The sequence below is a fragment of the Squalius cephalus genome (genome assembly GCF_949319135.1).
Source record: "Squalius cephalus genome assembly, chromosome: 11".
NCBI lineage: Eukaryota > Metazoa > Chordata > Actinopteri > Cypriniformes > Leuciscidae > Squalius > Squalius cephalus.
The window spans coordinates 4,377,354-5,387,586 of record NC_137132.1 but is presented as its reverse complement, the minus strand read 5'-3'; the positions used below and the strand labels follow the sequence as shown (position 1 = coordinate 5,387,586).

General features: G+C 39.1%; 17 protein-coding genes and 10 long non-coding RNA genes across 51 annotated transcripts in view; 19 read left to right on the top strand and 8 right to left on the bottom strand.

Annotated features, from left to right (window-relative positions):
• Window positions 1-689: 689 nt before the first annotated feature.
• Window positions 690-18,384, bottom strand: LOC307167492 (uncharacterized protein; the record flags this gene model as incomplete). Of its 3 annotated transcripts, none has more annotated exons than XM_079886642.1 (3): window positions 690-2,218; window positions 14,845-15,093; window positions 18,280-18,384. In XM_079886642.1, the coding sequence occupies 2 exons, from the start codon at window positions 14,927-14,929 to the stop codon at window positions 1,209-1,211; spliced, it is 1,095 nt and encodes a 364-aa protein (XP_079742768.1). In that variant the 3' UTR covers window positions 690-1,208. The 3 variants fall into 3 exon arrangements, with proteins under 3 accessions (XP_079742768.1, XP_079742769.1, XP_079742770.1); XM_079886644.1 differs by lacking the exon at window positions 690-2,218 and adding an exon at window positions 12,792-14,545; XM_079886643.1 differs by lacking the exons at window positions 14,845-15,093; window positions 18,280-18,384 and adding an exon at window positions 7,351-7,435.
• Window positions 18,385-20,136: 1,752 nt separating this feature from the next.
• Window positions 20,137-22,245, bottom strand: LOC307167495 (uncharacterized protein). Its single transcript, XM_079886648.1, has 2 exons — window positions 21,997-22,245; window positions 20,137-21,687 (listed from the first exon to the last, which is right to left on the bottom strand). Exons 1-2 carry the CDS (start codon window positions 22,079-22,081, stop codon window positions 20,753-20,755), a joined length of 1,020 nt encoding a protein of 339 aa, XP_079742774.1. The 5' UTR covers window positions 22,082-22,245; the 3' UTR covers window positions 20,137-20,752.
• A 19,174-nt stretch (window positions 22,246-41,419) lies between these two features.
• On the bottom strand, window positions 41,420-607,288 carry LOC307167486 (uncharacterized protein). 5 transcript variants are annotated; one of them, XM_079886625.1, is made up of 4 exons: window positions 63,854-64,092; window positions 62,459-62,707; window positions 43,279-43,534; window positions 41,420-42,966 (listed from the first exon to the last, which is right to left on the bottom strand). In XM_079886625.1, the coding sequence occupies exons 3-4, from the start codon at window positions 43,361-43,363 to the stop codon at window positions 41,873-41,875; spliced, it is 1,179 nt and encodes a 392-aa protein (XP_079742751.1). In that variant the 5' UTR covers window positions 43,364-43,534; window positions 62,459-62,707; window positions 63,854-64,092; the 3' UTR covers window positions 41,420-41,872. The 5 variants fall into 5 exon arrangements, 3 of the variants coding, with proteins under 3 accessions (XP_079742751.1, XP_079742752.1, XP_079742753.1); XR_013822797.1 differs by lacking the exons at window positions 41,420-42,966; window positions 43,279-43,534 and adding exons at window positions 44,029-44,995; window positions 45,113-46,761 and having other exon boundaries at window positions 63,854-64,012; XR_013822796.1 differs by lacking the exons at window positions 41,420-42,966; window positions 43,279-43,534; window positions 62,459-62,707; window positions 63,854-64,092 and adding exons at window positions 44,029-44,995; window positions 45,113-46,761; window positions 607,034-607,288.
• On the top strand, window positions 67,698-90,223 carry LOC307167494 (uncharacterized protein). The gene is made up of 3 exons (XM_079886647.1): window positions 67,698-67,733; window positions 83,021-85,395; window positions 88,647-90,223. Exon 2 carries the CDS (start codon window positions 83,026-83,028, stop codon window positions 84,079-84,081), a length of 1,056 nt encoding a protein of 351 aa, XP_079742773.1. The 5' UTR covers window positions 67,698-67,733; window positions 83,021-83,025; the 3' UTR covers window positions 84,082-85,395; window positions 88,647-90,223.
• Window positions 95,956-104,765, top strand: LOC307167786. The gene is made up of 3 exons (XR_013822870.1): window positions 95,956-96,236; window positions 98,516-98,728; window positions 103,789-104,765. It is a non-coding gene; the product is annotated as an uncharacterized lncRNA (long non-coding RNA).
• LOC307167499 (uncharacterized protein) lies at window positions 111,841-132,193 on the top strand. 2 transcript variants are annotated; one of them, XR_013822801.1, is made up of 4 exons: window positions 111,849-112,099; window positions 120,451-120,584; window positions 130,578-130,808; window positions 131,130-132,193. XR_013822801.1 is itself a non-coding variant. In XM_079886657.1 (3 exons), the coding sequence occupies exons 1-3, from the start codon at window positions 112,095-112,097 to the stop codon at window positions 124,589-124,591; spliced, it is 954 nt and encodes a 317-aa protein (XP_079742783.1). In that variant the 5' UTR covers window positions 111,841-112,094; the 3' UTR covers window positions 124,592-127,984. The 2 variants fall into 2 exon arrangements, 1 of the variants encoding a protein (XP_079742783.1); XM_079886657.1 differs by lacking the exons at window positions 130,578-130,808; window positions 131,130-132,193 and adding an exon at window positions 123,777-127,984 and having other exon boundaries at window positions 111,841-112,099.
• Window positions 144,870-146,728, top strand: LOC307167484 (uncharacterized protein). Its single transcript, XM_079886623.1, has 2 exons — window positions 144,870-145,217; window positions 145,553-146,728. The coding sequence occupies exons 1-2, from the start codon at window positions 145,133-145,135 to the stop codon at window positions 146,650-146,652; spliced, it is 1,185 nt and encodes a 394-aa protein (XP_079742749.1). The 5' UTR covers window positions 144,870-145,132; the 3' UTR covers window positions 146,653-146,728.
• Window positions 151,390-152,728, top strand: LOC307167510 (uncharacterized protein). The gene has a single exon (XM_079886672.1). The coding sequence runs from the start codon at window positions 151,451-151,453 to the stop codon at window positions 152,255-152,257; it is 807 nt and encodes a 268-aa protein (XP_079742798.1). The 5' UTR covers window positions 151,390-151,450; the 3' UTR covers window positions 152,258-152,728.
• LOC307167496 (uncharacterized protein) lies at window positions 176,621-245,683 on the top strand. 8 transcript variants are annotated; one of them, XM_079886651.1, is made up of 4 exons: window positions 223,648-223,806; window positions 229,372-229,422; window positions 231,126-231,360; window positions 233,096-235,027. In XM_079886651.1, the coding sequence occupies exons 3-4, from the start codon at window positions 231,276-231,278 to the stop codon at window positions 233,956-233,958; spliced, it is 948 nt and encodes a 315-aa protein (XP_079742777.1). In that variant the 5' UTR covers window positions 223,648-223,806; window positions 229,372-229,422; window positions 231,126-231,275; the 3' UTR covers window positions 233,959-235,027. The 8 variants fall into 8 exon arrangements, 7 of the variants coding, with proteins under 7 accessions (XP_079742781.1, XP_079742779.1, XP_079742777.1 ...); XM_079886649.1 differs by lacking the exons at window positions 223,648-223,806; window positions 229,372-229,422; window positions 231,126-231,360; window positions 233,096-235,027 and adding exons at window positions 223,816-224,164; window positions 242,142-242,185; window positions 242,353-242,587; window positions 244,135-245,683; XM_079886650.1 differs by lacking the exon at window positions 223,648-223,806 and adding an exon at window positions 223,846-224,164.
• LOC307167503 (uncharacterized protein) lies at window positions 193,345-208,457 on the top strand. 2 transcript variants are annotated; one of them, XM_079886664.1, is made up of 3 exons: window positions 193,345-193,516; window positions 204,891-205,063; window positions 205,320-208,457. In XM_079886664.1, the coding sequence occupies exons 2-3, from the start codon at window positions 204,973-204,975 to the stop codon at window positions 206,165-206,167; spliced, it is 939 nt and encodes a 312-aa protein (XP_079742790.1). In that variant the 5' UTR covers window positions 193,345-193,516; window positions 204,891-204,972; the 3' UTR covers window positions 206,168-208,457. The 2 variants fall into 2 exon arrangements, with proteins under 2 accessions (XP_079742790.1, XP_079742789.1); XM_079886663.1 differs by having other exon boundaries at window positions 204,729-205,063.
• On the top strand, window positions 248,990-276,004 carry LOC307167504 (uncharacterized protein). The gene is made up of 2 exons (XM_079886665.1): window positions 248,990-249,221; window positions 274,450-276,004. The coding sequence occupies exons 1-2, from the start codon at window positions 249,137-249,139 to the stop codon at window positions 275,283-275,285; spliced, it is 921 nt and encodes a 306-aa protein (XP_079742791.1). The 5' UTR covers window positions 248,990-249,136; the 3' UTR covers window positions 275,286-276,004.
• Window positions 283,543-296,463, top strand: LOC307167720 (uncharacterized protein). Of its 2 annotated transcripts, XM_079886995.1 has the most exons (6): window positions 283,559-283,764; window positions 284,976-285,035; window positions 287,598-287,678; window positions 289,364-289,407; window positions 289,575-289,809; window positions 295,166-296,358. In XM_079886995.1, exons 5-6 carry the CDS (start codon window positions 289,725-289,727, stop codon window positions 296,269-296,271), a joined length of 1,191 nt encoding a protein of 396 aa, XP_079743121.1. In that variant the 5' UTR covers window positions 283,559-283,764; window positions 284,976-285,035; window positions 287,598-287,678; window positions 289,364-289,407; window positions 289,575-289,724; the 3' UTR covers window positions 296,272-296,358. The 2 variants fall into 2 exon arrangements, with proteins under 2 accessions (XP_079743122.1, XP_079743121.1); XM_079886996.1 differs by lacking the exons at window positions 284,976-285,035; window positions 287,598-287,678 and having other exon boundaries at window positions 283,543-283,764; window positions 295,166-296,463.
• On the top strand, window positions 299,114-305,676 carry LOC307167203 (uncharacterized protein; the record flags this gene model as incomplete). Its single annotated transcript, XM_079886194.1, has 2 exons — window positions 299,114-299,396; window positions 304,664-305,676. The coding sequence occupies 2 exons, from the start codon at window positions 299,114-299,116 to the stop codon at window positions 305,674-305,676; spliced, it is 1,296 nt and encodes a 431-aa protein (XP_079742320.1).
• LOC307167501 (uncharacterized protein) lies at window positions 309,559-465,211 on the top strand. 5 transcript variants are annotated; one of them, XM_079886660.1, is made up of 4 exons: window positions 321,577-321,703; window positions 460,544-460,594; window positions 460,771-461,005; window positions 461,229-465,211. In XM_079886660.1, the coding sequence occupies exons 3-4, from the start codon at window positions 460,921-460,923 to the stop codon at window positions 462,095-462,097; spliced, it is 954 nt and encodes a 317-aa protein (XP_079742786.1). In that variant the 5' UTR covers window positions 321,577-321,703; window positions 460,544-460,594; window positions 460,771-460,920; the 3' UTR covers window positions 462,098-465,211. The 5 variants fall into 5 exon arrangements, 3 of the variants coding, with proteins under 3 accessions (XP_079742787.1, XP_079742786.1, XP_079742785.1); XM_079886661.1 differs by lacking the exons at window positions 321,577-321,703; window positions 460,544-460,594; window positions 460,771-461,005 and adding exons at window positions 309,559-309,605; window positions 339,644-339,800; XR_013822803.1 differs by lacking the exons at window positions 460,544-460,594; window positions 460,771-461,005; window positions 461,229-465,211 and adding exons at window positions 322,685-322,735; window positions 322,914-323,147.
• Window positions 400,202-401,736, top strand: LOC307167773 (uncharacterized protein). 2 transcript variants are annotated; one of them, XM_079887066.1, is made up of 6 exons: window positions 400,446-400,557; window positions 400,816-400,869; window positions 401,060-401,124; window positions 401,225-401,284; window positions 401,374-401,469; window positions 401,674-401,736. In XM_079887066.1, the coding sequence occupies exons 1-5, from the start codon at window positions 400,516-400,518 to the stop codon at window positions 401,462-401,464; spliced, it is 312 nt and encodes a 103-aa protein (XP_079743192.1). In that variant the 5' UTR covers window positions 400,446-400,515; the 3' UTR covers window positions 401,465-401,469; window positions 401,674-401,736. The 2 variants fall into 2 exon arrangements, 1 of the variants encoding a protein (XP_079743192.1); XR_013822866.1 differs by lacking the exons at window positions 400,446-400,557; window positions 401,674-401,736 and adding an exon at window positions 400,202-400,431 and having other exon boundaries at window positions 401,374-401,420.
• Window positions 448,166-448,547, top strand: LOC307167736. Its single transcript, XR_013822857.1, has 2 exons — window positions 448,166-448,226; window positions 448,336-448,547. It is a non-coding gene; the product is annotated as an uncharacterized lncRNA (long non-coding RNA).
• Window positions 496,530-511,608, top strand: LOC307167491 (uncharacterized protein). Its single transcript, XM_079886641.1, has 4 exons — window positions 496,530-496,698; window positions 503,832-503,875; window positions 504,046-504,280; window positions 506,434-511,608. Exons 3-4 carry the CDS (start codon window positions 504,196-504,198, stop codon window positions 507,447-507,449), a joined length of 1,101 nt encoding a protein of 366 aa, XP_079742767.1. The 5' UTR covers window positions 496,530-496,698; window positions 503,832-503,875; window positions 504,046-504,195; the 3' UTR covers window positions 507,450-511,608.
• LOC307167772 lies at window positions 576,996-579,308 on the top strand. Its single transcript, XR_013822865.1, has 3 exons — window positions 576,996-577,168; window positions 577,630-577,828; window positions 578,428-579,308. It is a non-coding gene; the product is annotated as an uncharacterized lncRNA (long non-coding RNA).
• Window positions 607,289-708,527: 101,239 nt separating the features above from the next.
• On the top strand, window positions 708,528-720,163 carry LOC307167480 (uncharacterized protein). Its single transcript, XM_079886614.1, has 4 exons — window positions 708,528-708,695; window positions 713,293-713,336; window positions 713,445-713,681; window positions 716,900-720,163. The coding sequence occupies exons 3-4, from the start codon at window positions 713,597-713,599 to the stop codon at window positions 718,135-718,137; spliced, it is 1,323 nt and encodes a 440-aa protein (XP_079742740.1). The 5' UTR covers window positions 708,528-708,695; window positions 713,293-713,336; window positions 713,445-713,596; the 3' UTR covers window positions 718,138-720,163.
• Window positions 720,164-838,862: 118,699 nt separating this feature from the next.
• On the bottom strand, window positions 838,863-839,323 carry LOC307167119. The gene is made up of 2 exons (XR_013822735.1): window positions 839,276-839,323; window positions 838,863-839,097 (listed from the first exon to the last, which is right to left on the bottom strand). It is a non-coding gene; the product is annotated as an uncharacterized lncRNA (long non-coding RNA).
• A 47,530-nt stretch (window positions 839,324-886,853) lies between these two features.
• LOC307167505 (uncharacterized protein) lies at window positions 886,854-919,085 on the top strand. Of its 3 annotated transcripts, XR_013822804.1 has the most exons (5): window positions 886,854-887,316; window positions 887,453-887,570; window positions 915,764-915,807; window positions 915,986-916,220; window positions 917,885-919,085. XR_013822804.1 is itself a non-coding variant. In XM_079886666.1 (4 exons), exons 3-4 carry the CDS (start codon window positions 916,136-916,138, stop codon window positions 918,712-918,714), a joined length of 915 nt encoding a protein of 304 aa, XP_079742792.1. In that variant the 5' UTR covers window positions 886,854-887,316; window positions 915,764-915,807; window positions 915,986-916,135; the 3' UTR covers window positions 918,715-919,085. The 3 variants fall into 3 exon arrangements, 1 of the variants encoding a protein (XP_079742792.1); XM_079886666.1 differs by lacking the exon at window positions 887,453-887,570; XR_013822805.1 differs by lacking the exons at window positions 915,764-915,807; window positions 915,986-916,220; window positions 917,885-919,085 and having other exon boundaries at window positions 887,453-889,385.
• LOC307167516 lies at window positions 889,476-890,366 on the bottom strand. The gene is made up of 3 exons (XR_013822811.1): window positions 890,331-890,366; window positions 889,918-890,152; window positions 889,476-889,661 (listed from the first exon to the last, which is right to left on the bottom strand). It is a non-coding gene; the product is annotated as an uncharacterized lncRNA (long non-coding RNA).
• Window positions 903,879-908,862, bottom strand: LOC307167515. The gene is made up of 4 exons (XR_013822810.1): window positions 908,055-908,862; window positions 907,441-907,484; window positions 907,028-907,262; window positions 903,879-906,771 (listed from the first exon to the last, which is right to left on the bottom strand). It is a non-coding gene; the product is annotated as an uncharacterized lncRNA (long non-coding RNA).
• Window positions 919,086-946,831: 27,746 nt separating the features above from the next.
• On the bottom strand, window positions 946,832-959,695 carry LOC307167665. Of its 2 annotated transcripts, XR_013822840.1 has the most exons (4): window positions 959,672-959,695; window positions 949,310-949,353; window positions 948,897-949,131; window positions 946,832-947,480 (listed from the first exon to the last, which is right to left on the bottom strand). It is a non-coding gene; the product is annotated as an uncharacterized lncRNA (long non-coding RNA). The 2 variants fall into 2 exon arrangements; XR_013822841.1 differs by lacking the exon at window positions 949,310-949,353.
• A 25,398-nt stretch (window positions 959,696-985,093) lies between these two features.
• On the bottom strand, window positions 985,094-987,704 carry LOC307167517. The gene is made up of 4 exons (XR_013822812.1): window positions 987,532-987,704; window positions 986,535-986,578; window positions 986,122-986,356; window positions 985,094-985,851 (listed from the first exon to the last, which is right to left on the bottom strand). It is a non-coding gene; the product is annotated as an uncharacterized lncRNA (long non-coding RNA).
• A 1,382-nt stretch (window positions 987,705-989,086) lies between these two features.
• On the top strand, window positions 989,087-992,335 carry LOC307167716. Its single transcript, XR_013822851.1, has 3 exons — window positions 989,087-989,311; window positions 990,623-990,857; window positions 991,107-992,335. It is a non-coding gene; the product is annotated as an uncharacterized lncRNA (long non-coding RNA).
• An 11,366-nt stretch (window positions 992,336-1,003,701) lies between these two features.
• Window positions 1,003,702-1,010,233, top strand: part of LOC307167519 — an 8,442-nt gene continuing 1,910 nt past the window's right edge. The window contains exons 1-2 of the long non-coding RNA XR_013822814.1: window positions 1,003,702-1,003,873; window positions 1,005,117-1,005,193. This is a non-coding gene — a long non-coding RNA (uncharacterized lncRNA). The remainder of the gene's footprint in view (window positions 1,003,874-1,005,116; window positions 1,005,194-1,010,233) is intronic.

The window sequence follows — 1,010,233 nt, the reverse complement described above, 5'->3', positions numbered from 1 at the left end:
CTTGAGTCTTCACGAACTTTCGCGGGGTTTACACCAGCTCCACCAATCAGATGCATCACTGTGGGATTGTGGGATTGTTTAGGATTGTGGGTAATGAAGTACTTCTCCAAGACATCGCGAATAAAAGGCATTTATCTCAAAACAAGGTTAGTGCCCCATGAACTTTTGGCGGTTATATGAGCATATACAATCGCTTAGTACTGCCGTAGCTGGTTTTAAGTCTACCATGTATGGTTACGTTTTTATGGCTTATACCCCAACTGTCAATGGAGAAATTGTATTGAATTTTTACTTCCGGCACCGGCTGTGGGCGGGACTGTGATGCTCTATTATACCATTGTATTCAAAGGGTAGTAAGGCAACAGTCAAGGAAAGTAAGGCTTCTTGTTCTTCTTTGGGGTTTTACGACAGCTTGCATCCAATGTGTTGCATTACTGCCACCTGGCTACTCTACTAAATTCCCTTTACACTATATTCTCTTGTCCAATTCGGTTTCTTTTAAAAAAACTACTAAATATTCCCTGCCTTTCTGTTTCTCTGCACATTCTAAAATACTTTTAACAGTTGGAAATCGATTTGCCTGCTTTTTAAAGTAAGGTTAACTAATTAGAAATAACACTTTGCTATAATATTTATGGCTGCTACTAGTCAATCATTATCAACAAAAAGATAGATATTTTTGTTGACAAACTTTATTTGTCTAAAATTTAAAGTTACCAAGTTAACTTGGTCAAGGAGCAGTTGCGTAATGTCACATTTACAATCAAGCTGATATATGGGAAAACAGCAGGACAGAGTCAGTCTAGACCAATAGAGAGTCCGGCTCAAAACACACATGATTTCTCTCATGGTCTGTATTTTCTGCTATTTAGAGTCCAGCAGTGAAAAACTCTTTTCACAAACACATATTAGACTTGTTTTCAGTTTAAACAATCTCAGTTAAACACTTTTTGTCAAGACAAGATGTTTTTTTTTACGTTTATTTCTCATAACTGCATGTACTATCAGAAGACAATATAGTAAACTTGGTAATTAAGTATGACATTAATATGTCTAATTCAAGATAGACAGATTTTGCAAAAAAACAAAAAAAAAAAAACTTTTGAAGCTTCAATTCTTAAATATTTCTAGTATAAAAAAAAATACAGTCTCAATATTTTATCTTGCAGAATTTACCTGAATGTATTTGATTTAGAACTGAATGTTGATCACTTGCAACAGTTTTTCATGTGAGTGTGAAGGCCTGATAAACGTCTAAAACTCTTCTCACACTGAGTACAGTCGTACGGCTTCTCTCCAGAATGAACTCGCTCATGTGATTTCAGGGTTCCAGACTGAGTGAAACTCTTGTCACAATATGAGCACTTGTAAGGTTTTTCTCCAGTATGAATTCTTTGGTGCTGTTTCAGATCACCAGCTCTAGTAAAGCTCTTTCCACAGTCACAGCACACATGATATCTCACTTCATTGTGTGTTTTGTGGTGCTGTTTAAAATGATCCAGCCTTGAAAAAATCTTTCCACAGAGAGAACACACATAAGGCTTCTCATCTGAATGAACTTTTAGGTGATCTTTTAGTTTTGACGATGAAATAAAATCTTTTCCACATTGAGTACAGTGGTACGGCTTCTCTCCAGTATGAAGTCCCTCGTGTGATTTCAGGTTTGCAGACTGAGTGAAACTCTTGTCACAATAGGAGCACTTGTAAGGCCTTTCTCCAGTATGAATTATTTGGTGCCGTTTCAGATGACTAGATTTAGTATAACTCTTCCCACAGTCACAACACACATGATCTCTCACTTCATTATGTGTTTTCTGGTGCTGTTTAAAACAGTCCAGCCGTGAAAAACTCTTTCCACAGAGAGAACACACATAAGGCCTCTCATCTGAATGAACTTTCAGGTGTTCTTTTAGACGTGATGACAAAACAAACTCTTTACCACACTGATCACAGTTAAATGGTTTTTCTCCAGAGTGAATACGCAGATGGTACTTGAGTAAGGATGAATATGCAAAACTCTTTCCACACTGAGTGCATGGATACGGTTTCTCTCCAGTGTGAATACTCATGTGTTTGTTAAGGGATCCTTTTTGATTGAAACTCTTTCCACACTGTGAGCAGGAGTGCAGCTTTTTGGCTTTTGTTCCTTGAGTTTTGAAGTCACAGTGTTTCTTTACTTCATTCAGTTCTTCTTTTAGCTCTGTTACTTCCAGCTGATCTAGAATGAACATATCAAATAGTTATAATCAGTTTAAGGAGGATCATTTCAAGGAAAATTCAAGAGAATAGGTTTCTGTCTGTGTGAGTATAAAGTATCAGGGCCCGGTTCCCCGATAACGCTCACTCTTAGCGCGCTACAAAGACTCTTAAGGTATAACTTAACTGAAGGTATACCATTTCTAGGCATGTTCCCCGAACCATACCTTAGGAAGCCGCTTAAAGGTCCCATTCCATGGATTATTTTATTATTTTATAATGTTTCCTGGGGTGCCCTTATAATGTTAGTATGTTTTTTAGATCAAATTGTTTTATAATTTAGAAATAAAAGGCATTTTTCCTAGCCTGATTTCATCACCTGATTTGAACGCTCTGTTTGAAGGGGCGTGTCTGCTGTGAGACTTCAGCTTAAACGCCCTCTGCTGTGATTGGCTGACATGCTTGCATATGAAATATCTGGCATTACATGTGGAACTATCTGGAAAACTTTTACTATTACAGCTATTATACGTTTTTACTATTACAGCTATCGGGATTAACGAATCGTGAGAAGTTTTTTAAGTATTTAGATCTAATCCCATCACATAAAAGGTTGCAGTGATGAGCATTGAGCAGATGACAGTCTGTTGATCGCGTGAAAGATCTTATCATTGCAACGCAGTTTCTGCACTCACTAATGATTTCACCAATGCAAACATGAGGCATATAAATAGTCAGAGCTTCGTTGTGCAGTGTAACAGCGTCATTGATTTCATAACGAGTTTTGGCAAGTGTCCAGGTAAACTCGCGCTGTGTGATTGATAGCTTGAGCGATTGGAAAGGGATTGTTCTTTGATCGCTTTCTGTATATTAATCACAGTTTAAGTAAGATTATTTTCATCCTACTAAGAGAAACGATGTGAAGAGTGATCGCTACTTCCATAGTAAATCACTACTTACCGCTTGCTGGAATATAGTTGAAATTGTCCCCTTCGTCAGTATGAAACGCTGAGATAGTAATCTCATGAAACCTGCTTGATATTATCCCAGGTTAGAAAAACAGTCCGTGGTGAAATGGACAGAGCAAACTAACAACTTCGAATTAAACTTTTGCGGTATCCGATTATAGATAAACATCAACGTCTGTTGACATTTCGCCATCAATACGCCTGTATTCCTGTGGGTGGAGGTTAGTCAAAACACGGTTTTAATGACGTCATTAAAGGAGGAAGTAGAGGGATGTAGTCCAATCCAGCCGTTTTTTGTAGGCGACTTCTGTTAAATAAAATATCTCGCTTGGCATTGAACTTTGAGCTTTATAATTTTACAGATATTATTTATCCTCTAACAACAACATTACACACTAACTAAAGTTTGAAACATGGGATCACGAAGAACGGGACCTTTAAGATATACCTTCTTACGTGCGACGTTACCCGGTGCTGTCCGTGGCGATGCCGCTGAATCCGTTGATATCGATGGCTTGAGAATCAATTATTCTCTCGTGCAGGGGCTGTTTATGTGAGAAAGCGGTGTTCTTTATAAAAGAAGCACTTCAGAAATAGTTGAAATTGCATTTATTAGGACTCATGGGATATTATAAAAAATAATCCAAACTATAATAGCCTATAATAGCCTAGCCTACATATTTTTAAATTGGATCATATATTGCTGCCATAACCATTTCAAATTTTTACATGCTTTCTTCTCTTTCCCATTTTTGTTCGCTGAGGTGGAGCTGTGATGAAATATTGTTCTTGGAAATACTTTCCAGCATTTCAGTAATAAAAGTGTACATCTTACGTAAGGTGCTCGGCAGTGATCAAAAAGGATTTAAACAGTGGATTTTGAATCTCTTCTTGTAAACTCAGAGATGTGGATTCAGACGGCAACTAAATTCCCACACGACCTGTTTGTCAAAAAACAGTAGGTACTAATTTGGCCAGGGATTTTTACGCGGGTTGGGTGAGAAAAAAACACTGATATTATGGATTCGGACGGCATTAAAATCACTGATTTACCCATGTAAATGTTTAAAATACCGGACGAGCCCATGAGAAACAATATTAGCGTCCGAATAGGACTTAACTGACAGTAGCCTATGCTTTCACTGGCCTTTAAAAGCGCTTTTTAATTAAATGAATAATATTGTATAATAATATAATTAAAAATCTAACAACAATCAGTGTAATGACAATTTTATTCTTTGCATGAAAACACTTGAATTAGCCTAATTGAACACTGTCTGGGTGTATTAAAACTTCAGAATTATATTCGTATAGACGGTCAACAGTGATAAGGTAAAGCTAAGAGTGGTCCAGACCAACCTTATGAAAGTGTGACTTACAGAAGATATACTTAGCGTACGAACGTGTCGGGAATCGTGCCATAACGTTAAGAGAGAGGTTAAGGAATAGGTTATGAACTACTTAGCCATAAGAACGTTTTGGGGAACCGGGCCCAGATCTTTGATGTTGAAGGTTTGTTATATAATTCTCATTAATTTTAATAATTAAAATGTATTTGACACACTGCTATATACAAGATTAGGATAATTTAGATGAATTTCTAAATCATTTATACTCAATATAAAGGAGAGCCGGGACAGTTGAAACACTTTTCAGATAAATGTTGTTTTCTAAGATAAGGTTACAGACAGATTTATTTTTTATTTTTTGTGATTAACAGTGTTCTCTTAGTATCATGTGTTATTTGGTACAAATATAGAATGATTTAAGTAAAATTTGACTTTGAATGGTAGTTGTGCTTTGTTTCAATCAACACAGGGGTGGGACGGATGAAACATAACAGTTTAAACGGCAACTATTCATCTAATGCTTATTTTTGTGAACAATACCTGACAAGTAACTTATGTACATATTATTACAAACATATTTTGTAATTTATTTTAATTTAAAGGTTCATATTATCCATTTTTGTCCTGTCGCCCAATAAACAATATGCGATAAGCCTATGTGCATTTTGTAATCTTTCTAATGGGCTATTTTGACGAAGACAGACCTATCCGTTTACAATTAATTTTCTTACATTTCTTCCCAGAGTCATATTGAGTGTTTGCTAGTTGAATAGCCTGTTATTATGAAGAAAACGAGGTCAACCAGAAGACGATAAATTAAATTTATTGAAGATTGGACAATTGATGATTATTACAGAGATAGCATGTGTTGCGTAATTGAAAATTAATTTGCATTAAAGGGGGGGTGAAATGCTATTTCATGCATACTGAGTTTTTTACACTGGTAAAGAGTTGGATTCCCATGCTAAACATGGACAAAGTTTCAAAAACTAAGTTGTACGTTTGAAGGAGTATTTTTGTTCCAAAAATACTCCTTCCGGTTTGTCACAAGTTTCGGAAAGTTTTTTTCGAGTATGGCTCTGTCTTACGTAAGATAGGGCGGAATTTCCTTATATGGGTCCTAAGGGCACTTCTCCGGTAAGATCGCGGCCGCGCGCGCACTCGTAGACTAGAGCAAGAGAGTGAAAGCAGTTCGCCATCAAAGCGCCCTGCCCGGCTTTTGGGAAGTCAATGTCACCAAAGAAGTGTTTTTGGTTGCCAGGGCAAGACAACCCTGCACAGATTCCCAAAGAACCCAGCGTTAAGGAACCCGTGGATGGAGTTTGTTTTCCTGAGCATAAACGGAGTTGTGTAGGCTAACTGTTAGACTGTTTGTTCCCTGCATTTCGACGATGATTGTTTTATAAACAAAGCCCATATCGACGGATTTGCAGATCGTCTAATGCTTAAGGATCGAGCAGTCGCAATGATAAAGGTTCGCGGTCGTGCGTTGGAACCGGACGGTGAGTAAAACTGTTTGTTGAACAAATGTCTCTGTGTGTTGTCACTAGCTTGGCGCGTTAGCACAGCTAAGCTTCGCCCACAGGGCCCGCCCCCAGCCGCTCGTTTTTTTCCGGAAAGACTCGGTACAGTCTATCTTTCTGTTAAAAATTTAATAAAACAAAAGACTTTTTGGAGATATGAAGGATGCAATATTACTCTATAGGTACTCAAGATTAACAGGAGATTGAGTGAAAATGAGCATTTCACCCCCCCTTTAAAAGAAACAAGTCTAGAAACAGTATATGAATCTATGAACAGTATAGGCTATGACCAGGTTTAATGGGCAGGATGCGCGGTCAAAAAAAATTACCGTACGAAAGAATTCACTTACCGCACTCAAAAACAGCTTTGCGGCTTTAACTCCAAAACGGCACGATATAAAGAAGAAATGTTTTCGCGGGTATGGCAGGCATTGCGTGCTGTATGTGTATGGAAGTAAAATAATGGCAAATGTTTTTGAAACAAAAAAGCGAGTTGAATTGCACTACTTGGAAAAAAAATAAAATAGGCGTTGCATTAACCATGCTTGCATTTTAATGCATTGTATTTTGCAAATTTGCTTCCAAAAATTCAGTGGTTCAAATTCGACAGTAAATTCAACATTGACATCCAGGAGCTGCAGGAAAAGCAGTAGATTGCCGAGCATACTCTCCATCTGCTGTTAGTCGACCTAACCAGCAGGGGGTGCAAAAGCGCGTGTTGACGAATGGAGAGTATGCTCGGTAATCTACTGCTTTTCCTGCAGTTTCTGGATGTCAATGTTGAATTTATTGTCGAATTTGAACCACTGAATTTGCAAAGCAAAATAAAATGGACCGAAAAATGCCTGTTGAATATTATAAGTTGTATTTTTAAACAGTTTGAATATTTTGGAAGTGAAATGAATTTTTAATAATGAAAATGTGTTTGAAATGTTTTTTATTGAAATATTCACAGCTTAAATATATATGTTGATATATATAATGTTCAAAATGTTGATTTTCAGCCCATAAAAATGCAAGCCCTGAAAATACAATGCATTGAAATCCAAGCATGGTTAATGCTATGCCTATTTTTTTTCATGTAGTGTAATTCAACTCGCTTTTTTGTTTCAAAAACATTTGGCATTATTTACTTCCATATACGTGCTAACGAAATTTGACGTACATGATGTACGTACATGACGTGAGTGGTTTTCAAGGAAATCTCAGTGTTTCATCCATCCTGCATTTCAATCATCCCGGCTCTCCCCTACTACTTATTATTTCACAGCCACCAAAGCATACAACAATGAAGAATCAAGAATGGACACCAACCTATTTGTTCCTCAGTATCTTCATCTTTTATTCTGGATGGTTCTGGATCAGTCATGTCTTCAATCTCCTCTTTAATAAACTCCATCTTTAACAGTCACACAGATTTCAGCTGCTACTCCTGGAGTTTGTCCTTCTCTTGTAGGATGATGGGAATATTCCCAGTATTTATTGGTGAATTGTTGTGGGAGGGGCTTCACTGCAGGTGTGAACTGTGATCACTGTGTGATACTGACGCCCACAGGACCAGATCTGGAATCTGAAAGTTATTGAATTTATAATTAACTAAATTAATTACTTGATAGTTAAGTGAATATATTTGCTGTTATAAATCGTGTTTTGACAAGGTTGTATATTATCATCATCACATAAACCAAATTTTAGAAACTTCCTTGACTAAATTTTTTTATATTGTTCATATTTTTTTTCTGAAGAAAGACAAACATAAATGTGATGGATTTATATTTACTGACTTATCCACTTTGTGTAGAGGTGGGTAAAAATGACATTAGAAAGATGGCAAATTATTATTTTGCATACACACAAAGATTAGTAGGTCCCAATGTTCAAATTGTTGAATTTTGGTCAAAAACCAAATTTGGGTATAACTTTTCAAACAGTGGATACTTATCAAAATATCTCTATCAAAAATACACTGAAATTATTTGAATATTTCCAGTATTTATTGGTGCACAAGAAAAGAAACAACTGAATTTACACTGAATTACTTTCATTGGATTTAAATTGTGAAGATAATACAACTTTTAGAAATATAGGATATTTTAATGTGGTTTGAAACTAGATGTACCGCATGGCGGTACAAAATATGACCGCCGCTCAGGCCTGCACTGGCTTTCCACAAAAATAAATGACGTGGAGCAATTTGGCTGTATTGCGTGTTTATGTATATAAGTTGTATATTTTAAAAGACTGTCTGGAGTATTCCTGTGGATCATGGATAATTTAGAGTTTTGTAATTATTTGCCATTACTATTGAAGTTTTATATCAAAAGTCATTAGTTTAGACACTTAACATCCATAATGTGAAAACGTCACATCCATAACAGTGGTTTTCCCTACATAATGTATTACAAAAATGAGTTTCAAAAACACACTTATTGTGTTCAAGCAAGTCTTTTTCACGCTACATCGGCAGTTTGTTTAATAATTCACAGAGTTTGTAGGACACTTGTAAAGTGTGTGTATTTCATGTTATGTCCATAACGCTGATAAAATGTATTCATAGGATGTAAAATATTATATGAAATGTGAGGATTTTTCAAGAATCAGAGGACAGAGGTTACATTAAAAGTTATGTAAATTAATTCACTGATACTAATTTTATCTATGTTTAAGGCATTGTATCTACCAACATAAGTCCAACTGTCACATCCATAATGCTGAAACTGTTGTATAATAAAAGGGAAGAACAAATAAATAATATTAACAAAGTAAGGTTTAATCAACAGTTAACAAACAAAATGACATCATCATTCGTCTGTTTGAGACAAAACATTATATGTATGAGACATTTAAACAAGTTACACAACATTTGTTTTTATTGACATTTGTATATGACTGTTATCCAATGGTCACCAATGGCATGCTGTGTGAAGGGTCCGGTTACAGATGTGGTATTGACAATGGATATGAATGTTTTGTTGTGGTATTTTTTTCTGGCCAGGTGTCGTTCTATGTCTGTCTGTGTGTGTGTGTGTGTGTGTGTGTGTGTGTGTGTGTGTGTGTGTGTCTGTGCGTGTATGTATGCGTGCGTACATGTGTGTGCGCGTGTGTTTGTGTGTGTGTGTCTGTGCATGTGGATTTGTATGTGTGTGTATGGGTGTGTGTCTGTGCGTGTGGATGTCAGTGTGTGTGCATGCTTGCGTTTGTTTGTATTCCTGCATGTGTGTGTGTGACAGTGTCATCCTAAACCAGCAACCCTTCGCTCAACACCACCATCTACAGGCCGATGAGTGTACCTCACTAAATGTGCACATAAATGAATTTATTTTATACCCCCCCATGGATGAAATTCTACGAAACTTAGCATACCCCCAGAGGATGTCAAGTTAATCATACACATGAAATATGGTGCAGTTCTGAACATCTCAACTGAAGATAGGGGCGATTAAAGCAGAATAATATTGCATTTTCATTTTTTATGGGAGGGGCGCAAATCACAAATGAGTGATTATGGGCTAGGTTGATGTGGGCCCTTAAAGGAGAACTCCGGTCAATTTTAACATTGAGCTAATTTTTTTGTAAATTTGGAGTGCTGTCAATACAGAGAACAGCGACAAAAATCGGTGTTGCCTACACAGAGTTATTCTATTTTTAAAATTTGCACCCTGTTTACTTCAATGGGGCAAGTTTTAAACCTGCTTTTAGCCTCTTAACATCCTTGATGTGTCATTACAAGTGCACAGGTCATGTGAGTGATTCCTTCAGAGTGAACACGGTGAATCTGACTGCAGAAGATGTGAAAGATATGTATAAAAATGATGTTATTTAAGCCAGCGCACATACCTGTGTTTACATCCTGTTTTCGGTTGAAGTCCAAAGTAGTCGATTGCCGAGTTCACGCGCGTGATCATAGGCAACTAAACCTATGCGCATGAACTCGGCAATCGACTACTTTGGACTTCAACCGAAAACAGGATGTAAACACAGGTATTTGCGCTGGCTTAAATAACATAATTTTTATACATATCTTTCACATCTTCTGCAGTCAGATTCACTCGTGTTCACTCTGAAGGAATCACTCACATGACCTGTGCACTTGTAATGACACATCAAGGATGTTAAGAGGCTAAAAGCAGGTTTAAAACTTGCCCCATTGAAGTCAACAGGGTGCAAATTTTAAAAATAGAATAACTCGGTGTAGGCAACACCGATTTTTGTCGTTGTTCTCTGTATTGACAGCACTCCAAATGTACAAAAAAATGAGCTACAACAACATACACGGCACGCTTTAGCCCAGCCTCTCGCTAGCTAGCGTCATGGCCAATGCAGACAAGCCTTTTTTTACAGTCTATGAGACAAGCCCATAGACAGTATGGACAAGCCGGAGCTTGAAGAGCCACCCTTTACACTTTGGAAAAGTTATATATATATATATTTTTTTTTTAAATATGAGCAGGCCTACAAGCTGGGATTGGTAATGCTGCACTGTAATCATAGTTATTTATTTATATTTTTCATTATATTTTACTATGTGATATTGGTTTGAGACTGAGAGTATTTTATTTAGTGGAGAACTTTGCAGCAGTATTTTATTTATTATTCTTTTTTTATTTTATATATATATACATATATATATATATATATATATATATATATATATATATATATATATATATATATATATATATATATATATATATTTATATTTTTTTTTTTTTTTTTTTTTTTTTATTATTAAAAAGTGTTTAAAAAAAGGTAAACAAATTGTTAAAAAAAAAAAAGTTTATAGTAATAAACAACCTGCAGTTTAATGTTTGCATTTCTTTCCCTTACTGTACCGAAAATGAACCGAACCGTGACTTTAAAACCAAGGTACGTACCGAACCGTGACTTTAAAACCAAGGTACGTACCGAACCGTGATTTTTGCGTACCGTTACACCCCTACTAGTTAACCGTTTGACACGTACGAATCGTTCACACTGGTGTTATTAGAACGTTCAGATAGCGTGATCATCAACTTCGAAATTCAAATTTGCGTTCGCGCGTTGGCTGGCGCCGAGCTGAGTTTATATCACAACTATTCAGTGTTTTCAACCACATAAGGTTTTAGGTTTCAGACATTTAAATACACATAAGTACTAGCAAAACAACATTTAAAGTTTGTAAAATACACACCGATGTCTATGGAAGCGGCAATAACAATCCTTTAAATTATAAATTGATGACGTGTTTATACACATTATGTAGGTAACTATAAAATTTACTCTGTTCCTCTCACACTTCACCAGCCACTTACCTTAATGTATTTCGGTAGAAGTGGATGAATTGACGTGTTGTAGGCCTAAATCTGACAGATACAATTATCTGAACTGCGGTTTGTACTAACATGGTGCCCATTGTGCGTTATAAATCAACTAACATGAATCATGATCATTATAAAGGTTTCTTAAATGACAAAACACATTCACTTGCATATTTAAGAATAAAAATATGTATTCTATTTACCACAGCTATGCAGACGACACACAGCTCTACTTAGCCCTATCGCCTAATGATTACAGTCCCACTGAGCCAATGTATTTATGAAGTCAACAGTTGGATGTGCCAAAACTTTCTTCAGTTAAACAAAGACAAAACTTAAGTCATTGCGTTTGGAAACAAAGAGGAAGTTCTCAAGGTGAACACATACCTTCACTCTAGGGATCAAACAACTAAAAATCAAGTCAGGAATAACTTGAGTATTTATATCAAGACCAAATGAGGAACTAATTGAGCTAATTAACGAGCCACAGGTGAATGAGATGAAACCACATGGGAAAGCTGTGTCAACTGAAGATGCAAACAGAAGGTGAACAATCAAAACAGAACTAAATCCTGATAACTAAACCCAGTTAAAATGTTTTTCTCCAGAGTGAACGCGCAGATGACTTTTTAAACCGGCTGCATCTCTGAAGCTCTTCTCACACTAAATAGAGTGTGAGTACAGTTCTCTCCAGTATGAAGTCGCTCATGTGATTTTAGGTGCTTTAACCGATTGAAACTCTTGAAACCAGTAGCCTATGAACTAAATCGTGTGATTCACGATATGAGGGCTTACTCTGGAGCTGGTGAATGTTAAACTCTATAATCGGAACATCTCTCACCTGCAGACTGGAAATATACGGCATCCAGAGAAAATATTCCACATTTGTACTTCATTCACGATCGTTAACAGCATCACTTGCAGCCTCAACTGGTGAAAGTTACAGCTCATCTTGTCTCTCTTCTGCGCAGGCGCAGAGCGCGATGTCATCATGTTTCTTAAAGGGGCCGCATGTTATACCATTGTATTCAAAGGGTTAGTTAATTTAGTAAGTCAGTCAGGGAAAGTAAGGCTATCGATTTCCCTGCTTTTTAAAGTAAGGTTATCTAATTAGAAATAACATTTTGAACACGTTGCTATAATTCTATGGCTGTAACTAGTCAATCAAAATCTATCTTTTTTGTTGACAAACTTTGTTTGTCTAAAATTGTAAGTTACCCATTAATAACTTGGTTACGGAGCAGTTGCGTAATGTCACATTTACAATCAAGCTGATATTCAGCAAAATAGCACTCTTGATTTTTTGTTGCTTGGTTGTATGATGCTTGAGTTGTTCCTCATATAAATATAAAAACAGAGGAAAATTACATATTTGTTACCCAAATATCTTAAATATCTGAGACCAGCAGTGAATAACTCTTTCCACAAACACATATTAAACTTTTTTTTTTTTTTTTTCAGTTTAAACAATCACAGTTAAACGCTTTTTGTCAAGACAAGATGGTTTTTTTTGTTTGTTTTTTTCATAAACGCATGTAGGCTACTATCAGATGACAATATAGTTAGCTTAGAAAATAAGTATGACATGATGGTTGAATATGATTTCACTTTTCTAACTTCAGTTAGTGTGTAATGTTGCTGTTTGAGCATAAACAACATCTACAAAGTTACAACGTTTAAAGTTCAAAGCAAAGGGTGATGTTTTATTTTACAGAAATCACTTTTTAAGGACTACAACAAATGACTGGTAGAGACTACACAACATTCCTCCCGGGTTAGTGTCATCATGAACCCTCAAATTTACATAAACCCCGCCCCCTGTACACGATTTATAGATTATCAAGACAGAATATGCTAATCAATGACTAGAAGATAACTACACATAAGATAGATAAATTCATCAACTAACCATTCAAAAATGTCCTGTTGCTTCTACATGTTGTCACTTCTTCCTGAGTCTCTCCATCATTGTCTGACTCCGGTTTGAACATAAAAGTTTAAATTTTTTTGGAATTTTTAGTGCATGTGTGTGTGAGGTAAAAGGACACAAGCTCTTGAAGCTCCGCTCTCTGTGCCGGGAGCAGCAGCTCATTTGCATTTAAAGGGACAGTCACAAAATGGTGCGTTTTTGCTCACCCTCAAAAAGTGACAATTTTAACATGCTATATAAAAATATCTGTGGGATAATTTGAGCTAAGACTTCACATACACACTCTGGAGACATCAAAGACTTATTTTACATCTTGTGAAAAGAGCATTATACCACCCATTTAAATCTTTCATTAATAAAAAAAAAAAAAAAAAAGACAATCTCAATATTTTATCTTGCAGAATTTACCTGAATGTATTTGATATAATAACTAATGTTGATCACTTGCAACAGTTTTTCATGTGAATGAGAAGGCTTGATAAATGTCTAAAACTCTTCTCACACTGAGTACAGTCATACGGCTTCTCTCCAGTATGAACTCGCTCGTGTGATTTCAGCTGTCCAGACTGAGTGAAACTCTTGTCACAATATGAGCACTTGTAAGGTTTTTCTCCAGTATGAATTCTTTGGTGATGTTTCAGATTGTCAGCTCTACTAAAACTCTTTCCACAGAGAGAACACAACAGAGGCTTAACAACTGTATGAACAGTTAGGTGTTTTTTTAGATATGATGGTGAAATAAAATCTTTTCCACACTGAGTACAGTGATACGGCTTCTCTCCAGTATGAATTCTTTGGTGCAGTTTCAGATGACTAGATTTAGTATAACTCTTCCCACAGTCACAACACACATGATCTCTCACTTCATTATGTGTTTTCTGGTGCTGTTTAAAACTGTTCAGTCTTGAAAAACTCTTTCCACAGAGAGAACACACATAAGGTCTCTCGTCTGAATGAACTTTGAGGTGTGTTTTTAGACGTGATGACAAAATAAACTCTTTACCACACTGATCACAGTTAAATGGTTTTTCTCCAGAGTGAATACGCAGATGAATTTTGAGTAAGGATGAAGATGTGTAACTCTTTCCACACTGAGTGCATGTATACGGTTTCTCTCCAGTGTGAATTCTCATGTGTGTCTTAAGGTTTCCTTTTTGATTGAAACTCTTTCCACACTGAAAGCAGGAGTGCAGCTTTTTGACTTTTGTTTCTTGAGTTTTGAGGTCACAGTGCTTAAAGTCTTCATACAGTTCTTCTTTTAGCTCTGGTACTTCCATCTGATCTAGAATGAACACAGCAAGTAGATATAATCAGTTTAAGGAGGATAATTTCAAGGAAAATTCAAGTGAACAAGCAGAAAACAAGAGAATAGGTTTCTGTCTGTGTGAGAATAAAGTATCAGATCTTTGATGTTGAAGGTTTGTTATATAATTCTCATTAATTTGAATAATTAAAATGTATGACACACTGCTAAGATTAGGATAATTTAGATGAATTTCTACATCATTTCTCATCAATATACTACTTATTATTTCAGTCACCAAAGCAGTCAACAATGAAGAATCAAGAATGGACACCAACCTATTTGTTCCTCAGTATCTTCATGTTTTATTCTGGATGGTTCTGGATCTCTCATGTCTTCAATCTCCTCTTTAATAAACTCCATCTTTAACAGTCACACAGATTTCAGCTGCTACTCCTGGAGTTTGTCCTTCTCTTGTAGGATGATGGGAATATTCCCAGTATTTATTGGTGAATTGTTGTGGGAGGGGCTTCACTGCAGGTGTGAACTGTGATCACTGTGTGATACTGACGCCCACAGGACCAGATCTGGAATTGGAAAGTTAATGGATTTATACTTAACTAAATTAAGTACTTAATAGTTGAGTGAACATATTTGATGTTAGAAATAGTGTTTTGACAAAGTTGTATATTATTATCATCATATAAAACAGATGTACAGGGTCATCCATGTCAAAACAACCAAATTTCAGAAACTTCCCCGGCTAAAATGTTTTATATTGTTAAAAAAAAAAATCCTACGAAATTTACATATGCTCAGGTGAGATCTGATTAAATTTTTTCCCCCAAAACCGTGGATAAGCAAATGTTCACGATATGATAATTGTACATGTCGGTATACAACCCTAGCGGCAATCAAGGCAACAAACACTTTGAGGGTGGAGGGAGACAGCCTTCGCTCCAACCCATCTTGCAGGAAGGAAAGCACGAACCCATAGGAATATGATTTTACTTTTCTAACTTTAGTTAGTGTGTAATGTTGCTGTTTGAGCATAAACAACATCTGCAAAGTTACAGCGCTCAAAGTTCAAAGCAAAGGGAGATATTTTATTACATATATTTCTTTTACATATAAACGCAGCGTGCGTTTACAGACGCACGCTGCGTTTGCGACATTCGTGACGTTCGTCTGTTACAGGACAACTTAGTTTGAATAAAATTAATATTTGTGTAGTGTTCAATGTTGTTATCAATAGAGATACGCGGATGGGGGTATTAGTTCATCCGCAACCGCATCACAAAACTCATCATCCGCACCAACGTTTTTTGACCAGATTTCAAAGCTGCACCCGCCATCCGCTGACTGTTTTGCGGTCTATGGATGATGCAATGCTCTGCTGATGCGAGCCACAAGAAAGCCCTTGTCTGTTCTAGAAAGGATGCAGCAAAGATATTTAATGCTAATGTATGAGGCATAGGCCTACGCTGAGTTTCATTCATTTACGATGAGATGCGCTCTAGTTCAACTTCACAATGCAATGCAAGTGAACGCGGCGCATCAGAGCCTCAATGTCACGGTTATATTGTCTCCTATATTGCTTTTTATTTATTAAATACATGCAATTGGTTGATGAAACATGTACTAAAATTAAGATACAATTTGTACAAAACGAAATTCGCTTTAAAGAAATGCTTTCTACAAAGCAAAACTTAATGAAGTGGTAAAAATCATGTCTGATGATTTACAAAACAAAACTTCATTAAGTGGTAAAAAACCATGTCTCCCGATTGCAAATGTTCATTGCTAATGTTTATTATTGCAAATGTTTTTCATTTGTTTAATAAATCTCATAATGATGGCACATCACTATATCATAGCTTTTATTTCTATCTCAAATGATTGGCGGTCGCTTGGCAAAGAATCAAATACCGGTGAAACGACGTAGACCATTAATAACACAGACTGTTAACAATTGTTTTTAATTAGTATTTAAACATTCTCTATGATAAAAAATGTTTGTAAAAAATATTTTAATAACACGGTTTTGGCGGTTATAGAGTTGTAATGACGGTGTTCAACTATAACCGTCGGTCTCACGGTTATATGCTAACCGTCACACCCCTAGATGAGGGTGAGTCATTAATGACATCATTTTCATTTTTGGGTAAACTAACCGTTTAAAATAGTTGTGTAAGTAGTAAAACAATACAAATGCAAACGGGGCAACAACAAAAAAACGTTTTAAACATGTTGAGTCCCCTCTTCCTTGCCTCACAGTGCTTTGGTCCACTGCTAGCTCCCCTTTTACCTCACCACCGTCACACACACACAGCTCGGAGGGAGATAACAAAAGTTTTTGAGTAGTTGTGGAGCTCCAGTAAGTCAATGTTATTTTGTTAATTTTAAACATCGGATGAAGTGATTACTTCCTCTTTAAAATAGATGATGCTGAGTCATTAATAAATCATGTAAACAAAAACTATGATTGTGTACCAATGTACTTTTGTCACTGATGTAGTCTGCCATGTTAGCGATTATAACGTTTACTCTTGTTTTATACAGTCTATGCGTTTTCCTAGCTTGTTTAATACCGTAGTATATCTCTCACACACACCTATAGAGTGTACGCATATACACTACGTGATGTAGTCTTGTAGTGCACAAGCAGCGCTGCGCTTATAAACACTACTTTATTAGGCATTACTGAGGAAAGATAAAAGAAGACGTCATTGAAACTTTTATGAAGACAGTCATTTCCCTTCAGATATACATTCAAATAAAAACTCCTCAGATCTGCACTAATCACAGGAATGATCTATTTCAGTGTCAGAAAGAGAGTTTGCAGGTGTGGTTTCTGTAGCCTTTAATAGTATTTTTAGTCATGTACTTTAACCTGAAGGGTAAGATATTAAAAACACACTGATAGGCGATTATCACATAAAGTGATGATCCTGTAGTTTGTCTGACACTAATGACGTGCTTGATGTGCCAATTTACAGATCTCAGACATTACTATAATGAATGAGCTGAAAACAGGGACTATTGAATGAGATAAAGATGCTTTTTAGCAGCTCAGTTAAACGTTATGGCTCTCTAATTTTGTTTGTTAGAATCTTAATTTGCTAATTTTCAGTTGCATGTTTTTTTGTTGTTGTCATGCCCAATTCTCATCAATCCTTAAAAATAGCCTAGTTAATTCATATGAGATTCGTTCAAAAAATACTCATACATCCAGTAGTGGAACAAGTGAGTGAGTCATTGAATAATTCATTCAAAACGATTTTGAAAAATAATTAAAGAAATATTTAAATATTTAGTCTATAAATAAAAAGACTGTTTTGCAACAATTGGCTTTTTGTCAGAGCCTCTAGTAAATGACATGTTATTTGGTTTAATTGTGTATTTAGAATAGTGGTTTCTATTTTAAACAAAACATCATGATTCTCAATTAATCCAGAATACAGCTCTAGAGAAAGGGTGCCATTACTTTGACAATACAAATGTACAAATATTATGTATGTAACAAATGTATGTAATATTTGTCACACCAATAAAGTACCTATAAACAAACTCACTGGATGAATGTATAACGCTTCTTTCTATGATTCACTACAGAGCTTGAAAGTCTAAAACTCTCTCCACATTAGTGCGGCTTCTCTCCAGTATGAACTCGCTCGTGTGATTCCAGTGCAAACAAACCTTATTCACGATATGAGGGCTTTTACTCTGGAGCCGGTTAATGTTAAACTCTGTAATCTAGTAACATCTCTCACCTGCAGACTGGAAATATACGGCATCCGAAGAAAATATTCCACATTTGTCCTTCATTCACGATCGTTAACTGTGACATATTTAGCCTCAACTGGTTAAAGTTTCAGCTCGTCTCTCTCGCTTCTCTCTTCTGCGCAGGCGCAGTGCGCGATGTCGTCATGTTTCTTAAAGGGGCCGCATGTTATACCACTGTATTAAAGGGATACTCCACTTTAAAGGGGTCATATAATGTAATTTTTGTACAAGCTAATATGATTCTTTTGGGTCTAAATTAAAAGTTTGTAATATACTTTAATTAAAAATTCTCATTAGTATTGTAAGAAAACACAAATTTTACCTGGTCAAAAACAGCTGTTTTCAGCACGCCGTTTAAGTGCATGTGTCTTTAAATGATAATGAGCTTTGCTCACCCCGCCCCTCTGTTCTGTGCATACACCGCTTGTAACACAATAACCATAACGCGTTGTTCATTATAAACATGGGATTATGAATTATATTGACAACGTCATACATAGAAAACATGGCGTAATGTACCCTGAGTGTAAACAGCCGCATTCATACTGAAGCGTGCAGCAAGCGACTTGCAAAGATTAATATAAATATTAATATAAAGGTTAATAAAACGTTACACTCACTTCTTCTTCTGGAGGTGCAGCAGGAAAACGAATAGTTGGTACCGATCCTTTTTTCAGGAGCAGCTTCTTAGCAAATAACCAGCTTTTTACTGACCTCATTTGTGAAGCAGTGAAATGATTCGCGCAAACATGAAAGCATTGACGTTGATCGTGGGGAATATTCCCTTCGAAAACAAACTCAGCCACTTCAGCTATAGGCCTACGGATTTAGGAACATCAACATGATGCTGTGTTCGTTATTACACCCAAGAACAGAACACCACAATCGCTTAGATGCCATTCTGCTCATAGACAGTGCTCCAGCTATCAACAATGAACGCGCCGGTCGGCGCGGGCTATGATTGACAGCTCGCTCACGAGGGCGCGAGGGCGGGTCTGTGTTGAAACGCTGCTGTCAATCAACCATCGTGGGAGGGGCGTGCAGCTTGATTTGATATGGGAGGAAAGGAAACATATAAGAAGATTTAAAAAAAAACACTGGATGGATTTTTATCATTTTATGATGGTTGTGTACAGGCACTGCCAACACACATTTCAGTACAATCAACTTGTAAAAGTGCATGTACCATTATATGACCCCTTTAAAATGAAAATTCTGTCATCATATACTCACCCTCATGTTGTTTCAATCCTTTATGCATTTCTTTCTTCTGCTGAACAGAAAGGAAGATATTTAGAAGAATATCAGTAACCAGGCAGTTTCTGGTCTCATTGACTTCCATAGTATATTTTTTCCTACTATGGAAGTCAATGAGACCAGAAACTGTCTGGTTACTGACATTCTTCTAAATATCTTCCTTTCTGTTCAGCAGAAGAAAGAAACTCATAAAGGATTGAAACAACATGAGGGTGAGTATATGATGACAGAATTTTCATTTTAAAGTGGAGTATCCCTTTAAAAGGGTAGTAAGGCAATAGTCAGGGAAAGTAAGTTCTTCTTCTTCTTTGGGGTTTTACGGCAGGTTGCATCCAATTTGCTGCATTACTGCCCCCTACTCTACTAAATTCCCTTTACACTATATTCTCTTGTCCAATCCGGTTTCTTTTAAAAAACCTACTAAATATTCCCTGCCTTTCTGCTTCTCTGCACATTCTAAAATACTTTTAACAGTTGGAAATCGATTTGCCTGCTTTTTAAAGTAAGATTAACTAATTAGAAATAACACTTTGCTATAATATGGCTGCTAGTAGTCAATCATTATAAACAAAATCTATCTTTTTGTTGACAAATTTTATTTGTCTAAAATTTTAAGTTACCAAGTTAACTTGGCCACAGAGCAGTTGCGTAATGTCACATTTACAAATAAGCTGATATTCAGGAAAACAGCAGGACAGAGTCAGTCTAGACCAATAGAGAGTCCGGCTCAAAACACACATGATTTCTCTCATGGTCTGTATTTTCTGCTGTTTAGAGTCCAGCAATGAAAAACTCTTTCCACAAACACATATTAGACTTGTTTTCAGTTTAAACAATCTCAGTTAAACACTTTTTGTGAAGACAAGATGTTTTTTTCTGTTTATTTCTCATAACTGTATGTACTATCAGAAGACAATATAGTAAACTTAGTAAATAAGTATGACATGAATATATCTAATTCAAGACAGGTTTTGGACAATTTTTTTTTTTTTTTTTTACACTTTTGAAGCTTCAACTCTTAAATCTTTCTAGTCTTCCATTCATTTTAACAAATAAACAAAAGACAATCTCAATATTTTATCTTGCGGAATTTACCTGAATGTATTTGATATAGAACTAATTTGTCGATCACTTGCAACAGTTTTTCATGTGAGTGTGAAGGCCTGATGAACGTCTAAAACTCTTCTCACACTGAGTACAGTATTACGGCTTCTCTCCAGTATGAACTCGCTCGTGTGATTTCAGGGTTCCAGACTGAGTGAAACTCTTGTCACAATATGAGCACTTGTAAGGTCTTTCTCCAGTATGAATTCTTTGGTGCCGTTTCAGATGGCCAGCTCTAGTAAAGCTCTTTCCACAGACACAACACACATGATCTCTCACTTCATTATGCGTTTTCTGGTGCACTTTAAAACTGTCCAGCCGTGAAAAACTCTTTCCACAGAGAGAACACAAGTGAGGCTTAACACCTGTATGAACAGTTAGGTGTTTTTTGAGATATGATGGTGAAATAAAATCTTTTCCACACTGATTACAGTGGTAAGGCTTCTGTCCAGTATGAACTCGCTCGTGTGATTTCAGGTTTCCAGAATGAGTGAAACTCTTGTCACAATATGAGCACTTGTAAGGCTTTTCTCCAGTATGAATTCTTTGGTGCAGTTTCAGTTGGCCAGTTGATATAAAACTCTTCCCACAGTGACGACACACATGATCTCTCACTTCATCATGCGTTTTCTGGTGCTTTTTACAACTTTCCAGCCATGAAAAACTCTTTCCACAGAGAGAACACACATAAGGCCTCTCATCTGAATGAACTTTCAGGTGTCGTTTTAGTTGTGATGACAAAATAAACTCTTTACCACACTGATCACAGTTAAATGGTTTTTCTCCAGAGTGAACGAGCAGATGAATTTTGAGTAAGGATGAAGATATGAAACTCTTTCCACACTGAGTGCATGGATACGGTTTCTCTCCAGTGTGAATTCTCATGTGTGTCTTAAGGTTTCCTTTTTGACTGAAACTCTTTCCACACTGCGAGCAGGAGTGCAGCTTTTTGGCTTTTGTTCCTTGAGTTTTGAAGTCACAGTGCTTCTTTACTTCATTCAGTTCTTCTTTTAGCTCTGTTACTTCCATCTGACCTAGAATGAACATATCAAATAGTTATAATCAGTTTAAGGAGGATAATTTCAAGGAAATTTCAAGTAAACAAGCAGAAAACAAGAGAATATGTTTCTGTCTGTGTGAGTATAAAGTATCAGATCTTTGATGTTGAAGGTTTGTTATATCATTCTTATTAATTTGAATAATGTAAATGTATTTGACACACTGCTATATACAAGATTAGGATCAATTAGTTGAATTTCTAAATCATTTATCATCATTAAACTACTTATTATTTCACATCTACCAAAGCAGTCAACAATGAAGAATCAAGAATGGACACCAACCTATTTGTTCCTCAGTATCTTCATGTTTTATTCTGGATGGTTCTGGATCACTCATGTCTTCAATCTCCTCTTTAATAAACTCCATCTTTAACAGTCACACAGATTTCAGCTGCTACTCCTGGAGTTTGTCCTTCTCTTGTAGGATGATGGGAATATTCCCAGTATTTATTGGTGAATTGTTGTGGGAGGGGCTTCACTGCAGGTGTGAACTGTGATCACTGTGTGATACTGACGTCCACAGAACCAGATCTGGAATTGGAAAGTTATTGAATTTATAATTAACTAAATTAATTACTTGATAGTTTAGTGAATATATTTGCTGTTATAAATCGTGTTTTGACCAGGTTGTACATTATAATATATATAGAGTGAAACTCTTGTCACAATATGAGCACTTGTAAGGATTATCTCCAGTATGAATTATTTGGTGCCAATTCAGATTTTATGAAAAAAATTACTTTCTCTACTAAAAAAATTACTAATCTCACCTTTGTGGACAAAAATGGGCACCAATTGGAATGAATGGGAAAAACAGTAATTCAGAGCATTTTTTTTTTGTCAAATAAAAATCAATAGATCCAACAAAATGCATATCATGCATACACACAAATGAAGGGGTGATCCTGTACAATATTTTCAATGTGGCTCACACTCACACACACACACACACACACACACACACACACACACACACACACTCTCAAACAAAGCATTCAATGAGCCTATAACAGTTTTTTTTCCTTCAAATTTGAGTCACTCACACATACAAAAACAAAGAATTGAATGAGCCAATGACTGACCTTTTTTTAATGTTCCAATTAACCACCTGTGCACGCGCACGCGCACACACACACACACACGCGCTCTTCAAAGTCAGATCAAAGTGCTACTGCAAGGTTTGTTGATGCTTCCAAACCAAACATGTCTGCAGCATTTGCTACCTAAGCCTCAGTGGCAGGTATTTCATCAGTTCATTCTGAAGCAGCGCAATGACAAAGAGGTTTGTGCAGCAGAGACCATGGATCTTTTACTGGAATCCAGTGAGGATGAAGGAGACCTGCCAGACTGTGATTTGGAGTAATCCTTTGATCAAGCATCTGAAACAGGTGATCATACAGAGTTTGACCAGGACTACGAGGACACCGATGGGGAAGATCCTGGTAAAGTCACTTATGAGTCAAAAAAATGGGGAAATTATCTGGACAGCAGCTACCTACTCGGACACAAGGGAGAGCACCTGCAGAGCATGTGATCAAAATGACCCCTGGGCCAACAAGATTTGCATGTTCACGTGTAGATGACATCAGGTCATCTTTTGAGCTTTTTTTTCCTCTGGAAACTCAAAAGACACTGGTTGATATGATCAATTTAGAGGGGAAACGAGTGTTTGGGAAGTCCTGGAAAGAGGTGGACTGGGTGGACTTACAGGCCTACATTGGTCTGCTCTTGCTGGCAGGTGTGTATCGTTCCCACAACGAGGCCACAATGAGCTTGTGGAATGCAGAAACAGTGCAACAATGTCTCTGCGTGCTTTCAAAATCTTAACAAGGGTCATCAGGTTTGACAACAGAGACACAAGACCTGCCCGTTGGAGAGAGGACAAACTGGCTGCAATAAGAGATGTCTGGGACTGGGACAAATGGGTCGAACATCTGCTTCTTATGTACAACCCAGGCCGAGATGTCACAATTGATGTGTGCCTGGTGCCTTTTAGAGGACGCTGTAGCTTAAAACAGTACATGCCGAGGAAACCAGCCAGATATGGGATAAAATTTGGGCAGCATGTTATTCAAGGACCGGTTATGCATACAATATGCAGATCTACACTGGCAAGCCGACTGATGGGCAGCGAGAGCAAAACCTGTTTGTCCTCGACATGTCAGCAGGTCTCCAAGGGCACACCATAACATGCGACAATTATTTCACATCTTATGCCCTTGGCCAGGAGCTTCTCAAAGGAAACTGGCCATACTTGGAACAGTGAGAAAGAACAAGCCTGAGCTCCCATCTGCACTGGTGGCGACAAGGGGCAGAGAGAAATACTCCTCAATGTTTGCTTTTACCAGCACACACACATACTTGTGTCTTACTACCCCCCCCCCCCCCCAAAAAAAAAATGACCACAATTCACAGGGAAGCCAGAGTAAGCACAGGTGAAGACAAGAAGCCGGATGTAATCCTGGATTACAATAAGACCAAAGATGGAGTGGACAGCCTTGGCCAGGTATTTTAATCCTTTATATTTTTTTGCATTGTTTACTAATTTTCCTATCAAATTGCTTGTGGTTTATAATTTGTAACAAATGTATGAATGGTATGAACACTGTGTGTATTATTCAAGATGGTTTATTGTTTATTGTTAAAAGTATCCCCATTTGCCGTCACCAAAGTGAGACGAGCTAGTCTTCCTGGGGTACACAACAAAAGAGAAAAGAAGAAAAAAAAAAAAAAAAAAAAATTCACATAACAGTGATAATCTAAAAGCAGTAAAATGTTGCAGACATCATTATAAACATCATCAGAATGTTTTCAGAATAAATTATTACATTCATACAGTAAATATGTCCATTCCCTACTCACAATTTTAAATAGTGCATTCTCAGATGGTACTTGAAAGAGACTTTGCCATTCATTTTACGTATGTTCAGTGGGCAATTATTCCAATGATTGATGGCACGATAAATAACGTACTCGGTTACTAACGTAACCTCGGTTCTCTCTAGAAGAGGGAACGAGTACTGCGTTTTTATCAAAACGCTACGGGAAAAGTCTCTTTTCACGAAATACTGAAGCAAAAAATTATCCTTAAAGGGCACCTATTATGCAAAATTCACTTTTACATGGTGTTTGAACATAAATGTGTGTTGGCAGTGTGTGAGCAAAACCACCCTAGAATGATAAAAATCCACCCAGTAGTTTTTTTACTATCTCAATAAATCATAAGCACTGTCTCAGAACACCCTGTTCTAGATTTTCCTCACTGTGACGTAGAAATGAGCTAAGCCCCGCCGACGTGATTTGATTGACATCTGGTTTTGGCATAGACCCCGCCCTCGGTGATCTGCATCCTCCATTGTTTCAACGACAGCCGGTAATGTCTCCTAAGAAGTGTGTTGTGGGATGTAAGCATGGACATACTAGTCTTCACTGACATCAGAGCCACTGAAAACGCAGCAGATGGATTTTATTTATGAAGAAAAGGCACCACTTAAACGTCCTAAATACGAGATTCATTTTCTGACTGACTGTTAACGAGGGTCAAAGTTAATCCTCAAGTGTGGATCGTTGCCTAATTCGCGATCCAACGTCACCTCCAGAAAAAGTAAGTGTATTTTATGATTTTTGAGCAAATAGTCATTTCAATCGATGTCAGCCAGTTCAACAACAAATGCGTCTAAAGCTATTTATTGTCGTCGTCATAGGATGTCTCAACAAACAAGGTCAGACAGTTTTATGTCACGTAGGCATTTTTTTTGCAGCATTTACAAATGTAAATAAATTAAGGTCTGCTCTATCTCCATAGACAGTAGGCTATATAAACGTCTATCTCCCTCCCCTTAAGAAATAAATAAAAAAATTTGTTTGTACTTCACAGTAGTGTGTGTGTGTGTGTGTGTGTGTGTGTGTGTGTGTAGTTTTAAAAAATTGCGCGAACGTTATCACAGTTCGTGTGTGTGTGTGTGTGTTGCACATCCATAATGGCAAAAGGGACGCGATTAAAACTTTGTAAGTACATAAATGTATCAAATAACCATTCCGAGACGTTTAGTCCATTCTCATTCGTGTTTATTCTGTGCCGAGTCTTTTCATCATCTAGGTCCAGCAGCAGGGCGGGGATATGCAGATCATTTACATTTAAAGTGGTAGACGCCAAAACAGCTCTTTTTAAAACAGGCCCCAAAAATGACATTTTCAAATGGTTATAATAAATTAACTGTGGGGTATTTTGTGCTGAAACTTCACAAATACATTCTGGGGACACCCAAGACCAATATTACATCTTCTAAAAAGGGGCATAATAGGTGCCCTTTAATTTTCATACATGTAAAGCGCGTTGCAGCAGTAGTCAGCTATGGCGAGACGGCTTGCTCACTCATTGGCTGCTCTGCGGCAACTGCATAAGCCTATCGAGCGAGGCCTGAGGTGACGTCAGGCCAATGAGGGCGCTTCGCGCCCTCCTTGCCATTTCCCGCCGAGACGGGTGTGGCTAACCTCTATAAAAGGAGCTCGAAAAGGCTGATTCACTTGATTTTCATCGCCGAAGCGAACCAGAGTGAACCGTACGCACGGCAGAGAACGCAGTACTCGTTCCCTCTTCTAGAGAGAACCGAGGTTACGTTAGTAACCGAGTACGTTCTCTTACGAGAGTCCTCTCGTACTGCGTTTTTATCAAAACGCTACGGGAACCCCTTGTAAAACGCCGTGCGTGCTGGGATAAAAACACCGATCACTGGAAGCTAAGCCAGATGTACAGTGCATAATCACCAGATAGACTCACAAAGAATCCGGGAATAAGGGATGGGGGACCTTAATTCCCTAAACTGTAACGTCCGCAGACGTAAACATGACCTCACAGAGAGAGTCTAGAGACAAGAGGGGATTCTCTCCGTCCTTATATGGTCGCGCCAGCAGACGCGAATATGACATCACATAGACAGGGTGGGGAACCTGAACTGAATGTGGGAAATGTGGGTCTTACACAATTCTGCCCATAAGACAGTCGGTAGCGCGTTGCGCATGCGATTTCAGTGTTCTAGTTAGACAGCTGAATCGACTACACCGATAGTAGCTTAGCCTGCAAGGCGGGAACTTCTAGGTTGTAAAACCTGATAAATGTAGACGGCGAGGCCCAGCCTGCCGCCGTACATATATCCTGTAAGGAAATCCCGCTGGACCAAGCCCACGAGGAGGCAACGCCCCTCGTGGAGTGCGCTCTGACTCCCAACGGGCACTGAATGCCCTTGACAGTATAAGCCAGCGCTATGGCGTCAACTATCCATCTGGATAAGCTCTGTTTCGAAACAGCCATTCCCTTGGAACGTCCACTGAACGAGACAAAGAGCTGCTCAATCTGTCTGAAGGGAGCGGGACACGTAAGCTCTTAAAGCCCTAACAGGGCAAAGAAAACTTGAGTCCCCTTCCTCACTTGACCCCGGCAGGGCAGACAGGGAGATAACCTGAGCCCGAAACGGCGTGTTGAGGGACTTTGGCACATAGCCATGCTTAGGTTTGAGTATGACTTTAGAGTCATTAGGTCCAAACTCTAAGCACGCTGGGCTCACGAAGAGCGCGTGCAGGTCGCCTATGCACTTCACCGAAGCGAGAGCCATCAAAAACACTGTTTTGAAAGACAAATGTTTGAGGCTAATAGATTGGATAGGCTCGAAAGGGGCATCTTTCATGGCCGTCAAGACTGTAGAAAGGTCCCACATAGGAACTGAAGGAGGTCTGGGTGGATTCAGCCTCCTAGCTCCCCTGAGGAAGCGGATGACTAAATCGTTCCTTCCTAGTGACTGACCCAGCGTTGTTCCGGAGAACGCTGTAATAGCCGCCACGTAAACTTTGAGCGTGGAAAGGGATCTGCCCTTATCCAACAGCTCCTGTAGGAAGGAGAGAACCTCCGTCACCTCACAATCGAGAGGTGATAGGCTCCGAGCTGTACACCAGCCGGAGAAAACCGACCACTTTGAGGCATAAAGCCGCCGAGTCGACGGCGCTCTGGCCTGAGTGATGGTATTTATCACTCCCTCTGCGAGGTCAACGGATATCCGTTGAGCGCCCACGCATGAAGGGACCACAGCTCTGGGTGTGGGTGCCAAATCGAGCCCCCGGCCTGCGAGAGGAGATCTCTCCTCAATGGCACTGGCCATGGAGCGAAGTCTGCTAGCTGCATCAGGACTGGAAACCATGCTTGGTTCCTCCAGAACGGTGCTACAAGCAGCACTGGGCATTCTGTTTCCCTGACCCGCTCTAACACCTGTGGCAGGAGGGAGACGGGGGGGAAAGCGTATAGCGGGCAGCGCGGCCACATCTGGGACAGCGCGCTGTCGTTCTTGGAAAAGAACACGGGGCAATGAGCGTTTTCGCGGGACGCGAATAGGTCCACCTCCGCTCTGCCGAATCTCTCCCACAGCAGCCGGACTGTTTGTGGGTGTAGAGACCATTCGCCCAGGGGAATGTTGTTCCTGGACAGTCTGTCTGGGCCCACATTCTGGAGCCCAGGCACATGCACCGCCCTCAGCGAGCGCAAATTGTGCTGAGCCCATATTAGGAGGCGTTTCGCCAGCCTGTACAGGGATGTGGATTTCAGACCGCCTTGGCGATTTATATGGGACACCACGGCCATGTTGTCCGAACGGACTACGACGTGTTGGTCCTTGATATGGGGACAAAAACGCGTCAGCGCGTTGTGCACTGCCAGCATTTCCAGGCAGTTGATGTGTTGGAGCTTTTCTCGTTCCGACCACAGGCCGAAGAACGGTCTGACCTCGAGCAGCGCTCCCCATCCCGAGGTGGATGCGTCTGTCGACACCATACTCACTCTCGAGGAAGTCCCCAGGCTTACACCTGATTGGTACCAGCCGTCCGCCAACCAAGGTATCAGGGCTGTCACACAGCTTTGATTGACCTTGAGGCGTAACCGGCCGGACACCCACGCTCCGCGCGGTACTCGCGCTTTCAACCAGAACTGCAGCGGGCGCATGCGGAGCAAGCCCAGCTGGAGAACTGATGATGCTGAGGCCATGAGACCCAGCATCCTTTGAAACTTCCTGAGCGGGGTGAAAGCGCCGCGGCGGAAAGACTTCGCCGCGCGCTGAATGTGCAGCACGCGCTGTGGCGACAACCGCGCCGTCATAGACTGCGAGTCCAGAACAATACCCAGAAACGAAATCGTTTGACTGGGGTTCAGTGAACTCTTCGCCCAATTGACCGTGATACCAAGATTCTCGAGGTGATCGAGTAAAATGGTTCTGTGCTCCACGAGCTGAGATCGTGATTGAGCTAGGATCAACCAGTCGTCCAAATAGTTCAGCACTCGCATGCCTCTGAGTCTGAGAGGAGCGAGCGCTGCGTCCATGCATTTCGTAAATGTACGAGGTGCCAGGGACAAGCCGAAGGGCAGGACTGTATACTGGTATGTCTGACCCTCGAAGGCGAATCTCAAGTATCGCCTGTGATGTGACGCTATCTGTATTTGAAAATACGCGTCCTTCAGATCTATCGACATGAACCAGTCTTCTCGGCGAACATGCGCGAGAATTTTGCTGGTCGTGAGCATTTTGAAACTGCGTTTCACTAATACTCTGTTTAGCCGTCTTAGATCCAGAATGGGTCTGATACCGCCGTCCTTTTTGGGGACTAGAAAGTATCTGCTGTATAGTCCCCCTTCGCTTTGAGCTCGGGGAACACGCTCTATCGCCCCTTTGCTTATCAGTTTTGATATTTCGGCGCGAAGTAGGTGTGCTACTTCTGAAACCACCGTAGTTTGGACGCGCGCTGTGAAGCGGGGAGGGCGTCGACAAAACTGTAGCGAGAAGCCTCTCTTTATAATGCCTAGTACCCAGTCCGAAACCCCTGGAAGCGCTGCCCACATGCTTCTGCATGGCTGGCTAAGGGCTGGATGCGAAGCGCGCTCTGTTCGCCGTGCGACAGAGGCGCTTCGGGGCGCAATAACGTAGGCATTATGCCTGTGGCATTCGAGGCGGGGGGCGCGCTTATTACAGCGGGCAGAGCGCTCGTCCTCGACCTTACTACAGCGCTTGACTGAGTGAGGGAGGGCTGAGCGGGTCCCGTGGGACTCATGTCTGCGAGTAAATGTGGGCGGGAAGCGGGCACATTCACTGCTTTGGGCGCGCTGTCTGACTGAGCAGAGCGAGCGCGCACAGGTCTCGTTTTTACAGAGAGCCTGTGGTCTGTGAGACATAGTGTTTGTGCGGGCACTTTCACTATGTTGGAAGCGCAATCGACCTGAGTCGATTTTATGTGCGCGAGCCCTAAGTGTAGGGCTGTGCTTGTGTGTAGAGATGGGCACTGAGGAGTGGGCATCGACACTACACTTATAGCACCATCGGCCGTGGCCGGGACACCAGAAAATACACTCTTTTCGGGATATATCTGGGTAGCCGTAAAAACGGCTTTTGTGTGCAGGCAAGCGGGCGGCTGAACGGGCTTGCGTCTTGCAGAAAACGCTGGAACAGTCGCAAGTCTTGGGACTGAAACAGCGGCGCGCTTGGGTGAGAGACCGGCCGCAGCGGGACTCACACACCTGCGCTTTCCTAGGCGTGCTAGGACTTCTTCGGGGCTTCCGGCTTCACCACAATCCTCGATCGCGGCCCGCGCGGAGCGGGGCGTTGGCTGATAGAGCGAGAGCGGGGCCTGGAGCTGCGCTGCTGTCGCTGCTGTGAGGATGCGGCCGAAGGCGGGGGCTGAGGCTGAGAGCTCCGCGGAGTCTGTTTTCCACGACTCGCTGCAGAACCGGAGCGCTTCGGGAGGAAGTGCTTGAAGGCTTGAGACGCTTTCTGGGCTTCAGTAAATCTCTCCACGAACTCGGAGAGAGAAGAACCGAAAAGGCCAGCGGAAGACAGCGGGGCGGCGAGAAACGCGTTGCGCTCGGAATCAGCCATCTCCGTGAGCGTCAGCCATAGATGCCTCTCAGCAACAGTGGCGGAAGCCATACACTTTCCCATGGCTTGTGCAGCAGACTTGGTAGCGCGGAGTGTTAGATCTGAAGCGCTCCTCAAATCCGCGATGCAGATAGCCTCAGGTCCCATCTCGTCCAACTTACGGAGGAGATCACCCTGAAATATCTGTAGTGTAGCCATGGTGTGTAGCGCTGACGCGGCCTGCCCAGCGGCGGAGAAAATTCGCGCGAGCAGCGTCGACGTCATGCGGCAGGCTTTTGAAGGCAACACCGGTTTAGTCCGCCGTCCAGCAGAGGGCGGGCAAAGGTGGGTTGCTATCGCCTGTTCCACCGGCGGAAGTGAAAGGTAGCCTCGGTCTTTCGCATTATCCAGGGAGGAAAATGCTGGTGACACAGACGAGCGCGTTCGCGCAGAGAAGGGCGCATTCCAGGCCTTCGCAACTTCTTCATGCAGCTCAGGAAGAAAAGGAGCGGGCTTTGAATCCGGAGAAGTGCGCTCACCAGGGAGGAAGCTACCATCCAGCCGGGTGCTAGAGGGGAGCTCCGGTGCAGACCACTCGAGGCCGAGGCTCGCCGCGGCCAGCGCGAGTACTCGCATGAGCTCTCTCTCGATGTTGGCTCTCGTAGTGGGCTTGCGGGCAGCAGGCGCGAGATCCTCGGAGCTCGCCCAGTCCTCGCTGCCTGAAGCTAGCAGAGAGCAGGAATCCTTTTCCCCCGACGCTGCCTCGGAACCGACTTCCTCTGATGAAGCGGCGGCAGACTGCGGGCGCTGAGCATCAGGAAGTGATTCGGGAGAAGCCGGTGAAGCAGGCGGGCGAACCGGCGAGCTTAGTCGGGCTGGAGCGGGTTCCGGGACCCGCTGCGAGCGGCGCTTCTTACGGCGCGGCAGCGCGGCGGGGAATGCAGGCTCTGAGAAGAATGCCAGGCGAGTCCGCAGAGTCACCATCGGCAAAAGCTCGCAGTGAGGGCAGCCGGCGTCAGCGAGCGCGAGCGCTGCATGGTCCTCACCCAGACAGGAGACGCAGACGACATGGCGGTCTCCCTCGGTGAGTGGGGCTCGGCACGAGCCGCATGAAGGCATCTTTAAAAAGACGCAGCTCTTTTAGGGGGTGAGTGTCGCAAGGCGAACACACACACACACACACACACACACAAGAACAGTAAAAGGGTAATGAAAGGATATGCGTCGGAAAGCGCAGCAGGTACGGCTGTAGAAGGCGGCGTAGGCCAGCGGCTTCAAGTGGCTCGTCCCGCTGAAGTGCTTGCCTCAGACGACGCTTGCTTCCTCGTGATCCAGCGATGCGTGCGCTTCGCTGAAGAGATGAAAATCAAGTGAATCAGCCTTTTCGAGCTCCTTTTATAGAGGTTAGCCACACCCGTCTCGGCGGGAAATGGCAAGGAGGGCGCGAAGCGCCCTCATTGGCCTGACGTCACCTCAGGCCTCGCTCGATAGGCTTATGCAGTTGCCGCAGAGCAGCCAATGAGCGAGCAAGCCGTCTCGCCATAGCTGACTACTGCTGCAACGCGCTTTACATGTATGAAAATTAAGGATAATTTTTTGCTTCAGTATTTCGTGAAAAGAGACTTTTCCCGTAGCGTTTTGATAAAAACGCAGTACGAGAGGACTCTCGTAAGAGAACTGTTCTCTTTAAAGCATTTGATTTTGGGTGTGATAACATCATCTGGCCATCATCAGCTGACCTAGTCAAATGAGAATGAACCTGATCACACCTAACAATTTGGTTATATAAGAAAACGGGTTGAGAAGAAAAGACAGTGTTTCTGAAAAATGTAGTTGTATTGAAAACCAGCCTGTTCTCCACCGTTAACCACGAGAGTTGGCGGTGCATACTGATAGTGTTTGTTCTGATGGGACAATGTAATACTAACCTGGCAGCTCTAGATGTAGATGACCATAAAGGGGCACAATAATCCAGGTGATTTAATTTAAAGAAAATTAAAGATTTAGCCACCTGTCCCACGATGTGTAGGGACATAAGAAAGACATTTCCTCACCACAGAGATACCACAACCCATCTTCAACACTATGATATCAATATGTTCTGCCCATGGCAGCGGACTATCTATTATTGTGCCCAGTAATTTTACTTTATCTATCTGTTTTATAGGTTACCCAGTCAAGTTCAAACTCATCTTTGGTCTAGAGCAGTGGTTCCCAAACCTGTCCTGAAGGCACTCCAACACTGCACATTTTCTTTGTCTCCCTAATCAAACACACCTGATTCAACTCATCAGCTCATTAACCCATGTGATAATGAGCTGATGAGTTGAATCAGGTGTGTTTGATTAGGGAGACAAAGAAAACGTGCAGTGTTGGGGTGCCTTCAGGACAGGTTTGGGAACCACTGGTGTAGATGACAGTTTATGACTCGATCCCAAGATAATTGATTTGGTTTTCGAGACGTTCAGCTCCAACTTATTTAGTTTTATCCAATCAAAAACCATATTTTACTCAGCTGATAAAACATTATCCAGTTCACTGACAGTTTTTGCAGCATAATACAATGTGGAATCATCAGCATACATTTGTACAGTTTCTTTACACAAAACTGATGGTAAATCGTTTGTGAAGATGGCGTATATAAGTGGTCCCAGGCAGCTCCCCGCAGTCCAAAACCTTAGGGTGAGACCAGCTGCAAGTGTAATAAACCCGTTGCGTCCTACTTGTGAGATAACACTTCATAAATTGGAAAACGGTTGGACTAAATCTATAGCATTCTAGTTTACGATGAGTAGACTGTGATCTATGACATCGAATGCTGCACTAAAATCAAGTAATACTGCACCAGTCATCTTTAAATTATCCATTTCCTTGAGCCAGTCTTCTGTCATTACTGTAAGGGCGGAACAAGTTGATTGGTTATGTCTATAAGCATGTTGGAAATCTGTGTTCAAGCCGTTACATTCAAAGTATTACTGTATTTCTGAGTGAACTATTCTCTCCATCAGTTTACTAACTGGGAGAATAGTGATAGGTCTACTGTTCTTCCCAGTGAGTGCTAGTCTGCCATCTTTAGGTAAAGGAACAATTTTACCTTCTTTCCAGATAGTGGGAAAAACACCTTTCATTAAGCATGCGTTTAATATTTGACATAACGGACCGCAAACATAGTCATCTGCCAGGCCAAGTACTTTACTGTCCAGCATGTCATTACCCACTGAGCTGTGTTCGGGCAGGGACTTCAACAACTTCCTTACTTCCCACTCATCCACACTATTAAACTGGAAAGTGCAACTCTTATTGTGCAACTCTCTATTTTTTCAAGTTTTAAAAAATAAGATGACATCTGTTCTTCAATTTCTAGCTACCTTTGCCTTGACCTAATGAAAGTACCTTCAGCTCTTAATTTATACAAATCAACTTAATTTGCAAGTCAACTAAATACGCTTTTTGACTATCTGACAAATGTTCAGGTAAAATCTTGGCAATAGACGTTCAAGCCGTTTTGAATTAGCCAAAATAGAACTATATTTTCTTAAATTACCAATTTCAACATTTTAACATTGGGTTTTATAGGAGTAAAGCTAAACAAGACTAAGTCTTTCCAACTCTGACTTAACCACATCATGGTTAATTAATGAGCTGTTCATCTTCCAATAAGAAGAGTCCCTGTTACAACTAGCTTCAATGAAAAAGCAAAATTTTTATGCAAACAGCCTTTTGATCTTTTAATGGAGTAGCTGAACACAAATAGTATCTGTCGAGATTACTAGAGACTAACCAAAAATCAATTCGTGAAAGTCTAGATGAATTTTTATTGCTCCAATATTTACACTCTATCAGTTATGTTCTTGGCCCTACATATATCTATGAGCTTGAACCTATTCATAAATGCTTTCAAAGCAGAGTTTGAATTTGTTGGGCGACCAGGTGGCCACCTATCAAGGGATTCATTTAAGACAACATTAAAGTCACCACCAATCAGTAAGCAGGCATTTGGAAATTTTGACTGTTAATAAGCAAGCTTATCTTCCATAAAAAATAACTGATCATTCTCAGATGTAGAGTTATACCCACAATAATTGACAACAATAAGATTAACATTGTAACACTTTAGAATTAACAAAATAAATTGCCCATACACTGTCAGAAAAAGGGTACAGTAGGAGTCCATTTCTGTCCCCCAAGGTACAATCTACACTAACGTACCCCATAGGGCTTATTATTGGCCCTCAACGTACATATATTACATGTACCTTTTTGAGGGTCAAAAAGCATTAAAAGGTACATATATGTACCATTTATTTTAAAGGTTAAGGTACAATATTGTACCCTTGAGGGTACAGCCCCATTGACAAGCCATTGTACCCCTAAAGGTACAATTATGTACTTTATTTTCTGAGTGTGTACTCACAGTACGCATGTAAAACATCACCTGCAAAGATACCCCTGCTGAATGCTCTGAATCATGAGAGAACCATATCTCGCTACCCCACTGAGATTTCCAAAAAGTTCTGTCATTATCTTTAGAATGACACTCTTGAAAAAACACTCAGAACCAAACTGTCTGGTAAACAAAAATAAGGCCTTCCGCTTAACAGCATCTCTTAAACCCCTGGCGTTTAAAGACCAAACGGAAAAAGACATTTAAAGAACACAAACACTATTAACCTGCTTAAAGACAGAATGAGGGAATCAAACAATTATTGAAAATAGGTCACAAAATCGAAAAGTGCTGAAAAAGGTCAGAAAACAGAAGCACCATTTTCTACCTCAAAATTTGCAAAAAGAACTATAACAAACGAACCAGAGACAGCCTCTAAAAATAATGTGTCAAAATCCGGATCATTGTCTTCAAAGTAGGGCTGGGCGATATGGACCAAAAGTCATATCCCGATATATTTAGGCTGAATATCGGTATACGATATATATCCCGATATTTTTTCTGCAAAGTGAGAGCAAATGTTCAGTCAAAGTCAAAGCCAAATATGACATCACAAGTAGTTTTATTGAAACAGGCTCTTTCAGTGAACATTTGAAAAATCAAATGAATAAATAATAAACAGGTTTCTTCACCTTAGGGCTGCACGATTATGACAAAAATCACAATTGCCGATTATTCCCTTGGAATTGTAATTGCGATCTATTAATTATGATTATCAGAATTTACATTGAATATATATATATAGGCAAAGTATAACACGTTTTAACACACACACAAGTACTGCCCCCCTTTACTTAACATACACATAAATTGTAAGAATATGACTAATAGTAAAGACTAGTACTAATAAATAAACATTAGGCCTATGCTAAAGCTATTAAATAGCAGTCCCAAACTAGTTTTTGTTAATACAATGTTGGTATGAGCCACTACAGTCATTTAAAAAATATTAAAAAATAACACAAAGAAAAATAAAGTGGCATGGGGTTAATATGGAAACGACAGTTACCATGGTGAATACACAATATTAACAATAACTGTTAATGAAACATGGAAACTGCTCCTGGTGAATAGGATGAAAATCATACCTGCATTACTTTTACTTCGTGTAATTTACAACGTAGCCTAACGGCGTTGCATGCTCACAGTTTGGCGATAGTGAGGTGATACCATAGACTGTAAAAAATAGGGTGATACACAGCGAACAGCGCGCGCCGCCGCATTTGCGCGTGCAATTGATGAGTGTGCGCTACGAGCACATATAACGGCTGACAGGACAAGAAAGTCTGTTTTTCTGAGGTGAAAAACTTTATTTCAGCGTACACTTATGTCACTGCCTGGTAGTTCCTATTGTGCTGGGTTTTCTGAAGTAGTCATGATTCGCCTCTCATAACATACATGCTCTAAACACGCACGCAAACTGGAAAAGGAGGGGCGGTGGCGGGGGCGCGGGGAGCAGTGCAGGGAGCTCCAGGTCAGCTGTTGCCTTGAGCAAGGATCACAGCGCAAATTTGAAATATATCGATATATGCGATATGGTCTAATTCCATATCGCGTTTAAAAATATATCGATATATTTTTTATATCGATATATCGCCCAGCCCTACTTCAAAGTATACCTGACATATCAAAATTGGCAATGTCAGGTATTAAGATGAAAACATCGCATGTAGAAAGAACGATTTCAACCTGTCCTTGAATGAAAGCTCTGCCTCCGACGAAGAATGCCGTCTTCCCCTCTGCACGTGCCTTCTGAACCTCTGGCCACAACTTTAAGGTATGAAGAATTATTCGCGGCCTTCCAGACAGCGTCTCTGTAAGAGCGGACAGAAAACTGCATAATGGTCACCCTGGATCTTTCCGCGCCACCTAGTTCAATCTTCTCGAGACGATGAACAATATCAATAACTTCTGGGAGCTTGTCCTTTGCACTAGGAAGAACTTTTTGACAGATTTTGACCACTTCAAGGCGGATGTCTTCATGTGCAGATTCTGGAATCCTGCCAATCCTCAGATTACGTCTTCTAAAGTACGTTTCCATGTCATCCATCCTTCGTTGCATCTGCGCTCAACATCATCCACACGCCGCTTAAGATTTGTAATCTTATCAACAACAGCTTTCAAATCGGCGGACATGTCAGAGATCTTTTTTTTTCCAATGCCATCAGAGCGGCTGTTGATCCACTGCGTTATGCCTTACAGTTGCGACGAGACATCAGCTCGAGCATCGTCACTTGCTCTTTTCTTTATGATCGGCGATTTACTCGGGGTGATAGGCAATAAGGCTGGGGGGGCAATATATCGATGCATCGTGAATCGAGAAATGATTCTGGATCAATTCCAATTTTTACGAATGTATCGCGAATCTCTTTTGAATCGATCAGCAGATGGCACTGCATGTTTTAGAAACAGTATGCTTGTGAACCTTCTATTAAATAATCATTCATAAAGTTCGAAAAGGTTGAAGTGAATTACAAGGGTGTTTGCAGTGGGCTGTCTACATTAATATCACGTCATAAAAGCATTCTGAGTAGAGCCCTGCACGGGCCAAAAACTCCAGCCCTAACCCGGCCCTGGCCCGTGGTGTTCAAGCCCTACCCAGCCCCAGCCCGACAACGACTGCAATTTTTTTAGCCCGAACACGACCCGACCCGAGACCAACATTAACATCACTTTAAGCTCTCTCTGACGCGCACTATTTTATGCACGTTCTCTGATGCGCGCAGTCTCTGCTACACGCGAACACACGCACGGCAAACACACGCACGGCACATCACACGCTACTGAAAGGTGAACTTTTATTATTGGCCTGAAACATCAACAATCATGCCCACAAATATTGAACAGACTGTCCATTAGAGAGAAGCATAAGCATGCAGTAGAGAATATAGCGCTACGGGATCCAACCGCAAAAATAAGTAAATAAACGGCCTACCTTTCTTTGCTTTTAAGTAACTGAAGAACAATGTTCAAAACAATGTTCAAAAATGAAGAACTCTTCGCCAACTGGCTAATGTTAAATAATATTAATGAAAAAAAGAAAATCCAACTTCTTCCTGATCCTCTGCATGGTCAACTGTCATCTGTTAATGCACGTGAGTGATGCGTGCGTATATGCGTATTGCGTTTGTGTTGCTTAGGCGATGTATAATATTTATAATATAATAAATATAACAATATTTCATACACATTATGTGACGTGTGCTCTGCACGTACATTATGGGCACAATGAAAGGAGAGAAAATATGAGAAAATGTGGGCATGATTGTTGATGTTTCAGGCCAATAATAAAAGTTTTCCTTTCAGTAGCGTGTGATGTGCCGTGCGTGTGTTCGCGTGTAGCAGAGACTGCGCGCATCAGAGAACGTGCACGTGGCCAGGACCAGAGCACGAATCTCTCCGCCCTTCCCGGTTTTCGAGATCTCCACCCAGAACCGCTTCTCCCCTCTTCGCGAAACCGAACGCAATGCTGTGATCATCGGCGATTCCATCGTCCGGCACGTCCACGCTACATTAGGTAAAAGTAAGGTGCGTAGTCACTGCTTTCCTGGTGCTCGTGTTTTCGATATCGCTGTGCGGGTACCCGAGATCTTGAACGGTGACGAGCATGTCGGAGCCGTCGTGTTGCACGCGGGAGTGAACGTTAACAGGCTGCGGCAGACAGAGGTTCTGAAGAAAGACTTCAGGAGCCTGATCGAGACAGTACGCAGCACATCGCCTGAAACAACGATTATTGTGTCAGGACCGCTTCCCACGTACCGACAAGGGCATGAAAAGTTCAGTAGATTATTCGTGCTAAATGAATGGTTAATTTCATGGTGTAATGAGCAGAAACTGCTCTTTGTAAATAATTGGAATCTGTTTTGGGAACGTCCTAGGCTCTTCCGTGCTGATGGCTTACACCCAAGCAGATTCGGAGCAGATCTTCTGTCTGATAACATCTCCAAGATGTTAAATACCGCTTGACTTAACCAAAAGTCCAAATTACAGTCTCTGCTGCACCAACTTAATTGATATAAATACTAGTGTAGAACATTGCATAGAAACTGTGTCTATTCCTCGTTTAGTGCAATCAAATAATAAATTTACTGCAGGATCTAGGAAAAATCTAATTGTTATTAAAACAGAAAACCTCGCTATTAGTGAACAAAAACAATTTCTAAAGCTAGGTCTTCTAAACATTAGATCACTCACACCTAAGGCAGTTATTGTAAATTAAATAGTCACAGATTATAGCATCGATGTACTTTGCCTTACTGAAACCTGGCTTAAACCAAATGATTATTTCGGTCTTAATAAGTCTACTCCATCAGGGTACTGTTATAAGCATGAGCCCCGTCTGATTGGTCGTGGCGGTGGTGTTGCAACAATCTATAGAGATATTCTTAATGTTACCCAGAAAATAGGTGTCAAGTTTAATTCGTTTGAAGTACTTGTATTAAATGTTACTCTCTCAGATGTAAGAAAAAAATCCCTATTATCTCTAGCCTTGGCTACCGTATATAGACCGCCTGGGCCTTACGCTGCAGATTTTCTCTCAGATCTATTGGTCAACGTCGATGAAGCATTAATTGTTGGAGATTTTAACATACACGTAGATAATTCAAATGATGCGTTAGGGGCTGCGTTTACAGATTTATTAAACTCCTTTGGGGTCAAGCAAAACGTCACTGGTCCCACTCATCGTCTTAATCATACACTCGATTTAATTTTATCATATGGAACCGATCCAACCGATATAGATATCATTCCACAAAGTGATGATGTTACTGACCATTACATGGTAACTTGCATATTACGTACTGCTGTAATATGTCATGCTGCACCGCGTTATCGACCAGGCAGAACAATCCTTCCATCCACCATAGATAATTTCTCAAATTGCTTATCCGATCTGTCTCAGCTGCTGCCTGAACCCAAACAAACAGATGAACTAGACTAGAAGAACTAACTAGCACTATGAGCACCATTCTCTCTAGAACATTGGACATTGTTGCACCCATTAAATTAAAAAAGGTCAGATAGAAAATTAAAGCACCATTTTACAACAATACTACGCGTGTTCTAAAGAGAGAAACCCGTAATTTAGAGCGTAAATGGAAACACACTAAGATCTTTAAGATCACTAAATTCGAGGCGTTTAGTCATACCTAGGATATCCAGATCCACCAAAGGAGGGAGAGCATTTTCACATTTAGCTCCAAAACTCTGGAATAGCCTTCCTGATACTGTTCGTTGCTCAGACTCGCTCTCCCAGTTTAAAACTAGATTAAAGACGCATCTCTTCAGCCAGTTATTCGTATAATATTTTTTTTAATCTTACAGTTAATTCCAGTCTCTAGTTCATAAACGCCAGAGGAGAACTGGCCCCCGACTGAGCCTGGGTTCTTCCCAAGGTTTTTTTTCTCCATTAGGTCACTTGATGGAGTTTTTCGGTTCCTTGCCACTGTTGCCTTTGGCTTGCTCAGTTGGGGATATCTGAGCCCGATCTGTAAAAAAAAAAAAAGGCCCGAGCCCGGCCCGAATGGGCTTAGCGTGTTGGGCCCCGTCGGGCTTGCAGACCTCTAATTCTGAGGTGCAAGTACATTCTCAGACTCAGCCGAACGCACGAGCACTCATCTTCGTTTTAGCGTGCGGTTAAAAACTAGCCTAGAGAGCAATCTGCTGTTAAAAACTAAGCTCACCCATATACAAAAGAAATAGGTTTGAAATATATTTTCAGAATATATTTCAAAATGATAAATATAAGTGAACAACAATGCAAATATATTTAAATGTATTTGGAATATATGCCACATATATTTTTGAGACTTTAAAATATATTTCAATATATTTTTTTTCCGTATAGGGATGCATTCGTAAAAAATTGGAATCGATCCAAGAATCGAGATGCATCGATATATATTGTCCCAGCCCTAATAGGCAATACAGGAAACTCCTCTTCAGCCAAATTAAACATATCTTCCTCGGTCGCGCAAGTGACCACGTAATCATGGCCACTGCTGGCTGAAGAGCACGTGTTATCATCAGCTGGTTTAGCAGCGACCGAAGAGTAATTCGAATGACCACATTTACACCCCATGTTAACACAGAACAAAGGAAAACTTAAAGTCAGAGTTGTAACAAAATAGCAACACAGTGTACAAATAACAAAAAGTTATTTTTGCACTAAGCACAGTTGGTGCAAGAGCTCAAACAAACACGTCTGATCAGGTAGCCATCTTGGACCCCCCCTCACTCCCTCCCCTAAAATTTAAAGTTACCCATTAATAACTTGGTCATGGAGCAGTTGCGTAATGTCACATTTACAATCAATCTGATATTCGGAAAAACAGCACTCTTGATTTTATGTTGCTTGGTTGTATGATGCTTGAGTTGTTCCTCAAATAAATATAAAAACAGAGGAAAATTACATATTTGTTACCCCAATATCTTGAACATCTGAGTCCAGCAGTGAAGAACTCTTTCTACAAGCACATATAAGACTTGTTTTCAGTTTAAACAATCACAGTTAAACACTTTTTGTCAAGACAATTTGTTTTTTTATGTTTATTTCTTATGTTTATGTTTATTTAATTGCATGTACTATCAGAAAACAATATAGTAAACTTTGTAAATAAGTGACAATACACATCTAATTCAAGATAGACCTACTAAGCACACAATCCATGCAGAGAGATTTTGCACACAAAAAAGATTTACAATGTTGAAGCTTGAACTCTTAAGTCTTTCTAGTCTTTCAATTATTTTAACAAAAAAAAAAAAACATTCTCCATATTTTATCTTGCAGAATTTACCTGAATGTATTTGAGATGAAAACAAATGTTGATCACTTGCAACAGTTTTTTATATGAGCATGAAGGCTTGATACATGTCTAAAACTCTTCTCACACTGAGTACAGTTGTACGGCTTCTGTCCAGTATGAACTCGCTCATGTTCTTTCAGGTTTCCAGACTGAGTGAAACTCTTCTCACACCGAGTACAGTGATACGGCTTCTCTCCAGTATGAACTCGCTCATGTGATTTCAGATGTCCAGACCGAGAGAAACTCTTGTCACAATATGAGCACTTGTAAGGTTTTTCTCCAGTATGAATTCTTTGGTGCTCTTTTAGACATTCAGCTCTAGTAAAGCTCTTCCCACAGTCACAACACACATGATCTCTCACTTCATTATGTGTTTTCTGGTGTCGTTTAAAACTATCCAGCAGTGTAAAACTCTTTCCACAGAGAGAACACAAGTGAGGCTTAACACCTGTATGAAAAGTTAGGTGTTTTTTGAAATATGATGGTGAAGTAAAACCTTTTCCACACTGAGTGCAGTAGTACGGCTTCTCTCCAGTATGAACTCGCTCGTGTGATTTCAGGGCTCCAGACTGAGTGAAACTCTTGTCACAATATGAGCACTTGTGAGGTTTTTCTCCAGTATGAACTCTTTGATGCCGTTTCAGATGGTCAGGTAAAGCAAAGCTCTTCCCACAATCGCAACACACATGATCTCTCACTTCAATATGTGTTTTCTGATGCCGTTTAAAACCGTTCAGTCTTGAAAAACTCTTTCCACAGAGAGAACACACATAAGGCCTCTCATCTGAATGAACTTTCATGTGTTTTTTTAGATGTGATGACAAAATGAACTCTTTACCACACTGATCACAGTTAAAAGGTTTTTCTCCAGAGTGAATATGCAGATGAATTTTGAGTAAGGATGAAGATATGAAACTCAATCCACACTGAGTGCATGTATACGGTTTCTCTCCAGTGTGAATTCTCATGTGTGTCTTAAGGCTTCCTTTATGACTGAAACTCTTTCCACACTGAGAGCAGGAGTGCCGCTGTTTGACTGTTGTTCCTTGAGTTTTGAAGTCACAGTGTTTAAAGTCTTCATTCAGTTCTTCTTTTAGCTCTGTTACTTCCATCTGACCTAAAATGAACATATCAAGTAGATATAATCAGTTTAAGGAAGATAATTTCAAGGAAAATTCAAGTGAACACAAGTAGACAACAAGAGAATATGTTTCTGTCTGTGTGAGTATAAAGTATCAGATCTTTTAATGATGAAGGTTTGTTATATAATTCTCATTAATATGAATAATAAAAATGTATTTGACACATTGTTATATACAAGATTAGGATCATTTAGTTGTATTTCTACATCATTTATCATAAATATACTACTTATTATTTCACAGCCACCAAAGCAGTCAACAATGAAGAATCAAGAATGGACACCAACCTATTTGTTCCTCAATATCTTCATGTTTTATTCTAGATGGTTCTGGATCACTCATGTCTTCAATCTCCTCTTTAATAAACTCCATCTTTAACAGTCACACAGATTTCAGCTGCTACTCCTGGAGTTTGTCCTTCTCTTGTAGGATGATGGGAATATTCCCAGTATTTATTGGTGAATTGTTGTGGGAGGGGCTTCACTGCAGGTGTGAACTGTGATCACTGTGTGATATTGACGCCCACAGGACCAGATCTGGAATCTGAAAGTTATTGAATTTATACTGAACTAAATTAATTACTTGATAGTTAAGTGAATATATTTGCTGTTATAAATCGTGTTTTTGACCAAGTTGTATATTATCATCATATAAACCAAATTTGAGAAACTTCACTGGCAAAAAAAAAAAAAAAAAAAAAAAAATTCTGAAGAAAGCCAGACATGAATGTGATGGGTTTATATTTACTGAGTTATCCAGTATTTTGTAGAGGGCGGTAAAAATGACTTTAGAAAGATGGCAAATCATTATTTTTGTATTTACAAAGAGATTGGTAGGTCCCAATGTTCAAATTGTTGAATTTTTTCCATTTTTAATGGTTGAAAACCAAATATGGGTATAACTTCTCAAACAGTGGATACTTATTTTGTTTAAAGAAGAATGTATGAAGAATAACTAGAAATGTATCTTGTTTCCCTCTATCAAAACAATTGCATACAACATCCAACTCTGATTGCCAAAAATACACTGAAATGATCTGAATATTTCCAGTATTTATTGGTGAATTATTGTCGGAGAAAAATTTGTAAAATAAAATAAAAATAAACAACTGAATTTACACTGAATTACTTACAATGCATTTAAATTGTGAACAAAGTCTGAGGGAAATAACTGTGTCATCATGTTTAAATGAGCTGCTGAAAAACCTCTTTAGCCCTATTCACACAGGATAAGTATTACCTGGTGACCTCTAGTCATTTGTAATAATTACAGAAGTTGTCTGTGATCTTAATCCCGTGCGAATCAACCTTAATTTCAAGTCTTTTTGTCTTTAATTTGAAGAGTAAAAATTCCCCTGCAAATGACCTAGCATATTTCGCCGAACACAGAGGTCCCGTGATAATATTAGTCCTGTGCGAATCAGCATCTCTGTGATTTGGCGGGGTCGTATATCATTTTTATTGCCTGTGTGCTTTTTGATCTATCTTTCGCAAAGAATGGAGGCATTTCTAAATCACATGAGGTCCCCAGATAATACTAATCCAGTGTGAATAGGACTTTTGTCTCCAAAATGTCTGACATCTTCTGTAAAGCGGCACATTAATCACATTGAATTGGTGTCAACAGGCTGAAACAGAGTCTGTGAAAAACTCTCTGCCAACATATTAGTACTCTCTCATTAATAATTAGACCTGCAAATTCAGAGGTGAAAATGGTGAATTAAACGGTGAAAACATGTTCTTGAATTAAATCTCTGTAGGGTGTTTTGGGGGCTTAATGCTGTAAGCTATACAGAAAACCCTAGTTGGTACATCATTATAATTGTCACGGAATGGCTGTATCAATGAAGCACACGAATAAGGATAATTCCAGGAAATAAGAAATATCCAAATAGGAATTATCCTTTTAATCCAAAAGAACAGGCAGAGAAACTCAGAAAACAGCCATCCCTCATAAATGAGACTTGACAAAAGTACTGAACCAAACAAGGAGTATATATACAGACTTTTCAGTTTGGTCCGAATCAAAATTACAGGTGTGAAACCTCCCCTGGACCACGGTCCGGACCAAACAGACGAAATTTGGTCCGACGAAAAGAGGTCGTCTCAGTCTGGATCAAACTGAACAAAGGTTTGGTCCATTTCTAGTGTATAGCATTTTCTGTATGGTTCGGACTTTCAGACCATTTACAGGAAGTTCTGGTGGTTCCCGCATAGCCTAAACGACTGAATAAGAATATTTATGAGCAGATCTGTCAATCCTGCCCACAGCGTTTCTTCCAGCTGATTCTCTCACACACACATTTGTCCTGCCGGCAACAATAAAATGTTCGCACAACGAGAACGTTCATTTGGCGAATTTGAACTAGCCTCGGGTATAGCTGGTGCTGCAGGGAGTAATGCCATATTAATAAAAGTATAGTGGCAACGATATGCGTCTGTTCATTCATTCTTGTCATAGTTACCCGCCGAATTGACAACACGCTGACGTCAGACGCATGTCCGTTTACAAACCAATCAATATCAAGATGCAGCCCATATAGATGATGACAACAGGACGCAAGTACGTCACGTAAAGTTCTTTAGTGCGCTCACATAATTGCAATGTGAAACCAAACCAAAACTAACCTAATGTATACAATGTCTCAAAACATGCACTTTGGTTAGGACCTTGGTGCGGACTATCAGGTGTGAAAACACCCTGAATATCAATAATTATCAAAAAAAGTTGAACTTTCGATTTACGGTCGCTAAGGGGCGCCAAAACGAACGTTGTGGGAGGAGCCTATTTTACAATAAGGGCTATAAAGTTCATTTCAATCACAAAATCTCACGTGGAGGGCAATGGTACAGTCTTCTCTCCAGTATGAACTCGCTCGTGTGATTTCAGAGATCTGGACCGAGTGAAACTCTTGTCACAATATGAGCACTTGTAAGGATTATCTCCAGAATGAATTCTTTGGTGCCGATTCAGATTGTCAGCTCTAGTAAAGCTCTTCCCACAGTCACAACACAAATGATCTCTCACTTCATCATGTGTTTTCTGATGCAGTTTAAAATGATCCAGTCGTGAAAAACTCTTTCCACAGAACGAACACACATAATGCCTCTCATCTGAATGAACTTTCAGGTGTTGATTTAGATTTGATGACGAAATAAACTCTTTACCACATTGATCACAGCTAAAAGGTTTTTTTCCAGAGTGAACGCGCAGGTGACTTTTTAAACCAGTTGTATCTCTGAAACTCTTCCCACAATGAGTACACTGGTACGGCTTCTCTCCAGTATGAAGTCGCTCGTGTGATTTCAGATGCTCCGACCGATTGAAACTCTTGTCACAGTATGAGCACTTGTAAGGATTTTCTCCAGTATGAAAACTTTGGTGCTGTCTCAATTGGTCAGCTCTAGTAAAGCTCTTCCCACAGTCCAAACACACATGATCTCTCACTTCATTGTGTGTTTTCTGGTGCAGTTTAAAATGATCCAGCCTTGAAAAACTCTTTCCACAGAAAGAACACACATAAGGCCTCTCATCTGCATGAACTTTCAGGTGTTTGATTAGATGTGATGACGAAATAAAGTCTTTACCACACTGATCACAGGTAAATGGTTTCTCTCCAGTATGAATTCTTATGTGTGTTTTAAGGTGTCCTTTTTGTCTGAAACTCTTTCCACACTGAGGGCAGGTGTGCAGCTTATTAGCTGTGTTGCTCTGCTGTTCCTCCTCTGCTTCATTCAGTTCATGTTTTTGGGGTTTCATCTCCATCCAGTCTAAAATAAAAATATTATGTTGTTAAAATAAGTTCAATTGTATTCTGATTTAAAAGAAGAAAGCAATGGAGTATCAAGTATCAGATCTTTGATGTGGCAAATGTTAGTTCTGTCATTCTCTTGTTAATCCATTTCAAATTTAGATGACAAAAGGTTAATTTGTCATTAAAGGTTAAAGACAAAACATTATGAGGTAATTCCATGTCAACTCAACCAGAGGTCCCCGGCCTAATTTGTATTTTTAAAAATTTGGTGAAAAAAATACATAAAAGAAAGTAAAAATAATAAATGTCATGACTGTATATTGACTGTGTAATCCACTGTTTTGTAGAAGGGGGTCAAAATTATCATTTTCACCTGAGATTTGGAGCCAAATTACAAGGGTGTAAAAATGACTTCAGAAAGATGGCAGCATCGTTATTTTTTTTTTTTACACAGAGATTGGTAGGTCAGGTTCCACTTCAGAGCGTAAGCGTGCCTGTAAGTGTGCCTTGAAGCGTGCCTCTCACAGAAGTGATGGTGCCTACGACTGCTTGTGGTAAGTTCTCTGTGTCCCGTCCAGGGACTAGATATGGATTTTCCAGAGGTCTGGACGCTGGTGTCATATGGTGCCCCGTCTCTGAGAAAGCAGATTCTTGACCAAGGAGGGTCTTCGAGAGGACCATGAGTTCTGGGAACCAGGTCTGGTTGGACAAATAAGGGGCAACTAGCAAGACCTGCTCCTCGTCCTCCCTGACTTGGCATAGTGTCTGTGTGAGAAGGCTCACTGGGGGAAACGTATATTTGCGTAGGCCCCGGGGCCAGTTGTGTTCCAACGCATCCATGCAGAGGGGCCCCTTGGTCAGGGAACTGGCAGTCGGAAGAGTCCAGAGAGGGAACAGGTCTTTAACTGAGCGAATCCGAAGTGGTACCATCTCAGCTGGACCACCTAGGGATGGAGTTTCCACTCGCCCGGGGGCCACAGGCTGTCGTGAGGATTAAGTGACAAAGGGATTAAGTGACACGAAGCAACCTCAGATGCTTCTGACTTCATAGGAGGAGATGGCGGGCGAGTTGCGACATGCGGCAGGAGCGTAGACCAGCTTGATGGTTGATGTATGCAACGGTAGCAGTGTTGTCCGTACAGACCAGTACCAGCTTGCCTAGTAGCGGCTTTCTGAGGCGACCCAGCACAAGTCATACTGCTAGCAACTCGAGGCAGTTGATGCCAATGCTGTTGGGGGACTGTTCAGATCCCCGCAACTGCTCAGGAGGCAAACCACATCATCTCACAAGGAATCTTGCAATCAGTGACCTCAGTCTGCATTGCTGCATTATTGACACAGGACCCGATGTGATTCACTCTTCATTCATCTCTGAAAGTATTCACAGAGCTAAGCAAAGTTCCTTTTAATGCTTATTGCTAAAAGCAATCAGGGTATTGGCAACATGCTTGTTGCTAATGCTATCTGTGTTGTTTGGTCTTATCTAGTCATTTTCATTAAAATGCTCTTGCAAGGCTTATGCGATCATATTGGCTATGTGCGTTACTTATTTGTTGTCATTGGCTCTTTGGTCTGTAGCGACTGAGACAAATCAGACACAATTATTTGCCATATGCACACACCAATCTTTAAAACTTCCATCCGAGAGCAGGGTCCCAACCCCCAGGCGGGGTGAAAGGGGCCTGGTTGCCATGGCCGCGATCAGATAGGATGTTTTATGACTCTCAGGAATGCTAACAAGTAACTAACTCTGCCACAGATATCAGAACAAACTCTCCTGCATTCATTTATTGATGAACTGACTGACATGAAATGAACAGGCATTCCAGAACATTTTGAGAATGATTTACTGTTGTGTGTTTTGTCTTTTAATAATTCTGTTGATACTATGATCTCTTTGATACTATGTAGTTATTACAAGACCAACTGTCTATGTAACCATGTTTGGTCTCGATAAATTGGTGCTTTGAAGATCGAAATGATTGTGTACATGATATGCCAATAGCTGTGCAACACATTAGAATTACTAAGAATTTTCCTTAGTAGTGTCATTAAACACCAATCCAGCATGCCAGTCCGAGTGAGCACGCTTAAGACAAAGGCTTGTAAATCCTGGTGACAGAAGAAACTCCCGCCAGACAGTCCACCCTTCTCATTGGTACAGCAAACCCAGAGAGGGGTGGCCATTCTCAGGCTTTATTAGAGACTGACCACAGTGACCGTTCTCTCTTCTCAACGCTTCTCATCCGACAACAAGGCAGCTTCTGCTGTTACTGGGGGAGGGGCTGGACCCCTTCCCCCCCACTTGGGCCCAGCTCCCTGGGCCCAAACAGGCCTGAGCAATGCCTGCCATGCTTTCATACTCCAAAAAGGGAGTCAGACTTTTCTTCAATCTAGAAAACAACTGCAACTTTACCATCACTGACTCAACGATCCACTCCTGGTCTTCAAGCCAGGACAGCAGGCTTCGACTCACAACAGCCATGTGCTCGAAGCCACCATGCTTTTCTTCAAGGCCATAGACCCAATCAACGAATCCAATCCAATCCAAGAATTTTCCACGATTGCAACTGCCATGCAAGTATTCTTTGATGAGATTGCTATGAAATAAGCTGATGGTTCTTCTTCTCATACTGAGATCTTATTCCATAGTTCTATTTCCTGTTCCACACCACTCACCCCTTTACCTATGCATGTATGTATGGATGTATGAATGTATTTATGTTTGTTTAGTGTTAGTTATGTTTGTGATTTAGTTAATAAAATTTGTGCACGATTATGAATTTGGTTTCTGATCCTCTGTTTGCATACAAAGTCCCTTTTACGATTTTGATCTTGCTACATGCTAATTGCTGTACATAAGGAATAATTATTTTTCAGCGACCATGAACAATACATTTTCCTTAGAATAAATGAATAATCAAAGAGTTCTTTGGAACTGATTAATTGATTGTAATATTACTTTGGCTTACCTCAAAGTTAATCTGATTAACTGACCCAAATATTAATAATTAATCATAATTGGTAATTATGGATTATTATTAATATTTCCCCTTAGAGCTAATGTCCTTACAGGTCATTGTCAACTGCTTGCGTTGCACATACTGTGCTTTTAGCACTATGCAGCTCAGCTTCAATCTGCTTGCGGTGTTAGGAAATAACTATCCATGGTGTAAACGGAATAATTTCTGCTGTGGCACAGCTCTGAAATTATATTAAACAGTCACTATTCAGTTGAGTCAGTTCAGCGTTGATTCTGCCGGGTATCGGACACCGTTGGTCTATCTAGTTCTTGGAAACATGCCGTTCTTAAAGCTATAGTGTATTGGAAATATGCTTGCTCTAAAGGCTATCTGTTGCTATTGAAACATTCTTGTCCTTAAGGCTGTTTGGTAGCTATTGGAAACATGCTTGTGCTTAAGGCTATCTGGTTACTATTGGAAACATGCTCAGATTTTTTTTAAAGCTTAAAGGTGGGTGCGATCAAAAAAGTTTGAGAACCACTGCTCTAAAAGCTGTTAGTGCTATTGGAAACATGGTTGTTTTAAGGATATTTAGTCGTTATTTGGAACTTGGCTGTGTTTTAGGTTTATATCTGATGTCATTGTCACATTGTCGCACTGAGGTGATCGAACACCTTCGGGATCTCCTCATGGAGAGAATACTCAATTCAACTAATAGGTTCCACTTCTAAGGGGGAGCGTGCCTCATTTTGAGAGGGTGCTCTCACAGAAGTGATGGTCTGTATGGAATAAAAATTCTTGCGATAGTTACCAGAACCTCCTCGTCCCGTTCTTTTAAGAACCAGACCTAGAACTCTCTAAGGTCTAAACGCAAGTGCCATCATGCCCTATCCCTCAGGAAGGGCTGTCAAGAGGAGATGTCTGGTTGGGCCAATAAGGGGCAACTAGCAAGACCTGCTCCATCTCCTCCCTGACTTTAGCACAATTGTGTGCAAGAAGACTCACTGGGGAACACATTTCTGCGGGGGCCCCGGGGCCAGCTGTGGCCAGAGTTTTTTCTGTGTCAAGGGATGTCCACTCAGACAGGAGAAAAAACAACTGGCGGAGGGACGAATCCAGAGGGGCACAAGATGTAACTGTGCGGCCCCGAAGTGGTCCTAAACAGCTGGACCACCTGGGGACGGAGACTCCTCTCTCCCTGGGCCATAGGCTGTCGTGAGGCTCGTCAGTGGCACGATTGAGCAGTCCAGAAGTAATAAGTGGAATGAAGTGACCTCAGAAGCTTCTGACTCCGAGTAGGAGGTGGCATGTGAGGGAAGCGTAGCGTAACGGTCACAATGTTGTCTTTTCAGACCAGTACAAATTCGCTGAGTAGCGGGGTCTCAAAGCGAGATGAACTGCAAGCAATTCGAGGCAATGGATGCCAATGCAGTCGGAGGGTCGCCCAGACCTCTGTTACTGCATACCCTTTGTATGTGGCCCCTCAGCCGGTATTGATGGACACTCGTTCTATGGACCGTTGGCCCGGAGAAACAATATGACTGTTACGGACCTGTTAGGGTTTGGCTTCCACGAACCGGGCCAGGGGACCACAGATGTACCCGAGGTGGGGCAGCGAGGTGGAGGACAGGGACCTGGCTCAGAAGGCCCAAAGGCGGCCCGAATAGGGGTGTAAACCTACACTGGTCTCACGGTTCGGTTCGATTACGATTATCATGTCATCGATTCAGTTCAATTCGATATCACGATGCATCACTATGCACTGCATCCTCAATTTTCAATTTTACTTCACAACTGATGTGTGCGAGCGCGCATCATCATGCGTAACACATAAGAATAATTGTAATTTGACCATTGGGTGCAGGTCAGGTGCGGATACTTAAATCAGAGAAAATTATTGTTGCGGGTGGATGATTTGTTTTTGGCTGCGGATTCGGGTGACGTTGGAGCTCATCCGCGCATCTCCAGTCAATAAACACAAGGCGTTAACAGCTCGGGCTGAAAATGGCTGACGTGGTTTTTCAAGTTAGTGGTATTACCTCCTGGATATTTCATTCGTGTGTCTTCTAAAGGTCGTGCTTACCAGGTTGTTCATAAAAGCCGAAATGTGCCCAGATGTAGGCTTTTAAAGTAGTTGGAGCATTTTTAACTAATCACACTCGCGTCTCGCGTCTTTTAACTAATCACTATGTACCGCGACAAAGCACATATGTGACAAATTACGTCAGAAAAGCGTCAGTACATTATAATCAGTTATGGTCTATTGCTGAACCAATACCAACTCGTCCTCGTCTGCATCGTGATGCATCATAAAAACGATTAATTTCGACACCCCTAGGCCCGAAGCAGGGTCTGAGTGTGGTGCAAAACACTTACCTGTCTCAATGAGACGGCCAGGGATGCGTGAGAAGGCAGATGACCGGGTCATTGAACCGCACCCAGCTGCCGTGCTGGCGAACAAGAGGGCTGAGGGGTGCAAGTTTTTACAGGGTCGCACACCGCCAGATTTGCCCTCTTTGGACTCAAGAACAGAGGAATTTGCTCTTTCTTTGAAGTGTGGGTACCGCTTGCTCCGCTTTTTTGGGAGCCAGCGGTGGAACAGACACACACACAAACAAAGACTCCACCCGGCCCTCACCCGGGGGGAGTGAGAGGATCGTTGACCAACTCCAAGAGCATCCTCCTCCACCCCTTAGCAGCCCGCTCAGGAATGCTTTCGCTGTCGCTTGCCACCTGGCTTGGCAGCGCCTGGAGCGGGCTGGGCGTCCCTACTGCGGCCGGCTCCATGCTGGCCTGGCTGGAGGCTGCTGTGGAGGCCCAGCAGGAGCGGCGGCAGGGGACCGCCCTCGGCGACGAGCAGGCGGAGGAACTGTAAGAACTGAGCTGTAAGCTCTGCCCATCAGAACAGACAAGAACTCACAGGCCTTAGGGGGAGACGAGGATCCCCCATCCAAAAGGCAGCGGCCGCCGGACACATGTGCACTTGTGTCGCAACAGACTGCTCCACTGTAGGGATAGCCTCGCAACCCTTCACCGCTCCTCCATCAAGGGTAGTGAGGGGGAAAAAGCTATTCAGGCGGTTTCTAGCAGAGAAACGTGCCGTTCACAACCTGGTAAGCTCTCCATGCACTTCGGCAATGAAAGGCACTGGGGCGGCGATCTGAGAACCAGTGCGGCCCGCCCCGAGATACCAATCCTTCAACCGAGACTGAGTGAGACACGGTGGAGGATTCCACTCGAGCCCAGCAGCCTTGGCGGCCCATTTCAGCATAGCTGACAATTCTGGATCTGGCTTGGGCAACGTTACACTCCCAGAGGGAGATAACGCAGCTGAGTCATCATCTCCAGAGGCTAGCTCACCCTCCGATGCTGCTATCGACATCCTATCCTCTGGGGGAACCCCAATTGAAACGGCTGATCGGTCCATTACAGAGGGACCAGCACGTACAACAGGAAATTCCAACTGGCTGCGGTGTGATGGAGGAGTGAGGAGCCCACAAACAATGGTTACCAGGCGAGATATCCTCCCTCCGATCACCCATCCCACACCGCACCCGTGCGTGCTGTAAGCCCAAACACGTGATGCAACAATTGTGACCGTCAGAGAGGAACAGGAAACGACCGCATCCAGAAACGCCCGGGTGGAATGAAATATTGAAAAAGACGCAAGCGTACCCGTGTTGCTATTTCGGGAAATAGGACCCATCACCAGTGCCGGAGCATACAGAGGAATGACCGCGGCAACACTGAACAGTGAACTGAAACAGTGAAGTACTCACCTTTCCACCCTCTAACCAGCTGTCAACAAACAAAAACATTTAGAAATTTGTTGCTGTTAAAACAGCAGTTGAGAGCTCAAAGCTCACAGCACTCTTCAGAGACATCAAGCGATCGGCTCCGAAGCGAAAGGCAGCTGGTGCGTGCATCCAATTCCGTATTTATACCCGCCCTGCAGGTATATGCAATTCACGCATGCCAACGTGCATTGGCTCGTTTTAACAATACTCGAACATGACAGGATCCCTAAGCGTGATCCCAATCAGTCGGTACGTCCGACTACGTCAAATGTGACTGATCTGAAAGGGAACAGGCATATCTTCTGCTTGTTCTTAAAAGCTGAATAATTCCAGATGAACTCAGTTATTTTGACAGGAAAATACAAACAAGAATATCGTTTACATGTAGCACGTCGATTTTGCGTGGTATGTAAGACTCTCTCTAGCTCTCTCTCTCTCTGTGTGAGAGAAACGTGACAGAGAGTCGTGCGCCTTCACACTAGAGTTTACGGTATGTCAGATACAGGTACGCAGAGTTGAATTTGAAATACTTGTACAGATCGCTTGACAAAGAGCGAAACTCTCAAGCGCTCAGTCAGTGTTCAGCGAGTGAAAATATATCTATGGTAAACTTATACTTGGCATCTAACACACACACTGGCGAGTAAAATCTAAAATTTATTAGCCAATGGCTAATGATTGACATTATTTAGTCGCCCAGAGTGAAATTTAGTGATTTATTGCATTGTAGAGGGTTGTATTATTGAGCATACTGTACTAAGCGACATGCCGTGGTAATCAAAGTGTTGTTTTAGGCCTATCTGGTTGCATTGGAAAAATGCTCATTCTTTGCTCTATCCTGCAAAAGTTAGCACATGCTTGTGGCTAAAGCTTATCTAGATTATTGATACATATTGTGCAAAATACACATTAGGTATGTTCACAGCAGAGGGCTGTCATTCAACACTAACAACACTGTAGCTTGATGATCCTGTGAATGAGTGTGGAATCATGGGAGTAGTCATCTTCACCTTTACAAATAATGGAATTCAGTACGACGGGAGCAGAAATCATTTCCATGAATGAGGAAGCACACTGTACTTCATTGCTTAGCTGCCCACTGCATAAGACTCAGAGCTACAGGGTGTATGCTTCCCCGACCGGACTACACTAGTTTTAATACTGGTCTTATGGTTATATAACATGCTTTTTGTATCAGAATTTGTTGCTGAAAGTCGGAGCTATTGTATGCTTCCCCTGCCAAACTAAGCGATTTACGCGATTATGCAACATGCTTATTGCATCAGATTTTGCTGCCACTAGGGGTGTAAGCTTCCCCCAATAGATCCCATTCACTGTTAAATTGGCTACAGCAACATGCTTGTTGCAATGTGTTCTTGCTTGCTCCAGCTTGGGGTGATGCTTCCCCAATAAGATTGGATCTATAGCACTCAACACATGCCACTAACATCAGAATGTATTAACCTATCAGAATCAGTCGTGTTGAGGGTAGTGCGTTAAAAAAAAAGGCATCCAGAAAATCCGCTGTCAGTTTGTGTTGGGGGATATCGGCATATGGTTTTGTTTTGGGGGTTATTGCTGCTCTCCCTGCTCTTATCCATGCTAGGCTGTACGAAATTGCCAATTGTATTTGACGATAATGGTCCTGACAGAAATGCAACTAAAATTGCCTGTGACAGACTGTTACAGTATCTTTTGTAACGTAGTGAGCTGTTACTCTGTGTTAAATCCTATAGTACAACAGTCACTAACAAAAAGCCACATTTGTGTGGCGGTGTTGGGTTTTACTCTGGAAAAATTAATAAAGCAGTAGTGACACGTAACCTGGCAAGTATCTTCATTCACCAACTTGCAACACAGACTGCCTTGCTAAAACACACGTGGGATATGCGGAATGGAAAAAATAATTAAAAAAATAAAAGAGGTCTTGAACCGTGAAGGACTTGAGGACCGTGAACCAGTGCTGAAGCGGCCACATATGAAGCAATCCGAGCAGCATTACTGAGGCTGTGGATGCTATATGCCCCAGGAGCCTCTGATAAAGTTTCAGTGTGGCCGCTGTTCTGCTCTTGAGTGTATTCAAGCAGTTGAACACTGACCAGACACGTTCCTCTGTGAGGCGTGCCGTCTGGTGGAACGAGTCCAGCTTCATACCGAGAAAAGAGATTTTTTTGTATTTGTTTATGTTAATGAACATTTGTATAAAATACTAAATGTAAACAAGCCGGATTATAGTAACATTGCTAATGTACATCCGCAGTCCCTAGGCAGGTACACACAAGAACAAATACTCAGCTATACACACTACAAAGAGACAATACCCCAAACACATTATTCAAATTTCTAAGAATTTTGTTTACACAACTGATTCATCATAAGCCACTTCTTCAGATGATCTTTAAAAGCGTGATAAGTAGAACATTGTTTTATTGACTGCGGTAAACTATTCCAATATTTGCTCCCTATTACAGATAATACTTTCTGACCAAAAGATGTTCGCCTTTATGGCACTTCACAATCCTCTCTAATGACAGACCTGGTACCAACACCACAATCTGTCCTCTGTTTTATAAACTCATTTAACAGAGGTGGAGCAAGCCCATGCCAGACCTTATGAATAAAACAGGCATATATGAAAAAATAAAAAATAAAAAATAAAAATCAATAAATTGAATGAAATGAAAAATGAAATGAGACGGGGGTTTTTATCCAACACTTTTATTGCCTTATTATACAGTGATTCTATTATTTTTAGAGTTTTGTCACCTATGAATGACCAAGTATTAAAACAATACGGAATATATGAAAAAAACAATTGAATGTAAACACAACCTGGCAGCACAGACTGCCAACAATGGCCTAATGTACTTGAAATTCTTTAAATTAAATGTTAAAATATTAGACAACTTTTTTACGTGACTTTTAAAAGTTAGAGTAGAATCCAAAGTAACCCGAAGATACGTAAACTCTTTAACAATTTCAAGCTCCTCCCCTCTCAGGAATACATTTGAATGTGTCATCTCTACTAGCTGTTGCAAACATCATACACACAGTTTTTTGTGTGTGTGTTCAATAATAAACCTGTCCTGGTTATCCAATCCTGAATAATGGTCATAGCAGAAGCCAAAGTAATCAAAGCTTTTTCAAAATTCTTAGCATTGGTAAAAATAACCACATCACCTGCATACATCTGAACATTTACATCTTTACATACTCCAGGTAGATCATGAATATAGAGTGAAAATAGAATTGCTCCTAAAATAGAGCCTTGTGAAACCCTCTTGGGGCAAGCAAGGTAAGAAGATTTTGTACCATCAATACGCACAAATTGTTTCCTATTTGAAAGATATGATTTTATCCAAAAGTTTGCTTCCTCTGAAATGTTTTAATTTGTTAGTTAAGATAAAAGCACCTGATGGTCAACAGTGTCGAATGCCTTCTTTAGATCTAAAAAGACAGCACCAACACACGCACTCTTATCTAATAAGCATTTGACTTTCTCAACAAACAAACAATTTGCTGAATCTGTTGAATAATTGCTGCAAAAACCAAATTGTATTGGATGTAAAGAAGTAAAACCCTTATTTAGATGATTGGTCAAAAGCTTAGCAACACATTTTTCTGCTACCTTAAATATAATCAGAAGGATGCTAGTTGACCTATAATTTTTCAAATTTGATTTATCTCCTGTAGCCACCTTGCTGCTTGCCTAAAGGACAAATTTACAATGTGTGTTATTGGGAGTACTAAAGAATCTTTATTTGATTTTTAAAAATTTGTATCAAGCCCATTGCCTCCTTTGCTTTTGAGTTTTTTAATGCATCAATAATAAGTCTCTAAGTAATGTCCTTTGTGGTAAAAAGCTGGTATAATTCATCATCTGAATTTATAAAATGTGTATTAAAATTAGTAGCTATAGTTAAAGAATCCTTTACTAAAATATTGTTAATTTTAAGTTCAAACCTTTTATCAATGTTCTTTTGTTTTCCAGCTAATTTATTAATGGTTTGCCAGATTTTTTCCCATCCCCTTTTGACCCCTAAATAATGTTCATTAAAAAAAACCTGGCTTTGGCCTTTCGTAAAGTCTGTATTACTTTATTCCTCATAGAATCACATTTATATCGATCATTATACTACAGGGCCGTTGAATGCTTGAATCTGATTGGTTGACGAACGTTCTAAGGTGTGCATTATTATGACCGCCGCTAGCGTAGCTAGCGAAAGCGGTCATATAGGGATTGTCAAAGTTTTTTTTTTTTTTTTTTTTCGTCACCTTACTGAATTTTTCGTCAACGATATCAGGGCCACCGAAGCACCGGGGAACATGAAATTTGGTGGGCATGTAGCCCCACTAGACTTCTAAGGAAAAATTTCGTTTGGTCCCCGGGGGCCACTCCCCCCCCGCGCTGGGCCCCCCCAAACCCAAAAAAATGCAGTTTTTCCTAAATAACTACCTGAACCGTGGCACCGAGGATGAAGAAATGTTTATGGTATGTTGGTCTACTAGACTTTTACGGAAAAATTTCATTTGGTCCCCGGGGGCCACTTCCCCCCCCGCGCTGGGGCCCCTGTAAATTTTTCGTCAACGATACCAGGGACACCGAAGCACCGGGGAACATGAAATTTGGTGGACATGTAGCCCCACTAGACTTCTAAGGAAAAATTTCGTTTGGTCCCCGGGGGCCACTCCCCCCCCGCGCTGGGCCCCCCCAAACCCAAAAAAATGCAGTTTTTCCTAAATAACTACCTGAACCGTGGCACCGAGGATGAAGAAATTTTTATGGTATGTTGGTCTACTAGACTTTTACGGAAAAATTTTGTTTGGTCCCCGGGGGCCACTTCCCCCCCAGCGCTGGGGCCCCCGTAAATTTTTCGTCAATGATACCAGGGACACCGAAGCACCGGGGAACATGAAATTTGGTGGGCATGTAGCCCCACTAGACTTCTAAGGAAAAATTTCGTTTGGTCCCCGGGGGCCACTCCCCCCCCGCGCTGGGCCCCCCCAAACCCAAAAAAATGCAGTTTTTCCTAAATAACTACCTGAACCGTGGCACCGAGGATGAAAAAATTTTTATGGTATGTTGGTCTACTAGACTTTTACGGAAAAATTTTGTTTGGTCCCCGGGGGCCACTTCCCCCCCCGCGCTGGGGCCCCCGTAAATTTTTCGTCAACGATACCAGGGACACCGAAGCACCGGGGAACATGAAATTTGGTGGGCATGTAGCCCCACTAGACTTCTAAGGAAAAATTTCGTTTGGTCCCCGGGGGCCACTCCCCCCCCCGCGCTGGGCCCCCCCAAACCCAAAAAAATGCAGTTTTTCCTAAATAACTACCTGAACCGTGGCACCGAGGATGAAGAAATTTTTATGGTATGTTGGTCTACTAGACTTTTAGGGAAAAATTTCGTTTGGTCCCCGGGGGCCACTTCCCCCCCCCCCCGCGCTGGGGCCCCCGTAAATTTTTCGTCAACGATACCAGGGACACCGAAGCACCGGGGAACATGAAATTTGGTGGGCATGTAGCCCCACTAGACTTCTCAGGAAAAATTTCGTTTGGTCCCCGGGGGCCACTCCCCCCCCCGCGCTGGGCCCCCCCAAACCCAAAAAAAATGCAGTTTTTCCTAAATAACTACCTGAACCGTGGCACCGAGGATGAAGAAATTTTTATGGTATGTTGGTCTACTAGACTTTTAGGGAAAAATTTCGTTTGGTCCCCGGGGGCCACTTCCCCCCCCGCGCTGGGGCCCCCGTAAATTTTTCGTCAACGATACCAGGGACACCGAAGCACCGGGGAACATGAAATTTGGTGGGCATGTAGCCCCACTAGACTTCTAAGGAAAAATTTCGTTTGGTCCCCGAATGCCACTCCCCCCCCGCGCTGCCCCCCCCCCAAACCCAAAAAAATGCAGTTTTTCCTAAATAACTACCTGAACCGTGGCACCGAGGATGAAGAAATTTTTATAGTATGTTGGTCTACTAGACTTTTACGGAAAAATTTCGTTTGGTCCCCGGGGGCCACTTCCCCCCCCCCCCCCCGCGCTGGGGCCCCCGTAAATTTTTCGTCAACGATACCAGGGACACCGAAGCACCGGGGAACATGAAATTTGGTGGGCATGTAGCCCCACTAGACTTCTAAGGAAAAATTTCGTTTGGTCCCCGGAGGCCACTCCCCCCCGCGCTGGGCCCCCCCAAACCCAAAAAAATGCAGTTTTTCCTAAATAACTACCTGAACCGTGGCACCGAGGATGAAGAAATTTTTATGGTATGTTGATCTACTAGACTTTTACGGAAAAATTTCGTTTGGTCCCCGGGGGCCACTTCCCCCCCGCGCTGGGGCCCCCGTTAATTTTTCGTCAACGATACCAGGGACACCGAAGCACCGGGGAACATGAAATTTGGTGGGCATGTAGCCCCACTAGACTTCTAAGGAAAAATTTCGTTTGGTCCCCGGGGGCCACTCCCCCCCGCGCTGGGCCCCCCCAAACCCAAAAAAATGCAGTTTTTCCTAAATAAATAACTACCTGAACCGTGGCACCGAGGATGAAGAAATTTTTATGGTATGTTGCTCTTAAGGGCCCACATCAACCTAGCCCATAATCACTCATTTGTGATTTGCGCCCCTCCCATAAAAAGTGAAAATGCAATATTATTCTGCTTTAATCGCCCCTATCTTCAGTGGAGATGTTCAGAACTGCACCATATTTCATGTGTATGATTAACTTGACATCCTCTGGGGGTATCCTCTGCTAAGTTTTGTAGAATTTCATCCATGGGGGGGTATAAAATAAATTCATTTATGTGCACATTTAGTGACTGTACACTCATCGGCCTGTAGATGGTGCTGTTGAGCGAAGGGTTGCTGGTTTAGGATGATACTGTCACACACACACATGCAGGAATACAAACAAACGCAAGCATGCACACACACTGACATCCACACGCACAGACACACACACATACAAATCCACATGCACAGACACACACACACAAACACACACGCGCACACATGTACGCACACATACATACACGCACAGACACACACACACACACACACAGACACACACATACACACACACACACACACATACACACACACACACACACACACACACACACACACAGACAGACATGCACATACTATTACTTTTTTTGGGTATATACATAAACACGCAATACAGCCAAATTACTCCACGTCATTTATTTTTGTGGAAAGCCAGTGCAGGCCTGAGCGGCGGTCATATTTTGTACCGCGATGCGGTACATCTAGTTTTTCTAATAATTCAACGGCCTGTCGTCAATTATTCCTTACGTAATAAGACCAGAATTCAATGATTTTTTAAGGAGCTGATCTCTATCCTTAATCAATTTCCTACATTCAGTGTTAACCCAGGGCAACGATCCTCTGCACGGGGGCAAGTTTGCTCTTTTTCCAGGTGACCTGAAGCCCCAACTGGCTGAGATACAGCCCGAAGGGACGGACTTTGTACTGATATTCTTGACCCTCAAATGCAAAGCGCAGGAATGGTCTGTGTCGCGGGAGGATCGAGACATGAAAGTATGCGTCCTTCAGTTCAATCGCTGCAAACCATTCTCGGGATGCGGGATACAGATGCATACGACGGGAATATATATATATATATATATATATATATATATATTAGGGCTGGGTAAAAATTATCGATTTCTCGATTTTAATCGATTCTCATTTTTACGAAACGATATCGATTCTTAATTGCCAAGAATCGATTAGTCATCCTGTTTTCAGTTGATGAATGAATGGATCATTGTTGCGCGCATCTGATCCAATAAATCACAATAATCTTTGTGCTTTGTTATTATTGATATGAAACAAAGTCTCAGATTTCAAATTACGTCCATTTTCTTAATAAATTCAAAAACATAATTACCGTTTTGGCGCTGTGGCGTGAGATCGCTCTGGCTCAGCTCAAGATAAGCAGCAGCACTGAGCGCACATGATCTTCTCTTCTGCCTTAATAACACCAGTTACAGCGCGAAATAAACATGAATGAGCATCTGAAAGTGTGTTAAAAGATAGAGTACAACTAATCGAAGTCCGTATCATGTCACATGGAATCGCTCAATCACTGTTTCAACCGTGGAAAGACGTCAGTAAACAATGTCATAACGTCACATTTACCTCAGAAAAAACATATCCAGTGACCATAAACTCGTTAGTCAGCTAGAAAAATTAACTCGAGAGGAGCATTTTGTTAAATATATACACCATATTACACATTCATTATATTTTTTAATGTTCTTCAATATTTAATGCATGTTTGAATAAATCTGGAAAGTTATGACAGCCACCATTTAAATTTTTATATAATTTCATATAACTTTATTATTAGGCCTATAAAAATAAATAAAAGTGTATTTTAAGTGTTTGTATACAAATCAGTTAGTTTTTACCTTCAATATTATAGTAGGCTAATGAAGCCTATAGGCTACAACTGACTCCCATAGTTTATTTTCCAGTTTTCCTTGAGAAAATTTGCCATGTATTGTACCTGATATCCAAAATAATCGATATTGAATCGAATCGAATCGTAATCGAAATCGAATCGAATCGCAAGCTTGTGAATCGAAATCGAATCGAATTGTGAAATCTGTGTCAATACCCAGCCCTAATATATATATATATATATATATATATATATATTCCCCCTAGACACTCAGTAAATATACATCTGTAACATTTAATATTTTGCCTCTCATCACTATTTTTGTTTGTCTTTCTTCAGAAAAAAATATTAACATCAAAAATTTGCACCAGGGGAGTTTCTGAAATTCGGTTGATTTGACATGGAATGACCCTTTGACCATTTAGATGCATTTTCTGTATCATTTATCATCTAATGTGTTGAACTGAAGCTTTGTTACCTTCATTTTTCACAACAGTCAACAAAGAAGAATCAAGAATGGACACCAACCTGTTTGTTGCTCAGTATCTTCATGTTTTATTCTGGATGGTTCTGGATCACTCATGTCTTCAATCTCTTCTTTAATAAACTCCATCTTTAACAGTCACACAGATTTCAGCTGCTACTCCTGGAGTTTGTCCTTCTCTTGTAGGATGATGGGAATATTCCCAGTATTTATTGGTGAATTGTTGTGGGAGGGGCTTCACTGCAGGTGTGAACTGTGATCACTGTGTGATACTGACGCCCACAGGACCAGATCTGGAAAAATCAAAAACAAGTTACTGAATATATAATGAACTACTTTAATTACGTTAGTAAGTGAGCATAGTTCCTGTTTTGACAAGTTTGTATACTAGTAGTATCATATAAAACAGACCTATAAGAAACAATCTACAGCATCTGTAATTGACATATATTAAATTCTTAAATTAACATTTCAACTAAACGTAGAAACGCTTTCCATGGGAACATTTTAGCAGTTGTATGTCCCGTATTTCTATCGACTCTATCGAAGTGTTTGCAAGACGGTGTCGCCCATGATTTCATACACAATATTATGGTTGCGCATTGCTGCCACATATATATTATTTTTCCACTCAATTATGTCATAATAAACAAGATGTTATGTCATTAAAACATCTTTTCTCGTAATAACGAGATTTTATGTCGTTAAAACGACATTTTCTCGTAATAATGAGATGTTTTGTCATTTTAACTACATCTTTTCTCGTAATAACTACTACGTTATGTCGTTAAAACGAAATATTTTCTCGTAATAACTGGATATTATGTCATTAAAACGACACATTTTCTCGTAATAAGGAGATCTTTTGTTAAAATTAGATATTTTTCACTTTAAAACAACATATTTTCTCATAATAAGGACATGTTGTACAGTGACTTGTAATATGCCTTAATCCACATTTGAGATATAGCATATCATGCCTTTATCTCACTTTACAAAAAGCATATGTAAAATATCTTCCACTGCCAGGTATCAATGGCAGTGCATTGTTGTGATTTACTGATGTACAGTTCACAGATAGCCTACTTCATCTAAACCAAACTTTATCAAACTTTGTGGGGCCATGGACTGCTTATAAAGTAGAACATTTTCCAAGGACCCCTCATAATGAGCCTATAACAGCGATTAAACTCAAAGTTACTGGTGGGTGGGAGTAATAAACATTATTATTGTTTTATTGCATATCCCCAAATTGTCTATGTTATGTCATTTTAACGACATAATATCGTTATTACGAGAAAATATGTAGTTAAAACGATCTAACATCTCGTTATTGCGATATAATTGAGTGGAAAAATAATATGTGATAGCAATGCGCCACCGTAACGTTACAATAAACAGATATTTTTGAGAGAGAGAAAAAAAAAAACATCTCTTACATGTATGTAGAGTGGAAATAGCATCCAGCGAAATACTCCACAACCGTCCTTCACTCAAACTCTAATATAGCCTCGTCGATTATTATGAACTTGAACTGGTCTTCAAACGTTCAGCACTGCGATCTTCTTCTTCTTCATCATCTTCCTCTTCTTCTTTTTATTGGAGGCTTGCATTCTTAAATTGAGCATTACCGCCATCTACTGTGGGTTATGGATCAGGAACTCTTTTCCTTCTCTTCCTGATCAGAACAAAAAACACCTTTTAGGTCGAACTATATTCTTTCAATGAATCGAGTTCTATTCAGAAATTGTATTGTATCCAAAAGCTTCATTAAAGTTAATTGCTGTTCTCCTTTCTTATGTAATTCATCTATTAGTTTATCCCCCCCCCCCCTCTCTCTCTATAGCCTATATCTGTTACACTGTATTAATAAATGTTCCTCTGTTTCTCTGACACCACACCAATCATATAATCCTGTAAGATATCTCAATAATCTCAGATATTATCTGGTAATCAATGCCTCTATGGATCTTCCCACAACCAAACACTGAGTGAGACCCCATGTCATCTTATTTATGTGAATACTCGATGTAATGTTCATATCAAACCACATTCCAGGAAATCGTATCACTTTAACTTGTTCTAATTCCTCATTATATCATTTTAGATTTATATCCATGCTTACCTTTTTATTTGTAAAGAAAATTAATTTGGTTTTCTCTACAGATAATTTAAATTCCCATTTATAAGGCCATTTCCCAACATTGTTTTATCCCCAACATTTTTATTAACAATATAATCCACATTTCTTTATCTAATCCAAAGGGCTCCATCATCTGCAAACAACGATTTTCCTTTATTCAATCTACTGTTGCAAATTCAACATTAATCATAATAATAAATAATACTGGACTTATGACACTATGGGTCCCATTCTCAATCAAACCTTTTTCTGATATATACTCTCCTTTCTTCACTTTTATATTTCTTTCTATTAAAAATTCTTTAATCCAATTATATAACCTATTCCAATCTGTTCTAATTTTATTAGCAAACCTTACTTCCATAACATCATAATCCTTTTCAATATCAAAGAAAACTGCTGCTACTGCTTCTTCATTTGTCTTTCTTTTTTTTTTTTTTTTACATTAAATAACTTATTTCAGCTCGTCCTGAGCTGTTACCTTCCTTTTTTTAATGCTTGTTTTAATCCAGGAAATGAAAAAGGAAAATCCAATAAACCATCCATCGCCCTCTTCCTTTCAATAATACATGGATGTTTTCTTAGCAGCTTCTCCCTCATTTCTTACTCTCCTTTGTCAAGTTATCTAAACTGTTTCTTTTTAAAAAACTCATTTCTGCTTTCTCTTTGTCACTTACATGCATTTTCTTCTCCCATACTTAACACAGGATATTCATATTCTTTCCTAATTCCACTCATCTTTTTAATCATGCTCCACATTTCCTCAACTGGAGAACTTTTACCAATTTCTTCACAAAATGACCTCCATAACTCTCTCTTTACCGCCCTTATCATTTTCCTAGTTTCTGCTTTTTTTTATTTGATGTATCATCACATGTTCACAGCTGTGTGTTTTCTTCAGTATTTTTAATGCTTTCCTTTTCTTTCTGATTGCTATTGTACAATAGAACAATTTTCTCTTCTTTCTATTATTTGCAGCATTCTGTATCACTGAAAATAATTATCCTTTCAATATCTTTCCCTTCATTAATCTTGATCATTTTCATTCCATCCTCTCTCATTATTTTGTAATTTCAAAATTAGCTTTCTCAGACTTCCATTTTTCCCTCCTTCCCATCTCATTATTTACATTATTTATAAAGGGATCTTATTTACATTATTTTACTTACTATAGGAAAACGATCACAACCAACCAACTGTACTTTACTTGGTAATACTTAAAGGAGAACTCCGGTCAATTTTAACATTGAGCTCATTTTTTTGTAAATTTGGAGTGCTGTCAATACAGAGAACAACGACAAAAATCGGTGTTGCCTACACCGTGTTATCCTCTTTTTAAAATTTGCACCCTGTTGACTTCAATGGGGCAAGATTTAAACCTGCTTTTAGCCTCTTAACATCCTTGATGTGTCATTACAAGTGCACAGGTCATGTGAGTGATTCCTTCAGAGTGAACACGGGTGAATCTGACTGCAGTAGATGTGAAAGATATGGATAAAAATGATGTTTATTCAGCCAGCGCTCATACCTGTATTTACATCCTGTTTTCGGTCAAAGTCCAGAGTAATTGATTGTCGAGTTCACGCGCATAGGTTTAGTACCTATGATCATGCTTCATGATCATCATTTTTATCCATATCTTTCACATCTACTGCAGTCAGATTCACCCGTGTTCACTCTGAAGGAATCACTCACATTAGCTGTGCACTTGTAATGACACATCAAGGATGTTAAGAGGCTAAAAGCAGGTTTAAAACTTGCCCCATTGAAGTCAACAGGGTGCAAATTTTAAAAAGAGGATAACATGATGTAGGCAACACCGATTTTTGTCGTTGTTCTCTGTACTGACAGCACTCCAAATTTACAAAAAAATGAGCTCAATGTTAAAATTGACCGGAGTTCCCCTTTAAGTTAAATGGTCCATCATTAATAAGTAACTATGCAGGAAGTAATGCAGGACTATTGAGTAAGTACATTAACACTTCAGCTACTATTAACTAATATGGAAACAAGCTTAACTAACCAGTAAGTGATATTGAATTTAGGACTAAGATAGTTCCTTATTAGGTAATCAATAACTGAATGAGATTGGCATCATTAAGAACTAATAAATAAATACTAGTTAATTACTAATCACAACATTAACATGTCTGAGACGTTAGAAATGGTCTTTTTTATTGTATTGTCAACGTGGTCATAACATGCATCAAGTGTAGTCACTCTGCAAGTGAGATTATTTCACTTTAAAATAATGGTCTAGATACAAGTACTTCTGTCACACTTGAGTAATTAGTGATGCATTTTATGACTATATTAAGAGGAAAACTTATGACTTATTACGTCTTAGACACATGATGTTCTTTATAATTTGTCAGTTATTTTATAGTTATTAGGCCAATCTCATTAAGTGATTATTGATTACCTAATAAAGAACTATCTCCTAAATTTGATATGACTGACTGATTAGTTAAGCTTGTTTCTATATTAGTTAACAGTAGTCAAGTCAAGTCACCTTTATTTATATAGCACTTTTTACAATACAGATTGTTTCAAAGCAGCTTTACAGAGATAACAGCAAAATAATGCAGCAAAGTTTGTTTCTAGAAGAAAATTGCGTCACAGTCCAGCTTAATTAAGATCAGTGATGTTTCATTTTTGTTGTAAAAAAGTTATTAATTTAGTTCATAGGTGAAGTGTTAATGTAGCCTAGTAACTGCTATAACCTACTCATTAGTCCTGGATTACTTCCTGCATTATTAATGACAGACCATTATTCTAAAGTGTTACCCATTTATTTGATACTTCCCCATTTATAATTCCTCCTATTGTATTCGAAACAATTGTTAGATCTATTGCTGATTCCCTTTCTGAATTCACATCTATTCTTGTGGAGTTTCTTTGAATATTTGTTAAAGTGAGTGGTGCTGAGGTAGGCGTAATGTGCTTTGTTCATTAGTTGATAATGAACTTGCTATTTCGTAAGTGTTTTTGAAGCTTTATTTGTCTATGACCCGATTCCCGAACGCGTCTCCGTGGCGTTTAGGCTTTCAGAGTCATTCAGCGCCACCTTGAGGAAGACAAGCGAGTAACACATTTCCTGCTCGATGCGACACCAGCAGGCGCGTTACGGCAGATGTTTACGACAGTAAGAGGGCTGCTTCACGGCGGAGTATCGTGTGAGTTTCATTTCTTTATTTGTGACTGTTGAAACTGACGTATCTTCTTAAAATTACTAATATATGCGATGGCTGTATGTCTGGATGATTTATTTTTAACGGTAAACATGTTTAGTTAACTTAAAATCCCTATAATATTTTTCTATTGCAGAGGAATTTGTGTTCTTAATTAATTCTACAACATTCATTATGTTAATATACAATGAAAAAGTGTAGGTAATTGTTCAATGGAGACAAACAATGCTTGTATAATGCAGGTTTTTTATATTTATTTCCAGTGTCTATTTGTTTTGGTTTGTGTTCATGTGAGTGAAATATGTTTTAAATGTAGAATAAATTGAGATTTAATGAAAGACAAAGAAATTGTTTTAGTGGTTCTGCAGGTTTTATGAAGTTAATTTACGACCTTTTTATGACCAAGTAAAGAACAATGTAAGGAATAAATTGAAGGGAAAACAACGTGTCAATATCTCTAAATGTAAATGTCTAGGGAGAAACACAATGAGTTATTAGCAACACTTCCGAGTTTGAAAACACCACTTCCAACATTTTTAACATGTTGATATTCATTACTTTTTAATTCATTTTAAAAATCAAAAGTAGCTTCAATACCTCTGCTCTCAAAATCTAGAATATTAAAATATATTTTACTGTATCTTCTGATCACACAGAAGAAAAGTGATGTTTTTCCTCAGTATTTTTTTTCTTGTTTTCCAAGTGCAAATGTTTAAATATTCTTAAAGGCACAATATGTAACTTTTTTGCTTTAAAATTAGCAAAAATCACTATATCTACGTTATATATTTTTTTTAGTTGTGTACTTACATTATCCCGACTGTTTCCAACAACTTTCAAATCAGGAGAAATTTTAATTTAATTTTTAGACACGGCACGTTTCTTTATTTCCGTTTTGTCGCAGTCAATGGCGTCATATCCGCGTTGTCCCTGGTTTCCGCCTATGATTTCCGCTCGTACTGCCATGGTAACCAGAGCTATGAGCAGAGCCCTCTGATTAACCAAAGCATCAGACGTGGACAAATGTGTAGTTCGCAATGTCTATTTGCACGCTGTTGTTGTTGTTTCGTTCAAACATTATGGACCATGGCAAGCAGACTTTGGATAAAAAAGGAGAACTAAAACGAGAATCAATATCAGCACGGTGTTTTTGAGATGCCGAGAGCTCCCATAGACAGTATATAAACGAGAGCTTCACGTCCGAGACTTCGACCGCTCCTACATGTACTTTATTAAACAGGTGAGCACATTTACATAAAACTAATCGCCGTTATATAGTTCAACAATGATAAAATGCCAGAATATGATCTGTATGTTATTCTAATGTTGATCTATCTTACTGCTAGTCTCATACAGACAAACTAACACATAGAAACATAAATTTCAACACATTTAAATGCAGTTTAGTGTGATAGTGTAATGTTAGACTAGGTGAAACAGTGCTGCGTTACCTCACAAGTTTAATTTGTCTAATAAACTGACCTGTGAGTTGTAATTCTGCACGTGTAGTTCGGTAGAATGAAATGTCCATATTCCTTTTATATCCGCGGGACTCGCGTCGCGTGTGGAGCTGATAGCTGTCTCTTAGCAATCCCGAGTCCCGAACTGCTTCATATCACAGTCATGATAAAAGCATCGATGTATTCAGTCATCCATAAACATTATTAGATCGGTCGACTTGACGTTGACGACAAGATCCATAATTCTTAGCATGTGTTGCGTCATCAAACTATGCCTTTGTTATTGTAAAGAGGTTAGCGACCCCTACACTGTAAAAAATTATTTCCATGATTTGTTAACACAACATATTTTCTTTTGTCAAATCAACTAAGATGCACTAATGTTGTTAAGATAACAAAACATTTTAAGTTAAGGCTTATTAAACTAATGGCTTGGTGGCAATGCACTGATATAAAATAAAAACATTAGTTGATTCTACTAATAGATAGTTCACTAGACCTCTGAGTCTTAGTTTTCCCTGCGCATGCGCCGGACGCACGGCAGTATGACACAGACGACACTTGAACGCGAGGGCGCGATTTTCTCTTCAGCTTCTTCAGAAGCACGCAAAGACGGTTTATGGTAAGTACTTTTAAAATTCACTGTCTTAATAGATTAGCAGCTAGACTGGTTTTGTCTAAGGGTAATTTAATTTATTTCCTAGGCAGCGAAAATTCAGAAGAAGGTTTAAATCTATAATAATTGTGCCTCAGAAATTTCAGAAGTTTCCATTGAGGTTATTTTAAAATAGTGTGTTTCGTATCTTTACAGTTTAGTAAGGCTGTTAGTGAAGCGTTTCAACCTTAAAATAATCCCGATAAATAATAATATTTTAGTTATTTTTCATTTTCGTCTTGATTAGATAAACATGAATTGCCCGTTTTAAAATAAAATGCATTCAGGTTAAGTTACCTTTAAGAGAAGAAGGAAACGGCGATAAGTAATAGAGATTGAACTGTTATACATGTGCTTCTTAAGCAATAAGTGTTCAAATGAATCTTTTTATGTGATATTTCAGACGTGTTGATCTTTTGAACATGTTTACACGACGTAACTTGGACTAACGTTAACGTTGCAGCTGAACGGAAAGGCGGCATTTTCTTCTAGGCTGTTTATGGTAAGTAGGCCTAATTAATCTTAACTGGTTTTGTCTAAGATTAATTTAATGTATTTCCTAGGCGGCAAAAAGTCTGAAAATGGTTTAAATGTATTATAATTTTGCCTCAGAAATGTCTTCCTCTTTCGTTGACCCGTTTCCATTGAGTCCATTTTAATATACGTTAGGCCTACATAACGTTAACGTTAACTTAGTGGTTTAAAGTTAACGTAGCGTTAGTTGCTTTCACACATGAGCCTTTTATACATTTTTTACATTTTAGAGATTGTGTGAACAGATCCTAAACAGGTTAAAGATGTGAGGAGCAGATGGCCTGCTTTATTTACCCAGAGACAGGTTAGCATTCTTTACTAAAACATGGGTTACTTTTGTAATACAGTATTGCCTTGCATTATAAACGTCTTTATTAACTACCTATTCTAAAACTTAAAACACGTATTTATTAATTTTTATCTTTAGAACCCATTTCTCAATACTTGGGTTACTATGTCAAAACATTTCACACAGTAAGCACAACAGTGATCTATGTGGGTTAAAGGGATAGTTCACTTTGATATTCATTTTTGATATGTTTTAGCTTAACTCGAGGGCATCCAAGATGTAGGTGTCTTTGTTTCCGCAGTAGTTTCAATTTTGATATTTTTAGGTCAAACCGTTCTTGTCTGTCAGTCATATAATGCAGGTCTGTGGTCACTGTCTCAAACCCCAAGCACAGAGTCCAAATTAAAACAATTCCCCATCGTCCAAATGAAACAATTCCCCATCATAAGTACACATTGATGGCCTAAGACACGAAACGAGCGGTTTGTGTGAGAAAACGAACAGTATTTATATCGTTTTTAGCTCTTGAAAACAGCACACCGTCCAAATGATCTGACGGCGCGGGCGGGTATAGATATATACAAATGTCGCCTTGGCTACTGCAGTTCATTGGAACGAAACCGTAGCCAAGCGACATCTAGTGTATATATCTATGTGGGTATAGATGTATACACTAGATGTCGCCTTCGCTACTGCAGTTCATTGGAACGAAACCGTAGCCAAGGCGACATCTAAGTATACATCTATACCCGCCCGCGCCGTCAGATCATTTGGACGTGTGCTGTTTTCAAGAGCTAAAAACGATATAAATACTGTTCGTTTTCTCACACAAACCGCTCGTTTCGTGTCTTAGGCCATCAATGTGTACTTATGATGGGGAATTGTTTCATTTGGACGATGGGGAATTGTTTTAATTTGGACTCTGTGCTTGGGGTTTGAGACAGTGACCACAGACCTGCATTATATGACTGACAGACAAGAACGGTTTGACCTAAAAATATCAAAATTGAAACTACTGCGGAAACAAAGACACCTACATCTTGGATGCCCTCGAGGTAAGCTAAAACATATCAAAAATTAATTTCAAAGTGAACTATCCCTTTAAACTGTGGATAATTTATCACTGCTTTGGCACAAAATAAATTCAATGAATCTTTCTTTGCATGAATTCTTGTCTCTTACAGACAACCATTGCCAAAACTACAGGCCAATCTGCACGTTTACATACTTTTTTGAAAACTGAAAAGGTGACCTAAGTATTGAGAAATGTGTCCTAGCAATTGTTAAAAAAAAACTATATTCTAATTGTGGGTCTGGCATTTTACTAGATTGCTGCAGAATTTCGATGCATAGTGTCCACAGACCTTAAGACGACCTTTTTCCATGGGCTTGATGAGTACCTGAAAGGATTTTTGCGGTTGTACCAAGCCAAAGACATTGGAGAACTCAAGACCCTGATTCAGTCTCTTGAAGATGATGTAAGTAAACGTTAATTTATTTTTAGAAAAATGGTTCCAGTGTCACATGCCTGATTAATTAAAATTTCCATGCAACAGTGTTTCCACTATTGTATGGCGTCATTTTTTAGTCAAATGTTATGAGCGTGTAAGACATGCTCACGAGCACATTATGTTATTTCACGCGCGCAAAAATGAACCTTCAGCTGGCATGATAAAAGTACTCGCGCACAAATTCAACAACCGAGAGGTGTACAGGTAGCTGCGAGCGAGCGCCTGGCATACTCTCATAGATTAACTCTGCTTGTACAGTGGAATCCTGCTCGCGCGCAACGGGCTTCTGCTCGCGGAGTGCTGTTTTGCTCGTGCAGTGGATTTCTGCTCGCTCAGCTGATTTCTGCTCCCTCGAGTCTACACGACTTTTGACAATTTGGGCGCGAAAACCAAGGAGGGCACTGACCCTCTTATGATTGGTCACTTTCATCATGGAAAATCTTGGGAAATCCTAACCCCGCCCACCTTCAGACGCAGCGCGAGTCACTCAGATCGCTCTGCTAGTCCGGTTATCTCTGTATATTTTAGGCAACGAAATATGTGATAAAACACCTTACTAACTATTTTCGTTTTCATTTAAAGAAATCTTAAACATGATAGCCACACAAATGTGGTTCATGCAACGTGTATTGATTATATTCACTGCACATAACGTTTGCCTATTAAAAAAAAACTAAATATAAAACACAAACCTGCCTCTTTTCGTTTTAAATATAATATAAAAACATTAAACATTTTAATATGGTCCAGGCAATATGTGCATTTACTAAACAACAGATTTTGCAGTAAACAACATTACAATGTTTTTAAATGTTTAAATACAATTATTACAATTTAAAATGACAAAACTCAACCCAGTCTCTTTTTGTTAAATTTCAGTTTGATCAATATTAGCCATGATAAAAGTATAAGTAAAAGGTATACAAATAAAGCAAACAATTCAGTCAAACATACAAAGTCAGTCTAACCATACAACGATGACCGGGTGCTCGGCGCTCATGTACCCCGCCTGGAACAGCCTTTCCTCGGCTATAGTCTTTCTGACGTTCGCCGCTTTCTCTGGCATCTCTGTAGTGGTTAAACATAAGATATAATTCGTCTTGTGTATATCTAACGGGCGATTTTTGGTCTCGTGAATCTATAATTTATTCCCTGGCCAATCGTTTTGGCTGAGGGGAAGTTTCATAACTTTATAAGCTATTTAACATTACCGTTGTATGGTTAGACTAGAGCGCTGACTTTGTGTGTTTGACTGAATTGTTTGCTTTATTTGTATAGCTTCTTATACCTTTTACTTATACTTTTATAATGGCTAATATTGATCAAACTGAAATTTAACAAAAAGAGACTGGGTTGAGTTTTGTCATTTTAAATTGTAATAATTGTATTTAAAATTTTAAAAACTGTAATGTTGTTTACTGCAAAATCTGTTGTTTAGTACAAATGCACATATTGCCTGGACCATATTAAAATGTTTAATGTTTTTATATTATATTTAAAACGAAAAGAGGCAGGTTTGTGTTTTATATTTTGTTTTTTTTTAATAGGCAAACGTTATGTGCAGTGAATATAATCAATACGCGTTGCATGAACCACATTTGTGTGGCTATCATGTTTAAGATTTCTTTAAATGAAAACGAAAATAGTTAGTAAGGTGTTTTATCACATATTTCGTTGCCTAAAAATATACAGAGATAACCAGACTTGCAGAGCGAGCTGAGTGACTCGCGCTGCGTCTGAAGGTGGGCGGGGTTAGGATTTCCCAAGATTTTCCATGATGAAGGTGACCAATCATAAGAGGGTCAGTGCCCTCCTTGGTTTCCGCCCCCAAATTGTCAAAAGTCGTGTAGACTCGAGGGAGCAGAAATCAGCTGAGCGAGCAGAAATCCACTGCACGAGCAAAACAGCACTCCGCGAGCAGAAGCCCGTTGCGCGCGAGCAGGATTCCACTGTACAAGCAGAGTTAATCTATGAGAGTATGCCAGGCGCTCGCTCGCAGCTACCTGTACACCTCTCGGTTGTTGAATTTGTGCGCGAGTACTTTTATCATGCCAGCTGAAGGTTCATTTTTGCGCGCGTGAAATAACATAATGTGCTCGTGAGCATGTCTTACACGCTCATAACATTTGACTAAAAAATGACGCCATACTATTGGGCCAAAATCGAGCATGCTAGTGCGTGCCAGGACCAGTCTCGCTTCCACTGTCACTTCCAGGGCTTGATCAGGCCTCATCTGGGCTTCCTCGGGGGAAATGGCCAGAGCTTTTTGGAGTTTTTTTTAATTTTATAAAATAAATTTGTTATTTTATCAGGCTACCAGCGATATAAACGAAAATAACTGGCTTCCGGCAACAGTTGACGCGCGTTCACGGAAGATGGATGCCGGCGTATGATGTAGGACATAGCATTTGATTTAGCTATACTTCGTTCTACGTCACGACGCTTACTACGCTACGTCATACGCCAGCATCCATCTGTCACAGTGTCTGGTTTATGTTCCTTGGGTCACCACTAGATGTCCTCCTTCCCCACGGTGTCCATCACACTCTTGAACTACATCCCCCATGATCCTTGTCTTTTCATTGCACTCAGCTGTCCCTTATCACTGATCATTGCACTCAGCTGTCCCTTATCACTGATCATTGCACTCAGCCTGTTCCCCATTAGCATTGTCATTTCCCTGTGTATATAACCCTGTCTGTTTTAGTGTCACGGAGTCCTTGTATTTATCACGCCACTTCAGTGTCTGTTTCTAGTCTGCACTTGTCTTTTGTTTTTGGATTGTTATATTGGAATTTGACCCATGCCTGGATTTGACTACTGATTTTGGATTTCCCTTTAATAAATACTTACTGCTATTGGATCTCCCTGTTTCCCGTGTGTGGTATCGTGACACCATCTCCTGTGAACGTGCGTCGACCGTTGCCGGAAGCCAGTTAAAGGGTTAGTTCACCCAAAAATGAAAATTCTGTCAGTAATTACTCACCCTCATGTTGTTCCAACCGCGTAAGACCTTCGTTCATCTTCGGAACACAAATTAAGATATTTTTGATGAAATCTGAGCCAAGTCGGAATCCTCCATAGGCTGCTATGTGACCGAAACTTGCTGGCCCAGAAAAGTTATTAAAGAGATCGTTAATATAGTCCAAGTGACTCCAGTGGCTCAATCTTAAGTATATCAAGCGACGAGAATACTTTTTGTGCGCAAAAACAAACAAAAATAACGACTTTATTCCACTTTTCATTTCCTTCTCTCTGGACCTCTAGTTGGTTTGCGTAGTATTTTGGCGCAGCGCGTTTGTGTACACGTCACCACGTAGGCTCACTATTGGCCAACGCCGGTCATGTTTGTGCTGCGTGATGACGTGTACACAGACGCGCAGCGCAAAAACACTACGAGGCCCAGAGAGAAGGAAATGAAAAGTGGAATAAAGTCGTTATTTTTGTTTGTTTTTGCGCACAAAAAGTATTCTCGTCGTTTGATATACTTAAGATTGAGCCACTGGAGTCACTTGGACTATATTAACGATCTCTTTAATAACTTTTCTGGGCCAGCAAGTTTCGGTCACACTAGCAGCCTATGGAGGATTCCGACTTGGCTCAAATTTCATCAAAAATATCTTAATTTGTGTTCCGAAGATGAACGAAGGTCTTACGCGGTTGGAACAACATGAGGGTGAGTAATTACTGATAGAATTTTCATTTTTGGGTGAACTAACCCTTTAATTTCGTTTATAAAGTTTTAAATATGTATATTTTTATGACAAAACTGCACAGATTACCCTCAGAAGCCCATCATTTATCCCCCTGGATGGATTACTTTTGTGAAGGATGCATGCACATTTTTGGGACTTGAAGGAGCGGACCCCATAACTTGACATTATAACCACTGAAAGATCTAAGACATTTTCTAAAATAACTGAAAATGTGTTCGTCTGAAAAATTATTAACATATGCATCTCGAACGGCTTGAGGGTGAGTAAATCATGGGTTTAAAGGGATAGTTCACTTTGAAATTAATTTTTGATATGTTTTAGCTTACCTCAAGGGCATCCAAGATGTAGGTGTCTTTGTTTCCGCAGTAGTTTCAATTTTGATATTTTTAGGTCAAACCGTTCTTGTCTGTCAGTCATATAATGCAGGTCGATGGTCACTGTCTCAAAACACAAGCACAGAGTCCAAATTAAAACAATTCCCCATCGTCCAAATGAAACAATTCCCCATCATAAGTACACATTGATGGCCTAAGACACGAAACGAGCGGGTTGTGTGAGAAAACGAACAGTATTTATATCGTTGTTATCTCTTGAAAACAACACACGTCCAAATGATCTGACGGTGCGGGCGGGTATAGATATATTCATAGATGTCGCCTTGGCTACGGTTTCGTTCCAATGAACTGCAGTAGCGAAGGCGACATCTAGTGTATACATCTATACCCGCCCGCGCCGTCAGATCATTTGGACGTGTGTTGTTTTCAAGAGATAACAACGATATAAATACTGTTCGTTTTCTCACACAAACCGCTCGTTTCATGTCTTAGGCCATCAATGTGTACTTATGATGGGGAATTGTTTCATTTGGACGATGGGGAATTGTTTTAATTTGGACTCTGTGCTTGTGTTTTGAAACAGTGACCATCGACCTGCATTATATGACTGACAGACAAGAACGGTTTGACCTAAAAATATCAAAATTGAAACCACTGCGGAAACAAAGACACCTACATCTTGGATGCCCTTGAGGTAAGCTAAAACATATCAAAAATTAATTTCAAAGTGAACTATCCCTTTAATATAATTTTTGGCCGAACTATCCCTTTAACAGTAGAATTGAAGAAAGCAATTAAATGAACAAATATGAAAATAAAACAAAACCGACTTCACTCACTGTATAAATTATACATTGATACTTATTAAAGCTACTATTAAAGGTTATCAGTCAAGAGCAGTAAGTGGTTTTCTCTTTGCATTTTGTTGTTTTATTAACATTAAAGGGATAGACTTTCTCCTAAAAATTCTAATTGTCATAATTTAGACTACTCTCTCAAGTTGTTTTAAACTCGAATAAGTTTCTTTCTTCTGTTGAAAATAAAAGTTATTTGGAAGAATGTGGGTAACCAAACAGATGATGTACCCCAGTGACTTCCAGTATATTTTTCTCCTATGGAAGTCAATGGGGACCAGCTACTGTTTGGATAGCCACATTTTTTCAAAATATTAATATTAGAAAAAATATTAGAAAGAAATTAATACAGGTTTGGAACAACATTAGAGTGTGTAAATAATGAGAATTTTTATTTTTTGGTGAACTATCTCTTTAAGGACAATAGGCAGCGTGTTTACTATTACTACTGTCTCTGTAAAGGGATAGTTCACTTTGAAATTAAATTTTGGTATGTTTTAGCTTACCTCAAGGGCAAAAAAAGATATAAATACTGTTCATTTTCTCACACGAAGCGCTCGTTTCGTGTCTTAGGCCATCAATGTGTACTTATGATGGGAAATTATTTAATTTGGACTTCTCTGTGCATGCTCTTTCAGATTGTGACCATAGACCTGCATTATATGACTGACAGACAAGAACGGTTTGACCTAAAAATATCAAAATTGAAACTACTGCGGAAACAAAGACACCTACATCTTGGATGCCCTTGAGGTAAGCTAAAACAGACCAAAATTTTATTTCAAAGTGAACTATCCCTTTAAGTAAGAGCTGCGTGCGACGCGTCTATTATACGCATTTGACAAGCAGATTTTCTCTCAATTTTCTCAAGTTTGCTTTCACTTAAGACATAACCTATCTAAACCTTGTGTATTTGACAGTATAAGCACAATAAGCCTCGAAAGATGGCTTAGTCCAGTATTCATGTAGCCTGGCAAGCCAGACATACATCAAGATGTTTAGTCTGGAAACTCACCATAGACACGCTCAATCCGAGGGGCGGGATAAACGGCTGTCTTTCAAATTCCCTCTGCACGCAATAGGACAGCGCTACAACCAACCAGAGCGTTTTCCCAACAGCTGAGCTAACGTTAGATGATAGATTCAACTTTTGCCATATCTGACAGGCAAAAAAAAAAAAGCATTTCTAAACAAACGTGTCGTAAATACTTCACCTTTGGCTTATAGTCAGAAGTTATGCTGTTTGCGTAGATCACGGAGCACGCAGTGACAACCGCGCCCACTACGGTCACATATTATGACGGTCACAGAATCTGGTGTAACACCGGCAAAACTACGAACACATCTTCCATTTTAAAGAATGACTTAAGTGCCGTTCTTTGCTCTTTTCTTAAAGAAAAACTTAACTCCAAGTCCTCCAGAGTCGCGGCCAAAGCCGATTCGAAATACTGTTCGCCAGCAGCCATTCTTTGTTTTCAAGCCAGGGAACGTCACATCTCTGTCGTCATTATGTTAAGCCCGCCCCGCCTACTCTATACGCGTTGTGATTGGCCTGACCCAATTTGGGTTTTTGCAGCTAGAAGGTCTATTGAGAGTGTCTAGACCAGGGGTGGGGAACGTCGGTCCTGGAGAGCCACTGTCCTGCAGAGTTTAGCTCCAACCCTGATAAAAACTCATCTGATTGTAGCCTTAATGATCCTAAAGACATTGATTAGCTGGTTCAGGTGTGTTTGATTAGGGTTGGAACTAAACTCTGCAGGACAGTGGCTCTCCAGGACTGACGTTCCCCACCCCTGGTCTAGACCCACCTGGCTGCAAAATACATTTTGCTGCTGCTAGGGTGCGTCTAGTTTCTAGGCTAGTATACATGCGCTGGTAGACAGGCTTTTAGTGCCTGTGAGCTTCACATGTACGCACTGAGAAATACACACGTTAGAACAGCGCATCAGCACGCGAATTAAATGTTTAACCGACAAGCCATTAAAGCACATGCAAATTATGAACTTTTGTGAACTGCAGTGTCCCGTTCGGCTGCGTTAACATTTTATGTGAATATACGTTGCGTTGTTCAGTATGTTGGGAGTCAGAGGCGCCAGAACAGCAACTGATAGAATGCACGATACTACGATATTTCTTCAAAAGCAGTCCACGATCAAAAATCATCATATCGCACACCCCTAGTATCGATGCTTAAACGATATATCGTCCAGACTAAGAAAAGTCTATTTTTGTGTTTTAAAATATTTTATCGACACATTGCACTTTGTTGGACTGCAAAGCCTAAAAGTTCTAGTTTCTCAGTAAAATTATTTCACATTATTAGTCATATCTGTTTTTTTATGGGGGTGGGGTTTGGCCAATGCCTTTTCTTTTTTTCAGGGGAGGGGGTCTACCCTTTGTAAAATGTAAAGTTCTTTGGAGTAACTGAAATAATTTTAAGCTATTTTTAACTGACATGGCCAAAACCTAAATTTATTAAAGCATTATTGGTTTAAAATAATTAAAACATTAAAGAACATTTACCATTAATTGTACTATAGATTCTATGGACAATGCAGGCTCACCTCTGTTTAAAACTCATTCATTGTTAACCTACAAATGCTTTGTAATTTTGTAATTTTATGATTCATAGTAATTTCCTTTTTCTCTTATTAGCCAACTGATAAGGAAGAGGTGGTGAAGGGGATGAATGTTGGACTCTTGGTGGTCCCAGAGGAGAACACTGCAAACCTCCTTCCAAAGGAAAAAATTGATGTGGCTGTGGTGTTAGAGGAGGAGATTGTGCTTGATGGCTTAAAGGACGTGTCAAATGCCTTTGCTGTACTAATGGGGCTTCTTTATGCTCTGAATATCACTTACCCCAAGGAGGTCAAATATACATTTGAAGTACTCCAAAAAATGCTCATGAAAGTTGGTGGCGAGGTATGTTCGGCCAGAGTTCACGGAATAAGGAACAAACTGTTCAGTGTTTAGTGGAAGAGGATCTTACTCTCCCCTACTCACACTCACTGACATTCTGACATGTTTTTATTCATCAACTTTGAAGACAATCTCAGAAACAAATATAACTCTTTGCTAGCTCTAATGAAAAGGAGAAATTAATTTTGTTCAAAGATATGCAACTTCAATGTAAGTGTTTTTATTTTTTCTTCTTTCATTGCACTCGCTCATCCATTCACATTAAGCCTTTACAAATGTGGAGTAGATGAAGAAACCTGTTTCGCAGGGTTAGTTTTAAAGGGTTAGTTCACCCAAAAATGAAATTTGTCATTACTCACCCTCATGTCGTTCCAAACCTGTAAGACATTAATTCGTATTTGGAACACAAATATAAAGTCAAGTCAAGTCAACTTTATTTATATAGCGCTTTTCACAATACAGATTGTATCAAAGCAGCTTCACAGTATTAAATAAAATAGTACATCAGTGTTTGTTTCTAGTGTAAAACATCCATGTTTGATAATGCTGATCAATAGTATTGTTGATTGATTAATTAAATTAAGTATCCCCAACTGATGGGGATCAGTTAGTTCTAAAGGGTTAGTTCACCCAAAAATGAAAATTCTGTCAATTACTACTCATATGATAAACTTAATGTAGAGCCACTGTAGTCACTTGGACTATTTTAACGATGTTTTTAATAACTATAATGGGCCAGAGAGTTTGGGTCCCTCTGAAAGCCTATGGAGGAGTGAGACAGCTGTCAGATTTAATCAAAAATATCTCAATTTGTGATCCAAAGATGAACGAAAGACTTAAATGGTTGGAACAACATGAGGGTGAGTAATTACTGACAGAATTGTCATTTTTGGGTGAACTAACTAACCCTCTAAGATATTTTTAATGAAATCTGAGAGCTTTTTGTCCATCCATTGACAGCCTATGCAACTACCACTTTCAAGCGCCAGAAATGTAATATACATCATTGAAAGAATCCATGTGACTCCAGTGGATTAACCTCAAGTTAATGAACTGAGTGCTTTGTTTGCACAAAAAAAAAACAAAAAAAAAAACGTGAATGTGCGTTGGAGATTGATATATTAAAGGCTCATTATTTTTGCACTAAGCACTCACATCGCTTCATAAACTTGAGGTTAATCCACTGGAGTCACATGGATTACTTCAATGATGTCTATTACATTTCTGGGGCTTGAAAGTGGTAGTTGCATAGACTGTCAATGAATGAACAAAAAGCTCTCAAATTTCATTAAAAATATCTTAATTTGTGTTCCAAAGACAAATTAATGTCTTACAGGTTTGGAACGACATGAGGGTGAGTAATGACAAATTTAATTTTTGGCTGAACTAACCCTTTTAATGCTGTTTGAGAAATGCTTTTTAATATTCGTTGAGATTTGTTATGAATAGTGGCCTGATATTTTGTGGTTTGCTTGTCAACAATTTTCTTATTTCATTCACTTTATGAGGTTGTACATACTCGCATACTCCATACTTGTTTTGTTTTATTGAACAGACAAAATATTGTTTTGAGCAAATGATTTTCATGTGTCATGATCATTAAATGGGTTTTTGTTTTTAATTCTATTGCGCTTAATTTAAGCTGATGTTAATGTCATCACACTGACATTTGTTTATTCTCACAAATCCTTGACATTTATAGCACCAGCTTGTATCCTATTGCTTTAATGTGTTTTAATGTTGTTTTTTTCAAGCAGCAGTTAATTGTCATACTCATTTATACTAAGATATACTTGTCAGACAATTCAATGAATTAATATTTTTGTGAATGTTATAATAAATGTTAAAATTATGGTTTATTTGTGCTGTTATTCCAGAATTTGTTTTAACAAAAAAGATTTTGTCATGTTAAGTTGTGTTGAAGTTGACTTAACTCATAATTTTAAGGCAACCGTGTAAACTTCTTAGTTAATTGTTACAACAAACTATATGTAGTTGACTTAACTCATAATTTTAAGGCAACCGTGTCAACTTCTTAGTTAATTGTTACAACAAACTATATGTAGTTAAGGTTAAGTTGAGTGAACTTAAAATAGTTTGTTCATATAATATTAAATTAAGTTGAGTGAACTTAAATTTGTAAGTTAACTTAATCCCTTTGATTGCTTGAATAAGTTGATACAATATTTAATCTTAAGTTATGACAACAAAATAATAGTTGAAACAACAAAATCACTTGTTGTAAAAACTCACATTTTTAGTTTCAGTGAACTCAAAATTTTAAGGCAACCAGGTAACTTACTTTTTTTAGTCAAGCTAACAAATCATTTTTTACAGTGTAGTGGCGAAAAATTCCATACTGTACGTTTAAATCAAGATGCATTCACTGCACATACAGAAAGTCTTGATTTCTGTGAAATTGATCAAAATTAAGTGAGTTTATGATTAAAACAAGACCAAATATCTGCCAATGGGCTCAGATAATTAACTTATTTCAAAAGGAAACTTTCATAACTCTGAGAGACATATTTGTTCTTGTTTTAAGCATAAACTCACTTCATTTTGTTTAAGACTTCATTTTACATTTGCATCTCAAGTAAATCTCAGTTTAAAGATGTTTAGATATTATTTATACAGGAAAATACGACAAAATACTGAGGAATATTTTTTGTTTGTTTGTTTTGCAATGCATGCAACATTTAATGCCATGACTTTATGAATTTAAGACTTTCTGCTCTGATTTAAGACCATTTTAAGGCCTCAATTTGTGCAAGGGTGATTTTACAAAATGATTACTGACAAAAAGAACATAAGACTATCTAAAACAGGGAATATTGTTATAGTTATACAAACATATATTCATTTTTCTTTTTTTATTAGATTCTTTCATAGATTTGGTCTTTTAGACCTTTGCATCGCACAAAAATCATAATTTGCACAGTTATCCAGAACTCTTCTCTCTCTTGATTTGATTTTCAATCACATGTTATTTTTTGTAGATCTGATGGAGGTGAAAGAGGAAAGTGAAGAACTGAATGTAGTGGAGGAGTGTCAGAAACCTCAGAGTCTTTCAACTGGAGGAGAATCTACAAATCACTCAGAGACTCAGAGAAAAATAACTCGAAGAACAAAAGCCAAAAAGTCTTTCGCACACCGTCAAAAGAGTTTTGAAGTAAAGAAACGCCTTAATAGTCATATAAAAATTAACCCTGTAGAAACTCCTTTCACTTGTCCGCAGTGTGGAAAGACTTTCGCACATAGAAGCAAACTTGAGGTTCACTTAAGAGTTCATACTGGAGAGAAACCGTACACCTGTCCTCAATGTGGAAAGAGTTTCATACTTAGTAACAGACTTAAGAGACACCTAAGAGTTCATGAGAACCTGCACTCATGCCGACACTGTGAAAAGACTTTTGAAGTAAAGGAACACCTTAATAGTCACATACAAATTCACCATGGAGAAACACTTTTCACTTGCCCGGAGTGTGGAAAGAGTTTTACACATAGAAGCAAACTTGAGGCTCACTTAAGAGTTCACACTGGAGAGAAACCGCACACCTGTCCTCAATGTGGAAAGAGATTCAAACAAAAAGGACACCTTCGCAAACACATGAGAATTCACACCGGAGAGAAACCGTATACATGCACTCAGTGTGGAAAGAGTTTCACCGGCGCATCAACTCTCACTCATCATCTGCGCATTCACTCTGGAGAAAGACCATTCAAGTGTGATCAGTGTGGTAAAGATTTTATTTCATCACCACATCTAAAATCACACCTGAAAGTTCATTCAGATGAGAGGCCTTATGTGTGTTCTCTCTGTGGAAAGAGTTTTTCACGGCTGGACGGTTTTAAACTGCACCAGAAAACACACACCGGTGAGAAAGATCATGTGTGTTTGGACTGTGGAAGGAGCTTCACTACATCTTTCCAGCTGAAATTGCACCAAAGAAATCACACTGGAGAGAAACCTCAGTGCACTCAGTGTGGGAGGAGATTCAGCCACCCAAGCAGTCTGACGGTTCATATTAAAAAGCATTGTCGAAAGTTGACATATTGATGAAAGAGTTTAGTGTGCACTGCAGAAAAGTAATTTGACAGAATATAAAGTTGTTTTAAAAAAGTTTGCAACACATCTTCTGAAGCTATAAAGGGATCTTAAAGGGACAGTTCACCCAAAAACAAAAATGCTGTCATCATTTACTCACCCTCAAGTTGTTCCAAATCTGTACAAGTTTCTATGTTCTGTTGAACAGAAAGGAAGATATTTTGAAGAGTGTGGGAAACTGAACAGTCTGGGGCACCATTGACTTCCATAGTTTTTTTTTTTTTCCTACTTTAGAAGTCCATGATTCCCCCCTTATTTTCCTGTTTATCAATGTGAACCTGTCTTAAAACAATCCTGTATAAAACGCAATAGAAATAAAGGTGAATTGACTCTAATGTGCACCAGAAAATTCATACTGGAGAAAGACCATGCAAATGTTAATAGAGGCTATGTTTCCACCCACTTATTTTTATGTGCATTTTTTTGGGAATGTATACGAAAACAGACCCACTGTGGCCTCTCCCACTGCAGCAAATTACATTTTTCTTAGTGATATTTGGCGCTAGTTTATGATGAATTTATTCTCTTCGCCTCGCTGGATGGAAACTGTGTTTTTATTCGCAAATGTTTTTATGCGATATAACAATTTTGTTAGTTAAATTCGCAACTTTGGATGGAAACATATCTATTGTGACATGAGTTTCACACTGTCTGGAAACCTGAAAGCTGATTTGTTTTGTGTTCACTTTTTTAAATGATCAAAGATTTAAAAATAAGTTTTCTTGTATTTTTTTTATTGAAACAGGAATAATGCAAAGTAAAATAATATTGTATATAAGTAGCAACTATACCTGTAACTTATAGATGTAACTTGAAGACACCCTAATTAGGATGTAAAGCAGAAAAACAACACTAATTTTAAACTAGCCTTATTAATTTGACTAGCTTGCCTGATTTTATGATGATAGCGTATTAATCGCTTACTAGTGCAGCGATGTGATTTATAAAATATGCGGCCCCTTTAAGAAGCCATGACAACATTGCACGCACTAACTGAGCATGCGCAGAAGAGAGAGAACCGCGACCAGTTCGAGATGAACATTATTAATGTTAACCAGATTCAGATAAAAGACGATTGCGGGCTATTTTCGACGGATGGCGTATATTTCAGTCTGCATGTAAGAGATGTTCCTAATCTACATGTGTTAGATTAGTTAGACTAGTGTGTTAAGTGCTTAAAGATGGAGTTTACTAAGGAGGAGATTGAAGACATGAGTGATCCAGAATCATACAGAATAAAACATGAAGATACTGAGGAACAAACAGGTTGGTGTCCATTCTTGATTCTTCATTATGACTTTGGTAGCAGTGAAATGATAAGCAGGATATGGACAGTAAATGATACAGAAATGCATCTAAAAGATCAACATCATTCGAGCCTAATGCGTTTTATGGGTTGCACTTCCGGTTTGGGAAAGTTCCGATGAAACAAATCGTTTCAAATTATAAGGTTGCTCTACAAATAGTCCTTATCCGTCAGTTTGACTGAATGAGCTGTAAAATTTTCTTCATCTTCTATTTTCAGACGTCAGGTTTTTGGTACATTAAGAGCAGGGGTTAAATTGGGATTTATTATGTGGGGGGGCTCTCCCTAGGGGGGTCCGGGGGTATGCTCCCCCGTGAATTTTTTTTGTAAAAAAATAAACTATTAAATGGCATTTTATGGAGAGTTTTGTGCAAAGAAATGGAGAAATTGAGTCTTACATGATATGTGAAAAACTGCAAGGTTAAGAGCATTTGCATTGTTGTAGTATCAACAGGTATTAGGACATTTAGCATTTACATTACTGTTAATCAGCAGTTGTGGAATGTAACGAAGTACAAATACTTCATTTCTGTAGGCCTACTTTACTTAAGTAGAATCAATAGTGCATACTTTTGATTTTTACTTCGTTACATTTTGCAGCAATTATTATACTTTCTACTCCACTACATTTTTACAACGTTTCGTTACATTTTCTGATCAGTTTTTCCCCTGCCAAAACAGGGATTGAAAAAAATGTCCTGTTTTCGGTGCTGATGCGGTGGTGATGCGTTCATGTAAGGGTGGCGCTGCCAATAAAGCACCTAAAAGCTGTCACAAAGAACCGGCAAAAGTAATGATTATGAATATGTAAAATATAGCAAGGAGACATTTTAATTGTTTATTAATAAACAAGTGTTTTCTGTGTCAGTGCCCTGCATAGATGAAGTTGACGACTCGCGATCTTCGCAGTAGTGAACTCGCCAGAGAGAAATGCACATTTCATACGGATTACTCAAGCAGCGGTCTGTTTTCTTTCGTTTTGAATTGTTCTGTTTAAAAGAAGACCTTCCAAGCTTTCTATAGGTCTGTCAGGCAAGTAGGCTCCCTTATACGCTTATACGAGTTTCGGTTCATTTATGAGACGAGAGTCCAGTTCACTCGCCGGCGCGTTGTGATTATCTATTGTCTATATACTATTTACTTCTTATTTATTAAATCCAGGCAATTGGTTGATGAAACATTGATTAAAATTAAGACACAATTAATACAAAACGAAATTCATTTTAAAGAAAGGCTTTGTGCTTTCTGTTTGAGGTCTCAGTGAAAGTTTTAAACAGACTTTTAGTGGCGCTTTCAGAGCGGTCCCGTCCGTAACATAGTTTTTTCCTCATAAATGCGAACATGAAAAATAAAATAAAATGAATATGTTATGTTCTGTGGAGAGCCAACCCTTCTTCATCCGGTGGGTAGTATTACTTTGGTTTGCAGTGTAATTCACAGAATTACAAAAAAATATTTTGCCACCTAAAAGTTAAAGATTTTTTGTCACATCCACGGCATGTGTAGCCTATTTCCCTCATATTAAATATAAAACGCTTGATTACACATTGTATTACCTTGTTATTATAGTGACCCAAACAATGTGCCAAACATTTTTTCCTTACCTTGTCATTCAAGGCCAGGGCACTTTTTGTACAACCAACGTTGTGCTGAACTTGACAAAATTGATCTGTTGCTGCAGCGGCGGCCAACAGCTCGGGTTTTTTTTTTTTTTTTTTTTCAAGGCAGTAGATCGAAGGTTCTGGAACTTTTGCGCGCTTCCACATCCCGCGCAACTACGGATCTCCCAGGAACATTCATTATTGCTGCGTACATTTATCCATGTCGGAGTTCTGAGCCTACCTAGATGCGCATGGCATGCGCGAGCGGTGCGCGATCATGGTCGACTGACAACGAGATTAAGCAGCTGAACAAGAGTACGGCCGTGTCCCGATTGTTCTCATCTCAGCTCCGCCGAGACAAAATAGACATGCCATTTCAAAAATCTTTCATTTATAATCAGAAATATGTTTTCAAAAGCATCACTTCATCAAATTTTATGTGACATAATTTCCAGTAGGCAACTGACTGCAAACGAGCAGGCTTATGTGCCGGGGCTGAGCCCCGGAGAGCCCCTGCCCAATTTAACCACTGATTAAGAGTATCGATGGCAATCCTGATAATTTCACACGGATGCTTTTAAATGTAATGTTCTCCTCTTTTCACTTTCAAATGTTTCTAAAGCATGAACTGTCAAATGACAAAATCACTTTGAAATATTAACACCCAGTGTTCCAGTTAATGAACATTTCTGATCAAGACAACATGTTACATATTAATGACATTTATTATGTGATTATAATAAATTAGGTTATTTTATTCCACTGCATCTAATATGTTTTTAACTTGCAATATGTGTCATGCTTTGGTTCTTTATATTAATTAAAGCTATGCATAAATTATGTTTTGTTCATAATTGTTTACTTTATTTACAAAATTATATTTGATTTATAAATGTTAGTTTAACTTTATGCACTATTTTTGTAGGCAAGCATGTCATCTCATTGCTTTAAATAAGCAATTTAATGCTTTATATTGATATTTTGCTCATTGCGTCCTCTTGTGGCCTCAGGAGACAAGCAAAAGTTAATCTTCATATAACATACAAGAAAGATGTTTGTTTAAATAAAATTTTGTGTTTGACTGTTAAAACTAAAATGACTTGTTGTTTACCTTAATAAATTGGGTAAATTAAAAAACAGTGGTTACATTCAAACCTTTTTTCTACTGGTCTTAAACTTTGTTTAAAAAAGGTTATAATTTTTTTTATATATATTTATCGATACTGAATGAAAAGAAACATTATCTTATCGTGATCATTTATTTAGCTGCCTACTTTAGGGGTTATTCATGGTCTGTTGGAGTCATTTGTTAATGCTTTTATACTGTTAAATTGGCTTTAAAATGTTCGATTGATGAAGGGTTGAGTAGAATAATGTCATCTCATTGTACCCAGTTTTTGTAAATGCTTATTGCATTCATAGAGCAAACCTTTCGCTGATTGTTTACAATTTAATGGTAGTTACAGCCACGATTCACGCATACCGTCATGGGGCGTATAGGAAAAAGGTGGATACGATAGCAGTTGTAATAAATTAATCTCTCATTTCTGTTGTGCTTTTGAGCTTATTTTAACCATATAATGTTGTTGTTTTTTTTGTTTTTTTTTTAGATTGGATGGAAGTGAAACAGCAAAGACATGAACTGAATGAAGTGGAAGAAGAATGTCACAACTTTAAAACTCGAAAGACGCACACCTGCACTCAGTGTGGAAAGAGTTTCACACGAAAAGGAGACCTTAACAAACACATGAGAATTCACACTGGAGAGAAACCGTATACATGCACTCAGTGTGGAAAGAGTTTCAATCGGACAACAGCTCTCAGTAAACATCTTCTCTGTCACTCTGGAGAAAAGCCATTTAACTGTGATCAGTGTGGTAAAAAGTTCATTTCATCATCAGATCTAAAAAGACATCAGAGAGTTCATTCAGATGAGAGGCCTTATGTGTGTTCTCTCTGTGGAAAGAGTTTTTCACGGCTGGATCATTGTAAACAGCACCAGAAAACACATAATGAAGTGAAAGATCATGTGTGTTGTGACTGTGGGAAGAGCTTTACTAGAGCTGACCAACTGAGACAGCACCAAAAAACTCATACTGGAGAAAGACCTTACAAGTGCTCATATTGTGACCAGAGTTTTTCTCATTCTGGAAACCTGAAAGAACATCAGCGAGTTCATATTGGAGATATGCCGTACCAGTGTACTCAGTGTGGGAAGAGTTTCAAACATAAAAAAAGCATTCTTTATCATAGAAAATGTTGTAAGATGATGTTACAGTCGTCTTTTAAAGACATGAGTGATCCAGAGCCATCCAGAATAAAACATGAAGATACTGAGGAACAAACAGTTTGGTGTCCATTCTTGATTCTTCATTGTTGACGACACTCTCCACCATTTACTGTAAGAGGATTTACAGCTAAAACCAGTAGACCAGTAATGCTGAATGAAGACCAGGACTGCGTCCGAAATATCACACTACTTCGCATGTTTCTTTGTATTCTGTCTAAGTTTAATTTTTTTAAATGTTTGTTTTCGTTATATTGTATTTATGAAATGTTGTTGTTAAATGTTTGATACGTAATAGTCGGTGATGCTAATATGGCAAAAAGCTCAAATACTACTGTAGGATTGAAAATAATCCAAGATATTTTAAATGAACAAAGACATTTGCTTTACTGTTTTCCAACCCCTCTTTCTACCACAAGGACCATTTGGAGTTCCCGAAGGCACAGAGGGGCTGATAGTGATCTAGGACTGTAGGGGTTGATGAATTGTCACACCTTTAGTACAGTGGGGGAAGTTGTAATTATATGATTGGTCAGCTTGAATGTCTCATATTTGGGTTTTAGTCACATGGTCGGGAAAGGATAAAAGAAGATTGAAACTGTTGCTCTGTCTCTTTGATTCTCGGGCCCTTCTTGGCTTTGGATCTTTCTCTCCCTAATTTTCTAAACCCTCTTCTCTCTCTCTCTCTCTCTCTCTGGAAACATTTTGCATGCTGGGCACAATTAATGGTATAAGTTATCATCAACTCATACATCTATTTTGTAACTCTTTTAAGTGTTATAACCATATATTGTCATTAAACCTTTTCAATTACAAATAATGTGCTAACTAGTTTTGATTTGGTATTGACTTTGAAGTGCTACATATTGCAATACAATATCGTCAGTCTCTATAGCAACACTCTCCCACATATTAAAGGGATAGTTCACTTTGAAATTAAATTTTGGTATGTTTTAGCTTACCTCAAGGGCATCCAAGATGTAGGTGTCTTTTTTTCCACAGTAGTTTCAATTTTGATATTTTTAGGTCAAACCGTTCTTGTCTGTCAGTCATATAATGCAGGTCTGTGGTCACTGTCTCAAAGAGCATGCACAGAGTCCAAATTAAAACAATTCCCCATCGTCCAAATTAAACAATTCCCCATCGTAAGTACACATTGATGGCCTAAGACACGAAACGAGTGGTTTGTGTGAGAAAACGAACAGTATTTATATCGTTTTTACCTCTTGTATCACAGCCGATGGGGAATTGTTTAATTTGGACGATGGGGAATTGTTTTAATTTGGACTCTGTGCATGCTCTTTGAGACAGTGACCACAGACCTGCATTATATGACTGACAGACAAGAACGGTTTGACCTAAAAATATCAAAATTGAAACTACTGCGGAAAAAAAGACACCTACATCTTGGATGCCCTTGAGGTAAGCTAAAACATACCAAAATTTAATTTCAAAGTGAACTATCCCTTTAAGATATTGTAACTGCACTTATTTCCGTCAGTGGCTGGTAATAGACAAGAAATGTAAAGTTTTCTACCATCTTGTGAACTACTAATGCATTTTATTTGTTTTATTTGCTATAGATTGTAGCGCTTTGTGTTTTAGAAAAGCGCATTATAAATAAAATGTATTATCTTTATTATTATACTGACGTGTATGCATTTATTTTGACTAAGCAATTATTTCACTACCGCTAAAAAAGTATGTTCTATGTAGTATGAATGTAATCTGTACGTACTACATTGGCCATGTTGTTATTATCATGTGACCTACTAGTGTCAGTTGCATCGCTTCACTGTCATTCATAAATCCCTCGTGGAATAGTAGAGTGTCCATGAGATGCACACTTCAGACTCTCACCTGAAGTTGTAGGTCATCCGGGTACTTTTGCCTGCTCTTTTATGAGTACTGGACTATATAGTAGGGCTGGGTATCGATTCAGATGTTCCAGTTCGATTCGATTTCGATTCACAAGCTCTCAGTTCGATTCGATTTCGATTCTAAATTCGATTTTCAATTCGACTCAATGAAAATAGATTTAATACAAATCCTATATTTATAAAAAAGGATAAGTTAAGATATAAGGATAAGATAAGTTTACAAGTGGTTAATTAATAAAAAAAAATTAAAGGGATAGTTCACCCAAAAATGAAAATTCTGTCATCATTTACTCACCCTCAAGTTGTTCCAAACCTGTATGAGTTTCTTTGTTCTGCTGAACACAAAGGAAGATATTTGGAAGAATGTTTTAATCAAACAGATCTCGGTCCCTATTGACTTCCATAGTAGGAAAAAATATATACTATGGTAGTCAATGGGGACCGAGATCTGTTTGATTAAAACATTCTTCCAAATATCTTCCTTTGTGTTCAGCAGAACAAAGAAACTCATACAGGTTTGGAACAACTTGAGGGTGAGTAAATGATGACAGAATTTTCATTTTTGGGTGAACTATCCCTTTAAGAGCCACACACCTGTATATTAAACTCGAAGGCATGCCTTGATCAAACAGGATCAGGTTATTTAATGTTTAAGATAAAACAAACATAAAATCTCACAGCATTAGCTAACATGAGGAGGAGTCGGTCAGCCGCTCGCAGATCACGCCTTCGTCAAGAGCTTTTGTGTAATTTCTCAAAAAAGGTAAGTATCATCATTTGGCTAATACAGTTTTACCTCAGAAAAAAAAAAAAAAACCCACACACACACACACACACACACACACACACACACACAAACCTGTGAACAATGACAGATACAGATTTTTGGTTAGGAAAAAGTATTTTATTTGCTTGTGATATTACCATCAATGAATAAACATGAATCAATAGAGATGAATGCATGTGTGTATCTGTTGATTCATTCATTGATGGCAATATCACAAGCAGTGTGTGTGTATATACACACACACACACACACACACACACACACACACACACACAGGTCACAGTGCACAGTAGGGTAACACACTGAGGTCAGATACAATACACACATATACACACACACACACACATTCATATACATGTGTATATATGAAGACTTCAGATGTAAAAGAATAATGGGTGATACTGTCAGGCTGATTGGATTAGCATCTATGCATTTGAATGAAACTGTTGTGCTGATGAGATCAGGGCTGGGGAAATTCCGGTAATGAGCTGACTCCTGTTCTTCATTTGCATGCTTTGTTCTTTGTCAACACAGAATTTAACATTAGTGATGAACCATGGTCAATCTATATTATTAAAATATAATATATATATATATATAAACAATATTAATGTTACATGGACAAGTTGAGGTACACTTGTTAACAGTAGCTTGCTTTGTAGCCAACACATAATTTGGTATGAGCAATTATTAATAATAACAACAAAAACACTAATAATAATATTATTAATGAAACACCCCCATTCCCACGACCCGTCCCACCCGCCCCCCCTTTGACTCCCCTGACGTGTGGGGGGGCGTCACTCTTGTCTGTCTTCAAAACTTGAGAGCCCTGTATTACATATCAACACTGGTAAAGGAGAAATAAAAAAATAAAAAAAAGTTTTGTAAATATCTCATTTAACTGCGAAACAACGAACGTCGTTGTTTAAATAAAACAGTGTTAGAAATAAAACAGTGTAAAAGAAATAAAGTCGCAATTCTGAGAAATAAAGTCGCAATTGGGAGATATAAAGTCAGAATTGCACAATATAAAGTCGCAATTGCGTGTTATAAAGTCAGAATTGTGAGATATAAACTATTCTGTGGTAAAAAAAAAAAAAAAAAAAAAAATTTCCTTAGAATTGGACTTTATATCTCACAATTGTGAGTTTATATCTCACAATTCTGAGAAAAGATCTCAGAATTGCGAGATATAAACTCGAACTTGCGTGTTATAAAGTCAGAATTGCGTGATATAAAGTCGCAATTGCGAGAAAAATGTCAGAATTCTGACTTTATAACACGCAATTCTGACTTTATATCTCGCGCTTCTGACTTTATAACACGCAATTCTGACTTTATATCTCGCGCTTCTGACTTTATAACACGCAATTCTGACTTTATAACACACAATTCTGACTTTATAACACGCAATTCTGACTTTGTAACACGCAATTGCGACTTTATTTCACGCAATTCTGACTTTATATCTCGCAATTCTGAGAAATAAAGTCAGAATTGCGAGATGTAAACTCGCAATTGTGAGATAAAAAGTCGCAATTATCTTTTAAAATGTTTTATTCTGTGGCGGAAACAAGCTTCCATAGATTTCGGACATACTACTCTGCTCGCGTACTGTTTTTGACATACTATAGTAGGGACGTATTCGATTTCGGACGCAGTATATATAGATAAACTTAGAAAATCTCCACAGTCCATTGATTATCAGTGTGACGGAAGGTGGGGTCCGAGTTTAGGCACAAAGTGACCCACCAGGGGCCTGATGTATAAACGTTGCGTACGCACAAAATGGGCATAGAAATATGCGTACGCATTTTTCCACGCACATATCGGGATTTATAAAAAATAAACTTGGCGTAAATAAGTGCGCACCGTAAGGATGCTCTTGACCGTGCGTACGCACTCTTTTAGAAGAGTATGTGTTTTGGCGACACCAACTGGCCCAAATAGCAATAACTATTTAAAATTAAAAACTTCTAAATTATCCTATTACATCACCCAATAAATCAAATTGCATCAACCTGAATTATCATTATGATATGATTATGATGGAGTTTGATGGATTCATTGATTTTAATAAAATTTGGACTCTATTTCATTATAGCTCTGCACTAGTGTCTTGCAGAAGATCACTTTTAGACAGAAAATCTAAAGAAATACAAGATAATACAAATATAATTTCGCTCACCAACCTGTCACTTGAAGCAAATATCCATCCCTTCTTAAATGTCCGCGCCAGCGAGCGCGTTGGGCCGTTTAGTGAAACTGACGCAAATAACAGTTTAAATAAATAAAATACTTCTGATATAAACTATGTTTTACTTCTGATATAAACATTTAGATTAAATATGCCATTCAAATTAATGGAGAACACTTAAACATGAAATCATTACTGAGAAGTTACAACATTTTTTTATATTCAAATTCAATCAATAGAAATATTTGTTGTGGATGCGATGTTTTTGAACACGTTTCCTGTAGCGTGCGGTGTTTAAATGTTTTAACCACAGAGATAATTGCTTATCATGATAATACCAGATTGTCTGAGAAAATAGTTGTGTGCAAATAATGCCCAAGGCCTATCTGTTTCCATTAAAAATATAAATCAATTAAAAATACTTTTCGGCCAGTGGAAAAGATTAAATGTATTTTACACTATTTGATTTATGTATTCAAAAACAAGACAAGGATAGGCAAATACATGATTTTTATTAATGTAATGTGTCTTTTACCGTTATCACGTGGATGAATAATCATATGCAAATGATATGCAGATGAGGATATGCATTGTAAAACTAGGCGTTGTAAGCTCCATATATGGTTATTTCAGGGTGGAGACGCATGTGCGCACAATCTTCCGCTGACTGGGATTTATAAAGTGAATTCTGCGCAGGTTCTGGCGTACGGACGGTTTTATAAATCTGAAAACTTTTGTGCGTACGCAAATTCTGCCTTATGTGCGTACGCACACTTTAAGGATGAAATCTACGCAAAGTTTTATACATGAGGCCCCAGGTCACAGATCAGCACTTTTATACGTCTGGTCTTAATATGGTCATTTCACCACCCCAGAATGCCATTGTTCACCAGCCGTCTCTTCCTAAGATATCTTGTAACAAAGACATTGAGAGACACAGCTTCCTCAAGGTTGAAGCTCTTGCTAGAGCATATTTCCAAAACATTGTGATAAGATGTACTCCCTCAAAGTCGGAGGCTTCAACAATATTCTTTCTTTCTTCTATAGTGATGCAGACGAAGAGTAAATGCTTTAATTCCTCCATTGACAGCAACTTAACTACCACTTTGACGCTTCAATAAAAAAATAGTAAAACTAATCCATATGAATTGAGCGGTTTAGTCCAATTTTTCTGAAGAGACAATATATACAGGTTTTATAATTAGCTGAAACTGTGGTCTTTGGTGATTCATATAATGCAGGTTGTGTTTGTTGTGACTTTAGTTGCTTGTTTCGTGATGTTCAGAGTTGATCTGTTTATTGTGTCGTTGACGGTTTGTATGAGTGATGAAAGGTCTAAATGTGTCTCAATGCCCAGTAGAAAATTATAATGTAAAAAAGAAAAACATTTTAGCACCATTGAAAAACTATCTCTGTTCACCTTATCAGTGTTAATGCATCAGTGATCTTTCTACTAAAACCGCTTGAAAGTAGGCTACCTAATGTGATTTTAAATCATTTAATGAGAGTCAACTGCAAGTCATTAACATATAACTTTACGTGATCTTTTTCAATCTCTTTCTGTAAGAACATACACGTGTTTGCAGGAGATTTAATATTTACTAAACATTTGCTAAAAAAATCTCTTGTGACATTGAAGTTGTAACGGTCAAAACAATATTTACACACTAGTATGCAGGGCGCCTTTAAGAGACTTTTAGATCGCTTATATTACGTGCTGCGTGGTATGACTTAGAGACTAATGTAAACATCAGTAGTATAGATAACAGTATAATACACAGTATATCAATACAGTGGAAAAGCGCGATAAGGAGGTTTCTACTTTGCCTTGCAAATCCAAAAGAACAAATTGAGGATGCGCTGAAGAGAGACGTACTCGAGCGCTGAAAGTTTGAAGACTGATTATTTGTTTAATCAAAGCGAGGCTGTAACGACCGTGTAAGAGTTTGAATGAAGGACAGTTGTGGAGTATTCTCGCTGAATGCTGGATATTTTGTAAGTTTTTGCCACACGACACGTGAGAGATGACATGAACCAACTCGAGAGGTAGGCTATTTAATTATTTTTCTGAGACCCAGGGTTTCTCCTCTGTAGCGGACATTATATAGCGAATTTCTCTGACACCGCACATGTCACTATTTAAAGTCTGGAAATCCTTTGTAGGGGGAGAGCGGGGCACAAAGTAACGCTTTTTGACTTTCTCAGTTTGTGTAAATCTGCTTATGGTTCATTCATAGTAGCCTATTAATTTTTTTCCACATTAATTTCACTCGTCTAGTACAATTATGTGGTTTTGTTTTATTAATACAGTATATACTTTTTTCTTGATATACTCCGAAAGAATGGAAGTGAAATGTGACAACATGCCCCATAGGTGGGGTACATTGTAACATGTGAGGGGCACATTGTAACATGATGACCATATGACAGCTTAAAATGTTATCTGATCTAATAAAAAAATATACAAGACAAACTAAAATATTTTCTAAATAAAATACAATTATTAACCTTTTCATATAAAATAATGGCATTTTTTAATAATTAAATATATACTCATTTTGGAGTTTTACGAACACAGGAAAACACAGCTATACAACATACTCCAAAACATATTAATAATTAGTCATTTCTGAACATTGACTCTCAGTCTTTATTCACCTTTTTCTCGTGTTTTCTCAATAGAATTAATAACAGTATAGAATATAATAGCATATTTCTAATAGGGGCACATTGTAACGCAGTGTGACAACATGCCCCTCCTGCACAACTGGGGTTTAAACCCTGCTAGTGTCTTCTGCTAGAAAGCGAAGCATTAAAGAACTATCTCAACTGTTAAATAACATATTGGAGATTAAAATAATATCAGATTTGTCTCATTTTAAATAAACACAAAAAATAAAGATGAAAAATTAACTTAAGAAATTTACTTTTGCTATGGTTTAATAAATGTCTATGGATATCTTCCAAAAAAAGAATAATTTTGGCACAATTTTATCTCTATATAGTGTTGATATGGCAGTTTCGTCATGCTGAGTGGAAGTATTTAAAACAAGTGTGTTACAACTAGCCCCACGTTACGTTGTGACCCGCGCTCCCCTAATGAACACATTTAGCTAAAATTGCATTTTTTTGTGTGTATTGTAGTGGCTTTTTTCGCCTCTGTGAAAAATCACACTCTAAGTCTTGGGGTTTTTAATGCCAGAATAGAGAGTTTATTACAAAGAAATAAAGTCGAGTTGGTCTGCAGAACAACTGACGGACCAGCTCTCACACACTCTGTTTATACAGTTATCGCTCCACCGTGGGACTCAATACATCTTATACATTTTTCAAACTCTGAATCACTTTTATTTATTAATTCTTCCATTTTTTGTTGTGAATTCAGTCTGTTTTTAGAGAATAGAATGAGAGGCCCCGATCTATTTACATTAGAGGCCCCCCTCGTACAAATATTCTTAAATGGCAGAACGAGACTCATATCTTACCATATATCTAATGGCAGAGCGAGAGGCACATGCAAACACATTTCATTCTCTTACAGGCCTCTACACAGACATATGATTATAATAGTAGAAAAACTTGTTCCCACAAATTGGATGTTACCCGCAGGGGCGCAACTACCCAGTGTCAGAGGGGTATGCAGCAACAATTTATGACCAATAACCAGGGGCGATTCTATGATTTTCATTTTAGGGGGGCGCTCAGCCCCCAATGAGGGTATGATTTAAAAAAAGGTAACACTTTAGTGTAGGGTCTAATGCTCACTATTAACTAGTGTCATTAACATACATATTGCAGGGTTTTATAATCGCCGAGGTCCCGAAGGCTAGTTAGGGGGGTTCGGGTGCTCCCCCTAGAACATTTTGATTTCTCATTATGAGAAATTCTCATAGTTGAGAATCACCTTTATACAAAGTTAGAAAAAATCCTGAAAGCTAAAAAATGTTGGTGAATGAAAAAAAAAAAAAGTTTTTGCATGTACATGTCTTTTCATTTTCTTAATAACTGAGTCCTGGTCTATAGCTGACATAGCATAACATATGAATACATTTCTTATGCTCCAAACAATGTAATGACTCAGGATAATACATGTATATATTATCCCGAGAACCAGAAAAAAAAAAAAATTAAAGAATTTAGCTAACCTGTGCTGTTTTATCCTTGTTAAAAAATCTTAGGTTACACCAAGATGAACTTGCTTCTTTCAGATGTTTTATATAGTAATAATAAACAACCTTACTTTGTACAGCAAATTTGTTCACATGATTTCTGCATAATTAAAGTAGTTCAGTATATATTTAGTCCCTTGTTTTTGATTTTTCCAGATCTGGTCCTGTGGGCGTCAGTATCACACAGTGATCACAGTTCACACCTGCAGTGAAGCCCCTCCCACAACAATTCACCAATAAATACTGGGAATATTCCCATCATCCTACAAGAGAAGGACAAAGTAGGAGTAGCAGCTGAAATCTGTGTGACTGTTAAAGGCACGAGTGATCAAGAAACATCCAGAATTGAAGATACTGAGGAACAAACAGGTTGGTGTTCATTCGTGATTTTTCATTGTTGATTGTTGAAAAACATTAAGGTAGTTCACTAGATCTAGTGGCTGTGAAAAAATGAGTACTATTATTATAATAGGGCTGCCCCTGACTAAAGAGTTGATTCAAACCAATAGTTAACTAATCGCTTGTCATGATATTAATTTAATGACCTATATGGGTCCCCACAAGCTTATACTTGTCTGTCGCTCAAGTATACGCTGAGTTTCGGTTCATTTTTGTGATGCGCTATGACCAAAAATGATGTAAAATTCTAAGTTCTTTCCGAAGTTATCAAGAAAAAAATGCAAATTTAATCGACTTATCAATGGTCTGTAAGGGGTTTTACAATCAAAGACCCAGAACCAGATATGATGAATGAAGACCCGGAGTTAGAATTATAATAAATTAAAGAAAATATTTACTTAAGATATGTCATAATCTGCAGTTTCAAGAGTTCGTAGGCCGTCCCACTTACAGTTACAGAGATCACAGCAGTTATAGCCTTCACCAAGGTCTAAGCTACGTCATTGCTTCAGGTTGCAGTTTCTGATTGGCTAAGAAATAGATAAACAGTAATTTTCCACTCATATACAGATTGAGGCATATCTCCATCGATTATGCAGCTAACACTCGGACCCTGAAGTCAGGCACGTCGTAACACGTCGTATACGATTGCTGGGCGCCAGCATGTCCAGAACAACAACTCAGTCAATCTCCAATAATGCCAGTGGTTCCTTAACCTGTAACCAAGAAGACTAACACACACACCAACACACACACCGACACACAGCTTTTATAAGGTTGGATTTGGCCAGGCTCTAACTATAAACAGAAGAGTTTTCTCAAAACATCAAGATAATGCGTTCTTTCTTTCAAGGAGAGAACACTTTGGTCTAACTGGAAAGTAAGGCTTTAACAAAGAAATGGTCCCTTAAACTATAGACTTCAATGACCCCTTTATGTTTTAACACATGTTGGAGACCTTTCTCAAACACAAGACAAGTCCCTATTTCATTTCTTGAAGCCGGGCTACATACGCAAGCACTGTTACTGCATTCAGATGTCAAGTACTGACATTAGAGAATACAGGAAAAGAACATTTCAGTAATCACACCGGGAACTTCTATAACAAAGTAAAATCTCCAGAGAAGTCATTCAACTCATTTGATATTTAGAAGGAAAAATATTGATTAATACCTTGATTATAATCACAATGGATTGCAAGGAGAAAATCTAACGCAACTTTGAGAGGACCAAGCGAAACATGATTATGTATTTCTGCTCAGCTAACAACACTACATCAACCATCAACAATATACGCTAATATGCTAATATATAATGTCTAATAATATTAGACAGGACTGTTTGACAGATCGTAAACTAACGAACACGGAGAATGCCAGCACTGTTTGCTCAGGCTCTGGCGTTCTCAGTGCCATCAAAATAAAGGTCCGCCGCTGTCAAAATAAAAGTCACAACAACAACCACGGCTTATGTCACTTCAGAGTTGCTACTGGCGGTGTGAATGCAACCAGAAAACATTCCTAGGGGAACCAGTAGTTCTCTGGGAAACATCCTGGTGACTCGTTCCTAGACCTACTCGGTGAGAAAGCCCCTATTGTCTCCGGATCAATACTGGTCACGGCAGTAATGAAAGTGAGACCGTGCAGTTTATTACAGTTGATCTGAGTTGTTTTACGGAGTTGTTAATGCACACACTTCCTGTACTGTTTTAAGCTCTTACAGTGATTTTCTGGAGTGAAAACAGACGCTTCATCTTTTCAAGTCAAGTCAAGTCTTTTATCTTTTATGTGATCGTCCTCTTCTTGAAAGGGGAGCCGAGAGCACCAGCTCATTTGCATTTAAAGGGACACACACAAAAACAGTGCATATGTGGTGCAGGAGCAGCACACATTATTGTGATTTTACACATTGCAGAGCGCAACTGATCCGCTCCGCTGTGTACCACAAACTCAACATTTAGTCACTATTTGTATTCATAAATCCAAAAGTTATCAGCAACTTTTATAAAAAAAAAAGCTTTCTCAGCATTGCCTTTCTCTTTGTACACTCTTTCATAGACGTGTTCACATTTAAACACAATCAATTTAAACAACGTATTATTCAATAAATTACTTCTAGATGGATTTATATGTTTAGTTGCTCAAGCAAGTGGCAAAATATTTGCTGTTTGAGCTGAGCTGATAAATTATCCGTGTGGCCCCAATTAACGCAGTTTCGTTCCACTTTTTGCGCATAAACATTATATCAAGCATTTATCAAACTTTTGTTATAATATTATCAAGGAAAATTAGACCGCAATAATTATTAGTGTTTTATCGCCCAGCCCTAATTAATAGATTAATTGATTGTTAATTTAAACAACAATCGATTTGTCGTTTGATATCCCTAGCACAAACACTTGGATATGCACCAAGTATACTGCACATTTATCCAGGATAACGTTCGATCGAGCGGCCATGTAAAGTGTAAAACATTAGGGTATGAAGACTAACAATTTTACTGTTTAATGTTATTTTTTAGTATCATTTTTCTTTATTCATTTTCATAATAATTTCATAATGTATTTTGTGAAGTCAGAGTATGTTGTACATGTGTGCTGAGCAGAGATCTGGGATGAGCTTTATTTTGCTTAGAGGTATGTGTGCAATGTAACACGTTCACTGAGCAGAGATGTTCCACTAATGATGATCAGTTGGCATGTTCTTTACAAGGAAAGGAATGTTTCAACTGATGCAAATGTATACACTGAGAAATAGTTTCTTAATGTGGTGTAAGACTGGAAAAACTGGAAGATAGGGCAATTCTCTAAGAGAACAAAGTGTTAGATTTTGGTGTATTTGGCCAAGCAGTGGTTTGGGTGGCTCGCCAATGTATTAGATTTCTCCAATACATAAAATAAGTAAGCTTGACCAGTGTTCTTGTGGGGAGAAGAATTTATTGAAGGTTTGTAGTGTAGCAGTCCTTCAGCAGATGTGTTAGCATGTTGCCCTTCAACAATCTTAACCCAACGTTCTGTGTCTGAGACAGAACTTTATACATGAAGACAAAAGGGCTACAAACAAAGGAAAACTGTTAGGACCTCCCACAGGAGATCGATCTATACTACAATCTACCTTGAGCAATGTGGTTTCACACCCATCAGTTTCTATGGGCCATTTGTCTGTGTGGGCCATATGACTGTGGGCCATTTGGTTCACACCTTTACAGACACAGACAGAGTGCATTACATCTGATACACAGTCACAATGTAAATGAATCTGATGACTGAAAATACAAAATCTATCAAAAGGAAATTAACATTTGAACTCACTCTTGTGAACCATTCGAGACGCAAGTCTCACCTCAGAATCATCCTAATCCACATCTCTTTCCCTCTTCCCCCATTCCTTCTCTCTCATGCTGAGATCACCAAAATTCACCCAAGAATCTATATGGTTTAATGTGAATAATTATCATACAGTATTACACATGTTTGGTATCATTTGAAATGTCTCAGTGCGACTGGTACAAAGGTCTCACTCCCAAAGAAGTAAAACAAAAGATAAAGTTTTTAAGAGTTTAGAGAGAACTTGCACTCAGAGGAGGGTGTGTCTTCCAGGCAAATGGGTTCCTGCTCTCAAAAGGTGTAAACTCTGAATGCAAATTCCCATTGTTAGCAAATGTTTCCATGTAAAAGAGACTCAGGGCGATTAGCCTGTGATGCTGAGTGTATGCAAAACACTTTGCATCTTGTGTTTTAAAATGTCAGGGTCGTATCTTCTCTCTTTATTCCAGAGCATTTGATGTTTTGTATTTATTATCTTTGAACTGATTATGAAATTGGCACGATACATTTACCTGACATAATAAATTGCTACATTTGATTTTATTCCGACTGACTCCGAAATTGTTTTCCCAAGTAGATTAAACGGATTCGTATGTTACCGCAAGTTTTGTGTCAGATTAGTGACGACTAATATTTGGCACTAATTCAAGTCTATGTGTTTTGCAAAGACAAGAAATGAATTTCCGTTTAGGGCAGCAAAAGGGCTGCTTGACCAACCTAAATCTGGGTGTGTCTTACCTCTGTTTTAATTTAATGTTACTTTAGATAAGTGTACGTGGGAAACCACGGCATGGCCAATCCAAAGCTGTTATAAGACAAGTAAAGTTGGTTGACTTATATCTGTAGTAGTGGCCATACCTCTACTGAAGTAAACATTATTTTTTATTTCAAGTGTATGCAATCACAGGGGCTATACCAAAGTGTCTTTGATTGTGTAAGCGTGAATGCGACCAATCTCAGGTATATAGCAATTACCTCTGTTTAGAGACCGAAGCTGGCGAGATTGTGATCATGAGACCCACGTTTAAAGAAGGCGTGAGGGCTTCTGAGTGACATAGCTTCCTGATATGAATGGGTAAAATATAAGTAAAGAGTTAAATAGAACAATCAAATGTATTGCTAAACTACAGGGTGGGCCATTTATATGGATACACCGTAATAACATGGGAATGGTTGGTGATATTAAAGTCCTGTTTGTGGCACATTAGTATATGTGAGGGGGCAAACTCCTCAAGATGGGTGGTGACCATGGTGGCCATTTAGAAGTCCACAAACAGGACTTTAATATCACCAACCATTCCCATGTAATTACGGTGTATCCATATAAATGGCCCACCCTGTATTACATAATTGACCAATAACCAATTGACAATCTAACTTAAATTCGAGGTCGTGATAAAATGGAGGCAGATATAAAATGGTGTCAGATAAAAGCTTAAATGGAATTAAATTACTTTGCCACGTGGAAAGATTGTAACAGAAAATGAAAATGCAACTCAATGATCATTAAAGTTATAATCTGACATCTATTTGATCGTACTAACAAGGGAATGACAAAACTAACCTTTGGCACATCAAAGATCTGGTATTTGATACTCAGAAAGATACCTGATCTCTTGGTTTCTGATATTAAATCAGGGTTCACTTGAGTTTTCACATTTATTCTCCTTGAACTGATTCTAACTACTTAATATGTTTATTTCAGACCAGATGGAAGTTAAAGAGCAAAGACAAGAACTGAATGAAGTTGAGAAGGAACATTGCAACTTCAAAAATCAAAGGAGTTTTTCATTGGTGAAAAAATGTAAACGGCAAAAGAAAACACGTGATAAAGTGAGAGATCCTGTGTGTTGTGACTGTGGGAAGAGCTTTAGTTCAGCTGACAGTCTGAAACAGCACCAAAGAATTCATACTGGAGAAAAACCTTTCAAGTGCTCATATTGTGCCAAGAGTTTCGCTCATTCTGGATCCCTGAAATCACACAAGCAAGTCCATACTGGAGAGAAGCCGTACCAGTGTACTCAGTGTGGAGAGAGTTTCAGAAGTAGTACCAATCTCAAGCATCATCATCTGCGCGTTCACACTGGAGAAAAGCCATATAACTGTGATCTGTGTGGTAAAGGTTTTATTTCATTATCTTATCTAAAAAAACACCTGAAAAATCATACAAACGAGAAGCTTTATGCGTGTTCATTTTGTGGAGCGTTTTTTACGCGACAGGATCATTGTAAACGGCACCAGAAAAAACACACCGTTGAGAAAGATCATGTGTGTTTGGACTGTGGGAAGAGCTTTAGTTCAGCTGAATGTCTGAAACAGCACCAAAGAATTCATACTGGAGAAAAACCTTACAAGTGCTCATCATGTGACAAGAGTTTCGCTCAGTCTGGAAACCTGAAAGAACATCAGCGAGTTCATACTGGAGAGAAGCTGTACTGTACTGAGTGTGAGAAGAGTTTTAGACATTCAAGAAGCATTCTCAGGCACATGAGGGACTATCATAAGTGGTCGCAATGAGCAACATTTCATTTTTGTGTCAAATACATTAAAGTAAATGTTGTGAGATTAACTAAATATGGAGTTGCTCCCAAAAGAACACTATCATCTAGTTTAAATTTCTGAATTCGGTGAAATGTTTAGAAAACTAGAAGACTTGTTTGTAGTCTGATTAAGGAACTAAAAGAGGGGTAATTGAAGCTTCAGAAAATGATTCTTACAGTTTCTCAATAACAACTTTCTTTTTTTTTAATTATTCATTTATGTAGTTGTCACTGATTTATCATTTAACTATTATTATTATATATAATATTATTATTATTATGTAATTATGCAATTTATTATTTTACTTCGTTCCTTGCTCTTGCAATGCTTGCTATTGTTTAATCCTGATTGTATGTTTGCGAGCGATGTTTGACTTCATAGATACGACAGTGTTTCCCTGTTCCTGACTAATACATGTAATGTTACTAGCGTATACATACACACTTTTCACGTACATCTATGAAACGCTTGCACATGCATACAAACTTTTAAATAATTATTTGTATCTTTCCTAAATCTGCTTGAATAAGAAAATAGGTTTTTGAAGCTTCAGAAAATTATTTTTACAGTGTCGATAATTATTTGTATTTGTCACAATGGCAAAATCTACTTGGCATAAGTAAATGGCCTGAATATTTACTAATGTTTACTCTATTTTGTTCTGATTGAAAAGAGTCAATGGCTTAAGTTAGGAAATAATAGAAGCTGTAAAATGTTAAACAATAAACAAACGTAAAAAAAATTGATTGTTTTCTTGATTTACAGATGGCTTAAAATGCCATTTGAACTGCTGCAGTAAATTGCAAGTGTGTACAAATATAAAGGATTTACATAGAGGATTTATTTTGTGTAATTTGATTTGTATCATGCAAGTTCAATGACAAAAGATTTATTATCCGAATGACCAGATTCTCTTGTTTAATTATATTTTTGAAGCTTCAACACAAAAATTCATTTCTGTAAAAAAAAAAAAAAAAAAAAAAAAGGCTGACATTTATGAATCATTCAATTAGTTTAAATGCATGATGATCACTGGCCGTTTGGCTTATAGTTTATATATTGTTAGATGCCAAATAAGAGCTGTGAAAAATAAGCAAATAATCTAGGATATGACATAAATACACTTAGATCATAATCTTGTACAGCAGTTTTTATCCACGTGTTGACTGTATTAATACATTATCTCACTTGTCTTCTATTAAATCAAGGTTCACTTGAATCTTCAGATTTATAAATACAATAAGATTTTTGACCCCCTTTATTCATTCATGGTAGTTATACAACAACAACAACAACAACAACAAAATCCTATCTTAAGACCAAGAAATATGAAAATGACACTGATGAGGATCAGAAACAAGAAAAAATCATGGTATATATCAAATAAATAAATGTTTTCATTGATAAAATATTTCAAAAAATCAAAGCATGCTGGGTCGATTTCACACCTTTCCTTTTTCACCAGATCTCTGGCATCACCATTATGAATGAGAAAACAGGGAACTGCATTAGCTTTTCAGCAGTAAAACAATAAGCCCCGCCTACTTTGATTTGATTGGTCATCTCAACCCTGTTGACAGTGACGAGCGCTGTTAGACTGAGGACGAGGAGCTCAGATGAGAAGGACGGTTATGCTGGTGTTGTACAATATCCTTGCAGTACTAAATTAGAGTTTAATATAAGCTAATTACTTCACGACCTTCATATACTGTATAGGTCTCTTGTGACATATCAGCTTTCTCTTTTAAAAGACGTCAAGGCAAAAACCGCAAGGCTCGCGTGCTTCAGTAATATTATAGCACTGTCTTTCTCCGGTCCTGAACGCGGCGACTGACGCACTGCGCATGCGCGTAAGGTTTGTTTGGGTTCGGGATACACGTAATACAAATGTCAACTAATATGCGAATTGTATGGCAGTTAAAGTTTGATGTTCTTCTAAACAGAGCTTTCAGTATTGGATTCATAAACATGTAAACATCCAGTTGGTGGCAGTAATACACTAAAGAGGTTTCTAGTGTACCGTGTAAATCCAAAAGAACAAGTAGAGACGCAGTGCTGAACGTCTGAAGACCAGTTCAAGTATTTGTTATTATTAATCGACAAGGCTGTAACTGTAAGAGTTTGAATGAAGGACAGTTGTGGAGTATTTTCGCTGGATATTTTCATATGTTGCCGATTTACAGAGTGTGACATGATCCAGCTGGAGATATGAGGTATTTAACCACTAATTAACATATTATATGCTCAGGTTTAGTGTTAATATGTAGGCCTAATAAACACGAAATATTCTATGTTTCTAATGTAAGAATTGATGTCATTAACATAATAATATTAACAATGTGTCGTAATGTATGGCTGATGAACTTCATCAGTGTATATGAAATGGTTTTAAATTGGTTTTATGTGCCCTGTTTAATTCTTATTTAAAAACCTGGGTTACACAAAGAACTTGCTTCTTTCAGATGTGTTTATATAGCCTAGTAACAATATGCAACCCTACTCTGTACAGCAGATATGTTCACATAATTTCAGACTCAGAGTAATACAATTAATTGAGTACATATTTTGTGACTTTGTTTTTGATTTGTTCCCTCCCAGATCTGTTCCTGTGGGCGTCAGTATCACACCTGCAGTGAAGCCCCTCCCACAACAATTCACCAATAAATACTGGGAATATTCCCATCATCCTACAAAAGAAGGACAAACTCCAGGAGTAGCAGCTGAAATCTGTGTGACTGTTAAAGATGGAGTTTATTAAAGAGGAGATTGAAGACATGAGTGATCCAGAACCATCCAGAATAAAACATGAAGATACTGAGGAACAAATAGGTTGGTGTCCATTCTTGATTCTTCATTGTTGACTGTTGAGAAACATTAAGGTAACTAATTCTAACTACTTAATATGTTTATTTTAGATCAGATGGAAGTGAAGGAACAAAGACAAGAACTGAATGAAGTTAAAGAGGAACATGACTTCAAAGCTCAAAAGAGTTTTTCATGGTTGAACAGTTTTACACCGCAACAGAAAACACATAATGAAGTGAGAGATCATGTGTGTTTGGACTGTGGGAAGAGCTTTACTACAACTGGCCAACTGAGACAGCACCAAAGAATTCATACTGGAGAAAAACCTTACAAGTGCTCATATTGTGCCAAGAGTTTCACTCAGTCTGGATCCCTAAAATTACATGAGAGAGTTCATACGGGAGAGAAGCCGTACGACTGTACTCAGTGTGGGAAGAGTTTCAAATGTAAAACCAATCTCAAGTATCATCATCTGCGCGTTCACTCAGAAGAAAAGCCATTTAGCTGTGATCAGTGTGGTAAAGATTTTAAAATGTCATCAAATCTAAAAAAACACCAGATAATTCACACAAACGAGAGGCCTTATGCATGTTCATTTTGTGGAGAGACTTTTTCACGGCTGGAACATTGTAAACGACACCAGAAAACACACACCGGTGAGAAAAATCATGTGTGCTGTGACTGTGGGAAGAGCTTTATTACATCTGACCATCTGAAAAGTCACCAAAGAATTCATACTGGAGAAAAACCTTACAAGTGCTCATATTGTGGCAAGGGTTTCACTCAGTCTGCACACCTGAAAGAACATCAGCCAGTTCATACTGGAGAGAAGCTGTACTGTACTCAGTGTGAGAAGAGTTTTAGACATTCAAAAAGCCTTCTCAGGCACATGAAAAAATATCATAAGTCGCCACAGTGAGGAACATCTCATTTTCATGTCAAATACATTCTAAGAAATGGTGCGAGATTAACAAAATATGGTGACGCTCCCAAAAGCACAATATCATCTAGTTAAATTTGGTGAAATGCATAGAAAACTAGAAATACTTATTTTGTAGTCTGAATAAGGAAGTAAAAGAAGCTTCAGCAAAAGGCTAATGGCTTGTTCACTCCAAGGACGATAAAGATAAAAAAAAAAAATTGTTCTCAATAAGAACAGCAGACTCCACACCACAGCTATAACGATACAGAGAAATTATATTGTTGGGATCACTTTCAGAACAACTGTTGAACGATAAAACACTGACAGCCAATCAGAATCCATTCTAATTTAAAGGCCTCACATATTTAAAATGGCACTGCAGAGAAGTTAATCGCCAAAGTCCCGAAAAATCCACCACTGTTTGACAAGTCAAGTCCCTTTTGAAGAAAATGGATATGAAAAACAATCATTCATACTCTCTGAATAAACGTACCTCAGGTGTCCAGCGCTCGTTTCGACAACATTGTCTTGCAACCTGTGAAGTTGTGGTGAAAAAGACTAGCCGTTGTTTTTATTCCACTATATTGACTAGGTCAGCTAAAGGCTGAAATACACTACATGACTTTTAAAATCTGAACAGATTTTTAAACAGCAAGCATCATACACTTGCCGACTTTGTAAATGATTAGAAAGAAAAGCTGGGCATCATACAATACAGCAGTGAGGATCATACACTGAAGGACAGAGGATCATACACTGCACTACACTAAACAGAAACACGTGACGCATTCTTCAGTGATTTTTCTGTATTTATACAATTTTTCGGCCTGGAAGTGAAGTGAGTTAACCCCACTGTGTGAATACTGAAACTGCTGCAAACAGTAACTAAACAAATGGCAAACTAAACACATTTATTTCATGGATGGCATGCGCGAGCTCGTGGCTCCATCTGGTGTATCCTAGTATCTCAATATGATCACGCGTCAAACTCTTAAGCTTGTGATCCGTGATCTAGATGGTACATTTTTCCTACTTTGTTTGTCTTTAACCAATCTCGTAAGTCGTCTCCATTTTTTATTGATCTTTGTGTCTTCACACCCTTGATTTCCATTGTCTGGTTAGCGTTTTATGACTGTATTGTGTACAGTATTTATTAGCGATGCAGAGATCATGTGTTCTAAAATCGGCTCAAAATATCAAACATGTTTTGATATCCTCCGACTGGATGGAATTTATAGTCTGAAGCTAAAAAATCGGAGTCTGTGCCCATCATACACTACGTGATTTTCTGTGAATTCTGTCAACTCCAGAACGCACAAAATCTGCAGACTGGAGAAAACATTCGGCAACTACTACCGACTCACCCAGATCACAAATCGGGGGAAAAGTCCTGTAGTGTATTCCAGTCTTTACGTAACTAAGAATATTCAATAAGCTCTGTTTTTTATTATTATTATCATCACTTCATCTCCTGCTTCTGCTCTTCCCTGACTTTCTCAGTCAAACTCTCAGGCCGACAGAAAACTGTTTTGGGTACCAGACAACACAAGCTGTTGAGAGGGTTTACTGGCTTTGGACACCAGGCAAAACAACTATCATCTGACAGGATTTAACGGCCGGAGTCGGATCTGATATTTCTGGCATGGAGATCCATCCGATCTAACATTTTGCCGTAGTCAGCATGATATCTGCAATAACACAGTGTAAAAAAAATATTTGTATATCTCCAACTTGGTAATTGCTTGAATAATACATATTCATGTCATTTATTTATTTATTTGCCAATGTTTAATATATTGTGTTCTGATTGTAAAGAGTCGTAAAATGTGAAGTTGATTGTTTTCTTGATTTACAGATGGATTAAAATGCCATTAAATCTGATCCAGTAAGTTGCAAGCGTGTACAAATATAAAGGATTTAAAAGACAATTTTTCTTTGGACAACATTCGCTGGTGTGTAATTTGATTTGTATCATGAAACCAGATTATATTGTTTAATTATGTTTACCTTTAAGTTTTACACAACCTTCATTTCAATATCTATATTTATATAAATAAATAAAAAATCATGGCTGACATATTTATGAATTGTTTCAATCAGTTTAAATGCATGATGATCACTGGCTGTTTGGCTTAGTTTATATTGTATTAGATAATAGATCATAAGAGCTTTGAAAAATAAGCAAATAATCTAGGGATATATGACGTAAATGCACTTAGATCATAATCTTGTACAGCAGTTGTCATTCACATTTTGACTGTATTGAATGCTAGATCTAACCTTTTGCACATCAAAGATATGATATTTGATATAAATATATCTGATCTCTTGTTTTCTGTTATTAAATTAGGTTTGAATATTCACATTTATCCTCCTTAAACTGATTTAACTCTTTAACATGTTTATTTCAGACCAGATGGAGGTGAAAGAGCAAAGACAAGAACTGAAGTTAAAGGTGATGATGCTGTAGTTTGTTTCAGCCTGTTGACACCAATAAAATGAGCTTAATGTGCCAATTTACAATTTAGTTGAAAACATCATCCATAAACATAACTGAATGGTAAAGTTTAGGGTTAATATAAACAGAGCTTTCAGAATTTGAAATAGGATGGGATGTATTATTAAATTAGTGCATGCAAACATCCAGTAGGTGTCAGTAACCCACTAAAGATCTTTTACCATATAAATCCAAAAGAAGAAATAGAGGATGTGCAGAAGAAAGACACATGAAATGGTCTTATAAATGGGGAATTAAATTCTCTGGAGAAAACCAAATATATTTTCCTTACAAATAAAAAGATAAGTAGAAATATAAATCTAAAGTTATATAATAAGGAATTAGAACTAGTTTAAAGTTAAAGCAGATAGATTTACAAGTTCCATTAAGTAAAGCAGAAGCTAAAGTGTTCATTAGGAAATATGCACAATCGGTATGGCAGGTACACTGGGATGGTATTGAAACAGGAAGACACTTATATAATATTCAACAACAAGTTGGTGCTGGGAGGAGAGAGAGCAGGAACAGAATTGAAGAGAATATTATAACCCGTCTGAGAATAGGTCACACAGGATTGAATAGCACATTGTTTAAAATTGGCAAGCACCCAACAGGGGAATGTAATCACTGTAGTCAGCAAGAGACAGTTGAACATACTACTTCACTGCAGGAAATACAACAATGAAAGACGTCATTTTATTCAGTCACTAATTAAAGCTGAGCATAAAGATTTTTCTATAATAGGTATACTAAAGGAAAAAGCTATATATGATAGTATCATGAAATTGATTAAAGAAACGAAAATAAGTAAAAGAATTTAGGCCGGTTTTTATTTATTTTTTTTATTTTTTTTTGGTTTTGTTTTGTTTCCTCATGAATTCCCATACATATGTCGCATTATGTCAATCCTATAAGCATGTATCCTGTCCACACTCCAGTCCAGTCGGTGGCGGTAATGCACCTACAAGTTGGTTTGCCAACCGCCAATAAACACCAAAGAAGAAGAAGAAGAAGGAGGTTTATTCAAGTCAGGTGTTGGAGTTTAATCAGCGCTTTTCTTAGCGTCTTTTATGTAACAGGTCTCAGTTCAAGTTGATATTAATCGACGAGGCAGTAACGATCGTGTAAGAGTTTGAATGAAGGACAGTTGTGGAGTATTTTCGCTGGATATCTTCAGTCTGTATTTTGTTGCCACATGCGAGAGATGTTCCTGATTTACAGAGTTTGACATGATCCAGCTTGAGAGATGAGGTAGGCCTATTTAACTACTAATTATTAACATTATGTGCTCAGGTTTAGTGTCAATATTGAATAAGTTTTTAATGTAAGAATTCATGTTAACATTGATTAACAATATTAATTAATAATGTGCCATAATGTAGAGCTATAAGGCTAGTGCTCTAATTTAGAGCTTAATTTAGTCTTTAACGTGATCAGTGTGTAATGATTAGGCTATATGGCAAGCCATTTTAGCTTAAAATGTTACAAGTGTTACTTCTTGTAATTAAAGAGGTGGTATGATGCCCTTTTCACAAGATGTAAAATAAGTCTCTGATGTCCCCAGAGTGTGTATGTGAAGTTTTAGCTAAAAAAAACCCACAGATATTTTTATATAGCATGTTAACATTTTCACTTTTTTAGGGTGATCAAAAACATTTTTGTGTCTGTCCCTTTAAATGCAAACGAGCTGCTGCTTCCGGCACAGGGGGCGGAGCTTCAAGAGCTAGGCCGTTTCTCAATATGCGTTCTTGTCTGTACTTGTGTTCTTGTGGTCTTGTGAAACGTCATCAGTCGCTGCCCAAGTACTGTTCCAATTCAAAGTTCACATCTGGCCAAGTCCAGTTCAAATCCCCGGATGTGTTCTTGATCCGCCCCTTTTACCGAGGATGCATCGAGAGGTGACTTGTGCGGACTTGAGACAGCCAGGTATCCCAGAATGCATCTCACACCAACCAGCAAGCGTCAATAGCAGAAGAGAAACCCCGCGTAATTTAAAAATACTGCTGTTATTGTGTCACGAATTGTAGTTTTAAGAGTATTTCAGACGAGAATGTAGTTGTTTAAAGCTCAAATATTTGGTTATTTGTAAAGATAGCGCCTATTTGAAAATTTGATCTGACGTTTTCGGAGTTGTGAGATCCAGGCAGTCGGATGCTCGGCGCTCATGTACCCCGCCGAGAACAGCCTTTCCTCAGCTAGTGCTGCTGACGTTTGCCGCTGGCTCGGATGTCTCTAGTGGTTTAACATGAGATATAAATCGTCTTGTGTATATCTAACGGGCGATTTATGTATTTATTTTATTTGTCTCATTAATCTATAATTTGTTCCCTGGCAAAACGTTTTGGCTGAGGGCAAAGTGAAGTTTCATAGCTTTATATATTTAGTCTATTTAACGTTGTAGCCTAGAGAGCTGACTTATGTTTGACTGAATCGTTTGCTTTATTATTGTATAGCTTCTTATACCTTTTAGGCTACTACTTATACTTTTATAATGGCTATTATTGATCATTAAAACTGACATTTAACAAAAAAGGTTATGTCATTGTAATATATATATATATATATATATATATATATATATATATATATATATATATATATATATATATATATATTAGGGCTGTCAATCGATTAATTTTTTTTAATCGCGATTAATCGCATATTGTCATGAGTTAACTCGCGATTAATCGCATTTAATCGCACATTTTTTTAATTGTTCTAAATGTACCTTAAATTAATACTTTTCAAGTTTGTAATACTCTAATCAACGTGGGCATGGATAAATATAGATGCTTTATGCAAATGTATGTTTATTATTGAAACCATAGTCAATATAGAGCATAAGGATGAGATGTTTCAAAGGTCACAGATGTTTTTCAAAGAACTTGTTCATGTCTATTAGACACGTAGAAAGAACAAAAAAATGGCAGGTTACCATTACTTCTCTTTCTTTGCACTGAGCAATTTACTAACACAAACATGTTTAGATTTTTGCATGACAGGGCAGCTCTTCTGAAAATGCTAAATGTACATTTATTATTTATTAGCCTACATTGTAGTTTGTCTCTCTCTGTGCCCATTTTGATGAAGCTAAATTCTCAATAAAACTGTTTTCATTGGTATATTTGACTGTTTCTGTTGTCAAACAACGGAATGAATTTGAAATGGTGACTGAAACGCGACCCAGATTAAGACATAACCAGCTCTCCCTTCCAAGATGTTAAGTTAATCTGCACAAAAATTCTGATAATCGAGCCGTCGTCTGGTGAAATCAAATTCACATAAGATAAAGACAATATCTGTGCTCTGATTTCGGCTATACTTGTAAAAATAGAGAAGCAACATAATATCTGTGCTTAGCTGAGTTAAAGCGCTGCTCCTCCGCGCGAGACGCAGAGAGAGAGAGAGAGAGCGAGAGAGAGAGAGAGAGGTGCGCGCGCGCGCGTGCTGAGAGAGAGCAGTACCGGCGGTACCGGTAGATTCTCAGAAACTAAATAAGGTTTGGGCGCTTTGTTGAAGGGAAAAAATTGCTAAAGGGGTCTGCAATGTCGCTAAGTTAGCAACACTGTGTATCTCCATTTCTCCAACTAGGGGTTGGGCCACGGGTCAAACAGAAAATACGCGCTGCGTTAATCCCACGTTAAAAAAATTAGTGCCGTTAATATGATTTTGCGTTAACGCGTTATTAACGCGCTAACTTTGACAGCCCTAATATATATATATATATATATATATATATATAAAAAACATATAAAATATTTTATTATACATGTTGCCTACATTCTCTTCACTGTATGTATATATAATAAAATAAAATGACACAACCCTGTCTCTTTTTGCTAAATGTCGGTTTTAATGATCAATATTATAATGTTTTTTATGTATCATATTTTTAAAATGAAAACAAAAAGAGTCAGAGTTGTGTTTTATATTTCGTGTTGTTATACATAGTATATGCAGTGAAGATAATCAATTGCGTTGCCTGAACCACATTTGTGTGGCCATTAATATGTTTAAGATTTTTTTAAATGAAAATGAAAAGAGGCAGAGTGGTGGTTTATAACATATTTTGTTTTATTGTAGCCTAAATATAAAGAGATAACCAGAGTAGCCAGAGCGAGCTGAGTGACACTATCAAGTATGCCGCTGTTCCATTTCAGAATTATCAGACTTGAGTCCTCCCGTCCTCGGGAGTTCGTTCTCCTGAGTCGAACTTGGCAAGTCCGAACTACCAAGGACGCAAGTCCGAAGTTTGCGTACTTGGTATTGAGAAACGGCCCTAGTGTCCTTTTACCTCACACAGACATGCACTGAAAATGTTTGTTCAAACCAGAGTCAGACAATAATAGACTCAAGAAGAAGAAGTGACAACATGTAGAAGCAACAGGACATTTATGAATGGTTAGTTGATGAATTTATGTAGTTTATGTGTAGTTATCTTCTAGTCATTGATTAGCATATTCTGTCATTATAATCTACAAATCGTGTTCCTGGGGCAGGATTTATGTAAATTTTAGGGTTGGTGATGTCACTAACCCAGGAGGAATGTTGTGTAGTTTCTACCAGCCGTTTGTTGTAGTCCTTAAAAAATGATTTCTTTAAAAGCAAATATTCCTATGCGTTGAACTTTGAGCTTTGTTACTTTGCAGATTTTGTTCATGCTCAAACAGCAACATGACACGCACTGACTAAAGTTAAAAAAGTGAAATCATAATCACCCCTTTTAATTCAATTAGTTCTTACTAGAACAGTTCCAATTAGACAGCTCTACAATTCAATTCCAATTAGAGAGCTTTTCAATTCATACTAACATTGCCAATTAGAGAGCTCTACAATTCAATTAATACATCAACGATGTCTCGCAAGTATCGCAATGTCGATTATAACAGTCTGTTTCCAGAGGATAATTGTCAATATCAAAAAATGACAAATATTTCACATAGCCATATATTTATTCACTTGCAATAACATGAATGAAATGTAGGCCTATATTTTTTTTTATAGGCTAGTTAGTAGGATTTGGAATAGAAAATCGATTCTTCTTGATAGCATTCTTTGAGCGCAAGACGCGAGAGAACATGTCTGCATGCCCGCTGTTTTTTGTGCTGCGCACTCACAAAGCGCGAAAAGAGCCGCCTCTCATGTAGTGCACGGACACATACACAATTATATCTCACAATTATACTTCTAGTTAATTTATAGCATCAAATAAACATGAATGAACATTAGAAGAATTGTTGTTTCAACCATTGAAATGCAACCATTTTTCAAGTTCAAATATCCCCGTAAACAGTCGGTTTTGTCTTAAATGGTGCTACTGTCAGATCGTCCATCCATTGACTGATCGTGTGGTTTCGTCCGTTAAAATTAACTTTTGCAAATAACAATCGTGGTCCTGGACAGTGAGTGACCTTGCACATTAACCCTCTGAGGTCGGCAAACGCGCCGGCGCGTTTTGCTGGATTTTCTTCACATTGTAGCACTATAAACTTAAATTTCTCCGTCATTTATGGTCATACAGAAAAAATAAATATAAAAAAAAAATCTGTGATATTTCTACTTTTGTATGTGTCCACTTACAATCAAATCAAAACATTGTGCTTTTGTAAAATAAAGAAAATAAACAGGGTGTGCGTTCTGCCTCTCCGTTGCGGTGAACTTTTTTTTTCTTGAGCACGTCTATAAACTGAAACAAAACTCAGCGAATACTTGTCACAAATTTAGGAGCCATATACCTTTATAAACATTTAAGTGTGTACTTTTAAATGATCGGATTCAAACTGAAAACAAATATTCTCTGTTTAAGTAATTTGTATAAAACCAACAAGATGTCCAGCTTCTCAAACGCTTCCTAATTATTTTTAATTTGACCACGCCCACGCACGCAAAAGAGATTCACATGCAAATCTCCACATGGAACGCGAACGCGCTCATTACCTCAACAACAAAACACCAAAACACTTCACAAGTCTCTGCTTTTCGTCGAGTTTTAAAGACGCACCGTGAGCTTACATTGGATTTACCTCAGAAGAAGAACGCGATTTGAGGACAAGAAAGATGTAAGGTAAGAAATTCTTACATATTAGTTTGTTATTGTTGCATAAATTTCACATTGCAGTTGAACTGTTGCTAGATATAGCCTATGGTGAATATTATAATATTTAGACCCGTGTTTAATGTTACTGTGTTTGTGGATATCTGCTCAAACGTAGATATGTAGGCTATATGGTAACCATAATGTTTTATATTTGAGCGCGATCGCGTTTGAATGTATAATATTTTGGATCGCGATCGCGTTTGAAAAGCAAAACGCACCAAACGGCTTCATGTTTTTACTATTATCTAATTTCATATCATCATAACGAATGGAAACATTTGAAGTAACATGATAATCAATATATTTTTCTCTAGCTTAGTTGTTACTGAAATCTTTTGGAATATTTATAGGCTGCTATAGGCTATTGTTATGATTTTATGCAGCACTGCGCATAGCCTATGCCTACAAGGCACAACAAACCTGGTGTTCATTATATTATATATTGTTGGAAACATTTGTGTGTGTGTGTGTGTATTCTGTGAATTTTAAAAAGCAATTTTAACCAGAAAAATCTAAAATTTATTCCCAAAAATCGTGCAGGCCTTTCTCTTGATATCAGTATGTTCACTATTTTTTTTCTTTCAGGGCCCAGATGCCTGTCCTGCTGACTTCAACATTCACATGAGTCTCTGTACATGAACATGGTAAAGTGAAAATCAAACACCTTGGAAATGAAAGGTATGTACAATGTTTTTAGGAATGGCAGAAAGGTCTCTGTCTTTGGATCATTGTTTTCAATAAGTGCTTTTTTGTCATTTGTTGTGTATCTTTGGATTATGTTGTGTTGTAAATAAATCCAAACAATCTAAAAGCCATTTTTTTAAATCTCCTCATTCTTTGTGCAAGGTTGCTCAGAATGACAGGGCCTGATAGCTCCTAATAGGGCTGTTAGGGGAGGGTCTTTGTCTTTCTCAGGTGTGAAAAGCTTACATATTAATGACCTCCGCTTAAAGCTTTCTCACACAAAACACGTCGTAAAAATTTTAAATCAATATATTGTCTTCTCTGAATGAGCAGTCAGGGTGATTTTCACATAGTTTTAGAGCAAATATTCTAGGCTACATCATACAATTTTCACAAGTCTTGTGAAGAAATAATCAGTATGGGTTTCATGGCCTTATTTCAGTGAGAATTTTTTTTTTGTATTTTCACAAACCACGCATAAATGTCATTATCTCAAAACTACAAACTTTTACATACATGCTGCTTATATATTATTGTAGCAGAGTTTGTGCTGAATACAGTGTAATCAGACTTTAGCCATGAAAATGTCACAAATAACAGAAATAAGCACAAATGTCAGAGCATGTCAGAACACCTCCAGGGCCCAGAAAACAGCTCAGACCCCAGAGGGTTAAGATAAAATTGGATTTTCTCCAGTCATTGTTAAAAAACAAGCTAACAAAACTTGCAAACTAACGTTAGTGAAGCGGCCAGAGTGATCGATCTGCTACCACCTAAGCTCCACCCACAAAAGTCACCATGTTTACAAACTGAAAAGGGGTCTATTGCGATTTAAAAAATATATATATATTTTTTTTACGATTTTAAAATAGATATTTTTATAACAGAATCGATATTCATTAAAAAAAAATTGCTTTATTTTTGTCCTTGCTTATAGATGAGGTTGACATAAGTCACTTGTTTCCGACAGCGGTTGAAATGTGTCGTTATCTATGAGTGTTAAAGTGGTGTAATATCCCTTTCAAGTGAAGCGATGTGACTGAATGCACTGAAAAGCACTCGCGCTATTCATATTTTGAGAGCGAGATGACAGTAGAGCTGCAGGATTCATCTTCAAAAGACTATGATCTCGATTCAAACACTTATGCGATCTTCTATATTGCAATATCGAATAGCAATACTTGTAAAATCGCAATTCTAAAAAAAAAAAAAATCGCAATACGTATCATATCGGCACCAAAGTATTGTGATAGTGATATGTGTTTCATCCCAGCCCTTCTAGTTGCATATCTGCCATCACCATTAGCTCTTGACAGCTAGGCTTAGGCTTCAGATTGTGGTGGGCTATTGAAACTGCAATACCAAGAAAGGCTCACTACAATATGGTGCAAACACATGTAACGTTTAGGATTATAGCATCAAATAAACATGAATGAACATTAGAAGAATTGTTGTTTCAACCATTGAAATGCAACCATTTTTCAAGTTCAAATATCCCCGTAAACAGTCGGTTTTGTCTTAAATGGTGCTACTGTCAGATCGTCCATCCATTGATTGATCGTGTGGTTTCGTCCGTTAAAATTAACTTTTGCAAATAACAATCGTGGTCCTGGACAGTGAGTGACCTTGCACATTAACCCTCTGAGGTCGGCAAACGCGCCGGCTTTTGATCTCAAGTTTTGCTGGTTAGCTTTGTCCTTGACATGGTAAAAGATGACCTACAATCTAAAACATGAAATTTCTGAAAATGGTAAATTAAATACTAGGAAATTAATAGAAAATACATAAATACAGTAACAGAAACCTAGAGTTGAAATTAGAGTGAAAACATGCAGTTTTTGAGCTTTTGTGTATTTGCATAGCAAGCTGATTTGAAAGGGACAATTCTGTCAAAGCATTTTTGTCTTCAGCTAATTTTTTTTTATACAGATTTACAAGAGGTTGAGAATTGTGAATTTGTGAATGATACATCGTGTTCTGCAATGAATGTGGGTATTTTCAAGTCACAGACATGGTCAGTCATTGACGCCGGTACGTCAGGTGTGCTTGTTGCTCCTGGTAATCGTGTTGAATGTTGGAGAGCATGGACAGCTGCTTTATGTGCTTTATGAGGTCTAATGCTGCGATCCAGGCAGGTTTTTGAGCACGTAAATCACGACTTCAAACCACGACTCACGACTTTGTAGCGTTCCTGGCAACCTGTAACCCGTGTTTTTCCAACCTTATACCCGTGAAAGTGCACTGGAACGGCAGTAAAACCCGTAACTTCCCACCCATGAACTCGTACTAGATCGATGCACTCCCAGTTACGAGTTGGAAAAACACGGGTTACAGGTTGCCTGGAACGCGGCATAATTTGTGACGTGGTAACACTTTTTTATTTTTATTTTTTTATTTTTTTTACTGCTAGTTACATGCAATAGCTTTCTTGAGCACAACGTGCAGAAGCAAGCACCTGCTTCTCTTAATTTCTTGCACCAGCTATTGTTACCAAAAGGCTTGCCGTCTCTGCCCATTTCTTCTATCCACGCCCAGCTGCACTTATTTATACAAGTCCTTTATTAATTAGGACGTCCTCCCCAGTTTGCTCTCCAACGTGACGTCTCTGCTCTGGCATCTATGCTTATGACTTCGGTTGCAGCTGGGTCTCAACCCCACTTTTTCCAAGACCTGTCCCATTCTACTTCTGATTGGCTTGTAATGTTAGTTTGGTTGAGAGTGAAAGCTGTGTTCCTCTCATACCATTGGTAGGCGAACTCATGAATTGAATGTGATATCAACAAGTTTTTTTTTTAAATGTAGGACTATCTTTTTTTCGCAGCCAAACGCTGCACGCCGGAGATCCGGCACGCTGCCGGAAAACTTTAAGCCCTGAATTTATTAAAGAGGAGATTGAAGACATGGGTGATCTAGAACCATCCAGAATAAAACATGAGGATGCTGAGGAACAAACAGGTTGGTGTCCATTTATTCTTGATTGTTTACTGCTGTGAAACATTAAGGTAACAAAGCTTTAGTTTAACAGATCTTGTGGCTCTGAAATGATGAGCCCTATAGAGAGAATGCAACATATTGATCATAAACTTGTTTATACTTGTCTTATCCAAAGCGATTTACAAATGAGGAGAGCAATTGAATCAATAAAACTAATAATAGGACAACAATAGCCGCTTTCCGACCGGAGGAACCTTTTCACAGTTCCTAGAACTATTGGCTAAAGTACCCGGATGTCGGCGTGTTCGCACCGCAGGAACTAGGAACGATTTTAGTTCTAGGAACTCCATTTGTAGGAACTAATTTAGGTCCTACTTCAGAGTAGGGTCTAAACCAGCACTATAGGAACTATCCGTGATGTTTAGTGTACGCTGATGACCGAACGCACGCGGAACACCAGCACCCGCCATTTTTAAAACAGCTAGAATGTAAACACACAGATTATAGCCTATATTTACTCCATAAACTAACTATACAAACATGGAAAATAGTGATAGATGGGTCTCTAAACCTTTATGCTGAAGAGAAAATCCAACGCAACTTTGAGGGGACCAAGCCAAACATGATTATATATTTCTGCTCAGCTAGCAACACTGGACATCAACCACACGGCATAGGCTAATAACCTTTTTTCATATACTGTCTACTTTCTATAACAGTTCTATCTAATAAGATATTAAACAGTACTGTTAGACAGATTGCTAACTAATAAACACAGAGAATGCGAGCATTGTTTGCTCTGGCGTTCTCAGCGCCGCCAAAATAAAGGTCCTTCGCGCCGTCAAAATAAAAGTCACCGTGCTTGCGTCACTCCCTTACCCCTCCTACCAGTTCCTATGGCCACTTGGCCAGTGCGAACGCAAACAGCAAAACCGAGTTTGGGGGAGAGTAGTTCTTAGAACTGTCTAGAAGTGGACAGTTCCTAGAACTAAGTTCCTAGAACTACTTGGTCGGAAAGCAGCTAATATGCAAGTGCTGTGACTCTTCCCAGTTTTAATGCAGTACAAATTTTTTTTTCAAATAGATTGAATAAATAGAATTGTTAGCTAATTAATGGATTAATTGTTGGTAAAAAAGATGCGTCTTCAGCCATTACTTGAAAATGGCTACGGACTTAGCAGCTCTGGTTGAGTTAGGCAAATCATTCTACCAGCAGGGAACAGTCCAAGTCAAGGTCCATGAAAGTGATTTTGTGCCTCCCTGGGATGGCACCACAAGGTGCTGTCTACTTGCAGAATGCAAGCTTCTGGATGGCACATAAGTCTGGAGTAATGAGGTTATAGGGAGCAGAGCCAGTGGTTGTTCTGTAGGCAAGCATCAGTGCCTTGAATTTGATGCGAATGGCAATTAGCAACCAGTGCAATTTTGTCAGGAGAGGGATGACGTGTGCTCTCTTCGGCTCGTAGCCACTCTAGCTGTAATATTCTGGATCAGTTGCAGAGGTTTAAAAATGTATGCTGGAAGGTCTGCCAAAAGAGCATTACAATAGTCCAGTCTGGATAGATCAAGCGCTTGGACAAGGAGTAAATCTGGAGGACCGGGCAGTTCAAGCAATGTGGTCTGTAAAGTTGTGGTCTGTAACTGATCATCAGTCACAACTCCAGCCATAACTCCAAGATCAGCCAGGGATCTTGATGAACCTAGCTGAATGGAGTAGTTGTGATGAAGTGTTGGGTTGTCTGGGACCACAAGCAGTTCTGTCTTCGCAAGGCTTAGTAGAAGGTGGTGGTCCTTCATCCAGCAAGAAATATCTACCATGTAGGCTGAGATGCGAGCAGCTACCGTCGGATCGTCAGGCTGGAATGAGATGTAGAGTTGTGTGTCATCAACATAACAGTGATAGGAAAAAACATGTTTCTGAATGACAGATCCTAGGAATGACATGTAGATGGTAAACAGAAGTGGTCTGAGCACTGAGCCCTGAGGCACCCCAGTAGCTAGATGTTGTGACTTGGACACCACACCTCTCCATGACACCCTAAATAACCTACCTAAGAGGTAAGACTTGAACCATTGGAGTGCGGTTCCTGAGATGCCCTTCGTCTTTAGGATTGACAGGAGGATCTGGTGATTAACTGTGTCAAAGGCAGAAGACAGATCCAGCAGGATGAGAACTGAGGATTTGAAAGCTGCTCTTGCCAGTCTCAGAGCTTCAGTAAATGAGAGCAGGGTAGTCTCAGTTGAGAGTCTGCTTTTGAAATGAAACTGGTTGTTGTCCAAGAGGTTGAGAGTCTGCTTTTGAAATTAAACTGGTTGTTGTCCAAGAGGTTGTTCTGTGTAAGAAAGGCAGACTCGTTCAGGTCTTTTTGCAATGAATGGAAGGAGGGGATGACTGTCTGTAATTTTCCAAATGTGCTGAATTTAGAGTGGGTTTCATAAGCAGTGGGTTACCCAGTGAGGTTAGTGGATGAGACCTAGGAGGATGGGTAGGAGGGTGAGCATTGGTTATATGAAAAGGTGACCTGTGGAGGAGAGTGTGTGTTGTGTCCTGAGGCAGGTTGAGGTTAAGAGGAAGTGATTTGAGGTCTGCAGTGCAGTGACCAACGAATGGTCAGTGGAGCAGTAGTGCGTGTAAATAAGGTCCAATTGGTTACCTGATTTGTGAGTAGCTGGCAGCTGCAGTAGATACTCGTTTGAGGTCAGATAAGGCGGGCAGAGTGTGGAAATCAGAAACCTTAGGCTTTTCCTGGTGGATTTTGAAGTCTCCAAGAACTACGAGAGGAGTAACATCCTAAGGGGGAAGGATGAGAGTAACGCATCCAACTGTAAGAAACTACCAAGCTGACCTGGAGGACAATAGACGACTACAAAATGGATTTTAATAGGATGGTGATTGTAATCAAATGCAGTTCAAATGGGCTCTTGTCACAGAGATGGTAAAGGCTCAAATTTCCAATCATTGGAGATTCCTCCACCCCTCGTGGTCAGGTGAGGGGTGTGTGAGAAAGTGAAGTTCGTGGAGAGGGCAGCAAAATATGACATCTGTTTGATTGTATTGACAAAACTAACCGCTTTGGCACGTAAAAGATCTGATACTTGATTCTCAGAAAGATACCTAATTCTTGTTTTCTTGTATTAAATCAGGGTTCACTTAAATTGACTTTTATCCTCCTTGAACTGATTCTTAACCTGATTCCTAAATGTTTATTTTAGGCCAGATGGAAGTGAAAGAGCAAAGTGAAAATCTACATGAAGTTGAGGAGGAACATTGCAACATCAAAACTCAAAACAGTTTTTCATTGAAGGAAAATTTCAAACAGCAGCAGAAAACGCATAATGATGTGAGAGATCATGTGTGCTTTGACTGTGGGAAGAGCTTTACTAGAACTGTCGGTCTGAAACAGCACCAAAGAATTCATACTGGAGAAAGACCTTACAAGTGCTCATATTGTGACAAGTGTTTTGCTCAGTCTGGATCTCTGAAATTGCATGAGCGAGTTCATACTGGAGAGAAGCCGTATCACTGTACTCTGTGTGAGAAGAGTTTCAGAAGTAAAACTGATCTCAAGTATCATCTGCGCGTTCACACTGGAGAAAAGCCATATAACTGTGATCAGTGTGGTAAAGATTTTAAATTATCAGCAAATCTAAAAGAACACCTGAAAATTCACTTAAAGGAGAAGTCTTATTATCCATGTTCATTTTGTGGAGAGTTTTTTACACGACAGGATCATTGTAAACGACATCAGAAAAAACACACTGGTGAGAAAGATCATGTGTGTTTGGACTGTGGGAAGAGCTTTATTAGAGCTGACCATCTGAAAAATCACCGAAGAATTCATACTGGGAAAAAATATTACAAGTGCTCATATTGTGACAAGAGTTTCACTCACTCTGGAAACCTGAAATCACATGAGCGAGCTCATACTGCAGAGAAGCCGTACTGTACTCAGTGTAAGAAGAGTTTTAGATATAAAAGAAGCCTTCTGACTCACATGAAGATATGTTGTAAGAAGTTGTCACAATGAGCAACATTTTATTTTCATGTCAAATGCATTCAAGTAAATTGTGTGACATTAACTAAATATGGTGTTGCTCCTAAAAGCACAATATCGTTTTGTTCTACTTTGTGATTTTTGGTGAAAATCTTAGAGAACTAGGCTTGTTTGTAGTTTGATTAAGGAACTAAAAGAGTGGTGTTTGAAATGGCAGAAAAAATTGTACAGTGTCAATAATTTAAATTCTTTCTTAATTACTTTGCTAAATCTGCTTGAATGAGACATAGTCATGGCATTTACTTATTTACTAATGTTTACTATATTTTGTTCTGATTGTACAAGAGTCAGAGGTTAGAAAATAAGACGCTGTAAAATGTTAAACAATAAACAAATTTCAAAATAAAGTTGCAATGAAGTTTCTTAATTTACAGATGGATTAGAATGCCACAAAATCAGTAAGTTGCAAGTGTGTACAAATATAAAGGATTTAAAAGACAAACTTTTAAAAAAAAAATTTACTCGTGTGTAATTTTGATTTGTATCATGCAAAGTTAATGCAAAATATTTATTTTCTGAATCACCATTGGCCTGTTGCATGATGACTGTTTCAATTGTTACCCACAATAACAATTTTGTTGTTGTTTTTTTTAGCTCAAGGAGGTGGATTGTTTTTTAGCTGTGTTTAGTGTTGTGGTAACTTACGCTACAGTGCTTTTATTCTGGGTTTAGCCAGGCATACACTGTGATTTCAACAAGGATACCAACTCACACTGTATGGGTAGATTGCATACATATCTGGGTCTCATCTGGGCTAACTATGGCATATATGGCTCAGTTCTGCTAGCAGAAAAGGTCATATCTGGCCTACACACATCAAGTCGGTTTTAGTCTGAGTTGTGGCTTGCTGTGTGTGGCCCAGATGTTGCCCATATGACCTTTTCCGCTACCAGAACTGAGCCATATGTGCCATAGTTGGCCCAGATGAGGCACGGATATGTGTACTATTGCCAGCCACACTCAGGTCATTCTGTGCGGAATGTGGGCCAGAGGAATTTGGGAGATGTAGGCCACAATGTGCCAGATGTCATTTGCTATCTGGAAAAGCTCACGATTTATGTTCCGCAAATGCATTTTGTAAGTAGTGATAATTTAAATTAAGGTCTGTTGTATAGGACTAGATGTTGATATCCCTCAATAAATGCGTACTTGAGGCACTGATGAGACTCCGTGGGATGGTCAAATGAGTGATGGCACCCTTTGGGTTATCAAGTCAAGTCATCTTCATTTATATAGCGCATTTAACATGTAGACTGTTCCAAAGCGGCTTTACAGTGATAAAAGGAAATTAAAGTAACAGAGATTGTTTTGGCTTTATAGCAGCTCAAGCCAACCCTCCATCCCTACAAACCAACCCTCAGCAAACTACTTGTCTGGCCTTAAAATGTATAATACAGAATTTTTATCGTTTCCGCGTAGCCACATGAAACAGAATTATCCCGACAACGCTTTATCTGTAGAGAGGTAAAGGGAGGGGAGGGAGGCCTTCACAGGGGAGAGACTAGTTGTTTGTTTTCTTATGAGCTCTTTGTGAACCTATGAATTTGTCACGATCTCAGCCTGTGTTCCCATCTTGTGTGAGGACTTTTGTGTTATTTCCTGTCTTGTGCCATGTTTTGTAGTTTTTTTTTTCATGTTGATTAGTCTCTCCAGGTGTGTCTTGTTAGTTCCCTTGGTTACCCTCGTGTGTTCCCATGACAATCAACCACACACCCTTGTTATTACGGTGTATAAATGGCCCTTGTGTTTCTCTTGTGGTTTGTCAGTCATTGTTTTTTTCGTGGGGGGCTATCTGAGCCTCTTAGCTCAATCATACCGTTGCATGATCTTCACTGAACTCTGGAGTTTTACATCGATCGTGCATTGCAACTAAGCAACTCTGCATTTACTGTGGGGGTCGCAGAGGAGGAAAGAGGCACTCCCACAATACCCCCTCACTCCAGATCCTTGTCCCGCTATGGCCGTCGTTCCGGACTCTCCAGCCGTTATGGTCGCCGGTCCAGACTCTCCAGCCGTTATGGTCGCCGGTCCAGACTCTCCTGCCGTTATGGTCGCCGGTCCAGACTCTCCTGCCGTCATGGCCGCCGGTCCAGACTCTCCTGCCGCCGTGGCTGTGTCTTCAGACTCTCTTCCTTTCCACAGGCCTGGCCATCCTTCTCACACCCTGGTCCGCCTCCACTCACCTTCCTCTTGGTCTTGCGTCTGTTTTTGTCGACCGTCTGGAATCCACTCCTTTACGATCTCAGCCTGTGTTCCCGTCTTTTGTGGACTTTTGTGTTATTTCCTGTCTTGTGTCATGTTTTGTAGTTTTTCATGTTGGTTGGTTCCCTTGGTTACCCTCGTGTGTTCCCATTACAATCAACCACACCCCCTTGTTAGCTTGTGTATAAATGGCTCTTATGTTTCTCTTGTGGTTTGTAAGTTCTTGTTTGCTGTACCATGCTCCTGTCCTGAGCATCTTTGTCTGCCCTGGATTGTTTATATTGTTATTAAAGTAGTGCTTGCATGTGGATTCTCTCTCTGCTTTGTCCCTGCCTCTCCATTACAGAATTATTTGGCCTATTTGTTTGATTCACTTGCATTAATGTAGTCAGATATTTTCTTTTGGTTGCCTTCTCAAACTTTTGCTACAGCAGAAGTGTATTCCTGAATTTTAATTGCATTTAACTTCATGAAATTTGTCTTACAATCTCTTAATCCTCAGCAGAAAAGTTAATTGTGTCGGCTCTCTCATGAGAAGTGAATCACATTGACGCTCTCCATGTTCCATGTGATTGGCTGTTTGCTGCACGTGTCACACTTACAGATGCACACGCTTTGCAAACTCTGTATTAAAACCTGAGTTGACAATGTTTATATTGAGCTTTGTGAGCCCTTTGAACCTTGGCCTGATGGTGGTTGAACAAACTCAGGGTCACAGTATTAGTTTCATGTTGACAAAACCAAACCAATCCAATCAGGCTTGGTTGGTACCATGGATCATCAACTTTCTCTGTCAACTCAGGCTTTGATAGTGAGTTTAGGTTTGACATCAGTCTCGAACAGCCAATAACATGCTGTGGAACAGTGAAACTGTGATTCACTTCTCCCAAGAGAAGCAGCGCGATTCAAAGGTGATGATGCTGTAGTTTGTTTCAGCCTGTTGACGCCAATAAAATGAGCTTAATGTTCCACTTTACAGAAGAACGAGGTGAAAACAGGGAACTTTTGGAGACAAAGAAGCTTTCAGCAGCTCAGTTAAACATAATGGCTCTATGTTTGTCAAACTATCAATACTAATTATTAAACAAACCTTTTAGGATAATCAGGTTTTGTATGAGAGAGAATACTATGAGAGATTGTCACATTTGAGTTGAGCTCCAGGTAAATTGCAAAAAAAAAACAAAAAAAAAACAAAGACATTAGAATTTAATTTGCTAACAAATAAGAAAAACAAGTTTCAATATAAAACAACATCTAGACCAAGCTTTTGTTGAATTTGGAAATTTTTTCTCAAAGTCTTCATTGAGGGTTTTGAACAAGTAAAAATGCTGGCACTGTCTGATTAAGATCTCATACAAGATGACCACAAGGATATGAACACTGATGTCTCCCAGTCCAAAAGATGAAAATGACTTTAGCCACTATAATTACATCTACAATGTCTGGAGGTAGAGGTAGTGAAAATAATTATGTCCCATCTGTAAGACAACATGGGTCAGCTTACAAATGACATCAAAAATAAAATAAATTAATGTTACGTCATTTGTAAGCCAAAAACAGTGAAGTAAAATCACATTTAGGAAGACAACTAAATGTATGTGTACAGTGGTGGTCAAAATTGATGGCACCCCTGATATATATGATGATAAATGGCTGTAAAAAATAAATCTGCATTGTTTATCCTTTTGATCTTTCATTAAAAAAATTCACAAAATTCTAACCTTTCATTGAAGTAAAATAATTGAAAGTGGGGGTAAATCACATTATAAAATAAATGTTTTTCTCCAAAACACGCTGGCCATAATTGTTGGCACCCTGTTATTAAATACTTTTTGCAACCTCCTTTTGCCAAGATACTCCTCTGAGTCTTCACCTATAATGCCTGATGAGTTTGGAGAACACCTGACAAGAGATCAGAGACCATTCCTCCATACAGAATCTCTTCAGATCCTTCAGATTCCCAGATCCATGTTGGCACTTCTTCTCTTCAGTTCACTCCACTCATCAGGTCAGGGAACTGGGACGGCCATGGCAGAAGCTTCATTTTGTGCTCAGTTACCCATTTTTGTGTTGATTTTGATGTTTGTTTTGGATCGTTGTCCTGAAGGAAGATCCAACCACGGCCCATTATAAGATTTCTAGCAGAGGCCATCAGGTTTTGATTTTTTATCTGTTTGTATTTGCTAGAATCCATAATACCATGCATCTGAACAAGATGTCCAAGACCTCTAGCAAATAAATAGGCCCACAACATATAAGATCCAGCAGTGTATTTAACCGTAGGCATGGGGTACTTTTTATCCCTGTGTGCACCAAACACATCTGGTGGGTTTGCTGACAAAAAGCCCTTTTTTTTTTTGTTTCATCTGACCACAGAATCCGGTCCCTTTTGAAGATCCAGTCGTGTCTGACCACTGAATATGCTAGAGTTTATTTTTGGAGGAGCATTTTTCTTGAAACCCTCCCAAACAACATGTGGGGATGTAGGGGTTGTTTGATCATTTTTTTTTAGGCTTTCTGACCCCCAAGACTCAACTAATCTCTGCAATTCTCCATCTGTGATCCTTGGAGAGTCTTTGGCCACTCAAACTTTCCTCCTCATCGTCCATTAAGACAATATAGACACACGTCCTCTTCCTGGCAGATTCGTAACATCTTTAGTTGATTATAACTTCTTAATTATTGCCCTGATGGTCAAAATGGGGATTTTCAATTCTTTAGCTATTGTCTTACAGCCACTTTCTATTTTGTGAAGCTCAACAATCTTTTGCTGCACATCAGAACTATATTATTTGGTTTTACTCATTGTGATGGATGATTCAGGGAATTTGGCCTTTGTGCTTCCTCATATTTAAACTCCTGTGAAACAGTCATAGCTGGACAATTTCATGTTCCTAGTCACCCTGGTGTGCTAAAAAAGGTAAATATTAATGGGAATATACTTCAGAGATATTTTTCTCATAAAAAATTCTAGGGGTGCCAACAATTATGGCCAACGTGTTTTGGAGAAAAACATTTTTCATAATGTGATTTACCCCCCACTTTCAATTATTTTACTTCAATGAAAGGTTAGATTTTTGCGAATTTTTTGAAGGAAAGGTCAAAAGGATTAACAATGCAGATTTATTTTTTACAGCCATTTTTTATCATATTTATCAGGGGTGCCATCAATTTTGACCACCACTGTATATATATGTTCATGGTGTTAAAATCCTGGGTTACACAAATATGAAGTTGTATATGTCCAACGCATTCGTGCTGTGTCTGTCAGTCTTGGCCAGGACGCTCTTGTAAAAGAGATTCTTAATCTCAATGTGCTTCTTTCCTGGTAAAATAAAGGTTATAATAATAATAATAATATTCTCATCCTTGGGCGTCATAATACTGACGCTTTTGACATTTCGTCTACATCGAACGCACATGGCACCCTTTAGCGTCAATATGAGACGCACAGAGCTTTGTTCGGTTATGGGTAGGTTTAGGTCTGGGTTAGGGTTAGACCGCTAGGAGGCGCCTTCTGGCCCATTTCTATCTGCATCTCATATTGACGCTAAAGGGTGCCATGTGCGTTCGATGTAGACGAAATGTCAAGAGCGTCAATATATGACGCCCTAGGATGAGAACGGGCTGATATGTCAGATGTTATTTTATAGAATTAATATACAGCCTTACTCTTTACAGCAAATACAGTATGTTCACATAATTTCAGAGTAATTAAAGTAGTTGAGTATATAATTTTTATTTTTTATTTTTCAAGATCTGGTCCTGTGGGCTTCAGTATCACACAGTGATCACAGTTCACACCTGCAGTGAAGCCCCTCCCACAACAATTCACCAATAAATACTGGGAATATTCCCATCATCCTACAAGAGAAGGACAAACTCCAGGAGTAGCAGCTGAAATCTGTGTTTATTAAAGAGGAGATTGAAGACATGAGTGATCCAGAAACATCCAGAATAAAACATGAAGATACTGAGGAACAAACAGGTTGGTGTCCATTCTTGATTCTTCATTGTTGACTGTTGAGAAACATTAGAGTAACACTAACATATCTAGTGGCTGTGAAATAATGAGCACTATAATTATAATAACAGAGAAAATGCAACTCTACCATCATAAATTTATTATAATCTGACATCTATTTGATTGTATTAACAAGGGAGTGACCAAACTAACCTTTGGCACATTAAAGATCTGATACTTGATACTCATAAAAATCCCTGATCTCTTGTTTTCTGCTATTAAATCAGGGTTCTCTTTCGTATTTTCACATTTATCCTCAAACTAAATCTAATGTGTTTATTTTAGACCAGATGGAAGTGGAGCAAAGACACAAACTATATGAAGTTGAGGAGGAACATTGCAACATCAAAACTCAAAAGAGATTTTCATTTAAGGAAAACTGTAAACAGCAACAAAAAACACATAATGAAGTGAGAGATCATGTGTGTTGTGACTGTGGGAAGAGCTTTACAACATCTTCAAATCTGAATCGCCACCAAAAAATTCATACACAAGAAAAACCTTACAAGTGCTCATATTGTGACAAGAGTTTCGCTCGGTCAGGACACCTGAAATCACACGAGCGAGTTCATACTGGAGAGAAGCCGTACCGCTGTACTCAGTGTGAGAAGAGTTTCAGAAGTAAAACTGATCTCAGTTATCATCTGTACATTCACTCTGGAGAAAAGCCATTTAACTGTGATCAGTGTGGTAAAGATTTTAACTCCGTATCAAATCTAAACAAACACCAGATAATTCACACAAACGAGAGGCCTTATGCATGTTCATTTTGTGGAGAGACTTATTCACGACTGGAACATTGTAAACGGCACCAGAAAACACACACCGGTGAGAAAGATTATGTGTGTTGTGACTGTGGGATGAGCTTCACTAGAGCTGAACATCTGAAACAGCACCAAAGAATTCATACTGGAGAAAAACCTCACAAGTGCTCATATTGTGACAAGAGTTTCACTCAGTCTGGAAACCTGAACGCGCATGAGCGAGTTCATACTGGAGAGATGCCGTACTACTGCACTGAGTGTGAGAGGAGCTTTAGATATTCAAATAGCCTTCTTGGGCACTTGAGGAAATATCACAAGTTGTCACAATGAGCAACATTTTATTTTCATATCAAATACATTCAAGTAAATGCCGTTGAACAAAATGTTGCTCCCAAAAGCACAGTATCATTTTTATTAGGTAATAATTGCAAAATCTGCTTGAATAAGACACATTCATGTCATTAACTTATTTAATAATGTTTACTATTGTGTTCAGATTGTACTAGAATCAGTGGCTGTACTTAGAAAATAATAGACACTGTAAAATGTTTTTTTTTTCATTGTAAAATGTCAATAAACAAACTGAAAAATAGTCGATTGTCTTGATTTACGGATGGTTTAAAATGCCATTAAGCTGCTGCAGTAAGTTAGCCTGACGTCGTCATACTCAGATTCTAGTCAGAATATGAGTCTACTGCTCCATTGGGTTGTTTAACAGGCGTGTTTCAACCGAAACCGTAAAGAAAATGCCTCTGCACTCAATTGGATAGACCTACAACAAATCTGAGCAGCGGAGTAAGAGACGTAGCCTATGTTCTTCATCTTTCTGATCGACAAATGACTTGATCGCGGTTCTCTGTTCCTCTTTTAAAATGAGTGCGCTGTCGATATCTTCTATAACACGTGAGTCGCGATGGCGGAATCTACACATCTCAATTCTCCAGCAGCAGTCATCTTTGTTGTAAACGTATTCAACCCAAGCGCTCTTTGGTGACGTGGATGATTATGTTACTGTTGATCACCTGTCCATCATCGTATAAAGCCCGCCCTGACAATTTGATTGGTCCGAACAGCTCTGGTTCGAGCATAGTTGCTCCACAACGGATCAAGCCGAGACCGAACTTCCCGACCTCAAATGTTGTGAGCGGGGATGAGTTCGGCTGGCATCCAGGCTAGCAGTAAGTTGCAAATATGCACAGTGTGCACAAATATAAAGATCAACAAAAGATGTCAATGATTTTGACATCATTCACTGGTGTGTAATGTGATTTGTATAATTAAAGATACAATATGTAATTTTTTCCGACGCTAGGGGTAGCTAACCTCTTACAATTACAAAGGCGTTGGCTAATGACTCTTGTCGTCAAGCCGATGGATCTAATAATGTTTATGGATGAGTGAATACATTGATGTTTTTTAACTTGACTGTGGTATGAAGCAGGGCGCGATTGCTAATAAGAGACAGGTATCAGCGCCACACGAGCATCCCACGGATATAAAGGAATAAGGACATTTCATTCTACCAAACTACTCGCAAGAGCAGAATAATACTCACACAGGTCAGTTTATTAGACGAATGAAACGTGTGAGGTAACGCAGCGCTGCTTCACTCGGTCTACACTATCATACTAAACTGCATTTGAGTGTGTTGAAAGTTATAATGTTATTCTTTGTGTTCGTTTGTTGGCTATATGAGACTAGCAGTAAGCTAGATCAACATTAGAATAACATACAGATCATATTCTAACATTTCATCATATTGAACTTAGAGATGTTCCGATACCCTTTTTTCCTTCCCGATACCGATTCCGATACCTGGACTCAGGGTATCGGCCGATACCGAGTACTAATCCGATACCTGGGTGTATATCTCTACAGCTGCAATTCATACTAGCCCTATATGAATTGATATAATTATTTTATAAAAGGTATTTTAGTTTTACAATATAACTGTATAAAAAAGTGCAACAAATAAATCTAGGAATCTAACAAATTATATATGAATAATAGGGGTCCACAAAATTCACGGTTTGGTTCGATACCATACACTGGTGTCCCGGTTCGGTACGTTTTCAATACAGCAAAAGGAAAGAAATGCCAGAGAAATTTCCTTGATTTACATTTTTTATTAATTTATTTTTTATTAAAACTAACATCATAAAGTATGATAATTTTTTTACTTTGAGCAATGATGGAGCTATACTTGACATAAAACAAAAACAGCTCCTTATAAAAAAAATTAAATGTAATATTGTAGTAGTGATAAACAAAGGTTTATTTTATTTCAGATTAACATTTGAGGGCAGCAATTTTATTCATAATGTCAAAATAAAACCAAACGTTACTTGAAAGCACAATGTTTCTTCCAGGTTTCCACGCGCTGTTTGATCCGTTAATAACGGAGAAATGTGAATGTTTCTCACTAGATTTCGCAGCGATGTTATTACTTCAGTGGCGAACTCAAATGCTTTCTTTACTGGATCGCTTAGTGCTGTGTAGTAACAGTGTCGCTTGATCAAGATCGACTCGCGCTGCACTGGTCCAAACTGTTTAATGGTCCGTGAAGCACAAAATAACGAGTAGCGCAGTTTTGTTCCGTTTTTATTACGTTTGCCATTTGATGTTGGGCGCCAGCATCTCTTACATTATGCGCTTGCCGTGCGCCTACATTTGAAAATTTGTGTTTTCATTTCTTCTTCGCTGCTCTAAACAGTGGTTGCTTGTGGCAACAGCACAACTTCCTGTGTTGCCACAAGCAACCACTGTTTAGAGCAGCGAAGAAGAATTGATCTCCGATTTGCAGCGTTAAGCAAAGTTAGCGTGCATAACTAGGTATTGTTTAATAAAATGGTATCGGATCGGTACATGGGTAGATGTACTCGCCGATACCGATGCCAGAATTTTTATTGGCATCGGCGGCATTTCCGATACTAGTATCGGAATCGGAACAACACTAATTGAACTATATAACATTGATTAGTTTTATGTACATTTGCTCACCTGTCTAATAAAGTACATGTAGGAGCGACGTCGAGTCGAAGTTTGTCACGGAGGTGAAGCTCTCGGCATCTCGAAAACGCCACGCTGATATTGATCCTCGTTTTAGTTCTCCTTTTTTCTCCAAAGGCTGCTTGTCATGGTCCATAATGTTTGAATGAAACAACAACAGCGTGCAGATAGACATTACGAACTACGCAGTTGTCCACGTCTGTCGCCATGGTTACTATGGCAGTACGAGCGGAAACCAGTGAGAATGCGGATATTACGTCAGTGACAGGTGTTGTGGAAATAATTCTATTCGAAAAGTGAGGAGGAAGGAGACAAGTGGAATCTTTGAAAAGTCAAAGTATCAAAATGTTTATTTCTTGCAAGAAATTGGCATTCACATACAGAGAGCATCTGATATGAGAAGGCAAGGGGTTAGTTCCCTTTGCCAAGGTTATATACCCTTAACACATCCTGGGTAGGCTGCATCTGTCTCAAAAGATCGCCTTGGTTACCTTAAAAGGAAACGTCTTTGTTCAAGATCTCTTGTCTAACATAAATTCTATCTAGACAGAACAATACCATACCTGCAAAAGTTTACTGTTATTAGCTGCTGCTCGAATTCACACATTTTGCCTATCTTTAGTTCGATCAAAGCTGCGCACATATTTTTCACACTTGAAGTACACAAAAGGTCACTTGGAGTACACATTGTCTCTTTGTTACTTAGTCTTCTATAACCCAGAACATTTTGTTCCTATAAGCTTGTCTTAACTTATGCATTTCTAAAACTTGGTTACATATCTTTAATAATGTGCTTTAGCTTATATGATTATATTTCTTTAAATGCTTATGAGTAAAAATAAATGTTCAATGTTAATACAAGTTGTACACACCCAGAAGTAAAAAAACACATCTAAAAGTAAAAGAACACATCTAAATGTAAAATTTCCATTACACAGGCAACAAGTGAACATTTTTTCGGGGGTGGACAATTATTTAAAATTGGATTTTCTCTGAAATTAAAAATCTTTGGGAACTTCTGGGATATTGTAAGTACACAACTGCAGGAAATGTATAACACTGTTCAAGTGATTTTGGGATATTTTAATACAAAATTCTTACATGTACCTTTAAATTTCAATGACATAACATTTATTATCAGAATCACCAGATTCTCTTGTTTGATTATATATATATTTAACTTTTAGACAACTTTTATTAATATATATATATATATATATAAAATAAACATTCAAGGTTGACATTTTTTAAAGAATTGTTTTAATTGGTTTAAGTGCATGTTGATCACTGGCTGATTGGCTTATTTTATATTGTTAGATACCAACCAAGCTGTTGAAAAATAAGCAAATAATCTAGGAAAATATGACATCAATAGACTTATATCATAATCTTGTACTGCAGTTGTCATCACATTTTGACTCTATTAACAAGAATGACAGAACTAACCTTTGGCTCATCAAAAATCTGATATTTGGTAGATAGATGGATACCTGGGGGCGTATTACAGAAACGTTCTATCTTAAAGTGTTATGAAATCCCCATGTTTTAGACAATTTGTAGCCTGGGAAAACCCAGACAACTTCCGGCAAATTTAGATTTGCTCTGCAAGTAGTCTGGCAAAGAGCTCATTCAAGCCCATTTCTAATCCGTCGAAATCGCAGCACCAATCAGAAACGTTGAGGCGGGCTTTACACGATGACGATCGCTCTGATTGGTTTTAGGTCTATCCAATTGCGCCCAGAGGCATTTGAGCGACGTCCGTTGGTGAAGCGCATCAACTTTTAAATGCATTATTATATTCAAATTGCAAACACATGAGGACAGTCTCCATGAAAGACCCACTGGCAGATGAATGTGCTACTACATTTCTCTCCGAAACGGTAGGGAATTAAATTAGATTTAATAGAGGATTTTAACTGTGACACGATGATTGACAGGGCAGTTTACGTGACAGGATGCACGCGACAGATCCGTCCGATAAAGATGACGAAGTAGTATGTCCCAAAGCTTGCCTACTTTTTGCTACACATTCAAAAGTATATACCTTTTCTTCACAAAAAGAGTACATACTTTTATGTGGTAGGTGTAACTTAGGCGAATTGGGACGCAGCATATGGCTTTACACGATGACGATCGCTCTGATTGGTTTTAGGTCTATCCAATTGCGCCCAGAGGCATTTGAGCGACATCCTTTGGTGACGCCCCTTTGGAAATGAGTTATTAAAGAAGCTTTGCCAGACCATAACTCAGTTACTACTGAGAATGGTCTGGTTTTAACCAGGCTAGACAATTTGCACTTATTGATAACATTTATGAGTGCTTTTAGTGTTTTCAGTGATGTGCAACCTGTACATACTGTATCTGTTCACATCTCCAAAAAATTTGGTTTGGGGTTTCATGACCCTTTGGTCTTTTGGACCCTTCTTTTGAGCTCTTTACAAAACTATATAAATTATTAGAGGTGCACAAGCTTCTCAAACTTTTGGATTAAACCCGAGTTGACAATGTTTATTCCGAGCTTTGTGAGCCCGTTGGACCTGATCTAAACCAAGTTGGATTTATATGGATTTGTCAACTCTAAACCTACTCTGAAACTCAGTTTGTTCAACTAGTTTCAACAGGCCTTATATTCTCTTTTTTAATTATATATTTTTTACTTCTACATAACCTTCATTGCAATATATATATATATATATATATATATATATATATATATATATATATATATATATATATATAATATATCATGGCTGACATTTGATAATTGTTTCAAACTGTTTAAATGAATGATGATCACTGGCTGTTTGGCTTAGTTAAATTGTAAGATACTGTAACGGTCACCAGCTGGAGTGCCCTTGAGAGCCACCACAGGGCACTCCACACCAGACTATCATGTTTCACTCACAAACTACCAGAGGCGGACAGAGTACACAGCTTCATTACTTGAGTAAAAGTACAGATACCCCTTGCTAAATTTTACTCAAGTACAAGTAAAAGTACTACAGTCAGATGTCTACTTAAGTAAAAGTACTGAAGTACTTGTTTTTAAAAGTACTTGAGTACCAAGAGTACAAGAGTACATTTTCTAAATATTGCATTACTACTGCCATAGTGCTTACATTTATGTACAGAAACGTCCTACATGGAGTTATGAAAAATGTTAATGTTAATACTAGGGGTGGAACGGTACACAGAAGTCACGGTTTGGTTCATACCTCAGTTCAGACATCACGGTTCGGTACGAGTTCGGTACGAGTTCGGTACAATGGAGGGAAAAGCAAAACAAAAATGCAGAAGGCAATTTTTTTTTTATTGTGCATGTCTCAGGCTGTACCACCTAGTGTCATACAGTCTCTCCCCTGAGCTAGCTGCAACAGCCTGCCCTGAAGTGTGTAAAGTAAGATGTAAACAAAATAAGACAATCAGCTATAAAACTGAAAATAAAGCATCTCTTATTTATGTGCGGACGCACGAGCGCGAGGGTGCGCGCGGCAAAAATGTCGTCATTGTGGTGTGGGCGGTCATGCGCGTTGGGTGTGCAAGGCCACATTTTGCTTGGCGGTGTGCAGTGCACGCTTTTAGCGCACGGCTCCGCATCCGAAGACGCACGACTTCGAGCCGAATCTGGCCGAGCATGTACATCTCACAGCACCGGCACCCAGTTCTTGCGTCTAAATTAGTTGCTTACATTAACAAAATGAGCCTACAATAGCAGACATCAGCCCTTTAAATAAAAATAAATGGCCATGTTTTATAAAAAGGTTCACAAAACTAAATAAAAATGTTTAGAAATTATGTAAGATAACGTTAATTTAGTTGTAGGTTACGTTCTCATATCCATTTTTTTTTTCTAATGTCACAAGGAATAATCTGGTTTACTGCTTTACACGATTATTTTGCTGTGTGGTTTTGGTGTACTAAAGTGTTGTTTTACTAAAATAAACATTCACGAGTGTAGCCTACCTTACTTCAATTACACCCTGTCGCACCCTGTCGTTTCAAAGAATATACACCGGCGAGCGCGAAGTATAAATGCCTCGTCCATTTGGGGAGGCGCGCGCACGGTCAGCGGAGGCTTGCGCTGCGGAGGCAGGCGAAAGTATAAACCATAGACAGTATAAGAAGGTATAAACAAACCTAGCTTAAGGCGGGGCTACAGATTAGGTGTCCCTAAAGAACCCGCGTATCTAACAGTAGTTCCGCATTACATTAATTAACTTGCACGCGAGTTTTATTTATTTTTATACCGTATTCTTCGTGTAAATTCATGTACCGAACCGTGACGCCCGTACCGATTCGGTTCAATACGAATACATGTACCGTTCCACCCCTAGTTAATACCTTGGAGAATGTAAAGAAATTGAAAGTAAAATCAAGTCATTTTCATCTTTTTACCATGCTGCTTTATTTAACATTTTCACTTGCCCACAAGGCAATAGCACAATGGCAACGCTCTGACAAACCTCTGCTAGAGTTTTAATGGATTTTTTGCACCCACATTTGAACCCGACTGTGTTAAACACACCACATACTCAAGAACATCAACGCAAATGCTCAGCTTACATTAATGTGTAATATCAGAAAAGAAAATTCAGCTAACAATTGTGTGTACATGTGAGTTTCTCTTTTTTTCATCAATCAAATCACAGGGTTCCAGACTGCGACCAAATATGCGACCATTTTATTGAGAATGTGCGAGTTCAAATTGTATGTGGTGGCATTTGTGCGAGTGCATGGTCATGTACTACTCAGTTAAATTCACGCATGAATTTTCCTGCATTGAACTTGTTTTAGCGCCCGCCAAAGTGAATTTTTGTCCCGCCAAAGTCTTATTTGATCGGTGAGTAAAGTAGATGAACTGCCGCTTGTGACAGGGCGCATGTTTAACTGAAAGAACGAGCAGAGAGAGAGAGAGAGCCGGTCGCGCGCGCAGACACACTCGGTCTCTCTCGCGCACTGTCGCTCGCTTTTTCTTTTTTCCTTTTTTTTTATTTATTATTTTTTTAGAAGAAGTAACGGGTACTCACGGTTATGGATAGAAATGTAGCGGAGTAAAGAGTACAATATTTGCCTCTCAAATGTACTTGAGTAAAGTCATGAGTACTCCCCAAAAATGATACTCGAGTAAAGTACAGATCCCTCAAAATTGTACTTAAGTACTGTACTCAAGTAAATGTACTCCGTTACTGTCCGGCTCTGCAAACTACATTTCCCATAATTCACTGCCCGGACTCATCATCACTGATTACATTCACCTGTCTCTCATCACCCTGTTAGTCTCAGCCTATTTATACCATGGTCAATCATTCACTCACTGTGAAGTTTTGTATGTTGTTGCACTGCACTTCTGAGCGGTTTCCCTGGTTCTCTTACGAGAGGTCTCTCGTACTGCGTAAGATATCTTACGCTAGGGGAAAATCCTTTTTCCGCGAAATAAAGAAAGCCAAAAATTATCCTTAATTTTTCAATAATGCAAAACGCGTTGCGGCAGCATACAGACATAGACGAGGCAGCTCGCGCGCCTATTGGCTGTTCTGCGGCAACTGCAGCAGCCTATCGAGCGAGGCCTGGCGTGACGCCAGACCCAATGAGGGTGCTTCGCGCCCGCTGCGTCACATCCCGCTGAAACGGGCGTGGTCTAGGCCTATAAATACCGCTCGCAGGCAGCTATTATCTGATTTTTCATCCTTCAAGCGAAGCACACGCATCGCTGGAGCTGGAGAGAAGCCGCGCCGTTGAGAGAGAGCACCTTCAGCGGGACGAGTCACTGAAGTCGCTGGCCGTGCCGCCTTCCTTGCCTTCCTGCTGCCCTTTCCGGCGCTTATATCCTTTACTCTCTGTATTGTGTGTGTGTGTGTGTGTGTGTCGCCGCCGCGACACATCCTAAAAGAGCAGCGTCTTTTTTAAGATGCCTTCCTGCGGCTCGTGCAGAGCCACACTCAGCGACGGGGACCGCCATGTGATCTGCGTTTCCTGCCTGGGTGAGGAACATGCAGCTCTCGCGCTCGCTGACGGCGGCTGCCCTCACTGCGAGCTACTGCCCATGGCGACTCTGAGGACTCGCCTGGCCTTCTTCGCCGAGACTGCTCCCCCGCCCGCCGTGGTGTCGCGCCGTAAAAAGCACCGTGCCCAGCGGGTCCCGGAACCTTCCCCCAGCCGCCAAAGCTCGCCAGTTCGCCCGCCTGCTTCACCGGCTTCGTCAGCCTCTCTTCCTGACGGACAGCGGCCGCTGTCTGCCGCCGCTTCCGTCGACATCGCTGACGAGGAAGCCCTGCTGGGAGAGGAGGATTCCTGCTCTATCCTGGTGTCAGGCAGTGAGGATTGGGCGAGCTCTGAGGATCCATCGTCCATCGAGACGGAGCTCATGCGAGTACTCGCACAGGCCGCGGCGAGCCTCGGCCTCGAGTGGCCTTCACCCGAGCAGCCCACTCACAACCGACTGGATGGCTTTTTTCTGCCTGGGGAGCGCGCTTCGCCTGCGTCCAAACCAGCGCCCTTTCTTCCTGAGCTACATGAAGAAGTCGCTAAGTCCTGGAACGCCCCCTATTCAGCTAGAGTGCGTCCATCTGTTTCTTTGGCATTCTCTGCAGTTGACGATGCCAAGAACAGGGAATACCATTCGCTGCCGCCGGTCGAAGAGGCGATAGCGGCCCACTTATGCCCGCCCTCCGCTGGACGGTGCGCTAAGCTGGCCCTACCCTCGAAAGCTTGCCGCACGACGTCAAGCCTGCCGGGCAAGCTGCGTCAGCGCTGCACACGTTGCAGATCTTCCAGGCCGATCTCTTCCGAAAGCTGGATGAGAAAGGACCTGACGCGATCTGCGTGCCGGACTTGAGGAGCGCCACGGACCTCGCTCTCCGTGCCACTAAGTCCGCAGCACAGGCCATTGGGCGGAGTATGGCCTCTCTCACTGTGACTGAGAGGCACCTGTGGCTGACGCTCTCGGAGATGGCCGAGTCCGAGCGCACCGCGTTCCTCGGCGCCCCGCTTTCTCCCGCCGGCCTCTTCGGATCCTCCGCGAAGGACTTTGCGGAGAGATTCGCAGAGGTACCGAAAGCGTCACAGGCAATGAAGCACTTCCTCCCGAAGCGATCCAGCTCTGTAGCAGGCCGTGCGAAACCGTCTGCACAGAGCTCACAGCCCCAGCCACCACCCACTGCTGCCACTTCGCAGCGCCACCAGGCCCGAGGTGCGAGACCGCGCTCCTGCTCATCCGGCCGCCGCCCCGCCATGCGCGGCCCGCGGCCTAGGATTGTGGTAAAGCCCGAGGCCCCGAAGTCGTCCTAGCACGCCTAGGAAAACGACGGTGTTCGAGTCCCGCCGCGGCTGGACTTCCACCAAAGCTATTCGCTCGTCCAGTTCCAGCAAATGTTGACTGGTCCAGTGTTTTCTGCAGCCAACAAGCCGGTTCTGTCGCCCGCTTGCCTGCACACAAAAGCCGTTTTCTCCGTCTACGAGACGTCTCTACTCCTCGAAATGGTCAGTGTTTTCGGGCTGGTGCACAGCCCGTGGCGTGTCACCCACAGACTGTGGAGTGACGGAGGTGCTTTCCTTCCTACAAGAGCTGTTGGATAAGGGTAGGACCCCTTCCACCTTCAAAGTTTATGTGGCGGCTATAGCAGCGTTCTCAAGAACAACGCTTGGTCAGTCAATAGGAAGGAACGATTTAGTCATCCACTTCCTTAGAGGGGCTAAGAGACTGAATCCTCCCAGACCTCCCTCAGTCCCCGTATGGGACCTTTCTACGGTACTGGAAGCCATGAAAGGTGGCCCATTCGAGCCTTTACAGACGATTGGGCATAGGGGACCTACACGCGCTCTCAGTGAGCGCGGCGTGCATGGAATTCGGGCCTAATGACTCAAGGGTTATACTCAAACCTAAGCACGGTTATGTTCCAAAATCCCTCAACACACCGTTTAGGGCGCAGGTCATTTCCCTGTCAGCCCTACCGGTCACTGATGAGGAAAGAGACGCGAGCCTCCTTTGCCCAGTCAGGGCGTTGCGAGCTTATGTGTCTCGCTCGTCTGCTTTCAGACAGACAGAGCAGCTCTTTGTTTCATTCAGTGGGCGCTCTAAGGGACTAGCCGCGTCGAAACAGAGCCTATCCAGATGGATAGTTGATGCTATTGCGCTAGCATACACTTCCAAGGGCGAGCAGTGCCCGTTGGGTGTCAGAGCGCACTCCACGAGAGGCATGGCCTCTTCGTGGGCATGGTCGAGTGGGATTGCCTTGCAAGATATTTGTACGGTGGCGGGCTGGGCCTCCCCGTCTACATTTATAAGGTTTTACAACCTAGAGGTTCCCGCCCTGCAGGCCAGGCTGCTGTCGGTCTAGTTAACCAGTATTGTCTGTCCTGATGCTATCAGCTCAGAATGCTGTGTCTGCTGAGCGCAGCTCGATGATCGACAGTGTAAAATAATAGCACAAGATGTGTTTGGGCAAATTGTGTAAGACCCACATTTCCCCATCAGTTCAGGCCGTACCCCGCCCTGTCTGTATGATGTAATTCGCGTCTAAGCGACGCTGCTATACGTGGAAGAGTGCGGTTTCGACCTCCCTCTTCCCGGACTCCCTGTGAGTTCCCTGGGTGATTGTGCACTATATGAACCCCGGGCTTTCGCCCTTGGGTCTATGGTGTCAGAACCCTGCATGCACGGCGTCTTGCATTGGGTCCCCTAGCGTAAGATATCTTATGCAGTACGAGAGACCTCTCGTAAGAGAACGTACTCGGTTACTAACGTAACCTCGGTTCTCTCTAGAAGAGGGAACGAGTACTGCGTATCTTGCCATGCATCCACACGCTCTGGTTGCTTCGGTGATGAAAAACCAGATAATAGCTGCCTGCGAGCGGTATTTATAGGCCTAGACCACGCCCGTTTCGGCGGGATGTGACGCAGCGGGCGCGAAGCACCCTCATTGGGTCTGGCGTCACGCCAGGCCTCGCTCGATAGGCTGCTGCAGTTGCCGCAGAACAGCCAATAGGCGCGCGAGCTGCCTCGCCTATGTCTGTATGCTGCCGCAACGCGTTTTGCATTATTGAAAAATTAAGGATAATTTTTGGCTTCAATATCTCGTGGAAAAAGGATTTTCCCCTAGCGTAAGATATCTTACGCAGTACTCGTTCCCTCTACTAGAGAGAACCGAGGTTACGTTAGTAACCGAGTACGTTTTCATGTCTCTTGGTTTTTTGGATTTCTTGCCTGTTCCGTGGATTACTCTTTTGCCTCTGACCCCTGCCTGTTTTGTTTGTTTGTTTGTTTGTTTGTTTGTTTTTATTTGTTTGTTTGGACTGCCTTCCTGTGCTTGACCCTCTGCTTGTGTTTGATTACGATTCTGGATTACGCCTTAAAATAAAGCTGCATTTGGATCTCACGTCCGTGTCTTGGAGCAGTTTCGTGACAGATACGAATCATAAGAGCTATGAAAAATAATTAAGCAATTAATCTTGAGATATTTGACATGAATTATACTCAGATTATTATCTTTTACAAAAATTGTCATCCACATTAACAAGAATGACAGAACCAACCTCTGGTGCATTTAAAGTCTGATACTTGATAGACAGATACATGATCTATGTTGCTTTCTGAATCAGGGTTCACTTTAATATTCACATTTATCCTCCTTGTATGTATTCTAACTACTTCATGTTTATTTCAGACTAGATGGAAGAGAAAGAGCAAAGACAAGAACTAAAGTGAAATTACAAAGGTGATGATGCTGTAGTTTATTTCAGCCTGTTCACACCAATAAAATGAGCTTAATGTGCCAATTTACAGAAGATCTCAGACATCACCATAATGAATGAGTTGAAAACAGGGAACTCTTGGAGACAAAGAGGCTTTTCAGCAGTAGTTTAACATGATGACTGTTTATTTTTTGTCAATGCTATAACAAACCTTTTAGGATAATCAAGCTTTGTGTGAGAGAGATTCACATTTGAATTAAGCTTCAAATAAATAAATAAAAAGATAATTTTTGTTTTGTTTTGGCTAACAAATAAGAGGAAGTATAAGATTCTACATAAAACAACATCTAGACAAAGCTTTTATTGAATTCGAAGACAACAACAACATGAGACAGCTTACAAATGATATTTATAAAAATATAGAGTATAAAGAGTATATTGGCAAAGACAGAGAAGAAATGTCAAAGGAACTTCAGCAAAACAAGGATGAACTGTGAAGTAAAATCAACTTGTAACTTACATATGGTGTAAAATTGTTTTTATGTGCCCTGTTTAATTCTTATTTAACATCCTGTGTTACACAAATATTAACTTCCATATTTCAGATGTTGTCTTATAGTAATACTATACATCCTTACTCTGTACAGCAAATATGGTTACATAATTTCAGAGTAATTAAAGTAGTGAGTATTTAGTCAAGGTTCACACCTGCAGTGAAGCCCCTCCCACAACAATTCATCAATAAATACTGGGAATATTCCCATCATCCTACAAGAGAAGGACAAACTCCAGGAGTAGCAGCTGAAATCTGTGTGACTGTTAAAGATGGAGTTTATTAAAGAGGAGATTGAAGACATGAGAGATCCAGAACCATACAGAATAAAACATGAAGATACTGAGGAACAAATAGGTTGGTGTCCATTCTTGATTCTTCATTGTTGACTGTTGAGAAACATTACGGTATCAAAGCTTCAGTTCAACAGATCTAGTTACTGTGAATCGATGAGCACACAATAATTCTAATAACAGAGAACTCTACGATCATACATTTATTATAATCTGACGTCTCTTTGATTGTATTAACAAGGGAATGACAAAACTAACCTTTGGCACATTAAAGATCTGATACTTGATACTCGTAAAAATCCCTGATCTCTTGTTTTCTGCTATTAAATCAGGGTTCAGTGAATTTTAACATTTATCCTCCTTCAACTGATTCTTACTACTTAATGTTTTTTTTTTTAGATCAGATGAAAGTGAAAGAGCAAAGACACAAACTATATGAAGTTGAGGAGGAACATTGCAACTTCGAAACTCAAAAGAGTTCCTCATTGATGGAAAATTGTAAACAAAAAACACACAATGAAGTGAGAGGTAAAGTGTGCTTTGACTGTGGGAAGAGCTTTACTTCACCTAGTCATCTACTTGTGCACCAGAGGATTCATACTGGAGAAAAACCTTATAAGTGCTCATATTGTGACAAGAGTTTCACTCAGTCGGGACCACTGAAAGTACATGAGCGAGTTCATACTGGAGAGAAGCCGTACGACTGTACTCAATGTGAGAAGAGTTTCAAAAGTAAAACTGAACTCGGTAATCATCTGCGCATTCACACTGGAGAAAAGATAATGCACACAAACGAGAGGTCTTATGCATGTCCATTTTGTGGAGAGACTTTTTCACGGCTGGAACATTGTAAACGGCACCAGAAAACACACACCGGTGAGAAAGATCATGTGTGTTTGGACTGTGGGAAGAGCTTTACTTCACCTAGTCATCTACTTGTGCACCAGAGGATTCATACTGGAGAAAAACCTTATAAGTGCTCATATTGTGACAAGAGTTTCACTCAGTCGGGACCACTGAAAGTACATGAGCGAGTTCATACTGGAGAGAAGCCGTACGACTGTACTCAGTGTGAGAAGAGTTTCAAAAGTAAAACTGAACTCGGTAATCATCTGCGCATTCACACTGGAGAAAAGATAATGCACACAAACGAGAGGTCTTATGCATGTCCATTTTGTGGAGAGACTTTTTCACGGCTGGAACATTGTAAACGGCACCAGAAAACACACACCGGTGAGAAAGATCATGTGTGTTTGGACTGTGGGAAGAGATTCACTAGAGCTGACCATCTGAAAAGTCATCAAAGAATTCATACTGGAGAAAAACCTTACAAGTGCTCATACTGTGACAAGAGTTTCACTGTGTCTGGATATCTGAAAGAACACGAGCGAGTTCATACTGGAGAGAAGCCGTATACATGCACTCAGTGTGGGAAGAGCTTCACCCAATCACATAATCTAGTGAATCATATTAAAAAGCATTGTTCTGTGTCACAGTGAGCAAATGTTTTGTGAGATTCACATAAAGTTAATGTGTAGTTAGTTTACTAATAAACTAATGTTTCTGTGAAATGCCACAATAATTGTGTTTTATATGTTGGAGAACAAGAAAATTATTGAATTATTTGATTGAACGCTAAATGGCTATAACTCATGAACTAGATATTAAATACCAAAATTAAAAGAGACTGGAAGCAAATGTAAGAAAAAAACCATCAACAATTAATTATCTGTCAATATATGAAGCAATGGACCGCTTGCACTGAGCTTCGTGAAGCACTTCCGTTTGGAAATGGTACATCTCACTTATTTCTCACTTGTTTACTTTCAATGTACTGTGGTCAATGAGTTGAACAAACGCCACCTAAAATGAGTGTCCGCAATAAGATTTAAAAATTTGGAAAATTTGTATTGACTGGAGAATGATGTTTACAGTGTGAAGAATTTTCCAAACTCATCGGAAAAAACATCTTTTGTCATATCATGTCAAAGGCCTTCTTAAAATCTAATCTATCAAGTGACTGTACTCCACCAAATCCATAACTAATCTAATATTATTATGAACAGATCTTCCTTTAGAAAGCCTGATTGTGACTCGTTGATTCAATTATTTATGCCCTCTTTTAACCTGTTAACATAAATACAGTATGTGAGAAAAGTTTATAATCATTGTTGAGCTATGTAAATGGTTGCAAGTTATCCACATATCTCAGGTCTTTATCTGGTTTAGGGATTAAGGTAATCAAACCCTGATTCATAGTGGGGCTAAAGACTTGTCTTCTATAGATTCAACAAAAGCATTAAAATCTGGTCTGAAGAATCTATTGCCCTATTTGGGAGATGTTTAAAGACTCTTGTTAGGACATTGATGAACTCACTGATGTAGTGTGCTCCTCTGTTACTTTTTGTGAGAGCATGATTATTACTACCAAAAAGATTAAGGTTTACCCTAATAATAAACCTTGGATGTCTAAAGCAGTTGAGTTTAGTTTACAGAAGAAGAAACTGTCTTACAATCAAGGAGGGACATTAGAAAGAGAAGCAGCAAAAAAGGAGGTTAAAGTGGAAATTATAAAGGCTAAACAAAGGTATAAAAGCAAGGTAGAGAGTAAACTGGCTGAGAAGAGTATTGCTTCGGTATGAAAACTATAGTAGGTATACAGCAAAGTGTGAATAGAGCTAATATTGTCATGGATGGTTTCAGTTCAAATAGTGAGCTTGCAAATGCTCTTAATCATTTTTATTTGAGATTTGATCAGTTTGATTTGAAGGATGAAGCTGATGAACCGAGGTGTAAATTTAAAGATAATCATCATCTCATCCTGAATGAGAGAGCAGTTGAAAAATCCTTTCTTTCACAGAAGTTAAATAAGAGTCCTGGTCCAGACTGTAACGTAGCTGAGAAATGCAGTTGTACAACAACTGACAAAGTAACAAGTGAAACACAAGGGCTATAAATACACAGGCACAAACAAGCTTAACTAAGTAATGAGGAAACAAGATGGGACACCTGGGAACAATCATGAACTAATCAACAGGGAAAACTACAAAGGACTACAAAAACATGGCACAAAACAGGAAACAATAACAGTCCACACAAGACAAGGGGAACACAAAACAAGAATCATGACACAGACAATATTTGTGGCAAGCTACTGAAATACTGTGCAGGACAATTAAGTTTTATCTTCAGTGATATTTTTAATATGTCTTTATACCTACAACATGTACCTAACCTGTGGAAGCAGGCTGTTATTATCCCGGCCCCTAAAAAGAATAGTCCCAAGGCTTTAAATGATCTCAGGCCAGTTGCCCTCACTTGTCTTGTAATGAAATGTTTTGAAAAGCTTGTGAAGACGGAGATTGTGAGGCAAACTGAGCAAGCTATCTAGACCCTATGCAGTTTGCTTATAGAGCACATAGAGGAGTTGAGGATGCTACATTTACTTTATTTAATCTTTTGTTTAAGCACTTAGAAGGGAGAAATGCGCATGCTAGACTGTTGTTTATTGATTTTTCCTCAGCTTTTAGTACTATCCAATCTCACATTTTGGCTCCGAGACTAATTGAGCATTTTGATCTGAGAAAAAATTTAGTGGGTTGGATTTTTTTGACAAATAGATCACAGAGGGTGAAAGTAAATGGCATTTTGTCTAATTTACTATTTACATCTATCGGCGCACCCCAGGGCTGTATTCTCTCACCCTTATTTTATATTTTGTACACTAACATGTGCCAAAGCAGTTATGCTAATAAGTCAATATTGAAATTTGCTGATGACACAGTTATTGTGAGTCTGCTAAGTGATGGTGAGTCTGGTCATGGTCCTATTATTGAAGAGTTTGTCACCTGGTGTGACAAATCCTTTTTGGAGTTAAACTTAGCTAAAGCAAAAGAGATGATTATAGATTTTAGAAACTGTGCTTCATGTTATGACACTACAATCAGGCAGTGGGTTGTGTAGAAAGCTACAAATACCTTGGGACAGTCACTCTAAATTGACTTTTGAAGAGAACTGCGAGTCTGTATGTAAAAAGGGACATCAGCGTCTGTTTTGCATCAGAAAAATGTTCAGATTTCATGTTGATAAATCTATGATGAGGCCTTTATTGAATCAGTCTTGTCGTTCTCCCTTGGTTTGGTAATTTGTCTTTGAAGAACAAAAATTCTTTGAACCAAATTGTTAGGTGGGCTAATAAGATTATAGGTGAATCTCAACCCATCCTTGTAAGTCTTTATTCCAATAAGCTACAGCATAAGGCGAGTTTTATTATTGGAGATTATTATTACTCAGGATGTCGGTTTGTGGCCCCTAGGTGGAGAACCAAACGATATAGGAATACTTTTGTACCCGCAGCCATAGAATTAATAAATAAAAATAGCAGGAGATGACACTCTTTGCTATGCACGGCACTTTGTGTATTTTAGGCGGGCAAGCGGGCGGGTAGGTGGGGGGGTGGATGTGTAGAGGCACATTGTTATGATCTTTCTTAGAAGTTTTTATGCTTTGGACATCATGTTATATTTTAATGTTCTATGTTTACTGTTTGTTTTGAAGTTTTTTTGGATTGTCTTATGTGTGGATTGCTGAATCTCCTGTCTGCACAACAAATTTACCCTTGGGTACTAATAAAGACACCTTGAACTTGACTTGACGTCCGCTGCACTAGCCAGTGGAATAAGTCAGAGCAATTTTTCGTCTGTTATGGGGGCAGTAACAGGGGGGCGGCCGCCACCAAGCAGACCATATCACATTGGGTCAGGGATGCCTCTTCAAGTGCTCTGGCAAGGGCTGCCCCCTGCAATTTGTTTGTGATGCGGCAGACCAGTCCTCTCCGCACACATTCATAAGATTTTATAGTTTGGATGTTCATGCCACTCCGGTCTCACATGTTCTCGAGCTAATCTGAAGCTAATGTCTAGGGCCTTCTTGTGTTCTTGTCAGCACACCTACACAACCGCAAGGGGTCCAGACACTTTCAAGCACAGCGGCATGGGTATTCTCATTCCCAATGCGCTAAGCAGCGCAGCATCAGTTGTAGCTTTTGAAAGGGAACTATCCGAGTTATTGACTGTAACCCTGTTCCCTGAATAAGCGGAACGAGATGCTGCGCTGCATTGCCGTGCTGAAGATGTCCTGGGACTGCTCTTCAGACAAAATATCCTGAAGATGCACCTGTGGCTCATCTATTTATAGCCTCGTGTCGTGGGTGCGCGCTGGTGACGTCACCGACCGAGGCTATTAATACCTCCGGGTCAATTCTATTGACGTGTTACACACTATATTCACACGATTAAAGACGTTCCCAATGCGCTAAGCAGCCTAGCATTTCATTCTGCTTTTTCAGGGAACAGGGTTACAGTCAAGTAACCCAGATCGTTTTCTATTATTAAATCAGGGTTCACTTGAAAATTCACATTTATCCTCTTTGATAAGAACTGAAGTGAAATTTCAAATGTGAAGATTCTGTAGTTTGTTTTCAGCCTGTTGACACCAATAAAACGATTTAATGTGCTAATTTACAGAAGATCTCAGACATCACCATAATGAATGAGCTGAAAACAGGGAACTTTTGGAGACAAAGAGGTTTTTCAGCAGCAGTTTAACATGATGACTCTGTACTTTTTAAATGCAGATTGGATAAAAACACAGTGATCACAGTTCACACCTGCAGTGAAGCCCCTCCCACAACAATTCACCAATAAATACTGGGAATATTCCCATCATCCTACAAGAGAAGGACAAACTCCAGGAGTAGCAGCTGAAATCTGTGTGACTGTTAAAGATGGAGTTTATTAAAGAGGAGATTGAAGACATGAGTGATCCAGAACCATCCAGAATAAAACATGAAGTTGCTGAGGAACAAATAGGTTGGTGTCCATTCTTGATTCTTCATTGTTGACTGTTGAGAAACATTAAGGTATCAAAGCATCAGTTCAACAGATCAAGTTACTGGGAAATAATGAGCATTATAATTATAACAACAGAGAAAACACAACTCTATGATCATAAATGTATTATAATGTGGCATCTGTTTGATAGTATTGACAAGGGAATGACAAAACTAACCTTTGGCACATTAAAGATCTGATACTTGATACTTGTAAAAATCCCTGATCTCTTGTTTTCTGCTATTAAATCAGGGTTCAGTGAATTTCATTTATCCCCTTTCAACTGATTCTTACTACATAATGTTTATGTTTTATTGTTTTAGATCAGGTGAAAGTGAAAGAGCAAAGACTATATGAAGTTGAGGAGGAACATTGCAACTTCGAAACTCAAAAGAGTTTCTCATTGATGGAAAATTGTAAACTGCAACAAAAAACACATAATGAAGTGAGAGATCATGTGTGTTGTTACTGTGGGAAGAGCTTTACAAGAGCTGGTGGTCTGAAACAGCACCAAAGAATTCATACTGGAGAAAAACCTTACAAGTGCTCATATTGTGACAAGAGTTTCACTGAGTCTAGAAACCTGAAATCACACGAGCGAGTTCATACTGGAGAAAAACCTTACAAGTGCTCATATTGTGACAAGAGTTTCGCTCAGTCGGGACCACTGAAAATACATGAGCGAGTTCATACTGGAGAGAAGCCGTATCACTGCACTCAGTGTGAGAAGAGTTTCAAAAGTAAAACTAAACTCAGTAATCATTTGCGTGTTCACACTGGAGAAAAGCCATATAACTGTGACCAGTGTGGTAAAGATTTTAAATTATTATCACATCTAAAAAGACACCAAATAATGCACACAAACGAGAGGCCTTATGCATGTTCATTTTGTGGAGAGACTTTTTCACAGCTGGAACATTGTAAACAGCACCAGAAAACACACACCGGTGAGAAAGATCATGTGTGTTGTGACTGTGGGAAGAGATTTACTAGAGCTGGCAGTCTGAAAAGTCATCAAAGAATACATACTGGAGAAAAACCTTACAAGTGCTCATATTGTGACAAAACTTTCGCTCGATCTGGATCTCTGAATTCACACGAGCGAGTTCATACTGGAGAGATGTTGTACTACTGTACTCAGTGTGAGAAGAGTTTTAGTTATTCAAAAAACCTTCTCGCTCACATGAGGAACTATCATAAGTGGTCACAATGAGCAACATTTCATTTTCATGTCAAATAAGTAAAGTCAAGTAAATGGTGTGAGATGAACAAAATATGGTGTTGCTCCCAAAAGCACAATGTCATCTTGTTGAACTTTGTGAAAAAATGCTTAGAAAAGATTGGTGTTTGAAGCTTTAGAATATTTTTTTACAGTGTCAATAATTATTTGTATCTTTCCTACTTGGTAAAAATGGCAAAATCTGCTTGAATAAGACATATTCATGTAATTTACTTATTTACTAATGTTTACTATATTGTGTGGATTGTAAAGATTCGGTGACTGTAGTTAGAAAATAATTGACGCTGTAAAATGTTAAACAATTAAAAAACTGAAAAATAAAGTTGATTGTTTTCTTGATTTAGAAATTGATTAATTTTAAATGCCATTAAAGTTGCTGCTGCAGTTGCAAGTGTGTACAAAGATAAAGGATTTACAAGACAGACATTTCTCCGTCATTTATGGTCATACAGAAAAAAGAAATATAAAAAAAGAATCTGTGACATTTCTACTTTTGTATGTGTCCACTTACAATCAAATCAAAACATTGTGCTTTTGTAAAATAAAGAAAATAAACGGTGTGCGTTCTGCCTCTCCGTCGCGGTGAACTTTTTTTTCTTGAGCACGTCTATAAACTGAAACAAAACTCAGCGAATACTTGTCACACATTTATGAGCCATATACCTTTATAAACATTTAAGTCTGTACTAGATGATCGGATTCAAACTGAAAACAAATATTCTCTGTTTAAGTAATTTGTATAAAACCAACAAGATGTCCAGCTTCTCAAACGCTTCCTAATTATTTTTCATTTTGACCACGCCCACTCGCGCAAAAGAGATTCACATGCAAATCTCCACATGGAACGCGAACGCGCTCATTACCTCAACAACAAAACACCAAAACACTTCACAAGTCTCTGCTTTTCGTCGAGTTTGAAAGACGCGCCGTGAGCTTACGTTGGATTTACCTCAGAAGAAGAAGAACGCGATTTGAAGACAAGATGTAAGGTAAGACATTCTTACATATTAGTTTGTTATTGTTGCATAAATTTCACATTGCAGTTGAACTGTTGCTAGATATATGGTGAATAATATAATATTTAGACCCGTGTTTACTGTTACTGTGTTTGTGGATATCTGCTCAAACGTAGATATGTAGGCTATATGGTAACCATAATGTTTTATATTTGAACGCGATCGCGTTTGAATGTATCATATTTTGGATCGCGATCGCGTTTGAAAAGCAAAACGCACCAAACGGCTTCATGTTTTTACTATCATCTAATTTCATATCATCATAACGAATGGAAACATTTGAAGTAACATGATAATCAATATATTTTTCTCTAGCTTAGTTGTTACTGAAATCTGTTGGAAGATTTATAGGCTGCTATAGGTTATTGTTATTATTTTATGCAGCACTGCGCATAGCCTATGCCTACAAGGCACAACAAACCTGGTGTTCATTATATTATATATTGTTGGAAACATTTGTGTGTGTGTGTGTGTGTGTGTGTGTTCTGTGAATTTTAAAAAGCAATTTTAACCAGAAAAATCTAAAATTTATTCCCAAAAATCGTGCAGGCCTTTCTCTTGATATCAGTATGTTCACTTTTTTTTTTTCTTTCAGGGCCCAGATGCCACTGAGTCCTGCTGACTTCAGCATTCACACGAGTCTCTGTACATGAACATGGTAAAGTGAAAATCAAACACCTTGGAAATGAAAGGTATGTACAATGTTTTTAGGAATGGCAGAAAGGTCTCTGTCTTTGGATCATTGTTTTCAATAAGTGCTTTTTTGTCATTTGTTGTGTATCTTTGGATTATGTTGTGTTGTAAATAAATCCAAACGATCTAAAAGCCATTCTTTTTTAAATCTCCTCATTCTTTGTGAAAGGTTGCTCAGAATGACAGGGCCTGATAGCTCCTAATAGGGCCGTTAGGGGAGGGTCTTTGTCTTTCTTAGGTGTGAAAAGCTTACATATTAATGATGTGATCACACCTCCCGCATAAAGCTTTCTCACACAAAACACGTCGTAAAAATTTTAAATCAATATATTGTCTTATCTGAATGAGCAGTCAGGGTGATTTTCACATAGTTTTAGAGCAAATATTCTAGGCTACGTCATACAATTTTCAAAAGTCTTGTGAAGAAATAATCAGTATGGGTTTCATGGCCTTATTTCAGTGAGAATTTTTTTAGTATTTTCACAAACCACGCATAAATGTTATTATCTCAAAACTACAAACTTTTACATACATGCTGCTGATATATTATTGTAGCAGAGTTTGTGCTGAATACAGTGTAATCAGACTTTAGCCATGAAAATGTCACAAGTAACAGAAATAACCACAAATGTCAGAGCATGTCAGAACACCTCCAGGGCCCAGAAAACAGCTCAGACCCCAGAGGCAGGGCCGTGCAGAGACCTCTGGAGGGGCAGGTGCTCAAAGTATAAAAGGGGGCACATGGAACAAGGCTTTAAATAGGGCTGTGATCAAAATACAGTAACAGGGTTTTTCCAGCCTCAAAATGATGGTAAAAATCTTAATGTATTTTAATAATAAGATAATTCAATTATTTATTTTTTTGTAGATCATCATATAGCCTAATGTGTTTCCCACATTATTTCTGTTGGTAGAGCTAGGTACCTCTAGGGGGGTCCGGGGGCATGCCCCCCCGTAAGAAAATTTTGTACATTTTAAAGATAAATTCATTAATCTGGTGCACTTTGAGTCACCCGAATCCACTGTTAAAAATAAATAATCCACCCACAAACCGCCTATATTCTCTGATTTAGATATCTGCATCTGATCATCACATTACAATTATTCAAATTCTTAGTGTTAAGCATGATAATATGGTAACATATCTCACTGAAGTAGGCTGATTTAAAACGAACATTTATTTTAAAAAAAGTTCTTCTTTTGGCAAAATTACATTTCCTTAATAGCCTAAACAGAGGCTTTACTCCCTTCAAACTTAAATTGTCAATGTTTCATTACATCACTTTGAAAACACTAATTTTTTGTACCTTTTAAAAAGGGCATTTTCCCCCTAATTTTATTAAATGTTTGCTCCATCTTTCATTTCAAATTCTCAAATTTGATCAATATATTCAATTAAAATAATAAGACACTAGGCTGTTACCAATCAAATAAAATAATTAACATTGAAAAATCATAACTGTATTAATTTGGATTATTTTAAATATTTTTGAATATACAAATAAGGAATGTTGAAAAGCATGAGACTTTATGAAACTAAACCGCCAGTAGGAGGCGGCTGGCGACCGTCTTAATGAGCGAGTCATTGAGTCATTCATTCAAACGATTCATTCAAACGGCTGATTTATTCAGAAGGAGGCAGTTTATGAATGGGTAATTGAATCTTTGACTCAACTGATTCGTTCAAAACGCTGAATCATTCAGTAATGCAACAAGTGTTGCTGTGAGATGCGCGATGATGGTTCTGCTGTGATCTTTGTTTGGAACTATTTTCGCTGCTGAAACAGAACAAAAATAGTCATTGCGTCTAAAATGTAAGTGACTTAATTTTAACTTTGTTTATTGACCTGCTATGAAATCAGTCTCGGTTTCAATCTTGATGGCATTCAGGAAAATAGTTTCTTCTATAGCCTAACGTTACACACAGCAATATAAACAACATCTCTGCATGCTCTCTTCACGTCGTCCTTGTAAAATAATAATAAGTAAACGAACATCAAAATCACTTCGCTGAGAATGAAACGCCACTTACCAGCAGCCGCAGATTTGAAGACATCCTCTGGTAGTGCGCATAGCCGCGCGAAATTAAAAAAAAAAAAGTGCGTGCAGCGTGAGGAATGAGTTAGTCAGGTGAAAGGTCATCATGTGGGTCATTTTATTTACGGCTAAATTATTGTTAATTAATTCAATAAATATATTTGTTTGACAGGGAAGCTGTGCGCAAACAGGAATATAGCCTATATTATTTTTCAAAAATAGAAAAAAAGCACCCCAGAAAAAAGGGCACTTTCTCTCCAGGAATAAAAAGGGCAGGTGCTCAAGCCCCCTTTGATGTCTATGTGTGCACGTGCCTGCCCAGAGGGTTAATTCCTCCGGGTCAATTCTTTTGACGTGTTACTATATTCACACGATTAAAGACGTTCCCAATGCGCTAAGCAGCACAGCATCTCATTCCGCTTTTTCAGGGAACAGGGTTACAGTCAAGTAACCCAGATCGTTTTCTATTATTAAATCAGGTTTCACTTGAAAATTCACATTTATCCTTCTTGATAAGAACTGAAGTGAAATTTCAATTGTGAAAATTCTGTAATTTGTTTTCAGCCTGTTGACACCAATATAACGATTTAATGTGCCAATTTAATAAAGATCTCAGACATCACCATAATGAATGAGCTGAAAACAGGGAACTTTTGGAGACAAAGAGGTTTTTCAGCAGCAGTTTAACATGATGACTCTGTACTTTTTAAATGCAGATTGGATAAAAACACAGTGATCACAGTTCACACCTGCAGTGAAGCCCCTCCCACAACAATTCACCAATAAATACTGGGAATATTCCCATCATCCTACAAAAGAAGGACAAACTCCAGGAGTAGCAGCTGAAATCTGTGTGACTGTTAAAGATGGAGTTTATTAAAGAGGAGATTGAAGACACGAGTGATCCAGAACCATCCAGAATAAAACATGAAGATACTGAGGAACAAATAGGTTGGTGTCCATTCTTGATTCTTCATTGTTGACTGTTGAGAAACATTAAGGTATCAAAGCTTCAGTTCAACAGATCAAGTTACTGGGAAATAATGAGCATTATAATTATAACAACAGAGAAAACACAACTCTATGATCATAAATGTATTATAATGTGGCATCTGTTTGATAGTATTGACAAGGGAATGACCAATCTAAGCTTCTGATCTGATACTTGATATTCGTAAAAATCCCTGATCTCTTGTTTTCTGCTATTAAATCATTTGAATTTTCACATTTATCCTCTTTCAACTGAATCTAATGTGTTTACTTTAGACCAGATGGAGGTGGAGCAAAGACACAAACTATATGACATTGAGGAGGAACATTGCAACATCAAAACTCAAAAGAGATTTTCATTGACGGAAAATTGTAAACAGCAACAAAAAACACATAATGAGGTGAGAGATCATGTGTGTTGTGACTGTGGGAAGAGCTTTACTACAGCAAGTCATCTGAATGTGCACCAGAGGATTCATACTGGAGAAAAACCTTATAAGTGCTCATATTGTGACAAGAGTTTCACTGTGTCTGGACATCTGAAATCACACGAGCGAGTTCATACTGGAGAGAAGCCGTACAACTGTACTCAGTGTGAGAAGAGTTTCAAAAGTAAAACTGAACTCAGTTGTCATCTGCGTGTTCACACTGGAGAAAAGCCATTTAACTGTGATCAGTGTGGTAAAGATTTTAAATTATTATCACATCTAAAAAGACACCAGATAATGCACACAAACGAGAGGCCTTATGCATGTTCATTTTGTGGAGAGACTTTTCCACGGCTGGAAAATTGTACACGGCACATGAAAACACACACCGGTGAGAAAGGTCATGTGTGTTTGGACTGTGGGAAGAGATTCACTAGAGCTGACCATCTGAAAAATCATCAAAGAATTCATACTGGAGAAAAACTTTACAAGTGCTCATTATGTGACCAGAGTTTCACTCAGTCTGGATCTCTGAAATTACATGAGCGAATTCATACTGGAGAAAAACCTTACAAGTGCTCATATTGTGACAAGACTTTCGCTCAGTCGGGAAGTCTGAAATCACACGAGCGAGTTCATACTGGAGAGAAGCCGTACGACTGTACTCAGTGTGGGAAGAGTTTTAGATCTTCAAAAAGCCTTCTCAGGCACATGAGGAATTATCATAAGTGGTCACAATGAGCAACATTTCATTTTCATGTCAAATAGGTAAAGTCAAGTAAATGGTGTGAGATGAGCAAAATATGGTGTTGCTCCCAAAAGCACAATGTCATCTTGTTTAACTTTGTGAATTTGGTGAGATGCTTAGAAAAGATTGGTGTTTGAAGCTTCAGAATAGTTTTTACAGTGTCAATAATTATTTGTATCTTTCCTACTTGGTAAAAATGACAAAATCTGCTTGAATAAGACATATCCTCCTGGGACCCAAGAATAGACTTTTGTCCACTGTAGTGGACATTATATTTTAGTGAATTTCTCTGACGTCATACATGTCACATGACACAACCTGGGTGTCCTGTAAAGAGCACATTCAGGACTTTTCAGAGATACCAAATGTTTGGAGGTTTCACCATGAAAACAACTTCTCCTTGGTCTTTAAAAATGTCTGACATTAATTTAGTGATCAAATGTAGCATTCTTATGGAAATATGATAATATATTGTAATTATAATTTAAATTGGACTACTTTTCAAATTGTATTTCTTAAAACAACATCTCAGGAAAATGTTAAGGGTTTTCAAATAAAAAATTTTTTTTCTGTTACAGAACAGGGCATTGATTTCAAACGTGTCCACTGTAGAGGACACCAGGACTTACATCATGTTTATCAGGCATTTTGTGAGACACAACAAGTGAATATGGAAATAAATTATACATCAATATTCCTATGAAATATTAGATATTATTATTAAAATGTTGCCAATTATTACTCCAATTATTGCACTTATTTTTTCATTAAATGTTGCTCCAAGAACACATTAAGGTGCAAATTAGATACAGTTTATATATACATTGCATTGAATGGGAATATTAATTTATGGACATTTTACCCACATATTGCATAATGTAAAATGGTGTATCAATTCATTCCGTTATTTCTTTCATAACATAGTTGAGAATAATCTTTATACAAATTTTGGTTGAAAAAATCCTGAAACCCCCAAATTTATTGGTGATTGAAAAAAAAATCCCATTGTTTTTGCCAATACATATAATTTCATGTCATTTTATTTTTTAAACAACTTAGTCCTGGTGTCCACTACAGAGGACATAGCATAACTTATGAATAAAATATTATTTTGCAAAAATGTTTTTTTACCATTTGTTTATTGTGATCTAAACAGTGTGATGACATGGAAAAAAACTAAATTCCAAAAACTTTTTTTTTTCTGGGTCCCAGGAGGATATTCATGTAATTTACTTATTTACTAATGTTTACTGTGTGGATTGTAAAGATTTGGTGACTGTAGTTAGAAAATAATAGACGCTGTAAAATTTTAAACAATTAAAAACTGATTGTTTTCTTGATTTAGAAATGGATTAATTTTAAATGCCATTAAAGTTGCTGCAATGAGTTGCAAGTGTGTACAAAGATAAAGGATTTACAAGACAGACATGTCAACATTCACTGGTGTGTAATTTGATTTGTATCATGAAAGTTCAATGAACTTACACACAGCTTTTATTTAAATATAAAAACACAGATTTTATAGCTGGCATTGTAAGGATGGATTTTTACTAAGACTGAATTCAAGAATTCTAACCTGCATTAAAACAATAAAACTCACTAATCTGAAGAAGAGATCTATGGGACAGAGAGCACAACACAACTTCTCCAATCTCGTCTCTTCCCCTCATGCTGAGTTCCTGACCCCTCACACTATCTTCTCCCCTCCAGGTCTCATTCAGTCATGCAAAACACACAAACCTACTGTCTCCAGTTGTTTTATGAGAGGTCAAAATAAATACTTCTGGTGCGAATGGTAAGGGGGTTTCATTCCTGCAGCAGCAGAACAGTCAGAACAAAGAAAACAATGCCTGTTCTTCTGATGTGGGAGATGCCCCAATAAAGATCATAGATAACCATTTGTGTTTATCCCCCAAACTCAGGCGTGACCACTTGGGGCACGAGAAAGGGTCCAACGAAAGCTGAATAAATATTTGGGTGCTTGATGTTTATTGTTCTTTTGTTCCACTTGGGTATTTAAAGGGAATTGGCAAACCACTCCAGGAAGCATCTGTAAACAGAACTTCCCACACTGTTGCTGTGTGTCTTTATTGCCAGGTATGCTGACTCTTTTAAACTATTTTTGATATTGCATTTTGAATGATTTCTCTATTATATGCTGATCAGTTGTGTATTATGTATTCTTTTTAATTCTTTTTATTTGATGCTTAATTCTGCCAGGCAAAAATAAATGTTAACCTTGATTTATTCTGCATTCTTCTGAAATCATTATTTCCAGTAGATTAAAAGTGCAGTCTGGTGTTTCCGCAAATCTTTGTCCAGGATAGATCAAACTGAAGGCACTTTGAATGAACCATGGGGCACATCTTAGGAAGACCTTCCGATTTCGGACTATTCCCTGACTTAGCATGTTGTACGCTGCAAATATTACAAAAATTACACCTACGGGTCTGCAGTGAGCGGCTGCATAGGGTAAAATATTTGCACTGCACCCTCTGACTATTTCAGGACTGGCTAGTTTGTGAGCGTGAGCGCACATTCGCGACGTGACGTCTCAAAGCGACTCTAGGTCCGTAATGAACGAATATTTGAAATTATGAGATGCCCAGAATAATCCTTGGTCTAAATTAAATCACATCTAATCCGAGGATCAGCTGTTAAAGCTACACTGTGTAATTGTAATTGTTTTAGTTGATTCTTAGCAAAAAACACTTAGTTCTTTCAAAAATATATGTGCTCATTAATGTATATTTACTTCTTTCAAGTAATAAAGTATTCTCGTAAGTTTATAATCTGCCATTGAAAGTACATACGGGTGAGGGGTTCGAATGCCGGCCGCCATGTTGACCATCCATCTTGTACCTACATTAGCCAAAGAGGGACATACCTGTAAATTCAAGCTTCGCTTTTCGCGCTTTACACTCAGTGACACAGAGACAAATGCGAGGGGGAGATTACTCGCGACTGCCGGCAGATTTGAAAGATTGCTGATGGAGGATGACGCCTATTTTCGAGGACATGTAGCAGAGTCGCCAAGGAAGCGAAAGAGAGAATCAAAACGTCAACACGACAGGCAAATCATCCAAAGTCAATATTGGAGTAACTTTTCCCAGATGGAAAGAGCTTATGAGGAGCAAAGATTTAAAAACGGACGCCGAAGTTGCCTGCTTTCTTCTCGACAGGTAATTCAGCCTATTTGTGTAAATTCGAAGTTTTATAGTTGCTTGTCTAACCATAGCATGGATGTGCATAACGCCAGAACGACCTCTAGTATAACTTGAGTTACTTTTCCTCACATCAATGGTGAAAAAGTATTGTTTACCTTGTAACATAAATCTGTGCTGCGACGGCTCACAGGTGATAGTTTTAAAGGCGCAATTGGACGAAGTCGAACTGGAAGCCATGTTAATCTTGGAATAATACGGCCACCATAGGAGTTAAAAACGCCCTTGAAATTGAAAGGAACAGAAACTAATATTCACTGGGTAGTCATATACAATTTCACCGCTAGATGGGGGAAAATATCACACAGTGTAGCTTTAAATTTGAAAAAACAAAGAGTCACTTAAATTTGGAGTCAGATTAAATTATTCATGGAGTCAGAGTTAAAATTGTAAATCAACTGTTTAATAAATTAAAGTGATTTTTCCAGAAGCGCCCGAAAAGACATACACGCCGAATTCCCTTCGACCACGACACCGGAGACCGTCTTTGGGCCAGTGAGTGGAGTTTACAGCATATTTGTTCAAGAATTATTTCAATTAGTTTAAATGCATGATGATCACTGGCTGTTTGGCTTAGTTAAAGGATTAGTTCACTTTCTAAAGGATTAGTTCAGTGAACCTCTCACAATACAACTTTAACATAGTAGGATGTCCTGTTACTTTATCCTCTACAGTAAAAGACCTGGGTGTTATACTAGATTGCAACCTGTCTTTTGAAAATCATATTTCATGTTACAAAAACAGCCTTTTTCCACCTTAAACATTGCTAAGCTACGTAATATGCTATCAGTTTCTGATGCAGAAAAGTTAGTTCATGCATTCATGACCTCGAGACTAGATTACTGTAATGCTTTATTAGCTGGTTGTCCTGCATCCTCAATAAACAAGCTACAGTTAGTCCAAAATGCAGCCGCTAGAGTTCTTACTAGATCAAGAAAATATGATCATATAACACCGATTTTAACATCACTACATTGGTTACCTATAAAGTCCCGTATTAACTACAAGGTATTGCTACTGATTTATAAAGCCCTAAACGGCTTAGCTCCAGTCTATTTAACGGATCTTCTATCGCCCTATAATCCATTGCGCTCTTTAAGATCACTAAATTCAAGGCTTTTGGTCATACCTAGGATATCCAGATCCACCAAAGGAGGGAGAGCATTTTCACATTTAGCTCCAAAACTCTGGAATAGCCTTCCTGATACTGTTCGTTGCTCAGACTCGCTCTCCAAGTTTAAAACTAGATTAAAGACGCATCTCTTCAGCCAGGCATTCGTATAATATTTTTAATCTTACAGTTAATTCCGGTCTCTAGTTCATAAACGCCAGAGGAGAACTGGCCCCCGACTGAGCCTGGGTTCTCCCAAGGTTTTTTTTGTCCATTAGGTCACCTGATGGAGTTTCAGGTCACCATTAGGTCACTTGATGGAGTTTTTCGGGTCCTTGCCACTGTTGCCTTTGGCTTGCTCAGTTGGGGATATTTTGGGGATGTTTAATTTAATTTTATCAATCAATAAATTCCACTAGAAAAAAAACCTTGTTGTATTATTTTAATTTAATACTGTGAAGCTGCTTTGATACAATCTGTATTGTGAAAAGCGCTATACAAATATACTTGACTTGACTTGACTTGACTTGACTTTCAAATAAAAAATTCCTGATAACTTACTCTTGTGATAACTTATTATTTTTTCGTGACCTTTCCAACGTGATGACGTAATGCATCTCAGAGATTGTACAAGACAGGCATTTATGGTTAAAAAGTATATATATATATATATATATATATATATATATATTATTATTATTTTTTTTTTTTTTTTTTTTTTTAAATGACCAATCGTTTTGCTAGATAAGACCCTTATTTCTCGACTGGGATTGTGTAGAGACTTTGAAGCTGTATTTAGACTTACATATGAACCTTCAAACCATTGGTTGCCATTATGGTGAAAAATCCTGGAATGTTTGACATCTTGGATGACATGGGGGTGAGTAAATTATCAGGACAATTTTATATGAAAGTGAACTAATCCTTTAATATATTGTTAGATGCCAATCATAAGAGCTGTGAAAATAAGCAAATAATCTAGGGAAATATGACAAATACACTTAGATCATAATCTTGTACAGCAGTTATCTTTAACATTTTGACTGTATTGAATGACAGAACTAACCTTTGGCTTGTCAAAAATCAGATATTTAATAAACAGATACCTGATCTCTTGTTTTCTGTTATCAAATCAGGGTTGAATTTTCACATGTATCCTCCTTAAACTGATTCTAACCACTTAATGTTTATTTCCAACCTGATGGATCAAAGGTGTTGATGCTGTAGTTTGTTTCAGCCTGCTGACGCCAATAAAATGAGCTTAATGTGCCAATTTACAGAAGATCTCAGACATCACCATAATGAATGAGCTGAAAACAGGGAACTTTTGGCTTTTCAGCAGCAGTTTAACATGATGACTCTGTACTTTTTAAATGCAGATTGGATAAAAACACAGTGATCACAGTTCACACCTGCAGTGAAGCCCCTCCCACAACAATTCACCAATAAATACTGGGAATATTCCCATCATCCTATAAGAGAAGGACAAACTCCAGGAGTAGCAGCTGAAATCTGTGTGACTGTTAAAGGGATACTCCACTTTTTTCGGAAATAAGCTCATTTTACATCTCCCCCAGAGTTAAACAGTTGAGTTTTACCGTTTTAGAATCCATTCAGCCGAACTCCGGGTCTGACGGTACCACTTTTAGCATAGCTTAGCACAGATCATTGATTCTGATGAGTCCAGTAGCATTTCTTTCAAAATGACCAAAGAGTTTCAATATTTTTCCTATTTAAAACTTGACTCTTCTGTAGTTAAACCGTGTACTAAGATCGACGGAAAATGAAAAGTTGCGATTTTCTAAGCCTATATGGCTAGGAACTACTCTCATTCCAGCGTAATAATCAAGGAACTATGTGGCTGTACCATGGGTGCAGCAGGCGTAATGTTATGACGCAGCGCCTGAAAATAGTCCCCAGCTCGGTAACTTCTTCCAACGTGACCGGGACTAAGTTTGTCTAACCTATTAGACCTATTTTCAGGCGCTGCGTCATATCATTACGCCTGCTGCACTCATGGTACAGCCGCACAGTTCCTTGATTATTACGCCGGAATGAGAGTAGTTCCTAGTCATATAGGCTTAGAAAATCGCAACTTTTCATTTTCCGTCGATCTTAGTACACGGTTTAACTACAGAAGAGTCAAGTTTTAAATAGGAAAAATATTGAAACTCTTTGGTCATTTTGAAAGAAATGCTACTGGACTCATCAGAATCAATGATCTGTGCTAAGCTATGCTAAAAGTGGTACCGTCAGACCCGGAGTTCGGCTGAATGGATTCTAAAACGGTAAAACTCAACTGTTTAACTCTGGGGGAGATGTAAAATGAGCATATTTCCGAAAAAAGTGGAGTATCCCTTTAAAGATGGAGTATATTAAAGAGGAGATTGAAGACATGAGTGATCCAGAACCATCCAGAATAAAACATGAAGATACTGAGGAACAAATAGGTTGGTGTCCATTCTTGATTCTTCATTGTTGACTGTTGAGAAACATTACGGTATCAAAGCTTCAGTTCAACAGATCTAGTTACTGGGAAATAATGAGCATTATAATTATATTAACAGAGAAAATGCAACTCTACGATCATACATTTATTATAATCTGACATCTGTTTGATTGTATTAACAAGGGAATGACAAAAGTAACCTTTGGCACATTAAAGATCTGATACTTGATACTTGTAAAAATCCCTGATCTCTTGTTTTCTGCTATTAAATCAGGGTTCAGTGAATTTCATTTATCCCCCTTCAACTGATTCTTACTACTTAATGTTTATGTTTTATTGTTTTAGATCAGGTGAAAGTGAAAGAGCAAAGACACAAACTATATGAAGTTGAGGAGGAACATTGCAACTTCGAAACTCAAAAGAGTTTCTCATTGATGGAAAATTGTAAACTGCAACAAAAAACACATAATGAAGTGAGAGATCATGTGTGTTGTGACTGTGGGAAGAGCTTTACAAGAGCTGGTGGTCTGAATGTGCACCAGAGGATTCATACTGGAGAAAAACCTTACAAGTGCTCATATTGTGACAAGAGTTTCGCTCAGTCGGGACCACTGAAAATACATGAGCGACTTCATACTGGAGAGAAGCCGTATCACTGCACTCAGTGTGAGAAGAGTTTCAAAAGTAAATCTGAACTCAGTAATCATTTGCGTGTTCACACTGGAGAAAAGCCATATAACTGTGATCAGTGTGGTAAAGATTTTAAATTATTATCACATCTAAAAAGACACCAGATAATTCACACAAACAAGAGGCCTTATGCATGTTCATTTTGTGGAGAGACTTTTTCACAGCTGGAACATTGTAAACAGCACCAGAAAACACACACCGGTGAGAAAGATCATGTGTGTTTGGACTGTGGGAAGAGATTCACTACAGCTGGCAGTCTGAAACAGCACCAAAGAATTCATACTGGAGAAAAACCTTACAAGTGCTCATATTGTGACGAAACTTTCGCTCGGTCTGGATCTCTGAAATCACACAAGCGAGTTCATACTGGAGAGATGCTGTACTACTGTACTCAGTGTGAGAAGAGTTTTAGTTATTCAAAAAACCTTCTCGGGCACATGAGGAATTATCATAAGTGGTCACAATGAGCAACATTTCATTTTCATGTCAAATAGGTAAAGTCAAGTAAATGGTGTGAGATGAACAAAATATGGTGTTGCTCCCAAAAGCACAATGTCATCTTGTTGAACTTTGTGAAAAAATGCTTAGAAAAGATTGGTGTTTGAAGCTTTAGAATATTTTTTTACAGTGTCAATAATTATTTGTATCTTTCCTACTTGGTAAAAATGGCAAAATCTGCATGAATAAGACATATTCATGTAATTTACTTATTTACTAATGTTTACTATATTGTGTGGATTGTAAAGATTCGGTGACTGTTAGAAAATAATTGACGCTGTAAAATGTTAAACAATTAAAAAACTGAAAAATAAAGTTGATTGTTTTCTTGATTTAGAAATGGATTCATTTTAAATGCCATTAAAGCTGCTGCAGTTGCAAGTGTGTACAAAGATAAAGGATTTACAAGACAGACATGACAACATTCACTGGTGTGTAATTTGATTTGTATCATGAAAGTTCAATGACAAAACATCCAAATCACCAGATTCTCTTGTTTGATTATCGCGATCGCGTTTGAAAAGCAAAACGCACCAAACGGCTTCATGTTTTTACTATTATCTAATTTCATATCATCATAACGAATGGAAACATTTGAAGTAACATGATAATCAATATATTTTTCTCTAGCTTAGTTGTTACTGAAATCTTTTGGAAGATTTATAGGCTGCTATAGGTTATTGTTATTATTTTATGCAGCACTGCGCATAGCCAATGCCTACAAGGCACAACAAACCTGGTGTTCATTATATTATATATTGTTGGAAACATTTGTGTGTGTGTGTGTGTGTGTGTATTCTGTGAATTTTAAAAAGCAATTTTAACCAGAAAAATCTAAAATTTATTCCCAAAAATCGTGCACGCCTTTCTCTTGATATCAGTATGTTCACTTTTTTTTTTTCTTTCAGGGCCCAGATGCCACTGAGGACTTCATCATTCACATGAGTCTCTGTACATGAACATGGTAAAGTGAAAATCAAACACCTTGGAAATGAAAGGTATGTACAATGTTTTTAGGAATGGCAGAAAGGTCTCTGTCTTTGGATCATTGTTTTCAATAAGTGCTTTTTTGTCATTTGTTGTGTATCTTTGGATTATGTTGTGTTTTAAATAAATCCAAACGATCTAAAAGCCATTCTTTTTTAAATCTCCTCATTCTTTGTGAAAGGTTGCTCAGAATGATAGGGCCTGATAGCTCCTAATAGGGCCGTTAGGGGAGGGTCTTTGTCTTTCTCAGGTGTGAAAAGCTTACATATTAATGATGTGATCACACCTCACGCATAAAGCTTTCTCACACAAAACACGTCGTAAAAATTTTAAATCAATATATTGTCTTCTCTGAATGAGCAGTCAGGGTGATTTTCACATAGTTTTAGAGCAAATATTTTAGGCTATGCCATACAATTTTCAAAAGTCTTGTGAAGAAATAATCAGTATGGGTTTCATGGCCTTATTTCAGTGAGAATTTTTTGTTGTATTTTCACAAACCACGCATAAATGTCATTATCTCAAAACTACAAACTTTTACATACATGCTGCTGATATATTATTGTAGCAGAGTTTGTACTGAAAACAGTGTAATTAGACTTTAGCCATGAAAATGTCACAAGTAACAGAAATAAGCACAAATGTCAGAGCATGTCAGAACACCTCCAGGGCCCAGAAAACAGCTCAGACCCCAGAGGGTTTCGTTCCTCTGGGTCAATTCTATTGACGTGTTACACATGATATTCACACGATTAAAGACGTTCCCAATGTGCTAAGCAGCACAGCATCTCATTCCGCTTTTTCAGGGAACAGGGTTACTGTCAAATAACCCAGATAGTTTTCTATTATTAAATCAGGGTTCACTTGAAAATTCACATTTATCCTCCTTGATAAGAACTGAAGTGAAATTTCAAATGTGAAAATTCTGTAATTTGTTTTCAGCCTGTTGACACCAATATAATGATTTAATGTGCCAATTTAATAAAGATCTCAGACATAACCATAATGAATGAGCTGAAAACAGGGAACTTTTGGAGAGAAAGGGGTTTTTCAGCAGCAGTTTAACATGATGACTCTGTACTTTTTAAATGCAGATTGGATAAAAACACAGTGATCACAGTTCACACCTGCAGTGAAGCCCCTCCCACAACAATTCACCAATAAATACTGGGAATATTCCCATCATCCTACAAGAGAAGGACAAACTCCAGGAGTAGCAGCTGAAATCTGTGTGACTGTTAAAGATGGAGTTTATTAAAGAGGAGATTGAAGACATGAGTGATCCAGAACCATCCAGAATAAAACACGAAGATACTGAGGAACAAATAGGTTGGTGTCCATTCTTGATTCTTCATTGTTGACTGTTGAAAAACATTACAGTATCAAAGCTTCAGTTCAACAGATAATTCTAATAACAGAGAAAATGCAACTCGGCGATCATACATGTATTATAATCTGACATCTGTTTGATTGTATTAACAAGGGAGTGACTAGACTAACCTTTGGCACATTAAAGATCTGGGGCCGTATTCGCAAAGCATTTTATCTTGCCACTAGGAGTACTCCTAAATCGCACTAAAAGATTTTAGCTAGGAGTTTTCTCTTAAAAGTTATTCACAACGCCTTTCAGACCTACTCTTAGTAAAGAAAAATGACAACTCCTAAACTAAGAGTGAGTCTTCGTTGCTATGGATGACGTCATTACTCATGCACGAGCTTGACTGAAGTGACCACCTTGATTGGCTGATGATTGTAACGCGGGAATGATTCCAAACACCTCCCCTACGATGATGAGTGACAGGTCTGAGAATGCGTGCGCTACACAAGTAGTGCGAAGGACGGAAGATGATGAATAACTGAATAAATAGCCTAAATGAATAAAGAGTAAGGCAAAACAAATAGCCTAGTAGCCTAATGAAACATATGGATTGATGCAATATCTTTGCAACATTATTGAATTAATCTGTCACTATATGCCTCTGCTGTTTGCAAAGAGAAGAACATTTTAATTTGATTCACAATGAAACGTTACAATTAGTTTACATGCAATGAGTAGCCTAGTTTTGGTTGTTGTTGGTGGCGTTATTGCATCCCTAGTTATGCCTACAATGCAGAATTGTTCCCTCGCGATTGGAAGCTCCTGTAGCCGCCGCATACGCATTTCAAAACATCGCAACGTGAAATGCCACAAAAAGCGGTTTGTGAAGGTCTTAGTGAGTTAGGAGTCCTCTCGACTTCTTTTAAGCTGTCCCAGGCTTAGGTGCTACTTTTAGGGCTAAAATGCTTCGTGAATTACTCTTAGTGAAAAAAATTAGGAGTCCTAAAGTTACGAGTGACACGCCCACTATTTTTAGGAGTTGCTCCTAAATTCGCCAGTTAGGAGCTACTTTTAGCCTTAAAATTCTTTGTGAATACGGCCCCTGATCTCTTGTTTTCTGATATTAAATCAGGGTTCAGTTGAATTTTCACATTTATTCTCCTTGAACTGATTCTTACTACTTCATGTTTTGTTTTGTTTTTAGATCAGGTGAAAGTGAAAGAGCAAAGACATAAACTATATGAAGTTGAGGAGGAACATTGCAACTTCGAAACTCAAAAGAGTTTTTCATTGACAGAAAATTGTAAACTGCAACAAAAAACACATAATGAAGTGAGAGGTAAAGTGTGCTTTAGCTGTGGGAAGAGCTTTACTACAGCAAGTCATCTGAAAGTGCACCAGAGGATTCATACTGGAAAAAAACCTTACAAGTGCTCATATTGTGACAAGAGTTTCACTCAGTCGGGAAACCTGAAATTACATGAGCGAGTTCATACTGGAGAGAAGCCGTACCAGTGCACTGAGTGTGAGAAGAGTTTCAAAAGTAAATCTGAACTCGGGTATCATCTGCGCATTCACACCGGAGAAAAAACATATAACTGTGATCAGTGTGGTAAAGATTTTAAATTATCACATCTAAAAAACCACCAGATAATGCACACAAACGAGAGGCCTTATGCATGTTCATTTTGTGGAGAGACTTTTCCACGGCTGGAACATTGTAAACGGCACCAGAAAACACACACCGGTGAGAAAGATCATGTGTGTTGTGACTGTGGGAAGAGCTTCACTAGAGCTGACTGTCTGATACGGCACCAAAGAATTCATACTGGAGAAAAACCTTACAAGTGCTCATATTGTGACAAGAGTTTCACTCATTCTGGAGCCCTGAAAGTACATGAGCGACTTCATACTGGAGAGAAGCCGTACGACTGTACTCAGTGTGAGAAGAGCTTCACCAAATCAAGTAATCTAGTGAAGCATATTAAAAAGCATTGTTCTGTGTCACAGTGAGCAAAAGTTTTGTGTGATTCACATAAAGTTAATGTGTAGTTACTTAACTAATAAACTTTTGTGTTCTGTGAAATGCCACAAGATTTGTGTTTTATAGACCCCTTTTGTGCCGACGTCACAGTTACGTCACGGCGCTAGCTGGAGGCAAAACAAACGGAAAACTGGAGGCGGCCAATACAAACCAGCACAGATTCGGCTACATAATAAGGAGCTTAAATTATTATTTTTATTATTAAATGTCATCTTGTTGTGTTGTTGGGTGCAAGAATCGATGAAAAATGAGTATGCTGTATCTGGAATTTTCATATCATTAAAATTGCACCGTAGTGTCTGTCACTCTTTACATTGTCGTATTCTTGGTGCTGGACTGCGGATCGTACCACACAAGTCTTTACATGACCATTCAGCACATAGTTATAGGCATCTAAATATATATATATATATATGCCCTCAGTTTCTCTTTACCCTCGGTTTCTCTATCAAGTAGGTGTAGAAGTCAGGCCACTCAACCGGAGGTAGCGTTAACGTTAATCCTGTCAGATCGTCCATTGACTGAGCGTGTACGGTCATCTGGTTCCGTCCGTTAAAATTAACTTTTGCAAATAACAATCGCGGTCCTGGACAGTGAGTGACCTCGCACATTAAGACAAAATCGGATTTTCTACAGTCATTGTTAAAAAACAAGCTAACAAAACTTGCAAACTAGCGTTAGTGAAGCGGCCAGAGGGATCTTTCTGCCTCCAGCTAAGCCCCGCCCACACAAATACGTCACCATGTTTACCAACTGTAAAAGGGTCTATATGCTGGAGAAAATCATTTAATTTTTTGATTGAATGCTTAAAGAAATACCAAAATTAAAAGAGACTGGAAGCAAATGTAAGAAAAAAACAACAACAATCAGTTATTAGTCAATATATGAAGCAATGGACCGCTTGCACTGAGCTTCGTGACGCACTTCCGTTTGGAAATGGTACATCTCACTTATTTCCGGTTATGTTTACTTTCAATGTACTGTGGTCAATGAGTTGAACAAACGCCACCTAAAATGAGTGTTCGCAATAAGATTTAAAAATGTGGAATTTGTATCGACAGTAGAAAGTATATTCTGATGTTTACAGTGTGCAGAAATTTCCAAACTCATCGGAAAAACATCTTTTGACATATCATATCAAAGGCCTTCTTAAAATGTAATCTATCAAGTGACTGTACTCCACCAAATCCATAACTAATCTAATATTATTATGAACAGATCTTCCTTTAGAAAACCTTATTGTGACTCGTTGATTCAATTATTTATGCCCTCTTTTAAGCAAAGCAAAACGAATGGGCCGCCGATGTACGAGTTTTATGGGCCGTTAAGACAAAAAACAAAACAAAAAAGTATGAGATGTGTCGGCCCAAAAAGCTCGTCGGCCCGCCGGGAATCTCCCGGTAGTCCCGATGGCATTAGCCTACATGCCTGGACGTCACACAAAACAAAATCCTACCTGTAGCCTTTCACCATCCACTTATTAGTGCTTATTTAGCTGCTGTCGCATCAATTGACATGCCATCTCCTTTCCTCTCTTTCTTTTTCTATTTTTAGCCCCTGACAGCTTTTTTTGCGTTATCCATCTTTTTCGACGACAACTCACTAACGTACTCGTTCCTGCTCGCTCAGCGCTCACGGCGCCCGCGCCCGCTCGCGATATTATCCCGCCCTCTTCTATGTCAAAATTAAAAAATAATGACATAGGCAACATCGCTGTCTGTATCTGACAGGACAGTTAACATTGTAAGCTAACTTACCTCAGGCTTGCTTTCCGATGTGCGGTTCTTTGTTCGGCAGTGTGTCCAGTTGTCAGACTCGCGGTGTAAAAGACTTTGAAAACAATTTTGCCCTAACATTACTCTGCCTCGGATTGGCTGTCAGGTTTCGGCATTAGGAATGATGATTGTTTTTCTAAAGCTGCAAAGTTTATGGTAACTATAGAGATATAAAGCAGGTAATGTTGGCCACGACCACGACCCCCCCACCCCCCATATAAATATTTTCTCATCGGATCTGCACAAATCACGTAGGTGACCCATTTTGGTTTTAAAGCGGCGAATTTCGCCGAAAGGTGAGGAGTTTTCATGCCTGTAAATTCAGAAGCGATTTGCTCGTCTCTAGGCACTTTTCTTTGCATTCTTTAAATCCGCCGGCATTTAACTTGGAAATCTCTGCGATCATGACACTGTTCCTCCGCATTTGAGTCGTTATTTCTTCTAATTTTTCGTCTTGTGAGTCAAAACGAGCGGTCAATGAAGTGATGGCTTGTAGCAGAGTTGCATTAGTGATGTCGTCGTCGCATGACCTTATTTTTTTCAGGGTGTTTGCTTTATAGGGGTTAAATGAGACGAGTCACGACTTTTAACTGCAGGATCGGTCTGTACCTCCATCTCTGAATCGACTGAGACCGGAGCTGGAGTCGAGCCATGAGCCGGAGGGATGATAATCTTTGGGTGAGTAACTTGTTGAGAAGATTTCCGCATTTTGAGGACACAAAACACACGCGGAGAGAGAGGTCTAGCATTTGCCATCTAGTCATAGCCATACAACATAGTCTATACTTCCATAGCCTGTGCATACAGTAGCATTTCATCTTTTATAAAATGAGATTTTGGCCAAATGTATTTTACAACAGGAAAAACTGAGCGCCCCGCCTATATAGCTACAACAAACTAGTTTGTAACCTGTTAATGAAAATGTAATGTGATGTCGCCGGCGCTGTTTTAATGACGGACAAAATGCACATTTGCACACATTCGCTGGTCAAAAACCCCGTAACTGCATTTGAGTTTGACTTTTTCAGTTTCAACACATGCCCCTCAAAAGGTCTGTGCACGGCCCGGATGCCTTTAAATCTGCTGCAGTAAGTTGCAAGTGTGTACAAATATAATATATTTTGTAGTGTTGAGAGGTTGTTGTTTTTTCAAGCAAACTTCTGTTAAATGTTTTATTAGGCTATTGAATTGGTAGATTCTGAAACTATTAATTAAATGCGTTAAACAACTGTTTATATTATTTTACTTTATGTATATTATGTATTTTTTGCAAGACAGGGGGAAAATATATAATTTTGTTTATAAATAATATATTGAGTTTGTTCTGTGACGTCATTTGTAATGGACTGGTCGCGAACGCTCAGTCAGAACAGCCCATGGGTTGTACTCAATTTCCCAATCTCCCCAGTCTCTGCGTGGCATCATAACTGCGCGACGCCATACTTGACCCACGGTTGGAATCGGATGAAAAATGATAGTGAAATGGTATTGATTAAATTTTGGGGGGAGAATATGCCAAAAAGGGTATACCTTGGTTATATGAGCTACCCAGTGAGAATGTATGTGCCAAAACCAGTGAGGTGTTTTAACTGTCAGAGGTTTGGACATATAGCCAATAACTGTAAAGAGAAGAAGAGATGTGCTAGATGTGGGGGCGAGCATGACTACGGGAAGTGTGGAACAGGAGTGCAACCAAAATGTTGTAATTGTGGAGGAAGCCATAATGTGGCATATGGAGGATGTGAGGTGATGAGAAAATAAGAGTGGAAAGAAGGATCACTTGTGCAGAAGCAGCATGAGTGTCAAGAGGACACGATAATATCACCATAGAAAAAGCAGAATTGGGGGTTGAAGAACAACAACAAAGAACAAGTGACAAGATTTATGTGGACAAAAAGGACTTGGAGACGTTTATTGCAGGAGTGATAAACAGTACAGCTGAAGTTAAATCAAAAAATGATAAAATACAGCTGGTTGTCAAAGCAGCAGTAAATCATTTAGGACTAGTGGGACTGACATGGGAAGAAGTGGGCGAGAACCTCAACAATCAGTCAAGCCAGGAAGCATCATGTATTGGTTAATATTAATGGTTATTACCTTACAATGGAATGCTAGAAGCTTACTGGCCAATGGCCAGGAATTCAAACATTTCATCAAAGACAGGAAAGTAAATCCAGATGTGGTATCCTGGAAACTTGGTTAAAGCCAAATTTAGAGTTTGGGACTTCCGGTTGTGGATGCGAATGAAAAAACTCTAAATCCCAAAACTCTAACTCTAAACTCTAGTCCCAAACTCTAAATTTGGCTTTAACCAAGTCTACTTCATTCGCATCCACAACCGGAAGTCCCAAACTCTAAATTTGGCTTTAACCAAGTTTCCAGGATACTACATCTGGATTTACTTTCCTGTCTTTGATGAAATGTCACTTTTTCTACCTCGTGCTCCCTGTACAAATCTTCTATTTTATCAGTTTATAATCCTTTACCGGTTTATTTTTTCCAAATGTAATGAGATAGCAAGTTTAATATACACGGAAGCAGAAAATGGCATCCAAATCAACCAAGCATGCGAAGAAAGACACAAGTAAAAGCGACGCGATCACGGCTCATGGCGAGGTTAGCATGTCAGCCTTGACTATCTTAATTGGAAGAACACAGAGCCGCTCTCTCTTCCGATTTCAAAACCGCTTTGACATCCTTAGAGGCCAAACTTGACCTCGTCCAGGCTGCGGTGTCGGACCATGGACCACGAATAACATCATTGGAATCCAATGCAGACCTCCTCAGCGAGCGAATTCACTCTCTGGAAGCGGTGTGTGCCGATCTGACTGAGAACTACGCTAAACTCAAGGCCAAAACAGCAGACCTGGAGGGCCGCAGTCGGCGTAATAATATCAGGATCATTGGCTTACTAGAGACTGTCGAGGGTCCTCGGCCCACAGTGTTCTTTTCTGAGATGCTGTCGGAAATTATGGGCGAGCAGATTTTGCCGTCTCCTCCGGAAGTTGACAGGGCTCATCGGGCTCTGATCGCAAAGATGAAACGGGGAGGGAGGCCAAGAGCGGTTATAGTCCGTTTTCATCGGTATCAGATCAAGGAGGCGGTGATACGTGAGGCCTGTAAAAGAAGAGGATCCTTGCAGTATCGTGGCAACCCGATCGCCATTTACGATGACTACAGTCCGGAAGTTCTGGAACAGTGCGCTCAGTATCGAGGGGTAATGGCAGAGCTTTACAATCTTGGATTTAAGCCATCCCTTCTTTTCCCCGCATGGCTGAGGATCCTGACTAAGGAAGGTGAGCAAAAGATGCTTGCATCGGTGGATGAGGCCAAGGTATTTTTGACGGCGCACCGTAGTGCCTCTTAGTGATATGACAGCCGTTCAATAATCTTGAACGGTGGGGCTTATGACTTTATTTACTTTTTATGTCACGAGGGAGCCCGCTGTACAACATTGACTTAACTACGCCAGATTTTCCTGAGCTCTCTGACAATATATAAACGGTTTACTGTTCATTGAAAGTGTTTTACATCATGCGGTCATTTCTACGTTTCTAATGACTGATTGGTGCTGTGGTATTTGATCTGATACCATCGTTGAATTAGATTTGTTGTATGATGTATCTCGTTTTTTTTTTTTGTTTTTTTTTTTTTGGTGCAATCACAAATACTGCTTGCAAGAATTTGATTGCAATTTTTGTTTACTTTAGGGGATTTTTTTTTATTATTCTATATATATATATATATATATATATATATATATATTACATTCTCATTTATTTTGATTTGCCCTGTGATCAAAGATGGTATTCATAAACTCTGGCAAGATAAATGGGATAAGGGGGGAAAAGGTAGGCATTTATATAGTATTCAACAGAGTGTAACAGCTAAAATGATCAGCTCACTTTCACGACAGGAGGAAACCTGGTTCACCAGGCTAAGGTTAGGACATCAGGACTGAACAGCAGCTTACACACAATAGGGAAACAGAAACCGTGAAGCGTGTACTTCTGACATGTAGACAGTACTCTGAAGAGAGAGAAATACTTAAGAGGGTAACAAAGAACTATGTTACTTTGAGCGAGTCTACCTGGAACACAGTCTACAACCAAAGCAGTGATAGAGTTTCTAAAAGAAACACAACTAGCAAGACTTTAGCTGGAGGAGCTGAACACGCAGTGCCAGCTGAAGCTTGGGCTCTGATCTCCTTTTTTTTTTTTTTTTTTTTTCTATTTATTTTTTTATATTTTATGACGTCCCAATGTGATCACACCTCAGTCCAGTAGATGGCAGTAATGCACAAAGATTGCAAGCTGCCAATAAAATTCACTGAAGAAGAAGAAGAAGAAGAAGAAGAAGAGCCCGTGACTGGAGAGAGTCAGTCAGGTAGGTCTCTGCATTGAAGAGTGAAAATAGGCTTTATTAAGTGAAGTTTTAAGTTTATATTAATTATAGCAGTTATTATATCCGGACATAAAACTGGAACAAAAGTTTGTTTATTCGTTTTTCCGCCAACAGTTCAATTTATTTTTGGAGTTTTATTAACGCACGGGTTTGTTTTATGTTGCCGCCTGCGCGCTAAATTAGAGTAGTGTTTTTGTTGTGTTCGAGTCATTTTGACCCGGTGAAGATTTTCTTTTTCCCGAAAATACTAGTTACAGTTTTTCTCAGTCGCTTTGGTGCATTTCTCACATCACTATTTACATTTGCACAACAGTTAATGCAGTTCTCAAAACAATTAGTACAAACTTCAAAACCTAGTTGATAACCCGCAAAAGCGTGTCACTTGCTCAAAATGGATCTCATTCCTCAAAAGCAAGTATTTATTTCAATGAAAGTGTCAGTGTCATCAAGATGAAAAGTCCTGACACTATTGTTTATGAACAAGATAGTCAAATGGCTTTGTCATGTTTTCATTATGACAGTTTACTCTGTAAATGTTTTCCAATGCAAAAAAGTTAGATCTTGGTGACACTACCTGAAAATGCTCAAGACAGCACTATATACTATTTGCACAGCCATTTGAAAAATACATTAAAGTTACACATTACTGTATTTAGTGAGGTAACTAAGTACAAGAGACTGAATATGTATGTTTCACATTTTTACTGCATATGCTCTTTGCAATTGTAATTTGTTCACAGCATTGTGCAAAAGAAAAAATACACCCTTATTTACAACAAACATAAACTCCCTTTGGGTAGAGCTGTGCACAACTGTAAACAATATTGCAGTACATATTGGAACTGAACATACAACATACATAGTACTGTAATCATTCATGCACATCCAGATGTTCCTCTCTGTCTGAAAGCTGAGATTCACCTGAGAGAAATTGTTCAATTTAGGAGACATTTTCAGAAAAAAAAGATTTAAAAAAATGTGTAAAATTTGCTTGACAGATTTTGACAACTAGTTCAACATTTTTGTATGTAATGACTCAAGAAATGAAATGAGGACTATTAGTTTTATATGGAATGACTATTCAGCATTCACAAGTATAGTTAATTTTGACTGACATGACATAAGCAAATGATAATGTTATAAAACAGCAGAGAGTTGTATGAAAGCGATTGATGCATGTCCAAAAGCATTTGCAATTTATTGGAAGGAATGAGAAACTGCTACAATGATGTGCACAAATGACTAAATGTTGTGGAGGTTGAACTACCGGTAACTGTTGTGCAAATGTAAATAGTGATGTGAGAAATGCACCAAAGCAACTGAGAAAAACTGCAATGTTATCACATTGGACTGAAACATAGTGACTTTGTTCACAAAGGGTATACTACGGAAGCCCTGAAACGCAATGTGAAAAAGAAAAAAAAAAATCCGTAAATGTTTTTTCATCTAGTATTTCGAGATTACAGAATATTTCGTATTTCGAGAATACAGTCTTCCATAGAAGTTGCGTGTGTGTGCATTCATAACTCCCGTTTCACACGTGATCCGTTTGCAGTGCGAATGCGGTGCGTTGCGGTGCACGCGCTATAGTGCTTTCACATTTGCTGCGTTTGCAGTGAATAACTGATCCGTGGCTGTACCACAAACACATACTCACTATTTTTATTTCAAATCCAGAAGTTATGCAGCAACTTTTATAAAAAAAAAAGGTTTGTCAGCATTGCGATTCTCTTTGTACACATACACTCTTTAATGGACTATGCACGTTTAAACACAATTTAAACAACGTAGGCCTATTATTCCATGCATTACTTCTACTTATATTAAGTTGCTCAAGCAAGTGGTCAAATATTTAACCATGTACTTATATTAAAATCGCAAACATTTTAAATTAAAACTTAAAATTGACAAAAACAGCCGACTCTCTTTTCTTTTGCATTTAAATTTGAATACAATAAATCTTGCATGTCACAAAGAACTTGTTTTTCCACCTCCACGAATGAGACGAGTGTTGTTCATTATGTCACCTTGTTGAGGTAAATTGTAGTTTTCCTTGCTTTACTCCAGTCTTAAAGTAAAAAGATGACTGTGAAAAAAATTTGTATTTAATTAAATACTTTTATGGTGAGATTACTACATTTTATTTAATTAAACGCATTTATAGTGAAATTACTACATTTTCATGTCAATCTGTGTTCATTTTGACCACGAAACATGCGTTGTCACTTTAATTCAGCACGTGCAGCACAGCAAAAATAGACTCGGTGCAGAAATGCAGTGTGAAAGCTGTACAGCAGTGCAGCGATGAACAAAATGAACACAGATTGACATGAAAATATAATAATCTCAATCTCAAAAACTACAATTTCTCAACAAGGCGACGTAATGAATAACACTCGTCTCATTCATGGAGGTGGAAAAACAAGTTCTTTGTCACATGCAAGATTTATTGTATTAAAATTTAAATGCAAAAGAAAAGAAAAGGCAAGAGAGTTGGCTGTTTTTGTCAATTTTAAGTTTAAATTTAAAATGTTTGCGATTTTAATATAAGTAGGCTACATGGTTAAATATTTTGCCACTTGCTTGATCAACTTAATATATAAATAAGAAGTAGCATTGAATAATACGTTGTTTACATTGTGTTTAAACGTCTATTAAATATGTGTACAAAGAGAATCGCAATGCTGACAAAACTTTTATTTAGGGCTGCACGATTAATCGCAATAAAACCGCACGTGATTTGGCAAAGGCTGCGATTATCTTATGCGCAGCTTGTCAGTGGAGTGCGGCTGATTGGTAGTAAATACTGCCCCATCTGAACGCCAGAGGGCGCTCTCATGCGAACACGATAAATAGGCCCCGCCGCAGAAGTACAATAATGCGCATCATTCCAGGAAATCCCTATCGCTGTAGCTGAATAAACAGAAGATTGAAACGCTTTGATTAAACATGACTTATAAATACACGACTGCCTTATTCTGTGTAAGTGTTGTAACTTTGCAGATGTTGTTTATGCTCAAACAGCAACATTACACACTAACTAAAGTTAGAAAAGTTAAATCATAATCAACCACCCCTTTAAATAAAAGTTGCTGATAACTTCTGGATTTGAAATACAAATAGTGAGTAAATGTGTTTGTGGTATCAGTGGATCAGTTACGCACTGCAAACGCAGCAAATGTGAAAGCACTATAGCGCATGCTGCACCTGCACCGCATATGCACTGCAACACACACTGCAAACGGAGTATGTGTGAAACGGGCGTAACGGTGCGTGCCCTCTGGCACAGAGGGCGTGTTTCCAACTCATTACTCGCGTGTTTGTGTGTGTAAAGAAATGCGCTTGTGAAGTCGAACTGCCTCGGACATGGATCTACACAAAATAGTAGCTTTTTACTTTTATCTGGGCTTTGAACAAAAGGAAATTCTACAGGTGCCAATCTACCAACATGCATTACCATGGCATTGCCTATAATCGAGCACACAGACTCCGCTGGAGTAGGTATCACAATCTGGTCCAAACTTTATGTGGCAGTAGGGTGACCACCATCAAACAAACCAAATGTGGGACGATTATTTTAAGTTTGTGTGGGACAATGTGGGACATGTTACCAACACTAAAACATAACCTGAAACTGTTATGTTTATCCAAGTTAATAAAAACATTTCTATTCTGCCTTTCAGCTGATAAAAATGAAATTAAACCAAAAACTTTCATATTTTTAGAAAGGATGTGAATTAAAACTACCACAGCAGGCAACAAGTTGATAAATTCTGTTAAATTTAAATTTACCGATTTATCCATTCATTTTCTGACAGGGAACAAATGTAACAAATCGCCGCTCCACATTTTGATTGACAGCCATCACAACCTACTAGTGACCGTGTTTACTCTTTTCCTTTCAACCATTGGATAGGATTTAAAAAACGGCTGTTGTATTTAGGGCTGGACCCGAATATTCGTTCGGTGGGTTGGTATTCGATTTGAAAATTTGACATTCGAATATTTGTTTTGTTTTTTGCACACCTGGGATCCCCCGTTATCGTTTTATCGCCCAGCCCTACTTGCAATGCAATTACTCAAAGTTCCCCCAAAATAACTGTAATATTGACAAATGCTTTAAATAGACTTCACATACAGATATTACAATGTGCAGTTTTTTTTCAGTATCATTCATAATGTCTTAATATTAATTAAAAAGTAAAACGAGTGAAAAACATGTATATTAGGGAGTGAAAATAGCCAATAAGCATTAGGGATGTCCCGATACCACTTTTTCACTTCCGATACCGATGCCGCAGCTTTGGCTATTTGCCGATACCGATATCAATCCGATATTTTTATTTTATTCTTGAACTAATACCACTAATAATAAAATATATGGAAGCACTTTGCTCAATTAGCCACATAAAAACATCTCACTCAAATGGAGAACAAATACTTCTCCAGTATATAGTCCACAACAACAGTTGATAATGAAAGACTGCCACCCTTTATTCAAAAGACCTTGAGATATGTCTGGTAATTGTACCTGAATGAATTTAAAATTAATTTGCTATATTTCAGATCAATATATTTGTATATATTGTATATTTTATATTTTAATTAACTTTAACGTTATTCTCATCTGAATTATAAATAATTTATTTCTGCATAAAATAACTACCATTAAAAACACATTTGATTTTCTTTTTTAATCAATGTAGAATGTGTAACTTCAAAATAAACAGATTAGTGCTCTGTTTTAGGACAAGAAATGAAAACCAATGCAATATGAGAAATGTCCAAAAGATGAGATTTTTTTCTTTTAAACAGCGCGTGTGTGTGTGTGTGTGTGTGTGGTTTTGGTTGGGTGACAGTTGTAGGTTACAGTTTGACAAGAGTTTACAGTTTGACAAGCACAATGTTGTGTTTTACACAAATATAAGTAGCTAAACACTTTTTGCAGTTTTAATGATGTCCTTGTCCTGTATGAACAAAATGGAGTATGTTTTTATGTTTCCACTGTTCGATCGTGCCTCTCTCTCTCTGACACACACACACACACACACACACACACACACACACACATTCCAGCATTGCAATCTTGACATCGCAGCCTGTTCATTTTGCTGCGTTCACACCAAACGAGAATAGAGCGTCAAATTCGCGTCTATCGCGTCTAGTTCGATGCTTGAACAGTTTGAATCCATTCGTGCGTCCAAAGCGAATAGGACGCGCCGCGCGCATATAATGATAAAGCGAGCGTTTGAAGCGAAATAGACGCGCGTTCAGAGCTAAGGCGGGGCTACAGATTAGGTGTCCCTAAAGAACCCGCATATGTCTATGCGCGTATCTAACAGTAGTTCCGCATTACATTAATTAATGTGCACGGCACGCAAGTTTTATTTATTTTTATACCATATATTCTCTGTGTAAATCCATGCACCGAACCGTGACGCATGTACCGAACGTACGTTTAATACGAATACATGTACCGTTCCACCCCTAATAGGTATCGATCATAGATATCGAATAATTTTTTTTCTCCCCTCCGACATCCGATCTAGCGTTCTGGGCCAGTATCGGCACGATACCGATGCCGTGGATCGGATCGGGACATCCCTAATATAAAGGTTAATAAAACGTTACACTCACTTCTTCTTCTGGAGGTGCAGCCGGAACACGAATAGTTGGTACCGATCCTTTTTTCAGGAGCAGCTTCTTAGCAAAACCAGCTTTATACTGACCCTCGTTTGTAAAGCAGTCTGGTGTGTGAAATGATTCGCGCAAACATGAAAGCATTGACGTTGATCGTGGGGAATATTCCCTTCGAAAACAAACTCAGCCACTGCGTCTTCAGCGGTTCGGATTTAGGAACATCAAAATGATGCTGTGTTCCTTATTGCACCCAAGAACAGAACACCACAATCGCTTAGACGCCATTCTGCTCATAGACAGTGCTCCAGCGTATCAACAATGACCGCGCCGGTCCGCGCGGGCTATGATTGACAGCTCGGAAACGCTGCTGTCAATCAACAATCGTGGGAGGGGCGTCCGACCGTGTGACGTCACAAAATCGAACGGCTTGATTTGAGAAGGGGGGAAAACATATAAGAAGATTAAAAAAAAAAAAACACTGGATGGATTTTTATAATTTTATGATGGTTGTGTACAGGCACTGCCAACACACATTTCAGTACAATCAACTTGTAAAAGTGCATGTACCATTATATGACCCCTTTAAAAAACGCTGGTACCGTGACGGTTTATTTTGTTTGGTACCGACTTGGTACCTAAGTACCGGGTCTTTTGACAACACTACACCCAATATCGGATTCAATCTTTTTGTCAACTTGTTCTCTTTCAATTAGGACTGGTTCTATTTCTATTTGTATCTGATTAAATGTAGGCCTCATTTATCTGAGAGTAGGCATCTCATTTTTATGAGTAAAAAAGCATTATTTATGAATAATTTTGGAAATATTAAATAAAATATGAAAGAAATTTGCACTGTTGATCACACTAGTCTACTTTAATGTTTCACCAGGAAGTTTGTTTTGAAAAACTTTTATTTTGTACAAAATGGCACAGAGTAACACTTGTGGTGTTCCAATGGGCCATTGAAAGTGAATGGGAGAGACTGAAAAGTTTTCAGGAGCATGTTCATTATGTTCATGTACACATATGTGACCCTGGACCACAAAACCAGTCACATGGGTCAATTTTTTGAAATTGAGATGTATACATCATCTGAAAGCTGAATAATTAAGCTTTCCATTGATGTGTGGTTTGTTAGGATAGGACAATATTGGTCGAGATACAACTATTGAAAATCTGGAATCTGAGGGTGCAAAAAAATCAAAACATTGAGAAAATCTCCTTTAAAGTTGTGCATTTTATTCACGATTGTACTGCATTCACTCACAAAAATACATGTTTTATATATTTACGGTAGGAATTTTACAAAATATCTTCATAGAACATGATCTTTACTTAATAGCCTAATGATTTTTGGTATAAAAGAAAAATCGATCATTTTGACCCATACAATGTATTGTTGGCTATTGCCACAAATATACCCGTGCGACATGTGACTGGTTTTGTGATCCAGGGTCACATATGTGCATTTGTGCTTGCAAACACCGAGCCCTTGGACCTGTGCATGTGTGGATACATGTATACACACACTACCCTAGCAAATTAGACTTAAAATACTCCGTCATTTATGGTCATACAGAAAAGAAATATGAAAAAAATAAACTGTTAAATGTCTACTTTTTTATGTGTCCACTTAAAGTCGAAACAAAACATTGTGCTTTTGTAAAATAAAGAAAATAAACAGGGTGTGCTTTCTGCCCCTCTGTCTCCGTAAACTTTTTTTCTGGAGCACGGCTCTAAGCTTAAACAAAACTCAGCGAATACTAGTCACACAGGCATAAGCAATATATTTTTATAAACATTTAAGTCTCTGCTATTAAATTATCTAATTCAAAACGAAAACAAATATTCTCTGTTTATGTAATCTGTATGAAAAGATAGAGATGTCAGTTGTTCTCATGGCAACTCATTATCTGCTAATGTAAACATGCCTATAGAGCGCGCGCTACTGAAACGCTAAGCAACCGAGGGTTCATCCCCTCCATCTCCGCTGGGCACTTTTCCAGCATTTTTCAAATATTGCCAGTGGGTTGAGTTACCCTTTAACGTATGTTTTTAGCCATATATGTGACCTGTGTATTAGATGAATTGCAGAACAGGTAGGATGGTAATTAACATATCTTTTCTTATACATCCTTCAGCTGAAAGACAGTGAATCTAAAGGTGTGTGTGTTGATTGTCTGTCCTCTGTCAATAAACTGCAGATGTGGTTAATTTAGGTGAAATCTGCTATATATTTAAAAGACAAACATTTTTTGACAGCATTCACTGGTGTGTAATTTAATTGTATAATGAAAGTTCAATGACAAAACATTTAGCCTATTATCTGAATAACTAGATTTTCTTGTTTAATTAGATGGAGTTTATTAAAGAAGAGATTGAAGACATGAGTGATCCAGAACCATCCAGAATAAAACATGAAGATACTGAGGAACAAATAGGTTGGTGTCCATTCTTGATTCTTCATTGTTGACTGTTGAGAAACATTAAGGTATCAAAGCTTCAGTTCAACAGATCTAGTTACTGGGAAATAATGAGCATTATAATTATATCAACAGAGAAAATGCAACTCTACGATCATACATTTATTATATTCTGACGTCTGTTTGATTGTATTAACACGGGAATGACAAAAGTAACCTTTGGCACATTAAAGATCTGATACTTGATACTTGTAAAAATCCCTGATCTCTTGTTTTCTGCTATTAAATCAGGGTTCAGTTGAATTTCATTTATCCCCTTTCAACTGATTCTAACTACTTTGTTTTTTTGTTTTTGTTTTTTTAGATCAGATTAAAGTGACGGAAAATTGTAAACAGCAACAAAAAACACATAATGAAGTGAGAGATCATGTGTGTAGTTACTGTGGGAAGAGCTTTACTAAAGCTGTTAGTCTGACACGACACCAACGAATTCATACTGGAGAAAAACCTTACAAGTGCTCATATTGTGACAAGAGTTTCACTCAGTCAGGAACCCTGAAAATACACGAGCGAGTTCATACTGGAGAGAAGCCGTACGACTGTACTCAATGTGAGAAGAGTTTCAAAAGTAAAACTGATCTCAAGTATCATCTGCGCGTTCACACTGGAGAAAAGCCATATAACTGTGATCAGTGTGGTAAAGATTTTAAATTATCAGCAAATCTAAAAGAACACCTGAAAATTCACTTAAAGGAGAAGTCTTATTATGCATGTTCATTTTGTGGAGAGTTTTTTACACGACAGGATCATTGTAAACGACATCAGAAAAAACACACTGGTGAGAAAGATCATGTGTGTTTGGACTGTGGGATGAGCTTTACTAGAGCTGAATATCTGAAACAACACCAAAGAATTCATACTGGAGAAAAACCTTACAAGTGCTCATATTGTGACAAGACTTTTGCTCAATCTGGACAACTGAAAGTACATCAGCGAGTTCATACTAGAGAAAAGCCATATGACTGTACTCAGTGTAAGAAGAGTTTTAGATCTAAAAGAAGCCTTCTGACTCACATGAAGATATGTCGTAAGAAGTCGTCACAATGAGAAACCTTTAGTTTTAATGTAAAATACATTCTAGTAAATGTTCCGAGATGAACAAAATATGGAGTTGCTCCCAAAAGCACTATATCATCTAGTTTAAATTAGTGTCAAAAATTAGCTATTTCTTTTCTCGCTGTATAATTATTTAGAAAAATCTGCTTGAATAAAACATATTCATGTAATTTACTAATTTACCAATGTTTACTATATTGTTTCCTGATTGGACAAGAGTAATTTGCTGTAAAATTTTAAACAGCCTACAGAAAAATAGAGCTGGTTGTTTTCTTGATTTTCAGATGGATTAAAATGCCATTCAGGCATGTGCACAGGTAAGGCTCAACCTGTGTAGAGCACATGCCTGTTTTTTTGGTGGTGGTTTTTTTTTTTTATTCTTCAATAAATCAATGCTATTGGTTTCCCTTTACGTCTGTCTGTCTGTTTTACAATACTTATTTGCAGCTGTATCATACAAATAAATAGTTAAAAAATCATATATTGTGATTTCTGGAATTTTTTTTTTTAGATTATGTCTCTCACAGTGGACATGCACCTACGATGACAATTTCAGACCCCTCCATGATTTCTAAGTGGGAGAACTTGCAAAATAGCAGGGTGTTCAAATACTTATTTTCCTCACTGTAAAAACACAAATTTTATGGCTGACATATTTGCTCAAGAATGATTTCAATTAGTTTAAATGCATGAGGATCACTGGCTGTTTGGCTTAGTTAATAAATTGTTAGATGCCAATCATAAGAGCTGTGAAAAATAAGCAAATAATCTAGGGAAATATGACAACACTTAGATCATAATCTTGTACAGCAGTTATCTTTAACATTTTGACTATTGAATGACAGAACTAACCTTTGGCTCGTCAAAAAATATATATATTTTTGGATATATTTTTACGGATATTTAATAAACAGATATCTGATCTCTTGTTTTCTGTTATCAAATCAGGGTTGAATTTTCACATTTATCCTCCTTAAACTGATTCTAACCACTTAATGTTTATTTCAAACCCGATGGATCAAATATGATAATGCTGTAGTTTGTTTCAGCCTGCTGACGCCAATAAAATTAGCTTGATGTGCCAATTTACAGAAGATCTCAGACATCACCATAATGAATGAGCTGAAAACAGGGAACTTTTGGAGACAAAGAGGTTTTCAGCAGCAGTTTAACATGATGGCTCTGTTTATTTTTGTCAGTCTATCAATACTAATCAAACAAACCTTTTAGGAGAATCAGATTTTGTGTGAGAGAATACCAATAGACAATAGAGATTGTCACACTTGAGTTGAGCTTCAGATTAATTTCACAAAAAAAGAGAGTGAAATTAGGCTTTTTGGAAATTTAACTAACAAATAAGTAAAAGTAGAAGATTCAACATAAACAACATCTCACAACAACATGTTGAATATCAGCAAAGACGCAGAGAAGAGACGTCAAAGGAACTTCAGCAAAACAAGGATGAACTGTGAAGTAAAATCAACTTGTAACTTATAAATAGTGTTAAATTGGTTTTATGTGCCCTGTTTAATTCTTATTTATCATCCTGTGTTACACAAATATTAACTTCCATATTTCAGATGTTGTCTTATAGTAATAATATACAGCCTTACTATGTACAGCAAATATGGTTACATCATTTCAGAGTAATTAAAGTAGTGAGTATTTAGTCAAGGGTCACACCTGCAGTGAAGCCCCTCCCACAACAATTCATCAATAAATACTGGGAATATTCCCATCATCCTACAAGAGAAGGACAAACTTCAGGAGTAGCAGCTGAAATCTGTGTGACTGTTAAAGATGGAGTTTATTAAAGAGGAGATTGAAGACATGAGTGATCCAGAACCATCCAGAATAAAACATGAAGATACTGAGGAACAAATAGGTTGGTGTCCATTCTTGATTCTTCATTGTTGACTGTTGAGAAACATTACAGTATCAAAGCTTCAGTTCAACAGATCTAGTTACTGGGAAATAATGAGCACTATCTCTACGAAATTTATTATAATTAGTGCTGCCAAACGATTAAAATATTTAATCACGATTAATCGCATTAATGTCATAGTTAACTTGTGATTAATCACACATTTTTATCTATTCTAAATGTCTCTTGATTTCTTTTTGTCCCATTATTTTTTCTCATCTTAATGCTCTTATCAACATGGAAAAGTGGTGAGAACTCCGGTCAATTTTAACATTGAGCTCATTTTTTTGTACATTAGGAGTGCTGTCAGTACAGAGAACAACGACAAAAATGGTGTTGCCTACACCATGTTATCCTCTTTTTAAAATTTGCACCCTGTTGACTTCAATGGGGCAAGTTTTAACCCTGCTTTTAGCCTCTTAACATCCTTGATGTGTCATTACAAGTGCACAGGTCATGTGAGTGATTCCTTCAGAGTGAACGCGGGTGAATCTGACTGCAGTAGATGTGCAAGATATGAATAAAAATGATGTTTATTCAGCCAGCGCTCATACCTGTATTTACTTCCTGTTTTCGGTCGAAGTCCACAGTAATCGCTTGTCAAGTTCACGCGCATTGGTTTAGTACGTATGATCATGCGTCCGAACTCGACAATCGATTACTGTGGACTTCAACCGAAAACAGGAAGAAAATACAGGTATGTGCGCTGGCTGAAATAACATCATTTTTATTAATATCTTTCACATCTACTGCAGTCAGATTCACTCGTGTTCACTCTGAAGGAATCACTCACATTGCTGTGCACTTGTAATGACACATCAAGGATGTTAAGAGGCTAAAAGCAGGTTTAAAACTTGCCCCATTGAAGTCAACAGGGTGCAAATTTTAAAAAGAGGATAACACGGTGTAGGCAACACCATTTTTGTCGTTGTTCTCTGTATTGACAGCACTCCAAATGTACAAAAAATTAGCTCAATGTTAAAATTGAGTTCTCCTTTAATGGGACTTAGCTATAGTCCTCGGGGGTCTGGTTTTTATTAAACTATTATTAAATCAGGGTTCACTTGAAAATTCACATTTAACCCCCATGATAAGAACTGAAGTGATATTTCAAATGTGTAGATTCTGTAGTTTGTTTTCAGCCTGTTCACACCAATAAAACGATTTAATGTGCCAATTTACAGAAGATCTCAGACATCACCATAATGAACCATAACTTTTGGAGACAAAGAGGTTTTTCAGCAGCAGTTTAACATGATGGCTCTGTATTTTTTAAATGCAGATTGGATAAAAACACAGTGATCACAGTTCACACCTGCAGTGAAGCCCCTCCCACAACAATTCACCAATAAATACTGGGAATATTCCCATCATCCTACAAGAGAAGGACAAACTCCAGGAGTAGCAGCTGAAATCTGTGTGACTGTTAAAGATGGAGTTTATTAAAGAGGAGATTGAAGACATGAGAGATCCAGAACCATCCAGAATAAAACACGAAGATACTGAGGAACAAATAGGTTGGTGTCCATTATTGATTCTTCATTGTTGACACATCCAAATGATCATAACCTTGTATATAGCATAATGTATATAATATATTAAAAAGTGAATGACAGACCAGTGAAAGATCTGATCTCTGTAGCTTTCTCTGCTATTAAATAAGGGTTCACTTGAACTGATTCTAACTTGATGTGTATTTTAGACCAGGTGAGAGTGCAAGAGCAAAGACAAGAACTGAATGAAGTGGAGGAGGAACATCGTAAGTTTACATTTAAAAGAACAAAAGCCAAAAAGACGCACACCTGCACTCAGTGTGGAAAGAGTTTCACACAGAAAGGAACCCTTAAAATACACATGAGAATTCACACTGGAGAGAAACCGTATACATGCACTCAGTGTGGAAAGAGTTTTTCTCAAGCATCAGGTCTCAAGTATCATCTGCGTGATCATTCTGGAGAAAGACCATTTAACTGTGATCAGTGTGGAAAAGATTTTACTTCATCATCAAATCTAAAACAACACCTGAAAGTTCATTCAGGTGAGAGGCCTTATGTGTGTTCTCTCTGTGGAAAGAGTTTTTCAAGGCTGGACAGTTTTAAACAGCACCAGAAAACACACAATGAAGTGAGAGATTATGTGTGTTGTGACTGTGGGAAGAGCTTTACTAGAGCTGAATATCTGAAACAGCACCAAAGAATTCATACTGGAGAAAAACCTTACAAGTGCTCATATTGTGACAAGAGTTTCTCTCAGTCTGGAAACCTGAAAGCACACGAGCGAGTTCACACTAGAGAGAAGCCGTACGACTGTACTCAGTGTGGGAAGAGTTTCACCCAATCACATAATCTAGTGACTCATATTAGAAAGCATTGTTCTGTGTCATAGCGAGCAAATGTTTTGTTAGATTCACATAAAGTAAATGTGTAGTTAGTTAACTAATAAACTAGTGTTGCTGTAAAATGCCACAAGATTTGTGTTTTATATGTTAGAGAACAAGAAAGAAAATTATTGTGATGGAAAACTTACACAAAGAAATCCCAAAATTAAAAGAAACCAGAAAGACATGTAGAAAAACAACAACAATCAGTTATTAGTTAATATATGAAACAATTCCCTGAATTTGATCAGGTTTTTTTTTCCCTTTTGTTTGTTTAGTTACATAAAGCCTGTTATTACATAAACAGATGTATATACAAGAACGCACATCTGTACAATAACAACAAATAAAATTACCATTTCAATAACAATGTGTGATTTTGTGAGTAAAAGGTTTCTACAGATCCAATAATTAAAATAAACTGAGATTCAATCCAACATATAGTGAAATAGTTTTGTGGAAGTTGTTTTTGAGTTGTAACTTTCTGACTTGTCATTTAGCTGTCATTGTCTCTAGTAAAACAGCCATATCACCCTGTAGCCCAAGACTGGTTGCCCACTGAAGCTAAGCAGGGCTGATCCTGGTTAGTACCTAGATATGAGACTCCTGGGAAAACCAGGTTGCTGCTGGAAGAGGTGTGAGTGAGGCCAGCAGGGGGCGCTCACCCTGTGGTCTGTGTGGGTCCTAACGCCCAGTAGAGTGATGGGGACACTATACTGTAACAAGCACTGTCCTTCAGATGAGACGTTAATCCGAGGTCTTCACTCTTTGTGGTCATTAAAAAATCCCATGGCACTTCTCGTAAAGAGTAGGGGTGTAACCTGTAGGGGTGTAACCATTCCACCCATTGGCCCTTGCCAATCATGGCCTCCTAATAATCCCCATCCACTGAATTGGCTCTATCACTCTCTCTCCTCTCCACCTATAGCTGGTGTGTGAGCGCACTGACGCCGCTGTTCTGTGCCTGCCGTCGCATCATCCAAGTGGTGCTGCACACTGGTGGTGGATGAGGAGAGATCCCCTGATATGATTGTAAAGTGCTTTGGGTGTACAGTATTACATTTGACAGTGTTATATAAAAATAAATAAAAACAACAACAAAGTGCGGGCACTTTTAGGGCTCAGGAAATTGGATTGGTTTTTAGTTGTGTTCATCATCATGGTAACTTACGCTATACAGCTAAGCTGCTCCGGAGCAGGTTTTATTCTGGGTTAGAGATCGCAGACCAAAACTGGACCAATCAGTGCAGTGACATGTATCTGATACAATAAAGCCAGTCCCCCTGTATCTCTCACTCCAAATCAAAGCAGTTTATAGTGTGAAAGAAACTTTAGAGACCAAATTGTCCATCTTTTGCTGCTATATATATATATATATATATATATATATATATATATATATATATATATAGTTAGTTTACACTCGAACTAATGCAATATCTCTGGTTTACCATGGAATCATGCATAGATTTGCTCCCAAACTGAGAGGCTTGCAAATATGAATGTTAACAGACTGGCTAGTGTCTCCTAATTTAATGCAAACTAATGTTGCTGATGGCTACATTTAGATTTTGGTTAAACCCTATGGTACTAATCCCATGCATGACATATCTCAATTTTATTGAGGTAAAATAACAACTGGTAAATATAAGGTAGCATGCACAATAAATGACTAGAAGCTGGAAAACATAACTTATGCAATAAGTCTGGTTTACCATGCATGGGATCATTATAGATTTCACTTTACTTTACTTTGCTTTGATTTTGATTTAGCTGTTCATGTTAGCTGTGCTGTCAGACATACAGGGCGCCAAAATTGTTGCTGCATGCCCCTCTGACACTGGGTAGTTGCGCCCCTGCTCGGAGCTATGTGGATTACTTTTATGATGGATAGATTCACTTTTATGGACTTCAAAACATAAACGGCCATTCACTGCCCTTTTAAAGCTTGGTCTTTTTTTTTTATACATATTGTATCAGTCTGAAAGAAGAATGTCATATACACCTGATGGCTTGAGTGGGAGTAAATCATGGGCTAATTTTCATTTTTGGGTGAACTATCCCTTTCATGTTTATTTCAGACCAGATGGAAGAGAAAGAGCAAAGACAAACTGAAGTGAAATGTTTGCTGTAGTTTGTTTCAGCCTGTTGACACCAATAAAATGAGCTTAATGTGCCAATTTACTGAAGATCTTAGACATCACCATAATGAACGAGCTGAAAACAGGGAACTTTTGGAGACAAAGACGTTTTCAGCAGCAGTTAAACATGATGGCCCTGTTTATTTTTGTCAAACTATCAATTCTAATTGATAGATAATTGAGGTTTGTGAAAGAATGTGACAAATTGTCCATAGACTCTGTATAATAAATGTTCTAATTCGATCCACTGCTCGATCTGAATGAAAATTCAAACCTTTCAAGAAGGCAGTACGCAGGGTCTCAAATCTGAGCTTGCTGAAGTTTCACAGATCTATTTAAGATATTGGAAAGCCAAACACTTGTATAAAATGTAATACATGTCAGTGGGCAGTAGAATAAGTTATTTGTGAGTACCTGCTCTTCTTCTCTTCTTCATCATCCTCTCTCTTTCTTTTTCTCTCAGTCTCCTTATTTTGCCTTGTATCTCTTCCCTTCCCAATGCTGAGCTTTGATTGATACTGTCTTTTCGTCTGTCAGTGAAGAAGGTAAACAAAGATGATAGCTATTTGTTTCATGAATCATTATGTGCATTACTGAGAGCTACAGGTACACACAATATGTGCACATTCATTATTATTCTTATGCCTAATATGATGAAAAGGGCTTTGTTTATGTTTCTTGTCTTGTCACATTGACAGTTACGAATTACATTAGGCTAACGTTACAATGAATCACGCAAAGAAACAAAACAACAACAAACAAAAAAAACAAGAAGGTGGTTATTTTCAATTCGAATTTAAGAAATTAGAAAAAAGTTTATTAGTTTTTTGCACACATGGTTATTTTTGTCGGTCCTTTAACATTTATATCATAAAACAGTTGTCAAATATGAATGTTTAGTTTATCTACTTACATCTTATCTCGCACTTTATAACCGTTGACTGAAACGTCTGGAATTCTTGCTCAGCGGCTTCTGTGACCAATAAGCCCCGCCTACTTTGATTTGATTGGTCATCTCAACCCTGTTGACAGTGACGAGCGCTGTTAGACTGAGGATCTCAGTTGAGAAGGACGGGTATCCTGGCGTCGTTCAATATCCTTGCAGAACCAAAGCAGAGTTAAGATCTGGCAATTATTTCACGGCCTTTATTATATACTTCTATTATATACACAAAAATGTCGAGGTCCGGACCTCATTGGTGAGTATACGGCCCTAGAAGAGAAAATCTCTTGTGACGTCAGTTTTTTTGTCTGTCTTTCTCCGGCTCTGACTGACGCACTGCGCATGCGCTTAATGTTTGTTTGCATTCAGACTGCACGTAATACACATGTAAACTAATATGCGCATTGAATTGCAAAGTTTATGGTTCATATAAACAGAGCTTTCAGAATCTATTTAATTACAAAAATCAGTGCATGTAAACATCCAATAGGTGGCAGTAAAAAGGTTTCTAGTTTGCCATGTAAATCCAAAAGAACAAATGGTATAGACAGAGGATGCGCAGAAGAGGGACACGAGCGCTGAAAGTTTAAAGACCTGTATACTATTTGTTCATTTTAATCCAAGATGCTTTAACGACCGTGTAAGAGTTTGAATGAAGGACAGTTGTGGAGTATATTTTCACTGGATGCTGGATATTTTCAGTGTGTTGTTGCCACATGTGAAAGATGACATGAACCAGCCTGAGATATGAGGTATTTAACTACTAATTAACACATTATGTGCTCAGGTTTAGTGTTAATATGTAATATACACGAAATCTTGTTAGTTTCTAATGTAATATTATGTATTGATGTTAACATTTATTACCAATATTAATAATGGTACATAATGTAGAGCTAAGGCCAGTGCTCTAATCTAGAGCTGTATATATACATATACACACACACACACACACACACACACAAGAGAAAGAAATATGTGCATGTATACACTGAATTTATGCTTGATTTATATTGTATATAAATAAGAAAAAAGAGATCCTCACACAAATATAGGTCAAAAATCTCAGGGGTTTTATTGCCACAAATAAAGTGCAAAAAGTTTTCGGGTTCAACCCTTCATCAGTGTCATGTGTTACCAAGCGTACACCTGCGGTCATTTAAACACTTATTACCGTAATCCATGTAACATACCGGAATCTGATTTTATCCCATAAACAAATATTTACATCAATAGTGTACATCATTATATAGACATATCACAACAATCCTTTGTTAACATCTAAAAAAAATCTGACTATCAATATGAACATAAATATACTCATTCCCATTATTGAATATCACAAAAGATTATTCTCATCATCCCTAAACATCACACGATTAGACACTGCAATGCATAATGAAACAACATTTATAGAAAACAATTGAGAGTATATTCCTCATTCATGCCCAAAAGATATAGACATTTTAGGTCAAAAATACATTTAAATTCCCTCTGCAAAAAACTCAGCTTCAAATGACCACCCCTACGTGCCTGTGTTATATGCTCTATAACAACGCAATTTAATTCCAGGATTGAATGGGACATCTCATTAAAATGACGTGCAACTGGAGATTTTTGGTCTTTCCTTCTGATAGCGCTCATATGTTCACTGATATGTGTCTTAATTTGTCTATTTGTCTTACCTACCTATTGTTTGTCACATGGACAAGATAATAGGTAAATCACATTGGTAGAAGCGTGATTGTTATATGTATGGTACGTGTTACAATCTTTAAAGGTCTTGGAGATGGAAACATGATAATTTATTACAAAAAGCTGAAGCCACTAGATACAGTGAGTGAGCTATGTACAATGTAAATGAAAACACACAGAAGGAAAAATACATTTTACATTTTTATTAATTTAGCTGACGCTTTTATCCAAAGCAACTTACAATTGCTATATATGTCAGAGGTCGCACGCCTCTGGAGCAACTAGGGGTTAAGTATCTTGCTCAGGGACACATTGGTGTCTCACAGTGGATTCGAACCCGGGTCTCTCACACCAAAGGCATGTGTCTTATCCATTGCGCCACACCACCCGCCCTGCAAATAACATACAAATAATTATAGGGAAAAGGAACTTAAAGCTACACTGTGTGATTTTTACCCCCATCTAGCGGTGAAATTGTATATGACTACCCAGTAAATATTAGTTTCTGTTCCTCTCAATTCCGAGGGCGTTTTAACTCCTACGGTGGCCGTATTATTCCAAGATTAACATGGCTTCCAGTTATCGACTTCGTCCATGACAATAATAAACAATACGTCTAAAATGAATAAAACTACAAGACAGATGTCAGGAGGTAAACGTCACCCTTGGAATCGGCTATCCCAGCATAATCAGATTAGGCTAACGTTACAATGTGTACAAAGTAAAAGCAATTAAAAATAACTAAAATTTACAGTGTCCTTTTTTTTATATAGCTTAAAAAATTGCGCCTTTAAAACTATTCATCACCTGTGATCCGTCGCAGCACAGATTTATGTTACAAGGTAAACAATACTTTTTCACCATTGACGCGAGGATGAAGTTATACTAGAGGTCGTTCTGGCGTTATGCACAACCATGCTATGGTTAGACAAGCAACTACAAAACTTTGAATTTACACAAATGAATTACAACAGGCTGAATTACCTGTGGAGAAGAAAGCAGGCAACCTCGGCGTCCGTTTTAAAATCTTTTCTCCTCATGAGCTCTTCCCATCTGGGAAAAGTTACTCCAATATTGACTATGGTCTTGCTGATTTGTCTGTCGCGTTGACGTTTTAATTCTCTCTTTCAAATGTGAGTACGCACGCACGCACGCACACACACACACACACACACACACACACACACACACTCACACACACACACTATCTTTCAAATCTGCCGGCACTCGCGAGCTCGCGAGTAATCTCCCCCTCGCATTCGTCACGGTGTCACTGAGTGAAAAACGCAAAAGGCAAAGCTTGAATTTACAGGTATGTCCCTCTTTGGCTAATGTAGTTTCAAGATGGAGGGGCAACATGGCGACCGGCATTCGAACCCCTCACCCGTATGTACTTTCAATGGCAGATTATAAACTTAAGAGAATACTTTATTACTTGAAAGATGTAAATATACATTAATGAGCACATATATTTTTGAAAGAACTAAGTGTTTTTTGCTAAGAATCAACTAAAAAAGTTACACAGTGTAGCTTTAAGTGGAGCCAAATTAAAGAACCAAATATAACAAAATAATTCCCTTAAACTATTCCCCCACAACCTCCAACCTAATACAATAAAATGTGAAAAATAAACCGAATACTTCAGTGAATTCAACGCTCAAAAATCCTTCTCTAACTAAGAAAACAAAGATACAAAGGGTGGCGCACACTTCTTACCTAGTGTGTCTAACACCTGACATTACTATGGGCACAATGTACATTGCGCGATCTACTGACCTGTTCTCTTTTCCCACACAGGCCTAAAGAACATTAAACTCAGAACATTGGCGGAAAGCACAAAATAACACTTAGGAAATTAATGTCAGACTACACATACACAAATTGGATTCTATTAAACTGATACAAAGTACACAACTCAGGACACTGAACAAACACACACTGCTGCCAAACAAGACGTGTTGGAAGTGATGATGATTGACAGCTGACACGGCCTATCACAGGAACCTGTGAGCAAATAGAGGGTACAAGAGAGGGAGGGAAAAACAAAAGCACAACAACAAACACATATAGAACGTGGAAGAACAGTAGCATGCCCCCCCCCCTTAATTAAAGTTAGAGCTTATTTAGAGAAATCAGCCGGATGGCTTAGTGCTGGCGCTAATGGAACCAATGTTGTATCTCGTAAATTACCTCACAATAGCCCCTTTAACACAGAGATTCCGGAAAATACATGGATAAAGTGACCCGGGTTCGTTTGATTTTGGTTCATTCACACTGCCAGTGATTTTCAGTGAATCAGAGAGTGCGTTCACACACAAGCCGTACAAATCCCGTAAAGACACGTGACATCGATGTGACTTGTAATGTCTCAGCAGTGTCTTAAGTTTGCTTATGAGCTGCGATTCCTCTCTCAAGAAACCACGCTTGTGCATTTTTTTCTCTGATTCGATCATAAACCGTTTCACTAGCTGACGAACGGTCCACGAGGAGGAGACGTGTTTGTCTCAAGGTCACGGTGCAAAGGAAGGACCCTAGGTTGATTTTACTCCGAACCATCCCTTTAAGACAGGGAAAGAAACCATAGTCCTTGTTTATACGTCCATCAGGACTAGTCTTTATGAAGGTGTCGGATTTGACCAAATAGTCTCTAATGTTTCTCGCTCTATAATGTGAAAATGAGACGGATCCGCAAAAAGATTCTCGCCCACTGGATCACACTTAAGTATATACCAATGTTTTTTAATAACATTCTTGATCGCTGGACTGTGTGCAGAATAACTAGTGGTACAAACTACAGAGTGGGACTTCTTTTGTTTGTCTGATATACAGGACGCTTCTCGTACTTTCTCCAAAGCGATATCCAGCCATTTTTTCGGATAACCCCTAAGAATAAAACACTTAATCATTATCACCAATTGTTGTTCAAAATCTGATTCTACGCTGCATATACGCTTCAGTCGAAGAAATTGGGTATAGGGTAGCCCTTTTTTTAAAATAAGATGGATGAGCGCTTGGTGCATGCTTTTTTTGTACGCTGGTTTGGAATATAAAGAGGTCAATAACGTACCGGATTCAAATATAACTCTAGTATCAAGGAAAACGACAGAATTAGGGATGCATCGAATGTTCGGCAACTTAAATTATTCGGCCGAAAATAGCAAAAAAAAAAGCGCTTTCGGTGTTCGGCCGAATAAGTAAAAAGACAGAATAAATTTTGCCGAACAATGATGTTTTTGATGACGCGATCAAATAGTAAACCAGTACGTGAGAGACGTGCACTTTATAAATGCAGCAAACATGTCGGCGGTGTGGAAGCATTTTAACGTGTCTGAGAAAAAGGCAAAAACGGCCATTTGCTGACACTGTTCTGCTGAATTGTCCAGATGGGGTGCTTCTGCAAAAACTTAAAGCACTACAAGTTTAATTTATCACTTAAAATCAAGACACCCCGAACAGCATGCAAAGTACGAAAGACACAGCGGCAGCAGCAAAAAGGAAAGTAGCTCCTCCCAGTCCCAGGACACCCACTCCATCTGCAGCTGACTTCTTAGAAAAGGCAAAAAAGATTGCCAATGACAGTGCCAAAGCTAAAGGCATGACTAAAAGGATAATGGAATTCATCGCATTGGATGATCAACCCTTCTCGGTTGTAGAGGATGTTGGATTTCGCAGGCTTATAGACCATATTGAGCCCAGTTACACCATGTCTAGTAGACAGCATGTCTCAGACGTGTGCTTACCTGAGATGTATAACGTCATTTCAACTCGCATCCATGAGCTCTTGGATATTGCAGCCCTCAGCTTCACGACTGATATATGGAGCTCGGATGTAAGCCCCAGCAGTGTGCTGAGTTTAACTAAGCAGTGGATCGACACAGATTTCAAGCTACAAAAGATTGTGCTGCACTCTTTAGGGGCTCTTTGAGTTTAGGGGTTCCCATACAGCTGCAGCCATATCCGAGGCGTTCGCCAACATGTTTGACACTTGTTATCGACCGATCTAAAGTGCATGTGGTAGTCAGTGACAACGCAAGAAATATGGCTAACGCCATGGAAGATAGCGATCTGAAAGGCATACGGTGTATGGCACACACAATTCAACTGGCGGTCAACGAGGGATTGATGATTCACCGCAGTATAGCGCGATCGGCAGGAAAATTGTTGGCAACTTTAAAAATTCCCTGCTTGCCTATGCGCGCCTGCAATCTATCCCAAGTTCGGAGCGCCACAAAAACGTTTCCAACAAGATGTGAGCACAAGGTGGAACAGTACATATTATATGCTGGAAAGCCTTTTTGCACAAAAGCAAGTCCTGGCTACATACATAGCAGATCATGATCTGCCCGCGACATTCACCGCATACCAGTGGGTGTTTATCGATAGCGTTCTCTCTCTTCTCGTCCCCTTTGAGCAGATAACAAAACAGATAAGCTCATCTGATGCATCTGTGGCAGACGTTACACCCTTACTTGCAGCACTAAAGCGTCTTTTAAAAAAGAGGCTGAAACAGACCCACGGAGTGAAAACAACTAAAAGTGCGCTCTTAGAAGCTGTCAGCACATGATTTAGTCAGGCGGACTCACAACCCCTGTACTGCATCGCGACTGTACTTGATCCGTGATATAAAGATCATTACTTGGATGTGGGGAAAAAGCTGTGGAAACAATAAAAGATCCAGGTTGATTTGGGAAAACCGCTAAGTAATGGAGATGGTCAGGTGATGCACAGCGCAGGAGATGAAAACTGTCTCGCTGTCTGACATGCTCTGTGAGATCCTCCAAGAGAATAACCCATTTGCAAGACAGAAGACAAGCTCAACCTCTCAACAGTTAGATCAAGGACCAATCAAGGCCGATTTCCCGACCTGGCAGGTAGGCTTCTTATATGGGAAATTAATTTAAGATTTTATTTATATTTTGGTAACACTTTATAAGTAGTTTCTATTGTTAACATTAACTAGGCTATTAGTTAACATGAACTAACAATGAAAAACACTTATTAAAAGCATTTATTAATCTTAATGTTAACATTTACTAATGTAGTATTAAAATCAAAAGTGGTATTTGTTAACATTAGTTAATGCGCTTATACTAACAATGAACAATTGTATTTTTATAAACTTACATTAACAAAGATTAATAAATATTGGAACAAATGTATTGCTCATTGTTAGTTAATGCTTGTTAATGCAATAATGTTAACACATGGAACCTTATTTTAAAGTGTTACCTATATTTTATATTATGTATTTTGTACTATTTTCAGTATAGTAAAATAGTAGTAGTACACTGGTTTTCAACCATTTCATTATCTCCGAGACATTGTTTGTTTTGAAAGGAGCAACTGTCAGAAAACTGCAATATTTAAAATTGTAACTATTCTGATCCCAGGTACTTGTCTGGTCCATGCACAGACAGCGAGAGACTGTTTAGTGCTGCATCTCATGTCATCGATGAGAAGAGGAACCGACTTTCATGTGAGAAAGCAGAGAAGCTACTTTTCACAGAGAAGAACCTGCCACTTTTCCTGAAGAATTAGGCCAAGTAGGCTTATGTCTAGGACAGTTATTCATTTGTCAAGTCAAGTCAAGTCATCTTCATTTATATAGCGCTTTTAACAATGTAGATTGTTTCAAAGCAGCTTTACAGAGATAAACATATAATTTAAGGTAACAGAGATTGTTTTGGCTTTATAGCGGTTCTTTAATAAAGTTATTTTCCAGCTAAAGTTAGTTTTGATTGATTCGCTTCCATCGCAACGATCATTTGTTATTAAATTAGGGGCTGCCAAGACGACACCATTCTCTCTACACAGACTTTAAATGTGAACCTGTGATTAACGCTGATGGCGTTCACATGAGCATTAAGAATTGGTTCTATAGTTATGTGCTTTTGAATATATGTGCGCAGGTTTGTAATTCCCTACAAACCAAGCCTAAACAAAGTACTGGTCTTTCCTTATAAATTTTGATACAGAATTTTATTTTATATTATCACTTCGGGGTAGGTACGCGAAACGAATTTCCCGAAAACGCTTTATCTGTAGAGTGGTAAAGGGATCCTCCATAGGGAGAGACTAGTTGGCACTTCAGCACTGCGTTGTCATCGGGTCCAGGTGAAGGGCCTTCGTCAGATCTGGATACGGCCTGGATCCGGCAGGCTGCAGGAAAACCTCGGGATAAACAAAGACACTAAAATTAGCGTCGATGCCATTCTTCTTATGATGTAACGAGTACATCAGGATTTATGGGAAGTGTTCCTGGTTCCGGCTGACCTAATCTATGCAGCATAACATTGAATTATAGAAGTCTATAATGTATTATGTGAATGCTAGGTCAAAGAGATGTGTCTTTAATCTTGCTTTGAACTGACAGAGTGTGTCTGCTTTCCGGACAATGGTAGGAAGACTGTTCCAAAGTTTTGGTGCTAAATAGGAAAAGGATCTACCGCCAGCAGTCAATTTTGATATTCTAGGTATTATCAACTGGCCGGAATTTTGAGATCGCAATAGACGTGAAGGACTATAATGCGTTAAGAGCTCGCTCAAGTACTGCGGAGCTAAACCATTTAGTGCTTTGTAAGTAATCTGCAATATTTTAAAATGTATACGATGTTTAATAGGCAGCCAATGCAGTTTTGACAGAACCGGGCTAATATGGTCATACTTCCTGGTTCTGGTAAGAACTCGAGCTACTGCGTTTTGAACTAGCTGTAGTTTGTTTATTAAAGGAGAACTCCGGTCAATTTTAACATTGAGCTCATTTTTTTGTACATTTGGAGTGCTGTCAATACAGAGAACAACGACAAAAATCGGTGTTGCCTACACCGAGTTATTCTATTTTTAAAATTTGCACCCTGTTGACTTCAATGGGGCAAGTACTAAACCTGCTTTTAGCCTCTTAACATCCTTGATGTGTCATTACAAGTGCACAGAAAATGTGAGTGATTCCTTCAGAGTGAACACGAGTGAATCTGACTGCAGTAGATGTGAAAGAAATGTATAAAAATTGTTATTTAAGCCAGCGCAAATACCTGTTTACATCCTGTTTTTCGGGTGAAGTCCAAAGTAGTCGATTGCCGAGTTCACGCGCGTGATCATAGGTAACTAAACCTATTGCACTTTTCAATGCACTTTTTTGTTGTTGTAGGCATACAGAGTTACATTCTTTCAGCAGTCAGTTATAGGCCTAACATAGGCTATTCAAGAAGGGGGGCTTCAAAGATGGCCAAATAAAAATATATATATATTTAATATATTTATTAATTGATTTATGTTAAGTTATATTGTGCTTTGTTTGTATAATATCTGCTGGAATGTTGAAAAAAGTTCAGTTTAAATAAATATTTTTAAATTGTATTTTTGTAATTAGATTTTTTTTTCTCTGAAAAGCAAGACAAAATAGTAAAAATTACATTTTTACTATTAATGCAATGGTGAAAAAATTGGCAAAATAAATGGAAAAAATGTGAAACACTGCATTCGGTATTTGGCCTTCGGCCAAGTGTTTCATTATTATCCAGCTTCGGCGAATCAATTTCCACATTGAACTTAATATAATCCACTATATTATTCAAAAACTCAACGAATTCATCGAACAAGACCCTAAAAATATAAAATAGTCCAAGTGACTACAGTGACTTCTCATCACTTGATAAACTAATGGTTGAGCCACTGTAGTCACTTGGACTATTTTAAACATTGTCTTTACTAACTTTTCTGGGCCGGCAAGTTTCAACAACATAGAAACCTATGGAGGAGTGAGACAGCTCTCAGATTTAATCAAAAATTTCATAATTTCTGTTCCGAAGATGAACGAAAGTCTTACGGGGTTGGAACACCATGAGAGTGAGTAATCACTGACAGAATTTTCATTTTTGGGTGAACTAACCCTTTAAATCCATAATGATCATGTGTGGGACATTTCAAGATATTTTCAATCTCCTTATCAACCACGTTTGAAAACATATCAATCGCTGAGTTGTTAACAACAGGACAAAATACACTGTGTGGTCATAAAGGTTGTTTAGTACTGACCGACGTGTATTGTCTTTGAGAACTGTCCTTATGAAAAAAATACTTAAGTTTGATAGATCTATAAAAGTGAAACATCTCGATTTTAAGTTGAAGGGGATCGGTAGGTGTAGGAGGAACATAAGTCAGACCTTTGTTCAGCAGTTGCTCCTCAGTACCTAAAAGGGATCGTGGATAAGTTAAACACTAGACTTTGGTATTGTACATCCTTTTCCTTCTCATGGGTTGAGTTCCCACTTTTTCTTCCCCTTCTGCCTCAATGTGTTTTGTACCTTGAGTGTTGTAGTATCGTCGTCGTGGAGGATGCACATCCATCTCGTGAGTCTTTCTTCCTAAAAAAATCAGGATCAGAGTCGGTTTGGAATTCAGAACTTGACATGTTGAAGGATCTTTCCCTGAAACGAACTTGCTTTTTCTGGCTTATAATGTATAAGTGTTTTATTCTTAGGGGTTATCCGAAAAAAATGGCTGGATATCGCTTTGGTACGAGAATCGTCCTATATATCAGACAAACAAAAGAAGTCCCACTTGGTATATACTTAAGTGTGATCCAGTGGGCGAGAGTCTTTTTGCGGATCCGCCTCTTTTTTCACATTATAGAGCGAGAAACATTAGAGACTATTTGGTCAAATCCGACACCTTCATGAAGACTAGTCCTGATGGACGTATAAATGGACACTGGTTTCTTTCCCTGTCTTAAGTGCGCGGCATGTAGACACATCCGTAGAAGATGTTCTTCCTTTCGTAGTAGCATAACGTACCGTACATATAAGATTAAACAATTTGTTACATGCGCTTCTACCAATGTGATTTACCTATTATCTTGTCCATGTGACAAACAATAGGTAGGTAAGACAAATAGACAAATTAAGACATGTATCAGTGAACATATGAGCGCTATCAGAAGGAAAGACCAAAATTCTCCAGTTGCGCGACATTTTAATGAGATGACCCATTTGATCTCGGAATTAAATTTCGTTGTTATAGAGCATATAACAGTCGCGTAGGGGTGGTAATTTGAAGCAGAGTTTTTTGCAGAGGGAATTTAAATGGATTTTTGACCTAAAATGTCTATATCTTTTGGGCATGATTGAGGAATATACTCTCAATTGTTTTCTATAAATGTTGTTTCATTATGCATTGCATTGACTAATCGTGTGATGTTTAGGGATGATGAGAATAATCTTTTGTGATATTCAATAATGGGAATGAGTATATTTATGTTCATATTGATAGTCTTTTTTTTTTTTTTTTTAAATGTTAACAATTTTTTTGAATAGAGGATTGTTGTGATATGTATATAAAATGATGTAGACTATTGATGTAAATATTTGTATATGGGATAAAGGGACCGCAGGTGTACGCTTGGTAACACATTCATTGCAGAACTCAAACCGACTTTGGAGAGAAGTCATCTTTATTAGTCTTCCTTTTCTTAAAAGGATACTTCACCGATTAGCATTAAGCTTTGTATCAGTAGAAACCCGGTAGTATTTTCAAATGACCGTGCTACCCTCTCTCATGTCCCCCTAAGATGAGAGATTTCTGTATTGTGTGTCTGGAAAAAAACGTCAGATGATGCAAAAATCATCATTTAGCGTCATCGGAGGCTTTTTTGAGACTACAGCCAGTAGGAGGTGCTTGTTCCGCATGTTTTCAACCCGCCCATAGAGGGTGGGATCTTACTCACAGAATGTACAAATAGTGTCAGCCATCTTCTTTTTTTTTTACTTTTTTTTAAGCTAAGCTAACAGCAAGACCTGCTTGGCGGTCAGGAGGAAGAGCCCGGGCAGACTCGAGCTGGGGCGGACTAACTCGTCACGGAGACTCACGATAAAACGGCGTCTTTTCAGTTTCGAGTCAACTAGTAGCCTGAGGGTGATACTACCCTCTGTAACCGGTAGGTGTGGCTTGGATATTCCCATCATCCTACAAGAGAAGGACAAACTCCAGGAGTAGCAGCTGAAATCTGTGTGACTGTTAAAGATGGAGTTTATTAAAGAGGAGATTGAAGACATGAGTGATCCAGAACCATCCAGAATAAAACTTGAAGATACTGAGGAACAAATAGAAATAGGTTGGTGTCCATTCTTGATTCTTCATTGTTGGCTGCTTTGGTAGATGTGAATTAATAAGCAGTATATGGATGATAAATGATAGAGAAATACATCTAAATGATCATCACCTTGTATATAGCAGCTGTCAAATATATTCTAACTATATTAACAAGTGAATATGTCACATGGAAGATCTGAAACCTGATCTCTGTTGCGTTCTGCTATTAAATAAGGGTTCACCTGAACTGATTATAACTGTATTTCTGTGTATTTTAGACCAGGTGAGAGTGAAAGAGCAAAGACAAGAACTGAATGAAGAGGAGGAGGAACATTGTTTCTTTAAAACTCAAGGAGCAAAAGCTGAAAAGCTGCACACCTGCTCTCAGTGTGGAAAGAGTTTCAGACAAAAAGGAAACCTTAAAACACACTTAATAATTCACAATGGTGAGAAACAGTATACATGCCCTCAGTGTGGAAAGTGTTTCAGACAAAAAGGAAACCTTAAGACGCACTTAAGAATTCATACTGGAGAGAAACCATTTACATGCACTCAGTGTGAAAAGAGTTTCACACAAAAAGGAGACCTTAATATACACATGAGAATTCACACTGGAGAGAGACCGTATGCATGCACTCAATGTGGAAAGAGTTTCACACAAAAAGGAGACCTTAATATACACATGAGAATTCACACTGGAGAGAAACCGTATACATGCCCTCAGTGTGGAAGGAGTTTCACATATTTATCTGATCTCAGAATTCATCTGCGCATTCACTCTGGAGAAAAACCATTTATCTGTGATCAGTGTGGAAAAGTGTTTATTTCATCATCACATCTAAATAAACACCTTAATGTTCATTCAGATGAGAGGCCTCACTTGTGTTCTCTATGTGGAAAGAGTTTTTCAAGGCTGGAAGGATTTAAACAGCACCAGAAAAGACATAATAAAGTGAGAGATCATGTGTGTTGTGAGTGTGGGAAGGGATTTTCTACAGCTAGTCATCTGAAACAGCATCAAAGAATTCATACAGGAGAAAGACCTTACAAGTGCTCATATTGTGACCAGAGTTTCAATCAGTCTGGACATCTGAAATCACATGAGCGAATTCATACTGGAGAGTAGCCGTACTTCTTAAAGTGAGAAGAGTTTTGCCCAATCAAAGAATCTATTGGCTCATATTAAAAAGCATTGTTCTGTGTCACAACGAGCAAATGTTTTCTTCAGATCCAAAACGTCCAAGTAAATCATGTGAGATTAACATAAAGTAAATGTGTAGTTAATGAACTAATTAACTATGAAATGTGTGTTGTATGTTGGAGAAAAAGAAAATGATTGAATTATTCTTTGATTGAACGCTTACTCAAAGAAATATTGAAATTAAAAGAGATGGGAAACAAATGTTAGAAGAAAAAAATCAGTTAATTGTCAATATATGAAGCAATTATTTCAATTAAGTTTTTTAATTTAATACAGATTTTTTTTTTTTTTTTTTTTTTACTTTTGTTACATAAAATCAACAATTGTTATTTCATAAACAGATGTAACGACTGAGACAAATCAGACACACGTATTTGTTATAGTTTAACAAATAATATTTAAAACTCACTCTGGGATCTGTGGTCTCATCCCCCCAACAAGGGCAAGAAAGTCTTAGTTACCATGACCACGATCAGATAAGTTGGTTTTATTGCTGTTATAAATATGGTCACGTGGTCGAGACAGAGACAATGGGGAAGACAGAAAAAGACTTTAAAACAGACTTTGCTGCATTAATCTGGTCTATAAATGAACATGCATCCCAGAAAATTGTGTGACTGATTTACTGTTGTGTAGTGTTTTTAATTCTATTTTTTTTTTTTTTTTTTTTTTTATACTGTGTATTTTATGATAGAACCAACGGTCAATGTAACTTCACCTATACTATGTTTGGTCTCTATAAATTGGTACTTTGAAGATCGAAATGATTGTGTACATGATATGCCGATAGCGGCGCAACATATTAGTATTACAAGAATCTTTCTTAGTTTTTTCATCAGAAACCAGTCCAGCTGCACATGCAAATGAGCACGCTTAAACCAAAGATTCATAAATCAACCACAGAGGAATTTTCCCGTCTTGGAAATTCCACCCTTCTCATTGGTCAAGCAAACCCGGAGAGGTGGGACCTTTCTCAGGCTTTATTAGAGGCAAATTCACAGTGACCATCGCTCTCTTCTTCTGGCTCTCTACTGCTGTTTCTTCGGGTTGATGTCTGTGGGGACCCCCCCACTGGGGCCCAAGGGCCCCGGCAGGCCATGACCACCACCTGCTATCCTTTCACTCTCCCAAAGGAGTCAGATTGTCTTTTCTTCAATCCAACTCAGAAGAAAACTGCATCCTTACCATCACTGAATGGGCAACGCTCAACTCTTGGTCTTCTCGGTACGTTCAGGGTGCCGTGCTGTCCAGCGTGGCCTCAGCAGGCCACGACTCACAACCAGCCATGTGCACATCCAGGAGAGACAGGACTCTCTCTTAACCACAACAGAATCAAGGACAACCTCAGGAGTTCAACGTCTTCATTCAATGCAGAATAAGTCCATTGCAACTCCCACTAGTTGCTCTGCGTGTCCTCTCCGGCCCAGGGCCTGCAGGCTACAATCTGTACTCCAGCCATGAGAACAGAGTCGAACTAAACATGCAAGTTCATTATATCTTCTTCATCCAGCAGAGAAGAAAACAATTGCAACCTCAACAACTTCAATTTTCAACCACTTCAAGAATTGTGTCCACTGCACAGACCATGCAAGTATCAATTTAATGAGGTGCTCTGAAAATGATAAGCTGATGGTTCTTTTCATAGTTAAATGGATCTTTTCCATAGTTCCATTTCCTGCTTCCTGTTCCAAATCACTCACCCTTTTACCTATGCATGTATGCATGTATGTTTGTTTAGTTTAGTTATGTTTGTGATTTAGTTAAAAACTTGTGCACAATATGTATTTGGTTCTGATTATCTGCTTGCAACAAAGTCTATTTTACGATCTTGGTCTTGTTACATGCTCTAAGCGCTGTACATGCTAAGAAATAATTATTTTTTGGTGACCATGCAAGATACGCTTTTCTTAGAATAAATTAATAATCAAAAGAGTTCGTTGGACGAACTGATCAATTGATTGTAATATTAATTTAGCTACATCAGGCTAATCCAATTAATTGACCCAAATAATAACTAATTATTAATGTTTCCCCTTTGAGCTAACTTGTTACACAGATGTATTGAAAAGTCTACACATTTCTGTGTCTATAAGTTCTGTACAATAACAACAAATAAATTTACCAATTCACTGACAATGTGTGATTTTGTGAGCAAAAGTTATCTACAGATCCAATCAGATAAAGCAAATGTATAGTAAAATAAACTGTATTCTTTGACATTAGTGTTGTGGAGTTTTTTTGTTTTGTTTTTTTGTAACTGATTTGTCATTTAGCCGTCACATTCGTATCAATACATATATATTAAAAAAATTTCCCCCATAGAAATAATTTATAAAGTCAAAAATGTTGACGTACGCCACATTGCCATCCATGGATTCTGAAATGAAACAAGAACTATTCTGGAATGAGACAAAGATGTTTTTCAGCATCTTGTTTAACTTGCTGTGATTTCACTCTTTTGTTTATATTAGGGCTGGGCGATATGGCCTAAAAAAAAAAATCCCCAATTTTTTCACAAAAAATCCGATTTATGATTTAAATCAATTTATTTTTCTTCCCTTACTTAAAATCAATCTGCAGATGACAAAGAAATTACTCAAAACAAGTTTTAACTTTATTTTGTTTTGATTTTCCCTTCTGGGATTTGTATAAAGTGTATTGTGATTGTCAAAACATTTGGTAACTAAACAGAATTTTATTAAGTTTAGTGACAACACAATGTTTACATGGTACAATGACTGGTATGCTACTGTTTTTATTATTGCTTTCACAATTTCAATTAAATTCTTGTGATTTGATTCTGATCTTGATTCAATATCGATTCCTTTGTATAAATACTAGGTACAGTAGATAGCCTACATGTTAATTTAAAGCCCTGTCAGCTGGTATTATTATTAAAGGTTAAAAATAGCATCTTAACATCTTATAAATATTATGCGTTTTTTTATAACAACAACATTATACTATTTTAATGATATAGGTAAAAATATAATAAATATGTAATATAGTTATCATATTTAGCAAAATACTCCTCTCTACAGCAATTATTTTAAAGTCCAACTAACGTGCTATGGTCATTAAATGGCTTTCCAGAGGTAAGTTAAATGTTATGTTACGTGACATATTGTTCTCCAGCTGTTATTATAAACCTCTTTCCGCAGTTGAAAAACACAGATCGATCGATTTTATTTCATTTCGATAAGTTGAACTGTATCTTTCAAATTCATTCGTGTTTATTTAGCCTAGTAGTAAAGAGTAACAGATGATCGGTTCACGTGCCACTTGAACTCTGTCAAGCGCCAAATCTGATCTGTCAAGCGCCAAAACGGTGTTTATTGTTTGAATTTCGTAATTAAATCGACAGAATCTGAGAGCTGAGAATTTGTTTCATAGCAATAGTAACCTTCTCTGTCTTGTCTGTCGGTGTTAGTGTCCTCTTTGCTTCGCAATTTTTCTCTGCATGAGAAAATGGATGTGTGGCGTGAGAGCGTTTAAAAAGTGACGATTGCGTGAGTCTCACGGTGAATTCGTGAGAGTTGGCAGCCCTGCGGAGTGCGGATTCAGTTTGTAAGACTGTAGGTTGTTTTTTGGCGGGTGTGCTTGTGCTGCCGCGGTCTTGTTAATTTGCCATGTTGTTTGTGTATCTCTATGGCAAACGCGCGGGGGAAGGGCTGAGCCTGTTCGGAGCTACGGGAGCCCAGCGGGGAGCGTCGGCGAATGTTAAAGAGAAAACCGATTTTCATTCAAACAAATCGACGTAAACTACACATTCGAGTTAATCGATAAAATCGATTTATCGACCAGCCCTAGTTTATATTATACAAACAGACATTGTACATTGATACAGGACCATGGGTGTTTTGTAAAACCTATCAACAAGAGGGGGGCCGATGAGCGCCACTACCCTTTTCTGCTCAAACATGGAAAACTTCTTACAAAGATTGTTGTGGAAAAATCTTCTCTTTGTGAACACAATCCAATAGCGCCGTGCTATAAACACAGAACGACGATAGTTCTAAGCCTGGCAAGGTACTGAAGGTAGCAAGGCTAAGATAGGGCGAAGGCATTTCTCCGAGACTAAGGGGCTCAAACCATGAGGTTGGAGCCTTGAGGGACAATGTTCTGAGCGGGCTGAGCTTGCGTAGAGTTCAAGGCCAAGCTAAACAGACAGGACCCATGATTGCAGAGCAGGGACATATGCGTACATATGTCACCATTGGATACTTCACTGGACCGTGCCCAGGAGGAGGCCATGCCTCTGGTGGAGTGGGCCCTGACTCTGATGAGGCACTGGAGGCCCATAAAAGCATAAGCTAGCGTAATTGCATCCACTCTCTATAATCTCTGCTTTGCAACCGGATGCCCTTTGGTGTGTCCTCCGAAGCACATGAAAAGCTGCTCTGATTGTCTGAACTGGGCAGAGCACTCAATATATATACCCTTAAAGCCCAAACCGGGCAGGGTAAGTGCAACTCTCGCTCATCCTCAGAAATGGGAAGAGCAGAGAGAGTAAATTACCTGTTATCTGAACGGAGTGGAGAGCATCTTAGGCAAGTAACCACTTATTGGTTTGAGGAACAAATTTATAGTCGTTGGGCCCAAACTTAAGGCAAGACACGTTCACAGAGAGCTCTTGCAAGTCACCAACTCGTTTAACTGATGCTAGGGCTAGCAGAAGGGCAGACTTCAGCGAAAGGGGCTACAGCTTGGTCAACTGAAGCAGCTCAAAAGGCAGGCCCCTGAGGGCCTTAAGGACTGTAGACAGGTCCCATGTTGGAATAATAAGGGGTGAGGCGGGTTCAGTCTTCTGGCCCCCTTCAAGAAAGAAGAGAGAAGGGGTGCACCCCTTGTACACAAGCTCCTGCAGGAAAGACAGTACCAGTGAAACATCACATGATGCTGGGTCTTCATTCCAGACTGTGCACCAGTCAGAGAAGAAATACCATTTAAGGTCTTAGAGGCATCTAGTAGACGGGGCTCTAGCCTCAGAAATAGAGCTTAATATTCTTGCGGGGAGGCTCGTAGGATCCCATCGAGAATATGCCCTTCACCTGGGAAAGGAGGTCCTTTCTCGGGGGAATTGGCCTGGGACCTGCTGCCAGCAGCGGCATCAATTTGGGGAGCCATGACTGGTTTCGCCAGAAAGGGGCCACCAGAAGGTCTATGCATCTGTCCTCCCTGATTCATCTGATGACCTGAGGGAGTAGCGCGACTGGGGGAAAGGCGTACAGAGGAAGGCTGGACCACTCGTGTGCCAGTGCATCCCTGTCCTTCAAGAAGATGTCAGTGAAACTTGTCTTCTGAGGTAAAGAGATCAACCTCTGTCTTCTCGAAGAAACTCCAGATCGTGTGAACCATTTGGGGATAAAGCATTCATTCCCCTGAGGACACATTGCGGACAGCATGTCTGCCCCTTGGTACAGTTTGCCCGGTAGTGCGACGCTCTCAGTGAGTGCAGGTTGCCAACCCTAAGTCTGCCCTGGCCTGGAAATTAGTAAAATAGGAAATTATGTGGAGTTATGGGATGGGACTTCAGTATACACTGCAGGGATGGTGGCACTTAATTGGGTAGAAGAAGTGATGGCAAATAAAGTTGTGATTTGTTCAGATTCGATGACATCACTAACCAGCCTTCAAATATTTCAAACAGTTAGATATGATATCTAGATAATGAATATATTGTATAGATTAAGACAAGCTGGAATAATAGTTAATTTTGTTTGGTTACCAGCATTTGTTGATTTATTAACTCAATAGGTAACAGTGGTGGAGCCGGCAGTTCAGGAAGCCAGGGAGGCCTGCACAGAATCCTGACCTAAACCCGATAGAACACGTTTGGGATAAATTCAAGTTCAGTCAAGTTCTTGCTTTGTGCACTGGTGTGCAGTCTTGTTGGAACAGGAAGGGGCCATCCCCAAAATGTTCCCACAAAGTTGGTAGCATGAAAATGTCCAAAATGTATTGGTATACTGAAGCATTAAGAGTTCCTTTCACTGGAACTAAGGGCCCAATCCCAACCCCTGAAAAACAACCCCACACCATAATCCCCCTCCACCAAACTTTACACTTGGCACAATGCAGTCAGGCAAGTACCGTTCTCATGGCAACCGCCAAACCCAGACTAGTCCATCGGATTGCCAGACAAAGAAGCGTGATTCGTCACTCCAAAGAACACGTCTCCACTGCTCGGAGATATACATCCAGTGGCGGCGTGCTTTACACCACTGCGTCCACCGCTTTGCATTGCACTTGGTGATGTAAGGCTTGGATGCAGCTGCTTGGCCATGGAAACCAGTTTCATTAAGCTCTCTACGCACTGTTCTTGAGCTATTGTATCTTGTAGCTATTGACTCTGCAGAAAATTGGCTACTTTTGTGCGGTGTGCGCCTCAGCATGCGCTGATCCCGCTCTGTGATTTTACGTGGCCTAGCACTTTGTGGCTGAATTGCTGTTGGAATATTTAATAGTGATGAAATTTTACGAATGGACTTATTGCAAAGGTGGCAGCGTATCACGGTACCACACTTGAATTCACTGAGCTCCTGAGAGCGACCTATTCTTTCACAAATGTTTGTAGAAGCAGTCTGCATGCCTAGATGCTTGATTTTATTCAACTGTGGCCATGGAAGTGATTGGAACACCTGAATCCAATGATTTGGAGGGGTGACACAATACTTTTTGCAACATAGTGTAGGCCAGGGGTGCCCAATCCTGCTCCTGCCGATCGACTGTCCTGCACAGTTCATCTCCAACCCTAATCAAACACACCTGAAGCAACCAATTAAGGTCTTCAGGATCACTTGAAAATTAAAGGCAGGTGTGTTTGATTAGGGTTGGAGATGAACTGTGCAGGACAGTCGATCGGCAGGAGCAGGATTGGGCACCCCTGGTGTAGGCTATATACACACACACACAAAGATGAATTTGCTTATTCAGATGTGTTTAGATAGTAATAATATACAGCCACATTTGTCTTTTGGTGAATTTCGTAGTTTTGAAGCTAAAATATGTCACACAGCCTAGGTGATTTGTGCAGAACCATCGATTTTTCGCATACGGGTGGTTGGGATATCCGTCCAAAAAAACAACAACAACAAAAAAAGCCTAAAAATGTAAAATTTAAATACACTGTAAAAAAAAAAAAACCCACATTATTTTACAGGTAATGTTCTGTGTTTTACAGATATTTGCTGTAATTTAACGTTTTACCATTAAAATTACAGTAATTAATTGTAATTAGCAATTACATCAACATTATGTTTTTTAAAGGCAATCCATACTATTTTTACAGATTAAAAATGTAGTTTTACATAAAATAACTGTTAATGTTCTATAGATTATTTTCCTGTTCATGACAGAAATTAATGTAAAATGACATAAATCAGTACATTTAAAGTGTTTTAAATTTATCCCCCTTCAGAATGCTACCTCCCGGCAATTACTTTCTCCAGGGTGCGATGTCTGTGTTTATATTCGGCCAGTGATTAAGTACATTATAGCAAAATTCAAATGCTTTTGCGCTGCTTGTAGCTATATATATATATATATATATATATATATATATATATATATATATATATACAGTGGTGGTCAAAATTGATGGCACCCCTGATACATATGATAAAAAATGGCTGTAAAAAATAAATCTGCATTGTTTATCCTTTTGATCTTTCCTTAAAACAATTCGCAAAAATCTAACCTTTCATTGAAGTAAAAGAATTGAAATTGGGGGGTAAATCACATTATGAAATAAATGTTTTTCTCCAAAACACGCTGGCCATAATTGTTGGCACCCCTAGAATTTTTTATGAGAAAAATATCTCTGAAGTATATTCCCATTAATATTTACCTTTTTTAGCACACCAGGGTGACTAGGAACATGAAATTGTCCAGCTATGACTTCTTGTTTCACAGGAGTTTATATATGAGGAAACACAAAGGCCAAATTCCCTTAATCATCCATCACAATGAGTAAAACCAAAGAATATAGTTCTGATGTGCAGCAAAAGATTGTTGAGCTTCACAAAATAGAAAGTGGCTGTAAGAAAATAGCTAAAGAATTGAAAATCCCCATTTTGACCATCAGGGCAATAATTAAGAAGTTATAATCAACTAAAGATGTTACGAATCTGCCAGGAAGAGGACATGTGTCTATACTGTCTTAATGGACGGTGAGGAGGAAAGTTTGAGTGGCCAAAGACTCTTCAAGGATCACAGATGGAGAATTGCAGAGATTAGTTGAGTCTTGGGGGTCAGAAAGCCTAAAAAAAAATGATCAAACAACCCCTACATCACCACATGTTGTTTGGGAGGGTTTCAAGAAAAATGCTCCTCGCTCCTCCAAAAATAAACTCCAGCATATTCAGTGGTCAGACACGACTGGAACTTCAAAAGGGACCGGATTCTGTGGTCAGATGAAACAAAAAAAAAAGGGCTTTTTGGCAGCAAACCCACCAGATGTGTTTGGTGCACACAGGGATAAAAAAGTACCCCATGCCTACGGTTAAATATACTGCTGGATCTTATATGTTGTGGGCCTATTTATTTGCTAGAGGTCTTGGACATCTTGTTCAGATGCATGGTATTATGGATTCTAGCAAATACAAACAGATAAAAAATCAAAACCTGACGGCCTCTGCTAGAAATCTTATAATGGGCCGTGGTTGGATCCTCCATCAGGACAACGGTCCAAAACAAACATCAAAATCAACACAAAAATAGGTAACTGAGCACAAACTGAAGCTTCTGCCATGACCGTCCCAGTCCCCTGACCTGATGAGTGGGCTGAACTGAAAAGAAGAAGCGTCAACATGGATCTGGGAATCTGAAGGATCTGGAGAGATTCTGTGTGGAGGAATGGTCTCTGATCTCTTGTCAGGTGTTCTCCAAACTCATCCGGCATTATAGGAGAAAACTCACAGCTGTTATCTTGGCAAAAGGAGGTTGCAAAAAGTATTTAATAACAGGGTGCCAACAATTATGGCCAGCGTGTTTTGCAGAAAAACATTTATTTCATAATGTGATTTCCCCCCCACATTAAATTCTTTTACTTCAATGAAAGGTTAGAGTTTTGTGAATTTTTTGAATGAAAGATCAAAAGGATAAACAATGCAGATTCATTTTTTACAGCCATTTTTTATCATATTTATCAGGGGTGCCATCAATTTTGACCACCACTGTGTATATATATATATATATATATATATATATATATATATATATATATATATATATATAATTTTTATTTTTTTTAATTAATTATCATTACAAATTAAAATGTGGTTTATTTAGGGTTTTACCATGCCCTGGCAGGAATGAAATGTCTATGTCTCCTGGATCAAAATTCAGAGCTTAACTTTTTGTGGTCCATGGTTCCTTCAATGATTTTAAAGGAGAACTCGGCAACTCTAGCGAACTCTAGTCACTTCTTCGCTGATTTTCCCTTTTGTTGTCGCATGTTTTCCCCACGAGCTCCCCCTACAGCTGTGGGGGGGCGTATATTTCACAACACGGACGTAAAAAACTCACTTGCGGCAGCCTCCTCCCCCTCTCTACCGCTGCTCATGTGCGTTTGTTATGATCGGAGCAAGCCAACTGTATCGTGTGGAGCTATGTCTACCGAGGTGAGTAATCTGGTAATACATCATACATGCGTGTGTGTTTATGTGGAATTGCCGTAAAGCAATTCGTGTTTCGCGCTCGCGCTCGTTCTCGTTCTCGCTTCTCACGAGACTTCCAATTTCTGTCTTACCGGGACGGCAGTCCCCAAGTTGCAAGGTTGGTTTTCCACCTGGGAACGCTGGGGGGAGCAGAGAAAGTCATCAATATCACCAGAATAGGTTGTTTAACCATCCAAATGATTTCTAGACAGTTTTATTAAGTTAAAAAAGTTACCAAGTTCTCCTTTAATGCCCACAATATCAACAGAAATCAGAAATTAGACAACTCCATATTTATAACACATTTTATTAATTATTACAAAAAACATTGTATTACGTCAGCATCAAAAGTGATGGACATTTTTGAACAGATCATCTTATTTACTGTGCTAACATGTAATGTAGACTAAAACGAATAAAACCTTGGAATTTTAACATTACACTTGAGATTCCAGAGATATTTTCTGGAAAATATGCCGTTGTGAAAACTTGTGAAGAAAAAATGGCATCCAGTACAGGAGATGAGAAGTACAGATGGTTTATTAGAAAGATTAGACATATGTACAAGCTAAAACATCTGCCTTATTAGACTAGGTTCAAACTTACTGAAATAAGTCATGTCTGAAGCCCAAAGTATAATAAAGTTTGACGTGAAGGCTCAGCGTATGCGTCCAGTCGAACCCTGTACCAAAATATACTCCATTTGACTATGAGTGCTGACAGATTTGACACATGCACACTATCTTAGCTTAATTTACTCCCCCTTACATGCAGAAAGCAGAACAGTTTATAGCACTTCCTGTGTAAAGTTCAAAGAAGAAGAATGACAATGGAGGAGAGCAACCACATTTACATTACATAAGAGGGGAGAATAGTCGACAGATTTCTTTACCCCTACCTAAATCTGACTCTATGAAGAGGACCGTGTTTTATAGGTCAATTGTGTTTTGGAACAATCTTCCAGTTGGGGTTCGTGAAATCAAGGGAAAAACTGGTTTTAAAAAAAGACTAAGACTGTATGTGTTTTCAACATCATAATATCGTCTGGATTGGTTGAGTGAGGTTGTATCATGTGCTATGTTGTTTTTCATTATTTTATTATTATTTTAATCAGTACTTTTTGTATTGTTACTTTTTCTTGTTCTTTTATGTGTATTTATATATGATATATTTGGGAGTAATTGTGATTGTAATTATTGGGTTTTGTATGTATTGTCTGGACCCCAGGAAGACTAGCTGTCGTCTTGGCGTCAGCTAATGGGGATCCTTTTAAATAAACAAATAAACAAATAAACATTGTTGGAGAAATTAACTAACTAGCCACAACTATTTCCAATAACAATAGCAACTGTGGCACATCCATCGTTCAAACCCTGTAGGCTCAAGAACATAAAACTGTCATTAATGACATCACGCAGGATGTGGAGTAATAACCTCTGCAGTGATCAAATATCATACCTCATTTACACTGACAACAGTAAAATGTTTGTTGAGAGAAAGCTGCTTAAAAGCATAGTTCACCCAAAAATTTAACTTCTGTCATTAATTTCTCTCCCTCATGTCGTTCCAAATCCATAAGCTTCGTTCATCTTCAAGACACAAATGAAGTCAGGCGTGACTTGCCTCAATAGTATTGCGTACTTTACTGCTGTACAGCTCAGCATGGTAAGGGGAAGAGTCTTTCACCGGTAAAGCTGGAGGAAAGAAGGAGCTAGAGTTCATGAAGGATTGAAGGAGCTGATGATTGTTTGCCAGACTCTTGCAAACATTTTTGAAGTTTTGTGTCCTCCTCACACATTGTTTGAAGTATGAGAGTTTGCTCTCAAACCTCATTGTCCACAAACAAATGAGTGGGCTAAACCTCATGGATAGTGTAGGAGATAGTGATGCTTTGGTTTAAGTTTTTCAGAGGGAAATAGATGCTTCCTTGTTTCAAGATATTCTTGAATGTGGACCTGAAGGAAACTAACTTGGGCAGCAGATATTTTGGGGGAACAGACTAACTCCACTACTTCCTTTAGCATTATCACTACCTGCCATACCTGGTCCTGGGTGTCTTTGATTCTGTCCCCATTAATGATGGGAAGGAGTCGCAGCAAAAACCAATTCTCAGCTGCCTGCCCACCAATCTCAATTCCACATTCACTGACTTCTGAAGGAACTGAACTAGCATCAGAACCCATGTATTTGAACTGTTTGATTTGCCGGTTGAGTTGCTGGTAAGTCATCTATTTCTTCACTTTCACAAAGTACTGCAGGTAAATAGAAAGGTCATAGGTAACCACTCCTTCAAATAAGTCATGGCCTATGCAGGGTGGAAGGCCAGGCTGACATACATGAAAATACTGAAGACTATTGAAAAATGAGTCAAACTTCACTCCATTTACAACTGTTTCTTCACTGTCTTGAAGTAGCTGCACTTTGTAATTTTCAGCTGTCCTCACTGGAAACCTGACTGTCACATTACCAATCTCCTTTCTGGGTACTAAACAGGACCTACAACAGTGAGAGGAAGTACTGAAATTTTCAGTATAACCACCAATACAGTGGGATCCCAAATTGTCACCAATGATGCCTTGCCCGTACAATATGACCTGAAAACGTGACTAGACCATTGTGTTCTAGCTCTTTAATGTCTGACAGCATTCTTGAAAACAATTGTTCCTGCCCAAAGTTTTTAAAATCTTGCTCCGTGCACAAAAGCAAAAGTTGCAGGTGATCAACACTTGACCGATAGAACGGCTCAAAGTTGGCAAGTGTAAAGTACACCCCCACTATCTTGTGCTTTTTCTTTGCTGAGGTTGACTGAAGCATCCTGGTACAAAATAAGCTTTAAACTTATACCTGGCTGCATTCACAAAGCATTGGTATGAAACACTGATCCATCACACACATCAGTTAACACCCCTGTAGAAGAGACATTTTGAGTCTTCACACATTCAAACCACAGGATCTTTTAATATTGCATTGCAAGTGTATTTTGAGAGGGATGTACTGTGCATACCTGTCTCTTCTTTTATCATCTGCCCCTAGGTAAATAGGTTGTGGGTGCACATAGGAGAAGTTCTTTTGAAATAAAAACTGCTTCCTGGTATATTCTGTAGAGAGAGGAAGGCTGCATGAAGAATGCAAATCTGTCACACCATTCAAAGCTGCTTCTACATCAGAATCAGAAATATGTGTACTCTCTTTAAGTATTCCTTTGAATTGTTTTGTTGTATGCTGACTGCAAATATCAAGTTTTTTTAAAACTTTTGTCTGTTACATAAAACCCGTTATTTCATAAACAGATTTATTTAAGAGTACACATTTCCCTGCAACATAAAAGTAGCATATAAGCTCTGTACAATAACAACAAATAAAATGACCATTTCACTGACAATGTGTGATTTTGTGAGCAAAAGGTTATCTACAGATCCAATACTTCAAATAAACAATGGGATTCAGATAAAGCAAATGTATATTGAAATGAACTGTGACATTAGTTTCGTGGAAGTTGTTTTTGAGTTGTAAGTCTCTGAATTGTCATTTAGCTGTCACTTTCATTTCAGCATTAAATGTTCATGTTTACATATTCATGCATTTTATTTCCTCCAGGATGGATTATTGTAACTCACTGTACCTTGGCGTGGCTAAATCCTCCTTATCCCGCCTTAAACTGATACAAAACACTGCCGCCATGGCTTCTTACTGGAACTAGAAAGAGGGAACATATTTTGCCTGTTCTTCACTTCATTGGTTGCCGGTCGAATACAGTGTTAAGTTCGAGGTTTTGTTGTATGTGTATAAGGGGTTAAATGGCCAGACTCCTCACTACATTACAGATCTTCTTCTCCACCGAAAATGTTCTAGGCCCTTAAAGGTGCCCTAGAATGTGTTGAAATAATATTTTAATTTTGTCTCTGATATCTACATAGAGGGTATGTGGCTTATTTAAGGTCATGATGTCCAGATATGATTTTACAGGTCCATTTTCAACCCTAGAAATTGGCCCTAGAATGAAATGGTCTGTTTTTACCTTATTTGGAAGGGTCATGAATAGTAAGTTCTGCTCTGATTGGCTGTTTCACTGCGGGCTCATTACAGTAGCTCAGAGTGACAGCAAACAGGTCCCTGATGTCCAGCGTGACAATGGAGAGATTAGGCGTTCAACCGTACATCAGAGTCCTGCACGGGTCAGATTTTGTAAATCCGCACCCGCCCGTACCCGCAGTGCTTCAAACCGCATCCGACCCATTTTGTGACAGCAACACTAATTAAAATCCGCACCCGACCCGCTTAAAATAGAACCGACACCCGACCCGCACCCGAAATAAAATAAGTTTAGCCAATCACTTAGACACAATTACAAAAATGTTTATTGCCAGGTCATACAGAAGTTATTACACGACAATTAACACAAGGACAACTTCAGCCGAAGCTGTCAAAAGGCCGGTACATGAAGAACATGGCTAATGTTACCACAAAACTGAGTAGCCTTATCACATTTTACCAGTCGAACAGACGCGGCTACAACACTATATCTGCCACGCAATTTCGTCTAGCCTACATCTGACAGTTTTGGGTTCAAACACGCCCTGCACACCACACATACTTAACAGTGTTAAATTTGAAGAATACTGTTCGATAGAACTGCTTGGTTTGTTACCACACAGTGGCGGCGCCAGGGGGGAGCTAGGTGGTGCTGTAGCTCCCCCTATAATAGCCATAGCACCTGCCCAGCACCCCCAAGAAATGTCTGTAATTTTTTTATATTTATATTTGATTGTCATGTTTGAATAGTCTTTTTCATGTTGTTAAAAATAGGAATTAAATAATAATTTAAAAATCGCGAGCGGACGCGCGCGGGCGGGCACGGGCGCGGTCGCCGTGAGCGCTGAGCGAGCAGGAACGAGTAACGTTAGTGAGTTGTCGGCGAAAAAGATGGATAAAGCAAAAAAGCTGTCGGGGACTAAAAATAGAAAAAGAAAGAGGAAAAGGAGATGGCATGTCAAATGATGCGACAGCAGCTACTGTAAATAAGTGGATGGTGAAAGGCAACAGGTAGGATTTAAAGTGTGACGTCCAGGCATGTAGGCTACTTTGCCATCGCGACTACCGGGAGATTCCCGGTGGGCCGACGTGCTTTTTGGGCCGATACATCTCATACTTTTTTTTTTTTTGTCTTAACGGACCATAAAACTCGTACATCGGCGGCCCATTCGTTTTGTTTTGCTTAATTGGCGGCGCATGGGTTAGTGCCGGTGTAATGCATTGGTTAAAAAAAAGTCAGCGTTAGTTGTTTTTTTTCTGACACCCCATGAAACACGTAAGTTAGCTCAGCGGCCCATTGGTTCTTTTCTTGATTGACACTGGGCTGGCCCAATCACATCTTTAATGTGAAGTATAGAAATATAGTCTTTCAAGTATAGAAATTAGTACAAAATTAATTATGGAAGTTTCCTTTATTTTTCAGTGCATTTGTTTTACAATATATGGCTATTACTATCATGGGATTAATATTATAACTATTATTATGTAGTAGTGTAATATAGACTGACACTGCACTAAAAGAGGTTTGAATTTTTCTTTGTTTAATTGCACACTGAATATGGGTTGGAGCTTTTAATTTTTAACTCTCAAAGTGCACCAGATTGATGATTGCCAAAATTGTTGCTGCATACCCCTCTGACACTGGGTAGTTGCGTCCTTGTCTATATCCCTTGCGTTGAATACTTTTACATATATATACAGTATATATATATATATATATATATACTGCTTATAGTCGCAGAACGAGTATAGTTAATGCGGGCATGTACGCATGTGTATACTTTCATTATGGTGTTGTTCATGATGGCGTTTCATTATGGTGGTCCAATGCGACCTCCATAATGAAATGCCCCAAAATTCAAAGCACCTTCTCTTAAGTGTTGAGCATCCCCATAGCACCTGCAACAGAAAATCTCTGGAGCCGCCACTGTTACCACAGTTCCTGCGTGCTTCCTCAGCGGTGAAGTTCCACATTTGCGGCTATCCAACATGAAAATGCATGCAGCAAATAAGCCTTTCACAATATTTTCTTCAGATAACTCCAAATTTCTCCCACACACTGGACTTGATTTTTGATGACGTATTGTCGACAACTTTACAATCTCCACTAGCTATTCTTTTCTTCAACTCCTCAGCATCCATCTCGACGACTGCAAGCAGATCGCGCGCGCGCGCGCGGTTATGATGAATTTTTAAAAGTGAAAGTAGCCTAGGTAACGTTATAGATCCTGGGAGGGCGCAGTTCCTCCTGGCCTTGAATATGGGCTGGCATATGCAAATTTTTGGAGGCGTACATATTAATGATCCCGACTGTTGCGTCACAGTCGGTGCTATGTGGAGCCTATTTTCGCCTATTTTTCAGGGGTGTTTTTCAAAAACGAGATTTAAATAAGAAGGAGAAAACTATGGTGTTTGAGACTCACTGTATGTCATGTCCATGTACTGAACTCTTGTTATTTAACTATGCCAAGATAAATTCAATTTCAAATTCTAGGGCACCTTTAAGGTCTTCAAACAGGTTAATGCTGACTGTGCCACAATCTCGCTTGAACTAAAAGGTTGATAGTGCCTTTTTCTGTTGCTGCTCAACATCTGTGGAATGATTTGCCGGAACACATAAGGCTGTCTTCCAATGTTGATAGCTTTAAATCCTCACTGAAGACTTATTTTTTCTCTCTGACTTTTGGTTCAATGTAATTTTATGAATTTGTGTGTGTTCCTGTGAGTTTATGTATTTTTATTTTCTAAAGTTGTAAGATTGGGCAACATTTCTTTGCTCAGCAGTGGCTGTTTTAAATGTGCTCTAGAAATAAAAGTGCCTTGCCTTAAATTATTTTTTTATATAGGCCTTGGTGTTGTTTATTTATAAATTCACAAAATTATTTCTAAGATCACTTAAAATTTGTGAAAGAATATTGTTATGACAAATTGCCATCCATAGACTCGGTATAATACATGTTCTAAAACTTATCTGAATGAAAATTCAAACCTTTCAGTGAAGACCAGGACTGTATACAGGGTTTTAGAAATACTGAGGTCCCAAAAAAGCTTGCTAGGGGTTCACAGATCTACATAAATGTGCATTTTAATATATTGGAAGGCCAAATACATGCCATTTATTTATTTGTCAGTACCTGCTCTTCCTCTCTTCTTCATCATCCTCTCTCTTTCTTTTTCTCTCAGTCTCCTTATTTTGCCTTGTATCTCTTCCCTTCCCAATGCTGAGCTTTGATTGATACTGTCTTTTCGTCTGTCAGTGAAGAAGGTAAACAAAGATGATTTGTTTCATGAATCATTACGTACATTTACTGAAGGCTAAGGTACACAATGTGCACATTTATTGTGCCTAATATGATGAAAAGGGCTTCGTTAATGTTTCTTGTCTTGTCACATTGACAGTTTTTTTCACATTTTCATATTTTACATTGACAAATTACATGAATCACGCAAATTAAAGGCTATTTTAAATTCAAAATTGCAAAATTAGACAAAAGTTTATTAGTTTGCACCCATGATTATTTATTTCGGTCCTTTAACATTTCTATCATAAAACAGTAGTCAAATATGAATGTTTAGTTTATCTACTTACATCTTATCTCGTACTTTAACCGTTGACTGAAACGTCTGGAATTCTTGCTCAGCGGCTTCTGTGACCAATAAGCCCCGCCTACTTTGATTTGATTGGTCATCTCAACCCTTTTGACAGTGACGAGCGCTGTTAGACTGAGGATCTCAGATGAGAAGGACGGGTATCCTGGCGTCGTTCAATATCCTTGCAGAACCAAAGCAGAGTTAAGACCTGGCAATTATTTCACGGCCTTTATTATATACTTCTATTATATACACACAAATGTCGAGGTCCGGACCTCATTGGTGAGTATACGGCCCCAGAAGAGACTGAAATTAGCTTAAAATCTCTTGTTACGTGACGTCAGTTTTTTGTCTGTCTTTCTCCGGCTCTGACTGACGCACTGCGCATGCGCTTAATCTTTGTTTGGATTCAGACTGCACGTAATACACATGTAAACTAATATGCGCATTGAATTGCAAAGTTTAGGATTCATATAAACAGAGCTTTCAAATGTACTATTTGTTACTAAGATGCTTTAACGACCGTGTAAGAGTTTGAATGAAGGACAGTTGTGGAGTATTTTCGCTGGATGCTGGATATTTTCAGTCAGTGTGTTGTTGCCATACGTGAAAGATGACATGAACCAGCTTGAGATATGAGGTATTTAACTACTAATTAACACATTATTTGCTCAGGTTTAGTGTTAATATGTAATAAACCCGGAATCTTCTTAAATTCTAATGTAAGAATTGATGTTAACGTTGATTAACAATATTAATAATGGTCCATAATGTAGAGCTAGCCTATATAAGGCTAGTGCTAGGCTAAGGCTAAGGCTAGAGCTGAATTTAGTCTTTAATTTGATTAGTGTGTGTGTGTGTATATATATATATATATATATATATATATATACACTAATCACACACACACTCACACAAAGTATGCTTATATGCACATAGTTACTGATTTACTGTAATCTTGATAACGCATTACAAGATTCCAAAAATGAAGTAGTAGTTAATTTAATTGAATAGAAAAAAGCAGTAGTTAATTGAGTAGAGTTTTCTCAGCATTTATTGTTAAACACATTAATTATTTGAATTATATCACCCAGTCAGTCATTTAACCATGTTTTACTGTCTCTGAAAGGCTTTTGTCTCTCAAACACATTAAAATGTACAAATTCACATCATTTTATTTGTATGCAATGCAGGGATTCCCCAAAAAGTTTTTTTTTTTTTTTTTGTCAGCTAAACCTCTTTGTCTTAATATATTTAGTTGAAGATTACCCTGAGATTTTAAGCAAACATGTTAGGTCAACAATACAATTAAGACAATGCTAATAATAATAATAATAATAGATCAATTAAATTAAGTTAAAAGTACAATATGTAAGATTTTTTGTAATAAAATATCCAAAAATCACTTGCACAGTGTGATATATTTCCTGCAGTTGTGTACTTAGAATATTCCAAAAGTTCCAAAAGAGAGCCCCGCGCATCTGGGCGGGAGCTGTTAGCGCAAGCAAGGAAGGCAGAGTTAGCGGAGGCCAGAGAGGGAGAAGTGGAGGAGAGTTTGAATTTTAAAGATGTGGCGCTGCGCTTCTCGTCTGGTGTGCAACCCCCTTTAGACATACGGAAATATAGTAGGCTAATTCTTACATTAACTGATCTGTTAAACACAAACACAGATTTGGTAACCTCCCTCTGTCATGCTCATCTCAACACTAAATTAAAGGCCTGTCTCATGTAGACGCCTGTCTCAAATACAAGCCAGTGCAGTTCGGCGATTTGGGAAATTATCCTCGTTATCCCTGGTTTCTGCTGGTACTGCCATAGTAACCATGGCGACAGACATGGACAACTGCGTTACGTCTAGCGGCACGCTCACGCTGTTTTTGTTTCGTTCAAACATTATGGACCATGGCAAGCAGACTTTGGGACAAAAGGAGAACTAAAACGAGGATCAATATCAGCGTGCCGTTTTCGAGATGCTGAGATTTTGTACATAAAACTAATCAATGTTATATAGCTCAACATGATTAAATGTTAGAATAGGATCAGTATGTTATTCTAATGTTGATCTAGTTTACTGCTAGTCTCATACAGCCAACAAACTAACACAGAATAACATTAGCCTATAACTTTCAACACACTCAAATGCGGTTTAGTATGATAGTGTAACGTTAGACCAAGTGAAACAGCGCTGAGTTACTTCACAAGTTTAACTTGTCAAATACACTGACCTGTGTGTGTAGTAATTCAACACTTGCGGGTAGTTCGGTAGAATGAAATTTCCTTTTTCCTTTATATCCGCGGGACTCGCGTGTGCTGCTGATATCTGTCTCTCATTAGCAATCACGCCCTGCTTCATACCACAGTCATAGTCATGTTAGAAACATCAATGTATTCACTCATCCATTATTAGATCCATCGGCATGACGACAAGTTCCATAATTCCGGTTATGCGTCATCAATCTACGCCTTTGTTATTGTAAGAGGTTAGTGAAAAAAAAATACATATTGTAGCTTTAATGGATTTCTGATGTTGGTTAATGGTCACATGATGTGCAGGTACACAAATAATATTTAATCATTTTTACTAAGTGTTTTTATTTTAAAATTATTCAATTTAATTAAAAAAAACGTTGGGTTGAGACTTTTGAGATAATGACGCTGGGTTGATTCAACCCAATTTTGGTTGAAAATCGTTCTTAATCTGTAACACAACGCTGCTGGGTTGGGAATGCGGACGTGAAAGGGAACATGCATTTCACGTTAACAACACGGACAACACCAGTGAGAAAAGCCATTTTCCGCAATTTTCTCAGCGTCTTCAGGTGGAAGCAAGTGGTTTATGGTAAGTAAAGATAATAAATTAAAGTCCTTATCAGTTGTTTTGACCAAGATTTTGTTGAGGTTTCTTGGAATGCGGAAAAAGCAAGAAAAGAGATTTATATGGGAATATATCCGTGGTTTTAACAACTTAACGGCCTCTTTTATTGAACTGAAGAGACACTTTTAATAAAGTGTGTTTCTTATGTCATGTTTACAGGATATCGACAGATTTACATTTAATTATTTTTGTTAACCCGAATGTAATGAATTTAGTTTCCCTTAAGGAAATGAAACAGCAATATGTAAAAAAAGGTTGAATTATTTTGATGCTGTTGTAGTGATAATTGTTAAAATTAATGTTTTGCATGTAATATTTCAGACTTGTTGTGCATTGTGTGTTCATTTTGCCTGCGCCGGGAGTAAATGACACTTGAGGATTTTCTCAGCTTCTTCAGAACAGAGGAAAAGACGGTTTATGGTAAGGAAAGGTTAAAATTCCTCGTCGTTATCAATTGTTTTTTTAATTAAGGTTTTTTAAGGTAAAAAAGGTTTTTTAATTAATGTTTGTTTTGTCTCCTGCCTGTTTACTTTAAATTCTTATTAGTGCTGGGCAACGACGATTAACCGTGATTAGTCGCATCCAAAATAAAAGTTTGTGTTTACATAATATATGTGTGGGTACTGTGTATAACTATTTTGTATAAATAAATACACATGAATGTATATATTTAAGCAATATTTGCATGTATACACTGAATATATATTTATATATAATTTATATTATATATAAATATTTTATATATAAATTACACATTTTTGTTAAATATATACATATGTGTTTATATACAAAATAATTATACACCGTACACACACATGTATTATTTAAACACAAACTTTTATTCTGGATACGATTGATCACGATTAATCTTTGCCCAGCACTAATTTTTATGCAACAGTATACCTTCTTTTTCATATTATATATTAAATCATTGATGTCCGTGTTATTCATTGCAGAACTCAAACCGACTTTGGAGAGGAGTCATCTTTCTTGGTCTTCCATTTCTTAAAGGAACAGTTCACAGAAAAATAATTTACTCGCCATCATCACATTCCAAACACACAAGACTTTTGTCCACGTTTGGAACACAAATGAAGATATTTTTAATATTATCATAATTTTTTTGGTGATCCATTTACAGTCTAGATCAGTGGTCGGGAACCTATGGCTCGCGAGCCACAGCTGGCTCTTTGGCAAAAATCATGTGGCTCGCAAAGTCACTCACCCTTTATCAACGGGTGCTTGGCTTTGCAAAGAGACATTTCGAAACATTTCACTCGTTTCACTTTTGCCGCATAGACCCTTTATGTCCTATAAATGTCATATCTTTGATAATCCGCGCAGATTTCAGTTGATGATTCTGTTTAAAGTTATTAATAACAAAACATGAATGAATGAGAAAGAAAAGAGCATGATGTGCTTTATATCGAAAAGAAATATTAAAAGTGCGATAAGTCGCGAAAGAGAACTGAATTCTTCTGACAGGATGCTGTGCGTGTGTAACCAAGGTTACTAATGCTCATATCAAACCTATGAGAAAAAAAAAGAGACAAAAGTAAGATTTACATATAAATATTTTATTACTTTATTTTAATGTTTAAGATGTTTCTTTATAGCACATTTCATACACATAGTGCTTTACATAGTAAAGGAATTATAATAATGATGAAATAATCACAACATATGCAAAAGTAATACACCAGCCTGCATCCAAGGACCTGCTGTCCCAAACTCATGTCTGAGTGTGTGTGTAAACTCACTTCCCAATTCTCTCAACTCTTCCAGCCAGACAGCCCTAACCAAAAAATAAACAAAATCGTAACCAAAATAAAAACAAGGATAATTAAACCAGTTATAAAAAGAATAAAAATATGATACATAGATGACATAAAGTGCAATCAGTCAGATGTTCAGTGGCACAGTGCTCATTCAGTAAATGCACAGCTAAACACATCTGTTTTGAGTCTGGATTTGAATGCAATATGCTAGTCTAATTTGGTCTTAAATGCAGGTCATTTCATCAATGGTAACTGAACTGTTAAAAACAATTTCATTTAACTGTAAACTGTGTGGCTGTTGATTTGCAATATTTTCTTCTCACGCACACGTTGTTACGTTTGACTGTGTTAACAGTTTTTAATAAATTTGTACCTTTTGATAGTCATTCTGTGTGTGTAAAAGTGATTTTATAATGTTTAAGATGGTTCCACTTTATTTTGATAGTCCACTTTAGACATTCTAATAACTATAAGTAACTTTGCAACTACTTGTCAACTAACTCTCATTAGAGTAGTAGTAGACTGTCAGTAGACAGTTAGGTTGGGGTTAGGTGTTAGGGTTCGGGTTAGTAGAAAAAGTTGACTTGTAGTTGCCAAGTTACTTAAGCCCCTTTCACACAGCGCGTTGATCCCGGGAAATTGCCAGAGTGCCTTCTGTGTGAACGCAAACACGTCCTGGGATTGATGCCGGGATCGATCCAGTTTGGGGACCTAGTAACATTGCCGGTATCAGTCCCAGAACGCGCTCTGCGTGAACAAAAGCCGTAATCAATGCCGTAAGGTGTGTGTCGTAGTGATGACACTGAAGCTGGGATCGTTCGCTAGCTAGTGAAACGGTACGTAATGTGCTAGTTTATGATCGAATAAAAAAAAAAAAATGCACTAGCGAGAGAGAAATCGCTTACCAAAGTTTAGGAGACATTACATGTCACATCTATGTCACGGTTCTTTACGGGATGTGGGTGAATGCATGCAGATTCTGGAAAATTACTGGCAGTGTTCATTTTAATCCAGCAATGTAGTAATATTTATATATAACACAAACACAAAGATGAACTTGCTTCTTTCATGATGTGTTATATAGTAAAAATATATAGCCTTACTCTGTACAGCAAATATGTACAGTTAACATTAACATGTTAACATGTTTCACATTACATCATTCTAACAACTTAATGTTTTAATATGTTTCAGACCAGATGGAAGAGAGAGAGCAAAGACAAGAACTGAAGTGAAATTTCAAAGGTGATGATGCTGTATTTTGTTTCAGCCTGTTGACACCAATAAGGGGCCTATCACACCTAACGCGTTTTTCAGGTTCGGAAACGCGAGGTGCACAGCACTGCCCCATCACACAGAACGAGCAGTGCGCTGCGTTTTTTATGTTGCTAGGCAACCACTGAAACAGCCGTCCTGTCAGTCAAGTAAACGTCAAATCAGCCTTTTATTAACTTTATTTACTTTCTGTTAACATTGTGGTAGTTACGGTCCATGTCGTGAAGTCGTTAAGCTCCTGGTAACCCGCGAGAGCACCACAAGTTTATCCTCCATCATCGCACTCTCCGGGCACTCAAGCAACTGTAGCTTTCATCACTAAAACGGAAGGCCCGCCTCTCCATTCATTCGATTGGACAGTGGAAAAAAACGGGATGACATTGGGCGCTTTTTCCGCTCGGAGTTGCTTTTTTTTTTTTCAACTTCAAAAATGCGAGGCGCAGCAGGCGCATAAACAGCACGCAGAACGCTCGCTGCCATAGGAAACCAATTGAAAATAGGCGCCTCTCACTGCAAATAACGCGTCAGGTGTGATCGGCCCCTAAAATGAGCTTAAAGGTTGTATCAGCGATTGTGGGTGACGTCACTTCTGTTTGTGTTTGAAGCGAGATCCCAAACAAACCAAGTTAGCTTGCCCCTCCCTCCCGTTTTGTGCATCATGAAAAAAACGATCACGCGCATTTCTTAAAGCGACAGACACACGATATTCAGATCGACGTTCTACCTCAATGATGGCTCATTCTGCTGGGTAAGTCATTATACTTGTTTTGTAACATAATTTTATAACCAAGTAAATATAATATCCGTTACACACATTAAATATTGTGTATTCTAAAATAGGCTAGTTAAGAGAATGTTTTTTTTTTTTTTTCAGCTAACAAACGCAACTCACACACTAAATCCCTACAATCTGATATTCACTCTGTTCAGCATAATGTCGCCTATGTTAGCTAGAGCTACCCAAGTTTAGTCGAGCTTCACTCATATTTTTTCAAGAAGGATATTTTCACACACAGTTCACATCCAAACAAGTCAGCACTAGCAGCTACTCACCTGTCCAGAAGAAACACTGCAACCTCGGCGTCCGATTTAAAAAATTTCAGTTCTTTAAGTTCTCTCCTCCTTTCAAAAAGCCTTCCCGATAACTATTCGTGTCTTGGAATAAACACGATGGTATTCCCTCGCCCTAATCCTCCTCCTCCTCTTGGGGATTGACTCAGCCATGTTCAATTTATATTGTTCGTTGATAGACGCTGGCTTCTTCTTTAGCTCCAACTTCGCGTGCAGCCGTGCACGAGCGCAAAACCTCACAACACCCTCCCCCTGTCGGTGATTGGTTGGAACACTATTTATTTTGCTTTTGAGTGGTTGGTGAAATCAATTGTTTTTGTGTGCAGATCTCAGAGCCTAGGCTGCCTACAGAGACGCGTTTTTTTGACGGCCTGCTTATGGGGCGGGCAGCTAGCGGATCGTTAGGAAAGATTAGATGAATGTGATCATTTATGTTTGGGCCTTTTTTGGGCCTGAAATCGCTGATACAACCTTTAATGTGCCAATTTACAGAAGATCTCAGACATCACCATAATGAATGAGCTGAAAACAGGGAACTTTCAGTGACAATGAGGCTTTTCAGCAGCAGTTTAACATGATGTCCCTGTACTTTTAAAATGCAGATTGGATAAAAACACAGTGATCACAGTTCACACCTGCAGTGAAGCCCCTCCCACAACAATTCACCAATAAATACTGGGAATATTCCCATCATCCTACAAGAGAAGGACAAACTCCAGGAGTAGCAGCTGAAATCTGTGTGACTGTTAAAGATGGAGTTTATTAAAGTGGAGATTGAAGACACGAGTGATCCAGAACCATCAGGAATAAAACATGAAGATATTGAGGAACAAATAGGTTGGTGTCCATTCTTGATTCTTGATTGTTGACTGCTTTGGTAGATGTGAATTAATAAGCAGTATATGGATGATAAATGATGGAGAAATACATCTAAATGATCATTACCTTTTTATCATAACTAGAAGTCGATTGATTTTACCAATACCGATAAGTAGGTTTGACTGTACTTGTAGATAACCGATTAATCAATTAATCAACCAATATTTTTTTTTAATGGATACTGGATATAAAAAAAAACACAACACTCCAAGTAAAACAGTGCTGAACTGAAATGTACTAAATGAAATAAATATATATAAATATGCATGTATTAGAATTATAAGTTCTACAGAATGAATTCTACAGAAAATAATGTCAACATTAAAAAATTACTGGTCAAATGTGTGTTTCTTTAGCTATAACCTAGAAACATACATACATTTCATAGGTAACACTGTGCAAGTCCCATTTGTTAACAAGGATGTATGAGCTAGCTTTCATGAACTATATTACGCAATGTACATTTTTACAGCATGTATTAATATTTGAGCAATACAATTGTACCTTGATCATTCATGTTAGTTCATAGTACATTAACTAAGGTTAACAGATAAAATAAAAAATGTATTTATTACTAAAAATGTAGGCTATTAGTAAATGTTGAAATGAACAAAATAACAATGAACAATACTTCTACAACATTTATTAACCATAGTTAATGCTAAAAATGGAATCTTATTGTAAAGTGTTACCATTTCATATACATCCAAAGAGTCATGCTTAAAGATCTTTAAATATCTGCCAAGGCCAGAGCATTAAAATTACATAAATGTAGATCTATATTACATGTATAGTCTTTCACTTTATTTGCTTCTATTTTAGCTTCACTTTATTTGCTTCTATTAACACTTGAAGATTATCTAATCAAAATAACAATATGTATTGTAGTGATTAAAAAAATAACTTAAATCGAATGTGTTTCTGATTTGTTTATGTTTCTGACGGCTACATAAACGTATCAATGTTGAGAAAGCAATCACATCACTAGCTTTAAATATGCAACTTCGCCAGCTAATGAATGCATAAAAGTGACCAGCTGGATATAAACTAATGGAAATAGATGGTAACATTTGCAACATTAAACATTTGGGTCAGGTTTGCGTGTGTTTTTATCATATTCTTTTAACCGCTTGAGGTACTACTAATGTTAATCCTCTCAGCCTTGACGGCAGACATACTTCTGTTCTTTCTCTGCAAATGCAGCATCTAGTCAACAAATGAATTACTTTATAATGAAATGGCAACATGTACATTAGTGCTCTGTATTCATACCGTTTCACTGTCTGTGTTTTAAATGCGCATCTGAAGTGTCAGCGCTCTCCATGAAGCGTGTTCTCTCTGTGCAGCGCACAGCTTCACGTGATAAAATAAACAACTCGAGGTGCCAGTGATAGTTTTATTTGGCCTCTAGATGGCGCTCTTGTTCTGTGTAATGACAGCGCACCTTTCTCAGCCGCTCCAGCAACGGACGCAAACCGGAAAAACTATTGGTCTGGATTTTTGTCGATAACTGGTATATCGGCAAAACCGATGAATCGGTCGATCTCTAATTACAACCATATTTTAACTATATTAACAAGTGAATGGTAGAACAAACCTTTGCCACATGAAAGATCTGAAACCTGATACATGTTGTTTTTTGCTATTAAATAAGGATTCACTTGAACTTATTCTAACTTGATGTGTATTTTAGACCAGGTGGAAGTGAAAGAGCAAAGACAAGAACTGAATGAAGAGGAGGAACATCATTTCTTTATTACTCAAATACCAAAAGCCAAAAAGACGCACACCTGCACTCAGTGTGGAAAGATTTTCCAACAAAAAGGAAACCTTCAGGCACACTTAAGAATTCACAATGGCGAGAAACCATATGCATGTCCACAGTGTGGAAAGAGTTTCACACAAAAAGGATACCTTAAGACACACTTAATAATGCATTCTGGAGAGAAACCACATGCATGCCCTCATTGTGAAAAGAGTTTCGTACAAAAAGGATACCTTAAGATACACATGAGAATTCACACTGGAGAGAAACCGTATACATGCCCTCAGTGTGAAAAGAGTTTCATACAAAAAGGAGACCTTAGAACACACATGAGAATTCACACTGGAGAGAAGCCGTATACGTGCACGCAGTGTGGAAAGAGTTACACATATTCATCTGATCTCAGAAATCATCTGCGTATTCACTCTGGAGAAAAACCATTTATCTGTGATCAGTGTGGTAAAGAGTTTATTTCATCTACACATCTAAATAAACACCTGAATATTCATTCAGATGAGGCGCCTCAATTGTGTACTCTGTGTGGAAAGAGTTTTGCAAGGCCGGAAGGATTTAAGCGGCACCAGAAAATGCATAATGAAGTGAGAGATCATGTGTGTTGTGACTGTGGGAAGGGATTTACTACAGCTCAGCATCTGAAACAGCATCAAAGAATTCATACTGGAGAAAGACCTTACAAGTGCTCATATTGTGACAAGAGTTTCAATCAGTCTGCAAACCTGAAATCACACGAGCGACTTCATACTGGAGAGAAGTCGTACTACTGTACTTAAAGTGAGAAGAGTTTCACCCAATCAAAGAATCATCCAAGTAAACAAAATCAATCAAATCAAATAATCAAAATGTCCAAGTAAATCATGCGAGATTCACATTAAGTAAATGTGAAGTTAGTTAACTAATAAACAATGAAATTTGTTGGAGAAAAAAAAATTATTGAAAATGATTGAATTATTCTTTGATTGAACATTTATTTAAAGAAATATCAAAATAAAGTTGTTGTTTTACTTTTGTTTGTTACATAAAACCTGCAATTTCATAAACATATGTATTAAAAAGTCTACAAATGTCTCTGCAATATAATAGTATTTTATGTGCGTCTATAAATGTCTATAAGCTCTGTACAATAAAACAAAATTACCATTTCACTGACAATGTGTGATTTTATGAGAAAAAGTTATCTACAGATCCAATCAGATAAAGCAAATGTATAGTGAAATAAACCTGTTCTATGGTGTTAGTATTATTTGTTCGAGTTGTAACTAACCCCAGTGATTTGTTATTTAGCCGTCAATTTCATTTCAATATGTATTTATGTTAAAGTTTTTTTTCATAGAAGTAATTTATGAAGTAACATTTTTTGACTTGCGCCACATTGCCATCAATAGGTTCTGAAATGAAACTGCAACTAAATTGGAATGAGGCAAAGATGTTTTTCAGCAGCTCGGTTAACATGGTGGTGCTGTTATTTCACTCTTTTGTTGTTTATATTATACAAAACAGACATTGTATGTTGATACAGGGCCATGGGTGTTTTGTAGAGGTGGAACGGTTCACAAAATCCTCGGTACGGTTTGTGTCATGGGTTATTTTTTTTCATTTTTAACACTTTAGAAATACTATACATCAGCATAAAATATATAGCCTTATAATCTACCATTTAAAGTATTTAAAAAATAAATTATTCCCAAGGTCATGAAATAAAAAAAAACTGAAAGAATGAGGCAGCTTGATCTTAGGAATAGACACATTGTTACAGTGACAATCATACATTAAATCTGTGAGATTCTGATACAGCAAGAGGGGAGATGCTGTTAATTTCAACAGGCTTTTCATTTATTTGTTAAAAAAAAAAAAAAAAAGGTTTACAACTGTTGGCCGTAAACAAATTGCAGCTGATAACAAAAACCCTTATTGTCAAATTTAAAGAATAGGCTTTCTTGTCACTGTCAGTGCCTACATTTATTACACCGTGTCCTCACCAGCCGTGACATGTATTAAAAGGTATCTTTTCCATTTTAATTTTTAGAAACGTTCCTATTTGCAGCATTGCAGAGAACAGAAAGTATGCTAATCTCAGGAAGGCTACTGTTTATGTGCTTTATTTAAAGGGGTCATATAATGGTACATGCACTTTTACAAGTTGCTTGTACTGAAATGTGTGTTGGCAGTGCCTGTACACAACCATCATAAAATGATAGATATCCATCCAGTGTTTTTTTTTTATCTCCTTATGTGTTTTCCCCTCTCTCAAATCAAGCCGCCCCTCCCACGATTGTTGATTGACAGCAGCGTTTCAACACAGACCCGCCCTCGCTCGTGAGCGAGCTGTCATCATAGTCCGCGCGATCATTGTTGATAGGCTGGAGCACTGTCTATGAGCAGAATGGCATCTATGCGCAGTGGTTGAGTTTTGTTTTCGAAGGGAATATTCCCCACGATCAACTGCAATGCTTTCATGTTTGCGCGAATCACTTCACCAGACTGCTTTATAAGCGAGAACATTGAAAAAGGTATTAGCTCCTGTCTGAGTATGTGTTGTTTATGTGCCTAATGACTGTCATAGTCTCACAGACTGGTTATTTTTTAAACAGATCATTAAAATGTTAGTGCTTCAGTCTTGACAGTTGTACCAAGTTGTACTGCATAGATAACGTTACGCATCACGGACAAGCCGACATTTACCGAAAAAAGTTTTTTATGACCATTAGCTGTAACATCAATCTGTCAGTGAACTAACGTATACATCAGTAAACACATAGCGTTTGTATCTCACTACTCTACTACCCTGCCAGTACACACAAAGATAGATCAAAGTGACATTACGTTAACCAACCATTCAGAAACGTCCTGTTTTCCAACTCCAGTTCAAATTGATACGGTTGCACAGTGTCCTCGGAGACTCCTGCTGCCATTCTTCAAAATATAACGTTACTCTCAACTGTTGTCAAGGCAACACTCCACGTGTGGTGTTGTAGCAAAACGCCCACAGAACAGAGGGACGGGGTGAGCAAAGCTCATTATCATTTAAAGACACATGCACTTAAAGGTCCCGTATTATCCCCCTTTTCACAAGATGTAAAATAAGTCTCTGATGTCCCCAGAGTGTGTATGTGAAGTTTTAGCTCAAAATACCCAACAGATCATTTTTTACAGCATGTTTAAATTGTCATTTTTTGGTGATCAGAAAAACGCGCTGTTTTAGTGTGTGCCCTTTAAATGCAAATAAGCTGCTGCTGCACGGCCCAGGGGGCGGAGCTTCATGAGCTCACGCTCATTCTCTCAGGACAATTTCATCTCACGGAATGATGATAATATCAGAAACTCTCAGTAACGGTGTTCATTTCGAGTCGGACAATAATGCCTACAGAGTCAGAGTGCTGTATGGAGATGGAACAGGTATAGTTTAGTAGTTTAATTACATATTTGTCATCTGCTTGTATGTATCCATTATTAATAGCCTACAAGTCTGCTGTTTCGGACCAGGTCCGAATGATGATCAAACATATACTGATGAGTTTAATAAAGTTTATTGTACATCACACAAAAGATGAAGCGTCAGTTTTACTTCAGAAAATCACCATAAGAGCTGAGTAAACACAGTAAGTTATAAGAAGTGCGCAAGTACATAAACGAATTTCGGTAGAGTTGAGGGAGCATTTTCTTTAAAAACAAAATAATTCCACCTCGTCTTCAGCGGCTGCCTCAGATTTCGGGAGTAAATAGAGAGAGCTATGTGGATTAATACATCCAGCCACACAACACCTACAACGCTTGGGAGACATTCTCGTCAGTGCAGCAGCTGTGAACTCGATCAGGGCGGGGCGATGTTGAAACGGCAGTGTCTGTCAACACTCGTGGGCGGGGCCTGTGCTTTGTGACGTCACTAAAACAGCATTCTGAAAACAGGTCATTGGGAGACACTGCTGATGATTTATGGGGATTAATAAAAAAGGAGTGAGCGGATTTTTATCACTAATGGCTGGTTGTGTACACACACTGCCAACACACATTCATGTTCAAACAGCATGCAAAAGTGAATTTTGCATAATAGGTGACCTTTAAACGGCGTGCTGAAAACAGAGCTGTTTTTGACCAGGTAAAATGGGTGTTTTCTTACAATACTAATGAGAATTTTTAATTAAAGTATATTACAAACTTTTTAATTTAGACCCTAAAGAATCATATTAGTTTGTACAAAATGGCATTATATGTTAATGTTAAAAGTGGCTGTGTGAGTTTGCATATCATTTTGTGTGTGTCTTATTGCCATACTGAAAGCAACATGAAAGTTCAAACTGTCAGTTAAGAGAGAAATTTGATTTGCCTCACTTTTTTTTCCGCTATTTACAAATCAAAATTATGTTAAGTCCATAATTTATCGTTTTGAACTCCTTCCGGAGAAGCATGTCTTTTTCGATTTTCTTTTTAATCCTCCTGACTCTAGGCATCTTATTTTGAAATGTATTTGTTTATTTGGAAGCTGCCTTTCAGCCCCTACTGTAAGATTTAAAGAGGCCTGGGAGGAAAACCTAGGAGTTGAGCTCTCCGAAGATACGTGGGACAGGTGCTTGACTACGATACATGCCTGTTCAGTCAACAGCAGACACCAACTGATCCAATTCAAAGTTATCCACAACTTACATTACACTAAATCCAAATTGCATAAAATTTCCCCCTCTGTTTCACCAATGTGTGACAGGTGTAAGGTGGCAGAGGATACAGCCTCTCATGCTTTCTGGTTTTGCCCTTTATTGTTTGGATTTTGGTCAAGCATTTTTGACTGGTACTCCAAGGCTTACAATAAGCCTCTTTCACTAGATGCTGAACTTACCATCTTTGGCTTCTCACAGCGCACTTCCTGCCTTTCAGGTGCATTGCAACAGTCCCTAATGCTGGTCATGGCTAAGAGACTTGTGCTTAAAAACTGGAAATCACCCTCACCCCCTTCCTTCCATATGTGGATTATGGACATGATCTCTGTCATACAGATGGAAAGACTCCGACTTTTGAGGACTGACTCTATTGAAAAGTTTTCTGCTGTTTGGGGTTCATTTCTTGGGCAAGTTGACAACTCAGTCGGCCCCCAGTGACTTCTCTAAGGTTTAAGCTGCATATCCCTTCTGGACACCTAGACTGTTATGCAGCTTTATACTAATGTACTTTTATATATTGGACCAAATGTATATTATTAAATTTCTTCTTTTTTCCCCCCTTCTTTCATGTGTGTGTATAGTCCGAGCCTGTGTTTGTTCTGTGTTTTAACTTTAAAAATTCTTGGCTGTGATTTTGATTGACTACATAGCGTCCCATAGTTACTACGCGTCTGGTGTGGACAGTCAAATTATTTGTCGCTGGAATCTTATCGCATCGTGTCTGGTTAGGACACGGTGTAACATTCGCCTCTGTGCCATATGATAAAAAACACGTTACTCTGCGTGTGGCCGGACCCGAACAATACACACGTGTCTCGAATCAACAAGTGAATTGAAGATAGGGCGAAGGCATTCCTTCAAGACTAAGGGGCTCTAACCATGAGGTCGGAGCCTTGAGGGACAATGTTCTGAGCGGCCTAAGCTTGCGTAGAGTTCAAGGCCAAGCTAAACAGACAGGACCCATGCTTGTAGAGCAGGGACGTCTGTGTACATATGTCGCCAATGGATACTCCACTGGACCGTGCCCAGGAGGAGGCCATGCCACTGGTGGAGTGGGCCCTGACTCCGATGAGGCACTGGAGGCCCATAAAAGCGTAAGATAGCATAATTGCATCCACTTATCTAGTGAGATAATCTCTGCTTTGTGACCGGATGTCCTTTGGTGTGTCTTCCAAAGCACATGAAAGCTGCTCTGATTGTCTGAAATGAGAAGAGCAGAGAGAGTAATGACCTGTGCTCTGAGTTGAGAGCACCTTTGGTACGTTACCACTTATTGGTTTGAAGATGACTTTACAGTCCTTGGGCCCAAACTTAAGGCAAGACACGTTCACAGAGAGCTATTGCAAGTCACCCACGCGCTTAAGACTGATGCTAAGGCTGGCAGAAGGGCATTCTTCAGCGAAAGGGGTGCAGCTTTGCCGACTGAAGGGGCTCGAATTCATAAGTCAGCTTTATTTGGGGTTCTTCCGGAAAATGTTAAACTTACAGCTTTAGAGATGGATAATATTGCACTTTGCACACTGTTGGCTAGACGACTTATACTAATTAATTGGAAGCTGCCATCTCCTCCAACCAGTAGGTTTTTGACCTACTTTTTGCCCTCAATCTTGAAAATATTTAATTTGGAGTTAGAATGAAACCCGATCTTTTCTTAAAAGCTTGGAGCCCATTTTTAGATTATTTTAAGGTGACAAGCTCTGAATAAAACTTATTTTTATCTGGTTTATTTAGTTGTTTATATGTATATGCATGCATATATTACTGTGATTATATGTTCATTCGTATGTGAGCATTTATTATGCATGTTTAATTTTTTGCTTGTTTCCCTCCATTTAATTTTGTTACAATCTGATGCTTGTACTGTGCTTGAGATGCTTTTTCTTAAAAAAAATAATAATTTTTTCACAATGAACATAGTTACCCTGATTCCAAGCATTTTGAATAAATGTAGTTTAATTATTTAAATAAAATAAGATAAATGCAACAAAAAAAATTAATTCCAAGCCTTACATCACTAAGTGCAATGCAAAGTGTCATATGCACGCCGCCACTGGACTCTAGAGCAGTGGAGACGTGTTCTCTGGAGTGACAAATCCTGCTTCTCTGTCTGGCAATCTGATGGACAAGGCTGGCTTTGGCAGTTGCCAGGAGAACGGTACCTGCATTGTGCCAAGTGTAAAGTTTGGTGGAGGGGGGATTATGATGTGGGGTTGTTTTGTCAAAGGTTGGGCTTAGCCCCTTAGTTCCAGTGAAAGGAACTCTTAATGCTTCAGCATACCTAGATACTTTGGACAATTGCATGCTCCCAACTTTGTGGGAACGGTTTGGGGATGGCCTCTACTGTTTCCAACATGACTGCGCACCAGTCCTGACCTCAACCCGATAGCACACTCTGTCTCCGCTCCACAAAGGTCTGTGGTGGGCGTTCTGGCGCAATATGGCTGATGTCGCATCCTCCAGGTGGATGCTGCACATTGGTGTCACTTTGGGTGTTCCTGTGCACCCAGGAACCCTGTATATTCTCTTCTTGTAACACATTATTTGCCATTGTGAGGTATTCTTTGAAAAGTACCCCTTATCGCACAATGTTGCCCTGAGGCAACAAAAAGAAAAACTGAATTTGTACATGAGAAATTAAAAAGTTTATAAAACCTACCAAAAGGCTTCTCTACACCTTCATACACACACATTTTTAATGTACAGTGTTGTATTACAAATTTATTAAATGTTTAATTTAGGTTTCCACTGCAATAGTATATAAACTGAGAAAGTTTAGTAGAGTGATTTCAGATGATGATTGAGTTTCCAGCAAGAGATTCCTGCCAGACCTGTTTTTCCATTGAAAGTTAAATGAGTCAGATCACGGACACTCTAACCTTTTGTCTTTAATGGCTCATTGGAGCCCCAGACATTGAATAGTTAGGCTGATTGGATTAGCATATATGCGTTTGAATAGTTATGCTGATTGGATTAAGAGTGGTGACACTCTGGAGTCTGGGGCGGGTTCCTTAACCTGTATACTTCATTTACATGCTTTGTTCAACCTCAATGTAAATCCCTTCCCCTAAATGTATATAAAATTGCAAGGCAACTTTCTTTAGATTAGATTGTTGGATGACTGCAGCAACGCAAAGCGAAGTCCTCAATAAAGAATAACTTCTGCTTGAACGATATCCCAACGTCTCCTGGTCATTTTAAATAAGATTACTAAAGCAAATAATCTTGCCTTCTCACCTTCAAATGGTGCATGCTAGTGACTCCCAACCCTTACTGGACTGTTCTTTGATACTTTTTCAAACATTCTAATTGGTTGCAGTCATTTGAAGAAACATGTACTGAACATAGGGCTTGAGAAGGCAACGCTGTACTGTAGAGGGTTAATATTCTGGAATAACGATAATAAATGCATTTGTTCTCAATTCGAGTACAGTATAAAGTATATTATAATCAGATATGATGACATTACAGTAATTATTACAGCGAAAGCTAATGTTTTATTATAAATAATAATAGTTATTTTTATTTGGGGGTTCGGTTTTTCCACATGAAACAAACAGCTCTGCTGTATAATAAATGTTCTTAACTGTTTAAATTTTGAGGTAGAAACAGATTTTAAAATAGATTTCAAAAGATTTGTCTTATAGCTTGTTGAATTAAATTAAACAAAAACTATAGTTTTTCGGTTCCTTGCCACTGTTGCCTTTGGCTTGCTCAGTTGGGGATATTTTTGGGATATTTAATTTTATTTTATCAATCTATAAATTCCACTAGAAACAAACCTTGTTGTATTATTTTATTTTAATTTAATACTGTGAAGCTGCTTTGATACAATCTGTATTGTGAAAAGCGCTATACAAATATACTTGACTTGACTTGACTTGACTTGACTATACTGGAATGAGCCAAAAATGCTTTTCAGCAACTCGGTGGTGCTGTTATTTCGCTCTATTGTTGTTTATATTATACAAACATACATTGTACGTATATAGGACCACATGCAGATGTTTAGAATATCAACATTTCTACAAAGAGAATCCACAATATGCCAGTAAACAGTGTAAGATGGTACTTTGTCTCTAGTCAAACAACAACAAAGACGTCTTGATATTTGAATGCGCCTCAGTGCGGTTTCCACTTTGTGAGTGCAAACCTAAAACAAGTATAGATTAGATGATAGAAAGTGAAAGATCTGATACTAGACAGATACCTGAACTCTTGTTTTCTGTTAGTAAATCAGGGTTCACTTGAATTTTCACATTTATCCTCCTTAAACTGATTCTAACTCCTTAATATGTTTATTTCAGACCAGATGGAAGTTAAAGAGCAAAGACAAGAACTGAAGTAAAAGGTAACAATGCTGTAGTTTGTTTCAACGGGTTCACACCAATAAAATGAGTTTAATGTGCCAATTTACAGAAGATCTCAGACATCACCATAATGAATGAGCTGAAAACAGGGAACTCTTGGCTTTTCAGCAGCAGTTTAACATGATGGCCCTGTACATTTTAAATGCAGATTGGATAAAAACACAGTGATCACAGTTCACACCTGCAGTGAAGCCCCTCCCACAACAATTCACCAATAAATACTGGGAATATTCCCATCATCCTACAAGAGAAGGACAAACTCCAGGAGTAGCAGCTGAAATCTGTGTGACTGTTAAAGATGGAGTTTATTAAAGAGGAGATTGAAGACATGAGTGATCCAGAACCATCCAGAATAAAACATGAAGATACTGAGGAACAAATAGGTTGGTGTCCATTCTTGATTCTTCATTGTTGACTGCTTTGGTAGATGTGAATTAATAAGCAGTATATGGATGATAAATAGAGAAATACATTCAAATGATCATAACCTTGTATATAGCAGTTGTCAAACACATGTTAACTATATTGTCAAATGAATGACAGAACAATCCTTACGAAAAAGAAGTTTATTCAAGTGTGCTATTAGTATACTTCTTTTAAACTAAAAATAATAACATATATTTTCAGTCTACTTATTATGTACTTAAAATTGCACTCAAGTATACTTGACTCATAGGTACTGACAGAAAGGTCTAAGTATATTTGGACTATAGGACTCAATCTTTTGATCGAAATATACTTAAAAGTATAAATAAGTATTCTAAATATACTTGTCTTGATGTTGTTTATTTTTTTAATTTAGAAACATTAAATACTTTTTCACATACTTTTACACTGAAAATATTGGTTTATAAAGAAAACAGGCTATTTCCCTAATTCTGAGTATCTGAATGTTTGTGAAGGCTAGTCCACTGCTAGTGTACACAGGCATTTACTTCAAATCTCCCCCTGCCGTTGACTGAATTTTCCGGCTATCCATGTTTTCACTGTTGGACGGTACGGGGACTATTACGCATCTTCGGATATAAACACAGGGGTAGAAGAAGCAGAAACAACTGATAGAGGATTGCTTACGCAAATGTAAACGGCACGATCATCAAAACAATATTAATCAAAACTGCCAAACGTTACCGTAAGCGTTAATGACTGTGAAACTTTGGGGTGTTGTTGGACTGGATCTACTCCATGTTTGTTTTGATCATCGTTTGTCTTTGACAAAAATGCGATTTTCTGAAGCCATGAAGCTAAGATTAAATGTATTTAGAATGGAAATATTTAAATAGGAACTTAGTATACTTATAGTATACTTATTATATACTTATTACATAATATATAAATAGTAAACTATAAGTATGATGGTATGGTCACTTCGTTCACAAATGCTACAAAGGTATGTTCACAAAACTTACAAGTATACAAAGTATAAAACTATTAAACTATAGATTACTGAGAGTACACTTCAAAGTGTACTTTTATAAACTAAAAACATTTACTACAAGAATTAAAATAGTAAACCAGAATTATACTTGTATAATAAGTTAATTTGTAGTAAAGATGCAGTACAAATGAGAAACATAGTTCTAAACTAGTTGTGCAGTTAAAGTTTGCTACTTTTGTACCTATAGTGCACTTAAATGCTTACCTTTATACACTAAAAGTGGGCAGATTTAGTCCCAAGCAATATTGAAATGGTACAATTACAAGTATACTACGAGTACATTGACATTAGTATACTTACTACATAAAGTATACTTAAAATATACTTGAGCATTACTTGAGTATAATTCATGAAATTAACTTAAAGTACACTTCTTTTTCGTAAGGGTAAACTTTTGCCAAATGACATATCTGAAACCTGATCTCTGTTGCTTTCTGATATTAAATCAGGGTTCACTTGAACTGATTCTAACTGTATTTCTGTGTATTTTAGACCAGGTGAGAGTGAAAGAGCAAAGACAAGAACTGAATGAAGTGGAGGAACATCGTAACTTTACAATTCAAAGAACAAAAGCCAAAAAGACGCACACCTGCACTCAGTGTGGAAAGAGTTTTACACGGAAAGGAAACCTTAAGACACACATGATAATTCACACTGGAGAGAAACCGTATACATGCACTCAGTGTGGAAAGAGTTTCACAAATTTAACTGATCTCAAGTATCATCTGCGTTTTCACTCTGGAGAAAAGCCATTTAACTGTGATCAGTGTGGTAAAGATTTTATTTCATCATCACATCTAAAACTACACCTGAAAGTTCATTCAGGTGAGAGGCCTCATGTGTGTTCTCTCTGTGGAAAGAGTTTTTCAAGGCTGTTCTGTTTTAAACTGCACCAGAAAACACATGATGAAGTGAAAGATCATGTGTGTTGTGACTGTGGGAAGAGCTTTACTAGAGCTGACTATCTGAAACAGCACCAAAGAATTCATACTGGAGAAAAACCTTACAAGTGCTCATATTGTGTCAAGAGTTTCACTCAGCCTGGATCTCTGAAATCACACGAGCGAATTCATACTGGAGAGAAGCCGTACCACTGTACTCAGTGTGAGAAGAGCTTCACAAATTTAGGTAATCTCAATTGTCATCTGCGCATTCACTCTGGAGTGAGAGATCATGTGTGTTGTGACTGTGGGAAGAGCTTTATTACATCTTGTGAACTGAAACGGCACAAAAGAATTCATACTGGAGAAAAACCTTACAAGTGCTCATATTGTGACAAGAGTTTCACTGATTCTGGACACCTGAAATCACACGAGCGAGTTCATACTGGAGAGAAGCCGTATCACTGTACTCAATGTGAGAAGAGTTTCACCGAATCAGGTAATCTAGTGAAGCATATTAAAAAGTGTTGTTCTGTGTCACAGTGAGCAAATGTTTTCATCAGATCCCAAACTTTGAGGGAAATCATGTGAGATTCACATGTGGAGTTAGTTAACTAATAAACTAATGTTTCTGTGAAATGCCACAACATTTGTGTTTTATATGTTGGAAACAAGAAAATTATTGAATTATTCTTTGAATGAACGCTTACTCAAAGAAATGCCCAAATTTAAAAAGAGACTGGAAACAAATGTAAGAAAAACAATATCAGTTATTTGTCCATATACTGTATGAAACAATTCACTCAATATCTGTTTTTAAATTTAATATGGAGGGTGTTTTTATCTTTTGTTTGTTTAGTTATAAAACCTGTTATTTCATAAACAGATGTATTAAAAAACCTACACATATCTCTGCAATATTAAAGAGGTCAATAAGCTCTGTACAATAACAACAAATAATTACAAATTTCACTGACAATGTGTGATTTTGTGAGTAAAGGTTTCTACAGATCCAATACTTCAAATAAACAATGAGATTCAGATAAAGCAAATGTATTGTGAAGTTAACTCGTGTTCTGTGACATTAGTTTTGTGGAAGTTGTTTCTGACTTGTCATTTAGTTTTCACTTTCATTCCATATATACATTAAAGAGTTTTTGAAAGACAAATTTCTCACGTTCACATTAGGTTTGTGAAATAATATTGTTGACCTAAGACAAATTGCCATCCAAAGGCTCTGTATAATAAATGTTCTAAAACTGTTCTAATTCTAAGAAGTTCGCTCTATTGTTGTTTATATTATACAAACATACATTGTAGGTATATAGGACCATATGCGGATGTTTATAATATCAACATTTCTACAAAGAGAATCCACAATATGCCAGTAAACAGTGTAAGATGGTACTTTGTCTCTAGTCAAACAACAACAAAGACGTCTTGATATTTGAATGCGCCTCAGTGCGGTTTCCACTTTGTGAGTGCAAACCTAAAACAAGTATAGATTAGATGATAGAAAGTGAAAGATCTGATACTAGACAGATACCTGAACTCTTGTTTTCTGTTAGTAAATCAGGGTTCACTTGAATTTTCACATTTATCCTCCTTAAACTGATTCTAACTCCTTAACCCTCAGAGAGTCCTCGGTCACTTCTGACCGAAAAATTTTCTGTTTTGAATTTTTTAAAATCACAGCTTCATCGGAAGGGGTGTGCAAAGCAGCCGGTATTTGTATCTGTATTTGTATTTGTTGAGGGGGGGAAAAGTATTTGTATTTGTATTCGAGTAAAATTCAAAATAGGTGTAAAAATCCATTTTTTTTTTTGCGTTACACTTCTAATTTACGTTATAGTGTAAGTATTCTTTAATTATATCCATTATAATAATGGATATGCAATATTGGTTGATGTTTTTCCATAAATCCAGCAATGAACATGTAACAAGGAACGTCATTGAAAAGAAAATAACATAACAGCCATTACCAACGTTAACATTACTCTGTCAACAGCCTATTGTCTAAATTACCGAGCTAACAGAGCTACTAGTGTTGTCACGGTACCAAAATTTCAGTATTCGGTACCAATACCACTGAAAATCCACGGTTCTCTGTACCAATTTCGGTACCAAAGCTTAATTTAGATTAAATTTACATATATTAAAGTGTATATCACGGTTACAAAGATGGAAACTATTAAAAACACTTTACAATAAGATTCAATTTGTTAGATAACATTAGATAAAATGACCTAACAATAAACAATAGTTATATACTGTCACAATTATTCTCCTTGGGGTTCATTTAAAAATACATTTTTAAAATCAAAAGTTAACATTATTTATGTTAACATTATTTAATGCACAATGACACATACAAAAAAACACATACAAAAACACGTTGCCATAAGGGGTTGTTCACGTAGCGCGTTTTTTGCGCGTGCAGATTTCAAATGTAGGCGCGCGGCAAGCGCGCTTATAATAATAGAAGCGAACGGCGCGCTCGTTTTTCCAGGCGCGCCTATGTTGGTTGCATAGCAACGACAGACGCGGCGCGAACTGCGCTCTTCATGATGACGAGGAAGTATCAGCAAAGAATTAATTGATTTCTAGCCCTTGCATTAGCTTTAGATAGCCTATATTTATGGAGATGAGAAATGAAATAAAAAGCCGTCATCATGTCATTAATATCAGTCCATCAGAAAAGCTGTTCTAGGCTTATTCTTGGCTGGATAACTCTTAGCAGGTTTAAAAAGCCCTTTCAAAATTAAATATGAATGCAGTTTTGGATTAAATAAAAGTACAGCCAAGTCAAATAAAACACGTTTTATCTCCTGTATTTGGTAACACTACAATAAGATACCATTCATTAACATTACTTAATGCGTACAATCTACAAATCGGCCACAATTCAAAAAAAAAGTACACCGCAGTAAAGGGGTGACACTCTACAACATCAAGAGTGCAAAAAATTCACACCCACCCACACACACACACATACAAACACACTTTTATACACATACACACCAATAAATTCAGATTACAAAAAATCTGTTTTGAATTTTTAAAAATCACAGCTTCATCGGAATGTTACGAAACTTGGTGACTTTTCTGGCAGTAGGTATGTGAATACAAAAAAAAATTGAGCTCATGATCCGAGCATGCTAAGTGGTCATAAAAAAAATAGTCACACTCGTGGTCTTCGGTCAAAAATGACCCCCATAGGAAATGAATGGGAAATTGACAAAAACACAAAAATTCTCTACAAATCGGCCACGATGCAGAAAAAAAAGTGCTCAGCAATGAAGGGGTGAAACTCTAAAACATCAAGAGTGAAAAACATAACATAAAAAAAAAAAAAAATTGTTTTATATATATATATATATATATATATATATATGTATGTATATATATATATATATATATATATATATATATATATATATATATATATATATGTATATGTATATGTATATATATATATAATTAATATAATAATAATTAAAATTATTAAAATAACTAGATGTACCGCATGGCGGTACAAAATATGACTGCCGCTCAGGCCTGCACTGGCTTTCCACAAAAATAAATGACATGGAGCAATTTGGCTGTATTGCATGTTTATGTATATAAGTTGTATATTTTAAAAGACTGTCTGGAGTATTCCTGTGGATCATGGATAATTTAGAGTTTTGTAATTATTTGCCATTACTATTGAAGTTTTATGTCAAAAGTCATTAGTTTAGACACTTAACATCCATAATGTGAAAACGTCACATCCATAACAGTGGTTTTCCCTACATAATGTATTACAAAAATGAGTTTCAAAAACACACTTATTGTGTTCAAGCAAGTCTTTTTCATGCTACATCGGCAGTTTGTTTAATAATTCACAGAGTTTGTAGGACACTTGTAAAGTGTGTGTATTTCATGTTATGTCCATAACGCTGATAAAATGTATTCATAGTGTGTGTCTGTGTGTGTGTGTGTGTGTGTGTGTGTGTGTGTGTGTGTGTGTCTGTGCGTGTATGTATGCGTGCGTACATGTGTGTGCGCGTGTGTGTTTGTGTGTGTGTGTGTGTCTGTGCATGTGGATTTGTATGTGTGTGTATGGGTGTGTGTCTGTGCGTGTGGATGTCAGTGTGTGTGCATGCTTGCGTTTGTTAGGTGTATTGCATTTTTAGGTGTCCAGTCACTTCTGACCGGGAAGGCACTGAGTGTGACTGCTAAACGAAGACTCTTAATATGTTTATTTCAGACCAGATGGAAGTTAAAGAGCAAAGACAAGAACTGAAATAAAAGGTAGCAATGCTGTAGTTTATTTCAACGGGTTCACACCAATAAAATGATCTTAATGTGCCAATTTACAGAAGATCTCAGACATCACCATAATGAATGAGCTGAAAACAGGGAACTCTTGGCTTTTCATCAGCAGTTTAACATGATGGCCCTGTACTTTTTAAATGCAGATTGGATAAAAACACAGTGATCACAGTTCACACCTGCAGTGAAGCCCCTCCCACAACAATTCACCAATAAATACTGGGAATATTCCCATCATCCTACAAGAGAAGGACAAACTCCAGGAGTAGCAGCTGAAATCTGTGTGACTGTTAAAGATGGAGTTTATTAAAGAGGAGATTGAAGACATGAGAGATCCAGAACCATCCAGAATAAAACATGAAGATACTGAGGAACAAATAGGTTGGTGTCCATTCTTGATTCTTCATTGTTGACTGCTTTGGTGGATGTGAATTAATAAGCAGTATATGGATGATAAATGATGGAGAAATGCATCTAAATGATCATAACCTTGTATATAGCAGTTGTCAAACACATTTGAACTATATTAACAAATGAATGACAGAACAATCCTTAAAAGGAAGTTTATTCAAGTGTGCTATTAGTATACTTCTTTTTAACTAAAAATAAGAGCATATACTTTTTAAGACTAATTATTGTCACAGAATGGTAAAAAATAGTGAAGCGAGGATTCATGTACAGGAAAGAAGGGTTTTTATTAAGTAATCAAAAATAAAACAAAACTACAACAACAACAACTCCCTGTGTGTGTGTGTGTGTGGGGGGGGGGGGGTATTTTGTGGTATTAAACACATATTTATACCGACTTCATCAGGCTCAGAAAATTCTTCACAAAGAACACAAAGAATGGCCTTCTCAGCTGCCATAGTTGCAACTCTTGCGTCATCAGAACAGTGTGTTCAACGCATCACTGTTTCTGTTTAAAAAACGTTGTGCAACATTTTGTCGGGGCTGAACGCAGCCCAGACTATACAGAAACACATGACAAACCGGGAATGCCAGAGCTCTGTCACCAACCCAAGATGTAACCCAAACGGAAGTGACAGAACTCTGACAATTATGTACTTAAAATTGCACTTAAGTGTATACTGACAGAAAGTTCTAACTATATTTTGACTATAGGACTCAATCTTGATTGAGATTTACTTAAAAGGATAAATAAGTATTCTAAGTATTCTGCGACCTAGAATTTTTTTTTTTTTTAATTTAGTTTTTTTTTTTTTTTCATGTCATCACATTGTTTAGAGCATAAGAAACAAATGGTAAAGAAACATTTTTGAAAAATTATATTTTATTCATATGTTATGCTATGGCCTCTGTAGTGGACACCAGGGGCCTCATTTATAAAACTTTGCGTAGGATTTGCGTCAGAAGTGGCGTACGGATGAAACATAGGACGTGCGTACGCACAGAAATATTCGGATTTATAAAACCGTGCACATGCACATCCTACGCAGTTTTCCCTTAATAAATCACAATCAATTCTAAAATTAGCGCAGCTTTTGCAGCTTCATGTCACTCCCATAGTTGCCCATAAATAGTCAGTAAAACGCCCACAAGTTAATATTCATCGATTGCGAAATCATGGCAAACCCTGAGAGGAAAACCAAGAATGTGAAGTAGAAATTATCGTTGGCGAGGTGGAAAAGAGGAGTTATATGTTTGGAGGGCACAGTGTGGGCATTACTAATGCCAAAAAGGCACTTGAGTGGCAAAAGGTTGCAGACGCCGTTAATGCCGCAGCCTCACAACCTCGGACCGTGGCCGAAATAAAAAAGAAATGGTCAGACATCAAAGTCAATGCAAAAAAGCATCTAGCGCTCCATCGCCAGAGTATGTCTGCCACGGGTGGGGGAAAGGGGACACCGGAGCTCTCTTGATGAGAGACTGGTGGCAATTATTGGGGAATCCCTATTAAAGGGATACTCCACTTTTTTTTTGGAAATAGGCTCATTTTACAACTCCCCCAGAGTTAAACATTTGAGTTTTACCGTTTTCGAATCCATTCAGCCGATCTCCGGGTCTGGCGGTACCACTTTTAGCATAGCTTAGCATAGATCATTGAATCGGACAGGACCATTAGCATCTCTCTCAAAAAAATGACCAAAGAGTTTCAATATTTTTCCTATTAAAACTTGACTCTTCTGTAGTTACATCGTGTACTAAGACCGACAGAAAATGTAAAGTTGTGATTTTCTAGGCTGATATGGCTAGGAATACTCTCATTCCTGCGTAATGCAGGAACGTCCAGCAGGCGTAATGATATGACATAGCGCCTGAAAATAGTCGACCCTATAGTCTACTGAGCTGGGGACTATTTTCAGGCGCTTCGTCATATCATTACGCCTGCTGGACTCTGGTACGGCAGCAAAGTTTCTTGATTATTAAGTAGGAATGAGAGTATAGTTCCTAGTGCAGGTCGGTTGAACGACCTCCGATTTTTTGAAGTCGACTGTTATGACATCAAAGTCGAGTCGACGTTGACTAGTCACTCGTCATTCATAAAAACACAAGAGATGGGACTGCTTTGCAACATGCCCCAATTTGCAATTTATTAGCAGAAAATGATACAGATGATGACAGACAGTTCATAATATGTTGCAACTTAATGGTAACAATGCAACAATAACTCCCGTTTTAGTGCAAATATTTTTTAGTGATGCATTATGTTGGTATAACAATGCCATTTATGCAAGATAGGCTGTAAGCCCACTGTCACAGTCCTGCTCATTCACAGTTTTTACTTTTCGATCATGTTTAGTGAAGTTTCTAATTGACCATTCGCAAAGACGACTCCCCCTTTAGTTACTGTTGCTATGTCCGACACAGTGAAATATACATCGCGGAGCAGAGAGGACACTGACGACGTGCTGACAGACAGGACAGAGCAGGTTACTTTTAATATGAAACAAAGTCTCAACTTTCATATTTGGTCATTTTATAAAGTAATTTAAACAATAAATACCGTTTTGTGGCTCTTTAATGTGTCGTGACAGATCGCTGTAGAGCCTCAGTTAAAGCTGCTCATGAACTGATCATCTCTTCCTTCTAGTTAATAGCATCAAATAAACATGAATGAACATAAGAAGGAGTGTTGTTTTAACTGCGGAAAGACGTCAGTACACTCCGTTATTCAAGTTCAAATCCTCCAACGTAAATCTACTAACTCTCCTGACTGCTTTGTCGGACAGAAATGGCGGATTACGATTGGTCAGATCGCCTGTCAATCAAACTCCCTGCGAGTGTACTTCAGGAAAGACTCACTTTCCAAGTGACATTTTTACAAGCTTCATTTTTAATGAAGTATTTCCACACACTTGATGGTGACAATCATAGTGTCACATGATCAACGCGACTAGTCGACATCAAGCTTAAAGCGTCACGGCAATGCATTAAGGTCGACTAGTCGACTAATCGACTAGTCAGTTCAACCCCTATAGCAAATATGTGTTAATTTGCATATCTGTTGTAATCTTCGTTTGATTTTGTTTGTTTTACACTGCAGATCGATCAAATGGGTGTTCGTGTAGGCTGTTAATTGTAAGACTTGCTTTGTGAAGTCTTCATGTTATTTATGAGAGGCAGTATTGCCATTTCTTTTACACAACGGTCTACAGCTATGGAGCTATTCTTGTGCCAATAAAAATGAACGTAGCTTTTCAAGAAACTAATGAAAATATAAATTGAAACTAAATAAATTATCTCTAAAACTGAAAAAGAATAAATCGCAGGCAAATTTTTTGACTTCGTTTTTAATACATTGCATGTCTTGCTAACTATTTCTCATATTTCAACCGCTGATCTGAACTTACAAATGCGCTTCCAGAGTTTTCATTTACGCTTCTGAAGTTTTCGTTTACGCTCCCAGAGTTTTCGTTCGCCGTTCTGACACATTTCTCTCGTGGGGCTAGTAACAGTGGCTAGTAACGAGGCTCCGAGGCTAGTAACAGTGTGTTCTCATTGGTTACTGAGCTTTTGATTGATAGCTTCGTGACCTGGAAGTGAAGACGTCAGTGGTGTGTTTCTGTATGGATGTGAGCGTCTGTAATTGCAGCTTTCTATTTAATTTTAGTGATATTAAGTTTATATCTGTATTTATTTGCTGCTACACTATATTGTTGAGATGATCTCTTATAGAAGGAATAGTACAGACGAGGATACTGGATAACGTTAGCCTACTTGTGGTAACAGTTAAGTCTGATTTTTTTTTTTTAATACTATACTAATACTATTTATAATACACTCTAAAAACTGCTGGGTTGTGTTAACCCAATTTTGGGTCAAATATGGTCTCACCCAACGTTGGGTTAAAAATTCAATTTAAAAATGGACAAACCCAGCCGTTGGTTTACATTTTTAATGTAACCAATGCAATTTGTCCATTTTTAAATTGCATTTTTGTCCATTTTTGATTTTGTCCAAAATGCAATTTGTCCATTTTTAAATTGCATTTTTTAACCCAACGTTGGGTGAGACCATATTTGACCCAAAATTGGGTTAACACAACCCAGCAGTTTTTAGAGTGTACAGTACTGGCTTTTTTTCAGGTGGAGAGGCATTTTAGAGCTCAGTGAGAGCCCATAACATTATACAGCTGAGCTGTGTTGTCTTGATTTAACTGTTAGCCCAATCATTACATGACTTGTTTATCTACATTCGGTTACAGTCTTCGATTAGATCATATTTGCTTCGATTAGATCATATTTCCCCCCAGCCACCCCAAACAACATTGAGCTAGAGTACTGTACAGTAGCCTATCTGTTCTGTATCAGTCAATGACTGATGCTATAGGACGAGTGCTGTCAATCACTGCCTGATTCAACTTTGGCAATGTAAAGCCTTTTTTACCATGCCAATAAAGCTATTTAAACCTGAATTTATCAATTGCTGATTAATTTGCGATGCAAGGTTTTTGAAAGAGGAGAGACACGACTTGACCACAGGCCACATCTCTGTTCGTAATATGTAAACACTCAATTATTTTGAAGTATTGCCCTGGTTGCAATATTTATTCTGATTACTTTTGTGTGATAAAGATGACTGATAAAGCTATTATATGTATCTAGTATGAGTAACAAATAGATTTTTCTGTGTCCATATTTGACTAATAATAATGAAAAAAAGTACCAGCGATCCACTGTCCCTATCAGACAATAATCTTACTTTGTTCAGACACTTCACCTTTGAATGACTGGGATCTTGATCTTCAGACACCTGATTTATTTTAATATATTATTTCAGAAACTTTAATTTTTATTTTTTTCAATAACCATGCATAAACATTATTCTCTCAAAAATGAAAACATGTACATACATGTGGCTCACATATTTTGGTAGCCCTGTTTGTGCTAAATAGAGTGTAATTTTTTTTTTGCCATTAATATGTTTATAAGCAACTGAAAAAAGCACAAATGTCAGGGCATGTCAGAACATCTCAAGGCCCCCATAAACACCCCAGACCCCAGAGGGTTAATATTCTTATTTACTTCAGAAACCTGACTGAACCTCACAAGCATGTTGCACAGGTCCTTCAATGTCTTAGACACAACCAACTCTACCAGAATCAGGAGAAATGCAAGTTTCACCGCCCATCCGTCCACTTCCTGGGTTTCATCATTGATGAATGTGCATCCAGGTGTACCAGGGGAAGGTCCATGCTGTCAGAAACTGGCCACAACCATCAAAGAGCTGCAATGATCTGCAAATCTCTACAGGAAATTCATCGCCAACTTTAGCCTGATTGCCTCTCCCTTCACTTCTGAATGTATGCCATCTTTGTCAAGCCAGGAGGGCTTTGTTATTCACACGCTTCGACCTTAAAGTAAACTACTGTCCAGGTGACAAGAACACCAAAGTGAATGCACTTTCCTGCATGCACTCTCCAGACTTATTTAAACAATCTCCTGAAACCATTCTCCCTCCAGACCTCTTCGTGTGCCCGATTCAGTGATCTCTGAACGACCAGATCACAGCTCCCACCTCATGAACTGGTGTCCACTACCGTCTCTGGGATCCAGTCATCCAGGTAACCAGCAAACCCTCTCGCTTCTCCGTGAATGCTACCGGTGGCCAAGTATGACCTAAGCCGTCCAACGCTTCATTCAAGGATATCTCCAAAACACAGAGACATCTACCTGAAGGCAAGCTCCATCCAGTACCCAATCCTCACCAGCCATGGTCTCGCCTGGGAATAGACTTTGGTGAATCGTCACCAACCTGCCTCTGTCTAATGAAAACATCTAACTTGATTAGATGGGATATAATTGGATCAAATGGTGGGGGTTGTGGTTCCTTTGTTAAAGATGGGGTAGCTTTTAGAGAAATAATATTAGATACTCAGAGTGAATGTGTTGTTGTACTTATAGAGGTTGTCACAGTTCTGTTCTGTTAAATTCACTTTCATTGACTTTTAGTTTATCTTCAGTCACATGTTTCCTTTCCTCTTGAGTTACAATGGTTACTAATATGATTAGTCATTGTGTTAGGCTGGCTGTCATTACTTGCCCTCGTTTGCGTCCTCGTGGAGTTCGAGGTTATGGAAGCGAGCCTGTAATCTGTGTCAGATTACGTGATTTTGACTCCTAAAATCTTGTCATGTTGTGGACAAGAAACATGTCAGACTACACATTGCTTCCTGACCATCTCACATGCACACATTCACTCGCACATACACACGCACACACTCACTCAAACTCACTTAACTCACACTCTCACTCCAGGGCCGGATTAACCATTAGGGCAACTGGGCACTTGCCCAGGGGCCCATGAGATCTAGGGGGCCCTAACAGGTAGGAAATTCACAGAAATTTAATAAAGTTATCAAACTCTTTTCAGTCTTCACTGCATAAACTGCATCTACGCGGGTTCACGCAGACTTTCCTCCCTCCCCGCTGAACGCCAGCGATTACTAATTCATGAAATGCACTCCCGCTGGTTGAGCGCGGTAAAGTTCGTTTCAGGCTCGATATTAGCCGGACATTTGTTCTATAGGGTCGGTAGTCTAACAAAGATATCAATAGCAAGATTAGTTTTAACATTATGTGACCATTGTATATCGACATGATGAAATATTCGTTCAAAATCATTCATGCATTAATGCTGCATAATTATACCTGAGAATGCTTTGACGCGTTTCCACAGCGCACGATGCTTAAGGGAACGTCTGCCAATTCCACCAACTGCGGTAAACGTAGTCTATAATTTGTATTATTTAAAATTACTTTTAACATTTAAAAACAGACGTTTTCAAACCCCAAAGCTTGCAGAAGGTTCCTAATGACAATACTGACTTAGGCTACAGCTTTCCTGGTAGCCTTGAGTAAATTAACATGTCTAAGAAAATGATTCATAAAACGTATTAAATATCAGTTGAGCCTGTTTACTTTCGTCACTGACACAGACGAAAATGAAAAGACTATCAGTCAAAGTTCATATTTAGGAGGGGTAGAAATAGGCCAGGATAAGAATACTGAGAGAATAAGAAATATGAAGATGAGAAGAGAGCAGGTATTGACAAATAATCTAATGACAAGGTTTTAAAGCTAGCCTATTTCTTATAATTTTTTGGCCTTCAAAAGTCCTAAATTGCACATATGTAGGTCAGAGAAATCCAAATTTTCTCGGGGGTCGGGGGAGCATGCCCCCCAACCCCCCTAACTACAGGGGGCCTTGAGTCTTGTTGCCCAGGGCACAGGAAATTGTTAATCCGGCCCTGTCTCACTCACACACATTCACACTCACTCTCGCTCATTCACTCACACAAACGCACTCACTCACTCACTCATTCACTCACACACTCTCTCTCGCACACACACACACACACACACACACACTCTTGACAGAGCCTATTGTGGAGGACTGATTTAAAAAAAAAAAAAAACATGCTAGTCTTTTTATCGTGTTGTGAAGCAACACGGCGTATTCGTCCACTATGACACACTATACGAGATGAAACTATCTAATCTTGCGTCCCAACACCCGTTGTCGTCTACGAATCCCCATGACACTCTACGAAAGACGAATTGTGCCAAAATCGGGCTAAAATCGTGTAATCTGAACCAGGCATAATGGACAGTTTATGTAAGTGTGGAGAGATAATTTTCTTGTGTCCCTTGATCTTGCCAGAATGCTCTGTTTTTTGTTGTGTAAAGAAGATTGAAATGGGAAATGGCAAGGAAATTGGAATGACTGTAAAACAGGAAGACATTTTTATAATATACAACAGCGTAAGACAAAGTAAAATGATAGAGAATATCAGATAATTTCAACATAGATTAAGTAAGGGCCATACTAAATTTTATTCTACACTAAATATAATAGGAAAACACAGTACATGATTATGTGAACTATGCCAAGTAAAGGAAACAGTTGATCATGTGTTGTTATTCTGTCCAGGAAAGGAATAAACTACAAAGAGAACTACATAACATAAGATGCAAAATAAATTACAATCAGCAACATATTAAACACAAAACAAGGATCTGGTAAACTTATAAAGGCAGTTTTATTCATTAGGAATAGCAGACTTAAGAATAGTCAGTCCCTCCAGTTTTTCGCGATTCCGCGATCGCTGAATACAACGCAAAATCAACAAATTGTCGCATTTTTTTGCGATCCTGCATAATTCCTAATTTAACCGCAAAATAATCACAAAAATGAAAAATACCTCACAAAACATTAAATTATAATCACCCAATTGAAATATCTCTAGTTTAATTAAAGTTTCAATGCATTTTTACGTGGATACAGATGTTGCGGGGAAAGGGGAAACTCCTTTTCCTCGATTTACTGAAGCCTGTAATGTAAAACGCATTTAAACCACAATCGCCGTCCCCGTGCAACAGGGCCACACCGGGCGGCACGTCACCATGGTTACAGATGGCAAAGAGATGCATTTTTCCTTCCTTTCCAAGTACAGGGATGCAAACAGCGCGCTTTTCGGCGCCTCCCGCTTTTTTTTGGGTGACAAATTCATCTGAAGCCTATTTCATAGCTTAATGTGAGGGACAGAAGTCTATTTACATCATTAAAGTTTACGAAAACTCGTTTTCCCTCCTTTGCGGCTGTCAATCATTCTCCATTCAGTATTCAAACAGCGCGCGCGCCTCGTCCGGTTACAGCAGCATACATGCACGGTAAAACTCTCTCCAATATGATATTCACATTATAATGCTTGATCTGTAGAGAAAAGGCTGTGTATTTGCATAAAATCACTTTATTTTGTTGGAGTTTGTTGCTGTTTTTAAACGACTCGCGCTACCGTGTGCCTGTTAGATCACACACATCACAAGGACTCGGTATCACACGCACAATAACTGGAATTTAAAACTGTGAAGAAACAAATGATCAATAAACTGTTGGACAGATAGACACTAGGATTTGTGCGCTCGACATTTCTTCGCTTTGTGCCGTGAACTTATAAATGCGCACTTGTGCAGCGCTGCACACTGTGACTCCATGTTGCTTTGAGCACATCATTCTGCGCCCGCGATGCGCATACGCGCTTTGTGCGCTCTGTTTTGAAGCGTTTCATATTTTCATGGTTTTGCGCACTGAAAGATTATTAAAAGCCTATATTTTTGTATACCTAGCCTGCACAATACATTTAAAATAAGCATAATTTAATTGTATGTTATTTCTGTGTAGTGTAGTGTAGGCTATATAAATATACACACTTCTGAATTCTTGACATTCATATATAAGTATAAAATTGTGAAATGTATGATTGCCTGATTGAATTTCAGTATATTTTCCTGCTTTTTTGTCCTTCGCCAATCACATGCCTGATTACTACACCTGCTGTTAATATTTACATAGGTCAGGTAAAAAAAATTGCCCATAGGTTGTTTCAAAAGTTTTTCATTTGATGAGAATTTGATTAGACCAAAATAAACAAGTTTTATGCATTTTGTTTGTGATTTGTGTCATGTATGACTATTGTGCATCTGACATAATACTATTATTGTAAATGTGATGTCCTAATTATAAAATATAAAAATCGCAAATTTTTTCGCAAATTTCTGGAAATTACCACCACAAAATCAGTCATTTTGATCGCAAAAATCACACAAAAAAATCGCGAAATCCTGGAGGGACTGAATAGTATAATCATCATGTCCACTGAAATCACTTCACATTCCAGCACAGGAGGTGGCGACATGCACCTAAAAAAGCTGGTATGCAAGCTATCAATCCACAGAAGAAGAAGAGAGACACGAGCACTTGAAGTTTGAGAACCAGTTCAAGTATCAGTTAATATTATTAATCGAGAGGCTGTTATGACAGTGTAGGAGTTTGAATGCAAGACAGTTGTGGAGTATTTTCACTGGATGCTGGATACCTTCAGTCTGTATTTTGAGGACACGCATGAGATATTACAGAGTTTGACATGAACCAGTTTGAGAGATGAGGTATTTAACTACTATTTATTAACATTATGTGCTCAGGTTTAGTGTTAATATTAAATAAGTTTCTAATATAAAAATTCATGTTAACATTGATTAACAATATTAATTAATAATGTGCCATAATTAAGAGCTAAGGCTAGTGCTCTAATCTAGAGATTAATTTAGTCTTTAACTTGATCAGTGTGTATAATAAATTACTACATGTAATCTGGTTTACATAATCAGATTCCAAAAAATAAGTACTTCTAGTTAGATTATATGTGACCCTGGATCACAAAAACAGTCACAAGTCGCACGGGTTGCAATACATTGTATGGGTCAACACATATTTTTCTTTTATGACAAAAATCATTCAAGTAAAGATTTTCCATCAAGATATTTTGTAAATTTCCTACAGTAAATATGTCAAACATTTATTTTTTGTGAGTGAATGCAGCACAATCGCAAACATTAATGGCTGTAATTTATTCAACATGTATTTATTCTATTACTACTTTTTCATCTTTTAAATTATACTTTCTAAAAAAGCCTTCTTCTGCTTATATACCTTCATAAAGTCTTCCAGGTTTGTGGAACTGACTAGTCGTGAGCCTTTCACTGAAAACTGAGACCCATACAGTATTTGATCACATGATTTACACAAATCATTTCACTTTTAAGGAGGGGGTTCTCAACATTGCATATCTAATCACCTCCTGATGAACGCATTTATTATTATTTGAATTATCAGTGAGTAATTTAATATCACTAAACAGACATATACTTAAAGTTTACTAAGTATACTTAAAGTTGTTCCACTTTAGTACACTAATTAGACTTAAAGTTACGCTTTACTACGATTTAATTACTACAAAAATATACTTAGTACAAAATTACATGTTTCAAAATAACACACTTCAAGTTAACTAATCATTAACACACTTGAGGTATACTGATAATTAGTCTGGCTGCAAATATAGTTGGCATATATATATATATATTTTTCACCAGGATTGTTAAATGAAATTAAATGAAACGGAAATTATACTGGAATGAGACAAATATGCTTTTCATCATCTCGGTTAACGTGGTGGTGCTGTTATTTCACTCTGTTGTTGATATTATACAAGTATACATTGGCCCATAGATACAGGGCCATATGCGGTTGTATAGCATATCAACATTTCTGCTCAGACAAAGCAGATATGCCAGTAAACAGTGTAAGTTAGTACTTTATCTCTAGTCAACAACAAAAATGTCCTGATATTTGAATGTGCCTCAGTGCGGTTTCCACTTTGTGAGCGCAAAAGAGATGAGAGAAAGTGAAAGATCTGATATTAGACAGATACCTGATCTCTTGTTTTCTGTTATTAAATCAGAGTTCACTTGAAATTTAACATTTATCCTCCTTAAACTGATTCTAACTCCTTAATATGTTTATTTCAGACCAGATGGCAGTGAAAGAGCAAAGACAAGAACTGAAGTAATAGGTAAAGATGCTGTTATTTGTTTCAGCCTGTTCACACCAAATGAGCTTAATGTGCCAATTTACAGAAGATCTCAGACATCACCATAATGAATGAGCTGAAAACAGGGAACTTTTGGAGACAAAGAGGTTTTTCAGCAGCAGTTTAACATGATGGCCCTGTACTTTTTAAATGCAGATTGGATAAAAACACAGTGATCACAGTTCACACCTGCAGTGAAGCCCCTCCCACAACAATTCACCAATAAATACTGGGAATATTCCCATCATCCTACAAGAGAAGGACAAACTCCAGGAGTAGCAGCTGAAATCTGTGTGACTGTTAAAGATGGAGTTTATTAAAGAGGAGATTGAAGACATGAGGGATCCAGAACCATCCAGAATAAAACATGAAGATACTGAGGAACAAATAGGTTGGTGTCCATTCTTGATTCTTCATTGTTGACTGCTTTGGTAGATGTGAATTAATAAGCAGTATATGGATGATAAATAGAGAAATACATTCAAATGATTGTAGCGTTTATCGGTAACAATCGTAATTAGGTCATATATGAAATATTAGCTCGAGCAATATTCAAATTTGGGGAAATATTAAAATCATAACTCATAGTCATAATTCATAAATTTCACATATGCTATTACCTTACCTGCTAATTATCAAAAATATTTCATTCTATAACTGGTCTCTCATCAGTCATTCGACCAGCGAATACTTTGATTATACCAGTTAAGAAGGAATATTTATATTATCAAACCTCAGACAATTCTCTCCTGGCCGTGGATGCAAATTGCTGGGTTTATGCATTAAAATAAAGAGCTAGTAGCCAGATCTTATCGCAATTTCATTGACAATTACATTGGTGGGATTGTAACACAGAGTCAGTCAAAGTATAAAAGATTTATTTAATCAAAAATGACACACAAAGGATTATATGCATATAGGAAGTAATATAGGCTAATCTACGTACGTAAAATTACACAAGACACACGAACGTTTAAACAAACAAACATAAACATGACTTGATCAGAATGAAAATAGGAAGAAAGTGAGGGAGAAAGGATGGTAATTCACAAACAGAACCTTTTAAGAGACAACTGTGAAAGCAGCTTCGAGAGAGATCATTTTATACGTTACTTGCGATTCTGTTCCTTTGTCTGTGGGAAGCTGGGCTTCGGGACCACGTGCGTATCTTGGCTGGACCGTGTCTCATCGATTTGTAGGCTTGCGTTTCGCGTGAAGTTCTTAAAAACTCACTGAATGTAACATTACCGAGGTACGGAAGTCTCTTCCCGGTGCGGGAAGGGCGAGAAAACTTGGTTACAAGCCAAGAAAGGATTTTTACATCCGCGTTTGGATGAAGGCCCTGTCCCCTCTCTCTCGCTCCGCTGCTCATGGAGCAGGGAGGGGTGAGAGTGCAGAGTTCAGAGTTCGGAGTCACGAGGGTGAGAGCGTGTGAGAGCAGAGAGAGAGAGACGTCTGCTTGTGTTGTGGTTTTTAAAGCAGCGCGGGGTAACGCCCTGTTTGATGACGGTACCCAATGAAATCTTTCGGTTCTGAGGCGGGAAAATTCTCTTTGTGTGAAGAAAACGCCTCCTTTCACCATATGTCTCCTGAACGAAATAATTCATATTTCCTCTTAAGATTATACATACTGAACTAAAGATGTTACTTATATAACTTAGGTGGGACTGATCGAATTAAAACAGGACGGTCAGACAGATACCAAGAATTACAGGTAGATTTTGGACACACATAACGTTACGTTCATATGCATCATTACACACAAATAAAGCTTGATTAAACGTACAATAAAATTGTCAGTGTTTCCGTAATGGCAAACGATGACACTTTAAAGAAACATAGGAATACATATCAACATTTAGTGACTTGTTCTGTGTGGGAATGTCTGTTTCAAAGTCCACGAGTGTGTTTTGTGTGTGTGTGTGTGTGTGTGTAACATTTCAAAGAATGTCTTTGAAGCTCACACTGTGGAAAGGGGGAAGTGGGTCGTAAAAGGGATTCAGTTACAGAGTCTGCCAAGTCTGTGGGACTTAGAAAGTGTTTTCACTTTTAATTAGTATATAAATTAAAAGTCCATTTTTACCCATCGAGCCATAGTCGTTACATGATCATAACCTTGTATATAGCAGTTGTCAAACACATTTTAACTATATTGTCAAATGAATGACAGAACAATCCTTACGAAAAAGAAGTTTATTCAAGTGTGCTATTAGTATACTTCTTTTAAACTAAAAATAATAACATATATTTTCAGTCTACTTAATATGTACTTAAAATTGCACTTAAGTATACTTGACTCATAGGTACTGACAGAAAGGTCAAGTATATTTGGACTATAAGACTTGTACTAAATCTTTTGATCGAAATATACTTAAAAGTATAATTAAGTATTCTAAGTATACTTGTCTTGAAGTTGTTTAATCTTTTAATTTAGTAGCATTAAATACTTTTTCACATAGTTTTACACTGAAAATATTGGTTTATAAAGAAAACAGGCTATTTCCCTAATTCTGAGTATCTGAATGTTTGTGAAGGCTAGTCCACTGCTAGTGTACACAGGCATTTACTTAAAATCTTCCCCCGCCGTTGACTGAATTTTCCGGCTATCCATGTTTTCAATGTTGGACGGTACGGGGACTATTACGCATCTTCGGATATAAACACAGGCGAAGAAGAAACAGAAACAACTGATATAGGATTGCTTACGCAAATGTAAATGGCACGTAAGCGTTTATGACTGTGAAACTTTGGGGTGTTGTTGAACTGGATCTACTCCATGTTTGTTTTGATCATCGTTCTGAATCCCATCCGGACAGTCTTTGACAAAAATACGATTTTTTTTTTTAAATATACTTGAACATTACTTAGGTATGATTCATAAAATTAACTTAAAGTATACTTTTTCGTAAGGGAAATTTTTGCCATACCCTAGTGAAAAAAAAGTATGCTAAGTATACTTGCAGCCAGACTAATTGTCAGTATACTTCAAGTGTGTTAATAATTAGTTAACTTGAAGTGTGCTATTTTGGATAATTTTTTGTACTAAGTGTATTTTAGTTATAATTAAATTATACTAAAGTATAACTTTAAGTGTATTTAGTGTACTTTTTGATGCTAAATTGAGACAATTTTAAGTATACTTAGTACACTTTAAGTACATGCGTATTTTCATGCTTGATTAGTGATATTAAAGCGTACTTTTTTATATTACAAGTACATTACAAATTAATTAAGAGTGTCTTCCAAACAAACAAGAAATTTACCATAAATATATTATTTTTGAGTAAAAATATACTTTCTTCCCCAAAGCTGAATGCACCTGTCAGGGTCATTACAATAAATATGTGACTTGAATCAACAGTGTTAACCCTCTGAGGTCTGAGCTGTTTTCTGGGCACTGGAGGTGTTCTGACATGCTCTGACATTTCTGGTTATTTCTGTTACTTGTGACATTTTCATGGCTAAAGTCTAATTACACTGTATTCAGCACAAACTCTGCTACAATAATATATCAGCAGCATGTATGTAAAAGTTTGTAGTTTTGAGATAATGACATTTATGCGTGGTTTGTGAAAATACAAAAAAAAATTCTCACTGAAATAAGGCCATGAAACCCATACTGATTATTTCTTCACAAGACTTTTGAAAATTGTATGACGTAGCCTAGAATATTTGCTTCAAAACTATGTGAAAATCACCCTGACTGCTCATTCAGATAAGACAATATATTGATTTAAAAATTTTACGACGTGTTTTGTGTTAGAAAGCTTTATGCGGGAGCTCATTAATATGTAAGCTTTTCTCACCCGAGAAAGACAAAGAACCTCCCCTAACGGCCCTATTAGGAGCTATCAGGCCCTGCCATTCTGAGCAACCTTGCACAATACTGTAAATGAGGAGATTTAAAAAAGAATGGCTTTTAAATTGTTTTACAACAGATTTATTTACAACACAACATAATCCAAAGATACACAACAAATGCCAAAAAAGCACTTCAAAGACAGACCTTTGTGCCATTCCTAAAAACATTGTACATACCTTTAATTTCCAAGATTTTCACTTTACCGTGTTCACGTACAGAGACTCATGTGAATGTTGAAGTCATCTGTGGCATCTGGGCCCTGAAAAAAAAAAGTGAACATACTGATATCAAGAGAAAGGCCTGCACGATTTTGGAAATAAATATTAGATTTTTCTGGTTAAAATTGCTTTTTAAAATTCCTTTTTAAAATTCACAGAATACACACACACACACACACACAAATGTTTCCAACATAATATAATGAACACCAGGTTTGTTGTGCCTTGTAGGCATAAGGTATATGCACAGTGTCGGATAAAATAATAATAACAATAAATAACCTATAGCAGTATAAATCTTTCAAAAGATTTCAGTAACAACTAAGCTAGAGAAAAATATATTGATTATCATGTTACTTCAAATGTTTCCATCCGTTATGATATGAAATGAGATAATAATAAAAACATGAAGCCGTTTGGTGCGTTTTGCTTTCATCCAAAATATGATACAGTACATTCAAACGCGATCGCTATCAAAAATATGATACATTCAAACGCGATCGCTATCAAAAATATAATACATTCAAACACGATCGCTATTAAAAATATGATACATTCAAACGCGATCGCGCTCAAATATAAAACATTATGGTTACCATATACATATCTACGTTTGAGCAGATATCCACAAACACAGTAACAGTAAACACGGTCTAAATATTATAATATTCCCCATATATCTAGCAACAGTTCAACTGCAACGTGACATTTATGCAACAATAACAAACTAAGAATTTCTTACCTTATCTTTCTTGTCTTCATATCGCGTTCTTCTTCTTCTTCTGAGGTAGCCTAAATCCAATGTAAGCTCGCACGTCTTTCAAACTCGACGAAAAGTGAAGTGTTTTGTTGTTGAGGTAATGAGCGAGTCCGCGTTCCATGTGGAGATTTGCATGTGAATCTCTTTTGCGCGAGTGGGCGTGGCCGAATTAAAAATAATTAGGAAGCGTTTGAGAAGCTGGACATCTTGTTGGTTTTATACAAATTACTTAAACAGAGAATATTTGTTTTCAGTTTGAATCCGATCATTTAAAAGTACACACTTAAATGTTTATAAAGGTATATGGCTCATAAATGTGTGACAAGTATTCGCTGAGTTTTGTTTCAGTTTATAGACGTGCTCAAGAAAAAAAAGTTCACCGCGACGGAGAGGCAGAACACACACCCTGTTTATTTTCTTTATTTTACAAAAGCACAATGTTTTGATTTGATTGTAAGTGGACACATACAAAAGGAGAAATATCACAGATTATTTTTTTATATTTCTTTTTTCTGTATGACTATAAATGACTGAGTAATTTAAGTTTATAGTGCTACAATGTGGAGAAAATCCAGCAAAACGCGCCCGCGCGTTTGTCGACCTCAGAGGGTTAATAAATGTGTTACGACTGCTCCGAGACACGAAGGTTGAGGATCCAAATGCAGCTTTATTAAGGGGCAATCCAAAGACGAAATCCAATAAACAGGCAAAGGGTCAAAACACAAGTAGACAGTCAAAACAAACAAACAAACAAAACAAAACAGGCAGGGGTCAGAGGCAAGAGAGTAATCCACGGAACAGGCAAGGAATCCAAAAACCAAGAGACATGAAACCAGGGAAAACGCTCAGAAGTGCAGTGCAACAACATACAAAACTTTGCAGTGAGTGAAGAGTGAACCAGGCTTATATGGGGTGAACTAAACAAGATAACAATACACAGGTGAATGTGATAATGAGTTTTGATGAGTCTGGGCAGTGAGTTCTGGGAAATATAGTTTGTGAGTGAAATATGCTTAGGTTGCTCTCAAGGGCACTCCAGCTGGTGACCGTTACAAAATGGTTGTCGAGTATTCTCATGAAACAAGATAGAGGAAATAGAGGCTTCAACCCGGAAACAGTATTAAGGTGCAGTAAAATTATCTGTTGTTCTGTGAATGTTCACTGGTGAATTCCAGTCATTTCAATAAGAATCCACATGATCAGCAATTTTGTTTGTGGTCAAAAATGTCACTATGGGACCAGGTTGGTCACTGGAATTTGCTAGATTTGACTAACAGAAAGCTGCTTGAAAGTGACTCCTGTGTGAGCTGTGCTTCATACATTACGTCGCTACACTGCTGACAATGGTCAATGGACTTTTTTGCCTGTGTAATTTCACAAAATTCAAAAATGTTACCGCACCTTTACTCGCTGCAACATAAAATTGTATTGTACAACATAATATTTATTGACCAGTAAATGGCTTTAAAATGGTATTTGATAGAATGAGGACACCTGTAGTAACGTTAAGTTAGGCTAACGTTAAACAAAAACAGACCAAACTGTATTAACCTGCTTTTGTTATTCATAACAAATGCCAATGACGACAACAGGAATCAGCTAAATTAGTTAGGCTATATCAGCAATTTGAAGACACAGTTGTACAGAATATGTTGAATTGAATGACTAAATCAATCTAAGACAATAAGTCAGTAATTTCCATTTGTTCATTAGATCAACGTAACGTTAGTTAGCATCGCGGCTAAAACCTTCATACCAGATATTGTGCAATAAACAAGTGGTAAACACTGTAAAAACGTAGTAATGTATAATAGGCTACATTTAGTTTATATGTGTGTGTGTGTGTGTGTTTGAATATATAGTACACTCTGTATTTATATTTATTTGGCGAGTTTACAAACCTTGTAACGGAGAGCCGAACAAACGGCGGAAGCTTTGATGAGGAGAGCCGTTACTTTCAAACTCGATGACGATCAGCTGAGCTTTGCTGCGCGCGAGCAGTGCGAGCGACAGCAGAGGAATAGCAGCAGTTTCGTGACAGAATAACACTTTTCTCCTCCTGGATTTTCTTCTTCATATTATTAATATTATTATTATTATTATTATTTAGCGTTGTTGTTTAAGGTTTAAATTAATCAATAAAATAGGCCTATACTAAATAAATGTAAACTATAAAAGGACGTAGGCTACTGTTAAATGTATTAAAAATGCACTGTTAAATGTATTAAAAACACTCAAGTACATTTTTAATACATTTAATAGTATGTCTTTTTCACCTGGGTATGTATACTGAATCAAACTTAAGTAGCCTATAATAATAATAATAGGATAATAATAATCTTATTCTGGCCTCACTGAACCATTGGGTTCCTCCAGATGCTGGCTTTAACATAAGAGATCTTCCAGGAACCACTTAAATGTTAAAAGATCTTCCAATAACCCTTTTATCGCATTCAAGTTCCTCTATTTTCCCCCAAAGCACTTCGAGGTCTCATGGTGATGAAAAGGTGACTCCAGAACCTCTGAACTAAATACAAAGTGCTAAATATCAATGCTCCTCCTACTAGGAGAAAGAGCTCTGAGACACTTAAATTACATTTTTAAGTTCCTTGAGCAGGGCCGGATTAACTATTTCCTGTGCCCTGGGCAACAAGACTCAAGGCCCCCTGTAGTTAGGGGGGTTGGGGGGCATGCTCCCCCGAGAAAATTTGGATTTCTCTGACCTACATATGTGCAATTTAGGACTTTTGAAGGCCAAAAAATTATAAGAAAAAGGTTAACTTTAAAACCTTGTCATTAGATTATTTGTCAATACCTGCTCTCTCCTCATCTTCATATTTCTTATTCTCTCAGTCTTCTTATCCTGGCCTATTTCTACCCCTCCTAAAGCTGAACTTTGACTGATAGTCTTTTCATTTTCGTCTGTGTCAGTGACGAAAGTAAACAGGCTCAACTGATATTTATACGTTTTATGAATCATTTTCTTAGACATGTTAATTTACTCAAGGCTACCAGGAAAGCTGTAGCCTAAGTCAGTATTGCCATTAGGAACCTTCTGCAAGCTTTGGGGTTTGAAAACGTCTGTTTTTAAATGTTAAAAGTAATTTTAAATAATACAAGTTATAGACTACGTTTACCGCAGTTGGTGGAATTGGCAGACGTTCCCTTAAGCATCGTGCGCTGTGGAAACGCGTCAAAGCATTCTCAGGTATAATTATGCAGCATTAATGCATGAATGATTTTGAACGAATATTTCATCATGTCGATATACAATGGTCACATAATGTTAAAACTAATCTTGCTATTGATATCTTTGTTAGACTACCGACCCTATAGAACAAATGTCCGGCTAATATCGAGCCTGAAACGAACTTTACCGCGCTCAACCAGCGGGAGTGCATTTCACGAATTAGTAATCGCTGGCGTTCAGCGGGGAGGGAGGAAAGTCTGCGTGAACCCACGTAGATGCAGTTTATGCAGTGAAGACAAAAGAGTTTGATAACTTTATTAAATTTCTGTGAATTTCCTACCTGTCAGGGCCCCCTAGATCTCATGGGCCCCTGGGCAAGTGCCCAGTTGCCCTAATGGTTAATCCGGTCCTGTCCTTGAGTATCCGACAGGATATTTGAGGCTCCTTTAGTTTTTACAGTGTATACTTTCAATGCATTGTTACAATGATCATTTTCAGCACATAGTTAAAAAATATTCATAAAATATATTTAAGAAAAGTGCAAATAAATATACTTATAAAAAATAAACAGAACTTTCACTTCTAGTATATTTTTGTAAAATATATTTTTTAGAAAATATACTAAATTACAATTATTTTAAAGTGTGTTAAAAATTGTATTGTGAAAATAGTCAAAAGTATGCTGCTAATATACTTTTTGTATATTTAAAAATAGTACATTTTTTATTAGTATATTTGCAATGTACTATTAAAACAGGGAATATATTACAAATACAATAAAGTATACTTTTTTTTACTAGGGTATGAACGATCTGAAACCTGATCTCTAGCTTTCTGATATTAAATCAGGGTTCACTTGAACTGATTCTAACTGTATTTCTGTGTATTTTAGACCAGGTGAGAGTGAAAGAGCAAAGACAAGAACTGAATGAAGTGGAGGAGGAACATCATAACTTTACAATTCAAAGAACAAAAGCCAAAAAGACGCACACCTGCACTCAGTGTGGAAAGAATTTCTCACAGAAAGGAGACCTTAAAATACACATGAGAATTCACACTGGAGAGAAACCGTATACATGCAATCAGTGTGAAAAGAGTTTTTCTCAGTCTGGATCTCTTAAATTACATGAGCGAGTTCATACTGGACATAAACCGTACGACTGTACTCAGTGTGAGAAGAGTTTCACAAATTTAGCTTATCTCAAGTATCATCTGCATGTTCACTCTGGAGAAAAACCATTTAACTGTGATCAGTGTGGTAAAGATTTTATTTCATCATCAAATCTAAAAAAACACCTGACAGTTCATTCAGATGAGAGGCCTTATGTGTGTTCTCTCTGTGGAAAGAGTTTTTCATGGTTGAACAGTTTTAAACTGCACCAGAAAACACATGATGGAGTGAGAGATCATGTGTGTTGTGACTGTGGGAAGAGCTTTACTAGAGCTCAGCATCTGAAACGGCACCAAAGAATTCATACTGGAGAAAAACCTTACAAGTGCTCATATTGTGACAAGAGTTTCATTCAGTCTGGAAACCTGAAATCACACGAGCGAGTTCATACTGGAGAGAAGCCGTACTACTGTACTCAGTGTGAGAAGAGTTTCACCCGATCAAAGAATCTAGAGAATCATATTAAAAAGTGTTGTTCTGTGTCACAGTGAGCAAATGTTTTCATCAGATCCCAAACTTTGAAAAAAATTATGTGAGATTCACATAAAGTAAATGTGTAGATAGTTAACTACTAAACTAATGTTTCTGTGTAATGCCACAATATTTGTGTTTTATATGTTGAAAATGATTGAATTATTCTTAGATTGAGCGCTTACTCAAAGAAATGCCAAAATTTAAACGAGACTGGAAACAAATGTAAGAAAAACAACTATCAGTTATTTGTCAATATATGAAACGATTCACTCAATATCGGTTTTTAAATTTAATATGGAGGATGTTTTTATCTTTTGTTTGTTTAGTTATAAAACCTGTTATTTCATAAACAGATGTATTAAAAAACCTACACATATCTCTGCAATATTAAAGAGGTCAATAAGCTCTGTACAATAACAACAAATAATTACCATTTCACTGACAATGGGTGATTTTGTGAGCAAAAGTTCTCTACAGATCCAATACTTCAAATAAACAATGAGATTCAGATAAAGTAAGTGTGCTACTTTACTGTAAACTGTTAGTTTACTTGTGTTCTGTGACATTAGTTTTGTGGAAGTTGTTTTTGACTTGTAACTTTCTGACTTGTCATTTAGCTTTCACTTTCATTCATTATATACATTAATGATTTTTTTTATAGACACATTTCTCACTTTCACATTAGGTTTGTGAAAGAATATTGTTGACCTAAGACAAATTGCCATCCAAAGGCTCTGTATTATAAATGCTCTAAAACTGTTCTAATTCTAATAAGTTCTAATAAGAGGCAGAAACATATTTTAAAATAGATTTCAAAGGTTTGTCTCAGCTTGTTAAATTAAATATAATGGGAACTATAACAAGTCAAGTCAACTTTATTTATATAGCGCTTTTCACAACATAGATTGTATCAAAGCAGCTTCACAGTATTAAATTAAAACAATACATCAATGTTTGTTTCTAGTGGAAAACGTCCACGTTTGGTAATGCTGATCAATAGTATCGTTGATTGATTAATTAAATTAAATATCCCCAAATGTCCCCAACTGAGCAAGCCAAAGGCAACAGTGGCAAGGAACCGAAAAACTCCATCAGGTGACCTAATGGAGAAAAAAAAAACCTTGGGAGAATCCAGGCTCAGTCGGGGGCCAGTTCTCCTCTGGCGTTTATGAACTATAGGTCAGATTTAACTGTAAGATTAAAAGTATTATATGAATGCCTGGCTGAAGAGATGCGTCTTTAATCTAGTTTTAAACTGAGAGAGCGAGTCTGAGCAACGAACAGTATCAGGACGGCTATTACAGAGTTTTGGAGCCAAATGTGAAAATGCTCTCCCTCCTTTGGTGGACCTAGATATTCTAGGTATGACCAAAAGCCTTGGATTTTGTGATCTTAAAGAGCGCAATGGATTATAGGGCGATAGAAGATCGGTTAAATAGACTGGAGCTAAGCCGTTTAGGGCTTTATAAGTCAGTAGCAATACCTTGTAATTAATACGGAACTTTATAGGCAACCAATGTAGTGATGATAAAATTGGTGTTATATGATCATATTTTCTTGATCTAGTTAGAACTCTAGCATTTTGGACTAACTGTAGCTTGTTTATTGAGGATGCAGGACAACCAGCTAATAAAGCATTACAGTAATCTAGTCTCGAGGTCATGAATGCATGAACTAACTTTTTCTGCATCAGAAACTGATAGCATGTTACGTAGCTTAGCAATGTTTCTAAGGTGGAAAAAGGCTGTTCTTGTAACATATGAAATATGATTTTCAAAAGACAGGTTGCAATCTAGTATAACACCCAGGTCTTTTACTGTAGAGGATAAAGTAACAGGACATCCTACTATGTTAAAGTTGTAGTGTGAGAGGTTTTGTGGGCGTTTTTTTGAACCGATGATTAGTACCTCTGTCTTGTCTGGATTTAATAAAAGAAAATTGCGCGTCATCCAATCTTTTATATCTTTAACACACTCTGTCAATTTGGATAATTTAGTGTTTTCATCTGGCCGTGATGAAATATAGATTTGAGTGTCATCAGCATAACAATGGAAACTAATTCCATGTTTCCTTAAAATATTTCCAAGTGGCAGCATATATATTGAGAATAACAGAGGGCCTAACACAGATCCCTGCGGCACTCCATAGTTTACTGGAGTTATGATCGATTTTTCTCCATTTAAATAGACAAAATGGTAGCAGTCAGATAAGTATGATCTGAACCAGCTTAATGCTTGTCCTTGAACACCAGTATAATTTTGTAGTCGATCTAAGGGTATTGTGTGATCTATAGTATCGAACGCAGCACTAAGATCAAGTAAAACTAGTATTGAGATACAGCCTTGGTCAGAAGCTAATAGTAAATCATTTGTGATTTTAACGAGCGCAGTTTCAGTGCTATGATGCGGTCTGAATCCAGACTGAAACTTTTCATAGATGTCATTTTCTTGCAAGAAAGAGCCCAGTTGGGCGGATACAACTTTTTCTAGTATTTTAGACATAAAAGGAAGATTTGAAATGGGTCAATAATTTGCTAGGTTATTATGATCTAATTGTGGTTTCTTAATGAGTGGTTTTATAACTGCCAATTGAAATGTTCTTGGAACATGACCTAAAGATAAAGATGAGTTAATAATATTGAGGAGAGGCTCTTCCACTACAGGTAACACTTCTTTCAGTAGTTTAGTGGGTATAGGATCTAATGAGCATGTTGTTGTTTTAGATGAAGTGATAAGTTTATTTAACTCTTTTTGTTCTATAGTTGTAAAGCACTGTAATTGTTCTTGCGGGGTGATAGTTGAGGCTGGATTATAAGGCGCGATTGAGGACTGAACGTTTACAATTGTGGTTCTGATGTTTTCTATTTTCTCAGTGAAGAACTTCATGAAATCATTGCTACTAAACTGTAACGGAATATTTTGTTCAGGTGACATCTGTTTATTTGTTAGTCTAGCCACGGTGTTAAATAAAAACCTAGGATTGTTTTGGCTGTTTTCTATTAGTTTGCGGAGGTGCTCAGCCCTGGCCGATTTTAGGGCCTTTTTATAACGTGACATACTGTCTTTCCACGCGATTCTAAAGACCTCCAAATTAGTTTGCTTCCATCTACGCTCCAAACTACGGGTTTCTCTCTTTAGAACATGCGTAGTATTGTTGTACCATGGTGCTTTACTTTTCTCTCTGACCTTTTTTAATCTAATGGGTGCAACAATATCCAATTTTCCAGAAAAAATGGTGCTCATAGTGCTAGTTAATTCCTCTAGTTCATCTATTTGTTTGGGTTCACTGAGCAGCTGAGATAGATCAAATAAGCTATTTGAAAAATTATCTATGGTGGATGGAAGGATTGTTCTGCCTGATCGATAACGCGGCGCAGCATGACATATTACAGGAGTACGTAATATGCAAGTTACCATGTAATGGTCAGTGACATCATTAGTATACTTCTTTTAAACTAAAAATAAGAACATATACTTTCAGTCTACTTATGTACTTAACATTGCACTTAAGTATACTTGACTCATAGGTACTGACAGAAAGGTCTAAGTATATTTCAATTATAGGGCTCAATCTTTTGATCAAGATATACTTAAGTGTAAAAACTATTCTAAGTATACTTGGCTTGAAGTTGTTTAATCGTTTAATTGACTAGCCTATTAAACACGTTTTCACACATTTTACATGTTGAAAATAATGGTTTATAAAGAAAGCAGGCTGTTTTCCTAATTCTGAGTATCTGAATGTTTGTGTAGGCTAGTCCACTGGTTTACTTTTTTTTTTAAAGAATTTAGTCCCAAGCATTATTGAAATAATACATTTACAAGTATACTACTAGTACATTGACATTAATACTTAATAAAGTATACTGAAAATATACTTGAACATTACTTAAGTATAATTCTTTAAATAACTTGAAGTACACTTCTTTTTCGTATGGGGAACCTTTGCCATACGAAAGATCTGAATCTGATCTCTGTTGCTTTCTGCTATTAAATCAGGGTTCACTTGAACTGATTCTAACTGTTTTTCTGTGTATTTTAGACCAGGTGAGAGTGAAAGAGCAAGAACTGAATGAAGTGGAGGAGGAACATCGCAACTTTAAAATTCAAAGAAAAAAAGCCAAAAAGACGCACACCTGCACTCAGTGTGGAAAGAGTTTCACAAAGACAGGAGACCTTAACAGACACTTAAGAATTCACACTGGAGAGAAACCGTATACATGCCCCCAGTGTGGAAAGAGTTTCACAAATAAAGGATACCTTAACAAACACACAAGGATTCACGGAGAGAAACCGTATACATGTACTCAGTGTGAGAAGAGTTTCACATGTTTAACTGATCTCAAGTATCATCTGCACGTTCACTCTGGAGAAAAGCCATTTAAATGTGATCAGTGTGGTAAAGATTTTATTTCGTCATCAAATCTAAAAAAACACTTGATAGTTCATTCAGATGAGAGGCCTTATGTGTGTTCTCTCTGTGGAAAGAGCTTTTCACGGCTGATCACTTGTAAACTGCACCAGAAAAGACATAATGAAATGAGAGATCATGTGTGTTTGGACTGTGGGAAGAGCTTTATTGCATCTGGTGATCTGAAACGGCACCAAATAATTCATACTGGAGAAAAACCTTACAAGTGCTCATATTGTGACAAGAGTTTCAGTTACTCAAGATCTCTGGAATTACATGAGCGAATTCATACTGGAGAAAGACCTTACAAGTGCTCATATTGTGACAAGAGTTTCACTCACTCTGGAAACCTGAATTTTCATGAGCGACATCATACTGGAGAAAAACCTTACAAGTGCTCATATTGTGACAAGAGTTTCACTCAGTCAAGATCTCTAAAATCACACAAGCGTGTTCATACTGGATAAAAGCCGTACGACTGTACTCAGTGTGAGAAGAGTTTCACCCAATCAAATAATCTAGTGAATCATATTAAAAAGCATTGTTCTGTGTCACAGCGAGCAAATGTTTTCATCAGATCCCAAACTTTCAAGTAAATCATATGAGAGTCACATAAAGTAAATTGTTAACTAATAAACCAATGTTTCTGTGAAATGCCACAATATCTGTGTTTTATATGTTGGAAAACAAGAAAATTATTTAATTATTCTTTCATTGATCGCTTACTCAAAGAAATACCAAAATTTAAAAGAGACTGGAAACAAATGTAAGAAAAACAACTATCAGTTATTTGTCAGTGTACTGTATGAAACAATTCACTCAATGTCAGTTTTTAAAAGTAATATGGAGGTTTTTTTTTTTCTTTTGTTTTTTTAGTTATAAAACTTTATTTCATAAACAGATGTATTAAAAAAAACCTACATATCTGCAATATTAAAGAGGTCTATAAGCTCTGTACAATAACAAATAATTACCATTTTACCGTTCCATTTCATGTGTGATTTTGTGAGCAAAAGTTATCTACAGATCCAATACTTCAAAATAAACAATGAGATTCAGATAAAGCAAATGTATAGTGAAATTAACTCATGTTCTGTGACATTAGTTTTGTGGAAGTTGTTTTTGACTTGTAACTCTCTGACTTGTCATTTAGTTTTCGCTTTCATTCAATATATACATTAAAGATTTTTTGAAAGACAAATTTCTCACGTTCACATTAGGTTTGTGAAAGAATATTGTTGACCTAAGACAAATTGCCATCCAAAGGCTCTGTATAATAAATGTTCTAAAACTCTAATTCTGAGGCAGAAACATCCTCCTGCGACCCAGAAAAAATTTAATTTAGTTTTTTTTCATGTCATCACATTGTTTAGAGCATAAGTGTTGTGAAGAGGCAGAGACAATGGGATCCATTTGCAGCTTTATTAGAGAATGGTCAAGACAGGCAGGGTCAATAACAGCAAACAGGGCAATGCAGGTTAGGCAGAGACAAACCAGGTAGACAGGCAAGGCAGAAAGAATCAGAAGTCGATAAACAATCCAGGTCAGGGCAGGCAGAAGATAATCAGCAACGGTAAACAGTCCAAGGTCAATAACAAACTCAAACATGGGAAATAACGCTCAGAAATGATGGCCAGGGCAGATCAAGACTTCGCACTGAATGGATGTGTGAAAGTGGTTTATATGTGTGTGTGTGAATGAGGTGCAGGTGTGTAGTGCAATCAGTCCCAGGTAAGAGGCATTATGGGAATTGGAGTTTGGTGAGTAATGTTAATATTCCGGAGACGGTTCCCTCCGGTGGTGAAGAGGAGGCGGTGCGGGAGCCTGCTCTGTAACAGAGCCCCCTCCTGCGAGCAGCTCCTGAGGCGAGAAGGCAAATGACGCCGGGGTCTTCCACAAGGTCGAGGGGCCGGTTTCTCCGGATGCATCCGATGAAACTCTTCTGTGAGTGTGGGGTCTAGGATGTCTCCAGCATTGACCCGGGATTGCTCCTCCGGACCGAACCCCTCCCAGTCGACCAGATACTGGAGAAAGTTACCCCGGCGCCTGGAGTCGAGCAACTTGTGCACACGATACGCCTCCTCACTGTCTACCAGGATGGCTGGGGGGTCTGGAGCCGTGGCTCCCTCCTCCGACTCTCCTCTCGGACCACCGGCAGGTTTCAGGAGGGATACATGGCATGTAGGAGAAATACGGTAATTAGCGGGCAGGTCTAATCGAAAAGATACTGGAGAAATTTGTCTAATAATTCGGAACGGACCAACATACCTGGGACTGAGTTTGTGACATGGAAGTCGAAATCTGAGATCTCTGGTAGAGAGCCAAACCCATTGGCCAGGTTGATATTATGGAGCGGGGCGACGGTGACGATTAGCCTGGAGTTCTTGGCGTCTGACGGCATTAAGTAGGTGAGTGTGTGCTTGATCCCAGACCTGTTCACTCATTTGTAACCATTCGGTGACAGATGGTAAGTCAGTGGGTTCGCCAGACCAGGGGAAGAGTGGAGGTTGAAAGCTCAAGATGCACTTAAAGGGAGTGATGCCAGTAGCGGGTTTGACCAGGGAATAGACTAGTTGCACGTGGCCGCCATTTTGGATTTCGGATCAGCAAGTGTGCGGTTAGACACTTCTGGTTTCGCATTACGCCCGGTGCAGGGAGCCGGAGAAAGCCGAAAATTATCTTTTATAGTTGTTTATAGAATCAATTATCACTTAAAATACTACTAAGATCCATATTACTATCACACGAGCCAATGGCATTTAAATGCACGGATGCATAGATTAATGAATGAAATACAACTGTTCACGAACAGAAGATTGTATTTGACTCATGCTGCATATACACATACACAATGACAATTATGCCTACTGTAAATATAGAGTTACAACTACGATTAGAGTTGTTTGCATAAAATGCACCGTGAACATTCACATGTTTGTCCTGTGATAGGCTACAATTTATCTCCATAAATACTATTTTCTCAATTCTGCGCATATATTTTTACTTACATCAATTGCTCGATCAATATTATCATCACGTTTAACATTTACATTTTTTACTGTAGGTACCACAAACAATTTAATATAGGTAAACTTTGTGTACATTTTACACGTAGTACAATACTGTATGTGCTGCTTATAAACACCAGACAGATAATGATTTATGATCTTTACTCATCTCACTTGCACAAAATAAATGCAGTAATAGAAAGCATATAAACGCACAGGTGAAATACACTGAAAATGATATGCATTTAAAAATTTGGTCGGGTTGAAGTCATCCCTCCAGATCCTAATAATAATAATAATAATACATAAGTCTTATATAGCGCTTTTCAAAGAACGCAAAGACGCTTTACAAATGAAACAAACAAACAAAAACAAACAAAAATGAGAGTGCTACTGTAGATTGTAGGCGAGCTGAAACAGGTGAGTTTTGAGCAGTTTTTTGTAGGTGGTCAGTGAGTCCGAGTTTCTGATGTGGATGGGGAGTGAGTTCCAAAGGGTGGGGGCAGCGATGGCAAAGGCTCGGTCTCCCAAGGTTCGGTGCTTTGATTTGGTGATGGGTTTGAGAAGGTTTAAGTCGGCAGAGCGGAGGCGTCGGGAGGGGTTGTGGTGCTGCAAGAGGTCTGTGAGGTATGGAGGGGCCAAGTTATTGAGGGCTTTGTAGGTGATGAGCAGAACTTTGTAATGGATGCGCTGTTGTACAGGGAGCCAGTGAAGCTGTTGAAGGACGGGGGTGATGTGGTCTCTGGAGCGGGTGTGGGTGAGGAGACGGGCAGTGGAGTTTTGAACATATTGCAGTTTTTGTAAATCAGAGGAAGGGAGACCATATAGGAGGCTATTGCAGTAGTCGAGTCTTGATGTAATAAATGCATGGATGAGAGTTTCAGCAGCAGATGTGGAGAGGGTGGGGCATAGACGAGCAATGTTACGTAGGTGGAAAAAGGCAGTTTTGGTGATATGACGGATATGAGGCTTAAATGTGAGTGTGGGGTCAAAAATGAAACCAAGAGTTCGGATCTGGGGAGAGGTGGTAACTGTATGGCCATCGACAGATAGAGTGAAGTCTTGGGTGGAGGGGAGGAGTGATTTGGGACCAATGACGATGATTTCCGATTTATTGCTGTTGAGTTTAAGGAAGTTGGCGTTCATCCAGGATTTTATTGCAGACAGGCAGTTTGTGATGGTTAATACTGTGGCAGGAGTGATGGATCTGGTGCTGAGGTATAGTTGTGTGTCGTCTGCGTAACTGTGGAATTTTAGTCCGTGATTATGAATAAGTCCAAGGGGAAGCATATACAGGATAAACAAAGGGGGACCTAGCACCGAGCCTTGAGGGACTCCGTGATTGACAGGTATGGTGTGAGACGTACAGTTTTCTGTCTTCTGCGTCCACTTAGCCCGTACCACAGCCTCAACGGGGAATGCATGAAAGCTGACTTCTCTGTTGTAACATGACGAAATGGTACATAACGGTACACAACGATGAAGTGCTGAGGCTGTCACCCTCTGAAAGACAAGTCACCTCTCTTGAATCCTAAAAACACTCATTGTGAAAAAATATCTCTGTGGTAATGGAACTCGGTCGCTGTTGTCTCTCGCTCTTGCTGTCAGATCACCGCATGTTTTCACCGGAAGTATTGGCCCACACTCTCAAGTTCAAACGTCAACGGTCGCCGTGCACGGAGCGAATTCGGCCCAGAACAAATACCTGCTCCACTCAGTTTGATGTTGTTGACAGTAGGAACGCAGGAAGCGAATGACATCTTGATTGAGAACGTTCTGTTTGTCTGTTGGATTGGGGATGATAACCAGAAGTGAGCCTGATATTGACATTTAGGTGTTTGAAAAAGGATGTCCATACCCTGGAGGTGAACTGGGGTCCTCGGTCAGAAACGATGTCCTCAGGGAGGCCGTAGAAGCGGAAAACCTGGTTACAAAGCAGTTCAGCAGTTTCTAGTGCAGTGGGAAGTTTGGGAAGAGGGACTAGTCGGCAAGCTTTGGAGAATCGATCTACTATGGTGAGTATGGTGGTATGACCTTGTGAATTCGGTAAGTCTGTGATGAAATTGATGGCTATATGAGACCAGGGGTGTTGAGGCATGGGCAGAGGAGTTGAGAGTCCTGCTGGGAGTTGTCTGGAGGACTTGGAGGTGTTACAATTTATGCAGTTCTGGATGTGGGTGATGGTATCTGACTGTAAAGGTTTTTGAGCAATATTGCTGGGTAGGGTGACCACCTGCTAATAAGCCCAAGGGGGGACAAGGGGTATGTTTCTGAGGGACCATGTGGGACACTGTCTGGCGCGGCGGTGCCCCACTGGCAGACTCACTGATAGTGGTTTACCCATTTCTAGCACATACCACCTTGCATAGTATTAATAATGCCCTATTCTCCTAAACGTGTAATTTTTGATGTATGCTCATGAATAGGCCAACCAATGTGTATTTTTTTTTCTAAATAAAGACTCATAATATTTTGAACATTCAATGAATTGACAGATGTACTTCCGCTTAAGATTTACTATTTCATTTTATTTATTTTTCATTACAATTTATTTACTTTAAATAAATTAATAAATTATAATATAAATTTATAGGATTAACAGGAATTGTAGTTGCTCAACACCACAGGAACAGTTAAAAAAAAAGTATTTAAAAAAAATACGATTGACCTCGTATTCCCCTCCCTCCATGTCCGATTGAGAAGGACGTTTTGCAAAGGTCACAAAAAGCCCTCTCGGTATCCCCCTCAACACCTTTCAGCCACAAATATTCATTTCCCCATTCTTGTTTCCTGTACTCACACCTTCTCTTTTTAATTGATGATGGCGTTGCCTCTCAGACAGTCTCTTTCTCGAATTTTTCGAATTGGAAAGCGCGCATCTAAAAGTTCCTTCCTTCCAAGTGTGTCTGGTATGCGCGTGCGTGCGCTGTCATGACAACAACGAAAAAGTTGACAACAACCTAGTCAGCAGTTCAACTGAGGGGTTTGTGTGGCAACAATAGCGTGCTGAAATGTCAAGTAATGTTCGTTTGTCTGCTTGGGGCTCGAGTATATAGAGCGACCAACTTTTTTTTGAGCAAGCATAGATTATGCGTGACACGGTCTCAATTTGCATGACGCGTGAATTGGGCTTCAAACGCTGTGCGCGCACGCGCTACGCTGGACGGGTGGTCACCCTATTGCTGGGCAATGTTGCCGTCAACGGGCAACCAGATGAGACACAGGGCCCAAGACTGATCTAAATTATCCAGATTGAAATTTATTGCCCATTTTCAATGGGAAAGTGCCAAAGCAACAATCGCTCGGCAAGATTGCCCAGCAACATTGCTCAAAAGGTTGCCCTGTGTATCATCACCTTAAGGTTTGCCACCAAAAGCGGTTCTGTAGTAGATGGATTGTAGCTGTGATCCCAGGATGTCCTGAACTGGGTGTGGAATGTACCTGTTTGAGTAGTCGTGAGCATAAGGGTTTTGGAATGTATAAGAGACCTTCGGGGCATTTGGACGGAGGTTCTGCTTGAGGGTTGAACTGTTCGATCTCTGCAATAATGTCCCACTGTACCGGAGTCACTAAAAGATTCTCGGGAATGATGTTGTCATTGGAGAGAGGTTGAACGGGTTCTTCTGTTTAGCGAGAGAGAGCGTCAACTTTGATGTTCTTGGATCCTGGTCGATAGGAGACCGTAAACTGAAATCTGGTGAAGAATATAGCCCACCTAGCCTGACGGGGGTTCAGACGTTTAGCTGATCGAAGGTATTCAAGATTCTTATGATCAGTAAGGACAATGAAAGGTTGGGCAGCTCCCTCCAGCCAGTGTCGCCACTCCTCGAGAGCGAGTTTCATGGCCAACAATTTGCGATTTCCCACATTGTACTTTTGTTCCGCTGGGCTGTTTTCGGGGAAAAAAAGCACAGGGGAACAACTTTTCTGGGTTACCTTGACGCTGAGATAGGATGGCTCCTACCCCTGTGTTGGAGGCATCCACCTCGAAGATGAATTGACGTTTGGGATCTGGGTGTCGGAGAATGGGAGCAGAAGTGAAAAGGGTCTTGAGTTTATCAAATGCTTGGTGTGCTTCAGCGGACCAGGTCAGACGGGAAGTGTGGCGTTTGGTCATGGTGGTTAGAGGAGCGGCTACAGTGCTGAAATTCCTGACGAAACGTCTGTAGAAGTTGGCAAACCCCAGGAAGCGTTGCAGTTCTTTGACGGTTTGGGGTAATGGCCAGACCAACACTGATTTTTACTTTTGTCTTGTCCATGGCCACTCCCTCTTGACTGATTACATACCCCAGAAATGATGTGCTGGTTTGGTGAAATTCACATTTTTCTGCTTTAGCGTAGAGTTGGTATTGTAAAAGACGTTTTAAGACCATACTGACATGTTGAATGTGTTCCTCTAGGGAGTTTGAGTAAACCAGGATGTCATCGATGTAAACAATCACCCATCTGTCCAACATGTCCCGAAACACGTCGTTCATGAATGACTGAAACACAGAAGGACTGTTAGCCAGGCCGAAAGGCATAACCAAATATTCATAGTGCCCACTACTGGTTGAAAATGCGGTCTTCCATTCATCACCCTCACAAATATGAATTAAGTTGTAGGCATTACGAAGATCCAACTAATGTTAATATTCCGGAGACGGTTCCCTCCGGTGGTGAAGAGGAGGCGGTGCGGGAGCCTGCTCTGTAACAATAAAAAACAAATGGTAAAAATAATAATAATAATAAAAAATAAAAAAACATTTTTGAAAAAATATATTTTATTCATATTTTATGCTATGGCCTCTGTAGTGGACACCAGGAATCAGTTGTTTAAAAAATAAAATGACATGAAATTATATGTATAGGCAAAAACAATGGGATTTTTTTTCCCGATCACCAATAAATCTTAGAGTTTCAGGATTAATTTTAACTAAAATTTGTAAAAAGATGATTCTCAACTATGTTATGAAAGATGTAACGGAATTAATTGATACACCATTTTACTTTATACAATATGTGGGTAAAATGGACGTAAATTAATATTCCCATTAAATGCAATATATTTATACACTGTATCTAATGTGCATGTGTTCTTGGAGCAACATTTAATGAAAGAAGTGTAATAATTGGAGTAATAATTAGCTGCATTTTAATTATAATATCTAATATTTCATAGGAATATTGATGTATAACTTATTTCCATATTCACTTGTTGTGTCTCCCGAAATGCCTGATAAACATGTATGTAAATCAATGCCCTGTTCTGTAACAGAAAGTCATTTTTTTATTTGAAACCCCATAATGTTTTCCTGAGATATTGGTTTATAAAATACAATTTGAAAAGTAGTCTGATTAATTCAAATTTAAATACTTACAATATATTATCGTATTTCCATAAGAGTGCTACATTTGACCACTAAATTAATGTCAGACATTTTTAAAGACCAAGGAGAAGTTGTTTTTATGGTGAAACCTCCAAACATTTGTGGAAAGCCCTGAATGTGCTCTTTACAGGACACCCAGATTGTGACATGTGACATGTATGGTGTCAGAGAAATTCACTACAATATAATGTCCACTACATTGGACAAAAGTCTATTCCTGGGTCCCAGGAGGATATTTTAAAATACATTTCAAATGAATCGGGCATGATGTACGCTAAATGTATTATTATTCCTAACCTGAGGATGGCGCTCTCAGTATGAATATGTTTTGGGTTGTAACCTGTAAAAGACACGAATAAGAAAGTTCAGTAAAAACAGCAAGTCGCATGAAACCAGTGTCTCCGTGAATTATTCAAACTTGCATCCAATAAACATCACATGGAGTCAGAAGAAAACTACGCACCAGTTGAAACCTCATAAACAGTTTGGATTTCGAAGGAAATCTGGCGTGGATTCAAAAGTTTGATCTGTATCTCATTGCAACTGGCACTGCAGAAAAGAGTGACAAGGTAAAATATGTGACATTTTGATGCCATAAAAGTATTTAATAACATGGACTTTGATGATAAAGTGCTCAAAGAGAAGTTTAGAGAATACTGTGAAGAATGAATATTATGTAGGCATATGTTTTTCATGAGAGCACAGGGACCGAACGAAACCATTGATGCATTCGTGACTGACTTGAAAAATAAGGCGAAAAACTGTGAATTTGGAAGATTAAATGATGACTTGATTAAAGATCGCATTGTCTGTGGTGTTAACAATGATACGGAGAGCTAGGCTTCTCAGGGAAACAGATTTGACTGCAAAGGCAGTGGATATCTGTCGTGCAAACGAAATAACACAAAGCCATATGAAAGTGCTGCAAGTGGCTGTGAACAAAACAGACAGGCGAATTTCAAGCACACAGGGAAAGAGAAGGAAGAGTGCACGAGATGTGGTTGCCGTATATTTTCCGGATTATAAATCGCGTCATAAAAAACAGCGTCATGAAGAGGAAAAAAGACCAAGAACCAGTGGCGGCTGGTGAAAAATATCATAGGTGGGGCTGTCATAATCAGCCGTTTTTAATAGTCTGGTAACCATGGAAGTATTAGGCCTACTTTCTGCCCTTGGTATGTGTATTGTGCTTTGATGTTTGTTTTGTTCTATTCCTTAACCCTGTCCCAGTGGTTCTCAAACTTTTTAGGGTTGTACCCCAAGAGGCTTTAATATCCTTCTGCGTACCCCCACTCTTCAGTCACACCTTTTTCAGTAAGGGACAATATTTGCCCCCTTAAATCGATTTTTTTCAAGTGCATTTTTACCTTTACAAATACCTTTATAAAATAAATAATGCTTTGAATAAAAAAAAAAAAAAAAAAAAAAGTTAAATAGATAAATATGCAATGATGGTAAAAACGAAGTGATGCTTTTAAATATTAAAGGGATAGTTCACTTTGAAATTAAATTTTGGTATGTTTTAACTTACCTCAAGGGCATCCAAGATGTAGGTGTCTTTTTTTCCACAGTAGTTTCAATTTTGATATTTTTAGGTCAAACCGTTCTTGTCTGTCAGTCATTTAATGCAGGTCTGTGGTCACTGTCTCAAAGAGCATGCACAGAGTCCAAATTAAACAATTCCCCATCGTAAGTACACATTGATGGCCTAAGACACGAAAAGAGCGGTTTGTGTGAGAAAACAAACAGTATTTATATCGTTTTTAACTCTTGTACACAGCCACGTCCAAGTGATCTGAGGGCGAGAGCGCTTCCTGGTGTGTGACGTGTACGCAGACTGGTGCATAGATATAGACACTAGATGTCGCCTTGGCTATGGCATTCGTTCCAATGAACTGCCGTAGCCAAGGCGACATCTAGTGTATAAAAATATCTAAACCTAAAAATATATCTGACCTAAAAATATCAAAATTGAAACTACTGCGGAAAAAAAGACACCTACATCTTGGATGCCCTTGAGGTAAGCTAAAACATACCAAAATTTTATTTCAAAGTGAACTATCCCTTTAAATTAAAACCGCCAGTAGGTGATGAGTCATCGAGTCATTCATTCAGTAACGAAGCAAGTGGCTGTCATTGAATCATTGACTCTAAAGATTCATTCACAATCATTGCTGTGTGCTGCAGTTCTGCTGTGGCTTTCATTGGAGCTATTCATTTGTTGTAAAAATACTGACAACTGTGTTGAACATTAATATTAATATTTCGTTTGTTGAACTGTTGTATAAAATCAATGTCACATTCGCAATCCTGTGGATCTTCATAAAATGTGATCAACATTAAACACAGGAACTCACACAGGGTATGTCTTTGTATCAAAGAGAGTTTGAATTATATCGATCTCCATGCACAGCCTGTGTCTATATTTGTTCTTCATGCTAGTAAGTGCTAACTTAAATCCCTACTTTTACAAAGGTAACGTACATTGTCGAGAACGGCAGTATAGCGCGATTTGCTGAGGCAGCAATCTGTACGAGACCTGTCATATAGCCTACAAGCTGCTTAAATGCAGAAAGTTTTGACTGCAAAAGATGAGGTAATTTGATCGTATGTCATGTATTTACAGCATTTAACCTGAGAGAAATGCATGCTCAGTTTAAATCGTATTTTAAGATGAGGTAGTATTAAAGGAACGGCAAAATTCAGCATTTTGTTCCCGCACCACCTTCTGTCACCTCACGGTTTGAGAACCACCACAAACCCAGTTTGAGAACCACTGCCTTTACATATCTTTGTAAAACGAAAAATAATAATAATATTACAAATAATTATTAGTATTAACCACCCAAACACAATTTAAAACAAACTGCATGATACCAGTGCTCTGTGAAAAGTCAGTAATTATTTAATGCCATATTACAAGACTGAAGCATACACAAAAACAAACAAATTGCACAAACTTTCCATTTGCATTTGAAATTTAACTCAAAAAGTTTAGTTACTTTCTCAGAAAGGTCCCTCACTTCGGTAACTGTCCATGTTGGATCTGTCCCTGTTGTTTTAAAAAGTAATCACGGAAAGCAAAACAAGGCATTAGCATGACCGCATCCAGCTAGCCAGGACGATAGCTGTCTGATGGAGATAGGCGCACATGAGCATGTGCGCGGGCGGGCACGCGCAGCTTGGGGCGCTAACAGAAGCGCCCATTTGAGCTCGCTGATTGGCTACAGTTTATGTCAAACATGTATATCTTAAATCAGCAATTGGCTAAGCTGCTCCACAGACCCGCCTCTCTGGGGCGATTTCTCCAGCGCCCCAGAGCTGATGAGACGTGCACGCAGGTGGAGGAGACGTGTTGAAAAACTAGACATTTTTAATTTTTCACATATACTGGGTGTATTTAATATCTTAAACACACAAATACTGACAATTTGTATGTATGATTTATGTATGTATTTACTTATTTATTTAATGAGTGTGGCTCACAAACTGTGGTCTGGCTCATGGGGGGGTGGCGCCCTAGCGCCCTCTATTGGCCAGCTGCCCCTGCCAAGAACAGACATTTAATCTGGAAAGGAAGTTATTCAACTACACAATAGCACACAGAACAACAGGCTGAATAGGTGTCCGATATGTTAACGTAACACATTAACTAGGGCTGTAACGATATGCAATCGAAATCGCGACACTCAGATCCACGAACCCGTGTCGCGGTGTGAGAAGGCAGAAACGCGACACACCCCTTCCAGAGTTATCCTTCCCGTCCAGATCCAATGCTACCACATCTTTAAATTACTATTAGTATTATTTGATGCTAACATTATAAAATATGTAAACCTACTACACCACAAAACTAGTTGAGGATAAATTCTTTAAAATTAGGCAATTCCAGCATTATGGACGTGACATTTGCAGTAAAAACTTGAAACGTCTGTTTACATATCCATACTCCCTTAAAGTAATTCAGACATTAGAAAAATATCTCTACATGCATTCTATATTTAAAATGAGGGAAATACACATGTCCGTAACGGACGTGACACAAAAAATCTTTAACTTTTAGGTGGCTAAATATTTTTTAGCAATTCTGTGAAATACACTGCGCAAACCAAAAGTAATATTACCCACTGGATGAAGAAGGGTTGGCTCTCCACAGAACAAAAAAATATTTATTTTATTTTATTTTTTGTGTTCGCATTGAGGAAAAAAATATGTTGCGGACGTGACCGCTCTGAAAGCGGCACTAAAAGACTGCTTTAAAACTTTCACAGAGACTTCAAACAGAAAGCACAAAGCCTGTCTTTAAATTTAATTTTGTTTTGTATTAAATTTTTCTTGATTTTAATCAATGTTTCATCAACCAATTGCCTGGATTTAATAAATAAGATATAAAATATAGCAGACAATAGATAATCACAACACGGAGGCGCCGGCACGTGAACTGGAGCTCATCTCATAAATAAACCGAAACTCAGCATATAAGGTAGCCTACTTGCCTGACAGACCTGAGAAATATATATATATATATAGTAGGGGTGTAACGATATTCAAACCGAACCGAAAAACCGCGATACACCACCCACGATACGTATCGCGATACTCTCATGGCGTACCGAGGACGCCCCGCCCCCTGCTGCCCCAGCCCAGCCCCGGCTCAATGGACCTCATGTCTTATGTGTACACAGCGAATACAGCGTTATAGCCTAACCACCATTAACAGCCTATAATAGCAAGCTCTGTATTTTGTTACTTTCGATAATAAGCAAGGTGTAATCTTTTAAATTCTGTCTATTTGATCACGAAATGAAAACAATAAATGCCGTTTTGGCGCTCTTTGATGTGGCGTGACGGATCACTGTACTATCCTCATTTAAAGCGGCAGCGCGAGTAAACGCGATTCTCTTCCTCAGTTACAGAATAAACATGAATGGACACCTGAAGGTATGTTAAAAGATACAGTATACTAACTGAAAGTCATCATAACTTGTGTAATCAATCGATCAGTGTTTCAGCAGCGAAAAGACGCCAATAAAACGTCTTAGTTTGTCACATAGCCTTATATTTACCTCAGGCAAGTCATTCAGTGCCCAGAGCTTGTTGGTTGCTAAATGAACTCTTGCACTAAATAAATGCACTATATTAGCCTATATAATATATTTTACTTAACATGTTAATGATTGATATCTTGATTATTTAATGTAGCCTATGTTTTAAATATCTTTCATGAAAATGACAGCAACTGTGTAAATATTTAGATTTCAATAACAAATTAGAGTAGAAAACATAAGTTAATGAGAAAACTGCCTTATGTGCAGTTTACATGTTTTCATACAATGTGTTGATTATTATATCTAAAAATAAATAGTATCTGAAATTAGGCTAAAAGTCTAGGCTCCGTTGTTAACCTTTAAGATTATAGTAATGTGTTACAAAAAGTTTAATTGTAATTTAATTAATTTAAAGACAAAGACAGAATTTGTTCATTAAACCACTGTAAAAAAAAAGAAGCAGCAATTTTAGCTTTCTAAACCCCCCACCCCACTGAACCGAACCGAACCGAGATGTCAAAACCGTGGGGCGTACCGAACCGTCAGTTTTGTGTATTCACACGTCAAATACACAGGAATGATTACCAGCCTTTTCACATCGGCCCTATTATGACATCGGAACGATATATCGTGCACCACTAATACTTGGCATATTTTTTTTTTCACCAGGGTTGTTGAATGAAATTAAATGAAACGGAAATTATACTGGAATGTGACAAAGATGCTTTTCATCAACTCGGTTAACGTAGTGGTGCTGTTATTTCACTCTGTTTATATTATACAAGTATACATTGGCCCATATAGATACTGGGCCATATGCGGTTGTATAGCATATCAACATTTCTGCTCAGACAACTTACAAAGAGAAGCCACAATATGCCAGTAAACAGTGTAAGATGGTACTTTGTCTCTAGTCAACAACAACAAAAACATCCTGATATTTGAATGTGCCTCAGTGCGGTTTCCACTTTGTGAGCGCAAAAGAGATGAGAGAAAGTGAAAGATCTGATATTAGACAGATACCTGATCTCTTGTTTTCTGTTATTAAATCAGAGTTCACTTGAAATTTCACATTTATCCTCCTTAAACTGATTCTAACTCCTTAATATTTTTATTTCAGACCAGATGGCGTTGAAAGAGCAAAGACAAGAACTGAAGTAATAGGTAATGATGCTGTAATTTGTTTCAGCTGGTTCACCAATAAAATGAGCTTAATGTGCCAATTTACAGAAGATCTCAGACATCACCATAATGAATGAACTGAAAACAGGGAACTTTTGGCTTTTCAGCTGCACAGTTTAACATGATGGCCCTGTACTTTTTAAATGCAGATTGGATAAAAACACAGTGATCACAGTTCACACCTGCAGTGAAGCCCCTCCCACAACAATTCACCAATAAATACTGGGAATATTCCCATCATCCTACAAGAGAAGGACAAACTCCAGGAGTAGCAGCTGAAATCTGTGTGACTGTTAAAGATGGAGTTTATTAAAGAGGAGATTGAAGACATGAGTGATCCAGAACCATCCAGAATAAAACATGAAGAGACTGAGGAACAAATAGGTTGGTGTCCATTATTGATTCTTCATTGTTGACTGCTTTGGTAGATGTGAATTAATAAGCAGTATATGGATGATAAATGATGGAGAAATGCATCTGAATGATCATAACCTTGTATATAGCAGTTGTCAAACACATTTTAACTATATTGTCAAATGAATGACAGAACAATCCTTACGAAAAAGAAGTTTATTCAAGTGTGCTATTAGTAAACTTCTTTTAAACTAAAAATAAGAAAGTATTCTTTCAGTCTACTTATTATGTACTTAAAATTGCACTTGAGGTCCTGACAGAAAGGTCCAAGTATATTTGGACTATAGGACTCAATCTTTTGATCGAGATATACTTAAAAAGTATAATTAAGTATTCTAAGTATACTTGTCTTGATGTTGTTTAATCTTTTAATTTAGTAGCCTATTAAATACATTTTCACATATTTTTACATACTGGAAATATTGGTTTATTAAAAAAACAGGCTTGTAGATTTTGCCAAGAGATCTCTATTTATTATGTATCATGTGTCAGACAGAGAGAAACAGGCATATAAGAATATAAGGCTACATGAGAGATCTTCATTCGAGATTTCTCTGTTCCCCATTTCTCTATCTTCTCACCCCATCATACTAGCTGTAAATGGTTTCTCTGGGTTTCTCCTTCCTTACCCCATCATCTCTATGTTTCCTTCCTCTCATGCCTTTATGTTTCTCTGAGGTGGTACTGTAAGTTTGAGCTTATATACATTACAGAGAGACTTACAGCTTCCTTTTTAAGGTAGCGAAAAACACCTAATGCTTTGACATGGTGCAATCCACTATCCACATTAAGAAATTATTTCTTAGTGTATACATTAATACATTAGTGGTATACATATGGTACATTTGCATCAGTTGAAACATTAATTTTCTTGCAAAAAGCATACCAACTCTACACATTTGATGTATCATCATCATTGGAACATCTCTGCTAAGTGAACATTGCATACCTCTAAGCAAAAGAAAAAACAGCTCTCTGCTCAGCAAATAAGTACAAACATTGTCTGACTTCACAAAATACATTATGAAATTATAAAGAAAATGAATAAAGAAAAATAAAGCTAAAATATAACACTAAAAAGTAAATTTTTAGTCTTCAAGGCTGTTTTCCTAATTCTGAGTATCTGAATGTTTGTGAAGGCTAGTCCACTGGTAGTGTACACAGGCATTTACTTAAAATCTTCCCCTGCCGTTGACTGAATTTTTCGGTTATCCATGTTTTCACTGTTGGACGGTACGAGGGACTATTACGCATCTTCAGATAAAAACACAGGCGAAGAAGAAGCAGAAACAATTGATAGAGGATTGCTAACGCAAATGTAAACGGTACGATCATCAAAACAATATTAATCAAAACTGCCAAACGTTATTATAAGCGTTAATGACTGTGATACTTTGGGGTGTTGTTGGATTGGATCTACTCCATCTTTGTCTTGATCATCGTTCTGAATCCCATTCGGACGCAGTCTTTGACAAAAAAAAACTACATAAAGTATAAGTATACTTAAAATATACTTGAACATTACTTAAGTATGATTCATAAAATTAACTTGAGGTATACTTCTTTTTCTATGTAAGTAAAATAATGCCAAATGTTCTTGAAACAAAAAAGCCTGTTGAATTGCACTACTTGTAAATTTATGTATTGCATTAACCATGCTTGCATTTTAATGCATTGTATTTTTAGGGCTTGCATTTTTGTGGGCTGTAATTCAACATGGTTTAATATTTAAGCTGTGAATATTTCAACTTAAAACATTTTAAACACATTTTCATTATTAAAAATTCAATAATCCATATTCACCTTTCAGATTTCACTTCCAAAATATTCAAACTGTTTAAAAATACAACCTATTATATTCAACAGGCATTTTTTTACACTGACATCCAGGAACTGCAGGAAAAGCAGTAGATTACCGAGCATACTCTCCATCTGCTGTTAGTCAACCTCACCAGCAGGGGGTGCAAAAGCGCGTGTTGTTGACGAAGACCAGCAACAATTAGAGCAAGCCATTCATTCATAAATCTCATTTACAGCAATGTAAGTGTATTTGTGATTATTATGACGGTGGTTTTATGTTAAATACAGTGTCTTCACGGTTACTTTTCCTGTGTAGCCTACATGCAACTTTCTCTACCGTGAACGAGATTATAATGTTATTCCCCGATGCGGATATACAGATCCAATATTACATTTTTGAGGTTGACATATATTTCTCTTGGTTGTTTAGTTCAGGGGTTCCCAAACTTTTCCATGCCAAGGCCCCCCAAATACCACTAGGTTCTGGCCAAGGCCCCCCTTTTGCAGGATGTGTTATTGAACCCATCGACAATACTATGGCACGTGTAGAAATAAATAAATAAAACATCTAGGTGAACATCAGATTATGTGATGGTGTTTGATACCAGAAAGATTATAGAGATGCACCGATTACAATTTTCAAGGCAGATTCCGATTTTTCATTGAGTTTGACCTGCCGATACAGATTTTAGCCGATTCTGATTTCATTTTTTCTAACCACTTTACAGCACACACAAATATTATATAGGCCTATTTGTAATATATATATATATATATATATATATATATATATATATATATATATATATATATATATATATATATATATATATATATTAAAACACCACTTTTACCCAAACTGATTAATAAAAACAAGTTTAAATGGATACATTTTCTATAAATATTCATTTTCAAGACAAAAATCCTACTCCAGTTCTTGTTCAAACACACTATACATGCAAATTATGTGCATTTTAGGTACTTTTTGTGTGAAATCATATTTATTTTGTCCATCAAAAGTATGGCATATGTCAGACTGAAAATCACGTGAAAATCGGCCAATTCTTGTCACTAGCCGATCAATCAGTTCATCTCTAAAAGATTAGCATTAAAAGTATAATGTTCAGATAGGCTATGCAACAAATTATTATAATGTTATTTCATAACAATACAATAACAAATATTTTATATAAATATAAATTTGTTTTAAACTTTTTTTTCCGCTTTTTTTCCCAACTTGCTGCGGCCCCCACTTTGAAAACCCCTGGTTTAGTTGCCTTAACTTTATATTGCGGTCATGTGCTGCATGTTTATTAGGGTTTCCCTCAATAGTTAAAGGATAATTCCAGTATTTAGCACTTTGAGTCTATTTTCTAGTTTGTTTTGGATGAACTAGAGTGGTGGACACAGAAACGTTGACGATGGGTCCTGTCTCGACTTTTTGACTCGTTTAGAATCGCCTTTGACCGCTTCAGAGTGGCTGTTCTAGGGTCGGGCATGCACAAACATGTCCTTAAAACAACCCTTAACGTTCGTTTTCAAAACTGACCGCGCACACGCCTCCCCAAATGGACGAGGCATTTATACTTCGTGCTCGCCGGTGTACTGTTCTTTGAAACGACAGGGTGTGACTCGGTGTAATTGTCCTTAGCGGTGAGACGTAAGGTACACTCGTGAATGTTTATTTTAGTTTCACAACACTTTAGTACACCAAAACCACACTACAAAAGAATCGTGTAAAGCAGGAAACCAGATTATTCCTTGTGACATTAGGAAAAAAAAAAAATGAATATGAGAACGTAACCTAAAACTAAATTAACGTTATCTTACATAATTTCTTAACATTTTTATCTAGTTTTGTGAACCTTTTTATAAAACATGGCCATTTATTTTTATTTAAAGGGCTTATGTCTGCTATTGTAGGCTCATTTTTTTTAATGTAAGCAACTAATTTAGATGCAAGAACTGGGTGCCGGTGCTGTGAGATGTACATGCTCAGCCAGATTCGGCTTGAAGTCGTGAGTCTTCAGATGCGGAGCCGTGCGCGCTAAAAAAAACGTGTACTGCACACCGCCACGCGAAATGTGGCGCACCCAACGCGCACGACCGCCCACACCACAATGACGACATTTTTGCTGCGCACACACTCGCACTCGTGTGATGCTCTATTTTCAGTTTTATAGCTGATTGTCTTATTTTGTTTACATCTTACTTTACACACTTCAGGGCAGGCTGTTGCAGCTAGCTCAGGGGAGAGATTGTATGACACTAGGTGGTAGAGCCTTGAGACATGCACAATTAAAAAAAAATTGCCTTCTGCATTTTTGTTTTGCTTTTCCCCCCATTGTACCAAACTCATACTGAACCGTGATGTCTGAACCGAGGTATGAACCGAACCGTGACTTCTGTGTACCGCTCCACCCCTATCATATATATATATATATATATATATATATATATATATATATATATATATATATATATATATATAGAGAGAGAGAGAGAGAGAGAGAGAGAGAATATAGAATAGAAAAGAAAGTGTTAGTATTAATTGATCAAGTGTTGATTTTATGCCAGTATATCACGAAACGCTCAGCATGAAACTTTGCGCGTTAAGTTCATATTCTGAATCCATCTGCTTGCCTGTAGCCTATGTAGTAGCCTACATCCCCAATAAGGTGCGAGTTTGGTCTTTTATATCACTGTATTAGTCCATTAAGCTACGTTAAGTGTTTTGTTCTGACGGAAGGGGAATCCTTGAGTATGAGGTATTGAGGGAAACCGATTATAATCCCGTTCATGGTAGAGAAAGCTGATAACATGTAGGCTACACAGGGAAAGTAACAATGAAGTTATTGAATGAAACATAAACACAGCTTTTGTGTCTTTATCATCTTTTCCACATATATAATGACACAGATAATCATAATCATTTTCATTTCATTTCATGAATGGCTTGCTCTAACTGTTGCTGGTCTTCGTCAACAACACGCGCTTTTGCACCCCCTGCTGGTGAGATCAACTAACAGCAGATGGAGAGTATGCTCGGTAATCTACTGCTTTTCCTGCAGTTCCTGGATGTCGAATTTGAACCACTGAATTTGTGGAAGCGAATTTGCAAAGTGAAATAAAATGGACCGAAAAATGCCTGTTGAATATTATAGGTTGTATTTTTAAACAGTTTGAATATTTTGTAAGTGAAATATGAAAGGTGAATATGGATTATTGAATTTTTAATAATGAAAATGTGTTTCAAATGTTTTTAATTTAAATATTCACAGCTTAAATATACAACCATGTTGAATTTCAGCCCATAAAAATGCAAGCAGGGTTAATGCAATACATATTTTGTTCAAGCAGTGCAATTCAACAGGCTTTTTTATTTCAAAAATATTTGGCATTATTTTACTTCCATATTTTTCGTAAGGGAAACTTTTGCCATATAAATGATCTGAAACCTGTTGCTTTCCAATATTAAATAAGGGTTCACTTGAACTGATTCTAACTGTATTTCTGTGTATTTTAGACCAGGTGAGAGTGAAAGAGCAAAGACAAGAACTGAATGAAGTGGAGGAGGAACATCGTAACTTTAAAATTCAAAGAAAAAAAGCCAAAAAGACGCACACCTGCACTCAGTGTGGAAAGAGTTTCCAAACTAAAGGAAAACTTAAGAGACACATGAGAATTCACACTGGAGAGAAACCGTATACATGCACTCAGTGTGAGAAGAGTTTCAGAGATGTAACAGGTCTCAAGTGTCATCTGCACATTCACTCTGGAGAAAAGCCATTTAACTGTGATCAGTGTGGTAAAGATTTTATTTCATCATCAAGTCTAAAAAAACACTTGATTGTTCATTCAGGTGAGAGGCCTTATGTGTGTTCTCTCTGTGGAAAAAGTTTTTCAAGGCTGGACAGTTTTAAACAGCACCAGAAAACACACAATGAAGTGAGAGATTATATGTGCTGTGACTGTGGGAAGAGCTTTACTACAGCTGACAGTCTGAAACAGCACCAAAGAATTCATAGTGGAGAAAAACCTTTCAAGTGCTCATATTGTGAAAAGAGTTTCACTCAGTCCGGATCTCTGAAATCACACGAGCGAGTTCATACTGGAGAGAAGCCGTATCACTGCACTTGGTGTGAGAAGAGTTTCATAAATTTAGGTAATCTCAATTGTCATCTGCGCATTCACTCTGGAGAAAAGCCATTTAACTGTGATCAGTGTGGTAAAGATTTTATTTCATCCTCACATCTAAAACAACACCTGAAAGTTCATTCAGATGAGAGGCCTTATGTGTGTTCTCTCTGTGGAAAAAGTTTTTCACGGCTGAACAGTTTTAAACGGCACCAGAAAACACATGATGAAGTGAGAGATCATGTGTGTTGTGACTCTGGGAAGAGCTTTACTAGAGCTGAATATCTCAAACGGCACCAAAGAATTCATACTGGAGAAAAACCTTACAAGTGCTCATATTGTGACAAGAGTTTCACTCAGTCTGGAAACCTGAAAGAACACGAGCGAGTTCATACTGGAGAGAAGCCGTACGACTGTACTCAGTGTGAGAAGAGCTTCATCCAATCAAATAATCTAGTGAATCATATTAAAAAGTGTTGTTCTGTGTCACAGTGAGCAAATGTTTTCATCAGATCCCAAACTTTGAGGGAAATCGTGTGAGATGTGTAACTAGTTAACTAATAAACTGATGTTTCTGTGAAATGCCACAATATTTGTGTTTTATTTGTTGGAAAACAAGAAAATTATTGAATTATTCTTTCATTGAACGATTACTCAAAGAAATACCAAAATTTAAAAAGAGACTGGAAACAAATGTAAGAAAAACAACTATCAGTTATTTGTCTATATATGAAACAATTCACTCAATATCAGTTTTTAAATTAATATGGAGGGTTTTTATCTTTTTTTTGATTCGTTATAAAACCTGTTATTTCATAAGCAGACCTATTAAAAAACCTACACACATCTCTGCAATATTAAAGGGGTCTATAAGCTCTGTACAATAACAACAAATAATTACCATTTCACTGACAATGTGTGATTTTGTGAGTAAAAGTTTTCTACAGATCCAATACTTCAAAATAAACAATGAGATTCAGATAATGCAAATGTTTAGTGAAATTAACTCGTGTTCTGTGACATTAGTTTTGTGAAGTGTTTCTGACTTGTAACTTTCAGACTTGTCATTTAGCTCTCACTTTCATTCAGTATATACAGTGAGGAAAATAAGTATTTGAACACCCTGCTATTTTGCAAGTTCTCCCACTTGGAAATCATGGAGGGGTCTGAAATTGTCATCGTAGGTGCATGTCTACTGTGAGAGACATAATCTAAAAAAAAAAATTCAGAAATCACAATATATGATTTTTTAACTATTTATTTGTATGATACAGCTGCAAATAAGTATTTGAACACCTGTCTATCAGCTAGAATTCTGACCCTCAAAGACCCGTTAGTCTGCCTTTAAAATGTCCACCTCCACTCCATTTATTATCCTAAATTAGATGCACCTGTTTGAGGTTGTTAGCTGCATAAAGACACCTGTCCACCCCATACAATCAGTAAGAATCCAACTACTAACATGGCCAAGACCAAAGAGCGGTCCAAAGACACTAGAGACAAAATTGTACACCTCCACAAGGCTGGAAAGGGCTACGGGAAAATTGCCAAGCAGCTTGGTGAAAAAAGGTCCACTGTTGGAGCAATCATTAGAAAATGGAAGAAGCTAAACATGACTGTCAATCTCCCTCGGACTGGGGCTCCATGCAAGATCTCACCTCGTGGGGTCTCAATGATCCTAAGAAAGGTGAGAAATCAGCCCAGAACTACACGGGAGGAGCTGGTCAATGACCTGAAAAGAGCTGGGACCACCGTTTCCAAGGTTACTGTTGGTAATACACTAAGACGTCATGGTTTGAAATCATGCATGGCACGGAAAGTTCCCCTGCTTAAACCAGCACATGTCAAGGCCCGTCTTAAGTTTGCCAATGACCATTTGGATGATCCAGAGGAGTCATGGGAGAAAGTCATGTGGTCAGATGAGACCAAAATAGAACTTTTTGGTCATAATTCCACTAAACATGTTTGGAGAAAGAAGAATGATGAGTACCATCCCAAGAACACCATCCCTACTGTGAAGCATGGGGGTGGTAGCATCATGCTTTGGGGGTGTTTTTCTGCACATGGGACAGGGCGACTGCACTGTATTAAGGAGAGGATGACCAGGGCCATGTATTTCAAAATTTTGGGGAACAACCTCCTTCCCTCAGTTAGAGCATTGAAGATGGGTCGAGGCTGGGTCTTCCAACATGACAATGACCCGAAGCACACAGCCAGGATAACCAAGGAGTGGCTCTGTAAGAAGCATATCAAGGTTCTGGCGTGGCCTAGCCAGTCTCCAGACCTAAACCCAATAGAGAATCTTTGGAGGGAGCTCAAACTCAGCGACAGCCCAGAAACCTAACTGATCTAGAGAAGATCTGTGTGGAGGAGTGGGCCAAAATCCCTCCTGCAGTGTGTGCAAACCTGGTGAAAAACTACAGGAAATGTTTGACCTCTGTAATTGCAAACAAAGGCTACTGTACCAAATATTAACATTGATTTTCTCAGGTGTTCAAATACTTATTTGCAGCTGTATCATACAAATAAATAGTTAAAAAATCATACATTGTGATTTCTGGATTTTTTTTTTTTTTTAGATTATGTCTCTCACAGTGGACATGCACCTACGATGACAATTTCAGACCCCTCCATGATTTCTAAGTGGGAGAACTTGCAAAATAGCAGGGTGTTCAAATACTTATTTTCCTCACTGTACATTAAAGATTTTTTGAAAGACAAATTTCTCACGTTCACATTAGATTTGTGAAATAATATTGTTGACCTAAGACAAATTGCCATCCAAAGGCTCTGTATAATAAATGTTCTAAAACTCTTCTAATTCTGAGGCAGAAACAGAGACCCAGATTTTTTTTTTTATTTCGTTTTTTTTTTTTTTTTTTTCATGTCATCACATTGTTTAGAGCATAAGAAACATGGTATATAAAAAACAACATTTTTGAAAAATTATATTTTATTCATGTTATGCCTCATATGTTATGTATATGGCCTCTGTAGTGGACACCAGGGGCCTCATTTATAAAACTTTGCGTAGGATTTGCATCAGAAGTGGCGTACGGATGAAATAAAGGATGTGTGTACGCACAGAAATATTTGGATTTATAAAACCATCCTACGCAGTTTTCCCTTAATAAATCACAATCAATTCTAAATGTAGCGCAGCTTTTGCAGCTTCATGTCACGCCCATAGTTGCCGATAAATAGTCCGTGAAAAGCCCACAAGTTAATATTCATTGATTGTGAAATCATGGCAAACACTGAGAGGAAAACCAAGAAACGTAACTTCACTCAATGTGAAGCAGAAATTATCGTTGGCAAGGTGGAAAAGAGGAGTAAAATGTTGTTTGGAGGGCACAGTGTGGGCATTACTAATGCCAAAAAGGCACTTGAATGGCAAAAGGATGCAGACGCCGTTAATGCCGCAGCCTCACAACCTCGGACCATGGCCGAAATAAAAAAGAAATGGTCGGACATCAAAGTCGATGCAAAAAAGCGTCTAGCGCTCCATCGCCAGAGTGTGTCTGCCACGGGTGGGGGAAAGGGGACACCGGAGCTGACCCCTCTTGATGAGAGACTGGCGGCAATTATTGGGGAATCCCTATTAGGGCTGCACGATATTGGTAAAAAAAATTACATTGCGATATTTTTTTCCCAACGATATATATTGCGATATTGCGAGCCATCAATCCAGGCTAAAGTCAATAATTACCATTCCATGATATTAATAATTTCACTAATAAGCAAGCTTCATTACAAGTGACAAAAAGGCCACTTAATATTTTATTCCATAATTAGAACATATTTCTGTAAGAATTCGGTGAACGTTCTACGCAATCCAACGTGGCGACGCTCTTAACAGATGTTTGTTGCTCATTAGGCTATAATTCCTCTAAATAAGTAAAATAAAATATTATTCTTTCTCTCTCTCTCTCTCTCTCTCTCTCTCTGTCTCGGTGCTGATTCAGTGATGCGTTCATGGAAACGGCACCTAAAAGCTGTCACAAAAAAACAGCAAAAGTAATGATTATGAATATGTAAAATATTACAATGAGACATTTTAATTGTTTATTAATAAACAAGTGTTTTCTGTAAAGATGAAGTTGACAATACTGACTCGCGATCTTCGCAGTAGTGATCGCGCAGGAGAGAAATTCACTTTTCATATGGATTACATAGTTTTATCTTGTTTTGAATGGTTCTGTCTAAAAGTAGAGATTTCTGTAGATAATAGCTATATTTCTATTTGTTTTTTATTGTTGTTGTTTTTTTTGCACATATCTGATTGCATATACGACTGTTTACACACTGCAAAATATGTACTCACCAAACTTCAAAGAAATAAATGCATATATGTATTTTTATCTTCTTTGACTCCTCTTTTCAGCTCGTGCTCAAGTTATGCTGCTGCTTATCTCAGTCTCGTCGAGAGAAAAAAAATGGTTTCCCCCATACAGCAACTAACGTAGTGGGGCGGGACTTCAATCTATACTTAATGTGATTGGATGATTACTGCGATGTCAATCATCACACTAACATACATTTTACTTAGATTTTATAATTTCTTACACTTTTATTATCAGTCTTATTTCTGGTTAGTTTATTATTTTAACACTCTTTAATTTATTCCTTTTCATAATACATTTTAATTATACAGGATTACATAGGCAATTTTTTTTTCAATCACCAATAAATCTGGGTGTTTCAGGATTTATTTTAACAAAAAAATTGTATAAAGATGATTCTCAACTATGTTATGAAAGATATAACGGAATCAATTGATACACCATTTTACTTTATGCAATATGTGGGTAAAATGGACAAATTAATATTCCCATTCAATGCAAAATATCTATACACTGTATCTAATGTGCATATTAATGTGTTCTTGGAGCAACATTTAATGAAAGAAGTGTAATAATTGGAGTAATAATTAGCTACATTTTAATAATAATATCTAATATTTCATAGGAATATTGATGTATAACTTATTTCCATATTCACTTGTTGTGTCTCCCGAAATGCCTGATAAACATGATGTAAGTCCTGATGTCCTCTACAGTGGGCATGTATGAAATCAATGCCCTGTTCTGTAACAGAAAGTAATTTTTTTTATTTGAAACCCCATAACGTTTTCCTGAGATGTTGGTTTATAAAATACAATTTGAAAAGTAGTCCAATTAATTTGAATTTAAATAATTACAATATATTATCATATTTCCATAAGAGTACTACATTTGATCACTAAATTAATGTCAGACATTTTTAAAGACCAAGGAGAAGTTGTTTTCATGGTTGGTGACGCCTCCAAACATTTGGTATCTCTGAAAAGCCCTGAATGTGCTCTTTACAGGACATCCAGATTGTGACATGTATGGTGTCAGAGAAATTCTAAAATATCTAAAATATAATGTCCACTACATTGGACAAAAGTCTATTCCTGGGTCCCAGGAGGATATTTTAAAATAGATTTCAAATGAAAGGGGTATGATGTATGCTAAATGTATTATTATTCCTTACCTGAGGATGGCGCTCTCAGTATAAAGATGTGTTGGGTTGCAACCTGTAAAATACACGAATAAGAAAGTTCAGTAAAAACAAGAAGTTGCATGAAACCAGTGTCTCCGTGAATTATTCAAACTTGCATCCAATAAACATCACATGGAGTCAGAAGAAAACTACGGACCATTTGAAACCTCATAAACAGTTTGGATTTCGAAGGAAATCGTGGTTTCAAAAGTTTGATCTGTATCTCATTGCAACTGGCACTGCAGAAAAGAGTGACAAGGTAAAATATGTGACATTTTGATGCCATAAAAGTATTTAATAACATGGACTTTGATGATAAAGTGCTCAAAGAGAAGTTTAGAGAATGCTGTGAGCCAAGAATGAATATGTAGGCATATGTTTTTCACGAGAGCACAGGGACCGAACGAAACCATTGATGCATTCGTGACTGACTTGAAAAATAAGGCGAAAAACTGTGAATTTGGAAGATTAAATGATGACTTAAATAATGGTCGCATTGTCTGTGGTGTTAACAATGATACCGAGAGCTAGGCTTCTCAGGGAAACAGATTTGACTGCAAAGGCAGTGGATATCTGTCGTGCAAACGAAATAACACAAAGCCAGAAAGTGCTGAAGAAGCAGAAGTGGCTGTGAACAAAACCACGAGCTGTCAGACTATGGCATATAGATATACTAGTACTTATTAATTAGATGCTAGTGCTTATTTCAATAGTGACTAGTAACTGTTATTTTGTTACTAGTAATGATTTTGTTTTGCCATTGACTTCTATGGGGATCAGATATCAACTATTCAGTTCTTACTAGTGTGTATTCCAACTGTGACTAGTACGTATTTATTAGATAGTAGAAGTTATTTATTAGGTACTAGTACCTATTAATTAGATACTAGTACTTATTCATTAGCTACTAGTACTTATTCAATAGATACTAGTACTTATTTACGTACTTACTAGTACGTAAAATAAAAAATCGTACTAGTAACATTTGGAATAAATACTAGTATCTAATAAATATGTACTAGTATCTATTGAATAAGTACTAGTAGCTAATTAATAAGTACTAGTATCTATTGAATAAGTACTAGTAGCTATTGAATAAATAATAGTATCTAGTAATAGGTACTAGTATCTAAAAAATAAGTACTAGTACCTAATGAATAATTACTAGTATCTAATATATATATATAATATATATATATATGTACTAGTCACAGTTGGAATACACATTATTCAGAACTGAATGTCCGGCGAATATCAAACCTAAAACTAACTTTACCGCGCTCAACCACCGCGAGTGCATTTCACGCATTAGTAATCGCTGGCGTTCAGCGGGGAGGGGAGGCGTGAACTAAAGATGCACTAAAATCAGACAGGAGAATCGTGAGAACATAACGTCGGGAAGCGTGTTTGTGAATGCGGGGCCAGGGGGTGATATTCAGTTTTGATTTGATGAATGATGATTATTATTGAATTTGATGAGAATGATTTGATTTGATTTGATTTGAATCTATTTATTTATTAATTTATCTGAAGTGCCGGAACGCAGTTCCGGCCCACTTTAACCCCTGCAGTTACCTGATCTCTTGTTTTCTGTTATTAAATCAGGGTTCACTTGAAATTTCACATTTATCCTCCTTAAACTGATTCTAACTCCTTAATATTTTTATTTCAGGCCAGATGGAGGTGAAAGAGCAAAGACAAGAACTGAAGTTAAAGGTGATGATGCTGTAATTTGTTTCAGCCTGTTGACACCAAATGAGTTTAATGTGCCAATTTACAGAAGATCTCAGACATCACCATAATGAATGAGCTGAAAACAGGGAACGTTTGGTTTTTCAGCAGCAGTTAAACATGAGCAGTTAACAGCAGTTAAACATGTACTTTTTAAATGCAGATTGGATAAAAACACAGTGATCACAGTTCACACCTGCAGTGAAGCCCCTCCCACAACAATTCACCAATAAATACTGGGAATATTCCCATCATCCTACAAGAGAAGGACAAACTCCAGGAGTAGCAGCTGAAATCTGTGTGACTGTTAAAGATGGAGTTTATTAAAGAGGAGAATGAAGACATGAGTGATCCAGAACCATCCAGAATAAAACATGAAGATACTGAGGAACAAATAGGTTGGTGTCCATTCTTGATTCTTCATTGTTGACTGCTTTGGTAGATGTGAATTAATATGCAGTTTATGGATGATAAATGATAGAGAAATACATTCAAATGATCATAACCTTGTATATAGCAGTTGTCAAACACATTTTACCAATATTGTCAAATGATTGACAGAACAATCCTTACGAAAAAGAAGTTTATTCAAGTGTGCTATTAGTATACTACTTTTAAACTAAAAATAAGAAAGTATTCTTTCAGTCTACTTATTATGTACTTAAAATTGCACTTAAGTATACTTGACTCATAGGTACTGACAGAAAGGTCCAAGTATATTTGGACTATAGGACTTGTACTCAATCTTTTGATCGAAATATACTTAAAAGTATAATTAAGTATTCTAAGTATACTTGTCTTGAAGTTGTTTAATCTTTTAATTTAGTAGCATTAAATACTTTTTCACACTGAAAATAATGGTTTATAAAGAAAACAGGCTATTTTCCTTACTCTGAGTATCTGAATGTTTGTGAAGGCTAGTCCACTGCTAGTGTACACAGGCATTTACTTCAAATCTTCCCCTGCTGTTGACTGAATTTTCCGGCTATCCATGTTTTCACTGTTGGACGGTACGGGGGACTAGTACGCATCTTCGGATAAAAACAGGCGAAGAAGAAGCAGAAACAATTGATAGAGGATTGCTTACGCAAATGTAAACGGCACGATTATCAAATCAATATTAATCAAAACTGCCCAACGTTACCGTAAGCGTTAATGACTGTGAAACTTTGGGGTGTTGTTGAACTGGATCTACTCCATCTTTGTTTTGATCATCGTTCTGAATCCCATCTGTTTTTCTTTTTTCTTTTTTACTACATAAAGCAGGGATGGGCAACTTCAGTCCTGGAGGGCCACTGTCCTGCAGAGTTTAGCTGCAACCCTACTCAAACACACCTGAACGAGCTAATCAGCATCTTAGGATAATTAGAAAGCTACAGGCAGATGAGTTTTATCAGGGTTGGAGCTAAACCCTGCAGGACAGTGGCCCTCCAGGACTGAAGTTGCCCATCCCTGACATAAAGTATTAGTATACTTAAAATATAATTCACAAAATTAACTTGAGGTACACTTCTTTTTCGTAAGGGAAACTTTTGCCATATGAAAGATCTGAAACCTGATCTCTGTTGCTTTCTGATATTAAATCAGGGTTTACTTGAACTGATTCTAACTGTATTTCTGTGTATTTTAGTCCAGGTGAGAGTGAAAGAGCAAAGACAAGAACTGAATGAAGTGGAGGAGGAACATCGTAACTTTACAATTCAAAGAACAAATGCCAAAAAGACGCACACCTGCACTCAGTGTGGAAAGAGTTTCCAAAGTAAAGGAAAACTTAAGACACACTTAAGAATTCACACTGGAGAGAAACCGTATACATGCACTCAGTGTGGAAAGAGCTTCACATGTTTAACTGATCTCAAGTATCATCTGCACGTTCACTCTGGAGAGAAACCATTTAACTGTGATCAGTGTGGTAAAGATTTTATTTCATCATCAAATCTGAAAAAACACTTGATAGTTCATTCAGATGAGAGGCCTTATGTGTGTTCTCTCTGTGGAAAGAGTTTTTCAAGGCTGGACAGTTTTAAACTGCACCAGAAAACACACAATGAAGTGAGAGATCATGTGTGTTGTGACTGTGGGAAGAGCTTTACTACATCTGGTGATCTGAAACGGCACCAAAGAATTCATACTGGAGAAAAACCCTACAAGTGCTCATATTGTGTCAAGAGTTTTACTCAGCCTGGATCTCTGAAATCACACGAGCGAGTTCATACTGGAGAGAAGCCGTACGACTGTACTCAGTGTGAGAAGAGTTTCACAAATTTAGCTAATCTCAATTGTCATCTGCGCATTCACTCTGGAGAAAAGCCATTTAACTGTGATCAGTGTGGTAAAGATTTTATTTCATCATCACATCTAAAACAACACCTGAAAGTTCATTCAGATGAGAGGCCTTATGTGTGTTCTCTCTGTGGAAAGAGTTATTCACGGATGAACAGCTTTAAACTGCACCAGAAAATACACACCGGTGTGAGAGATCATGCGTGTTTGGACTGTGGGAAGAGCTTTACTACAGTTTCCTATCTGAAAAGTCATCAAAGAATTCATACTGGAGAAAAACCTTACAAGTGCTCATATTGTGACAAGAGTTTCACTCAGTCTGGATCTCTGAAATTACACGAGCGAGTTCATACTAGATAAAAGCCATACGACTGTACTCAGTGTGAGGAGAGTTTCACCCAATCAAATAATCGAGTGTATCATATTAAAAAGCATTGTTCTGTGTCACAGTGAGCAAATGTTTTCATCAGATCCCAAACTTTCAAGTAAATCATGTGAGATTCACATAAAGTAAATAGTTAAAGGCAGGGTAGGCAGGTTTTTTTTATAAAAAACTTTTTCCCAAATTTGTTTAAACTGTCTTTATATACCAATACATAATTAAAATGTAAGTACTCTGGAAAAGAGAGTATAAAAATCGAGTGTCTGTAGTCCTCTCAGGACTGCAATAAACACAGCTACTTATTTCCATTCACTCCCACCCCCTCCCTTCTGGGCTCCTTCCAAAGCCACGGCCCCAAAACACATGAACGCGTGATGCCGATCGCTCAGCTGGAGGACGCGTTTGTCAGCGCCGAGCGGAGAGGAGCGCAGTGCATATAGTGACATCATGTCAGAATCACATGTAATAAAATACCTAACTTTATCATTATGACCCTTGAGGTCCCTCAGTTGTTGCCACCACTGGAAAGCCACGCCGATATTGACTCTCTTCTGACTTCTTGCTTTATCCAAAGACTTTTTGGTCATAGACTTTTCGAATACTGTCTTCCTTTTTTTTGCCTTGTTTGCATTCGCTGACTATATATGCAGGTACTGGGAATTTTGACTGCTCTTTCTCTGCCGTAATTGTGATTCTTCCTAGCTTCCGTGCCTCTTCCCCTCCTCGAGTCAAATGGGTGCGCGCATGTGGGCAGCTCCTGTAGCAGCAGGGGTGGTAGCCATGGTAGCGAGGGAGAGTGACAGTCACCCAGCCAATCATTTCATTTGTTCTGAATGGAAATAAGTAGCTGTGTTTATTGCAGCCCTGAGAGGACTACAGACACTCGATTTTTATACTCTCCTTTTCAGAGTACTTACATTTTAATTATGTATTGGTATATAAAGACCGTTTAAACAAATTTGGGAAAAAGTTTTTTTAGAAAAAACCTGCCTACCCTGCCTTTAACTAATAAACTTATGTTTCTGTGAAATGCCACAATATTTGTGTTTTATATGTTGGAAAACAAGAAAATTATTGAATTATTCTTTCATTGAACGCTTACTCAAAGAAATGCCAAAATTTTTAAACGAGACTGGAAACAAATGTAAGAAAAACAACTATCAGTATGAAACATATATGAAACAATTCACTCAATAACAGTTTTTAAATTTAATATAGAGGGTTTTTTATCTTTTGTTTGTTTAGTTGTAAAACCTGTTATTTCATAAACAGATGTATTAAAAAAACCTACACACATCTCTGCAATATTAAAGGGGTCTATAAGCTCTGTACAATAACATCAAATAATTACCATTTCACTGACGATGTGTGATTTTGTGAGTAAAAGTTTTCTACAGATCCAATACTTCAAAATAAATAATGAGATTCAGATAATGCAAATGTATTGTGAAATTAACTTGTGTTCTGTGACACTAGTTTTGTGGAAGTTGTTTTTGACTTGTAACTCTCTGACTTGTCATTTAGCTTTCACTTTCATTCAATATATACATTAAAGATTTTTTTCATAGACACATTTCTCACGTTCACATTAGGTTTGTGAAAGAATATTGTTGACCTAAGACAAATTGCCATCCAAAGACTCTGTATAATAAATGTTCTAATTCTAATAAGTTCTAATAAGAGGCAGAAACATATTTTAAAATAGATTTCAAAGGTTTGTCTCAGCTTGTTAAATGAAAAATAAATAATGGGAACTATAACAAAACGTATAGGCTAACAACCTACTTTTAACTTGTATACCATTTCTAACACCTTGCCCCCCAACTTTTGCTCAACCAATTTAGTCCAGTCATTTTCTGAAAAAAGGTTGAACAAATTGCAACAGAAGTAAACAAAAAATGTAGTTTTTTGAAATTGTGTGTTAACATGGACAAACAGTGCATAATCTAATTACGTATGTGCTAATTTGCATAAATACCACAGCAGATCTAAACATTAGGTATAGCCAGGTGAAAATGTCTTGTTGAATCTTGTTGACATATAACTGTAAAATACTTAATGTTAATGTCTGAATGGAACCCATTTAGGCTACCCATGACCATTAATAAAAAAACAGTCCCACGGACCCAGCCCCCAACCCCATCTCTGCAATAATAATTAATAAAGCTGGTTTAAAGTACATCTTCCTGCCTCTATGTATTAATGTTCATGGGTAGCCTAAATGGGTTCCATTCAGACATTAACATCAAGTATTTTACTGTTATATGTCAACAAGATTCAACAAGACATTTTCACCTGACTATACCCAATGTTGTGGTATTTATGCAAATTAGCACATACATAATTAGATTATGCACCATTTGTCCATGTTAACAAACAATTTCAAAATAACTTTTAATACATTTTTTGTTTGTCTTGATGTAAGTAATCAACTTTCATAATTTTCATGGTGATATCTAAAGGTTACAAATTTTACCCTATTCACGTGAGAAAAAGAATAGGCATATGAATAGGCTATATTTGGGTCTTTTTCGAAACTTTCCCCTAATGGGATTCTTCAGGGCTTTTTTTTTTCATTACTCATGACATATTGAGGATACAAAATCAGTTGAGTTTGCTTTGCAATTTGTTCAAGGTTGACCCCCATTTTGGCTTAAAATGACTGGACTAATTAGCGTTCATTAGAACACAGAGAGCCAAAACAGTGACGTCTAAGAATTTTTACCAAAAATGTATCCAAAAAAGTTAATATTTCTCCCAACTTGATATGAATATAAAAAGGTTAGATACGGGATCTTTACTGGATGTGTGTGAACACACTCAGAGATTCTGGAAAATCACTGGCAGTGCGAATGAACCAAAATCAAACGATCACGGGACAAATCCCGGCCCCTGTGAAAGGGGCTATAGAAACAACAACAACAAACATAATTCTATGAATTTCTGATGCGAGGCTTTTATTTTGAAAGATATGCATGAAAGCTATTGATACTTCTGTCAGACTCATTCTAAAGAAAAAGCAACTGAATGCATTGCGTTTTCCTAATTCAGTGTCTGCGGTCAGAGATGTTGTAAAACTATATGTCAGTGTCATTATTATAATGTTATATTCGTAACTTGTTATTAAATAAAAAGTATCTCACCTGAACACACACTTTCCTGTCTTGTCACTGTTGTCAGCCATTATACTGCAAATACAGCACATTGTATATCACTTCATTATAAATAATAATAAATGAATAAATAAAGGCTGTCAAGCCAAAACAATCTCTGTTACTTTAATTTCCTATTATCACTGTAAAGCTGCTTTGAAACAATATTGTTAAAAGCACTATATAAATGAAGGTGACTTGACTGATCTAGTTTAATTTAGTGTCAATAATTATTTGTATTTTTTCTAACTGGATAACCTATGCAAAATATGTAAAAAAAAGAAATATTCATGTAATTTACTTATTTACCAATGTTAACTATATTATTTCCTGATTGTAGGCCTACAGTCACTTGCTGTAGTTAGAAAATAATAAAAGCTGTACAATGTTAAACATACTGAAAAATAAAGTTGGTCGTTTTCTTGATTTTAAGATGGTATAAAATGGCATTAAAACTGCTGTAGTAAGTTGCAAGTGTGTGCAAATATAATGTATTTATTTTGTAGTGTTGAGAGGGTTGTTGTTGTAACTGTTCCGATTCTGAAACAATTAACTATAGGCTATGCTTTAAATGTTTTATGTTCTTTTACTTAATGTATATCATATTTATTTTGTTGTGCACGACACAGGGAAAATATATATTTTTGTTTATGAATATTATTTTGAGTTCGTTCTGTGAGTGACGTCATTTGTAATGGACCGGTCGCGTGCGCGCGCTCAATCAGAACAGCCCGTGACTGGAGAGAGTCAGGTAGGTCTCCGCATTAAAGAGTGAAAATAGTGTAGTTTCGAGTTTTTATTCATTATGATAATAGTTACAAGTTTATGTAGGCTATGCGTTTTTTTGTCAACAGTTCGATGTATTTTTGGAGTTTTATTAACGCTCGTTTTTTAAAAAAAAACACATACATTTCTTCACAATTTTGGTGGATTGAGTCTGTGGGTTTAGCTTTCATTTTCATTTTGATGTTGATGTATGTTTATAGACTTAGATAAAGTTGGTTTTATATTCGCGGGCTTCCGTGTTCAATAAATCGTGAACTAAACGTTGTTACTACACAAATAACACCTGCAGAACCTCATTTTCCTCAAAACGAGCTTTCCTTCGCAGTGGACAGAATACATTGATCTCTAAGTATGCGCAGGCTGCTGAGAAGGGACCGTCTGCAAAGTGCAAAACCTGATAAATATTCAAAAACTTAACTAATTCTCTGTATTGTTGCCGAATTAAGATCACACATCACCGCTGTCCTGCTGGTTATATAATAAGACTTTGTTTTGGATAAATTCAATACAATTGTATAATTGTATAACAATGTGTGATCTGAATTTGGCAACAATACAGAGAATTACAGTTAAGTTTTTGAATATTTTTCATAATAACAAATCATAAAAATAATGCAAAAATGCAAAAAACAACAACTAATTTTCCCAAAATAAGTGTTGTAGTATAACCATAACATACATAACCATGTAGTATGACCAGACTGAGTTACTACAGGTGAGACTTTGCCAATACCTCCCTTACTGTACATACAGCACACAAAAATGTATGTGAAAAAACATAGGCCTTTATTAACCGCCCAGGGCCGTGTGGAGCACTTTTATCATGGATAGATGCATTTTTATGGACTTCACAACAGAAAAGGCCATTCACTTCCATTATAAAGCTTGGAAAAGCCAGGACATTTTTTATTATAACTCAGATTGTATTCGTCTGAAAGAAGAAAGTCATATACACCTAGGATGACTTGAGAGTGAGTAAATCATGAGGTAATTTTCAGTTTTTGGTTAACTATCCCAGGGTTTCCGCGGGGTCTTAAAAAGTCTTAAAAAGTCTAAAATTCTGAACTTTAAATTTAAGGCCTTAAAAAGTCTTAAAAACGGCCAGATTTTCATCCTAGGTCTTAAATTTAATTTAGTCAGGTCTAAAAAAGTGTTTACCCTTATTCATTTCCAGAAACGCTGGCCGCAGAAAGTTATTACAAAGTAGAAAAAAAGTATCGAGTTGTAGCCTACAAAGCGGAGCCCTAGAGCAGGGATGTCCAACACGTCGCTCGCGTGCTACCAATAGCTCGTGGCTTGATATGAGCTAGCTCGCCAGAGGCCGTTCACATATTGCGTCTTTTGCGCGCTCAAGTTTGTTCAAATGTAGTGGCGCGGCAAGAGCGCTCATAATTGAAGCGACACGCACATTTTTTTTACCAGGTGCAACGAGATGAAAAAAATATAAACTTTTCAGAATGCCACAAATGTACCGCAGGTCATGTGACAAGAACCAACCAAACACCCCTTTCCATAACAACATTGAACATGTCTTAAAAAGGTCTTAAATTTGACTTACTGAAACCTGCAGAAACCCTGTATCCCTTTAACAAGAGGATGGCAAATCTAACCTTTGGTACATCAAAAATATGATATTTGATAAACAGATCTCACTTGTTTGCTGTTATTAAATCAGGGTTCACTTCAAAATATACATTTATCCTCCAGAACTAATTCTAACAACTTAATGTTTTAATATATTTCAGTGGAAGTGAAAGAGCAAAGACAAGAACTGAAGTGAAATTTCAGTTTCAAACTCCAGGAGTAGCAGCTGAAATCTGTTAAAGTTGGAGTTTATTAAAGAGGAGATTGAAGACATGAGTGATCCAGAACCATCCAGAAAAGAACATGAAGATACTGAGGAACAAATAGGTTGGTGTCCATTCTTGATTCTTCATTGTTGACTGCTTTGGTAGATGTGAATTAATAAGCAGTATATGGATGATAAATGATGAAATGCATCTAAATCATAACCTTGTATATAGCAGTTGTCTAACATATTTTAACTATATTAACAAGGGAATGGCAGAACAAAACTTTGCCACATAAAATATCTTATACCTGATCTCTGTTGCTTTCTGCTATTAAATCAGGGTTCACTTTAACTAATTCTAACTGTATTTCTGTGTATTTTAGACCAGGTGAGAGTGAAACAGCAAAGACAAGAACTGAATGAAGAGGAGGAGGAACATCGTAACTCAAAAATTCAGAGAACAAAAGCCAAAAAGACGCACACCTGCACTCAGTGTGGAAAGAGTTTCACACAGAAAGGAAACCTTAACACACACTTAAGAATTCACACTGGAGAGAAACCGTATACATGCACTCAGTGTGGAAAGAGTTTTTCTCATGCATCAACTCTCAGAGATCATCTGCACGTTCACTCTGGAGAAAAAACATTTAACTGTGATCAGTGTGGTAAAGATTTTTTTTCATCATCACATCTAAAAACACACCTGAAAGTTCATTCAGATGAGAAGCCTCATGTCTGTTCACTCTGTGCAAAGAGTTTTTCAAGGCTGGACAGTTTTAAACTGCACCAGAAAACACACAATGAAGTGAGAGATCATGTGTGCTTTGACTGTGGGAAGAGCTTTACTAAAGTTGACAATCTGAAACAGCACCAAAGAATTCATACTGGAGAAAGACCTTACAAGTGCTCATATTGTGACAAGAGTTTCACTCAGTCTGGAAACCTGAAAGAACATGAGCGAGTTCATACTAGAGAGAAGCTGTATTACTGTACTCAGTGTGAGAAGAGCTTCAAACATAAAAAAAGCCTTCTGAGTCACATGAAGATATGTCGTAAGAAGTAGTCACAATGAGCAACAATTCATTTTCATGTCAAATACATTCAAGTAAATAGTGTGAGACACAGGCGTAGCCTAAAAATTGATGCAGAAATATTTGATAAAGTCTTAATAATAAATGTTTTTTCTAAACTTGGGCTATTGTTGTTTACTTACAATATTTGTTAATTTAAAATGTAATTTAATTTTTAAACGATTATGGTTAAAGAAAATATTTGGCAACATTCGGACTGCCAACCAATCCGCAAACAGCCGCTGTACTGTCTGGCGGTAACATGGTTATTCTTTTGAAGCTCGAGCATCATGAGGAGAAATGAAAACAAGTAAACAAATGCATATACCGGTCAACAACACATGAAACAAAGCTTTATTCAAACTTATTGTTTTAAGAATCATGTGTTTACAGGCACTGAACCCCACATCCTGCTGCCATCTCGACACAGCTGTTCTCATTCTGCAGCTTTATTCTGATGAATCAGCTGACCACCAGAGGTGAGCCATTCCTTCGTGCCTGAGGTTGTTGCGTGCTGCACTGTGCTTCACAATCTGAGGCAATAAAGGCAGGTGGAGTGATGGAGGGTCTCATTAGGGCGGTGGAGTGATGGAGGGTCTCATAAGAGCAGGTGGAGTGATGGAGTGTCTCATAAGGACAGGTGGAGTGATGGAGGGTCTCATAAGGGCAGGTGGAGTGATGGAGGGTCTCATCAGGGAAGATGGAGTGATGGAGGGTCTCATCAGGGCGGTGGAGTGATGGAGGGTCTCATCAGGCCGGTAGATTGATGGAGGGTTTCATAAGGACAGGTGGAGTGATGGAGGGTCTCATCAGGGTAGATGGAGTGATGGAGGGTCTCATAAGGACAGGTGGAGTGATGGAGGGTCTCATAAGGGAAGGTGGAGTGTTGGAAGGTATCATCAGGGTGGTGGAGTGATGGAGGGTCTCATAAGAGCAGGTGGAGTGATGGAGTGTCTCATAAGGACAGGTGGAGTGATGGAGTGTCTCATAAGGACAGGTGGAGTGATGGAGGGTCTCATAAGGGCAGGTGGAGTGATGGAGGGTCTCATCAGGGAAGATGGAGTGATGGAGGGTCTCATCAGGGCGGTGGAGTGATGGAGGGTCTCATCAGGCCGGTAGATTGATGGAGGGTTTCATAAGGACAGGTGGAGTGATGGAGGGTCTCATCAGGGTAGATGGAGTGATGGAGGGTCTCATAAGGACAGGTGGAGTGATGGAGGGTCTCATAAGGGAAGGTGGAGTGTTGGAAGGTATCATCAGGGTGGTGGAGTGATGGAGGGTCTCATGAGAGCAGGTGGAGTGATGGAGTGTCTCATAAGGACAGGTGGAGTGATGGAGGGTCTCATAAGGACAGGTGGAGTGATGGAGGGTCTCATAAGGGCAGGTGGAGTGATGGAGGGTCTCATCAGGGAAGATGGAGTGATGGAGGGTCTCATCAGGGCGGTGGAGTGATGGAGGGTCTCATCAGGCCGGTAGATTGATGGAGGGTTTCATAAGGACGGGTGGAGTGATGGAGGGTCTCATCAGGGTAGATGGAGTGATGGAGGGTCTCATAAGGACAGGTGGAGTGATGGAGGGTCTCATAAGGGAAGGTGGAGTGTTGGAAGGTATCATCAGGGTGGTGGAGTGATGGAGGTTCTCATCAGGGCAGGTGGAGTGATGGAGGGTCTCATCAGGGCGGTGGAGTGATGGAGGGTCTCATAAGGACAGGTGGAGTAATGGAGGGTCTCATCAGGGTGGTGGAGTGATGGAGGGTCTCATAAGGACAGGTGGAGTGATGGAGGTCTCATAAGGGCAGGTGGAGTGATGGAGGATCTCATAAGGGCAGGTGGATTGATGGAGGGTCTCATCAGGGCAGGTGGAGTAATGTAGGGTCTCATCAGGGTGGTGGAGTGATGGAGGATCTCATAAGGATAGATGGAGTGATGGAGGGTCTCATCAGGGCAGGTGGAGTGATGGAGTGTTTCATCAGGTCGGTGGAGTGATGGAGGGTCTCATAAGGGCAGGTGGAGTGATGGAGGGTTTCATCAGGACGGTGGAGTGATGGAGGGTCTCATAAGGACAGGTGGAGTGATGGAGGGTCTAATAAGGACAGGTGGAGTGATGGAAGGTCTCATAAGGACAGGTGGAGTGATGGAGGGTCTCATAAGGGAAGGTGGAGTGTTGGAAGGTATCATCAGGGTGGTGGAGTGATGGAGGTTCTCATCAGGGCAGGTGGAGTAATGGAGGGTCTCATAAGGGCAGGTGGAGTGATGGAGGTCTCATAAGGGCAGGTGGAGTGATGGAGGGTCTCATAAGGACAGGTGGAGTGATGGAGGTCTCATAAGGGCAGGTGGAGTGATGGAGGATCTCATAAGGGCAGGTGGATTGATGGAGGGTCTCATCAGGGCAGGTGGAGTAATGGAGGGTCTCATCAGGGTGGTGGAGTGATGGAGGATCTCATAAGGAATGATGGAGTGATGGAGGGTCTCATCAGGGCAGGTGGAGTTAGGGCTGGGCGATATGGAGCAAAACATATATCTCGATATCTTTACAGGAAAAATAACCCCCCAAAAACTACTGCAAAAACAAATATGCCAAATACCACAAAGTCTTTTTTTATTGAAGTGCAAATAGGTAGGCAGTTCATGTAGGAACAAAGTGTTTCTGCAACATTTAAAAAAAAAAAAAAAAAATTCCTGTATACAAAAATAATAATTTAACTGTAAAATAAAGGAAGAACTAATACATATTGCACTATTTTAAATAAACCTGTATAGAAATATCATTACTAATTTTGGCAAATAAATAAAAAAATGCCATATATCCCCCAAAAACTGCACAACTGTAGAGTAAAACATTAATCAAAAAAAAAAGTGATACTAATGCATCTAAAAATTGACATGATTGTTACAAAATCACACTGTCTGGGGCCTCTGGGGAACTCAGAACAACTGCTAGCATAAAGTTTAAGGTAAAAATAACTGCCATTAAATTACAGTATCTTACTACTATGCAATTAGATAAACTGTTCATTCATTACATCGCTTTACCTCTGTCTTTATCCACCTTTATCCTCTTCTTTTTGGCACTGTATCTATAGCAGAATAGGTAGGCTAATGCTAATTTATAATGTGTCATGTAAATTCGGCCATCCGTCACAATCAGGAAACTTTCACCGTGTCTAGACCTGGCGCGAGCTGCCAGGCCCGTTTCTACAGGGGAGCATGTTAAGTGTGAGTGTGTTAAGCGCCCTCAAACAAAAGCAATGCGGCGAGAGGCGACGTTACACAAAAAATTACCAACAACAACTGATCGCGCGCGCGCTGTTTCTGACGCACTTCAAGCACTCGCTGGGCGGGGAAAGATTGATGTGCCTGACCGGACTCGGGGGACTTGGTTGAATGAGACAACACGCGAGGGGAGGGGGAACAAAAGCAAGGAGGCGGAGGAGGGCGGGGGCGAGCACAGCACAGAGAAGGCAAACAAGCAAAGTGGCGAAATCAGAATTAAATATAAACAATATATCGATATATACGATATGTCAAAATCCATATCGAGTTTAAAAAATATCTCGATATATCGTAAATATCGAGATATCGCCCACCCCTAGGTGGAGTGATGGAGGGTTTCATCAGGGCGGTGGAGTGATGGAGGGTCTCATAAGGGCAGGTGGAGTGATGGAGGATCTCATAAGGGCAGGTGGAGTGATGGAGGGTCTCATAAGGGCAGGTGGAGTGATGGAGGATCTCATAAGGGCAGGTGGATTGATGGAGGGTCTCATCAGGGCAGGTGGAGTAATGGAGGGTCTCATCAGGGTGGTGGAGTGATGGAGGGTCTCATAAGGATAGATGGAGTGATGGAGGGTCTCATCAGGGCAGGTGGAGTGATGGAGGGTTTCATCAGGACGGTGGAGTGATGGAGGGTCTCATAAGAGCAGGTGGAGTGATGGAGGGTCTAATAAGGACAGGTGGAGTGATGGAAGGTCTCATAAGGACAGGTGGAGTGATGGAGGGTCTCATAAGGACAGGTGGAGTGATGGAGGGTCTCATAAGAGCAGGTGGAGTGATAGAGGGTCTAATAAGGACAGGTGGAGTGATGGAGGGTCTCATAAGAGCAGGTGGAGTGATGGAGGGTCTAATAAGGACAGGTGGAGTGATGGAAGGTCTCATAAGGACAGGTGGAGTGATGGAGGGTCTAATAAGGACAGGTGGAGTGATGGAGGGTCTCATAAGAGCAGGTGGAGTGATAGAGGGTCTAATAAGGACAGGTGGAGTGATGGAGGGTCTCATCAGGGCGGTGGAGTGATGGAGGGTCTCATAAGGACAGGTGGAGTGATGGAGGGTCTCATAAGAGCAGGTGGAGTGATAGAGGGTCTAATAAGGACAGGTGGAGTGATGGAGGGTCTCATAAGAGCAGGTGGAGTGATAGAGGGTCTAATAAGGACAGGTGGAGTGATGGAGGGTCTCATCAGGGCGGTGGAGTGATGGAGGGTCTCATAAGGACAGGTGGAGTGATGGAGGGTCTCATCAGGGTAGGTGGAGTGATGGAGGGTCTCATAAGGACAGGTGGAGTGATGGAGGGTCTCATCAGGGCGGTGGAGTGATAGAGGGTCTAATAAGGACAGGTGGAGTGATGGAGGGTCTCATAAGAGCAGGTGGAGTGATAGAGGGTCTAATAAGGACAGGTGGAGTGATGGAGGGTCTCATAAGAGCAGGTGGAGTGATAGAGGGTCTAATAAGGACAGGTGGAGTGATGGAGGGTCTCATCAGGGCGGTGGAGTGATGGAGGGTCTCATAAGGACAGGTGGAGTGATGGAGGGTCTCATCAGGGTAGGTGGAGTGATGGAGGGTCTCATAAGGACAGGTGGAGTGATGGAGGGTCTCATCAGGGCAGGTGGAGTGAGGCAACTACAAATCAACTTGTTCTCCGAACCCTAAAGCCTGGAACACACAAAGCCAATGCTGGCGAACTAGCGCTGATAAAAGCTGAATGTGTTGTCGCCTCGAGTCGGGGTAAAAAACTTGAACACACCCCGAGAGAACTACTGCCGACTGTTAGCTAGAATGCGCATTTTGCGCCTGTGTGTAAATGAGACAACTGTCTATTTCTGCAGATATATTCGTCTATATTCGTCATTAAAAAAGGGAAACCGACGCTGCAGGCTGGAGATACACAAACCATATACAAAGCAGTGCGTGCTTACCGTTTTGAATATCAATCCTGTTAAACACTTTCTTTAATCCACTTCGCTCATGTTAATATTGAAATATTCGCCAAGGAACACTCAGGTAAGATGACGTAACATTAGAACAGCCTTCTAGCTGTACCGTTTTGACTTCTTTGCTCGCTGTTTTGCTATTATTTTCGTGCTCTGACTCGTTCACTAAGGTGAACAGCCAATCAGAGTTCCATCTTTCGGCTTGGTGTGTTTCAGGCTTAACACCTAACCATAACCTAACATTCTACTGACAGTCTACTACAGTCTACTAATACTCTAATGAGAGTTAGTTGACATGTAGCTGAAAAGTTACTTTATCGAAATAAAGTGTAACCCTTACGTTTAGTTACTTTATAGATTTATTTACTTTACTTACAGCACATTTATCTAATGTAAGCAGTGTTGACAACAGTGAAACATGCCTCTGATGTCACCAGTGACTGCTACCGCATGTTTCCTGAAGCGCAATAAAACGCCCAGAAGAGAGGCTCCCAATGTTGGTCCAGGAAGGAGGGTATCATTGAGGCTTTGACCTCGGAATTGGAAGGAGCAGTTAAAGACCAAACAACTCTTTCCATTACGGCTCACTAAGTGGTGGGGTATATTAGTGATGGGGACGAGACCGCCTATGCCGAGTCCGAGTCAAGACCGAGTCTTTGAAGGGTCGAGTCCGAGTCGAGACCGAGTCCGTTGGTTTTCAAATTCAGTCGAGTCCGAGTCAAGACCGAGTCTTTGAAGGGTCGAGTCCGAGTCGAGACCGAGTCCGTTGGTTAACATGGGAGGATTTGAACTTGAAACACGGAGTGTACTGACGCCGTGGTTAAAACAACATTGCTTCTTATGTTTGTTCATGTTTATTTGAGGCTATAAATTAACTAGAAGGAAGAGATGATCGGTTCACGAGCAGCTTTAACTGATGCTCTACAGCGATCTGTCACGACACATTTAAGAGCCACAAAACGGTATTTATTGTTTAAATTTCTTTTAAAAAATGACCAAATTTGAAAGGCGAGACTTTGTTTAATATGTTTAATATCAAAAGTAACCGAAAAGTAACCTGGTCTGTCCTGTCTGTCAGCTTGTTGTCAGTCTCCTCTCTGCTCCGCGATGTATTTTTCACTGCGTGAGAACATGGTGTGGCGTGAGAACGGTGTAGCTTGTCGGACATAGCGACAGTAACTAAGGGGGGCGGGTCTTTGCGAACAGTCAATTAAAATTTTCTAGTGGTATGTATTCTAGTGGACTAGTGATGGGACGAGACCGCCTATGCCGAGTCCGAGTCAAGACCGAGTCTTTGAAGGGTCGAGTCCGAGTCAAGACCGAGTCTTTGTAAGAACAAGTCCGAGTCGAGTCCGAGAAAGCAGAAATCGGTCTCGAGACCGGACTCGAGTCCGAGACCGACCTCCAGTACTACATCACTAGGGTATATACCACGACTCATCTGTGGTTGAGGCTTCCCTTAAGTCAATCTTCTTAACTGCTCCCGTCTCCACCAACTTGCGAATTGCTGCACAGTACTCGTCGGCTTGTAGGGGGTCCTGGGCCAAGCATCTCTCCAGACTTCTGAGGCTAGGTAGGACGGCTTCCTTAGGAGCTTGGAGCGGGGGAATGTCTCGCATCCGTAGAAGGGGCGTGGCATATCTGTGGACATCTGCAACCTGTACTCGCCTTGTAGTCCAGTCATTTTAAGCCAAAATGGGGGTCAACCTTGAACAAATTGCAACAGAAGCAAACTCAACTGATTTTGTATCCTCAATATGTCCTGAGTAAGGAAAAAAAAAGCCCTGAAGAATCCCATTAGGGGAAAGTTTTGAAAAAGACCCAAATATAGCCTATTCATACGCCTATTCATTCTTTTTCTCACATGAATAGGGTAAAAAATGTTTACCTTTAGATATCACCATGAAAATTACTGAGTTGATTACTTGCATCAAGACAAACAAAAAATGTATTACAAGTTTTTTGAAATTGTTTGTTAACATGGACAAACGGTGTAGCCTTTATTAATTATTAAACCAGGCTTTATTAATTATTATTGCAGAGATGGAGTTTGGGGCTGGGTCCGTAGGACTGTTTCTGGGAGTTCACTTTTTATTTTACCTACCTTTTTGTCTTCTGCACTCGTCCCCCAGAAACAGTCCCACGGACCCAGCCCCAAACCCCATCTCTGCAATAATAATTAATAAAGGCTGGTTTAGAGGACATCTTCCTGCCTCTATGTATTAATGTTCATGGGTAGCCTAAATGGGTTCCATTCAGACATTAACATCAAGTATTTTACTGTTATATGTCAACAAGATTCAACAAGATATTTTCACCTGGCTATACCCAATGTTTAGATCTGTTGTGGTATTTATGCAAATTAGCACATACATAATTAGATTATGCACTGTTTGTCCATGTTAACAAACAATTAAAAAAAACTTGTAATATATTTTTTGTTTGTCTTAATGTAAGTAATCAACTCAGTAATTTTCATGGTGGTATCTAAAGGTTAAAATCTTTACCCTTTTCACATGAGAAAAAGAATGAATAGGCGTATGAATAGGCTATATCTGGGTCTTCTGGGATATATGGGATTCTTCAGGTCTTTTTTTTCCTTACTCGGGACATATTGAGGATACAAAATCAAAAAAAGTTTACCACTCTGGTATGGCAGTATGTTCATTTTCCAAAGCTTCTCCACATTCTGCATTAGCTCTTTTGTCTGGGATGAGACAATTTTCACTGGCTCAATAGATTTATTAAAGGGGGGGTGAAATGCTATTTCATGCATACTGAGTTTTTTACACTGGTAAAGAGTTGGATTCCCATGCTAAACATGGACAAAGTTTCAAAAACTAAGTTGTACGTTTGAAGGAGTATTTTTGTTCCAAAAATACTCCTTCCGGTTTGTCACAAGTTTCGGAAAGTTTTTTTCGAGTATGGCTCTGTCTTACGTAAGATAGGGCGGAATTTCCTTATATGGGTCCTAAGGGCACTTCTCCGGTAAGATCGCGGCTGCGCGCGCACTCGTAGACCAGAGCAAGAGAGTGAAAGCAGTTCGCCATCAAAGCGCCCTGCCCGGCTTTTGGGAAGTCAATGTCACCAAAGAAGTGTGTTTTTGGTTGCCAGGGCAAGACAACCCTGCACAGATTCCCAAAGAACCCAGCGTTAAGGAACCAGTGGATGGAGTTTGTTTTCCTGAGCATAAACGGAGTTGTGTAAGACTTTTGTTCCCTGCATTTCGACGATGATTGTTTTATAAACAAAGCCCAGATCTACAGATTTGCAGATCGTCTAATGCTTAAGGATCGAGCAGTCACAATGATAAAGTTTCGCGGTCGTGCGTTGGAACCGGACGGTGAGTAAAACTGTTTGTTGAACAAATGTCTCTGTGTGTTGTCACTAGCTTGGCGCGTTAGCACAGCTAAGCTTCGCCCACACGGCCCGCCCCCAGCCGCTCGTTTTTTTCCGGAAAGACTCGGTACAGCCTATCTTTATGTTAAAAATTTAATAAAACAAAATACTTTTTGGAGATATGAAGGATGCAATATTACTCTATAGGTACTCAAGATTAACAGGAGATTGAGTGAAAATGAGCATTTCACCCCCCCCTTTAAGTCCACGTGTCATGCAAACTAGAAACTATGCTTCCAACCACAGGTTGAAAGATGCCAAACCAACCACACAACTTTGCGATGCTGTTTGCGGATGTTCATTGGAACGATGGTTTCGGGAAACACAGACTCGTTGAACTACGTTGATAACGACGGAACTTGCGATCATAGTTCGGCTAACGGTGCTGTGGGGAAACGCACCCCAGGTAGGTCTCTGCAATAAAGAGTGAAAATATGCTGGTGAACATCATATGGTGAACATGCTGGTTTTGTCTTGCCCTGGTGAACATCTCTGATTGTTTCTTCCCTTGGTTTTGTCTTCCCGTGGATTACTCTTGGGCTGTTTATTCTCTTCGTGATTCTTTGCTGTCTGCCCTGGACTGTTTTCTATTGTGGACTGATTTATGTAAGTTTGCTGCCTGACCTTATGCCTGTTTAAGCATTATGAGTTGCTTTGTCTCTACTGTTGTGTTTGCTGGTGATTGACTCTGATTGTACGAACCAAGATTACTATAAAGCTGCAAATGATCCTCACTTTGCTGAAGCCTCGTTACAATTAAGTGAAGATTTGAGTTTATATTAATTATGGAAGTGCCATAAAACCGGAACAAGTTTATGTATGCATTTTTCTGCCAAAAGTCTGATGTATTTTTAGACTTATTAACACGCTTTAAAAAAAAAAAACTTCTCCACATATCATTTTGGTGGATTGAGTATGTGGAAATGTCGTTTACATGTGTTTAGCTTTGATTTTGATGTTAATGTATGTTTATAGCCATATGTGTGACCTGTGTATTAGATGAATTGCAGTTACTGTTAGGGAGGACGGTAATTAACATGTCTTTTCTCATGCATCCTTCAGCTGAAAGACAGTGAATCTGAAGACGTGTGTGTGTTTATTGTCTGTCCTCTGTCAATAAACTGCAGATGTGGCTCATTTAGGTGAAATTTGCTATATATTTACAAGACAATTTTTTTATTTCTTATATTATAATAACGATATTTTTTATTATCGTTTATTTCCATAGTTACCTTTTACACAAAACATCATTTTCAATGTTTAAAAAAAAAAAATCATGGCTGATTTTATGAATTTTTTCAATTAGTTAAAATGCATGATGATCACTGACTGATTGGCTTAGTTTATACACTATTAGATGCCAATCATAAGAGCTGTGAAAAATAAGCAAATAATCTAGGAAAATAAATGCATTTATATCATAATCTTGTACACCAGTTGTCGTTCACAGTTTGACCATTAACATCAAAAATATAATATTTGATAAACATATCTCACTTGTTTTCGGTTATTAAATCAGGGTTCACTTGAAAATTCACATTTATCCTCCTTGAACTCATTCTAACAACTTGTTTTAATATGTTTCAGACCAGATGGAAGTGAAAGAGCAAATACAAAAACTGAAGTGAAATTTCAAAGGTGATGATGCTGTAGTTTGTTTCAGCCTGTTGACACCAATAAAATGTGCTTAATGTGCCAATTTACAGAAGATCTCAGACATCACCATAATGAATGAGCTGAAAACAGGAAACCTGTGGAGACAAAGAGGCTTTTCAGCAGCAGTTTAACATGATGGCTCTGTACTTTTTAAATGCAGATTGGATAAAAACACAGTGATCACAGTTCACACCTGCAGTGAAGCCCCTCCCACAACAATTCACCAATAAATACTGGGAATATTCCCATCATCCTACAAGAGAAGGACAAACTCCAGGAGTAGCAGCTGAAATCTGTGTGACTGTTAAAGATGGAGTTTATTAAAGAGGAGATTGAAGACATGAGGGATCCAGAACCATCCAGAATAAAACATGAAGATACTGAGGAACAAATAGGTTGGTGTCCATTCTTGATTCTTCATTGTTGACTGTTTTAGTGGATGTGAATTAATAAGCTGTATATGGATGATAAATGAAGGAGAAATGCATCTAAATTATCATAACCTTGTATATAGCAGTTGTCAAACATATTTTAACTGTATAAACAAGAGAATGACAGAACAAAACTTTGCCACATAAAGATCTGAAACCTGATCTCTGTTACTTTCTGTCAGAGGTGGACAAAGTACACAACTTCCTTACTTGAGTGAAAGTACAGATACTACTGGTCAAATATTACTCCATTACAAGTAAAAGTTGTAAAGACTGATTTTTACTTCAGTAAAAGTACAGAAGTACTTGTTTTTAAAAGTATCAAGTATCAAAAGTATTATTTTATTATTGTTGCGTCGTTGTATGTAATACTTACAGTACCTTATGCCTCTGAATCTATGCCTGCCTACCGTCATATCAATATCACATTTATTTCTAAGTAGTAGTGGGTAGTGGGATTGAATTTGAGATTGAATAAGTGCATTCAATAACGTCCACAATGGTTTCGGACACCCTCAAATAGTGCCCTATTTAAATTTTTTTGGCTTTTAGTATGAATATGTTAGCCTTACTGTTATAAGCTAGTGTGCTCCAAAACAATGACAAAATTTGCATTAAGAAGACCAAACCCAACGTTGAAAATCAGATTGATGTCAGAATCCACGTCAGTCAGGTTCTGACGTCAACTCAACTTTCCTTTCCAACCAAAATCATCCCCTGACTGACATTAATACTTTCTACTCAAGGACCTTGACAAAAATGTAGTGGAGTAAAAAGTATGATATGTGTCTTTCAAATGTAGTGAAGTTAAAGTAAAATGTTTCCAGAAAAAATTATACTCAAGTACAGATACTCAAAAAGTGTACTTAAGTGCTCAAGTAAATGTACTTTGTTACTGTCCACCTCTGCTTTCTGATATTAAATCAGGGTTCACTTGAACTGATTCAAACTGTATTTCTGTGTATTTTAGACCAGGTGAGAGTGAAAGAGCAAAGGCAAGAACTGAATGAAGAGGAGGAACATCATAACTTTACAATTCAGAGAACAAAAGCCAAAAAGACGCACACCTGCACTCAGTGTGGAAAGAGTTTTTCTCAAGCATCAGGTCTCAGTGCTCATCTGCGTGTTCACTCTGGAGAGAAACCATATACATGCACTCAGTGTGGAAAGAGTTTCACACAGAAAGGAGAACTTAAGAAACATATGAGAATTCACACGGGAGAGAAACCATATACATGCACTCAGTGTGGAAAGAGTTTTCCTCAGTCTGGATCTCTTAAATTACACGAGCGAGTTCACACTGGAGAGAAGCCATACGACTGCACTCAGTGTGGACATAGTTTTTCTAATGCATCAGGTCTCAGTTATCATCTGCACATTCACTCTGGAGAAAAGCCATTTAACTGTGATCAATGTGGTAAAGCTTTTATTTCATCATCACAACTAAAAAAACACTTGATAGTTCATTCAGATGAGAAGCCTCATGTGTGTTCTCTCTGTGGAAAGAGTTTTTCAAGGCTGGGGCATTTTAAACTGCACCAGAAAACACACAATGAAGTGAGAGATCATGTGTGTTGTGACTGTGGGAAGAGCTTTACTAGAGCTGGTGATCTGAAACAGCACCAAAAAATTCATACTGGAGAAAAACCTTACAAGTGCTCATATTGTGACAAGAGTTTCACTCGGTCTGGAAACCTGAAAGAACATCAGAGAGTTCATACTGGAGAGAAGCCGTACGACTGTACTCAGTGTGAGAAGAGCTTCAAAAAGAAAAGAAGCCTTCTGAGTCACATGAAGATATGTCATAAGAAGTCGTCACAATGAGCAACATTTCATTTTTATGTCAAATTAATTCAAGTAAATGGTGTGAGTTCCTTCCAAAAGAGTGGGTTGCAGAGTTTGCATTCAAAGAAACAACAACAAACATAATTCTATGATTTTATGATGCAAGGCTTTTATTTTGAAAGACTTTCTTCTGTCAGACTCATTTTAAGAAAAAGCAACTGAGAAAACATGTTTTCCTGATTCAGTATCTGCGGTCAGAGATGTTGCAAAATTATATGTCAGTGTCATTATTGTAATGTTATTTTCATATCTTGTCATGAAATAAAAAAGTCTCTCACCTTAGGAATACACACTTTCCTATCTTGTCACTGTTGTCAGCCGTTATACTGCAAATACAGCGTGTGCTGTATATCATCACTTCATTATAAATAATAATACATGAATAAATAAATCGTAGTGTCGTAGTTTTGTTGTCAATTAGTAAGTAAGTATTAGTCATGAAATTACCAAAAAGTACCAATAAATTACGTAACTGGTACATCGTGTGTTAACTGGGAAGGATTTGCATGTAGGAGAATGATGTTCATTCTATTCATCCATATGTTTCCATGTGGGTCATAATAATATTCATGTTAGTATTGTGTATTTAGGGGCCAAGCCCTGAAAGGGCACAATCAATATCTTATATTAAGACTCCGCCCATTACAGTAGTGACCATTTTGATAAGTAAAATTTTCAGTTTTTTTTGCAACTCAAAAGTTTTTTTTTCAATTCTTACAAAAATGTACGCAGATGATCTTCGGACTGAGCCGCACAGAAATGACTGAACAGAATCTTTGTTCAATAGTTATGGTGTCGCAAACTTAAAGGGGTCATATAATGCCATTTTTGTACAAGATAATATGATTCTTTAGGGCCTAAATTAAAAGTTTGTAATATACTTTAATTAAAAATTCTCATTAGTATTGTAAGAAAACACTCATTTTACCTGGTCAAAAACAGCTCTGTTTTCAGCACGCCATTTAAGTGCATGTGTCTTTAAATGATAATGAACTTTGCTCACCCCGCCCCTCTGTTCTGTGGGACGTTTTGACACAACAACACATGTGGAGTGTTGCCTTGACAACAGTTGAGGGTATATTTTGGAGAAAGAATGGCAGCGGGAGTCTCTGAGGACACTGTGCAACCGTATCAATTTGAACCGGAGTCGGACCCGGAACAAGATGACGGCCCCGAAGAAGTTCGACAACGTAATGTCACTTTGATCTATCTTTGTGTGTACTGGCAGGGTAGAGTAGTGAGATACGAACGCTATGTGTTTACTGATGTATACGTTAGTTCATTGACAGATTGATGTTCATTTTTTCGGTAAATGTAGGCTTGTCCGTGATGCGTAACGTTATCTATGCAGTGTTAGGTACAACTGTCAGGGCTGAAGCACTAACATGAGGTCACGGCAGGAATGTTTCTAACAGTAGTTGAAGGACACCTAAGAATTTTTGTGTTACCATTCATCTTCATGCAGTTATAACTGTTTTTTTTTACATTACTTCTTAATCAGTAACATCCATTTTAAATTTTAATCAGTCAATTTTAAATTTTAATCCATTTTAATCACCGTTATAAACCATCTACAAAAGTAAGCTTAGTGTAGTATTACCACATTAACTTTAACACCTGCGTACACAGTTTGTAATAACATTATAACCATAACGCGTTGTTCATTATAAACGTGGGATTATGAATTATATTGAGAACGTTGTACATAGAAAACATGCCGTAATGTACCCTGAGTGTAAACAGCCGCATTCAACGTGAGGCGTGCTAGCGATTTGCAAAGATTAATATAAATATTAAAGGGGGGGGGGGGGGGGGGGGGGGGGGTGAAATGCTATTTCATGCATACTGAGTTTTTTACACTGTTAAAGAGTTGGATTCCCATGCTAAACATGGACAAAGTTTCAAAAATTAAATTGTACGTTTGAAGGAGTATTTCGGTGAGTAAAACTGCTTCAAATGTCTCTGTGTGTTGTTAGCTCGGCGCGTTAGCACAGCTTTAGCTTCGCCCACACGGCCCGCCTCCAGCCGCTCGTTTTTTTCCGGAAAGACTCGGTACAGCCTATCTTTCTTTTATAAATATAATAAAACTAAAGACTTTTTGGAGATATGAAGGATGCAATACTACTCTATAGGTACTCAAGATTAACAGGAGATTGAGTGAAAATGAGCATTTCACCCCCCCCTTTAATATAAAGGTTAATAAAACGTTACACACACTTCTTCTGGAGGTGCAGCAGGAACACGAATAGTTGGTACCGATCCGTTTTTCAGGAGCAGCTTCTTAGCAAAACCAGCTTTATACTGACCTCGTTTGTAAAGCATTCTGGTGTGTGAAATGATTCGCGCAAACATCAAAGCATTGACGTTGATCGTGGGGAATATTCCCTTCGAAAACAAAACTCAGCCACTGCGTCTTCAGCGGTTTGGATTTAGGAACATCAAAATGACTGCTGTGTTCGTTATTACACCCAAGAACAGAACACCACAATCGCTTAGACGCCATTCTGCTCATAGACAGTGCTCCAGTGTATCAACAATGACCGCGCGGACTATGATGACTGACAGCTCTCTCACGAGCGAGGGCGGGTCTGTGTTGAAACACAGCTGTCAATCAACAATCGTGGGAGGGGTGTCCGACCGTGTGACGTCACACGGTCGAACGGCGTGATTTGAGATGGGGGGAAAAGTTTTTTTTATTTATTTTTTTTATCTTCATTTATATAGCGCTTTTAACAATGGAGATTGTTTCAAAGCAGCTTTACAGAGATAAACGTATAATTTAAGGTAAGATTGTTTTGGCTAGCGGTTCTTTAATAAAGCCATTTTCCAGCTAAAGTTAGTTTTGATTGATTCGCTTCCGTCGCAACGATCATTTGTTTTTAAATTAGGGTCCGCTAAGACGACACCATTCTCTCTACACAAACTTTAAACGCGATCCTGTGAGAAACGCTGATGGCGTTCACATGCGCATTAAGAATTGGTTCTATAGTTATGTGCGTTTGAATATATGTGCGCAGGTTTAGAATTCCCTACAAACCAAGCCTAAACAAAGTACTGGTGTTTCCTTATAATTTTGATACAGAATTTTATTTGATTTTATCAATTCGGGGTAGGTACGCGAATTGAGTTTCCCGACGACGCTTTATCTGTAGAGTGGTAAAGGGATCCTCCATAGGGAGAGACTAGTTGGCACTTCAGCACTGCGTTGTCATCGGGTTCAGGCGAAGGTCCTTCATCAGATCTGGATACGGCCTGGATCCGGCAGGCTGCGGGAAAACCTCGGGATAAACAAAGACACTAAAATTAGCGTAGATGCCATTCTTCTTATGATGTAACGAGTACATCAGGATTTATGGGAAGTGTTCCCGGTTCCAGCTGACCTAATCTATGCAGCCTAACATTGAATTATAGAAGTCTATAATGTATTATATGAATGCTATGTCAAAGAGATGTGTCTTTAGTCTAGCTTTGAACTGACAGAGTGTGTCTGCTTCCCAGACAATGGTAGGAAGATTGTTCCAAAGTTTTGGTGCTAAATAGGAAAAGGATCTTCCGCCAGCAGTCGATTTTGATATTCTAGGTATTATTAACTGGCCGGAATTTTGAGATTGCAATAGACGTGAAGGACTATAATGCGTTAAGAGCTCGCTCAAGTACTGCGGAGCTAAACCATTTAGTGCTTTGTAAGTAATCAGCAATATTTTAAAATGTATACGATGTTTAATAGGGAGCCAGTGCAGTTTTGACAGAACCGGGCTAATATGGTCATACTTCCTGGTTCTGGTAAGAACTCGAGCTGCTGCGTTTTGAACTAGCTGTAGTTTGTTTATTAAGCGTGCAGGGCAACCACCCAGTAGAGCATTACAATAATCTAGCCTTGAGGTCATGAACACATTAACTAATTGTTCCGCATTTGTCAATGAGAGCATATGGCATAATTTAGATATATTTTTAAGATGGAAAAATGCGGTTTTACAGATACTAGACACGTGACTTTCAAATGAAAGGTTGGTATCAAAGAGCACACCCAGGTTCCTAACCGACGACGAAGATTTAACAGAGCAGCCATCAAGTGTTAGACAGTATTCTAGGTTATTACGTGAGGAAGTTTTTTGTCCAATAATTAGAATCTCTGTTTTTTTCAGAATTTAGAAGTAGGAAATTACGAGTCATCCAATTATTTAAATCAGCTATGCATTCCGTTAATTTTGTGAATTGGTAAGTTTCGTTAGGTTTTGAAGAAATATAGAGCTGAGTATCATCGGCATAACAGTGAAAACTAATGCCATGTTTCCTAATGATATCTCCTAATGGTAGCATGTACAGAGTGAACAGCAGCGGTCCTAGTACTGAGCCTTGTGGTACACCATACTGAACTTGTGATCGATAAGACATCTCTTCAAAACATATAAGGAGATTATATAAAAAACAACTGGATGGATTTTTATCATTTTATGATGGTTGTGTACAGGCACTGCCAACACACATTTCAGTACAATCAACTTGTAAAAGTGCATGTACCATTATATGACCACTTTAACGAGGTCAGCCCCACGTTCTACTGAATAACTGCCAGTTATTACAATATCATCTCATTCTTACATACTAAAGCACGTTCGCACATGCACACTCTTCAAAAACGCCACTTTGACAAACTGAAAGACGTAAATGACATTTGTCTGTATCCTAAATAAAAGATATAGATTGTACTGAATGTCAACTTGCTTATTTGGCTCAAGATAAGGATTTATTAAGTCCACATGTCATGCAAACTAGAAACTATGCTTTCAACCACAGGTTGAAAGATGCCAAACCAACCACACAACTTTGCGATGCTGTTTGCGAATGTTCATTGGAACGATGGTTTCGGGAAACACAGACTGGTTGAACTACGTTGATAACGACGGAACTTGCGATCATAGTTCGGCTAACGGTGCTGTGGGGAAACGCACCCCAGGTAGGTCTCTGCAATAAAGAGTGAATATGCTGTATTAATGTCACAAATGAGACTTCTGAGATTAAACCTCTTTGAACTACATTTCCCTCTCACATACGTGGCACTGATTACCCTTGCAACTGACTTTCAGTGGATTATTTAACCTGCTCTCGGACTCTACCTCATTGTAAGTTTGCTGCCTGACCTTATGCCTGTTTAAGCATTACGAGTTGCTTTGTCTCTACTGTTGTGTTTGCTGGTGATTGACCCTGATTGTACGAACCAAGATTACAAAAAAGCTGCAAATGGATCCTCACTTTTCTGAAACCTCGTTACAATTAAGTTTTGAGTTTACATTAATTATGGACATGCCAATCACAAAAAAAAAAGTGAATGAACATCTGCAGAGAGCACAGTCAAAATGTAACTTTTTGTGACTGGCATTGAACTGATACACACTGTGAGTGTTGAGGGCAGTGTAACGTGCGTATAACAGATCGGTTTACAGCATATTGATGTGAAAACTGAATAATACAGAAATCTCATACAGAAAATACTAAATAGCTCACAATGAAATTGCCAATTTTCCATACGTTACCCAGGTAGCCAGCGGAATCGGGCCAATCACGGCTGAGTGTCGGCTCACTCGGCTGTGTACTGGCAGCGGCTCACCGGAAGTGACCAGCTCTGGCCCAGTAATGGTTGCCGGATCTGGCTAGGTTTTGGCTGTGTGTAGCTGGGCCGATTGTGGTTGAGAAATGGCGCATTAGGCACATTAAATTATAAAAATACCACAATTCATAGAACTTCAAAAGGAGTTTTAAATTCATGATTTAATATAATTTTTTTATATCAATAATATTTTTTTTTTATTTTACCTCTTGCCATTAAAACTGTAACAAATGAATTATAAACTAAAAAAATTGTACTGTAATAAAATATGTGCTTATATTATTTATAATTTAATGATATCAAGGATTAGCATGATGAACTTAAATGGGCTAGAGCAAATGGGAGACCAGGGCAAATACAAATACAATTATTATATTATTTTCACCATGTTGAAATAAAAAAATCCACAAGGACCATATTTGAGTTCCCATGATTTTTCAATGTGAGGAAATTCTGATTATAGCAAAAAATAATAATAACAACAATAAATAGCCTATATAAAAGAATCGGAATGACATACATTTTTTGTTTTTTGTTTATTTTGTAATTGTTCATGTTTTTGTTAAATAAATCTGATGGGTATACCTACGAACTGAAGTTACACCAAAACATTTGACTTTTAGTATATATATATATATTTTATTATTAAAAGTGCCATACTAATAATAATAATTATTATTACTAGTAATAATTAGCCTAGTAATAATAATAATAATATAATATAATTATTATTATATCCCATCCAAATGGACTTTGCTTAATCATAATAATAACAAAAAAAAAAGAGAAAAATAATTGTATTATTACTAATAATACAATTATTTTTCTCTTTTTTTTTTTGTTATTATTATGATTAAGCAAAGTCCATTTGGATGGGATATAATAATAATAATTATTAGTAGTATTACTATATCCCATCAAAATGGACTTTGCTTATAATAATAATAATATAAATAATAAAGAAAAAAAAAATATAAACGTTACTATTTCACACCAAGTGCAAAGACCGCGAAAGAACCAGATCGAGGGTATATAAGCAAGGGACACGCGCCCATCGCGCGCACAGCCGGACTCCCCTTTGGATGAGAGGTCATCGCCGGACTGAGAGTTTTACTGAGGTAAAGTATTTTTTGTATATATAAGTATAAAATGGACGGCCTGTATGTTAAACGTACACATCTAGATCTTCTGTTCTCATAAACAATGGCTTTTCTGCCTTTTTTGTGGCTTTTTTCCCATATGCACTTTCAGCGCTGATAATTACAGTTAATACCGTTATATCTGTCTGACGTCATTCACACTATATGGAGCAGATTTGCTAGGATTGAGAAAACCCGTTTCAGGTTCATGTTGGTAAAGTTAATGTCAGTTTTTTTTTTTTTTTTTTTTTAAAGTAAGTTTACAATTATTAATAATATTTGGCTGCGTGAAAGTGCGGGAGCCCCTCTTTCAGGAGCGCGTGAACTCCTCTCTCACGCACTCTGAGCGCGAGCGCTCTCTCTGTTTACATTGAGAGAGTGAGTGAGAGACAGAAATGACTAAGCATACAGTAGCCTACCCGTGTGAGATTATAATAAAACAAATCAGTTTTTGTGTGTGTTTTTAGTGGTGCCCGTGAAAGAGACTGATGGCTGTGAATAAAATATAATATTCAGAAGTAAACAGTGTAGCTGACAGTGTATGTCAGAATGTTTATTTTTAAACCACAACCTTCTCGGGGCTTCTTTGACCAATACATTTAATGATATCTTTAGCATTTCTAATCCAAATTTCTGTAATTTATAGATAGATAATTGCACTTTTTATATAATACAAAAAAAGAAAAAAATAATACAGTAAAGGTAGCCTACAACATTTATACAACCAGGGAAAAAATATTAATCATATTCAAGTAAAAAAATTTTCAATAATGAAAATACGTTGTATTGTGACTTAATATTCCTTATTAGAGACTTAATAGAGTTTCTTTTGTACATTTTTCAGATGTTTTGATATATTCATAAATAACAGCTTTTATGATTTTATGGTGAATGGCATGAAAATAATTATTTTCTCTCTTTTTTAGTGTCAACTTTCATCTGATCATTGTAAGTGATCAATCTAGCAGTCATTTGCATGTATGATTTGCAAATGCAGGCCTAATTGAGGCTACTTTTAAAATCACTGAATATCAGTAGGCCTAACCACAAGTCAACAGAACATGCTTAACATGTGCAATCGGCGCCAAAGCTACCGCCGACGACACCTGACGGCTGAAATCGGCACGGTGTGTCTGGGCTTTAAGCGCACATTTGAAGGAGATGCACATCATATCGAACAAAATCAGCAGTGGTGGAAAGAGTACTGAAAAAACATACTCAAGTAAAAGTACCATTACATTCCAAAAAATGTAGTGTGAGTAGAGTAAAAAGTACTTGTCCAAAAAACTACTTGAGTAAGAGTAAAAAAAGTAGCTTATTTAAAAGTACTCATGAGTAGTGAGTAGTGAGTACTGAGCTGCGGATTCTACCCCCTTATAATAAACACTGTGCACTACAATTTATAAATTAAAAAAAATTGCACTTACTGTAATTCACATTATATTTTGTTCTTTGTCGAAAAGATTGAAGAATATCTATCATCCATCTTTTTAAAATGCATCAAATCAGTACACTCATCACCATTTAAATCATATTAGCTATTTGAAAAGAAAAAAAGCATTTAAAATTAGGCGAAAGGCCACTGAGCCTGAGCATGCTATTGCTGCACATAAAATATCAATATTCATAACTGTGCAAAGAATTCAAAAACCTTTAGAAACTCATATGATAGTTCAGCATCACACACCATGAGATGGGTTAAATAGAGAGATTAAAAAATACCCAATTTCTCTCCAAAACAGTACCAATTTTAGTGTTTTGATAAATGAGAATCGCTAATATTATCAGATTATCTCACCTAATGCACAGAAAAAGGCTAAGATAGTGAGCTAACACTAATTACACTGTAATTCCATGCTATTAAATATGTTACAATCTAAACGTAAATGCACATTGATCTAGATGGGTGGCATCATCCTTTACATTTTACACGGCTACATTTACTCACATTGTAATGCTGATAATATAATTTGTAAGGAAAATTGTGCATTAAATAGGGAAGTTATATCTGGGAAACTTTTACAAAAGAAACAAACACACACACACACACACACACACAAATGCATGTCTCTGTATTCTCTGCGAAGCTGTTTTATCAGCAGCATCCACACACAAAAAAAAACAAAAGTTGAACATGAAAAATGTTTTTGCGCAAGTGCACTTGCCAAATGAAGACGGATTGTATGAAATGGATCAATTTAAAAAAACAAAAACGTTGTTTATTAACGAGCTGTAGTCACGCACTGACAGAAATGCAGTTCAAGTTAACGCCATGGTTCATAAAGTGCACTGATACTGAATCTGACGGCATGGCGAGCGCGAGACGCGGCAGTGCACAGATCGTGACGCGCGTCTCTATATAATGTGATTGTTAAAGGGATAGTTCACTTTGAAATTAAATTTTGGTATGTTTTAGCTTACCTCAAGGGCATCCAAGATGTAGGTGTCTTTTTTTCCGCAGTAGTTTCAATTTTGATATTTTTAGGTCAAACCGTTCTTGTCTGACAGTCATATCATGCAGGTCTATGGTCACTGTCTCAAAGAGCATGCACAGAGTCCAAATTAAAACAATTCCCCATCGTCCAAATTAAACAATTCCCCATCGTAAGTACACATTGATGGCCTAAGACACGAAACGAGCGGTTTGTGTGAGAAAACGAACAGTATTTATATCGTTTTTACCTCCTATAACACAGCCACGTCCAAGTGATCTGAAGGCGCGAGCGCATCCTGGTGTCTATCGTGTGCGCAGACTGGTGCATAGATATATATACACTAGATGTCGCCTTGCCTACGGCAGTTCATTGGAACGAATGTCTTTAATGCGACATCTAGTGCAGGGCTCGACATTAAGGCTTGTCCGCTTGTCCGGGACAAGTGGATTTTTTTGTAGGACAAGTGGAAGTGAAAATTAGTTGTCCCACTGGACAAGTTAAATTTCAAACAAAATAAAATGCCATGGTACTTCACGTTATGTGAAGTACTCATTACTCTACTCATTAACTTACGTCTATAATTTTACAGATTTAATTTTACCGATTTGAGACGTCGCATAACTGCCAGATTCAAACTGTGCTTTCGCGCGTTGCCTGGCGCTGAGCCAGAGTCGGACGCGTTCAGCGCTGTCATATATCACAACTAAGCAGTGTTTTCAACCTCATAATGATTATTTTAGGTTTCAGATATTTAAATACACATAAGCACGAGTAAAACAATACATTTGGAGTTTGTAAAATACACACTGATGTCTGTGGAAGCAGCAATAACAATCTATTCAAATATAACGTTAATTTGCCGACATGTTATTCATATCAGACAAACATAGTGGAAGTAGCTATAAAGTTTACTCTATTCTTCTCAGTTCACCGGCCACTTTCTTGCATTTATTTCGGGAGAAACTGATGAATTCACGTGCTGTAAATCCGACTGACAGGACAACATTGTGGCGCCCATCTCATGTTATAGATCAAGATTATTTATAAAGGTTTTTAAACAACCAAACACACTCACTCACACGTATTTGAGAATCGGAATATCAGACAGGCTGATTGATGACATGATAAGCAATTTTGTGAATATTTTGAATAAAAAAGGAAAAGCGAAATAAAAGCGACACATCTGTCATATTATTGTGGCTGCGGTGTATCGCGTGACGCGTCGCCATGGAAACATTAAAGGGAACGTTCGCCTTGAAAAAACTCACTCTGGGTGGGGGTGTCAGTTAGAATATTTTAAACTTATGCGTGAAAGGGTTAAAGAAAAGATCGAAAATAAATATTTGTGTGTGCTGTAAAGTGGTTAGAAAAAAATTAAATCGGAATCGGCATGTCAAACTCAATGAAAAACCGGAATCGGCCTAGAAAATTGTAATCGGTGCATCTCTATGTCTACAAAATTATTTTGTATTACTTGGGACACGTTCCTTTGTATTACTTGGGACACGTTCCTTTCTACTGTTTCAACTGAATTTTATTAATATTGATAGTGTTTGGATGCTTTCAATGGTTTGTTCGAATTCTGCATTAGCAAAACACAAAAAAATAAATAAATTATAAAATTATAAATCTTTACCCGGACAAGTGACTTTTGTGCATGGACAAGTAAAACATAAATTTACTTGTCCGAAGGACAAGTGCCTCAAAAAGTTAATGTCAAGCCCAGTAGTGTATATATATCTATGCACCAGTCTGCGTACACGTCACACACCAGGAAGCGCCCGCGCCCTCAGATCACTTGGACGTGGCTGTGTTATAAGAGGTAAAAACGATATAAATACTGTTCGTTTTCTCACACAAACCGCTCGTTTCGTGTCTTAGGCCATCAATGTGTACTTACGATGGGGAATTGTTTAATTTGGACGATGGGGAATTGTTTCATTTGGACTCTGTGCATGTTCTTTGAGACAGTGACCACAGACCTGCATTATATGACTGACAGACAAGAACGGTTTGACCTAGAAATATCAAAATTGAAACTACTGCGGAAAAAAAGACACCTACATCTTGGATGCCCTTGAGGTAAGCTAAAACATACCAAAATTTAATTTCAAAGTGAACTATGCCTTTAAGTCAAGGCGGGCGTACACGGTGCGAGTTTGGACCAGGTTCGGACACTCGGGAGGTTGTGAGATATTGCACACGTTGCGAGTCAGTTTAACTGATAATCGCGTCAAAGCAGCTGGTACACGGCACGACTGTCCTGCACGAATTTTATCACGAGCCGGCAGCAATCATGTGAGCTTTCGCGCTAAACACAGAGACCGTCAATGTTGCATGCAGGCAAAGCTTCAGATAGAAAAAATGACAGAAATGTGTGCAAATGATTTGTTGTAAAGCAGAGAACAGTAGCCATTCCTTTCAACATGAGAGAGAGAGAGAGAGAGAGATGTGTGTGTGTGAGAGAGAGAGAGAGAGTGTATGCGCACGGTGTATGGTTGCTGCCACTGAGGTATAGCCCCATCGACGTGGTTGTGTATGATTTAGCAATAGGGGACAGCTGGTGAAAATCGGGCCGACTCCCCGAATTTTTTAAACATGTTTAAAAATGATCGGGAGGTCGGGAGGTGCTCATAACGTGCTCGGCTCGGCTCGTAATTCCTCTCACACGCTGTGAGCCGCGACCATGTGAGCATCACAGATTCCACTCAATTTCTCCCGAGTGAAAAAAATCATCTGCGAGCTCATAAAAACAGCAAAAATCGCACCGTGTACGCCCGCCTTAAATGGGAACGGGAATTGACCGCATTATGAACTCGTCACGCAATTATAATTATTATTAAAAAATGTAATCATATTAAATCGTATATTCCACCCCATACCCGCTACAATTGAGAATCACTTTAAACATGCAGACCCTGTTAAGACAATTTGATGTATTCCACTTAATACACAATAAAACAATATACAATAAGATTTGTTAACAACGTAGGCTACCTCCTGGTGTTCTTCTAAAATGAGGGCGAGCCACAAATCCCTGAGTAACGTTACAGTTTACAAACCCGTGGGAACGGATTGCGAAAGGGCCATGGTTTATGAATTTGTGGGTACAGATTGCAAAAACTGAAGGCACGGTTTACAAGTCTGAGAGCAATAGAGCTGCATACAGTTATTTTTTCTTTGCGTGTCGCGCCTCCCCTGTGGCTCTTTGGCGCCCCCCAGGGGAGGCGCGCCTCACCTATTGAAAACCGCTGATGTAGATCATGCAGTTAGTCATTAATCATGGCTTAATAAAGACAAATAATTGTTAAAGTATAGGATCATCTCATCTGATTATTGGATTTAAAAATGTATTTTGTGGTGAGTGAACTTTTATTATGTAATTAAACCGTATATTAGCCTATGTGCCTAGTGTAATGTAAAAGTTATTTTTACAAAGATGTTTGTTATGGTTTTTGTCTTATGAAAGACTTTGAACTTGGTCAACAGTTAAACCCAAGTTGAAAATAAAAACCTAATTTTTATATGTTTGCTAGTAGTAGATTAGTAGCTGGAGCTTATCTGGGTAGGTTAAGTTAGAGGTTATAACATTTTAAGTGAAGACAAATTTAGTGTTATTTGTTTATGCTTAAAAAAATTACTTTTATAAAAAAAACATTTTCAATACTAATAATATTAAAAATAATAAGAAAATAAGAAATGCTTCTTTTTAGCAGCATATTAGTATTATTACTGAAGGATCATGTGACACTGAAGACTGGAGTAATGATGCTGAATATCAGCTTTGCAATTATTAGCTTTATATATATATATATATATATATATATATATATATATATATATATATATATATATATATATATATAATGCTTGTGTAAGAAAAGAAGAAAAGAAAAGCTGGCTCTTGACACATATGAGTTATTTATTTATTTTTTGCATCTCAGAAATTACTAGCTGTCACAGAATAATCATGCAACCTCTGTATTATGTACTATTGTAAATCATTGTAAAGGTTTTGTTTTTAGTTTTTTGGGTTTTTCAAATCATTTTTAAATCCTTTTCTGTTCAAAGACAATGTATCACATTGTCGACTTCCTCCAACCTCATGGGTAAAGGACGGTCGAAGCCTCTGGCCTCCATTTAAAGTAAGGGAGAAATGCAACAGGGTAGTGATGAGAGGTGGCCCTCCTGACGAATCCTGGCCAAGTCACACCATAAGGATAAGGGCAACAAAAAGTATTAAATTGATTAAAATGATTTAAGTATTAATCACAACTGGCATTAACTCAACCATCATGCGTCTCTGTTGTGTCCGCGCACTGAACGTCTGCTGAGTTCCGCCTTTTGCGTTCCGTCAATATTACGTTATTAGTAAAAAAAACTCGATTTTTGACATTTGTGAATCGATCCAGAATCGTCCACGTCCGCATCGCGATGCATCTAACAATCGATCCCGGCAATTTTACCGGCACAGCCCTAGTTTATATATATTGTAAGATACAATAAGAGCTGTGAAAAGTAAGCACATAATCTAGGTATATATATGGCATAAATTCACTTATCATAATATCATAATCTTCTACAGCAATTGTCATTCACATTTTAACTATTTAACTAGTTCCCTATAATTAAAAATGAATTATTAGTATTAGTAATTTATTAGTAATTAAAATTACCCCATTTCCTCACCCTCAAGCCATCCTAGGTGTATATGACTTTCTTCTTTCAGACGAATACTATCTGAGTTATAATAAAAAATGTCCTGGCTCTTCCAAGCTTTATAATGGAAGTGAATGGCCGTTTCTGTTGTGAAGTCCATTAAAGTGCATCTATCCATGATAAAAGTGCTCCACACGGCCCTGGGGAGTGAATAAAGGCCTTCTGAAGCGAAGCGATGTGTTCGTGTAAGAAAAATATCCGGCAGACGGCATACGCAAGTCGACTTACGCCAAAAGAGTAACACTTGACGATGAGTGACGATGCGCGGTTACAAACAAACAGGGCTGGACAACAAACTCAAGCTCCTCCAACATTTCTCTTCAGAAATTGTCGTTTTAGACTTTGATTCGTGACTGGTGTTTTGTTTTGCTCTATCCTCTGCACTTCTGCGTTCATCATTACGTTGTACGTCAGGTCAAGTGTTACTCTTTTGCCGTAAATCGATGCATATGCCGTCTGCTGGAAGCTAGTTGTTTTAGTTGATAGTTGACGAACGATGACTTGAGAGTGAGTAAATCATGAGGTAATTTTCAGTTTTTGGTGAACTATCCCTTTAACAAGAGGATGACAAAACTAACCTTTGGTACATCAAAAATATGATATTTGATAAACAGATCTCACTTGTTTGCTGTTATTAAATCAGGGTTAACTTGAAAATTCACATTTATTCTCCAGAACTCATTCTAACAACTTAATGTTTTAATATATTTCAGACCCAGTGGAAGTGAAAGAGCAAAGACAAGAACTGAAGTGAAATTTTTAGTTTCAAACTCCAGGAGTAGCAGCTGAAATCTGTTAAAGAGGAGATTGAAGACATGAGTTATCCAGAACCATCCAGAATAAAACATGAAGATACTGAGGAACAAACAGGTTGGTGTCCATTATTGATTCTTCATTGTTGACTGTGTAATGAATTAGCTCTATGAAATATTAATAATCAGTAATATCTGGTTATAATTGATTATGAATATTTGGATCGATTAATATAATTAACTTAATGTAGTAAAATTAATATTACAATCAACCCACCTGTTTGTCTTGTGAACACTCAGCGTAAATTGTTTATTAATGAAGGGAATTGTTTATTAATGAAGGGAAATGTCTTTTCTTACTGTACAGTACTAAGAGCCTGTAGTCCAAATCTAAATCGTAAAGTAAACTTTGTTGCAAGCAGAGAATCCGAACCAAATACATATTGTGCACAAGTTTTATTAACTAAATCACAAACATACAACAATGTTACATTCCTAAGAGTGGGCTTTGAAGCTTATTTGTTAAATGTAACAAATTATGTGTCTGATTGTCTCAGTCGTTACAACTGCTTTGGTAGATGTGAATTAATAAGCAGTATATGGATGATAAATGATGAAATGCCTATAAATCATAACGACACTCGGTTACTAACGTAACCTCGGTTCTCTTACGAGAGTACTCTCGTGTTGCGTAAGTTTAGCTTACGCTACGGGAAAACTCCTTTTCTCGAGAATACTGAAGCAAAAAACTATCCTTTAATTTTTAGAATGTAAAACGCATTTGCTGCAGCAGGCAGACATAGGCGAGACAGCTCGCGCGCCTATTGGCTGCTCTGCGGCAACTGCTGCAACCTATCAGTGCATCTTGGCATGACTCCAGCGCCAGTGGGAAGCCTTCCCGCGCTGTCGTCATAGCCCGCCAAAACAGGGTGTGGCTTCGCCTATAAAACCCCCCTGCACAGGTTGCACAAGTGATTTCAGTCGACTAGAAGCGAAACCAAAGTGCAGCACAAGCACGGCAGGCTACGCAACACTCGTTCCCTCTCTAGAGAGAACCGAGGTTACGTTAGTAACCGAGTGTCGTTCTCTTACGAGAGTACTCTCGTGTTGCGTAAGTTTAGCTTACGCTACGGGAACCCTATGTAAAACGCCGTGCGTGCTGAATTTCAACACTTATGTCCCAAAGGCAGTGCCCGGGGCTCATATAAAGTGAAGCAATCACAACGGCATAACAGGGCGGGACGACTCGGTGTTATGAGATAGGTGCATTAGCGTATATCTATACAGTTAAGGCAGTATGACCACCTTAAACTGCGTGGGCCACAGGACTTGCAGTATATTAACAGTCTAGTCAAGCCGAGTTGGGTAGACAACGTTAATATAGCATTATCAGACTGAGAGCAGTCTGGCCTGTAATGCGGGTACTTCCAGGTTACAAAACCTTACAAATGTAGACAGCGAGGCCCAGCCTGCTGCCATACAAATGTCATGGATAGAAACCCCACTTGACCATGCCCACGACGAGGCCATGCCTCTAGTCGAGTGGGCCCTCACCCCCAAAGGGCAGTCTAAACCCATGGATGCATAAGCTGACGCGATAGCGTCCACTATCCATCTGGACAGGGTCTGTTTCGAGATGGCTATCCCTTTAACCCTCTGAGGTCTGAGCTGTTTTCTGGGCCCTGGAGGTGTTCTGACATGCTCTGACATTTGTGGTTATTTCTGTTACTTGTGACATTTTCATGGCTAAAGTCTAATTACACTGTATTCAGCACAAACTCTGCTACAATAATATATCAGCAGCATGTGTGTAAAAGTTTGTAGTTTTGAGATAATGACATTTATGCGTGGTTTGTGAAAATACAAAAAAAAATTCTCACTGAAATAAGGCCATGAAACCCATACTGATTATTTCTTCACAAGACTTTTGAAAATTGTATCACGTAGCCTAGAATATTTGCTCTAAAACTATGTGAAAATCACCCTGACTGCTCATTCAGATAAGACAATATATTGATTTAAAATTTTTACGACGTGTTTTGTGCCACAAAGCTTTATGCGGGAGCTCATTAATATGTAAGCTTTTCACACCTGAGAAAGACAAAGACCCTCCTCTAACTGCCCTATTAGGAGCTATCAGGCCGATATCATTCTGAGCAACCTTTCACAAAGAATGAGGAGATTTAAAAAAGAATGGCTTTTAGATTGTTTGATTTATTTACAACACAACATAATCCAAAGATACACAACAAATGACAAAAAAGCACTCATTGAAACCAATGATCCAAAGACAGAGACCTTTGTGCCATTCCTAAAAACATTGTACATACCTTTCATTACCAAGGTGTTTGATTTTCACTTTACCATGTTCATGTACAGAGACTCGTGTGAATGTTGAAGTCAGCAGGACTCAGTGGCATCTGGGTCCTGAAAAAAAAAGAAAGTGAACATACTGATATCAAGAGAAAGGCCTGCACGATTTTGGGAATACATTTGAGATTTTTCTGGTTAAAATTGCTTTTTAAAATTCACAAAATACACACACACACACACACAAATGTTTCCAACAATAATTTAATGAACACCAGGTTTGTTGTGCCTTGTAGGCATAGGCTATGCGCAGTGCTGCATAAAATAATAACAATAACCATAGCAGCCTATAAATCTTCCAAAATATTTCAGTAACAACTAAGCTAGAGAAAAATATATTGATTATCATGTTACTTCAAATGTTTCCATTCGTTATGATGATATGAAATGAGATAATAGTAAAAACATGAAGCCGTTTGGTGCGTTTTGCTTTTCGAATGTATCAAATATGATACATTCAAACGCGATTGCGCTCAAATATAAAACATTATGGTTACCATATATATATATACGTTTGAGCAGATATCCACAAACACAGTAACAGTAAACACGGGTATAAATATTATAATATTCATCATATATCTAGCAACAGTTCAACTGCAATGTGAAATTTATGCAACAATAACAAACTAATATGTAAGAATTTCTTACCTTCAGGGCTCTACAGTGCGAGTAATTCACTCGCATTTGCGCCTAAAAATAGTTATGTGCGAACTTGAAAAATAATTTACGAGCACAGTGCGCGAGTGAACAACAGCGCGATGAAGCGAATACCATTGATTTCACATGGAAAGCAAGCAAAAGGACGGGGTCGCAATGTTTCACATGGAAAACAAGGATGGGGTCGCAACTGCGTGATGTGAACTTAACGCGCTTAACTTTATTCAAATGAGAGCGACGATTCACAACCAATGAGCCAATCACTGAAATAGTGTGGGAATGTGCGGGAACTGCTGGATTTTAAGTGAGAGAGTCAATTGACTCCTCCCAACAGTGCTAAAAATAAAGGTGTGAGAGCGTGTTATTGACTATGTCATGTTATAGCCAGATATGATGACGCTACTGCAACACGCATCACAACAGATGAGCGATCTATTCATCAAGCCAACGTGCAAACTGCCGCAAATGAAAGTGAAAGTAAGTCGTAGACTCTCAACACACAATCATATTCATTAATAGTAAAGAAACGAAATGATATTAGGCTACCAGTGCTGCTGTCGCCCTCTCCTATCGCTGATTTTGAAATGAGCTTATGATCAATAAAATGCAGCTCATATCTGGTGCTTTAGGTGATGTGAACTCTGCATAGGCCTACAATAAATCTGCATATAGCGCGGGAATAGAAGATCCGATTTATATCAGTTTTGCGAAAACACACTTATGTGACTAGGTGTAAATGGAATCGTTTTGATCAATAAAAACGCATGAAGTGACCAGATGTAAACAGACCCCTACACCATAAAAAAGTCAAGTAAACAATTAAAAAGGCGGATTTCGCCTCAGACGCGCGTCAATTTCACTTCAAACTTTTGCTTTTTACGCGTGTCAGTTTCGCTCTGGATGCGCGAATGGATTCAAAATGTTCAAACGCACAACTAGACGCGGTAGACGCGATATTCGCGTTTGGTGTGAACGCACAGTTAGTGAGCTAGATACGCAACACAGTATGAAGCCTAGTCATTATCTCAAAAACAAAAACAAGGAACTCACGCACACTATCAATACTTGCGTATATGAAAAAAATTATTAGCAACAATTCTCACCAAAAGACCAAGTGCAGAAACTGAAGTTACGACCTGAAGTTACGAATTTTTTTTTTGAAATGTTCAAAAAAAACATTTTTGAGGACAACTTAATGTAGCCCCCTACAAGTACTGCAAAGGAAAAAAGCAAGCGGGCATTTGTTTTGTTTTTAGCACTTTATACTTTATTGAGGTGTTCATTCTTTTTAAATATTTTGAAGTAGGCTAACAATGATAATTGCATAATTATTAAACAGGTAGTTCACCCAAAACAGAAAATTCTGTCATTTATTACTCTCCATCATGTCGTTCCAAACCCGTAAGACTTTCACTCATCTTCAGAACACAAATGAAGAACTTTTTGATGAAATTGAGAGATTTCTTTCCCTCCATTGACAGCCTACACAACTACCACTTTGATGCTTCGAAAAAAGTAAATAAAATATCATAAAACTAATCCATATGAATTGAGCAGTTTAATCAACTTTTTTCACTGTGCTCCTATATTTCTTTGTGTGCTCCTAGATTTTTTCATTTAGGAGCACATGTACTCCTTGGGAAAAAAGTTAGCGTAGAGCCCTGACCTTACATCTTTCTTGTCTTCAAATCGCATTCTTCTTCTTCTGAGGTAGCCTAAATCCAATGTAAGCTCACGGTGCGCCTTTCAAACTCGACGAAAAGCAGAGACTTGTGAAGTATTTTGGTGTTTTGTTTTTGAGGTAATGAGCGCGATCGCGTTCCATGTGGAGATTTGCATGTGAATATCTTTTGCGCGAGTGGGCGTGTTCAAATTAAAAGTAATTAGGAAGCGTTTGAGAAGCTGGACATCTTGTTGGTTTTATACAAATTACTTAAACAGAGAATAATTCTTTTCAGTTTGAATCCGATCATTTAAAAGTACACACTTAAATGTTTATAAAGGTATATGGCTCATAAATGTGTGACAAGTATTCACTGAGTTTTGTTTCAGTTTATAGACGTGCTCAAGAAAAAAAAGTTCACCGCGACGGAGAGGCAGAACGCACACCCTGTTTATTTTCTTTATTTTACAAAAGCACAATGTTTTGATTTGATTGTAAGTGGACACATACAAAAGTTCTTTTTTTATATTTCTTTTTTCTGTATGACCATAAATGACGGAGTAATTTAAGTTTATAGTTCTACAATGTGAAGAAAATCCAGCAAAACGCGCGGGCGCGTTTGCCGACCTCAGAGGGTTAATGCGGCCACCGAACGAAACGAAAAGCTGCTCCGATTGCCTGAAAGCGGCAGAGCGCTCTACATAAATCCTTAATGCCCTCACCGGGCAGAGAAGGTTAACCCCTGCCTCACTATCAGACATAGGGAGGGCCGAGAGGGAGATAACTTGCGCTATGAAGGGAGTCGTAAGCACTTTAGGGACATAACCGTGTCTTGGTTTGAGGATGACCTTAGAGTCATTAGGCCCAAATTCCAAGCACGTAGCGCTTACTGAAAGTGCGTGCAGGTCGCCCACCCGTTTTACTGAGGCTAGCGCCAGCAGAAAAGCGGTTTTAAACGATAGGTATTTTAACTCTACCGTGTGCAGTGGTTCAAACGGTTCGCCTTTCATGGCCTCGAGGACCGTGGAAAGGTCCCAAGCCGGAACCGAGGGTGGCCGAGGAGGATTCAACCTCCTAGCACCCCTGAGGAAATGAATTATGAGGTCGTTCTTTCCTAGCGACTGGCCGTTTGCGGGGTTTGTGAACGCTGCTATGGCCGCCACGTACACTCTGAGCGTAGAAGGGGTTCTCCCGCTGTCCAACAGCTCTTGCAGGAAAGAAAGAACCACCGTTACCTCACCTTTTAGCGGGTTTAAATCATGAGCTGAGCACCACTCAGCGAACACTGACCAATTAAGACCCGTTCACACCAAGGACGATAACTATAAAGATAACGATAAAGATAACGATAAAGATATAATTCTAAAAATCGTTCTCCATATTAAAGAATAACAGAGTTCACACCACAACTATAACGATAAAGATATGAGGAACGATATCGTTGGGATCACTTTCAGAACGATTTTTTTCTAGCTGTCGAACGATAAAACACTGACAGCCAATCAGAATCTATTCTAATTTAAAGGTCTCGCGCATTTAAAATGGATCTGGATCATCCGGGCGCGCGCGTGCTTAGAATAAAAAGACTGTTATCGGTCGTTGGTGTGGACGCATATATAGTTATCTTTATCGTTATCTTTACAGTTATCGTGCTTGGTGTGAACGGGCCTTTAGAGTTGTAAAGCCGTCTAGTAGACAGAGCTCTGGCCTCTGTGATCGTGTTCAGCACTCCCTCTGGGAGGCGCAGTGGTGGTAGTTGATCGCCCACACATGCAGAGCCCACAGCTCGGGGTATGGGTGCCAAATTGTTCCCTGGGCCTGAGACAACAGGTCTTTCCTCAGCGGAATCGTCCATGGAGCCGCGCTCCCTAGTTCCATCAGTTCTGGGAACCAGACTTGATTCTCCCATAGCGGAGCTATGAGAAGTATCGAGCATTTGCTCTCCCTGAGTCGTTTGATTACCTGTGGTAACAGAGCGACCGGGGGAAAAGCATACAGAGGGCATCTGGGCCAGTTTTGGGCCAGCACGTCCATCTCTTTCGAGAAGAACATTGGGCAGTGAGCATTGGCTTGCGACGCGAACAGGTCTACCTCTGCTCTGCCGAAAACGTCCCAGATATTTCGCACTGTGAGGGGGTGCAGGGACCACTCTCCTGGGGAGAGCTTTGCCCTGGATAGCATATCTGGGCCCACGTTCAGGACGCCCGGCATGTGCGCCGCTCTCAGCGAGCGCAGATTGTGCTGGCTCCATATGAGGAGGCGCTTTGCTATTGCAAACAGGCTCCGGGATTTGAGGCCGCCCTGGCGATTTATGTAGGACACCACTGACGTGTTGTCTGTTCTGACTAGAACGTGGTGGTTCCTCAGTGCAGGGAGGAAGAACTGAAGGGCATTCTCGACCGCTTTCATCTCTAGACAGTTTATGTGGAGACGCTTCTCTGCGTCTGACCACAGGCCCATAGAAGGTCTCCCTTCGTATAGGGCGCCCCAACCCGTGTTGTACGCGTCTGTCGAGACCACTTTGATTCGTGAAGCGATGCCCAGGTTCACGCCTGACTGGTATCAGCCGGGTCTCGTCCACGGTTTCAGGGCGGAAACGCATGTCTGATTCACCGTGAGACAGAGCAGACCTGAGGTCCATGCTCGCGCTGGTACTCGCCGTCTCAACCATAGTTGAAAAGGGCGCATATTCATCAAACCCAGCTGCAGTACCGACGAGGCTGAGGCAATGAGACCCATCATCCTCTGGAACACTCTGAGGGGGAGGTATTTCCCCACAGTGAATGTCGCTGCCAGGCGCTGTGTCACTGCTGCGCGTTCCTGTGTCAGGCGCGCCCCCATACAGCTGGAGTCCAGTTCTATCCCCAGAAAGGAAATTTTCTGGCTGTGGAGTAGAATGCTTTTGGTCCAGTTGACTCTGAGACCCAACTGCTCGAGATGGGTCAGCAGTAGTGTTCTGTGTAACACCAATTCTTCTTTTGACTGTGCTTTAATTAGCCAGTCGTCCAGATAGTTCAGGACTCTCACGCCCCTTCGTCTGAGGGGCGCGAGGGCCGTGTCCATGCACTTCGTAAATATACGAGGTGCCAAAGACAGGCCGAAGGGAAGAACGGTGTACTGATAAGCCTGACCCTCGAAGGCGAACCTCAAGAAGGGCCTGTGACGGGCTGCTATTTGGATCTGAAAATAAGCATCCTTCAGATCCACTGATATAAACCAGTCCCCGGGTCGAATTCGAGCGAGAATTTGTCTGGTTGTAATCATTTTGAACGAGCGCTTCATCAGCGCTTTGTTCAAGTGTCTGAGATCTAGTATAGGGCGGAGCCCGCCATCCTTCTTTGGTACTAAGAAGTAACGGCTGTAAAACCCCGACTCGCTCTCTGCCGAGGGGACTGTTTCCACAGCCCCTTTTCTCAGTAAATTCGCTATTTCGGTGCGAAGTAGGTGTGCTACTTCCTGATTCACCGAGGTTTCGACCCGGGCTATGAAGCGCGGTGGTCTGCGAGCGAACTGTAGCGAGTATCCCCGTTTCACTATATTTAGCACCCATTTCGAAGCCCCTGGAATGCTTTCCCACGCTCTCGCGTGAATGGCCAGGGGTAGAATGAAATCTGGGTTGTGGTCGCTCATATTCGGGAACCCGGAGACCCAGCCATGATGACGTACTTCGTTCATCATGTTCATTTCGAGTGGGGCATACAGTGCTTCGCGCAGTATTTCTGTAACTGGCAGCCCGGTCGTGAGCACGGGCAGCTGCTTTGATACAGAAATCAAATCAGCTCTGTGAGCTGTTTACAAAGTGTGTGCGCTGAGAGGCAGACACGTGACCTGCACTCACCACACTGCCAGCGCGCGTGCGCGCTCACACATTGAGGCTCTATGTGTGTGCGCGGCGCAGATACAGTCATTTTCACAAGCGGGGTGAGCGCTGTACAGCGGGCACATCTCCTACACTCAGAATATAAACGGCGTGAGCCGGTTTGACTGATATGGACCCTGTGGTGGTGTGGGACACTGCATGGGTAGTGCTTGTGTGTAAGAGTGAACACTGGGGAGTGGGCACAATTCTTACACTTAGCGGTCGTCCGGCTTGAGCCAGCTTTATTGTTTTCGACCTTGGATGAGTGTGACACACAGTGAGGGTAGTGTTTTCGTGTAGGGGTGGGCACTGGGCAGTGGGCACCTGTCCTACATTTAAGACACCTTCGGCCTGAGCCGGAATATGACCTGAAATAATGCTCTTTTTGAGAGATATGTGGGTCGCCATGAGAACGGCGTTTGTGTGCAGGCGAGCAAGTTGTGGAACTGACTCGTTGGCTGCTGAATACACTCTTCGAGTCGCCTCTGCTGAGAGAGCGGTTCGTGCGTACTTCGATGGCGGTCCGGCCGCAGGGGGACTTGACCATCGGCGTTTTCCTAGAGTGGCTAGGAAGACTTGGGAGGCTCAAAGCTCGGCGCGAGCTTGTGCCTGGGTCCCCGGGCGGGAGGCGGTCTGCGGCGGCTGGTGGAGCGCGAACAGTGACGTGCATCCCGAGCCTGGTGTTGTGAGGTGGGCGGAGGAGGCAGTGGGGGCGCTGTTTTCCGAGCGGGCGGCTGCTTCCTAGCGTGGCCTGTTGCGGAACTAGAACGCCGTGGCAGAAAATGTCTCATAGCCTGAGACGTTTGCTGCACCTCAGTATATCGCTCCGTGAAGCCCTTCACCGATGGACCGAACAAACCCGTTGGTGACATGGGAGCGTCGAGGAAAGTGGCGCGGTCAGACTCAGACATGTCGGACAGCGTTAGCCACAGGTGACGCTCAGTGACGGTGAGAGCGGCCATGTTGCGGCCGATAGCTTGAGCAGCGGTCTTGGTAGCTCTGAGAGCTAAATCTGTTGCGCTCCTCAAGTCCGTCACGTTCTCTGCAGATGGGCCAGCCTCGTCCAGCGACCGGAGAAGGTTGGCCTGGTGAATCTGCAAAACGGCCATGGTATGCAAAGCAGAGGCAGCTTGACCGGCGGCGGCGTAGGCGCGACCGATCAGCGTCGAAGTCGTTCGGCAAGCTTTAGTGGGCAGGCTCAGCTTGGACCGCCATCCCGCAGAGGGCGGGCACAAGTGAGTCGCTACCGCTTCCTCGATGGGAGGAACACAAAGATATCCCCTGTCTTTCGCGCCGTCAACCGCGGAGAGCGTCGAAGAGACAGAGGATTTTAGTCTGGCTGAGTACGGAGCTCCCCATGACTTGCAGCTGTCGTCCTCCACGATGTCCCGCTCCATCTCGTCGGGCGCTGTGACAGCGGGGCGTTGGCCGTCAAGAAAAGAGACAGGAGACTCAGAGAAAGAGGCTTGCGGGGACGCCGCCGGCGAGTGCTCTTTCACAGAGACTTCTGGTGGCCTCTGTGAGTGGCGCTTTTTACGGCGCGGCCCAGCAGAAGGCGTAGAAATAGCGGGTTTGATGGCTTACAAAGCCTGTCGAGCCCGCAGGGTCGAGAGAGGCAAAGATTCGCACTCACGGCAGCCGCCCTCGGCGAGCGCGTGATCCGCGTGGTCCTTTCCCAGACAGGAAGCGCACAGCTGGTGGCGGTCCCCGTCGCTGAGAACGGCTCGGCACGAGCCGCAGGACATGATGGGCACTGAAAAATGCCTTTGCTCTTTTAGAGAAAAACGTGCGTGTCGCAGCGGCGAACACACACGGAGAGATAGTGAAAGGATATGAGCACCGGATAGCGCAGGTACGGCGAGCGAAGGTGGAGAATATCCAGCCGGGTCCTTGACTCAAGCTCGTCTCGCTGAGATGCTGTTCGACGGCGTTGCTTCTCTCTCTAGATCCAGCGAAGTCCTTCGCTGAAAGGAGACGAAATCACTTGTGCAACCTGTGCAGGGGGGTTTTATAGGCGAAGCCACACCCTGTTTTGGCGGGCTATGACGACAGCGCGGGAAGGCTTCCCATTGGCGCTGGAGTCATGCCAAGATGCACTGATAGGTTGCAGCAGTTGCCGCAGAGCAGCCAATAGGCGCGCGAGCTGTCTCGCCTATGTCTGCCTGCTGCAGCAAATGCGTTTTACATTCTAAAAATTAAAGGATAATTTTTTGCTTCAGTATTCTCGAGAAAAGGAGAATACTAAACTTATGCAACACGAGAGTACTCTCGTAAGAGAACCTTTATACAGCAGTTGTCAAACTTGTTTTAAATTAACAAGTGAATGACAGAACAAAACTTTGCCACATAAAATATCTTATACCTGATCTCTTTTGCTTTCTGATATTAACCCCCTGGGGTCGGCTATCGCGCCGGCGCGATAGGCTCGTTTTTTTCCATATGAGTGCAAAAAAAATAAAAAAATAAAAAAAATAATTTGTATCTTATATGCTTGTGTTATACATCAATCGATCCTGTTTAGTGTGTATTTTTTTTGTGTATGCTCATAATAAAAACAAAGTGTTGTGCTTTTCGCTAAATAAAGAAAAATAAACATGATGCGAGTTCTGCCTACTCTCCGTCAGTGAAGTCAATTCTGAAACGCGTCCGAAAATGAACTGTAACTCAGCGAATACTCAGTCAAACAGGTATACAGACACACAGGCATGAAGCTTGAATTCTCTTCTTTTAAATGAAGTAATTTTTATAAAAAATAAATATTCACAGTTTATATAATATGTATGTAAAGAGAGAGATGTCAGTCGTTCTCATCTCAGCTAATTAAGTCCATACAAACCTGTGAAACGCCCACATCCGCTGGATAAGGCCGGTGAAACACTGGATGCGTGGCGTAAGCGTCTCAGCTGCGTGGTGTGTCCGTTTTTATTTCGGCTCCCATGTTAACAGTTTAGAGTTTGCACACTGCCTGTGTGAGACGCGCGTCTCAGGCACGGCACGAGCCGCGTGGAAAACGTGTGCATGCTAGAAATAGAACCGACGCCTATTTTTCACGCGACACGCAAGCGTCTTGGAAGCGTTTCCATGCAAAATTGAATAGGAAAATCTGTTTATTTGTCATTTTGACACGAATACTCTCGTAAGTGAACCTTTATACAGCAGTTGTCAAACTTGTTTTAAATTAACAAGTGAATGACAGAACAAAACTTTGCTAAGGTAAGGGAGCTAAGCAACTAAGCTAAGGGAGTTGTGGCGCGACTGAGTTCAGACGCCGCAGTGACTGCTCTCGTATGACTGTGACTTTATTTAGATTTATTTTTGTACTTTTTGTACCAGTTTTTGGTTTTATTAGAGTTGGCATGTTACAATATGACCGAGATGCACTTTTTCGTATCAGAATGCTGCAAACAAACAGTTTTTCTGACCTTATTTCCAAATCTCGGTCGTGGCCTGTGGAGATATTGAGGGACGAAGATAACAACCCGGGCAACAACAGCGGTGAGACCCGATCGAGGTGTAGAAGGAGGCACAGAGGACGTCGCGGGGGTGTACTGAACAGGCTACGGTCTCAGGCTCATCGACCACCTTTGCCCAGTATCCTTCTCGCAAACGTCCAATCTCTGGAAAATAAACTGGATGACTTCAGAGCCAGGATAACGTTCCAGAGGGACATAAGGGACTGTAACATCCTTTGCCTGACGGAGACATGGCTGACTCCCCTCGTACCGGACACAGTGGTTACTCCAGCCGAGCACGTCTCTGTCTTTCGTATGGACAGAACAGAAGAGTCCGGTAAAATAAGAGGGGGAGTCTGTTTCATGATTAATAACAAATGGTGTAATCTAAAGGAGACCAAAATCCTTTCGAGTTCCTGCTCGCCTCACCTGGAACACCTGACGATTATGTGTCGTCCTTTTTTCCTTCCTCGTGAGTTTACTTCAGTCATTTCCACGGCTGTATACATTCCACCACAAGCTGACACCGACAAAGCTTTGTCAGTGTTACACGACGTGACAATTGGACTACAGACAAGACACCCGGATGCTGCACTCATTGTGGCAGGGGATTTTAATAAGGCAAATTTGAAAAAAGTTCTGCCAAACTTTTTTCAACATATTAAGTGTACCACCAGGAATGATAAGACATTAGATCACTGCTACACACCTTTTAAAAACGGGTACAAATCCATTCCTATTCCAGCTTTCGGGAAATCTGATCATAATGCAATTTTTCTGATCCCGGAATATAAACAGAGAATGATCCGAGAGCCGGTAGTGACGCGAGAGGTCAGACGCTGGACAGCCGAATCAGAGGAGACGCTACGTGACGCGCTGAGTGACGTAGACTGGGAGATGTTCCGGGTGAGTGCAGACAATGACGTCAGTGTGTTTGCAGATGTGGTTATGAGCTTTGTGGCCACACTGATGGATGATGTTATACCAACGGCGATGGTGAAGTCTTTTCCGAACAAAAAACCGTGGGTCGACAGATCCATCCGTGCTGTACTGAAAGAGCGCACCACCACTTACAACGCTGGACTGCTGTCGGGTGACATGACGGAATACAAGGCTGCATGCTACAAACTGAGGCGGGATATAGCGGATGCTAAGCGGCGCTATACGGATAAGATGGAAGCACAATTCGAGAAAAAGGACACACGAAGCATATGGCAGGGATTACATGAAATCACGGACTACAAGGGGGTTCGCCCCTGTATGGTGAGTGCAGATGCGACGTTGGCGAACGAACTGAACTCCTTCTATGCACGTTTCGAACCTAGAAATGCTAACGCTGGCCATTCTAACGCTGCAGATAGAAGGAGCTCTACCAGTGAGGCAGGACTCAGCCCCGTTTTTTCTGAGCACGACGTGAGGAGGGAGCTGAAAAAGGTGAATACCGGAAAGGCAGCTGGCCCGGATAGGATTTCAGGACGAGTCATCAGGACCTGCGCTGACCTTCTGGCTCCAGTGTTCACCACCATATTTAATCTCTCTCTTACACAATCTATAGTCCCCACATGCTTCAAGATGTCCACCATCATCCCTGTGCCCAAGAACGCCTCCCCAGCCGGTATGAACGACTACCGTCCCGTAGCACTGACCTCGGTGGTTATGAAGTGCTTTGAGAGGTTGATAAAGAACCACATCTGCTCCTCTCTTCAAAGCACCTTAGACCCACTGCAGTTCGCCTACCGCTCCAACAGATCAACAGATGATGCCATTTCACAGGTCATGCACGCCACCCTCTCCCACCTTGACATCGTGGGAGGGGGCTATGTCAGACTACTGTTTATAGACTACAGTTCAGCTTTTAACACTGTAGTCCCCAGCAGGCTGGCTACTAAACTGTATGACCTGGGCCTGAATCCATCAATGTGTGCCTGGATCATGGACTTCCTGACTGCCAGGCCTCAGGTCGTCAGAGCGGGAGGGCACACATCACAACCTCTCGTCCTCAACACAGGGGTCCCTCAGGGCTGTGTGCTGAGTCCGTTATTGTACTCCCTGTATACCCACGACTGTGTCGCCAGGCACAACTCCAACACCATTGTGAAGTTTGCGGACGACATGGTTGTGGTGGGCCCGATCACTAACAACGACGAACGGGCCTATTTACAGGAGGTGTCAGACCTGATAATGTGGAGTAAGGATAACAGCTTACTGCTCAATGGGAAGAAGACCAAGGAGATGGTGGTGGATTTCTGCCCACAACGTTGCAGGACCTACACCCCTCTCCTGATAGACGGGACACCAGTGGAAAGGATGAGTAGTTTTAAATACCTCGGAGTACACATTTCCGAGGATTTATCATGGACTGTACACATGGACACTGTGGTGAGAAAGGCAAGACAGCGCCTTTATCACCTTAGACAGCTCAGGAGATTCAAGGTCTCCCAACGGATCCTGATTTCCTTCTACTCTGCTGCTGTACAAAGTATATTGACTGGAGCTATATCTGTTTGGTACGGTAGCAGCTCCTGTAGGGACCGGCGAGCCCTGCAGAGGGTGGTGAAGACCGCTGAGCGGATCAGGGGTACCACACTTCCCCCTCTGCAGGACTTATACACCACACGCTGTATCAACAGGGCCAGAAGGATTATTAAGGATCCCCATCACCCCTGCAACAAACTGTTTGTAACCCTCAGGTCAGGCAGACGCCTGCGCTGCCACAAAACACGTACAGAGAGGATGAGGAACAGTTTTTTTCCTGCGGCAATCAGAGCACTGAACTCTGCATTCTGAACTTTTTAAATTTTTAATACACTCAACACTTTTAAAACAGCCATTGAATTTTAACATTTGTACATCTGTCTGTCGATTTAGCTTTAACTTATATTATAATAACATATGTATGTATGTATGTAAACTTCCGCTAAAAAACGTACTTTATTGTATTTATTGTTTCTATTGTATTTTTTTTTTTTTTTTTTTTTTTTTTTTTTTTAGTTACATTGTATTTATTTTTATTACAATTAAGCACAGAAGTACAGGGCGTGTCACAAAAACATTTCACTGCGCATCTTGTATGAGTATGTGACAAATAAAACTTTTGAACCTTGAATACATATTAATAAATGTCCTTTTGATGTTTAAAAGTGTCTAGGTTTTGACATAAATGCAAATATAAATGTAATTTTACAAAATATGATCGATTTTCAAATACTGCTGTATTGAATGAACAGCTTTTAGCAAACTCTATTGCTATACTGAGATGAGGAATATATACTGTATGTGTTTTGTCAAAAATAAAGTCATCAACTAACTAATGAATCCTTTACTTTGAAATACGTATGATAAAATGTATACTTTAGTTTTGAAAGACGTTGACTAGTTTTGAAAAGATTATAAAGTATGTATGTGCATGCATATATATATGTGTGTGTATATATGAAGAGTTCAGATGCAAAAGCCTCTAAATGCCATCTGAAATTTTCTTCTAGAATGATCATTTTTATGAAGCTTGTATATTTAAGTTAGCTATAGGTGACACACCTGAATGAATGGCTCATTAAGTATGCAGGGACGTAGTCTCACCAGTTGTGAACTACTAAATATGCATGATCGTTTACGCCCCATCCGCATATTGGCTTTCCAAACTAAAAGTGTTTCACAAAACTAAAATCAATGTATAGTTTTATGTGAATGATTAGGCAGGATGATTTTCACATCATTTTGAAGAAACAACTCTAGGCGATGACATCCATTAGTCAAAAGTCTTATTGACATATATTTAGTATGTGTTTTGTGGCCTTATTTCAGAAACTTTAATTTTTATTTTTTTCAATAACCATGCATAAACATTATTCTCTCAAAAATGAAAACATGTACATACATGTGGCTCACATATTATGGAAGTCCTGTTTGTGCTATATAGAGTGAATTTACACCTTTGCCATTAATATGTTTATAAGCAACTGAAAAAAGCACAAATGTCAGGGCATGTCAGAACATCTCAAGGACCCCAAAAACACCCCAGACCTCAGAGGGTTAAATCAGGGTTCACTTGAACTGATTCTAACTGTATTTCTGTGTATTTTAGACCAGGTGAGAGTGAAAGAGCAAAGACAAGAACTGGATGAAGTGGAGGAGGAACATCATAACTTTACAATTCAGAGAACAAAAGCCGAAAAGACGCACACCTGCACTCAGTGTGGAAAGAGTTTCACACACAAAGGACACCTTAACACTCACATGAGAATTCACACTGGAGAGAAACCGTATACATGCACTCAGTGTGGAAAGAGTTTCAGAGATGCAACAGGTCTCAAGTATCATCTGCACATTCACTCTGGAGAAAAAACATTTATCTGTGATCAGTGTGGTAAAGATTTTATTTCATCATCACAGCTAAAAAAACATCTGATAGTTCATTCAGATGAGAGGCCTTATGTGTGTTCTCTCTGTGGAAAGAGTTTTTCAAGGCTGAACAGTTTTAAACTGCACCAGAAAACACACAATGAAGTGAGAGATCATGTGTGTTGTGACTGTGGGAAGAGCTTTACTACAGTGGCCTATCTGAAACAGCACCAAAGAATTCATACTGGAGAAAAACCTTACAAGTGCTCATATTGTGACAAGAGTTTCGCTCAGTCTGGAAACCTGAAATCACATGAGCGAGTTCATACTGGAGAGAAGCCGTATCACTGTACTCAGTGTGAGAAGAGCTTCACTAAATCAAGTAATCTAGTGAAGCATATTAGAAAGCATTGTTCTGTGTCACAGCGAGCAAATGTTTTGACTGACAATGTGTGATTTTGTGAGTAAAAGGTTTCTACAGATCCAATAATTAAAATAAACTGAGATTCAGATAAAGCAAACGTATAAACTTGAGTTCTGTGACGTTAGTTTTGTGGAAGTTGTTTTTGAGTTGTAACTTTCTGACTTGTCATTTAGCTGTCAGTGTAAGGCAGTTCTTTGTCTCTAGTAAAACAATAAAAACGTCCTGTGGCCTGTTGCACAAAGCCGGCTTCAATTGCTAACAAGTAAACTTCGAGATTAGTTTGAGCAAAGTGGATTGGTTTTTAGTTGTGTTCATCATCATGGTAACTTACGCTACACAGCTAAGCTGCTCCGGAGCACGTTTTATTCTGGGTTAGAGATCGCAGACCAAAACTGGACCAATCAGTGCAGTGACATGTATCTGATACAATAAAGCCACTCCCCCTGTATCTCTCACTCCAAATCAAAGCAGTTTATAGTGTGAAAGAAACTTTAGAGACCAAATTGCCCATCTTTTGCTGCTAATTATTCATTATATTTATATTATATGAATTATAATTACTTTTGATTCATGAAATATATTCATATAGTTATTATAGCCTATTAATTGACAAGTAAACTTAAACTTTGCTTTTAAATTAATATAAAAATATCAAGTTATTTTGGCAAAAACGACATGCTAGAAGTGGCTCCCAAATTCATTTAAAGGTAAAAATGTAATTGATGTTCAACAAATAAAAACCATATATAATTCAGATAAACAAATGACAAAGCTTGGGTTGCTGAATATTAAATCCCTTTCTTCAAAAGCACTTATTGGAAACCCGTTCTCATCAATCTGTGTATAAATAGCACGACTTTACACTTTCAAATTGCGTGTAATGCATACGCCAAAGTCCAATTTTGCGAGCATGATACGCCAATCCTTCTCATTAACTTCAGGTGGAGAGCAGATGCGTCTGCATACCACGCATCACCTTCAACGGCAATGCCGTCACCAGCGAGGCTCAGTTCGCCCAGTTCACCTGCACCTGATGCGCGTTAACCCTTCAAACAGGTAAGTAAGGGCAGCAATCTTTTTTTTTTGTAATGAGATCACGGTGTTAACTGTATTTTTTTTTTTATTATTTCAGTGTTTCTGTTACATGGGGCCATGTGTCAAAATGGCAGCATAATGCGTTAAAATTAGAGGTGGGCATGGATTAATTTTTTTTATCTAGATTAATCTAGATTAATTTTGAAATTAATCTAGATTAATCTAGATTAAAATGGCTCATTTGAATTCTGCCGAAGGCATTCAGAATATGTGTGCTACCCAAATAATGACTATAAAAGTAAGTCTTTGAGAACGGGTTTCTCAAGCCAGGTGGCGCATTAGACCAGGGGCTCATCTCCTGTTTCCAAAATGCATCACAAACTGCTTGAGAAAGCTGTTCTACTCATATACTGTAAAAGGTTACTACTGTACTGTTACCGTCCGTAGGCAACATTAGGTAGGCCTATGTTATCAACTACTATAGGCTATCAATTAGGGATGGGCGATATGGCCTAAAATCCATATTGTGATATACATTGCAGCCTCTTGCGATAACGATATTATAATAAAACCATTTCAGAACAGGTTACACAGACCCTGCTAAACAACTGCTAAAAGGTTTTTTTTTTTTTTTTGAAAGGGTGTATGTAGTTTTGAGAACATATATTGTGCAAAACTGTAAGTATACAACATAATTTTGCAGATAAATAAAATTTAAGTACACTATAGCTGCAGAGACTTAAGTAGGTCTAATGTTTATTATGGCTTGGAGCTTATGAAACCCCAAATTTAAAATTAGAATATTGTCTAACTGATGTCTTTTCAGTTAAAAAGAAACACAACAACGATTCTTAAAATCGGGCGCTTTTAATAAAAAGAGATTATGTGCTACACCACTAAGATATATTGGGAATAATACGCGCGCGCTGGTATTCAGTGATATGTTTCGTTTTGAATTTGAGGTGGTAGAACGGATTAGTCGTGTGTTAACTTACCGAACTGTTACACCACACAGTCTACGTCGGACGGCTTAAATCCGAACCAAGTCCAAATAATGGATGTTGCACGGATCTTTTTCCACCAGCTTTCACTTTCAGCCGTGTTTACTTAAGATGACGACGAATATGATGCGTTGCAGCCGGGTGTTCCTCGCGGCCGCGGGTAGATTGCGTCATCATAGCTTGTGTAGCTTGAGCCAGCTCCCAACCCAACTTGGAGAATAGATTAACGGCGATATTTTTTTTATCGCGCGATAAGAGTCTGATAAGAGTCCGATAACGGCCCACCACTAGTTAAAATGAGTTGTTAGTGGAACCGTCCGCTGCTCCGTTAGCACAGTTGGTATCCTACCATTGACATTAGCCTAAGCTAACTTCTACTGTATGCCTGTTGTATTTTGAAATAAATAAAAAACAGTTTTTAATCATGTTTTGACATGGGTCTTCAGCTTTTAGACATGGCTGATGACAGCACTACAAATCAACAGACTGAATTAGTTATTCAGTTAATTGTTCAGTTAATTGTATAACAGTTAATTTAGTTAATTGCTAACATTACTAGTTGCTTGCAGGTGCATGATACTGTAGGGTTGGGTTAGACTCCTATCCCAAAGATATTTCTAATGTCATCATATATAGTGCATTTTACCTAAATTGCACATTGTTGGTTTGATTGCGTCTATTGCTCTCTTCATTTGTAAGTGGCATTGGATAAAAGCATCTGCTAAATGATTAAATGTAAAGGAAAATTAAGCAAGATCTAGACTAGACCCTTTGTCTTCAGCTGAAAAACAGTAACCGCTTACAAAAAAAACATGAATCTGTAATTGATAATAATAGCTAATATGTTAGGTGACATAATTGTAGCCTTGGTAAAATAAACAATTGAATACAGAAATATCATTATAGTTACAACCAAAGGTTGTAATGAAAATCTGCATTCTCCTGCAAATAGTCAGACACCACTATCCTCTACCGGAAAATGTAAAATTGTAATCTTCATATCACTAGCCTGACGTCGTCATACTCTGATTCTAGTCAGAATGTGAGTCTGATACTGCTCCATTGGGCTGTGATTATGGGGCGTGTTTCAACCGAACCAGGAAAGAAAATGCCTCTGCACTCAATTGGATAGACCTACAACCAATCAGAGCAATGGAGTAAGTGACGTATGTTTTTCTTGAATGTTTCCGGTCGACAAATGCCTTGATCGCGGTCGATATCTTCTATAACAGACGCACTGGCGGGATCTACACATGATGTTTTATAAGCAAAGTTCGGGAGGAGCACGTTCAAATAATCAATCCAATCAACTTGTCATCAAACAATTACCATGTCTACCCTATCAGCATGAGAGGAAGCATATATTTATTCACTCTGTCAACTCACCTAACATTCCTTGAGAGTTTTCAGCATCCCTCCACTCACTCTCGGCTTGTTCTTCCACAGCCTGAAATACGGGGGGAGTGCTTTGGGTTCGGGCCGAATGGCGACCCCGGAGCCTCTCCTCGGACAGCACGCCAAATATGCATTTATTCTATCTGACTTATTTGTAAGTGTGAACTCGTGAAATCTCAATTCTCCAGCGGCAGTCATCTTTGTTGTAAACAAATTCAACCCAAGGACTTCTGGCAAGATGGCGGACCGGGAGATTTAGACTAGGCACCCATCTGCAACATAACTCAATCATGTTGACTAGCATAGCTAAGGCTGTCGAGTTCAACGCGGCAGAAATTAAAGATTGCAAAACCCAGTTACAATCGACTGTTCGTGACGTATCGGCTGTAAAGAAAGACAACGCAGAGTTAATGGAGCGTGTGAGCTAGAACGATACAAACGCCGGTGGAATCTTAGGATTCGAGGACTAAAAGAAAAAGAAGGTGAAGACATACGTGAGGCGGTCGCTGATTTACTAATTAAAATCTCACCATCATGGTCCTCGAGCATCAACCAGATTGTGGACTCAGTTCATCGAATAGGGAGGCGTGAAGAAAACAAAACAAGGCACGTCATAATTCAGTTCACTCAGAGATTGCATCGAGATGCGCTGTGAAGAATGACCAAGGATCACGCGATCTGCAAAGAACTTCGTATCAGCTTAATCGAAGACCTCTGCAAAGCCGACAGGGAGACCCGAGCTGTACTGTGGCCTAAAATAAAGGAAGCAAGAGATGCGGGAAAGCGTGCATACTTCAGAGGTGATGCTGGATACATTAACGGACAGAGAGTCACTTAGGAGCACACAAGGCAACGTGATAGGATCAAAGCGGCCTTGTTGTTCAAGGTTTGGAAAGGCCTTTTGACTTTATGATCATTTTGGATGGTTTCATCTACATTTATTCCATATTTAAGGGACATTGCCTGTTTGGGCTTCTTTTCTCATTTTTCAAAGCGTAGTCTGTTGGACATTAATATTTTCTGACGGTTGTTAGTTTGTTTGTTTGTTATGAATTTTTTTTTTTCCCGTGCATTTCACTTAATGCTAGGGGCTTAAGAGGGAACACTAAGAGGAAATCAATATTTTTGTTTTGCAAGGGTGAAAAAGCACACTTTATTTTGTTGCAAGAAACACTCAAAACCAGAGGATGAAAAGTTTTGGGTAAACCAATGGGGTGACAAAAGTATCTTTTATCATGGGTCTACTAGATCAGCAGGTGTGGCCATCTTGTTCTGTAATTCAGTAATTCACCTGGTAAAATAGTGACATCTAGATTTAGCAATAATGGTCACTGGCTAATTTCTGTTCTGAAAATGGATGATCATTGGAAACAGAAACTAGATCTGTAGAAAACTATGAACTAAGGATTTCACTTTTGTCCTTAATCCGCAAGAGCACCACGTGTTACTTCTGTCAGTTCAGAGGATATAGTTTTTTTTTTCATCTTTGAAAGTTTGGCCTATTGGTGGAGCTACAATAAAGGTCATGGGGTCACCAAATTCGATGTGTGGAATGGATAGGGGACATAATCCCCCATCAATGACTCTCATAAAGAAAGACTGTGGACTATGGACTCTCATAAACACAGAATCTTGAAAAGTGATGATAAAAAAGATATCACACAGATTAGATGCCTATGCCTCTTGGCCTATGTTGCTTGGTCCTTAATTGTTGCTGAAACATGCAGTCAGTGTCCAGTACGGTATGAGAACAGACAGAATGGTATGTATTAGTAAATGTAAGTGATGCAGATGCAAGTTATATTGTTTCTGTTCATTAAATGCCATGGCAGCTCTTTTGTAATACCATTGTTTTTGCTCTTATTACAGATCGCAACAAAAGGCGTCAGGAGATTACTCAGAAGATTGGCCAAGAAAAGAAGCGCTTGCTAGATGAGATCCAGAGATACAACCAACAACCTGACAGTGATCCTGTGGACACACACTCAGTTGTGCAGAAACTCTCCAACAAAGCTGCAGAGAGCATGATCTGGCCTTGGCAGGAACAGAACACAGGTGTTATATTATTATTTAACTTTGTGTTTATTTAAAATGTATCATCATCAAATTAGTTTATTAATGTATGATGTTTTCATTCCTTCAGACGGTATAGACATTCTTGCCAAGAAGAAGCTTTTTGACCAACTAATGCTGGTCTCACGACTGCCAGAAGAAAAGCAGATCCTGAAGGAGATGATGCAGCACTGTCAGCTCTAGGGGTGGGGATCTCTAGGCTCACGATTCGATCCGATTACCATTCAGAGGGTAACGATTATCCATGCATCTTTTTTTTTTTTTTTTTTTTTGACTACTTGGTACTTTTAAAGCAAAGTATTTATGATGACCCATAACGAATTTACTTCCAATACTTCCTATATTAATTTTATTAATAAAACAAATGGAAGTGATTTGGCAAGTCAACTGTAATGTTACATTTGCCAGCATATGTCCCAACATTGCAAAGAACCAACAGGAAAATAAATGTGTGCCTGTACTAGCAGCGTACTTGTAGTAAATCATTACAAACTTCAGCATATTCTGAATCTCTAGCATTTAATACTACTAGACTTCTAATCTAACCAACATCCTCTTGTTATTTCAGCAGAGCAATATAATCCTTCAGACAAAAAAAACAAAAACATTTTGCTGTAGCAAAATCACAAACAGTTTTCATTCAGAAATATAGAATGATGTTCCAGCAGCTCTCATACACACATAATGCTTGTGGACTTACACATATTCTGAATAATTAGTAACATACAAAGCCGCTTTTATACACAACTAAATAATAAAGAGTTATGACTTGAAATGTTTGCTGTATACCACAATCAAAAACAGCTTATACAAAAAAAGTGAATGAACATCTGCAGAGAGCACAGTCAAAATGTAACTTTTTGTGACTGGCATTGAACTGATACACACTGTGAGTGTTGAGGGCAGTGTAACGTGCGTATAACAGATCGGTTTACAGCATATTGATGTGAAAACTGAATAATACAGAAAGCAGCTCTCATACAGAAAATACTAAATAGCTCACAATGAAATTGCCAATTTTCCATACACTGTAAAAAATTTATTGTCAAATCAACAGTAACTTACTGGCAACAATTATCCAGTAGTTGCTGTATTTCATTCAACAGTAATATTACTGTAACACTAAATACAGTACTGTTAAGCATTCTGTAAAATTAAATACATTATTTTACTGTATTTTTTTACCATGTTAAAACACAGTATTACACCGTTGATTTGTAATAATACTGTATACTATTATACAGTTATGAAATGTTATTTTATGACTTTTATAGTGCTATTATTATTTTAATATTTTATTATAGGAATATTATTTTAATATAGGAATATTATTTTAACTGTTAATGGGAAATAGAAAAAAGAACAATTGAAGCTTTAACTGCACAACAAGGTTTATTGTGTATTTTTAAACAATACATTAGTAATAATAATGTAATATAACACAACAATAAAAATCTGCTTTAAAATAAGACTAATGAACAATATATAATTAATAATTAAAATCAGTGAACAATTCATGTATTTCAATTCATGCAAAAATGATCCTGAACAGGTAAAAAAGAAACTTAGAAAGAAAGCAAGACAGGTGAGGATGAAGGCCAGGTGAGGAGGGTAGTGATGGTGTCAAGTGGAAGAAGAGCGACAACACTTCTGATAATCCTGCAAGGAATGATAAGCACAAATCAATCAGAGGCAAAACATACAATTAATAATCAAAAAAACCTAACTCACATTATCAACACCTTTTTAGGAGATTTTTTTTTTGTCTATGGTATCCACCTTATTTTTACAGTGGGCATGGCCATTTGTAAATGAAATGTGTCTGGCTTCCGGTGTCATCTGCTTACAGTTATTTCTAGCAGTACAAAAAAGCTTGTTATGCTTCTTGATATTTTGATGTATTGAATTTGTCATAATTGTCAACAGTTTATAGCACAAATATTTTTATCATTTACAGCACTTTGTTATTTATCTCGTTATTTCCATATAGTGGGTAATGAACCGGAAGTCTCGCACATTCACAGAAAATAGCTTAGGTAGGCTACTTTAGTTTTTACATACAAGAAACACGTTCAACATGGATACACAAGCTGTTTTCTGTGGTAACGAACAAATACTCTGTAAAAGAGAATGAACATGTCCTGTATCAGAAGCTAAAGTAATAAATATTGAGAAGGCAATGGCCCATATTCTATATCTCTGACTCCAAACAATCGGTCACTGATCAGGGCTGCGTTTCCCCAAAGTATTGTAACCTTAAATTGATTATAGAACAATTACCACCAATGGTCTCTACGATCAATTTAGGCTTACGATGCTTACTATAGTCAGTTCCTTTCATAGTCATGTCTGTCGATTTGATTCTTACTCATTTTAATGATGAAAAAGACGTGCGTGCGCTCACGCCGTGAGAGGCTAATGTGAACGCTGAGCGGCAGCGGGTTAGATTAAATTAACGCAGATATGAGGTGTGTCTCAGGTGTGTTTAAACTAAATAACTCCCACTTGATTAGGACTAACAGTAGCTGCTGTTCATTTCTCTGCTGTTCGATTCTCGATTTTGAATCAAATTTCATTAAGATATGCATAGATTTGATTTTAGATTTGATCATATATTTTAATTCTATTCTATGCATACCGTATATCAAATTGAAATTTGATTCAAAAGAGAATTCCCAATTTCAAAAGTACTGCCTCTTTTGAATCAAATCGTGACCCCAAGAATATATTTGAATCGAATCGTAGAATCAAAAAGATTCCCACCCCTATTACATTTCATTATATGAATATACATATACATTTCAGGACAACTTTACCTGTTGTCTTCATTATTTAATGTATGTTTGAGAACATTTAAAACTTAAAAGAAATAAATATTTGACATTGATTGTGATAATTATCAACACTGACTGATATGAAACATTTTATCAAGATGATTTTTTACCATATCACTCAACCCTATTTTTACCATTTCATATTTTAATTAAAACTTATTTAAAGAGATGTTACAATTATAATATAAAAATATGAATTCTTTGACTTATACAAGGCATATTTGTTAAATGGAAACTGTAAAGGGAACATAATTACATTTTAAAACAGACTATCAATTTGAAAAATGTATGGTTTAAGTCATTTCCACCCTTTTTGGATTTTTTCTAAATACAGATTCAGACACAAATCATTTCTACAGATATGGACTCCACTGCACATCCCTAATATTACTCTTACCTTAATGATTTTGCCAATCATATTCTGCAAAGTCCCTGATGTAAGATGCAACGTGTGGATTCAAGGCCATGGTCTTCCTCCGAACAACCTTCCCACTCTTTCTGCTCACCTGGAACTGTGATGTGCATTTCGAATTTTCAGGATTTATCCTGACAAGAAACCTACAAAAAAATAAAAAATATTTTACTGAATCAAGAGTGATCACAATATAGCATAATCTGTAATAAGTCACATCACAATAGGGGATAAGCTCTAAACCATCACTTGTGCAAAATAAAAACCCATTGGTGTTAGTGTTACTAATAGAAATCAATTTGTAACAAAAGTGTATGAATGAACACTGACTGAGTCAACTGCACAAGGTCCTGGCAGATCGCCAGGTCAGGTCCTCACAGGCGTGTAAAAGAAAATTCTGATTTAGACGAAAATAAGCGCGAATAAATCAATAAGAGGAATCGAAAATTTTATTTTATAACAAGAATCCGAATCCTAACCTTGGGTATCCGATTTCAGGATATATTGATCGATTTGATATAAACCGTATGATATGAACGCGCGGGCACTTCCACCGACTTAAAATGGTAAATAACAAAATTATTAGATCATTCTGACCTTATAAGAGGCTACATATGCAATTTATGTTAATAAAATCACATTTATTAATCAAGTAGGCTAGCTATCAACAAGAAGGAAATACGCTTCTGACTTAAACGAGGCGTAGAACATAAGCCGCGGGCAGTTCTTCTTCTAAACTAAACGTTAACCTGCTACTATTTAGTTTGCATAAAAAAATAATAATAAAGATTCATCACTAACCAGATATTTATGGCGAAAACTTCGCCGACAGACACAGCGACGCGATGCAAAGGCCTGCGCTCTCAAAGTTAGGCTACTCAGGGAACTAAAGATTTCTTCATAAAATGGCAGCTTGTGGTTATTTTTCGCGGTCATTTCGTACTACTCTATTTAAATTTACAGTAGGTTAACATGTCCCAAACTACATTGAAACATAGAGTAGCCTATCATACTGTAGACAGCTTATAGTAAAATGTTGAGAATAAATTAAACATCGAAATCGTGGTCAGCTATTCTCTAAAAAACTTTAAAGTTATTAGCTAGAAGTTCGAACACATACAAATATTAAGATTTATTATACTTACCATACGACGAAGTTCCAGGTCGGCAGAAAAGACGTGACGATGCACTGAGTCACAACAGAAAAACTCTTTCAAAGTAAACGCGCTCTCCTGCACCCCCACTGACAGAAATTAAGACTGTTAGACTGTAGGACCCAGTCCTGGAAATGTTTTTTGTAAGGATAATGTTAGTAGTCCTGTGGAATTGTGTGTGGTGTTTTTCGCGGTCAATTTGCACTGCTGTATTTAGATTTACAGTAACTAATAATTTCCCAGAATGCATTGAAAATCTACAGTAACATACTGTCAACTGAGTGCACAGTACATAACTGTTGAAAATACAAAATAATACTGTGAAAGCAACTAAATCTACAGTAACATACTGTACATAGGTTATACAGCAATAAACTGTTGAGAAAAACAGTATAATGCTGTGAAAACAACAGAAATCATTTACAGTGTATGTTACCCAGGTAGCCAGCGGAATCGGGCCAATCGCGGCTGAGTGTCGGCTCACTCGGCTGTGTACTGGCAGCGGCTCACCGGAAGTGACCAGTTCTGGCCCAGTAATGGTTGCCGGATCTGGCTAGGTTTTGGCTGTGTGTAGCTGGGCCGATTGTGGTTGAGAAATGGCGCATTAGGCACATTAACCCCCTGAGGTCGGCTATCGCGCCGGCGCGATAGGCTCGTTTTTTTCCGTATGAGTGCAAAAAAAATAATAAAATAAAAATATTAATTTTTATCTTATATGCTTGTGTTATACATCAATCTATCCTGTTAAGTGTGTATTATTTTTGTGTACACTCACAATAAAAACAAAGTGTTGTGCTTTTCGCCAAATAAAGAAAAATAAACACGAAGCGAGTTCTGCCTTCTCTCTGTCCGTGTAGTCCATTCTGAAACGCGTCCGAAAATGAATCATAACTCAGCGAATACTTCTCACACAGGCACGTGAGATATGTCTTTATGAAGCTTGAAATCTCCTCTTTTAAATGAAGTAATTTATATAAAAAACAAATGTTTTCAACTCATGTAATCCGTTTGAAAGCAAGGAGAGGTACCGTTTTTCCTTCTGCCTCATTATCTCTATAATCAGCTGCGGCCGCCCCGCCCCCGGCGCGATTCACATGTAAATCGTTAGATGATCTAGTATGCAGCGCACCCGCCCCCTGATCAATGCCATAAAAAGTTTCTTCATCAGACTTACTGATAGTTCATCGCGTTTTGAGTATGACACGCTTCTCCGGTAATAAAGACTCCCTTCAGATGATTCTGGACGGCGAGGAAGAATGCACCTTTTCCTCAGAGGAAGATTGTAACTCAGACGACGAACGGCAGCATTTTGAAGAGCGAATTCCGCCGAGAACACAATTTCGGAGTAAGTTTTACTTAAAAGTCTTTTGTCTTTTATTTTTCGTGTTTGCATTTATGAGGAAAAAACAATATTACGTGACAGTTCTCCATTATGGACGCGAGCGCTCTAAAAAAATCACTAAAAGACTTTCAAACTTTCACAGAGACCTCAAAACAGAAAGTACAAATCCTTTCTTTAAAACGAATTTCGTTTTGTATCAATTGTATCTTACTTTTAATAATTTTTTCATTAACAATTCGTTGATTAGTTTTGGATAGATTATACATTTTTAATGTAAAATATCTGCCACCTCAAATAAGCTTTTGTTTTCCAATATTTGCTTATGTTAAATATAATATGTTTTGTCAAAAATAAAGTTATCAAATAATCAATCAAATCCTTAACTTTGAAATATGTATGATAAAATGTATACTTTAGTTTTTACAAAGAAAGATTACACTTGAATTGTTGTTGTAATTGTAACCTTTTTAATAAAAAAATATATTTACAAGGTAGATGTAAACAAACTATTAAAAAGTAAATATAAGCCTTTTCTTTAAATAACTTTTATTGTGTTTTATTATTGACAAATTTGGGGAGAGCATAAATATTCCAAAACTGAAAATACAGTATGAGAATTAACTGCACAATTACTAGACATGTTTTCCTTGGATATTATAGGCCAAATTGCAAGCACAATATGAGGAAAAATAAAAAAGAATTGAGATGCTTCCAACTGTTGCTCTTGCATTCTTGTGGCTCAGTGACTCACCTGAATGAATGGCTAATTAAGTATGCAGGCCCCATTGTCTCCTCAGGTGTGAACTACTACATATACATGACCGTTGACGCCCACTCCGCATATGGCCTTTCCAAACAGAAAGTGCTTTGCAAAATTCAAATCAATGTATTGTGTTATGTGAATGATAAGGCAGGGTGATTTTCACTTCATTTTGAAGAAAAAACACTAGGCGATGACATCTTTTAGACAAAAGTCTTATTGGCACATATTTAGAATGTGTTTTATGGCCTTATTTCAGAAACTTTAGTTTTTAGTTTTTTCAATAACCACGCATAAACATTCTTCTCTCAAAAATGCAGACATGTACATTCTTGTTGCTCACATTTCATGGTAGCCCTGTTTGTGCTAAATAGTGTGTAATTTTTTTTTGCCATTAATATGTTTATAAGCAACTGAAAAAAGCAAAAATGTCAGGGCATGTCAGAGCATCTCAAGGACCCCAAAAACACCTTAGACCCCAGAGGGTTAAATTATAAAAATACCACAATTCATAGAACTTCAAAAGGAGTTTTAAATTCATGATTTAATATAATTTTTTTAATTTTACCTGTTGCCATTAAAACTGTAACAAATGAATTATAAACTAAAAAATTTGTACTGTAATAAAATATAATATATTATGTGCCTATATTATTTATGGTTTAATTATATCAAGGATTAGCATGATGAACTTAAATGGGGTAGAGCAAATGGGAGACCAGAGCAAATACAATTATTATATTATTTTCACCATGTTGAAATAAAAAATCCACAAGGACCATATTTGAGTTCCCATGATTTTTCAATGTGAGGAAAAATAGAGAGAGGTGGATTATGGCAAAAAATAATAATAACAACAATAAATAGCCTATACTGTATATAAAATAATTGGAATGACATACATTTTTTGTTTTTTTGTTTATTTTGTATTTGTTCATGTTTTTGTTAAATAAATCTGATGGGTATACCTACGAACTAAAGTTACACCAAAACATTTGACTTTTAGTATATATATTTTTTTTTATTATTAAAAGTGCCATACTAATAATAATTATTATTATTATTACTAGTAATAATTAGTAATAATAATAATTATTATTATATCTCATCCAAATGGACTTTGCTTAATAATAATAACAAAAAAGAGAGAAAAATTAATAATAATAGTATTATTAGTAGTAGTATTACTATATCCCATCCAAATGGACTTTGCTTATAATAATAATAATAAAGAAAAAAATATATATATAAACGTTACTATTTCACACCAAGTGCAAAGACCGTGAAAGAACCAGATCGAGGGTATATAAGCAAGGGACACGCGCCCATCGCGCGCACAGCCGGACTCCCCTTTGGATGAGAGGTCATCGCCGGACTGAGAGTTTTACTGAGGTAAAGTATTTTTTTGTATATATAAGTATAAAATGGACGGCCTGTATGTTAAACGTACACATCTAGATCTTCTGTTATCATAAACAATGGCTTTTCTGCCCTTTATTGTGGCTTTTTCCCATATGGTACACTTTCAGCGCTGATTTTACCGTTAATACCGTTATATCTGTCTGACGTCATTCACACTATATGGAGCAGATTTGCTAGGATTGAGAAACCCCGTTTCAGGTTCATGTTGGTAAAGTTAACGTTAGGTTTTTTTATAAAATATTTTACTCTAATATTTGGCTGCGTGAAAGTGCGGGAGTTCCTCTCTCAGGAGCGCGTGAACTCCTCTCTCACGCTCTCTGAGCGCGAGCGCTCTCTCTGTTTACATTGAGAGAGTGAGTGAGAGACAGAAATGACTAAGCATACAGTAGCCTACCCGTGTGAGATTATAATAAAACAAATCTGTTTTTGTGTGTGTTTTCAGTGGTGCCCGTCACCGTGAAAGAGACTGTGAACGTACTGAATTGACCGTTCGCAAAAGCCACGCCCCCTAGTTATTGTTACTACGCCCGTCAAACAATACATACAACCGGAGTAGCGTCATAGAACGTCTCTGAAAAGGTTCACGCCCACTTTTAGGGGAAAACAATCCGGCGAGCGCCATACACAGTATCAGATTGAGGACGTGTACTAACCCTTACAAACATGTAATTTGTATTTAAACACTTTTTTTCACACAGTAGGCTACCCCTATTATGTATTTGCATTTAATTAAATTTTTCCACACTGTATTTTGTATTTTTATTTTAATTTAAATACAATTTCCATGTATTTATGCCCATCTCTGCCTGCCATCATCATCAATATCTTGCTGTTATGGAAATATCATGAATTACGGATGATGCTATCGAAAGTTAAATCAGGCTAGTTGTATGGCTGGACAGAAAAATGCACTCAGTAGCTACTCTAAATATAACAACATAATATTATACATTTAAAGATGTTTACTTCTTAAAACCAAAGTAAAATCATTCACTGGCTACCTGGTGACTCGATGAGGTACGAGTAAATGTCCGGGTAATACACTTCTGGCCAATGGGTGGGGTTGTTAGACCAATTTGACGCTGGTAGAATGAAAGGGACATGTTTTTAAGTTGCCCAAATTAAGTTTATAAATGTATCGTTCACGCTCTATGGAAAGCAGGGTGGACATATAATTACTCGACATATTCTAAGTGATTTCTGAAGTTATACACGTCTGCTGGCTGTGTACGGACGTTGTTTTGTGCCGCTATTTTGTATTGAAGTCTATGGGAAGTCTGGCTTGTTTTCCCCTAAAAAGGGGCGGTTACGAAATTGACAGTCAAGTTCCCGGATGTGCCGGTTGTATGTATTGAGAAACAGACACATGGCTGGGTTGAGCTCCATACCGGTATAAGTGATTGGTTTTGGAGTAATGCAGCAGACATATCATCCAGGGCACGACAGAAATGGCTGCAATATGCAGTGGAGGGATATGTTCAAAATGTTAAAATAAGCAAAGACGGGAATATTACAACAATCGAGGCCAGTGCTTGAAGTGGGGGAAAAAAGGTGCCGGTAGGCTAACTGTTACTCTCTTGCATTGGCAAATCATGACATTTGAGATTAATACAGTGAAAAACAAAACTTGAAGATATTGCTGGTACAACAACAATTTATCGTTATTTATTAACAATATAAATGTATTTAAACAAGTCGTGTGTGTGTGTGTGTGTGTGTGTGCTTGTGTGCAAACGGAACTCCTCCAAGTCTGCAAGTCCAAAAATACATTTAGGCTATGGTGAGTTTAATACATTTTATTTTATTAAATGCATTTATGGTGAGATTATTATATTTTCATGTCAATCTGTGTTCGTTTTGACCAAGAACCATGCGCTGTCACTTTATTTTTGCTGTGCTGCACGCGCTGAATTAGACTCGGTGCGGAAACGATTGCAGAATCCGCGTGCAGTGTGAAAGCTTTACCCGTTAAAGGAGAACTCCGGTCAATTTTAACATTGAGCTCATTTTTTTGTAAATTTGGAGTGCTGTCAGTACAGAGAACAACGACAAAAATCGGTGTTGCCTACACCATGTTATCCTCTTTTTAAAATTTGCACCCTGTTGACTTCAATGGGGCAAGTTTTAAACCTGCTTTTAGCCTCTTAACATCCTTGATGTGTCATTACAAGTGCACAGGTCATGTGAGTGATTCCTTTAGAGTGAACACGAGTGAATCTGACTGCAGTAGATGTGAAAGATATTAATAAAAATTATGTTATTTCAGCCAGCGCACATACCTGTATTTACATCCTGTTTTCGGTCGAAGTCCAAAGTAATCGATTGTCGAGTTTACGCGCATAGGTTTAGTTACCTTGCAGGTGCCATAGGCGCATCGTTTCACCATGTGCTGAAATCGCAATGTTTGACAGAGGTCCTTCTCCTTAGTTACAGTTGCTGAGCTAGGATTGGACGAGGAGCGTTCGAGGGCGGGGTTTTGCGAACGGTCAATTCAGGGATCAGGTTACTACAAATGATGGCTGTGAATAAAATATAATATTCAGAAGTAAACAGTGTAGCTGACAGAGTATGTCAGAATGTTTATTTTTAAACCACAACCTTCTTGGGGCTTCTTTGACCAATACATTTAATGATATCTTTAGCATTTCTAATCCAAATTTCTGTAATTTATAGATAGATAATTGCACTTTTTATATAATACCAAAAAAAAAAAAAAAAAAAAAAAAAAAATACAGTAAAGGTACAACATTTATATAACCAGGGAAAAAAATATTAATCATATTCAAGTAAAATTATTTTCAATAATGAAAATACGTTGTATTGTGACTTAATATTCCTTATTAGAGACTTAATAGAGTTTCTTAATCTGAGTTTCTTTTGTACATTTTTCAGATTTTTTGAGATATTCATAAATAACAGCTTTTATTGATTTTATGGTGAATGACATTTTTTTAGTGTCAACTTTCATCTGATCGCTGTAAGTGATCAATCTAGCAGTCATCTGCATGTATGATTTGCCATGTTCTTAAAAAATTGATTAGTCAGTGATCATTGATGAACAATCAATACATTTCGATTTGTAAATGCAATATTTCTGAATCAAATTCAGTGTTTTTCTTTTTCTCACTTTTTCCTTCCCTTGTTTTTTTGTCAATAGCTGTTACATACACCCAAAGGCTCCTTTAAGAGCCACAGCACAGGGCGTCTTTGGCTTTGTAAGTATATGCATATATTTGTCATACATGCAAACGTGTTTTACAACACTTCTTCCCACTCCGTTACAAGCAATAGATCGATTTATGTTGTGAAGTTGATGAATTTATCTTTTCGTATTAATTTACTCAGAATGCTTCTTGATTGCCTTTTGTAATGTGTCATTATATTGCTCGAAATAAATAAATTAATTCATCCATTCAACAAATATGCGCTGGTCAAATCATGCATGATTTAATATGAAGCGTCCGTAACAGTCACGTCCATAACGCACAATTAGGTTGTTTAGAGCAAATAAGTGAGATGAATTGTCAATCATAACTAGAATGGACATATTTTGGCTTTGTACATAAAGTTTCAAATTAATTAGGGATGCACCGATCCGATACTCAGTATCGGAATCGGCTCCGATACTGCCATTTTTGGCGGATCGGGTATCGGTCAGACAAGGCCGATCCAAATCCGATATTGTGCGTATACTATTCAGTGTTATTGTTAAGCCCCACAAACATTATAAAGCACCATAAGTTTTCGTGCACAATATTTTAAGTGTTCTGAAGCCATTATATAGTATAATGTGAGATATAAATTAATATTTAGGTGTTAAATTCAAGATCACGTAAACGTTTCCCTCAGCTGCGGCTGTCAATCATTCTTCATTCAGCGTTCAAACAGCGCGTCGCGTTCGGTTACGACAGTTAACACGATGAAACTCTCTCCAAGATGATTCAATGTTACTATTATTATACTTGATCTGTAGATAAAGGTCTATGGTTTCACATAAAACAACTTTATCTTGCTGGACTTTATTGCTGTACCTTAATCATGTTACTTTCTACCGGGTGTCTGTTAGATCACAACACTGGAGTAAAGTCAGGTACTATTTGTTCTTCACGCGCACAGTAACTGAAATTTAAAATAAAATGCTGAATAGACTATTGCATAGATAGATACTGTATAATACACCATGCATCATATGTATTTTCTTTGTGCTTTAAACTTTTCAATGCGGACTCGACGCGCTGCGCGCTGTGACTCATGTTGCTTCAAGCGCATCATTCTGCGCTCGGGATGCGCATAAGCGCTTTGTGCCGCGATGTATTGGAGCCTTTCATATCATAATACAGTGACGAAATGAAAGATTATTAATAGCCGTTCTTGTCCTGTCCTATCTATTATGTTGCTACCTTATTAAACAGCTGTGCTATACATTTAAAAAATGTCTCAATTTTATAGTAGGATATAAAATAATTGCTATTTTTATCTTGTTTTTCATGAATGTATTTTACAACAATACAAAGAGCAATGTGTAAAGTTTTACCAGATTTAGTGTTACACTTATTGTCTCTAATTTGTTCTCCACTAAACATTTTTTTCACAAAATGTTCAGATTTTATACAATTAATTGTGCACTCGTGATTTTTCTAGACTAAATTTTATTGCTGAATTATCCACTAATCTAGTTTATAATAGCATTTATGTCAGATTATGATCATATATTTTTTGTTGGTGTTTTTCTTTTTTTTCAGTTCTTATCAGTTTAACACAGAGTAATAGAAATTCTACTTGATTAAAAAAAAACTGCGCTGGTATCGGTACGGATCGGTATCGGCCGATACTCAGAATTTTTGGTATCGGATCGGATCGGTTCTGAAAAAATGGTATCGTTGCATCCCTAAAATTAATTGTAATAATAATTATTATACAATATAAACTTATTCTTTAAATCGTTACGGACGTGACACAGCACTGAAGCGTCGTGACTTCCTAAATATAGCCTTTATATATATTTAATTTTTTCATGGCAAGGTTGACATTTGTATGGAATCGCCCAACACGATGAGTGACGATGCGCAGTTACAAACAAACAGGGCTGGACAACAAACTCAAGCTCCTCCAACATTTCTCTTCAGAAATTGGCATTTTAGACTTTGATTCGTGACTGGTGTTTTGTTTTGCTCTATCCTCTGCGCTTCCGCGTTCGTCATTACGTTGTACGTCAGGTCAAGTGTTACTCTTTACTCGTTACTCATAAATCGGATAGAGGATTACAAAACTAACCTTTGGTACATCAAAAATATGATGTTTGATAAACAGATCTCACTTGCTTGCTGTTATTAATCAGGGATAACTTGAAAATTCACATTTATCCTCCAGAACTCATTAATGTTTTAATATATTTCAGACCCAGTGGAAGTGAAAGAGCAAAGACAAGAACTGAAGTGAAATCTTTAGTTTCAAACTCCAGGAGTAGCAGCTGAAATCTGTTGAAGAGGAGATTGAAGACATGAGTTATCCAGAACCATCCAGAATAAAACATGAAGATACTGAGGAACAAATAGGTTGGTGTCCATTCTTGATTCTTCATTGTTGACTGTGTATTGAATTAGCTCTATGAAATATTAATAATCAATAAAAACTGGTTATAATTGATTATGAATATTTGGATCAGTTAATATAATTAACTTAATGTAGTAAAATTAATATTACAATCAACCCACCTGTTTGTCTTGTGAACACTCAGTGTTAATTGTTTATTAATTCTAAGAAATATTCAATTCCGGGGAAGGGAAATGTCTTTTCTTACTGTACAGTACTAAGAGCCTGTAGTCCAAATCTAAAGCGTAAAGTAAACTTTGTTCCAAGCAGAGAATCCGAACCAAATACATATTGTGCACAAGTTTTATTAACTAAATCAAAAACACAACTAAACTAAACAAACATACAACAATGTTACATTCCTAAGAGTGGGCTTTGAAGCTTATTTGTTAAATGTAATAGTTATGTGTCTGATTGTCTCAGTCGTTACAACTGCTTTGGTAGATGTGAATTAATAAGCAGTATATGGATGATAAATGATGAAATGCATCTAAATCATAACCTTGTATATAGCAGTTGTCAAACATGTTTTAACTATATTAACAAGTGAATGACAGAACAAAACTTTGCCACATAAAATATCTTATACCTGATCTCTTTTGCTTTCTGCTATTAAATAAGGGTTCACTTGAACTGATTCAAACTGTATTTCTGTGTATTTTAGACCAGGTGAGAGTGAAAGAGCAAAGACAAGAACTGAATGAAGAGGATGAGGAACATCGTAACTTTACAATTCAGAGAACAAAAGCCGAAAAGACGCACACCTGCACTCAGTGTGGAAAGAGTTTCAGTCAAAAAGGAAACCTTAACATACACATGAGAATTCACACTGGAGAGAAACCGTATACATGCACTCAGTGTGGAAAGAGTTTTTCTCATGCATCAGGTCTCAGTCATCATCTGCGTGTTCACTCTGGAGAAAGACTATTTAACTGTGATCAGTGTGGTAAAGATTTTATTTCATCATCAAATCTAAAACAACACCTGATAGTTCATTCAGATGAGAGGCCTTATGTGTGTTCTCTCTGTGGAAAGAGTTTTTCAAGGTTGGACAGTTTTAAACTGCACCAGAAAACACACAATGAAGTGAGAGAGTATATGTGCTTTGACTGTGGGAAGAGTTTTACTAGAGCTGGTGATCTGAAACAGCACCAAATAATTCACACTGGAGAAAAACCTTACAAGTGCTCATATTGTGACAAGAGTTTCACTCGGTCTGGACACGTGAAATCACACGAGCGAGTTCATACTGGAGAGAAGCCGTACGACTGTACTCAGTGTGAGAAGAGCTTCACTCAGAAAGGAACCCTTAACATACACATGAGAATTCACCACATCAAGTAATCTAGTGAATCATATTAGAAAGCATTGTTCTGTGTCACAGCGAGCAAATGTTTTGACTGACAATGTGTGATTTTGTGAGTAAAAGGTTTCTACAGATACAATAATTAAAATAAAATGAGATTCAGATAAAGCAAACGTATAAATTAAATAAACGTGAGTTCTGTGACGTTAGTTTTGTGGAAGTTGTTTTTGAGTTGTAACTTTCTGACGTCATTTAGCTGTCAGTGTAAGGCAGTTCTTTGTCTCTAGTAAAACAATAAAAACGTCCTGTGGCCTGTTGCTCAAAGCCGGCTTCAGTTTCTAACAGGTAAAGTTCGAGATTAGTTTGAGCAAACTGGATTGGTTTTTAGTTGTGTTCATCATCATGGTAACTTACGCTACACAGCTAAGCTGCTCCGGAGCAGGTTTTATTCTGGGTTAGAGATCGCAGACCAAAACTGGACCAATCAGTGCAGTGACATGTATCTGATACAATAAAGCCACTCCCCCTGTATCTCTCACTCCAAATCAAAGCAGTTTATAGTGTGAAACAAACTTTAGAGACCAAATTGTCCATCTTTTGCTGCTAATTATTCATTAAATTTATATTATATGAATTATAATTAATTTTGATTCATGAAATATATTAATGTAGTTATTATAGCCTATTAATTGACAAGTAAAATTAAACTTTGCTTTTAAATTAATATAAAAATATCAAGTTATTTTGGCAAAAACGACAAAGTGGCTCCCAAATTCATTTAAGGGTAAAAATGTAATTGATGTTCAACAAATAAAAACCATATATAATTCAGAAAAACAAATGACAAAGCTTGTGTTGCTGAATATTAAATCCCTTTCTTCAAAAGCACTTATTGGAAACCCGTTCTCATCAATCTGCGTATAAATAGCACGACTTTACACTTTCAAATTGCGTGTAATGCATACGCCAAAGTCCAATTTTGCGAGCATGATACGCCAATCCTTCTCATTAACTTCGGTGGAGAGCAGATGCGTCTGAATACCACTCATCACCTTCAACGGCAATGCCGTCACCAGCGAGGCTCAGTTCGCCCAGTTCACCTGCACCTGGTCTTGAGGAGTGGTCCAAGATGGCGCTCTGATCAGTCACATTTTGAGGAGCTCCACAAACTCAATTGTTTATTTTGGCTTGTAATGCAGTAGGAAAAGTTTCTGGACTCATAATTTGTACCAGATCACATTTAACAGGTTGTTGCGTTGGCTGTCAAAATGGGAAAATCCGAGAAAAGAAAAAGTAGGAATGGACCTCAAGCTGCTGCTAATGCTAACAAAACTGTTAATGAGGCATGTCAAGCCCGCCAAGAACTTCTGATGGACAACATGCATGACTACTTGAACCACGACACTGACTCCGCAGAATTCATGCTGAGTGAGGAAGAATTCCCCTGTCTTCCAGAAACCCCATGTAAGCCCCCTGCCATCAAACAACGCAAGACCGAGAGTGTTGACACAACTGCCATCACAACTCGGAGAGCTTTCGAGGCTGATTAATAATCGCTTGGATGCTTTGGAAAAGATGGTAGGGGAAACCTCACGTGTGATCGCTAGTATGAAAGAAGCGATTAATGAAAATACCAGGCAGATTTCTGAAGTGAAAGATGTCATTGACTTTATGAGTGCCGAAGTAAAAGATTTGAAAGTCAAAATCGGCGCGACTGAGTCACTAGCCAAAAGAGTCGAGTTTAACTCACATGAACAGGAGAAACGGCTTCTGCACCTTGAGGCTTACTCACGTCAGTGGAGTCTTAGAGTTCATGGGGTACCTGAAAGTGAACGAGAAGATGTCCGAAATAAGATCATCGACGTTTGCCAGCACCTTCTGCCAGACGCGAAAGACAAACTCCCGGATGCCGTGGACACCGTTCATCGCCTGGGTCGCAAACGACTGAACGACAGCAAGCCCAGAGGAATCATCGTCCAGTTTACCTCCCGTTTTCAACGTGACGCGGTCTGGCGCGCTGCTAAAGATTCAGATTTTCTTAAAAACAACAACCTGAAAATTTTCGAGGATCTGTCTCCAGCGGATAGAGAACGAAGAAACAAGCTATGGCCCGTCGTGGAAAAGGCAAGAAAAGAGAACAAGCGAGCTCACTTTGTGGGTGGAAGAGCTTTTGTAGAGGGATCTGAAGTATTCCCTCCTGACTAATGGGTTTCTCGTTTATTCTGATCGATTTTTGACGTAAATATTGCTTCCATCCTCTTGGCTGGTTGGCGCTCTTCAATGTTCTGGCCTATCATCAGTCTACAGTTCTTCCCAGGACACTGAAGACACTCATCTGGCGGAGCTACACTCTTGGTTAAAGGTTGTATCAGTGATTTCAGGCCCAAAAAAGGCCCAAACATAAATGATCACATTCATCTAATCTTTCCTAACGATCCGCTAGCTGCCCGCCCCATAAGCATGCCGTCAAAAAACCGCGTCTCTGTAGGCAGCCTAGGGTCTGAGATCTGCACACAAAAACAATTGATTTCACCAACCACTCAAAACCAAAATAAATAGTGTTCCAACCAATCACCGACAGGGGGAGGGTGTTGTGAGGTTTTGACCCAAAACCTCCTTATACAACCTTTAAGTAAGACATTTAAAATGCTGCCTTTTCACGTGGTTTAAATAGTGCTATTTTAGAACGTGTTACAGTTTTTATTTTATTTTTTATATTGAGACGTTCTAGTATGTTTCAGACATTTGTGTTGTCTGGCTTGTATAATACAATACAGTCTCATAATGACCTAATCGATCTGGTATACTTATGTTCTCAAATTTCATTGAAAGTATTGCTTAATTGGAATTTCATACTGTATTTCAATATCTTATTTATATTTTTGGAGTTGCGGTTCTCGTCATGCACATTTCTTGACCGGTTAAAGTTCTTTACAACAAGTTACTTGTTTTGCTTATCTAGGTCTATTCAATTTTGTTTGTTTTTTCTTTATTTTCAATTTCCTTTCTTTTACTTCATGTCTTTATCTGTTGTTTCTTTAAATGCTAAGAAATCATACTAAGCCAAAGGCTGTTTTCTTATATCTCAAACAATTCAAATCAGATTTTTGTTTCCTCCAAGAATGCCACTCAACTGTAGAGGATCTTAATTTCTGGAGGTCACAATGGGGACTGGACATATGGATGTCTCATGGTACGACACATTCAGCTGGTGTATGCATCTTAAAAAATCAGTATAAAGGGAAGGTGTTACATAATGTAAGTGGTTTAGATGGATGTTATATCTGTCTCGTTACTGAAATCTCAAATTTGACGTGTATTCTTGTTTGTGTTTATGGCTATAACCAGCAGAAAGAAAATGAAGCCTTTATTAGTCGTTTAGAGGAACATGTGTTAAAATTATTAACTAGATACCCAAATTCCATACTTACTTTTAGAGGAGATTTTAATGTGGCTTTAGATGGCAGCATAGACAGATGGCCTCCAAAACTAGTTTATACTTGAAAATGTTTATGCAAAGATTCTCATTGATCAACTGGGAATTTACTAAATATGAAATTGGCAAATATCTTAGGAAATTTAGTACTGATTTGGCAAAAAAAAAAAAAAAAAAAAAACCCTGATGAAAAATCTGTTACATGCAAAATCACCAATCTTTTATCTAAAAATGAGAACAGGCAGAATGGTATGTATTAGTAAATGTAAGTGATGCAGATGGAAGTTATATTGTTTCTGTTCATTAAATGCCATGGCAGCTCTTTTGTAATACCATTGTTTTTGCTCTTATTACAGATCGCAACAAAAGGCGTCAGGAGATTACTCAGAAGATTGGCCAAGAAAAGAAGCGCTTGCTAGATGAGATCCAGAGATACAACCAACAACCTGATGGTGATCCTGTGGACACACACTCAGTTGTGCAGAAACTCTCCAACAAAGCTGCAGAGAGCATGATCTGGCCTTGGCAGGAACAGAACACAGGTGTTGTATTAATATTTAACTTTGTGTTTATTTAAAATGGATCATCATCAAATTAGTTTATTAATGTATGATGTTTTCATTCCTTCAGACGGTATAGACATTCTCGCCGAGAAGAAGCTTTTTGACCAACTAATGCTGGTCTCACGACCACAATTCATAGAACATCAAAAGGAGTTTTAAATTCATGATTTAATATACTTTTTTAATTTTACCTGTTGCCATTAAAACTGTAACAAATGAATTATAAACTAAAAAATGTGTACTGTAATAAAATATAATATATTATGTGCCTATATTATTTATGGTTTAATTATATCAAGGATTAGCATGATGAACTTAAATGGGGTAGAGCAAATGGGAGACCAGGGCAAATACAATTATTATATTATTTTCACCATGTTGAAATAAAAAATCCACAAGGACCATATTTGAGTTCCCATGATTTTTCAATGTGAGGAAAAATAGAGAGAGGTGGGTTATGGCAAAAAATAATAATAACAACAATAAATAGCCTATACTGTAAAAAAAATGGAATTACATACATTTTTTGTTTTTTGTTTATTTTGTATTTGTTCATGTTTTTGTTAAATAAATCTGATGGGTATACCTACGACCTTAAGTTACACCAAAACATTTGACTTTTAGTATATATTTTTTTATTATTAAAAGTGCCATACTAATAATAATAATTATTATTATTACTAGTAATAATTAGTAATAATAGTAGTAATAATAATATTAATCATTATTATTATTATATCCCATCCAAATGGACTTTGCTTAATAATAATAATAACAAAAAAAAAAGAAAAATAATAATAATAATAATATTATTAGTAGTAGTACTATATCCAATCCAAATGGACTTTGCTTATAATAATAATAATAAAAAAGAAAAAAATATATATATATAAACGTTACTATTTCACACCAAGTGCAAAGACCGCGAAAGAACCAGATCGAGGGTATATAAGCAAGGGACACGCGCCCATCGCGCGCACAGCCGGACTCCCCTTTGGATGAGAGGTCATCGCCGGACTGAGAGTTTTACTGAGGTAAAGTATTTTTTGTATATATAAGTATAAATTGGACGACCTGTATGTTAAACGTACACATCTAGATCTTCTGTTCTCATAAACAATGGCTTTTCTGCCTTTTATGTGGCTTTTTCCCATATGGTACACTTTCAGCGCTGATAATTACAGTTAATACCGTTATATCTCTCTGACGTCATTCACACTATATGGAGCAGATTTGCTAGGATTGAGAAAACCCGTTTCAGGTTCATGTTGGTAAAGTTAACGTTAGTTTTTTTTAAAAAAGTGAGTTTACAATTATTAATAATATTTGGCTGCGTGAAAGTGTGGGAGTTCCTCTCTCAGGATCGCGTGAACTCCTCTCTCCTCTCTCTGAGCGCGAGCGCTCTCTCTGTTTACATTGAGAGAGTGAGTGAGAGACAGAAATGACTAAGCATACAGTAGCCTACCCGTGTGAGATTATAATAAAACAAATCAGTTTTTGTGTGTGTTTTTAGTGGTGCCCGTGAAAGAGACTGTGAACACATTGAATTCAGGGATCAGGTTACTACAAATGATGGCTGTGAATAAAATATAATATTCAGAAGTAAACAGTGTAGCTGACAGAGTATGTCAGAATGTTTATTTTTATATTTTTAAAACACAACCTTAGTTGGGGCTTCTTTCTTTAGCATTTCTAATCCAAACAACGTCAAACTTGGCACTGCACTTATTCATGCCCGCAACTAACGGTTGCAAATAACAGACATACAGACACACACACACACACACACACACACACACACACAGACACACACACACACACACAGACAGACGGACGTTTCTGTAATTTATAGATAGATAATTGCACTTTTTATACAATAAAAAAAAAAAAATACAGTTAAGGTACAACATTTATACAACCAGGGAAAAAAATATGAATCACATTCAAGTAAAATTATTTTCAATAATGAAAATACGTTGTATTGTGACTTAATATTCCTTATTAGAGACTTAATAGAGTTTCTTTTGTACATTTTTCAGATGTTTTGAGATATTCATAAATAACAGTTTTTATTGATTTTATGGTAAATGGCATGAAAATAATTATTTTCTCTCTTTTTTAGTGTCAGTTTTCATCTGATCGCTGTAAGTGATCAATCTAGCTGTCATCTGCATGTATGATTTGCCATGTTCTTAAAAAATTGATTAGTCAATGATCATTGATGAACAATCAATACATTTCGATTTGTAAATACAATATTTCTGAATCAAATTCAGTGTTTCTCTTTTTCTCACCTTTTCCTTCCCTTGTTTTTTTGTCAATAGCTGTTACATACACCCAAAGGCTCCTTTAAGAGCCACAGCACAGGGCGTCTTTGGCTTTGTAAGTATATGCATATATTTGTCAGTCACATTCTCAATATTTGTGTTTAGGTTCAGTAAAGCTATATAGATCATGCAGTTAGTCATTAATCATGGCTTAATAAAGACAAATAATTGTTAAAGTATAGGATCATCTCATCTGATTATTGGATTTAAAAATGTATTTTGTGGTGAGTGAACTTTTATTATGTAATTAAACCGTATATTAGCCTATGTGCCTAGTGTAATGTAAAAGTTATTTTTACAAAGATGTTTGTTATGTTTTTTGTCTTATGAAAGACTTAGTCAACAGTAAAACCCAAGTTGAAAATAAAAACCTAATTTTTATGTGTTTGCTAGTAGTAGATTAGTAGCTGGAGCTTATCTGGGTAGGTTAAGTTAGAGGTTATAACATTTTAAGTGAAGACACATTTAGTGTTATTTATTTATGCTTAAAAAAATTACTTTTAGATGTATAAAAAAAAAAAATTTTTTCCAATACTAATAATATTAAAAATAATAAGAAAATAAGAAATGCTTCTTTTTAGCAGCATATTAGTATTATTACTGAAGGATCATGTGACACCGCAGACTGGAGTAATGATGCTGAATATTCAGCTTTGCAATTATTAGCTTTATATATATATATATATATATATATATATATATATATATATATATATATATATATATATTGCTTGTGTAAGAAAAAAAGAAAAGAAAAGCTGGCTCTTAACACATATCATTTATTTATTTATTTTAGCCGTCATAGGCAGCCGTGCACAAGCGCAAAACCTCACAACACCCTCCCCTGTCGGTGATTGGTTGGAACACTATTTATTTTAGTTTTGAGTGGTTGGTGAAACCAACTGTTTTTGTGTGCAGATCTCAGAGCCTAGGCTGCCTACAGAGACGCGTGTTGTTGATGGCGTGCTTATGGGGCGGGCAGCTAGCGGATCATTAGGAAAGATTAGATGAATGTGATCATTTATGTTTGGGCCTGAAATCACTGATACAACCTTTAAATACTAGCCTGGAAATCCAGACCTAAATCTAAATGATTAATGGTCTGGCGTCGACTAATGAAAAAGTTCGAGGGGTGGCACCAAACATGCATTTGAAAATCTCGCTGAATGCAATTGGATAACACTACGACCAATCACAACAATAAACCCCATACGCTACCAGCGGAGCTAACCTTATTAGTCATTCTCTGATTATACTCACCGTATCTGGTCGGAAAAAACGTCCTTCTTGCAAAGTAACGATTCGAGCGCCGTCTTCTGTTCCTGTTTTAAATAAAAAGCCAAGTCTAACTCGTTCATTGTAGCGGCCAAAGCCGTTTCAAACAACTGGTGTTCATCCATAGCCATCTTGCAATGTTTACTAATGACTTCGACGTCACAGCGCTGTCGTCATCTTTAGCTCCGCCTATATCAGATAACCCGATGTGATTGGTGCAGCTCAGATCGAGGGGCATATTTAATGAGCATCATTACTCGACGCCAGAGTAAACTCACTGAGCAAATTCAACTTGTGCTCTCACGAGAACTCTGGATTACCAGGTTAATTAAATACTATGGTAATGTCGCAAATGGATCTGTAAGCTCGCGCTCGATCGGCCCAAAGTCCGGCATCCGACCAGCGCGGAAGGTCTTTACGTGTTACTGTCCTTTTCTTGAGGCAAAGTATTTTTTGATTAAAAGCAATACATTTGAATATGTATTTTCTCGTTATTTCATCTGACTCCATAAATGAAAAGATTTTAATGATATCTGTAGATCATTAATTATGAGCGAATGTTTGACTATTCCTTTTAACTCTTTAATGAAAATAATGTCAAAGTCAGTTAGAATAATCAAATGTAACAATTTATTATGTCAGGTAAATGTATCATGCCAATTTCATAATCAGTTCAAAGATAATCGATACAAAACATCAAATGCTCTGGAATAAAAAGAAGAGATGCAAACCCAACATTAAGAAATACATGAGGCTGAGAGGTCTCATGTGATGAAATAACAGGAGGATGCAAATTGCAAGTAAAACTCAGTTTATTAAGATGGTCAGAAAAAGACACAGGCCGGGGACAAACACTCAGGTGGTGATGAAGCAGGGACGAGATGGCGATCCGGTGGTGGTGCGGTGAACTGCGTGCTCGAGTGAAGACAACCAGGAACCGTGGAACATCAAACGACACGAAGAACTGACGAAATCCAGAACGAAGAATCTTAGCAGACGAGGCACAGGAACAGGACACACACCGAGGAACAACCACAACGATCTGACAACATGAGAGGGAAATTACTGGGCATATAAAGGGAACTGAGATTGATGACAGCTGGAGACACTAATCAACACAACGAGTAACCACACCCACACAATTACATTCACACAGACACATCAGCATGAGACAGCCGATTCATGAACCGTGACAGTACCCCCTCTCCTAGGAACGCCGCCTGGCGTTCCCAGACACCCTTACCTGTCGATTGTAATCATCGATAAGGGAGTGATCCAGAATGTCTCTAGCAGGTACCCAACTTCTCTCCTCCGGACCGTAACCCTCCCAGTCCACCAAGTACTGAAATCCGCGTCCCCTCCGTCTCGAGTCCAGAATGCGATGTACCGAATAAGTTGGTTCCCCATCTACGAGTCGCGGCGGGGGGGAACCGGGGCAGGCGGATTAAAGTGAGAATAAAACACAGGCTTGATTTTGGATACATGGAAGGCGGGATGAATTCTCCTGTACGCAGGAGGGAGTTTGAGTCGGACTGTCACCGGACTAATAATTTTGGTGACAGGAAACGGGCCAATGAATTTGGGAGCTAACTTGTTAGACACGGAGCGGAGCGGAATATTCTTTGTAGAAAGCCACACTTTTTGACCCACGACGTAAACGGGAGGCTTTGACCGGTGGCGATCGGCCTTGGCCTTCATGCGCCCCCCTGCTTGGAGTAGAGTCTCACGGGCTCTAGTCCAAGTATGGCGACACCTCTGGACGAATGCGTGAGCGGAGGGGACCGCGACCTCGGATTCCAGACTAGGAAAAATTGGTGGCTGGTAACCTAAACTACACTTAAAAGGCGAGAGGCCCGTGGATGACACTGGTAACGAATTGTGGGCGTACTCCACCATAGAAAGCTGTTGGCTCCAGGACGACGGATTCTTGGCAACCAAACATCGCAACATTCTCTCGAGGTCCTGGTTGGCTCGTTCAGACTGACCATTGCTCTGGGGGTGATAGCCCGAGGACAGACTGACCGTGGCCCCCAGTAACTTACAAAATTCTCGCCAAAATTTGGATACGAATTGGGAACCTCTGTCAGAGACCACGTCCATCGGGAGGCCATGTAACCGAAAGACGTGATCTATGACTGTGACCGCTGTCTCCTTGGCTGAAGGTAATTTGGGCAAGGGGATGAAATGTGCCGCCTTCGAGAACCGGTCCACTACGGTTAAAACAACCGTCATGCCCTTGGAGGGCGGGAGGGCGGTGACAAAATCTAGAGCGATATGGGACCAGGGTCTTGAAGGGACAGACAGAGGTCGAAGTAGCCCATCTGGGGGTTGGTTAGATGTCTTACCAGTGGCACAGACTGAACAAGCCAATACAAAATCGTGAATGTCGCGAGCCATTAATGGCCACCAGAATCGTTGTTTAACTAAAAAACTGGTTCGCGTCACTCCTGGATGACAAGCCACGTTGGAGCAATGACCCCATCGAATAACGTCGGACCGTAACCCCTCCGGAACAAACAAACGGCCCGGTGGGCAACCAGGCGGAGGCGTTACCCCTTCTAGGGCTGTCTTGACCCTCGATTCGACCTCCCATACTAGAGTGGAGACGACAATCTTCTCAGGTAAAATACACTCGGGAGTCACCGGGCGTTCGGAAGGATAAAAAATACGAGATAAAGAATCGGGTTTGATGTTTTTGGAACCCGGGCGGTACGAGAGAACAAAATCAAAACGTCCGAAAAAAAGAGCCCACCGAGCCTGCCTGGAGTTGAGTCTTTTAGCAGATCTGATGTATTCCAGATTCTTATGATCGGTCCAAACGATAAAGGGTACCCCCGAACCCTCTAACCAATGACGCCACTCCTCCAACGCTAACTTGACCGCCAACAACTCTCTGTTACCAATGTCATAATTACGTTCGGCAGGCGACAGTCGATGAGAAAAAAAACGCGCAGGGATGCATCTTGTCGTCTGAGGAAGCGCGTTGTGAAAGAACTGCTCCTACTCCCACCTCTGACGCGTCGACCTCCACCACGAACTGACGTGTGGGATCAGGGGTGACAAGAATGGGAGCCGAAACGAAGCGACTCTTAAGTTTGGTGAACACTGCCTCGGCAGTGTTCGACCACCTGAACGTCGTTCGGGGGGAGGTCAAGGCGGTCAGAGGTGCGACTAGTTGGCTGAAATTGCGAATAAAACGCCGGTAAAAATTGGCGAATCCCAGAAACCGCTGTAGGGCCTTACGGGAATCTGGACTTGGCCAATCTACCACAGCCTTAACCTTGTCAGGATCCATGCGCACTCCCTCAGAAGAGATGATGTACCCTAGGAAGGGAACAGACTGTGCATGAAACGCGCATTTCTCCGCCTTGACAAAAAGCCCATTCTCTAACAATCTCTGGAGCACTCGTCTGACGTGTTGAACGTGTTCCTGGAGAGACGAAGAAAAAATCAATATGTCATCCAGGTAAACATATATGAACCGATCAACCATGTCTCTCAACACGTCATTAACGAGTGCCTGGAAAACCGCTGGACTGTTGGAAAGCCCGAAAGGCATAACCAAATATTCAAAGTGTCCTCTAGGGGTATTAAAAGCGGTTTTCCATTCATCCCCCTTCCTGATGCGAACCAAATGATATGCATTACGTAAGTCCAGTTTCGTGAAAATAGATGCTCCCTGCAACCTCTCAAAAGCTGAAGACATCAACGGCAAAGGATAAGAATTCTTTACCGTGATGTTGTTCAGCTCTCGGTAATCAATGCAAGGTCGCAGAGAACCATCCTTCTTCCCAACGAAAAAGAACCCCGCCCCCGCAGGAGAAGAGGAAGGTTGGATGAACCCAGAGGCTAGAGAATCAGAAATATATTTCTCCATGGCCTCCCTCTCGGGAACAGAAAGAGAGTAAAGTTTGCCCTTAGGCGGAGATTTACCTGGCAGTAGATCTATCGCACAGTCATAGGAACGATGCGGAGGAAGAGAAGCAGCACGAGACTTACTGAACACCTCCTTCAGGTCGAGGTACTCCGCGGGCACGTTTGACAAATCCGCTGCCTCACTCTGAAACACAGAACCAGACACAGAAGGACAGGCAGACAGTAAACAAGACTCATGACAGTGGTTACTCCAAGTGGAAACAGTGTTAGTGCTCCAGTCGACACGGGGATTGTGTTTGGACAGCCACGGGTGTCCCAAAACCACTGGTGCAAGTGGTGAGTCCATGAGGTGAAATGAAATGAGTTCCGTATGATTGCCCGAAGTGATGAGGGTGATGTTTTCAGTAGAATGAGTAATCCGGGGGAGTTCTTGACCATTGAGTGCGTTGACAGTAATGTGACGTGAGAGAGGAGTGATGGGAATCTGAAGCTTCAGTGCAAGTTTAAAGTCCATGAAATTACCCTCTGCTCCCGAATCCAGTAGTGCGCTGGTGCTGTGCGTCGATGTTCGCCATCTCAGTCTTACCGGGAGGAGGGTCGATGATGGTGATGAGGTCTTCTCGGCGGAGATCCCACCCGATAGTAGCCTCATACTTACTATCGGGCTTGCCCTTTTACCGGGCAGGCATGGATGTAATGGCCCGCCCGGCCACAGTAAAGACAGAGTCCTTGGGATCTCCGCCTTTCCCTCTCCTCCCGGGAAAGCCGAGCTCTCCCCACCTGCATGGGCTCATGGTCGAATGTGGGGCTGACCGCGCTCGCGCCGCCGGGTTGATGGTCCTCCGTGCTGGGCTGTGGGTGACTGGTACGCGTTAATCTGGTCACACGATTCAGACGAGCGTCAACTCTTAAAGCCAGTTCCACCAATCCATTGAGGGTCTCGGGTAAGTCCAGGGCATAAATCTCCTGTTGAACGCGGTCAGCCAGCCCATGCAGGAACATATCCCACTGCGCCTCCTCGTTCCAACGGCACTCTGCGGCCAGGGTGCGGAACCGGATAGAAAAGTCCGCCACCGAGCCTTCTCCCTGTCGCAGTTCGGCGAGTAATCTGGCCGCCTCCTTACCCGCCACTGCACGATCGAATACTCTCCTCATCTCCTCGGAGAGTGCCAGGAACGAGGTGCAGCAGTTGTCTCCGTTCTCCCACACCGCCGTTCCCCAAAGCGCTGCTCTCCCTGACAGCAGGGTCAACACAAATGCCACCTTAGCCTGTTCGCTCCGGAACGTGCGTGGCTGTAGAGCGAAATGCATGGAACATCTCGTGAGGAACGCTCTGCAAAATTCCGGCTCGCCGGAATAACCCTCGGGTGTGGGTAGGCGTGGCTCTGGGCTGTCTGCAGCAGCAGGCGCTGGTGGTGGGGGAACGGACGGCGTGGGGGGCGCAGTGGGAGTCCGTAGAAGTTGTACCTGTTGGGTGAGCTCGGACACCTGCTTCACGAGTGCTTGCACCGCCCGACCTGTGCCCGAGATGCTCTCCTCTTGCTGGTCCATACGTGAGATACTGTGAGCGATGAAATCGTTGATCTGGGACGGGCTTGCTGCATCCATGATCTGGTCAGATCGTTCTGTGATGAAATAACAGGAGGATGCAAATTGCAAGTAAAACTCAGTTTATTAAGATGGTCAGAAAAAGACACAGGCCGGGGACAAACACTCAGGTGGTGATGAAGCAGGGACGAGATGGCGATCCGGTGGTGGTGCGGTGAACTGCGTGCTCGAGTGAAGACAACCAGGAACCGTGGAACATCAAACGACACGAAGAACTGACGAAATCCAGAACGAAGAATCTTAGCAGACGAGGCACAGGAACAGGACACACACCGAGGAACAACCACAACGATCTGACAACATGAGAGGGAAATTACTGGGCATATAAAGGGAACTGAGATTGATGACAGCTGGAGACACTAATCAACACAACGAGTAACCACACCCACACAATTACATTCACACAGACACATCAGCATGAGACAGCCGATTCATGAACCGTGACATCTCACTCTCAGCCTCACGGGCGAATCTGAGGTACAGAAAGGCCCCGAATCCCCTGCTGCATTTCATTATATAGTCAAGACCTCTTTCACTTGGAAACTTCTTTTAACAATGGAAATTTGCATTCAGAAGATACACCTTTTTGGGGGGGTAGGAGACCATTTGTCCAGAGACCACTTTCCTTTGTGTGTCAGTTATCCCTAAACTCTTAAAAACCTTATTAGCTTTTGTTTTACTTATTTGGAAATGAGACATTTGTACCAGTCGCACTGAGACATTTCAAATGATACTAAATATGTATAATACTCGATGATAATCATTCACATTAAACTATACATTTTCTTGGGTGAATTCGGGTGATCTGAGCATGAGAGAGAGGGGGTGAGAGAAGGGGGAAAGAGATTAGGATGACTCGGAGGTGAGACTTTCGTCTCGATAGAGACGTCTTCTCTATCTATACGTCTTCAAATGTTCAAATGTTAATTTCCAGAAAGGTCCTTTGTTCTCTCAGGGTCTGGTCGCTCTTCAACCAGACTGTCCGGCATTTTGTAATTTCTCAATTCTTACAGACCCTACCTATCGCGAAAAATTCCCTTCTTTGCATTCTCTCATAAAATAACCTTTTTATCATAGTAAAATCTACACAGCCTCATTCCCAACAAAAGTATTGTTTAGCGCAAAACGTGTTGAAGATTAGTGGACAGGCAGTCGATTCTTTAAATAAGCTATTTCCTCACAAAAACGGTTCTGTGAAGCCTCTTCTCCATCTCCATTGATGTCCATTAAAAAAAGCAGACTCTGGTCTCCTTTCCTTTTTTTGGCTGAAGGTTGCAGGCTTGTCTTCTAGTGGCTTTTATGCTTTTATGCATCCAACTGTATCCATACACTCTCATCTCATCCCTTTTCCCACATTTGTAGTAATGACACTATAATGAAAACTGGAAATTGAAACGCGTGAGCACACGAAGTCTGTATATTTTTTTATTTTTGCAAAGGTCCCTTCAGAGGCTCCGTACTAAAGCCTGTAAAACATTGTAATAAATATCAGTAAGTAATGTTAACTTACATAATGTTAAATATAAAAAAAAAAAATAAAAAAAAAACATTTGTTTTATATTTCCACTAGGGCACAGCCCTAGTTTATATATATTGTTAGATACAATAAGAGCTGTGAAAAATAAGCACATAATATATATATATATATATATATATATATATATATATATATATATGGCATAAATTCACTTATATCATAATCTTCTACAGCAATTGTCATTCACCTTTGAACTATTAACTAGTTCCCTATGATTAAAAATTAATTATTAGTATTAGTAATTTATTAGTAATTAAAATTACCCCATTTCCTCACCCTCAAGTCATCCTAGGTGTATATGACTTTCTTCTTTCAGACAAATACAATCTGAGTTATAATAAAAAATGTCCTGGCTCTTCCAAGCTTTATAATGGAAGTGAATGGCCGTTTCTGTTGTGAAGTCCATTAAAGTGCATCTATCCATGATAAAAGTGCTCCACACGGCCCTGGGGAGTGAATAAAGGCCTTCTGAAGTGAAGCGATGTGTTCGTGTAAGAAAAATATCCGGCATACGCAAGTCGACTTACGCCAAAAGAGTAACACGTGACGATGAGTGACGATGCGCAGTTACAAACAAACAGGGCTGGACAACAAACTCAAGCTCCTCCAACATTTCTCTTCAGAAATTGTCGTTTTAGACTTTGATTCGTGACTGGTGTTTTGTTTTGCTCTATCCTCTGCACTTCTGCGTTCATCATTACGTTGTACGTCAGGTCAAGTGTTACTCTTTTGCCGTAAATCGGATAGAGGATGACAAAACTAACCTTTGGTACATCAAAAATATGATATTTGATAAACAGATCTCACTTGTTTGCTGTTATTAAATCAGGGTTCACTTGAAAATTCACATTTATCCTCCAGAACTCATTAATGTTTTAATATATTTCAGACCCAGTGGAAGTGAAAGAGCAAAGACAAGAACTGAAGTGAAATCTTTAGTTTCAAACTCCAGGAGTAGCAGCTGAAATCTGTTAAAGAGGAGATTGAAGACATGAGTGATCCAGAACCATCCAGAATAAAACATGAAGATACTGAGGAACAAATAGGTTGGTGTCCATTCTTAATTCTTCATTGTTGACTGTGTAATGAATTAGCTCTATGAAATATTAATAATCAGTAATAACTGGTTATAATTGATTATGAATATTTGAATTAACTCAGCGTTAAATGTTTATTAATTCTAAGAAATATTCAATTCCGGGGAAGGGAAATGTCTTTTCTTACTGTACAGTACTAAGAGCCTGTAGTCAAAATCTAAATTGTAAAGTAAACTTTGTTCCAAGCAGAGAATCCGAACCAAATACATATTGTGCACAAGTTTTATTAACTAAATCAAAAACACAACTAAACTAAACAAACATACAACAATGTTACATTCCTAAGAGTGGGCTTTGAAGCTTATTTGTTAAATGTAATAGTTATGTGTCTGATTGTCTCAGTCGTTACAACTGCTTTGGTAGATGTGAATTAATAAGCAGTATATGGATGATAAATGATGAAATGCATCTAAATTAGGGATGGGGCCGATCCGATCCAGTATCGGTATCGGGACCGATACCAGCGTAATTCACGTATCGGATTTTCCCGATCCAACCTGCGGATATATCCGATATCCATGAGTCATGTCTGCGCTCGCTTTAACGTCTGCTGAAATGACTTCAAAAGTGATTCCCGCCGGCTAGTCTGCTAGCTGGCTGCAAACTGTGGAATGGATTTCCTGAACGGAGGCGCGGCTCAATGAGACACAGAGTTATGAGACATGCCCCCGCTCAGGAAATCCATTCCGCAGTTTGTGGCTAGCCTACAACGTCTGCTGTGTGTATATACTTCACACTGGAAAACACCGCAGAGCAAGACAGCAAAATGTAATGTTTGCAAAGCTGTAACGTTAATTCAGAGTCTTTTGAAGCTTCCTCGCGTCGTACAACACAACGAACGCAATCAAACATTTAAAAAAGCACCACGTTACTGTGCGTTCACACCAAATGCGAATAGCGCGTCAAATACGCGTCTATTTTGAATCCATTCGCGCGTCCAGAGAAAAATTGACGTGCGTAAAAAGCAAAAGTTTGAAACGAAATTGACGCGCGTCTGAGGCAAAATCCGCTTGTTTGTTTGCATGATGTTGACGTTGATCGAGCATTTACTGCATCGGAGCGAGGATCACCCTTCAGATAGTGTGTGTGTAAGATGTTTAACGTTAACGTTACACTTGCACTTTTCTTATATTTCAAGACGCAAGTATTTGACATTTTGGAAATGTAATAAATATTGACATCATGACAATCAATTTGAAACCCCAGTTGCATATTTGTTTTCAGAATGGGATTTTTCCTGTTAACAGCATTTCCTGTTTTTCTGACTTCCTTTTCTGACCTTATACTTACCTCAAGTTGCCTTTTGGAACATACATGCATGCATACATACGTACATAACATATCATTACTTCCTTGTTGAGAGAAGTTTATTTCAGCATCATATAAAATAAACAATAATGATAATAATAATATTAAAGCAAACACAGCTCTGGTATCGGAATAGTATCGGTATCGGCCGATATCCAACTTCAGGTATCGGGATCGGATCGGAAGTGAAAAAATGTGGATCGGTGCATCCGTAATCTAAATCATAACCTTGTATATAGCAGTTGTCTAACATGTTTAACTATAATAACAAGTGAATGACAGAACAAAACTTTGCCACATAAAATATCTTATACCTGATCTCTTTTGCTTTCTGATATTACATCAGGGTTCACTTGAACTGATTCAAACTGTATTTCTGTGTATTTTAGACCAGGTGAGAGTGAAAGAGCAAAGACAAGAACTGGATGAAGTGGAGGAGGAACATCATAACTTTACAATTCAGAGAAAAAAAGCCAAAAAGACGCACACCTGCACTCAGTGTGGAAAGAGTTTCACACAGAAAGGAACCCTTAACAGACACATGAGAATTCACACTGGAGAGAAACCATATACATGCACTCAGTGTGGAAAGAGTTTTTCTCATGCATCAGGTCTCCATTATCATCTGCACATTCACTCTGTAGAAAAAACATTTAACTGTGATCAGTGTGGTAAAGATTTTATTTCATCATCAAGTCTAAAAAAACATCAGATAGTTCATTCAGATGAGAGGCCTTATGTGTGTTCTCTCTGTGGAAAGAGTTTTTCAAGACTGGACAGTTTTAAACTGCACCAGAAAACACACAATGAAGTGAGAGATTATATGTGCTTTGACTGTGGGAAGAGTTTTACTAGAGCTGAGCATCTGAAACGGCACCAAAGAATTCATACTGGAGAAAAACCTTACAAGTGCTCATATTGTGACAAGAGTTTCACTCGGTCTGGATCTCTGAAAGAACACGAGCGAGTTCACACTGGAGAGAAGCCGTACGACTGTACTCAGTGTGAGAAGAGTTTCACCACATCAAGTAATCTAGTGAAGCATATTAGAAAGCATTGTTCTGTGTCACAGCGAGCAAATGTTTTGACTGACAATGTGTGATTTTGTGAGTAAATGGTTTCTACAGATCCAATAATTAAAATAAAGATTCCGAGAAAGCAAACGTATAAATGAAATAAACTTTAGTTCTGTGACGTTAGTTTTGTGGAAGTTGTTTTTGAGTTGTAACTTTCTGACTTGTCATTTAGCTGTCAGTGTAAGGCAGTTCTTTGTCTCTAGTAAAACAATAAAACGTCCTGTGGCCTGTTGCACAAAGCCGGCTTCAGTTGCTAACAGGTAAAGTTCGAGATTAGTTTGAGCAAAGTGGATTGGTTTTTAGTTGTGTTCATCATCATGGTAACTTACGCTACACGGCTAAGCTGCTCCGGAGCAGGTTTTATTCTGGGTTAGAGATCGCAGACCAAAACTGGACCAATCAGTGCAGTGACATGTGTCTGATACAATAAAGCCACTCCCCCTGTATCTCTCACTCCAAATCAAAGCAGTTTATAGTGTGAAACAAACTTTAGAGACCAAATTGCCCATCTTTTGCTGCTAATTATTCATTATATTTATATTATATGAATTATAATTACTTTTGATTCATGAAATATATTCATATAGTTATTATAGCCTATTAATTGACAAGTAAAATTAAACTTTGCTTTTAAATTAATATAAAAATATCAAGTTATTTTGGCAAAACGACAAAGTGGCTCCCAAATTCATTTAAGGGTAAAAATGTAATTGATGTTCAACAAATAAAAACCATATATAATTCAGATAAACAAATGACAAAGCTTGGGTTGCTGATATTAAATCCCTTTCTTCAAAAGCACTTATTGGAAACCCGTTCTCATCAATCTGCGTATAAATAACCCGACTTTACACTTTCAAATTGCGTGTAAGTCCAATTTTGCACGCATATGATACGCCAATCCTTCCCATTAACTTCGGTGGAGAGCAGATGCGTCTGAATACCACTCATCACCTTCAACGGCAATGCCGTCACCAGCGAGGCTCAGTTCGCCCAGTTCACCTGCACCTGATGCGCGTTAACCCTTCAAACAGGTAAGTAAGGGCAGCAATCTTTTTTTTTTGTAATGAGATCACGGTGTTAACTGTATTATTTTAATTATTTCAGTGTTTCTGTTACATGGGGCCATGTGTCAAAATGGCAGTGTAATGCGTTAAAATGAGTTGTTAGTGGAACCGTGCGCTGCTCCGTTAGCACAGCTGGAATCCTAACATTGACATTAGTCTAAGCTAACTTCTACTGTATGCCTGTTGCAATTTGAAATAAATAAAAAACAGTTTTTAATCATGTTTTGACATGGGTCTTCAGCTTTTAGACATGACTGATGACAGCACTACAATTCAACAGACTGAGTTAGTTATTCAGTTAATTGTATAACAGTTAATTTAGTTAATTGCTAACATTACTAGTTGCTTGCAGGTGCATGATACTGTAGGGTTGGGTTAGACTCCTATCCCAAAGATATTTCTAATGTCATCATATATAGTGCATTTTACCTAAATTGCACATTGTTGGTTTGATTGCATCTATTGCTCTCTTCATTTGTAAGTGGCATTGGATAAAAGCATCTGCTAAATTATTAAATGTAAAGGAAAATTAAGCAAGATCTAGACTAGACCCTTTGTCTTCAGCTGAAAAACAGTAACCGCTTACAAAAAAAACATGAATCTGTAGTTGATGATAATAATAGCTAATATGTTAGGTGACATAATTGTAGCCTTGGTAAAATAAACAATTGAATACAGAAATATCATTATAGTTACAACCAAAGGTTGTAATGAAAATCTGCATTCTCCTGCAAATAGTCAGACACCACTATCCTCTACCGGAAAATGTAAAATTTTAATCTTCATATCACTAGCCTGACGTCGTCATACTCTGATTCTAGTCAGAATGTGAGTCTGATACTGCTCCATTGGGTTGTGATTATGGGGCATGTTTCAACCGAACCAGGAAAGAAAATGCCTCTGCACTCAATTGGATAGACCTACAACCAATCAGAGCAATGGAGTAAGTGACGTATGTTTTTCATTCACGTTTCCGATCGACAAATGCCTTGATCGCGGTCGATATCTTCTATAACAGACGCACTGGCGGGATCTACACATGATGTTTTATAAGCAAAGTTCGGGAGGAGCACGTTCAAATAATCAATCCAATCAACTTGTCATCAAACAATTACCATGTCTACCCTATCAGCATGAGAGGAAGCATATATTTATTCACTCTGTCAACTCACCTAACATTCCTTGACAGTTTTCAGCATCCCTCCACTCACTCTCGGCTTGTTCTTCCACAGCCTGGAATACGGGGGGAGTGCTTTGGGTTCGGGCCGAATGGCGACCCCGGAGCCTCTCCTCGGACAGCACGCCAAATATGCATTTATTCTATCTGACTTATTTGTAAGTGTGAACTCGTGAAATCTCAATTCTCCAGCGGCAGTCATCTTTGTTGTAAACAAATTCAACCCAAGGACTTCTGGCAAGATGGCGGACCGGGAGATTTAGACTAGGCACCCATCTGCAACAGAACTCAATCATGTTGACTAGCATAGCTAACGCTGTCGAGTTCAACGCGGCAGAAATTAAAGATTGCAAAACCCAGTTACAATCGACTGTTCGCGACATATCGCTGTAAAGAAAGACAACGCAGAGCTAATGGAGCGTGTGAGCTAGAACGATACAAACGCCGGTGGAATCTTAGGATTCGAGGACTAAAAGAAAAAGAAGGTGAAGAGATACGTGAGGCGGTCGCTGATTTACTAGTTAAAATCTCACCATCATGGTCCTCGAGCATCAACCAGATTGTGGACTCAGTTCATCGAATAGGGAGGCGTGAAGAAAACAAAACAAGGCACGTCATAATTCAGTTCACTCAGAGATTGCATCGAGATGCGCTGTGAAGAATGACCAAGGATCACGCGATCTGCAAAGAACTTCGTATCAGCTTAATCGAAGACCTCTGCAAAGCCGACAGGGAGACCCGAGCTGTACTGTGGCCTAAAATAAAGGAAGCAAGAGATGCGGGAAAGCGTGCATACTTCAGAGGTGGTGCTGGATACATTAACGGACAGAGAGTCACTTAGGAGCACACAAGGCAACGTGATAGGATCAAAGGGGCCGTGTTGTTCAAGGTTTGGAAAGGCCTTTTGACTTTATGATCATTTTGGATGGTTTCATCTACATTTATTCCATATTTAAGGGACATTGCCTGTTTGGGCTTCTTTTCTCATTTTTCAAAGCGTAGTCTGTTGGACATTAATATTTTCTGACGGTTGTTAGTTTGTTTGTTTGTTATGAATATTTTTTTTTGCCGTGCATTTCACTTAATTCTAGTGGCTTAAGAGAGAACACTAAGAGGAAATCAATATTTTTGTTTTGCAAGGGCGAAAAAGCACACTTTATTTTGTTGCAAGAAACACTCAAAACCAGAGGATGAAAAGTTTTGGGTAAACCAATGGGGTGACAAAAGTATCTTTGATAATCGGTCTACTAGATCAGCAGGTGTGGCCATCTTGTTCTGTAATTCAGTAATTCACCTGGTAAAATAGTGACATCTAGATTTAGCAATAATGGTCACTGGCTAATTTCTGTTCTGAAAATGGATGATCATTGGAAACAGAAACTAGATCTGTAGAAAACTATGAACTAAGGATTTCCCTTTTTTCCTTAATCCGCAAGAGCACCACGTGTTACTTCTGTCAGTTCAGAGGATATAGTTTTTTTTTTTTTTCCATCTTTGAAAGTTTGGCCTATTGGTGGAGCTACAATAAAGGTCATGGGGTCACCAAATTCAATGTGTGGAATGGATAGGGCACATAATCCCCCATCAATGACTCTCATAAAGAAAGACTGTGGACTATGGACTCTCATAAACACAGGATCTTGAAAAGTGATGATAAAAAAGATATCACACAGATTAGATGCCTATGCCTCTTGGCCTATGTTGCTTGGTCCCTAATTGTTGCTGAAACATGCAGTCAGTGTCCAGTACGGTATGAGAACAGGCAGAATGGTATGTATTAGTAAATGTAAGTGATGCAGATGGAAGTTATATTGTTTCTGTTCATTAAATGCCATGGCAGCTCTTTTGTAATACCATTGTTTTTGCTCTTATTACAGATCGCAACAAAAGGCGTCAGGAGATTACTCAGAAGATTGGCCAAGAAAAGAAGCGCTTGCTAGATGAGATCCAGAGATACAACCAACAACCTGATGGTGATCCTGTGGACACACACTCAGTTGTGCAGAAACTCTCCAACAAAGCTGCAGAGAGCATGATCTGGCCTTGGCAGGAACACAACACAGGTGTTGTATTAATATTTAACTTTGTGTTTATTTAAAATGTATCATCATCAAATTAGTTTATTAATGTATGATGTTTTCATTCCTTCAGACGGTATAGACATTCTCGCCAAGAAGAAGCTTTTTGACCAACTAATGCTGGTCTCACGACTGCCAGAAGAAAAGCAGATCCTGAAGGAGATGATGCAGCACTGTCAGCTCTAGGGGTGGGGATCTCTAGGCTCACGATTCGATTCGATTACCATTCAGAGGGTAACGATTATCCATGCATCTTTTTTTTTTTTTTTTTTGACTACTTGGTACTTTTAAAGCAAAGTATTTATGATGATCCATAACGAATTTACTTCCAATACTTCCTATATTACTTTTATTAATAAAACAAATGGAAGTGATTTGGAAAGTCAACTGTAATGTTACATTTGCCAGCATATGTCCCAACATTGCAAAGAACCAACAGGAAAATAAATGTGTGCCTGTACTAGCAGCGTACTTGTAGTAAATGATTACAAACTTCAGCATATTCTGAATCTCTAGCATTTAATACTACTAGACTTCTAATCTAACCAACATCCTCTTGTTATTTCCAATGAGCAATATAATCCTTCAGACAAAAAACATTTTGCTGTAGCAAATTCACAAACAGTTTTCGTTCAGAAATATAGAATGATGTTCCAGCACACTGTTAGACTTTTCTGTAATTTCTACAGTTATTTACTTTAAATCCCCCAGTATTATACTGCTATTTCTCTTTACAGTAAATAACTGTGATTCCCATTGCATCATGGGAATTTTTCGTGACGTCTAACACCACATACAGAGACTTACTGTATTTTTTAAATTTGCTGTATACTACTGTATTTGACGTAACTGCCTCTCTGGCTGGCCTGGCACCATTCCACCGTGCTTTTTATTTCCTAATTTTTGCCTTACACCGCGTGTCTACAACGCTATAATAGCCAGAGGCTGTCTATATTGGACACATTGAAGCGACCGGACCTTTAAATGCAAACCTGTTTATCCCTTGTCTGAAATAGCGCGAGCGCTTGGACTCGTATCGGACTACGTCAGAAATATATAACGGCCGCGGCGCATCACTACACTGTCTGGGATTTGTCGTGTCGCGTCAGAGCATCCAGTGTAGTTAATAACTTCACTGGGGTCTGTATTTTGTTGGATCGCGACGTTCGTGTCTGGCCCGGGGAAGAGACGGAATTCACTTCACCGAGAGAGAGAGATCAGCAAGCAAGGTAAAAAAAAACAAAAAAACATTCTGTGTGTGTTGATAGGATTGTGCCCAGTTTAACCTATGTTATAACGTTAACGTTAGCCTAATGTTACTCGTCGTCAACATGGCGGTAACGAACTTTACCATGGTAAACTGAGCTAACGTTTCATTTTACACACTTGTTAGATTATTGAATTGTCGAGTTAAAATATGCCAACGAGCAACTCGTTTACATTAACAATAAATGTGAATAAACTAATGTGAAATTCTGTTTATAGCCTAATGTTGGCCTACTGATGAGAACCTTTATAGTTTTAGCATTAGTTTGCAAACTATACCATATTATAGTTTTTTTTATTTATTTTTTTATGGAATTTAATATTTACTTCCATTTTTGTGTTTAAAGGCAACTGCAACAAAGCGCCAATTCGCGCCAGTGACTTCTAGCAAGATTCCAGAGGTAGGCCAGCCCATTTGTGATATATTTTGAGATAAGTTTGCTGAAATGATTAGCATACGCTATGTGAAAATTGCTTTTGAGCCACTGGTGCAGACTAGGTAGCTTACAATATCTTATAAAATCTCTATAAAATTGGCTAACTTTATATCAAATAAGTGACCTTTGCATTATGTCTAACTTTATTACACAGCAAATGAACCAATCAGAAGATGGACCATTGTCTTTGTTCAGTCTCACCAGATTAAATGTATCCAGGTAAGCACTGCAGTAAAACTCTCACTAATTCATTCATACCAAATCTAGCATTCTAAACAACTTAAGTTTATATTTTTGCATTATTTTGATATTTTATTAGCCAGAAGACTCTACCATTGCAGTCCCACCTGACTAGGAAGGTCCTAATATCAGCGCACAGGTGGGTTAGGCCTAACTACTGTAGGAAGGAGAACGATCATCACACAGTGATTTCTTGCATGTATCTTACTGTGTATTTGTCTCAAACAGGTACTCCTTCACTGCAGATGAGCTGAAATGGGCTAAAATCATCGATTTCAGTCGTTCTATATGGATCTCAGCATTTTTGGACAGAATTTAGGATTTGTAAGTATTAAAATTTAATCTGGCATAATTTAATTTAGTTCTTTTGTATGCTATTTATTGACAAAAGCTGTTTACAAATATATATTCTTAAGTTTTTGTGAAAATAATAATAAAAATGAACAAAAAAGGAGGTTAAAAATAATGTGACACTAATATTCTCTCTCTCTCTCTCTCTCTCTCTCTCTCTCTCTCTCTCTCATATAGTTTTGGAACCGGGCTCTCCTCTGAAGGACTGAGTACATTTGTGTTTGTGGGCACGCATGCAGACCAGGGAACACTCTGATGTTGTCAATCAAGTTCTGAACAGGAACCAATCTTTGGAGAAGTTCATTTAGTCACAAAGGTGGACAAAAACATTGTGTTGGCTTTTTAAAGATTATTTTGATGATGACTTTGATGACCTATGCTGTAGAAAAGATGGAGTAGACAGTCAGACATTGATAATAATAACAAATGTTTCTTGAGCATCAAAGAGACTTCTTTCAAAAACATTAAGACACTTAAATACTCCTTTTGGCCACCAGTGTACATGAATACAACACATTTTTGGAAATAAGTGAAATTATTTTTAAGGTGGGGTTATGTGTCTTGTATTGTGAAAATAACTGTGTTTTGTCCTGTTTTGGACATTTCCTTTTTGAATGCTTAAAAATTTATTTATATTCTTATTTTATGAATGTAATGGTTGATATTTCATTATAATACTTGTATAAGCTAAACAACCAATGACTCTACATTCATTTAGTCAAATGCTAATGTTCCCTTTCGTCAGCAGGGAACTCCGACGCCTCGTCGGGGGAGTTCCCCTGACGAATTGGGATCACGCTGGGGAGACCAATTGCCTTCGAGTGAATTAAAACGAGCCAATGAACATTGGCATGCAACATTTGCATTCCGCAGCCCGCCTACCAGCGTGGGTATAAAGCCCGGAAGCAAACATTGCATCATCGCTTTTTGCTTCGGAGCCGACCGGTTGTGTCCTCTCTGAGTGAATGAGCTTAAGATTGTATCTTTCTTACGCTCTACGAGTCTGCTGTTTCAGGAGGGGATCTCTCTGTGTTGGTGAGACGGCGCTTCAGCGACCACGCGATTCCTGTCTGCCGGCTGCGTCCACACTGTTAATTCAAAAGCTGTTTTCACAGCTGGTAAACGGTTGAGTGCGCACAGCGGGCTTGCAGTTTCCCCGCTGTGTCGCCGCGGTGGATCCCTGTGTGCTTCAGCACAATAAAGAGAGTACTTTCTTCCTGAAAGAGCAACACGAGTGAAGATCGCGTCCTTTTCAGGATGACGTTTCACTCGTGTGTTTCTGGATGCGATCGTTTCCTGTCCTCATTGACGGCCACGACCGCTGTTTCACATGCCTAATCGGTGTGTTGAAGCTGCGTTCGTGGGTGGTTCATGTTCTCTCATGAGTGCATGACCACGTCGGCACGTTGTTCGTCTCCCCTTTTTAAAGGATCGAGCCGTTCAGCGTGCCGTGTGCCGTCGAGCGCCGGCTGACAGCGCGGGTTGTCACGGCAACTCAGCGCGCGTCATTCGACGCTCTAGATGCGCGGCCGAGACTCGTGTGCCTCTACGAGGTTGAGTCCCATTTGCTTGTTCCCCAATTTAGTTCCTTTTCTAAAAAGAGGACTACTTTGGTTAATGAGCATTTGGTGGTCTGAGGGTTACAGTGCGGAATGTCTCGCCAGGTGAAAGACCCTCACGAGCTTCCTACTCCTCTAGCGCATCGCAAACATGCTTAGACTGTGTTCGTGGGTGGTTTATGCTTTCTTATGAGAGCATGACCACGTCGGCACGTTGTTCGCCTTGCCTGCAGGCTTGAGTGCTCAGCGTGCCGTGTGTCATCGAGGCGATGGCCACGTTCACTGTCTTGCATGCCTGGTTGACGGCCACGATCACTGTTTCACATGCCTAATCAGTGTGTTGAGACTGTGTTCGTGGGTGGTTCATGTTCTCTCATGAGTGCATGTCCACGTCGGCACGTTGTTTGTCTCGTCTTTCTCGTAAAGACTTCAGCCGCTCAGCGTGCCGTGTGCCGTCGAGGCTTTCGGATGGGGTTCTGGTCCTTCTCATGAGGGACCGAGCATTTCATTCGGGGCTCCAGGGAGGACAGATGTCGATTGCTACATCGGAGAAAGGGCTGTTATACTCTGAAAATGATGCTGAGTTCCTACTATAATGGTGTGTTCTCATGCTGAAGGTTCAGACTTGACAGCCACACTTTCCTGGGCTATTCTAAAGTGCCTGGATGTGTGTGAAAAATTTTGGCAGTACGGAAGCTTTTTGGTGCCAATATGGCAAGCCAAACATGCCTAAATCTGCAAAAGTTTTTCCTCTCTCACTACCCCTGCACTTTCACTGCACGTGGGTAGTTCTGACTCGGGGTGGAGCTGCGCTTAGTGACTGACCGTGATTAGTCACAACGCTGGCCCTCGGTCAGACGATGTCCACACTAGTGGTCCAGGAGCGCCTCAAAACCAGCCCGCTCAGAGTTGTTTCCCCCTAGCAAAAGGTAAGGAAATAACTCTGAGAGAAGCGACCAGAGTATGTGACGTCTGCTCTTCGGGAGTGCGTGTCATCACCACTCCTTCCCCCGGGGGAGGGCCGGGTGGAGAATTTTGTTGTGTTCCGCCGCTGGTCATCCAGTCAGCGGTACCCAGTTTGAGCAGTCCACTTCCTCTAAGTCGCTCACGGGCCCCAGCGCTCAGATGGCAGTGAGGGCTTCGGCCTTGTCACTCTCGTCTCTCGCTGGGTGAGGCGGAAACCAGGACTCGATGCCCCCGGGCCTCGCTCCTCGTTTCCCCTCACGGTCGAGACTGGCAGTAAAATAAGACCAGTCTCCTCCGTCCGAGAGGGTCAGAATGGCAGTGCGCGCCGCCCCTGAGCTGCGCCGCTCTCGTTCCCCTCTCCCCAGCTCTCAGATAGCAGTGGCGCCACCCCGGTCACGTCACTCATGTCTGCCGCTGGGCGGGAAGGTACGGAGACCAGCAGCTGCCCTTGGGCCTCGCTCCTCGTCTCCTCCCCTTCTCTCGCCAGGCGACAGCCCGCAGCAGAACACTCTAGGGTCTTCTCTGCCGTCTGTCCCCGGGTGGAAGCAGGTAGGTGTTGTCCAAGCACACACCCAGGCCCCGCTCTCGGCCGCTACAATGCCACCGGAGCCGTGTCCCTGCCTTCCGCCTCGCTGCCCCTCCGCGGGTACGCCGGCGGTGCGGGTGGGCTCGTTGCGGCAGTTTCTCGGAGCCTGGCTAGCGCTCCCGAGGCCGTCGCACTGGCTCATCCACACCATCCGGCTCGGCTATGCAATTCAGTTTGCACACCGGCCTCCCAAGTTCAAGGGCATCCACTTCACCCGTGTGCGTCCAGTGGATGCTCCTATCTTGCGGAAAGAGATCGACGCCCTGCTGGCGAAGGACGCGATCAAGCCGGTCCCTCCAGCCGATATGAGGTCAGGGTTTTACAGCCCTTACTTCATTGTACCCAAGAAAGGCGGTGGGTTACGGCCAATCCTGGATCTGCGAGTATTGAATCGGGCCCTGCACAAGCTCCCGTTCAAGATGCTCACGCAGAAACGCATTTTCGAATGCATCCGTCCCCGGGATTGGTTTGCAGCGATCGACCTGAAGGACGCGTACTTTCATGTCTCGATTCTTCCCCGACACAGACCATTCCTTCGGTTTGCTTTCGAGGGTCGAGCATATCAGTACAAGGTCCTACCCTTCGGGCTGGCCCTGTCGCCCCGTGTCTTTACGAAAGTCGCGGAGGCGGCCATTGTTCCCATGAGAGAACAAGGCGTTCGCATTCTCAACTACCTCGACGACTGGCTCATTCTGGCACACTCGCGAGAGATGTTGTGCGATCACAGGGACATGGTGCTCCGGCACCTCAGTCAGTTGGGGCTTCAGGTCAACTGGGAGAAGAGCAAACTCTGCCCCGTGCAGAAGATCTCTTATCTCGGTATGGAACTGGACTCGGTCGCTCAGACTGCGCGCCTCACGGAGGAACGCGTCCAGTCAGTGCTCAACTGCCTCAAGTCCTTTCGAGGCAGGTCAGCGGTTCCACTGAAACAGTTTCAGAGGCTCCTGGGGCATATGGCAGCCGCAGCCGCAGTAACGCCGCTCGGTTTGTTGCATATGAGACCGCTCCAGCACTGGCTTCACGATCGAGTCCCGAGGTGGGCGTGGCAGAGCGGCACGTTCCGGGTCAAAGTCACCCCGCACTGTCGCCAAACCTTCACCCCTTGGTCGGATCCTGTGTTTCTACGGGCCGGAGTGCCCCTAGTCCAGGTTTCCAGGCATGCTGTGGTATTCACAGATGCTTCTGCCAAGGGTTGGGGGGCCACGTACAAAGGGCATGTAGTCTCGGGTCTGTGGACGGGGCCCCAGCTGCATTGGCACATCAACTGCCTAGAGTTGCAAGCAGTACGCTTGGCCTTGTGTCGCCTCAAGGGGTTTCTCAGACACAAGCACGTACTGGTCCGTACGGACAGCACTGCGACCGTTGCGTACAAGAACCGACAAGGTGGTCTGCGCTCCCGTCGTATGTCGCGACTAGCCTCCCACCTCCTCCTATGGAGTCAGAAGCATCTGAGGTCGCTTCGTGCCGTTCATGTCCCAGGGGAATTCAATTGTGTGGCCGACGAGCTTTCACGTCAGCCTCCCCTTCCGGGAGAATGGCGACTCCATTCCCAGGTGGTCCAGCTGATTTGGCGAATCTTCGGAGCCGCACAGGTAGACCTGTTTGCCTCTCCAGACACGACCCATTGCCAGTGATATTACTTCCTGACCGAAGGAACTCTCGGCACGGATGCCCTGGCACACAGCTGGCCCCGGGACTTACGCAAAGATGCGTTTCCCCCAGTGAGCCTTCTTGCACAGACCCTGTGCAAGGTCAGGGAGGACGAGGAGCAGGTCCTTTTGGTGGCCCCATATTGGCCAACCCGGACTTGGTTCCCAGAACTCATGCTCCTCGCGACAGCCCCTCCTTGGCCGATTCCTCTGAGGAACGACCTTCTTTCTCAGAGACGGGGCACTCTATGGCACCCGCGTCCAGATCTCTGGAAACTCCATGTCTGGTCCCTGGACGGGACGCGGAGGTTCTAGATGGCCTGCCACAGGCAGTGGTAGATACCATCTCTTCAGCTAGAGCCCCCTCTACGAGGCGCCTCTACGCTCTGAAGTGGAACCTGTTCGTCAGCTGGTGTTCTTCCCACGGGGAGAACCCACGAACTTGCCCGATCAGAGTCGTGCTCTCCTTCCTACAACAGGGGTTGGAGCGAAGGCTGTCTCCCTCCACCCTCAAAGTGTATGTTGCCGCAATAGCCGCACATCACGATGTAGTTGAAGGTAAGTCCGTGGGGAAGCACGACCTGGTCATCAGATTCCTCAAGGGTGCTAGGAGGCTAAATCCACCTCGCGACTTGCACCCTGTACCCTCTTGGGACTTAACTTTAGTGCTTAGAGCGCTCCAAAGTCCTCCTTTTGAGCCTTTGACGACAGTTGAGCTTAATATCCTGTCCATTAAGACAGCGCTCCTGTTAGCATTGGCTTCCTTCAAGAGGGTAGGGGATCTGCAGGCTTTTTCGGTCGACGAATCGTGCCTAGAGTTCGGGCCTGGCCTTTCTCATGTTACATTGAGACCCCGGCTCGGATATGTGCCCAAGGTTCCTACCACTCCCTTCGCGGACCAGGTAGTGAACCCGCAAGCGCTGCCCCAGGAGGAGGCAGACCCAGCCCTAGCTTTTCTCTGTCCCGTCCGGGCCCTCCGGGTTTATATAGACAGAACGCAAAGCTTCAGGACCTCAGTTCAGCTCCTTGTTTGTTATGGAGGCCAGCAGAAGGGGAAGGCTGTCTCCAAGCAGACGTTAGCCCACAGGCTAGTGGATGCTATCACCAGGGCTTATGAGTCCCAGGGTGAGCCCTGCCCACCCAGGTTGCGGGCTCACTCCACTAGGAGTGTTGCCGCTTCCTGGGCTCTGGCACAAGGCACCTCGCTAACAGACATTTGTAGAGCTGCGGGCTGGGCGACACCGAACACATACGCTAGGTTTTATAGCCTACGTGTGGAACCGGTTTCCTCCCGAGTACTTGCTATGGCCAGTAATTAGAGGGAATAGGTGTGTCGGCTTGCGACGCCATTCTGTGAGCGGATACGTGCGTCTTTTGCTCCGTTGGTTACCCAACAAACGGCTAACCTCGTGAGTTCCTCCATCACCCCCTCCGGTGCCAGGCGTTGCGGACCGCCGGCACCAGGTCTGCTACCTTCAGTAAGGAGTTGCTAGTAGACTGGGTGCCTTTTCCAGTGGTCCCTGCGGTGACCCATGATTGCCACGTGCAGTTCAGCCGTGTCTTCCCCTTGACAGACTCATTCTGTCGTCCCTGTTGAGTACGCTCCTCACTCCTCCGGACTGGGACTATCTTCAAGGACTGCCATATGTTTCACTACCCTACGTGGTTAGTACATGTGTGTATTTGAGGGCCTTCCTCTAGGCTGCCTCAGCTTCCGCAGCGTTCACCCCCCATTATTATTTTCCTTGGGGACGGGCACACTTTCCCAGTGTTAACCAATATCCACTGATTGGGTCTTGCGGAACAGCAGTGTGATTCCCTAGCTAGCTCCCGCAAAATTTCTGGAAGCTGCTGCAGGGCTGTAGCTTAGCTGGGCGCTGGAAGGGGCCAGCACCATGGCGTTTTGGTAGGGATCCCAATTCGTCAGGGGAACTCCCCCGACGAGGCGTCGGAGTTCCCTGCTGACGAAAGGGAACGTCTCGGTTACGTATGGTAACCCTCGTTCCCTGAGTCCAGGGAACGGAGACGCCTCGTCCCGTCGCCATGTTGCTGTACCTTCGCGGAGGGCTGGACACTGTTCGGCTCCTCAGCGAAAAGCGATGATGCAATGTTTGCTTCCGGGCTTTATACCCGCGCTGGTAGGCGGGCTGCGGAATGCAAATGTTGCATGCCAATGTTCATTGGCTCGTTTTAATTCACTCGAAGGCAATTGGTCTCCCTAGCGTGATCCCAATTCGTCAGGGGAACTCCCCCGACGAGGCGTCTCCGTTCCCTGGACTCAGGGAACGAGGGTTACCATACGTAACCGAGACGTTTTGTTTATGGTTTTATGTATGTTTTTAAAAATGTTTGCAGTGAAGGACAGCACATAATGTTAATTTAACACGTTTACACATCTTTGTGCTAACCTCTCTGACATATTTACTTTGTTAAAATCATTAACACAATGAATGAGTTAAAATTAACACAAAAAATGTTGTCTCTAAACTCACCCATTAATGTGTAAAAATTTCACACATCATTTCCAGCATTGGCATGTTTATTTTGTGATATATATGAAATGTTTTAAATAAAAAAATGGTATTTTGTGATAACTTTGTCTAATTGGTTTGTATGAAAGTAGTACTTATGTAGGATAAAAATAAAATTAATCATATACAGGGCTCGCAAAATTTCAAAATCGCTGGTAGCCCTTCGGGCAGGCACTCTTCAGATTTTGGTAGCCCGAAATGAATTTTACTAGCCCATATAAAAAGACTACAATTTTTAATGTAGAATATTTATGAGTCAAAACAATGAATCAAAAACTTTTTCAAAACACAAATATCAACAAATATGCATCTGGTAATAACTGAACTGAAATTTGTGTGACCAGTATGGAACATGAATCAGTCTGTGTCTGTGGCTCAGCCCCCAATGAGGGTATGATAAAATAAAATAAAAGTAACTCTTTAGTTTAGGGTCTAATACTCACTATTAACTAGTTTCATTAACATGGAGATGGCAGGGCTTTTTCATCACTGAGGTCCTGAATGTGAGATATGCTAGTTAGGGGGGTTCGGGGGCTCCCCCGAGAAAATTTTGATTCCTCTGATCTACATATGTGCATTTTAAGATGTTTTGAAGGGCAAACAAAATTGGGTAACAATAGCTTTAAAACCATGTAAGTGGGCAGCTGATTATTTTTCTCTCCTTATTTTTCGCATCACACTCCTATTCTCTTTGTTTTTCTCTTGCTCTGTCTCTTCCCCTCCTAAAGCTGAGCTTTGACTGATATAGGCTTTTCATTTTTGTCTGTCAGTGAAGAAAGTTAACAAAGGGTCAACTGACAGGTTGATTTATGAATCATTTTCTCAGACACGTTAATTTACTGAAAGCTACTAGGAAAGCTAGGTAGCCTAACTAAGTTTATTAAATTCATTCACAATATGTACACATTCATTACTAATCTTATTCTTAATACAGGGCCGTAGACAGGGCTTTATAATCAAAGAGGTCCTACATTTAAAGTTATTAGGGGGTTCAAATTTTTTATTTCTCTGATATGTCCATTTCAAGATGTTTGAAGGCCCAAAAAGGATAAGAAATAGCTTTAAAACCATGTCAGCGGGCAGTAGATGATACCTGCTCTCACTTCTTATCCATCACTCTTTCTTTTTCTCTCAGTCTCCTCATCTTGCCCTGGTTCTTCCCCACCTAAAGCTGAACTTTTTTAATTTACTGAAGGCTACAAATTGTATATTAATTCTCAACATGTACACATTCATTATTATTCTTGTGCCTATGATGAAAATGGCTTTGTTAATGCTAATGTCCCCTCACAATGACAGTAAACTAATTATTAGTCACATTACAGGCCTATTTTCAGTTCAAAATGGCGAAATTAGACAAAAGTATATTCATTTGCCTGATTATTTTTGTCATTTGTTTCACATTTATGACCTAAAAAAGCTGTTAAATATGAAATGTTTAGTTTAGCTACTTACATCTTATCTCGCACTTGACCGTAAACTGAAGCGAGTCGCTCTGCTCAAATTCGCGCTCAGCAGCTTCTTGTGAACATAAAGCCCGCCTACTTTGATTTGATTGGTCATCTCAAATATTCTGACATTGACGAGCACCACCGACCAATGAGTGACAGACCAATGAGACTCAGATGAACACACGCACACCCTGTTCTCTCTCTTTCTGACGTGCGCGCCGCTGCGGATTGAAGATAAATAACGCGCTGAATCTGATTATAACAAGACTGAAGCGAACACTATTTCAGATAGCCCGTCGGGCAGGCCGGTTATGCATTTTGGTAGCCCGACTGGAAAACACAACGCCCCGGGACGTTGGGCAGGCGATTTTGCGAGCGCTGATATATCAAAATTATCAAATCTAATTTATATTTAGTACAAATAAAAATAATTACAGTAGTGTACTGATTAGCTTAGTTTTTACAGTAATGCACTGTACTGATTAGCTTCGTTTTTACAGTAATGCACTGTATTACACAAAACTGAAATGCGGTTTGGTACTGTAACTCTTAATTACAGTAAGTTACTGTAAAAAACCTTGAAAAGTCTAACAATGCAGCTCTCATACACACATAATGCTTGTGGACTTACGCATATTCTGAATAATTAGTAACATACAAAGCCACTTTTATACACAACTAAAGAATAAAGAGTTATGACTTGAAATGTTTGCTGTATACCACAATCAAAAACAGCTTATACAAAAGAAGTGAATGAACATCTGCAGAGAGCACAGTCAAAATGTAACTTTTTGTGACTGGCATTGAACTGATACACACTGTGAGTGTTGAGGGCAGTGTAACGTGTGTATAACAGATCGGTTTACAGCATATTGATGTGAAAACTAAACAATACAGAAATCTCATACAGAAAATACTAAATAGCTCACAATGAAATTGCCAATTTTCCATATGTTACCCAGGTAGCCAGCGGAATCGGGCCAATCGCGGCTGAGTGTCGGCTCACTCGGCTGTGTACTGGCAGCGGCTCACCGGAAGTGACCAGCTCTGGCCCAGTAATGGTTGCCGGATCTGGCTAGGTTTTGGCTGTGTGTAGCTGGGCCGATTGTGGTTGAGAAATGGCGCATTAGGCACATTAAATTATAAAAATGCCACAATTCATAGAACTTCAAAAGGAGTTTTAAATTCATGATTTAATATAATTTTTTATATTAATATTTTTATTTTATTTTACCTGTTGCCATTAAAACTGTAACAAAAATGAATTCTAAATTAAAAATGTTGTACTGTAATAAAATATATGTGCCTATATTATTTATGGTTTAATGATATCAAGGATTAGCATGATGAACTTAAATGGGGTAGAGCAAATGGGAGACCAGGGCAAATACAATTATTATATTATTTTCATCATGTTGACATAAAAAATCCACAAGGACCATATTTGAGTTCCCATAATTTTTCAATGTGAGGAAAAATAGAGAGAGGCGGATTATGGCAAAAAAATAATAATAACAACAATAAATAATCTATATTGTATATAAAATAATTGGAATGACATACATTTTTTTTGTGTGTGTGTGTTTATTTTGTATTTGTTCATGTTTTTGTTAAATAAATCTGATGGGTATACCTACGAACTGAAGTTAAACCAAAACATTTGACTTTTAGTATATTTTTATATATTTTTATTATTAAAAGTGCCATACTAATAATAATTATTATTATTACTAGTAATAATTAGTAATAATTATTATTATTATTATTATTATTATTATTATTATATCCCATCCAAATGTACTTTGCTTAATGATAATAATAACAAAAAAAGAGAAAAATGTTTTTATTATTAGTAGTAGTATTACTATATCCCATCAAAATGGACTTTGCTTATAATAATAATAATAATAATAATAATAATAATAATAATAAAGAAAAAATATATATAAACGTAACTATTTCACACCAAGTGCAAAGACCGCGAAAGAACCAGATCGAGGGTATATAAGCAAGGGACACGCGCCCATCGCGCGCACAGCCGGACTCCCCTTTGGATGAGAGGTCATCGCCGGACTGAGAGTTTTACTGAGGTAAAGTATTTGTTGTATATATAAGTATAAAATGGACGGCCTTTCTGTTAAATCTAACTCTGTTAGATCTAGATCTTCTGTTCTCATAAACAATGGCTTTTCTGCCTTTTTTGTGGCTTTTTTCCCATATGGTACACTTTCAGCGCTGCTAATTACAGTTAATACCGTTATATCTGTCTGACGTCATTCACACTATATGGAGCAGATTTGCTAGGATTGAGAAAACCCGTTTCAGGTTCATGTTGGAAAAGTGAACGTTAGTTTTTTTTTAAAAGTAAGTTTACAATTATTAATAATATTTGGCTGCGTGAAAGTGTGGGAGTTCCTCTCTCAGGAGCGCGTGAACTCCTCTCTCACGCACTCTGAGCGCGAGCGCTCTCTCTGTTTACATTGAGAGAGTGAGTGAGAGACAGAAATGACTAAGCATACAGTAGCCTACCCGTGTGAGATTATAATAAAACAAATCAGTTTTTGTGTGTGTTTTCAGTGGTGCCCGTGAAAGAGACTGATGGCTGTGAATAAAATATAATATTCAGAAGTAAACAGTGTAGCTGACAGAGTATGTCAGAATGTTTATTTTTAAACCACAACCTTCTTGCTGCTTCTTTGACCGATAAATTTAATGATATCTTTAGCATTTCTATTCCAAACAACGTCAAACTTGGCGCTACTCGTGCCCGTAGCAAGACACCTGTCGAGTTTGAAATCCATTGAAGAACATTTGTTTTATATTTCCACACAAAGACGCGTGATATAGCCCACTGCTCTGCGCTTCGAGAGGGATGTGGGACACGAGCAGGATCTCACTGGCGATCTCTTTTCTGATATCTTCATGTTTTCTACTTGTTGTAAAAGGTCTGAAGTGGGAATTTTATCTTTCACAAGGGCAAGACATTTAGGCTATGTTTGATTTTGTGTTGCCAGAGAAAGTGAAACTAAAATCACGTGATTTACAAATGAACTCGACAAAAAAATGTGTTTTGGCGTACCACCACCACCGGGTTTGTCAAGTTTACCGGCACAGCCCTAGTTTATATTGTTAGATACAATAAGACCTGTGAAAAATAAGCACATAATCTAGGTATATATATGGCTTATTCACTTATCATAATCTTCTACAGCAATTGTCATTCACATTTTAACTATTTAACTAGTTCCCTATAATTAAAAATGTATTATTAGTATTAGTAATTTATTAGTAATTAAAATTACCCCATTTACTCACCCTCAAGCCATCCTAGGTGCATGACTTTCTTCTTTCAGACGAATACAATCTGAGTTATAATAAAAAAATGTCCTGGCTCTTCCAAGCTTTATAATGGAAGTGAATGGCCGTTTCTGTTGTGAAGTCCATTAAAGTGCATCTATCCATGATAAAAGTGCTCCACACGGCCCTGGGGAGTGAATAAAGGCCTTCTGAAGTGAAGCGATGTGTTCGTGTAAGAAAAATATCCGGCAGACGGCATACGCAAGTCGACTTACGCCAAAAGAGTAACACGTGACGATGAGTGACGATGCGCAGTTACAAACAAACAGGGCTGGACAACAAACTCAAGCTCCTCCAACATTTCTCTTCAGAAATTGTCGTTTTAGACTTTGATTCGTGACTGGTGTTTTGTTTTGCTCTATCCTCTGCACTTCTGCGTTCATCATTACGTTGTACGTCAGGTCAAGTGTTACTCTTTACTCGTTACTCATAAATTGGATAGAGGATGACAAAACTAACCTTTGGTACATCAAAAATATGATATTTGATAAACAGATCTCACTTGTTTGCTGTTATTAATCAGGGATAACTTGAAAATTCACATTTATCCTCCAGAACTCATTCTAACAACTTAATGTTTTAATATATTTCAGACCCAGTGGAAGTGAAAGAGCAAAGACAAGAACTGAAGTGAAATCTTTAGTTTCAAACTCCAGGAGTAGCAGCTGAAATCTGTTAAAGAGGAGATTGAAGACATGAGTTATCCAGAACCATCCAGAATAAAACATGAAGATACTGAGGAACAAATAGGTTGGTGTCCATTCTTGATTCTTCATTGTTGACTGTGTAATGAATTAGCTCTATGAAATATTAATAATCAATAATAACTGGTTATAAGTTATTATTTAACTTAATGTAGTAAAATTAATATTACAATCAACGCACCTGTTTGTCTTGTGAACACTCAGCGTTAATTGTTTTTTAATTCTAAGAAATATTCAATTCCGGGGAAGGGAAATGTCTTTTCTTACTGTACAGTACTAAGAGCTTGTAGTCCAAATCTAAATCGTAAAGTAAACTTTGTTGCAAGCAGAGAATCCGAACCAAATACATATTGTGCACAAGTTTTATTAACTAAATCACAAACATAACATAACTAAACTAAACAAAACATACAACAATGGTACATTCCTAAGAGTGGGCTTTGAAGCTTATTTGTTAAATGTAATAGTTATGTGTCTGATTGTCTCAGTCGTTACAACTGCTTTGGTAGATGTGAATTAATAATCAGTATATGGATGATAAATGATGAAATGCATCTAAATCATAACCTTGTATATAGCAGTTGTCAAACATGTTTTAACTATATTAACAAGTGAATCACAGAACAAAACTTTGCCACATAAAATATCTTATACCTGATCTCTTTTGCTTTCTGCTATGAAATCAGGGTTCACTTGAACTGATTCGAACTGTATTTCTGTGTATTTTAGACCAGGTGAGAGTGAAAGAGCAAAGACAAGAACTGAATGAAGTGAAGGAGGAACATCGTAACTTTACAATTCAGAGAACAAAAGCCAAAAAGACGCACACCTGCACTCAGTGTGGAAAGAGTTTCACACGGAAAGGACACCTTAACACACACATGAGAATTCACACTGGAGAGAAACCGTATACATGCACTCAGTGTGGAAAGAGTTTTTCTCATTCATCAACTCTCAGTGTTCATCTGCTCCATCACTCTGGAGAAAGACCATTTAACTGTGATCAGTGTGGTAAAGATTTTATTTCATCATCAGATCTAAAACAACACCTGATAGTTCATTCAGATGAGAGGCCTTATGTGTGTTCTCTCTGTGGAAAGAGTTTTTCAAGGTTGGACAATTTTAAACTGCACCAGAAAACACACAATGAAGTGAGAGATCATGTGTGCTTTGACTGTGGGAAGAGCTTTACTACATCTGCCTGTCTGAAACAGCACCAAATAATTCATACTGGAGAAAAACCTTACAAGTGCTCATATTGTGACAAGAGTTTCACTCGGTCTGGATCTCTGAAAGTACATGAGCGAGTTCACACTGGAGAGAAGCCGTACGACTGTACTCAGTGTGAGAAGAGTTTCACCACATCAAGTAATCTATGGACTCATATTAGAAAGCATTGTTCTGTGTCACAGCGAGCAAATGTTTTGACTGACAATGTGTGATTTTGTGAGTAAAAGGTTTCTACAGATCCAATAATTAAAATAAACTGAGATTTAGATAAAGCAAACGTATAAATTAAATAAACCTTGAGTTCTGTGACGTTAGTTTTGTGGAAGTTGTTTTTGAGTTGTAACTTTCTGACTTGTCATTTAGCTGTCAGTGTAAGGCAGTTCTTTGTCTCTAGTAAAGCAATAAAAACGTCCTGTTGCACAAAGCCGGCTTCAGTTTCTAACAGGTAAAGTTCGAGATTAGTTTGAGCAAAGTGGATTGGTTTTTAGTTGTGTTCATCATCATGGTAACTTACGCTACACAGCTAAGCTGCTCTGGAGCAGGTTTTATTCTGGGTTAGAGATCGCAGACCAAAACTGGACCAATCAGTGCAGTGACATGTATCTGATACAATAAAGCCACTCCCCCTGTATCTCTCACTCCAAATCAAAGCAGTTTATAGTGTGAAACAAACTTTAGAGACCAAATTGTCCATCTTTTGCTGCTAATTATTCATTATATTTATGAATTATAATTACTTTTGATTGATGAAATATATTCATGGAGTTATTATAGCCTAATTAACCCTTCAAACAGGTAAGTAAGGGCAGCAATCTTTTTTTTTTTTGTAATGAGATCACGGTGTTAACTGTATTATTTTAATTATTTCAGTGTGTCTGTTACATGGGGCCATGTGTCAAAATGGCAGCGTAATGCGTTAGAATGAGTTGTTAGTGGAACCGTGCGCTGCTCCGTTAGCACAGCTGGAATCCTAACATTGACATTAGTCTAAGCTAACTTCTACTGTATGCCTGTTGCAATTTGAAATAAATAAAAAACAGTTTTTAATCATGTTTTGACATGGGTCTTCAGCTTTTAGACATGGCTGATGACAGCACTACAAATCAACAGACTGATGCTGCGTTCCAGTCCTCTTTTAGACACGCACTTGCGAACTTCCCTAAGCACTTCCCCTCGGGGGAATCCCTGCCGCCATTTTGAAGTGCGTTCCACTTCGTGAAGTGGACGAGGGAAGTTTATATGGACAGACCCTCGTTCCCTCGATTTTGACCAAGGGAGCGAGTCTACTTCAAAAGTACACTTCAGGCACCTATATGTCCCACAATGCAGTATGATTGTGACGTCCCCACAGATCTCATCTAATCATCACCACAACAAACAACTCTATGATATATTAATTATATATTTTTTTTAATTTAAAACAACCCAAACACACCTATAAACATTTGGATGCTGCATTACACAAATTCTTAAAGGAAAAAAAAATGCAAATAATAAATCAACTCCATAGCTGATTCCAAGTGATCAAGGGCTTAGGACGTTCCAGTTCAGCCCGCCGCAGTTTCCGCCAGTAGTGGGCACTCGTGCAACGTAAGCAATGATGTACATCCGAGTGAACGAGACGGAGGGAAGTTAGCGAGTGAAGGGCATGACAATTTTGGACTAGAACTCAGCCTGAGTTAGTGTTTGCTAACGTTTTTAGCTAAAGTAGCATGGTTAGCCTAAGCCTACGGGACCCCCCAGGGGTCAATAATGTGGACTAATCAGTGCGTATGGAATAATTCAGGCACGCGCAGACATTACTAGTTGCTTGCAGATGCATGATACTGTAGGGTTGGATTAGACTCCTATCCCCAAGATATTTGATTTCTAATGTCATCATATATAGTGCATTTTACCTAAATTGCACATTGTTGGTTTGATTGCTTCTATTGCTCTCTTCATTTGTAAGTGGCATTGGATAAAAGCATCTGCTAAATTATTAAATGTAAAGGAAAATTAAGCAAGATTTGGACTAGACCCTTTGTCTTCAGCTGAAAAACAGTAACCGCTTACAAAAAAAAAAAAAAAAAAACATGAATCTGTAATTGATAATAATAGCTAATATGTTAGGTGACATAATTGTAGCCTTGGTAAAATAATCAATTGAATACAGAAATATCATTATAGTTACAACCAAAGGTTGTAATGAAAATCTGCATTCTCCTGCAAATAGTCAGACACCACTATCCTCTACCGGAAAATGTAAAATTGTAATCTTCATATCACTAGCCTGACGTCGTCATACTCTGATTCTAGTCAGAATGTGAGTCTGATACTGCTCCATTGGGCTGTGATTATGGGGCGTGTTTCAACCGAACCAGGAAAGAAAATGCCTCTGCACTCAATTGGATAGACCTACAACCAATTAGAGCAACAGAGAAAGTGACGTATGTTTTTCATTCATTTTTCCGGTCGACAAATGCCTTGATCGCGGTCGATATCTTCTATAACAGACGCACTGGCGGGATCTACACATGATGTTTTATAAGCAAAGTTCGGGAGGAGCACGTTCAAATAATCAATCCAATCAACTTGTCATCAAACAATTACCATGTCTACCCTATCAGCATGAGAGGAAGCATATATTTATTCACTCTGTCAACTCACCTAACATTCCTTGACAGTTTTCAGCATCCCTCCACTCACTCTCGGCTTGTTCTTCCACAGCCTGGAATACGGGGGGAATACTTTGGGTTCGGGCCGAATGCCAAGCCCGGAGCCTCTCCTCGGACAGCACGCCAAATATGCATTTATTCTATCTGACTTATTTGTAAGTGTGAACTCGTGAAATCTCAATTCTCCAGCGGCAGTCATCTTTGTTGTAAACAAATTCAACCCAAGGACTTCTGGCAAGATGGCGGACCGGGAGATTTAGACTAGGCACCCATCTGCAACAGAACTCAATCATGTTGACTAGCATAGCTAACGCTGTCGAGTTCAACGCAGCAGAAATTAAAGATTGCAAAACCCAGTTACAATCGACTGTTCGCGACGTATCGGCTGTAAAGAAAGACAACGCAGATAGAGCTAATGGAGCGTGTGAGCTAGAACGATACAAACGGCGGTGGAATCTTAGGATTCGAGGACTAAAAGAAAAAGAAGGTGAAGACATACGTGAGGCGGTTAAAATCTCACCATCATGGTCCTCGAGATTGCATCGAGATGTGCTGTGAAGAATGACCAAGGATCACGCGATCTGCAAAGAACTTCGTACCAGCTTCATCGAAGACTTCTGCAAAGCCGATAGGGAGACCCGAGCGTGCATACTTCAGAGGTGATGCTGGATACATTAACGGACAGAGAGTCACTTAGGAGCACACAAGGTAACGTGATAGGATCAAAGCGGCCTTGTTGTTCAAGGTTTGGAAAGGCCTTTTGACTTTATGATCATTTTGGATGGTTTCATCTACATTTATTCCATACTTAAGGGACATTGCCTGTTTGGGCTTCTTTTCTCATTTTTCAGAACGTAGTCTGTTGGACATTAATATTTTCTGACGGTTGTTAGTTAGTTTGTTTGTTTGTTATGATTTTTTTTTTTTTTTTTGCCGTGCAAGAGAGAACTTAAGAGGAAATCAATATTTTTGTTTTGCAAGGGCGAAAAAGCACTCTTTATTTTGTTGCAAGAAACACTCAAAACCAGAGGATGAAAAGTTTTGGGTAAACCAATGGGGTGACAAATGTATCTTTGATCATGGGTCTACTAGATCAGCAGGTGTGGCCATCTTGTTCTGTAATTCAGTAATTCACCTGGTAAAATAGTGACATCTAGATTTAGCAATAATGGTCACTGGCTAATTTCTGTTCTGAAAATGGATGATCATTGGAAACAGAAACTAGATCTATAGAAAACTATGAACTAAGGATTTCCCTTTTTTCCTTAATCCGCAAGAGCACCACGTGTTACTTCTGTCCGTTCAGAGGATATAGTTTTTTTTTTTCATCTTTGAAAGTTTGGCCTATTGGTGGAGCTACAATAAAGGTAATGGGGTCACCAAATTCGATGTGTGGAATGGATAGGGCACATAATACCCCATCAATGACTCTCATATAGAAAGACTGTGGACTATGGACTGTCATAAACACACAATCTTGAAAAATTATGATAAAAAAAGATGTCAAGTCAAGTCAAGTATATTTGTATAGCGCTTTTCACAATACAGATTGTATCAAATCAGCTTCACAGTATTAATTAAAATAATACAACAAGGTTTGTTTCTAGTGGAATTTATTGATTGATAAAATAAAATTAAATATCCCCAAAATATCCCCAACTGAGCAAGACAAAGGCAACAGTGGCAAGGAACCAAAAAACTCCATCAAGTGACCTAATGGTGTCCTAAAACTCCATCAGGTGACCTAATGGAGAAAAAAAACCTTGGGAGAACCCAGGCTCAGTCGGGGGCCAGTTCTCCTCTGGCATTTATGAACTAGAGGCCGGATTGTAGTTTGAACTGTAAGATTAAAAATATTATATGAATGCCTGGCCGAAAAGATGCGTCTTTAATCTAGTTTTAAACTGGGAGAGCGAGTCTGAGCAACGAACAGTATCAGGAAGGCTATTCCAGAGTTTTGGAGCTAAATGTGAAAATGCTCTCCCTCCTTTGGTTGATCTGGATATCCTAGGTATGACCAAAAGCCTCGAATTTATTGATCTTAAAGAGCACGATGGATTATAGGGCGATAGAAGATCCGTTAAATAGACTGGAGCTAAGCCGTTTAGGGCTTTATAAGTCAGTAGCAATACCTTGTAAATAATACGGAACTTTATAGGTAACCAATGCAGTGATGATAAAATCGGTGTTATATGATCATATTTCAGTATAGCAGTTTCAGTGCTATGGTGTGGCCTGAATCCAGACTGAAACTTTTCATAGATGTCATTTTCTTGCAAGAAAGAGCCCAGGTGAGCGGACACCACTTTTTCTAGTATTTTAGACATAAATGGAAGATTTGAAATGGGTCTGTAATTTGCTAGATTATTATGATCTAATTGTGGTTTCTTAATGAGAGGTTTTATAACTGCCAGTTTAAATGTTCTTGGAACATGACCTAAAGATAAAGACGAGTTAATAATATTGAGGAGAGGCTCTTCCACTACAGGTAACACTTCTTTCAATAGTTTAGTTGGTATAGGATCTAATAAACATGTTGTTGTTTTAGATCAGAGGTCTTCATTCCTGCTCCTGGAGAGCCACTGTCCTGCAGAGTTTAGTTCCAACCCTAATTAAACACACCTGAATCAGCTCATCAAGCTCTTCAGAATCACTTGAGTATTCAAAGGCAGGTGTGCTGAAGCAGGTTGGAACTAAACTCTGCAGGACAGTGGCTCTCCAGGAGCAGGAATGAAGACCTCTGTTTTAGATGAAATGATAAGTTTATTTAACTCTTTTTGTTCTATAGTTGTAAAGCACTGTAATTGTTCTTGCGGGGTGATAATTGAGGCTGAATAATAAGGCGCGATTGAAGATTGAACGTTTAAAATTGTGGTTCTGGTGTTTTCTATTTTCTCAGTGAAGAAGTTCATGAAATCATTACTACTAAACTGCAACGGGATATTTTGTTCGGGTGATGTCTCTTTATTTGTTAGTCTAGCCACAGTGTTAAATAAAAACCTTGGATTATTTTGGTTATTTTCTATTAGTTTGCAGAGGTGCTCAGCCCTGGCCGCTTTTAGGGCCTTTTTATAACATGACATACTGTCTTTCCACGCGATTCTAAAGACCTCTAAATTAGTTTGTTTCCATTTACGCTCTAAATTACGGGTTTCTCTCTTTAGAACACGCTTAGTATTGTTGTACCATGGTGCTTTAATTTTCTCTCTGACCTTTTTTAATCTAATGGGTGCAACAATATCCAGTGTTCCAGAGAGAATGGTGCTCATAGTGCTAGTTAGTTCTTCTAATTCGTCTGTTTGTTTGGGTTCAGGCAGCAGCTGAGACAGATTAGATAAGCAATTTGAGAAATTATCTATGGTGGATGGAAGGATTGTTCTGCCTGGTCGATAACGCGGTGCCGCATGACATATTACAGCAGTACGTAATATGCAAGTTACCATATAATGGTCAGTGACATCCTCACTTTGTGGAATGATATCTATATCGGTTGGATCAGTTCCATATGATATAATTAAATCGAGTGTATGATTAAGACGATGAGTTGGTACGGTGACGTTTTGCTTGACCCCAAAGGAATTTAATAAATCTGTAAACGCAGCCCCTAACGCATCATTTGGATTATCTACGTGTATGTTAAAATCTCCAACAATTAATGCTTTATCGACATTGACCAATAGATCTGAGAGAAAATCTGCAAACTCTTTTAGGAAATCAGCGTAAGGCCCAGGCGGTCTATATACAGTAGCCAAGGCTAGAGATAATAGGGAATAGGAACATCTAAGAGCGTAACATTTAGTACAAGTACTTCAAACGAAAAACTTATAACCCGTTTTCTGAGTAACATTGAGAATATCTCTATAGATTGTTGCAACACCGCCGCCACGACCAATCAGACGGGGCTCATGCTTATAGGAGTATCCTGATGGAGTAGACTCATTTAGACCGAAATAATCATTTGGTTTAAGCCAGGTTTCAGTAAGGCAAAGTACATCGAAGCTATTATCTGTGACTATTTCATTTACAATAACTGCCTTAGATGTGAGTGATCTAATGTTTAGAAGACCTAGCTTTAGAAATTGTTTTTGTTTACTAATAGCAACATTTTCTGTTTTAATAACAATTAGATTTTTCCTAGATCCTGCAGTAGATTTATTATTTGATCTCACTAAACGAGGAATAGACACAGTTTCCGTGCAATGTTCTACAGTAGTATTTATATCAGTTAAATTGGTGCAGCAGAGACTATGATTTGGACTTTTGGTAACTAGTCATCTAACGGGTATTTAACATTTTGGAGATGTTATCCGACAGAAGATCCACTCCGAATCTGTTTGGGTGTAAGCCATCGGCACGGAAAAGCCTAGGACGCTCCCAAAACAGATTCCAATTATTTACAAAGAGCAGTTTCTGCTCATTGCACCATGACATTAACCATTCATTTAGCGCGAATAGTCTACTAAACTTTTCATGTCCTAGTCGGTACATGGGAAGCGGTCCTAACACAATAATCGTTGTTTCGGGCGATGTGCTGCGTACCGTATCGATCAGATTCCTGAAGTCTTTCTTCAGAACTTCTGTCTGGCGCAGCCTGATGTCGTTCACTCCCGCGTGCAGGACCACAGTTCCGACGCGCTTGCCACTGTTCAGAATCTCGGGAACGCGAGCGGCGATTTCAGAAACACGAGCACCAGGAAAGCAGTGACTGTGCACCTTACTTTTACCTAACGTAGCATGTACGTGTCGAACGATGGAATCGCCGATGATCATAGCATCGCGTTCTGTTTCGCGAAGAGGGGAGAAGCGGTTTTGTGTGGATATCTCGAAAACCGGGAGGGTCGGAGAGAGTCTTGGTCTAGACCTGACTCGCGTCTTCTGCTGCGGAACCATCCAGGCTTCGTGGTGGCGTGTTGGAGCCGGAGTGAACGAGACCATGGCTGATAGCGACCTCGGCGCTCGGGACCGATGCTGAGTAACGCACAGAGTAGACGAGGTCGGAATCAGCGGGTTAGTAACGTTAGTCACTGATTTGTGTGCATCGGCGCATGATGTTTCAAGAGCTAAACACCGGTCTCTCAGCTCGGCTTGTCTCACTAAAAGGTCGTGGATCTGTTTCTCAACAGCTTCCAGCTCAGACTGCAATGCGTGAAGTTCAAATGTGTCCTCACCTGCACCAAAAGGTAGACTACTTACATCTGATATATTCGCCATTTTAACAGATGGACAGTTAGCAACGACATTAGCAACGACGCTACCAGTGATGATATCAATATTAATACTAATTTATGACTAAACTCTTGGATATAATCCGTCTTTTTAGTGGTACGGGTGTAGAGTAGACGCACGATAGGCAAAAAAAAAAATGTTTGTTTGTAAGTGAGTGTGGAGAAGACGCGTTTAGCTGTGATCCACGGACGTAACCTATAAGAGTATCCGGCGTTGGATCACTAATAGGCTTGAGACGCGTCTGCTCAACAGTCCGCGTTGTAACTATGAGGTTTGAGCAGTAGTGCTTCTCAGTGAGGAAAAGTGGAAAATGTTCGTTGTAAGTGAGTTTAAAGAGAAAATCAAGAATTATAAATCAAATCGATAGAGCTCCAAAGACAACAACGTGTTCAGACGCGACGCATGCGCAAGACGCAAAGCAGACTTTCAAACAGATATCACACAGATTAGATGCCTATGCCTCTTGGCCTATGTTGCTTGGTCCCTAATTGTTGCTGAAACATGCAGTCAGTGTCCAGTACGGTATGAGAACAGGCAGAATGGTATGTATTAGTAAATGTAAGTGATGCAGATGGAAGTTATATTGTTTCTGTTCATTAAATGCCATGGCAGCTCTTTTGTAATACCATTGTTTTTGCTCTTATTACAGATCGCATCAAAAGGCGTCAGGAGATTACTCAGAAGATTGCCCAAGAAAAGAAGCGCTTGCTAGATGAGATCCAGAGATACAACCAACAACCTGATGGGGATCCTGCATGTGGACACACACTCAGTTGTGCAGAAACTCTCCAACAAAGCTGCAGAGAGCATGATCTGGCCTTGGCAGGAACAGAACACAGGTGTTGTATTAATATTTAACTTTGTGTTTATTTAAAATGGATCATCATCAAATTAGTTTATTAATGTATGATGTTTTCATTCCTTCAGACGGTATAGACATTCTTGCCAAGAAGAAGCTTTTTGACCAACTAATGCTGGTCTCACGACTGCCAGAAGAAAAGCAGATCCTGAAGGAGATGATGCAGCACTGTCAGCTCTAGGGGTGGGGATCTCTAGGCTCACGATTCGATCCGATTACCATTCAGAGGGTAACGATTATCCATGCATCTTTTTTGTTTTTTTGTTTTTTTTTGTTTTTTTGACTACTTGGTACTTTTAAAGCAAAGTATTTATGATGACCCATAACGAATTTACTTCCAATACTTCCTATATTCATTTTATTAATAAAACAAATGGAAGTGATTTGGCAAGTCAACTGTAATGTTACATTTGCCAGCATATGTCACAACATTGCAAAGAACCAACAGGAAAATAAATGTGTGCCTGTACTAGCAGCGTACTTGTAGTAAATGATTACAAACTTTAGCATATTCTGAATCTCTAGCATTTAATAGACTTCTAATCTAACCAACATCCTCTTGTTATTTCCAATGAGCAATATAATCCTTCAGACAAAAAAACCAAAAACATTTTGCTGTAGCAAAATCACAAACAGTTTTCGTTCAGAAATATAGAATGATGTTCCAGCAGCTCTCATACACACATAATGCTTGTGGACTTACACATATTCTGAATAATTAGTAACATACAAAGCCGCTTTTATACACAACTAAATAATAAAGAGTTATGACTTGAAATGTTTGCTGTATACCACAATCAAAAACAGCTTATACAAAAAAAGTGAATGAACATCTGCAGAGAGCACAGTCAAAATGTAACTTGTCATTGAACTGATACACACTGTGAGTGTTGAGGGCAGTGTAACGTGCGTATAACAGATCGGTTTACAGCATATTGATGTGAAAACTAAACAATACAGAAATCTGGTCACAATGAAATTGCCAATTTTCCATATGTTACCCAGGTAGCCAGCGGAATCGGGCCAATCGCGGCTGAGTGTCAGCTCACTCGGCTGTGTACTGGCAGCGGCTCACCGGAAGTGACCAGCTCTGGCCCAGTAATGGTTGCCGGATCTGGCTAGGTTTTGGCTGTGTGTAGCTGGGCCGATTGTGGTTGAGAAATGGCGCATTAGGCACATTAAATTATAAAAATACCACAATTCATAGAACTTCAAAAGGAGTTTTAAATTCATTATTTAATATAAATTTTTATATTAATATATATATATTTTTATTTTTATTTTACCTGTTGCCATTAAAACTGTAACAAAAGTGAATTCTAAATTAAAAATGTTGTACTGTAATAAAATATATGTGCCTATATTATTTATGGTTTAATGATATCAAGGATTAGCATGATGAACTTAAATGGGGTAGAGCAAATGGGAGACCAGGGCAAATACAATTATAATATTATTTTCATCATGTTGACATAAAAAATCCACAAGGACCATATTTGAGTTCCCATAATTTTTCAATGTGAGGAAAAATAGAGAGAGGCGGATTATGGCAAAAAATAATAATAACAATAAATAGTCTATATTGTATATAAAATAATTGGAATGACATTTTTTGTTTTTTGTTTATTTTGTATTTGTTCATGTTTTTGTTAAATAAATCTGATGGGTATACCTACGAACTGAAGTTACACCAAAACATTTGACTTTTAGTATATTTTTATATTTTTTTATTATTAAAAGTGCCATACTTATAATAATTATTATTATTATTATTATTATTATTATTATTATTATATCCCATCCAAATGTACTTTGCTTAATGATAATAATAACAAAAAAAGAGAAAAATATTTGTATTATTAGTAGTAGTATTACTATATCCCATCAAAATGGACTTTGCTTATAATAATAATAATAATAATAATAATAATAATAAAGAAAAAATATATATAAACGTTACTATTTCACACCAAGTGCAAAGACCGTGAAAGAACCAGATCGAGGGTATATAAGCAAGGGACACGCGCCCATCGCGCGCACAGCCGGACTCCCCTTTGGATGAGAGGTCATCGCCGGACTGAGAGTTTTACTGAGGTAAAGTATTTTTTGTATAAAATGGACGGCCTGTATGTTAAACGTACACATCTAGATCTTCTGTTATCATAAACAATGGCTTTTCTGCCTTTTGTGTGGCTTTTTTCCCATATGGTACACTTTCAGCGCCGCTAATTACAGTTAATACCGTTATATCTGTCTGACGTCATTCACACTATATGGAGCAGATTTGCTAGGATTGAGAAAACCCGTTTCCGGATCATGTTGGTAAAGTTAACGTTAGTTTTTTTAAAGTAAGTTTACAATTATTAATAATATTTGGCTGCGTGAAAGTGCGGGAGTTCCTCTCTCAGGAGCGCGTGAACTCCTCTCTCACGCAGAGCGCTCTCTCGGTTTACATTGAGAGAGTGAGTGAGAGACAGAAATGACTAAGCATACAGTAGCCTACCCGTGTGAGATTATAATAAAACAAATCAGTTTTTGTGTGTGTTTTTAGTGGTGCCCGTGAAAGAGACTGATGGCTGTGAATAAAATATAATATTCAGAAGTAAACAGTGTAGCTGACAGTGTATGTCAGAATGTTTATTTTTAAACCACAACCTTCTTGGGGCTTCTTTGACCGATAAATTTAATGATATCTTTAGCATTTCTAATCCAAACAACGTCAAACTTGGCATTGCACTACTCGTGCCCGTAGCAAGACACCTGTCGAGCTTGAAATCCATCGAAGTAATTTATTAGTAATTAAAATTACCCCATTTACTCACCCTCAAGTCATCCTAGGTGTATATGACTTTCTTCTTTCAGACGAATACAATCTGAGTTATAATAAAAAATGTCCTGGCTCTTCCAAGCTTTATAATGGAAGTGAATGGCCGTTTCTGTTGTGAAGTCCATTAAAGTGCATCTATCCATGATAAAAGTGCTCCACACGGCCCTGGGGAGTGAATAAAGGCCTTCTGAAGTGAAGCGATGTGTTCGTGTAAGAAAAATATCCGGCAGACGGCATACGCAAGTCGACTTACGCCAAAAGAGTAACACGTGACGATGAGTGACGATGCGCGGTTACAAACAAACAGGGCTGGACAACAAACTCAAGCTCCTCCAACATTTCTCTTCAGAAATTGTCGTTTTAGACTTTGATTCGTGACTGGTGTTTTGTTTTGCTCTATCCTCTGCGCTTCCGCGTTCGTCATTACGTTGTACGTCAGGTCAAGTGTTACTCTTTACTCGTTACTCATAAATTGGATAGAGGATGACAAAACTAACCTTTGGTACATCAAAAATATGATATTTGATAAACAGATCTCACTTGTTTGCTGTTATTAAATCAGGGTTCACTTGAAAATTCACATTTATCCTCCAGAACTCATTCTAACAACTTAATGTTTTAATATATTTCAGACCCAGTGGAAGTGAAAGAGCAAAGACAAGAACTGAAGTGAAATCTTTAGTTTCAAACTCCAGGAGTAGCAGCTGAAATCTGTTAAAGAGGAGATTGAAGACATGAGTTATCCAGAACCATCCAGAATAAAACATGAAGATACTGAGGAACAAATAGGTTGGTGTCCATTCTTGATTCTTCATTGTTGACTGTGTAATGAATTAGCTCTATGAAATATTAATAATCAATAATAACTGGTTATAATTGATTATGAATATTTGGATCAGTTAATATAATTAACTTAATGTAGTAAAATTAATATTACAATCAACCCACCTGTTTGTCTTGTGAACACTCAGCGTTAATTGTTTATTAATTCTAAGAAATATCCATATCTGTCAAGTGTATTTTACTGTGAGGTGCCCACACTTGAAAAGGACCAGACTTGGGATTTCACTCAGAATAATATTTATTTTGATCAGTTGATGTAGCAATGCAGTAGGATCAGATGTAACAGGTGAAAAACCTTTAAATAAATAAAAGAAAAAGAAAACACAAACATTTTAAATAATCAGATATTTTCCCAATACAGGAAAGGACAAATGCATTTTTTACAGGCAACACAGCTTGGTACTTTTACTCTGCATTTTACAAGCAACACTATACCAATTAAAGCATTTGGTCTTATCAGTTGTCAGTTTCTCTTTTTTAAACCATGCAGTATTAATTTCTTTCAAACTACACCTGTAACATTAACACATTTAACACATTAAATACCAAACAGACAAAACAGACAAAACAAAGGATCCAAACGAGAGTCTGTGAAACAAGAGTCCATGTGAGCTTACCGATAGCCCGTCATAATCAAAAAGTCCCAGTTCCTCACAGTGAATGAATTTGTGCCTCTGCTGACCTCTTTGTCCTCCGTCGTACTCCAGTCAAATGACTAATGACTAAAGCGCCGGCATGCAGAGCGCGCGCAGGGGAGGCGGCATGCAGGAGAAAGAAATGACAGGTACACGGAAGACAGCCACACCTCCACCGGGTTAGCGCGACAATATCCGGGGAAGGGAAATGTCTTTTCTTACTGTACAGTACTAAGAGCCTGTAGTCCAAATCTAAATCGTAAAGTAAACTGTGTTCCAAGCAGAGAATCCGAACCAAATACATATTGTGCACAAGTTTTATTAACTAAATCAAAAACACAACTAAACTAAACAAACATACAACAATGTTACATTCCTAAGAGTGGGCTTTGAAGCTTATTTGTTAAATGTAATAGTTATGTGTCTGATTGTCTCAGTCGTTACAACTGCTTTGGTAGATGTGAATTAATAAGCAGTATATGGATGATAAATGATGAAATGCATCTAAATCATAACCTTGTATATAGCAGTTGTCAAACATGTTTAACTATAATAACAAGTGAATGACAGAACAAAACTTTGCCACATAAAATATCTTATACCTGATCTCTTTTGCTTTCTGCTATTAAATAAGGGTTCACTTGAACTGATTCTAACTGTATTTCTGTGTATTTTAGACCAGGTGAGAGTGAAAGAGCAAAGACAAGAACTGGATGAAGTGGAGGAGGAACATCATAACTTTACAATTCAAAGAACAAAAGCCAAAAAGACGCACACCTGCACTCAGTGTGGAAAGAGTTTCTCACAGAAAGGACACCTTAACAGACACATGAGAATTCACACTGGAGAGAAACCGTATACATGCACTCAGTGTGGAAAGAGTTTTTCTCATTCATCAGGTCTCAGGTATCATCTGCGTGTTCACTCTGGAGAAAAAACATTTAACTGTAATCAGTGTGGTAAAGATTTTACTTCATCATCAAATCTAAAACAACACCTGAAAGTTCATTCAGATGAGAAGCCTTATGAGTGTTCTCTCTGTGGAAAGAGTTTTTCAAGGCTGAACAGTTTTAAACAGCACCAGAAAACACACAATGAAGTGAGAGATCATGTGTGCTTTGACTGTGGGATGAGCTTTACTAGAGCTGAGATTCTGAAACAGCACCAAAGAATTCATACTGGAGAAAAACCTTACAAGTGCTCATATTGTGACAAGAGTTTCACTCAGTCTGGAAACCTGAAATCACATGAGCGAATTCATACTGGAGAGAAGCCGTATCACTGTACTCAGTGTGGGAAGAGCTTCACCCGATCAAATAATCTAGTGAATCATATTAGAAAGCATTGTTCTGTGTCACAGCGAGCAAATGTTTTGACTGACAATGTGTAATTTTGTGAGTAAAAGGTTTCTACAGATCCAATAATTAAAATAAACTGAGATTCAGATAAAGCAAACGTATAAACTTGAGTTCTGTGACGTTAGTTTTGTGGAAGTTGTTTTTGAGTTGTAACTTTCTGACTTGTCATTTAGCTGTCAGTGTAAGGCAGTTCTTTGTCTCTAGTAAAGCAATAAAAACGTCCTGTTGCACAAAGCCGGTTTCAGTTTCTAACAGGTAAAGTTCGAGATTAGTTTGAGCAAAGTGGATTGGTTTTTAGTTGTGTTCATCATCATGGTAACTTACGCTACAGGGCTAAGCTGCTCCGGAGCAGGTTTTATTCTGGGTTAGAGATCGCAGACCAAAACTGGACCAATCAGTGCAGTGACATGTATCTGATACAATAAAGCCAGTCCCCCTGTATCTCTCACTCCAAATCAAAGCAGTTTATAGTGTGAAACAAACTCTAGAGACCAAATTGTCCATCTTTTGCTGCTAATTATTCAATATATTTATATTATATGAATTATAATTACTTTTGATTCATAAAAATATATTCATATAGTTATTATAGCCTACTAATTGACAAGTAAAATTAAACTTTGCTTTTAAATTAATATAAAAATATCAAGTTATTTGGGCAAAAATGACAAAGTGGCTCCCAAATTCATTTAGGGGTAAAAATATAATTGATGTTCAACAAATAAAAAACATATATAATTCAGAAAAACAAATGACAAAGCTTGGGTTGCTGAATATTAAATCCCTTTCTTCAAAAGCACTTATTGTAAATGGTATGATTATCATAATCTAGATGTGCTGTGTTTGACAGAAGCATGGCAGAAAACCACAGGATTATATTACTTTATTGAGTCCACCTCCAAGATTACTGTTATAAACATGAGCCTCCTGTGAAAGGCAAAGGGGTGTTGCTGTAATTTATAGTAATATGTTCAGTATTACTCAAAAGTCTAGGTTCAAATATAACTCTTTTGAAGTGATGGTGCTTTATGTAAGTGTATAAGTGACAAATTCTGTTTGAGATTTGTGCTGGCTACTGTATACAGGCCACCAGGGCACCATACAGACTTTATCAAAGAATTTACTGATTTTCTTTCAGAGTTAGTTTTTAATATCCATGTAGATAATGAAAAAGACGCATTGGGATTTAGAGACATTCTGAACTCTATTGCAGTTCAAACACGTGTCAGGACTCATTGTCGTAATCATACTTTAGATTGAATATTTTCACATGGAGTCAATGCTGATGAAACATTAATTAATTGAGTTTTATATACATGCTTTAGTTGTGTAATTTCAAAGACCTGCTATGTTCATTATTTTCAGTGTAGCTAAGCTAAATTTGCTGCGATCATTTGAACATGTACAACTGCGGCATACATCTTATTTTTGTCACACAAAAGATTTCATTTTTTTATTTAATTGATGTTCTGGAAAACTGAAATAACATGAGCGAGTTCATACTAGAGATAAGATGTATTACTGTACTCAGTGTGAGAAGAGCTTCAAACATAAGAAAAGCCTTCTGAGTCACATGAAGATATGTCGTAAGAAGTCGTCACAATGAGCAACATTTCATTTTCATGTCAAATACATTCAAGTAAATGGTGTGAGACAAAAAATGTATGCAGACATTTTTTAAGGTCTTAATAATAAATGTTTTTCTAAACTTGGGCTATTGTTGTTTACTTACAATATTTGTTCATTTAAAATTTAATACAATTTGTTCATTATTATCGGTAAAGAAAATATCTGCCAATTTTCGGACTGCCAACCAATCCGCAAACAGCCGCTGTACTGTCTGGCGGTAACAAGCTTGTGCTTTTGAGGCTCGCGCATCATGAGGAGAAATAAAGACAAATGAGGGCATCTCACACAAAGAAACTCCGTGAACTTACAGCGGAAAAAAATTCACGTGGAGTTTTTACATTTATAACATATGATACAGTTAAGCAACGACCAAGAGTGCAGAATACCATCACGATTGAAAATATGACACCGATTTAATGACAATTCAATAAACAAGAAATACATATTAAGTCACTTACATTTTAGACGCTTTTGGACTGTTTTTGTTCTATTTCAGCAATGAAAAATAGTTCCAAACAAAGATCACAGCAGAACCATAAAGCCTCTCACAGGAACACATAACTGTGTTTTCATTACTGAATGATTCAGCATTTTGAACGAATCGGTTTGAGTCAAAGATTCAATGACCCATTAATAAAAGCCTGGCTGCGTTCGAAACCGCATATTAGTAGGTACTTCATTTCAATAAGTACTTACTGAACGAGCGCTAAAAGAGTTGGTACTATATAGCCTGATCACATTGAGCATGAATGCGAACCGGACATCTGCGATGTTGATGTTATCATATATATATATAAACATTTTCAGTCTGGAGCAGCCCATGAGGAATCATACACAATCTCAGAATATTGTCTATTTCTATAGCAATCGGAGCTTCTAACAGCAGTTGGGATGACGTGTTAACTTTTCTAATCAACAATTTGCTGTTTTATTTAGAAGGTTGGATTAATTTGCCATGTTGGGCATTATTAATGAGTAATAGGAGTGTAATATTTTCATAGAGTCTTTGCTTTGAAGCCCATCTTCTTCTACTCACCATTCTGGTTTTAATACGTCTCCCTCTATCTCTCTATCTCTCTTCTCTCTTCCATTTCATTCATCTTAAGTGCACTACTCATTCTTTTCTTTGCCTGTTTCTTCATCTCCTTTGCCTGTTTAGTCTTTTTTGTCACTTACATGTCTCCTTCCTCAACAGGTCTCTCTGGTTCTCCCCCTCCACTTTCTGTCTGTTGTTCTTCAATTTGCTCTTTATCCTCCGATCTTTCCTTCATCCTCACTTCTACATTTAACTCTGATAAAATGTCCTCTTCATCTTCTACAGCCTCTTTTAAGTCCTGACTCTCTGTCCTATCACCCTCTGTGTCCTCTAGCTCATTTTCTGGACTTTTGAATCTCTGTTCCTCAACAGGCCTCTCTGGTTCTTCCTCCCCACTTTCTATCTGTTGTTCTTCGATCTGCTCTTCATCCTCCAGTCTTTCCACTTCTACATTGTTTTCCAGTATAATGTCCTCTTCTACAGTCTCGTTCAAGTCCTGCCTTTCTGCTTCAGTACCTTCTGTGACCTCTTGTTCTTCTTCTGGACTCAAACCTTTAAAGTCATATTAAAACACATTAAAAAAACTTTGAAAAAAAGTGCACTTTAACATAGAAACTTGTATAGCTATAGTATTTAGGTGTCAGTGCTTGCAAATATACAATATCAAATATCAAAGAGGGTGAGCATTTTTTCCATCCCCATATGTCCCTCAGTTGGGAACTCAAAGGGACACTGGATCTCTGCTGTCCACTTACGGGCCTTCAAACATTTCCCTAGTAGAAGAAGAGGAACATATCCCAGAGCTTTCAGCTTCTCCATCTAAAATTAAAGGTGAACTAAGTAACTTTTTTACCTTAACCGAACAGCTTCGGAGTCATTGGAATAGTTATATGACTGTTTTCGGGTTGAATGGTGGTCGTCTCGCACCCCACAAGCGCCTGTGAGCCGAAAAACCACCCTTGCAACTTTAGGCCGGCGGGCTTAGTTCCTTCATTTTCCAGCAGGATTTGCACCGGCCTACACACTGCCAAAATAACCAAAACCTGGTTCAATGACCATGGTATCACTGTGTAATTACTGTGTGATTTCATGTAATATTCTAATTTTCTGGGATGTTGATTTTGTGGGTTTTATAAGCTGTAAGCCATAATCATCAAAATTATAACAAATAAAGGCTTGAAATATCTCACTTTTCATGTAATGAGTCTATATAATATATTAGTTTCACCTGTTAAGTTGAATTCTTGAAATAAATCAACTTTTTGATGATATTCTAATTTTATGACCAGCACCTGTAGATGCCAATCATAAGAGCTGTGAAAAATAAGCAAATCTAGGAATATAAATGCACTTATATCTGTCAGGATTCAGAGAATGAATGGGGAGTGATATTTATTGACAAAGATAAAACACAAGTGGAACAGTCCAAACACAACTGGAGAACAGGCTGGTCAGGGATTAGACAAACCCAGGCTCTTTGGGAACAGTGGAAGCTTGACAGCCGCTCAAGGAACCATAGGCTTGGCATAGGTGGGATGAAACAACACTAGGCACTAGAGTGGCTTGCCAGGACAGAAGTCTCAATGACCAAGGAAGAACATGATGCAGGGCAGCAACCAACACAAGACGAACACACAAGAGACAACAGAAACAAAAAAAACAACTACTATGATTAGGGAAACAAAAGACTTATTAATAACTGGAGGTAGCAAAAGGAGAAAATAAGGTAAATAAAATAAATAATTTCTCAAAATAAGTAACTGGTACTTACAAACAAAAATAAATTAAACAAGACTGCAACCTTGCAGAGAACTAAAGAAAAATAAATAACTTAAATAAGGAGAAGTAAAAACAAGGCTTGAGAGAACAAGAAAATAAAGACTAGAACTAGACTAAAAACCAGGGACAAAGAAAACAGAAATGAATAAAACAAAAATAATCAAACAAGACAACTAAATCTACACTAGCACTGACTGTCAATTTCTGTAGTTTGTGCGGCGTTCGTGACTCGACTAGTCGAGACTGTTTTCCAAGATGGTTCCTGCCTGTATGCGTAATGTACTGTCTTTATAAAGTATCCTCTTATTAAACTGTCTGTACACTTACAAAGTTCTCAATGCTTCGGTTTGCATGTAGGCCTCATTATGCTACCGCGTTAGTGTGAGGCTATTTTGAGCCTTGTTAGTGGTATTAACTAGCGATTTACTTTTACTTATTTGATGCCCCATATACTAGTGTTATGAGCTAATCTGTTTTTAGAGATAAAACTCTTTACATTCGATTATCATGAAAACGCATCCCAGAGAACGATCGACTCGGTTACCATGTGTTAATTACCCTTAGGTTCGTTTTTCACCGGAATTGTCCTTTAATGTGCTAAAAACAGGGAACTTTTGGAGACAAAGAGCTGCTCAGTTTAACATGATGGCCCTGTACTTTTTAAATGCAGATTGGATAAAAACACAGTGATCACAGTTCACACCTGCAGTGAAGCCCCTCCCACAACAATTCACCAATAAATACTGGGAATATTCCCATCATCCTACAAGAGAAGGACAAACTCCAGGAGTAGCAGCTGAAATCTGTGTGACTGTTAAAGATGGAGTTTATTAAAGAGGAGATTGAAGACATGAGTGATCCAGAACCATCCAGAATAAAACATGAAGATACTGAGGAACAAATAGGTTGGTGTCCATTCTTGATTCTTCATTGTTGACTGATTTGGTAGATGTGAATTAGTAAGCAGTATATGGATTATAAATGATGGAGAATTCTTATAATCTTGTATATAGCAGTTGTCAAACATATTTTAACTGTATAAACAAGTGAATGACAGAACAAAACTTTGCTACATAAAAGACCTGATATATGATCTCTGTTGCTTTCTGCTATTAAATCAGGGTTCACTTGAACTGATTCTAACTGTATTTCTGTGTATTTTAGACCAGGTGAGAGTGAAAGAGCAAATACAAGAACTGGATGAAGTGGAGGAGGAACATCGTAACTTTACAATTCAAAGAACAAAAGCCAAAAAGACGCACACCTGCACTCAGTGTGGAAAGAGTTTCACACATAAAGGAAACCTTAACAAACACATGAGAATTCACACTGGAGAGAAACCGTATACATGCACTCAGTGTGAGAAGAGTTTTAGAGATGCATCAGGTCTCAGGTATCATCTGCACATTCACTCTGGAGAAAAGCCATTTAACTGTGATCAGTGTGGTAAAGATTTTATTTCATCATCACAACTAAAAACACACCTGAAAGTTCATTCAGATGAGAGGCCTTATGTGTGTTCTCTCTGTGGAAAGAGTTTTTCAAGGCTGGACGGTTTTAAACAGCACCAGAAAACACATGATGAAGTGAGAGATCATGTGTGTTGTGACTGTGGGATGAGCTTTACTAGAGCTGAGCATCTGAAACGGCACCAAAGAATTCATAGAGAACAACCTTACAAGTGCTCATATTGTGACAAGAGTTTCATTCGTTATAGAAACCTGAAACAACATCAGAGAGTTCATACTGGAGAGAAGTCGTACGACTGTACTCAGTGTGAGAAGAGTTTCAAACATAAAAGAAGCCTTCTGAGTCACATGAAGATATGTCATAAGAAGTCGTCACAATGAGCAAGTAAATGGTGTGAGATGAACAAAATATGGAGTTACTTCCAAAAGAGTGGGTCGTGGAGTTTGCATTCAAAGAAACAACAACAAACATAATTCTATGATTTTCTGATGCAAGGCTTTTATTTTGAAAGACTTGCTTGAAAGCTATTGAGACTTGTGTCAGACTCATTTTAAAGGGTAACTAAACCCTAAAACAAGTTAGTGATCAGTAAGACTGGGACTTTATTAATGCTGTTCATTGATTCAAGTAATTTTGTTGACATTTGTGTTTAAACTGTTTTAATTCTACAAAATATGGTGTAAAAACATCTGAGTGCTGCCCTCTTCAGGTTGAACGGTGGCTACTGCAGTTGAATTTTCTCATTGAAAGTTGTGGTTCCCTCTGATGTTAGAGGGTTCCAGCTAACCACGCCCTTGCCTACAGACTTATTATTTATGTGTATGTAATTTGTGTGAGAAACATATTTGTGAAAATACATTTATTTGGTTCTCAAAAGCAAATTTATCATTTTTTTTTAGTCTAATTTCATACACACACACAGTCGCAGCATAATGACCATGGTAAAATGTCCCAGTTGAGAACCACTGATCAAAACTTAACTTTAGCTGGATATTAATAACTTTATTCTAGAGCTGCTGTAAAGCCAAAACTATATCTGTTACTGTAATTTACAATTATCACTGTAAAGATTCTTTGAAACAAGCTATATTGTTAGAAGCACTATATAAATGAAGGTGGCTTGACTGATCTAGTTTAATTTCGTGTCAATAATTATTGTATTTTTTCTCACTGGATAACTGAAATCTGCTTGAATAAGACATATTCATGTAATTAACTTATTTACCAATGTTTACTATATATTTCCTGATTGTACAAGAGTCATTTGCTGTAGTTAGAAAATAATAAAAGCTATACAATGTTAAACATACTGAAAAATAGTTGATTGTTTTCTTTCCTTTAAGGTGATATAAAATGCCATTAAAAATGCTGTAGTAAGTTGCAAGTGTGTGCAGATATAATGTATTTGTAGTGTTTAGAGTTTTCTTTTTTGTAACTTCCGATTCTGAAACAATTAACTATATGCTTTAAATGTTTTATATTATTTTATATATTTGTTTATTGTATATCATCTTTATTTTGTTGTGCACGACAGAGGGAAAATATATATTTTAATATGAATATTATTTTGAATTCGTTCTGTGAGTGACGTCATTTGTATTGGACCGGTCGCGCGCGCTCTCATTCAGAACAGCCCGTGACTGGAGAGAGTCAGTCAGGTAGGTCTCTGCATTAAGTGAAGTTTTGAGTTTACCGGTATATTAATTATGGAACTTTTCTGCCAACAGTTCGATGTTTTGTTGGAGTTTTATTAACGCACGGGTTTGTTTTTGTTGCCGCCTTCGCGCCAAATTAGAGCTCGCGGTTTTCCCTGTCAATACATTTCTCGGATTGAGTCTGTGGAAATGTCGTTTAGTCTAGCAAACGCGTGTAGCTTTAATTTTGATGTTAAAATGTATATTTATATCCATTAGATGAATTGCAGTAACTGTCGGTATGTGTCTTTTCTCATGCATCCTTCAGATGAAAGACAGTGAATCTAAAGAAGTGTGTATTTATTGTCTGTCCTCTGTCAGTAAACTGCAGATGTGGTTCATTTGCGTTGCTAGTTGAAATCTGCTATATATTTAACTTTAGAAGACAAAAGAAATTTCCAGCCTATTGGTCTGTAATTTGATTTGTATAATGAAAGTTCAAAGACAAAACATGTATTATCCGAATCACCAGATTCTCTTGTTTAATTCTGTAGTTAGCCTACCTTCTATACAAAACATAATTTTCAATGAAAAAATAAAAATAAAAAATCGAGGCTGATTTTACTAATAGTTTCAATTATTTTAAATGCATGATGATCACTGGCTGTTTTACTTAGTTTATATAAGTTTTTATAGAGTATATTGTTAGATACTGTGGTAGACTATATTTCATTCTTTCGCACCTGACTTAAATCTACCTGGGTCTTGTCTACTAATCAACGTCCCCGAACATCTCCTGATCGACATTAGTTTACCTGGGTCTCGTCTACTAATCGACGTAGACTGAGTCGGTCAACGTCTTGACCCCTATGAACACTAAAATAAGATGTCTAGTGCTCCACTAACTTGTTGTGCAGCAATAACTAAACAGACTCCAGACAATGCCTTTAAATATGCTTTAATCTCGGACGGAGGATCTCAGACAAATTTCAGAGAGAATCCCACCAGCAAAATGAATACAACAGTGTTTATAGAATAGGAGCATGGCAAAAGTGACATAATACATGGTGTCTGCGGGGTCTTAAAAAGTATCAAAAGTTAATAAATGAATTTAGAGACATAATTAAGGCCCTTAAAAAGTCTTAAATGCTCTTTTCCAAGGTATTACATTTTGTATCATCATAGCCTGGATGCTAGCCGAACTTAGCCCCGCCCACAAAAATTTTAGGTTGGGAAGTTCGGTCTGGGCTTGATCCGTTGAGGAGCTATTATGCCCGAACAAAAGTTGTTCAGACCAATCAAAGTGTCAGGGCGGGCTTTATACGATGATGGACAGATGATCAACAGTAGCGTAATCATCCACGTCACCAAAGAGCGTTTGGGTTGAATTCGTTTACAACAAAGATGACTGCCGCTGGAGAATTGAGATTTCACGAGTTCACAGTTACAAATAAGTCAGATAGAATAAATGCATATTTGGCGTGCTGTCCGAGGAGAGGCTCCGGGCTCGCTATTCGGCCTGAACCCAAAGTATCTGAGTATGACGTCGTCAGGCTAAGTGTATCTCGGGCTGTTCGCCCCAGGCGCCAGTTCAGGACAAGGTCAGTTGCTAATGTGCAGCGTTTTGCATTGCGTCCCCACTGCATATTAGCTATGTAATACGAAGTGACCATTCTCGAAAGGGAACATACAGGGTGGGCCATTTATATGGATACACCGTAATAACATGGGAATGGTTGGTGATATTAAAGTCCTGTTTGTGGCACATTAGTATATGTGAGGGGGCAAACCCATCTTGAGGAGTTTGCCCCCTCACATATACTAATGTGCCACAAACAGGACTTTAATATCACCAACCATTCCCATGTTATTATGGTGTATCCATATAAATGGCCCACCCTGTACTCTGCTTTCAATTAACTTTAATTTAGTAATTTACCTGTATTTTTTATATTATTATTATTATTATTATTATTATTAATCAAAACAACCCAGCTGCAGATTGATGTTACTTGGAATGCACAATAATTAAAAAATTCATGTTATATATTTTGGTTGCATTTGTGAGTTAATAAAAACGTCACTGGTTGTGTGAAAATAATATCTAAATATCGATTAATCGATCGATCGACTCGTGACCGTATCGCATAATTTTTTGAGGTATCGGGCTATCGGCAAATATCGTATTGTTGAGAGAATCGATATCGTATTGTATCGTAATGAACTGTCTGATTTACACCCCTATTGTTTTGTTTATTGGTCTAATTCTGGTTTCTGGTTTCTCTTTCTAATAACTCAAGTCACTCAATTAATTCACTTGTGCTTCGTTCCCACCCTTCTAATTTATGTTGCATTGATAAGGAGTTATCACAAACTAAGACTGTTTAGTTGTGCTAACTTACAATTAATAGTAAATGTAAGGTGTCGCCGATGTAACGGTTATAACTTGAAGTGGCAATGATGTCCTAAAATGTATGGAGGGAGTCTTAAAATGTATTGAATTTAACTCTGTGATTCCTGTATATATCATAATCTTGTGCAGCAGTTGTCATTCAGTTTTGACTATTAAAAAGAGGATGACAAAACTAAGCTTTGGTACATCAAAGACCTGATATTTGATAGACAGATCTCACTTGTTTTCTGATATTAAATCAGGGTTCATTTCAATATTCACATTTATCCTCCTTGAACTCATTCTAACAACTTAATGTTTTAATATGTTTATGTCAGACCAGATGGCGGTGAAAGAGCAAAGGCATGGACTGAAGTTAAAGGTAATGATGCTGTAGTTTGTTTCAGCCTGTTGACACCAATAAAATGAGCTTAATGTGCCAATTTACAGAAGATCTCAGACATCACCATAATGAATGAGCTGAAAACAGGGAACTTTTGGAGACAAAGAGGTTTTTCAGCAGCAGTTTAACATGATGACCCTGTACTTTTTAAATGCAGATTGGATAAAAACACAGTGATCACAGTTCACACCTGCAGTGAAGCCCCTCCCACAACAATTCACCAATAAATACTGGGAATATTCCCATCATCCTACAAGAGAAGGACAAACTCCAGGAGTAGCAGCTGAAATCTGTGTGACTGTTAAAGATGGAGTTTATTAAAGAGGAGATTGAAGACATGAGAGATCCAGAACCATCCAGAATAAAACATGACGATACTGAGGAACAAATAGGTTGGTGTCCATTCTTGATTCTTCATTGTTGACTGATTTGGTAGATGTGAATTAATAAGCAGTATATGGATGATAAATGATGGAGAAATGCATCTGAATGATCATAACCTTGTACACTGTTAGACTTTTCAAGGGTTTTTTTTAACAGTAACTTACTGGCAACACTGTTGCGTGATATTACACTGGATACTCCGGCGCAACACGACAAATCCCAGACAGTGTATAGTGATGCGCCGTTATATTTCTGACGTACGGTACTCCGAGTCCAAGCACTCGCGCTATTTCTGACAAGGGACAAACAGGTTTGCATTTTGTATTAAAGGTCTGGTCGCTTCAATGTGTCCAATATAGACAGCCTCTGGCTATTATAGTGTTGTTGACACGCGGTGTAAGGCAAAAAATTAGAAATAAAAAGCACGATGGAATGGTGCCAGCCAGAGAGACTGTTACGTCAAATACAGTAGTATACAGCAAATTTAAAAAAATACAGTAAGTCTCTGTATGTGGTGTTAGACGTCACAGAAAATTCCCATGATGCAATGGGAATCACAGTTATTTACTGTAAGCAAAAATAGCAGTATAATTCTGGGGGATTAAAAGTCTAACAGTGTGTATAGCAGTTGTCAAACATTTTTACTATATTTACTATATCTCATTTATTAAGTAAATGAGAGAACAAAAAGTGAAAGATCTGATCTCTGTTGTTTTCTGCTATTAAATCAGGGTTCACTTAAACTGATTCTAACTGTATTTCTGTGTATTTTAGACCAGGTGAGAGTGAAAGAGCAAAGACAAGAACTGGATGAAGTGAAGGAGGAACATCGTAACTTTACAATTCAGAGAACAAAAGCCAAAAAGACGCACACCTGCACTCAGTGTGGAAAGAGTTTCAAACAGAAAGCATACCTTAACACACACATGAGAATTCACACTGGAGAGAAACCGTATACATGCACTCAGTGTGGAAAGAGTTTTTCTCACCCATCAGCTTTCAGTGTTCATCTGCGTATTCACTCTGGAGAAAGACCATTTAACTGTGATCAGTGTGGTAAAGATTTTATTTCATCATCACATCTAAAAGTTCACCTGAAAGTTCATTCAGATGAGAGACCTTATGTGTGTTCTCTCTGTGGAAAGAGTTTTACACTGTTTGACAGTTTTAAACGCCACCAGAAAACACACAATGAAGTGAGAGATTATATGTGTTGTGACTGTGGGAAGAGCTTTACTACATCTAGTCATCTGAAAGAGCACCAAAGAATTCATACTGGAGAAAAACCTTACAAGTGCTCATATTGTGACAAGAGTTTCACTCGGTCTGGATCTCTAAAATCACACAAGCGAGTTCATACTGGAGAGAAGCCGTACGACTGTACTCAGTGTGGGAAGAGTTTCACCACATCAAGTAATCTAGTGAATCATATTAGAAAGCATTGTTCTGTGTCACAGTGAGCAAATGTTTTGTTAGATTCACATAAAGTAAATCTGTAGTTAGTTAACTAATTAACTAGTGTTGCTGTACAATTCCACAAGATTTGTGTTTTATATGTTAGAGAACAAGAAAGAAAATTATTGAAAATTATTTTGATTGAACGCTTACTCAAAGAAATACCAAAATTAAAAGAGACTGGAAACAAATGTTGAAAAACAACAACAATCTGTTATTTGTTAATATATGAAACAATTCCCTGAAGTTGATGTTTTTTTTTTTTGACTTTTGTTTTAGTTACATAAAGCTTGTTTTTACATAAACAGATGTATAATACATACATACATGTAATGTATGTAACTTACATATGTACAATAACAACAAATAAAATGACCATTTCACTGACAATGTGTGATTTTGTGAATAAAAGGTTTCTACAGATCCAATAATTAAAATAAATGAGATTCAGATAAAGCAAATGTGTAGTGAAATAAACTTGAGTTCTGTGACGTGAGTTTTGTCATTTAGCTGTCAGTGTAAGGCAGTTCTTTGTCTCTAGTAAAACAGCAAAAACGTCCTGTGGCCTGTTGCACAAAGCCGGCTTCGAAAGCCGCAGATTAGTTTGAGCAAAGTGTCTTTTTCAGGCTCAAGAAAGTGGATTGGTTTTAGTTGTGTTCATCATCATGGTAACTTACGCTACACGGCTAAGCTGCTCCGGAGCAGGTTTTATTCTGGGTTAGAGATCACAGACCAAAACTGGACCAATCAGTGCAGTGACATGTATCTGATACAATAAAGCCACTCCCCCTGTATCTCTCACTCCAAATCAAAGCAGTTTATAGTGTGAAACAAACTCTAGAGACCAAATTAAAAGGGTTGTCTCTATTCTCTTAATGAGTAATGGGTGTGTCGCACCATGGCGGATTCCCTATTTACATGACGGAATTTGATAGTGGAAAGACCGAACGCGTCTCCAGAGCGCAAACGGATCTGCTCATGTGTAAGGTTAAAGCTGTGTGTGTGTGTTTGAGTGTGCAAGGTTAAAGCAAGACTATCTACGGGACAAGCCAGAATCCATCATAATGTACACAATAATAATGTTTAACAGTGTAATCATTTTATTTTCAATATTTGGCATGTTTGTGCAATATTTCGACCCTGTGTGTGTAATAAGCAGAGTGTGTGTGTAATAAGCAGAGTGTAGGCGGGTGTTGGACCCGCCTATAGGCACACAATACTATTGCGCTCTTTAAGTAACAAAAAATATATTTCAGTTGCCTCAAAATAACAACGCGCCATCAATGCGTCTGAACACACAGTTTTCACACCAACGGCCCATGGGCGCAAATGTATTTGCTATTTAAACAAAGTGGCGCTGGACGTGAAAATGATAACTGCGTCAGGCTGAAATTAGCAGAAAACACTCGCGTCGTGCCTAGAGCTGCATTGCGCCGGGAGTATGATAGGGCCCATAGTCTTAGTGTTGAACCTTGACTAACGGGGGCTCAGGTCAGGAAGCAGACAGACCGGCTAAACCGACTGTCTGCTAGCTGTATCACGTCACTGAGGTCTGATAAATGCCATCACATAGAGCCTCTTTCACCTAGATATCTATTACGAAACTGCTCCGAGACTCGAAGGTAAAGATCCAAACGCAGCTTTATTTAGGGGCAATCCAAAGAACAAGCAATAGGTCATACACAGGAAGGCAGTCCAAACAAACAAACAAACAAAACAGGCAGGGGTCAGAGGCAAAAGAGTAATCCAGGGAACCAGGCAAGAAATCCAAAAAGAGACGGGAAAACGCTCAGAAGTGCAGTGCAACAACATACAAAACTTCACAGTGAGTGATGGGGTGAACCAGGCTATATGGGGTGACCTAAACAAGATAATGAGTTACAGGTGAATGTGATAATGAGTGCTGATGAGTCCAGGCAGAGAATGATGGGAGATGTAGTCTGTGAGTGAACAAGATAGTCTGGTGTGGAGTGCACTCTGGTGGCTTTCAAGGGCACTCCAGCTGGTGACCATTACAATATCATCACATAGAGACTGTGTCTGTTCCCTGAATAAGGACATACAAAAAACTTCCAAACCCATTTAAGGCTAAAAGTTTAATTGATGTTAATTGATCTGATAAAGAACAGATATAATTCAGATGAACAAATGATAAAGCTCGGGTTGCTGAATATTCAGTCCCTGTCTTCAAAAGCACTTATTGTAAATGATACGATTAGAGATCAACCTAGATGTGCTGTGTTTGACAGAAACCTGACTAAAACCAAACAATTACATTACTTTAAATTAATTTTAGAATGACATGGACTGAAGTTAAAGGTGATGATGCTGTAGTTTGTTTCAGCCTGTTGACACCAATTAAATGAGCTTAATGTGCCAATTTACACAAGATCTCAGACATCACCATAATGAATGAGCTGAAAACAGGGAACCTGTGGAGACAAAGAGGTTTTTCAGCAGCAGTTTAACATGATGACTCTGTACTTTTTAAATGCAGATTGGATAAAAACACAGTGATCACAGTTCACACCTGCAGTGAAGCCCCTCCCACAACAATTCACCAATAAATACTGGGAATATTCCCATCATCCTACAAGAGAAGGACAAACTCCAGGAGTAGCAGCTGAAATCTGTGTGACTGTTAAAGATGGAGTTTATTAAAGAGGAGATTGAAGACATGAGTGATCCAGAACCATCCAGAATAAAACATGAAGATACTGAGGAACAAATAGGTTGGTGTCCATTCTTGATTCTTCATTGTTGACTGCTTTGGTAGATGTGAATTAATACGCAGTATATGGATGATAAATGATTGAGAAATGCATCCAAATGACCATAACCTTGTATATAGCAGTTGTCAAACATATTTTAACTGTATAAACAAGTGAATGGCAGAACAAAACTTTGCCAGATCTCTGATGCTTTCTGCTATTAAATAAGGGTTCACTTGAAATAATTCTAACTGTATTTCTGTGTATTTTAGTCCAGGTGAGAGTGAAAGAGCAAAGACAAGAACTGAATGAAGAGGAGGAGGAACATCGTAACTTTACAATTCAGAGAACAAAAGCCGAAAAGACGCACACCTGCACTCAGTGTGGAAAGAGTTTCACACAGAAAGGAAACCTTAACACACACATGAGAATTCACACTGGAGAGAAACCGTATACATGCACTCAGTGTGGAAAGAGTTTCAGTCAAAAAGGAGACCTTAACAAACACATGAGAATTCACTCTGGAGAGAAACCGTATACATGCACTCAGTGTGGAAAGAGTTACAGAGATGCATCAGGTCTCAGGTATCATCTGCACATTCACTCTGGAGAAAAACCATTTAACTGTGATCAGTGTGGTAAAGATTTTATTTCATCATCACAACTAAAAACACACCTGATAGTTCATTCAGACGAGAAGCCTTATGTGTGTTCTCTCTGTGGAAAGAGTTTTTCAAGGCTGGACAGTTTTAAACAGCACCAGAAAACACACAATGAAGTGAGAGAGTATATGTGCTTTGACTGTGGGATGAGCTTTACTAAAGTTGACTATCTGAAACAGCACCAAAGAATTCATACTGGAGAAAAACCCTTCAAGTGCTCATATTGTGACAAGAGTTTCACTCGGTCTAGAAACCTGAAATTACACGAGCGAGTTCATACTGAAGTGAAGTCGCACGACTGTACTCAGTGTGAGAAGAGCTTCAAACATAAAAAAAGGCTTCTGACTCACATGAAGATATGTCATAAGAAGTCGTCACAATGAGCAAGTAAATGGTGTGAGATGAACAAAATATGGAGTTACTTCCAAAAGAGTGGGTCGTGGAGTTTGCATTCAAAGAAACAACAACAAACATAATTCTATGATTTTCTGATGCAAGGCTTTTATTTTGAAAGACTTGCATGAAAGCTATTGAGACTTGTGTCAGACTCATTTTAAAGGGTAACTAAACCCTGAAACAAGTTAGTGATCAGTAAGACTGGGACTTTATTAATGCTGTTCATTGATTCAAGTAATTTTTTTGACATTTGTGTTTAAACTGTTTTAATTCTACAAAATATGGTGTAAAAACATCTGAGTGCTGCCCTCTTCAGGTTGAACAGTGGCTACTGCAGTTGAATGTTCTCATTGAAAGTTGTGGTTCCCTCTGACGTCAGAGGTTTCCAGCTAACCACGCCCTTGCCTACAAAAAATTGGGTGTAATTTAAACTAATTGCTTTAAATCAAATTACAATTTTACGTCCACGTCCAAACCACGTGACTACTGACGTCATCAAGCAAGCTTGGGTCGAGAATTTTCTGTTCGGCCGCCATCTTGTTTTGCTGTTTGAAGACCGTTGCGGATCCACAGTATTGGTGAGTAATCCTAAAAATAAGTTTTCATTAAGTTTTATCGCCGTTAATATACATTTCTATAATATTAAAGTAGAATTCAATGCATTCATGCATGTGTTTGGTTGAATATCTGTTTTATTTTGGTCAGAGTCATCTGATATTTCAAGTGTACAGTTAATAGCTATAACTGTTAGGCCTAGTAACGATGGATAGCCATTAATAGATACTTAAGTAACGTTAGATAATTTGTGGACTTTTAATTACATTATTTATTTGGGTTTTTCCTGCATTGAGAATTACAAGGCCGCCTCCGTCAAATGGCGTTCCCGATCCGGCTGTCCTCAAAACTCAGACAGGCTCTGATAATAATCAGAAATATTGTTACTCAATCATTCACAAATTCTAATATAATGATTTAAGTGGTGTAAAGCCATTTCATATCTTCTTGTGAGGGACAGAAGAAATTTTACATCGTTAAATTAAAGTTAAATCCCTCTGTTGCAGCTGTCAATCATTTGATCCATTCAGCATTCAAACAGCGCGTCGCGGTAAAACTCCTCGTCTACCAAATTTAATAATCGTGACAGCCCAAGTTCAGATACCTATTTTCCAAGCAGGATTTTACCACCTTCAACTCATTTTGATACAGGAAAAACCTTAAAATAGTATATAATTGTTACTATCGGTAGAGATTGTAACGTTATACATTGCGTGTATACATTTCGTTCATTGAGTGGATTGCATAAGTTTCTGACATTTGATTGATGTAGAAACATTGGTGAATGAGAAAAATAAAGTAGCAAGAGTGGTTAATACTTTAAAATGAGTCAAGCAACAGTTAAGTTGGTGTGATTATGCTTCAAATCAAATGACAAGTTTGCATTCTGTTTAAGCCACGTGAGTGACCACGGACGACCACGCACGGACAAAATTCTTCTCGACCATCATCATCTTCTTTTGCTGCAGGATAACCTCATGGTGGACACACAATTACATATGGTGAGTAATCTTACAAATTAAGTTAAGTTTGTTTCTATCATACATTTATAATCACATGAGGATCAGTTAACTGATTAATGCAAACGTGTTTTATCAAATAATTCAAAGTTTGAATTCAAAGTGGACATCAGAGAATTGACACTTTATCAATATATTGCACAGCACTGAATTGAGTTCTTTTTAGTGTCATATGGCGTTTGAATGGTCATAGATATTTTATTTTAATTGAAAATGTCTACCTTGCCAAGTATTCACTTTAACACATTTGGTTGTGTCTTAAACATTTGCCAAAAAATCGAGTTTGTCTTTGTTGGTATGTGTGTTAATTCTTAAAGTGACAGTAGCCTCATATATACATACTACTGTATAACCTTAAAAGAATAAATATATGGTAAATACTTGATTGATCAATTACGTTGTTGACGTTTTAACACACTGCAGTAGGTTCCGATTACGTCATAAAAGTTTAAACATGCATACACACACACAATGACCTATTACATAATACGTTACACAAAATACATTATTTTATGAAATCTGTATGAAATTACATCTTTGCAACTTTGAAAATAATTATTGATAAACGTTCAAATTACACCAACTTATTTAACGTATTATTTATAAATCTCTAAACTTGCACAATTTTTGGCTCTTAGGTGCAAAAGCATATCCATGCATTTTAATTTTCTTTATGAAAGTTGGTGATTGCTGTGTTTGTCTTTTTTAAGATACAGATGTTGAAAGACAACAGTTTGGAGTCATTGTAGTCCAGTCAGAAGATAACGGTAAGTAATTGGTCTCTTTTTGGTAAGAGCAGTTGAATTTATGAATTAGCTCTCGGAGTAAGAATTGTTTCCTTTTTTTATTTTATTTTTTTGCTTGTGTCTCTTTCAGATTGGCCAGAAAGATGAAGCACAGAGAGAACTTGGACAGTTGTTGTGCTCTATGAAAGTGATGGTCTAAGCACTCCCCTGGACATCAGCATTGTCATTGATGGTACTGAGGTTTTACATGAGTTGTCCTCAGTTGCATCTGCTTGTGCCATGATGTTTGGAATCACGTACTGAGAACTTGAGGTATCCTGAAGTACTTAAATATACCTTTGAGGCCTTTCAAAAAATTGTCATGGACATAGCGAAGATGCAAATGAATTTTAAAGGGTTAATTCATCCAAAAATGAAAATTCTGTCGGTATTTACTCACTCATCGTGAGCGTCATCTTCTCAGTTCTCGTGCTTGTGTCGTGGCGCTCTCGGGAACTCACTCAAGACCCCATGTTTTTTTTGTTGTTGTACAAAATTACATTGTTGACGGTTTTATTATTGAATGTATTTTTTTTTTTTTTATTAAGTCATGCACTAAAACGGTTTCAGTATTGACTTTTGTAAATCAAATGAATTCTTCATCACATGTTTTAACAAGTGGAAATTCTGATTTCTGTGAGTTTGTTGGAAGATTGCACTAAATAAACAGTTAAATGTTGATTCCAGAGTGTAAAAGGCTTATTTTTTTCAGACAAAAATTCGGTGATATTTCATGTTTGTAATTTGATTTTGTATTCATTTTGATATTTAATATATAAAAATGTTAAAAATTAAGTTAATCCAAATAATAATTTATAATTTAATGCTAATTAAACAAATCTCTTTGGTTGAAAGAGTATTTTTACTTTAAGTTGACTATGGAAATGTGATTTGAGTAAATGAATTTTTTTAAGTTGAGATAAAGTAAACCGATTACTTGTAACAAGTTGAAGTAATTTTTTTACTTTGATCCAACGACTCATTTTTTTCAGTGCAGTTATGTTCAAAACAACCCCAAATCTTACTAACTTAACATGATAAAGTGTATTTAAACAGATCCAACAATAAAATGAAGACAAAACATTATCTGTCGACATCTGTCTGTATAATGTTGGCCACTGAGAGTATAATGGAAATATAATTAACCACAAACCAACATGAGACTTCAAGTCTTTTAAATAAATGATTCTCTCTTCTCTCTTCTTTTGGTATAGAATAAAATACCAGTTCAGGGTTCCTCTTTCGGCTGTTGTTGCAGCCAACTGCACAACATATTGCAGGCATTACTGAGACCGTCGGTCGCAAAGATGGCGGCGCAAAGCTACAGTGACGTCATGTGAATCGAATGAATACTGCAAATACAGCACACTGTATATCACTTCATTATAAATAATAATAAATTAATAAATAAATGACTAGCATGGAGTGTCGTAGTTATGTTGTCAATTAGTAAGTCATGAAATTACCAAGAAGTTCCAATAGATTACGTAACTGGTACATCATGTGTTAACTGGGAATGATTTGCATAGAGGAATGATGTTCATTCTATTAATCCATATGTTTCATTAATAGTTCATGTTAGTATTGTGTATTTACTGTTGTTTCTGTTTCCCCAAAATGCCACTTCACATTATTTCACTTTGTGTTATTTTGTACATTTTATTTTTGGTGACTACCAACTTTTTTGTATTAACAAAAACTGTAAAAAATGACATGATCAATAAGTCGACAACATATGATTTTACATGACTTCTCATCAAAATAAGTTACTTTTTTAAGTTATACAAGATTCAACTCATTTAAGTCAGCTTTTAAGTTTTTTTTACAGTGTTTTGTGACTGTTATTTAAAAGCCTTAGATTTATACTGTTTATCCACTCTTATTATTTATGTGTATGTAATTTGTGTGAGAACCATATTTGTGAAAATACATTTATTTGGTTCTCAAAAGAAAATTTATAAAAACATTTTAGGCTAATTTCATACACACTCAGTCGCAGCATAATGACCATGGTAAAATGTCCCAGTTGAGAACCACTGATCAAAACTTAACTTTAGCCGGACAATAACTTTATTCTAGAGCTGCTCTAAAGCCAAAACTATCTCTGTTACTGTAATTTCCTATTATCACTGTAAAGCTCATTTGAAACAAGCTATATTGTTAGAAGCACTATATAAATGAAGGTGACTTGACTGATCTAGTTTAATTTCGTGTCAATAATTATTGTATTTTTTCTCACTGGATAACTGAAATCTGCTTGAATAAGTCTCATAATATTCATGTAATTAACTTATTTACCAATGTTTACTATATTATTTCCTGATTGTAGGCTACAAGAGTCATTTGCTGTAGTTAGAAAATAATAAAAGCTGTACAATGTTAAACATACTGAAATATAGAGTTGGTTGTTTTCTTTCTTTTAAGATGACATAAAATACCATTAAAAAATGCTGTAGCAAGTTGCAAGTGTGTGCAAATATAATGTATTTGTAGTGTTTAGAGTATTTTTTTTTTGTAACTTCCGATTCTGAAACAATTAACTATATGCTTTAAATGTTTTGTATTATTTTATATATTTGCTTAATGTATATCAACTTTATTTTGTTGTGCACGACAGAGGGAAAATATATATTTTAATATGAATAATATTTTGAGTTCGTTCTGTGAGTGACGTCATTTGTAATGGACCGGTCGCGCGCGCTCTCATTCATAACAGCCCGTGACTGGAGAGAGTCAGTCAGGTAGGTCTCCGCATTAAAGAGTGAAAATAGCCTGTATTAAGTGAAGTTTTGAGTTTATATTAATTATGGAAGTGTAAAAAACCGGAGCAAGTTTTGTGTACGCGCTTTTCTGCCAACAGTTCGATGTACTGTTAGAGTGTTATTAACGCACGGGTTTGTTGTTGTTGCTGCGCCAAATTAGAGCTTGCGGTTTTCCCTGTCAGTAAATTTCTCCACATATAATTTGTGTGGATTGAGTCTGTGGAAATGTCGTTTAGTATAGCAAACGCGTGTAGCTTTAATTTTGATGTTAAAATGTATATTTATATCCATTAGATGAATTGCAGTAACTGTTAGGGAGGACGGTATGTGTCTTTTCTCATAAACCTTCAGCTGAAAGACAGTGAACCTAAAGACGTGTGTATTTATTGTCTGTCCTCTATCAATAAACTGCGGATGTGGTTCATTTGTGTTGATAGGTGAAGACAACTTTAGAAGACAAAAGAAATTGACAGCCTATTGCATATTGGCTATTTTTAGGGATGCACCGATCCACATTATTTCACTTCCGATCCGATCCCGATACCTGAATTTAGATATCGGCCGATACCGATACTATTCCGATACCAGAGCTGTGTTTGCTTTAATATTTTTGTTATCATTATTGTTTATTTTATATGATGCTGAAATAAACTTCCCTCAACATGCAAGTATGGTATGCATGTATGTAGGCCTATGCATGTATGTCCCAAAAGGCAACTTGAGGTAAGTTATAAGGTTAGAAAAGGAAGAAAAAACAAAACAAAACAGGAAATCCTGTTAACAGGAAAAATCCCATTCTGAAAACAAATATGCAGCTATAAGGGTTTCAAATTGATTGTAATGTCAATATTTATTACATTAACAAAATGTCAAATACTTGAGTCTTGAAATATAAGAAAAGTGCAAGTGTAAACATCTTACACACACACACACACACACACACACACACACACACACACACTATTTGAAGGGTGATCCTCGCTCCGATGCAGTAACTCTCTCGATGAATGCTCGATCAACATCAGCATTTTGCGAACAGACAGATTTCACCTCAGACGCGCGTCAATTTCGCACTGGACGCGCGAATGGATTCAAAATATTCAAGCGTCCAACTAGACGCGAATTTGACGCGCTGTTCGCGTTTGGTGTGAACGCACAGTAACGTGGTGCTTTTTTAAATGTTTGATTGCGTTCGCTGTGTTGTACGACGCGAGGGAGCTTTAAAGAGCTCTGAATTACGGCTTTGCAAACATTGCATTTAGCTGTCTTGCTCTGCGGTGTTTCCAGTGTGAAGTATTTACACAAAGCGGACATGTTGGCTAGCCGCAAACTGTGGAACGGATTTCTCTCATAAATCTGTGTCTCATTGAGCCGCGCCTCTGTTTAGGAAATCCATTCCGCAGTTTGCAGTAGGGATGTGCACGAATATTCGAATTTTCGAATATTCGATCTGTAATTATTATTCGAAAAATAAAATACTATTCGAATTTTATCGAATTTATGAAGCCGTAAATACTTTGCGGGTCGTAAATGCAGTGAATCCCTGATAAATCCCAAGCACTAACTCGCAGTTATAATTAAATGCACTGGGTGGCACTGTGGCGCGTTTAACAAGTTGTTTGCATTTTATCATAATGTCGTCGTCTGCCTCGCGAAGTTTGGAATTACTAGTCGAAAATGAGGTTATTAAATGATCTTACAAAATGGAATTACTTTTGATCAAATTAATTAATTAATCTGGAGTTATAATATCATCACCACAATGAGAAATCACATGAAATCCAAACAGCAGTCGACTGAGGAAAGACAGCTGTCCATCACTGCATCACGACTGCAGGTAAGCGCAGCTGTAGTGCGAGTGATCCGAGATGATAACTTATCTAATAGCAAAATGATTTTGAGACATATTCTTCCTTTAAGTTTCGTTGAGGGAGAGGTTTAAGAACAGAAAACGCAAAGTGCTGTAAGAAACTTAGAACTAACACCGTTATCTTTGTTTCTTTGAAACGTCTGTCAGCGCAGTGCGTTTTCTCACTCGAGCATAAATTGCAGGCGCGCCTGCATGTGGATATTATTGTTTTTCTCAACATAAACGTGAAACAATATAAACACGATAATCATATGCTGACTCGAGTGTATGTGTACGTTCTGTACGATAATGCCGCAATCTGTTACTCTGCTTTATTAGCCGTTTTTTTTTTTAGCTTAAGTCCTTTTGTTCTTTATATTTTTTTGTTTACACATAGGCCTACTGTTTAATGTTTTCAATTAAAAGAAAACTTTAACATATATTGTAAGCTTATTGTGTATATTGCCTAATCGTAAGCTTCTTCAGAAATGGTGACAAACTAAAAAACTAACTTAGCTTAAAAAATAAAGGCTTTTTCGTCGAACGTCTTTTAAATAAACGAATATTCGAATATTCGAATTTTATGAGCCCGAATATTCGAATGCAATATTTTTGAAAAATGCCCATCCCTAGTTTGCAGCCAGCTAGCAGACTCGCCGGCGGGAATCACTTTTGGAGTCATTTCAGCAGACAACGTTAAAGCGCAGACATGACTCATGGATATCGGATATCTCCGCAGGTTGGATCGGGAAAATCCGATACGTGAATTACACTGGTATCGGGTCCCGATACCGATACTGGATCGGATCGGCCCCATCCCGATTTCACTCCCTATTATCTATTTTGTCACTCATTTTGCTTTTGAATTAATATTAAGACATTATGAATGATAATAATTAAAGTTAACTTTATCTATACACCTCAAATTAAGCTCAGTGCTTTGTCATCCCACAGTGCTACCAAATACTTTCTGTAGAACTTAGTGCTGCTGCCCTCAAATGTTAGTCTGGAGCCCTGTGAACTTAAAATAAAACTGCACATTGTAATTTCTGTACGTTAAGTCTATTTATTATCAAAGCATTTGTCAGTAATACAGTTATTTTGGGGGAAAATGCGAATAATTGCATTGTAAGGTGATTTTAAGGTGTGCCCCTAAATTTTCTGCTTGCGCTCCTAAAATTTTAAGTCAGGGGCTACAGCGCTCCTAATAAAAAAAGTTAGTCTGGAGCCCTGTATATATGCCTGAGTCACTTTGGAATAAATCACAGCGTGTTTCATGATAAAACGTGACGATAAGTCCGGAAAATAGGCTACAGTATAGGTTATAGCAAATTCAGACCAACTGCTGGTCTACACCGAGAGAAAGCCCTGTCTAGGCTCTTTTGTTGTGTCGAGCCATTCGTTAGTCTAGTTGTTTGATGAGAAATGGATGATGAATGGACTTTTGATGCATGTCAGGGGCAGGATGCGCAGCACTTAAGGGGATCGCACACCGGTCGCGCAGCGCCCCGTCTTTTAAATTCGAACACATTTTTCTCTATGAGGGTACACACACCGCCGGCGCCTTTCGACGTCTGTCCGCGGCGCGGACCTTGTTCAAAATCCTGCCGCGCCACAGAGCGCCATCTACATAGTTTTACATTAAATGTACATTTATTTGTCTCACATCGTCGTTAATGTATACTGACTTCACCCTGTGCTGCAATATACATTTAGTTTTACATTCATTCACAGAAATCAGCTGCTTGAATGAAAACTGCTGATGTTATCGGATTTTCAGGTGATATTCTTAATTCATTCAGTTAAAGTGTGAACTGCAAGTGTTTGTTTGTGTGTGAGTGTGCGCACGTGCGCACTCATTGGGATAATTGTAAGCGCGCAAACACAGACAGAAAAGACATGCCATCGTGGAAATAAGATAAATAACATATTACTTAAGGGCTATTTAGTTTGTTTAATAAAATAACAAATTGTAATCTGGCGCTATAAAGAAAATCAAATCAAATTTACTTGACCTTCAAGGGGCGGGGCGGGGCGAACCAATGGTAGGGGAAACCCTGAGTTTAACAGCAGGGCAAAGCACTGTGGTTCGAGATTTATTTGAATAAAAAAATTGTGAAGGAAGACAAGCATGTGAAGTTTATCTGGTTTCAAACAGAAGTGAAACACTGTCTGAAGGTTTCCTGAAGAACTGAAAAGCTCTTAAAGGGTTAGTTCACCCAAAAATGAAAATTCTGTCAGTAATTACTCACCCTCATGTTGTTCCAACCGCGTAAGACCTTCGTTCATCTTCGGAACACAAATTAAGATATTTTTGATGAAATCTGAGCTATGTCTCACTCCTCCATAGGCTGCTATGTGACCGAAACTTGCTGGCCCAGAAAAGTTATTAAAGAGATCGTTAATATAGTCCAAGTGACTCCAGTGGCTCAATCTTAAGTATATCAAGCGACGAGAATACTTTTTGTGCGCAAAAACAAACAAAAATAACGACTTTATTCCACTTTTCATTTCCTTCTCTCTGGGCCTAAGATTATTAAACGAAGGTCTTACGCGGTTGGAACAACATGAGGGTGAGTAATTACTGACAGAATTTTCATTTTTGGGTGAACTAACCCTTTAAACCTATTGTTGCGCCGTCACGTCAAAAATCACGTACAAATACAAAAATAAGATGAGTAAAGAAAACGGGGTTCTTAATAATCACCCTTTATTAACTGAAATACAATGGTATTTTGCATTGGTCCTCACTTGGTTCTTTTTGAATAAACAAGTTCCCCTTAAGTCATGTTGGCATTCTCTTTCTGTGAACAACCCTTGGATACTTTCTGGCAATTGATGTTTTTTTACTTTGTACATGATTTGTAATGTTTTTAGTTCTACTAATTCTTTAAACTTTAGAGCCTTTAGTGCAATAAAAAGGGAGTTTGTTGGCTCCCTATAGGTGGTTTTCTTTACTATTCATATGGCTCTCTTTTGAAGCATAAATATTGAATTGGTGTTTGTTTTATATGTATTTCCCCATACTTCCACACAATAAGTAATGTATGGAAGCACAAGGGAACAATACAAAGTATATATAAGACATTTTTAACTTTATATAATATTGCAATTGACTTTGAAATATTGTTATTGATGCAAGACACCCTTTCTATTTCAACTTCATTAATCATTAATTTACTTATTGTATTCGATAAACAATTACCAAATACAATACATTTTGTTTTACTTATATTTAATGTTAATTTATTCGAATCAAACCAATTTAACAATTTTTTAAAAGTTGTTTCAGATTGTCACCAGAACAAAATAAGTTTGTATCATCCGCAAATAATATCAGTTTAATACTTTGGAAACCTCACATATATCATTAATATATAACAGAAAAGGCAATGGGCCCAGCATAGAGCCTTGGGGAACCCCACATGTTACCTGCACCAATTGTGACTTGCAATTCTCTATTTGGACATATTAATGCCTTTTCTCTAATTAATTACTTATCCAAGAGTGAGCTACCCCTCTTACTGCATATTTTTCCAATTTCTCTAGTAAGATGTCATGGTCGACAGTGTCAAATGCTTTTTTAAGATCTAAAAAAAACCCAACTGTGTATTGTTTATTTTCTATTGCGTTAGATATTTTCTCAACAAATTCTATTAATGCATGTGAGGTTGTTCTATTACTTCTAAATCCATATTGTTGATTGCTTAATATGTTGTTTTTTTATAACAAAATCATTTAATCGTGTATAAAATAATTTTTCCAATATTTTTGAAAACTGTGAAAGCAAAGAAGCAGGCCTATAATTTGAAAAGGTATGTCTATCTCCAGTTTTATATATGGGTATAACTTTAGCGGTTTTCATTCTTTTAGGAAATAAACCTTTTTGAAGAGACAAGTTGCATATATGTACCAGTGGTTTCTCAACACACTCGATAATATGTTTTACCACAGACATATCCATATCATTCCAGTCAGTTGACTACTTATTTTTAAATGATTTAACAATATCAATTAAATATCAATATTTATTTTCCATTTGTTCCTCTTATAAACATTGATTGCTTATTTACATTACCCGTTTCTCTTTCCGTTCTACTTTTACTACCATTTCCTACAATCTCCCCAGCCAGACTGGGACCAACATTAACAAAAAAATAATTAAATTCATTAGCAATTTGTTCCTTATCACTTATAATTATATTATTCTTTGTCATTAAATAGGTTGGACATCCTGTCCTTCCAACGTTGTTTCTTACTATTTCATTTAATATTTTCCATGTTTTTGTTATGTTATTTCTGTTATGATCCAATGATTTACTATAGTACTCTCTCTTACTGTTTCTAATAATATTAGTCAGCTTATTTTTACATAACTTATATACTTGCTCTGCTTCTTTAGTATATACAGTATTATCAGCTGTATGATGTGTTTTTACACTGAAATGTTTAATTTCGAGAAAGATCCGGCGCGCACAGTGAGGGAGACAAAATAAACGTACTAAAAAGAGATCCAGCGCGAGAGAGGCAAAGAAAAACACCTGTTCTTAATTTATGTTGCTTTGAACTATTTTCGTTTTGTACCGTTTTAATTTTTTAACTTAGCTGCAATTTCGTTGGCAATACACATGTAAAATGTCGCTAGAATAAGATTCTGTGTTTCTTAATTTGCATAGCAAAGGGAATAAACTCTAAACTAGATGCAACAGGGCTCCAGACTAACTTTTTTTTATTAGGAGCGCTGTAGCCCCTGACTTAAAATTTTAGGAGCGCAAGCAGAAAATTTAGGGGCACACCTTCACATTTTCCCCCTAAATAACTATTACAGACAAATGCTTTGATAATAAATAGATTAAGTGTACAGAAATTATGGTGCAGTTTTATTTTAAGATCACAGGGCTCCAGACTAACATCTACAGAAAGTATTTGGTAGCACTGTGGGATGACAAAGCACTGAGCTAAATTTGAGGTGTATAGATAAAGTTAAATTTAATTATTATCCTTCATTATGTCTTAATATTATTTCAAAAGCAAAATGAGTGACAAAATAGATATTAGGGAGTGAAAATAGCCAATAAGCACCCTCAGCAGCTGTTTACAATGGTAATTTAGTCTTCTTTTTTTAAAAAAATAAGTGTGAGTTTTCCTACTTCTTGAAACTTTCAGTTTTATAAATAGAGACAATCTTTAAAGGATGAACAAAAATGTTTTGGTCGACACATAAAAAAAAAAACATTTTAATAGGATATAGTTTTGAAGTGCTGTAAAAAGATGTGTAGGCTACTTTCATAACCACAGTATACCATAGTTATAGTTATGCCTGGTTCAGAATACGCAATTTTTTTGTCTGTTACTATAGTCAATGTATCAGATTACACGATTTCGACTCCTAAAAATCTTGTCATGTCCTGGACAAGAAACATTGTCAGACTACACATTGCTTTACGACCAGTCATCTCGAGCCGTCTCACACACATATTCACTCGCACATGTACACACGCACTCACTCACATACACGCACATAGACTAACGCACGCACGCACACACTCTCTCACTCTCTCTCGCTCGCTCGCTCACTCACTCACTTGCGCGCGGGTGCACACACACACACACACTCATTCACTCGCGCGCACACACACACACACACTCATTCACTCGCGCGCACACACACACTCATTCACTCGCGCGCACACACACACTCATTCACTCGGAACCCTTCATGGAGGACCGTTAAAAAATGAAACATGCTAGTCTTCTTGTCGTGATGTCGTAAACAAAGCATCGCAGACGCGACGTCGGTTGTCGCCCACTATGAACGAGATGAAATTTACTGGTCGCACATGTGCGACTGGATGTAAAATTTAGTCGCACACTCTCAAATTTTGGTCGCAAAATGCGACCATTTGGTCGCAGTCTGGAGCCCTGTGTAACCCTGTTTTAAATAAATAAACTGTCCCGACACTTTATTTAAACCTTGAAATGTGCAATGGGGTTTCAAAAATAAATAATTTGTGTTCTTTTACTTTTTTTTAACTTTTTTTTTGTGTGTGTGTGTGAAAGCAATAGCCTACTGTAGGCTATTGAAAGTCTTTTTCTGATTTGTTCGATCTGTTTTGAAAAATGTCTTCCGTTGCTATTGCCGGGTACCAGTGACTACGTTTACAAGCTGTCAATATTCGGGTTATGGTCGGGTTAAGGTCACTATTTGGGTTTCTGAAACGTTTACATGCGTGAGCAGAGAGAGTTACTCCTGTATACATGGAATTTGTAATCAATTGGCATATCCCGATATAAACGGCGACGCACGGTTAGCGTCTGGACGTACGGACAACCTTAAGACGCAATATGCGTCATTTCCGATTCTTCTTTATGTATCCAAAGACAACAACAACAGCAGCAGCACGCGGATAATGAATAGTTCGGGGCAGATAGCGATCGCCTTTGTTTGCGCTTTCCTCCTCGCTCCAAAAGTGTGGTGCTGTGCTGCGTCTCGCCATGTTTACCTCTACTTCTTGTTTACTGCACGCGGGTTTCTGTATTTACATGACCAAATATTCGGGTTAGAAAAGGGGTACCCCAGGGATCATATCCGGGTTTTTAAAAACCGGGATATGAGCATATTCGGGTTTTTGCCGGTGTTTACATGGCCGTGCACGACCGGGTTATTGCTAATATCCCAGGTTTTGAACGGGTTATTGGCTGCATGTAAATGTAGTCATTGTCAGTCATCTCAATTTCGTGATTGATTCACAAAACAATAACTTAGCAGATTAAAGACGAGCTTCATCATCTTCATTTTCTGGTGCGATTGGCTGACAAATTTCCTTCCTAAGTTTTGTCGTCTGTGCACCGGCTCAAATGGAATGTAGCAAATTTATGTTGTAATGTACAATTGATAATTAAACAAAACGCTTGACTTTAATAAACAGTTACATATTTAAGCATCAAGAACGGTAAAACATAAACGCTGTTGGCTACACTGAGATTCGATCTCAGAACGCTTGAAGCTCCGCGAGGCTCATGTTGATGCGTTGACCACAGAGCTATAGTCTGAATGCTGTCAAGTTAACATCTATGCTCTTGCAAAGCCTCGTTGATGTAGCCTGATATTTTTCATTATTAAATGTATTCAATTTAATTTCAGTATTGTGATTATGAATTTAAAAGTTTCATTTGAATTGATCTGATACAAGCTTTCAATCGCTCTCAATGAGTCGTGGCGCGGCGGCAGATTACGCAATAGAGAGAATAAACTGACACTTTGCAAAGTCTGTGATTGTAGCGCCTCTTAGCGGTAAGAGGCTGCAAATACACACTCGCAATTTACCGCCGCGGGAACGCATAAAAGTATTATTCTGGTTGAGTACCATCTGTAAGGTTTCGCCGATGTAATGGTTAAAACTTGAAGTAGCGATGTCTTAATTTATGGAGGGAGTCTTAAAAAGGTCTTAATGTATTAAATTGAACTCCATGATATTCCTGTAAATATCATAATCTTGTGCAGCAGTTGTCATTCAGTTTTGACTGTTAACAAGAGGATTACGAAACTTACATTTGGTACATCAAAGATCTGATATTTTATAAACAGATCACACTTGTTTTCCATTATTAAACCAGGGTTCATTTCAATATTCACATTTATCCTCCTTGAACTCATTCTAACAACTTAATATTTTAATATGTTTCAGACCAGATGGAGGTGAAAGAGCAAAGACAAGAACTGAAGTGAAATTTCAAAAGTGATGATAATGTAGTTTGTTTCAGCCTGTTGACACCAATGAAATGAGCTTAATGTGCCAATTTTCTGAAGATCTCAGACATCACCATAATGAATGAGCTGAAAACAGGGAACTTTTGGAGACAGAGGCTTTTCAGCAGCAGTTTAACATGATGGCTCTGAACTTTTTAAATGCAGATTGGATAAAAACACAGTGATCACAGTTCACACCTGCAGTGAAGCCCCTCCCACAACAATTCACCAATAAATACTGGGAATATTCCCATCATCCTACAAGAGAAGGACAAACTCCAGGAGTAGCAGCTGAAATCTGTGTGACTGTTAAAGATGGAGTTTATTAAAGAGGAGATTGAAGACATGAGGGATCCAGAACCATCCAGAATAAAACATGAAGATACTGAGGAACAAATAGGTTGGTGTCCATTCTTGATTCTTCATTGTTGACTGTTTTAGTGGATGTGAATTAATAAGCAGTATATGGATGATAAATGATAGAGAAATACATCCAAATGATCATAACCTTGTATATAGTAGTTGTCAAACAAATTATAGTTGTCAAACAAACTATATTAACAAGTGAGTGACAGAACAAAAAGTGAAAGAACTGATTCTAACTTTATTTCTGTGTATTTTAGACCAGGTGAGAGTGAAAGAGCAAAGACAAGAACTGAATGAAGTGGAGGAGGAACATCGTAACTTTACAATTCATAGAACAAAAGCCAAAAAGACGCACACCTGCACTCAGTGTGGAAAGAGTTTCACATGGAAAGGAACCCTTAAAATACACATGAGAATTCACTCTGGAGAGAAACCGTATACATGCACTCAGTGTGGAAAGAGTTTTTCTCAAGCATCAACTCTCAGTTATCATCTGCGTGTTCATTCTGGAGAAAAGCAATTTAACTGTGATCAGTGTGGTAAAGATTTTATTTCATTATCCAATCTAAAAAAACACCTGAAACTTCATTCAGGTGAGAAGCCTTATGTGTGTTCTCTCTGTGGAAAAAGTTTTTCACGGCTGGACAGTTTTAAACAACACCAGAAAACACACAATGAAGTGAGAGATCATGTGTGTTGTGACTGTGGTAAAAGTTTTACCACAGCGGGCAATCTGAAACATCACCAAAGAATTCATACTGGAGAAAAACCTTACAAGTGCTCATCTTGTGACAAGAGTTTCACTCGGTGTTGGAGCCTGAAAAAACATGAGCAAGTTCACACTGAAGGGATGCTGTACAACTGTACTCAGTGTGAGAAGAGTTTTACACAGAAAATAACTCTCAATTATCATCTGCGTGTTCACTCTGGAGAAAAAACTTACAAGTGCTCATATTGTGACAAGAGTTTCATTCAGTCTGGAACCCTGAAAGTACATGAGCGAGTTCACACTGGAGAGAAGCCGTACGACTGTACTCAGTGTGGAAAGAGTTTCACACAGAAAGGACACCTTAATACACACATGAGAATTCACACTGGAGAGAAACCGTATACATGTACGAACTGATTTGCCTGCTAAGACAAAAGCTGAGATAAAACTCACTTTGCAATAAAGCAGTTTAATGAAATAAACTTTCATTGCAGTCATTGGTATAATGAGAAAGATTGAAAACTTAGGAGAACTTCTGTTTTCCTCTTTGGGTGATGTCTCTTCAAGATATCTCCCCTCTCCCCTGAAACCAGGTGTTACCCCCTGGGGTACATTAATTGACCCAAAACAACTCTAAAAATATTGTATAACCCTTTTGTTCTGGTCTGGGTATTTAAGGGGAAGTGGCAGAGCAGACGAGGGAACCTGTAACCAGGAAAACCCCCACCCAGTGCTGTGTCAGTGTCTTACACACGTAACACACTCACACACCACTGTGTGTCTCTGTCAGGAATGCATTTCTTAAAAATATAAATAAAAATATCTACAAATGTGTTTTATGACACAAACAACTCTGGCATTTATTTGTGAACTACTTTCTGTGCATTTGAAAATCCCCTCACACATCTGTGATTTTTGAAACACTTCTAGGGTCGACATGCAGACAAATACACAAATTAGTGGACCCCACCAACTGTTTACTTAAGCCAATGGCCACATTGAGCTGTCCAATCGTAGCACGTTCTCGCTACAACCAATCACATTAGACTTTACACTCCGGGTGGTAACTGAACCTAATTCATTTTGAAAATATTTGCATCCTTGAAATGGAGCTGTAATCTATGGCCGCTTCATTCAAATTGAACTGTTTGTGTGGTTAAAACACCCTGTTTCCAAAAGATTATTGGAGTTTGGCATCTTTACATTTCCATCAGGATATCGAGCATCATAACACACTCTCTACACCAGACTCAAGCGGCGCGACACAGCGCGTCAAAAGCAAATAGCCCCATTATCTTCCCTGCTGTCGTAGCAGTTTCCAATAATGTAAAACTAACATGTTTGCAATATTAACACATTTTGCCCATGACGTCTGTTTTCTTACCTGCAGATATATGACGTGTCTATAATCTTCCTTATTGACTAGTGCTGGCTACATGAAAATTCATAATTTGTGATAGTGTCTGTACTGGACGTGGTGATTCATTAATCATTCATTGGACGCTCTGGCGCACAGCTGGCTGCGGGGCTTCTGCAAGTATGCGTTTCCCCCAGTGAGCCTTCTTGCACAGACCCTGTGCAAGATCAGGGAGGACGAGGAGCAGGTAATTTTGGTTGCGCCTCATTGGCCCACCCGGACCTGGTTCTCCGAGCTTGTACTCCTCACGACAGCATCTCCCTGGCCAATTCCTCTGAGGAAGGACCTCCTTTCTCAGAGACGGGGCACGCAATGGCACCCTCGTCTTGTCCAGGAGCAACACGTGGAGGTTCCAAAGATTGACGAGGGTGCCATAGAGTGCCCCGCTAGAGTCAGGTTTGGAAGCAGGTTTGAGTACCCTACCACCAGCAGTGGTGGCTACCATCACTTCCGCTAGAGCATCGTCCACGAGAAATGCCTATGGGTTGAAGTGGAACCTCTTCGTCACCTGGTGCTCCTCTCGCCGAGAAGACCCCAGAAACTACCCGATCAGTGTCGTGCTTTCCTTCCTGCAAGAAGGGTTGGAGCAAAGGCTGTCTCCCTCCACCCATCAGGTTCCTGAGAGTATCGAGGAGACTGAATCATCCTCGCCCTCCTCTCGTTCCCTCTTGGGACCTCTCAGTGGTTTTAACTGCCCTGCAGTGTGCTCCCTTTGAGCCTCTGCAATCAGTGGAGCTTAAGTTCCTGTTAATTAAGACAGCGCTCCTGGTTGCATTGGCCTCCATCAAGAGGGTAGGAGATCTGTAGGCATTTTCTGTTGACGAAGCGTGCCTGGAATTCTGGCCGGCCTGTTCTCATGTGATCCTGAGACCTCGGCCTGGATATGTGCCCAAGATCCCTTTTGAGACCAGGTAGTGAATCTGCAAGCGCTGCCCATGGAGAAGGCAGACCCAGCTTTGGCACTGCTCTGTCCAGTACGTCCCCTCCGTGCTTTCATAGACAGAACGCAGTGTTCAGGACCTCAGACCAGCTCTTTGTCTGTTATGGTGGGAAGCTGAAGGGAAAGGCTCTCTCCAAGCAAAGTCTGTCTCACTGGATAGTGGGCACCATTGCTTTGGCATACCAGCAGCAAGGTTGATCATGCCCCCTTGGTGTGAAGGCACACTCCACCCGGAGTGTTGCTTCCTCTTGGGCTCTAGCGCATGGCGCCTCGCTAACAGACATCTGCAGAGCTGCAGGCTGGGCAACACATTCGCGAGATTCTACAATCTCCATATGGAGCCAGTGTCCTCTCATGAACTCGCTTTACCTAGCCAGTACTAGAATCTGCTCAGGTGTCTTCGCTTACTCGCCATTCCACTCTGTGGACTGAATACGTGCGATATTCACCTCAGGTGAGCCTCCCTGAGAAGCCCTGAGTTCCTCCAGCGCTGTTGAAAGATTTTTGTAAAATTGAAATTGTTGTTGATTTACAAGTGAAAACTATTTAATAAAATAGCAAAAAAAAAAAAATACATTTACAAGGTAAACAAACAAAATCTTAATAGGTCAATATCAGCCTTCTCATTAAATTATTTATTAGTGTGTTTTATTAGTGACAAATTTGGGGAGAGGATAAATATTCCAAAACCTTCTGAAAATGAAAGCTTTAGCGCAAGTTCTGCCGGGACGACTCAATTGTTACGTCACGTATTACCTTCTCATATATCCAATCGTGTTCTAATATTTGTAGTATAAAAGATCAGTACTTACACATGTCTGAGTTCTCAGATGCTGACGCTTTCATTCACCTCCATCAACCCCACCACCACCAGGATGGTCCCTTCCCATACCTACCAGGGGGTTGGCTGCACCATGCCTTCATCTTCAGGCAGGAAATGCAGATTTCGTACCCTCAGATTACGAGCTACGGATGGGGCCTACGCCAAAGAACTTTATATCATAATATTTGCTTACTGGGCTGTTAAAGGGATACTCCACTTTTTTTGGAAATAGGCTCATTTTACAACTCCCCCAGAGTTAAACAGTTGAGTTTTACCGTTTTCGAATCCAATCAGCCGATCTCCGGGTCTGGCGGTACCACTTTTAGCATAGCTTAGCATAGATCATTGATTCGGACAAGACCATTAGCATTTCTCTCAAAAAAATGACCAAAGAGATTCAATATTTTTCCAATTTAAAACTTGACTCTTCTGTAGTTACATCGTGTACTAAGACCGACGGAAAATGAAAAGTTGCGATTTTCTAGGCTGATATGGCTAGGAACTATACTCTCATTCCTGCATAATCAAGAAACTTTGCTGCTGTACCATGAGTCCAGCAGGCGTAATGATATGACGCAGCGCCTGAAAATAGTGCCCAGCTCAGTAACTTCCAACGTGACCGGGACTATGTTTGTGTAGTTTCAGCTGGCAAATTAGGTAAAGTTAGTGGATTTTCCTGTGTGATTACAGGAATCGTCTCTCACAAATGTCTCCATGCTACAAGGCACGCTCCCTGTGCAAGCAGGTTGTCACGTTGGTTATGTTGACGGAAGTTAGCCTATTTTCAGGCGCTGCGTCATATCATTACACTAGAGTTCTCAACGGGCCTGAAAATTACAACCCGACCCGACCCGGCCCGTGGCTTTTAAAGCCCGGACCCGATGTAACCCGACACATAAAAATGAATTATCTGCCCGAACCCGACCCGCGGCCCGACGCCGCGTCGGTTTTTTTTCTCTCATACACGTATTATCATGACCAGCAGACGGGAATTCAAATCAACCTTTAATGTTCACGCCTTTTAACAATACAAACAATACAAACAACTGAAACAATACACTTTAAATATATAAATAGGCTGTAGTAGCGACGGTGAATTCACCTGCGGCAAGTTTACTTCTCATCAACTCCATCTTCTTCTCCAGGCTAAAGGCGTGCACGCGTGTCAGGTCTGCCCCCGCCCCTCTCCATGATGCACGTTACACGCAGCAGCCAGACTTTCTTTACGGTGACCAGCAGCGATTAATAATAAATGTTTTTTTTTTTTTTTTTTTTTTTTTTTTTTTTACTGAGCGGAAAAGATTAAGCCCGAGGTCCGACCCGACCCGAGTCATTTGATTATATTTTCGACCCGAACCCGGCCCGAACCCGCGGGTCCCGTCGGGTTTGTCGGGCCGACCCGACCCGTTGAGAACTCTACATTACACCTGCTGCACCCATGGTACATGGGAAGTTTCAACCTTTGACATTCAACATTTAAACAGAGGTGATGATTTTTGCTCCAGACAACATTACCCCTAAGATTAGGCAGGCCCTTGGGGGTCTATCATCCTCTGATCGCAGTGACATAAGAAATCTGGGTGTCATTTTTGACAGATCAATTTGTTTTAACAGTCATGTTAAGTCTGTGGTTCGCACCTGTTTTTTCCATCTCAGGAACATTGCTAAGATTCGATCTATGGTTTCCAAAAAAGAGATGGAGATGCTTGTTCAGGCCTTTATTTCTACATGATTGGACTATTGCAATGTGCTGTACACTTGTTTGAATAAATCTTCTTTAGATCTACTGCAAGTTGTACAAAATGCAGCGACTAGGCTTTTGACTAGGACCAGCAGGAGGTTCACACATTACTCCTGTGCTGAAGGCCCTTCATTGGCTTCCTGTTGGTTTTAGAGTACATTTTAAAATGTTGGTCATTACTTTCAGAGCCTTGTATGGTCAAGCACCCTCCTACGTCCAGGATCTATTACATATGCATACTCCTTGTCGGTCTCTGAGGTCTTCGGGTCAAGACCTTTTAACTGTTCCCAGAACACGCCTTAAGACAAGAGGTGACCGTGCTTTTTGTGTTGTGGCCCCAAAGCTCTGGAACTCGCTCCCTTTAGCTCTGAGAACTATGAGTTCTGTAGAATCTTTTAAAAAACACTTAAAGACTCATCTTTTTGGACAAGCTTTTAACTAACAATTTGATGGTAGTACAGTTGTGGAGTTGTACTAGGTTTGTACTTTGTTTTTATTTTATTTTATTGTTTATTTTTATTACTGTGCAGCACTTTGTGACCCTTCTGGCTGTGAAAGGTGCTATACAAATAAACTTTACTTACTTACCTTCCCCACAGACTTTATATAACAATTGTAAATCTGTCCAAATATTCAGACATTAAAAGTCATTAAGCAACTCATTTGAACTCTCATACGATTACAGTTTCATTTATTAAGATGTGTTGATTTAAGAACAGCAACAAACTAAATTTAAAATTCATCTTATTTTATATTTATTAAAAAATCGAACTGGCTAGCTGTGGCTATTTAATGTTTCACAGAATAAATACGTTACCCCTCACACACTTCCATATCAAAGACTGTATGCTGAACAGTGAAATTAGCTTGCTTTTACCACAACTTGTTAAAAATATAGGTAAACATTCATATTAACTTACCATAAAACACTGCCTGTTTCGAGTGGCGTGCTCCTCGAGTCAGAAGTGAAGAATCCGGAAAGTTCCGCAAAGAATGAAAAGGTAATAAACCAATTGCTGGGTCAAAATAACCCAACCAGCTGTTTATTTGTGAATGGCCCCCTTACAACTCATTTGACCCAGCATGACCAACCCAAGAATGTGTTTACAGTACCCCAAACAACCCAGCATTTTGACCCAGCACAATCAACCAAACAATTTGTTTACAGAAACAACCTAGCATTGTTGATACAACCTAGCCTAGCATTTGTGTCAACCTAGCCAAATAAAAGGATTTAATGTGACAATTTACAGAAGAACTCAGACATCACCATAATGAATGAGCTGAAAACAGGGAACTCTTGGAGACAAAGGGGTTTTCAGCAGCAGTTTAACATGATGACTCTGTACTTTTTAAATGCAGATTGGATAAAAACACAGTGATCACAGTTCACACCTGCAGTGAAGCCCCTCCCACAACAATTCACCAATAAATACTGGGAATATTCCCATCATCCTACAAGGGAAGGACAAACTCCAGGAGTAGCAGCTGAAATCTGTGTGACTGTTAAAGATGGAGTTTATTAAAGAGGAGATTGAAGACATGAGTGATCCAGAACCATCCAGAATAAAACATGAAGATACTGAGGAACAAATAGGTTGGTGTCCATTCTTGATTCTTCATTGTTGACTGCTTTGGTGGATGTGAATTAATAGAGAGCCTAAGTCTCTCCCCTTCCGGTAGACCACCATGGGACCTTAATTCGGAAAAATATTTTATGGTAGTCAATGGCGAGAGCCAACAAATATTTTGATCTCGTTTGAATTGTGCCCTGAATTACACATATGATGTTTGTCAATTTAAAAGATACATTTTAAAGTCAAGAAAGTCGCAGTTTGATGTAAAACTGTTGAGGTATAAGACTGTGAAAATACGTAATTACAAAGACTACAAACTCAAAAGGCGCACATGTGACGTCATACCTTTTCTCTCAATGAATGAAGCTAACTTTACTGAAGCTAACGTCTGTCATATTTTCTATAGTCTTACGTTATAATCGTAACGTTACGCCTTCGTCACGCCACGCCTTACGAGTGTTTTGTACCAGACTGCACACATACGAGTAACAGATGGTGACGTGCGAGACGAGAGATGTAGCGATTTTCACATGAAACTAAATGTTACTCTTCTGTTTTATGACAAACTCCGACTTTCTTGACTTTCATAATTATCTTTTAAATTGACAAACATCATATGTGTAATTCAGGGCACAGTTCAGACGGAATAAAAAGATAAGTTGTCTCTTGCCATTGACTACCATACATATTTTTTCCGAAATAAGGTCCCATGAGCCGGAAGCAGAGGGGAGGGACTTAGGCTCTCTATAAGCAGTATATGGATGATAAATGATGGAGAAATGCATCTGAATGATCATAACCTTGTATATAGCAGTTGTCAAACATATTTAACTATATTAACAAGTGAATGACAGAACAAAACTTTGCCACATAAAAGATCTGATATCTGATCTCTGTTGCTTTCTGATATTAAATAAGGGTTCACTTGAACTGATTCTAACTGTATTTCTGTGTATTTTAGACCAGGTGAGAGTGAAAGACCAAAGACAAGAACTGAATGAAGTGGAGGAGGAACATCGTAACTCTAAAATTCAGAGAACAAAAGACAAAAAGACGCACACCTGCACTCAGTGTGGAAAGAGTTTCTCACGGAAAGGAGACCTTAACAAACACATGAGAATTCACACTGGAGAGAAACCGTATACATGCACTCAGTGTGAGAAGAGTTTCACAAGGAAAGGAGACCTTAAGACACACATGAGAATTCATTATGGAGAGAAACTGTATACATGCTCTCAGTGTGGAAAGAGTTTCACACAGAAAGGAAACCTTAACACACACATGAGAATTCACACTGGAGAGAAACCGTATACATGCACTCAGTGTGGAAAGTGTTTTTCTCATGCATCAGGTCTCAGTGTTCATCTGCTCCGTCACTCTGGAGAAAAACCATTTAACTGTGATCAGTGTGGTAAAGATTTTATTTCATCAACACATCTAAAACAACACCTGAAAGTTCATTCAGACGAGAAGCCTTATGTGTGTTCTCTCTGTGGAAAGAGTTTTTCAAGGCTGGGCAATTTTAAACTGCACCAGAAAACACACAATGAAGTGAGAGATTATGTGTGCTTTGACTGTGGGATGAGCTTTACTAGAGCTGGTGATCTGAAAGAGCACCAAAGAATTCATACTGGAGAAAAACCTTTCAAGTGCTCATATTGTGACAAGAGTTTCACTCGGTCTGGGAGCCTGAAATCACACGAGCGAGTTCATACTGGAGAGAAGCCGTATCACTGTACTCAGTGTGAGAAGAGTTTTAAACATAAAAAAAGGCTTCTGACTCACATGAAGATATGTCGCAAGAAGTCGTCACAATGAGCAACATTTCATTTTCATGTCAAATACATTCAAGTAAATGGTGTGAGATAAACAAAATATGGAGTTGCTTCCAAAAGCACAGTATCATCTAGTTCAGTGTTTCTCAACTGGTGGGTCATGGAGTTTGCAGATATTCTATGATTTTCTGATGCAAGGCTTTAATTTTGAAAGACTTGCATGAAAGCTATTGAGACTTCTGTCAGACTCATTTTAAGAAAAAGCAACTGAGAAAAACATTTTCCATCGTTTTCCTGATTCAGTATCTGCGGTCAGAGATGTTGTAAAACTATCATTATTATAATGTTATTTTCGTATCTTGCCATGAAATAAAAAGTTTCTCATCTTAAGAATACACACTCTCCTGTCTTGTCACTGTTGTCAGCCGTTATACTGCAAATACAGTGCACTGTATATCACTTCATTATAAATAATAATAAATAAGTGACTAGCATGGAGTGTCATAGTTATGTTTTCAATTAGTAAGTCATTAAAATTACCAAAAAGTACCAATAAATTATTTAACTTGTACATCATGTGTTAACTGGGAATGATCTCTGGATAATCCGTAATTCGTTTGTAATTATAAAACGAAAATACTGTTTTTCTGTTTTTTGTTTCAAAACGAAAAACCAAATAACCGTTTTTGGTGTCAGAATCAAAAAACGAAAAACCAATTAAAAACGGCCCGTTTTTCGTTTTTGGCGATCATTTTATCGTTATTCCTTTTTGAACAAAGAATGAAGAGAGTCTTTGAACTTCAGTCAAATCGTTTTTCGTTTATAAACCAAAAACGGAAGTCACGTGGGTCCGTGTACGTTTTGATAGTTTGTTTTCCTATTTGAAATGAAATAAGCAGAAATGAGAAAACGGCCCCTTTATTCGTTTTTTCGTTTTTTTTCAAAAAAACTAAAAAAACGAAATTTCGGCTTGATTTTTCGTTTTTTAGTTCACAGGCAAAAAACGAATAAATTACTTCAAAATTCGTTTTCCACACGTGGGCGGCCTGACACGCCCCCTTCCGCCGATTGGTCAAACAAATCTGAGCATGTAACGTCATCAGTTGTCGCTCAGGTCAGGTCTGTTCAACAAAATAATAGTCCTCTACTATAGCTACAGATTCTTAAACTGTACAGGGCAGGTCCTATTGGGCTTTCTTCTGAGCAACTTTACACGTTTCACAGAAATCTTTACATCAGAAATATTAATTATTGGTCTGCCACCAGCCTGTTTTATTTAGCTGTGTGTGGTGAAGCTGCGCTTGACAGCGCCGAGCGGGAGAGGCTCACAGACCAATGTTCAGGCAGCAGTCAAAACTTTTCTTTTAGACGCTCCGTTTTGCCACGGGATGGTGATTGCAAATACTGTAATGCCAATCGGCTGAGGGTGGCTACCGATGATGGTGAAATACATTTTTACTGAAACTGTAATCATAGCCGCGACCCGTGAGAATGAGACAGATGATTGACAGGACGATAGCGGAGGCAATTAAAGGCGCAAGATAACTTCTGTTAACAAAAACATAAATAAAAAAGTGTTTAATATAAGTGACTTTGTCTTTGTTTTATTGTTTTTGTTGTTTTTAATCAAATAATTGTGAACCACAACCTGAGCCTTCGTTTTAAAGGGCAATTCCAAATATATTTTATTTATTTGTTATAATATGGGTTTTTTAATAATACAGCATAAATAAAAACAAACACACGTAATATGTATGCCTATAGGCAAAACACCACATTTTTTCAGTTTTGTTTGTGTGAACTTCTATCCCCAACCATATTTCTTCATGGGCTCCACACCAGGGGTCACGCTCAGCACCCCTAGTTCCCATTATACTAACTGTAATTAACAGTATGCTGACCCAGTTTATATGTTAAATCTTTGGTATATGTAATCTATATGTAATATCTAAAAACACTTTACAGTGTGATGGAAATAAACTTTTCTTAAAGCGTGTTGTATATCACCACAGATTTATTGGCACCCTTCTATCTGTGTTGTATACTGTAATAGACAATTGTCCTGCAAAATGATGAGGTTTTTTGTAAGAAAAACATTGCGAGCAAATGTCAAATTGTTGTTTGAAATATAAACAATGTAAGAGGCTTTAGGCTGTCTCTGTATGAACAAACACCCAGCTTTGCAGTATAGGTGGCACAGAAGCAGCATCTGACCCTGCATTTAGATGTACATTACACACTGTCTAATGCAGCTCAAAGGAGGCACTGTGAATTTGCATAGCAATTTCATTCTAAGAGGCTATTAAATGTGAAGTGACAACATGAAACACTACTTTCAATATATAAAAAAACACCAGTGGTTGGTGGCAAGTCAGCCTGATAATGATTGAATACCAATTTACTCATTTAGGCTCACAATAAGCAGATTACATAATTATACCATTAAAAAAAATAAAAATAAAAAACTGTATATACATTAACGAACATCTGTACAATAACAACAAATAAAATGACCATTTCACTGACAATGTGTAATTTTGTGAATAAAAGGTTTCTACAGATCCAATAATTAAAATAAATGAGATTCAGATAAAGCAAACGTATAGTGAAATAAACTTTAATTCTGTGACGTATAGTTTTGTCATTTAGATGTCAGTGTAAGGCAGTTCTTTGTCTCTAGTAAAGCAATAAAAACTGTGGCCTGTTGCACAAAGCCGGCTTTAGTTGCTAACAGGTAAAGTTCGAGATTAGTTTGAGCAAACTGGCTTTTAACGGCTCAAGAAAGTGGACTGGTTTTTAGTTGTGTTCATCATCATGGTAACTTACGCTACACGGCTAAGCTGCTCCAGAGCAGGTTTTATTCTGGGTTAGAGATCGCAGACCAAAACTGGACCAATCAGTGCAGTGACATGTATCTGATACAATAAAGCCACTCCCCCTGTATCTCTCACTCCAAATCAAAGCAGTTTATCAGAATCAGAATCAGAATACTTTATTGATCCCCAAGGGGAAATTCTTTGTCACAATAGCCCACTTGTCAAACATAAGAAAAAGAAATATTAAAAAGTAAATAAATAAAGAATATATAATATAAAAGTATAAATAAGTATAAATATAAAAAAAACAGCATAGAATATTGCACATTAAGTATTAAAAAGATAATATTGCACAGAAACAGAGAAACAGAAAACTTAACTAAATGTCCGTGTATCAGGCACTTAGAGGGAGGAGTTATAAAGCTTAATGGCCACAGGCAGAAATGACTTCCTGTGACGCTCTGTGGTGCATTTCGGAAGAATAAGTCTTGCACTGAAAGTGCTCCTGTGTTTGAGCAGCACATCATGGAGTGGGTGGGAGACATTGTCCAAGATGACATAATTTGGACAACATCCTCCTCTCTGACACCACCGACAGAGAGTCAAGCTCAACCCCCACAACGTTGCTAGCCTTACGGATCAGTTTATTGAGTCTGTTAGCATCTGCAACCCTCAGCCCGCTGCCCCAGCATGCAACAGCAAACAGGATAGAACTGGCCACCACAGACTCATAAAACATCCTCAACATCGTCCTGCAAATGTTGAAGGACCTCAGCCTCCTCTAAAAATAGAGACGGCTTTGGCCCTTCCTGTAGAGTGCTTGAGTGTTCTTAGCCCAGTCCAGTTTATTGTCCATGTGCATTCCTAGGTATTTGTAATCCTCCACAATGTCCACAGGGACCCCCAGGATGGAAACAGGGTTCACCGGTGTCTTTGCTTTCTTTAAATCCACAACCAGATGCGTCTGAACACACATTGTTTTCACACCAGCAGCCCATGGGTGCAAATGCATTTGCTATTTAAACAAAGTGGCGCTGGACGTGAAAATGATAACTGCGTCAGGCTGAAATTAGCAGAAAACACTCGCATCGCGCTTAGAGCTGCATTGCGCCGGGAATATGATAGGGCCCATAGTCTTAGAGTTGAACCTTGACTAACGGGGGCTCAGGTCAGGAAGCAGACAGACCGGCTAAACCGACCATCGTCTGCTAGCTGTCTCACGTCACTGAGGTCTGATAAATGCCATCACATAGAGCCTCTTTCACCTAGATATCATCACATAGAGACTGTGTCTGTTCCCTGAATAAGGACATACAAAAAACTTCCAAACCCATTTAAGGCTAAAAGTTTAATTGATGTTAATTGATCTGATAAAAAACAGATATAATTCAGATGAACAAATGATAAAGCTCGGGTTGCAGAATATTCAGTCCCTTTCTTCAAAAGCACTTATTGTAAATGATACGATTAGAGATCAACCTAGATGTGCTGTGTTTGACAGAAACCTGACTAAAACCAAACAATTACATTACTTTAAATTAATTTTAGAATGACGGGACAATCATTTATGACACTTTATTCAACAAGAAAAACAGCTCATTCCACATGTCATACGACATTATGCTATTTCAACGTCCGTTCAGTTTCGGTTTTCAATCTGATCAAGTGTTTACATGTCCTCTCGATCGGTTTAGAAAAGTAATAAACCACCCCTTTCAATCCGATCGAAAATTTCATTCACATCGAGTTCATTCGGATTGATCAAGGTGTTTATATGAAGGCTTTTCAGTCCGATTGAGCCGTCAATCCATTTACTAACAGATTATTTGGTCGCATGTGAACATGATAGACAGAAATCAAAAGGTCTTCAGATGACGTGCCTACTGCTTCGTTTAAACATTGAGCCTTTAGTTTGACCTGTCCTGCACCGTAAAAACAAATTTGTTCAGTTTACTTAATTCAATTGTGCAAACTCATTGCCTTAATTTAAGCATAACTTAATTGCATCAAGTTCTTCTTACTTAATCCACTTAAGTTTGGCGTGGTAATCTTTAATAAAAATCTGAAAAGTTACTTCTGGTCTGGAATGGCGCTCCTTCTCTGATGATGTAGGTTTGACGGCTTGGGTTGGGAAACGCTTAACCACTCCCCTCAAACCGCTAGTCTGCTATGAGCAGAGATGGAGAGGAGGAGCGCTAGAGTAAAACCCTGCCCTCTGTTCAATATTCTGTTTCACTGGGAAATACGTCACAGCACTGGAGAAAAGTCGTTTGCAACTTCCGGTTCACGCAGACTTTAATAAAATTAGTAACAAATATTTTTTTTATATTACGAATGTAAAATAATTATTGTCTCTGTAATACAATAAACCAGAGAGGCCACTGTATATGTGATTTCAATCTCATTGAATTTTTCTTTAAAAATCTCATGAATACATTTCTTTAATACTTTTTTGGTATACAAGTATTCACTCACACCCTTTGACATTCAACCTTCCCCACAGACTTTATATAACAATTGCAAATTTGTCCAAATATTCAGGCATTAAAAGTCATTAAGCAACTCATTTGAACTCTCATACAATTACAATTTCATTTATTAAGATGTGTTGATTTAAGAACAGCAACAAACTAAATTTAAAATTCATCTTATTTTATTTTATTTTATTTTTATTTATTTATTTATTTAACAGGGACCATACAGTCAAACATAGTTACAATACAAAGCCTGTAACTGATGCACAGCATAGAGTTTATAGCTAATGCTAATTTTCAACTCCTGTCCCTGGTTGGGTATTTCTAAGTACATTATAAAACAGATACATACAAATAGAAAGCATTCACATTTCTTCAAACACACACACACACACACACACACACACTCTCTCTCTCTCTCTCTCTCTCTCTCTCTCTCTCTCTCTCTCTCTCTCTCTCTCTCTAATATCTTAATATCACGTGGGCCTGAAACAACTGTTGTCCTCAATTTTTCCATCAGTTTGATATACAGCATACTGGAGAAACTCCCAGGGGGGAGACACTGCTTTGTGTATTGAACATCTAAAACAAAAAAAGCTTTGAAACAAAAATCAACCGCCTCCAACAAAGACTCGATCTCGATGGCGTGGCCTGGAACGGCAAAGGTCTGACATGTCCCCCTCGTTTCATCCCTGTCAACTACGGTAGCCGTTATGTACCAAGAAGCTATGACAACATGTCTTCCAATAGTTCTTCATCAAGTTTAACTATACATGTTCTACTGTAATGCTGCCTATATAATGAATTACACAACCAAGCAATGAAAAAAAGCTTGACCGTAACATTGACTTACCTGTCGAGAAGAAAGCAGGCAACTTCAGCGTCCCTTTCAAAGTCTTTCTCTTCAATAGCTCTTTCCACCCTCGGAAAAGCTATCCCGATAGCGAAGTCACCCCAAGTATGAAGATGAACTACCATGCAGTGCAGCCTTTCAGATTTGCCGGGGTAGTGAGTGACACACATTACGACTCTCTCCTTGTCCGTTTCTGCTGGTTTCAGTCACGTGACGCTGGCTCTAAATGAAAATGCGTTGTGGAAACGCGTTGAGGTAGCCTAGTGCTTTTTGTCCCTCTCTGCTATTATAGTTTTTCAAGATGGCAGAACGACATGAAAGCCTCTGTGGACTTACCTTTCCCATGTAAATAAAGATAAGAAATACTTTGCTTACGAGGATAAGTGAGATCATTGGCAGAGGTAATTGTACACCATTGAGGACATGTTTTCAGCCTGTTGACACAAATAAAACGATTTAATGTGCCAATTTACAGAAGATCTCAGACATCACCATAATGAATGAGCTGAAAACAGGGAACGTTTGGAGACAAAGAGGTTTTTCAGCAGCAGTTTAACATGATGACTCTGTACTTTATAAATGCAGATTGGATAAAAACACAGTGATCACAGTTCACACCTGCAGTGAAGCCCCTCCCACAACAATTCACCAATAAATACTGGGAATATTCTCATCATCCTACAAGAGAAGGACAAACTCCAGGAGTAGCAGCTGAAATCTGTGTGACTGTTAAAGATGGAGTTTATTAAAGAGGAGATTGAAGACATGAGTGACCCAGAACCATCCAGAATAAAACATGAAGATACTGAGGAACAAATAGGTTGGTGTCCATTCTTGATTCTTCATTGTTGACTGCTTTGGTAGATGTGAAGTAAGCAGTATATGGATGATAAATGAGAGTAATACATCTAAATGATCATAACCTTGTGTATAGCAGTTGTCAAACTTATTTTTACTATATTACCAAGTAAATGACAAAACAAAAAGTGAAAGATGTGATCTCTGTTGCTTTCTGCTATTAAATCAGGGTTCACTTGAACTGATTCTAACTGTATTTCTGTGTATTTTAGACCAGGTGAGAGTGAAAGACCAAAGACAAGAACTGAATGAAGTGGAGGAGGAACATCATAACTTTACAATTCAAAGAACAAAAGCCAAAAAGACGCACTCCTGCACTCAGTGTGGAAAGAGTTTCTCACGGAAAAGAGACCTTAACACACACATGAGAATTCACTCTGGAGAGAAACCGTATACATGCACTCAGTGTGGAAAGAGTTTTTCTCATGCATCAGGTCTCAAGTATCATCTGCACGTTCACTCTGGAGAAAGACCATTTAACTGTGATCAGTGTGGTAAAGATTTTATTTCATCATCAAATCTACAAGATCACTTGATAGTTCATTCAGATGAGAGGCCTTATGTGTGTTCTCTCTGTGGAAAGAGTTTTACACGGCTGGAAGGATTTAAACGACACCAGAAAACACATAATGAAGTGAGAGATCATGTGTGCTTTGACTGTGGGAAGAGCTTTACTACATCTAGTCAACTGAAACAGCACCAAATAATTCATACTGGAGAAAAACCTTACAAGTGCTCATATTGTGACAAGAGTTTCACTCAGTCTGGAAACCTGAAATCACACGAGCGAGTTCATACTGGAGAGAAGCCGTACGACTGTACTCAGTGTGGAAAGAGTTTCACCACATCAAGTAATCTAGTGAATCATATTAGAAAGCATTGTTCTGTGTCACAGTGAGCAAATGTTTTGTTAGATTCACATAAAGTAAATGTGTAGTTAGTTAACAAACTAGTGTTGCTGTAAAATGCCTCAAGATTTGTGTTTTATATGTTAGAGAACAAGAAAGAAAATTATTGAAAATTATTTTGATTGAATGCTTACTCAAAGAAATACCAAAATTAAAAGAGACTGGAAACAAATGTAGAAAAACAACAACAATAAGTTATTTGTTAATATATGACACAATTCCCTGAATTTTATCAGGTTTTTTTTTATTTTATTTTATTTTTTTACTTTTGTTTTAGTTACATAAAGCCTACATAAACAGATGTATATACATTAATGAACATCTGTACAATAACAACAAATAAAATTACCATTTCACTGACAATGTGTAATTTTGTGAATAAAATGTTTCTACAGATCCAATAATTAAAATAAATGAGATTCAGATAAAGCAAACGTATAGTGAAATAAACTTTAATTCTGTGACGTTAGTTTTGTCATTTAGCTGTCAGTGTAAGGCAGTTCTTTGTTTCTAGTAAAACGTCTCTGGTTACTGATGTAACCTATGTCCTCTGAATAGGGAATGAGACGCTGCATAGCTTTAAGACGCAGTTGGAACGCCCTCTGGGTGTGCCGATTGTCTGAAGCCCTTATAGAATCACGTCCAATTCATTGGCTGATGGCGCGGGCGCCGCCCCGACGCTCTTACGTCGTCACATTATACAGGTGCATGCGCCATCTGCTCCTCAGATTTCTCTGCCGAAAAAGAAGCTTGTCGGCAGCGCGAGGAGCTTGGCAGGGAACGCAACGTCTCGTTCCCTATTCAGAGAACATAGGTTACATCAGTAACCAGAGACGTTCTCTTTCATAGGTTCACTCAACGCTGCATAGCTTTAAGACGCAGTGGGAACGAAATACCAAACTCACCAAGCTAAGCGCTGCCGTAACTAGTACAATGACCAGATAACACACAACTGGTTCAAGCAGATAAAATTTGGGAACCTGGAGTCATGTCGAGATCCAAACTGTAAAATCTGACAAAAGTGTGTGGAGAGGACCAGCCTGCCGCCACACAAATGTCTTCCAGGTGGGCCCCTCTAAAAAGTGCTTGAGAGGAAGCCACACTTCTGGTGGAATGTGCCCTGATGCTAAGAGGTCAAGGCAGACTGCGCACCTCATATGCCAGTGAAATAGCCTCTGTAACCCAGTGGGAAAAGCCCGCGGCAGCCAGCACCAAAACATACCAAGAGCTGGTTAGATTTTCTCCAACCGCCAGAGCGATCCACATAGAAATTCAATGCTCGGACAGGACAGAGCAAATTAAGTTTCCTGTCCTCCTCAGAAACAAAAGGAGGAGGATGGAAAGAGTGAATGTTAATAACCTGAGAGCGAAATGCTGTGGACAATACTTTGGGCACATATCCTGGTCTCGGTCTCAAAGTCACCCTGACCAGACCAGGAGCGAAGTCCATACATGACTCGCTGACAGAAAGAGCTTGCAAATCCCCCACCTGCTTCAACAAAGTCAAAGCTAACAAAAGAGTAACCTTGAGAGTCAGAATCCGCTCCGGAGCTGACTCCAAGGGCTCAAAGGGAGCCTCCGTTAAGCCCTCCAGGACAACCGACAGGTCCCAAGAGGGAATTCCAGGGGAGCGTGCTGGTTTCAGGCGCCTAACCCCACGCATAAAAGCTGAGACTAACCTCAGTTTACCCAGGGGGATCTCATCCGACTCTCTATGAGCGGCAATAGCAGCAACGTATACTCTCAGAGTGGTAGTGGCCGCTCCAGAAGCAAACTTCTCCTGTAGGAATTCCAGCACTGAACCCACTGGGCAGCTGACTGGATCCCTAGCATGTGCTGAACACCATGACTCAAAAACCTTCCACTTAGAGGAATACAGCCTTCTCGTGGAAAGGGCTCTTGCACTCACAATGGTCTCCTGGTCGTCAGCGGGAAGACCAAAGCTCAAAGCTAGCGGCCTCTGATGGGCCATACGCATAGCTTCCAAATTTCGGGGCGAGGATGCCATATCCTGCCCTGAAGCTGGGATAGTAGATCCCTGATCGGAATCTCCCAGGGGGTGAATTCCAGAAGAGGAACCAGCTCCGAGAAACACGGCTGGGACGACCAGAATGGGGCTATAAGTAGGAGACGGGCTTTATATTGGACACTACCGCCATATTGTCCGTTCTGACAATGACATGGTGTCCTTTGAGAAAAGGGAGAAAGTGGTGCAGAGCCAGAAAGATGGCTCTCAGCTCCAAGCTGTTTATGTGCCAAGAGAGGGTCTCGCCAGTCCAGATCCCACATGCTGGTCTGCCTTCGAAAACCGCTCCCCAGCCGGTCAGAGAGGCATCCGTCGTAATCATCTGGCGACGGAATACCGCACCCATGCTGACCCCTTTCCGAAGGAAGAGGGGGTCTCACCAAATTGACAGGGCACGGAAGCAACTGCGTGACACCTTCAACAGGCGAAGGGCTGGACCCGTGGGCCAAGCCCCTGAGAGCTTCATCCACCACAGAAAAGGTCTCATGTGGAGCAGACCTAGGGGTAGCACAGGGGAGGCTGCGGCCATGAGGCCCAGAAGCCTAGGGCAAGTGCCCACAGAAACATGATGACCTAGCGTGGAGCGGGCCAAACATGTCACCAAATTGGAAATCCGTGCAGGAGCCAAGCGGGCCTGCATAAGAACGGAATCCATGTGTACCCCCAAGAAAGCTGTGTGTATAGCTGGGGTAAGAACGCTCTTCTCCGTATTTAACCTCAAATCGAGAGACTGAATTTGACGAAGGACAATGTCCCTGTGGTGAGTCACTAACTCCCTGGAGTGGGCAAAAAGGAGCCAATCGTCCAGGTAATTGAGAATACGGATGCCCTGGAGCTGCAATGGGGCCAGAGCAGCATCCATACACTTCATGAATGTCCTCGGTGCTAGAGCGAGGCCAAAGGGGAGGACCCTGTACTGGTACGCTCTTTCTCCAAAGGCGAACCTGAGGAACCTCCTGTGTCGCCGTACGACCTGGATGTGAAAATAGGCATCTTTGAGGTCTACTGTCACGAACCAATCTCCCAACCGAATTTGAGATATGATAGCTTTCAGTGTCAACATCTTGAATTTCCCTTTGTAAAGGGAGAAATTTAGTTGGCGGAGGTCTAGTATGGGTCGCAGGCTGCCGCCCTTGTTCGGGACTAGGAAATCAAGACCCCGTTGAAGCAGGGGGGGTTGCGACAAAACTGAAGCGTGTAGCCGAGTCGAACTGTGCGAAGGCTCCAAGGCGATACCCCTGATAGGCGCTCACATTCTTGAAAGAAATGTGATAGAGGAAGAGGGGTGTTGCAACCAGGCGTGGTTGACCGTGGAGGAGAGCACCTGGCGTCCTGACACGTGATGGGAGGTACCACTGCCTGGATCAGAGTGACTGGGTCTGCCTGCTCCTGAGGAAAATGCAATGTGCCTCCAAGGATGCGATCGGCAGGTATAAAGTGCATCGGGGGTGAGGGGAGAGAGCAAAATGCGTCTCCTTCCTCCCGCGCAGAAAAGGGGAAAAGGGTAAAATAGGGACTGCACTTCGAAACACGTTGGGTGGCGAAAGTGACAGGGTAGGAAAAGGAGAGCTGGTTAGAGGAGGGCAGAAACGGTCTGTCCCAACCTCGTAGATCGAGAGGAGCTCTCCTTTTTCTGACCAGAGGGTCAGGAACGGCTCGAGGAAGCTGGAGCGGCCGGTTTGTTGGACCGCTTCAGCTGAAGACGCCTGTGAGGTTGCTGGCGGATAAACGGGCGACCGCGGGCTCCCCAAACCGTGGTTGGTGTGGGATGAGCCGGGTCACTCCTCCTAGTAGGGAACTCCGCTCTATGAGAGGGGCGTTCTCTGGTTTGAGAAGGGAAGGGGTTGGAAGATTCCCTAACCCTCCTAGGCATAAATTGCTTAAACGCAGCCAACTGAGACTTAGCAGCTCGGAATTTCTCAACCACCGTGTTGACCGCCTCCCCAAACAGACCAGACTGTGAAATAGGGGCATCTAGGAGAAAAACTTTCTCTTTGTCGCGGATCTCTGTGAGATTAAGCCATAGATGGCGCTCAGCGGCAACTGCATCCGCCATAGAACGGCCTACAGCGCGTGTGGTGTACTTGGTGGCTCTTAGGGCCAGATCCGTGGCTTTACGAAGCTCTTTGACAGCTTCAGGAGTCACTCCATTTCCCTCGTCCATTTCCTTCAGGACGTCCGCCTGGTAGGCCTGAAGAATGGCCATAGTGTGTAGGGCCATGCCTGCCTGACCAGCTGCCATGTAGGATTTCCCGATAAGTAGTCCTACACGCTTTAGAAGGCAGGAGGGAACGCGACTTCCATGACGGCGCAGGCGACGGAGCGAGGTGATTAGCTAACGTGTCCTCGACTGCTGGAATGGCGGAATAACCCTGCTCCACAGAACCCACGAGGTTGGTGAAGTCAGCGGCTGCCTCATTTGTCAGACAAGCAGAGAAAGGCTGCTTCCAGGATCTGGAAATCTTGTGATGCAGATCACTGAAAAAGGACAGCTTTCTTCGCTCTGGCCTAGAATTAGGGCCACTAAGAAATCTCTCGTCGAGTTTAGACGACTGTGACTCGCGGGACTCTCGATAGCGTGCTTCTCCGTAGCGTGCGAAAGCACATCCATAAGCTCTGTGTAAGCCGCAGTAGGCCGCGTTTCCTGGCCGCTAGGCGGGATAACGTTGTCGGTTAAAGCAGGCCTGAAATCCTCTGAGTCGGAAGCTGCAGTATAAATTAAAGCTTCCAGCCTGCTCGCTGGCTTTTGCATAAATAATCATGCGCAAACTTGACTGGCATGCCACGTGCGTGCTCGGGAGAGAAAGGGCGAGGCCCGTCTGCTCATACTCCACATCCTCGAACTCTACATCCGAACCCCAGGTTCGAACCCTCTCGGGAGCGCGACAGGGGGGAAACAAATGACTCCTTCTCAAAAATCGCGAGCCTAGAGCGGAGGGTTTTGAGAAGCAGATTGTCACAGAATTTATATTTAGACGATCCTAAAACAGCCTCACGCGCATGCGAAAAACCCAAACACTTAACGCACTTACTGTGAGGGTCGTCGCTCGCAATGAAGTGAGCACATGGCGGAGAGCAACGACGATATTCCATTGCACTTCACCGTAAGGAGAACAGAGTTCCACTTATTCCAGTCGTTGAAGTGCAGAAGACGACGAAGCAGTTGTAATCCGAATTTTCGGGCTCAGAAAAACCGAAAGCGAAGGGCATGAAATGGCCGCTTCATGAAGGCAGAGAAATCTGAGGAGCAGATGGCGCGCGTGCCTGTATAATGTGACGTCCTGTGGCCTGTTGCACAAAGCCAGCTTCAGTTGCTAACAGGTAAAGTTCGAGATTAGTTTGAGCAAACTGGCTTTTTGGATTTTTTTCTGAAATTAGCAGAAAACACTCGCATCGCGCCTAGAGCTGCATTGCGCTGGGAGTATGATAGGGCACATAGTCTTAGAGTTGAACCTTGGCTAACGGGGGCTCAGGTCAGGAAGCAGACAGACCGGCTAAACCGACCATCGTCTGCTAGCTGTCTCACGTCACTGAGGTCTGATAAATGCCACCTAGATATCAAAGCTGATTTCACCTAGATATCATCACATAGAGACTGTGTCTGTTCCCTGAATAAGGACATACAAAAAATTTCCAAACCCATTTAAGGCTAAAAGTTTAATTGATGTTAATTGATCTGATAAAAAAACAGATATAATTCAGATGAACAAATTATAAAGTTTGGGTTGCAGAATATTCAGTCCCCTTCTTCAAAAGCACTTATTGTAAATGATACGATTAGAGATCAACCTAGATGTGCTGTGTTTGACAGAAACCTGACTAAAACCAAACAATTACATTACTTTAAATTAATTTTAGAATGACGGGACAATCATTTATGACACTTTATTCAACAAGAAAAACTCTTTCCTCATGTCATGTGACATTACGCTATTTCAACGTCATTGCACACATGCGGTCCGTTCAGTTTCGGTTTTCAATCCAATCTAGTGATTACATGTCCTCTCGATTGGATTAGAAAAGGAATAAACCACCCCTTTCAATCCAATCAAAATTTCATTCAGATCGAGCTCATTCGGATCGATTAAGGTGTTTATATGAAGGCTTTTCAGTCCGATTGAGACGTCAATCCAATTACTTACTTACTTAGGCCTTTAAATTCCCATAGGAACATAGGCCATCGACGAAGCTCTTCCATCCTCTCCGGTCTTGGGCCCTCCGCTCCAGATGTTGCCACGTCAGCCCTTCTTTCTTCATCTCCTGTTCTGTGGTTCTTCTCCTGGTGGTTCTCGGTCTGCCTCTCTTCCTCCTGCCCTGTGGGTTCCACGTCAGCGCCTGTTTAGTGATTGATTTCTTTCTCCTGAGTGTGTGCCCTATCCACTTCCATTTCCTCCTCCAAATTTGCATTTCTATTGGGTCTTGTTTGGTGAGTTCCCACAGGTTGGCGTTAGAGATTATGTTAGGCCAGTATATTCCTAGGAGGCTTCTGAGGCACCGGTTGGTGAAGGTCTGCAGCTTATTGAGTATGGTGGTGCTAATTCTCCAGGTTTCTGAGCAATAAAGTAGAGTGGTCTTTACGTTTGAGTTGAAGATTTGCAGTTTGGTCTTGAGTGACAAGTTTTTTGCCTTCCAAATATTTTGAATATTGAATGTTGTCCTTCCTTTTCCGATCCTGGCTTGGACATCATCCTCCGTGCTACCTTCCCTTGAAATGATGCTACCAAGGTATGTGAAGCTGTTTACATCCTCTAGTGCATTTTGATCCATTGTTATGGGTGTGTTGTTCTTGCTGTTGATAAGCAATACTTTAGTTTTTGATGAGTTTATTTTGAGACAGAGCAGAGCAGAGCAACTGTTTCCTCCAGTTTTCCAGATTTTTCCTGCATCTGTTGGTGTGTGTGAGCCAGTAGTGCCAGATCATCAGCGAAATCGAGATCTTCTAGCTGCTCTGTCAATTTGCATTTAATCTCCAATGGGTTTGGGGCTATTGGGATATCTGCTGTCAGTTGAGGAGGCTGCCTGTTGAGCAGGTCTCTGAAGTGTTCAGTCCATCTCTTCACCTGGTCTTCCTTGGTTGTGAGGAGTACACCCTGTGAGTTTTTAATATGTGCCTGTGTGTGTCTGAATTTGCCTGTGAGCTTTCTTGTAGTTAGGTATAGGTCTTTCAGGTTGTTCTTTCCTGCTGCTTCTTCTGCCTGTTGTGCCAAATCCTCAATACATTTCTTCTTGTCTCTCCTTACACTTCTTTTCACTTCTTTATTTGCTGTTGCATATTTTTTCTGTGCTGCCGCCTTGGTCGCTCTGGTTTTACTTCTGTTTACTACCTCTTTTTTCTTCCTCCTCTCACTCACATTGCTATCTGTATCTCTGGATAGCCAGGGCTTGCTGTCTGTCTTCCTCCTCCCTACTACTTCTTTGCATGTGTCTTTCCACAAGGTTTTCAGACCTTTCCATATCTCTTCCACTTTGCTTGGGGTTTCTATTTCTAGGGATTTGTACCAGTTGTGTAGTGCCACTTTGTAGAGTTCGGATGTACCTATATCCTGAAATTGCTGTGTGTTGAATTTGACCCTTTCTTCCCTGTGCTTCATGCATTTTAACTTCAACTGGATCTTTGCTGTGAGGAGGTGGTGGTCAGATCCTGCGTCTGTTCCTCTTCTGACTCTGACATCCAGCAGAGAGTGTCTAAACTTCTGACTTATGCAGATGTGGTCTATCTGATTTTCTGTGGTGTGGTCAGCAGACACCCAGGTGGCTTTATGGATGTTCTTGTGTTGGAATACTGACCCATCAATGACCAAGTTGTTGTCTGCACAAGCTGCTGCGAACCTCTCTCCATTCTCATTCATGGTACCTAGTCCTTCTCTTCCCATTACTGTCTCAAAGCCGTTGTTGTTGCCCCCTATCTTTGCATTCATGTCTCCCATCAAGATCATGACGTCCTTCCTTTTCCTGGCCTGTAGAATAGTGTATAGTTGGTTGTAGAATTGGTCCTTTGTTTCATCATCCGTGTCGTTGGTGGGGGCGTAACATTGTACCACTTGGAGGTTTATTTTCTTGTGGGTGGTTTGAAATTTGGTAGTGATGATCCGTGAGTTGATGGGTTCCCAGATGAGAAGGGCCCTTTGTGCTTCCTTGGACAGCATGAACGCTACTCCCTCTGTGTGTGGTGCAGAGTCATCGGGATGTCCTGAGTAGAGTATGGTCTCTCCACTCGCCAGCTTGACCTGCCCTGACTGGAGCCACCTGGTTTCTCGCCCAACCCCCACCTTTGGGGGAATGTTTTGGAGTTGGCTTGTTAGTCCTCTTCCCTCCCCTATTGTCTTCCAGGTAATAGATTACAGCCTCCTACCACGTGAGGCCAGACATGCTTTGGGTCGTGTACAAGCTGTCTTGGCACATCAAGCCCAACCAACTCTTGCTGCTGTGTATTGAAAGCTTCACTAGGCAAGCTAACCCTACCAGCAGTGCGAGACAGGTCAATCTGATTACTAACAGATTATTTGGTCGCATGTGAACATGATAGACAGAAATCAAAAGGTCTTTAGATGACGTGCCTACTGCTTCATTTAAACATTGAGCGTTTAGTTTGACCTGTCCTGCACCGTAAAAACAAATTTGTTCAGTTTACTTATTGTGCAAACTCATTGCCTTAATTTAAGCATAACTTAATTGCATCAAGTTCTTCTTACTTAATCCACTTAAGTTTTGTCAACTTAATTCTTTCTATGATCTGAGGTAGTGTACTCCCAGAGTGCATTGCGGCATGAATAAATTAATTGCTTTGTTTTACTATTTTTGGCTTTATTTTACCATTACAATTTTATTGACTATTGTTATTGGGGTTATAATGACAAGAGACAGTAAAATTGTAATGGTCTAATTAATTAAATTAATAAAAATGAAAAAAACAAACAAACGTTGCATTGGGTTAGTCACTCAATTAATTTACTTGTGCTTCGTTCCCACCCTTCTAAGTTATTTTGCATTGATAAGGAGTTATCACAAACTAAGACTGTTTAGTTGTGCTAACTTACAATTAATATATAGGCTAGTAATGTAAGGTGTCACCGATGTAACGGTTATAACTTGAAGTGGCGATGATGTCCTAAAATGTATGGAGGGAGTCTTAAAAAAGGTCTTAAAATGTATTAAATTTAACTCTGTGATTCCTGTATATATTATAATCTTGTACAGCAGTTGTCATTCAAATTTTGACTATTAACAAGAGGATTACGAAATTTACCTTTAGTACATCAAAGACCTGATATTTGATAGACAGATCTCACTTGTTTTCTGATATTAAATCAGGGTTCATTTCAGTATGCACATTTATCCTCCTTGAACTCATTCTAACAATTTAATGTTTTAATATGTTTATGTCAGACCAGATGGAGGGAAAAGAGCAAAGGCATGGTCTAAAGTTAAAGGTAATGATGCTGTAGTTTGTTTCAGCCTGTTGACACCAATAAAATTAGCTTAATGTGCCAATTTACAGAAGATCTCAGACATCACCATAATGAATGAGCTGAAAACAGGGAACTCTTGGAGACAAAGAGGTTTTTCAGCAGCAGTTTAACATGATGGCCCTGTACTTTTTAAATGCAGATTGGATAAAAACACAGTGATCACAGTTCACACTTGCAGTGAAGCCCCTCCCACAACAATTCACCAATAAATACTGGGAATATTCCCATCATCCTACAAGAGAAGGACAAACTCCAGGAGTAGCAGCTGAAATCTGTGTGACTGTTAAAGATGGAGTTTATTAAAGAGGAGATTGAAGACATGAGTGATCCAGAACCATCCAGAATAAAACATGAAGATACTGAGGAACAAATAGGTTGGTGTCCATTCTTGATTCTTCATTGTTGACTGCTTTGCTAGATGTGAATTAATAAGCAGTATATGGATGATTAATGATTGAGAAATGCATCTGAATGATCATCAGTGTTGGTCAAGTTACTTGGAAAAAGTAATTAGTTACTGATTACTGATTACTTCTCCAAGAAAGTAATCCAGTTACTTTACTGATTACTTATTTTCAAAAGTAATTAGTTACTTTACTAGTTACTTTACTAGTTACTTTTCAAAAACATGATGCACGAAATGAATACGCTATAAAGCAATAGACCTTTCTGCTTCTATTCTTTCTGCATATTCCATCATCTAAAATTGAATCAAATGAAACATTCTTTTTTAAAATTTGTTTTATTAGTTTTGGTATTTTAACTTTATGCACATTGCATCAATGATTCACTCATTAAGATGGTCGCCTGCCGCCTCCTACTGGCGGTTTATAAATATTTCTATGCATAAATAATATTTCTTATTTGTATATTCAAAAAATATTTTAAATAATCTCATTACATTATTAAATGCTTTGATTGGTAACAGCCCTTTAGCATCTTATTATTCTATTGTAATTTATTGATCAAATTTAAGAATTTTAAATGAAAGATGAGGCAAACGATTAGGGAAAAATGCCCTTTATAAAGGTTAAAATATCATAAATATATACATTTATATATGTTAAAGCTGACTGAACTGATGAGAATACTGATTCAGAATAAATTATATTTACAACACACACATAAAAAAAAATCACATTTTTTTCCTGTTCTAACAAATGTTTTTACTCGGACAAGTGAATGACCGACCGAAGGACAAATGAAAAGGCTTAAATGTTGAGCCCTGGTATATATTTTTTATTATTATTCATTTATTTACCCATAAACCTGTCTTTAGGAAGCCATAAGTTACAGTGGCAAGAATAACTTTGTGAAACCTTTGGGGGTGGTGGACAGAGAGGAGTATGCCTTAATCTAGTTGATCATGCATTTCTTTTCTTTTATTCCACAGCTGATGTGTGCAGTTTTTTATTGCTTGCATTAAAATAATTTTCTCTTGTTTTGTTTTTTAATTGCAGTCTTTTTCTTCTGCCATTCATGCTTATCAGCTCCATGCAATCTTAAACTTTTCTTGGTTCAGCTGCACACAGTCTGAAAAGGTTTTTTGGCAGTTTGCTAAAATAAAAGACCCATTCTAAGAGCTGTTGACTTTTCTACCTTGGGAAAGAACGTTAAACGAACAACTTGAAAAGGCATGACAAATCATGACATAAGACTGACATCACTCACAACGTACCAATGCATTATCCCTCATGAACAAATATAACGTCTGATGTTTGCACGTGCATACAGTTTACCATTACGACATCGTTCATGAATAAACATGACGTCTGAACACGGACAAACGGTGCGTGTTGACGCCTCAAAATTAACGCGTTTCGTTTAAAGACTTTTGAACGCGATCGCTTGCCATAGTGTTTACCACTGACTTCGCGGCGCTCATGTCATTGTCACTCACGAGTCACGGCTCACGTCGCGAGACAGTCTCGCAGTATAACGCAGTAACGCAGCCTGCTTACGGGGAAGTAACAGTAATCTAATTACTGTTTTTGCAATTGTAATCCCTTACTTTACTCGTTACTTGAAAAAAGTAATATTATTACAGTAACGCGTTACTTTGTAACGCGTTACACCCAACACTGATGATCATAACCTTTTATATAGCAGTTGTCAAACATATTTTTACTATATTAACAAGTGAATGACAAAACAAAACTTTGACACATAAAAGATCTGAAACCTGATCTCTGTTGCTTTCTGCTATTAAATCAGGATTCACTTGAATTGATTCTAACTGTATTTCTGTGTATTTTAGACCAGGTGAGAGTGAAAGAGCAAAGACAAGAACTGGATGAAGTGAAGGAGGAACATCGTAACTTTAAAATTCAAAGAAAAAAATCCAAAAAGACGCACACCTGCACTCAGTGTGGAAAGAGTTTCATGTGGAAAGGAGACCTTAACACACACATGAGAATTCACACTGGAGAGAAACCATATCCATGCACTCAGTGTGGAAAGAGTTTCATATCTTCATACCTACTCAAGTGTCATCTGCGTGTTCACTCTGGAGAAAAAACATTTAACTGTGATCAGTGTGGTAAAGATTTTATTTCATTATCAAATCTAAAAACACACCTGAAACTTCATTCAGGTGAGAGGCCTTATGTGTGTTCTCTCTGTGGAAAGAGTTTTTCAAGGCTGGACAGTTTTAAACTGCACAAGAAAACACACAATGAAGTGAGAGATCATGTGTGTTTGGACTGTGGGAAGAGTTTTACCACAGCGGGCAATTTGAATGTGCACCAAAGAATTCATACTGGAGAAAAACCTTACAAGTGCTCATATTGTGACAAGAGTTTCACTCAGTCTGGAAACCTGAAATTACACGAGCGAGTTCATACTAGTGAAAACCCGCACGACTGTACTCAGTGTGAGAAGAGTTTTAAACATAAAAGAAGCCTTCTGACTCACATGAAGATATGTTGTAAGAAGTCGTCAGAATGAGCAACAATTCATTTTCATGTCAAATTCATTCAAGTTAATGGTGTGAGATGAACAAAATATGGAGTTGGTTCCAAAAGCACAGTATCATCTAGTTCTACCAGAAAGATTCGGAAGGCGAGATTATATCACAATGACATTTATTAATTAATAGACCACAAAATGAAAACCCCCAGGGAGGTGAGGACAGGGACCATATTGATGGTGGTGGAGAGGATGGCGGTGAATGTTTGTGTCATCATCTGCGAACTCAAACGTGTAATTAATGATTTTTTTATTCTAGGGCAGTGCGATCAGACTATATATATTGGATGGACAATATAAAAAGTCTATCGATTCATATTATGCTCTATCGGTTATATCGTGGTGTCGCAAAAAAAAAACTTTTTCATCATTTAGAGGACTGCAATCTTACACGCCGTCATGGTGATGCGAGTGAAGGGGTGACAGAACCGGATGAGTCCGAGCAGGACCAGCCAGAACAAACCGAGGAGCTCGTCCTAAACGAGGGGCTACCTCTGTAGCATGAACATGGTTTGGTTAAATTTCTATGTTTGGTTGACTATTATATTTTGTTATTACATGGCTTGGTTGAATTCTAATGTAGAATGCGGTGTGTTATTTCTTGATAACAGAGCGCTGCTAAGGATAACACACCGTTGCCATGCAAAACAGAGCATTGCTATGGACGCAGGATTCTAACCGTAGAGAGGGAACGGACTATTTTCTTTAGCGGAAGCAATACAATCGTTTTTAAATCAATAAACTCCTTTTTAAATCAATATTTTGTGTCAAATTATTGATTTATTTAGTCGGTAATCATGTAATAAGCAGTATAATGTAGAGCGAGGCGGTTGTTATAGCGAATACAACCCCTTCAGGCTGATTCAAGCTCCGCTTCGGGTCGGGGTCGTATTCGCTATAACAACCACCTCGCTCTACATTATGCGATGTCAAGTTAGCAATGCTAGAACGTGTGCGCGTGAGGCATCGGCACGATCACAGCAATTTTTGTCCTTCTGAGGAGCCCGTTACTCCGTAATTTATGAATGAACAAGAAGGGTGGCTGACTGCACACTGATCCACTCAAGACTGTAAAAATCTACAAAAACATTTTTTATTTTATAAATTGCATCGTGCAAAGTGCATGTGAGTTAAAAACAAATAGACACCAGCAAGCAAACGTTTCAGCACATTGCTATCTTCAGTGCTCACTTAGCAAACAACATTCACCTTTTTTTAAGCAGGTCAGCAATTAAGGACAATCAGCTGAATACAATTATCTCAGATAAACCTCAATTATCACAAGTAGAATTCCAAGCAAGTTCCATCTTGCACACATATAGCAGAATGTTTCAGATATACAGCTTCAAATGATGATACAGCATTACAGACACAGGGAAAAAATAGTAATAATAATTATTATTTTACAAAAAACAAGAAAATTCAAGTTCTTCATTCATACCCTCAGGAAATAAAGATTTAAGTTCAAAGATCCAAAAAGCCTCCCTTTTCTATTTCTATCTCCACCTCTTCTATGAGGTAGAATCCTCTCGATGCCCAGGAACTTCATGTCAGACAGAGAGTGGTTGGCAGACTTAAAATGACGAGAAATTGAAGATGTATCATCCTGTCTCCTAATGGCACTTGTGTGTTCAATCATTCTTGTGCGTAACGCACGTGTAGTTTTGCCAACATATAGTTGTGAACATGGACAAATGATAATGTAAATAACATATGTACTCTTACAAGTAATCAATTGTCTAATCTTATAAGTTTTTTAGTGTACGAGGATGTGTGAATGATTTACATTTAACATACTTAGTACAGGAAGAACAATTGTGACATGGAAAATTGCCCTGGGCATCGTCAAGAGTAGTTGGAGAAGAGATGTAGGTGTCAGCATGAACAAGCTTGTCCCTCAAATTAGAGCTCCTGGAAGAGACAAAAAGTGGTTGATCACTAAATACATTCAATAGCTGGGGATTACTTTGATCACATATGTGCCAATGATTCTTGATAATGGTTTTAATATCATTACTCAGTGGAATATATGTGGATTTAAAAATGCATGAACAATTATTGTTTCTTTTTTTCATAGTCAAATTTCTCTCCTCATGTTTTTGTAAGATAGAAACCTTCTCCAGTGCAGTATCAAGCCACTTGTTAGGATAGCCCCGTGATTTAAAGTCCATGTACAAGCTAGTACAAGGACCTGCAGTACAAGGACTTTTTTTCCTGTTTGGAGCGCTACATTTTTTCTAACTCCGTAATTTATGATCATACGGATAGAAGAAATTATTAAAAACTGTAAAGCTTTTGTAAAATACAGAAAATAAGCACAATGCCCTTTTCTGCCATCTCGGTTTCCTTTTTGTGAACTTTGGACCATGTCACATGAACCGAAGCTCAGCAAAATGTTTCCTTTCGTTTTGTTAATCTGTAATTATTTAAGGGAAATAGCCTATATTTCGCGTATAATAGTTTTATATATTTAGTTTTATTCTATTTTCTCAGTTCACAGAAGTGTGTGATTTGATGTTGTGTGAATCCATGTTCTACACCCGTGGTCACCAACCTTTTCAAGCCTAAGATCACATCCAAAGTCCAAATGTAAACCAAGATCTACCACTTGCAAAAAATTATGAAAAAACAAGGCCACAATGTAAGTTCTACTTTGACATTCTTTGTTGCCTGTTAGTCACTAGCAAAATATTTATTTAACTATACAACTATACAAACTGTCAACTTTAATTCAACATTCTCAACAGTAATATAACATTAAGTATTTCCACAGGCTTATTACTCATATATAAACACAATAATCAGTCAATTACAGGCCTAAGCCAATAATGTACTGTTTCACTTTCCCTTTTAAAACATATTTCAAACACTTCAAAATGGAAATACTCAGGTTAGTGCAACTAGCATACAAAATATTATGACAACAGTCATCCTTCAATTCTTCAAAAATATTTTCACACAAATTACAGACCTACATTCATTACCTCAATAATCAATCAATTACAGGCCTAAAACAATCATGTACAGCACTGATTCTCTTTCCCTTTTTCAACAACACAAAACACTTTTAACAATATAGTCAAGTCAAGTCAAGTCATCTTCATTTACATAGTGCTTTTAACAATGTAGATTCTTTCTTTCGAAAAATATCTAAACTCTTTGTTCAATTTTTTGAGAGAGATGCTAATGGGCATGTCCGGTTCAATTCATTATGCTAAGCTATGCTAAAAGTGGGACCCCCAGACCTGGAGATCGGCTGAATGGATTCGAAAAAGGTAAAATTCAACTGTTTAACTCTGGGGGAGTTGTAAAATGAGCCTATTTCCAAAAAAAGTGGAGTATCCCTTTAAAGGCATTGACAGCGCTGATCATGTGGGCCACGTCTTTGTCTTTTCCCTGAAGCTCATAGTTCAGCTCGTTCAATTTTGCTGTTACGTCCGTGAGGAAACCCAAGTCTAGCAGCCATGCATCATCAGACAGTTCCTCATGCTGCTCATTTCGTGACTCCAGAAATGATTTGATTTCAGGCAGCTAGTCCACAAATCGCTGCAGTACTTTCCCACGACTCAACCACTTTATGGAAGAGTGGAGAATCAAGTCACCGTTTGAGGAATGAAGCTCATCTAATAAAGATTTAAACAAGCAGTGCTGAAGTCGAATTTACAATTTTAACGACAAGTGTCATGACATGAGACAAGTCCACTACTTTACTAGCCAGTGCTTACTGATGGATCACACAGTGATAGTTTAAAAACCTGGGGAAATCGGGATTGCCACGGCATTGCCGGTGCCCCGTCTGTGGTGATCGCAACCAGCTTATGAATAGGGATGCTGTTATCATGCACATAACGTTTAAACTTGTTGTAAATGTCCTCACCTCTTGTCCTCCCTTGTAATGGTAATAGAGTGAGAAAAGCCTTCTTAGTAGTTGAATCTTTAAAAGCCATGCGAACAAATACCATTAGCTGTGCAGTGTCTGTCACATCCAGGGATTCGTCAAATTGCAGAGAATAACACTCACAAAGCGATAAATCCTTGAGAACTTGTCGATTTACGTCCTCCAATAACAACTCTACCCTTCTTGCCACAGTGGCTGGGCCAAGTGGCACACTTCCGAATAGCATTTGTTATGTCCTCTTTGTTTTTAAAATCTTTAAATAAGGTATGCAGCAACGACCATTGGCTCCTTGTAGCTCTCAATCGGTGAACGGTTTCTTATGTTTAGCCAACAGGTGGCTGACATGGAAGGATGCCTCTGGTGCAGCCTTACTTTTAGCTGTCGGTTTGGTAAAAAGTGACTGCTGTGCTTTCAAAACAGACTTCAGCTCGTCAACTGTCTTTGAACGAAGAGTGCTCTTGTATGTATCTTTGAAATTGGGGTGGATGGTGTTATGGTGCCTCTCCACGTTACCCCTTTTTGCTAGCGCAACAGCCTGGTGACAAATCAGGCAAATTGTTTTGTCCTTAACTATAGAAAATCATGTTCCCATTCTACATGAAAATTATAAGTTTTTTGCTTTTTCCGTTGTGCCGGTTGTGCCTTAGCCATCGTTTCGTTAGCTTGCTTGCATTTCGTTAGCTTGAAGTGAGCGTAGTAGTATGAAGTGGCTGAGCTGTAAAACTTTTTTTTACTCGACGCGTCCGCATGAGCGCGAATGTAATAAAAAACTTATATCCGTCTGCTCGGGCAGATTCGGCTCAAAGTTGTGCATCTTCGGATGCGGAGGCGCGTGTGCGGCAAAAATGACGTCATTGTAACAGCGCGCGCACCTCCGCATCCGAAGATGCACGACTTTGAGCCGAATCTGCCCGAGCAGACGGATATTAGTACATCTCATCACACCAGCACACAGTTTGCGCATCTAAATCAGTTGTGTCATAACCCCCCCTCTACGGAGCGGCTACCAGACGCTCCAAGACACAACTACAAAACAAAACAAGAGTCCAGAAGGGAGGTGGAAAGGTGGAGGATCAGGGGGAGGGATGGGGGGCCAGGTCCATGAAGGGGAACAGGAACAGGGGTTGACGGCTTAGCTGGCGGCCAGGACGAAATAGACAGTCCATCCCATGGGGCGACCAAAGTAATCACAGTAATAGATAGACATTCACAGTTAAATGCAGTAATTCTACAGTTGCTTACCGCTAAATTACAGTAATACAGTTTTTATTAACGGGCTTTAGTTACCCTTTAAAAGTATTTTTCAAGTATAAAAAATAACATTTGAACATAGTAGTAGGCCTACTGCAAGTGCAAAAATTATATATTAGTAAACTTTAAGTATAATGTTAAGTTCACTAAAAGAAAACTTGCTAGTATACTTGCAGTATAACACTACTAAACTAGTAGTTTACTGAGAGTACACTAAAAGAGCAAAAATAATATATAAATGGTCAACTATAAGTATAATGTTAAGTTCACTTAAAGAAAACTTGTAGTATAAACCTACTAAACTAGTAGTTTACTGAATGTATACTTCAAAGTTGCTACAAGTATTAAATAATAAACTACTAGTATACCCATAAGTTCACTTGCAGTACAAATGAGAAACATAATGAACTAGTTGTGCACTTAAAGTTTACTACTGCTACACTTAAACATATACTTTTATATAAAAAGTGGGCCAATTTAGTCCCAAGCGCTATTAAAATAGTACACTTACAAGTACATATTGACATAGTATACTTACTACATAATGTATACTTAAAAATATACTTGAACATTACTTAAGTATACTTCATAAAATTAACTTTAAGTATACTTCTTTTTCGTAAGGGAAGTGATGGTTTAAAAGAACAGTAGTCTAAGACCGCAGGAGGAAACTTACAAGGTTGAGAATAGGGCACACATGATTAAATGCTGCCTAAAGTTAATAGGAAAACACCAGACTGGATTATACATTAATTTTGAAGAAGTGGGAAATGTAAAACATATACTCTTGATAAAGAGGAAAGAACTAGAGAGGGCAACGGAAAATGGAGTGAGTTTAAAAAACCTATTGAGTTTGCCTGGCACGCAATCTATAATTAAGGATGCTATGATCTATATGAAAGAAACTCAGGATTTAGGTTTTAATATTTGTATTTTTACTTTATTTTATTTATTTTTAGTTTAGTAACATATATGAAATGACATCCAAATGAGTTCACACCTCAATCCAGAAGATGGCGGTAATGCACTTTGTTCGTAAACTGCCAATAAAAAAACACAGACGAAGAAGAAGTTCCTCATTGAGAAGTTTTGTTTTGCTCTGGTGAACATCTCTGAGCGTTTCTGCCTGTGTTTTTGTCTTCCCGTGGATTACTCTTGGACTGTTTATTCTCTTCGTGATTCTTTGCTGCCTGCCCTGGACTGTTTCTATTGTGGACTGATTTATGTAAGTTTGCTGCCTGACCTTATGCCTGTTTTCACATTATGAGTTGCTTTGTCTCTACTGTTGTGTTTGCTGGTGATTGACCCTGATTGTACGACCAAGATTACAATAAAGATGCAAATGGATCCTCACTTTGATGAAGCCTCGTTACAATTAGTGAAGATTTGAGTTTATATTATGGAAGTGCCATAAAACCGGGATAAGGTTATGTATGCGTTTTTCTGTCAACAGTTTGATGTATTTTTGGACTTTTATTAACGCGCGTTTAAAAAAAAAATCTCAACATATCATTTTGGTGGATTGAGTCTGTGGAAATTTCTTTTAAATGGGTTTATCTTTGATTTTGCTGTTAATGTATGTTTATAGCCATATGTGTGACCTGTGTATTAGATGAATTGCAGTTACTGTTAGGGAGGACGGTAATTAACATGTATTTTCTCATGCATCCTTCAGCTGAAAGACAGTGAATCTGAAGAAGTGTGTGTATTGAATGTTGATTGTCTCTGTGGCTGCACGATATTGGGAGAAAATTACATTGCATTATTATTTTATCTTATTACAATATAGCCTATATTGCTATATGAAAACAATTTCACCAGATGACTTGAATAGCCTATGTCTATTTGGAAAGAATTAATCAAGTCTAGAATGACTGGGCTGTTTTTTTTTTTTTTAATGAAGTAAATCTGCATAGAAAGTAATAAACAAATTACAAGCATATAGAACAAATATATAGATGAAAACAATTTTCAGGTAAATCTATCTGTATTCGGGTACAGAGTCAGACATTGAATAATGAAATGTAAATAACACTGCATAGTCTTCACTGTATAAATTAAATATAATTAATTTAATTAATTATCTTTGTTAAAGCAGCAAAAGTCATTTTCTCTTTCTTTTTTGTTGTTTGATTAGCCTTTCTGTGCGTCGTGAGTGTGTGTATCACAGACAGCGCACTCAATTTGTCTTTGCTTGAATGGTTTAATATGAAGGTAAAAGGATGTTATAAAGAACTGCATGCGCAGGATAAGATTTGTGAAACTCTACATAAGATTGCAAGTGTAAATTAAATTTGCATGCGCAAAAGAAGATTTGTAAAGGTGTAAATCGCCTTTCAAGTGTAAGAAAAAAATATTAGTAAATAAAGTTATTCGTAAGTGTAGCTAATTCATGTATTGTGAAACTGCAGCTTCATGCTAACACAAAATAAATAGGATCTGTATTCCTCTGACTTCCATTTTTCTGCGCTTACACTTTTGGCGCGGTTTTAGCGCACAAATACGGCCAAAAATATCGCAAGCCTGTGAACAGCAATTTGCAACTGAAACCAACAGAGTCAGGAAGTGCAAAACAGATTAATTGCGTAAAATCAAACTTTGTTAAAAAAATAAACTGCTGCAAATGTCTAAATGACTTCTTGTGTGCATGGGGCAAAAAAGTTCCCGAAATAACCCGATTTGTACAGTTGCGTCTTTCTTTTACATGCGCTTCCAGTTTTGGCACGATTCTCTCACTCATTGGCGGGTCCACCTTCTTCATGTTGCCAATCAAATGAGCTTCTCGATGACTCTCAATTTACTCTATCTGATTGGTTCAATAAACACGCCAGTCACCAGAACACATCTTATTCTTCATTTGGCTCAGAAATGTTCTCGTAGCCAAAATGATACTTTAGGGAAAAAAAATCTCAGAATGCTTCACGTTAAACTTCGGTCTTCCGACCTTTTACCATCGTGTCAATTTTCAAAGATATTCAGTCAACTCAATTCATTAATATGCGCGAGGGAGGGAGAGAATGCAAGACAGTTTGAAGACGGTGAGAATGCGCGCTCGACCGGGGCTTTCCCTGTTAATCAAGCGCAGCAGTCATCTACATCACTCACCGGTCAAATAAGGCTTTGGCGGGACAAAAATACGCTTTGGCAGCCATCAAAAAATTGTCAATGCAGGAAGGGCTTTCCGATTTCTTTCTGAATTCTCGTGTCTGATCAAGCTCAGAAATAAGAGAAAGTCAAGTCACCTTCATTTATATAGCACTTTTAACAATATAGATTGTTTCAAAACAGCTTTACAGTGATAATAGGACATTACCGTAACAGATTGTTTATGCTTTACAACAGCTTTACAGTGATAATAGGACATTACCGTAACAGATTGTTTATGCTTTACAACAGCTTTACAGTGATAATAGGACATTACCGTAACAGATTGTTTATGCTTTACAACAGCTCTTGGAAAAAGTTATTGTCCAGCTAATGTTAGTTTTGATTGATTGATTCACTTCCGTTGCGAAGATCATTAGTTATTAACTTAGGGGCCGCTAACACAACACCGTTCTAATAGGAAAACCCTTAACGCGCTCTGGCCGCCTATCCGCACAAAAAAGTGCCTGGTGTCTCGAGAACGCACTCCCTGAAATAGGTTCGAAGGTGCAACCGATTATCCGTTATCTCTGTGCAAACCTCAAAAACGCAAAACCCGCGAAAACGCAGACGTCAGCATTAGGGATGGCAAAAACTGAAAATTTTCCTGGCCGATCACCGAGCCTCATTAGCCGGTTGAAACCGGTTTAGTTTAAAATGCTACGCTATTTGAAATAACAGCCATTTTGAGCCGCGCCTGCAATTTCGCAACTCTGTCGCATCTCTCTGCTGCTCTGCCTCCCGCTCACACACACACTGCCCCAGCGCCGCCCTTCCACTCACGACACTTTTTTAAAAATCCCCTACAGCGCGAAACATGAGTCCCGCAAACGCCAAGGAGCTTGTATGTAATCGGAGGACAAATGGCTCCTTAGTTTAGAAATGGTTTGGGTACAAGATGATCGCGCTGAAAATAAAGGCGTTTGTCTAGCGTTAGAAGCTCATTTGAAACATTGCCGTGGCTCATTTAAGAAAATGACAGCTCCGATCGAGACGCCGCTTTAGTTTGAGGTAGCGCTAACTAGGGGTGTGACGGTTAGTAGGCTATATAACCGTGAGACCGACGGTTATAGTTGAACACCGTCATTACAACTCTATAACTGCCAAAACCGTGTTATTAAAATATTTTTTATCATAGAGAATGTTTAAATACTAATTAAAAACAATTGTTAACAGTCTGTGTTATTAATGGTCTACGTCGTTTCCAACTGTATTTGATTCTTTGCCAAGTACCCCTTGACCGACCGCCAATCATTTGAGATAGAAAATAAAAGCTATGATATAACCTAGTGATGTGCCATCATTATGAGATTTATTAAACAAATGAAAAACATTTGCAATAATAAACATTAGCAATGAACATTTGCAATCGTCAGACATGATTTTTACCACTTAATGAAGTTTTGCTCTGTGGAAAGCATTTCTTTAAAGCGAATTTCGTTTTGTACAAATTGTATCTTTTAATTTTAATAAATGTTTCATCAACCAATTGCATGTACTTCATAAATAAAAAGCAAATATAAGAGACAATATAATATCCGTGACATGGAGGCTCTGATGTGCCGCGTTCACTTGCATTGCATTGTGAAGTTGAACTAGAGCGCATCTCATCGTAAATGAATGAAACTCAGCGTAGGCCTATGCCTCATACATTAAATATCTTTGCTGCATCCTTTCTAGAACAGACAAGGGCTTTCTTGTGGCTCGCATCAGCAGAGCATTGCATCGTCCATAGACCGCAAAACAATCAGCGGATGGCAGGCGGGTGCGGCTTTGAAATCTGGTCAAAAAACATTGGTGCGAATGATGAGTTATGTGATGCGGTTGCGGATGAAATAATACCCCATCTGCATATCTCTATTGATAACAACATTGAACACTACCCCCCCCCCCCCCATAATACCATAATTTAGAGATCCCTTTTTTTTTTTTTTTTTACTACCGACAACTTTGATCGGTCAACCATCGGTCAAACTGTCATCGGTTAACATCCCTAGTCAGCATTGTCGGCATCGTTTATGCGGCATCGTCGCGCATTACGTGTTCAGTCCAAAGGTGTGTGCAGGCGTGTAGTCCTTCTTTACAAATCAACCCTCAATAAACTACTTGTCTGGCCTTAAAAATGTCTAATTCAGAATTTTCAGTCTGCGTAGCCATGCGAACCGGAATTATCCTGAAAACATTTTATCTTTACTGAGGTAAAGGGAAGGAAAGGAGGCCTTCACAGGGGAGGGACTGGTTGACACTTAAGGACTGCGTTGTGTCATCGTGTCCAGACGCAGGTCCTTCATCAGATCTGGATACGGCCTGGATCCGGCGGACTGCAGTAAACCTCGGATAAACAGAGACTAATGAGCCCCTTTCACACAGCACGCTGATCCCGGCAAATTGCCGGCAAATTGCCAGAACGCTTTCTGTGTGAACGCAAAAACGACCCGGGATTGATGACGGCATCGATGCCGGGTTGGGGACCTAATAACATTGCCGTGTTCAGTCCTGGAACGCGCGCTGTGTGAACAAAATCCATTATAATGCCGTGTCGTAATTAGGGGTGTAATGGTTCACAAAATTCACGGTTCGGTTCAATACGATACACTTGTGTCACGGTTCGGTACGTTTTCGATACAGCAAAAAGAAAGAAATACCAGAGATTTTTTTTCTTTAATTAAAACCAACATAATAAAGTATGATTTTTTTTTTTTTTTTTTTTTTTACTTTGATCAATGATGGAGCTATAATAGACTCTTCTTAGGAGCATATAAAACAAAACAGCTCCTTGGAAAAAATGAAATGTAGCCTAATATTGTAGTAGTTATAAACAAAGGTTTAGTTTAGTTCAGATTAACATTTGAGGGCAGCAATTTTATTCATAATGTCAAACTAAAACCGACGTAATGTTACTTGAAGGCATTATAGCCCACTATTCCTGCCAAACTTCCATGGTTGCAGTTAGTGTTACTACAGTAAATCCATGGTGAATGTTGCTGATCTGTGGACACTGGATAGATCATTCATGGCACAATGTTTCTTCCTGGTTTCCACGTCAGTGCTTTTTGATCCGTTATTAACGGACAAATGTGAATGTTTCTCACTAGATCTCGCAGCAATGTTATTACTTCTGTGGCGAATTCAAATGATTTCTTTACTGGATCTCTTAGCGCTGTGTTGTAACAGTGTCGCTTGATCAAGATCGGCTGGCGCTGTATTGGTCCAAACTGATAAACGGCCCGTCAACCACACAATAACGAGTAGCTCAGTTTCGTTCCGCTTCCATTACGTTTGACATTTGATGTTGGGCAATGTTGTGGTCGTGTCGGCGTCTCTTATGAGCGCGCTTGCCACGCGCGACCCGCCTACATTTGAAATGACGAAATTTTGGTCGGCAGGAAAAATGGTCCAACGAATCGTTCGGTTTGAAAATGCATACCGAACACCGAACCGAAAGCCTCGTACCGAACGGTTCAATACGAATACGTGTACCGTTACACCCCTAGTCGTAATGATGACGCTGAAGCCGGTATCGTTCGCCAGCTGTGAAACGGTACGTAATGCGCAAGTTTATGATCGAATCAGAGAAAAAAATGCACAAGCGTGGTTTCTCGAGAGAGAAATTGCAGCTCATAAGCAAACTTAAGGCGCTGCTGAGACATTTCAAGTCACATCGATGTCACGTGTCTTTACGGGATTTGTATGGGTTGTGTGTGAACGCACTCTCTGATTCCGGAAAATCACTGGCAGTGTGAATGAACCAAAATCAAACAAACCCGGGTCACTTTATCCGTGTATTTTCCGGAATCTCTGTGTCAAAGGGGCTACATTAGCGTAGACGCCATCCTTCTCATGAAATGATCATGAATCACGGATCAACTATGATACCTATACTTGACATCGCACATCCTGCGATGTGACTGTTGTGAATGCGCACATCGCGATATCGATGCTAAAATAATACGTCGTGCAGCCCTACTGTCCTCTGTCAATAAACTGCAGATGTGGTTCATTTGTGTTGCTTGGAGGAATCTGCTATATATTTACAAGACATTTTTGTCAAAATTCACTGGTGTGTAATTTGATTTGTATAATGAAAGTTGAAAGACAAAACATTTAGCCTATTATTTGAATAACTTGATTCTCTTTTTTTAAAGGGGCTATATGTAGTTTTTCTACTAAAATTAATCCTTTTTTTTATTGCCTGTGTGTGAAGGGGTTGTAATCTCACATTAAAATGATCCACTTGGCGGGTTTTGCTATTACCTCTGAAAGCAAGTATTCTTATTTCTATGTGAAGGTGCCGGGTCAGATTTACCGCGAAATCCAGTCACGTGACCTGCATGTGCGCTCCCGAGCCTCGTCTACTGACTTTGCACTCAACAGTGACGACACTGCAACATATGACATGGACTTATGACTTATGCAACACAGACTCCAACACAAACTCCACATATTGATAAAAAACAACAAAAAAAGTTTTATCTGCTGAAGCTCGTCAGGCCAAACGTGATTCGGATCAACTACGGACGAAAACACGGATCAACATCGGCAGGGCTTTTGAATCATGGAAAAACCGCCGCTTTGTTTTGGGTATAAAAACAGACCCGGAGTTGGCTTTCATCCTATTGGACAGGTAAGCTAACATTAATAGCCTATTATTGTAACGTTGCAGTGGGAGTTTACCTGAGTTTCCAGCATGTTGTGTGATGCTTTCTCCGGTGTGTTGCGTCTCAGTCTGGCCGGTACCCAGAGTGCTTGCTCATGAGTTCGAGCATGCGCACAAGCACTCGCTTGTATTGGTTGCAATCTGAAACATCACCGCTAGAGGCCGCTGAAAACTACATATAGCCCCTTTAATTCTATAGTTACCTTTTACACAAAACATAATTTTCAACGTTAAATATAATGATGTCTGATTTTATAAAAAATGTAATTAGTTAAAATGCTTAATAGGCTATATTATTTGATGCCAATCATAAGAGCTGTGAAATCAAATAATCTAGGAATATAAATGCACTTATATCATAATCTTGTACAGCAGTTGTCGTTTACATTTTGACCTTTAACAAGAGGATGACAAAACTAACCTTTGGTACATCAAAAATATAATATTTGATAAGCAGATCTCACTTGTTATCTGTTATTAAATCAGGGTTCACTTGAAAATTCACATTTATCCTCCTTGAGCTCATTCTAACAACTTAATGTTTTAATATGTTTCAGACCCAGTGGAAGTGAAAGAGCAAAGGCAAGAACTGAAGTTAAAGGTGATGATGCTGTAGTTTGTTTCAGCCTGTTGACACCAATAAAATGAGCTTAATGTGCCAATTTACAGAAGATCTCAGACATCACCATAATGAATAAGCTGAAAACAGGGAACTTTAGGAGACTAAGAGCTGCTCAGTTTAACATGATGACTCTGTACTTTTAAATGCAGATTGGATAAAAACACAGTGTTCACAGTTCACACCTGCAGTGAAGCCCCTCCCACAACAATTCACCAATAAATACTGGGAATATTCCCATCATCCTACAAGGGAAGGACAAACTCCAGGAGTAGCAGCTGAAATCTGTGTGACTGTTAAAGATGGAGTTTATTAAAGAGGAGATTGAAGACATGAGTGATCCAGAACCATCCAGAATAAAACATGAAGATACTGAGGAACAAATAGGTTGGTGTCCATTCTTGATTCTTCATCGTTGACTGCTTTGGTAGATGTGAATTAATAAGCAGTATATGGATGATAAATTAGAAAAATACATCCAAATGATCATAACCTTGTATATAGCAGTTGTCAATAGGGCTGTCACGATAAAGGATTTTCCCTTGCGGTAATTTTGAGTGGCTCAATAGCGTGGTATGCGGTATTATCGCCATATTTTTTTTTTTTTTTTTTTTTTTTATTTATTTGTTGCTATATAAATAAGTGTTACGATGTGGTCAGCATGCACAAAAACACAAGTACATTTTCAGTAACCAATGTAACCGAAACTAAACCGCGTCTCTGCGCATTGAAAGACTGTCACTCAGTTAGGCTACATTTTTACTGCAACGGACTGTCTTTGAGTGAGTCATTAAACCGTTCAAAAATGCTGATTCATAAAAAGATAGTAATCAAACAAGGTGTTAATTATTTTTAACTTTGAGCTCCACTTTTCAAGGCTCAGCTTGACCAGCAATGCGTCGCATGGGTAACACAGAAGCTGATGCTTCACTTAATAGAGACCAATGGCATTGATTCATTTTTTTTTTCCGTGGTTTCCTCGTGCTGTGGATCCTGACCAGCGATGACACTGATGGTCACCTGATGGAGTTTCAGGTCACCATTAGGTCACTTGATGGAGTTTTTCGGTTCCTTGCCACTGTTGCCTTTAGCTTGCTCAATTGGGGATATTTTGGGGATATTAATTTTTATCAATCATTAAATTCCACTAGAAACAAACCTTGTTGTATTATTTTAATTTAATACTGTGAAGCTGCTTTGATACAATCTGTATTGTGAAAAGCGCTATACAAATAGACTTGACTTGACTTGACTTGATGCCATTCATGGTAAATACCCTTAAACGTTAAAAGGATGATATGACAAATTTCGCTTTCCTTGGATACCTCAACCTTTTCACGACAGCCCTAGTTGTCAAACATATTTTTACTATATTAACAAGTGAATGACATAACAAAAAGTAAAAGATCTGTGCCCGGTTGCATAAAGCACCTTAAGTTTTTCCCTTAAGTATGATACTTAAGGGGCGATTTCCCCTTACCTAAGAGAATAACTTAAGGGTGTTGCATATAATCTCTTAAACGGTTCTCTTAGGTAAGGGAAACATTTAAGTGTTTCACGACAGCGATCCTGGATTCACGTTATAAAAGTCTGTTGTTGCCATAGATACGCAAAACACTTAACACGCCGCGTCGCGTCTACAACTGTATCACACACCGGGCGCGCACTTTCTCAGTTTATGGCCAGCATATTGTTATGTTTAAGGACATTATGGAATTAAGATAATGTCTGTACGTTATGTTATGACTGTACTGTACAATTAAACATGATCGTTGCTGTCTGCAGTCTGAACACTTTACCTCAGAGCGTCCGTTAACTGAATGAATTGAGAATATCACCTGAAAATCCGATACACACTAATTGTAGCCTACATTTATTGAATGGTAGCCGATTTATGCACATGTAAAACATCCCACTACTGAAAACTCCCAGTTGCAAAAAAACACAGTGCTATTAGCAGTTGTAACACCGCAGGTAAAGAGTGGTTGCGATGTGTGACATGGTCAAGGTCGCTCTCTAGTTTGTTAGCGATTTATTGCGCAAATATTGCGCGTCGATCAAATCGGTAGTCTTGCAACAATTTTTCATCGCTAAGATGGTCCAAAGGGTTCTCCCTATCCCTAAAAATTCTTCTTGGCACATAATGATCTTCAGCTGGTTCCATAAATTCAGCCATGTCGTCTTATTTTTGTCCGCGTTACTCTTAAGGTTACGATTTCCAAACCTTAAGTTATACTTAGGGAAATGACCGTTAAGGGGTTTTATGCAACACTTAACGCTTCTTAAGGGATTATTTAAGTGAAAAAACAGCATTTAAGGGAAATTCTAAGTGTTTATGACGTTTCACTTAAAGAAACCCTAAGTAACACTTAAGGGTTTTTATCTGCAACACCCTTAGGTTTAAGGGAAACATAAGGGCGAACTTAAGGGAAAATTACACTTAAGGTGCTTTATGCAACCGGGCACTGATCTCTGTAGCTTTCTGCTATTAAATAAGGGTTCACTTGAACTGATTCTAACTGTATTTCTGTGTATTTTAGACCAGGTGAGAGTGAAAGAGCAAAGACAAGAACTGAATGAAGTGGAGGAGGAACATCATAACTTTACAATTCAGAGAACAAAAGCCAAAAAGACGCACACCTGCACTCAGTGTGGAAAGAGTTTCACTCAGAAAGGAAACCTTAAAATACACATGATAATTCACACTGGAGAGAAACTGTATACATGTACTCAGTGTGGAAAGAGTTTCACACGGAAAGAAACCCTTCACAAACACATGATAATTCACACTAGAGAGAAACTGTATGCATGTACTCAGTGTGGAAAGAGTTTCACACGGAAAGAAACCCTTAAAATACACATGAGAATTCACACTGGAGAGAAATTGTATAGGCCTACATGTACTCAGTGTGGAAAGAGTTTCACTGGTGAATCGGGTCTCAAGTATCATCTGCACATTCACTCTGGAGAAAAACCATTTAACTGTGATCACTGTGGTAAATATTTTATTTCATCATCAAATCTAAAAGATCACCTGAAAGTTCATTCAGATGAGAGGCCTTATGTGTGTTCTCTCTGTGGAAAGAGTTTTTCAAGGCTGTACAGTTTTAAACTGCACCAGAAAACACATGATGAAGTGAGAGATCATGTGTGTTGTGACTGTGGGAAGAGCTTTACTAGAGCTGATAATCTGAAACAGCACCAAAGAATTCATACTGGAGAAAAACCCTACAAGTGCTCATATTGTGACAAGAGTTTCACTCGGTTTGAATCTCTGAAATTACACGAGCGAGTTCACACTGGAGAGAAGCCGTACGACTGTACTCAGTGTGAGAAGAGTTTCAAACAGAAAGGAGACCTTAAGATACACATGAGAATTCATACTGGAGAGAAACCGTATACATGCACTCAGTGTGGAAAGAGTTTTTCTCGGCTGTTCTGTTTAAAACTGCACCAGAAAACACACAATGAAGTGAAAGATCATGTGTGTTGTGACTGTGGGAAGAGATTCACTAGAGCTGACCATCTGAAAAGTCATCAAAGAGTTCATACTTGAGAAAGACCTTACAAGTGCCTATATTGTGATGAGATTTTCCGAGCGAGTTCACACTGGAGAGAAGCCGTACGACTGTACTCAGTGTGGGAAGAGTTTCACCCAATCAAGTCAATCTAGGGACTCATATTAAAAAGCATTGTTCTGTGTTATAGTGAGCAAATGTTTTGTTAGATTCACAGGTAACACGTTACAATAACAAGGCATGAATAATCATGTACTAATTCTTGAATTAATAGTTACTTCAACATGAACTCATGGTTAGTGAAGATATGAACCACTGAAGAGTGATCCTTAACTATGACAGGAGTCATAATGATAATGATTTCTATGTTTGATTAGGAGAATCAGTGAAATTAATGACAAACTAATCATGTGCCTTTCAGTAATGTTTATGATGAAGCTGCTGATGTAGTTTAAATTATGACTAATAAATTGTTTAAATGTATTTCAATAAATTGTTTAAATGTATTTCAAAGTCAAAATATTTATTTTTTATTCTATGGAGCCTGATTGATTTAGTTTACCCGTAAACTTTAATGCATTAACATTATCTGTCTAACATGTACTAACATGTTTAAGGCTGCTGTTATTCATGCATGAAGCATTATGACTCCTGTCATAATTAAGGATCACTCTTCATTGGTTCATGATTAGTTCATATCTTCACTAATCATAAGTTAATGTTGAAGTAACTATCAATAACTATTAATGCAGGTATTAGTACATGATTATTCATGCCCTGCTATTGTAAAGTGTTACCTTCACATTAAGTAAATGTGTGGTTAACTAATAAGCTAGTGTTGCTGGGAATGCCACAAGAATTGTGTTATATGTTGGAGAACAAGAAAATTATTGAAAATTATTTTGATTGAACGCTTACTCAAAGAAATACCAAAATTAAAAGAGACTAGAAAGAAATGTAGAAAAACAACAATCAGTTATTTGTTAATATATGAAACAATTCCCTGAATTTGATCAGTTTTTTCTACTTTTTGGACGTAGTGTCCGTGACGTCACCCGTAGGTTTCTGAAGAGCATTTTTGAAGCCTAAAGTGGGCGGAGTCGGCCGTCGCCATCTTGGCCTCACGTCACCTTGCGTCACTCTCGGATAACAGAAAATGGGCAAAGAGGCGGGGCGTTGGTGGAGCTGGAAGAGCCTGGCTATCTGAAACCACGCTCACCGCTCGACGTGATCAAGTTAGCTCAGGCTTGGGAGGTAATGCTACTGAAAGTACCCTATGGAAAGTACCAAGTCTGCGACTGCACAGGGCCTCGAGCTAAAGTGACAGTTGATGATGTAAAGCCAATTAAAAGTTTTTGCCCTTCGAAACATTATTAAAAGACATTGCTACAAGCGAGACTGTGTATTGTGATTCTGGACTATTCTGCTAGTTGAAAATGTATGATGTAGTAACTATTACTCTGAGAGAGTGTGTGTGACAGTGATTTATGTGCATACATGTCAGTCACTCTTTTTTTTATAGTCTATGGCCCGTCAGCGCGGCATCGCTCGTCAAGTTCGTAGAGAGCTTATTCAGTCCATTTTAAATTCTGATTTTGGCCGCCTCTCAAATGGGTTAAACCATAGATATATTGCCTATGAAATAGTTCAAGTAAATGCGCTAGAAATCCACGCTCATTCAAGGATGTGCATTTATTGCATGGACGGAGAAAGCGCCGACACCTGCAGGATTTAATCTGATGGTAACGTTACATAAGCATATTATAATCAATCTGTTTCGTGAGAGCAGAACGAACAAGCCTTTATTGACGTTTTTAAATCTGAAAACTCCAAAAACCAACGAAATTGGGAGACATCCATTAGTGCATGTTCACAGAGGAAAACAACTGAAATACAGCGCTGGTTGTTCTCTCGAACGATACTCGACGACAACGACGGAATCCTAAGCCATGGGCGAAGTAATGGGTGTAATTAAATTGTATGAAATAATCCCGAAAAAAGCACAAACATTGCAGAAATGGCAAGTTCAGCAGCTAAAATTTGCTGAGGTGAAGTGACGGCTAGTAACAGCAGGCAAACGGCTAGCATTGACATCAGCGGGAATCCACCTGTCACTCAAAAGTGGACACACCCTTAATTATGCAGAACTTTAAATATTAATCAACTAAACGGATGAGTTATAAAAAAATTCACCCCCCTCACAGTTGTTTTGAAGGGCAAAATTAGCTGTATAGACCAAAGCCACCGAGAGAACCAGGCTGTAAACATGTTTTTTTTCTGCTGTAAAGTTGGTAATTTTAACATGGGGGAGATACAGCCTGCAGCCAGCCTCAAGCGGCCAGTCAATGAATTGCAGTTTAACTCACTTCCGTGTTGGTTTCAAGAGAGAGACGGGGAGGTTGCCGCTTGGTTTAGTTACATAAAGCATGTTATTACATAAACAGGTATATGTACAATAATGTATATCTGTACAATAACTCTGTACAATAACAACAAATAAAATGACCATTTCACTGACAATGTGTGATTTTTGTGAGTAAAAGGTTTCTACAGATCCATTAATTAAAATAAATGAGATTCATATAAAGCAAACGTATAGTGAAATAAACTTTAGTTCTGTGACGTTAGTTTTGTGGAAGTAACTTTCTGACTTGTCATTTAGCTGTCAGTGTAAGGCAGTTCTTTTTCTCTAGTAAAACAACAACAACAAAAATGTCCTGTGGCCTGTTGCACAAAGCCGGTTTCATTTGCTAAAAGGTAAAGTTCAAGATTAGTTTGAACAAACTGGCTTTCCCTTTCGTGGTCACTACGAGTTATGTCAGTGACGACAAATGGGGTTTTGCTTAGCCTCTCACCTTCGAGTATACAAAACGAGCCAATGGCAAGAAAATGCCATGAATTTGCATAGCGTAAGTCCTCCCCACGTCGTGGGTATATAAGGAAGTACGCTGGCAACATGCAGATATGTTTTTGCTTCGGAGCCAAGAGTTCTCTTCACTCCTACAAGCCATTCTGAATCATCTTCACTCGACGAGACGAGCGGCTCTTCAGTGTGTTCGTGTGACAGCACGTTCCAGCAAGATAGCATTGCCTGCTGCTGATCTGTGCAGTGATCTGCCGACAGTGTGTATGTTTCTACCTGGGTGCTTCAGCACTCTGCTGAACTTTTTTCTCTCTTTGAAAAGCTGTCTTTTTCAAAACGGCTCGCTCGTGTATTTACTGGACGTGTATTTACAGGCTGATCTGAGGGTTATGGTGTGGCATAATACAGACGAGCTTTCCTCGGGCCACGCCCCCCTCCACATCGCAAACCGTGTGGCTTTTGTGTGTGCCTGGTTCCTCTCGGGGACCCAGTGTTTTCATTCGGGCCTCCAGCAGATGGTGTTATGTCACTCACAGCATCACAAGGCGGGCTTGATTCCTCTGGAAATGAGGATTTGACTGTGTTGCCTCCTTCGGGAGTGTTAGCATTAGTCGAGTCAGATCTATAGCTGATGGCCATGCTTTCCCGGGCAGCTGAAAGCATCGGTTGGAGTGGCGCCGCCCTCCCCCGAGCGCTGTAGGCTTGATGATTGGTTCCTGGACGTGTTGCTCTACAGCACTCGCCCCCAGAGCCTTTCTCCCGGACGTGCATCAGAACGCCTCCGGCTCGCAAGAGTCCCGGTGACTTATCACGGCCCGCGGGCATCCTCCGCCTTCGCTGCACTCGATCGCGTGGCGATCATGGGCTGTATATTCTCTGTCACTATCGTGGCACAGGCATACAGTGCTGTGTGTCGCCTTCACCTTTGAGGCAGTGCTGACCCGGGAGTTCTGTCAGACAAGGCCGCCGTAGAACGCTGGTCCTCCCCTGGCCAACACTGACAGAATGCGAAAACTCGACCACGCCCCCACGCAGGGATATGCTCCCATGTCCGGGCTGGTCGATCCACCACGCACACTACTGACCTCGCTCTACAGGCAACATAGGTTCCTGCGTGATCCCTGGGCCAGGTGATGTCCACAAGTGTGGTCCAGGAATGGGTCAGCCAGGTTGATGTGAGGGGGTCTGAGAATTAATTTTCACAGCTCCCTCATGTCCCAGGCTGGGCTCCTCGGCGGTGTGGTTGAGGACTCTACCCTACAGCCTTCGACCCCCTGAAGCAGACTGAGGCCTTCTGCACTAAGGCCATCCTTAAAAATATCTTGGTTTGCCGTAACAGCAAAAAAAAAAAAAAAAAAGGTCGGTTGGTCGGTCTATATTTTTTTTTCCGAGATTCGATGTAAAAAAAAAAAGTACAATTTTGGTCAAATTTGCATATCGGGACTTCACTGACAGTTTTCCAGAACTTCGTGCCAAGTATATATATATATATATATATATATATTAAATAACAATTAGAAAACCTGTATAAACTGAACACCAAAGAATAATATTATAGCGGTAATATTATAGGCCTATTCATGTAACGGGAGCGCTGCCAATAACGCGCCTAAGCTGTCAGAATTGGGAAAAGTGATGATTATTAGTATGTCAAATATATCAAGGAGACATTTCAATTGTTTATTAATAAACAAGTGTTTTCTGTGTCAAAGATGAAGTTGACGATGCTGACGCGATCTTCGCAGTAGCCTAGTGAACGCGCCAGAGAGAAATGCACATTTCATTACATAAGCAGAGAGCAGTCTGTTTTCTTTCGTTTTGAATTGTTTTGTTTAAAAGTGTACATTTCATGCTTTTTTATATATAGGCCTATATCTCAGGTCTGTGAGGCAAGTAGCTTATACGCTGAGTTTCGGTTCATTTAAGAGACCAGCTCCAGTTCACGCGCCGGCGACTCCGTGTCCTGAATTTATATTGCCTTATTTAGCCTACCTCTTATTAAATACAGGAAATTGGTTGATGAAACATTGATCAAAATTAAGATACAATTAATACAAAACGAAATTCACTTTAAAGACAGACTTTCTACAAAAACAAACTTAATGAAGTGGTTAAAATCATGTCTGCCCACTCCATTTGTCTTCCGATATTTTCGGGATCATCTTATCTTATTCATGCTATTCACTTTTCATATAATCAACATGAAATTTAAAAAATAAATATTATTTTATTTAAACATGAATATGAAACTAAATCGTTTTTTAATGACAACACAGGCCTAGACAGTAGCCTACAGAGAAATTTACTGTCGGAGCGTTGCCGGTGAGCATGTGGGGGGAGAGATACAATTTTCGATCAATCATCGAATTTTATTTTGCTTAATATGCCCATTCTTAATATTTGGTGTTTTAAATGCCTGTTTGAGATCTCTGTGAAGTTTTAATTGCCGCTTTCAGAGCGGTCACGTCCGTAACATTGTTTCTTCCTCATAAATGCGAACACGAAAAATAAAATAAAATGAATAGGCTATAAATTATGTTCTGTGGAGAGCCGATCCCTCTTCATCCGGTGGGTATAATAGCCTACTTTTGGTTTGCGCAGTGTAATTCATAGAATTAGCCTACTAAAACATATTTTTCGTGGATCTGAGTGTCGCGATTTCGCTTTCATTTCGCATAGGCCTACAGCCTACACAGCCCTTATAATCATAGATGACACCACGGGTTTTTATTTAAAAGAAAGAGCGTAGCCTACGTTTGTAGCCTATGTAGGCCTATTTATTCACAATAAAATACAATTAATATCATTTTATTGCATTTGTATTAGTTGTTTGAAGAGTAAAAAAAAAAATCGCTCGGTCTTAACGCAAGTTTACAATCGGCAAGTCGGTCGGACTAAAAGGGAAAAAAATAAATAATTGGGTCGGACCTAAATTGACTGGGTCGGTCGGGTTACGGCAAACAAGAATATTTTTAAGGATGGCCTAACGGTGATCCGTCCATTCGGTCTCCTTAGTCTGCTTCCCGCAGAGGCTCCTCGAGCCTTCTCTGGCCCCGAGCAGGAGAGGGTTGCAGGAGGGCGGCACCACCAATCTCCACCCCTTAGCCAGCTAAATCCCTGGCTAGGCAGCACTCTTGAGACCGGCGGCTTGCTCGGCGGTGTGGTTGAGGACTGCGCCCAACAGTCTTCGACCCTTCCCTGAAGTGGACTGAGGCCTTCTGCACCAACGGTCATCCGTCCGTGCGGTCTCCTTAGTCTGCTTCTTGCCTAGGCCGCATTCCTGCGACTCCTCTCCTCGAGCCTTCACCGCCCCCGGGCAGGAGCGGGATGCAGGAGGGCGGCACTGCCAGTCTCTGCCCCTTAGCCGGCCAAACGCCAGGCTAAGCAGCACTCTCGAGATGGGCAGCTTGGAGTTAGGGCTCAGTTCTTCTCAGGAGTTAGTAGCAGGGCCACTCCTTCCTCCGATGGAGGGCCAGGGGAGAATCTATTGTTTCAAGAACTGATGCTCCTTCCTCTGAGCCCCTCGCCACTTTCGTCCCCCTCTGTCGCCAGACCCCTGCCAAAGCACGCCCCCGTGTAACACTGGTCCTTCCCTGGCCTCCTCTGGCAGGATGCGGCTAATGACTGTGCCCCCACACCGGGCCACTATGCCACCTACGTCCGGGCCGGTCATTCCGTTGCACCACTGAGGGTACGTCTGTGGTTTGCATGACCCTGCTGGCACAGTTCTTGGGAGCCTGGCTAGAGCTCCCAACCTGTTCCGCTGGGTCTCCCGAACCATCAGGCTCGGCTATGCGATTCAGTTCGCACAGTCTCCTCCCCGCTTCAGGGGAGGCCGCTTCACTATGGTCATGACAATGCACCTCCGCAAGTATGCGTTTCCCCCAGTGAGCCTTCTTGCACAGACTCTGTGCAAGATCAGGGAGGACAAGGAGCAGGTCATTTTGGTTGCCCCTTATTGGCACAACTGGACCTGGTTCTCTGAACTAGTACTCCTCGCGACAGCACCTCCATGGCCAATTCCTCTGAGGAATGACCTCCTTTCTCAGAGACGGGGCACCCTTGGCACCCTCGTCCCGATCTTTGGAACCTCCACGTGTGGCTCCTGGATGGGACGAGGCAGGTTGAGTACCCTACCACCAGCGGTGGTGGCTACCATCCCTTCCGCTAGAGCATCGTCCACGAGACATGCTATGGGTTAGAGATCGCAGACCAAAACTGGGCCAATCAATTCAGTGACATGTACCTGATACAATAAAGCCATTCCCCGTGTATCTCTCACTCCAAATCAAAGCAGTTTATAGTGTGAAACAAACTCTAGAGACCAAATTGTCCATCTTTTACTGCAAATTATTTGTTATATTTATATTATAAGAATTGTAGTTACTTTTGATTCATGATATATATTCATATAGTTATATTAGTTTATTAATTGACAAGTAATAGGCTGTATTAAGTGAAGTTTTGAGTTGATATTAATTATGGAAGTGCCAAAATACCGGAACAAGTTTATGTATGCTTTTTTCCGCCAACAGTTCAATGTGTTTTTGGAGTTTTATTAACGCTTGGGTTTGTTTTATGTTGCCACCTTTGCGCCAAATTAGAGCGTGCGGTTTTCCCTGTTAATGCATTTCTTCACAGATAATTAATTTATTAATTTATTATTTTTATTAATTCTAAAGTGCACAAAAAGATGTATATTTTGTTTAAAAGAACCTGAGCTGTCAGAACAATAAATAATTTATAAAAAATTCAAGAAAAATACAAATCAGAAAACTTAACAGGATTTGTTTGAACATCAGAACTTGTTCTCTACACTACGCTCACAGATGCACACACTCACAAACTCTCACTCAGATGCACACACTCACAAACTTTTTTTGGGGGGTTGTCAAAGATGTTATAATCTTTAACAAAATGTTTGACAATATTTGACAAGCACATGCACACAAAAGACAAGTCTTGCGCAGTCGGATAATAGGTAATACTAATAGCAATAATAATAATTATAACAGAATTATAACATAATATTAATTATAAATACAATGTATATAAAATAAATATTTAATATGAAATAATACAATTAAAAAAAAAAAAAATACAATGGATTGACCACCTTGGTATGTTGTGTAAGGCAGGGGTTCCCAACCTTTTTTGTGCCAGGGACCAGCATATTCATAAAAAAAATTCCAGGGACCAGTTGTCAATTTTAAGATGCATCGTTTGGAACATATCACTGTGTAAAACAGTAACAGCCTATCATTTATTTGCATAATGAACTAGATGGCAACAAAGGCTACTTGTATGAATATACCAATCTTTTTAAACTTTCAGACCGGTTCACAAAATATTTCCCTTTACTGCCATACAATTAGGTCTACTTCAAAAGCAACTCACACAGCACTCACTCACTAGCAGGTGGCAGTAATGGCAAATTGTATGAAAATACCAGTCCATTTCACCTGTCAAATCTCTCCAGAACCACTAAAGACAATCACTTCAACAGCAACTTAGTGTTTTCACACACCAACAGGTGTCAACAAAGGCTAATTGTATGAAAATAAGTGCCAGTTTCAACAATCAGACAGTTTCAGAATACAATAGCAAACACATAACTTAGTGATTTCAGCCAATCATTTTTAAAAGTATAAAATTAGAGATTAAACTTTAACCTTTAACAAAAAATACCAAATCAGACCAATGAGAACAAAACTATTTTAATGTGAGCATGAACTGCTTATTGATATTACTATATTTGTAGCTGTGCACAAGACCAGCTGTTCTTCCTGAGCATCCATAAAAAACATATGCATCCAAAACAATGCACAAAAATTCCAGGATACAATAAAACGAAATTTAAAAAGGTCTGCTTTACAAATATGAACGAAAACCAGCTTACAGTTTTTCACCACAAATAATACACAACGGATTTGGCGCCACGGAATCGCCTGTTGTCATAAATCCATACCTAATGTATGAGGTATCGTATTTATGAAGCGTGACTTTTTCTCTCTCGCTATTTTCGAGTTGGTCATCGCCTTTCCTTTTACCAGAACTGTCCGCAATGAAATTAGCCATTGAAAAAAATATCGCGGCCCGCTCATCTCTCCACTTCCCTGTCACTTCAGGTGCAGCGCGCTTTTTTGCAGTCCGTTCAGATATGACACGTTGCTAAGCAATCGCAAGGCGCTCAAATAAACACATTTTAATCTATTTATTGTTTAGGTTTTGGATTAAATAACATGACGTCATAGCACTTAAAAAAGCATATAAAAAAGAAAATTATTATTATTATAAAAAAAGAAAAAAAGAAACATTATTCTGGGAATATTTCAAGGCCCGGTACTAACGGGTCCACGGACCGGCACCGGTCCGGGGACCGGGGGTTGGGAATCACTGGTGTAAGGTATTTTGCGCTCATCCTTTCTGAGCATATAGTGACGTTTCTCTGAGTCATTTAGAGTAAAAAATTAAAAATTCAGTGCTACAAAAAATATTCCCCTTTGTAGTGGTACTTGGGACAGACAAGAAAGTGTTTTCATCTTCTGTCTATCTGATTCAAATCACAGTCTGCTAATTCAGTGGTAAAAATTTAATTGTTGGTTTTATTTATATTGTTGTCCATTTATCGAACTTCCATGCCTCTTATATAGTAATTATATATTACTATATACCAATATACTAATGCTCAGACACATCTCCGTGAGTTATTGAGTGGCGCGACGCAATGAATCGAAATGATTGAAATTCGTAATCAATTCTTTTAATAATCGATTTTAATCGATTTAATCGATTTTTTGTTGCAGCCCTACTATAAAAATAGATTTGTTTTACTTTAGCCTAAGTTGTTACAATGAGTTCAAGGAGGATAAATGTGAATATTGAAGTGAACCCTGATTTAATGTTTTCAAATGTTTATTTCAGACTAGATGGAGGGAAAAGTCAAAGACAAGAACTGAAATTAAAGGCAATGATGCTGTAGTCTGTTGACACCAATAAAATTAGCTTAATGTGCCAATTTACAGAAGATCTCAGACATCACCATAATGAATGAGCTGAAAACAGGGAACTTTTGGAGACAGAGGTTTTTCAGCAGCAGTTTAACATGATGACTCTGTACTTTTTAAATGCAGATTGGATAAAAACACAGTGATCACAGTTCACACCTGCAGTGAAGCCCCTCCCACAACAATTCACCAATAAATACTGGGAATATTCCCATCATCCTACAAGAGAAGGACAAACTCCAGGAGTAGCAGCTGAAATCTGTGTGACTGTTAAAGGAGCCGTATGTAAGATTGTGGCCAAAACTGGTATTGCAATCACTTTCAAATTACTGTAGAGCGGTGTTTTTAATTAATTGAAATACATTTCTTACATACAGCTCCTTTAAAGATGGAGTTTATTAAAGAGGAGATTGAAGACATGAGGGATCCAGAACCATCCAGAATAAAACATGAAGATACTGAGGAACAAATAGGTTGGTGTCCATTCTTCATTGTTGACTGCTTTGGTAGATATGAATTAATAAGCAGTATATGGTTGATAAATGATGGAGAAATGCATCTGAATGATCATAACCTTGTATATAGCAGTTGTCAAACATATTTTTACTATATTAACAAGTGAATGACAGAACAAAAAGTGAAAGATCTGATCTCTGTAACTTTCTGCTATTAAACAAGGATTCACTTGAACTGATTCTAACTTGATGTGTATTTTAGACCAGGTGAGAGTGAAAGAGCAAAGACAAGAACTGAATGAAGAGGAGGAGGAACATCGTAACTTTACAATTCAAAGAACAAAAGCCAAAAAGACGCACACCTGCACTCAGTGTGGAAAGAGTTTCTCACAGAATGGAAACCTTAAGACACACATGAGAATTCACACTAGAGAGAAACCGTATACATGCACTCAGTGTGGAAAGAGTTTTTCTCATTCATCAACTCTCAGAGATCATCTGCTCCGTCACTCTGGAGAAAAACCATTTAACTGTGATCAGTGTGGTAAAGATTTTATTGTATCATCAAAACTAAAATATCACCTGAAAGTTCATTCAGACGAGAGGCCTTATGTGTGTTCTCTCTGTGGAAAGAGTTTTTCAAGGCTGGAGAGTTTTAAACTGCACCAGAAAACACATAATGAAGTGAGAGATTATATGTGCTTTGACTGTGGGAAGAGCTTTACTACAGCTGCCATTCTGAAACAGCACCAACGAATTCATACTGAAGAAAAACCTTACAAGTGCTCATATTGTGATAAGAGTTTCACTCGGTTTGAATCTCTGAAATTACATGACCGAGTTCATACTGGAGAGAAGCCGTTCGACTGTACTCAGTGTGGGAAGAGTTTTTCTCATTCATCAACTCTCAGAGTTCATCTGCTTCGTCACTCTGGAGAAAAACCATTTAACTGTGATCAGTGTGATAAAGATTTTATTTCATCATCAGATCTAAAACAACACCTGAAAGTTCATTCAGATGAGAGGCCTTATGTGTGTTCTCTCTGTGGAAAGAGTTTTTCAAGGCTGGGCAGTTTAAAACTACACCAGAAAACACATAATGAAGTGAGAGATTATATGTGTTGTGACTGTGAGAAGAGCTTTACTACATCTGCCATTCTGAAACGGCACCAACGAATTCATACTGGAGAAAAGCCTTACAAGTGCTCATATTGTGATAAGAGTTTCACTCGGTTTGAATCTCTGAAATTACACGAGCGAGTTCATACTGGAGAGAAACATTAAGTAAATGTGTAGTTAGTTAACTAATAAACTAGTGTTGCTGTAAAATGCCACCTGATTTGTGTTTTATACGTTAGAAAACTGTAATGAATATTGGAGAACAATTGAGTATGAATTTTTCTAATAAACCTTCTTCTGAAAACTCCCCAGAAATTGAATATATTAAAGAATGGTTGAATGCATTGATTTTAACAGATGAGGATGAAACGGAAAAAGAAATGTTAATGTCACGGGCAAAGTTGAGATTTTTATGGACGATCTTATAGTTGAACACCTCCAATGCAAAAAGAGCTCGCAAGACAGAGAAGAAGGAGAGAAAGGACACTTTCTGGTTCCCAGTAGTGACCGCTCACGTGGTGTTTGCATACTTTACCACAGCTGAAGTGAAATAAATGCAATATTTGCCAAATAATACACAAATGTTTCAGAGACATTTTCATTCAATAGTTTATGTACTGCTTATATACAGCGTCTGTTTGAACAAGAATAAATTTCAACATAAACTACTGTCAATGACGTGGAGTCTATGTTTTTAATCAGTTTTAATTTGATAAACCTGACACAATATAACATCGCAACGACATGAAAAGAGTGTTTACTGTTAGAAAAAAATTATTTGTGAGCTTTAGAGGAACTAAAGGTGTTAGAATAAACACGAAACACACGTGATCGTTGTCATGCCGTGAATCCGGCCAATCGTGGAACAGCTGTGTCGTCAACAGCCCAGTTCTCCGGCTACTCTCGTATCACTCTCGCGGTACTTTGATGGCATACGTCACAGTCACGTGGCGTCGGCACTGTATTAAGTCAGACAAAATTTCTAACCGGCATGCACTGCTTCAAGTCAGCCACCGATCGGTCTGCGCAGAGCTGCATGAAGTCGAACAAGCCTATACCTAAACCTACCAATCTCCACCCCCTGATCCCTAAACCCACCCCTAAACCTACCAATCTCCACCCCCTGATCCCTAATCCCACCCCTAAACCTACCCATCTCCACCCCCTGATCCCTAAACCCACCCTTAAACCTACCAATCTCCACCCCCTGATCCCTAAACCCACTCTTAAACCTACCCATCTCCACCCCCTGATCCCTAAACCCACCCCTAAACCTACCCATCTCTACCCCCTGATCCCTAATCCCACCCCTAAACCTACCCATCTCCACCCCCTGATCCCTAAACCCACCCTTAAACCTACCAATCTCCACCCCCTGATCCCTAAACCCACTCTTAAACCTACCCATCTCCACCCCCTGATCCCTAAACCCACCCTTAAACCTACCCATCTCCACCCCCTGATCCCTAAACCCACCCCTAAACCTACCCATCTCCACCCCCTGATCCCTAAACCCACCCCTAAACCTACCCATCTCCACCCCCTGGATCTGGACCCAACTCTGCCCCCTGGATCTTGTGTACTGCAGTGAGGTGCTACTGTCAATCTAACGTTACGCAAGTTCAATGCAGGATTCGCACACCTGCTTGTCCTGAAAGATGGAGCAGTCACAACTTTAAAAACAGAAGCTGTTGTTTACAGGCCACAACCTGTAAGTATGATTTATTTTTCGTTGATGTGTTTTCCTGTAATAGTTTGTATTGTTAATTATACATTGCAGCAAAGAAGTAAACAAAGGACAACGCTGTTTGGCTCAGCTCCAGTTTGTTAAATGCTAATTCATACTTATCCGACAAACACCTACAAACTTGTGTTTAATCTCACCAGCGAACTTGGAATGTTTGTGTTTGTTGTCGTTTATGTGATCAGTGTAAATTATTCTTTGATTAGAGCTTTTATGTATTATCTACATGTGTGTTTATCTATAGGCATGATAAACATGGTTCTGTGAGACAACAACAAATATAAATAAAAAAACTTACCATTCTGAAACGTCCTTTAACAGCTGTTCTTGAACAGGTTCTGCTCGATACTCTTCACTAACATTCTCTGGGTCTGATTCGGGCTCAAACTGGTATGGCAATATTGACGCCATTTTTTATAATACACCAAAGCACAAACTACCGGTAAAGGTAAGGGGTGTGACGTTTCAGAAACAATGTGCACTCAGCGTTTAGTGAATCACAACACAAATGGCAAGCTAACCAATCTCAGCCCATTGCGTATATTTGAAGGAGGGGTTTCATAGAACCAGGAAATCATCAGACTGTTTTTTAATTGATTTTTTTTAATTGATTTTCCGCTATTAAATCAGGGTTCACTTCAATATTCAAAAGGGGGAAACGGGGGCACAAAAAGTATTCTCGTCGCTTTATAAACTTAAGATTGAGCCACTGTAGTCAATTTAACTATATTAACGATGTCTTTAATACATTTTCTGGGCCAGCAAGTTATAACGTCTATAGAAGCCTATGGAGGAGTGAGCCAGCTCTCAGATTTAATCAAAAATATCTTAATTTGTGTTCCGAAGATGAACGAAGGTCTTACGGGGTTGGAACAACATGAGGGTGAGTAATTACTGACAGAATTTTTGGGTGAACTAACCCTTTAATGTTTTAATATGTTTCAGTCCCGATGGAAGTGAAAGAGCAAGAACTGAAGTTAAAGGTAATGATGCTGTAATTTGTTTCAGCCTGTTGACCAGGGCTCTGAACCGGTTCAAGGAACGAAAACGAAACCCGGAAACTAACTAAATTTTAACAGGAACAAAAACGAAAACAAAATCAATTTTAATCTTTCTGAACATAAACGTTTATTTAAAATGACTATTAACCGGTTAATAAAGTTATTTTATCGTTCTCTTTAATATTTTAATTTGCCATTGACCAATCATGAATTTAGTAGTTCAGCATGTGACATTGACGCATTAAGCGTGAGTGAAATGCCTACGCAGCAGTCATCGGCAGACAATCTTTTCGGCACGATATGATTTGTCTTAATTAACCCACAGTAGGCTACCCATCCAATGTTCAGAGGTACGTTGTATGTTAAAGTTAAAACACGCTTAGAAACGTGAAGATAGCTATACGAAGTTATGCTAACTATTTTTTGTTTTGTTTCTCTTCTGTAATTAATGTGAGTGAGCTATTTTTCAGAATGTAAAAAAGTCCTAGGCCCATATAATAGCTTATACCACTGTCAATTACTTTTTTAGATGGGTCGCCACCAAGAAAATCCTTTTCAACATTATTTCTCCTATGACAAGTCGTCTAACAAGTCTGTCTGCAATATTGAAGGATGCGGGGCAGAAGTAACTGGTAATCACGGAGGTAACTTGCAGAGGCACATTCAACGTAAACATCCAGCAGAGTATGCTGATTCAACCAGCAATAAAAGACCAGCATCTACAGCAGATGGACAAACAACTCTGGATTCGGTCATAGTTAAAAAGCCAAAGACAACAGGCCTACATATTAAACTGAATCCTAATGTTCTAAAAGATGTGTGCATAGAGCTAGTAACTGTCAACGGGTGACCATTTACATTGATGGAAGACACTGGCTTCAGAAAAATTATCGACCCATTACAACAGGCTATAGGAAATGATTTCACTATCAACTCCTCAAATATCTGTGATATAGTGTCAAGTGTTGCTCAGGTGAGAAGGGAAAAGCTCAAGAATGAGTTAAAGGGAAGGCTACTAATGCTTAAAATAGATTCAGCCACATGCAGAGACCGATCTGTTCTTGGCGTAAATGTACAGTACACTGACGGAGAAAAATTTGTGTTGCGCACTTTGGCCATAGGGGAGCTAACTGAACGACACACAGCCACATACATTTCATCCTTTGTGAAGGATGTTTTGCACGAATATAATGTTGAAATACGGCAAGTTTTCTCTGTAACGTCAGATAATGGCGCTAACATGTTAAAGGCAGTGTCTTTACTATCCGATATGCAACAGGGCATCCCATCTAATGAAGCGAATGAAACTGATCCCTTGGGCGCAGGAATGGATGAGGATGAGATCCAATCCAAGGCGAAACACCGGATGTCGTAATTGAACTTGACTCGGTGATGTCAGGACATGTGTTGACTCAGTTTATTGGAACGAATGCCGTAGCCAAGGGCGACATCTAGTGTATATATCTATGCACCAGTCTGCGCACACGTCACACACCAGGAAGCGCGCGCGCCCTCAGATCACTTGGACGTGGCTGTGTTCAAGAGGTAAAAACAATATAAATACTGTTCGTTTTCTCACACAAACCGCTCGTTTCGTGTCTTAGGCCATCAATGTGTACTTACGATGGGGAATTGTTTAATTTGGACTCTGTGCATGCTCTTTGAGACCGTGACCATAGACCTGCATGATATGACTGTCAGACAAGAACGGTTTGACCTAAAAATATCAAAATTGAAACTACTGCGGAAAAAAAGACACCTACATCTTGGATGCCCTTGAGGTAAGCTAAAACATACCAAAATTTAATTTCAAAGTGAACTATCCCTTTAATTGTAAACTGTGCCTAATCTCTACCTGTCCCTGGAGTGATGTCCAGCACTCTCAGGTCCTTCAGGAGTTGGGAGTCAAGTGGAAAGCAGCTGAACATCTTTCTCAGAACTGCTTCATAGAAGGTTCTCACAGTTCTACAAGGTAATAGTACAAACAACAACAACATGCATTAGATAGTAGGAAACATTTCAGGCACACTATAATGCTGCGTTCACACCAAACGCGAAAATGCGTCAAAATTCGCGCCTGCCGCGTCTAGTTATACGCGTGACCACTTTGTGTGCATTCGCGCGTCAAGAGCGAAATTGACGCGCGTAAAACAAAAGTTTGAAGCGAAATTTACGCGCGTCACGCGCGTCAAAGGCGAAGCCCGGGGGCGAAAGTTTCGAAACCTGTTGGCGGCCATCTTTTTTAGATGTTTATCGAGCATTAGCAATAGCATTAATCGAGAGAGTCACCGCTCGTATATGCTCTGGAGAGCAGAAACAGCAGCGTAGGGGACATCGTCGCAGTACTCGGGTCCACCAAACCCTCCGGAGGGTTTCAGGAGTTTCACAATTTGCTTCAGGAGGTAGGTTTGGTGGACCTAACGGTGAGGACGCTGACGAGGACAGCGTAGGCCGTATAAAGCCTCGGCCTCGAGTGGTCTCTGCATGACGAGCCCGCGCTGTACAGCTCGGCGCGAGGTTCACCCTCTCACGCACCTAATCTGTCATTTATTTTTGTTTTGATAATAAATGGAGCCAGCCTCCAAAAGTGAAACCTGTCCTGTGATTTTTTGAAAAGTTTTTATATTGTGTTTATTGTCTTTACATTAGATTAATAAAGTTTCATATAATCTAGAATATGGAATAAATAGCATTCAATACAAAATGAGTATCTCTCATATATTGAAATCGAGTTTTTATGTGAAAGATTATTTGCTTTGTTGTGCATTTTAGTCATATTACAAAATTTATTGAGGCCAAACATAAAATAACATTATAAACTGTCAGTTCACCACGTGACAGTAGCAATCAGGCATGCTCCTGATTGGTTAACGCGGCGCGAATTGACGCAGAAGTTCAGATTTTTCAACTCGGGCGGCAGACGCGAATTCGCGTCAAACGCGTGATGCACAAAAAGCACAATTCGCGCCTGACGCGCGAAACGCGCCAGACGCTCAATTCGCGTCATTCGCGCGAACTAGACGCGCGAATGAGGCGAATTCGCGTCTACCGCGCCGCGCTAAACGCCTCATTCGCGGCGCAAGACCTCCAGACGCGCGTAAACGCGTCTTACCATTGACTTAACATTGAAATCACTCGCGCCAGACGCATTTTCGCGTTTGGTGTGAACGCAGCATAAGAGTTATCCCAGGCTGTCAAAAGACTTGATCATAATTATATTAAACTACAGAGTAATATACTCACTGAAAGATTTTTTTTCTTGGATGAAACGGGGAGCTCTGAATTTCTGATGAATGCCTTCGTCTCTGCTCCAATGAAGAGATCTTCATATCTGGATCACGGAGATAGTTTGCCAGATTATGAACTTTGGCATTCCTCTCCACCTCCTCATGACTGTCAAAGTATGCCTATAGATTTTGGGATATAGGGTGGCAATATATGGTAAAAAAAAATGCAATGGAAACATTTTCAAGATATCTGCTGAGAGTTTACCATTACAATCCTACCTGTAGAGCATCCCACTGGTTCAGTACTCTCTGAATGCATGTAAGCAGACTGAGCCATCTAGTACTGCAGTACCTCAGCAGCTTCAGGTTGTCGGAGTCTGTGAACTCTACAAACTCCTTGTAGAGCTCACATCTCTTTGCACTGAAAGGAGACAATGATTTTGAGTTTAGTAAGTGGTCTCAGATTGCTTAAGGTTTAATTATTATATATAGAGTTTTGTGTGTGTGTGTGTGTGTGTGTGTGTGTGTGTGTGTGCGTGTGTTTATTTTACATTTACCTTTTGTCAAAGTGGGTGTATATCCCAACCAAAATGTCCTCTACTGGAAGTTTGGTTGCCTTGATGCCACAACCAGTGGCAAGCTGGACAAGGTGGCAAATGCAGCCACATTAGGACATTAGGCTGACTTCCTCTTAGTCTGCTAATCACTGAATTGTGTCTGCCTTTCATTACACTTGCATTGTCAGAGTTGAAGGCAATGACATTCTCCCATGGAATGCCTCTTTTGCTATTGGAAAAGAGAAATCAAAACAATATTCTCATAATGACAAAAACTATTTGACAAAAGCTTTTATGTAAACGGTGACCACAAGAAACTTAAATAAAAAAAAATTCTAGTTATAATTAAATGCAAACTAGATAAACACATTGCAGTTCCCTCACCTCAATGCTTCGGACAGCTTTTCAAATAGGTTATCTGCATTACCCACATTGCATATGGGCATTTCAATTAACTTTGTTGTCACCTCCAGATTGGACTCATCATAAATTCTTGCAAGGATAACAAATTCTTTGTCCGTTTTTCTGTTGTTTGATTCATCGCACAAAAATGAAAAAGGCTGAGATTTACATAACCTTGCTACATCCTCATCAAGTTCCACAGCTATGGCACCTGTTAAGCAAAAGTGTCCAGTTACTTTAGACTACACCATGAGAACATCATTATCAAGGTTTCGATTAAATTGTCCTATTCATTTTGAAGCAATGCATTTTTGAAGTCTATATCTTACCTTGTGAAGATACTTGCACAAAGTTTTCGGCTTTTTTGCAGGTACTCCGTCTCCAATGCCATCTCTCTCATGTTCGTCCATCGCTGCTGTTCTTCTGCGCGCGATTTTTTCCCCCCAAACTACTTCAGCGGAAAATCCCGCTCTGCAGCCGATTCTAAAGATTTTATTGGTTATGTGAATCACAGTACTGATTGCCTACACCAAACACTGATCCCTAAACCTACCCGTCATTGTAAGCCTAACCAATGAAATTAGCTGCAGGGCGGGATTTCCGCTTAACTGTTTTGCGCCCAGTGGGATTTTTTTAAATATTTTTTAATTTTTTATAGAAATATTAAAATTACGGGATAAATACGGGAAAATATTTAAACAAGATGATAGCGGGATAGCAAGGTAAAATACGGGAGAATCCCGGGAAAAACGGGAGGGTTGACAGGTATGGCCTGAGGGGAAGTCTCCGCCGTGGCCGCCCGATGGACTATTGCTCCGCCCTGGCCGCCCGTTGGGTCGTCTGCTTCGCCCGATGGGTCGTCTGCTTCGCCCGATGGGTCGTCTTCTTCGCCCTGGCCACCCAATGGACTATATGCTTCGCCCTGGCCGCCAGCCCGTTTCTGTTCCCTTTTATGGACCTTGCCCCCCATCCCTCCACCTGATCCTCCACCGTTCTACCTCCCCCCTGGACTCTTGTGTTGGTTGTTTTTTGTGGGTCTTGGAGCGTCTGGTAGCCACTCCGTAGAGGGGGGGTTATGTCACAGTGTCTGGTTTGTGTTCCCTGGATATCCACTAGAGGTCATTTTCCCCCACGGTGTCATTCACTACATTACCCATCGTCCTGTTCTGTGTTATCACTGATCATTGCTCACAGCTGTTCCCACTCACATTGTTTGTACCTGTCTGTTTATACCCTGTCTGTTTCTGGGATTGTTCTGGAGTCCTTGTATTATGTCACCCGCTTCCCAGAGTTTGTATTGCTTTGTTTATTTGTTTGTTCATGTTTTGAACTGCTTACATGGATATCGACCTTTTGCATGTTTCTGGATTATGATTTACGGATTACCCAAATAAAGCTGCAATTGGATCTTACCTGTTTGTGTGCGTGCCGTGACACACAGCAGGGGACTTCTATGGTGTTTGGCTTCAGTGTGTACTGTGCACAGACAGAATTGACAATCCCTTTGCAAAACGCCTAGTTCAGTGTCTCAAATCACGACAAACAGCTCTGTTTGACAATGACGCTTTTGTGGCTGCTTTATTTCTCAATGCTAGATACAGACTTCAATCCAAAAGCGCAAAAAATAACTTATGTCGTGCCTGGGAGGCCATTTAGACTTTATCCGGCAGCAAAGCAACTACACAGCACACTCCATCCCAGTCATCCAACGATGAAGACGAGATCGAACAGCTTTTGATGGCAAAAGAAAAAGAAAGCACAAAAGTAAAAAACACTCGTGTTTCCATCTCATCTGTTTTGGATATATATTCAAGAGAAGCACACCTTAAGAGGAGTGAGTGTATTTTTAAGTACTGGGCACGTGTTGCTCCCACTAACCCAGATTCGTACAAACTTGCTATGAATGTAATTGCACTACCGGTAACGCAAGTCAGCGTAGAGCGCACTTTTCATGCCTCAAGTACATTCTTTCCCCACTGAGGTCTTCAATGAATGCACAGGTATTGGAGGACATTCTTTTCGTACGTTTAAACAAGCAGTACGGACTTTAAGCTCAAATAGTTTATGGATTTCGTATAAGTACTAGCAACTATCACACATTTTTCTATAGTATTTTAGGTAGCCAAAAACAGGACAGGTCAATGTTTTCTTTATAGACTTTTAATGCTATGTATTAAAAATAGTAGAAAATTTGTTGAAGTTTTACAATGTTATTGCATTAAATGATCGCGCTTTATTAGCAGACTGAAATTGGTTATGTGATGCAAGGATGTGTTGCGCAGTGTTTGCTTTGATATTAACAGTTGACGGTGCATTAAAAGAACAATGATTGTCCAGTTTATATTTTTATTCATGTAATTTCTAAAACAATTCGTGTTGCAAAAAAAAGTACAAATAATTGTATCACTCTTCTGAAAAGAATTAGGCATAAGAGTGCCAATTTCGGTTGCCTAACGGTCCAGTAAAACAGGTCAATATTTTTCCATCTGTTTATGCTTTGTAATTAATACAGGCATTTCTGTTGTGGTTTTAACAATGTTATGAAATAAATGTTCAAGTTGAATTATCATGTGTTATCTTATTTTTGAGTGAAAATTAGTCTTATTTAAACATATTTGGTTAACACTTTACGGTAAGGGTACATGAATTATCATGAATTCATGTATAAATTCATGCATGAAATATGCATTCATTCATGCAATAATATCTCATGAATCATCAGGAACTAACACAAGTTCAACGTTTTTCATTCATGACTTCATGGATGAACAACACCTTAATTAAAACATTAACTAAGATGAGTATCATCATGAATTATGATTTATTACGCATGATCATGATGTTTTCTTTGTTCACAAAAAATTGGTCTTTACCACCCATTGTGGATACAGCTATGATTATGGTACATGAATCATCATGAATTCATGCATAAAAAAGTATTAATTTATGCATGCAAGACTACTCTTCGAATTATTAAAGGAATGTACAAAAATCCACATTATCTAATGCATGCATACAGGCTAGAACAGTATATCAATTAATGTGAGAACTTTTTTTCTCAATTATGATCTGAGTTTCCAAGCATGTTCATGTCTTCTTCTTAGCCTGCAGGTAAATGGACAGACCCCAAAATTGGCCAATCACAGCACATATTATACGAATTCTGTTGGCATTCAAATACTAGTCATCATTAACTAAGCATTATTTATCAATGATTTCATCATGTGTGTGGCCCCTCAACTAAAGTGGTGACTTGGTGCTTTGAAACACTGATGAACAATGTGTTTTCATTATGATCTGAGTTATCCAGCATGTTCATGTCTTCTTCATAGCCTGCAGGTAAATGGACAGACCCCAAAATTGGCCAATCACAGCACATAACATACGAATTCTGTTGGCATTCAAATACAGTAGTCATCATTAACTAAGCATTATTTATCAATGACTTCATCATGTGTGTGGCCCCTCAACTAAAGTGGTGACTTGGTGCTTTGAAACACTGATGAACAATGTGGCATAACTGTGAAATGACATGAATATGAACATGAAAGTTCAAGCCTTTGCAAACAGTGTACTGTGGACACAAATGGACTTTGATCTTAACTTTACTGCTTTATAAACCAGTTAAAAACCATAAAGCTGTTTTTAAAAAAAATGTTTCACAAACAGCTTGATCTCTTTTGGGGTAAAGAGTCACCTTTTAATGTATGCTACTGATGTGATTTCTTAAAACTACGTAGGAAATTATAAATTAAAACAACAGACAGACAATCACAATCATTTATTTATTGAGAAAATGTCAAAACCGGTACCAAAAGTCGTTCACATGACGATGTGTCCTCTCTGGCAGTAACGTTATATAATAGTTTTGTATGAGGTAACGTTACAGAGCAGAATTTAAGTTATTAATCCATGAAAATGTTGATTCGGTTTCGGTTCGCTGTTCGCTTCGCTCTGTGAAGGCGCGCGCGCTTCTCCATTTCAAATGCAGTACACAACTTAAACACGGCATGTCGCAATCTCTGACAAATCATGCGAGAGCCAATGAGCGTTTGATATCACTGCCGTAAAACATGTCGTAACGCTTCGGGCGCAATTTTTGAATTTGAATTTACCACGAGCGCGGGATTTGACGTTGACGGTCTCCGCTGAGAAATGGAGAGATGAAGATCACTGGATAAAGGGCTGCATTTGGATCTTGCAAACAACGTATGGATTCTAAAGATTTGGATGACATTAAGCTAATAAAATGTATTTCTTTTGTAAATTTATGTTGTGTTTTAGTTTATTATGAGTCTAGGAGAAAACGCCTTTTGTGTCTCACGGTAAATAAACCAAATATTACAAAATGGTTAAACGATTAAAGGAGTTTTTTTTATCATATCATATATGTATTATGTGTATTCTTGTTTAACACCATGTAGGCTTATCCTCCGAAACGAGTTTGCAGCAGAAGGCACTAACAGAACGAAATGTTATTATTTATGAGTAGCCTAACGTTATTATAACGTTAAACTGTATTAATAAATGCGACTGAAAATTTAATTGATAAGACAATTGAATGCAGTAGAGTCAAAACATAATGCCACGATTTTAATATGCATAAGTTAAATAGGAATACGCCCAAATTTGTACGTCGTTGTTTGTAACGTTATAAGTTGTTTATACGTAAATAAATTAGCCTACGTTTTTGTGCTGTCAATACGTAAATGTTATATGTTTTAGTGCTGTAAATACGTCAGTATTATACGTTTCTGTGTATAAAACGTAAATAAATGTACGTATGGTAGAACTACACTTTAACAAATACACACGTATTCTCATGAGATCACGTTGCAAGTTAAGATCAAAGTCCATTTGTGTCCACACAGTACATTGGCTTGAACTTTCATGTTCATATTCATGTCATTTCACAGTTCTGCCACATTGTTCATCAGTGTTTCAAGTTTTCAAGCACCAAGTCACCACTTTAGTTGAGGGGCCACACACATGATGAAATCATTGATAAATAATGCTTAGTTAATGATGACTAGTATTTGAATGCCAACAGAATTCGTATAATATGTGCTGTGATTGGCCAATTTTGGGGTCTGTCCATTTACCTGCAGGCTAAGAAGACATGAACATGCTTGGAAACTCAGATCATAATTGAGAAAAAAAGTTCTCACATTAATACTGTTCTAGCCTGTATGCATGCATTAGATAATGTGGATTTTTGTACATTCCTTTAATAATTCGAAGAGTAGTCTTGCATGCATGAATTAATACTTTTTTATGCATGAATTCATAATGATTCATGTACCATAACCAGGGGTTAAAGTGGGCCGGAACGGTCCGGAACTGCGTTCCGGCACCTCAGATAAATTAATAAATAAATAGATTAAAATCAAATCAAATCAAATCAAATCAAATCATTCTCATCAAATTCAATGATTCTCATCATTCATCAAATCAAAACTGAATACCACCCCCTGGCCCGCCTTCACAAACACGCTTCCCGACGTTACGTTCTCAGTCACGGTTCTCCTGTCTGATTTAAGTGCATCTACACCGGTTCACGCCTCCCCTCCCCGCTGAACGCCAGCGATTACTAATGCGTGAATGCACTCACGGTGGTTGAGCGCGCTACAGTTAATTTCAGGTTCGATATTCGCTGGACATTTGTTTTCCCTTGTAATATATTTTATTATGTAGCCTATTATTTATTATTATATTATATTTATACATGAGAATGCTTTGTTTCCACAGCGCTTGATGCCTAAGGGAAAGTCTGCCAATTACAGCAACTGCGTTAAACGTAGACTATAATTTGTATTATTTAAAATTACTTTTAACATTTAAAAACAGACGTTTTCAAATTACACAGCTTGTAGAAGGTTCCTATTGGCAATACTGACTTAGGCTACAGCTTTCCTGGTAGCCTTGAGTCAATTAACTCGTCTCAGAAAATGATTCATAAAACATATAAATATCAGTTGATCCTTTGTTTACTTTCTTCACTGACACAGACGAAAATGAAAAGACTATCAGTCAAAGTTCAGCTTTAGGAGGGGAAAAAATAGGGCAGGATAAGAAGACTGAGAGAAAGAGAAAGATGAAGATGAGGAGAGAGCAGGTGTTGACAAATATCTAATGACAAAATTTTAAAGCTATTTCTTTTTTTTTCTTTTTTTTTTTTTGCACATATGTAGGTCAGAGAAATCCAAAAATTTCACGGGGAAGCATGCCCCCGAACCCCCCTAACTACCTCACATTTGAGTCAGTTTTGACTTCACATTTTTATCTTTACATTTACATTGTGAAAAACAAGGTTGTGTTCCATATCGTGGTGTTCAGCAATTTTAACATCATCATATCAGTGTAGATGTAGGTGGACCAAAATAAAAACATTAAAATAAGTATTAAATAAGTATTGTGCCACAGTGACACTCTTGTCCCAAAAAGTATTACTATACCACAATACTCAATATGTTGTCCCACGTGAGTCATTTTTCCCTGTTGCACCTACACAAAATTTGAGGGTTCCCCCACCTGCCAAATCCCACTTTAACCACTGACCATAACCATAGCTATATATCCACAATGGGTGGTAAAGACCAATTTTTTGTGTGAACAAAGAAAACATCATGATCATGCGTAATAAATCATAATTCATGATGATGTACTCATCTTAGTTAATGTATTAATTAAGGTGTTGTTCATCCATGAAGTCATGAATGAAAAACGTTGAACTTGTGTTAGTTCCTGATGATTCATGAGATATTATTGCATGAATGAATGCATATTTCATGCATGAATTTATACATGAATTCATGATAATTCATGTACCCTTACCGTAAAGTGTTACCCATATTTGTTTAAAGTATAGGCGAAATTAGAATAACGTTATTAACCGGTATTTTATCTAATCAAACCGGTTTCGGAACGCTAATGTTTAACGAGGAACGCAAAAACGGAAATGTTAAAATATCGATTCTGCTTGGAGTGAACCGATTGAATTTTTTTTCTGTTTTTAAGACCTGCTGTTGACACCAATAAAATGAGCTTAATGTGACAATTTACAGAAGATCTCAGACATCACCATAATGAATGAGCTGAAAACAGGGAACTTTTGGAGACAAAGAGGTTTTTCAGCAGCAATTTAACATGATGGCCCTGTACTTTTTAAATGCAGATTGGATAAAAACACTGTGATCACAGTTCACACCTGCAGTGAAGCCCCTCCCACAACAATTCACCAATAAATACTGGGAATATTCCCATCATCCTACAAGAGAAGGACAAACTCCAGGAGTAGCAGCTGAAATCTGTGTGACTGTTAAAGATGGAGTTTATTAAAGAGGAGATTGAAGACATGAGTGATCCAGAACCATCCAGAATAAAACATGAAGATACTGAGGAACAAATAGGTTGGTGTCCATTCTTGATTCTTCATTGCTGACTGCTTTGGTAGATGTGAATTAATAAGCAGTATATGGATGATAAATGATAGAGAAATACATCCAAATAATCATTACCTTGTATATAGTAGTTGTCAAACATAGTTTTACTATATTAACAAGTAAATGACAGAACAAAAAGTGAAAGATCTGATCTCTGTAGCTTTCTGCTATTAAATCAGGGTTCACTTGAACTGATTCTAACTGTATTTCTGTGTATTTTAGACCAGGTGAGAGTGAAAGAGCAAAGACAAGAACTGAATGAAGTGGAGGAGGAACATTGTAACTTTAAAATTCAAAGAACAAAAGCCAAAAAGACGCACTCCTGCACTCAGTGTGGAAAGAGTTTCACACGGAAAGAAAACCTTAAGGCACACATGAGAATTCACACTGGAGAGAAACCGTATACATGCACTCAGTGTGGAAAGAGTTTCACATCTTCATCCAGATTCAAGTATCATCTGCGTATTCACTCTGGAGAAAAACCATTTAACTGTGATCAGTGTGGTAAAGATTTTATTTCATCATCAAATCTAAAAGATCACCTGAAAGTTCATTCAGATGAGAGGCCTTATGTGTGTTCTCTCTGTGGAAAGAGTTATTCAAGGCTGTACAGTTTTAAACAGCACCAGAAAACACACAATGAAGTGAGAGATTATGTGTGCTTTGACTGTGGGAAGAGCTTTACTAGAGCTGGTGATCTGAAATGGCACCAACAAATTCATACTGGAGAAAAGCCTTACAAGTGCTCATATTGTGACAAGAGTTTCCCTCGGTCCGGACACCTGAAAGAACACGAGCGAGTTCATACTGGAGAGAAGCCGTACGACTGTACTCAGTGTGGGAAGAGTTTCACACATAAAGGAGACCTTAAGACACACATGAGAATTCATACTGGAGAAAAACCTTACAAGTGCTCATATTGTGACAAGAGTTTCGCTCAGTCTGGACACCTGAAAGAACACGAGCGAGTTCATACTGGAGAGAAGCCGTACTACTGTACTCAGTGTGGGAAGAATTTCACCAAATCATGTAATCTAGTGTATCATATTAGAAAGCATTGTTCTGTGTCACAGTGAACAAATGTTTGGAAACAAATGTAGAAAAACAGCAACAGTTATTTGTTATTTGAATCTATTCCCTGAATTTGATCAGGTTTTTTTTTTTTTTTTTTTTTTTTAGTTTAGTTACATAAAGCCTGTTATTACATAAACAGATGCATATACAATAACGTACATCTGTACAATAACAACAAATAAAATGACCATTTCACTGACAATGTGTGATTTTTTTTGTTTTGAGTAAGGGTGCTTTCACACCTGCCTCATTTAGTTCGGTTGAATCGCACTAGAGTTCGTTTTCCACATTGGTGCGGTTCGTTTGGGCAGGTGTGAATGCGGCAATCGCACTCGGGTGCGCACCAAAAGCGGACCAAACAAGCGTACCGAGACCTGCTCGAAGAGGTGGTCTCGGTACGCTTTGAAACGAACTCTGAAGCGGTTCGTTTGTGGTGAGAACGTGATCCGACCTCGAACAGAACCAACTGCCAAAGAAATGCGCATTTTTGGACTAAACCAGTTGCCGTAGTCAACTGCGCTGTGATTATGGGATGAGGAGAAATGTTTGTTGACAGTTTGCACTCGCGGACAAACTTGGAGTTGTGAGGAGGTGCGGAGCCTGATAGAAATTATTAACAGCCGCATCCTCGCTTCATTCTCAAATATTATTGTTTGTCTAAAGTGGTGTAAACTATAATAACATATGACCAAGGATACAATCAGCCCACGCAGTCGTCTCTCCATAGTAAACAGTGGCGTGTTATGCACGCGTCGCCTCCTCCTGAAGTGACTCGCCACGTGCATTGAATAAAACATTTTTTTAAGCCGCATCCTCGCTTTGGACAAACTATATAATAAACTATGACTAGGGATACAATCAGCCCACGCAGTCGTCTCTCCATAGTAAAAAGTGGCGTGTTGTCTGCCGGATTTTCCTCCTCTTTGTTTAATTCCGGGAGTTCTGTTGGAATTTTCCCGCACGTTAATTCTGACAATCGAAGTGCAGTTATGAAAATACGTTCAAGACCCATCTGGCCAACGAACGAGTGATGTGGATGTTGTCACATGACTGCATTTTGGTTCGTTTCATAAACTGATCCGGACCAGAGCGATAAGTGTGGTGTGAAAAGAAACCAAAACGCCTGAAAAATGCTACAAAGTATAATTTTTCTCCCTTGGTCCGGACCAAATGAACCGAACTACAGATGTGAAAGCACCCTAAATGGTTTCTACAGATCCAATAATTAATATAAGCTGTGAGATTAAGATAAAGCAAACGTATAAATGAAATAAACTTTAGTTCTGTGACGTTAGTTTTGTGGAAGTTGTTTTTAAGTTGTAACTTTCTGACTTGTCATTTAGCTGTCAGTGTAAGGCAGTTCTTTGTCTCTAGTAAAACAATAAAAACGTCCTAAAAAGCCGGTTTTCAGTTGCTAACAGGTAAAGTTCGAGATTAGTTTGAGCAAACTGGCTTTTTAGGGCTCAGGAAAGTGGATTGGTTTTTAGTTGTGTTCATCATCATGGTAACTTGCGCTACACGGCTAAGCTGCTCCGGAGCAGGTTTTATTCTGGGTTAGAGATCGCAGACCAAAACTGGACCAATCAGTGCAGTGACATGTATCTGATACAATAAAGCCACTCCCTCTGTATCTCTCACTCCAAATCAAAGCAGTTTATAGTGTGAAACAAGCTTTAGAGACCAAATTGTCCATCTTTTGCTGCTAATTATTTATTATATTTATGTTATAATAATTATAGGCAAGGCAAGGCAAGGTTATTTATATAGCACATTTCATACAAAATGGCAATTCAAAGTGCTTTACATAGAAGAAATTAAAATAAGAAAAAGAAATAAGAATAATTAAAACAGTTTAGAAAATAAAAATAAAATACAGTACAGTACAAACAGTCAGACGAACAGCGGCACAGTCCTCATTCAGTACATGCACAGCTAAACAAGTGTTTTTAGTCTGGATTTGAATGTGACTACAGTAGGAGCCCATCTGATCTCTTCAGGAAGCTGGTTCCATCTGCGGCTGGCATAATAGCTAAAAGCGGACTCGCCATGCTTAGAGTGAACCCTTGGTATTTCTAGCTGATATGATCCTAATGATCTGAGTGATCTGTTGGGTTTATATTCAGTGAGCATATCTGCAATGTATTGAGGTCCTAGGCTATTGAATGATTTATATACCAGTAATAATACTTTAAAATCAATCCTAAATCTAACTGGGAGCCAGTGTAAAGACCTGAGGACTGGTGTGATATGTTCATATTTTCTGGTTCTGCTCAGAATCTGTAACGATAAACTGGACGGAAGCAAATGCAAGTGCAAAGATGTATTTATTAGATAACAAATACTCAATGGTAAAGACAGATCGATGCAATAATAACTCCAGTGCTCAAGGCAGTCTCTCATAAGGGGAAGCCAATGATTAGGAACACAGCAGCAGGAGAGCGTGACACAGGGACTGAGACAGGCAATTCCCAAGTGCAGCGTGAAGGTGATGGTGAATCCATGGTGAGATCAGAGGTGAAGAAATCCGGAGTCCAGTACACAGGAAACACAAAGGAGCAGGAACAGGCATGAGGACGGGAAAACTCAAACAACGATCTGACAACATGAGACAGGAGAGATGGCATTAAAAAGGCTGCTTGATGACTTACAGCTGCCGCTGATCGGGATAATTGGCGGCGACGCCCACCCGAAACAATGAACGTAACGAGACACACCCACACACACAAACACACTAGACTAGAATGAGACAGCAGATCTACCAACCATGACAGTACCCTCCCCCCTAGGAACTCCTCCTGGTGTTCCCAGACGACCCTACCTGCCGATTGTAGTCATCGATGAGGGAGTGATCCAGGATGTCTAGAGCAGGCACCCAACTCCTCTCCTCCGGACCGTAACCTTCCCAGTCCACCAAGTACTGGAATCCGCGTCCCCTCCGTCTCGAGAGGAATGTTCTTAGTAGAAAGCCACACTTTTTGACCAGCGACGTATACGGGTGGCCTAGACCAGTGGCGATCGGCTTTAGCCTTGGTGCGCGCCCCCACCCGGAGTAGAGTCTCGCGGGCTCTAGTCCAAGTGTGGTGACACCTCTGGACGAAGGCGTGAGCGGAGGAGACCGCGGCTTCGGATTCCAGGCTCGGAAAAATAGGTGGCTGGTACCCTAAGCTACACTTAAACTGAGAGAGGCCCATAGATGACACTGGTAACGAGTTATGGGCGTACTCCACCATAGAAAGTTGTTGGCTCCAGGATGAAGGATTCTTGGAAACCAAACATTGCAACATTCTCTCTAAATCCTGGTTGGCTCGCTCGGACTGACCATTGCTCTGGGGATGATAACCCGAAGACAGACTGACTGTAGCTCCTAATAATCTACAAAACTCTTACCAAAATTTGGACACAAACTGAGAACCCCTGTCAGAAACCACGTCCATCGGGAGGCCATGTAACCGAAAGATGTGATCAATTACAGAAACCGCTATCTCCTTGGCTGAGGGTAATTTGGGCAAGGGAATGAAATGTGCCGCCTTTGAGAACCGGTCCACTACGGTTAACCCTCTAGGCGCCACGGTCGAGTTTACTCGACAAGATGCGGCACTGAATAAAACGGCCGATTTTGTCAAATAGGGTGTCATATTTCGTTCGACCTCCCCTCCACTAGTTGGCAGACATGTCATACTTCATCCCCAACTCAAAAAACCGTCATGCTTCTATACAAAATCTTCGAGCAAGAGCGCATTGAATCAGTGCGAACAAAAGCGGAGCTAGTGTGCGAGTGAGTCATTTTATCAGAGCGTTTGTCAACGTCAGCGAGTATTTGCATTAGATTATTATTATTATTATTATCTAATGGCATCAATAAAGCTTACCCGGAATGAAGTGTTGGGTCTTCTATTCGCGAACCCTGATTCTGAAGGGGAATAACGTTATCTGCCTTCAGAAAATGACGGTGATTCTGAAAGTGAAAGTATAGCCCTACACCAAGCACAAACGGTGAATCCTTTGCCCAGTGTATATGGTCCTTTGCCCAATGCCAGTGGTGGGAACAATGTTTTCCCGGGATCGGAGTGTTCATCGCGAAGTTAGCAGGCGTGTTAGTGTTGTGGGCACACTCGGTGCGCGCGAGGCAGATCTGGCCGCGTCCGCGCTGCTCGTAGCAGGAGCAGAGGTGGTGTGACATGGGGCAGAGGGGCTAATGATTTACTCTCTCTGTTGATTAATTTACTATCTATTTCCCTGACCATTTAGTAGTGTACAATATGTGTTCTTTTTTTGTGTGTTCGTGTCCTTGTGATGTGTGCGTCTTTGTCAGCAAAAAAAAAAAAAAAAAAAAAACATCAACAAAAAAAAAAATTTTTTTTTAAATACTAACATTGTCTAAACAGGTCTTGTCTACTTGTGTTTGTGTGTCATATGAATAATATATATGTTCCCCATACATGGAATCAGAGTGCCTACTGTATGTAGTAAATGGAAAATCTCTACAGCAAAAGGCTGTAATGCTACATGCATTCGGTTTGTTTCTACCATTTATTAATGATTTACACAGTTTGTTTACTACTTACTATTTACCTGAGCATTCAGTATTGTGCAATATAGCATACAGAAGTTGAGGGACATTATGGGGGGAAAGAAGTGCTGCATTTTATCATTTAAACATGTGACTTTTCATGAAAATTCTATAATCCAAGAGGGCCGCCACCATATGACATCATAAAATGCAAATTAGATGGGAAAATGTAATCCCTACATAAACTTTGGGTCATCCTTAATATTTCTCTAATTTACAGAAAGTCTCTATCTTTTATCACTTTTAAGATATAGCCTTTTGAAATTAAGATGTCAAAATCGAACATTTAAGAAAAAAACCTCTGGCGCCTAAAGGGTTAAAACAACCGTCATGCCCTTAGAGGGCGGGAGGGCGGTGACTAAATCTAGCACAATCTGGGACCAGGGTCTCGAAGGGACAGACAGCGGTCGAAGTAACCCATCAGGAGGTCGGTTAGTTGTCTTACCAACGGCACAAACCGAGCAAGCCAAAACAAAATCATGAATGTCGCGAGCCATTAATGGCCACCAAAACCGTTGCTTTACTAAGTGACTAGTGCGACTTACCCCTGGATGAAAAGCCACGTTGGAGCAATGACCCCATCGAATGACGTCGGACCGTAACCCCTCCGGAACAAACAACCGATTCGGTGGGCAACCGGACTGAGGCATTACACCTTCTAAGGCCATCTTGACCTTCGATTCGACCTCCCATACGAGTGTGGAGATAACTACTTTCTCTGGTAAAACGCACTCTGGAGTAACCGGGCATTCGGATGGGTCAAAAATACGAGATAAGGAATCGGGTTTGATGTTTTTGGAACCCAGGCGGTACGAGAGAGTAAAGTCAAAACGTCTGAAAAAAAGTGCCCACCGAGCCTGCCTGGAGTTGAGTCTTTTGGCAGATCTAATATATTCAAGGTTCTTATGATCGGTCCAAACAATAAAAGGTACCCCGACCCTTCTAACCAATGATGCCACTCCTCCAACGCTAACTTGACGGCCAACAACTCTCTGTTACCAATGTCATAGTTGCATTCGGCAGGTGATAAACGATGGGAGAAAAATGTGCAAGGGTGCATCCTGTTGTCTGAGGAAGCACATTGGGAAAGAACTGTACCTACCCCCACCTCTGACGCGTTGACCTCCACCATGAACTGACGTGTGGAATCAGGGGCGACTAAGATTTGAGCCGAAACAAAGCGTTTTAAGGCTTTTAAGGTTAGCAAATACAGCCTCAGCTGTATCTGACCACCTGAACGTCATTCTGGGGAGGTCAAGGCAGTCAGAGGTGCGGCTAGTTGGCTGAAATTGCGAAGGAAACGCCGATAGAAGTTGGCGAACCCCAGAAACCGATGTAGGGCCAATTCATCACAGCCCTAACCTTGTCAGGATCCATGCGCATTCCCTCAGAAGAGACGATGTAACCTAGAAAATAAACAGACTGTGTATGAAAATCGCATTTCTCCGCCTTGACAAAAAGCCCATTCTCTAGCAACCTCTGAAGCACTAGTCTGACGTGTTGAACGTGTTCCTGGAGAGACGAAGAAAAAATCAATATGTCATCCAGATAAACATATATGAACTGATCAACCATGTCTCTCAACACGTCTTTGATGAGTGCCTGGAAAACCGCTGGGGAGTTGGAAAGCGTCTCCGGTTACTTTCGTAACCTCGGTTCCCTGAAAGGCAAGGAACGAGACATTACGGATGTCGTATATGGGAACTCCTCTCATCCTTCACTTCTGCTGAAATCTTATAGGCTAACGCCAGCAGAGCTGGCCAATTGACGCAAATATGCAAATACTGAAACACCGTTGCAGTTATAATGCAAGTGCAGCGTCAATTCCCTTCAGAATCGAACAAACGCTAAATCAATAGCGAACACGGCGGCGAGCGTAATGTCTCGTTCCTTGCCTTTCAGGGAACCGAGGTTACGAAAGTAACCGGAGACGTTCCCTATCAAGGCTACGGAACTCGACATTACGGATGTCGTATATGGGAACTGTATAGAATCCCGCCGTGGCAGCAAACCACTGAAAACAGACCCAATACAAACCTCGCCCCCAGAATGTAAGCGCCTGATAGGCCGAGATTGACCAATAGTGAACCTCTAACCTCCGATAGGTCCAAAGGGACCAATCACAAGCTCACAAACACTACCGGAATTTGCATATCCCGGGAAGTATAAATGGGGGAAGGTTGCACTGTAGACCAACAGGGCAACAACAACAGAGAAAGCCAACGCATAGCGGTGACAATAGTACAACACACAATAGCACACAGAACAACTCATGAGCAAAGCGCAGAGCAGCTCTCTAATGCTGTGTAAATGATCAACTCACCGAAAGCACTCGAGACGCTACAGAGGGCAAATCCAACTTGTAAAATCTGGCAAACGTGTTCTGAGAAGACCAGCCAGCCGCAAGACATAAATCCTGAATAGACATACCCTTAGTCCAAGCCCACGAGGAGGCAATCGCCCTAGTCGAATGAGCCTTGATGTTCAGGGGACATTCCTGTCCCAGACAATCATAAGCCAAAACAATAGCGTCCACAATCCAGTGAGCAAGCCTCTGTTTAGAGACCCCCCGTCCCTTGTTGCATCCACCAAAGCACACAAACAGCTGGTCCGATTGTCGAAACGCGGCCGAGCGAGAAATGTATTCTCGGAGCGTTCTGACTGGGCAAATAGCACTCTGAGCATCCGAACCCTGAGAGGTTGATGGCTCAGCGGACAGGGCAGGCAGAGAAACGATCTGCGCTCTGAACGGGGTATTGAGCGACTTAGGAACGTAACCCGGCCTCGGTCTGAGAATAACATTACAGTTTCCCGGTCCAAAGCGAATACAATCTTCACTTACAGAGAAAGCCTGTAAATCCCCGACCCGTTTCGCCGAGGCGAGAGCGAGAAGCAGAGCCGTTTTTAGCGATAGCTCCTTAATGGCAATCGCGGCAAGGGGCTCGAAAGGCGGTCGTGACAAAGCCTCCAAGACCAAAGCTAAGTCCCACGGCGGCACAGAAGGCGGCTGAGCAGGGCACAATCTCCTAGCTCCCCTGAGGAACCGTGTCACCGACGCATGTCTACCGATAGACTGTCCGTCAACAGGGGGGTGAAACGCGGCAATAGCGGCCACGTATACCTTCAGAGTGGATGGTAGGCTCCCTTCATCCATCCTATACTGAAGGAAGCGTAGAATATCCGACACAGAACAGTCCGCTGGGTCTAAACCGACATCCTGACACCATTTAGAGAATACACCCCACTTCAGAGCATACAAACGCCTGGTGGACGGAGCTCGCGCCTCTGCGATAGTATTCAAAACTCGCGAATGCAGCGCGTCCCGCTCGCTCAGCGACCCTGCAGCGGCCACACATGGAGGCTCCACAGCCCGGGGCTGGGATGCCAAATCGTTCCGCCCGCCTGAGACAGAAGGTCCTTCCTGAGCGGAATCTCCCATGGCTGCCCTGCTAGTAACTCTATCAAATCCGCGAACCAGGGCTGATTCGGCCAGTTCGGGGCTACCAGAGTCACCGCCGCCTTCTCCTCCCTGATTTTGCACAACACCATGGGCAAAACTTTCACCGGAGGAAAAGCATAGAGACAGACTCTCGGCCATCGTGCAGTCAGCGCGTCCACCTCCCGAGGGGAACGGGACAGCGAGAAGAACATCTGACAGTGCGTGTTCTCGCTCGTCGCAAAGAGGTCGACCTCCGCCCTGCCAAAACGATTCCATATCAGCTGAACCGTCCCGGGGTGAAGCCTCCACTCCCCTTGGGGAATCCCTTTTCTCGAGAGCATATCCGCCCCGCGATTTAGAACACCGGGGATGTGCGCCGCTCTCACCGAGAGGAAAAACCGGTCCGCCCATAGCAGAAGGGATTCCGCCTGCCTGAATAGGGCTTTGGAATGTACACCGCCCTGGCGATTTATGTACGAGACCACAGAAGTGTTGTCGGTCCGAATCAACACATGCTGCTGCTCCAGCTGAGACCGGAAGGCTCTGAGAGCTAGAGCGACCGCTTCTAGCTCCAAGCGATTTATGTGCCACTCCGTCTGCTTCTCTGACCACCGACCCGAGGCGGGCTTGCCTAAGCAGACCGCTCCCCATCCGGTGGATGAAGCGTCCGTCAGGACCTCCACTCGCCGTGTCACTAAGCCCATAGGGACACCTGCGCTGAAGAGATCCGGGTTCCTCCAAGGAACCAGAGCACGGGCGCATCCGCCGGTGACCATGACGCGCTTGTGGCCAGAATACCACGCACTCGGGGGAACGCGCGCTTTCAGCCAGAGTTGAAGCGGTCTCATATGCAGCAGCCCCAGATGACATACCGAAGATGCCGCTGCCATCCGTCCCAGTAGCCTCTGAAACTCTTTCAGTGGGACGAGCCTGCCCGGTCTGAAGAGACCGAGAGAAGAACTCAGAGCCTCCGCTCGCTCGGGGGAGAGGCGCGCTCTCATTCTCACCGAATCCAAGCACACTCCCAGGAATGTTGTCGTCTGGCTCGGTGTGAGCACACTTTTTTGGACGTTCACCCTCAAACCAAGCATCTCTAAGTGTCGAAGGAGGGCATTCACATGGCTGATCAGCGTTTCTCTCGACTGAGCGAGAACTAGCCAGTCGTCCAGATAGTTCAAGACGCGCATTCCGCTCGATCTGAGGGGTGAAAGTGCCGCGTCTACACATTTCGAAAACGTTCGGGGGGCTAGGGCCAGTCCAAACGGAAGCACCGTATATTGGTACGCCGAATCCTCGAACGCAAACCTCAGGAATCGTCTGTGACGCTTCACTATCTGAATATGAAAATAAGCGTCCTTTAAATCCACTGAAGCGAACCAATCCCCGGGGCGAATTTGCGCCAGGATTTGTTTCAGTGTTGTCATCCTGAAGGCGCGCTTGTGAAGCGCTCTGTTGACAGGTCTCAGATCCAGAATGGGACGGAGACCCCCTCCCTTCTTCGGCACGACGAAGTAGCGGCTGTAGAACCCGCTTTCCCGCTCGCTCGGGGGAACTGGTTCTATAGCCTTCTTTTCGAGCAAGCTGCACACTTCCTGCCTCAGCACGTGAGCGTTTTGGGGCAAAGTTAATGACTGAATTACGCCGCGGAAGCGGGGTGGTCTGCGTTTGAACTGAAGTGTGTACCCGCGCCGAATTATATTCAACACCCACGGTGAAATGCCCGGAATAGCTTCCCATGCTGCCTGAAAACGACTGAGCGTGGGCTGATCTAAACCTGCGGTCATCGCCGCTGCGGTCATGGCCGCTGTGTGAGTGCTGGGGGTAGCTATTGACCGTGGCTCTGCGCTGCTCGAAGGCAGGGCGAGTAACACAGTGTGTGGTGCAAGAGGAGAAAAAAGCTCTGTTTGTGAAGTAGTGATTTGTTTTATTGCAACAGCATTGTTTACATTTACATTCACAACACAACTGCACGCGTCGCTCGCAGAACTCCGAGGGACCAAGTGCATTAGAGCGCGCCGCTTGGACGCGGGGCCGAACTGGCGCTTTCTCCTCCTCTTGCCCGAGCGGTCAGGAAGACTGCTTGGGCCTCGCAGGCGACGCGGTGGGCTTCCTGCGCGGGCTCCTCTGCGTCCTCCTGTTACCCGCCCCCTGCCACTGACCGCTACGGCCCCTACGGGCGTCCTGTCCCGGGCGAGGCGCTGTTTGTCTCCTGGCCGCAGCCTGTGGTTGGCGGCCTGAGGCTGAGGACGAACGTGAGCGCGGCTGTGGCGGCGGCGGCGGCGGCGGCGCTCTCCGGGGAATAACGTGGCTCATAGCCTTGGCCTTCTTTTGCGTCTCCGAGTAACGCTCGGTGACTTTCTCCATCGCGTCACCGAACAGGCCTGCAGGGGAAATGGGCGCATTCAGGAGCGTCTTCCTGTCGGCTTCCTGTACGTCCGACAAAGTGAGCCACAGATGTCTGTGGAGGACCACGAGGAAGCCCATAGAGCGGCCGATCGCCTGGGCCGAGCGCTTCGTGGCCAGGAGCGCGAGGTCCGTGGCCGAACGGAGATCCCGGATGGCGTCAGCGTCAATAGAGGCGGCGCCATCCAGAGACTTCAGCTGCTTTGCCTGTAGCACTTGGAGAAGGGCCATGGCATGCAGCGCGGATACCGCCTCCCCCGCGGCACCGAAGGCCTTGTTAGCCTGGTGGGCCGTAAATCTGCAGGCTCGGGACGGCAGGCTGCGGTCCGAGCCCAGGGCGGGAGCCGACGGGCAGAGGTGAGCGGCGACGGTCTCCTCGACGGGGGGGATGCTGAGGTAACCGTGGTCCCCCGCATCGTCCACGGGGGCAAACATGGCCTGGGTGGAAGTGAGGGTGCGCGCCGATTGCGGGGCCGCCCACGACTTCACCACGTGCTCATGCACGTCGGGGAAAAACGGTGTTCCTCTCTTCGAAGCGGCCTGGCGGCGGCTCGATTGCAGGAACCACGAATCCAGCTTGCTCTTTGATGGTTCATCAGGAGCTTTCCACTCGAGGTCCAGTTCCTCGACGGCCTTCGAGAGGACACGAAAGAGCTCGTCCTGTAGGTCCGCCGGGGAGTCCTGCCCCGCGGCCCCGGGCGCGGCCTGCTCCGCACCCCAGTCGATCTCGGAGGCCGACAGCGACATGGAGTCGTCCTCCTCACTCACCCCGAAGGAAATGAAGTCGGCGACGTCGCGTGGGGGTTGAAAGGTGGGGTCGGGGAAGCTCACCGGGGAGCGGACCTCGACTCCGCGGTTGGGGGGGGCTACCAGCGGCTCGGAGGCGGCGGTAGGCCCAATCCCCGCTATTGCGCGAGCTTCCTCCCTCCTGGCTCTGAGGACTCGGAGGGGCATGTCCGCGCAGAGGTCGCAGGACCCTCCGTCCCCGAGGGCTGACTCGGCATGGGCCAGCCCCAAGCACGCGATGCAAAACAGGTGCGTGTCGGTGGGGGCGATGGGGGCCGAGCACAGGTTACAGGTAGCTGCCATCGGATGCAGGAGACAGTGTAAGTATCTCCGACGCAACTTCGACGACGGCGAATATATTCCAGTATTTTGAAGTATCAGCTTTCTAGCACACGATTTAAGCGTGAAGAGAGAGATTCTGAAGGGAATTGACGCTGCACTTGCATTATAACTGCAACGGTGTTTCAGTATTTGCATATTTGCGTCAATTGGCCAGCTCTGCTGGCGTTAGCCTATAAGATTTCAGCAGAAGTGAAGGATGAGAGGAGTTCCCATATACGACATCCGTAATGTCGAGTTCCGTAGCCTTGATAGGGAACCCGAAAGGCATAACCAAGTATTCAAAGTGCCCCCTGGGGGTGTTGAACGCAGTTTTCCATTCATCCCCCTTCCTGATGCGAACCAAATGATAGTCCAACTTTGTGAAGATAGACGCTCCCTGCAACCTCTCGAAAGCTGAAGACATCAACGGCAAAGGATACGTATTCTTTACCGTGATGTTGTTCAGCTCTCGGTAATCAATACAAGGTCGCAGAGAACCATCCTTCTTACCCACAAAAAAATAACCCCGCCCCCGCAGGAGAAGAGGAAGGTTGGATGAATCCGGCCGCTAAAGAATCAGAAATATATTTCTCCATGGCCTCCGTCTCATGGACTGAAAGAGAGTAAAGTTTGCCCTTAGACAGAGACTTACCTGACAGTAGATCTATAGCACAGACATAGGGACGATGCGGAGGAAGAGAATCAGCCCGAGACTTACTGAACACTTCCTTCAGGTCCAGATACTCTACGGGCACGTTTGACAAATCCGCTGCCTTCTCCTGTAACATAGAAACAGAAACAGACGGACAAGCAGAGACAAGACAGGAGCCGTGGCAAGGCTCGCTCCACATAGAAACAGAGTTAGAACCCCAGTTCACACAAGGGTTGTGTTTCACCAACCAAGGGTTCCCCAACACAATAGGTGCCACCGGGGAGTCCATGAGGAGGAAGGGAAGGCTCTCTGTATGGTTACCGGAGGTGATAAGAGTTATGGGACCAGTAGAGAGTGAGATGTTGGGGAGTTGTTGACCGTTGAGAGCACTGAACGAGATCTGGTGAGGAAGAGATGAGATGGGGAGGTGTAATCTGTGTGCCAGGTGAATGTCTATGAAGTTCCCCTCGGCCCCGGAATCCACAAGTGCTTGGCAGGTGTGTGTCTCGTTGTTGGCCCATCTCAGTCTTACCGGAAGGAGAGTAGATGGTGAGGACTTCCAGGCGGAGATCCCACCCGATAGTAGCCTCAACTTTACTATCGGGCTTGCTCTTTTACCGGGCACGAGTGTAGGAAGTGTCCATGGCCACCACAGTAAAGGCAGAGTCCATGAGATCTCTGCCTTTCCCTCTCCTCCCGGGAAAGCCGGGCTCTCCCCACCTGCATGGGCTCATGATCGATGGGACCGACCGTGTTCTCCTCCCGGCTGCTTCGAGGTCCGGCGCCTCCGTGGGAGCGAATGGAGTGAACGTGTTGGTCCAACTGGTTGATGCGAGCGTCCACCCACAGCGCCAGATCGATAAGCTTGTTGAAGATGAGTAGGCAGGTCCAACATGTAAACCTCTCTCTGAACACGGTCAGCCAGCCCATGCAGGAACATATTCCACTGTGCCTCCTCGTTCCACTTGCACTCAGCCTCCAGGTTGCGAAACTCGATTGAATAGTCAGCCACCGAGGAGCTTCCCTGCTTAAGGTCGGCAAGTCTTCTGGCAGCTTCCTTGCCCGCTACCGCCCGGTCAAAGACTCTTCTCATTTTGGCGGCTAGTGCGTGGAACGAGGTGCAGCATTGGTCTTGGTTCTCCCACACCACCGTCCCCCACAGGGCCGCTCTACCCTTCAGTAAAGTTAGAACGAATGCCACCTTAGATTCCTCAGTCTCGAATGTTCTAGGCTGAAGCGAAAAATGCATAGAACACTTGGTGAGAAATGCCTCTACAAAAATTAAGCTCACCAGCATAACTCCCTAGGAACAGGTAGGCGTGGTTCTGGACGATGTCCCATCTCAGGCATGACAGGGGGAACGGGCGGTGTGGGCGACACAGTGGGAGCGTTGAGTAGTTGGATCTGCTGGGTGAGCCGGACACCTGCGTCACGAGCGCTTGGACAGCGCGCCCGGTGTTAGATATACTCTCCTGATGCTGATCCATCCTGGTGTTGCTGTGATCAACGAACTCCTTGAACGTCGCCGTGCTTGCTGCTTCCATGGTTGGTCAGATCGTTCTGTAACGATAAACTGGACGGAAGCAAATGCAAGTGCAAAGATGTATTTATTAGATAACAAATACTCAATGGTAAAGACAGATCGATGCAATAATAACTCCAGCGCTCAAGGCAGACTCTCATAAGGGGAAGCTGATGATCAGGAACACAGCAGCAGGAGAGCGTGACGCAGGGACTGAGACAGGCAATTCCCAAGTGCAGCGTGAAGGTGATGGTGAATCCATGGTGAGATCAGAGGTGAAGTAATCCGGAGTCCAGTACACAGGAAACACGAAGGGACAGGGACAGGGACAGGAACAGGAACAGGAACAGGCACGAGGACGGGAAAACTCAAACAACGATCTGACAACATGAGACAGGAGAGAGGGCATTAAATAGGCTGCTTGATGACTTACAGCTGCCGCTGATCGGGATAATTGGCGACGACGCCCACCCGAAACAATGAACGTAACGAGACACACCCACACACACAAACACACTAGACTAGAATAAGACAGCAGATCTACCAACCCTGGCGGCAGCGTTCTGTATGAGCTGACACTGTCTTATGGTCTTTTTGGGAAGGCCAGTGAGGAGTCCATTACAATAATCTGGTGATGCTGGTGATGAAAGCATGCACAAGTTTCTTTAAGTCTTGTCTGGAAACATTTTTTCAGATGATAGTATGCTGATTTAGTTATTGCTTTGACATGACTACTGAAACTAAGGTCTGACTCTAGTGTCACACCAAGATTCCTGACTTAATTTTTAGTTGTTTGACCTCTAGAGTGAAGGTATGCGTTTACCTTGAGAACTTCATCTTTGTTTCCAAACGCAATGACTTCAGTTTTGTCTTTGTTTAGCTGAAGAAAGTTTTGGCACATCCAACTGTTGACTTCATCAATGCATTGGCACAGGGAGTCAATGGGGCTGTAATTGTTAGACGATAGGGCTAAGTAGAGCTGTGTGTTCTGCATAGCTGTGGTAAGAGATTTGGTTCTTTCTCATTATCCGTCCTTCGGATGAGACGTAAAACCGAGGTCCTGACTCTCTGTGGTCATTAAAAATCCCTTGGCATTTCTCGTAAAGAGTAGGAGTGTAACCCCGGTGTCCTGGCCACATTCCACCCATTGGCCCTTACCAATCATGGCCTCGTAATAATCCCCTTACATTGAACTGGCTCTACCACTCTCTCTCTTCTCCACCTATAGCTGGTGTGTGGTGAGCGCACTGGTGCCGTTGTACTGTGGCTGCCGTCGCATCATCCAAGTGGATGCTGCACACTGGTGGTGGATAAGGAGAGATCCCCTGATATAATTGTAAAGTGCTTTGGGTGTACATTAGTACATATGAAAGCGCTACATAAATGCATCATTCATTCATTCATTTGGGTCATTGGGAACATATACAGGTTGAACAGGAGTGGCGCAAGAATTGAGCCTTGAGGGACTCCGCATGTCATGGATGTCCACTCAGACTTATGGTCTCCTATACTCACATAATAACCTCTCCCATCTAAGTATGACCTGAACCATTTTAGGACTATCCCAGAAAGCCCCACCCAGTTTTCCAGCCTGTCAAGAAGTATGTTGTGATCAACAGTGTCAAATGCAGCACTGAGGTCGAGTAGCACCAGCACTGATAATTTGCCTGAATCAGTATTTAAGCGAATATCGTTTATTATTATCTTTATGAGTGCTGTCTCTATAATTATAATTACTTTTGATTCATGAAATATATTCATATAGTTATAATAGTTTATTAATTGACAATTAATATTAAACTTTGCTTTTATATATATATATATATATATATATATATATATATATATATATATATATATAGACAATTGGAAATGTTTTTGTAGCAGACCTGACCTGTTGAGAAGAGATGGTATTCATCACTCCTGGGATGGTGCCGCTCTTCTCTCTAGTAATATGGCACATAGTCTTGGAGCTCAAACATGACAATCTGGGGCTCTGGGGCCGTATTCACAAAGCATTTTATCTTACCACTAGGAGTACTCCTAAATCGCACTAAAAAAATTTAGCTAGGAGTTTTCTCTTAGAAGTTATTCACAACGCCTTTCAGACCTACTCTTAGTAAAGAAAAATGACAACTCCTAAACTAAGAGTGAGTCTTCGTTGCTATGGATGACGTCATTACTCATGCACGAGCTTGACTGAAGTGACCACCTTGATTGGCTGATGATTGTAACGCGGGAATGATTCCAAACACCTCCCCTATGATGATGAGTGACAGGTGACAAGTCTGAGAATGCGTGCGCTACACAAGTAGTGCGAAGGACGGAAGATGATGAATAACTGAATAAATAGCCTAAATGAAAAAAAAAGTAAGGCAAAACAAATAGCCTAGCCTAATGAAACATATGGATTGATGCAATATCTTTGCAACATTATTGAATTAATCTGTCACTATATGCCTCTGCCTACGTTTGCAAAGAGAAAAACATTTTAATTTGATTCACAATGAAACGTTACAATTAGTTTACATGCAATGAGTAGCCTAGTTTTGGTTGTTGTTGGTGGCGTTATTGCATCCCTAGTTATGCCTACAATGCCAAATTGTTCCCTCGCGATTGGAAGCTCCTGTAGCCGCCGCAAACGCATTTCAAAACATCGCAACGTGAAATGCCACAAAAAGTGGTTTGTGAATAGGTCTTAGTGAGTTAGGAGTCCTCTCGACTTCTTTTAAGCTGTCCCAGACTTAGGTGCTACTTTTAGGGCTAAAATGCTTCGTGAATTACTCTTAGTCAAAAAAATTAGGAGTCCTAAAGTTACGAGTGACACGCCCATTATTTTTAGGAGTTGCTCCTAAATTCGCCAGTTAGGAGCTACTTTTAGCCTTAAAATTCTTTGTGAATACGGCCCCAGGTCAGGAAACAGACAGACTGGCTAAACCGAGCGTCTCCTAGCTGTCTCGCGTCAACAAAGGTCAGATAAATCCCATCATATAGAGACTCTTTCACCTAGATATCATCACAAAGAGACTGGGTCTGTGTTATAAGTAATAAATACAAAAAACTGAATCCCTTTAGCTAAAGCAATATATATACTTGTATGAACATATAAGGAGGAGTGGCTTTAAAGCTACACTGTAAAGAGGTTGCTGTAAATTTTACAGTAATTTACTGTAAAATGTTTACTGTATTTTCACTTACAGTATACTGTACCATTTACTGTACTTGCATTTACAGTATTATTACCATATTTTCATTTACAGTATTAGTATTTTTTTTTAATAACGTTAAATTACTTTGATTTCATTTTCAATATAATCAAAAACTGAGACGCAAGACATACACATTTAAACCAGAGATCGCCATGGTGATCTAAGACATGGATGTTATAATGCGTTGCTATTGAAAACAGTCATAATTTATGAGTATTCCAGTAGTTTAGTCACCCTGACCCAACCAATATATTTTGTTCATTTAAAGGGTGTGTGTGTGCGTGTGTGTGTGTGAGAAAGTGATTTATTATTATTAATATTATTGATGATAATAATAATTATAATATTCGGACATACACACACATGCACAAGTGAGTGAATATTATTATCATTATTAATCATAATAATACATCTGTTGTCCCTTTTAGTCCAGTCATTTTAAGCCAAAATGGGTGTCAACCTTGAACAAATTGCAACAGAAGCAAACTCAACTGATTTTGTATCCTCAATATGTCCTGAGTAAGGAAAAAAAAGCCCCGAAGAATCACATTAGGGGAAAGTTTAGAAAAAGACAGAAATATAGCCTATTCATACGCCTAATCATTCTTTTTCTCACATGAATAGGGTAAAAAAAATGTACCTTTAGATATCACCATGAAAATCTGAGGTGTGGTCGTATTTTGTCTATTACAAGAGTCCAACCTCGTCTGAAAGGCAAAGGGGGAGGTGTTGCTGTAATTTATAGTAATATTTTCAAAATCACTAAGAAATCTATTTTTAAATATACTTCTTTTGAAGTGGTGGTGCTTAATGTAAAAATATATAGTGTAAATGACAAATCACGTTTGAGATTTGTGCTGGCTACTGTATACAGGTCACCAGGGCACCATAAAGACTTTATTTAAAGAATTTGCTGACTTTCTATCAGAGTTAGTACTGGCTGCAGATAAAGTCCTAATTGTTGGTGATTTTAAAATACATGTAGATAACGAAAAAGATGCATTGGGATTGCCATTTAAAGAGATTCTTAACTCTATTGGAGTTAGACAACACGTGTCAGGACCTACTCATTACCGTAATCATACTCTAGATCCAATGTTATCACATGGACTAAATGTTGATGTCGTTGAATTTCTGCAGCAGAGCGAAGACATCTCAGATCATTAATAGTTAGTCTTGTGTAAACTTTATTTAGCCAATGCTGCAAAGTCGACTCCGTGTTACAAATATGTTAGACCTATCACTTCTGCCACTAAAGATTGCTTTATTAATAATCTTCCTGATCAGTTTCATCATCTCAGCATCCCAGATAGCTTAGAAGAACTAGATATTGCGACAGAAACTTTTAACTCGTGGTACAATGAGCACACTCGGGCCCTTAAGAGAGCAGCCAGAAAAATGGAGCGCAACTGGAAGAAAACAAAACTAGAGGTATTTCGCATTTCATGGAAAGAGAGTTTGATTGCATACAGAGAGGCCTGCTAGATCTGCTTATTTTTCAACCATATTAGAAGAAAATAAACAAAACCCTAGGTATTTGTTTGAAACAGTGGCTAAACTAACGAAAAAGAAAGCTTCAAGCCCAGAAGTTTCCAAGCAGCACAGCAGTAGTGACTTCTTTACTAACATGATTGATAATATCAGGGAGAAAATTATAACTATGCAACCGTCTACTACAGTATCGCATCAGGGAGTGCATTGTAGTCTCCCTGAGGAAAAATTTGATTCATTCATTGCTATAGGAGAGGAAGAATTTACTAAACTCGTTAAATCATCTAAATCGACAACATGTATGTTAGACCCTATACCGACTAAGCTACTGAAAGTGATGCTTCCAGAGGCCACAGATCCTCTTCTTAATATCATTACTTCATCTTTATCACTAGGATATGTACCCGAAAACTTTTAAGCTGGCTATGATTAAACCGCTTGTTAAAAAAAAAAAACGCAACTTGATCCTACAGAATTAGTCAATTACAGGTCGATCTCGAATCTACCTTTTCTGTCAAAGATACTAGAAAAGGCAGTATCCTCACAACTGTGTTCCTTTTTAGAAAGAAATGATATCTGCAATGATTTTCAGTCTGGATTTAGACCATACCATAGTACCGAGACAGCTCTCATTAGAGTCACAAATGATTTGCTCTTATCATCCGATCGTGGTTGTATCTCTCTATTAGTGTTACTCGATCTTAGTGCTGCGTTTGACACCATTGACCACAACATTCTTTTAAATATACTCAAAAATTATGTTGGCATTAGTGGAATTGCATTAGCATGGTTTAAATCATACTTATCTGACTGTTATCAGTTTGTAGCAGTAAATGAAGAGATGTCTTATAGATCACAAGTTCAGAATGGCGTACCACAAGGCTCAGTACTAGGACCGCTGCTGTTCACTCTGTACATGCTACCATTAGGAGATATCATTAGGAAACATGGAATTAGTTTTCACTTTTATGCTGATGATACTCAGCTCTATATTTCTTCAAGCCCAGATGGAACTTCCCAATACACAAAATTAACAGAATGCATAGCTGATATAAAAAATTGGATGACTCGTAATTTTAAAAATTCTAAAAAAAACAGATTCTAATTATTGGACAAAAAACTTCCTCACGTAATAATCTAGAATACTGTCTAACACTTGATGACCTAGTATCTAACCCTCTAAGTCTTTGTCGTCGGTTAGGAACCTGGGTGTGCTCTTTGATACCAATCTTTTATTTGAAAGTCACATGTCTAGTATCTATAAAACCACATTTTCCCATCTTAAAAATATATCTAAATTACGCCATATGCTCTCATTGACAAATGCGGAACAATTAGTTAATGCGTTCATGACCTCAAGGCTAGATTATTGTAATGCTCTACTGGGTGGTTGCCCTGCACGCTTAATAAACAAACTACAGCTAGTTCAAAACGCAGCAGCTCGAGTTCTTACCAGAACCAGGAAGTATGACCATATTAGCCCGGTTCTGTCAACACTGCATTGGCTGCCTATTAAAAATTGCATAAATGTAAAAATTTTGCTCAAAATCAAATCATCAATCAAAACTAACTTTAGCTGGAAAATAACTTTATTAAAGAACCGCTATAAAGGCAAAATATCCTTACCTTAAATTATGTTTATCTCTGTAAAGCTGCTTTGAAACAATCTACATTGTTAAAAGCGCTATATAAATGAGGATGACTTGACTAAAGAAAAACAAAACTGTGTGAATGTCAATTAGCAAATTAACAGTCTAACAAACACGTTTAACTGAGCTGCTGAAAAGCAACTTTATCTCATTCAATAGTCCCTGTTTTCAGCTCATTCATTATGGTAATATCTGAGATCTTCTGTAAATTGCCACATCAAGCACGTCATTAGTGTCAGACCAACTACAGGATCATCACTTTATGTGATAATCACCTATCAATGTGTTTTTAGTGTCTTTCCCTTCAGGTTAAAGTACATGACTAAAAATAATATTAAAGGCTACAGAAACCACACCTGCAAACTCTCTTTCTGACTCTGAAATAGACCATTCCTGTGATTAGTGCAGATCTGAGGAGTTTTTATTTGAATGTATATCTGAAGGGAAATGACTGTCTTCATAAAAGTTTCAATGGCATCTTCTTTTATCTTTCAGTAATGCCTAATAAAGTAGTTTATAAGCGCTGCTTGTGTTCAGGAGTAACTGCTGTATTTCTGCTTTTCCACAAGCGCCACCTTCTGTCAGAGAGAGAATTTGCATTTTCTTTCAGTTTGTTCATTTACTTGCATAATTACTAATTAAGCCCACGTGTGTGGTTTATCATTTTGTAATCATTTTTGTTTTGTCAAAACTATATTATTTGAACAGTAACGTTGTTTAAATTGTATTTGTATTGTCATTGTACAGTTTATAACGTTACCAGACATTGGCGTTGTTTCAAAACAACTTTGCTACCGAAGCAACATTAGGAATTGACTACAACCCTCCTCTATTCAGTCTGAATATTGCATATTAATTGGATTTCTGTCATCTAATATATAACATAATAATAATATAACATGTGCCCTGTTTCATCCTTATAATATTCTGGGTTACATAAAAATTAGCAACCTAGAGATGTTTTGTACACTACCAATATATAACTCAAAATGCTCTATATTTGAACTAAATATATTTGAAGCACTGTGTGTGTTTTGCTGTTAAAGTAATCCAGTATCTATTCAGTAACTTATCTTTGATTTTTCCAGGTCTGGTCCTGTGGGCGTCAGTATCACACAGTGATCACAGTTCACACCTGCAGTGAAGCCCCTCCCACAACAATTCACCAATAAATACTGGGAATATTCCCATCATCCTACAAGAGAAGGACAAACTCCAGGAGTAGCAGCTGAAATCTGTGTGACTGTTAAAGATGGAGTTTATTAAAGAGGAGATTGAAGACATGAGTGATCCAGAACCATCCAGAATAAAACATGAAGATACTGAGGAACAAATAGGTTGGTGTCCATTCTTGATTATTCATTGTTGACTGCTTTAGTGGCTGTAAAATAATAAGTTTATGAAAACAGTTTATGAATGAAAAATTCTATAGAAATGCTTACATTTTAATTGTCATCTTTATGTACTTTTAATCATAATATTGTATAGGCTATAACAGTTGTCAAACTCATTTTGATCATATTAACAAGAGAATGACAGAATTAAACTTTGGCACATCAAAGGTCTGATACTAGATCTCTGTTGCTTTCTGCTATTAAATCAGGGTTCACTTGAACTGATTATTATTTTATATTTATTTTAGATCGAATCGAAGTGAAAGAGCAACGACAAGAACTGGAGAAAATTAAGGAGGAACATCACAACTTTAAAATTCAAGAAACAAAAGCCAAAAAGCAGCACACATGCTCTCAGTGTGGAAAGAGTTTCAGTCAAAACGTAAACCTTAAGAAACACATGGGAATTCACACTGGAGAGAAACCGTATACATGCCCTCAGTGTGGAAAGAGTTTTTCTCAAGCATCACATCTAAAACAACACCTGAAAGTTCATTCAGATGAGAGGCCTTATGTGTGTTTCTGTGGAAAGAGATTTTCAAGACTGGATCATTTTAGCCGTCACCAGAAAACACATAATGAAGTGAGAGATCATGTGTGCTTTGACTGTGGGAAGAAATTTACTACATCTGGTCATCTGAAACAGCACCAAATAATTCATACTGGAGAAAAACCTTACAAGTGCTCATATTGTGACAAGAGTTTCACTCGGTCTGGAAACCTGAAAGAACATGAGCGACTTCATACTGGAGAGAAGCCGTACGACTGTACTCAGTGTGAGAAGAGCTTTTCTCAAGCATCAACTCTCAGTCATCATCTGCGTATTCATTCTGGAGAAAAAACATTTAACTGTGATCAGTGTGGTAAAGATTTTCATACATCATCAGATCTAAAAAAACACCTGATAGTTCATTCAGATGAGAGGCCTTATGTGTGTTTCTGTGGAAAGAGTTTTTCAAGACTGAACAATTTTAAACAGCACCAGAAAACACACAATGAAGTGAGAGATCATATGTGTCGTGAATGTGGGAAGAGCTTTACTACATCTGCCATTCTAAAACGGCACCAAAGAATTCATACTGGAGAAAAACCTTACAAGTGCTCATATTGTGACAAGAGTTTCTCTCAGTCTGAACACCTGAAATCACACGAGCGAGTTCATACTGGAGAGAAGCCGTACTACTGTACTCAGTGTGAGAAGAGTTTTAGATGTTCATCAGGTCTTTACACTCATGTGAAAAAATGTTGCAAGTGAGCAACATTTGTTTTCATGTCAAATGCATTCAGGTAAATTCTCTGAGATAAAATATGGAGTTTATACTAAAAGTAGTGTATTGTCTTTTATTATTATCACATAGTATTATTCTGACCAATCAGTGATCTGCAGTGTCTACACGTCACAATTTTGTTTCGGTACGCCTCGCTTGGACCCTCAACCGAGGCTGTACTAAAAGTAAAGGTACTAGGTACTGTACACAGTGGAAAACACCCCAAAAGTGAGCCGTTCCATGCAGTGGATATGTCCATTTACTATGGTGTATATTGTTTTCTGATAGTAATTATTAAAAAAATAACACAGAAACATCTTGTCTTGAGCAATCTAATCTTTAATGAACACAGAGAATGAGTAAAATTGTTTTAATCACATTAATGAGTTTAAACATACTAGCTTAATACTGTGATAAATATGTTTGACATACAGTATTATTGTCAACCAAAGGATCAGGTCTTACTACTGCAGTAAATTGTTCAAATATAAAGGATGTACAGAACAAAATTTTTAATTTTATAAAAAAAACCTTGAAAAACTTGCCATAGGCGAGGAAGACCTGTCTAAACATGTTAAATCATATATATCAGCAACATGTATTATGTTAGACTCTATACCGCCTAAGCTACTGAAAGAAATGCTTCTTCCAGAAGTCGAAGATCCTCTTCTTTAATTACATTTTTTTAACGTATTAATTACAAGGTATTGCTACTGACTTATGAAGCCCTAAACGGCTTAGCTCCAGTCTATTTAACGGATCTTCTATCGCCCTATAATCCATCGCGCTCTTTAAGATCACTAAATTCGAGGCTTTTGGTCATACCTAGGATATCCAGATCCACCAAAGGAGGGAGAGCATTTTCACATTTAGCTCCAAAACTCTGGAATAGTCTTCCTGATACTGTTCGTTGCTCAGACTCGCTCTCCCAGTTTAAAACTAGATTAAAGACCCATCTTTTCGGCCAGGCATTCATATAATAATTTTAATCTTACAGTTAATTCCGGTCTCTAGTTCATAGACGCCAGAGGAGAACTGGCCCCCGACTGAGCCTGGGTTCTCCCAAGGTTTTTTTTTTTCTCCATTAGGTCACCTGATGGAGTTTTAGGACACCATTAGGTCACTTGATGGAGTTTTTTCAGTTCCTTGCCACTGTTGCCTTTGGCTTGCTCAGTTGGGGATATTTAATTTTATTTTATCAATCAATAAATTCCACTAGAAACAAACCTTGTTGTATTATTTTAATTTAATACTGTGAAGCTGCTTTGATACAATTTAAATTCCACTAGAAACAAACCTTGTTGTATTATTTTAATTTAATACTGTGAAGCTGCTTTGATACAATTTGTATTGTGAAAAGCGCTATACAAATATACTTGACTTGACTTGACAATGCGCATGAGCGCCATCAGCGTTTATCACAGGTCCACGTTTAAAGTCTGTGTAGAGAGAATGGTGTCGTCTTGGCGGCCCCTAATTTAATAACAAATGATCGTTGCAACAGAAGTGAATCAATCAAAACTAACTTTAGCTGGAAAATAACTTTATTAAAGAACCGCTATAAAGGCAAAATATCCTTACCTTAAATTATGTTTATCTCTGTAAAGCTGCTTTGAAACAATCTACATTGTTAAAAGCGCTATATAAATGAGGATGACTTGACTAAAGAAAAACAAAACTGTGTGAATGTCAATTAGCAAATTAACAGTCTAACAAACACGGTTAACTGAGCTGCTGAAAAGCAACTTTATCTCATTCAATAGTCCCTGTTTTCAGCTCATTCATTATGGTAATATCTGAGATCTTCTGTAAATTGCCACATCAAGCACGTCATTAGTGTCAGACCAACTACAGGATCATCACTTTATGTGATAATCACCTATCAATGTGTTTTTAGTGTCTTTCCCTTCAGGTTAAAGTACATGACTAAAAATAATATTAAAGGCTACAGAAACCACAGCTGCAAACTCTCTTTCTGACTCTGAAATAGACCATTCCTGTGATTAGTGCAGATCTGAGGAGTTTTTATTTGACTGTATATCTGAAGGGAAATGACTGTCTTCATAAAAGTTTCAATGGCATCTTCTTTTATATTTCCGTAATGCCTAATAAAGTAGTTTATAAGCGCTGCTTGTGTTCAGGAGTAACTGCTGTATTTCTGCTTTTCCACAAGCGCCACCTTCTGTCAGAGAGAGAATTTGCATTTTCTTTCAGTTTGTTCATTTACTTGCATAATTACTAATTAAGCTCACGTGTGTGGTTTATCATTTTGTAATAATTTTTGTTTTGTCAAAAACATTGTTTAAATTGTATTTGTATTGTCATTGTACAGTTTATAACGTTACCAGACATTGGCGTTGTTTCAAAACAACTTTGCTACCGAAGCAACGTGAGGAATTGACTACAACCCTCCTCTATTCAGTCTGAATATTGCATATTAAGTGGATTTCTGTCGTCTAATATATAATATAATAATAATATAACATGTGCCCTGTTTCATCCTTATAATATTCTGGGTTACATAAAAATTAGCAACCTAGGGCTGTTTTGTACACTACCAATATATAACTCAAAATGCTCTATATTTGAACTAAATATATTTGAAGCACCGTGTGTGTTTTGCTGTTAAAGTAATCCAGTATCTATTCAGTAACTTATCTTTGATTTTTCCAGGTCTGGTCCTGTGGGCGTCAGTATCACACAGTGATCACAGTTCACACCTGCAGTGAAGCCCCTCCCACAACAATTCACCAATAAATACTGGGAATATTCCCATCATCCTACAAGAGAAGGACAAACTCCAGGAGTAGCAGCTGAAATCTGTGTGACTGTTAAAGATGGAGTTTATTAAAGAGGAGATTGAAGACATGAGTGATCCAGAACCATCCAGAATAAAACATGAAGATACTGAGGAACAAATAGGTTGGTGTCAATTCTTGATTCTTCATTGATGACTGCTTTAGTGGCTGTAAAATAATAAGTTTATGAAAACAGTCAATGAATGAAAAATTCTATAGAAATGCTTACATTTTAATTGTCATCTTTATGTACTTTTAATCATAATATTGTATAGGCTATAACAGTTGTCAAACTCATTTTGATCATATTAACAAGAGAATGACAGAATTAAACTTTGGCACATCAAAGGTCTGATACAAGATCTCTGTTGCTTTCTGCTATTAAATCAGGGTTCACTTGAACTGATTATTATTTTATATTTATTTTAGATCGAATCGAAGTGAAAGAGCAACGACAAGAACTGGAGAAAATTAAGGAGGAACATCACAACTTTAAAATTCAAGAAACAAAAACCAAAAAGCAGCACACCTGCTCTCAGTGTGGAAAGAGTTTCAGTCAAAACGTAAACCTTAAGAAACACATGAGAATTCACACTGGAGAGAAACCGTATACATGCACTCAGTGTGGAAAGAGTTTTTCTCAAGCATCACATCTAAAACAACACCTGAAAGTTCATTCAGGTGAGAGGCCTTATGTGTGTTTCTGTGGAAAGAGATTTTCAAGACTGGATCATTTTAAACGGCACCAGAAAACACACAATGAAGTGAGAGATTATATGTGCTTTGACTGTGGGAAGAAATTTACTACATCTCAAAATCTGAAACTGCACCAAATAATTCATACTGGAGAAAAACCTTACAAGTGCTCATATTGTGACAAGAGTTTCACTCGGTCTGGAAACCTGAAACAACATGAGCGACTTCATACTGGAGAGAAGCCGTACGACTGTACTCAGTGTGAGAAGAGCTTTTCTCAAGCGTCAACTCTCAGTCATCATCTGCGTATTCATTCTGGAGAAAAACCATTTAACTGTGATCAGTGTGGTAAAGATTTTATTTCATCATCAAGTCTAAAACAACACCTGATAGTTCATTCAGGTGAGAGGCCTTATGTGTGTTCACTCTGTGGAAAGAGTTTTTCAAGACTGAATAGTTTTAAACGGCACCAGAAAATACACAATGAAGTGAGAGATCATATGTTTGGACTGTGGGAAGAGCTTTATTACAGCTGAGCATCTGAAACTGCACCAAAGAATTCATACTGGAGAAAAACCTTACAAGTGCTCATATTGTGACAAGAGTTTCTCTCAGTCTGAATACCTGAAATCACACGAGCGAGTTCATACTGGAGAGAAGCCGTACTACTGTACTCAGTGTGAGAAGAGTTTTAGATGTTCATCAGGCCTTTACACTCATGTGAAAAAATATTGCAAGTGAGCAAAATTTGTTTTCATGTCAAATGCATTCAGGTAAATTCTCTGAGATAAAATATGGAGTTTATACTAAAAGTAGTGTATTGTCTCTTATTATTATCACATAGTATTATTCTGACCAATCAGTGATCTGCAGTGTCTACACGTCACAATTTTGTATCGGTACGCCTCGCTTGGACCCTCAACCGAGGCTGTACTTGTGATAAGGTAAGAGAGGACTCAAAAGCAAAAGTGACAATCACAGTTCTTTAATCGAAGCAGTAGTCTGACCACAGGTATTTTCAACAGAGAGTTCCAAACAGCAAACTGAAGATGCCAGCATCAGCTGGTAATAACGAGAACACAATCCTCCTCTGCGGCAGATGAACAGAGAGCAGGTAAAATAGCAGACCTCGTGAATGAAGCAGAACAGGATTCTGGCGACGGGCACCGAGCAGGTAACAGGCCTCAGTTCTCTGTAGGTGAATAATGACGGCAGCAGAGTAATTCCAGCAGAAACAGTAAATCCACAGGACAGGACAGGACAGGACAGGACAGGACTGCAATAATACTCAGGTCTTTACGCATCAGAGAAAACAAACAATCTGACAACAAGACTAGGAGAGAGAGGGTAGAAGAAGCCGAGATAATAAGGGAAGATAAGGAACAGGTGGAGATGAATGAGCATGATGAAAAGTGATAACAGCTGTCAGTAATGAAAGGGAGCGTAGTGGTGAACTGTGTGTGAGCTATGTGTGTGTCCAGCAGAGGGAGACAGAGAAAGAGGCAGGATCATGACAGTACCCCCCCTTCAAAGAGCGCCACCTGGCGCTCCTGAGGGGGAGCACTGGCGAGACCGGAGGAAATCATCAATGAGCGAGGGATCCAGAATGTCCCGGGGGGAGACCCAGCTTCTCTCCTCAGGACCATACCCCTCCCAATCGACCAAATATTGGTGCCCACGACCACGACGGCGCATGTCCATAATCTTACGGACAGTGTAGACAGGAGAACCCTCAATACGAACGTCGGAGAACGAGGCACGAGAGGGTGAACGATTTACAGGTTTAAGACAAGAAACGTGAAATACTGGGTGGACACGACGAAGATTAGGCGGCAGACTAAGCTTGACAGCGACAGGATTAATGATCTTGATTATACGGAATGGTCCGATGAAACGAGGCGCAAGCTTACGAGACTCGGACTGGAGAGGTAAATTTGCCGTGGAAAGCCACACTCTCTGACCAGTCATATAACGAGGACTCTTGACACGAGACCGGTTAGCAGCGATACTCATGCGTCTTCTCGAACGACAAATAGCGGATCTCACCCTCCTCCAAGTACGCTTGCAGCGACTGATGAAAGTCTGAACGGACGGGCAGTTAGAGTTAGTCTCTTGTGACGCGAATAAAGGGGGCTGATAGCCGAGACAACAATGAAAGGGAGAGAGACCCGTGGCAGAAGATGGAAGAGAGTTGTGGGCATATTCTGCCCAGGGAAGCTGCTCAGCCCAGGACGCAGGATTACGATAGGCTAGACTGCGAAGAGTACGGACGACAATCTGATTGGCCCGTTCGGCCTGACCATTAGTCTGGGGGTGAAAACCCGAGGAAAGGCTGGCAGTGGTGCCAATGAGGCGACAAAATTCTCTCCAAAACTGCGAGGCGAATTGTGGACCCCTATCGGAAACGATGTCGGTAGGTAACCCATGCAACTTGAACACATGATTAACCATAATCTGGGCTGTCTCCTTGGCAGAGGGGAGTTTGGCGAGTGGGATAAAGTGAGCGGATTTAGAAAAACGATCGACCACAGTCAGGATGACGGTATTACCAGCCGATGGAGGGAGGCCAGTAATAAAGTCGAGACCAATATGGGACCACGGACGAGTAGGAACCGGTAGCGGACGCAGCAAACCAGCAGGAGGAGAATTACTAGCCTTGGTCTGGGCACAGACAGGACAGGACGCGATAAAACGACGCGCATCACGGTCTAACGTGGGCCACCAGAAACGTTGGCGGATAGATGCGATCGTGCCCCGGACGCCGGGATGGGCAGTTAATTTGGATGCATGACCCCACTGAAGAACAGCTAAACGCGTAGGCATCGGGACAAAAAGATAGCCCCTAGGGCAGTTTCGCGGGCTGACGACACGAGAAAGTGAACGCTTAACCTGTCTCTCGATTCCCCAAACCGTAGTACCCACTACACGACCGGGGGGAATAATCTCCTCCCTGGAGGTGACGGTGGTCGGGGAATCAAAGAGACGAGACAATGCGTCAGGCTTGGCGTTCTTAGAGCCTGGGCGGTAAGAGATGGAGAAGTCGAAGCGCGTAAAAAATAGCGCCCACCGAGCTTGACGTGCATTCAATCTCTTGGCCGAACGGATATATTCCAAATTACGATGGTCAGTCCAGACGATAAAAGGGACAGAGGAGCCCTCTAGCCAGTGTCGCCATTCACCTAAAGCCAGGCGGATGGCAAGCAGCTCGCGATTACCAACATCGTAATTTCGCTCTGCGGAAGAGAATCGACGAGAAAAAAAGCGCACGGGTGTATCTTGCCATCTGAGACTGATCGCTGAGACAGAACAGCTCCTACTCCCAGCTCAGAAGCGTCGACTTCAACAATAAACTGTCTAGTGACATCCGGGGTTAGAAGAATGGGCGCAGAGGTAAAAAGTTTTTTTAGACGGTCAAAAGCCTCTTGTGCAGACTCGGACCATCTAAAATTGGACTTAACCGACGTCAAGGCGGTGAGCGGCGCGGCTACTTGGCTAAAATTGCGTATGAAACGCCGATAAAAATTCGAAAAACCGAGAAAGCGTTGTAACGAGACACGAGAGTCAGGGACGGGCCAGCTGGCGACAGCCTGGACCTTGGCTGTATCCATACTGATCCCCTCTGCGGAGATGACTGAGCCCAGGAACGTAACGGAGGACGCGTGAAACGTGCACTTTTCAGCCTTGACAAAGAGTCGGTTCTCGAGTAAGCGTTGGAGGACACGACGAACGTGTTGAACGTGGACTTGACAAGAGGGAGAGAAAATTAAAATGTCATCGAGATAGACGAACACGAATATGTTGAGCATGTCCCGAAGGACGTCATTGACAAGAGCCTGAAAGACGGCGGGAGCGTTGACCAATCCGAACGGAAGAACCCTATATTCAAAGTGCCCGAGAGGTGTGTTAAAGGCGGTCTTCCATTCGTCCCCTTCTCTAATCCGTACCAAATGATAGGCGTTACGGAGATCGAGTTTTGTAAAAATCTTTGCCCCCTGCAAGATCTCGAAGGCTGATGACATCAATGGCAAGGGATAGCGATTCTTGACAGTGATGTCATTCAGCCCCCGATAATCTATGCAGGGGCGCAAAGACCCATCTTTTTTCTTGACAAAAAAGAAACCAGCGCCGGCAGGCGACGAGGACGGAACTATGGTACCAGCATTTAGAGACTCGGACAGATAATTCTCTAACGCCTCCCGTTCAGGAGCAGAAAGTGAGTAGAGTCTTCCCCGCGGAGGAGTGGTTCCAGGGAGAAGATCAATACTGCAGTCGTAAGGACGGTGAGGGGGGAGAGAAGTGGCCCGGGAACGACTGAAAACCTCCCGCAAATCGAGATATTCCTCCGGAACTCCAGACAAATCCCCCGCCTCTTCCTGAAAAACAGAAACAGAAGAGACAGGGGGAACAGCAGAAACTAAACACTCAACATGACATGACAACTTCCATGAAAAAATGGATCCCTTGGACCAATCAATGTGAGGATTATGGAGCTTAAGCCAAGGATGGCCCAACACAACAGGAGTATATGGAGATCGAAAAATCAAAAAAGAAATTGTCTCTCTGTGATTACCAGAAACGGTAAGAGTCAATGGAATAGTCTCTTTCTGTACTCTAGGAAGGGAACTACCATCTAGGGCGTAAAGGGGGGTGGAGTCTCTTAAGTGAGTGATGGGAATACCTTGCTGAAGTGCCCATTCTTCATCGACAAAATTTCCTTCTGCCCCAGAGTCGACTAAGGCGGAGCAGGCGACTGACGATTCAGACCAATGAAGCAGCACCGGAAGAGTAGTACACGAACGTGAAGGGGTAACCTTGGTGACGGCGCTCGCCAGTAACCCTCCGCCTACTGACGAGCGCTTGCTTTTACTGGACATGACGAGACGAAATGATTGGCCGCCGCGCAGTACATGCAGAGACGATTCGCAATCCTCCTCTCGCGCTCCTTAGGCGAGATGCGAAGGCCTCCGAGCTGCATAGGCTCGGGATCCGTGCTGGAAGTCGGGGTAAAAGAGTTGACAGGTGGCGTGGAAAGGAGAGCGACCTCCATGCGGCGAGCCCTGCGCCGTAAATCGAATCGCTTCTCGACTCGAATCGCCAGGTCGATGAGATCGTCGAGCCGAGCGGGCACCTCCCGGATGAGAATCTCGTCCTTCAGATCAGAGTTCAGACCCTCCATAAAACGAGCGACCAACGCGGGTTGATTCCAGCCACATGTGGTAGCGAGGGTCCGGAATTCAATAGAGAAATCGGGCACGGAGCGCCTCCCCTGCCGAAGAGTAGAAAGCAGACGGGAAGCCTCCTCACCGATGGCCGAGCGGTCGAAGACCCGGATCATCTCGTCTTTGAAAAGCGAGAAACTGAAGATGCAATCCGTCCCCGCCTCCCAGTTAGCCGCCCCCCATTCACGAGCCCGACCAGCGAGAAGGGAGATAACGTAAGCGACCTTGGCTCTCTCCTTCGCGTACGTCACGGGCTGTAGGGAGAACACCACCTCACACTGGGTCAAAAAAGAGCGACATTGAGTGGGCTCACCCGAATAGACAGGAGGATTATTAACCCGGGGCTCCGGCGAGTCGTGAGGATCGTGTGAGGTGGAGGGTTGGAGGCGCATGGTATGGACCTGGCAGGAGAGTTCTGACATCTGAGCGGCTAGCGTCTCGACAGCGTGTCTAGCGGCGGAGATGTCCTCCTCATGTTTGCCCAAAAGGGCACCCTGGTGCTCGACTGCCGACTGGAAAGAACTGCCACTTGCTGAGTCCATGCTTTGGTCAGATTGTTCTGTGATAAGGTAAGAGAGGACTCAAAAGCAAAAGTGACAATCACAGTTCTTTAATCGAAGCAGTAGTCTGACCACAGGTATTTTCAACAGAGAGTTCCAAACAGCAAACTGAAGATGCCAGCATCAGCTGGTAATAACGAGAACACAATCCTCCTCTGCGGCAGATGAACAGAGAGCAGGTAAAATAGCAGACCTCGTGAATGAAGCAGAACAGGATTCTGGCGACGGGCACCGAGCAGGTAACAGGCCTCAGTTCTCTGTAGGTGAATAATGACGGCAGCAGAGTAATTCCAGCAGAAACAGTAAATCCACAGGACAGGACAGGACAGGACAGGACAGGACTGCAATAATACTCAGGTCTTTACGCATCAGAGAAAACAAACAATCTGACAACAAGACTAGGAGAGAGAGGGTAGAAGAAGCCGAGATAATAAGGGAAGATAAGGAACAGGTGGAGATGAATGAGCGTGATGAAAAGTGATAACAGCTGTCAGTAATGAAAGGGAGCGTAGTGGTGAACTGTGTGTGAGCTATGTGTGTGTCCAGCAGAGGGAGACAGAGAAAGAGGCAGGATCATGACAGTACTAAAAGTAAAGGTACTAGGTACTGTACACAGTGGAAAACACCCCAAAAGTGAGCCGTTCCATGCAGTGGATATGTCCATTTACTATGGTGTATATTGTTTTCTGATAGTAATTATTAAAAAATAACACAGAAACATCTTGTCTTGAGCAATCTGTTTAATGAACACAGAGAATGAGTAAAATTGTTTTAATCACATTAATGAGTTTAAACATACTAGCCTAATACTGTGATAGATATGTTTGACATACAGTATTATTGTCAACCAAAGGATCAGGTCTTACTACTGCAGTAAATTGTTCAAATATAAAGGATGTACAGAACAAAAATTTGAATTTTATAAAAAAAACCTTGAAAAAACTTTAAATTATTTGCAATAGGCGAGGAAGAACTGTCTAAACATGTTAAATCATCTATATCAGCAACATGTATTATGTTAGACTCTATACCGCCTAAGCTACTGAAAGAGATGCTTCTTCCAGAAGTCGAAGATCCTCTTTGAAGCACAACTTGAATTAGTTATCTACAATCCAATTTCGCATCTTCCTTTTCTGTCAAAAATACTAGAATACTAGGCAGTATCCTCACAACTATGTTCCTTCTTAGAAAGAAATGGTCTCTGCAAGGATTTTCTAGTCAGGATTTAGACTACATCATGTACCGAGACTGCTCTCATTAGAGCTACAAATGACTCTTGTCATCCAATCATGGTTGCATCTATCTATTAGTATTACTGGACCCAAGCGCTGCTTTTGATATAGTTGACAACAGCATTCTTTTGAATAGGCTCGAAAATTATGTTTGCAGTTGCATTGGCATGGTTCAAATACCTATCTGATGCTTATCACTATACTTAAACTTATCACGTAATTATATGACCGTCATCAATTTGTAACAGTATACGAAAAGGTGTCATATCGATCACAAGTTCAGTATGGAGTACTGCAAGGCTCAGTACTAGGACAGTTGCTTTTCACCCTGTATATGCAACTCTTTGGAGATATCATTAGGAATTTTGGCGTTAGCTTTCACTGTTAAATTGATGATAGTCAGCTCTATATTTCCTCACAGCCTGACAAAACACACAAATTCACAAAACTAATTAAATGCATAGTTAATATAAAAAAATAGATGATGTGTAATTTCCTACTATACTTAATTCTGAGGTTTACCAAAAACAAAGGTTTTAATTATTGCACCAAAACCTCTGCACTTAATAACCTAGAATACCATTTAACGCTTGATGGCTGCTCTGTCAAGGTTTTGTCTTCAGTTAGGAACCTGGGTGTGCTCTTTGGTAGCAAAATTTCATTTGAAAGCCACATTTAAAACTGCATTTTTCCATCCTAAAATATCTCTAAATAATGACATATGCTCTCAATGTCAAATGCAGGCTAGGATAGATTATTGTAATGCTCTACTGGGTGGTTGCCCTGCACGCTTAATAAACAAACTCCAGTTGGTCCAAAATGCAGCGGCTACAGTTCTTACTAGAACCAGGAAGTATATTAGCCCGGTTCTGTCAACCACTGCATTGGCTCCCTATACTTCTTGCTGATTACTTATAAAGCCCTGAATGGTTTAGCTCCTTATTACTTAAGTGAGCTGTTATCGCTTTATACTGCAATATCAAAATTCTGGCCAATTGATAATACCTAGAATATCAAAATTGGGCGGGTAGTATATCCTTTTGCTTTCCTTGACTTGTAGGTGCTCTAAGCGATGCCACGCATTTTGTAGGCCGAAACATTACTGTCAATTAAATGTTGCGAACTGGACAAAAAATTAAGTTGCGCCAAAAAGCACCACTTCAAAAAATTAACAAGGAAGGTTGTGCACTTTAAATAATATATTATATTTAGTTTACTTATAATAATTGTGTTTGTTGACTTGAATTGTTTGTTTTTTTTCTATTAAGGTTCACATAATGATGTCTCAACTTAACAGTACAAAATCCTAAGGCGTTGTCTAAACACAAATCATTTATGTTAAGTAAAAAATTCTTACATCCAGAGGCAGTATACTGCCATTTTGCCCTGACTTAATTTGATTGTGTTCAATCTGCTTAAATATATGTAAAATTTAAGTTTACTTAATCCGTTTGTGTTGGATTACATGAATGATTTGTGTTGCATTAACTGAAACTGGGCGGTGCTTGTTAGTTCCCAGCATGCTTTGCAAATGGTTGAATTAAGAGAGAATAAATTTTAAAATTAAATGTTATTTTATGTTGTTGTTTTTTTGTGAGAAAATTAGAAAAGGGGAAGACTTGATATGTGTAATTGTGTTTAAATGTTCAATACATTGGAATTATTAGAACCATTTAAATTACATTAGGTAACCATTGTAGAGAAGAGTGGAGCATTGTGTTAGGCTGTAGACTGATTCAGTTACTTTCAACTGAAGAAACATGTAAATCTTAGCATTTTAGATGCTAGTATGTGCTATTGCTAGCAAATAGCTAGCTATAGATTATCAATTTAGTCATGTGTCACTAAAATAAATGAAATCTTAAAGATACAATATGTCTTTTTTTTTTTCGCCGCTAGGGGTAGCTAACCTCTTACAATAACAAAGGCGTAGGTTGATGACGCAACATTTGCTAAGTATTGTGGAGCTTGTCGTCAAGACGATGTATCTAATAATGTTTATGGATGAGTGAATACATTGATGTTTTTAACATGACTGTTGTATGAAGCTGGGCGCGATTGCTAATAAGAGACAGGTATCAGTGAGTCCCACGGATATAAAGGAATTAGGACATTTCATTCAACCAAACTACATGCAAGAGCAGAATAATACTCACACAGGTCAGTTTATTAGACGAATGAAACTTGTGAGGTAATGCAGTGCTGTTTCTACACTATCATACTAAACTGCATTTGAGTGTGTTGAAAGTTATAATTTTATTCTGTGTGTTCGTTTGTTGGCTATATGAGACTAGCAGTAAGCTAGATCAACATTAGAATAACATGATCCTATTCTAACATTTCATCATGTTGAACTATATAACACTGATTAGTTTCACTGATTGCGACAAGTGAACATTTTTTTCCTGGGACGGACAACTATTTAAAGGAGCTGTATGTAAGAAATGTATTTCAATTAATCATAAAATGGCCCTGATATGTCACTAGACATTAATAAATCATGTTCATTTCAAATACTACAATCACTGACAACAGTAGTACGGCCAGGATATTGTCATTTAAAAGTGAAGTTGCAGCCCTCAGCTGATGTTGATGTTGTCATGTTTTGTTTTGGCCTGATGCGCCACCCTCCACCTATCTACCAATCACGAAGTCAGTAGTGTTTCGGCATCCTGGTTGCCAGCTCTGCTCTACCACAGCTGCAGCTACAAACGTTCCTGCTGGATCCTGCAGCCTAACTGGCAACCTCGAGTCAGGGGGAGGGGGAGGGGATACACCGCTCTATACAGTAATTTGAAAGTGATTGCAGGTCCAGTTTTGGCCACAATCTTACATACGGCTCCTTTAAAATTTGAATTTCTCTGAAATTAAAAATCTTTGGGAACTTTTGGGATATTGTAAGTACACAACTGCAGGAAATATATCACACTGTTCCAAGTGATTTTGGGATATTTTATTACAAAATTCTTACATATTGTACCTTTAATGGATGAATGAATATAAAAAATTTGAATACCTGAATCATGTCAGAGAGCCTTTAAAAATTCACTACTACTAAAATGGGTCGCTTAAAATGACTTAATTTGTTCATGTAACTTCAACACCATGGAATTATGTGTGTTTAACGTAACCCAGTTAGGTGGAACCTGTTGACATAAAAAAATTAATTAAAGCCAACATATCTTTGTGATTTTTTTAGAGAACTAGAAAGACTTTTTTTGCAGTCTGATCAGGGCACTAAACGAGTGGTATTTGAAGCTTCAGATAATAATTATTGCAGTGTAAATATCTGTTTCTTTCTTAGTGGTAAGTTTGCAAAATCTGTCAGGATGGGTCGTGTGCTAAATAGGTCTAACTTGAATTAGATATATTCATGTAATTTACTTCCACATTGTGTTTTGATAGTACATGTAATTGTGAGGCATAGTCATAGTCTTGGTCCATCTAATGAACAAAACCATTTATCTGTGATCAATGTGGCAAAAACTTTACTTCAAAATTAATTCTGAAAAACACCTGAAGGTTTATCAGTCGGGCCACAAGGGCTATTAACAGATTGTAGCAAATTGAATTTATCGTAGTTTCACATAAAATAACATTTACTTATTCAATCGTGTTTGCTCCTGTTTATTTGTGGTCACAAGACTGCACAAAACAACTCCTTCAGGCTTTTCAAAAGAGGACATTTGGAAAAAAGTTGATAAATTCATGTGTTTGTCACATTTGTTAAGTCAGAATGATTCTATTTAATTTCCACCAAAGTAATTTAGTGTAATTTATCTCTCTCCCGTCTCTCTACACTCTCAGAAAAAAAGGTACAATTTTGTACCAAAGAAGGTACAAACCCTTGTCACTGGGGCGGTACCTTTTACTGGTACAAAATTGTACCTTAATATAGAGGAACAAATTTGTTCCATTCCAGTTTGTACCTCAAAGGACATGATTTGTACCATGGGCAACCAAAATGTACCTTTTGTTTTTTAAAACTTGTTGGTACAATATTGTACCTTTATCAAAGGTACAAATTCGATCTTTTAAGGTACCGCCCCAGTGACAAGCCCCTTTGTACCTTAACTGTGTCAAATTTGTTCCTACGAGAACTATTAAAGGCTATTTTTCTATTGAATAACAAGCACATTCAACATCTGAATCCAAAAGGCATCAATTTAATCATTTCTGTAAATACATATCAAATACATATGAATGCACATATCAAATACATATGAACATATGAAATACAGTAAAGTATTTCTTTGTGTAAATACATCAAAGACTTCACAATACAATAAAGACTTAGCAAAATTAACAGAATATCACTTCTTTAAAAAGATTTGAAAGAATTTAAAATGCAATTACACTAAAATGTTACAGTACATAAAATATATTTTCTCATCTACAATAAAGCTAGACATGTTTTTTTGCCCCAATTTTCACACATTACCCTTTATTTTCCATTTTTAAAACACCATCCTCCAACCCGAACTGCTCGGCAATTTCAGATCCCTCCATTTTTACACTTTTACACTGAAGATTCTTCTCTCAATGAAGACACGTCCAGTCAAGAAGTTCCCAAGATCTGCACAGTAGGTTGAGATGTAGCCAGTTCTTCCTAAACATAATGAAGAATCAATATTAGAAAAGACAGACGTAAATTTATTAAATTTATACTCCCAATGACGAGCTCAAATTTGACCTCTAGACTTAAGGGATAGTTCACCTAGAACTGAAAATTCTGTCATTTACTCGCCCTCAAGTTGTTCCAAATCTGTTTACTTGAACAAAAAAGAAGATTTTTAAGAATTGAAAATGAAACAGTTGATGGGGCCCCATTAACTTCCATAGAATATTTTTCATATTATGGAAGTCAATGGGGCCCCATTGACTGTTTCATTTTTTGGGTGAACTACAAATCCTGCAACATCTCGTTTGGCATCCATGTGATGTGCTTCTATAACGGATTTCAGCTTAGCCAACCTCAATATTTTTACTTAAAGGGTTAGTTCACCCAAAAATGAAAATTATTTTGTTAATTACTCACCCTCATGTCATTTCACACCTATAAGACCTTTGTTCATCTTCAGAACACAAATGAAGATATTTTTAATGAAATTCTAAGAGCTTTCTGTCCTTCCATTGGGAGCAATGCAACTAACACATTCAAGGCCCAGAACGATAGGAAAGACATCATTGAAGTAATGTGACTCCAGTGGTTTAACCAATTTTATGAAGCAATGCAGGTGCTTTGTTTTAGCGAAAAACACAATTTACCACTTTATTTAGTAGGGGGAGCACTACGACGCATGCGAATTGTGTTGACTCAAGACCGGGTGTTGTTCTGTGAATGTGCTTTAGATAATATTATTTTGTAAATAGAGTAGAGGTAAATAATGTTTTTTGTTTTTTTTGGCAAAACAAAGCTTACATCGCTTCATAAAATTGAGGTTAAACCACAGGAGTCACTTGGATTAGTTTAATGGTGTCTTTACTACCTTTCTGGGGCTTGAATGTATTAGTTGCGTAGGCTACCAATGGAGGAACAGAAAGCTCTTGGAGTTCATCAAAAATATCTTCATTTGTGTTCCGAAGATAAACGATGGTCTTACCGGTTCGGAATGACATGAGGGTGTATAATTAATGACAGAATTAATTTTTTTTGCTGAACTATACCTTTAAGGAATCCTGGAAACACCTTAAATCAACCACAGCATGCATTCGGTCCATTTTCTGAAATAACTGAAATGCAGATAAAACAAGTTTAACACACACACACACACACACACACACAAAAACTTTCTGAATTTTTACATTTTCCACAAAGTTTTAAATGATTCACTTAAAGCTTCATATAAAATACCCAGAAAAGTAAAATGTTAAACTAATCCATTTGAATTGAGAAGTTTAGTAAAAAATGTCTGAAGAGACAACCGCTTGGTATAATAAACAGATTAAATTTAGGATTTTATTCACATTTAAACATTGAACAAACAGAAGCTCAACCGCACTTGCGGAAGCTCAAGCGTGCTGCAAAACACACGAGAATGAACATCGGTTTCGCACGTCTAGCCAACATGCTTGAGCTTCCGTTTACCGCAACTGATGTGTGAACTGATGAATATTTATATGTGAATAAAAGCCTAAATTAAATCTGTTCATCATATAAAATGATCGTATCTCTACAGAAAAACTTGGACTAAACTGCTCAATTCAGATTATTTTATGGTCTCTTTATTATGGTAGCATACAGGTATCAAAAGACATTTTGAAATGTAATATGCAAAATGGCAATGTAATATATAAAATGCCAATGTTTTTCTTATTTAAATTTACATTTTCCATACCATATGTGCAATGTTTGGGGCAAAGTGACAATTCAAATTCAATAATATAATTAAATTAGCCATCTCCTACACTTGTTTTAACATATAATTTAAACATAATACAAAAATGATTAGAGATGTTTAAAGGCATAATTCACACAAAATTAAAAAAACTCTGTCATTAATTATTCACTCTTATGTTGTTCCAAACCTGTAAGACTTTCGTTCATCTTTGGAACACAAATGAAGATCTTTTTAATGAAATCTGAGAGCTTTCTGTCCCCCCATTGACAGTCCATGCAACTAAAACTTTGATGCTTCAAAAAGTTCATAAAGAGATCGTAAGACCAATCCATTTAAATCGAGCAGTTTACCTTAGTTCAAATTTTCATAAGAGACATGATCGCTTTATATGATGAACAGATTTCAGAAGCTCAACCGAACATGCTTGACACGTGAGAACAAACCTCTTTCTCAAACTTGCTGCGCAACACACGAGAATGAACCTCATTTGTTTTCGCATGTCAAGCAAACATGCTAGAGCTTCCTTTTACCGTATCTGATGTGAATTGATGAATAAAAGCCTAAATTCAACCTGTTCATCATAAAGGAAGCACAAAATTTAGACTAAAACACTCAATTCATATGGATTAGTTTTACAATCACTTTAGGAACTTTTTAAAGCGTCAAAGTGGTAGTTGCTTAGCTGTCTATGGGGGGTCAGAAAGCTCTTAATTGATGAAAGAATTTTCATTTTTGGGTAAACTAACCCTTTAACATGTTCAACGTAAAATTGTAGCAAAATGATCATTTAAATTCTATTTTCCTTAATTGCATTTACACTTACAGTTAAGACACTTATGATTGCATTTTTATTAAATACCCGCGATGAACGTGGCAAAATTCAATCTGGATTTAAAAAAAGGATTCCGAGACGATCATTGCATCAAGTGCCTTAACTTTGAGTGTAAAAGCAACTAGGAAAAATAACCTAAATTATAATTTTGCAATAATATTTGCTTGAACATTTTAAACATCTAATTTCTGTAATACATTTCTTTTTTTATTTTTGAACTTATAAAATTGTCAAATGTATGTTTTAATTTTATGTTAAAGCTAGTGTAGTAATGCAAATTATTATATTATTGATTTTGAATATTTTTTTGCTCCAGATGTTGCACATATCATATAGAAAATGTAAACATAAATACAGAAATACATTGCCATTTTACACATTGCATTGCCATTTTGCACGTTACATTTCATATTGACATTTGGTACCTGTAGTAGGCTACCATACTTTGTGAGTGTCAGAGTATTAAGGGAATATACTTTCAGTTAAGTGACAGAAATCTTTCATTTGAGTTCATTTGAAGTGCAGTTACTGTGCTTTATCAAGATTGACATCACTCTGTCATTATGGCAAACATTTTGTCTTAGAAATATAAATTCAACCTCATCAGAAAAAAAGAATATCATAAGATTAAGAAACTCAAAATCACATTGTACTGATACTTGCCTCGCAGCTGAGGACGCAGGAAGACTTTCAGATGTGTGATCAGAGTCAGTGAGACCAGCACTGACAGTTTACCCCATCATGATCTAAAAATCACAGACACATTAGCTGAGTATATGACATGTATATGACTTAGGACAGAATGAGGTAATCGCATTCATTTAAACACAGAACGAGTGATCAACTATTTTATCTGAGCACTGTTCGTTGGCGTTCAATCACGTTGTTCCAAAACCGCATAACTTACAGTAAGTTATTGTAGACTAATGTAAAGTACACCAGCATGGCACCTCTGGTTGAGCATTCATTTACAACAATAATTTTTTAAATGTGAACTTACGCCACAGAAACTCAATTGCTTTAAAATATATTTGCAGACGGCTATCACTGACTGGATTCGTACAATTAACGTTAAGCTATTTACACTCGCTATTATCATGTTGAGTAGCTGTAACGTTTTATACATTTTATTTGGTTAAACATAAACAAAACCCACCTTTGAATTTCCTCTTCTCTTCGTCTTATAATTCGAGTCCAGCCACTAAAGTTCTTCTGACGATAAGGGTTGTGGTGGTGCTCCGTGCTCGTAATCTGCTTCGCGAAGTTCCCGCTCTCCGGTCTATTTGAAAATGCAGTAACGGCTGCAGCAACCTTGGGCAGTCAGTTTCATGTCGCCTAATAGCAAAGTTAACATTTAACAGTTAACGTTATAGTGGATAATGGAGAACAAACGCCATATATTGTACACGTGATGACTTAATAATAGTCAATAACTGCATTAAAAAAATTAAAAAGTGTAACGTTATAACTTACAAGTCAAATGGCTAAAAAGCATTTGGAGCAAAGCTAATTTAACTCGCTAAATTAATGTTAAGTGGCTGAAACATTTTATATTTTAGACTTGTGAACTAAATATATACATAAATTATCAGAACTCACCTTTAAATTTCGTCTTCTTCAAGTTTGATAAAATAATCTCGACCGTGTAATGTTAGCCTGCTGCTTCGCTGTCAGTTCGGAAAATTCCGTGGCTGAAGCGATTTCGACCAATCAGTGTCTTGTTGCTATGCCAAATATTGAACACAGCAACCAATCATGAATGAAACAGTAATTTGGTCCATCACTGTACCCTTGATGTGAGAACAATTATGTACCTTCATTTCAATTGTACCTTAACAGGTACCAAACAGTATCATCAGTGGTCTTTCCTGTACCATTAAAGGTACTATTATTGAAAAGGTACAAAACTGTTCTTTGAGGAACATTATTTGTACCACCGTGTACCTTTTTTTCTGAGAGTGTATCCTGTTACTGTTACCTTTTTTTTTTAATATAATTATCTGATGTAGGATCAATACAAGCAAGCATCATAAAATCAAGCAACATTTACAATCAAAAGTGCTGTTTTCCCGTCTATGAGCATGATCGCATTATGAAATTTATTTTATGTAACAGCTCCATAAACAAGTTATTATTGGGTAACTTTAATTTTTAGACACAAGTCTTTCTACGAAAAGATATATTTTTGTTGGTATTGATAATATTTGATTAACCCAGTTCAGGTGACTAGACTGTCGAAGTCATAAGTCTGACGATAGTGTATTTGCGTATCAGTGATGAAAAGTGATTTACTTAAGAATATGCGGCCCCTTTAAGAAACATGACACTCTGCGCACTGAGGATGCGCAGAAGACAGAAGCAGGAGAGACTCGAGACGAGTTGAAACTTTAACCAGTTGAGGCTGAAAGTGACGCTGTTAACGATCGTGAATCAAGGACAAATGTGGATTATTTTCTTCGGATGCCGTATATTTCCAGTCTGCAGGTGAGAGAGATGTTACCAGATTACAGAGTTTAACATTAAGTTAAACAACTCGAGAATTTACGTGTTTAAGTAACGTTACTAATGTTATGAAATATGTTGTGTGTCCCAGTTTATTTTTAATTAGAGTGTTAGCAGAGAGTTTTTCCACAGACTTAGTTTTATTCTATTGACACCAATAAAATGAGCTTAATGTGCCACTTTACAGAAGATCCCGACATTACTATAATGAATGAGGTGAAAACAGGGAACTTTTGGAGACAAAGACTGAAAGAGGTTTTTCAGCAGCAGTTTAACATGATGGTCTTGTTGTTTCGGTGTCTTTGGACAATAATTAAACAAACCTTGTTTTAAATGCAACTGATATGTAACTGCATTCAATTATTTATATTTATATCAGAAACATGTTCAATTAATTTGAATGTAAGTAAAGTAATTAAATAACTTCTCTTTGAATTTGGCAGATCTGATGTCCCTCCCACAGCAATTCACCAGTAAATACTGGGAATATTCCCATCATCCTACAAGAGAAGGACAAACTCCAGGAGTAGCAGCTGAAATCTGTGTGACTGTTAAAGATGGAGTTTATTAAAGAGGAAATTGAAGACATGAGTGATCCAGAACCATCAGGAATAAAACATGAAGATACTGAGGAACAAATAGGTTGGTGTCCATTCTTGATTCTTCATTGTTGACTGCTTTGTTAGATGTGAATTAATAAGCAGTATATGGATGATAAATGATAGAGAACTGCAGCTAATTGACTGCTGACTTCTTTTGATCAAGATATACTTAAAAGTATAAATAAGTATTCTAAGTATACTTGGCTTGAAGTTTTTTAATCTTTTAATTGAGTAGCCTATTAAATACTTTTTCATATAGTTTTACATACTGAAAATAATCGTTTATAAAGAAAATGAGATGTTTGTCTGAATGTTTGTGTAGGCTAGTCCACTGGTAGTGTACACAGGCATTTACTTCAAATCTTTTTTTTTTAAAGAATTTAGTCCCAAGCATTATTTAAATAATACACTTACAAGTATACTACTAGTACATTGACATTAGTACTTACTTCATAAAGTATACTTAAAATATACTTGAACATTACTTAAGTATAATTTATTAAAATAACTTGAAGTACACTTCTTTTTCGTACGGGGAACCTTTGCCATATGAAAGATCTGAATCTGATCTCTGTTGCTTTCTGCTATTAAATCAGGGTTCACTTGAACTGATTCTAACTGTATTTCTGTGTATTTTAGACCAGGTGAGAGTGAAAGAGCAAAGACAAGAACTGAATGAAGTGGAGGAGGAACATCGTAACTTTACAATTCAGAGAACAAAAGCCAAAAAGACGCACACCTGCACTCAGTGTGGAAAGAGTTTCACACAGAAAGGAGACCTTAACAGACACTTAAGAATTCACACTGGAGAGAAACCGTATACATGCACTCAGTGTGAGAAGAGTTTCACATGTTTAAGTTATCTCAAGTATCATCTGCACGTTCACTCTGGAGAAAAGCCATTTAAATGTGATCAGTGTGGTAAAGATTTTATTTCATCATCACAACTAAAAAAACACTTGATAGTTCATTCAGATGAGAGGCCTTATGTGTGTTCTGTCTGTGGAAAGAGCTTTTCACGGCTGAAGAGTTTTAAACGGCACCAGAAAACACACAATGAAGTGAAAGATCATGTGTGTTGTGACTGTGAGAAGAGCTTTACTACAGCTGGTGATCTGAAACGGCACCAAAGAATTCATACTGGAGAAAAACCTTACTATTGCTCATCTTGTGACAAGAGTTTCTCTCAGTCTGGATCTCTGAAATTACACGAGCGAGTTCATACTGGAGAGAAGCCGTACGACTGTACTCAGTGTGAGAAGAGTTTCACCCAATCATGTAATCTAGTGTATCATATTAAAAAGCATTGTTCTGTGTCACAGCGAGCAAATGTTTTCATCAGATCCCAAACTTTCAAGTAAACTTTGTGTAGCTAGTTAACTAATAAACCAATGTTTCTATGAAATGCCACAATATTTGTGTTTTATATGTTGGAAAACAAGAAAATTATTGAATTATTCTTTGATTGATCGCTTACTCAAAGAAATACCAAAAATTAAAAAGAGACTGGAAACAAATGTAAGAAAAACAACTATCAGTTATTTGTCTATTTATGAAACATCAGTTTTTAAATTTAATATGGAGGGTGTTTTATCTTTAGTTTGTTTAGTTATAAAACCTGTTATTTCATAAACAGATATATTAAAAAACCTACACATATCTCTGCAAGATTATGAGGTCTATAAGCTGTAACGAAGAATATGGCATTCACTTTGAAAAGGGGCTCATCTATCCGAGATATGAGTTGGTTCAGTGCAGCCTCATATGGAGTGGTGGCAGTACTAGTCTTTTCCTGTGAACGAAGACGCTTTGTCAGGTAGTTGGTCATGCATTCCTTGTGGTATCGGAAGTCCTCAACAATCATTTTAGTACACCTGCTTCCATCAGGACCATGAATCTTGTGTAGTATCTCTTCATCTTCAAGTTTGTTTGCTTTTTCCCATACTGCATTTTGTCTGTCATAAGTGGCGATCAAAATGGGGGATCTATTCCCTCAGGTCGTGCATGCTCTTCCACAAATGAAGCACTCTTCCTTGTGTTTGATGGGCTGTGGCATTGACATTGTGGCATTGTTTTTTTAGTAGGCCTGCTGCTGTCTGGCTCCGGATTAAGTTCTGCTTCAAAGGAAACTTTTTTCCTCTTATGGTCAATAGTTTTACGATTTGTGTACTTTGCACAACATTTTGTGTGCCACAAACGATTCTGTCTGTATGAGACATCATCTGTATGAGACATCATCCTTTCTGTTGGTTACAGAATATTCATTTTGACAGCAAATTTTTATTTAGTTTTGACTAAAATGCCATTTTAGTTTTAGTCATATTTTAATCATCTGAATTGTTTTAGTTTTACTCTAATTTTAGTCGACGAAATACAATAAGATTTTAGTCGACTAAATCTAAAATCGAATGGGTTTAGTTAAATTGTAATGCATTAATTTAGAATTTCTCTAAAATTTCTAAACCCATTATATACTCCCGGAGATAACATCTAATAATTAGCCTGTTAATATGAATAATCTTTAAAGTTTGAACATGCAATACAGACACAGATTTAACTGCAGTGACATAAAAAAAAAAATCACAGACGAAAACGAGACGATAACTAAATAAAAAACAGCTTTAAAGTCGCCATGAAATCAAATTTTACAATTCGTATTTTCATATGTAATATTGTTGTGTTTATTATAAACTAGTGCAAAATGCCCGTGCAAAATTAGTTTTTGTGTGTGTTTTTAGTAATTGTTGGTTTGGTGCCCGTGAAAGAGAAAGTGAACGCATTGAATTCATGGAGCAGGCTAGGTTACTACAAATGATGGCTGTGAATAAACTATAATATTCAGAAGTAAACAGTGTAGCTGACTGAGTGTTTATGTATACTATACCACCATCTTCTAAGTGCTAGTGCAAAATGCCCGTGCAAAATCAGTTTTTGTGTGTGTTTTTAGTAATTGTTGGTTTGGTGTGTTCATAGTTACAATTACACAGCAAAAGTTCAGTGACATTTTTATTTGTGCATGGTAGAAAGCACACAGTGAACTCCGAGAAAACGCTATGCTTTAGGAAACAGTTTGTGAATAGGCTACTACAAATGATGCCCATGAAAGAGACTGTGAACGCATTGAATAGGATATGTTTAGTTGGTGAATAGCATAGGCTAATTACACAGTGGCGATAACGTTAAGCGCACCAGAATGAAATATAATCTTCAGAAGTAAACAGCATAGCTGACTTACAGATTCAGTTAACATCCACAAATGAATAAGCGTGTCGATTCAGGGAGCAGTGCAAAGTGCCCGTGCAAAATCAGTTTTTGTGTGTGTTTTTAGTAATTGTTGGTTTCTTGGTAAAGAAAACACATTTTTACTCAAATTAATCAAAATGGATTTATCCACTGATCTATATAATGTCATTATATATAGATCAGTGGATTTATCACATTTTGGAACCAAACTATAATATTCAGAAGTAAACAGTGTAGCTGACAGATTGTCAGAATGTTTATTTTTAAACCACAACCTTCTTGGGGCTTCTTTGACCGATACAACTCTCTAATGTCAGAATGTTTATTTTTAAACCACAACCTTTTAAAAATGATATATTTAACCATATCTTTAGCATTTCTCATCCAAACAACGTCAAACTTGGCACTGCACTTACTCGTGACCGTAGTGAGACACCTGTCAAGTTTGAAATCCATCGGACTAACGGTTCAAGAGATATGTGGTTAACAGACACACACACAGACAGACAGACAGACAGACAGACAGACAGACACACACACACAGACAGACAGACGTTTCTGTAATTTATAGATAGATGATTTATCTGTGCACTTCATTAATTTTTAAAAATTCATGTGCCCTTATATTCTTTAATCAAATATGTTCTCCTTCCCTCCCCCTCGAAACGACTTCTCTTCTCCTCCTGTCATGTGATATGGCACGAGGGCGTGGCAACTCCCCTCAAACCGTTAGTCTGCTATGAGCGAGAGGTGAAGAGGAGGAGCGCTAAAGTAAAACCCTGCTCTCTATTCAATATTCCGTTTCACTTGGAAATACGTCACAACACTGGAGAAAAGTCGTTTGAAACTTCCGGTTAATGGCGACTTTAAATGACGACAACTATGAGGAAAATTTATTGACACTTTCGTCAATGTCAATGACAAAAAAATGTTGAAATTAATGACGAAAATTATAGTGTCAACAAAATTAACACTGTTCTGTGCATTAAAAAAAAAGTCTCTACCCCATTCTTGTGAGGAGTTATGGCTGTTTAAAGAAACCACAGAAATTAGCTAAAATGGCTAAAGCTAGCTAAGTAAACTAGAAGAGAATGAATGCTGCTGCTACAGGGATACGTTTGGGATGAGGAATCATCAGAAATATACTTGTTTGAAAACTGCCATGGTCCTTTCAGTTAATTACCATTACAATATCCATATTACCATTCTTTTCCCAAAATGCTGAGGCAGACCTACCGGTATTCACTAAAGTCACTCTCACTTACCACAGACAATGATGAGCAGCTTTGAAGTCTGTTGGTAACCGTTGGTTACCGTTGGTTGGTTGTTCCAAACAAACTCATTCATATTACTATGATCGTGTGTGTGCATAAGTGTGCCATGACGTTAAATATCTAGCATGTTTTTCAGAATTTTGAGAGTAGCCTAAAATTCTATTGAGGTTCTGAGCCTGTTGATCAACTAGTAGTGCAATCATCACAGATCCATTGATTTTGGTTGGATTTTTATGATTTTAAATGTGGAATGAGTATTCTGTTTGGTGAAAAGAATGACATATTGACTGATGTCATAACTCGGGGGAATATGACATATTGACTGATGTCATAACTCGGGGGAATAGTTGATTGCCAACGAAGTAAAGATGGAACGGTGACGCTATAAATTGTGTCATCGATAGGTTTCAAGAAACAAAAAAAGCAATCTGCAGCGTTCCAGAGGTTTCTTCCTCGCCGGTTCAATGTCCCCGAGACTGCTGGGGGTCCCCTCTGGGGAGGGATGGTTTCGAGAAATCGTTCCTTCTCGGCGCCCTCTGGAGGGTGATTATTTGAGGAGAGTCGCAGCACTGCCACTTCGGTGACTGTTCAACCAAATCCAGAGGCCAGTCTCTAGAAACTGGTTCCCTTAGTAGAATTTCTGGCAGCGTGGAAACTACTGCCAAATATTTATCAGTGAGTCCTGCATATAATAGTAGAGGGTTACAGAATTCAGTTCGGTTTTCGTCCGCCCAGATTTCAAGGGGTCCTTCCCACAGTGGTGGACCTTGAGCAGGCTCTGGTTATGGAGCAGGAAGTTCTGACGCTTCTACAAAAAGGGGGCTATAGAAAGGGTTTCTCCTCCCAGCAGAGAATCAGGGTTTTACAGCCGTTACTTAATTGTTCTGAAAAAGGATGGGGGGTTATGTCCTATTCTAGATCTGCGTCATTTAAACAGCAGAGTTCAGAAACTCAAGTTTAGGATGCTTACGCTCAAACAGATTGTGTCACAGATTCAGTCAGAGGACTGGTTTGTCACAATAGACTTGAAGGACGCTTACTTCCATGTATCTATCCATCCTCATCATTCCTGAGGTTTGCTTTCGGGGGTGAAGCATACCAATATCGGGTTCTTCCCTTCAGCCTAGGTTTATCACTCCGCACCTTTACAAAATGCGTGGATGCAGCTCTGGCTCCTCTGAGACTCCAAGGCATTCGCATATTAAAGGAGAACTTGGTAACTTTTTTAACTTAATAAAACTGTCTAGAAATCATTTGGATGGTTAAACAACCTGTTCTGGGGATATTGGTGACTCCCCCCGCTCCCCCCAGCGTTCCCAGGCGGAAAACCAACCTTGCAACTTGGGGACTACCGTCCCGGCAAGACAGAAATTGGAAGTCTCGTGAGAAGCGAGAACGAGAACGAGAGCGAGCGCAAAACACTAATTGCTTTACGGCAATTCGACATAAACACACACGCATGTATGATGTATTACCAGATTACCCACCTCGGTAGACATAGCTCCACACGATACAGTTGGCTTGCTCCGATCATAACAAACGCACATGAGCAGCGGTAGAGGGGGGGGGGGACGCAAGTGAGTTTTTTACGACCGTGTTGTGAAATATACGCCCCACAGCTGTAGGGGGAGCTCGTGGGGAAACATGCGACAACAAAAGGGAAAATCAGCGAAGAAGTGACTAGAGTTTGCTAGAGTTGCCGAGTTCTCCTTTAAATTATATCGACAATTGGTTGATCCTAGCTGTAGCTGTCGCAGATAGTGTTCTTGCTGAATATTTTTCACCTTTGAAAGTTTTTGTTTTTATTTGTTTGTTTTGTTTTATAAATGTTGTGTAATACTTTAATATTTGGGAATTGTATATTTGATTTGCATAATAATTTGGCAATAGTGACACCTACTGGAGAAAATGAGTTACATAAGACATACTGGTCATGTGATTAGATTTTTTGCATGAACACCGGAAAAAGAAAAAAACAAATTGAGAGGTGTAAAATTGAGAAGAGTGTTTGATCAGAAAATGTCTCCTGAATCCTGATTGGAAAGCACACGGTATGTTTGCATATATCTTGGTTATCGTTTATTTATCATTTTAAGGTACTGTGTGTATTGATTTCAGTTTAATAAGCAATATATCGAACAACATCATGGCAAAATCATTTAATCACAAATTTTATTGTAATTTTGTTTTTTTCGCGGTGTCTATTTGATGTTTGTGATGTTGATTGTCCTGATTCTTGAGAGGAAGACATTAAATATAGAAGACATCGAAGGCATCAGTTGAAGCGTGTTTTGTTTTCTGGTTTGGAGAAAACATTCAGGTGCCGTTATACTAGCTCAATCCGAGCAGATGGCAGTTCAGCATCGAGATGTCGTTCTGTCTCATATAAAAATGTTGGGGTTGCGGCTCAACACCAAGAAGAGTGTGCTCCTGCCAGCTCAGAGGACCACTTTTCTAGGTGTAATTTGGGATTCGACAACGATGCAGGCAGGATTGTCTCCAGCACGTATTTCTGCGATTCTTACAGCCATAAATGGGGTGAAACTAAGCCAGTCACTCATGGTGAAACAGTTTCAGAGACTGTTGGGTCTCATGGCAGCTGTGTCCAACGTGATCACTTTTGGCCTTCTGTACATGAGACCCCTGCAGTGGTGGCTAAGGACCAAGGGGGTTTCTCCGAGGGGAAATCCGTTTCGCATGATCATCCCCCGTACTGGCTGGCCCGAGTGTGGTTCGGTGTCCCTTCTAGACGGCTCTTCCATGGAGATTCCGGTCAGGAGGGACCTGCTGTCCCAAGCAGGGGGCACAATATTTCACCCTCACCCGGAGTTGTGGAAACTGTGGGCTTGGCCTCTGAGGGGGCCCAGCTCATAGAATCCGGTCTCTCGACTGAGGTTGTTGAGACCATTCTCCAATCCAGAGCTCCTTCCACGAGGAAACTATATGCATTGAAATGGAAATTATTCTCTGCCTGGTGTGGAGAACGTCATTTTAATCCTGTTAACTCCCCGGTTGGTACAGTTCTTGATTTTTTGCAAGAGCGTTTTTCTGCTGGATTATCTCCTTCCACCTTAAAGGTGTATGTGGCGGCTATATCGGCTTACCACACCCCTCTTGGGGGTACTTCTCTTGGGAGAGATCCTCTTATTACTCGTTTTCTCCGTGGTACATTGAGGTTGAGACTTGCACTGCACTCTAGAGCACCAGCTTGGGATTTGGCCATTGTACTTGAGGGTCTGGCTTTGGCTCCCTTCGAGTTCATTGAAGAGGTTTCAGAAAAGTTCCTTACTCTAAAAACTTTATTTATTCTTGCTATTTAGAGAATTGGAAAAACTGTCGGTTGCTCCTTCATGTCTGGAATTTGCACCTGGGATGGTGAAGGGATTTCTTCACCCTGGGCCGGGTTACATTCCTAAGGTCCCTACTAATGTTGCGGGCCCAATAGTGCTGCAGGCCTTTTGTCCTCCACCATTTAATACCCCAGATCAGGAAATACTTAATCTATTAAAGAAAATAATCCAACGCCGTGGTACAACGAGCACACTCAGGCCCTTAAGAGAGCAGCCAGAAAAATGGAACGCAACTGGAAGAAAACAAAACTAGAGGTATTTCGCATTTCATGGAAAGAGAGCTCGATTGCATACAGAGAGGCTTTAAAAGCTGCTAGATCTGCTTATTTTTCAACCCTATTAGAAGAAAATAAACATAATCCTAGGTATTTATTTGAAACAGTGGCTAAACTAACGAAAAAGAAAGCTTCAAACACAGAAGTTTCCAAGCAGCACAGCAGTAATGACTTTATGAACTTCTTCACTTATAAGATTGATAATATCAGGGACGAAATTATAACTATGCAACCGTCTACTACAGTATCGCATCAGGCAGTGCATTGTAGTCTCCCTGAGGAAAAATTTGATTAATTCGTTGCTATAGGAGAGGAAGAATTTACTAAACTCGTTAAATCATCTAAATCTACAACATGTATGTTAGAACCTATACCGACTAAGCTACTGAAAGAGATGCTTCCAGAGGTCATAGATCCTCTTCTTAATATCATTAATTCGTCTTTGTCTCTAGGATACGTACCAAAAAACTTTAAGCTGGCTATGATTAAACCGCTTGTTAAAAAAACGCAACTTGATCCTTCAGAATTAGTCAATTACAGGCCGATCTCGAATCTACCTTTTCTGTCAAAGATACTAGAAAAGGCAGTATCTTCACAACTGTGTTCCTTTTTAGAAAGAAATGATATCTGCGAGGATTTTCAGTCCCGATTTAGACCGCACCATAGTACTGAGACTGCTCTCGTTAGAGTCACAAATGATTTGCTCTTATCATCTGATCATGGTTGTATCTCTCTTATTAGTGTTACTCGATCTTAGTGCTGCGTTTGACACCATTGACCACAACATTCTTTTTAATAGACTAGAAAACTATGTTGGCATTAGTGGAATTGCACTAGCATGCTTTAAATCATACTTATCTGACCGTTATCAATTTGTAGCAGTAAATTAAGAGATGTCTCATCGATCACAAGTTCAGTATGGCGTACCACAAGGCTCAGTACTAGGACCGCTGCTGTTCACTCTGTACATGCTACCATTAGGAGATATCATTAGGAAACATGGAATTAGCTTCCACTGTTATGCCGACGATACTCAGCTCTATATTTCTTCAAAACCTAACGAAACTTACCAATTCACTAAATTAACAGAATGCATAGCTGATATAAAAAAATGGATGACTCGTAATTTCCTACTTCTAAATTCTGAAAAAACAGAGATTCTAATTATTGGACAAAAAACTTCCTCACGTAATAACCTAGAATACTGTCTAACACTTGATGGCTGCTCTGTTAAGTCTTCGTCGTCGGTTAGGAACCTGGGTGTGCTCTTTGATACCAATCTTTCATTTGAAAGTCACGTGTCTAGTATCTGTAAAACCGCATTTTTCCATCTTAAAAATATATCTAAATTACGTCATATGCTCTCATTGACAAATGCGGAACAATTAGTTCATGCTTTCATGACATCAAGGCTAGATTATTGTAATGCTCTACTGGGTGGTTGCCCTGCACGCTTAATAAACAAACTACAGCTAGTTCAAAACGCAGCAGTTCTTACCAGAACCAGGAAGTATGACCATATTAGCCCAGTTCTGTCAAAACTGCATTGGCTCCCTATTAAACATCGCATCAATTTTTAAATATTGCTGATTACTTACAAAGCACTAAATGGTTTAGCTCCGCAGTACTTGAGCGAGCTCTTAACGCATTATAGTCCTTCACGTCTATTGCGATCTCAAAATTCCGGCCAGTTGATAATACCTAGAATATCAAAATCGACTGCTGGCGGTAGATCCTTTTCCTATTTAGCACCAAAACTCTGGAACAGTCTTCCTAACATTGTCTGGGAAGCAGACACACTCTTGTCAGTTCAAAGCTAGATTAAAGACACATCTCTTTGACCTAGCATACACATAATACATTATAGACTTCTATAATTCAATGTTAGGCTGCATAGATTAGGTCAGCTGGAACCGGGAACACTTCCCATAAATCCTGATGTACTTGTTACATCATGAAAAGAATGGCATCTACGCTAATTTTAGTGTCTTTGTTTATCCCGAGGTTTTCCCGCAGCCTGCCGGATCCAGGCCGTATCCAGATCTGACGAAGGACCTTCGCCTGGACCCGATGTCAACGCAGTGCTGAAGTGCCAACTAGTCTCTCCCTATGGAGGATCCCTTTACCACTCTACAGATAAAGCGTCGTCGGGAAAACTCAATTTGCGTATCTACCCCGAATTGATAAAATAAAATAAAATAAAATTCTGAATCAAAACTATAAGGAAACACCAGTAATTTGTTTAGGCTTGGTTTGTAGGGAATTCCAAACCTGCACACATATATTCAAACGCACATAACTATAGAACCAATTCTTAATGCGCATGTGAACGCCATCAGTGTTTATCACAGGTTCGCGTTTAAAGTTTGTGTAGAGAGAATGGTGTCTTCTTGGCGGCCCCTAATTTAATAACAAATGATCGTCGCGACGGAAGCGAATCAATCAAAACTAACTTTAGCTGGAAAATAACTTTATTAAAGAACCGCTATAAAGCCAAAACAATCTTACCTTAAATTATACGTTTATCTCTGTAAAGCTGCTTTGAGACAATCTACATTGTTAAAAGCGCTATATACAGGTGCTGGTCATAAAATTAGAATATCATCAAAAAGTTGGTTTATTTCAAGAATTCAACTTAACAGGTGAAACTAATATACAGGGTGGGCCATTTATATGGATACACCGTAATAACATGGAAATGGTTGGTGATATTAAAGTCCTGTTTGTGGACTTCTAAATGGCCACCATGGTCACCACCCATCTTGAGGAGTTTGCCCCCTCACATATACTAATGTGCCACAAACAGGACTTTAATATCACCAACCATTCCCATGTTATTACGGTGTATCCATATAAATGGCCCACCCTGTATTATATCGACTCATTACATGCAAAGTGAGATATTTCAAGCCTTTATTTGTTATAATTTTGATGATTATGGCTTACAGTTTATGAAACCCATGAAATCAAAATCCCAGAAAATTAGAATATTACATGAAATCACACAGTAATTACACAGTAATACCATGGTCATTGAAGCAGGTTTTGGTTATTTTGACAGTGTGGGCAGGTGCAAATCCTGCTGGAAAATGAAGTCAGCATCTCCATAAAGCTTGTCTGCTGAAGGAAGCATGAAGTGCTCTGGAAATGTCCTGGTAGACGTCTGCATTGAGTGGACAGCACAGTGGACCAACACCAGCCGATGACATGGCTCCCCAAACCAACACAGACTGTGGAAACTTCACACTGGACTTCAAGCATCTTGGATTGTGTGCCTCTCCATTCTTTCTCCAGACTCTGGGACCTTGGTTTCCAAATGAGATGCAAAATTTGCTCTCATCAGAAAAGAGGTCTTTGGTCCACTGTGCTTTATTAAATCCAGAGTCAACGCAGACGTCTACCAGGACATGTTCAGAGCACTTCATGCTTCCTTCATTTTCCAGCAGGATTTGCACCTGCCCACACTGCCAAAATAACCAAAACCTGGTTCAATGACCATGGTATCACTGTGTAATTACTGTGTGATTTCATGTAATATTCAAATTTTCTGGGATTTTGATTTCGTGGGTTTCATAAGCTGTAAGCCATAATCATCAAAATTATAACAAGTAAAGGCTTGAAATATCTCACTTTGCATGTAATGAGTCTATATAATATATTAGTTTCACCTGTTAAGTTGAATTCTTGAAATAAATCAAGTTTTTGATGATATTCTAATTTTATGACCAGCACCTGTAAATGAAGATGACTTGACTTGACTTGACTTGTTATGTCCCTGTAGGTCTTTGGATGCCTACGTTCACAGAGCTGCCCTGTGGCATAAATCAGAGCAATTATTTGTCTGATTCGGGTCACCTAAGAAAGGTTGCCCTGCATTTAAACAGATAATGAGCAAGTGGGTAGTTGAGGCTATCTCACTTGCTTATGAAGTGGCCGGACAGCCTTCACCTTTGGCTGTTCGGGCCCATTCTACGAGGAGTATGTCTGCCTCTATGGCTTTAATTTAGGGAGTTTCCCTTCAGGACATTTGTGATGGGGCAGGCTGGTCCTCGCATTTGTCAGATTTTATGACTCCACTCCTGGGGCTAGGTTGCTTGCTTCTTAGTGTGCGCAAGGACTTCACACAGAATGGGCATTTGTCATTATGGCGTAGTGGGAATGGGGTTCCCAACGCGTCTCAACGCAGCTCGACTTCCCTTGATAGGGAATGTCTCAGGTTACGTATGGAACCCTGGTTCCCTGAGAGGGAACGAGACGCTGCGTTCGCCTGCCATACTTCCTGCATGCCCTGATCGACTTGCTTCAGGCTTACCAGAAGCTAGCGCGGTCTGGTTTCAGGGGTGCTTTATAGTTTCCTGATGCCATGACGTCTCGTCTTTCCATTGGACTGATTATACACGTGCTTCACGACGCAATCACGCAGGGGCATTCCCACGGCGTCTAAACGCAGCGTCTCGTTCCCTCTCAGGGAACCAGGGTTACATACGCAACCTGAGACGTTCTATAGGCTACTCCACATAAAAATGTGGAAAAAATCTGAATGTATAGATTGTTTGATGTGTAGACACATAATATTAACATTACCTCTTTAGGCCTCTCTGTGGCAGCAGAAACTCTTTATCCCCATCGTCCTGTGAAGATGAGCATTTGGTTGAGTACACTTTATAACACTATTTGTCATCATTTCTGGTGTATTGAGTAGGCTACTTACAACTGCCTGGGGTTCTGTTGGGACCGGAGGCTCCAAAAGACAGATATTACCATCAGAATCTGTTGGGACCAACAAAAAACCATATCCAAAGTAAAATAAATGGAAATATCAAAAAAAGCCTATATATAAAAAAATATGTAAACATTTTATGAAGGGCCTTGGATCTTCGGGAGTGACTGGCTCTGAAGTCCCTCCAGGAATTCCCTCAGCCAAAAATGCTGCTGCACTGCTAGACACTGGATGCTATTTAGTTATTTAATATGTCAAATGTTTGTAAAGTTAGGTAGCCTACACCCATGATATGCTCAAGCCACACCTGATTGAATTGTTTTTGATGTTAATGTATGTTTATAAACAAAAATAAAGAAGTGTGAAGTCCGCACACTGATGTTAACTGCTTCCAAATGGATTTTATTAGACAAGGCAACGTTTCGACCCTCAGGTCTTCATCAGGCACAATATTAATGTGAAGTAAAAACAACCTTAAATAGACACAGGTGATCACCCTAATTGGGCACACACACACAGAAACATGTAACAAGTACAGATCATGTGACAAGTACAGATCATGTGACAAGTACAGATCAAATCATATAAAAAAAAAAAAAAAAAAAATATATATATATATATATATATATATAATAATAATAATAATAATAATAATAATAAATGATTAAGTCTATTCACTAAAGGGATAGTATCAAAAAATAAATAAATAAAATCATTAAATCTATTCACAAAGGGAATAGTAAAAAAAAAAAAAAAAAAAAAAAAAAAAAAACCCTAAGTAATTAAGTCTATTCACTAAAGGGATAGTGTCAAAAAATTAAATAAATAAATGATTAAGTCTAATCACTAAAGGAATTGTGGGAAAAAAAAAAAAAAAAGAAAAAAAAAGGGAAATTAGTATCAACAGATAAGATAAGTCACTATAAAAAAGGCTTAATATCAAAATCCTCATTCAACCCTGAAGGTGACAAAGTATTTAAGGTGTAGATCCAAAAACATTCCCTTTGTAATAATTTCCTCTCATAATCTCCTCCTCTTGAGGGTTTTATGACCTTTTCTATACCAATATATTGCAAAACGCTGACGTTATGACCTACTTGTCTAAAATGAGACGCTATAGGACTACGCATATCTCCAGTCCTAATATTGCTACGATGTTCACTAATGCGGGTACGCAATTGTCTGGACGTTGTGTTTTTGACTCCCCAGTGATCCTTTTTGGTTGTTGCACTCCCTTTTGCTGGCTCCATTATGGCAGATGAAGACTGTCCTTCTTCAAGTAAGACATTTGAGTTCAGTGAAGCAGATTATTCTGAGATTCTGCTAAAAGACTCTATCTTTGATGAAAATGATACCTCATGTGCGATAGATGTCGAATCACTTATGGATAAACTTCAGCACCATCTTCAACGGGAGATTAAGCAATATTATCATGCAGTTACCCTGAGCGATTATCTCCGCCAGAAAATTATACCAAGAGGACTACGTCTACAAAAAGCTCCTGCATTTGGTCTGGAGAATCCAGACTTTTGTACCCGTTGGTGTGAGATATTGAATAAATGCTCATTTGACTTGATGGCATTGGTGATTAAAGAGACTACCAAACAACTGGAGTCAACAAGACTGGATTTTAAGAAAATGGAGATTCAACTTGGTGAAATGGTGACAAAAAGTAAGCTCACAGAATTCAAAAAAGATCTTGAACGCCAACGTGCTGAGTTGTCTAAAGAGATCAGAGCGACTAAACGTACTAAGTTTGCAAGAGACAATGCTGACTATCAACATGGAAAGGTCTATTTTTGGAAGGATGGAAAACCAGAGTCTAATGTGTTCCATCGTAATCGGGCTGCTACTGTGGGATTTCGTAGGCGCCAACTACCTGGTGATAACAGAACTTGGGCCTCTTCAACCTCATGTGATTCTGACTCTGATCCTGTTGGACGACGGCGAAATGGATCTACTTTTTTAGGCCGTACTCAGCCCAACAGTCAGCGAATGGATCGAAGGTTAAACAGATCAAGAAGAGATGCAGAAGGGGCAAGCGAAAAAGGCTTTTCTCTACCTCCACGGATGACAAGGAGCAACCAGGGGATACGTTAATGAACTTCTCAGATAAGTTACTTTCAAAACCTTGTATTACTGCTTTCCTTTATTCCTACTACTGAAACCAATGATTTTGATACTATGATTGACTTTCACAAATTCTTCAGAACCCTGAGACTTCGGGAGTTCTTTGGTACAAATGAACAATCGTTCCCATCTAATGATGTTCCGCCTGTTACCACACAGGGCAGTGTTACTCTTGAACAGTCCATGGCTCGTTTTCCTTTCAAAAGAAAATCTACCTTTATTCCATCTAAGAATAGAAATTCGTCCTTGGATACCTATTGTAGGCTTGTGGAATTTGATGTAAAAAACTTACTTAAGAACAAAAGGCAATATAAAGTCTACAATAACTTGTCGAAAATGGAGAGGGATGCTTTATTTGATCTTAGCAAAGACAATACTGTGATAGTGCGTCCTGCAGATAAGGGTGGAGCGATTGTACTTCAACGAGCTTCAGATTATGAAAAAGAAATTCGCAGACAATTGAATGATCATGTTTTTTATGAAGCCTTACCTGCTGACCCTACTAATAAAATGAAAGCATGTATTCATTCCAAGTTATTGTCACATTTTGAAAACGGTGAGTTCAGTAAAAATGAATATGATTTTCTCAAAGTAGATTTTCCAATTACACCCATTTTATATACCTTGCCTAAGGTTCACAAAGGACTAGATACCCCCTTGAAAGGTCGTCCTATTGTGAGTGGTATTGGTAGTCTCACTGAGAACATTTCTTCTTATGTGGATTTTTATATCAAATCATTTGTACCTAGGTTGTCATCTTATGTAAGAGATTCTATGGATTTTATTGAATCATTATATGGTGTTGACTTTTCTGTTGATGATGTGCTTCTTGCTACTTTTGATGTTCAGAGTTTATATACCAACATTCCTCACACTGATGGTTTACTTGCTCTAGAACAATTCTTAACACAAAGATCTGTGGATGAAAAACCCAGCACAGCATGTTTATTGGATTTAACTAATATTGTCTTGACTAACAATTTTTTTCGTTTTCAAGATGATTTTTATTTACAAGTGAAAGGTACTGCGATGGGTAGTAAAATGGCACCTAATTATGCTTGCTTGTATATGGGAGTTTTTGAAAATGACTTCATTTTAAACGAGTCAAATTCTTTTTTTCCTAAGATTTTGCTTTACAAGCGGTATATTGATGACATTTTTATGATCACGAAGGCTACACCTGCAGAGATGTTGATGTTTTTGGATTATCTTAACTCAAGGACTGAGCATGTGAATTTCACTATGGAATGCGATCCAGTAAGCATTAGTTTTCTTGATGTTCGTGTGTACATATGTGACGGGAAACTCCATACCGATCTGTATCGAAAACCAACGGATCGTAATACTATTTTAAGAGGTGATAGTTTCCATCCTAGACCTTTAATTAGGAGTTTACCTATCAGTCAATTTAAGCGTGTGCGTAGAGTTTGCAGCACAGATGAATCTTACACTCAACAATCTACTGATTTAACAAAAAGATTTTTGAATCGTGGTTACCGAAAAGAATGGATTGAAAATGCCAAAAAGAAATTCGACGAGACATCTCAAATGCAGTGCTTACGAACAAAGCATGATAATAAAACGCAATTTTTTAATGCTCCCATTTGTACTACGAAGTATTCCGCATTAGGTGCAGAGTTTCGCAGAGTCTTAAATAATCATTGGCATATTATTTCAAGTGATCCTAAATTATCAGGTGTCTTTAAAAATGGTCCGAAACTAGTTTTTAAACGTCAAAACAATCTTCGTGATTTGCTTGTAAAATCTGAATATCCTTCACGTATAAAACAATGCATTCCTACTCTTCCTCCAGGTAATTACAGGTGTGGTAATTGCGCCCAGTGTGCTTTTACTCATAAATGTAAATCTTTTAGTCATCCACGCACTGGTCGTAATATTCCGATACGGGGTACTATTACCTGTGCTTCTACTCATGTGATCTATTTAATCCGTTGTCCTGTGGTCTTGCATACGTGGGTAAAACGTCCAGACAATTGCGTACCCGCATTAGTGAACATCGTAGCAATATTAGGACTGGAGATATGCGTAGTCCTATAGCGTCTCATTTTAGACAAGTAGGTCATAACGTCAGCGTTTTGCAATATATTGGTATAGAAAAGGTCATAAAACCCTCAAGAGGAGGAGATTATGAGAGGAAATTATTACAAAGGGAATGTTTTTGGATCTACACCTTAAATACTTTGTCACCTTCAGGGTTGAATGAGGATTTTGATATTAAGCCTTTTTTATAGTGACTTATCTTATCTGTTGATACTAATTTCCCTTTTTTTTTCTTTTTTTTTTTTTCCACAATTCCTTTAGTGATTAGACTTAATCATTTATTTATTTAATTTTTTGACACTATCCCTTTAGTGAATAGACTTAATTACTTAGGTTTTTTTTTTTTTTTTTTTTTTTTTTTTTTACTATTCCCTTTGTGAATAGATTTAATGATTTTATTTATTTATTTTTTGATACTATCCCTTTAGTGAATAGACTTAATCATTTATTATTATTATTATTATTATTATTATATATATATATATATTATTATTATATATACAAATCATATTAAAAAAAAATATATATATATATATATATATATATATATATATATATATTATATATATATATATATATATATATTTTTTTTTTTTTTTTTTAATATGATTTGTATTTGTCATTTGATCTGTACTTGTCACATGATCTGTACTTGTCACATGATCTGTACTTGTTACATGTTTCTGTGTGTGTGTGCCCAATTAGGGTGATCACCTGTGTCTATTTAAGGTTGTTTTTACTTCACATTAATATTGTGCCTGATGAAGACCTGAGGGTCGAAACGTTGCCTTGTCTAATAAAATCCATTTGGAAGCAGTTAACATCAGTGTGCGGACTTCACACTTCTTTATTTTTGTTTATATCACTTAGTTGTCCTGCACCTGAACCCTAATCTGGGTGTTTGGGATGTGCACACCAGCGTCGTGTTAATGTATGTTTATAGCCATATGTGTGACCTGTGTATTAGATGAATTGCAGTTACTGTTAGGGAGGACGGTACTTAACATGTCTTTTCTCATGCATCCTTCAGCTGAAAGACGTGTGTGTCTGTGTCTGTGTCTGTCTGTGTGTGTGTGTGTGTGTGTGTGTGTGTGTGTGTGTGTGTGTGAGCGTGTGTATTTGTCTGTCCTCTGTCCATAAACTGCAGATGTGGTTCATTTGTGTTGCTGGATGAAATCTGCTATATATTTACAAGTCATTCAGATTTTGCCTATTAACAAGAGGATGACAAAACTAACCTTTGGTACATCAAAAATATGATATTTGATAATCAGATCTCACATGTTTTCTGTTAGGGTTCACTTGAAAATTCACATTTATCCTCCTCAAACTCATTTTAACAACTTTTTAATGTTTTAATGTTTCAGACCAGATGGAGGTGAACGAGCAAAGACAAGAACTGAAATTTCAGTAATGAAAACAATTACGGTAATGATGCTGTAGTTTGTTTCAGCCTGTTGACACCAATAAAATGTGCTTAATGTGCCAATTTACAGAAGATCTCAGACATCACCATAATGAATGAGCTGAAAACAGGGAACTTTTGGAGACAAAGAGGTTTTTCAGCAGCAGTTTAACATGATGGCTCTGTACTTTTTAAATGCAGATTGGATAAAAACACAGTGATCACAGTTCACACCTGCAGTGAAGCCCCTCCCACAACAATTCACCAATAAATACTGGGAATATTCCCATCATCCTACAAGAGAAGGACAAACTCCAGGAGTAGCAGCTGAAATCTGTGTGACTGTTAAAGATGGAGTTTATTAAAGAGGAGATTGAAGACATGAGTGATCCAGAACCATACAGAATAAAACATGAAGATACTGAGGAACAAATAGGTTGGTGTCCATTCTTGATTCTTCATTGTTGACTGCTTTGGTGGTTGTGAATTAATAAGCAGTATATGGATGATAAATGATGGAGAAATACATCCAAATGATCATAACCTTGTATATAGCAGTTGTCAAACATTTTATTATATTAAAGGAGAACTCCGGTCAATTTTAACATTGAGCTCATTTTTTTGTAAATTTGGAGTGCTGTCAATACAGAGAACAACGACAAAAATCGGTGTTGCCTACACTGTGTTATCCTCTTTTTAAAATTTGCACCCTGTTGACTTCAATGGGGCAAGTTTTAAACCTGCTTTTAGCCTCTTAACATCCTTGATGTGTCATTACAAGTGCACAGCTAATGTGAGTGATTCCTTTCAGAGTGAACACGGTGAATCTGACTGCAGTAGATGTGAAAGATATGGATAAAAGTGATGTTAATTCTGCCAGTGCACATACCTGTATTTACTTCCTGTTTTCAGTCGAAGTCCACAGTAGTCGATTGTCGAGTTCACGCACGTAATCATAGGTATCTAGGCAACAGCGCGTGAACTCGACAATCGACTACTGTGGACTTCGACTGAAAATAGGAAGTAAATACATTTTTTTGTCGTTGTTCTCTGTACTGACAGCACTCCAAATTTACAAAAAAATGAGCTCAATGTTAAAATTGACCGGAGTTCTCCTTTAACACGTGAAAGATCTGATCTCTGTTGCTTTCTGCTATTAAATCAGGGTTCACTTGAACTGATTCTAACTGTATTTCTGTGTATTTTAGACCAGATGAGAGTGAAAGAGCAAAGACAAGAACTGAATGAAGTGGAGGAGGAACATCGTAACTTTACAATTGAAAGAACAAAAGCCAAAAAGACGCACACCTGCACTCAGTGTGGAAAGAGTTTCACACGGAAAGGAGACCTTAACAAACACTTAAGAATTCACACTGGAGAGAAACCGTATACATGCACTCAGTGTGGAAAGAGTTTTTCTCAAGCATCAAATCTCAGTAAACATCTGCGTGTTCACTCTGGAGAAAAACCATTCAACTGTGATCAGTGTGGTAAAGATTTTATTTCATCATCAAATCTAAAAGATCACCTGATAGTTCATTCAGATGAGAGGCCTTATGTGTGTTCTCTCTGTGGAAAGAGTTTTTCAAGGCTGGACTGTTTTAAACTGCACCAGAAAACACACAATGAAGTGAGAGATCATATGTGCTTTGACTGTGGGAAGAGCTTTACTACATCTGCCATTCTGAAACAGCACCAAAGAATCCATACTGGAGAAAAACCTTACAAGTGCTCATATTGTGACAAGAGTTTCACTCGGTGTGGAAACCTGAAATCACACAAGCGAGTTCATACTGGAGAGAAGCCGTACGACTGTACTCAGTGTGAGAAGAGTTTCACCCAATCAAGTAGTCTAGGGACTCATATTAGAAAGCATTGTTCTGTGTCACAGTGAGCAAATGTTTGGAAACAAACAACAACAATCAGTTATTTGTTAATATATGAAACAATTCCCTGAAGTTGATCAGCTTTTAAATAAAAAAAATAAAATAATTATACATATATTATTACAACTTCGAGTAAATGCAGTACAGGAAACTTCAAGTCATTTCTATGTAAGGAAAACTTTTAGTAAACTCTATACAGGATTTGGAACTGTTATTTAAAAGCCTTACATTTATACTGTTTATTCATCAGTATTAATCATATTCTTTGTATGCTATATATAAGCATATATAATGCTTTTAAATGAGTTCAAATACACACACACACACAGTTGCAGCTTAATGACCATGGTAAAATGTTGGTCCCATGGCCAAACCAGTTGAGAAAAATCTGTCTAAAGTAGAACAAATTGTCTAATTTAGTGTCAATTATACTTATTTTCTCACTAGATAACTGCTTTAAAAAAATCTGCTTGAATAAGACATATTCATGTAATTTACTTATTTTCCAATGTTTACTATATTGCTTGCTTATTGTAAAAGAGTCATTTTCTGTAGTTAGAAAATAATAAAAGCTGATAAAAATAGAGTTGCTTGTTTTCTTGATTTTCAGATGTTTAAAATGCCATTAAAACTGCTGTAGTAAGTTGCAAGTGTGTAAAAATATAATGTATTTGTAGTGTTAAGAGTTTTTTTTTTCTTTTTTTTTTCTTGGAAACTGTTCCAGTAAACATTTGTGGATGTTTTATTTTTGAGCTGGTAAAAACGATTCTGAAACAATTAATTATATGCTTTAAACAATTGAATGTCTATATTACTTTACTTAATGTATATCATATTTATTTTGTTGTGCAAGGCAGAGGGAAATATACATTTTTGTTTATCCGCCTGTTTCTCCAGCTACCAATGGGTGATGACCTACTTCCGCTTTCCGGTATTGTGTTTCCTGTTCAGCAGCTAACCTCTACTTGCTAAGTTGCTAGCGTACTTAATAACAAACTAATTGTTAGTGCCATGATATCGACAGAGATCAGAATAAGTTGTGTTTAAATGTTGCTAATATGAGCTCAGGTTCAACTTGTGCCGTTGTTGGCTGCCATAACAATTCAAGAAAATTGAAAATTTTGTCGGAAACGTCTTGCTTCGAACATCAACAACTTCGAAGAAATTGTCCGTGTCCATCGCCCTATGCTTTGCACTCCATGCCAAGGAATGAGGAACGCAAAACAGCGTGGCTTGCAGCTTTGAAACTAAAACACCCTCCAAAGAAAGTGTATGTTTGCTCTTTCCATTTCTTAAAAAAAAAAGCCTGCATCCTGATCCGGAGCTTTATCTGGGCTACGACCGACCACCTCCGAAGACGAGGAGAAAGCTGTTAGATTATTCGTAACGAACAGACAGGAGACAGCGGGCTATTAACATGGAAGCTTTACTGAAACTCACATTCCCTGCACATTCCGCGCATGCGCACATTACACATCCAAAACATCCTACCGTTACAAAAGCTAGTCCGGCTAATGTGTCGGAAACGGCTAGCAGCAGCAGAGTTAGCAGCGGCAATGAAGACATCGAAGGCAGTAAGCTAAACTGTAACTTTACAGTTATTCCATGTTTTATGCAGCAAGATATATATAAATACTGGTTATATAACGTTGGGCTAGAAACTGAAATGACGTAACGTAAGCCAAACCTTACTTTTAATTTAATGTTACTAGTATTTCCTTTTCGTGATATGGGAGAACGGGACGGCTGAAACACTTTTCAGATAAACACCATTTTAAAAAGAAAACGTTACAGACGTTAGAGTTCTGCTTAAAGCTCCAGTATGCGACTTTGGTATTTGACCACAAGAGGGCGCAGTTTCAACAATAACAAAGGCGAAGCTTGATGACGCTATGAAGGAGGTGACGATGGGAGATGTCGTTTTTAATGCGTTTTCACCATCTAGCGATATATCTACATGGAATTAATGAATCATGATCACGGATGAGGTAATTTATTCGTTTTTGTATTACCTGTCTGATCGTATTATTTTATTTCATCATAATTAATGAACTGCAAGGAACGTGAAATGTTATGCTATATTATCCCGTTACAACATACAGCTATTTGTCAAATGATTTGTTTGGTTAATGTTGTGCAGTTTTACGTTTTTATGGTTAATGCCGTGTTGTTTAACGTGTTCAAACCAATATCTAAAAGTAAATTTGAACGAACATTTGCAAGTAATGACTAAATATATTTTTTTAACATCATATCCGATTGTATTTAATTGTACTGCCATAATCTCGGTCACCACACGTGATAAAAAGCCTTACCAAAGTACAAAGAGCAATATAACTTTGTTTATAAGTGCTATTATTGACAGTTGCATGTCTTACCTGTGTCAATACACTCGCGAGAGAGTCTCTGTCAAGTCCAAGATTGACGCGCAGCTCTCTCCATCTCGAAAACGCCTGCAGATATTTATCTGGGTTTTATTCCTCCGTTTGTCACACAGTCTGAGTGTATCCGAATATGGACGCTTTCGTTTTGTTGGCACTTCAATACTCTCCAAAGAGTTCGTGATCCATAACAGCTATAACCATACAGTCTATGGCTATAACGCTTTAACCACCACTTCCGCATTTGACCATGCGATATTCCGGTGTGGTGGGTCATATTTTTTATTTTATTCTTTTTTTATTCTTTGTCAGACGTCTTTATTGTTTATTGTGATAAGAAAAAAAAACCTCAAAGTTGTTGTAAAAAAAAAAAATAATAAAAAAATAAATCCGGTGTGGTGGAATATCCTATCACATGGTAAAAAGGGATATTGCGTCACTGAGGCGCGACATTTCTTTTCCGGGACGGCCAGTTATTTAAAATCGGAATTTCTCTGAAATAAAAAATCTTTGGAGACTTTTGAGATATTGTAAGTACACAACTGGAGGAAATATATCACACTGTGCAAGTTATTTTTGGAAATTTTATTACAAAATTCCTACATATTGGAGCTTTAAGTACTTCATACTGTACATGATGATGTAAGGTTAGTTTGACATATCAGTGTTGAATGAGCTCAGAGAAATTTGCCGTTTCATTCGTCACGTGTTTCACTCATTATCAGATCATCCCTATACTTTCTTCTACTCCACTACATTTCAAAAGGCAAATATTATAGCCTACTTGTGAGAGCTTTATTTGCTAGTTACCTTTTCAGTTTTAGATAATACAAAACATACATGTACTTGTCAATTATGACATGTTGTACTTCTAGTGTTTACTTTACTACTGTGTAAGTTTGGCAATACTTTTGTTTTGGTCAGACAGACTGCTCAGCGGGCCAGTCCTCAACAGCTTCAGTCCAGGGGCCTCATTTATAAACGTTGCGTACGCTCAAAAGAAGGCGTACGCCGCTCTCTACGCAATAATTGGTATTTATAAAAAGCAAACTTGACGGGAAAATGTGCGGTCCTTCACGCAAACTCTGACCCAGGCGTACGCACAAAAACGGGTGAAATGAGAAATGGCGACACCGTCGGCAGATGGAAGAAACACGTGAAAGTGTGTGAAACTGTAGACCGTTGTGTAAAAGAAATGGCAATACTGCCTCTCATAAATAACATGAAGATTTCACAAAGCAAGTCTTACAATTAACAGCCTACACGAACACCCGTTTGAACGATCTGCAGTGTAAAACAAACAAAATCAAACGAAGATTACAACAGAAATGCAAATTAACACATATTTGTAAAAGGAAAAGTGAAATGTGTTCTGCAATAATATTGGCATGTTATCCAATTCATCTTCATAACACATCTGTAGCTTGTCAGATGCAATCAAATGGATGGTATTAAAATGCCATGATGCCATCACAATGCGTAATGACGCACAATGGCTGATCTTGCGCTCTTGGTTTTCCTCTCAGGGTTTGCCATGATTTCACAATCGATGAATATTAACTTGTGGGCGTTTCACGGACTATTTATGGGCAACTATGGGCGTGACATGAAGCCGCAAAAGCTGCGCTACATTTAGAATTGATTGTGATTTATTAAGGGAAAACTGTGAGTGCGCACGGTTTTATAAATCCGAATATTTCTGTGCGTACGCACGTCCTATGTTTCATCCGTACGCCACTTCTGACGCAAATCCTACGCAAAGTTTTATAAATGAGGCCACAGATCAGCAACTCAAGGTCTGCAACTCCCATTCACCAACAGTTACACTCAGTCCATACACAGTGGGAGGACCCTGCCCGACAAGATCATGATTACTGCAAGGCAGCCAGCAGAAAAGATGTGCAGGATAATCTGACTCCGTGTGATGACATTGCCTACTTTTTGCTTCAAAGTAATGCGGATGCTTTGCTCTATACTGGTCTAGATCTGGAAACATTTGACATTCTTGTATCAACACTGGAAGGACATGCCAGTAATTAATTTGCAATGCCTGTTCGAGATCAAGTTTTCATGACACTTATGAAATTAAAAACAAACCGTGTAATAGGTGATCTAAGCAGACCGTTTCATGGGCAACAATGCCTGCAGCCTTCAAGAGGAATTTTCCCAGTGCAACATGTATTATAGACTGCAGTGAGAGCCTTTTACAGAAACCCAGAGGAGAAACATACAGTCATTATTATTCACATAACACTGTGAAATACCTGGTAGCTGTTGCCCCATGTGGACTGATAATGTTCATTTCTGCAGCATATGGAGGGCGATGCAGTGACAAATTTATCACTATGGACTCAGGCATATTGGACGACTTAATGCCTGGAGATGAGGTCATGGCAGATAGAGGCTTTACCATAAAAGACTTGCTGTTTGAGAGAAAGGTGAAGTTGGTAATGCCTTCTTTCACAAAAAAAGCGTGGACAGCTAACAGAGGAACAGGTGACAAGTACTAGAGATGTTGAAAGAGCAATTCAGCATTTGAAAGTTTGAAAGAGAAAAAAAAAGCAATTTTTATTGAAATAGCATTATAATAATTTGATGCTTATCCTATCTGAACGCTATACTTTTAATGCTAATCTTTTAGAGATGCACCGATTGATCGGCTGGTGACCGGAATTGGCCGATTTTCACGTGATCTGCCATGACCATGAAAATTTCCATGAAAATTAAGAAATTGGGAGGCATGTTCTATGTAGGCATTTCAAAAATATTGTGAACAAACTGTGAACATCACTGTATTTACTCTCAGTGGTAAAATGCTTGTCTATAATTTTATTTACAGGGATTACGAGGCAACTTGAAAACATTTGCAAGTTGAAAGAAAATAGCAAAGAAGCATTACAAACCGCATTTACTGGACTGCCTCATCTTCAACCACTGGACCAGAAAGAGAGGCTAAATGGAAATCGATTCTGAATCATGTCAGGAATATACACACACATGAGAATCCAAACTTTCCTGCTTGTCTACATCCTCTAAAGAGAAGCAGAGACAGAAACAAGTGGCTTGTTGCCGGTATGATACTGTGAAAAAGTATTATTTTTTTGCAACACGACATTTTTAAAAAAGGGGCTGTCAGTAGAAGTATAAAAAAACTAAAATTAAAATTATTAGTTGTAAGTAATGCTAATTTTTTAAATCCTTTTTCATAGGAACTCAGGCATTCTACAAGCAGCAGAAAGTCATGACAAACACAGGGATTTTGAAGGACGTCACCAAACTGAGTCTTTGGAGTCATTTCATAGCTTCATTCTACGGTTTGCCCCCAAAAATGTGGTGTTCCCATTTCTTGGAATGTTGTGCAGGTGAATTAATTGCTGTTAAAATAACTTTACATCAATATAGGCTGTTTTCCTGAATTGTGTCTGTGCACTTGCAAACTATACTTGGCTGCATTTCATTGCAATGAAAATGCTGGTCGTGCACAAGCAACATCATCAACAGGACATCCACTATTCAAAGTGAACTTTCCAAAGGCCAGGAAAGGACAATGCACGGTCAAACAAGTGAAGACACCACCAACATTCAGTAAGTAACCCGACGGCCAAGGAAACTTAAGCACCAGCTCAAAATAGAGCGATATGGCAGAAATCTGTGACGACAGGTGTGACGAAACCTGTTTTGCATTCAAGCATAGCCTATGATTCATCTTGTACTTTCTTTTATTTCTATAGAGTTGTTCACAAGCACAATCTAAGACTCCTGAAGTTATTTCTTACATTTGTACACAACATGTCAAATATTCACTAGTTTGTTTACAGTATGTATTGTTTTTGCAGAATCTGCAATGTTTATTTGTTGTTTACAAGCATAAAGTAAGATTCCTCCACTAATTATTTATACAAATTGTGAAATAATTACTTATAATTATTTGCAGAGTGTATTATGACGTTAATAAATATTAAGTTTGTTCTGCCATATAGGTTGTCAATTTCATGGTTGCAATTACGAATATAGTTATGTTTTTACTGGTGTGCAGTCAGTATGTGTAGGATGATTGTAGATGTAAATATAGTATTATATTATATAGCCTTGAATTTCAATTTTCAAACTTGAATAAAATATAAAAATGTGACAATTTTCAAACAGTATTCAGCCACAGTTACTGTACAATTCCACGTAGCCGCAAGGTTCCATAGTCGGCTCGATAAATGTCAACACATTCTCATACCCAAGACGTCACTTTTTGTCACTTTCAACCATGCTTCAATATCTGACGCTCAAAGCACCCTTTAGCGTCCATATGTGACGCTTCGGTTATGGGTAGGTTTTAGGTCTGTGGTAGGGTTATGCGTCTCATATGGACGCTAAAGGGTGCTTTGAGCGTCAGATATTGAAGCATGGTATGCGTTCTGAAGAGAATACATGTTTAAGTCCAGGATGCTCAGTCATACACCTGGGAGTCACCTTTATTGCCATAAAATTCGTAACATAAATGCATGTCATAGCAGCAAGATGACAGCGAGATCAATTATAACCGTAAGTTAACCAAGCTATACCTGTTCTACTTCCATTCAGCATATGTTCTCTGGCTCTGTAGGCATCTTACATCAATTCCCACACGAACACCTACAGCGAGTTATTGAGTTATCATGACGGAACATGCTAATCGATTAAAGTTATCTTCATATTAACTACATTAAAACATCAACTAACCATTCTGAAACTTCCTGTTGCATTCTATGTGTTGTCACTTCTTCTACAGCCTCTCCTTCACTGTCCGATTCATGCATATACGGCTGAACAACACTACTTGCAGTTTCCGACATTTTCATAGTGTGAGAGTGTGATGTTTTGTTATTGCTGTCATGCCGGAGAATGAGTCATAGAAGCTCCTCCCTCGTCTGAAAAGGGGGGCGGGAGCAGCAGCTCATTTGCATTTAAAGGGACACACTCTAAAACAGTTAGAGTGAGTTTTTGCTCAACCCCAAAAAGTGGCCATTTTAAAATGCTATAAAAAATTATCTTTGGGGTATTTTGAGCTAAAACATCACATACACACTCTGGCGACATCAGAGAATTGTTTTACATCTTGGAAAAGGGGGTATAATAGGTGCCCTTTAATCCCTAAATGTATTAACTGAAAACAATACACAATTCCCTATTAGAATTTATAAGGTTTTACAGCAATTCAATGTTTGAGTTTATCAGTTCTATGCTGATTTCAAGGTTATGGATCAAGCACATCTTCATTCCCAGGAATACATTTTTATGTTATTATATTATATGACATATCATTTTGCAAGATCTTTAACCACAGATACTGAATCAGGAAAACAAATTTTTCTCAGTTGCTTTTTTGAAAGAAAAATGAGTCTGACAGAAGTCTCAATAGCTTTCATGCATTTATTTCAAAATAAAAGCCTCATATTATAAAATCAAAAAATTATGTTTGTTGTTGTTTCTTTGAAAGCAAACTCCACGACCCACTCTTAAGCAACTCCATATTTTGTTCATCTCACACCATTTACTTGAATGTATTTGACATAAAAATGAAATGTTGCTCATTGTGACGACTTCTTGCGACATATCTTCATGTGACTCAGAAGGCTTCTTTTATGTTTAAAACTCTTCTCACACTGAGTACAGTGATACGGCTTCCCTCCAGTGTGAATTAGCTCATGTGATTTCTGGTTTCCAGACTGAGTGAAACTCTTGTCACAATATGAGCACTTGTAAGGTTTTTCTCCAGTATGAATTATTTGGTGCCGTTTCAGATCACCAGCTTTAGTAAAGCTCTTCCCACAGTCAAAGCACATATAATCTCTCACTTCATTGTGTGTTTTCTGGTGCAGTTTAAAACTGTTCAACCTTGAAAAACTCTTTCCACAGAGAGAACACACATAAGGCTTTTCATGTGAATGAAGTTTCAGGTGTTTTTTTAGTTGTGATGATGAAATAAAATCTTTACCACACTGATCACAGTTAAATGGTTTTTCTCCAGAGTGAATGTGCAGATGATACTTGAGACCTGATGTATGAGAAAAACTCTTTCCACACTGAGTGCATGAATACGGTTTCTCTCCAGTGTGAATTCTCATGTGTATTTTAAGGTTTCCTTTCTGAATGAAACTCTTTCCACACTGAGTGCAGGTGTGCGTCTTTTCGGCTTTTGTTGTTTGAATTGTAAAGTTACGATGTTCCTCCTCCACTTCATTCAGTTCTTGTCTTTGCTCTTTCACTCTCACCTGGTCTAAAATACACAGAAATACAGTTAGAATCAGTTCAAGTGAACCCTTATTTAATAGCAGAAATCTACAGAGATCATATATCAGATCTTTTATGTGGCAAAGGTTTGTTCTGTCATTCACTTGTTTATATAGTTAAAACATGTTTGACAACTGCTATATACAAGGTTATGATCATTTGGATGTATTTCTCTATTATTTATCATCCATATACTGCCTATTAATTCACATCCACCAAAGCAGTCAACAATGAAGAATCAAGAATGGACACCAACCTATTTGTTCCTCAGTATCTTCATGTTTTATTCTGGATGGTTCTGGATCACTCATGTCTTCAATCTCCTCTTTAATAAACTCCATCTTTAACAGTCACACAGATTTCAGCTGCTACTCCTGGAGTTTGTCCTTCTCTTGTAGGATGATGGGAATATTCCCAGTATTTATTGGTGAATTGTTGTGGGAGGGGCTTCACTGCAGGTGTGAACTGTGATCACTGTGTTTTTATCCAATCTGCATTTATAAAGTACAGAGTCATCATGTTAAACTGCTGCTGAAAAGCCTCTTTGTCTCAAAAAGTTCCCTGTTTTCAGCTCATTCATTATGGTGATGTCTGAGATCTTCTGTAAATTGGCACATTAAGCTCATTTTATTGGTGTCAACAGGCTGAAACAAACTACAGCATCATCACCTTTAACTTCAGTTCTTGTCTTTGCTCTTTCACCTCCACCTGGTCTGAAACATATTAAAACATTAAGTTGTTAGAATGAGTTCAAGGAGGTTAAATGTGAATTCTGAAGTGAACCCTGATTTAATAACAGAAAACAAATGAGATCTGTTTATCAAATATTATATTGTTGATGTACCAAAGGTTAGTTTTGTCATCCTATTGATAATAGCCAAAATGTGAACGACAACTGCTGAAAAAGATTATGATATAGATTTATATTCCTAGATTATTTGCTTATTTATCACAGCCCTTATGATTTGTATCTAAGAATATATTAACTATATTAACCTGTTAAGATGCAACCCCACTTTTGAAAAATCCCCAGAAATGGCATACCCAAACTGAAACAGATACAGTTCATGAACCCTTTGCACTAAAAGCACAAGTATGATCTCATTTGAAAGCTGACAGCTGGCAGTTTATTGTAAATGTAGAATTAATTATTGTCATAATGAAAAAAATAGTTACAAATAGCTTCAAATTTTGGTAAAGTTATTAGAAATTTATTTTTATGAAACATCTTCATGAAAATAAAATTGAAGCTAGCATTGTATCAATCTCGAAATGCACTGCAGCTAAAACCACATGTCTGACCATATTATATGTAAAATATGAAGATGATGAGTCTAAAACTCTGTATTTAGTTAAATGTTTTTCAAGATCATGTCATATTACTTTATTTTGATTAGACTCTAAAATGCAACTGATGTTTGCCCCATTCAGTCTCAGTCTCTCCTGCACACATTTACACCTCTCCAGCCTGATTATGGCTCTAATATGCATTTCTTTTGTCTGCATTACAGTTACTAACGACTGGCTATTCATAGGGTTTCAATCCCTAATTTATTTTATCAAAGTTCTCACTTCACATTTGAAACTGTATCAAATGCCCTTCTGGAATAAAGAAACATTTCTGTAAGCATTCCTATTTAGAAAAAAAAAAATCATAAAAGAATAACTGCTAGGTGGCAGGTGCACCCAGGGCTAGCTAGCATGTTAGCTTAGCACACCATCAATACACGACCATTTATGAGATTAAAACCATGTTTGTGCTCCAAACTTACTTTATAACACAGTTCGAGTGTTTTAAATAATCTTCTGTGATCTAATTTGGCTTCAGATAAAAAAAATAATCAGACAGAAAATATATTATTTTATAGTATTCTGCACGATGATAAAGTATATATCGATTAGCATTACATTATAAATATAATCTATTATTATGAAAATACCTGACATGACTAGAAGAACACAGGTAAATCAAATATCATTGCAATCATGTTTATTGTCTTCAAAACGTCTTTATCTGCATGTTACAACGATCTCTGTTATCTTTGTTTGTGTCAGGGACTTCCTGGAATGTCACATGATTATGGCTCTTCTTCATGTTCCATATATGGATGATACTGTGCACATAGGGCACCCTCAGGCTGCTGGTATGGATTGAAAACACAGTACATCAGTATCCAGCGCTCATAATGATTACATCGACGCATTTGGGTATAAATTCAATACATATTATTCCTGTCTATAGAAATCTGATGTAAACCTATGAGAATCTATCAATATTTCTCCAAATCTGCACATTTTTGAGCTAAAAGTAAAGAGTATAGAAGTACCAAGAGGCGAAACTCCGTTGCAGTTTTGACAACAATCACTAGATGGCGCTGCTGTCGTGCTGTCGCCATTTTGGACTGGACCAACGGCTTTACTGTTAGCACAACTACCATATACAGCATTAACGTTATGTGTGGAAATAATTGGAAACAAAGAAAACAGTGTTCTGCCATCAACTGCAACAACTACCAGTGTACAACCAATCAACTAGCATTTCATAGATTCCCCAAAGATCCAGAGAGGTAAAGTAGAAAAGGTTTTTATTAACGTTAAAGTGAGCTAAAGTCAACGATAACAGGTGCTGTAACGTTAATGTAAGCTATCCCATAACCGCAGTAACAGTTTGCTAATGTTATGTATTTGGTCGAAATTGAGTCAAGACTCGAAAAGGGCTTTTTAAATCGTATATTTTCAGAGATATATGAACACATAACCTGGCAAATGACCACTTTATTAATTCATTGTTATCACTAAATTAACCCTTTAACTTTTTTCGCATAAACATGAAAATCACTATCCAAACTTAAATGGTTGTAATTGAAGAATGCTTTGGAATATAGACCTATGGTCTCTTGTTTTAAAGAAGACATTTTCCAGATTATTGTTGAAGTGAAATAAATTATGAAAGTGAAAAAGAAAAAAAGTTATATAAGTTTGAGTTTATTAAAATGTCAAGTCAAGTCAAGTATATTTATATAGCGCTTTTCACAATACAGATTGTATCAAAGCAGCTTCACAGTATTAGATTAAAATAATACAACAAGGTTTGTTTCAAGTGGAATTTATTGATTGATAAAATAAAATTAAATATACCCAAAATATCCCCAACTGAGCAAGCCAAAGGCAACAGTGGCAAGGAACCGAAAAAACTCCATCAAGTGACCTAATGGAGAAAAAAAAAAAAAACCTTGGGAGAACCCAGGCTCAGTCGGGGGCCAGTTCTCCTCTGGCATTTATGAACTAGAGACCGGATTGTAGTTTGAACTGTAAGATTAAAAATATTATATGAATGCCTGGCTGAAGAGATGCGTCTTTAATCTAGTTTTAAACTGGGAGAGCGAGTCTGAGCAACGAACAGTATCAGGAAGACTATTCCAGAGTTTTGGAGCTAAATGTGAAAATGATCTCCCTCCTTTGGTGGATCTGGATATCCTAGGTATGACCAAAAGCCTCGAATTTAGTGATCTTAAAGAGCGCGATGGATTATAGGGCGATAGAAGATCCGTTAAATAGACTGGAGCTAAGCCGTTTAGGGCTTTATAAGTCAGTAGCAATGCCTTGTAATTAATACGGGACTTTATAGGTAACCAATGTAGTGATGATAAAATTGGTGTTATATGATCATATTTTCTTGATCTAGTAAGAACTCTAGCGGCTGCATTTTGGACTAACTGTAGCTTGTTTATTGAGGATGCAGGACAACCAGCTAATAAAGCATTACAGTAATCTAGTCTCGATGTCATGAATGCATGAACTAACTTTTTCTGCATCAGAAACTGATTCAACTGATTCAACTCATCAGCTCATTAACCCATGTGATAATGAGCTGATGAGTTGAATCAGGTGTGTTTGAATAGGGAGACAAAGAAAAGGGGCAGTGTTGGGGTGCCTTCAGGACAGGTTTGGGAACCACTGCTCTAGTTAGTCAAAATTTGAATGACAAGGGCTGGGCGATATGGCAATTAAAAATTATCACTATAATTGTTTTATATAAGTTGACATCGATAATTATCAGTTAAGTGAGAGTGACTTTAGTGAATACCGGTAGGTCTGCCTCAGCATTTTGGGAAAAGAATGGTAATATGGATATTGTAATGGTAATTAACTGAAAGGACCATGCCAGTTTTCAAACAAGTATATTTCTGATGATTCCTCATCCCAAACGTATCCCTGTAGCAGCAGCATTCATTCTCTTCTAGTTTACTTAGCTAGCTTTAGCCATTTTAGCTAATTTCTGTGGTTTCTTTAAACAGCCATAACTCCTCACAGGAATGGGGTAGAGACTTTTTTTTAATGCTCAGAACAGTGTTAATTTTGTTGACACTATAATTTTCGTCATTAATTTCAACATTTATTTGTCATTGACATTGACGAAAGTGTCAATAAATTTTCCTCATAGTTGTCGTCATTTAAAGTCGCCATTAACCGGAAGTTTCAAACGACTTTTCTCCAGTGTTGTCACGTATTTCCAAGTGAAACGGAATATTGAATAGAGAGCAGGGTTTTACTTTAGCGCTCCTCCTCTTCATCTCTCGCTCATAGCAGACTAACGGTTTGAGGGGAGTTGCCACGCCCTCGTGCCATATCACATGACAGGAGGAGAAGAGAAGTCGTTTCGAGGGGGAGGGAAGGATAACATATTTGATTAAAGAATATAAGGGCACATGAATTTTTAAAAATTAATGAAGTGCACAGATAAATCATTTATAATAAACACAACAATATTACATATAAAAATACGAATTGTAAAATTTGATTTCATGGCGACTTTAAAGCTGGTTTTTATTTAGTTATCGTCTCGTTTTCGTCTGTGATTTTTTTTTTTATGTCACTGCAGTTAAATCTGTGTCTGTATTGCATGTTCAAACTTTAAAGATTATTCATATTAACAGGCTAATTAATAGATGTTTTCTCCGGGAGTATATAATGGGTTTAGAAATTTTAGAGAAATTCTAAATTTATGCATTACAATTTAACTAAACCCATTCGATTTTAGATTTAGTCGACTAAAATCTTATTGTATTTCGTCGACTAAAATTGGAGTAAAACTAAAACAATTCAGATGATTAAAATATGACTAAAACTAAAATGGCATTTCAATCAAAACTAAATCAAAATTTGCTGTCAAAATTAATATTCTGTAACCAACAGAAAGGATGATGTCTCATACAGAGAGTTATGATTTTCTCTTTGCCTTTTGTTGTTTGATTCACATTAATGGAGAGCAATTGTCAGCAGGATTATTAGACTGCTGCCTCTTTAAGACCAAATGCAGATCTAATCATTATTACGCATCATATTTTCTCCCAACTATTAACGCCCATACTTAATCCTGTTGTCATGGGCGGATCTACAGGGGGGCAAAGGGGGGGCAGGTGCCCCCCCACTCTAGAGCCTTGCCCCCCAGCTGCCCCCCTAACTTTGATGATCCAAAAACTGTACTTGTAAAAACAACCCGCCACTATGTCCACAAGCTTCTCAAAATAGTGAACTAAACAATACATTTACCAAAAGTGAACAATTTAATTTTAAATTTTAAATGTATTATTAGCCCCTCCCCCCTGCGTGCAGAGCGGCGTTCGCTCAGTCTGGCTCCCACACTGCCAGTCTGCTGCGGTGCGGTGGCCCTGCAACCCGACTGGAGAGACTGAGCTGCCCCATAGCCTCTGAAGGTGAAGTGAGTTTCCCCAGGTGTAGTTTAAACACACGTTTAACTTAAAGTTACATTTGTAATTAATGTATTGTATGCTAAAGACGATTCAGCATCAGCAAAAACAGCGAGTCTATTACGTTAGCCAAAATCAGCGGTAAAATCGCTCGCTCGTGATTTGTAAGAGCACTCTTCCCTTTGATTAGCCTAATTTTGATTTTAGTGAAGACAAGAACAGCTTAATAAAAAATATAAAATATTTTTGTATCCATAACGTTTACTGATGGTCGCCGTTACGCCGATGTACGTACAACACACAATACAGTGCCAGTTAGGAGATCGATAATTTGATTAGCTAAGCAGTCCTACAGTATTAAATCCAATTCCTCTCAGATATCACAGCAATGAAAACCAGGTTACAACCATTTGGTCTTAAAGAGGCAGCAGTCTAATAAACCTGCTGACGATTGCTCCATTAATGTGAATCAAACAACAAAAGGCAAAGAGAAAATCAGTCGCAGCTCTTGAATGATATAAGCTTTAATCTATATATGATAAACTATGCAGTGTTATTTTAAATCTGACTTTATTAGATGTCTTTTTAGCCCATTTAATGTCAGTAGACATTACTGAAATTAAAGCAATGGATATATAATTTGAATATTTGTTAAATTGTATACTTTTTTTGTTTGACCGTGTGTTTGTACTTTGTTTTTGGTGTCCTATGTCTTCTGAATATAAAACACAAAAGCCTGCACCCTTCTGCGTAACATACATGTTTTATTTGTTTTGTTAAAGCATTGCTTTTTCTTTTGCTATAGATATTTAATTTTACATTTTACAAAATATAAAGCAATATTAATTGTGTTCTAAATAATTTTTCCCCTTTCTTTTTAATATAACAAAAAGAACCGATAATAATACCGTTAAAGTATCGGATCGATAAGGAGTATTGGTAAGAGTAGTAATACCGTCTGGTAATATACGTCTGCCATATGTTGCCAGTTGCCACCCCTCAAAAATTTCTGCCCCCCTCTCGCCACCCCATAAATATTTTTCTAGATCCGCCCCTGCTTTTTAGTCCCATCACTGTTAAGCGTTTTGGGAGGCATAGACTTTTTAGCATTTAGCTTAACCTTGAGTTCTGCAATGGTCTCTTTGTGATTTTTACACTTTTCAGTCAGGGCTAACTGCTCAGTAATTTATCTAGCTGTGTTTGAAGATCTTGAATCTGCCTCTGCATTTTTAGATTGCACTTCTTTACATTTAGCATCTACTTGAAGATAGACACGTTGTTAATTTACGTAACCGTGTACAACTTATGAAGTTTAAAGCCTCAATTATTTCACCATGTTTTGATCTCTCTTGATGTTTGCCAATTGTGTCCCACCATTGGAGCATTTCCTCATCTGGACATTTAATTTCAATGTACTCTTTCTAGAGTTTACACAAGGTAGGTTCAAACTTTTTTGCTCCATAAAGCAAACAATACGTAACTGTTATCAGATTATTTCCCTTCCATCCCTGAGGAGATCTGAATATTCACGGATTGTGCAGTTATGGGACTATTGAAGCTGTTTAAAACCTTCTAAATTCTGTTTCATTCAAATAATGCTAATGGAGACTTTTCCTATCATACCATTAAACAATGAAAACAGACTTACCCATTCCATGGTCTGAAGGTCAGCTTTAATACATTCACAAAATAAACTGTGAAAAAATGTCCTCATTCTGATGACCGATCAAAGTAAATTTCAGAAAACTCACTGCAAGGGATCCCGGGTTTCGGCACCATCTGTAAGGGTGGATTCCTGCAGTGGTTCAGTCTGCAAGACTTGCCGAATGACTAAAGAAATGTTATTAGCAAGATGGTAGAAAACTGTACATTTCTTGTCTATTCCACCCACTGCTACTTTTACCAACGACTAAAATAAGCGCAGTTACAATAGCTTAATATTTGTGGGAGAGCGTTGCTATAGAGAGTGAAAATATTGCATTGCAATCGGCACCACTTAAAAGTCAATACCGAATCAAAACTAGTTAGCACATTATTTGTAATTTGAAAATGAACACTTATTTAAATAGTTACAAAATAGATGTATGAGATGATGATAACTTATACCATTAATCTTACCCAACATATATGTAAAATGTTACCTGAGAGAGAGAGAGAGAGAGAGAGTGTGTGTAGAGAGTAAGAGAAAAGAGGAGGTAAAGAGAGAGAGGGGCCCAGAGAATAAGAGGACCATAAATGTGAGACGTTCAAACTGACCAATCAGATAATTACAACTTCCCCCAACATATTAAAGGTGTGACAATTCATAGACCCCAGTTTGGCCTACAGGCCTTGATCACTAACAGCACATCTGTGCCTTTAGGGACTCCAAACAATAAAAACAAATGTCTTTGTTCATTTTCAAATATCTTGGATTATTTTCAACCCAACATCACCATAATGGATGAGCTGAAAACAGGGAACTTTTGGAGACAAAGAGGCTTTTCAGCAGCAGTTTAACATGATTGCTCTGTACTTTTTAAATGCAGATTGGATAAAAACACAGTGATCACAGTTCACACCTGCAGTGAAGCCCCTCCCACAACAATTCACCAATAAATACTGGGAATATTCCCATCATCCTACAAGAGAAGGACAAACTCCAGGAGTAGCAGCTGAAATCTGTGTGACTGTTAAAGATGGAGTTTATTAAAGAGGAGATTGAAGACATGAGTGATCCAGAACCATCCAGAATAAAACATGAAGATACTGAGGAACAAATAGGTTGGTGTCCATTCTTGATTCTTCATTGTTGACTGCTTTGGTAGATGTGAATTAATAAGCAGTGTATGGATGATAAATGATGGAGAAATGCATCCAAATGATCATAACCTTCTATATAGCAGTTGTCAATCATTTTACTATATTAACAAGTGAATGACAGAACAAAAAGTGAAAGATCTGATCTCTGTTGCTTTCTGCTATTAAATCAGGGTTCACTTGAACTGATTCTAACTTGATGTGTATTTTAGACCAGGTGAGAGTGAAAGAGCAAAGACAAGAACTGGATGAAGTGGAGGAGGAACATCGTAACTTTACAATTCAAAGAACAAAAGCCAAAAAGACGCACACCTGCACTCAGTGTGGAAAGAGTTTCTCACATAAAGGAAACCTTAAGACACACATGAGAATTCACACTGGAGAGAAACCGTATACATGCACTCAGTGTGGAAAGAGTTTTTCTCGTTCATCATCTCTCAGTCTTCATCTGCGTGTTCACTCTGGAGAAAAACCATTTAACTGTGATCAGTGTGGTAAAGATTTTATTTCATTATCTAATCTAAAATCACACCTGAAAGTTCATTCAGATGAGAGGCCTTATGTGTGTTCTCTCTGTGGAAAGAGTTATTCAAGGCTGGATCATTTTAAACTGCACCAGAAAACACATAATGAAGTGAGAGATCATGTGTGCTTTGACTGTGGGAAGAGCTTTATTACTTCTAGTCACCTGAAAGAGCACCAAAGAATTCATACTGGAGAAAAACCTTACAAGTGCTCATATTGTGACAAGAGTTTCACTCAGTCTGCACACCTGAAAGCACACGAGCGAGTTCATACTGGAGAGAAGCCGTATCACTGTACTCAGTGTGGGAAGAGTTTCACCCAATCACATAATCTAGAGAATCATATTAGAAAGCATTGTTCTGTGTCACAGTGAGCAAATGTTTGGAAACAAATGTAGAAAAACAACAACAATCAGTTATTTGTTAATATATGAATCAATTCCCTGAAGTTGGTCCGCTTAAAAAATAAATTAAAAAAAAATCATCTCCGAGCATCTCCTAGCTGTCTCACGTCACTGAAGTCTCTAAGTAAAGGTCATATAGAGACTGGGTCTGTTCCCTAAACTATTAAATACAAAAAACTGAATCCCTTTAGCTAAAGCAACATATACTTGTATGAACATATAAGGAGGAGTGGCTTTAAAGCTAAACTCAAAGTAAATTATACAAAGAAAACTTCAAGTAAAATATACAAGGACAACTTCGAGTAAATGCAGTACAGGAAACTTCAAGTCATTTCTATATAAGGAAAACTTTTAGTAAACTCTATACAGGATAACTTCAAATAAATTCTTAAATAATACAGCACTGCACATAAAACAGAAATAAGCTGAGAATAACTATAATACAAATTGACAGCATATTAAATTGACAGCATATTAAATGCCACTTCACATTATTTCACTTTGTGTTATTTTGTACATTTTATTTGAGTGACTCTACCAACATTTTTGTATTAACAAAAACTACACTGTAAATAATGACATGATCAATAAGTCATGACAACAAATGTTTTTACTAGTGGTGGGCCGTTATCGGCGTTAACGCGCTGCGTTAACGCGATACTCTTATCGCGCGATAAAAAAAATATCGCCGTTAATCTATTCTCCAAGTTGGGTTGGGAGCTGGCTCAAGCTACACAAGCTATGATGACGCAATCTACCCGCGGCCGCGAGGAACACCCGGCTGCAACGCATCATATTCGTCGTCATCTTAAGTAAACACGGCTGAAAGTGAAAGCTGGTGGAAAAAGATCCGTGCAACATCCATTATTTGGACTTGGTTCGGACGTAGACTGTGTGGTGTAACAGTTCGGTAAGTAAACACACGACTAATCCGTTCTACCACCTCAAATTCAAAACGAAACATATCACTGAATACCAGCGCGCGCGTATTATTCCCAATATATCTTAGTGAGTGGTGTAAGTTAGCACATAATCTCTTTTTATTAAAAGCGCCCGATTTTAAGAATCGTTGTTGTGTTTCTTTTTAACTGAAAAGACATCAGTTAGACAATATACTAATTTTAAATTTGGGGTTTCATAAGCTTCAAGCCATAATAAACATTAGACCTACTTAAGTCTCTGCAGCTAGTGTACTTAAATTGTATTTATCTGCAAAATTATGTTGTATACTTACAGTTTTGCACAATATATGTTCTCAAAACTACATACACCCTTTCAAAAAAAAAAAAAAAAAACATTTAGCAGTTGTTTAGCAGGGTCTGTGTAACCTGTTCTGAAATGGTTTTATTATAATATATATCGTTATCGCAAGAGGCTGCAATGTATATCACAATATGGATTTTAGGCCATATCGCCCATCCCTAATTGATAGCCTATAGTAGTTGATAACATAGGCCTACCTAATGTTGCCTACGGACGGTAACAGTACAGTAGTAACCTTTTACAGTATATGAGTAGAACAGCTTTCTCAAGCAGTTTGTGATGCATTTTGGAAACAGGAGATGAGCCCCTGGTCTAATGCGCCACCTGGCTTGAGAAACCCGTTCTCAAAGACTTACTTTTATAGTCATTATTTGGGTAGCACACATATTCTGAATGCCTTCGGCAGAATTCAAATGAGCCATTTTAATCTAGATTAAAAAAATTAATCTATGCCCACCTCTAGTTTTTACATCAACTCATCAAAATAAGTTACTTTAAGTTACACAAGATTCAACTCATTTAAAAAAAAAAAATATCAGTTTACAGTAATTTAAGTTGAAATTACTTGTTTGTTGTACTTAAATTTAAGGCAGCAGGTTTTTTTTAACAGTGTAGCTTGAGACTGTTGTTTAAAAGCCTTACATTTATACTGTTTATTCATCAGTATTAATCATATTCTTATTATTCATATATACATACATACATACACACACACACACACACACAGTTGCAGCTTAATGACCGTGGTAAAATGTTAGTCCCATGGCCAAACCAGTTGAGAAAAAACTGTCTTAAAGTAGGACAAATTATCTAATTTAGTGTCAATTATACTTTTTTCTTTTTTTTCTCACTAGATAACTGCTTTAAAAAATCTGCTTGAATAAGACATATTCATGTAATTTACTTATTTTCCAATGTTTACTATATTGCTTCCTTATTGTAAAAGAGTCATTTTCTGTATTTAGAAAATAATAAAAGCTGATTAAAATAGAGTTGGTTGTTTCTTGATTTTCAGACGGTTTAAAATGCCATTAAAACTGCTGTAGTAAGTTACAAGTGTGTGCAAATATAATGTATTTGTAGTGTTAAAACATTTGTGTATGTTTTATTTTTGAGCTGGTAAAAACGATTCTGAAACAATTAATTATATGCTTTATATGCTTTAAACAATTGAATGTCTATATTATTTTACTTAATGTATATCATATTTATTTTGTTGTGCAAGACAGAGGGAAATATACATTTTTGTTTATAAATATTATTTTGAGTTCGTTCTGTGAGTGACGTCATTTGTAATGGACCGGTCGCGTGCGCGCGCTCAGTCAGAACAGCCCGTGACTGGAGAGAGTCAGTCAGGTAGGTCTCTCTGCATTAAAGAGTGAAAATATGCTGTATTAAGTGAAGTTTTGAGTTTATATTAATTATGGAAGTGCCAAAAAACAGGAAAAAGTTTATGTATGCGTTTTTCCGCCCAAATTTCGATGTATTTTTGTTTGTTTGTTTGTTTGTTTGTTTATTTATTTAAAAGGGGCAATGCACATTAATGAACATAAGGACAATGTCCAAATGTAAATGAGCCAGATTTAGCCGTACAGACTAATTTTCATCTGGAGTCCCTGGCAGGTTGTTGTTATAAAACTAAATAAAAAAAAAAATATTGCATACATACACATTAAAAACATAAACAGATTACATATACACAGTCAACATCAAACAAGCACAAATAATGACACATAGAATATGTCAACCTGTGAATAAATAACTGCACTACTGCAAATTGTGACAACATATTTGATTGTCCAGCAACCACTCTTTTATAGTGTTTGAAAAGGTGGTAAGAGAAGAAATGTTTCTTACTTCTGTAGGTATTGTGTTCCAGGTATGCGCTGCACGGTAGGAAAAGGCTGACTGTCCAAAGGAACTTTTCCTATATGATATTTTACAGTCACCTCTAGAAGTCGCTCTGGTGGATGCGTTAAGGTTTTGTTTAACAAATTCATTGAGTGGAGGGGGGGCTAAACCATGGAACATTTTATACACAAGCAAGATATCAGCAAATTTGACCATATTTTCCCAGTTTAAAAAACCATATTTCTTTAAAATATTACAATGATGAAAAGAATTTGACTTATTATCCATTGTTTTCAAAGCCCGTTTATAAACTGTTTCTACTGACTGTAATGTAGTCCTTCCTGTCTGCGTCCAGCTGGTCATACAGTAGTTCATATGTGACAATATCATGGCATTGATGTACAACTTTGAGGCCTCTGTAGTTAAATTACTTCTAATATGCCTAAAATTTATCAAGTTAAATTTAATTCTGTTTACAACTTTTTTAACTTGTGATTTAAATGTCAGTTGTGTGTCTAGTATTATACCTAAATATTTAAACTCCTGTACAACTGACAGTGTTCTTCCCGCTACAGTAACTTCTGGATCGGGATCTTTATTTGCCGATTTCGAAAAGAACATGCATACAGATTTACTTGTATTAAGATGTAAACAAGAGTTTGTTAGCCAATTTGAAATTTTGACCATAGTAGCTGATAGTTCCTTGGCAGCTTGCCTCTTGTTTTTTGCATGTACATATATAACCGTATCATCAGCGTACATCTGACAAGTTACTGTAGAAGGACAAACTTCAGGTAGATCATTAATATACAGGCAGAACAACAGAGGACCCAAAGTTGAACCTTGCGGTACCCCCAATTCATTATCAGCTACTTGGGAAGATTTATGGCCTATGCGAACACATTGTTTTCTCTCTAAAAGGTATGATTGTATCCATTTGATGACACTGGATGAAAAATTAAACTTTGATAACTTTGTTATTAAAATCTCATGATCTACTGTTTCAAAGGCTTTCTTCAAATCAAGGAAGACCGCCCCAACTACACCTCCTTGGTCAAGTTTAGCCTTTATATTTTCCAAAAGAAAACAATTAGCTGTTTCAGTGGAATGATGTTTCCTAAAACCAAATTGCATTGGATGTAATGTAAAAGATGTAGCATTTAAATGAAATGTTATCTGTTCAGAGATCCATTTTTCGGCAATTTTTGATACTGATGGAAGAATACTGATGGGTCTATAATTACTAATAGTCATATGATCACCTGATTTATACACTGGTGTAATTGTAGCAGTTTTCCAAGCACTTGGAAAAACTCCATCAATGATAGACTGATTAATAATTTTTGTAATAGGAGGGATGAGCGCCTCCTTATGGGTTTTAATAAATATGGTGTCCATTCCGTAAACATCCTTTGCCCTTGAACAGTTTAAGGAGGAAATAATCATACACACTTTGGAATTAGTCACTTCTCAAAAAGTTAAAATGGGAGCATCAGTATTCAGAGGAGCGATAGAATAGTTCAATCCCGGGGAATTATGAGTCAAAGTTTTTATAGAATCAATGAAATAATTATTAAATGCTATGGCCACTCTACTTGGATCATCGATCACATTTCCATCTATATTTAATTCGATTTTTTTATTAATGGTATTATATTTCCCGGTTAATTTATTCAAATTCCGCCAGATTTCTTTACTGTTCCCTTTTGTTTCACTTATAGCATTAATAAAAAATGTTGCTTTAGCCTTTTTGAGTTCTTTTACAACCTTATTTCTCAGTGTGGTAAATAGACGCTTCTCATGTTCCACATTGTTCCTGAGAGCCATCTTTAAAGCTTGGTCCCTTTGTTTCATGAGTGACCTTATGTTTTCATTTAGCCACGGTAGATAATTTCTTTTGCCTGGTTTATATTTCACTTTCCTCATAAAACTTTGTATAGTTGTTTGAAGTTCGCACATCAATCTATTACAGTTATCATCCACATTTGTATTTGCAAGGTACTCATTCCAATTTATTTCTTTAATTGTATTTTCAAGATTAGTTAATTGTCCATTAGGAACTTTATAATGTTCTTGATTAACGTTTGCAGTTATATTAAATCTCTGTTTTGTGAGTTTTCTCAAGATCAATATCATATTGTGGTCGGATAAACCGGTAACCAGATTATAGGATTTCTTTATTCTTTCTGGCCTATTAGTAAAGACCAAATCAATAAGTGTTTCTGAAGAATTAGTAATCCTAGTCGGCCCTTCAACAACCTGTTGAAAATCAAAATTACTCATTACACGTTTTAGATCTTTCCTTTTTGCTTTATCACTCCAGTTTATATTAAAATCTCCTAATAAAATTATCTCTTTGTTAGTATCACACTCTTTAAGTAGGATATTCAACTTATCATAGAACACTTTTTTTGCAGATGGTGGTCTATATACTACAATCACAATAAATGACATTTGGGCTGAGAGAGTTAATTTAAGACCGATACATTCTAGGTCGTTATCACCGGACCATTGGATTTGTTTACAACTTATATTGTCCTTGACATAAAACAACACACCTCCACCCCGACCAATAGATCTATCTTGTCTGAACATATTATAACGGTGCACTTTTAAAGTATCGGCTGGAGAGTTTGCATGCAACCACGTCTCTGATAAACATAAGAAGTCCAAATTTGATTCATAAAGGAGATGTTGCAGTTGATCACTTTTAGGAATTGCACTTCGGATGTTCAAGTGTCCGCCTAATAATCCGCTTCGTTTGGCCTGAGAGTCCCACAGAACACGAGCCTGGTTTACTGTTCTGAAAAGTTTATGCCTACGGTGTTTCACAATTGCGGGATTTACCTTGCGTTTCAGATTGATAGATGGCATGAAGCCAACCCCCTGTACACAATCCGCTACAGGAGACGCGGTAACAGTTGGTAAAATTCCCGCAGTCAACTCACCCAGTTCGCCAGCTTCAAAGGTAGGCCGATTGTAGTGAACAGTCAATTCTTGTCCCAGTCTGATACTATCCAATCCAGGACATACACTCTCCGCGAGTGCCGGTAGATGATGTCGATCTGGGCCCGCTTCTCCTACAGTCGGTCCGGGATTAAGATGTACATCCCCAGCAAGAAGGAGCGTGAGAATTAAATATCCAGAAAGTTTCCACAGCAACTTGGGAGACTTATGTTTGGTCGTTTTCTTTTTTAAAGCAGCCTTTGGAATAATCGCTTTTCCATTATTAAGAACATTGCAATATGAAGCAAATTGTCCGACAGAGAAACGTGTGCCTGTATATCCATCAAACAAGGGCATCGCTAGATGTTTGGGACAGGTGTTTTCGTTCCCCGTGCATTGCTCTTGATTGAGTGTGTTAGCCAAACACGGCAGCATTGTAGTGGCGATGAGAGTCACAATATAGATGATGATCCATACAGTCATATTAAAGTGAAGCAAATTGCTTTTGTATGCGTTACCAATATTAAGCCCATGAAGTTGTTGCAGATAGAATTTCTTGGTGAATGGCAGCGAAACAGCACCTGCCCTGCTGCACGTCGCCATCTTCCATCTTTGTGATTTTTGAAGTTTTTTAACGGGCGTGTATGTTTTATGTTGCCGCCTTCGCGCCAAATTAGATTCACGGTTTTCCCTGTTAATAATTTTTTTCCACAGATAGTTTTTGTGGATTGAGTCAGTTGAAATGTCGTTTAGTGTACTAAATGTGTGTATCTCTCATTTTGATGGTGAAATGTAAATGTATGTCCATGTATTAGATGAATTGCATTTACTGTTAGGGAGGATGGTACTTAATGGTACTAAACATGTCTTTTCTCATGCATCCTTCAGTTGAAAGAGAGTGAATCTGAAGATGTGTGTGTGTTTATATTCTGTCTTCTGTCAATAAACTGCAGATGTGGTTCTTTTGTGTTGCTAGGTGAAATCTGCTATATTTAACGTTACAAGACAAACAATTTGGACAAAATTCTTGTGTGTAGTTTGATTTGTATAATTAAAGTTCAAAGACAAAACATTTATTATCAGAATCACTAGATTCTCTTGTTTAATTCTATATTTACCTTCTACACAAAACATTATTTTCAATGAAAAAAAAATCATGGCTGATTTTACTAATTGTTTTGATTATTTTAAATTAGGTCTGTGCGTTGTAGCAAAGAAATGTATCACAATATAGTTAATATTTCATTTTTTATAAACTTTTTTTTTTAAAGACAAGTAGAAAAGTTTGAATTTAAACCTCTGTTTTTTATTGTATCTATCTACATTATTAAGGCAAACAACTAATGATATTAGTTTTAGCAGTCAAAAATAATTAAACAATCTTCTTTATGTCTTATATTAAGATAAAAAATAAGTGTTAAAGAAACTATTGAACTTAAATAAAATGTGTGCAATGTAAAAGTGTAAACTTAGAACAACCAAGGCAAACTTTGAGGTAGATCGACATTTGTAATAAATAAATAGGGCTGTAACAGTTCACAAAATTCACGGTTCGGTTCGATTAGACACAATTTTGTCACGGTTAGATACTTTTTCGATACAGCAAAAAGAAAAATATTCGCTCGGCTCAAAGTCCAAACGGCAGCGCAGCACGAGCTTACTATAGTAGATGCGTTTACTCTGATCGGTCTCGGTCAGGAGATCCAGTGAGAAGCGCTTGAATTGAGCGAGGAACACAATGTCTCCGTGATTTAAACCAGTTTAAAGGCAGATGAAACAGCGCTGACAAACAGGAGAAGCACTGTGCGCAACCATACGGTCAGAAGGCTTTTCCGTCTACAAATTCCCATCATTTACCATGGATTTACTGTAACGTTAGCCTAGTAATATTAACTGCGCCATAATATGTGGGATATACATATTTAATTGTATTGTTATTAATGTAGACAATGTATTAAAGGACTAATGGAATATAATTACAGTATTTAATAATTTAGGCTACTGTTTTTCATACACATACCATAGAAAGTTACATTTTGTAAAGTTACATTTTGCCATGATAGTGAGGTGCTGTAGGCTATGCCTGGTTTTATCTGTAGTTATTATGATCTAAATGCATGATACTGGATGACCAATGGTTAATTTTAATAAAACTCAACAGTCAGAATATTACATTTTACCAAATAAAAATGAACTTGTTAAAAATTTGTAACAGATGTTACTGTTTTTGTTAATGAACATAAATTTAACATAGTAAATCTGCATCCTAACTCAAGCTAATACTACAGTCAACCCACTGTCAAATATGCGTTTCGAGACAAAACATGTAATATTAATATTGCAGCCTGCACTGCAAACTGTGCCATCAAAGTCAGGCAACACAAACCTGTTTCAAGACTTGAAACAATATCCCCCATTAGCACATGCAGAAACCAAGAAATTATATTTTTCTATTAAGATATTCATTTTTTTCAGGAAAAATGACAAATGTTTAAATGTTCTACCTTCACAAGCCTGCAATTCGATTCGATTTCAATTAAATATTGATTCTTTTGGATATCAGGTACAATACATGGCAAATTTTCTCAAGGAAAACAAATCTCTTAACACACTGTAAGGCGAGTGTTATATGAATAATCATAATCATTATAAAACACTATTATTCATATAATACTTTTAATCTTACAGTTAAATCCGACCTCTAGTTCATAAACGCCAGAGGAGAACTGGCCCCCGACTGAGCCCGGGTTCTCCCAAGGTTTTTTTTTTTTTCTCCATTAGGTCACCTGATGGAGTTTTTCGGTTCCTTGCCACTGTTGCCTTTGGCTTGCTCAGTTGGGGATATTTGGGGATATTTAATTTAATTAATCAATCAACGATACTATTGATCAGCATTACCAAACGTGGACGTTCCACTAGAAACAAACATTGATGTATTGTTTTAATTTATTACTGTGAAGCTGCTTTGATACAACCTATGTTGTGAAAAGCGCTATATAAATAAACTTGACTTGACTTGACTTGAGTGTTGTACACTTCTTTGTTATTTGGATAACCGTTTTCCTGTTGGTTATATGGCGCGCGCGATATCCGCATTTCAAGATCACAGAGCTTGATGTAATTGTAATAAGATAAATACAGACGTTACAGATCTCTCATGAAAAGGCAACAGTAGGTTAGCGTTAGCTACATGATAATAACTGTAAACCATCCGAATAAAGTACCGTATCCAGACATAATATTTTAAACTAACCATTCGGAAACGTCCTGCTGGAGCCGCTGAGTTGCAACTTCTTCATCCGTTGTCAGATTCTGGGTCAAACTGAAATGCTTGAAAGACTGCGTGTCTTCGTGCCATTGCTAAACATGCACGCCACGGTACCGTTGCGCAAGATGGTCAAGGCCACACTCACCCTCCACCTTGCGCCGCCTTTCTCCTCCTTATTAGTATTTAAAGCTAAACTAAACATGTCTTCTCATACATCCTTCAGTTGAAAGAGAGTGAATCTGAAGATGTGTGTGTGTTTATATTCTGTCTTCTGTCAATAAACTGCAGATGTGGTTCTTTTGTGTTGCTAGGTGAAATCTGCTATATTTAACGTTACAAGACAAACAATTTGGACAAAATTCTTGTGTGTAGTTTGATTTGTATAATTATTGCCATTGCTAAACATGCACGCCACGGTACCATTGCGCAAGATGGTCAAGGCCACACTCACCCTCCACCTTGCGCCGCCTTTCTCCTCCTTATTATTATTTAAAGCTACAGACACCGAAACGGCCTGTCTGAAGGAAGCTCATTCTGGGACTGGCTTGTTGTGGCTATAATTCTGCACCGAGGCTGAATTTTTGGAAAGAGATTTCAGATACAGTACTAGGGACCACTAAGGCCTATATTAAAGCCTACAAAAAGTAGCATGTCATGGGACCTTTAAACGGACAGTATGGCATTTTTCGCCACTAGTGGTCGCTAACCTATTTACATAAAGGCGTAGATTGATGACGCAACATTTGCTAAGAATTATGGATCTTGTCGTCAACGTCAAGCCGACCGATCTAATAATGTTTATGGATGACTGAATACATCGATGCTTTTATCATGACTGTGATATAAAGCAGGTCGGGACTCGGGATTGCTAAGAGACGGCTATCAGCTCCACATGCGACGCTAGTCCCGCGGATATAAAAGGAATATGGACATTTCATTCTACCGTGGAGAATTACTACTCGCAGGTCAGTTAATTAGACAAATTAAACTTGTGAGGTAACACAGCGCTGTTTCACCTAGTCTAACATTACACTATCACACTAAACTGCATTTAAATGTGTTGAAATTTATGTTTCTATGTGTTAGTTTGTCTGTATGAGACTAGCAGTAAGCTAGATCAACATTAGAATAACATACAGATCATATTCTGCCATTTTATCATTGTTGAACTATATAACATTGATTAGTTTTATGTAAATGTGCTCACCTGTTTAATAAAGTACATGTAGGAGCGGTCGAAGTCTCGGACGTGGAGCTCTTGTTTATATACTGTCTATGGGAGCTCTCGGCATCTCAAAAACACCGCGCTGATATTGATTCTCGTTTTAGTTCTCCTTTTTTATCCAAAGTCTGCTTGCCATGGTCCATAATGTTTGAACGAAACAACAACAACAGCGTGCAAATAGACATTGCGAACTACACATTTGTCCACGTCTGATGCTTTGGTTACTATCAGACGGCTCTGGTTGCTATGGCAGCACGAGCGGAAACCAGGGACAACGCGGATATGACACGGATATTGATGCGACAAAACGGAAATAAAGAAACGTGACGTGTCTTCGAATTAAATTACAAATTTCTCCTGGTTTGAACGTTTTTGGAAACAGTCGGGATAATGTAAGTACACAACTAAAAAAATATATATAACATAGATATAGTGATTTTTGCTATTTTTAAAGCAAAAAAGTTACATATTGTGCCTTTAACGCTCCAGTTAAAAAAAATCTGCCTTTAAACTTGAAAAAAATAAAGATTTGACATTTATTGTGATAATTATCGATGTCAACTTATATAAAACAATTATAGTGATAATTTTTAATTGCCATATCGCCCAGCCCTTGTCATTCAAATTTTGACTAACTAGAGCAGTGGTTCCCAAACCTGTCCTGAAGGCACCCCAACACTGCCCGTTTTCTTTGTCTCCCTATTCAAACACCTGATTCAACTCATCAGCTCATTATCACATGGGTTAATGAGCTGATGAGTTGAATCAGGTGTGTTTGATTAGGGAGACAAAGAAAACGGGCAGTGTTGGGGTGCCTTCAGGACAGGTTTGGGAACCACTGAACTAGAGGATTACTAAATCTCCTTTACCTTTACATTACCTTTTGGACAGTCTCACTTGTTTTCCGTTATTAAATCAGGGTTCACTTCAATATTCACATTTTTCCTCCAGAACTCATTCTTACAACTTGTTTTAATGTTTCAGACCAGATGGGAGTGAAAGAGCAAAGACATGAACTGAAGTTAAAGGTAATGATGCTGTAGTTTGTTTCAGCCTGTTGACACCAATAAAATGAGCTTAATGTGCCAATTTACAGAAGATCTCAGACATCACCATAATGAATGAGCTGAAAACAGGGAACTCTTGGAGACTAAGAGTTTTTTCAGCAGCAGTTTAACATGATGACTCTGTACTTTTTAAATGCAGATTGGATAAAAACACAGTGATCACAGTTCACACCTGCAGTGAAGCCCCTCCCACAACAATTCACCAATAAATACTGTGAATATTCCCATCATCCTACAAGAGAAGGACAAACTCCAGGAGTAGCAGCTGAAATCTGTGTGACTGTTAAAGATGGAGTTTATTAAAGAGGAGATTGAAGACATGAGTGATCCAGAACCATCAGGAATAAAACATGAAGATACTGAGGAACAAATAGGTTGGTGTCCATTCTTGATTCTTCATTGTTGAATGCTTTGATAGATGTGAATTAATAAGCAGTATGTCGATGATAAATTAGAGTAATACATCCAAATGATCATAACCTTGTATATAGCAGTGGTGGGCAGATCGAAGCTTCATGGAACACTGAAACAGTTGAAGCAAATGTGCCGTATTGTGTCAAGGCTTCGAAAAAACAAAAAACCTAGGCCAAATATGCATAAAAACACCTTTTACAAATCTGTTGGATTTTTTTTTATTTTATTTTTTTTAAGTAAAATCTTTCAAATGCAATTATCTAATCATCTAATAAGATTATCAAGTGTCTATATGTTCTTTAATCAATTATCAGGGTTTGTTTTATGAATGGCTCAGCTAACATGTCAATAAGAGAATATTAACTACCATTATTCATTTTAATTATACTAATGTCTAATTAATACGTCTACAAATGTATAAACTGATCAGAGATCAGGTAAAACCCACAGACACTTGTTCATTGATTCATGGGTTGACAGAGATTATCGCCCCCAGCGGTGAACCATTGAAATTTCAAAGTGTTTCGAAACAGTTATGACGTAATTAAGCCTCGTTTACTGAAATCACGTGACTCTGGCAGTTTGATACACGCTCCGAACCATTGATTCGGGACAAAATATTTGTAAAGGTTTCGAAGCTTCATGAAGCAGTGTTTTGAAATTGCCATCACTAGTATATAGCAGTTGTCAGACATATTTTTTACTATATTAACAAGCAGAGGTGGAAAGTCCAGGTTCAGAAAGTAAAAGTCCTCCTCAGTATTTTGTTCCAATCACCTGGATTTGCTAATTAGCAGAGTTTCTCAGCCAGGAGATACTAGCTAATTAGAACTAGGCTAATTAGTGAAATCAGCTGGCTAAGTTCATGGGTGGAGTAAACATATGGCAGGACCCCTGGACTTTCCACCGCTGTTAACAAGTGAATGACAGAACAAAAAGTGAAATTTGTGATATATTTTGCTTTCTGCTATTAAATCAGGGTTCACTTGAACTGATTCTAACTTTGTGTATTTAGACCAGGAGGGAGTGAAAGAGCAAAGACAAGAACTGAATGAAGTGGAGGAGGAACATCGTAACTTTACAATTCAAAGAACAAAAGCCAAAAAGACGCACACCTGCACTCAGTGTGGAAAGAGTTTCACACAGAAAGGAAACCTTAAGACACACATGAGAATTCACACTGGAGAGAAACCGCATACATGCACTCAGTGTGGAAAGAGTTTCACTCAGAAAGGAGACCTTAAGACACACATGAGAATTCACACCGGAGAGAAACCGTATACATGCACTCAGTGTGGAAAGAGTTTCACACATTTTAATGATCTCAAGTATCATCTGCACGTTCACTCTGGAGAAAAACCATTTAACTGTGATCAGTGTGGTAAAGATTTTATTTCATTATCAAATCTAAAAAGACACCTGAAAGTTCATTCAGATGAGAGGCCTTATGTGTGTTCTCTCTGTGGAAAGAGTTTTTCAAAGCTGTACAGTTTTAAACTGCACCAGAAAACACACAATGAAGTGAGAGATTATGTGTGCTTTGACTGTGGGAAGAGCTTTACTAGAGCTGGTGATCTGAAACAGCACCAAAGAATTCATACTGGAGAAAAACCTTACAAGTGCTCATATTGTGACAAGAGTTTCACTCAGTCTGGATCTCTGAAATCACACGAGCGAGTTCACACTGGAGAGAAGCCGTACTACTGTACTCAGTGTGAGAAGAGTTTCACCAAATCAAGTAATCTAGAGAAGCATATTAGAAAGCATTGTTCTGTGTCACAGTGAGCAAGTGTTTTTTTTTTAGATTCACATAACCTAATTTTGTCATCTTGTGTAAATGTGTCATCTTGTGTACATGTAAATGTGTAGTTAGTTAACTAATAAACTAGTGTTGCTGTGAATTATTTATATATTAGAGAACAAGAAAAAAAAAATGATTGAAATTTATTTTGATTGAATGATTACTCAAAGAAATACCAAAATTAAAAGAGACTGGAAACAAATGTAGAAATATGGCTGCAAGCAGCAATTATCGGGGCCAAGCACAAGATGACAAGACATGCCAACATGGCTGGGATTGTCAGACCAACTGCAGCAATGAGCAATTAAACACATTTAAAGATTAATTCAGGCAGGCTGAAAAATCATATACATTAACTAAAAATATGATTTAATGCATTATCACTTTCGACCAATAGTTGGCGTAGTTACAAAATTCATGTTATGTGGCCAGAATGAGGTGACAATGACAAACCTTAAGACCAGTGGCATTACAATAGGCAGATTTATTCAAAAGTTATCATTTTTGGCAATTTTGTTATAACTTTTTGAGTACCTTCAAGGCATGGTGCCGATGACTCATACAGAGTTTCTGATGCATTCATAAAGTATAGCATTTTATATCACAGTACTGTATTGAAGTCAATGGGAATTTCATGTTTTGCTCTATTATAGCGCCACCAAGAGGCTCAGTCCCACCATTTTCCTCAAAGTGAGCCCATACATCTGTGTGTCAATTTTGGTGAAAATATCTCAATTCACTTCAGAGTTATAGACAGTTATATGAAAAAAACACGTAAAAAATGACTGACACTTGACTTTGATTGGATATTTGTATTGCCAACGACCTATGTTTCCAAACTTCTGATGGTGCTTTCGTTTCGTACGGTTTTGAAGATATTGGCAAATGTTTTTTTAAACGCTAAATCACCACGCTACGCAAACCATAAAGCGAAACCTAGCATGTTTGGTATCGTTGGACTCGGCAAGGATTCAGTAACTTAATGAGATGGCTCCCGTGAAAATCAGTCTACCACAGCCAGAGTTATAAGCATTTGAAAATTAAATTTTACCACTAGGTGGCGCTTGATTGAAACTTCTCAGGCTCCTTCAGGGCATCATGCTGATGACCTATACCAAGTTTCATGACAATCCGTTCATGCGTTCTTAAAATACAGGATTTTGGTGCAAAATTCAAAATGGCCGACACCTAAAATGGTCAATATGGACTAATTGGATATCAACCATTCAGAAGTTATAGCTAAAATTGCCATTTTTCGTATCTCTGGACCAGTAGGTGACGCTGCGCCGAAACGCTGCTTGTAGCCTCAAGTCATGCTTGTGATGACATGTACCAAGTTTGGTCTGAAAACGATAAAGCGTTGCAGTGCAGTGACATGTATCTGATACAATAAAACCAGTCTCCCTGTATTTCTCACTCCAAATCAAAGCACTTTATAGTGTGAAACCAGCTTTAGAGACCAAATTAAAAGGGTTGTCCCTATTCTCTTAAAGAGTAATGAGTGTGTTGCGCCCAGGGCTGACTCTGTTTGTTTGTAAAGAAATTTGAAATTTAAAATTGCTTCAACGTTTTCTGAGCCCGTACCCGCTGAGAACAGTCCTTCAAGAATCTGCCGCGGTTTCTAATGTGTCTTTTGTGGTTACACATGAGATATAAATAGTTTTGGACGTTAATATTTTATCTTAATAATCTATTGTTTGTTGTAGAGCAATTTGTTTTGGCGGAGGGCAGTGTTGGCCAAAAAAACAAAAACAAAAAACTATGCTGCTGAAGCACTCAAGCGCCTGCAGCTTGGCGTATTTGGCTGAGCACGTCAAAACACTTCGGTGAACACGCGGCCTAAACACCTAAATTTAGCGTGTGTATAAATAGAAAAACCATGGAAAGGAAAACGTGTTCTGTGTGAAAGGTCTCTAATCATTACAGTTTGCATGTTACCGAAAAAATAAAACTTCAGTTGCAATTATGGGTTTAAAGCAATGAGGAAGAGATTGTGCTTCCTTGTACTTTGTCAGTCAACAACTGTGTTTGTGTATTTTTGTGCTGTAGTATTTTATAATATGTAAAGAATTTCCACAGTTTTTCCTCTCGGTAAAGTTCACAATATAGCATTGGATTTCTGAATATGTTTAGTGAAGTTAACCCCCTGAGGTCGGCTATCGCGCCGGCGCGATAGGCTCGTTTTTTTTCGTATGAGTGCAAAAAAAAAATAATTAATTTTTATCTTATATGCTTGTGTTATACATCAATCGATCCTGTTTAGTGTGTATTTTTTTTGTGTATGCTCATAATAAAAACAAAGTGTTGTGCTTTTCGCCAAATAAAGAAAAATAAACATGATGCGAGTTATGCCTACTCTCCGTCAGTGAAGTCAATTCTGAAACGCGTCCGAAAATGAACTGTAACTCAGCGAATACTCAGTCAAACAGGCATACAGTCACACAGGCATGAAGCTTGAATTATCTTCTTTCAAATGAAGTAATTTTTATAAAAAACAAATATTCACAGTTTATATAATATGTATGTAAAGAGAGAGATGTCAGTCGTTCTCATCTCAGCTAATTAAGTTTTAATGTGACTCCGCCTACGGAGACCGCACTATTCAAACGCAAATGTGAGGCGATCCATACAAACCTGTGAAACGCCCACATCCGCTGGGTAAGGCCGGTGAAACACTGGATGCGTGGCGTAAGCGTCTCAGCTGCGTGGCGTGTCCGTTTTTATTTCGGCTCCCATCCATGTTAACAGTTTAGAGTTTGCATACTGCCTGTGTGAGACGCGCGTCTCAGGCGCGGCACGAGCCGCGTGGAAAACGCGTGCATTCTAGAAATAGAACCGACGCCTATTTTTCACGCGACACGCAAGCGTCTTGGAAGCGTTTCCATGCAAAATTGAATAGGAAAATCTGTTTATTTGTCATTTTGACACGAATACATATTAATAAATGTCCTTTTGATGTTTAAAAGTGTCTAGGTTTTGACATAAATGCAAATATAAATGTAATTTTACAAAATATGATCGATTTTCAAATACTGCTGTATTGAATGAACAGCTTTTAGCAAACTCTATTGCTATACTGAGATGAGGAATATATACTGTATGTGTTTTGTCAAAAATAAAGTCATCAACTAACTAATGAATCCTTTACTTTGAAATACGTATGATAAAATGTATACTTTAGTTTTGAAAGACGTTGACTAGTTTTGAAAAGATTATAAAGTATGTATGTGCATGCATATATATATGTGTGTGTGTATATATGAAGAGTTCAGATGCAAAAGCCTCTAAATGCCATCTGAAATTTTCTCCTAGAATGATCATTTTTATGAAGCTTGTATATTTAAGTTAGCTATAGGTGACACGTCACCTGAATGAATGGCTCATTAAGTATGCAGGGACGTAGTCTCACCAGGTGTGAACTACTACATATGCATGATGCTGTTGGAGCGTTTACGCCCCATCCGCATATTGGCTTTCCAAACTAAAAGTGTTTCACAAAACTAAAATCAATGTATCGTTTTTTTGTGGATGATTAGGCAGGATGATTTTCATATCATTTTGAAGAAAAAACACTAGGCGATGAAATCCATTAGTCAAAAGTCTTATTGCCACATATTTAGTATGTGTTTTGTGGCCTTATTTCAGAAACTTTAGTTTTTAGTTTTTTCAATAACCACGCATAAACATTATTCTCTCAAAAATGCAGACATGTACATTCTTGTTGCTCACATATTATGGTAGTCCTGTTTGTGCTAAATAGTGTGTAATTTTTTTTTGCCATTAATATGTTTATAAGCAACTGAAAAAAGCACAAATGTCAGGGCATGTCAGAACATCTCAAGGACCCCAAAAACACCCCAGACCCCAGAGGGTTAACAATAGGGATCCTGTAATTATGTACCTGAAATTATGATCCTGTGATTAATGCAAATATCTTTACTACTGAAACATCAGTTATTTTCGCTAGCTTTAATGGTGTGGTATGCATATCTTGAACTAACAATAATAATCATTGTGTGCTTGCTTTCATTTGAGGTGCTCTCTACATGCAGAGTTTCCAGGTTCACATTTTCAGCCCAGTCCCAGAGTTCTGTTCCAACAATTTTCACAATAAGTAATATTTCATCATGGGCATCATTCAATACAGTAAACAATCTGTTCACTGGTTATGGATGTTTGTGTGTGTGTGTGTGTGTGTGTTTTTAGCATATAGGTTGACATTTGACATGTAGTTGCTTGAGTTTTATTCCAACAATTTTTACAGTAAGTAATGTTTCATTATGGGGCATCATTAAATACAGTAAACAATCTGCTGACTGATTAAATAAATTGTTAAATTAAACAAATAAACATTCATAGTGCTCTGGAAAAGTGAATTTAGTAAATTACTACCATGTAATGGTAATGGTAGTGGGATTATTCACATCAAACAGATATGAATTAGATTGTGCACATTTATCATACCTGCTCTTCGATATGTAAAAAGTTAGGTGTACTTTTTGGAAGACTTTAGACAGGCGGGCGAGGTGGGGCAAAACATCAGCCTGGAGGTACACGACAGCCACAAATCTGTATGTAGCACAGAATGTATAGAGTCCCTTTGCCTCAGGACATTTGCGCACCTCTGCCTCCTCTGCCAAGGCTCCAAGGACAGCACTCAGGTTCCTCTGTAAGGTCTCAATGGCCTTGTGCTGTGAGAGTGGCGGTACGATTTGCACTATTTCTGAAATATAAGTAGAGTTTCTGCAGGTGGTCCCTGAAAGTGGCCATGTATTTCACATTGTTTGATGAGTCTTTGCAGGCAAGGGCCAGTCTGTGGGCAGCACAAGCCACGGTCACAAGTTTGGGGAAGCTGTCTGTTAGCTGCTTTGCAACCCCATTCACACGCCCTAGATTTAAAAAAACAATATTTAGTTAAAATATTAAGGATTCAACCGTCAGGATACTCTCACATGGTTTTATAATTACCTGTCATTACGGCTGCCCCATCACTCCCGAGCCCGTACAGCCTCTCTGTTGGGATACCTTTGTCTAATAGCACTTTCTTAACAGCTGACACAATGGTGTCAGCTTTTCCATCCGGAACAGTGACAAGATCCAGAAATTGATTAAATGCTTTTCCCTCTTTATCCATGTATCTGTGAGAAAAGCATTTAGTATCCACAGCAGTTCTTCAACAGGGACCAAGATGTATGTAATTCTGACAAAGAAAATGAATGCATACCTGACACGCGGATCAAGCTGCCTGGACACAGACACATCTGTGCTTTCATCTATTCACAGGCTAATTGCCTGTGATGATCTTACACTCTAAAAACTGCTGGGTTGAAAACAACCCAAGTTGGGTTATTTTATAACCCAGCTGCTGGGTCAAAAAGGGTCTCACCCAGCGCTGGGTTATTTTAACCCAACCCAGTTGGGTTATTGATTTAACCCAACATGTTGGGTTATGTTTTCTACCCAAAGTTGGGTAGAAATTACTAAATTGTTGGGTTGAACTGACTAAACAATGGGTTGAAGAATACAACCCAAATTATGGGTCACGGGTATCATTTGGATTAAAAATGACTTTTTTCAATTAACCTTTGCATTATGAAAGCAACTTGTACAGTTTTTTTATAAAATTAAAGATACTATTCAAAACATTATTCTATCAATGCATGTTTGTATTTCTTATTTACCAATTAAAAGATCTTCAATTGACATGAGTTGGTCTTTAAAAATATATTTATTCATTTCATAAAGAATTTACAATTTAAAATGAATTCATTAGCAATTCAGTAAACATTTAGTTCAAGTTCATTCATATAGATCATTTACAAATTCGCCCAAAGTGCTGCACAATATCAGAACCATCTACAGCTCCCAGAAGGGAAGGGTGCTCCAGAGCCGTCCCATTGATGACAACAAAGGCCTGGGAGCACTGATGCCCGTCCCCCAACATGAGTACAAAGGGATACTCTGTGGGTGCCTTTGTCAGGTATTCCGCCAGGTTAGTTCCAGCCTGTAAGAAAAACAAAACAAAAGGAAGTTGTTTGAACAGGTCAGGTACTTATAACAGCAATAGCAATATCACCAGAGTTGTCATGATTTACCGTGCTATGCCTTAGCTTCATAATAAGGAAGAAAAATAAATTCAGGTAAAAATCATTGTAACTTACAGGCTAAACATCAATAAAAGCCCTTCTGAGCTCAAGGCGGCTGGGGCGGCACAGTTTTCTGCCAACCTTGTATACCCCGCTTGGCAGCAACACCGGGAGCAGCTGTGACGCAACCTCCCCTTGTTTGTCTGTAAAATATATATGATAGATTCATCAGTCAAATACAACAGTAAATGTCTCTTATGGTTGGAGGAAGGAAGATTTTTCACAATATAGGAAAAGTGGGTAACACTTATTGTTTTCCCTGGTAACTAACCAGTAGTCCCCTAATAAGGCTGAGTTGGGCGTTCACCAGTAAGTACTGGTTAACTACCCAGTAGTTCCTGATTAGTTCCCTAGTAAGTAGCCAGTTCCTGATTAGTTCCTCTTTGTTTTCTCTGGTTACTAACCAGTAGTCCCCTAATAAGGCTGAGTTGGGTGTTCACCAGTAAGTACTGGTTAACTGATTAGTTCCCTAGTAAGTAACCAGTAGTTCCTGATTAGTTCATCTGGTAACACTTTACAATAAGTGACACAAAGAATGCTTAGTTACTAGGGAACTCCTTAGGGAACTAATCAGGAACTAATGGGTAGTTCCCTAGTAACTAAGCAATTTTTGTGTACCTTATTGTAAAGTGTAACCGAAAAGTGTTCATTCATTAATTGTTTGCAATACAGTAACAATAAACAATGTATAAGCAGAAGAGAAGTCCCAGTGTCCCACAAGCGTAAATCTCAAATCAACATTCTACAAATAACATTACCTGCTGAAAGAAGATCAATGTTTTTGTGATCTCCGTTTTTTCCTTTTGTGCCAGATTGATGATCCTTGGGGCGAATAGTGTGTTCCAATTTGCTGTCAATTTGTCTGGGGCCTCGGGCTGCAGCATCACAAAATCTTGGGATATCTAAGTCCAGGAAAAGTGCAGGAAAAGTCAATGATTTAGTAAGCAATGGGGCACAAATATTTAACAGGTTATTTAACAGGTATATAAGGTTCCACTCAGACAGTTTGTCCTTCACAACATTATCCATCTATCAGAAAGACAAATAAAAAGGACACTCAATAAATATTTGATTACTTATAGTTGATTGCTTAGAGTTTTGAACTAGTTAAAAGACAAGTTCTGTTTTTTGCAACCTGGACCTTATTTCTAGCATGAAATATGTAAGAAATAATTGACGACAGGCCGTTGAATTATTAGAAAAATAATGCACACCCGAGGTGGTAATGCGGTCACGACGCGAAGCGGAGTGGCCGTTCACCTCGGGTGTGCATTATTTTTCTAATAATTCAACGGCCTGAAGTCAATTATTCCGCTTATACTACAGTTACCACACCTCGAAACATTGTTCAGATTATGTATTTCATGACGTTTGTAAAGTTTTTGTCATTAAAACGCTCTTGTATGTAGGTCTAATTTCTTACGCATCTAGTCCAATGCCTCCGTTGCTAATTCCAAAACGTAATTTTAGAGTTAGTAACGGAGGTTTGAGCCACTGATAGCAGACTAATGCTGGGACACACGACTAGCTGACACATTATCTGACTGTTTTCATCGACTGCAGCAGATTTTAAACACCGACTTTGAACACAGACTGAACGCGCTGAACACGCGTTTGGGCATGATCAGTCATAAGTATCAAATTACATTCATAACCGGCCTTAAAGTGTGTCCCCGGCATTATGCAGTTATTAATGCAGTTATTATAGAGAGATGTTGCAAAAATGAGACAGAAAAGCATGTGCGTCAATATTATTATTTATTTATTCATTCAATTCGATATAATTAATTTGTTCATTCTTTTTTCTATTATTGACAGATGACAGTAGACTAGCCAAATAAATGAAACACAAAGCCCCTTTAACAAGTAGACCTATCAATAATTATTTATTTGTTATATATAAAAATCCGTGCTGCAGGACTATACATTTATTTAGCCTATATTCAGTTTAATTTTCTATTGATTATAGATAGCCTAGGACTATATACTTTATTTATTAAAATTAAACTGCATGTTTCCATTGATTGTGAAGCTAGACATTGAAAATTCCAGATCAAGCGCATGGGGCTGCATGTTTTTTCTTGTTATGAATTGTATCCTATTTTCCGTTATTACCGTTAACGACGCGAAGTAATATGGAACTGTAATGCGGTCAAGACCTGCCTGGAACTACTTTAGCTGTGCGTTTCCCTGAAAATAATGCACACCTTAGAACGTTCTTCAACCAATCAGATTCAAGCATTCAACAGCCCTGTAGTATAAGTTAATTTACTCACCCAAACAATTGTGAGTAGATCTCCTGAATGAATGCAAGTTACACCAAATTGTTTAGGTGAGTAAATTAACTTATTTCATGCTAGAAATAAGGTCCAATTTGCAAACAAATTAACACCTGAACACCTCCTTTAACTCTCTATGGTAGGATGAGGCTGAGAGAGGAGAGGGGGGCGTGGGAGAGAGGTAGAGGAGCAAGGGAGGGGTGTGTGGAGGGGAATAGAGCGGGGGAGAGATGGAGGGGAGCAGGGGATGAAGGGAGGATGATGGAAGGAGGGGGAGCAGAGAGAGAGGGGGGTGGGGAGAAGAGAAGCAATTGGGGTCGCGAGATGATTTCTGGGGTCGCCAAATCATTTTGGAAAAATATAAATGAATGTAGCTTCCGCTTGGACGTTAGAAGGACGACAAGCGGTTGGTCTCAAACAGGCATTTTATTACTCAAAACCAGTTACTGTCGGCCGTAACAAGGCAACACCAAAAATAACAACAACTAAACTGTCTACTAGTCTCATAATATCTGAAATTTTCAGTCTGAAATCGCAGAACGTAAACTTAAACATTAGGCTACTTAAACATTATAAAAGTAAGCGTCGTTACATTCATATTAAATTAAATAATTTCAAACAGAGAGTTGTTTTCTGCTTCATCGTTTGTCCAAAATTCATTGTATCAACGCGGCGTTTGTATGCGATTCTGATCCGTGCGGGTCAGATTCTGGTCAGTGAAGACTGTGACTTCCCGAATGTTGAATACGTCAGCCTTTCACCACCTCCACCGCGCATCACCTGTCATCAGAGCTGCAGGACGCCCTGCTAGATCTTCCTCTGATCTCACATAACAGACTGCTTTCTCGGCATGCGCACTGGAAGAGTTCTGGGTTGTCAGTAGCAACAGAGTACGCGGCACTGTCAAAAGTGGCAACCGATGTCCTGTTTCCATTTGCATCCACATATCTGTGCGAAAAGACATTTTCTGCGCTGACCCACATGAAAAACAAATACAGATCACGACTCCTCAAATCAAATACAGATCACGCGGACAGCAGTGCATGTTAAATTGGGGGTCGCGACTCAAAAAGGTTGAGAAGCACTGGTTTAAAACACCTGCCTGCACGACAGGCCATGCAGAAAGTCTGTTTAACTCAAATGCATTCACATGAAATTGTCAAACAAAAGAAGAAAAATAAAATCTGCTACACTGGTCAACTTAACGAGGCTGCAGCTTTCATGTTGAACTTCACGAGTGCAAAAACAGGCGATTATCGCCAAATACAGGCTTATGTCAGTAAAATAAAATGCATGGGGTTTAACACAGATATATTCGGTCAAAGTAGTAATTTACTCGTGTAATCAAGTTTTTTCCTTTTTTACAGACGCCGTTTGAGACTTAATTAGCTTGTAAACTCGTCACATTCATTTCCGAAAATAAGATAACTAAAAATAAAAATAACTAAAAGAAAACTCACCATAACAATCTTAGGTTAGCTGTATAAATGACAAATGAGCGTCCGTCTCAAAGCTGCGCCGGATGGCGGACAGACCCTTAAAAAAACGGACAGAACTTTCGGCAACCGTTTTCTCTGCACCAAATAGGCCAAGCTTCCACGCTTCCGGGGATTATCTCGTTTTCATGGAGACAGACGCGGTGAGCACGGAGGGGAGGGGCTGTGCGTGTGCGTGTGTGTGAGAGAGAGAGAGAGAGAGAGAGAGACAGACAGACAGACAGACGCGTGAGTGACAGAGACAGAGGGAGAGCAGGGAAAGGAAATGCAGCTGAACGAATATGCTGCGTGTTTTAAATAACGTTAAAAAAAAAAGAATAACGAAACGCAATATGTGGCGGCCGGTGTTGATTCTGTGGCGCACCGCCACAAATTATTCTATGTGTGGGAAACACTGGGGTCCACATGAAAATTCACATTTATCCACCTTGAGCTCATTCTAACAACTTAATGTTTTAATATGTTTCAGACCCGATGGAAGAGCAAAGACAAGAACTGAAGTTAAAGGTGATGATGCTGTAGTTTGTTTCAGCCTGTTGACACCAATAAAATGAGCTTAATGTGCCAATTTACAGAAGATCTCAGACATCACCATAATGAATGAGCTGAAAACAGGGAACTCTTGGAAACAAAGAGGTTTTTCAGCAGCAGTTTAACATGATGGCTCTGTATTTTTTAAATGCAGATTGGATAAAATTGCTGTAGCTTGTAATTGTATCAATCATTCTCTCAAGTATATTATGTTTTTGATCCCTTGTCAATTTAAGATGCTTTCCTTCTTTAAAATATTCAGAATTGCCTTCTCTCAAGGCAAACTCAACGTCATACGAAAACGTTGGCAGATCAAACACATCAGGCCACCTGCTCGTGCGTTTAGAAGAAGATGATGTGTCTGAAGCCAACGCTGTTTCTTCTGTGTCAGTATGGATATCCAGCTCAAGTGTTTTGATGAGCTTCACAGTTGCTTTGTAGAGAAGATCATCAATGTTCTCGAGATCACATAATGCATTTCCAAAATCAGGATCTTCAAACTGTAGCCTAAAGTCATAACTCACGTTGAGGTTTGTTTTTAGATGCAACAAAAGGTCACTGAGTGTCTCAGGTTGAGATTGCAAAACTACTTTACGGGTACTCGTAGGATCTATTATCACCCTCAGCTTTAATGTGCTGATGCACTCATTTCGACTTGGAATCTGTAAGCATAAAAAACACACACTAGCAATCATACTACAGGGGCTTTTGCAGTAATAATAATAAATAAATAAAAATTCATGTAATATTTTGCCACAGAACTGATCAGCTAATTGGCAACCATCAAGACATCAAAATTTGTTTTGTGGAAGATGCATCTACAATCTTTAAGGCACTTACAGTAGACCCTCGGGTGTAGTGATCAGCAATGCAGCAGCAGGCTACTGTAGATCCAAGAGTGAGATGAACCTCTTTGTGGTAAGGATTTTTTGGCCTTTTACCCTGTCAAAGGAATGCTGCCATGCAATTCATAAGGTGATCTCACAAAGACATTTCCTCCACAGTCTGCATCTAACGCATAACTACGCAAGTGCTGTACATAGTTTGATTCAAATTTCTTCAGCACAAAATAAACACTGTCATTAAACAGTAAAGTTTGGCACATCTCATGAAACTGAGGCAACCCTCCATGTAGCCCTGTGCAAACAAACATGCCCTGTCTGCAGGGGCGGTTCTAGAGGCGGGGCCACTGTCCCCTGCTGAAATCTGATTGGCCCCGGATTGGCCCCCGTTCCTAGGGGTGGGGGAAAAATCGATTCTTAGATGCATCGCGATGCGGACGTGGACGATTCTGAATCGATTCACAAATGTCAAAAATCGATTTTCTAAAAATATATATATTTTTCCTAATAACGTAATATTGACGGAAAGCAAAAGGCGGAACTCTAAAGCGGACGTGCAGTGCGCGGACAGTCTGTGGCGCGCACATAACAGAGACGCGTGATGATGGCTGAGCACCAAATTCGAACGGCACCCTCTTCATTAAAAGCTAACGTATGGAAAATTGGCAATTTCATTGTGACCTATTTAGTATTTTTTAGTACCTATTTAGAGAGCTGCTTTCTGTATTGTTTAGTTTTCACATCAATATGCTGTAAACCGATCAGTTATACTGCCCTGCAATATGTGCAATGTCAGTCACAAAAAGTTACATTTTGACTGCTCTCTGCAGATGTTCATTCACTTTTTTGTATAAGCTGTTTTTAATTGTGGTATACAGCAAACATTTCAAGTCATAACTCTTTATTATTTAGTTGTGAATAAGAGCAGCTTTGTATGTTACTAATTATTCAGAATATGTGTAAGTCCACAAGCATTATGTGTGTATGAGAGCTGCTGGAACATCATTCTATATTTCTGAACGAAAACTGTTTGTGATTTTGCTACAGCAAAATGTTTTTTTGTCTGAAGGATTATATTGCTCATTGGAAATAACAAGAGGATGTTGGTTAGATTAGAAGTCTAGTAGTATTAAATGCTAGAGATTCAGAATATGCTGAAGTTTGTAATGATTTACTACAAGTACGCTGCTAGTACAGGGACACATTTATTTTCCTGTTGGTTCTTTGCAATGTTGGGACATATGCTGGCAAATGTAACATTACAGTTGACTTGCCAAATCACTTCCATTTGTTTTATTAATAAAATTAATATAGGAAGTATTGGAAGTAATTTCGTTATGGGTCATCATAAATACTTTGCTTTAAAAGTACCAAGTAGTAAAAAAAAAAAAAAAAACTTTAATAATCGATAATCGTTACCCTCTGAATCGTAATCGAATCGAATCGTGAGGTGCCTAGAGATTCCCACCCTTCAATCGTCGACGAGAAGAGCAACCGGAGAATTCTTCACAACATTTCACAATGCAATTCCACCCCCAAACAATTAACAATAATTTACTGTTTATAAGAGACGACAGGATTATGAAACTTAAAAGGTGGAATTCAGAAAGAAGTGCATTGTGTCCTTTATGCACAGTATAAATCATTAAGAACTTTACTGGCTCATAATTCTTTATTAGAGCGTTTGAAAAAGGAATGACTGCCGAAATGTATTTGCACCGTACTGAATAAATTCTTTTGTGTGCTTGAATGTACCCTGTATTTGGCCCCTGAATGTAACATGTGGCCCCTTAATGGCCCCTGTTACAGAAAAATCCTAGAACCGCCACAGCCTGTCTGAAAAGGGTACCGTCAATGATAACTTGATCAGCAGAGTAAATGGTGTTGCTGTCAGTGATACTGGATATAAAAGCCTGTGCATCTTCTGGCAATGTGGCTACTAAGACAGATTTCATGTTTGTGGTTTGGATTTCAGGCTTAAAAAAGGCTGGAGAGGACAGATAGTAAGCCATCTGCTTTTGGTGTTGTTCTGCAAGCATTTTCAAAATGTTTTTGAAGTTGTTCGCGTCATGCACAATTTTCTTGAAAACTTTGTGTTTCCCTTCAAATTTCATGGTCCAGAAATGTACCAAAGGACCAAAGCACTTAATTAGGTGAGGAACTTAATTACATGCTCAGCGTAATGGGGCCAGTTGTTCAAAGGTAAGCTGATCGGATTTTGGTTATCGGATTGGATCAAATCTTGAAAATGGGTTGTTCAAAAGGGAAAGAAGGAATCCGAAATCAGATTAGATCACAGAATCCAATCCTAGTTTTAATCTGGATCAAACCTTCAGTTTGTGTTGTTCAAAACTTGTCAGTAGGATTTGGATAACTTTGGATTATCCTGATACCATAGATAGGATTTCAAGGTGGATTCCAGGAAGAAAATGTAGTAAAACTTTAAAATTGGTCAAAAATACAAAAATACAACATTTATATCATGTAGGATTTCAAGGTGGATTCCAGGAAGAAAATGTAGTAAAACTTTAAAATTGGTCAAAAATACAACATTTGTATCATGTAATATTGTGTATATTACATCTCATATTTTTATTTTGCTTTTGATTAGCTTAACTGTTAAAGTAATACATTAGAAGTAGACATTAGGCTACATATTAAGCTTTTTGGTAGCCTACTGTAACGTAAAAAAAGAGATTTTGGCGCCATTAAATAATCCCCAAACAGCTGTAAAAATCAACCAAAAATATTATATTTTATTCAAAGTGTTTTATCACTGTTTCTAAACTACATTGGCACAATCATAAGAGATGAACCAGTCAAAAGATCTTTGCAAGCGAACACAAAGTTTTTTTGGTGAACGCTATACGAAACTTTTCTGAGAGAACGCAAAAGCATTGAAATATATTTTTTTTCTCCCTATCTCATATTTTTTACATGACCATGTCCCTTTGGGGGTTCCGTAGAGCACCAGTAATCCAGATTTGGTAATCGGAAAAATTTTACATCCAGATCAGGGTGATCCAATCCAATTTTGCTTTGAAAAACCAGCACAAAAGTCAGATGGATTACCTGATCCTGGATAGAAAACCATGGGATTTCCAAATCCAGATTAAACTTTTTGAACAACTGGCCCATAGTGTTTAGGGCGAAGCACGGTCGGTCTTGTCAGAATGTTTGAAAGGGAAGGACACAATTGCCTTATTGAGATCATCCAAAGAAAAATATTTCTTGGAAATCAATGCTTTTAAGCAAAGTGCAATTTCAACAGGTAAAACACCTTCAAGCAAATCATGTAATAGATCAGGTGGAAATCCTGTGATGGGATTCTCTTGTCCTTAACTCACTGTTTGTTTTGGGACTGAGGCAAAATCTGCAAACGTATGAGGAATTGAAACTCTCTTTAAAGCCAGCCAAGCCATGCGCAGCAAGATTGTCTGCCACCACAGCAAAAACCGAACCCCTTACACAGTCACCAAGAGACTCAATGTAAACACCTTCCCTTTCAAGAGTCTTGAGATCATTTAGTAAGGGTTCAAGAATCCTAGAATAGCCAAAATGTCTCAGGTCATTGGAATTGCATAAAACAGCAAGTTATATGGTGTGAAGTGCTGAGCGAAATTTAGCTGGAATGTTAGCTAATGCCCAATACACTGCACACACTTTGTGAATTTTACGAGAAGTACCCAGAGGATTTGAAACCTCAAAATCATCAATGTTAAGTATGAGAGCAAACTTTAGTTTGTCATCTGAGAAGAGGGGATTTTCTAAACAATAAGTGCCATCCTAAAAAGTTGCATAACGTTCATCTTGTGAAGGTGAAGTCTCCTGTACTTTTTCAAGTACATCTGTTTTTCTCAACAACTCCTGCAAACTGGAGAGAATTGGCACATATACATGCAGGTGTGATTGGATTCAATCAAGTACTCAACAGGCTTCACAAATGGAAATTTGTGCTCAATATATGTCTTCCTCCTTTTAGCAGTTGAGAGAACTGCATGTTTAGTTGTGGATCTGTGAAATACATTATTCTCTGTCACTGCCTCAACAATTTCATCTACAACTGATTCAGGAATGCAGCACTGGTACTTTACTGACAGCAGCTTTGATCAAGGACTTTGATAACTGAAACAGCTGATCTAATTGTTCAACAATTTCTTGAACAGCTTTTTCAGAGACATGTAATATTGTTTGCATTTTGAGGAAAAAAAAAGTTGCCAAATTGTGCTGAAGCTGGTCAAATAATTGACCTTTGTCTAACACAGTTGGCTCCAAGACAGAATGACTCTCAGATACCTCTTGGTTATCTTCAGATCCACTGTTATGCTGCTCAAAAACTTCACTTTTTACCATCAAGTCATTATATTCTGAAGCATTGTGGTGCTCCCTCCATTTGTGTGAATTGAATGTGGAGTAAATATTTGTCTGGAAATTACAATTTCTATGAGGACAAGTCACCATTAATTTTTTTTTCAAATGACTTTGCAGGTTACAGAACATGTCCTGTTCTACAAATGGCTGCTTCAATGTGCACAAAGGACAGTGGAATTTGGTAGACTTTTCACAGCCATGTGTCTTTTGCTTCTCAGGATGAAATCTTGTCAAGTGTATCTTCAGGGATTTGAATGTACACATGCAACCTTCATACAGACATGGTATGGGACATACTGTTGAATGCACAAAATGGTAAAGTCTGTAATGTTTTAACAGACTTTGTCTGACAGAGCAGACAAATGGGCATAGCTTGCATTTCAAGAGCATGACAGTAATCTGTTATTGAGAAATTCAAATTAGAAAACGTGACAAGCACTCAGCTTTGTCAGTCATTTTAACTAACACTATCAAACCAATCTGTCATTTTAACCTAAATTACGTGTTTTCCTGAGCTCCAGACTTTATATAATCGCTCGTTTTGAATTCAAGCTTAGGAGGGTTTATACTTTTCTCTTTAGTTTTTACCACGTAAAATGTCAGTCTCCTTTGTGTCAAATATGCAAAATGCACAGCATACATTTCTCTATGGCGAACTGTGAAGGAATTTTTTTTTAATCAATTCCCCCCCTGTTAAAACTGTAGTTTACTCACAGTATAATAAACAATAGAATAGGTTAGCTTGTAGTAAGTTACCTTTTTCTTTAGTTTTTGCCACGTGAATGACGGTCAGTGGTTGTCAATCTCCTCACTGATATCCAAAATGGCTGAGGAACACGTTTGTCTATGCCAAAATGTGAGAAAAGACAAAAATATATATTTTTCCACTGACAAAACTGTAGTTTATTCACAGTATAATAACAAATAGTATAGGTTAGCTTATAGTGCCTTTTTCTTTAGTTTTTGCCGCGTGAATGACGGTCATTGTCAGTCTCCTCACGGATTTCCAAAAATGCCTGAGGAAGACGTTTGTCTACACAAAAAATGTGAAAAAATACAAAAAATATTAGTTTCCCAATGACAAATCTATGGTTTACTCACAGCATAATAAATAAAAGAATCGGTCAGCTTGCATTGCCTATTTCTTTCGTTTTTGCAGTGTGAATCACGGTCGGTGGAGGCTTGTCTATGCCAAAATGTGAGAAAACACACACAAATATAAATTACTTTTCCACTGAAACTGTCATGTCCTAACTGCGCATTAACTACTGCCGCTGATTTAAAAAAAAAAAAAAAAATCTCTGAGTAACGTTAGACAGTGTCGCATTGTCTTGTCGTATGATGTGACACAAATTACCCAAACTTAGCTATTCGGTCTTCTCAAGATGAAGAGTCACTACAATACAACGTTAAAACATTTAAGAGTGCTAGAAAAAGGATGAAGCAGTTTGCCATACTTACCTGTTAATTCTCTTCATGCCCACCATCCTGATTTTGACTTTGTGACTGAGTTCCGTGAAGCTGTAGTGGAGGATGGGCAGATTACACCTGTGAGTATGAAAACTGAATGAAGCTGAAAACAATAAATGTATTTATTTACGTGTTTTCCATTAGCTATCAAAAGTGCAAAAGTTTAGGCCTTATACAAAAGTAGTTTCTTGAAAAATATAATTTAAAAAGTAAACCCACCCGCTGGTTTCTAATTTACTCATCATATTATTTTTATTTTCAACCATTAACATAAACTAGATTAAATTAATTACTTTCAGTGTTAGGTTTTACAGTGTGTGAACTCGTCCCGTTAGCTCGGAGAGGTTTATTTTCCCCTTCAATAAGTTTTGTCAATTGTTTTGTTTATTGGTCTTATTCTGGTTTCTCTTTCTAATAAACGTTGCATTGGGTTAGTCACTCAATTAATTCTCTTGTGCTTAGTTCCCACCCTTCTAAATTATATTGCATTGATAAGGAGTTATTACAAACTAAGACTGTTTAGTTGTGCTATCTTACAATCAATATATAGGCAAGTAAATGTAAGGTTAAAAATTGGAAGTGACGATGATGTCTTAAAATGAATGGAAGGAGTCTTAAAAAGGTCTTAATATGTATTAAATTCAACTCCATGATTCCTGTAAATATCACAATCTTCTGCAGCAGTTGTCATTCAAATTTTGATTATTAACAAGAGGATTACGAAAATTACCTTTGGTACATCAAATATCTGATATTTGATAGATAGATCTCACTTGTTTTACTTTATTAAATCAGGGTTCACTTCAATATTCACATTTATCCTCCTTGAACTCATTCTAACAACTTAGGCTAATGTTTTCATATGTTTATTTCAGACCAGATGGAGGGAAAAGTCAAAGACAAGAACTGAAGTTAAAGGTGATGATGCTGTAGTTTGTTTCAGCCTGTTGACACCAATAAAATGAGCTTAATGTGCCAATTTACAGAAGATCTCAGACATCACCATAATGAATGAGCTGAAAACAGGGAACTTTTGGAGACAAAGAGGTTTTTCAGCAGCAGTTTAACATGATGACTCTGTACTTTTTAAATGCAGATTGGATAAAAACACAGTGATCACAGTTCACACCTGCAGTGAAGCCCCTCCCACAACAATTCACCAATAAATACTGTGAATATTCCCATCATCCTACAAGAGAAGGACAAACTCCAGGAGTAGCAGCTGAAATCTGTGTGACTGTTAAAGATGGAGTTTATTAAAGAGGAGATTGAAGACATGAGGGATCCAGAACCATCCAGAATAAAACATGAAGATACTGAGGAACAAATAGGTTGGTGTCCATTCTTCATTGTTGACTGCTTTGGTAGATGTGAATTAATAAGCAGTATATGGATGATAAATAATAGAGAAATACATCCAAATGACCATAACCTTGTATATAGCAGTTGTCAAACATATTTTTACTATATTAACTATGGCTGGGCGATTAAACGATAACGATATGTATCGCGATAGACACGTAATCAATAAAAATGCGTTCAATGAAACGTTCGATCATTTTTTTTTTTCTTCGTCGGAAGAAACCAGAGGTTTCGAAGCAAGTTTGATTGCATGAACAAAGGCACTCACTCTCTGGTAACCGCTAACAGCCGGTCATGTAACAGTATGGTTGCGCCATATCATTGTCTCGTGTTGGATTCTTCAGTAACAGAACCGGCGTGGAGTGCTAAGTGGAAAATGAGTGCCGCAGCGATTGTTGTTAAAACAGGAAAGGTCAGATCGCCAGTATGGCAGTTCTTTAGATTTTATAAGTCTGACCCTAGTCAGAACAATGTCGTCTGCAAATTATGCAAGACCGTCGTCGGTTTCTCTATGTTTATATTTAACACTTTGCACTAATTTATTACACTTTATTAAGCATTTCTTACATATTCTTTAATTTTGCACCTTAATGTTAAGAGATAATTGTTAAGTGTTCATTGTGATTTTAGACTTATATTTACATTTTAATTATTTGAGTGTTTTCCATGGTTGTGTTGACATTTCTGCCTTTATAACTGAGGGGATTATAATCAGAGGAAGGTTAATTTTAAAATAAAAAAAAGTTTAAATGTAATATATTTGTCTCCTGGTCCTTATTTTAAAGGTGCTCTAAGTGATGTTGGGTGACGTCACTTCTTGTTGACGTTTAAAGTATTGTCAAACAAAACGGAGGCTAGCTGGACCCTCCCTCCCCCTCATCCGTGCACTAACCCCCCAAACCCCACCACCAAATCTTTCTTGTTGGTTATTGGCTAGAACAGTTTGTAATGTTTCATGGTGCGGGTTAGCCCAGTTTGTTTTCCTTGCCGTTTGTGGAGCCTGTGGTGTCTACAGAGACCGCATTTTTTTACAGTGTGTTCAGGGGACAGGCAGCTAGCGGATGGTGAGGAGATGTTTGCTAGATGTGACAAAAAATGTTTTTGGCCTAAAAAACGTGTGACATCGCTTAGAGCACCTTTAAATAGGTAAAAAAAAAAATCGATAATTATCGATATCGACCTATATGAAACACTTATATCGTGATACAGTTTTCAGCCATATTGCCCAGCCCTAATATTAACAATGAATGACAGAACAAAAAGTGAAAGATCTGATCTCTGTTGCTTTCTGCTATTAAATAAATGTTTACTTGAACTGATTCTAACTTGATGTGTATTTTAGACCAGGTGAGAGTGAAAGAGCAAAGACAAGAACTGAATGAAGTGGAGGAGGAACATAGTAACTTTACAATTCAAAGAACAAAAGCCAAAAAGACGCACACCTGCACTCAGTGTGGAAAGAGTTTCTCACGGAAAGAAAACCTTAACATACACATGAGAATTCACACTGGAGAGAAACCATATACATGCACTCAGTGTGGAAAGAGTTTCACACATAAAGGAAACCTTAACACACACATGATAATTCACACTGGAGAGAAACCGTATACATGCACTCAGTGTGGAAAGAGTTTCACTCAGAAAGGAGACTTTAACACACACATGAGAATTCACACTGGAGAGAAACCATATACATGCAATCAGTGTGGAAAGGGTTTTTCTTGTTCATCAACTCTCAGTTATCATCTGCGTGTTCACTCTGGAGAAAAACCATTTAACTGTGATCAGTGTGGTAAATGTTTTATTTCATCATCAAATCTAAAAGATCACCTGAAAGTTCATTCAGATGAGAAGCCTTATGTGTGTTCACTCTGTGGAAAGAGTTTTTCAAGGCTGGACGGTTTTAAACAGCACCAGAAAACACACAATGAAGTGAGAGATTATATGTGCTTTGACTGTGGGAAGAGCTTTACTACAGCTAAATGTCTGAAACAGCACCAAAGAATTCATACTGGAGAAAAACCTTACAAGTGCTCATATTGTCACAAGAGTTTCACTCAGTCTGGAAACCTGAAATCACACGAGCGAGTTCATACTGGAGAGAAGCCATACTACTGTTTTCAGTGTGAGAAGAGTTTCACACAATCACATAATCTAGTGACTCATATTAGAAAGCATTGTTCTGTGTCACAGTGAGCAAATGTTTTGTTAGATTCACATAAAGTAAATGTGTAGTTAGTTTACTAATAAACTAGCATTGCTGTAAAATGCCACATGATTTGTGTTTTATATGTTAGAAAACTGTAATGAATATTGGAGAACAATTGAGTATGAATTTTTCTAATAAACCTTCTTCTGAAAACTCCCCAGAAATTGAATATATTAAAGAATGGTTGAATACATTGATTGTAACAGATGAGGATGAAACAGAAAAAAGAGATGTTAATTTCATGGGCAAAGTTGAGATTTTTATGGACGATCTTATAGTTGAACACCTCCAGAGGGACAACACAAAAAGAGCTCGCAAGACGGAGAAGAAGGAGAGAAAGGTGCTGGCGAATGTCTTCCACTAATGCTGGGTACACACCAAAAGATTGTTTACATCTTATAAGATTTTCTAAATGTGATAGACCACAAACATGAGGACAAATAATCCTAGATTTAACCGTTTTGCTCCTATAATGTGTGGCGTGCCATGATGTGACAAAGTCAGCACACCACACACGAACAGATTTTCAACCAGAGTCTCGACTGTGAACACAGGAAATCTCGCAAGACTTCAGAATAAGCATGGCGGACGATATGCAGGAAGAAATTGCTATGATAGTGTTTGGAGTGATTTTCACAAAAAATGGTTTTCACAGAAAAAAACATTGTACCCATCATTATATAAAACCTTTTATACAGAAAGATATTCATTCTTTATTGTCTTTATTTATTCTTTATTGGATTTATTGTCTCTTTAGGAAGAGTTCTTTAATCCCTCTATAGAACCTCGCTGAACCCTTAACACTCAGCTTCCTGCAAGTGTGTGTGTGTGTGTGTGTGTGTGTGTGTATGTATGTGTGTGTGTGTGTGTGTGTGTGAATGACCATGTCTTCCATCATCTCGCTCGAAGTTTATAACAGCACTTTGTGTTTTCTGTTCTTAAACCTGTCACCCTTAACGAAACTTAAAGAAAGCATATGTCTCAAAATCATTTTGCAATCTGATAAGTTATCATCTCGGTTCGGTACAGCTGCGCTTACCTGTCGTGAATGCAGTGTTAGACAGCTGTCTTTCCTCATTCGACTGCTGTTTGGATTTCATGTGATTTCTCATTGTGGTTGTGATATTATGATAACTCAGTATCATTAATTAATTTGATCAAAAGTAATTCCATTTTGTAATATCATTTAGTAAGATCATTTTCATCCAAGTAATTCTAAACTTCCCGAGGCAAATGACACGTTATATGATCAAATACAATCAACACACTCCACAGCGCCACCCAGTGCATCTAATTATAACTGCGAGTTAGTGCTTGGATTTGTCATGGATTCACAGCATTTACGCTGGTGGTAGGGTACTCAAACCTGCCTCGTCCCGTCCAGGAGCCACACGTGGAGGTTCCAAAGATCGGGACGAGGGTGCCATAGGGTGCCCCGTCCCTGAGAAAGCAGGTCCTTCCTCAGGGAATTGGCCAGGGAGGTGATATCGTGAGGAGTACTAGTTCGGGGAACCAGGTCTGGTTGTGCCAATACGGGGCAACCAAAATGACCTCCTCCTCGTCCTCCCTGATCTTGCACAGGGTCTGTGCAAGAAGGCTCACTGGGGGAAACGCATACTTGCGGAGGCCCCGCGGCCAGCTGTGTGCCAGTGCATCCGTGCCAAGCGTGCCCTCGGTCAGAGAATAAAACAGGTCGCAATGGGATGAGTCGTGGGAGGCAAACAGATCTACATGTGCGTGCCCGAACTGAACCATCTGGGGATGGAGTCTCCATTCTACAGGGAGAGGCCGAGACAGCTCGTCAGCCACATGGTTCAGGTCTCCCGGGATATAAATGGCTCGAAGCGACCTCAGATGCTTCTGACTCCATATGAGGAGGTGGCGGGCGAGTTGCGACAAACGGCGGGAGCGGAGACCACCTTGTCGGTTGATGTATGCTACTGTCGCGGTATTGTCTGATTAGGCTAGTACGTGCTGACTCCTGAGCACCGTACGGAAGCGGTGCAGGGCGAGACGTACAGCCAGCAACTCGAGGCAATTGACATGGCAAAGGAGCTGGGGTCCTATCCAGGAGCCCATGGCAGCATGTCCATTGCACATGGCGCCCCAGACCGTGGTGGAGGCATCTGTTGATACAACAATATGCCTGGAAACTCGTTCTAAGGGCACTCCGGCCCGTAGAAAGCTGAGGTTCGTCCACGGGGTGAAGGTCGGATGGCAGGTCGGAGTCACTGGGACTCGGAGCGTGCAGTGTTGCCATGCCCACCTCGGGACTCGATTGCGAAGCCAAAGTTGAAGCGGTCTCATATGAAGCAATCCGAGCAGGGATACTGCGGCTGCACACTCTTGCCCTCGAATTGACGGAGGCAAGTCAGCAGTGACTGCACGCGCTCGCTCGTAAGCTGCGCGCACATGGCGACCGAGTTGATTTCCATACCGAGAAAAGAGATCCTCTGCACGGGGCAGAGTTGCTCTTGTCCCAGTTGACCCGAAGGCCCAGGCAAGCTAGGTGCCGGAGTACTAGGTCCCTGTGTTCGCAAACCTGATCTCGAGAGTGAGCTAGGATAGCCAGTCGTCGAGATAGTTCAGGATGCGAACCCCATGTTCCTGTAGAGGAACAAGGGCTGCCTCGACGACTTTCATGAAGACGCAAGGAGACAGGGCTAGCCCGAATGGGAGAACCGCGTACTAGTATGCCTACCCCTAAAAAACAAACCGTCGGAACGGTCTGTGTCAAGGTAGAATGGAGACATGGAAGTAGGCGTCCTTCAGGTCGATCGCTGTAAACCAATCCTGTGGCCGCACACATAGAAAATGCGTTTGGCCGTGGCATCCTGAACGGCAGACTGTTAAGTGAGCGGTTCAGGACGCGGAGGTCCAGGATTGGCTATAACCCACCGGATTTCTTCGGGACAATGAAGTAGGGGCTGTAAAGCACGGACCTCATTTCGGCTGGAGGGAAGTCTCGATCGCACCCTCCGCCAGTAGGGTGGCAATCACCGCTCTCATGATAGGGGCATTGCCACCGACCATAGTGGTGAAGCTGCCTCCCCTGAAGTGGGGAGGAGACCGTGCGAACTGAATCGCATAGCCGAGCCTGATGGTTCGGGAGACCCAGCGGAACAGGCTCTTGCCAGGCTCCCAAGAACTGTGCCAGCAGGGTCATGCAAACTACAGACGTACCCCTGGTGGGTGGTGCAGGGAAGCGGAATGACTGGCCCGGACGTGGGTTGCATAGCGGCCCGATGTGGGGGCACGGTCATTAGCCGCCCTCCTGCATCCTCCTCCTTCTCAGGGCCGGTGAAGGCTCGAGGGAAGGAGCCGCATGGAGGCGGCCTCGGCGGGAAGTAGACTAAGGAGACCGCACAGATTGGATGACCGTTGGTGCAGAAGGCCTCAGTCCGCTTCAGGGGAGGGTTGAAGACTGTAGGGTACAGTCCTCAACCACACCGCCGAGGAGTCCAGCCTGGGACATGGGGGAGCTGAGAAAATTAATTCTCAGACCCCTCACATCAACCTGGCTGAGTCCATTCCTGGACCACACCTGTGGACATCACCTGGCCCAGGGATCACGCAGGTACCAATGTTGCCCATAGAGCGAGGTCAGTAGTGTGCGTGGCGGATCGACCAGCCCGGACATGAGAGGCATGTCGACTTGCGTGGAGGCGTGGTCGAGTTTCCGCGTTCTGTCAGTGTTGGCCAGGGAAGGACCAGCGTTCCATGGCGGCCTGGTCTGACAGAACTCCCGAGTCAGTACTGCTTCGAAGGCGAAGGCGACACACATCACTGCATGCCTGTGCCACGATAGTGACAAAGAACATACAGCACATGATCGCCACGCGATCGAGTGCAGCGAAGGCGGAGGATGCCCGCGGGCCGTGATAAGTCACAGGGACTCTCGCGAGCTGGAGGCGTCCTGATGCACGTCTGGGAGAAAAGCACTGGGAGCGAGTGCTGTAGAGCAACACGCGCCCAGGAACCAATCGTAAGACTACAGCGATCGGGGGAGGGCGGCGCCACTCCAACCGGTGCTTACAGCTGCCCGGGAAAGCATGGCCATCAGCTCCGGATCTGACTCGACTAACGCTGACACTCCTGCGGGAGGCAACGCAGTCGAATCATCATTTCCAGAGGAATTAAGCCCCTCTTGTGATGCTGTGAGTAACATAACACCATCTGTTGGAGCCCCGAATGAAAACACTGGGTCCCCGAGAGGAACCAGGCACACACGGAAGCCCCACGGTTTGCGATGTGGAGGGGGGCGTGGCCCGAGGAATGCTCGTCGGTATTATGTCACACCATAACCCTCAGATCACCCTGGCTACCAGCCAAAGTATCCCCTCTCGAGGAAGAGATAGATTGGGGTGTTGTAGAGGGGACTCTTCCCACACGGAGATCGTTGAGTCTCGATCTATAAACATTGCGATGGTCATGTTCCCGCAATGAAAACATGACACATCCTCGAGCGCTGCCGTGCCTGATTAAGCCCAACACGCAAAACAGCGCTCGTGACCGTTAGGCAGATGAGTCACGTGCCCACATCCAGTAATACACGGGTGAGCCCTCCCCCGATCTTTGTAGTCAAATATCTGATATTTGATAGAAAAATATATTTGTTTTACTTTATTAAATCAGGGTTCACTTCAATATTCACATTTATCCTCCTTGAACTCATTCTAACAACTTAGGCTAATGTTTTCATGTGTTTATTTCAGACCAGATGGAGGGAAAAGACAAGAACTGAAGTTAAAGGCGATGATGCTGTAGTCTGTTGACACCAAAAAAATGTGCTTAAAGTGCCAATTTACAGAAGATCTCAGACACCATAATGAATGAGCTGAAAACAGGGAACTCTTGTAGACAAAGAGGCTTTTCAGCAGCAGTTTAACATGATGGCTCTGTACTTTTTAAATGCAGATTGGATAAAAACACAGTGATCACAGTTCACACCTGCAGTGAAGCCCCTCCCACAACAATTGACCAATAAATACTGGGAATATTCTCATCATCCTACAAGAGAAGGACAAACTCCAGGAGTAGCAGCTGAAATCTGTGTGACTGTTAAAGATGGAGTTTATTAAAGAGGAGATTGAAGACATGAGTGATCCAGAACCATCCAGAATAAAACATGAAGATACTGAGGAACAAATAGGTTGGTGTCCATTCTTGATTCTTCATTGTTGACTGCTTTGGTAGAAGTGAATTAATAAGCAGTATATGGATATAGCAGTTGTCCAACATATTTTTACTATATTAACTATGGCGGGGCGATAAAATGATAACGATATGTATCGCGATAGACACGTAATCAATATCAATAAAAAATGCGTTCGATGAAACGTTTGATCATTATTTTATTTTTTCTTCATCGTAAGAAACCAGAGGTTTCGAAGCAAGTTTGATTGCATGAAAAAAGGCACTCACTCTCTGGTAACCGCTAACAGCCGGTCATGTAACAGTATGGTTGCGCCATGTCGTTGTCTCGTGTTGGATTCTTCAGTAACAGAACTGGCGTGGAGTGATAAGTGGAAAATGATTGTTGATAAAACAGGAAAGGTCAGATCGCCAGTATGGCAGTTCTTTGGATTTTATAAGTCTGACCCTAGTCAGAACAATGTCGTCTGCAAATTATGCAAGACCGTCGTCGGTTTGTCTATGTTTTTATTTAACACTTTATTATGCATTGCTTACATATTCTTTAATTTTGCACCTTAATGTTAAGAGATAATTGTTAAGTGTTCATTGTGATTTTAGACTAATATTATTTACATTTTAATTATTTGAGTGATTTCCATGGTTGTGTTGACATTTCTGCCTTTATAACTGAGGGGATTATAATCAGAGGAAGGTTAAGTTTAAAATAAAAATGTAATATATTTGTCTCCTGGTCCTTATTTTAAAGGTGCTCTAAGTGATGTTGGGTGACGTCACTTCTTGTTGACGTTTAAAGTATTGTCAAACAAAACGGAGGCTAGCTGGACCCTCCCTCCTCCTCATCCACGCACTATCCCCCCAAACCCCAGCCCCAAATCTTTCTTGTCGGTTATTAGCCGGAACAATTTGTTATGTTTCGTTGTGCGGGTTAGCCCAGTTTGTTTTTCTTGCCGTTTGTGGAGCCTGTGGTGTCTACAGAGACCGCGTTTTTTACAGTGTGTTCAGGGGACAGGGGACAGGCAGCTAGCGGATGGTGAGGAGATGTTTGCTAGATGTGACAAAAAATGTTTTGGCCTAAAAAACGCGTGGCATCGCTTAGAGCACCTTTAAAATATCAATAATTATCGATATCAACCGATATGAAACACTTATACCGTGATACAGTTTTCAGCCATATCGCCCAGCCCTAATATTAACAATGAATGACAGAACAAAGAGTGAACGATCTGATCTCTGTTGCTTTCTGCTATTAAATAAAGGTTTACTTGAACTGATTCTAACTTGATGTGTATTTTAGACCAGGTGAGAGTGAAAGAGCAAAGACAAGAACTGAATGAAGAGGAGGAGGAACATCGTAACTTTACAATTCAAAGAACAAAAGCCAAAAAGACGCACACCTGCACTCAGTGTGGAAAGAGTTTCTCACGGAAAGGAACCCTTAACAAACACATGAGAATTCACACTGGAGAGAAACCGTATACATGCACTCAGTGTGGAAAGAGTTTCTCACGGAAAGAAAACTTTAACACGCACATGAGATTTCACACTGGAGAGAAACCGTATACATGCACTCAGTGTGGAAAGGGTTTTTCTCGTTCTTCAGCTTTCAGGTATCATCTGCGTGTTCACTCTGGAGAAAAACCATTTAACTGTGATCAGTGTGGTAAATGTTTTATTTCATCATCAAATCTAAAAATACACCTGACAGTTCATTCAGATGAGAGGCCTTATGAGTGTTCTTTCTGTGGAAAGAGTTTTTCAAGGTTGGACAGTTTTAAACTGCACCAGAAAACACATGATGAAGTGAGAGATCATGTGTGCTTTGACTGTGGGAAGAGCTTTACTACATCTGCCTGTCTGAAACAGCACCAAAGAATTCATACTGGAGAAAAACCTTACAAGTGCTCATATTGTGACAAGAGTTTCACTCAGTCTGGACACCTGAAAGCACACGAGCGAGTTCATTCTGGAGAGAAGCTGTACAACTGTACTCAGTGTGAGAAGAGTTTCACCCGATCAAATAATCTAGTGACTCATATTAGAAAGCATTGTTCTGTGTCACAGTGAGCAAATGTTTTGTTAGATTCACATAAAGTAAATGTGTAGTTAGTTAACTAATAAACTAGTGTTGCTGTAAAATGCCACAAGAATTGTTTTTTTCTATGTCAGAATGAATATTGTAATGAATATTGGAGAACAATTGAGTATGCATTTTTCTGATAAACCTTCTTCTGAAAACTCCCCAGAAATTGAATATATTAAAGAATGGTTGAATGCATTGATTGTAACTGATGAGGATGAAAAAGAAAAAAGAAATGTTAATGTCACGGGCAATTTGAGATTTTTATGGACGATCTTATAGTTGAACACCTTGGACTCGAGTTTTTTCACGTAGTATAACTGCGTAGCGCTTCTGTGTTATACGTCACACTTAGGCTCACTATTGGCCGACGCTGGTCATGTGTCAGTGTGTGATGCGTGTGACGTACAACCCAGAAGCGCTGCGCAGTTATACTACGTGAAAAAACTCGAGTCCGAGAGAGAAGGAAAGGAATAGTGGAATAAAGTCGTTATTTTTGGGTTTTTTTGCGCACTAAAAGTATTCTTGTCGCTTTATAAACTTAAGATTGAGCCACTGGAGTCACTTGGACTATATTAACGATGTCTTTAATACATTTTCTGGGCGAGCAAGTTATAATGTCTTAGAAGCCTATGGAGGAGTGAGACAGCGCTCAGATTTAATCAAAAATATCTTAATTTGTGTTCTGAAGATGAACGAAGGTCTTACGGGGTTGGAACAACATGAGGGTGAGTAATTACTGACAGAATTTTCATTTTTGGGTGAACTAACCCTTTAAACCTGTCACCCTTAACAAAACTTAAAGAAAGCATATGTCTCAAAATCATTTTGATATCTGATAAGTTATCATCGGTTCGGTACAGCTGCGCTCTTTCCTCTTTCGACTGCTGTTTGGATTTCATGTGATTTCTTATTGTGGTTGTGATATTATGATAACTCAGTATCATTAATTAATTTGATTTAAAGTAATTCCATTTTGTAATATCATTTAGTAAGATCATTTTCATCCAAGTAATTCTAAACTTCGCAAGGCAAATGACACGTTATATGATCAAATACAATCAACACACTCCACAGCGCCACCCAGTGCATTTAATTATAACTGTGAGTTAGTGCTTGGATTTATCATGGATTCACAGCATTTACAAAGCAAAAATACATTTTGCAAAGCAACGTAGTAAAATTCAAATAATATCTTCAAGTAATCACAGGTAAACTGTCTGACCAGTCAGGTGTTTGTCATAAGAAGTGTACCACAAAAGAGCTATGGTTTGCAGACAGGTATAAGAGTTGATGTTACAAATATGTCTATTGAATATACTGTGTGAACTCAATGTCCCGTTAGCTCGGAGAGGTTTATTTTCCCCCTTCAATAAGTTTTGTCAATTGTTTTGTTTATTGGTCTTATTCTGGTTTCTCTTTCTAATAAACGTTGCATTGGGTTAGTCACTCAATTAATTCTCTTGTGCTTAGTTCCCACCCTTCTAAATTATATTGCATTGATAAGGAGTTATTACAAACTAAGACTGTTTAGTAGTGCTATCTTCAATAGTAGTGCTATGCTACAATCAATATATAGGCTAATAAATGTACACTGTAAAAACTAAAGGAGCCTCAAATATCCTGTCGGATACTCAAGGAACTTCAAAATGTAATTTAAGTGCCTCAAAGCTCTTTCTTCTATAGTAGGAGAAGATTGTCAGGTTCCTCAAAGATTGTCAGGTTCTTGCTGGAACTTATGGGATCCTTTGAGCACTTTGTATTTAGTTCAGAGGTTCTGGAGTCACCTTTTCATTACCAATAGACCTCGAAGTGCTTTGGGGGAAAATAGAGGAACTTGAATGCGATAAAAGGGTTATTGGAAGATCTTTTAACATTTAAGTGGTTCCTGGAAGATCTCTTATGTTAAAGCCAGCATCTGGAGGAACCCAATGGTTCAGTGAGGCCAGAATAAGATTATTATTATCCTATCCACCTTATTCCTGATGACCTTACTGCGTTTTGAATTATGGGTGGCACTTCCAGTTTGGGGAACTTCCATTCAAAAAGGCTGAAACGAATCATTTCAAATCATAAAGTTGCCCTACAAATAATGCTGATCTGTCAGTTTGACTGGATGAGCTTTCAATTTTCCGGCATTTGTTTTCAGACATCATGAGAATAACGTTATACTTGGTACTGTGATAGATTTTAATTAATCAACTTTAATTAATCAACTAACATTTGTTTTTCTTGCAGGAATGACATTCATGTGCTTTTAATGTTTCCAAACTCTTTGGGGAAAAACTTGTGACTTTGACTGTATGTGTATAAATACAGAAATGGGAAGTGAAACTAGACAGTCTGTTAGAATCTTGTGATAACAAATGAAGTCATCATTAAAACAGAGTTTGCTTGTCTTGTGACAGAGGGAAAAGGTTGGGGCTTTTGAACCAATTGAACCAATCATATTGAAGATGACATGTTAGTATTATTTGTTTTCTCGATTCTATAAAAACTGTTGTATCTGTGTTTTACGGTGGGATTCTCAATGGAATTTGTCTGAGATCCTCCGGCCTTGCTTCTTGGGAGAGATTCCCTGAGAACTGATCGGGAAGATCTCCTGGCCGTGATTAAAGCATTTAAAGGACATTTGCAGGTCTGTTTGTCGATTTATTCCTGCGCAGGAAGCTAGTTTAGGAAGTTAGTTTAGGGGAACAAGTTAGTTAGGTGACTATTATAGAGTGGGGACGTCGATTTGTAGACGAGACCCAGATACTGAGTGGGGACGTCGATTTATAGAAGAGACCCAGATATTGAGTGGGGACGTCGATTTGTAGGCGAGACCCAGATACTGATTGGGGACGTCGATTTGTAGACGAGACCCAGATAGTTAGGTTTAGGGAAAAATCTACAACAGTACTTTAACGTGACGTTTTAACAAGAATATCTATGGCAAGAGCTATTTTCAGTTGATGCTTTCTTTTCCTCGTGATTATTTTCTTTGTTCCCTTTGCAATCCACTGTAAAAGTATGAAAAAGGACAACACATCCTGCACATTTGTGGTCTAACTCCTGAATTTAATTTACGATATATTCCATTAATAATTCACTGGAACGCAAGAAGAATCTCTCGTCATTCTCCTCAAATCCTCACGTCTCTTTCCAGGTTTGTTTTCACAGGCAAATGCAATTTATTATCAGTCAAAATGACGGAAATCATTTTGAAATAGTATCACGTAATTCTGAAGTTAATGAACATTTTTGATTAAGGCAACATAAGTTACATGATACAGATATATATATTACTACAGTGATATCTAACCAAAGACTCGCGCTTTTGGGGTTATATGACCTATTGAAATGCCTTGTTAATGGTTTTACACTTTTAAATTTCCTTTTAATGTTCGATGGTTGAAGGGTGAATAGATTAATGTCATCTCGTTGTGACTCTTTTTAATGTATTGCGTTCATAGAGCGAGTGTTTCACTGATTGTTTACAGCTTAACGGAAGTTACACCCATAATTCGCGCAAAGCGTCATGGGGCGCAGGAATAAGGTGGATTATTATTATTATAGGCTACTTAAGTTTGATTCAGTATACATACCCAGGTGAAAAAGACGTACTATTAAATGTATTAAAAATGCACTTGAGTGTGTTTTTAGTAGGCCTACAATACAAATATACTTTAATGCATTTTTAATACATTTAACAGTAACATTTAACGTTTGTTCGGCTCTCCATTACAAGGTTTGTAAACTCGCCAAATATATATTAATACAGAGTCTACTCACTATATATTCAAACACACATATATATAAACTAAATTTACTATACTTTACTACGTTTTTACAGTGTTTACCACTCATTTATTGCACAGTATCTGGTATGAAGGTTTTAGCCGTGATGCTAACTACGTTGATCTAATGAACAAATGGAAATTATTGACTTATTGTCTTAGATTGATTTAGTCATTCAATTCAACATATTCTGTACAACTGTCTTCAAATTGCTGATATAGCCTAACTAATTTAGCTGATTCCTGCTGTCGTCATTGGCGTTTGTTATGAATAACAAAAGCAGGTTAATATAGTTTGGTCTGTTTTTGTTTAGCCTAACTTACTACAGGTCAAGTCAAGTCAAGTCAAGTTTATTTATATAGCGCTTTTCACAACATAGGTTGTATCAAAGCAGCTTCACAGTAATAAAACAATACATCAATGTTTGTTTCTAGTGGAACGTCCACGTTTGGTAATGCTGATCAATAGTATCGTTGATTGATTAATTAAATTAAATATTCCCAAATATCCCCAACTGAGCAAGCCAAAGGCAACAGGTGCCCTCATTCTCTCAAATACCATTTTAAAGCCATTTACTGGTCAATAAATATTATGTTGTGAATAATCAGCTTTGTTCTTTTGTTTCCCCAGAACAAGGTTCCAGTAAAGTTACATTTCTAAAATAAAGTATTAAAGTAAAAAAAGCTATTATATGGCTTCAAAAGACTTACAACACAACCCATAACACATGAGTTGTGAACTCATTGATTATGTTTAGGATCTTTTCTGAGATACTTTGGAGCTTAACTTTCATTTTGGAGTATTTTTACATAAAGTGTTGCATTGAATTGAACTAGACAAGTGTACATAAGAATGGTTTCATGAATGATTTACACAATTTTGTTCTGCTTGTGTTTCATGCAGTGAAAGCGAACGGTGACTGGGGTTGCATTATGCCTGAGATCTGCTTTTGGGTTCCACAGACAGAAAGTCAAACAGGTTTGGAACGTCACAAGACTGAGGAAATTATTTAAATTGTAATGACTATGTTAATGACTATTAACAAGAGGATTACGAAACTTACCTTTGGTACATCAACGATCTGATATTTGATAGATAGATCTCACTTGTTTTACTTTATTAAATCAGGGTTCATTTCAATATTCACATTTATCCTCCTTGAACTCATTCTTACAACTTAGGCTAATGTTTTCATGTGTTTATTTCAGACTAGATGGAGGGAAAAGTCAAAGACAAGAACTGAAGTTAAAGGTGATGATGCTGTAGTTTGTTTCAGCCTGTTGACACCAATAAAATGAGCTTAATGTGCCAATTTACAGAAGATCTCAGACATCACCATAATGAATGAGCTGAAAACAGGGAACTTTTGGAGACAAAGAGGTTTTTCAGCAGCAGTTTAACATGATGGCCCTGTACTTTTTAAATGCAGATTGGATAAAAACACAGTGATCACAGTTCACACCTGCAGTGAAGCCCCTCCCACAACAATTCACCAATAAATACTGGGAATATTCCCATCATCCTACAAGAGAAGGACAAACTCCAGGAGTAGCAGCTGAAATCTGTGTGACTGTTAAAGATGGAGTTTATTAAAGAGGAGATTGAAGACATGAGGGATCCAGAACCATCCAGAATAAAACATGAAGATACTGAGGAACAAATAGGTTGGTGTCTATTCTTGATTCTTCATTGTTGACTGCTTTGGTAGATGTGAATTAATAAGCAGTATATGGATGATAAATGATAGAGAAATACATCCAAATGATCATAACCTTGTATATTGTCAAACATATTTTTAACAATGAATGTGAATGACAGAACAAAACTTTGCCACATAAAATATCTGATATATGATCTCTGTTGCTTTCTGCTATTAAATCAGGGTTCACTTGAACTGATTCGAACTGTATTTCTGTGTATTTTAGACCAGGTGAGAGTGAAAGAGCAAAGACAAGAACTGAATGAAGTGGAGGAGGAACATCGTAACTTTACAATTCAAAGAACAAAAGCCAAAAAGACGCACACCTGCACTCAGTGTGGAAAGAGTTTAACACATAAAGGAAACCTTAACACACACATGAGAATTCACACTGGAGAGAAACCGTATACATGCACTCAGTGTGGAAAGAGTTTCAGAGATGCATCAGGTCTCAAGTATCATCTGCACATTCACTCTGGAGAAAAAACATTTAACTGTGATCAGTGTGGTAAAGATTTTATTTCATCTTCTAATCTAAAATCACACCTGAAAGTGCATTCAGATGAGAGGCCTTATGTGTGTTCTCTCTGTGGAAAGAGTTTTTCAAGGCTGAACAGTTTTAAACTGCACCAGAAAACACACAATGAAGTGAGAGATTATATGTGCTTTGACTGTGGGAAGAGCTTTACTAGAGCTGGTGATCTGAAACGGCACCAAAGAATTCACACTGGAGAAAAACCTTACAAGTGCTCATATTGTGACAAGAGTTTCACTCTGTCTGCACACCTGAAAACACACGAGCGAGTTCATACTGGAGAGAAGCCGTACGACTGTACTCAGTGTGAGAAGAGTTTCACCCAATCACATAATCTAGTGACTCATATTAGAAAGCATTGTTCTGTGTCACAGTGAGCAAATGTTTGGAAACAAATGTAGAAAAACAACAACAATCAGTTATTTGTTAATATATGAAACAATTCCCTAAAGTTGATCTTTTTATTTTATTTTTTTTACACTTTTTTTTAAGTTACATAAAGCCTGTTATTACATAAACAGATGTATATACAATAACGAACATCTGTACAATAACAAAAAATAAAATTACCATTTCACTGACAATGTGTGATTGTGTGAGTAAATGTTTTCTACAGATCCAATAATTAATATAAACTGTGAGATTCAGATAAAGTAAACGTATAAATGAAATAAACTTGAGTTCTGTCAGGTCCATTAAGTCAAGAACACACAGACAATAAAAATAATTTAAGAATTTTTATTGAATAGATTGCAAACAGGTTGATGTTCCTGAATTGAAATTTGGCGGTATGGCTCTGTTCAGGGAGTCCTCTGACCTTTCATGAGCACCATGAAATAGCAGAGAGTCAGAGGACAGCAGCAGCAGCATTAGGGAACGTTCACACAGTTTAAGACTGTGAGAGCTAAAATATCCCCCCTGTGAACAGAGCAGGCAACATGACATAAAGCAAAATGCCACGTTATGCATAAGGCAGGGACGTGCGATCAGGGTAGGCAGGGTAGGCAGTGCCTCACCAAAGGAAATGTTGACATTACATTTATTAATTCCAAGAACTTTATTCACATTGAAAAATTCACCACATTATTAATTGCATTTATTTTATTACAAATATTAATTTTTGTAACAAAAATTTTCAGGAATACACATATAATATACTCCTTTTGCCATTGTTTGCTCCTAAAACCATTGTTTCATGCAGGAAATGCAAGGCCATGGCCATTGAGGCAGAGGTTAACAGTGCCTCTTTGGTCCATAGAACGTAGTTTACGTAGGTTTGCGCATGCGCAGTCAGTTCTCATGCTGTCTTGAATTATCAACATTGAGGCAGAGACCGAGCTTGCTTCATGTCACGTGATCCACTCGCTCTCACTCAATCCGCACTTCCCGATCTAGCGGCGCCTAGCGTTGGCTGTCAACAGGCCCGGGGTGGGTAATCGGGAGAATTCCCGGTGGGCCGCTTCACTTTTGGGCCGGTCGAGGATTTTATTTTATTTTTTCACATTTTTAGAAAAAGACCCAAATATTGCCTATTCATTCTTTTTCTCACGTGAATGGGGTAAAAAATGTTTACCTTTAGATATCACCATGAAAATTACTGAATTGATTACTTACATCAAGAATTTTTAAATTGTTTGTTACCATGGACAAACGGTGCATAATCTAATTATGTATGTGCTAATTTGCATAAATACCACAACAGATCTAAACATTGGGTATAGCCAGATGAAAATGTCTTGTTGAATCTTGTTGATATATAACAGTAAAATACTTAATGTTAAGGTGAAGGGTTGGGGTCAAAATCCCTTGCCTCTTCGCTATATCAATATATATCCTTTTGAGTTTTATATTAATCATATAACATGTACTAAACAAATTATAATCATAATGTGATCCATATGTAGTTTTAATCCTATCTTGCTGTCAGCAGTTCTGATTATCTTTTGCTATACTTTTAAGACATAACTATGTGTGATTATCTTTTGCTATACTTTTAAGACATAACTATGCGTGACTAATTTTTATGACCCTGAATGAGGATCTTGAGAACAGGTTCTTTGTATTGGGGGAAACAGCTAATTAGTAATGGAAGACAGAATGCCTGAAGACTTATTAGTTGGTTCTGTGTTTTCCTCTGTTGAACAAATTAATATTAGAGGGGTCAACCTCTATGTGACTTACATGATCTGGTTCATAGTTAGTTCACAGAATTGTATTTCTTTCATATGTATTTCTCTAGAGAATAAAGTGAATATTATCTGTACTCCTCCTGAGGAGGGAAGGTGTTATCAGTATGTTTTTGGTAGTCCGTCCTGATAACAATGAGCTCAGGCTCTCTACAACCTTGGTAGAACTGTTATTCTCTTCGTGCTTTTGTGTATGCGTTGCATGTTCTGTGCAGGTCTCGTGGTATAGCAGCAGATCTCGGGACCCTTCTGACGACCCCCGAGGTCATCATGGGATCAACAGGGACTCGGATGACAAGTTATCTTGAATAATGCCAATGTACCCTACTGTCTCTCTATAAGTGTATAATTGTTTAGACTTCATGTTCTCTTAGCCAATCAGAAGTGAATGTTTATGCAATGCATGTCCTTGGAAAAGGTATAATTGGTGTAAGATTTCTGTGTAAGGTAGAGTTAGCTTGCGACCTCCTCGTGAGACTTTGACGCTGGCTCTACCAATTTAACTGCAAACTATTCTTCAGTAAATTTTTACTTATTTGATTGAACTTCACAACTCCTGGTCTTCTTTCATCATATCTGGTCCTGGGTCTGAAAACTGTACCCCCTTACAAGGGTCTGAATGGAACCCATTTAGGCTACCCATGAGCATTAATACACAGAGGCAGGAAGAAGTACTTTAAACCAGCCTTTATTAATTATTATTGCAGAGATGGGGTTTGGGGCTGGGTCCGTGGGACTGTTTCTGGGGGACGAGTCTGAGGGAAGAACAGGAGACAAGGGTAAGGAGAATGCAAAAGACAAAAGGTAGATAAAATAAAAAGTGAACCCCCAGAAACATGCTATGTGCATATAGCTGCTAATTGTATTTGTTGTTTGTTGATTTTCAAATATAAAACTTGTTGAAATGTTTTCAGTGTGTGTATAAGTTTTTTTTTTTTTTTTACATTTCCATCTCATTTTTAACAAAACAGTGATAATATTGATACTACTACTAATAATAATAATAATTCGTTACATTTATATAGCGCTTTTTCTGAGACCTTAAAGCGCTTTATGTAACCCAGAGTGATTACAAATGAAAATTAAGAAAGGAAAAAAATTAGTAGTAAGCCTGAGTGGTTATTAAAATAAGTAACCAAAAGTAAATTAAATTAAAAGTAAGAAATTAAATTAATAACTGAGTTCAGAATTGTAAAGTTAAAACTTTTTCCATTAATGATCTAAAAGTGTTTTCTTTTTGTTCTTATTTTTCCCCATGTTGTGAATATGAAAAATGTATGCTGTATTTTGAATGTTATGTTGCCTTTAAGAGAATGTGATGGGTAGTTCACTGACGACCTATCAGGAGAGAGTAACGCGAATGAGGGGATGACGTCAGAGCACGCGGAGAGAAATGAGTTGTAAGCACAGAGAAATCGGCAGAGATAATTCTGAGAGAAAATAACAGTGATTTTGACGTAAAACTAGACAAACCGTCTAGAGATATATTTCTTTTATTTGAATTGAACTATATGTTGCTGTTACAAGTGATTTTGAATTAGTTTTGAGTGTAGAAACGAAACCATCGAACGATTTCATCGGACCCTCTGCTTAGTTTTCCCCGGACGGAGGAGAAGGACTGTGCAGGATGACAGAGTGAAATCTTTTCTCTTCTCAATCGACATAAGTCTATTTTCCACTTTCACCACAACTGTAGGCCTGAACTGTCTAACGTTCACTGGGGTATGGACGATATTTTTTTCCCTTTTGAATTCAGAGACTGGTATTTGAAAATACACTGCTGAATCTACGGATAATTGAACTGTTTATATATGGACAGTTGAATTGGTCTTTATCGTTTGTTCATTGTTCATTGCCTGTTTTTTTTTTTATTTGAAAGAGAAGGGTTTATTGTGTGAAATAATTGAAATATAATTTTTATTTTTATTTCTGAGTTGAACTGGGAAGAAAAAGGGAAACTAACCCAGTGTGGATTTCAATTAAGAAACCTAAAATCTAAAATTAGTTCAAATAAGGATAAATATGTGAAAAGAAAATATTTAAATAAGAGTTCAAATAGAGAAAAATTGCAATAAATTAGATTTCAAAAAGAGATTAAAAGGAAATAAATAGGCTAACTCCTATAAGAAAAAGAAAGATATTAAAATAGGATAAATAACTAATAATTCTAACAAGGAAAAAGAGAAAACCCGGAAACCATTTTATTTAATTGTTTTATTTTTCCTGCATTTATTGACAATCTGTGGTTTCATTGTTGTTCCATTGGCCATTTTTCTTTTCTGCCATTTCTCTTTCGGTAAAGAGAGACAATTCGTTAATTCATTTCATTCATTATTTTTTTCCCTTTAAAGGAGAACTTGGTAACTTTTTTAACTTAATAAAACTGTCTAGAAATCATTTGGATGGTTAAACAACCTGTTCTGGTGATATTGGTGACTTTCCCCGCTCCCCCCAGCGTTCCCAGGCGGAAAACCAACCTTGCAACTTGGGGACTACCATTCCGGCAAGATAGAAATTGGAAGTCTCGTGAGAAACGAGAACGAGCGCGAAACACGAATTGCTTTACGGCAATAAACACTAGGGCTGGGTATCGTTAAAAAAATTTCGATACCGATACCGATACCTTGATTTCGATACCGGTTCCTGAACGATACTTTTTTCGATACCAATTTTATGAAATCCATTTTAACAAGATTACATAACACAATACCTCAGAAAAACTTTGGTTTTATTTTTTCAGTTTGACTCATGCTCCTTAGCCAGTGCACAAAGGAACACATTTTTTTATATAAAGAGCTCATGCTCACCAAAGCTGAATTTGTTTGGTCAAAAATACAATGAAAACTTGTAACACTGTGAAATAGTATTAGAATTTAAAATCTTATTTGAATATATTTCAAAATGTAATTTATTCCTGTGATGTCAAAGCTGAATTTTCTAAATTAAGTCATACTTCAGTGTCACATGATCCTACAGAAATATGAAAACAGTTTGCTGCTTAATATTTTGGAAACTATGATACATTTTTTCATGATTCTTTGATGAACAAAAAATTTAAAAGAACAGCATTTATTTGAAACAGAAATATTTTGTAACATTACGTTTTAAGGTCATTTTTGATCACTTTAATGCATCCTTACTGAAAAAAAATTCTTCTGACTAACCAAAACATTTTTGAACGGCAGTGTACATTCAGTAGGTTATTATTGCAATAAACACTGTCAGAGTGATCAACAAGATATCTCTTCATTTACCAGTCGAAGACGAATCAACTTTCTGCTCTTATGTTTACTCCGTGCACTGTCAAGGGCTTCATCATATTTGTCGTGGTACCGGTCTTTTGGAGCAATTATTTGACCGCAAATACTGCATCGCGCGCTGTTGACATCGAGCCTGGAGAAATGTAGCCACACTTTTGATCGACTTTTCCACATCTTTAGGGTATTGTGTGTGTGTGTGTGTGCTCGCGTCTCATATAAGTATGTGCGCGGAGAGTTTGTGTGTGTGTGCTCGCGACTCACGTCTCATTGAGTTTGTGCGCGAGTTTGTGTGTGTGCGCGCGCGTCTCATATGAGTATGTGCGTGGAGAGTTTGTGTGCGCGCGCGCGTCTCATATGAGTATGTGCGGAGAGTTCCGCGCGTCTCGTGTGTGTAGAGTTTACGTGTGTGCGTGAGCGACTTAAGGTGTGTCGTTGTGCATTTAATATGTATTTGTTTGAGCACTGACGTTGACGAGTTAACCCCTTAGGTATCGAAATCTGGTACCGAAAAACAAGTCATTTTTCGATACTCGATAGTATCGAGGCAATTCGGTAGGTACCTAAAAAGTATCGAACTCGGTACCCAGCCCTAATAAACACACACGCATAAACACACACGCATGTATGATGTAATACCAGATTACCCACCTCAGTAGACATAGCTCCACACGATACAGTTGGCTTGCTCCGATCAAAACAAACGCACATGAGCAGCGGTAGAGAGGGGGAGGAGGCCGCCGCAAGTGAGTTTTTTACGACCGTGTTGTGAAATATAAGCCCCCCCACAGCTGTAGGGGGAGCTCGTGGGGAAAACATGCGACAACAAAAGGGAAAATCAGCGAAGAAGTGACTAGAGTTCACTAGAGTTGCAGAGTTCTCCTTTAAGATAAATTTTGCAACATTATTCTAACTTACCTTTGTTGTCTGTCTGTTCATTTAATCTCTCACTGCTGCTCCCTACTAATCTACAGTACTGGTCCACGTATCCTCTTTGTCGATTGTCGAGTTCACACGCATAGGTTTAGTTACCTATGATCACGCGCGTGAACTCGACAATCGATTACTATGGACTTCGACCGAAAACAGGAAGAAAATACAGGTATGTGCGCTGGCTGAAATAACATCATTTTTATTCATATCTTTCACATCTACTGCAGTCAGATTCACCGTGTTCACTCTGAAGGAATCACTCACATTAGCTGTGCACTTGTAATGACACATCAAGGATGTTAAGAGGCTAAAAGCAGGTTTAAAACTTGCCCCATTGAAGTCAACAGGGTGCAAATTTTTAAAAGTGGATAACACGGTGTAGGCAACACCGATTTTTGTCGTTGTTCTCTGTATTGACAGCACTCCAAATTTATAAAAAAATGAGCTCAATGTTAAAATTGACCGGAGTTCTCCTTTAAAGTGCCAATTTACAGAAGATCTCAGACATCACCATAATGAATGAGCTGAAAACAGGGAACTTTTGGAAACAAAGAGGTTTTTCAGCAGCAGTTTAACATGATGGCCCTGTACTTTTTAAATGCAGATTGGATAAAAACACAGTGATCACAGTTCACACCTGCAGTGAAGCCCCTCCCACAACAATTCACCAATAAATACTGGGAATATTCCCATCATCCTACAAGAGAAGGACAAACTCCAGGAGTAGCAGCTGAAATCTGTGTGACTGTTAAAGATGGAGTTTATTAAAGAGGAGATTGAAGACATGAGGGATCCAGAACCATCCAGAATAAAACATGAAGATACTGAGGAACAAATAGGTTGGTGTCCATTCTTGATTCTTCATTGTTGACTGCTTTGGTAGATGTGAATTAATAAGCAGTATATGGATGATAAATGTATAATACATCCAAATAATCATAACCTTGTATATAGCAGTTGTCAAACATTTTATTATATTAACAAGTGAATGACAGAACAAAAAGTGAAAGATCTGATCTCTGTTGCTTTCTGCTATTAAATAAGGATTCACTTGAACTGATTCTCACTTGATGTGTATTTTAGACCAGGTGAGAGTGAAAGAGCAAAGACAAGAACTGGATGAAGTGGAGGAGGAACATCATAACTTTACAATTCAGAGAACAAAAGCCAAAAAGACGCACACCTGCACTCAGTGTGGAAAGAGTTTCACACAGAAAGGAAACCTTAAGACACACATGAGAATTCACACTAGAGAGAAACCGTATACATGCACTCAGTGTGGAAAGAGTTTTTCTCATGCAACAGGTCTCAGTGTTCATCTGCTCATTCACTCTGGAGAAAAACCATTTAACTGTGATCAGTGTGGTAAAGATTTTATTTCATCATCAGATCTAAAAAAACACATGAAAGTTCATTCAGACGAGAAGCCTTATGTGTGTTCACTCTGTGGAAAGAGTTTTTCAAGGCTGGACAGTTTTAAACGGCACCAGAAAACACATGATGAAGTGAGAGAGTATATGTGCTTTGACTGTGGGAAGAGCTTTACTACAGCTGCCTGTCTGAAACAGCACCAAAGAATTCATACTGGAGAAAAACCTTACAAGTGCTCATATTGTGACAAGAGTTTCACTCGATCTGGAAACCTGAAAGAACACGAGCGAGTTCATACTGGAGAGAAGCCGTACGACTGTACTCAGTGTGAGAAGAGTTTCACCCAATCACATACTCTAGGGACTCATATTAAAAAGCATTGTTCTGTGTCACAGTGAGCAAATGTTTAGAAACAAATGTAGAAAAACAACAATCAGTTATTTGTTAACCCCTGGGGTCGGCGATCACACTTTTTTTCTTATCAGTGCAACAGAGACTCAAAATACTCTGTTTTTGATCTTACATACTTGTGTTATACATCATTTGATCCTGTTAAGTGTCTATTGTTTTTGTGCATACTCACAATAAAAACAAAGTGTTGTGCTTTTCACCAAATAAAGAAAAATAAACTATGCGAGTTCTGCCTTAATTCTCTCCGTCAGTTAAGTCCATTCTGAAACGCGTCCAAAAATGAACTGTAACTCAGCGAATACTCAGTCAAACAGGCATACAGACACACAGGTATGACGCTTGAATTATCTTCTTTTAAATGAAGTAATTTATATAAAAAAACAAATATTCTCAGTTTATGTAATCTGTATGAAAAGAGAGAGATGTCAGCCGTTCTCATCTCAGCTCATTGTATCTCATTAAGTGTTAATGTGACCACACCAACGCAGAGCGCACGCTATTCAAACACAAATGATCTGAGGCAATCCATGCAAACCTGTGAACGCCCACATCAGCTCACATTTTATCAGACTCGTGCACTTTAAGTCGTCTTGCTTCGCTGTGAGGAATAATCCTTATGTAGCCCTATGGAAAAAAATAGTATTTCCATAAGCCAATATTTTATTTTAGTTATTTTCATTGTAATATAGATTTCACTTTGATACAAGTGTTTATATTATGTTTATATGTGTTAATATATTAAGTTTGTTTGAAAATGCACTTACCCGTGAGAGTGTCCAATCAGGAGCGGGGTGAGAGGTCATGAAGGAGGAAGGGGGAAGAATGAACTGAAATGGGATGGAGACACACGTGAAGATTGTGCTGTGACAGATACGAGTGCAAAGTTGGTAAAACACCAAGTTTAATGTTTGTTATGATAAGTGACATTGTATACTGCGCGAAGAGTGAGTTACAGACACTTAAATAAGTTACAGTGTGATAGTTCATGTCATGGACTTTGCGGTTATAGTTAGCACCACGAGGAGAAAGCGTGGACGGCTAATTACCACGCGCGAGCTAAAAGGACTTTGCCAGCGAGTAGCCTGCTTGGTTGCTGTGTTGAGTGCATCGCCTGAAAAGCCTAATCTTCGAGGAAGAGACTGTGAATGTTCGGAGGGATTCTTGCAGGCTGTTGAGCATTGGAAGCATCGTGTTCCGGAGCGTTGAAGGACGACACTGCGACTCATCAGTTCTGTTGCGAGGGATTTTATTTGTTTGTTGCACCGAGGCGTAAAGTGACCATTGTGTTTTAGGTCTCAACTATCTCAAGCTACACAACAGGCCTGCCATGTGTATTCATTTGACTATCAGGGTATTCTTTTTGTTTATTCATATTGATGGCCATTTAGTCATTTGCCGGCATTAGATTTAGAATTTGTTTATTTGAATCTAATTGTATATTTGTCAATATTTTATATTTTCTTTAGGGAAATAGTTCATAACTATTTCCTGTGAAGATTGTCTTTATATTTTGGGTTTTATATATTTATGCGAGTGATATTTTAAGTAAATAATATCATTTAGCGTTTAATAATTAGGTTTAGAGTGGACGTAATTATTTGTGTTAAAGTAACATAATAATTCCTTTCCAGTCAAAGTAATATATTTAGTAGAGTATAGTAATTTAAGTAGGTGTAATACAAAAACGGATATTAAAGTGAGTGTTCATTTTAATTAGCATGTGAGATAGAGACATATAGTTAATATTTTACTTTATTTTAGCTATACAGACATTGTGTGGTTATTATAAATTAAGTAAAGTGACTATTAGGAATAAAAGTGAACATATAGTGAGAAGTTAGTAATTTACATTGGTGCATTAATTAATAACAGAAAGAGAGATCTTTCGGCAAGTAGGAATTCAGGGGGGCGCACTTCAATAAAATAGCTAAGACACGCTAAGGGGGCGCTACACTTAGGAATAATTTAGTTTCTCATCGAGGAACAACGGATCCAGCTATTCAGAGGACTGTGATTAGTATGTTTTTATTCTTAAGTTCTTTGTTCTAATCGCAATATGCAATAGTGTCGGTAAACTGCAAAAGGACTGTTCAAATATGAATCGCGTGTCTGTGTGTGAATGAATGAACGGCACAGATGTTTACTACAGCTGTAAACAACAGCGCACACTTGCACTTACATTAGTAAACATGTTATTTTTACATGAACACATCTACTATTTTAGCTTTTACCAAACTATATTGCTATACTGAGATGAGTAAAAATCGACTGAAATATGTTGAAATAAAATGTCTTTGTATAAGCAACGTATTAATATATGAAACAATTCCCTGAAGTTGATCTTTTTTTCTTTCTTTTTTTTTCTTTAGTTTATTACATAAACAGGTGTATATACAATAATGAACAACTGTACAATAACAACAAATAAAATGACCATTTCACTGACAATGTGTGTTTTTTTGTTTTGAGTAAAATGTTCTACCGATCCAATAATTAAACTAATCTGAGATTCAGATAAAGCAAACATATAAATGAAATAAACTTGAGTTCTGTGACGTTAGTTTTGTGGAAGTTGTTTTTGAGTTGTAACTTTCTGACTTGTCATTTAGCTGTCAGTGTAAGGCAGTTCTTTGTCTCTAGTAAAACAACAAAAACGTCCTGTGGCCTGTTGCACAAAGCCGGCTTCAGTTGCTAACAGGTAAAGTTCGAGATTACTTTGAGCAAACTGGTTATTGTCATAAGTGTATTGTGATTGTCAAAACATTTTAGTAACTAAACTGAATTTATTAGGTTTAGTGACAACATGTTACAATGTTTACATGGTACAATTAGTGGTAAGCTACACTTTTTTATTATTGCTTGACACAAATTTCACGATTTCAATTAAATTCAATTTTTGTGATTTGATTTAATATTGACTCGTTTGGATAAATATTAGGTACACAAGATAGGCGTTCATTTTTCTCAAGAAATAAAAAAAAACTCACCTAATGCTGTGAACATACAGAGAGCCCTATCAGCTGGTAATATTTCAAGTATAAAATGACTCAAATTAAATATAATGCATTTTTTTTTATATAATAATAACAACTTTAGTAAAAGTAAAATAAAATGTCAAGTAAAAATATAATAAATACGTAATATAGTACACATATTTAGCAAAATACTCTCTATAGCTCTTTTTTTCCTAGCCAAATAACGTGCTATAACCACTGATCTATATAGAATGACTGGATAGCTCAAGTGTGTAAAAATATAATGTATTTGTAGTGTTGAGAGGTTGTTGTTGTTTTTTTTCTTGAGAAACTGTTCCAGCAAACATTTGTGTGTTTTATTTTTGAGCTGGTAAAAACGATTCTGAAAACAATGAATTAATTATATGCTTTAAACAATTGAATGTCTATATTATTTTACTTAATGTATATCATATTTATTTTGTTGTGCAAGACAGAGGGAAATATACATTTTTGTTTTTAAATATTATTTTGAGTTCGTTCTGTGAGTGACGTCATTTGTAATGGACCGGTCGCGCGCGTGCGCGCGCTCAGTCAGAACAGCCCGTGACTGGAGAGAGTCAGTCAGGTATGTCTCTCTGCAGAAAATGAGTGAAAATGTGCTGTATTAAGTGAAGCTTTGAGTTTATATTAATTATGGAAGTGCCAAAAAACCGGAACAAGTTTATGTATGCTTTTTTCCGCCAAAAGTTCGATGTATTTTTGGAGTTTTATTAACGCGCGTGTATGTTGCCACCTTCGCGCCAAATTAGAGCGCGCGGTTTTCCCTGTTTATAAATTTATCCACATATAATTTTTGTGGATTGAGTTAGTTGAAATGTCGTTTAGTGTACTAAATGTGTGTAGCTCTCATTTCGATGTTAAAATGTAAGTTTATATCCATGTATTAGATGAATTGCAGTTACTGTTAGGGAGGATGATACTTAACATGTCTTTTCTCATGCATCCTTCAGCTGAAAGACAGTGAATCTGAAGACGTCTGTCTTCTGTCAAAAAACTGCAGATGTGGTTCATTTGTGTTGCTAGGTGAAATCTGCTTTATTTAACGTTACAAGACAAACAATTTGGACACAATTCTGGTGTGTAATTTGATTTGTATAATGAAAGTTCAAAGACAAAATATTTATTATCAGAATCAATAGATTCTCTTGTTTAATTCTATATTTACCTTCTACACAAAACATTATTTTCAATGAAAAAAAATCTAGGCTGATTTTAGTAATTGTTTCGATTATTTTAAATTAGGGCTGTACGATATAGCAAAGTAATGTATCACAATATAGCTAATATTTTATATCATTCGGTATCGATAATTATTGACATTTTTTATTAACCTTTTTTTTTAAAGACAAGTAGAAAAGTTTGAATTTAAACCACTGTTTTTTATTGTAACTATCCACATTATTAAGGTAAACAAGAAATGATATTAGTTTTAGCAGTCAAAAATAATCAAACAATCTTCTTTATGTCTTATATGAAGAAGCAGTCGAACAACAGGAGAGATCATCAGTCTGTGAGTGTTTACTTTTCTCAGTAGATTTTAGCGCGGCTCTGTGTTTTTACTCTGGTAAAAGCTCCCTTCTGGCTTTGTTTGATCTAAATGCATGATACTGGATGACCAATGGTTAATTTTAATAAAACTCCAAATAAAAATGAAGTTGTTAAATTTTTTTAACAGATGTTACTGTTTTTGTTAATGAACATAAATTTAACGTAGTAAATTATGGCGGCAAATCAATGCCAATAATCACCGAGCACACAACTGATGCTAGCGCGCGCGGTGAATGACTTCCGCGAGAGGATAACAGATCTACACGCGAAGAAACGGGAACTCGCGAGCTCATTCAAACCCTGCGCGCGCGCATGACATCATCTCAGCACGCAATACAAGCCCTCGCGCGCGCGCATGATCATTCCCCACGCGCTCGCGCTTTATCTGCTCTCGCCTGCTGCTTTTGCTCGCTCGAACAGTTTTATTTTTGGCAGTCGAGGGGCGGGACTTACTGTTTTAATAAACTCAAATGTCATTGGTTACTTTTCCCCTTTTCCAGAAGTCAGTTGCGATTGGACGCCTGTCCAATGACTCGTAATTCACTTGACTTGAGACATGAGACATCACTTAATTTGTTTTATTTATTGTGGTTTATTAATGTGTAATGTGATTTAATGCATTGTTAATATAGAATAGATTCTTACCAGATACTTTATTAACAGAAAGTCTTATTGCGTTGTGTTGTTAAGAGATATTTAGGCTACAGACTAATGATGCATTTCCATAGTTATTAGCATTGCAAATTGACCCAAATTTGTATACATTTTTACATTTTATATTCATAACACTGTGATTTGTGTTATTGGCATTAAAATACCTAAAAGAAATTGGAGAAAAATGGGAATGTAAAGTCATACAGGTGAAACTCGAAAATTTTTAATATAAGTTCATGTGCAAAAGTTTATTTATTTCAGTAATTCAACTTACAAGGTGAAACTAATATATTATATAGACTCATTACATGCAAAGTGAGATATTTCAAGCCTTTATTTGTTATAATTTTGATGATTGTGGCTTACAGCTTATGAAAACCTTTTCACAATATTCTAATTTTGAATTTGTTTCTAATTTTGAACTTTTGCATGATGTTCTAACTTTTCGAGTTTCACCTGTATTTGCTGTAGCCTATATCACCACTACATTACCACTATACTCCCATTCACCACTATTTACGTTTACCCAACCAAAATTATATTGGTTCTGAGAACCTCAGAAATGTAAAACGTATCCATTAAATAGTTGCAAATATAACAAGGGCTTTGGATGAAAGATACATTACTTGTTTATATCAATATTCAAGAGTTGTTGTGTAAGCTTTTTGTTATCATCCTGTGTATTACTATTATGTCCATTTTGAGTGGTTTATTATATTTTCTATTAAATGTAAAAGGGATTCTGGCTTCTCAAGTTAAGATACAGTACACAGCATAAATGATTACACCCCTCTGAAACCCAACAAATTCAGAATTTTTTCTTTATCTAGGACATATTTTATTTTTTATTTTATTTTTTAAAGATATGTTATGTTCAGATGGGGTGTAATCATTTATACTGTGTACTGTACTTGCCTCATAGGGCTGGGCAAAAAAAATCGATTTTTCGATTAATCGTTTTTTAAAATGTGGTCGATTCAAAATCGATTCTCAAACGCCGAGAATTGATTTTTTTCCATCTTTATTTATCTGTTACCCAATTATTAGTTTTCCTCCACTATTCAGGCTTGCAAACTCCATTTTATAGCTAATGCTGTGATTTTATGTTAGTTTGATCTAAATCATAAAATAACCTCAACTAGTACTGCACGTTCATACTTTCTCTTATTAGGTTATTAGCTTACAAAAAGTTAGATGGTTAAGATCACTATATAATAGGCTATTTTAATATCTAATTTGCTGTGTTTAATAATTTGCTGGGTTTAATTTTGTTCCTCTATATTTTGTAGCAAATTCTGAAAAGGCATTTGTAAGCTAATTCATGCTGTGTACTGTATCTTAACTTGAGAAGCCAGAACCCCTTTTGCATTTAATAGAAAACATAATTAACCACTTATATTACCTAAAAATTTATAAAATATTTGGTCAATTTGCAATGCTAATAACCATGGAAATGCGTCATTAGTCGGTAGCCTAAATATCTCTTAACAACACAACGCAATAAGACTTTGTTAATAAAGTATCTGGTAAGAATCTATTCTATATTAACAATGCATTAAATCACATTACACATTAATAAACCACAATAAATAAAACAAATGAAGTGATGTCTCATGTCTCAAGTCAAGTGAATTACGAGTCATTGGACAGGCGTCCAATCGCAACTGACTTCTGGAAAAAGTAACCAATGACATTTGAGTTTATTAAAACAGTAAGTCCCGCCCCTCGACTGCCAAAAATAAAACTGTTCGAGCGAGCAAAAGCAGCAGGCGAGAGCAGATAAAGCGCGAGCGCGTGGGGAATGATCATGCGCGCGCGCAAGGGCTTGTATTGCGTGCTGAGATGATGTCATGCGCGCGCGCAGGGTTTGAATGAGCTCGCGAGTTCCCGTTTCTTCGCGTGTAGATCTGTTATCCTCTCGCGGAAGTCATTCACCGCGCGCGCTAGCATCAGTTGTGTGCTCGGTGATTATTGGCATTGATTTGCCGCCATAGTAAATCTGCATCCTAACTCAAGCTAATACTACTGTCAACCCACTGTCAAATATGCGTTTCGAGACAAAACATGTAATATTAATATTGCAGCCTGCACTGCAAACTGTGCCATCAAAGTCAGGCAACACAAACCTGTTTCAAGACTTGAAACAATATCCCCCATTAGCTCATGTAGAAACTAAGAAATTAATTTTCTATTAAGATATTTATTTTGTTAAAATATTTATTTTGTTTAAATATTTGATCGATTAGGTAGGAAATATACATAAATTGAATAAAGTTATCAAACACCTCTCAGTCTTCACTGTAATTTTCTCTGACTTTTTTTCTTTGATTTGATTTGATACATTAATGTATCACAGAAGCGGGTTTATTAGGCTGCTGTCGCTTTAAGATCAGGGGTCTCATTTATAAAACTGTGCGTAGGAACCTTACTAAAAGTGTACGTGCGCCCGAAAGCCAAAAATGGCGTACGCAAAAAAATATTCAGATTTATAAAACTGTTCGTACGCCAGAACCTGCAGAATTCACTTTATAAATCCCAGTCAGCGGAAGATTGTGCGCACATGCGTCTCCTCCCCGAATTAACCATATATGGAGCTTACGACGCCTAGTTTTACTATGCAGATCATCATTTGCATATGATTATTCATCCACGTGATAACGTTTAACGGTACAAGACACATTCCATTAATAAAAATCAAGTAGTTGCCTATCCTTGCCTTGTTTTTGAATACATAAATCAAATAGTGTAAAATACATTTCAGAGAAAGTTTTTCTCAATCTTTTCCACTGGCCGAATTGTATTTTTAATTGATTTATATTTTTAATGGAAACAGATAGGCCTTGGGCATTATTTGCACGAAACTATTTTCTCAGACAATCTGGTATTATCATGATAAGCAATTATCTCTGTGGTTAAAACATTAAACACAGCATGCCAGAGGAAAAATGTTCAAAAACATATATTTCTATTGACTGAATTTAAATATAAAAATGTTGTAACTTCTCAGTAATGATTTCATGTTTAAGTGTTTAACTCCATTAATTTGAATGGCATATTTAATCTAAATGTTTATATCAGAAGTAAAACATAGTTTAAATCATTATTTAATTTATTTAAACTGTTATTTGCGTCAGTTTCACTAAACGGCCCAACGCGCTCGCTGGCGCGGACATTTAAGAAGAGATGGATATTTGCTTCAAGTGACAGGCTTGGTGAGTGAAATTATATTTGTATTATATATTTGTATTATCTTTCTGTATATGTTTAATTTTCTTTAGATTTTCTGTCTAAAAGTGACCAAAAAGACACTTAACTCCAGCTCACCATCGGTGTCGCCAATTCCCTTTGTCTCCAGAATGTGCGTACGCACGGCTCAAAGTTTGCTTAAAGGTGCGCACATTCTCCCGTCAAGTTTGTTTTTTATAGATCACAACCTTTGCGTGGGAACTGGCGTACGTACGTTTCCAGCCCCGTTTTGTGCGTACGCACGCTTTATAAATGAGACCCCTGATGCATACAATGCGGATCTGGGTCTGACAAGCATCCGATGTTGTCACAACTCTTTGCGTTCATTTAACACTTTTTAACTAATTTAATACTGTGCTTACGTGGAGGATACTCGACAAAGTGAACATTTTGATTACTATCTAAAAATTAATTTATCTATAGAGAGTGCTGACAATGGTAATTGTTACATAGGAGAAAAGATAGAAATAAAAATGAAAATTGACTTATACAATGTTGGCAGTATGATGGTAGTGAGGAGTGGTGGTGGTGATGGTAATGAAGATGGTAATAAATAATAAATGGTTACTTTGCTTATGCATATACACACACACGCTCACACCCACACACACACACCTATACAATTACACACTTTTATTTCACTTCTGGAATTACTAGATTGTTCGGTACTGCACTATTTTGGTCTGTATGTCTGTCTGTTAAATATTTTTAACGCGTTTAACTGAAAAAATGAATCGCATGCGTTAACATGTTCATTTTGACAGCCCTAATTTTTGTATAATCAAACATGAACGTGTATTTTTTATATTCCTTTGCTCACTTGGTTCCTCCCTGTGCCTTATACCTGTGCTCTCTTCATCAGTTGTGTCTGAGGCTGTATGCTGGCTCGTTGGCTTGTAATTCCTGAATTCCTAATCGGCGCGTTTCACCATCAGTGTGCAATGTGCGTGACGTGTACATTCGATAATAAATAAACTGCAAGTGTCTTGCTGAAGAACATTGTAGCCGGAGCTACTTCTCTCCGTTAATGTCTATGGAGAGTCACGCAGGCACTGGGCAACTCCGCAGCCGAGCCTACCCCGGGATAAAATAGCCAGAATATAAACACTTATTATAGGCGTACCGTAGTGATTCAGGATAAGTCAAAAACACGGTTTGGAAAATGGATTCATGATGTACTCGTTCATTTTGTGTTACAGTCCCTCGTTACGGACTGCAGCAGCTGCTGATACAACGGCGTTCTGTTGCACATGCGTGAATTTAACTGAGTAGTACATGACCACATACAATTTTAATACCATTTTGGTCGCAGTCTGTAACCCTGCTTATGCCTAGTGTAATGTGTTCAAGCTACAGAGAAAATTAAATAAAGTTTGAATTTGTCATGCTTTGTTCCGATCAGAGCATGTAAGCGGAGAGCGCATTTCTGAATATTCCGCTCCCTCGCTCATTCCGCTCAGGGTCGCTCGCTCATCCCATAATGGCCTGCTGGTTCGAAATTATGTGAAATAAGGGCTGCCTCCGACTAACGTTTTTTCCTAGTCAACTAGTAGTTGTTCATTTAAGCCATTAGTGGTAGGGATGCAACGATACCATTTTTCCAGAACCGATCCAATCCGATACCAAAAATTCTGAGTATCGGCCGATACCGATCCGTACCGATACCAGCGCAGTTTTTTTTTAATCAAGTAGAATTTCTATTACTCTGTGTTAAACTGATAAGAACTGAAAAAAAAGAAAAACACCAACAAAAAATATAAATGTCATAATCTGACATAAATGCTATTATAAACTAGATTAGTGGATAATTCAGCAATAAAATTTAGTCTAGAAAAATCACGAGTGCACAATTAATTGTATAAAATCTGAACATTTTGTGAAAAAAATGTTTAGTGGAGAACAAATTAGAGACAAGTGTAACACTAAATCTGGTAAAACTTTACTCATTGCTCTTTGTATTGTTGTAAAATACATTCATGAAAAACAAGATAAAAATAGCATTTATTTTATATCCTACTATAAAATTGAGACATTTTTTAAATGTATAGCACAGCTGTTTAATAAGGTAGCAACATAATAGATAGGACAGGACAAGAACGGCTATTAATAATCTTTCATTTCGTCACTGTATTATGATATGAAAGGCTCCAATACAGTGCGGCACAAATCGCTTATGCGCATCCCGAGCGCAGAATGATGCGCTTGAAGCAACATGAATCACAGCGCGCAGCGCGTCGAGTCCGCATTGAAAAGTTTAAAGCACAAAGAAAATACATATGATGCATGGTGTATTATACAGTATCTATCTATGCAATAGTCTATTCAGCATTTTCTTTTAAATTTCAGTTACTGTGCGCGTGAAGAACAAATAGTACCTGACTTTACTCCAGTGTTGTGATCTAACAGACACCCGGTAGAAAGTAACATGATTAAGGTACAGCAATAAAGTCCAGCAAGATAAAGTTGTTTTATGCGAAACCATAGACCTTTATCTACAGATCAAGTATAATAATAGTAACATTGAATCATCTTGGAGAGAGTTTCATCGTGTGTTCTGTCATAACCGGACGCGACGCGCTGTTTGAGTGCTGAATGAAGAATGATTGACAGCCGCAGCTGAGGGAAACGTTTACGTGATCTTGAATTTAACACTTAAATATTAATTTATATCTCACATTATACTATATAATGGCTTCAGAACACTTAAAATATTGTGCACGAAAACTTATGGTGCTTTATAATGTTTGTGGGGCTTAACAATAACACTGAATAGTATACGCACAATATCGGATTTGGATCGGCCTTGTCTGACCGATACCCAAAAGTATGAATGTGTCAAAAATTGCAAGGAGACATTTAATTGTTTATTAATAAACTGGTGTTTTCTGTGTCGCTGCAAAGATGAAGTTGACGATGTGGACTCGCCATGAACGCCAGAGAGAAATATGCAAATTTCATTCACATTACATAACCAGAGAGTAGCCTATTTCTTTTAGTTTTGAATAGTTTTGTTTAAAAGTAGACATTTCAAGCTTTCTATAATAAATAGCCTATATTTCTCAAATCTGTGAGGCACAAGCTGAGTTTTGGCGCCCTCCAGTTCATGTGCAATGCAAGTGATCGTGCCGGCGCCTTATTACATTGTCTGCTATATATTTACGTCTTATTTATTAAATACAGGCAATTGGTTGATAAAACATTGATCAAAATTAAGATACAATTTATACAAAACAAAAATCTTTTAAAAATAGTCTTTCTAAAAAAAAAAAACTCAATGAAGTGGTCAAAATCATGTCTTACCCACTCCATGTCTGCAGACATATTGCGCATCTCATGATCTCATGATCATTATCTTTCTCATGCTGCATATGCTCACTTTCATAATCAACATTGATTAAATTTAAAAAATGACATTAGCCTATAATATTTAAACATAAATATGAAACTAAAAATGTTTTCTTTAATGGCTACAACACGTAGGCCTATACAGTACAGAGAAATTTCCTGTCTTAACATAATGACGTCACATATTTTCCAACCCAGCCCTCAGCCCCCCTCGCATGAAACAGCTTCCAGCGCGCCTGTTCATTCATCAACTGAAAACAGGATGAGTGGCCTAATCGATTCTTGGGATTTAAGAATCGATATCGGTTCGTAAAAATGAGAATCGATTAAAATCAAGAAATCGTTATTTTTTACCCAGCCCTTATTATGTACTGACAATAAAGTAGTTTTAAACCACAATTAACGCTCTAGTTAAAAAATCTGCCTTTAAACTTGAAAGAAATAAAGATTTGACATTTATTGTGATAATTATCGATGTCGACCGATATAAAACAATCGTGATATAAAAAAAGTGATAATTTTTAATTGGCCATATCGCCCAGCCCTAAGCAGTTGCCATTCAAATTTTGACTATTAACTAGAGGATTACAAAACTGGTACATCTCCTTTACCTTTACATTACCTTTTGGACAGTCTCACTTGTTTTCCGTTATTAAATCAGGGTTCACTTCAATATTCACATTTTTCCTCCATGAACTCATTCTAACAACTTAATGTTTTAATATGTTTCAGACCAGATGGGAGTGAAAGAGCCAAGGCAAGAACTGAAGTTAAAGGTAATGATGCTGTAGTTTGTTTCAGCCTGTTGACACCAATAAAACGACTTAATGTGCCAATTTACAGAAGATCTCAGACATCACCATAATGAATGAGCTGAAAACAGGGAACTTTTGGAGACAAAGAGGTTTTTCAGCAGCAGTTTAACATGATGACTCTGTACTTTTTAAATGCAGATTGGATAAAAACACAGTGATCACAGTTCACACCTGCAGTGAAGCCCCTCCCACAACAATTCACCAATAAATACTGGGAATATTCCCATCATCCTACAAGAGAAGGACAAACTCCAGGAGTAGCAGCTGAAATCTGTGTGACTGTTAAAGATGGAGTTTATTAAAGAGGAGATTGAAGACATGAGTGATCCAGAACCATCCAGAATAAAACATGAAGATACTGAGGAACAAATAGGTTGGTGTCCATTCTTGATTCTTCATTGTTGACTGCTTTGGTAGATGTGAATTAATAAGCAGTATATGGATGATAAACGCATAATACATCCAAATAATCATAACCTTGTATATAGCAGTTGTCAAACATATTTTTATTATCTTAACAAGTGAATGACAGAACAAGAAGTGAAAGATCTGATCTCTGTAGCTTTCTGCTATTAAATAAGGGTTCACTTGAACTGATTCTAACTGTATTTCTGTGTATTTTAGACCAGGTGAGAGTGAAAGAGCAAAGACAAGAACTGAATGAAGTGGAGGAGGAACATCATAACTTTACAATTCACAAATGTACAACTCAAAAACAACTTCCACAAAACTAACGTCACAGAACTAAAGTTTATTTCATTATACGTTTGCTTTGAATCTCAGTTTATTTTAATTATGGATCTGTAGAAACCTTTAACTCAAAAAAACAAACAAAAAAAAACACATTTTTTTTTGCAAAAACAAAAGACAAAAAGCTGCACACCTGCACTCAGTGTGGAAAGAGTTTCACACAGAAAGGAAACCTTAACACACACTTAAGAATTCACTCTGGAGAGAAACCGTATACATGCACTCAGTGTGGAAAGAGTTTTACTGGTGAATCGGGTCTCAAGTATCATCTGCGTGTTCACACTGAAGAGAAACCATTTAACTGTGATCAGTGTGGTAAAGATTTTATTTCATCATCAGATCTAAAAAAACACCTGATAGTTCATTCAGATGAGAGGCCTTATGTGTGTTCTCTCTGTGGAAAGGGTTTTTCACGGCTGGACAGTTTTAAACAGCACCAGAAAACACATAATGAAGTGAGAGATTATATGTGTTGTGACTGTGGGAAGAGCTTTACTAGAGCTGACTGTCTGAAACAGCACCAAAGAATTCATACTGGAGAAAAACCTTACAAGTGCTCATATTGTGACAAGAGTTTCACTCAGTCTGGATCTCTGAAAGAACACGAGCGAGTTCACACTGGAGAGAAGCCGTACTACTGTACTCAGTGTGAGAAGAGTTTCACCCAGTCAAAGTATCTAGAAAATCATATTAAAAAGCATTGTTCTGTGTCACAGTGAGCAAATGTTTGGAAACAAATGAAAAACAACACCAATCAGTTATTTGTTAATATGTGAAACAATTCCCTGAAGGTGATCAGGTTTTTTTTTTTTTAACCTTTGTTTTAGTTACATAAAGCCTGTTATTACATAAACAGATGTATACAGTATACAATAATGAACATCTGTACAATAACAACAAATAAAATGGCCATTTCATTGAAAATGTGTGATCTTGTGAGTAAAAGGTTTCTAATTAATATAAACTGTGAGATTAGCTGTCAGTGTAAGGCAGTTCTTTGTCTCTAGTAAAACAACAAAAACGTCCTGTGGCCTGTTGCACAAAACCGGTTTGAGTTGCTAAAAGGTAAAGTTTGAGATTAGTTTGAGCAAACTGGCTTTTTCGGGCTCAGGAAAGTGGATTGTTTTAGTTGTGTGCCAGCAAACATTTGGACGTTTAATGACCGTTGAAAAGACGTCCGTCCGACACGTCCCGTCATGGTTGAAAAATAGTTCCAAAATGAAAGTTGAACGAACGTCTTCGACGTCATCTGGCCGTGAATTCCACGTCTCTTCTGCGCGTCCCTGGACGTCTAAATGCGTCGTCATCGTGTGTTTAAATGTGTTGCTGCATAATTTAAGTGTATATAAGCCTGCATATTATACACCAGCTCCAGTGTATTTAACGGATCTTCTATCGCCCTACAATCCATCGCGCTCTTTAAGATCACTAAATTCGAGGCTTCTGGTCATTCCTAGGATATCTAAGTCCACTAAAGGAGGGAGAGCATTTTCACATTTAGCTCCTAAACTCTGGAATGGCCTTCCTGATATTGTTAGAGGCTCAGACTCGCTGTCCCAGTTTAAAACTAGATTAAAGACGCATCTCTTTAGCCAAGCATTCACATAATGATTACCTTTTATACTACAGTTAAATCGGATCAAATGCATTAAATATTATGAACAGCAGCTACATGTCTGCTAATTATTTCCCATCTGCTTTTCTGTTGTTACCTCGGGACGCTAGATTACACATCTTGACAAAGGTTCTAAAAAGGTCCGAAATTGGTCCGGTCAGACCTGAACGTCAATAAAACGTTTTAATCACGTGTACATCACAAACAAGAACACATTATTTGTGGACATAAGCAAAAAAGAAGCATGTTCTGATTTAGCACATTTTATTGATCTTGAACAGCCAAAATTTCTCTTTATTTTTTTCAATGTTTAGCATTTGTTAACCAAACTAAAATACCAATTACAAAATACTGAATTATTATATAAAGGGATAGTTCACCCAAAAAATGAAAATTCTGTCATTTACTCACCCTCATGTTCCAAACCTGTATTGAGTTTGTTTCTTCTGCTGAACACAAATGAAGATATTTTGAAGAATGTTTGTAACCAAGCAAATAGAGCAACCATTGACTGCCATTATTAGAGAAAAAATTATTATGGTAGTTAACGGGAAGCGACATCTGCTTGGTTACAAACATTCTTCCAAACATCTTTGTGTTTAGCATAACGTAGAAAGGTATACAGGTTTGAAACATGAGGCTGAGTATTGCCATTGCTGCATCAATTTCAGAGTCTGTAGCATTTGGGCTCCACCTCTTCACTGCATCGAAGGGAAGAGAATATATTTCTTTTTAAAATAAATGACATGCACTTATTTTCAAAATATTTTTATGGTCTACAGCTAAATTTAAAAAAAACATGGAACAAGATGAATGAATCATGAATAAAACATTTGAAAAAGGTCATCAACATGCATTACATTTAATTTTATTGTATAAAAGATGTTCTGCTTTAAATTGGTGTTAGATCAGTTAGGGGGCGGGGAAACAGCATTTGTGGTGCCCTTGAGAAAGACCCTTAACTAGGTGTGTAACTGTGAGAAAGTGAACAGGACATTTCTGATAAAGACAGGTGGGCTGTGACGTCCCCTGAATAGATAAAGGGTACCAATAAAAATTACATCAATATACAAGGAACAAGAGATTTTCTTACATGTTCAAATCCAGCTAAACATTTCATTCTATTTCAGATAATTTACTTTCTGAAAGAAACTCTCAAAAGGCTACATTAATAAGTTACAGTAATAACTTGGACTGTATCATTAAACATACTTTATACTATGGTATTGTATAAGTTCAAAGTAACTTTTAGCCTACTAGCTAATTAGCCAAACTCAGTAAATTTCAGTTGACAATGTGGGCATAATTTCTTTCGGTTCATTCATGTCAAACAAGTAAAACTCAAGCACGTTAATCTAATAATACAAAATGTACTTACCCAACAGTAGATTTTTAATAATATCGATACAACTCCCTCCTCAATTCCTCCTCTCCTCGTGGTTGTTCAATGTTCCTGAGTCTATGGGGAGAACGCGTTAACATCTCGCGAGATAATCTATCCTATCGCAGGATTTTGTAATATCTTTTGTTACTACATCTTGGCAGCACAGTTTTGGCAATTACATCCAACTCAGACATAAATGGTGACCGGATATATTTCTGTTTTACATGTATATGCATACATTCCATAAAAAAATAACAACGAATACATCAGGTACAACAGGTTGAAAAAAATGCAGTGGCTTTGCAATCACTTAACCACACTGGGCACTTTGTGATTATAATTTAGTTAAACAAGATAAAGTAAATATATTTACTCTGTATACAAATCGTGTATTTCACAAAGATAATTCCTGTTTTTATTCTGTCTTGCTTGACTAGACGTGTAAAGGACGTCAGTGGACGTCTTCACAACCTCTTAAAAACTACTTGAGCAATTAAATTAATTATTGCAGTATTAACCATGCAAGGATTAAGCACAGCTTTTGCATATTTCACAAGGATTTTATAGAGGGTCATGATGGACTGTAAATGCACGTGTAAAAGACATCGATACACTATTGAACTAGCTAAAAGTCAAAATAACAATTATACATGCAACCCCAGAGAACTGTAGACATGTACAAATTTATCTGAATGCATTTTTAGGAAATGTTCTGTGTTACATATTTTTACCGATTTATGCCGTCCTACGCGACTATTTTTGGCCAGGGACACGGCGTTGCCGTCGGACCAATGTTTGCTGGGGTTCATTATCATGGTAACTTACGCTACACGGCTAAGCTGCTCCGGAGCAGGTTTTATTCTGGGTTAGAGATCGCAGACCAAAACTGGACCAATCAGTGCAGTGACATGTATCTGATACAATAAAGCCACTCCCCCTGTATCTCTCACTCCAAATCAAAGCAGTTTATAGTGTGAAACAAACTTTAGAGACCAAATTGCCCATCTTTTGCTGCTAATTATTCATTATATTTATATTATATGAATTATAATTACTTTTGATTCATGAAATATATTCATATAGTTACAATAGTTTATTAATTGACAAGTGTAACCCGGGTGATCCAGGCTACCAGTAAAAAGAGTTGAAAGATATGTAAAAAGATGGGAAAAGGAGAATAAGAGAGAAAAACGAGTGCTTTAGTAGAGAAAGTGCTTCATCCAATCATTGATCGTGCTGCATTGATTGACACTCCAACGAGCCAATGGTAGCAGCGCACTGAGACTGCGCCGGCGACACTGCCGCTGTCAGAGACATTGAGAGAGAGAGAGCGAGTCAGATGAAGCAGATGCACACCAGGGCTCGACATTAAGCCTTTTCATGTGCTTGTCCTTTGGACAAGTAAATCTGTCATTAACTTGTCCGAGTAAAAAAGTTGCTTGTCCGGAATTTTTGTGCGTGCGCGTGTGTGTGTGTGTGTGCTGTAAATATAATTTATTCTGAAGAAATATTCTCATCTGTGTTCAATCAGCTCTGATATATTTAAATCTGCATATTGTCATATCTGCACCTTTAAAGATCACTTGTGGGGTTTTCACATGCAGCCGTCATAGGCAGCCGTTTACGCGAAAACCTCACAACACCCACCCCCTGTCGGTGATTGGTTGGAACACTATTTATTTTGGTTTTGAGTGGTTGGTGAAACCAACTGTTTTTGTGTGCAGATCTCAGAGCCTAGGCTGCCTACAGAGATGCGTTTTGTTGACGGCGTGCTTATGGGACGGGCAGATAGCGGATCGTTAGGAAAGATTAGATGAATGTGATAATTTATGTTTGGGCCTGAAATCGCTGATACAACCTTTAACATGGACAAACGGTGCAGCCTTTATTAATTATTATTGCAGAGATGGGGTTTGGGGCTGGGTCCGTGGGACTGTTTCTGGGGGACGAGTCTGAGGGAAGAACAGGAGACAAGGGTAAGGAGAATGCAAAAGACAAAAGGTAGATAAAATAAAAAGTGAACCCCCAGAAACATGCTATGTGCATATAGCTGCTAATTGTATTTGTTGTTTGTTGATTTTCAAATATAAAACTTGTTGAAATGTTTTCAGTGTGTGTATAAGTTTTTTAACATTTCCATCTCATTTTAACAAAACAGTGATAATATTGATAATTGTGATAACTTTGGTCTATAATTGTGATATGAAATTTTCATACCGTCCCCTATTCACATTTATCCTCCAGAACTCATTCTAACAACTTAATGTTTTAATATGTTTCAGACCAGATGGAGGTGAAAGAGCAAAGACAAGAGCTGAAGTTAAAGGTGATGATGCTGTAGTTTGTTTCAGCCTGTTGACACCAATAAAATGAGCTTAATGTGCCAATTTACAGAAGATCTCAGACATCACCATAATGAATGAGCTGAAAACAGGGAACTTTTGGAGACAAAGAGGCTTTTCAGCAGCAGTTTAACATGATGACTCTGTACTTTTTAAATGCAGATTGGATAAAAACACAGTGATCACAGTTCACACCTGCAGTGAAGCCCCTCCCACAACAATTCACCAATAAATACTGGGAATATTCCCATCATCCTACAAGAGAAGGACAAACTCCAGGAGTAGCAGCTGAAATCTGTGTTAAAGATGGAGTTTATTAAAGAGGAGATTGAAGACATGAGGGATCCAGAACCATCCAGAATAAAACATGAAGATACTGAGGAACAAATAGGTTGGTGTCCATTCTTGATTCTTCATTGTTGGCTGCTTTGGTGGATGTGAATTAATAAGCAGTATATGGATGATAAATGATAGAGAAATACATCCAAATGATCGTAATCTTGTATATAGCAGTTGTCAAACATTTTATTATATTAACAAGCGAATGATAGAACAGTGAAAGATCTGATCTCTGTTGCTTTCTGCTATTAAATAAGGGTTCAGTTGAACTGATTCTAACTGTATTTCTGTGTATTTTAGACCAGGTGAGAGTGAAAGAGCAAAGACAAGAACTGAATGAAGTGAAGGAGGAACATCATAACTTTACAATTCAAAGAACAAAAGCCGAAAAGACGCACACCTGCACTCAGTGTGGAAAGAGTTTCACACAGAAAGGAGACCTTAAGAGACACATGAGAATTCACACTGGAGAGAAACCGTATACATGCACTCAGTGTGGAAAGAGTTTCCCTCATGCATCAGGTCTCAGTCATCATCTGCGTGTTCACTCTGGAGAAAGACCATTTAACTGTGATCAGTGTGGTAAAGATTTTATTTCATCTTCAAATCTAAAAACACACCTGATAGTTCATTCAGGTGAGAGGCCTTATGTGTGTTCTCTCTGTGGAAAGAGTTTTTCAAGGCTGGACAGTTTTAAACTGCACCAGAAAACACACAATGAAGTGAGAGATCATATGTGTTGTGACTGTGGGAAGAGCTTTACTACATCTGCCTGTCTGAAACAGCACCAAAGAATTCATACTGGCGAAAAACCTTACAAGTGCTCATATTGTGAAAAGAGTTTCAATCGGTGTGGAAACCTGAAAGAACACGAGCGAGTTCATACTGGAGAGAAGCCGTACGACTGTACTCAGTGTGGGAAGAGTTTCACCCAATCAAAGAATCTAGTGAATCATATTAGAAAGCATTGTTCTGTGTCACAGTGAGCAAATATTTGGAAACAAATGTAGAAAAACAACAACAATCAGTTATTTGTTAATATATGAAACAATTTTTATTTATTTTTTTAGTTACATAAAGCCTGTTATTACATAAACAGATGTATATACAATAACAGACATCTGTACAATAACAACAAATAAAATGACCATTTCACTCACAATGTGTGTTTTTTTTTGTTTGTTTTTTTGAGTTAAAGGTTTCTACAGATCCATAATTAAAATAAACTGAGATTCAAAGCAAACGTATAATGAAATAAACTTGAGTTCTGTGACGTTAGTTTTGTGGAAGTTGTTTTTGAGTTGTACATTTCTGACTTGTCATTTAGCTGTCAGTGTAAGTGTAACGGTCACCAGCTGGAGTGCCCTTGAGAGCCACCAGAGGGCACTCCACACCAGACTATTGTCACTCGCACAAACTACATTTCCCAGAACTCACTGCCCGGACGCATCATCACTGATTGCATTCACCTGTATCTCATTACCCTGTTAGTCTCAGCCTATTTATACCATGTTCACTCATTCATTCCCTGGAAGTCTTGTTTTAGTGTCACACTGCAATTCTGAGCATTCTCCCAGTTTTCATGTCTCTTGGTTTTGGATTTCTTGCCCTGTTCCCTGGTTTACTCTTTTGCCTCTGACCCCTGCCTGTTTTGTGTGTTTATTTGTTTGTTTGGACTGCCTTCCTGTGCTTGACCCTCTGCTTGTGTTTGATTACGATTCTGGATAACCCTTTTAATAAACTGCATTTGGATCCTCTACCTTCGAGTCTCGGAGCAGTTCATGACAGTAAGGCAGTTCTTTGTCTCTAGTAAAACAATAAAATCATCCTGTTGCACAAAGCCGGTTTCAGTTGTGTTGTAGAGTGAGCTTTTGTAGATTGACCTGTAGGGGGTAATCTAATGCAGTTTGACTTTGGCTTAAGAATAGCAAAGAAGAACTGGTTAGTCAGACATGGGCTGCGTCCGAAACCGCATACTCAATGAGTAGGTACTTAATTTCAATAAGTACTTACTTAACGAGCGCTAAAAGAGTAGGTACTTTATAGCCAGATCTCGTTGAGTATGAATGCGAACCGGACATCTGCCATGTGGACGTTATCATGTGACCTACGACACGTTATCACAAGCGCAACAACTTAAAAGATTTGAACGACACGTTTAATTCATCTATCTGTAAATATCTTGATATTGATTAAACTTGCTCATTTTGTGGTCTTTTTGAAGAAACTGCTGCCCATTTATTTTGTGAATACATTTAGGGTTGATTTAAGTTCTTGTATTTAACCCTACTAATGTGACCCACCGTTTTATCCTTAACGATATTATTTATTTTTATTACAAAATCCCAAAATTGTCATCTCTTGAATATGATGTTAATTTATTTATTTTATATCCAAACATTTTCATCCACAAGCAAAAGCGGCTAACTGCTTTATGTTTTCCTTTTTCTTGTTGAATTTAACTCTCGTTTCATCCCTCAGGCCTAGGCCTATAAATAACAAAAAATGCATTTTTTTAAAGTATTGTAATTAATTATTTAAGAAAATATATATTAAAGGGGGGGTGAAATGCTCATTTTCACTCAATCTCCTGTTAATCTTGAGTACCTATAGAGTAGTATTGCATCCTTAATATCTCCAAAAAGTATTTAGTTTTATTATATTTATAAAAGACAGATAGGCTGTACCGAGTCTTTCCGGAAAAAACCGAGCGGCTGGAGGCGGGCCGTGTGGGCGGTGCTAACGCTGTGTGCTAACGCGCCACACTAACAACACAGAGACATTTGAAGCAGATACCAGTTTTACTCACCGGTTCCAATCACGACCGCGAACTTTTATCATTGTGACTGCTCGATCCTTAAGCATTAGACGATCTGCAAATCCGTCGATCTGGGCTTTGTTTATAAAACAATCATCGTCGAAATGCAGGGAACAAAGTCTTACACAGCTCCGTTGATGCTCTGGTAAAACAAACTCCATCCACTGCTCCCTTAACGCTGGGTTCTTTGGGAATCTGAGCAGGGTTGTCTTGCCCTGGCAACCAAAAACCCACTTCTTTGGTGACATTGACTTCCCTAAAGCCGAGCATAGCGCTTTGATGAGGTACTGCTTTCGCTCTCTTGCTCTGGTCTACGAGTGCGCGCGCGCCCGCGTCCTTCCGGAGAAGTGCCCTTAGGACCCGTATAAGGAAATTCCGTTACATCTGATGTCACACATGCCCATACTCGAAAAAAACTTTCCGAAACTTGTGACAAACCGGAAGGAGCATTTTTGGAACAGAAATACTCCTTCAAACGTACAATTTAATTTTTGAAACTTTGTCCATGTTTAGCATGGGTATCCAACTCTTTAACATTGTAAAAAACTCAGTATGCATGAAATAGCATTTCACCCCCCCTTTAAGATATTCAACCTTGTAGGTTCTTTTTTCCTGTGTAAAAAATCTCATATTATGTATGCAAACCCATGAGATATATATATATATATATATATATAATCTTATAACATCAGTAACTCGACAGCCCTACCTAGAATGGTTTTCCTCAGCGTTTGTAATGTCTGGACAAAGGGCAGCTGTGCGAAAATTCGCCTTTTGAGAAAACTGTTGATTTTATACTCGAAAAATTTAAGTATCATTACTATTAAAAATTACTATTACCCCAGAATGAATTGCATTGCTACCCCACCCCAAACATGAACATATCTACATTTTCATTCAAACAATTAAATAAAGCATTAATTAAATTATTATATTTTATTTTATATTTATTAATAAATTAAAGAATGAATGAAAGTCACCATCACACAATAAACAAATGCATATACAAGTCAATACATGAAACAAAGCTTTATTCAAACTACAATCATGTATGTAGGCTACAGGCGCTGAACCCCACATCCTTCTGCCGTCTCAACACAGCGGTTCCCATTCTGCGGCTTTATTCTGATGAATCAGCTGACCGCCAGAGGTGAGCAGTGCCTTCATGCCTGAGGTTGTTGTGTGATGTGTTGTGCTTCACAATCTGAGGCAATAAGGGCAAGTGGAGTGATGGAGGGTTAGAGCAGGTGGAGTGATGGAGGGTCTCGTAAGGGCAGGTGGAGTGATGGAGGGTATCATAAGGGCAGGTGGAGTGATGGAGGGTCTCGTAAGGGCAGGTGGAGTGATGGAGGGTATCATAAGGGCAGGTGGAGTGATGGAGGGTCTCGTAAGGGCAGGTGGAGTGATGGAGGGTCTCATAAGGGCAGGTGGAGTGATGGAGGGTCTCATAAGGGCAGGTGGAGTGATGGAGGGTCTCGTAAGGGCAGGTGGAGTGATGGAGGGTCTCGTAAGGGCACCATCTCCAGGATTCAGCTCTGGGCTCCTCATCCTCAGTGCTCACACCAGCCTGCTGACATTTCAGATCCTACAAAAATGCATAAACATAACACAAAAGCAGTCATTTTAACCGCACAATGTCATTTGATTTCAGTATTATTTAGAAGACAAAAACGCTTTTTTTCACAAATGCCGCCATCATCTTTCCTTGCAGGTCCTGATCCACCTCAAAAGCTGTGCGGCAAATGCACAGAAAGCAAGAATCAGAAAAGTGCTGTAATAGCAGTGTTTGAAATTACAATAATTAAATAAACTACAACTTAAGATTTAAATAGTTGATATTATTAGAAATATTAATTTCTGTAGTATACTCACTCAAAAGCCTTTGATGGCAGCATTCAGCTTCATGAGCCACTCTCCACCGAATAAACACACATCTGTTCATCTGTCCCTGTAACATCCAGACAAGATCCATGTTACCTCTGTGATTTATGAGCTCAACACTACATTTACATGTTGAGGTTGTTTTAACTTTTTATCCAACATAAATGTTCCTCAATTTATCAACTACTAATGGACAAATAAAATAGATAACTTATGTTTATTACTTTATAGATTTGTTCTACATAATAGCACACATTCATCACTCAGATGTCTATTTCATGTTGTGATGTGCTCTTCTGCAATACTTACTGAAGATTTTCCTGTCTGATGTAAATAGACATTTAAAATAAGCTTCTTTAAGATGTATATGGTTTATGTAAATCCACTTTAGAGAAGTAACTTACGTGTCCTTACTGGAGCTCCCCTGTTAGCTAATTAATTACATAATAAAACGTGTTTTTACAGCAAAATCACAACTATACTATACTGTGTAACGTCTTTACACCTTCAACAGTTCAACAGTTTACTCTACAGTAGTTCAACACATGCAATTTTAACACAAGGAACCGTGTTTACTCACATTTGAAAGCACCCGCGTCGCTGCTCTCTGCGATGTTTGATAATGACATATCCTCTCGCGTGGCCTCCTGGGATAGAAGAGTATCCATCGTTGGGCACTCGAAAATCTGGCCGGAAGCAGTAAGCCATCCGGGAACTTCTTGCCTACTCTTTTATGAACACTGATGTTTCGAACGTACTGCTTCCTTCACGTACTGTTTTCGCCTACTATATAGTAGGAAAGTAGGCATATTCGGACGCACTTAAGTCCGAATCTCGCAATAATTAGTACGTCATCCAGGTAAATCTCGCCTATTTTTTTGGATTCGTACATACTTTTTCGCTCGCCTACTCTTTTTCCCATACTAAATAGTAGGGAAGTATGCGGTTTCGGACGCAGCCATGGATTCCACCTGGGCTGTTATCATGTGTACTGCTGGCTTTTGATGTTTTTTGATGTTTTTGAAGTAAATTAACTTTCTTGAACGGATTTGTCTCCTGCAAGTTATTACATTTTGGCGACGAGGATGAAAGCAAGAAAAGGAAACGCCTTGAAGAGAAGTTTTGGAAGGTGAAGAAGTTTAATCCATACAAGTTGGAGCTTTGGAAAAGAAGATGGCCAACATGGTAGGAACAGTCACACCATCTGACAGTCAATCTCAGTCTTGGGAAGAATATTGTGAGATCTTGCAGCATTTTTTTGTGGCCAATGAAATTACAGAAGCAGTCAAGCAAAGAGCTAAATTGTTGAGCACTGTAGGAGGTCAAACATACAGTCTACTGAGGAATTTACTGAGCCCAGTTAAACCAGGAACTAAGACATTTGATGAATTAGTAGATTTGCTTAAAGAGCATTTCAACCCAAAACCTAGTGAAATTGTACAGCGGTTTAAATTCAACTCAAGATCAAGAGAAGAGGGGGAAACTGTACTCGAGTATGTGGCAGTTTTAAGGAAATTGGCTCATGATTGTAACTATGGAGAAAAATTGACAGAAATGCTTCGGGATAGACTGGTATGTGGCATAAATTATGACCGTATTCAACGTAGACTGGCAGAAGCGGATTTAACCTTTGAAAAGGCTTTGAAATTAGCTCAAGCAATGGAAATGGCCAATAAGGATGTGAGGGATTTGGAAGCTAATCGCTCAGAAACATCCATGTCAATGAGAGTGCATAAAATGGCAATAAAGCAAGAAGAAAGTCAAAGCAGAGCATGTTATAGATGTGGAAGTTTGCAACATTTGGCCAATGAGTGCAGATTTGTTTCTGAGAAATGTCACAAATGTGGGAAACAAGGTCACATCATGAAAGTATGCAAATCAAAAAGTTCCACCAGAGACACAAACTTACAAGGGGGAGAAAGACGTAAGAGAGTTGTGACCAGAGGAGAACAGAGATTGTATTATGTGGGCAGAGATGAAAAAAAGTGCATCTGATGAAGAGGGTATTTTTACAGTTCACAGTTTGAAGGAAACCGAGATTCCAAAGGTTGCCCCACTGACTATCACTGGCTGTTAATGAGACAATAATACATTTTGAAGTTGATACCGGTTGTGGTGTGACTGTGATGAATGGGTCAAATTTTTCCAAATTATGGACAAAGCATCAAATTCCAGATTTAAAGACCTGTTCTTTGAAGTTAAAAACCTATACTGGCCAAACTTTAACAGTGTTAGGTTCTGTGCAGCTGGAAGTTAGACATAAAGGAGTCATGAAGGAGTTACCGGTAGTGGTAGTACCCGGAACAGGACCCAATCTATTGGGCAGAGGATGGATTAAAGACTTGGGCATGGAATGGGAAGCCCTACATAAGATTCAAGGGGTGGAAAATGTAACCTTGACTGAAGTGCTTAGCCAACATTCAGAGTTGTTTAAAGAGGAACTGGGTGAATTGAGAGGTCCACTGGCAAAGATTTATGTTGACATCGAAGCGGTTCCCAGATTTTTCAAAGCCAGACCAGTTCCTTATGCAATGAAGACGAAAGGAGAAGCTGAAATAGAACGCCTGTTAAAAGAAAAAATCATAGAACCTGTTAAACACTCAGAATGGGCTGCACCTGTAGTGCCGGTCTTAAAGTCGGATAATACTGTACGACTATGTGGTGACTATAAGCTAACAGTAAATCGAGTTTCAAAGTTGGAACAATATCCTATCCCTCGAATAGACGATTTGTTTGCAACATTGTCAGGTGGGCAAAAGTTTACTAACCTGGATATGAGCCATGCTTACCATCAGATTGCATTAGATGCGGAGTCTAAGAAAAATGTCACAGTGAATACCCACAAGGGCCTGTTTACTTACCGTGTTTTACCCTTTGGAGTTTCTTCTAGTCCTGCCATCTTTCAGAGGACCATTGAGGGAGTACTGCAAGGTCTTCCGTATGTGGCAGTTTTCCTGGACGACATTCTGGTGACTGGTCGCAATGATGAGGAACATCTTCAAACGCTTGCCAGGGTATTGGAAAGATTGCAAGAAGCAGGACTGCGGTTGAAACGGAGCAAATGTTCCTTCATGGAAAGAGAGGTAACGTTCTTGGGTCATAAAGTAGATGACACCGTTCTCCACCCAGTACCAGAAAAGGTGACTGCTATTCAAAACGCTCCCTCACCAAAGAATGTGACAGAGTTGAAGGCCTATTTGGGACTGTTAAACTACTATAATAAGTTCTGACTCAACTTGTCTACCGTTTTAGCCCCTGTGCACAAATTGCTGCGGAAAGATGAAAAATGGAACTGGGAGGGGGAACAAGAGGTTGCTTTTGCTCAGTCCAAGAAAATGATCCACTCAGTACAAGTTCTGGTCCACTATGACCCCCAGAAGGATGTGATTTTATCATGTGATGCTTCTCCTTATGGCCTAGGTGCAGTTCTTTCACATAAGATGCCAGATGGTAGTGAAAAACCCATTGGATTAATGTCACAGACTTTGAATCAAGCTGAGCGGAAATATTCGCAGTTGGACAAGGAAGGGTTGGCCATCATGTTCGGCTTACAACGCTTCCATAAGTATTTGTATGGTCGTAAGTTTACCATAGTTACGGACCATAAACCCTTGTTGTCTTTATTTAATGAGTTAAAAGCTGTTCCCCTAATGTCATCTCCTAGGATCCAGCGATGGGCTGTGACACTAAGAGCCTATGAATATAACATCATCAACAAGCCTGGCAAAGAACATGGAAAGGCAGATGCTCTAAGTCGGTTACCGTTGTCAACGGAATCAGACATTGAACAGGAGGAAAGAGTCCTGATGCTGGAGAATGCAGACATAACCTTAATTACTGCCGAACAAGTGAGAGGGTGGACGCAAAAATATCCGGTATTATCCAGGGTGAGAGAAATGGTGCAACGTGGTGGGCATGAATTAATTGGAGCAGAGTTTGACCCTTTTACATCAAGAAAAGATGAATTAAGTGTACAGAATGGTTGTGTGCTCTGGGGGGCCAGAGTCATCATTCCGAGTCTGGGTAGACCAGAAGTCCTGAACCAACTGCATCAGTGCCACCCAGGAGTGTCCAGGATGAAAGCTATGGCCCGAAGTTATGTGTGGTGGCCTAAGCTTGATCAAGATGTTGAAAGGTTGGTTAAAACCTGTCGTCTGTGCCAAGAGCATAGGAACGTTCCGGCTGTAGCCCCACTGCATCCGTGGAATTGGCCAGAAAAACCATGGCAAAGATTGCATGTAGATTATGCTGGACCATTCATGGTAAAAATGTTCTTGGTCTTGATTGATGCACATTCAAAATAGATGAACGTGTATCCTATGAACTCAGCCACATCTGCTGCCACCATTGAATGTTTACGTAAGAGTTTCAGTAACCAGGGTCTACCGGAACTTATTGTATCAGATAATGCTACTTGTTTTGTTAGTGCAGAAGTTAAAGAGTTCCTGAATAAAAATGGAGTACAGCATGTTACTTCTGTACCTTATCATGCTTCCAGTAATGGGTTAGTGGAACGGGCTGTACAAATTATGAAAGGCATGCTAAAAAAATGTGTGGAAGGCACGATTGCAACTAAATTGGCCCGAGTGTTATTCAGCTATAGGATTACTCCTCAGACCACCACCGGCCTCTCTCCAGCTGAACTGTTACAAGGAAGAAAATTGCGGTGTTCTTTGGACTTTATGCATCCTGATTTGACTAGGAAGATTCAGAAACAACAACAAAAGCAAAAAGCACATCATGATACGAAGGCCCAAGAACGCAGTTTTGGTGTCGGAGATCCAGTACTGGTTCGCAACTTTAGCTATGGACAGAAATGGATTCCGGGGGACATAGAGACTGTGACTGGACCACTTTCTTATAAAGTAATGCTGAGCGATGGGAGAGTGGTCCGAAGACATGTGGATCAAATTCATGGCCGACAGAAATTGCTTGTGAAGCTTTCAGGGGAGGAAATGGGTGGTAAATCTCCTGATTTTGACTTTTTTGACAACTCTGCTTCTGTATGCTCTAAAGACACTGAGGAAACAGGGGCTGAGGACATTCCTGGGGAAGTTAATCCCTTTGAAGCAGATGGGGCTTCTTCTCAAGCTGCTGAGATAATAAAAATGAACAAATCTGTTAGCCCTGTTGTGATTATGAGAAGGTCACAAAGAACCAGGAAATTGCCTGGTCATTTGAAAGATTATGAAAAAAAAAAAAAATGATTACAGGATTGTAAAATGAAGTTCATAGTATGGTGATTATATTGTAAACTTGGGGGGAAGGGGATGTTGTAGAGTGAGCTTTTGTAGATTGACCTGTAGGGGGCAATCTAATGCAGTTTGACTTTGGATTAAGAGTAGCAAATAAGAACTGGTTAGTCAGACATGTGCTGCGTTCCACTTTTAGACACGCACTTGCAAACTTCCCTAAGCACTTCCCCTCGGGGGAATCCCTGCCGCCATTTTAAAGTGCGTTCCACTTCGTGAAGTGGATGAGGGAAGTTTATATGGACAGACCCTCGTTCACACGGATGTACGTCATTGCGAGTGCCCATTACTGGCGGAAACGGCAATGGGCTGAATTGGAACGTCCTAAGCCCTTGATCACTTGGAATCAGCTATGTAGTTCATTTATTATTTACATTTGTTTTCCCTTTAAGAATTTGTTTAAAGGCCGTGTTGCAGGTTTTTTTTTTCATCGAATTTGTGCTATTTACTTGTTGGTAATAAACATTTAAACTGTTATCCATTGTATTTTATGTCGTTGGGTATCACTAAGCGGAATATAATACGAAAAAGTAGAGCGGTTTGCAACGACTCTCCTTTCCCCCACAATGTCATTACGTCACGTTGGGGAGAGAATTTACCAAAGCCCGCGGCCCGCATTGAGAGTGACTAGAGAGACGAGTAGCAGACGAGAGTATTCAGATAACGTTAGCGCAGATTATAGATAAATAAATAGATATAGATAGACAGACAGATAAATAGATAGATAGATAGGCTAGTATAGAGAGATAGGCAGACAGCCAGATAGCATAACGTTAGCAATAGCATAGATAGCTAGCAGCTAGATAGATAAATATATAGAAATATATAACGTTAGGTAGATTGACAATGGTGAACTACTGTTTGTGCTGGGTGTAAAAACTCTTGATGCTGAGTGAGGCACGTCACATCTGGTGTGGGGTGAGCTCCTCGACCAGCGACCAAAACACACTCACTTCCCTACAGCACAAGCTTTCCAACGCAGTTTCCATGGGACGGCACCACTCACACAAGCACCTGCTAAACACAGCGACAGACACGCGGCGGCTACGTTTGCAACAACATTTTCACCGGAGGAAGAGATAAACGCTTAGAAACACCCATATAGCTAGCATGATGCCTATTTGATTCTATTTGTAGATGAAAAGAAAAAAAAAGTGTCGTTATTGTGCACTGCTGCTCGTAGACTATACCTCCAGTGCTCATTGCTGCGTTGTTAAATGATAGCAACTCACCAGAACACTTCACCAACTCTCCACTCATTCTCCTCGGACCATGCATTTAATTATTAAGTATTTACGACATTGTGGTGGCGTTTAATTGCGTTCAACTCGTAAATACGATCTATACGAGATGACTTTGAACGCACCATAATACTAGGCTGAGGCTAGCTTTCCTCCACTTCTCCCCAACGTGACGTCATCACCGAGTTGCGTAAAAAAACCGTTAATACCAAAAACGTAAAAAACTGGTCTTTAAGGCCATTTTTGGGACATTTTAAAAATGATATACATATCTTGAGTGATTTATGTACCCATTAATCGACAGTGGTTGTTAACCTGCAACATGGCCTTTAATGCAGCATCCAAATGTACAGGGTGGGCCATTTATATGGATACACCGTAATAACATGGGAATGGTTGGTGATATTAAAGTCCTGTTTGTGGCACATTAGTATATGTGAGGGGGCAAACTCCTCAAGATGGGTGGTGACCATGGTGGCCATTTAGAAGTCGGCCATCTTCGATACAACTTTTGTTTTTTCAATAGGAAGAGGGCCATGTGACACATCAAACTTATTGGTAATGTCACAAGAAAAACAATGGTGTGCTTGGTTTCAACGTAACTTTATTCGTTCATGAGTTATTTACAAGTTTCTGACCACTTATAAAATGTGTTCAATGTGCTGCCCATTGTGTTGGATTGTCAATGCAACCCACTCTTCACACACTGATAGCAACACCGCAGGAGAAATGCCAGCACAGGCATCCAGTATCCGTAGTTTCAGGTGCTGCACATCTCGTATCTTCACACCATAGACAATTGCCTTCAGATGACCCCAAAGATAAAAGTCTAAGGGGGTCAGATCGGGAGACCTTGGGGGCCATTCAACTGGCCCACGACGACCAATCCACTTTCCAGGAAACTGTTCATCTAGGACATATCACCAACCATTCCCATGTTATTACGGTGTATCCATATAAATGGCCCACCCTGTATATATGGTGTTTGGGTTGTTTTCAATTAAAAAAATTTGAATTAAAGGAACACTCCACCCATTTGCATTAAGCTTTGCATTGTTAGAAACCCAGTCATACTATTGAATGGTCGTGCAACACTCTCTCATTTTCCCCTGAGACGGGAGAAATCCGTATTTACCTCTTATACTTCCTCCCACAATGACGCAAAAATCGTCATTTTGCGTCATTGTCGGAGGAAGTGTAAGAGGGGGGGATTTCTGTTGAGACTACAAGCACTAGTTCCCACCCTTTCAAACCCGCCCATAGGGGGTTGGACCTAATGCGCTAACAGACCTATCACAGATCAGTGCCAGTGCGTTTGATTTCACTAGGGCTGAAACGATTAGTCGACATTGTCGACAATGTCGACAATAAAAAATTGTCGACAAATATCTTTGTTGTCGAGTAGTCGTTTGATCTCACGTGACCTAATGTAAGGGCCTGCAATATCGCGATTTGACCGCTACGACGCTGTAGCGCTAGAGTGTAATGCAGCCGTTACAAATGCTATTGCGGTAGAAGAAAACACAGCGCGAATTATGACGGAGTGCAAACGATTCCGAACTAGCAAGGTGTGTGAAAGTTTCACAAAACTTCAAACCAAGAATGCTGTCGTGTGCAATACATGCAAGGCGGAACTTGCTTTTCACGGGAGCACAACATGCATGTTAAAGCACTTAAAGAGGAAACACCCGGCACAAGACGAGCCAGTGAGAGGTGAATGTTCTCCAGCTGGAGCTAAATAACTAGCAGTAAATCTCTTTATTAGAGAATGCAATACTACTAATAATAGCAATAATATTAACAATAATAATATAATTACAGCAATGTGATGATTTATTTTTGCATAGAATAAAGCTTGATCGAGCTTAGTAGTCAGGGCTGTTTTTATTATTAGGTATTACAGTCTTATCACTTGCCTGTATTTTGTTCCATATTCATGAAGACTTACAAAATGAGATGTTATGAAGAATATCATGTCAGTTAATTTTTTATACTGTAAATTAAAAGGTGAATGAGAATGTCTCTGTCAGCTCAGCTCAATTGTCATGTCAGTGTTTTTTTTTTTTTTTTCTTATAATAATTGTTTGCAGTTTAAGTTTGTCTGTAATGCAGCTGATTATTTTTTGTTTATTTTTTTCTATTGAAAGAGAACAGAATATTTAACCAATGCTTAGAGCATTTGTGTGTGATTTGAGTTGGACAGAAATCTGAAAACTTAAAGAGAATGACCTGTTTAGTTGACTCAAAGATCATTAAAAAAAAAACATTTCAAAAGCTGAAGTGATTTTCTTTTTTTTATATTATAGTTAGAATATTTATAACTCATTGTTTTAACTAATTGAAAAAGCTGAATAATCGTTCCAATCTTACTGATTAGTCGGCGAAATAATCGACGATTAGTCGATTAATCGTTCTAATAATCGTTAGATTAATCGATTATCAAAATAATCGTTTGTTGCAGCCCTAGATTTCACCATTCATTGTTTACATGCACATCTTTTTGTTTCAATCTAACTGAATTCATTCCGATTGGTGAATTTGAATGTAGTGTTTACATAAACGTTAAACAAGTGATCGGTTGATGTGCGTTTTACCCTTGCTAAGAAAATACCCGCTCCTCTGTGAGAGATACAAGACCAGTGCGTCTCACAGGTGTCGGTCATCAGTAATCATGCCACCGGCCTCGCCTCGTTCTCCTGCGGCCCTAGTCTCGTCCTGTGCGCGACTGTAGAACGCAAAAGCCGAATCCCGGACATTTTGTGCGATCTCAAAAACCCGGAAATACATTTTCTGGCTTTTCTCAGTCTAGAAGGCTCCAAATTCAAAAATAATTTCACATTTCTACTACATAAATGACCCAATTAAAATACACATTCATCTTTCCAGAGGTGAAGTATCCCTTTAATATATCATAGAGTTTTTTGTTGTGGTGGTGATTAGACGAGATCTGTGGTGACGTCACAATCATACTGCATTGTGGGACATATAGGTGCCTGAAGTGTACATATGAAGTAGACTCGCTCCCTCGGTCAAAATCGAGGGAGCGAGGGTCTGTCCATATAAACTTCCCTCGTCCACTTCACGAAGTGGAACGCACTTCACGAAGTGGAACGCACTTCAAAATGGCGGCGGGGATTCCCCTGAGGGGAAGTGCTTAGGGAAGTTCGCAAGTGCGTGTCTAAAAGTGGACTGGAACGCAGCATGGGTTTGCAGTATATTCTTGGTTTTCTCCAGCCAATTTTTTGGCGGTCCTATCAGCGAACAGAGGGAGCGGCTGAGAACGATGATGTTGAGGTTGTGCACTAGTTTGAGTTGTAGGGTTACGTCACGACCCAATGTTAGCGATTGGTTGTGGCAGATCCAGAGTGTCCAATAGTTTTAGGCTACGTCTACATTAATCCGGGATAGATTTGAAAACGCCATTTTCGTTTATAAACGCTCTCTGTCCACACTAGCGTTTTCAGGCGTTTTCGGACGTTTCAGTGTGGATGAGAAACTTTTGAAATACGCCTGAAAACGCTAAATTCACCTTTACTGCGCATGCGTAAAACCCCACAAAAGATCACTGATATGGTTCCGATGGAAAAATAAATAATGAAGTTATCGCGCAATTCTTCTGACAGGATCATTTTATTTAGTAAAATATCTCACCATTCACTGATGCAGTCCAGGTCGCACGCAGTCACCATATGTTTGGTCTAAAACGCAACTGCTCTCATGTATTGGACAGGACAGCAAATGTGGGAAAATTCTGTCATCTTTGCACTGCAGGACTGTGATATGAAGAGTGTGCAATGTAGAATATTTTTAGCAACAATGTGAAAGTGAATAGCACATAACAGGCATACTAGTATAAACATGAATATCTGTTGGTACAATATGCATCACATGACTAAATTTACATCATCGTTTTTAAATACCACCGGTTTCACAGTCCACACTACAACGTGAAAATGGCGTTTTCAAATGTATCCTCTTTGGAGTGCTTTTCAAAAAAGCTTCATTTTCATTAATAAAAACGCTGTCTCGGTGTGGACAGAAGGCCAAAACGGAGAGAAAAATATACGTTTTCAAACAAAAACGTATTAGTGTGGACATGGCCTTAAACTTCATCAGAGTACCCGCCTTCAAGGAAGTTAACGCTTGTCAATGGAGAGAGTCTGGTGGTAGGACCAGGCTTGAGGTTAGGATAGCAGTGGAATCCTCAAACATATATTCAATAGAAAACGATACTCCATACAGGGGAGTGTATGTAGCCCAATATTATTAAATATTATGATTGATGATGTTTTTTCTGGAGTTGAACAGATCTGAGAATGAGTAAAGCATTATATGCAGATGATGGGGTATTGTGGGTGAGGGGTCGTAACATTGGTGTACTGGAGTCAAGAATGCAGAAAGCAATAGATCAGGTCAGAAAGTGCACATATGAATGGGGCTTTCGTTTATCTGTGGAAAAAAACTCACTATGTTTCACTAAATCCTAGACTAGATATAAAACTGTATGGACAGTCACTCAAGCAAGAGAGTGTGATAAGATATTTAGGTTAGACACTAAACTTAGTTTTAAAGTCCATGTTCAAAAAATAGTAGATAAATGTAAGAGAGGTATACATATACTAAAGTGTTTATCGTTGGGGTGCATCAGGTTCATCAATGAAAATAATGTATATTGCCTTAATTCGCTCAAATTTTGACTATGGATGCATAATATATAATTTTGCAGCCAAAACCACACTGACAGGTTAGGATAGGGTGCAGGCTAAAGCCCTGTGTTTGTATTGTGGAGCTTTCTGAACATCACCTGTAGCCTCACTGCAAGTAGAAGTAGGAGAGATGCCATTAAAGATCAGGGGGCTCAAATTGGCAATGTCATACTGGATAAATCTGCAGGGAGATGAAATAACACACCCTACAAAAAAAAAAATACTTGAAGAGTGTTGGGAGTATGGCCGTACTAACATCAGTAGCTTTGGATGGAATGGGGGAAAAGACATGGGAATAGACATATTGCATGCTGCAAAACAATAAGTAAGACTGCCATCCCCATGGTTGTTCTGTTTTCCTATATGAAACAAAAGACATTGAAAATATAGAGGCATATATCAAAATATCCAACCGTATAGAAACGAGGTATGATACCTCAATACAGATATACACAGATGGATCCCAAGATCCAATAACTGGTAAGATGGATGCAGATGTGGGCCTATTAATCCCAAAATACAACATTAACATCCAAAAAAGAACTTCAGATCACCTCTCAGTCTTCTCAGTTGAAATAATGGCCATTATTTTAGCACTGCAATGGGTTAGATGAAGTTAAACCGCATAGGATAGTCATCTGATCAGATTCCATGTCCTCCCTATCAAGTATTCAGAGTGGAAAAACTATATGTATATAGATATTTTAGATTAAGTAAATCAATTAATTTTTAGATTAACTCAACAAAAACTGTATGTACAGTTTACCTGGGTTCCAGCGCATGTGGGTATTGAGGGAAATGAAAAGGTGGATACATTAGCAAAAGAAGCCCTGAAGGCAGAGAACATAAATATACAAATTCCACTTAGCAAATTAGAAATTATAGTTATCATTAAAGATACTAATAAAATATGGCAGGATACATTAGATCAGGAAGAGAAAGGAAGGCATTTATACAGCTTCCAGAAAGAAGTGATGGTTTAAAAGAACAGTAGTCTAAGACGACAGGAGGAAACTATGCTTACAAGGCTGAGAATAGGGCACACATGATTAAATGCTGCCTAAAGTTAATAGGAAAACACCAGACTGGATTATGCATTCATTGTGGAGAAGTGGGAAATGTAAAACATATACTCTTGATGTGTAGAACTCTGAAAAAAGGAAAGAACTAGAGAGGGCAACGGAAAATGGAGTGAGTTTAAAAAACCTATTGAGCCTGGCACGCAATCTATAATTCAGGATGTTATGATCTTTATGAAAGAAACTCAGGATTTAGGTTTTATTATTTATTTTTAATTTATTTAATTTATTTTTAGTGTAGTAACATAATATAAAATGGCATTCCAATGAGTTCACACCTCAATCCTGAAGGTGGCGGTAATGCACTTTGTTTGCAAACTGCCAATAAAAAACACAGAAGAAGAAGAAGTTCCTCATGAGAGGTTTTGTTTTGCCCTGGTGAACATCTCTGAGCGTTTCTGCGTGTGTTTTGTCTTCCCGTGGATTACTCTTGGACTGTTTATTCTCTTCGTGATTCTTTGCTGCCTGCCCTGGACTGTTCTCTATTGTGGACTGATTTATGTAAGTTTGCTGCCTGACCTTATGCCTGTTTTCGCATTACGAGTTGCTTTGTCTCTATGTTGTGTTTGCTGGTGATTGACCCTGATTGTACGACCAAGATCACAATAAAGCTGCAAATGGATCCTCACTTTGATGAAGCCTCGTTACAATGAAGTGAAGATTTGAGTTTATATTATGGAAGTGCCATAAACCGGGATAAGGTTATGTATGCGTTTTTCTGCCAACAGTTTGATGTATTTTTGGACTTAACGCGCGTTTAATAAAGAATCTCCACATATCATTTTGGTGGATTGAGTCTGTGGAAATGTTGTTTAAATGGGTTTAGCTTTGATTTTGATGTCAGTGTATGTTTATAGCCATATGTGTGACCTGTGTATTAGATGAATTGCAGTTACTGTTAGGGAGGACGGTAATTAACATGTCTTTTCTCATGCATCCTTCAGCTGAAAGACAGTGAATCTTAATATGTTGAGTGTCTCTAGGGCTGCACGATATTGGGAAAAAATTACATTGTGTTATTTTATTTTTCTGCGATATGTATTGCGATGTTTCACCAGATGACTTGAATAGGTCTATTTGGAAAGAATGAATCATTCTAGAATGACTGTGCTGATTTTTAATTAAGTAAATTTGTATAGAAAGTAATAAATTACAAGCACAAATAAATACAATAGAACAAAGATATAGATGAAAAAAAAAAAAAAAAATCCATGTAAATTAACTGTATTCATTAATAAAATGTAAAATAACACTGCATAGTCTTCACTGTATAAATTAAATATAATTAATTTAATTAATTATCTTTGTTAAAACAGCAAAAGATTGTATCTTTCTTTTTTGTTGTTTGATTAACATTGGTGACAAACAGCTTCGAGTATATTATATTATAGTATAGCCTAGTATATTTAGACAAATGCACGGATCCAATATAATGAATGATATGCATCCATTTTCTTTCTCAATTGTTTACAACACTCAAAATTGGTCTTCAGTGGTTGCCTTTTTTTGAAAGCTATGATTTTACCACTGGATTTCAAAGCTTTGTGAGATAAAATCCCTCTTTGCTAGACCAAGTAATTATTTTGGTATATAATTATATCAATTTCAAAAAGTAGAATAAAAAAAAAGTAGCAATAAAAAGTTTATTTTAACAAATAGTCTAATTTTCTACAATATACAATTGAATACAATAGCAGCTAGCTAACAACTTGCTTTGCACTTTTTTTTTTTTTCTGGTTTCGCCTCACTCCAGTCTAAACTAAAGAAATGTTCTACACATTGTCATATAGGCTAACCTGAAAATACCTGGGGGGTTATGGGGGGTGCTGGATGGCAGAGGCAGGCTAAATACACATTAATTGCACAGATATTAAATAAATAAAAAATAATTAGGCTAATATTCAACAAAAAGAAATAGGGCTGCACGATTTGGGGAAAATGTCATATTGCGATAATTGAGGTCAATATTGCGATTGCGATATAATAAACAAATAGTTTCATGAGTCAACTTGCTTGGTTCTCAAGGAAAATAAATGCACACACAGATAAGTGATAATCTGCCTAAAGAAAAGCAGTGAGTGTTTTTCTCTGTTCCCTTTGTTCTTTGATTAACTTTAGCGACAGATATAATTAGTGGCTACAGTGTACTGTCCCTTTAAGGCCAGCCGCTGCTGACAGAGACGCGGATCTCACACGCGCCTCATTCTCTCACGAGTCACAACTCTTCACGTTCATCATAAGACTACTCTTATGTTATGAAGATACTCGACAAAAAGATATTTTGGCATAATTGTGTGTGTTATTGTTCGTTCAAGCTCGAAAGAGAGCTGTATTCTGGCATGCTATTTTGTGTGCACGCACGATATTAGCGCTAGTCTTTCTGTCACAGTCAGGACATTCACAGGCAGGGAGTTATTTTTTGTCTTATCGTGCATTAATGGTTTAAAAGCATTTGCATGAATAAGAGCGGGATCATGTAACACTAGCCAAAGGATGCCAAAAATTAACAGATACTGCGTTAATTGCATTAACAGCACTAATTTGTTTATTTAATATAAAATCGCAGCATTTTGCGTCATATAATCGCGTAGGCTTGACATCGCGATTGCGATATGATTAATCGTGCAGCACTAAAATAAACATGAATACTTAATCATGTTTCTTTTTTATTTTTAGCGATTGCAAAAATTAACTAGATTAATCAGAATTTTATTTCTGTTATATTCACTAGGGGTGGGCAAAAAAATCGATTCACATATGAATCGCGATTCAAACTTTACCGATTCAAAATCGATTCATAGAATTCCAAAAATCGATTCTTGTTTTTTTAAATTTTTTTTTTTATTGAGAGATATATTTTTTGGTATTGTCCTGAAATGAGTTTAGCTTGCCATTCCCATAGATGGTGCAGCATCGAATTCACACTTGCACTACGCCTGCACACTCTTGTCATAGCCAAAAGAAGAAGTGCAGCAGAAGCGGAGCAGAAGGAAGGCTGGCTGGCTGTGTGGCGTGTCTGTTTTTATTTCGGCTCCCATTAACAGGTTAGAGCTTGCACACAGCCTGCGTGACGCGCGCGTCTCAGGTGTGGCCCGAGTCGTGCGGAAAACGCGTGCATGAAATAGAACCGATGCCTATTTTTCTCGCGACACGCAAGCGTGTTGGAAGCGTTTCCAGGCAAAATAGAATGTTTATATGTCATTTTGACACGAATATTCATATTAATAAATGACATTTTGATGTTTGAAAGTCTAGGTTTTGACATAAATGCAGATATAATGTCTTATTGTATTTTTTTTATCGATTTTCAAAAATTGCACCTGTCAATACAGAACGAAATATTCTGTAGCCTATTTTGCCGTCAATAGCCTACTCCTTAAACTACATTTAGCAGTATTGTTTGTTTGATCTGACTACAGCACTTTAAAGCTAAATGTAAAAAAAAATGTATTTAAGTTTTAATTTAAACTTGAATTAAATGTATTTGAAAGCTGGCCAAAGCTTGGCACTTTGCACTGTTTAGTTGCAAAAGTTTTTATGAAGACAAAGTAATATCAAACTTCATTTAATTTGTTATTTCTTTTCTTTTAAATTGTATGTCTACTGCAATCACACAGGAAAAAGTCAACTACATTTACATACTGTGAATCGTTTTTTGAATCGAGAATCGTTTTTGAATCGAAAATCGATTTTGAATCGAATCTTGAGACTAAAAATCGGTATCGAATCGAATCGTGAAATTTTCTGAATCGTGCACCCCTAATGTTCACCATTAAAAAAAACTTTTGTTTTTAATATAGACTATTTTATAATGTAATAATTTCCCAGTTAATCTCCAATTTAATGTAGAAACAACATACAGTATATTTTTATGTCTAACAGATAGGAAATATACATAAATTGAATAAAGCTATCAAAGAGTTTGCACTGCATGAATTTTAAATTATATATAGATTAATCCTTAAAGTTACAAAAGTTCTGAATGATATGACGCAGCGCCTGAAAATAGTCCCCAGCTCGGTAGACTATAGGGTCGACTATTTTCAGGCGCTGCGTCATATCATTACGCCTGCTGGAGCCATGGTACGGCAGCAAAGTTTCTTGATTATTACGCAGGAATGAGAGTATAGTTCCTAGCCATATAATTACTACAGCCTCACAGTGTGAGCCTCGTCTCTGTGGGCAACCGCGTAAACTAGTGTTTTTCCTTGATGCCTCATTTCAGCCAATCATGCCGCATGCGTCAATGACGTTGACGAGATTAACCCCTGAGGTATCGAAATTTGGTACCGAACGACAAGCAATGTTTCGATACTCGATACTATCGAGGCAATTCGGTCGGTACCTAAAAAGAATCGATCTTGATACCCAACCCTACATGCAAATGATAAACTTTCACTCTATGATGGTTAAACTTTGCAATTAATCTGTGAATCACAAGCATTACGGTCCGGGGAGCTGCTGGCCTTTACTGATCATGAATCACGGATCAACTACGATACCTATACTTGACATTGCACATCCTGCGATGTGACTGTTGTGGATGCGCACATCGCGATATCGATGCTAAAATGATACGTCGTGCAGCCCTATTGTCTTCTGTCAATAAACTGCAGATGTGGTTCATTTGTGTTGCTGGGTGAAATCTGCTATATATTTACAAGAAATGTTTGTAAAAATTCACTGGTGTTTAATTTGATTTGTATAATGAAAGTTCAAAGACATCAAAAATTAGCCTATTATCTGAATAACCAGATTCTCTTGTTTAATTATATAGTTGCCCTCTACACAAAAAAAAGCATGCATTTTTTTCCAATTAGTTCAAATGCTTAATATATTGTTAGATGCCAATCATAAGAGCTGTGAAAAATAAGCAAATAATCTAGGAATATAAATGCACTTATATCATTAATCTTGTACAGCAGTTGTCGTTTACATTTTGACGAGAATGACAAAACTAACCTTTGGTACATTAAAAATATAATATTTGATAAACAGATCTCACTTGTTTTCTGTTATTAAATCAGGGTTCACTTGAAAATTCACATTTATCCTCCTTGAACTCATTCTAACAACTTAATGTTTTAATATGTTTCAGACCAGATGGCGGTGAAAGAGCAAAGATAAGAACTGAAGTTAAAGGTGATGATGCTGTAGTTTGTTTCAGCCTTAATGTGCTAAAAACAGGTAACTTTTGGAGACAAAGTGCTGCTCAGTTTAGCATGATGACTCTGTACTTTTTAAATGCAGATTGGAAAAAAACACAGTGAAGCCCCTCCCCTCCCCTGCAGTGAAGCCCCTCCCACAACAATTCACCAATAAATACTGGGAATATTCCCATCATCCTACAAGAGAAGGACAAACTCCAGGAGTAGCAGCTGAAATCTGTGTGACTGTTAAAGATGGAGTTTATTAAAGAGGAGATTGAAGACATGAGGGATCCAGAACCATCCAGAATAAAACATGAAGATACTGAGGAACAAATAGGTTGGTGTCAATTCTTGATTCTTCATTGTTGACTGCTTTGGTAGATGTGAATTAATAAGCAGTATATGGATGATAAATTAGAGCAGGGATGGGCAACTTCTGTCCTGGGGGGCCACTGTCCTACAGAGTTTAGCTCCAACCCTGAAAAAAATCACCTGCCTGTAATTTTCTAGTAATCCTGAGGACCTTGATTAGCTTGTTCAGGTGTATTTGATTAGGGTTGAAGCTAAACTCTGTTGGACAGTGGCCCTCCAGGACCGAAGTTGCCCATCCCTGAATTAGAGTAATACATCCAAATGATCATAACCTTGTATATAGCAGTTGTCAATTGGGCTGTCGCGGTGAAGGAATTTGTGTGAAAATGAGTGGCTCAATAGCGTGGTATGCGGTATTATCACCATTTATTTATTTATTTTGATTTATTTATATTTATTTGTTGCTATATAAAAAAGTGTTATGAAGTGGTCAGCATGTACAAAAATTAGTACATTTTCAGTAACCGAAACTAAACAGCGCCTCTGCGCATTAAAAGGCTGTCACTTGGTTACATTGTTATGGCAACGGACTGTCTTTGAGTGAGTCATTAACTCCCTGGGGTCGGTAATCACGCCGGCGCGAAAGGCTCGTTATTTTTCTTATCAGTGCAAAAGAGACTCAAAATTCTCTGTTGATTTTGATCTTACATATAAGTGTTATACATCATTCGATCCTGTTAAGTGATCTTTTTGAGTATACTCACAAAAAAAGTGTTGTGCTTTTTGCCAAATAAAGAAAAATAAACGATGTGAGTTCTGCCTTCTCTCTATCAATGAAGTCATTCTGAAATGCGTACAAAAATGAACTATAACTCAACGTATACTCAGTCAAACAGGCATACAGACACACAGGCATGAGAAATGTCAGTCGTTCTCATCTCAGCTCATTATAGCTCATTAAGTGTTAATGTGACCACACCAACGCAGAGCGCGCGCTATTCAAACGCAAATGATCAGAGGCGATCCATGCAAACGTGTCATCGCCCACATCAGCTCGATAAAATGCACAGTTTAATCAGACTCATGTACTTTACGACGCTGTGAGGAATAATACTATCTTAATAATAATCCTGACAATTTTTTTTTTTTATCTAAATAAAAATTTACCTCAGAAGTGCTGGTAGTTTCATTTCAAGGAGCAATGGATCCAGCTGAGGAATAGGTAAGTTCTTTATTTTTTCTGCTCATATGTTAAATATATATATTATGTTTTGTCAAAAATGTCAAAAATAAAGTCATCAACTAAGATGTTTATATATATATATATATATATATATTATGATCGTTTTTGTTCCAATGTAGGCTATATTCAAACTAATGAATCCTTAACTTTGATATGTATGATAAAATGTATACTTTAGTTTTTACAAAGAAAGATTACACTTGAATTATTGTTAATTTTAATTGTTGTTGAAATTGTAACCTTTTTAATAAAATGTCAAACATATATATTTACAAGGTAGATGTAAACGAAATCTTAAAAGGTCAATATTAGCCTTCTCTTTAAATTATTTTTATTGTGTTTTATTAGTGACACATTTGGGGAGAGGATATATTCCAAAACTTTCTGAAAATACAGTAAGATAATCACTGAACAATTACTAGAAATGTTTATCTTGTATATTATACAATTTGCAAGCACAATTTGTGAAAAAACAACAACTGTGTTTCCAACTGTGAACCAATTTTGTATTATATATAATTTATTTATTTTCTCCTTGTTTTCTTTCTTGTGGCTCAGTGACACACCTGAATGAAAGGCTCATTATGCAGGTTATTGTCTCCTCAGGTGTGAACCACTTCATTATTCATGATAGTTCACACCCACGCGCATATTGCCTTTCCAAACTAAGTGTCTTACAAAATTTAAATCAATGTATTGTTTTATGTGAATGATTAGGCAGGATGATTTTCAGATCATTTTGAAGCAAAAACTCTAGGCGATAACATCCATTAGTCAAGTCTTGTGGGCACATATTTAGCATGTGTTTTGTGGCCTTATTTCAGAAACTTGAATTATTTTTTTTCAATAACCATGCATAAACCTTATTCTCTCAAAAATACAAACATGTACATACATGTTGCTCACATATTATGGTAGCCCTGTTTGTGCTAAATAGAGTGTAATTACACATTTGCCATTAATATGTTTATGAGCAACTGAAAAAAGCACAAATGTCAGGGCATGTCAGAACATCTCAAGGACCCCAAAAACACCTTAGACCCCAGAGGGTTAAACCGTTGATTCATTAAAAGATAGTAATGAAACAAGGCATTAATTATTTTTAACTTTGAGCTCCACTTTTCAAGGCTCAGCTGACCAGCAATGCGTCACATTGGTTACGCAGAAACTGATGTAATAGAGACCAATGGCATTGACTCAATACGTGACTCAGTGATTTATTTATTTATTTTTTCCTGTGACTTCCTCGCGCTGTGGATGCTGACCAGCGCTGACACTGATGCCATTCATGGTAAATACCCTTAAACGTTAAAAGGATGACACAACAAATATTTTGCTTTCCTTGGATACATCAACCTTTTCACGAATATATATGACTTGACCTCAAAGACAGACGCAGGTCATCGCACGCGCTCAGTCGATCTCTCTCATTCACTGTCTGTTTAGGCTCCAGTGCAAATCCACAAAGCCTATTTAACATTCAATATACATGCACAAAGTTCAAAACAAGTACGGCATAGCCCTAGAAAAGAAAAGGAAACGCAAAAGAAAACGCGTGAACATTGCGGTTGGCTTGTCAGTAGCGCGGTTATCGCAGCAGTGGCTCAGTGGTTCATGTAGGTTGTCTACAAACCGGAAGGTTGGTGGTTCAACCGGTTCCACGTGACCAAGTGTCGAGGTGTCCATGAGCAAGACACCTAACCCACTCTGCTCCCGACGAGCTGGATGGCGCCTTGCATGGCTGACACCGCCATGAGTGAATGAATGGGTGAATGTGAGGCAATATGTACAGCGCTTTGGTGGCCATGTGTCTGTTGAAAGCGCTATATATAAATGCAGTCCATTTACCATTATCGCGACAGCCCTAGTTGTCAAACATATTTTACTATATTAACAAGTGAATGAGAGAACAAAAAGTGAAAGATCTGATCTCTGTTGCTTTCTGCTATTAAATAAGGGTTCACTTGAACTGGTTTAAACTGTATTTCTGTGTATTTTAGACCAGGTGAGAGTGAAAGCGCAAAGACAAGAACTGAATGAAGTGGAGGAGGAACATCGTAACTTTACAATTCAAAGAACAAAAGCCAAGATGCACACCTGCACTCAGTGTGGAAAGAGTTTCTCACGGAAAGGAAACCTTAACATACACATGAGAATTCACACTGGAGAGAAACCGTATACATGCACTCAGTGTGGAAAGAGTTTTACTGGTGAATCGGGTCTCAAATATCATCTGCACATTCACTCTGGAGAAAAACCATTTAACTGTGATCAGTGTGGTAAAGATTTTATTTCATCATCAAATCTAAAAGATCACCTGAAAGTTCATTCAGATGAGAAGCCTTATGAGTGTTCTCTCTGTGGAAAGAGTTTTTCAAGGCCGGACAGTTTTAAACAGCACCAGAAAACACATAATGAAGTGAGAGATCATGTGTGTTGTGACTGTGGGAAGAGCTTTACTAGAGCTGAATGTCTGAAACAGCATCAAAGAATTCACACTGGAGAAAAACCCTACAAGTGCTCATATTGTGACAAGAGTTTCACTCGGTCTGAATCTCTGAAATCACACAAGCGAATTCACACTGGAGAGAAGCCGTACAATTGCACTCAGTGTGAGAAGAGTTTCATAGAGAAAGGAAACCTTAAGACACACATGAGAATTCACACTGGAGAGAAACCGTATCCATGCACTCAGTGTGGAAAGACTTTTTCTCGTTCATCAACTCTCAGTCATCATCTGCGTGTTCACTCTGGAGATAAGCCATTTAACTGTGATCAGTGTGGTAAAGATTTTATTTCATCATCAAATCTAAATGATCATCTTAAAGTTCATTCAGGTGAGAGGCCTTATGTGTGTTCTCTCTGTGGAAAGCGTTTTTCTCGGCATTTCTGTTTTAAACAGCACCAGAAAACGCACAATGAAGTGAGAGATCATGTGTGTTGTGACTGTGGGAAGAGCTTTACTACAGCAGGGAATCTGAAACAGCACCAAAGAATTCACACTGGAGAAAAACCTTACAAGTGCTCATATTGTGACAAGAGTTTCTCTCAGTCTGATTCTCTAAAATCACACGAGCGAGTTCACACTGGAGAGAAGCCGTACAACTGTACTCAGTGTGGGAAGAGTTTCACCAAATCAAGTAATCTAGGGACTCATATTAAAAAGCATTGTTCTGTGTCACAGCGAGCAAAAGTTTTGTTAGATTCACAGGTAACAATCTACAATAACAGGGCATGAATAATAATGTACTAATTCCTGAATACTTCAACATGAACTCATGGTTAGTGAAGATATGAACCACTGAAGAGCGATCCTTAAAGGGGGGGTGAAACACTCAGTTTCAGTCAATCTCATGTTAATCTTGAGTACCTATAGAGTAGTATTGCATCCTTCATATCTCCAAAAAGTCTTTCTTTTATAAATATAATAAAACTAAAGACAGGCTGTTCCGAGTCTTTCCGGAAAAAAACGAGCGGCTGGAGGTGTGCCGTGTGGGCGGTGCTTACGCGCCGATAGCTAACAACACACAGACATTTGAAGCAGTTTACTCACGGTTCCAACGCACGACCGTGAACCTTTATCGTTGGGACTGCTCCATCCTTAAGTATTAGATGATCTGCAAATCCGGCGTCGAACTGGGCCTTGTTTATAAAACAATCATCGTCGAAATGCAGGGAACAAACAAAGTCCTGTGACCGCAGCGAGCACAGCGTTTTGATGGGCGTACTGCTTTCGCTCTCTGGTCTACGGGTGCGCGCGCGCCCTTCCGGGAGAAGTGCTGGGACCCGTATAAGGAAATTCCGCCCCATCTGACGTCACTCATGCCCATACTCGAAAAAAAACTTTCCGAAACTTGTGACAAACCGGAAGGAGTATTTTTAGCACAGAAATACTCCATCAAACGTACAACTTAATTTTTGAAACTTTGTCCATGTTTAGCATGGGAATCCAACTCTTTAACAGTGTAAAAAACTCAGTATGCATGAAATAGCATTTCACCCCCCCTTTAACTATGACAGGAGTCATAATGATTCATGCATGAATAACAGTAGACTTAAACATGTTAGTACAGGTTAGATAGATAATGCATTAATTAATGTTTAGGGGTAAACCAAATCAATCAGGCTCCATAAGAATAAATAAGAAGTAATCTCAATTTTAATTAAACATATAATTTAATACTGCCATAATTTAAACTGTAATATCATAAGCTGCCATCTGCAGCTCTGTGACAAATACTAGGAATGATTATTTAGAAATTATTTACACAGATCCATCTAACCAAACATGGAAAATAGACTAATAACTAAACCGTTTTCTGATTTTTATTGTTAATGTAGGCCTATGTTTAGTAATAGCTACTTCTCTTCCCGGAACTACAGTATGTAGGGTTTGTTTCTGGTGGGACAGTCATTAGTGGAGCACCCGGTGCTCGCTCGGCACATTAGTTGTGTTCCTTTGGTAATGCTGGCATTTTAATCTCATAAATATTGACTACTTTGGTAAACAAAATTAATTATTAAAGACATGTTTGCATGTATGTTGTATTTGGGAGTTTTCAGGAGATTATGTACAGTAATTAACTATTTTTAGTTGTTGAAATGTATATACTTCGATTAGCATTAGCTTATAGCTCATACCCTATTTGGATGTAAACGTGCCTTATGTGTGTCTTAACATGTATGTTTGGGCTTTCTTTTAAGTCCATATGTTTAATTGTATAAATAAAAATAAAAGAACTACACATCATTTGTATCTTTGTTTTTGTGTAGCATGGGTGTAAAGGAATAAGGATGACACTCTTATTGTATATGTTTATTCATATTTTAGATTTGTATGATTTGTAAGTGCATCATTGTGTCATGACTTTACTTGAGGAGGCACATCATAATTAATTAATTAATTAATTAATTAATTATTAACTAACTATACACTAACATCAACTAATGGCTTGTTAATGCATCATTATTTCATGACTTTACTTGAGGGGGCACATCATAATTAATTCACTGTTAATTACTTGCCAATTTCAGCTCATGTTTTATCATAAACTTACTATCAAATACACATGTACTACAACTAGTATTCAGCCCAGTTAAGTGATGTTGTGTGGCTTTTCAAAGTCTGAGTCTGAGAACGGATGAACAGTAACGTCATGACCTGTGTCTGGATGGAGAGTGAACTACTGATCCCAGCAAATGTTCCTTGACCTTAGTTCATGCTTCTTGTTTTAATCTTTTTTTTGTTGTTGTTGGGAACTGATTCCTCAGGAACTGTTGTAAGTCACACTAGGTTAAGTTTGATGGAAAAGAATATCACAAAACAGATTAGGACCTTTTAAGACAAACTATTAGTCTATTTAGTATTTTATATGTTTGATTAGGAGGATCAGTGCAATTAATGATAAACTAATCATGTGCCTTTCAGTGATGTTTATGATAAAGGTGCTGGTGTCAATTGTTTAAATTATGACTAATAAATTGTTTAAATGTATTTCAAAGTCAAAATAATTATTTATTATTTAGTTTTACATAAAGCTTGTTATTACATACATCTGTTTATGTAAAATAACTCTGTACAATAGCAACAAATAAAATTACCATTTTTACTGACAATGTGTGATTTTGTGAGTAAAAGGTTTTTACAGATCCATTAATTAAAATAAATGAGATTCAGATAAAGCAAACATATAGTGAAATAAACTTTAATTCTGTGACGTTAGTTTTGCGGAAGTTGTTTTTGAGTTTTTTCTGACTTGTCATTTAGCTGCCAGTGTAAGGCAGTTCTTTGTCTCTAGTAAAATAACAAAAACAAAAATGTCCTGCGGCCTGTTGCACAAAGCCGGTTTCAGTTGCTAACAGGTAAAGCTCGATATTAGTTTGAACAAAGTGGCTTTTTACAATAAAGCCACTTCCCCTGTATCTCTCACTCCAAATCAAAGCAGTTTATAGTGTGAAACAAACTTTAGAGACAAAATTGTCAATCTTTTGCTTTTAATATATATATTTTTTTTATATTTATATGAATTATAACTACTTTTGATTGACGTAATATATTCATATAGTTATTATAGTTTATTAATTGATAAGTAATATTAAACTTTGCTTTTAAATTAATATAAATATTATGCATGCATTCAAATATAATGCTTTTAAACATGTTCCCTTTCAGTTGGTCATTCCCACCATCATGTCTTTACTTGACATTTGGAAGTTTTTGGGGCAGACCTGACCTGTTGAAAAGAGATTGTATCCATCCCTCCTGGGATGGTGCTGCTCTTCTCTCTAGTAATCAGGGGTGCAAACAGCGCGCTTTTCGGCGCCTCCCGCTTTTTTCACGTCAGTTTGGGTGACTTGTGTGAATCGTGCAGATCCGAAGATTTTTTTTTTAAGGAGGGGGGGGGGGGGGGGGGGGTGTTGAGATGGTCTGATTATAATTTAACCAACAGTAGCCTAATTCTGGATTGCGTCCACCAACAAGTAAATAGGAAATAAGCGAATCAGAACACTGCGCGCCAAACCAGCAGTATGTGCGCAAGCGTGAACCACTAGTGTTTCTGTCTCACTCTGGATCTGCCACTGCATCACATTTCTCTCTGCGTGGCGTGGAGTGTCCGTTTTTATGTCGGCTCTCATGTTAACTGGTTAGAGCTTGTGTTAGAGCACAATGCCTGCGTGACACACACACTTCTCGAGCCGCGCCGAAACCGCGTGCTAGAAATAGAACTGCAACCGACGCCTATTTTTCACGCGACACGCAAGAGTGTTGGAAGTTTTCAGACAAAATAGAAGGCGCAAATACATATTAATAAATTACATTTTGATGCTTGAAAGTCTCTCGGTTTTGACAAATGCATATATAATTGTAATTTAAAAAATAGGCCTAATTATCGATTTTCAAATATTGCCCCTGTCAATAGGCCTACAGAACGAAATATTCTGTAGCCTATTTTGCCGTCAATATTGCCGACGTTGTCTTTGCTGTATCAGGCTATATATATTATGTTTTATGTTTATTTGTATTATGTTTATTAGTTTCTATGCAGATGCACTAGGCCTACCCTACACAATTACCCCAATCATCCTAGAATTATTAATTCTTTACAAAAAGAGCTATTCAAATCATCAGGTGAAATTGTTTTCAGGAAGTAGCAGTAAAGCAAGAAGAAGAAGTGCAAGATAGTTTTTCTAAATTTCATTTGACTCTATGTGCCTATAGGGGTGGGTTGGGGATGGTGGCAATGTAGTATCTGGATATTTGCCGCGGGACGAGGGCTTCGATTACCTCTCTCTTTTTTGACCATACATGTGTTTGCACCCCTGAGTAATATGGCACATAGTCTTAGAGCTCAAACATGACAATCTGGGGCTCAGGTCAGGAAGCAGACAGACTGGCTAAACCGACCGTCGTCTGTCTTATGTCACTCTGATAAATCCCATCATAAAGAGACTCTTTCACCTAGATATCATCATATAGAGACTGGGTCTGTTCCCTAAATTATTAAATACAAAAAACTGAATCCCTTTAGCTAAAACAACATATTTATATGAATATATAAGGAGGAGTGGCTTTAAAGCTAACTCCAACTAAATACAAAGAAAACTTCAAGTAAAATATACAAGGACAACTTCGAGTAAATGCAGTACAGGAAATGTAAAGTCATTTCTATATAAGGAAAACTTTAAGTAAACTCTATACAGGATAACTTTAAATAAATTCTTAAATAGAATGAGAATAATTATAATACAAATTGACAGCATATTAAATTGACATTAAATGCCACTTCACATTATTTCACTTTGTGTTATTTTGTACATTTTATTTTGGTGACTCTACCAACATTTTGTATTAACAAAAACTACACTGTAAATAATGACATGATCAATAAGTCATGACAACAAATGTTTTTACATCAAGGGTCGGGGCTACATAAGGTCTATACGTAACCGAGACATTTCCTTTCAGTCAGGCACATTCGACGCAAACGACGTGTCGACTGATTGGGATCCTACTAAGTCGCCACTAGTGCTGCTACCTTCCAGTGCTTAGACAAAAGCCTCCAGATCTTCCACACTTGCAGATATGACAGGGCTTAGGCCAGGAAAGTCACTGCTGTTCCACAGGACCACTGGGAAAGCGTACCTTTCGTTGGAAGTTCTATGCTGCAGAAGCCACATCCTGCCCGAAGGAGGTTACATGTGGAGAACACATATGGACTGAGCGAACTTAGCGGGCAGTAAAACATATGGCATGTCACAGAGACGCAACCGGTCAGTGACAGCAGAGCAGGCTCTGCCAAGGGAAGACACGGGCTCGCCGCAGGGAGTAAATCCCGTGGAAGAATACACTTATGGGATCGCCGTAGGGATCACAACATATAGACCCCACCTAACAGAAGTTACACAAGCATACAAGTGATAGGTCTAGTATCGGACGCTCGCCACTTCCAACACCAACGGGGTGAGGAGGAACTCAACAGGGTTCGGAAGAGGGAACTCATCTGGAGCAAAAGACGCACTTATCCAGTCCATTGGAGGGGAATGGCGCAGCAAGCCGACACTACAAACCGGGCTAAGGTGAATCTGGCTTTGTGAGAAGGGAGCCCACAGAAGCAACCGGCTCGACACATAGGCTAATTTCTTAGCGAATGTGCTGGTGTCGCCGAGCCCACAACTCTTAATCTGTCAGCAAGTCACTCGTGTCAACACCCAGGAAGGAGCTCTGTTTATGGAGGAGCACACTACCCAAGTGGGCACGGTGCACCTTGGAATTTCACCAAGATGATGGCCACACTAATTTATGTAGGCCAACCTCCGCATGGAAACCACCTTCCCTTTAGCTGGTTTCCGCAACAGACAAGAGCTGGAAAAGTCCTGAGACTTTGCATTCTGTCCTATTTATCCACACTAGCGGGAGGAACAGAGAAAAGTCAGGGCTAGGTCTGCCTCCTCCGGGGCAGCGCTTGCAGGCTCACCACCTGGTCCCATTTTAAGAGAGAGGTAGGAACCTTGGGCATAATCCAGGCCGGGATTTCATCTCCTTACACCACTCAGGAACCTGACGATCAAGTCGTACTTCCTATACCTCAACTATATCCTGATGTGCTTTAAGGGAAAAATCATTTTGAGGGTGGAGCGGAACAGCCACACTCCGATCCATCTTCTGCAGGAAGGAAGCACAGAAGTGATTGAACACTCTCGGGGGTTTTCCCGTGAGAAGAACACCAACAACGAACAGGTTCTACTTCAGATCGTAAGCAAGCCTCTTTTCTTAGAGGGAGCTCTCGCAGAAGTTAAAGTATCTAAGCTCTTTCAGAGGTAGATGGCTGAACCACCACAACAGAACCTGGATTTCTCCGGCCCGGTATGGCTGCCAACGGTGCCCCGCACTTTAACGCACTTTGCGTAGACCCTGGCGTCAGCTGTGAGCCAGTGTCTCCGTGTTTAAGGGAGTAAACAACTAGCAAGGGAACAAATCAGAGGTAACTGTGCGGCCCCGAAGATATCCTGGACAGCTGGAACGCCTGGGGATGGAGTCTCCACTCTCTTCGGCAACAGGCTGTCGTGAGGCCACCTGGACAGCACGATTGGGCTGGCCGGAATTTTAGAGTGAAAGAAGCGACCTCAGAAGCTTCTGACCCCATAGGAGGAGGTGGCGGGCAAGCTGTGACATGCGAGGGAAGCGTATGAGCAACGGTCACTGTACTGGGCATCTTGCTGAGCAGCTGCATCTAGCAAGGAAACTGCTACAACTCGAGGCAACTGAATGCCAATGCAGTGTGAGGTAAGCCCAGGCCCTCGTTACTGCATGCCCATTATACATGGCCCCTGAGCCAGTGTAAAATAGACACTCATTTTAGGAGCGATTAGCCCAGAGAAACAAAAAGTCTGAACACTGCTAATAGTCTAGGTCCTGGGTAAGATTTGTATGCACTTCATTTAGCAGAGAATATCTCAACTGTTATAGACTAATATGAGCCCATTGAACAACGTGGGATGTGTGCCAAAATCTCTACCATGGACGAAAGTCCTGAAAAAGACCACAACCTGTGAAACTATTATCACACTACATGTGAATGGGACTTTTTCTTCCCTTTAAAGATATCCTCATACATTTCTACCAGTTTAGTCTTCATATTAAGATAACTACTTTTTGTATTACACTTTGTCTTAAAAATAAAATAAAATATGCAAATTAGGCAATATTCTTTTTTTTTCTTTTTTTTAAAGGGGATGTCTATATATCACATATGGTTTATCTTGTGAATATGTTGTTTTTTCCTTTTCATGTTTGGTATCATTTTAAGTGTCTCGGTGTGATTGGTTAAATGGTCTTAATTTCATTGCAGTCACTGGTTTAATGAGAAAGGTTGAGAAATTAGGAGAATACTGTTTCTCCTCTCTGGGTGGTATCTCTTTAAGATATCTCAAGAAACTAGGTGCTACCCTTTGGGGTAAATGGATTGGCCCAAGCAACTCTAAACAATATTTGTATAACTCTTTTTGTTCTGTTCCTGTTGGAAAACACTCACACACCACTGTGTGTCTCTGTCAGGAATGCATTGCTCACTTTTAGAGTCATCTTTGAGTAATTGATGTCATGTTGTTTTGAGTAATTGTTTTGAGTAATCATTTATTATTGTTGAATTGGCTTTTAATCACTTGTGTAATTGGCATGATACATTTTACCTGACAAATAAATGTTACATATTGATTTATTCTGCATTTTTCAGAACTCATTATTACCAGTAGATTAAAGTGTAGTCTGGTGTTTCCGCAAATCTCTGTCCAGGATAGATCAAACCAAAGGCACTAATGAATGGAGCATGGGGCACATCATCAAGGAGACCTTCCGATTTCTGACTATCACTGACTTAGCAAGTTTGCAACTATTAAAACAAATTACACCTTTGTTATGAGTCAGCAGTGAGTGGCCGCTTAGAGTAAAATAGTTGCACTGCACCCACTTACTATTTTAGAACTAGCTAGTTTGTGATTGTGAGCGCACATTCGCGATGTGACGTCTCAAAGCGACACCGGGTCCTTATTGAACGAATATTTGAAATTGAATAATATGAGATGCTCAGAATAATCAGAGATCTAAATTAATTCATAATCAATATTTATGATTATTTTCTAATCAGAAACACAATCTAAATTTGATTATCATTTGAAATTGGAGTCAGATTAAGCATAGAGCTAAAGTAATATTGAAACTAAATTCCAATAAATTAAATGAACTTCACTGGAGCTGAAAAGACATACACGCATTATCCCTTCGCCCAGGCCGTTGGACTCCGTCATTGGGCCAATGGGTGGTCTTTACACCATAATGAATGAGCTGAAAACAGGGAACTTTTGGAGACAAAAAGGCTTTTCAGCATCTCAGTTTAACATGATGGTCATGTTCTTTTTAAATGCAGATTGGATAAAAACACACTGATCACAGTTCACACCTGCAGTGAAGCCCCTCCCACAACAATAGAAATATTCACACCATCCTACAAGAGAAGGACAAACTCCAGGAGTAGCAGCTGAAATCTGTGTGACTGTTAAAGATGGAGTTTATTAAAGAGGAGATTGAAGACATGAGTGATCCAGAACCATCCAGAAACATAAAACATGAAGATACTGAGGAGCAAATAGGTTGGTGTCCATTCTTGATTCTTCATTGTTGACTGCTTTGGTAGAAATGAATTAATAAGCAGTATATAGATGATAAATGATGGAGAAATACTTCCAAATGATCATAACCTTTATAGCAGTTGTCAAACATATTTTTACAATATTAACAAGTGATAGACAGAACAAAACTTTGCCACATAAAAGATCTGAAACCTGTTGCTTTCTGCTACTAAATTAAACTGTACTTCTGTGTATTTTAGACCAGGTGAGAGTGAAAGAGCAAAGACAAGAACTGAATGAAGTGGAAGAGGGACATTGTAACTTTACAATTCAAAGAACAAAAGCCCAAAAGACGCACCCCTGCACTCAGTGTGGAAAGAGTTTCACACAGAAAGGAACCCTTTACATACACATGAGAATTCACACTGGAGAGAAACCGTATACATGTAGTCAGTGTGGAAAGAGTTTCTCACAGAAAGGAAACCTTGAGACACACATGAGAATTCATACTGGAGAGAAACCGTATACATGCACTCAGTGTGGAAAGAGTTTCACTTCTTCATCCAGACTCAATTATCATCTGCTCCGTCACTCTGGAGAAAAAACATTTAACTGTGATCAGTGTGGTAAAGATTTTATTTTATCAGCAAATCTAAAAAATCACCTAAAAGTTCATTCAGATGAGAGACCTTATGTGTGTTCTCTCTGTGGAAAGAGTTTTTCAAGATTGGACAGTTTTAAACAGCACCAGAAAACACATAATGAAGTGAAAGATCATGTGTGTTTGGACTGTGGGAAGAGCTTTACTACATCTACTAATCTGAAACAGCACCAAAGAACTCATACTGGAGAAAAACCTTACAAGTGCTCATACTGTGACAAGAGTTTCACTAATTCTGGATCTCTAAAATCACACAAGCGAGTTCATACTGGAGAGAAGTACTACTGTACTCAGTGTGAGAAGAGTTTCACCACACCAAGTAATCTAGTGAAGCATATTAGAAAGCATTGTTCTGTGTCACAGTGAGCAAATGTTTTGTTAGATTCACATAAAGTAAATGTGTAGTTAGTTAACTAATAAACTAATGTTTCTGTAAAATGCCACAAGATTTGTGTTTTATATGTTAGAGAACAAGAAAGACAATTATTGAAAATGATTTTGATTGAATGCTTACTCAAAGAAATACCAAAATTAAAAGAGATTGGAAACAAATGTGGAAAAACAACAATCAGTTATTTGTTAATATATTAAACAATTCCCTGAATTTGATCAGGTTTTTTTATTTATTTTATTTTTGTTTTAGTTACATAAAGCCTGTTATAAACAGATTTATATACAATAATGTACATCTGTACAATAACTCTGTGCAATAACAACAAATAAAATGACTGACTTTTAAATAAAATTTTACTGACAATGTGTGATTTTGTGAGTAAAAGTTTTCTACAGATCCAATAATTACAATTAAAGCTGCAAGCAGCCTCAAAGGGGCCAAGCCCTCCAATGGTTCCCTGGGTTCAAAAAGTAGCTAAAAATACTTTGCTTTCAAAACTTTATAAGAAACTTTAATAACCAAAGTATTCTTACTATAGCAGTGCAGAGCCGCAAGAACAAAAACAGCACAAATTGAATTAGGGCTGTCAACGAATATTCTAAATTCGAATATATATTCGAATAGTTTTAAAAAACAGGAATTCGAACGTGAAAATTAATATTCGAATGTGAATTTCGAATATGGAAAAACACGCCCGCGGAAGCAGAGGCGCGGCTGTCTGCTTTGCGAGTGGGCGCGCGCGCTGCCTGAAGCCTTGTTTCGCCTGGCTCCGCAGCGCGAGTCTCCGCAGACTGCGCGCGCACCTCCGCAAACGGACGAGGCGTTTATACTTGATGCGCTCGCCGTTGTACTATTCTTTGAAACGATAGGGGGCGACTCGAGTAATTGTCCTCTAAACCACCAGGAATCAGCAGTGAGAAGAAGAAAGCTATACACACGTGACAATGTTTATTTTCACCACCAATACCACACTACAAAAAGAATCGTGTAAAACCCAGTAAACCCAGAGATTATTACTCGTGACAATAAAACAAAATATATGGATATTAGAATGTGTATAAAACATAACTAAACTAACGATCTCTTACATATTTTCTAATTTCACTAAACATTTCATTAAGTTTCGTGAACATATTTATTAAACATGGACCTTTATGTTCATTAAAAATACTTTTTATGCTATTGTATGTTCGTTTTTTAAATGTAAGCAACTCATTTATACGTGCAAACTGGGTGCCTATGTGTAGCCGGTGTGGTGAGAAGTTCGAGCTCGGCCAGATTCGGCTCAAAGTCGTTCATCTTCGGATGCGGCGCCGCGCGCGATGTTACAAAAAGTGCCGTACACACCGCCAGGCGAAATTGGGTCTTGCGAACCCAACGCGCGAGACCGCCCACTCCGCAATGACGTCATTTTTTTGCCCCGCGCGCCTCGCGATCTTGCGGCTGCGTCGAGTATAAACAAGGCTTGAGGGACAGGTCACACGAGTCGCACTGTCTAGCACAGCGTCACTGCTGAAAGTTGACAGTGCACTAAAAAGACAATGGAATAAATTGCAGTCAGTTTTTCCTTTTTTTAATACAAGCACCAAGAATGTAAGTAGCCTTTTTCTTTTTTAATAGCACTTTATTTTTTATGAACCTCAGGGTAAAATTTCTTTGTTGTCACATTTCTCGGAATTGTGTGCCTAATTTTATTTAACGTTAAACAGAAAAGTTCCATGTTTACCACAGCACAGCTCGCTCGGAGCGTTCAATGTCGGTTCTATACTGTAAAACTTAAATTAATGTTAATAAATTTGTTTCAATCACTGAATAAAGCCTGCTATATTTGGGACAAGAGTCGCGACCTTAAATTGCTTGCACAAAACTCTTGATCAGCACTCAACATGTGCTTATTGTTGTTGTTAATTTAAACCGTTATGCGCAGAGAGAGCGTGAGCGCGAGGGCGCGCGCGAGAGAGAGAGAGAGAGAGAGAGAGAGAGAGAGAGAGAGAGAGAGAGAGAGAGAGAGAGTGCCTGCGAGAGTGAGGTCTGTGGTCTTGGCCATTAGTTTATTTACTTGGTTTTGTGTTGGTAATACATTGTCAAATATGTTTAAACTTAAATTTACTACCTATACAAGTAGTTATGTCTCTTTGTATTAATTTGTCCTGTTATTGACGTAATGCGCGTCATTGACAAAATGCGCAACCAGATGTTCGAATAGTTCGAATATTCGTTTGTTTTTTAGAGGGAATATTCGAACGTCATTTTTGAGCAATTTTGACAGCCCTAAATTGAATATACATGTAAATGTACATCAAGTACAATAGCATTTAAGCACCAACAGCAGTGCAGAGCCAGAAGGAATTTAAATGACAACTTTATACACAATTTTAAAGTTGTCCCACACAGGATTCGAACCCACGACCAGAATGGTTCAGGACTCGTGACATGTGGTTTAGCAACTTGCGCCACTCAGAGGACATGAATTACACAGCTGCTGAGGAGAGGCTTCAGTGTATGAATGAGCACACAAAATCATGTTAACGAGATTAAAAATGTATAACCCTTTGAATGTTGAATTTTTGAACTGGTGGTGGCGCTATAGAGTTGGTCCTAGAGACTCCAAAATTGGTCCAATTACTTTTCATGACCATATGTACAAGTGTGCATTTTCCTACTTACGGTTCATAGGGCTGCCATAGACTCCCATTTGCGGAAGAAGAATAATAATAAGAAAACTAACAGATACAATAGGTGCCACAGCCCCTTCGGGGCTTGGCCCCTAATTAACTGATATTCAGATACAACAAATGTATGTAGCCCTGTTGAAATTATCTATATTATTTTACTTTTCTTAAAAATGTATCTTTATATTGTTTTGTTTATATATTTGATTTATATTGTACATCTGTACTTCTCGTGTTTTGAAAACAATATTTCATATTGTTAGAAGTGTATAAAGTTAGTCTAGGCTCTGATTGGGTATTTCACATGTCAGTTTGGTTTGGAGAGCGATGTGATATGCCAGAGGGACGGGAGGAGAGAGTGAGAGGAGAGGGGACGAAGAAGAGGATATAGAAGGAAAAAACAACAACGACGACACTGAGGGTGCTTCTCAATATTCCTCCTCGTCTCCTCTCTCCTCCGTCCTCCATACTATGACCCGGAAACCGATCGAGCTCAGTCATCTTGAAGGACATCTCAATTCTCTAATTGCACCGCGAGGAGTCGAGGATCGAGGAGTGAGGAGGCTTCCTGAGGAGTCATGAGCGAGGATACACAGGTGTATCCTTCGCGCAAGAGTTTTATCGACTAAACGTGACGCACTTATAAATTCTCCTCCCCCATCACATCTGTCACAATAATTTTAATTTATACTTTACCTTTGCAATTTATACAAACCACACATCTCACATATTTCAACAGGATATCTTGTTTTATTATTATTTATTATGAATTTCTTAAATAACCAAACTTTAACAACATAAGTGCAGATCCTTTGAGCGCAGTGATCGAGTATTCCAATGTATAAAAAAGCTTTCATTCGATTCCTCCGTCCTCGCTTCTTTTCCTTGAAGTCTTCCCTCGCATCCTACAGGGGGTGAAGCTGAGACGCAAGGAAAGGAAGCAAGGAAATGAAACGAGGATGCACAAATAAGAATTGTGAAGCACCTAGAGTGTGACGCAATTACAATTGGAGTGGTCATTGTTTTTACTATTAGTAGTGAGTCTATGTAATTTCGTACAGAAGTTAAAGCGTTGAGCTCTGTAAGAACAATGGGTCGTACATTAATATTAATATTAGCTCAAATGATCTATAGGGAATTTTAATAATTAATCATGAATATGATTAATATTTTGTATGTTACAGTTACATTAATTTATCGCAGCTGAACTAGATTGATATATGAACGATTACCATAACGGGTTATGGTTCGTCATTAATACATCAATTGTTCTTATTTCAGCTCGAAGTTATGGGATAACTTTAATGGAATTAATTTAGTTATCAAACAATCTGTTTGTCCAGCGAACAGATTGTACGTAAGATTAAATTAACTCTCAAGGAAAATTATCCTTCTTACAAACACGAGAAAGAGTATCTTTTCCAGGCCTTGAAAAGACACTCTCGGTGTTTGTAGACTAAAATTAGGTTACTTAAATCGTAGCCTACCAAGATAAAGCATATAGCTAAGATCGAACATTTCAGGGACTAAGTAACATGGGCAATTAAATCAGAGTCAGTCAATGGCATATGGAATTTAATAATTGGACCAATACATCGAACTAAGGAATATATCAAACTACACAATACACACGGATTATATGTCTATGTACATCAAATACAGTTAAACAATACAAGATAACGAATAACGAAAATGAGAGAGAGAGAGATAGATAGATAGAGAGAGAGAGATCGGAAGATGCGAGAGATGGAGAGAAGGATGGGGGACGAGATCGGAAGTGAGAGCAAAAATCTGCGATCAGAGATCGCAGTTGGCTATGGCAAAATCACAGACAGTAACCCTTAAGACACAACAAAGAAATCACATCATAAGTTCAATTCAATAATCGATACTTGCATGGCATATGGTTCTCTTTGTATGAGGTGTGTAGGACCGCAGGGTTCTGCGTGTCTTTAAAAGCAGCGCGAGTCGTCTGAGGGGAGGCGTGCGCGTGCTGTCTTCCGGCGCGCGTGAGAGCGCGGGAGCTTCAAAGAGTTGCCGGGAATGATTCAGGCTAAGTTCATTCAGCTCGTGAATGAACAGAGGCGAAGAGGAAAACGAAACTAGACTATAGAAAAACATAAAAGAAATAAATAAAAAGAAAAGAGAAGCAGGCCGAAGCCGGTCCGGACTTGGGTTTTGGAGGAGGAAGGAGAGTAGGAATGAGAGGAGTTTCTGAGTCGGTCTTTTATGGACAATATGGGTTGGCGCCTCTGTTCGCGCGAACAACCAATGAACGTCCAAAGGTCTGAAGCGGGAAAAAATGTCTTTGTCTCTGGGGCCACGCCCACTCGGATGAGTCATGAGGAGATGAGCTTTGAGCTGTTCGGCTCCCGAAATATGAAAAAGTGTAAAATAATGCACATTACTTCATTCTGCTATCGAAATTCGACTCTGTTAGATTGAGAGAATTTCAACGATATCACACACGTCATATGAAGATTAAGAAAATCAAGTTACATAAGATATGCATATTTACAAGCATTTTAAAGTTCGTTACATGTCTAGAAATAAGATTTACCCAAAATGTGTTGTACCCTATAGGGTACAAATGGATATGAAGCTTGAGGAACTAAACACGGTACACACCTGATTTGTCTAACCTTATTACCAAAGTTTACCAGAATACACAAACTACACCACGTAAAAGAAAAATTATGAGATGGGAAATTACATCCATGTTTACATTTCTTCGGTGGTTATGCATATAGAAAATTTAGGATTTAAGTAGAAAATGTAGGATTTAAGTAGGAGTAAAGATTACCACGTTAATTCTGCTCCACTCCTAAAAATCTTTGTTGCTGGACATTCCTTTAGGCAATAAAACACAGTTCAACACATGGGGGAAGGGATTGCCAGAGAATGTTAGTGAACCTTCTCTAACTAAAACACTATTGATTAAAGAATACATTTCAAAACCACACCTCTAGAAAATCATAATTATATGATCAAACAAATTACTAACATGCATACAGGAAGGTCAAACCCAAATCTGAGTTACATACATTAAAACTATATTTCTATAGGAGGATGTTTGTGTGTGTGTGTGTGTGTGTCTGTGTGTAGAAAGTTTCAAGTTTCGTTATCTCTCTGTGGTCCAGAGAGGGGAAAGGGGGGGTTCGGAATGTCTCTGAGGTGAAATTAGTGTCGTAAAAGTCAATTGGCCGACTAGCTGGAGCCAAAGCCTGATTTGCACTCACGAGTTCAAAGTGCACCAGCTTTTGTATTCAGGAAGAAATGTTTTTAGCAACACAGAGTATTTGAATTTGTTAATTCAAACCAACGACGAATGATTCGATAGCCAATGTTGTTACAGCTCCTACATTAGTTCATCGCGTGAGTGTGTCTTGTACATACTCGCGAATGTGACACACTTATTCAAGAGTGATTTGGATTAACCGGAGACTCCTGAGCTCCTCCGGCCACGTTGGATTTCAATACCAGGCAGCGCTTCAGCTACTCTGGACTGCCTGAAAGTTCCCCTGGCCTCGTTGGATTCCCTGATCGGGACCGCATGGCGAGTGTTGCTCTTTTTCCCCGTTGCAGCATGGTCTTTATCCTTCCTGACGCTCTCTGTGTTGATCCATTTTTCATGGGACTGTGATTATGTGAACATGACTATTGTGAGTAGTATTTTCCATTATTATTGGCTCTAGTAAGAGTGAAGCAGCGATTTGTATTTCTTCCGCCCCAACGCACACGTGCGTTCAGGCCTGCATCTCATTTTATTTGTTTACTTTATTGGGACTATTTTTGACAGTTTTATATTTTTCCAAGACTCTGGGCCCAGTGAAAGTTAATAACTGACTGAAAAGAAAGGTAAAGTGATGTGAAAGTGTAGGATATACTCCCAACAATTTAATCGTAATAATGTAAAGTTGTTTACTGTAATTTATAACTGATTTTGGAGTTTCATTTCACAATTGTATTTAATTGTCAAGTAAAAGGGAAACAGGTGAGTATTTAAAATTAAGTCTTTATTAATTTTTTCTTATTACATTTACATTCTGTGATTTTACTGACTTCTATTCAATTTCCCTACAATATACCATCAGTAACTAACCCTGAGCATTGATTAGATATTGGTACGTATAGTGAAATAAACTTTAGATCTGTGACGTTAGTTTTGTGGAAGTTGTTTTTGAGTTGTAACTTTCTGACTTGTCATTTAGCTGTCAGTGTAAGGCAGTTCTTTGTCTCTAGTAAAGCAATAAAAACGTCCTGTGGCCTGTTTCACAAAGCCGGCTTCAGTTGCTAACAGGTAAAGTTCGAGATTAGTTTGAGCAAACTGGCTTTTTCGGGCTCAAGAAAGTGGATTGGTTTTTAGTTGTGTTTATCACCATGGTAACTTGCGCTACACGGCTAACCCCAGATTTCCACCAACCGCGGAACGGCTGCGTGGTGGCTCCGTGCTCCGCCATCCTTCAATACCCACCAGGTGCGGATTTGTTGCGGAATGGCTGCGGCCATGACTGACAGCTGAAGTCACAAGGACCCACGAGATCTCGCGAATTCACGTATGATCACACGATATAATGTACTGTTTCTATAAACAGAACCACAAAACCAGGAACAGTTTGTTTCCATCCAGAGGAGTAGAGGGGAAACAACTCTGTGCTGACCTGTTCACTTCAGGCCTGCCTCCGCCCATTATGACGTTTTCAAGGTGTAGTGCAGGGAAATATGATCCGCCGTGAGCACGGTGTATTTTATTTTGAAAATTAACAGGATGTTTTATTTTGTTTCTGTGCTCGACTTCCTGTCCCGCACAATCTGCCCTGTGCTGAATTGCTGTGGAGCTCCGGCAAAAATAGAATCTGTGCAGTTGGTGGAAATTGCCCGTAAGCTGCTAATGGGTTTTATTCTGGGTTAGAGATCGCAGACCAAAACTGGACCAATCAGTGCAGTGACATGTATCTGATACAATAAAGCCACTCCCCCTGTATCTCTCACTCCAAATCAAAGCAGTTTATAGTGTGAAACAAACTTTAGAGAGCAAATTGTCAATTTTTTGCTGCTAATTATTTATTTTATTTATATTATATGAAATTTAATTACTTTTGATTCATGTAATATATTCATATAGTTATTATAGCCTATTAATTGACAAGTAAAATTAAACTTTGCTTTTAAATGAATATAAATATTATACATGCATTCATATATAATACTTTTAAACATGTTCCTTTCAGTTGGTCACTCTCGACGTCACTTCGTTCATAGACATTTGACACATGGAAGCTGATAAAACATATAGAGAATGACTTAGTAAGCAGGAAAGAGAGTGACATTTTGACAAACTAAGGTTAATATGTGGTAAAGATCCGAACGAGCTATAGCTTCTTAGTTGTGGACTGCCGACCCAACAATTTTTATTTTTATTTCTTATCCCGACATTGACAAATCTGATTTTTGTTCATATCCGATTGAAATCTGATCAGAATTAGCTAATGTGAACAGCAAAAAAATCTGATGAAATTCGTTTCAGGCTACATCCTTATCAGGAAATCCGCTTCAGTCTGAACGCTCTGATCAGATTTTGCGTGGTTTATGTGACTTTCTCACGCCACGTAAAATGTGAACGTCAGACGCTGTTATAGGAAACATGCTGAAAGTCGCTGCCGAAACAAGGCTGTGTTGTTGCAAAGTGCCGGACGAGCAGAAAATTATTATTTTTGAATCCGGCGGAGACGAGAGTGTGGAAAAAAAGCTGTGCACACCAGCCTTCTACAGTTCTGCAGCAGGCTCAAGACAGTAGTCCAGTGCGGCGGATATACATTTCCTTGTTGTAAAATTTATAGAAGACAACATCTCTATTGCAAATGCAAACCCCTCCATCAACTTAACGTCATTGCCATATAAACCATTGCTAATATTCGAAAGTGAAAGAGCTGCATGGACACACAAATCAATCTGAACAGTTGACGTAGCCATAGTGAACTACTTTACGTCAACATTTTAGCCATAGTCAACGCTTCATATACACTTGTGGTTGATGAGCTGATGCTGTGCCTCTCTCAACCACAAACACCTTCTTTCCTCAGTTTTTCACACTCTTCTCTTTAAGTTTTGGCAGTCTGTAGAACTACAAATGTTTTTCCCAGTGCGACCGATTAGTAAATACCAAAACACGACCATTTTTCAGCAGCATCAATCAGCCAAATTTGCGAGTCCATTCATTTCAGTGGCATTGTTTACGTTCTGTGCCGCCAATATGGCCGACTTCCGTATTGATGACGTGTTGTGAAAACCCTCTATTAGATGAATTGCAGTTACTGTTAGGGAGGACGGTAATTAACGTGTCTTTTCTCATGCATCCTTCAGCTGAAAGACAGTGAATCTGAAGGTGTGTGTGTTTATTGTCTGTCCTCTGTCAATAAACTGCAGATATGGTTAATTTAGGTGAAATCTGCTATATTTACAAGACAAACATTTTTTGACAAAATTCACTGGTGTGTAATTTTATTTGTATAATGAAAGTTCAAAGACAAAACAATAAGCCTATTATCTGAATAACCAGATTGTCTTGTTTAATTATACAGTTATCTTCTACACAAAACATCTGTTACAATGTAAAAAAAATAAAAAATAATCATGGCTGATTTTATTAATTGTTTCAATTAGTTCAAATGCATGATGATCACTGGCTGTTTGGCTTAGTTTATATATATATTATTTGAAACCAATCATAAGAGCTGTGAAAAATAAGCAAATAATCTAGGAATATAAATGCACTTATATCATAATCATTTACAGCAGTTGTCATTCACATTTTGACTATTAACAAGAGGATGACAAAACTAACCTTTGGTACATCAAAAATGTGATAGCCTATTTGATAAGCAGATCTCACTTGTTTTCTGTTATTAAATCAGGGTTCACATGAAAATTCACATTTATCCTTCTTGAACTCATTCTAACAACTTAATGTTTTAATATGTTTCAGACCCAGTGGAGGTGAAAGAGCAAAGACAAGAACTGAAGTTAAAGGTGATGATGCTGTAGTTTGTTTCAGCCTGTTGACACCAATAAAATGAGCTTAATGTGCCAATTTACAGAAGATCTCAGACATCACCATAATGAATGAGCTGAAAACAGGGAACTTTTGGAGACAAAGAGGGTTTTCAGCAGCAGTTTAACATGATGACTCTGTACTTTTTAAATGCAGATTGGATAAAAACACAGTGATCACAGTTCACACCTGCAGTGAAGCCCCTCCCACAACAATTCACCAATAAATACTGGGAATATTCCCATCATCCTACAAGAGAAGGACAAACTCCAGGAGTAGCAGCTGAAATCTGTGTGACTGTTAAAGATGGAGTTTATTAAAGAGGAGATTGAAGACATGAGTGATCCAGAACCATCCAGAATAAAACATGAAGATACTGAGGAACAAATAGGTTGGTGTCCATTTTTGATTCTTCATTGTTGACACATCCAAATGATCATAACTTTGTATATAGCAGTCATCAAACATATTTTAATATGTTAAAAAGTGAATGACAGAACAGTGAAAGATCTGATCTCTGTTGCTTTCTGCTATTAAATCAGGGTTCACTTGAACTGATTCTAACTGTATTTCTGTGTATTTTAGACCAGGTGAGAGTGAAAGAGCAAAGACAAGAACTGAATGAAGTGGAGGAGGAACATCGTAACTTTACAATTCAAAGAACAAAAGCCAAAAAGACGCACACCTGCACTCAGTGTGGAAAGAGTTTCACACATAAAGGAAACCTTAACGTACACATGAGAATTCACACTGGAGAGAAACCGTATACATGCACTCAGTGTGGAAAGAGTTTTTCTCAAGCATCAACTCTCAGTCATCATCATCTGCGAATTCACTCTGGAGAAAAAACATTTAACTGTGATCAGTGTGGTAAATGTTTTAGTTCATCATCATATCTAAAAGATCACCTAAAAGTGCATTCAGATGAGAGGCCTTATGTGTGTTCTCTCTGTGGAAAGAGTTTTTCACGGCTGTACAATTTTAAACAGCACCAGAAAACACACAATGAAGTGAGAGAGTATATGTGCTTTGACTGTGGGAAGAGCTTTACTAGAGCTCAGCATCTGAAACAGCACCAAAGAATTCATACTGGAGAAAAACCTTACAAGTGCTCATATTGTGACAAGAGTTTCACTCAGTCTGGATCTCTGAAAGAACACGAGCGAGTTCATACTGGAGAGAAGCCGTACGACTGTACTCAGTGTGGGAAGAGTTTCACCAAATCAGGTAATCTATTGAAGCATATTAAAAAGCATTGTTCTGTGTCACAGCGAGCAAATGTTTTGTTAGATTCACATAAAGTAAATGTGTAGTTAGTTAACTAATAAACTAGTGTTTCTGTGAAATGCCACAAGATTTGTGTTTTATATGTTAGAGAACAAGAAAGAAAATTATTGAAAATTATTTTGATTGAACGCTTACTCAAAGAAAGTCCAAAATTAAAAGAGACTGGAAACAAATGTAGAAAAACAACAAAAATCAGTTATTTGTTCATATATGAAACAATTCCCTGAATTTAATCTTTTTATTTATTTTTTTTTTACTTTTGTTTTAGTTACATAAAGCCTGTTACATATACATGTAACGCCCCCTTCCTGTCAATGGGAATTGTTGTGGGTGATGCCCAAGTTCTTTAGTATGATGGGTTTAGTTTAATTTGTGCTGCTATCTATTTTACTTCAAATCAAAGGGAAAATTAAATGTAATTCACCAAAATACAAAGAATTAACTCCAAATTAAATTTAATTAATTAAAATGATCTGTCAATACTGGGTAAATAAACAAACAAAAATATCTTTGATGCTATGTTATTCTTTTCAATAAAGCTTCTGTCAAGATACAAAGTGTGTGTCCTTTTCTCTTTCAAATGACATTCACATGTGAATCAACAATCAATAAAATCAAAGAGACAAAGAAAAGTTTTCAAGCAAATAGAATAACCTCCTAAGCCGGCAAATAATACTTTAAATACCCCTTCGTTTCTGTTGCAGGCCTGTTCCGCTGCTTGGGTTTGTAGAGGCCAAAAACACACGGCCGCTTCGCTCAATTGAGACACAAATAAAATAAAAACAAAATAGGTACCTTTGTTGAAGATTTTAATCTATTAAATCACGATCGGTCACAGTATGTCAGGCTCCTAACCGGAATCCATCTCACCGTCGCGAAACGCACTCAACAGCCGTCAGCAGTGCACCATTCATCCAGCGGCTCGGACACTTACCAACGCGGTATCTCGCTCCGTTCAGCAGTGCACGGGACTCCAGTCACCAAAGTCTCAGAAATAACATCCGTTGTCGTTCTCCTTCACAACGAACGCGACCATAGACAGTTCACTCCGAATGTACTGGCTTGCCGCCAGTGGTTCGTCCGTGCATGTCTGTGACGCACTTTAAATAAACTCGAACTTTGCTGTCACGCTTAGCCAGCAGTAGCTCAGTTCAAAGTCCACTCTAATATCCCAGCCGTTCTCATCCTAGGGCGTCATATACTGATGCTTTTGAAATTTCGTCTACATCCAGCGCACATGGCACCCTATAGCGTCAATATGAGACGCTGATAGATATTGGCCAGAAGGCGCCTCCTAGCGGTCTAACCCTAACCCTACACTAGACCTAAACCTACCCATAACCGAACAAAGCTCTGTGCGTGTCATATTGACGCTAAAGGGTGCCATGTGCATTGGATGTAGACGAAATGTCAAAAGCGTCAGTATATGACGCCCTAGGATGAGAATGCGTTGAATATCCTTGTGATGAACTATAATGCATACATTTTTATACACAATTCACAATCACACTTTCCAGAGAGTTGTCTCGCCGACATCTCACAACTGTCTTCATTTCTATCTCGTGCATTCTCTGCCTCTCCTTCCGCTTCTCGTCCCGCCCCTCCTCAAATCTGATAGGTTATTATTCACAAAGTACCCAATCACAATATAAAAAAAGAAAAATAACAGGCCCAAACAGTTAGGTTATCTCTAAACACATTTTTCCACAGTACATTTTAACCAAACTTTATACATTTTTCTATACAACTTTGTAGAAAACTATTTAGATCTAAAACCTCTAACAGATTCCCTCCTGGGCTACACTCTCCTGCCCTTTAAATGGTCCTCATGCCCCATGAGACCTAACACCTATTAGATGAGAATTCAACCTATTTTAATTACTATTCGCCTATGAACAATAGTCAGGGGATGATCTGTAGTATTCCCCAACTCATCGTAAGTAAGTTTGAGGACAGGTTTCACTTTCCTTTGAGATCTTCTAGGGAAATTCACCTCAATTTGTTCTTCTACATCATTCAATGAACCATCTCTTTCTAACTGTGGGGGTTCTGGGCTTCTCTCATGCCCACCTGTTTTTTCCACATCCTGAAAATCTTCTACACCATTGCACAAATCTACAGTATCATCTGGAAGATTCACATCTGCGGTATGAATTTCTCCAAGTTCTTCTTCAAAAGTCTTGTTCTCATTTGTTTCAGGAATTTGCTTTTCAAGAGTGTTTCAAACTCATTTTCTGTCTCACTATTCGCTTCATCGTCTCTTAGATTCTGTGATACAGAAATATGCATGTTATGACTACCATAACGGGTACCTCTCTGATGTCGGGTCATAGGCCTATTCATGGAAGGCAGTGGATCTTCCTCTGGGGAGATCCTAACCATCTGCCCAATAGGCAGTAAGTGATCTCTGTGAAGGACTCTTGAACGACCCATGCCACTCTCTGGCTTGACGGAAAGGCAAATCTTGGTATTTATTCACCACCACATATGGCAATTGATTCCATCTACTTTGCAGTTTATGCTTTCCACGAAGACCAAGATTTTCCACTAACACTCTGTCACCTTCAGCCAACGTCTGGTGTCTTACGACTTTATCGTAAGCTTTTTTGTTTCTCATTTGCACTTAAGTTGCTGTTTCTTCTGCAAGATCATAGGCTCATTTCAAATCTCTTTTCAGTCCCTCTACATATTGAGAATAACTGACTCTCTCTTCCTCTGTCTCAAAACAAATATCCACCGGTAGCCTAGCCTTCCTACCAAACATGAGGTAATATGATGAATATCCGGTGGCGTCACTCTTCGTACTATTGTACGCATGTACAAGTTGACTCACATAACGACTCCACTGACGTTTTTGTGTAGTGTTCAAAGTTCCTAACATTGACAGAAACGTTCTATTGAAACATTCTGGCTGTGGATCACCCTGGGGGTGATAGGGTGTTGTTCTGGATTTACGAATCCCTAAACTATTCAAGAGTTCTTGGATCACTCTTCCTTCAAAATCCCGACCCAAATCCGAATGGATTTGTGCTGGTAATCCATAATGGACGAAAAACTTCTCAACCAACACATTAGCAACAGTGACTGCTTTTTGATCTTTGGTAGGATATGCTTGCGCATATCTACTAAAGTGATCTGTGACAACCAGTATATTACTGAACCCTGCTGTATCAGTCTCCAGTGTCAGAAAATCAATACACACCAACTCCATAGGACCCCCAGAAGTTATCTGATGCAACGGAACTGCCCTTGTACGAGTAGTCTTCCATGAAACACAACTGCCACAATTTTTCACTCTTACTTTCACAGCAGTAGCAGTAGCAGGTTGAGCTGGCTCTCTACTTTCCAATGTCTTCACTTTCTTACTCAGTCTGTCAACTTTTTTCTGTAAAGCAGAAGCTTTGTTTGCTTTATCATCTGATGTACACGGCCCAACCAATACTTTTGTGTTAGCACCTTCTTTACTGAAAGAGCTGGACTTGCAGAGCCCTCACGTCGGCTCTAAGCTCTTGTAAATCTAAATCAGTTGCAGAGACACCATCCTGTGCTCCAACACTCCGAACCCTTGCATTGACTTTGCGTCGAGACCGTTCATATTCCTCCTCAACCCTAATTTGACTGAGCAACTCAAGAAAGGTAGGAGGGTTTGCTTTTTTCTCTTTGAGACGTAACTGCAAAAGCATAATGTCAGCCCCGACTGCTCCTCGCAACAATTGCTCAATTCTCTAGCTGGAGTGAGATATGCTTGGTGTCGGTTCGTCACTCTTGTTTTGTTCTCTCACCTAGTTCCTGTATCTGAGTTCCAAGCTGAGTCATTCCTGCAATACATCTGTGCTTCCAAGCAGCACGGAGATCGTCCTTGAGTTTTCTTCAACCAGCTGTCCGGTCTGAGTTACCATGCTGTGTTTGATTTCTGTCTCTTCATCTCGCTCTCCTTTGGATCGCTGCTTTGAGTCCAACAGTGTAGTGACTGTCCCTCTTGAGTTTTTTCCGCTATCCTGTCTGTAAATAAACTGCCTTCTTGCAATTGGATCTACAACTCCCTTTCTGACATATACACAGTGTGCACATCATTTTAGATCAGATTCCAATCGGATACAAAAATATTTGGATTTGGACTGACAGTGTGAACATAGCCATAGTGAACTACTTTACGTCAACATTTTAGCCGTAGTCCACACTTCATATACACTTGTGGTTGATGAGCTGATGCTGTGCATCTCTCAACCACAAATGCCTTCTTTCCTCATTTTTTCGCACTCTTCTCTTTAAGTTTTGGCAGTCTGTAGAACTACAAATGTTTTTCCCGGTGCGACCGATTAGTAAGTAGTAGTTTTTCAGCAGCATCAATCAGCCAAATTTGCGAGTCCATTCAGTTCAGTGCCGCCAATATGGCCGACTTCCGTATTGATGACGTGTTGTGAAACCCTCTATTAGATGAATTGAAGTTACTGTTAGGGAGGACGGTAATTAACTTGTCTTTTCTCATGCATCCTTCAGCTGAAAGACAGTGAATCTGAAGGTGTGTGTGTTTATTGTTTGTCCTCTGTCAATAAACTGCAGATGTGGTTCATTTAGGTGAAATCTGCTATATATTTACAAGACAAATTTTTTTGACAAAATTCACTGGTGTGTAATTTTACTTGTATAATGAAAGTTCAAAGACAAAACATTTATCCTATTATCTGAATAACCAGATTATCTTGTTTAATTATCACTGGTTTGATCACTGGTTTGATCACATGATGATCACTCTTATGATTGGTTTCTTATGAAACCAATCATAAGAGCTGTGAAAAATAAGCAAATAATCTAGGAATATAAATGCACTTAGATCATAATCATTTACAGCAGTTGTCATTCACATTTTGACTATTAACAAGAGGATGACAAAACTAACCTTTGGTACATCAGAAATGTGATAGCCTATTTGATAAGCAGATCTCACTTGTTTTCTGTTATTAAATCAGGGTTCACTTGAAAATTCACATTTATCCTCCAGAACTCATTCTAACAATTTAATGTTTTAATATGTTTCAGACCAGATGGAGGTGAAAGAGCAAAGACAAGAACTGAAGTTAAAGGTGCTGATGCTGTAGTTTGTTTCAGCCTGTTGACACCAATAAAATGAGCTTAATGTGCCAATTTACAGAAGATCTCAGACATCACCATAATGAATGAGCTGAAAACAGGGAACTTTTGGAGACAAAGAGGCGTTTCAGCAGCAGTTTAACATGATGGCTCTGTACTTTTTAAATGCAGATTGGATAAAAACACAGTGATCACAGTTCACACCTGCAGTGAAGCCCCTCCCACAACAATTCACCAATAAATACTGGGAATATTCCCATCATCCTACAAGAGAAGGACAAACTCCAGGAGTAGCAGCTGAAATCTGTGTGACTGTTAAAGATGGAGTTTATTAAAGAGGAGATTGAAGACATGAGAGATCCAGAACCATCCAGAATAAAACATGAAGATACTGAGGAACAAATAGGTTGGTGTGCATTCTTGATTCTTCATTGTTGACTGCTTTGGTAGATGTGAATTAATAAGCAGTATATGGATGATAAATGATGGAGAAATGCATCCAGATGATCATAACCTTGTATATAGCAGTTGTCAAACATATTTTAATATATTAAAAAGTGAATGACAGAACAAAAAGTGAAAGATCTGATCTCTGTTGCTTTCTGCTATTAAATAAGGGTTCACTTGAACTGATTCTAACTGTATTTATGTGTATTTTAGACCAGGTGAGAGTGAAAGAGCAAAGACAAGAACTGAATGAAGTGAAGGAGGAACATCGTAACTTTACAATTCAAAGAACAAAAGCCAAAAATACGCACACCTGCACTCAGTGTGGAAAGAGTTTCACATACAAAGGAAACCTTAACAAACACATGAGAATTCACACTGGAGAGAAACCGTATACATGCACTCAGTGTGGAAAGAGTTTCACACAGAAAGGAGACCTTAAGAAACACATGAGAATTCACTCTGGAGAGAAACCGTACACATGCAATCAGTGTGGAAAGGGTTTTTCTTGTTCATCAACTCTCTATGTTCATCTGCGTATTCACTCTGGAGAGAAACCATTTAACTGTGATCAGTGTGATAAAGATTTTATTTCATCATCAAAACTAAAAGATCACCTGAAAGTTCATTCAGGTGAGAGGCCTTATGTGTGTTCTCTCTGTGGAAAGAGTTTTTCAAGGTTCGGCAGTTTTAAACTGCACCAGAAAACACACAATGAAGTGAGAGATTATATGTGCTTTGACTGTGGGAAGAGCTATACTAAAGCTGAGCATCTGAAACATCACCAAAGAATTCATACTGGAGAAAAACCTTACAAGTGCTCATATTGTGACAAGAGTTTCACTCAGTCTGGATCTCTGAAATCACATGAGCGAGTTCATACTGGAGAGAAGCCGTACAACTGTACTCAGTGTGAGAAGAGTTTCACCAAATCATGTAATCTCAGGACTCATATTAGAAAGCATTGTTCTGTGTCACAGCGAGCAAATGTTTTGTTAGATTCACATAAAGTAATAAACTAGTGCTGCTGTGAAATGGCACAAGATTTGTGTTTTATATGTTGGAGAACAAGAAAGAAAATTTTGATGGAACGCTTACTCAAAGAAATACCAAAATTAAGAGAGACTGGAAAGAAATGTAGAAAAAAACAACAACAATTGGTTATAAGTTAATATATGAAAAAAAAAATCATGAAAAATATATGATTTTTTGTTTTGACTTTTGTTTGTTTAGTTACATAAAGCCAGTTATTACATAAACAGATGTATATACAATAACATACATCTGTACAATAACTCTGTACAATAACAACAAATAAAATTACCCTTTCACTGACCATGTGTGATTTTGTGACCCAAAACGTTTCTACAGATCCAATAATTAAAATAAACTGAGATTTAAGCAAACATATATTTAAATAGTTTTGTGGAAGTTGTTTTTGAGTTGTATTTGTGTTTCTGACTTGTCATTTAGCTGTCATTGTCTCTAGTAAAACAGCCATATCACCCTGTAGCCCAAGACTGGTTGCCCACTGAAGCTAAGCAGGGCTGATCCTGGTTAGTACCTAGATATGAGACTCCTGGGAAAACCAGGTAGCTGCTGGAAGAGGTGTGAGTGAGGCCAGCAGGGGGCGCTCACCCTGTGGTCTGTGTGGGTCCTATCGCCCCAGTAGAGTTATGGGGACACTATACTGTAACAAGCACAGTCCTTCAGATGAGACGTTAATCCGAGGTCTTGACTCTTTGTGGTCATTAAAAAATCCCATTGCACTTCTCATAAAGAGTAGGGGTGTAACCTGTAGGGGTGTAACCATTCCACCCATTGGTCCTTGCCAATCATGGCTTCCTAATAATCCCCATCCACTGAATTGGATCTATCACTCTCTCTCCTCTCCACCTATAGCTGGTGTGTGGTGAGCGCATTGGTGCCGCTGTACTGTGCATGGCGTCGCATCATCCAAGTGGTGCTGCACACTGGTGGTGGATGAGGAGAGATCCCCTGATATGAGTGTAAAGTGATTTTGGGCGGGGATTTTTTTTGTGCATTCTCGCGGTTTTTGACAAGGTTTTGGGCTGGAAAACCTTGCTGGCATCTGACAACCTTGGTCTAGACGCAAACATGGCAGGTCCATGACGCAGCAAAGTTCAATAATATCCAAAGTTCAATAATATCCCAAAAACAGCCAAAATGACTGTGAAAGTTCACCAAAGTCCAATATTTAAATCCGTAGAGCGTGTAATCCAAATGCCATCGGAGAATCTCAGCCGCGATAGTTCGTGATTGTCCAAATGATGCTCTCTGATGATGAGTGAATCACTCGCTAATCCTCTCATTAAAAACAAAAATATTGCTCGTCTCGGAAGAAAAAGAGAAGTTTTCTTACTTTATGTAGATGCAAAGCAGTAGTTTAATTTTACTCCTAATATAGTGGCAGGAAAAAATGTGTTCTTACTTGTCACAGAAGTCAGTCAAAAATGCGTAAGCAAATATGAGTTTAATCAAACACAAAAATACAAAAATATCCAAAATTTGTGTTGGATTCTGTGCCCTATGATATTAAACCTTTAATCTTGTGTTACCTGAATCGTTTAAACACAAGTTTTATCCATAAATGAGAGACAAGATGGTGAGAAAACATCTCGGTTACGTACGTATGTCAGTGACGACGAATGGGGTTTCGCTTAGAAAGCCTATCACCTTCGAGTATATAAAATGAGCCAATGGCAATGAAATGCCATGGGTCTGTGGAATTTGCATAGCATAACTCCGCCCCACCTCGTGGGTATATAAGGAAGTACGCTGGCAACATGCAGATATGTCTTCGCTGAGGAGCCGAGACTGAACTCAGGTGTACAGCGGAACAGCGGAAGTGGCAGGGAGACGTAACGTCTCCGTTCCCTACTCAGGGAACGAGGGTTACATAAGTAACCGAGACGTTCCCTTTCGTGGTCACTACGAGTTACGTCAGTGACGACGAATGGGGTTCCCAGTCTAATCACGCCACCTCGGCTGTCTTCCAGTGCCCTGCGTAAGACTGAGCCCCCTGTCGTGAGACTGGCACGGACGAAGGACTCCTATTTAACACAGGAATACCAAGGTACATTGGGAAGCATATCTCAGTGGAAATATGCAATCATGCAACCCCAAGGGGGAGACTTGGAATACACATATGACCCCAAGGGGCTGCATATGGAGTATCCCTGGGGTGTCCAGCCGCAGGTGGAATATTTCAACCCTAGGGGTGGCAAGGTGGCTTGCCAAGGGAAAGACACATGCTCAGAGAGGCTTACAGTGGAAATACACATGTGGGGGTCGCCCAGTGGGAGAACCATGCACATGGAGGCACCTAGGCCAAGCGCGAAAGCTGCCGGTGGCATAACTCTGGCGTTGATGTCAACAGTGCTGGAGGAAACTCCGGGCCTGCGGGAAGGCTCACCTGAGGAGAATATCGCACATATCCCGTCCGTAGAGAGGAATGGCGAGCAAGTGAAGACACCTGAGCAGAATCTAGTACCGGCTGGTTGAAGCGAGTACATGAGAAGAAACTGGCTCCACTCGGAGATTGTAGAATCTCGCAAATGTGTTAGGTGTCGCCCAGCCTGCAGCTCTGCAGATGTCTGTTAGCGAGGCGCCATGCGCTAGAGCCCAAGAGGAGGCCACACTACGGGTGGAGTGGGCCTTCACACCAACGGGGCACGGTCAACCTTGCTGCTGGTATGCCAAAGCAATGGCGTCCACTACCCAGTGAGACAACCTTTGCTTGGAGAGAGCCTTTCCCTTCAGCTTCCCACCATAACAGACAAAGAGCTGGTCTGAGGTCCTGAAACACTGTGTTCTATCTACTTAAGCACGTACTGGACAGAGCAGTGCCAAGGCTGGGTCTGCCTCCTCCAAGGGCAGCGCTTGCAGGTTCACCACCTGGTCTCGAAAGGGTGTGTAGGGAACCTTGGGCACATATCCAGGCCGGGGTCTCAGGATCACTTGAGAGTTAGCCGGCCTGAATTCCAGGCACACTTCGTCAACCGAAAATGCCTGCAGGTCCCCAACCTTCTTGATGGAGGCCAATGCAACCAGGAGGAACTTAAGCTCCACTGATTGCAGAGGCTCAAAGGGAACACTCTGCAGAGCAGTTAAAACCACTGAGAGGTCCCAAGAGGGAACGAGAGGAGGGCGAGGAGGATTCAGTCTCCTCACAGGAACCTGATGATCAGGTCGTGCTTTCCCAGAGACTTATCTTCAACTGCATCGTGATGTGCGGCAATGGCGGCAACATACACTTTCAGGGTGGAGGGAGACAGCCTTCGCTCTAACCCTTCTTGCAGAAAGGAAAGCACGACACTGATCGGACAATTCATGGTGTCTTCACGATGGGAAGAACACCAGTTGGCGAAGAGGTTCCACCAGTTGACGAACTCAGATCGTGCCGTGTTGCCATGCCCACCTCGGGACTCGATTGCGAAGCCAAAGCTGAAGCAGTCTCATATGAAGCAATCCGAGCGGCGTTACTGCGGCTGGGGATGCCATATGCCCCAGGAGCCTCTGAAACAGTTTCAGTAGAACCGCGCTCTTGCCCTCAAATTGACGAAGGCAAGTCAGCAGTGACTGCGCGCGCTCGCTCGTAAGCTGCGGGCACATGGTGACCGAGTCGATTTCCATACCGAGAAAAGAGATCCTCTGCACGGGGCAGAGTTTGCTCTTCTCCCAGTTGACCCGAAGGCCCAGACGAGCTAGATGCCGGAGCACTAGGTCCCTGTGTTCGCAAACCTGGTCTTGAGAGTGAGCTAGGATCAGCCAGTCGTCGAGATAGTTCAGGATGCGAACCCCGTGTTCCCATAGAGGAACAAGGGCTGTCTCGACGACCTTTGTGAAGACGCGAGGAGACAAGGCTAGCCCGAAAGGGAGAACCGCGTAATGGTATGCCTGCCCCTCGAAAGCAAAACGTAGGAACTGTGTGTTGAGGAAGAATGGAGACATGGAAGTAGGCGTCCCTCAGGTCGATCTTGAACGGCATCCTGTGAAGGGAGCGGTTCAAGAAGCGCAGGTCCAAGATTGGTCGTAACCCACCGGATTTCTTCGGTACAATGAAGTAGGGGCTGTAGAAGCCGGACTTCATTTCGGCTGGAGGGACGGTCTTGATCGCACCCTTCGCCAGTAGGGTGGCGACCTCCACTCTCATGACAGGTACATTGCCAACGACCATAGTGAAGCGAACTCCCCTGAATCGCATAGCCGAGCCTGATGGTCCTCGCGACCCAGCTGGACAGTCTGGGAAGCTCTAGCCAGGCTCCCAAGAACTGTACCAGTGGGGTCATGCGGACCACAGAATGACCGGCCCAGGCGTGGGTGGCATAGCGGCCCGGTGCGGGGGCACGGTCATTAGCCACGTCCTGCCAGAGGAGGCCAGGGAAGGACCAGCGTTCCACGGGGATGTGCTCTTGCAGGGGTCTGGCGAAAGAGGGGGACGAGAGTGGCGAGGCAGGGTGGAGGCAGCAGCGGGCTGTCGGGGTAGGACATGTTTTAAAGCCTCAGTCTGCTTCTGGGCAGTCGAGAACTGCTGGGCCTCGACTGCCCCACCGAAGAGGCCAACCTGGGATATGGGGGTGTCAAGGAAACGGGTTCGCTCGGCCTCCCACATATCGGCCAGGTTTAGCCACAGGTGTCTCTCCTGGACCACACATGTGGACATCACCTGACCCAGGGAGCGTTCTTGGAGAGCAAGGTCGGTGGCGGCACGCAGCTCATCAAAGAGCCATGGGTCAGCTGCCTGCCCCACGGCTCTATAGGCCTTCGCCACAAGAGTGGAGGAGAACCTACAGGCTTTGGAGGGGTGCTTTGGGTCACCGCGGGAAGAAGCACTCTGCGGACACAGCTGCATCGCAACAGAGCGTTTAACCCGGGGAACCCCAGTGTACCCTTTGGCAGCGGCCTGATCGAGAGGAGGAAAGGCGGAGGAGGTTGCCGAACGATCACGGGAAGACAGGGGAGTCTTCCAGGACCTTGTGACCTCCTCATGCACGTCCGGGAAGAAAGGTATTGGGGTAGGACGCTGACGGGGGTCAGCGGCCGCGCCCAAAAACCAATCGTCTAGCTGCGAGCGCACAGGGCCGGGTGGCGGGGATCACTCGAGCCCAATGGCCGCGGCTGCCCAGGAAACCATGGCCGTCAGCTCGGAATCAGACTCGGGCAATGCTGGCACGCCCGAAGGTAGCAGCACAGCCGAATCTTCATCTCCCGAGGACTCCTGCCCACCTTGTGATGCAGCGATTGACATTGTATCATTCTCTGGAGTGCCGAAAGAGACCCGCGGCATGCCGAGAGACGATGTCGCAAGCTCAATCGGGATGCTCTCGGGTTGCGCTGCATGAGAGGGGGATGTGGAGCGTGGAATAGTCAGCGCTTTGTTCCACACCGTCAGCCTCAGGTAACCCTGGCCACCAGCCGAAGTACCAGCTCTCGTGGAGCTCATAGATCGGGGTGTGGATGAGGGGACTCTCCCTCTAACGAGATCACTGAGTCTCGACCGTAACAGCGCGATGGTTATGTTCCTGCAATGGGAACATGACTCATCCACAAACGCTGCCTTAGCGTGGTCAACGCCCAGACACGCAAGACAGCGATTGTGACCATCAGAGTCAGATATAATGCGAGCACAACCAGAAGTGCACGGGCGTGGCATCTTTAAAAAGACGTGCCGCGTACAAGCTCTTTTTTGAAAGGAGAAATCTCTGCAGAGTGTTGAAGCGACCAGGGAGATGAACACGCAAACACTGGCAGATCACTGCACAGATCAGCAGGGAATGTGCACTCGCTGGAACTCGCTGTCACACCAACACCTGGAGAGAAGCTCGTCTCGAAGAGTGTAGAGATGAATCTCAGATTTGGCTTGTGGAGTGAAGTGAATAACTTGGCTCCAAAGCGAAAACATATCTGCATGTTGCCGGCGTCCTTCGTTATATACCCACGAGGTGGGGAGGAGTTACGCAATGCAAATTCCGCAGACCTCATTCCCGCAGATTTCATTGCCATTGGCTCGTTTTATATACTCTAAGGTGATAGGCTTTCTAAGCAAAACCCCATTCGTCTATAATATGGAAAAGCTAACTGCGTCCATTAGATTGGAAGTCGATAAATTTAACAATATCTGGAAAGGATGGCTGAAATATATTAGGCAACACAGAATGGATTTTGTTTAGGGACTATTAGAATTGCCTCTCAAAGAAAGTTACAAAAATTATACTTTTATTACCTAAATCCACTCTGAGCAAACAATAATAATATACACATTATTGACATATAAAATTGGCTCTTCATTCACATTTATCCTCCTTGAACTCATTCTAACAACTTAATATGTTTTAATGTTTATTTCAGACCAGATGGAGGTGAAAGAGCAAAGACGAGAACTGAAGTTAAAGGTAATGATGATGTAGTTTGTTTCAGCCTGTTGACACCAATAAAATTAGCTTAATGTGCCAATTTACAGAAGATCTCAGACATCACCATAATGAATGAGCTGAAAACAGGGAACTTTTGGAGACAAAGGTTTTTCAGCAGCAGTTTAACATGATGACTCTGTACTTTTTAAATGCAGATTGGATAAAAACACAGTGATCACAGTTCACACCTGCAGTGAAGCCCCTCCCACAACAATTCACCAATAAATACTGGGAATATTCCCATCATCCTACAAGAGAAGGACAAACTCCAGGAGTAGCAGCTGAAATCTGTGTGACTGTTAAAGATGGAGTTTATTGAAGACATGAGTGATCCAGAACCATCCAGAATAAAACATGAAGATACTGAGGAACAAATAGGTTGGTGTCCATTCTTGATTCTTCATTGTTGACTGCTTTGGTAGATGTGAATCAATAAGCAGTATATTGATGATAAATGATAAATGCATCCAAATTATCATAACCTTGTACATAGCAGTTGTCAAAATTGTAATATATTAACAAATGAATGACAGAACAAACAGTGAAATATCTGATCTCTGTTGCTTTCTGCTTTTAAATCAGGGTTCACTTGAACTGATTCTAACTGTATTTCTGTGTATTTTAGACCAGGTGAGAGTGAAAGAGCAAAGACAAGAACTGAATGAAGTGGAGGAGGAACATCGTAACTTTCCAATTCAAAGAACAAAAGCAAAGACGCACACCTGGACTCAGTGTGGAAAGAGTTTCACAGAGAAAGGAACCCTTAACAAACACATGAGAATTCACACTGGAGAGAAACCGTATACATGCACTCAGTGTGGAAAGAGTTTCAGAGATTCAACATGTCTCAGGTATCATCTGCACATTCACACAGGAGAAAAACCATTTAACTGTGATCAGTGTGGTAAAGATTTTATTTCATCATCAAAACTAAAAGATCACCTGAAAGTTCATTCAGATGAGAGGCCTTATGTGTGTTCTCTCTGTGGAAAGAGTTTTTCAAGGCTGAACAGTTTTAAACAGCACCAGAAAACACACAATGAAGTGAGAGATCATGTGTGTTTGGACTGTGGGAAGAGCTTTACTACATCTGGTAATCTGAAACATCACCAAAGAATTCACACTGGAGAAAAACCTTAAAAGTGCTCATATTGTGACAAGAGTTTCGAAGAATTTATTATCTTTATATACATGGGACGGGTAGGTCCACGGAGGCTTCCATGTAGTTACGCCATCTTGAAAAACTATAATAGCAGAGAGGGAAAAAAAGTACTAGGCCAACGCGTTTCCACAACGCGTTTCGTTCAGAGCCAGCGTCACGTGACTGAAGCCAGCAGAAGCGGAGGAGCAGAGCAGAGAGAGGCGCTTGTCACTGCCGCGGCAAGTTTAAAAGGCTGCACTGCATGGTTATTTATACACCGTTCATTCATACATATGCTGAGTCACAGGATAAGGAGTCCTCGTCGTCGAAAAAGTCCAAAATAGACCGTAAAAGGAAACGTGACCGGAGATTACAAAAACAAGGGTTAATGTCGGGATAGCTAATGCAGGAGAAACTTTCAAAAGAGACGCTGAAGTTGCCTGCTTTCTTCTCGACAGGTAAGTCAATGTTACGGTCCTAATTACAAGCTTTTTTTCATTGCTTTGTTGTGAACTTTATTATATAGACAGTAGAACATTTATAGTTATATCTATTTATCTATTCTATTCATAGTAAGTTAAACAGGCTCTTTGATGAATTGCAGCTATTGAGTAAAGGAACGTTAGAGAAGGCACGGATGATGATGATGATATCTAACAATGCACGTACTTCAAAAATATAATGAATAAAGGTGGCATTACTACTAACTACCATAGTTAATGTTTTTCACAGTCAGTAATTTATACTGTAACATTCTTTTTTTCGTTGATTCAAGCACGACTTTTGCAGGATGTTTCACAATGGTAAGCTGTTTATTTAGTAGTTGTCATACTTTTACGTTTGGCTGTTACCTTGAATTGGTTAAATTGTAATGTTAAATGTTACAAACTGTTATAAAAGCTTGTGGTATATGGTTTTGTCTGTCTGACGAATTAACGATGGTGTTGTTGAATTTTTAAAATAAGTGCATTGTTTATTCCTACCTTAGTTACACGTGAGCACGAGTTTTGATTAGTAATATATGTTTTATATTTTCGGGATCTGAGTTAAACATAAATTGTAACCATTGATCTGTAAGTACAGCGTCCCTGTGAAGGCCAAACAAAGGTGATTTGACTCCGGGATGAAAATAACAGCGTCTCAATGGCATGGCGACAAACACACTCTACAAACGCAACTCTTCCTCTTCTCCGTGGGAGCCCAACAAGACCACGCCCCCTTTTTTTGTGTATTCCTGTGGGCGGAGGTTAGTCAAAAAACTGTTCTAGTGACGTCATTAAAGGGGGGGTACAATGGTGTTTCATGTATTCAGAGTTGTTTACAGTGTTAAAGAGATGGATTCTCATGCTTAACATGGCCAAAGTTTTTAAAAAATATTTTGGACGAATAACGGAGAATTTCTGTGCCGAAAATCTTACTTCCGGGTTGGTACAAGTTTCGGCTGTTTTTTTTTCGACCGTGGATCTAATGACGTAGACCAGAGTGGAACTCCTTATATGAGCATTTCTCCCGGAAAAGCTCGCCCGCGCGCACGTCGACCAGAGGAGAGCGAGACCGCGCACATCAACGCGCTTCAACAGGAAATCATCGGCAGCGCTGCATAGTGTCTCCAAAGTGTGTTTTTGGATGTGAGGGAAAGCTTACCATGTTCAGTTTCCCAAAGAACCCAGCGTTAGGAACAGTGGATGCAACGATGAATGTTTTATAAACAAAGCCCAGATCGACGGATTCTCTCTATGGCTCTGGCTTCGCCCACATGGCCCGCCTCCAGACGCTCGTTTTTTTCCGGAAAGACTCGGTACAGCTTATCTTTCTTTTATAAATATAATAAAACTAAAGACTTTTTGGAGATATGAAGGATGCAATACTACTCTATAGGTACTCAAGATTAACAGGAGATTGAGTGAAAATGAGCATTTCACCCCCCCCCCCCCCCCTTTAAAGAAGGAAGTAGAGGGATGTAGTCCAAAGTGGTCGTTCTATGTAGGCTTTGAAAGGGGACTTCTGTTAAATAGAATATCTCGCTTGGCATTGAACTTTGAGCTTTATAATTTTACAGGTATTATTTATGCTCTAACAGCAACATTACACACTAACTAAAGTTTAAAAAAATGGGATCACGAAGAACGGGACCTTTAATATTGTTACTGATATATTACCATGTCCATTCTCGGATCACAAAGTATTCCCTTTAGTTCTTCTGTACATTTAACTCAAAAGTCTGGATACTGGAAATTAAATAAATCAGTACTTCAACATAAAGAAGTAATCACTGGCATAGAAAAAATAATTTTGACTTATTGGAATAAAGCACAAATTGAAAAAAGTATTGTAGCAATTGGGAACTTCTCAAATTTGAAGTAGGAATTTTTTAAAATATCTAATTTATTATCCAAAAGAGTAGAAGAACTATCAGAATTCTTACTGAACAGAAGCTTAAACTAGAAGAGATTTACAAACAAAAGGCTGAAGGAGCTTTTATTAGGTCTCGAAGGAATTGGCTTGAAGAGGGCGAAAAGAGCTCTGCTTATTTTTTTAGACTTGAGAGGCAACAAACTAAAAATAATCATATTGAAAAAATGAGGATTAAAGATAATATTGTGGAGGACCCTAAAATTATTGCAAATTTTTGTTCTGAATTTTATAGGAATTTGTATGCTTCTAATTTCTGTCAACAATCTACATCTGAGTTTTTGAAGTCCTTACATAATATGAAACAGATTAATAATGAAGAGTTCAATATATGTAAAGCCCCTCTTAGTTTACAAGAAACTACTGATGCAATTAACTCTTTGAAAAATAATAAGTCTCCGGGAACAGACGGGTTAACGGCTGAGTTTTATAAAGCATTAAGCGAACTTTTATCCCTTTTTTGCTTGAATTTTATTAAAGAGAGTATAGAAAGAGCCCTGCTTCCTCCGACTTTGTGTCAAGGACTTATAACTTTAATTTCAACACCAAATAAAGATCCCTTGTTAATTGATAATTGGCGGCCAGTTACATTGCTAAATAACGATTATAAAATTATTGCTTTGGTTTTATCAAAAAAATTAAAATGTGTTTTGAATAATTTAATTGATGAACGTCAATCTGGCTTTCTACAAAAAAGGCACATTTTTAAAAATATACATCTGGTTTAGACATTCTAGATTATTCAGAATTTTTCTCTACTGATATTCTTATTCTCTTCTTAGACTATTATTGTCACGGAAACACCATCGACAGCACCAGACCTCCATACTCCGCCCACTCGTTCCATGTCTCCTGAGTATTGATCACCTTCACCTGTCATCGCCACCAGTCTGCTATCTGCACTCTCACCAACAGATCACGGCGAAGAGGACGATTTATCCTCGGTCGCAGTCGCTGAAGTGTTGCAAGAAATTCAGCGCGCTATTCATTCACCCGTCATCAGTTCTTCCTCGTCTGCCTCTGTCAGTCCCATGGCCTGACCAACGACCTACTCTGGTGAGGGGGGGAGTGCAGTGGTTTTCTTCTTCAGTGCAAACTCTTTATGGAAATGCAAGCTTCACAGTTCGCCTCTGAAAGAGTGAAATAGCTTTCATCATATCCCTTCTCACACGACGAGCACTCCTATGGGCTCAGGCGCTATGGGATATGAATGGAGTTGTTACTCAATCCCTGGATAACTTCATCGGCCACTTCCGTGAAGTTTTTTCACAAGCATCTAATTCCCTCTCAGTCCATGATCAATTATTTCGTTTACGGCAAGGAAAAACCTCAGTGTCCGATTATGCTCTGCAATTCCGCACTCTAGCAGTAACCAGTGGATGGAATGAGACGGCTTTAATCACTGCTTATCGTCATGGTCTTAAAGGGATACTCCACTTTTTTCGGAAATATGCTCATTTTACAACTCCCCCAGAGTTAAACAGTTGAGTTTTACCGTTTTAGAATCCATTCAGCCGAACTCCGGTTCTGACGGTACCACTTTTAGCATAGCTTAGCATACATCATTGATTCTGACGAGCCCAGTAGCATTTCTTTCAAAATGAGAATATTGAAGAGTTTCAATATTTTTCCTATTTAAAACCTGACTCTTCTGTAGTTAAACCGTGTACTAAGATCGACGGAAAATTAAAAGTTGCGATTTTCTAAGCCTATATGGCTAGGAACTACTCTCATTCCGGCGTAATAAGGCGTAGTGATATGACGCAGCGCCTGAAAATAGTCCCCAGCTCGGTAACTTCTTCCAACGTGACCGGGACTAAGTTTGTCTAACCTATTAGACCTATTTTCAGGCGCTGCGTCATATCACTACGCCTTGATTATTGGGTCATTGGGTCAGGGATGCTATCGCTCTTGCTTATGAGGTGCGCAGTCAAGCTTCGCCTATAGGTCTTAGGGCTCACTCCACCAGGGGGGTCGCCTCTTCTAGTGCTTTGGCAAGGGGTGCCCCTTTACAACAGGTTTGTGATGCGGCAGGTTGGTCCTCTCCACACACATTCATAAGATTCTATAGTTTGGATGTTCATGCCACTCCGGGCTCTGATGTCCTTGAGTCGACATCACAAGCTAATGTCTGAGGCCTTCTTGCGTTCTTGTGAGCACATGCACAACCATAGGGGTCCAGACATTTCCAAGCACGGCGGCGTGGGTATTCTCATTCCCAATGCGCTGAGCAGCGCAGCATCGATTGTAGCTTTCGAAAGGGAACGATCCCGGTTACTTAGCTGTAACCTTGTTCCCTGAGAAAGCGGAACGAGATGCTGCGCTACTTTGCCGTGCTGAAGATGTCCCAGGACTGCTCTTCAGACAAAATATCCTGACGATGCACCTGTGGCTCATCTATTTTATAGTCTTGTGTTGCGGGTGCGCACCGATGACGTCATCGACCGAGGCTATATTACCTCCGGGTCAATTCTATCGACGTGTTACACACTATATTCACAGCTGGTCACGACTAAAGACGTTCCCAATGCGCTGAGCAGCGCAGCATCTCGTTCCGCTTTCTCAGGGAACAAGGTTACAGTCAAGTAACCGGGATCGAAATATATGTCAACTACCTCAGATTTAACGTTTGATCTGTACATCAGCATCGGGGAATAACATAATCTCGGTCACGACAGAGAAAGCTGTGCAAAACTCACATGTACAAAAGTAACAGTGAAGACTTCAACGTAAACACAGCTTTTGTGTCTTTATCAACTTTTCCATATGATAATCATAACAATTCATCGCCCTGATAATAATCACAAATAACCCACTGCTTGCTCCATTTTTGTAATTCAACGAATGAATGAGTCTCTCACCCGTTGCTCTATAGTTTTCTTCGTTAACAGCCGCGGGCACCCCCTGCTGGTGAGACCGACTAACAGCTATGGAGATCATCAATTGGCAATCTACTGATTTTCCTGCCATTCCCGGATGTCAAATTTTGAATTTTCTGTCGAATTTGAACCACTGAATTTATGGAAGCGAATTTGTAAAGCAAAATAAAATGGACAGAAAATTGGCGGTCAAATATTATAGGCTGTATTTTTAAACAGAATGAACATTTTGGAAGTGAAATCTGAAGGTGAAATATTCACAGCTTAAATATACAACCATTTTGAATTTCAGCCCTTAAAAATGCAAGACCTGAAAATACAATGCTTTAAAATGCAAGCAGGGTTAATGCAATGCATATTTTTTTGTTTCAAAAATATGTGTCATTATTTTGCTTCCATAAAGATGGACATTTTGGTCTCTAAAGTTTGTTTCACACTGTAAACTGCTTTGATTTGGAGTGAGAGATACAGGGGGAGGGGCTTTATTGTATCAGATACATGTCACTGTACGGATTGGTCCAGTTTTGGTCTGCGATCTCTAACCCAGAATAAAACCTGCTCCGGAGCAGCTTAGCCGTATAGCGTAAGTTACCATGATGATGAACACAACTAAAACCAATCCACTTTCTTGAGCCCTAAAAAGGGTACTGCGTCATGTCCCGCCGAAACGGGCGGGGCCTTGGGCTATAAATATAGCCTCGGGAGGCTGGTCTAGCTGGTTTTTCATCGCCAAAGCTGTAACGACCATCCATTGGCCCAACGACGGAATCCAACGGCCTGGCGAAGGTTTAATACGTGTATGTCTTTTCAGCGCTCCCGTGAAGTTCACTTAATTTATTGGAATTTAGTTGTAGTATTACTTTTGCTCTATACGTAATCTGACTCCAATTTCAAATGATAATCAAATTTAGATCGTATTTCTGATTAGAAAATAATCATAAATATTGATTATGAATTAATTTAGATCTTTGATTATTCTGAGTATCCCATACTTTCAATTATTAATTCATTATGGACCCAATGCCGCATAGAGATCACGTTGGCCAGATCGTGTTTCTCACGGACACAAACTTGTTAATTCTGATTTTAGTCAGAGGATGTAGGGTTTGCTAATACCTCTAAAGTCGGTTGCCCACTGCTCACTCGAACAAGAGAGTGTAGTTTAATTTAGCCATTTCCATACAACTTGCTAAATCAGTGATAGACAGAAATCAAAAGGTCTTCAGACGACGTGCCTACTGCTCCGTTCATACATGCGCCTTTAGTTTGACCTACCTTAACTAAGATTTGCGGTTGCACCAGCCTCCTTAATATATTAAAATAATGATTTCAGAATACTTCAGAATAAATCGAGATGTAACATTTATTTGTCAGGTAAAAATGTATCATGCCAATTACAGAAGTAAATGATTAAAAGCCAATTCAGAAAATATATGACATGATTTACTCAAAGATGACTCTAAAAGTAAACAATGTTTTCCTGACAGGAATGTGTCAGGGCTTTCCAACAGGAAAATACTGACATACGTTACTGTATGGGGGATGCCTGGTAAAGAGTCCCAAAGATTGCTCTGTCCCCTCGCCTTAAATACCAGACCAGAACAAAAGGGGTTATACAAATGTTGTTTAGAGTTGTTTGGGCCAATCCATGTACCCCAGGGGGGTAGCATCTGGTTTCTTGAGATATCTTAAAGAGATCTCACCCAGAGAGGAGAAACAGGATTCTCCTAAGTTCTCAATCTTTCTCATTAAACCAATGACTGCAATGAAATTAAGGCCATTTTACCAATCACACTGAGACACTTAAAATGATACCAAACATGAAAAGGAAAAACAACATATTCACAAGATACACCATATGTGTTATATAGACATTCTTAATGAACTTTCAGTGCCTTGAGGAGGGAGAGGGAGGGATGAGTTGAAGTCAAACAAGGGGACAAGGAGATAAGTTTGGGCAGGACAAGGTTCTGAGCTCTGTCTTTGCTATCTGCTGTCCAGGGTGCATTTTATGGCTTTATTGCAGGGTGTGTTTTGTTTTAGCAGGAAAATCAGTTCTTACAAAGCGAACCAGAGCGTGATGCATGCACGGCAAGATACGCAGTACTCGTTCCCTCTCTAGAGAGAACTGAGGTTACGTTAGTAACCGAGTACGTTCTCTTACGAGAGGTTCTCTCGTACTGCGTAATAGCTTACGCTAGGGGAACACAGTGTAAAACGCTGTGTGTGCTAAGATTCAACACCAAGGTCCCAAGGGCAGGTGCCCGGGGCTCATACAGTGCATAATCATAAGGGACTCACAGAGAATCCGGGAAGAGGGGCTAGAATAGCATCATTCCTATAGAATAAAGTGCTCCATTAAGAGCAGATTATATCAAGTGTTCTACTCAGCCAGGGCGAACTCGGCCTGGACTGATAAGTATTAGGGGACTTACATACTGCCCACAGAGATATATAGTCGATCAGTGATCGATGCTCTAGCAGTTTCAGCATCCTGAGCCGATAGCATCGGGCAGACAATATTGAATTATTAAACCGAGAGCAGCTTATCCTGCAGAGTGGGAATCTCTAGGTTGTAAAACCTTATAAATGTAGACGGGGAGGCCCAGCCTGGTGGTGTCCTTTTATCTGGGGACAAAAGCACCTCAGCGCGTTGTCTACTGCTATCATTTCCAGGCAGTTTATGTGTAGAAGCTTTTCCCGTTCTGACCACTGGCCGAAGAACGGCCTGCCCTCGAGCAGCGCTCCCCATCCCAAGGTTGAGGCATCTGTAGACATCACCTTCACACTCGAGGAAGTCCCCAGGTTTACACCTGACCGGTACCAATGAGTCGCTGTCCAAGGTTTCAGAGCTGAGATTGAGGAGTAAGAGACCGGAGGTCCACGCTCGGCGCGGTACACGCGCTTTTAATGCGCTGAATACTCAGTCTGCGCTGTGGCGACAGTTGTGCTGTCATAGACAGCGAGTCCAGTTCTGTACCCAGAAAAGATATTGTCTGACTGGGAGACAGCGAACTCTTCGCCCAATTGACTTTGAGACCTAGATTCTCGAGGTGATCGAGTAATATGGTCCTGTGTTCTATGAGCTCTGAGTGTGATCGAGCTAGAACCAGGCAATCGTCCAAATAATTCAGATGAGCGAATGAGGGCGCGGGACAGCGGGCCCATTCATGACGCTGAAAACACCATCTGCTTGTGCAGACTGTATGTGCGTTGGTTTCGTTTTTACAGAAACCGTGAGACATGCAGTGTGTAGTGTTTGTGGGCACTGGGTCGTGGGCACATTCACTACATCTAGTGCACAATCGACGTGAGTCGATTTTATTTGTGCGGGCCGTGTGTGGCGGGCTGTGCTTGTGTGTAGGAATGAGCACTGGGCAGTGGGCCTTTTTACTACACTCATAACACCATCGGCCGTGGCCGGAATACCAGAAAATACACTCTTTATGGGATTTATCTGGGTTGCCGTAAAAACGGCATTTGTGTGCAGGCAAGCGGGCTGTGTTACCGACTTGTTTACTGCAGAATACGCTGGAACAGTCACAATTACTGGAACTGAACGAGCGAGAAGTTTCGGTGGAAGTCCGGCCGCGGCGAGACTTGAACACCGTCGTTTTCCTAGGCTGGCTAGGAAAACTTTGAGGCCTCAGGCTTTATCTCAATCTTCGGCCGGGGCCCACGCGGAAGGGGGCGGTGGCTGGTGGAGCGAGAGCGCTGTCTCTGTTCCCGGGTCTGACGGCGCTGTGAAGTCGGCAGGGGTTGCGGCTGAGAGCTGAGAGCTGCGAGCAGACGGCTGTTTAGAGTGACCTGCTGCGGAGCTGGAGCGCTTGGGCAGGAAATACTTCATGGCCTGCGATGTCTTCTGTACCTCAGCAAATCTGTTTGCGAAGTCTCTGACAGAAGATCCGAAAAGGCCAGCGGGAGAGACGGGGGCATCGAGGAACGCGGAGCGCTCCGAGTCCGACATCTCAGACAGCGTGAGCCAAAGGTGCCTCTCAGCCACAGTGAGAGAGGCCATGTTCCGCCCTATGGCCTGAGCGGCGGATTTAGTGGCGCGAAGGGTGAGATCCGTCGCGCTCCTCAAATCCGGCAGGCTAACAGCTTCCGGTCCTTCCTCGTCCATCTTACGGAGAAGGTTGGCCTGGAAGATCTGCAGTATGGCCATGGAGTGTAGTGCAGAGACAGCCTGCCCGGCGGCGGTGTAAGCGCGACCGTGCAAGGCTGACGTCGTGCGGCAAGCTTTGGATGGTAGCGACGTCTTAGCATGCCGTCCAGCAGAGGGCGGGCAAAGATGGGCAGCTAGCTTCCTCCACGGGGGGGGAGAGAATGGTACCCCTTGTCTTTAGCACCGTCGACTACGGAGAATACTGCTGACACGGAAGTACGCATTCTGGCTGAAAAGGGGGCGCTCCAGGACTTAGCGACTTCTTCATGAAGCTCAGGAAGAAAAGGCGCTGGTCTCGAAGGCGGCGAAGCACGGTCCCCTTGCAGAAAACAATTGTCCAGTTGGTTGTGTGCAGGCTCCTGGGGCGTCGACCACTCAAGGCCGAGGATAGCGACGGCCTGCTCAAGCAGACGCATGAGCCAATGAGCGCGCGAGCCGTCTCGCCCATGTCTGCATGCTGCCGCAACGCGTTTTTACAATATTACAAAATTAAGGATAATTTTTGGCTTCAATATCTCGTGGAAAAGAGTTTTTCCCCTAGCGTAAGCTATTACGCAGTACGAGAGAACCTCTCGTAAGAGAACTGCCTTACACTGCCTTACAAGTTACAACTCAAAAACAACTTCCACAAAACTAACGTCACAGAACTAAAGTTTATTTCATTTATACGTTTGCTTTATCTGAATCTCAGTTTATATTAATTATTGGATCTGTAGAAACCTTTTACTCACAAAAATCACACATTGTCAGTGAAATGGTCATTTTATTTGTTGTTATTGTACAGATGTTCATTATTGTATATACATCTGTTTATGTAATTAAACAAAAGTAAAAAAAAAAATAACTGATCAAGTTCAGGGAATTGTTTCATATATTAACAAATAACTGATTGTTGTTGTTTTGCTACATTTGTTTCCAGTCTCTTTTAATTTTGGTATTTCTTTGAGTAAGCGTTCCATCAAAATAATTTTCAATAATTTTCTTTCTTGTTCTCTAACATATAAAACACAAATCTTGTGGCATTTTACAGCAACACTAGTTTATTAGTTAATTAACTACACATTTACATTATGTGAATATAACAACATTTGCTCGCTGTGACACAGAACAATGCTTTCTAATATGCTTCACTAGATTATGTTAATGAGTGAAGCTCTTCTCACACTGAATACAGTCTTACGGCTTCTCTCCAGTGTGAACTCGCTCGTGTACTTTCAGGTTTCCAGAATGAGCGAAACTCTTGTCACAATATGAGCACTTGTAAGGTTTTTCTCCAGTGTGAATTCGTTGGTGCCGTTTCAGATCACCAGCTGTAGTAAAGCTCTTCCCACAGTCAAAGCACATATACTCTCTCACTTCATTATGTGTTTTCTGGTGCAGTTTAAAACTGTCCAGCCTTGAAAAACTCTTTCCACAGAGAGAACACACATAAGGCCTCTCATCTGAATGAACTATCAGGTGTGTTTTTAGATTTGATGATGAAATAAAATCTTTACCACACTGATCACAGTTAAATGTTTTTTCTCCAGAGTGATGGAGCAGATGAACACTGAGAGTTGATGAACGAGAAAAACTCTTTCCACACTGAGTGCATGTATACGGTTTCTCTCCAGTGTGAATTCTCATGTGTGTCTTAAGGTTTCCTTTCCGTGTGAAACTCTTTCCACACTGAGTGCAGGTGTGTGTCTTTTTGTCTTTTGTTCTTTGAATTGTAAAGTTATGATGTTCCTCCTCCACTTCATTCAGTTCTTGTCTTTGCTCTTTCACTCTCACCTGGTCTAAAATACACAGAAATACAGTTAGAATCAGTTCAAGTGAACCCTTATTTAATAGCAGAAAGCAACAGAGAGCAGATCTTTCACTTTTTGTTCTGTCATTCACTTGTTATTATAGTAAAAATATGTTTGACAACTGCCATATTCAAGGTTATGATCATTCAGATGGATTTCTCTATCATTTATCATCCATATACTGCTTATTAATTCACATCTATCAGTCAACAATGAATAATCAAGAATGGACACCAACCTATTTGTTCCTCAGTATCTTCATGTTTTATTCTGGATGGTTCTGGATCACTCATGTCTTCAATCTCCTCTTTAATAAACTCCATCTTTAACAGTCACACAGATTTCAGCTGCTACTCCTGGAGTTTGTCCTTCTCTTGTAGGATGATGGGAATATTCCCAGTATTTATTGGTGAATTGTTGTGGGAGGGGCTTCACTGCAGGTGTGAACTGTGATCACTGTGTTTTTATCCAATCTGCATTTAAAAAGTACAGAGTCATCATGTTAAACTGCTGCTGAAAAACCTCTTTGTCTCCAAAAGTTCCCTGTTTTCAGCTCATTCATTATGGTGATGTCTGAGATCTTCTGTAAATTGGCACATTAAGCTCATTTTATTGGTGTCAACAGGCTGAAACAAACTACAGCATCATCACCTTTAACTTCAGTTCTTGTCTTTGCTCTTTCACCTCTATCTGGTCTGAAACATATTAAAACATTAAGTTGTTAGAATGAGTTCTGGAGGATAAATGTGAATTTTCAAGCGGACCCTGATTTAATAACAGAAAACAAGTGAGATCTGTTTATCAAATATTATATTTTTGATGTACCAAATGTTAATTTTGTAATCCTCTTGTTAATAGTCAAAATGTGAACGACAACTGCTGTACAAGATTATGATATAAGTGCATTTATATTCCTAGATTATTTGCTAATATTTCACAGCTCTTATGATTGGCATCAAATAATATAGCCTATTAAGCATTTTAACTAATTAAAAAAAATCATAAAATCAGCCATCATTATTTTTAACATTGAAAATTACGTTTTGTGTAAAAGGTAACTATAGAATTAAACAAAACTTCACTTAATTGTAACGAGGCTTCAGCAAAGTTAGGATCCATTTGCAGCTTTATTGTTATCTGGGTAGTGATTAGTGATGTCCGGTTCATGAACGAATCGTTCTTTTGAAGCGGTTCTTTTTACTGAACTGTACACTAAATCGGACTGAATCGTTCGAAACAGTTCGCGTCTTGCGTCAGCACTGAACCACGAGTTACTAAAGTTACTCACTTTCGGACATGCCTGAGCCCTGACAGTCCCTTCGACTCAAAATAAACCAATATCCTGTAGTATATTTTACTCCGGTAAATCCAACAGTTCACTGAGCTGAGACATGTTGTGCTGAGAGAAGTGATGAGCACAAGCAGCTGATACTGCACATGCGCGTACAGTCTCGAATCACCAGTACAGAACCGAGAACTGTTTCTTTCGGACACGTTCGATACGGAGAACCGATGAGCTGGAGAGACTGCGCATGCGTGATAGTACTGTCTCTGAACCGAACTTTCTTTTGGCCAACTGCATGCTGTGCTGATACATGAGCACGGGTGAACATGAGCTCGGCTAGAACTGGTTAGTGCTTCAGTCTGCTGGAAGTAGCAACTATGCTATCAGTCCGTCAGAAACCGCTACCTGTTTTCTGTTCCGGGATGGACTTTCTGACACAACCACCCCCAATTATCAGTCAGGATAATTGTATTCCTTAAAAGACAAAAAAAATTTGACAAAATTCACTGTTGTGTTATTTGATTTGTATAATGAAAGTTCAAAGACAAAACATTTAGCCTATTATCTAAATAACCTGGGCCCGGTTTCCCAAAGCGTTCTTATCTCTAAGTAGTTCTTAACCTAGTACTTAAGTTCTCTCTTAACCTTAATGCACGGTTCCCGACATGTTCGTACGCTAAATATATCTTCTGTAAGTCACACTTTCGTAAGGTTGGTCCAGACCATTCGTAAGCTCTCTCTTAGCGTTGTTTGCAAGTCAAACTATGGTATGTTGACAATGTTGTGGCTCAACAATGATTTTATGCTATATATAATGATATATATACTAATAAAAAAATATCATTATTAATGATTGTCAATCTATAATTGGCATTCACTTTTGATAATTATAATCTGGCAAACAATTTGCCTCTAATTGCTACACTACTACACTATAACACTACACTACACTACATTACACTACATTACACTACACTACACTACACCAAATTACACTACACTACACTACACTACACCACATTACACTACACTACACTACACTACACTACACCACATTACACCACACTACACTACACTACACTACACTACACCACATTACACTACACTACACTACACTACACCACATTACACTACACTACATTACACTACACTACACTACACTACATTACACTACACCACATTACACCACACTACATTACACTATACTACACTACACTACACTACACCACATTACACCACACTACACTACACTACACTACACCACATTACACTACACTACACTACACTACACTACACCACATTACACTACACTACACTACACTACACCACATTACACCACACTACACTACACTACACTACACCACATTACACTACACTACACTACACCACATTACACTACACTACATTACACTACACTACACTACACTACACTACACTACATTACACTACACCACATTACACCACACTACATTACACTATACTACACTACACTACACTACACCACATTACACCACACTACACTACACTACACCACATTACACTACACTACACTACACTACACCACATTACACCACACTACATTACACTATACTACACTACACTACACTACACTACACTACACTACAAGTTAAAGAAAAACCTTTATCATATTCAATATCTGTAGAGAACAGGCCTCAAAACATAAGAATATCTGTGAGTGATCAGCCCTGTTAAATACCCTTATATGGGCAATGTATCCCCCAGGATACAGGCATTCAATGCCTGATAATCAAAGTTGTGAGAAGATTATTTAAAAAATATCCACAAGAACATGTAAAACTATCCTTAAAAAACTATTTTCTAAAACAAAATCACTCTAAAATATCATAATCGTGAAAAATATAAAAACACTTCCCTCATAGCCAGTGTCTTTGTCCACGTATGCTGCCATTTTGGATTTTGATACAAATATTTGGAATGTTGGCATAAAGTCACATGACCTGATTACATGACCCATCACCCCATCAGTGTTTCTCATCAACTGCAACCACATAATGCCCCTCCCCCCATGGCCCTTCCCCCCACAGCCTGTTAAATGACTGTATCCCCCAAGATACAGAAACTCTTTAAGGGTTAATGTTGACAAAGGAGCGTACACGTTAGAATTTCTGCATCAAAAATTGACATATGCCCAAATGACCACGTCTCATAGCTGATTCATCTTCATTCATTTATAGGGCATTGAACGCAGGTCACATGGTTGTCAGAGGATTCCCTTTCCACTGCTTTGCCTCATGCATAGCTTTACGTCAAACACACAGATAATGTACATTACAAACTAATGTCTTTACGCAGCCTCTTCAAATGAGACTTTATATCTGAATGTGCACTTAGAATGACACTGTTTAATTTCCTTCTGGATAAATAAGGTATCTCATAGATAGAGCATAATTACATAATTTTTAGAAGTCGTTAAACCCATGTAAAGAAGCTGCACAAGTGGCACAACGGGATAAGGAGGGTGGATGATTGGGATACCCGGTTCGTCTACCCGTCACAACATATTGTGTGAACATATTACTGACAATTTAACCATTTAATTAATAGGCTATATTTTACTGATAACTTACACTATGTTAAAATAAAAGTTACTGGAATAATTTGAGGAATGTTTCATTTGGATAGAACGTGTTGTCTTTCTTAACGCTGTAATGCACCGTGTGAAGTGTAAAATCGATTCCTGAGCAATCGATGCCAACTAATTCAGCACCTTCACTTGGGACAGCGCCTTTGTTAAGTTGAACTTAAGCGGCAGCGATTTAAGAAGCTTCCAAGAGACACTTCGGGGAACACACTTAAAAACATAAACTACTTTGGTAAGATATATCTTTCGAGTCTTCTTAGCAGGCTAAGAGTGAGCGTTATCGGGAAACCGGGCCCAGATTCTCTTGTTTAATTATATAGTTACCTTTTACACAAAACATCCATTACAATGTAAAAAAAAAAAAAATCAGGGCTGATTTTATGAATTGTTTCAATTAGTTCAAATGCATGATGATCACTGGCTGTTTGTTTTAGTTTATATATAGTATATTGTTTGAAACCAATCATAAAAGCTGTGAAAAATAAGCAAATAATCTAGGAATATAAATGCACTTATATCATAATATTGTACAGCAGTTGTCGTTCACATTTTGACTATTAACAAGAGGATTACAAAACTAACCTTTGGTACATCAAAAATGTGATAGCCTATTTAATAAGCAGATCTCACTTGTTTTCTGTTATTAAATCAGGGTTCACTTGAAAATTCACATTTATCCTCCAGAACTCATTCTAACAACTTAATATGTTTAAATATGTTTCAGACCAGATGGAGGTGAAAGAGCAAAGACAAGAACTGAAGTTAAAGGTGATGATGCTGTAGTTTGTTTCAGCCTGTTGACACCAATAAAATGAGCTTATATGTGCCAATTTACAGAAGATCTCAGACATCACCATAATGAATGAGCTGAAAACAGGGAACTTTTGGAGACAAAGAGGCGTTTCAGCAGCAGTTTAACATGATGACTCTGTACTTTTTAAATGCAGATTGGATAAAAACACAGTGATCACAGTTCACACCTGCAGTGAAGCCCCTCCCACAACAATTCACCAATAAATACTGGGAATATTCCCATCATCCTACAAGAGAAGGACAAACTCCAGGAGTAGCAGCTGAAATCTGTGTGACTGTTAAAGATGGAGTTTATTAAAGAGGAGATTGAAGACATGAGTGATCCAGAACCATCCAGAATAAAACATGAAGATACTGAGGAACAAATAGGTTGGTGTCCATTCTTGATTCTTCATTGTTGACTGCTTTGGTGGATGTGAATTAATAAGCAGTATATGGATGATAAATGATGGAGAAATACATCCAAATGATCATAACCTTGTATATAGCAGTTGTCAAACATATTTTAATATATTTGATTTGATTTGATTTGATTTGAAATCTTTATTTCGAACATGATGAAAAGTATATATATATAAAAAAAAAAACAATGTTCAAAAACATTTAAAAAAAAAACAGCATCAGATCAGCAGCAAACAAAGTACCCAATTTTCCTGTGTTAACATACTTCTATCTCATGTGCGAAAAGGAGTAGGAAGTAAAACTTCTAAGTAAGTAACTACTAATATAGTAAGAAGTACTCCTACCCCTTTAATTCTTGCATTCCTTCAATGAACAATTTTTATGTTGTTATTATTATTTTGTTATCTGCATCTATGCACACACACACACACACACACACACACAGATATATATATATATATATATATATATATATATATATATATATATATATATATATATATATATATATATATATATACCTACATACATACATACCTACATACATACATCAAAGTGACCACTGACAAGTATTTATTCATCTAACATCGATTCATATTAAAAAGTGAATGACAGAACAGAGAAAGATCTGATCTCTGTTGCTTTCTGCTATTAAATTATGGTTCACTTGAACTGATTCGAACTGTATTTCTGTGTATTTAGACCAGGTGAGAGTGAAAGAGCAAAGACAAGAACTGAATGAAGAGGAGGAGGAACATCGTAACTTTACAATTCAAAGAACAAAAGCCAAGACGCACACCTGCACTCAGTGTGGAAAGAGTTTCTCACAGAAAGGATACCTTAACAAACACATGAGAATTCACACTGGAGAGAAACCGTATACATGCACTCAGTGTGGAAAGAGTTTCAGAGATGCATCAGGTCTCAGGTATCATCTGCACATTCACACTGGAGAAAAACCATTTAACTGTGATCAGTGTGGTAAAGATTTTATTTCATCATCACAACTAAAAATACACCTGAAAGTTCATTCAGATGAGAGGCCTTATGTGTGTTCTCTCTGTGGAAAGAGTTTTTCAAGACTGGACGGTTTTAAACAGCACCAGAAAACACACAATGAAGTGAGAGATTATATGTGTTGTGACTGTGGGAAGAGCTTTATTACACCCTATCAACTGAAACAGCACCAAAGAATTCACACTGGAGAAAAACCTTACAAGTGCTCATATTGTGACAAGAGTTTCTCTCAGTCTGGAACTCTGAAATCACACGAGCGAATTCATACTAGAGAGAAGCTGTACGACTGTACTCAGTGTGAGAAGAGTTTCACCCGATCAAGTAATCTAGTAAATCATATTAGAAAGCATTGTTCTGTGTCACAGTGAGCAAATGTTTTGTTAGATTCACATAAAGTAAATGTGTAGTTAGTTAACTAATAAACTGGTTTTGCTGTAAAATGCCACAAGATTTGTGTTTTATATGTTGGAGAACAAGAAAGAAAATTATTTTGATGGAACACTTATACAAAGAAATCCCCAAATTAAAAGAAACCGGAAATAAATGTAGAAAAACAACAACAATCAGTTATTAGTTAAAGGTATAGCGGAGGATTTTCTTTTTCCGGGTGGATCATCAAGACTATTGGTCCTCCTAATTGTCAATCATTCTGGTGATATGTTTACGTAAGGCCATCGTACGTGCTCGTCAGCAAAAATTGTAAACAGAGCGTGCACGAGGAGAACTGGGCTCGTGCATGCTCTCTCGCACACGTTTAATAGGCGTTCCCTCTCGGGAGCAGGTAGAGTGTTGCGCATGTGCAAGTGGAGAGGGCGGTTCTTTTCTAAAATTCGGAAAAATCCTCCACTATACCTTTAATATGAAACAATTCCCTGAATTTGATCAGTTTTTTATTTATTTTTTTGTTTTTGTTTGTTTAGATACATAAAGCCTGTTATTACATAAACAGATGTATATACAATAATGTACATATGTAAAATAACTCTGTACAATAACAACAAATAAAATTACCATTTCTCTGACAATGTGTGATTTTGTGAGTAAACGGTTTCTACAGATCCAATAATTAAAATAAACTGAGATTCAAGCAAACCTATAGTGAAATAGTTTTGTGGAAGTTGTTTTTGAGTTGTAACTTTCTGACTTGTCATTTAGCTGTCATTGTCTCTAGTAAAACAGCCATATCACCCTGTAGCCCAAGACTGGTTGCCCACTAAAGCTAAGCAGGGCTGAGCCTGGTTAGAACCTAGATATGAGACTTGGGAAAACCATGTTGCTGCTGGAAGAGGTGTGAGTGAGGCCAGCAGGGGGCGCTCACCCTGTGGTCTGTGTGGGTCCTAACGCCCCAGTAGAGTGATGGGGACACTATACTGTAACAAGCACAGTACTTCAGATGAGACGTTAAACCGATGTCTTGACTCTTTGTGGTCATTAAAAAATCCCATGGCACTTCTCGTAAAGAGTAGGGGTGTAACCTGTAGGGGTGTAACCATTCCACCCATTGGCCCTTGCCAGTCATGGCCTCCTAATAATCCACATCCACTGAATTGGCTCTATCACTCTCTCTCCTCTCCACCTATAGCTGGTGTGTGGTGAGCGCATTGGCGCCGCTGTACTGTGCCTGCCGTCGCATCATCCAAGTGGTGCTGCACACTGGCGGTGGATGAGGAGAGATCCCCTGATATGATTGTAAAGTGATTTGGGTGTACAGTAGTACATTTGAAAGTGTTATATAAAAATAAAATAACAACAACAACAAAAACGTCCTGTGGCCTGTTGCACAAAGCCGGTTTCATTTGCTAACAGGTAAAGTTCGAGATTAGTTTGAGCAAACTCTGACTTTTTAGGGCTCAGGAAAGTGGATTGGTTTTAGTTGTGTTCATCACCATGGTAACTTACGCTACACGGCTAAGCTGCTACTAAATGTACTAAATGTATAACTGTCGTTTTCTTTTTTAAATGAAAAGTGAATTTCATTATTTGTATTTGGGTCTGAAATGATACACACATACACAAACCAAGTGTTGATGGACTTTTTTTTTGTTGTTTATAGAAGGGTTTTTCAAATGTGTGTGTAAGGGAAAACAAATCAAACAATGGCTGCATTTTAATTGCGCAAATTGAAATTGCAAATTGAAAATACGCCCAATGGAAACACGTCAATTTCACAAAAGCTCCCATTTATCGCAAAAATGTTTTTTACGCTCACATTAGGTGGTTTTTCATGCGATTCGAAAAAGAAATATTTTGCAAAACTGCAATGGAAACAATCAACCCACAATCAAGACCTCGAAGCAGATATGAGGGAGAAAAACCCAGAAACACCTCATATGTGCCACTCTCAAGTATAATAAGGGTCATTCCTTACCATTAATGCTGGGAAAACACACATACATCTCCGTCGATTAATAATAATGACTAGTGCAGTGGCTGGGATATAGTACATAAACCTACCAACGTCAACTTTAAAGGCGATTTTTTTCAATGTTTAGATTTTTTTGCACCCTCAGATACAAATATTCAATAACCCCCCCCCCCCCCCCCCCCCATTCAATAATAACATTGTGCACACAACATCGTTTTCAAAAACGTTGTCATTTACATCAACCCGCATAAATATGCCATAGAGCACCATCATAACTATGCCAAACCTATTGGCGGCAGTGTAGGGAGAAGGATAAAGCCATGCAAGCCAATCAGAATCCCCAGAATCGACAACAACGAAAAACATGAGCAACTTCCTAGGGCGCCGTTTCTCCCAGTTGACACGGCAACACATAACTAGCGTTTTCAGAAATCTCCACTTTGGCCGGAGTTTTAAGAAATAGTCGTTTTCTGTGATAAAAACGTGTAAACGTGTAATGTGGGCTTTCATGTAAATGAGAGGCCAAACCGCAGGGAAATATCGGCGTCTTCCCTTCGTGTAAACGGGGCCTAAGAAATATTCATGTAATTTACTTATTTACCAATGTTTACTATATTGTTTCCTGATTGTACAAGAGTCATTTGCTTTAGTTAGAAAATAATAAAAGCTGTAAAATGTTAAACATACTGAAAAGTAGAGTTGTTTTCTTGATTTTAAGATGGTTTAAAATGTCATAAAAACTGCTGTAGTAAGTTGCAAGTGTGTGCAAATATAATGCATTTGTGACCCTGGACCACAAAACGCCTCGGTTACGACTGTAACCTCGGTTCCCTGAAGAGGGAACGAGCGTTGCGTCGAGATTGACGCTATGGGAACGCTTTGCGTGATGATGTCTTGAAGCACATTGTAAAATCAGTCCAATGGTGTGGCGGAACGTCAGATGCGGGTGACGTCACATACCAGGAAACTATAAAGCCTGTTTGAAAACAGAGAGCGGCAGCTTCGTAAAGTCTGAAGTAGCAGCTGACAGGCATGAAGGAGATATGGCAAGGTGACGCAACGCTCGTTCCCTCTTCAGGGAACCGAGGTTACAGTCGTAACCGAGGCGTTCCCTTTCAAGGGAACTCGCTTTGCGTCGAGATTGACGCTATGGGAATGTCTATACCAATGCCACCATAGCTACAAATGTCTGTCCTGTGTGAAATCATGAAGCGCAGCACTAGGAAGACAGGACCTGAGACCCCGGAGTAGAGTCCAGATCCAAAGAGTAAAATCTGACGAAAGTGTGCGGTGAGGACCAGCCCGCCGCATCACAAACGTCCTGAAGTGAAACTCCTGAAAGAAGGGCCTTAGAGGCCGCCATACTCCTTGTAGAATGGGACCGGACAGCCAAAGGAGAAGGCTGCCCGGCCGCCTCATAAGCAAGTGAGATGGCCTCAACCACCCACTTGCTCATCCTTTGCTTAGACACCGGGGACCCTTTATTCGGGGACCCAAAACACACAAACAATTGATCAGTTTTACGCCACAGGGCAGCTCTGTGGACATAGGTGTCTAGTGCTCGTACTGGGCAAAGCAAATTATTCATCTCCTGGTCCGCATTTTGAAACCGACAGTGCTTGAAGATCCCCTATTCTCTTGAGAGAAGAAATAGCTAGAAGGAACAGAGCTTTCAGTGTCAAGAACTTCTCAGGAACCTCCTCAATAGGCTCAAAAGGGGCCAGGGAAAGGCCTTGCAGCGCAATGGACAAATCCCATGGTGGCACCCTAGAGCAAACTGCAGGCCTCAGCCTCAAAGTGCCACGAAGGAAACGAGATACCAAGGGGTCTTTCCCCACAGACATTCCACCCAAAGGAATGTGGTAAGCACCTATGGCCGCCACATAAACCTTTAAAGTGGACGGGGTCAGACCTGCAGTGAACCGTTCTTGCAGGAACTCCAGCACTATACCAACTGGGCAGTTAACTGGGTCCAACCGACGGTCACTACACCAAGAAGTGAAAACTCTCCACTTCAGGGCATAAAGTTTCCTCGTGGAGGGAGCTCTGGACTGTAGAATGGTCTCAACAACCTCAGTTGAGAGACCTGACTCTATGAACTGGGCCCCCTCAGAGGCCAGGCCCACAGGTTCCACAGTTCTGGCCGAGGGTGAAATATCGAGCCCTCTGCTTGGGACAGAAGGTCCCTCCTGACGGGTAGCTCCAAAGGAGGCCCGTCGAGGAGAGACACAAGATCGGGAAACCATACTCTGCCCGGCCAGCGCGGGGCTATAAGAAGCAGGCAAACCCGGTCCCTGCGAACTCTTTCCAGAACTCCCGGGAGCAGAGCAACTGGGGGAAAGGCGTACAGACGTAACCTCGGCCACGTCTGTACCATAGCATCCAGTCCCAGAGGAGCTGGATGCGTGAGGGAGAACCAAAGTGGACAGTGAGACGTCTCTCGAGATGCAAACAGATCCACTTGTGCTTGGCCAAACTCCCTCCATATCAGCTCCACCACCTCGGGGTGGAGCCTCCATTCCCCGGGCCTCAGCCCCTGTCTCGACAGAGTGTCTGCTCCTATATTCTGGACCCCGGGGATGTAAGCTGCCCTGAGTGACAACAACTTCCCCTGGGACCACAAGAGGATATGGCGTGCCAGCATAATGGGCGCGAGCGCAAACCCCCTTGGTGATTGATATAGGTGACTACCAACGTGTTGTCCGTATGTACTAGCACATGGTGTCCCCTGAGATCTGTGATAAAGCTCCTCAGAGCCCGGAAGACAGCTAACATCTCTAGGCGATTGATATGCCATGAACGATGATGGTCTTCCCACAAACCTTGAGATGAGCGACCCTCTAGAATCGCTCCCCAACCCGTGAGGGAAGCATCCGTCGTTAGCAGTTTGCGACGACTAGGAGCTCCCAGCACTGGGCCTTGGGACAGGAACCAAGGTTTCTTCCACATAACCAAGGCACGTAGGCATCGCCGCATGACCTTAATTGTGCGAAATGGGAAAGTGAAAGTGCGGGGTGATAAAGCTAGGCCGAATGGAAGAACTCGATATTGGTACGCTTTGCCCCCGAAAGCAAACCTCAGGAACTTCCAGTGACATGGACGGATGGAAATATGGAAATATGCGTCCTTGAGATCTATCGTGACAAACCAGTCCTCGGACCTGATTTGTGGCACGATTTGTCTCAAAGTCAACATTTTGAACTTGTGCTGCATGACTGACTCGTTCAGAACTCGAAGATCTAAAATGGGACGCAATCCCCCGTCCTTCTTTGGAACTATGAAATATCGACTGTAAAACCCGATTTCCCTGTTGGAGGGAGGTACATATTCTATGGCCCCTTTCTCTAACAGAGTGTTCACTTCTTGTTCCATGACCAGAACCTGCTCAGGGTCCACCACTGTGGGTAGGACCCCCATAAACCGAGGTGGGCATTTCTTGAACTGTATTTGATACCCTTTTTCTACGGTCTGCAGGACCCATCGAGAAACATTTGGCAGTAGCTTCCATGCTGTCAAAGATTCTACTAGAGGTACCAGTCTCTCGAGACTGGCTTCTGGATTTTGTTGTTGTTGAGTAATCGGTTCGTCGCCCTGTAACGGTGCACCGGCAGGGAACGAATGAACGGACTGCTCTAACACCCTCCTCAGAGGGGGCGGGGGGGGGGGGGGGTTACCCTCATGGTCCTGAGCCCTCGGGCGGGGGGGGGGCTACCCTCATGGTCCTGAGCCCTCGGGCGACAGGGTCTTTTTCCCGCAGCCTTCTTAGCGGTAATAACGCTCCTCAGATCCGCTCTACCCCTCGAAGGCTGGGGTTGAGAACGTCCTCCCTGTCCCCGAGATCTTTGCGGGGGAGCACGGGAGGAAACGCTCTGCTTTTGAGATGCCCTATGGGAGCTCGAAGTCTGAGGCTGTTCCCGCACAGTAGCCTCAGGATGTGAGCGACGGGGGAGCAATTTTTGGAACGCTGCAGCGTGTTTAGAAGCCTCTTGGAATTTCTCAACTGCAGTATTAACAGCGTTACCAAATAATCCAGACGTAGAGACAGGTGCATCCATTAAAAAGTTCTTCTCTTTATCTTTAATGTTGCTCAAATTGAGCCGCAGATGCCTCTCAGTAGCCACCAGGGCTGCCATAGACCGGCCGATAGATTTAGCCGTCTCCTTGGTGGCCCTGAGAGACAAATCCGTGGCTCTACGGAGCTCACTCACCACATCTGGACCAATACCCCCGCCCTCATCGAGATCTCCCAATAATTCCGCCTGGTAAGCCTGTAGCAAAGACATCGTGTGTAAACACGCTGCAGCCTGACCAGATGCGGAATAAGCCTTGCCCACCAGAGAAGATGTAACTCTGAGGGGCTTATTAGGCAATGCCGAAACACTTAGGGAAGATGCCGTTGCTGGAGAGAGATAGCTCGCAAGCATCTCTTCCATCTTCGGCATCTCCCCATAACCATGCTCTTTGTAACCAGAAATAGAAGAATAATTCGATGTTTGTGAATTTAAAAACTCTATATGAAGCTGGCTTCTCCCACGATCTCGACACCTCAGTGTGGAGTTCAGGGAAAAACGGCAGATTTTGGCGTTGTGATTGTGCACGTGAGGGCAGGAAGCGTTCGTCAAGTTTACTTTTTGAACGAACGTCCTGTTTATCAGATGGCCACTCAATACATAGTCTATCAACTGCTCTTGTCACTACTTCCAGCAATTCTTCAAATGCATGAGACTGAGGTGGGGCATCCTCAGACTCAGCCTCAACACTAACAACATCCAGTTCCTCAGAACTGGACAATTGCAGTGTTTGTTCTATCATCGGGGCGGAAGAAACCACAGCGCGTGCTTCCGAACCCTGATGAGAGACATCAGGTCTATCAGGTAAGGGCTGAGATAGGGCAGAACCCGTCTCAGACCCCGCTGATAGATCCATTTGCGAACCCCAGGACTGAGATCGCCGCTGTGCCTCGGCAGCAGCGGGACCCGAGCCCTGGGGAACGCGAGCTTCCCGGAAGAAACTCATGGGCGCATGGGCAGCGCCTCGCAATGCACACAGCCAGCACCCTCGAGTGCTGACTGGGCATGCTCCTCTCCCAAACAAACAATGCATAGAACAAAGACAGATTTCAAATCAAGCGCTACTGAAGACACAGAAGCTGCCGCTCTCTGTTTTCAAACAGGCTTTATAGTTTTCTGGTACGTGACGTCACCCGCATCTGACGTTCCGCCACACCATTGGACTGATTTGTGCTTCAAGACATCATCACGCAAAGCGTTCCCATAGCGTCAATCTCGACGCAACGCGAGTTCCCTTGAAAGGGAACCAGTCACGTGGAGCAATTTTATGAAATTGAGATTTACACATCATTTGAATGCTGAATAAATAAGCTTTCAATTGATGTATGGTTTGTTAGGATAGGACAATATTTGGTTGAGATACAACTATTGTAAATCTGGAATCTGAGGGTGCAAAAAAATCTAAACATTGAGAAAATCGCCTTTATAGTTGTTCATTTATGTTGGCGATTGTGCTGCATTCACTTACAAAAATACATGTTTTATACATTTATGGTAGGAAATTTACAAAATATCTTCATGGAACATGATCTTTACTTAATTTCCTAATGATTTTTGGCATAAAAGAAAAATCTATCATTTTGACCCATACAATGTATTGTTGGCTATTGCCACAAATATACCCGTGCGACTTGTGACTGGATTTGTGATCCAGGGTCACATTTGTAGTGTTGAGAGATTTTTTTTTTTTTTTTTTTTTTTTACTGTTACAGTGAACTTTTGTGTAGGCTGTGTTTTAATATTGAGTTGATAAAAAAAGATTCTGAAACAATTAATTATATGCTTTAAACAAAAGCATATACTTTGTTTGTATTCTTTTACTTATTTTGTTGTGCACGACAGAGGGAAATATATATATATTTTTGTTTATAAATATTATTTTGAATTTGTTCTGTGAGTGACGTCATTTGTAATGGACCGGTCGCGCACGCTCGCTCAGTCAGAACAGCCCGTGACTGGAGAGAGTCAATCAGGTATGTCTCTACATTAAAGAGTGAAAATATGCTGTATTAAGTGAAGTTCTGAGTTTATATTAACTATGGAAGTGCCAAAAAAAACAGAACAGGTTTATGTATGCGTTTTTCTGTCAACAGATTCAATGTATTTTTGGAGTTTTATTAACGCGCATTTAAAAAAGAAAATTCTCCACATTGTAGCTTTTGTGCTATCAAAAATACATGGAGGCAGGATTGCAGTGTCAGAACAACAACAGTATTGAAATATTGCGTCAGAAAGACGTGCATTAACCCACCCCCAAACTCTGAACGTCTTCTTAAAGGGGAAATGTCCAATATACATGAGTGTCGGTGATGAGTGAATTATGTCAGCCACAGTCAGCAGATCAGTGATGTGTGAGCTTGTATCTGCCCCTACACCATGTAATTATGGTGGATTAAGTTTGAGGAAATGTTGTTAAAATGTGTTTAGCTTTCATTTTGATGTTAATGTATTTTTCTAACCATATCTGTTACCTGTGTATAGAGTCTTTGTACCTACGCCATGGTTTGGCCAGTTACCCGGATGCGTGGCCATATTGGAGATACTCGGATGTAAACAACAGCATGGATTGCACTGTTTACCGTAATTCCTCAAAGAAAAACTGGGGCCTTTATTTACCTGAACTGCAGAAAGTAACAGGCTTTTATTTGAAGCAGGCTTTTGTTAGAGGCAGGCCTTTATTTTTAAATTTTTAATACATTTTTCATCTGAGTGCCATGCTCCTCAAGTTCATTTTCAATAAAGTTGTTGAAAAGTCTATCACTACACTAGCATTCTCAGAATAAATCCTCGGCATAAATCCGATCTTCAATTCCTGCGCTATATGCAGATTTAATGGAGTGCACGTCACCGAAAGCAACAGATGTGAGCTGCATTTTATTGATCATCAGCTAATTTCAAAATAAAAGACTGCAAAAAGAGAGAGCGGCAACAGCCCAGGTAAGATCATTTTGTTTCTTTACTTTTAATGAAGCTGATAGTGTGTTAACCCATAGGCTCGTTTTTTTCCGTATGAGTGCAAAAAAAATGTAAAAAAAAAAAAAATAATTTTTATCTTATATGCTTGTGTTATACATCAATCGATCCTGTTTAGTGTGTATTTTTTTTGTGTATGCTCATAATAAAAACAAAGTGTTGTGCTTTTCGCCAAATAAAGAAAAATAAACATGATGCGAGTTATGCCTACTCTCCGTCAGTGAAGTCAATTCTGAAATGCGTCGGAAAATGAACTGTAACTCAGCGAATACTCAGTCAAACAGGCATACAGTCACACAGGCATGAAGCTTGAATTCTCTTCTTTCAAATGAAGTAATTTTTATAAAAAACAAATATTCACAGTTTATATAATATGTATGTAAAGAGAGAGATGTCAGTCGTTCTCATCTCAGCTAATTAAGTTTTAATGTGACTCCGCCTACGGAGACCGCACTATTCAAACGCAAATGTGAGGCGATCCATACAAACCTGTGAAACGCCCACATCCGCTGGATAAGGCCGGTGAAACACTGGATGCGTGGCGTAAACGTCTCAGCTGCGTGGCGTGTCCGTTTTTATTTCGGCTCCCATGTTAACAGTTTAGAGTTTGCACACTGCCTGTGTGAGACGCGCGTCTCAGGCGCGGCACGAGCCGCGTGGAAAACGTGTGCATTCTAGAAATAGAACCGACGCCTATTTTTCACGCGACACGCAAGCGTCTTGGAAGCGTTTCCATGCAAAATTGAATAGGAAAATCTGTTTATTTGTCATTTTGACACGAATACATATTAATAAATGTCCTTTTGATGTTTAAAAGTGTCTAGGTTTTGACATAAATGCAAATATAAATGTAATTTTACAAAATATGATCGATTTTCAAATACTGCTGTATTGAATGAACAGCTTTTAGCAAACTCTATTGAGCTGATCGATTGCTCCTGTCTGCCTCTCTGCCTGCTGTGAGTTTGTTTGCTCCGGTGCTGTAAGCTCCGTCTTAGCCTCGTATTTCTTTGTTTTGAACCATCATTTACTACAATTTGTAGTTGTTTATACTAAATACAGCTTACCCAACATCTCAGATTGACATCGCTAGCTTCCGTTACTACTAGCACAACACGCTAATTCGCTACTGCTAGCCTGTTAACGCGCCACCCGTGCGCTCAGCTGTTTTATTTATTTATTTTTCTCTCGCGCGCTCGCGCCTTTGAGTTAATAAAAGCTCAGGTAAGTAATAATCAGTCAACAAACACGGTGAGTAATGTCTTGTCCTGTTATTGTCACCTGCACTTCATGTCACATGTTTATGTGGCAGGAAGGGCGTTTCTGTTTTCATCATTGAGATTGATGGCCATTCTAGCCTATCATTGGTGCCCTTGGGCTTTAAAACAGCAACGCATCTGCCATTCATCAGGCGTTACGTTTTGACTCGTTGCGTCATTAACGCGCTCCGTCGCTGCTGCTGGGAACCCGGATGCGATCACCTGAGGCGGTAAGATGAATGTGCTGCTAGTTGTTTTTAGCTCACGAAATGTATTCAGTTTAAGGAGTGCGTTCTTTTAATGTATCTTTTAGAGACACCGCTTTGCTTGGAGAGCGTGTGCTATTGTCTTCTGTGACATGAGATTGTTATTGTTTGCATGCATTGGATGCGCGTGCTGGATATGGACACTGGAAAAGGTAGGGAGAGTTTGATACCCTCGCTAATCGTGCTCTGTATAAAATGTGTGTTGTGATGTGTTAGTCTGTAGTTAAAAACGTGTTTTAATCCATATCCTCAGTTATAAAAACCTGAGTTTCCCTCCAGAGAAAGCTACGCTTAAATTGTCCTCGACGATCGGTATGTATATTCATTGTACGTGCATGCATTAAGTTAGAGAACTTATCTAGTAGAGTAACAGTCTATGTTGTTTATAGGGCCCTGGTTATAGACCCGTAAAGAGCTATAACTGCATTCCAGTCGGGGTGCTCCGTGTTCCTTCACGGCCGCAGTGCTGTCCTGTTTCGAACCTGTTTCGAACCTGTTTCAATCTTGTTCACAACAATCAACCGATTCAACTACAACTCGGAATTGCGGCTGATTGTTTATTTTGATTTGTTTTTTTCGTAGCTGGTTGCCTAACTGATATTAACTATCAGGACTCTCATCCATTTGATTCCTCTGTTTTCTTTTCACTTGTATTTGATTTTGTTTCTAAAGATTGAATTGTTTATTTTCTTATTATTTTCTGGAATAGTTTCTTTCTTTATCTTGCTTTATTTTCTGCCAAATTGTTCAACAAACTGAAGTTTGTTCCTTTATTGATATCTTTGTATATTTGGCCGCCATTGACATTGAGGTTTAGCCAATTGTTTATTTATTATATCTGGTCTCTTTTGGGCATTAATAATCTTCCCAGCCATCAAGGTTATTTTCCATATTCGATTTATTTTCATAGCTGATCACATTCATATTGGTTTATTTTTCATATTTGTTTATTTTCATATTCTATTATTTTTCATATTTGATTTATTTATTGTATCTCTTGTGTGTTGTCAGGGCCTGAGCACCAGGGGCAGAGGATTCCTATTGGGTGATGGTGTCTTCCTCACAGTGTGCAGTGTTTGGTATTTACACCTGTGTGAGTGCGTGTGTGAGTGTGCGCACAGTGAATTGCAGTGGTCCTGCATCTGCGGGTGGCTTGCTACGACCCTCTGCCTCTGCGCTTTTCGTTCCTGCCTTGACCGGGTCCTAACCCTATAAGGGTTGCCCAAATTTGAACAGTGCCTTATATCCTTTATGCTCTTTTTTTTAAAAAAAATTGTTAATAAAGTATATTTTTGTATGATGACCTATGCCTCTGACTCTATTTGGTGATACGAACCTGTGTATGCCTTTAGTTGGGGCTTATTCTAATTCTTTGGGCAAATTTCCCAGAGTGGTGTAGTCGGTGTGCAAATGGTATCATCTTGTTAATTATAATTCTTTGAGAAACCCCTCTTACTGCCCTCGTGTTGCACGCCACATTTTGGCGTATAGTTGGCAGGATCACCACAAATTTGAGTCAGAGACATGGGTGTTTTTCAAATTTTTGTTGTTTTGTGTTGTGGGTTGTTTTTTTGAAACAGGACAGCAGTGCATTGTGCCGAGTTGTTCCATTTGGTGGCTTCTTCCTTGCAGTGGTAAGTCTCTTCAAAAAAAAAAAAATAATTTAGTATCAAAATGGAAGAAGAATTACAAGAATTGAGAGACTTGGTAGCCCAGTTGAGAGCTGATAACGTAAGGTTGCAGCAGGCACAGGCACCAGTTGCTTTGCCTGGTCCTGATGCGGCCTTGCCTGGTACCTCTTCTGCTCCGCCTGTGGCGCCTCAACCACTTGGTGCTGTTGCACCTGAACGATTTGTTTTTGTACCGCGAGATCGACGCTGCCCCAAATTTAATGGCAAATCTGGTTTGGATATTGACGAATGGGTTGAGGAGGCAAGGGCGTGCATGAGGGTACGTCATATGTCAAATGCAGATCAAGCTTTCTTCCTTTTTGACCACTTGGAGGGAGAAGCAAGAGAAGAGATCAGGTATCGTCCTGATCTTGAACGCGGAGATCCTGACAGGATTATTAAGGCGCTGCGTGATCTTTATGGGTGTTCCCAGTCGTATGTAGCATTACAAGAGGCTTTTTTCTCAAGGAAGCAACAGGAGAGTGAGACTCTGCTAGAATTTTCTCTCGCGCTCATGGGCCTTTTGGAAAGGGTTAAGAACCGGACGCCGCATGTTATACAAAATGCAGAAAATTTATTGCGAGATCAATTTGTCGAGCACGTCGCTGATAGCACCCTTAGGCGAGAGCTGAAGCAGCTGGTTCGTCGCCAGCCTACTGCTACTTTATTGGAGGTTCGAGGTGAAGCAATTAGGTGGGTTCAGGAGGGGATGCCTGGAGGGTCGAGAGGGCGTAGCCAGTCGGTCCCACTAGCATATGGTATTCAATATGGGGTACGTGGTGGGGCACCTGTTGAAACTGCTGGGCCGCCCCAGCAGTCAGAGTTTGCTGAGTTGAGGGAAATGCTGCGACAACAACAGCAGCAGTTAAATCACCTTACTCAAACCTTTGCCCGTTTCCAACCATCACATGTGCGTGGTCACTCCCCTCGTTCTGGTCCAGTCATATGTAGGCGGTGTCAAAGACCGGGCCACTTTGCTCGTGAGTGTGATGGGCAACGAAATTTCCCAAGTCCCTCCCAGCCGGTGGCAGGTCTCCCTGCAGCTGAGAATGGACGGCTACGTTCCTCCCGGCCATCGGAAAACTAGCTCCCACCAGGTCTCAGAGTCATCACCTGGGTGGGGAAGTAATTGACTCAAGTAAGATAGGCGTACGTAGTTCAGTTCCCCATTTAATCTCCTCTTGTCCGCATGTGGCTGCTCTTATGGGGGGTGTTTCAGTGCCCTGCTTAGTGGATACTGGCTCTATGGTAACAACAATCACTGAAAGTTGCTTTCAACAACATTTTGAACCGTGGGGTCAGGATCGTCTTCAAAGTTGTCAGTGGCTACAGCTTCGAGCAGCCAATGGGCTTACTATCCCGTACATGGGATATTTAGAGCTAGATGTAGAGATTTGTGGTAGGCTTGTCGTTGGTTGTGGCGTCTTGGTTGTTCGGGATCCTCCTGGAGGCATGAGCGTGGATGTCCCTGGGGTACTGGGGATGAACATTCTTGGCCGATGTTATAAGGAGCTTTTCGGGCAGCATGGCACCTCCCTCTTTGACCTACCGGTAGTGACACAATTATCAAGTGTCTCGAGCGCACTGCAATACTGCCAGCAAGTAAGTGCTAGAGAGTGCTTAGATCCAGTAGGGTGTGTACGGGTGCGCGGACGTGGGGTGTGTCGCATACCAGGTGGCACAATTAAGCTAGTGGCTGCAACCTGTTCCGCCCAATATTTTGGTAGTATTGTTTTATTCGAGCCCCCTGAGTCAGGCCTCCCAGCTGGACTTTTGGCATCACCTGCTTTGGTAAGGGTAATTCGGGGAACTGTCTATGTGCCGGTAGTGAACGTCGGTACAGTGGATGTGACCCTTCGCCCTACTACGGTGGTGGGTAACCTTAGGGAGGTTTATGTAGTCAGTTTGCCAACAGGAGTTGTTGAAGTGAAGCCAGTCATTGCCTCTGTTCAGTCCCAAAGTGCGCAGGGGAGTCCCTCCTTGTCCCAGCAGATGGAGTCTCTTGACTTATCGGTTCTGTCAGAATCAGAACAGACTCAGGTTAGAGCTTTGGTGCAGAAATATGAGACTGTATTTTCAGGTCATGAGAGCGATCTTGGTTGTACTCGCCTCATCTCCCATGACATTCCTTTATTGGATAATGTCCCAGTGCGCCAACGATACCGACGGATACCCCCTTCTGAATATGAGGTGGTAAAAACTCATATCCATCAGTTGTTGGAGGCTGGAATAGTTCGTGAAAGTTGTAGCCCTTATGCATCGCCGATTGTGCTAGTCAAAAAGAAGGACGGTAGTCTGCGCATGTGCGTAGACTACCGTCACCTGAATGCCAAGACTAGGAGGGATGCGTTTCCCCTTCCCCGTATTGAGGAATCTTTGGATTCACTGGGGGGCGCTCGCTGGTTCTCTACACTAGATCTGGCCAGTGGGTATCTACAGGTTCCTGTTTCCGAGCCAGATAAATCCAAGACGGCGTTTTGTACGCCGTTTGGATTATTTGAATGGAACCGTATGCCTTTTGGACTCTGCAACGCTCCAAGTACGTTCCAGAGGTTAATGGAGAGACTATTTGGTGATCAGCGGTGTCAGTCCCTACTCCTATATCTTGATGATGTTGTTGTTTTTTCCTCCTCCGTAGCTCAGCATCTAGAGAGATTGGAGATGGTCTTGAGTCGGTTGGAGAGGGAAGGACTCAAGGTAAAGCTGGAGAAGTGCGCTTTCTTCAGGCCAGAAGTCAAGTTCTTGGGGCATGTTATATCGGCGCAAGGGGTGGCAACAGATCCAGGTAAAATCGAGGCTGTTGCAAGTTGGCGTTGCCCTGAGACTGTCTCCGAGTTACGAACATTCCTTGGCTTTGCTAGCTACTATCGGCGCTTTGTGGAGGGGTTTGCCAAATTGGCAGCCCCTCTACATAAACTAGTTGCTGAGGTGCTGGGAGGTAAGCCGGGCAAACGGCGAGGGCAGAGTTTGATTCCAGTTTGGACCGAGCACTGTCAGACAGCATTTGAGGCCCTAAAATTAAGGTTAACATCCGCCCCAGTACTGGCCTACGCAGATTTTTCCAAACCCTTTGTTCTAGAAGTAGACGCTAGTCATGGGGGGCTTGGGGCAGTTTTGTCCCAAGAATTTGAAGGGAAAACCCGACCCATCGCATATGCCAGTCGTAGCCTACGGCCCACTGAGCGTAATATGAACAACTACAGCTCAATGAAACTAGAGTTTGTAGCGCTCAAGTGGGCCATGGTCGAAAAATTTAGGGAATATCTTTTAGGGAACAAGTGTATCGTGTTCACTGATAATAATCCCTTAAGTCATTTAGCTACAGCAAAGCTCGGAGCTACGGAGCAGCGTTGGGCTGCAGAGTTAGCTGCTTTTGATTTTGAGGTAAGATATAGGTCAGGAAGGAGCAATGGTAACGCAGACGCTCTCTCTCGCCAGAACCCAGTAGTTCAAGGTCAGCTTGGGGATATGGCTGTAGGCGTTGCTGTACCTCAGTTGTTACAGCAGGCCATTGGCATAGGACGAGCAGCACAGGCAGACGTGAGGACAGTGAGTGCGTTGCCAGGCTATTCTGCCCCAGACCTGCGATCTATGCAAGAGGCCGATTCCGTTATTGGGCCGGTAATAAAGTTCTGGGAGCAGGGCCGGCGTCCAGGAGCGGAGAAGCGGCATCAGTTGATTAAACCATGTTTGACTCTTCTCCAGCAATGGAATCGACTAGAGGTAAGGGAAGGAGTATTGCATCGGAAAATATTTCGCCCTGACGGAGGTGAAGAATGTTACCAATTAGTGTTGCCTGAGGTTTTGAGAGAAGAGGTTTTGATGCAGCTCCACCAACAACATGGGCATCAAGGGGTGGAGCGCACCAGTGAGTTGATTCGGCAGCGGTGCTATTGGCCAAATATGTTGGCCGATATTACCCTTTGGTGTCAAGAATGTGAACGCTGTCAGCTCGCTAAAGATAACCAGCCAGTAGCACGGGCGTTTATGGGCCATTTACTAGCTTCAAAGCCTAATGAAGTCCTTGCGATTGACTTCACGGTGCTGGAACCTTCACATTCTGGACAGGAAAACATATTAGTGATGACTGATGTGTTTAGTAAATTTTCTATGGCGGTGCCTACACGAGACCAAAGAGCTGAGACCGTAGCCCAAGTTTTGGTTGAAGAATGGTTCTACAAATTTGGTGTTCCGGGCAGAATTCATTCAGACCAGGGCCGGAATTTTGAATCGGCTTTGATCCGGCAGCTTTGCGAGCTTTACCAGATAAAGAAATCTCGTACAACTCCTTATCACCCGGCCGGTAATGGGCAATGCGAGCGTTTCAATCGCACGTTGTACAACTTGCTGCGAACATTGCCAGGGTCCAGGAAGAGGGACTGGGTGTCTTGTCTGTCACAAGTTATATTCTGCTATAACACCACCCCCCATCAAGTGACAGGAGAGTCTCCACACTATCTAATGTTTGGTCAAGAACCTCAGTTGCCGATAGACTTTTTGCTGGGTAGAGTGCCTGAACCGGTTGCCGGAAACGTACACAGCTGGGTCATAGAACATCGTAGACGGTTGCAAGTCGCCTTCGAGGGAGCACGTGAGCGACTGAAAGCTGCGGCAGACCGTCGCAAGATGCAGCATGACAAACATGTGCGGGATCTACCTTTGTCAGAGGGTCAGTTAGTTTACTTAAGAGATCATGCTGTGCGGGGTCGCCACAAAATCCAGGACTTGTGGAGTTCAGTGACCTATCAGGTGGTTCGGTCCCCCGAGGAGGGAGGTGCCGTGTATGCTATTGCGCCAGTTTCAGATTTGGGCAAGGTACGCCGAGTACATCGTTCCCAACTGAAGGCTTGTGTCCGGAAGGACGTTCCGCCTGTTAATCAGACTACTGGTGCCATAGAAGCTCGAGACGACCCCCAGGAGTACGAAGGGGCAGACGATGGCGATTTGATGGTGTTAGTGCCAGAGACTCCTCAGCTTATTCAGGGGACAGGACACTGGGGTGTTGGGCGCCCAGTACAGCTTGAGGTGCAGGGAGAGCTAGGGCCGACAGACCTACCTACTGGTGGTGCAGCTTCGATGGAGTCAGAGGAACGGGGTGTAGAACCTATAGTGAGAGAAAGTGAAACTCCACCCAGTTCTCATAATGCGAGGGTGGTCTCCCCTCGGCGCTCTAGTCGAGCTGGAGCCGGTCAGCATTCGAATGTGCATCGTCTTCCTCGGGCTGCGGGAGAGGTAAGGAACAGAGTAGCTGGTGATTCCGAGATTGTAACCAACAGTATTTCAGCTTTGTTTAGGCCTTGGAGTTAGTAAAACAGAGAGGTGTCCTTGTAAATTACCTTTTAGTTCATCGCCGGGGCGTCGATGCAGAATGGTGGGGTAGATGTGGCAGGAAGGGCGTTTCTGTTTTCATCATTGAGATTGATGGCCATTCTAGCCTATCATTGGTGCCCTTGGGCTTTAAAACAGCAACGCATCTGCCATTCATCAGGCGTTACGTTTTGACTCGTTGCGTCATTAACGCGCTCCGTCGCTGCTGCTGGGAACCCGGATGCGATCACCTGAGGCGGTAAGATGAATGTGCTGCTAGTTGTTTTTAGCTCACGAAATGTATTCAGTTTAAGGAGTGCGTTCTTTTAATGTATCTTTTAGAGACACCGCTTTGCTTGGAGAGCGTGTGCTATTGTCTTCTGTGACATGAGATTGTTATTGTTTGCATGCATTGGATGCGCGTGCTGGATATGGACACTGGAAAAGGTAGGGAGAGTTTGATACCCTCGCTAATCGTGCTCTGTATAAAATGTGTGTTGTGATGTGTTAGTCTGTAGTTAAAAACGTGTTTTAATCCATATCCTCAGTTATAAAAACCTGAGTTTCCCTCCAGAGAAAGCTACGCTTAAATTGTCCTCGACGATCGGTATGTATATTCATTGTACGTGCATGCATTAAGTTAGAGAACTTATCTAGTAGAGTAACAGTCTATGTTGTTTATAGGGCCCTGGTTATAGACCCGTAAAGAGCTATAACTGCATTCCAGTCGGGGTGCTCCGTGTTCCTTCACGGCCGCAGTGCTGTCCTGTTTCGAACCTGTTTCGAACCTGTTTCAATCTTGTTCACAACAATCAACCGATTCAACTACAACTCGGAATTGCGGCTGATTGTTTATTTTGATTTGTTTTTTTCGTAGCTGGTTGCCTAACTGATATTAACTATCAGGACTCTCATCCATTTGATTCCTCTGTTTTCTTTTCACTTGTATTTGATTTTGTTTCTAAAGATTGAATTGTTTATTTTCTTATTATTTTCTGGAATAGTTTCTTTCTTTATCTTGCTTTATTTTCTGCCAAATTGTTCAACAAACTGAAGTTTGTTCCTTTATTGATATCTTTGTATATTTGGCCGCCATTGACATTGAGGTTTAGCCAATTGTTTATTTATTATATCTGGTCTCTTTTGGGCATTAATAATCTTCCCAGCCATCAAGGTTATTTTCCATATTCGATTTATTTTCATAGCTGATCACATTCATATTGGTTTATTTTTCATATTTGTTTATTTTCATATTCTATTATTTTTCATATTTGATTTATTTATTGTATCTCTTGTGTGTTGTCAGGGCCTGAGCACCAGGGGCAGAGGATTCCTATTGGGTGATGGTGTCTTCCTCACAGTGTGCAGTGTTTGGTATTTACACCTGTGTGAGTGCGTGTGTGAGTGTGCGCACAGTGAATTGCAGTGGTCCTGCATCTGCGGGTGGCTTGCTACGACCCTCTGCCTCTGCGCTTTTCGTTCCTGCCTTGACCGGGTCCTAACCCTATAAGGGTTGCCCAAATTTGAACAGTGCCTTATATCCTTTATGCTCTTTTTTTTAAAAAAATTGTTAATAAAGTATATTTTTGTATGATGACCTATGCCTCTGACTCTATTTGGTGATACGAACCTGTGTATGCCTTTAGTTGGGGCTTATTCTAATTCTTTGGGCAAATTTCCCAGAGTGGCGTAGTCGGTGTGCAAATGGTATCATCTTGTTAATTATAATTCTTTGAGAAACCCCTCTTACTGCCCTCGTGTTGCACGCCACATTTAGCATAGGCTTCTCTGTTGGCAATGTAGGATTTATATGTGATAAATGCAAGGAGTCAGTTAGGCTGACAGAGAAGATTTCAGAATTAGAGACACGCATCCAAACCTTAATTGAGGATAGTAAGAGTGCTATAGCTTTAGATACTATTTTGGATGCGCCTTGCATAGTGAACTCTTTACATGATTCGGTTCCAGCTGAAGTAGTGCCTGTGCAGCCGGGCAAATGGGTGACAGTGAGGGATCGCTCTAGTCGCGGATCAAAAAACCACTCTTCCGTTCCGATTACCACAACAAATCGATTTGCCCCGCTCAGTGAAACACCCACTGAGAATTCTGTTGATTGTGCCCTAGTTATTGGTGATTCGATCACACGGAACGTGAAAATAGAGACACCAGCGAACATAGTCACATGTTTGCCGGGAGCCAGAGCGCCTGACATCAAAGCAAATTTAAAAGTGCTGGCTAATGCTAATCGTAAATTCTCTAAGATCATTATTCATGTCGGCACTAATGATGTTCGACTCCGCCAGTCGGAGATCACCAAAATTAATATTAAAGAGGTGTGTGAACTCGCAAGTACGATGTCAGGCACTGTAATCTGCTCTGGCCCCCTTCCTGTTCGCAGGAGTGATGAGATAGTTAGTAGATTGTGTTCACTGGATCGCTGGCTGTCTGAGTGGTGTCCGCGCAATAATATAGAATTCATAGACAATTGGAAAAGTTTTTGGGGCAAACCTGACCTGTTGAAAGAGATGGTATTCATCCCTCCTGGGATGGTGCTGCTCTTCTCTCTAGTAATATGGCTCATAGTCTTAGAGCTCAAACATGACAAATTGGGCACCAGGTCAGGAAGCAGACAGACTGGCTAAACCGACTGTCTGCTAGCGGCCTCGCGTCACCAAGGTCAGATAAATCCCATCACATAGAGCCTCTTTCACCTAGCTATCATCATATAGAGACTGTGTCTGTTCCCCGAATTTGGAAATCCAAAAAACGTTTAAACCCATCTAAGGTTAAAAATTTAATTGATGTTCAACAAATAAAAAACAGCTATAATACAGATGAGCAAATGCTAAAGCTTGGGTTGCTGAATATTCGATCGCTTACTTCAAAAGCACTCATTGTTAATGATATGATCTCAGATAATAACCTAGATGTGTTGTGTTTGACAGAAACCTGGCTAAAACCAAACGATAACATTACTTTAAATGAGTCCACCCCGCAAGATTACTGTTATAAACATGAACCTCGTCTTAAACGCAAAGGGGGTGGTGTTGCTGTAATTTATAGTAATATTTTCAAAACCACTAAGAAATCTAGTTTTAAATATAATTCTTTTGAAGTGTTAGTGCTTAATGTAAAAATATATAGTATAAATGATAAATCACGTTTGAGATTTGTGCTGGCTACTGTATACAGGCCACCAGGGCACCATACAGACTTTATCAAAGAATTTGCGGACTTTCTATCAGAGTTAGTATTGACTGCAGATAAAGTACTAATTGTTGGTGATTTTAATATACACATCGATAATGAAAAAGATGCATTGGGTTTGGCATTTAAAGACATTGTAAACTCAATTGGAGTTAGACAACACGTGTCAGGACCTACTCATCGTCGTAATCATACTCTAGATCTAATATTATCACATGGAATAGATGTTGATGCCGTTGAAATTCTGCAGCAGAGCGATGACATCTCAGATCATTATCTAGTCTCGTGTAAATTACATTTAGCCAAGGCTGCAAAGCCGACTCCGTGTTACAAATATGTTAGACCTATCACTTCTGCCACTAAAGATTGCTTTATTAATAATCTTCCTGATCAGTTTCATCATTTTAGCATCCCGGATAGCTTAGAAAAACTTGATATTGCAACAGAAACTTTTAACTCTCTCTTTTCCAGCACTTTAGACACAGTTGCTCCTTTGCGCTTAAAGAAGATTAAAGAAAATAATCCAACGCCGTGGTACAACGAGCACACTCAGGCCCTTAAGAGAGCAGCCAGAAAAATGGAACGCAACTGGAAGAAAACAAAACTAGAGGTATTTCGCATTTCATGGAAAGAGAGCTCGATTGCATACAGAGAGGCTTTAAAAGCTACTAGATCTGCTTATTTTTCAAACCTATTAGAAGAAAATAAACATAATCCTAGGTATTTATTTGAAACAGTGGCTAAACTAACGAAAAAGAAAGCTTCAAGCCCAGAAGTTTCCAAGCAGCACAGCAGTAATGACTTTATGAACTTCTTCACTTATAAGATTGATAATATCAGGGATAAAATTATAACTTTGCAACCGTCTACTACAGTATCGCATCAGGCAGTGCATTGTAGTCTTCCTGAGGAAAAATTTGATTCATTCGTTGCTATAGGAGAGGAAGAATTTACTAAACTCGTTAAATCATCTAAATCTACAACATGTATGTTAGACCCTATACCGACTAAGCTACTGAAAGAGATGCTTCCAGAGGTCATAGATCCTCTTCTTAATATCATTAATTCGTCTTTGTCTCTAGGATACGTACCAAAAAACTTTAAGCTGGCTATGATTAAACCGCTTGTTAAAAAAATGCAACTTGATCCTTCAGAATTAGTCAATTACAGGCCGATCTCGAATCTACCTTTTCTGTCAAAGATACTAGAAAAGGCAGTATCTTCACAACTATGTTCCTTTCTAGAAAGAAATGATATCTGTGAGGATTTCCAGTCAGGATTTAGACCATACCATAGTACTGAGACTGCTCTCGTTAGAGTAACAAATGATTTGCTCTTATCATCCGATCGTGGTTGTGTCTCTCTATTAGTGTTACTCGATCTTAGTGCTGCGTTTGACACCATTGACCACAACATTCTTTTAAATAGACTAGAAAACTATGTTGGAATTAGTGGAATTGCACTAGCATGGTTTAAATCATACTTATCTGACCGTTATCAGTTTGTAGCAGTAAATGAAGAGATGTCTTATCAATCACAAGTTCAGTATGGCGTACCACAAGGCTCAGTACTAGGACCGCTGCTGTTCACTCTGTACATGCTACCATTAGGAGATATCATTAGGAAACATGGAATTAGCTTCCACTGTTATGCCGACGATACTCAGCTCTATATTTCTTCAAAACCTAACGAAACTTACCAATTCACTAAATTAACAGAATGCATAGCTGATATAAAAAATTGGATGACTCGTAATTTCCTACTTCTAAATTCTGAAAAAACAGAGATTCTAATTATTGGACAAAAAACTTCCTCACGTAATAACCTAGAATACTGTCTAACACTTGATGGCTGCTCTGTTAAGTCTTCGTCGTCGGTTAGGAACCTGGGTGTGCTCTTTGATACCAATCTTTCATTTGAAAGTCACGTGTCTAGTATCTGTAAAACCGCATTTTTCCATCTTAAAAATATATCTAAATTACGTCATATGCTCTCATTGACAAATGCGGAACAATTAGTTCATGCGTTCATGACATCAAGGCTAGATTATTGTAATGCTCTACTGGGTGGTTGCCCTGCACGCTTAATAAACAAACTACAGCTAGTTCAAAACGCAGCAGCTCGAGTTCTTACCAGAACCAGGAAGTATGACCATATTAGCCCGGTTCTGTCAAAACTGCACTGGCTCCCTATTAAACATCGCATCAATTTTAAAATATTGCTGATTACTTACAAAGCACTAAATGGTTTAGCTCCGCAGTACTTGAGCGAGCTCTTAACGCATTATACTCCTTCACGTCTACTGCGATCTCAAAATTCCGGCCAGTTGATAATACCTAGAATATCAAAATCAACTGCTGGCGGTAGATCCTTTTCCTATTTAGCACCAAATCTTTGGAACAGCCTTCCTACCATTGTCCGGGAAGCAGACACACTCTGTCAGTTCAAAGCTAGACTAAAGACACATCTCTTTGACATAGCGTTCCCATAATACATTATAGACTTCTATAATTCAGTATTAGGCTGCCTAGATTAGGTCAGCTGGAACCGGGAACACTTCCCATAAATCCTGATGTACTTGTTACATCATGAGAAGAATGGCATCTACGCTAATTTTAGTGTCTTTGTTTATCCCAAGGTTTTCCCGCAGCCTGCCGGATCCAGGCCGTTTCCAGATCTGATGAAGGACCTTCGCCTGGACCGATGTCAACGCAGTGCTGAAGTGCCAACTAGTCTCTCCCTATGGAGGATCCCTTTCCCACTCTACAGATAAAGCGTCGTCGGGAAAAATCAATTAGCGTATCTACCCCGAATTGATAAAATAAAATAAAATTCTTAATCAAAACTATAAGGAACCACCAGTAATTTGTTTAGGCTTGGTTTTTAGGGAATTCCAAACCTGCACACATATATTCAAACGCACATAACTATAGAACCCGTTCTTAATGCGCATCTGAACGCCATCAGCGTTTCTCACAGGTTCGCGTTTAAAGTCTGTGTAGAGAGAATGGTGTCGTCTTGGCGGCCCTAATTTAAAAACAAATGATCGTTGCGACAGAAGCGAATCAATCAAAACTAACTTTAGCTGGAAAATAACTTTATTAAAGAACCGCTATAAAGCCAAAACAATCTTACGTTAAATTATACATTTATCTCTGTAAAGCTGCTTTGAGACAATCTACATTGTTAAAAGCGCTATATAAATGAAGATGACTTGACTATACTGAGATGAGGAATATATACTGTATGTGTTTTGTCAAAAATAAAGTCATCAACTAACTAATGAATCCTTTACTTTGAAATACGTATGATAAAATGTATACTTTAGTTTTGAAAGACGTTGACTAGTTTTGAAAAGATTATAAAGTATGTATGTGCATGCATATATATATGTGTGTGTGTATATATGAAGAGTTCAGATGCAAAAGCCTCTAAATGCCATCTGAAATTTTCTCCTAGAATGATCATTTTTATGAAGCTTGTATATTTAAGTTAGCTATAGGTGACACACCTGAATGAATGGCTCATTAAGTATGCAGGGACGTAGTCTCACCAGGTGTGAACTACTAAATATGCATGATGCTGTTGGAGCGTTTACGCCCCATCCGCATATTGGCTTTCCAAACTAAAAGTGTTTCACAAAACTAAAATCAATGTATCGTTTTTTTGTGAATGATTAGGCAGGATGATTTTCATATCATTTTGAAGAAAAAACCTAGGCGATGACATCCATTAGTCAAAAGTCTTATTGCCACATATTTAGTATGTGTTTTGTGGCCTTATTTCAGAAACTTTAATTTTTAGTTTTTTTGATAACCATGCATAAACATTATTCTCTCAAAAATGAAAACATGTACATACATGTGGCTCACATATTATGGAAGTCCTGTTTGTGCTATATAGAGTGAATTTACACCTTTGCCATTAATATGTTTATAAGCAACTGAAAAAAGCACAAATGTCAGGGCATGTCAGAACATCTCAAGGACCCCAAAAACACCCCAGACCCCAGAGGGTTAAGTGTTTGCGACTTACTTTCACTTTGATTTGTAATAGTTTGCACCTTGGCTTGATGAATAGATGCTCAGCTGATCATCTGCGGTGATGTGTGTTGCAGTAGCGCCGTCATATCTGACTATAAAATGAGATATAGGCCTAGCCTATAACACGCTCTCACGCGTTTATTTTTAGAATTGTTGGAAGGAGAAAAATTGGTTTCAAATACCAGATGCATTTACACTTGTCCAGTTTAGTCTGGAATGCGTCTCAGACCTCCTCCTGAAGTGGTTTGAGCGATCGGATTTAAATCTGTCTCGCATACATTTCGGAGGGCATTTACACCGGGCCTTTTTACGATCGGATAGCTATCCAATCACAAAAAACGCATGAAGTGGCCAGGTGTAAACAGCCCTTCAATGAAAGGTACTACTGAACACATTGTTACACTAATTTATGATGTCTAAACCACGGAAAAATACATGTGGAAGCTGATAAATCAAATAGAGAAAGACTTATAATAAGACGTTGTTAAAGGAAACATGCTGAAAGTCGCTGCCGAAACAAGCGTGTGTTGCAAAGTGCCGGACGAGCAGAAAATTATTATTTTTGAAACTTGCGGAGACAAGAGCATGGAAAAAAAGCTGTGCACACCAGCCTCCTACAGTTCTGCAGCAGGCTCAAGACAGTAGTCCAGCGCGGCGGATACACATTTCCTTGTTGTAAAATTCAAATAAGACAACATCTCTATTGCAAATGCAAACCCCTCCATCAACTTAACGTCATTGCCATAGAAACCAATGCAGATATTCTGGAAAGCGAAAGAGATGCATGGTCTCACAAATCGATCTGAACAGTTGCGATACACAGTGTGGACATCATTTTAGATCAGATTCCAATCGGATACAAAAATATTCGGATTTGGATTGACAGTGTGAACGTAGCCATAGTGAACTACTTTACATCAACATTTTAGCCATAGTCAACGCTTCATATACACTTGAATTGAATTGAATTGAATGAATAGCTTTATTGGTCACTAGTCACAAGTACCAGCGAAATTCCGCCATCAACCTGTCCATACAAACATACATACAATATGGCAAGGGGGTAGACAGGACAGGAAGACAGAGCATTTTAGGAAAGAATACAGCATAAACATGAGGAGAGGTGAGGAGAAAAAAAAGGCTACCCCCAGACTACACTCCTGTAAGGAGTCCAGTTTGGGAACAGTAAAAAACACCTCAGCAACATTTGCACATAATCAGTACACAACATGGACACACAAGACTTGCAACAGGGGAGGGTAGTGGGGGATGGAGGTAACCCAGCACAAGCAAGCAGCCATCCGGTTCCTGCAGCCATTCTTCGGCGCTGGTCGGACCCGCCTGCCAGACTGGTGGTATGTAGCGTCGAAGGCGAGGGATGGGGGTATGGGGTGGTGATTGCATATCTGTATATATGTAGTGCGTGTATGTGTAGGCCTGGAGAGCCGCTGGGTCTGGCATCCTAATCTAGCCTCAGTCCGCAGGATGTCATTGCGAAACACAGCAATTGCTATGGAGACAGCCTTGATCAGGTCCCAGACAGAGTCAACAATCAGCAGGTGTTTGTGGGGGATGGGGCAAGGAACGCAAGAGCGTCACGCTGCAGTGCTCTCACCAGGGGGAGTTGTTGTTGCAGCAGCGGCCTCGCCAAGGCCAGTGCTGGTTGAGGGGGGCCTTGTGGTTGATGAGCTGATGCTGTGCCTCTCTCAACCACAAACATCTTCTTTCCTCAGTTTTTCGCACTCTTCTCTTTAAGTTTTGGCAGTCTATAGAACTACAAATGTTTTCCCCAGTGCGACCGATTAGTAAATACCAAAACACGACCATTTTTCAGCAGCATCAATCAGCCAAATTTGTGAGTCCATTCAGTTCAGTGGCATGGTTTACGTTCTGTGCTGCCAATATGGTCGACTTCTGTATTGAAGGCGTGTTGTGAAAACCCTCTATTAGATGAATTGCAGTTACTGTTAGGGAGGACGGTCTTTTCTCATGCATCCTTCAGCTGAAAGACTGTGAATCTGAAGACGTGTGTGTGTTGATTGTCTGTCCTCTGTCAATAAACTGCAGATGTGGTTCATTTGTCTTGCTGGGTGAAATCTGCTATATATTTAAAAGACAAAAATGTTTTGATATTTAAAAGATTTTTTTTTTTTGACAACATTCAGTGGTGTGTAATTTGATTTGTATAATGAAAGTTCACAGAAAAAAAACATTTAGCGTATTATCTGAATAACCAGATTCTCTTGTTTAATTATATAGTTATTTTCTACACAAAACATCCGTTACAATGTAAAAAAAAAAAAAAAAAAAATCATGGCTGATTTTATGAATTGTTTCAATTAGTTCAAATGCATGATGATCACTGGCTGTTTGGCTTAGTTTATATATATTGTTCGAAACCAATCATAAGAGCTGTGAAAAATAAGCAAATAATCTAGAAATATAAATGCACTTATATCATAATCAATTACAGCAGTTGTCATTCACATTTTGACTATTAACAAGAGGATTACAAAACTAACCTTTGGTACATCAAAAATATAATATTTGATAAACAGATCTCACTTGTTTTCTGGGTTCAATTGAAAATTCACATTTATCCTCCTTGAACTCATTCTAACAACTTAATGTTTTAATATGTTTCAGACCAGATGGAGGTGGAAGAGCAAAGACAAGAACTGAAGTTAAAGGTGATGATGCTGTTGTTTGTTTCAGCCTGTTGACACCAATAAAATGAGCTTAATGTGCCAATTTACAGAAGATCTCAGACATCACCATAATGAATGAGCTGAAAACAGGGAACTTTTTGAGACAAAGAGGTTTTTCAGCAGCAGTTTAACATGATGACCCTGTACTTTTTAAATGCAGATTGGATAAAAACACAGTGATCACAGTTCACACCTGCAGTGAAGCCCCTCCCACAACAATTCACCAATAAATACTGGGAACATTCCCATCATCCTACAAGGGAAGGACAAACTCCAGGAGTAGCAGCTGAAATCTGTGTGACTGTTAAAGATGGAGTTTATTAAAGAGGAGATTGAAGACATGAGTGATCCAGAACCATCCAGAATAAAACATGAAGATACTGAGGAACAAATAGGTTGGTGTCCATTCTTGATTCTTCATTGTTGACTGATTTGGTAGATGTGAATTAATAAGCAGTGTATGGATGATAAATGATGGAGAAATACATCTGAATGATCATAATCAGTTGTCAAACATATTTTTACTATATTAACAAGTGAATGACAGAACAAAAAGTGAAAGATCTGATCTCTGTTTCTGCTATTAAATTATGGTTCACTTGAACTGATTCTAACTTGATGTGTATTTTAGACCAGGTGAGAGTGAAAGAGCAAAGACAAGAACTGGATGAAGTGAAGGAGGAACATCGTAACTTTACAATTCAAAGAACAAAAGCCAAAAAGACGCACACCTGCACTCAGTGTGGAAAGAGTTTCACACAGAAAGGAGACCTTAACAGACACATGAGAATTCACACTGGAGAGAAACCGTATACATGCACTCAGTGTGAGAAGAGTTTCAGTGATGCATCAACTCTCAGTAAACATCTACTCGTTCACTCTGGAGAAAAACCATTTAACTGTGATCAGTGTGGTAAATGTTTTAGTTCATCATCAAATCTAAAACATCACCTGAAAGTTCATTCAGATGAGAGGCCTTATGTGTGTTCTCTCTGTGGAAAGAGTTTTTCAAGGCTGGACAGTTTTAAACTGCACCAGAAAACACACAATGAAGTGAGAGATTATATGTGCTTTGACTGTGGGAAGAGCTTTACTAGAGCTGGTGATCTGAAACAGCACCAAAGAATTCATACTGGAGAAAAACCTTACAAGTGCTCATATTGTGACAAGAGTTTCACTCAGTCTGCACACCTGAAATCACACGAGCGAGTTCATACTGGAGAGAAGCTGTACAACTGTACTCAGTGTGAGAAGAGTTTCACCACATCAAGTAATCTATGGACTCATATTAGAAAGCATTGTTCTGTGTCACAGTGAGCAAATGTTTTGTTAGATTCACATAAATTAAATGTGTAGTTAGTTAACTAATAAACTAATGTTGCTGTAAAATGCCACAAGATTTGTGTTTTATATGTTGAAGAACAAGAAAGAAAATTATTGAAAATTATTTTGATGGAACACTTACACATAGAAATCCCAAAATTAAAAGAGACTGGAAAGAAATGTAGATTTTTTTTTAATTTTTTTTTACTTTTGTTTGCTTAGTTACATAAAGTCTGTTATTACATAAACAGATGTATATACAATAAAGTACATCTGTACAATAACTCCATTTCACTGACAATGTGTGATTTTGTGACTAAAAGGTTTCTACAGATCCAATAATTAAAATAAACTGAGATTCAAGCAAACCTATAGTGAAATAGTTTTGTGGAAGTTGTTTTTGAGTTGTAACTTTCTGACTTGTCATTTAGCTGTCATTGTCTCTAGTAAAACAGCCATATCACCCTGTAGCCCAAGACTGGTTGCCCACTGAAGCTAAGCAGGGCTGATCCTGGTTAGTACCTAGATATGAGACTCCTGGGAAAACCATGTTGCTGCTGGAAGAGTTGTGAGTGAGGTCAGCAGGGGGCGCTCACCCTGTGGTCTGTGTGGGTCCTAACGCCCCAGTAGAGTGATGGAGACACTATACTGTAACAAGCACAGTCCTTCAGATGAGACGTTAATCCGAGGTCTTGACTCTTTGTGGTCATTAACAAATCCCATGGCACTTCTCGTAAAGAGTAGGGGTGTAACCTGTAGGGGTGTAACCATTCCACCCATTGGCCCTTGCCAATCATGGCCTCCTAATAATCCCCATCCACTGAATTGGCTCTATCACTCTCTCTCCTCTAGTAGTGGGAAGTTCAGATCATTTTTCTGACTCGGATCTTTGAATCTCTTTCATCAAAATGAATTAATCTTTTTTCGAGTCATTTCGTTCATTTCAGCAGAATGCATTTAAAATGTTACATGTTAGCCAAATTCCCCAAACACATCAAATGTTGATCACATTTAGAATAAGTTAAAAGTTAAAAATAATATTGCAATGCAAGGAAAAGATCAAATTATGAGAAACAGAAACGATTATTTAATTTATCTTGGTCTTCAGGCTATGCAGTCTGTTAGTTTAGAGTTGAAACTTGACTAACCGGGCCCAGGTCGGGAAGCAGACAGACTGGCTAAACGTCACAGAAGTCTGATCCCAGCAAGCAATTTTGCATTTAGAAGACGTCTGAAGCCCGGGAAACACCAAGCCGACGGTCGGCCGTCGGGCAGTTTTTGTGCATCAGCCGACAACGATTTCTCAGTGTGTTCCGCACCATCAGCTTAAATTGGTCCTTGTCGGAATTTTTTTGGCCAATTCGACATGTCGGGCCGTCGGTGAGAGAGAGAACTCTGATTGGCTGTTCAGCTTAGTGAAGGAGTCAGTGCACGAGAATAATAGCAAAACAGCGAGCAAAGAAGTCAAAACGCTACAGATAGAAGCCTGTTCTAATGTTACATCATTTTACCTGAGAGTTCCTTGGCGAATATTTCAATATTAATATGAGCGGAGTGGAATAAAGAAAGTGTTTAACAGGATTGATATTCAAAACAGTAAGCACACGCTGCTTTGTTTACGCTTTGTGCATCTCCAGCCTGCAGCGTCGGTTTTCCCTTTTTGAATGACGAATATATACGAATATATCTGCAGAAATAGACATTTGTCTCATTTACACTGTGGGAGATTTTTCCCCTACACACCTGACTTAGGGTGAACCTGATGTCCTTGACACCTGAAAATATTATACTCAGTTGAGTTACCTCTGAACGCACGAGTTGACGCCTAAGACTGCAATCTAACCCCACCTAAGAGTCTCACAAAGAGTCGAACGACGTCTCACCCCTTATTGAACACTATCATTTGGGAATACGGTGTCTAGTAGTGTTTAGTCCGAGTCCACTTTTGTGAGTCCAAATAGGGCAGAGTCAGACTTGATTCCGAGTCCTTAACATCCGAGTCCGAGCCGAGTCCACAAATATTTAAATTATTTGAAATTGACCTTTCACAAAGACTGTTACCCTGTTATCCCTCGTAGTTACTGTTGCTACATCCGACAAGCCATTCCGCTCTCACTCCACGTTCTCACACAGTGAAAAATATATCGCGGAGCAAAGAGGACACCGACAATGCACCAACAGACAAGACAGAGCAGGCTACTTTTGGTATTACTGTAAATAAAGTCTCAGCTTTCAAATTGTTTTATTTTTATGAAATTCAAACAATAAATGCTGTTTTGTGGCACTTTAATGTGTATGGCCTCAGTTTAAGCAGCACATTAACTGATCATCTATTCTAGTTATGTCATGAATTAAACATGAATGACATCAGAACTGAGATTGTGAAATCATTTGAACTGCCACCTTACTGTGGTGGAGGGGTTTGAGTACCCGAATGACCCTAGGGTCTATGTTGTCCAGGGCTATATGGCAAACAGGTCCTAGGTGACAAGTCAGACTAAGAGCGGTTCCAAAACCCTTTATGATGGAGATAAGATCGAGGACTGTGATGTCGCCTGGCATGGCGCAGCCGGGGCCCCACCCTGGAGCCAGGCCCGGGGGTTGGGGCTCATATGAGAGCGCCTGGTGGCCGGGCCTCCCCCCATGGGATTTGGTCGGGCTCAGCCCGAAGGAGCGACGTGGGGCCGTCCTCCCGTGGGCTCACCAACTGTAGGAGGGCCCGTAAGGGGCCGGTGCTTAGAGGTTCGGGCGGCAGTTGAAGGCGGGGCCTCAACGACCCGATCCCTGGACACGGAAACTAGCTCTAGGGACGTGGAATGTCACCTCGCTGGCGGGGAAGGAGCCTGAGATTGTGCGTGAGGTTGAGAGGTACTGACTAGAGATAGCTGGGATCACCTCCACGCACGGCTTGGGCTCTGGAACCACACTCCTTGAGAGGGGATTTACTCTTTACCCCTCTGGAGTTGCCCATGCTGAGAGGCGGCGGGCTGGTGTGGGTTTGCTTATAGCCCCCCAGCTCAGCCGCCATGTGTTGGAGTTCACCCCGGGGAACTAGAGGGTCGCTTCCCTGCACCTTCATGTCGGGGATAGGTCTCTCACTGTCGTGTGTGCCTACAGGCCAAATGGCAGTGTAGAGTACCCGGCCTTCTTGGGGTCCCTGGGAGGGGTGCTGTGCGTGATTGGGAGGAACGGCCCACCTGATCTGAACCCGAGCGGTGTTCTGTTATTGGACTTCTGTGCTAGTTACAGCTTGTCCATAACGAACACCATGTTCAAGCATAAGGGTGTCCAACAGTGCACGTGGCACCAGGACACCCTAGAGCGGAGGTCGATGATCGACTTTGTGGTCGTTTCATCTGGCCTCCGGCCGTATGTCTTGGACACTCGGGTGAAGAGAGGGGTGGAGCTGCCAACCGATCACCACCTGGTGGTGAGTTGGATCCGGTGGCCGCGGAGGAGGCTGGACAGACTCGACAGACCCAAACGTACTGTGAGGGTCTGTTGGGAACATTTGGCAGAGTCCCCTGTCAGAGAGATCTTCAACTTCTCTTCATTTGTCGCAGTTTTAATGACGTACAGAACACAATGCTTCAGAAAATCCACTCTGCCTGTTTACAAGACATTTGCATTGGCACATATCTGATTTATATCTGATTTATTTCCACATATGAATGAGGCCTGAAACCGATCTTAAATTATCTGATTGCATGCATTTTGTTCCTTATTACACTGTCATAGAACTCAGAATTGGGTCTAATTTCACTGACAGTGTAAAAAAGGCCTTGGATCATAATCTTGTACAGCAGTTGTCATTCACATTTTGACTAGTAACAAGAGGATGACAAAACTAACCTTTGGTACATCAAAAATATGACATTTGATAAACATATCTCACTGTTTATCACTCACAAATCTCACTCACTTTCTGTTTTCTGTTATTAAATCAGGGTTCACTTGAAAATTCACATTTATCCTCCTTGAACTCATTCTAACAACTTAATGTTTTAAAGGTCCCGTTCTGCGTGATCCCATGTTTCAAACTTTAGTTAGTGTGTAATGTTGCTGTTAGAGCATAAATAATATCTGTAAAATTATAAAGCTCAAAGTTCAATGCCAAGCGAGATATTTTATTTAACAGTAGTTTACTACAAAAAACGGCTCGATTGGACTACATCCCTCTACTTCCTTCTTTAATGATGTCACTAGAACCGTTTCTTGACTAACCTCCGCCCACAGAAATGCTCCCTCAATTCTACTGGCTACTTGCGCACTTCTTATAACTTAGGCTACTGTGTTTACTCAGCTCTTACGGTGATTTTCTGAAGTAAAACTGACGCTTCATCTTTTGTGTGATGTACAATAAACTTTATTAAACTCATCAGTACATGTTTGATCATCATTCAGACAGCAGACTTGTAGGCTATTAATAAATAATGGATACATAGCCTACAAGCAGATGACAAATACGTTATAATAACCGTAATTAAACTACTAAACCATACCTGTTTCATCTCTATACAGCACTCTGACTCTGTAGGCATTATTGTCCGACTCGAAATGAACGCCGTTACTGAGAGTTTCTGATAATATCATCATTCCGTGAGATGAATTTTTCCTGACAGACTGAGCGCGAGCTCATGAAGCTCCGCCCCCTGTGTCGTCCAGCAGCACCTCATTTGCAGTTAAAGGGCACACACTGAAACAGCTCGTTTTTCTGAGCCCCAAAAAATGTCAATTTAAACATGCTGTAAAAAATGATCTGTTGGGTATTTTGAGCTCAAACTTCACATACACACTCTGGGGACATCAGAGACTTATTTTACATCTTGTGAAAAGGGGCATATAACGGGACCTTTAATATGTTTCAGACCAGATGGAGGTGAAAGAGCAAAGACAAGAACTGAAGTTAAAGGTGATGATGCTGTAGTTTGTTTCAGCCTGTTGACACCAATAAAATTAGCTTAATGTGCCAATTTACAGAAGATCTCAGACATCACCATAATGAATGAGCTGAAAACAGGGAACTTTTGGAGACAAAGAGGTTTTTCAGCAGCAGTTTAACATGATGACTCTGTACTTTTTAAATGCAGATTGGGTAAAAACACAGTGATCACAGTTCACACCTGCAGTGAAGCCCCTCCCACAACAATTCACCAATAAATACTGGGAATATTCCCATCATCCTACAAGAGAAGGACAAACTCCAGGAGTAGCAGCTGAAATCTGTGTGACTGTTAAAGATGGAGTTTATTAAAGAGGAGATTGAAGACATGAGAGATCCAGAACCATCCAGAATAAAACATGAAGATACTGAGGAACAAATAGGTTGGTGTCCATTCTTGATTCTTCATTGTTGACTGCTTTGGTAGATGTGAATTAATGAGCAGTATATGGATGATAAATGATGAAGAAATACATCTGAATGATCATAACCTTGTATATAGCAATTGTCAAACATATTTTAATATATTGGATTGGATTTGATTTGATTTGATTTGATTTGAAATCTTTATTTCGAACATGATGAAAAGTATATAAAATAAAATAAAACAATGTTCAAAAACATAAAAAAAACAACAACAGATCAGCAGCAAACAAAGTACCCAATTTTCCTGTGTTAACATACTTCTATCTCATGTGCGAAAAGGAGTAGGAAGAAGTAAAACTTCTAAGTAAGTAACTACTAATATAGTAAGAAGTACTCCTACCCCTTTAATTCTTGCATTCCTTCAATGAACAATTTTTATGTTATTATTATTATTTTGTTATCTGCATCTATGCACATACACACACACACACACACACACATATATATATATATATATATACCTACATACATACATACATACATACATACATACCTACATACATATATACATACATCAAAGTGACCACTGACAAGTATTTATTAATCTAACATCGATTCATATTAAAAAGTGAATGACAGAACAGTGAAAGATCTGATCTCTGTTGCTTTATGCTATTAAATAAGGGTTCACTTGAACTGATTCTAACTGTATTTCTGTGTATTTTAGACCAGGTGAGAGTGAAAGAGCAAAGACAAGAACTGAATGAAGAGGAGGAGGAACATCGTAACTTTACAATTCAAAGAACAAAAGCCAAGACGCACACCTGCACTCAGTGTGGAAAGAGTTTCTCACAGAAAGGATACCTTAACATACACATGAGAATTCACACTGGAGAGAAACCGTATACATGCACTCAGTGTGGAAAGAGTTTCAGAGATGCATCAGGTCTCAGGTATCATCTGCATATTCACTCTGGAGAAAAACCATTTAACTGTGATCAGTGTGGTAAATGTTTTATTTCATCATCACAACTAAAAATACACCTCATACTTCATTCAGATGAGAGGCCTTATGTGTGTTCTCTCTGTGGAAAGAGTTTTTCACGGCTGGATGGTTTTAAACAGCACCAGAAAACACACAATGAAGTGAGAGATTATATGTGTTGTGACTGTGGGAAGAGCTTTACTACACCTAGTCAACTGAAAGAGCACCAAAGAATTCACACTGGAGAAAAACCTTACAAGTGCTCATATTGTGACAAGAGTTTCACTCAGTCTGGAAACCTGAAATCACACGAGCGAATTCATACTAGAGAGAAGCTGTACGACTGTACTCAGTGTGAGAAGAGTTTCACCACATCAAGTAATCTAGTGAATCATATTAGAAAGCATTGTTCTGTGTCACAGTGAGCAAATGTTTTGTTAGATTCACATAAAGTAAATGTGTAGTTAGTTAACTAATAAACTGGTTTTGCTGTAAAATGCCACAAGATTTGTGTTTTATATGTTGGAGAACAAGAAGGAAAATTATTTTGATGGAAGACTTATACAAAGAAATCCCAAAATTAAAAAAACCGGAAATAAATGTAGAAAAACAACAACAATCAGTTAATAGTTAAAGGTATAGTGGAGGATTTTCTTTTTCCGGGTGGATCATCAAGACTATTGGTCCTCCTAATTGTCAATCATTCTGGTGATATGTTTACGTAAGGCCGTCGTACGTGCTCATCAGCAAAAATTGTAAACAGAGCGTGCACGAGGAGAACTGGGCTCGTGCATGCTCTCTCGCACACGTTTAATAGGCGTTCCCTCTCGGGAGCAGGTAGAGTGTTGCACATGTGCAAGTGGAGAGGGCGGCTCTTTTCTAAAATTCAGAAAAATCCTCCACTATACCTTTAATATATAAAACAATTCCCTGAATTTGATCCATTTTTTATTTATTTTTTTGTTTTTGTTTGTTTAGATACATAAAGCCTGTTATTACATAAACAGATGTATATACAATAATGTACATATGTAAAATAACTCTGTACAATAACAACAAATAAAATTACCATTTCACTGACAATGTGTGATTTTGTGAGTAAATGGTTTCTACAGATCCAATAATTAAAATAAACTGAGATTCAAGCAAACGTATAGTGAAATAGTTTTGTGGAAGTTGTTTTTGAGTTGTAACTTTCTGACTTGTCATTTAGCTGTCATTGTCTCTAGTAAAACAGCCATATCACCCTGTAGCCCAAGACTGGTTGCCCACTGAAGCTAAGCAGGGCTGAGCCTGGTTAGTACCTAGATATGAGACTCCTGGGAAAACCAGGTTGCTGCTGGAAGAGGTGTGAGTGAGGTCAGCAGGGGGCGCTCACCCTGTGGTCTGTGTGGGTCCTAACGCCCCAGTAGAGTGATGGAGACACTATACTGTAACAAGCACTGTCCTTCAGATGAGACGTTAATCCGATGTCTTGACTCTTTGTGGTCAATAAAAAATACCATGGCACTTCTCGTAAAGAGTAGGGGTTTAACCTGTAGGGGTGTAACCATTCCACCCATTGGCCCTTGCCAATCATGGCCTCCTAATAATCCCCATCCACTGAATTGGCTCTATCACTCTCTCTCCTCTCCACCTATAGCTGGTGTGTGGTGAAAGCATTGGCACCGCTGTACTGTGCCTGCCGTCGCATCATCCAAGTGGTGCTGCACACTGGTGATGAGGAGAGATACCCTGATATGATTGTAAAGTGCTTTGGGTGTACAGTAGTACATTTGAAAGTGTTATATAAAAATAAAATAAAAACAACAACAACAAAAACATCCTGTGGCCTGTTGCACAAAGCCGGTTTCAGTTGCTAATAGTACTGTCGTTTTCTTTTTTAAATGAAAAGTGAATTTCATTATTTGTATTTGGGGCTGAAATGATACACACATACATGTCAATTTCACGTCAATTTCACAAAAGCTCCCATTTATCGCAAAAATGTTTTTACGCTCACATGAGGTGGTTTTTCATGCGATTCGAAAAAAAATTATTTTGCAAAACTGCAATGGAAACAATCAACCCACAATCAAGACCTCGAAGCAGATATGAGGGAGAAAAACCCAGAAACACCTCATATGTGCTACTCTCAAGTATAATAAGGGTCGTTCCTTACCATTAATGCTGGGAAAACACACATACATCTCCGTCGATTAATAATCGATTAATAATAATGACTAGTGCAGTGGCTGGGATATAGTACATAAACCTACCAACGTCAACTTTAAAGGCGATTTTTTTCAATGTTTTTTTTGCACCCTCAGATACAAATATTCAATAATCCCCCCCCCCCCCCCCCCCCATCCCCGTTTTCAATATAACATTGTGCACACAACATCGTTTTCAAAAACGTTGTCATTTACATCAACCCGCATAAATACGCCATAGAGCGCCATCATAACTATGCCAAACCTATGGGTGGCAGTGTAGGGAGAAGGATAAAGCCATGCAAGTCAATCAGAATCCCCAGAATCGACAACAACGAAAAACACGAGCAACTTCCTAGGGCGCCGTTTCTCCCAGTTGACACGGCAACACATAACTAGCGTTTTCAGAAATCTCCACTCTGGCCAGAGTTTTTAGAAATAATCGTTTTCTGTGATAAAAACGTGTAAGCGTGTAATGTGGGCTTTCGTATAAATGAGAGGCCAAACCGCAGGGAAATATCTGCGTCGTCCCTTCGTGTAAATGGGGCCTAAGAAATATTCATGTAATTCACTTTGTAATTTACTTATTTACCAATGTTTACTATATTGTTTCCTGATTGTACAAGAGTCATTTGCTTTAGTTAGAAAATAATAAAAGCTGTAAAATGTTAAACATACTGAAAAGTAGAGTTGTTTTCTTGATTTTAAGATGGTTTAAAATGTCATTAAAACTGCTGTAGTAAGTTGCAAGTGTGTGCAAATATAATGCATTTGTGACCCTGGACCACAAAACCAGTCATGCGGAGCAATTTTATGAAATTGAGATTTACACATAATTTGAATGCTGAATAAATAAGCTTTCAATTGATGTATGGTTTGTTAGGATAGGACAATATTTGGTCAAGATACAACTATTGTAAATCTGGAATCTGAGGGTGCAAAAAAACAAACACAAAAGAAACATTGAGAAAATCGCCTTTATAGTTGTTCATTTATAGGTGTCATGATGCACACTTTTAGATAGTTGATATTAAAATAAATATGAGCTCATGTGGTACTGAAAAAATAGCAATATGTAGGCCTACACATGATTTGACAGTTTATTTTATTAAATATCAAAAATCTAAAAATGTGCTTCATGTCTGGCACCTACATGAACACTTTACAGTTGGTTGTATGACTGTAAGTCATTCTCTTCAAATGCTATTAAAGTTAGAAACGTGTGTACCAATGTCTTATGTAACTTTAAAGACGGTCCCTAAATGTGCGAATATCCAGTGTCAGGCGAACCTATGCCAGTATATCAATGGGAAATGCTTAGCGTGAAACTTTGCGCGTTACGTTCATATTCTGGTCCATCAGCTTGCCTGTAGGCTATTAATATAGCCTACATCCCCAATAAGGTGGGAGTTTGGTCTTTTATATCACTGTATTTTGTCCACTGAGTTACTTTGAGTGTCCTGAGACCGCAGAATCCCGGAGAGTGATGTATTGAGGGAATCCCCAGTTCTGCAGCACAGTATAATATAAAGTTAAGAAAACGAAACAACCGAGATAAATATATGTCTACTACCTCAGATTTAACGTTTGATCTGTACATCAGCATCGGGGAATAACATAATCTCGGTCACGACAGAGAAAGCTGTGCAAAACTTACATGTACAAAAGTAACAGTGAAGACTTCAATGTAAACACAGCTTTTGTGTCTTTATCAGCTTTTCCATATGGTAATCATCACAATTCATCGCCCTGATAATAATCACAAATAGCCTACTGCTTGCTCCATTTCTGTAATTCACCGAATGAATGAGTCTCTCACCCGTTGCTCTATAGGTTTCTTCTTCAACAGCCGCGGGCACTAACAGCTATGGAGATCATCAATCGGCAATCTACTGAAGCGAATTTGTAAAGCGAAATAAAATGGACAGAAAATTGCCGGTCGAATTTTATAGGCTGTATATTTAAACAGAATTAACATTTTGGAAATGAAATCTGAAAGGTGAATATGGATTATTGAATTTTTAATAATGAAAAAGTGTGTGAAATGTTTTGAATTGAAATATTCACAGCTTAAATATACAACCATGTTGAATTTCAGCCCATAAAAATGCAAGCCCTGAAAATACAATGCTTTAAAATGCAAGCAGGGTTAATGCAATGTATATTTTTTCAAGTAGTGCAATTCAACAAGCTTTTTTGTTTAAAAAAAATGTGTCATTATTTTACTTCCATAAAGATGGACAATTTGGTCTCTAAAGTTTGTTTCACACTATAAACTGCTTTGATTTGGAGTGAGATATACAGGGGGACTGGCTTTATTGTATCAGATACATGTCACTGCACTGATTGGTCCAGTTTTGGTCTGCGATCTCTGACACAGAATAAAACCTTCTCCGGAGCAGCTTAGCCGTGTAGGTTAAGTTACCATGGTGATGAACACAACCTAAACCAATCCACTTTCCTGAGCCCTAAAAAGCCAGTTTGCTCAAACTAATCTCGAACTTTACCTGTTAGCAACTGAAGCAACTTTGTGCAACAGGCCACAGGACATTTTTGTTGTTTTACTAGAGACAAAGAACTTCCTAATGTGGCCTCCAGGGGTATTTTACACACTCTCTGAACTACTACTCAAATAGATCAAAGACCCATGATTATAAAATAGTTAGTTCAAAAGAACTACCTGGTTTCACGCAAGCCACCCGAATTAAACGACCCAGATGGAAGCTGGTGTGTCAAAAATATACATTTCTTTATTTAACAATAGTTCAATAATATAAACAATTTAAAAAGACAACTGTAATACTTCATGAAACTTCCCTCAATCAAACACCAAAGGGTCAAGAGTGTGTACTGAGTTTCCCTCCCGAGACGTGTCAGAATTTAAAGCACACCACACGTCACTCTTAATAAATTAGTTAAGAAGAATACACAGGTAAAATAACCCAGTTAAATATAGTACACGTGATTCACAGCAATATCCCCCCTTCACTCCACACACACACACCACTGCAGGCGTTTGTCTCTTTGGAAAACTACACGTAACCCAATAAGTATTTCAATTAAAAGAACCCCACAGAGCAGGGATGGGCAACTTCAGTCCTGGATGGCCACTGTCCTGCAGGGTTTAGCTCCAACCCTAATAAAACTCACCTGCATGTAGCTTTCTAATTATCCTAACAAGCTGATTAGCTTGTTCAGGTGTGTTTGAGTAGGGTTGGAGCTAAACTCTGCAGGACAGTGGCCCTCCAGGACCGAAGTTGCCCATCCCTGCCACAGAGTATACACAAGGTTATCAAAGGGACTCAGAACAAAACAAAACAAAACAAAAAAACAAAACAAAATACAATGTAAAACAAAAACCACTTCTCTCTTTCCTCACATGCCCTACGGGCGTTCGGCAAACACTACGTTATAAATTATGGTAGGCAGTTTGACTAGGAAAAACAGTGACTGGACACGTTCCCAGAATAGCGAACAAATGTTTGCACGATGTGTCCACACCACAATCTCACACTGCGTTACTGTGACAGAAAATGGAGAATCAATATACCAAGCTTTTACGGTCATTCACAACATGCATAACATTTCATAATCTAACTTGGTACCTGTAGCAGTTTGCCTAGAACAACCGATTTGTCCACTGGCCAATCTGCAGCCTCAAACAACGATAACAGCACTGGTTTGAACCCGCGATCCTGATGCTTTCATTCCCCACGCTGTACCGACACGCTATGCTGAAACGCTAGCTTGGCTTGTCGCTCTGTGACTACGTCACACTAAATAGTCGGCTTAGCAATGAAGCGCTCGGAGGTGGCAACTACTGGGTCCTAATGTCCTACCCCTTACATTAACCCCCCTCATAAAATGTCACCGTCCCGGTGACAGAAACAAAATAAGGTCAACACCAGGGTATAAACACAACATGTAATGAATTGACTGTGGAGTGAGTTGTAACCTCCTCCCCACCATCCCCACTTCTTACGGCCGCACAAGGGAGATGAAACCGATTAGTTTGCTGGCCTGCTGTTAGCCGTGTGGTCCGTAGCATTGTTTGAATTGATGCTTGTTCTTCTTCCTCCGACCTACCACGCTCAAGGTCTTGACTCAATTCCATGGAATCGGAACTTGGACTGGCAGGTTGTTCATATAGCTGCCGGGATACCAACGGGGCTGCAACACATCTCTGTCTTTCTGAATCATGTGGATTCAACGGTGCACACACCCCCAAGTCAAATTCCTCGTCTGTACTAGGGTCAGGACTGAGAGCCACGTCACCCTTGGGCACATCTCTAGATAACTCCACATCAGTCGCACATGGGTGAGGGGAGCCTAAATCCATTGGCAATGGGCGCAATTCTTGTCGATGGATATTCCGCTCTGGGCGCGACTGACCCTTGGGCTTGATCTTATGAAATACCCCAACCTCATCCAGACATCGTACTACTTCATATACAACAGGCTCCCACTGGTCTTGGATTTTATGGCGACCAGGGGGATGACTTCGCCTGTACACAAATGAACAATAGGCAAAATTGACAAAGGGACAGAACGATGTTGTGCTCGAGAAGCGGCTGCAGCTTCCAATTGAGTCTGTGCCTTAAAATAGGTTGATGTTAAATGCATCTGATGTTCTCAAACCCAATCTTCTGCTGTCCCACCCGATGTCACCTCCTCGATTAGTCCCAGAAGCGAATCTATAGGAAGAAGAGGCTTTCTCCCAGACATCAACTCATAAGGAGAAAATCCTGTAGAGCTATGCACTGAGGTGTTATAAGCAAACAAGAACTGAGACAAATGATGAGCCCATCTCTTTTTCTGTTCTGGGGGTAAAGTGCGCAACAAATCGTGCAATGTCCGGTTGAAGCGTTCACATTGCCCATTACCTTCTGGATGGTAAGGGCTAGTACATGACTTCTCAATTCCATACAACTGGCAAAGGCGTTTCAGTAGCTCTCCCTCAAAGTTTCGTCCTTGATCTGAATGGATCTGTTTTGGGACACCATAGATATAAAACCATCGTTCCGTAAGAATTCGAACGACCGTCCCAGCTCTCTGGTCTGATGTAGGATATGCCTGTGCAAACTTAGAAAACATATCCGTCACAACGAGGAGATTCTCTCTAACATCACTAGCTTGTTCAAGTGTGGTAAAGTCAATGGCCACAATCTCTAGGGGTCTAGAAGCAAGCAGACTGCCCATAAAAGTTCTCACCTTTGGCTGTACAGCTTTGGCTTCCAGGCACCTAGTACACTCTTGACACCAACGTTCAATATCTTGACGCATAAAGGGCCAGTAACAGCGTTGACGTACAAGGGTGGTAGTCAGTTCCACCCTCTTGATGGCCATGATGGTCATGGAGATTAGTAAGTACTTCACTTCTCAGCCTCTGTGGTAACAGCAGCTGTAACACTTCCTATCTACCCCAAGGGACATGACTCCGCCGATACAAGACACCCTGCTGTTCTTGGATTCTATTCCACTGGCGAACCATTTCCAAGACTGCTGGAGATTCCTTTGTCCGCTCCAAAGCTGAGGGGACCCCACCATGTTTCCAGTACACCAAGAAAGCCTGTATCACTAGATCTTCTGCCTGTAACACTTGCTGGTCAGCTTTACCGGTAACACTTTACGGTAAGGGTACATGAATTATCATGAATTCATGTATAAATTCATGCATGAAATATGCATTAATTCATGCATTAATATCTCATGAATCATCAGGAACTAACACGAGTTCAACGTTTTTCATTCATGACTTCATGGATGAACAACACCTTAATTAAAACATTAACTAAGATGAGTACATCATCATGAATTATGATTTATTACGCATGATCATGATGTTTTCTTTGTTCACACAAAAAATTGGTCTTTACCACCCACTGTGGATAAAGCTATGGTTATGGTACATGAATCATCATGAATTCATGCATAAAAAAGCATTAATTCATGCATGCAAGACTACTCTTCGAATTATTAAAGGAATGTACAAAAATCCACATTATCTAATGCATGCATACAGGCTAGAACAGTATATCAATTAATGTGAGAACTTTTTTTCTGAATTATGATCTGAGTTATCCAGCATGTTCATGTCTTCTTCATAGCCTGCAGGTAAATGGACAGACCCCAAAATTGGCCAATCACAGCACATAACATACGAATTCTGTTGGCATTCAAATACAGTAGTCATCATTAACTAAGCATTATTTATCAATGATTTCATCATGTGTGTGGCCCCTCAACTAAAGTGGTGACTTGGTGCTTTGAAACACTGATGAACAATGTGTTTTCATTATGATCTGAGTTATCCAGCATGTTCATGTCTTCTTCATAGCCTGCAGGTAAATGGACAGACCCCCAAATTGGCCAATCACAGCACATAACATACGAATTCTGTTGCCATTCAAATACAGTAGTCATCATTGACTAAGCATTATTTATCTATGACTTCATCATGTGTGTGGCCCCTCAACTAAAGTGGTGACTTGGTGCTTTGAAACACTGATGAACAATGTGGCATAACTGTGAAATGACATGAATATGAACATGAAAGTTCAAGCCTTTGCAAACAATGTACTGTGGACACAAATGGACTTTGATCTTAACTTGCAACGTGATCTCATGAGAATACATGTGTATTTTTACGTAAAGTGTAGTTCTACCATACGTACATTTATTTATGTTTTATACACACAGAAACGTATAATACTGACAGTGGACAGCACACAAACGTAATTTATTTACTTATAAACAACTTATACAAACAACGACGTACAAATTTAGGCGTATTCCTATTTAACTTATGCATATTAAAATCGTGGCATTAATATTTTGACACATAATACACTAAAACACAACATAAATCCACAAAAGAAATCAATTTTATTAGCTTAATGTGATCCAAATCTTTAGAATCCATACGTTGTTTGCAAGAAACAGATCCAAATGCAGCCCTGTATCCAGTGATCTTCATCTCCATTTCTCGGCAGAGACCGTCAACGTCATATCCCGGCATCCCGCGCTCGTGGTGAATTCAAATTCAAAAATTGCGCCCGAAGCGTTACGACATGCTTTACGGCAGTGATATCAAACGCTCATTGGCTCTCGCATGCTTCGTCACAGATTGCGACATGCCGTGTTTGTTGTGTACTACATTTGAAATGGAGAAGCGCGCGCGTGCCTTCACAGAGCGAACAGCGAACCGAAACCGGATTAACATTTTCATGGATTAATAACTTAAATTCTGCTCTGTAACGTTACCTCATACATAACTATTATATAACGTTACTGCCAGAGAGGACTGCGACACATCGTCAAGTGAACGACTTTTGGTACCGGTTTTGACATTTTCTCAATAAATAAATGATTGTGATTGTCTGTCTGTTGTTTTAATTTATAATTGTAGTTACGTAGTTTTAAGAAATGGTTAGGTTTAGGGGTAGGGGTAGGATTAGTGGCTCAAACTATCTTTTAATGCTACATTGTTAATAAAGCTGCCATTTCCCTACACATATCTGTCCATTACGTTTTATCCTTTAAATATTATCTATGAAATGGGTATGTTTAGGTGTGGAGTTAGGGTTAAGGGATCGTGCATTTATAATCTATTAAATGGTAAAAGGGAAATTATACAGATATCTTTATGATATGAAATATTCGTAAATAGTTTAACGTACGTTTTTTAGCTGTAAAATCGTAATAATGTTATGTAACTTTACTGCTTTATTCTGAGACCAAACGGTATAAACCAGTTAAATCAACAGCTGGAAAGAGCTGAGAAGGAATTCAGTATACACCATGAACTTTATTTTAAGTGCCTGTATATCTGAAAACTCTTTACAAAACCATAAAGCTGTTACAATTTCATGATATGGAGGAGTCACATCAGTTGCTTTATACGTTAAAAGGTGACTCTTTACCCAAATAGAGATCAAGCTGTTTGTGAAACTTTTTTTTTAAACAGCTTTATGGTTTTTAACTGGTTTATACGTTTAAGAATAAAGCAGTACAGTTAAGATCAAAGTCCATTTGTCCACAGTACATTGTTTGCAAAGACTTGAACTTTCATGTTCATATTCATGTCATTTCACAGTTATGCCACATTGTTCATCAGTGTTTCAAAGCACCAAGTCACCACTTTAGTTGAGGGGCCACACACATGATGAAGTCATTGATAAATAATGCTTAGTTAATGATGACTACTGTATTTGAACGCCAACAGAATTCGTATGTTATGTGCTGTGATTGGCCAATTTGGGGGTCTGTCCATTTACCTGCAGGCTATGAAGAAGACATGAACATGCTGGATAACTCAGATCATAATGAAAACACATTGTTCATCAGTGTTTCAAAGCACCAAGTCACCACTTTAGTTGAGGGGCCACACACATGATGAAATCATTGATAAATAATGCTTAGTTAACCTGTTAAGCCTCACCAGTGCGTCGGCGCACTGAAGCGTTTTTTTTATATATATAACTCAAAGTTACTATCAGATTTAATGTTATACTTCGACAAACTATACATCATTAAAAAGATATAAGACTCAAGTTTCAGTATTTGACCACTATTGTATTCTGAGAAACTTATAGCGACAGTTATTTCTTAATTTGTGTCAGGAGTTATGAAATGAAAAAATGAGTCGATACCTTTGATATGAATAATGCGCGTCAGCCTGTTCCATTCATAAAAAACTCCCGTGCTGTCGTCATGACAGCGATACACAAAACAACGTCCCTCAGGGCTTTAGCTCAAAAATGTGCAGATTTGGAGAAATATTGATATATTCTCATAGATTCACATCATATTTCTATAGACAGGAATAATATTTATTGAATTTATACCCAAATGCGTCGATGTAATCATTATGAGCGATTGGATACTCTGATACTGTGTTTTCAATCCATACCAACAGCCTGAGGGCGCTATATGCACAATAATTGTCCATATATGGAACATGAAGAAGAGCCATGATCATGTGACATTCCAGGACGTCACTGATACACACAAAGCTACAGAGTTCGCGCTGTAAAATGCAGATACAGATGTTTTGAAGATAATAAACATGATTGCAATGATATTTGAGTTACCTGTGTTTTTCAAGACATGCCAGGTATTTTCATAATAATAGATTATATTTATAATGTAATGCTAATCTATATAGACTATCATTGTGCAGAACAGTATACAATAGTATATTTTCTGTCTGATTTTTTATCTGAAGCCAAATTAGATCACAGAAGATTATTTAAAATACTCCACTTGCGTTATAAAAGTAAGTTTGGAGCACAAACATGGTTTTAATCTCATAAATGGTCGTGTATTGATGGTGTGCTAAGCTAACATGCTAGCTAGCCCTAGGTGCACCTGCAACCTAGAAGTTATACTGTTATGTTTTTTTGAATGCTTACTGAAAGTTTCTTTATTCAAGAATGTTTTTCTTTATTTAAAATGTGAGGTGAACTTTGAGAAAATAAATTAGGGACTGAAACCCTGTGAATAGCCAGTCGTTAGTAACTATAATGCAGACAAAAGAAATGCATATTTAGAGCCATAACCAGGCTGGAGAGGTGTGAATGTGTGCAGGGGGAGACTGAGACTGAATGGGGCTCGTTTGCACCACAAAACAATAGAGACAATATACTGGATAGATGGTTAGAAGATGACAATAAACATCAGAAGCATCTTAGAGTCAAATCAAAATAAAGTCACATGACATGGTCTTGAAAAACATTTAACTAAATACAGAGTTTTGGACTTATTATCTTCAGATTTTAAACATAAAATGTTTAGACATGTGGCTTTAGCTGTAGTGCATTTCTAGATTGCTCCAGTGCCAACTTCAATTTTATTTTCATGAGGATGTTTCATAAAAATTAATTTCTAATAACTTTACAAAACTTTGAAGCTATTTATAACAATTTTTGTCATTATGATAATAATTAATTCTACATTTACAATAAACTGCCAGGTGTCAGCTTTCAAATGAGACCATACTTGTGCTTTTAGTACAAAGGGTTCATGAACTGTATCTGTTTCAGTTTGGGTATGTCATTTCTGGGGATTTTTCAAAAGTGGGGTTGCAGCTTAACCCTTTAGAACCTGAAGCTAAAATAGGTGTTTTTCACATAATTTGATTTTTTGACTGTAAAATTCTAAAACAATGTGCTATCTTCATGTGCAAGGTGTCATCTTTTTCAGAAAAAGATAAGCTTTCAACAAATTACAGTTATTGACCATTATTGTGTGTGGTGGGTTTGTAAATAGAATTTAAATAGACAAAAATAAAAAAACGAGAATAAATTTACTGATTTTTATTTAGAAAAAAACTGAAAAAAATCATGAACGAAAGAAACTAACACTTTAAAGTTGAAAAATGAACTATAATACATATATACAAGTCTTTTTTGTGACATTGGGTTGCATAGTTTTCATTTAGGACACTTTTTTTCATACACGCACACATATACAAATGCACGCATTCATAGGCACGCGCACATACACGTGCACACACTACATGCTTAGATACGTGAAAGAGTAACGGCCATCCGCCTCCCAAATTTCATTAAAAATCATCCCAATCCCCTTTTCTGCTGTCTAACACTTCTTTCGCCATGTTTTTGTTCGTTTCTTTTATTATTTTATGCAATCCAAAACACTCTAACCTGCCGCGCGTCGTATCTCTCTGTTCAAATCCTTCCATCCCGCGCTGCTGTCATTTGCAGACAGAAAGCATGGCATTACCGTAATAAGCCGTATATTGGCGAAAAGCGCTTGATGTCTACTTTCAGGAACTATTTGAATTGTTTTGATAGTGCAAACGGTTGAAGAGTTACAGTGACATGAATACAGCTTGGTTGGCTGTGTCGTCGACGACACATCCGGTTTTAAAGGGTTAACAGGTTAATGATGACTACTGTATTTGAATGCCAACAGAATTCGTATGTTATGTGCTGTGATTGGCCAATTTTGGGGTCTGTCCATTTACCTGCAGGCTATGAAGAAGACATGAACATGCTGGATAACTCAGATCATAATTCAGAAAAAAAGTTCTCACATTAATTGATATACTGTTCTAGCCTGTATGCATGCATTAGATAATGTGGATTTTTGTACATTCCTTTAATAATTCGAAGAGTAGTCTTGCATGCATGAATTAATACTTTTTTATGCATGAATTCATGATGATTCATGTACCATAACCATAGCTTTATCCACAGTGGGTGGTAAAGACCAATTTTTTGTGTGAACAAAGAAAACATCATGATCATGCGTAATAAATCATAATTCATGATGATGTACTCATCTTAGTTAATGTTTTAATTAAGGTGTTGTTCATCCATGAAGTCATGAATGAAAAACGTTGAACTCGTGTTAGTTCATGATGATTCATGAGATATTAATGCATGAATTAATGCATATTTCATGCATGAATTTATACATGAATTCATGATAATTCATGTACCCTTACCGTAAAGTGTTACCGCTTTACCTCTTGCTGGAGCTGCCTCAATAATGGATGTAAAAGCAGACAACTGCTGATGGTGTTTAATGTAAGCTCGTTCCACATCTTAGGAAACCGTGATACCAGGGGCAACTTCTCCCATAGAACTTGGCAGCGGGGCAGGAGACAAGCGAGAGAGTGCATCTGCATTCTTATTAGATGTCCCAGGTCTGTACATCAGGGTGAAACACCAACGTTGCCCTCCTTCCTGTTCCTGGGACAGGACTGCACCCAGCCCCAGGTTGCTAGCATCCACCTCTAGGACAAACGGTCTAGTAAAATCTGCATACTCCAATACTGGGGCCCCAATCAGCTTCTCCTTAAGAGTATGGAATGCCTGTTCGCAACTCCAGTCCCAGTGATCACCCCAGGTGCTATTTGATCTGGGCCTAGCTCTTTTACTGGAAGGCTGTAACTTTGCTACTAATTTGTGGAGAGGGGCGGAATACTTTGCAAAATCTTCCACAAACCTCCTGTAATAAGAGGCAAAACCCAAGAATGACCGTAGTTCTACGACAGTAGATGGAGTCTTCCACTCTTTAACAGCACTGATCTTTTCGGGATCAGTGGCGACACCAGATGCGGAGATGGCATGCCCAAGGTACTTTACCTCTGGCTGGAAGAAGTGACATTTTCTGAGCTTAAGTTTCAGGCCATTCTGTTGCAACCGGTGTAATACTAGCTCCAACCTCTCTAGATGATTCTGAAATGATGATGAAAAAACAACCACATCATCCAAATATAGGAGGAGTGAGTGAAATCGTTCCTCTCCAAAGATGTACGCCATCAATCTCTGGAATGTCCCTGGTGCATTACAAAGGCCAAAGGGCATCAGCTGGAATTCAAACAGACCAAAAGGTGTACAGAATGGAGTCTTGGCTTGATCCTTCTCAGCTACGGGGACCTGGTTGTAACCACTCGCCAAATCCAGTGTAGAAAACATGCAAGCATCAGTCAGGGCTTCCAAAGACTCCTCTATGCGAGGAAGGGGAAACGCATCCTTCCTAGTTTTCACGTTTAATTGGCAATAATCAACACACAGGCGAATTGACCCGTCCTTCTTCTTGACCACCACAATGGGAGAGGAGAAAGGGCTACAACTCACCTGCACCACCCCCTGCTCTACCAAATCTTGAATATGAGCCTTCACAAGATCATACTGAGAGGGAGGGAGTCGTCTATAACGTTGGCGAATAGGTGCATTATCTAACAGGGGAATCTCATGTTCTATCAAGTTTGTGCATCCTAAATCCCCATCACTCTGACTGAAAACCACACTATACTTCTCTAACAAAGCCTTGCCATCTTCCTGTTCTGCCTCTTCTAGCTTAGGCCATGATATATCGGCCAGACCAGAGACAGTGCGGTTTACTACTTCAGCTGACTGAATGAACACAGTAGGGCCCTCACAACTATCTTTGCTGCCAAAAATCACGGGTTGACTGTGGGGACAAACACTAACCATTTGAAGTCTACCTAAAAAAGTACGGGGTCTTAACCACCTGTCCTGAGTACCTATGTTAACCAAGGGTACATAAATAGTTCCCTCACCAATAGTTACCAGGGAGCATGGAATCAGGAGGTCTGCAAGTAGTTGCCAGTCACCTATACCTGGGAGTTCTAAAAATGCAGCAGGAATAAGTGAACCAACTCCCTGTCTGCACAAGGCTGGGACTAGCTTAAATGACCCAGAGGGAACACAGATGAAGGGACCTGGGGGATGGAGGGACCTGAAGGAATAGAGACACTAACAAAAAATTCAGAATCAGTTAAACGTTCAAGAATCTGACATTCGGACATAGCGTTCTTCAGCACATCAGGTACAGCTATGCTGACTAAACAGCTCTTGGTAACAACTTTGCAGAATATTCATTCCCAACAGACCAGGAACATTACATTTTCTTGTCTGCGTCTGTACATCAGGGGGATCTCGTACAACCAAAATACCCATTCGAGACAAAGTTCTACCAAGTACTTCCACATCCAACTCTAAGGCTCAATCCCAATTCACCCCTTGCCCCTACCCCTTGGCCCTACCCCTCCGTTTTGCGCGTTCCCGTGAAGGGCTAGGGTCGTCTCAATTCTCTTTTGGTTGGAGGGGTCGGGGTAAGGGGAAGGGCCAGATAGCTATAGTTGCTAATAGTTGACACCATTTGAGCCTGTATCAACAAGACATGGCACAACTACACCTGCCATTACAACCTTCATTACTGGACACTGGCCAATGAGCATAGAATGTGAAGGTACAGTTGACGTTAAAAAGGAGCCACCCAATCCACCATCTAGAGCCTGGCTCTGAGCACTAGATGAAGCTAGTTTCCCGCGGGCCCCATGGCATAAGTATTTCTGCCCCGACCCCCAGCTCCACTCTGAACCTCCCCCGCTGCAGCAGCTTGATGGGCTCCCTCCCAATTACGCTAATTAGCTATATGACCTGGCTGTCCGCACTGCATACAGATAGGTTGGCCTTGTGAATCAAACCGATATCGCCGAGGCTGGGTGCTAGGGCCACTGGGTGCAGCATGCCAAACTGGGTTAGACAAACATTGCAAAATTGCATCTAACTGTACTTCTGCAGAGTTTCTTTTAATTCACTAATTTATTTTCTGGGTTCTACTGCTACAGCACTTGAGTTTACCCCCAATTCACAGGCATCAATATGGGTATCATCTGACCAACGCAGAGCTTCACTGCCAACGTCAATAAAGGACATACTATGTTGTGATCTTATGAGATGTTTTAACTCTCTGCAAAGCATATTATCTCGGACATACTCAGCAAAATGATCACGGATTACACCATCAGAATCAGGAATTCCCCCTGGATTCTTATTCTCAATTACCTCCATTAAAGACATTACAGCATGAGAAAATTCACGTAAAGATTACCCATCACGCTGGCGTCGTTGAAAAAATTGTTTCTGAGCTTCAATATAAGATTAAGGGCAACCAAATATTTCAAGCAAAATAGCCAGGATTCGATCCGGATTATTTCTATCTGCAGTGGGACGAAATCGGATCTCTGACTTAGCCTCCCCATCAAGATGGTCATACAGAAACAATGCCTGCTCAGTAGAGGTCATATGTTTAGAATTTAAGCATCTACGGGCTTCTTCTACCCACTACTCAACCCCCAAACATCCAGTACATTTATTCCCTGAAAACCTTGGGCATTTCCGCTCTCTTGGGATAATGACAAACTTTCTTGCTGACTGCTGCTTACCCCTCCCTGTCCTGCCACAGCATTTGGTTGTGCTGCTGCTTCCTGTTGAAGCCTGGTATTAATGGCTTGCAGCTGCTGGAGCTGCTCGGTCAGAGCCCTAATCTGATCTTCTCTACCTACAGACATGACCTAAAAAAAAAATATATAAACAAAAAGTAACAATAATGATAATAACAATGATACACACAAAAGGAAGAAAAAAATTGTCTTGAGGTTAAAGTCCAGCTGGTCTTCTGGTGCTGCTTCTTCGATCCTCCTTGCCTAATAAACCTAACTCTAACTTCCCACCAGTTATACAGATAAACGGCCAAAAATGTATATATATATTTCACGAGTTCACATCTACATATAATTATTACGGTAAAGGTTATGCGTATTTGGCGTGCTGTCCGGGTGGAGGGCTCCGAGCTCGGAATTTCTGTCCGAACCCAGAGTACTCCCCCCTTTGGTAAGAGTAGATGGAACTAGAAGTGAGGAGATGGAACTAAAAGTGAGGAGATGGGGTGGAGGTGGGATGCTGATAAACTGTCAATGAACAGAGGTGGGTTCTGCTGTTATTTATATTGTCCTGAGTTGATTACTGATTGATCTCCACTTGTGCTAATGGGTTAATTATCTGCACCTGCTCCTCCCGAACCTTGTTAATAAAACATCATATAAATATGAGGAGGAAGGGGAAGACACCACCAGCAACCACCCAAACGACCCTGCCGACTACGCCAAATGTGGCCTCCAGGGGTCTTTTACACACTCTCTGAACTACTACTCAAATAGATTTATGTTTTTTTTTTTTTTTTTTGACCTTTATTTAACCAGGTTAATCGGTTGAGAACAGGTTCTCATTTGCAACCGTGACCTGGCCAAGATAAGGCGCAGGGTACAAGGCGACATGAAATTACACATGACATACCAACATTCAAATACACAGTCATAAATATAGAAGACATTCAGATTCAGTTAAAAAGTACTGGACAATCTATAAAAATAAAAATGGAAAAACTTGATAGTTTAAAAATGTAAAATGGCAGTGCAAGAGAAATGGCAGTAGGATAATAGTATAGTCCAACATGGGTAAATTGATAATGTGCAAATAGATGCAATGACAGCCATTCAGTTGAATATGTGCAAAAATACATAAGGCTTTGTTCGCAAAGAGCATCAACATGTACAGTGGTCCGTCAGTAAATTTGAGAGTAAAACTTTAAAAGTAGTGATCGAAACAGTGGATTCTAATTTGAGAGACTTTTGTAAAGTGTTCCAATCATTTGCAGCAGAAAATTTAAAAGAAGAGCGGCCAAAAGAGGTGCAGGCTTTTGTAGGGTCTAGAGAGAGATATTTACTCGAACGCAGGTTAAATACAGGCACTGATATGGTTATTAAAGTACTTAGGTAAGATGGTGTTTTGCCTAGTATGAACTTGTAAATTAACTGATACCAGTGATTTAGGCGCCGGTTGTGTAACGAAGGCCATCCAACTAGTGAGTAAAGAGTGCAGTGGTGGGTGTTGTATGGGGCTTTAGTAATAAAGCGAATAGCACTGTGGTAAACAACGTCCAATTTCTTGAGTAAAGAATTAGAAGCAGTTCTGTAGACAACATCACTAAAGTCAAGCATTGGGATGATGGTCATTTTCACAAGGGCCTGTTTTGCAGGAAGAGTAAATGAAGCTAGAGGTCTGCACTCCCGCGGGAGTCCCGCGGGACCCGCGGGTTGCGACGCAAAACAGTGCGGCGCGGGACAAATTTTGAAAGGTCATTGCGGGCGCGGGCGGGATGATGGAGGTGCACTTGCGGGTGCGGGCGGGAGGGATGATACGCTGCACTCCCGCAAATTAAATATGAGTGTAAAGTAAAATATATAAATGATTAAAGTAGCGTACATAATTTGTAGTTTTGAGGGAGATTCTGTTTGGCAGCAATAAAAACGTTTTAAGCAGCCTAAACTTGTGGATGTTGTCCTTTGGAGTACGGGCGGGGCCTAATCTCACGCACACTTGTTTAGAGACAATTCCTTCCCGCTGCTCCGTGTTCGAACTCGAAAGCTCAAAACAGACAGCAATAACATTCTAACATTATCTAATATATAATTATATATATTAGATAGATAATAATATTACCTAATCGAATAAATTTTTTTTTTTTTTTTTTTTTTTGGTTACTGTTAGCCTACTAGTGAATATTATGCTGTTCGTAGGCCTAATATGGGACCGTTTCGTGTTTTGGTGATCACATTTTAAATGTTTAAATGGCCTGTAGTCTAGGATAAAAATGATCCGTTTAACAAATGTTCCTATGTGTGTAGGCCATGCCTAAGGCTGTTTTTATGTTACATGATAATTAAGCCTATTGAAATTTGGGCCGATTAATGTTTATCTTTGTTGGCGTTAGTTACTGTAAGGAATTATGTGCGCACGCATTTTTTTTCCAAGACCTTTCGTGAGACAGAATGTGAACATCCATCCTGCTGCCTGCCGTCTTGCGGGCATTTGCGGGCGGGAGCGGGACATAATATCACAGATGCGGGCGGGAGCGGGACTAAAAATGACAAATCTTTGCGGGAGCGGGCGGGAGCGGGACTGAACACTGCGGGAGCGGGCGGGAGCGGGACTGAACATTGTGTCCCGCGCAGGTCTCTAAATGAAGCTTTATTTCGAAATAGAAACCCGATCCTGGACTTGATCTTTGACTGGAGATGGTTTATGTGGGTTTGAAAGGAAAGCGATGGGTCTAGCCAGACCCCTAGGTATTTATATTTCTCCACATATTCCAGCTTAGACCCATTCAGGGTGGTAATGTTTATTGGGCAATAGAGTTTAGAGACAATTGAAGATCACAGAAGGCTAATTGAATGTCTTCAAAACTCTTTTGGAGTTTTTCTAAACGTTTTCCAATGTTGAGCCTGAAGTGTACAGAACGGTGTCGTCTGCGTAGAGATGAATAAGAGAGTTGTCCGCAGCACAAGCGACATCATTAATATAAACAGAGAATAACATCGGGCCAAGAATCGAGCCTTGGGTCACCCCCATAGATACAGCCAGAGGCTCAGACAGCAGGCCCTCAGACTTAACACACTGAAATCTGTCAGTGAAATAATTGGAAAACCAGGAAAGGCACATGTTTGAGAGACCCAGGGCCTTAAGTTTTCCAATAAGAATACTGTGATTGACAGAATCGAAAGCTTTGGCCAAGTCAATAAAAACAGCAGCACAATGTTGTTTTTGGTTGAGAGCTGTTATAACATCATTTAGGACCTTTAGTGTTGCTGAGGTGTACCCATGACCAGCTCTGAAGCCAGATTGCATATCAGAGAGGAAATGATGTGACTCAAGATGACCTATTATCTGTTTGTTGACTTGACTTTCAAAGACTTTTGAAAGGCAGGGCAGGATGGAGATGGGTCGGTAACAGTTTGGGTCTGTAGTGTCATAGATCAAAGACCCATGATTATAAAATAGTTAGTTCAAAAGAACTACCTGGTTTCACGCAAGCCACCCAAATTAAACGACGCAGATTGAAGCTGGTGTGTCAAAAATATAAATTTCTTTATTTCACAATAGTTCAATAATATAAACAATTTAAAAAGACAACTGTAATACTTCATGAAACTTCCCTCAATCAAACACCAAAGGGTCAAGAGTGTGTACTGAGTTTCCCTCCCGAGACGTGTCAGAATTTAAAGCACACCACACGTCACTCTTAATAAATTAGTTAAGAAGAATACACAGGTAAAATAACCCAGTTAAATATAGTACACGTGATTCACAGCATTATCCCCCCTTCACTCCACACATACACACCACTGCAGGCGTTTGTCTCTTTGGAAAACTATACGTTACCCAATAAGTATTTAAATTAAAAGAACCCCACAGAGTATACATAAGGTTATCAGAGGGACTCAGAACAAAACAAAACAAAACAAAATACAATGTAAAACAAAAAACCCCTCTCTCTCTCTCCTCACATGCCCCACGGGCGTTCGGCAAACACTACGTTATAAATTATGGTAGGCAGTTTGTATAACTAAAATGACTAGGAAAACAGTGACTGGACACGTTCCCTGAATAGCGAAAAAATTTTGCACGATGTGTCCTCAACACAATCTCACACTGCGTTACTGTGACAAAAAATAGTATGCACTTACACTGACAGCTAAATGACAAGTCAAGTCAAGTCAAGTCATCTTCATTTATATAGCGCTTTTAATAGTCTAGTTCCCTTTCGAAAGCTACAATCGATGCTGCGCTGCTCAGCGCATTGGGAACGTCTTTAATCGTGACCAGCTGTGAATATTGTGTGTAACACGTAGATAGAATTGACCCGGAGGTAATATAGGCTCGGTCGATGACGTCATCCGCGCGCACCCGCAACACAAGGCTATAAATAGATAAGCCACAGGTGCATCATCAGGTCTTTTGTCTTCAGACCATTACTGTGCATGTGTGCGTCAAGAACTCTCTCTCTACCTTTGTTCTGATACAGATCTATTGTTAGGAGTTAGTTTACTCAGGCAGTGTACAGAATTTCTCATTTCCAAAATCTTTTTCTCTCTCGTTACATCTAAGAGTTTAAAAAGTAAAAAAAGAAGTGAAATGAGCCAACAAAGCAATAAGCGCTGTGTTCCTCCATGCTCCCGTCCCATGTCTGAGCTGGATACACACGATTATTGCTTTGTGTGTTTGGGGGAAGAGCACGCGGTACTGGCTTTAGAGAGGGGCGAGTGCAAGCATTGTGAGCGTCTCACTGTTAAGATGCTTCGCACTCGTCTCAACTATTTCCAGTCCGCACCCTCATTACCATCGTGGGGCTCTCGTATGGATCTGCATGACGAGCAAGAGACGGGTCCGTCCCTTTCGCTTGCTGCGTCACCAGATCCATGCATCCCTTCCGTGATCTCGAAGCGCGCTCCGGTGCTTCTTCGGTTCACGAGGGGGATGATATATCTCTTGGTTTTTCAGATCACGAGCAGCCAGCCTCTGAGCATTCCTCTCGCGAAAAGAGATCTGTCGAGGAATTGCTAGAGGTGGTTACTCGCGCGGTGGCCACGCGAACAAGAGACCCCCAAACGCAGTAAGCTTGAGCATAGGTTTCTGTCCGGTGGCAGAGTGGAGAGAACATTACATCAGTCTCTCCCCTTTTTCGAGGACCTCCATGATGAGCTGTCTAAGTCATGGAGTAAACCTTATACTTCTCGCGTTTTTGTGCCCTCGACGTCGACTTTTTCGACTATCGTGGGTGCGAAGGCGCGGGGGTATACGGAGATGCCTCGGGTTGAAGAGACGCTCGCGAGCTATCTCTCACCCGAATCGGCATCTTCGATAAAGAAAACCCTCCCCACTAAACCCTGTCGTATAACATCATCTTTAGTGGGAAAAGCTTATCAAGCTGCAGGTCAGGCTGGTGCTGCGCTGCACACTATGGCAGTGTTACAGGCATACCAGGCTGACCTGTTGAAGGATTTGAGTGCGGGCAGTACGATCGACGAAGAATCATTCGCTGAGCTTCGTCGTGCCACAGATCTGTCTCTACGTGCGACCAAGCAGACGGCCCGTGTCATCGGCCGTTCAATGTCTGCTTTAGTCAGCACGGAGAGGCATCTGTGGCTTAATCTGACAGGGATTAAGGAAAAAGATCGTTTGTTTCTGATTGACTCTCCTATTTCTCCATCTGGGCTGTTTGGTGACTCAGTGAACACCGTTGTCACCCGCTTTAAAGGGGGGGTGAAATGCTATTTCATGCATACTGAGTTTTTTACACTGGTAAAGAGTTGGATTCCCATGCTAAACATGGACAAAGTTTCAAAAACTAAGTTGTACGTTTGAAGGAGTATTTTTGTTCCAAAAATACTCCTTCCGGTTTGTCACAAGTTTCGGAAAGTTTTTTTCGAGTATGGCTCTGTCTTACGTAAGATAGAGCGGGATTTCCTTATATGGGTCCTAAGGGCACTTCTCCGGTAAGATCGCAGCAGCGCGCGCACTTGTAGACTAGAGCAAGAGAGTGAAAGCAGTTCGCCATCAAAGCGCCCTGCCCGGCTTTTGGGAAGTCAGTGTCACCAAAGAAGTGTGTTTTTGGTTGCCAGGGCAAGACAACCCTGCACAGATTCCCAAAGAACCCAGCGTTAAGGAACCCGTGGATGGAGTTTGTTTTCCTGAGCATAAACGGAGTTGTGTAGGACTGTTGTTCCCTGCATTTCGACGATGATTGTTTTATAAACAAAGCCCATATCGACGGATTTGCAGATCGTCTAATGCTTAAGGATCGAGCAGTCACAATGATAAAGGTTCGTGGTCGTGCGTTGGAACCGGATGGTGAGTAAAACTGTTTGTTGAACAAATGTCTCTGTGTGTTGTCACTAGCTTGGCGCGTTAGCACAGCTAAGCTTCGCCCACAGGGCCCGCCCCCAGCCGCTCGTTTTTTTCCGGAAAGACTCGGTACAGCCTATCTTTCTGTTAAAAATTTAATAAAACAAAAGACTTTTTGGAGATATGAAGGATGCAATATTACTCTATAGGTACTCAAGATTAACAGGAGATTGAGTGAAAATGAGCATTTCACCCCCCCTTTAAGGAAGTCAAGAAACACGAGGAAGCGTTTGTTCAGTTTCTTCCTCGCCGCACTCAAGGGGAGGGGCCGTCTGCCACCCAGCCCTGCCCCGGTCCTTCAAAAGCCAGGGAGGTAAAGAAGCAGAGCATAACGGACCGTGCTCCCCCTCGCAGGGATTGGGGACAGGTTCGCCGCGCTCAGCAACCTCCCAAGCCAGACCTCAGGATGATTATTAATAAAAAGAGAAAGTCCTGATGGTCTGGCGCCCAATCTGGTGGGGGTAGTCCCCCGCGGGATGGGGCGCGTTCAAGATCTCTTCGCCCCTTCCCGCTACCCTCACAAAACCTCTCCATTCCCGCCACCTCTCGTGCCTCGGGGGGCAGCGGTTTCCAGCAAAATGTTAGATGTTCCGTTGTTTCCGGCTGTCATTCTGGACGGGGAACATCTAACATCCCCTCAAAAGGAAGTATTAAAATGAATACCACTTTCAGAGAGTCTGGCAGCGTGGAAACTTCTGCCAGGCATTTATGCGTGGGTATTAAGCACAGTACAGATAGGATACAGAATCCAATTTATTCGTCGTCCTCCACGTTTCAACGGCGTGGTTTTCACTTCCGTGAAACCGGAGATGATGGACGTGCTGTCACAAGAGCTGCAAACTCTTCTGAGCAAAGAGGCCATAGAACATGTTCCTCTTCCAGAGAGAGAGTCGGGCTATTACAGCAGATACTTCCTGGTTCCCAAAAAGGATGGGAGGGTGCGTCCAATCTTAGATCTTCGAGGCTTAAACCGTTCAGTCAAAGCGCTCAAGTTCAAGATGTTAACCGTCAAGACGGTCGTGACGCAAATTCAACATCAGATCGATCGTGACGAACCAATCGTGAAGGACGCATATTTTCACATAGAAATATTGCCACAACACAGGAAATTCCTGAGGTTCGCTTTCGGGGGCGAAGCGTACCAATTTCGGGTTCTTCCATTCGGCCTAGCCTTGTCACCCCGTACATACACAAAATGCATGGATGCAGCACTGGCTCCATTACGACTCCAGGGCATTCGCATTTTGAATTACATCGACGATTGGTTAATATTAGCACAATCGCGAGAGATGGCGCTCCAACACAGAGACATCGTGTTGGCTCATCTAGTTTCTCTAGGGTTGAGACTCAACACCAAGAAAAGTGTTCTTTCTCCTGCCCAGAGAACGACTTATCTCGGGATCGTTTGGCATTCGATCACGATGCGGGCACAACTGTCTCCCGCTCGAATCGAGACCATTTGGCAGACCATGTGCAAAGTCAGGCTAGGCCAAGAACGCACTGTTTGTCAGTACCAGAAAATGTTAGGTTTCATGGCGTCAGCATCCACGGTGATTCCTCTGGGGCTGTTGCACATGAGACCGTTTCAGTTGTGGCTAAAAGCCAGAGGATTTCATCCAAGAGCCAATCCTCAAAGGCAAATAAAAGTGATGCGCTGCGGGCTTCGTACACTATCTCCGTGGCTCAGACCCCGGTTCCTCACCTTGGGTCCCACTCTAGGGGCGCCATGTCGTCGCAGACTGCTAACGACGGACGCCTCCCTGATGGGCTGGGGAGCGGTCTTAGATGGCCGTCCAGCTCAAGGGGAATGGGAGGGCCATCAGCTCGATTGGCACATCAATTGCCTCAAGCTGATGGCCGTATTTCTGGCTCGGAAATATTTTCTCCATCAATTGAGGGGCTGTCATGTCCTAGTGCGGGTGGACAACACAGCAGCAGTCTCTTATATAAATCACCAGGGAGGTCTGCGCTCACGCAATCTGAATAGCGAGGCAGATTTTTCTCTGGGCCCAGGACAAGTTCCTGTCACTCAGGGCAGTATACATTACAGGGCATTTGAATGTGGGAGCAGATTTACTGTCCAGACAGACACTACCGACGGGGGAATGGAAACTCCACCCGGAAGTAGTGAAACAGATTTGGACCAAATTTTACAAAGCGGAGGTGGACCTCTTCGCCTCACAACAGACAGCGCAATGTCCCCTCTACTTCTCTCTGAGTCACCCAGCTCCAATGGGTCTGGACGCGATGGCGCACACATGGCCCAAGATGCGCCTGTATGCATTTCCTCCAGTTTCTCTGCTCCCGGGAGTTCTAGCCAGAGTTCGCCAACAAGGGTCTTGCCTCTTGCTGATAGCGCCACGTTGGCCAAACAGAGTGTGGTTCTCGGAGATAATATCTCTCCTCGACGGCTCGCCATCGGCGATTCCGGAGAGGAGGGACCTTCTGTCTCAGGCGGAGGGCAGGATATTCCATCCCAGGCCCGACCTGTGGAATCTTCACGTTTGGCCCCTGATGGGAACCAACTGAGGGACACTGGGCTTTCGCCTGCCATTATTGAGACCATTCTAAGTGCTAGGGCTCCCTCCACTAGAAAAAGTTATGCCGGTAAATGGGGTGTTTTTGAAAGATGGTGTGCTGTACACAATGTAGATCCAGTCAACTGCCAGGTTGCTTCAGTTCTGGACTTCATGCAAGAGAAATTATCAACAGGCACATGCCCTGCCACTCTTAAGGTTTATGTGGCCGCTCTTTCGGCTTGCCACGCCTTGGTTGATGGGGCGCCACTCGGGAGACACCCTCTGCTCTCTTGCTTCCTTCGTGGGGCCAGGCGACTGAGGCCTCCCGTAAAAACCAAGATCCCTTCATGGGACTTAGCTATAGTTCTCGAGGGTCTGGTTGAAACCCCCTTTGAACCTATAGAATCAGAGTCTGATAAACTTCTAACTCTAAAAATGTTTTTTCTCATGGCAATAACTTCCTTGAAGAGAATTGGGGATATGCAGGCTCTGTCTATCTCTCCATCCTGCTTAGACTTTGCCCCAGGAATGGTGAAAGTGATTTTGCATCCTCATCCTGATTACCTGAACTGACAGAGTGTGTCTGCTTCCCGGACAATGTTAGAAAGATTTTTCCAAAGTTTTGGTGCTAAATAGGAAAAGGATCTACCGCCAGCAGTCGATTTTGATATTCTAGGTATTATCAACTGGCCGGAATTTTGAGATCGCAATAGACGTGAAGGACTATAATGCGTTAAGAGCTCGCTCAAGTACTCTGCGGACCTAAACCATTTAGTGCTTTGTAAGTAATCAACAATATTTTAAAATTGATGCAATGTTTAATAGGGAGCCAATGCAGTTTTGACAGAACCGGGCTAATATGGTCATACTTCCTGGTTCTGGCAAGAACTCGAGCTGCTGTGTTTTGAACTAGCTGCAGTTTGTTTATTAAGCGTGCAGGGCAACCACCCAGTAGAGCATTACAATAATCTAGCCTTGATGTCATGAAAGCATGAACTAATTGTTCCGCATTTGTCAATGAGAGCATATGGCGCAATTTAGATATATTTTTAAGATGGAAAAATGCGGTTTTACAGATACTAGACACGTGACTTTCAAATGAAAGATTGATATCAAAGAGCACACCCAGGTTCCTAACCGACAACAAAGACTTAAGAGAGCAGCCATCAAGTGTTAGACAGTATTCTAGGTTATTACGTGAGGAAGTTTTTTGTCCAATAATTAGAATCTCTGTTTTTTCAGAATTTAGAAGTAGGAAATTACGAGTCATCCAATTTTTTATATCAGCTATGCATTCTGTTAATTTAGTGAACTGGTAAGTTTCGTTTTGAAGAAATATAAAGCTGAGTATCATCGGCATAACAGTGGAAGCTAATTCCATGTTTCCTAATGATATCTCCTAATGGTAGCATGTACAGAGTGAACAGCAGCGGTCCTAGTACTGAGCCTTGTGGTACGCCATACTGAACTTGTGATCGATAAGACATCTCTTCATTTACTGCTACAAACTGATAACGGTCAGATAAGTATGATTTAAACCATGCTAATGCAATTCCACTAATGCCAACATAGTTTTCTAGTCTATTTAAAAGAATGTTGTGGTCAATGGTGTCAAATGCAGCACTAAGATCGAGTAACACTAATAGAGAGATACAACCACGATCGGATGATAAGAGCAAATCATTTGTGACTCTAATGAGAGCTGTCTCGGTACTATGGTACGGTGTAAATCCGGACTGGAAATCCTCGCAGATATCATTTCTTTCAAGAAAGGAACACAGTTGTGAGGATACATCCTTTTCTAGTATCTTTGACAGAAAAGGTAGATTCGAGATCGACCTGTAATTGACTAATTCTGTAGGATCAAGTTGCATTTTTTTAACAAGCGGTTTAATCATAGCCAGCTTAAAGTTTTTTGGTACATATCCTAGAGACAAAGACGAATTAATGATAGTAAGAAGAGGATCTATGGCCTCTGGAAGCATCTCTTTCAGTAGCTTAGTCGGTATAGGGTCTAACATACATGTTGATGATTTAACAAGTTTAGTAAATTCTTCCTCTCCTATAGCAACGAATGAATAAAAATTTTCCTCAGGGAGACTACAATGCACTGCCTGATGCAATACTGTAGTAGACGGTTGCATAGTTATAATTTTGTCCCTGATATTATCAATCTTATAAGTGAAGAAGTTCATAAAGTCATTACTGCTGTGCTGCTTGGAAACTTCTGTGTTTGAAGCTTTATTTTTCGTTAGTTTAGCCACTGTTTCAAATAAATACCTAGGATTATGTTTATTTTCTTCTAATAGGGTTGAAAAATAAGCAGATCTAGCAGCTTTTAAAGCCTCTCTGTATGCAATCGAGCTCTCTTTCCATGAAATGCGAAATACCTCTAGTTTTGTTTTCTTCCAGTTGCGTTCCATTTTTCTAGCTGCTCTCTTAAGGGCCTGAGTGTGCTCGTTGTACCACGGCGTTGGATTATTTTCTTTAATCTTCTTTAAGCGCAAAGGAGCAACTGTGTCTAAAGTGCTGGAAAAGAGAGTTAAAAGTTTCTGTTGCAATATCATGTTCTTCTAAGCTATCCGGGATGCTGAGATGATTAAACTGATTAGGAAGATTATTAATAAAGCAATCTTTAGTGGCAGAAGTGATAGGTCTAACATATTTAAAACACGGAGTCGGCTTTGCAGCCTTGGCTAAATGTAATTTACACGAGACTAGATAATGATCTGAGATGTCATCGCTCTTGCTGCAGAATTTCAACGGCATCAACATTTATTCCGTGTGATAATATTAGATCTAGACAGAGGCGGACAGAGTACACAGCTTCATTACTTGAGTAAAAGTACAGATACCCCTTGCTAAATTTTACTCAAGTACAAGTAAAAGTACTACAGTCAGATGTCTACTTAAGTAAAAGTACTGAAGTACTTGTTTTTAAAAGTACTTGAGTACCAAGAGTACAAGAGTACATTTTCTAAATATTGCATTACTACTGCCATAGTGCTTACATTTATGTACAGAAACGTCCTACATGGAGTTATGAAAAATGTTAATGTTAATACTAGGGGTGGAACGGTACACAGAAGTCACGGTTCGGTTCATACCTCAGTTCAGACATCACGGTTCGGTACGAGTTCGGTACAATGGAGGGAAAAGCAAAACAAAAATGCAGAAGGCAATTTTTTTTTTATTGCGCATGTCTCAGGCTGTACCACCTAGTGTCATACAGTCTCTCCCCTGAGCTAGCTGCAACAGCCTGCCCTGAAGTGTGTAAAGTAAGATGTAAACAAAATAAGACAATCAGCTATAAAACTGAAAATAAAGCATCTCTTATTTATGTGCGGACGCACGAGCGCGAGGGTGCGCGCGGCAAAAATGTCGTCATTGTGGTGTGGGCGGTCATGCGCGTTGGGTGTGCAAGGCCACATTTCGCTTGGCGGTGTGCAGTGCACGGCTTTTAGCGCACGGCTCCGCATCCGAAGACGCACGACTTCGAGCCGAATCTGGCCGAGCATGTACATCTCACAGCACCGGCACCCAGTTCTTGCGTCTAAATTAGTTGCTTACATTAACAAAATGAGCCTACAATAGCAGACATCAGCCCTTTAAATAAAAATAAATGGCCATGTTTTATAAAAAGGTTCACAAAACTAAATAAAAATGTTTAGATATTATGTAAGATAACGTTAATTTAGTTGTAGGTTACGTTCTCATATCCATTTTTTTTTTCTAATGTCACAAGGAATAATCTGGTTTACTGCTTTACACGATTATTTTGCTGTGTGGTTTTGGTGTACTAAAGTGTTGTTTTACTAAAATAAACATTCACGAGTGTAGCCTACCTTACTTCAAACCGCTGATTCCTGATGGTTTAGAGGACAATTACACCCTGTCGCACCCTGTCGTTTCAAAGAATATACACCGGCGAGCGCGAAGTATAAATGCCTCGTCCATTTGGGGAGGCGCGCGCACGGTCAGCGGAGGCTCGCGCTGCGGAGGCAGGCGAAAGTATAAACCATAGACAGTATAAGAAGGTATAAACAAACCTAGCTTAAGGCGGGGCTACAGATTAGGTGTCCCTAAAGAACCCGCGTATCTAACAGTAGTTCCGCATTACATTAATTAACTTGCACGCGAGTTTTATTTATTTTTATACCGTATTCTCCGTGTAAATTCATGTACCGAACCGTGACGCCCGTACCGATTCGGTTCAATACGAATACATGTACCGTTCCACCCCTAGTTAATACCTTGGAGAATGTAAAGAAATTGAAAGTAAAATCAAGTCATTTTCATCTTTTTACCATGCTGCTTTATTTAACATTTTCACTTGCCCACAAGGCAATAGCACAATGGCAACGCTCTGACAAACCTCTGCTAGAGTTTTAATGGATTTTTTGCACCCACATTTGAACCCGACTGTGTTAAACACACCGCATACTCAAGAACATCAACGCAAATGCTCAGCTTACATTAATGTGTAATATCAGAAAAGAAAATTCAGCTAACAATTGTGTGTACATGTGAGTTTCTCTTTTTTTCATCAATCAAATCACAGGGTTCCAGACTGCGACCAAATATGCGACCATTTTATTGAGAATGTGCGAGTTCAAATTGTATGTGGTGGCATTTGTGCGAGTGCATGGTCATGTACTACTCAGTTAAATTCACGCATGAATTTTCCTGCATTGAACTTGTTTTAGCGCCCGCCAAAGTGAATTTTTGTCCCGCCAAAGTCTTATTTGATCGGTGAGTAAAGTAGATGAACTGCCGCTTGTGACAGGGCGCATGTTTAACTGAAAGAACGAGCAGAGAGAGAGAGAGAGCCGGTCGCGCGCGCAGACACACTCGGTCTCTCTCGTGCACTGTCGCTCGCTTTTTCTGTTTTCCTTTTTTTTTATTTTTTTTTTTTTTAGAAGAAGTAACGGGTACTCACGGTTATGGATAGGAATGTAGCGGAGTAAAGAGTACAATATTTGCCTCTCAAATGTACTTGAGTAAAGTCATGAGTACTCCCCAAAAATGATACTCGAGTAAAGTACAGATCCCTCAAAATTGTACTTAAGTACTGTACTCAAGTAAATGTACTCCGTTACTGTCCGGCTCTGGATCTAGAGTATGATTACGACGATGAGTAGGTCCTGACACGTGTTGTCTAACTCCAATAGAGTTTACAATGTCTTTAAATGCCAAACCCAATGCATCTTTTTCATTATCAATGTGTATATTAAAATCACCAACAATTAGTACTTTATCTGCAGCCAATACTAACTCTGATAGAAAGTCCGCAAATTCTTTGATAAAGTCTGTATGGTGCCCTGGTGGCCTGTTTACAGTAGCCAGCACAAATCTTAAACGTGATTTATCATTTATACTATATATTTTTACATTAAGCACTAACACTTCAAAAGAATTATATTTAAAACTAGATTTCTTAGTGGTTTTGAAAATATTACTATAAATTACAGCAACACCACCCCCTTTGCGTTTCAGACGAGGTTCATGTTTATAACAGTAATCTTGCGGGGTGGACTCATTTAAAGTAATGTAATCGTTTGGTTTTAGCCAGGTTTCTGTCAAACACAGCACATCTAGGTTATTATCTGAGATCATATCATTAACAATGAGTGCTTTTGAAGTAAGCGATCGAATATTCAGCAACCCAAGCTTTAGCATTTGCTCATCTGTATTATAGATGTTTTTTATTTGTTGAACATCAATTAAATTGTAAACCTTAGATGGGTTTAAACGTTTTTTGGATTTCCAAATTCGGGGAACAGACACAGTCTCTATATGATGATATCTAGGTGAAAGAGGCTCTATGTGATGAGATTTATCTAAGTCAGTCAGAAAGTCAGAAAGTCACAACTCAAACAAACAACTTCCACAAAACTAACGTCACAGAATTAAAGTTTATTTTATTTATACGTTTGCTTTATCTGAATCTCACAGTTTATATTAATTATTGGATCTGTAGAAACCTTTTACTCACAAAATCACACATTGTCAGTGAAATGGTCATTTTATTTGTTGTCATTGTACAGAGTTATTGTACAGATACACGTTATTGTATATACATATTTTTATGTAATAACAAGCTTTATGTAACTAAAAAAAAGTTAAATAAAAAAATAAAAAAAACTGATCAAATTCAGGGAATTTTTTCATATATTAACAAATAACTGATTGTTGTTGTTTTTCTACATTTGTTTCCAGTCTCTTTAAATTTGGTATTTCTTTGAGTAAGCGTCCAATCAAAATCATTTTCAATAATTTTCTTTCTTTTTCTCCAACATATAAAACACAAATCTTGTGGTATTTTACAGCAAAACCAGTTTATTAGTTAACTAACTACACATTTACTTTTATGTGAATCTAACAAAACATTTTCTCACTGGGACACAGAACAATGCTTTCTAATATGATTCACTAGATTCATTGATTGGGTGAAACTCTTCTCACACTGATTATAGTCGTACGGCTTCTCTCCAGTGTGAATTCGCTCATGTGAATTAAGAGATCCAGATTGAGTGAAACTCTTGTCACAATATGAGCACTTATAAGGTTTTTCTCCACTATGAATTCTTTGGTGCCGTTTCAGATGACAAGATGCAGTAAAGCTCTTCCCACAGTCAAAGCACATATGATCTCTCACTTCATTATGTGTTTTCTGGTGCTGTTTAAAACTGCCCAGCCTTGAAAAATTCTTTCCACAGAGAGAACACACATAAGGCCTCTCATCTGAATGAACTATCAGGTGATCTTTTAGTTTTGATAATGAAATAAAATCTTTACCACACTGATCACAGTTAAATGGCTTCTCTCCAGAGTGAACGTGCAGATGATACCTGAGACCTGTTGGATCTCTGAAACTCTTTCCACACTGAGTGCATGTATACGGTTTCTCTCCAGTGTGAATTCTCATGTGTGTCTTAAGATTTCCTGTCCTTGTGAAACTCTTTCCACACTGAGTGCATGTATACGGTTTCTCTCCAGAGTGATGGAGCAGATGAACACTGAGAGTTGATGCTTGAGAAAAACTCTTTCCACACTGAGTGCATGTATACGGTTTCTCTCCAGTGTGAATTATCATGTGTTTGTTTAGGTTTCCTTTATGTGTGAAACTCTTTCCACACTGAGTGCAGGTGTGCGTCTTTTTGGCTTTTGTTCTTTGAATTGTAAAGTTACGATGTTCCTCATCCACTTCATTCAGTTCTTGTCTTTGCTCTTTCACTCTCACCTGGTCTAAAATACATATCAAGTTAGAATCAGTTCAAGTGAATCCTTATTTAAAAGCAACAGAGATCAGGTCTTTCACTTTTTGTTCTGTCATTCACTTGTTAATATAGTAAAAATATGCTTGACAACTGCTATATTCAAGGTTATGATCATTTGAATGTATTCTCCATTTTTTATCATCCATATATTGCTTACTAATTCACATCTACCAAAGCAGTCAACAATGAAGAATCAAGAAAGGACACCAACCTATTTGTTCCTCAGTATCTTCATGTTTTATTCTGGATGTTTCTGGATCACTCATGTCTTCAATCTCCTCTTTAATAAACTCCATCTTTAACAGTCACACAGATTTCAGCTGCTACTCCTGGAGTGTGTCCTTCTCTTGTAGGATGATGGGAATATTCCCAGTATTTATTGGTGAATTGTTGTGGGAGGGGCTTCACTGCAGGTGTGAACTGTGATCACTGTGTTTTTATCCAATCTGCATTTAAAAAGTACAGGGCCATCATGTTAAACTGCTGCTGAAAAACCTCTTTGTCTCCAAAAGTTCCCTGTTTTCAGCTCATTCATTATGGTGATGTCTGAGATCTTCTGTAAATTGGCACATTAAGCTCATTTTATTGGTGTCAACAGGCTGAAACAAACTACAGCCTCATCACCTTTAACTTCAGTTCTTGTCTTTGCTCTTTCACCTCCATCTGGTCTGAAACATATTAAAACATTAAGTTGTTAGAATGAGTTCAAGGAGGATAAATGTGAATTTTCAAGTGAACCCTGATTTAATAACAGAAAACAAGTGAGATCTGTTTATCAAATATTATATTTTTGATGTACCAAAGGTAAGTTTTGTAATCCTATTGATAATAGTCAAAATGTGAACGACAACTGCTGTACAAGATTATGATATAAGTGCATTTATATTCCTAGATTATGTGCTAATATTTCACAGCTCTTATAATTGGCATCAAATAATATAGCCTATTAAGCATTTTAACTAATAAAAAAAAAATCATAAAATCAGCTATCATTATTTTTAACATTTAAAATGATGTTTTGTGTAAAAGGTAACTATAGAATTAAACAAGAGAATCTGGTTATTCAGAAATCTGTGTGACTGTTAAAGATGGAGTTTATGAGTTCATGAAGATACTGAGGAACAAATAGGTTGGTGTCCATTGTTGATTCTTCATTGTTGACTGTTTTGCTTGATGTGAATTAATAAGCAGTATATGGATGATAAATGATAGAGTAATACATCCAAATAATCATAACCTTGTATATACCAGTTGTCAAACATAGTTTTACTATATTAACAACAAGTGAATGACAGAACAAAAAGTGAAAGATCTGATCTCTGTTGCTTTCTGCTTTTAAATAAGGGTTCACTTGAACTGATTCTAACTTGATGTGTATTTTAGACCAGGTGAGAGTGAAAGAGCAAAGACAAGAACTGAATGAAGTGGAGGAGGAACATCGTAACTTTACAATTCAAAGAACAAAAGCCAAAAAGACGCACACCTGCACTCAGTGTGGAAAGAGTTTCAGAAATCCAACATGTCTCAGGAATCATCTGCATGTTCACTCTGGAGAAAAACAATTTAACTGTGATCAGTGTGGTAAAGATTTTATTTTATCTTCAAATCTAAAAGATCACTTGAAAGTTCATTCAGATGAGAGGCCTTATGTGTGTTCTCTCTGTGGAAAGGGTTTTTCACGGCTGGACAGTTTTAAACTGCACCAGAAAACACACAATTTGTGTGACTGTGGGAAGAGCTAGTTAACTAATAAACTAGTGTTGCTGTAAAATGCCACAATATTTGTGTTTTATATGTTGGAGAACAAGAAAGAAAATTATTGAAAAATTATTTTGCTTGAACGCTTACTCAAAGAAATACCAAAATTAAAAGAGACTGGAAACAAATGTAGAAAAACATATATATATATATATATATATATATATATATATATATATTTACTTTTGTTTGTTTAGTTACATAAATCCTGTTGTTACATAAACAGATGCATATACAATTATGTACATCTGTAAAATAACTCTGTACAATAACAACAAATAAAATTACCATTTCACTGACAATGTGTGATTTTGTGAGTAAAAGGTTTCTACAGATCCAATAATTAAAATAAATGAGATTCAAGCAAACGTATAGTGAAATAGTTTTGTGGAAGTTGTTTTTGAGTTGTATTTGTGTTTCTGACTTGTCATTTAGCTGTCATTGTCTCTAGTAAAACAGCCATATCACCCTGTAGCCCAAGACTGGTTGCCCACTGAAGCTAAGCAGGGCTGAGCCTGGTTAGTACCTAGATATGAGACTCCTGGGAAAACCAGGTTGCTGCTGGAAGAGGTGTGAGTGAGGTCAGCAGGGGGCGCTCACCCTGTGGTCTGTGTGGGTCCTAACGCCCCAGTAGAGTGATGGAGACACTATACTGTAACAAGCACAGTCCTTCAGATGAGATGTTAATCCGATGTCTTGACTCTTTGTGGTCAATAAAAAATACCATGGCACTTCTCGTAAAGAGTAGTATGAAGGTAAATCAGTAGCAAAACTCGAGAGCACGTAAATGTGAATTTGAGAACTTGTACAATAAATATTCGTACTTGTACATGAACATTTACACTCACAGCTCCCATGTGAAAACCTGTAAAATAAAAATCTGAAGTTGAATGTTGAAATTTGCACTCGCATACAATAGTCACAAACCTGTATTCTGAATCTGAAGCTGCAGACAAGTAGACACAAATGTGTAAAATGCCATTCACAGAAATACAACGACAGACACAAACTTGTAATATATATTTTGCGTTTAATCTTACGTTCACATTCGCAGTACTACCTCAAATAGGCACTTGCAACTTCTCAAATCTGTCACCGCAATTTCAAATTTCGCGAATTTTGAAATTGCGCAAATTTTCCCTTGACTTTTGCTACTCTTTTCGCGATATATCAGGTGCAAAACTAACTTGTGCACTTGAAACTCAGAGGCGGTGAGAGAGAAAGGGGGGCGGGAGCGGGGGGTTTAAAGGAGCCGTTTTATTGGTTGGCAGCTAGCCAATGAAATGCGACTTCGATGATGTCACGAAACCCGTGTGCACTGAAACGTTAACATGGCTTAATGCATTAGACTGATATTAAAAGAAATAAACGATTTTATCAAACTTAGTAAACACAATGCTTACAATGCATACTACAGAAAAGCAGATGAGCACAGAATATGAACACAACGCGTTTAATTGAGACAGTGGTATTAAAAGACCAAACTCAGGAAACACCATACAAATAAAGCAAAGCAATTGAGCTCTGAATGCAACGAGTTTAATTGTACGTTTTCCTCCCATAGAAAACCAAGAAAACGCTTAATAAAGCTTAATGGACCAACAGTTATAAAATAAATAAAAAAAAACAAAAAAAAAAACACATAATTCGTTAAATTATTAATAAAACACAGGCAGCAAGTTTATTTGCACTGAACACACATTTGCTTTCTTTCGTCATATTCTGTGCTCATCTGCTTTTCTGTAGTATGCATTATAAGCATTGTGTTTACTGAGTTTGATAAAATCGTTTATTTCTTTTAATATCAGTCTAATGCATTAAGCCATGTTAACGTTTCAGTTCACACTGCACACGGGTTTCGTGACATCATCGAAGTCCCATTTCATTGGCTAGCTGCCAACCAATAAAACGGCTCCTTTAAACCCCCCGCTCCCGCCCCCCTTTCTCTCTCACCGCCTCTGAGTTTCAAGTGCACAAGTTAGTTTTGCACCTGATATATCGCGAAAAGAGTAGCAAAAGTCAAGGCGCGAAATTTGAAATTGCAGTGACAGATTTGAGAAGTTGCAAGTGCCTATTTGAGGTAGTACTGCGAATGTGAACGTAAGATTAAACGCAAAATATATATTACAAGTTTGTGTCTGTCGTTGTATTTCTGTGAATGGCATTTTACACATTTGTGTCTACTTGTCTGCAGCTTCAGATTCAGAATACAGGTTTGTGACTATTGTATGCGAGTGCAAATTTCAACATTCAACTTCAGATTTTTATTTTACAGGTTTTCACATGGGAGCTGTGAGTGTAAATGTTCATGTACAAGTACGAATATTTATTGTACAAGTTCTCAAATTCACATTTACGTGCTCTCGAGTTTTGCTACTGATTTACCTTCATAGAGTAGGGGTGTAACCTGTAGGGGTGTAACCACCTGTATTCCACCCATTGGTCCTTGCCAATCATGGCCTCCTAATAATCCCCATCCACTGAATTGGCTCTATCACTCTCTCTCCTCTCCACCTATAGCTGGTGTGTGAGCGCATTGGCACCGCTGTACTGTGCCTGCCGTCGCATCATCCAAGTAGTGCTGCACACTGGTGGTGGATGAGGAGAGATACCCTGATATGATTGTAAAGTGATTTGGGTGTTCAGTAGTACATTTGAAAGTGTTATATAAAAATAAAATAAAAACAACAACAACAAAAACATCCTGTGGCCTGTTGCACAAAGCCGGTTTAAGTAATAATAGTACTGTCGTTTTCTTTTTTAAATGAAAAGTGAATTTCATTATTTGTATTTGGGTCTGAAATGATACACACATACACAAACCAAGTGTTGATGGACTTTTTTTTGTTGTTTTTGTTGTTTTTCAAATGTGTGTGTAAGGGAAAACAAATCATACAATGGCTGCATTTTAATTGCGCAAATTAAAATTACGAATTGAAAAAACGCCCAATGGAAACACGTCAATTTCACAGAAGCTCCCATTTATCGCAAAAAAGTTTTTACGCTCACATGAGGTGGTTTTTCATGCGATTCGAAAAAGAAATATTTCGCAAAACTGCAATGGAAACAATCAACCCACAATCAAGACCTCGAAGCAGATATGAGGGAGAAAAACCCAGAAACACCTCATATGTGCCACTCTCAAGTATAATAAGGGTCGTTCCTTACCATTAATGCTGGGAAAACACACATACATCTCCGTCGATTAATAATCGATTAATAATAATGACTAGTGCAGTGGCTGGGATATAGTACATAAACCTACCAACGTCAACTTTAAAGGCGATTTTTTTCATTGTTAAGATTTTTTGCACCCTCAGATACAAATATTCAATAATCCCCCCCCCCCCATTCAATAATAACATTGTGCACACAACATCGTTTTCAAAAACGTTGTCATTTACATCAACCCGCATAAATACGCCATAGAGCGCCATCATAACTATGCCAAACCTATGGGTGGCAGTGTAGGGAGAAGGATAAAGCCATGCAAGCCAATCAGAATCCCCAGAATCGACAACAACGAAAAACACGAGCAACGTCCTAGGGCGCCGTTTCTCCCAGTTGACACGGCAACACATAACTAGCATTTTCAGAAATCTCCACTTTGGCCAGAGTTTTAAGAAATAGTCGTTTTCTGTGATAAAAACGTGTAAACGTGTAATGTGGGCGTTCGTATAAATGAGAGGCCAAACCGCAGGGAAATATCTGCGTCGTCCCTTCGTGTAAATGGGGCCTAAGAAATATTCATGTAATTTACTTGTTTACTATATTGTTTCCTGATTGTACAAGAGTCATTTGCTTTAGTTAGAAAATAATAAAAGCTGTAAAATGTTAAACATACTGAAAAGTAGAGTTGTTTTCTTGATTTTAAGATGGTTTCAAATGTCTGCAAATATAATGCATTTGTAGCGTTGAGAGATTTTTTTTTTTTTTTTTTACTGTTACAGTGAACTTTTGTGTAAGCTGTGTTTTAATATTGAGTTGGTAAAAACGATGCTGAAACAATTAATTATATGCTTTAATCAAAAGCATATACTTTGTTTGTATTCTTTTACTTATTTTGTTGTGCACGACAGAGGGAAATATATATATTTTTGTTTATAAATATTATTTTGAATTTGTTCTGCGAGTGACGTCATTTGTAATGGACCGGTCGCGCGCGCTCGCTCAGTCAGAACAGCCCGTGACTGGAGAGAGTCAATCAGGTATGTCTCCACATTAAAGAGTGAACATATGCTGTAGTAAGCGAAGTTTTGAGTTTATATTAATTATGGAAGTGCCAAAAAACCGGAACAAGTTTATGTTTGCGTTTTTCTGTCAACAGATTCAATGTATTTTTGGAGTTTTATTAACGCGCGTTTAAAAAAGAAAATTCTCCACATTGTAGCTTTTGTGCTATCAAAAATACACGGAGGCAGAGGGTTGTTCCATAAAACAAGATTATAATACAAGCCAGGCTTATTTTGGTTAGTCATACTTATTGTCGGTGTATTCTGTTTCATAAAGCAAACTTAAAATAGTTCAAACTCAGTTACCCTGGCAACTTATGCTGGGAAACTAGCCTGGTCCAGGGCAGGCTAACTGTCAGGCTAAGCCTCAGCTGTTACACAGATCCTCTAACACTGACCGACAAGAACACAATGATATTAGCACTGACACTCTCTCATACCATTATTGGACTTTATTAACCACTATCAGTCCAAAAATAAATACACAGTATACAGAAAATCAACTTAAATAAGGCTACAATGATAAATTAGACAATATAGACATATATATATATATATATATATATATATATATATATATATATATATATATATACACACACACACACACACATACATATATATATTATATATATATATATATATATATATATATATATATATATATATATATATATATATGTACTGTATATAAGTCAAGTTTATTTATATAGTACAGCTTCACCGTATTAAATTAAAACAATACATCAATGTTTGTTTCTAGTGGAACGTCCACGTTTGGTAATGCTGATCAATAGTATCGTTGATTGATTAATTAAATTAAATATCCCCAAATGTCCCCAACTGAGCAAGCCAAAGGCAACAGTGGCAAGGAACCGAAAAACTCCATCAGGTGACCTAATGGAGAAAAAGAAAACCTTGGGAGAACCCGGGCTCAGTCGGGGGCCAGTTCTCCTCTGGCGTTTATGAACTAGAGACCGGAATTAACTGTAAGATTAAAAGTATTATATAAATGCCTGGCTGAAGAGATGCGTCTTTAATCTAGTTTTAAACTGGGAGAGCGAGTCTGAGCAACGAACAGTATCAGGAAGGCTATTCCAGAGTTTTGGAGCTAAATGTGAAAATGCTCTCCCTCCTTTGGTGGATCTGTATATCCTAGGTATGACCAAAAGCCTCGAATTTATATAGATATAGATATATAGATAGATAGGCCTAAATACAATATATATACTACAGGTTTTCTTTTTTTACTGGCTGAATGTTTTGTGCCCAAGATTTAATTAGATTGTTTTAAAGATTTATGAATACATTTCTCTCTGGTTTTGTTTGGCAGCTGTAGTACATGTTTATGATTATTCGATGAACCAACATGACATCATGACTTTGCGTAAACATACACGCCACTTTCAAGTCAAGTGGCGTGTTATTTATACGCATTTTGAGCTTTCCGCGTGTATGTCCACGCCGTTAAACGTCAGAGTGATTCCGCGTGTATGTGTACGCCGTTAAATGTCCGAGCGAAACGGAGGAAAATGTATATCTACATCTGGGGAGCAATATTTTTTTTCCTAGGATGGTAGGGGAACACTCATAAATGGTATTAACCCGAGTGATGGGTAGGTTTAGGGACGCGGTTGGGGTAGGTCATATATATTTATATACAGTAATGTAACGTAAATCAACGGCGTTGATAAACACGCTGAAAAGCGATTATGCGTGTTGATAACACGCCAAAAATGGAAATACGAATTGGCATGTCATACATACGCCATTTCATGAGATCAGTCAACACAATCTAAAAAAAAGCTTTTTAAAGCAGAAGTTAAAATCACCAAATTAAAAATAAATAATTACAAAAGCACAGTATAAATTTGAACTGGTAAGATGAATCTGAGCTTAGTAATTGACAGTATATTAGCCTACATTTGATTTACCCCATTACAATAGTCCATTTACAGTTATTGTTATCATAAAAATACACTTGTAGGTTTAAATTTCTAAATAAGGCACATCTAATGTCCAACTAACAAATATTTTAGCATATATATTAGGGATGGGCATGATTAATCGACGATCGATAATTGATCGTTAAGAATTTCGTCGATCACGTTTATTTGTTATCGATTAAACTAATGCAGGTTGCGTTGCGTAGTGTGAGTATTGAAGCAATGGAATTAATTTTAGCGCGGAGGTACCTGTGCATCCCGGCAACGTCAGTCCCCTCAGAGCGGGTGTTTTCGGCGGCTGGACTGGCTGTCACCAGGTTGCGGTCGCGTCTGATCCCAGATCATGTCAACATGCTTATCTTTCTCAACAGAAATCAGTAGATTGGTGCAGAAGTTCTATGGGAAGTTCTATGTTTTCTCAGATCGGATAGCTATCTGATTTATCAAAACGATTCCATTTACACCTGGTCACATAAATGTGTTTTTGCAAACCGGATATAAATCCGATCTTGAATTCCCGCGCTATATGCATATTTAAATTGTTGCACGTCACCGAAAGCAACTGATATGAGCTGCATTTTATTGATCATCAGCGAAAATTTCTAGGGCTGTACTCAACCAAATAAAATCTTGGTCAACTGAAGTCCTGAAATTTTCGACTAAAAATCGACTAAAATCGACTAAAAATGACGTTAGAAAAAAAAACGTTAAATTAATTAGATGCGCACTGTGCGCAGTACTTGGTAGCCTTGTTGTCCGCCTAAATGAATTATAAATAAACATAAACAACTAGTAGGCTATTTGCAGTATATTAAATCGTTTTTGACCTAATTATTTTGCACTGAAATGAGTCTGACACTCGAGTCTGTCAGCGCTGCATCACGTGCACCTGCGCAATATCATAGCTTATATGATTTCCGAAAATAGTACTATGTTGTCAACTAGTGATATCATCACAAGAACTGTTGAGGAATATGCAACATAATTTAGACAATTATTTTTGTCATATGTTATAATAATAAGTTATAACTGTCAGACACTATCATTTCACCGTGCATGTCCTCGCACCGAGCGAGGCTGAACATGAGCTCAGCTTCGCAGCTGAGACACGAATAGACTATTAACTTAAAGCTTTTACTCTTAATAAACACAAAAGGCACGTCTACTTTAATAAAAAAATAATATTTATTAAACAATCCAGATCAAGAGCAGAAACTAAATAAAGTGCATAACTGAAAAATAAAGCATCCTAGGCTCAAAACTTACACAACCAACAGCACAGCGCAATTGCGCATTAGGCTCCAAATAAAAAATAAAGTTAGGTTATCACACTAAAACATTGAAATATGCTAATTCTGATATGTTCATAGCCTACTCAAAACAGACAGGGCAAGCTAACGCAGACAAGTGAGCTTACCACTTTTAGATGATATGTCATGTTTGTCGTCATGTTGCTGTGGAAAACATTCAACCTTTTTCCTGTTATCAATTTTAACAAAATGCTGCCACACTGTCGATTTCTTTGTTGTTGACATGTTAGAAGAGGACTGACTATTAAACGCTCTCACAATTAAATAACACAATTAAATAAATAATATTCAGCATCAAACCTTCTACGCTCGACGCTCTCTCTTGGGTTGAACTAATCCAAAAAAGGTGAAAACAAGGGGGGTGTTTTGAAGACAGACTGTTACAGTGAAACAAGGGTACTCTGAAAACACCCCCATTAGCAGTTAGTGCTTTCCACCTGATGAAATGAGCGCGCCTCAGCGCGGCAAAACTGATGAAATAAACGCGGCAGAAAATCGACCAATCAGAATTTTGGTCGAACCAGAACGTATCGACCAACTAATCGACTAATCGACTAGGACAGTACAGCCCTAAAAATTTCTAAATCAAAGACCGCAACAAGATATTGCGGCAACAGCCCTGGTAAGATCATTTCGGTTCTTTACTTTTAATGAAGATGATTGTGTGTTGATGAATGACTTTCACTTTGATTTGCGATAGTTTGCACGTTGGCTTGATGAATAGATGCTCATCTGTGGTGATGCGTGTTGAAGTAGCGTCGTCATATATGGCTATAACATGACATATAGCCTATAACACGCTCTCACACGTTTATTTCTTAGCATTTTTGGGATAAGTCAAATTTACATATGTGGTTTCAACAACCAGATGCATTTACTCTTGTCCAGTTTCGTCTGGAATGCGTCTCAGATCTCCTCCTGAAGTGGTTTGAGCGATCGGGTTTAAATCCGTCTCGAATGCGTTTCGGAGGGCATTTACATTTGGTCTTTTCACGATCGGATAGCTATCCGATCACAGAAAAGGGATGAAGTGGCCATGGGTCTCTGTTTAAGAACGCCGGCTCGCAGCTGCAGGTTCCGCTGTTTTAGAGCACCGCAGGGCATATCTTCAAGTCTACCGAACGTCCAGTTTCACTGCCACAAGTTGATCTTCTTGTAATAAAGATCTCATCGAGGACAAACAAACTGTATTTTTGTATTTTCATTGCATTTTTAATTTATAAAAAGTTAAAGAAATAATGAATTTCAATATAAAAATATTAATGATTAATCGATAGTCGATCGTTAATTCTCCCGACGATCGACTAAGAAAATTTAATCGAATGCCCATCCCTAATATATATATTATGTACTTTATTATGTCTTTCAATTCAAACACATTTAACACAATTATACAAATGGACAGTTCCTTTAAAGACATCATATTTTCCCCCAATAAGTATTCATTATTTTTCCTTCTACTTTTTTTTTCTTTTGTGATAATACCCACCAACACAGCCTAAAAAACACATAATTAGAACAATAACCAAAAAGTAGTTAGACACTTTTACATATGATTTAAGGGGGGAAAGACAAAAAACAATAAATAAATATTAATAAAAATTTAACATTCACATTTATATCAAACTCTTATAATGACACATAATTCCTAATAGTTATTCAAGTAATATTATTTAAATATCAAATATTCAATATTAAATAAGAAAATAAATAAAATAACAAATAACTAGAAATAAAAGGGAGGGAGGGTTATATAAAAATGTAGTTAATGTAGGCTAATATATATATTCCTTTATTTTATGGAATATTCTTTGATTTTAGAGTTGCACATGTCTTTTCAAAATGTATACATTTGCTCTTAATGTCATGTTATCCTCTCCATAGTGTACTTTAGAAACTAAATCTAACCACTTATTTAAAGCTACACTGTGTAACTTTTTTAGTTGATTCTTAGCAAAAAACACTTAGTTCTTTCAAAAATATATGTGCTCATTAATGTATATTTACTTCTTTCAAGTAATAAAGTATTCTCTTAAGTTTATAATCTGCCATTGAAAGTACATACGGGTAAGGGGTTCGAATGCCGGTCGCCATGTTGCCCCTCCATCTTGAAACTACATTAGCCAAAGAGGGACATACCTGTAAATTCAAGCTTCGCCTTTTGCGTTTTTCACTCAGTGACACCGTGACGAATGCGAGGGGGAGATTACTCGCGAGCGCCGGCAGATTTGAAAGATAGTGCGGTGTGTGTGTGTGTGTGTGTGTGTGTGCGTGCGTGCGTACTCACATTTGAAAGAGAGAATTAAAACGTCAACGCGACAGGCAAATCAGCAAGACCGTAGTCAATATTGGAGTAACTTTTCCCAGATGGAAAGAGCTCATGAGGAGAAGATTTTAAAACGGACGCCGAGGTTGCCTGCTTTCTTCTCGACAGGTAATTCAGCCTGTTGTAATTCATTTGTGTAAATTCGAAGTTTTATAGTTGCTTGTCTAACCATAGCATGGTTGTGCATAACGCCAGATCGACCTCTAGTATAACTTCATCCTCGCGTCAATGGTGAAAAAGTATTGTTTACCTTGTAACATAAATCTGTGCTGCGACGGATCACAGGTGATGAATAGTTTTAAAGGCGCAATTTTTTAAGCTATATATAAAAAAGGACACTGACGTTTTAGTTATTTTTAATAGCTTTTACTTTGTACACATTGTAACGTTAGCCTAATCTGATTATGCTGAGATAGCCGATTCCAAGGGTGACGTTTACCTCCTGACATCTGTCCTGTAGTTTTATTCATTTTAGACGTATTGTTTATTATTGTCATGGACGAAGTCGATAACTGGAAGCCATGTTAATCTTGGAATAATACGGCCACCGTAGGAGTGAAAACGCCCTCGGAATTGAGAGGAACAGAAACTAAAATTCATTGGGTAGTCATATACAATTTCACCGCTAGATGGGGGTAAAAATTACACAGTGTAGCTTTAAAACTGGGGATTCTTGCTTTCTCCAAAAAAATATTGCATTAAAAGCTGTAATTCTCAGCATTCTAAATAAGTATATGTCATCTTTATTAAGTAGCATAGGTCCTATACCCAAAACTATATTTTGTATCTTTATATATTTAGTTTCTTAAAAAAAATCTTCCCTGAATTAGGCTACTTCTGTTCAATTTTTTATGATTATTTTAAGTATAAAATATATGAGTGTAATGAGCTAGAATTTCACTGCAACTTATCCAACATCCTAAAGATAAATTATTATAATTAGAAGATATTTCTGGTGTTATAAAATACCGCATATTAATTTTCCAAGCAAAATGTATATTTTAGTCAGAATTATTGCGCTCCTTCAATATGAAGATTAGCAGCAAAATGGAAACATTTGCACGACTTTCTAACATTTACAGATGGAGAATATTCCTGTGAAATGTAAGTTTTGCACTGAGGAGGAAAAAAACATGTCACAAACGCATAAAACAGCACAAAATATACGCTGTTTGATGGTGGATCGATTTGATCCACGATCGACCTCTAGGGCTGCTCCAGAAACGCGTGCACATGCAATTATCTAGACTAGATAAACCTGGATCAAATTAGTGAGATTGCGTGAACTTCAATTAACTTTTATGGGACCACTTTAGCCCCAACTTATTTGTTAGGCTCATTCAAGTCCGGTTTTGGAGTTTAATCCCCGCTTTTCTAAGCGTCTTTTATGGAACAACCCTCTGGATTGCAGTGTCAGAACAACAACAGTTGTGTTTTTTATTTAACTAATGCATCAGAAAGACGTGCATTAACCCACCCCCAAACTCTGAACATCTTCTTAAAGGGGAAATGTCCAATATACATGCGTGTCGGTGATGAGTGAATTATGTCAGCCACAGTCAGCAGATCAGTGATGTGTGAGCTTGTATCTGCCCCTACACCATGTAATTATGGTGGATTAAGTTTGAGGAAATGTTGTTAAAATGTGTTTAGCTTTCTTTTTGATGTTAATGTATTTTTCTAACCATATCTGAGACCTGTGTATAGAGTCTTTGCACCTATGTCATGGTTTGGCCAGTTACCCGGATGCGCGGCCATATTGGAGATACTCGGAAGTAAACAACAGCATGGATTGCACTGTTTATGTACTATTGAACACATTTACACTAATTTATGGTGTCTAAACCATGTAAAAAACATGTAGAAGCTGATAAAACATATAGAGAAGGACTTAGTAAGCAGGAAAGAGCGTGACATTTTTACAAACTAAAGTGAATATGTGGTAAAGATCCGAACGAGCTATAGCTTCTTAGTTGTGGACTGACGACCCGACAATTCTTACTTCTATTTCTTATCCCGACATAGTTCAGACTAGAGCCCTGCACGGGCCTCAAATCTAAGCCCGAGCCCGGCCCTGGCCCGAGACGCTCAGGCCCTAGCCCGACCCGTGTCCGACAGCTCATCAGAATTATCAGCCCGAGTCCGACCCGAGCCCGTGTTTTTTTGTTTTTTTTTCACAGCGGCAGCCTGCCCTATTTGCAGCCGTTAAAATAGGTCCGTTTTGTTAGTTATGTTTCTTTTCTTTTCATTTCTTTATTAAGTTAATTAATACAAATGTTTTGAGCATTTATTTTTTAAATGACGACCAAGCAGCCGAGCCGACAGCGAGTAAAACATGTTTGATCAATTTAGCCTCTCAAATCAACGCTAATACTTTACTTGGCTACAATAAATCCATAAATATAAAAAACTTCAAGCATATCACACAGACAGTTAAGTTTAATGTTTATTTATTAAACCACAGTGAGTAAAACAACATTTTTTTTGAAATACTGAGGCAGGCTCAGGCTGCTCGCAACAGCGTTCGCAAACGAAATGAGCAATAGCCTACAATCTAAACAAATTAAATTCAATAAATCAAAAGCAAACTTGCAGGTTATCTTACCTAAAAAATGCACCACAGAACATGGCCATTCTTTTTTTTCAGTAGTTTCCAACAGTTAAACGAAAATAAAGTCCAATCAAACGAAAAGTTAGAACAGTCTCTTACAGAGCATCGTGGAGTAAAAGAATAGCATCCACAGTGGAAGATTTTAACCCAGTCCTCTCTTCTATCACTCTTCCCGCTGAGCTGAAGACACGTTCGCTGCTGTGATTTTTCTCTTAATATTCTCCATTATTTGCGCATGAGGTGAATCGTGGGTTGCGCTGACGGGAAACCTTCTGTGTGTGCACGTGCGTGAGACTGTCATGTCAATCATATGTCAGTGTAATTATAAGATTATGAAAGTTATGAGGTTATGAAATGTCTATGTTTGTTTTTCTATCGTCGACGTCAACTTCTCATATTTTTTTAATTAATGTCTAAAAATATAAAAAGAAGGATAACCTAAAAAAGGCCCGAGGCCCGGCCCGCATGTGAACTATGACGTGAAAATTGGCCCGAAGCCCGGCCCTAGGGGCGTAAAAAAGTCGGGGCCCGTCGGGCTCGGGCTGAAATGCAGGGCTCTAGTTCAGATCGGATTTCGCGTGGTTTATGTGCCTTTCTCACACCATGTAAAATGTGAACGTCATATGTCGTTAAAGGAAACATGCTGAAAGTCGCTGCCGAAACAAAGCGGAGACAATAGCGTGGAAAAAAAGCTGTGCACACCAGCCTCCTACAGTTCTGCAGCAGGCTCAAGACAGTAGTCCAGCACAGCGGATACACATTTCCATGTTGTAAAATTTAAATAAGACAACATCTCTATTGCAAATGCAAACCCCTCCACCAACTTAACGTCATTGCCATAGAAACCAATGCAGATATTCTGGAAAGCGAAAGAGCTGCATGGACACACAAATCGATCTGAACAGTTGCGATACACAGTGTGGACATCATTTTAGATCAGATTCCAATCGGATACAAAAATATTCGGATTTGGATTGACAGTGTGAACGTAGCCATAGTGAACTACTTTACTTCAACATTTTAGCCATAGTCAACGCTTCATATACACTTGTGGTTGATGAGCTGATGCTGTGCCTCTCTCAACCACAAATGCCTTCTTTCCTCAGTTTTTCGCACTCTTCTCTTTAAGTTTTGGCAGTCTATAGAACTACAAATGTTTTTCCCAGTGCGACCGATTAGTAAATACCAAAACACGACCATTTTTCAGCAGCATCAATCAGCCAAATTTGCGAGTCCGTTCATTTCAGTGGCATTGTTTACGTTCAGTGCGTCCAGACTTCTGTATTGATGACGTGTTGTGAAACCCTCTATTAGATGAATTGCAGTTACTGTTAGGGAGGACGGTCTTTTCTCATGCATCCTTCAGCTGAAAGACAGTGAATCTGTTTGGCTTAGTTTATATAAATTGTTTGATACCTTAAGAAAATAATCTAGTAATATATTATATAAATGGACTTAGATCATAATCTTGTGCAACAGTTGTCATTCACATTTTGACTATTAACAAGAGGATTACAAAACTAACCATTAGTACATCAAAAATATGATATTTGACAAACAGTGAGAAAACAGATATTTGACATCTCACTGTTTATCACTCACAGATCTCACTCACTCTCTTTTTCTGATATTAAATCAGGGTTCACTTGAAAATTCACATTTATCCTCCAGAACTCATTCTAACAACTTAATGTTTTAATATGTTTCAGACCCAGTGGAAGTGAAAGAGCAAAGACAAGAACTGAAGTTAAAGGTGATGATGCTGTAGTTTGTTTCAGCCTGTTGACACCAATAAAATGAGCTTAATGTGCCAATTTACAGAAGATCTCAGACATCACCATAATGAATGAGCTGAAAACAGGGAACTTTTGGAGACAAAGAGGGTTTTCAGCAGCAGTTTAACATGATGACTCTGTACTTTTTAAATGCAGATTGGATAAAAACACAGTGATCACAGTTCACACCTGCAGTGAAGCCCCTCCCACAACAATTCACCAATAAATACTGGGAATATTCCCATCATCCTACAAGGGAAGGACAAACTTCAGGAGTAGCAGCTGAAATCTGTGACTGTTAAAGATGGAGTTTATTAAAGAGGAGATTGAAGACATGAGAGATCCAGAACCATCCAGAATAAAACATGAAGATACTGAGGAACAAATAGGTTGGTGTCCATTCTTGATTCTTCATTGTTGACTGCTTTGGTAGATGTGAATTAATAAGCAGTATATGGATGATAAATGATGGAGAAATGCATCTGAATGGTCATAACCTTGAATATGGCAGTTGTCAAACATATTTTTACTATATTAACAACAAGTGAATGACAGAACAAAAAGTGAAAGATCTGATCTCTGTTGCTTTCTGCTATTAAATAAGGGTTCACTTGAACTGATTCTAACTGTATTTCTGTGTATTTTAGACCAGGTGAGAGTGAAAGAGCAAAGACAAGAACTGAATGAAGTGAAGGAGGAACATCGTGACTTTACAATTCAAAGAACAAAAGCCAAAAAGACGCACACCTGCACTCAGTGTGGAAAGAGTTTCAGTCAAAAAGGAGACCTTAACATACACATGAGAATTCACACTGGAGAGAAACCGTATACATGCACTCATTGTGGAAAGAGTTTTTCTCGTTCATCAACTCTCAGAGATCATCTGCACGTTCACTCTGGAGAAAAACCATTAAATTGTGATCAGTGTGGTAAAGATTTTATTTCATTATCAAATCTAAAAGATCACCTGAAAGTTCATTCAGATGAGAGGCCTTATGTGTGTTCTCTCTGTGGAAAGAGTTATTCAAGACTGGACAGTTTTAAACTGCACCAGAAAACACACAATGAAGTGAGAGATCATGTGTGCTTTGACTGTGGGAAGAGCTTTACTGCAGCTGCCTGTCTGAAACAGCAACAAAGAATTCACACTGGAGAAAAACTTTACAAGTGCTCATATTGTGACAAGAGTTTCTCTCGGTCTGGATCTCTGAAATCACACGAGCGAGTTCATACTGGAGAGAAGACATACGACTGTACTCAGTGTGAGAAGATCTTCAAACATAAAAAAAGCCTTCTTACTCACATGAAGATATGTCATAAGAAGTATGACTGTACTCAGTGTGGGAAGAGTTTCACCCAATCAAGTAATCTAGTGAATCATATTAGAAAGCATTGTTCTGTGTCACAGTGAGCAAATGTTTTGTTAGATTCACACAGTAAATGTGTAGTTAGTTAACTAATAAACTAGTGTTGCTGTAAAATGCCACAAGATTTGTGTTTTATATGTTAGAGAACAACAAAGAAAATTATTTTGATGGAACGCTTACACAAAGAAATCCCAAAATGAAAAGAAACCGGAATGAAATGTAGAAAAACAACAACAATCAGTTATTAGTTAATATGAAACAATTCCCTGAATTAGATAATTTTTTTTTTTTTTTTTTTTTTTTTGCTTTTTGTTTGTTTAGTACATCTGTACAATAACAACAAATAAAATTGCCATTTCACTGACAATGTGTGATTTTGTGAGTAAAAGGTTTCTACAGATCCAATAATTAAAATAAACTGAGATTCAAGCAAACATATAGTGAAATAGTTTTGTGGAAGTTGTTTTTGAGTTGTAACTTTCGCTACACGGCTAAGCTGCTCCGGAGCAGGATTTATTCTGGGTTAGAGATCGCAGACCAAAACTGGACCAATCAGTGCAGTGACATGTATCTGATACAATAAAGCCACTCCCCCTGTATCTCTCACTCCAAATCAAAGCAGTTTATAGTGTGAAACAAACTTTAGAGAGCAAATTGCTTTTGCTGCTATTTTTTTTTTTATATTATATGAATTATAATTACTCTTGATTCATGTAATATATTAATATATTATAGCCTATTAATTGACAAGTGAAATTAAACTTTGTTTTAAATTAATATAAATGTGGAGACCTGGACAAATGTTGTCGTTTTCTTTTTAAATGAAAAGTGAATTTCATTATTGCCAGCCAATTATTATATAATTTCAGTGCCTGAAACTTGCGGAGACAAGAGCGTGGAAAAAAATCTGTGCACACCAGCCTCCTACAATTCTGCAGCAGGCTCAAGACAGTAGTCCAGCGCGGCGGATACACATTTCCTTGTTGTAAAATTTAAATAAGACAACATCTCTATTGCAAATGCAAACCCCTCCATCAACTTAACGTCATTGCCTTAGAAACCAATGCAGATATTCTGGAAAGCGAAAGAGCTGCATGGACACACAAATCGATCTGAACAGTTGTGATACACAGTGTGGACATCATTTTAGATCAGATTCCAATCGGATACAAAAATATTTGGATTTGGACTGACAGTGTGAACGTAGCCATAGTGAAGTACTTTACGTCAACATTTTAGCCATAGTCAACGCTTCATATTCACTTGTGGTTGATGAGCTGATGCTGTGCCTCTCCAGTGCAGTGGAAGTCCAATGATCTTTTGTGAGGTTTTAATGACCCTCTGCAGTGCAGCTCTTTCAGCCTTTGAACAGTTTCCATACCAGACTGTAATGCAATATGTTAATATGCTTTCTACCGTGCAATGGTAGAAGGACTTCAGCAGTCTGGCAGAGTGATGGGCCTTCCTCAAAGTTCTGAGGAAGTAAAGTCTCTGTTGGGCTTTTTTAACCAGGTCTGTGTCTGTGTCCTGTGTTGCCTGAAGTCTATTATTAGCTCCTTTGTCTTTTTGATGTTGAGAGACAAGTTGTTATTTGCACACCACTCAAGCAATCTACATACATCATCTCTGTAGGCAGCCTCACTGCCATTTGAGATGAGCCCCACCACTGTTGTATTGTCGGCAAATTTTATGATTGTGTTAGTGGGGTGAACTGGTGTACAGTCATGCGTGCAGAGGGAGGAAAGGAGGGGGCTCAGCACACATCCTTGCGGTGCTCCAGTGCTAAGGGTCAGGGTTGAGGAAATGTGCATGCCCAGTCTCACAGTCTGTGAGCATTCTCTGAGAAAGCCCATGATCCACAAACACAGTTGGTTGCTGAGGCCCAGATCCACCATCTTTGTGAATAATCTGCTAGGGACGATGGTATTAAAAGCAGAACGGACGGACGCGTGAGAGGACGCTGGCGTGTATGTCGCCGCTTCTCATGCTCACAAACAAAAAATCGCTAAACTCCAGCTATTCTGCGATTATTCTTCTGTTATTTCAAGCTCCTGCTACAACGGAGAGGCTATTTTATCATTCTTGGCTACTTTCTGATGATTCTAAAACTGCTAACAGCAACTGCTAACAGCAGTAATTCATCTCGGTCAATGGCAGTAATTTTTACCTCTGGTAATGGCTTGATTCCCTTTGGTGTTCTCTGTTGAAGTTCGGACGTGTTACTTTCTGGTGGATGGTTTTGTGGCTTGTAAGTTGAGCTAACTTGTAAGTTGAGCTAACGCTAGCGGTAAGCTAGTGGTCTCCTGGCCATCATGGCTTTCCTCAGATATTGCGTTATGGAACTCAAGAATCTCAACTCTCACATCGTACCGAGTACTGCCAGCCTTGAGGTGATTAAATCTCTCCATCTTTTACGCCGCCCTCGCTATGTGCACAGGGCTGCGCGACATAAGTTTGTTTACATGGAGACATCACAAGCTATTCCTGTTCTTCGGTCTCTCACTACTCAGCGACGACGTCATCAGAACGAGCCGCGCCTACACTTCTTCAACCTACGGCCCATAGAACGGGCTGTTGATGACGTCATCTCTCATTCTAATGCTTCTGTTCTGATGTCTGTCTCATTTATGCTACTGAACACTCGCTCACTGAATAACAAAGCACCACTCATTCATGACATTATAATTGACAAGAAACTTGATTTTCTTTGTCTAACTGAGACCTGGCAGAATCAAATGGATTTTCTTGCACTTAACCAAGCTACCCCCCAAGGCTATAGATACATTCAAAGGCCTCGTAGTTCTGGACGTGGTGGGGGACTGGCTGTCATACATCATGCTGATTTCAAGATACAAGAAATTCCAGAACATGCCAATTCATTTGAGTGCATTCACTTTGCTCTATCTGGGTCTCTGCAGCTACAAGTGGTTCTTATCTATCGCCCGCCTAAAGCATCCACTAGCTTCCTGCCTGAGCTCTTTGACCTTCTTGCTCTGATCTGCCCAACCTCTCCAGCAACCATCTTACTTGGAGACTTTAACATTCATGTTGACTCCAAAAATGCCTATGCTACAGACTTTTTGTCATTACTGGACTGCTTTAATTTTACACAAAATGTAATTGGCCCCACACATACTAAAGGTCATACACTGGACTTGGTATGTTCCTCTGGTATAACCCCAACCCATCTACAAACTATGGACCTGGCTGTTTCTGATCATTATGCAGTCATGTTCTCTGTTACTGTTCACAGCACAAACAGGAAGTGTGCGAAAAGGATCATTACATATCGAAACATCAAACAAGTATCCATTCAAAACTTATCAAACATCCTTGAAGGCCATCTGATCAGCTATCCTTCAAACTGTACAGTCGATGACTTGGTTAATGACTATAACCTGGCCTTGTTGCGTAGTCTGGATTCTGTTGCCCCTCTCATCACTCGATCTGTCTCCTTCTCCTGCCCTGCTCCCTGGTTTACTGCTGAACTCCGCCTTATGAAGGCCACAGGACGGAGGCTGGAGAGGTATCATAAAAAAACTGGCCTCACTGTCCACCGGGAAGCCTACAACGACCATGTTAAGAGCTACAAAGATGCTCTGTCCAAGGCCAAAAACGACTATTTTTCTACACTCATCGGCAACCAACAAAATCAACCTAAACAACTCTTTTCCACCATCAATCGCCTACTCTGCCCACCTGACACGCTTCTGCCATCTGACGTTCCTGGCTTATGCTCCAGATTCCAGGATTACTTCCAGGGAAAGGTAGAATCTATCCACCAGCAATTGCAGCAGTCCAGCCCTTTTCATTCAACGACACTACCGCTGCTTGACACAAACCTCACTACTGCCTTCACGCTGGAGGACTCCCTTTCATCTTTCTCCATGCTAAACACAGCTCAAGTTCTTGAGCTGGTGTCAAAGGCAAAGGCTACAACCAGCAAACAGGATCCAATGCCGACTGCACTGGTTAAGGCATGTCTTCCAACTCTGGCTCCCACCCTTGTCAACATCATCAACACCTCGTTGTTTTCCGGTGTGGTCCCCACCAGCTTTAAAATTGCTGCAGTGATCCCTACACTTAAAAAGCCTGGCCTGAACCAAGATGATCCAAGCCACTACCGCCCAATCTCTAACTTACCATTCATCAGCAAGTTATTGGAAAGGGTCGTGGCTTCCCAACTTAACGATCATATGCTACAACACAACCTCTACGAGCCATTTCAATCTGGTTTCAAAACACAGCACAGTACGGAAACTGCCTTAATTAAAATCACAAATGATTTGCTCATGGCAGCTGATTCTGGGAATGTCAGCATCTTAATACTTCTTGACCTCTCTGCTGCCTTTGATACGGTCTCCCATTCCATTCTTCTCACTCGACTTTTAAATCTCATTGGCCTCACTGGTACTGTGTATTCCTGGTTTAAATCCTATCTCACCAACAGGCAACAATACATCACCATTAAGGATATTTGCTCAGAACTGGCGCCAGTCTCACATGGCGTGCCACAAGGATCGGTGCTTGGCCCACTACTATTCAATGTCTATTTGTTACCTCTTGGGTCGATCATCCGGAAGCATGGATTACATTTCCATTGTTATGCTGATGATACCCAGCTCTACATCAGTACTAAGCCTTCCACTCCTCTTCCACCATTGACACTTATCAACTGCCTGAAGGACATAAAGCTCTGGCTGGACAGTAATTTCCTCAAACTCAACAAAGACAAAACTGAACTCATGGTGTTTGCTCCACAGTCACTTCTTAAAAAAGTTGATGACTTTATACTGGATGTGGATGGCTGTTCAATATCAGCATCTTCCCAAATACGCAACCTGGGCGTCATCATGGACTCCACTCTCTCCTACCTGCATCACATCAAAAACATAACTAAAACAGCATTTTTCCATCTCAAGAACATTTCTAGACTCCGACAATGCCTCTCCAACTCTGTAGCCGAGACCCTCATCCACTCTTTCATCACTACCAGACTCGATTACTGCAATGGTATCCTGCTTGGTCTGCCCAGCAAAGCTACTGACAGACTCCAGTATGTACAGAACTCTGCTGCTAGGTTGCTTACCCACACTAAACTCGGATCTCACATCACTCCAATCTTGAAGAAGCTTCATTGGCTGCCAGTTAAATCACGGATCAAATATAAAATCCTCCTCCTGACGTACAAATCGCTCCATGGACTTGCACCCCAGTATCTCTCTGATCTACTCCACCCCTACAATCAAGCTCGGTCTCTGCGGTCCTCAGACAAGGACCTGCTCGCTGTCCCTAAATCCAGGCTACGGACGTTTGGTGATAGAGCGTTCTGTGTGGGTGCTCCATCACTCTGGAACAAACTTCCTCATGCCATCCGCTCTGCACCTACCCTGGCAACTTTCAAAGAACAGCTTAAAACACACCTCTTTGCTGAGGCATATGGGCTATAGCTGCCCTGGTTTTACTCCCCTTTATTAACCCCCCCCCCCCCCCTCCCCCCTCCTCTTTGCTGTTTGTTAAGCGTCCTTGGGCTTTGTGAAAGGCGCTATATAAATTAAAGTTATTATTATTATTATTATTATTAACTAAAATCTACAAAGAGCATCCTTACATATGTATCCTTCTGCTCCAGGTGTTTCAGTGCAGTTTAGAGAGTAGAATTTATTGCATCCTCTGCAGATCTATTTGATCTGTATGCATATTGATGGGGGTCTAATGTGGGAGGAAATGCAGATTTAATGTGTCCCAGAATGAGTCTTTCAAAGCACTTAGATATGATAGGTGTAAGTGCTATTGGTCTATAGTCATTCAGGGAAGTGATGTTGGACTGCTTTGGCACTGGAATGATGGTAGCAGTTTTCAGGCAGTCTGGTACGACAGTATGTGCAAGTGAGAGATTAAAAATATCTGTGAAAACCTCTGCAAGCTGATGGGCACAATCCCGGAGGACACTGTCCGGGATCCCATCCGGTCCAGCAGCCTTCTTGGCACTCACAGTTTTTAAAACTCTTGTGACCTCATGTGTTTGGAGGGTATGTTGTGTGGTGTGGTGATGCTGCATTGTCTGGTTCTCTCTCAAATTTAATTCCTCAGCCAACATGGTGCTGCATGCTGTCAGTGGTTCTCTGCTGCCCCTGAAGTTGGTTATATGATGCACACCCCGCCACATGTGTGTCGTGTCCCTAAAAGTAAAGTGCTTTTCCTTGTATGCAGCTTTGGCTGATTTTATCCCTCTCTTGAGGTTGTGTCTGGAAGCACTGTACAGTTCTTTATTACCAGATCTAAAAGCTGCATCACGGTCTTTCAGAAGAAGTTGGACCTCCTTAGTCATCCATGGCTTCCTGTTTGGGTAGACACGGATGCGTTTGTTGATGGTTACACTTTCCACGCAGCATCTGATATAAAAAAGCACAGTAGATGTATATTCGTCTAGGTCCTGAGTTGAAAACCTCCGGCCAGGTTTTAACCGTTTTGATAACAGTTTGCTGTCCCTTAATGATAGTATGCTGGAGTAAAAAAAAAGTTAAATAACATGTCTTTTCTCATGCATCCTTCAGCTGAAAGACAGTGAATCTGAAGGTGTGTGTGTTTATTGTCTGTCCTCTGTCAATAAACTGCAGATGTGGTTCATTTAGGTGAAATCTGCTATATATTTAAAAGACAAACATTTTTTGACAACATTCACTGGTGTGTAATTTGATTTGTATAATGAAAGGTCAAAGACAAAACATTTAGCCTATTATCTGAATCACCAGATTATCTTGTTTAATTATATAGTTATCTTCTACACAAAACATCCGTTACAATGTAAAAAAAAAATAAAAATCATGGCTGATTTTATGAATTGTTTCAGTTAGTTCAAATGCATGATGATCACTGGCTGTTTGGCTTAGTTTATATATATTGTTCGATACCAATCATAAGAGCTGTGAAAAATAAGCAAATAATCTAGAAAAATATAAATGCACTTATATCATAATCTTGTACAGTTGTCATTCACATTTTGACTATTAACAAGAGGATTACAAAACTAACCTTTGGTACATCAAAAATATAATATTTGATAAGCAGATCTCACTTATTTTCTGTTATTAAATCAGGGTTCACTTGAAAATGCACATTTATCCTCCTTGAACTCATTCTAACAACTTAATGTTTTAATATGTTTCAGACCAGATGGAGGTGAAAGAGCAAAGACAAGAACTGAAGTTAAAGGTGATGATGCTATAGTTTGTTTCAGCCTGTTGACACCAATAAAATGAGCTTAATGTGCCAATTTACAGAAGATCTCAGACATCACCATAATGAATGAGCTGAAAACAGGGAACTTTTGGAGACAAAGAGGTTTTTCAGCAGCAGTTTAACATGATGACTCTGTACTTTTTAAATGCAGATTGGATAAAAACACAGTGATCACAGTTCACACCTGCAGTGAAGCCCCTCCCACAACAATTCACCAATAAATACTGGGAATATTCCCATCATCCTACAAGAGAAGAACAAACTCCAGGAGTAGCAGCTGAAATCTGTGTGACTGTTAAAGATGGAGTTTATTAAAGAGGAGATTGAAGACATGAGGGATCCAGAACCATCCAGAATAAAACATGAAGATACTGAGGAACAAATAGGTTGGTGTCCATTCTTGATTCTTCATTGTTGACTGATTTGGTAGCTGTGAATTAATAAGCAGTATATGGATGATAAATGATGGAGAAATGCATCTGAATGATCATAACCATGTATATAGCAGTTGTCAAACATATTTTTACTATATTAAAAAGTGAATGACGGAACAAAAAGTGAAAGATCTGATCTCTGTTGCTTTCTGCTATTAAATAAGGTTTCACTTGAACTGATTCTAACTGTATTTCTGTGTATTTTAGACCAGGAGGGAGTGAAAGAACAAAGACAAGAACTGAATGAAGTGGAGGAGGAACATCGTGACTTTACAATTCAAAGAACAAAAGCCGAAAAGACGCACACCTGCACTCAGTGTGGAAAGAGTTTCTCACATAAAGGAAACCTTAACAAACACATGAGAATTCACACTGGAGAGAAACCGTATACATGCACTCAGTGTGGAAAGAGTTTCAGAGATTCAACATGTCTCAGGTATCATCTGCACATTCACACAGGAGAAAAACCATTTAACTGTGATCAGTGTGGTAAAGATTTTATTTCATCATCAAATCTAAAAACACACCTGATAGTTCATTCAGATGAGAGGCCTTATGAGTGTTCTCTCTGTGGAAAGAGTTTTTCAAGACTGGACGGTTTTAAACAGCACCAGAAAACACACAATGAAGTGAGAGATTATGTGTGTTGTGACTGTGGGAAGAGATTCACTAGAGCTGACCATCTGAAAAGTCATCAAAGAATTCACACTGGAGAAAAACTTTACAAGTGCTCATATTGTGACAAGAGTTTCACTTATTCTGGAAACCTGAAATCACACGAGCGAGTTCATACTGGAGAGAAGCCGTACGACTGTACTCAGTGTGGGAAGAGATTCACCACATCAAGTAATCTAGTGAATCATATTAGAAAGCATTGTTCTGTGTCACAGTGAGCAAATGTTTTGTTAGATTCACATAAAGTAAATGTGTAGTTAGTTTACTAATAAACTAGTGTTGCTGTAAAATGCCACAAGATTTGTGTTTTATATGTTAGAGAAGAAGAAAGAAAATTATTTTGATTGAACGCTTAAAGAAATACCAAAATTAAAAGAGACTGGAAACAAATGTAGAAAAACAACAACAATCAATTATTTGTTAATATATGAAACAATTCCTTGAATTTGATCAATTTTTGTTTTACTTTTGTTTTAGTTACATTAAGCCTGTTATTACATAAACAGATGTATATACAATAACATATATCTGTACAATAACAACAAATAAAATGACCATTTCACTGACAATGTGTGATTTTGTGAGTTAAAGGTTTCTACAGATCCAATAATTAATATAAACTGATATTCAGATAAAGCAAACGTATAGTGAAATCAAGCGGTCAGCATAGTGGACACGGCAAGAGCACGCAAGTGGTTTTTCTGAATACTCAGTTCTCCTGTTATTTCAGTGTTGTATTTGAGTCAAGGTAAGCCTATCTTCGATTCTCTGCTTATTTTTCATTTTTAACTTCACATAATTCTGTATTTTATTTAGACGCGTTGCTACATTAATAAACGTGAAAATTATTGCAGTTTAATTGCACTTAAGTATTGGCTCCTAGCAGCTAGTTTCGATTTGGCCCATTTTCGCTTTATTTACTTAATTGCTGGGCCGAGACAGCTGTCCTCACTCAAGCGGTGAAAGCATTATATCTATGTAGTTTGCGCGCTGTCACGGAAGCGTCAGCCCTCGTGTTCAGCCTCCTCGTGTGAAGACCGACTCGGGTAAAGACCAGCGACTCTACCTTAGTCTACCTTACTCAACATGTGCTTTTAATACATTCCTGTTATCTCTTGGCAATGCCCTTTCATCACGCGCGAAAGGCAGCGCAATACTGCTAATCTACATCCCATTCTCTCATCCTCACGCACACCTCTTTCTCTTTCCATCGGTCTATGGAATTGTCAGTCAGCAGTCAATACAGCTGACTTTATTCCAGCCTTTGCATCTCATTCTACTCTTAGTATCTTGGCCTTGACTGAGACCTGGATTCGTCCAGAAGACACAGCAACCCCCGCTGCTCTGGGGGTACAGGGCTTCTCATTTCTAACAATTGGAAATACTCAGCGCTCTCTTCTCTATGCAACAACAACTTGTTTGAATATCATGCTATTACACTTACAACTCCCATTAAGATCCATATTGTAGTCATGTATCGCTCCCCAGGTCAGCTGGGTAACTTCGTAGAGGAGCTGGATGTGCTGCTGTCCTCTTTCCCTGAGGACGACACCCCACTTCTAGTCTTCGGTGACTTCAACATCCATCTCGAAAAGCCGCATGCAACAGACTTCATCTCTCTCCTAGCCTCTTTCGATCTCAAACGACTCATCACCACAGGTACTCACAAATCAGGCAACCAACTGGACCTGGTTTACACACGCAACTACATCACAGACAACATTTTGGTGAGACCTCTCCATGTTTCAGATCATTTCCTCATTACTTTCAGCCTACAACTCTCTACCCCTGCACCACCAACCCCACCACCAGTCACTTTCAGGCGAAACCTGCGCTCACTTTCTCCCTCCCATCTTTCCTCTGCCGTGTCATCTTCTCTTCCCCCACCCTCACAATTCTCATCTCTGGATGTGAATACCGCAACGGATACCTTATGCTCCACTCTAACCTCTTCTCTAGACAATATCTGCCCTCTCTCCTCCAGGCCAGCACGCGCTACTCCCTCTAACCCCTGGTTGTCTGAGGTTCTTCGTGAACACCGGACCGAACTCAGGGCAGCGGAGAGGAAATGGCGCAAATCAAAAGACACATCTGACCTGAGTATGTATAAATCTCTCCTCTCCTCTTGATGTTCATGCTGCAAAATCTTCATACTTCCACAACAAAATCAACAGCTCCTCCAACACACGATCACTCTTCAAGGCATTCAACTCTCTCCTCTGTCCACCTCCACCACCACCCACCTCCTCTTTAACTGCTGACGATTTTGCGAGCTTCTTCACCAACAAAACAACAACTATCAGCAGTCAGTTCTCAGCTCCACACACACAGCAACCCAGACTGACCCCTTCCACAGCCAATAACCCTCTGTCCTCCTTTTCTCCGCTAACCGAGGAAGAAGTACAGATGTGGCCTTTAAAAAAGCGAGTTTTCTCCCGCGGCATTCGGCAATTCGTCTCGCACAGTCTCGCAGAATTCTGTAAGTGCTTTCGGGGGGCACTACTTACAAATTCCCTCAATGTGTTTCGCTTCACAGAATATCCACCAGGTGGCGCATAAAAAACGGGTGGTGATGGCGCAGTGGATAAGACACAAGCCTTTGGTGTGAGAGACCCGGGTTCGAATCCACTGTGAGACACCAATGTGTCCCTGAGCAAGACACTTAACCCCTAGTTGCTCCAGAGGTGTGCGACCTCTGACATGTATAGCAATTGTAAGTCGCTTTGGATAAAAGCGTCAGCTAAATGAATAAATGTAAATGTAAATGTAAAACAACTTTACATTAGATTTTTCATTTTACTTCACATTATGTCATGATTGTGAGAAAACATCCACAATAAAATATAAATTATAAATAATAATAGACACAAATATTTACAGTACTGCATTATACAGACATTTGAAAATATTTGTAAATCCAAAAGGTTCATCAAAGTGTTCTTAAGACGAGAAGGGGTATTGGACAACGTTTACGAATTTTTATATATGCTTTGTCATTGCTGTGGTTTCCAGGAGATGAGTGCATGTAGAATATTTAACATTGCTTTTATTAAAACAGCACAGTGACGTTCTTGCCAGCGCATAACTTTTTTTGTACAACTAGGCTATTAAGATGATTGTGCGTGCAATGCGCATTTAAGTGCAACAGAGAATTTAGTGTGAGCATAATACACGTGACTCTGCCTGTAAAAACCCAGCAGTATTTTTTTTTTTTTTTATACACAAAATCATCCTAACATAATGAAAGGCTTAAATAATGCGACTTAGCTACCCAGATTCTTAATTCCTGCAGATATTTATTGTGTGATTGTTCTTGTGAGATAATGTTGCAGCACAACGCGTTGCATTTATATTTTGGGCGCATCTGATTGCCATTACAATTACATTATTAATAAATATTTTAATTGAACTGTCTATTTTTCCACGTTAGTCGCAGAATGTCCGGGGTTGGCTTGAGGTCTTGCCGACAGTTTGTAAATCTTTTAAATATTCATATTCACAAAATCCATATAAAGGGTGATCAACAGTCATGACTTCTAAAATAAAATAAAAATGGCCAGATAAGAGGTATCTTGACAGTTTGACAGATGTTGTTTTAAAAATTAATTACATCATTATGGGGAATTGTTATTAAATATTTGGTAAAACATAATAGGCCTACAATTATTTTAATTACGCATTTTGTTCAGTTTTGTTTTTACAAAATGTTCCCTGTTTTTTATATAATTAATTTAACCTGAGATGTGCGTTATATCGCCTTTTGATAATTCTTTGTGTTGTCGAATTTTGACACAGTTTCATTGTTTGTTCATAATAATTTGATTCATAATTATGTCATTTTTTTCTAAAAGTAGCAATATTTTAAAGAGATAAAAAGACAGAGAAATGACAGATAAATTACTTTAGTCTGGTCACAATTATGGCCAGATCAATGAATCTATTGCAGAAATACAAGACAAAGTGCATGAGAAAATTAGAAGTATGCAAAAGAGCACAGTTCAGATATTGTTAACTATTGAAGCGGGTTTTATACACGTTTCTGCTTTTTTTAAATTGACCATTTAAAATTGTATTCGCCAACACATCAACACGTTTTGTGATTGATTTACGGATTTATTACAGAAACTTGTCAGAAGCAAAGATATTGTACTAGCATAAGCGTCGATTTCGGTGGGGACGGTGCGGTGTACCCACCAGATTTCGTCATGAGTCATTTTGTACCCACCACTTTTAACTTAAAGTCCATAATAATTTGACTTTTGTTTCGATTCTTTGACCGTTTTCAGTGGTTATGAGGAGCAATATGAGAGAGAAATTTGGTAATCATTGTCTGACCCATTATAATATTCATTTTATTTTATTTTTCGTGTTCGCATTTATGAGGGAAAAAACAACGTGTCAGTTCTCTGTTACGGACGAGCGCTCTGAAAGCGCAACTAAAACACTGCTTTAAAACTATCACAGAGACCTCAAACAGAACAGCTGCCTTTCTTTAAATTGAATTTCGTTTTGTATTAATTATATCTTAATTTTAATCAATGTTTCATGAACCAATTGCCTTGATTTATAAGAAGTAAATATAGCAGACAATCTCGACATTGGAGGCGCCGGCGAGTGAACTGGAGTTCGTCTCATAAATGAACCGAAACTCAGCGTATAATGCACATTCACATTCACAGCGTATTTAGACACATTTAGACGCATTCATTACTTTTACTGGTTCTTTGTGGCAAGCTTTATGCGTGCGGTCGTGCGCTTGAGTGCGGCTATATAGTAGCCTAAACGCTCATTACTTAATACAAAGCATAAGCCTCTTCCTGCATGCAATCTAATCTACTAGCCTACAATGTCAGTTGGTTATATCAACATATGTCAAATTAAGTTACACGATATCAACTTATTTTTATAAGTTATAAACATTAATTTAAAATAACTTAAAGCGTATGTATAGTAGATTAGCTTAAATAGCATTTAAACAAAGGAACTGCAAGGGATTAAAACCCCGCCCACACGCTGGTGAAAACTGGAAAAACCGGTTTTCTTTTGATTCCCTGAGAGGAGATCGATTAGCATTGGGGGTTGGCAAAGAATTAGCAGACCTGGGGGGTGGGTGGTTTGTAATTTTTTTACTCTGTGTCAATTGGTAGCAGCTAAAACAAGCAGCTAAAACAAAGACTGCAATTAATTACATTTTGGAACTAACTTCCTTCATGTCGTTTTATTTATACACTGTAAAAAAAGTTTTTTTATTTTTTATTTGTAAGTAAAGTTAGCATTAAATATGTTTTACAAATAAATGTCATAAGTCTAGTCTGTGTTTCTGTCTTGTTTCATGTTTAGCAGCTTCCAGTTATGTTTATTAGTCTTCCCAGGTGCTTCCTATTAGCCACACCCCCTTGTTATCTTGTTTAGCTTGTTTGCCCTTGTATTTAAGCCTGTGTGTCTAGTTCAGTCTTTGTCAATCCTTAATGTTTGTTTGCTGGTTGTTCTGTTCCTGCGCCTTGTTTCCTGAGTCTGAGCTTACGTTTGTGTAGTCTGAGTTTGTGTAATAAAGAAATACTGCAAATGGATCCTACTCCCTCATCTGCTTCAACCACACGTGACAGAAGGATTGACCATAACATGGATCCAGCAGAATGTCGCTTCCGCCAGGATGATCGCCCGATGGAGGAATATGTGCGGGAATTTTGTGAGTTTTGCCATGGGGTGAACTTTAAGGACACTGTCTTAAAGGATATGTTTGGCCGTGGAATTAATAGGTTTCTTTATTTCCTCATGCCTGATGATACCCCGAAATACACGCTGGCGCAATATATTGGCTTTGCCCTTTTATTGAGTGGTTCACCATTTACTGTGGGCTTTGCACAAGAGGAACCTCGCAAACTCACAATATTCCCGAAACCTGTCCCAGTTCATGTCATGCCCATCATGCCTCATTGGGTCCACCCCGTCATAACCGCCAGTGCAGAATCTCTTCCCACTGAGACAGTTTTTTCCGAGATTCTCCATGTCACATCTGCCGAGCCTGTGTCTCCGGACAAGATGGCCGCCGCCGAGCCTGTGTCTCCGGACAAGATGGCTGCCGCTGAGCCTGTGTTTCCGGACAAGATGGCCGCCGCCGTGCCTGTGTCTGTTCCTGTCCCTGAGGCCGCTGCGGAGGAGGAAGCTGTCCCTGAGGCCGCTGCGGAGGGCGAAACCGAGTCTGTTCCTGAGCCGGTGTTTGTTCCTGTTCACATCACGTCTGCCGAGCCTGTGTCTCTGGACGAGATGGCCACCACCAGGCCTGTGTCTCTGGACGAGATGGCCACCACCAAGCCTGTGTCTCTGGACGAGATGGCCACCGTCAAGCCTGTGTCACCGGACGAGATGGCCGCCGCCAAGCCTATGTCTGTTCCTTTTCATGTCACATCTGCCGAGTCTGTGTTTCTGGACAAGATGGCCACCGCCGAGCCTGTGTCTGTTCCTGTTCATGTCACATCTGCCAAGTCTGTGTCTCCGGACAAGATGGCCACCGCCGAGCCTGTGTCTGTTCCTGTTCATGTCACATCTGCCAAGTCTGTGTCTCCGGACAAGATGGCCACCGCCGAGCCTGTGTCTGTTCCTGTTCATGTCACGTCTGCCGAGTCTGTGTCTCCGGACAAGATGGCCACCGCTGAGCCTGTGTTTCCAGACAAGATGGCCGCCGCCGAGCCTGTGTCTCCGGACAAGATGGCCGCCGCCGAGCCTGTGTCTCCGGACAAGATGGCCGCCGCCGAGCCTGTGTCTGTTCCTGTTCCTGAGCTTGTTCCTGTTCCTGAGCCGGTGTCTGTTCCTGTTCCTGAGCCGGGTTCTGTTCCTGTTTCTGAGCCGGTGTCTGTTCCTGTGCCATGGCCGCCCAAAGGGTCGTCTCCTCTCTGGTCGTCTCCGCCATGGCCACCCGAAGGGCCTGCCCCGTCCCGGTCGCCGCCTCCACCCTGGTCGTCTCCATCCTGGTCGACCACACAGTTTGCTCCATTGACCTGGCCCTCCCACCTCCCCCAAGAACGCCTCCATTTCACCACCACCCTGGACTATATTCTGAGAAGCGTCTGGAATCCGCTTCTTAAGGGGGGGGTTATGTCATAAGTCTAGTCTGTGTTTCTGTCTTGTTTCATGTTTAGCAGCTTCCAGTTATGTTTATTAGTCTTCCCAGGTGCTTCCTATTAGCCACACCCCCTTGTTATCTTGTTTAGCTTGTTTGCCCTTGTATTTAAGCCTGTGTGTCTAGTTCAGTCTTTGTCAATCCTTAATGTTTGTTTGCTGGTTGTTCTGTTCCTGCGCCTTGTTTCCTGAGTCTGAGTTTACGTTTGTGTAGTCTGAGTTTTGTGTAATAAAGAAATACTGCAAATGGATCCTACTCCCTCATCTGCTTCAACCACACGTGACAATAAATGGTTTACAAACTCTTGGAGGTTTGTTACCATCATTCAGAAGAGTGGTGCTTGTGTTTTACGTGATTAAATCAGGAAGATTACATTGGTTTCTTTTCAGTGTAGGACAGTTTGTCAACAAAATGCAAAAATATAGTATATTTATAAACATCGCTAAAACAAAGAGTGAATAAGAATTAAAAAAGTAATTATGTTTTTTATGTTTTATGCACTTTTAGTTTTGTTGCAATTTCACCAAAAGCTTATAATTAGGAAATACACACAACACGCTAAACTTATATTCTCTATATGTTAAAAATGTTGTAAAAAAAATACGTATTCTTATATAATAAGAATAACAATATGATAGCCTAAATTTATATTGCGCTCAAACTGATTTAGATATGGAAAGAGGAATTCTTCTCAACTACCGCCAATAAAGTTTTAAAATTCTTCTTTAGAAAATATTATATTTTGATGTTTCTGCGCAAGTTCAGCAGACAGTGTGGTTCGGGTTTGTTCCGATCAGAGCTCGTGAGTGGAGAGCGCATTTCTGAATATTCCGCAGGGTCGCTCACTCAACCCAGATGTCCTGTTGCCTGATTCGAAAATATGTGGAGTAAGGGCTGCTTCCAACTAAAAGTTTTAGTTGTTCATTTAAGTCATTCATGGACAAATCTCCCCTTTATATTCATTTAATTACTACTTTAGCCTACAGGATAATGAGCGTTTACGTAATATAGCCGCACTCAAGCGCACGACCGCACGCATAAAGCTTGCCACAAAGAACCGGTAAAAGTAATGATTATGAATGCGTCTAAATGTGTCTAAATACGCTGTGAATGTGAATGTGCATTATACGCTGAGTTTCGGTTCATTTATGAGACGAACTCCAGTTCACTCGCCGGCGCCTCCAATGTCGAGATTGTCTGCTATATTTACTTCTTATAAATCAAGGCAATTGGTTCATGAAACATTGATTAAAATTAAGATATAATTAATACAAAACGAAATTCAATTTAAAGAAAGGCAGCTGTTCTGTTTGAGGTCTCTGTGATAGTTTTAAAGCAGTCTTTTAGTGGCGCTTTCAGGGCGCTCGTCCGTAACAGAGAACTGACACGTTGTTTTTTCCCTCATAAATGCGAACACGAAAAATAAAATAAAATGAATATTATGTTTTTTTGTTGGATCAGACAATGATTACCAAATTTCTCTCTCATATTGTTCCTCAACCACTGAAAACGGTTTAAAAAAATCGAACCAAAAGTCAAATTATTATGGACAGAAGTTAAAAGTGGTGGGTACACAATGACCCATGACGAGATCTGGTGGGTACGCGAAAATCGATAAAGGGAAACATGATAATATAAAAAGTACTGTACAGTAATGCAGAAACGCGCATTACAACCATGTTAAAGCTATTTAAAACGTTCCGATGCAAAAAGGAACTAAATGTAAAATTAGATAAACTAGTTAATGATATTGCGCAAATGCTCTCGGTCTCTTCAAAGGTCCTCGCGAATTATTGTGTTATAAGACTCAGTTATCATACATCACGTCTCTTCTACTGTAAGTACATAGAAAAAAAATGATGCGCGTTTGAGTCGGATTTTTATGAGTCGGATTTTTATGAAGAATATGTGACTGTTTATGTAACTGGCAAAAGAAAACTTTGCCAACCAAACGTTTGCCAAAAAGCGTGCATGTGTATGACATCAAAGTACTGCCAAAGCACCGACCACATGAAGTACGGCCACATGAAACACGACTGCCATCTACAGGTTTTAGTATTTCCTGCGTCCAACACCTAATCCCCCTTCTGCAGAATCCTGCAGAATTTCGGAAGTGCTCGTGGCATTCTTCTCTCTGAGACGCGCATTTTTAAAGGCTACATCTGTATCTACACTTCTCCTCTCCAGTCATCCTACCACCTGCCCCCTAGACCCACTCCCCTCACACCTTCTACAAGCCATCTCTCCCACACTTCTACCAGCACTCACACACATCATCAACTCATCCCTCCATACTGGCACTTTCACCACAGCATTCAAGCAGGCGCGGGTTACTCCACTGCTTAAAAAACCAACACTAAACACATAATTTGTAGAGAATTACAGACCTATCTCTCTCCTACCATTCATTGCGAAAACACTTGAAAGAGCTGTTTTCAACCAAGTAACATCCTTCTTGTCTCTAAACAACCAGCTGGATGTCAACCAATCTGGCTTCAAGAAAGGGCATTCAACTGAGACTGCATTACTGTCGGTCACAGAAGCCCTACGGATCGCAAAAGCTGCTACCAAATCTTCAGTCCTCATTCTCCTGGATCTGTCTGCTGCCTTCGACACTGTGAATCATCAGATCCTTCTGTCCAGCCTCTCATCACTGGGCATCACAGGAACTTCCCTCCACTGGTTTGAGTCCTATCTCACAGGTAGGTCCTTCAGGGTCGCATGGAGAGGTGAGGTATCCAAAGCACATCAACTGACCACAGGGGTTCCCCAGGGTTCAGTTCTTGGTCCCCTCCTCTTTTCCATCTACACCACGTGACTGGGACACATCATACAGGCACACGGCTTCTCCTACCACTGCTATGCTGATGACACACAGCTCTTCCTCTCATTTCAACCAGATGATCCCACAGTAGCTGCACAGGTCTCAAGCTGTCTGGCTGATATCTCGACATGGATGAAGGAACATCACCTGCAGCTCAACCTGGCAAAGACTGAGCTTCTCGTCCTCCCTGCCAATCCATCTCTACAACACGACTTCACTATCCAGCTAGAATCATCATCAATCACCCCATCAAGGTCGGTCAGAAATCTTGGAGTAACGTTTGATGACCAGCTGACCTTCACAGATCACATTTCAAAGACAGCTCGATCATGCAGGTTTGCACTGCACAACATCAGGAAGATCAGGCCTTAGAACGTAGAACAGGACCCTGGTCCCTGCCAATGCCTAAGAATTCCTCTGGCGGTTGCGGACGTCCAATGCACCTTGTCCGATTCCACCTTGAATTGCCCTCCTGATAGAAGGGGAATGCTACAACCCAACTCCGCTATCTTCTCATTAAGAGCAGAAAGCATTGTTTTCTGCTCCTCTAGAAGAGCATGATCAAAATTGATCAGCGGAATGTAAATTTGGGCTTCCGGAAACAATCTCTTGGATATTTCTACCATTTTCTGGAGCATCTTCCCCAGCGCAGTAATATTTCCTCCACCCCTGTCATTCAGACCAAACGAGAGGATGACATGCTCCTGTACCTCAGATCCTTTTGTCCCATGTCTAAGGATGGCATAGGCATCAGCTATTGAGGCACCTGAAAAAGTGTGAATCTCCAAATCCCAGGCCTCCGTCTTTGGCAGCCGACCCACATTTGAGTCCCCCAGAATAAGAATGGGGCTAACCGGAGACAAAGACCATTTCTTAATATTTTGTCTCCCTCCGTGATCAAAATGCAGGCTCCATCTTGAGGTCTCCCCATGACCCCCCTTATCCTGCTCCTTCCCCTTTTCCTTTTTATTCTCTTTTCCTTTCTCTGTTTCTCTTACCTTCTCCCGTGCTGACCCTGCTGGGTCTTCTAACAGCCAATCCAAGGCCCCCTCTATCTCGATGACCTGGGAGCTCTCATCCTCCTCCTCCCGGGGTATTTGATACGGAGTAAGGGCTGGTAGCGCTACTACAGCTTTGTTTATGCTGGGGCCCAAACTTTTCCTGGCCTTCGGTATCCCCGCTGCAGGTGCCACCACAAGTGTTACTGGAACCCCTGTTCCCTGAGGTTGATCTACCTCCATAGGGGCCTCTTCACCCTGTCGCCCCTGCTGTTCCTGCTCCCGTTCTAGTCCTGAACCCAATTCCGGTTCTGGTTCCGGTTCCGGTTCCTGCGCGAATTGAGGTAAGTCTTCAACCTCAACCTCTTCTCTTTCCCTAGACCTTTCCCCTCCCCTCAGGGTCTTCAATACGTTCCAGGCCCGCCGAATTGTCTGTTCCTTCAGGTTCTTGTATCTTCTATGGGTCCATCTGATGGCCACCTGCCATGCTTCCTGCCAATTGACCCCCAGGCTTTCTACCTTAATCTCTTCCCCTGCCCTTCTTAGGGCACCCTGATAGTGTTCCTCCATGATCGCCAACCCCGTCTTGAGCCAATCGCTGGTGTTCTCCTGTAACCGATATTCGGTTCTCGCTGACAAAAAAGCCTGCTGCACCTTCTTCGCTTGGGCTGCCAATCTAGTTAGCCTGCCTGCTGAACCCTCTCGGCCACTTTCCACCTCCACCGTATTGTGGAACAATTTCAGAAATACATGAAAAGCCCGTACCAGGCTTTTAAACTGTAGATTCCCCGCTGGTCTCTCCTGCCCGGTCTCCCGTCCCCTTATTCCTCCTCCAGCTCTACCTTCTCCCTCCACATTCCTCCTTCCACCATCCTCTCTTTCACCGCTCGCCCGTCCTCTTCCATTCCGCTCTCGTCCTCTTTCCCCTCCTCTTCTTTCATTCCTCTCTCTCCTCTCTCCCCTTTCCTCCGGCCTTCTTCTCTCCATCCCTCTTCTTCCGCCACTCTTCTTCTCCTCCTTTCCTCCCAGTAACTTCCTGTCTCCCTCCTTGCATCTCGGTCTCTCCTTTCTCCTCGATAGCTTCCTGCCTCTCTCCTTCTTTCATCCCGATAGCTTCCCGCCTCTCTCCTTCTTTCATTTCGGAATCCTCTTTCTCCCCTTCTCTCTCCAAACTGTCGTTCTCTTCCCATCCTCTCCCTCCGCTCACGTTCTCTGCTGTTCTCCAGAACGTCTCAGGCCTGCTAATCTCCAACAATTAATGCTTTATCGACGTTGACCAATAGATCTGAGAGAAAATCTGCAAACTCTTTTAAGAAATCAGCGTAAGGCCCTGGTGGTCTATATACGGTAGCCAAAGCTAGAGATAATAGGGATTTTTTTCTTACATCTGAGAGCGTAACATTTAATACAAGTACTTCAAACGAATTAAACTTGTCACCTATTTTCTGGGTAACATTGAGAATATCTCTATAGATTGTTGCAACACCACCGCCACGACCAATCAGACGGGGCTCATGCTTATAACAGTACCCTGATGGAGTAGACTCATTAAGACCAAAATAATCATTTGGTTTAAGCCAGGTTTCAGTAAGGCAAAGTACATCGATGCTATTATCTGTGACTATTTCATTTACAATAACTGCCTTAGGTGTGAGTGATCTAATGTTTAGAAGACCTAGCTTTAGAAATTGTTTTTGTTCACTAATAGCGAGATTTTCTGTTTTAATAACAATTAGATTTTTCCTAGATCCTGCAGTAAATGTATTATTTTTTTTATTTTTTTTATAGCGCTTTTCACAACATAGGTTGTATCAAAGCAGCTTCACAGTATTAAATTAAAACAATACATCAATGTTTGTTTCTAGTGGAACGTCCACGTTTGGTAATGCTGATCAATAGTATCGTTGATTGATTAATTAAATTAAATATCCCCAATAATATCAAATATATTATTTGATCGCACTAAACGAGGAATAGACATTTCTATGCAATGTTCTACACTAGTATTTATATCAATTAAGTTAGTGCAGCAGAGACTGTAATTTGGACTTTTGGTTACTAGTCAAACGGTATTTAACATCTTGGAGATGTTATCAGACAGAAGATCTGCTCCAATTCTACTTGGGTGTAAGCCATCAGCACGGAAGAGCCTAGGACGTTCCCAAAACAGATTCCAATTATTTACAAAGAGCAGTTTCTGCTCATTACACCATGACATTAACCATTCATTTAGCGCAAATAATCTACTGAACTTTTCATGCCCTTGTCGGTGCGGGAAGCGGTCCAGACACAATGATCGTTTTTTCAGGTGATGTGCTGCGTACTGTCTCGATCAGGCTCCTGAAGTCTTTCTTCAGAACCTCCGTCTGCCGCAGCCTGATATCGTTTACTCCTGCGTGCAACACGGCGGCTCCGACATGCTCATCACCGTTCAAGGACCCGCGCAGCGATATCGAAAACACGAGCACCAGGAAAGCAGTGACTACGCACCTTACTTTTACCTAACGTAGCGTGGACGTGCCGGACGATGGAATCACCGATGATCACAGCATCGCGTTCCGTTTCGCGAAGAGGGGAGAAGCAGTTCTGGGTGGAGATCTCGAAAACCGGGAAGAGCGGAGAGATTCGTGCTCTGATCCTGGCCCGCGTCTTCCGCTGCGGAACCACCCAGGCTTCGTGGTGGCATGTCGGAGCCGGAGTGAATGAAGCCATGGCTGATCGTGACCTGGGCGCTCGGGACCAATGCTGAGAAACGCACGGAGTAGACGAGGTCGGGGTGAGCGGATTACTAATGTTACTCACTGATTTGTGTGCATCGGCGCGTGATGTTTCAAGAGCTAAATGCCGGTCTCTCATCGACGCATCGGCGCGTGCTGTTTCAAGAGCTAAACGCCGGTCTCTCAGCTCGGTTTGTTTCTCTAAAAGGTCGCGGACCTGCTTCTCTACAGCTTCCAGCTCAGACTGCACCGCATGCAGCTCGAATGTGTCCTCACCTGCACCAAAATGTAGACAACATGCATCTGATATATTCGCCATTTTAACAGATGGACAGTACGTTAGCAACGATGCTACCAGTGATGCTATCAATATTAATACTAATTTATGACTGAAGTCTTGGATATAATCTGTCTTTTTAGTGGTACGGGTGTAATGTAGACACACGATAGGCGAGAAAATGTTCGTTTGTAAGTGAGTGTAGAGAAGACGCGCTCAGCCGTGACCCACAGGTGAAAACCGGTGTTGGATCACGAATCGGCTTGAGACGCGTCTGCTCAACAGTCCGTGTATATATGAGGTTTGAGCAGCAGTGCTTCTCATTGAGGAAAAGTAGAAAATATTCGTTGTAAGTGAGTTTAAAGAGAAAAATCACGGATTATGAATCAAATTGATGGAGCTCCAAACACAACTAATGCGTTCAGATGCGACGCATGCGCAGATCTCCCACATACTGTGGTTATCAGGTCATAGGCCTCACTAGGCCTTCCTGAATATGAGCTCCCACATACTGTGGTTATCATGTATCAGGTTATAGGCCTCACCAGGCCTTCCTTAATATGAGCTCCCACATACTGTGGTTATCAGGTCATATGCCTCACTAGGCCTTCCTGAATATGAGCTCCCACATGTTGTGGTTATCACATATCAGGTTATAGGCCTCACCAGGCCTTCCTTAATATGAGCTCCCACATACAGTGGTTATCAGGTCATATGCCTCACTAGGCCTTCCTGAATATGAGCTACCACATACTGTGGATATCAGGTCATAGGCCTCACTAGGCCTTCCTGAATATGAGCTCCCACACATTGTGGTTATCAGGTCAGAGGCCTCACCAGGCCTTCCTGAAGGTGAGTTCCCACATAATGTGGCTTATCACCAGGTCATAGGCCTCACCAGGCCTTCCTGGATACGAGCTTCCACATACTGTGGTTATCAGGTTATAGACCTTACTAGGCCTTCCTGAATATGAGCTCCCACATACTGTGGTTATCAGGTCATATCAGCTGATGATTCACGGACTGTCGCCGGTCAACATGATTGCCGTGAGTTGATTTTGGTTTTGAGTTTGATTTCAGACACCTGTCACGCCTAAGGCATTCCCCAAAGCGTCAATGACATAGGGTCTCGTTCCCTGTTCTCAGGGAACATAGGTTACAGTCGTAACCTGAGACGATACGTTTGCTTTATCTGAATTTCAGTTTATTTTAATTATTGGATCTGAAGAAACCTTTTACTCACAAAATCACACATTGTCAGTGAAATGGTAATTTTATTTGCTATTGTACAGATATACGTTATTATATACAAATGTTTATTATAACAGGCTTTATGTAACTAAAACAAAAGTTTAAAAAAAAAAAAAAAAAAAAAACCTGATCAAATTCAGGGAATTGTTTCATATATTATCAAATAACATATTGTTGTTGTTTTTCTACATTTGTTTCCAGTCTCTTTTAATTTTGGTATTTCTTTGAGTAAGCGTTCAATCAAAATAATTTTCAATAATTTTCTTTCTTGTTCTCTAACATATAAAACACAAATCTTGTGGCATTTCACGGCAACACTAGTTTATTAGTTAACTAACTACACATTTACTTTATGTGAATCTAACAAAACATTTGTTCGTGGTGAAGCTCTTCTCACACTAAGTACAGTAGTACAGCTTCTCTCCAGTATGAACTCGGTCGTGTGCTTTCAGGTTTCCAGACAGAGTGAAACTCTTGTCACAGTATGAGCACTTGTAAGGTTTTTTGCTGTATGAATTCTTTGGTGCTCTTTCAGATGACTAGATGTAGTAAAGCTCTTCCCACAGTCAAAGCACATATAATCTCTCACTTCATTATGTGTTTTCTGGTGCTGTTTAAAACTGTCCGGCCTTGAAAAACTCTTTCCACAGAGAGAACACACATAAGGCCTCTCATCTGAATGAACTTTCAGGTGTGTTTTTAGATATGATAATGAAATAAAATCATTACCACACTGATCACAGTTAAATGTTTTTTCTCCAGAGTGAATACGCAGATGAACACTGAGAGTTGATGCTTGAGAAAAACTCTTTCCACACTGAGTGCATGTATACGGTTTCTCTCCAGTGTGAATTCTCATGTGTTTCTTAAGGTTTCCTTTCTGTGAGAAACTCTTTCCACACTGAGTGCAGGTGTGCGTCTTTTTGGCTTTTGTTCTTTGAATTGTAAAGTAACAATGTTCCTCCACTTCATTCAGTTCTTGTCTTTGCTCTTTCACTCTCACCTGGTCTAAAATACACATCAAGTTAGAATCAGTTCAAGTGAACCCTTATTTAATAGCCGAAGAGCTACAGAGATCAGATATTTCACTTTTTGTTCTGTCATTCACTTGTTAATATAGTAAAAATATGTATGACAACTGCTATATACAAGGTTATGACCATTCAGATGCATTTCTCCATCATTTATCATCCATATACTGCTTATTATTTCACATCTACCAAAGCAGTCAACAATGAGAAGCAAGAATGGACACCAACCTATTTGTTCCTCAGTATCTTCATGTCTTATTCTGGATGGTTCTGGATCTCTCATGTCTTCAATCTCCTCTTTAATAAACTCCATCTTTAACAGTCACACAGATTTCAGCTGCTACTCCTGGAGTTTGTCCTTCTCTTGTAGGATGATGGGAATATTCCCAGTATTTATTGGTGAATTGTTGTGGGAGGGGCTTCACTGCAGGTGTGAACTGTGATCACTGTGTTTTTATCCAATCTGCATTTAAAAAGTACAGAGTCATCATGTTAAACTGCTGCTGAAAAGCCTCTTTGTCTCCAAAAGTTCCCTGTTTTCAGCTCATTCATTATGGTGATGTCTGAGATCTTCTGTAAATTGGCACATTAAGCTCATTTTATTGGTGTCAACAGGCTGAAACAAACTACAGCATCATCACCTTTAACTTCAGTTCTTGTCTTTGCTCTTTCACCTCCATCGGGTCTGAAATAAACACATGAAAATGTGACCCTGTATATTTGGGTCACAAAAATGTTTAAGTGTTTTTAAAACATAAGTTGTTAGAATGAGTTCTGGAGGATAAATGTGAATTTTCAAGTGAACCCTGATTTAATAACAGAAAACAAGTGAGATCTGCTTATCAAATATTATATTCAGTTCTTTACCTGTTAGCAAATGAAACCGGTTTTGTGCAACAGGCCACAGGATGTTTTATTGTTTTACTAGAGACAAAGAACTGCCTTACACTGTGTTATGATTCCTGTCTTATGCTCCTCTTGTCTTGTGTGGACTTTTGTCATTTCCTGTCCTGTACCATGTTTTGTCATTTCCTGTCCTGTACCATGTTTTGTAGTCCATTGTAGTTTTTCTTGGTTATTAGGCTCCCCAGGTGTTTCTGATTAGCCATGCCCCCTTGTTATCTTGTTTAGTGTAAGGATGGACTTCTACTAAGACTGAATTCAAGAATTTGAACCTGCAATAAAACAATTAATTTCACTAATCCGAAGAAGAGATCTATGGGACAGAGAGCACAACACAACTGCCCCTATCTCATCTCTTCCCCTCATGCTGAGTTCCTGACCCCTCACACTATCTTCTCCCCTCCAGGTCTCATTCAGTCATGCAAAACACACAAACCTACTGTCTCCAGCTGTTTTATCAGAGGTCAAAATAAATACTTCTGGTGCGAATGGTAAAGATTAGGGGTGTAAGAAAAAATCGATACACCTGAGTATCGCGATATTTTATTTTGCAATACTGTATCGATTTTCAAAAACGCAATATCGATTTTTTTTTCTTTTTACGTCCAAAAATATTCATGGTAAGACCGTAAGACAGTGGTTCACGTTTATGTTGTTTAAATCCCTACCACTAGATAGCTATGCTGAGACGCACCACTAGTGTCCTCGCCAGGCTCGCCTATAACGGTGCGTGTCCACTGGACATTTTAGGATTGACAGCGGACCGGAGAAAGCGTTGAGAGCGACCGAGAGCGTCAAAAAGTTAGACAGTTCCTTTATACAAATATCAAGCGAAAAACGCAGTTGGCAGCCAATTGCTGTGAGGTTCGGGATGTGACGTCTGTCTTGAGAGTGCAAACATATGCAAATTGTGCCGGAGTTTATGCTGGATTTAGTGCGTAAATCATTTTGTTTACAAATTAGACGTTGCGTATATATGTTAAATATTTCATTTTGGATGTGTTTATTGTGATTATATTGGCTGGTTTTATAAAAGTTTATACAGTTGAAAGGATATCTTTGCTTGGTGCATTTGGAAACAAAGCTTGTCTATTTCTAAATGTAATCGCGTGCATCGTTCACACCAAACGCGAAAAGAGCATCTGGCGCGAGTGATTTCAATGTTAAGTCAATGCAAAGACGCGTATAGATCAGTGGTTTACGCGCCTCTGGAGGTCCTGCGGCACGAGGCGTTTAGCGCGGCGCGGTTCGCCTCATTCGCGCGTCCAGTTCTTTTAAAATATTTTATCACATAAAACTTGATTTCAATATATGACACATTCATTTTGTTCACTTTCATCCACTTTCATTCATTTTCGTCCAGTTCACGTTGTTGTTTTGTATTGTGACAGGGGCTATGTACCTATTTTCTTTTATTATGGCCTACTTGAGCATATAAAAATTTGCTCACTAAGAACCTGTGAACCACAATCCCAAACTGGCAGTTTGATTTTCTGTGTACTGAATTGTTTACCTAAAGTAAACTTCTTTGACTTTTATGCACATCATGTCTTTTTTAAAATATTTTTAATATATTTTACTTTTAAAAAATCCCAATATATCGCCTTATGCACAGTATCGAAATATATTGCAATATATTGAATCGTGACCCATGTATCGTGATACGTATCATATCGCCAGATTCTTGCCAATACACAGCCCTAGTAAAGATGTTTCATTCCCGCAGCAGCAGAACAGTCAGAACAAAGAAAACAATGCCTGTTTTTCTGATGTGGGAGATGCCCCAATAAAGATTGTTGATAACATTTGTGTTTATCCCCCAAACTCAGGCTGGACCACGAGAAAGGGTCCAACGAAAGCTGAATAAATATTTGGGTGCTAGATGTTTATTGTTCTTTTGTTCCACTTGGTTATTTAAAGGGAATTGGCAAACCACTCAAGGAAGCATCTGTAAACAGAACTTCCCACACTGTTGCTGTGTGTCTCTATTGCCAGGTATGCTGACTCTTTTAAACTTTTTTTGATATTGCATTTTGAATTATGCAAAATAAATGTTACATCTTGATTTATTCTGAAGTATTCTGAAATCATTATTTTAGTAAATTAAGGAGGCTGATGCTACCGCAAATCTTAGTTAAAGGGATACTTCACCTCTGGAAAGATGAATGTGTATTTAAAATAGGTAATTTATGTAGAAGAAATGGGAAATTATTTTTGAATTTGGAGCTTTCTAGACTGAGAAAAGCCAGTGTGACGGTCCTCTATGGATCAGTCTCGTTGTGTATGTGGAGCATCTGCAACAAGGGGAAACCAAAACGAATCAGGAATGGCATGACATCGCTGACAGAGAATAGAACAGCCCACAGCAGTTATCAAAAGTTCTGCTGTTTTTTATTAAACTGGTTCAAATGTGATCGTATTGTGGAATGATTCTTTTTTTTTAACAAAAGTACAAATATACATGTTTCACAATTCTTTGTCTTTTCCACAGTAAAATGTAAAATAAAATAAAATAAAATAAAATAAAATAAAATAAATAAAATCTCCAACTTCTAAAGCATTTCTGCCATATGAAAACACAGTATATAAAACAGCAAAGTGTTTTCAACAGAAATATTGCTGTTATAACATACATTTTTCACATAACAAAAATAAACATCAAATTCAATATATTACCTGCACAAGGGGAAACCAAAACGAATCAGGAATGGCATGACATCGCAGACAGAGAATAGAACAGCCCTACACAACACACAGTAAATCAGACGGAGGAATAGCATTAGCAGCAGCCATGCAACATATGCTACATTTACCATTCAACTCTAAAACTAATGACTCACTCGACGTCAAACAAACGGCATTCATCTCTTAGTTACATCACAACAAAAATACGGTGAAATAAAACATTGTGTAGTGAGATTTAAAGCATTTAGGCTATTATTGTCTCTGCAGCATTTAACATGCGACTTACCACAGCAGTTATCAAAAGTTCTGCTGTGGATTACCCAGAATTCGCTATTTTTAGCACTGTGGCACAATACCAAGTGACGCCAGCAGACGGCGCTGTCCCCATTTATGCAGGAATTTAACAAACTATATACAACCCGTTACACCAGAAAATGTATTTTTGGCTTATGTGGATGAAAGACAACAACTCCCAGAATGCACTTGCTTCGCTGCCTTAGGAGGCCACTCCCAAGCCACGCCTACCGGTAAGAGAGCGCAGTTGAAAACAATAAGGCTAGGCTACTAGTGAGTCTCCGTGAGAGTCTGCCCGGGATTTCGAGATCGCCCAAAATGTCCGGGATTCGGCTTTTGCTTTCTACAGTCACCATTCTCTATGTTTACTGTGGCGAGCAGGACGAGGCTGAGGGCCGCGGGAGAACGACGCGAGGCCGGTGGCGTGATTACTGATGCGCGAGACCTGTGAGACGCACCGGTCTCATATCTCTCACAGAGGAGCGGGAATTTTCTTAGCAATGTTAAAACTAGGGCTGTCAAAAGATTAATCGCGATTAATCGCATCCAAAATAAAAGTTTGTGTTTACATAATATATGTGTGTGTACTGTGTATAATTATTTTGTATATATCAATACACACACATGCTTGTATATATTTAAGAAAAATGTGTAATTTATATATAAAAAAATTATATTTATATATAATATAAATTATATATAAATATATACAGTATATGTATGCAAATATTTCTTAAATATATACATGCATATATGTGTATTGATATATACAAAATAATTATACACAGTACACACACATATATTATGTAAACACAAACTTTTATTTTGGATGTGATTAATCGCGATTAATCTTTTGACAGCCCTAGTTAAAACGCACATCAACCGATCACTTGTTTAGCGTTCATGTAAACACTACATTCAGATTCACCAATCGGAATGAATACAGTTAGATTGAAACAAAAGGTGTGCATGTAAACAATGAATGGTGACCGCAGAAAGCAAAATCCGAATCCCGGACATTTTGGACGATCTCGACGGCCGGACATGTCCGGGAAAAAGAGTATGGTAACCCCTACTACTCAGCTTTGTCCACAGAACAAGAGCCTGTTAGCTTAGCTTCCATAGAAAGGCTGACACTGTGTGTTCATTCTGTGAGTGAGATCCCACCTCCTCTGGGCGGGTTGAAAACATGCGGAACAGCTCCTCCTACTGGCTGTAGTCTTTAGCCTCTGGCCAAAAAAATCCACTGATGACGCAAAATGACGATTTTTGCGTCATCGGAGGATTTTTTCCAGACAAAAAATACATAAATCTCTCGTCTCAGGGGGAAATGAGGGAGGAAAGCACGGTAATTCGAAAATACTACAGGTTTTCTACTGATACAAAGCTTAATGCTAAATCCTGAAGTATCCCTTTAAAGGGTTAGTTCACCCAAAAATGAAAATTCTGTCAGTAATTACTCACCCTCATGTTGTTCCAACCCCGTAAGACCTTCGTTCATCTTCGGAACACAAATTAAGATATTTTTTATGAAATCTGAGAGTTGTCTCACTCCTCCATAGCCTTCTAAGTGACCAAAACTTACTGGCCCAGAAAAGTTATTAAAGAGATTGTTAATATAGTCCAAGTGACTACAGTGGCTCAATCTTAAGTTTATCAAGCGACGAGAATACTTTTTGTGCGCAAAAAAAAAAAAAACTAACGACTTTATTCCACTATTCATTTCCTTCTCTCTGGGCCTTGAGTGAGTTCACATAGTGTTTTTGCGCAGCGCGTCTGTGTTGCACGTCATCACATAGGCTCATTATTGGCCGACGCTGGTCATGTGTGTGATGCGTGTGTCGTGCAACACAGACGCGCTACGCAAAAACACTACGTGAACTAACTCGAGGCCCAGAGAGAAGGAAATGAATAGTGGAATAAAGTGGAATAGTCGTTATTTTTGTTTTTGTTTTGCGCACAAAAAGTATTTTCGTCTCTTTATAAACTTAAGATTGAGCCACTGTAGTCACTTGGACTATATTAACGATCTCTTTAATAACTTTTCTGGGCCAGCAAGTTTTGGTCACTTAGAAGCCTATGGAGAAGTGAGACAGCTATCAGATTTCATCAAAAATATCTTAAGTTGTGTTCTGTGACAGGATTTGAGAATTTTAATAGGTATTTTGGACCCACAAACACACTTCCAGATACATATTCACGCACACACATACATAGAAGCCGGAAGCGCAGAGGACGGAAGGGACGCAAGAATGCCCATATATGGGAAACAGCAGTGTCACCAAAAACCCCCTCAGAGACTATAGATGGTTAATGTCGCAAGACCCTGTCATGAGACTTAGTTCCTCTGGAAAAAACCCAAGCTACTGCATTGGAACAATGTAACCCAGTTCCGTATAAATATAACTGCTTTCTGACTGCTGAGTGCTGCATTTTTTATTTTGATGTCGATTGCATCCCTAGAGAGAAATTAAAATCTCTTCTAGTTTAATTCTAGCAAAATTTCTTTTGGTTTGAACTGCTCTGCTGTATTATTGTAACTTGGAAATCCTCGGATGAGAACAAGTTGATATTTACTCCTAACTGCTTGAACTGCTTACAAGGTATTTAGTCTTTGTAATATTCACTCATACAGGACTGCCCTGTTGAGATTGAATAAGCTGAAGTTTTATATTCTGTAACATTTTCTTTTGATTTGCTACGAGTATTAATTTTTGTATAACCAGTGTTTTAATCTTTTGTATAAATACATTTTTATTTCTAAAGACAATCACTGTTAAGTCTTATTTCAGCTGCTAAAACAGTTCTAATAGCAAAGGACAGAGCAATTCTATTAATCCTTCTTATAACTGAAGATAACAAGGGTACCAAGAGCGATTCTGCTGGAAGGTAAGCATGAATTTAATTCATATGTCTAGTTAAAAATGATTGTTATTGTTTCTTGGGAGTGTAGGGACTACACCTAGGTTTACTGGTATATATTAGACAAGCAAGTGAGGGAATAATACTTATTCTGACCTGACAGCAAAAGACCACCTTGACACATTGATACTAGGGGTTATTCAGGAAAGTGAGTGTAATACCAGAACTCACCACAGTTCCGAAGATGAACGAAGGTCTTACGGGGTTGGAACAACATGAGGGTGAGTAATTACTGACAGAATTTTCATTTTTGGGTGAACTAACCCTTTAAGGTAGGTCAAACTAAAGGCGCATGTATGAATGGAGCAGTATAGGCACGTCATCTGAAGACCTTTTGATTTCTGTCTATCACTGATTTAGCAAGTTGTATGGAAATGGCTAAAATAAACTACACTTTTTTGTTCGAGCAGTAGGCAAACGACTTAAGAGGTATTAGCAAACCCTACATCCACTGACTAAAATCAGAATTAGCAAGTTTGTGTCCGTGAGAAACACGATCCGGCCGACGTGATCTCTATGCGGCATTGGGTCCATAATGAATTAATAACTGAAAGTATGGAATGTCAAGAATAATAAAAGATCTAAATTAAATCACAATTCATCTTTTGATCAGCTGTTAAGAGAGAAAATCAATAAAAACAAAGAGTCACTTAAATTTGGAGTCAGATTAAATTATTCATGGAGTCAGAATTAAAATTAGAGATCAACTGTTTAATAAATTAAAGTGATTTTTCCAGAAGCACCCGAAAAGACATACACGCTTTACTTCGACCACGGCACCGGACACCGTCTTTGGGCCAGTGGGTGGAACTTACATTAGCTTGTTAGTCTGTGTATTTAAACCCTGTGTGTTGTTTCAGTGTTTGTGGGTTCTTGACTTTGTAATGTTGTTCCCTGTTCCCTGTTCCCTAGTCTATGTCTGTCTAGTTTTGAGTTTATCTAATAAAGCTGCTGCACATGGATCCTGCTTCCTCCTTTGATTCAACCCTGCATTGTTACACACTGGCAGCTAAATGACAAGTCAGAAAGTTACAACTCAAAAACAACTTCCACAAAACTAACGTCACAGAACTAAAGTTTATTTCACTATACGTTTGCTTTATCTGAATTTCAGTTTATTTTAATTATTGGATCTGTAGAAACCTTTTACTCACAAAATCACACATTGTCAGTGAAATGGTCATTTTATTTGTTGTTATTGTACAGATGTACATTATTGTATATACATCTGTTTATGTAATAACAGGCTTTATGTAATTAAAATAAAAAGGTATTTCTTTGAGTAAGCGTTCAATCAAAATCATTTTAAAAAATTTTCTTTCTTGTTCTCTAACATAAAACACAAATCGTGTGGCATTTCACAGAAACAAAAGTTTATTAGTTAACTAACTACACATTCACTTTATATGAATCTAACAAAACATTTGCTCGCTGTGACACAGAACAATACTTTCTAATATGAGTCACTAGATTACTTGATTTGGTGAAACTCTTCTTACAGCTCTTCTCTCCAGCTCTACAGCTCTTCTCTCCAGTATGAACTCGCTTGTGTGATTTTTTTTCTATTTTAAATTAACAAATATTGTAAGTAAACAACAATAGCCCAAGTTTAGAAAAAAGTTGCCAAGTTGCTCATTGTGACGACTTCTTCTTCATGTGAGTCAGAAGGCTTTTTTTATGTTTGAAACTCTTCTCACACTGAGTACAGTCGTACGGCTTCTCTCCAGTATGAACTCGCTCGTGTTCTTTCAGGTGTCCAGACCGAGCGAAACTCTTGTCACAATATGAGCACTTGTAAGGTTTTTCTCCAGTATGAATTCTTTGGTGCTGTTTCAGATCACCAGCTGTAGTAAAGCTCTTCCCACAGTCACAACACACATGATCTCTCACTTCATTGTGTGTTTTCTGGTGCCGTTTAAAACTGTCCAGCCTTGAAAAACTCTTTCCACAGAGAGAACACACATAAGGCCTCTCATCTGAATGAACTTTAAGGTGTAGTTTTAGATGTGATGATGAAATAAAATCTTTACCACACTGATCACAGTTAAATGTTTTTTCTCCTGAATGAACGCGCAGATGAACACTGAGAGTTGATGAATGAGAAAAACTCTTTCCACACTGAGTGCATGTATACGGTTTCTCTCCAGAGTGAATTCTCATGTGTGTGTTAAGGGTTCCTTTCTGTGTGAAACTCTTTCCACACTGAGTGCAGGTGTGCGTCTTTTTGGCTTTTGTTCTTTGAATTGTAAAGTTACGATGTTCCTCCTCCACTTCATTCAGTTCTTGTCTTTGCTCTTTCACTCTCACCTGGTCTAAAATACACAGAAATACAGTTAGAATCAGTTCAAGTGAACCCTTATTTAATAGCAGAAAGCAACAGAGATCAGATCTTTCACTTTTTGTTCTGTCATTCACTTGTTAATATAATAAAAAATATGTTTGACAACTGCTATATACAAGGTTATGATCATTCAGATGCATTTCTCCATCATTTATCATCCATATACTGCTTATTAATTCATATCTACCAAAGTAGTCAACAATGAAGAATCAAGAATGGACACCAACCTATTTGTTCCTCAGTATCTTCATGTTTTATTCTGGATGGTTCTGGATCCCTCATGTCTTCAATCTCCTCTTTAATAAACTCCATCTTTAACAGTCACACAGATTTCAGCTGCTACTCCTGGAGTTTGTCCTTCTCTTGTAGGATGATGGGAATATTCCCAGTATTTATTGGTGAATTGTTGTGGGAGGGGCTTCACTGCAGGTGTGAACTGTGATCACTGTGTTTTTATCCAATCTGCATTTAAAAAGTACAGAGCCATCATGTTAAACTGCTGCTGAAAAACCTCTTTGTCTCCAAAAGTTCCCTGTTTTCAGCTCATTCATTATGGTGATGTCTGAGATCTTCTGTAAATTGACACATTAAGCTCATTTTATTGGTGTCAACAGGCTGAAACAAACTACAGCATCATCACCTTTAACTTCAGCTCTTGTCTTTGCTCTTTCACCTCAATTTGTTGTTGTTGTTTTTTATAAAATCAGCCATCATTATTTTTAATGTTGAAAATGATGTTTTGTGTAAAAGGTAACTATAGGATTAAACATGAGAATCTGGTTAGTCAGATAATAGTCTAAAAGTTTTGTCTTTAAACGTTCATACAAATCAAAATTACACACCAGTGAATGTTGTCAAAAAATGTCTTGTAAATATATAGCAGATTTCACCCAGCAACACAAATGAACCACATCTGCAGTTTATTGACAGAGGACAGACAATCAACACACACACGTCTTCAGATTCACTGTCTTTCAGCTGAAGGATGCATGAGATCCTCCCTAACAGTAACTGCAATTTAATCTAATACACAGGTCACACATATGGCTATAAACATACATTAACATCAAAATTAAAGCTAAACCCATTTAAACGACATTTCCACTGACTCAATCCACCAAAATTATATGTGGAAAGGTTTTTTTTTTTTTTTTACGCGCGTTAATAAAAGTCCAAAAATACATAGAACTGTTAATAGAAAAACACATACATAACCTCATTCCGGGTTTATGGCACTTCCATAATATAAACTCAAAACTTCACTTAATTGTAACGAGGTTTCAGCAAAGTGAGGATCCATTTGCAGCTTTATTGTAATCTTGGAAGTGATGTGATGTCCGGCTCCGAAGCTTGTATCAAAAAAAACAAAACATCGCACACTGAAGCAGTGTATCAGAGCTTGATTCGTTTTGCCATAGGCCTAAGTACGTGATCTGTGACGTCCGAAGTTTTGTTTCCACACACAGTCACGTGACTGCTTCGATTCAATGTATCAACTCATATGTATTTTCTCGTTTTTTCATCTGACTCCATAAGTGAAAAGATTTTAATGATATCTGAGCATCATTAAAACATGAACGAATATTTGATTATTCTTTCAAACTCTGTTTATATTTTACCCGCATAGATCAGGAAACTCGCTTCGAGTTCCTTACCCAGGTCTCCGGCACAAGTGGTCAGCTCCGAAGATCAGAAGCTGAGGCAGTTAGCTAAATATCTAGGATTTTGCCGTAATTCCCACGCGCAACAATCAAAGATATATTCAATAGCCCCCTTGGATGCCCTTCAGGAACTTAATTCAATCGTTTTCCAAAACTATTAAATAGGCTCTATGCACGATCGCTTCCGCGTTTTGTCTCAGCCCGCCCAGTTACATCCGGTGCTGCGTCAGAAGCCGTTTTTGCATTAGGTGGAGATAATGGCAAATTACACTCGCTGTTTACAAGAACTTCCAGCGGTTAACGTGAATGATGTTAACAATATTGTGAGGCAGTTAACTGTCACACATATGAGTAATAAGAGAAGTTCTTTAAATTATAAATTTCGAGCTACATCAACAACTTTGAGGGTGAGTATTCTCTCATATCGCGCGAAATCCGACTAGCGAATCAGTTTCTAAAATCGTTGTCTCCGTTTCTGAGAAAATGAATTTTATTAAAGTGAATTGTCCTATAGAATGCGCTATGCGGAAGTAAAGACGCCGGCTGAGATCCTACCGGAAATACGCCAGCAGCGTTCGTGCATAGAGCCTATTAGAACAGAAGTCATCGGAAGCGCCCATAGGGTTAATCAACCAGCGTCTTGCTGATCCTAGATGGACAAACACATCCTCTCATCCATCCTCTCGTCCTGATTGGAGGATCTGGGGGAGGGAAACACCTTTAAGGGACACATCACTTTACTCATATTTTATAACTTCTTTTAACTTTTCATTATGGTTGGGAGAATGAGGCCATTTTACCAGGCGCACTGAAACACTTTAAATGCGTTCCTATTGTTCCTATTGGTTTTTACATTTCATGGTGTGACACTCCTCTTCTTGCGAATGCGCATGCGTCGCGTCTGAACGCGTTGTTGTCTTTGGAGCTCCATCGATTGATTTATAATTCTTGATTTCTCTTTAAACTCACTCACTTACAACGAACATTTTCTACTTTTCCTCACCTCATAGTTACAACGCGGACTGTTGAGCAGATGCGTCTCAAGCCTATTAGTGATCCTACGCTGGATACTCCTATAGGTTACGTCCGTGGATCACAGCTGAACGCGTCTTCCCACACTCATTTACAAACAAAAATTTTTTCGCCTATCGTGCGTCTACTCTACACCCGTACCACTAAAAAGACGGATTATATCCAAGACTTCAGCCATAAATTAGTATTAATATTGATAGCATCACTGGTAGCGTCGTTGCTAACTTAATGTACTGTCCATCTGTTAAAATGGCGAATATATCAGATGTAAGTAGTCTACCTTTTGGTGCAGGTGAGGACACATTTGAGCTGCACGCGGTGCAGTCTGAGCTGGAAGCTGTTGGGAAACAGATCCACGACCTTTTAGTGAGACAGGCCGAGCTGATAGACCGGCGTTTGGCTCTTGAAACATCACGCGCCGATGCACACAAATCAGAGATTAACGTTACTAACCCGCTGACTCCGACCTCGTCTACTCCGTGCGTTTCTCAACATCGGTCCCGAGGGTCGAGGTCGCGATCAGCCATGGTCTCGTTCACTCCGGCTCCAACACGCCACCACGAAGCCTGGATGGTTCCGCAGCAGAAGACGCGAGTCAGGTCTAGACCAAGACTCTCTCCGACCCTCCCGCTTTTCGAGATATCCACACAAAACCGCTTCTCCCCTCTTCGCGAAACAGAACGCGATGCTGTGATCATCGGCGATTCCATCGTTCGACATGTACACGCTACGTTAAATAAAAGTAAGGTGCATAGTCACTGTTTTCCTGGTGCTCGTGTTTCTGAAATCGCTGCTCGCGTTCCCGAGATTCTGAACGATGACGAGCGCGTCGGAACTGTGGTCCTGCACGCGGGAGTGAACGACATCAGGCTGCGCCAGACGGAAGTTCTGAAGAAAGACTTCAGGAATCTGATCGATACGGTACGCAGCACATCGCCTGAAATAATGATCATGTGTCAGGACCGCTTCCCACGTACCGACTAGGTCATGAAAAGTTTAGTAGATTATTCGCGCTAAATGAATGGTTAATGTCATGGTGCAATGAGCAGAAACTGCTCTTTGTAAATAATTGGAATCTGTTTTGGGAGCGTCTTAGGCTTTTCCGCTTTTTTCCGCCTTTCCGTCTTAGGCTTTTTTCCACCTTAGAAACATTGCTAAGCTACGTAACATGCTATCAGTTTCTGACGCAGAAAAGTTAGTTCATGCATTCATGACCTCGAGACTAGATTACTGTAATGCTTTATTAGCCGGTTGTCCTGCAACCTCAATAAACAAGCTACAGTTAGTCCAAAATGCCGCCGCCAGAGTTCTTACTAGATCAAGAAAATATGATCATATAACACCAATTTTATCATCACTACATTGGTTACCTATAAAGTTCCGTATTAATTACAAGGTATTGCTACTGACTTATAAAGCCCTAAACGGCTTAGCTCCAGTCTATTTAACCGATCTTCTATCGCCCTATAATCCATCGCGCTCTTTAAGATCACTAAATTCGAGGCTTTTGGTCATACCTAGGATATCCAGATCCACCAAAGGAGGGAGAGCATTTTCACATTTATCTCCAAAACTCTGGAATAGTCTTCCTGATACTGTTCGTTGCTCAGACTCGCTCTCCCAGTTTAAAACTAGATTAAAGACGCATCTCTTCAGCCAGGCATTCATATAATACTTTTAATCTTACAGTTAAATCCGACCTCTAGTTCATAAACGCCAGAGGAGAACTGGCCCCCGACTGAGCCTGGGTTCTCCCAAGGTTTTTTTTTCTCCATCAGGTCACCTGATGGAGTTTTTCGGTTCCTTGCCACTGTTGCCTTTGGCTTGCTCAGTTGGGGATATTTGGGGATATTTAATTTAATTAATCAATCCATTTACACTGACGAAGTCGTCCACCCACTCTGATAAGACCAGTAATTTTGTCATACTCTGGGGCGAGAGAACTCAAACGGCTGTCTGTCGGGATAGGCTTTCCAGCTTTCAAAGCCCTGAATTCCTCCGGGAATGAATCAAGCTGTGACTGTGCTAAGATGAGCTTTTCTGCCTGTGTATACGTTGAGGCTTCAAAGGCATTGATATTGGCCACCCCATTACAGGCCTCGACAGTAGCTTGAACTAGCTCGTTCCAGGTTCTGAATTGACTGAGGTCTGAGGGCACTGAATTGGGAATGACAGTGACTGCTCCAACAAAGGATGATTTTCTCATCTCGCTCAGGTCAGGTGAGGACTCCGTACTGGGTGTCAACGGCCACATATCCTGTGGTTCAGTCAGGAAGGATGGCCCGGATCTCCATTGGTGAGGACCTGCTATTTCGGCTAAGGTGAGACCTCTAGTGATATGGTCAGCTGGGTTTCGAGCAGAGTCAACATACCTCCATCTGGTAACATCTGTCAAAGTCTGAATCTCTGCAACTCTAGACCCCACAAAGATTGGCAGGATTCTGATCTTAACCAATGCAGCACCGTAGTTGAATCAGCCCAATATATGACTTGATGTATGGGTATGGTCAGTTCAGTCTCTATCACTTTGGCCATCTGAGCTCCAGCAAGTGCAGCGCACAACTCTAAGCGGGCATAGATAGACATTTACGAGGAGCCACTCTAGATCAAGCTAGGACAAAGGTGACATGGACTTTCTCACTGTCGTCTGTGATCCGAAGGTAAGCCACGGAACCATATACCCTCTCCGAAGCGTCACAAAAGACATGGAGCTCCCTAACAGTGGAAGGAGTGTCAGCACCGTCAGGCGCATAAGTTCGAGGGAAATGTAGTCTGATGATACTGGAAAGCTCTGCAACCCAATTAGACCATATCTCACACAGGTGTAGGGATTCGATAGGGTAATCCCAGCTAAGGTTGTGTTTCCAGAGTTCCTGGATAAGAGTCTAAGCCCTCGTGGTGAATGGGACTATGAAACCCAGGGGGTCGAAAGTCTTGTACAGATTCCTCATGGAGGGCTGAACAGGCTCTGCTATGCGGTTGTTATACCCGAGGGTGTCATCAAGGCAATTCCATTGTAGGCCGAGAGTAGGTTCTTGCATGTCAGTGCTACTCTGAGACAACCAGCACTTGCTACTAGTTGATCTGGCTTCCGATAGGAGGTGTTTGAGAACTGATGGTATATTGCACGCCCATTATCTGATCTCGAAGCCTCCCTTTAGCAAAGACTGACGCAACCCATCTATTATGGCCTTGGCCTCACCTTGGTCGAGAGTACTGTGAAGACAGTTGTCGACGTAGAATGAGTTCTCCACAATGTCAGCTAAGCCAGCCATGGTGTCTTGGTGTTCCTGGGCATGAAACTGAAGTGCATAAATGGCGCAGCACGGACTGCAGGTCATACCAAAAGGCAATACCTGCCACTCGTAGATGTCTGGGTCAGCTTCCTTATCTATGTTCCTCCAGATGAATCACAGCACCGATTCTACATTGTTAAAAAAAACTTGCTGCCTTAAATTTAAGTACAACAAACAAGTAATTTCAACTTAAATTACTGTAAAATGATTTTTTTTTTTAAAAATGAGTTGAATCTTGTATAACTTTAATAATAAAGTAACTTATTCTGATGAGTTGATGTAAAAACATTTGTTGTAGTTTTTGTTAATACAAAAAAGTTGGTAGAGTCACCAAAATAAAATGTACAAAATAACACAAAGTGAAATAATGTGAAGTGGCATTTAATATGTCAATTTAATATGCTGTCAATTTGTATTATAGTTATTCTCAACTTATTTCTGTTTTATGTGCAGTGCTGTATTATTTAAGAATTTACTTGAAGTTATCCTGTATAGAGTTTACTTAAAGTTTTTTGTATTTAATAATTTAGGGAACAGACCCAGTCTCTATATGATGATATCTAGGTGAAAGAGTCTCTTTATGATGGGATTTATCAGACCTCAGTGACGTGAGACAGACAACGGTCGGTTTAGCCAGTCTGTCTGTTTCCTGACCTGAGCCCCAGATTGTCATGTTTGAGCTCTAAGACTATGTGCCATATTACTAGAGAGAAGAGCAGCACCATCCCAGGAGTGATGAATACCATCTCTTCTCAACAGGTCAGGTCTGCCCCAAAAACGTTTCCAAATGTCTATGAACGACGTGACATCGAGAGTGACCAACTGAAAGGGAACACTTTTAAAAGCATTATATATTAATGCATGTATAATATTTATATTAATTTAAAGTTAATTTTACATAATTAATATATTATAATAACTATATGTATATATTTCATGAATCAAAAGTAATTATAAGTCATATAATAAAAATATAATAAATAATTAGCAGCAAAATATGGACAATTTGCTCTCTAAAGTTTGTTTCACACTATAAACTGCTTTGATTTGGAGTGAGAGATACAGGGGGAGTGGCTTTATTGTATCAGATACATGTCACTGCACTGATTGGTCCAGTTTTGGTCTGCGATCTCTAACCCAGAATAAAACCTGCTCCGGAGCAGCTTAGCTGTGTAGCGCAAGTTACCATGATGATGAACACAACTAAAACCAATCCACTTTCCTGAGCCCGAAAATGCCAGTTTGCTCAAACTAATCTCAAACTTTACCTGTTAGCAACTAAAACCAGCTTTGAGCAACAGGCCACAGGATGTTTTTATTTTTTTACTAGAGACAAAGAACTATGAGGTAGAGCCCTGCACGGGCCAAAAACTCCAGCCCTAACCCGGCCCTGGCCCGTGGTGTTCAAGCCCTACCCGACCCCAGCCCGACAACGCCTGCAATTTTTTCAGCCCGAACCCGACCCGACCCGACCCGACCCGACCCGAGACCAACATCAATCACTTTTAAGCTCTCTCTGACGCGCGCGCGCTCTTTGATGCGCTCTCTCTCTCTCTGACGCGCGTTGTCTCTGCTACACACGCAAACACACACACGTCACACGCTGCTAAGAGGTAAACTTTTATTATAGGCCTGAAACATCATGCCCAAAAATATTGGACAAACTGTTCATTACACAGAAGCACATGAAGGGAGAATATAGTGCTACGGGATCAAACCGCAAAAATAAGTAAATAAACGGCCTACCTTTCTTTGCTTTTCAACTCCCCACGATCCAACTTCTCCTTGATGCCATGCATGGTCAACTGTCAGTGTCACCTGTTTAATGCACGTGAGTGACGCGCGTCGCGAGTGTGTGTATGTATGCGTGTTGCGTTTGTGTTACTTTCTTAGGCGATGTATAATATTTATAATATAATCAATATAACAATATTTCATAGATACTTTGTGACGTGTGCTCTGCTGCACGTTAATTATATGCACAATGAGGAGAGAAGCTAAAATAAGCCCGAGTCCGACCCGAGCCAGATCTGTAAAAAAAAAAAAAAAAACGTCCCGAGTCCGGCCCGAATGGGCTTAGCCTGTCGGGCCCCGACGGGCTTGCAGGGCTCTACTATGAGGTATGAGGTGCCCCTAGGGACATTATTCAGAATTACCATGCATATACATGTACTTTTCCTCTCACATACACATATGAAACCAAATTCATTCACATACTATAATGAAATGCTCACACACATACAAGTGAAATGCTTTTACAAACACAACTGAAACGCTCTCATACATACAACTGAAAATATTACGCTCACACACACAACTGAAACGCTCACACACACACAACTGAAACGCTCACACACACACAACTGAAATGCTCTCATACATACAACTGAAAATATTACGCTCACACACACACAACTGAAATGCTCACACACATACAAGTGAAATGCTCTCATACATACAACTGAAAATATTACGCTCACACACACAACTGAAATGCTCACACACATACAAGTGAAATGCTTTTACAAACACAACTGAAACGCTCTCACTCACACAACTGAAACGCTCTCACTCACACAACTGAAATGCTCTCACACACACAACTGAAACGCTCTCACTCACACAACTGAAATGTTTCAGAATGTTGTATGCAAGCATTTCAGTTGTGTGTGTGAGAGCATTTCAGTTGTGTTTGTAAAAGCATTTCACTTGTATGTGTGTGAGCATTTCAGTTGTGTGTGTGAGAGCATTTCAGTTGAAACGGAAGGTGGTTAAAGTCTCCAGTCCAGTTGGTGGCAGTAGTGCACCTCAAGACGAAGAACTAGAAGCTGTTGAAAGAAAGCATAGTAAACTAGCGCAAGTTGGCAATAAATTCACAGATTCGAACTTCCCGGTTCAATAACTCATGAGCTATATGTAGTGGATTTCACCCAGCACCACAAATAAGCCACCGACACCAGGCTCTTCGGGGGATCACGTCTGCAGTTTATTAACCCTCTGAAGTTGGCAAACGCGCGGGCGCGTTTTGCTGGATTTTCTCCACATTGTAGCACTATAAACTTAAATTACTCCGTCATTTATGGTCATACAGAAAAAAGAAATATAAAAAAAGAATCTGTAATATTTCTACTTTTGTATGTTTTTGATTCTACTTACAATCAAATCAAAACATTGTGCTTTTGTAAAATAAAGAAAATAAACAAGGTGTGCGTTCTGCCTCTCCATCGCGGTGAACTTTTTTTTCTTGAGCACGTCTATAAACTGAAACAAAACTCAGCGAATACTTGTCACACATTTATGAGCCATATACCTTTATAAACATTTAAGTGTGTACTTTTAAATGATCGGATTCAAACTGAAAACAAATATTCTCTGTTTAAGTAATTTGTATAAAACCAACAAGATGTCCAGCTTCTCAAACGTTTCCTAATTATTTTTTAATTTACCACGCCCACTCGCGCAAAAGAGATTCACATGCAAATCTCCACATGGAACGCGATCGCGCTCATTAGGCCTACCTCAAAAACAAAACACCAAAACACTTCACAAGTCTCTGCTTTTAGACGCGCCTGAGCTTACATTGGATTTACATCAGAAGAAGAAGAACGCGATTTGAAGACAAGAAAGATGTAAGGTAAGAAATTCTTACATATCAGTTTGCTATTGTTGCATAAATTTCACATTGTAGTTGAACTGTTGCTAGATATATGGTGAATATTATCATATTTAAACCCGTGTTTACTGTTACTGTGTTTGTGGATATCTGCTCAAACGTAGATATGTATATGGTAACCATAATGTTTTATATTTGAGCGCGATCGCGTTTGAATGTATCACATTTTGGATCGTGATCACGTTTGAATGTATCATATTTTGCAGCGCGATCGCGTTTGAATGTATCATATTTTGGATCGTGATCGCGTTTGAAAAGCAAACGGCTTCATGTTTTTACTATTATCTCATTTCATATCATCATAACATTTGAAGTAACATGATAATCAATATATTTTTCTATAGCTTAGTTGTTACTGAAATCTTTTGGAAGATTTATACTGGTTATTGTTATTATTATTTTATCCAGCACTGTGCATAGCTACAAGGCACAACAAACCTGGTGTTCATTATATTATATTATATATTGTTGGAAACATTTGTGTGTGTGTGTGTGTATTCTGTGAATTTTAAAAAGCAATTTTAACCAGAAAAATCTAAAATGTATTCCCAAAATCGTGCAGGCCTTTCTCTTGATATCAGTATGTTCACTTTTTTTTTTTCAGGGCCCAGATGCCACTGAGGACTTCAACATTCACATGAGTCTCTGTACATGAACATGGTAAAGTGAAAATCAAACACCTTGGAAATGAAAGGTATGTACAATGTTTATAGGAATGGCAGAAAGGTCTCTGTCTTTGGATCATTGTTTTCAATAAGTGCTTTTTTGGCATTTGTTGTGTATCTTTGGACTATGTTGTGTTGTAAATAAATCCAAACAATTTAAAAGCCATTCTTTTTTTAATTCTCCTCATTTACAGTATTGTGCAAGGTTGCTCAGAATGACAGGGCCTGATAGCTCCTAATAGGGCCGTTAGGGGAGGGTCTTTGTCTTTCTCAGGTGTGAAAAGCTTACATATTAATGACCTCTGCATAAAGCGTTCTCACACAAAACACGTCGTAACATTTTTAAATCAATATATTGTCTTCTCTGAATGAGCAGTCAGGGTGATTTTCACATAGTTTTAGAGCAAATATTCTAGGCTACGTGATACAATTTTCAAAAGTCTTGTGAAGAAATAATCAGTATGGGTTTCATGGCCTTATTTCAGTGAGAATTTTTTTTTTGTATTTTCACAAAGCACGCATAAATGTCATTATCTCAAAACTACAAACTTTTACATACATGCTGCTGATATATTATTGTAGCAGAGTTTGTGCTGAATACAGGTGTAATCAGACTTTAGCCATGAAAATGTCACAAGTAACAGAAATAACCAGAAATGTCAGAGCATGTCAGAACACCTCCAGGGCCCAGAAAACAGCTCAGACCTCAGAGGGTTAAAGAAAGGACAGGGATTAATACACTCGACACACTCTCAGTTCTGTGGTCTCTGTCTCGCTCAAATCCAAAGCTGTTCTATGCATTTACTAATAAAACATTAACAAAACACTCTTTTTGTTTGTTTTCTTTCATAACATACATCACAAATTACATATAACACATCTCAGACACATATTCAAATCAAGACAATATATATAATAAATGCATATAATAAAATGTTCAATGTATATATTTGATACTTTGAAAATACATTAAAATATGTTTCAGACTAACATTACAATGACATTTGATCGTATAGTGGTATTTTCTCTGTTGCAATATTACATACCTGCAGTTTATTAAAGAAAGGACAGGGATTAATACACTCGACACACTCTCAGTTCTGTGGTCTCTGTGAGGAGTGTGAAAAGATAGAAAAGTGAACCCCTGCCCCATTAACACTGTAACTGCATCTGCTCTAAACTATTTCAAGTACACAATACACAATACTAGACAGATAAAGACAATATACTTAGACAAAGGTAACTGCATGATATTATTTGAGCGTAATCCACCCTTTTTAGTAATATTTATGAACTATATTATTTAGAAACCCGCCGTTCAAAAATGGCGCGCGGGCGGCAATTTGAACCAACATATTAAGAGCTAATTAACACAAAACTCAGAATATGCACAAAAATATTAATATTCCAGCACACTAAGTGACTCGATCCATAATTAAAACACGTCATCCACCGATATTGATCAAACAATATAAAGAACTGCCTTACACTGACAGCTAAATGACAAGTCAGAAAGTTACAACTCAAAAACAACTTACACAAAACTAACGTCACAGAACTCAAGTTTATTTCACTATACATTTGCTTTATCTGAATCTCAGAGTTTAAATTAATTATTGGATCTGTAGAAACCTTTTACTCACAAAATCACACATTGTCAGTAAAAATGGTCATTTTATTTGTTGTTATTGTACAGATATACGTTATTGTATATACATCTGTTTATGTAATAACAGGCTTTATGTAACTAAAACAAAAGTAAAAAAAAAAAAAAAAAATCAAATTCTGGGAATTCTTTCATATATTAACAAATTTGTTGTTGTTTTTCTACATTTCTTTCCAGTCTCTTTTAATTTTGGTATTTCTTTGAGTAAGCGTTTAATCAAAATAATTTTCAATAATTTTCTTTCTTGTTCTCTAACATATAAAACACAAATCTTGTGGCATTTTACAGCAACAGTTTATTAGTTAACTAACTACACATTCACTTTATATGAATCTAACAAAACATTTGCTCACTGTGACACAGAACAATGCTTTCTAATATGCTTCACTAGATTATGTGATCGGGTGAAACTCTTCCCACACTGAGTACAGTCGTACGGCTTCTCTCCAGTATGAACTCGCTTGTGTACATTCAGAGATCCAGACTGAGTGAAACTCTTGTCACAATATGAGCACTTGAAAGGTTTTTCTCCAGTGTGAATTCTTTGGTGCTGTTTCAGATGCTCAGCTGTAGTAAAGCTCTTCCCACAGTCAAAGCACATATGATCTCTCACTTCATCATGTGTTTTCTGGTGCAGTTTAAAACTGTCAAGCAGTGAAAAACTCTTTCCACAGAGAGAACACACATAAGGCCTCTCATCTGAATGCACTATCAGGTGTGTTTTTAGATTTGATGATGAAATAAAATCTTTACCACACTGATCACAGTTAAATGGTTTTTCTCCAGAGTGAACACGCAGATGATAATGGAGACCTGATGCATGAGAAAAACTCTTTCCACACTGAGTGCATGTATACGGTTTCTCTCCAGTGTGAATTCTCATGTGTGCCTTAAGGTTTCCTTTACCTGTGAAACTCTTTCCACACTGAGTGCAGGTGTGCGTCTTTTTGGCTTTTGTTCTTTGAATTGTAAAGTTACGATGTTCCTCCTTCACTTCATTCAGTTCTTGTCTTTGCTCTTTCACTCTCACCTGGTCTAAAATACACAGAAATACAGTTAGAATCAGTTCAAGTGAACCCTGATTTAATAGCAGAAAGCAACAGAGATCAGATCTTTCACTTTTTGTTCCGTCATTCACTTTTTAATATAGTAAAAATATGTTTGACAACTGCTATATACATGGTTATGATCATTCAGATGCATTTCTCAATCATTTATCATCCATATACTGCTTATTAATTCACATCTACCAAAGCAGTCAACAATGAAGAATCAAGAATGGACACCAACCTATTTGTTCCTCAGTATCTTCATGTTTTATTCTGGATGGTTCTGGATCTCTCATGTCTTCAATCTCCTCTTTAATAAACTCCATCTTTAACAGTCACACAGATTTCAGCTGCTACTCCTGGAGTTTGTCCTTCTCTTGTAGGATGATGGGAATATTCCCAGTATTTATTGGTGAATAGTTGTGGGAGGGGCTTCACTGCAGGTGTGAACTGTGACCACTGTGTTTTTATCCAATCTGCATTTAAAAAGTACAGAGCCATCATGTTAAACTGCTGCTGAAAAGCCTCTTTGTCTCCAAAAGTTCCCTGTTTTCAGCTCATTCATTATGGTGATCTCTTAGATCATCTGTAAAAATATGTTAAAATATCCAAGGCAGTAATATGTTCAGATTGTAGTTCAGCTCTAATAAGTTTGAAGGAGATGAAGTAAGAAACAAGACAGGATATGGTAATAGAGATAATTCAAGGATTATATTCAATCAAACAAGCTAGTTTAAAGGTACAGTTTTTGTGGGTTCCAGCTCATATTGGGTTGAGAGGTAATGAGGAGGCTGATGCATTAGCAAAAAAAGGCAATAGAACGAGAAATAGTAGATATACAGATTTTATTTAGTAGGTCAGAAATTAAATCAATTATTAAAAAGAATATTCTGAAATTATGGCAGCAATATTAGGATAATGAAATAAAAGGTAGACATATGCATCAAATACAGTCAACAGTGGGTAAGGGAAGAATATCAGGTAGGAGTAGGTATGAAGAGAATATGATTACAAGATTAAGATTGGGGCATACAAGATTGAATAGTACATTTCACTTAATAAGTAAGCATCCAACAGGTTTATGTGAGGTATGTGAAGTTAGTGAAACAGTTGAACATATATTAATTCACTGTAGGAGATATAATGTTGAAAGGAAAGAGTTGAAGGAGGAATTAAATAATATAGGAGTTAAGTTTACAATTCAAAATGTATTAAAGTCAGATAGGAGTATAATACATTTAATGGTAGAATATTTGGGAAATACTGGGTTAAATAAACATATTTAAATGAGTTTTTTTTTTTTTTCTGCCATGGGGGCTGAGAGTGGATGGAGGAGCTGAACACGCAGTGCTGGATGAAATTCTATGAAGCCTCTATGCAGGTAAATAAGGGGAATTTATGTCAGTTGATAGGTTAAACATACAGTATATAATTTTTGGCCGCTAGGGGTCGCTAACCTCTTACAATAACAAAGGCGTAGTTTGATGACGCAACATTTGCTAAGAATTATGGATCTTGTCGTCAAAAAAAAAATCTCACTCCAAGCTAAACTCAAAAGTTGGCAGCCCTGCTAATAATATTTATGGATGAGTAAATACATCAATGTTTTTATCATGACTGTGATATGAAGCAGTTCAGGATTGCTAAGAGACAGCTATCAGCTCCACACGCGACGCTAGTCCCGCGGATATAAAAGGAATATGGACATTTCATTCTACCGTGGAGAATTACTACTCACTGGTCAGTTTATTAGACAAATTAAACTTGTGAGGTAACGTAGCGCTGTTTCACTTGGTCTAACATTACACTATCACACTAAACTGCATTTAAATGTGTTGAAATTTATGTTTCTATGTGTTAGTTTGTCTGTATGAGACTAGCAGTAAGCTAGATCAACATTAGAATAACATACAGATCATATTCTGGCATTTTATCAGTGTTGAACTATATAACATTGATTCGTTTTATGTAAATGTGCTCACCTGTTTAATAAAGTACATGTAGGAGCGGTCGAAGTCTCGGACGTGGAGCTCTTGTTTATATACTGTCTATGGGAGCTCTCGGCATCTCAAAAACACCGTGCTGATATTGATTCTTGTTTTAGTTCTCCTTTTTTATCCAAAGTCTGCTTGCCATGGTCCATAATGTTTGAACGAAACAACAACAGCAGCGTGCAAATAGACACTGCGAACTGCACAGTTGTCCACGTCTGACGCCTTGGTTACTATCAGAGGGCTCTGGTTGCTATGGCAGTACGAGCGGAAACCAGGGAGAACGCGGATATGACGCCATTGACGGCGACAAAACGGAAATAAAGAAACGTGACGTGTCTTCGAATTAAATTACAAATTTCTCCTCGTTTGAAAGTTGTTGGAAACAGTCGGGATAATGTAAGTAGGCCTACACAACTAAAAAATATATATAACATAGATATATTGATTTTTGCTATTTTTAAAGAAAAAAAATACATATTGTAGAAGTATAGGAAAGTGTCAATGGTCCATTTCTGAGATAGGTGGCGGTAATGCACATATTTGTTTGAGATCCGCCGTAAAAAAAAAAAACAAGAAGAAGAAGAAGTTGTTCCTCATTGAGAAGTTTTGTTTTCCCCTGGGGCCTGTACCATGAATGTAGCTGAACAAACTCGGGGTTACAGGATTAGTTTTGAGTTGACAAAACCAAACCGATGCAATCAGGCTTTAATGGTACCATGATGTAGCTCATCAACTTCCTCTGTCAACTCAGGCTTTGATCCTCAAGCTATGATTACTCCACGCGCGTGCACATAAAAGAGTGACGTCGACACTGAACAACCAATCGCGGGTAGAGCGAGAGCGATATATTTTTCCGCGGAGGAGCAAGAGATAGTCATTCAGAATTACGATGAATTTAAATATGTATTTCAAGCTCGAAACAATACGGTCTCTGCTGCCAAAGCAAGAGAAGACTGTTGGAGAAAGATTGCTGATTGTTAATTTAACTCACAAAATCACACATTGTCAGTAAAAATTGTCATTTTATTTGTTGCTATTGTACAGATATACGTTATTGTATATACATCTGTTTATGTAATAACAGGCTTTATGTAACTAAAACAAAAGTAAAAAAAAAAAAAAAAAATTCAAATTCAGGGAATTATTTTATATATTAACAAATTTGTTGTTGTTTTTCTACATTTGTTTCCAGTCTCTTTTAATTTTGGTATTTCTCTGAGTAAGCGTTCAATCAAAATAATTTTCAATAATTTTCTTTCTTGTTCTCTAACATATAAAACACAAATCTTGTGGCATTTTACAGCAAGTTTATTAATTAACTAACTACACATTTACTTTATATGAATCTAACAAAACATTTGTTCGCTGTGACCCAGAACAATGCTTTCTAATATGATTCACTAGATGACTTGATCGGGTGAAACTCTTCCCACACTGAGTACAGTCGTACGGCTTCTCTCCAGTATGAACTCGCTCGTGTGATTTCAGGTGTCCAGACTGAGTGAAACTCTTGTCACAATATGAGCACTTGTAAGGTTTTTCTCCAGTATGAATTCTTTGGTGCCGTTTCAGATGCTGAGCTGTAGTAAAGCTCTTCCCACAGTCAAAGCACATATGATCTTTCACTTCATTGTGTGTTTTCTGGTGCAGTTTAAAACTGTCAAACAGTGTAAAACTCTTTCCACAGAGAGAACACACATAAGGCCTCTCATCTAAATGAACTATCAGGTGTGTTTTTAGATTTGATGATGAAATAAAATCTTTACCACACTGATCACAGTTAAATGGTCTTTCTCCAGAGTGAATGAGCAGATGATAATGGAGACCTGATGCATGAGGAAAACTCTTTCCACACTGAGTGCATGTATACGGTTTCTCTTCAGTGTGAATTCTCATGTGTGTCTTAAGGTTTCCTTTCCGTGTGAAACTCTTTCCACACTGAGTGCAGGTGTGCGTCTTGGCTTTTGTTCTTTGAATTGTAAAGTTACGATGTTCCTCCTTCACTTCATTCAGTTCTTGTCTTTGCTCTTTCACTCTCACCTGGTCTAAAATACACAGAAATACAGTTAGAATCAGTTCAAGTGAACCCTGATTTAATAGCAGAAAGCAACAGAGATCAGATCTTTCACTTTTTGTTCCATCATTCATTGTTAATAATATAGTAAAATATGTTTGACAATTGCTATATACAAGGTTATGATCATTTGGATGTATTTCTCTATTATTTATCATCCATATACTGATTATTAATTCACAGCTACCAAAGCAAATAACAATGAAGAATCAAGAATGGACACCAACCTATTTGTTCCTCAGTATCTTCATGTTTTATTCTGGATGGTTCTGGATCACTCATGTCTTCAATCTCCTCTTTAATAAACTCCATCTTTAACAGTCACACAGATTTCAGCTGCTACTCCTGGAGTTTGTCCTTCTCTTGTAGGATGATGGGAATATTCCCAGTATTTATTGGTGAATTGTTGTGGGAGGGGCTTCACTGCAGGTGTGAACTGTGATCACTGTGTTTTTATCCAATCTGCATTTAAAAAGTACAGAGCCATCATGTTAAACTGCTGCTGAAAAACCTCTTTGTCTCCAAGAGTTCCCTGTTTTCAGCTCATTCATTATGGTGATGTCTGAGATCTTCTGTAAATTGGCACATTAAGCTCATTTTATTGGTGTCAACAGGCTGAAACAAACTACAGCATCATCACCTTTAACTTCAGTTCTTGTCTTTGCTCTTTCACCTCCATCTGGTCTGAAACATATTAAAACATTAAGTTGTTAGAATGAGTTCAAGGAGGATAAATGTGAATTTTCAAGTGAACCCTGATTTAATAACAGAAAACAAGTGAGATCTGCTTATCAAATAGCCTATTATATTTTTGATGTACCAAAGGTTAATTTTGTAATCCTCTTGTTAATAGTCAAAATGTGAACGACAACTGCTGTTATGATTGGCATCAAATAATATAGCCTATTAAGCATTTTAACTAATTTAAAAAAAAAAAAAATCATAAAATCAGCCATCATTTAACGTTGAAAATGATGTTTTGTGTAAAAGGTAACTATAGAATTAAACATGAGAATCTGGTTATTCAGATAATAGGCTAAATGTTTTGTCTTTGAACTTTCATTATACAAATCAAAATTACACACCAGTGAATGTTGTCGAAAAATGTCTTATAAATATATAGCAGATTTCACCCAGCAACACAAATGAACCACATCTGCAGTTTATTGACAGAGGACAGACATAAACACACACACACACACAGATTCACTGTCTTTCAGCTGAAGGATGCATGAGAGAAGACATGTTAATTACCGTCCTCCCTAACAGAACTGCAATAGGGCTTGGGCGTCGTGACGTCATACTTGGCGTGGCGGCCATGTTGATGGCCTCGCGAATGTAAACATACAACAAGTCAACGAGGAGAAGCAGAGTTGGGAGAAAGAAAAAAGATGTTAAAATCCCGAAAAGGATGTGGAATTTACGGGGATACGTTAAATAGGGAAGCAAGGGACCAGTATGTGGACAAAATCGGCAAAAAAGTGTAGTTAGTAGCTGTCAACCCTCCCGTTTTTCCCGGGTTTCTCACGTATTTGAGCTCTTTTCCCGCTGTCTTCCCGTTTTATAAAATATCCCGAAAAATTACAATTTCAACATTCATCTTTCTGTTGCTATCCCTCTGCAAAACTGCAGCATTAACTAAGCGAGTTGTGAAGCTAGGTCTAACGTGACTTTGCTTACAGATTGGCGTGAAATCGTGCTCTCACAACAACCACGCTGTTATCTAAAAAAAGGCCAATATCACGCTAAGGTTGCCTTCAAGTAAGCAAAACGATGCTTTGAAAACATCTGTTTTTCTGGAAGGGCAAGGGGGTAGCAACAGGACAACAGTACAGAGACTGACGGGTCCGATGGAAGGGCTAACATTAATGTTATGAGAGTAAGTTATTAAAATACGGGATATTTTACAGGAAAATTTGTCCACATAACTTACTGGTCCCTGGTTTCCCTATTTAACGTATCCCCGTAAATTCCACATCCTTTTCGGGATTTTAACATCTTTTTTCTTTCTCCCAACTCTGCTTCTCCTCGTTCGACTTGCTGTATGTTTACATTCGCGAGGCCATCAACATGGCCGCCACGCCAAGTATGACGTCACGACGCCCAAGCCCTATTCATCTAATACACAGGTCACACATATGGCTTTACACATACATTAACATCAGAATGAAAGTTAAACCCATTCAAACCACATTTCCAGACTCAATACACCAAAATGATATGTGGAGATTCTTTATTAAATGAGCGTTAATAAAAGTCCAAAAACACATCAAACTGTTGGCAGAAAAACTCATATATAACCTTATCCCGGTTTTATGGCACTTCCATAATATAAACTCAAATCTTCACTTAATTGTAACGAGGCTTCAGCAAAGTGAGGATCCATTTGCAGCTTTATCACCAGCAAACACAACAGTAGAGACAAAGCAACTCGTAATGCTTAAACAGGCATAAGGTCAGGCAGCAAACTTACATAAATCAGTCCACAATAGAAAACGGTCCAGGGCAGACAGCAAAGAATCACGAAGAGAATAAACAGTCCAAGAGTAATCCACGGGAACACAAACACACAGACAGAAACGCTCAGAGATGTTCACCAAAACAAAACCACTCAATGAGGACCTTCTTCTTCTGATTAATGTTGGATCATATCTTCATGATATATACCGCCACCTACTGGACTACTCCACAGGAGTGTGTAAAAAGTGCTTTGGCAAATGACATATTAAATCATAAAACAATAGCAAAACATCTAAATAAAACATGGGTGACATCTTCCAAGACTTTACATTCAGAGCAAATGCCATTACTTTTACCTATTAAGGATAAAGTGGAATTAAGGCCTGTGTGGCCCAACTTCAATCTGGTTATAATACCTTCTTCATGTCTATTAAGTCCTAATGAGGTGATTCTTTTCCCTCCAACACAGTTCTGGTTCCTATGGTAGAGTCTGGCATTACTCTCTGACTCCCATTCATCTTGCCACCTTAGCATAATCTGTGATTTAATTAAAGCTTTAGCATCTCCTTTACCCAATGGAATGTGAATTTCTACTTGGTCTAATTCCAGAGCTTTTTTTAGCTAACTTATCAGCAATTTCATTGCCACCAATTCCATAGTGGCCTTGAATCCAACATAACTGCACCGTTAGTCCAAGGCTTATAAGATTTAAAAGAAGATGCTTTACCTCTAATACCAAATCTTCACGTATTTCATTATCTGTTATAAAACGTTGTAAAACTGCCATAGAATCAGTACATATAACTGATTTAAGGGGTTTAGTCTCTTCAACCCACCTAAGAGCAGTTATTATTGCAGTCATCTCTATTGAATATACTGATAAATGGTCACTCTGAGACATTAATGACATAATTTTCATTTGTTGGTGAACTAACCCTTTAAGCCTATCACAGCTAAAGGCGGAGCATATATACCTGTCTTGTATTGAATCACATCACGGAGTTTCTTCCTTGCTTTTCCGGAAATCTGTCTGTTTGGTCTCTCGTATGGCATGTAGGAGATCGAGTACTGTTTCCCACGGCTGGCGTTCTTGTGTAGACTCTCCACAGGTAGGAACGCGGTTGTTCATAGCGTTTATCTTTCCCTTATAGGGCAGTGGGTGAATCAAAATGCCTTCTTAGTCTGGTAGGAAGGGGAGGTCCACCTGCACCCAAAAGGTATATTTTTTTAACCTAGTTTTTTGTAATCCTTAAGGTGTCTAGAAAAGGAATTTTGATGTTCCCCACGCAAATTATTGTCCCATATGTGATTTTTTGTATCATCTTTTGTGTCCGTGCTTGATTTTCAGCTGTGAAAAATGAAAACTTTAAATCTATTCATGATTAGATGATGTATGGTGCATTAAAACTCAAATAAACGCAAAAGCGACCTTTGATTAGAATCATTTTTTCTATTTCAGTTTATTCTACTATAATGGGGATTTGTTATACCCTATATATACACGCATTTGACTATATGAGTGGTTTTCTGTTTTGTTTCAATAAATATAATACCAATATAACGGTTTGAATAGTAACTCCTTATTATGGGAGATGTTCATTTGGACCAACATGTGACAATATTTCAAGTATGGATCATCAACATTTGCTTATTAGACATCATAAAGACTAGTGGTCGACCGATATGGGATTTTTAATGGCCGATGCCGATGCCGATATTGAGAAAGCAATCTGGCCGATTGGCCGATATGAGGCCGATACAATACATGTGAATACAGTAAATGAGAGACATAAAGAATATTGGTGAAACTAAATGAACATTTATTGTACATACTATTTATGCAAAATTCTTTTTGCAATAAAAAATATTTACTAAGAAATTAAAATGTAAACAAAAAGGTAAGGTAACACTTCAATAAATAAAGTTTTAGTGCAGCTTCTTGTCTGCTTTAATATTTTTTCAGTCACATAAATAATTACTGCTGCTTACTGCAGGTTACAAATAACATTTATCATTAATGAACCAATCTAAACAATATTCATAAATTAATGACAAAATAGTATGTGAAATTACATACATTTTATGTACAACATAGTTAAATATAAATCTCACAGTTTATTTACACTATTTACTTTAAAATAGTTTAAATAGTTCAACCTTTTTTTAAGGTTGTTTTACTTCAAGTATATTTAAATAATAATGATTTATGTGTTAAGTTTTGCTTGTTTGTTTCTTTAAAACGTTGCAAGCCGTCACATGTATTTGCATGACATACATGAACATATGAAAATGTATACTACACACGATATTACGCAAATCATGGATAAATAAATACAGTAGATAGTGAATAACATTTTCAAGGATTTATTTTCAAATGTAATATTATTACATAGTGTTCTCCTCTCATCCACCTCACGCGACCAACTGATCTGTAATGCACGCGATCCAGCTTTTCCGTGCACGCGAGTCCGTTGGAAAACAGCGTCTAGTTTAAATGTAACCCGAGAACAACGCGCGTATCTGAGGAACAGCCAGTCACAGGATTTTTTACTGTTTGTGAGGTAAAATGTTTTCAGTTTTGTTTGAATTCGTTTATATCACATCTGTGACCCCCACTGGAGCTACCGCTGGGCTGCGGATCTGACATATCATGGTACTGTTTGAATAGACTCTGCTGCACGCCGGAGTGTTTTTGTGTGTAACACAATGTAGCGTCAGGTTAGAAAGCGAATGCGAATGGTTATTTACTGTGTCTGTCAGATGTCTGCTTCACTTCTGAGTGGCTTGTCTTACGGTGCTGGGCGGAGCAGAGCGAGTGTATTCAGTTCATTCACGCTCGCTCTGTTCGCGTCAGTGGAAAAAAACGCTAATGCACAGTCACAAACTGTTTTGAAATATATCGGCCAAACGGAAAGATTTATCGGCCGATGCCGATATCTAAAAAATTCCAAATATCGGCCGATATATCGGCCTCGGCGATATATCGGTCGACCACTAATAAAGACTATAAAAATACAAAAGTTAGAAAACATACATCAATAGGGTCCATAGGGGAGGAATTCCAGTGATCCAATGTCACCGATTTCTTACATTTTTTTGCATTTATTTGAGTTGTAATGCACCATACATCATCTAATCATGACAATCCTCATATCTATCAATTCCTCATGCAAAGACGAAGAGAAAATGGGGTGGATTGTGTCTGTAGGATGTATTGTTCAGATTCTATGTAGATTTAAAGTTTTCATTTTTCACAGCTGAAAATCAAGCACGGACACAAAAGATGATACAAAAAATCACATATGGGACAATAATTTGCGTGGGGAACATCAAAATTCCTTTTCTAGACACCTTAAGGATTACAAAAAACTAGGTTAAAAAAATATACCTTTCGGGTGCAGGTGGACCTCCCCTTCCTACCCTACTATCTGTTCTATTTACAGCGTGCGCATTGATTTCGCACTTAAGACTGGCGTGACTGGGATTCCTCGCACCCCAAGTATGCAGGTTATTTGTATATATGCGTCATGCTCTATGATACTTCTTTTAATTAAAGTTGTTGTTTCAGAAGTGCAGTGTATTCTGCTGAGTAACGGGGAGGATTCCGTTGCTGGGGTTACCTATTATTCGCTCGCTGATCACGGAGCGCTGCTGTTTTGCTGCGGTTTCAACTAGATATTAAAGGAGACATATCATGCTTTTAAATCGTTCCTTTTTACATATAAATCATACATTTGTAGTCTATATAAAGCGGAACTGCAATGCTTGGGTCTGAATTCCTCATTATTATAGCTCCACAGGCCCCTTTTCTACCCCTTTTCTGATGTGCGTCTGAGAGCAACTCGTTTTGGTGAGGTCTCTTTAAATACAATTGAGACACTTCATACCCCACCCCCTCTCCAGGATGCAGAGGTTCAACTCCACCCCGTTCGGCCATTTTTGTAGTTTGATAGCAGAGGTACGATTATCTAGCGGCACAGAAACTTTTTATTCACACGTTATTAACAAAATGTCAACAACGGAAGACTTGTCCAGCCAGCCTTCCATGTTCGAGCCAGAGTCGGAGCCGGAGCGAGATGAAAATGAAGACGACGAACCTGCAGAACAACGTCTTCATATGGATGTATCGCAATGGTGTGTTACTGTATTTACACATGAAACTTTGGTCTTCCGACCTTTTACCACCGTGTCGATTTATTTTGATTAATATGTGCGAGGGAGAGAGAGCAAGACAGCGTCTAGTTTGGAGACGGTGTCTTGTTTACATTTTCGCCTGGCTCCGAAGAGAGAGAGAGTGCGTGCGCGCGACCGGGTCTCTCTCTCTGCTCGTTCTTTCAGTTAAACATGTGCCCTGTCACGAGCGCGGCAGTTCATCTACATTAGACGGTGTAATGAAGAGTGTGGGTTACTACATCCAACAACTGAACATTTTAACTTACCCTCTCGTAACTTCTGCATCTTTTAGCTTGGACTACAAAATTGCAGCGAGAAATAACAATGGCGGATTGGCTGGAAGTGTTGGGCTGGAAGTCAATGTCCTTATTTGGCAGTTCCGCTGCAAATACTGTGACGGAATAGTTCACAAAACGTCATAGATAACAGAAAAATCGGAACAGGTTGAAAAATAAGGCCAAAACAGAATATAAAGATATCAACGAAGCACCTGAAGAGAATGATTTCAACTTTTCTGTACTTCTAAACACTCCAAATATACAACAAAATGCATTTAAGGGCTAAAAAAGTGGATTTAGCATGATATGTCCCCTTTAAAACGAAAGGATTTGCGTCAATTTCATTCCACTCTGGCTGCGGTCGAACAAGAAACTGTTAGTGTTTTAATTGTATGCAGGTCGACAGGACGGAGGAATATCGCCGCCCTGCAGTTTTTGTGTTTGTTTGTGTGTGTGTGCGTGTATGTTTACAAGGAGAGTGTTGTTTTGTTTGGTAATTTGTATTGTTTTCTTTCAAATGTTTATTGTTTAGTTAATTTTTTTGTTATTTAGTATCCGTGTTTCTACCATGAGCTGTATTTAATCATTCTATGTATGTGTCTTGTCGTTTGATTTCATTAGGGGTTGAGTGTCCAAAAGAAAAAGGGGGCGGGGCTTGACTTGTGGATTATTTTTGTGCTGTGTATGGGCACCAGTGTGTGAAGGTGATACTAATTTTGGTTTTGGTTTTCATTTTCATGTTGCATTTCTTGTGAGTGTTGTGGTGCTCATTGAGTCTCCCCCTGCTGGCCACACTCAGTCCTGTTGTCTGATTATTTTTGAGTGTTCTTTTGATTAAGTGTATTGATGTTGTGAGGTTTGTGCTACGCAGCGCTGTAGTATTATTTTGAACATTTTCCTTGTATTGTCTTTGTCTTGAACTATTTATTACACTTGTGTCCGTTAATAAAAAAAGTAATTATTTATTCATTCACATCTCTTGTCCTATTAAGGGAATAAATCTGTGCAGCCTATTTATTAGGTTGGTTTTCCTGGGTTGAGAATTCCCAGGTGGCGTAGTCATTACACTAGAACCTTATTATAACTCCACTTCATGCCACATAAGTTTGCTGCCTGACCTTATGCCTGTTTTCGCATTACGAGTTGCTTTGTCTCTATGTTGTGTTTGCTGGTGATTGACCCTGATTGTACGACCAAGATCACAATAAAGCTGCTAATGGATCCTCACTTTGCTGAAGCCTCGTTACAATTAAGTGAAGTATTTAGTTTATATTATGGAAGTGCCATAAACCGGAATAAGGTTATGTATGCGTTTTTCTGCCAACAGTTCGGTGTATTTTTGGACTTTTATTAACGCGCGTTAAATCTCCACATATCATTTTGGTGGATTGAGTCTGTGGGAATGTCGTTTAAATGGGTTTAGCGTTGATGTTATTTTGATGTTAATGTATGTTTATAGCCATATCTGTGACCTGTGTATTAGATTAATTGCAGTTACTGTTAGGGAGGACGGTAATTAACATGTCTTGTGTGTTGATTGTCTGTCCTCTGTCAATAAACTGGAGATGTTGTTCATTTGTGTTGCTGGGTGAAATCTGCTATATGTTTACAAGACATTTTTCGACAACATTCACTGTTGTATAATTTTGATTTGTATGAAAGTTCAGAGACAAAACATTTAGCCTATTATCTGAATAACCAGATTCTCTTGTTTAATTCTATGGTTACCTTTTACACAAAACATAATTTTCAACGTTAAAAATAATGATGGCTTTTTAATTAGTTAAAATGCTTAATAGGCTATATTATTCGATGCCAACCATAAGAGCTGTGAAATATTAGCAAATAATCTAGGAATATAAATGCACTTATATCATAATCTTGTACAGTTGTCGTTCACATTTTGACTATTAACAAGAGGATTACAAAACTAACCTTTGGTACATCAAAAATATAATATTTGATAAACAGATCTCACTTGTTTTCTGTTAAAAATTCACATTTATCCTCCTTGAACTCATTCTAACAACTTAATGTTTTAATATGTTTCAGACCAGATGGAGGTGAAAGAGCAAAGACAAGAACTGAAGTTAAAGGTGATGATGCTGTAGTTTGTTTCAGCCTGTTGACACCAATAAAATGAGCTTAATGTGCCAATTTACAGAAGATCTCAGACATCACCATAATGAATGAGCTGAAAACAGGGAACTTTTGGAGACAAAGAGGTTTTTCAGCAGCAGTTTAACATGATGGCCCTGTACTTTTTAAATGCAGATTGGATAAAAAAACAGTGATCACAGTTCACACCTGCAGTGAAGCCCCTCCCACAACAATTCACCAATAAATACTGGGAATATTCCCATCATCCTACAAGAGAAGGACAAACTCCAGGAGTAGCAGCTGAAATCTGTGTGACTGTTAAAGATGGAGTTTATTAAAGAGGAGATTGAAGACATGAGTGATCCAGAACCATCCAGAATAAAACATGAAGATACTGAGGAACAAATAGGTTGGTGTCCATTCTTGATTCTTCATTGTTGATTGCTTTGGTAGATGTGAATTAATAAGCAGTATATGGATGATAAATGATGGAGAAATGCATTTGAATGATCATAACCTTGTATATAGCAGTTGTCAAACATATTTTTACTATATTAACAAGTAAATGACAGAACAAAAAGTGAAAGATCTGATCTCTGTAGCTTTCTGTTATTACAACCCCAAATCAGAAAAAGTTGGGACACTGTACAAATTGTGAATAAAAACAGAATGCAATGATGTGGAAGTTTCAGATTTCAATATTGCATTCAGAATACAACATATATGACATATCAAATGTTTAAACAGAAAATGTATAATTTTAAGGGAAAAATAAGTTTTCTTAGGTCTGTCTTAGATCTTCTTTGTTGCATCCTCCTCTTTATGATGCACCAAATGTTTTCTATGGGTAAAAGACCTGGACTGCAGGCTGGCCATTTCAGTACCCGGATCCTTCTACGCAGCCATGATATTGTAATTGATGCAGTATATGGTCTGGCATTGTCATGTTGGAAAAGGCAAGGTCTTCCCTGAAAGAGACGACGTCTGGATGGGAGCATATGTTGTTCTAGAACTCGGATATACCTTTCAGCATTGATGGTGCCTTTCCAGATGTGTAAGCTGCCCATGCCACACGCACTCATGCAACCCCATACCATCAGAGATGCAGGCTTCTGAACTGAGCGCTGATAACAACTTGGGTTGTCCTTGTCCTCTTTAGTCTGGATGACATTGTGTCCCAGTTTTCCAAAAAGAACTTCAAATTTTGATTCGTCTGACCACAGAACAGTTTTCCACTTTGCCACAGTCCATTTTTAATGAGCCTTGGCCCAGAGAAAACGCCTGCGCTTCTAGATCCTGTTTAGATATGGCTTCTTTTTTGACCTATAGAGTTTTAGCTGGCTACGGCGAATGGCACGGTGGATTGTGTTCACCGACAATGCTTTCTGGAAGTATTCCTGAGCCCACGTTGTGATTTCCATTACAGTAGCCTTCTTGTATGTGATGCAGTGCCGTCTAAGGGCCCGAAGATCACGGGCATCCAGTATGGGTTTCCGGCCTTGACCCTTGGGCACAGAGATTGTTCCAGATTCTCTGAATCTTTGGATGATATTATGCACTGTAGATGATGATAACTTCAAACTCTTTGCAATTTTTCTCTGAGAAACTCCTTTCTGATATTGCTTCACTATTTTTCGCCGCAGCATTGGGGGAATTGGTGATCCTCTGCCCATCTTGACTTCTGAGAGACACTGCCACTCTGAGAGGCTCTTTTTATACCCAATCATGTTGTCAATTGACCTAATAAGTTGCAAATTGGTCCTCCAGCTGTTCCTTATATGTACATTTAACTTTTCCGGCCTCTTATTGCTACCTGTCCCAACTTTTTTGGAATGTGTAGCTCTCATGAAATCCAAAATGAGCCAATATTTGGCATGACATTTCAAAATGTCTCACTTTCAACATTTGATAATGTTATCTATATTCTATTGTGAATAAAATATAAGTTTATGAGATTTGTAAATTATTCCATTCCTTTTTTACTCACAATTTGTACAGTGTCCCAACTTTTTCTGATTTGGGTTTGTAAATAAGGGTTCACTTGAACTGATTCTAACTTGATGTGTATTTTAGACCAGGTGAGAGTGAAAGAGCAAAGACAAGAACTGAATGAAGTGGAGGAGGAACATCGTAACTTTACAATTCAAAGAACAAAAGCCAAAAAGATGCACACCTGCACTCAGTGTGGAAAGAGTTTCACAAGGAAAGGAGACCTTAACAAACACATGAGAATTCACACTGGAGAGAAACCGTACACATGCACTCAGTGTGGAAAGAGTTTTTCTCAAGCATCAACTCTCAGAGATCATCTGCGTGTTCACTCTGGAGAGAAACCGTATACATGCACTCAGTGTGGAAAGAGTTTTAAAAGGAAAGGAGACCTTAAGACACACAAGAGAATTCACAGTGTCACTGGTGAATCGGGTCTCAAGTATCATCTGCGTGTTCACTCTGGAGAAAAACCATTTAACTGTGATCAGTGTGGTAAAGATTTTATTTCATCATCAAAACTAAAAGATCACCTGATAGTTCATTCAGATGAGAGGCCTTATGTGTGTTCTCTCTGTGGAAAGAGTTTTTCAAGGCTGGACAGTTTAAAACTGCACCAGAAAACACACAATGAAGTGAAAGATCATGTGTGTTGTGACTGTGGGAAGAGCTTTACTAGAGCTGAGATTCTGAAACAGCACCAACGAATTCATACTGGAGAAAAACCTTACAAGTGCTCATATTGTGACAAGAGTTTCACTCGGCCTGCAACCCTGAAATCACACGAGCGAGTTCATACTGGAGAGAAGCCGTACGACTGTACTCAGTGTGGGAAGAGATTCACCCAATCAAGTAGTCTATGGACTCATATTAGAAAGCATTGTTCTGTGTCACAGCGAACAAATGTTTTGTAAGATTCACATAAAGTAAATGTGTAGTTAGTTTACTAATAAACTAGTGTTGCTGTGAAATGCCACAAGATTTGTGTTTTTTTTATGTTAGAGAACAAGAAAGAAAATTATTGAAAAATTATTTTGATTGAACACTTACTCAAAGAAATACCAAAATTAAAAGAGACTGGAAACAAATGTAGTCAAACAGTCAGTTATTTGTTAATATATGAAACAATTCCCTGAAGTTGATCAGGGTTTTTTTTTGTTTTGTTTTTTACTTTTGGTTTAGTTACATAAAGCCTGTTATTACATAAACAGGTGTATACACAATAATGTATATCTGTACAATAACTCTGTACAATAACAACAAATAAAATTACCATTTCACTGACAATGTGTGATTTTGTGAGTAAAAGGTTTCTAATAAACTTTAATTCTGTGACGTAAGTTTTGTCATTTAACTGTCAGTGTAAGGCAGTTCTTTGTCTCTAGTAAAACAACAAAAACGTCCAGGTAAAGTTTGAGATTAGTTTGAGCAAACTGGCTTTTTTGGGCTCAAGAAAGTGGATTGGTTTTTAGTTGTGTTCATCATCATGGTAACTTGCGCTACACGGCTAGACCAATCGTGCAGTGACATGTATCTGATACAATAAAGCCACTCCCCCTGTATCTCGCTTTCCAAATCAAAGCAGTTTATAGTGTGAAACAAACTTTAGAGACCAAATTGTCCTCTACTGAATGTTGAAGGCAAGATTTTCTTCTCCATCCTGGCCAAGAGGTTGACCACCTACCTCATATGCAATGGGTACATCGACACTAGGTGTCAGAAGGCAGACGTGCCAGGCTTCCCAGGGTGCGTGGACCACTCTGCAGTCATATAGGAGCAGATCCAGAGAGCAAAAAGACAGAGAGGTGACCTGCATGTGGTGTGGCTGGATCTTGCCAACGTATACGGGTCCGTTCCCCACCAACTTGTCGAGTATGCCTTTTTCTACATCCCTGTCTGCATTCGTGCCCTGGTGGCCAAGTACTTTGAGGACATCAAGATGTGTTGCATCCATCAGGACTTCACGACAGGCTGGCAACAGCTGGAAGTGGGCATTGCCATGGGATGCTCGATCTCTCCCATTCTGTTTGTAAAAGCCTTCGAGGTTATCCTGATAGGGGCAAGGGTGATGGTTGGAGGTATGAAGCTACAATCAGGCCAAAGGCTACCACCAGTGAGAGGCTATATGGACGACATTACCACCATTCTCCAGACAGCAGCATGTACAACAAGACTGCTGAAGAGGATTGACGAGCTTGTGGGGTGGGCGAGGATGAAGATCAAACCCGCCAAATCACGCAGCCTGTCCCTCTGGAAAGGGGCTAGAAGCGACTATACCATCTTTGTCGCAGGTGGTGAAGAAATCCCTTTGCTGCCAAATCAACCCGTCCGTAGCCTGGGTCGTACTTACACAGCAGACCTCTCTGATAGGCAGATGGGGGAAACAGTGAGGAAGCAGCTCGCAGATGGCCTCGCCGGGATCCATCAGAGCCAGCTCCCTGGCAAGTATATGACCTCTGAAGATGAGCGAAGTCCCCTCCTTGGTGGCAGACAAGATGGATGGGCTAGCAAACTCATACATCAGGAAGTGGCTTGGTCTGCCGAGATGCCTATCAGACGTAGGCCTCTTTGGCAGGAACACACTACAGCTGCCACTGCGATCCATTGGCCTGGGATACAAGCAGGAGAAGGCTCGGAAGGTGCTGGAGCTGAGGGAATCCACTGACCAACTGGTGAGAGCAGCTGGCCCTAATATAAAAACAGGATGGAAGTGGAAAGCCCAGGAAGAGATCGACATGGCAATTAGCAGGCTGAAACATTGTGAAATAGTCGGCAGAGTCCAGGAGGGTTGAGCAGGCCTTGGGAGAAGCGAGACCCCCCTCTTCTGGTCAAAGGCCTCCAAGGAAGCGACAAGGACCAAGCAGGAGCACCATAACATCAAGGTGGAGTCTCATAGCCGACAGGGAGGCTGGATGTCATGGGAAGGTGTCACAGACAGGCATTTGTCATGGTCTGATCTGTGGAAGATCCCCCAAGCCAGGCTCAGCTTTCTGATTAGATCCACCTATGACACCTTACCTTGTCCCAGAAACCTCCACCAGTGGTTCGGCACTGAAGAACTCTGCCCCCTATGCAGTACCAGCAATGCAAGCCTCCAGCACATACTGTCGGGCTGCAAGACAGCATTGTCCCAAGGCCACTATAGGTCGCAACATGATCTGGTGTTGAGGAAGCTAGTAGAGGTGCCAGAGTCATGTAGACAGGAGGCTAATAGTAGACCTTCCGCGCCAACGAGACGTCCTATCCTGTTTGCAAGGGCCCGGAGAAAAAATCAACCACCCTTACCAGAGAGCAACATCTAGAGCCCACTCATCTGGCAGTGAGTGAAACATGAGGGTCGACCTGGGGAGGCAGCTCAAATTCCCCAGGAAGATCGTAGAAACTTTGCTCCGGTCAGACCTGATCATGTGGTCAGAGCCATGCAAGACCATCTTGTTGGTGGAGGTCACTGTCCCATGGGAGGAGGGAATGGAGGCTGCCAACGAGCGGAAGCGTGCAAAGTATGCAGACCTGGTAGAAGAGTGCAGAGAGGCTGGCTGGAAAGCCACCACGTGTCCCGTTGAAGTGGGATGCAGGGGCTTCGTTGGGTCCTCAACGGTTTGCCTGCTCCGCGAAATGGTATGTACAGGAGCAGGGTGTCGAAAAGCCATTAAAGAACTGGCAGAGGAGGCAGAGAAAGGCAGCTTTTGGCTGTGGCTAAGGAGGAAGCAAAGGGGGTGGGGGCCAAATAACACCTAGGGCATCAGCAGGGGGTGGCAGGGAGTGATCCCTGCCATCGCTCCACCACCAGGATGAAGGGTTGGGGTCAGAACCCCTTGCCTCTTCCATTTAAATTGACATATATCCTTTTGAATGATTACTTTATTATTCTTATTCACAATTCAATAAACAATTCAATAAACAAGTATATGCATGTTATCATAGTCATTTCTATAGTCATTGAATGAATCAAATATATATATATATACCCATATGATTTCTGTGAGTGTTTAACCAGTTTCTTTTAGGTGCATTCCAATGTATGCCCTTGATTTGTGTCTGCAGGCAAGGGCCCTTTTGATAATAATTCTCCTGAGATACAGAGAGCGGCGAGAAGGACTTTGTACTCATGTGTTGCTTGTACCTACATACATCTGCATATCTATATATATCTTTCTTGGTTGACTTGTATAAGTTCAAGGGTCAATTTCTAATACATAAATTTACCTGATTTTAATTAAGTTTACATCCTCATGTGCATTTTTCTAAGGCAGGGGTGGGCAAACTACGGCCCGCGGGCCACATGCGGCCCGTTAGGCTGTTTAATCCGGCCCGCCGAGTATTTAAAAAAATTGTCTTAAGATCGCATTAATTTTGCCTTTTTTCTTGCAATACTTTGCGTTATATATATATATTGCGTTGCATATATTTGACAATCGGAATATCAGATATTGCATGCCATAGCTAACAAATGTAAAAAAGGAAAAATGACATAAAAGCAGATCATCATTCATTCAGCGCTGTTGTGGCTGCGGTGTGTCACGCAACAAGCAATGACGCGTCACCATGGAAACCAAACAGACAGCGACTTACTTAAGCGCATAGACTTGTTGCATGTTAATGTTTTTTCCTTTTTTGGAAACTCACAGAGAAAAAAATGTTTGGTAACCGCTTGCACACCTTAGTTTTTCCTTTGATTTGTCTGCTATTTAGTTTCTTTGCTCCTCTGGATTTGTGGATGTATCCTGCCCGATTCCGTTTACCGACCTTTATCGTCCGGCTTTCGACTACGCTCCCTTGTCTGCCATGTAACGTTACAGAACCCGTTTTTTTTTTCATTAAATGTTCTGATCTGCCTTTGCCTTTTATGTTTTATTTTATTATTCTTAAAATAAATTTGTATATTCGTTTATTTCCACAAATGTATGACTTTTGGAAGTGCAAATTGCCATTCAGTTTTAATAAAGTTGAATTAACGTAACCTGTCATTTTTACTCTTCTAAGTGTACACTTGCAGATGTTTTGTTTCTAATTTACTGTTAGGCCATTAAATAATAATAAGGATAAACAATATTTAAAAAGTATAGGCTATAATTATCTAACATCTTTAAAAATTAACATCAAAACATAACATGCTAAATGGGGAATATCTAGCATAAAAAAATGTATTGTCAGAATGTCGTCTCTCAGTTGTTGAATTTCGCACAGACATTGCCACAACGTTGTCTGTTTGCTTAGCCCGATCTTATGAAAGTGCGAATACCACGAATTGTATTTGTAGTGCATAATATGTTTTCGCGTGCATATGATACGCACTTTATGGCGTGTAATAGGCACGCACTCCACACCCCTAATCCTAACCAAGGGGTTTACAGTGTGTAGCATGCACGCAAAAAAAATAAAACATTTTTGGCATATAAATGGCACGAGAAATAAAATTTGTGGTATAGATACGCACTTTCATGAGATCGTGCTTCATAATCTGCTACTGGGCCGGCCCTCTGTCAAATTTTTAAAACCCAGTGTGGCCCTTGAGCCAAAAAGTTTGCCCACCCCTGTTCTAAGGAGTAAAGGGGGATATTATCGTTCCTGCTTTCTGAGGAGTGAAACGTTTTATCAGCTTGTTATGGTGGACTGCTCTTCTGATAATGGGCTCAGGCCTTCTTCAGCCTTGAGAAGAACTGTTGTTCGTTGGTGCTGTGTGTGTGCATTTGATATTCTTTACAGGTTCTTAACACTGTGATATACGACATATAGACACGAAGACGCCTTCCTCGGACCCTGAAAGGTCACCATGGACTTAAATCTTGGGCAACAAATTACTTGTTGCAAACAACTGTTTTGATTAATGATGATATACCCACCTATCTATTAAAAATGTATTCATGTTTAGACTTCATGTTCTCTTAGCCAATCAGAAGTCAACGATGATGTCATGTATGTTCTTGAAAAAGGTATAATTGGTGTAAGATTTTGTTTAAGGTAGAGTTAGCTTGCGACCTCCTCGTGAGACTTTGAGGCTCTACCAATTTAACTGCAAACTATTCTTCAGTAAATTTTTACTTATTTGATTGAACTTCACGACTCCTGGTCTTCTTTTATCATATCTGGTCCTGGGTCTGATAACTGTACCCCCTTACAAGGAGATGTACTGGGGTTAAAGGAGCGAAACATCTATGGCTGGTGGTCCCCAGCTGATGATCCGTTTTATGCCCAGAGAGGAGCCTCAGAGGAGCACACCAGCACAAAAGGCACTGGTGGAGGTGCGTCTGGCAGCGATGCCCAGCAGGTCGACCATCAGCCTGTATTTCTATAATGTCCACTTCTACATTTTACTCTTAAGTGTACCTGCACTTTTTCTTGTGTACTGCTACTTTTCGCATGTAGCCGGTACTCTACCACTGACAGAGAAAGTGTCAGTGTCATGCCCGTTTCACATATACTCCGTTTACAGTGCGTATGCGGTGCGTATTTTTCTGTACCCATGTTAACAGGTTAGAGCTTTCACACTGCGTGCAGATGCGGTCCGTCGATCCGTTCCAGTTGCGCTGCGTAGCCTATACAGCAGTGCAGCGATCGTTTCTGCACTGAGTCCATTTCTGCTGTGCTGCACGCGCTGAATTAAAGTGACAGCGCATGGTTCATTGAAATTTAAGAGATTGTGGTGAGATTGATGGTGAGATTGACATGAAAATATAATAATCTCACCATAAATGCCTTTAATTAAAATAATGTAGTAATCTCACCATAAATTACTTTAATTAAAATAATGTAGTAATCTCACCATAAAGCCATTTAATTAAATAAAATGTAGTAATCTCACCATAAAAGTATTTTGGGACTTGCAGACTTGGAGGAGTTCCGGTGTTGTGCCGAATTTTGACCCCCTGCCAAATTATTACCCTCCTTGTTGAAATCAGTACCTGATAGAGCTGGTAAGTCCCGCCCCTTCCGTAAAACCCCGCTGGACCTCAAAGTTGAAAAACCGTCAATGCAAGTGAATGGGAGAAAATAATTATTTTCTGGTCCCGTTTGAATTGTGCCATGAATGTGAACATATGTTGTCTGTGAATTTTTTATATAACTTTTCATGTTACGAGTTTGACAGTATATGGTATGATTCTTCGGCTAGCAGTTGTGGAAGAGACATAACGAGAAAGACTACATGTCACATATGTGACGTCACCCCATAAAGTTGACTTACCCGTGGTTTTCACCAACTTCAACGATTTTGTCCTCTCCCTGAAAGAAGGCGGTGAAGTGCACCAAAGGCACAGCCATGTTTAGCGGGATCCGTGAGCTAGTCCGTGTGCTAGTTAGTGGTGGTGACGTTTCAAACGCGTCGAGAGTTGTAGTCCACAAAGTGCTCTCACACAAAGTCTAACCGTATCAAACTTCTACCCGCTAAATTGTATCATTCTTTACACGAAAAGTTATATAAAAAATTCACAGACAACATGTTCACATTCATGGCACAATTCAAACGGGACCAGAAAATAATTATTTTCTCCCATTCACTTGCATTGACGGTTTTTCAACTTTGAGGTCCAGCGGGGTTTTGCGGAAGGGGCGGGACTTACCAGCTCTATTGCCTAATCCTAACCCCTCCCCCACAACTAATCCTAAACCTACCAACAGGGGGGTAATAATTTGGCGGGGGTCGAAATTCGGCACAACAGGTGTTCAACGAAAAAAATGGCAGCTGGCAGCATGTATAATTCCCTCTGTCTTGCACAACAAAATAAATATGATATACATTAAGTAAAATAATATAAACATTTAATTGTTTAAAGCATATAATTAATTGTTTCAGAATAGTTTTTACCAACTCAAAAATAAAACATACACAAATGTTTGCTGGAACAGTTCCCAAGAAAAAAAAAAACTCTTAAAGGAGACATATCATGCTTTTAAATCGTTCCTTTTTACATACATTTGTGGTCTATATAAAGCGGAACTGCAATGATTGGGTCTGAATTCCTCATTATTATAGCTCCACAGGCCCCTTTTCTACCCCTTTTCTGATGTGCGTCTGAGAGCAACTCGTTTTGGTGCGGTCTTTTTAAATGCAAATGAGACACTTCATACCCCGCCCCCTCTCCAGGTTGCAGAGGTGACACTCGGTTCAACTCCACCCCGTTCGGCCATTTTTGTAGTTTGATAGCAGAGATACGATTATCTAGCGGCACAGAAACTTTTAGACATCCAAGAATTGTGTCAACACAGAAAACATTTCATCATTGGATAGTTTTTTCGTTTTATTAAAGTGTTGTTTTATGTCAGCTTAATGTCCGGAACGCTTTTCAGAGAAGATAAGGCAACTTATTTTCACAATTCACACCCAGCGGTAATTCAGGAAAAAAATATCTCCGAATGCTCCACATGAAACTTTGGTCTTCCGAACTTTTACCACCGTGTCGATTTATTTTGATTAATATGTGCGAGGGAGAGAGAGCAAGACAGCGCCTAGTTTGGAGACGGTGAAGTCTTGTTTACACTTTCGCCTGGCTCCGAAGAGAGAGAGAAAGCGCGCGCGCGCGACTGGATCTCTCTCTCTTGCGCCCTGTCACAAGCGCAGCAGTTCATCTACATTACTCACCGATCAAATAAGACTTTGGCGGGACAAAAAAAATCACTTTGGCGGGCGCTAAAACAAGTTCAATGCAGGAAAAACCCTGTTGTTGCTGGAGTAGTTATCCTTGAAGTGCTTTGCGTTCGCGCACACAAAAATGACTTCGAAGGCAGGCACTTCGAAGAGGTTCTGATGCTGGGAGATGGTGTAATGAAGCGTGTGGGTTACTACATCCAACAAATGTTGACTTACCCTCTCGTAAGTTCTGCATCTTTGAGCTTGGACTACAAAATCGTAGCGAGAAATAAAAATGGCGGATTGCTCGAAGTGTTGAGCCGGTAGTCGATGTCCTTATTTGGCAGTTCCGCTGCAAATACTGTGACCTGCATGTAATTGTTCACAAAACGTCATAGAGAATAGAAAAATCGGAACAGGTTGCAAAATATGACCAAAACAGAATATAAAGATATCAACGAAACACCTGAAGAGACTAATTTCAAATTTTGTATACTTCTAAACACTAAAAATATACAACAAAATGCATTTAAGGGCTAAAAAATTGGATTTAGCATGATATGTCCCCTTTAACACTACAAATACATCATATTTTTACACACTTGCAACTTACTAAAGCAGTTTTAATGGCATTTTAAACCTCTGAAAATCAAGAAAACAACCAACTCAGTTTATATCAGCTTTTATTATTTTCTAACTACAGAAAATTACTCTTTTACAATAAGGAAGCAATATAGTAAACATTGGAAAATAAGTAAACTACATGAATATATCTTATTCAAGCAGATTTTTCAAAGCAGTTATCTAGTGAGAAAAAAAGTAAAAATTTACACTAAATTAGACAATTTGTTCTACTTTAGACAGATTGTTCTCAACTGGTTTGGCCATGGGACCAACATTTTACCATATAAAGTGTGTAAATATATATATATATATATATATATATATATATATATATATATATATATATATATATATATATATATATGAATAATAGGAATATGATTAATACTGATGAATAAACAGTACATGTAAGGCTTTAAAAAAAAAAAAACTTGCTGCCTTAAATTTAAGTACAACAAACAAGTCATTTCAACTTAAATTACTGTAAACTGGTTTTTAAAAAATTAGTTGAATCTTGTATAACTTAAAAAATAAAGTAACTTATTCTGATGAGATGATGTAAAAACATTTGCTGTCATGATTTATTGATCATGTCATTATTTACAGTGTAGTTTTTATTAATACAAAAAAAGTTGGTAGACCAAAATAAAATGTACAAAATAACACAAAGTGAAATAATGTGAAGTGGCATTTAATGTGTCAATTCAATATGCTGTCAATTTGTATTATAATTATTCTCAGCTTATTTATGTTTTATGTGCAGTGCTGTATTATTTAAGAATTTATTTGAAGTTATCCTGTATAGAGTTTATTTAAAGTTTTCCTTATATAGAAATGACTTGAAGTTTCCTGTACTGCATTTACTCTAAGTTGTCCTTGATTATTTTACTTGAAGTTTTCTTCGTATAATTTACTTTGAGTTAGCTTTAAAGCCACTCCTCCTTATATGTTCATACAAGTATATGTTGCTTTAGCTAAAGGGATTCAGTTTTTTGTATGTAATAATTTAGGGAACAGACCCAGTCTCTATATGATGATATCTAGGTGAAAGAGTCTCAGTGACGTGAGACAGACAACGGTCGGTTTAGCCAGTCTGTCTGTTTCCTGACCTGAGCCCCAGATTGTCATGTTTGAGCTCTAAGACTATGTGCCATATTACTAGAGAGAAGAGCAGCACTATCCCAGGAGAGATGAATATAATCTCTTCTCAACAGGTCAGGTCTGCCCCAAAAATCTTTTCCAAATGTCTATAACAACGTGACGTCGCGAGTGACCAACTGAAAGGAAACACGTTTAAAAGCATTATATATGAATGCATGTATAATATTTATATTAATTTAAATGTTAGTTAATTTTACATGTCAATTAAGTAAGGGTTAATGCCCGACGAGGTGTCCATTATCAGGTTTTAATGGACGACGGCGAGGCGTGAACCGTCCGACGCGCAGCGGAGGACTTCCGCCGAAGAAAAAAAAAAAAACTTCTTTATAATGGACTTCCGCCGAAGTCCATTAAAACCTGATAATGGACACCTCGAAGGGCATTAACCCGCTTATACCATGGTTACTTACGAAAGAAAGAAATATTTAATCAAATAATAATACTTTAATGTGTTTTAGAGTAAAAATCGTGAGGGTTTTTATTTATTAAGTCGAGCGCACTATTTAATATCTCCCGTATACAGGCGTTGCCAAGCAACGTGGCCACAGCGACCCGACCGCAGCAGTTGATCAGTGAGTTTGAGCCAGCGCAATCATTTAGAACTGTCATCAGGCAAATTGACGGGACGCCTTTCCTAGGTGTCCATTATCACTTTTTAACGGACACCCTGCAGCCAATCAGAATCGAGTATTCACCCAGACCATGGTATAATATATTATAATAACTATATGTATATATATTTCATAAATCAAAATTAATTATAATTCATATAATAAAAATATAATAAATAATTAGCAGCAAAAGATGGACAATTTGCTCTCTAAAGTTTGTTTCACACTATAAACTGCTTTGATTTGGAGTGAGAGATACAGGGGGAGTGGCTTTATTGTATCAGATACATGTCACTGCACTGATTGGTCCAGTTTTGGTCTGCGATCTCTAACCCAGAATAAAACCTGCTCCGGAGCAGCTTAGCCGTGTAGCGTAAGTTACCATGATGATGAACACAACTAAAACCAATCCACTTTCCTGAGCCCTAAAAAGTTAACAGAGTTATTGTATATACATCTGTTTATGTAATAACAGGCTTTATGTAACTAAAACAAAAGTAAAAAAAAAAAAAACCTGATCAACTTCAGGGAATTGTTTCATATATTAACAAATAACTGATTGTTGTTGTTTTTCTACATTTGTTTCCAGTGTCTTTTAATTTTGGTATTTCTTTGAGTAAGCGTTCAATCAAAATCATTTTCAAGAATTTTCTTTCTTGTTCTCTAACATATAAAACACAAATCTTGTGGCATTTTACAGCAACACTAGTTAATTAGTTAACTACACATTTAACCCATGTGATAATGAGCTGATGAGTTGAATCAGGTGTGTTTGGAGACAAAGAAAACGTGCAGTGTTGGGGTGCCTTCAGGACAGGTTTGGGAACCACTGCTCTAACATATAAAACACAAATCTTGTGGCATTTCACAGAAACACTAGTTTATTAGTAAACTAACTACACATTTACTTTATGTGAATCTAACAAAACATTTGCTCACTGTGACACAGAACAATGCTTTCTAATATGATTCTCTAGATTATTTGATTGGGTGAATCTGGTTTTAGGTTTTCTGGTTCTCACACTGAGTACAGTCGTACGGCTTCTCTCCAGTATGAACTCGCTCGTGTGTTTTCAGGTTTCCAGAATGAGCGAAACTCTTGTCACAATATGAGCACTTGTAAGGTTTTTCTCCAGTGTGAATTCGTTGGTGCCGTTTCAGATCACCAGCTTTAGTAAAGCTCTTCCCACAGTCAAAGCACACATGATCTTTCACTTCATTATGTGTTTTCTGGTGCTGTTTTAAACTGTACAGCCTTGAAAAACTCTTTCCACAGAGAGAACACACATAAGGCCTCTCATCTGAATGAACTATCAGGTGATCTTTTAGATTTGATGATGAAATAAAATCTTTACCACACTGATCACAGTTAAATGGTTTCTCTCCAGTGTGAATGTGCAGATGAACACTGAGATTTGATGCTTGAGAAAAACTCTTTCCACACTGAGTGCATGTATACGGTTTCTCTCCAGTGTGAATTCTCATGTGTGTCTTAAGGTCTCCTTTCTGTGTGAAACTCTTTCCACACTGAGTGCAGGTGTGCGTCTTTTTGGCTTTTGTTCTTTGAATTGTAAAGTTACGATGTTCCTCCTCCACTTCATTCAGTTCTTGTCTTTGCTCTTTCACTCTCACCTGGTCTAAAATACACAGAAATACAGTTAGAATCAGTTCAAGTGAACCCTTATTTAATAGCAGAAAGCAACAGAGATCAGATCTTTCACTTTTTGTTCTGTCATTCACTTGTTATTATAGTAAAAATATGTTTGACAACTGCCATATTCAAGGTTATGATCATTCAGATGGATTTCTCTATCATTTATCATCCATATACTGCTTATTAATTCACATCTACCAAAGCAGTCAACAATGAAGAATCAAGAATGGACACCAACCTATTTGTTCCTCGGTATCTTCATGTTTTATTCTGGATGGTTCTGGATCACTCATGTCTTCAATCTCCTCTTTAATAAACTCCATCTTTAACAGTCACACAGATTTCAGCTGCTACTCCTGGAGTTTGTCCTTCTCTTGTAGGATGATGGGAATATTCCCAGTATTTATTGGTGAATTGTTGTGGGAGGGGCTTCACTGCAGGTGTGAACTGTGATCACTGTTTTTTTATCCAATCTGCATTTATAAAGTACAGAGTCATCATGTTAAACTGCTGCTGAAAAACCTCTTTGTCTCCAAAAGTTCCCTGTTTTCAGCTCATTCATTATGGTGATGTCTGAGATCTTCTGTAAATTGGCACATTAAGCTCATTTTATTGGTGTCAACAGGCTGAAACAAACTACAGCATCATCACCTTTAACTTCAGTTCTTGTCTTTGCTCTTTCACCTCCATCTGGTCTGAAACATATTAAAACATTAAGTTGTTAGAATGAGTTCAAGGAGGATAAATGTGAATTTTCAAGTGAACCCTGATTTAATAACAGAAAACAAGTGAGATCTGCTTATCAAATATTATATTTTTGATGTACCAAAGGTTAATTTTGTAATCCTCTTGTTAATAGTCAAAATGTGAACGACAACTGCTGTACAAGATTATGATATAAGTGCATTTATATTCCTAGATTATTTGCTAATATTTCACAGCTCTTATGATTGGCATCAAATAATATAGCCTACTAAGCATTTTAACTAATTAAAAAAAAAAAAAAATCATAAAATCAGCCATCATTATTTTTAACGTTGAAAATTATGTTGTGTAAAAGGTAACTATAGAATTAAACATGAGAATCTGGTTATTCAGATAATAGGCTAAATGTTTTGTCTTTAAACTTTCATACAAATCAAAATTACACACCAGTGAATGTTGTCAAAAGATATCTTGTAAATATATAGCAGATTTCACCCAGCAACACAAATGAACCACATCTGCAGTTTATTGACAGAGGACAGACAATCAACACACACACACACACACACACACACACACACACACACACACACACACACACGTCTTCAGATTCACTGTCTTTCAGCTGAAGGATGCATGAGAAAAGACCCTCCCTAACAGTAACTGCAATTCATCTAATACACAGGTCACACATATGGCTATAAACATACATTAACATCAAAATGAAAGTTAAACCCATTTAAATGACATTTCCACAGACTCAATCCACCAAAATGATATGTGGAATTTTTTTTACGCGCGTTAATAAAGTCCAAAAACTGAAAAACTGAATCGAACTGTTGATATAAAAACGCCACTCTAAAAAATGCTGGGTTGTTTTAACCAAATTTTGGGTCAAATATGGACTAACCCAGGGTTCACCAATCTCGGTCCTGGAGGGCCGCTGTCCTGCAGAGTTTAGCTCCAACCAGCTCCAACACACCTGTTTGAAAGTTTCTAGTATGCCTAGTGAGACCTTGATTAGCTGGTTCAGGTGTGTTTAATTGGGGTTGGAGCTAAACTCTGCAGGACAGCGGCCCTCCAGGACCGAGATTGGTGAACCCTGGACTAACCTAATGTTGGGTTAAAAATGCAATTTAAAAATGGACAAATTGCATTTTGGACAAAATCAAAAATGGACAAAAATGCTATTTAAAAATGGACAAATTGCATTTGTTACATTAAAAATGTAACCCAACGGCTGGGTTTGTCCATTTTTAAATTGCATTTTTAACCCAATGTTGGGTTAGTCCATATTTGAGTCCATATTTTGGGTTAAAACAACCCAGCATTTTTTAGAATGTACATAACCTTATTCCGGTTTTATGGCACTTCCATAATATAAACTCAAAACTTCACTTAATTGTAATGAGGCTTCAGCAAGTGAGGATCCATTTGCAGCTATATTGTAATCTTGGTAGTGATGTGATGTTCGGCACAGAGGCTCCGAAGCTTGTATCAAAAAAAAAAAAAACATCACACACTGAAGCAGTGTATCGGAGCTTGATTCGTTTTGCCATAACCACGTGATCTGTGACGTCCGAAGCTTTGTTTCCACACACAGTCACGTGACTGCTTTGTATTCAGATTAAAAAATAGCGTGAACCCCTTGAGCAGGTTTCCAGTGTCATGCCCTTCAGTAGTAGTAAATAAAAAAAGAAATAGACTTAGCCCTCACACTGCTGAACAAGTCCTGTTCCTTAATAAAAAACCTTTAATTTATTAAATTACCCACAAAATAAAATGTCAGCTCCCCAGTTCACAAGCACTTTCACTACCCAGTTCACAAGCACTTCACCATTCCACACAATTTTCTTTTATTTTGATTATATATCCCTATGAGCCTTGCCTATGAACTCGTAGGACTAGGACTGAGGCTAGAGTTTATGTGAATAAGGCTGCATTTGTAGATCAAAGCAGATTCATAAGAATTGTTTCTGTACAATTAAATTAGTCCCATTTATTACAATTTTTTTCATAAATTAATTCATACAGTTGTTTGTTCATACATTGTATAAGAACTACACTAACACATGAATTATGAAGATTAATTATTGTTGCAGAGTAGCAACTCTGTCAACCTTTGTGAATTTTCAGTTCTGTAGGCGGACAAGTATGGACAGTGATTCCGGTGAGAGAGTCAGGCACAAGAGAAGTATATCTTGGTCAAACGTCTCTTTAATAACTCTTGTCAGGCAGTAAGTGAAAAGCCACCAGAAAAGGAGATTCAGACAGATCAGGTAAAGGCAAAGGTGGAAGTTTATGGAGCGAATTATGTGCCATAATTAAACAAATATATCCATCATTTTGCAAACAAACTCGATCTACTTAGCAAAGGAAAACTTGACTCGCAAAGCCTCAGTATTCAGCACCTTAGATCTTAGGAGTGGATACTAGCAAGTTATGATGGATGACTGCAGCATCCAGAAGACTGCTTTCATTTCCAAAAATAATCAATATGAGTTCATTCGTCTTCCCTTCGGGCTAAAGAATGCGGGAGCTACCTTCCAAAGACTGATGAACAGAATATTGAAGGATTTGCTTGGTAAATGTTGCTTTGTGTATATTAATGACATTGTGGTGTATTCCAAAGACATCCAACAACATATCAAAGATCTTAAGGCAGTGTTCTGTGAAATGGAAGCAGGTGGCTTGACACTAAACCTTAAGAAGTGTAACCTCTGTAAATAATCAATGTCTTTTTTAGGACATGTGGTTTCTGAAGAAGGGATCAAAATAGAGGGGACCAAGGTGGAAGCCGTGAAGAAATTTCCCACATCAAGGAAGTTCAACGCTTTCGCTGCCTTGGAAGGAATCATCGGTTTATTTCTCGATTTTCAGAGGTTGCTCGTCTTTTACATGCTCTCAAGCGGAAGAATGCGGCGTGGAATTTGACTGATGAGTGCCAAACTGCTTTTGAGAAACTGAAGGATGCTTTGCAAAAGGCCCCAGTTCTTGTACCGCCAGACCATTTAAAGTACAGACTGATGCAAGCAACATCAGTTTGGGGGCTGTTTTGACCCAAGAATCAGACCAAGTTGAACGTGTCATTGCATATGAATCACGACTACTTCAGGGAGCAGAGAATTCGTACTCCGTATCGGAGAAGGAATGTCTTGCTGTGGTATGGGCAGTGGAAAAGTGGCAGAAGTATCTAGAAGGAAAACGATTCCAAATTATCACAGATCATGCAGCTCTTTTCTGGGTATTTAACCATCCTCAACCTACTTTGAAACTCATGAGGTGGGCCATCCGACTTCAGGGACTTCAGGGACACTTCACGGTGCAATACAGGAAAGGCCAGTGCAATTACCTGAAGAGGAGCTCCCGAGTCCAATTGCAATATGTCGTGCACAGGATGTGGGTAAGGATTTGTCTGTGGACTGGGAAGAATTAGGAAGATCACAGAAGGTTGACCAAGCATTGCAGGATCTATGGGAAAAAGCAAAATATCCCCCACCAGACCTGGATCATATTCACTACGTTGTACAAAATCAGTTTTTGTTCTGATGCATTCCTGACTCACTGAAAGGGAGCAGTTTGCAAGTGGTTATTCCCACAAATCTTCCTCAGACATTTGGGGCATATGAAGACGTTACATCGGTTGCTCAATGTGGTATACTGGCCAGAAATTTGATGGGATGTTTGGTCCAGCTTTCTGGACAGCTACAGTCTACACCCATCAAAGAACCTGGATATGTGTTGGGCTTGGATCTCATGGGGCTTTTTCCTAAAAGCTCAAAATTGAATGAGTACTTGCTGGTTGTCGTGGATTATTGCAGTAAGTGGGTGGAGGTGTTCCCATTACGCACAGCGAAGACTCATGTTATAGCAGACATTCTTGTCAAGGAGATTTTCACTCGCTGGGGTACTCCGACTTACCTCGTGTCAGATCGGGGAACCCAATTCACGTACCAACTACTTAACACCACATGCAAGCAGTGGGGAGTGGTTCAAAAACTCACTACAGCATATCACCCACAAACCAACTTGACAGAGAGAGTAAATCGTACTCTCAAAACCATGATCGCCTCTTATGTCAAAGATAATCATCGGCATTGGGATAAGTGGGTTCATGAGTTTCGTTTTGCAATCAATTCTGCGTGGCAAGAGAGCACTTCATACACTCCATCTAAAATTGCTATAGGATGTAAATTGAAAGGACCCATGGATCAGTTCCAATATCGTCACCCAGATCCTGACCATTCTGCATACAATGTCATTGAGCGCCAGCAATCCCTATTGAACAGGGTGAAAGAAAATGTTGCAAGAGTGCAGGAAAGACAAAGGAAGAACTACAACCAGAAGAGACGACAAGAGACATTTGAAGAGGGAGATCTTGTCTGGGTTCGTACTCATCCGGTGTCTCGGGCAGGGGATGCGTTCATGGCAAAGTTGGCCCCTAAGTGGCAAGGACCTGCAAAGGTAATCAGACAATTGGACAAAGTCAATTATAAAGTCGAAGTGTCAACAGACCCTGTGCAAACTGAAACTTATCATGTAGAGAATTTGAAAAAGGAAGTCCACAAGTCCAGAGTGTGCCATTTGGGAATGGGCCTGTCATGGCTTTGAGTGTTCGCTCAACTGAGCCGGATGCAATAAACCCTATTATGAGGAACCTTATTGGTTCTACAGCTCAATGTAAGTTGTGTATATTATGTAATTCTATGTTTATTATATGTACATATACATGTATTACATATTTTGATTCATCTGGACTATGTTGTGCTCTTATTCTACACCTTTGTTGATTACCTGGACTGGTGCTTGGTTATGGTTTGAAACACTTTATGTTGGACTTCTACTCTGGGATTTCTATTGAACTTTTGGAATATTGAAAACAATCGCCTCCTACCTGAACTACTTGTGGTGTGGTGAGGAATTGACTTTATTTCTGCCTGGACTCAAACATGTGTTGAACTGAAATGTTCTAACATGTTGAAATTATGATCTCCCTTTAATGATTTGCTGACAATGTTGCTGTTGTGTGTGTATTTAAATTGTGAGATAACCCAAAGATCATATATATATATATATATATATATGATCTTTGGGTTATCTCACAATTTAAATACACTTAACTCTACTCTTGGATGAATGGATCCCCTTCATTTAGTATGGAACCAAAACTAGAATGTTACAAGTTAGCTTTAAAGCCACTCATCCTTATATATTCATACAAGTATATGTTGCTTTAGATAAAGGGATTCAGTTTTTTGTATTTATTAATTTAGGGAACAGACCCAGTCTCTATATGATGATATCTAGGTGAAAGAGTCTCTTTATGATGGGATTTATCAGACCTCAGTGACATGAGACAGACAACAGTCGGTTTAGCCAGTCTGTCTGCTTCCTAACCTGAGCCCCAGATTGTCATGTTTGAGCTCTAAGACTATGTGCCATATTACTAGAGAGAAGAGCCACACCATCCCAGCAGTGATGGATACCATCTCTTCTCAACAGGTCAGGTCTGCCCCAAAAACTTTTCCAAATGTCTATGAACGACGTGGCGTCGAGAGTGACCAACTAAAAGGGAACACGTTTAAAAGCATTATATATGAATGCATGTATAATATTTATATTAATTTAAAGTTAATTTTACAGGTCAATTAGGGGGAGTGGCTTTATTGTATCAGATACATGTCACTGCACTGATTGGTCCAGTTTTGGTCTGCGATCTCTAACCCAGAATAAAACCTTCTCTGGAGCAGCTTAGCCGTGTAGCGTAAGTTACCATGATGATGAACACAACTAATCCACTTTCTTGAGGCCGAAAAAGCCAGTTTGCTCAAACTAATCTCGAACTTTACCTGTTAGCAAATGAAACCGGCTTTGTGCAACAGGCCACAGGACGGTTTTATTGCTTTACTAGAGACAAAGAACTGCCTTACACGGACAGCTAAATGACAAGTCAGAAAGTTACAACTCAAAAACAACTTCCACAAAACTAACGTCACAGAACTCAAGTTTATTTCACTATACATTTGCTTTATCTGAACCTCATTAATTTTAATTATTGGATCTGTAGAAACCTTTAACTCACAAAATCAAACATTGTCAGTGAAATGGTCATTTTATTTGTTGTTATTGTACAGATATACGTTATTATATACATCCGTTTATATAATAACAGGCTTTATGTAACTAAATTAAAAGTAAAAAAAAAAAAAACTGCTCAACTTCAGGGAATTGTTTCATATATTAACAAATAACAGATTGTTGTTGTTTTTCTACATTTGTTTCCAGTATCTTTTAATTTTGGTATTTCTTTGAGTAAGCGTTCAATCAAAATAATTTTCACTAATTTTCTTTCTTGTTATCTATCATATAAAACAGAAATATTATGGCATTTCACAGTAACACTAGTTTATTAGTTAAACTACACATTTACTTTATGTGAATCTTACAAAACATTTGCTCGCTTTGACACAGAACAATGCTTTCTAATATGATTCACTAGATTACTTGATCGGGTGAAACTCTTCCCACACTGAGTACAGTCGTACGGCTTCTCTCCAGTATGAACTTGCTCGTGTGATTTCAGAGATCCAGACTGAGTGAAACTCTTGTCACAATATGAGCACTTGTAAGGTTTTTCTCCAGTATGAATTCTTTGGTGCTGTTTCAGTTGACTAGATGCAGTAAAGCTCTTCCCACAGTCAAAGCACATATAATCTCTCACTTCATTGTGTGTTTTCTGGTGCAGTTTAAAACAGTCCAGCCTTGAAAAACTCTTTCCACAGAGAGAACACACATAAGGCCTCTCATCTGAATGAACTTTCAGGTGATCTTTTAGTTTTGATAATAAAATAAAATCTTTACCACACTGATCACAGTTAAATGGTTTTTCTCCAGAGTGACGGAGCAGATGAACACTGAGACCTGATGCTTGAGAAAAACTCTTTCCACACTGAGTGCATGTATACGGTTTCTCTCCAGTGTGAATTCTCATGTGTGTTTTAAGGTCTCCTTTCCTTGTGAAACTCTTTCCACACTGAGTGCATGTATACGGCGTCTCTCCAGTGTGAATTCTCATGTGTGTTTTAAGGTTTCCTTTCTCTGTGAAACTCTTTCCACACTGAGTGCAGGTGTGCGTCTTTTTGGCTTTTGTTCTTTGAATTGTAAAGTTACGATGTTCCTCCTCCACTTCAATCAGTTCTTGTCTTTGCTCTTTCACTCTCACCTGGTCTAAAATACACAGAAATACAGTTAGAATTAGTTCGAGTGAACCCTTATTTAATAGCAGAAAGCAACAGAGATCAGATCTTTCACTTTTTGTTCTGTCATTCACTTGTTAATATAGTAAAAATATATTTGACAACTGCTATATAAAAGGTTATGATCATTCAGATGCATTTCTCCATCATTTATCATCCATATACTGCTTATTAATTCACACCTACCAAAGCAGTCAACAATGAAGAATCAAGAATGGACACCAACCTATTTGTTCCTCAGTATCTTCATGTTTTATTCTGGATGGTTCTGGATCTCTCATGTCTTCAATCTCCTCTTTAATAAACTCCATCTTTAACAGTCACACAGATTTCAGCTGCTACTCCTGGAGTTTGTCCTTCTCTTGTAGGATGATGGGAATATTCCCAGTATTTATTGGTGAATTGTTGTGGGAGGGGCTTCACTGCAGGTGTGAACTGTGATCACTGTGTTTTTATCCAATCTGCATTTAAAAAGTACAGAGCCATCATGTTAAACTGCTGCTGAAAAACCTCTTTGTCTCCAAAAGTTCCCTGTTTTCAGCTCATTCATTATGGTGATGTCTGAGATCTTCAGTAAATTGGCACATTAAGCTCATTTTATTGGTGTCAACAGGCTGAAACAAACTACAGCATCATCACCTTTAACTAATCAGATGAGAGGCCTCATGTGTGTTCTCTCTGTGGAAAGAGTTTTTCACGGCTGTACAGTTTTAAACTGCACCAGAAAACACACAGTGAAGTGAGAGATCATGTGTGCTTTGATTGTGGGAAGAGCTTTACTAAAGTTGGTGATCTGAAACAGCACCAAAGAATTCATACTGGAGAAAAACCTTACAAGTGCTCATATTGTGACAAGAGTTTCACTCAGTCTGGATCTCTGAAAGCACACGAGCGAGTTCATACTGGAGAGAAGCCGTACGACTGTACTCAGTGTGAGAATAGTTTCACCACACCAAGTAATCTAGTGAAGCATATTAGAAAGCATTGTTCTGTGTCACAGCGAGCAAATGTTTAGTTAGATTCACATAATGTAAATGTGTAGTTAGTTTACTAATAAACTAATGTTGCTGTAAAATGCCACAAGATTTGTGTTTTATATGTTAGAGAACAAGAAAGAAAATTATTGAAAATTATTTTGATTGAACACTTACTCAAAGAAATACCAAAATTAAAAGGAAAGAAATGAAGAAAAACTTTCTTTGTTTTTACTTTTGTTTGTTTCGTTACATGATGCATATACAATTACATACATCTGTACAATAACAACAAATAAAATGACCATTTCACTGACAATGTGTGATTTTGTGAGTAAAAGGTTTCTACAGATCCAATAATTGAAATAAACTGAGATTCAAGCAAACGTATAGTGAAATAGTTTTGTGGAAGTTGTTTTTGAGTTGTAACTTTCTGACTTGTCATTTAGCTGTCATTGTCTCTAGTAAATCAGTGCAGTGACATGTATCTGTTTCAATAAAGCGTTTATAATGTGAAGCAAATTGCCAATCTTTGGCTGCTAATTTTTTTTTTATATATTTACAGTATATTATATGAATTATAATTACTTTTGATTAATGTAATTTTCATATAGCCTATTAATTGACAAGTAAAATTAAACTTTGCTTTTAAATTAATATAAATGTGGAGACCTGGACAAATGTTTGGGTTTCTAAATGTATAACTGTCGTTTTCTTTTTAAATGAGAAGTGAATTTCATTATGTGTATTTGGGTCTGAAATGATACACACATACACAAACCAAGTGTTGATGGACTTTTTTTTTCATGTTCCTATATGAGACATGTTTATAAAAGGGTTTTTCAAATGTGTGTGTAAGGGAAAACAAATCATACAATGGCTGCATTTTATTGTGTATTCTGAGAGTGTCAGTAGCCGCGTTTCCATTACCCTTCAAATTGCGCAAAGTGAAATTCCGAATTGAAAATACGCCCAATGGAAACACGTCAATTTCGCAAAAACATCCATTTATCGCAAAAAAGTTTTTACGCTCGCATGAGGCGGTTTTTCAGGCAATTCGAAAAAGAAATATTTCGCAAAACTGCAATGGAAACAGTTTTTGCGCATTTACAGGTCAGCTGACGTAGATGGCGCGGTGTGTTTGGACAGAATACGAGACAGAGTTCTTAAATTCATAAAAGACAGAAGAATTACAAGAATAATGGATTCTAAACCTCAAAGAAATGCCACAATCAAGACCTTGAAGCAGATATGAGGGAGAAACACCCAGAAACACCTCATTTGTGCCGCTCTCAAGCAGAGGTGGGAGTAAGTCACTAAATGCAAGTCTCAAGTCAAGTCCAAGTCTTAACATTGCAAGTCAAAGTCAAGTCAAGTCATTCTGTTGCAAGGGTCAAGTCAAGTCATACTCTTTGTCAAGTCAAGTCAAGTCAAGTCGCAACTTAGTCATCAAGTCATACCAAGTCACACACAGGTTTGTTTTACACATTTCTTAACTCTGGGACTTTTATTACTTATTTAGACACAGAGGCCTGATGGGTTACAAAAATAAATAAATTAACTTGTGTGTAATAAATAAAATATCGTTAAGAAGCACTTTAAATGCTCTAAAATAAAAATAAATTAAATAAACACAAGTAAACAAGAATTAATAAAACTTTTCCCATCTTGTGCTAGCCCTACATATAGTTATTTTGCTGTGATGTCCCCTATGAAAGTGTAAACTAAACAAAAACATTCAAAATTTCAATTAATCCAATTAGGCCAACGTGAACACGCTTAAAAAGAACTAAGAACATATATCTGGGAATTTCACATTATTGTAAGTTTTTCAGACAGTAGAATGTGCTGATGTTCCCTTCTCAGGAGGAGTGGAGTCAGAACTACAGCTGTTAAACTGGATCATTTCTATCTATAAATACCCTGATGTATCTGTGTAAACATGGAGTGAACATTGTCACATGCCCCCATCTCAACATATAGTAATAATACCTATAAGTGTCCAGGGATGCAAACACATGTATGGTCAAAAAAGAGAGAGGTTATCGAAGTCCTCGCCCTGCGGCAAATTTCCAGATACTTACATAATTGTGATGAATTTAATCCTTTTTAAGTTAATATTTTGCAGTGTAAGATTACCACCTTTAAATATTACATAAATGTATTATGTATTTTTATTAAACTTAATGAGTGTATAAATCAGCAGCAAAAAGTAATTCTTGAAAAAATCTGCACAGTAATTTTATAAAATCTAAACATGTTAATAAAAACAAATTACTATTAGTACTCTTATAAAATTTGATCAGGCAATCATACATTTCACAATTCTATATTTATATATTAATGTCAAGAATTCAGAAGTGTATATATAGCCTACACTACACAGAAATAATATACAATTAAATTATGCTTATTTTAAATGTATTGAGTAGGCTAGGTATAAAAAAAATAGGCTTTTAATCAGGGGCGTAGTTTGTGGGGGGGTTGGGGGGGAGATAACCCCCCCAATATTTAAATCTATGCATTACAACCCCCCCCCCCCCCCCCCCCCAAACCAAATTACAAACCAAATCTACGCCCTTGCTTTTAATAATCTTTCAGTGTGCAAAACCATGATAATATGAAACGCTTCAAAACAGAGCGCACAAAGCGCGTATGCGCATCGCGGGTGCAGAATGATGTGCTCAAAGCAACATGGGCTACGTTCACACTGCAGGCTGAAACGACCCAATTCCGATTTTTTTGCCCCTATGCGACCTGTATCTGATATTTTCATGACAGTCTGAACGACACAGATCCGATCTTTTCAAATGCGACCCAGGCCACTTGGGTATGTGGTCCCAAATCCGATACATATCCGATCTTTTGAAATGCGACTTCAGTCTGAACGGCCAGGTCGCATGTATCCGACCCGCACGTCATTAATACGCGAAAAACGTCATAATTCTGTAGTCGTCGGTTTGAAAACGGACTGCATATTCGTCGAGCTGAGGTAAATCTGCCGAACGGGTCGACCTCGACGAGCCCGTTAATTTAAAAAAAAAAAAAAAAAAGCCCACGGCCATTATATATACGTTATGTTAACTTATTTGTGCTGAATCTGATATTAGATAGGTCAGCGGCTGCTGTCTGGCTTTTGTGTAACGGTCGCTGCGCGCGCTCGTGTGTGTGTGTGCGTGTGTGTGTGTGAGAGAATCACAGTTAGTTCAAGTTTAGCTACTTCCGCAAACAACAAGTGACGTCGTTGACCGTTGAGTACTCTTCTGCGCATGCGGGTCACTTCTGGGTCATTTCACGTTCACACAGGAGATCACAAAAGGTCGCATTTAATTGGAAATGTGAACGGCCTTGCAAAAAAATCGAATTTTTTCAAAAAATCGGAATTGAGCATTAAGCCCTGCAGTGTGAACGTAGCCATGGAGTCACAGTGTTCAGCGCTGCGCTGCACAAGTGCGAATTTAAAAGTTCACGGCACAAAGTGAAGAAATGTCGAGCGCACAAATCCTAGTGTATATCTGTCCAACAGTTTACTGATCATTTGTTTCTTCACAGTTTTAAATTCCAGTTATTGTGCGTTTGATGCCGATGTTGATAGTCCTTGTGATGTACGTGCGTGATCTAACAAGCACATGGTAGTGAGTCGTTTAAAAACAGCAACAAACTCCAACAAAATAAAGTAATTTTATGCAAATCCACAGCCTTTTATCTACAGATCATGCATTATAGTGTGAATATATCATAATGGAGAGAGTTTTACCGTGCATCCTGCTGTAACCGGAAGAGGCGCGCGCGCTGTTTGAATGCTGAATGGAGAATGATTGACAGCCGCAGAGGAGGGAAAACGAGTTTCCGTAAAAAAAAAAAAAATCACAATAATTGAAAAAAATTATTTTCCACAAGTCATTTCAAGTAAATAGGCACAAGTCCGAGTCAAGTCTAAAGTCACAAGGAGCAAGTCTAAAGTCAAGTCGAGTCTTTTCAGAGATCTAGTCAAGTAAGTCTCAAGTCCAGAAAATTGCGACTCAAGTCTGACTCGAGTCAAGTCATATGACTCGAGTCTCCCACCTCTGCTCTCAAGTATAATATGGGTCATTCCTTGCCATTAATGCTTGGAAAACACACATATATCTCCATCGATTAAAGGAACCATATGTAAGAAATGTATTTCAATTAATCATAAAATGGCCCTGATATGTCACTAGACATTAAGAAATCATGTTCATTTCAAATACTTATATCACTGACAACAGTAGTCCGGCCAGGATATTGTCATTATAAAAGTGAAGTTGCAGCCCTCAGCTGATGTTGATGTTGTCATCTTGTGTTTTTGTCTGATGCGCCACCCTCCACCTATCTACCAATCACAAAGTCAGTAGTGTTTCGGCATCCGGGTTGCCAGCTCTGCTCTAGTTACCACAGCTGCAGCTACAAACGTGTCAGATAAAAAAATGTTACACATAAGCTGTGTCCCAATGTAAAGGCTGCATCCTTCAAAGACCGCGGACTTCAAATGATGCAGCCTATGCGTCCTCCGAACGACGCACCTTATAGCCTCCGTAGGATTTCCTAATTGCGCAGCCAAGTGTTGCCGATTACCACTCCAGGTGCCAAGCAACAGTGCGAGAGTATGCTGCCATCCTGATAATTCATTTGATATAATTGAGTAAATAGAATTGGCTATTGTCATTTTTATGTTTTATATTTTACTGGAGGACATGGTAAGGATGTTTCAGGTCATGTACTTTCGGCTTAGCCGAAGATTCAAATGTTCATTTATATCATCACAGATCTCCGTAATCTAGAATACCTTCGAGATGCAAGAAGACTCAACACCCTTCAAGCCCGCTGGTCACGCTTCTTCACTTCTTAACTTCAAAGTAACCTATCGACCAGGAGAAAAGAACATAAAACAACAATTACAATGGCGGACTACATCGTCTTTCTGCAAATGTTTCTCCTGGCTTTGCAATCCTACATTGGGGTCAGAAGAAGACGTTTAGAACACGTGTGCTGCATGTCTGGATTACTATAGACGGAGGTTACGTTCGAGAAGAAGTTCGACAATAAGCATGTGTATACATACTTATAAACATGATTTTGGGTTATTATATCAAGGATCGCTTTTTAAAGAATGTTAGTTTTATTATACATTTTATTTTATTTTTATGTAAATTTCACATTCATAAATGCAAGTTTACAAAAGGCAAACCTCTTTTTATGGTGCTTGAAAAGGAGATTAAAATGCATGTAGATGCAATGTCTAAATCTAAAAATAGTAAAGCAATTAAAACGATTAATATAGCCTACAGTATGCTCCTCCTTTAACATTTTCACATAATATAAAAAATAAAATATGATGAATGGTGCTGACCTGCAAAGTATATTCTCTGTATTTAAATTGCATTGTAATATCCTATGGAATTGTTATATGTATAACGTTTATCTGTTTGTAAACTGATGCTTATGTACCCTCTCGTCTTTTTTTTTTTTTTTTTTTGTCTTTTTTTCTCCCTTGTTTCTTTTTGTTGAGGCATGTGAAATATTTTTTGTTATATGAGATATGGGACTGTACATGCTACCTGTTGTTGACAATAAAGCATTTAAATAAATAATAATTTTAAAAAGAATTATAAAAAACATCACTCTCCGGGATTCCCCTGCGGTCTCAGGACACTCAAAGTAACTCAATGGACAAAATACAGTGATATACACACGTTTCTAACTTCAATAGCATTTGAAGAGAATGACTTACAGCCATACAACCAACTGTAAAGTGTTCATGTAGGTGCCAGACATGATGCACACTTTTAGATTTTTGATATTTAATAAAATAAACTGTCAAATCATGCGTAGTTGTTCCAGGGCGGCTGGGAATCCCCAGCACAGTGAGCAATATAAAGTTAAGAAAGAGAGAAATATATGTCTACTACCTCAGATTTAACGTTTGTTCTGTACATCAGCATCGGGGAATAACATGATCTCAGTCACGACAGAGAAAGCTGTGCAAAGCTTACATGTACAAAAGTAACAGTGAAGACTTCAATGTAAACACAGCTTTTGTGTCTTTGTCAGCATTTCCATATGATAATCATCACAATTCATTGCCCTGATAATAATCACAAATAACCCACTGCTTGCTCCATTTCTGTAATTCACCAAATGAATGAGTCTCTCACCCGTTGCTCTATAGTTTTCTTTGTCAACAGCCACGGGCACTAACAGCTATGGAGATCATCAATCGGCAATCTACTGATATTCCTGCCATTCCCGGATGTCAAATTTTGAATTTTCTGTCGAATTTGAACCACTGAATTTGTGGAAGCGAAATAAAATGGCCCGAAAATTGCCGGTCGAATATTATAGGCGGTATATTTAAACAGAATGAACATTTTGGAAGTGAAATCTGAAGGTGAAATATTCACAGCTTAAATATACAACCATGTTGAATTTCAGCCCATAAAAATGCAAGACCTGAAAATACAATGCTTTAAAATGCAAGCAGGGTTAATGCAATGCATATTTTTTCAAGTAGTGCAATTCAACAAGCTTTTTTGTTTCAAAAATATGTGTCATTATTTTGCTTCCATAAAGATGGACATTTTGGTCTCTAAAGTTTGTTTCACACTATAAACTGCTTTGATTTGGAGTGAGAGATACAGGGGGAGTGGCTTTATTGTATCAGATACATGTCACTGCACTGATTGGTCCAGTTTTGGTCTGCGATCTCTAACCCAGAATAAAACCTGCTCCGGAGCAGCTTAGCCGTGTAGCGTAAGTTACCATGATGATGAACACAACTAAAAACAATCCACTTTGCTCAAACTAATCTCGAACTTTACCTGTTAGAAACTGAAGCCGGCTTTGTGCAACAGGCCACAGGACGTTTTTATTGCTTTACTAGAGACAAAGAACTGCCTTACACTGACAGCTAAATGACAAGTCAGAAAGTTACAACTCAAAAACAACTTCCACAAAACTAACGTCACAGATCGAAAGTTTATTTCATTTATACGTTTGCTTTATCTGAATCTCAGTTTATATTAATTATTGGATCTGTAGAAACCTTTTACTCACAAAATCACACATTGTCAGTGAAATGGTAATTTTATTTGTTGTTATTGTACAGATGTTCATTATTGTATATACATCTGTTTATGTAATAACAGGCTTTATGTAATTAAAACAAAAGTAAAAAAAAAAAAACTGATCAAATTCAGGGAATTGTTTCATATATTAACAAATAACTGATTGTTGTTGTTTTTATACATTTGTTTCCAGTCTCTTTTAATTTTGGTATTTCTTTGAGTAAGCATTCAATCAAAATAATTTTCTTTCTTGTTCTCTAACATATAAAACACAAATCTTGTGGCATTTCACAGAAACACTAGTTTATTAGTTAACTAACTACACATTTACTTTATGTGAATCTAACAAAACATTTGCTCACTGTGACACAGAACAATGCTTTCTAATATGAGTCCCTAGATCATTTGATCGGGTGAAACTCTTCTCACACTGAGTACAGTCGTACGGCTTCTCTCCAGTATGAACTCGCTCGTGTGATTTCAGGTTTCCAGACAGAGTGAAACTCTTGTGACAATATGAGCACTTGTAAGGTTTTTCTCCAGTATGAATTCTTTGGTGCCGTTTCAGATCACCAGCTGTAGTAAAGCTCTTCCCACAGTCAAAGCACATATGATCTCTCACTTCATTATGTGTTTTCTGGTGCAGTTTAAAACTGTACAGCCTTGAAAAACTCTTTCCACAGAGAGAACACACATAAGGCCTCTCATCTGAATGAACTTTCAGGTGATATTTTAGATTTGATGATGAAATAAAATCTTTACCACACTGATCACAGTTAAATGGTTTTTCTCCAGAGTGACGGAGCAGATGAACACTGAGATTTGATGCTTGAGAAAAACTCTTTCCACACTGAGTGCATGTGTACGGTTTCTCTCCAGTGTGAATTCTCATGTGTACGTTAAGGTTTCCTTTCTGTGAGAAACTCTTTCCACACTGAGTGCAGGTGTGCGTCTTTTTGGCTTTTGTTCTCTGAATTGTAAAGTTACGATGTTCCTCCTCCACTTCATCCAGTTCTTGTCTTTGCTCTTTCACTCTCACCTGGTCTAAAATACACAGAAATACAGTTAGAATCAGTTCAAGTGAAACCTTATTTAAAGGTCCCGTTGCATGCGATCCCATGTTTCAATCTTTAGTTAGTGTGTAATGTTGTTGTTAGAGTATAAATAATATCTGTAAAATTATAACGCTCAAAGTTCAATGCCAAGCGAGATATTTTATTTAACAGAAGTTGACTACAACAAACGGCTGGATTGGACTACACCCCTCTACATCCTGCTTTAGTGACATCACCAGAACCGTGTTTAGACTAACCTCCGCCCACAGGAACACAGGCGTATTGATGGCGAAATGTCAACAGACGGTTGATGTTTATCTATAATCGGATACCGCAAAAGTTTAATTCGAAGTTGTTAGTTTGCTCTGTCCATTTCACCACGGACTGTTTTTCTAACCTGGGATAATATCAAGCAGGCTTCTCTCAGCGTTTCATACTGACGAAGGGGACAATTTCAACTATATTCCAGCAAGCGGTAAGTAGTGATTTAATATGGAAGTAGCGATCAACTTCACATCGTTTCTCTTAGTAGGATGAAAATAATCTTACTTAAACTGTGATTAATATACAGAAAGCGATCACAGAACAATCCCTTTCCAATCGCCCAAGCTGCTGTCGGTGACACAGCGCGAGTTTATCTGGACTCTTGCCAAAACTCGTTATGAAATCAATGACGCTGTTACACTGCACAACGAAGCTCTGACTGTATTTATATGCCTCATGTTTGCATTGGTGAAAGCATTAGTGAGAGTGCAGAAACTGCGTTGCAATGATAAGATCTTTCACGCGATCAACAGACTGTCATCTGCTCAATGCTCATCACTGCAACCTTTTATGTGATTGAAATAGATCTAAATACTTAAAAAACTTCTCACGATTCGTTAATCCCGATAGCTGTAATAGTAAAAACGTATAATAGCTGTAATAGTAAAAGTTTTCCAGATAGTTCCACATATAATGCCAGATATGTCATATGCAAGCATTTCAGCCAATCACAGCAGTGGGAGTTTACGCTGAAGTCTCACAGCAGACACGCCCCTTCAAACAGAGTGTTCAAACCAGGGAATGAAATCAGGCTAGGAAATATGCCTTTTACTTCTAAATTATAACAATTTTTGATCTAAAAAACATACTAACATTATAAGGGCACCCCTGGAAACATGATAAAATAATAAAAATAATCCATGGAATGGGACCTTTAATAGCAGAAAGCAACAGAGATCAGATCTTTCACTTTTTGTTCTGTGATTCACTTGTTAATATAGTAAAAATATGTTTGACAACTGCCATATACAAGGTTATGATCATTCAGATGCATTTCTCCATCATTTATCATCCATATACTGCTTATTAATTCACATCTACCAAAGCAGTCGACAATGAAGAAGCAAGAATGGACACCAACCTATTTGTTCCTCAGTATCTTCATGTTTTATTCTGGATGGTTCTGGATCACTCATGTCTTCAATCTCCTCTTTAATAAACTCCATCTTTAACAGTCACACAGATTTCAGCTGCTACTCCTGGAGTTTGTCCTTCTCTTGTAGGATGATGGGAATATTCCCAGTATTTATTGGTGAATTGTTGTGGGAGGGGCTTCACTGCAGGTGTGAACTGTGATCACTGTGTTTTTATCCAATCTGCATTTAAAAAGTACAGAGCCATCATGTTAAACTGCTGCTGAAAAACCTCTTTGTCTCCAAAAGTTCCCTGTTTTCAGCTCATTCATTATGGTGATGTCTGAGATCTTCTGTAAATTGGCACATTAAGCTCATTTTATTGGTGTCAACAGGCTGAAACAAACTACATCATCATCACCTTTAACTTCAGTTCTTGTCTTTGCTCTTTCACCTCCATCTGGTCTGAAACATATTAAAACATTAAGTTGTTAGAATGAGTTCAAGGAGGATAAATGTGAATTTTCAAGTGAATCCTGATTTAATAACAGAAAACAAGTGAGATCTGCTTATCAAATATTATATTTTTGATGTACCAAAGGTTAGTTTTGTAATCCTCTTGTTAAAGGACAAGTTCGGTATTTTACACTTAAAGCCCTGTTTTCAGATCGTTTCTGATGAAATAGAACGGTTAAGATTGAAATTTGGACACATGCTGCTGGCCCGAGAATTTTCGATTTCTGTGGTAGCACACCCCCCCTAACCCCCCCCCCCCCCCCCCCCCGGCGGCGGAGTAATACCGTACCTCACAGCACATCCAATACAAGTCAATGGAGTTACAAAAACTACGATAAAACCTGTTGGAAAGCATCTTTTGCAGCGATTTTTGTGTGAGCATATCAGTGAACACCCCTGCGCACTCGGTGAGTTTCACGTCTTTGTAAACGAAAGTTTAATGCGTTTTAGGAAGGATTGTTCCAGTGCACCTATGCAACCATTGTGGAGGTGGGGGGGTGCTACCACAGAAAGCGAAAATTCTCGGGCCAGCAGCATGTGTCCAAATTTCAATCTTAACCGTTCTATTTCATCAGAAACGATCTGAAAACAGGGCTTTAAGTGTAAAATACCGAACTTACCCTTTAATAGTCAAAATGTGAACGACAACTGCTGTACAAGATTATGATATAAGTGCATTTATATTCCTAGATTATTTGCTAACACAGCTCTTATGATTGGTATCTAATCATATAGCCTATTAAGCATTTTAACTAATTTAAAAAAATCATTAAATCAGCCATCATTATTTTTAACGTTGAAAATTATGTTGTGTAAAAGGTAACTAAAGAATTAAACAAGAGAATCTGGTTATTCAGATAATAGGCTAAATGTTTTGTCTTTGAACTTTCGTAAATCAAAATTACACACCAGTGAATGTTGTCAAAAAATGTCTTGTAAATATATAGCAGATTTCACCCAGCAACACAAATGCACCACATCTGCAGTTTATTGACAGAGGACAGACAATCAACACACACACACACGTCTTCAGATTCACTGCTTTTCAGCTGAAGGATGCATGAGAAAAGACATGTTAAAGGGATAGTTCACTTTGAAATAAAATTTTGGTATGTTTTAGCTTACCTCAAGGGCATCCAAGATGTAGGTGTCTTTTTTTTCCGCTGTAGTTTCAATTTTGATATTTTTAGGTCAAACCGTTCTTGTCTCTCAGTCATTTGATGCAGGTCTATGGTCACTGTCTCAAAGAGCATGCTCAGAGTCCAAATTAAACAATTCCCCATCGTCCAAATTAAACAATTCCCCATCGTAAGTACACATTGATGGCCTAAGACACGAAACGAGCGGTTTGTGTGAGAAAACGAACAGTATTTATATAGTTTTGACCTCTTATACACAGCCATGTCCAAGTAATCTGAGGACGCGCGCGCATCCTGGTGTGTGACGTGTACGCAGACTGGTGCATAGCTATATACACTAGGTGTCGCCTTGTCTACGGCAGTTCATTGGAACGAATGTCTTTAAGGCGACATCTAGTGTATATAAATCTATACTGCGCCCTCAGATCAGATCACTTGGACGTGGCTGTGTATAAGAGGTCAAAACGATAGAAATACTGTTCGTTTTCTCACACAAACCGCTCGTTTCGTGTCTTAGGCCATCAATGTGTACTTACGATGGGGAATTGTTTAATTTGGACGATGGGGAATTGTTTTAATTTGGACTCTGTGCATGCTCTTTGAGACAGTGACCATAGACCTGCATCAAATGACTTAGGTAAAGTTGGTTTTATATTCGATATTCGCACATTCGCGGACTTCCGCGTTCAATAACTCGTGAACTAAACGTTGTTGCTACAGAAAACACCTATCACATATAACTACAGATAAAACACCAGAAGCTACAACATAATTTTCCTCAAAACGATCTTTCCTTCGCACTTGACAAAATACATTGATCTCTATGCGCAGGCTGCTAAGAAGGGACCATCTGCAAAGTGCAAACTCGAAGGAAAGCTCGTTTTGAGGAAGATTTAAATATTAAAACAATGTTATTTGTGTAGTAACAATATTCAGCTCACGAGATATTGAACGCGTAACTCTGCGAATATGCAAATATAAAACCAACTTTACCCAAGTTGCAGACTTGATCATGTAGGACCTCAGTACCACATACGTGGACAGCACCATGAACATAGTCAAGTAAAAAAAAAAAAAAACAGTTGCCAACCAGGGTAAAAATAGTTTCAGGTTAGATATTTGCTGCGTATTCACCTAGACTGCTTTAGTGTACTTTTGTGTAGGCTACTGTACATACAGTACTGTACTGTACAGTACGCAAATATGTTTTATGTAAAAGTTACAGTAATTCACCTAAAGTATTTTTTCATGTTCCAAAGGGTGTAGTGCTTTCCTAGTGACCACACTGACTTACTACAGGTGAAATTTTGACAATACCTCCCTTACTGTAAGTATAGTGCAAACATATTATTATTAAAAAAATACTGTAATTTCTCCTTTTTTCATGTTCCAGAGGTTATAGTATGTTCCTAGTGATCACTCTACTCAATTAATTTTGATAAATGTATTAGGTAAAAGCATGTATTAGAACTGCTGTTCCTTGTACAACACAATTCTTTCATTGATTAAAAAAATGCAGATATTTTAGGTTAATCATATTTTCAACGTTATAAATAAGCAACACCCTTATTGTAATGATTCAAGTTAAGTTTTTGTTATGAAGTCCTGAAGAAGTGGATTCTGGAACACACTGCTGCTTCAATGTATATCTAATGAGTGATTATAATCAAGGTATTAATCAATAGTTTTCCTTCTATATATCAAATGAGTTGAATGACTTCTCTAGGCTTATGAGATTTTACTTAGTTATATAAATTACCAGTGTGATTATCGAAAATGTTATTTCATGTAGGCCTATCCTTTAAATGTCTGTATTTAATATCTGAGGTGTAACGTAAGGGTCTGGCCCATGCCAGGAATGCAGTAACAGTGCTTGCTCATTTAGCCCGGCTTCCAAAGATGAAATAGGTGTCACTACAGCCATCTGCTTTTCTAGGCTACCCTGATAGCAATGGTCTCAGGAGTCATTGAAACCTATAGTTGAGAGACCATTTCTTAGTTAAAGTCTTTACTTTACAGTTAGATTTAAAGTATCCTCTCCTTGAGAGAAAGAACATGTTATCTTAATGTTTTGAGAAGACTCTCCTCCTCACCAAATCCAATCTTGAAGAAACTGTGTCTGTGTGTGTTAGTATTCTTGGTTACAGGTTAAGGAACAAGTGGAAATATAGCTGCAAGCAGCGATACGGGGCAAAGCCTCTGAAGCAGCAGCAAGAGCAGGAATAGTAAAAACAACAGAATTTGAAGAAAAAAGAGCTGGTTTAGAAGTATAGGTGAAAATGAACTCAAAATGAACAGAAGTTCAGATGAGAATGAACATAGAATGAACAAGACATACATTAATCCAAGAGGAAGAAAGATTAGTACAACGTTGAATAATAAAGGAATCGACATGACACAACATTACACACAATTTTTTAAAATCATGCCACGTGGGGCTCGAACCCATTATCTCTGGGTCAGATACCTGTCACTCATATCATTGCGCCACTGGGAAGTTGTGTTTTTGAAGATGAAGAAGGTCCAATAGTTCAAGTGAGAAGCAATTCAAAATGAATAATTTTTGTATAAATTTGCTGAATGTTGTATTTATCGAGTTTGTTCACATATAGGCACCATGTCTGGAACAGAAGAAACTTTTCCACCACTTAAGGCCACAATACCTCTTGCGATCTGGGAATGTGTCACACAGCATTCAAACCCACAACTGGAATGGTTCATGGTTCATGCTAACCAATTAGCATGCTAAGCTAACTACCATAAGGCAACAAATACAGGTCAAATTTGGAGAAAAATATATCGGGAACGGTAGCAAAAATCAAAAATCTGTTCAGTCACTTCTGTGTGGCTCGGTCCAAAGATCATCTGAGCCAATTTTCGTAAAAATTGAACAAAATTTGAATGAGGAGTAGCACAAAAAAATTGAACACTGTACTTTTCAAAATGGCCACTACTGTAATGGGCGGAGTCTTAATGTAAGATATTGATTGTGATCACCATAATGAGTGGAATCAGGTGTACTAAGTTTCATTTTACATCTATTTACATTCACATCTACATCAAAGGGTTCAAAAGCTATAACCCTTTTAATGTGGAATTTTTGAACTGGTTTGAAGCGCTATAGAGTTGGTCCTACAGACTCAAAAATTGGTCCAATTACTATTCATTACAATCACTACAAGTGTGGAAGGTCACGACATGCCTAAATTCAGGGTCCGAATGTCAGCCGCATAATTGATGGAGATATGCTTCAGTCTATCTATGTGTAGAAAATGTGTGATTATTTATTAGCCAATCAGAATCATTCAACCTAAAGCAATGACAAAGCTTAGCCCTTGGTGAAGGGTATAATTGCTGTGATTTTTGTAAATGTAAGGGGAAGCGGCCTACTTTTGATCACTGGAGTAATCACTCCTTGTGATTCTTGAAGCTGACTTCTGCCTGATGAAACTGCAAACTATCTTCAGTAAAATTTCCTTTAATTTATTATAATTCTGACTCTTGTCTTAAATTGACTGCACTAACGCCTGGTCTTAATAAATCCTATCTGGTCCTTGGGTCTTTAACTGTAAGTCCCAAAATACAGATATACAGTGGTAATCCATATTGAAACCAGGACAATGAAGCAGAAGTTTCAGCAGATATTCTTTAATGATGTTCCACTGTAGTGTTGTCAAAAATATCGATATTTCGATAAATATCGATACTGAAATATCTGAACGGTACCAATACTAATTTCCCGAAGTATCGATACTAGCCGAACTGTCACTTTCACTTCTCTCCAAAGGCGCGTTGACAAACTCCACACGCACACTTGTCTCATGATTCGCTCTTGTTAAATAGCAAAAGTGAAGTTAAATGGGTCCGATCACACCTGACGTGTTTTTGCAGTGAGAGGCATCTATTTTCAATTGGTTTCCAGCAAACGCTCTGCGCGCTAATTATGCGCCTCGCGAGCCTTCCGTTTTAGTGATGAAAGCTACAGTTGCTTGAGCGCCCGGCCCGGAGAGTGCGATGATGGAGGATAAACTTGTGGTGCTCTCACGTACAGGTTCAGTTACTACTGTTAATAATAATGTAGCCCCTATTAATGTACTACAACCTTAAACAAACAAAAAAAATTACAGTATTATATTATTATGTAAAACAGTATTATTAGGTATTGTCAAAATTTCACCTGTAGTAAGTCAGTTTGGTCACTAGGAAAGCACTACAGCCTTTGGAACATGAAAAAATACTTTAGGTGAATTAGAGTAATTTTTTATAAATATATTTGATTATTGTACGTACAGTAAAGGAGGTATTGTCAAAATTTCACCTGTAGAAAGTCAGTGTGGTCATTAGGAAAGTACTACAACCTTTGCGATATATATAAAAAAACACTATAGGTGATTTACAGTTTATTTCATAAACATATGTAATAAACATATGTAATAATATGCTCATTACATAAACATATTTGATAATTGTATAGTAAGGGAGTTTTTGTCAAAATTTCACCTGTAGTAAGTCAGTGTGGTCACTAGGAACATGCTACAACCTTCGGATAGTAAAAAATCCCTTTGGTGAATTAATGTAATTTTATTCTAAAAATATTTATGTACATAATGTACAGTGAGGCAGGTTTCCTAAATACAATCATTTAGGGCTGCACAATTAATCGAATTTTAATCACGATCACGATTTTGGCTTCCCACGATCAAATTCGCGTGATCGAGCGATATTTAAAATGCGTCATTCATTCACGCTTTGTATTAAAGTTTTTTTTTGTTTTTTTTTCAAAGCCAGTCTAGCGCGCTGTAAAGCCGCTGTCTGATCACGTGCGTCCATGCACCAATCAGAGTTGTTCCCTGCACCGCGCAGCAGCTCAATCAGTTTCCAGATGTAGACAGTCACAGACAGAAGACAGAGTAGCGTGAGGAAAATACCACAACAGATAGCAGGCTATAATCTATCTTAACAAAGAAAAAATGTCTAACGTAGCAGAGGGAGCGGCCGAGGGGCTTGTCCCGAGAATCGGATCGTCATCCATTGTGTGGAAACATTTTGGGTTTCAGGCAAGTGACACAAAACAAGAACAGGTCATATGCAAAGAGTGCCATTGTCACGGTTTGGGTTTTGTTTATTGTTCCTGGTTCTTGTCTGTCATGTGATCCCCTGTTCTAGTCATGTGATCTTGCCTTGTGTTCCCCTGTCTGTTGTCATTTTGTCATTGGTTGATTGTTTAAATGTTCACAGGTGTCCCTTGTCTCGTCATTAGTCCAGTATGTATTTAAGCCCTGTGTCTAGTTCAGTCTTTGAGTTCTTGATGTTGTTAAGTGGATGTTGGTTGTTCTGTTCCTGAGTCCTGTTCCCCGTTCCTGTATTTGAGTTTGTAAGTCTGGAGTTTGTTTAATAAAGTGAGCTGCATTTGGATCCTGCTTCCTCCATGTTTCAACCGAATCATAACAGCCATAAAGTTGTTTTGGCACCACAAAGCAACACAACGAACCTCTTTAACCACTTAAAAAAACACCATAAAGTTCAATACGATGAATGTATGAGGGCCAAGAAATGCGTTGCAAAGACTAATCATCCCACAACATCTCAGACATCCATCGAAGCGAGCCTCTTTAGCGCATCACCATACCCATCCACCTCTCAAAGACACAGTGAAATAACAAATGCAGTCGCATTTCATTTGGCTAAAGACATGTGCTCAATAAACACGGTGACAAACGAAGGCTTCAAATTCTTGGTCAACACTCTGGATAAACGATACGTGATCCCCTCGCGTAATTATTTTTCAAAGGTGGCACTACCTGCGATGTACAGAAAACGCAGAGGGGAAATAGAGCGTGATCTTGCCAATATAAAGTACTTTGCAACTACAACGGATCTGTGGTCAAGCAGGACAATGGATCCATACATGAGTTTGACAATTCATTACATCGATGAGGATTTTGCAATGCAGAGTCGATGCTTGCAAACATCTTTTTTCCCGCAAGATCACACGGGAGAGTCAATTGCCCAGGGCCTGAGGGAGGCGATGGCCTCTTGGAGCTTGCAGGAGGATCGGCTTGTCTGCATTACAACAGACAACGGAGCTAATGTGGTGAAGGCAGCTTCTCTAAATAATTGGACTAGGCTTCAGTGCTTTGGCCACAGACTCCATCTAGCAATAGGTGAGTAAAAGTTATTTAAAAAAAATATTTAAAGAATTGTATATTAAGTAAAAAAAATATATATTAAAGAAAAATATTACAATAATTGTATATTAATTAAAAATATATATAATTAATTGAAATAATATGCTATTTGTGATTATTAATTGGAGTTGATCAGTACTTATTTTGCTAATGTGTGTGAATATGTTACTGATAATAACAATAGTAGCTTAATATAACAACTGTTATTTCTGCTAGTGTTAAGAAACCAAAACCAAACAGTTTTACTCATGTTGTCTGACATAAGATTTAACTAACTTTAATCTTGAACAATATGATTCGGGTTGTTTATCAAATCTGTGGTTTAATTTTACATATGATTTGACATGTTCATGTTCTTTTTTAGAGAATGCAATGAGAGATCCTCGGATTGATCGAGCAGTGGGTCTCTGCAAAAAGCTGGTAAGCAGTTTCTCTTACAGCTGGCGACGTAAAAAGCAGCTCACGGAGGCACAAAGAGAACTGAAGCTTCCAGAGCATACACTGAAGACTGAGTGTCCCACAAGGTGGGGATCAAGGCAAGCAATGATTGCACGAGTCCTGGAGCAGCAGAGGGCGATTTCTCAGGTCTTGTCCGATGACAGAAAAGCCAGACACCTCATCCCTACCTGGCAGGACACAGATGTCCTTGAGGCCATAAACAAATCCCTCAGCCCTCTATTGGAATTTACTGATGCGCTTTCCAGTGAGAAGTATGTCAGCGTTTCCTTTGTGAAGCCAGTCCTCCACCTTTTCAGATCCTCCATCTTGAAAGTGAACGATGATGAGACAGACCTAACCTGCACCATCAAGACAAAAATCCTGAGCTATCTGGATGAAAAATACAATGACCCTCTGACACAAGAACTGCTTGATATGGCTTCTGCGCTAGATCCACGGTTCAAGCTCAGCTACGTCAGTGAGGACAATGTTGCACCAATTCATGCCAGACTGACTTCTGAAATGGCGAGGACTGCACCTGCAGCCATGGCTGTAAGTAAATGTATATAATTGCAAAATATATGATAAATTAATGCTTTTAAGTGGATTAAAATGATATGAAATCCAGTGGCTTAATGTACTCTCTGGAAATGAGTGTTGAATATGTTTAGATTATTAGGGCTATTTATTAATCATATCTTATTTACTCTTCAAGGAGATGGGCCCAACAACTGATCCCCATGATGAGACTGCTGAGGATGCACCCACTACAAAAAAGAAAAAGACCTTGGGGAGTTTCTTCAAGACTGCTGAGGGAGCAGCGGCAGCCACACAAAGACTCAGTCCTCTCCAAGAACAACAAGCTATATCTTCTGAGCTACAGTCGTACCTACAATCAGGTAACCTGGACAGTGAGGAGGACCCACTAGACTGGTGGAGGGAACATCAGAGACTCTTCCCACGTCTCTCAAAACTGGCAAAGAAATACTTGTGCATCCCGGCTACAAGTTCTCCCTCTGAGAGAGTGTTCAGCACAGGGGGGAATGTGGTGACCTGCCTTCGCTCATCCCTCAAGCCAGAAAATGTTGACAGGCTAGTGTTTCTTTCCAAAAACCTGTAAACTACAGTACTCTTTTCGGCATAGTTCTTCTGCCTTGAAATGTTCTTATTTGGTTACATTCTGTTATGGAATATTTGTTTCTTATTGATTGTATATTTTATTTTTAGTTTATATTTTGCTTCCTAAAATATATTTACACATTGTAAAATGTAAAATAGTGCCCTGTTGAAGTTTTGCTACATTTTCTTTATTGTTTTAATTTATTTTTATTTATTCTTTAAGGAGATTCACTGAATTTTGGTGAATAAGAGGACCTATTTTATTTTGATGCACATATCTGTACATTAGCAGGAATGTTGCACAATATGGATGTGAAGGCAGTAAATGTAATTAGCTTGTGTGACAATAAAAAATTGTTTTGGTTAAAATCAACAAATAATCGTGATAATTAATCGTGATCTCAATATTGATCAAAATAATTGTGATTATCATTTTGGCCCTTATCGTGCAGCCCTACAATCATTATAATGCACTTTTTATTGTTGCTAAAGTACAATCAATAGCATTAGAACACATAATGTGAGAGATATTTGCTGGTACATCTGTACTTTGCAAAAATGTAGTTGTCTGTTTGCACACAATGAAAAAAAATATATAACTTTTTAGACGGTCCCTATCTTGTTTACCACACACATTGAATGTTCAGTGAACAGTCGCAACTTTGTATGCCATTAAAACAATATTTGCCCATTTTGATCGATTGTGGAGAGTGTTGTAGTTCACCATCTTTGTCCTAAAGATCATGCTTTTATTTTTCAAAAATGTGCTTTATTGCGCTTGTTATTGAGACAGTTTTTAAGCAAAAAGTGCGAATGTGCAAATATAAAACCAACTTTACCTAAGTCATCAAATGACTGAGAGACAAGAACGGTTTGACCTAAAAATATCAAAATTGAAACTACTGCGGAAAAAAATACACCTACATCTTGGATGCCCTTGAGGTAAGCTAAAACATACCAAAATTTAATTTCAAAGTGAACTATCCCTTTAATTACCGTCCTCCCTAACAGTAACTGCAATTCATCTAATACACAGGTCACACATATGGCTATAAACATACATTAACATCAAAATGAAAGTTAAACCCATTTAAACGACATTTCCACAGACTCAATCCACAAATTATATGTGGAGATTTCTTTTTTTCTAACGCACGTTAATAAAAGTCCAAAAACACATCAAACTGTTGACAGAAAAACGCATACATAACCTTATTCCGGTTTTGTGTCACTTCCATAATATAAACTAAATACTTCACTTAATTGTAACGAGGCTTCAGCAAAGTGAGGATCCATTTGCAGCTTTATCAGCAGCAAACACAACAGTAGAGACAAAGCAACTCGTAATGTGAAAACAGGCATAAGGTCAGGCAGCAAACTTACATAAATCAGTCCACAATAGAAAACTACGGAAGCCCTGAACCGCAAGGTGAGAAAAAAAATAAAGAAAACTTATCTCGTTATTTCGACTTAATAAGTCGTTATTTCGACATAATATCTCGTTATTTCGACATAATATCTCGTTATTTCGACATAATATCTCGTTATTTCGACTTAATAAGTCGTTATTTCGACATAATAAGTCGTTATTTCGACATAATAAGTCGTTATTTCGACATAAATATCTCGTTATTACGACATAATAAGTCGTTATTTCGACATAATATCTCGTTATTTCAACATAATATCTCGTTATTACGACATAATAAGTCGTTATTTCGACATAATATCTCGTTATTTCGACATAATATCTCGTTATTACGACATAATAAGTCGTTATTTCGACATAATATCTCGTTATTTCGACATAATATCTCGTTATTTCGACATAAATATCTCGTTATTTCGACATAATAAGGGGACATTCTAATATGCATTAAGCTACATTTAGCGTTCTTATAATGAGTTTCTATGGGAGGAAAATGCTTAACGTCAAATTAAACGCTTTGCGTTCATATTCTGGACTTATCTGATTTTTGTAGTAGCCTATAGCCTACTTTATTATGATTTTAGTATCATATTGATTAATAAATGCACGCACAATTATCCGTGAACTTGATAAATGTTGCAGATATGTTTTAGGCTACTATCCACAAACAAATTGCTTTCAATTATGTGTGCAAAATTCAGAATTCAACGAATGCAGTGCAACAACAACAATAATAGTTAAATTAATATTAGTATTATTAATAATAATACTAATAATAAAGGTCGCAGTAGTGCTAGGCTAAGGCAGTGCAAGCCAAGTCAAGTAAAACAGAGTTTCTTTGCGTTCATAGTCTGGACTTATCTGATTTTTTTGTAGTATACTTTATTATGATTTTAGTATCATATTGATTAAGAAATGCACGCACAATTATCCTTGAACTTGATAAATGTTGCAGATATTTTAGGCTACCCATAAACAAATTGCTTTCAAATGTGCAAAATTCAGAATTCAACGAATGTGCAGCGATTTGTACAAATAGAGACATTTTTGTGTATAAAAGACATTTTTGTTTTATTTTGTATTAATTTGCGCGTCCATTTATTGACGTCTGAGTCGATCTCATTTGAGTGTATTCGGCAATTTGCTTAACGTGGAATTAAACGCGTATATTCTGAGCTCATCAGATTTTGTTGTGCATATACTTTATTACTATGATTATTTACTGTGTTTGGTCTGTTAGTAAATATGTTAAGATTTGTATTCATTTCGATATGCCACTAGAGGGCAGAATAAGACCGGGAATTATAGAATGCATTGTAGTTATGTTGACCTACTGTTTTCATAACACTGGATATTCTACTAATTTATACTTTTCTAAAACGTTGCATATTAATGGCAAATAACTTATTTGGCAATTACACATAGTGATATTGTAAGAACGGCTATTGTAAGAATGCAGTGTGTGGTCGAAATTTTAAACCGAATATTAAATTAACCATGTCGAAATAATGAGATATTATGTCGAAATAACGACTTATTATGTCGTAATAACGAGATATTATGTCGAAATAACGAGATATTATGTCGAAATAACGACTTATTATGTCGTAATAACGAGATATTATGTCGAAATAACGAGATATTATGTCGAAATAACGACTTATTATGTCGTAATAACGAGATATTTATGTCGAAATAACGACTTATTATGTCGAAATAACGACTTATTATGTCGAAATAACGGCTTATTAAGTCGAAATAACGAGATATTATGTCGAAATAACGAGATATTATGTCGAAATAACGACTTATTAAGTCGAAATAACGAGATAAGTTTTCTTTATTTTTTTTCTCACCTTGCGGTTCAGGGCTTCCGTAGAGAACAGTCCAGGGCAGGCAGCAAAGAATCACGAAGAGAATAAAACAGTCCGAGAGTAATCCACGGGAAGACAAAAACACAGGCAGAAACGCTCAGAGATGTTCACCAGGGCAAAACAAAACCTCTCATGAGGAACTTCTTCTTCTTCTAGGATTTTATGGCGGTTGGCAAACCAAGTAACCAACTTAAAAGGTGCATTCCCGCCACCTACTGAAATGGAGTGTGGAGCGCATATAGACCAATTTCAAGCCGACGTCACAGTTACGTCACGGCGTTAGCTGGTGGCAAAAGGAAGGGCGGCCAATACAAACAAGCACATATTCGGCTCATTATAAGGAGCTTAAATTATTATTATTGTTATTAAATGTCATCTTGTTGTGTTGTTGGGTACAAGAATCAATGGAGTACAGGCTCCAATTTGAAATTTTATTGCATAATGTTTTCTAAATGATTGTGATTATTTGTGAATCATCTATGATTTTATACATAGTTTTGATTGATTGTGACTATACTTTTTGAAGAACCTGGTAAAAAAAGGGTAATCAAATACATAGTTAAAAAATGAATATGCTGTATCTGGAATTTTTATTTAATCACATTCGTTAAAATTGCACCGTAATGTCACATTGTCGTCTTTGTGTCTGGTGGCCGTGGCGCTGGCCAGGCAGAACTGCGGATCGGATAGGCTACCACACAAGTCTTGTACGTGGCCATTACAGTTATAGGCATCTAAAGATTTATATGCCCTCAGTTTCTGTTTACGCTCAGTTTCTCTATCGGGTAGGTGTAGAAGTCAGTCCACTCAACCGGAGACTAACGTTAATGTTAATCCTGTCAGATCGTCCATTCATTGACTGCGTGTATGGTCAGCCAATCTGGGATGTCTGTTAAAATTAACTTTTGCAAATAACAATCGCGGTCCTGGACAGTGAATAACCTTGCACATTAAGATAAAATCGGATTTTCTCCAGTCATTATTAAAAAAACAAGCTAACAAAACTTGCAAACCAACGTTAGTGAAACGGCCAGAGGGCTCGTTCTGCCACCACCTAAGCTCCGCCCACACAAAAACGTCACCATGTTTACCAACTGAAAATTGGTCTATTGGAAAGGAAGTTTAAGCTAAATCTACTCTTTCAAAGAAAAAGATTAAAAAAAAAAAAAAAAAAATGTAAAAAAAAAAAAAAAAAAAAAAAAAAAAAATCTCATATATAAGAGTTTACACAGAAGGGAGTTTTACATCCTATTAAATAATCCTGTTTCCTTTAAAAATAACTCATGATAAATTCTTGATTGTTTGGTACCTTCTCCTAGAAGAACCTGAAGTGTCAGCTCATTGATTTCTATATTTCTTAAAGCGTGACTTAGCTGGGACCGCTCTCTTTCATAAGCTTCGCATTATAAGCACATGTTCTACAGTTTCAGCTAACCCATATTTATCACAATTTCCATTCTCATGTTTACCAATTCTTTGTAAGCATTGATTTAACAAACAATGTCCAATACGCATTCTTGTGACTAAAACGTCCTCTTTACTGTTTCCGAATCTTCTTCTCTCTGAACCAACTTTTTCATGAATGCAGTAAAAATGTCTACCTTTTATTCCTTCATTCCATTCCTTCTGCCAAATTTCCTGTATTTGTTTCGCTATTATCACTTTAATTTCTGTTTTACTTAAAGGAGAACTCCAGTCAATTTTAACATTGAGCTAATTTTTTTGTACATTTGGAGTGCTGTCAATACAGAGAACAACGACAAAAATCGGTGTTGCCTACATCGTGTTATCCTCTTTTTAAAATTTGCACCCTGTTGACTTCAATGGGGCAAGTACTAAACCTGCTTTTAGCCTCTTAACATCCTTGATGTGTCATTACAAGTGCACAGGTCATGTGAGTGATTCCTTCAGAGTGAACACGGTGAATCTGACTGCAGTAGATGTGAAAGATATGAATAAAAATTATGTTATTTCAGCCAGCGCACATACCTGTATTTACATCCTGTTTTCGGTCGAAGTCCAAAGTAGTCGATTGCCGAGTTCACGCGCGTGATCATTGGTAACTAAACCCATAGATATCATATAAAGGCTAGATGGCTCAAGGCGGAGTCACTTCCGGCATCACCGGCGGCCATCTTAGGACAGGGCTCTGTGAATTAAGGTGAGTGAGCAGCACGCACACAAATCCTCTTATCTCGCTGAAATCTGGACGGATTTACAAACGGTTTGGTTTCTTACAAACGTTATTAACGTGGCTATAATTCTGAATGCTTAAACATTTTGAACATAATTATTCATATGTATGCAGTATAATAGCTATATCTCTGACGTTTATAACAAACCAAACCGTTTGAAAATCGGTAGAAAATTGAGCAAGTTATGGTTATTTAAAAGTACATGCACCATGTTATGAGTGAGCGAGCACCCTGTCGTAAGATGGCCGCCGTGTGCGGATGTCGAGCTCCATTGGCCAGCAGCGCGGACGAGCCATCTAGCCTTTATATGATATCTATGACTAAACCTATGCATGTGAACTCGACAATCGATTACTATGGCCTTCGACCGAAAACAGGATGTAAACACAGGTATTTGCGCTGGCTGAAATAACATAATTTTTATTCATATCTTTCACATCTACTGCAGTCAGACTCACTCGTGTTCACTCTGAAGGAATCACTCACATTTTCTGTGCACTTGTAATGACACATCAAGGATGTTAAGAGGCTAAAAGCAGGTTTAAAACTTGCCCCATTGAAGTCAACAGGGTGCAAATTTTAAAAAGAGGATAACTCGGTGTAGGCAACACCGATTTTTGTTGTTGTTCTCTGTATTGACAGCACTCCAAATTTATAAAAAAATGAGCTCAATGTTAAAATTGACTGGAGTTCTCCTTTAATGCCACTTCAATGTCAATTTGTGAATGATTAATGCCTGTTTAGCCAGATTGTCAGCCTCCTCATTTCCTTTCACACCCATATGCGATGGAACCCATACAAGATTTACCAGAAGTCCATACTGTCTTGTTCTGTAAAGACTCTGCATTACTTCGTTTATCATGTCTTGCCTTGCTGATGATGTTCCACAGAATCTGTACAAATCACTGCCCTTGTTGATTGTATTTCTTCTATCCACTGAAGTGCTAGACATATTGCTATTATTTCTGCAGTGAATACCGAAATATTAATATTTAATATCTGAAGCTCTTTTTGACATTCTAATGTTAAAAAGTGGAGTATATACCACTACTGCTGTTTTCCCAAATTCTGGGTCTTTTGAACCATCAGTGTATATTTGAGCTGCACTATAATAAGTTTGATCTATGTATTGCTGTATACCTACATTTTCAAATCCATTTGTATCGTTATGCTTTTCTTTAAGCAATTGGATATCAATCAAAGGCATTGGGAAAAGCCAAGGAGGAATTGCTGACCTAGTCCTGCTAGACCTAGGGGCAACATTGAAATCATTTAATCCCATTCTCCGGGCTTCAACTTCTTCTTCTTTGACTTGTTGCTATTTTACGGCGGTTGACATCCAGCTTATTGATGCATTACCGCCACCTTCTGCTCCGGAGTGTGAATCAGAAAATAGGTTTACAGACTAAATCTCTCACACACACACACTACTCATCCCAGTCCTTCTGCACAATAATAACAATAATAATAATTATAATAATGGCAACAGCAATAATAATAATAATAATAATAATTTTTTATATCAAGAATTACATTTTTTATATTAACAATTTACTTGTTGATGTCTGTAATTGTATTTTCACTAGTGAAATGTCACCACAGGCTGCCATTCAAAATCCATTGTTGATATCAAGAATTGATTTCTTACTAGTTGAAATGTCTATTCTTGATTTCAACAATTGAATTGCTACTAGTAAATTTTTTTATTTTTGATATCTGAAAATGTAATTCTGATATCAATATCATTTCAGATATCTAAAATGGCTTTCTTACTAGTAACAATCACATTCATGATATTAGAAATTAACATTGTCAGTAGGGAAAATTGAATTCTTTATATCAAAAATAAAGGTTTTTACTAGTAAGAATTGTATTTCTGATATGTGAAATTGGAATTTAAACAAGTAAGAAATCAATTCTTGATATCAACAATGGATCAACAATTTGAATGGCAGCCTATGGTGACATTTCACTAGTGAAAATACAATTACAGACATCAAGAATTATAGTTTTTACTAGTGGAAATGTAATTTCTGATATCAAGAATTGCCATTGTTATAGTAGAAATCTAATCAATAACTATCATTTTAACTAGTAACAATTGAATTATTGATATCAAGAATTAGTATAATAATAATAATAATAATAATACATTTATTTTATAATGCGCCTTTCTCAAACTCAAAGCGCTACAGGATACAAAGCAAAATAATCAAACAATCAACATTGCATCAGAACAAGTGTATAAAAAATAAATAAAAAAATAATAATAATTTATAAATTAAAAGCAGTAGTAAAAAGATGAGTCTTAAGAAGTTTCTTAAAACAATCCACAGAAGAAGCATTTCTGATGGGTGCAGGTAAAGTATTCCTTAACTTTGGCGCAATACAGGAAAAGGCTCTTCCCCCCATAGTTTTTCATTTAAAACGAGGCTGAAACAGACAGAGAGAGACAGCAGAGCGGAGAGAACGAGCAGGAATGGATGGTGTAACCAAATCACAGATGTAATCCGGAGCCAACCCATGTACAGCTTTATAAGTTAAAATCAGAATTTTAAAATCAATACGTGACTGAACTGGAAGCCAATGCAATTGCTGGAGCACTGGTGTAATGTGATGGCGTGAGGATGTGTGAGTCAAGACGCGTGCGGCCGAGTTTTGGATATATTGCAACCTCTTAATAGAGTTTGCTGGTAGACCCACAAAAAGAGAATTACAATAATCAAGTCTCGATGTGATAAAGGCATGGATAAGCCTCTCTGCATCAGGCCTAGAGAGAAACGGTCTGATACGTGCTATGTTCCTCAGGTGAAAAAAAGCCACCTTCGTTATATTTTTAAAATGTGAATTAAAAGTAAGCTGGGCATCAAAAATCACACCCAGATTACGAAACCTGGTCAGAAGGGGACAGCTGGATATTGTCAACTGAGATTCTAAAATCCTTACATTTACCAACATTCACTGAAGTTCCAATTAATAAGACTTCCGTTTTGGAGCAGTTTAGTTTTAAAAAATTGAGTTTCATCCACCCTTTGATTTCCAGCAAACAATCAGACAGTTTCGAAGAGTAAGAATTAAAATCAGGTTGAGAGCTGATATAAATCTGGGTGTCGTCTGCGTAACAATGATAGCTTAGGCCATACTTCTGAATGATCTGCCCGAGAGGCAGCATATAGATACTGAATAAAACAGGACCCAAAACTGACCCCTGAGGGACACCCTGACACAAAGGAATAGTTTGAGACCTGTTAGAACCCAGGTAGACAAATTGGGAGCGATCTGAGAGGTAAGATCTGAACCAGTTCAAAACAGTTCCAGACAGACCAGTCCACTTTTGCAGTCTGTCCAATAATATACCGTGACATATGGTATCGAAAGCAGCAGTAAGGTCTAGCATGACCAAAATGCCACAAGCCCCAGAGTCAGCTATAACGAGGAGATCATTCAGAACCCTGACAAGAGCAGTCTCTGTACTGTGTCCAGATCTAAACCCGGATTGAAATCTTTCTAAAAGACTATTTGTACGGAGATGAATATGAAGTTGGCCAGCAACCACACGCTCGAGCACTTTTGCCAGAAAAGGTAAATTAGAGATCGGTCGATAATTTGACATATCGGTGATGTCACTCCTAGCTTTTTTAAGAACTGGTGTAATCGCAGCCATTTTTAAAGCAGAAGAGACAATCCCTGTATTGAGTGAAGCATTAACAATAACAGTGATGTGTGGTAAAATGACAGGAAGACAATGTTTTAAAACAGTTGTAGGTAGTGGATCAAGTATGCAAGTAGTAGAGTTCATTGAAAAGACAAGTTTAGAGATTGAATCAAAGTCAACAGCATTAAAACTTGAAAAAGCTGGACTAGAGAGATTAGGAGGATGCACCTCAGCAAGCTCAGGAGCATCCTCACAGGAAATAACATTATGAATATTCTCAATTTTAGTTGAAAAAAAAAAAATTGAGAAATTCATTACACTGCTCAATGGTGGAACAGTTAAAGTCACTGGGTGGTTTAGTTAGATTATTGACTGTTCTAAACAGAACACGGGGATTTGAAATGTTGCTACTAATAATAGTAGAATAATATGCCCCTTTTGCAGCTTTGAGAGCATTGTGATACTCAATCTGATGTTGATCAAACATCAATCTATGAACTGTCAGACCAGATTTTTTATATTTCCGCTCCAGTTGCCTGCCTAACGCCTTCAATTTGCGCAACTCAGATGTGTACCAAGGAGATGATCTTTTAAAAGACACAGCACGTTTTTTTAAAGGAGCAAACTCATCCAGAATAGATGTAAAAGCAGCATTATACTGGTCGGTAGAGGCCGCAACTGGTAAGTCAGCCACAGTATGACTAAGAAGATCAAGATCAATATCACGGATTTTCCTGAAGCAGATAACACGATCTTTCACAGTCTGCAAAGAAGGAGGAGTCAAATTGAACGTGAGGAGCTTGTGATCACTTATACATACATCAGTACACTCAAGTGTACTGAAGGAGAAGCGGCAGCCACAGTGCGCCAGCGTCCTCTCCCGTGCATAAATATAGTCTTAGCTATATAGTATCCTGGAAATTAATAAAAGTTAAAAAACGGCTTGCCATTGAATAGACAATGAGGCACTATTTGCTTTTGACGTCTCGCGCCTCTTGCCTGTGTAGAGATGGTGTTACTGCTCATGATGCTCGGGATCTGTGATGATCATAATTCCCTTATATATCCTGATGGATATATAAAAGGCCTTAAACTCCAACAATCTTTTGAAAACGGAGTGTTTTAACCACACGTTACGGGTCATTTTCGGACGCGTTTCAGATTGGACTTCACTGACAGAGAGAAGGCAGAACTCGCATCATGTTTATTTTTCTTTATTTGGTGAAAAGCACAACACTTTGTTTTTATTGTGAGTATACTCAAAAAAAAAAAAAAACTTAACAATCAACAGAGTATTTTGAGTCTCTTTAAGAAAAAAAGCGAGCTGATCACGCCGTTGTGATTGCCGACCCGCCGAAAATTATTATTATTGTTATTATTGTACAGAAGGACTGGGATGAGTAGTGTGTGTGTGTGTGTGTGTGTGTGTGTGTGTGTGTGTGTGTGAGACTTATGGTGCGTTCACACCGGACGCGAATAGCGCGTCAGGCGCGAGTGATTTCAATGTTAAGTCAATGCAAAGACGCGTTACGCGCGTAAAAATTCCTGCGGCGCGAATGAGGCGTTTAGCGCGGCGCGGTAGACGCGAATTCGCCTCATTCGCGCGTCAAGTTTGCGCGAATGACGCGAATTGAGCGTCTGGCGCGTTAAGCGCGTTACGCGCAAATTATTTTATTAGTGCTATTTGTGCATTCACGCGTTTGACGCAAATTCGCGTCTGCCGCCCGAGTTGAAAAATCTGAACTTCTGCGTCAATTCGCGCCGCGTTAACCAATCAGGAGCCTGCTTGCATGCTGCTGTCACGTGGTGAAGTGACAGTTTGTAATGTTATTTTATGTTTGGCCTCAATAAATTATTTTGTAATATGACTAAAATGCACAACAAAGCAAATCTTTCACATAAAAACTCGATTTCAATATAGAGATACTCATTTTGTATTGAATGCTATTTATTCCATATCTATTCTAGATTATATTAAACATTATTAATCTAATGTAAAGACAACAAACACAATTTAGTGTTTACAAACTTTTTAAAAAAATCACAGGACAGGTTTCACTTTTGGAGGCTGGCTCCATTTATTATCAAAACAAAAATAAATGACAGATTAGGTGCGGGCGAGGGTGAACCTCGCGCCGGACTGTACAGCGCGGGCTCGTCAGGCAGCGACCACTCGAGGCCGAGGCTTTACACGGCCTACGCTGTCCTCGTCAGCGTCCTCACCGTTAGGTCCACCAAACCTAGCTCCTGGAGCAAATTGTGAAACTCCTGAAACCCTCCGGAGGGTTTAGTGGACCTGAGTACAGCGACGATGTCCCCTACGCAGCTGTTTCTGCTCTCCAGAGCATATACGAGCGGTGACTCTCTCGATTAATGCTAATGCTCGATAAACATCTAAAAAGATGGCCGCCAACAGGTTTTGAAACTTTCGCCCCTCTGACGCGCGTAAATTTTGCTTCAAACTTTTGATTTTACGCGCGTCAATTTCGCTCTTGATGCGCGAATGCACACAAAGTGGTCAAGCGTATATCTAGATGCGGCAGGCGCGAATTTGACGCGCTATTCGCGTCCGGTGTGAACGCACAGTTAGTCTGTAAACCTATTTTCTGGTTCACACCCCAGAGCAGAAGGTGGCGGTAATGCACCTATAAACTGGATGTCGACCGCCGTAACATAGCAACAAGTCGAAGAAGAAGAAGTTCCTCATGAGAGGTTTTGTTTTGCACTGGTGAACATCTCTGAGCGTTTCTGCCTGTGTTTTTGTCTTCCCGTGGATTACTCTTGGACTGTTTATTCTCTTCGTGATTCTTTGCTGCCTGCCCTGGACTGTTTTCTATTGTGGACTGATTTATGTAAGTTTGCTGCCTGACCTTATGCCTGTTTTCGGATTATGAGTTGCTTTGTCTCTACTGTTGTGTTTGCTGGTGATTGACCCTGATTGTACGACCAAAATTACAATAAAGCTGCAAATGGTTCCTGACTTTGCTGAAGTCTCGTTACAATTAACCCTCATGTGGTGTTCAAAACCCTATAACACCTGTGGTGTTCCCGGTCAAAAATTACAGGCCCATAAAAAAAAGCTTATAAATCACTCATTATACCATATTTTCACCCAATCTTGGATTCAATCTTTTTGTCAACATGTTCTCTTTCAATTAGGACTGGTTTTATATTTTGATTTGCATCTGAATAATCATAGGCCTCATTTATTTGAGAGTAGGCATTTCATTTTTTGAGTAATTTTTTTTAAAATTTTTTTTAATTTTGGAAATATTAAATAAAATCTGAAGAAAATTGGTATTGTTGATCACACTAGTCTACTCTAATGTTTCACCAGGAATTTTGTTTTGAAACTTTTGTTTTGTAAAAAATATGGCACATAGTCACACTTGTGGTGTTCCCGGTCAAAAATGACCGGCCTATAAAAAATAGCTTATAAATCACTCATTATACCATATTTTCACCCAATCTTGGATTCAATCTTTTTGTCAACTTGTTCTCTTTCAATTAGGACTGGTTTTATATTTCTGTTTGCATCTGATTAATCATGGGCCTCATTTATCTGAGAGTAGGCATCTCATTTTTTGAGTAAAAAACAAATAATGTATGAGTAAATTTGGAAATATGAAAAAAGAAATATGAAAAAAATGGCTACTGTTGATCACACTAGTCTACTCTAATATTTCACCAGGAATTTTGTTTTGAAACTTTTGTTTTGTAAAAAATATGGCACATAGTCACACTTGTGGTGTTCCCGGTCAAAAATGACCGGCCTATAAAAAAAAGCTTATAAATCACTCATTATACCATATTTTCACCCAATCTTGGATTCAATCTTTTTGTCCACTTGTTCTCTTTCAATTAGGACTGGTTTTATATTTATATTTGCATCTGATTATTCATAGGCCTCATTTATTTGATAGTAGGCATCTAATTTTTTGAGTAAAAAACAAAACATTTTTGAATAATTTTGGAAAAATTAAATAAAATCTGAAGAAAATTGGCACTGTTGATCACACTAGTCTACTTTAATGTTTCACAAGGAATTTTGTTTTGAAAAACTTTTATTTTGTACAAAATGGCACAGAGTTACTCTTGTGGTGTTCCACTGGGCCATTGAGGGCCATTGTTTCAGTTGGCCATTGAAAGTGAATGGGAGAGACATGTGTTAGAAGTCCATGAGGAATATCTTTAGATCTGAGTGATGGATTATGGTGAGTTTGGGCTCTTTTTAATCTTAACAATCTCATGTAAATAATGATGTGCCATTTTCCACAATTTCTGCATGCTTCATTGAGTTATGAGTTAAAACGCGACATAAGTGCTAGGCTACATCTATATTCAAGGCTCTGTGTGCGCCTGTTGGGGTTTGTGTGTTACAACTCCATTAGGAATATCTTTAGATCTGAGTGATGGATTATGCTGAGTTTGGGCTGTTTTTAATCATGATAGTCCGCTGAAAATAATGATGTACAGTTTTCTACGATCTGTGCATGCTTCGTGAAGTTATGAGCGAAAACCAAACGTGAGTGCTTCATGAGTATATACTTGGCTAGATGCGTCTGTGGTATTTTCTGTGTTAGAACGCCATGAGGAATATCTTTAGATTTGATTTATGGAATATATTGAGTTTGGGCTCTTTTTAATCGTGAGCTCCTGCTGTAAATACCGATGTGCCACTTTTCATGATCGATGTATGTTTCATGAAGATACGAATAAAAAGGCCAAGTCTAAGCTACCTTGGTTGGCTACGTGAGTCTGTGCGTCTGTGGTATTTTTTTGTGTTAGAACTCCATGAGGAATATCTTTAGTTATGAGTGATGGATTATGTTAATTGTGTTTATGTTAAATGATCATTTTAATTGTAAGCATCTGCTGTAAATAATGATGTGTCATTTTCCACAATCGGAGCATGTTTCATGAAGTTACGAGCGGAAATGTGTCTAAAATTCAGAATCCATACATGGTTTACACATGGGTCTCTTGAAGGGCTTCTTTTAGAAAAACCTCGCTCAAGTTTAGTAAAAAGCCTGAAACAATTATGCTTGTTGTATTCTACTCATTGTGACCTTTCAAATGACATATGACTCAGGACTATCTGAGCTGTATGATGTATTTGACATATTGCTGAATGTAAAACAAAAAAGTAGTTTATAAATTATGATTTTTTTTTCTTCTAATTATCAGCAAATAACTCGGCACTACTTAGGAGTTTATCAAATTGGCTACATTCATTGTAAATTTCAGACTCTAAGCTTTCAAATGACACCTATTTTAAGTTGATCAAGGTAATAGTTTTGAAAAATATTATGATTATTTTTTTGCAGCTAGGTGGCGCTTGCAGGGGGTACACTCAGTTTTAGAGTGATACATATGTTGTGTTGTTCCATTCATTGGATGCATTGGTCTCTCCCATTCACTTTCAATGGCCCATTGAAACAATGGCCCACAATGGCCCTCAATGGCCCAGTGGAACACCACAAGTGTAACTCTGTGCCATATTGTACAAAATAAAAGTTTTTCAAAACAAAATTCCTGGTGAAAAATTAAAGTAGACTAGTGTGATCAACAGTGCCAATTTTCTTCAGATTTTATTTAAAATTTCCAAAATTATTCAAAAATAATGTTTTTTTTACTAAAAAAATTTGATGCCTACTCTCAAATAAATGAGGCCTACGATTAATCAGATGCAAATATAAATATAAAACCAGTCCTTGAAAGAGAACAAGTTGACAAAAAGATTGAATCCAATATTGGGTGATAATATAGCATAACAAGTGATTTATAAGCTATTTTGTGTAGGCTCGTCATTTTTGACCGGGAACACCACAAGTGTGACTCTGTGTCATTTTGTACAAAATAAAAGCATTTCAAAAGAAATGTCCTGGTTAAACATTAAAGTAGACTAGTGTGATCAACAGTGCAATTTTATTTTCATATTTTTCTCAATATTGCCAAAATTATTAACAAATAATGCTTTTTTCACTCAAAAACTGAGGTGCATAAGCTCGGATAAATGACTCCTACAATTAAACTGTTTGAAAATTGAATACAAAACCAGTCCTAATTGAAAGAAAACAAGTTGATAAAAAGATTGAATCCAATTTTTGGGGATAATATAGCATAACGAGGGATTTATAAGCTATTTTGTGTAGGCCTGTCATTTTTGACCGCGAACACCATAGGTGTAACAAGGTGAAAAAAACAACACAAAAAAAGTAAAAAAAAAAAAAAAAAATATTTGGACAAGTTGTTATAGTCTCTGTGAACAAAGTCACTAAGTTTCAGTTCAATGCGATAACATTAACTAGTATTTTCAGGAAAAAGAAAATCTTCTCCAGTCAAAAATGACATGAACACCACATGAGGGTTAAGTGAAGATTGGAGTTTATATAATGAAAGTGTCATAAAACCGGGATAAGGTTATGTATGCGTTTTTCTGCCAACAGTTTGATGTATTTTTGGACTTTTATTAACTCGCGTTTAATAAAGAATCTCCACATATCATTTTGGTGGATTGAGTCTGTGGAAATGTCATTTAAATGGGTTTAACTTTCATTTTGATGTTAATGTATGTTTATAGCCATATGTGTGACCTGTGTATTAGATGAATTGCAGTTACTGTTAGGGAGGACGGTAATTAACATGTCTTTTCTCATGCATCCTTCAGCTGAAAGACTGTGAATCTGAAGATTAAAAATAATTATGGCTGATTTTATGATTGTTTTTTTATTTTATTTGTTAAAATGCTTAATAGGCTATATTATTTGATGCCAATCATAAGAGCTGTGAAATATTAGCAAATAATCTAGGAATATAAATGCACTTATATCATAATCTTGTACAGTTGTTGTTCACATTTTGACTATTAACAAGAGGATTACAAAATTAACCTTTGGTACATCAAAAATATAATATTTGATAAACAGATCTCACTTGTTTTCTGTTATTAAATCAGGGTTCACTTGAAAATTCACATTTATCCTCCTTGAACTCATTCTAACAACTTAATGTTTTAATATGTTTCAGACCAGATCGAGATGAAAGAGCAAAGACGAGAGCTGAAGTTAAAGGTGATGATGCTGTAGTTTGTTTCAGCCTGTTGACACCAATAAAATGAGCTTAATGTGCCAATTTACTGAAGATCTCAGACATCACCATAATGAATGAGCTGAAAACAGGGAACTTTTGGAAACAAAGAGGTTTTTCAGCAGCAGTTTAACATGATGGCCCTGTACTTTTTAAATGCAGATTGGATAAAAACACAGTGATCACAGTTCACACCTGCAGTGAAGCCCCTCCCACAACAATTCACTAATAAATACTGGGAATATTCCCATCATCCTACAAGAGAAGGACAAACTCCAGGAGTAGCAGCTGAAATCTGTGTGACTGTTAAAGATGGAGTTTATTAAAGAGGAGATTGAAGACATGAGTGATCCAGAACCATCCAGAATAAAACATGAAGATACCGAGGAACAAATAGGTTGGTGTCCATTCTTGATTCTTCATTGTTGACTGCTTTGGTAGATGTGAATTAATAAGCAGTATATGGATGATAAATGATGGAGAAATGCATCTGAATGATAATAACCTTGTATATAGCAGTTGTCAAATATATTTTTACTATATTAACAAGTGAATCACAAAACAAAAATTGAAAGATCTGATCTCTGTTGCTTTCTGCTATTAAATAAGGGTTCACTTGAACTGATTCTAACTTGATGTGTATTTTAGACCAGGTGAGAGTGAAAGAGCAAAGACAAGAACTGAATGAAGTGGAGGAGGAACATCATAACTTTCCAATTCAAAGAACAAAAGCCAAAAAGACGCACACCTGCACTCAGTGTGGAAAGAGTTTCACAGAGAAAGGAAACCTTAAGACACACATGAGAATTCACACTGGAGAGAAACCGTATACATGCACTCAGTGTGGAAAGACTTTTTCTCATGCATCAAATCTCAGTGTTCATCTGCGCGTTCACTCTGGAGAAAAAACATTTAACTGTGATCAGTGTGGTAAAGATTTTATTTCATTATCAAATCTAAAACAACACCTGAAACTTCATTCAGATGAGAGGCCTTATGTGTGCTCTCTCTGTGGAAAGAGTTTTTCAAGGCTGGACAGTTTTAAACAGCACCAGAAAACACACAATGAAGTGTGAGATTATGTGTGCTTTGACTGTGGGAAGAGCTTTACTACAGCTAAATGTCTGAAACAGCACCAAAGAATTCACACTGGAGAAAAACCTTACAAGTGCTCATATTGTGACAAGAGTTTCACTCTGTCTGGAAACCTGAAAGCACACGAGCGAGTTCATACTGGAGAGAAGCCGTACGACTGTACTCAGTGTGGGAAGAGTTTCACCCAATCATGTAATCTATGGACTCATATTAGAAAGCATTGTTCTGTGTCACAGCGAGCAAATGTTTTGTAAGATTCACATAAAGTAAATGTGTAGTTAACTAATTAACTAGTGTTGCTGTAAAATGCCACAAGATTTGTGTTTTACATGTTAGAGAACAAGAAAGAAAATTCTTGAAAATTATTTTGATTGAACGCTTACTCAAAGAAATACCAAAATAAAAAGAGACTGGAAACAAATGTAGAAAAACAACAACAATCTGTTATTTGTTAATATATGAAACAATTCCCTGTTGATCAGGTTTTTTTTGTTTTTTTTTTGTTTTTAACTTTTGTTTTAGTTACATAAAGCCTGTTATTACATAAACAGGTGTATGTATTAATGTATATCTGTACAATAACTCTGTACAATAACAACAAATAAAATGACCATTTCACTGACAATGTGTGATTTTGTGAGTAAAAGGTTTCTACAGATCCAATAATTAAAATAAATGAGATTCAGATAAAGCAAACGTATAGTGAAATAAACTTTAATTCTGTGACGTAAGTTTTGTCATTTAGCTGTAAGAGTAAGGCAGTTCTTTGTCTCTAGTAGTAAAAAAAAAAAAACCTTTTCCTTTTAAATCCTCGTTTATCGGGCTTATGCTACTCTGACCAATGCCTGAACTTCGTATTTTGAGCACTTCTTGCGTTGTTTTTTGCCTCTTCACGATGACTCGCTTAATTTAGTCCTAATTTGTAAGTCTCTTTGGACAAAAGCGCCTGCTAAATGACTAAATATAAATGTAAAACAACAAAAACGTCCTGTGTCCTTTTGCACAAAGCCGGCTTCATTTTGTTATATTACAAATTTATTAAAATGTTTAATTTAGTCTTACATTGAATTTAGCATGTTAAGGTTAGGTATAAATTATTATTATCAGAGTTTTCTAGCAAAAGACTCCGGTCAGTCCTGTTTTACTGAAACTCTTAATGGCTCTTGGAGCTTGTGTTTTAGCAAGACAGTCCTGCCAGTCCTGTACTCGGGTCTCAGCATTTGAATAGATATGCTGAGTGGATTAGGATGGACAGCAGTCTCAGTCTAAAACAGGTTCCTAAACCTGTCTCATCACAAAGTTTTGGTATCTGCCCCTAAATGTATATAAATGTATGAGAACGTCCACTTAGTCAGACTTTGGAAGAACTGCAGCCACGTCAACGCAAAGTCCTCAATAAAGAATAAACTTCTTGAATGTGATCCCAAAAGTCTCCTGGTCTTTGATTCTGAGTTTCCAACAATTTGCAAACAGGTAAAGTTCGAGATTAGTTTAAGCAAACTGGCTTTTTATAGCCTGGCAAGCCAGACCTACATCAAGATGTTGGGTCTGGCAACTCACCATAGACACGGCTCAATCCGAGGGGCGGGATAAACGGCTGTCTTTCAAATTCCCTCTGCACGCAATAGGACAGCGCTTCAACCAACTAGAGCGTTTTCCCAACAGCGGAGCTAACGTTGGATGATAAATTCAACTTTTGCCATATCTGGCCGGCAAAGCTACGAACACATCTTCCTTTTTTTAAGAATGACTTAAGTGCCATCCTATGCTCTTTTCTCAAAGAAAAACCTAACTCCAAGTCCTCCAGAGTCGCGGACAAAGCCGATTCGAAAGATGTTCGCCAGCACCAGCCGCCATTCTTTGTTTTCAAGTGGCAGGTAACCGTCGCAACTCTGTCGTCATTATGTTAAGCCCACCCCGCCTACTCTATACACTACGTGATTGGCCTGACCCAATTTAGGTTTTTGCAGCTCGAAAGTCAATGGAGAGTTGCTAGACTGCCCTGGCTGCAAAATACATTTTGCTGCCACTAGGGTGCATCTAGATTTCTAGGCTAGGCTTTTTAGGGCTCAGGAAAGTGGATTGGTTTTTGGTTGTGTTCATCACCATGGTAACTTGCACTACACGACTGGACCAATCGGTGCAGTGACATGTATCTGATACAATAAAGCCACACTCCCTGTATCTCTCACTCCGAATCAAAGCAGTTTATAGTGTGAAACAAACTTTAGATACCAAATTGTCCTCTCCTGAATGTTGAAGGCAAGATTTTCTTCTCCATCCTGGCCAAGAGGTTGACCACCTACCTCATAAGCAATGGGGACATTGACACTAGCTGCCAGAAGGCAGGCGTGCCAGGCTTCCCAGGGTGCGTGGAACACTCTGCAGTCATATAGGAGCAGATCCAGAGAGCAAAAAGAGAGAGAGGTGACCTGCATGTGGTGTGGCTGGATCTTGCCAACGCATACGGGTCTTTTTGGACTTTTTCTACATCCCTGTCTGCATTCGTGCCCTGGTGGCAAAGTACTTTGAGGACATCAAGATGTGTTGCACCCATCAGGACTTCACAAGCTTGTGGGGTGGGCGAGGATGAAGATCAAACCCGCCAAATCACGTAGCCTGTCCATCAGGAAAGGGGCTAGAAGCGACTATACCATCTTGGCTGCAGGCGGTGAAGAAATCCCTTTGCTGGCAAATCAACCCGTCCGTAGCCTGGGTCGTACTTACACAGCAGACCTCTCTGATAGGCAGATGGGGGAAACATTGAGGAAGCAGCTCTCAGATGGCCTCACCAGGATCAATCAGAGCCAGCTCCCCGGCAATTATAAAGTATGGTGCTACCAGTTCATACTTGTACCCAAGGGTGATGTGGCCTCTGAAGATGAGCGAAGTCCCCTCCTCGTGGCAGACAATATGGATGGGCTAGCAAACTCATACATCAGGAAGTGGCTGGGTCTGCCAAGATGCCTATCAGACGCAGGCCTCTTTGCTAGGAAAACACTACAGCTGCCACTGCGATCCATTGGCCTGGGATACAAGCAGGAGAAGGCTCGGAAGGTGCTGGAGCTGAGGGAATCCACTGACCAACTGGTGAGAGCAGCTGGCCCTAATATAAAAACAGGGTGGAAGTGGAAAGCCCAGGAAGAGGTCGACATGGCAATTAGCAGGCTGAAAACATTGTGAAATAGTCGGCAGAGTCCAGGAGGGTCGAGCAGGCCTTGGTAGGAGCGAGACCCCCTGGGTCAAAGGCCTCCAAGGAAGAGCGGTGAGCCATGGTGGTGGCAGAAGTGACAAGGACCGAGCAGGAGCACCTTAACATCAAGGCGGTGTCTCAGAGCCGACAGGGAGGCTGAATGTCATGGGAAGGTGTCACAGACAGGCATTTGTCATGGTCTGATCTGTGGAAGATCCCCCAAGCCAGGCTCAGCTTTCTGATTAGATCCACCTATGACACCTTACCTTGTCCCAGAAACCTCCACCAGTGGTTCGGCACTGAAGAACTCTGCCCCCTTTGCAGTACCAGCAATGCAAGCCTCCAGCACATCCTGTCGGGCTGCAAGACAGCATTGTCCCAAGGCCACTATAGGTCGCAACATGATCTGGTGTTGAGGAAGCTAGTAGAGGTGCCAGAATCATGTAGACAGGAGGCTAATAGTAGACCTTCCGCGCCAACGAGACATCCTATCCTGTTTGCAAGGGCCGGAGAAAAAATCAACCACCCTTACCAGAGAGCAACATCTAGAGCCCACTCATCTGGCAGTGAGTGGAACATGAGGGTCGACCTGGGGAGGCAGCTCCAATTCCCCAGGGAGATCGTAGAAACTTTGCTCCGGCCAGACCTGATCATGTGGTCAGAGCCATGCAAGACCATCTTGTTGGTGGAGCTCACTGTCCCATGGGAGGAGGGAATGGAGGCTGCCAACAAGCGGAATCGTGCCAAGTATGCAGACCTGGTAGAAGACTGCAGAGAGGCTGGCTGGAAAGCCACCACATGTCCCATCGAAGTGGGATGCAGGGGCTTTGTTGGGTCCTCAGCGGTTTTCCGCAAAATGGGATGTACAGGAGCAGGATGTCGAAAAGCCATTAACAAACTGGCAGAGGAGGCAGAGAAGGGCAGCTTTTGGCTGTGGCTAAGGAGGAAGCATAGGGGGTGGGGGCCAAATAACACCTAGGGCATCAGGAGGGGGTGGCAGGGAATGATCCCTGCCATCACTCCACCACCAGGAGATGAACTGGGGTTAAAGGAGCGAAACATCCATGACTGGTGGACCCCAGCTGATGATCCGTTTTATGCCCAGAGGAGCCTCAGAGGAGCACACCAGCACAAAAGGCACTGGTGGAGGTGTGTCAGGCAGCAATGCCCAGCAGGTCGACCATCAGCCTGTATTTCTATAATGTCCACTTCTACATTTTACTCTTAAGCGTATCTGCACTTATTCTTGCGTACCGCTACTTCTCGCATGTAGCCGGTACTCTACCACTGAAAAAAAAAGTCAGTGTCACGCCCGTTTCACATATACTCCGTTTACAGTGCGTATGCGGTGCATATTTTTCTGTACCCATGTTAACAGGTTAGAGCAGGGCTATTCAATTGGCGGCCTGCAGGCCAAATGCGGCCCGCCAATCATCTCCATCCGGCCCGACGGCACCAACCTCCCTCCTCCTCTTTTGTCTGCCTCCTCTGAGAAACGTTTTACGTGTGAATATTTCAGCAGTTATTTTGTATCCCGAATTTATGTCGACTGAACCAGCGATACCAATCATTCGTGAATGAATCATTCTTTTGGTTCGATTCTTTCTAAACGCGCTTGCATAACGGTCTAACTATTCGGATTCATTCGGACCGCTACGTCACTGAATCATCTGAAGCGGTTTCTCGGTCAGTACAGTAACAACAAATAGCGCTGTTTTCAGTTGTTTCAACACGGCCCAGCACAGAGTTGCGTTTACTCCCGGTCCCGGACACTATTATTAAACAGTGTTGCGACAACCAGTGGAAAGCGTTACAGAAACCTCTCTGTTACAAACCACAAATCACTCGATGATTTAACTAGTATTAAATCGGATGAAACAACATCAACATTACCAACAAGACTGATGAGGAAAGCAGGAGAAACATTGTGGCTTGAACGAAATTAGAAGACTTTAAATCCCTTAACCACCTTTACAAACATTTACCATGAATGTACTGTAGTAATTTACCATGGGTTGGGCAGAAATGTGCAATATTTATATTGAATACTATGTAGTAATAGGCTAAATAAATATAGTAAACATATATATATATATATATATACAGTGAGGAAAATAAGTATTTGAACACCCTGCTATTTTGCAAGTTCTCCCACTTGGAAATCATGGAGGGGGGTCTGAAATTGTCATCGTAGGTGCATGTCCACTGTGAGAGACATAATCTAAAAAAAAAAATCCGGAAATCACAATATATGATTTTTTAACTATTTATTTGTATGATACAGCTGCAAATAAGTATTTGAACACCTGTCTATCAGCTAGAATTCTGACCCTCAAAGATCTGTTAGTCTGCCTTTAAAATGTCCACCTCCACTCCATTTATTATCCTAAATTAGATGCACCTGTTTGAGGTCGTTAGCTGCATAAAGACACCTGTCCACCCCATACAATCAGTAAGAATCCAACTACTAACATGGCCAAGACCAAAGAGCTGTCCAAAGACACTAGAGACAAAATTGTACACCTCCACAAGGCTGGAAAGGGCTACGGGGAAATTGCCAAGCAGCTTGGTGAAAAAAGGTCCACTGTTGGAGCAATCATTAGAAAATGGAAGAAGCTAAACATGACTGTCAATCTCCCTCGGACTGGGGCTCCATGCAAGATCTCACCTCGTGGGGTCACAATGATCCTAAGAAAGGTGAGAAATCAGCCCAGAACTACACGGGAGGAGCTGGTCAATGACCTGAAAAGAGCTGGGCTGTGGCTTGTTCTATGTGGGGAAGACCATGAGACAACTCAAGACACGAATTTTTGAGCATAAATGTGCGATCAGAAGGAATGATGAGAAATCATCAGTCGCAAGGCACTTTAATCTAGTGGGACATGACGTCAGTATGCTCAAGTTCATGGGCTTAGAGGTGGTTAATCGAGCTCCAAGAGGGGGAGACCGTGAGAATCGCCTCTTGCAGCGAGAAGCCTGGTATATTTTTAATCTAAACACATGTATTCCCAATGGGTTGAATGAAGAGTTGTCACTGAGTTGTTTTTTATAAATATAAAACTGAGATGATTCTTGTTTTTTTTATAATTGTAAAACTGGGTTTATTCTTGTCTATGAAACATCTGTGTATTGTAAGTCATTTTGTATGCAGCCTAGAATTATTGTCTTTAATTAATTGTCTTTTGCTGATATGTGTGTAGCATACTTTGAATTCATTGGCTTACGAGTTTATGGGTGTGTCATTGGTGGGGGCATATAAGATTGGTCACAATGTCTGTTTGATTGCACACTGAAGAAGGCACACGCCGAAACGCGTTTGTGCAACGAATAAAAAACGTTTATGCATAGTGCGGCCTCTGTCCTATTCTTATGTATTATATTTTTAGGCCAGCACTCTAAAAAGTGTATTATCAAAATTGAGTGAAGCCTGCTCCTATCCTCATTAATCTGAAAAGAGCTGGGACCACCGTTTCCAAGGTTACTGTTGGAAATACACTAAGACGTCATGGTTTGAAATCATGCATGGCACGGAAGGTTCCCCTGCTTAAACCAGCACATGTCAAGGCCCGTCTTAAGTTTGCCAATGACCATTTGGATGATCCAGAGGAGTCATGGGAGAAAGTCATGTGGTCAGATGAGACCAAAATAGAACTTTCTGGTCATAATTCCACTAAACGTGTTTGGAGGAAGAAGAATAATGAGTACCATCCCAAGAACACCATCGCTACTGTGAAGCATTGGGGTGGTAGCATCATGCTTTGGGGGTGTTTTTCTGCACATGGGACAGGGCGACTGCACTGTATTAAGGAGAGGATGACCGGGGCCATGTATTGCGAGATTTTGGGGAACAACCTCCTTCCCTCAGTTAGAGCATTGAAGATGGGTCGAGGCTGGGTCTTCCAACATGACAATGACCCGAAGCACACAGCCAGGATAACCAAGGAGTGGCTCTGTAAGAAGCATATCAAGGTTCTGGCGTGGCCTAGCCAGTCTCCAGACCTAAACCCAATAGAGAATCTTTGGAGGGAGCTCAAACTCAGCGACAGCCCAGAAACCTGACTGATCTAGAGAAGATCTGTGTGGAGGAGTGGGCCAAAATCCCTCCTGCAGTGTGTGCAAACCTGGTGAAAAACTACAGGAAACGTTTGACCTCTGTAATTGCAAACAAAGGCTACTGTACCAAATATTAACATTGATTTTCTCAGGTGTTCAAATACTTATTTGCAGCTGTATCATACAAATAAATAGTTAAAAAATCATACATTGTGATTTCTGGATATTTTTTTTTTTTTTTAGATTATGTCTCTCACAGTGGACATGCACCTACGATGACAATTTCAGACCCCTCCATGATTTCTAAGTGGGAGAACTTGCAAAATAGCAGGGTGTTCAAATACTTATTTTCCTCACTCTGTATATATATATGAATAATAGGAATATGATTAATACTGATGAATAAACAGAATAAATGTAAGGCTTTTAAACAACAGTCTCAAGCTACACTGTTAAAAAAACAAGTCATTTCAACTTAAATTACTGTAAACTGATTTTTTTTTTTTTTAATAGTTGAATCTTGTATAATTTAAAAAAATAAAGTTACCTGATTTATTGATCATGTCATTATTTACAGTGTAGTTTTTGTTACTAAAAAAATGTTGGTAGAGTCACCAAAATAAAATGTACAAAATAACACAAAGTGAAATAAATTGAAGTGGCATTGTAAGAGCCAATTTAATATGCTGTCAATTTGTATTATAATTATTCTCAGCTTATTTATGTTTTATGTGCAGTGCTGTATTATTTAAGAATTTATTTGAAGTCATCCTGTATAGAGTTTACTTAAAGTTTTCCTTATATAGAAATTACTTGATGTTTCCTGTACTGCATTTACTCTAAGTTGTCCTTGTATATTTTACTTGAAGTTTTCTATGTATAATTTACTTTGAGTTAGCTTTAAAGCCACTCCTCCTTATATGTTCATACAAGTATATGTTGTTTTAGCTAAAGGGATTCAGTTTTTTGTATTTATTAATTTAGGGAACAGACCCAGTCTCTATATGATGATATCTAGGTGAAAGAGTCTCTTTATGATGGGATTTATCAGACCTCAGTGACGTGAGACAGACAACGGTTGAGCCCCAGATTGTCATGTTTGAGCTCCAAGACTATGTGCCATATTACTAGAGAGAAGAGCGGCACCATCCCAGGAGTGATGAATACCATCTCTTCTCAACAGGTCAGGTCTGCCCCAAAAACTTTTCCAAATGTCTATGAACGACGTGACGTCGCGAGTGACCAACTGAAAGGGAACACGTTTAAAAGCATTATATATGAATGCATGTATAATATTTATATTAATTTAAAGTTAATTTTACATGTCAGTTAATATATTATAATAACTATATGTATATATTTCACGAATCAAAAGTAATTATAATTCATTTAATAAAAATATAATAAATTAATTAGCGGCAAAATATGGACAATTTGCTCTCTAAAGTTTGTTTCACACTATAAACTGCTTTGATTTGGAGTGAGAGATACAGGGGGAGTGGCTTTATTGTATCAGATACATGTCACTGCACTGATTGGTCCAGTTTTGGTCTGCGATCTCTAACCCAGAATAAAACCTGCTCCGGAGCAGCTTAGCCGTGTAGCGTAAGTTACCATGATGATGAACACAACTAAAAACCAATCCACTTTCCTGAGCCCTAAAAGCCAGTTTGCTCAAACTAATCTCGAACTTTACCTGTTAGCAACTGAAGCCGGCTTTGAGCAACAGGCCACAGGACGTTTTTATTGCTTTATTATACAAAGAACTGCCTTACACTGACAGCTAAATGACAAGTCAGAAAGTTACAACTCAAAAACAACTTCCACAAAACTAACGTCACAGATCTAAAGTTTATTTCACTATACATTTGCTTTATCTGAATCTCACAGTTTATTTTAATTATTGGATCTGTAGAAACCTTTAACTCACAAAATCACACATTGTCAGTGAAATGGTCATTTTATTTGTTGTTATTGTACAGATGTTCATTATTGTATATACATCTGTTTATGTAATAACAGGCTTTATGTAACTAAAACAAAAGTAAAAAAAAACTGATCAACTTCAGGGAATATATGAACAAATAACTGATTGTTGTTTTTCTACATTTGTTTCCAGTCTCTTTTAATTTTGGTATTTCTTTGAGTAAGCGTTCAATCAAAATAATTTTCAATAATTTTCTTTCTTGTTCTCCAACATATAAAACACAAATCTTGTGGCATTTCACAGAAACACTAGTTTATTAGTAAACTAACTACACATTTACTTTATGCGAATCTAACAAAACATTTGTTCGCTGTGACACAGAAAAATGCTTTCTAATATGCTTCACTAGATTACATGATTGGGTGAAACTCTTCTCACACTGAGTACAGTCGTACGGCTTCTCTCCAGTATGAACTCGCTCGTGTGCTTTCAGAGATCCAGACTGAGTGAAACTCTTGTCACAATATGAGCACTTGTAAGGTTTTTCTCCAGTATGAATTCTTTGATGCCGTTTCAGAATCTCAGCTGTAGTAAAGCTCTTCCCACAGTCACAACACACATGATCTTTCACTTCATTGTGTGTTTTCTGGTGCAGTTTAAAACAGTCCCGCCTTGAAAAACTCTTTCCACAGAGAGAACACACATAAGGCCTCTCACCTGAATGAACTTTCAGGTGATCTTTTAGTTTTGATGATGAAATAAAATCTTTACCACACTGATCACAGTTAAATGGTTTCTCTTCAGAGTGAACGTGCAGATGAACACTGAGAGTTGATGCTTGAGAAAAACTCTTCTCACACTGAGTGCATGTATACGGTTTCTCTCCAGTGTGAATTCTCATGTGTGTCTTAAGGTTTCCTTTCTGTGTGAAACTCTTTCCACACTGAGTGCAGGTGTGCGTCTTTTTGGCTTTTGTTGTTTGAATTGTAAAGTTACGATGTTCCTCCTTCACTTCATCCATTTCTTGTCTTTGCTCTTTCACTCTCACCTGGTCTAAAATACACATCAAGTTAGAATCACAGAAATACAGTTAGAATCAGTTCAAGTGAACCCTTATTTAATAGCAGAAAGCTGCAGAGATCAGATCTTTCACTTTTGTTCTGTCATTCACTTGTTAATATAGTAAAAATATGTTTGACAACTGCTAAATACAAGGTTATGATCATTCAGATGCATTTCTCCATCATTTATCATCCATATACTGCTTATTAATTCACATCTACCAAAGCAGTCAACAATGAAGAATCAAGAATGGACACCAACCTATTTGTTCCTCAGTATCTTCATGTTTTATTCTGGATGGTTCTGGATCACTCATGTCTTCAATCTCCTCTTTAATAAACTCCATCTTTAACAATCACACAGATTTCAGCTGCTACTCCTGGAGTTTGTCCTTCTCTTGTAGGATGATGGGAATATTCCCAGTATTTATTGGTGAATTGTTGTGGGAGGGGCTTCACTGCAGGTGTGAACTGTGATCACTGTGTTTTTATCCAATCTGCATTTAAAAAGTACAGAGTCATCATGTTAAACTGCTGCTGAAAAACCTCTTTGTCTCCAAAAGTTCCCTGTTTTCAGCTCATTCATTATGGTGATGTCTGAGATCTTCTGTAAATTGGCACATTAAGCTCATTTTATTGGTGTCAACAGGCTGAAACAAACTACAGCATCATCACCTTTAACTTCAGTTCTTGTCTTTGCTCTTTCACCTCCATCGGGTCTGAAACATATTAAAACATTAAGTTGTTAGAATGAGTTCAAGAAAACAAGTGAGATCTGCTTATAAAATATTATATTTTTGATGTACCAAAGGTTAATTTTGTAATCCTCTTGTTAATAGTCAAAATGTGAACGACAACTGTACAAGATTATGATATATAGTGCATTTATATTCCTAGATTATTATTCCTATTAATATTTCACAGCTCTTATGATTGGCATGAAATAATATAGCCTATTAATATTAAGCATTTTAACTAATTAAAAAGCCATCATTATTTTTAACGTTGAAAATGATGTTTTGTGTAAAATGCAACTATAGAATTAAACAAGAGAATATGGTTATTCAGATAATAGGCTAAATGTTTTGTCTCTGAACTTTCATTATACAAATCAAAATTACACACCAGTGAATGTTGTTAAAAAATGTCTTGTAAACATATAGCAGATTTCACCCAGCAACACAAATGCACCACATCTGCAGTTTATTGACAGAGGACAGACACACACACACACACACACACACACGTCTTCAGATTCACTGTCTTTCAGCTGAAGGATGCATGAGAAAAGATCCTCCCTAACAGTAACTGCAATTCATCTAATACACAGGTCACACATATGGCTATAAACATACATTAACATCAAAATGAAAGTTAAACCCATTTAAACGACATTTCCACAGACTCAATCCACCAAAATGATATGTGGAATTTTTTTTTTTTTTTATACACACATAACCTTATACATAACCATATTCCGGTTTATGTCACTTCCATAATATAAACTAAATACTTCACTTAATTGTAACGAGGCTTCAGCAAAGTGAGGATCCATTTGCATCTTTATTGTGATCTTGGTCGTACAATCAGGGTCAATCACCAGCAAACACAACAGTAGAGACAAAGCAACTCGTAATGCGAAAACAGGCATAAGGTCAGGCAGCAAACTTACATAAATCAGTCCACAATAGAGAACAGTCCAGGGCAGGCAGCAAAGAATCACGAAGAGAATAAACAGTCCAAGAGTAATCCACGGGAAGACAAAAACACAGGCAGAAACGCTCAGAGATGTTCACCAGGGCAAAACAAAACCTCTCATGAGGAACTTCTTCTTCGACTTGTTGCTATTTTACGGCGGTTGGCATTCAGCTTATCGGTGCATTACCGCCATCTTCTGCTCCGGGGTGTGAATCAGAAAATAGGTTTACAGACTAAATCTCTCTCTCACACACACACACACACACAACTCATCCCAGTCCTTCTGTACAATAATAACAATAATAATAATTTTCGGCGGGTCTGCAATCACAACGGCGTGATCAGCTGGCTTTTTTCTTATCAGTGTAAAAGAGACTCAAAATACTCTGTTGATTGTTAAGTGTTTTTTGTGTGTATACCCACAATGAAAACAAAGTGTTGTGCTTTTCACCAAATAAAGAAAAATAAACATGATGCAAGTTCTGCCTTCTCTCTGTCAGTGAAGTCCAATCTGAAACGCGTCCGAAAATGACCCGTAACGTGTGGTTAAAACACTCCTTTTTTAAAAGATTGTTGGAGTTTAAGGCCTTTTATATATCCATCAGGATATATCAGGGAATTATGATCATCACAGATCCCGAGCATCATGAGCAGTAACACCATCTCTACACCGGCAAGAGGCGCGAGACAGCGCGTCAAAAGCAAATAGTGCCTCATTGTCTATTCAATGGCAAGCCGTTTTAACTTTTATTCATTTCCAGGATACTAATTCTTGGTATCAATAATTCAATTGTTAGTTAAAGTTATTGATATATTAGTAATTAGATTTCTACTAGTAACAATGGCAATTTTTGATATCAGAAATTACATTTCCACTAGTAACAATGCTAATTCTATCCACAATTAAATTTTCACTAGTTAAAATGCTAATTCTTGATATCAACAATTTAATTTAAATAGTTGATAGTAAAAACTATAATTCTTGATGTCTGTAACTGTATTTTCACTAGTGAAATGTAACGGCTGCTATTCAAAATCCATTGTTGATATCAAGAATTGATTTCTTGTTGAAATTCCAGTTTCACATATCAGAAATACATTTCTTACTAGTAAAAACCTTTATTTTTGATATCAAGAATTAAATTGTCACTAGTTGAAATGTCTATTCTTGATATCAACAATTGAATTGCTACTGGTAACAATGTTAATTTTGATATCAATAATTCAATTTTCACTAGTGACAATGTTCATTTTTTATATCAATAATTCAATTTTCACTAGTGACAATGTTCATTTTTTATATCAATAATTCAATTTTCACTAGTGACAATGTTCATTTCTAATATAATGAATGTGATTGTTACTAGTAAGAAAGCCATTTTAGATATCTGAAATAATATTGATATCAGAAATAAATTTTCAGATATCAAAAATGAACAATTTTACTAGTAGCAATTCAACTGTTGATTTGATTGGTTTACAGACTATGGATTTAGTCTGTAAACCTATTTTCTGGTTCACACCCCGGAGCAGAAGGTGGCGGTAATGCACCGATAAACTGGATGTCAACCGCCGTAACATAGCAACAAGAGAGGTTTTATTTCTTTTTTTACAGTCTATGATTTTGCCCTGGTTCATCTCTGAGCGTTTCTGCCTGTGTTTTTGTCTTCCCGTGGATTACTCTTGGACTGTTTATTCTCTTCGTGATTCTTTGCTGCCTGCCCTGGACTGTTCTCTATTGTGGACTGATTTATGTAAGTTTGCTGCCTGACCTTATGCCTGTTTTCGCATTACGAGTTGCTTTGTCTCTACTGTTGTGTTTGCTGGTGATTGACCCTGATTGTACGAACCAAGATCACAATAAAGCTGCAAATGGATCCTCACTTTGCTGAAGCCTCGTTACAATTAAGTGAAGTATTTAGTTTATATTATGGAAGTGCCATAAAACCGGGATAAGGTTATGTATGAGTTTTTCTGCAACAGTTCAGTGTATTTTTGGACTTTTATTTCTTTTAAACTCCACATATCATTTTGGTGGATTGAGTCTGTGGAAATGGCTTTTAAATGGGTTTAGCTTTGATTTTGATGTTTATGTATGTTTATAGCCATATGTGTGACCTGTGTATTAGATGAATTGCAGTTACTGTTAGGGAGGGTCTTTTCTCATGCATCCTTCAGCTGAAAGACAGTGAATCTGAAGACGCGTGTGTGTGTGTGTGTGTGTGTGTGTGTGTTGATTGTCTGTCCTCTTTGAATAAACTGCAGATGTGGTTCATTTCTGTTGCTGGGTGAAATCTGCTATATATTTACAAGACATTTTTAACAACATTCACTGGTGTGTAATTTTGATGTACAGTATAATGAAAGTTCAAAGACAAATCATTTAGCCTATTATCTGAATAACCAGATTATCATGTTTAATTCTATAGTTACCTTTTACACAACATAATTTTCAACATTATAAATAATGATGGCTGATTTTTATATATATACTGTATATTAGTTAAAATGCTTAATAGGCTATATTATTACATGCCAATCTAAGAGCTGTGAAATATTAGCAAATAATCTAGGAATTTAAATGCACTTATATCATAATCTTGTACAGCAGTTGTCGTTCACATTTTGACTATTAACAAGAGGATTACAAAACTAACCTTTGGTACATCAAAAATATAATATTTTATAAGCAGATCTCACTTGTTTTCTGTTATTAAATCAGGGTTCACTTGAAAATTCACAGTTATCCTCCAGAACTCATTCTAACAACTTATGTTTTAAAAACACTTAAATATTTTTGTGACCCAAATATACAGGGTCACATTTTCATGTGTTTATTTCAGACCCGATGGAGGTGAAAGAGCAAAGACAAGAACTGAAGTTAAAGGTGATGATGCTGTAGTTTGTTTCAGCCTGTTGACACCAATAAAATGAGCTTAATGTGCCAATTTACAGAAGATCTCAGACATCACCATAATGAATGAGCTGAAAACAGGGAACTCTTGGAGACAAAGAGGTTTTTCAGCAGCAGTTTAACATGATGACTCTGTACTTTTTAAATGCAGATTGGATAAAAACACAGTGATCACAGTTCACACCTGCAGTGAAGCCCCTCCCACAACAATTCACTAATAAATACTGGGAATATTCCCATCATCCTACAAGAGAAGGACAAACTCCAGGAGTAGCAGCTGAAATCTGTGTGACTGTTAAAGATGGAGTTTATTAAAGAGGAGATTGAAGACATGAGTGATCCAGAACCATCCAGAATAAAACATGAAGATACTGAGGAACAAATAGGTTGGTGTCCATTCTTGATTCTTCATTGTTGACTGCTTTGTATGTGAATTAGTAAGCAGTATATGGATGATAAATAATAGAGAAATACACCCAAATGATCATAACCTTGTATATAGCAGTTGTCAATCATATTTTTACTATATTAACAAGTGAATGACAGAACAAAAAGTGAAAGATCTGATCTCTGTAGCTCTTCGGCTATTAAATAAGGGTTCACTTGAACTGATTCTAACTTGATGTGTATTTTAGACCAGGTGAGAGTGAAAGAGCAAAGACAAGAACTGAATGAAGTGAAGGAGGAACATCATAACTTTACAATTCAAAGAACAAAAGCCAAAAAGACGCACACCTGCACTCAGTGTGGAAAGAGTTTCACACAGAAAGGAAACCTTAACACACACATGAGAATTCACACTGGAGAGAAACCGTATACATGCACTCAGTGTGGAAAGAGTTTTTCTCAAGCATCAACTCTCAGTTATCATCTGTACATTCACACTGGAAAGAAACCGTATACATGCACTCAGTGTGGAAAGAGTTTCAGAGATGCAACAGGTCTCAGTGTTCATCTGCGTATTCACTCTGGAGAAAAAACATTTAACTGTGATCAGTGTGGTAAAGATTTTATTTCATCATCAAATTTAAAGAAACACCTAAAAGTGCATTCAGATGAGAGACCTTTTGCGTGTTCTCTCTGTGGAAAGAGTTTTTCAAGGCTGGACAGTTTTAAACTGCACCAGAAAACACACAATGAAGTGAGAGATCATATGTGCTTTGACTGTGGGAAGAGCTTTACTACAGCGGGCAATCTGAAAAAGCACCAAAGAATTCATACTGGAGAAAAACCTTACAAGTGCTCATATTGTGACAAGAGTTTCACTCATTCTGGATCTCTGAAATCACACGAGCGAGTTCATACTGGAGAGAAGCCGTACGACTGTACTCAGTGTGAAGAGTTTCACCCAATCATGTAATCTATGGACTCGTATTAGAAAGCATTATTCTGTGTCACAGCGAGCAAATGTTTTGTAAATGTGTAGTTAGTTAACTAATAAACTAGTGTTGCTGTAAAATGCCACAAGATTTGTGTTTTATATGTTAGAGAACAAGACAGAAAATTATTGAAAATTATTTTGATTGAACGCTTACTCAAAGAAATACCAAAATTAAAAGAGACTGGAAACAAATGTAGAAAAACAACAACAATCAGTTATTTGTTAATATATGAAACAATTCCCTCAATTTGATCAGGGTTTTTTTTTTTCTTTTACTTTTGTTTTAGTTACATAAAGCCTGTTATTACATAAAAAGGTGTATATACAATAATGTATATCTGTACAATAACAACAAATATGACTATTTCACTGACAATGTGTGATTTTGTGAGTAAAAGGTTTCTACAGATCCAATAATATATAAACTGTGAGATTCAGATAAAGCAAACGTATAAATGATATAAACTTTAGATCTGTGATGTTAGTTTTGTGGAAGTTGTTTTTTGAGTTGTAACTTTCTGACTTGTCATTTAGCTGTCAACAAGCATTTTGCGTAGCGGATACGCATTTTGACTTCAAAGTAAGCTGGTACAATTTGTTACTCTAAACAACGCAAAAACCTGGTGATGCCTCTGCACGCGCAGTCCTCAAATCAAGCAACAGCAAAAGAAGAAGAGTTCGACCAATCATAGCTTGTGACGGAGTGGCTCCATCACTGAGTGCGGGCCACACACACATACACGCACACACATACACACATACACGCACACACATAGCACATACTCACTCCCCGCTCCCTTTCAGCCTTAAAGGGATACTTCACCTCTGGGAAGATGAATGTGTATTTAAAATAGGTCATTTAAGTAGAAGAAATGTGGAGAAATTTTTGAATTTGGAGCTTTCTAGACTGAGAAAAGCCAGAAAATGTATTTTTGGCTTATGTGGATGAAAGACAACAACTCCCAGAATGCACTTGCTTCGCTGCCTTAGGAGGCCACGCCTACCGGTTAGAGAGCACAGTTGAAAACAACAAGGCTAGCCTACGTGATGAGTTTGCCAGTGATTTAGAGACCCAAAATGTCCGGGATTCGGCTTTTGCGTTCTACAGTCGCCATTCATTATGTTTACTGTGGCGAGCAGGACGAGGCTGACGGCCGCGGGAGAACGGCGCGAGGCCGGTGGCGTCATTACTGAGACGCGCCGGGTCTCGCATCTCTCACGGAGGAGCGGGAAATTTTCTTAGCAATGGTAAAACGCACATCAACCGATCACTTGTTTAGCGTTCATGTAAACACTACAGTCAGATTCACCGATCGGAATTAATTCAGTTAGATTGAAACGAGAGGTGTGCATGTAAACAATGAATGGCGACCGTAGAACGCAAAAGCCGAATCCCGGACATTTTTAACAGTCTCGCCTGCCGGACAAGTCCGGGAAAAGGAAGATGGTAACCCCTACTTACTCAGCTTTCTCCTATTATTCAGCTTTCTCCACAGAACAAGAGCCTGCTAGCTTAGCTTCCAAAGAAAGACGGCTGACACTGTGTACATTCTGTGAGTGAAATCCCACCTCCTCTGGGCGGGCTGAAAACATGCGGAACAACGCCATCTACTGGCTGTAGTCTTTAGCCTCTGGACAGAAAATCCTCCGATGACGCAAAATGACGATTTTTGCGTCATCGGAGGATTTTTTCCAGACAAAAAATACATAAATCTCTCCTCTCAGGGGGATATGAGGGGGGAAAGCATGGTAATTCGAAAATACTACAGGTTTTCTACTAATACAAAGCTTAATGCTAAATCCTGAAGTAACCCTTTAATTAAGCCGGTCATAAACCTCGCTGTTATGTACTTTTCATCTACTGTTTAAGTAGCGCGATCAAGGGTGCACACTTGGTAGTTCTACTCTTCTTTAAGCATACATTTAAACGAACATCATAAATACTTACTATGTGCCGAGATGCATCGCAGGTTTGCTCTGTTTCCCGTTCAGTTTGGCAGAACCGAAGCGTTACATTTCCGCCTTTTAAATAGCGTGATTCTCGCGCGCTTTCATGGTCACGTGAACTGCATAATTATGGGTTTTTGGGTTGTAATAATAATTTGGGATGCAAGGGGAAGGAAAATGTTTGTGGAGATGGTTGTAATTATTGTTGAAAATATGTCAAAGTGTAATAGATATAATTCCTTTTCTGGAGTTAGTACAATGTGTTGATGATATTGTGTAATTGATGGTTAAGCCTAAAGGGAGGGGCTACTGGCTTTAAAAGTCGCAGCTTTGGGCCTGTGAAGTCAGTCTTGGCCTGGTTACAGAGGAGGTAACTAGTGAATTGCATTTTTCGTGGGGAAAGAAAAATAGAGTTATTGAGGATGTTTTTTTTGTGTTAATTTATTATAGTGAGTTATTTATTTATTTTCAAATAGTTTTTTTTTCCCTCTTGCAAGTTTTTTCACTATTTGTACTTTGGAGGCCGGCATAATAAAAAGCACGTCACTATTTTTCGACTACGCCTGTGTTTCTCCCTATTGTGAGGAGTTTGGAAGAGGACCCCACCACATAGCTGTAAAGGAGTTTTGACTAATGTGCTGATTAGGTTATAGTGCTCGCCTCAGGGTGTCAATCAAAACACATCACAGGATTCATGTTCAGGAAGTTTCTAACTCTCCACCTAACGTCCTTTGCCGACGTCACCAATAAGTTTGTCGCTGATTGGTTAGATCTCCTTAACATCGCCACCCCCAAATATGCAGGGGCATATTTGTTCCTGCATCTAAGTTACTTAGAGTCAGTAATCTCTGGTAAAGGAATGAGACAGGCAACAGGTCACGTATATAACCTGCCTTTAACGTTGATTTCTACAGACCTTACATGTCTATCCGCCCCAGGGAATGTTCTGACTACTCTACCAATTAACCAGAGGGCATGGGGTAGCTGAGGGTCAACCAATATTGCAGCAGATCCGACCGTAATGGTTTTAGTTTCTGCATGCCATTTCTGTCGTAACTGGAGGTTAGGCAAGTAGTGTCTCATAAAGCTTGACTAGAAATGATCAGTGAGGACTTGACTCTGTTTCCATCTACACCGTCCTATGAGCTCAGTAGCGGGGTACATCACTTGAGGTAGAGAGCTGTCTGGCCGCTCCATGAGCAGGAGATTTGGGGTGACTGGATCCAGGTCAGCTACATTGGAGGAGACATATCCTAGGGGCTTGCTATTGAGAATTCCCTCTATCTCAAGAAGCACTGTTTGAAGAACTTCCTCTGTCACTGTTTGTGAACCTACTACTATACAGAGGGAATTTTTGAGGGATCGGATTTCTCTCTCCCAGATGCCACACAAAGTGGGGAGCACTAGGAGGGTTGAAGAGGAAGGTGATTTTTTGTTTGGCAAGATGTTGTTGAAGCTCTGGGCTACAGTTTGTTAAAGCTTCTCTTAATTCTCTCTCTCCACCCTGGAAATTGGTGCCCTGGTCAGAAAGCAGTTCAGATGGGGTGCCTCGACGTGCAATAAATCTCCTCAGAGACATAAGGAAGGAATCTGTGTCTATAGATGTGAGGAGCTCAAATCTAGTGGCCAAACACTTGAATATTATACCCCATCTTTTTTCACAGCGTCGTCCTACTTTTATTTGGAAAGGGGTAGATCAGCCATTTTAGGGACCTCAGCTTTGGCCTTCTATGCAGTTGGGCTGGAATTTGCTAATTGCTTCACAACCTCTCAGTATCCACACATTTCTCCTCATTTCAGCAAATACCCGTTCTGTTCCTGGGTGACAGAGCTTACTGTAATAGTCCTGTATGAGCAATTTGGTTTCTGGATGGTGAGGATCCAGAACTATTGGGTGAACTGTCTGGAGTTCTAGACCTTCAGCACAACATAGACGTCCTCCAACTCGTATAAGCTGACTGACTTCATCAAACTCTGGTGATAAAGTGAGTAAGTGGCTCGTAGTGGATAAAGGCTTACCAGCTTTCAATCGTTCACATTCCTCTGAAAAGCTGTCACGTTGGATATTCTGGAAGATGAGGCATTCTGCCTTCACGTTGTCTTTAGCCGTAGCTGAACTGTATTATCCATCCGTGTTTTTAAAATTCGTTAAATGACGGACGTTTTACTGTTAACACTGCCCTCATTATATGTCGGATTCGTCTAACTTATACTTGATATTATTTTTAGAATAAGTGATTCGTTATGTTATTATTGGACTCCTGTCTTTTCATTGTCAGCTGTTTTCTATAAATATGTTTGTATTGGCTAACATTTATTCGGCTAATGCGTGTCCTGTTTAAAATGTGCAATGTTCAAATGCAAAGACAGCACGTCACAAATAGAAGCCATTTTCCCTGTGGTATTTAGTATCATATTTGGATATTGGAATAATAAATTAAGTAGCCTAGCCTGTCTTAATTGTACACAATGTTCCTATGTTGTTGGCTTTTTTTTACCAGCACACATTATATACAATGCAATGTGGATGTTGCACATCGCCTCGGTCATATCAAACTTGGAAGCAGCACTCCTAGAGGTGTTATACTTCAGTTCACATCACGTTTTTTCAGGGATGCTGTCTGGCGTGCTGCCAAAGATGCAGGCTTTCTGAAGAACAACCACCTGAGGATCTCTGAGGACTTGTCTCCTGCCGACAGAGAAAAGAGGCTGAAATTATTCGGTTTAACTTAACAGAAGTAGAATTTAGATACGTATCAATGTAATAATAATACTAGCACTAATACAAATTATCAAAACGTTAACTTTATTAATTTACTAAGGGATAATCTAATTTTTTTCTTCCATGCAAATTATCAAATCTTCACAAACTATGTACAAGTAGAGAATTTCAATGAACAAATGGTGCAAATAATCCTCACAAACTTCATACAAGTAGAGAATTATACTAAGTGCATATGAACAAATGGTTCAAATCTTCTCAATATCAAATATATGGAAATATACTGAGTGCTAATGAACAAATAGTGCAAATAATTTTAAGTTAAAAAAATACAAATAGAGAAATACACAGTGCAAATGGTAACACTTTACAATAACGGTCCGTCGATCCGTTCTAGGTGCGGTGCGTACAGCAGTGCAGCGATCGTTTCCACACCGAGTCTATTTCTGCTGTGCTGGAGTTCCGGTGTTGTGCCGAATTTTGACCCCCTGCCAAATTATTACCCCCCTCGTTGAAATCAGTACCTGATTGCCTAATCCGAACCCCACCCCTAATCCTAACCCCTCCCCTAATCCTAACCCCTCCCCCACAACTAATCCTAAACCTACCAATAGGGGGGGTAATAATTTGGTGGGGGTCGAAATTCAGCACAACAGTTGTTCAGCGAGTGATGACGCGGAGAAGTTCAGCGTCAACACTCGCTCTGGTGTCGATTCTCTCAGTCTGAGAGGGAGGGGCGGGGTCCGCGGAGCCCGACCAATCCTCACACTCAGACGCCGCCACAGAAACAGCATCGTCGAGGTCCTCTGCAGATCCGCCGAAAGAGACGAGTGCAGCCGCTTCGAGAGAGGGGCGTTGATCGCTCTTTGCGAATAACACAGGCGAAGTGTCAGAAGGTGTGGGTGAAGCACGCGGGGACGGACCCGGTGTGCACACCGCACTCGTGGATCCTCTGCTCTCGCCGCTTCTTCCTTCGGGGCTCGATGGGCGCCAGGGATGGAAGATTGACGGGCCCGCTCTCTGACGTAGCGAGAGCGAGCCTGGATCGAAGCGCTGAGACCGGCATGCTGTCACACGAAAGGCAGCCGCCTTTAGTGAGTGCTGCCTCAGCGTCCTCAGGGCCGAGGCAGACAGCACACTGGGTGTGTCTATCCGACACATGGAGGTAGAGCCCTGCACGGGCCTCAAATCTAGGCCCGAGCCCGGCCCTGGCCCGAGATGCTCAGGCCCTAGCCCGACCCGTGTCCGACAGCTCATTAGAATTATCAGCCCGAGTCCGACCCTAGCCCGTTTTTTTTTTGTTTTTTTTTGTTTTTTTTTACAGCGGCAGACTGCCATTAAAATATGTCCGTTTTGTTAGTTATGTTTCTTTTCTTTTCATTTCTTTATTAAGTTAATTTAGACAAATGTTTGGAGCATTTAAAAAAAAAAAAAAAAAAAAAAAAAAATTGACGACCAAGCAAGCCGAGCCAACAGCGAGTAAAACATGTTTGATCAATTTAGCCTCTCAAATCAACGCTAATACTTTACTTGGCTACAATAAAATCCATAGATATAAAACACTTCAAGCATATCACACAGACAGTTAGTTTAATGTTTATTTATTAAACCACAGTGAGTAAAAATTTTTGAAATACTGAGGCAGGCTCAGGCTGCTCGCAACAGCGCTCGCAAACGAAATGAGCGATAGTCAATCTAAACAAATTTAATTAAATAAATCAAAAACAAACTTGCAGGTTATCTTACCTAAAAAATGCACCACAGAACATGGCCATTCTTTTTTCCAGTAGTTTCCAACAGTTAAACGAAAATAAAGTCCAATCAAATGAAAAGTTAGAACAGTCTCTTACAGAGCATCGTGGAGTAAAAGAATAGCATCCACAGTGGAAGGTTTTAACCCAGTCCTCTCTTCTATCACTCGCGATTTTTCTCTTAATATTCTCCATTATTTGCACATGAGGTGAATCGTTGGTTGCGCTGACGGGAAACCTTCTGTGTGTGTGTGTGTATGTGTGTGTGTGTGTGTGTGTGTGTGCATGCATGCGTGCTCAATCATATGTCAGTGTAATTATAAGATTATGAAAGTTATGAGGTTATGAAATGTCTTTCTATGTTTGTTTTTCTATCGTCGACGTCAACTTCTCATATTTTTTTTAATTAATGTCTAAAAATATAAAAAGAAGGATAACCCAAAAAAGGCCCGAGGCCCGGCCCGCATGTGAACTATGACGTGAAAATTGGCCCGAAGCCCGGCCCTAGGGGCGTAAAAAAGTCGGGGCCCGTCGGGCTCGGGCTGAAATGTAGGGCTTTACATGGAGGGGAATCCCGCAGGATTTGCAGACGGGGAGCGGCATTTGTAACAACGCGCTCTGCTCTTTTAGACGGAAGAAGGCTTAAAAGCATATGCTCGTCGGATGCCACAGGGAAACGATCAGCTGGCGAGGATGCCGGCACTGAAACTGTTCTGCCGAGGAGGCTGTTCCACGACGAGAAGGCTTCTTTTTCCGGAGAGGTCAGCGAAAACGAGGTGAGAAACAGAGCTCGAGCTGAAGGAGATTGAATCTGTCTTATGGCGAATTTTCTCTGAATTTATACTCTTCAGCCACGCCTATTTTGGTGCGCTTGAGGTTGGCAGGGTGCCAAGCGCTCCGATTGGACCGTTTACCTCTGCTGATTTGCCATATGTTCCTGCAGTTGCCGCAGCACAGTTAATCAGCTCTCTCAGTCGAGCTATGATGCTCTGTTGCTGTGCAATGCGTTTTAAAATAAAAGGCTTCAATATTTCTCGAGAAAGGAGTTTCCCATAGCGTTTGCAATGCAGTACGAGAGAACCGTTCTCATAAGGGAACTGCAATTCATCCAATACACAGGTCACACATATGGCTATAGACATACATTAACATCAAAATGAAAGTTAAACCCATTTAAACGACATTTCTACAGACTTAATCCACCAATATGATATCTGTGGAATTTTTTTTGTGAAAAAAAAAACTAAAACATTTTGTGTGTGTGTGTGTGATTTAGGCTGCGTTCGAAACCGCATACTTCCCTACTATTTAGTATGGGAAAAAGAGTAGGCGAGCAAAAAAGTATGTACGAATCCAAAAGAGTAGGCGAGAATTACCTGGGTGATGTACTAATTATCGTGAGATTCGGACTTAAGTGCGTTCGAATATGCCTACTTTCCTACTATATAGTAGGCGAAAACAGTACGTGAAGGAAGCAGTACGTTCGAAACATCAGTATTCATAAAAGAGTAGGCGAGAAGTTCCCGGATGGCTTACTGCTTCAGCGCAGATTTTCGAGTGCTCGACCGATGGATACTCTTCTATCCCAGGAGGCCACGCGAGAGGATACGTCATTATCAAACATCGCAGAGATCAGCGACGCGGGTGCTTTCAAATGTGAGTAAACACGGTTCCTTGTGTTAAAATTGCATGTGTTGAACTACTGTAGAGTAAACTGTTGAATTGTTGGAGGTGTAAAGACTTTTTGGAGGTGTACACAGTATAGTATAGTTGTGATTTTGCTGTAAAAACACGTTTTATTATGTAATGTTATCGCTAACAGGGGAGCTCCAGTAAAGACATGTAAGTTACGTCTCTAAAGTGAATTTACATAAACCATATAGCTACATCTTAAAGACGATTATTTTAAATGTCTATTTACATCTGACAGGAAAATCTTCAATAAGTATTGCAGAAGAGCACATCACAACATGAAATAGACAGCTGAGTGATGAATGTGTGCTATTATGTAGAACAAATAAAGTAATTAAACATAAGTTATCTATTTTATTTGTCCATTAGTACTGTTGATAAATTGAGGAACATTTATGTTGGATAAAAAGTTAAAACAACCTCAACATGTAAATGTAGTGTTGAGTTCATAAATCACAGAGGTAATGTGAATCTTGTCTGGATGTTACAGGGACAGATGAACAGATGTGTGTTTATCCGGTGGAGAGTGGCTGAAGAAGGCTTTGAGTGAGTATACTACAGAAATGAATAACAAAATCTTTTTAAATATTAAGTTGTAGTTTATTTTAATTATTGTAATTTCAAACAGAGCTATTACAGCACTTTTCTGATTCTTGATTTCTGTGCATTTGCTGCAGAGCTTTTGTGGAGCAGGACCTGCAAGGGAAGATGATGGTGGCATTTGTGAAAAAAAGCGGTTTTGTCTTCTAAATAATACTGAAATCAAATGACATTGTGCTGTTAAAATGACTGCTTTTGTGTTATGTTTGTGCATTTTTGTAGGATCTGAAATGCCAGCAGGCTGGTGTGAGCACTGAGGATGAGGAGCCCAGAGCTGAATCCTGGAGATGGTGCCATGGACGAGTCCCTCCATCACTCCACCTGCCCTTACGAGACCCTCCATCACTCCACCAGCCCTTACGAGTCCCTTCATCACTCCACCAGCCCTTACGAGACCCTCCATCACTCCACCTGCCCTTACGAGACCCTCCATCACTCCACCAGCCCTTACGAGACCCTCCATCACTCCACCTGCCCTTACGAGACCCTCCATCACTCCACCAGCCCTTACGAGTCCCTCCATCACTCCACCTGCCCTTACGAGACCCTCCATCACTCCACCAGCCCTTACGAGTCCCTTCATCACTCCACCAGCCCTTACGAGACCCTCCATCACTCCACCTGCCCTTACGAGACCCTCCATCACTCCACCTGCCCTTACGAGACCCTCCATCACTCCACCAGCCCTTACGAGTCCCTCCATCACTCCACCAGCCCTTACGAGACCCTCCATCACTCCACCAGCCCTTACGAGACCCTCCATCACTCCACCTGCCCTTACGAGTCCCTGCATGACTCCACCAGCCCTTACGAGACCCTCCATCACTCCACCTGCCCTTACGAGACCCTCCATCACTCCACCAGCCCTTACGAGTCCCTCCATCACTCCACCTGCCCTTACGAGTCCCTTCATCACTCCACCTGCCCTTACGAGACCCTCCATCACTTCACCTGCCCTTACGAGACCCTCCATCACTCCACCAGCCCTTACGAGTCCCTTCATCACTCCACCAGTCCTTACGAGACCCTCCATCACTCCACCTGCCCTTACGAGACCCTCCATCACTCCACCTGCCCTTACGAGACCCTCCATCACTCCACCAGCCCTTACGAGTCCCTCCATCACTCCACCAGCCCTTACGAGACCCTCCATCACTCCACCTGCCCTTACGAGTCCCTTCATGACTCCACCAGCCCTTACGAGACCCTCCATCACTCCACCTGCCCTTACGAGACCCTCCATCACTCCACCTGCCCTTACGAGACCCTCCATCACTCCACCTGCCCTTACGAGACCCTCCATCACTCCACCTGCCCTTACGAGTCCCTTCATCACTCCACCAGCCCTTACGAGACCCTCCATCACTCCACCTGCCCTTACGAGACCCTCCATCACTCCACCTGCCCTTACGAGACCCTCCATCACTCCACCAGCCCTTACGAGTCCCTCCATCACTCCACCTGCCCTTACGAGACCCTCCATCACTCCACCAGCCCTTACGAGTCCCTTCATCACTCCACCAGCCCTTACGAGACCCTCCATCACTCCACCTGCCCTTACGAGACCCTCCATCACTCCACCAGCCCTTACGAGTCCCTCCATCACTCCACCAGCCCTTACGAGACCCTCCATCACTCCACCAGCCCTTACGAGACCCTCCATCACTTCACCTGCCCTTACGAGACCCTCCATCACTCCACCAGCCCTTACGAGTCCCTCCATCACTCCACCTGCCCTTACGAGTCCCTCCATCACTCCACCTGCCCTTACGAGTCCCTCCATCCCTCCATCACTCCACCGGCCCTTACGAGACCCTCCATCACTCCACCTGCCCTTACGAGTCCCTCCATCACTCCACCAGCCCTTATTGCCTCAGATTGTGAAGCACAACACATCACACAACAACCTCAGCACCTTCAGCCTACATACATGATTGTAGTTTCAATAAAGCTTTGTTTCATGTGTTGACTTGTATATGCATTTGTTTATTGTGTGATGGTGACTTTGATTCATTCTTTTACTAATTTATTGTAAAAACATTGTTGTCAGTAAATAAAATATAATTATTTAATTAATACTTTTTTTATTGTTTGAATGAAAATGTAGATATGTTCACTATATACACATCTAGAGTGTATTCATGCATAGCTATTTCATATGACATACATATTAATGATACTTTACCAAAGATACATTTTTTGCATATAAAATCAACAGTTTTCTCCAAAGGCGAATCTTTGCACAGCTGCCCTTTGTGCAAACATTCCAAATGCTGAGGAAAACCATTCTAGGTAGAGCTGTCAAGTTACTGATGTTATGAGGTATAGGCTCTCTCTCTCTCTCTCTCTCTATATATATATATATATATATATATCATGGGTTTGAAATTTAGAAATTTAAAAAATTTATACACAGGAAAAAATAACCTACAAGGTTGAATATATTAATATATATTTTCTTAAATAATTCATTATAATACATTTTAAAAAAATGCATATTTTGTTATTTATAGGCCTGAGGGATGAAAAGAGAGTTAAATTCAACAAGAAAAAGAGGACAACAAAGCAGTAATTTCCACCTTTGCTTGTGGTTTAAAATGTTTGGATATAAAATAAAGAAATTAGCAACATATTCAAGAGATGACAATTTTGAGATTTCGTAATAAAAATAAATAATATCGTTAAGGATAAAACGGTGGGTCACATTAGTAGGGTTAAATATAAGAACTTAAATCAACCCTAAATGTATTCACAAAATAAATGGGCAGCAGTTTCTTCAAAAGACCACAAAATGAGCAAGTTTAATCAATATCAAGATATTTACAGATAGATTAATTAAACGTGTCGTTCAAATCTTTTAAGTTGTTGCGCTTGTGATAACGCGTCGTGGGTCACATGATAACGTCAACATGGCAGATGTCCGGCTCGCATTCATACTCAACGAGATCTTGCTATAAAGTACCTACTCTTTTAGCGCTCGTTAAGTAAATACTTATTGAAATTAAGTACCTACTCATTTAGTATGCGGTTTCGAACGCAGCCTCTGTCTGTAAACCTATTTTCTGATTCACACTCCGGAGCAGAAGGTGGCGGTAATGCACCGATAAGCTGAATGCCAACCGCCGTAAAATAGCAACAAGTCGAAGAAGTAGAAGTTCCTCATTGAGAGGTTTTGTTTTGCCCCGCTGAACATCTCTGAGCGTTTCTGCCTGTGTTTTTGTCTTCCCGTGGATTACTCTTGGACTGTTTATTCTCTTCGTGATTCTTTGCTGCCTGCCCTGGACTGTTCTCTATTGTGGACTGATTTATGTAAGTTTGCTGCCTGACCTTATGCCTGTTTTTAAATTACGAGTTGCTTTGTCTCTACTGTTGTGTTTGCTGGTGATTGACCCTGATTGTACGACCAAGATCACAATAAAGCTGCAAATGGATCCTCACTTTGCTGAAGCCTCTTTACAATTAAGGGAAGTATTTAGTTTATATTATGGAAGTGCCAAACCGGAATAAGGTTATGTATGCGTTTTTCTGCCAACAGTTTAATGTATTTTTGGACTTCTATTTCTTTTAAAATCCACATATCATTTTGGTGGATTGAGTCTGTGGAAATGTCGTTTAAATGGGTTTAACTTTCATTTTGATGTTAATGTATGTTTATAGCCATATGTGTGACCTGTGTATTAGATGAATTGCAGTTACTGTTAGGGAGGATCTTTTCTCATGCATCCTTCAGCTGAAAGACAGTGAATCTGAAGACGTGTCTGTGTGTGTGTGTGTGTGTGTCTGTGTCTGTCTGTCTGTCTGTCTGTCTGTCATCTGTCAATAAACTGCAGATGTGGTTCATTTGTGTTGCTGGGTGAAATCTGCTATATTTAAAGACTTTTTTTTTTGACAACATTCACTGGTGTGTAATTTTGATTTGTGTTAAAGTTTAAAGACAAAACATTTAGCCTATTATCTGAATCACCAGATTCTCTTGTTTAATTCTATAGTTATTTTTTACACAAAACATAATTTTCACCGTTAAAAATAATGATTTTATATATATTTTTAATTAGCCTAGTTAAAATGTTTAATAGGCTGTATTATTTGATGCCAATCATAAGAGCTGTGAAATATTAGCAAATAATCTAGGAATATAAATGCACTTATATCATAATCTTGTACAGCAGTTGTCATTCACATTTTGACTATTGTTGAAGATTTTATTATTTAGATAAGTAATTCAGCTATACATTTGTACACTATTATTTATTTCCTCTGTGTGTGTCTTTGGTTTGACTTTGGAAGCCTGAGAGCAGGAATGTGACACAGCAGAGAATGCTATTTCAGTAAAGTCACATGGTGCAAACTATCACCCAAAAATAATCTATAGAATGCATTATGATGTAGGTATATATATATGTTAAGCTGGACACTTTTTCGGGAGCGCCTGGTCTGCAGAGGCGGCGTTCGGCTTTGTTGTGAAATAAAGTCTAATATTTCTGGTATCAAAGATCTCTGAAGTCATTTCCCTGAAAAGAAAGAATTAAATTACAACATTTTGGCACCCCAGATGGGACGTGGCTTAGGAGCTGGTGACGAACCGCAGCGGGCTTCTGGACGAGCGACAAACAAACAAAGTGGCCATAGGTAAGCAGTTTTTTCTTAAAGGAGAACTCCGGTCAATTTTAACATTGAGCTCATTTTTTTGTAAATTTGGAGTGCTGTCAATACAGAGAACAACGACAAAAATCGGTGTTGCCTACACCGTGTTATCGTCTTTTTAAAATTTGCACCCTGTTGACTTCAATGGGGCAAGTTTTAAACCTGCTTTTAGCCTCTTAACATCCTTGATGTGTCATTACAAGTGCACAGCTAATGTGAGTGATTCCTTTAGAGTGAACACGAGTGAATCTGACTGCAGTAGATGTGAAATTTATGGATAAAAATGATGTTTATTCAGCCAGCGCACATACCTGTATTTACATCCTGTTTTCGGTTGAAGTCCACAGTAGTCGACCCTAAAAAAACTTTTTTTTTTTTTTCGTTTACTTCTCATCTATATTTCTATGCTGTGTTTTGGGGGATATGAAGTACTTTTTTTTACCTATTTACTGCAAAATTCCTCAACTACACCATTAGCATACATATTAAATATAAAAATGTTATGAAAAACAAACCCCACATTAATGATGATCAAATTTAAATGAGTTGTTTCTGGATATTTTTGCAGATAATAGTTTTAGCCAGAAAGTGTAATTATCATATACTTCCAGCAGAGGCCCCATATAGATCCATTCATTTTTCTGGATGTGACTTATTGCTCTTATAGCAGCTTTTTTATGAATTATATTTATTTAAACATTTTAAAATACATTAAATCAGTATTTTGTCAAAGTTTAGAATTTCTTTGTTGTTGTTTGAGGTTTTTTGAAGGGTCTTGTTATTGCAGTAATGCTATATAAATTTGCAATAATGTCACATAAGTTGCCACTAAAAGAAAATACTTGATTGCAATTACATATTATTTAAATAATGGAAATGTATAAAATGATTAACCTTAGAATAAGAAAGTAATTTTTAAAAAGTAAATAAAAAAAAAAACAGCTAGCAAACAAAAAGCTAGCAAACAGGCGGATAGAAATAAGAGTATACACACCTGTGTGTCTGTGTGTGTTTGTGTGCATGCACGTGCATGTGTGTGTGTGTAATCATGTTCTTTCCACGTTGCATTTGTACTCTCATACCATACCTTCATTTATGTGTGAAAGTTTTTAGATTTATGCAGAAATGATTGATTTTATTTCCCAATTTCTATAAAAATGCTCTCTATTGCAGTCACACCTCTCTCTCTATGTGTGTGTGTATTTGTGTCTGTGTGGGCGCATATGTGTCTGTGATAATGTTCATTCCACATTGCATTAGTGCTCTAGTACCAGGCCTTCATTTATGTGTGAATGAACATTATCACAGACACATATGCGCCCAATGGAAAGCATTTTTATAGAAATTGACAAATAAAATCAATAACTCCAGCATAATGCTTTCTATTGGAGTCACGCCTGTGTGTGTGTGTGTGTGTGTGTGTGTGTGTGTGTATGTTTGTGTGTGTGAGCATGTGTGTGTGCAAGTGATCATGTTCGTTCCACATTGCATTTGTGCTCTAGTACCAGGACTTCATTGTGGTACTGAAATTTTCAGATTTATAGATTTTTTTTGACAAATGAAAAATAAAAAAAAACATTTTTTTTTTTTTTTTTTTTTTTTCATTCATTTCAATGTGGGGTCATATTGACCCCAAAGGTCATGAGTGTGACTTTTTTTTAATTTTTTATTTTTTATTTTTTTTACATACCTTTAGAACAACCAAACCAAGCCCCGTTTTTTTTTTTTTTTTTTTTTTTTTTGATTAAAGAAAAGTCGCTTGGGGTCATATAGACCCCAAAGCACAAATGAGGGTTAATATATTATATCTGAAGACGTCTAAAATTTGTATCTCGTTATCCCTGAAGACAGAGTGGAAAAAGTATTCCATTGCAGATAAATAAGTTTGTGTTAAGAGAAAAGGCAAGTTTGGCAAGGCAAGTTTATTTATATAGCACATTTCATACACAATGGCAATTCAAAGTGCTTTACATAGAAGAAATTAAAATAATAAAAATAAATAAGAACAATTAAAACAGTTTTGAAAAATAAAATAAAATACAGTACAAGTACAAACAGTCGGACGAACAGTGGCACAGTGCTCATTCAGTAAATGCATAGTTAAACAGAAGTGTTTTGAGTCTGGATTTGAAAGTGACTACTGTAGGAACACATCTGATCTCCTCTGGAAGCTGGTTCCAGCTGCGGCTGGCATAATAGCTAAAAGCGGACTCGCCATGCTTAGAGTGAACCCTTGGTATTTCTAGCTGATGTGATCCTAATGATCTGAGTAATCTGTTGGATTTATATTCAGTGAGCATATCTGCAATATATTGAGGTCCTAGGTCATTGAATGATTTATATACCAGTAATAATACTTTAAAATCAATCCTAAATCTAACTGGGAGCCAGTGTAAAGACCCGAGGACTGGTGTGATATGTTCATATTTTCTGGTTCTGCTTGTTCTGTATGAGCTGCAACTGTCTTGTCTGAGGAGTCCGTTACAATAATCCACCCTGCTGGTGATGAAAGCATGAACAAGTTTCTCTAAGTCTTGTCTGGAAACAAAGCATCTAATTCTTGCAATATTTTTCAGATGATAGTATGCTGATTTAGTTATTGCTTTGACATGACTACTGAAACTAAGGTCTGACTCTAGTGTCACACCAAGATTCCTGACTTGATTTTTAGTTGTTTGACCCCTAGAGTGAAGGTATGCGTTCACCTTGAGAACTTCATCTTTGTTTCCAAACGCAATGACTTCAGTTTTGTCTTTGTTTAACTGAAGAAAGTTTTGACACATCCAACTGTTGACTTCATCAATGCATTGGCACAGGGAGTCAATGGGTCTGTAATCGTTAGGCGATAGGGCTAAGTAGAGCTGTGTGTCGTCTGCATAGCTGTGGTAAGCAATTTGGTTCTTCCTCATTATTTGGCTCATCGGGAGCATATACAGGTTGAACAGGAGTGGCGCAAGAATTGAGCCTTGAGGGACTCCGCATGTCATGGATGTCCACTCAGACTTATGGTCTCCTATACTCACATAATAACCTCTCCCATCTAAGTATGACCTGAACCATTTTAGGACTATCCCAGAAAGCCCCACCCAGTTTTCCAGCCTGTCAAGAAGTATGTTATGATCGACAGTGTCAAATGCAGCAATGAGGTCGATTAGCACCTGCATTGATAATGTGCCTGAATCAGTATTTAAGCGAATATCGTTTATTATCTTTATGAGCGCTGTCTCTGTGCTGTGATGCGGTCAGAAACCAGATTGAAAATTGTCAAAGTATTATTCGAGCTTAAGAATTTGTTCAGCTGATTGAAGACAACTTTTTCAATGATCTTGCCTATGAAAGGAAGATTTGAGATCGGTCTATAGTTGCTTAATATGGTCTTATCCAGATTGCTCTTTTTCAGGAGGGGCTTGACAACTGCAGTTTTCAGGGAGTTTGGAAAACTCCCAGAGAGAAGTGAGGCATTTACCACTTCTAGAAGATCTGCTTCTAAACTGTTTAACACAGTTTTGAAAAAAGATGTGGGAAGCGTGTCAAGAGCGCAGGTTGATGTTTTAAGTTGCTGAATGGTTTCTTCCAAAATTTTGCCATCAATTTCTTTGAAATCAGACATAGTAACTACTTTCTCAGGTGGTCTGATCTGTCTGACCCCAGAGCAACTCAAGGATGTGCTGATCACCTTTCTGATATTATTGATTTTCTCAGAGAACAAAGAAGCAAACTCACTGCACTTGTTGTCTTAGAGCATTTCACTGGGAATCTGGCTTGGGGGGGTTGTCAGTCTCTCTACAGTAGAAAAAAGAGTGCGAGTGTTGTTTAAATTGCTGTTTATAATATTTGAGACGAAGGTCTGTCTAGCTTTGCCTACTTCCATATTAAAAGAATGCAGGTTGTCTTTGTAGATGTTATAATGGACTACAAGTTTTGTCTTCCGCCACATGCGCTCTGCTTTTCTGCATTGTCTTTTCATATTTTGCACTGCTGTTGAGTTTCTCCAAGGTGCTTTTTGTCTGCCACTCTTCTTCCTGACTTTAACAGGAGCAATATCATCAATTACACTTTTAACTTTTGAGTTAAAAGAATCAAGGAGAAAATCAACAGAGTCAGCAGATATGCTTGGTGTTAAGGATATAGCCTTCATAAATAGTACACTAGTGTTCTCATTTAAGCATATCTTCTTGACAGACACAGATCTAGCTTCAATGGCAGGAGAGATCAATATATCAAAGAAAATACAGAAATGATCAGACAGTGCTACATCCTTAATAACAATCAATGAAATGTTTAGACCCTTACTGATAAGTAAATCTAGAGTGTGTCCACGATTGTGTGTGGGTCCATGTACATGCTGAGTCAGATCAAAAGTTTTTAAAACAGTTTTGATTTCTTTTGCCATATTGTTTTCTGCATCTATGTGGATGTTATAATCTCCAGCAATGGCAAAACAGTCAAACTCTGAGGTAATTGTTGATAACAGTTCTGTAAAGTCCTCAGCAAAGGCTGGAGAGTATTTTGGAGGCCTGTAAATAATGATAAGTAAAATGCGTGGAGCACCTTTTAACACAGTACCCAGATATTCGAAAGACGGGTAATTCCCAAATGATATTTGCTTACATTGATAGATATCTTTAAAAAGAGCAGCTAGACCCCCACCTCTCTTTAACAGCTCTGCAGACACTCATAAAGGTCCTTTCACACCGGATGCGTAACGAAAAAGCGAAACGAAAAAGCGAATAGTTCGTGTGCGAATAGTTCGCATCAAAACCATTCACATCAGCCGCGACGCGAATTTGCGACGTTTGTGACGTTCAGAGAGCTTCAACATTCCAAAACTTTCGCGCGAATCGCGCCGACAGCTGAGAAAACATGGACACTTCATCATCATCATCCAGTCATAGTCATAGCATCCAGTGAAGACGAGCTTTTCATTTTATTTAAAAGACAGAAAAGAAGGTTTTGGGTGCAGCCAATCTTACAGAACAGAGAGTCTGAAGGGGAGTATGCTTATGTGCACAGTTTTTTTTGCGT

Coding starts and splice junctions, on each gene's coding strand:
- LOC307167504 (XM_079886665.1), top strand. CDS start 249,137: ATGGAGTTTATTAAAGAGGAGATTGAAGACATGAGAGATCCAGAACCA. Junction 249,222..274,449: donor AGATACTGAGGAACAAATAG/GTTGGTGTCCAT, acceptor TGTGTATTTTAG/ACCAGGTGAGAGTGAAAGAG.
- LOC307167494 (XM_079886647.1), top strand. CDS start 83,026: ATGGAGGTGAAAGAGGAAAGTGAAGAACTGAATGTAGTGGAGGAGTGT.
- LOC307167480 (XM_079886614.1), top strand. CDS start 713,597: ATGGAGTTTATTAAAGAGGAGATTGAAGACATGAGGGATCCAGAACCA. Junction 713,682..716,899: donor AGATACTGAGGAACAAATAG/GTTGGTGTCAAT, acceptor TGTGTATTTTAG/ACCAGGTGAGAGTGAAAGCG.
- LOC307167503 (XM_079886664.1), top strand. CDS start 204,973: ATGGAGTTTATTAAAGAGGAGATTGAAGACATGAGTGATCCAGAACCA. Junction 205,064..205,319: donor TGAGGAACAAATAGAAATAG/GTTGGTGTCCAT, acceptor TGTGTATTTTAG/ACCAGGTGAGAGTGAAAGAG.
- LOC307167510 (XM_079886672.1), top strand. CDS start 151,451: ATGGAAAATTGTAAACTGCAACAAAAAACACATAATGAAGTGAGAGAT.
- LOC307167495 (XM_079886648.1), bottom strand. CDS start 22,081: ATGGAGTTTATTAAAGAGGAGATTGAAGACATGAGTGATCCAGAACCA. Junction 21,688..21,996: donor AGATACTGAGGAACAAATAG/GTTGGTGTCCAT, acceptor TGTTCATTCTAG/GTCAGATGGAAGTAACAGAG.
- LOC307167773 (XM_079887066.1), top strand. CDS start 400,516: ATGTTACTCGTCGTCAACATGGCGGTAACGAACTTTACCATG. Junction 401,125..401,224: donor ACCAGATTAAATGTATCCAG/GTAAGCACTGCA, acceptor ATATTTTATTAG/CCAGAAGACTCTACCATTGC. Junction 401,285..401,373: donor GTCCTAATATCAGCGCACAG/GTGGGTTAGGCC, acceptor TGTCTCAAACAG/GTACTCCTTCACTGCAGATG.
- LOC307167496 (XM_079886649.1), top strand. CDS start 242,503: ATGGAGTTTATTAAAGAGGAGATTGAAGACATGAGTGATCCAGAACCA. Junction 242,588..244,134: donor AGATACTGAGGAACAAATAG/GTTGGTGTCCAT, acceptor TGTGTATTTTAG/ACCAGGTGAGAGTGAAAGAG.
- LOC307167505 (XM_079886666.1), top strand. CDS start 916,136: ATGGAGTTTATTAAAGAGGAGATTGAAGACATGAGTGATCCAGAACCA. Junction 916,221..917,884: donor AGATACTGAGGAACAAATAG/GTTGGTGTCCAT, acceptor TGTGTATTTTAG/ACCAGGTGAGAGTGAAAGAG.
- LOC307167486 (XM_079886625.1), bottom strand. CDS start 43,363: ATGGAGTTTATTAAAGAGGAGATTGAAGACATGAGTGATCCAGAACCA. Junction 42,967..43,278: donor AGATATTGAGGAACAAATAG/GTTGGTGTCCAT, acceptor TGTTCATTTTAG/GTCAGATGGAAGTAACAGAG.
- LOC307167720 (XM_079886996.1), top strand. CDS start 289,725: ATGGAGTTTATTAAAGAGGAGATTGAAGACATGAGTGATCCAGAACCA. Junction 289,810..295,165: donor AGAGACTGAGGAACAAATAG/GTTGGTGTCCAT, acceptor TGTGTATTTTAG/ACCAGGTGAGAGTGAAAGAG.
- LOC307167501 (XM_079886660.1), top strand. CDS start 460,921: ATGGAGTTTATTAAAGAGGAGATTGAAGACATGAGGGATCCAGAACCA. Junction 461,006..461,228: donor AGATACTGAGGAACAAATAG/GTTGGTGTCCAT, acceptor TGTGTATTTTAG/ACCAGGTGAGAGTGAAAGAG.
- LOC307167484 (XM_079886623.1), top strand. CDS start 145,133: ATGGAGTTTATTAAAGAGGAGATTGAAGACATGAGAGATCCAGAACCA. Junction 145,218..145,552: donor AGATACTGAGGAACAAATAG/GTTGGTGTCCAT, acceptor TTTTTTTTTTAG/ATCAGATGAAAGTGAAAGAG.
- LOC307167491 (XM_079886641.1), top strand. CDS start 504,196: ATGGAGTTTATTAAAGAGGAGATTGAAGACATGAGTGATCCAGAACCA. Junction 504,281..506,433: donor AGATACTGAGGAACAAATAG/GTTGGTGTCCAT, acceptor TGTGTATTTTAG/ACCAGGTGAGAGTGAAAGAG.
- LOC307167499 (XM_079886657.1), top strand. Junction 120,585..123,776: donor GGATGCTGAGGAACAAACAG/GTTGGTGTCCAT, acceptor TGTTTATTTTAG/GCCAGATGGAAGTGAAAGAG.